The sequence below is a fragment of the Schistocerca nitens genome, chromosome 2, assembly GCF_023898315.1.
Source record: "Schistocerca nitens isolate TAMUIC-IGC-003100 chromosome 2, iqSchNite1.1, whole genome shotgun sequence".
Lineage (NCBI taxonomy): Eukaryota > Metazoa > Arthropoda > Insecta > Orthoptera > Acrididae > Schistocerca > Schistocerca nitens.
The window spans coordinates 273443491-274596923 of record NC_064615.1 but is presented as its reverse complement, the minus strand read 5'-3'; the positions used below and the strand labels follow the sequence as shown (position 1 = coordinate 274596923).

The following is a 1153433-nucleotide window of genomic DNA, read 5'->3' as shown; positions in this document are numbered from 1 at the left end:
AAGGGAACCAAGTCTGGAGAATGGGGGGGGGGGGGGGGGATGTGAAACGAGTTGGAATCCTATTTCCATTAATTTTGCGACCACGACAGCTGAGGTGTGTGCTGGTGCATTGTAGTGATGCAAAATGACTTTTTTGCGGTCCAATCGCCCGCGTTTTTCTTGCAGCTCGGTTTTCAAACAGTCCTATAACGATGAATAATATGCACATGTAATAGTTTTGCCGTTTTCCAGATAGTCGATGAGGATAATCCCTTGCGAATCCCAAAAGACAGTCGCCATAACCTTTCCGGCCGAAGGACTGGTGTCCGCCTTTTTTGGTGCAGATTCTCCCTTGGTAACCCATTGTTTAGATTGTTGTTTGGTTTCAGGACTATAGTAATGTATCCATGCTTCATCCTCAATGACGAAACAACGCTTAAAGTCCTTCGGATTCTTCTTGTACAGCTGCAAACCATACTTGCAACACTTCATACGATTCCGTTTTTGGTCAAGCGTGAGCAATCGCGGAACCCATCTTGCGGATAGCTTTCTCATGTCCAAATGTTTATGCAAAATATTATGTACCCGTTCATTCGAGATGCCCACAGCACTAGCAATCTCACGCACCTTAACTCTTCTGTCATCCATCACCATATCATAGGTTTTATCAATGATTTCTGGAGTCGTAACCTCCACAGGGCATCCAGAACGTTCAGCATCACTTGTGTCCATATGGCCACTCCGAAAATTTTGAAACCACTTATAAACTGTTCTAATCAAAGGTGCAGAGGCGCCGTAATGTTTATCAAGCTCTTCTTTAGTCTCCTGAGGTGTTCTGCATTTCATAAAGTAATGTTTAATCACCACACGAAATTCTTTTTCGTCCATGTTTTGACAATCACTTCATTGATTCACACGAATGCCAAACACAAAGAAATAGACCAATATGGGTGAATCTTGGTGTTCGTTCCTTCCAAAGATGCTACTAACTAAAGATGACCTCGATACGCGTCGGTGGTGCCATCTGTCGGATTTTGCACGGACTTTTCAAACGCCCCTCCTACATGGGTCGCCGGCTACAGAGCACGATCGTTAGGAGTGTTCGGTGCACTCTGTGGCCGGCCGCAGTGGCCGAGCGGTTCTAGGCGCTACAGTCAGGAACCGCTCGACCGCAGGTTCGAATCCTGCCTCGGGCATGGATGTGTGTGATGTCCTTAGGTTAGTTAGGTTTAAGTAGTTCTAAGTTCTAGGGGACTGATGACCTCAGCAGTTAAGTCCCATAGTGCTCAGAGCCATTTTTTTGCACTGTGTGTTCAGACACATTCGTACTCTGTCCAGCATTACAGTCTGATGTTAGTTCCGCCACAGTTTGCTGCCTGTCCTGTTTTACCAGTCTGCTCAGCCTACGACGTTCGACATCTGCGACCGCCCAACGCTACGACGTCTGGACGTGCATTCACCTGTCTTTTGCCAGGTGTCGGAGACCCTCACCACAGCACTCCTCGAACACTCGATAAATCATGCAGTATCCGAAATGCTCGTGCCGAGCCTGTGGGACATCACAATTTGCCCTCTTGTCACAGATGGCGCGCCTTCCTCATTCTACACACGGACAGCACGCTCGCTGACAGCATGCGCCGTGCGTGTGTCTGACCGGCAGTCATTCCTCGCCAGGCGACGCTGCTATCGCCTGGGCGGGTTTATATCGACCGTAGGTCGGTGGTAATAATGTTCTGGCTGGTCATGGTATGTCATGGCTGCTCAACCACCACTGACTGTAGCTTACTACGACTTTCTTTAGCCTATTTACAGACTCGCGTAGTACAGAAATTACAAAATGGGAAAATACAAAGCTATTGAATTTTCCATAATACAAAGTCATTCGACTGAACTTTAAATTATCTACCAAAGCAGTAGGAAAACTAATAGGTACTACTTTATAAGGTCGACGTTTTAATACTGGGATAGCCTATCTAAAGCCTGCCAAGAATTTTCTGGAATCTTAAATTTTATTAACTGAAATGTCTCACAAAGTAACATTTGATCCTAGGAAAGTCATACATTTTTGGAATCAGAAAAATAGTGACTACAGAAGTATAGGAGTTGAATTTTTACAAAATTACGATTTAAGAGTCGAACAATCTGGAGCAGGATAATTTTGAATAAGTATAATGTTTTAGATACACAGTTCTGTACAAAGTAAGATTTTTCGCTAGAAATTCTAGAATAAGGGCTTTCAGTTAATGTTTGTCGGTCCTATAATAAATAATTGTAAGCGGAGTCTAATTTTGAAGAGCACATGTTTTTAGTTAATCATAAGTATGGGATATTTGGTTCAAATGGCTCTGAGGACTATGGGACTTAACGTCTATGGTCATCAGTCCCCTAGAACTTAGAACTACTTAAACCTAACTAACCTAAGGACACCACACAACACCCAGTCATCACGAGGCAGAGAAAATCCCTGACCCCGCCGGGAATCGAACCCGGGAACCCGGGCGTGGGAAGCGAGGACGCTACCGCACGACCACGAGCTGCGGACTAAGGGATATTTAATTAAATAAAATGTTCCTAAAAAAGTAATTATACTGTGACCAACAGTGGTCTGAGAAATATGTCGTGAATAATGAAGTTTAACAAATCACAGCGGGAATAATAAATTAACGTTTTATTGCAAGCATGGTGTGTTCATTACAAATGAAAAGAGATCAGAAAAACGACTGTTTGCAACAGGAGCGGTATAAGAACAAGTGGAATAATCCAACTTGCTCTGTTACAACTGTTATTGATTTAATCCGCATTGTTCCACTTCACAACGGGTTTAATCCGAAATGCAGACAAAGACTGGTAATCAGGTCATGTCAGAGGAGCGGACGTCAGATCGAGCAAATTTTCCAAAATGACCGCAGGTCGGTAATGCACCGCTGTGAAGTTGAAACCTCTTTATTATGTTTTTACTTAAACTGAAATAACTGAGAAAATGAAACTTCTTAATTTAATTCTGAAGCTGCTGAGTGAAATTGAACGTACTGTCTCTTTGCCTGTCTTTATCGTTTCATTTCTGACCTACCGAATTATTCCTGACAAATACAACTTAAACGCAATTTGACTGCTCAAGCCGGCCGGTGTGGTCGTGCGCTTCTAGGCGCTTCAGTCTGGAACCGCGTGACCGCTACGGTCGCAGGTTCGAATCCTGCCTGGGGCATGGATGTGTGTGATGTCCTTAGGTTAGTTAGGTTTAAGTAGTTCTAACTTCTAGGGGACTGATGATCATAGATGTTAAGTCCCATAGTGCTCAGAGCCATTTGAACCATTTGACTGCTCAAATAATTAACACAAAAGAATGGCCCTGAATTATAAGAAATCCTAACAATAGCCCATACATTTCATAAGTCACATACCTCATAGAAAATCTTCATTACACGAACTACAGCGATACAGCAAGCACCAATACAGCCAGCTAAATAAAAGATTCTGACTACTGTAGGCTCTAACTACTAATAGGCATGTGGTTAGCAAAGGAAAGATTTTGTTGCAGAGCAAACAATGTATTTAGCAAATTTTACCTTAATCATGTGACATCCAGTTCAAAAAATTATATAATCGTCCATGACAACCAGTTCCAAAAAGTTATATAATCATTAGCAATATTACATTTCCATGACGGACACACGTCCAGACCGTCCGCTGACGCTAACACTTCAGACCTCTAACCTCCAACGCTATTAACTATTAACATCCAACCTCCATCACTGCTGGCTGTTCACTTCCAACTGCCAGTCCGACCAGCCACAGAGTCTCTTACAGAGGGCGCACAGCGCTGTCAGAGTTATTAATGCAGTCTATCGCGCTGCCAAAATACGAACACATAAACAGGCTACTTACAAAGTTACGGCAGCCAACCAACGACGAGCGCGTGGGAGTCAGCGCCCGCCAAGAGCCAGTCGCTGCAATCACTCACATCAGTCAGAAATTTTCAGCAGGGTGAAGAATGTCGACTCTTTAGCGATGTTGGGAACAGAAAAAAAGAAAGACAGAGAGAAGACAAGCGTGTTCAAAGGTTAATTTCTGTTTTATGGTTTTATCGGAGGCTTAGTTTATAGCTACTGTTCTACTTGCTGGAATAAAAGTTCATTCATACTCTCCGTACATTTGCAAAACTTAAAATGCGCGGCCTTTAGACTCCTTTCTAGAGCCGTTGCATCTCACGGCAGTACATTTCGACTACATTACCGCCGTGGCGATTCTGTAGTGCAGCTTACCATCATGACATAGAAAAGGAATTATGGTACCTTTAGCGTACTGGATATGATAGTCAGAACTTCTCCTAGTAAACGTAACAGGAAAATCGCGTCTAATTAAACAAGCAGTCGATAGGATTCTAAAGTTTGCCCAGCTCTGAATGTTCAGCTTGAACAATTACCTTGAACTAATTTAACCGGTAACCACGCTGTTTAGCATAACCGGTGTCAGCCGGTGCAAGTTACGTTAAATACGCGCACTTTCGCGCGCTTGTCGCTCTGTGGCTGGCGTTTTGCGACGTTAGCTACACTATGGTGCATTTCAGACTTGTGGCTGTTCGGCACATTCCGCTCTATTCATCGTCCTGTAACTTGCTCTCACCTGATCTTTTTTCTTCACTCTGTATATCCCCATATGACGATGTGTCAAGACCCTCCGCCAGCTACCTTTCTCACATACTCTATGCTCGTAGTATCTGGAAATAACAAAATGGCTCTGAGCTCTATGGGGCTTAACATCTGAGGTCATCAGTCCCCTAGAACTTAGAACTACTTAAACCTAACTAACCTAAGGACATCACACACATCCATGCCCGAGGCAGGATTCGAACCTGCGACCGTAGCGGTCGCGCGGCTCCAGACTGTAGCGCTTAGAACCGCTCGGTCACTACGGCCGGCTGGAAATAACAGAAGGCAACATTGAGTCAGCAGCCGTGTTCACATAGCTTAATTAATAAAGCCCGCTCTAATTGCGAGCGTTTTCAACACGTGCCTTTACTCGTCCATTCTGCGGAAAACCATCTCATTTCCTATCAGTACACCTAATTTTCCATCGAGCAAGGTGATGGAGCGGTTAGCACACTGGACATTCGGCAGGACGATGGTTCATATCCGCGTCCAGCCATCCTCATTTATGTTTTCCGTGATTTCTCTAAATCGCTTCAGGCAAATGCCGGAATGGTTCCTTTGAGAGGGCCATACTTCCCTAATCCGATGGGACCGATGACCTCGTTGTTTGGTCCCCTTCCCGCCAACCAACCATCCAACCAACCAACCACCAAATTTTTCACGTTCTTCTGTAACACCGAATCTTAAACGCTACGATTCTCTTCCGGTTTCCCCACATTTCATGATCCACTTCTAGATAGCGCCGTGCTCCATACTTCCTCGGAACACTTCTCGAGTCATGGCCTGTCATGCTAGTAGGCATCCTGAGGCGAGTAACGCTTCAGTTGCCTGCGTTGGCTTTCTTCTTTGGTCTTCCTTGACTCCTCCGTCATTGCGAATATTTTTATTACAAATTAGCAGAGTACCTTGGCCTAATAGACTCGAAAGAATGGAAGGACAAGAAGTTACAAACAAAACTCTCGTCATGCATAGGAGGTACATTTAACGAGAAAGTCGCTGGAGCAATCTATTACCTCTTTCCTGGACTACTTTTTGATGCTGGTACATTTCTCTTGACGAAAAATGTTGCCTTTGCCTGTGCTCGTCTGCTCCTAAAATGCTACTTGCTCCTTATGTGTTTTTTGCTTCCAAAGTAGCATAACCTCTTCACTTCGAATATTACCTATTCCTTAATTTCGGTGTTGAATTCGTCGCTGATTTCATTTGTGGTACTTATGAATAAATTTATCTTTCTTTGGTTTCCCTCAATCAGTGCACTGTAATCGCTAGACTGTTCATTACCATCAACAAGTCCTGTAATTCGTCCTGACTTTCACTGAAAATAGCAATACCATCAGTGAATGTTACATTTCATACCTTTCCACCGTGTGAATTTCTGTAACAAGTGCTGTGAGCCGTACTGACTATTGCTTGACAGTGACTGCGTCAAAAACGTAGCTGTTGTTTTTTAAGGCTATAAGCAGTCACATAACACTATTAATTGCAATGTCTCTGTTGTTTATAATGGCGTAAAACTATGCGCTGCGGACTTTCATCCACCATTAAGCCACTTTATCCGCACGTCAAACACCAAAATATCTATATGCTGTAAAATGAAATAAAATCAAATTTATTTTGACATAAATATTTATAATAAAAAGTGCATATAAAAATGTAAAAGCAATTCATTACGACACGGTAGTGAAACCAGAATTCCTCTACACACGTGAATGCCTAGAACTGAACTATAATTTAGATGCATAAAAAGTTCTCGGTTTACTTGCCGCGTCAAATTTGGATAAAATCCCAAGCTTTCGATGACTACCTCCGTCATCTTTTACCCCTGACGAAGATGACGGAGGTAGTCATCGAAAGCTTGGGATTTTATCCAAATTTGACGCGGCAAGTAAACCGAGAACTTTTTATGCAAGGACTCCGTCGCGAAAGACTTCGTAGTTATAATTTAGATGAACTAGAAATGTTAAAGAGGCGATTGGAAAAGGAAGTTTCAGGTTCAGTAAGAAGCAAAGAAATCTAGAAATTAAGGAGCAATGATGAAAAGTATAAAAATATAGAAAAGATAACAGGGACATTATGGGAAAGACGACTGATATTTTTTGGACATTGATACAAGACTACTGATAAGTCTTACAAAACCGGTCTTCGTGTATCTCTGTGAAAGGTATTAACAACCTAAAGGCAGAAGGATGAGTCGAAAGAGGTATTTTTAGAAGGAAGGTGCTAAACTCAGCAGGATTCCAAGGCAGAAGCAGTGAGACAACAGGGGTTAAGAATGGAAAGAAGGACGCATTGAAAAGATGAAAAAACTATAGAAAAAAATGAGAAACTGACAATGAATTGAAACGGACACGTTGCCCTTAGTTGGCCAAAATGGAAGGGGGAAAAATGTCCTAACTTAAACTGTTGTAAAAGCCTGCTTGCTGTTGCTGATACGTTTTTTATTCAGCAGAACTTTCATTACCTGCCCGTCAGCTGAAGCTGCCCAACGGACTTGCCTCGGTAACAGCAGACTGACTGTTGCAGCAGGTTATGATAGGTTTTGTTTTATAGTATATCGATTTGTTTTGTGTTAAGCAAATAAAAAAGCATATGATGGACGAAAGTTTGAAATGCGTAGTGCTCTGTCCGTATAAATAATAAGAACATTGAATTACTGAAGTTATTGAGATCCTTGGCAGAGCCAGCCGTGACAGAATTATTTCACCTGGTTTTGAATGTATACGACGCAAGCGAAATACCCTCAGAATTGAGGCAGAATGTAATAATTCCAATCCCAAAGAAGACAAATACTGAAAGGCGTGAATATTACCGAATTATTACTGTAATAATTCATGGTTCGGCAACGGCCTTGCCACAGTGGATACACCGGTTCCCGTGCGATCACCGAAGTTAAGCGCTGTCGGGCGTGGCCGGCGCTTGGATGGGTCACCATCCCGCCGCCACGTGCTGTTGCCATTTTTCGGGGTGCACTCAGCCTCGTGATGCCAATTGAGGAGCTACTCGACCGAATAGTAGCGGCTCCGGTCAAAGAAAACCGTCATAACGACCGGGAGAGCGGTGTGCTGACCCCATGCCCCTCCTATCCGCATCCTCACCTGAGGATGATACGGCGGTCGGATGGTCCCGATGGGTCGCTTGCGGCCTGTAGACGGAGTTAGTTAGTTAGTTAATAATTCATGGTTGCAAAATACTGACACGGATTCTTTTCAGAAGAATGGAAAAACTGGTAGGGGCCGACCTCAGAGAACATCAGTTTGTGTTCCAGAGGAATGTAAGAACACGCGACGCTATACTAACCCTACACCTTACCCTAGAAGCTAGGTTAAGGAATGACAAACCTACGTTTATTGCTGCGAGAAAGCTTTTGTCAGTGTCAACTGGAGTGTTCTGTTTGAAATTCTGAAGACAGCAGAGATAAAAAACAGGGAGCGAAAGGTTATTTATAACTTGTGTCGAAACCTAAAGGCAGTTATGAGTCGAAGGGCTGGCCGCGGTGGCCGAGCGGTTCTAGGAGCTTCAGTCTGGAACCGCGCAACTGCTACGGTCGCAGGTTCGAATCCTGCCTCGGGCATGGATGTGTGTTATGTCCTTAGGTTAGTTAGGTTTACGTAGTTCTAAGTTCTAGGGGCCTTATGACCTCAGATGTTAAGTACCATAGTGCTCAGAGCCATTTGAACCATTTGAGTCGAAGGACATAAAGTGAAGCAGTGGTTGAGAAGGGAGTGAGACAGGGTTGTAGCCTATCCCAGATGTTGTTCAATCTGTACACTGAGCAAGCTATCAAGGAAACAAAGAAGACATTTCTAAAGGGAACTGAAGTTCAGGGAGAAGAAATAAAAACTTAGAGGTTTGTCGATAACATAGTAACTCTGTAACAGAAGCAGCCCGTCCAGATCACAACAATTATTTATTTATTTATTCTGGTAATCGGTTTAGTCCAAGCGACCATCTTCAGAACAAAGGACCGTTGATGACGTGTGGAGCCAGTTTCACTGAGTTGAGAAGTGCAGTTGTCCATTGGTATTTCTTGGTACACACAGCAGCTCCATGAACTGGCTCCACAAGTCGTAAAGGAGGTTCTGGTTCTGGTTGTGGTTAAAATCATATCTGTATGAGACCAGTAAAGCCTTTGAAATTTGTGATATTTGATTTGTATAAGTACCTCACCAGGGTTTCAGGCTGGATCCCCGATTTACGTTCGATGATGAGGTGCTGTTCCAGAACATGGAGTGCTTCGCCAATTATGTTCGTGTGAAAGGGGAATTTAAAGTAGGCTGGAGTGGCAGTGAGAATTTGGATCGAGGACGGAGGCGTGCCATGGTAATCAGTGCTGTGCCATGGTAGCTTAGTGACTAGCGCACTTGCCTAGTAAGCAGGATACCCGTGTTCGATTCCCGGCCTTGGTACAAATTTTCACTCGCCGATTCAGTCTATATACATAAAACGAGGAAGTACTGAATCGCATTGGAGGAAAAAGAAATGTATGTTACAGCTTCACTAAAAGAAGCGATCGGTTGGCAGAACACATCTTGAGGCGTCAGGAATTATCAATTTGGTAATGAAACGAGTTGTGAAAGGTAAAAATTGTAGAGGGAGAGCAAGGCTTGAATACAGTAAACAGTTTAAAAGTTGCAGTAGTTATGCAGATCTGAAGAGCTTACACGCAATAGAGTAGTTGGGAGAGCTGCATTAAAGTAGAAGACCACAACACGAGTGAGTGGTTGCGACCACAGACATAGAATGGATTTTAATGGCACACTGAAGCTGTCTTTTACTTCCTCGATTCCCTGGGTGAACAAAAGGGCCGGTAGAGTTGACCAGTTCCGGACGCTGCCCTCACGCTACAAACATGCACCTGACACCTGCTTGTGGCAGTGTGGTAGTTCGATGCTGGGACAGTGCCTCGCAGACAGCTGTGCGCCGGGACAGCGGTGGGCGTTGTCGGAGAGCCGGCGCCTGCTGGTACAGAAACACCGGCCGAGGCGAGGCCGCGCCGCGGCGCCAAGGCGACGCCAAGGCTGTGCAAATGTCAGTCCGAGAGGGACGGCCGCTGCCGCTACAGCTGTACGCCGACCGCCTCTAGCGGCTGCTGCTGCTGCGTACGCACAGGGTGTCGTGCGAACAGGCCCAGTGTGATAGGCACGCAGTCGTGCCGAAATTCTATCCACTGTGACATGTTGAAAAAGCATCACTACCTACATCTACATCTTAATATGTGTTTTTTATTCCGCAAGTGACTGTACAGTGGAAGGCAGTGGATATGCAGTACCCCTATTATCGATTTTTTTTCATATTCCGTTCGCATATTGCGCGAGGCAAAAAAAAAAGAGAAAACAAATTCCCTCTGTATGTGTCGTCGTCGTCGTCGTCGTCGTCGTTGTTGTTGTTGTTGTTGTTGTGGTGGTCTTCAGTCCAGAGACTGGTTTGATGCAGCTCTCCTGTGCAAGGTTCTTCATCTCCCAGTACCTACTGCAACCTACATCCTTCTGAATCTGTTTAGTGTATTCATCTCTTGGTCTCCCTCTACGATTTTTACCTTCCACGCTGCCCTCCAATACTAAATTGGTGATCCCTTCATGCCTCAGAACATATCCTACCAAGCTATCCCTTCTTCTAGTCAAGTTGTGCCACAAACTCCTCTTCTCCCCAATTCTATTCAATACCTCCTCATTAGTTATGTGATCTACCCATCGAATCTTCAGCATTCTTCTGTAGCACCACATTTCGAAAGCTTATATTCTCTTCTTGTCTAAACTATTATCGTCCATGTTCCACTTCCATACATGTCTACACTCCATATAAATACTTTCAGAAACGTCTTCCTGACACTTAAATCTATAATCAATGTTAACAAATTTCTCTTCGTCAGAAACGCTTTCCATGCCATTGCCAGTCTACATTTTATATCCTCTCTACTTCGCCCATCATCAGTTATTTTCCTCCCCAAATAGCAAAACTCGTAATCTTATCTTATTCTCACGGTCCCTGAGCGAGATATGCGTTGCTGGCAACATAGATGTCGCATAATCACCGAATACAGGCTCTGTAAATTTACCCAGAAATGTTTCGCGAAGGCTGTTCAGATGGTTCAAATGGCTCTAAGCACTACGGGACTTAACATATGAGGTCATCAGTCCCTTGGACTTAGGACGTCACACACATCCATGCCCGAGGCAGGATTCGAACCTGCGACCGTTGCAGCAGCGCGGTTCCGGTCCGAAGCGCCTAGAACCGCTCGGTCACAGCGGCCGGCCGCGAAGACTATGTCGCCTTTACAATCGAATGGAAAAACTGGTAGAAGCAGACCTCGGGGAAGATCAGTTTGGATTCCGCAGAAATGTTGGAACACGCGAGGCAATACTGACCCTACGACTTATCTTAGAAGATAGATTAAGGAAAGGCAACCCTACGTTTCTAGCATTTGTAGACTTAGAGAAAGCTTTTGACAATGTTGACTGGAATATTCTCTTTCAAATTCTGAAGGTGGCGGGGGTAAAATACAGGGAGCGAAAGGCTATTTACAATTTGTACAGAAACCAAATGGCAGTTATAAGAGTCGAGGGACATGAAAGGGAAGCAGTGGTTAGGAAGGGAGTGGGACAAGGTTGTAGCCTATCCCGATGTTATTCAATCTGTATAGTGAGCAAGCAGTAAAGGAAACACAAGAAACATTAGGAGTAGGTATTAAAATCCATGGAGAAGAAATAAAAACTTTGAGGTTCGCCGATGACATTGTAATTCTATCAGTGACAGCAAAGGACTTGGAAGAGCAGTTGAATGAAAGGACAGTGTCTTGAAAGGAGGATATAAGATGAACACCAACAAAAGCAAAACGAGGATAATAGAATGTAGTCGAATTAAGTCGGGTGATGCTGAGGGAATTAGATTAGGAAATGGGACACTTAAAGTAGTAAAGGAGTTTTGCTATTTGGGGAGCAAAATAACTGATGATGGTCGAAGTAGAGAGGATATAAAATGTAGACTGGCAATGGCAAGGAAAGCGTTTCTGACGAAGAGAAATTTGTTAACATTGATTATAGATTTAAGTGTCAGGAAGCCGTTTCTGAAAGCATTTATATGGAGTGTAGACATGTATGGAAGTGGAACATGGACGATAATAGTTTAGACAAGAAGAGAATATAAGCTTTCGAAATGTGGTGCTACAGAATAGTGCTGAAGATTAGATGGGTAGATCACAACTAATGAGGAGGTACTGAATAATATTGGAGAGAAGTGAAATTTGTGGTACAACTTGACTAGATAAGAGATCGGTTGGTAGGACATTTTGTGAGGCATCAAGGGATCACCAATTTAGTATTGGAGGGCAGCGTGGAGGGTAAAAATCGTAGAGGGAGACCAAGAGCTGAATACACTAAGCAGATTCAGAAGGATGTAGGTTGCAGTAGGCACTGGGAGGTGAAGAGCTTGCACACGATAGAGTAGCATGGAGACCTGCAACAAACCAGTCTCTCGACTGAAGACCACAACAGCAAAAACGTGTCGTCTTTCTTGCAAGAATTTCCGTTTGAGTTCCCCGAGAATCTCTGTTACACTTTCGTATGAGCCATATCGATCCATACACTGGCGTGACAAAAGTTATGGGGCAGCGATATGCACAAATACAGAAGGCAGTAGCATCGCGCATACGGGGGATAAAAGGCCGGTGCATTGGCGGAGCTGTCATTTGTACGCAGGTGATTCACGTGAAAAGGTGCCCGACTTCATTATGACCGGACGACGAGAATTAACAGACTTTGAACGCGGAGTGGTGGATAGAGCTAGACGCTAGGTACTGGAGGAATAAAGCTGTGAGGACGGCGCGTGAGTCGTGCTTGGGTAGCTGAGATGCTAGAGCACTAGCCCGCGAAAGGCAAAGGTCCCGAGTTCCAGTCTCGATCCGGCACACAGTTTTAATCTGCCAGGAAGTTTCATTTTAGCGCACACTCCCCTGCAGAGTGAAAATTTATCAAGGAATTTGTTTTCAACTCCGACCGGTCGGGATTTGAAGAGCAAATGCATATGAGAGGAACCCTGGAAATTAGAGGTACCAAAAGAGTTGTATCAACATCAACAAAACATCAGTTCCTTAACGCATTCGTGTACAATTATGCCGACTGTTAATCGTGATGGTAAATTGGCTGGAAAGTTATTTTTGTGCTGCGAGCATGGCGGTGCTCGCCCCCTTACAGTTCTTTCTCGTGTGCGTGATCTTACGAGGTTAGTAGGGAACATTTACGTCACAGCGAGCAAAAGTGGGAAAATGGGCGTAAGAAAACTACAACTGTGGTGTGAGAATTGCTTTTGGCCAATAGCTGGTCGAAATAACTTGCTTTTGCTTGATTCCTGATCTGCGTATAAAAATCATTCTCCCTTAGGGCAACCTGTCCCTCCTGAAAAGTGTGTGACACTGCAATTCATATCACGTGGAACCACAGGACAGATTCAGCCTCTAGATGTTTGTTTTTGCCGGTACCTCTGAACAAACTATCGCACTAAAAGATAGCCAGTTTCAAGATAAGCTCTACGGCCGACTGTTTCATGTTCAGTTGCATGCCATCACATTCTATCAGTTTTCTTCACCCCATTACGCCAATATGATTCTGTATGCATTCTTTAAGAGCAGATACCTATCTGAACGTCCTGCATAGTTTGCAGCTCCCAAGGACTTCGCCTTCGATCTTGACGGTACGAACCTTAGAGATGATTGTGGCGCGCAATTTTTCGTTTGGTGTTCATTGTACAAGTTAATGGTTTTTGTTGAACATGTCTTGAATGTTGATGATGTCCATTTTGTGAAGCGTAATACGTACATCCCATAGAAGGTTGATCTGTGCATCTTCCGGACACTCATTTCCTGTCGCCCTCCTGATGCACATGGTGGGTCATTAGCGGATAACGTTTCTCCGGTCGCAATTGTTAACACAACACTTTCAGATGAGCCTTACGAAAGATTGAACTTGCTACGCCGCACTCAAGGGTTTCCTTGTAAGAACCCGAATGAAACGGAACGATCGCGTAGAATTTGCGGTAGACGTCTGTGCGGCAAACTCTGGAAAGACGTACAGTGCTCGGAGTCCTCACCACGTAGACGTGACAACAGAAGTCACGTCAGAGACTCGCTCTAGAATCCGAACAGATCGGTACGGCCTGCTGAAATGTTCAGGGCACTTACGAAGAAATCTTTGGAAGAAAGCCGACGCTGTTCTTGGAAAAACTTCGTGGTAAATTTAGACAAGTCGTATTCGTGGACGAAACAGAGAACTGTGCGATACAGAAAAGTTACAATACATGTGTAACAACCAGCTTCAGTTACCGTAAGTGTAGACTGACAGTGAGGCATGAGCACAGCTGAGAACGAGAATGAATGACGATGTGGTGGTTGTACTGTTCACTCTGTGGTGAGGACAAGACTGTGCACAACGTGCGCACAGGTCATATCAGTGGACGTGGCGCACACCAGACCGTATCGCTTTCTCCTTTCTTCAGTGAAGATCAGACTTCTCAAACCGGTTTCACAAACTAGTAGGTGGCAGTGCACGAAAGAGGAGAATATTTTGGGTAGTAATCGTATTTTTCTCTGACCCAATATATTAAAACAAATACACTCCTGGAAATTGAAATAAGAACACTGTGAATTCATTGTCCCAGTAAGGGGAAACTTTATTCACACATTCCTGGGGTCAGATACATCACATGATCACACTGACAGAACCACAGGCACATAGACACAGGCAACAGAGCATGCACAATGTCGGCACTAGTACAGTGTATATCCACCTTTCGCAGCAATGCAGGCTGCTATTCTCCCATGGAGACGATCGTAGAGATGCCGGATGTAGTCCTGTGGAACGGCTTGCCATGCCATTTCCACCTGGCGCCTCAGTTGGACCAGCGTTCGTGCTGGACGTGCAGACCGCGTGAGACGACGCTTCATCCAGTCCGAAACATGCTCAATGGGGGACAGATCCGGAGATCTTGCTGGCCAGGGTAGTTGACTTACACCTTCTAGAGCACGTTGGGTGGCACGGGATACATGCGGACGTGCATTGTCCTGTTGGAACAGCAAGTTCCCTTGCCGGTCTAGGAATGGTAGAACGATGGGTTCGATGACGGTTTGGATGTACCGTGCACTATTCAGTGTCCCCTCGACGATCACCAGTGGTGTACGGCCAGTGTAGGAGATCGCTCCCCACACCATGATGCCGGGTGTTGGCCCTGTGTGCCTCGGTCGTATGCAGTCCTGATTGTGGCGCTCACCTGCACGGCGCCAAACACGCATACGACCATCATTGGCACCAAGGCAGAAGCGACTCTCATCGCTGAAGACGACACGTCTCCATTCGTCCCTCCATTCACGCCTGTCGCGACACCACTGGAGGCGGGCTGCACGATGTTGGGGCGTGAGCGGAAGACGGCCTAACGGTGTGCGGGACCGTAGCCCAGCTTCATGGAGACGGTTGCGAATGGTCCTCGCCGATACCCCAGGAGCAACAGTGTCCCTAATTTGCTGGGAAGTGGCGGTGCGGTCCCCTACGGCACTGCGTAGGATCCTACGGTCTTGGCGTGCATCCGTGCGTCGCTGCGGTCCGGTCCCAGGTCGACGGGCACGTGCACCTTCCGCCGACCACTGGCGACAACATCGATGTACTGTGGAGACCTCACGCCCCACGTGTTGAGCAATTCGGCGGTACGTCCACCCGGCCTCCCGCATGCCCACTATACGCCCTCGCTCAAAGTCCGTCAACTGCACATACGGTTCACGTCCACGCTGTCGCGGCATGCTACCAGTGTTAAAGACTGCGATGGAGCTCCGTATGCCACGGCAAACTGGCTGACACTGACGGCGGCGGTGCACAAATGCTGCGCAGCTAGCGCCATTCGACGGCCAACACCGCGGGTCCTGGTGTGTCCGCTGTGCCGTGCGTGTGATCATTGCTTGTACAGCCCTCTCGCAGTGTCCGGAGCAAGTATGGTGGGTCTGACACACCGGTGTCAATGTGTTCTTTTTTCCATTTCCAGGAGTGTATTATCGTCCATGTTCCACTTCCATACATGTCTACACTCCATATAAATACTTTCAGAAACGGCTTCCTGACACTTAAATCTATAATCAATGTTAACAAATTTCTCTTCGTCAGAAACGCTTTCCTTGCCATTGCTAGTCTACATTTTATATCCTCTCCACTTCGACCATCATCAGTTATTTTCCTCCCCAAATAGCAAAACTCGTAATCTTATCTTATTCTCACGGTCCCTGAGAGAGATATCCGTTGCTGGCACCATAGATGTCGCATAATCTCCGAATACAGGCTCTGTATACCCAGAAATGTTTCGCGAAGGCTGTTCAGATGGTTCAAATGGCTCTAAGCACTACGAGACTTAACATATGAGGTCATCAGTCCCTTGGACTTAGGACATCACACACATCCATGCCCGAGGCAGGATTCGAACCTGCGACCGTAGCAGCAGCGCGGTTCCGGCCTGAAGCGCCTAGAACCGCTCGGTCACAGCGGCCGGCCGCGAAGACTATGTCGCCTTTACAATCGAATGGAAAAACTGGTAGAAGCAGACCTCGGGGAAGATGAGTTTGGATTCCATAGAAATGTTGGAACACGCGAGGCAATACTGACCCTACGACTTATCTTAGAAGATAGATTAAGGAAAGGCAACCCTACGTTTCTAGCATTTGTAGACTTAGAGAGGGTTTTGACAATGATGACTGGAATATTCTCTTTCAAATTCTGAAGGTGGCGGGGGTAAAATACAGGGAGCGAAAGGCTATTTACAATTTGTACAGAAACCAAATGGCAGTTTGTAACGGAACATATTAAAGGCTTTACTTTAATGAAGTATGCGATCCCTTCCAAATTCAACCAGTTTAACGAGTATTTATGATTATAGAAAAGTTATTGTATATGTTAACAATGATTGCACAACATGTCTCCATGAACAGTCAACCCATTAAATTATACTGAATAACTGACCCACACAAAAGTTTATATCACTTGATCACTGATCAGCAAATGTCATCATGAAAAACACTAAGTTTATCTTAAATAATTAATATGAACTACGAAAAATAGTGGCCAACTTAGGAATTTTGGATCTCCTTAAATAAAAATCACCCAGTGAAACCTATTTGTTCACTAGGAGCGTTTTCACTCAGTATTCACGTAATCAATCCTATTTTAGACGAAAACCAATGTAATTCTTCATAATTCACGTTACTTACTTATTTATGCAAATTAGAGAAGTCAATTGACAAACTTCTAAAAAACGACCTTTTTGTAACGAAGAATTATTCTGTCAAGTCAACAAATCTGTCTGTCATTTTAATAACATGTTAAATTATGTCACTCGATGCAAATTAATAACTTTTCTGCACAAATTATGATAACAGATGTACATGTGACTCATAAACTATATCTCTTTTTAGTAGTTCTTTGACAATGTTATAAATACAAGCAGCGAGAAGAGTCGAGAGAGCAGTCGGAGGCAGTCGGGGCAGTCGGAATGTCACTTTGGTGAAGTGTGTTTCTGTGTTATTGTTTGGCAAAACAAGGCAAAGAACATGTAAAGGAAGTACTACTTTGTGTTGTGTTATGGTCTTTGGTGGACAGTGCAATTAATATGGCCACTAAAGTAATAAATATTTGATGTTTACATACGTGTTGGTTTCGCTCGTTCTTTATCATCAAAAGCACATGAAAAACATGGGACCTCATGTTTTTTAACCCTAGACAACCAGATTTAGAGCCAGCATCAGCATCGAGACACAGCAGCGATCCAGCAAGCAGCAGCGATTACTACAATACAATACATTGTAATGGCGCCAACCTAACATCAAGTGCTAACAAGCTCCGTAAATTGGAGTGAAATAGTGCGTTTACAGCAATTAGCGATATCAACGACGACCAGGTGGACCATTACAAAAGTGGGGGCTCAGTCGGGATCTTTAAGTGCATCGATGATAATAGTGCAGCGATAAATTTCGTAAATGCTTGGCACTCCAAAAAAATTTTTATTTGTGCAGTGTGGCAACAGTGAAAATATGTCAAAAATAAATAAATAAATAAAGTGTGTTTGTGCGACTACAAGGGGACTAATGACCACAGCAGTTGAGTCCCATAGTGCTCAGAGCCATTTGATCCATTTGCGACTACAAAAAACTATCATCACACCGCTCGGAAGATTAACGTCTGGATTATGTCAATGGATTTCATCAATCAAGACTTCAGCTTCAATAAAACCGAATATAAGTGAAGAAAGCCAACAAGAACACCGACCACGACATCATAGCATAGACATAAAGCAAGGTATTTTGTTGTTGTTGTCATTTAAAATAATTAATTGTTAACATGTCTCTACCTGAGAGGGATGAGATCGTAGGAAATGTAAAAATTGAACCAGGGGGTGGTGAACAATTAAACTTAACAGAGTGGCTAGCAGAGTTTGCAACTCAAATAAGCTCGCAACTTAAACAATCAAGTGAAGAAAACACAGATAGACTGAATAAGTTAAGTTTGGATTTTAAACAATCAAGTGAACAAGTACGTTTGGATTTTAAACAATCAAATGAACAAGTAAGTTTAAAACTTAAAGAAAACACAGACAGACTGGATAAGTTAAGTTTGGATTTTGATCTATTAAGTACTCATCTCAATGAGAAGTGTGAGGAATTTAAAACTACTCTCAGTAAGAACACTAGTGAACAGTTGATACACTTCAGAAAAGAATTTCAAGTTAAAGTTGAAAGTTTAAATGAAAACATACAAGCGAACACAGACAGCATTGCTGTCATCTACAACAGAGTAGATACTGAAGCTAAAAGATTAGATCAGAGAATAGACAAAACATCAGAAAACCTTAGACAGGAATACAACCTCTACACCACTAATGTAGATACAAAAGTAGAAAATATACACACTAAATATACACAATTGGAGGACGCATTGATGTCCAAACAAACGATTTACAATCAAAATACAATGAATGGGCACATCCAAGTGAAATGCTTTCCTGGTGAAAATCTGCACCCTATTGACTTTATTCACCAATGTAAGGATATGTTTGTTGTAGGAATGTCTGATAACATAAAAATTAAGTTAGTAAGACGGTTTCTAGAAGGGGAGGCCCTATCCTGGGCAAATGAGAATAATGATTCTTGGAATACGTTTGAAGAGTTTGAAGCTAAATTTATTTGTAAATTTTGGTCACAGTCCATACAAGCCAGATTAAAGTCAGAATTTCTAAATGGACCAGTGTATAGAGGGAAAGTAGGGGGAATGCAAAAATTTTGCAGAGATCAATTGAAAAAACTTGCTCACTTGAATAACTCTTTTGATATTATGACACAAATTGATGTTTTAAAAAGAAGATTACCAGAGAGACTGCAGTGGGAATTGGTCCATGGACCAGACGATTCAATGGAAGAGTTCCTGAAATTTGTAGATAGATTAGATAGGGCCTTGGAGAGAGAAAATAACCAAAGTTTTGGCTCTGGCAACAACCAGTATGGGGGGTGGAACAGGAATGTAAATAGAGATTATTATTGGAGGAGAGACTTTGAAAATTCTGGAAATAATGCTCCAAATAGGGGAGATAAGAGATATGAAAATGATTTCAGAAACAATACGCAGGAGGGAGGATGGAGGAGAGATAACAGGAATGATAGAAATAGGTACTGGGGAAGAGAACAAGATAGAAGGGGGTTTGTTGAAACTAGTGAACAAAACGACAGCTACAAACGGACAGACCGAGGAAACCAGCCGGGAAACGGTGGACAGTCCCACTAGATGTCCGTAGTTTTGGGGCTGTTGAAGGTATTGCAGAGTTCCATAGTTGGGCTGAAAAGGATACTGGTGCGAATAACAAGTCAGACACACCACAAGTAGAATCTATTTTGGGGGGTTTATTTGATAAGAAGGGGGATGACGATGTGTTTAATGGAGCCAAAGACTCAATTGCTGAGATTCAGATACATAGGGGGGAAACTGAAGATGGGGTTGTTGTGGAGGAGGAGGAAGAAGTAATAGAGGGACATTTAAATAATGATCCTAAATCAAGTGATGTTATTGATGAGAGTGTGAAGGAAGAAATAAAAGTATTTGCAGAATTGAAAAGTGATTATGTGGTAAAGGTAAGTGATGTGACAAACATGGGTAATAATGAGGTTAATTTAAGTGAAATGCAGACTAGGGAATGTGTATCTGAGGACAAGCTATTGCCTATTGGGAACTATGAAACATTAAGCTATGAGAATGGTACTAATAATAATAATATTAAAAAAAATATAAAGGGATGGAATGTAAATGTGTGTTTTCAAGGAAAATGGGAAAAGTTTTTAAAAGTTTTGTGGAACAACTATGGAAACTGTATAAACAAAGATGCCTTTTGGAAAGAATTAGCAAAGGTAAGTGCAACCTTGTATCCTATATGGTGGATAAGAATCCGTAGTGGACTTTATAAAAAATGGGGTGAAAACAATAATTTGTTGAGTGGCAACACAGTGTTAAGAGGAACAGATGAAAACAAAGGTTTATGTTTAAATGTCAATGCTTTGCAAACAGAGAGGGATGTGTCTAAGTGTAGGAAAGAGACATTAGACTTAGGAACTAAAGAAATTGAAAATGATGTATTATATGTTAAAGTAAACATTGACATTAGTCCATTTGAAATAAAAGAAAGCCCACATCCTAATGCGTATAGACTTATCTTTCCCAGATCAAGAAGGTTATTTGGATTAAGAAACATCACTGAATTGAAACCATATAAACATGATCAAACACATTTCCCTGTTTGAATACAACAACTTACCCATTTTCCGTAAAGCGTTTTACCAGCAAAGATTTTTACTGGGTGTGTCAAATAGCAACTACCACTACAGACCCTGGAAAAGTTCCAGATGTCTGAGACAATATTTTTATATTTTTATTGTCACTATTGAATATTAAATATTGTGATATCTTCTTTACTTGCAATGGGCAAGAAGGTGACCAACATTTATTACTTTCTTTTTGTATTGTTGAATATGGGACATACTTGCACCAAATATAAAAGACAATGTAAAAATTGTTGTGAAAGACCCATCATTTTGTTACTATTCTTTTCTTAGGCATAAGATTTGTGTACAATTTTCTACAACCAATCAGATGTTTACCAAGTTTGATGTTTGTGTTATGTTGTGACCAAATTAAGTGTGCAATTTTGGTATTAATATGTTCTTGTACTATCTTGACTATGTGTCTCAATGGGAGACAAGTTTTTTAAATATTTCCTTTTTTTTAAATGCATATTATATTCATACATGTGACTTCTCTAGTGTTTGTGTTTATATATATATATATATCATGTCCATACTTATAATTATGTTCTTTGTTTTCATTTCCTTTATGTGGCTCAAAACGAGCAGACAGTTGCATTGTTTTTCCTATGGACATCTGACCTGTCCATCTATGTAATATATTTATGTTCCTTCTATTATCTTGATTATTCTGTGACTCAATGAGAGCTGACTTTGAAATAATTTACATATATTTTTTTTTATATATTAAGATCGCATGTGATATATTTGTGTCTGTTTTTGATCATTTTCCATGTGGCGCACTGGGAGCAAAGATTAACAATTTTTTTTTACTTTCATATATTACTAAATATTTTTATGATGCTGTCATACTGAGAGCCTTAACACAAAGTGCATTTGAAACAACACAACTAAAATATTTTCAGGAAAAAGTCATTTTGAAACGGTGTAACGGTTGTTGTATACATACACATTATGCATAGTAATTGACACATTTGTCCTAGTCGGCTAATATCATTAACATTCTGTAAATGATATTACCCGAGGGGGGTATTCTAACGGAACATATTAAAGGCTTTACTTTAATGAAGTATGCGATCCCTTCCAAATTCAACCAGTTTAACGAGTATTTATGATTATAAAAAAGTTATTGTATATGTTAACAATGATTGCACAACATGTCTCCATAAACAGTCAACCCATTAAATTATACTGAATAACTGACCCACACAAAAGTTTATATCACTTGATCACTGATCAGCAAATGTCATCATGAAAAACACTAAGTTTATCTTAAATAATTAATATGAACTACGAAAAATAGTGGCCAACTTAGGTATTTTGGATCTCCTTAAATAAAAATCACCCAGTGAAACCTATTTGTTCACTAGGAGCGTTTTCACTCAGTATTCACGTAATCAATCCTATTTTAGACGAAAACCAATGTAATTCTTCATAATTCACGTTACTTACTTATTTATGCAAATTAGAGAAGTCAATTGACAAACTTCTAAAAAACGACCTTTTTGTAACGAAGAATTATTCTGTCAAGTCAACAAATCTGTCTGTCATTTTAATAACATGTTAAATTATGTCACTCGATGCAAATTAATAACTTTTCTGCACAAATTATGATAACAGATGTACATGTGACTCATAAACTATATCTCTTTTTAGTAGTTCTTTGACAATGTTATAAATACAAGCAGCGAGAAGGGTCGAGAGAGCAGTCGGAGGCAGTCGGGGCAGTCGGAATGTCACTTTGGTGAAGTGTGTTTCTGTGTTATTGTTTGGCAAAACAAGGCAAAGAACATGTAAAGGAAGTACTACTTTGTGTTGTGTTATGGTCTTTGGTGGACAGTGCAATTAATATGGCCACTAAAGTAATAAATATTTGATGTTTACATACGTGTTGGTTTCGCTCGTTCTTTATCATCAAAAGCACATGAAAAACATGGGACCTCATGTTTTTTAACCCTAGACAACCAGATTTAGAGCCAGCATCAGCATCGAGACACAGCAGCGATCCAGCAAGCAGCAGCGATTACTACAATACAATACATTGTAATGGCGCCAACCTAACATCAAGTGCTAACAAGCTCCGTAAATTGGAGTGAAATAGTGCGTTTACAGCAATTAGCGATATCAACGACGACCAGGTGGACCATTACAAGTTATAACAGTGGAGGGACATGAAAGGGAAGCAGTGGTTAGGAAGGGAGTGGGACAAGGTTGTAGCCTATCCCGATGTTATTCAATCTGTATAGTGAGCAAGCAGTAAAGGAAACACAAGAAACATTAGGAGTAGGTATTAAAACCCATGGAGAAGAAATAAAAACTTTGAGGTTCGCCGATGACATTGTAATTCTATCAGTGACAGCAAAGGACTTGGAAGAGCAGTTGAATGGAAGGACAGTGTCTTGAAAGGAGGATATAAGATGAACACCAACAAAAGCAAAACGAGGATAATATAATGTAGTCGAATTAAGTCGGGTGATGCTGAGGGAATTAGATTAGGAAATGGGACACTTAAAGTAGTAAAGGAGTTTTGCTATTTGGGGAGGAAAGTAACTGATGATGGTCGAAGTAGAGAGGATATAAAATGTAGACTGGCAGTGGCAAGGAAATCGTTTCTGACGAAGAGAAATTTGTTAACATTGATTATAGATTTAAGTGTCAGGAAGCCGTTTCTGAAAGCATTTATATGGAGTGTAGACATGTATGGAAGTGGAACATGGACGATAATAGTTTAGACAAGAAGAGAATATAAGCTTTCGAAATGTGGTGCTACAGAAGAGTGCTGAAGATTAGATGGGTAGATCACATAACTAATGAGGAGGTACTGAATAATATTGGAGAGAAGAGAATTTGTGGTACAACTTGACTAGATAAGAGATCGGTTGGTAGGACATTTTGTGAGGCATCAAGGGATCACCAATTTAGTATTGGAGGGCAGCGTGGAGGGTAAAAATCGTGGAGGGAGACCAAGAGCTGAATACACTAAGCAGATTCAGAAGGATGTAGGTTGCAGTAGGTACTGGGAGGTGAAGAGCTTGCACACGATAGAGTAGCATGGAGACCTGCAACAAATCTGTCTCTCGACTGAAGACCACAACAGCAAAAACGTGTCGTCTTTCTTGCAAGAATTTCCGTTTGAGTTCCCCGAGAATCTCTGTTACACTTTCGTATGAGCCATATCGATCCATACACTGGCGTGACAAAAGTTATGGGGCAGCGATATGCACAAATACAGAAGGCAGTAGCATCGCGCATACGGGGGATAAAAGGCCGGTGCATTGGCGGAGCTGTCATTTGTACGCAGGTGATTCACGTGAAAAGGTGCCCGACTTCATTATGACCGGACGACGAGAATTAACAGACTTTGAACGCGGAGTGGTGGATAGAGCTAGACGCTAGGTACTGGAGGAATAAAGCTGTGAGGACGGCGCGTGAGTCGTGCTTGGGTAGCTGAGATGCTAGAGCACTAGCCCGCGAAAGGCAAAGGTTCCGAGTTCCAGTCTCGATCCGGCACACAGTTTTAATCTGCCAGGAAGTTTCATTTTAGCGCACACTCCCCTGCAGAGTGAAAATTTATCAAGGAATTTGTTTTCAACTCCGACCAGTCGGGATTTGAAGAGCAAATGCATATGAGAGAAAACCTGGAAATTAGAGGTACCAAAAGAGTTGTATCAACATCAACAAAACATCAGTTCCTTAACGCATTCGTGTACAATTATACCGACTGTTAATCGTGATGGTAAATTGGCTGGAAAGTTATTTTTGTGCTGCGAGCATGGCGGTGCTCGCCCCTTACAGTTCTTTCTCGTGTGCGTGATCTTACGAGGTTAGTAGGGAACATTTACGTCACAGCGAGCAAAAGTGGGAAAATGGGCGTAAGAAAACTACAACTGTGGTGTGAGAATTGCTTTTGGCCAATAGCTGGTCGAAATAACTTGCTTTTGCTTGATTCCTGATCTGCGTATAAAAATCATTCTCCCTTAGGGCAACCTGTCCCTCCTGAAAAGTGTGTGGCACTGCAATTCATACCACGTGGAACCACAGGACAGATTCAGCCTCTAGATGTTTGTTTTTGCCGGTACCTCTGAACAAACTATCGCACTAAAAGATAGCCAGTTTCACGATAAGCTCTACGGCCGACTGTTTCATTTTCAGTTGCATGCCATCACATTCTATCAGTTTTCTTCACCCCATTACGCCAATATGATTCTGTATGCATTCTTTAAGAGTAGATACCTATCTGAACGTCCTGCATAGTTTGCAGCTCCCAAGGAATTCGCCTTCGATCTTGACGGTACGAACCTTAGAGATGATTGTGGCGCGCAATTTTTCGTTTGGTGTTCATTGTACAAGTTAATGGTTTTTGTTGAACATGTCTTGAATGTTGATGATGTCCGTTTTGTGAAGCGTAATACATACATCCCATAGAAGGTTGATCTGTGCACCTTCCGGACACTCATTTCCTGTCGCCCTCCTGATGCACATGGTGGGTCATTAGCGGATAACGTTTCTCCGGTCGCAATTGTTAACACAACGCTTTTAGATGAGCCTTACGAAAGATTGAACTTGCTACGCCGCACTCAAGGGTTTCCTTGTAAGAACCCGAATGAAACGGAACGATCGCGTAGAATTTGCGGTAGAGGTCTGTGCGGCAAACTCTGGAAAGACGTACAGTGCTCGGAGTCCTCACCACGTAGACGTGACAACAGAAGTCACGTCAGAGACTCGCTCTAGAATCCGAACAGATCGGTGCGGCCTGCTGAAATGTTCAGGGCACTTACGAGGAAATCTTTGGAAGAAAGCCGACGCTGTTCTTGGAAAAACTTCGAGGTAAATTTAGACAAGTCGGTAAATTTAGACAAGTCGTATTCGTGGACGAAACAGAGAACTGTGCGATACAGAAGAGTTACAATGCATGTGTAACAACCAGCTTCAGTTACCATAAGTGTAGACTGACAGTGAGGCATGAGCACAGCTGAGAACGAGAATGACTGACGATGTGGTGACTGTACTGTTCACTCTGTGGTGAGGACAAGACTGTGCACAAGGTGCGCACAGGTCATATCAGTGGACGTGGTGCACACCAGGTCGTATCACTTTCTCCTTTCTTCAGTGAAGATCAGACTTCTCAAACCGGTTTCACAAACTAGCAGGTGGCAGTGCACGAAAGAGGAGAATATTTTGGGTAGTAATCGTATTTTTCTCTGACCCGATATATTGAAACAAATACTTCGTTCTCAGCTGGAATGGCACACTTTATTCGAAAGCGTTCAGTAGCTACCAAAAGTTAGGCTGAGTGACAAAATAAATTCCAGTGCTCACGTTGCTTCTGTACCAACAAAATCCCCGTAACTGAGCTAAAACTGCATGCAACTAAATATCGAGTCGCGTCAAATATGCGTGATTACAACATTGTGCACACACTAACAAGTGGGGTAAAATTACGAAAGTTATAAATTACGTCATTAATATTCACTATCTCATCAACTATGTATATGATGGAGGTATTAAAATCTGAAAGAAATGGAACGAAACTTGAAGTTCGTTGAAGTGTCAGGACAGGCAAACGATTCCAAATTCATCTAAAGTACCCTGTGAAAAAGTAAGAAATCTTTAATAGAGAGACGCTCATACAAATATATGGCTCGAACTATTTTCAGTAGTCTTCATTCGCTTGGGACCCTCAACAAGACCGAAGAAAGCTCCTGGTGCAATTCGTAGACATGCTTCTAAACTGTATCATTCGATTTTGTAATCGTAAGGACATGCAAATGTAGAAGTAAGACTACAAACATTCATCTTTTCGCTCGCTCCGTATGCTGATGAAATAAATGGGAGACATGTAACAATTGTAAGAAATGCCATTTGCCATGCACTGTGCAGCGAGTTGCGAAGTACTTATGTAGATCGACACACAGGCACTGAGTCACATCCTGTATTGTGTAGGTGGACGTAGCTCTTGTATTTTTCTGGCACTACCATGCAGAGTAAGAGCAGAATGAGCTATAAATCTGCACTTGACCACTTTATGTCAACAGCTAAGACACTTTTACTGCCGTGAGCAAATTATAGCCACATAACAGTCCATCCACACATCAAACGCTTACAGCACATGAGCGCATAATTAAGCGCGCGCACACACACACACACACACACACACACACACACACACACACACACACACATCTATTACGTGTATTCCTGTGCATGTCTTGTTGCACACAAGACGAAAAAGTCTGCTTGTTCTACAAGAAAGCTACTGGTTTCTCGTCTTTGTGTCATAAACTAACCGAACTCGTGAAGTCATCTTCTTATTTTAATCGCTGTCAGGGCTCCCCGTTTTACATTATGTTCCATTTGCAACTGTTAAATGAGGCTCATCACAAATAAAGATGTGTTATGATTCTTAACAGGATTAGAGACGACGTCCGCTTTAGGATTTGGGACACCTAAACACTTGTTGGTAATCGGGAACCGCGCTTATCGTATACAGTGGGTGCGCGCTGCCCCTTCAGCAGCTGTCCTCGGGGAGAAGGAGCCTCCCGCAGCGGTGCTGTCTGCTCCAGAATATTCCGCGGCCACGGAATTCTGGTTTCCTTGGCAGCGCGTTACAGATCGCCGCCCCGCTCACTACGTGACACGTCTGCAGCACGTCGTGTTGCATAACTCCGAGGCGCAACTTGGCAGGACACGTCGCACTGTACGTGCTACTACACCACTTCGCACTATTATACCCACAGACATTACCAAACTAATGTTGTTGTTTCACCATAAATAATATAGTGGGTTTGATGCAGTGCTACATTCTGATGGCTTTTCACCTATCAGCTTCCACCTTCCTTTCAGCTACAGTTTTCCGCGAGGACTCATCTCATTATGTACGTCCACCAATTCTCTCTCTCTCTTTGCTTCTTTATGTGTTTCATTAAGCGTTTATTATGCGTTTTTTCGTCGTCGGGCACTCCGTCCTCATTCCTTTATCTATAGACCTGATCTTCAACACCCTCGGAGTGACCGTGCGGTTCTAGGCGCTACAGTCTGGAACCGAGCGGCCGCTACGGTCGCAGGTTCGAATCCTGCCTCGGGCATAGTGCTCAGAGCCATTTTTCAACACCCTCCTATAAAACCACTTTTCAGAGTATCGTAATCTTCCTTGTCTTGCACTTTGTGACATTTCGTGCTCATGCACAGCTGTGCTTCAGAAACGTAGCTTTTCATGACTTAGTCTGGTCTCAGTGTTCGTTATTTTGGTACTTAGGAGCTGTTTCTTTTCGTAGAATTGTTGCTGATGTGTTGCCCATATTTTTCTTTCGAGATGACCAACTTCTTTTTTTTTTTTTTTTTTTTCAATTCTTCGAAGAGTCTCTTACGGAAGATCGACATTTAGCTATCCATGATATCCAGTTGCTCCGCACGCCGTTACCTCGGATTTCGTTCGGCTTATCTGCATACCGTAGCCATCAGCTAGCAATCGCCCCATTTCATTAAGCATCCGGCTCAGCTTCTGTTTACTTCCAGATAGCAGGATTGTGGCATCATTTGCTGGATTTTCTGCCCAAAATAATCAACTCCCGCACCGACAGAGAAGACCTTAACTTCCCTCTTTGCCTCTTCGACAGGCTCGATCCGAACTCTACTCACAAAATTTCGGAGGGTGTTCTGGCATACCTTCTGAGTACTGGGTCCTCTGGTCTCCGATGGCTCGGTACAGAATAGTGACGTAAAATTTATTCGGTTTGTTACCCCATTTACCTTCGTTCCAGTGAAAAGACGCCACTGTGCAGATGAAAAATAGGCCCTACTGTGATGAGGTTGTCGCTGCTGCGAGAACAGCTTAGAATAGGATTTATTGAACCCGTAAATAAGGCGCATATCTGCCACCTCTTCATCAGTATAGCTTCTACTGTGTATCACTGCTAATGCAGAACTAACAATGCCAAAAAAGGAAATCCGAGATAGAATAGAACAGTGCTGAAAGCACGCTTGAGATCGAAATGTAATGTGGGCCTTACTGTTGGTTTTCTTGGTCGACCTATAACTCTCCTCTGTTTCGGGTGCGGTTCACGATTTTCTTGGGCTGCGACACGCTGTATGATATGATAATCAGCTAAGTGCTGCACAGTTTTCAAGCAATTTGTCGAATGCTAAAACAGAGTACTTAACTAAAACACCTGAAAATATATAAAAATTAAATTTTATAAAAACTATAGCGATACCGTCATTGATGTTTGGAAGTGAATGTAAAAAGTTCGTTTGCAGAGTGGACACGCAGCGCATACCGTTGATATTTCCAGTTTGTACAGAATTTTCAGTGCAGTACAGAAACAAAAATAAGTGAGGGCAAGTAATCAAACGAAATGCAGTTACTGTGTAGCGAGCCGCCGGAGGCCGAGGGTGCCTTGTACGAAGATACTCGAAGGTATCCTAGAACAACCTCTGCAATTTTATCGTTGGAGTTTGGGTTCACCCCGTCCATACAAATTAAAAATCATAGGCGACTATAGGGAGCCCAACTCACAGCTTGCCTTTAGTTGCTACCACGGTACGTAAAAATAAAAGGAAACTATTTCATTTCATTCCACAGTGTCAAAGATTTTATCAAAATGGACGAAGGGAATTTATGTTGTCTTTTTCTCTTAAACCTTTTGAACCTTTTAAACCTTTTGAAAATCTGTCGGCACTTCTCTATTTCGTAAATTTATTTCATAAGCTTGTAACGCAATTAACTGAAAGCCATTTACCTATAATGGTTTTTTAAAATGTTTAAAATGTTCGAATTACAAGCTTCTACGACTTGTAGAAGGGAGCGAGTACATAATATTTTGAATAGCAACCGATGTCCGGCAACGTAGCGTTTCCGTTCTACGACTTCAGTTCAGATGTTTAACTCATCCACTTCTGCTCGAGGAGCCGAATTTAGGCGTGACGCAGTACAGTTATTAGATAACAGTTCGAAAGGAACCGTAACGAAACATCCATTTATCACTTAAGCACATTTCTTTCCATTAACCCTTAAACATTATGTGTTTACCTTATTCCAAAACAAAAAAGAACCCAGCATAGTGTACATACAGAAAGTTATGTTTAAATGTTAATACAGACAGGGGTTCAAATGGCTCTGAGCACTATGGGACGTAACATCTGAGGTCATCAGTCCCGTAGACTTAGAACTACTTAAACCTAACTAACCTAAGGACATCACACACATCCATGCCCGAGGCAGGATTCGAACCTGCGACCGCAGCAGGAGCGCGGTGCCGGACTAAAGCGCCTAGAACAGCTCGCCACAGCGGCCGGCCAGTTAGTTGTGCTTAACCGATAAATGGATGTTTCGTTATGTTTGCTTTCGAATTGGTATCTAATAATTGTACTCTGTCACGCCTAATTCAGTTCCTCAAGCAGGAGAGGATGAGTTAAACATCTGAATTGAAGCTGTCGTAGAACAGAAACGGTACGGTGCTGGACATGAGTTCCTGTTCAAAATATTACGTGGGCGCTCCCCTCAACAAGTCCCAGAACTTTGTAACAGGAATTCCCGAACACGCTATGTAGTTATACTGTACATAGTTGCGGTCTAATCCATGACTGCGTTTACGTGTGAATACATCGAAAGTGACTCGTTCCTTGTTAGTGACACAATTTGACGAACACGTGTCGTGCACGTTATGACTGCGCCGCTGTCAGATTCCCTCCGACGGAAACATCGCGTCAGATCGGATCCAAACAGCTGCTCTCGCGGGTGCTGCCGAGTTCTGCTGACAGGCGCTTACATTCACCGGGGCTGTGTTTAAGCGTTCGCTCTGTTAACACAACGCTGCTAGGCGCTGCAGAGCGCAGGGCTAGTACCGCATTCCGCGCGATACTCTGGGGACGGAAGTGTTTGTGTGCGCAGCTGGAATTTATTGATTTTATCGCTAAGAGCTTTACACAGTCCGGTGGACGCTGGAACTTTCCGACAACACTGCGCGATGCAGGTCGTTAGAGGACCGCGTGTTATAGTTTTCCGTTGACCGAAAAATAGTGCACTATTAACGCTGTCCTTCTAAGGAAAATTTTTCACACACTCCCCTGAGTGTTAATATGTGCTTCGATAGGAAAGTTTTTACGTAATATACAGAGAGGGCTGGCACGCTCTGAGAGACTGGACGCGCATCCGGGAGAACGATGGTCCAAATGCCCGTCCGGCCATGCGGATTTAAATTTATCTTTCTTTCCATAAATCACTTACGGGAATTTACCGGATGGTTTCTCTGTAAAGGAAACGGCTGGTTTCTTTCTCCAACCCTAACTTTCGTTCTTAATGATCTGGCTTTGACAGGACGTTAAATCCTAATCTTCCTTCTTAAGCAATAACACATATGTTTATTTTTTGCGCATAAATAGCCGGAGAGGTCAGTTACGGCTGTATGTTGCTAGTAGCGATAAAATACTGGAAATATTTATGACCTAAAATATCTAGGAATAACCGTTCGGAACCCCGATCTAAGCCGCACGCTGCAGTCCTGGACTGTGCGGCTCGTCCCGGAGGAGGTTCGAGTCCTCCCATGGGCATGGGTGTGTGTGTTCGTCCTTAGGATAATTTAGGTTAAGTAGTGTGTAAGCTTAGGGACTGACGACATTAGCAGTTAAGTCCCATAAGGTTTCACGCACATTTGAACTTTTTTTTTTTAAAGCCGCACGGAGTGGCCGCGCGGTTAGAGGCGCCATGTCACGGACTGCGCGGCCACTCCCGTTGGAGGTCCGAGTCCTCCCTCGGGCATGGGTGTGTGTGTGTGTGTGTGTGTGTGTGTGTGTGTGTGTGTGTGTTATTCTTAGCATAAGTTAGTTCAAGTAGAGTGTAAGTCTAGGGACCGAAGACCTCCGCGGTTTGGTCCCTTACAAATTCACACACATTTTTTTGAACCTCGATCTAAAACGGAGCGATCGCATGAAAATTATAGGAAAAGCAGACGCCTTAGGAAATGTAATTCATCCATGAAAGAAGTGGCCTATAAAACACTTTAAAGACGGAATCTTGAGTATTGTTTGTCATCCTGGGACCCTTACCAATATGGATTGATCGACAGAGAGAGAGAGAGAGAGAGAGAGAGAGAGAGAGAGGGGGGGGGGAGGCGCGTTTCGTCACGTATTGAATACTGCTCACGTGATTGTTGTTATTGACTAGACGTGGACTACTTGAAGAGTAATGGGTTTAGTGGCCTATTGCCTGATTTGTGACTGGTCATTTAAGTCACTAAAGGAATTACGGGTATGCTAAGTGATCTCAAATTAAAATCGCTGAGAAGAGTGGCGCTTTCTCATTTGTTCTGCCGGCCGCTATGACCGAGAGGTTCTTGACTCTTCACGCTTCAGAACCGCGCTGCTGCTACGGTCTCAAGTTCGAATCCTGCCTCGGGCATGGATGTGTGTGATGTCCTCAGGTTAGTGAGGTTTAAGTAGTTCTAAATCTAGGGGATTGATGACCTCAGATGTTAAGTCCCATAGTGCTTAGAGCCATTATTTTTTTTTTCATTTGTTCTGTCTTCATATTATATTTGGTGTCCGTATCATAGTGACAAAATAAGAGAAATTGAGGTATTTGGCGCAAGAAGGAGGCAGCTCCACTTTTGGCTTTGTTGAGTTGAACATTCTATCACATACAAAAAAAAAAAAGCCCTGCGTTTAGTGCAAGAAAGAGGCAGCTCCACCCACTAGTTTCAGAGAAATCCAACAGTTGGAGCTGCCTGTACCCCGAGTTTGCATGAAAACAGAGGCAGCTCCGGGAGCTGCCTCGTTCTTCCCCCAAACAATAGCAGGAAGGAGGTTGTGTTAGGTATTGTTCAGCAGACCGGTGTAAACATCGCGCGTTTCATGTCACTGAAGTGGGCCAGAGATTTATTTTCCACTTTGTTGACACGTTGAAGAAATTTTTTGGAAAAAAGCCTTACGTATCATTATCGAACAAGAAAAGAGGAAAATATTTAATCACTAAGTAGAAAATATTCCTCTATGAATGGCCATACATCGGTAAAGGGATTATTCAATGCAGTGCGACCGTAGGGATGACTGTCTTCGATAATGCGCAAATTTGCAACCAAGGACCTGCGAGTCTCATAACAATGGACTACCTTCATCAAGCTTATCATTGTCTCCTCCCGCTTAAAGGCCAAACGTTTAAAGATGTCAAAGAGCTGGCCAGAAGGTATGTTGGGCAAAACGAAATGTGGTTTTACGACCAGTCGACGTCAGACGCTTCAAACGAGCCTGAGGTGACTGAAGGGGAGCTAGAAGACTGAAGAAGACCTATAGAATTAATGTATTATGCCCAAAATGTTGTACTTTCTTTATTAATACATGTTTTTTAAACTGAAATATGGTTAATTATGAAGAAAATGGTCCTCCAAAGAGTTTTTCATTCACTTTGGAGCAAAACGGAGGCAGCTCCAAAATTCAAAACTCTATTGCACATACCTGAGTGCATGAATTTGTGTGTATTCTCGTCAGTAGTATTAGATACCCAATAGCCTAAAACAAGGCTGACAACTTTTTCGTTTTGGTGAAAACTGAATTTTTAAAACTTTTTTTAATTTGCCACAAATTGGAAAACGTGGAGCTGCCTCCTTCTTGCACCAAACCCTTCAATTGCAGATTCATGTAGGAATTTTAATTGTAGACTCACTCCAGTCCCGAGTGGGAGTGGAGTAATTAACACATGTAACGACGAGTGCGTTGCGTGAAAACAGACCAGTTTCCACTGCAGGAGGTGCGGCCGTCGCTCACTTTCCCGTGCGATGGCAGCTCACGGATGTGCGCGCTACGTCCTCCTGTCCGCGCGTCACGCACGTCACATCCGTTACCTAAAGTCCCGGTGCGTCGTATCGCCGCTGCATCTGTCAGCCGCCAGCTATGCAGAAACACGTACATACTCTGTTATCTAAGGCAGCACCCGTTCTGATGGTTCTGTACTAGAATGTGGAAGAGACCCGCGTAAAGTCCAAACACATCAGTTGTAATGAGGCTTGATACTTCAGTGTCAAATCGGCCCAAGATACTCCGTGTCTGAGAAGGTGCGGCATGTGTGTCTAGTTTCGTCCTCGGGTGCGTCTTTCCATTGTCCGCTGCGTCCACCACTGTTGCCGCGTCCAGGGAAGTCGCAGCAGTACTCGACTTGCTGGCAGTCCGTGGCGCTGCAGGCACCGTCCCACTCTCTTCGTATGAATACCGGCAAACATTTTTTGACCAGAGGTGCGTGACGTGGCCGTACCGTCTCGCACGGACGAGCGAACAACGCGTCTGGCATCTAGGTTGCTGTGGGTCCACTCATTTCCTGCAATGCATTGAGTGTGGTCACCACGAACCCATCGATTCCGTATTCGCAAGTCAGTTGCGGTACCAGATAAAACGCGATCAGCGTTATCGCGGGACGGTAAACTGAGGTGTTATTAGGCCACGGTCCTGCCGCTGTCGAATCACGACACTTTCTGCTAGAGTGGCAGACGTTTCTCTTCCTCAACCAAGACAAAACACGACCTTCTAACATCTACATCTACACGGATACTCCGCAAGCCACCGTTCGGTGTGCGGCGCAGGGTATCCTGAGACACTACTTGTCATTTCCCTTCCTGTTCCACTCGCAAATAGAGCGAGGGAAAAACGAACGTCTGTTTCTCTCCGTATGACCCCTAATTTCTCGTATCTTATCTTCGTAATCCTCACGCGAGTGTGTGATGGTGTCACTAGAATCGTTCGGCAACCAGCTTCAAATGCCGGTTCTCTAAATTTTTTCAGTAGTGATTCTCGAAAAGAACGTCGCCTTCCCTTCAGAGATTAACAGAGGAGTCTCATACGCGATTTTTGAATGAAAAATACAATACGTAATCTTTTCATGTGTACAGAATGCTGCGTTGTATGCTGATCATTTACATGCCTTCATGATGCTGCAATTTTAATGGTCAGCAGAGTATTAAATATCTCACGCCGAAAATTCGGTATTCGCGTAATTTCTTATGGTCGCAGTCTGATGCGATAATCGTCAACCCGTTTCCTCACTGGCACATCATTTTTCATACTCACAGAGCTTCGTTAAGACTAGTGTTAGAGCGAGCGTTTATTGACATAAATAAATATCCTATCTTCGGTAGATATGGCTTTGCCATATTGAGTTCCGTGTAAGATGAGACTTGAAGTTGAGATACTTCACAATACACCAACGTGGGCAGGAGAGAGATAGGGGATAATTTGTATAAAGAGGTTTATATGAGAGAAAATTGTTACTCAATATCTGCACCAAATTGACATTCTTTGTGCGCATTTTTGACGATCAGAACAACTGTACAATGTCAGTTAAAAATTGGTAGCGATAATAATAGCGACTTAAAAAGATCAAAATTTATCTGCATTGCGTGCCGTATCATGCAAACAATTATGACTGTGCGATTTATAATATTTACGCAACAATATCGTTCTCCTGAGGTACACATGTGTATCAGACTTTTCTTAGTCGATTTCAATCTTTTTTCATATTATATTTTGCAATAGACATTCAAGACTATTGCCGCTGCCATAATATACACCACAAAGGAATTATCCGGATGGGACGGAAATTGGTACATCTAATCGACAATGATTACAATTTCAGAAAAATTGGATTTTTTAGCAGGAGAAAGAGCTTCACAATCTGTGCAACTCAATAACGCGTTGCCCCAACTGTGGCCCTTATACAAGCAGTTATTCGGCGTGGCATTGATTGCTAGAGTTGTTGGGTATCTTCCTCAGGGATATGGTGCCAATTTCTGTCCAGTCAGCGTTGGATTAAAATCCCGAGCTGGTTGGAGGGTCCTGCCCGTAATGCTCCAAACGTTCTCAGTTATGGAGAGATCCGGCGACCTTGCTGGCTAAGGTACGCTTTGGCAAGCACGGAGACAAGCAGTAGAAACTCTCGCCTTGTGCGGGTTGGTGTTATCTTGCTGAAATGTAAGCCCAGGAAGGCGTGCAATGAAGGGCAACAAAACGAGGCGTAGAATATTTTTAACTTACTGTGCTCTAAGGGTGCCATGCATTGCAACTAAAGGGATCCTGCTATGAAAAAGAATGGCACCCAAGAACATCACTCGTGGCTGTCGAGCCGTATGGCAGGCGACAGTCAGTTTCGTACCCCACTGCTGTCCGCGGCCTCTTCGACCTGGAATTCCAGTCACTCGAGTAGAATTGTCTTCAGTGTCGACTGCCGCCTCGAAATGAGTCCCGGTGACGGGCAAAGGCGTGACTGGGCACGCCACAGACAGGGGTGGGATACCAACCTGTCTAACGGCCGGCATAAGGCCCGACAACCAGCAGCAGTGGTCTGGGGCGCGTTTTCCTTTCATGTCAGGACACCTTTGGTTGTCATCTGTGGCATTCTCACAGCACAGCTGAACGTTAACGATATTCTACATCTCGTTTTGTTGCCCTTCACGTCAAACCATCGTGGGCTTACATTTCAGCAAGATAATACCCGCCCGCACACGGTGAGTGTATCCATTTTTGTCAAACTCTGCCTTGGGTAGCAAGGTCGCCCGATCTCTCCATAACTGAGAACATTTGGAGCATTATGGGCAGGGCCCTCCATCCCATCACGGAATTTTGACGATTTAAGGGGTGGTTTACTATCTTTGGCCCGAAAAATCATGTTCTTTGAGAATATTTTCTCGGGATTTGTTATAGATATCAATGTAAAATTTGGTCAAAATGTTTATTGATATTTCCCCTACAAACTGAAACTTTTTCGACCGGAAATGTCGAAGAGCAAAGGCGGAAGTGCCGTCGGAACGAAACAAAATTTCGATGTAGACCTCAACGCGCGGTATGTCAGCGGTCAGCCGGCTCGTCTGAAATCGAAATTGAGTTGACGTTAGCGAAGTATATAAGATTCTTTAGGAGTTGTACCTCGCTTAAGTTATTTGGACCATAGGAAACAAAACGGCGGCCATTTGAAAAAATAGTTTCTTAATCGATTTTTCGACATCGTCGGCCAAGCAAAAATATTTATAGTTGATGGATCGGAATAAAAGTGGTACAGCCCCTAGACAATTTAGTTAGCTTCGTCGGGAACAAAGAATCATGCCAATCGGTTCAGTAGATTTGAAGTCACCATACCGCGCGATAAAAAAAAGTCATTTCGAGAAAAACGCGTTTGAAGTTTTGACTACATATAAATGCAATATCAACTTACGATCAATCTGCTATTCCGGGTCCATAAACTAGTCCTTCCTCTTCCTCATAGATGGCGTTCTGCTCGATCTGGGCCATCCTGCGCTTCTCCAGAGCCGCTCGTACGGCCGGTGACAAGCGGTTTTCGGCCGCTTGAATCCGGTGGTCGTCCGAATGCTTGGCGCACTGCGTCGAATAGATACCCATGGTGACGTCCATCGTTTTCATGGTCTTCAGAATTGCTGAATTACCTTCGTTGAAGCTGCTCACTGCCAGGAAAGTCGCAATCTCCACAGTCTTCGCACCAGAATGCAAATGCTTGGGGGCTTACTTCCAAATACACGCGTTCAAACTTTCATTTTAATTTTGTGTGTTTCCTCCCAAGCACCGGTATAATAACTCGTCCTCCGAAAGGGCCTCGTAGATCGGATGAATCACTTTTTGAACTTCTTTGGAGAGCGGCTGGTCGTGTTGATATTCGTCCAGATGTCCGGTAGCCTGTGGAATGCTCCACTTGCACCAACTAGTTTCCTCAGCCCGACATTTTTGATGTTGTGGGTGGTTATCCGTCGAACACTTGTGGAAATACGTTGCCCAAAGTGCCTTCTTCATCTGTTCCACCGAATTGGAATCCCGTCGGATTGCCAAGCCGTAGTACGTCGTAAGCTCCTTGATTACTTTATCAGTTTTAGTCATGGGCAAGCACATAGAATAATTTTTCGCGGCTACAAAGTCGAAATTCCCGAAAAAAAAACTGGTGCGTGAAAAAGGCCGATTTCAGGCAGGTGCATTTTTTTGTTCAAACACGAATAACAAACATTTCCGTTCCGTACTCGGAAAAACCGTTTCAGGGGTGGATACTAAACACTTTTATGGATCCAAAAGTGCAATTTTAAGAAATCGATTTTTTCAACCAAAAGATTGTAAACCTCCCCTTAACCCACCTGCTGGACCGACTTTGGCACGCTATTCCTCAGGAGGATACCCAACAACTCTGTCGATGAATACCAACTCAAATAAATGCTTGCATAAGGGCCAGAGGTGGGCCATCGGGTTATTGGCTGCCTTAGTTTGTGAGGCTTTTTCTCTTGAACAAATTATCCAATTTTCCTGAAATTTTAATCGTTTTTTTTTATCTGTGCCTGTTCATCACATCTGCCGATTATCGTCCCATTCGTATAATTTCTTCGTAGAACATTACTGTTTTTTTAAGAATATATTTCATCCATCTTGGCGGTGTTACATGACAGTTTTTATACTCGTAATAAATGTCTGAGGCGCGAATAATGTCCATAATTTACATACACACAGACTATGTATTCCAGGAAGTATCGGTCTCACGGGAGTACCAATGTTCAACAGGCACACAGCTATGGTGTTGCTGAGTGACTGCGCAGGAACTTAGCGAATTGGCATTGAAAAGTCATCTGAATCACATCCTACTCTACACACTACAGAAAAGGCCGTGAGGTGGACGCGAGATGACTTTGACTGTAGAGCTGCATCTGGTGAAGCTCCAACCAACTGCGACACAACCCTGAACTCGTGGGTCGCTTCATCGAGATCGCGGTCCATTTACTAACGGGTCGTCGCCGAAACTCGGTTGGCATTTCCTTATCCGGTGTCACTGATGTGCACTGGACGCTACAACCGCAGTAAAGCTTCGACATAAATGCCAGAGGAGCCGAGCGAGACTGCTACAGCGCAGCCGGTGTTTGCACCGCTGCCGAACAGTAGCCGTAACCACAAGTATGCTGGAAATGTGAAGCCCATTATGCCACTGGTAATTCCTGCTGCGAATCACGTGCTTCGATTGATTTCGTGCTCGACAGGGAGTCGTCAGCTTACTATATACAACGTTACCGAGCGAGGTAGCGCTGATAAGGATGGACTAGACACGCCTTCGGGACGGTGGCTCGAACAGCCGTACGATAATCCACATTTAGATTTTCCGTGGTTTGCATAAATCACTTAAGGCAAATCTTGGAATGGGTCCTTTGCAAGGGACGAAGGCATCTTTCTTCCTCACATTTCCACAATCCATGCTTATGCTCCCTCGTCGACGGGTTTTTGGATCTTAATAATACTGTATTAGTGCAGATAGTGAACTCTCGCTGTGTATTGGGAATGATGATGGTAATAAGAAATCCGTCTTTGATAAGTATGTTGCTTTGGAATTACAACCAGTAAACCAAACTGTGATACTGCGCAACCTGCTAAGAGAGTAGCATGAAGCCTTGAGGACCATGGGTTCTATTGAATCCAAATACTGCTGGAGTACCGAAGACGACTGTACCGAAAGTTTGTGCTTTTTTGACTGCCTACGGCCGGCCGCTGTGGCCGAGCGGTTCTAGGCGTTTCAGTCTGGAACCACGCGTCTGCTACGGTCGCAGGTTCGAATCCTGCCTCAGGCATGGATGTGTGTGATGTCCTTAGGTTAGTTAGGTTTAAGTAGTTCTAAGTCTAGGGGACTGATGACCTCAGATGTTGAGCCCACAGTGCTCAGAGCCATTTGAACCATTTTTGACTGCCTACGTTCAGATATTTTGTAGTCTAATTCCCCCAAGGTAATTTAGAGAAAGCACGAAAATCTAAATCAGGCTTTGTGGTTGATTTGAAACCACTCTCATCACCGATTATAACATCTTGCTTGGTATGGTACTGGTTCCGGCGGAGGTTCGAGTCCTCCCTCGGGCATGTGTGTGTGTGTGTGTGTGTGTGTTTGTCCTTAGGACAATTTAGGTTAACTAGTGTGTAAGCTTAGGGACTGATGACCTTAGCAGTTAAGTCCCATAACATTTCACACACATTTGAACATTTGGTATGGTACTCAAAGCAAGGGCATCGGCAAATTATAATGCCTCATCCGGGAAGGATGCCGTTGTTACTTTCACTTCAAGAATCTATGATTAATATTTTCTTGTGTACAACAATCTATAGCTATAAATATCAAGTACGTATGGCACGAACTGTTCCATTAATATCTGCTTTTCTCTATACAGGTAAGCGTCCTGACGTTAACACGCTGATATCCGCAGCTGCATGTAATTAAGTACAAACTTACAGTATGTAAGTAAGAGATGGTCCGCTTTATATCTCCACTAAAGCATTGTACTTGTTTTTATGGGGTATTATGAATCATTACAGTGGAACATCCTGAATTCCGTAAAGAAGTTTACGTAGTCATAGCACGGAGGGTAAAAAGTCAGATGCTGCATGAAGTAGCCTTGTTTTACAGTACGAGTATCTTCTTTTGTATTTCTTTCTGATTGTCTTGTCCGCCTGCTTAGCTGGGTGGTAACGTGCCTGCCTCCCATGCACTGGGCCGGGTTCCGTTCCCGGCCGAGATGGAGATTTTCTCCGCTCTGGGACTGTGTGTTGTGTTGTCCTCATCATCATTTCATCCTCATCGTCGGCCGCAAGTCGCCCAATTTGGCGCCAACTGAAATAAGACTTGCAGTTGGCGGCCGAACTCGACTGGGACATCCCGGCCAACAATGCCATACCATCATTTCATTTAATTAATGATTGTCTCGTTTACTTGTTAAAAAATAAATAAATCCTTGAGTAAAATCGACATTGTTATGTATTCAACAAACATAAACGTGAAGAAACTACGTATACTGGAGCAGGATGCAAGAATACATCGCACTTGTCGTGTGTACGCAGTCTTCTTTACAGACATCGTCAGCAGCTCGTGGTCGTGTGGTTACCGTTCTTGACTCTCGATCACGGCGCCCCGGGTTCGAGTCCCGGTCTGGTCGGGGATTTTCTCCGACGAGGACTGGGTCTGCGCGTTGTCATTATTTCATTATCATCGACGCGCAAGTCGCCGAAGCAGCGTCAACTAAAAAGGCCGAGTATCTCAAATGGTATCTCCACGGCAGTAGTGCCACACGCACATTTTTTTTTCTTTTTTCACAGGCGTCTGGATTGTCGTTCATTTGTTTCACCTACAGCTAGTTACACATCGTCCCACCTCACAACTTACCCACCGAGGTGGCAAACAGTTCAAGACGCTGGAGTCGCATTCGGGTGGATGGCGGGTTCAAATCCCCGTCGGTACAGCCAGATTTACCTCTTAAGGCAGTGCCAGGTTTGGTCCCTTCGGTTACGTCAGTGATTCACAACCTGGGGCCATTTACCCTCTGAGGGTTGATTTGTGGCCGGCTGATGTGGTCGAGCGATTCTAGGCGCTTCAGTCCGGAACCGCGCTGCTGCTTCGGTCGCAGGTTCGAATCCTGCCCCGGCCATGGATGTGTGTGATGTCCTTACGTTAGTTAGGTTTAAGTAGTTCTAAGTCTAGGGGACTGATGACCTCAGATGTTGAGTCCCATAGTGCTTAGAACCATTTGAACCATTTGGTTGATTTGTAGTTTTCTGAGGGGTAAAAACAATAGGGTTGAATTGTGTTTCGGTTGTGACAATAAGTTATTTTTAAAATCACTATTATCACTATTTCGTTAGACTGTAATACAGATTTCATTAGTTGATTACGTAAGTTGCCAATAATTGCATTTTTTTTTCAAATACTAGCATTAATTTGTGACGCAATGTGGTATATGCTACAGCTTTTGGCGTGCATATATGACAGTAAAATTGAGACGTGAAGGTCATATAGGCTTAGATATCTAATGAAAATACCTTGTGCGAGTTGTAGGTAGCTGCCAAAATAGAACATAAATGGCTTCTTTATTCCCTTCGTAAAATTAAACGAACCAATAGAGAGCAGTAAGTACGTTATGACTACTAAGCTGTTGTAGGACCTACACTTTATTCATAATAATAATAATAATAATAATAATAAAAGTGGCAGCGGTGAGGCACAAAGGATGGGAGCTTGGTCTCTTCAGATTTCCGCCATTTCGGAAATAAGGAGTCCAGCAATCAAGTGATGTACAAACAGCAGGCTAAGTACAGTGCACGCATTTTACTTGGATTGATTTTAAATGAGAGGGCAGAGAATAGATCAAACAGGTGTCGCAGGGAAGAAGGGTGGTGCAGAGGAAGCATGCTTTGTGACAAGTGTCACTCCACAATGTGGATAGTTAGCTTTCCTTTCTGAAAAGCAGTTACAGGTAACGCTCGTGATGAACTGAAAATTGGTTTATCATACTTTTAAAAATGCAAGTACCCGCCAGGGTAGCCGAGAGCGCAAACGCGCAGCTTCCTGGACTCGGGTAGGCGCGCCGGCCCCGGATCGAATCCGCTCGGCTGATTAAAGACGCGGGCCGGTGTGCTGGCCAGCCTGGGTGTGGTTTTCAGGTGGTTTTCCATATCCCCCTAGGTGAATACCGGGCTGGTCCCCACGTTCCGCCTCAGGTACACGCGTCGCAGACATTTGAACATGTTCACCCTATCTCACGATTTACACTATAGGCAGACAGTTGGGGTACATTGATTCCGTCCCAGGGGGTACGGGGTGGCGGCAGGAAGGGCGTCCGGCCATCCCTAAAACTAGCCTTGCCAAATACGTTGTAACTACGCCGACCCTGCGATCACCGCGGGACTCAGGCTAAGCGATAGATAGAGAATTTAAAAATGCAAATGTTCAAAGAAAATTCTTTTTCATTCTAAAGTTAAGTTAGGCGATAATGTTGATAATGGTAGGAGGAGTGGTGGGGGCGGGGGTTTACTAGGTAATATCTGGTTGCATTCAAGGGTAATGATCTCAGAAAGGTTTGTGACCACTGGGTTACATCGACTTTGCGACTGTGGCCTTTACGGCCCTATTGTACGTGCAATAGATACCACAGCACTTTTGGCCAACCAGCTCTGCACCGTGGGGTTTCCGACCAAAGCATCCCAACACTTCCGGTTTACTCCAGTTATTCCGCAGCAGCGGATGTGTTATCACAGACAATCAGGGAATTCCGGCAGCCTTCATTTCGGTATAGCTTCGTTGTCCTAAGATACTAGAGTTCTATACACTACAACAGGCATAATTACAACAATGAAAGAGAAGTCGTGTCTTCTCGACGTTGGTCACCGCTAGCGGGTTCACAGAAAATATGACGACTGTACGAAGTGGCTGTGTGCGAACTCCGAACGCAGTAAGTGCTGGGACCGTTTGAAAATTGCAAACGGCGGTATCATACCTGAGTAGCGACATTCTTGCCCACCTGATTAAACATGTGCAGATTAAAAAACGAATGCATAACTGCAGGAAAAAAGTCCGCGTAAAAAAAAGACAGTTCCAGTTCTCCAATGTTTCAAGGTTAAAAAAATGTTCAAATGTCTGTGAGCACTATGGGACTTAACTGCTGAGGTCATCAGTCCCCTTCAACTTAGAACTACTTAAACCTAACTAACCTAAGGACATCACACACATCCATGCCCGAGGCAGGATTCGAACCTGCGGTCGCGCGGTTCCAGACTGTAGCGCCTAGAACCGCTCGGCCACTCCGGCCAGCTAATGTTTCAAGGAAGAATTCCAAGATTTGGAAGATAAAGGTTTAGATATCGTCGCAAATACGCCGAATTATGAAAGCTCCAAGCCTAGATTGTGTATAGCAAGAATAGGAGCAATTTGGACGACCTGAAAACATCGCACTGGGTCGGAGATTCAACTGAACGAAGACATTCTGAAATTAAGAGAAGGTAACAGTTTTTTTGTAAATTGACGATAGGTCTATTCCTGACAAAAAAAGCATGTTTTCTGGCCGAGAAGAAGCGGAGAAAATTCTGTGGGAATATGGAACTGTTCCAGAACATTTCACGGTTGTTCGAAACAATTCAAACAACTGTACACAATACGCGTCGGCATCGGAAGCATAGAAGAGGAGACGAAGGTATTTCCTCTTTTATTTGCTATGCTCCTAGACAAAATTCAGAAAACAGGTGAAAGATTTTTTCTAGATTATAAAATAAGATGCATGGGTTGATAACCGAAAGCTGCGGCGTCAACTTCGGAATGGCTGTAGCCTTTAATGAAAGTTGTAACAACAGTGTTAACCGAAATATCCCTTCCCAGTTGCACTTTTCACTACAACCGCTGTTCGTCGAAGAAAATACAAGACCTGGTATGAACAGAAGAATATGGCATTACAAGAAGTCCGATAGGTTTGCCACATGTGCGCTGCCGTGCCACATCTTTCAGTAAACAGTGCTGATGAAGTTTGGACGGTAATAATGGAGCATATGCCCAGTGGAGGAAAGGTCACGCAATTTGCAGACTTTATGCTCAGTCAGTGGATGGAAAAGATTTGTATACTAATTGAAATATTGATTGTTTTTAACCAGCGGCAGAGCACCACGGACGATGCTAAAGCTGGCCCCACGAAATGCTGTATTTGAAATTAAAAAAAAGAAAAAAAATGGTACATAAATCTCGGCAAAAGGTTAAGACATTATAAAACTATGTAAGGTCTCGGGGGATTCTGTTTGACTTGCTTACATAGTTTGAGCAGCCTAGACCCCATTGTTTTCGCTTTTTTATTTCTCTGATGATAATGAGGAACTGATGACCCCATTGTTTAGTCCCTTAAACAGGTAATCATCACATCTTGGGGGATTTAAGATGACGTTTACAATCTGTCTTTCTTACAAAAATTGAACGAGGAACTAAGATTGATAAAATAAGGTTAAAAGTTTAATCATTTGCTGCTGTAATGTTGCGGAAGGCAGAAAAAAGTAAAAGTAAATATATATAAAAATTTACACTTGCCTCTGTAGTATGTGCATAGCCAAGGGGAGGTTTACTATCTTTGGCCCGAAAAAAGCATGTTCTTTGAGAATTTTTTCCGGGATTTGTTATAGATATCAATGTCAAATTTGGTCAAAATGTTTATTTATATTTCCTCTACAAACTGGAATTTTTTCGACCAGAAATGTCGAAGAGCAAAGGCGGAAGTGCCGTCGGAACGACCCAAAATTTCGATGTAGACCTCTACGCGCGGTATGTCACAGGTCAGCCGGCTCGTCTGAAATCAAATTTGGGTTGACGTTAGCGAAGTATATAAGATGCTTTAGGAGTTGTACCTCGCTTAAGTTATTTGGACCATAGGAAACAAAATGGCGGCCATTTGAAAACAAATAGGGTGTTTTCATCGATTTTTCAACTTCGTCGGCCAAGTAAAAATATTTGTAGTTGATGGATCGGAATAAAAGTGCTACAACCCCTAGACAATTCAGCTTGCTTCGTCGGAAACTAAGAATAATGCCAATCGGTTCAGTAGATTTGAAGTTACCGTACCGCGCGATAAAAAAAGTCATTTCGAGAAAAACGCGTTTGAAGTTTTGATTTCATATAAATGCAATATTATGCAACTTCAATTAGCTATTCCAGGTCCATAAACTAGTCCTTCCTCATAGAGGGCGTCCTGCTCGATCTGGGCCATCCTGCGCTGCTCCAGAGCCGCTCGTACGGCCGATGACAAGCGGTTTTCGGCCGCTTGAATCCGGTGGTCCTCCGAATGCTTGGCGAACTGCGTCGAATAGAGTCCCAGGGTGACGTCCATCGTTGGCATGGTGTTCAGAATTGCTGAATACCCTTCGTTGAAGCTGCTCACTGCCAGGAAAGTCGCAATCTCCACAGCCTTCGCACCAGAATGCAAATGCTTGGGAGCTAACTTCCAAACACATGCGTTCAAACTTTCATTCGAATTTTGTGTGTTTCCTCCCAAGCACCGGTACAATATCTCGTTCCCCCAAAGGAAAAAAACAGGTGCGTGAAAATGGCCGATTTCAGGCAGGTGCATTTTTTTTTGTTCAACCACGAATAACAAACATTTCCGTTCCGTATTCAGTAAAACCGTTTCAGGGGTGGATTCAAACACTTTTATGGTTCCTAAAATGCAATTTTAAAACAATTGGTTTTTTTGAACCAAAAGATAGTAAACCTTCCCTTAAGTCAAACTGGTTGGCGCTGAGCATTATGGGACTTAACTTCTGAGGTCATCAGTCCTAACTCAAACTGGTATTCATCCCGGTAGGAGTGAATGAAGAGCAGGCATAAACTGTTGCTGGCAGTATGTGACGACGTCGACTGGGCCAGTAGACCAGATTTTTTTCCAGAAAAATGGAATTATCAGTCCGCCAGGACACCTGGTAAAAAACTTAGTATCAGTCGGTCCTTCTAAATTGAGTTGTCTTCTGTTTCACCGCGGGATACCCGAAGCGAGCTACGTGGCCTTAACGTTTCGACAGAGACAGAGGAGCAATGAACCCCACATCGGGACGCCGTGCTTTTGTTGTAAGGAATGTAGGCAGTGCCCGAAACGTTTGGCTGCGGCGCTATTTGTTTGGATTTTGTCCGGGAATCTTGCCAGCCATGCGGCGTGCACGCGGCCGGTATTTTCGGCGGCTTCAGGGAGGAAGGTAAACGAAGTAGCCGCCTCCCCAACTGAGGAGTGTCTCCCGTGTACAGCCATTAGCATACGTGGGTGGCGCGTGAGTCTTTTCTGACAGTACTTGCAGATATACGGAGTGAGGAAAAAAAAGTACTACTTATCTCTCCTCTACATAGTAAACGTACTTCGTAAGCCTTTTGTCAAAAGCATGTACAGGGGCCGATCTAAAAGCTTCTGTTTGAGGTCTTTGCTGAAACGTATCGCGACTGCGATGCAGGTGTGTAAGCACCGACGTTTAGGCAAGGAATTAGCGTGGCTTTTGTGTCTTTCCGACTTGCGTGCGGCAAATATGGAAACGTGAACTACGGCGGCGTTATTATCATATTACCATACGCGGCCAAAAAGGACCGAGATGCTGTTATTTAATTCTTGTCTGCCGAAGGACAAATACCCAAATACCGGCAGACACGCATTGAAGAATGTGTAAGGGGCAGCATGCTTGTCGGAAACCACCGTTGTGGAATGGTGCGCCACGTTCCCTGCTGCTTCATTATAACGCACGCTTCCATATCGCAAACGTCGTATTGCAGAAGTTACGCCAACCCAATTGTGAGACATTCGAGCACCGCCCTATAATGCTGATCTGTCCCCATGCCATTATCACGCCTTCGGTCCCTTAAAAACGTCCTTGAAGGGTCGACGATTAATGTCGGACGAGGATGTGCAGCAGGCAGTTACGGACATGTTTACACAACAGGACACGGCGTTTTACCAAAGGAGCATCTTGAATCTGGTGTGTCGGTGGAGTGATACCTCAATACTCACGACGATTTTGCTTGATTGGCGTACCGATTCCGGAGTGCACAGCCTTCGAACGGAAACTTTTTGATCGCCCCTCATGCAGGACGGTAGGAGGGCGTACGGGTAAACAATCGGATGATCACCATTTACTCAAGATGATCTGTGTGCATACTATCATGGCACTGTATTACTCACACCCAGGAGCAACGTGAATTTCGCCGGACCATTGCTCGTGTAATGCAAGCAAATGAATTACGAACGGTATCTCCGAGGTCGTCAGTTGTCCTATGAGAGTTGAGGCTGACTTAAGGCCTGGCCAGACAATGCGGCCTGGCCGTCCTGCCTGTGGCCTTGAACCGCAGCCGGCACGCCGCACTGTTGAATCGCTCGTTACCGTATGGCGGCGGTCACACAGAGTGCGGCTCTGACGCACCGGCATACGGCCTGCCGCACCGGCCGCCGCCGGGTTGTCACAGATTACAGATTCTCCGCAAGCCGGAGCGGCTGCTTGCCTCTGTTGGCGCACCCAACTGCTCTGTGGCCACACTGGAAGCAGCGGCGTGAGGCGGTTTTTGTCTTGCAGCTCGTAGTGCATGCATCATGGACACAGAAAGACTTATATAGGAGGTAGAATACTTTTGCCCTCTTCATAGAAAGCTGAGTTCTCAGAAATAGTGTTGTCACTGTGACGTCCATAATTTCCAATATCAACTACTGTAAACTCGTAGTATGGATCAACGACCGCCAGGAGAACCAGCGAAAAGAATTGTTTGTAACAGAAGAACTGGGATCCACTATCCTTCGAGCATTTTAACCTGATATGCTTTCCGTCTATGCTTCCTAGGCAGTTGGGAAACCCCTAAAGTTCTAGAAATCCTTCTTCAGATTTCTTCCACATCTCTGTTGTAGGAGTAGGTAAATCTTGGGCTGTAGAACAGTCCATATTGCCTGGCACACTTGTTCCACAATTTCTGAGACTGTTGAACGTCCTAACTGAAAAGAAAAAGGTATGTCTGGTGACTGTCGCCTGTAGTCAAGTATCTGGAAAAGATTAAAATAAATTATGCCGACAGAACGAATAGATAAGTTAACGACCAAAGATATGTTTGTTTAAATTCAATGACAATGTTATGAATACAATGAAACAAAACAATCTACACTCCTGGAAATGGAAAAAAGAACACATTGACACCGGTGTGTCAGACCCACCATACTTGCTCCGGACACTGCGAGAGGGCTGTACAAGCAATGATCACACGCACGGCACAGCGGACACACCAGGAACCGCGGTGTTGGCCGTCGAATGGCGCTAGCTGCGCAGCATTTGTGCACCGCCGCCGTCAGTGTCAGCCAGTTTGCCGTGGCATACGGAGCTCCATCGCAGTCTTTAACACTGGTAGCATGCCGCGACAGCGTGGACGTGAACCGTATGTGCAGTTGACGGACTTTGAGCGAGGGCGTATAGTGGGCATGCGGGAGGCCGGGTGGACGTACCGCCGAATTGCTCAACACGTGGAGCGTGAGGTCTCCACAGTACATCGATGTTGTCGCCAGTGGTCAGCGGAAGGTGCACGTGCCCGTCGACCTGGGACCGGACCGCAGCGACGCACGGATGCACGCCAAGACCGTAGGATCCTACGCAGTGCCGTAGGGGACCGCACCGCCACTTCCCAGCAAATTAGGGACACTGTTGCTCCTGGGGTATCGGCGAGGACCATTCGCAACCGTCTCCATGAAGCTGGGCTACGGTCCCGCACACCGTTAGGCCGTCTTCCGCTCACGCCCCAACATCGTGCAGCCCGCCTCCAGTGGTGTCGCGACAGGCGTGAATGGAGGGACGAATGGAGACGTGTCGTCTTCAGCGATGAGAGTCGCTTCTGCCTTGGTGCCAATGATGGTCATATGCGTGTTTGGCGCCGTGCAGGTGAGCGCCACAATCAGGACTACATACGACCGAGGCACACAGGGCCAACACCCGGCATCATGGTGTGGGGAGCGATCTCCTACACTGGCCGTACACCACTGGTGATCGTCGAGGGGACACTGAATAGTGCACGGTACATCCAAACCGTCATCGAACCCATCGTTCTACCATTCCTAGACCGGCAAGGGAACTTGCTGTTCCAACAGGACAATGCACGTCCGCATGCATCCCGTGCCACCCAACGTGCTCTAGAAGGTGTAAGTCAACTACCCTGGCCAGCAAGATCTCCGGATCTGTCCCCCATTGAGCATGTTTGGGACTGGATGAAGCGTCGTCTCACGCGGTGTGCACGTCCAGCACAAACTCTGGTCCAACTGAGGCGCCAGGTGGAAATGGCATGGCAAGCCGTTCCACAGGACTACATCCAGCATCTCTACGATCGTCTCCATGGGAGAATAGCAGCCTGCATTGCTGCGAAAGGTGGATATACACTGTACTAGTGCCGACATTGTGCATGCTCTGTTGCCTGTGTCTATGTGCCTGTGGTTCTGTCAGTGTGATCATGTGATGTATCTGACCCCAGGAATGTGTCAATAAAGTTTGCCCTTCCTGGGACAATGAATTCACGGTGTTCTTATTTCAATTTCCAGGAGTGTATTAAGCAAAATGGTTCAAATGGCTCTGAGCATATGGGACTCAACAGCTATGGTCATCAGTCCCCTAGAACTTAGAACTAATTAAACCTAACTAACCTAAGGACATCACACAACACCCAGTCATCACGAGGCAGAGAAAATCCCTGACCCCGCCGGGAATCGAACCCTCTATTAAGCAGAAAGTTCTCTCTGTATTCGTAAACACTGCAGATAAATTTATCACTGCACTCGTAACTACGTTGTGGGATAGCACTTTCTTCCGCCAAACCTTTCATATGATACAGCAAAACTGAAATGGAATAAATTATATGACTTCTGTTTGAAGCACAAAGAGGCCACAAATGATAAAACGTACCTCAAACTAATGGCTAGTCTGTGCCTTGTATCAATTGGCTTTCTCCAGTTCGTTCTGCACTTCTCGGGGCTACCTTTTTATCAGGCGATGCAGTTCCTCGAAACATTCTCAAAAATGTTCAAATGTGTGTGAAATCTTATGGGACTTAACTGCTAAGGTCATCAGTCCCTAAGCTTACACACTACGTAAGCTAAATTATCCTGAGAACAAACACACACACCCATGCCAGAGGGAGGACTCGAACCTCCCCAGGGACCAGCCGCACAGTCCATGACTGCAGCATCTTAGACCGGAAACATTCTCGCGACATACGAAAATATTTGAAGAACCTATCTTCGTCAGACTCTAGCTCAATACACAGACGATGGTATTCTCCTAAGCTTTGTCTCTTGCTATTAATGTCGTGCACCCGACATCTCCTCTTCTTGGTGCCATTTCGTATCGCTAGTGCGAGCTACTCATTTCTGCACTTAAAAAAAAAATCGCACAAAGATAACGTGTCCCGCGTGAAGCTTCCAAATCGTCTAAAACGCCAAGACAATCGCGCTACGCATGCAAGTTTAATAATGGGGTTCGGCCCTTTCCACAATGTAACAGCTGACGCATCAAGAGTCGCTGCTGCGGCCGGCCGTTGCTTGTGTGGCGTCCCTGGCCGCTGACTGGCCCGGCCTCCCGCTGCGCCGTCCGTCTCAGCGGCACGCCGGATTCTGTCTGGCCAGGCCTTTACTGATTGCTGTTTCCCATGATACATTATCACAGGGTGTGAAATTGGGAGTTCGGAGACGTGACCTCAGAGGTGCCCATAACGTTGGTGATCCTCTTCCAACGCATTTGCTTCCCAATGCATCGGTGACATTCCTTTACATGTATTGCGAGACTAGTTGGCACCCTGTCTTGCTGAAACCACACTCGACCCAGAAGTGCCAAACGTTGCAGTATTGCGATATAAACCATTTACGTAGCACGACGAGATACGTTTCGTGATTCACCGCCCGAGTCTCAGGGTCATTATTTTATTTTATTTTTTTTAACGTAAAATTTTGTGGCGTAAATTGCTGCCCATATCAGCACATGAAGTGGGTTCATTTCCAATTCCATAAAGAAATACGAATTCTTCGTGCACTACACAGTAAATAGCGGTGAAGCTACATTGAGTATAGTCTTTAAATTATGTAGAATCTCTCATTGTCTTCCACGTGTGTGGTCGTTCATGAACTCAGGTATTCATGATGATTGGTTGCTCATCTGTTTTCCTGGACACTATATCACCTGCAACACGAAAGCCGATAAAGAACACAGATGTTACTACAATTTTTATGGGACAAAACTTGTTCGTATATAGGCTCGTCATGTGCGGAAAGTCGGACATGAAAACTAACATCAAACGTTAAACCAGTGACGTATAACATCCTTAATAACTGTCCTTTTGCTGTCCCCTGCGGCTCACCAAGTACAGTAATGGAAATCACTATCAAGGCCGACTTCCTACGAAAGTTAGTACAGTATTTGAAGCGTACACGCATCGGATTTGCATGAAAGTAGTAGATAAATATAAGACCTAAAACTCATGAGGAAATTACAAACTTTCTTTCATAACATGAGTAACAAAATAATGCGTTTGCATTTCCTGCATGGAAATTAATATAAAGGCACTCCCTGTTGTGTTATTGCATAGTTAGTACTATGCCCAACCTCCGTTCTTCCTAATTACCTCAAAAATTTATTAGGGTTTGTAGTTTTTGCAGTGAAATTGTCGCCCCATCTACTCGTTTCGCACTTTCCAGCTTGCTTACGGCATCAAATTCTCTTCCATTCAGATAAACACGCCTTGCAGTTGTCCACCAGACGTTTTTCACGGCGTTCAAATACGGGCTACGTGCAAGCCAGGGCAAGACATTAATAACTGTATCTTCAAATCAATTTGTCGTTGTAGCAGAAAGATGCACAGATGCATTATCTTGCTGTAATATTAGACTTTGGCCGGCCAGGGTGGTCGAGCTGTTCTAGGCGCTACAGTCTGGAAACGCGCGACCGCTGCGGTCGCAGGTTCGAATCCTGCATCGGGCATGGATGTGTATGATGTCCTTAGTTAGGTTTAAGTAGTTTTAAGTTCTAGGGGACTGATGGCCTCCGAAGTTAAGTCCCATAGTGCTCAGAGCCATTTGAATATTAGACTTTCGTCCAATAGGTCCTCATATATTGTAATCAGTTCTGCTTCTAGCATCTCAGTGTACATATTAAAATTCATTCTAGTGTTCAGCCAAGCAATGCGTGACTTACCTTTAGCGCAGAAAGCTCCCCAAATCATAACACTTTCACCAGCAAAATGTCTGCTCATTATTACCCGCTCCTCTGTTCTCAGATCACACCGGTAATACTGAAATCCATCCGGCCATTTAAATTAAACTTATTCTCATCACTGAAGAACGCTTTATCCCATTCTGAAGTCCGTGACCTACATTTTTCAGCAAACTCCAGTCTAGCCTGTTGTGTTTGGGTGTTTGAGGAGGTGTCTGCAGTGGTTTTTTGAATGCAAGATGTTTTCATTTGCCAGATTTTTCCTACACATCTGGGAGTTACTCGCAGCTGTTAATCAGTGACAGGCTGAGAATAATAACGGTTTGTGGACATTGATTTCCGCAAAAGTAACCGTTTAGATGCCACAAATAATTTTCTGCTTTGCCCGTACTTTGCGTTCTGTCCATATCGAGGGCCCTAGCTAACGTAATTATCAATTAATGAATTTGATCGGTTCGTCTTCTCGGCGATTTGACGATCAGAGTGGCCCACTTTCTTGTATGCACCGAGTTTTGCTTTCTCATCACAGGATAACTGTTTTCCGCGTGACATTGTTAAATCGTGGTTTATGTACACAACACGCTCCGTGAATAATGGTCTCTTTTTTTCCTATCTGCCCGAAAGGCAATTATGCACACGTTAACACCGCACAGAGCCTACTGCCTTTATACCGAGTTCCACCCTCTTCCACTTAAACCGCTGATGTCTTAGTTATCAAATGCGATACCATTTGACTGCATTGCTGGTCTAGTGGATCTCATACTATTGCCTATACACCGTGCACAGGTATTCCAACAGACAATTTTAATTTTACTATAACTATCCATGATTTTATACTGATTTCTACTACTGTATTACTTCAGATTTGTAGACAGTTCTCCTTATAGGGTGAATTAGTGCCGCGCGGAGTAGCCGCGCGGTTTGAGGCCTTATGTCACGGACTGCGCGGCCCCTCCCGTCGGAGGTTCGAGTCCTCCCTCGGGCATGGGTGTGTGTGTTGTTGTTGTTGTTAGTATAAATTAGTTTAAGTACCGTGTAAGTCTAGGGACCGATGGCCTAAGCAGTTTGGTCCCGTAGGAATTCACACACATTTGAACATTTGATGAATTGGTGCATTGTGCCTTTAAAGAAAATGTTAGTCCAATTGTAAACGTGATTATATATTATGTACGATTCTATTTTTTTTATTAGACACGTACGTGGTATTGAATCAAAAGCATTTCGAAAAATTGAAAACGCCGAAAGGACGTGGTGACCTCTGTGAAGAATGCGATATAAATTTCGCAATATCCATGTTTCTGGAAACGATGCTGATGTGCATATAAAGCTTAATTCTAAAGTTTAGGATGATTAAATACGTGATAAAACTGATATGTTTTCTTTTGTTAGATCATATCTTGCAAGACTAGGTTTAACGAAGGTGATTTGGACTTTGTTTTGTAGGTCGCGGCGCGAATATAGGCCTACAAAATGCTTCAAATTTTCAATGCTATCTCTGATATCTGGTGATCGAAGTAGCACACATTGAAGAGATCTTTATGCACATGCTTTTATCTTGTGGACATTTGTCTGCAGGCTACGGTAAATATGTCAGGCTCGTTACTGTCCCAGTTGAAAGTTATCACGTTGTGCCCCTCAGAACGTCGTTATCGTGAAGATTATCGAGTTTCGGACCAGTGGGACTAGTTTAAAGAGTGCACTCGGACATGGCCGCCACAGTTGTCGCTATGCTCGTGCTTACTGTGCTGTACTGTACTACACTGTACTACACTGTACTGTTCTGTGCTGTCGACGGAGCTCGCGGCGTGTGAAAACTGAAAGTGGCTGCGGATCTCTGCTTTCACGGCAGCCGATGTACCGCAAAGTGTGGACGCCCCATCCGCTTCGGCCGCAGCCGCGTGTGAATCCGTAAGCTAACTGTGACGACGCTCTGCTCTCGGTTATTGCTTACTGCATGTGACAAAGGTCTCAGGCAAAACATAGTGAGCAGCAGTGCTTAAAATCGTGAGCGCTTAACAGGTATGCCTATTAATCTCATCGTTTTAACCTAGATGTTTGTTTATTTACAAACGTATAACATGATTATGTACAAAACTAATATTTCTGGGCTTGCTGCGGAGTGGCCACACAAACAAACTCGTATACTCTGCACCAAGAGAAGGGGGTCAATTGTTAGAGCACTGCACTCTTGAGCTGTAAGATCGTGAAGAGACCGATGACCTCTGTGTTTGGTCTCTTCCACCAAATCAACCCAACCAACCAGTGGGACTTTGACCGAGGGTGTTTGCGATTTCGCCCAAATCACTTGAGGTCGAAGATGGCAGATGCAGACCGAAGCACTTCGACTGATGGGTCGCGGCACGCACCAGAACCGCAGGAAATGGCATCTCTGACTCGTCAAAAGGACTCGGCTTAGACAGGTGATACAGGTAGTCTGGCGTATTGAAGGAGGATTACATGGGGGCGAAATGTGGCGTCTGGTATCGTCTGTAATGAGCGAAATATGTAGGAATGCAGTCTCTGAACTTGTGCCTCTGGCGTCAAACAGGCGACCTGTACCAAGGAGCCCCCTTCCCCCTCCCCCCCCACACACACACACAAAATAAAAATAAAAATAAACCGCTGCCCCAAATGTCAATTGAGCTCAGTGTTATTAAACACATCTGGGAGATCCCACTGAGTCAGATATTCGACTCTTGGTTCCACCTCCTACCAATCTTCATCTGTGTGTCCGCCTCCGTAGCCGAGGTCGCTAACGCACGCCTGTACGGTAACGCTCGTCTCTAAGGCAACTGCTTTTGATGCTTATGGTAGAAGAATTTTCAACACAACTGATTGTCTTAGCTAGGGGCGGAGGGGCGGTGGCTTAAGCCTCTGATCGCCAGACTCAGAGTCGATGTCGTGGATAAAATTCCAGACCCATGCGCAGTGCCCCTGGAGTGGGGGGCATATGACACTCCTGATGTAGGTGGTGATCTCCGTCATAGGGGGCGTTAAGCTCATAAGCCGGATGGGGTGGGGGCGGGCGGCATCGAATTTTACCTACTCCCTCCCCTAATCATCGATAACTCAGTCAAGGCATCAGGCTATACGTACATCCATTAGGGTCACCTTCACTCAACAAATTCGCATACCTCTGTATATCCATCTTTTTGGCGATGGTTGCGGGACTCGGCTGCTCGGTAGAGATTGTCAAATTAAACGCCTTTCAGCCGTCAATTTTTAACCTTATTTTATTGGACAATCAGCTTCAGTGTTTTACTGCGCCATCTTCAGGCCCCTGATCGATTTGTAGGAATAATCTACCACGCTTGTGGTCAAAACAGGGCCAGAAATACTGGTATTAGTAGATATCTACTTGTTGCATGACCACTCCAGCTATCACGTGCCAGTCGACACAGCTCTCAGACATTTTAGCGAAATTAGTGTGATAACCCCACAGCTGACACGACAAATTAACGCGTCAAACAAATGATGACAGAACAAAAAACGCCATGATCAGACGTCTTCAAGGCTGTAGGGCAGCAGTATCTAACGCCCGCTGACGGTGGAATGTTGTCCAGAGAGCCGCTCGGAATAAAAGAGTCCGGTTTCTTACACAGCCGCTACATACCGTTTGCTGGCAGTTCTGTCCAGACATACTGCGGTACGCGCCTCATAAGGGGTGGAGAATGTGCTACACTGCCCTTGTTTCAAGGCATGCGTACCTCGAGATTGCTGGGTAGGTTTTTCTTACCTCGAAAATTAGGTCCGCGTTGTAGAACAAATGGTTCGAAGAAATTAGTATAAATACATCGCCTCGGTACCAACTCGAATAATAAGGGACATTAACGTTCGCTTAGTTTCATTTGTACACAGATGGCGCGAGGTGAACTTTTTTCCACAGAGCAGGAAAAATATAACTGTATAGCTAATACCTTTAGATTTATCCGCAAATATCGTTGTATAACTCCTTTTTCAGGATGTCCTGTCGTAATGGAGATTGGCGTATATTACACGCCTGTAAATGTGTGCAGTGTAACATTTCGCAAGTGAAGAGGTAGTGATGGAGGAGGACGAGGAGGAAAAAGAAGAAGAAGAAGTCGTTTATTTGGTAACAGGACTGGGCTTGTGTTGGTGGTACCAGTTTCAAATACTCGCCCAACTATCCAGGTCAGGTTTTCCTAAATCAATTAGAACGAATGTCTGGATGATACCTTTGAAAAGGACACTAAAGGTTGCAAAACACAGTATTTATCTTCTAAAACATGTATATGTGCAACTGCAGAGAAAAAAAGAGTGCGAAAAACAAAGAAGGCAACATGTTTCTCCTCCATCATTACCCAATACGAGCTTGTGAACTCTCTGCAAAAATATTATCGTCGATTGAACTTTAAACCCTGGTCTTCCTGTTTTAGTTTTTCAGACTCCACATTGAAACTGGAGTTAGTTTCCTCATCACTGCTTGTAGTTTTGGAGCTTGGTGAAGTCGGAGCAGCTGTAGTAGTTAACAAGGCCTTATGGGTTTTGATACCTTTTGCAACGTCGTTACTTACGCGAGGTAGGTTTTGCAGCATAGACAGTCATCAACACGAAATAGAGATCGCGAATGCTCGCGGACAGAGAGATACGAATCGCAGTTTCGAATCTTGAAGATAAGATGATGAAGAAGCAAGCTAATCCTTCCAATTGATTTCGTTTCAAGAATAAGATCTAATAACATTTAAACGTGTTAAAATGTGTTATGTCGACAGTTAATAAAGAAATAACATCTCATATTCATTTTTTTTCGAAACTTAATTTATCGCACACTTCGAGTCAATTGTAATGTGGAAAAGGAGGCGCAGGTGTTTATTTTTAGGAAATATATTCGCAGTTGCGAATATGAACCATCTCCTGCCCTATAATGGAATGATGACAATGAAAATTTGTGGCCGACAGTACTCGAACCCAGGTTTCCCACTTTACGCGATCGGTCGCCTTAAACGCCAATTCGAGCGCGAATCACAACGAGACCCAAATTTCCACAGGTCGTCGTCGGTGTGTCTCAACCTGCACTCTTACGTTACTTATATTCCCGCCCAGGAAGAACATATTTATTGAGAACCAAGGACCTGCTATTGGAGAATAGATCGAAGTAACAGTGCCTGTGTTATGCAATCATATCCGAAATAATGTTGCAACGTACTGCTTAATAACGGAGGCACTGGCATTTCGTAGCTGGCCGCGGTGGCCGAGCAGTTCTAGGTGCTTCAGTCCGGAACCGCGCGACTGCTACGGCCGCAGGTTCGAATCCTGCCTCGGGCATGGATGTATGTGATGTCCTTAGGTTAGTTAGGTTTAAGTAGTTCTAAGTTCTAGGGGACTGATGACCTCAGATATTGAGTCCCATAGTGCTAAGAGCCATTTGACCCATTTTTGCTATTTCGTGTTTACTTTCGGGTCAAAAAGTTTTAAACGACTGTTCTGAGGTAACTCGTAGGATCTATACTGCCTCGCCTATTCATACATTCCTCTGGAACGCAAACTGATTTTCCTTGATTAATGCTTCTACCAGCCACGCCACTGTTACGTAAATCATTCGAGTTAGCTATAAATATCATGTCCGTTCGTGTAACTTGCACCACCTCCTTACCCCCATTCCCGTCTGTGCTGCGAGGAGAGTTCATTTCTCCACTGGGTCTCTATAATGGGTACAGTATTACTATCCCGGCAATCAGTATTGACTTTCCAATGCCAGTGAGCCAGGTTAGAAGGCCGTAGGCGAGGCTGGCGTGTCCTTGCGTGGAACGCGGCCCAGTTGGCTCGTCCCGCTGTGGCGGGCTGCCCTGCTGTGGTCTGGTACTACTGTGGCGTACTGTACAGTACTGTACTGTACCGCAGTCTGTGCCCGCCACGGTCGGCCACCGCCGCTGACCCATTGTGCCGGATGCCCCCTCAGGCGTGACCGCTCGCTACCCACGCCGGCTGTTCACCAGGCGTAGCCTCACTGTTCGCTCTGCGCGGCTGGAAGCTCTGCAACAAACACATTAAAAGCGTGCCGTTCCAGAGTCATTGTCCTAAGCACGGACGTTGCCACTGTAACCGCATTACTGGTGGAAGGAAAAAAGAAACATAGCTCCAGGTTTGCTGGATCGTGTAGCGATAATACAAGAAGTTTATAAATGAATATCGGGGTTTTAACGCTTTATAATATTTATTATATTCAACTTACAGTTATCAATGATATGTCAAATGAAATAGCAATTCAAACAGTGTTACCAAGAACCTTATAAATGTTCAATGTGAGCACCATTTGTCACACGGCACACATAAAGTCTATAGCCGAGTTCTTCCCAAACGTTGATAATTGTGTCTTCAGTGATTGTAGCAACAGCTGCTTCAATCCGGTTTCTTAATTCAGGGAGGTCTGCTGGTAGCGGAGGCACGTACACACGATCCTCGATGAAGCCCCAAAGGAAAAAATTGCACGACGTTAGGTCGGGTGAACGTCGAGGCCATGCAAAGCAAGCCCTGTAATTGGGCCCCTTGCGGCCTATCCAGCCCAATAAGGTTCTTGGTAAACTGCTTGAGTTGCTCTTTCATCTGACATGTCATTTATAACTGTAAGTTTAATATAATCAATATTATAAAGCGTTAAAACCCCGATATTCATCTATAAACGCCCTGTATTTTCATAGGTGAGAACTGTGTCCCGAACAGAAGCTCCAACCCAGCAGCAAGAAAGCCGTGTTGGGAAAACAGGAACACATGTCCAAAGCATTGCAAAAACAGACATAATGTCTGATGGGATAGCAGCAATCAGTGATTGTATGATGTTACTTATAATCCGTCTTGATTGCAAATTTTTTTTTATTCATATGACCGGTTTCGGTTCATTCAGAACCATCTTCAGACCTGATATTTCAGTTACAGGAGTAACCCGTCCAAATCCAGCAACTTTCACATGTGACGCAGCATGTGAAAGTTGCTGGATTTGGACGGGTTACTCCTGTAACTGAAATATCAGATCTTAAGATGGTTCTGAATGAACCGAACCCGGTCATATGAATAAAAAAAAATTTGCAATCAAGACGAATTATAAGTAACATGTCCACACGTCCACAGGTGTCTACGAGGTTGTGTGAGTATAAATAGGGGAGCACTTGCCCCTCCTCGAATGTGAGGCACAGACTCTATTTGTTACAGAATCCTCTCACGTTTCTAACTGTGATTGCGGTTGTACTAAAAGGTAGATCTAGCATTGCCCAGTCGGACTGGTAGTATTGTTGCCGTAGCAATTACTGTGTAACGTAGGTCTGTTGGTTGTCAGGCTGCTCACGGGGAACTGTGTCTTTTCCTTGTCGCCGGCAGTGGTTTTAACACAGCCCTGCAGTCAAGGCGGATGTCAAGATTTGTTCAACAGTCAAAAAAAGTAGAATCCGCAATCTGTTCTCTATCCCTCCCTCGTATAGACCTTACCGAGCAGAAGAAGGGAACCATCCCTACTTACTTGCGCGCTGATTCCTTCGCCTGTTCCCAGCAAGCAAAAAAAACATGGTTGCAGTGTACCTGCCCAGCATACAGTTCCCATAGCGACACAACCGTGCCTCCCCAGACAGCGCAACTTAATCACAACACTGGTTTACCATTTGCCTGTGGCTTACTTCAGAACACATTCAGAGTGATCAGAGTAGACTACGGAGAATACAGACTTACTATACCTCAGGTGTACTCATTTGTACTTCGAAACACGGAATAAATCTTCAGCTTCCAAGATAGTTAAAATCATTTACCCATATAGATAACCGCTTTCGGCATTTCTCTGTTGCTATCTTTGGATCTGCAAAAGATGGGACCGAAAATACTAGGATACAGCAACTAACATAACAGTATACCCAATTATAACCAAGATTTGCAATACTTGCAATAACAACACACCTACTGAGAATGAAATTTTCACTCTGCAGCCGAGTGAGATTAAAACTGTGTGCCGGACCGAGACTCGAACTCTGGACATTTGTCTTTCGCGGGCAAGTGCTCTACCGACTGAGCTACCCAAGCACGGCTCACGACCCGCTCTCCCTGCTGTACTTCCGCCAGTATGTTTACATCGTTACGCAATCTTCTCCGTCAGCACAGTAAGTGGTGCTACACAATGTATAGCCACTATGGTATCGTCCGATACGCTGGAAGTCAACATATCAATTTTAAAATAACAGCTATGCGCACCTACGTTACTTCGTCTTTACAAATTCTCACATTCCTCACCCCTTTAAAATTACAGATCCCAGCGTAAACATTCTTAGTCATACATAAGCATATCAGATGGCGCAGTAGTAGCATGAATCTATATATCCCATCACAGTAAATTAAGGCATTTCATATAATTACATATGCCTAAATTACTATCGTAACGGCCGGCCGAAGTGGCCGTGCGGTTAAAGGCGCTGCAGTCTGGAACCGCAGGACCGCTACGGTCGCAGGTTCGAATCCTGCCTCGGGCATGGATGTTTGTGATGTCCCTAGGTTAGTTAGGTTTAACTAGTTCTAAGTTCTAGGGGACTAATGACCTCAGCAGTTGAGTCCCATAGTGCTCAGAGCCATTTGAACCATTTATTATCGTAACGTACAAGCCAGTTCAGTATTCTGCAGTTTTACAAAACGGTCTGTAAAATCACGAGTAACATTCATAAAACATAATGTATACATTAAAACCTTTTTATATCATCTAAAATGTTTTTATTTAAAAACACTTAATAAACGTTCGTAACCGAAATTTTTCTTTGTACAAAGTCACAAACAATATGAGAACCTACGTATAAACACTTATATCATCTAAAATGTTTTTATTTAAAAACACTTAATAAACGTTCGTAACCGAAATTTTTCTTTGTACAAAGTCACAAACAATATGAGAACCTACGTATTACAGCTAACGGCATATAATGTAAGCTGATTGTAATACGTCCAGGAATAGCACGATGATATTACATCAAGAACACATTCAAGGAATATATACCAACAATGGAGCTATTTAATGGCTATGGTTTTGTTTTCAATTACGATGTCAGAAGTATATAAACTTTTGTACGTTTTCTATGGGCCCAAGTGTAAATCGAAAAGAAAAAAATACCTTTCTCTGCCTTAGAAGAGAGGAAAAAAGCGTGAAATATTAAGATCTAAACAAAAAATGGTGCTTTCAAAACACATTTTATTTAACTTTAACCATCCAAGTAGACTTTAAAAAATAGAAGGCATGAAAATAAATAAATAAATCCATGATCATGTACAGGCGTGAAGTTTTGTTAGCAAGCAGAATGTTACAAATGGCATAAAAATTGAACAAGAACTTTTAATTTCAATTACAATTTTTAATTTAAATTTCAAAAAGTTTATTTTTTGTTTCTCCACTTTGATGAGTCCTAATCAGTGGAATTTCTGCTGGTTGTTTTTATGAATCACTACCAGGATTTACTCAACTGATGAGATTTTTTTCTGTATCAATTTTTTTTAATTTTCGAGGAAACAAGTTATACATGAAACAAAGTATTTTTGTCAATATTTTCTAATTTTATTTCTTGACTAGTTGGTTACACTGGATTTAATCATATGGAGATATTATTTCAGATCGTTAAATAAAAGACATACCACCCGTTTTTATTTTGTTATACAAACAGATATAGCAGTGCTTTGCAGATACGAAGTATGGTTACCATTGAGGCACCAACACAATCTGCTTTTAAAAAATTACTGATTTGAAAGTATGAATTGTCTTACATAAAATACGTCTTCTTGACTCTCTTAAATTTGGTTCTGTGGTATGACATGTCCTGAAACTCACCAGATCAGTTATATAAAAAAAAGGGCTGTATAAGAATCATGCGCCCTTCTACACAAATTTCTGTAGACGCCCAAGAATAGCGCTAGTGAGGGATCGGTTTTTTCGCAGCAGATGCTTTTGCTCTTTTTCAGTAGAAGTCTCCGTTATGCTCTGGTTGAATAGGAAGACGGGGGAGGGTTTGAAACACCTGGCGTCTTGGGGCAGTGTCGCCTTCTCCAATCCCACATGTAGGGAGGCAGCATCTACTTCACTTTACATACTTTTTGATGCGCCAGGGATATTGATGATACATTTTCACTTTCACGAATAGTCTCTATGGGACACAGTAAAGTCGCCGAATCGCGTTACACCAGCCTTATTAACGTCCGAGATGGAGTGAACCTATGGTTAATATTCCAAATTTCTTAAATAGATGCTTGCAGGATTTACATGTGTTAACCTCACGCATAGTTCTAATGACTTATTTCAGAAATGACAGAATCATTTAAGTATAATTGTGGGCAACATAAACCACTGATCATCTGACGATGATGTAAGTACTGAATCCTTTTTCTACTTGTCAATGCCATTATGGAAGGCCGAAATCAGACACGGGTGGCTAACAAACCACTTACAACATGAGCTGTTTCGTTCTAAACTAATATTGGAAATTGTGAACTTCTACACTATGATTCTTGTTAACTACGACTTACTGGGCCACTCTTCAGACAAAACTGTTTCTTTTTAATTTTGATGAAATTATTCGTAGAATGACGGAGGAATCCATGCTCTCAACGGACTGAGGTGTTTCGCTGTTCTCTGCGTTGTTCCATTGTTAATGTCGAGGTTCTCGTAGCGCGGCGAGTGTTCAGTGACTTTTCAGAAATAATATTACGTGTAGCTGTTATCTTGGGCGCACTCAGTGGTTCACAGGCAGAATATCTGACCACGAAGTGTTTAATAACCAGCGGTATTGCGGAAGTCCCAACGAACGTCACACAGTTGGCAGGTTTTCAATGTCCACAATGTTGTCGACTTTATATCAAGCAGACAGCTGTTGCTCTTGTAGTAATTACGGCAGTAAATCTTGTCCCAAAGTGGACTGCTGTGGTTCTTGTATACCTTGAAACCTCAGCATTGGAAATCTCTGCGTCGAAGCCAGTCAGATGCGACCAGGACCTGTATGCCTCATCTCAACTCGCCGCCCCCCCCCCCTCTTCTCTCTCTCTCTCCCTCTCCCTCCCTCCCTCCCTCCCTCCCTTCCTGCTCCTCCTCCTCCTCCTCCTCCTCCTCCTCCGGTTGGTGGTGCTGCCTTACGACGACGCGCATTTTCACCGGCCCCTGCAACAGGGGCAAGGTGCCCTTTCTTGTGCAGGCGACAGTGTCACCCGCCGTCCTTGGGCTAAGCGACGTAATGTGCGTCCCGTGTTGCGTCACGCGGCGCCAGGTGCCCTAAATGAGTCGCCCGGTAATTCCTCGGGCGGGCCGCCTGACACAGTCACTTTGAAGGGGAGCCTCCTCGGCACTTTCTCTGCCCTGGGACAACGAGCCAGCACGCTTTGGGTCACAATTATACAGACGGTACATGATCCTAACGTGTGCACTTTCACGTAATGAACTAACTGTCAGAAGTGCTCTACAGGTGTAAGCTTGAGTGCCAGGACATCCCCGGATGCACAGTAGGGCCCGAACCTCTTGTGGGAATACAGGAAAGGCTGCGAGCAGACGAGCTAAATGGACAGGGACGATAAGTTCAGAATTTGGGTCGGACAGAAAGTGTGCTCGTATAGCCGAACGGTTAATGCGACCGCTCGGGTAAAGCGGAACATGTGGGTTTTCAGTTTTCGCCGTTGAATTATTTCTTCCCTCGAAATATTAACTCTGAGAAACTACAAGTAATATTTTTAGCCGGTACGAGATCTTGAAGACAAAAACGAAAGGAAGGTTAGAGTTTAACGTCCCGTCGATGATGAGGTCATTAGAGACGGAGAACAGGTTTTGGTTTCAGGAAGGGTAGAGATCCATCGCCGATTTGCGCTAAATAAAGTAGTCAAGCCACAAGCATCCTATAACTGGATGGCCTGTAACAAGCCGCTCGTGAGCACGCCCGTGGGCTGCACCTCTTGGCTGTTGTGAACGCCAGAGCAAGTTTCCGGTTTCTGTCCAGCCTGGAAGTTATTGGTCAGACTTCCCATAATGTAAGTAGTCTATGGTAGAGCCGTACTAAGCTGGCTTAAGGGCTAGAGACCTTTCCGTGAAAGCAAATGTTTCCCAGTTATGTGCGAAATAAACTTTCGAAACGGCCTTGCAGGAAGCAGCACTTTGCGGACTAGCGCTGTTGCAGTGAACAGGAAGTGGCCCATCAAAATACCTACATTCCTCTGCTACACTACAAGTCATTGTTCTTTGGAAAGTAACAACAGTAATAATGATAACCATACATCAGTAGTGAGGTATAGTGAGGAATCATCATGAACTGAACAATGATTAATCGATACATTCCTCCACATATCGCAATTGCAGTATACAGAGTTGCTCAAAAAGAAAGAACAGATTTCAGTTGTTTATTACAGACCAACTATAAAAGTTTGAAACACGTTGCGCGCGTCAGTGGCTACAAGAAGGTTCACAGTATTGACACAGCTGCGCTAATGTTTGTTTCTAGCAACGTGGGAACTACACCACAAGACAAATCATTTTGTGTTGGAATGTGCGCGAACTCAATCCATTGTTCAATAGCAACGTGCATTTCAACGTCGATTCAGCAAGAAGCCGTCGCTGCACAAGCAGATTTATGATTGGCGTAAAAAATTCTTGGGAGTTGGTTGCATCTACATCTACATTCTACATCTACATTTATACTCCGCAAGCCACCCAATGGTGTGCGGCGGAGGGCACTTTACATGCCACTGTTATTACCTCCCTTTCCTGTTCCAGTCGCGTATGGTTCGCGGGAAGAACGACTGCCGGAAAGCCTCCGTGCGCGCTCGAATCTCTCTAATTTTACATTTGTGACGTCCTCGGGAGGTATAAGTAGGGGGAAGCAATATATTCGATACCTCATCCAGAAACGCACCCTCTCGAAACCTGGACAGCAAGCTACACCGCGATGCAGAGCGCCTCTCTTGCAGAGTCTGCCACTTGAATTTGATAAACATCTCCGTAACGCTATCACGCTTACCAAATAACCCTGTGACGAAACGCGCCGCTCTTCTTTGGATCTTCTCTATCTCCTCCGGCAACCCGACCTGGTACGGATCCCACGCTGATGAGCAATACTCAAGTATAGGTCGAACGAGTGTTTTGTAAGCCACTTCCTTTGTTAATGGACTACATTTTCTAAGGACTCTCCCAATGAATCTCAACCTGGCACCCGCCTTACCAACAATTAATTTTATATGATCATTCCACTTCAAATCGTTCCGCACGCATACTCCCAGATATTTTACAGAAGTAACTGCTACCAGTGTTTGTTCCGCTTTAATCATACAATAAAGGATCCTTCTTTCTAAAGGGAAGAGCACAGGTCGGCCTTGCACGTCCGATGAAAATGAGCGTATCCGAGACGCGTTCATACGGAGCCCTCGGAAGTCCACAAGATGGGCAAGCTAGGAATTTGAACTTCCTCAAAGAACGGTGTGGCGTGTTTTGAAACGACGTCTGTATATGAAGACTTACAAGTTGTAGTTACTGCAGCAATCGCGTTCCGGCTACGTAAAAGAAGGTACGAATTTTCCATTTCAGTTCTCCAGAGTATTTCAGAGGACACTTTTCCCGAACCATTCATCTTTAGGGATGAGTTGGCGTTTCATGTGTGGGGTAAAGTAAACCACCATAATATAAGAATTGAGCGGTCACAGAATCCTGGCGTCACCGTCGAACATGAAAGAGACTCACCGAAACTGAATGTCTTTTGTGCCGTTTACGTTCACAAAGTTTGTGGATCTTTCTTTGTTGCAGAGGAAGCTGTGACAGGAATGTCATACCTGCCTATGGTCAGAATTGGTTGCTCCCTCAACTTCACGAAAACTCCATTGTTTCATTTTTATGAACGACGGTGCCCCGCCACACTTTCACCTTAACGACACCATCCCACAATGTTGGACTGGAAGAGTTGGATAACAAGATCTTGACAATTTCTTTTGGCCTCCCAGGTCACCAGACCTCACACCTTGAAAAGTTATTTCTGTAGGAGTACATAAAAGACGGCCTTTGTCACAACTGTGGCAAATACTCTTCAGTTTATGAGAAACCGAATTATTGAAACTGCCAGTTCATAAAAAAGGGACATTTAGGAATTTTCAGCATGCTGCAGGTGAAAAATATGTCTGCAGCTTGTCTTGTAATTGAAATAAATGGTTGTAGCTTCGTCATAACTTGCATTGAGAAGTATCTATTTTTTATTTCTTGATGGTGATTAGTTTCGGACACCTATGTCCATTTTCAAAATGGTTCAAATGGCTCTGAGCACTATGGGACTTAACATCTGAGGTCATCAGTCCCCTAGAACTTAGAACTACTTAAACCTAACTAACCTAAGGACATCACACACATCCATGCCCGAGGCAGGATTCGAACCTGCCACCGTAGCAACTCGCGCGGTTCCGGACTGAAGCGCCTAGAACCGCTCGGCCACAGCAGCGGGCTGTCCATTTTCAAACCATACGTGCTGTAAGAGTGGCAAGTACAGGCGCTAATCCATTAACAGAAACTGTCCCTGCAGTAATCAAAGCGGTATATGGCTGACTTGACAACAACAGGTTACATCACATAGGACGGACATTAGAAAATGCCTCTAATGTTCTCTAATGTGCGTCCCGTGTGGTATAACTTGCTGTTGTTAAGTCAGCCATATACCTCTTTCATTACTGCAGGGGCAGTTTCTGTACATCGGTTATCGCCTGTATTTGTCAAACTTACTCGATAATTTCGATGACGCAATAAGTCACACAAATGTGAAGGCTGTAAATTCAGCTAAATACTTAGGGATTACAATTACAAGTAACCTAAATTGGAGCCCGCCCAATTAGCCGTGCGGTCTATCGCACGGCTTTCCGGAGTGGGAAGGAGCGCCTGGTCCCCGGCACGAATCCCCCCCCGCGGACTGGTGTCGAGGTCCGGTGAGCCGGCCAGTCTGTCGATGGTTTTTTAGGCGGTTTTCCATCTGCCTCGGCGAATGCGGGCTGGTTCCCCTTATTCCGCCTCAGCTACACTATGTCGGCAACTGCTGCGCAAACACGTTCTCCACGTACGCGTACACCACCATTACTCTACCACGCAGACATAAGGGTTACACTCGTCTCGTGTGAGATGATTCCTGGGGGGTGTCCACCGGGTGCCGAACCGCACAATAACCCTGAAAGAGTGGTCCGGTGTGTGGCGGCGGAGGGGTGGAGTGGAATGCAGTAGTCGTCGTGTGGTTGTGGACCACTGCGGCTGCGTCATTTCTAGGCCCCCGGTTAACATACAATACTATGCAATACAACCTAAATTGGAACGATCACATAAATAATATTGTGGGTAGAGCAAATCAAAGATTGTGATTCATTGGCAGAGCACTTACAAGGAGCAACAGATCTACTAGAGAGACTGCTTACACCACACTTGTCCGTCTTATTCTGGAGTACTGCCGTGCGGTATGGGATCCGCACCAGGTCGGACTGACGGATGACATCGAAAAAGTTCAGAGGAGAGCGGCTGGTTTTGTACCATCGCGAAATAGGGGAGATAGTGCCACAGGCATGATATGTGAATTGGAGTGGCAATCATTAAAACAAAGGCGTTTTTCCTTGCGACGAGATCTTCTCATAAAATTTCAATCGCCAGTTTTCTCCTACGATTGCGAAAACATTCTGTTGGCACCTACCTACATAGGGAGAAATGATCATCACGATGAAATAAGAGAAATCAGGGCTCGCACAGAAAAAATTAAGTGCTCGTTTTTTCCGCGCGCCGTTACAGAGTGGAACGATAGAGACAGCTTGAAGGTGGATCATTGAACCATTTGCCAATTTAATTGTGAATAGCAGAGTAATCACGTAGATGTAGATGTAGATGTAGAGGTCCTTCTCGGAATCTCAGTCTGACACCTGATTTTTCTGCTATTTTTTTTATGTGGTCATTCCACTAAAGGTCGCTCCGTACAGGTACTCCTAGATATTGTACGGTGGTTACTGTTTCCAGCAATTTATTATCAACAGTGCAGTTGTACAGTAGTGGATTTATTTTTCTGTTTGTGCGCAATATGTTACATTTGTTTGCGTCCAGGGTCAACTACCAGTCGATGCGCCATTCATCCATCCTCTGAAGGTCTTTATGCAAATCGATACTTCCTTCTAGCTGTGCTACCTTCTTGTAGACAACCGTATCATCTGCCAACAGCCTTAAAAAGCTTCCTACGCATTATACTAGATCATAAAATGATTATATATATACTTGTATTATATATTGGGTACCCTCAGAATTACCTTGACATCTGTCGATTTTTGCCGGCCGCTGTGGTCGAGCGGTTCTTGGCGCTTCAGTCTGGAATCGCGCTGCTGCGACGGTCGCAGGTTCGAATCATGCCACGGGCATGGCTGCGTGTGACGTCCTTAATTTAGTTAGGTTTAAGTAGTTCTGCGTCTAGGGGACTGATGACCTCAGATGTTAAGTCCCATAGTGCTTAGAGCCATTTGAACCATCTGTCGATTTTGTTCCGTTAAGAGCGATATGTTTACTTTAGTCTGCAGGGAAGTCTTGAATCCAAGTCTAGAAAAACGGCGTTACCTGAGTGCCGACGTCCAAAGCGAATTTTACTTTCAGAGTCACTGAACACTTCTGCCACTGCTCTCCTCGCTTTAATTTTCGCCTCGTACATCTTCTTGGTGAGGGTCTCTTAATTTAAGTAGTCCACCGTGTATTAAACGACGTTGGGTCTTTCGCAGCCTTAAGACCTTGCTCGGAACTTAATTGAAGGAAGCTTCTGATTTTTTTTTTCCATTTGCACTCTACATCTTCGTCCCTAGCACTGAATATTTGATATTGACAATTTAGATATTCTGATATTTGTATCCTGTCAATCTGTTGGAAAAAATATTTACCCTCTTACCGTAACATTCCTTGTAACACTTGCAGTCAGAGTTGCTATCACTGTGTTATGACCAGTGATACCCTGCTCTACGTTAACTGATTTGATGATAAGTTGAAGTCTGTTTGTTTCTAGGAGATCTAAGACTTTACATTCACAAGTTCGTTCTCTATCTGATCGAAATAATTTTCGGACAAGAAATTCAGAATAGTGACTTATGAATCCATGTCTCTGGCACCAGTTTTGAGAGCATGACACTCCTAATTCATATCTGCCCAGTTGTAATCGTTCAAGGACTCCTGAAAGTTCTCTCTAAAGCGCTGTACTACTGTAGTTCTTTACACAGATGGCCTACCATCGTTTGATGCTTAACTTACCCAGATTAGCTCTCATCTGGAATCGGTGATAACCTCGGTAGATATTATCTAATTATTCACTGCAATAAATGCACCGCAACCATTGACGACTAACCTGTCCTTACGATGAATATTCCAATCTGAATTTAGGATTTCGTATCTGTTCACTTCTGGTTCCAACCATATTTCTGTTCCCAGTACTTTCTGGGCATTAGACCCTTCAATAACCTTCAATAAGCGATTCTAATTCTGAGGCCTTACCTTAGATGCTGCTGCTGTTTACTGATACCAACTAACCTTTTCCATTTTCCAATCTGTGGGGACGAGCATTCTGTGAGAATAATGTGGCTGATATACGATTTCGGGAGGCAATTCATCTCTCCTAAAATGCCTCTATGTACGCGCCACAAGTACTCCGCTATTAGCCGCTTCCTGCGCGTACCTCATGCCTGACTTAACTAACGGAATCCTACGATTCTGCACCTGACTGCGTAGGTTGAGAAATTCGCGTCCGATGACGTCACAGAATCATCTGAGCCTTGGTTTAGACTTCCATGCTGCTGCAAACCAGAGAACTGCGATCGATCCTTGGTACGATGTTACAAATAGTCAGCGTCGCCTGCACCCCATGTGCGATGCTGACTTCACCAAATCTGCCAGCAGCAGATTCCCCTTGTGTATCGTACTGTATAAAAATGTGTACAAATTCGCAACAAATATGAACAAAGCAGACTGGACTAGCTGATAAAGAACAAGCAGATCCCTGTAAAAAAGAAAATTAACCGACTTTGGCGTTACTGATGTTGGGTTGGTTGGTCAATTTGGGGGAGGGGACCAAACAATGAGGTCTTCGGGCTCATCAGATTAGGGAAGGACGGGGAAGGACGTCGGCCATATCCTTTCAAAGGAACCATCCCGGCATTTGCCTGAAACGATCTAGGGAAATCACGGAAAACCTAAATCAGGATGGCCGAACGTGGTTTTGAAATGTCGTCCTCCCGAACGCGAGTGCAGTGTGCTAACCACTGCGCCACCTCGCTCGGTACTGATAGCCGGCTTCTGTGGGCGAGCGGTTCTAGGCGCTTCAGTCCGGAACCGCGCTGCTGCTACGGTCGCAGGTTCGAATCCTGCCTCGGTAATGGATGTGAGTGATGTCCTTAGGTTAGTTAGGTTTAAGTAGTTCTAAGTCTAGGGGACTGATGACCCCGGATGTTAAGTCCCATAGTGCTTAGAGCCATTTGAACCATTCGGTACTGATATTGGGATGCACGTTAAATATAAACGAAAAGAATAAACAACCACTAAAATCTGCTCTATAGTGTTGTCACTGCTGGGTAAGATCGAATTATTTGCAAGCTCTTAAGACAGAATGAAATTTCTTTTCTGACTACAGGTGTATCGATATTTACTCGTCACTCGAGTGTCGGCTTTCACAAAAGCTCTAAATGTAAATAAACACTAGTCAGTCAGACGAAAACACAGATATTGTTCGCTTCTTGTCAGAAGCTCGTTTTAAAAATGATGATAGAGAGGCAGTCGCTAGAGTGTGTCAAAGCCTTGGCTGAAGTTGACAGTGCTGCATACGTATCTTGTGCACAGGTTGCTGCATCCGCTGCAGCATAGTAATATAACAAAAAAGAAGTTAAAGTATGTTGATGTCATGATTAGAGGGTTCCTGAAGCAGATACTCCACTTGCAGAAAACCACGCCCATTCCGTTCTTTCATGCCAAGCAAAGGGATGGACGGCTTGGTGTGCCATCGGTGTAGGTGCTAGTAGGCTCGACCTTAAGACGCCTACAAAATCTATTGCCTAGTGCGGATAGGCAAATAGCAGCAGTTATGGGAACAGGTACAGCGGTAAGGCTGGTGGCGCGCTTGAGAAACATCGTGAAGATGGGGACTGTATAGGTGCCTCCTACGGTAGAAGGTGTAACGGGTTTCTGGCGGAAATGTCTTCATTCGACTGCGCTAGGAAGTGGCCTACGGTACAGTCGTTTAGAGAGTGCGTGCAGTCAGTGTATTAATGACCCACCCCCATTTTGGAGCGGTAGAGATTATGTTAGTGCAATCCATCTGCGCATCGGCCTTCTCCCGACAAGGGGGCCCCCTACATCAGAGGCACCAATGCAAACTGTAGAGCGGGAGGGCCTTGTCGAAATAGGCGTGAGACTTTGCAGCATATCTTGCAAAGGTGTCCACTGACGCACTTTGACCGGATCGATCGCCATGATACAGTCACATCGACTGTCAAAACTGCCCTTACCACCAAGGGCTCTAACGTCATTGAATCCCCCGCCTACACCTCGCGAAATTCCAATAGATATGTCCTTGATCTGATGGTCTTCCATGATAACGACGGAAACCCAGGATCTGGGTATGCGTCTGTCATAGAGGCTACTGTCAGTTATGAATATGAGGGAGCTTACACAGGGCACATAATATCAAAGAGCAGAAGCATTCTGCACAGGAAATGCTGAATGCAATCCAGGAAAAGCATTCATTAACTGCAGAACGTGTGGTAGTACAATTAGTTTTGGGTACGAGAGTGACGTGGGGTCCAGGGAATAATAAAATATTGGAGAAGTTTGCTCTAAGCCCGTTTCTGAAAAGGAACTTAGTGTGCGAAACGCTAACATCAGGCGTGTACATCCATCGGCAATTCATGAGAGTTGCATGGAGAAGACATCAGACCCTAATGCTGCGTGATTAAATGAAGGCCACCAGGGGATGGTTGACTGAAAGAACAACGAGAGGTGGTGGGCCATAACTATGTATACGCAACACCAGTGGCTGAAACTTGGACATGATAGCCGTGACGCTGTCCACTCATATAGCCAGTGACGTGTCGGTTAGAAGCGGACTTCGCTTTTCGAAGTAGAGTCTTCTCGTGAACGGGCCGCTGGTGTGAGGCTCACACCTTGGGTTGTAGCTACTGGGTGTTTGTCACTAGAGCCTCGGCTTTCACAAAAACTTCTGCAGTAAAGAAATACGCAAGCTCGAAATGTAAATAAATACTAGTCAATCAGACAAAAACGCAGATAATGTCGACTTGGTGTCAGAAGCTCGTTTGACGATAGAGAGACAGTTGGTGGCCTGTGTCAGAGTCGCTCGTGACGAGCGGGGCGCCGCGCGCGGGAACGTCCGGCCTCTGGCGGCTCGCAGAGGTCGCTGGGGAGGCGGGGTCGGCTGATAGCGCGCGCTATCAGCGCCGGCCGGGCCCCGGAGCGGCGGCGCGCACTCGCCGGCCCACAGATGCTGACGCTGTGCCGCCGCCTGCGCGCCAGGGCCTCCGCGCTGCGCGACGCCAACAGGTGCGTGACGTCACGGCCGGCGGGCCGCCGCGGCTGCGCCTGCTGCAGTGCGTGCGCGGGTCGGGTGTCCGTCTGTGAGGGGGATGCGTGTGCGAGGGGCGAGTCCGAGGCGACGCACGCGCCAGCTCGCGGGCCGGACCGGCACTTCCTGTGGTAAGCCAGGCTCGCCTCACACCGTGTCCCGGTCTCCTAACCCCTCCTGCCCCGTTATCTGTGAGAAGGGCCCGGGCGAGGAGCGCTGCCGCTGTCAGCTGACGGCTCTTATCTGGCCGCCAACCTTGCAGCGCCTCGCCAAGGAGACGCCGGCCGTGGTATTCTACTTGCACGTACTCCGGCCGCCGGCACACTTTCCAATTCTGCATTATTCTCTTAATGATTCTTGGAGAGCTCTGCGACCCTGTTGAATTATGAGCAACAGCACCTCTGCATCAAGTAACCCCACGACATTACTATTTGTGCAGTCATACGTATTAATCACACCTTTCAGACACTGCCTTAAATGTTCTTTTCCAGATTACAGGTTTTTTCTTATGTAGATAAAATGTCTTTCCATTAAGTTTAGCTTTTGTTGCAACATATTGACATGATCACTCAGTTTGTCTCGTAAGTTAAAGATGAGAACTGAGCCGGCCGGAGTGGCCGAGCGGTTCTAGGCGCTACAGTCTGGAGCCGGGCGACCGCTACGGTCCCAGGTTCGAATCCTACCTCGGGCATGGATGTGTGTGATGTCCTTAGGTTAGTTAGGTTTAAATAGTTCTAAGTTCTTGGGGACTAATGACCTCAGATATTAAGTCCCATAGTGCTCACAGCCATTTGAACCATTTGATGCGGACTGAAAACATATTTTTCTGGCTCAATCTGTGATTTTTGATAGCTAGTAGTGTTTGATTTGTTATATGGCAGAGTGACACACATTGCAGATTGCGATTTTTAGTACCCAAATAAAAACATTGATCCGCATGACCGCAGGTTCGAATCCTGCTTGGGGAATGGATGTGTGTGATGTACTTAGGTTAGTTAGGTTTCAGTAGTTCTAAGTTGTAGGGGTCTGATGACCATAGATGTTAAGTCCCGTAGTGCTCAGAGCCATTTTTGAAAAACATTGATGATGAAGTCCCATACTCCTTGACAGAGCGTAGGGGACAATGCGGGAGACGCCCACCACTGTACTAGGCAAGGTCCTATCGGAGATGGTTTGCCATTGCCTTCCTCCGACAGTAATGAGGATGAATGATGATGAAGACGACACAACACCCAGTCAACTCGAGGCAGGTGAAAATCCCTGATTCCGCCGGGAATCGAACCCGGGACCCCGTGCTCGGGAAGCGAGAACGCTACCGCGAGACCACGAGCTGCGGACAAATTAAAACATTAGAGTGATGTAATTCATTCTCCTACCTGTAGAGAAACAACGTGCAGGCAATTTTAGGGTTGTATTTTTTTACAAAAAGCGAAAATTTCTTATCTTTGTGTTCCACTCCTGATGAACAAGTCTGCGGGTAACAGAAGAAATGTATTTTTTCGCATATTTTCTGTTTCATTTAACTGAACTTTAACACCCGATATAAGAGCCAACAGTACTTTACCTCATCTCATTGAAGTCAATTATATCACCACGGCTTTTTAAATACGCTTGGAGAAGAGCGCTATATACACTGTGCTGTCTTACAATTAATTTATCCACAAATGGTTTCGATCATAGACAGTCTTCACAGTGATTAAATAGCATGTGCGTCATGTGAATTTGTTACAACAGATATTTTTTCCACTGTAAAGATGGTCCAAGATGAAACTGGTTGTGAATGTACTGTAAGACAGCACAGTGTGTATCTTGCATTTAAATATACCGAAGCTGTTGACAGTTTTTTTTTTCTTTTTTTTTTTAATACTGATTCGTCTGTGTAAGCACAAGTATCTTCTGAAAGATGATTTAACTTATATCCTTGTTTTGTCATACTGAATGGAGGTGGATAAACTGTGACATTACAGCCTACACAATGTGTTTCACTCTGCCATATAACAAATCAAATACTACCAGCTTTAGGTCGTCACCATCAAGAATTCAACATCCACGACTGCTTAAAGTCTTTATCTAGACTTCTCCATTACGATCTTCAGGTATACTGATCCACTTTGCTCCTGCTTGTAGTTTAGTGTCATCTAACAACCTTACAGTTCCATTTCATTCATAGTCATAACTCCATCTTCTCCAGTGTCTTCCCTGATGCATTTGCTTCTCTCCTGTCTCTCTGTAAATTCAGAATATGCATCTCACTATTGCTGAGGGATCTTCAGTTTTTGAATGGGATTCGCACCAAAAGTGCTTAAGGAATATAAGTATCCACCGAAACCAGTCACGACGTTTAAATATTGTTAAGACTGTGGCAACGCAGCAAATTAGCGATAATCAAGTTTACTCTCAAAAATGGTTCAAATGGCTCTGAGCACTATGGAACTTAGAACTACTTAAACCTAACTAACCTAAGGACATCACACACGTCCATGCCCGAGGCAAGATTCGAACCTGCGATCTTTGCAGCAGCGCGGTTCGGGACTGAAGCGCCTTGAACCGCTCGGCCACAACGGCCGGCCAAGTTTACGATATCATTACTATTAAGGCCTTGTATCCCAACATGTCTGATGATGAGCATTGGTTACCAGAAACGCGTCGCTGACATATTAATGTTATGAGCTTAATAATCCTTACACGCTGTGTCGACTGTAAACACGTATGAGCTTTATTGTAACTCAGGTATGGGAAACTAATCTGACATTATGATTACTGATTGTTAAAAGTCCACGTCTGTCTGCAATAATCCAAAACTAGTAGAAAACACTAATTGTAAACATTTCGTTTCAGGCACATCTTAACGTAGTTTAGTTTTGAAACCTGTTTAGTTTCTTTTTGTGTCTCTCCAGCCTGTCTTCCGCTGGCCTACATACAAAAGCTCATCATCTGGTTTTATGACATCAGTCCTATCAGCAAACCGAAGTTGATTCAGATATGTCCCATAAACACCTGACCCTTCTTTGCTTTCGTAGTTGGTTCAAAAATGGTTCAAATGGCTCTGAGCACTATGGGACTTAACTTCTGAGGTCATCAGTCCCCTAGAACTTAGAACTACTTAAACCTAACTAACCTAAGGACATCACACACATCCATGCCCGAGGCAGGATTCGAACCTGCGACCGTAGCGGTCGCCCGGTTCCAGACTGAGGCAGCTAGAGCCGCTCGGCCACAGCGGCCGGCTATTTACAAGTCCTTAAGGTATTGTTGAGAGTAAATCGGAGAAAGACGAAGGTAATGAGAAGTAGTAGAAACGAGAACAGAGAGAAACTTAACATCAGGATTGATGGTCATGAAGTAGTTGAAGTTACGGAATTCTGCTACCTAGGCAGTAAAATAACCAGTGACGGACGGAGCATGGAGGACATCAAAGGACATAAAAGGCAGACTAGCAATGGGAAAATGTGTATTCCTCGCTAGAGAAGTCTACTAATATCAAATATGGGCCGTATTTGGGAAAGAAATTTATGAGAATGTACATCTGGAGTACAGCATTGAAGGGTAGTGAAACACGGACTGTGGGAAAACTGGAACAGAAGAGAATCAAAGCATTTGAGATGTGGTGCTACAGACGAATGTTGAGAATGAGGTTGACTGATAAGGTAAGGAGTGAAGAGGTTCTGCGCAGAATCGGAGAGGAAAGGAATTTGTGGAAAACACTGATAAGGAGAAGGGACAGGATGATAGGACATCTGTTAAGACATGAGGGAATGACTTCCATGGTACTAGAGGGAACTGTAGAGAGCAAAAACTGTAGAGGAAGACAGAGATTGGAATACATCCAGTAAATAATTGAGGACCTAGGTTGCAAGTGCTACTCTGAGATGAAGAGGAATTCGTGGCGGGCTGCATCAAACTAGTCGGAAGACTGATGACAAAAAGATATTTGTGTACAGATTTTGTAATGGAAGCACACCTGCTGCTTGTGGAGACTATAACAGACGACTTCCTAACCTCAAAGTACCAGATTCAGGAGCATTTACTCGCGTTTTCACTTGATTCGTGGGAGTGGTGTAAATGAACGGAGGTTGGATGAATTGATTGAACACGATCCTTCAAGAAGCACACACTGAATGTCTACAGGTACCGGTGTTCCAATTTTGTAGTTGGTTAATTGAAATTCGCCGTGTAATCCCGTTAATAATGTTAAATCGTGAAGCCAATTTCACTCGTGGCGGTATCAGTAGCAGTCGTAATTCACACTGGTGCTCCGATGAAAATCTACATGCACTTTTGAAGACATGTGTGGTATGGTACGATACCCAATAAATTGATTGATTCTATTGTATTACAGCATCGTCTTGCAAGGCCCCGTTATTTAGACTTACGTGAAAACGGACTTCCAGCATTATTGGAATAGATTCACTTGCTAAAAGCATGGTTATGTTCTTCCAGCATGACGGGACTCCTCCACATTCTACTCGTCAGTTGACACATTATCTAAATCTCACATTCCCTGGAAGATGGACTGGCAGAAATGATCACGTTTATTGGCCATCTAGGTCCTCGGACGTTAACTCTTGACATATTTACCTGTAAGAATGACTGAAAGGTGAAGTCTAAAAAGAAAAAGTAAACACAAGATCTTTGGTAATATGAACAGTGCTGCCTTCATAAAAGAACTCCCAGAGGACTTCACCAGAGCTACAAGTAATGTTGTCAAGAGAGTTCAAAAGTCCACTGAAGTTGGACGTGGGAATCATGAAAATCTACTGTGAACTTTATCATTTACCTTTGCTTTGATTATTTGTTCGAGGTGCATTCTAACAGATTTATCTCTGGGCACATGTCGTATGGAATATTTTATTCGAATTAGTCTATACTTCAATCCCTAAAATATTTGCTATTCTTTATTAAACAGATTGTGTTTTATGGTTGACTGACATCAGTTCCTGTAGAGCTACCTATACAGGTTTTGATGTACTGAGTGAAAAACTTTCTTAACATACATTAATCGCAGACAAAGTGGTAATTCATACTCATTGCTCCATTTAGGAAATTGTACATTGTGATGTGCCTACTGCTAACACCAGCTTGTTCCATTGCCTAATTAAAATAAGATTTTTCCTCTATGTTTGCTGGTAATTTTATGTATGTGTTGCACGTTACAGGAGGAAACTGGCAGGTCTATAGTTGATTAACGTTTTGCCTTCTCTTTCTTTGCGAAGTACAACAGTTTCACCACTGTTCTAATTATGGGGAATTTTCTTGCTTCGCAAACATTCTGTAAATAATTTTGCATTTTCTTTTTGTAGTCTTGTGTCGTCTTGTGTAAAATATCTCTTATCGAGAGAAAAGTAAGGGTTTCACAATTAAATTTTTTAATGTGAAATAAGTGGCAAATCGGTTCATTTTCACCCTTTGACACAGCGAAGCCTTGTGTTTATCGAATTCTTCCTAGTTCTACCCAAATGCTTGCGAAAGACACCATATATAGGTACAGCTTAATGTTATGGTGTGGTGCAGGCTAAATTGTTACAATGTGCATAGCGAGGTATATTATAATGTCTGACGATGATTCGAAACAAAAGTTAATATGCGAAGTTTGATAATACTGCCGTTTCTTATGTATGAAATAAAAAAAAAACTGTTTGAGATGCTGATGCACGATGGTCGAGCTGAAACCCGATTCTGAAAATCCAGAGAATGAAGCTTTACCGAGTATCTATTTTTTTTGGGTTCTGTTTAAGATGTGCTTCTCCTTTACGAAAAAGTATATTTGTATTAGAAAATAAATTCGTCAAAATCAGCGGATGGACTTGACCTGAGTCTGCAAATTCAGAGTATGACACATTTACCACTATACCTCTCTACTGGCTTGCCAGGTAGTTATAGTCATTATAACTGTAATACACTACTAGCCATTAAAAATGCTACACCAAGAAGAAATGCAGATGATAAACGGGTATTCATTGGACAAATATATTATACTAGAACTGACATGTGATTACATTTTCAAGCAATTTGGGTGCATAAATCCTGAGAAATCAGTACCCAGAACTACCACCTCTGGCCGTAATAACGGCCTTGATACGTCTGGGCATTGAGTCAAACAGAGCTTGGATGGCGTGTACAGGTACAGCTGCCCATGCAGCTTCAACACGATACCACTGTTCATCAAGAGTAATGACTGGCGTATTGTGACAAGCCAGTTGCTCGGCCACCATTGACCAGACGTTCTCAATTGGTGCGAGATCTAGAGAATGTGCTGGCGAGGGCAGCAGTCGAACATTTTCTGTATCCAGAAAGGCCCGTACAGGACCTGCAACATGCGGTCGTGCATTATCCTGCTGAAATGTAGGGTTTCGCAGGGATCGAATGAAGGGTAGAGCCACGGGTCGTAACACATCTAAAATGTAACGTCCACTGTTCAGAGTGCCGTCAGTGCGTCCAAGAGAAGGCCGAGACGTGTAACCAATGGCACCCCATACCATCACGCCGGGTGATACGCCAATATGGCGATGACGAATACACGCTTCCAATGTGCGTGCACCGCGATGTCGCCAAACACGGATGCGACCATCATGATGCTGTAAACAGAACCTGGATTCATCCGAAAAAATGACGTTTTGCCATTCGTGCACCCAGGTTCGTCGTTGAGTACACCATCGCAGGCGCTCCTGTCTGTGATGCAGCGTCAAGGGTAGCGTCTCCAAGCTGATAGTCCATGCTGCTGCAAACGTCGTCGAACTGTTCGTGCAGATGGTTGTTGTCTTGCAAACGCCCCCATCTGTTGACTCAGGGATCGAGACGGGGCTGCACGATCCGTTACAGCCATGCGGATAAGATGCCTGTCATCTCGACTGCTAGTGATACGATAAACCGCAATCGTGATGGACTATAATCCGACCTTTATCAAAGTCGGAAACGTGATGGTACGCATTTCTCCTTCTTACACGAGGCATCACAACAACGTTTCACCAAGCAACGCCGGTCAACTGCTGTTTGTGAATGAGAAATCGGTTGGAAACTTTCCTCATGTCAGCACGTTGTGGGTGTCGCCACCGGCGCCAACCTTGTGTGAATGCTCTGAAAAGCTAATCATTTGCATATCACAGCATCTTCTTCCTGTCGGTTAAATTTCACGTCTGTAGCACGTCATCTTCGTGGTGTCGCAGTTTTAATGGCAGTTTTAATTGGCAGCATACAAAAATTATACTTCCGTTTCCTCAACAGCCACGTAGAGATGAGCGAAATTTCCTGGAAATCCGTCTGCCACAGCTGGCGACCGTCTCTTTTAAGACGGTGTCAAGTCAAGTGTCCCACAGGTTTCACTGTAAGCTGTGTTTAAGAAGTTGGTCTGTAGTTGTAAACAGTAACGAGACGGACACGCACGGACGACACGAAGAGTAATGTGTTTATCAGCTGGAAGTTAGGTATGAACTCCACGGAGCCTCCCGTAGACTTGATCCTACTGGATAAGGTATACTTTCTTGTCCTTGATTTCAAAACAAGCTCATGCAAACGGTGGTACAGGATTTACACAGAAACCTGCCTTCCGAGGCCTGCTGTACCAGTTTGGCGCTGGGCCCACTGCGTTGCCGGCACCCAGGCAGACAGATAAATACCAGGTGTAGAAGTATGAAACCGGAATTTAGTTGCAATAATTTACATCTGTTGTTTGATAATATTTTATTCAAAATAGTCTCCATTGCTATTTATACATTTCTCTCCCAGCTCTCCAGCAGCGCGGGATTAGCCGAGCGGTCTGGGCCATTGCAGTCAAGGACTGTTCGGCTGGTCCCGACGGAGGTTCGAGTCCTCCCTCGGGCATGGGTGTGTGTGTTTGTCCTAAGGATAATTTAGGTTAAGTAGTGTGTAAGCTTAGGGACTGATGACCTTAGCAGTTAAGTCCCATAAGATTTCACACACATTTGGACATTTTTGGCCAGCTCTCCAGCAGGCTATGAACGCCACGCCAAAAAGAACAGTTCTTCTTCTGAAGCGAACCAGTCAGCGAGCCATTTTCGTACATTTTCATACGAATTGAAGCGTTGTTCAGTCCCATTGTTGCAAACAGATGGTAATCGGAAGGAGCCAAGTCTGGAGAATAAGCACCATGCTCTAGTATTTCCTAAGTGAACGCCTCGGTTGTTTCCCTGACCCGTTTTGCTGTGTGTGATGGGGCGTTATCATGGATCAAAATGACTTTCTGTTGCCTTTTTCCATATTTCGATCGTTTTTCACGTAATGCTCGATTTAAATCGATCATTTGCTGTTGCCAGTGATTTGTTACCGGTTTCACCAGGTTTTAGCAGCTCGTAATAGATGTCACCCTTCTGATCCACCAAACACAGAGCATTGTCTTCTTTCCAAAGCGATTTGGTCTTGCGGTGGATGTCGACGGTTTTCCTGGATTCACTCCTGATTTACGACGCTTAGAATTCTCAAAATATATCCATTTTTCATCACCTGTCATTATTCGATGGAGAAACGACTTTCTTTTGTATCTGGCGAGCACCATTTTACAAGTGGTCTTTCGAGTTAGCTTGCTGTCTTTCATTCAGGTCATGTGGAACCCATTTTCCGACTTTGTGCACCTTTCCCATAGTTTTCAACCGGAGACGGCTTTCTCCGTGACATTCAATTGTTCCACGAGTTCCTGTTGAGTTTATCATCTTCATTCAATAAGGCCTGCAATTCGTTGTCTTGGAACTTTTTCGGTGGTTTCCCGCGCTCGTCGTTCCTCACGTCAAAATCAACACTTCTGAATTTTTTGAACGGCTCGAAACACTTTGTTTCCATAAGAGCATGTTCGCCGAAAGCTTCGACAAGCATTCGATGCGATTCTGCAGCAGTTTTCTTCAAATGATAACAGAAAAGCAATGCTTCCCGCAAATCGTTGTTCGTTGTCACAAAACTCGACATATTTACAGGTTTGAACAGATACCAGTGTATGGAACTTCAGTTACTGCGTATTGATATCCGTCGTCAGCCGTTACAGGAAGCAGATGGCACTGCAGACGCGGTCTCACGCGCGCTACACTGACGACTAGCGTCATCTGTAGGGAAATTCCGGTTTCATACTTCTACGCCTGGTATGTTCTTGTCCGGCTCTGAGTCAGTCTCTCTGTCGGGTTCACATTCTCCAGTAGACGCCAACATCGCTTCAGGAACGGCACACACATCAATTCAGCGGAGTTTTCTTCTGGTCGATGGTTGCTGTTTCAGTGTATAGTTTCCTGCCTGAGACCAGAAAAGTCAATCTCCAGGTCGCTTGCCGTCCCTCTAGCGACACGTCACGTTAACTATGACTTGTGAAATGGAGTTCAGGTCAGATAGCCTATACTCCGTTACATCTCATCATGTTTTAACACATTTCGTATTGTCTGTATGACGCTGTTTTGGGAAACCAGCCTACCAATCGCTGCAGAGATTGTGCGAGATCGCTAGAAACTATGATATTCTCAAGACGTTCCTCAATCGTCCTGCAATTACTCTTCATGGCACGCGAGGAAACGTGCCGCGCATCACGCTGCCCAGCTAGATGTTTCGTCCCGGGGATTTTCACCTATGCACCAATTCGTATTGGATTGTATGGCGTGTCTATAAATGCAAACAGACAAATGTAGGTGTGAGAAAGGCAGCTGCTAATAAATTTTGGGTAATGTACAAAATGGTATGAAGAGGAGAGACGAAGTAGATTAAAATGAGAGACTGGATGTGATACTGGGAGAAGAATTTGACAGACCACTGAAAGATCGAAGTCAGAACGAAACCCTTGCAGTCCACAACACTCCCTCAGAATTTTTGAGATCCTTGGGAAAGTCAGCCATGACAAAACTATTCCATGTGGTGTGCAAGATATGAGACAGGCGAAACACTTTCAGACTTTAAGAAGAACGTAAACATGGTCCGTAATAGGCTGTAATGCGATGTTATTTAATCGTGAGATTAGCTAATTTCGACCAAGCGTCATTGTCAAGCACATTTGTAATGACAGAATCCCATGCCGTACTAGGCAAAGTCCTCAAAATTTCTATTTGCCGGGATCCACAGCCTCCACACGCTTAATAAACGTAAACATGGTACGTAGTAGGCTGTAATGTGATTCTGTAATTACAAATGTGCTCGACAATGATGCTTAGTTTCGAGTAACTAATCGCACGATTAAATAAATATCGCTTTACAACCTACTACGGACCATGTTTACGTTTATTAAGCATCTGGGGGCTGTGGATCCCCACAGATACAAAAGAAAAGAAGGTACTGACAAGTGTGAATATTACAGAACCATCAGTTTAAAATGTCATAGTTTCAAAATCCGCCTGCTCAGCTGGGTGGTAACGTACTCGCCTCCCATGCAAGCGGGCCCGGGTTCGATTCCCGATTGGATTGGAGATTTTCTCCGCTCGGGGACTGGATGTTATGTTGTCCTCATCATTTCATCATCTTTCAGGAAAGTGGCGAGATTGGACAGTGAACAAGATTCGGAATTTGTACAGGCGCTGATAACCATGCTGTTGAGCGCCCCACAAACCAAAAATCATCATCATCATCATTATCTGAATTGGAACCGCCGTAGAACCGAAACGGTACGTTTCCGAACATAGGGTCCTCATTAAAATATTATATACTCACTCCCCTCTACATGTCCTAGAGGTAGGTAACGAGAATTTTCGAACTCACTGTATATAAACTTTGAGGTCTACCGACGGCATTCTTCCTTGATAGGCGACAAAGGACTGGAAGATCAGTTGAACGGAATGGGTAGTGTCTTGAAAGATTATGAGACGAATATCAACAAAAGTAAAACGGAGGTAATGGAATTAAATGAGGCGATGCTGAGGAATTAAATTAGGAAATGAGAAACTGAAAGTTGTGCATGAGTTTTGTTATTTGGGCACCAAAGCAACTGCAGATGGCCGAAGTAGAGAGGCAATAGCAAGAAAAGCGTTTCTGACAAACAGGGAGTTGTTAACATCGAAAATAAATTTAAGCTTTAGAAAGTCTTTTTGAGGGCTTTGTCAGGAGCCATCGAATTAGGGAAAGAAGGGGAAGGAAGTCGGCCGTGCCCTTTCAGAGAAAGGCGTCCCGGCATTTGCCCGAAGCGATTTAGGGAAATCGCGGGAAACCTAAATCAGGATGGAGGTTTGAATCGTCGTCCTCCCGAATGCGAGTCCAGTGTGCTAGCCACAGCGCACGGTTCTCAATTTGGTTTTAGTAAGGGTAATTGTCTCAAAGAGACGTTTCTGATGTTTGGAGCACAGGGTTCAGTGGAAGTGAGTCATCGGCTATAGGAAAACCGGAAAAGAAGAGAACCGTTTGCCGGCCGGGGTGGCCGAGCGGTACTAGGCTCTACAGTCTGGAACCACGCGACCGCTACGGTCGCAGGTTCAAATCCTGCCCCGGGCATGGATGTTTGTGATGTTCTTACGTTGGTTAGGTTTAAGTAGTTGTAAGTTCTAGGGGACTTATGACCTCAGCAGTTAAGTCCCATAGTGCTCAGAGCCATTTGAACCAAGAGAAGCGTTTGATACACTAAGGGTACTCAAAATTAAGTAGACTCAAAAAATGGCTCTGAGCACTATGGGACTCAACTGCTGAGGTCATAAGTCCCCTAGAACTTAGAACTACTTAAACCTAACTAACCTAAGGACAACACACACATCCAAGCCCGAGGCAGGATTCGAACCTGCGACCGTAGCGGTCGCGCGGTTCCAGACTGTAGCGTCAGAACCGCTCGGCCACCAGCGGCCGGCTTAAGTAGACTGAGAAGGTAATAAATGACGAAATTCTCTGCAGAATCAAGAAGGATAACAATATTAGTGACTACAAAAAGGGATAGGATGGTGGGACATGTGTTAAAAAAACGTGACGTAACAACTTACACCTCACTGCAGATGACCGTCGCGGACAAAAACTGTAGTGGGAAACAACGATTTGAGCGTATACAACAAATTAATCGCGAAGAATGGGTGTAAGCGCTACTGTGAAGTGAAGAGATTGACGCAGGAGAAGAGAAGGGTACGTCGGCTGAGCTACGTGGAAAGCGGCGCTGCTGGCAGATACGCCGGTGGACGCATTGCGATGCTGGAGCGGCGCTCGCCTTGCCGCCCGACCTTGGCGCCACGTGTTTGTTTGCGGCGCTGCGAGCAAACAGTGCCCTGCACTGTCACTGTTCTCGCGTTTCCTCGTTTATGGCCGCCATTATCAAACCGAAACGCGAAACTCGTGAGCGACTGTAGGGTTAGGAAAAACGGGGAAGTATTACTTCTTGATTCCTCAGTGCTGGAAACTGGGGATGTCAGATGATAAATATTTTGTTATGGAGAATAAAGGCTGTTCTTTTACTGTTTTTATTCTCACTCAACTGTGTTTACTTTTATTTATTTGCTACCAGTTTCGAAGTAACTACGGCTTCACCTAGAGGCACTTTCGCCACTCTTGTAAACCACCGCTAGAGATACATTGAGGTGACAAAAGTCATGGGATAACGATATGCGCAAACACAGATGGCGGTAGTATCGCGTACACAGATTGTAAGAGGGGAGTACACTGGCGGAGCTGTCATTGTGAAAAGGTTTCTGATGACATTATGGACGCACGACGGGAATCAACAGATTTTGAACGCGGATTTGTAGTGGGAGCTGAACGCGTGGGACATCACATTTCGTAAATCGTTAGGGAATTCAACATTCCGAGATCCCCAGTGCCAAGATGGTGCCGCGAGTACTACATTTCAGGCATTAACCCTCACAACGGATAACGCAATGCCTTAAGGCCTTCACTTAACGAACGACAGCAGCGGCGTCGGTGTAGAGTTGCCAGTGCCAATGGACAAGCAACACTGCGTGAAATAACCACAGAAATCAGTAAGGGACGTACGGCGAACGTATCCGTCAGGAGAGTGAGCCGAAATGTGGCTTTAGTGGGACGACGACGTGAGTGCCTTTGCCAAAAGCACGACAGCGCCTGCAGCGCCTCTCCTGGCCTCTTGACGGTATCGGTTGGACCCTAGACGACTGGAAAACCGTGGCCTGATCAGACGAGTCCAGCTTTCAGCTGGTAAGAGCTGATGGCAGGGTTCAAATGTGACACAGGTCCCACGAAGCCGTGGACCCAAGTTGTCAACAAGTGTTAAACTTTTCATTTCCACTATTGCAGTTTCGGCCTTAGGCCATTATCAAGTGCAGATGTTTTGGATTTAAGCCATTTCTACTTTATACGACACATTTATGTCGTGTTTTTTCTCTATTGTGATTGTAAACACCTTATACAAAGCCGGGCTGTCAGCAGCACAATACGCCGCTCTTCAGCCTTGAGGTTGACAACAAGTAATACATAAAGGTGGCACAGAGTAGACAGTAAAAACGGTGGGCAAAAAATGTAGACACTAAAAATCGAAAAAACGTGGAGCCGTTCACGCTGGACGAGAAACATCACTAACACTAGGCGACACGGTGCACAAAACATGGATGATGGCGACGGCCCGTGAACGGTGGTGGCGTGACGGCGAACAACACTACACACAAACGAAGGCACACACACGAAACACTGACGGCGATGATCTCCGGCGCGCGAATGTTCACTGTGCGTGTACGAGTCCGGGGACCTGCCAAGAGAGGAGGAGGAGGAGGAGGAGGAAGGGGAGTGGGAGAGAGAGAGGGGAGAGCAGAGATGCCACGGGCAGGGGAGATAGGGGGAGGGAGGAAGGGGGAGGGGAAGCCCGGGGGAAGTGGGGTGGAGGGAGGGGACGGGGAAAAGGAAAGAGAAGGAAAGGGAAGGGAAGAGAAGGGAGGGAGGGTGCCTAAAGGAAAGGACACCGGAAGTGGGGGTGGGGCAGGGTCAAAGTTGATAGGAGGGGTAGATGGAGGGGAGGAGGACATCATCAGGGAGGGGGAGCTGGCGGAAGCCACCTTGGGAGAGGGTAAGGAGGGTGGAGAGATGGAGACCGGGTGGGACGTGGGAATACAGGCGCGGCAGCGGGCGGGGGTGGGAGAGGATCGGGGAGACGAGCGGGTGAGGGGGATCGAGTTTACGGGAGGTGTACAGGATCCGTATCCTTTCAAGGAAAAGGAGGAGGTGGGGGAAGGGGATGAGATCGTACAGGATCCGCGTAGGGGAGGGGAGACAGATGCGATAGGCGAGGCGGAGAGCATGGCGTTCAAGGATTTGGAGGGATTTGTAAAAAGTAGGGGGGGGCGGAGATCCAAGCCGGATGGGCATAACAAAGGATAGGGCGGATGAGGGATTTATAGGTGTGGAGAATGGTGGAGGGGTCCAGACCCCATGTACGGCCGGAGAGGAGCTTGAGGAGACTGAGTCGGGAGCGTGCCTTGGCTTGGATTGTCCGGAGGTGGGGAGTCCACGAGAGGCGACGGTTGAGGGTGACGCCAAGGTACTTAAGGGTGGGAGTGAGGGCGATAGGACGGCCATAGATGGTGAGACAGAAATCAAGGAGGCGGAAGGAAGGGGTGGTTTTGCCTACAATGATCGCCTGGGTTTTGGTTTTTATGTCGTTGTCACTTGTAATTATACACAATCGTAACGCTGCTAAGTAGTGCGAGCACACATGTTCATATATCGTAAAACAGCACAGTCTGTACATACATATGTTCGTTCCACCATCACTAGTAACTTTTGCACTAAACCACAGCAGCGAACTATTGTTTACAGTGTACAGACTGTGCTGTTTTACGATATATGGATATGTGTGCTAGCACTACTTAGTAGCAGTACGATTGTGTACAATAGCACATGACAACGACATATAAATGTGTCAGCTTGTTCTCGCGTCCGTCGGCCGTCGTAATTTAATATACTATTATTATTATTATTTTGATTGTTGCCGACTTACGTGGTGGGCCTTAATAAAAATGATATTTCATTTAATTTTGATTTTACGATTAAATGCTTTCCTGAAGTTCTCCTTTTTACAATATTAATTTCAAATTATTTGTTACGTTAATGAATGTTAGACTCGCTGAATCTTAAAACATGAGCATATAAGCTGAACAGTGTAATAACTTCGGCTAGTCAGCTCACTTTAAAGCAAAAGATCTTTAGTTATTAATTACAATTGCGGCCCACACACGCGCGAGAGTATTTTTTCTTACCTCCGTTAACCATTGCCACGTAGTCGGAGTCCTGGCTCTGGCTGTCGGCTATGGTACTGAAAATTAGAATCTTAAAGCTACGTATTTCTGCAACTTCATGCGGCTGTGGAGAAAAATTAATATTATGTTAATAGCGGGCAAGTATTTCGCTTCCGCTGATTTTTCATAAGTTAATATCGCCACGTAATGGCGTCGTTGGCTGCATCGGCCGCTGCGATTGTTGAACTGTAAATTACTTGAATGCAGGTTAATTCAAGGAAGGCGGACATGAAATCGGGATCACCTCTTACAAATTAAAAGTGCACAATAATATTAAATTAATATATTATCTGCTTAACTCATACAAATATGCTTACATTTGCCAGCACTCGAAAGATGTCCGTCTACACGCAATCAAGACAAGAGAAGTAGTGAAGTCGACTAAAAAAATTAACAAAAGAGCGTATATTGTCATCTCTTTAGATCATTTTGTTATAAATTATTCCTTTGCAATCGAAACCTACACAGATAAATTATTATTTTACGGCTACATGATAAAAGTATATTATTCAATTTTTTAATGTCTCTTCTTTATAAATACTGTTTTTTTAAGTCTTTTCGTAATATAGCACTGGGGACGCTATATTGTATAAAGTAGACATGGCTTAAAGCCAAAACATCTGCACTTCATAATGGCCTAAGGCCGAAATTGCAATAGTGGAAATAAAAAGCTTAACAGTCACTGGCGTAAACATGATGTCTTTCAAGAAATTTCACATGACTGTGAATCCCAGTTATGAAAAGTAAATGGTTATGTTCGTCTACTTGGAGACTATTTGCAGCCCTTCATGGAATTCATGTTCCCAAATAACGACCGAATTATTGTTGACGACAGTGCACCACGTCACCGGACCACAGTTGTTCGCGATTGCCTTGAGGAACATTCTGGACATTTCGAGCCAATGCTCTGGCCACTCAGACCGCCCGACATGAATCCCATCGAACATTTATGGGGCATATTGGAGAGGTCAGTTCGCGCACTAAATCCTGCACCAGCAACACTTCCTCAGTTATGGACGGCTATACCGGCAACATAGCTCAATATTTCTGCAGGGGACTTACGATGACAAGCTGAGTCCATTTTGCACGTCGAACTGCTGCAAGACGAAGGGAAAAAGCAAGTCCGACAATATATTAGAAGGTATCCCATGACTTTTGTCAACTTAGTGTACTTGCGGTGTTATAACACATCGATAAAAATGGTGAAGTTACGCCCGTGATTCGGACTCCATATTAAACTGTCTAAGTCTTCCTATAAGTGGCTGTGTATTCTGAGGAACCAAGTACAGTTATCACTCATTCTGTCAGAGGTTCGAAAATATTGAAGGCAACCAAATTTGTGTGTCATTGAATAAACGAACTACAAGCTTGCGGCGTATCTAACCCTATTTATGATATTAGATCTAAGACTTCCTGATAGACGTGTATATTTTAAGACGTCCTTCATGAAAACGTAGTATCTGTATTCTTTCAGGTTTTTGCATTTGATACCATATCAACTCGTTATAATGAGTGATTCATGTTTCTGTTGCAACAAAAACCAGGAAGAATGTATATAGGGTGGTCAGAAACAATCTGAAAAACTTGTAAGGGTGTTGCATTGTAGGAGGTGCTGTAGATATTTGTTAAGAAAAAATTCGATACGTTCCTCCGTTTCCGATTTAATTAGCATTGAAGTTAGTCGTCAGGTCGCTTGCGCGCGCAGCCTGACTGAGACAGTGTTGACAAAAGTGTTCTTCGTTTCGTTTCTTGCTTTTCCTCATCTAGCATAAATTTGTCACTTCCAAAAGAAAAGGGCAGATATAACTGGAAAAGAGCATTTCAACCAGCGGGAACTCACGGACCCACAGATGTCTATGCATTGCCGCATTTTAGAGCGTGCAAGTACTTGAATGGCGCGCAACAAACTGACAGGCTAACGTGAATGCTAATTAAATCAAAAACGACGCAACGTATCGAATTTTTTTCTTAACAGTTCTTTCGCAGCACAACCCACCACGCAACTCCTTTTAAAGTTTTCCAAACTGTTTCTGACCACCGTGCATAGTATGTCGTACTTCGACATTATACCATCAGGAAAAAAACTTTATGAACATACGTTGGTTGAAAAGGAGGTATCATCGGTTCCCTGTTTTGGATAGAACCGTATCTGTTAAAGCTATACATACGTGACTGGGGCAGCTTCAGCAACACTGTATCACCCCCAGCGACATCGGTAAAAAATCGATGTGAAACAGAGGAAGCTTTTCACATTATTTACTCCTCGATTCCTCTCGTTACTTTGCTGTTCGTGGCGTAGGAAACATCATGAGAAATTTCAGCTCTTCCTTCACCTTTCCCTTTCGTATCCCATTCACTTATGGCGGACTGCAAGAGCGGCTGTTGATAATTCACCGCATGAGGTGTGGATTTTCTGCAATTTTATGGTCGTGGGCACTGAGCGAGATACAGGGTGATTTAGCTGTCCCATCTATGGATTTATGCAACCCGCAACACCTTTAAAAACCAAGCGCTAGATTTTCGCATTCTGTCGCTCGCTACAGGCAAACTATTAGTCCTATAGAAAAAATGAACAGGGCCTTTTTGCTGGAAATTTAATGTAGTTAAATTTTCAGTGGAGGCCACAGTTTTAGTGTCTTTCAAGACAAATGCGTTCGAAAGTCACTTTTGAACGTTTTTCTTAAATAATTCAAAAACTACGACCTCTAGCGAAAACTTATCCCAGTAGGAAATTTAACTACGTAAAGGAGGTACAAAATGGTCGTGTCCGTTTCTTCTGTAGCATTAATAGTTTGCACGTAGTGAGGGGAGAGAATATGAAAATCGTGCACATGGTATATGAAGGCGTTGCAGGTTGCATAAAATCCATAGGTATGGACAGTTGAATCAGCCTGTATGTAGGGAAAAACTAATTTGTTCCTTCATTCTTCTTGCAACTTAAGCTGTCAGAGTTTTTACGATACACCTTTCTCTTACGCACAATCCGTCTGTCGTGGAAATGGTTATTTGTGTATTTTCTCTGTACTCCGTAAACTCTAGCTAGTTAGGGTCGCAAGGTAGCGAGTTCTCGTGGGGTTCGTTGTGGCATCTGCTTTGCTTAAGACTAGATATTTAACGGTTGTTACTATTTTGATAAGGAAAATGTGTCTCCCAAATGTTCAAATGTGTGTGAATTCCTAAGGGACCAAACTGCTGAAGTCGGTCCCTAGACTTACACACTACTTAAACGTACTTACACTAAGAACAACAGACACCGACGCCCGGCGGAGGACTCGAACCTCCGGCTGGAGGGGCCGCGCAATCCTTGACATGGCGCCTTAAACCGCGCGGCTGTCTCTCCCACCCCAAAATGAGTGCAGCATTACATTTGGTTTTGGTGAGGGTCAACTTCCAGTCCCTGTAATGAGTGTGAAACCTCTGCAGCTCTTTCTTTTCTTGCCTTCGGAGTTCCTTACACAGCGTCATTCGCGAACAGTAACAGTACCCTAGTGGTAGCCCGGAGGCTATTTTGACATACAACGATTTCTCTCCAGTGAGTTATGTCTGCGAGAAAGTCTTCAGTCCAGACCCTGACCTCATCCTAAATTCAGTAAGTTCGTATTTTGTTTGCTATTTGGAACGCCTTCTAAGAGTCAAGCACCACAACACGAACCTGGGCGTCGGTATCTACTGCTACATATTTGTATGACTGGGTCAAATCCAGTTTCGAATGCGTTTTGTTACTTGAAGCTAGAACTCCGCCAGCTGAGCGATCTGGGTGCACGCCCAAACTTATGTCGTTGCCCTCCTAATTCCAGATGGCTCTCTTATTTAGGAATCGTTGAAGTATTATGGTGGCAGTGTCTCCTAACTGAAAGTAGAACCATTAGGGCGCTGGCAGGTTAAGGTCTTAACTAGTACGCAATGCAGGCCCCAGCTCTAATCATGGGTGTCAGTATTCGTGTCAGATTTCGACTCACAGTGGGGTAACAAGTTGTCTGCTCTTCCATTAACAGTTTCCTCAGTAAAATAGACTGACAGACTTAAGAATGATGAAGTAAAGACGGAAATAGGGGCTGAAAGAAGATAATTGGAAGTGATCAGAAAGAGGAAAAACGCTTGGTCCCGGCTGGGTCATCTACCACGTAGGTATTTTCTACAACAAATACATAGAGGGAAAAGTGGGAGGAATAAGCGGAGGAGGCAGGAAGAGAAGTGGAATGATGGACGACGCTAGTAATGGACGAACGTAAACACAGATTAAAGAAGATGCTGAGAACAGGACAAGATGGAGAGCATCTAGTTCAAACATGTCATAAGACAGGCACAGTAGAAAAGAAAGAACAGAAACAGCAAGGAGAAACTGAAGCTACTTGTTATTCCAAACAATAAATCTACACAAAGCAACCCCGGTGAATGCCAGTTTCAGTACAGAGGACGTGACGCCGCATTGCGGCTCCGCGTGGAGTTAGTGCGGGCCGGCGTCACGTGATTTGACGTGACGAATGTTGACCCCGGGCCGGAAGTGGAACGGACAGAGCGAAAGCGCTCCGGTCGATGGCATGACACAAAGCGCGGCACTGTCTGTGCTTGTGCAGCTGGTGATCTGGCGGGATACAACCACCGCGGAACTCGGCAAATGACCCTTGCATTCGAACGAACTCGAGATTTCCGATACGACGCAGAGATCGATACGGTGACGAGCGCTGCTCGGAACATAACGTGACATTCGATTCGAGGTGAGCGAGTGCGAGCGATACGCAAGAAGCTAGGTCTAACCACCACAACAAGCTATAGCTTGGCATGAAATTTGATGCTTTCGGAAAAATTACAGAAGGAAATAGCATTCAATCATTCCACTGTATTCGCTTGTTTTTTATAAATTTACAAACTGTTGGTTCCCGAAAGTATGTTTATTAGGAATATCTGCTTGTTTCGTTGTCGTCTACTCCAGCCTTTGATTTGTACTTGTTAGAGTCAAAGACGCTGTATGTAAATAATCATGTATTGGCATTTTTAAGAAAAATTTTTGAGAAACATAGGGGTAAGCTATAGTGAGCGACGCTTAATATACAATATCTACAAGACCCAAGAGGGAGTAATAAGAGTGGACAACCAAGAACGAAGTGCTGGGATTAAACGGGGGTGTAAGACAGGGATGTAATCTTTCGCGCCTACTGTTCAATCTGTACAGCAAGGAAACAATGATGCAAATAAAAGAAGGAGTGGAATTAAAATTCAAGGTGAAGGCATATCAATGATACTATTCGCTGATGACGTCGCTATCCTGTGTGAAAGTGAAGAAGAATTACGTCTGCTCATTGTAATGGTCTAATGAGTACAGAATGTGAACTGAGAGTAAATCGAAGAAAGACGAAAGTAATGAGAAGTAGCAGAAATGAAAACAGAGAGAAACTTAACATCAGGATTGATGGTCACGAAGTAGAAGAAGTTAAGGAATGCTGTTAACCAGGCAGCAAAATAACCAATGACGGACGGAGCAAGGAGGATATCAAAATCAGACTAGCAATGGCAAAAAGGCATTCCTGGCTAAGAGAAGTCTACTAGTATCAAACATAGGCCTTAATTTGAGGAAGAAATTTCTGAGAATATACGTTTGGATCACAGTGTTCTACGGTAGTGAAACAACGACTGTCGGAAAAGCAGAACAGAAGAGAATCGAAGCATTAGAGATTTGGTGCTATAGACTGATCTTGAAAATTAGGTTGACGGATAAGGTAAAGAATGAGGAGGTTCTGTGCAGAATCGGAGAGGAAAAGAATATGTGGAAAACGTTGACAAGGAGATGGGACAGGATGATAGGACATCTCTTAAGACATGATCCAGCAAATAATGGAGGACGTAGGTTGCAAGTGCTACTCTTGAGATGAAGAGGCTGACAAAGGAGAGGAATTCGTGGCGGGCCGCATCAAACCAGTCAGAAGACTGATGACGGTGGCTTTCAAATGACAATGTCGATACCGTTCACATGCTGAAAGAACAGCTAAAACTTGTAACCAGTTTGGAAACATGGTCATAACATTCAGGTGAAACAAGGAAGCAGCAAGAGAAGTGCTTGACGTAGTACCAACAGAAATCGGTAGATGGCGGGGCAGTAGTAAGTTCGAGCACAGCACTACTAATTCGCGACCCGCGACGTAGGCCGTGCGCTTCTAGGCGCTACAGTCTGGAGCCGAGCGACCGCTACGGTCGCAGGTTCGAATCCTGCCTCGGGCATGGATGTGTGTGATGTCCTTAGGTTAGTTAGGTTTAATTAGTTCTAAGTTCTAGGCGACTGATGATCTGAGAAGTTAAGTCGCATAGTGCTCAGAGCCATTTGAACCATTTGAACCCGCGACGTAAACAACTGAAGTCCGAATCATATCCGCCGTCTGACCCAGCACTCATTGTCTGTTCGCACTCACCTTCGTTCTCACCAGTGAGCAAATGACGTTAGCTGTTGTGTTGGAGAGAAATCCACGTCTGTACTCCGCATGCTACCATAGGTGTGTGGCAGAGGATACTCCTCATAAGAATTTGGGAAAGTGGGACCTTGTAATTTTCAAAAAATGGTTCAAATGGCTCTGAGCACTATGGGACTCAACTGCTGTGGTCATTAGTCCCCTAGAACTTAGAACTACTTAAACCTAACTAACCTAAGGACATTACACACACCCATGCCCGAGGCAGGATTCGAACCTGCGACCGTAGCAGTCGCACGGCTCCGGACTGCGCGCCTAGAACCGCGAGACCACCGCGGCCGGCTGTAATTTTCAGAATAAATATTTTCATCGTGCGCAACATTAAATTACATTTATGAATTTTTATGGTGAGCTGCCAATCTTTCTAACAGGTGCTGATCGTCTGCAAGTGCCGCTGCAGTTTGTATCAAGTTCCTAAAGCTGTTATCTAATTGTTCGCAACTGCGTCGTCTTCGAATAGTCTTGTCTTCGTATCGACATCTGGCTGTATTTGTGCAGCGTTATTCACATAGTCCTGATTATAGATAACTGCATCGTCTGGAAAAAGCGTGAGGATGTATTGTTATCCGCCAGATCATTAATATACACCTTAAGATCCTACAGTTGTCAATGACTTTACTTCCAAGGTAACATGTAGCGTCTTGCCTACATCAAACCGTCAATCCAGTCACAAAGTTTAGTCGCTCTCCTAATCTAGGAAAAACAGTTCTAAGTTTAGCTTCTTGTTTCATTGATTTCCTGTTGTGACTGCCATATATGTACAATGAAGAACCAAAGAGACTGGTATAGGCATGCGTATTCAAATACAGAGATATGTAAACGGGCAGAATGCGGCGCTGCGGTCGGCAACGATTATATAACACAACAAATGCTGTTGTTAAGGTGCGTTTACACTGCGATTTGTATCGGCACATGTATGAGATACATGTATATGCGACTTTGCGACATGTATCGCGACTTGTATGAGTTGACAAGTATCAACCTCATACATGTATGAGCGTGCGTTTACACTGGTTGATATGTATCACTGTGCGATAGCTTCCGACGACGATTTGGAAGTTTTCACATTTTTATGTGCTGATACACTTGCTCTTTTGGAAGATGATAGGAAGAAAAGGCGGAGGAAGCGTAGATGGTGGCACAGAGAGTTTCTCGCGAATTAACGCTAGAGGATGGCGCATATTTTAGAAATTATGTTAGGATGAGTATGGAGGATTTCCGCGGTTTGTTATCACTTGTGGCTCCTCTTGTGTCCAAAACCAACACAAACTTTCGGGAAGCGATTCCACCAGAGGATAAGTTGGCAGTAACACTCCGTTTTTTAGCCACTGGGGATTCCTCGTAAAACGAAGATTTCATGACAAAACATTTGCATTGTCGCGCGATTGCTAATGCCAACGTCTCACACACGATTGTCGGCATCCGTTGTCAACATTATCACGCGAGGCCGCCGGAATAACAGCAAAACATTGATATACGTGCCAGATGCATGAAAAAATTATATAATGTATTACATACTCTGATATATATTAAACTTTTACCTTCACTTCTTGGGATAAAACTTGCACAATGGCCTCGCAAACATGAAGAATAATGTTGCATATGGCACTTTTTGATATTCTATGCAGATACATTAACGTCGAAACGACAGTCGGCACCTTCAAAACTCAAACAGCCGCCAAAGAGCCTGGTACTACGCATGCGCTAATCGTCGAAATAAGCGGCAGTCGACAAGGCGACAGGAAATGATAGTACTGCGCATGCGCGAGTTCTTCAAATGTCGCTCATACATGTCGCGTATATGGCCAAAAAGCGATATACAAAATGTATACGCGACATGTATGAGCTCGAGGGTCCGCATACAAGTTCCGTGAATTTTTGTATGAGGTGATGTATCGCGACATGTCAAATTGACATGTCGCTCATACATGTCGCGATACATGTATCCCAGTGTAAACGTACCTTTAGATCGGTTACTGCTGCTACAATGTCAGGTTATCAAGATGTAAGTGAATTTTAACGCTGATTTATAGTCGGTGCACGAGCGATGGGATACAGCATCTCCGAGGTAGCGACCATTTCACGAGTGTACCGTGAATATCAGGAATACCGTAAAACATTAAATCTCCGACATCGCTGCGGCCAGAAAAAGACCCTTCAAGAACGGGACCAACGACGACTGAAGAGAATCGTTCAACGTGACAGATTTCAATGCTGAGCCATCAACAAGTATCAGTGTGCGAACCATTCAACGAAACATCATCGATATGGGCTTTCGGAGCCGAATGCCCACTCGTGTAGGCTCGATGACTGCACGACACAAAACTTTACGCCTCGCCTGGGCCCGTCATAATCGAGAATGGACTGTTGATGACCGGAAACATATTGCCTGGTCGGACGAGTCTCGTTTCAAATTATATCGAGAGGATAGAGGTGTACGTGTATGGAGACAACCTCATGCATCCATGAACCGTGCAAGTCAGCAGAGGACTGTTCAAGCTGGTGGAGGCTTTCCTCTCTTCTATTATCGTCTTTCACTGGACTATATTTACTCCTTCAGAAGTCTCGCAAGCGTCTAATGCTTTTACAGCCCATGCTCGGGCATCATTGTTCTGATATTCACTTTCATCCATTTACAATATTCGTCTATGAATTCGATGAGATTACCTTCCGGATCGAACATCCGGACCTCCTGTCCAATGAACTGAGAAATTTCTACGAGATGCAGTTACTTCCACCTGGTTTCTCCTTTATTGGATCTACCTCTGACATGCGTCCTTGCCAGCAGTACAGGTCCTTCGTTTAGTAGCTAATCCTTCTCCCAGTTCTGAGAAACTTTTATTTCTTTCTTAATAGTTTCTTTTTAAAAATAAAAAATTGCAGTCGAAACCGAAACGTACTTCTCCAAATTGTATATTTGACTTAGTTTTTTACTTTTATATCAGTTCAGTTGTTGAAGTTCCAGCGTGATCCGAAAAATCCGTAGTTGCCAGTTTCCCCCTGAGTGTAGATTCACATTTCCCACGATTGTTTTTAAGGTCAGCCTTAACCTGCTTGTCTTCATCATCGATATATTCTTCTGCCTTGTCTATCTTCTTGATAAACCCATAGTTCCGAACTTAGACTCTTTGTGTGGCTATGTTTTAAAACCTCCATTCTCTTTTCACGTGTAACTGCGCGATGAGCTTATAAATCTTCCTTTTCAGTAGGCAGTATAGTAAGTATCTTTCACAAATTTTTCTTGAGTGGATAAATTTAAATTTCCGATACTACTTGTCAGTTGTGATTATAGGGCACACGTATTTGAATTCCAGCTATCTCCGATAAATTGCTGTTAGAAGGGGAACACTAAGGAAGTACCCTTTGAATATGTCCACCGCTGTTTTCAGAGCCTGGGCGGAACGCTGCCGCGGAAACTTTTCAGAAGTGGCAGTAGGGGCATTGCTCGTGCGTGCGGCCTCGGAAGTGTAGTTCAGTAGCCAGCAGGCGTTCCGCGGCTCCGGAATTAGACGCTGCGCGTGCAAGGAAGGCGGCACACGTAATGAAAGCACGTAGGTGCCGGGCACAGACGGGGAATGCCTCGGGAATGTCTCTTCTGCATAAGAAGCGAAGTGCCCGGTCGTGGCGCCACTTTGCTCACTGACAGGGCCGACGACCACACAGCACAGCTCTAGGCAAGCCGGCCAGGGGCTGCCGGCTGTATGGTGCATGGCGGAGGGTACCTTTTACCACCACTGCACATGGACCTGGAGAACGACTACCGCAGTCTACATCTCTCCATATGTGCTCTTATATTCAACATTTACATCTACATCTACACAGATACTCCGCAATTCAACGTACGGTGCATGCCGGAGGGCACCTTGTACTATTACTATTCATTTCCTTTCCTGTTCCACTTGTAAACAAAGAGAGGGATAGACGACTGTCTATATGCCTCAGTATGAGCCCTGATTTCTCTTATCTTATCTTCGTGGAACATGTTGGCGGCGGCAGAATCGTTCGACGGTCAGCTTCGAATGCCGGTTCTCTAAATTTTCTCAATTTTCGGGGAGTGCTAGTCGTGCAAGGTTCGCAGGAGAGCTTCTGTGAAGTTTGGAAGGTAAGAGACGAGGTACTGGCGGAACTAAAGCTGTGAGGACTGGTCGTGAGTCGTGCTTGGGTGGCTCAGTCGGTAGAGCACTTGCCAGCGAAAGGCAAAGATCTCGACTTCGAGTCTCAGTCCGGCACAGTGTTTCAATCTGCCACGAAGTTTCTTACTCAACAGTGCTTCTCGAAAAGAATGTTGCCTTCCCTCCAACGATTCCCATTTGAGTTCTCTAAGCATCTCCGTAACACTTACGTGTTGTTCTAATCTACCAGTAACAAATCTAGCAGCCCGCCTCTGAATTGCTTCGATTCCTGTAATCCGACTTGGTACGGATCCCAAACACTCGAGCAGTACTCAAGAATAGATCACACCAGCGTCCTATATGCGGTCTCCTTTACACTTTTTCCTAAAATTCTCCCAATAAACCGAAGTCGACCATTCGCCTTCCCTACCACAGTTCTCACACGCTCGTCCCAAGTCATATCGCTTTGCAGCGTTACGCCCAGATATTTAAACGACGTGAATGTGTCAAGTAGGAGACTAGCAATACTGTATCCGAACATTACAGGTTTGATCTTCCTACTCATCCGCATTAACTTACGTTTTTCCACATTTAGGGCTAGCTGTCATTCATCACACCAACTGGAAATTTTGTCTAAGTCGTCTTGTATCTTCCTACAGTCACTCGACTTCGACACCTTACCTTACACCACGGCATCATCAGCAAACATCCGCAGACTGTTGCCCACCCTGTCAGCCAAATAATTTTCGTTTATAGAGGACAACAACGGTTCTATCACACTTGCCTGGGGCACTCCTGACGATACTCTTGTCACTGACGAACACTCGCCGTCGAGAAAAACATACTGGGTTCTATTATTTAATAAATCTCCGAGCCACTAACACATCTGTGAACTTACTACGTATGCTCGTACCTTCGTCAACAGGTTGCAATGGGACACCGTGTCAAATGCCTTCCGTAAATCTAGAAATATGGAATTTGCCTGTTGTCTTCGCAGTGGAAACGCGAGATGTGCGTTGCTGGCAGTGGAATAGTTCTCCAGTCAACCTCAGATGCCGATTCTTTAAAATTTATGAATAGTTTTTCGCAAAAAGAACGTCGCATTCCCTCCACGAATTCCCTTTTGAGCTACCGGAACATTTCCATAACACTCGCGTGCTAATCGAACTTACCGGTAACCAATTTAGCAGTATGCCTCCAAATTGCGTCGGTCTTGCTTTAATGAGAAATTGTGGGGATCACATACATTTGAGTAGTATTCAGGGGTGGTCGATCTCTACTGTGTTCAAATGGTTCAAATGGCTCTTAGCAGTATGGGACTTAATATCTGAGGCCATCAGTCCCCTAGACTTAGGACTACTTAAACATAACTAACCTAAGGACATCACACACATCCATGCCCGAGGCAGAATTGGAACCAGCGACCGTAGCAGCAGCGCGGTTCCGGATTGAAGCGCCTAGAACCGCTCGGCCACAGTGGCCGGCTATCTACTGTATGAAATTAATTTTGCTGCTGCTGCTGTGGTCTTCAGTCCTCATACTGGTTTGATGCAGCTCTCCATGCTACTCTATCCTGTGCAAGCTTCTTCATCTCCCAGTACCTACTGCAACCTACATCCTTCTAAATCTGCTTAGTGTATTCACCTCTTGGTCTCCCTCTACGATTTTTACCCTCCACGCTACCCTCCAATGCTAAATTTGTGATCCCTTGATGCCTCAAAACATGTCCTACCAACCGATCCCTTCTTCTAGTCAAGTTGTGCCACAAACTTCTCTTCTCCCCAATCCTATTCAATACCTCCTCATTAGTTACGTGATCTACCCACCTTATCTTCAGCATTCTTCTGTAGCACCACATTTCGAAAGCTTCTATTCTCTTCTTGTCCATACTAGTTATTGTCCATGTTTCACTTCCATACATCGCTACACTCCATACAAATACTTTCAGAAACGACTTCCTGACACTTAAATCTATACTCGATGTTAACAAATTTCTCTTCTTCAGAAACGATTTCCTTGCCATTGCCAGTCTACATTTTATATCCTCTCTACTTCGACCATCATCAGTTATTTTACTCCCTAAATAGCAAAACTCCTTTACTACTTTAAGTGTCTCATTTCCTAATCTAATTCCCTCAGCATCACCCAATTTAATTTGACTACATTCGATTATCCTCATTTTGCTTTTGTTGATGTTCATCTTATATCCTCCTTTCAAGATACTGTCCATTCCGTTCAACTGCTCTTCCAAGTCCTTTGCTGTCTCTGACAGAATTACAATGTCATCGGCTAACCTCAAAGTTTTTACTTCTTCTCCATGAATTTTAATACCTACTCCGAATTCTTCTTTTGTTTCCTTTACTGCTTGCTCAATATACAGATTGAATAACATCGGGGAGAGGCTACAACCCTGTCTCACTCCTTTCCCAACCACTGCTTCCCTTTCATGCCCCTCGACTCTTATAACTGCCATCTGGTTTCTGTACAAATTGTAAATAGCCTTTCGCTCCCATTATTTTACTCCTGCCACCTTAAGAATGTGGCAGAGAGTATTCCAGTCAACATTGTCAAAAGCTTTCTCTAAGTCTACAAATGCTAGAAACGTAGGTTTGCCTTTTCTTAATCTTTCTTCTAAGATAAGTCGTAAGGTTAGTATTGCCTCACGTGTTCCAACATTTCTACGGAATCCAAACTGATCTTCCCCAAGGTCTGCTTCTACCAGTTTTTCCATTCATCTGTAAAGAATTCGCGTTAGTATTTTGCAGCTGTGACTTATTAAACTGATAGTTCGGTAATTTTCACATCTGTCAACACCTGCTTTCTTTGGGATTGGAATTATTATATTTTTCTTGAAGTCTGTGGGTATTTCACCAGTCTCATACATCTTGCTCACCAGATGGTAGAGTTTTGTCAGGACTGGCTCTCCCAAGGCCGTCAGTAGTTCCAAAGGAATGTTGTCTACTCTGGGGGCCTTGTTTCGACTCAGGTCTTTCAGTGCTCTGTCAAACTCTTCACGCAGTATCGTATCTCCCATTTCATCTTCATCTACATCCTCTTCCATTTCCATAATATTGTCCTCAAGTACATCGCCCTTGTATAAACCCTCTATATACTCCTTCCACCTTTCTGCCTTCCCGTCTTTGCTTAGAACTGGGTTGCCATCTGAGCTCTTGATATTCATACAAGTGGTTCTCTGTTCTCCAAAGGTCTCTTTAATTTTCCTGTAGGCAATATCTATCTTACCCCTAGTGAGACAAGCTTCTACATCCTCACATTTGTCCTCTAGCCATCCCTGCTTAGCCATTTTGCACTTCCTGTTGATCTCATTTTTGAGACGTTTGTATTCCTTTTTGCCTGCTTCATTTACTGCATTTTTATATTTTCTCCTTTCATCAATTAAATTCAATATTTCTTCTGTTACCCAAGGATTTCTATTAGCCCTCGTCTTTTTACCTACTTGATCGTCTGCTGCTTTCACTACTTCATCCCTCAGAGCTACCCATTCTTCTTCTACTGTATTTCTTTCCCCAATTCCTGTCAATTGTTCCCTTATGCTCTCCCTGAAACTCTCTACAACCTCTGGTTCTTTCAGTTTATCCAGGTCCCATCTCCTTAAATTCCCACCTTTTTGCAGTTTCTTCAGTTTCAATCCGCAGTTCATAACCAATAGATTGTGGTCAGAATCCACATCTGCCCCTGGAAATGTCTTACAATTTAAAACCTGGTTTCTAAATCTCTGTCTTACCATTATATAATCTATCTGATACCTTTTAGTATCTCCAGGATTCTTCCAGGTATACAACCTTCTTTTATGATTCTTGAACCAAGTGTTAGCTATGATTAAGTTATGCTCTGTGCAAAATTCTACAAGGCGGCTTCCTCTTTCATTTCTTCCCCCCAATCCATATTCACCTACTATGTTTCCTTCTCTCCCTTTTCCTACTGACGAATTCCAGTCACCCATGACTATTAAATTTTCGTCTCCCTTCACTACCTGAATAATTTCTTTTATCTCGTCATACATTTCATTAATTTCTTCATCATCTGCAGAGCTAGTTGGCATATAAAATTGTACTACTGTAGTAGGTGTGGGCTTCGTATCTATCTTGGCCACAATAATGCGTTCACTATGCTGTTTGTAGTAGGTAACCCGCACTCCTATTTTTTTATTCATTATTAAACCTACTCCTGCATTACCCCTATTTGACTATGTGTTTATAACCCTGTAGTCACCTGACCAGAAGTCTTGTTCCTCCTGCCACCGAACTTCACTAATTCCCACTATATCTAACTTTAACCTATCCATTTCCCTTTTTAAATTTTCTAACCTACCTGCCCGATTAAGGGATCTGACATTCCACGCTCCGATCCGTAGAACGCCAGTTTTCTTTCTCCTGATAACGACGTCCTCTTGAGTAGTCCCCTCCCGGAGATCCGAATGGGGGACTATTTTACCTCCGGAATATTTTACCCAAGAGGATGCCATCATCATTTAATCATACAGTAAAGCTGCATGTCCTCGGGAAAAATTACGGCTGTAGTTTCCCCTTGCTTTCAGCCGTTCGCAGTACCAGCACAGCAAGGCCTTTTTGGTTAATGTTACAAGGCCAGATAAGTCAATCATCCAGACTGTTGCCCCTGCAACTACTGAAAAGGCTGCTGCCCCTCTTCAGGAACCACATGTTTGTCTGGCCTCTCAACAGATATCCCTCCGTTGTGGTTGCACCTACGGTACGGCCATCTGTATCGCTGAGGCACGCAAGCCTCCCCACCAACGGCAAGGTCCATGGTTCGTGGGGGTTCAAATGGCTCTGAGCACTATGGGACTTAACTTCTGAGGTCATCAGTCCCCTAGAACTTAGAACTACTTAAACCTAACTAACCTAAGGACATCACACACACCCATGCCCGAGGCAGGATTCGAACCTGCGACCGTAGCGGTCGCGCCGTTCCAGACTGTAGCGCCTAGTACCGCTCGGCCACTCCGGTCGGCTTAACCTTATGACACACTTCTGTGCAATGAACACTTTTCCCCCCAATAATGAGTACCCCAGAATGTGGTGGCCTAAAACATTATCGAAAAAAAAATAGAAAAATACTTTAAACCAACTTTTTGACAGTTCTTTTCCAAAAGTTGTAGAACCTAAATGTTATAAGATTTGTCTCACGAGACTTCCAGTTCTGCTAAGAATTGAGAACATTCTGTTTCATTTACTGATTTGCCCTCATGCATTAGTTCTAACGGCGTGGTCAGGCACTGGGCATTACTCAGTTGTGTGTAATTGGGCCATATCTGAATTGAGTGACACTTGGAGGGGAACCAATTATTAATTCTCAGTAAACATTTATTTACGTTTAGAGTTATTAATTATCAGTAAAAATTTATGTAAATTTGGAAGTGTGGAAGCCAATTAGGCTTGATTGTAACACGCGCGTTATTAGAAAAGTACAACTAATTCTGCTGCTCGGATTCACGATGGAAGATTATTTAAATATATCAGGACTAGATATCGAGACCTGTGAGAGACTTGTAGTAATTTTACTTTTCCATATTCTGAAGCTGGTGCTTCATCGTGTACACTCCGTTAGTACATGTGCAGCAATCTGAATCCTTTTAGTTAGTTAGGATGGAAAAAATTACCACCAAGACCGCCGATACCGTAGTATTTGAGCTTCGCTAGCAGAATACTGTGACCTGCACAGTCAAATGCTTTTGACAAGTCCCATAAAGTACAAATTGGAAACAAGTCATTTAAATTTGGTATAATCTGATTCGTGAATTGAAAAAATAACGTTTTCTGTGGAGAGGTGGTAGTAAAATCCATATTGAGAGTGTATCTTATTTAGAGAGGTGTGTTACGGCACCTGCGTGTATAATATTTTCCAGTACCTTCGAGAATGAGATAAGTGGCGAGGCTGGTCGGTAATCATTAAATTCGATCTTATTACCTTTCGTATGAAAGGGTCTAACAGTATCCTGTGTCAGAGTGTGCCGAGGTGTCGACACGTGTCGACCTGGGCAGGGCGGCGGTCGGGGGAACGAAAATACCGCACCGCGGCCCTGGCGAGTGCAGCGCCCCTCCTGCCAAGTGCAAGGCGCGCCACGCATTGCGTGCTGTGTGCCGCTTGCCGTCCTGCCGTTTCGCACACGCGAGGAACGGGTCGCCATTAGCCGGAGTACTAGACTCTCTGGCTGCTGATTGGCCAGCCCGCTGTGTTTCCGTATCCCACAGCCGTGTTTTGCGGACCTAGACACTCTTCACTATTGCTCCATATTTTCGGGTGTACGAAAACACACTGAAACGCCAAAGAAACTGGTACAGGCATGCGTATTAAAATATAGAGATATGTAAACAGGCAGAATACGGCTCTGCGTACGGCAACGCCAATATAAGACAAAAAGTGTCTGGTATCGGTTACTGCTGCTACAATTATAGTTTATTAAGATTTAAGTGAGATTGAACGTGGCGTGCGAGCGATGAGACACAGCATCCCGAGGTAGCAATTAAGTGGGGATTTTCCCGTACGACATTTGACGAATGTAACGTCAGTATCAGGAATCCGGTAAAACATCAATTCTCCGACATTGCTGCGGCCGGAAAAAGATCCTGCAAGAACGAGACCGACGATCAATGAAGAGAATCGTTCAACGTGACAGAAGTGCAGCCCTTCCACAAATTGCTGCAGATCTCCATGCTGGGCCATCAACAAGTGTCAGCGTGCGAATCATTCAATGAAGCATCATCGATATGTGCTTTCGGAGCCGAAGGCCCACTCGTGTACCCTTGTTAACTTCACGACACAAAGGTTTACGCCTCGACTGGACCCGTCAACGCCGACAGGGGACTGTTGATGATTGGAAACATGTTGCCTTCTCGGACGAGTCTCGTTTGAAATTGTATGGAGTGGATGGACATGTAGGGGTATGAGGACAACCGTATGAATCCATGACCCTGCTTGTCAGCAGGGGACTGTTCAAGCTGGTGGAGGCTCTGTTATGGTGAGGGACGTGTGCAGTTGGAGCACGTCTCTGACAGGTGACAAATACGTAGGCATCCTGTCTGATAACCTGCATCCATTCATGTCCATTGTGCATTCCGACGGACTTGGACAATTCCAGCAGGACAGTGCGTCACCCCAAACATTCAGAATTGCTACAGAGTGGCTCCAGGAACACTCTTCTGAGATTAAATACTTCCGCTAGCCACCGAACTCCCCAGACATGAACATTATTGAGCATATGTGAGATGCCTTGCAACGTGCTTTTAAAAAGAGATCTCCACCCCGTTGTACTCTTACGCATTTATGGACAGCCCTGTAGGATTCATGATGTCAGTTCTCTCTAGCACTAATTCAGACATTAGCAGAGTCCATGCCACGTCGTGTCGCGGCAGTTCTGCTTCCTCGCGGGGACCTACACGATATTAGGCAGGTGTACCAGTTTCTTTGGCTCTTCAGTGTATAAAACGTATGGGGGCTAGATAGAAATGCTGTGCAGTAATATCGAGTATAAAGGGCAGTCACATGAAAACGAGATGGATGGAGAAAAAGTAAGTAAACTACGTACTATTTCAAAAGTAATCTCCATAATAGTTAATACATTTATTCCACTGTGGGACAGGATGGTCAATCGCCCTTGGAAAAATCTTTGTATTGGTCTGCAGAACCATGATTGTACCCAGGCCTGCACCTCTTCCTCCAAAGCAAACCGACGCCAACGAATGTCTTTCTTCAAGGCTCCAGAAATACGAAAATCGCAGTGGGAGAAATCGGCATTTTGTAGGTACGTTGCTTAGAGTACGCTGCAGAAGTTTCGGTGAGAATCCCGTACACATCTTCTGTACAGTCCCGATCTCTCCCCCCCGAGATTTTGTTTCTTTTGGAGCCCAGAAGAAAGACATTCATGGCCGTGGATTTGCTTCGGACGAAGAGGTGGACGCCTGGGTTCAATCGTAGTTCCGTAGGCAACTGCGTACTTTTTTGCACGTAGGCATTGACCGTATTGTCTCAAAGTGGTATAAAGATGTTACCAGTTACGGGGATGACCATCGTTGCTGCTTCCCTTGACGCGGTACCGAGCGAGGTGGCGCAGTGGTTAGCACACTCGACACGCACTCGGGAGGACGACGGTTCAAACCCGCGTCCGGCCTTCCAGATTTAGGTTTTCCGTGATTTCCCTAAATCGCTCCAAGCAAATGCTGGGATGTTCGTCTGCAAGGACTCGGCCGATGTCTTTCCCCGTCCTTGACACCATCAGAGGTTGTGCTCCGTCTCTAATGACCTCCACGTCGACGGGACCTTAGACATAATCTCCCGTCTTTTTTCTTTTTTTTTGACGCGGCAGCGGAAAGCGGTGCGTGTACAGTGGTCCGCCCGATCTCAGCACTGACCACAGGAGTGGCACCAAGTCGTCTCTCCAGGCGGATCGTGGTTCCGTGTACAGCATCGCGATGGATGTGTCTTGGGTGCAGGTTCCGAGGTGAACTGACGTTGCAAGATTACACTCATAATCGTCATGTGGATCCAGCCGAAGCCTACCTGAAAGATTGCCTGTGATTGCCTCCACTGACGTCACAGCCTGAGTCCTATGCGATCATCTAGCAGTTCGCTGTCAAGCTTCCAGCACGAAATTTTCTTGCAGACGTGTAAACCATCATGTAGTGCGCCTATCACGCAGATAAGAATACGCTGTAGAGTGGTGGTTCCCAAGCTCCCCTCCCCCTGCCGTCTGTTGCCCTCGCCCCCTCCCCTACATTATCAGGGACCTTAGCACCTAACTAAAATGTAGAATAAAAGACTTTTCGTGGAACACTTTTGTTTTAAAAATGATGAAAGATGGGTGATGCGTGTGTGTGTGGGGGGGGGGGGGAGGGGTTTCTTAGAATGAATGAATTTGTGGTGCATCGCAAGTGCTACCCACAACTCTTTCTCAGATGAGAAAGCTAACTATCAAAAATGGTTCAAATGGCTCTGACCACTATGGGACTTAACTTCTGAGGTCATCAGTCCCCTAGAACTTAGAACTATTTAAACCTAAATAACCTAAGGACATCACACACATCCATGCCCGAGGCAGGATTCGAACCTGCGACCGTAGTGGTCGCGCGGTTCCAGACTATAGCGCCTAGAACCGATCGGCCACTCCGGCCGGCTGCACACAGCAGTCCCATTTAAAAAGCAAAGTTAAAATGTGTGCACTGTACTTGCTGTTCGTAAATAACTTGAATGCTGCACTCCTTACTTCTGAACTGACAAAAATTGGAACACTTCAGGCTATTAATACTTCGTGTCTGGCCAATAATAGTAATAATAATAGTAATAATAATAATAATAATATGTGCAGCATTACTGTGTACTGCTGTGCCATCTGTCAATTAATTTATTTGCCTGTTTCGAAGCGAATAATGAAGCAGTTTCTGGGCTAGTGCAGGTACTATCTACACCTTGGAGAAGACATTTTCCTGATATATTCAGCATTTGCTACGTACATGCCTCACTTTTTTCATCGGCGATGTATGGGACAAAGCACAACATATGTATGTAATGGGTGGACTGTGTGAGGTATCTGCAACCTCCAAGGCATTAATCTAATTCATAAAATGTAATTATTGATAACTTGTATAATCGGTATTAGAGTCCTACAAAATTGTGGTAATAGTAATGATCTTTTGAAAATAATTTAGTTTCATAACTGAAACAGAATCGAATCGTTTAGTTTTAACCCCTCAGAAATTACCATTTTACACCTCAGAGGGTAATTGTCCCCGGGTAGGGAACCACTGCTATAGACGCACTGAGAAGGGGGAATAACATCTATAAATTGTCTTCAGTATCACTTAAACAGAACTTGCCTCCAAGGCAATTACTTTGTTCGTTTTTCAATTTTTTGTGAAATATGCACTTTTGGATCTAGGGCTATACAGTTCTTAAATCACGAGTTAAAAAAAGGACATTTCTTATAAAACGAGTTTAAAAAAAGGCGTTCAGGAGGGAAACGCAAAAACGTGTCGATCCTGCTACACTGTACAAGAACAGTAAATTGCAATTTGCCAACAGTGTAACGTCAATGCATAACATCGTCTCCTATGGATGGTCGGAAACTTTTGTCCAGGATGTTTCTTTATACCTGGGATACATCCACTATCGTGTTACGTTGTTGCCGAAGTATGGACACCGGTTTTCGCCGTTGGAAACAGCCTTGGACGCAAATGGTCAATGCGAACAGAGTTGTACAAATGTTAACTTGCTGATCCCTGTGAATTCCGATTAGCGTTTTTCCAATTTTCCTATCCCGTTGATGCAGTAAAAGCTTCGCACAGCGTATAATTGGCGCAATAATTGTGTTGACAGAGATAGAGCGTCATGCATTAGAAGCGTTCAATATATTTTCATCAAATCACAATGCTGTCCTGGACGTGGCGGACGCTTGCGTCAAAACGAGCTTCATTTGCAACAACACTATTATTTTCTTCAGCGGCATTCGTCTCTGAAAAGACATATATTCTCAGAAGCTTTCTTTGTTATTACGTTAAACTGAAAAAAATATAGCCCAGGTATTGGTTTTTTCCATATATATCCGATATTACTTAGCTCTATGAAATTGGAAAAAATGGAATGCGTATTCCACTTTATGCGAAACGCGTTCGCCGATACGTTTGGTGCACATTGTCTGCTGTTATCATTGAGTTTATTATTTATTTGTGTCTTACATAATTTGTCTCGGATTGCCAGCGCTAGAAAATACACAGCTCCAACTTCATTTTTTATTTGTTTTTGTGTTACAAAGACAGATAAACAACAGGCATATCTCAAGATTACACATTATGTGCTGAAACATGTATGAGTGGTAAAAAAATAAATCGTATTTTCAATTTATTTTTCCGATCACAGAGATAAAGCGCTCGAATATCCAAAACCATGTCCAAAATTTCAGACTTGTAGAATATTTACAAACAAAGCACCTCAGGCAATAAGTAACAAATGCGAAACGATAGTAGTATAGCACTCGTAATTTTGCGCTTTTCGTATCAACGCTAACGTCTCGTCATGGTTTTCGTAACAAATCTCTGTCGTGGTGTTATAAAGCGTAACAGGTTTCTTGCCAAATAAACTCGCCAGTCATGCGCTTAGTCGTAACAGTTGTCGAAAAAAATTGTTATCAACAATGTTGTTTTCTTCTTTCTTATGATAGATATCGAATTTTAATTACGTGTAAACGTATACGAAAATCTGCAATAGATGTTTTCGGACAGTATCTCTTTCCTTCACGATTACAATTAAGGATTTTCTTGGCTAGTCTCCCATCTGCTATTCGGTCCACACGCGGTATCCAACAAGACATTCAGTCACGTTTTTCATTATCAGCATATACAATTAATTCACCCACGACTTGCGTCATTATTTCTAATTAGTTCTCTTATTGTGCAGGCCTTCACTATTCTCAGTGTTGTTATCTCTTCTAAATGTATTCAGCTGTCGTATTTGTTTCTTTGCCCAATTTTCGCTACGATAAAACAGCAACGCTGTCACCATTGTCATATAAAATTTTATTTTTATGTCTTTGATTTTTATAGTTAAGCGCTTTGCTTATTGTGCCACATAGTGCTTGTAGTCTGTGCAGCTTTTCTATTATGTGATTATCGCAAACGTGTCGCAGAGCAGATATTTTAAGTACGCTGTCACGTTAATGTGACCACTTGTCAAAAGCCTGAATAATCACCTTTTGCAGCGCGTGACGCGCACGAAGAGTGTCAACGAGGTTCTGGAAGGTACCTACAGGTATATGGAGCCATGCTGACTTCAGTTCCGCGGCCAGTTGCTCTAGGTTTCTAAGTTGAGGATCCATGGCTCGAACAGCCCGATCGAGATGGTCACACACACATTCTCGATTGGGTTTTAATCCGCGGAGTATGGTGGTCAGAGGAGAACTATAAACTCTCCCTGGTGCTCTTCGAACCACGCGCGTACACTGCTAGCTGTGTGACACGCTGGAGTGTCCTGCTGGTGGATGCCATCGTGCCGAGGAAAAACGAACTGCATATGGGGGTTGTAACGGATCTTATACGTTGGGATAAATTTATTTTATTTTTTGTTAGATGTTTTCGTTAAATAGCTGAATAAATTGTAATTAGGAATAATTTAATTAAGCAGAGTAGAGAAGATAAAGTCAAAGAGATGTTCATTGGGCGGACATTGTGGTAATGTAACGTCATTGCGTTGCTCGGTTGTTAAAACAAGTCGTTTGTGTTCCGTCCTGCTGTTCGGTCGTGCACGTATCTGAAAGGAATTAATTCGGGGACTACAATAAACTTTCACATAATAGTTACGATTCGATGTTCCGACAAAAGGGGTTAACTCAGTGTTAATGTGAATTGTGGGCGACAGGATTAGTTTTGACAGATACGTGAAAACGGACGTAACGAAAATTGTTCGCATATCATCCTTGAACGTGACTTTTTATTTAATTAACGATTGCGGGCTCATTAAAAGCTATTATCTCATGATTAGGATCAATCCCTCTTTCCTCCTAGATAGTGATCATTGATTAACATTTACGTCATAAGAAAAAGGATTATTAATAAAAGTGATGTTAAATGACAATTACGTGTTATTCCGTTAGTGTGGAACCGACGTAATATCTCTGAAATGACATTGATATATAATTTGTGTTAAATACTGAACTGAGATAGGAAGTAAATTGAAATTAGTGAACATTTGATACTGAGACTATAGAAGCAGAAGCGCTTGAGGTTTCTCTTCTCTAAACTGCCAAAATAGTTACGAACTTTAACTCAATAGTCGACATTATGTATTGCAAAGACATTAGCGTTTCATACTTATTTTGACGACGTGCTGTTAAAACAAAGGAACGTTGAGTCTCAGTACGAGTAATAAAATTAAATCTAAAAACATAATTAATAACGGCTAACTCCGCTTTAACAAACTGTATTGCGTGTCGTCATCGGGCAATAACTGCTCAACCCTGGAGACTGGTGAAATTAGAAGTCGGGCATATAAAACAAACTTAAAAATCCATTCAAGCTACAGTGGAGTCGGCACAACACGACGTGGGCAGTTATAGGGTGGACATGGTCCCCAAGGATGGATACAAAAGTTGTGTTGATGTATTGTGCCTTCCAGAACGACGAAACCACCCTGGGAATGCCGCGAAGACATTCTCCAAACGATAACGCTCCCTCCTGATTACAGAGTGTTCTGTTTTAGACGTTTCAGCCGTACATGCCAACGGCCATCTTTCTGATGGAGCATAGAAAGTAATTCATCTGAAAAGCCACCAGTCGCCACTCAGTGGACGTCCAGTTGTGGTATTAGCGTGCAAATTGTAGCCTTCGTCGCCAATAAACAGGATGGATGCGTGAACCAGGCGCCCGCTGCGGAGGCCCATACTCAGGAAACATTCACTGAACGGTCTTCGGTAGCGCCTTGGTTCACTTGGGCGTTGAGTTGCTGTACAGTTGCACGTCTGTGCTGTGGCGTCCGAACAAGAGACAGCCAGGGCAAAAGCACCAAAGGCGCAAAGATTGATCTGATGCTAGTGCCATAGAGACTCGCCACTTGCGCGGGTCCTCAAGCGCCACGGGCGGCCCTGAGGAAGAAGGTATTGCCGGCCGAGTACAATCAATGACCGGACGACAACGGACAAGACCCCACTTGGAAGATAGAAGAGCAGTTCTCGCCCACTTGGTTACAGATCATCGTCCAATTCTTAGACAGGGAACGTCGTTTAGTGATTCTTAGAAGTGTTGTGGATGTTGCTACGTACTGTGAAATGTACCTACGGTTATTTGCATTTAGCCATTGAGGGCCTTTCTTGTCCTATATAACAGGCACTGTTGCAGACTTAATCATTCAACTAGTCACAAAGATAGCCGGTCACTGTGGCCGAGCGACTCAATGCGCTTCAGTCCGGAACCACACGGCTGCTACGGTCGCAGGTTCGAATCCTGTCTCAGGCATGGTTGTGTGTGTTGTCCTTAGGTTAGTTAGGTTTAAGTCTAGGAGACTGATGACCTCAGATGTTAAGTCCCATAGTACTTAGAGCCATTTGAATCACAAAGATAAGTAAACCTTTTCACTCATTTGTATGACTTAGTTTCTAGTTTGGTGGAGTGTTGTAGAACCTTCGCTCTCCTATCCTGTTAACTGACTTTGGGGCATAGCGGTATAATTGTGGCAAGGAGAAATTGTCGTAGCGGTGTACTGCACCCGAAGCCGTTTCACGAACTCACTAGTTGGGCCTCCACAGCAGTAGAGACAAGGTCTCTAAAACACTGGCGACGATGGTTTACAGAAGTCTATTCGCCTGTACACATCTCCGCAGCCGACGTTCACCACTGTTATCTATGGCCTGTGATGAACCACAGTTGCCTCGGTGACAGTTTTGTATAGCGTTATTTTTCCATTCACGGTATAATTTAATCACGGCAGCACGCGAACTGTTTATAGATTATGCCGTTTCGGAAATGCTTCCACCAACGGCTCGAAAGCCGATGATTATGTTCTTTTACACGTCAGATAAATAGTGCTGCAACCTGCCGCCTGTGAGTGGTTATTTCACGCTGACGTCAAACATAGGCGGCGGTCACATTAATGTGACTCGACCGTGTATATCGCTCTGGTACGCGAGAAATTACGTAAGTTGCTGAAAGCCTCCACTACGTCAATGAGAAGTGGTCTGCCGAGGACAACAATCGCAAAACTTGCATGGCAGGTGTATGACGCACATGTGAAAACTTCCTCGCGCTTCGATTAAAATTTCCCAACGCCTCTATAAAAATTACCTTGTCTTGTTGTAACTAAATGCACGGAACGAAGACAGCGGGTTGAATGTTGAAGCAGTGCATTGTGTGAACTGATATACGAACAGTTCGCAGCTAGCGGCACGTCCTTGAAGGTGAGTTAAGTTCATACAGTGGGAGAAAGTCTCATTGCTAGTTTTAATTGTTCCATCAGCTCAGAGGACACTGAGGCATGTTTTTATGAGGACAGAAATGTGGGAGGTTGCCTTCCGCCACTTCTGCAGAAAACGCTTGAACAAGAAAGTTGTTAAGAAACTTCCGGGCAAATTAAAACTGTGTGCCCGACCGAGACTCGAACTCGGGACCTTTGCCTTTCGCGGGCAAGTGCTCTACCATCTGAGCTACCGAAGCACGACTCACGCCCGGTACTCACAGCTTTACTTCTGCCAGTATCTCGTCTCCTACCTTCCAAACTTTCAGAAGCTCTTCTGGAAACATCCCCCAGGCTGTGGCTAAGCCATGTCTCCGCTATATCCTTTCTTTTAGGAGTGCTAGTTCTGCAAGGTTCGCAGAAGAGCTTCTGTAAAGTTTGGAAGGTAGGAGACGAGATACTGGCAGAAGTAAAGCTTTGTGTACCGGGCGTGAGTCGCGCTTCGGTAGCTCAGATGGTAGAGCACTTGCCCGCGAAAGGCAAAGGTCCCGAGTTCGAGTCTCGGTCGAGCACACAGTTTTAATTTGCCGGGAAGTTTCATATCAGCGCACACTCCGCTGCAGAGTGAAAATCTCATTCAAGAAAGTTGTTAGTGCAATGACACAATAACGTCGATAATCTAATAATGAATCATCTCCCGTCCACTACTTATGGCATGGACTTCGTATGTTGTATGAAGTATCTTACAGATATTTTCGAATCCAGAATACAATACGATATTCCGAAACAGACAGTATTTTTTTAATTCTTCCGAATATGGTTTGTTTATTTATCGTATGGCAACAACAGCATCTACATGTACACCTACATCTTCATAGATATTCTGCAAATCACAGTTAAGTGCCTGGCAGAGAGTAAGAAATACATGTAGTTTACAGCTAAATGTTTAAGGATTTAGGCATAGAGCTAACATGTTTAAATTCTGAAAATTAATAATTCATTTATACTAAAAGGATTTTAACCACCAAATTTAGCAATTTAAATAAAAATAGATACATTTAATGTATGTATTGTTACGTTATTAAGCTTCTCATTTTGTCCTCTGAAACCTTTTTTCTATATTTCAGTGTTCATGTGGACATGCTAGATCGTTACCAGCATGTTTGAAAGTATTTTTTCATTGAATTTGGCTTATATGTTTTAAGCTTCCGAGTATGCAAAAAGCTAGTTGTATTTCGTAAATTGTGTTTAAAATGTTGTTGCATGCTGAATGTTTGATGGTGCACACCCCATATTGTGGTTGTTAGTCCTTTTGTACAATGAATGTTATGTATCTAATAACAAATACTGGATCGCCGCACTCTGTTGTTACATCTGACGTCATTGAATGAAGATAGCGCAACATGCAATGTTTCTAACGTTCGTTGTTGTTGTGGTCTTCAGTCCAAAGACTGGTTTGATACAGTTCTCCGCGCTACTCTATCCAGTGCAAGCCTCTTCATCCCCGAGTAACTACTGCAATCCACATTCTTCTGAATCTGCTTACTGTATTCATCTCTTGGTCTCCCCTGTACGATTTTGCCCCCCACGCTTCCTCCAGTACTGAATTGATGATCCCTTGATGCCTCAGAACGGTGTCCTACCAACCGATCACTTCTTCTAATCAAGTTGTGCCACAAATTGCTCTTCTCCCCAATTCTGTTCAGTACCTTCTCAGTAGTTACGTGACCTGCCCATCGAATCATCAGCCTTCTTCTGTAGCACCGCATCTCAAAAGCTTCTATTCTCTTCTTGTCTAAACTGTTTTTCGTCCATGTTTCACTTCTGTATGTGGCTACACTCTATACAAATTCTTTCAGAAAAGGCTTCCTGAAACTTAAATGAATTTCTCTTGTTTAGAAACGCTTTATTGCCGTTGGCAGTATACCTTTTATATCCTCCCTACCTTGACCATCATCATTTATTTTGCTTCCCAAATAGCAGAAGTCATTTACCACCTTAAGTGTCTCATTTCCTAATTTAATTCCCTCAGCATCATCTGATTTAATTCGACTATATTCCATACGCTGTCAAAATCATTTGTAACACGTAGCGCAAAGTTCCTGAACATAGGCGTCTAATGATTCACGGTACGTGGTTTAATATATCACGAAGCGTTCTAGTTAACTTCAACATCCTGTTTTGGTTCCTAACTTTATCTCTTGTTTCGCTATCTATGGTTCAAATGGCTCTGAGCAGTATGGGACTCAACTGCTGAGGTCATTAGTCCCCTAGAACTTAGAACTAGTTAAACCTAACTAACCTAAGGACATCACAAACATCCATGCCCGAGGCAGGATTCGAACCTGCGACCGTAGCGGTCTTGCGGTTCCAGACTGCAGCGCCTTTAACCGCACGGCCACTTCGGCCGGCTTCGCTATCTATGTTATGTGTTTTATTTTAGGTATAAATAAATCCATTTTCAGAGACCCACGCTCTTTGTGAAACTTTGCCATCTGTTGCATTTAACTGTCGCTGTTGAAATCTTCAGCACATAATTTTTTTTTTCTTACGGTATGAATAACAGTGGTCCCAATATCGATCCATGTGGCACATCCTCTGGCCAGAATCACAAGAATCCCGTACAATCTGATTTGAAAGCGTGGTATGACTTCCTGCTGGGTAAATAAAGAGTGCGCCACAAGTTATTGACTGTAATTTTAATATCTCAAAATTCAAATAACTGCCAGATAATTATGCTTTTCGCACTACTGAGCGCTTTAGACAGACATGATAAAACTCTTAGTATCCGGGTCAATGACTTTACAAACGGCAAGTGCTTTTGGAAGTTCTGCTAGTGCCCCTATCGCTATTCAGCAACAGCTCATGATCATAGATGAAAGTTGTGCGGACTTGGGATATGCGACAGCGGTCTCAATGAATCGTGAACTAGCAACAGCAATAGGAAACGAGACAAAAGAGTAATTTTTGGTATCCTGCTGGAGATAATATGTTCATTTAGCTGTCTGGTTTGGTTGTATCGTTCTGTAGCCTGCTTCCCGCGGTTCAGTGCCATCTCTACGGTAAGATTTCGTGCGCTAAAACTGTCTGTAAGCTGAACTGGACCGCCGCTGTGATGCAGGTCATGCTGTTATTGTACGATGTCTGGAAAGAACAATGTGGGACGGTGGTGAGATTATCAGCTTGTGATATTATGCGCGATTAACACCGTGCGTGATATATGTGAGGAGGACGCTTTGCGGCTAACGCGACGCCTAAAAGGCTACGCTGGGAGACCAGTGCTGCACTCTCACGGGCTATGTGTTACCAAGAGCGCGACAGAAGTTCGCTTTTAAGCTCAGCTGGTAGCGGGGGCGTTAAGAGTGAACTGTAGTGTCTAGCGGTTAAGGAAGGATTGGGAAGGAAATTGGCCGTGCCCTTTCAAAGGAACCATCCCGGCATTTGCCTGAAACGATTTAGGGAAATCACGGAAAACCTAAATCAGGATGGCCGGAGACGGGATTGAACCGTCGTCCTCCCGAATGCGAGTCCAGTGTGCTAACCACTGCGCCACCTCGCTCGGTAAGACAGTTCGGATAACACCTCTTACGGTATACCAGCTCTTATGCAAACAACCACCTCATGGTGGAGCGATCAGAGAAGAAAACGATGGGAATTTATTTATGATACAACGTCATGACGTAAAGTCAGTAGTTGTAGATTACTGTACGGTCTGCGAAAGGGGTCTTGTACACACTGGCGTGTGAGCACAGCAAAGTCCAGTTAGTGCGTATAACTCGCCTCGAATAACAGTACTATTGAGAAATAGAGGTCCAACCCCAATAAGTCGTAAGGATTTCAAGGAAGGAACCGATGACGACACGTAAACTCTGAGGGAGGTGGCGCATTGGTTAGCACACTGGACACGCATTCGGGAGGACGACGGTTCAATCACGCGTCCACGAAAACTCCGAGGGAGGTGGCGCATTGGTTAGCACACTGGACACGCATTCGGGAGGACGACGGTTCAATCCCGCGTCCGGCCATCCTGATTTAGGTTTTCCGTGATTTCCCTGAATCGGTCCAGGCAAATGCCGAGATGGTTCCTTTGACAGGGAACGGCCGACTTCCTTCCCCGTCCTTCCCTAATCCGATGAGATCGATGACCTCGCTGTTTGGTATCTTCCCCCAAACAACCCAACACAACCCAACACGAAAATAGTCGGAGCACAAGCACAAACAGAGATTGTGGACGGTATTTGGCCAATCTCCTTCTTAAAGGGGCCATCGCTGCGTTTATACACATTTTCGGACTTGTAAAAATAGTAGGTTTTAAATTGGAACACGTAACCTATAATAAATGCTTTCAGTTACAGGCCACATATTTCTGCTACTCAAACTTGCAGAAGTGTCAGTCCTTCGCTGCACGAATTTATAGAATTCGTGTTTTGTGACTAATAGCACGTAGAACATTATTATCGGCGTAACTTTACTCAACACAAACTACGCTAGCGCTATTTTAAAATAACAAATTGTTAAGCACCCACGAAAACAAACCTCATACTAGTCACGTTACATGTTTAAAACACATGTGCAGCACAAAATTTATTTATAACTTGAACAAGTAACTTACCTTAATGCAGTGATCAGACTTTCTTCAATGCTTGTTGGCTGCTGGAAGTCGGTGGTCAGAAAAGGAGCACTGCTCTTTAATCTCTTGATCAGATAGTCGACAGTACTTTATCTATGCACAGCGTTGTGTATGCGGAGAATTTACACGGTGATCTTCGTAGATGCGGATACGCAAGGTGAAATTTTCCTTGAAGATGCCCCTTGTTGTACATTTTATATACACATCCCCTTTTCCGCCACATTTTCTTAATTCAAATGGTTCTAAGCACTATGGGACTTAACATCTGAGGTCATCAGTCCCCTAGAACTTAGAACTACTTAAACCTAACTAACCTAAGGACATCACACACAACCATGCCCGCGGCAGGATTCGAACCTGCGACCGTAGCAGTCGCGCGGTTGCGGACTGAAGCGCCTAGAAGCGCTCGGTCACCAAGGCCGGCTTTTATTAATTAACGCTAGTTTTACTGCCGTACTTCTGGGCTCTCGCGTCATCGACATCTCACAAGGGAAACTCTCAATCGCACCCCCTCAGATTTAGTGCTACAGTGGTAACTTGTGCAACGTACAACGATTGGGCAGCACGACAGCCTCGTAGTGGCGTGGTCACGGCGTTGGACTACAAAGCGGGAGTTCTGAGTTCAAATCTCCATAGTGCACTTTTTTTCACAAATTTATGAACTGTCCGTCTGGTTATTGACGTGTCTGTTCTCCATCTGTGGTCTTGGCAATCGTCATACTATACATTGGTTATGGAGTATGAGTCATGTGGTAAGGCTGTATTACCGTTGAAAATGAATGTGATGAACAATGAGAGTAGGCGAGATGCCTCAGACCTCTCACAGAAATGAAAACAACAAATAAACGAGTGTCAGCTATGTTATAACGAAGGAATTCAAGAGTCAAAACCTCCAAAACGGAACTCAAGAGGTATAACATGTGATACATGTGTAGAACGAATAGGAGATACGTACGTCTGGAGGTACCTTCGTTACACGTCGCTGTTACAAATGGGCGTTACAACACAATAAAGGCACAACTCTGAATACAGCGAACACATACGTCAATGACCAGACAGACAGTTCATAATTTTGTGGGAAAAAAAATGGGAACGAGGAGGATTTGAACCCAGTTCTCCTCATTCATACCGTGACCCCGTAACCAGGACGCCACGGTCGTCCAATGTAGCTCAAAGTTGCACTTACTGATCTTGGAGCTCTCATTGTTTCAATGTTGCTTGTTTTATCCACAGTTCACTACTCCTTCTTCCTGTTTTCATGATTAATCTGTGTTCAGTTTTTGACGGGCTGGCCAATGGACCATCTTACCATTAAATCTGAGATGGGTCCGAGGGGGAGTTTCCTTTGTCAGCTGTCATCATTACATGCTTCAACTTGCAGCGTGTGTTTACCGTTAGCACCAGATGTCGCGCGCTGTCGATCGCCGCTGTCGCTCGCGTAGGACGCCGCCTTGAGTATATTACAGAAATCACGGAGAACATACATACAACCTGTGAAGCATTGACGTCATCAAATACCTATGTGTTACAGATACATTTTTCGTAAGCTTTCACGGAGGGTCACTATTCATTAGACCCAACACGTAGAGGAAAAGAGACTGAAATCGACCGTATCCGTGGCAAGGGAATCACGACAGCATTCCACCAAGCGATTTGCGCAAACCACAAAGCCGAAACCTGACTGACCGGACTGTGATGTGAACCGTCGTCATCTCCAGTAAAAGACATGGATTTTGCGTTGACAGTTGCTTCGAGCATGTGAGAGACAAATACAGTAACGGAGAGGAACGAGAAATTTAATTGACTCCAATATGAAAATATACTGTTGTAGTGAATCATGTGGCTCCTAGTTCTGCCTTTCAACATGACCACATGAAGACTCTTAAGACGCATCGCACACAGAAGTAGCAGCTTCCTTGAAACTCATTTTGTTTTCATAGTTAGTCAGTGGACTTTCGCAAAATAAGTAAATATTTCAGTCTTCTTAAAACAATTTTATTCAGTTATGTAAAAAGTATTACAACAACGATAAAACTTTGATGATTGAAAGCCGCGCGGGGTAGCCGTGCGTCTGGGCGCCTTGCGACGGTTCGCGCGGCTCTCCCCGTCGGAGGTTCGAGTCCTTCCTGGGGCATGGCGTGTGTGTTGTCGTTAGTTAAAAAATGGCTCTGAGCACTATGGGACTTAACATCTATGGTCATCAGTCCCCTAGAACTTAGAACTACTTAAACCTAACTAACCTAAGGACATCACACAACACCCAGTCATCACGAGGCCGTGGTCGTGCGGTAGCGTTCTCGCTTCCCACGCCCGGGTTCCCGGGTTCGATTCCCGGCGGGGTCAGGGATTTTCTCTGCCTCGTGATGGCTGGGTGTTGTGTGCTGTCCTTAGGTTAGTTAGGTTTAAGTAGTTCTAAGTTCTAGGGGACTTATGACCACAGCAGTTGAGTCCCATAGTGCTCAGAGCCATTTGAACCATCACGAGGCAGAGAAAATCCCAAGACCCCGCCGGGAATCGAACCCGGGCGCGGGAAGCGAGAACGCTACCGCACGACCAGGAGCTGCGGACTGTCGTTAGTTAGATTAAATAGTGTGTAAGCATAGGGACCGATGACCTTAGCAGTTTCGTCCCTTAGGAACTTACCACAAATTTCCTAAATTTGTTGATTTAAATGTTTTTTCTTTCAGTTCAGCTGGAACTTTGGATATGGTACACGATTTAATTTTGATTATTTTGAACTCCACGGTTGATTGTTGTTAATATTACTAAGAAGCCAGTGGTTTCGTTCAAACCGAGCACAGTCAGGTTACACTGTCAATAGTATTCGTAACGTATAGGTCATTGAGCGCCACGTTTTACTAGAATGTGTTTTATTTTCAAACTCGACGGCAGCGGCAAATTTGCCCTCCGTTTTCAGTCACACTGAAACGAATGTGGTTAGAGTTTTAAGGTTTTGTGATCAGTCCAATTTCTTTCCAAAAATTTTAGGGAGATGTTGTTAAAGTGTTAACTAGGTGACTGGCTGACCCATGTTGTTTGTAACCCATGTTCAGTGCAGTATAAGGACTCCCCCTGCCAAGACCTGCACAGCCCAGGCAGCGCTGATGATGATGGTATCGACCGGCCGCCGTGTCCGCAGAGGCGCCCCGCTCCGCGGCACGCTTTCTAATTAACCGCAGGCGGCGTGCCTCCCCGCGGAAATACTGGCGCGGGTGAGTCCGCAGAGGAGCTCACGTTGCTGCTTTGTGCGAGGCTAGCGGAAGTGCCGGCCGTGGAAAAAGACGCCCCTCCGTGCGCGCCGTTGCTCACGATGGCCAGATGTTCTGCCACCGCGATCACAAGGCTGTCTATTGTTCCCTGGCTGGCTGCCTTCCAGTGTTTACTCACTGCACGATTCACAGAACTGAACGAAACAGGGACCTTTTTTTGAGTCGTCAGTCTTTTGACTGGTTTGATGCGGCCCGCCACGAATTCCTCTGCTGTGCCAACCTCTTCATTTCAGAGTAGCACTTGCATCAGGAACTACAAACCGTATTAAAGCTTGTTATCAATGCCTACGGCACGTCCTCGTCCACTTGGAACGTTGCCTCCACTCACACGTGGATAGGGGCAAATAGCAGCAAGACGCCTTGATGCCTATCTCTACATCCAAACTGTGCAAGCCGCTGTAAAATGCGCGACGGACGGTCTGTCCCATCGCACTGTTTCTTAGCGCTTCTTCGTGTTCCATTTGCGTAGGAACCACGGGAAGGATGATGGCTTGCATGCCTCAGTGGAAGCTATAATTATATAGTACTAATCTTTTCTTTGCAGTCTCTACGGGAGCGATTCGTAGTATGTTCATCACTTAATACTTGTTCTCGAAATTCTTCGCGGAATAGTCTTCAGGTTTTTTCCTTATTTTTCCATGACACTCTCCCATGGCACATACGAATCTGTGACCATTCCAGTCGCCCTTCTTCGTGTACACCCAGTATCTCCATTTCGTCCCATATGACGCGGCTCCCACACCCACACACGTGAGCAATATTCTAGTAAATTAACAGCTTTCTAGCCGCAAAACTATGTGATGGCGGCTACTGTTTGCGTGGAAAGCAAAAACACGCAAATAACTTTATGGGAGCCTGTGATATTCGGGACTATAACTGAGGCGACTCGTGCATTTTTTACCTATGATTTCATATTCGTCGCCGGCCAGAGTGGCCGAGCGGTTCTAGGCGCCGCAGTCTGGAACCGCGAGACCGCTACGGTCGCCGGTTCGAATCCGGCCTGGGGCATGGATGTGTGTGATGTCCTTAGGTTAGTTAGGTTTAAGTAGTTCTAAGTTCTAGGGGAACTCAAACTGAGCCTCTTATAGTCAAGTCTCCCTCCTCCCAAAGCCGGAGGACAACGCCGACAAAAGATCAGCGGCAATGGCATCCTGTAACAGAGACGGTGGCAGTCTCAACGAAAGAAAACAATAACATAAAACAACCACTACAGGAGAACAAAATAACTAGTTCCAGTGAACTAGCCACGCAAGATTCAGTCGTGAGATTGCCACCTATCGACCCAGTCAGGGTCTATCCTAATCTCGAATTTACCATGCAATTAGCGAGACTAGAGCAGCCGACTACCCTGACCACTGCCTTAAGACACGTGGTCCGGGTGGGACACGAAAATGGTAGAAGAGTCACCTTCTCGGTAATGGAGGCCGTAGACAGAATTCAGCTTAAGTCAGTGAATCTCCCCACCGACTTCGGAGCCCTGCGAGATTTACTAAAGAAACTGTTTGAAAGACGCGGGGAAAAATTTGACTTGAACGACATATACGAACAAGCAGTCCTAACAAATGGACGTATTATACTTGACCCGAATAAGACCTGGCCATACGACAGAATACACACATACTATTCATAAATTAAATGACAAAAATCACCATTGGACAACTAAATGCCCATAACAGCAGACTGGTGATGCAGGAGCTGCGCAAGGAAGTGGAGGAGAGGAGACTGGATCTGATCTGTCTGCAAGAGCCGTACTCCCTAAATGGGAAACTAACATTCACAGCTACAACATGGCAAGTTATAAGCAGAGGAGATAACCCAAAATCGGCTATAATAATAACCAATAAAATTCTGAGAGCCATAACTCTAACACAGTTTACAACCCGCCACTGCAACGTCGTGGAGTTGCAATCTCCATCTGGCACCATCGTTCTCATTAATATGTACTTCCAGTATGGAGACGACATCGAAATACACTTAGCACATCTCACCACAGTCATCACGGCGTTGCGGGGGCGGAAAGTAATCATAACTGCCGACATAAATGCTAAATCCCCCCTATGGTACAGCGGCACCAGGGACCCAAATGGAGAGAAGGCAGAAGAGGCCATCATGGCCTTGCAGCTGGTGGTGGTAAATAAACCTGGAAATCCTCCGACTTATACGGCGGGAGGTGGCCAAGGCACAAACATAGACGTGACCTTGGCTACGCCCAACACGGCGCACCTAATTCAGCAATGGAAAGTGATAGAGAACGCCACCACCAGTGACCACAATCTTATCATTTTCAGTGTGGGAAACAGGGAGAGCCGCTGGGCCATGGGGTGGGAGGTGCAATACAATTATAAAAGAGCCGACTGGGAGAAACTTGCCAGGGAGTGCGATATTCCTGCACTACCAGAAGGTGACGGACTTTTGGACATCGACATCGACAAAAGAGCTGAAGAACTGACTACAGCAATAACTCGAGCGGTGAAGGCTGCCGTACCTACTAGGAGGAAGGCCATAGCGGCCTCTCCGTCACCATGGTCAGCTGAACTGGAGGAGATGCGTCGGTCTGTCAGAAGGCTCAGGAGGCACTACCAGCGCAGTGTCGTCTGGCTTGAAAGGCAAAGATTGCTGCAATTATACCGGGAAGCTAAAGAAAATTTCCACAAACACTTACGTGAAGTACGATCAAAAAGTTGGGAACACTTTGTTTTAAATCAACTAGCTCTCGATCCTTGGGGAATTCCCTATAAGCTTGTCCGAGAAAAAATCCGCTCTCCGATGGAGCTCTCAACTGTCAGGCGGGGGAACGGGATGACAGAGTCCTGGCAGGAAACTGCCGAGGTTCTTCTCCAGTCCCTACTGCCTGATGATATAGCGGAAGAAGAGACAAATGAACAACGGCAGCTGCGAGAGCACTACAGAAGCAATGAATACGGAAATGATACGGCAGTCTACCCATTCTCTGAAGAGGAGGTAGCTGCCCACATAAAAACCCTGAAGATAGGGAAAGCTCCCGGGCCGGATGGCATTGTGGCGGAGGTGGTGCAATTCCTGGCTCCCCAGATAGTCGCTCCTCTAACTCATCTATATAATGAATGTCTGAGGCAGCAAAAGTTCCCTCAAATTTGGAAGAGGGCAAATGTAGTCATCATCAAAAAAGGAGCCGACAAAGACCCAGCAGAAACAAAATCTTACCGGCCAATCTGCCTGCTCGATCTGCTTGGGAAGGTTCTGGAGAAACTGCTGGCTGACAGACTGGCTGCGCACCGAGTGCTGTGCGGGATGAGCGACAGGCAATTCGGCTTCAGACCGGGGCGTTCGGCATCGGATGCAATCGCCCTGGCGGCTGAGGTCTGTGGCTCTACCCTGTACAAGTATGTTGTCGGCATCATGGTGGACATAAGTGGCGCCTTTGACAACCTATGGTGGCCTTCGCTCTTCTCCTGTTTACGGGAGAAGGAGTGTCCAGGGCCGCTGTATGGGTGTCTGAGGAGCTATTGTGAGGATCGGGAGGTCTGGTTATCATCCCCTAGCACAAAAATAAGAAAAACAATCACGAAGGGATGTCCCCAGGGCTCCGTACTAGGTCCCCTGTTCTGGGACATCCACATGGAACCCTTACTGGATAACTTACAGCAAACTGATGAAGTGCTAGAGGTGATAGCCTACGCGGATGACCTCCTCCTACTGGTTGGCGGCCGAAGCCGTGAAGACATAGAGCCTAAAATAGAACGAGCAATAGAAAAACTACAACTTTGGTGCCGGAATACCAAGATGACAATTTCACCAACTAAATCAACGTATCTCCTTCTAAAGGGACAACTTATCAGAAATCCAACAGTTAGGATAGAGGGCGTACCTGTTCTTAGGCGACATGAGACTCGATACCTAGGCATCATCATTGATGAGAAGTGGTCATTTGGCAGACACATTGAAACCGTAACACAAAAAGCTCTACAAGTACTCAATAACCTCATCTCCATTGGTCATAAACGCTTTCACCTCCCTCCACATCTCATCAAATTATATCATAACAGCATACTCACTTCCATAGTGGGTTACGGTTCAGGAGTCTGGGCACACAGGCTCACGAGGGTGGTGCCCGCCATGACAGTGAGAAAAGTGCAGAGAAATATGATTATGAGATCAATGGGGGCTTACAGGACCACACCGGGTGGAGCCCTGTTAGTAATAATGGGACTCTCCCCACTGGATATCAAAATTCGGGAGCAGGCCGCCTGGTATTGGGCAAAAAAGGGGAACTTGGATAAAATAGAGGAAATTCTAGGGAGTAGAACTGAAAACAAAGTAGAGATCAGGTTAAGAGGGGAACAGTTGTGGCAACTTTCATGGGAAAGCGAAGAAACAGGGCGCAGGACTTTTGACTTACTACCAGATGTCAGGGAAAGAATAGAAATGAAATTTTTCGAACCAACCAGGGGACTCATCCATTTTCTCACTGGACATGGACCCTATTCGACATATCTATATCGATTTGGGAAAAAGGCAACACCTGCGTGTGACTGTGGTGCTCCGGAGGGCACTCCTGACCATGTGGTCTACGAGTGCCCACTCTTCAATGATGTGGCCTCAGACTTACGCGGACAACTACCTCATAATAACACATATAGACTGCTAAGACAACAAGACACCTTTCGGAGCATTAACAAACTGGCTAACGCGATATCACAAAAAGTCTTAAGGGACTACCTGAATGAACCAAATTAGCTCATGATTAGAGAATAATTGGCACACCGATAAAGACAGCACCCTATTCCCAATCCGCCCGGGTACGGAAAGGTCGACTCCTCAGTCTAGAATCCGCCGAGCCCCGGGATTAGGGGGAGTGGGGTGCAACCCCACCTATCTGGACAATGCACCCGATTGTGACTTTAGATTAAGTTTATTTGTAGACCTAGAAATAGATACTTCTTTTAGGAACCTGCAGCGACCAACTCCATGGCCTGCCCAGTGTCAGGGGCACGCTCATTGGGGTTAGCTCAATGAGCAAGGCCAAACAGTAGGTTTATAATAGTAGCTGACACCTCTGTAACGCTGCAGGCTTAGTGACTAGTATAGTTAGTTAAATAGGTTACCACTTAGTCCTAATTTAATATATAATTGCCCATTGTAGTTTCCATTTACTTTGCTAGATACTAATAACTAGTTACTAACTTATATTTAGAAAAGCTGCAACTGTATAAATGTATGAGATCTTTGGCCCACTAATTAAATAAGGTAGTGGGCTACATTGTATAATTATTATTAGATGGAAATAAAGATTTTTTTTTTTTAAAAAAAAAACAGTTCTAGGGGACTGATGACCTCAGATGTTAAGTCCCATAGTGCTCAGAGCCATTTGAAACATTTTTTCTTTAAATCGCTTAAGTCAAGTGTCGAGATGATTTCCTTCCTCAATCCTCATTAATGAAGTCCTCATCGAAGGGACTTTGACATTTAATCCCCTACCTTCTTACTTCGCTCACTAAGACACCAAAAGACGAACATTTGGCGCGTCGGAATTCCGAACAATTTTTTATTGTTCTCTGATCCTCTAATTTGACATTATATGAAGTAATCAGGAACACGTTGGCTGTCATACATTCCAGTTGATTTCTCTCGCCAGCGTAGTACCATAGTCTGCTTTAACATGATGGAAATTTGACTTGAAAGACCTCACAACAGCTGCGATACACGTCTTACGAATGCATTTGGCGTTCATTGTTTGTATTCTGATTACATGAGTGTACAGTTTTCCAAACAATTGGAGGTGTGTGCAATTTTATCTCGGTGTCTCTTAATTTGCTGACGTACCATGTAGAGCCGCATTGGTTTTGCTTCATATTTGCTAGAGGAATGTGTCTCAAAGTGGAGTTCGCGTTATCGGTAGTCTAAGAGACAGCCGGAGTCATTGAGGACAGCCTACACGTTAGTTCACGTAATAGTTGGCTGTCTACATTTTCCACGCAGGCGTGAAAACTTCTGTAAGTTGTAATAAACAGTGGTCCACTAAGTGGCTAGTTTTCATGTGTCGTATGAACTGATATTTGAACTAGACGAATATAAAGATCCAGATCTCTTGCTTATCGCCAGCAACCGCGCTAAGCAGCTACTTTTTGTGAATATGCCTTCAGGCGACCGGTGTTTGTCTCCTATCATTTCCAGACACTACAAGCATACTCTAAACTGCAATATTTTCGGATATTTCCTTTCTCTGAAGCGAGCGGAATGTGGTATTGTGCTGCTAACGTTTGCGAAGATGTGATACACTATTCTGACGTTGCTTCATTGGAATTCAGCGAGGTGCATGTTATAAACACAGGCAACTTGTACCAAGCGACATCAGTAAATGCATTTTTCAGGGCAACAGCAGCCTCGTAGCACGGTTTCATGCCGCATACCAAAACTTGGCAGCACTAGGCGGTATTTAGCATATGACTTGTCGCAACTGACTCGTGCTGTTGCCTCGATGGCATTAAGTGGTACGTTGTATAACTGCTGTACTGGATGCATTTGTTGTCATGCCTTTCACTGTAAAGACTGGTAATATGTCCCCTCTCCTACGGTTGCACTGTTACACGTGTGATTTGATGAAGTTCTAGAATTCTGGCCCAAGCATGAACGCTCTGATCGGTTATACTTACGCATACATTTTAAAATATCCTCATAGTGAAAACTGTACGGTAATGGAAACGAACTGAAGTGAAGTTTTACTTCGACCATTGACAGCCGGTTTGTTAGAATGTTATCAGATTATTTGTGGTGACTGGGGACCTGGTTGCAACCAAACTAATGGAACCAAAGTAATGGATTACAAACAGAAGATCTTCCGCTAGCTACGTAGGATTGCCACCCCGTGGGAGCGGATTTGGTGAGGTAGCTTCATTCAGGCGCTTTTGGATGGCGTAATTGGTTAAGCCGACTGTTCGCTAGAAATAAGAGTTCCTGGTGATACATCTCATCTAGCACAATGTTCCAAATGTCACGAAAGATAAATAACTTTGAGATAACTGCGCTAGTGAACTTACTTAATTGATTGCATTCACTATTTCCTTGTCCAGATTACTATAGGGAGCAGTAGATGGTGGAAGGTGTAACGAGAGACAGAGATTCGAATACCTTAAAAAAAATGAAGATGTGACGTGCAAGCGCTGCTCTGAGATGAAGAGGATGGGCCCCAGAGGGTAATTCGTGCGTGCCGCATCAAACCAGTCAGAAGACTCTCTCAAGGCAACCTGACAACGCGGACAAGTAACAAAAATGACTGATGTAAGATGTGTATCTGCTGCCTATGTGATACAGATTTATCAATAACTAGGTCCATCCTAATTTCCAATGGCCGAAATGCAAGATAACAGCGATGTTCGTGAACTGTATTATTAGAGTAGTTGTAGGGCCATAGGATATCAAGTTATCGCACTAATAGTCTCAATAATGGTAATTTTGTTGCAGGCCTCCACCCTCCCTCCATTTTACCCCTTCGTCACTCTTTCTTTGCATTTTGTTTGCATTGGTGTTCGTCTTTTGGCGGGCGGTGTCGCCGAGCGGTTCTAGGCGCTTCAGTCTGGTACCGTGCGACCACTACGCTCGCAGGTTCGAATCCTGCCTCGGGCATGAATGTGTGTGATGTCCTTAGGTTAGTTAGGTTTAAGTAGTTCTACGTTCTAGGGGACTGATGACGATGTTAAGTCCCATAGTGCTCAAAGCCATTTGAACCATTTTTTTTTCTTTTCCCTGTGGGTGTTCATCTCGCCTTCTCTTTTAGGCTGGAGATTTTAGTGTGTTGCAGAGTAGCTGGCTCATCCTTTTTTATTCTTCTGATCAGCCAGCAAAGGCCATCTGCTATATGATTTTAATACATTCCTCTACTTTTCCTTTTCGTGTACGTTTTCCCCTTTTGGTTCGCTTCTTTCATTTTCTCTTTCGGTATGGTTCCCCTTTAGTTTTACGCCCCTCTTACTGTCCCCGACTCCTTTTGGGACTTGTTTTACCTTGAGATTTTTTCGCATGCGGAAAAAGGGATTGATAACCCTGTAGTTTCATCCTTTTACACCCCAAACAAACAAACCAGCCAACCAACCAACCAATAATTGGGTTGAAAGGAATGGAAAGAGAACGAGATAGGAAGGAAACAGGAAGGAAATAATCACTTCCAGCCGCGCAGGTCGTTGCGGCATTGCAACGGCGAGAATTGAAAATTTGTGCCGGAGCAGGACTCGAACCCGGATGTTCCACTTCTGCAGAACAGTTACTTTAACCTTCCCTTTTTTTAATTTCATTTTGGTCGTTGTTGTTCGCTGCATTCGTCCAGGGAGGACTTCCCATGACACCCGTTCAAGTTCATCGTTGATCCTTTCACTCTCGTTTTTATATAACCCTCTGACCGAACGCGCTGAGCTACCGTGACGGCTTATCACTCGGCCATCCAGACACGCTTTCTGTCAGACCCAAAGTCTTCCCGCTCGCGACACCGCAGCCACTCCCGCCTGTTAACCCCCTACTTGCAGAATTTTGATTCCCGTATGAGTTCGAACGTTGGTTTTCATCAAACAGCCGTCGCACATATAGAGTTACAGATATGTGAATTGTGTCTATTCTGTCAGACATGTCCGACAGAACCGACACAACTCCATAATGGTCCCAGCGATTCAGTAGCACTGGTTGCGCTGGCCAGATTGGGCGCTCAGGCTCATTATGTCGTTGAAGCAGTGAGACAGCAGTTCGTTCCGTGTGTCTTGGCGCTTTTTATTCGCAACATACATAAGTAATACGCATTGCCTAGTAATTTTTCTGTGCTGGTACTATATTTCCCATTTTATTTTCTGTTGTTTTTTTCCCCCCTCACTGGATATTTGTGAAGCACTGATTGACAGACTGTGGTATTTTTTAAATTAATTTCATTTCGTCTTGTTTGTTTTTCAGGTAAGCGGTCCATCTTGATCTGCGACACATCTGGCGATTGCTGTGAGTACGGCAACGCGCTGCACCCTATGCCGTGCTCTTTCTCCGTGTTTACACACGACTGTGAGTCGTGCTGCTATGCTTTTTGCGTTGCTATTCATATGTACGACGGATCTGATGCTTTTGGATCTCGTGCAGATTTATTAAGACTATCTGCCCTCTTCTCTCTGGAAAGCTGATCGTCTCAAGTAATTTCTAATTTCATGCTGCCAGATTCCTTTGATTGGAAATATTACTTCATTGTGAGAGGTACGTCGCATATTCTAGAAGTGCGGTGACACATATGTAAATGTAACTATAGTTCGCCACATGACTGGATATCTCTAGTCAGTTGCAGGTTCAGTATATATATATAGACTTTTAATTTGTTTAAAAAAGTATGGGATGTTGCCCCTAAGCAGTCAGGTCCTTCCAGCGCTTGAAAAATGCTTTATGTTCGAAGAGATTTCAGGATTGCAACCGGTCGTCGTAAAACGTTTAATTCGCCGGAAAAAAATTGTAAATTTCGCACTGTGCTTTATTGTTTTTATAAATCAGTATAATCGTACCTGTAAATTGTGAATAAAATAATTTTGGATATTAAGCCGATTCACTGTAAACTACTAACCCTGAAGAGGACCGCAGCAAGTCAGTGGAAACGTCGGAAATTTAGCTGTTTTAGAAGTTTATAATGAGGCGGATTAATACCCAAAATTATTTGATCCAAAATGACACCAGCTGTGGAAACCTACGAAATTGTATCTGCAAATGTTTTGCAACAGTGAACTGACAAAGCTTCCTTGAAGATTTTTTTTATTATTATTTAAAAATAAAGCAGCACGCTCCGTCCGATGGTTCGCAATATTCTCGCCCAACAGGTGATATATACGCCAGCTGGTGAAGAAATTCGGTGTAACTGTGCATAATCATTGTATGAGTGAAGTCAAAACTGCCACTTAGAATGTATTATAAGGACTCTTAGTGCTCGTACAGAGGCTACTGGAATCCGTTTTACTCGAGATCTGCGTTGTCAGGTAAAGGGTTAAATTTGTAGTTACTTTATGTATCCTGTGTGTACTCCATAATGTTCATACATATAATGTTTGAGTCTAAGATAACGTGTTGTGTATCTTCTAAGTGTGTTCTGTGCTTCTAAAATTGGAATATTTGTGAAAGAGCTAATCAGTTACCTGTGTGGCTATTTACAGATTCCTGTAAAAATGGCCATCTGACACTACTGCATTAGATATTTTGTATGTGGGTATGGATGACGATGGAAGTAAATGCAGGAGATGAACTATTCGCTCACAAATGGTTCAAATGGCTCTGAGCACTATGGGACTCAACTGCTGAGGTCATTAGTCCCCTAGAACTTAGAACTAGTTAAACCTAACTAACCTAAGGACATCACAAACATCCATGCCCGAGGCAGGATTCGAACCTGCGACCGTAGCGGTCTTGCGGTTCCAGACTGCAGCGCCTTTAACCGCACGGCCACTTCGGCCGGCTATATTCGCTCACAGTGCGCAGTTTCAGGGTAACGGGCCGGAAAGAACTACGAGCGTTCTTATTAATTCTAAAATTGCTGGCAGCGTTGAAACATCGAGAAATGTGTACTTTTTCCATTTTTAAAAATTGATAAATCCGTTGGAAAATCGTTTGAGTAGTGCCTGTTTATATAACTGTTTGAAAAACGGTAGTTTGGCACAGTAGCTGTATGCTACTTCTTTACTAAAACTGTCAGTTTCTGTCGAACATCGTGCTGAGGATAGTGTCAAACACGTGATTTTGAATAATATTTAGAAACTGTAAATCACCACCACCTTAAAATAATGCTTTCGTAAAATGTTCCAAGAAGTGAAAACTGACAAGAGTCACATGTCAGTTAATATTGCAGTATTTTGCATGAAGGTGCAACCTCACGAAGAGGATGATGATATTGAAGGCTGAAACTGAAGTCGTTTTTTTTTAAACGCGTGTATATTTGCAATTATTGTTTGTTCAGCTGAAAGACGTACGGAAATGGTGACGTTGCACCTCTGACAATAATAGAATTCTGTATGAGAACAAAAAGAGAGAGAAATCTCTATTTTCTTATTTCTTTTGCTTGTGCCGTGTTTCCCGCGGATACGCAGGGTCGGCGTGGTTAATCGGATGTGGCAATGTTAGTTGAAGGGGTGGCTGGATGCCCTTCTTGCCGCCACCCCGCGCCACCCGGGAGGGAATTAGTGTACCCCAACTGTCTGCGACTAGTGTAACTCATGGAATAGTGCGAAAGTGTTCAGATGTCTGCGAGCCGTGTAACAGGCGGGACGTGGGGACTAGCCCGGTATTCACCTAGACGGATGTGGAAAGCCGCCTGAAAGCCACATCCACGCTGGTCGGCACACCGGCCCTCGTCGTTATTCCGCCGGGCGGATTCGGTACGGCCCGCATCTCGTGGTCGTGCGGTAGCGTTCTCGCTTCCCACGCCCGGGTTTGATTCCCGGCGGGGTCAGGGATTTTCTCTGCCTCGTGATGGCTGGGTGTTGTGTGCTGTCCTTAGGTTAGTTAGGTTTAAGTAGTTCTAAGTTCTAGGGGACTGATGACCATAGATGTTAAGTCCCATAGTGCTCAGAGCCATTTGAACCATTTGGATTCGGTACGGGGCCGGCGCGCCTACCCGAGTCCAGGAAGCAGCGCGTTAGCGCACTCGGCTAACCTGGCGGGTCAGGAAAATCTTATTTTCCTACAAACCATAAAGAAATCAGTTCTCAAACAACTGACTGCGAGTTTTAAAGTATTCTCTAATAACTCCCAACAACTGTTGTGCAGTGCTCCTGTACGCAACGGACAATTTACCTCGTAATGCTGCTGCAACCGCGTGCTCAGCAACATGTTAAACATGTTTCTAAAGCAATACAGCGATCCACGCAGAGTGCAATGCATGGTCATAACAAGTGCAACGACAGCTATATTTTTTTCTTTATGTAGAAATTGAATGATCAGGATGGGGTTTGGTCACTAGTCCTAGACGGTGTAAAAAATTGGAAGAAACCAATAAATACTTTAATTTACTATATTCGCATAATAAATTATTTAAACATTGACACACTTTACACAGACTTTAATTATTCCACAATATACTCAATAAACACGTCTCTGGCCACATCAGAGGTACGAATACAGTCAGTGTATGCATACACAAATCTGACAAAATCCTTTCTGTGCACGAGCAAGCAACAACTACGAGCAACAAAAAGCCGAAGTACCACATATCCTCGGTGAATACCAAAGCCTCCTCCGGCGCTACTGGCACGATCACGGCAGCCTGCGACCTCTCATGTCGCGCCACTTCTCTCCACCGTAGGCTGCGTCCGACCACTTCACACTCCCCGCCACAACTGTCCGCTCACTACTCCTCGCAATAATAATACAAGGGTTGTCCAGAAAGTAAGTTCCGATCGATCGCGAAATGGACACCACAGTGAGAACCCGATGAACCTGTGCACAGACGTGTTGGGTAGTGTCTCTAGTATGACCGTCGATCGCATCAACACGCTCTTTTCAGTTGCGAGCGCACTGTGACCGCGTAAAGGTGCCTAGAACAACGATGTCTCCCGCCAAGTAGGAGGGCCCGCTGAGAGGCTTCGCCTTAATGAATGCAGCCCACCTATCACAACTGCCACGCACTTCTTTCTTCATGGCAATTCTCTGCCGCACTCTGCAGGGGCAGTGAAGGCGCTCCTGCAGCCTTTTCGATGGGAAGTGTTCGATCACCCACAATACATTCCTACTTGGCTCGTCCTGAGTATCGTCGCTGTTCACATGAAACGCTGGATACGAAGACAACACTTGGGCGCAGGCTACTCGCTATAGACCAGCGTAGAGAATTATCGGAAAGCACAGGCGGCTGCCTTCTTTGACGATGGTGTTGGAAATTATAACGCTCTTAAAAATGCTTAAGTCGGAGCGGCGACTGTGTAGAGAAGTATGTGGAAAGTGTAACTAACTCTTGCAAATAAAATGTTTCTAATTTTCTGTGGTTTCCATTTAGAGACCGATCGGAACTTACTTTCTGTACAACCCTCGTATCTCAGACTCAAGAGTTTGTGTTTGGACACCAGCGGAATTATTAACGTTCAACTTCCAAAGTGTGTAACACCCCACCCGTCACTTACTGGTTTTGGTGTGTGTTCACCCCAGGTAATTGACTAACAGATCAACAGAGACTGCAAAACTGCCGCAATGTCGGATAACGCAAAGAAAGTAATAAGGCCCTGTGACTCCTGATTGAACTGCGGTGGCAGTGTTGATATTAATTGATTCAGAATTGATCCCTTTTAATTAAAAGGGGTGCACATTGATGTTATATTCAGCTAATGAACACCAGATGCAAATGTTGAACATAAAATTAATTGAGAAAGTGACTTGGGATTTCAACTTCTTGATTGAAAACAGATGCAGTCGATTAGCACAGCTTTATTTTAACTCACGACCTTCAATCATCACATTACATGACTCTCCTAACAGGCAGTGGTAAAAAATTGCGTTTGCGTGGAGTAAAGCGCGATAAATCAAAAGTAATTCCTATCGACTGCCCCAGGCGTAATGCGAAGTGCAAGAAGAATTCTACAATACACGGCCAATGAAACCGTCGTGGAAACTTTACCGACGTGATCCAACAAATTAATCAGTGGTCGGAGTGGGCGCAATATCACCGAATACAGCGTGGTGGAGCGGTGTCATTGTGTGGACGTCGGCCGACCTCGTGGTGCTGCAAGGCTGCGCTCGTCTATTCACTCCTAGCTATCTTGCTCAGTACATAGCTGAACCAAAACTTCCTATCTCCAAGCTCAACCTTTCCATTTGCCAAGTCCTAAACTGCAGAGATGCTCACTCTTTCTCAGGCAAGCTGAGTAAAGAACGCCACATCCGCACTCTAGGCAAGCTCGGAACGGAAGACCTCTACAGGGACTTCTCCCAGTCCGCTCTTTGCCTCTGTTTCTCCTCCAGCAAAATCACTTACGCCAATTGCAGCGCAAATCGCGTTAATTATGCGTCGCTTCCCAGCGCCGACCAATGCCTGCTCTGGGAAGTGAACAAATTCCCACAAACTTTCCCTTCCTCTCAACGTCTGCTATATATCTCCTCCCAGGCCACCCATCAAGGTTAGCGTCTGCACAAAACACCAATTTTTCCGGAATTCTGACTCCCAGGAGAGTACTTCAAATTCCTCGGTCCTACGTTCCTATCGGAGGCTGGCGTATTCCATTGTGTCACTCTTCACCTAATTTACTTCAGACTCTGCGGACCGTGAATTCAGCGTGAAGTTGCTGTAGTCACGTACACGCATATTTTGGCCTCTGTTGACCGCTCCACCGTAGCTTTGCGCGGCTTACTCGCATGTTTCACTGAAAACTGGACGACGGACATTTATCAACAGGCGTACAAGTTCTCCGTCTGCTTCCGGGTACACCAGCATGGGGTCAACCACCCACTCACTGTCACTCATCTTAAGGCAGCTGGAGGCCGCGCCCCGTTACCGCTTTCTCAGAGTTTGAGCCACCCTAAGCTGCCTATTGTCGCTTACCTTCACCGCTCCCCAGCCGGCCACGGTTGGGATAAACTAGCCTCCATAAACTAGCCTCCAGTAAATCGACGCGTTTCCACAAAGTTTTCATGTCGTGTGAATTACTTTAAAACCATCACCTGACATTAATTATTCCAACGCGTCCATACTATACCCTCTACAAGATGCACTGTGCCTTGTCAGTCATTTTTATTCAGCCCTACTGTTCGCTCAACGTGAGTTAGGTGATCTTTAATGACTTCATGTAAGGGGCATAGTTCTTGCCATCTTACAAGTGATAGTGTCACTTACGGAGTGAACGGTTGGAGCGCCGCTGGCAGCTGAGCGTCCCCGCCTGGTGCCTTTGCTGGTGGCGTGGTCCGGGCAGCGCGCCGCGGTCTTAAACAGCAGGAAGGCCGGGCCGCCTGGGCGACCTCAGCAGCGGCAGCGGCGGTTGGCGACTTTCACCGCCCGACGACCGAATTCCCGGCAGCGGCGGCAACCAGCTGCCTGGAATACGCGTCTCTCAACCTCACAAACTCAGCTTACCTACACCACTCGCGTTCTTAGCATCAACTGCGCTAACGCAAGGATGTACCGGCGTATTCTCGAAAAGAAGGAACACTAGGGTTTAACGACGACTTCATTGGACGGAACACCGAGGCCCACGAGAAAGACAGGCCGCGGCGCGTTCGTCACGTAGGTAGATCTGGGCCCGCTCGCTTGCTCAGTTTAGCAGATTGACTGCGTTTCTACACCTGTTAACTCGTAATTTGAAACTCATCTTTTGGATCTGGAGCTCTTGTCTTTCTTTCCGTCTTAGCAGTTAAATTATTGGACATAGGTTCCGCCATTTATGCAAAAACACTGTTTTTTTTTTCTTGTTATCCAAACATGTGTCGGCACCTCCGTGCCATCATCAGTGGGTTTCATTTATTGAAAACTGTAAAAAGTGGACGTATTGTATGTTGTAACTGATCTAACAAAGTGAGACCTAAAGAAAGTTTTTGTTCGTTTTTCTTGCGTTATTTTACATTATATGGTTTTGCAGGAGCATCTGTATGGTCTCCTGTACTGATACCTTGTCATCTGCAAACCGAACGATGTAAAGGTGAATTCCATCGGCAAGTTAACACGTCCCTTGATTTTTTTTAAACGTGATTTTGCTATGGCAAAATGTTTTGCGTGTATATTAATCATCACAAACGTTTTTTGTCACTGATCCTTCTTGTTTTGTGTTCTGAGGGTAATACTCAAACACATACTTCGTGTAACTTTGTTTTTACAAACGCCTTTTCACTTCGCAAAACGCGGTGACCATTGTGTTCATGTGTTTCCTAATCCCTCGGCGTTCATTTGTTCCCGAAAGTGTTTGGCGCCGAGGCAGGATTCGAACCTGCGACTGTTTGGTGCCTAGAACGGCTCGGCCACAACGGCCGGCGCCGAATTTGTATTTTATTTATTTTCGCTCTCTCTCTCTCTCTCTCTCTCTCTCTCCCTCCCTCTCCCTCTCCCTCTCTCACTCTCCCTCTCCCTCTCTCTCTCTCTCTCTCTCTCTCTCTCTCTCTCTCTCTCTCTCTCTGTGTGTGTGTGTGTGTGTGTGTGTGTGTGTGTGTGTGTGAGCTCCTTTAGCTGTTTTTGTTGCCTTTTCTGCAAAGTTCCTTTAGTGTATTAAACAATGTGCCTTTTCAGCGTGTAGTGTTTTCATTTAAAACTCGTTTGCCTTCTGCTGCCGCCTTCTGTATGTGGCAGTTCACTTTCTATTGTCAGTTTGTGGTATAGGCTGCGCCTGGATGTCAGCATTTTTAAATCTGTTGCTATTGTAGTTGGGTTGTGGTTAAGGGTGGTCAACCAACGTACTAGGGGTGCTGTTACATTTTAGGGCTCTGAGGTGCTCTGTGTATCGTAATTTGGTATTTGCTTACAAACCAGAATTGCATCTTCTACTGGAATCCGCTATTGCGGAGTCTTACTATTGTTAGTACTACAACGATCGGAAATCCATAGGTCTACTAATAATTTGTTTCGGCTGTACTGCGTACAATAAAATTAAAATGGTTCCAAAATGATTATCGCTTGCATGAGGACTGTTAAGCGGAAGAGACTAAATGCTATAAACGAACCGTTATACCATTTACGTAGAGCATAGATCTTAAAGAGCAGCATACTGCGAAGTTGTGTATTTTCTTGTTGTACTAGTAATCAGTAAATTTCCATAGTAGCAGAATCCAGTTGAAGATGTAACTCCCGTTAGTACATAAACAACCAGTTAAGAGTTAACGGGTGTTCAAAAACGCATTTTGTCTGCTGAGCTGAGCGAGCCGCCAAGCTCAAGGCCTGTCCTCGTGACGTACGCACCGCGGCCTGTCTTTCTCGTGGGCCTCGACGGATCAAAGCTCGGATTGGGGAAGAAAATAGGCCGTGGTCTTTCAAAGGAACCATTCTTGCATTCGCCTTAACCCTCCGAATATAGTGGCTTCCGTCTGAAAACACCGATTTTTTTTTTTTAAATACCAGGTCCTTTAGCGTGAAACGGCCGATGCTATTGCAAGACAGAGACGTCTAGTGGCGCAGTGACGTACTTCCTCGAAGATGAGGCATTGTAGCAGTCACTTTCAGGGTTTAAAGAAACAGTAGTCGTGGAGGTCGTGCTGCGCGGTTATAGGAGATTGACAGGTCAGTTTTTTTATAGTGATCGTATTGAGGAGATCATAGACAGTTAAAGTGTATATGAAGTTACTGTAACATAAATTCGAATTTGTGCTACTGCTCGTATGAGTGGTTCCGAACTAAACTAATGGAGCATTATGCACTTGTGATATAGGTCCAGATTTGCTTGTTATTTAGCACTTTAATCTGTTTTAGGTACTATGAGTTCATGGAAGTCCGAGGTGTGGGATTGCAACTACGAGAAATAAGAAGTTCCTTATAAATGTGTCTCGTGAGATGATGGGTCGTTGAAAAGAGTGTGTCTCAATGGTTTCGAACTGAAACCACTATCTTAAAATAACTGACTGCTTACATTTCATGTAAGTCTGCAGGCTTTCGTGGCTGTTGTCACTGAAGTTAAAATCTTTTGGGTTATTAGGCCGCGTGATGTTTCTTCTAAAATGTTCTACGTTTCGACCCCTCTGCTGGGATCATCCTTGGGATCTTTTCGTGTCCACTACTGCTAGAACACTGTGTTCTAGCAGTATGTGTGTGTTGGGGCTTATGGGCGCTCAACATCGAGGTCATCAGCGCCCTTCTAGCGGTAGTGGACACCAAAAGATCCTGAGGAAGATCCCAGCAGAGGGGTCGAAACGTCGAACATTTTAGAAGAACATGACGCGGCCTAATAACCCAAAAGATTTTAACTTCATGCTTACATTTTGCCCATATCTTCGTGTATTCATTGCTTCCTATGAAAATAAAGGTCAGTTTTCTCGAAAATTTCAAAATTAAATTTTTGTTGTATTGTTGGGACTTTAAGGGTTAAGCGGGATTCAGTGTGAATGGCAGGTCGGGAATTTGTACCGCTGCTGTCCCGAAAAACAGTCCAGTAACTTGACACTACACCAGGTCGCTCGGTGGCGTGTGTTTTCGACTTCACATCTCGAGTTTACAAGGAGTACTGTAGTATACGCTACCAATGACGTAAATACAAAATACAGCGCCGTACTCCACAGCCCATCACACCACACCTCCATTTATCCTAACTGAGCGTCAATATTTCTCTTCATCAACCCTAATAGAATCTCTGCAGTAACCCTGCAAAACACTAACCAAAATTTATACTACAAAACCACCCGAATTTTAGTCCCCAGCTCATTACAAAAAAAATGGTTCAAATGGCTCTGAGCACTATGGGACTCAACTGCTGTGGTCATAAGTCCCCTAGAACTTAGAACTACTTAAACCTAACTAACCTAAGGACAGCACACAACACCCAGCCATCACGAGGCAGAGAAAATCCCTGACCCCGCCGGGAATCGAACCCGGGCGTGGGAAGCGAGAACGCTACCGCACGACCACGAGATGCGGGCAGCTCATTACAATCAACCCACTTGACTGAAATACTGAAATTCTTAACACTCCATCAAAAACTAACTTGGAAATCCGAGCCCACTAACGATACAAACGAAATATCGCATCAAATTAAAACAGTTTACTGGCCGAGAATAGGGACTAAATCCGACGACTATAATAATACATATAAGACTCTCGTTCGCTCCATTCTCAATTACGCAAATGTAGCAAGCATGTACACTCCTCCAAAATCCCACCACCCCACTAAAATTTATGAATGATATGCACCCTTCTTCACTTTCCACATCCGGCTACCTTCTCCCAAGCAAATTAAGTTCCCACACCTCTTCAAACTCCTAGAATACCCTCGCCTCTGGTCCTTATCCCTTAAATCTGAGTTCCAAGAGTCTACTGAACCTCCATCCTTGAAAACCATAGCCTATTGCCGTTATCACAATACATTCCTCCCTCCTTTACCCTCCCAGACATCGGGATAATCCCACAGGTCTACCAACCGCAACTTAATCCAGCCGCCACCGTCCTCTTGCCAAGCTGCGGTCCAACTTATCTTCTAACAGCTAAATCCCCTTAATCTGCTCCTTCCCCATATTCAGTCCATACCCTTTATCACGTAACATCTTCTGCAATGCCTTCGTCAACATTACTATTCTACATGTAGTAGAAGCGTCCACTATCACTATCCCCTCAGATTAGAACAGTTCACCTTACCATCATCACGTCATTAATTTACCATAGTTTTATATCACTGCACAGTTGTTAACCAGAGATTGATAAATGGCAGGCTGTTGCCAGTCTTCTCCTATAGGGCTAACGTAAAAAAAGAGAGAATGTGAAATGGCGAATGATCTATGATCGCTATTCAGATTTAAATAGCTTGCAACATTCCTAACTGGCACACAAATACCCTCTGGATGAATTCCTGACTCATGAGATGATTATGGGCCCCTTACAGTGATTCAATCGGACGCAGTGTTGGGAGTTACGTCAGATTTTCGTGTACATGAAGATGTAGAAATCACGTAAGGTAAACTCTAGACTACAGGGTGGGTGATGGATATCGTTCCATCTTGATTGCGGAAGAATAGTCATATTAGGTAACTGTAACTTCCATGTCTTAACTTTGCAGGATAGGCCCCATCTTACGTGAAAACAATTTTCTTTGTTTTAGAATCCGATCTCCTGTCGGCAGTCATGCTACCGTTGTTCAAGAGACAATAAAGCATATTTTAGATCGTTTACCTTAGTTTCACAACTAATAATGTTTCATAATAGACTAAACAATTGACTGTCATGCCCCAATCCATAAAATTCGCGAACGAAGTTCGTTTAGCATACCAACCAGGCGACGTGGGATGTGGTTAAGACAAATGGAGGTTTTTGGTAGTTTTCCTGAACTGCTGAGGCATTGGTTCCACTGAAAAATATGGGCAAGATGCTGTCCGGATCCTAGTGAAATTCAAGCTTATACCTCATCTCTAAAGACCTCGTCGTTGATGGGTTGCTAAACACGATAGTTTCCTCTTTCAGCGTCCGAAATGCTGTAGATATAATCTTTCAGTGGACAAACTTTACGAGACTTGTTTCCTTTATGGATTGTTTGATGAAGCGATATGATCCCACACGACGTACTGCTGTTTGGTCTCTGCGAAGACGTAGAAAATCCATGTCTGATCGCTAGCCCCGATTCTTCTCGGTAGGCCTTCTCCTTGCGCCTCGTAAATGAAAAAGAAAGTTCAGAAAAGCAAACCGTCTGTTTAGTTTTGTCACTCTCAGAAAGGCATTTCGGAACCCAATGAGCACAGAATCTGTACTGTGATTGTTTAGTCACGTTTTCATGCAAAGCAAACCGAGAAATACGCCATTAGTTGGCTGGAAATTGAGGTGTCGTGAAACACCGATTTTCTCGAGTTCTTTCGTAAATAATCTGCGCCATTTCCTTGCCGACTTCAGACGGACGACTATCTGATTCATAACTGACAGCACATTTTCAGTCAGCGCAATCGGTCTATGCAGAGCACTACATTCATGCTGAATACCGACAGCATTGAGATTTTCTGCCACTAAAAGGTGTATTACACAAAGGATATTAAAATTTGCGCTATGTTGAGACTAAATCGCCAGTTTTTTAGGTTCATTTTTTAAAATATTTTTTCGCGGCATAGGCTGAACATAGAAATGAAATTGAAAAAATGGTCTTTGTAGTCTGTTTTGATTTTCAATTGCAACGCTCATTTTGATCGACTATTCTAAGCAAATCAGGCATGACTTTTCCGCTGTGTATAAAAGTAATACAAACGTACGAATTGAATAATTTGTAATATTTTTTTAATTCTTCGACTTCTTCATTTATATGCTGAGGAAGATAATTTTCCGGGTGATGCTCGTTGCTAGGACTACAAGTACGCAAAAAAGTGGACAAGATAGTTGACACTGACTCGGTGAGATGAGGTGAAGGTAGTTGGAGTGTTTGGTTGTCAAACACACCACAAGGGCGGAGAGGGGCAACGCGTTTAAAGAGGGAGTGGATAACTGGTCTTTATAAGAGCAGGTTGACACAGCAGTACAGTGCCCTGCACTTGCCGCGTATTCTGTCCTGTTAGAGGGGACCACAAGTACTGGTCCGGCGCTCGGTAGCGACTGGCAAGGGCGTAAGGAGCGAGGGACAGCTACGCCCCCTCCCTTAGGAAAACAGAAATCTTCGCAGACCGAATACACGTTCTGCCGAGCCGCGCAGAAAAACGTGACAAATCAAAATGGCTCTGAGCACTATGGGACTTAACTTCTAAGGTTATCAGTCCCCTAGAACTTAGAACTACTTAAACCTAACTAACCTAAGGACATCACACACATCCATGCCCGAGGCAGGATTCGAACCTGCGACCGTAGCGGTCGGGCGGTTCCAGACTGTAGCGCGTAGAACCGCTCGGCCACCCCGGCCAGCGTGACAAATCATTATAAGCTTGAAGTAAGCCAGAACATCCCCTTCTAGCAGTAGTTTATTGTAGGTCGCTTGAGCAACGAACGGTACCTAACGACTGCAAAAAAGCGCAGGTCATTCCCGTTTTTAAGAAAGGCCGTAAGACAGATCCACACAATTATAGACCTATATCGTTGACGACAATCTGTTGTAGAATTATGTAACATGTTTTATGCTCAAGAGTTATGACGTTCATGGAAAATGGACATCTCCTCTATAAAAATCAACATGGATTCCGCAAACAGAGATCCTGCGAAACTCAGCTCGCTCGGTTCCTCCATGAGATCCACAGCGCAGTGGACAACGGCGTTCAGGTTGATGCCGTGTTTTTTGATTTCAGTGAGGCATTTGACACCGGCCCGCATTGCCGTTTAATGACAAAATACGAGCTTACGAAGTATCGGAGTAGACTTGCGATTGGATTCAAGACTTTCTTGCAGGCAGGACTCAGCACGTGGCTCTTAACAGAACTAAATCGACAGATGTAAAGGTAATATCCAAAGTACTATAGGGAAGTGTGATAGGACCGTTGCTGTTCACAATATACAAGTATATAAATGATCTATTAGAAAGAGTCGGATGCTCTTTAAGGTTATTCGCAGATGATGCAGTTGTCTGTACCAAAGTAGCAACGCCAGAAGATAGTAAGAATTTGCAGAACGACCTGCAGAGAACTGATGAATGTGCCGGCTTTGGCAGTTGACGCTGAAAGTAAATAAATGTAACGTTTTGCCCATACACAGGAAAAGAAATCCACAACTGTACCGCTACACTACTGATGACAAACAGCTGGAGACAGCGTCTGCCGTAACATATCTAGGCGTAAGTACCCAGAAGGATCTTAAGTGGAATGACCACATAAAACAGATAGTGGGAAAAGCAGATAACAGACTCAGATTCATTGGAAGAATCTTAAGGAAATGTTACTCATCCATGAAAAGAGTGGCTTATAAGGCGCTTGTTCGCCTGATTCTTGAGTATTGTTCATCTACCTGAGATCCCCATCAGGTAGGACTGATAGAGGAGATAGATAAGATCCAACGAAGAGCGGCGTGTTTCGTCACGGGACCATTTAAGCTGGCGAGAGAGCGCCACGGAGATGCTAAGCAATCTCCACTGAGGCGTTGTGCATCACGGAGAGATTTACTATTGAAATTTCGGGACATCACTTTTCAGGAGGAGTCGTACAACATATTACTTGCCCCCCACATACATCTCGCGTATTGACTACGAGGAGAAAATTCGAGAAATCAGAGCCAGTACAGGGGCTTAGCGACAATCATTCTTCGCACCCAGTATTCGCGAGTGGAATAGCCTCCGCGACACACCATTAGGTGGCTCGTGGAGTATGATGTGGATGTTGCGCTTCACTTCGTACACCTCTTCCCCTTCCTCAGAATGACTGAGTTGCTCCCGCAGCTCAGATCCGGAGTACTCCCTTGGTGGGTGGGGGTGTCCATATCCTTCGCCGTAGCCGTTGTGCGAATTCCATCAGTATAGTACCACACGCCACGCGACTGACAACTTACTGGTAATCGCTAATGCCTGTAGCTGCTTGCGATGGCGTGTCCGTGCAGGAGGATTCCCAGTGGCTCCAGGACACGCACGTGTAAGATGACGTCGGTCCGACAAAAAGAATGATGTCATCTTCACTGATGAATCGTGCTGCTACCTTGGCCGCAATTACTGTCGCAATCGTGTCCAGTGACGGAGCGAGGAGCAGTGTCGAGAGGATTCTGTTGTCATTCGACCCTTCACGTTGAGGTTTGAAACGCTGTTCTTTTATGTTATTGTTCAGCTTTCTGTATGTCCACAGTTACTATTTTCCCCACCCCTCCCCCTCACAAACATAGCTCACACATAGTCCCAGTTTGAATGTAATGCCCCTGTTTCTTTTCCTGTGGTATGCCTGTCGTACCGGTAGATAAATAAACAGTGTCGGATTCGTTGTTGACAGCATATACTATCAGCCTTTTACGTAGCTGGAATGTTTCCTGCAGTCGGCCAGGTACCAAGCCCATTAAAGTGGGTCACTTCTCAGGCAAGCAAGTGAAAAGTATTCTGTGTTGAATATTGGTTGTAATTGTTAAGAATTCCTTATGCTAGTTTTCCTGACTGAAAAAATTGAAGAATGGTATACTTATGTTAAAACGTAAATGCTTGTAGTAAATTTTAGTAAATTATTTTTTGTTGGGGGGGGGGGGGGGGGCGGGAGGGCGTAGCATGTCCCAGCACGACACCTCCTTGGATCCGCAGTGGACTACGAAAATGGACAGATTCATTTCATTTAGTTCTCTTACGGTGTTTTGCGACTAAATTTAGCCAAAGGGTGCTTGTTACTTTGAGAGAGTGAGTTCGTAACGGTTGAGAAACCTTGTTACGACCTCACACTCGTCCGCTGTGGTCTTTGCGCCTTTGCGATACGTTTCTCGCCAAATACGGCGCAGATAAGACTTAAAGTCAGTCGGCTCGAGATAACGAAGAGTGCTGTGTGTGCACCGAAAGCATGCGGCTATCCGTCAGCAGCCGCTAGGAGGGTCGGGGAAACAACTGGAGCTAACAACTACTTGCGACCGGGCGAGCTGACGCAGCGGACTCTCACTCAAGATCACCTTCTGGACACATTGAGGTCGGGCATAAGCGAGTACCTTTTTTCATCACTGCAAACTTTGTGAGGAGACTGATGAAACGGATGGCTCGTGCGAGTGTTTTTACTATTTTTTGGCATTTTAAGGTAATTCTTTAGTTGGCTGCTTATTGAGCATCGATACTCCACACAGTTGAACATGGGGTTTCGCGGCGGAGGATCCTAAGTTTTCGTGTTGACCCAACGACGTCGTCTGTTAAGATGGCAGTGGCCACGGGATCCACGAGATTGGACCGTGTCGCTGTAGGACACCAGCTGCGCGCCCGTAAGCCGCCGTGAGCTGTGCGTCGACATCTGACTCCGCAAAACTACCGAGCACTTGTCGAACCGATACCACGCAGAATCGGCCATGTATTGCGTTCCAGAGGTGGATCAACACGCTGTTAAGAAGGTGCTCTTAATATTTTGGCTCGTCAGTGTACGCGTTGGACTCCTCAGGCCATTATGTTCCTTATTGGCAGCAGTGTCGAGCCTTGTAATGGTTTTCAAATTGACTTGAGCTGCAACATGTAGTTGGTAGCCTCGTGATGGGATTAGTGTGACGTGTGCTGAATAGGACAGAGGAAAATGATTTTCGTGTTTCCAGAATTAAGTCTTTGATCTACGAGGAGTGTTCGCTGTTTTGAAACTTTCGCACAGGTACGAGGGTTTTAACTGTAGTAGTGGCAACTATTTATTTACAGCTCGTACAAAATAGTCACCAGCAATGTGTATAACCCGTTGCCAGCGATATGGAAGACGTAGGATACTCTTAGCAGTGCCAGTTGTGTTGACAGTTCGAGCGGCGCGGTCTATTGCCCGACGAATTTGTAGCAGTTCTGAAGCGAATGCTGTGAAGTGTTTCCTTCAGTTTAGAAATAGAGTTGAACTGACGAGGGCTTAAGTCAGGGGAGTGCAGCAGGTGGTATAGCACTTAGCAGCCCCATCAGTCAAACAAATCAGTAACAGCTTGCACTGTACATGCTTGAGCACTATCCTGCAAAATGATGGTCAGGTTCTGCAGAAAGTGTCATCACTTCTGTCTCTAAGGTGGTCGTAGGTTGTGTTCCAAAAATGAACAGCATAGAGACAGAAGTGATCACATTTTCTGCAGGACTTGACCATCATTTTGCAGGTCAATGCTCAAGCACGTGCAGTACAAGCTGATTTGTTTGACTGCCGGGGCTGCCAAGTGCTATGCCACCTACTGCACTCCCCTGACTTAAGCCCTCGTAAGTCCTCGTAACTGAAGGAAACACTTCTCGGCATACGCTTCAGAACTGCTACAAATTCGTCAGTCAATAGACCGCGCCGCTCGAACTGTCAACACAACTGGCACTGCTAAGAGTATCCTACGACTTCCACATAGCTGGTGACTACTTTGAAGGTCAGTAAAACTTTGAAACACGTATTTATTTTATACGAGCTGTAAATAAATAGTTGTCACTATTAAAATCCAACTCTCATAAAAACCTTTCCATGAGCGATTTCGATATCTCTGTGTCACTCAAACAAATACTGGACGGCAAGTTCTGTTCTGTTCTGATGAGCACTCCCAAACGAATTCTGTTCTACGGGATATCAGGCACTTTGTAAGCGATTGAAAGCGGGGAGATTATGCTGAGTCGAGGTAGAGGTTTGGTTTTTCTTAACTGCAAATTTTTGGTCTGCATTTATTTGGTTCATCGTAGATTTCATCCATGTCAAAACTATACAGGATCCTCCATTTTCCAGTGGTTCGTCTTGTATTCGACCATAGATCTTCTTAAGGATCCCATTCAGCGCACGTCACACTAACCCCATCAGGAGCAACTAGGTGGTGGTGGTGGTTAGTGTTTAACGTCCCGTCGACAACGAGGTCATTAGAGACGGAGCTCATGCTCGGGTTAGGGAAGGATTGGGAAGGAAATCGGCCGAGCCCTTTCAAAGGAACCATCCCGGCATTTGCCTGAAACGATTTAGTGAAATCACGGAAAACCTAAATCAGGATGGCTGGAGACGGGATTGAACCGTCGTCCTCCCGAATGCGAGTCCAGTGTAGCAACTAGGTGTTGCACCTCAAGTCAATTTGAAAACCGTTACAAGACACATCGACACATCACTACTGCCAATAAGGAACACAAATGGCCTGAAGAGTCCAACGCGTACACTGACGAGCCAGTATCTTAAGACCACCTACTTAACAGCGAGTTGGTCTACCTCTGGAACGCAAGACGTGGCCGATTCTGCGTGGCATCGCTTCGACAAGTCCTCGGGAGTTGAATGGCACCAAATGTATACGCACAGCTCGCTGTAGGTTGTGGGCGCGCCTTGTAACGGACCATACATCTTCTTAAGAAATACCTATGGTCCGTTACAAGACGAAATCACTGGAGAATGGAGGATCCGGCATAATTGTGAGCTGGATGAAATCTGCAATAGAGCAAACATTGTAGGGCTGATGAGAAGCATATTTGCAGGACATATCTCCCGGATCGATAAACACCGATGCCCTTCGAAATCCATCGATTTTACTCCCTGCGTAAGAAGACCGCTAGGAAGACGAAAGAAAAGTTCGAGAGATAGAATTCGTGAGGACTTGTTGCAGATCGGCGTTGAGTGTGATGGCGACAGAAGGCACAAAACAGAATACAATGGAAGATGAGCCTTGTAGCTGGGCCTGATCACGTAAACAAGTATATCTTACAAAATTTAGCAGCCTGCCCTAAAACGCTATAACGCAAAAAAGTAGTCAACATAAGAATGTGGGCTTTCGCGGGCTCTGCTGAAAGCTGTACCGGCGGCACTCCTGCCAGACTTCGGTGCTACGAGGACGTTGCTGACTGTATATAGACGAACACGGCACTGCACCAGTGAACCGTTCCACCAGTCACGTCAACGTCATTCAAAAGTCAATCATCCACGTGTATGGCGATAAAATCCACAACACGAGGTAGACTATGCGCCATAGTGTGTATACAGCCGCCCCGGAAGAGAGCTTTAGCCAAAACGTCGAAACGTCAAATCAGAAAAATCGAGAAGACTGGCACAGTACCAAAGCAGACGAACTTCGACCATCTGTACCCTACCAATTTGTAAATATAGAGAGAGGTAAATGATCGGAAACGAAACCAGCTGACGACAGCAAAACTTGCCAAGCACGTATTTGCGTAAGAAAAATAACAGCTGTGTTCGCATCAAGGCTGACAGCAAATCTCGTACTGATACTGGCTCCACCAAAAGGCTATTCTCGAAATGGGTACACGGACGAGTTGCGCGAAATCAGGTCTCGTGGAGACGCATTCTTCAGTGTCGACTGCGGCCAGTTTGTGAGTTGCTAACGTACCCTCCAACACGAACAGGACGAGGCGAGTGAATGTTGATACACAGGTTGGACGCCGGCGGCCGGTGGCGCGCGTTGTGCAACTGGAGGCGACGTCAGCTGGAATGCTGGAAGGTGCCGCTGATCGCCGCGGCGCGCTGAAAATGAAAGCTCTTTCTCCGCGCTAAATGACTCAGGCGTGTGCTGAATCACGCTTTCATCCAAGCGCGGCTCAGCGCTGCCCGCTCGACGTTCCTCAAGTTCAAAACAGCCGCAGCGAGGCGCCACGGATCCGCTCGCCACCCACAGCTGTGGTAGTTTTCTGGCATCTGGTCGCTCAGGTACAAATTGTCAGCCCCACAGGTCAGCGAAGCAACGATTCGCGGCGCTTCAAAGGTGGGGTAGGAGGTGACTAACCAGGTTCAGATACTCCGCTCCAGTAAGCATTGTTTTTGCAGTTTCCGATGTGTCCCGGTTCAAAAGGTTAACGGCCGAAATTACCCGATTTTATAAATAAACAAGTGTAACAATCAAAGGCGACAATGATGATGTATTTCAGAAAGTTTTATATGACCATGAATCTCAGTTTGGGAAAAGAAAATTAATCACTTCCTGCTGTTAATTTTCTTTAACATCAAATTTTTATGTTGTTCACAAATTGTAACTCTTCTAAAGCTTTCACGCTAATTAAGGCGACAGAAGCGTGGTCTTTTCGGAATGCACTTCTGACCACAAAGCGATTCTGGTACGTGGAGTCCAAGGTCTTTATTAATCATGCCGTCTGTGTTCTTGTGCTGATACTCCCATGGGCACTTCTGTAGTGTCTAGAAATCCTGCGTACTCGGTTCGCTAGACAAACAATCAAACAAGTAGTAATAATCAGTTTTATTACAACAAGAAAATTACAATACTTAACTTTGGCAATTGCACAGATGGGTCGCAAGCAAAGGGCGACATACAAAATAATCAGTCTTCTCCAGTATAGACAGTCCCAATTCTGTGCTACGTGGAGAGTACGAGCGAAGCGACTAGCGTTGACGCTGATGTCGAGGTCGCTATCTTGAACCTGCCATTGAACTGGGCCGTCACCAGTGGGTCGCGGCGCTTATGTCCTCTTCACACAGGGGCCGCTGCTGTCTCGTTGTCGTCCTGGAGGGAGGTCCGGTCAGCGCGTGATCGACTGTTTTCCTCTCCAGCCTTCTCTTCCATGTCGTTCCCGACTGGGGTATCGCGCTTGACTAACGTTGAGCGTGCCGAGTTTCTTACGTCATACCGTGGAATAGCACGTTCGGTAGTCTTTCCGAACGTGCAGAGCAATATCTAGCATTTCAGATATTCCGAGCGTGCGTCTGAGCGTTGACCAATGAGATGGCACAACGTCACCTAAGCCACATGCACGCCATCTCCCTTCAGCACAAAGTTGTGAGGCGCCATATTGGCATTCATTTCAAGCCTATAACGTATATATGCCGTTTCTGAGTAACAGAAAATTGAGAATCACTGGAAAACACGTTGTTAACTGTGTGATCCGTTGCAATAAAATAATGAGAAACATCATATTCGTGGCAAAAGAATTATTGTAATTTGCGTATTATGAGAGTATTCTATGTGAAGGCAGCAATACACTGAGGATGCACCCAAAACGCATTGTTCTTGGTACAGTTTGTTATAATTAAATTTCAGTCAGAGTGCTAAGATTGGTAAGATCCTAGAAAAGGCACTTAATTATATGATGTTGGATTGGCGTGGTAAGTAGTTGGTGGTGGTGGTGGTTAGTGTTTAACGTCCCGTCGACAACGAGGTCATTAGAGACGGAGCGCAAGCTCGGGTTAGGGAAGGATTGGGAAGGAAATCGGCCGTGCCCTTTCAAAGGAACCATCCCGGCATTTGCCTGAAAATGATTTAGGGAAATCACGGAAAACCTAAATCAGGATGGCCGAAGACGGGATTGAACCGTCGTCCTCCCGAATGCGAGTCCAGTGTGCTAACCACTGCGCCACCTCGCTCGGTTGCGTGGTAAGTAGTGTCAATGTTTGGTGAAATTTTTATGTTTGGGCGGTGCTCTGCGACTCGCCAGTACATAATTTGTTTCCTAACATTTGCGTTTTTATGAGGCTCTGTTACTTTATTATTTATTTAATATTAGTATATACTATAATTTTTGATGTTATGCAAATATAAGTCACCTTTCTTTGGGTCTTCGATTAGCTTGATCTACAGTACACCTTGCGTTACTTGTGCAAAGCTATTTTGCTCCTTTTTCTTTTACGGTTCGTAATTCACGTGTTGCAAAGATTCTGCTACTGGGCAGGAACAGTGATCATGTAAGACTGACCTTGGGGTTTTAGTAAAATGTGGGAATGATGAAATAATGTTTATCTTATGTGAAGAAGTATTGCAAATTTATATCGTACTGTTTGCAATGGAACTTTTATAAGCCTTTGTCCTTATTGACTGGACATGGTACTTTCCTTTTCGTATACAATGGAGGAAATGTGCATTTTAATAGAGCTAACGTGGGAATTTTACGCGCGCCAGTTTAGTAAACTGTGATTTACGAACTAGAAGCTTCCCGCAACAGCCGCCGGAGAGCGTTGCGATCGCGTGTACCACGTTGGGGCCCACGTACCGTATGCACAAGTCGCATCGTTTGTGAGCGTTCAGCAGCACGTTGAACTTAGCACGCTCAACGTTGACGTTCGACAGCACGGCCGTGTGCCGACGGCTTTACACATATTTCTTTATATCTAAACGATAAGTGATATACCGATATCCATAGATTTTGATTTTAAATTTTTGTAATGTAAGGAAATATTTTCATAATAATTTTCGCTCCCTATTCACACACACTAAGGAGTTGAATTTCCAAAAACGGAAAAGCCAAATAAAATTTTTCATATATTTCGCTTTTCCCGGCTGGGTCGGGGATTTTCTCTGCTCGGGAACTGGGTGTTTGTGTTGTCCTCATCATTTCATCATCGTCATCATTCGTGACAGTTGCTAGATTGAATCGAGTTAAAAAGTGGACTTGTAAAAATTGGGACTTCGTAGGGGTGCTGATGACCGCGCAGTTGAGTGCCCCAAACTAATCATCATCATCATAATAGATTTCGCTTTGAAAATGTTTTCATAACGAAATACTTTCATAAAACTTTACATCACCTACTTTACTCCCTCACGGGGCTAAATTTCCAAAAACACTGAAACACATTTTCTTTATTTGCAACCGAGAAGTCAACTACAAATTTACTGTACTTTAGTAGTTCTTTAATCACGATTTTACGAGGTACGTCCACAAAGTAAGAACATATACAGAAAAAATATTTATTTTACAAAATTCTACAACTGTTTAACTACTTTTCTAAATAGCTTCCGAAATTTTGTAGGCACTTGTCACAGTGTGGCACAAGTTTTTGTATGCCTTCTTCATAGAAGGTTGCCGCCTGTGTATTCAACCAGTAGCCCTCAGAACTTGTTCTGTATTGCGCGGCGCAATTTGGTAATGGTCTCGCAGTAACCATGTGCATTGATTGTTTGGCCTCGTGGTAAGAAATCAATCAGCAAAATGCCTTTTCTGTCCCAAAAAAACGGTGCACATGACTTTTCGAGGTGTGAAGATTTGCTTAGGCTTAACCTTAGTTGGGGATGAAGAGTGCCTCCATTCCATTGATTGCCGATTTGTTTCAGGGGTGTCGTACCGTTCCCACGTTTCATCCCCCGTGACTATCTGAGAAAGAAAACCATCGCCTTCTTCACTGTAGCGTGTCAAAAACTGAAGTGCACTGCCCATCCGTTGTTTTTTGTGTTGTCCAGTAAGAATTTTGGGTACCCAACGTGAGTAAAGTTTTCGAAATTTCAGTTTTTCGGGAACAATTTCCTGAATTAGTGATAGTGAGACTTGCGGAACTTCCATAGCAAGGGCACTAAGTGTAAACTTACGGTTGTGCTTAATCTTCTCTTCAGTTGTGTGACCCAGTTCATCAGTAACCACAGTCGGTCGTCAAATTCGTTCTTCCTCGTGCACCTGATCACGTCCTTCATTGAACAGTCTGACCCCTCTTCTAACCATTGAATCACTCATAGCATTTTGTCCGTAAACCTCGCAGATTTTCCGATGAATTTCCTTTACATTAACTTTATTTAGAAAACGAATCGCAGATCTGATTTCACACGCGGCGGCATTTTCAATTACGACTGACATTATGAAGAAGCACTACAAAGCACACGTCGGCAGCAGCGATCTGAAAATGGCGTACATGTCTTCTCCTTGAGTCAGAGTAACTGCAGCGCTTGCTCCGAACTGCGATAGTAGCGCTGCCGCGAATTAGAAATAGAAACGGAACTTACTTTGTGGACGACCCTAGTATTTTCAAAATAAGCATTCACCGATTATTTCATCTCTACAGAAGTTAAATTTTTAGAAATGCAGAAACACATTTCTTTATTACTGACTGATATCCAAATGCCGGTTTTCGTAGGTCTACCTTAACAGCGACATATTTTCAAAAATATGTTTCACCCTCTATTTCACCCCCTCAGCGGTGCAATTTCCAAAAACCACGTCTTCATCGACGCCTACAGCGTAAGATCAACATCCTCTCCAAATTTCAAGTTTCTATCCCTTACGGCTTCGACTGGTCGATGATGAGTCAGTGAATGAGTGAGCCAATAACAGGAACTACTCTTGCAATTTTTTGTCACTGGTAGAACAGCCACCAGACTGCACTAGGGTTGTTCTTATTTAGTGTTGTTACCAGATCTCGTAGGATATATAAGGAACATGAACAGCTTTAGACGTTGAGCGATCACTGTAAAGGATACGAAGATACCACATACTCGTGTGAGACAACGTTATCAACTCCTGACCAAGTTTGAAAGGGGTCTCATTGTTTATTTCTATTGGGTCGGCTAGTTAAATCGTACAATATGCACGTTTGTTGGATGTTCGGATGTGATGGTGGCCCAGTGTTGAACTGTATGGGCACTTCATGACAGACATGCGGCTCCAGTGGAAAACGTTCTGGCCACCACAATGCAGGATCGCCGTATTGTGTACCAAGCACATCGTAACACCTTCACAGCTGCACCTTCCATCGGGGAACAAGTAGTCGTGGACTAGCAGCTACCAGACTAAGGGATTATCGTCCAATGTATAGGTTCTCGTTAACACCACAACACAAACAGCTGTGTTTGGAGTGGTTGATGACTGGGAAGCATTGACTGGTAATGAGTGGCATCGCATTGCGTTCAGCGGTGAAATGAGGTTCTGCATTATCCCAGATGACCTTCACCAGCGAGCAAGGCGGAGACTGGGGAACAGATCACATTCTTACAATGTTTTGAAGAGTTGCATTGGTGTTACTTCTGCTCTCATGGTGTCGGGAGCGATCGGGTATGACTTTATGGCACGGCTGGTAGTGATACAGGAAATCTCAAGGCGCAACGCTACGTCACAGACATCCTGCGTCCTCATGTATTACCTCTTATGCGACAGTACCGTAGTGCCACTTTCCAACAGCACAGTGCTCGTCCACACGTAGCTGTGAACTGCCCTGCCAGCAAGATCAGCTGATCTGTCCCCGATAGAAGACATGTGGCGGCCATCTCGGACTCAGTTCCATCCCAGTGCTAGTATTCAAGATGTCGAGGACCTGTTGTGGGGCAGCTCGCCTCTGGAGAGCTTACGTGGCTGTATGGCACCGTTCCCAACCGAATCTGCGTATGATGCGGGCCAGAGGAGGTGGGAAAACGTTGTACGTGTAAGAGGTCCCATAGTAAGAAGTCCTTTTTAAATTTGACTTTATTTTGCGCTCACTGAAATAACGTAATATATACTCTGAACACGTCAAGTTTCATTTCGTATCGTCCTCCCGTTTTGGGTGCTACAATTTTTTTTATTTTTTTTAATTTTTTTTTTACCAGACAGAGTATTTTACACTGTGATGTTGGCATATCAGTTTTGATGTCGGGATATCGCTGTATTTATTGAAATATCACCATGTACTAATTGTGTAACGCTGAAAGTGTAACGTGATGTCAAAGTGTCCTATGGCATTCTAATATTTGCTGCCGTTTTGCAAGTAGAACAATTTTGCTGCTCGAGCTCCATGTTGGCGCTTTCACCACGGTGTACAGACATCGAATGGTTGCAGAGAGAAAAGTGAGAGGGGAACTTGTTTTTCCGTCATTTTTAAGTCATTTTGTTGGCCTAGATCAGTTGGGGGCAGGTGGTGTTTGACCTCGATTCTGGAGCCAGAAGCCAAACAGTGGATGGGTGACCTTAATTTTCCCGTCATTTTTATGCCACACCATGGCCCTAGAGACATTGGTGGCGGAAGGGGGACTTATCTTGACACGTGATTGGTATCAGTTTACATCGTGACCTTGAATATGTCAGACGCCATTGTCAGAGAGGTGTGTGGTCAGTGGGTGCTTCGTCGCCCGATGCCTAACAGGGCTCGTAGCGGCCCTGATCCTCGCACTGATGGTCACAAGGAACCGAACAAGGGATCTTTATGTGATTGGTCATCACCTACAAGTGACCGAATATTCTTCTCCGTGGTAATCAGTATCAGTCCAGAAAACATGGGTCATGGGGAACTCATCTCGCGCTTTTGACAACAGCTTTGAGTTTCATGGGTGGAAGAAGGCAGGTTGATTCGGCGTTTTTAGACTGCGCATTCTGAAGAAAGGGTAATCTAACCTAACGTAACAATCACAATTATGCTTTGGCCGAAAGCTCAGTATGTAACAGTCCTGCCTGTTTTCAACTCAACGTGTCATGTTCGTGGTGACTAGCGACCTACCTTTCTGATAATTGCTGATCTTCCGACCTGGAGTTTCCATTGTTTGATCTAAACTAACGTTGCTGTCCTGCTCTCCAGCAGTTGACAATCGTCAAAGGTTCCTGCCTCATGCACAGGCATTGTCCATCAATATGGGTATATCTGCGTTTTATCCGTTTATAACTAATTTTATGTTATTTTAATGTATCCCTCTAATTTATATCCTGAATTATATTTCAGCTGTAGGTCTGAAGATGATCGATGATTGAAACTGGTCTCCTTTCAGCACATGTACCTTGCGATCTAGATTTGTGGGATGGCGGGTAAAGTTTTGTTATTGTTAAACATTGTTAGTATTTTGTACTACGCCGTCTTTCTCACGCGAGCCTGGCAACTAATTTTGTGGTCAGCCAGAAGGCGGAGGGAAACATACTGACCTTAGTTTTCAGTCTGCACGGCCACATTCTGGTCCAGCCCACTGAAAGAAAAGTTTCTATTCTCCTTCTACGTAGCCGGATCAGGACTATGATTTTAAATGATAGTATAAAGTTCTATTTAATACTTATATTGAGTAAAGTTTCTCACGTACAACACTGGGAAGTTCACAATTTCCAATTGAAAGTAAATCTTTCTATTTTAACAGCAGTCCGACCCTGGTAGCTGAGTGGTCAGCGCGACGGAATGTCATACGTAATGGCCCGGGTTCGATTCGCGGCGGGGTCGGAGATTTTCTCCGCTCAGGGACTAGGCGTTGTGTTGTCCTTATCATCATCATTTCACCCCCATCGACACGCAAGTCACCGAAGTGGCGTCAACTTGAAAGACTTGCACCAGGCGAATGGTCTACCTGACGGGAGGTCTTAGCCACACGGCATTTCCATTTCTAACAGCACAACTAGCAGTTCAAAGGCGACCTCTACGGTACGTTTCTTCCAGATTGTCTTCTGCCCTGACTAATGATACTCAATTGAACGTTCAAAATAAATGTTCAAAATCAATTCTCGCCACAAAAAGTGGGAACAATAATCGTCACTTGGCACGCGGGTTTATAATTCTCACGGACGGCACACTAACAGTTACTTTGGCGAATTCTAAGCGAACCAGGACGGTGTACATTGCTCGCGAGTTCACTATCCGTTTTTACCGCAAATACGCGCTTTGTCACAGTCCGTCTCTGACGTCATCCGAGGCAGAGCGCGATCCGACGTTTAACAGACGTGGGTCTTACAGTGGCTGAGTGCGAAGTGAACCTTCCTACTGCCGCTCGGGAGGTACCGGAGCGGACGGCCGAGGGGATGTTCGTTGTCTACGGCTTTCTGCATACTGCAGCAGCCTCCGATCGACCGCTTTCTCGGGCACATAATCTTTGGTAACATAGTTATAAATTAATACAGAAACTTCTTAATTTTTACATGTATTCAGGTAAGTTGTTTGAAAGCACAGAAAAAGTTTCAGCTCGCTTAGATGAAAACGTTGCCGTCTAGAATTTTTATACTGGAACCATACCTTTACTAGAACTTATATCGGCTACTACAACTCTACAGTTTAGTATAGCTCTATTAATTGGTAGGTTTTATCATATCTTTTAACCAAAATTCTCAACTCTTAAAACTACAGGTACTTAATCTGCTACAAATGGGTATATTTTAGTTACAAAACTGGTTTTTACTTAATTACTCAAACTATAAGAGGTCTCTCAGTTAATATTTTTGGGGTGAACTGAAGCATAAACCAAATTTTTAACTTTCTAAGTCCAGTTTTAAGCGCTTTTCATTTTTCCTAAAAACATGGATTCTGGTGTTAATTATCGTTCTTCGGTTTTGAAACTTGCACCACGTATTTATAAGTTCTATAGGCACCTTTTGACCAAATTCTGGCCTTCTAGGTCTATTATTTAGAGCCACTTATTTTTCTCTTAAAACGGTATTTTTACGTAAACTATTAAGTCTAGGTACATAAAACTTGATATTTGGAACATTGTTATGCTAAACTATATTTTAACAAAGTTTTAAACGTAAATTTTGATTTTTAATTTCGTACTTAATTGTGGTGCAATACTTGCGCGCTACGCGCAGACGCGTTTAAGGTGAAGTGGTGCTACTAGCAGTGAATTGGGTGAAGTCGCGGCACACTCGCTCGCCTCTGTATCTCACACACGATACAGCGCTTGCTTTGTTTCAGATATAATTATTTTTGAAAGATTATATTTTGATTGTTGATATCTCCAATAATGTTTTCAAAAGTAACCGAACGTAACGTAAAGCCTCGTCCACGTCCACCGCGCCGCGCTAAAAGCAAGGAAAGAAGTTCGGCGCAGCGCGGCACGGCCGATGTGGACGTCAAACCTCGCCGCTCTGCGCAACGACCAACGTTCCGCGCTGTTTCGGTACCGTGTGTCAAGAGCACTTGTTCGTTCGCGCGCGATTCGGTTTGGATGGCATTTCTCGTTTTCCATTGTTACTGAAGCGCGCTTGCACACTGGAACACTGCTGGGCGCCTTACGAATACTGTGCTTTGCGTTGCTCTGCAACGCACGTTTGTGTGCGGTGCGGATTTGACCTGGCCCGTGTTGGACGAGGAAATCTAGCGACGCCACTCGTGACGTCTTTCTGTATCGCGTAACTTTTTTTCTGGGGACACTCGCACAGAACAAATGGAAATTTATTCGTCCGTGCTCTAGAGCTTCGAAAGGAGGAAAAAGCAAAAGACGGCACAGAAGCTTTTAATACAGTGTGTTAACTGTAAGACGGCAGAGTTGCGAGGGGAGTGCGGGGAGAGGAGGAACCAAGCATTGGCTGGCGAGGGGAGAGGAGCCGTTGGGGGGAGGGAAGGGGGGGACAAGGCACGCCTACCAGTTGCAGTGCTGGCACTACAAATTGCGCGTCATGCTTACACGAAAGCAGACGAAAGGCTTGGAAGTAAAACTCTCTCTCTCTCTCTCTCTCTCTCTCTCTATATATATATATATATATATATATATATATATATATATATATATATATATATACTATGCGCTCACAAACCATTCATCCGATTGCAAAGTACTGTAATATGAATGTGTTTCGAAATAATACAGTAACCAGTGGTGTTTCCATACAAAGCAATACGGTAGCAAGGAAAAATTAAATATAAGGTAATTCGGACGAAATAGGGGGCTCCTTCAAAGTGATCGCGAACAAAATATCTGAAATGGAAACTCACCTTTTCTTGCCAGGCGTTTGTGGTGATACGCCAGGATGATTCTTGGAAAACTGTTTGAATCTTCCAATGCTACGCGTGCTTTGTCTGTGTATGTAGCAGCTCTCACTGAAGATTTGTAAATGGGGTGAAGCAATTTTTTCTGCTCCCTTTCCCTTTCGCAGCATTCAATCACACGCAATATAATTTTGCGAGCATCGCTACGTAATACTGTTTTCCTTCTAACCGTAGGCCTACCGGTAGGGGTTGTTGGCGACTCCCGAGATGGGCCAGCAACTGCCTCTTCACTCATTTTGATAATGTTTAGCACAACTGCACAATAAAAACACGCAGAACAGTACAGCGCAAAACAATAACGAAGCAGACGACAATGGCTACCTTGTACAACACAGCTAAGTAATGTTGGCAGCAGTCGAAACTGCGTGCCTACCGAAGCCTCCCGACGTTTACCGACTTCTACCGATTCAGGACTAGGGAGAGGTCTGCCATCTAAAAGTTTATACACTGTACTTAGCAGTAGGTATATTTTGACCAACTGTGCCTCTTGGAAACTCTTTCCAAATAAAAGTCCGCCCCGATAGCTGAGTTGTCAGAGTGACGGATTGCCGCTCTGCGGGCCCGGGTTCGATTCCCGGCTGGGTCGGGGATTTTCTCCGCTCAGGAACTGGGTTTTGTGCTGTCTTCATCATCATTTCATACCCATCCGGCGCGCAGGTTGCCCAATGTGTCGTCGAATGTAATAAGACCTGCACCAAGGCGGCCGGACCTGCCCCGCAAGGGGCCTCCCGGCCAATGACGCCAAACGCTCATTTGCATTTCCCAAATAAAAAACAAGCAAAGTTGAAGAAGACAACACTAGTCACGACATGAAGATAGGCGCACAGAAAGTGGTCCACACAGGTTTGAAACTGCATTCTAAATTGGTAAACCCAAAAACAGAATAGGGAAGACACGTAAAACTGAAGCCGACGGCCTCACGAAGATGTTAAAAAAAAAAAAAAAAAAGATCGCCACAGAAGCGCATTGCAAGGGAGAAGCGAATGATGAAGACAGGTACTTCTTTCTCTCAGACTCTCGCAAAGTGCCTCATGAAAGAAAAACTTAAATTACGTTCTGAAGTAATTTCAGTTATTGCAGCGGCGCAATTCCAAGATAATCAATAGTAGCCGTATCGTGTTGGGTCACCTATGCCGTACTCATTTCATCACCCCATACGGTTTGGATAACGAGCCATGTCCAGGCGCTGAAGTGTTGTCTGGTGTGTCCCAGTAAATAGTGATAGGAGCGTTACTGTTTTGTTATACATTATTTTTTGATCATGGGGCATTTTCCCGCGACAGATACCCATACGGTGAAAATTGTTGTAATATCCAGCTATATGTCGACAAGCTAATGCAAGGACGGCTACCTGCTCGTAGTGTTGAGCGCTTAAAACACGTTTACTTCACGAACGTACAAGCATGGTATCCTTTGATTCAGTGTTAACAAGTCACGACGAGAGCCATTCATGTCATTTGAAATACGAGGCGTGTTTTTTAAGTAAGGTCCGTTTTGTTGTAGACACTAGTAGTTCGCGCGAACACCGCAACGAGCGCGTGCATCGTGTACCGGCATGCCTCGGGAACAACTGTGCTCAGTTTCAGCTCTGTAGCTAACCTGTACGGTTCTGTTCTGTGCTTTCAAAATGTTTAAGACTATCAACTAGCCCGCCGCTTGTGAGGTTCGCTCATTAATACGGTTTTTGTCAGCAAGGAACCTGTCTGCTGCAGAAATTCATCGACAGATTTGCGAAGTGTACGGTGATACTGTTATGAGTGAAAACAAAGTGCGTAAGTGGGTAAGAGAATTCAAAGATGGCCGCGACAACGTCCATGATGAGGGCCGTTCCGGTCGCCCTTCTTCGATTAGAGACGATTTGGTGGCTTCAGTTGAAGCAAGGATTCGTGAGAACGGCGCTTCACAATAACAGCTCGCTCAAACTAATTTCCTGACGTTTCGAAATCAGTGCTTTACAACATTGTTTCTGAGCACCTAAAGTTCAGGAAACTGTGCCCCCGTTTGGTCCCCAAACTCTTAACAGAGGACCACAAAAAGGAAAGAGTTGAGTGCGCGATGAAGTTCTTGACGCGTTATCACGAAGAAGGTGACGGCTTCTTGAGTCAGATCGTAACTGGAGACGAAACATGGGCCCGAATCGAAACAACAGAGCATGGAATGGAGACACACACACACTCGCCTGTAAAGGTGAAGGCCAAAGAGACTCCGTCCCAGCGCAAAATCATGGCGTCGGTGTTTTGGGATAGGCATGGTGTTTTGTTGGTCGACTTCATGCAACGAGGAACCACTATCAATGCAGAAGCATACTGCCAAACCCTGAGAAAGCTACACAGAGCGATTCAAAACAAAAGATTCGGCATGCTGACAAAGGGATTTGTCCTTCTCCATGACAATGCAAGACCTCACACTGCAGGTCAGACCCGTGAGTTATTGGACAGTTTTGGCTGGGAAGTTTTAGACCACCCATCATATTTGCGCCGAGCGATTACCATCTTTTCCTCCATCTCAAACAGCACCTCAGTGGCAACAGTTACAATAATGAGGATGACGTGAAAACGGCAGTGAACTCTTGGTTATCGGAGCAGGCGGCAAGTTTTTATGAAGAGGGTATTTTAAAATTGGTTGAGAGGTATGATATGTGTTTGAACAAACTTGGAAACTATGTAGAAAAATAAAGTATGTACTTTCTGAAAATAAATTTACTTTTTTGAAATAACCTTTCGTTGTGTACTTATGTTCAAACGGACCTTACTTAAAAAAACACGCCTCGTATTTGGATTATCACTGTGTATATATATCAATCGTAACGGTGAGAATAGGCTCAGCTGTGGAGGTAAAGCATTCGTTGATAGGACGCTTCGAAAGTGAAGTTTATCCATTAAACCGATTTTAGTCCAACCACTCGCACAGTGCACTGCCAGGTCGGGCTCACAGGGCATGTAGAAAGGAAGCTGGTCACAGGCTTGTTCGACTGGAAAGCGAGTGTAAAACGTACACTGAAAAATCCTACATATCGGCAGAATGTAGGTATAGAACTTCAGAACACTCTTCCAATACAGGCCGGAGAACCTGCTTAGGGAACCATATAAATAGTCTTTCAAGGCACAAATTACGAAAATTCTTCAGTCTCTACATATCTATTCCAGAGAACGCGCGCAGATGAAATTAGGCTGACAGTTCCCACAAAGGCTCACAAGTGGTGAATGAAACTGATGCAAACTTTAAAGTACACTCTGCAACACACGTCACCGTGATTAGCAGGGTGTAGAAGCGTAAGTAGGCACCCAATAATTTGTGATGACCACGCAGCTGTTTCCCCCTCTGCCTGGCTACTCCAGCCACAGAAACGTCCGTCATCGTACGGCGCCCTGGCAAACAGAGCGTGATTTCTCTTAAGCGCGTCAGAGCGACAGCCGTCCTATTATCGGGCTGTTCCCTTAGATACAAGTCGTAGGTCCAGCAGAAACAGTTTGGCATACATATGAGCACTTTCTGCCCCGGTGCCTATACTCGTAGTCTATTTAGAGGGTCGCCGCTGTGGGTGACAGGTGATAATGTGCGCTCTCCATTGTGAATACGCCATTACGCAGTGCGCGGTGCGTGTCGGCAGACGTCGGGGCGCGACGCATTAGCACACAATGCGTGCTTCCAGTCACGGGCGGCCCGCGCTGTCACTCCGTGCCACAAAGTGCTGCGCGCTGTTTCGCTGCCGCTGCGCTTTAACGGCGGGTCACACTGTCTGAGCTCTGCTAAGCGATTTTTCTCCTTCTGTACACCATCTTGCTGAAAACAGCAGTTAAGGTGCGACTGTACTTCCGAGTTTCACTTTCTGCTTTATTTATATGTTTTACCTGGCAAGGCCTTGCAAGCCCTCTCTTACATCTATCTCCCCAGTGAGTTAAAACTATTAGAAGATGCATATTACAAGAGCTGTGCGTAATAACAACGATAATGGTAATAATAATAATAGAGTAATATGTATATTGTATTGCAGTAATGTCCGTCTCTTGTAAAAATAGAAAAAGTGTCGTGACGTGTTGATGGTATAAAATTTTGAAATCTTTCGGGTGTAGTGTCGCTTCAATGTGCAGTATGTACATGGCGTTCCGGAATGCATACAGTCTGCCATCTTCTGGGGAAGTAGAATATAGGAGGAGCCACATACCATTCAAGTTCAGCATATTGAACGTTTTCTATATGTCCCGGGGATCATTTTCACTACTCGTCGCTATGAAGTGAAACGTTCTTCAGGTTTACAAATAAGATACATTTTTTATCTGAAAATATAACTGCGTTTACATAACTAAGTTTTTTATATTAATCGACAACATATTTTGATAAATTAAATCCAACCATATATATATATATATATATATATATATATAGTGATTATTTAGAAATTAATCTATGGGGTGGAACGAGTTAGTTGTCAAGCAGAGAACTTTCACTTTGCTTTAAAATCTTTCATTATTATTATTTAATTCACAAGGTAGATTGCCAAATATATTTATGGCTGCATGTTTTGGCGATTTTTGTGGAATAATGAGGTTAAGTTGTAAATAGTGGCCGAGCGGTTCTAGGCGCTACAGTCTGGAGCCGCGCGATCGCTACGGTCGCAGGTTCGAATCCTGCCTCGGGCATGGATGTGTGTGATGTCCTTAGGTTAGTTAGGTATAAGTAGTTCTAAGTTATAGGGGACTGATGACCTCAGATGTTAAGTCCCATAGTGCTCAGAGCCATTTGAACCATTTTTGTAGATAGTGGAGGCTGTTTTCGATCCCTAGTGTTATGGTTGTGAATACCTCTGTTATATTCGCATTAAGCCTAATTCTTCACAAGAAACTTGTATTATGAGGTGGTTGTTAGCAAGCGCAATTTTGTAAACAGTTACCTACAGGTAGTTCGAGGATGAATACCAGATACTGTCGTTACTGCACCGCTTGAGCGATCAATATTTGGCGTCTGTCTGCGGGCTTGACCAAAAAAACATCGACGTCTCACTACTGTGAAATGATCCGACAAGAAAAACTTCCTTCTCCTTCATTCTGTTACACGATCGTCATATTTTGCTCATAACGTTTTGGGGATTTTCTCCGCCCGAGGACTGGGTGTTTTGTGTTGTCCTCATCATTTCATCATCATTCATGAAAGTGGCGAGTTTGGGCTGAGTAAAGATAGAGAATTTGTACGGGCGCTGATAACCGCGCAGTTGAGCGGCCCAGTACCAAAAGTCATCATCTCATTACGTTCCTGTCGACTAGGAGTAATGACATACTAACAGAAAAGTACGAGAGCGCTACAGAAGGAATCAAATCAACATCGGTCCTTTACTTGTCCGGGAAAGATCCACAAACAATAGAAGCAGATAAGATGGACGAGATAAAAAAGAAAACAAAATAGGGATGAGCGGAAAAACGGTATAGGGCAGAAATACTGGTTCGCTGTTGCACAGAAAGAAGATAAACTGAGAGGGAAGTTTTGCCAATGGAAACAGCCAAAGAAGGGTTTTAGATAAGTCGCAAATTACGGGGCGGTGTGTTCCACGGTCTTATGACGGAAGTGGAGAAAGACCAGATGCACAGGCACTGTCAAGATACAAGACTATCAGATCTTGCATTACAGTTACGGAATGATGAAGATATTAGATGTACGAGGAGAGACATTACGGACATCAATAACAAGATGAAGAAAACAAAGTGTGTCAATATCGCGTGTGGTCGCATCCACTCTGAGCATAGGAAAGACTCACGTGACAAAACAGCATAGCGGTACAAATGCATGTGACACAAAAACTCATGGCTAGTCACTTTTCCTTACACCCAACACCAAGGAAGATTATTGCTTACTGACCTGTCGACAATAACGTGATCAGAGATGGAGCAAAGCTCTTATTAAGGAAATTTCGAGCGCTTCTTCGGTCGCTAACACTGCAATGGGGAGAAACGTCATCGTGTATAAAGCACATATTTCGTCGCACTTACGAAGGCCATCCTTTTAGCAGAATGGGTGAAGCACTCTTTGAGAAAGCATTGTAAGTTCGGTTGGTGAGCGTAGGTTGGAGTATTTTAGGCATCAGCAAATCCTGCTAAAAACATTGTCAGAAAATCTCTGTGCAAGCCACTGAACAGTGCATAGTGGAGGGTGCGCAGCACCAGCGTTAGCCGTTGCCTGTCCACAGACATCTGCTTGCAAAATATCGAAAAATGACCACCTGCAATACTCCCTGCGCGTCCTATCCTATCTTATTGTCTGGCAATCAATAAAATGTATAATAAATTACCCAAGGAGATTAAATTGATTAGTAAAATTATCTTATTTTAAAAGGCTGTTAAAAAGTGTCTGTTAAGTAATACGTTCTTCACAGTGAAGGGTTACTTGGTAACACAGACTGCGAGTTCGGTAAAATGTGTAACACAAATAAATAATAATAACGATTAAAAAAATCTATCATTTCATATAAACATTTTCACATTAAGTTATTTCTTCTTTTTTCTTTTCTCGAGAACTTTACTGCCAAAGTATTGTAACACATTATGCTCGTTCTGTGTTCTTTATCTCACTCATTATAGACGGATGCTGATTTATTTTTTCAGGCTAGCGCATGGGAAGCTGTGTGGTTCACAAAATAGAAACCAAACATCGTCACTATGGTCTTGACATCAGCTGGTACTGTGTATAGGGTCACATCATGTAATAATATGTGTATACTATGCAATGACTGGGAGTGTGAAATGAATCAACATTATAGCATTAGATTTTTAAATATTTAGGTAACGTATTCGTAAAGCAGTACTGTACGCTAGGGATAAACCGAATGAGACAGCATACCGAGCGAGGTGGCGCAGTGGTTAGCACACTGGACTCGCATTCGGGAGGACGACGGTTCAATCCCGTCTCCGGCCATCCTGATTTAGGTTTTCCGTGATTTCACTAAATCATTTTCAGGCAAATGCCGGGATGGTTCCTTTGAAAGGGCACGGCCGATTTCCTTCCCAATCCTTCCCTAACCCGAGCTTGCGCTCCGTCTCTAATGACCTCGTTGTCGACGGGACGTTAAACACTAACCACCACCACCACCGAATGAGACAGCACTCTTTTCAACAGCCTGGCCTCATATTCGGGAGGTGGAGCCTCCACTCTTCATCCGGCCACTCTGATGTAGGTTTTCCGTGGTTTCCCTAAATTACTTCAGGAAAATGCCAGGAACATTCCTACTTTAAGCCCATGGCCGACTACCTGTCCCATCCTTATCAAACTACACCTTTATATATCTAAATAACTGGAGCCACGGGTGAAATCTACTACTACTACTACTACTACTACTACTACGAACACCCCCTAAGCGCTGTATGGAATGGAGGCAGAGGAAATTTGCACATTTCCCTCTAATATCGGTTGCCTAAATTTAGCAGCGAGGTTTCGGGGGACCAAGGTCATCATTCTACCAAAGATACGCACTTAAGATTCCTGTGCAACTTAGTTACTCCGCCGTATGGAGTAAACCGACTTTCACGATACAGGAAGCGCGTCTCTGTACACGTTTGACGGTAAACGTTTGACGTCTGTTGCTGGAGTAGCTTCAAACAGTGTAATACTCTAGAGTACAGTATACCCCAACCAGCGTCCTCTGTTCTCTTTGCTTCACGGATGTGTCACACTTTCCCAGAGTTCTTCCAGCCGGCCGCAGTAGCCGAGCGATTCTAGGCGCTTCAGTCCGGAACCCGTGCTGCTGCTGCGGTCGCAGGTTCGGATCCTCGGGGATGGATGTGTGTGATGTCCTTAGCTTGGTTAGGTTCAAGCAGTTCTAAGTCTAGGGGACTGATGACCTCAGATGTTAAGAGCCATTTGAACCATTTGAAGAGGTCTCCCAACACATCAAGATTGAAGATGCCGGCGTTCATTCAAAGTCTTCCGTCGCCTACACCATTTTTGATCTCTCGTGGACACTTCTAAAGTTTTCCGAACATTGAAACTTTCTTGACGACAAGTGTGAGTAAACAGTGACAACATACTACAGTATCTTGCTCTGTGGTCTGTCTGTATCGCGATAATGAAGCAACTTACATTGTTAATATGGAACGATGCAATACTGTGTACCCATATATCGTTAGTCGGCAAACCGCGGGCGACGATAAGCTTAGAGCCACAAAGAATTTTTTAGCATTCTCAACCACAGTGGTCATTGGACAGTTTGACATCAGTTTTCCGTTTCTCATCACGGACGCAGCGGGGGTGGCGTAGTGGTTGGCACACTGGACTCGCATTCGGGAGGATCGGTTCAATCCCGTGTCCGGCCATCCTGATTATGGTTTTCCGTGATTTCCCTAAATCGTTTCAGGCCAATGCCGCGATGCGTGCACAGTGCAGTGTAGCCGCCATTGCGACGTAAACATCAAATAACGGCTTGGAAACGGAACTTAACCGGCAGCTCTGACGTAACATGTATCTTATTTCCCGCTTCCCTTTGCGCAAAAATGTAATTGCATATGTTGAATTATGTTCACTGTGCCCCTGTTATTAGGTGTTATCAACTGCAGTATAAAACTACGTTGTTAAATAAAAACTGAAGTTCTTGTCGTCTTAGCTAAGCAGTTCAAAAGAAGGAATAATGCAGCAAAATATTCGCCCCAAACTATGCTTGGATTTAATAGGTCGCGGAACTCACCACATGAGAATGTTATTTTGATTGTCATTGGTGAAGCTGTATTTAAAGTCTAGGTCTACAAGAGTAAGTGTTATTCTGATATCGGGGTCAAGGTCCCGACAGGAGATGATAGGCTGAAACATCTGACCACTGATTGACCCAGTCTGGTTTGTATTTACCAATTCAGTGACTGGGTCACGGTCTGCTGGAGATATGGCGCGTCATATCTGTTGACTCCCGTGTTAGTATCTACTAACAGTGATCACTTTTCTGTTGCACACTATACGCTTGACGAAAATATACTGTACCTCGTACCTTAATTTCACGAGGTTTTTTGTAACTGATCGCTGATGATGTTTCTTTCATACGATACTGCAGTGCCTGTGTTATTCTGAGTTTTGCATCTAAATTCAGAATAACATAGGCACAGCAATATCGTATGTATCTGCCGACACCGGGCAAGCAACTTTCAAGTAATATTTCTCAAAAAGGGTTCAAATGGCTCTGAGCACTATGGGACTTAACGACTGAGGTCATCATTCCCCTGTACTTAGAACTACTTAAACCTAACTAACCTAAAGACATCACACACATCCATGCCCGAGACAAGATTCGAACCTGTGACCGTAGCGGTCGCGCGGTTCCAGACTGAAGCGCCTAGAACCGCTCGGCCACTTCGGCCGGCCAATATTTCTCACCTGTACTGGAACATATGTAAATGGTGTACGAGCACAGGTTGTAGACGCATGGTTGACGACATATGGGAGTTTGGGTCTGGTGTCGTGTATGGGTAGCCAAAAGGCACGGGGACCGCTCGCGATAAGCAGGAAATCCGGCTTCGAGTCCCGGTGCGCACAAATTTTCATTGTCGTCATTCAATTTTACAACTGATGGTTGCCCATAATCACAACTGTGAATACATCTAATGTGTTTCTTTCATGGTGGAGCCAGCAGCTACAAGATTCGGAACACAGAATCTTCCCTGCTTTTCGCGCTGCCTTACGGCGCTCTAGGATCACTATCCAGAAATAAAGACGCAATACCATAATCTGTGTCTCTCACAGCGTCGTTCTCACTTTCGGGTTGCTCAGGCGACGAGCGCCCATTCATCCTAGGTTTAGCAATTATTGTTGTCCAACCTCGGTTGTCATTTCCTTCCTTTCGTTTGCCGTAATGTGGAAGGGAACTTACAGTGCTCCATCTTTTTTTTGTGAACTGCGTAATTTTCTTTTGTGTCTTCTCAATTTCTCAACTGTCTCAACGTGAAAGTCAGGTGTTTCTGAAACGGAAATGGGTAGCCAGAGCGGCGTTTGACGAATATCGCAAATCGGACGCAAGCGGCGACGTAACGCGTGGTAGGTTGCGCGAGACTTCGAAAGAGATGGGGCGTTATAGTGATCCGTGACCACTGAGCCGCCACCGACAACCCACGTGGAGGGGTCGGAGTTTTGGCCCACCGCTTGCAAGGTACGCTACAGTGTGTCCCAGATGGGCTCAATAAACGGAGTGGCAATTTTAAGCTGTACCGCGTATGACGCCCGAATGTTGCATCTACACGGTGCGTCCGTAAGAGCGTGCAAAAATGTAACAGGACATACAGAATGATCCACTGAACAATTTAAGGTAGGGAACCTGCGGTAGGAAAAGCCAGCTTAGGGAGGTATGGAAGTAAAGTTGTCTACCGCTTTTCCTAGCATTACAGTTTTCCAGCTAACATGAGTACAAGTTTACACGAACAGTACTGTTTATTCACATGTACAAGTACTGGTTCAAATGGCTCTGAGCACTATGGGACTTAACATCTGAGGTCATCAGTCCCCTAGAACTTAGAATTACTTAAACTTAACTAACCTAAGGACATCACACACATCCATGCCCGAGGCAGGATTCGAACCTGCGACCGTAGCAGTGGCGCGGTTCCAGAATGAAGCGCCTAGAACCGCTCGGCTACAACGGCCTGCTGTACAAGTACTCCGCAAACAAAAATCACCCATGAGTCCGTGCAATGCTTGCGACTGACTTTGCACCAAGGATCACATTGTGTCAGTGGTTTTTCCATCAATGGACTGATCGACTAGATTTCCTCGAAATCATGCTGTTTACTGGCGAGGCTTCATTCTATCGTGATGGTATTTTGAACAGCAGGAATAGCCTTGTATGGGACGAGGAAAACCCTAACGCTGTAGTAGAGTCACACAGTTCAGTACGTTTTAGTGTGAATATCTGGGCCGGCATTGTTGTCGACGATCTCATTGGGCCATATCTTCTACCTGGCCGTTTGAATGGAACCCTGTTCTTGAGGTTCGTGCAAAGAGTTCCACTTGGACAACGTACCCTTGGCTGTTCATGAGAGGATGTGGATACAACATGACGGTGCACCTCCTCACTTTAGTGTGGATACCCGCAACTAATTCAGTGGTGTACTTCCTGGTCGCTGGATTCGAAGGGGATGTCCTATTGCATAGTCTGTGAGGTCACCTGACCTGAATCGCCTTGATTATTTCCTATGGGGATATCTAAAGTCACTCGCCTATGAGACCCCAGTGGGTGCGGAGAGGAAATTAGTTGCCGGAATTGTAGCTGCCTGTGGTGGGGTTGGAAACACACCAGGGGTGTTTACAGGGTGCTTCAGAAACTTGTTCGCCGACGTCATGTGCACTGAGGTTGACCATCAGTTTCAGCACATTTTGTTGGATACAGTACAAATGTTAGTTCATTGTGTCAATGTTCGTATCTGCAGTTAACTGTAACGAATGTAAATAAAGTACACAGTAATGTGGTTTTATTCTACATTTATTCGTATTATCTCCTTAAGCTGGCTTCTTCGCCTCCGTGTTCCCTACCTCAAATTATTCAGTGGAGAAGCCTCTATGCCCTGTTACATGTTTGTACGCACTTCCGGAAACATCCTGTAGAGCGAGTACAGACACTATATCCGAGCTGTCTTACAGCCATCTTTACAGTGAACACGACTGGGCGTCGCGAATTAACCTACTTTGAACGTGGAATGAGTATCGGTGTAAGAGGCGTGTGACATATTGGGTTTCGGAGGTCAGGGGTAGATATTATTACAAAGTTTTAACACAGCAAACCGCCGCACGTGACAAGTGTGTGTCGAATGGACGTCACGTCACTTCCGCAGAGCCATATGAGGCGATCCTCTGTGGGTCAAATAGCCTCTGATTTGAATGCGCGGCGTCAGGAACACATTTACACCAGCACTGTACGGAGACAAGTGAGTTACACCATATGCGCTCCAGCTTCCGAGGTCCAAAATGACATCGAACGCTTTCCCATTACATTCGGTCTCTCGGCGTGTAGTTGACGTCAGATGTGCTCACTAGGAGAGGGGAGGGGTCAATGGAGTCACACAAGAACCGTTGTGCCCGTGCAACGTTCCTCAAACCATTCTGTCTCAGTTCGGAAGCGCTGCGGAATGCATTGCCTTTGCCGTCGACGTGTCCAATTTGCATTGTGTCCCATCAGTCTAAGTCGAAACAAATCCCCAGGAGTAGAGAACATACCGTCTGAACTACTTATAGCCTTGGGAGAGCCAGCCATGACAAAACTCTTCCATCTGGTGAGCAAAATGTATGATAAAGGCGAAATACTCTCAGACTTCAAGAAGAATTTAGTACTTCCAATCTCAAAGAAAGCAGGTGCTGAGAGGTTTGGAAATTACCCAACCAGCGATTTAACAAGTCTCGGTTGCAAAATATTAACACGAATTCCTTACAGACGAATGGAAAAACTGGTAGAAGTCGACCTCGGCGAAGATCAGTTTGGATTCCGGAGACATGTAGGTTCAAATGGCTCTGAGCACTATGGGACATAACATCTGTGGTCGTAAGTCCCTTAGAACTTAGAACTACTTAAACCTAACTAACCTAAGGACATCACACACATCCATGCCCGAGACAGGATTCGAACCTGCGACCGTAGCAGTCGCGCGGTTCCTGACTGAGCGCCTAGAACCGCTAGACCACCGCGGCCGGCGGACATGTAGGAACACGCGAGGCAACACCAACCCCACTTCTCATAGCAGATAGGTCAGGGAAAGATAAATCTACGTTTATAGCACTTATAGACTTTTGAAAACGTTGACTCGAATCCTCTCTTTCAAATTCTAAAGGTGGCGTGGTTGAGAAGGGAGAGAGACAGGGTTGTAGCCTCTCCCCGATATTATTCAATTTGTAAATTGAGCAAGCAGTAAAGGAAGCAAAAGAAAAATTTTCAGTCGGAAGTTCAGTCCACGGACAAGAAATAAAAACTTTGATGTATGCTGATGACATTGTACCTCTGTCAGAGACAGCAAAGGACTTAGAAGAGTATTTGAACTGAGTGGGCAGTGTCTTGAAAGGAGGATATAAGATGCACATAAGAAAACAAGGATAATAAAATGTAGTCGAACTAAATCAAGTGATGCTGAGGCAATTAGATTAGGAAATGAGATATTTAAAGTAGTAGATGAGTTTTGTTACATGAGAAGCAAAATAACTGAGATGGTCGAAGTAGGAACGATATAAAATGTAGACTGGCGATGGCAAGGAAATCGTTTCTGAGGAAGAGAAATTTGTTAACATCGAGTATAGATTTAAGTGTCAGGAAGTCTATTCTGAAAGTATTTGTATGGAGTGTGGCCACGTATGGAAGTGAAACATGGTCGATAAACAGTGCAGACAAAAAGAGAATAGAAGCTTTTTAAATGTGCTACAGAAGAATGCTGAAGATTAAATGGGTAGATCACATAACTAATGAGGAGGTACTGAATAGAATTGAGGAGAAGAGGAATTAGTGGCACAACTTGACTAGAAGAAGGGATCGGTTGATAGGACACTTTCTGAGGCATCAAGGGATCACCAATTCAGTATTGGAGGGCAGCGTGGGGGGGGGGGGTAAAAGCCGTAGAGGGAGGCCAAGAGATGAATGCATTAAGCAGATTCAGAATGATGTAGGGTGCAGTAGTTATTCGGAGATGAAGAGGCTTGCACAGGATAGCGTGGAGAGCTGCATCAAACCAGTCTTTGGACTGAAGACCATAACAACACAGCAGTCGAGGTGTTCTTTCCTCACGCTTCGAGGATCCAATGGCGGTTTTTTGTGTCTTGGCTAATCTAGCTTTTCTGTGGGGGTGTGGTGAGCAACGATACGTGTGTGGCTTCGGGCGTCTATGTTCTATCGCTAAGACGTTGCTCTGGAGGGTATGGCTGCTAACTGGATGTTACTGTGCAGCAGTGAACTGAATTTGCTTCCTGTGCGCCATCCTAGGCAGTCGACGGCGAACTCCGTCAACAAAGTATTGCGCACGTTGGTATCTCTTTCCCCGAATCGAGGTACTCGCGGCACGTCCTTGACCCTGTGGCAGGTGAAAATCCCACTGCCTGCACAGCCTCGGAGACGGAGTTCCCCATGCGTAGGGCACCCACGATCTTGCTCACGTCAGAGGTCCGAAATGAGGTTGGGGGGGAGGGGGGGGCTGTAAGGTCGACGTGCAACACAAAGTGTGTCGTCATCCCAGTCACGTGACACTCCTGGTTACTCCACTCGCCGTGCCGACAGGAGAGCTCTTTGCTCGACGCAACGGCTACCTCTGACTCGTTGGCTCATGATTACAAAGCCAGCTCGAGTTTTTGCCATTGCTTTTCCTTGAAAAGTGGTTATGTGGAGTGATTATGAGGCCCAATGAATGTGACTGGCCGCGCGGGATTAGCCGAGCGGTCTAGGCGCTGCAGTCATGGACTGTGCGGCTGTTCCCGGCGGAGGTTCGAGTCCTCCCTCGGGCATGGGTGTATGTGTTTGTCTTTAGCATAATTCAGGTTAAGTAGTGTGTAAGCTTAGGGACTGATGAACTTAGCAGTTAAGTCTCATAAGATTTCACACACCTTTGAACATTTTGAACGTGACTGTGCTCAGTCACACTTGGCTGTCTTGAAGCTGCCTCATTCTGTGATATTTACTGCAGTGCTACTCCACAGAGTATCGTTTGACCTCTACAGGGGTGATTCCAATGCGGCCAACGCCACGTAAGCAGTTTGTCCAGCGGGAAAAGAGCTGAGGAAAAAAAAAAAAAAATACACGGCAGAAATAGAGCCGAAGCATCTAAAGGTACGTTCACATGGGCCGTAGACGTTGCGTATCGCCGACAATATATCCCGACAGAGTTGTCCGCCAACACTGTGGCCACACAAACTGCACCCACATATACTACAACATTACCGGCGACTATTGCCGCCGGCCGGGGTGGCCGAGCGGTTCTAGGCGCTACAGTCTGGAACCGCGCGACCGCTCCGGTCGCAGGTTCGAATCCTGCCTCGGGCATGGATCTATGTGATGTGCTTAGGTTAGTTAGGTTTAAGTAGTTCCAAGTTCTAGGGGACTGATGACCTCAGACGTTAAGTCCCATAGTGCTCAGAGCCATTTGAACCATTTTTGACTATTGCCCGGCAATTTTTGCGGCAATAAATTGTCGAGACAGAACTGTTTGCAAGGGAGCATACTGCTGCCACAAAATGGTCGAGCTAGTGGAAGACTATGCGACTCCACTGCTTTTACGTCACACAAGGAATCAAGTTAGAAAGAACAAGAGAAATCGAATTTTGTGGGTGCGTTCTTTTTTGAGTAAGCAGAAAATTCAGAAAATTTAACTAGTAGACTGGGTACATATCTGTTCAAGAATTTACCGTAATGTCGAAGCACGATATGGAATATCTCGTACAAGCAATTTTTCCATGAATTGCTAAAACCGCTACTAATATAAGTGAGTGCATACCAGTTACAATCCGATTGGTGATCACCCTTCGTTTTTAGCTACTGATGATTCGTACAGAAGTACCTGTGTAAAGTTCACTATTCGTCAATAAGCCTCTTGGTCCCGGAAGTATGCAGTAGTAGAGGGACATGAGGTCTCATTAAGGGCGGCTTGAAGCAAGGATACAATATTTATTGGTATTTTATTTTTGTTCACCAGCACAAGCCACTGTTTACCAAATCGATTCCTGCTTCAGGTACGCGTGGAGCTAGTATGAAACTCATAGCATCAAATGCAAACCATGTGGATGGAGAACCACCTACGCTTCCTCTCTCCTATGCAACCTTTTTGCTTCGCATAGCACAGATTCGAAGACTTCGGTTTATTTTACATGTTTCATGAAGCGTGAATCCGAGCTCATCGGCAACATATTACAGAATGTTTTTACTGATTCCGATCATTGTATTCATCAATTTCGATACCCGATAGCTCTGGTCATAGATGATTCGCATCTACAAAATTCATAACTGTCCACTTGTCCATTGTAGTACACTACAAACAACTAAAAACATTTGGCTATATGTGCACAGAGAAACTTTCGAACAAAAGTGAAAAGATTGTTTTCGCTCGTTTCAGATACGCGACTGCAGCGCTTTCGGTGATCGAAGTGGGAAACAACCGTGAGAGGAAAATAGAAGCATTTACAGACAAGCATAGAGATAGATATTGGTCTATTGCAGCAATGTTGTCGGCAACGCTGTAGTGGCCAAATATTGCCGTAAAATATGGAACATCTAAACGGAGCTGAAGTGAGGGCGGTCACATAGCTGGAATTCACGTGGCTGCTGCACAGGCGGGACGCGTCTTAGAGGTCGCATTCAACGTAATCCGCCCCGGCCTATTACTCCTATTCTCTCTGCTGGAATTCCAGCATCCTGAGTGAGAGGCCGAAAGGGCAGTTTTTCACAAGGATTTCAGTCCGTCGCGCGAACCCCACAAGTATGTTTCAATGCTGATGTGCAAAATAGACCGTGTCGACAATGAACTGTTTATTCTGGAGGTACAAAAATATACGTGTATATACGATGTAAGGTACCCATGCTATAAAAACAGGAGTGTGTCAGACAATAAATGCCATTGCGGGAGGGTGGGCAACGGCCTTGCCGCAGTGGATACACTGGTTCCCGTGAGATCACCGAAGTTAAGCGCTGTCGGGCGTGGTCGGCACTTGGATGGGTGACCATTTAGGCCGCCATGCGCTGTTGCCATTTTTCGGGGTGCACTCAGCCTCTTGATGCCAATTGAGGAGCTACTCGACCGAATAGTAGCGGCTTCGATCAAGAATACCATCATAATGCCCGGGAGAGCGGTGTGCTGACCCCACACCCCTCCTATCCGCATCCTCCACCGAGGATGACACGGCGGTCGGATGATCCCGGTAGGCCACTCGTGGCCTGAAGACGGAGTGCTTTTTTCGTTGCGGGAGGGTGAGACAAAATATAAGTGGTAGAAAGAAATAAAGTTGATAGGTACGAAAACTTTTTAAGGGTTTTTTCCTCATATGTATTTACTAACAAGTTCTTCATATTCTAGTTAGGAAAACCATTTAAGGTTTACTGCTTACAAGACTTTCTTCGAGACATTCATAACTAGTACTGAAATACTCTCCAGAGCGGTTTCTGACCAATTTTCCACTTGTGTTGCCGCTAGTTCAGCATACAGACGTATTTGTCACGTATATAAATGTCCTCGAAGTTGCAACTGTCAACAGTCCTCCAATAATTGCGAAGTACACGACATGCTCTAATTGTAGTATCAGCAAACTCAACCCTTACATAGCTCGATCGGTGCAAAATCCGCCATTTATGTGCAAAAAATGGCAGATGCGCATTCAAAAAATCGACTAGCTTTCGGTAACTTGTTGTCGGAAAACAATTTTTTTGATGCCTCGAGTTTTTTCAGGAAAAGGTCTTACAAGATTGTCATATAGGAGGATATGCCTCGTCGGACACAATTACGAATGGACGAGGTGAACGGGGAGGGCAGTTTGGGGGAGGTTACGATTTAGGCATATTTACTGTATGTGTATAAATTTTTGTCTCTGCCGCTTTGAACAAATCTGAATCTCCTCCTTGGCCGTCGCCTCCGACGTTAATGTGTCTGAACTGCTATCTGCCACAGCAAGCAGAACAATCGAAAACAATAATTACTGATCACTCTAATTGTTTCAGAAACGTCTGTTTTCACGCGTAACAGTTTTTCGAGTGAAGTAAGAGACATTCGAAAAACTCAAAAAGTATATATGGATATTCTGTTAATACCTAATGTACGAAAATGAACTTTCCCTTTGTTGACGTGTCACTTAGTATAGAATGGATTCGCCATTTCCTCTGCCGTCTTCGACGACGACTAGCTAGTAATAAACACATTGCGAGAAATGAATTGCTATTCAACGAAACACTGTGCGCTGATATTGTCGAGAAATTACTTCTGCGGCGCATTTACCTGGCCGTCTTACTGCCATCGCCAGGCAAATTTTCCTGTTCTGTATGGCCGGAGCACTGCGATTTTTTCAGCTCGAGTCCCGCTGCAAAAATCGCACGTGTTGCCGTAGCGTAAGATGGGAGCGGCCGGAGGTAAAATACTGGTGACGCAATGTCTCCCGACTTGTACCGATTCAGAATTAGGCAGTCGGACGCTGAAGAAAAAGTGCACAGATGTTGCGACATAATCTAAGTGTACAGGTGATTCGAACATATTATGGAGGCTGTAAATAGCGGCTGTCTTGCATGGTGGTGGTTCAAGCCGTCCTGTCCTACACAGCAAACTAGATGTAAATATAAGCTGGTGAGAGTGAGTAGCTGTGGAATATTGCAGCAAGCTGTTAATGCCGGACAGGGGTCAGTGTGGCCCCTCCGTATCGCCGACATTACACAACGTCCACGAGGAATATACGTGCCCGCGATCCACGCTACGTAAACATCTGCCACGGAAGAGCTCAGATCCTGTCGTAATGTGTCCTACCTTTGCAGTGGTGTAAACCACGCCTTAAAAACGCGTTCCTCGCATTTGCAGACGGGCGTATGGTTAAATGTAGAGTCCCAAACTTGGTGTTGCTTCACAGATCCTGTATGGAATAAGCTATGCTAGTGACGGAAATAGCCTTTGGTGTGAGAGATCTGCACGTGGAGCGGTTCCTGAGCTCAGGAATAGCGTGTATATCGGTATTTTTCAATGCGAGTTTAACCTGAGTGATTAAACCGCTCAAAATACCTGGTTTCTGAAACAACCGATTTTCCATCCCTTATTCCTGTTATTTCCTGTCATAAACGTTGAACTCGATCAAAGATTGAGAAAATTTGACTACTTCAGTTTCAACAAGCATACCATTAAAATATTTAATTAAAAATTTAGTCCGCCCACCATTCGCTGTTTCTCAAAAAATGGTTGAAAACTACAAAAAATGACCAATATAGACCTATTGATTCTAAATTTGTGAAGCTCTGCTCAAAAATCATGTTTTAATCGAGGATCATACCACTAGATAGGACTTACAGGGGATATTGAACGTATACAGAGAAGGGCAGCACGAATGGTCACAAGTTTGTTTCATCCATGGGAGAGTGTCACAGAGATACTGAAGGAACTGAAATGGCTGGCTCTGACAGACGTAAACTATCCCGAGGAAGTCTGTTAACGAAGTTTCGAGAATCTGCTTTAAATGATTACTCTAGGGGTATACTACAACCCCGAACATATCGCTCACACAGAGATCGTGAGGACAAGATTAGCATAATTACTGCAAGCACGAATACTTTCACACAATCATTCTTCCCTTGCTCCATACGTGAATGGAACAGGAAGAAACCCTCATAACTGGTACAACGGGACGTCCCTCTGCCATGCACCTCACGATAGTTCGCAGAGTATAGATGTAGATATAGGCATTTGCGCATTACGAATAGTCAATGCTAAAGGGCGGAAACTGAGTTGGAGAACTCTATTTATCGTATTAATTTATCCATTTCCAAAGGCTACAAGCAGATAAAGGCATATTTTAGAGACACAAGCAGCTGAGATGCTGCTTTCTGTTTTTATTGTAAACTACGAATGACTTGTTAAGTTTTAAGTTTTCTTACTTTTGAATACATTATGGGAGAGGCAGTGATCAATGTCTTATAAATATTTACTATTGAAAACAGTCTTGATCACGATTTATTTATCAAGGGGACCGGTTTCGACCACTACTGTGGTTATCTTCAGACCATTGAGTAGGAACCTCTTTCTGTTGGAGAATCACTACTAGTAGTGAATCACTACTAGTAGTGATTCTCCAACAGAAAGAGGTTCCTACTCAATGGTCTGAAGTAGTGAATCACTACTAGTAGTGATTCTCCAACAGGAAGAGGTTCCTACTCAATGGTCTGAAGATGACCACAGTAGTGGTCGAAACCGGTCACCTTGATAAATAAATAGTGATCAAGACTGTTTTTAATAGTAAATATGTTTTCTCCTTATATGATGTCAGAAGGCCCGCATCTCGTGGTCGTGCGGTAGCGTTCTCGCTTCCCACGCCCGGGTTCCCGGGTTCGATTCCCGGCGGGGTCAGGGATTTTCTCTGCCTCGTGATGGCTGGGTGTTGTGTGCTGTCCTTAGGTTAGTTAGGTGTAAGTAGTTCTAAGTTCTAGGGGACTTATGACCACAGCAGTTGAGTCCCATAGTGCTCAGAGCCATTTTTTTTTTGATGTCAGAAGTTTGTTGTGGCTCCTCCCGTTCTTAATCTTTTAAAGCTAACAGGGCAATGTACTTCATTGGTACCGCACTTTGTAAAATACTTCCACACTACTGCCATTCAGTAATTCAACTAACTTCCAACGGCAACAGCGAGAAGTTATAGAGTAGATAGGACTAGTCTCGCACATTACATGTACATGCGTGCGATCCAATAGGCCACGCCACGTGGCAACGAGAACATTATTGTTTCAGGAATGCTGTTCCAACACTTCGCCCTGTGCTTCTTGCTCGTTTCTATCAGCATTGTTATTACAATAGCACTGATCGCTTTTCCTATTTTCTACAATTGCGCAGTATTTCAAAGCAATGGAAACTGAAATTTTACGAATAAAAATTAATCGTCTGAACAAAAATTTATTCAAAAACCAAAGCTTTTTGCACTGCTGCTATGGCTAATTGATATTTAGATCCTTTACCCAGTTATTAATAAAAAATAAGAAACACCCGTTATAACAGAGGCCACACAAATATCCAAAAATATCGGTTATTCAGAACTAAAATACTGTTATCGGTTTCAACCGATCGGCTATTCCCATCCCTACTCTGGACTTTGTGATACATACCTGAAAGTTGTGGCTCTATGATTCCACTGAACGATGTGACGTAGTGATTAGCACAAAATGGTTCAGATGGCTCTGACCACTGTGGGACTTGACTTCTGAGGTCATCAGTCCCCTAGAACTTAGAACTGCTTAAACCTAACTAACCTAAGGACATCACACACAGCCATGCCCGAGGCAGGATTCGAACCTGCGACCGTAGCAGTCGCGCGGTTCCAGACTGTAGCGCCTAGAACCGCTCGGCCACCCCGACCGGCTGATTAGCACATTGGACTTCCTTTGACAGCGCACGGCCGATTTCCTTCCCCATCCTTGACACAATTCGAGTAGTGCTCCGTCTCTATTAACCTCAATGTCGCTGGGGCGTTAAGCCCACACTTCCTTCCTTCCCCCGTTCTATGGTTCCCTAGTCGCTCTTACGATTTTCTTGTGTCACTTACCGCTTCCTTCATCTTCAACAATGATTTTCATATGGAAAAAATGACGCAATGCTCGGTTTTTCTGACTCCACGATGAACTGATAGGTGTCAGTCAGTTCAGAGGTTCGAGGAAGGCCAGGGCGTAACAGCCCCAGTAAAAAAATGCGGTGTTTAAACCAGCCTTTGGGTTGACGGCAGCTTTAATACCTCACACGCGTTACCTGGCCAGACAGGTGTAAGATTCAGACCTTGAATGAATCCGCGCACCGTTAACATAATAGCTGTCGCTTTATGTTCTGTCATTTAAGTAAACGATTTGATGCATTTACCAGATACTAGAGCAAAGAGAGAGAGAGAGAGAGAGAGAGAGAGAGAGAGAGAGAGAGAGAGGTGGGGGAGGAGGGAGAGGTGTGATTTTCACATTCTCGCACACAGTGGCGATTAATGCATTTCGTTGGAATTTGAGCCTCTTTCCACGCGGTGCGTAGTTATTTTCTAAGCGTATCCGTTGTGTGTAAATCGGTATTTTTTTTTTTAATTTCATGTAGCGCACATGACGTAGTTAGGAGCAATGAATGTATTTCAACTTTACGTTGACTGTGTACTGCTACGTGTGCCCTATCACTTCTTTAGTTGTTTAATAGTCTGTAGGTTCGTCTCTATTGAGACAGAATAGGGCATATGAAGGTTCATACTTGCGGTTAAAATCCTTGTCTGAAATCGTCGTAATTTAGTTGTTGATTTTCTGCTTGGCTAGAAAGCCAACGGTAATACTTAACATGGTTTTCCAATGGAGGTATAATTAGAGGAGCTGTCATGACGTCACATATTTGAAGCCAGCGTCCGCCATATTAGATTCTCCCAAACATTAGTTATTAGTGGAAGTGTTTCGATCAGAAATGGCAACTTGCTTCATTTAAACGTGTACTGATCGTTCTGATTATAATCTAAAGCGTAAAGGAATCACATTTCATTCGTAGTGGTTTCTTTCAAGAGATATTTTCCTTAATGCCGATGAATTTTGTTTGCACTTTTTACTTTCACTGTAATTGGTTTTTTTTTTTCTGTCATTCGACTTTAGATTTCCTATCAGTCCCACTCGAAAATCTCTCTGGCTGAACGCTGTGAGAAGCAAAGATTGGGAACCGACCAAAAGTAGCAAAATATCTTCTCGTCATTTTTGGTAACAGAACTTAGAACGAACATTATTACTTTTGTAATAATGCATACTTCAGTAACTGATGAGCCATTGGCCGCTGGAATTGTATAATATGTCTCCGCGATGTTTTCTGATCGCACGAAGAGACAGGGGGTAGTGAATAAGGAAGTAAGGAATATTATAAAATCACGTGGTTAAGAAGCAAGGCAGGAAAGTAAAACAAGGTTATCTTCTCGCTGCCTAGTATGCTGGCGTATCTGTACGATCTGTTAGAAAAATTTAGAAAGGGATAATCTCCACAGGTGTGATCCCTTTGTGCTCCTGGTAAAAAGCGTCCAAGATCTGAAGTATAGAAGTCTCACTGTGATTACTTGGATATGGGTGTAATAATGTAATACGACACACTGTACTACATGCATGTGAACATCACATTTCCACTCTCAAGCTAGAAACAGTCGAAAAGCAGTTACAAATAACAATGTTTGAATTGGTTCGCCGTGATGAGAAAAAGCATTTCAATTGTTGCATGCACATTATCAGCATTAATAAACTAATTATACAACAGGCTACACGAATGAAGAAAATGATCGGTATTATTACGAAAGTAGGAATATCCTAAAAGAGTGTTATGATTAGATATATTTAATTTGTTGAAATGCACTGCTGACAAAGGCAGATCTACTTTCATGACAATGTTTCTCTAACTCCAACTCACAAGGCACACATGGCTAGCTTGTGCATTCCTGTCGCACGCAATATCCTCCGCTGCTGACAATACACTGTCCATTGTGTTGTGCGACAGATCAATTGTTTAGTTTTCTCAATAACAACTATTTTATTCGCTATCACACATTGTCAGTTTGGCAAGCCGTAGGTGAGTAACCGGTATCTGGCATGTGGCTATCATTCCGACTGAAGGAACGCTCGTCATTATTTTAATACTGCTCAGATCAAGAGAACGAATAAAATGCTTTGGTAAGTTTCCATTCCAGTCGCTCAGTGTTGAAAATACGATGGGTTACGGGGATTGTACCAAAATTCCAACAGAATTGGCAATCTATTTTTGTGTGAGTAGTTAACCTTTTCTCATTCGAAGAAGCATCACCGTTTGTGAGTAACGGCCACATTTCTCTTGGTGACTGGTTTAATTGTACTTCCTTTGTCACACTGTAATTTGCCAAACACATCTCACAGCAGCTATTGCGACAGAATTCCGAAACGGAGTGCCTCATTAAACAAGTAATTGGCAATCACAGAGCTCAATAGCTTACGAAAAACTCATAGCGTCGTTTTGCAGTAACATAAAAGAAGAAATTTCATGTTTATTTTCATACTAGGAAGCTCTTGTTTCGCTAGCTGTCGATAACTCTTAAAAAATTACAGTCATTGTAGTGAAATAAATAAAAAGGGAAGTACTGATATATCGCTATAGATAAGAAGGTTCCGTGTGTTTAAGAACTGGCAAAACACTCTCCTCCATGTCTGCTGTCATTCGCCAAACTTTCGTTTCGATGTCTCGAGCGGTTTAGGAGATATGAGAGATGTTGCATTTCATTCTCGGGCGTGAGATCGGAAGTGAGCGCGCCCCATGGGGTCCATTTTCTCGAGATCGGGTGCTATACGCGTCTCAGTTTGCGCCTAGCCTAAAGATAGGGTGACCAGACGTCCGGATTAATCCGGACATGTCCTCCCTTTTAGCTCCTTGTCCGGGGTCCGGGCGGATTTTTACAGTGTCCGGCTTTTTCGCAAAGTTGAATGTAATACAGTTAAATTTACAAATCTTCCTGTTCTGATCGTCGTTGTTACCGTTGATCGCCCTATAAGCGATTGCAAATATCGATTATTTAAAATTTTCGTTTCGTATCTTCGCTTTGTAATGGCTTGGCTTCCTATAGTGCACGTGTGATATGTGAGTGTAATTTTTACCGAGTGAGTTACGTAAAATATTTGGCTATGCCTACACGAAAGTGTACATTTTCTGATGTCCTTTCCTGCAAACACCCAGCTTTCAAGAAAGGGAGAAATGAATTTAAAGCGGAATGTAAGATATGTGGAGCTGGAACGTACATCTCAGTGGCCAATAAAGGTAAGAAATAACTCGACAGATTAACTGTCATGGTTTTATTTCATTGTTTCATAGTCATTCAATTTATTTGTTTTCGGAAGGTTAAAGTGCAGTTTACATGTCGTCAGCTGCGGCTTGAATTGTAGATGTAGGTAGCGGTGCGTCGAATGAAGGGAGGTGAATGGTCTTAACGTTTTTCACTTTGTAAACAATTCTGTGTTGTTGACATAACAAAACAATTGACGCCACACTGTCACTACAACCAATGTTTTTAATTTAAAATAAAAGAAAAATATTGCTCTGGGAATCACCGCCTGACCACCAGTAACAATGAACTACTAGTTTTACCGGTAATTCCCGGCAGTCGCGTCACTTGTCCGAAGCTGACGGGTGGTATCCTCATGTGCAGTTGACCCGTTTGATGTGTCCTCTTTTTTCTACCTTTGTCCTCCTTTTTGAAGCTGTTTGTCCTCCTTTTTAAACAATTGCATCTGGTCACCCTACCTAAAGAGGTTTCAAAATTAGATGTACCATACGAGATTGGCCTGGTGACCATTTTACAGCACCACCTCTCTTCCGTTTGACAGCCAAATACTGGCTATGAAATTTCTTCCATCAGCGCGATTCGAACCAGCTACGGCTCCTGTCAGTGTAGCGTTAACATGCTAACTAAGGAGACCGCCCCTCTACATATACCAATGTTGAATTTGCATGCCTATACCAGTTTCATTGACACTTCAGCGTAGTATTCGATTACTTCCGTCGGTCTCTGTATCTAGCTTTGGGTGCGCGTTGTAGGAAGAGAGACTGGTTAGTGTGGAGGGCGTTTAGAGGACGGCAGTAACGTCAGGTGAGAACGCAGGCTGTACTATAGAATGGTCGGTGGGAGCCGATGACGGAAGCCGAGCAACGGCTGCGGTGGCGGCGTGCTGTGTGTCGCTCGCCAGTAGCGGCTGCGGCCTCGGCGGCGGAACAGTAGTCAGGCAGTGGGCGCCCCTTCCTTCCTGCGCAGGCGCGGCTTCTGCTCCAACAGGTAGGACGCGCCAGCCGCTCAGCTGCTGTGACCGAGGCTACCCCATATACACTACTGGCCATTAAAGTTGCTACACCACGAAGATAACGTGCTACAGACGCGAAATTTAAACGACAGGAAGAAGATGCTGTGATACGCAAATGATTAGCTTTTCTGAGCATTCACACAAGGTTGGCGCCGATGGCGACACCTGCAACGTGCCGACATCAGGAAAGTTTCCAACCGATTTCTCATACACAAACAGCAGTTGACCGGCGTTGCCTGCTGAAACGTCGTTGTGATGCCTCGTGTAAGGAGGAGAAATGGGTACCATCACGTTTCCGACTTTGATAAAGGTCGGATTGAAGCTTATCGCGATTGCGGTTTATCGTATCGCGACATTGCTGCTCGCGTTGGTCGAGATCCAATGACTGTTAGCAGAATATGGAATCAGTGGGTTCAGGAAGCTAATACGGAATGCCGTGCTGGAGCCCAATGGCCTCGTATCACTAGCAGTCTAGATGGCAGGCATCTTATCCGCATGGCTGTAACGGATCTTGCAGCCACGTCTCGATCCCTGAGTCAACAGATGGGGACGTTTGCAAGACAACAACCATCTGCACGAACAGTTCGACGACGTTTGCAGCAGCATGGACTGTCAGCTTGGAGACAGTGGCTGCGGTTACCCTTGACGCTGCATCGCAGACAGGGGCGCCTGCGATGGTGTACTCAACGACGAACCTGTGTCCACGAATGGCAAAACGTCATTTTTTCGGATGAATCCAGGTTCTGTTTACAGCATCATGATGGTCGCATCCGTGTTTGGCGACATCGCGGCAGTGTGCGATTTGCAGGGGGGGATGGGGGGGATTTCCCCCCCTCCGCATCAGACCATCCCCTCCTCTGGTTTTAGTTTATACATCCCAACCTGGGATGTTTATTTCCCACGCACTGGACTAAAACTTTACATATAATTTAAATTTGTGGAGCCGAACACTGAAAGTTTTTAACAATACTATTAATATGTTTCAGTTTTCTATCATCAGAATAAGTACAACTTTTCACAAATCTGCCTCTACTTTTTGAATTCCCCTCGTATATCTGTACCCGTATGTAGATGATTTTGTAAGTAAGCTTTACCTATAATGTACTTTTAAAGATATAACAAGGGATGGCTTTTCTGATAGTGCATACGCGTCAATAGTGAGTTTCGGCATTACCATCTATTTATAAATAGCTGTTTAACCATGCGTAACGCCACGGTCCAAGCTAGTAACATATATAATTCTACTAACCCCCTACGACATCCCCCCCACTGGTAAAAGCCGGCCGGTGTGGCCGTGCGGTTCTAGGCGCTTCAGTCTGGAACCGCGTGACCGCTACGGTCGCAGGTTCGAATCCTGCTTCGGGCATGGATGTGTGTGATGTCCTTAGGTTAGTTAGGTTTAAGTAGTTCTAAGTTCTAGGGGACTGATGACCACAGCTGTTAAGTCCCGTAGTGTTCAGAGCCCACTGGTAAAAGCACAAATCGCACCCTGCATCGCGGTGAACGCACATTGGAAGCGTGTATTCGTCATCGCCATACTGGCGTATCACCCGGCGTGATGGTATGGGGTACCATTGGTTACACGCCTCGGTCACCTCTTGTTCGCATTGACGGCACTTTGAACAGTGGACGTTACATTTCAGAAGTGTTACGACCCGTGGCTCTACCCTTCATTCGATCCCTGCGAAACCCTATATTTAAGCAGGATAATGCACGACCGCGTGTTGCAGGTCCTGTACGGGCCTTTCTGGATACAGAAAATGTTCGCTTGCTGCCCTGGCCACCACGTTCTCCAGATCTCTCACCAATTGAAAACGTCTGGTCGATGGTGGCCGAGCAACTGGCTCGTCACAATATGCCAGTCACTACTCTTCATGGACTGAAGACTCAACTCGTGTTAAAGCTGCACACGCCATCCAAGCTCTGTTTGATTCAATGCCCAGGCGTATCAAGGCCGTTATTACGTCTAGAGATGGTTGTTCTGGGTACTGATTTCTCAGGATCTATGCACCCAAATTGCGTGAAAATGTAATCCCATGTCAGTTCTAGTATAATATATTTGTCCAATGAATACCCGTTTATCATCTGCATTTCTTCTTGTTGTAGCAATTTTAATGGCCAGTAGTGTATTAACCCAGTTTCTGCTTGAGTTAATTTTCACTTCTGAACTTCACAATTCAGATATTTATTTGTTCATTGTCATTAATGAAACGTACTACAACAAGCTAAACAAAAAGTAATTAATAATTTAAGCAATAGAGGGTGTAACGTATTGTCACGTTAGGCAGATAACACATTTTATTTGGGCCTTTGTCCCGCTCCAACGCGGGACGGCCGTGTTATTACGGATTTGGCAGTGTTATTTGCAGAGGGTGGCCGGATGCCCTTCCTGCCGCCACCCTGACCCCCCCCCCCCCTCCTCCCGGGACCGGGACGTAAGTAGTGCACCCTAGCTGTCTGCTTAGAGTGTAAGCCATGAAATAGTGCGCACATTTTCAGATGTCTGTAAGTCGTGTAACTGAGGCGGAACGTGGGGACGAGCCCGGTATTCACCTAGCGGGATGTGGAAAACCACATCCAGGCTGGCCGCCACACCGGCCCCCGTCGTTAATCCACCGGGCGGATTCGATCCAGGGCCGGTGCGCCTACCCGAGCCCAAGAAACAGCGCATTAGCACTCTCGGCCACAAAGTGAAATACATGACAGTAAATAAAATAAAGCACCGTATGTCATTTACATTACGTTTAAGCAACAGCATTCACTTTCTGTAATACGGTACAAGACACTTTATGCACAAACCAACATCACATTTCCAGCACGTTGTTCTGAGTCCCTTTGCAGATTTCTGCAGCGCAGAGTCGTTTTTTCTGTGGCACCATAGCTACCAGATGATTTTTTTTTTAAATCGTATCTGATGTCATGCAGCACTCTACCTTGATATAGATTACCTGCAGGGCGACCAGGACCTCTAGGGATTGCGGCATTGGAAGTCAGTAACATTCCACAATGTAGCTCCAAAATTGCAGTTGTGGCATATTCATACCTGTCTTTCTGTAGAGAAGCCACGCATTATGTACACACACATCGAGCAGCCACGTAAAAATTGGCCACCACTATTTCTTTCCTCTCCTGCTCACTCTACACAACGCTACATTTTCATACATTCGGTCAGTCCCCCCCCCCCCCCCCCCCAAATTTTTGTTGTATTCTCCAATAACATGTGGTCGCAGCAAAACTTCTTTTCTTCATTTGTCTTGACTATCGGCTCACAGCGCTCACTGGATTAATCCTATGGCTGGTTGAAGCAGTTGTTACACTGCAGAACTATCCAGCCGTCTGGTAATAATCATTCCACTTTCCTTGCTGCTCTTGAAATCAAAATCTCCCCTCCTCTTGCTTTTGGAAATTGCCTTATAGGGTGTAAGTTGACATTCTCTTGGCAGACACTTCCCATGAATCGTGCCAGTTGCGCCGTAACCTCTTTCCTTTAAGCGGACCAACAATGTAGGTAATGTACACAGATTGTCAAAAGAAAACCTGTAGGGCAGATTTTTACTTTTATCGGGAAGTGAATCAATCTTTTGAACCATAGGTGCAGCACTTTTTCCAAATGCTTTCTGGTGCAATTCGTTCCTTTGTGGATCAATTCCTTGGTATAATTGAAAATTCACTAGATAACCCATGTTTGTGTTTAGGTACCATGCTTTGTACCCAGATCTAATGGGTTTACCTTCCAGAAATTGTTTGCGTCCACACCTGCCGAAATACTTTATGCTGCTTTCATCGTAATCCACATCTTGCTCAGGCTGAAAGTCGAGAGAAAAAACTTTTCTTAACATATCTGTTAATGGACGAAGTTTCCACATTTTATTGTTTACATTGATCAGATGAGTGAATGAATCTCGTAATTGTTTCAAATCTGTGCACCATTTCATTTCTCATGTCTAACTCTGAATCTCCATAATGGCTTCTGCTAGGTGGAGGATTATAGCTGGAAACAAGTAAAATTCCTAGAAAGCCTGTTATCTCTTCATGTGTTATTTTAGGATCCTGGAAGTTCTTGGAACAAAGCGTATTTTGTAGATTCACTAATTAGAAATTTAATTACTTCATCATCCCAAACAGTTCAAAGCACTGAACTGAAAACAACCTTCTGTATTCACTTCGGTTCACTCAAAGGAAATAAATCCTTATCACTTTGCAGATCCTCCCTTCTTCAATCTTTTATTACAGTTTTTTAGATCTGTAGCTTTTGTGTTTCGTCTGAAATGGCATTTCCTGGTTTATCGTCATGAAAGCAGTCAGTCTCAGGTTCACCACTAACATATGTTTGTTGGTCAATACTGCTTCTGCACCAGCATAAAGTTGTCTTGGTCAAGACTATCTATCTTTACATCCCCATCTTCCTTATCAAAATCTCCGTCCGGCTCCACATTAGCTTCAGGAGGCTCAATAACTAGATCCGTTGCATCTTCTTCCTTGTCCCCAAGAATATCCAGGACTACATGCACAGACTGACCTCTGAGAAAGAAGGAAATATATTGACTGCTCTGCCTAGCGTAACACGTGTGAAACACACAATTAAAATCTGGATTTGGGACTATAATAATGAATTTCATTTGGTGGCTAACATATAAATTTCATTTTAACTATATATGACCATGCAGCTTTACTAGAATTGAAATGATAATTAAATGAACACCCTAGCACTTTTAACATTGTAATTATGCAAAAGTTTAAAAAAATTGTGTGGTACATTGCTTCAGAAAATAGTATTTACTTCTTATTCCAAGACATAATCTTATTCATAAAATGTCTTGACTAAATGAACAACCATACACTGTTCTCTTCCTGATTTTTACTGGCAGAATCCTGCTTAAGTATCAATGATAGAGCTTCCTTAACTGACAGACATACAACAATATGCATTTCAAATGCATGCATTGTTGCCAACAAGAGAAAACAATGGTAGAATATATGCCGCGCTAGGCAGAAATGATGGGTTAAGCGTAACATATATCTAGGCCTACATGTATACGTCGGAAGCCAGTGTACAGGGGCGTGACCGTGGGAACTTCCTGCCAATACAATCGAAATTCTGACCCATCCATACGTACACTGAACGTTCAGCGAGCGCCATACACTATGCAACATCATTTCGCGAGAAAGATGCGTCGCTTTTCTTTCTGTGACTACAATTAATTTAACGATTACATTTAATTAATGATTATATTTGATTTAATCATTATATTTTATTTATCATTACATTTAAGTTGCTCAAACACTTCTGTTACACTTTCATGTGAGCTAAACCTGTGACGCTTCTCCGTATGTGCTGTCATGCCTACTTGATAAGGACTCAGGAGCAGTATATGTAATTCCTTCTTGAACTCTGATAAGGTTATGGGTCTAAACATGAAAAAGACTATTAAATCCGTTTCTGCAAATATCCATAATAATTGTAGTCCGAGTTGTAACATGGATGCGTTTTGAAGCTAAGCTATGCAATGTTGTACGTATGTTAATAAAGTTTATTCCAAAAATAAGCTTCAGAAAATCTTTCTGAAAATAACAAGATAAAAACATGCGAAGTTAGGGTGCAAGGAACTAGCTACTTCCTTGTCACAGTGCCACAAGATACAAACTTTTATTAGGCAGTGAACGGAAACAACAAACTGTTTTTCATGTACTGAAATCTGAATGGGTGAAATAACACAATCCAAACTGCAATACTAATTTTTGTTGGCAAATTAGGACATAAAGGGCTGCAACATCCAAAAGACGATTCTGTTATATCGATGCGTTGCTCAACATGTAATGAACGGTTTGGTTGTTAAATTGCTGTGTTCGTGCTATGCCTAACAGATAATCAGCGGCTTGTAGAAATGAGGGTATTCGCGAATGGCGTACCGGTTCCTTGACATCAGCTTTCGTTATTTGATATATGCTTGCAACCAGTAAGCGAATAACTGTTAGGTTCATGATGAAAGTGAAGTAAGAATCATGTTTTTAAATTACGGATATGTTGTGTCCAGTAGAAGTAGCATCAGATTTCTGGATGGAGAACGTTGCGTTGTCCCACCAACCGTGTGCAGTGTATCACTCTCGATATGTATTGCAGCTCACTGACTTCCCCACAACATAAGTAATTATACTGAAATGCCTTTCGGCATCTGGAACACTCCGTCGTTGATTGCTCTGGAATTTTATTTTCGCTGACAAGTCTTAGGGCTTACCTCATTAAAACAGTAATATTTATGATTAGTACGAGCATTAAGAAAGAAACTTTATTATTTTCTGCCTATTCTAATAAGGGCCGAGCTCGGTTATGGTTGGGCAACGCCTAGTGAGTACTTTCTCCACCTTATAGTTGCGGTGGCGCTGGCGTCGCTGGACGGACTTGGTATCTGTAAACGCCAATACGTTTGTCATTTAAATTTCATTCTGTTTCGCAATGATTTTTCAGAAAGAAATAAGTTTTTGTAAATTTCCAAATGACGCGAAACTTAATGCGACATTCGTGGCTTTCATGCACGCAGTCACCATCGAACGACACCAGCGCTGCCGCGAGTCACTTCGTACCTAAGTAGTACCTCAGACACTCACTAGGTGCTGCTTAGCACTGAAACTGTTGCATCAGCAGTAAAATAGTAGAAAAGGACATAAATAATGTCTGTTTTTACTTAAATATAGTAATTCCGAAACTAGATCTTGCAGCTGTATTGTGTTTAGTCTTGGAACATTCAATCGAATACAAAATTACTGAGCTTTCACTAGTGTTCTCTTGAGTAAAGGAATAGCGATATTGTATTTATAACACCGCTTTGGGATTTGTAATTTGTCTTCAGTGGGGTCGATCCTGACCCTAAGCAGTACATGATGAATGTGCGAAATGAATTATGTGATTCTGAGCACACGGTTGAAGTGTTTTTATGAATCCTTTTCATCCGATTTTCTGATACTGCGTTTACTGAAGACAATGAGTTGTATTACAGGAACATAGTCCTTTCTTTATTTAAGGATTGAATAGTGCTGCATGTAAATTTTCTAGTGATTATTGCGAATTGCTTAAAATGGCCTACAACTGATCACTAGTAATTGAAGAATGACAAGTCATGATACGCGCTGTTTGTGTGTAGGTGGTGGTGGTGTAAACCCATATCTACAGTCAAGGTCGCGCAAGTGAGGCGCAGGGGCAGTGGTGCGACTAGACTCACTTTATCGACTACCTTTCAATTATGTTTCATATTTTGTAATGAAGCCAAACCCAATGTTCACCTTTGTCACTATGGGAAAGAATTGTGTGGTGAAATGCACTCTTCCTGAAACAAATAAAATATTAATAAAGAAAACTAAACGGCTGGTAACACTTGTGATAAAAGTTGTTTCGGCACCAATATTTGCAGGAGATGCCTTCAAAAGTCTGAACATAGATCACCGGGTGTCGCATTATTTTCATATTTATCACAGGCAAACACTTGACAGACAAAGATGCGTACTATTCTACGCTGGGGAAGCAGGGGGGGGGGGGGGGGTCGCTAACTCATTATTTCGTTATGTTACACGAACAGTTCAGAAAAATGTTCGTAACTGTCGATTTAGAACGAGTAGTATGTATAGACATTTCATATACTTCAGCATATTTCGGGCCACCGATACAATTTTTTGTAGCTACAGTGCTAACGCTGGAGACTTTTATAAACGAGAAGTCAGATGGACTGTGGGCAGTCTTTTCTTCAATAGTTCGACATGGCATTTAACTCACCTCGCCATATTTTAATTTCTTGCCACATGTTCTTCCCATGGAGCTACAGCCTGAACAAGAGTCCGGGCGTGGCTGGTTGGTAGCTATTTAGAGGGTACTTTAGGACGACAGAATTGACATCTCCTCTAGAGACAGTGCGTTTAATGGGTTGCATACCGGCATTCTCGTTGTCTGGTTTAAGGAAATAACAGAAAATCTAAATCAGAGTGATAGGACAGGGATTTTTAGCCTGCTCTTCACGACTGCCAGTCCACCGTGGGCGGTACGAGTCTGTCTCTTGTTTCTTGCTGACTGCTTCCTTCACGAGTTGCTGTCTTGTGAGGCCGACGAGATAGAACAAGGATTGCTCTTTTAATTTTTTACAAAAATAACAGAAGGAAAAGTCTTCAATACTAATTGTTTTATTGTTTATTGAAATATTCGCTGCCGGCCGCGGTGGTCTAGCGGTTCTGGCGCTGCAGTCCGGAACCGCGGGACTGCTACGGTCGCAGGTTCGAATCCTGCCTCGGGCATGGGTGTGTGTGATGTCCTTAGGTTAGTTAGGTTTAAGTAGTTCTAAGTTCTAGGGGACTTATGACCTAAGATGTTGAGTCCCATAGTGCTCAGAGCCATTTGAACCATTTTTTTGAAATATTCGCTATTAAAATTCATATACTTCTGCAATCCTTCGAACTAATCATTGAAACAATTTTTCCGTTCTTATGTTCCGATCCCCCCCTACCCCCCATGACCCCGCATGGACCATGGATCTTCCCGTTGGTGGGGAGGCTTGCGTGCCTCAGCGATACAGATAGCCGTACCGTAGGTGCAACCACAACGGAGGGGTATCTGTTCAGAGGCTAGACAAACGTGTGGCTACTGAAGAGGGGCAGCAACCTTTTCAGTAATTGCAGGGGCATCTGGATGATTGACTGATCGGGTCTTGTAACATCAACCAAAACAGCCTCGCTGTGCTGGTACTGCGAACGGCTGAGAGCAGGGGGAAACTACAGCTGTAATTTTTCCCGAGGGCATGCGGATCTGTTGTATGATTAAATGATGATGACATCCTTTGGGTAAAATATTCCGAAGCTAAAGTAGTCCCCCATTCAGATCTCCTGTGGGAACTACACAGGACGAATGTCGTCGTCAGGAGAAACAAAACCAGCATTTTAGGGGATCAGAGCGTTGAATGTTAGATCCCTTAATCAGGCGCGTAGACTAGAAAATTTATAAAGAGAAATGCATGGGTTCGAGTTAGATACAGTGGGAGTTAGTGAAGTTCGGTGGCAGGAGGAACAGGACCTCTGGTCAGCTGAATACTGCTTTATAAATAGAAAATCAAATAGGGATAATGCAGGAATAGGTGAATAAAAAATAGGAATGTGGGTAAGTTTACGACTGTGCACACAAAGGGAACGCATTATCTTAGCCAAGACAGACACGAAGCTCACACACTCCACAGAAGTAAAAGTTTATATGCCAACTAATTCTGCACATGAAGAGATTTAAGAAATGAATGATGAGATAAAAGAATTTATCCAGATAGTTAAGGGAGACAAAAATTTCGTTTTAAGGGGGCTGGAATTCGACAGTAGGAAAAGGAAAAGAAGGAAAAAGAGAACGTTAGTATGGACTGGGGGAAAGGAATGAAAGAGTGTGCCGCCTGGTAGAATTGTGCTCAGCGCATAATTTAATCATCGCTAACCCTTGGTTTAAGAACCATAAAAGAAAGTTGTACTAGTGGAAGGAACCTGGAGACACTGGAAGGCTTCTGATTGATTATATAATGATAAGACAGAGATTTCGGAGCCAGATTTTAAACCGTAAAACATTTTCAGGGGCGGATTTGGAGTCTGACCACGATTTATTGGCTATGAACTGTAGATTAAAACTGAATAAATTGCAAAAAGCTAGGACATTACGGAGATGGGGCCTGGATAAGTTGAAAGAACCTGAGGCTGTTGAGAGTTTTAGAAGGAGCGTTAGGCAACAATTGACTAGAACAGTGGAAAGAAACACAGTAGAAGACGAATGGATAGCTTTGAGAAGTGAAATAGTGAAGGCAGCAGAACATCAAATAGGCAGAAAAAAACAGGAGATACTGAATTTAATTCAAGAAAGGAGAAAATATAAAAATGCAGCAGATGAAGGTGGCGAAAGGGAATATAACACCAAAAAAAAAACAAGTTGAGAGGAAGCGCAAAATGGCTAAGCAAGAATGGCTGGAGGTCAAATGTAAGGATTTAAAGGGCAAAGACAGATACTGGCTCCGGGAAAATGGAGGCCTTTGGAGAAAAGAGGAGCTACTGTAACGATATCAAGAGCTCAAATGGAAATCAGTCCTAAGCAAAAAAGGGAAAGATGAAAGGTGGAAGGAGTATGTAGAGGGTCTGTGCAAGGGAGATGAACTGGAAGGCAATGTCATAGAAAAGGACGTAGATGAAAATGATATAGGAGATATGATACTACGAGAAGAATTTGACAGAACATCTAAGTCAAAACGAGGCTCGGGAGTATGACAGAGCACTGGAAGCTCTAAGTTAAAACAAGGCCCGGGAGTAGGCGACATTCCGTCAGAATCTACTGATAACCTTGGAAGAGCCAGCCATCACAAAACTTTTCCATCTGGTGTGCAATATGTTTGAGAAAGGTGAAGTACCGCCAGGTTTCAAGAAGAGTGTAGTAATTCCAACTCCAAAAAAAGCAAGCATTGACAGTGTTTACAGAAGAACGGAAAAGCAGTTGAAGCCGACCTCTTGTAAGATCAGTTTGGATCCCAGAGAAATGTAGGAACACGCGAGGCAATACTACGACTTATCTTAGAATGTAGGTTAAGGAAAGGTAAACCGTCGTTCATAGCATTTGTAGACTTAGGGAAAGCTTTTAACGACGTTGTTGACTATAATACTGTGTTTGATATTCAAGGTAATAGGGGTAAAATACAGGGAGCGAAAGGTTATTTACAACTTGTACAGGAACCAGACGGCAGTTATAAGAGTCGAGAGGCATGAAAGGGAATTGAGGGGCATGAAAGGGAAACAGTGGCTCAGAAAGAAGTGCGACAGGATTGTAGCATCTAATTAAATCAGGTGATGCTGAGGGAACTACATTAGGAAACGAGGGATGAGTTTTGGTATTTGGGCCAGCAGCTGTCACCACCCTGCACAGAAGAATGGGGTTCTGAAGACTTTGGTCCACAGAGCACATGCCCTGTCAGACCAAGAGAATCTACCTATAGAGATAGAACGTCTCAAAACAGTTTTCTCCAAGAATGGATACACGGACAGACAAATTGAGAGGGCACTCCAACCAGCCACCATACCACAGGTTCCTGAAGAAGACCAAGATGAAACAAAGAAGGTGGCATATCTGCCCTATGTTGGCTCTATTTCTGCCAGAATCAGTAGGATCCTCCGTAAACACAATATCAAGTGTGTTTTCTGTCCATCCAACAAGATTGGGGGACTGCTGGGGAGTGTCAAAGACGACCTGGGGTTACGAAAACCAGGGATTTACAATATACCTTGTCAATGTGGCAGGTCCTACATTGGCCAGACGACAAGAACTGTGGTGGAGATCAGGTGCAAAGAACATCAGAGGCACACTAGATTAAGACAGGTGACTAAGTCAGCCATTGCTGGAACACTGTCTAGAACTAGATCATGCCATGAAGTATGAGGATACCAGGATTCTAGCACAAACACCCAGATTTTGGGACAGTGTTATAAGAGAATCGATAGAAATTAAAATGGCTGACGATCTTATGAACCGTGACACAGGGTACCAGCTAAGCAGAGCCTGGGATCCGGCTCTGGAATTGTTAAAGGAGCAACGGGGCCAGCTGAAACACTGCACAAACAGAAGAACCAGAGACATGGAGATGGAAAACGAGCCCCTGACGGACTGCCAGGAGCACCAGACCGAAGATGGAACACCCACAAGTGGGACTGGTGGGCGCGGACCGCAGAGGGAACATCCAGAGCCGCAGTGGACGAAAAACGGAGCGGCAACGCTCCAACAGGTCGTGGTGAGCGGGCGCGGACCGCAGGGGGAACGCTTGGTACCCCAGACCGTAGATGAAACCCCCAGGAGCGGGGTTGGTGGGCGCGGACCGCAGAGGGAACACCTAGAACCGCAGCGGACGGAAAACGGAGCAGCAACGCTCCAGCAGGTCGCAGGGAATGGGCGCGGACCACAGAGGAAGCGCCTGCAGCTGTTGGTGGAGGGGGAAGGCCATAGGCATAAATACTGGACCAGGTCCACTACTGCCCTTACTACCCGTCCTACTGTCGCAGAGGTTTTTTTCCCTTGGCGCTGGCCTTGGCACTTTTTTTCCTCTGCTCTTACAACCGCTACCCTTCGATCGTTTTCGACCACTTCTATCTCCTGATGGACCATGTTAATGAGTAGTCTTACCCAGACGCATGGATAACATCACAGCCTGCATCCTGTGACGCCTGATTCAAAACTAACATGCTTACGGAGGTGACAGTATAACTTTTGTGTTGGTCGCCACGTTGGTGCGGGCGTGGAGGGGCCCCATCTCTACTCGAGGAGCAGTCTCAGGTCGCACCTGATGAAAGTTACGAGCTACTTGACCGAAATATCGTGCAAGTACGACGCTGATATCCGGCAGAACACCCGACAACCCAAGATGTCAGCAAAATAACTAATGGCCGAAGTACACCTTATATAAAATGTAGACTTGCAATGGCAAGAAAAGCGTTCCAGAAGAAGAGAAATTTGTTAACATCGAACATAAGTTCAAGTGTCAGGAAGTCTTTTCTGAAAGTATGTGTATTTGAATGGAAGTGAAACATGGACGATAAACCGTTCAAACAAGAAGAAAATATAACTTTTGAAATGTGGTGCTACGGAAGAATAATGTAGATCACATAACTAATGAGTAGATACTGAATAGATTTGGGGAGAAACGAAATTTGTAGCACAACCTGAGTAGTTCAAATGGCTCTGAGCACTATGGGACTTAACAGCTATGGTCATCAGTCCCCTAGAACTTAGAACTACTTAAACCTAACTAACCTAAGGACATCACACAACACCCAGCCATCACGAGGCAGAGAAAATCCCTGACCCCGCCGGGAATCGAACCCGGGAACCCGGGCGTGGGAAGCGAGAACGCTACCGCACGACCACGAGATGCGGGCTCAACCTGAGTAGAAGGAAGGATAGTTTTATAGGACACATTCTGAGAGATCAAGGGGTCACCAAATTAGCATTGAAGGGAAGTGTGTGTGTGTTGGGAGGGGGGGGGGGGAGGCTAAAAATCGTAGAGGGAAACTAAGAGATGAATACATTAAACATACACTCCTGGAAATTGAAATAAGAACACCGTGAATTCATTGTCCCAGGAAGGTGAAACTTTATTGACACATTCCTGGGGTCAGATACATCACATGATCACACTGACAGAACCACAGGCACATAGACACAGGCAACAGAGCATGCACAATGTCGGCACTAGTACAGTGTATATCCACCTTTCGCAGCAATGCAGGCTGCTATTCTCCCATGGAGACGATCGTAGAGATGCTGGATGTAGTCCTGTGGAACGGCTTGCCATGCCATTTCCACCTGGCGCCTCAGTTGGACCAGCGTTCGTGCTGGACGTGCAGACCGCGTGAGACGACGCTTCATCCAGTCCCAAACATGCTCAATGGGGGACAGATCCGGAGATCTTGCTGGCCAGGGTAGTTGACTTACACCTTCTAGAGCACGTTGGGTGGCACGGGATACATGCGGACGTGCATTGTCCTGTTGGAACAGCAAGTTCCCTTGCCGGTCTAGGAATGGTAGAACGATGAGTTCGATGACGGTTTGGATGTACCGTGCACTATTCAGTGTCCCCTCGACGATCACCAGTGGTGTACGGCCAGTGTAGGAGATCGCTCCCCACACCATGATGCCGGGTGTTGGCCCTGTGTGCCTCGTTCGTATGCAGTCCTGATTGTGGCGCTCACCTGCATGGCGCCAAACACGCATACGACCATCATTGGCACCAAGGCAGAAGCGACTCTCATCGCTGAAGACGACACGTCTCCATTCGTCCCTCCATTCACGCCTGTCGCGACACCACTGGAGGCGGGCTGCACGATGTTGGGGCGTGAGCGGAAGACGGCCTAACGGTGTGCGGGACCGTAGCCCAGCTTCATGGAGACGGTTGCGAATGGTCCTCGCCGATACCCCAGGAGCAACAGTGTCCCTAATTTGCTGGGAAGTGGCGGTGCGGTCCCCTACGGCACTGCGTAGGATCCTACGGTCTCGGCGTGCATCCGTGCGTCGCTGCGGTCCGGTCCCAGGTCGACGGGCACGTGCACCTTCCGCCGACCACTGGCGACAACATCGATGTACTGTGGAGACCTCACGCCCCACGTGTTGAGCAATTCGGCGGTACGAACACCCGGCCTCCCGCATGCCCACTATACGCCCTCGCTCAAAGTCCGTCAACTGCACATACGGTTCACGTCCACGCTGTCGCGGCATGCTACCAGTGTTAAAGACTGCGATGGAGCTCCGTATGCCACGGCAAACTGGCTTACACTGACGGCGGCGGTGCACAAATGCTGCGCAGCTAGCGCCATTCGACGGCCAACACCGCGGTTCCTGGTGTGTCCGCTGTGCCGTGCGTGTGATCATTGCTTGTACAGCCCTCTCGCAGTGTCCGGAGCAAGTATGGTGGGTCTGACACACCGGTGTCAATGTGTTCTTTTTTCCATTTCCAGGAGTGTATTTGGAAGATGTAGATTTTAGTAGTTATTCGATGATGATGAGGCTTGCACAGGATAGCGTGAAAGCTACTACAAATCAATCTTTCGACTGAAGACAGCAACATAACAACAACATGCTGGGAAAGGGTATCCCAGTATCCAATAAAGAAGCAACTTCAAAGTGGATTGTACCATACATATTTGTTGATTAAAGTAAGTGATTTACACATTATTGTAGCGTATGCTACCTGTGCGTATGTATAAAGTATTACATTCAAATGGCGTCCACGACTCTGCAGGCACCCTCTCGTTCTTTCGATAAAATTCTCCATAGCTTTCGGCTTACTAGAACGTCTGGTTCTGAAATTACAAGCATAATATTACAAACTCTGGAGCTGACCGTGACTTGTTAGCGTATACATCAGATTGCTAATATCCGCGCAAAAAGAAATCACGTGGTGACCGATCACGAGACGAGGGTGGCCAATTAACATAACAGTTGCGAGCAATCTCCCGGCAATCGATGTGTGACATGATGCATTATCTTGTTGAACCCAAACCTTCCCAGCTTTCACACAGCCAGGTTTAGACAGAGAACTCCCTTTAACATATCGCGGTAGTGTTCACCGTCCTCTGTTACTGCTCTTCGCATAAGTAGGCCCCCGTTACACCCTCAACCCAAATTCGACGTCACACAGTCACTCATTGTGGATGTAATCGTTTCTTCATAATGACCCGAGGGTTTTCTGTGTCTCAAATGCTGCAATTTCGCCTGTCCACGAAGCTATTCAACAGATAGTGCGCCTCTTCAGTGACCATTATTTTCTCCATGAAATTGTCTGCTCCTTATTTCGCAAGCATGTAATAGGCAAATGCTCGGTGAGTCTCGTGATCATATGGCTTCAGCTCTGGTGACAGTTGGATTATATACACTCAAAGGTGCAAATTATCTTTCAGAATTCTTTTACTGCTAGTTCTGGGAACATCCAGTTGTTCTGAACGTCGGCGAATAGATTTCACCGGACTAAAAATGTGACGTTGAGTGCTGCACTAGAATAGAAATGGTTGGCATTTCAAAAATTGTGTTGTTTATGGAATGCTCTTTAGATGATTTTTTACGTGATTTTGGAGGATTCAAAATCTTTTTAAGGTGATTTCTTGTCCGACATAACGGAATCAGGTAAATACGAGTGATAAGATCTTTTTCTATAGAGTAATCTAGTGTTCGATAGATAGCATTATTATGGGAGAATAATGCGACGTTTTCGGTTGTTTTTCCTGCTTTGATCTGTGACCACATTGAGTTTTGACTAATCTTCGACGCTGTAAAACAACTGTCGCGGACATGTTCAGTGTAACCAAGGAAACCGTGTTCGTGGAAGTGTTTCACGAGCGAACCACTTTTGTCAGTTTCTGTTGACTTAAACAGCTGCTCGCGGCTTGCACAAATGTATCCAAATGTCGTTTGCTCTTGCGATACTGTGCACAGACTTTGCATGTCTCCGCTTGAATTTTTTTAGTATTTCACTACACCAATCGACAGACACTTATTTTTGAGCTTCGGCCAGATTTTGCAGAATACAGCGGTAACAAGTCTTCATTCGCAAATAACTGCTCGTGTAGAATGTAATGTACTGCGCCCTACGATGTACGTGTTGATGTCCACATGTCAGTCTGAGATACGTTACATGCCGAACTACAACCTATTGCGGTCGAAGTTCATCGCGGAAGTTCTGATACTCAAAAATGGCTCTGAGCACTATGGGACTCAACATCTGTGGTCATAAGTCCCGTAGAACTTAGAACTACTTAAACCTAACTAACCTAAGGACATCACACACATCCATGCCCGAGGCAGGATTCGAACCTGCGACCGTACCAGTCGCGCGGTTCCTGACTGAGCGCCTAGAACCGCTAGACCACCGCGGCCGTCCTTCTGATACTCATGAGCGCCGGTCACAACAAAATTTTTGAAACCAATTATAAACATTGTCTTCTAAGGATGACTGATCTTCAATTACTGAGCGAAGCTACTCGTGGCGGTTTTGGTTAGTTAATCCTTTTCGAAAACCGTAAAAAAAAAAAAAATCGTCCAACACCAACCTTTACTTGAAATTTCTAGCTTTCCACAACACCGCTTCTTTAGACTGTCAATGTAAACAAACTAGCCGGATATTTTCAGAGCTGCCGTTGTTTTAACAATAAGAAATATTAAAACAATAGTAATCTTTCATTGTAACAGCGTCATTGAGTAAAAAAAATATACTTACAATGCAACATTTGTAGTGCGACATGTTCGGTTTGATAAAAAAAGATATATCGTACCTGCCGGCGAAAAAACGGGGCAGCAACGGCTGTATTCTGAATTCTAATGGCCACAGATTCTGTATTTTTCCTCTAGAGGTTGTTGATCTTAGTATTTATCGTGTACGAATGGAATAATATCATAGTTTTCACACAATTACGCACTATAGTCACCGAAAGGAAAAAAAAGAGTGCATCTCGCTTGTGCGGTGGCGCAGGACTGTGGGGTGTTTGGTTCGAATCCTAGTGATGGAAAACAAATTACCGCTAATATTAGTGGCGGAAGTTATCTGCCGGGACCGGGTTTCATCGTCTCACTTTCTCTTCTCCAGCGGAATCTTGCTATCATGCAATCTCGAAAGTTAGATCGTTTAAATGTAATAACGCCGGTTTGATTCCCTTTACAAGTGTTCCTTGAGCCTCTCGTGATCTAAAAATGAATTTGATCCATCGTCTTTTCGAGATTATAGCATATTCTGGCGCTCCACTTTGCTCCAGATTTTCCTGTCGCCGACTGTACTGGTGCGTAGCGGTCGTCCAGAGCAGTACGCTAGCCAGCGGCGCTTTATTTGTCAACATCCGGGCATTCATCGCCAGCCAGGAAGCATTCCCGCCACCACTTCGCTTTCCATTGTCACAGTACGCCACCCAGAGAGCTACATAACATAACCTACCGAAAACTGAAAACGTATCAAATAATTGTGTAGTTTGCAAGTATATGAAATAACACAGTAGTTGGCCAAATACGTAGGTAGGCAGCTAGAGGTCCTGTCAAAATAAATAAGAAACAATGCCGAACAACTTCATACAGTCTGTCTGGCTTACATTCTCGAAGCCACGTTTTACGCTTGTCGCTAGCAGTCGCCTTACCATTAGGCTATCTGTGCACGACTCACAGCCAGAAGCAAACTTCCATGTGTCGTCAACCATGTGTCTACGTCTAGGTCTTCTTCTGTCATCAACACGTTACTTCCTAAAGCTGGTTGTACACAAGCCGGATTTTTGCCGCCGTTGTCAGTAGACGGTCGCCGCTCACAGAAATCTAGCGTTTACACGCGCGGTGATAAAACTGCGTCGCCTTCTTCAGGTCATCCCCGACTATTCAAAACATGTTCAAATGTGTGTGAAATCTTATGGAACTTAACTGCTAAGGTCATCAGTCCCTAAGCTTACACACTACTTAACCTAAATAATCCTAAGGACAAACATACACACCCATGCCGAGGGAGGACTCGAACCTCCGCCGGGACCAGCCGCACAGTCCATGAATGAGCCCCGAATATTGATAGTATTTTCATCAGACCAAAAAATGGCTCTGAGCACTATGTGACTTAACTTCTGAGGTCCTCAGTCCCCTAGAACTTAGAACTACTTAAACCTAACTAACATAAGGACATCACACACATTCATGCCCGAGGCAGGATTCGAACATGCGACCGTAGCGGTTGCGCGGTTCCAGACTGTGCGCCTAGAACCGCTCGGCCACCCCTGCCGGCATTATCAGACCAGTTCACTTTATTTTACTGTATTGTTTAAATTATTCTCTGCTTTTAAACGCACAGTGTTGTTTGAAACGAACAGAGAGCAAGTTCTAGGTTTTTTGTTATCATGTCGACGAATGTGCTAGTTAGTGCCCCCACTAGTGTCGCTTCTTTTGCCCTTTTTTAGCCTTGACGAATGCATCACGTAGATGTCTCCATCGTTTTATCATCTCCTGACCTAAAAAAGAAATAATCAAGTACTGTCGACATTGTTTGTTGTTGTGGTCTTCAGTCCTGAGACTGGTTTGATGCAGCTCTCCATGCTACTCTATCCTGTGCAAGCTTCTTCATCTCCCAGTACCTACTGCAACCTACATCCTTCTGAATCTGCTTAGTGTATTGATCTCTTGGTCTCCCTCTACGATTTTTACCCTCCACGCTGCCCTCCAATGCTAAATTTGTGATCCCTTGATGCCTCAAAACATGTCCTACCAACCGATCCCTTCTTCTAGTCAAGTTGTGCCACAAACTTCTCTTCTCTCCAATCCTATTCAATACCTCCTCATTAGTTACGTGATCTACCCACCTTATCTTCAGCATTCTTCTGTAGCACCACATTTCGAAAGCTTCTATTCTCTTCTTGTCCAAACTAGTTATCGTCCATGTCTCACTTCCATACATGGCTACACTCCATACAAATACTTTCAGAAACGACTTCCTGACACCTAAATCTATACTCGATGTTAACAAATTTCTCTTCTTGAGAAACGCTTTCCTTGCCATTGCCAGTCTACATTTTATATCCTCTCTACTTCGACCATCATCGGTTATTTTACTCCCTAAATAGCAAAACTCCTTTACTACTTTAAGTGTCTCATTTCCTAATCTAATTCCCTCAGCATCACCCGACTTAATTTGGCTACATTCCATTATCCTCGTTTTGCTTTTGTTGATGTTCATCTTATATCCTCCTTTCAAGACACTGTCCATTCCGTTCAACTGCTCTTCCAAGTCCTTTGCTGTCTCTGACAGAATTACAATGTCATCGGCGAACCTCAAAGTTTTTACTTCTTCTCCATGAATTTTAATACCTACTCCGAACTTTTCTTTTGTTTCCTTTACTGCTTGCTCAATATACAGATTGAATAACATCGGGGAGAGGCTACAACCCTGTCTCACTCCTTTCCCAACCACTGCTTCCCTTTCATGCCCCTCGACTCTTATAACTGCCATCTGGTTTCTGTACAAATTGTAAATAGCCTTTCGCTCCCTGTATTTTACCCCTGCCACCTTCAGAATTTGAAAGAGAGTATTCCAGTCAACATTGTCAAAAGCTTTCTCTAAGTCTACAAATGCTAGAAACGTAGGTTTGCCTTTCCTTAATCTTTCTTCCAAGATAAGTCGTAAGGTCAGTATTGCCTCACGTGTTCCAACATTCCTACGGAATCCAAACTGATCTTCCCCGAGGTCAGCTTCTACCAGTTTTTCCATTCGTCTGTAAAGAATTCGCGTTAGTATTTTGCAGCTGTGACTTATTAAACTGATAGTTCGGTAATTTTCGCATCTGTCAACACCTGCTTTCTTTGGGATTGGAATTATTATATTCTTCTTGAAGTCTGAGGGTATTTCGCCTGTCTCATACATCGTGCTCACCAGATGGTAGAGTTTTGTCATGACTGGCTCTCCCGAGGCCATCAGTAGTTCTAGTGGAATGTTGTCTACTCCCGGGGCCTTGTTTCGACTCAGGTCTTTCAGTGCTCTGTCAAACTCTTCACGCAGTATCTTATCTCCCATTTCGTCTTCATCTACATCCTCTTCCATTTCCATAATATTGTCCTCAAGTACATCTCCCTTGTATAAACCCTCTATATACTCCTTCCACCTTTCTACCTTCCCTTCTTTGCTTAGAACTGGGTTTCCATCTGAGCTCTTGATATTCATACAAGTGGTTCTCTTCTCTCCAAAGGTCTCTTTAATTTTCCTGTAGGCAGTATCTATCTTACCCCTAGTGAGACAAGCCTCTACATCCTTACATTTGTCCTCTAGCCATCCCTGCTTAGCCATTTTGCACTTCCTGTCGATCTCATTTTTGAGACGTTTGTATTCCTTTTTGCCTGCTTCATTTACTGCATTTTTATATTTTCTCCTTTCATCAATTAAATTCAATATTTCTTCTGTTACCCAAGGATTTCTATTAGCCCTCGTCTTTTTACCTACTTTATCCTCTGCTGCCTTCACCACTTCATCCCTCAGAGCTACCCATTCTTCTTCTACTGTATTTCTTTCCCCCATTCCTGTCAATTGTTCCCTTATGCTCTCCCTGAAACTCTCTACAACCTCTGGTTCTTTCAGTTTATCCAGGTCCCATCTCCTTAAATTCCCACCTTTTTGCAGTTTCTTCAGTTTCAATCTGCAGTTCATAACCAATAGATTGTGGTCAGAATCCACATCTGCCCCAGGAAATGTCTTACAATTTAAAACCTGGTTCCTAAATCTCTGTCTTACCATTATATAATCTATCTGAAACCTGTCAGTATCTCCTGGCTTCTTCCATGTATACAGCCTCCTTTCATGATTCTTGAACCAAGTGTTAACTGTCGACATTAGCTACGTAAAAATACAAAATAATTTGTTCAGAAATTAATTTTTTGTATTTTTCAGACAGCGCGCAAGTGAATGTAAGTCACCGACCTTTATTACTCCTTGAGAGCTGGAATCTCAACAGCAAGGGTGGTACAGATGTTTGTGAAGATCCACAAAGATCCACGAAGAGTGTTCTGCAATTTAAATTATTTATTACGTGAGGAATCAGAAGCTGCGTAACATGACAAATGCACTCAACGAATTGGAGCATAACTGTGACGGAAAAGTGTGGGGATGGATGTGGAGCAAACGCTACATTTGTGTGTTGGTATTGTTGCGGTAATTCCGATGGTACCCTCGCTGTAGGACGATATTGCCACAGGAACAACTTCTTACTTTAAAGAGAAAAAATTCATAACTTTTTGCAATTGAGAGACTGATCCTGTTTAGTAGTTTGTTTCAAAAAACCTCCGCTTTGGCTCTATCTCATCTCGTTGCAGAATCCCTACTCTGTGTGGCGATGACGAGGCTCGATGCTGGTGTTTGACGATTATGCGAGGAAAATAGTCTCCAGATCCGTTATAAACCTGTTCCAGGTAATAATAAGACTCTAGAACCGCCGCTGCCGCCGCTGGGCGCTTTATGTTGTGGTGCCACTGTTCCAAGAGTTTGCACAATTTGAAACACGCGGCAGTGACGTACTTACGGAGTATATTGCTCTATTCAGCGTCCTCCGCCGTGGTTACCGCGAAACAGTTCAGTGACACGACACAGTTCAAAGCTTATTCACCTCGAAGCACAGTCGTCGTTATGTTCAACCCCGATATGCACACGCATCGTTTCGCCATAGACCAATCGATACGCATCCATTGTGCACTCTGAAACTGTCTTAATTGACTCACGCATAAAACCAGAGCTCACGGTTTACTCAGTATTAATCACTGTGCTCTGCAGGACACATTTATAACGGTGCACATATTATAGTGCGTTTAAAACTAGTTGCGACTTTTGACATTTGGCTCAACGGAGGGGACGTGACGCCGTTGCCCAGGAAACACCAATGGCGAGCAGGCTTTCCCTACCACGACGCCAGCGCTTCGGCTGCTAAAGCGCCTCTGCGCAATAGATGCGTCATGTTCGTCACCTCTCGTTGGAGCGTGGTATTTTCTGGCACTGAAGTGTTATGCCGTCATCAGGTATTGTGAACAAGTGTTTTGTGTTGAATTTTTATTAATAAAAACAGTGCACCACGTCGGAAAACACAAGATTCACAGTGAAAGTGGACGTTCAGGAGCACATAGAATGGCGTTGAAAATAATGCTCTGATGCAAAATATTCCTCCGAATTTGACAATAATAATGGACATTGCGCCATACCAATCTGTTGTGATGGATAAGGCTACAACAATGCAGTGGATGAAAGTGGGTATTTTGCTCTGGGTACAAAGAAATGTTCCACTGCATAAAGTTGAACGTAGCGTGTATAAGGAGAAGTTAATGGAACTTGAAGTGCTGTTCAAGCCAAAAACCCCACGGTACCAGGTCGACAAACTGGCTGACGCAAAAGGACGTAATTTAATGAGGTTTCGTCCTTATGACGCTAATTTAAATCCGACTGAGAATACGCTCAGTGAGGCTAAAATTCTGAAAAAAGAAGCCATTGGAAATGTTGCACCACGGGCCAGGTCTCAAGTTTTCAGCCATGCCAAGAAGGTCGTTGAGGAGATATGGATTCACGAAGGACTATAACGAGTTTTGGGTAATATGTAACTACTGTTGTTGCCAAGTTAAAATCTGCTTCTCTTCTCAAAACAGAGCATAGTTTACAAATATTCATCTCAGGAACATTCTATAGTAGTTGAATTTGCGACAGAATCATGAAATAGTGTATTATTAAGCTAGTAACTGAGGGCAAGTCAGGTCAATAGTTTATGAAACAGCCCATTCTCACAAGGGAACCTCCCCATCGCACCCCCCTCAGATTTAGTTATAAGTTGGCACAGTGGATAGGCCTTGAAAAACTGAACACAGATCAATTGAGAAAACAGGAAGAAGTTGTGTGGAACTGTGAAAAAATAAGCAAAATATACAAACTGAGTAGTTCATGGGAAGATAAGCAACATCAAGGACACTGGGAACCCAACAGCGCCGTGGTCTCGTGGTAACGTGAGCAGATGGAAAACGAAAGGTCCTTGGTTCAAGCCTTCCATCGAGTGAAAATTTTAATTTTTTATTTTCAGTTTATGTGACAAACTCTTATGTTTTCATCACTTTTTTGGGAGTGATTATCACATCCACAAGAAAACCTAAATCGGGCAAGGTAGAAGAATCTTTTTACCCATTCGCCAAGTGTACAAGTTAGGTGGGTCAACAACATATTCCTGTAATGTGACGCACATGCCGTCACCAGTGTCGTATAGAATATATCGGATGTGTTTTCCTGTGGAGGAATCGGTTGACCTATGACCTTGCGATCAAATTTTTTCGGTTCCCATTGGAGAGGCACGTCCTTTCGTCTACTAATCGCACGGTTTTGCGATGCGGTCGCAAAACACAGACACTAAACTTATTACAGTGAACAGAGACGTCAATGAACGAACGGACAGATAATATCTATGCAAAAATAAAGAAAGTAAAATTTTTACTCGAGGGAAGACTTGAACCAAGGTCCTCTACTTCCGCAGCTGCTCACGCTACCACGGGGCCACGGCGCTCCTCAGCTTATGTCCTCCTTGATGTTCCCTATGTGCCCCATGGACTACTCAGTTTGTATATTCTGCTTATTTTTTCACATTTCCACACAACTTCTTCCTGTTTTCTCAGTTGATCTGTGTTCAGTTTACCAAGGCCTATCCACTGTGCCAACTTATAACTAAATCTGAGGGGGGTGAGATGGGGAGGTTCCCTTGTCAGAATAAAATAAACGCGTAACTTCACTTATATTGTCCAAAACCCACAGCAGTTCTCGTTTCACCAGGTGTCGATGGTCCTAAAATCACATTATTTCACTGAAAAAAATCTGTCGTAGTTGATTATCGCCGCGGATATGAAAGTTTCGTATATTAATCATATGGCAAAATTCTCTGCTCTTTGTGTGCTATCATTTGCAAAATCTTGTTTCGATACCTCGAACGGTTTATTTGATACGTGGGATTTATAATTATTTCTTTCTGGCTTTTTCGCTGGTGCTTGCTTTCATGACGAATTGGTTTACATACATTCCATTTTCTCGATTCTGCAGACAGATTCCTTGAAGTTTGAATAATAATTCAGTATGTTTCTACGTTTCATATGAGGCAACATATGGCCTAATACGCAAGAAACGGAAATTCATAGCGACCCTTTCTTTCACTGCAAACTTTACGAAATATCGAAATATCACAATAACTACGATCATTAACGAAATGATGTACCGTTCGTCATCAAGCAGACGAATTAACCTACAAGATGTGCGAGAATCAGATGTTTTCAGCTGATAGTTTCTTTACAGTCATTTGAGGAAGACTGGAAATCGGCCAACCTTTCGCGGCTTCCATTTCACGCAGTCAGCTGCTCACGCGCCCAGCTCACGCTGGCAACTACGCTTCCATCCACTAGTTCCGCGCTGAACTGTCAAAAGTCGCAACTAATTTTAAACGCACTATAATTTGATTGTTTCGTCTGTGTCAAAGCCAACTCACCAGTCATGCCGTCACATTAACAATCATCGTTTGTTTCTCATCGACCCCTACCGCTCGAGAGTTCAGTTTCGAAAATCCAAACAGGCTGCCTTACCACAAAGGTATAAACGGTGTTCGGAAATTTCCGTTAAAAGCGTCTAGGAATTGTAGAGTAGAGTGAGTACATAATATTTTGAATGGGAACCCATGTTCGCAAAAGTGCCGTTTCCGTCCTACGAGGGTTTCCGTTCAGATGCGTAACTCATCCATTTCTGCTTGAGGAATTGAATTAGTTGCGATTAGGTAACAATAAGAAAGGAAACAACGAACCACCCGTATATTACTTAAGCGCATTTGTTTATACTAACACTTGAACATTACGCGTTTACATTAGTCCAAAACAAAACAAAAAAACCCAACATTCCGTACGTACAGAACAGTACTGCTGCAATACATCAGGTGACCGTCTGACGTAGTACAAGTCATCCTACCTACCCTATTCGATACCAGGACAAGCAGCATTGAGACTTGTCTCTTTCCCTCAGCAGAAGTGGATGAGTTAAGCATCTGAACTGAAACCGTGGTAAAACGGAAACTTTACGTCTCCGGACACGGGGTCTTGTTCAGAATATTATGTACTCGCTCCGCTCTCCAAGACCCAGAAGTTTGTAACGGGAATTTTCGAACAGCCTGTATAAAGATACCTTCAAACATTTATGTTCAGCCCGCATCTCGTGGTCGTGCGGTAGCGTTCTCGCTTCCCACGCCCGGGTTCGATTTCCGGCTGGGTCAGGGATTTTCTCTGCCTCGTGATGGCTGGGTGTTGTGTGCTGTCCTTAGGTTAGTTAGGTTTAAGTAGTTCTAAGTTCTAGGGGACTTATAACCACAGCAGTTGAGTCCCATAGTGCTCAGAGCCATTTGAACCATTTATGTTCAAATAGCCTAGTTTATTTGTAGAATTTAACTGTAGTGACATTTGTTACTAAATATAATAATAAACTGGACTCGCATTCGGGAGGACGACGGTTCAATACCGCGTCCGGCCATCCTGATTTAGGTTTTCCGTGATTTCCCTAAATCGCTCCAGGTAAATGCCGGGATGGTTCCTTTCAAAGGGCACGGCCGACTTCCTTCCCCATCCTTCCCTAATCCGATGAGACCGATGACCTCGCTGTCTGGTCTCCTTCCCCACAACAACCAACAAACCAACTATAATAATACAAAATAATAAAACTAGAAAAAAATCTTGTATAGGCTCCCAGAGCTAAAGCTATGCCTGTACATGGTGAATTAACGTACGTTCGATAAAAGAACTGTATGACTGTTTAACAATGTAGAACATGTGACAACTTGTCACACGCCTTCATTAGGCTCCCCAGTGCTGAGGAAATTTCGCAAAATACACTTCAGTAGTTACGATAGAAATTTAAAAGTTAATGAGCGTATCAAAAGCATATTTTCATGATCGGCCTCTATGTGTTTAATAAATTAGAAGGTCCGAATCGACAGACAAGAAATTCAAGCCAATTCTGAAGGAGCTGAAGTGGAGATTCATCTCAACAGTAATTTTCTTGTAAGGAACTTACTGAAAGCAGTACATCATAAAAATCATTGAATAAGTCCGCCCCGATAGCTGAGTGGTGCCGGCACGGTAGCTCAGCGTGTTCGGTCAGAGGGCTGGCTGGTCTCTGTAATAAAAAACCGAGTGAAAGGATCAACAACGAACTTCAACGGATGTCATGTGACGTCCGCTACTACCCAATACAACAACAACAAACAAGTGGTCAGCGCGACGGACCGTCATGCCGCCAAGGGGCCCGGGTTCGATTCACGGCTAGGTCGGAGATTTTCTCCGCTCAGGGACTAGGCGTTGTGTTGTGCTAATCATCATCATCTCAGCCCCATCGACACGCAAGTCGCCGAAGTGGCGTCGACTCAAAAGACTTGCACCAGGCCCTAGCCACACGGCCCTTTTTTTATTATTTTTTTATTCAATAACAATATCCTATGAACATAGTGAATGTTCCTACCTTTTGAGGGAAATGAGTTTCTTTTTTTTTTTCAGTCTAATTTTTCCCCGGTTCCCATTCCATTCGCGGATAGTACCTGCGGAACCCCTTCGTAAGTGCGCAAATTTTAGTGTGTCAGTCATTACGCGAGACGTATTTCGCAGTCGTGGAATCCAGGGTGGCGGAGCTTTGCGAGTGTGATTGTCCACGATGCAAAGCAGCTGTCTTCTGTCTGTAGCCCTCCATGTGTAGTCGGTCGAGCACGTCCGTGACCGTCACGCTGCCTAAACAAACTTACGATGAACCGTGCAGCTCCTCTCTGAATCTGTTCTCTCTCTCCCGTTAATCGTGTTTGGTGAGAGTCCCAGACACCCCAGTAGTGAAAAATTGGGCTAACGAGTGTTTCGTGAACTACTTATTTCGTGCGAGAATTACACTTTCATATTAATCTTCCAGGAAATGTTAATTGGCGTCTGTGTTTCCTCAGCTACATTTATGTGGTCCCACTATCTTAACTCGTCCCCGTCAGATAAAAGTGTCTATCCGGAAGAATATAAGATAGTGCGACCGCGTAAACAGAGCTGAGAAAACAGAGATGCAGACTCTCATGTACTAGAAAATTAATATGAAAGTGTAATTCTCGCACTAGAGAACTCGTTTACGAAACGCTCGTTCGACTAATTTCTCGAGTATTATAGGTCGATCTGAGACCCTTAATAGGTTTTACAAACTGGAAACGCCTTTTTCCTCTCTGCAATCTATATTTATGTATGTATGTAAAACGTATATTTATATAATTGCTACGAATAATGGTTCTACATACTTTATGGCTGTGGCTATTTCCAGTGACACATTGCCCATGGCAGAGTAAAACGGTGCCGCGTCTTTCCATGTATACATCTCTGTATAGACGTGTATATTCAATGAAATACTTTTTAAAAAAATACAAAATTTGATAAGTAACGATGTCTATCGCTGTCACGGTGATTGAAAATCTGCAGTCGCCCAAACGTAACTTAATCATCGCTTGATCTCTTCAGCCGTGAGTGTGTAACTTTACTCACTCCACCCTCTTTCCTCCACCCCCCCCCCTCCCCATCTCTCTCTCTATCCTTGTGTGTGTGTGTGTGTGTGTGTGTGTGTGTGTGTGTGAGGGAGGGGGGGGGGGGCAGCTTTATTCTGGAAGAGTCAGAGTCGTTATGTAAATACAAACGTCGGGAAATTGCCCTATGGGAACGTGAATCTATTGTTTTCTGGCCTTGGAGGTAGAATAAAGGAACGACTATTTGAATGCCCGTAGCAAGCACTAAACGATTAATGAAAGCTGCCAGAAGCAAGGACAACAATATGGATTTGTCCGCATAATACCCTGCCGTTTATTAACGTAGTCTGCTGCAGAAAGTAATTTGGGAGTCCGCCTGCTTAGCTGAATGGTAAAGTGTTTGCCCACTATGCAGTGGAACTGGGTACAATTCCCGGCCAGGTTGGAAATTTTCTTCGCTCGTGGACTGGGTGTTGTGTTGTTCTCATCGTCCTTTCATCATCATCACCGACACAGAAGTCGCCCAATAGCAGCAAAGTGCCTGGCTGCGAACATCAAAGTCGTAATTAGCCCACGGCAGACCTACGCGGTGCTTGGTAGGAATATCTTCGAGGCCGTCTGCATATATTGTGACATCATAGCCCACGCTGCAACAATAAAAAACCTGCAGCAATAATTTCTGTCGATTTCCGCAAGGCTTTCGACAGAATCAGCCACAGGTACCTGCTGAAAACGATCTAGCGCCTCGGATTTGGACCAAGATTTACAAAAATAATTAGGAATATTGACACAAACGCCACCTCCAAAATAGTGTTGAACGAATGGAAGTCCATACGACTAGGGAAATCAGTGACTCGAGGCTGCTCTTTATGAATGTCACTATTTACAATAGCCCTGGACCCATTGCTACGTAAGCTGACAGCCGGTATCAGAGGCTACAATATCGGAACAACAAATATAATATGCATGACTCATGCGGATGACATGGGCATATTCATTCAAAACGAAAAAGAAATAGAAAAAAAATCAGCCAATCACGGAATCCTTTGAAAGAGCTTCAGGCGCGAAAACGAATCCGAGGAAAACAGTGCTACTGCCGATAGCTAACGGCAGTTTAGGCATAGCCAGACAGTGGTACCGAGTGACAAATAACCACAGGGCACTCTTAGTAGAAATACAGCAGTGTTCACTCAAAATGACAGCACAAAACTGGCAGCAATGTCTTAAATACAACAAGATAGCTCGCGAGAACACACACACGAGCAGAAACCTGACGTTGTCCCAAAGAGTGCTGCTTATGAACGAAACGATCCTGTCGAAAGCGTGGTACATGGCGCAACCCCTTTGTGCACCGGCAGAAATTGCGCGAGCGATAGCAGATGCGGCCTGTTATTGCTGTGGAGGCGAGAAATCTTCAGTCTCCCAGGCGACGTGCTCCCTGTCGAGTGAAGAAGGCGGACTGGGACTGACCGATTGTAAGACAAAATGCGCGGCACTGTTGCTGCAGCGAGCGCTGGCAATTGAAAATCGGAACACTAACTGCATAACGTCCAGCTTGCTCAACGCCTACAAACCACAATGTGAAGAGGCAGCAGTGGACACCACACACATCCCGTTTAAGTTGCGGCACCTCAAACAGCTTACGATTGACAATGGCTACGCCATCGCTGTTGTTGCCAACCCACAACAGAGAACAGCGAGCAAGACCGGCGGCGTCCTGGAGGGGGAAGACACACTAAATCAAAATAGCGATGAGACTTCCAGACCACGACTGGCCACAGGTCTCAAAGAATATCTGTGAACGAATATTACCAGAGCACGCCAGGGACACCTGGTACAGAATCGTTCACCACGCAGTGCCGACGAACGAAAGACAGGCGCCCATTAACGTGCGGGCATCGCCAAACTGTGAACTCTGCGACAAGACTGACAACCATCGAACACCGGTTTAAATGCAGAGGGACCAGACGAGTATGGACGACAACCAGAAAAATGATTGCCCACATGAACAGAAGCGACGAAAAGGCACTAGACATTACGTCTGTGACTGTCTCTGAAGCAAAACCGTTCCCCAGTCCTAAACGACTGGCCGCAATGTGGATTCTCGCCATGACAGCACACGCCATCGTCAGGTAACGACAGACGGACAAGGTGGAGCACCTCACGGACCTGTGGGTGGAACACAAGAGGGCCAAACAACGCGAGACCTTCCAGAGCTTCCTGCAGCTCCCGCTGGACGCCGCTTTCAGAGACGCCTTCGACTCCCAGTGATCGACGCCCTTCCACGACACTCGCGGCCCCGTCGCTGCCGACGTCGCCGACACACCCTACCAACTCCCCACCGTCAAGATCAGTGTAGTGTGGAAAGGCGTGTGCTGAATGTGTGCGAAGTGCAAGGCGAAAGTGCTCAAGTGCCAAGCCGCAAAGTGCTTCTCAAATGAGCAACCCTCGCTACACTGTGTGATCTGAAGTATCCTGACACCCCGAGAAACATAAGTTTTTCATATTCGGTGCATTGTGCTGCCACCTACTGCCAGGTACTCTATATCAGCGACCTCAGTAGTCATTAGACATCGTGAGAGAGCAGAATGGGGCGCTTCGCGCAACTCACGGACTTCGAACGTGGTCAGGTGATTGGGTGTCACGTGCGTCATACGTCTGCACTCGAGATTTCTACACTCCTAAACATCCCTAGGTCTACTGTTTCCGATGTGATAGTGAAGTGGAAACGTGAAGGGACACGTACAGCACAAAAGCGTACAGGCCGACCTCGTCTGTTGACTGACAGAGACCGCCGACAGGTGAAGAGGGTCGTATTGTGTAATAGGCGGACATCTATCCAAACCATCACACATGAACTGCAGACTGCATCAGGAGCCACTGCAAGTACTATGACGGTTAGGCGGGAGGTGAGAAAACTTGGATTTCATGGTCGAGCGGCTGCTCATGAGCCACACATCACGCCGGTAAATGCCAAATGACGCCTCGCTTGGTGTATAGAGCGTAAACATTGGACGACTGAACAGTGGAAAAACGTTGTGTAGAGTGACGAATCACGGTACACAATGTGGCGATCCGATGGCAGGGTGTAAGAATGGTGAATGCCCGGTGAACGTCATCTGCCAGCGTGTGTAGTGTCAACAGTAAAATTCGGAGGCGGTGGTGTTATGGTGTGGTGTTTTTCAAGGAGGAGGCTTGCACCCCTTGTTGTTTTGCGTGGCACTCTCACAGCACAAGCTTAAATTGATCTTTTAATCACTTTCTTGCTTCCCACTGTTGAAGAGCAGTTCAGAGATGGTGATTGCATCTTTCAACACGATCGAGCACTTGTTCATAATGCACGCCTGTGGCGGAGTGATTACACGACAGTAACATCCCTGTAAAGGACTGGCCTGCAAAGAGTCCTGACCTGAATCATACAGAACACCTCTGGGATGTTTTGAAACGTAGACTTCGTGCCAGGCCTCACCGACCGACGACGATACCTCTTCTCAGTACAGCACTCTGTGAAGAATGGGCTGCCATTCCCCAAGAAACCTTCAAGCACTTGATTGAGCGTATGCCTGCGAGAGTGGAAGCTGTCATCAAGGCTAAGGGTGGGCCAACACCATATTGAATTCCAGCATTACCGATGGAGGGCGCCACGAACTTGTGAGTCAGTTTCAGCCAGGTGTCCGGATAAAACCAGGCAACTAACTGCCTCAACTAACTGCCTGAAACAACTCAATGCAGACGTGTAAATACAAGTGTTTTAGTGTAAAATAGAATTTACTTAGTGTATCTCGTATAAAAATGTGATCCCCCCCCTCTTCTCTCTCTCTCTCTCTCTCTCTCTGTCTCTCTACTCTCACCGCCATCTCATACACCTCCCCGCCAATAACAATAAAAGTTTATTTGTCTTAAAACAACCTTGCATTTCTAGTGATAAGTGTGTAAAATGCTAGTCATCAGGTACCCAAATACATTTGGTTTCGTAGTTCCTTTAACAGTCATATGTATTTTTCACCCTAGACATTAGATGTCCTAAGTATCATGCATATATATGTAAAACTGAGTCTTCCACGAAAGTGCAGGATAGTACTGTCCTTAAAATTATGTTTCACATGGATCGTTTCTCCTTTCCCGCATACAGCGAACGTGTCTCTATGTCTGCAAGTTCTGTGACCTGGTAACATACATGCGAAACAAACAAAAAAACTACTAAACATGTAGGAATATATTATGTTAAAACCAACTGGAAGAGACGACCGGGGTGGCCGAGCGGTTCTAGGCGCAACAGACTGGAACCGCGCGACCGCTACGGTCGCATGTTCGAATCCTACCTCGGGCATGGATCTGTGTGATGTCCTTAGGTTAGTTAGGTTTAAGTAGTTCTAAGTTATAGGGGAATGATGACCTCAGCAGTTAAGTCCCATAGTGCTCAGTGCCATTTGAACCAACTGGAAGACAATTAACAAATAGTCCACGATTAACAAAGGACAATGTGAAAATGTGTGTCTCCATGTACATATCTGTATGTGTTAAAACTGTAAATAAAAGTTTATATACGTTAAAAAATGTGGTGTCGAGTGAAATAAGACTTACAACCGGCGGCCGAACTTCCCCGGATGGGGCCTCCCGGCCAACAATGCCACATGATCGTGTTATTTTTTCGGTGACTAGGGAAGGACAGTGTGCTTCAGTATCTGGCACCACCAGCGTACCTTATGTTACATTCCTATAATCTTTGACGGTCCGGTTCCTAGTTGATGCAGCGTTCATCTACATCTGCGTGATTACTCTGCTATTCACAATAAAGTGCCTGACAGAGGGTTGAATGAACCACCTTCAAGCTGTCTCAACCGTTCCACTCTTGAACGGCACGCGGGAAAAACGAGCACTTAAATTTTTCTGTGCGAGCCCTGATTTCGCTTATTTTATCGTGATGATCATTTCTCCCTATGTAGGTGGGTGCCAACAAAATGTTTTCGCAATCGGAGAAGTAAACTGGTGATTAAAATTTCATGAGAAGATCCCGTCGCAACGAAAAACGCCTTTGCTTTAATGACTGCCACTCCAATTCACGTATCATGTCTGTGACACTATCTCAGATATTTCGCGATAATACAAAACGAGCTGCCCTTCTTTGTACTTTTTCGATGTCATCCGTCAGTCCCACCTGATGCAGATCCCACACCGCACAACAATACTCCAGAATAGGGCAGACAGGCGTGGTGTAAACAGTCTCTTTAGTAGACCTGTTGCACCTTCTAATTGTTCTGCCAATGAATCGCAGTCTTTGGTTTGCTCTAACGACAATTTTATCTATGTGATCGTTCCAATTTAGGTTATTTGTAATTGTAATCACTAAGTACTTAGTTGAATTTACAGCCTTCAGATTTGTGTGACTTATCGCGTAATCGAAATTTAACTGATTTCTTTTAGTACTCATGTGAATAACTTCACACTTTTCCTTATTCAGGGTCAATTGCCACTTTTCGCACCATACAGATATCTTATCTAAATGATTTTGCAAGTCGTTTTGATTATCTGATGACTTTACAAGACGGTAAATGACAGAATCATCTGCAAACAATCTAAGACTGCTACTTAGATTGTCTCCTATGTCGTTAATGTAGATCAGGAACAATAGAGGGCCTATAACACTTCCTTGGGGAACACCGGATATTACTTTTACTCGATGACTTTTCGTCTATTACGACGAACTGTGACCTTTCTGACAGGAAATCGCCAATCCAGTCGCACAACTGAGGCGATACGCCGTAGGCACGCAGTTTGGTTGCAAGACGCTTGTGAGGAACGGTGTCGAAAGCCTTCTGGAAATCTAAAAATAAGGAATGAATTTGACACCCCCTGTCGATAGCACTTATTACTTCATGAGTATAAAGAGCTGGTTGTGTTTCACAAGAACGATATTTTCTGAAAGCGTGCTGACTATATGTCAATAAATCGTTTTCTTCGAGGTACTTCATAATGTTGGAATACAGTATATGTTTCAAAACCCTACTGCAAATGGACGTTAGTGATATAGGCCTGTGATTCAGCGGACTACTCCTACTTCCCTTTTTGGGTATTAGTGTGACTTGATTAATTTTCCAGTCTTTAGGTACGGATCTTTCTGTGAGCGAGGGGTAGCCCGCGGCAGCGTCCGTGATTAGAGTGGAATTGCGAGAAAATGATGATTATGAGGTATCCACCATCATAGACCACGCGCTGGCTTCCGAATTGTACACAGTTAGTAAAAAATCCAAACAAATAATAATATTGCCCAACAATATATTTAGATACGTAAACTCACTCACTACTTTGGGAATGTTACAAGATGACGAATCCCAGAACGTAAACATAGGTTGTTGTCGTCGTACAATTGTCAGATTTAAATGGTTCAAATGGCGCTGAGCACTATGGGACTTAACATCTCAGGTCATCAGTCCCCTAGAACTTAGAACTACTTAAACCTAACTAACCTAAGGATGTCACATAACATCCATCCCCGAGGCAGGATTCTAACCTGCGACCGTAGCGGTCGCGCGGTTCCAGACTGAAGCGCCTAAACCGCTCGGCGACAACGGCCGGCTGTCAGATTTAAAATTCTCACTGAGTTTAGATCTTGCACCAGTGAGAAATAAGCTGCTTTATTCTAATTGCTCGAAGCCAAAAAACCTAATGAAGGATACCACAGCTCGCGCACATTTTACGAAACATAACATTTAAATACATAAAATGATCTAACAGTATCACCGAAGCACCTCCTCCAAAAGAAACGTAAAAATAATGACAAACAAAGAGAAAGTGAAGCAAAGTTTCGAAACAATAGTCGAAGGAAAATAAGGGTTCAACTCTCTCCAACGATCGATGTATCATCATCTCATTTCCTCTCGTATAGCAGTCCCATTCAGAATAATTATTAAAGAAAAAGTTACACGAAATTAAAATAGTGTGTCTCAAAAACAGACGTGTCAATAATAAATACGTAACATAGCATATAATACACAGTTGTAATTTACCAGTAAATCTCATATTCCTTTAAACAATCGAGCTTCCACTTATAAAACAGCTTCAGACTCCTCTACAAATGAGTTAAACAATTGCCGTTAAGCAGGTAAGCGATAAACTATTTATAAGATAGTTTGAAATTGTGTTTACAATTTCTTGGAAGTAATAGAATCATCCGGTTTTCAAGCCGCGTCAGTTCGAATAAAATGTTATTCGAACTGACGCAGCTTGAAATCCGATAAGTTTTTTGTTCAGACATGGCTCCGCGAAAGACTCCGAGGACACATTTCTTTCATTATCGAACACGATTAGTGCGGATAAGTTGCGTTCCGTTTTAAGGAAAAGCTAGGTTTTCGTGCACCTCGGTGTTTATAACGTCGTATCTCCATAACTGTATGTCGCACAATTATACAGTTTTGGTTGTACGTTCAGTGGTGTACGAGGTCTGTTCAAAAAATTCCGGAACTTTGTCCACAAAATTTTCCTACGCTTACTTTCTACGTATTGTGCATGGTCTTCTTTGAAATGCTCTCCTCCACAGTTGATACACCGCTCTCAAAGTAGTTTTCACTTCCGGGAGCACTCTTGGTACACCTCTTGCTGGATCGCGCGAAAGTCTGCGAATTGTCTTTTGTATCCTCTATCGTTGCAAATCTTTGTCCTCCCAAAGGGGTTTTCAACTTCGGAAATAAAAAAAGTCTGCAATGTGGAGGTAAAATTTTGAAGAAGACCGAGCATTGAATACTGTAATCATGTTCGACTGGACGTAGGTTGCAGTATTTATGAAGAGATGAAGAGATCGCACAGGATAAACTAGCGCTAAGAGCAGCATTAAACCAGTCTTCACACTGAAGGCCAGGTCAACATCATCATTTGACAAGATGTGAAAAACAATGATTAGTTACACACAATACCCAATAAAGACATGTAAAAAATTGAATTATAGAAATAGGAAGTACCAGAAGAATTATCGATATTGTCGTTACATGAAGTGTGTAACATAGGGTATAGATATCGTAATACTTCAAGAAAATATCGATATGACCGGTTTATCGAAGTATCGGTGGCACATTATATCGAGGATTGTGATTGGAACATCTGCGTCTATTGCATACTCTGTAAATCAGACTTAAGCGCCTCGCAGAGGGTTCATCGAAACACCTTCACAATAATTCTCTATTATTCCAATCTCGAAAAGCGTGCGGAAAAAGTGAACAATTATATCTTTCCGTGCGATCTCTGATTTCCTTTATTTTATTACGATGACCGTTTCTCCCTATCTAGGTCAGCGTTAACAAAATACATACATCAGAACTCGTGAAGATAGACGTTGACTGTGGATGTTTTATCACAGACACAGTCCCTTTGACTGTTTAGAGATGTCACTAAACCCTCTCAAAGATGTAAACAACCCTGCATCAGCAGCGCCTTTAGACAGAGGGGGTCCGACAGCCGTTCCAGCTATTCCACCAGGAAGGAAGTACACGGCTCGTGTTGTCTGTAGTTCAGCCATGCCTAGACGGTCAATACCGCGGTTCGATCTCGTCCGCATTGTTGCTTTGTGCCAGGAAAGGCTCTCAACAAGGGAAGTGTCCAGACGTCTCGGAGTGAACCAAAGCGATGTTGTTCGGTCACAGAGGAGATACAGAGAGACAGGAACTGTTGATGACATGCCTCGCTCCGACCGCCCAAGGGCTGCTACTACAGTGGATGACCGCTACCTACGGATTATAGCTCGGAGGAACCCTGACAGCAACGCCACCGTGTTGAATAATGTTTTTCGTGCAACCACAGGACGTCGTGTTACGGCTAAAACTGTGCGCAATAGGCTGCATGATGCGCAACTTCACTCCCGACGTCCATGGCGAAGTTCATCCTTGCAACCACGACAACATGCAGCGCGGTACAGATGGGCCCAGCAACATGCCGAATGGACCGCTCAGGATTGGAATCACGTGCTCTTCACCGACGAGTGTCGCGTATGCCTTCAACCAGACAATCGTCGGAGACGTGTTTGGAGGCAACCCCGTCAGGCCGAACGCCTTAGGCACACTGTCCAGCGAGTGCAGCAAGGTGGAGATTCTCTGCTGTTTTGGGGTGGCATTATGTGGAGCCGACGTACGCCGCTGGTGGTCATGGTAGGCTCCGTAACTGCTCTACGATACGTGAATTCCATCCTCCGACCGATAGTGCAACCATATCGGCAGCATATTGGGGAGGCAGTCGTCTTCATTGACGTCTTCATTGACGACAGTTCGCGACTCCCCTCGTGCATATCTTGTGAATGACTACCTTCAGGATAACGACATCGCTCGACTAGAGTGGCCAGCATGTTCTCCAGACATGAGCCCTATCGAACATGCCTGGGATAGACTGTAAAGGGCTGTTTATGGACGAGGTGAGGGATCTACGCCGAATCGCCGTTGAGGAGTGGGACAGTCTGGACCAACTTGTGGATAGTATGCCACGACGAATACAGGCGTGCATCAATGCAAGAGGACGTGCTATTGGGTACTAGAGGTACCGGTGTGTACAGCAATCTGGACCACTATCACTGAAGGTCTCGCTGTATGGTGGTACAATATGCAATGTGTGGTTTTCAAGAGCAGTAAAACGGGCGGAAATGATGCTGATAATGTTCTTTCTTCCAATTTCCTGTACAGGTTTCGGAACCGAGGTGATGCAAAGCTTGTTTTGATGTGTGTATTTTCGCATTCTGAGGAGAAAGTTGGTGATTGAAATTTTGTGAGAAGATTCTACCGCAACGAAAAACGCCTTTGTTTTGATTATGTGTGCCCCAAATCCTATATCATGTCAGTGACACTGTCTCCCCTATTTTGCAATTATAGAAAACGTGCTGCTCTTCTTTGAACTTTCTCAATGTACTCCGGCAGTCCTATCTAGGATTACAGACCGCGTAGCTGCTGGGACAAGCGTAGTGTAGGCAGTTTCTTTAGTAGATCTGTTGCATTTTCTAAGTGTCTTGCCAGTAAAACGCATTCTTTGGTTAGCCTTCCTCACATTTTCTACGTGTTCTTTCCAATTTAATTTTTATCGTAGGTATTTAGTTGAATTTACGGGCTTTAGATTTGGCTGATTTATCGTGTAACCGAAGTTTAACGGATTCCTTTTAGCACTCATGTGAATGACCTCCCTCTTTTCATTATTTAGGCTCATTGTCAGTTGCGAATTTTCGCACCATACAGATATCTTTTCTAAATCGTTTCGCAACTTGTTCTGATCACTTTACTAGACGATGAACGACGGCATCATCTGCGGACAACCTCAGACGGCTGATCACATTGTTTCCTAGACAGAGGGAAGGTGGGCATGTCAGCGTATTGCTGTTTCCGAGCTGCGCCTGTGTGTCGTGCTACCCGCCAGGCATGTTGCCATTGACGGCGTGCAGTGTGCCGTCCGCAGCGAGAGAGCTGCTAATGCACGGCACGCGCTACTTGTCACTGGCGCGGCAGTTAACCAGCCCTGTCGGCGAGGCGTGTGAAAGCCATAATATGCGCACGCATCATGAGGTGTAGTGTTCCCACCTGTCAAAGAGAAAGTTCTTCCCCTCCAGCGAAATTACCACTGGCGACCGAAAGAGGCAGTCACATAAAAAAGTGGCTCTAACGACCAACAGGGGCGGTCGAAAATGTTGCACCAACGTCATCTGTGTAATAAATCTGCTGCATGGCTGCCAATTAGGATTTTTAGTTATCGTCGTCATGCACCAGCCTACATACACGAACAGACATGTGAAAATATAAGTTCTGTCGTCCAATTTGTATTTTTGACATAATGTAGAGTGGGCTGGAGCATCAAGTATACACTTAACGCGGCTACTGTGGCTGAAAAACTTCTTGTAAGTGCATAATTCGATTTTGTAAGATGGTACAACGTGAGCCCTTCATGTTTTTAAAAATGTTTCTTCATTTATACAGGGTGCCCCCTCCTAAGACTTGTGATGTGCATCATCTGTGTACTTCATGCGTCGCCCAGTGTCGTTGGAAAGCGTCGAGTTGTTCCCCGTTACAAAAAAAAATTATTTTTAAAACGCAATTTCACATGCCCATTCGATAGAGCGGCCCCAAATCAATCTACCGCCATATTCATTGTATCGATATGTGTCGGCAGGGAGAGTAAAACACACAAAGAGTAGCCAGTACTCCAGCAGGGACTCAGGTGCCGTCCTGGCCCGCGCTGACTGCTAGCGCCGAGCAGCAGCGCTACTCAGTCGGTGCTGGAGTACTCTTTTTAAAAATAATCTTGTTAGTGACGGGAAACAAACCGACGCTTTCTATTGACACTGGTCGTCGCGTTTAGTACGAGATGAACAGTAACTGTTTGCGCTGACGCCAGGTAAACATTGCAAAAACGAACTTGCAACTATGTACCGAGACACCAGACGATTCGTAGGAGAGAGACCCTGCATAGGAAACGTGATGACGATAATGACCTCATGTTGATAATGACTATACCGATATTGTTTAGCAGCTATTACGGTTTTCATACCTGGTATATAAATTAACTACGAAAACATTTCAACGTCGTTTCTTGGTGGTAAAATCTTTTGAGTTGTTTGGCCGCGTCATGTCACTGATCAAAATTGTAGAATAGTCCACGTTTTGACCCTCCTCCTGGGAACTTCTTTCAGATTCTGCCAATTTTCTTGGATTGCTGGTTTATTTTGTGCTGTACGAAGCGCGTTTCATGTTACACTACGCTACCTTTGCTGATGAGATCGTGCTTCTCCTACTGCAAGGAAAAGTGTGGCCCAACAAAAACATCGACAAGTCCAGCCTCCAGCGCTGCTGTATTGCAACATTTTACTGCGTCACCTCAAAGAAACTGTGAAGCGGGGTAAACCGATCAAGCGTACGACGAATTCTGAAGGCTGCAAAGTGGAGTGTGTACATTCCGAGATCGCTACACGCTATGAACGAGGACGATTCGGATCAAAGGATGGAGTACTGCGAGTGGTTTGAAGGCATACTTCGCGAGGATGAACGGTTTGCAGGCATGGTTATCTGGTCTGACGAGGCGCAATTCAAACTGAACAGTTCTGTAACACGGCACAACTGCGTGTACTGGGCTCTTGAAAATCCTCAGTTCACGTGGACAAACATGTTAATCTAGCGGGTGGTAATGCATGGTGTAGTCTGTCATCGCGCGGTTTGATTGGCTCATTCTTGTTTGAAGGTACCGTAACTGGAGAGGTGTATCTTCGTATGATGAAAACATTGGTTTTACCTGCCACCCGAGAAGTGTTTGGAAATGAAACATTTTGCCTACAACAATATGACGCTCCGCTTCACCATCACACAGGTGTCAAAGCCTATTTGTATGAAAATCTACCTGGACCATGCATAGGTCGAAGAGGAGCTGTTGGGTACCCACCACGGTCGCCAGACCTTACATGACATTAAGTATGGGTGACCTTGAAAAATGAAGTATGAAGTTTATCAATAGAAGTCAGCTACACTGAGCGAGCTACGAGAACCCATCGAGGCGTCCAGTGCGGCTATCACATCACCACCACTGACAGCGGTAGTTCGGTCATCAAATAGTTCAAATGGCTCTGAGCACTATGGGACTTAACATCTGATGTCATCAGTCCCCTAGAACTACTTAAACCTAACTAAGCCAAGGACATCACAAACATACATGCCCGAGGCAGGATTCGAACCTGCGACCGTAGCATCGCGCGGTTCCAGACTGAAGCGCCTAGAACAGCTCTGTCACAGCGGCCGGCGTTCGCTCATCATTTCAGCGGCATCGGCGTTGTGTGGCTGCTAATGGGGTCACTTTGAAGACACAAAATAACCTTGCATCCGCGCAAGAATTGTAACGGTATGTCATTTTGTTCCATTAATATTCACTATCAAAGAGTATGTACATTTTTCTGGACTCTTGTGTATGCAAGCATAGTTTTCTAAAAATAATTAAAATATAAATGTGGTATGTGTTTTCAAAGGTACTAAAATGTGTCGTTGTACATTAAAGATTTTACGCAAAATATTATTGTATTTAAAAGTGGTGACGGTAGTCTTATAAAAAGAAAAGGAGCGCTTCACTGTACTGGACTGAATTACAGGAAGTGAGAGTTTGGCGAGGAGGGTCGTTGAAAGGAGGCTATTTTGGGATAGAATTTGAGATTGAAGGTTTTGTATCTGCACAGCGCGTGACTATGCCGTGAAACCGCCGCTATCGGCGTAATGTAAACTATACTAACCTGTGGTGCCTCGACAACAAAGCCGGGGAGCTGAGCCAGAAAGAGGGAACAAACCTCGACGTACGAGTCAGTGTACGGGGCAGCAGAGCGTCCGAACGTCGCGTAGATATGAGCACGGAGAAAAACAGAAAAGACGATCAGCGCGGGCGACTGAACAACTTTCCGAGCACGCGAAAACAGAACACAGTGGGAGGTGAAAGAAGGCCAGATCTTCGCGCGGTCTAAAGGCGCCTTGCCATGGTTCGCGCCTCCCCCGTCGGAGGTTCGAGTCTTCCCTCGGGCATGGGTGTGTATCTTGTCGTTATCTTAAATTAGTTTAAGTTAGATTAAATAGTGTGTAAGCCTAGGGACCGATGACTTCAGCAGTTTGGTCGCATAAGAACTTACCACAAAATTTCCAAAAGGCCAGGTCAGAGGCAGGCTTTTTTTTTTTTTTTTTTTAATTGGCTTTCGGGCCGTTCCCTTTCAGCTATCTCAATAGTAACACCAGTTATGACAATACGGATGTACGGACAACACAACACTTCTTCGTACATCCATTGTTGAAATGGGGGACAGTGGGACGTCAGCTGGTTTAAATTTATATTGAAGATGAAGAAATTCCTCCAGCTGTATTTAAGGTGTCGATTTTATTTTGGCAACTAGTTTCAGCGATGAAACAACGTCATCTTCAGGCCCTTACTACCCACCTTCCACACGGAGCAGGTCAATATCTCACCACTGACTTCTAGCATCAGCCGCACGCAGTTGACGTCAACAAGTGTATGGGCCTGAAGATGACGTTGTTACAACGCTGAAACTAGTTGCCAAAATAAAATCGACACCTTCAATACAGCTGGAGGAATTTCTTCATCTTTAATATAAACACAACACTTAGTCCCCGAGCGGAGAAAATTTCCGACCCGTCCGGGAATCGAATCCGTGCACCTTCGCTTATCAATATGCGGCGCTGACCATGCAATCACAGGTAGTTGAGATCGGCGTAAGAACTGACGGGCACTAGCCTATCATCACCACCACCAACAAGTAAACACCTGAGTCAGTGGCTCCCTGTTCGCGCGCGCCGTTCGTAGCAGCTTGCCGCGCTACCTCTGCCGCGAGAACCACACCAGCTCACCTGCGCCCACAGCGGTGTCCAGTTGCACAGCGGATACTAAAGAAGAGCATGGAGGGGGACGGGGGCGACGCTTTTGCCAAGGGAGGTAAGAGAGTGAGGGAAAGAAGAGTCCTGAGATAGGGAGGAAGAGCAGTACTCTGCTAAAGCTGGAAGCGTGACTAGATCTCTTGGGAGCAAAGCAGCAAAGGCAAAAAAATGGTAAGAGTGGGTGTTTGGCTGATATTAGAGTTTGGGGACTGTAGTTAGGCAAAGACGATAGGGATCGAACCAGTCGGGAGACTTAGAGACGGGTATGTGGGAGAGACTTTGCGGGGCAGTGGTGTTGCCTCACGCGTGCAGGCGTCTATCTGGCAGCTGGTGCCTTATCAGCGGGCTGCTGCCGGCAGCCGATATCCCGGGTCACGTGTCGGTGATTGCCGGAGCTGGCGTGTCGCCGGTGTACGAGTGGGACGTGACGTGACGGGGCGCCTCCTCCCTGTCCTAACTCCGCCAGCGGGACACGGTTCGCGCATTTAGATAGCCAGCGTATCGCCTCCGCCGCGGGAACCACTAGAGCGCAGGCAGTGGAGCTCAGTCTGCAGTTCCTAGCACGACACCACACGAGCACCGAGCACTCTCGCTTACGAAACCCCGTCTGATTCTCGCTGGGGAATTCCCTGAGTAGCAAACAGCCTCCAATTCTAGACTATTCTCCTTAGCGAACAGAAGGAAATAAATCTAATTTATTCCTGATGAGGTATGTAAACATTGAAACTACAGAATACCGATGGCATCCATAAGAAACGTATTACGAGGTTGAGTGCAAATTGCTTCAACTTCTATGTCTCAATAATTGTATTTAGTATGCAAATATCGCCCAAAGCTCAGCAAACCTAGCTCGATAGTCGACACTGTATAGTAAAATTAAACGTACTGTTATGAAATACTTCTGACTGGTAGGAGAAAAACATATGTATTTATTAGATAGGAACCTCTTCCACATCATTTAAACACAGAACGCATTCACTTTTATACGAATTATTAGGCTGGTGCATACGTTCGTAGCGTTTTTGTGTTTGAAGTTGGTATTCCGGTTGCTCAAATTCAAATGGCTTAGCACTATGGGGTTTAACATTTGAGGTCATCAGTCCCCTAGACTTAGAACTACTTAAACCTGACTAACCTAAGGATATCACACACAGCCATACCCGAGGTAGGATTCGAACCTGCGACCGAACAGCAGCGTGGTTCCGGACTGAGGCGCCTAGAACCGCTCGGCCACAGCGGCCGGCTATTCCGATTGTTACGGATGTATTTATCGATTATCATTTTTGATTTATAGTTTCCTGTTGCTATTTTCATTTTGTCATTTGAAGATAGATTGAGGACCTGTGGATGCTACAAAATGGAGTGTTAAGTGGAGGAATCGGAACAGTTCCGTCACATTCTCCTGTATGACTTCAGTAGAGCGTTGACAGCAGCGGAGGCAGCCAGAAACATTTGCGCCGTGTATGTGGATAATGCTATTGGACAGATCTCGGCAAGAAAACGGTTTTCTCATGGACAGGAGGCTCGTTTTTATACTGTGACTCTCAACGTTCGGGAAGACTTTTGCGGTCTGATGAAGATCGTTTAAACACGTTAATCCACAATCACTCGCATCACTGTACTTGAGAATTGGCAAATATGGTTAACTGTGATCATTCCACCGTCAGGTAACGTTTGCATGCAGTGGGGAAGATTCAACAATCGGGTGTATGGGTACTGCATGCTCGAGGCCAAAATCATAAAAATCAGCCATATATCCATCTCTGCTTGTTGGCCATCAATTGGCACGTGCCAACACCCGGCCGTTCCTATCATGTGCCGTTCCTGGTGATGAGAGTTGCTCTCTTTATGCTAATACGAGGGTAATCCCAAAAGTAAGGTATATTTTTTGTAAGTACATAGACCTGTTTATTTCTACAATAGTTTACATCAGTTTACAGCTTGAACATTTGGCTATTTTTCGACATAATCACCATTTATGTCGATGCATTTTTGTAGACGCTGTGGCAGTTTTTGTATGCCCATGTCATACCAGCTCGCCGCCATGCTCTTCAGAAAGTTATGAACCTCTTCTTTCACCTCGTCGTCGGAGCTGAATCCCTGGGACCACAATTAACGCTGACAGGTGCTGAGACTCTGAAAAAACTCAGACGGGCGATTCAGAACCGGAGAAGAGGAATGTTGACCAAGGGAGTACACATTCTCCATGAAAACGCTCGCCCACACATCGCTCGGCAAACCGTTGCTCTCCTGCTACAGTTTCAGTGGAACATAATCACCCGCCCACCCTATAGTCCTGACTTGGCACGCAGTGACTATCAGCTGTTCCCTATGTTAAAAGAACATTTGGCGGGAAAGCGATTCAGCTCCGACGACGAAGTGAAAGAAGAGGTTCATAACTTTCTGACAGCTTGGCGGAGAACTGGTATGACATGGGCATACAAAAACTGCCACAGCGTCTATAAAAATGCATAGACACAAATGGCGATTATGTCGAAAAATAGCAAAATGTTCAAGCTGTAAACTGATGTAAACCATTGTAGAAATAACCAGGTCTATGTACTTATAAAAAAAATAGAAGACCTTACTTTTGGGATTACCCTCCGCCGGCCGCTGTGGCATAGCGGTTCTAGGCGCTTCAGTCCGGAACCGCGCTGCTGCTGCGGTCGCAGGTTCGAATCCTGCCTCGGGCGTTGATGTGTGTGATGTCCTTAGGTTAGTTAGGTTGAAGTAGTTCTAAGTCTAGGGGACTGATGACCTGAGATGTTAAGTCCCATAGTGCTTAGAGCCATTTGAACCATTTTTTTTACCCTCGTATAAAAGAAAGGAATCGTTGAGCCCAAACAAAGCAGCGACTCTCCGTACAAAGACATGCGCGCATCCATAAAACATAATGTTTTGCGTCTGGTGGAACAGCGACGGTGTGATGTACTACGAATTGCTTCCGCGTGGTGTAACTATCGCTGCTGACATGTGTTATCTTACAGACGCAGACAAGTAACAACGACCAGGAAGACTGTGTAAAGTGATGTTACTGCATGATAATGCTTGCCCGCGTTCTGCTAGACTGACAAAAAACACTGTACAGGAGTTGGGTTGGGAATTCCACGATACTTCAAGAACCGATCCACCCTTGTTCTTCATGTGCGAGCTTTGCCGCTATGTTGCTAGCTGTCTGGACTCCAGCCAGCAGATCTCGCAGCACGTGAATGAGACGGCTGGGTCGGTTCTTGAAACTCTGTTCACAACCAACAGCTCGACTCGACATCACAATAACAACTTCTACTATTAATTAAGACTCACTATGAAACCTAACTGTATCATATAGTGAACCACTTTCTCTTCGATTTGTCATTACTACTCCCCAGTAGCTTGAAGTACAAACAACCTGTTGGAGGAGAAATCCACGATCAGGCATTACGTCTCACCGCGCCAAACGCAGAGTCCGAAGCATGGACGTACCCAGCGAGGGGCAGGGGGGTGCAGCTGCCCCCCCCCCCCTAGAAGATATTCGCAGCTTTTCACTAGTTTACTGTTTTATTTAAAAGAAATGCTGCGTGTTTTGTCGGATTGTACAAGTGCATTCTTGTATTTAAAATGTCTATTAAAAGCAGTTTTTCACTGGTTTACTGTTTTATTTAATAAGAAGTGCTGTATGTTGTCTCGAGTGCTTGTTTCCTGAGACTAGCATGACCTGTCCCCCCCCCCCCCCCCCCCCAGTTCAGATCCTGGGTACGCCCTTGGTCCGAAGGCCTTCACTTGGCGATCGAGAGCAGTGGCGTTTGCGTAGACTTGTCGGTGCAAACAGACAAGCAACACTACGTGAAATAATCGCAGAAATTAGTGTGGAGCGTGCGACGCACGTTTCATTCCGGACGCCGCGGGGAAATTTAGTGCTAATAGGCTATGGCAGCAGAAGACAGACGCGAGTGCCTTTGCTAACAGCAGAACGTCGCCTGCAGCGCCTCTGCTGGTCTCGTGGCCATATAGGTTGGACCCTAGATGACTGGAAGACCGTGATCTGGTCACATGAGTCCCGATTTCGGTTGGTATGAGATGATTCTACTATTCGAATGCCGCGTGGAGTGGCCGCGCAGTTACAAGCGCCACGTCACGAATTGCGCGGCCGCTTCCGCCGGAGGTTCGAGTCCTCCCTCGGGCATGGGTGTGTGCGTTGTTCTTACTGTAAGTTAGTGTAAGTTACTTTAAGTAGTGTGTAAGTCTAGAACCGATGACAGCAGTTTGGTCCCGTAGGAATTCACACATACACACACACACATTACAATTCGAGTGTGTCGCAGGCCCCACGAAGCCATGGACCCAAGTTGTCAACAAGGCACTGTGCAAACTGGTGGTGGCTCCATAATTGTGTGTTCTGTGTTTACATGGAATTTACAGGGACCTCTGGTCCAACTAAACCATCACTGGGTGGAAATGGTTATTTTCGGCTAGTTGGAGACCATTTGTAGTTATTCACGGACTCCTTATTCCCAAACAATAATTCAGTTTCTGTGGATGAAAAAACTTAATGTCACTGGGCCAGATTTTTTGGCGATTTGTTTGAAGAAAATTCTGTACAATTCTATTTATTTGTATCTTTCTGCAGTCACTCAGTTTCGACACATTACCGTACATCACAGCATTACCAGCCAACAACCGCAGACGCTGCCCACCCTGTCCGCCAAATCATTTGTGTATAAAGAGAAAAACAGCAGCCCTATTACAATTCCCTGGGGCATTGCTAACGATACTGCTTCCTCTCGCACGCCTCACAGCCTTTTTTTAATGACTATTGGGGGAAAATAATGGCGGGTTGCTGCCGCATGTGTTGTTGGGAGGGTGCTTGGCAGCGGCAGTGTTGGGATCTGCCCGCCGTGACACAGCTGCTGCCTCCTGCCGGTTCCCACTAGAGCGCGGCAGCGCGTCGTGCGGCAACGGCAGCGGCAACGGCAGCGGCAAGCGTTTTCCGCGTTGACGCGGCGGCTCGCGGAACTGGCGTTCCCACCTGGAAGCGGCAGACGCTAGCGGTAGCCAATGACGGACAGCCACTGAGGTACGGGGTGGGACCCACCGAAACGACCGGTGTGTTTGAATAACAATATCTTACACCTACATGAAGGAAAGACGAAGTTGGGTGAAGACATACCAATTTTTCATTTTCTGTACAATGTACTCTTTCACATATTTCATTATTCGTGTTTTCTCATTTCAACATAAACAGATTTCATGACTACCGTTCATAATTGTTCACTATCCCCTAACACATTGAAACAATGTACGATAAAAGATAGTTAAGCGAGACAAAAATTTAAAATGTGATACGGTAGCAGGTACGCGAAAACAGTAAGAACACAAAGGCTAGGTGGAAGGGATGAAAGTGGAAGCCACCTGATAGAATTTCCCACAGAGCATAATGTAATCATCGCCAGCACCTTGCTTAAGAATCACGAAAGAATAATATAAATTTGGAACAGAGTTTTCGAAACCAGATTTTAAATTGTAAGGTATTTCCTGGTGCAGACGCAAACCTGACTGAAGACTGTCAATAGCAAGAAAAGCGTTCTGAAAAAGAAAATTTGTTCACATCGAATATAAATTCTAATTGTTGGATACTATTTTACAAAGGTATTTGTGTGGAGTGCAGCCTTGTATGAAAGTGAAATGTGGACGATGAACAGTTCTGTCAAGAAGACAATGGACGCTTTCAAAACGTGGTGATCAATAAGAATGCTGAAGATTAGATACGAGGATCGTGTGACTAAAGAAGAAGTACGGAATTAAATAGAGGAGGAAGAGGAAATTACGGCACAACCTTGACAACAATAGGGGTTAGTTGACAGGACGTATTATGGGGCGTCAAAGAGTGAGGACAAAGGGGTTGGGTGATAGTATTCTGATAATAATCATCTGTTGAAATGCTATTCTACTATTTTATCTATTACTGTAAGCAGTGAATTTACTCTTCCATGCACTCCTCCACAAAACATTTAAACCAAAACTGAAATCAGCTGAACACCAAATCTTTCAACCACTGTTTGACAACTACTGGATTTACTTTCAACTTTCTATAATTATCACTGGCTAGCCACACATACATACAGATACAAAGAGAACAAAAATAAACAAACATTAGTTTTCAGCATATAATTCTGCAGATTGGCAACATGTACATAAACAAACCAGACAGGAAGGAACATGAGGTGAACACACTGTAGTTACGACTTCAAATCAGAGTTTTCGGTAAAACGTCTACAGCTAGTGACAGAAGAAAAAAGAGCGAACATGAAAATGTGCTTATGTTCCATAATCTAAGTTTTAGTTCAACTTCCAGCATGTGAACAGGTGAGGCGAAACGTATATGTCCGCCAAAAACTCGATTCATTGTAAGTAATCAGTCATTCACGCAAAAAAGATGTGAACTGTTTTACAATCTGCAAGTATCACATATCAAAACAAAACTGAATCATTCTAGATTCCACCGAAGATGCCTTAAAGTAAAAGGCGAAACGCGCGTTGAATCAGTAAAGTTCACTGGATAAAGAAAAAAAAGTTTGTTGCTTACCAAAGGAAATAATCAATAGCTGTAGATATTTAGTAAATTACATTTTATGACATACCAGCAAATTAGTTTCGGTTTAACTTCTCATTCCACATGCTATTAAATGCTGTTTAAAACAATTCATCTATCCCTTCTGAAAAACTGTAGTTACTTTCATATCTCGGTAGATAAACAGATTTAGGATATTTATCATGCGACGAAATACATGACTTTTCACAAGTTATCGTTTGCAAAAAAAACACGTTTCGTTTTCTTGAACCGTTTACGAAATTTGCGGTTGATACAACCACACGGTTTACGACGTGCAGGACGAAGTACCGGTCGCGCCGCGAGCAACCCGCGCGCGGTCACGGCACAGCCCGTCCGCGGTCGCGGCACAGCCCGTCCGCCGACATATCATTCAATATCTCGAGAACGGTGATAGCTATCGATCTGCTCTCACCTTTAAAAACAATTTCGATATGTTGACTAAATTTAATACGCAATAATGTATTACCTAAAATGAACTGTATGCGAAGTCCACGCAGTGCGTTTTTACCTCTGCACACTCATTCAAATTTCGTGTAAAGGTTTACGTAAATGCGATACAGCAAGTAACCACGACGAATAACGCAAAGAAATTCGGTTCTTTATCGAGAGAAGATATCAGGCTGTAACATGCCCAAGAATCAAATTTTTCTACCGAATAGTTTCCTTGGAATCGGATAATAAGTATTTCATAGCTGCCGCCGCGTCCGCGCCAGCGGTTCGGCGAAAGTTCGTGTGGCCCGGGGTTCCGTACCTGACGTCACGCTCAGCGCGTTCTGTGATTGGCGGCGCGCACCTGGAGCGCGTCACGCGGCAGCGGAAGCGGTTCGACATGGTCAAACCGCGACGCAGAGCCCGCCGCGCCTTGCCGCTGACGCCATTTCCATGGCAACCACGCCGCTGACGCGCGGTTTTGACGCGCGGCAGCCCTAGTGGGAACCGGCCTTTAATCCGGATGCGTCGGCGGCCGCAGAGCTCCATCTGGCCTTGAACCCACCGCGGTTCTCGCACTGTGCACCAGTCCGCCCCCGTTAGCTGAGTGGTCAGCGCGGCGGAATACCACGCCAAGGGCCCGGGTTCGATTCCCGGCTGGGGCAGGAGATTTTCTCCCCTTAGGGACGGGTGTTGTGTTGTCCTCATTATCATTTCATCCCCAACTCCGACGCGCAAGTCGCCCAATGTGGCGTCGAATGCAGTAAGTACTTGCCCTCGGCGGCCGAACTTCCCCGAATGGGGGACTTCCGGCCCACTGTGCCGTACGCTCGTTTCCATTTCCACTGTGCAGCAGCGCTAACACTGCTGGACACCGATCTGTCAGCTGCAACGGCTAAAACAGAGCAGAAACCATTTTAAAATAGAAAGATGTGAGTCTTGTACTGCCCATTATTGTCATTTACCTGTGACAGCTGCTTCTGTACAGTCGATGTTTCAAAAAAAAATGGCTCTGAGCACTATGGGACTCAACATCTTAGGTCATAAGTCCCCTAGAACTTAGAACTACTTAAACCTAACTAACCTAAGGACATCACACACACCCATGCCCGAGGCAGGATTCGAACCTGCGACCGTAGCAGTCCCGCGGTTCCGGACTGCAGCGCCAGAACCGCTAGACCACCGCGGCCGGCTGATGTTTCAAGGTTAACGAACGTTAAGACAACACAAGCACAAGCGAGTACCGAGTGACTCCCAGTTATGACCAGCAGGCTCGCCGGTGTTGCAAATGCGATGTTATGTGGCAAACGGTAAGTATTTGCTTGAAACCGTACTTAGCGATGGCCGCCTCTCGCAGTAGGGACCATCCGAGGCCAAGCGTCCCTGCATGTGTTCCTCGCACAGTTCTGCGTGTCAGTTTCCTTGAGGTTGCACAGCAACTCCCCAATCTTGCCCCCCGCCGTTGCGCGAGGAATTGTCTGCAATTGGCTGCTCGTGAACCCAGTTCAGCGTGTTTTATGAGATCTGTCACAACAATGACGACACACGGCAATTTATGGTGGTCTCCTGGGCATTACAAAAGGTGGGACTTGGTTCTCAGTAGCGTGTTTGACCACCATGGTCGGCAGTGCATGCTCTCCGACAAGCACCCATGCTGGCCACGAGATTGGCAACGAGTTCTTGTGCCAGGACAATCCATTGCTTCACCTGGGCGGTTGACAATAGCTGGATGGTCGTTGGTGAATGTGGACATCCGGAAATACGTCTCCCCAGTGCATGCCACATGGTTCTCGATGAGGGAACGGGCAAGCCAATTCGTCCGCCGAACATCTCGTTGCAAAATCTGCTCCACCTACGCCTTTCGATGCAGTCGCACATTGTCATGCATAAAAATGAAGTCTGGGCCCAATGCACCCTCGAAAAGACGCACGTGCGGAAGGAGTACACTGTAAAACTCTTCTATCTGGTGAGCAAGATGTATGAGACAGTTGAAATACCCTCAGACTAAAGAAAGAATATAATAATTCTAATCCCAAAGAAAGCAGATGCTGACAGGTGTCATAACGTTAATAAGTCGCGGTTGCAAAATACTAAGACGAATTCTTTGCAGACGAATGGAAAAACTGATAGAAGCCGACCTCAGGGAAGATCAGTTTCGATTTCGTAGGAATGTTGGAACACGCGAGGCAATACTGACCCTACGACTTATCTTCGAAGATAGATCAAGGAAAAGCAAACGTAGGTTTCTAGCATTCGTAGACGCACAGAAAGTTTTTACAATGTTGACTGTAACACTCTCTTTCAAATTCTGAAGGTGGCAGCGGTAAAATACAGGGAGCGAAAGGCTATTTACAATTTGTACAGAAACCAGATGGCAGTTGTAACAGTCGAGGGGCACGAAAGGCAAGCAGTGGTTGAGAAGGGAGTGAGGCAGGTTTGTAGCCTATCCCCGATGTTATTTAGTCTGTGTATTAATCAAGCAATAAAGGAAACAAAGATGAATTTGGACTAGGAATTAAAATCCATGGAGAAGAAATAAAAGGTTTGAGGTTTGCTGACGACACTGTAGTTCTATCAGAGACAGCAAACGATCTGGAAGAGCAACTGAATGGAATGGGCAGTATCATCAAAGGAGGATATAAGATGACCATCAACAAAAGCGAAACGAAGATAATGGAATGTAGTCGAATTAAATCAGGTGATGCTGGGGGGATTAGATTAGGAAATGGGACAAAGTAGTAGATGAGATTTTTCTGTTTGGGGAGCAAAATAACTGATGATGGTCGAATTAGAGAGGATATAAAATGTAGACTGGTTAAGGCAAGAAAAAGCGATTCTGAAGAAGAGAAATTTGTTAACATCGAGTATAGATTTAAGCGTCAGGAAGTCTTTTTCTGAAAGTATTTGTATGGAGTGTAGCCATGTATGGAAGTGAAACCTGGACGATAAATAGTTTGGACAAGAAGAGAATAGAAACTTTCGAAATGTGGTGCTACAGAAGAATGCAGAAGATTAGATGGGTATATCACGTCCCTTACTCTGCCTCAGTTACACTTTGACGGAGATTGTTGCGCAAACACGGTTTCCACGTACGCGTTCACCATAATTATTCTACCACGCATCATTTGGGGTTACACTCGTCTGGTATCAAACGTTCCCGGGGAGTCCACTGGGGGCCAAACCGCACAATAACCCTGGGTTCGGTGTGGGGCCGCGGTGGGGTGGGTAGACTGCTGTGGCCCGTTCTGGGGTTGTGAACCACTGAGGGCTACGGCGGGACGAAGCCTCAACGTCGTTTCTAGGTTCCCGGTTTACTACATACGTACATACATACATACAAGAGATGAATACACTAAGCAGATTCAGAAGGATCTATGTTGCAGTAGTTATTCGGAGATGAAAAGGCTTGCACATAATAGAGAAACATGGAGAGCTGCATCAAATCAGTCTCTGGACTGAAGACCACAACGACAACACAGCCCTTGCAACATTGTGCCCCCCCCCCCCCCCACACACACACACTCCGTAACTCTTGGGCCACAAAAACGATGATGTTGGACAACGTTCCTGCGTGCATTGCGTGTTCCCACGTCTCGCCGTATGAGATAATTTTTAATAATAAAATTCCAGGCATATACAGTGCGTTATGAGGTGGTGACAGCCGATTATTTTGGTGGGGTAAAGGGGAGGGGCGGGGGCAGGCGGCGAGAGAAAGATAGCGTGTTTTCCCCTATCCTGAACCCAAACCTGGATCAGCACCTGTCTAACAGGTTCACCCTAGGGGTTGTCGTAGCATTATCATACGCTGCTGCGAAACAGTTTTTCGTCATGCTTGCGAACTACTGAATAGTGCTTCCGTTATGCCGGTATTACTGTGTCGTATTTCTTTGTCAAAGTTGATATGTCAAATATTTATGTCAAAGAAATTTCGTGGCGTAATAGAGAACTTTGCCAAATCTCGGCTATCGTCAAATAACTGTGATCAAATCTAGGGTCTCGCCGTAGATTTGATCATAAAAGTCGTTCGTGCTCTGTTCGCTGCAACGTGAAATGTAACCGCTTGGAGCGCTGGCGTTGCTTTAGCTATTTCACGTCTCTGGCTTCAACGTTGGTGTGCTGCTTCTACTCAGACTTGATTCGACTAGGGTGGAGGGGTGAGCCGGGGCACAGTGCATGCCATTAATTGTGTATTGATGGGCAGGTGGAATATGCTGTAGGCGACATATGTCCACAATCACAGCTACATCTGAAAACATCAGCAAGCCTTAATAGAGGATGCGGTTACACTCTAAAATAAAAAATTCTTTCTTAGCTTTCCATTCTACTTTGTCTGTTTTTGAACTCTGGAAGCCAAAAGTTGAGAACCGCTTCATCTGTTTCGCACTTTTTATTCATTTTGTAGCTGTTGGAACGCTAATCCCATTAATTAAATTATTAAAAAATAAAAATAGTTCTTATTTTCCATTTAGTGTACTAAACATTTCTTTTGTTACTTATAATCCGTCTTGACTGCAAAATGTTTATTCATATGACCGGTTTCGGTTCCTCTAGAACCATCTTCAGATCTGATATTTGACGTGACGCAGCATGTGAAGGTTGCTGTGTGTGTGGACGGGTTACTCCTCTAACCGAAATATCAAATCTGAAGCTGGTTCTAGAGGAACCGAAACCGGCCATATGAATAAATATTTTGCAATCATGACGGATTATACGTAACATTGTAAAACCACTGATTGCGGTTATCCCATCAGACATTATGTCTGTTTTTGCAAACATTTATTTACCTATACATATTCCCCCTTCAGCGCTTTATAAATCGCTTCACACGTTTCTGGAATTATCTTGGTTAATGCGCAATTCCAGTGCTGTGTTGTAAGCTAGAGTAGCTCTCTCATACATCAAGAAATTACCGTGTCACAGTTTGCCTGTCTTCTGCACATATAGCATTTCTCAAGACAATATTCTGTTTTGTTACATGAGAAGTCACTTTACTGAGCAAATACTGAAGTACACTCCCATCAATTCGTAAGTAATTTATATACACTCCTGGAAATTGAAATAAGAACACCGTGAATTCATTGTCCCAGGAAGGGGAAACTTTATTGACACACTCCTGGGGTCAGATACATCACATGATCACACTGACAGAACCACAGGCAAATAGACACAGGCAACAGAGCATGCACAATGTCGGCACTAGTACAGTGTATATCCACCTTTCGCAGCAATGCAGGCTGCTATTCTCCCATGGAGACGATCGTAGAGATGCTGGATGTAGTCCTGTGGAACGGCTTGCCATGCCATTTCCACCTGGCGCCTCAGTTGGACCAGCGTTCGTGCTGGACGTGCAGACCGCGTGAGACGACGCTTCATCCAGTCCCAAACATGCTCAATGGGGGACAGATCCGGAGATCTTGCTGGCCAGGGTAGTTGACTTACACCTTCTAGAGCACGTTGGGTGGCACGGGATACATGCGGACGTGCATTGTCCTGTTGGAACAGCAAGTTCCCTTGCCGGTCTAGGAATGGTAGAACGATGTGTTCGATGACGGTTTGGATGTACCGTGCACTATTCAGTGTCCCCTCGACGATCACCAGTGGTGTACGGCCAGTGTAGGAGATCGCTCCCCACACCATGATGCCGGGTGTTGGCCCTGTGTGCCTCGGTCGTATGCAGTCCTGATTGTGGCGCTCACCTGCACGGCGCCAAACACGCATACGACCATCATTGGCACCAAGGCAGAAGCGACTCTCATCGCTGAAGACGACACGTCTCCATTCGTCCCTCCATTCACGCCTGTCGCGACACCACTGGAGGCGGGCTGCACGATGTTGGGGCGTGAGCGGAAGACGGCCTAACGGTGTGCGGGACCGTAGCCCAGCTTCATGGAGACGGTTGCGAATGGTCCTCGCCGATACCCCAGGAGCAACAGTGTCCCTAATTTGCTGGGAAGTGGCGGTGCGGTCCCCTACGGCACTGCGTAGGATCCTACGGTCTTGGCGTGCATCCGTGCGTCGCTGCGGTCCGGTCCCAGGTCGACGGGCACGTGCACCTTCCGCCGACCACTGGCGACAACATCGATGTACTGTGGAGACCTCACGCCCCACGTGTTGAGCAATTCGGCGGTACGTCCACCCGGCCTCCCGCATGCCCACTATACGCCCTCGCTCAAAGTCCGTCAACTGCACATACGGTTCACGTCCACGCTGTCGCGGCATGCTACCAGTGTTAAAGACTGCGATGGAGCTCCGTATGCCACGGCAAACTGGCTGACACTGACGGCGGCGGTGCACAAATGCTGCGCAGCTAGCGCCATTCGACGGCCAACACCGCGGTTCCTGGTGTGTCCGCTGTGCCGTGCGTGTGATCATTGCTTGTACAGCCCTCTCGCAGTGTCCGGAGCAAGTATGGTGGGTCTGACACACCGGTGTCAATGTGTTCTTTTTTCCATTTCCAGGAGTGTATAAGATCTGATGCCCTCCACTTGCAGCTCTCGTATAAAATTTTGCTGTATGCTTTTACTATCTCGACGTAATACCTATGCCTTCATCCAAGTATTTTTCCTTTTTCCCGCCGCTTTTCTTTCAAATACACACGCAATGCAGTATTGCTACTAACAACTACAGCGCTGTTATCCGCCATCTTGAAATGTGACGAAAAATATGACGACATTGTAATACCCCTTTTTAGCGCCACCTCGGAAGATCTTTGTCAGAGAAATTTGACGAATATTTGATCATATTTCTTCGCAATACCGGCATTACAGCTTGCTGGCATGTTGGACCTCATGTGTGACTGTATTCGATAACAAATGCGCGACGTCGCTTACTGTGGTGCAAATTTTGCCCAGAGAAGCCGGGGAAGATGGCGTAAGATCCGCAAGAGGGCCGCAGGCACCAATGTCAGTGAATTATGTAGAGAGCCTGTCATCTGCCTCGCTCCATGTCAGTCGCAGTGTCGCATAAATTATCTGCGCAACACGTCACTGGTTTACTAACTCGTTGCTGTCGTGCCGGTTGCTTCCACAGCGTTGACCACAATGGAAAAGTCTTCGTGCTGCCATTTTTAGCGGTAGCTTTTATCGCCCGTTTGGTAATGCCTGACTAGGCAGTCATGGTGTAACCCAGCTCCTGAGGCAGATGCACCGCTGTGTTCAGTGGCAACTCTCCGTTCGGACGGTACTAGTTTCATTCCCAGAGCAGCGTGAGACCTGAGTATTCCTAATTTTTAACATTATCGCGGAAAAGAATAAGAGTAGCCTCGTCCCACACAGCAACGCGGTTCACCAGGCCACATTTTGCCCCAATTTCTTCTCCATAAACTATAGACTTCAAGCCGATGTGCATTACTTGGCACAGGGTACTTCATTCCAGTATCAGCTGGGACATAAAACGGTATAAAACTGTAACGGCGATGTTGATCTTGTTGCCTCGAGCATGATAATTAAAGAGAGTTACTGTAGCTTTATCATCATCATCATTTAAGACTGATTATGCCTTTCAGCGTTCAGTCTGGAGCATAGCCCCCCCTTATAAAATTCCTCCATGATCCCCTATTCAGTGCTAACATTGGTGCCTCTTCTGATGTTAAACCTATTACTTCAAAATCATTCTTAACCGAATCCAGGTACCTTCTCCTTGGTCTGCCCCGACTCCTCCTACCCTCTACTGCTGAACCCATGAGTCTCTTGGGTATCCTTGCTTCTCCCATGCGTGTAACATGACCCCACCATCTAAGCCTGTTCGCCCTGACTGCTACATCTATAGAGTCCATTCCCAGTTTTTCTTTGATTTCCTCATTGTGGACACCCTCCTGCCATTGTTCCCATCTACTAGTACCTGCAATCATCCTAGCTACTTTCATATCCGTAACCTAAACGTTGTTGATAAGGTAACCTGAATCCACCCAGCTTTCGCTCCCATACAACAAAGTTGGTCGAAAGATTGAACGGTGCACAGATAACTTAGTCTTGGTACTGACTTCCTTCTTGCAGAAGAGAGTAGATCGTAGCTGAGCGCTCACTGCATTAGCTTTGCTACACCTCGCTTCCAGGTCTTTCACGATGTTGCCATCCTGTGAGAATATGCATCCTAAGTACTTGAAACCGTCCACCTGTTCTAATTTTGTTCCTCCTATTTGGCACTCAATCCGTTTATATCTCTTTCCCACTGACATTAATTTCGTTTTGGAGATGCTAATCTTCATACCATAGTCCTTACATTTCTGATCTAGCTCTGAAATATTACTTTGCAAACTTTCAATCGAATCTGCCATCACAACTAAGTCATCCGCATATGCAAGACTGCCTATTTTGTGTTCACATATCTTGATCTCACCCAGCCAGTCTATTGTTTTCAACATATGATCCATAAATAATATGAACAACAGTGGAGACAGGTTGCAGCCTTGTCTTACCCCTGAAACAACTCTGAACCATGAACTCAATTTACCGTCAACTCTAACTGCTGTCTGACTATCCATGTAAATACCTTTAATTGCTTGCAAAAGTTTGCCTCCTATTCCATAATCTCGTAGAACAGACAATAACTTCCTCCTAGGAACCCGGTCATATGCCTTTTCTAGATCTATAAAGCATAGATACAATTCCCTGTTCCACTCGTAACACTTCTCCTTTATTTGCCGTAAGCTAAAGATCTGGTCCTCACAACCCCTAAGAGGCCTAAACCCACACTGATTTTCATCCAATTGGTCCTCAACTAATACTCGCACTTTCCTTTCAACAATACCTGAGAAGATTTTACCCACAACGCTGATTAAAGAGATACCTCTGTAGTTGTTACAATCTTTTCTGTTTCCATGTTTAAAGATCGGTGTGATTACTACGTTTGTCCAGTCTGATGGAACCTGTCCCGACTCCCAGGCCATTTCAATTATCCTGTGTAGCCATTTAAGACCTGACATTCCACTGTATTTGATGAGTTCCGACTTAATTTCATCCACCCCAGCTGCTTTATTGCACTGCAATCTATTGACCATTTTCTCCACTTCCTCAAATGTGATCCTATTTCCATCATCATTCCTATCCCATTCTACCTCGAAATCTGAAACATTACTAATCGTATTTTCACCTACATTGAGCAACTCTTCAAAATATTCCCTCCATCTGCCCAAGGCATCCACAGGATTCACCAGCAGTTTTCCTGGCCTGCCCAAAATACTTGTCATTTCCTTCTTACCTCCCTTTCGAAGACTGCTAATTACACTCCAGAATGGTTTTCCAGCAGCTTGACCCATAGTCTCCAACCTGTTTCCAAAATCTTCCCAAGATTTCTTCTTGGATGCTGCAATTATCTGTTTGGCTTTGTTTCTTTCTTCAACATAACTTTCTCTGTCTACCTGAGTTCTAATATGTAGCCATTTTTGATACGCCTTCTTTTTCCTTTTACATGCTGCCTTGACTGTGTCATTCCACCAAGCTGTTTGCTTCATCCTACTTTTACACACTACTGTTCCAAGACATTCTTTAGCCACTTCTAGTACTGCATCCCTGTACCTTGTCCATTCCTTTTCCAATGACTGTAATTGACTACATTCAACTAACTGGTACCTTTCTTAGATCGCTGTTATGTACTTGTGCCTGATTTCCTTATCCTGAAGTTTCTCCACTCTTATCCTCCTACATATGGACCTGACCTCCTGCACTTTCGGCCTCACAATACCAATTTCGCTGCAGATTAAATAATGATCAGTGTCATCAAAGAATCCCCTGAATACACGTGTGTCCCTCACAGCCTTCCTGAATTCCTGATCTGTTATTATATAGTCAATGACAGATCTGGTTCCCCTGCCTTCCCAAGTATACCGGTGAATGTTCTTATGTTTAAAAAAGGAGTTTGTGATTACTAAGCCCAAACTGGCACAGAAATCCAAGAGTTGTTTCCCGTTCCTGTTGGCCTCCATATCCTCTCCAAATTTACCCATAACCTTTCCATACCCTTCTGTTTGATTTCCAATTCTGGCGTTAAAATCACCCATGAGCAGAACACTGTCCTTGTCTTTTACTCTAACAACTACATCACTGAGTGCCCCATAAAAACTATCCATCTTATCTTGATCTGTCACTTCACAATGCGAATATACTGACACAATCCTAATTTTCTTGCTAGACACTGTCAAATCTATCCACATCAGTCGTTCGTTTACATACCTTATTGCAGCTACGCTGGGTTCCATTTCTTTCCTGATGTAAAGTCCTACACCCCATTGTGCTATTCCTGCTTTGACTCCTGACAGGTAGACCTTGTATTCTCCCACTTCCTCTTCTTTCTCACCCCTTACCCGAATGTCACTAACAGCTAAAACGTCCAGCCCCATCTTACTTGCAGCCTCTGCCAGCTCTACCTTCTTCGCAGAGTAGCCCCCATTGATATTAATAGCTCCCCATCTCATTACCATTTGTTTGCCAAGTCGTATCTTAGGAGTCCCTGGTTTGTCAGTTAGAGGTGGGACTCCGTCACCTCCAAAGGTCCGAGGCATTTTGCTCTGATTGGTGCCAGCATCATATTTAAAGTACCAGGGAAGCAGGTTGCTAGCCTTACTTGCCCCGAGTCCCATTGGGTTAGCTTTAATTAATAAAAACAATAAAATTGTTTCTGATGTGTTAATCAGGTATAAGTGCCACATCTGAAGATTCTAGTGTGCATAATCCTTATTTACAAATCCGCATTACTTGCGTGTGTTATTTTTCGCATCCAGCTGATGGGTACTAGGCGCTCACAGCCGAAAGTTGTCAGTGTAGATCATAAACACTAAAACATTTCCCTACTTGCATCCCGACACCAAGCAGTGGCATATCTGATTTTCTTCTGTACTTCACACGCCCCGGTGCAGTACGTCAACTTCTTGTGCGATTACAGTAGGTATAATACGACTAAGTTTCGATGCCGCCCTTAAGAACGCTAATAGCACAGTTAATACAGTAAGCTTAAGTTCGATTTTACCCTAAATTTCCCTAACTCCCTGTTAATATAAAGTAGCCCTAAACCACACAAAAAAGGGCGAAATCCCTAAGAGTGGGAAACTTGGTCGCGAATCGTGCTTGGATAGCACAGACGGTAGACTATTTGCCCGCCAAAGGGAAAGGTCCCAGGTTCGAATCCGGCCCTTGTGTAACAGTGTTACATGTTAATTACTAAACATATTGTTGACCCAGAATGCTTGAGAAACGGTGCACGTAAATGTAGATGCAGGTGTAGGAACGGCGGAGATGTTAGGTGCTTCTATTGGCCGGTTTACGCGCTAGATGTCGAACACAGCTGTCAAAGCGGACCGTTGGCTAAAGCTTCCTTTGTGGTGGGAAACCGGAACGCCAGGCTCATAGGCGCCGCGTCATCATTGCTGTGTTGTGCTGGTCGTTAGCTGGCGGGCACGGTTACGTAAACTCAGTTGCGGCAGTCCAACACAGGCGCCAGCAGGTCAGAAGTACTGGGCTGCCTATAAATGATTCATCCGTTTTCAGAGTTCTATGTATTCCAAAGTACAAATAGCACTGATGGCATGGATAGAATCGTAAACTCACGAAGTACACATTTTGCCCACTAGCTGGCGTTGGGAGCCGAGTGCTGTGACAAAATGGCGACAAAGGGGGAAAGAATTTTTCTATGTTGGAATGTGCCACATGTTTATCTGTTAGAACAGTGCCGCGTGCATTCACAAGGAATTACGGAAAAGAACCGTCAGGTAAACAGAGCATTGTGCGATGGTATCGACAGTTTAAAGACGTTGGTTGTCTTTGTAAACAGCAACCGCGGAGAGGGTAAGTTCAGTACGCAGTCGAAATAGATCAACGGCCCGCGCAAGACACGAACTTGGAATACCGCAGCGAACTGAGTGGGAAATTTTGCGACGGCGGTTACACTTCGGAACGTACCGTCTGCAGTTCGTACAAGAATTAAAACTGGAAGACTATGGACAGCGCCTTCAACTTTACATCGCAGTACAGGAAACACTAGAGCACGAACACTTCGCCTCCAAACTGATATTCAGCGACGGGGGAATGTTCCATTTATGTGGAAAGGTTAATTGCCACAATGTGAGAGTGTGAAGCATTGAAAATCCTCGTGAAATTATGGCGCATAAACGAGATTCGCCAAAGGTTAATGTTTTCTGTGATATCTCACAAAGCTGTATGGGTCGTTTTTCTTCTGTGAAAAGGCTATGAGGGTTACCTCTTACATTCATATTTTGCATCTGCGGTTGTTTCCACAACACTCTGCTGATCCCGAGAATTTCGTCTAACAACAAAACGGGCACCCCCCACTTATTAGAACATCGATGGTCGTCGCTACCTAAACGACGAATTTCCGCACCACTCGATTGGGCGGAGGATGATGATGTGGCTCTGTCCCCTTGACCCCCCCCCCCCCCCCCCCCACGTCACCGGACTTAACATCCCGTGACTTTTTCTTTGGAGATACATTAACGACCGTGTTTGCGTACCCCACTGTCAAGAACACTGGAACAGCTCGGAGGGACGCCCATAGAACATTTGTAGTGTGTCACATGCCAACTCTGTGAGTTTCCGGTTCTATTCGTGCATAAGTCATATTTACACAGGTAATATTTTACAAAATATAGAGCTCTGAAAACGAGTAAATCATTTATACAGGGTGTTACAAAAAGGTGCGGCCAAACTTTCAGGAAACATTCCTCACACACAAATAAAGAAAAGATGTTATGTGGACATGTGTCCGGAAACGCTTAATTTCCATGTTAGAGCTCATTTTAGTTTCGCCCACCTACGCTCAATGGAGCACGTTATCATGATTTCATACGGGATACACTCTACCTGTGCTGCTAGAACATGTGCCTTTACAAGTACGACACAACATGTGGTTCATGCACGATGGAGCTCCTGCACATTTCAGTCGAAGTGTTCGTACGCTTCTCAACAACAGATTCGGTGACCGATGGATTGATAGAGGCGGACCAGTTCCATGGCTTCCACGCTCTCCTGACCTCAACCCTCTTGACTTTCATTTATGGGGGCATTTGAAAGCTCTTGTCTACGCAACCCCGGTACCAAATGTAGAGACTCTTCCTGCTCGTATTGTGGACGGCTGTGATACAATACGCCATTCTCCAGGGCTGCAGCAGCGCATCAGGGATTCCATGCGACGGAGGGTGGATGCATGTATCCTCGCTAACGGAGGACATTTTGAACATTTCCTGTAACAAAGCGTTTGAAGTCACGCTGGTACGTTCTGTTGCTGTGTGTTTCCATTCCATGATTAATGTGATTTGAAGAGAAGCTATAAAATGAGCTCTAACATGGAAAGTAAGCGTTTCCGGACACATGTCCACATAACATATTTTCTTTCTTTGTGTGTGAGGAATGTTTCCTGAAAGTTTGGCCGTGCCTTTTTGTAACACCCTGTAGTAACCCTATACGTCAAACCAAAGTGGGTCTCCACATTTGATATTTGTCTCGTTCCCACGTTTTGTAGTGTGTGGACATCTTCAGCTTTTAAATAATAAGTTATGAATTAATGAAAAGGTACTACTTTCATACGTGTAGAATAGAAGAGCGTAAATGTTCGTCGGCTCACAAGTGTTTCAGTGCCGATATTTGTGTAGGAAAAGTTACGTCTGTTCATATTAACGGCTGTAGCATTATTTTCACCTTTTCTGCTTTTTAATGAACACTACAATAAAGAAAGTTAAATAAATGTGTACAGTGCAACGGAATAGCCCACTAGAATGTCGAAAATCATCCACACCCAACTTGGCCTATCCACCTTGTATCATCCTAGGACAAAACTGAGACAGTCTTCGTTTCCCATTTCGGTACAGTGTCGTGTAGATAATCACAAAGCTTGCGAAATTCATAATTATTGCGCGTTGAGTTGCGAAGCCACTGTGACGAGTTCGGTAAGGTGCAAACTCCTGTATATGAAGTCGGCGAAAAGCTTACGGAATTTTCTTCAAAATCAAATGCTCCGGGTGTAAACCAACCAGTCCCAGTGAGGCGTAGAGCTGAATCCAGCCCAGCAAGCCGCTCGAGAGAAGACTAACTGCTGTCGTGATTGGGTTCTTCCGAAAGGAGGGTGTGGTGTCGTGCTGGGAACTTGTGACGGACGGCGGCCAGATGTGAAGCTCGACTGCGGGATTGGAGGGGAAGGGAGGGGGGAGAGTGGGCCCTTCTGCGAACTGGAGAAGGCCTCTGCATGCCAGTGTGTTGGACCGGTTCTTTTATCCATCCCGACAAAAGGCGCGGTACGTGGGGAAAAAAAGTAGGCGGTTCATTTGTGCAGAAGATCGCCTGTACAGTGTGTTGTAGGGCCCCGAAATCATCAGTGAGCTACAGAAAAATCCTTATTTCCCGAGAATAATATTAACAAGCGGCTTACGGAATGTGTTGTGGTCTTCAGGCGAAATACTGCTTTGATGCAGCTCTCCACGTCAGTTAGTCCCGCGCAGACCTCTTCATCTCTACATTAACTACTGCAACCGACATCCTTCTGAATCTGCTTACTGTATTCATCTGTTGAATCTCTGTACGATGCCCCCCCCCCCCCCCCCACCATCATCTCACTTCATCCTTTACCAAACTGAAGATTGCGTGACGATTCACGATATGTCTTACAAATCGATCCCTTCTTGTAGTCTGGTTGTGCCATAAATTCATTGCTTCCCAATTCGATTCAGTGCCTCCTCATTAGTTAACGGATCCACCCACGTAATCTTCAGCATTCTTCTTTAGACCCACAATTTTAAAGTTTCTATTCTTCTCTTGTCCGTAGTGTTTATTGTCCACGTTTCTCTTTCAGGTAAGGCTACATTCCACATACTTTCTGAAAAGGACAGTTAAATTCATATTCCAAGTTGACATATATATATGAGCTAAGTTTTATTGCTAGTTATAATTTCCATTTTATATCCTCTTCTGACAACATCTGTTAGTTTTCTGTCCAGATAGCAAAAATCGACTTCTACTTTGATTATCTTACTTCTTAATCTAATTTCTTCTGCATCATTCTCGAGTCGAATGTACTACATTCCATTATCCCTGTTTTACCTTTGTTGGCGGTTCGTCTTACACTCTCTTCTTAAGACGGTATCCATACCGTGCGACTGATCTTCAAAGTCCCTTGCCGTCTTTCACAGAATTGCAATGCCATCGACCAACCGTTAAATTTTGATGTCTTCTCCCTGAATTTTAATTCCCATTCCAAATACGTCCTTAGTTTTCCGTAGCTCTTAGTGTGCCAGGTGAATAACGTGTGGGTTAGTCTACAGTCACGACTTACTCCCTTCTCAGTTAATGCCCCTTTTTGTATCCTGCGACACAATCTACAAAAATATTAAAAACCTTAAGTATTCATGTACGTCAAACCCTCAAATCCAAAACACGTAACTTGGACAGAAGGCATTAGGCTATGGCCACAGGACCTTTAGAAGTGCACGGCAAAAGCCTGACATTGATAGCAGCGCAACCCCTGACAAGTTTCCCCCAGTAGAAGTCGAAACATTAGGTGGAACCGTATGCCTTGTCATTTTATCAGCCTGCAACCACCACCATCCATTTTTATCCATTTAGTCGCATTAAGAGATGCTCTCGAGGTGAAAGTGTGTCGTTTCGACACCATATCATCATCTTCTTTGTGTTAATGTACAGTTTCCCGCCACTGGTACGGTCTGTTTGGAACACATGCCTCTCCGTTTCCTCCAGTCTTCCCATCACCTGCCAGTCGCTACTCTGACTCAATCTCCTCTCTTTCAGATCGCTTCTTCCAATCCATTTAGCCACTTCTCTTTCTTCACCTTGGGCTCGAGCTCACCATCTCGAGAAACTTCCTAGACATCCTCCTCTCATCAACCATACAGTTCCAAACTACACTTCTTCAGTCTTGTCTTGTTGGGGTTCCTCAAGTATTATCTCCATAACGCTTTCATTTATCATCTCTCATTTTTAGTACACATATTCAATTTCTCAAAATCTTCATTTCACTTGCTCGCACCTCACTATAATTGTAATATTGCTCTTACTGAAGCAGCGGAGGAAGAGGAGGACGAGCTCCGTCTAGTCATCGAGGTCACAGTCCCCTTCTTCCTACTGCTGCTCCAATCCCCGTATAGTTTCCCCGACACCCACGCGGTCTCCAAATTTAAACTGACTTCCTTCCTTCGGCATGTTGTTGTACGTAGAACTCTACTGCACCAGGTGTTCACTTCCGTAAAGATGCAGGAAGAGTCCTCAGAATGGCGGGACTTCACATGTACGCGAGTGCGGCCTACACAGTAAGCGGAAGCCGCCTTCCTCAGACGCTGCGTTTTGCGGTCACTTCTCTGGATCTGCCCGGAAGCTGGCAGCCGCGGAACCCATTCGGAACAGCGGTCAGTGGCCGACAGGCTCGCGTTGTATCATCGTTATATTCCGTTCGGACTTGCAATGGACAATACAGTTCGTAATTCTTGCAAGCTTATCTCGTAATCCAATACTTTCTCATCTTGGCTGCATGGGTGTTTTTCCGTTTCTGGGTCCATTTACCTCCAGCTTCCGGACGCACTATTACAGCTGTTACTGACTGGAGAGAACCTGCTCTTCTGACAACCAGTCTGTTCTATTTCAACTTGTCCGTAACCGATATTTCAGAACACAGGAATGTGTGGTAATTGAATATAAACACAGATAATTGTGAAACTTCCTGGCAGATTAAAACTGTGTGCCCGACCGAGACTCGAACTCGGGACCTTTGCCTTTCGCGGGCAAGTGCTCTAGATACTGGCAGAAGTAAGGCTGTGGGGACCGGGCGTGAGTCGTGCTTCGGTAGCTCAGATGGTAGAGCACTTGCCCGCGAAAGGCAAAGGTCCCGAGTTGGAGTCTCGGTCGGGCACACAGTTTCAATCTGCCAGGAAGTTTCATATCAGCGCACACTCCGCTGCAGAGTGAAAATCTCATTCTGGGACAGATAATTGTAATCAGTCACATGCGAAATTTTTATTTCCATAAAATAAGTTCTCGGGCCTTTTCAGCTCATCTTCAGATGACACGTACAAAAGTTACGTACTTGCGTTTGTAGCGTGATGATGGGTACTCCGTTGCAACAGTAAGGGAGACATTAGGCAGTGTTGCTTTCAAGCAACGTCAGAATAGCGCACAGTTTTCTGCAACATATTTCAAGTTTCGTCCTCGGATGGGTAACGATGCTTGGAAGCGACTTCTAAGCTCTCTGAGCCATCAATACTTTGTTCTCTCTGGTAAAAAATTCTGAATCATGTGGATATCTTTTTAGAGTATCAATTACCTACCGGCGTAGCAATTTCTTTCGATTTTGCGGCGCGGTTTACGTTACAAAGTGAAAGAGGAAATCTCGAAGGTGAGTTCTTATACAAATCAGTTAGCGAATTTTTACCTGAAATTTATAGAAATGCTCCTTTTACGAGAAATGATGCTTACAGGTAACATACTGTATTTTGAAAAAATAAATGTTATAAAGCCCAAATGCGGCTAAAATTGTTCGTATGACCCCATACGTATAATTTAAGCGAACTAAAAATTTTTCTTCACAATATTTCTGTTAGAGCCCAGTAAAGGATTAATATCCAACTATCTTTTGCACTGGCTTTCGGCCGCAGAATTGAGTACTACAAAGACTGAGTGTTACTATAAGAGCGCTGCCGTCTAGCATCTGGTGTAATGTTGTACAGCAAATGCTGAATGCTGGCGAGCTTTAAAAGGATCGAAAACTAGCTAATGGAAGTGAACAAATATTTCACAAGTGACCTGTCGCAGTTACGAGATGTGGCTGTAAAATAACGGGGCTGTTGTAAAACACAAATATTTAGTTACAGTCACTCTCAATGCACTCTCCTCCTCTATCCCTACAACGCTCCATGCGAATTTACCACTGATGGAAACAGTACTGGAAGTGCGCCATCTTCAGGCCTTCGATGGCGCTTTTAAGCACCGAAACTGGTTGCTACACAATAGATAAGATCATAAGGTCGGCTGTAGCCGTTTCATTTTCTTAAAATAGTGAACGGCCGTGGTCCCCAAGACCTCCGATCAAAAGGATGAAGATACAAAAACAGTAGTGGAAGTCTTCCCCTGTGAGCTCCTTGAAGACGCGTGCCGCATTTCCTTTCACTGCTTCAACAGACTGAAATCTCGTTCTTTTTAATGCAGACTTGACCTTGGCGAATAGGTAGAAGTCACATGGCGCTAGGTCAGGATAACGAGGTGGGTGGTCAAACACTGGGATGATGTACTTGGCTAGAACCTGTCGACAGTGGCGTGTGATCCGGTGCGTTGTCTTGATGCAGAATCCATAACTTGTTCGTCCACAGTGTGGGTCGATTTTTTATCTTATTTTCTCACAGAGTTGAGCAAGAACCTCTAGGGCAGAGGTTCCCAAACTTTTGTTTGTCACGCCCCCCTTCTGCCGAAAAGAAAACTTCCGTGCCCTCCCCCCCCCCTAAAAAAATATAGAGATTTTTATTAATTATCAAGAAACTATTGAAAAATTTGTGATGGTGACATCATGTAACATGGTGGGCTGTTAATGTATCGACTCGCAGTTATTACGTCATCAGTCTAGTCTAGTGATTATAAGCCACTCCTAAAGTAAAGAAAGTCCTTGGTAAACAAGGAAAAATATTTGCGACCTTTGCAGATTAGTGGATGCGGGCCATTATTTTAAGTTGAGTGTAGCTTATTACTTTCACTCATTCTTATTACTTTCACTCATTATCAAAAATAGTCACTCAGTCACGGTGTTAACGAACATCACCGAATTGTACGCCTGTAGCGCTCCCCATTGTCAGTGCGCATAGGTTGTCATTTATGTCAACGACGACAGTTACCGAACGGCGACAAAGGCCCAGTTCCCAGAACCAGACAAAAAATAAAAAATAAGTTCTACGAAATAATTTTGCAGACTACACAGAACTTTAAAAAATATGAATAAAACAACTTCCTTACCTTGATTACATTCCTTTGCTGCACACCATTTCTTCACCAGTATACGATTTTAGAACTACTCTTCGCTTCCCATATCTAGGATAAACTTTCGCTGTGTCTTCATCCAGAAGAAATACCATTATTAGTTGAAATAACATACCACACGTAACATCAGAATCCATAAGGATCACACGCAGTATTTATATTTAAATCAGATTCACTATGTTTATTTTATATTGTTTCTTCGAAATAGTTTTTTTATAATTTTACAGTATAATCTACATGTAATGATAGTTAGGAGGAAAATAACAAATTCTCTTATAATGTGACGTATTTATTATAAAAATATTATTTCCACACACATATGGCAAGAAACAAACAAATAAATCCATGTGAAGCATGAGCTTGCATATTTTTTACAAGATTTTAAATTCTTGGCTGAATAGTAGAAACTGCGCAACGTAAATCGTTGGCAATACTGAGTTTGCTTCTAAGCTTATTTTTTATCGCCACCACCGCTGAAAATGCTCTTTCGCACAAATAAGTGCTTGAAAATGGTAAATACAGTTTCAGTGCTTGTTCTGCTGTGCTGGGATACACTGTAATCGCATCACATGGGGATCCGCGGGTTGACAGGGTAATAAAACGGCATTTTTGCAGTTACGCAGTGTAAGTGATTATTACTCTGATGAACATCGCCTACTACGGCTAAAAGTTATAACATGATTACGTTCAGTTCATGTGTACAAATGTGCGGAATAGTTAATACCTGACTTTTCTGTTTCCCAATTGTCAGAAGTAAGTTGTTTACAAATCTGATATATTAGAATTAACGCATATCGCCTTCGTAATTTTGAGAGTTTCTGTGTGTGACATTCTAAACATGACATTCTAAACGTGACCTTCAAAAGCTGTATGTTGTAGCATAGGTTATTGAGATAGCATTGCGGGAAGTGGGACGCCAAACGATTGCATTTAGCACCATAATCTATCATTAATACCTGCAAATTCATTTTTATTAAAATATCGATATTAAAAAGAAATATCAGGTTTATACCGCTAACTCCACCCGCGCCCCCCTTGCAACATCATCACGTCCCCCCCCCCCCCCCCTAGGGGGGCGCGCCCCCCAGTTTGGGAACCCATGCTCTAGGGAGTAACGTTGATTAATAGTTTGAGCTTCAGAAACCCAGTGAATGCACACAATTCCATAAATATCGAAAAAAATCATCATCGCTTTGAATTTTGATTTGCTCATTCGAGATTTTTTCGCTCGGTGAAGTTGAGCCCTACCATTGCATGGATTGGCGCTTACTTTCTGGAAAATAGTGAAAAACTAAGCTCCGCCATCTGTCATCTTTCCTTCCAAGAAATAAGGATCATTTTCAATGGCATTCAAAGTGTCAATACAAAGACTTTCACGAACATCTTTTTGTTCGATCGTGAGAATTTCGACACCAGTTTTGCATACTTTTTTCTCTTGTGAAACTAATATTTAAAATTTGCCTTACGCGTTCTTTGTCAATTCCAACAGTTTCAGTAATCGGTCGCATATTCAACTGACGGTCAGATGGAATCAGAGTACCTACTTTTTGGATATTTACCTGGTTTTTATCTTGAAGGGCGTCCCGGCGTGAGTCATCTTCAGAATCTCCTCGGCCATCTTGGAAACGTTAGAACCACTCAAAAACACGGGTTATAGGTCGTTGTAGGTCGTTCACCTTTCGCCCATGCGTACTTACTCTGTGGCAGCGTCAGTTCCTTCATTTTAGAGCCACATCTCCTATCTGTGTGTTAAATGTCGCCGTTCTCAATATCCAGTTGCTCAAGGCCTTTCCTGACTAGTGTTGTCCACTTGGCGTTAGTCGATATGCCATGGAAGCCACATTGAAGATCCTTTATGTGACTATGTGACTGTAGAAGATTAGCCTCCTCTTTCTCAGTGCTCCTGTAATGCAGTGTAAATATTGACAGCGTTCCTTGTTGGATCTGATGCTAAATATGGCATCGTCTTTGATGGGGGCCTTAATTTTCTCAGACTCATTCTATAATGTTGTTTTAGTTTCCTGAGCTGTTTGTTTCCGACGATGTTCAAGCATTCTGACGCATGGAGCATGGCAGGTCTCAGTAGGGTGTTGGTGGCGTCTGAGATTTAGGTTGAGGGAGAATTCTTAGAGAGATGTTAGAATTTCTGCAATGTGCTGCACACATTGCGTTTTTTGTTTATCTAATTACTTCTGGTGTAGATAAACGTTGCAGTGCTGCCATATTGACGGGAACCATGGTTAGCCTTTTCGGGCAATGAAAGTCCTGATCAGTGAGTGAAATACACAGAATCGATTACGTCCTTCCTTCACTGTCACACTGTGATATTTATGCCCAAGGCAGCGATACATTCGTACGTCTCATTCTGTCTCGTCACTTTCATCCACTGGTTGTCTCGGACTTTTACTTACAAGGAAACCTCCCCATCGCACTCCCCTCAGATTTAGCTATAAGTTGGCACAGTGGATAGGCCTTGAAAAACTGAACACAGATCAGTCGAGAAAACAGGAAGAAGTTGTGTGGAACTATGAAAAAATAAGCAAAATATACAAACTGAGTAGTCCATTTGCAAGATAGGCACATCAAGGATAGTGTGAGCTCAGGAGCACCGTGGTCCCGTGGTTAGCGTGAGCAGCTGTGGAATGGAAGGTCCTTGGTTCAAGTCTTCCGCTGGGTGAAAAGTTTACTTTCTTTATTTCCGCAAAGTTATGATCTGTCCGTTCGTTCATTGACGTCTCTGTTCACTGTAATAAGTTTAGTGTCTGTGTTTTGCGATCGCACCGCAAAAACGTGCGATTAGTCGACGAAAGGACGTGCCTCTCCAATGGGAACCGAAAATATTTGATCGCAAGGTCATAGGTCAACCGATTCCTCCACAGGAAAACACGTCTGATATATTCTATACGACACTGGTGACGGCATGTGCGTCACATGACATGAATATGTTGTCGACCCACCTAACTTGTACACTTGGCGAATGGGTAAAAAGATTCTTCTACCTTGCCCGATTTAGGTTTTCTTGTGGATGTGATTATCACTCCCAAAAAAGTGATGAAAACATAAGTGTTTGTCACATAAACTGAAAATAAAAATTTAAATTTTTCATCCGAGGGTAGGCTTGAACAAAGGACCTTCAGATTCGCAGCTGCTCACGCTAACCACAAGACCATGATACTCCTCATCTTCCTCTATTCTTGCTATTGCCTATCTTGTGCATGGACTACTCAGTTTGTATATTTTGCTTATTTTTTCATAGTTCCACACAACTTCTTCCTGTTTTCTCGATTGATCTGTGTTCAGTTTTTCAAGGCCTATCCACTGTGCCAACTTATAACTAAATCTGAGGGGGGTGCGATGGGGAGGTTCCCTTGTTAGATGACTCCTTCATTAACGTATTATTTAAGGAAACAGTAATATCTGTATTTCGAAAAAGGTTTGACTTTGAAAACCTCGTCATTAAAAGACTTCAACAAACTGTATGGTGGACGTGTTGATCCGTGTGTCGCACTTCGACAGGTTGCGCAAAGTGCTGTTTGTCACCGGAAGGTCGCTCCCTAGCGTTGGTTGCGTTATTACGTTGCTGGTTCGACGACGGTAGTGTTTCGACAGCGGTCCAAGGCCGACTTGGTACATCCCTAGGTACGTACAAGAAAGCACGGTACGTAGGCAGGCAATCAGTAGCGCCTGAAGAGAAATTCGCAAACCGTTCACACCCATCGTTTTCAAAACGAACTCGTGCAGGTCATCCTAGCAGAGTAGATCTTTTTATTTAGGGCCTATGTGCTTAAAAATATCGGTATGAGGGGGATGAACTACAGTACTTCGTGAGGGTCCAGAATTCCGTCTGTTGTTTTCTGAATCATCGAGTCTACGTGAGGTTAACGAATCGCTGTTCGCAATGGCACGTATCACGTTGTAGCACCAACAGCGTATCTGCTTAGAGCACCAATGAAAAGTATAGTTCACAAGAAAAAAGGGTGGAGAGAGAGAGAAGAAATGAAAAGAGTAATAGTAAAATACTAAATAACTACATTACAAACTTCTGTATAAGCTACACGCGTGGTAAACAGACCAGATAATGATAATTTTCTATTATACTGAAACAGGTTATGATATCATTTGTGTTACTTGAGAATGAAAAATGCAATAAAAGGTCGCTGTTTACCTTTCTAACTTTTGCCTTGTGTAGGTAAAATAAAACCAACATGGATTCCGTAAACAGAGAACATGCGAAACACAGCTCGTTCTGTTGCTCCATTAAACCCAGAGCCCCGTATACAGTAATGTTACCACAAGTACCCTCCGCCACACAACTAAAGTGGCTTGTAGAATGTACAGGGTATTTGGAAATTCCCGTTACAGACTTCTGGGACTTGTAGAGGAGAGTGAGTACATAATATTTTGGAATAGGAACCCATGTCCGGAAACGTACCATTTTCATTCTAAGGCGGTTTCAATTTTGATGTCTACGCGTCCGCCTCGACTGGAGGATAGAGAAAAGTCTCAGAGTTGCATGTACTCGTATGCAATAGGTTGGACGGAGTGACGCATGCTGCCTCAGATCACCTGGTCTCACTGAACGCCTGCCCTGCTGTGGGACCCAGAGACAGAGGGAGTTCTAGCCTCTGAAGAGGCATACCAGGTGGGATGGAGAGGGTGTACCACAACATGCTTCGTAGGTACAGTGTCTGTAACAACGTTGGTGGTCGCCACATCGAGCCGCTGTTGCAACGCATCGGTGCTGTTGTGTACGTACAGTGTGCTGGGCTCTTTTTTGCTTTGGAATAACATACACACTTAATGTTTAAATATTAACTCAAACAAAAGTGCTTAAATCATAAATTGATGTTTCGTTACGTTTCCTTTCGAATTGTTCTCCAACAATTGTACTGCCTCATGCCTTATTGCATTCCTCGAGCAAAAGTGGATGACTTAAACATCTGAACTGAAGCAGTAGTAAAACGGATGTGATACATCTTACACAAGCCCTAGCAGTGCCACGAAAATGCAGAGAGGCGAACGCGTGGGAGTAATTGCAGCTATACTACTTTCGTAATCCACGGCGGAAAGAAAGCAAAAAATGAGGAATAAGGAATTTTGGATGCTTCTGAAAAGTTGACCCTTTAACTGCTGCTGGAAAGCAACCTTTTGCAGAAGTTCACGAGAATGCCGAAGCGCGAGTTTGAATACCTCGAAGGTAAGATCGATACAGTTATGAGAGACTGTCCTAACAAACAGACGATCGCTCACCTGCATATTTCTGGCTAGCAGCGTTTCATGGAGGAGTTTGGTGTCTGAATGTGAAAGTTCACTTCTCATTATGCCTTTTGGTACCACAAGTTGATAACGCCTTGGTGAAAAACTAAAATAATGTATTAGGTAAGTTTTAAGCAACGCTGAAAAGTTATTTTTTAATTCAGTAAATCATTCTTATTTTACCTTATTAGCTTAAAAAGTTCAATATTCAGTTAATCGTAAGATCTCCGGTTTAATACGGCAATACTACAAGTCTTATTCCAAAGGCAATTATGCCTACCATGCCTTACAGAGGAACTCGGCTTATCAAATAATACTGAGACGATATGAAGGTCATCGAGGAAAGTGGTTGTCTGTTCCAAAGATTAACAACGGAGAAAGGTTTCCACTCTAAAAAAGAAGCCATAAGCCAACGAGATGCAAAACGAATCTCTCTCTCTCTCTCTCTCTCTCTCTCTCTCTCACTCTCACACACACACAAACACACACACACACACACACACACTCACCTACTCAATATCTACCAGTGATCCTTACCATGCACTCTCGGTAGACCACACATTCATAATCTAATTCTCGCCACATTAGACTACAACACACATTGTAACAGGTCAGCAGTATAAATTGCTTAGCATCCTCCTTTTGCCATATTGTTTAGCGTTTTGTCGTTGGAAGCTGTCCGCGTAAGAGTGCAGTCTTAAAGATACGGTGACAGTATTTTATGACCACAACAAACCAATGAACCACAAATAGCAAAAAGACATTTCTCAACGTATCAACTATTGCTAATAAAAAATTTCTGAAAAATATTTTAAAACGATAACCAATTTTTCTCGTTACTTTGCGTATACCAAGATGTTAGGCCATAAAATACTCAGTGCATCTTGTTAGCTCCAAGTCATAAGTATTTCATGAGCACGCGAGGAATCACATTAAAAGTAGATGCACTTGTTAAAATTTCTTTAGTACCGGAAATTGGAAATTTGTGGGGAGGTCTTATGGGACCAAGCTACTGAGGTCATCGGTCCCTAAGCTTACACACTACTTAATCTAACTTAAACTAACTTACGCTAAGGTCAACCCACACACCCATGCCCGGGGGAGGACTCGAACCTCCGACGAGGGGTACCGCGCCGGCCGTGACAAGGCGCCCTCAGACCGCGCGGCTAAAATACTGCTAATGACGTAGAAGAGATGTTTTGCAGAGAGATAGTTTTTTGGGTGGGTACGTACGTTTTGCAGGAAGACTGGTCTGATGCAGCGGCCGACTGCAGTCTAACCTGTGCAAGCCTCCTCATTTCGAATAATTATTGCAGCCTACATCCCCCCCCCCATCCCCCCCCCCCACACGCACACACACACTTCCCAACTGACTAGTCCTTGATGGCCCGCGATGTGTTCTATGAAGTGAACCCTTGTTTTAGTCAAGTTGAACAATAAATGTTCTTTTTCCCAATCCGATTCATTACTCCCCCCCCCCCCCCCAAAAAAAAGGTTCAAATGGCTCTGAGCACTATGGGACTTAACTTCTGAGGTCATCAGTCCCCTAGAACTTAGACCTACTTAAACCTAACTAACATAAGGACATCACACACATCCATGCCCGAGGCAGGATTCGAACCTGCGACCGTAGCGGTCGCACGGTCCCAGACTGTAGCGCTTAGAACCGCTCGGCCACTTCGCCCCCCCCCCCTCCCCTAGTTTCGTCATACTTTGACCTAGTCTTCAGCATTTTTCTGTAGCACATGTTAAAAGCTTCTATTCCCTTCTTGTCTGAACTGTTTATAGTCCTTGTACGGATGGTACAAGGCGACACTTCAGGCAAATACTTTCAGAAAAGACTTACTAATACTTAAACCTACATTCGATGCTACCAAATTTCTCTTTTCATAATCTTTTTTTGCCACTGACAGTCTGGTTTTATATCCTATTACATACTCTCTACTCGTCACTTACTCTGCTCCGCAAATAACGAAACTCATCCATTTTTAACCGAGCGAGGTGGCGCAGTGGTTAGCACGCTGGACTCGCTTTCGGAAGGACGACGGTTCAATCCCGTGTCCGATCATCCTGATTTAGGTTTTCCGTGATTTCCCTAAATCGCTCCAGGCAAATGCCGGGATGGTTCCTTTGAAAGGGCACGGCCGACTTCCTTCCCCATCCTTCCCTAACCCTATGAGACCGATAACCTCGCTGTTTGGTCTCTTCCCCCAAACAACCAACCAAATCATCTAGTTTTAGTTTTTCATTTTCTAATCTAATCCCCTCATCATCATCTGATAGGATTCTATTGCACTGCGTTCCTCTTGTCTTGCCACCGAGCGAGGTCGCGCAGTGGTTAGACACTGGACTCGCATTCGGTAGGACGACGGTTCAATCCCGCGTCCGGCCATCCTGATTTAGGTTTTCCGTGATTTCCCTAAATCACTCCAGGCAAATGCCGGGATGGTTCCTCTGAAAGGGCACGGCCGACTTCCTTCCCCATCCTTCCCTAATCCGATGAGACCGATGACCACGCTGTCTGGTCTCCTTCCCCAAGCAACCAACCAACCAACCTCTTGTCTTGCCTTTGTTAATGTTTATCTGTTTAACCTATTTTCAAGACACTAGGCCACTAGGCCTAAATGTATTAGGCCCCTTTCTGATCATTAAGGGTTCCTCATGAAGCACAAGAGGTCTATTTGCACTCCAATGTCGACAGTTTTGGGAATTAACATACCCGTGTAAAGGGAACCAAGCATCGTGTCGAAACGGAATGAGGTAAGGATCGATGTCACCGTCATGCAATTATTTTAAAACCCATTCGCAAAACTTAACCTTGAGCGCAGGATCACCAGGTCGAAGTTCTTGTACTACAGATACTTTTAGGAGCAGCTTGGCACCTCTTTTTACAGAGGTGCACGATATTTGTGTTTGCTGCGAAAGATGTGTAAGAGACTTTTTAGGGGAATTTTCCAGGCGGTGTGCAATGTCATCGAGACAAGCGTCAGAGAGCACTGTTCGTCGTCGTCTTGCACACTTCCCGTTTCACGAAATTTATTTACTAATTTGTGAACTGCATCACGACTCGGAACTCGAACACATTTAAACTTCTGTTCAAACAATCTCAGAAAAGTTCGAGCGGACTATGTACGCGCATACGAATAGTATAAACACACGTTGCGTAATTGAATAATTCACTCTTGCCATTGTGGCATTCGCAAACTTCACTGATACACTCGTGATGCCTGTTTCACTGCTAAGAGTGTCACTGGCCGACAAGGCGCGTATGTCTGTATGGCCTTCAGGCTGTTGTTGTTGTGGTCTTCAGTCCAGAGACTGGTTTGATGCAGCTCTCCATGCTACTCCATCCTGTGCAAGCTTCTTCATTTCCGAGTAACTACTGTAACGTACATCCTTCTGAATCTGCTTAGTGTATATATCTCTTGGTCTACCTCTACGATTTTTACCCTCTACCAGTCCTTCCAGTACGAAATTGGTGATCCCTTGATGCCTCAGAACGTGTCCTACCAAGCGGTCCAATCTTTTAGTCAGGTTGTGCCACAATTTCCTCTTCTCCCCAATTCTGTTTAGTACTTCCTCATTAGTTACGTCGTCTACCCATTTAATCTTCAGCATTCTTCTGTAGCACCGCATTTCGATAGCTTCTGTTCTCTTCTTGTTTAGACTGGTTATTTTACATGTTTCACTTCCATACATCGCTACACTCCAAACAAATACTTTCAGAAACTATACTCGATGTTAACAAATTTTTCTTTTTCAGAAACTCTTTCCTTGCCATAGCCTGTCTACATTTTATATCCTCTCTACTTCGACCATCATCAGTTAGTTTGCTCCCCAAATAGCAAAACTCATCTAATACTTTGTCTCATTTCCTAATCGAATTCCCTCAGCATCACCTGACTTCATTCCAGTACATTCCATTATCCTCGTTTTGCTTTTGTTGATGGTCATCTTATATCCTACTTTCAAGACACTGTTCATTCCGTTCATCTGCTCTTCCGGGTCCTTTGCTATCTCTGACAAGATTACAATGTCATCAGAAAACCTCAAAGTTTTTGTTTCTTCTCCATGGATTTTAATTCCCACTCCAAATTTTTATTTTGTTTCCTTTACCGTTTGCTCAATATACAGATTGAATAACATCGGGGAGAGGCTACAACCCTGTCTCACTCCCTTCCCAACCACTGCTTCCCTTTCATGTCCCTCGACTCTTATAACTGCCATATGGTTTCTGTACGAATTGTAAATAGCCTTTCGCTCCCTGTATTTTACCCCTGTCACCTTTAGAATTTGAAAGAGAGTATTCCAGTCAACATTGTCACAAGCTTTCTCTAACTCTACAAATGCTAGAAATGTAGGTTTGCCTTTCCTTAATCTTTCTTCTAAGATAAGTCGTAAGGTCAGTATTGCCTCACGTGTTCCAACATTTCTACGGAACCCAAACTGATCTTCCCCGAGTTCGGCTTCTACCAGTTTTTCCATTCGTCTGTAAAGAATTCGTGTTAATATTTCGCAGCCATGACTTATTAAACTGATAGTTCGGTAATGTTCACATCTGTGAGCACGTGCTTTGTTTGGGATTGGAATTATTGTATTCTTCTCGAAGTCTGAGTGTATTTCGCCTGTCTCATACATCTTGCTCACCAGATGGTACAGTTTTGTCATGATTGGCTCTCCCAAGGCTGTCAGTAGTTCTGATGGAATGTTGTCTATTCCCGCGGCCTTTTTTCGATTAAAGCCCACAAAAAAAAGCAGCGGGGGCATAGTGCGGTCCCGCAGGACCCATTCGAACGGCGGGCGCGGTTTCCGTGGCCGGCCTGTAATATCGCCGCTCATCAGGTAAATGGAACACCCTCCTTTGCGATCTGAGCACAATGACAACCCGGATACGAGCAGTGCTTTTTTTTCTAAAAAAGAGTTTGAAGGTACTCCGACATTCGATATAATGGAGCGAAAATAACTTAAACTGAAGCATGGGATACCAGCCGTCTGCTTTTAGCCATGACGTCATCAACTGGTCGAACTACAAAAAAAATGGTGTCGGGCTCTTCAGTTGACTTTACTACTGCCAAGTTTTTTGTTTGAAATGATCAACCAGTCATTTTTCTCACAAAATGCGATTTCTAGTTCCAAAGTCTAGCATTCTGGACGATCATTTATTTTTCTATCATGCACACGTTCGTTCACTGCATTTCACACGTAGGTTCAGTGCTCAGGTTTACAGCTTCACTTTCGTCATCCACTGATGTTGAACTTCCTGGCTCGGACACGTATTATTGACAGTGTTTGGTTTTTTAGATGCAGGAGAACAAGTAAAATAGTTTGTTAGTTTGCTGCTCATCTCTCACTTCCAACTTAACTTGCAAGTAGCATCGAAAGACAGGACACACTGCAAAACATCGCACAACCGACAAGAACGGAACAGCAAAACTGAACAACAAAACAAAGATGGCAATGAATCACGAAGGATCATGGTAGCTAGAGAGCCTGTATACAGAGAGAGTGGCCATAGGTGAAGTTGCCCATGATTGGTTGATTAGCTTTGGCGCCATTTTTCTGCCAAACGTCTCTGGCGCTTCCTATGTTCACCGTGCTTTTGAGTTGAATTGAAGTTCAGAGAACGTTTGGAAACGATTAAAAGGTATTTGAATTATTGAAAGACTTGTTATGCGTTGTGCATGCATGTTAGATTTAGTTGTATATCGTTTTTAGTACGTAATTAGCGTTTGCGATCTTAAATGCGAGTTGAAATAGTGAAGCGTTTTGTGATGAAGTCGGTAGGCCTACATGTTTGAAGTAAAAACTTATGGAAAAGTCCATGTGGCTAGCAAATTATTTAAGAGACAAGAAGAGAGAGATGAACAAAATTCCAGGCCATCCTTAAGGTATTCAATGCATCGATTGGTTGCAGGCTGCTACTCATTACTGATATATTAAACTTGAAACTTGACGTTTCATATTTGTGAGAAACAGAGGTTCCAAATATCTTCTGTACTAGAAACAAGAATATTTTGAATTCGGTAATCTTTGGCAAAATTTGTAACTTCTTGTTGCAGTCTGACGCGCCCAGTCAGGAAGGAATGAATAACTCTTGTAATAAAGTCCAGGTACAACTTTCTTAATGGTATATATTATCCGAAATATTTATTTAGTTACGCCTATAAAAATGTTTGGTTCTTCACTTGGCTCAGAGAACTCTAATTTTAAGGTGTCAGTTTTTTAAAATATTTTTAGTCACGCAAAACAATTTACTGCATTTTTAAGCTCTATTTCTTTAACAGTTCGTGAATACTGGTAGTATCACAAGCTTTTCTGAAGCCAATATCAGACAGTCATTGCTGGAAACGGAAAGTTCCTGTAATTGTTGACCGACCGAGGTGGCCGAGCGGTTCTAGGCGCTACAGTCTGGAACCGCGCGACCGCTACGGTCGCAGGTTCGAATCCTGCCTCGGGCATGTATGTGTGTGATGTCCTTAGGTTAGTTAGGTTTAAGTAGTTCTCAGTTCTAGGGGACTGATGACCTCAGATGTTAAGTCCCATAGTGCTCAGAGCCATTTGAATCATTTTTTGTAATTGTTGTGCCATGCTCATTCGACTTTATAGCGTCAAACTTTATTTCGTTCCGAATCAGAGCACTAGGCATTATTTTGGTTTCAGTATTATTGCCTGACGGTTGACGCAGGTAAGTTGTAAGTACGTTTTCCGCAGTTGTCGTGGTTGTTGAAACAATATTCGTAGTAAATAATTGTAGGTACTCTTGAAGACAGTTTTTAATACGCCTACTTACTGTGGGGTAGAAGGGATACGGTAGTTTTCTTGTTATATTTGGTCGTTATTACAGTAGCCTACATTTAACATTACTTGATTTTTGTAATCTTTTTCGTTCGTTATCTACGATATATATATGAATGAAAGTCGTAAGCAGTTGTTTACTTGTGACATGCAACAAGTTTGAAGACGTGACAAGAAGTACTAATCCGTCTCACACTTTTGTATGTCACAAGTAAACAACTACTTACGACTTTCATTCATCCGACAGGTACGTTAAATCTTTAGCGTTATGCACTTCCGATACAAAACAATTGCTATACACTATAATTTTTTTTATTTACGTTACTTTCATTGCAATATGTCTAGTAAACGAACTTAAAGGAGATAAATGCAAGTAACGAATAATTTTTACAGCCACTGTTTCAAATGTTCCTGTGCTGTACGTAGTAGGCTACTATGAGTATATTATAGCTGTAAAGAAAGGCATTTAACGAATGATTTCGCCATATTGTCTTGTGCTTTTGATTCGGTGAGTGTGTACTCCACTACTCCACTACTGGCCATTCAAAAGTCCCGCCCGCAGTTTGGCAGAAAAATGGCCGCCGTATCGTCCGGTTGGCCACTCTCTCCCTGTCCCTACACAGGCTCTCTAATGGTGGCGGGACCATAGAGACATCTATCGGTAGCTCGGCGTTTGAGCGTACGCATATCTGTTTAGCACAGGGCGTAACAACTGGCCGGTTTTGAGCGCGAGTACTCGCGTCTGCTCAGGCACGTGCTCGCGAGCAGGTGCAAGGTCGCTGAGTAGGGCGGGAGGGGAGGGAGGGGAAATGCGCGCGCACGTTTGAATGTTTGAATAGGGCCGCAGCGTGCCTATTGAATTCGCGCCGACTGTGTAACGTTTAAAGTACTACGATCAGCTCTAACAGTCACTTTGCTGGTTAAGAGTCATGTCAAGTGGCCGTTGTGTAACCCCAACCATGCTTTCGCAGTTCAACCCCCATTGGGAGGAATTGTATCTGTTTACAGAAAAAGATGGTGTTGCAAAATGTTTAGTATGTCACAAAACGCTGAATTCTTTTAGGAAATTTTATTTTGCAGCGACATTGTATGTCGTACCACGCGAAAGACTACGGAAGTGGAAAATGTGATGGACCAGATCGTGCACAGGAAGTTATTAAACTGAAAAGGAAGCTATCCGAAGAAGATCTGGACGACGAAGAAAAATCAACTGAGGCAGCTCTCAGAGTGAGTTACAAAATTGCTTTGCTTTTAGAAAAATCCCTGCGCCCCTTCACTGATGGCGATTTAATAAAAGAATGTTTGGTAGTTGCAGCGGAACATATGTGTCCTTCTCAAGTTGAACAGTTTCGGATTGTGCCATTATCTAACATGATCATTATGCGTCGCATACAGGACATGGCAGACGATGTCCAGAGCCAGCTTGCAAATAACTGTAACGATTTTATAGCATATTCTCTAGCTCTGGACGAAAGTGTTGATATCACTGGAACAGCGCAGCTTGCCTTATTTATTAGAGGTGTTAATAGAGATCTTCAGGTGAGGGAGAAGCTCCTCGATGTAGTAGCCTTGAAGAACACTACAACCGGAGGTGATATTTTAAGTAGTGTTGAAGAAAGTGTTGAAAATATAGGATTGTCGTGGAACACTCTAGTTTCAGTGTCCACAGACAGTGCACCAGCGATTACAGGGAAAAAATCAGGTTTCGTTGCGCTGTTGAAGGAGAAAATGCAAAAACTGACCGTGCCGAATGAAATAAGGGGCGTTCACTGTGTGATCCACCAGGAAAACTTATGTGCAGAGAGTATCATTCTAAAAAATGCGATGAATGTTGTTGTTCGTACAACCAATGATATAAGGAAGCATGGACTACAACACAGACAATTTAAAAGCTTTCTTGAGGATGTAGAAAGCCAGTATGGTAGCCTGCCTTATTACAGCGAGGTCCGCTGGCTTAGTCGTGGCGAATTATTAAATCGATTTTTTTGCCTATTAGATGAGATAAATATGTTCACGGAAATAAATAACATGTGTGTTCCTGAATTGAAAGAGCCTTCATGGAACTGTGATCTCGCGTTCTTAACAGAATTAACTAGCCATCTGTATGCTTTGAACATTTCACTACAAGGTAAAGATCTGCTAATTACTCATTTCATAGATCGAATACGAGCTTTTAAAATGAAATTTACACTTTGGGCGAGTCAGCTGGAAACAGGAAATCTAGCTAATTTTCCTAAATTATCATCCATGCAAGATGTTCACAAAGACTGTGAACGTTATTCACATAGTTTAGTTGCCCTTAAGGAAGAATCTGATCAACGCTTTCAAGATCTGACAGCACTAGACAGTGATTTTTATCTGTTCTCCTCTCCATATTCAGCGAATATTGAAGAGATTCGTCCTGAGCTGCAACTATAAATTATTGACCTGCAGTGTGACAGAGAGTACAGAGACAAATTTCAGAACAAGAAAAACATTTTGGAATTCTACAGACACTTCCCTCAGGATAGATTTCCTCGTCTGCACAAATTGGCGGCTACAATAATATCAATGTTCGGTTCCACGTATGTTTGTGAACAACTGTTCTCTGCAATGAAATGTAACAAGACGCGCCTGAGAAACGAATTGTCTGATCGAAATTTAAACTGCACGCTGCGCCTACAATGCACAAGAACAATTACTCCGAACATAGTCGCAATTGTAAAGGGCAAAAAGTACAAGATAACCGAGAATCCCACACTTCAGTGACACTTTTTATTGTGTAACAGTTCACTAATTAATACGAATGTAGAGGCATACACTAAGCTAGTAAAATTATGTGGCACGTGTACATTCTCCTTTATTTGTCGCATTAATAATTCGTGAGTGATATCCCTGCAGGTGGCCGCGGATTTACATTGCCTGGCGGCAGCTGTTGTGTGCCCCACGCGACTCTCCCCACTCTCCGCTCTGGTCCGGTAGTGGGGGTAGCGTGCTCGCGCTGCTCCGTGCTCGCGCCTTGCTGCTCACAGCTTGCTCCGCGAGCACGTATGTTGTGAAGCCCTGGTTTAGCACTACCATCGCCCACTATTAGCGGGCGAGGACACTACGTGCTTGTCGAACTGGCTGCCAGCGATTGAGTTATCGAGAACGCTTGTCGCAGCTTCGAAATGCTTGAAACAGTCAGTGACATCGCTTTTCCCACCAAAAACTGCACTGGTATCGTTCGTATTGCAATTACCAACACGAAAAAATGAGATAAAAAATTTACGTCCGTGAAATAAATCTTTGGCACTCTTCCAAGTTCTCAACATCGAAAAAAAAATTACTTTTTCGACGAAAAAGTGTAGGGGTACGCATCCCAGGCGTTCCCCCAGAAAAACAGCACTGGGTACGAGTATCCGGCGCCGACGTTTGTCGACCAATCAGCGTGAGGAAGCGACAGTGCGTAAATTGAGCAAAGTGAATACAGAGGAAGATGAGATGGCACGTGTAGGGACGTCTTGGAATGTACGAGCGAGCGAGAGGAAGCGCGCCTTCCCGCAGTACGCAAGCGGCGCGGCCAGGAAGCGGAAGGCGCTCGGAGAGGGAAGGAAGCGGCCGCTTCGAGACCGGCGCGTGCTGCCGCGGCGACATTCGAGTGGCGGCGGCTGCCGAACAGGGAGCTGACGAGGCAGAAGCCAGAGGAGCGGCGGCGAGAGGCGGGCAGTGGAGAGGAGAGAGAGAGAGAGAGGGAGGGAGATAAGCAGGTAGCAGCAGCTGGCCGGAGCGCGCACCTGCAGGCCAGGTACAGCGGCGCCACGCAGCCAGCCATGTGGCCGCCCGGCGAGCAGCAGCAGCAGCACGCAGTCATGGCCGCGCCGCCGGACGGCGAGGGCCTCGTCGCCACCGCCAGCGTCAACGCCAACGCCGTCGACGAGCTGACGGACCGCGTGCTGCCGCTGGCTCTGGCCCGGAAGCTCAGGTAAAAGTGGTCCGACACCCGCCCGTCTGTCTGCGTCGCCAGAGCAGCTACATGTGTCCTCAAGGAGTCTGCTTCCGCTGTGCGATAACAGCTCCGCACTTTGCGCCCTGCTGCGCTGTCAAGAATCGACGCTCTGAGACTTCCTTTGCGTTTCCGGCGATACACTGTGTGGTCTAGTAAAGCAAAAAACGGTGGGCTATTTATCGTAGCACTATCTTACGGATCACGTCAAGCAGTAGGACACACTGATTGGCAGCGTGTAGTGCAGTATGCGACGTACCTGTTTCCTTTGACCAGAAACGTCATCGGCACCTTTTTACTTTTTTAGTGAAATTTGTGTTAACAGGCTGACATACTGTGTGTCTCTCGTACGGCTCGTTGGCAGATATTAGCAGTTTCACCGGAGTGTGAATTAAAAAACGACTTCTGTTCTTACTTTAAGAATTCTCCGCAATATTGAGAGTGGTAGTGATGTTCAGTCCCTGTGGAGCACTGTTAAGTGGGGCGCTCCCCAAGGGTCGGTGCTGGGGCCACTGCTGTTTCTTATTTATATAAATGATATGCCTTCTAGCATTACAGGTGATTCAAAAGTATTTCTGTTTGCTGATGACGCCAGCTTGGTAGTGAAGGATCTTGTGTGTAATATTGAAACAGTATCAAATGATGTAGTTCATGAAATAAGTTCGTGGCTTGTGGAAAATAATTTGATGCTAAATCACAGTAAGACTCAGTTTTTACAGTTTCTAACTCACACAACAAGAACCGATGTTTTGATCAGACAGAATGGGCAAATTATAAGCGAGACGGAACAGTTAAAGTTCCTAGGCGTTAGGATAGATAGTAAGCTGTTGTGGAAAGCCCATGTTCAGGATCTTGTTCAGAAACTAAATGCTGCTTTATTTACCAGTAGAACAGTATCTGAAATAAGTGACAGTTCAATAGGAAAAGTACTCTACCTCGCATATTTTTATACGCTTATGTCGTATGGTATTATTTTCTGGGGTAATTCTTCTGATTCAAAAAGGGTATTTTTCGCTCAAAAACGGGCTGTTCGAGCTATATGTGGTTTAAGTTCGAGAACCTCTTGTCGATCCCTATTCAATAGTCTAGGAATTCTGACATTGCCCTCACAGTATATATTTTCTTTAATGTCGTTTGTTGTTAGCAGTGTTAACTTATTCCCAAGAGTTAGCACCTTTCACTCAGTTAATACTAGGCAGAAATCAAATCTGCATGTGGAATGCACTTTCTTCACTCTTGTGCAGAAAGGAGTGCAGTATTCTGCTGCATCCATTTTCAATAAACTACCACAAGAACTCAAAAATCTTAGCAGTAACCCAAACACTTTTAAGTCCAAACTGAAGAGTTTCCTCAGGGCTCACTCCTTCTATTCTGTCGAGGAGCTCCTGGAAGAGCTGAAAAATTAAGCAAATTCGTGTTACATTGTTGATTTTCTTTGTTTAAACTTACGACTTGTCGCCTGAATATGTTTCTTATACTTAATTTTATCTGTTTTTACTATCGTGTTATAATTTCATGTATTGACTCGTTCCATGACCATGGAGACCTCTCCTTAATTTGGTCCCATGGAACAATAAATAAATAAACAAAACTTCAGTCACAACTTTTCGTGTTTTATTAAGTACACGATGCTTTTCGTACCCTGTGGGTCCATCATGAGGAGTAATTCGTCTTAATACATGCTTTATTTTTTCTCTTGAATGAGGTGAAATGCTTCAGTCCGGAACCGCGGGCCTGCTACGGTCGCAGGTTCGAATCCCGCCTCGGGCGTGGATGTGTGTGATGCCCTTAGGTTAGTTAAGTTTAAGTAGTTCGAAGTCTAGGGGAGTGATGACCTCAGATGTTAAGTCCCATAGTGTTCACAGCCATTTGAACCATTTGAGGTCAAATGCATATTGCTGTCACGAAAATTTTTGATGTTAGGTTATGAATTTCGTAAGTCAAACGCAGAAAATATGTGAGAAATAGTCGAAAATTAAGTTGATAAGTTCACACTGTTCATCTTTTCTACTATTTCGCACGTGTTTTCCACGTCTGACTTACGAAATTCATAACCTAACATCAACCTTTTTCGTGACAGGAACATGCATTTCACCTCATTCAACAGAAGAAAATAACGCACGTATTAAGACGAATTACACCTTATGATGAACCCACAGGGTAAGAAACGCATCGTGTACTTAAAAAAAAGACGAAAAGTTGTGACTGAAGTCGTTTTTCAATTCGTAACCCCAGTGTATTGAATACAGTGACGTTTGAAGCTCCGAAATATGGATAGAATTAAATTAGCAATTTAGTTTTTGCAACGTGTAACTGGTGTCAGCCCAAACAAATACTGCTCGTAACGTGTTTCACGCGACGCCCAGCCATCGACCGAATGGGTCGGTTTGTTTGCTTTCAAACAAAATGATTTTTAAATCAGAATTTTATTTGTCCATTCGATAAGGCGCTACCAGATTAAACATTTTTGGAAGGTGACAGCCACCAGCCGTTAAGTAACGTGTCAAATGTGTATTTGAACCAGCAGCTGTTTTTATTGTAAACCAACATTCTACTGGTTTCGGTCTTCGACCATCTTCACGGATGAAGGGTTAGTACGGTTTAAGTCACCATATTGCATTAGTCGTTACTTAAAAATGTGTAGTGTATGCCATGAATGTAAATATATGACACAGTACTTTAAAAGCTCTGTATACATTAAGTATTCGGATGTTTGCTTTCAAAGCAGAGTAGTACTGCTCTGTATACATGTGGTATTCGTTATTTGGTTTTAGAGTCCTGTGTCATATATTTACATTCATGGCATGCACTGCACATTTTACGTAATGACTAATGCAATATGATGGCTTAAACCATTTTAACCCTTCATCCGTGAAGATGGTCCAAGACCGAAACCGGTGGAATTTGGGTTTAAAATAAAAACAGCTGATGGTTCAAATACGCATTTGATACGCTACCAGATTACTCTAGCTTGATATTCGTTTTGTGCACGAAGGTAGCAGTCAGCACGCGCCAGGGCGGTGTGGTCGCTGTTCCAGTACTGGCTTTTGCTCGTATCTTACTGTCCTTGTTAATACAGAGCGGTAAAACAAATATAGCACTAGACTAATTAGGGACCGCTCTGTCGTATAGGCACGTAAAATTTCGCTTTAAAAATCATTTTGTTTGTAACGCGAAACAAACCGATGTGACAGGCAGCAATCGTTTGGGTTGTCTCCAGCTGCACAGTGAATGCAAACACGAAATTGCAGATAGCTGCCGAAACAGCAGAGAAAACGCGCTTCTTAAGAGAGAGACGGAATATAACGTAGTCCGAAGCCTAGCTTAGCTTCGAAGATGATTGATAATTTGGATATCAGTTGATACAGCCATCCAATGTGTCAGCGTAGCTTCAATTGATCTCATCTTTAAATCCAGATTATGCCGGTGCTGATTATGCGTGCGAAGTTCAGCGATTTTCGATGCAAACGAAGCCAGAAGTCCTTTATTATGATTAGAATGAATATTTTCACTTGTTGTTGTGGTCTTCAGTCCTGAGACTGGTTTGATGCAGCTCTCCATGCTACTCTATCCAGTGCAAGATTCTTCATCTCCCAGTACCTACTGCAGCCTACATCCTTCTGAATCTGCGTAGTGTATTCATCTCTTGGTCCCCCTCTATGATTTTTACCCTCCACGCTGCCCTCCAATACCAAATTGGTGATCCCTCGATGTCTCAGAACATGTCCTACCAACCGATCCCTTCTTCTAGTCAAGTTGTGCCACAAGCTCCTCTTCTCCCCAATTCTATTCAATACCTCCTCATTAGTTATGTGATCAACCCATCTAATCTTCAGCATTCTTCTGTAGCACCACATTTCGAAAGCTTCTATTCTCTTCTTGTCTAAGCTATTTATCGTCCACGTTTCACTTCCATACATGGCTACACTCCATACAAATACTTTCAGAAACGACTTCCTGACATTTAAATCTATACTCGATGTTAACAATTTTTTCTGCTTCAGAAACGCTTTCCTTGCCATTGCCAGTCTACATGTTATATCCTCTCTACTTCGACCATCATCAGTTATTTTGCTCCCCAAATAGCAAAACTCCTTTACTACTTTAAGTGTCTCATTTCCTAATCTAATTCCCTCAGCATCACCCGATTTAATTCGACTACATTTTCGCTTAGAATACTCTATTATACATGCGATTCATGGTTTATCCAGGGGTTCCCAACAAAATTTTCTCGAGGACCCCCTCATCGAGCATGATTGGTACTTTGTCATATCACAGTATCACGTACCTAAAAAGCCAAATTAAGAGTCTTTTTATACGTTTTCTATTTTTGGTACTTAGAAAAATATTGACATATTCATTATTGAAAAAATATTGAGCTTAAAACTTTTTCAATTTAGCCATAATTGTTGTTGTTAAATTTTTGATTATTGTTCTAAATCTTTGTCTGCAAATCTGGGTGTTTAGTGTAACAAACTCCTTAAAAAACAGAGTGTGCTTGTGTCAGTTGGCTCTAGGAAGATGCCAGACGCAGGAGCTAGCGTTCGCTAAAGCTCTGCTCATGTAGGAAGCGGCCAAAACAAAATAATCTGTTATCATACGAAATATATTTAATATAATTTTTATTCTAATAGCATCTTGCGGACCCCTCTGACATAGCTCGCAGACCCCTGGGGGTCCGCGGACCACCCGTTCGGAACCATTGGTTTATCGCGCTCACCGCGTTATATAAATTTGTTCTTCTGCTATAACAGCGTTGAGGACAAGATTCGTCTGATTATATATTTTGACCTTCCGGAAAATGAGAACCATCGTCAGGAAAAAAAAAGAAAAAGAAAAAAACTGAACGAAAAACGTAAAAACAAAATATTGGACAACCTGTGCTCTCAGCTTGCGTAAGTAATGCAGTAAGTAGTCTTTCAAATGTGACGTATACCGTCACTAGATAGCAGATTCCGGTACTGATAAGTCTCTTTTGAGATTACTGTCTCGGTTGTGCATTAACGCGGATAATCGGCAGTTTGTAGAATGAATAAAAACGCAACGCAGACAGACACCAATTTTTATGTTTTGTTTTTTATTATTATTAAGGAGTCTTTCCTTGTCACAATATCTACCATCCTGCGCATCCTCATTGTGTGCTTTCTTCGTGAGCACTCCATTTGAGCTTAACACATTCGCTGTGCACGAACCTTATTTATTTTTATTGTGCACGAGCATTAAATGATTACCTTCTCGCAGAAAACCCCTATTTTCTCCCAGTATCGACACCCTCAAAAATCCACATATTCTCGCGAGGATGCCGATATTTTGATAATTAAAATACTCGTGGTTGTACTCTCGCCGGCGTGGTTACCCAGTGTTAAACGTTGTGTGACAGCGTTACCGATCAGAACGGAAGCGCCGTATCTGTTCTTCAGTACTTCCCACTGGTGTGTGTACTGTTCATCCTGGCGTGCACTACTTCCCACCGGTGTGTGTGTGTGTGTGTGTGTGTGTGTGTGTGTGTGTGCGCCCTGTTAATCGCTTTCAGTGTACTTACCACTCGTCCACCCTGTTCGCAAATGGCTGACATGTGGCGCGTGCGATTTCGGCGACGCGATAACTGCTCCGCAAGGTCGGCCAAACTGGCGACTCGCTCTCCGCCAATTAACGAGCTGTGTGTGTAGTCTGCGGCCTGATGTTGCCCGCTGTTCCCGCTCTGTGGCGGGCCCGTATAGCGCGACTGGTGCCAAACATCAGCGGCTTGCGCCTCTTCCGGTATGGCAAAGCGCTTCGCGAACTTGTCTGCCGCCTTCGTCTTTGCTTGGAGAAAGATATTCTTTGCACGCCGAATAACTGTGCGGTCATCTTCGCCTGCAACGTTGCTCTGCAGTACGCACTTGGCCGGAAATTTTCCACTGACTGGCAATTAGTGTTTCCACGAGCAGTGTGTTGGACGCGAAGTTAATGAATGTGTCGCGTCTGTGGAAATGCCACTAATTAGTAGCGAGGTGCTGTCGACTGTATCGCGGATAATTTCGTTGCCGCTGGAGTAAAAGCCGTTTTAGTGCACCTTCAGTGGCAGCTAAATAGCATCAGCAGTCTTCTAACATAGTGATAAACCAGGAAATGGATGTCTCAACTACCCGTTGACCAGTGCTTACTGTAGTGTCTTGTAGAGCAAGGGGGAGGGTGTTGTTATGGGCGTCCGGTAACCTTTTCCACAACACAAATGCACACATGGATTAATACGCTTCTTCATTTACATGTAAATTTACTTAACTGGAATAGAGTCGATATGTTGGGGTAAAGCTCATCAGTAATAGTCCTCTTGCAGACAATATTCCACTGCTCCAACTCGCTCGGTTTCGAATTCGTCACGCGATTAAATGCACGTAGTTGTTTTTAACATGACGAACAACAAAGATGTTGAACAGAGCTCTGTGTAAACAGAGACACGACAAGTTTACCAAAAGGCTGATAGTGGGCCAGTAATAAGAACGCGTAGTTGTCATTCGACAGGTAATAATTGGCTCTTGAATATTGTGTAATCCTGAACTCAAGTTAATTACAGTTTGCACCGCTTGTATAAACTAGCACTTTCTGCCAGCATGCTGACGAAACAGGCGATATTACAACCGCAGAAACATTTTGTCGCCCACTCGAAGACAACTTTAGATACAATTCTTCTCTTATCGATGGTGGACGATGAAAACCTTGCACCTCCAGCTGTCTGTGGAAACTTCGTGATTCCAGTGACCAGTAACCGCCATTATCAAGGACAGGTTTGAAAGTGCATGGATTTCTCAAATCTGTCAATAACTAGGCTTCTATTGTATTGTGACATATGTAGCAACATTTTCTGTATCTCTCTCTCTCTCAAACACACACACACACACACACACACACACACACAGTTTTTGTATCTCGTGTAAAATTTAACACAGAGGAGTTAAGAGGTTTTCATGGCCTACCGTCTTTATGTAGATAGACCTTATGACGTCATTGGCACCCAATTATATCGTGTGTACGACACAGGGCCACAGATCTGTACCCACGCAGCCTGTCAGTCGTGCACTGTGGACCTTCGCTTATCGCGACAGTCTTATCAACGTCTCTGGCCTTTTAGGTACTTAACCTGGAATATTGGAACGTTTCCACGAAACACCAGCCATGGTAGTTGTTATTAGTTGGAAATAGCCCTTCCAAAATAACACATGGAATGAAGAAGAATTGGTTTATTCGCTTAGGAATGAGGATACTGCGATACGCCACGACAGGATAACACGGTCTTTTTAATGTTCCTGTTCCGTGTTTTCACGACGGAACTTTCTGCGTCCTTTCCGCAGTTTTTCAGCATTACCATCATTACTTCCTACAGTTCGTGCGTTTCACTAAATGTACACTACTGGCCATTAATATTGCTACACCACGAAGATGACGTGCTACAGACGCGAAATTTAACCGACAGGAAGAAGATGCTGTGATATGCAAATGATTAGCTTTTCAGAGCATTCACAAAAGGTTGGCGCCGGTGGCGGCACCTACAACGTGCTGACATCAGGAAAGTTTCCCACCGGTTTCTCATACACAAACAACAGTTGACCGGCGTTGCCTGGTGAAACGTTGTTGTGATGCCTCGTGTAAGGAGCAGAAATGCGTACCATCACGTTTCCGACTTTGATAAAGGTCGCATTGTAGCCTATCGCGAATGCAGTTTATTGTATCGCGACATTGCTGCTCGTGTTGGTCGAGATCCAATGACTGTTAGCAAAATATGCAACCGGTGGGCTCAGACGGGTAATACGGAACGCCGTGCTGGACACCAACGGCCTCGTATCACTAGCAGTCGAGATGACAGGCGTCTTAACCGCATGGCTGTAACGGATCGTGCAGCCACGCCTCGATCCCTGAGTCAAGAGATGGGGACGTTTGCAAGACAACAACCATCTGCACGAACAGTTCGACGACGTTTGTAGCAGGACGGACTATCAGCTCGGAGACCATGGCTGTGGTTACCCTTGACGCTGCATCACAGACAGGAGTGCCTGCGATGGTGTACTCGACGACGAACCTGGGTGCACAAATGGCAACACGTAATTTTTTCTGATGAATCCAGGTTCTGTTTACAGCAACACGATGGTCGCATCCGTGTTTGGCGACATCGCGGTGAACGCACATTGGAGGCATGTATTCGTCATCCCCATACTGGCGTATCACCCAGCGTGATGGTATGGGTTGCCATTGGTTACACGTCTCGGCCACCTCTTGTTCGCACTGACGGCACTTTGAACAGTGGACATCACATTTCAGATGTGTTACGACCCGTGGCTCTACCCTTCATTCGATCCCTGCGAAACCCTACATTTCAGCGGGATAATGCACGACCGCATGTTGCAGGTCCTGTAAGGGCTTTTCTGGATACAGAAAATGTTAGACTGCTGCCCTGGCCAGCACATTCTTCAGATCTCTCACCAATTGAAAACGTCTGGTCAATGGTGGCCGAGCAACTGTCTCGTCGCAATACGCCAGTCACTACTCTTGATGAACTGTGGTATCGTGTTGAAGCTGCATGGGCAGTTGCACCTTTACACGCCATCCAAGCTCTGTTTGACTCAATGCCCAGGCGTATCAAGGCCGTTATTACGGCAAGAGGTGGTTGTTCTGGGTACTGATTTCTCAGGATCTATGCACCCAAATTGCGTGAAAATGTACTCACATGTCAGTTCTAATACAGTATAATATACTTGTCCAATGAATACCCGTTTATCATCTGCATTTCTTCTTGGCGTAGCAATTTTAATGGCCAGTAGTGTCTTATGTTTGTGTGAAGGCATTTAAATTTTTGTTTGTGTATTTATATGGCTCTGGATCCCTGCATGTCGCTAAGAAAAAACCATTTCTGAAAAAGCGGCATGTAGGGCGATTTTTAAAGAGATGACAAATTTACAGAATTACGTCGGTGCAAAGCTCAGTGTGTAGCTGCTGAGAGACTGCTTTTTAGACAGAAGGTGTACTGCTTATGCAATGAAACAGTCGTCTGTCTGGTGGGAAGACAAGCGAGATACGAGGCCATTTAAATAAGCGTATGTTAATGGACGGGCAGTTACGTCTTCTGTGCCAGCCGCTTGCCACCCAGACGGAATTCCCCCACCCTAACTCTCGCGTGGCGGCTTTTATAGCCATTTTCGAACCTCTCACCTGGCCGCGAGGCAGAACCGGCCTCCGTGGTTATGCGTACGAACGTCCCTCTATTTGCACCGCCGCCGCCGCCGAACAGGGCCTCGCATGCACCTCCGCCAAGCACGGCCGGATGACTTGCAAAGTGGCGCGACCTTCTCTCTCGCACAGTGTAATTGTTGTGCGGCTGTGCTTTGTCCCACTCCGCCATTAGGATAATTGCCGGCACTAATAATCTCGCGGCCTCGCTTCCTGCCGGCAGGCCTCGTTCTCTTCCTTGCCGCACTGTGGCGCTGCAGGCGAGATGCTGGTCATGGACCTTGGTCCCCAAAGACTTCGCGGAGGTACGGATTGTTTGCATCCGTTGCCAACATTATCTAGCAAACAACACAGCGCGCCGTAGCATTTTATTACACACAGTGACTGCAATGACGATTCCAGTATGCAGCCTACCCTGCGGGACGGCATGGGTTAATTCCCCCTCCCCCCTCTCTTCCAGCAGTCTGTATGAGGTGGCAATCGCGTGCTTACGCGCCGAGCGTCCCCCGCGACTGAGTATCAAGGTATGTTCATACTGGACTCGCATTCGGAAGATGGAGGGGTTCAAATTCCTTTCCGGCCTTCCAGATACCGGAGTTTTATCGACTCGCTTTAGGTGATGCTAGATTGGTTCCTCTGAAAAGTACATGGCCAATTTTCTTCGTACTACAAAGTTTGATCTTCGTTGCTTATGACCTTATCTAGGATTACCAAATGTCCTGCTTTTTATGGTTGTGTCGGGCCAGATACATAAAAATACGGCGTGTTCGGCTTTTGTTAGGCTTTTTAGCAACGAAGCAGAAACGCTCAACTAAGGCTTATGCGAAGCCAATGACGTAAATGCCCAATCAAAGTTTTCGCAATTTTAAGGCGATTATCGGAGACACATCAAAATCATGTGAAAGAGTTTAGAACGAACGTCTATAATAGGTACCTTATTGCCAAAAATTACTTGAAATTCTGGATATGCGAGTTTAGCTCCCAGTTAAAGCACCTCCAGTGGATAACATTAGCTGATGTTCCAACCCGGCAACAGGCAGCAAAAACTTTAGATATTTCGTCTGTAAAAAAATGTAAAATTGGATGACTGTAAATTCTTTAATCAGTGGCATAATTTCACAATATTCAAGTAAAAAAAACTACTCAGTCTTTAAAAAGCTTTTATAACATGTAAAGTGGACTGCTCATTTGAAATCACAGTGTAATGAAGAATTTTATTCGGAATTACTGAAATTTACAGAATATTATTTTCCAATTCCATGCCATAATGCCAACGTCGAAAGCCTGTCCTCTTTCATAAACGCCGAATGGACAAAGGGACGCAATAAACTGCAAAACGACAAAGTTGTTGTTGTCGCTGCTGCTGCCTAATTTAAAATTATTCTGTCAAAATATCCACGAAATGATTTTTAAGAAAACTAACGTTCTTGATAATGTGGATTCAAAAAAGTAATGTTAATACGTAACTACACTTTATTATTCTCTCTTTATGAGTCTGTTTCGAATGATCGAAGTTAGTGAACATCTTTTTGTTATCCGTCTCAGAAGAAAAGATTATTGTTTATTTTGTTTATTGAATTACTTTTAGTGTATTTTGACATAAAATTATCTTAGTAAAGAGACTGACCAATTAACACGACTGAGTACTTAGTTGCTGTCACAACTACTGAATTATATGGCTGTTTATTGACTTTTTTAAGCAGTTTAAGTTTGATCTCGCAAAAAACTCACAGTGAGTGATCATTAATGAACGGTTGAATACAAATTAATTGCTCTACACGTCGAGGCAGAAGCTTGAAGGTGACTGATCCTAACCAAAAGCGCAGTCAGCTGTTCGCGAACTACGGTCAGCTCCTCCTGCGTCAACATACAGCGTGCACACATCCTACCCTAGCAAGACTAACTAAAGAAGTAAACTGTAAAAACAAGCAATTCGAGGTTTGGAACTTGGTACCCTCCTGATGTGTCACCAGTTGACGCAGATGCGTTAATGAGCTATGTAGTTGGCTGTTCAGTGAGCAATTACTCCTCTACCGTCTGAATGAATTTACACTTACAAAAAGATGACATTAAACATCTTAAACAGAAAAACAAGCACGAAATTTAATAAATATACTACGACGAAAAACACAGAAAAGGATAAACCCTTAACTTGCCCCTCTGTAGTCGTATACCAGCTGAGAGATGGAGCCTGACTGACTGCTTACTAAACGAACTGACGGTTGCTTTCAAAACAAAACAAATGAGCAGCTACTGCGCTACCGGCTGAATAAATTTACTACCAGTCTTCATTTCATTCACCCTAATCGACGTTTATCGAAAGCATACAACTGTGTCATTCGTGGCCTAAATAATAATAAAAAAATACTTCAACCAGTTACTATTTTTCACTGTTTATGTGAGCGATGGTTCTGTTTAGTGGAGGAGGCACAATGCCTTGAAACGTTAGTTAAAGAATAAAACATTGATTCTTTGTTCATAGCAGAACGTAATATAATGACAGTAGCACTATAATGTAACATTAGTAAGAAGGTAAAAAGTGACAATTTCATTTTTGGCAGAGTACGTAACATAAGATTGAAAAGCCCTCATTAGTTGCAGATGACAAATTGGAGAAAAATAGTAGTTGTACTATCTATGTCAGACAGCCACTTGAACTTCAGACTATAATACTAAGGTATATATTTTAATATTAATATTCTCTTGTAACACTTACCATATTATTAAATACCATATCACCCAAACTGTTATCTATTATGATGCAGAAATTTCTGTGCATATTATTTAACTTAGACTAAATGAACCCATTGAAGACGGAAAAACTTCTCCGAACCACGTTTTAGTATTAAAACAAGAAGAATAATTGTATTATATTCGTATATTAGGAAGTAAACAAATACAAAAAGATCTTCAGCCACAAGATGATTATTCGTTTGTAATTTTTCCTTCTATCTATGTAATTATGTAGTTATGTAGTTCTCAATTTGTTCGAGCAATCAATCATTCATAATAGGAAACACAGTCATAACTCCGTCACTCAAAATGATTCAGAAATTTTACTTGTTAGAATGAAATCAGGCGATGATTCTTCTTCTCTGCAGGCTCGTGCTTTGCGGCAGTCTGCTAATCTGTACAAATAAAATGCCTCGCAATTTTGGGAGCGTTGTATAATCAGTCGGGAAACCTCAGATCAAGCGGATATTTGGCTTTGATGAAGTTTAACCTTCCGAAGAAGTAATGGAGCTCTTGGATTATTAAATGCGGGTTTGTATCCAGTCTTTCGGAAGTTCCCTTCTGATTAACAACTACGCAATATATCGATGAATATCATTAATTCTAAATGTCAAATAATGTAAATTGTTACACACCTTTTGTATGAAGGAGCAATATATATATATATATATATATATATATATATATATATATATATATATATATATATATATATATATATCCCTTTTAATCGTACAATTTCGTATCAGTTATCTTTTGTCATAAATCTCAATATTCAGATTACAATTCTTCAAACAATGCTCAGGCTAATAGGCACGAAGACAATCTCGGAAGTTTTTTTCTAACAACCACCAGAGAGAGTACTACAAAGAATAATTATGCGCTCGTGGCATAGCTATTGTATGAAACTACTTTGCGCATGGATTCTGCGAGTATAGCAGCAGCAGCACTCCATCTTCAGGCAACAAGTGGCCCATCGGGACCATCCGACCGCCGTGTCACCCTCAGTTGAGGAAGCGGATAGGAGGGGCGTGTGGTCAGCACATCGTTCTCCCGGCCGTTATGATGGTTTTCTTTGACCGGAGCCGCTACTATTCGGTCGAGAAGCTCCTCAATTGGCATCACGAGGCTGAGTGCACCCCGAAAAATGGCAACAGCACATGGCGGCTGGATAGTCACCCATCCAAGAGCGGTGGTGGTGGTTAGTGTTTAACGTCCCGTCGACAACGAGGTCATTAGAGACGGAGCTCATGCTCAGGTTAGGGAAGGATTGGGAAGGAAATCGGCCGTGCCCTTTCAAAGGAACCATCCCGGCATTTGCCTGAAGCGATTTAGGGAAATCACGGAAAACCTAAATCAGGATGGCTGGAGACGGGATTGAACCGTCGTCCTCCCGAATGCGAGTCCAGTGTGCTAACCACTGCGCCACCTCGCCATCCAAGAGCCGGCCACGCCCGACAGCGCTTAACTTCGGTGATCTCACGAGAACCGGTGTATCCACTGCGGCAAGGCCGTTGCCATTCTGCGAGTATGAAGATAGAAAATTAGTAAACGTCATTCAAGGGTAGAATTGTATCAGAATAATTCATCAAATATAAAGAGATATTACAAAAATGGCTCTGAGCACTATGGGACTCAACTGCTGAGGTCATTAGTCCCCTAGAACTAGTTAAACCTAACTAACCTAAGGACATCACAAACATCCATGCCCGAGGCAGGATTCGAACCTGCGACCGTAGCGGTCTTGCGGTTCCAGACTGCAGCGCCTTTAACCGCACGGCCACTTCGGCCGGCGCAGATATTACACGTTTTAATGTTAACCATAAGCGTTTTTATACATTTTAAGCATCGTCAGTGGACTTTACTTAATAGACGTAATTTTCAAAAGTTTTTTTTTAAATCTAGGTTTTTGCATTAACCTATTTCTTCAGGTTGTAAACAACTTTCGGTTCGCGTGTTCCTATTTCATTTTAATTTAAAGCATTTAAAGTATTAATTTAAATAAGGAACTCATTCTTTTCGCTTACGATTTTCACTGATATTTTTCCACTTCTTTGCCGCACTGAGTGGCATTTCTTTTTTTTCACAATCCAATAATTAGCTTTTGAAGAACATAAATGTACATTTCATAGGTATGACAGATGGAAAATCTGTATGCAGAGGTAATCCAAAAAGCCAGATGTGAGTGTAGGAAAAAATAAAAAATAAATAAAGTGTCGTATTTGTCACCGTTATCGTCATCATCATCATTATTGAGTAGTTTTGGTAAGGCTGTTCTGTCGTTAGGGACCTAAAAATTGATTTTTCCCTTTTTTCTGTGGTTTTGTCTCTGCTACGTCACCCTATGACTTTATAAATTAGTTTTGGATGTCTATTATGGCCGGTTCTTTCAACCTGATTAGCCATTTTATATGATGCGCTTAAATTTCTTCCAGTACGCTCTTCACATCATCAACTCTGGGTCTAGTATTTCCATTTCTCCAGCTGTTGAGTATCTCAAAATCGGCAATAGAAACCTTTTTCAACCGACTGGATTCTTCGATTTTTCTTCTTCTCTCAAGGATCTATACTATAGTCCATAAAAAAGTTTACAGATGTTTTAATTCTGCCATGTAACGCACATAATTATTTAATTTTGAAGCCGAAATCTCTCGAATTGTCTGAATTTGTGTGTTACTGTGGTATTTCTAACGTGGTCAGTACGTCTGTCTGCCACTGAAATTTTTTGCTGTTCACCGTTTCGCGGTGATGCTTCTATCTTTTCTGTACAGACATCTCAAAATTTGAAGTGGAAGTAAATACACAAGGAAAAAATGCAAGCCAATATTTTTAACCACGGTGTCAGATAGGACTGTCCTTAACCAACCTGCATCATTTAACTTTTACACGGCATTTTTAACTGGGATAATATAGTAAATATGGAATATAGTAAAGAGGTATCAACGACGAACTTATTTTTTGATGATGACGTATTACAATAACATAATCAGAAGACGATTTAGAAAAGTTAGACTACAGAAATGGAAGCTCCAAGTTAATTTTAATTAATGTCAAATCCACACTAGGTACGCGAAAAATTTGTAACAACATTCGAGATAGAGTGTCGTGAGAAGTTTTCAGCACTCGTTTGCTTTACCTATGTGCTAATGAATAGCTAAGAGTTTACTTAACTTACTCAGAACACAGTACTCTCCAGGATTTTAATATTCGTCCTTCTTTCAATGGTTTCCCGAGCATCTATGTTACGCTTTCTTACGGGCCCATCGAGCGAGGTGGCGCAGTGGTAGCACACTGGACTCGCATTCGGGAGGACGACGGTTCAATCCCGTGTCTGGCCATCCTGATTTAGGTTTTCCGTGATTTCCCTAAATCGCTCCAGGCAAATGCTGGGATGGTTCCTTTGAAAGGGCACGGCCGACTTCCTTCCCCATCCTTCGCTAATCCGATGAGACCGATGACCTCGCTGTTTGGTCTCTTCCCCCAAAACAACCCAACCCTCTTACGGGCCACACCGGCTTTTACGATCGCAGAGCAGTGTCTCCGAATTTGTTCGATATCTATGGTCATGCTTACCTAATACTAATACTGCAAACTAAGATTGTTGATATTTTTAAAAATATCGGCAATCCGATATTTAGATGTTCAAAAAGATGTCACATCGGCATTCGATGTATCGAAAAAAAATATCGATATATTGACGGGGAACCAGTCGACTTGCCGGCGTATAAAAATATCGGCTGCACATTGTAAATATACTACCGGCTTTAGATCTGTATATTTAAGCTAGCTGCCTGCTTATGCCCCTTAGAACAAGAATTGAAAGGTAAATGGTGCTTGTTCACGCTTGGCTGTAACCACTTCACTATCAATGGTAACTGCATCTAAGTGGCACAATAAAAGGTGTCCGATGGGTCTGTCTTTCGGTTTCGTCACATAGCGGGTTTGTGTGGAACACTTCATGTCGACTTTCCTGTTTTTTTTTTTTTTCATTTCTGTAAACGGTAGCAACCTGGTAGTTGCAGTATCAAAATTGCGTGATGAAGTTTGACGTTGCATTTTCTGTTGGTACGCGGAGTTCGATTACGTCAGCATATCCCCTCACATGTCTCCGCCCACCACAAAAACCAATCTTGTCATTTAGATTATGGTCATCTTTTTGAGCAACTCTTTTTACAGAATGCCGATGTGAAGAAACAGCATATTAGTTACGTTAAAAATTTCCTCCACGTCGGAAATCTTGTTATTCCATTCACACCGCTCCCCCCCCCCCCCCCCTTGTGCAATCGGACTTCTTTACTTCTTTGTGCCACCTATACTTGCTTCGCACAGTCAAAGAGAAAGACTGGATTGGAGCTCAAAACGTAGCAAGACTTCTTCTCGCAGTGAAGTAAAATTATGTTCTTCTTCGATTTCAAAAGCACTGTTTCATATATTTACCGAAAATTGCAAAGAAGCTATTATGTGAAATAAAAATATCGGCACTCGGTGTTGCGATTTCGATATCGATATATCGGGGGAATATATATTGTCGATTATAACGATATTTTTTGGAAAAATAAAACAGCTAGCGTATGCTTTGGGATTCGGTAACAGACGTACTGCAGTCTTCTTCTACGGCGGGCCAACTGTCTTCCTGCCACGAGGCATTTCTTGTATTGCAGACGTCAAGGCCGATCATCATCGCATTTATGCTGTGTAACCACAGGTTGGTGAGAGAAGCCCAAAAGGCTGCTGCAGTCTCTCGAAGCGATGCGCATCGTAAAGGAAAACAGCCGGCGATGGAAAGTGAGCGACGTCCTGTCAGCTTATGGCCTCACATGTTTTCTCCGTTGTTTACAATCCGACAGGCGGCCTTGGGCTTTCTGCAGAGCCAGGGATGTCCACGAGCCTCCAGTGGCGGTATCCTGTACTGCGCGTCGCAGAGTCGCCTTGCGCCGAAGCTCTCTTGGTTGTCTGTGCCAGCAGTATGTCAGAGTACCAATGTGTGGTAAAAGCACAGGGGGAGCATGATGTCTTTCCCTAGTTAAAAAGGTTTATTTCTAAAGAACTATCTTAGTGAAGGCTATGTAGTTCCTGCGAATCGTAGTTAAACTCATAACATTTTTGTGGATACATTGCTACATGTGTACTGATACAGGAATTTCCTCCACGAGCTGTATTTCAACGAGATGGTAAACTGCGGCAGTTGCCGATATTTGTTCGACAATTCTGAGGTGAAACCTTTCCAGACAGGTGGTTCGGTAGAGACAGTCCAACGTCATGGCAACCCCGTTCACCAGACTTAACCCTTCTTGATATTTTTGTGGGGTTACGTTAAGGGGGGGGGGGTTGTTTGGGGAAGGAGACCAGACAGCGAGGTCATCGGTCTCATCGGATTAGGGAAGGATGTGGAGGGAAGTCGGCCGTGCCCTTTCAATGAAACCATCCCGGCATTTGCCTGGAGCGATGGCCGGACGCGGGATTGAGCCAACGTCCTCCCGAATGCGAGTCCATTACATTAAGGACACAGGTACACAGTTCAGATATTCCTGATGTGCAAACTCTGACGACGCAAATGCGAGATGCTCTACAGGCGATAACGGAAGATATGTTGTAAAGACATGGAGAGAATTTGAGAATCGCCTAAACGTACCACGGGAAGCAAACGGAGCACATGTGAAAGAGTGTTCATTAAAAAAAAAAAAAAAAAAAAGCAACAAACCGCATAACTGTATCTATTGTAGTCCTTTAGAAATAATTTTTCTTGTAATCAGGATCTCAAACCGTACACTGTATGTACCACAAACAGTCAGGAACGACAGGGGAACGTGATTTAGATCATATATCTTCTCATTACGTACGTAATTTTTGTTTTGAGCACCACAGTGCTGGAGGTTAAAATTCTTGCCTTAATAGGACAGGGAATCATGTCCACCCAATCAATTACACACGGGCTTATGATTTCCAATACAAACCACTCTGTGAGATGCTAAAATTATGTCGGTGTGCGTCAGAGAATAACAAAATTACGAATTGACGACCAAACGTGGCTCAGAAAGCCCGGTGTGCGTGGCTGGGTATATAGGCGCTGTAAAAAGTGAAGCAATAATATTTTACATCAAAAACTATTTTCATCTTGGTGTTGGCTGTACATTTGATTAACGAGTTCCTGTTTTTTTCTTTTTTCGTTATTTGAAAGAATAGGTTTCATCAAACTACCAGCTGGGGTACCAGCGGTATTTTCCTCATTTGCTGGATATTTTTTTCTCACCAAATAAAACTGGGGGTAGGATGAAGTAACTCGGTGTTAACTCTGGCGAAAAAGTGTGCATTAAAGTGTGGTTTACGGTTAAAATGTCTAGTTCGTAGGTTCATTGAATCGACAACCAAAATGTTGCTTCCTCACACGGTAGCTCGTGAAATGACCATGAAAGTGAACTTACAGATATTCCAATTCTCAAGGAGGCCTACCAGCAAGGGTTCTTCCTACGTACCATTCTCGACTGGAACTGAAAACGGAGGGAATTGGCAATGAACACTCCGCGACAGAGTCTTTGCCTGCGACTCCTCCACAAACTGTGAGGTGGTGCGCCGAGATTAGATGTAGATGTAGACAGATGAGGAATCAGTTAGAAGCTCTTTTCCTGTACTCTTTACTATTGTGACTGGTGGGGTATGTGGTGATCGGTCTTTTTTTCCTACATCTGTCATGGTCGTTTTTATTCAAATCATTTTCCAAAAAATCGAGGAATTAAACGTAAGAAGCGCCGGTTCTTGTCCTGCCCTCTGGTAAGTAATTTATGAAGCTTGTTTACCTAGAAATCCCCCCCCCCCCAAAAAAAAAAACAAAAGTCGTGACCACAACATCGACATCTGGCAACACACACCTAGCGTTCTCCGGCGACTCTCGCCGGCATTGCCTATTGTTTTAACGACCATTGAAACTGTGGTGTGTAACGATGGGTCTAGTCTTAATATTTATATACAGTGACGAAAGGGCTCAAGAGCATTGTGGACTGCACTTAGACGTTGTGTTGAAGCATTCGTCTTGGTACGTGTACAGACTCCGGCCAGTAGTCGCGTTTTCATTTCCAGTTTTTGTACAGGATATTGTAACCTTACTCGCTCATTTGGGACGCCTACAGTTTCCAATATCTCACGCGCCCTTCCAGTCGGTGGTTTTGCGTTTACAACATCGAGGATTTCCCTTGTGGTCATCTCAACTGGGTGATAGCAGCGCTTTCCATCTACAGTGCTTCGGCAGCCACGGCTAAACTCAAAACTCAGTAACCGAAAAGTAAATGGTCCTTGCCGCTCGCTGGTGCTGGTGCAGTCTCCGTGAAAGTCATTCAGCTTTGCTCTCTTCCAGCAGAGTTCCCCTTCAAATAGAATGTTTTAACACACGCACGAACTCTGTTTTCAAAACATATTTCACAGCATCTGTTACATAGACCACTTGAGACAACAGTTAGGATTAATTAGTATAAAAGCTGTGTAAATGGGCGTTGCTGAGAAAAGGAGGGTGGTATCGGAAGGAGTCCGCCGGTATGGCGAATACACTGCTGTCCAACATTAAAGCAACAAACGGAAATTTTGGAAGGTTGCGTTTTATTTTGTGACATAATGGCATAAACAGGTGATTGTAAAGTAGAAACATTGTAAAGAACACAGAACGAAAACAACTGTAACATGCATAACGGTAGACAAAAATGTTCTTCGTTTTTTCCTACTTAAAAGATTTGCGCACACATTCCAACTGTTTAATGTGCTCGGCATGGGGTGTTAGCACCTTTGGTCACACTACAGACCTGACAACGACGGGGCATGCTGTGAATGATATCAATCTCTTGTTGAGGCAATAACACCTATTCTTACTGCAGAGCTGCTCGCAAGTCTCGGTGAGCGATTGGTGGATGCTGACGTAATGGAACTCGTCTGCCTAGTGCATCCTAGACGTGCTCTAGAGAGTGAGCTCTAGAGAGTGAGCAGGCTCCAGAAAAAAACATGAACCGCTCGTACTCCATGAGGTCGAGCGTTATCGTCCATCAATGCGAAGGCTGGGTCCAAAGGACCTCTCAACAACCGCGCGTGAGGTCCCAAAGTCTCGTCACGATACTTGACAGCAGTTTCAGCTTTCCGATTCCCCGTGCGATCTCATGAAGAGGTGTTCAAGTGGTCAACATAATCCCTGGCCACACCGTTGGGGATCCTCCTCGATATAGGTCTGTTTCCACAAAGTTTGGGTCCCGAAATCGTGTGCCACGTTCTCACCAGAAACTAATCTGTCGCGATCCATTCTCCAGGCTAAATTGGGACACATCTGTGGAAAGAACATTGGCCCACTGTTCGACCGTCCAGGCGGCACGTTGATGACTCCACGGTAGACGTTCCCTTCTGCGAATATGCGTCAAGAGGTACACATACAGCAGATCTCCGACAATAAAGGCCACGCTGTCGTAGGTTTCTGTACACCATTTATCTCGATCCAACACGTCCATTGGATGCCGGGAGGTCAGATGCCAATTGCCGTGCAGTACAAAGGCGGTACCGTCGTCCCCTTACAGCCAAATAACGGTCCTCTCTTTCTGATGTCACACGTCACTGGCCTTTGGTATACACTTTCGTTCTCTACAAACTTTCGTCACATCCGAGAAACAACAGAACGGTTCACATTTGGCCATCGGGCCACATCAGTTTGCGTCTGTCCGCTTCCATTCTCCCTAGGCCCTCCACCGTGGAGAATCTGGTAGGCGTCTTTTCTATGCCGTGCTACACCGTCTGTGACTGTGTACACAGCGATTGTGTAAATGGCAAGCAAGTCTGATTGGTGCCCTGATGTCACCCGTTCCTGTGGTTTTCCGTTACCCCGAATGCGATCGTCCTTGCAGAACACGATGGTATGGACGTCTGTAGACAGTTTGTATGACTGTATCGTGAATTAGACACAGGAAGGGGAAATAGCGGTTTGTTGCTTTAATTTTGGATACCAGTGTAGTTGACGTTCGGTGCCAACACTAGTTAGCAGTCAAATACTTCCCTCGGTAACGTGTGTGTTTCCCGTCATTTTATTGTAACGAATCGTAGCTGAAACGACGCGTTCCAATCCTCACTTTGCTGATGCTTTGAAACAACTTACATTCATACCACGTACTCCAGGAGCAAGAAAACCCACCAGATATGATGTTTAACGCCGTACGGTATGGTGGCTCTCGTGTTCTTCTTGTGACGTCAAACGAATCGCAGCGCATTCACCAAGCTCCTCTCTACGAGGCAAAAAAGCTGCCATGCCAGATTGTTTATTACACGCTATGCAGTGTAACGGAACGTGGAATTCCACGATGTGACGTCACGTGCAGTTTCGCGTCCCGAGAGAGGACGGCTAAGTGTGTGCTGGTGGTGCCCTTACCGTATGCACGCGGCATGCGAGCTAGGTAAGCGCGTTCTTGCCCTGCTCTTCCCGTTAAAGCGACTGGGCTGCCTCACTATGCCGCCTCCCCCCCTCCCCCTCCCCCTGTTCGTCGTACAATCGGGTCGGCCTTCTCGTATATCACTTTGTGCCATAATTCGCAAACTGTTGTATCTCGTCACCTTTTGCAGGAGAGCTAATGTACTGTCTCTCCTTCCTGATGCGTTCTTTTTGCAGCTGTTTGAAGCTGCAGAGCATCTCATCTCTGTGGAGGTGTCGTATCTTTGCCAGAAGGTAAATATGGCACTCTTTAGAACGTCGCAGTACTTAAACACCGCCACTAGGACTGTTGATAAAATATCGTTATATTTTCCAAAACATATCGATATACATCCGTGATATTTTTCACCGATATATCATCGATATCGAAATGACAATATCGAGTGCCGATATTTTTATTTTATATTTTTTCGCAGTTTTCTTTAAATTTTGAAATCATTCTTTTGAAATTGTAGAAGAACATAATTATACTTTCGCTGTTTCAAGCAAGGACTTCTTACTAATTTTTGAGCTATCGTCACTTCTAGCCTATGCCTTTGACTGTGGGAGGCAAGTACAGACGGCACAAAGAAGTCCGATTGCGTTTGGGGGGGGGGGGGGGGGGGAGGGCGCTGTTAATGAAATGACAAGATATCTAATGTGAAAAACTAGCACACCAGTTGCTTAAAAAAATTACTCATTTAGTGTGCTATTTCTTCACATCAGAAATTTTCAAAAACAGTTGCTGAAAATGATGAACAAAAATCTAAATGACAAGATTGGTCTTTGCAATTGACGGTGGCGTGTTGAGAGAAAATGCTGACGTAATCGGCGCTAGGCGCCACCAACAGAAACTGCAACGTTTAACTTCACCACTCAATTTTGACGCTACAACCCCTACGCCGCTGGCGTTTCCTGAAACGAAAAAACAGAGAAGTCGACGTGTAGTGTTGCGGACCAATCCGATTTGTGAGGAAACCGAACGACGGACCCATCGGACGTCTTTTTGTGCCATTTAAATACAGTTACCATTGTTAGCAAAGTGATTATCGCCAAACACAGACGTGCATCGTTTTCCTTTCAATTCTTCTCTAAGGGGGATAAGCAGGCTGCATCTTGTTGATGTATGGAATATCTAATAATAAATCAATACTTAAATATACAGTTCTAAAATTGACAGTATATTTACAATGTCCAGCTGACAGTTTTTTTGGCCGATACGTCGATATTTTTTCGGTCGATGTATAAATAACTTTTTCGATATATCGAGGATCGATAACGATATTTTATTAATTACAATACACCAGAGTGCCAAAATTTTTATAAATGTCAACATTCCTAACTGCCAACCGGCTGGAAAGCCAGAGGTCTTCATCAACAGTAAGAGTATACATAGGGAGAATCTAGTTTCACATGTTATCGTCAAACTTAAAATTAATATGCTCATGATGTAAAATCAGAAGAATACTTTAATTTTGGCTACGTGTTGGTATAATGTGCGTTTTAGCAAGTGATACCATGCAAGTAAACATGCTACCATTCGCCGGCCGAAGTGGCCGTGCGGTTAAAGGCGCTGCAGTCTGGAACCGCAAGACCGCTACGGTCGCAGGTTCGAATCCTGCCTCGGGCATGGATGTTTGTGATGTCCTTAGGTTAGTTAGGTTTAACTAGTTCTAAGTTCTAGGGGACTAATAACCTCAGCAGTTGAGTCCCATAGTGCTCAGAGCCATTTGAACCATTTGCTACCATTCGTTGGATGCGTTGCTTTTTCAGATTTTTCAATATTATTATAATAATATTATAATACTGAAAAATCCAAAAATGCAGTAAATTCAGCAGCATTGCAGCGGCTGTGCAGACCTCAGAAGAAATCGAGGGCGAGTTTTTCTCACCTTCGACTGTCATTAAATCAAATGTTGGTGATTTCTGTGTAAGTCTGAGCTCACGGAAGCAGAGTCCAATCAAGCGACCTTGTGCAGTGCTTATTTATCTTCCCGCTTATCGCATAAAGCACGGTATGCGTTAAACTGCGCGTGCTGATTACAGGCGTAATCGCGAGCCTACACGTAAAACGAACGTAGTGCCACAGTTCCTGTAAACACGTAAATAGGCGGAAAGGTCCGGTCTCGTTTGCTACGCCATCGATGGTAGGTACTGGAGTCAGACGCAGTCGCCACGCTTCTGGCAGTAGCCGCTCAGAGAGATTTTAACAGGAAGTCACGTGAAAAATGAACAGATAGGCTGCACTCTACCTGCTGCCGGGCCGATGGTGCGCTACACACTACACAGCATCCACATACTGAAGTATTCCGCTCCCTCCGCTTTTTCTGAATTAGTGAAAGTTTTCAGACACGCGTTTCAGTTGAATTAATTAAATGAAACGAAATTCTTGTAACACCCATAAACAATCGCCGCGAGAGGGCAACACTTTATTTGATGGTGGTAGGTGATTCTATTACCTCACTGGGTTTGTGCTCGACAAAGAAAGGTCCTCTGTTCAATACAGATCGCTGCATGTGATTGTGACATTTCTCTGAATGTGATTGTGACATTTCTTCTAGCACCATCTTTTGAAATAGAATATCTGGGCCTGTATGTGACTGAATGTGAAGACCAACAACGTCATTGCTTGGAGACCAATGACCGAATCATTCTCAACAGTACTTGCACGAAAAATTGCAAGGTACTTCAAATGACCTGTGATGTATCTCAGGGCCGCTTCGTATTTTATTCAAAGGCAAAGCAATGACTAAACGCAGTAGGTGTTCGGTCATTGCGTCTCCGAACAATTTGTTGCTGGCTCCGCTGTTCCAGCCGTGGAATATTTTGAAAAATTATGAATAAATACATATACATGTTGGAGTTCGAAGGAAGGAAATTATTCTTTAAATGACAACAATGAAGTGAACTGCTTACTGAAGTTTAATCTTAATCAAAGGCCAGCGGAAAATTACAGTCACGACTCCAAGTATTGTTTCCTTTTCGCCAACGAATACTTGTAATACAGATCGCTTGTATCTTTGACAGGAGGCGTTCTCGCTTCCCACGCCCGGGTTCCCGGGTTCGATTCCCGGCGGGGTCAGGGATTTTCTCTGCCTCGTGATGGCTGGGTGTTGTGTGCTGTCCTTAGGTTAGTTAGGTTTAGGTAGTTCTACGTTCTAGGGGACTCATGACCAAAGATGTTAAGTCCCATAGTGCTCAGAGCCATTTGAACCATTTGACAGGATATTAGCGTTTTACAGTACCGATTTGAATAACATTTATGTTTACTTAATTAAAGAAAGATGGTGTACATACGCACTAGAGCTACGCTGTTCTCTTGGCATCAATAAGGAAAAAAAATCTGTTTTCTATACAAACGTGTCAGTATACACGATGCATGCAACATCGCGTGGTTTTTGACTTTCGGCAGTTTGAGATCTCAAACAGTCTGAAAGGCCAGAAAAATTTTCCAGCGAAAGAAGAAATTTTTTGAGAGAAATTTCCGGAATTTAATTGATAATTGCTCGTATATTTTACACAATCATGATTTCGACTTTGCAGCTATTCTCAAGTGCATGTTGAAATGTTAAAATATGTCTGACCTGTTTGTGACATGTCATCGTCGAAAAAACATATTTCTGGTCTGAATAGATCAGTTGTCGTATTACGGAATACAACAACTAGCCTGTAAGACCAGAAATACTTTTTCGACGATGGCATGTCACAACAGGTCAGAGATATTCTGACATTTCAACATGCTCTTGAGAATAGCTACAAAGCCGAAATCGTGACTGTTTAAAATAAATGAACAATTAACACTCAGATGACGGAAATTTCTTTCAAACAGTTCTATATCCCACGAAGGAAAGAAGACGAAAACGGAATTTTAATTTTCCGTCTATCACTTCAAATGGTTCAAATTGCTCTGAGCACTATGGGACTTAACATCTGACGTCATCCGTCCCATAGAACTTAGAACTACTTAAACCTAACTAACCTAAGGACATCACACACATCCATACCCGAGGCAGGATTCGAACCTGCGACCGTACCGGTCGCGCGGTTCCAGACAGAAACGCCTAGAACCGTTCGGTCACAGCACAGTGCTGGTTGTGAGATATAAACTCTGACGCAAGGTGTTAATTATTCTGATGCAGTTTGAATTACCTGCGTTGTCTCGTCTTTTACCGCATTCACAGTTTGATAAGACCACATTTTTTTGATCACCCTACTTTTCGCAGATCACTCACAAAAGAAATTTATTTGACAAATAAATTCGCCAAACGGCCGTGCAAATTGAGAAGATGTTTTATTTTTGCTACCAATTTCGGCAATTCGATAAGCCATCTTCAGTCCCCAAATGCACCTCTCAAAAATTATCGATTTTTGCATACTGGGACCATCTGTTTCTGGATGTCGTGAATTCTCAAATGCTTCCTTCGAAGACTTTACTTGGCAGTTGCAGTCAAGCCTTCGAAGGAAGCACTTGAGAATTCGGGACATCCAGAAACAGACGGCCCCAGTATGCAAAAATCGATAATTTTTGAGAGAGGGGCCTGAAGATGGCTTAGTTAATTGCCGAAACTGTTAGCGAAAATAAAATAACTTCTCAATTTGCACGGCTATTTCGCGAATTTCTTTGTTAAATATTTGATCTGCCGCTGTCCCACGTCCGCAATGGATCAACAGAGAAAGAAATTTTGTTACCTTGCATAAGTTGTTATCGTTTTCAATTCATAATTGTGTTGCACATAAGCGTAAAGTCCGGCTGATAAAACAGGCAAATTTCTATCTTGTAATATCAGATTAACATTATTACATCACATGAGAAGTTTGGAAGCATGTACATTTCAAGAAGTATGCTAACCGAATAAACTGTTATTTAAAGCCGGCCAGGGTGGCCGAGCGGTTCTAGGCGCTACAGTCTGGAGCCGAACGACCGCTACGGTCGCAGGTTCGAATCCTGCCTCGGGCTTGGATGTATGTGATGTCCTTAGGTTAGTTAGGTTTAAGTAGTTCTAAGTTCTAGGGGACTGATGACCTCAGTAGTTAAGTCCCATAGTGCTCAGAGCCATTTGAACCATTTGTTATTTAAAAATTCGTAATAAATGTATTTTAGTTCACCAAAATTATCAGTTATTTCTTTCGCGGCAGACGGTGAAATCTTTTTACACTGAGCCGCACAATTTTTATATTTACGTGTTTTTTCCTTCATTTCAAATTCATTTATTATCATGGTTATTGCTGATTGAAACGAATACTTATCGGAAGAATAACATAATCAGAATAATATCGCTATAGACATAAACAGTTGTAGAGCGGGAATAGATATGAAGTGATCTTTCAGATGCGTAGAACAGAGTTTTGCCCGTAGGCGCTCTGCAAAGTTTGAATGTTTCGATGGCATTTACTCACTAGTACAAGTGAATCCCGCTGAAAAGTCTCAAGGAACACTCCGCGAAAGTTCTGTTTCCATCAGATATACACTGATGGGCCAAATCGTTATGGTTACTTTTGTCCGTCTTTGGAACGAAATACATCACTGAGTCTGCGTCTCAGGCATCCGACAGTTTGTTGGTAGGTTTGTGGCATTAGATGTATACGCACAGTTCATGCAATTCGCGAAAGTAACGGGCCGCTGATGACCGTTCGCGATGGTGGCGCCCGATAGCGACTCAGATGGGTTCCATAGGATTTCCATCAGGAGAATTTGGTCGCCGAGACATCAACGTGAGGTCGCTATAACGGCCCTCAAACCACTGTAGCAACGGTTCTGGCTCCGAGACACGGATAATTATTCTACGGAAAGATGACATCGCTGTTGGGGAAGACCTCAAGCATGAAGGGATGCAGGTGGTTCGCAGCTGTCAGCGTGTTCTGTTACTACCACAGGTCCCATGCAAGCACGGGAGAATGTTTCCCATAGCATAATGCTGCTCCCACCAGCCTGCGTCCATGCGCGCTCCATTTTTCGACCCGCCGTTCATCACAATGATTGCGTCGGCGGAGACAATCATCGATTTTGTGTAATTCATTCGAAGAGCCGACACGTTTCCATTGATCGATGGTCGAATCCCGATGGTCCTGTGCCCACTGCAATCGTAATTGACAATGTCGTTGGGTCATTATAGTGTAACGACGTAAGTTTCTTATAAATGATTTTCTTTCGACATATGACCATGTGTAGACTTCGTCACCTACGTCAGTTACAACCCACTTCAAAATTATTTATATTCTTTTTAAATTCTCTCAGAATGGTTCTTGAACGAAACTGTAAAACATCTTTTGAGTCGTATGCGCAGAATTACGTCACTCGGGCCAATTGGTTTGCGTAAACTTTTTCAATTTAGATTTCGTTTGTTTCTCCTCAGAAATTATATTGATATACGTTATCTGATTTAATCGATATTAGAACCACATTGAATAAACTTTTGAGATTCAAAGTCGCGATGAACGCAGTCAAAATTAAATAATCTTGTCAAATATATTATTAATTCATTCACATAATTCTTCATAAATAAATCCTCGGAACACGTATTTCAACTTTAGTAGCATCCACTAATTTATTATCTTCCTACATACAGACGTGAACCTGAGCCTTGACGAGACAAAACTAACATTTTCAATAAGATTAAACTTCCTATGATGTCATTGTTGTACAAAACATTACAAATTCTCAATTATTTTATTTTTAGAAGCACGACGCAACAACTCGGTTTCAGGATGTTCTGTTGCTCTTTGGCTGTCGACCCGCGACGTATAGTGGCCAGCAATTTTCTCTCTGGTCCCGGCAGCGAAGATGCTGTCTCCGTTCGTTGCGCCGCCCTCTCCGTACATGAAACATAAAAAATAAATACAAAAACTTTAGACAATTCACAACCATTACAAATATTACAAAAATACATAAACAAAACTAAATTAAACTTAATATTCACCTGCAAACTGGGCTGACACTGGTGGATGGGTGACGCTTCAATTTCGCGTCCCACTACATCATGGGAACAAGTAGTAGTGGTTTGCTGCGGAATTCCATGGTCAACACTGTACGATGAACGGTGTGCTCCGAAACACTGTGCGTGCACCAGCATTGTGCTCTTTCGGCAGAGATGCCACAGGTCACAATCTATCTTACTTTAGAGAGCAGACAAGTTTCCGAACCGCACGTTCTGTAGTCGTGGACGTCCAACCATTTAGCGACCAGTGGTAATTTCATTGTCCTTCTACCTCCTTCCGTAGATGCTCACGACAGTAGCACGTGAACATTCGACTAGCTTTGCCGTTTTCGAGATCCTCGTTCACAGGCTCTGCGTAATAATAGTCTGCCCTTTGGCAAAGTCGCTTATCTCTATGGATTTTCCCATTTGCAGCCTATGTCTTCGCTAGGTTGATCCCCCGTCCGTCTCTGCTCCACTTACATACTTTAGTTACCGCGTCATGTGCCCGCAGCGCCACCAGGTGGCATCCATCGTCGCGGTGGGCAGTGGTCATAATGTTTTGGCTTAACAGTGTATACACGAGTCTCAGACTTTACCCCACAGTTATGTCGAGATTTGCCGGAAACGACAAGTGGTTCGGATTCCACATTAAGCTGTAGGTCTCTTTTCCTCGGATGGATATCTGGGATAGGTTAGGGACGAGCAATTCGCAGATGGGACGTCCAGTTAAAGGACTTGCACCAGGCCCTTGAGCCACATGAAGTTATTTTAGTATTAACATTTTAAAAATTTGCACTGTAGGTCTGCATTCTGGTGCATACGTTTAACTTTCGTTCATCTTTAGAGAAACTAAAATATTAATCGCAGCCATACATTCTCCGTACATTATTATGGAATACTATTACGAGTACTTTAAAATAAGCACACTTGTTCGGAGGTATGAATATACTGTAAGTCTAATGTCTGATACTATCCTATACAAATATTATCTGTATCTGAAAATTTCCCGAAATGTCGATACATTCAACGGACTGGCTGGCAATACACTCCCACACTACTAAATTAAGCTAACGCTTATGTCGTGAACGCGTGGCCGTACTGTAACATAAATATGCACTACTATCTTATATTAACTGCTGATGGACTGTCTAGATGTTTTCCAGAACATAAAGCGCCTCTTACTAGCGTGGTAACTACATTCGCCCTTTGTGATACTTAGACATATTTCGATTTGCATTCATAGCAGCAATAAAATATTCACCATTCCTGTTGCTAATAAATACATGTGTAAAATAAGGGCAAACACATGTAAACTGAAGTTTTGCTCATAGTCAAAAAGCGGTCTGAGGCGCCTTGTCACGGTCCGTGAGGCTGCCCCCGTCGGAGGTTCGAATCCTCCCTCGAAAACATGGTTCAAATGGCTCTAAGCACTGTGGGACTCAACATCTGAGGTCATCAGTCCCCTAGGCCTAGAACTACTTAAACCTAACTAACCAAAGGACATCACACACATCCATGCCCGAGGCAGGATTCGAACCTGTGACCGTAGCAGCAGCGCGGTTCCGGACTGAAGCGCCTAGAACCGCTCGGCCACAACGGACGGCAGTCCTCCCTCGGGCATGGGTGTGTGTGTGTTGTACATAGCGTCAGTTAGTTTAAGTTAGATTAAGTAGTGTGTAGGCTTAGGGACCGATGACCTCAGCAGTTTGGTCTCATAAGACCTTACCACAAATTTCCATAGGCAAAATGTGAAAAAACAGCAATTCAAATTTGACGTTGCCGACTTGCGCAGTATTCGATGTTCTCTCCATACATATTCCTACTCTATGCATACACTCACCCTAAACCTAAAGCGAAAATAAACTCGACGGGTAAACGAATCAGAAAATTTTCAACAACTATTTGTAGAATGAGTGTAATCGCGGTTGCTGCGAGAAACATTTGTTTGCAGTAGGTGTGGCGGATTCGCCAAATTTGTCCTGTGGCCAAAGAAGTTATAAATCAATTCTTGTTTCCGTATGCTAAATTGCCAACGGAAATAAGGACATTCAGAAAAACTCCAGTAAGCCTGAAATACGAAATACTGACTTGCCCTTCAACACTACTGATTTCAAGAGCTACGCCGTAAATGTTCGCAAAGCGTTGAAAAATTATTTAAGTAACATTATAATAAACCATTGATGAACAATCATTGTAACTAATGTCCCTGAAACAAACAGCAAAGTAATGTTTTGACGTAAAGTAATATGCTGGTGAACTTCAGCAACCATGATGTTTAATTTTTAGAAGTATAAAAAAGACACTTTTAATAGTTACTATTAAAGTCAGTCTTGATCTCTAATTTATTTATTCTGGTAACCGGTTTCGACCACGCCTGTGGTCACCTTCAGACGAAAACACTGTATGAGCAGGAGCATCCTTCTGGTGGTAGATCACTGCTCCTGCTCACACAGTATTTTGGTCTGAAGATGACCACAGGCATGGTCGAAACGTGTTACCAGAATTAAAAAAAATTGTGAGCAAGACTGATTTTAATAGTAACTATTAGTAATAACTTTGATCACTGTCTGCTCCCACGAGGTATTCAAAAGTAACACTTTTAAACAGTCTGAAGTGACTGTATGTACATACTTCTCCATTTTAAAGAGTAACACTTTAAATCATAACGAGAAATCACCAATTTGTATTTTGTAGTTTACTATGAAATTTTTGAAATACTGTTGTCACTGAAGGAATAATCGCTATGTGTTGACCGCTTGCGCGGATTCTCTCTGTTGAATCTAACATTCAGTAACATCATAGTGGTATCGTTACATACATATGATAAAAGAACATATTCACCCAAAACTCGTATATGAAATTTCTTCACCTCTAGTGATCTTCGCAGACTGGAATGAACTACTCTCATTAGGACAGAAGTGAACTGCTTGCCAGAATAAGAGGAGCGAAATCTGTTTGGCGTTGCAAGTCTGCTTTCTTTGGCGAAGTAATCTCATAGTCTTGGCGCATTGAGCGGTAGTGTGTTTCTTCTGTCTCTTCGCTCTCTGTTGTTATGGAAGATCTTTGCACGTGCGGTATCGTTAACAGAGTGCTTTGAGCTGTAGCTCTTAATGTTAGAGAATTTGTGCTGAGACAGTGTTTCGTGCGTAAGAGAACATTGCAATATGTCTTTTGACACATTCAGGTATATGAAAGAGTACCACATGGGCGATACGTTTATTGTACAAGTGTAAGTTATGAAATTTTGGCTTTGAGTTTGTAGTGCATACAGAAAGATTACTTTCTTCACACTTAATCTGATTTCGTGTTTCATTCTTGTAAAAATGCATTACTAATTGAGTTTGAGATTACGAAGTATTAGCGTAGATAATAATCCCGAAAACCATTGTATCGTAGCGTTGGCTGACGGATGTGGGTAAAATGTATTGGCTTACCAGACGTAAATATGTTTCGAATTTAGTTGCTAAAAAAAGTTTGCGCCATTTGTGTACCTAGTTCTCTGAAACGTGGCCTTAGTTAAAAATATATAAGGTAACGAGAAGTCTAATTTAACTGTCGGAACCAGAGAATAGTGTGTTTATTTAGTGTTGGAAGCTTGTAAACATTAAAGATAGCGATGTCCGAACACACAAATCCCACTACCGGCCGCGTTTTCCGATCTCATTGTTTTCTAATCACGAATTCAAATTTCCGTTCAATTTGACAGAAAGCTAGAGGGTTTAATATTAAATAGACATCATAATTTTGAGAAGTACTTAGTGATTTTTTGCACTATTTTCTCAAGGACCATGGCACGAACTCAGAAACAAAAAGCCGAAGATAACCGCCTTCATATAGAAAGTTTCGGTCATTCTTTAGTGGTGATCAACGGAACAGATTTGAAAGTACCCGTGTAGGTTAACATGCATTTATTTATAAATGACAAACGGTGACTACAATACGTGCTGTTAAAGTGACAGCGAATATGGTTACAGTTACCAGCCGTGACAAAAGAGGCTTAACAGCTTTCTCAATCCAAACAAATCTTCCCAGCTGTTTTTTCGGAACAGCCGTTTTTACATTTTCGTGTGCGGAGATTATCTTACGCTCAATTACATATTGATCCCTATTTATAACGGGAATTCCCTGCATGTTACACTTTTATGCTGAGATAATGCCCACACCTAAGCTGCAGAATGAAAACCTTAAGCCGACAAATCCTAGATTTTGGTAAAGTTCTCGAGTGAGTTCTTTTAGTTAAGAATGACAGCCCAGTGGAAGCAGAATAATTTATTACGGCAAATGAAAGAGGTACTTGCAGTTTTAAGAAATGTTGCGTTCCGTGTAAAGGTTTCTGTAGTCTGATTTCAACTATTGGCATCTGACGTTTGACGTCGAAACTTAGGGCAGTTACAGCACACCTATCGCCGCGGCTATATAAAAATCGTTTGAAGGTCTCTACCTCCTACAGATGTCACGCAACGTATCAGAAATTCACATACATTAACCTGTAAATTATATTAAAGGATTTGAAAAAATTGTTCTTAATTTAAATTAGTATCAGAATTATGTGGTGGTTTTTTTTTTTTAACGAATGAGATTACCGTCTGGGACACAACTTCACCTTATCACGTCATGACCCGAAAACTATTGAAGTCACTGAAATAAGTATTTTTCGTAGATTACCAAAATACCTTAATCGGCAACGGATCTTTCCATAGTTGCGTATCGTATCGCATTGCATTCGCTTTGTTAGCTTCGGGGAAACAGCACTTTCTCACAATTTTGTCAATATTCGACTCGTACCGGATCTGAAGTTTAAAGAATTCCTGTCTTAAGAATATCTCGTGAAGGCAAGGATATTAACGTTTGGTGGAAGTCACTCTCAAAGTATCACAAATCACTTCTTAATTTTAATACGACCAGGATTACTTTTTTCTTTGAATACGTATAACACTAGCGCGCCCGGAATGGAGAGGTGGCAGGCAAAATGTTTTGTGTAGCGGAAGTAGCAACACAGAGGGAGCCGAGGATGCCAATCTCCAGTTGATGAATTAGTCGCATCTTTCAAATGCTGACTTCCTTAAATCTAATTGATGAGGTTATGCGCAGTTCATAGTAAATATTGTGCTGCATCGTCATGTCATGACTCCAGTGATAAAATGTTATTGTATCACTCGTTTGTCGGGAAATAGGACTTGCTCCCATTGACAGGACGTTCACGCTCTCCTCTTGAAGCGTTTGTTGCTAATAACGAATAGCGTGAAAGTGAACAGGAAATACAAAAATCAGTTAGTCTCTGAGACTGAAATAATCAAGGAACGTAAAACGAGTGAGGGGTTCATTTAAAAATACTGGTGGACGCGACTCGACATAAGATTCCGAAAAAAAGTCAAGGTCAAAAGTGCGATTTTTTTTAATGATAATGGCTAGAAGGCCGGTGTTGGTTATTAATACTTAACTCTAAGTATTTAGTTTTATTAGTGATGGCCGGCTGCTGTTCTGTGTGCGAGGTTTGGAGTTGTCCGCCAGAATGAGGTAAGTAGCGCTTTGATTGCTGCAGGCAACAGCTTTCAGGTAATGAGCGTGTATCGCGCCCCGCAGTCTGAGGATCTGTCGGTTATCTGCGCGGCTGCTGATACCCGCGGGCTCAGAAGAGGCCGTTATCTGGCCAGTCGCTAACTGGACCCATGTTCTGCTGTTGCAGGCGGACGCGGTCGCTCAATGCGCCGTCCCCCATTCAGCAGTTCGGCCCCTGCGGGCGCATCATGAAGAATTCCGCGATGGTCATGTAAGTACCCACTTCTGCATTCTCTTAGTAAGCAACGGAGACCATGCTCTCCATTCAAAATGTTTTCATGTAGCAGTTTTGCAGACGTATTCACGGACTTCCAGATGGTCATGCAGCAGTGTGTGTGTGTGTGTGTGTGTGTGTGTGTGTGTGTGTGTGTGTGTGTGGGGCTGTTCCTACCCGCTCCTACCCGCGGAACGTAAACGTTGCACTGTCACATTCTATTGCCGCGAACCAAGTCGGCACTCGACGCGGCGGCTCATGGGAGCGACTGTAAAAGCATTTACTATTCACCATCAGCCACCGCACTGGGTGTCTGCTTGGATTGCGCAGGTAGCAGTCACGTACGCTGCACCTATTGATGTCGCAGCGCACGAGACGAGCAGCTGTGTTTCTCTCCCTGCCGGTCGCTGAAATCTGCACGAGACCCGGTATTAAGCTGCAGCACTAATGTATCCTCCTAGCCATAAAACGTCAAATTCCGTGTTTATGTGATTAGTAAAAAGGAAGAAACAGCGAAAAAACTTCAAATGATATTTCGTAAAATTTGAAGCAGAGCCTTAGTAATATTTCACTTAAATGACGCCTCCGCTCGCCCCCCCTCCCCCCCACGATGAAATATGATCTCAAATTTCATTCTTTATTAATGTTGAAAATTAAATTTCATTAATTTGTAGACACTAGTTATAAAATTAGATTAGTCTTTGTCATCATTTCCTACTAGGTGCTTTGTTGACAGTAGGCGCACCAGCTGCGAAGTAAGAAAATATACACTTTCTACCGCACAGCACTTTTTATAAAAATTAATTACACTTTCGCTCGTCGTGTCAGGAATGGACAGTGTACTCCCGTTGGCAACGAAAGGGTCTTGCAACTGAAGATATGACATCTAAAGAAATCTGTGGCAAAATAGTGCCCCAGTTGTTTTGTCAATAATATTCTTTTCCCAAGAAACCTCTCGAAAACGTTAAACACAGTGTGATTCTAAAGTTTTTCTGCGAATGTGTTTTACTGCGTAAAACGCATTTTCAGACAGCAAGATTGGAGGGGTACAATGGCGGGACTGACGGTGTGATTGTCGAATGACATTCGAAACAACAGCTACGCGTGTCAATTTAGTATCATACTTATTGCAAAAACTTGAAGAAAAATCTGACAGTGTAAAACACACGCACACGAGGTTGCCACAAGACACACACATTTTAGGACAGCAACAAAAGACAGAGATATTACACAGCATAGAGATTAGTATTAACATTTTACTTAAACACTTCTCCCAAATATTTATATTGCTAAATACAGCACTGGGCAGGATTTCTGGCCACTTCAATGGCGTTTGTACTGTCAACAAGAACAGAACCACTCTCTAGTGGTGAAATCTCTTCATAGAGCTTGGATAGCTATATTCGTTCTCTTGTCGCCCCCCCCCCCCCCTTTTCATTGGCAGTCACATGTTCTCACTCCGTTGTTGACACTTATATGCACTATTGCCGGTAAGTAGCCCAGGTAACTGCTCCGCAGGATCTTGCAACGACTCCTTAAGGCTGGTATTACACTAACGTATTTCTTTGACAAAGAAATATGATCAAATATTTGTCAAATTTCTTTGACAAAGATCTTTGACATGGCGCTAAAAAGGGAAGTTACACTGTCTTTATATTTTTCGTCAAATTTAAGATGGCGAATAACAACTTGTTTTAATGCGCTGCAGTACCACAGTTGCATTGTGTGTGTATTTGGATGAAAAGCGTCGGAAAAAAAGGAACAAAATTGGATGAAGCCAAAGGTATTACGTCATGATGATAAAAGCATTAAGCAAAATTTTATACGAAAGCTGCAAGTGGAGGACGTCAACTCTTATATATAAATTACTTACGAATGGATGAGGGTATATTCCAGTATTTGCTCAGTAAAGTGGCTTCTCAAATTACAAAACAGAATACTCCCTTGAGAAATGTTATACCTGCAGAAGACAGGCGAACTGTTGTAACACTGGGATTTCTTGATATAGGAGAGAGCTACTATAGTTTACAACACAGCACTCGAATATCACATTGCACGTTAACCAAACTAATTCCAGAAAAGTGTGAAGCGATTTATAAAGCACTGAAGGGGAATAAATGTTTAGTACACTACATGGGCAATAGGAACAATTTTTATTTTTGAATAATTTAATTAATGGGATCGGTGTTCCAACAACTACAAAATTAATAAAAAGTACGAAACAGATGAAGCACTTTTTCACTTGTGGCTTCCAGAGTTCAAAACTAGACAAAATACAATGGAAAGCTGAGAAAGAATGTTTTATTTTAGAGTGTGACCACATCCTCTATTCCGGCTTGCTGAAAATCTGACTGGATGTTTCCAGAGGAAGAGGCGGATGCTGTTTCTGTGGTTGTGGACGTATGTCGCCTGCAGCATATTCCACCTGTTCGTCGACACAATTAATAGCATGCACTGTGCCCCTTGCTCACCCCTCCGCCCTAGGCGAAGCAAGTTTGAGTCAAAGAAACACACCAAATTTGCAGCCATGTTTACAGACACTACAGAGACGTCAAATGGTTGTAGCGACGCCAGCGCTCCAAGCGATTACATTTTACATTGCAGTGAACAGAAGACGAACGACTTTTCTGATCAAATCTACGGCGAGGTTCTAGATTTGTTCATATTTATTTGATGACGAGAGAGATTTTACAAAGTTCCCTATTACATCATCAAATTACTTTGACATAAATATTTGACAAAGAAATATGACAGTGTAAGACCGGCCTAACTGAGCTCCGATTTGCTGGACTGCGGGCACAATCAGCATCAATAATATCTCCAATCTTCCGTCTGAATGGTTAGCGTCGTACTTTATACCCAGTGACGGTAGAATCCTTTTTACCGATAAGTGATTTTTCTTCAGGATTCCTTAAAAATTTTGACACAAAGCTCATAGTTGAATCATTGCCCATTCATATGTCCAGTGATTTTTCAAACTCTGTATTCTTAGCCATATGATTCGTCGCTCCGCAATCAGCGATTCACGAGTCTTCGTCCAGTTCGGCACGCAATACTTCATCAGTGAAAACCCGCTCAGCCACTTCACTTTTATTTTAGTTATTGACAGTTTTTTGTGTTTGACAGTAGGACACATTTTTTAATGTGGCCAAATCCACCACAACCGAAACATTTCAGCTTCTGTTTGTCTGTCGACTGTTCGTATTTGTTTGATGAAGTAACATTTCTGTCAGTGATGCATTCTGCATTATTTGTTTTTTTCACTGTTCGCTCTGGCAGTGAACAGTGCAACTAACGCGTCTCGTTTCTCCTTAAAGCACGACGACGACTTTCATCAGATGTTAAGACGTCCATTAAATGTTTCAAGTGTCTCTTGGTGGTCAGATCGTGCCCACTACGACTGTCGTAGTCTTTCATAACAGTAAGGCAGTGTGTCAAGTACGCGCATCGTTAATGACGATTCATCAGGTTTCACGCCGAGTTGCTGCATTTGAAGAACCAAGTTTTCAAACCGTGCAAGATGTGTCACCATGTCATCGCCTAAAGTCATGTGAAAATTGAAGAATTGTGACAGAACAATGTTTGCAGCTTGCTTTGTTTTCAGTTAAAACGTGGCATGTAGTTTGCCCTACATATCTTACGCACTCTCACGCGACCTACAACTTGTGCTTCGACAGTTCGGACAGTGATCTGAGTCGCTGCACGGTCAGCTTTGTCTCATGTTTTACCGCAGCAATAAACGCATCTATTTTGTGCTGATGTCGCATCCGGTGGCAAAACATCCGGTTTTTTTACGTCGCCAATTCACACTTAGTTTGCACTATCCGAAGCACGCAATAAATTTCGTACTGCAAAGTTTCATAAATGCCTCATTTTTAGCCGCACACAGTTTCTCATTAGCATGGAAATCCATTGTAGCCCTGTGAAACAGTTCAGATTTGCATCTGCAAAAATTCTACACGGGAACTTGCATAAACTGCTCACGTACGTACAATACGAACCGCACGTATCGGACAATACACTCTAAAGCATCTCTGGCGTCACGAAATGCAAAATTGCAGTACCCAATTTCTGCCTTGAACAGCGGACATACGACTATAACCTGTTGCAATAACGTCAAGAAAAAGGGTACAGTATAAAGCGCGCACGCACATCGTGGTTACTACAACTAGACATTTTAGAATAGAAACAAAAGAGATATGGTACACTGCATGTTGTTGTTGTGTTCTTGTCCTGAGACTGGTTTGATGCAGCTCTCCATGCTACTCTATCCTGTGCAAGATTCTTCATCTCCCAGTACCTACTGCAACCTACGTCCTTCTGAATCTGCTTGGTGTATTCATCTCTTGGTCTCCCTCTACGATTTTTACCTGCCACGCTGCCGGTACACTGCATAGAGATTAATATAAAATGTCACTTCAACAATACTGACACTTTTATCATAGCAGTTTTAGGTGGAAGGGGAGCGTTGACGATACTGACAGAGTTCGGGGCTAAATTAAGTTTGCGACACGATCAACCTCAGTAAACAACTGCACTGTAGCCGTTAACGAATGCATTGTGTATTCCGCTTTGTTTTGTGTTGGTGCGTTGCTCGTTGTTTCCTTATTTTACAATGAGCAAAGTGATTAACCATGGCTCACGTCGGGGTTCGTGTAGGCTCCAACAACATCTCTTGCCTTATGACCATTATGTCCGTTCTTTCGCGGTGGCACAGAACCCGGACGTAGACTGCCAGCCATGTGTGAGAGAGGCGGGCCTTCTCGGCCGTGGCTGTACAAGTTCTCGTCTGTTTACGTTGCGGCCGCCTGCCACTATATATTGTGAACAAAATATGGTGATTAGAAGGAATTCAGTGTTTTAGCGTGACTCAAGCTGCAACAACAGACACCTCGAATATCAGCAGGGCCCATGTCTTGTGGCGTTACATCAGGCGGATGTCCACTTCGGCAGACGACCAATCGCTGAATGATAGTTCGTTTGCACTAACGTTAATAATGGACAAGACTTAGTACAGCTTCGTCAGAGATCAAAGTAGTGCGAGTTGTCAGTGCCAACGTGGAAAATGCCTTCGCTGTGTGGCACGACGGTTCCCTGTTAACGTCATTCTGTTTACTATCGATAAGGTAGAGCAAATACAGTATCAGGGGAGAATGCGACAAACATATTTCAAAATTATGAAATTAGGTCGACATTGTGCAAGTTTCGGATGAGAGAGATGATGTTGAAGGTAGTGAGATTAGTGTATAACATGTATACCAACGAAAAGAAAGCAAAACGCCCACACTATTTCATTCTGTAGTGTTAAAAGGCAGTTCTTCATAACTTAGCGAAATCGTCGCACCTTTGCAAAATAATGTTATTTGTAGAACACCATAAGCTGCCAGGTAAAAATTTTTCATACAACTACTCTTTTGGAACGATCTTCATCTGGTCGACAAGTGCTGTAGCATTTGTTTACAAGAGTAAACGCGCTACATCCAAGCTATACTCTCGAAATTATGGAATATGTATGTCACAAGTAGGAGTTGCCTCCACAGTCTAGTGGATAGCGTTGCTACTGACGCAGAGGCCACGGGGATCGATATCCATTGAATAAATAGGTATCGGATCGTACAAGCAAGAGGCATGTTTGCATCGGGCTGGCAACACACATTTATTTATAAAAATAATGCAAGTCACTGTGTCGTAAACATTCTCGTTTTGGGCGTTTTTTTTCATTTTTACCATGAAATAGCTAGTTCCCTTTACACTCTAGGCAACAGGGAAAGTTGCTGGAGGGGGCTCTGTAAGAGCTTTCTGTAAAGGAGTAGGTGGAAACAATTGTTTCACTTTCGTCAGAGTTTGCCTAACGCGGCAGTGACTTAACAGCAACTTGATAGTGCACAAGCAGTATTCACAACTAATAAAATATTCTGGGCTATTATACCGTGGTCTAAGGGATTTCACTTCAAAACCCGACGTTTCGTCCCCGTCCGCGAAGGATATTTTCAAGGCGGATCGTAGCTTTGTTGAATGTCCGATTCACATTCTGGCTCGTTACAAGTAGTATTGTTTTAAAAAAAATGGCGATCAATTTGCAGCTGATCTCGGATATTGAGACATTTAATACATGTTGGGCTTTCGTTGTAACAGCACAGCAACGTACGCTGTTGCTCTCTTCGTCTTTCTCTGTCGTAAAAACATTTGCGTTGGCTTTTTTGTTTGAGTAAAAGAAATGATGGTGTGGCATTATTGGTCGGGAGACACTGGTGGTGTTTGGTCGCCTTTGCAAACCGGAGCGGCGACTTGTGGGTCTTTGTGATGGAGAGAGATGAAATGATAACACACAAACATGCGAAGAAAATCTACGATCCGGCCGGGTATCGAACCCGTAACACTGCATCCTAGAGGCAGCGACACTAAACATTAGACCACGAGCCGGGGAGTTACACTATTACATTATTTCGCGGTAAATAGAAGCAGCTTGGTTTGTGCAGTATGTAGCAGTCTTAATGTCGACAAAGGCGACTTTAAATTAAGGCGACTTTAAATTAACCTAACTGTTGTATGAATGATGTTTACAACACGAAAAATAATTACGTGACACGCAAACGTCAATAAGTGTGCGTGTGTGTGTTGCGCAAGTTGTTGCAAGAAGTAATGATGTGTTTCTAAAAGTGCAGTCACGTAACAGCAACGAAGCTACAGAATGATTCCAGATAAGAAATATCTAGAGTGAGCATCCGTCGCTTCTAAACACACGGTCAATGTGTGCTGTCACTGGTGCAGTTCTAGAACTGTTAATGCAATTTCTGCGATAAAAAAAATTAGTGCACAGCATCATAAATCCTCTAAGCTAACAGAGCAGGAAGACGTCTGTTACTATTAGGCTAAAAGCTGTCACGTTTATCCAAACGAAATCTTTTCTTAGTAATAATCTAATGTGCACACTTAATGTGGATGATATTATTCACTTAATGAGACGAGAACTATTGTGTTTATTTGACTTCATAAATGGTTCGTATTGATTACACCAGAGGAATATTTCTTTCGTTCGTAGTGGTTAATAATTTAGTGGTAGTCTGTATATCAAAATGAAATTTTTATATAGTCACAATCTTACTTGGTCTGTTTTTGTTGAATTCATGTTTTAACTTAATATGCTATTGTATTTGTAAATATGTATTTTGCTTGTGGATACACTGAACGTTCCAACTATTCATTCTTCAAATATCTCGACATTATAAAGCAACTTTGATTACTCCGGCCAAAGATACTGTTATCCAGGTCATCTCGCGTATCTTTTTGATGTTGTTGGCCCGAGTGAAATGCGCAGTGTATGTAGTAACGGTTTTATCCTTTCCAATGTGATCATTTAGGAATACCTTTGTGTCCACTAAAATGACTGCCCTGTAGTCTTTCCGACAAATGATATAGACATGGCCCTTTTTGACGTAGTGCCGTCTAATTCTGCCCATGCTTTCGCTTGCATCGTTTCCGGCGTGAAGTGGTCTCACGTGCAATAACAAATTCTCGCACGTCAGTTATTTTATATACGTTGTCGTTGTTCGTACCATACTACCATAAATGTTATCTTTCTCGAAGTTTTCATCCGTGATTACTGATCTGGGACGACTTAACATAGATTATCTTCAGCAAACTTCAGGCCTGTTTGTTTCTGCCAGCTCTCAAGCAGGAAACAGTTGCTGATGCGAAAATTTCATCTGCATCAAGAAAAGCATATCTTTTACCCAAATTGAAATTAAGAACAGATTTCTGACCCGCTTAGCGAACTCTCTCTTTCGCGAATTTCAGATCTTTACGTGGTTTTTGTAGGGGAGCGAGATATAATATAGGGTTATTCTAAATGATGGACCCATTACCAAAAAATCTTATGTATTCAAGTACAAATCCAAAACGAACAAGCTTTATATCAACGAAAATAGAAAGTTTCTGGCGGGCGGTGTTGGTTTCAGAAGCGGCCGGTAGAGCTAGCGCGGCAGTAGGGCCGTCATCCCGTTTCACTGTCAGTTGTGGTCCGACCCTGGTAGCTGAATGGTCAGCGTGATGGTTTGTCAATCCTCTGGGCCTGGGTTCGATTCCCGGCTGGGTCGGGAAATTTTCTTCGCCCAAGGACTGGGTGGTGTGCTATCATCATCCCATCATCCTCATCGCCTACAGGTCGCCGAAATGGCGTCAAATTGAAAGACCGGCACCCGGCGAACGGTCTACCCGACGGGGCAGTTGTGAGTGAGATGGCGACTGAGGAGGTCAAGGTTTTCTGCGTTCTTGAGTTCGCGAAAAGTGAGTCGTAAATTGCAGTGCAGCGGGTATTTCGTACCAAATTCGGCATTCAACCACCAACTCGCAAAAGCCGGTGCTAAGGAAAATGCACAGGCCGAGCGTGTGTGTCAGAGGATGATGTCCGACGGAGTCAAGAAACTTCTCTTCACAGGCCCAGTAAGTCTACCAATAGAGCCAGTCGAGAACTTGGAATATCCCAACGAACTGTATGGAAAGTTCTAAGACTGCGTTTGCTGTACAAGCCCTACCGATTACAACTCGTGCAGGCTCTCGACCCTAATGACAAAGGAAAGTGTCTCTCATTTTGTGGTCATATGCTAGCAAAGATACAGTATGACGCATTTCTACAGCGTGAAATTTTTAGCGATAAAGCGACGTTCCACTAAGTGGGAATGTCAACAAACATAACGTTCGCATGTGGGATTGGAAAATCCACGTGCACCACGGCAACACGAAAGAGACTCACCAAAGATCAAAGTGTTCTGTACCGTAGCCCCTACAAAGGTATATGGACCATTTTTCTTTGCGGAAAGAACTGTGACGGGAATCGCGTACCTGGACATGTTGGAACTTTTGTGGCGGCGTTCGTAGCGACAAACAATTCGCTGTAGAAACGGCTTACGAAGTCACCGCCACACTTTTAATAGCAGGCCGACCGGTCCGCTGGAACAGTGAACAGAAAGATGAAACCCCAAACACTCTGATTAAATAAAAGTCGGTACTTATCTTTATTAACGAAGATACAGGAACACAGTAGTGAACTCCGTGTCTACAGAAATCTCTCTAGTTCGAGTCAGAGCGGCTAGGTCAGCGTCGGCTGACGACAAACAACTACTCTGCTGCGATGAACACACAACTGACTAGCAAGTACACAATTCGGTGGCGAGTATACAACTGAGCGGCGAATACAGAACTGTCCTAGCGCTCGCGACTCCAGCGCTTAAGAAACCAGAAGCCAGCGGTGGCGCGCGCAGACTTGCGGCGATTTCCTGTCTCGCTGGCGCTGCTTATGCGGACGGCGTCCGGACTTTGATGCTGCCAACCTTTTGGCAGCGGTCTCGGGTGGCATTACTGGCTAGGATATAACAGGAACAATGGCTGTTCCCTCAAGTTACGGAAGATACTCAAGACTTCATTTTCCAATAGGATGGAGCTCCGCCCCATTGGCACCCTGATGTACGAGGCTGTTTCAATGAATCCCTTCCTCAGCACTGGATCGGTCGCAGGGTACTTGAGGACCTGGCTCTGTACTTCCGGCGACCGTGCGGAACCGGATCACTGCTGCCGTGCACTCAGTAACAGCAGATACGCTTTCGTGCGTGTGGGACGAGTTTGGCTACCGCGACGATGTTTGCCGTGCAGCAAACGAGGGCCACATTGAACATTTATAACATTTCTAATTGTCAAATAATTATTGAAAACTAATTAATAACAAATTATTAAATTTATATCAAACATTATGAAAAAAACTTTCAAACTTCATCTTTACAGTGGTATAAAGCTTGTTCATTTTGGATTTGTACTTGAATAAATCCGAAGTTTTGAAAATGGATCCATCATTTAGAATAACCCTGTATATACTGAATGCAAAAGAAAGTGGTATACGCATGCGAAATCAAATACAGAGAGATGGAAACACAGAATACGGCACTACGGTCAGCAATCCCTATCTAAGACAACAAGTGTTGGATCGGTTACTGCTGCTACAATGGCAGGTTATCAAGATTTAAGTGAGTTTGAATGTGGTCGGCTCACGAGCGATGGGACACAGCATCTGCGAGGTAGCGATGAAGTGAGTACGACCATTTCACGAGTGTACCGTGAATATCAGCAATCCGATAAAACATCCTGCAAGAACGAGACCGACGTCGACTGAAGAGAACCGTTCAAAGTGACAGAAGTGCAACCCTTTCGCAAATTGCTGCAGATTTCAGTGCTGGGCCATCAACAAGCGTCAGAGTGCGAAGGTTTCAACGAAACATCATCGATATGGGCTTCTGGAGCCGAAGTCCCACGCATGTACCCTTGATGACTGCACGACACAAAGCTTTACGCCTCGCTTGGGCCCGTCAACACCGACATTGGACTGTTGATGACTGGAAATATGTTGCCTGGTCGGACGAGTCTCGTTTCAAATTGTATCGAGCGGATGGACGTGTACGGTTATGGAGACAACCTCATGAGTCCGTGGACCTGCATGTCAGCGGAGGACTGTTCAAGCTGGCTGAGGTTCTGTAATGGTGAGCGTGTGCAGTTGAAGTGATGTGGGACCGCTGATATGTCTAGATATGGTTCTGACAGGTGACACATACGTAAGCATCCCGTTTGATCATCTGCATCCATTCATGTCCATTGTGCATTTTGACGGACTTCGGCAATTCCAGCAGGACAATGTGACACCCCACACATCCAGTATTGCTACAGAGTGGCTCCATAAAAACTCTTCTGAGTTTAAACATTTCCGGTGGCCACCAAACTACTCAGATATGAACATTATTGAGCATATTTCGGATGCCTCTTCAGGAATCTGTCGTAAGCGACCAAGCCATTTGGTATTCATGCTACAGACTGTCTCAAGGATCTGGGTCTCTCAGGCATGAAAATACACACCCATAGATGGAAGCACTGGCGTCTTCAGACGCCCAAAGCGCTTTTAAGCTTGACACAGTAGAAGAAAACTTGTACTCCAGATTTTATTTTTACTTTGTTTTTGTCTATTTTAAGTATGTACCGTAGTTTTATCGTTATTTATACAGATGGATTCCAGGAGGAGAATGCTCTCGGTTGTTCTGCTGTTTTCATTGATCGAATTTTTAAAGTGTCAGTAGTAGGGCAAAGAGAGCACCACCACATGTTGCACTGTTGCCAGATTTATTTAAGATGGCGGTGATAGACATGGCAACGTCGCAATGACGTCATGGGGGGAAGTTCACATTTTGGCGGAAAAAAGGTCACTTGGCCGACCTCCACTAACATAAGAAAATGACAGGAAAATTTTGGCAGAAAAATAGGTCACTTGGGCTATCTCCACTAACCTAAGTCATCCGACCACCACCTCTTCCTTGGAATTGGTTGGAAAAAGACACAAACTGTGCTGGGCTGCTGGATAGGATGGACTGTACTTGATTTATTTTGGAACAATTTATTTAGCGATGGATTTCACATGGTTCATTTATTACAAAAAAAATGGTTCAAATGGCTCTGAGCACTATGGGACTCAACTGCTGTGGTTATCAGTCCCCTAGAACTTAGAACTACGTAAACCTAACTAACCTAAGGACATCACACACATCCATGCCCGAGGCAGGATTCGAACCTGCGACCGTAGCAGTCGCACGGTTCCGGACTGCGCGCCTAGAACCGCGAGACCACCGCGGCCGGCCATTTATTACACTGATACAAAACACTTGCTCTGACATGCTTGGGGTCACACTGTATAGTCTACAGACCCGCGAACTACTCGTAAATCACTGAAATAATGCATGGAAAACGCTCTGCAGACACGCTCACTAATTGTAAACTGACGAAATAATGCATTGCACAGACTACAGACCTGTTCACAAAATAATGCAACCATCCACTACTCGTGAAACTGTAAAAGAATAATGCATATTTAACACTCTGCCACAGTACTAAACAGCTGAAAATAATGCACTGCACAAACACTCATTGCACGTAAAAAAACGCTTCCGAGCTATCGTTAAGAAATTCGGCTGCGACGTGTCAGCGAATTATTTCCTACGGAGGTCCCAAGGCACGCACTCCCGACTGCGCGCTCACGCCGGTCCCATACGCAAGGCCCCTCTGGGCCGTGCACACGTGCTTACCGTCGCTGGCGCCATGCCTTTCTACGTGCGGTCCAGCGAAGACCTAATTGCCGAGCGACTCACCATCGTAGGCGCAGATAAAAGGTCGTCAGTGTTATCCTTATGTCGCAGGTCTATGTAAATAAGAGCAAAGTACCCCTCTGAATGCGCTATGGAAATCTGTTTCAATGCTTCCCAGAATAGCACAGGGTGCATTCTCCCTAGCGATCCTAACGGGACATGTGAGACGCCTCCGGCCGCGTACGTGTTCACCCAGCCACCAAGCGTACCCGTCAATCCAGCACAGGCCTAATTGCCAAGCGAGAGATGTCTGCGTAGCGACTTACCCGTCCAAGCGCATTAAAAGGTTCTGAATGTTATGTCTCTTGTCTTTAAATAATAGCGAAGTCTCCCTCTGGACCTGCTATAGAAATCTTTTGCAGTGCTTCCCAGAATGACACCGAATGTATTCTTCCTGATGTTCCTAACAGGAGAGCCCGTCCATCACATATAAGCTCCTCATGAAAATCGTGAAGTGTCGCAGAAATAGTTAACGGCCGCTTTTGTTGTTGTTGTTGTTGTTGTTGGAGATTTCCTGATGTCTCAATTTGTCTGCATGGGAATTCTTGACCTAACAGGAGCTGTTTACGAAAATAGCTCAGAATAACACCGAATGCATAATTCTTGATGTTGCTAACGAGACAGGCCGTCCGTCACTGAATTTACCCATCAAACAATTGCTGCTGCCAGTGTGGGAGCCCCATCCACCAATGTCTTCTGCAGACGAGACTTTCAGCAGCAAAACTACTTTTCACAGATCGCCATATTACACAGACATTAAACCCCGCAAAAGTGGTCTGCAGAACTTCAAGTACATCCCACGTACTCAGTGTGCCGCAGTGCAGCGCCGACGAAGGAAATTGCCGCCGTAAACGCGGCCCATGACCGCTGCTGCGGAAGCGCGTCAACCAGCCGGCAGTTGACGACCCCCCACCCCAAGAGGGTCTGAGTGGTAGGAGTTCGAACACTGTCAATACTCAGCGCAAACACTCGTCATATTGAATCTTCTCAAATTTCTGCAGAGCATACACGCGACACACGCGGTCCCGAAGGCAACTCAACGCAAACTGGGTATTAGTTCACTATTTACCCGCCCAGGGGGAGCCGTGAGCCAATCATAAGCCAAAGCTTTCTTGGATTCTCTGATCCGGTGTGCAAAGGATGGGCAAGCCCCAGCTCGGAACAAAGGCGTCTGCTGAGATGCTTTTTCCGGTCCCGACCTGCCTGCTTGCTGCTGTGCTTTCTACGGTCATCTCAAGACTCACAAGAATATTGGGAACCAGGCACATATTTATCAGTGTACCCACAATTAAATATTAGGATTGCTGCTGCAGTCTGACACTGAGCACTGTGCTGGAAATGTCTGCTCTTGACAGCCATGGTTCTGGGACGAATCTCAATATCTGTAGCACACACAATTTTCCACGTAAAATAAATCTTTCATGCCCATTAAGGCTATCGATATGCTGAATTTATACCTCCCTCACAACAGGACACACAGTAGCGACCACCAGACACTCGTACAGATACCGCGAAGACTGTTGTGCAAAGGCTGGTTCGGTTCCCCTCGGCACAAAGGCATCACTGTGTCTGGCCCCGACCTATTTGCTTACTTGCTTTCTGTACCCATCTCCAGACTCTGGGATTACAAGAACACTCGTATTTTCACATGGTTTGCCAGAATGGTAATTCATGCGATACTTCACGATACTCAGCACATAGCAGTATCGCTTGCACAGTCTAATTCGGAAGATGTAGACTGGACATCATTTCTCTAGAAACCTGAAACTTTAGCGAGTGGAGCATGCTGTAAACCACTGAGTAACTAGAAACTTATCCCGTCTGCAAAGACGGGAAAACTCGAAAAAAATAGAGGAAACTGATATTTCCATTCGCGAATAGCGACGTCGGTGATGTAAGAGATTCCAAATCATCCCTGTAATTTACAAAGTCAACTAAGGTGTTTTCCATGTCTAGAGACCAGCAAACGTGTCTTTCACCCGTCTTTCACCTGCTAGATGCACACACGACAATCGATGTTCCCTCAACTAAATAAATGCGCGAAATGTGCAGAAACAGTCAACCGGACAATTTACATAGGAGGGAATGATAGTCCAGCGCAAACACACGCCTTTATTGAATCTTCTCAAATTCCCACGCGATGACGAAAGCTGTCCAACACATACTATATATTAGTGCGCTATTCGACCGTCTAGACGCCGACACGGTTAAGTCAGCTACATTACTCGCCATTAAAATTGCTACACCAAGAAGAAATGCAGATCATAAACGGGTATTCATTGAACAAATATATTATACTAGAACTGACATGTGATTACATTTTCACGCAATTTGGGTTCATAGATCCTGAGAAATCAGTACCCAGAACAACCACCTGTGGCCGTAATCACGGCCTTTATACGCCTGGGCATTGAGTCAAACAGAGATTGGGTGGCGTGTACAGGTACAGCTGCCCACGCAGCTTCAAGACGATACCACAGTTCATCACGAGTAGTGACTGGCGTATTGTGACGAGCCAGGTGCTCGGCCACCATTGACCAGACGTTTTCAATTGGTGAGAGATCTGGAGAATGTGCTCGCCAGGGCAGCAGTCGAACATTTTCTGTATCCAGAAAGGCCCGTACAGGACCTGCAACATGCGGTCGTGCATTATCCTGCTGAAATGTAGGGTTTCGCAGGGTTCGAATGAAGGGTAGAGCCACGGGTCGTAACACATCTGAAATGTAACGTCCACTGTTCGAAGTGCCGTCAATGCGAACAAGAGATGACCGAGACCTGTAACCAACCAATGGCACACCATACCACTACGCCGGGTGATACGCTAGTATGGCGATGACAAATACACGCTTCCAATGTGCGTTCACCGCGATGTCGCCAAACACGGATGCGACCATCATGATGCTGTAAACAGAACCTGGATTCATCCGAAAAAATGACGTTTTGCCATTCGTGCACCCAGGTTCGTCGTCGAGTACATCATCGCAGGCGCTCCTGTCTGTGATCCAGCGTCAAGGGTAACCGCAGCCATGGTCTCCGAGCTGATAGTCCATGCTGCTGCAAACGTCGTCGAACTGTTCGTGCAGATGGTTGTCGTCTTGCAAACGTCCCCATGTGTTGACTCAGGGATCTGGACGTGGCTGCACGATCCGTTACAGCCATGCGGATAAGATTCCTGTCATCTCGACTGCTAGTGATAAGAGGCCGTTGGGATCCAGCACGGCGTTCCGTATTACCCTCTTGAACCCACCGATTCCATATTCTGCTAACAGTCATTGGATCTCGACCAACGCGAGCAGCAATGTCGCGATAGGATAAACTGCAGTCGCGATAGGCTACAATCGGACCTTTATCAAAGTTGGAAACGTGATGGTACGCATTTCTCCTCCTTACACGAGGCATCACAACAACGTTTCACCAGGCAACGCCGGTCAACTGCTGTTCGTGTATGAGAAATCGGTTGGAAACTATCCTCATGTCAGCACGTTGTAGGTGTCGCCACCGGCGCCAACCTTGTGTGAATGCTCTGAAAAGCTAATCATGTGCATATCACAGCATCTTCTTCCTGTCGGTTAAATTTCGCGTCTGTAGCACGTCATCTTCGTGGTGTAGCAATTTTAGTGGCCAGTAGTGTACATTCCTGCGTCCCAACAGGCTTTTCCATTTGGACGGCTCCTGCCGTTAGTGGGAAACGTGAATCATTCGCGCCACAGGCCACCACCGCCGCGCGCCATGTACCCTTAGACAGAATGCTCCGAGGTAATTGGCCATATACATATTTGATCACTACACTTACAGTTAAATATTACGGTCGCGGTCTCAATTGGACGACATTCGACAATGAGCAAAGTATCTGAAATACACTCTGCCGACGGCTGTTGCCCTGGAAATAGAAATATCTGTACCATTCTTATGACTTGACATACTTTTCCCTTTGCTGTTACAGTATCCCACGTCAAATCCATACCTTCCTTACGACAGGAGATAGTCATTTCCTTTGCACATGTCCGAACACACACAAACATACACACACTTTATAAGCCTGATGTTCAAGGCGAACCAGTCACACATTCCCAACTACTAAGTATAATACCTCGGTTATAACTGATTGCTGGCGATACGAAATAATACTGATCAAAAATCAGCGACGGGTGGACATGTCTCATAAGTTTTTCCTGAGAGTGGTACAACTGTGTCTTAGAGAGATGCCTAATCCTCTTACAAAGCGCCAGATATAAAAAAAGACAATCGAAACGACCATATTACTATCAAAATCGGTCCTGGTTCTACAGGTGCACACAAGTATCCATGTTAAAAGCTATACTGGCTATATAAATCGAGGTATGGCAGTACCTCCGAATGGAGCGGTCTTTCCAGACAAATACTGCGACACTGAAATAGACGGTGATCGCCGGAGAGTATATTATCAGACCAACAGTGCGGTCACACGTCGCCGACAATGTAACCTGATGATAAAACCACCGAATTTAGAAAGTGATTCGGCTAAGGAACGTGGTATGAAATCGGTATTTGCAACTCCCTCATGCTGCCGCTAGATATTTGTTACGCATTTTGTCTCGATGCCATGTCAGAGGTTCTGCGATGTATCCACTGGGTTAAAGGCGAAGGTTGTTGCGAAGGATCACAAACAGTAAACGGTGTGCTGATTGAGGTCATAATAAATGTACACAGACTTTTAGATCTGTAGAGTTACGCTCTCCGGTAGAAATGTCTGCGATTTGGAATCACGTCTTTCCATTCAACCATATACCTATGTTGGATCCTGTGGAGGAGTCCTTTAATGATTACAGAAACTAGTGAATCATATTGTTGGCACTCTCATATCTCGAAACGAGACACTTTTTTCAAACCTGATATTCACGGTATACTAGTGGAATTGTCGTTACAGAAATTCCAACGTGGCTTTTTAGGCAGTCCTTATGCCTCTTGCAACTTCCTAAATTCCTGCAGCTTTGCGTGTGTGATCGTTCCAATTCAAGTTGGAACTGAGCAGAACTCAGAGAGAACTATCTACCACCGTCTGCAACCCGTGTAGAAACAGTGACCTGAGTTAGTGCGACAGGACTGTGTTTTGACCATTCGGTGGAAATGGGAATATGTTGTCGTAGCTCCGCCAACAGTGTCTGCCTTACACTGTAACACTACTAGGAAATTTACGCGAAATATTCTTCAAGTTTCCCTTCAACTATTCCGCCAATAGTGCTGCTGCTGAGGCAGTGGGGGGTGGGGGCTTTGTAAAACCATCCGATTACCACGTTTGACCCACCTTTTACGCTTGTCTTCGCTTAAACTGTTTCGCATTACTGTTCTGCTCTAATACCACTAGACATTATTGTATGCTTTATGGCTATAAACCCGCCTTCAACCACCAGCGTTCAACCTATACATTCCAATTGGAATTTAGAATATAACTGTTATTGGCTTCTGTATTCAGCCAATCTTCTGTTCTTAGTACTGTGTGGACATTGTTACTGTTTATAAGCGATCTTAGTTCCGGTGATGAATGCTACTCTGTCTGGACTCGAAGGCATCGTATTGGGCTTGTGTGAAGGGATTTCTCTGTCCTAAAGAAGCACATGTGTAAGTTACTAGTACTTCGCTTCCGTTGTAGTCGCTTCCGGCATGTACTGCACACCTTATCTAAGGGGAAACTCACAATTCTCCACACGATAGCGTAGATCGACAAATTTACGTCCGATAGTATGGCAGAATCGTCTAAGCTTCTGGTTTAGACCTTCCTCTCTGCTCTGAACCATAGGACCACTATCAGTTCTGGAGACAATGCTGCAAAACGGCAGCTCTGCTTCCATCCCGCGGGCGAGGTTAGCTGTCTTAACCAAATCAGTCAGGCACTTAGAGGACCAGAGGATGGCCTCTGTACGCAGATAGTAGCCGTCATTTGCGCCTCCTTGAGCCATGAGTTGCAGCCGGGTGCACCCAGGGCGCTCGATCGCGGCAGAGGCTCCACCACATCTCAGACGAGACCCCCCTGTAGGCAAACAGTAGACACTGATCTTCTTTCCCGACATGCCTGCTGTTTTCCTGAGGAACTCCACCACCCGCCTAATGTTGAAGCTACCAGTGACAAGCAATCCCACCCCTGCATTCGTCGCGACCTCCCAGGAAGAGGTTGTTGCATTAGTACCTTCTGTTCATTTTAAAATACCATCAGTGTATGTGGGTGAGAGGGGTGGTGCGGGGAGGGGTAGTAAATTATCCTAGTGATAATGATGGAATGGTAATAAATTATATACACTGAAGCGCCAAAGAAGATGGTGTAGGCATGCGTATTCAAATACAGATATATGTAGAGAGGCAGAATATGGCGCTGCGGTGGGCAACGCTTATGTAAGAAGTGTCTGGCGCAGTTGTTAGATCGATAATACTACTACAATGGCAGGTTATCAAGATTTGAGAGAGTTTGAACGTGGTAATATAATCGACGCACAAGCGATGGGACGCAGCATTTCTGAAATAGTGATGAGTGGGGATTTTCCTGTACGACAATTCCACGAGCGTACCCTGAATATCAGGAATCCGGTAAAACATCAAATGACATACATCGCTGTGCCCAGAAAAGATCCTGCATAGCGGAACCAACGACGATCGAAGAGAATCGTTCAACGTGACAGAAGTGTAAACCTTCCGCAAATTGCTGCAGAATTCAGTGCTGGGCCATCAAGTGTCAGCGTGCGAACCATTCATCGAAACATAATCAGTATGGGCTTTCGGAGCCGAAGGTCTATTCGTGTATCCTTGATGACTGCACGACACGTCTCGCCTGGGCCCGTCAACACCGATACTGATGTTGACTGGAAGCATGTTGCCTGGTCGAACGAGTGTCATTTCAAATTGTATCGAGCGGATGGACGTGTACGGTTATGGAGACAACCTCATGAATCCATGGACCCTACATGTCATCAGGTGACTGTTCAAGCTGGTGGAGGCTCTGTAATCGTGTGTACATTTGGAGTGATACGTAGTAGCACTCAGTCTTCAGGCCACAAGTGGCCCATCGGGACCATCAGACCGCCGTGTCATCCTCAGTTGAGGATGCGGATAGGAGGGGCGTGTGGTCAGCACACCGTTCTCTCGGTCGTTATGATGGTTTTCTTTGACCGGAGCCGCTACTATTCGGTCGAGTAGCTCCTCAATTGGCATCACGAGGCTGAGTGCACCCCGAAAAATGGCAGCAGCACATGGCGGCCTGGATGGTGACCCATCCAAGTGCCGGCCACGCCCGACAGCGCTTAACTTCGGTGATCTCACTGGAACCGGTGTATCCACTGCGGCAAGGCCGTTGCGGAGTGATATGGGACCCCTGAGAAGTCGTATCTAGACTGTGACAGGTGACACGTACGTAAGCATCCTGTCTGATCACCTGCATCCATTCATGTCCATTGTGCATTCCAACGGACTTGCGCAATTCCAGCAGGACAATGCGACACCCCACACGTCCGGAATTGCTACAGAGTGGCTCCAGGAACACTCGCCTGATTTTAAACACTTCCGCTGGCCATCAAACACCCCAGACATGAACATTACTGAGCATATCTGGGATGCCTTACAACGTGCTGTTCAGAAGAGATCTCCACCCCCTCGTTTTCTTACGGATTTATGGACCTGCTGGATTGATGGTGCCAATTCCCTCCAGCACTACTTCTGTCATTAGTCGAGTCCATGCCACGTCGTGTGGCGGCAGTTATGCATGCATGCGGGGGCCCTGCACTATATTAGGCAGGTGTACCAGTTTCTTTGGCTCTTCAGTGTAAATTACAGCGATAAGTATCCTAAATAAGCATCCTTACCTGCCTTCCAGCCGATAGGATAACAGCCAGTCCTAATTGGTCTATAAATAGAGATGGCCATTTTGAGTAATAAATTATACCAATAAGGATCCCATTGTAACCTAAATGGGTAATAAATTATAGCGATCAGGATAATAGATCAGATAATAAAGTAGAGAGATAAGGATCCTAAATAAACCTCCTTATCCGGCATCCAACGAGAAGGATAGCAGGCCAGTTGGCGGGTGACGGAATTCATAAATCAAGAGAATGGATGGCGGAGGGGGAGATAAGAATGCCAGGTCATAAACTGTGCTCGGACTCTCGTTCCTGCACATGAAATCCTTGGTTAACCGCTGCTCTGACAGAATGGACTCTGCTGTGAAATAACTAATCACGCATCTCTGTCTGTGGCTGCAGGTGTAGTGAGACGCTTGCTCGGAACAAGTCTACCGGTCCACTGTCTTTCTGGGAACACCAACCAGTCCTCAGTGATGGTAGCTGCCGGGGAAGGCGTTGGAAAATAAGCGACTTTGACAAAGGGCAGATTATTATTACGCAGAGCCTATGAACTCGTATCTCTAAAACGGCGAAACTGGCCGAATGTTCACGTGGTACTGCCGTGAGCATCTACGGAAAGAGGTGCGAGGACAATGAAACTATCACTGGGCGCTAAATGGTTGGACGTCCGCGACTCTTCACAGAACTTGGTTTACGGAGGCTTGTCTGTTCTGTAAAGTAGGGCAGATGGAGATCTGTGGCATTTCTGGCGAAAGAGCACAATGCTGGTGCACGCACAAGTCTTTCGGAGCACACCGTTCGTCGTTCATTGTTGAACATTGAGCTCCGCAGCAGACCATCACTTCGTGTTCACATGTCGACCCACCGACATCATCAATTTCGATTGCAGTGGGCACAGGACCATCGGGATTCGACCATCGATCAATGGAAACGAGTCGGCTCCTCGAGTGAATCACATTTTTGCTATACTCGGTCTATGATCGTTTCCACAAACGCCTTAATCAAGGGAACGGCGGCTCGAAATGTGGAGCGCCCCACGACGCCGGCTGGTGGGAGTAGTATTATGCTGTGGGAGATATCGACAATCTGATAATTACCTAAATAATAAAATACTGCACCAGTCACGTTTTTTATCATGCGTATTACAACACATTTGAGGAATTTATTACCACTTTCAAGTGATACTATGTACATTGGTATTTTATGCGATGTCTGGCTATGTGTTTTCGGTTTCTCTCGCCCTCTAGTCGTCTTTTTATGGTTTTAAGGTATTGTGCCCCCTCTCTTGTGTAGAAATTCACGCACTTCTGTCTGAATGGAATGAGAGCCTAGTGTCTTACCAGAGCGCACATTTTTCGACACGGGAATGTCTGCATATCAGTGTCATATGTGTCGCACAACCGACACCTACTTTGTGGAGCTCTGGAGAAATCGAACAAGCACTCACTGACGAATGTGGAGATCCACCATCATTCGGAAACAGAAACTGTGCCCTGTTGTTCATCTGAGAAACTGTCATGCACACACTGTCTTGACACCGAGCAAGGTACAACACGATTCATCATCCTTCGAAGTGGACTCAGTTGCCAAACGTCAATGTTACTTTACAGCGTCTCACACATACTCAACAAACACATACAGAGTACTAATCACATGTTTACCGACACCACGACGTGGGACACTGCCGCATCTGTAGCAGGATTGTGGGTATACTCGTTTCAGCCACTCGTCCTGCGACTTCCCAAACATTACAGCACACATTATGCAGCCGCAGTTGTTAGAAATAATTCGTGGCTGTAATGTGGCTTTCGTTCCTCGAAAGAGAGATCGTTCTTAAAGTGTAGAGCTGCTTTTGACGAAATTTATCTGTGAACCTCTTGTGGTGATCCTGATAACAGTATAAGCAGGCGAAAAGGTTATCGTCGGTTCAGGATGACAATCTTCCTAATCACTGTTTAGCAGAGCGACGATATACTTTCCGTTGCTGGCACGTTACGATGGGAATTGCTTTGGCATCTAGAGTTGCATGAATCCATTTTCATATCCGACATTCAGCACAGAGCGTCACAATAATAATAATAATAATAATAATAATAATGGTTCAAATGGCTCTGAGCACTATGGGACTCAACTGCTGAGGTCATCAGTCCCCTAGAACTTAGAACTACTTAAACCTAACTAACCTAAGGACAACACACACATCCATGCCCGAGGCAGGATTCGAACCTGCGACCGTAGCGGTCGCGCGGTTCCAGACTGTAGCGCCAGAACCGCTCGGCCACCAGCGGCCGGCAATAATAATAATAATAATAATAATAATAATAATAATAATAATAATAATAATAATAATAATAATAATAACCCCCGTGGAGGCCCGGGAAAAGAATAGGCCTCCGGTATGTTCTGCCAGTCGTAAAAGGCGACGAAAAGAACAAACCACTAATAGGGCTAACCCCCCTTTTAGTGTGATTACTTGGTTCAGGACAGAACTAAAGAAGCCTCGGACAAGCGCCGTCATGGTCGGGGACGACGCTTGAACCCTATGCCCGCCCACAATGGTAACGACACTGCTAGCCAACTGGAAAATGATTTAAATCCAAATAGAGGTGTTTTGCAGGATATGCTTCCTGCAACCACCCTAGAAGGAAAACAAAGACAGAGGATGAGATGGTCAGATGAAGTTAACAGACACCTCATGTTCTGTTATTACCGAGCAACAAACCTAGGAACCAACACAACTGGATACAGATCACAAGTACACACAACATTTATTACCAGATACTCAGAATTAAAATTTTTAACAGAACAACGACTAGCTGATCAGATCCGTGTAATAATCAAAAATAACAGGATACCCCAGTCAGAATTAGAAAACATCAAACAACAAGTACAACAAATACTAGAACAAAATAATGTGCAATCAGAAGAAGAAGAAGAAGAAAATACAGTAATGGATTCAAACATCCCAGAGCAAACAAACAAAGAACAACACGCACCAATTAAACAATCAGAGGAAAACGAAATCTTAAGACAGCCACCAGAACAAGCACAAATAGAACACGAAGTGACACACATGTTAGATATAGAAGAGAAATTTCAGCTGACATATATAGAATACAAAGACACAAATACAGACATTAGACCATTCTTGCATAGACCACCAAATAACCCACAAGTCGAAACAACAATAACAACTATCAACACAATCATACACAACAAAATAAATGAAAATACAACAATGGAAGAGTTACAACTACTGGTTTATGTAGGAGCACTCACTACACTAAATATACACACTAGGCAGAGATCAGAACCAACCAACACACAGAAGAAACCCACAAAACCAGCATGGCAACACAGGCTACAGATCAGAATAGAAAAACTGAGAAAAGACATCGGACAGCTAACACAATTTATAAGAAATGAAATATCAGACAAAAAACGAAAAAGGTTAGGTAAAATCTCACAACAAGAAGCAATGGAGCAATTAGATGAAAAGAAGCAGAAGTTACAAGCATTGGCCAAACGACTTAGAAGATACAAAAAAAGTGAAAATAGAAGGAAACAAAACCAAACATTCAACACAAACCAAAAGAAATTTTACCAGACAATAGATAACACACACATTAAAATAGACAATCCACCAAACATAACAGACATGGAACACTTCTGGAGCAACATATGGTCAAACCCGGTACAACATAACAGGCATGCACGGTGGATACAAGCAGAAACAGACTCATACAAGATGATACCGCAAATGCCTGAAGTGATAATTTTGCAACATGAAGTCACCCGAGCAATTAATTCTACGCACAATTGGAAAGCCCCTGGAAATGATAAAATAGCAAATTTCTGGCTAAAGAAGTTCACCTCAACACATTCACATCTAACTAAATTATTTAACAGTTACATTGCAGACCCATACACATTCCCTGATACACTTACACATGGAATAACCTATCTGAAACCTAAAGATCAAGCAGACACAGCAAACCCAGCTAAATATCGCCCCATAACATGCCTACCAACAATCTACAAAATATTAACTTCAGTCATTACACAGAAATTAATGACACATACAACACAGAACAAAATTATAAATGAAGAACAAAAAGGCTGTTGCAAAGGAGCACGAGGATGTAAAGAGCAACTGATAATAGATGCAGAGGTGACATATCAAGCTAAAACTAAACAAAGGTCACTACACTACGCATACATTGATTACCAAAAAGCTTTTGATAGTGTACCCCACTCATGGTTACTACAGATATTGGAAATATACAAAGTAGATCCTAAATTGATGCAGTTCCTAAACATAGTTATGAAAAACTGGAAAACCACACTTAATATCCAAACAAACTCTAATAATATCACATCACAGCCAATACAGATTAAGCGTGGAATATACCAAGGAGACTCATTAAGTCCTTTCTGGTTCTGCCTTGCTCTGAACCCACTATCCAACATGCTAAACAATACAAATTATGGATACAATATTACTGGAACATACCCACACAAAATCACACATTTGCTATACATGGATGATCTAAAACTACTGGCCGCAACAAATCAACAACTCAACCAATTACTAAAGATAACAGAAGGATTCAGCAATGATATAAGTATGGCTTTTGGAACAGACAAATGTAAGAAAAATAGCATAGTCAAGGGAAAACACACTAAACAAGAAGATTACATATTGGATAACCACAGCGACTGCATTGAGGCGATGGAAGAAACGGATGCCTATAAATATCTAGGATACAGGCAAAAAATAGGAATAGATAATACAAATATTAAAGAAGAACTAAAAGAAAAATATAGACAAAGACTAACAAAAATACTGAAAACAGAACTGACAGCAAGAAACAAGACAAAAGCTATAAATACTTATGCCATACCAATATTGACCTACTCATTTGGAGTAGTGAAATGGAGTAACACAGACCTAGAAGCACTCAATACACTTACACGATCACAATGCCACAAATATAGAATACATCACATACATTCAGCAACAGAAAGATTCACATTAAGCAGAAAGGAAGGAGGAAGGGGATTTATCGACATAAAAAACCTACATTATGGACAGGTAGACAATTTAAGAAAATTCTTTCTAGAACGAGCAGAAACTAGCAAAATACACAAGGCAATCACTCATATAAATACATCGGCTACACCACTGCAATTTCATAACCACTTCTACAACCCTTTAGATCACATAACATCAACAGATACGAAGAAAGCAAATTGGAAAAAGAAAACACTTCATGGCAAGCACCCATATCATCTAACACAGCCACACATCGATCGAGACGCATCCAACACATGGCTAAGAAAAGGCAATATATACAGTGAGACAGAAGGATTCATGATTGCAATACAGGATCAAACAATAAACACCAGGTATTTCAGCAAGCATATTATTAAAGATCCCAATACCACAACAGATAAATGCAGACTTTGTAAACAACAAATAGAAACAGTAGATCACATCACAAGCGGATGTACAATACTAGCAAATACAGAATACCCCAGAAGACATGACAATGTAGCAAAAATAATACATCAACAGCTTGCCTTACAACATACTTACAAAACAACACGTTCCTACATACAAGTATGCACCACAAAATGTACTGGAGAATGATGAATACAAATTATACTGGAACAGAACCATTATAACAGATAAAACAACGCCACATAACAAACCTGACATCATACTCACCAATAAAAAGAAGAAATTAACACAACTAATCGAAATATCCATACCCAATACAACAAATATACAAAAGAAAACAGGAGAAAAAATTGAAAAATACATCCAACTGGCTGAGGAAGTCAAAGACATGTGGCATCAGGATAAAGTTGACATCATACCAATTATACTATCAACTACAGGAGTCATACCACACAATATCCACCAATACATCAATGCAATACAGCTACATCCAAACATATATATACAATTACAGAAATCCGTAATCATTGATACATGTTCAATTACCCGAAAGTTCCTAAATGCAATATAACATATACCGTACAGCAAAAAGGAAGTGACGCTTGATAAAGGTCCGCGTCACTCCATTCTTAACCAGACTTAAAAAAAGTCTGAGAAAGTAAAGAAATAATAATAAAATAATCCCCAAATTCACCTCGTATTAAAAATTGAAACATGTCGTATGCCCCCCCCCCCTCTCTCTCTCTCTCTCTCTCTCTCTCTCTCTCTCTCTCTCTCTCTCTCTCTGTCTCTCTCTCTCTCTCTGTCTCTCTCTCTCTCTCTGTCTCTCTCTCTCTCTCTCTCTCACATACACACATGAAATAAATCAAGTGACAGTTATAAATTGGTATACCTTATCAGAAGATACCTTGTAAATAAGACGTAAACATTCTTATCTCAAAAAACCCTATTCTCGACATGTGTATTTTCAGTCGACGCACTGAGGTTCAATATTTTTTGGCCGAAACTGTTGTATTTGCAGGGAGGCCGCTGGCCAGACGCTTAGTGCGTCTTGCAACGAAAGACTGAAACTTCGATGTTCTTCATTAATTATTCAGTGCCGCGACTGTCCGAAGCTGGTTATCTCTTCTGCTCAGTGTTTACGCATGTATAGCATTTTTCCTAAACAAATATCGTGCAACAAGCAACGTCACTGAAGAGTAACGGTTATTGAATTCCGCAGTCCTCTGATCTCTAGGTACTAACAACGGCTGACCGTCCACTTTTTTCATTAGACAGTGTTTATTGCTATCTGAACTCCTCGACAACTAAAGGACGAAATATCAGACGTCTCATTGCCACATCTATGAACCTCAAAAGCAATGGACAGCTACAGTTAATTTCAGTCGCACTCGTAACCGTTGTCATATTTACGATGCTATTTTTAGAAGTGATTAAAGTGCAAGTTAGATATTTCTTTTTCAAAACAAATGTTTCTTCCGTATCCCGATTATAATCGTTGCTTCAAAAACTGAGAGACTGATGGCTCCATCTGTTATTTCTGTTTAATGGGAAACTCTCAGAGCTGTAACAGTTTGACAGATAGGTCTTCACCTACTTTATCAGCGTGTATGCCTCTGTCGTAATTTGTAATGGAAAAGTTACGTAATGCCGACTCTTGCATGAAAGGGTGACAAGACGTAGAGGCACAGAAGTTTGCGTTAAGCCAGGTGAGGTAATCGTTTCACAGATAATCGCTAGCCGTGACCTTTCAATAAAAGGCTACGGACACAGAGGAGCCGCTAGTGCGTTATATAAAGGAGAAATGCGGACTATCGTGACACTCCATATTTAGTTCCACACACTTAGACGGCCACGTATTTCCACATTCCTTTCGAATTCTCAGTGCTGCGGCGTTCTCGCATTGGGAACACCTGTTATACAAATAAAATGCTGCGGTGAATGTATGTAGTCCCATCAACCAGTCCCTTTAGTCGTCCTCGAATTCTCCGCTTTCTTGTTATTTTAATGCTCCTGTTTGATATTGCTGGAGGGGACTGATAGTGAAGAATACTAGCGACATTGAGCACTAGTGGTTTCCCTTGCTTTCATGTAGCGATCATTGAGATGATTAAAGCTCTCAAGGTGGAAGGATAGATACTCACCAATGTCAGATGTTGACCACGCGTCATTACTTAAACAGAACGCCAGACCACTACTGCTTTTAACATCATTTCTGAATTCTATAAGAAAATCGCTGGACAATGATGTTTTCTGTTTTTATGATGCATTGAGACCGCTGGCAACTTACAATTTGAGACAAATGTTCTAGAACTCATACGTGGGAGGAAGATGGTTGTAAATATTTCGTGATGCTTACTGAATGTGGCCCACCGTGTTTCATCTTTAGCTAACGCTCAGAATTTTGCTAGAACTGTGGCACTCAAAGGGATTTTTGTTGCTGCGTGAGGCCGTCCTTTGCACGTGTGCCAGAGAATATATATCGCTCTTGAAGTCGCCCATCTACGCCACCTGTCATCGCAGACTCGGGGTATTTAAATTGTGTGCAACGGCTTCTAGAACAGAAGTCCCGGGCCGACTGTGCCTCACACGGATGCGTCACTGAGCGTCTCGCGACATCGTGGATCTACTGCAGAAAACGAATAACAATCCCAGGCGCAGCAAAATATTGTTTAATTCGGGCTTGATTTCGTAGCACCACTGCGACTTTATTCACGATCGTGAGTCCTACCACTGCAGTCAGTGTAATATTATTATCTACGTCATAACAGACACCAGTACACACAACAAACATTGTTATGGTGGGTTTCGTATTTTGTCATTAGTTGGATACTTACCCAATGCATGTGGCTGCATAATGTATCGATGGAGGATGACCACCGCTCCCACTGCAGTTGGCAGACGGATGTGTTATCGATGCCAAAGGTTCTTTTGTGCCAGAGCCGCTGTAGTTAGATTTTCAGATCTTCGTATCTAGTAAGCAATTTCAACTGTCTATTGTCGCCTGGAATAGCGATGTCGATGGTCGACATTTTCTTTTTGTCCTCGGTTGTGATTTCTAGCGTATGGTTTATCATTCTTCCATCAATTTGAAGCAGGAAGTCCCACAGCATTTTGACTTCTTTATTTTCAGCCACTTTTCTGCCTTAAGATCCCCAGTGCTTTGCCACTGAAGGATATTTCTGGGATAATTTCCGCTGTATCACTTGTGCCACTACGTTGTTATTATTTCACATTTAGTTCAAAAATGGTTCAAATGGCTGTGCGCACTATGGGACTAAACTTCTGTGGTCATCAGTCCCCTAGAACGTAGAACTACTTAAACCTAACTAACCTAAAGACATCACACACATGCATGCCCGAGGCAGGATTCGAACCTGCGACCGTAGCGGTTGCGCGGTTCCTCACATTTAGTGGCATACCTCACAATGGAAAATAAATGCAGGAGTTAATGAAAGGTAAGATACAATCTCTCTCTCTCTCTCTCTCTCTCTCTCTCTCTCTCTCTCTCTCTCTCTCTCTCTGTGTGTGTGTGTGTGTGTGTGTGTGTGTGTGTGTGTGTGTGTGTGTGTGTCACATGAATTTTCTTACTGCCCTATCACTGCCAGTATTTAAGTGCCATTAGAACTCAAATCAGTGTATCAGGTTTGACTCCTGTGCTGGAGATGGCTGTTGTTATTGCGCGAACACATGTAACTTGTCTGACTTTATAATGTTTCTAGCGAGTGAGATGGCGCAGTAGTTAGTATACCAGACTCTCATGTGGGACGACGCCGGTTCAGATCCCCGTCCAGCCATCCCAAGTTTGGTTTCCGTGGTATCCCCAAATCGTTTTTGAGACAAATACCGGAACTTGAAAATGGTTCAAATGATTCTGAGCACTACGAGACTTAACATCCGAGGTCATCAGTACCTTAGAACGTTGAACTACTTAAACCGAACTAACCTAAGGACATCACACACATCCATGCCCGAGGCAGGATTCGAACCTGCGACCGTAGCGTTCGCGCGGTTCTAGACTGTAGCGCCTAGAACCGCTCGGCCACTCCGGCCGGCTAAAATAAGTCATTTTGATAAAGATTTCAAAATAAAAAAATTGTCACCTGAGGAGATTTGAACCCTCGTCCATAGGCATTTCAGGGTTCTACCATAACCAATGCGCTGTAGCATCACTCCACATCATAGTGTTAAATTTTATTCCTCTGTACAAGCAGATGTGACACCGAATTGCGTTTTGGGCGAAAGAATCCAGTAGTGTTTGACTGGTACTGTGTACGAAACATCCGTATTTCGTTAACATCGAGTCGTGTATGGTGTTTGTGGTGAGAGTCTGATGAAATGTGAAATAAAATCCAGACCTAGGATTCAGGATCCAAACACACCTAGTAAAAAAGTCAGAGATGGAATTAGAAGTGAACTTAAGGTTTGTTGTTGTAGTTTGGCAACGGCAAACAGTTTGGGCGTAACTTTGTGCGCTCTGATTGGGGGTTATCGCGTGAACTATCAACTAATTTTAATCAGAATGTAGTACCTGCCGCACTAGTTTCGCAAGTGAAGCATGTGTGATCTTGTATTCTGTTCCTGATTCACGAACAATAGCTTCAACACTAGCGGCCGCTTAACCCCGAAAGACAAGGGAAAAGATGGAGCATTTATCCCAGCATGTGCACGCGAGTGGCACGTTAGTCCGTCGTGCGTTATTGTGTAACTGTGATGGTCAGCGCGGCGCGCTGTGATGTATGTGCGGCTGGAAGCTCCGCCAGCGCGCAAACGTGACCTACCGTGACTCAGCAGCCAATTTTCTCACTGTACACCACAGAGTACGACCGAAGCCTGCGGCAGCCAGCGTGTTCGGCTGGAAAGCCACCTGCGAGGCGCTTTTAAACCGTACTTTCGTAAACGGCTGTGAAGAGTGCAAACTGGAAATACAGCTTCTAAAAGTCATTGTTTGCACAAAAGGTACTGTACATAATAATTATTATAATATAATTTTATATCAGTATCAAAGTACTAATATTACAGTGCTACTAATTACGCACTTCAAAAAGACATTGTCACGGCCCGCACGACTGCCCCCGTCGGAGGTTCGCGTCCTCCATTGGGCGTGGGTGTATGTTAGTTTAAGTTAGATTAAGAAGTGTAGATTAAGTAGTGTAGATTAAGTTAGATGAAGTAGTGAGTAAGCTTAGAAACCGATGACCTCAGCAGTTTGGTTCCATAAGACCTTACCACAAATTTCCAATTCGAAAAGGCATTCGGCGCGGGGTTGTTGGTAGTTCCATAATCATCAAAAGTCGTAAGACGGTGTAGGCCTTGGCGCCCCCCCCCCCCCCCCCCCTCCTCCAAGGGGATCCCATCGCTTCGGCGAGTTCGTGCGTGGTTACCACGGGGTCACAACCTTTGCAGCACCTCTTCCCTTTCCGTGCTGCATGTCTAGCCTTCTCCTGTCCTTTTTCTCCCTCATTTGGGGAACGTGACTGGGATATATTTGGGAAAATGTTCTGAGGTTTTAATAGCTTAACATCAGAATAGCCCCTCATCTGTTCTTTCTTTCTTCGTTTTCCAGCTCATGCCCCTCCTCCGCTTCGGCGCCCGAGGTTCCTCTGTTTCTTCTTCCTCCCTGTGCGCGTTTGACGCGTAACACGTGACTAGAAAATGCTTAATTCACAGCGTCGACAGGTAGGGTTCGCACGTACCCCTGGTACACGCCGGGCCCAGGGAGAGGTGATTGCGTGAGCTGTGACCTTCCCAAATTTCCAATTGACCCCTCTGTCAGATTCGGGAGGTGTGACCTGAGGTGTGAACAGTCACCGAAGGCAGGTGTGCCCGCTCCGAGGAGGCCTACAGTTTGAAGGAGCGCGCCATCGGAGACGCTGGTAATCATGGGGGATTTTTTCGCGGTGAGCCACTCATCTTCATGTCAATCTACGTCTACTAAACGTAAACGGAATGAGGCTAAAGATTCAGAGACTCTCCCAGTCGCACCTCAGTTCCTCGTGGTATCATGTACCCTGCGGTTCACAGGGTCCCCCTAACAGCTCGGGATTTTGACCATCTAACACCCTAGTTGGAGAGGCCATCCAACAACTTTGTCAATCAATGCCAATCCGAATAGCTGCTTGCAAAAGGGCCAGAGGTGGACCGACACGTTATTCACGTGTTCGGTTTGTGAACCTCTTTCTCTTGATTAAATCATCCAGTTTTTCTGAAATTGCCGGCGTGGTGGCCGAGCGGTTCTAGGCGCTACAGTCTGGAACCGCGCGACCGCTACGGTCGCAGGTTCGAGTCCTGCCTTGGGCATGGATATGTGATGTCCTTAGGTTAGTTAGGTTTAAGTAGTTCTAAGTTCTAGGGGACTGATGGCCTCAGATGTTAAGTCCCATAGTGCTCAGCCATTTGTACCATTTTTTCTGAAATTGTAATCATTTGTTTGTATGTAATATATATATATATATATATATATATAGATTTCCGTCCTCTTCCGATATTTCCTTCATGGTGCGTCGTTTTGGTGTGGGGAAATATCTGGTACGACTTCAGATCTAGGCTGACAGTGATTGAGGGAACTCTAGCGGCAGAAAGGTACGTCACAGACATCCCGTCTCCTCATGCGACAGTATCGTTGCTCCATTTTTAAACTGGTCATTGTTCGTCCTCACACGGCACATGTCCGTATAAACTGTTAGTGTGCTGTTGAGGTACTCTAGTGGTCAGCAAGATCCCCAGGCCTATCCCCAATATAACATTAAATCCTTGCTAGTCCGATAACTCTGCCAGGCTGTGAAAGACTTGTTAGAACAGTTATGAGGCCAGTTTGCCTCAGGAGAAAACAGAACGGCGTTTGAGACCCTTCCCAAGCGAATCAATACATGGCATCCTTTCCAGAATGGGTGCAACGTCATATTGATAAATGTGCTCGTACTAAAAGTTCTTTGTAAATTTGATTCGATTTTGTAAGGTCACATGCCGTCTCCGCGAAATTTCGTTTGGTTTCCTCCTCTCTTCCGGGTGTTTCACTTGTGGTTAAGGAGGGAATTTTGGATTTCAGCTGAAGTTATGTGAAGTTTGGAAAGTAGGAGAAAAGATTAAGGCTGAAGTGAGTGTGTGAAGGCAGGTCGTGAGTGGTGTCTGATAGAGCACTGCCTGCTACAGGAGAGGTTCCTGGTTCGAATCCTAGGTGTACACACAGTTCGACCTGCCATGAACTGGTGACACTCTGCTACAGAGCGAAGGATTCAGTCTAGTTCCCTTGTATTTTACTGTTCCCCTTTCTTTTTCTTAGACAGGTCTGATGGTGACTTTCTTAAGTCGACACCGGTTGTGACAGCATTTGTGGAAGCTGAGGCTGCAATGTGACTTTGTCGCTTTTTGCGAAACGAAACTTTTCTCAAATACACTACATGAAAATCACAGCTCTTGTCGTCCTCTGCAAGTAACATCGCTTTATTACAGGAGTTATTCGGAAAGTAAGGAACGATCGGTTGCGAAATGGAAAATACAGTGAAAATCTGATGCTTTGTTCAGATGCGTTGGGCACTGTGTCTAGTACACCCGTCGATCGCATCATGGCGCTCTTTTCAGTTCTGAGCTCACAGTGAGAACAAAAATATGGCTAGAAATTGGCGTCCCCCACCAAGTAAGAGGCCCTGGCAAAAGATTTCGCCTGAAGCAATGCAATCCACATAACACAACTCTCATGCGGTTCGTTCTACACAATTCTCGGCCGCACTCTGCAGGCGCAATGAAGATGCCCTTGCAGCGTTTTCGATGGGAAGTGTTTGATCACTCACAACACAGCCCGTAATTGGCTACCCCTGAGGTTCATCTCTGCCCAAATGAACCGCTGGTTATGAAGACAATATTTTGACACAGACAATGAGCTGCAGTCCACAGTAGAAAATTGTCGAAAAGCATTGGCGGCTGTCTTCTATAACGAGGGAATTGAAAAGTTGGTACAACGCTAGGACAGATGTCTGAGCGGCGACTGTTTATAGAAGTAGCTGGAAGGTATAGCTAACCGTTGCTAATAAAACAGTTTTGATTTTCACTGTGGTTCCCATTTCGCGACCTATCGTTCCTTATTTTCCGAATAGCCCTCGTACATGCTCGTAAGTGGCGGCTTTTTATTTTCTGTATTTGATAAAAGCGCCTTTTCAGTCAGTCTATTTAGTAGTCAAGAAACTAGGAACGTGCGGCTTGCTCAGAAAAATGGAGCTTTCTGGAATCGATTGTTTCCCTAGCTCCTGGCGGGAATCTCATGCAACCCATCGATAAACCTATTATTCTCACGCTAGGGATTATTGACTGAACTGCCGAATGATAGCTCGAGAGAGGAGTATCTCTATCCCCATTTGCATAGAACTATCGTTGGTCACCGTTATGCCAAAATAAATTTATTGTGGAATAGTACAGTAGGTCGGAAAATGTTTTTCCGTGTTTCATACTAAAGAGGTAAATGGGAATACAGATAAATTAAAAAAATGTGAAGGCTGAAGAAGCGGTCCACGTGGTTGACTGCTTCGTCGACACATCAAACAAAACTTATGCAGAGGTCAAATAAGATTCAGCCTTACCCCTTCGTCACTCAGTTGCACGCCCTATCTGTGTAAAGTGGGCTCACAGAAGTAAATAAGTGAAGGAAACAATCTAAATGGCAGAACAGAAAAAAAGCTGCTTATGCGATAACGTTCATCGCATCTCTCGTAGCTGAGTGCATAGCGAGTGGGTAACTACGTGTTAAGGTTGACTAATTCTACCAAATGAATTGAAATAACTTGAGACTTGAACGCACTAGTGTCGTGTGTACATCTGAAAGTGCTTCAAGGCGAATTCTTAGGCCTTCAGAACGACGGGTACATCTAAAATCAAATGCATTAACTATTCATGTCAACAATATGTGTGGACTATAGTTCTTCACGTCAAGGTCTCCATAATCTACCAGCCGAAGACCGTCACAAAACTTATTATGGGTGACACTAAGAAAAGTATTCAAAGCGATAAGGCGTTCGACTGTTGCTACTTATTTTCCTGTAGTCCGGAGGAAAACAAACTGTGTATTTAAAGCCAACGTTGCAACAGAGACGTCAACTGAGGCAACTATATTTTACACATAGGTAGGCTATCCCTGCAAATCAAGCTGAGTTGCAGTCTTCAGCTCCTTCACAAACAGTGCAGCGGCTAGTTAATGAGGTAGTGCCGCATTATGACATATGGACATCTGACCATCTGAGAAGACTATATGAAGAGGGGAAGAGGGGGGGGGGGTAGGAGAGAGCAATTCAGGGACGTGCTCCTAGGTTTGTTGCCATTGTTACCAGTAGGTTCGATCAGCACGCACGTGCTAAGGAAATGTTTAATGAACTCAAATGGAGGGAGGACGACCCTCTTTTCGTGACACACAATTGCAGGAATTTTGATAACCGGCATTTGAGGGCGACTCCAGATAGATTCTACTGCATACATTTCGCCTAACGACCATGAAGTTCGGGCTCTTACAGAGGCTTACAGATGGTTGTTTCTCCCTAGCTCTATTCGCGAGTGGAACAGGAAAGGAAATGGCTAGTAGTGGTACGCCATACCCTCCGCCATGCACCGGTCAGTGGCTTGCGGAGTATGTACGAGGGTTGGAACTTCAATAGTGGCAACTATTTATTTACAGCTCGTACAAAATAGATACCTGTTTCAAAGTTTTACTGACCATCAAAGTAGTCACCAGCATAGTGAATAACCCGTTGCCAGCGATGTGGAAGTCGGAGGATACTCTTAGCAGTACCAGTTGTGTTGACAGTTCGAGCGGCGCGGTCTATTGCCCGACGAATTTGTAGCAGTACTGATGCGACTGCCGTGAAGTGTTTCCTTCAGTTTAGAAATAGAGTTGAACTCAAGAGGGCTTAAGTCAGGGGGGTGCAGTAGTGGTCAGCATACAAAAACTGCCACAGCGTCTACAAAAATGCATCGGCAGAAATGGTGATTATGTCGAAAAATAGCTAAATGTTCAAGCTATAAACTGATGTAAGCCATTGTAGAAATAAACAGGTCTATGTACTTACAAAAAAATAGGAGACCTTACTTTCGGGATTACCCTCGTAAATCAGTTCCTATATGCACCGTACAGCGATCAAAGTTGGAGCTCACCAAGAACCGAACCAGTGGTTCTCCCCCCGCTGCTAATTCTTATATTCGTCGGCATTGGAAAGATCCGTAAGTTTAGTCTACCATTGTCCAACTTAAATGTAGCCATTCCATGGACGATACCATCGAAATAGTCGTTGCGTCCGACCGCTCCAAGCAAGAAAACGACCACGTTAGGGCGACATGGCGCTTCTGGTATGATTCTCTTCAGTAACTATTAGCGCTCTGGCAATATTGAACAGTTTAGTTCATTTGTTGTATTCGCGATAATGTATTTCCCGCTTGCACTCGAGACATGAAACACTGCAACAAGTTGTCCGCTTTTCCTGTACCACGGTTGTTGGGGAGCGGTCATCCAAAGTGGAGACGCGTCAGATTCGGTTTGTAATTGGTAACGAAGAGCCCTGGATCGCTATCAAGAAGTACATTAAGTACGTTTCTGATGATATTGCTGGGAAGCTGTCTCGTTCCATCCGCCATCACAGTTTCTAGACCGCTCCTGATTTCCACACTACTACTCGCCAGCTCATAGATTGACGTTCCAGTAATCAAGACGATCGTTTGCATTCTTACAAACGACAGCGTAGTGAAGCTACTTAATCCAATCTAATGCGCCCTGCCGTTAAGGGTTACACGTTAGTTTTAGATTTAACATAGTTCATAAGATATTTGTACACACTTTCACATTTTAAATGAGAACAAGTGTATGTTGGTTGGTCAAAATAAAGGGACACTCTTGGTAATCTAGCTATTCATTGTCGTTGTCCTGGGAAACAGTTTCAGACGCAGAGGTGATTGAGGTGGATCTACTAAATCTGAACATGGCAGACTGAGGACTGTGACAGGGAGATAGGAGAGGACACTACTTGATAGTTTACTCCTTTCTTGCTGTAGAGCCCTGCGCGAATAGGGAGATGAGTGTCTGCCGCTAGCGGGCTGCAAGGAGCTGTTGGGGAAAATCCGCTAAGCCTGATTTTCCGCTATATTGCGTTGTCTACTCAACTCTGACAAAATAGTGAAAGTGTTTTCCGTTAGAGCGCAGTGCGCCAACGCTTTACATGAAGGCGTGACAGGCAAACTGGACGAGTCGAATGCTTTGTACGCGGTTTGTAGTGAATGAATGCCAAAGACAGTGGAAGAGTATCTGTGATCAATGCGGAACACAAAGAAGAGAAGAAATAGGTACAACACGATCTGCAGCAATAAAGAAGAGTCAGCTACTAGGACGGGCCGAGATTTCTGGAATGTGCGGAAGACGAAAGAAATACTTTTTCCATTGTTATACGACACACTGAAAACAAAGAAAAATGCCCTAATGTGTCGGCGGAACGCAATAATGGTCTCTGCAGCAACGCTGACGGTAACTGTGCAGAAACAATTGGGTGTGAACCACTTCCTCCTATCTCAGCAAACATCGGACCACCTCTTTTAGCCATGCCAACGTCCTCCGGCCGAAAAGAGGAGGGAATATGATGCCTTTCTCAAATATTTAAATGAGAGCAAAGACAGACAGGCTTCACTTTAAAAAATGTCTGTGTGCTGTCGAAACCAAAAAGAGCAGAAGAGGATGAAATAGACACGTTATTCAAAACCATGGCTATGACCTTAAAAAAAATTTCGGTCAGATCCCATTTCGCAGGTGAAGCTAGGAGTTTCCCGAGCAAATGTTAAACCAACTGCATGAATGTGGCGATCTTACTTATGAGCAGACATTGTTTTGTGCGAGGTTCCATACTTTATTTGCTACATAAAAGTACCGGAATCTGTAAGAATGATTTTGTGGTACTCTGTATCTGAGGTTTTTGTTCTGTGTTACAGACCGGTACCAACTATAAGAAAAGTGCTTTCACACAACTTAACTTCCCTGGCAGTACGTGTGGACTGAAAAGTTAATGCGCTTGCAGTTTCATTTTCTGGGAAAACACAAATGCGCCACGTATTTAACTTTTTGGATCCCTGTTCCAGGGAAAAGCCGCCTTTACGTGTCCGTGGCGTCAGCTACTTCGATCAGCGAGCTCACGCAAAGACGGGGTAGTGACCTGCTAGACGTGGCTTCCAAATTCTCCCTTCCTTGCGGTCAGCGTGTTGTTTTTCGGCCATGTTTTCACTGTTAAACCATAAGAAGGGCGGGATGAACGAGTGCCAGTAAGGCGATGCATGAGACAGAATTTCCGTGACTATCGTATCCATTTCGTAGGGTGCATATGGACTCAGGCTGTCGAAACTTTTTAACAGTGCACTCCGTCACGCTTGGATAGCTTCATGGATTCTGTTGCTGACCGACTGGTTATCAACGTGGTAGATAGCAGTTCCAGTGCTGAAATGAACTTCTTGAATACAGGAGTTGTCCTGAATTACCAGACGACTGACTGTAATACCTTCACTGCCGTCAGTGATCAATTATACGATGAAATCCCAGCAGTTCGCTTTTGTCACACACACCTCACGCGGATACTATGTTAGCTAATAACAAGAGCATATTATGTTTTATGTCTCGTCCCCTAAGAAGCTTGCAGTATTGCTGTAATTTTGCCAAATATTATCTGCTCGTCTCTTTTTAAGTCTTAATTGCAATTGCCTGTATCACTGCAGGTTAACTGGACTAGCTAAGCTGGCCTGTACTGTCCATGTTAAATGCACCTGTAAAGTAGTCCGTATTATCGTTTAGTCGATGTGGGCGTAACGCACAGCATGGAACGTACCCTCGTAGGTGACTGTATTGGAGACAGCGTGGCTTCCGCTCCACATGAAGTGAAATCCAGTGAGATTCCAGCACTTGTTAAACGAAACAATGTCGAAATGCGCAGCTTTTCTCCCGATTTTCTGTACCACTGTCATTAATTCTAGTTGATTAGTCAGACTGAATAGCAATTCTGAGGAATCGCTCGAACAAGGGTTTTGTAGGGTACCTTTGGCATCAATGAACCATTTTTCCTTAGGATTCTTCCAATGACTGGCGTTTGAATTTCCTGCTAATTAAATCTGATCGCTCTGTTTTAAACAGCTTACTCCCAGATATTTAATTTGTAGTGCGGATCCCAGAGATTGACCACCAGTAATGTAATCGAAATATAATATGCTTTTACGTCTATTTATATGTAGTACGTTGAATGTGTTTGTATTAAATCAAATGTCATTTCCTGTCAGGTTTTCCTGCAATATTTTTTCCGGCATTATGGCTTTCATACACACGTAATCATTCACGAATATTCTTCCCTATTTTAGGACGTTATCGGTCAGGTAATTTGTTTATTTTGAACATTAACAGCCCTACCACACTCGCTTCGGATATGCCCGAAGCAAGTTCCATGTATGACCTTTTCTCCTCTTGAAGAATGGAGTATTTAGTTCTACCTGCATGAAAAATCCTCAACCATAAAGATGATCTGTTGTTCCATAACCTTGCTTTATGTTGACTTGACGTGTAGTCTTGGCGTGCGCAGTGTACAGAAGACCTTTCAGGAGTCAGTAACACATCAACCCGGGCGCCACTATATGGCGCGTTCTAGGTCATCAGCGAACAGATCTAGCTGAGTTTCACAAGTCGCTGTTCGCGGAATCCATGCAGATTTGTGCAAGTTACTGTCATCCCAGGAAGAGAAAAAAGGCTGATTGATAGGTTACGGTGGCTGTTGAGGGTGATCAAAGTGTCATATTGCTGGAACTGTGAGCTTGTTCATGTTCAGTCCACTGTATCCTTTGCGGAACTACGACGGGCCACAGGCCGCCAACGACCTGGGCTTCAGACAGCGGGTGGTATTCTTCTGGAAGGCAGTGTTTACTCTCGTAATAAGATAAATGCAAAGGTTATTGCCTGTCGTTCATTTTGAGCTTCAAACATCCACCATACGTCCCGACGTATCCCTCAATAATTGCGTGGGCGTTTAAAACCATGTGGGTTGACAGCGCTTTGAGGACGAGTCAGTATGTCAATGAGATAGCTGACAAATTAATTTTTTCTATAGCCAGTCGAGGCACTGTCAAACGATAGGTTGGTCAAGTGTTTAAATTTATAGGGAGATTAAGTTGACAAGTAGAGTGAAATTATAGTCGCGGCGCTGCTGTCGCTGACAAGTTTTGTGACTTGTTGACTCGCTTACTCTCGTAGTTGTTTTCTACATCTACATTTATACTCCGCAAGCCACCCAACGGTGTGTGGCGGAGGGCACTTTACGTGCCACTGTCATTACCTCCCTTTCCTGTTCCAGTCGCGTATGGTTCGCGGGAAGAACGACTGTCTGAAAGCCTCCGTGCGCGCTCTAATCTCTCTAATTTTACATTCGTGATCTCCTCGGGAGGTATAAGTAGGGGGAAGCAATATATTCGATGCCTCATCCAGAAACGCACCCTCTCGAAACCTGGCGAGCAAGCTACACCGCGATGCAGAGCGCCTCTCTTGCAGAGTCTGCCACTTGAGTGTATTAAACATCTCCGTAACGCTATCACGGTTACCAAATAACCCTGTGACGAAACGCGCCGCTCTTCTTTGGATCTTCTCTACCTCCTCCGTCAACCCGATCTGGTACGGATCCCACACTGATGAGCAATACTCAAGTATAGGTCGAACGAGTGTTTTGTAAGCCACCTCCTTTGTTGATAGACTACATTTTCTAAGCACTCTCCCAATGAATCTCAACCTGGCACCCGCCTTACCAACAATTAATTTTATATGATCATTCCATTTCAAATCGTTCCGCACGCATACTCCCAGATATTTTACAGAAGTAACTGCTACCAGTGTTTGTTCCGCTATCATATAATCATACAATAAAGGATCCTTCTTTCTATGTATTCGCAATACATTACATTTGTCTATGTTAAGGGACAGTTGCCACTCCCTGCACCAAGTGCCTATCCGCTGCAGATCTTCCTGCATTTCGCTACAATTTTCTAATGCTGCAACTTTTCTGTATACTACAGTATCATCCGCGAAAAGCCGCATGGAACTTCCGACACTATCTACTAGGTCATTTATATATATATTGTGAAAAGCAATGGTCCCATAACACTCCCCTGTGGCACGCCAGAGGTTACTTTAACGTCTGTAGACGTCTCTCCATTGATAACAACATGCTGTGTTCTGTTTGCTAAAAACTTTTCAATCCAGCCACACAGCTCTTACTTTGCCGAGCTTTGTTTCGCTGTGCACGCCGTCCCGGCTTCTCCAGTGCGTTTGACACGAAAGTGATGCGGAGGAGTGGCGCTGTGTACAGTTAGCAGTGGCCGTGGGCCGTGACCCTGGCGGGAACAGCTGACACGCGCGGCCCGAGTCACGTGGGCAGACTGACCTCTGCTGGCCGCAGCCGGCTGCTCCAGCTGGACGTTAACCCCGCCTGCACCATCTGGGCATAACGAATCCAGAAGCAGCGGGTCTGGAGAAGTCCTGTGTGTCCGCACATACTCTGGTTTTAAACATGGCGCTTAAGGAACGGCAGCCCCTGGTTATCAAAACCTGACTTTAGAACAGTCAAACTAGTTTTTATTAGTTCTTGATGGCCGGTTTTGCTTATACATCCATACACTTGCACAACTGTTTCAATACCAGCTGTAACCCATTCAGAGATCTCGGTCTAGCTCTCCTGTCGGCCCTAGAGTCTTTCTGTCCTACACCGCTACTTTCGTCACTGGCTGTGATTAACATAAGTGAAAAGATCAAATTACACCTTGGTTCAGAGTCGATATTCAACTGGGGCTCCCTCTATACTGGCTGGGTCACCCACTCAGTCATTTCAGAGGTCCGTAGGAGGTAAGGATGTACCACATTCAGTAGGTCCATGTCTAGTAAAGCACTGAGGTTTCCAAACAAATCCTGGAGTTGATGGCATCTGTACTTTAGTATCCTGTGACATCTATACATAGTTGATGTCCAAGTATAGTGTGAGAATCACTGAAGCGCATGGCAGAAAGCGGGTGGTATTCTTCTGGAAGGCAGTGTCTGACCTCATAATAAGATAAATGCAAGGATTGTTGCCTGCAGTTCATTTTGAACTTGAAACCTCCACCATACCTACCGAGGTATCCCTCAGTAATTGTGTGGGCTTCTAAAAACCACATTGTATATAAATGGTTCTTTCCGTTCAAATCACAGGTGAAATATGGACTGTACAAAAGTTTTGTGTGCAATCTCTTTTGTGTAAACTGCACTTTCTCAGTATACACGCGCTGAATCGTAGTCTGACATTTACTTTTTATAACTGTGTTCATATAACAGTTCCACTTCATTGTTACTCCCAGATATTTGTGTGATACGACTGACTCTGTAACCCGTTAATCCTTTAGTTCAGGGATATCAAGCTTCGTTTCGTGCAGTAGACGCAACCAACTATCAGTTTTCCTTATCACAACGGCAAAGTTTACTCTGTTAAGTTCTGCGAAAGTCTGCGTTGTGGAAGCTGTCTTTCTATCAAGCTAGATTTTTTTGATGGTAGCGAAAAGGAAGAAATCTGTGGATCGAAACAATTAGAGAAAGTTAGCGAAGAACCATCTCGCTTTCTAACAGTTGCGGTTTGATTTCTAATGACTGGTCCTCGATGTGTTCTTGATAGAGAGATTACTAGATGTTCTGTCGCTTTTAAATGAAATGAGTCATTAATGCGGAATAGCTGAGCGTAGTTATGGTACTGCCATTCATTCAATCCGTCCCGCAGGACAAAGTGCAAGCCCTTTCGCTTTGAAGTCAGTTCGGGGGTCTTCAGGTCAATTTTGTAACGTATTTATTCGAGCATGTACCCATTTGAACTCATGAGATTGTGGGCACCATTCTAGACCCTTCCAGCACAAAAATGCGGTGTGTCGACGGAATTTAACCCAGGACCCCTATGCTTCTAGCTAGCAGTGCTAATCTGTAGACCATGAGGTGGCTTACCTCTCAAGATCACTCCAAAAATAACGTGTAAAAATATTTTCAATTCCTACGGTGCAAGCTCGCCAATCACAGTCTGGTTTTTGGAGTATACGAGTGTGTATCAAATAAAATGCTAGGCAAAAGCCCACGTAAACTAAATGAAGCTCTGTTTTTTATCAACTCAGCTGTCCAGTCGTTCAGGGGACAGATTAGCTTCCACCAAGTGACTTATTCTCTTACACCACATTTCGCATTGGGGGCTTCAGACGGCTGTCAGCAAATGGATAAAAGTCACGCCGATTCGCAACATTCAACGAAAGCGTTCCAAGAGTACCGAAGCCATTACTGCAAACCCTTAACTAAACTTATCATTTTTCCACAGGACCTGCGCCGGCCGCGGTGGTCTAGCGGTTCTAGGCGCTCAGTCCGGAACCGCGCGACTGCTACGGTCGCAGGTTCGAATCCTGCATCGGGCATGGATGTGTGTGATGTCCTTAGGTTAGTTAGGTTTAAGTAGTTCTAAGTTCTAGGGGACTGATGACCACAGATGTTAAGTCCCATAGTGCTCAGAGCCATTTGAACCACAGGACCTGCCAGACTTGATAACTACTACCGTGTGCAATTATAATCTGTATCTTATTGGTGTAACTTATATTTCGAACTAGCACAACAGGAATGAATTTGGCCTCTGAAATACAACTTCAGTCGCCCCCTGTTTGACATGTCTGTCTCGCTAGCTAAGCTAAAATGAGAAGCCATATAGTGTACATTTTCTAAAATGCTCTTTGAGTAATTGTTGACTCCAATAATGAAAGCGTGAAAAAAAAGTTTTGCATGACGTCATATAGAATACTTCTTGCGTCAGTTGCACTATTACACACAAAGTATTCATTTCGCAGATTAAAACAAGACCAATCCTGTAAATGCTCAGCTTTTAGCGATATTTTCACAGATATTGTGAATTACATTAATGTATTACATTTATTCGCGGATATGCTGCATGGAGCATATAAACAATAAAATAAGTAAAAGAGTGATCCAGTCACAGTGTTTCCATTTTTGAGCTTTACTCTCCGGTCACTCAAACGCTGCTGACACACAGCTCCAGTGATGGACACATCAGATGAAACTTGTGCGTGTGCTTTCATGTGTCGTTCACGAGCTGACCGCTGTCAGTCTGTATAAACCCTCCCATGCACACTCGCAGTTTCTCTTGCTTTGTCGAAGTATGAAGACCATTTTTGTCCTTACATCTGGGCCCCTGTCGTCATTGACGTAAGTTTTCTCTGGTCTGCCAAGAAACTAGTCTGAGTACTGGGCAGCTGCCTTATATGGTCTCGCTTTAACCCACAAGTACTTCTCCTTACGTGCGCCTTTTTTGCGAACCTGCTTTGTTGTGGATGTTACAAAGATACAAGTGGAAGTAAACTTTACGTCGTTTCTGAATTATAAACGTCCTTAATTTCCATCTCTCTCTCTCTCTCTCTCTCTCTCTCTCTCTCTCTCTCTCTCTCTCTCTCTCTCTCTAGCCTTTACAATGGGAAATGGTAGTTGATTTTATAAAAGAATCATAAGAAAGTGTAATTCACACTCGTGAAAGTTCCTCGTTCAGTTAATGCTCGATTATTGTTGGAGGATGCTGAATCCTTAATGATATAACGGATTCATTTAATCAATGTGGGCCTCCAATACGCTCTACAAACTGTATTGAAAAAAGCTGAACGAAAGTGCAACCCAACTCCAAAACGTGCCAGGGAAGACATTATTTCCTTCAGTTAGATATCGCTTGATTTCCACGACGGTACTCAGAATAACCACCTCTGGCCGTAATAACGGCCTTGATACGCCTGGGTATTGAGTCAAACAGAGCTTGGATGGCGTGTACAGGCACAGCTGCCCATGCAGCTTCAACACGATATCACAGTTCATCAAGAGTAGTGACTGGCGTATTGTGACGAACCAGGTGCTCGGCCACCATTGACCAGATGTTTTCAATTGGTGAGAGATCTGGAGAATGTGCTGGCCAGGGCAACAGTCGAACATTTTCTGTATCCAGAAAGGCCCGTACAGGACCTGCAACATGCGGTCGTGCATTATCCTGCTGAAATGTAGGGTTTCGCAGGGATCGAATGAAGGGTAGAGTCACGGGTCGTAACACATCTGAAATGTAACGCCCACTGTTCAAAGTGCCGTCAATGCGAACAAGAGGTGACCGAGACGTGTAACCAATGGCACCCCATACCATCACGCCGGGTGATACGCCAGTATGACGATGACGAATACACGCTTCCAATGTGCGTTCACCGCGATGTCGCCAAACACGAATGCGACCATCATGATGCTGTAAACAGAACCTGGATTCATCCGAAAAATGACGTTTTGCCATTCGTGCACCCAGGATCGTCGTTGAATACACCATCGCAGGCGCTCCTGTCTGTGATCCAGCGTCAAGGGTAACCGCAGCCATGGTCTCCGAGCTGATAGTCCATGCTGCAGCAAACGTCGTCGAACTGTTCGTGCTGATGGTTGTTGTCTGGCAAACGTCCCCATCTGTTGGCTCAGGGATCGAGACGTGGCTGCACGATCCGTTACAGCCATGCGGTTAAGACGCCTGTCATCTCGACTGCTAGTGATACGAGGCCGTTGGGATCCAGCACGGAGTTCCGTATTGCCCTCCGGAACCCACCGATTCCATATTCTGCTAACAGTCATTGGATCTCGACCAACGCGAGCAGCAATGTTGTGACACGATAAACCGCAATCGCGATAGGCTACAATCCAACCTTTATCAAAGTCGGAAACGTGATGGTACGCATTTCTCCTCCTTACACGAGGCATCACAACAACGTTTCACCAGGCTACGCCGGTCAACTGCTGTTTGTGTATGAGATCGGTTGGAAACTTTCCTCATGTCAGCACGTTGTAGGTGTCGCCACCGGTGCCAACCTTGTGTGAATGCTCTGAAAAGCTAATCATGTGCATATCACAGCATCTTCTTCCTGTCGGTTAAATTTCGCGTCTGTAGCACGTCATTTTCGTGATGTAGCAATTTTAATGGCCAGTAGTGTGTAAAGGAATCCATTAGCGAATGGAGCATAGTACAGCAGTGAATCCGTACTGGTGAAACGTCTGCGGTTAAATTTCATACTACTAGCTACTTTGTAAACGCGAACATTGTGTGCACGAACTACCATTCCTTGATAAGCCAATCATGACGGAATGAGGAGCTGTTCAACCAGAACGATTCTGTAGAAAAATGTGCTGCAGAGTGCACCAGTGAAGCGACCTTTTTTTTTTTTTTTTTTTTTTTTTTTTTTTTTTTTTTTTTATCAGTCTACTGACTGGTTTGATGCGGCCCGCCACGAATTCCTTTCCTGTGCTAACCTCTTCATCTCAGAGTAGCACTTGCAACCTACGTCCTCAATTATTTGCTTGACGTATTCCAATCTCTGTCTTCCTCTACAGTTTTTGCTCTCTACAGTTCCCTCTAGTACCATGGAAGTCATTCCCTCATGTCTTAGCAGATGTCCTATCATCCTGTCCCTTCTCCTTATCAGTGTTTTCCACATATTCCTTTCCTCTCCGATTCTGCGTAGAACCTCCTCATTCCTTACCTTATCAGTCCACCTAATTTTCAACATTCGTCTATAGCACCACATCTCAAATGCTTCGATTCTCTTCTGTTCCGGTTTTCCCACAGTCCATGTTTCACTACCATACAATGCTGTACTCCAGACGTACATCCTCAGAAATTTCTTCCTCAAATTAAGGCCGGTATTTGATATTAGTAGACTTCTCTTGGCCAGAAATGCCTTTTTTGCCATAGCGAGTCTGCTTTTGATGTCCTCCTTGCTCCGTCCGTCATTGGTTATTTTACTGCCTAGGTAGCAGAATTCCTTAACTTCATTGACTTCGTGACCATCAATCCTGATGTTAAGTTTCTCGCTGTTCTCATTTCTACTACTTCTCATTACCTTCGTCTTTTTCCGATTTACTCTCAAACCATACTGTGTACTCATTAGACTGTTCATTCCGTTCAGCAGATCATTTAATAATTCTTCACTTTCACTCAGGATAGCAATGTCATCAGCGAATCATATCATTGATATCCTTTCACTTTGTATTTTAATTCCACTCCTGAAACTTTCTTTTATTTCCATCATTGCTTCCTCGATGTACAGATTGAAGAGTAGGGGCGAAAGGCTGCAGCCTTGTCTTACACCCTTCTTAATACGAGCACTTCGTTCCTGATCGTCCACTCTTATTATTCCCTCTTGGTTGTTGTACATATTGTATATGACCCGTCTCTCCCTATAGCTTACACCATTTTTTTTCAGACTCTCGAACAGCTTGCACCATTTTATATTGTCGAACGCTTTTTCCAGGTCGACAAATCCTATGAAAGTGTCTTGATTTTTCTTTAGCCTTGCTTCCATTATTAGCCGTAACGTCAGAATTGCCTCTCTCGTCCCTTTTCCTAAAGCCAAACTGATCGTCACCTAGCGCATTCTCAATTTTCTTTTCCATTCTTCTGTATATTATTCTTGTAAGCAGCTTCGATGCATGAGCTGTTATGCTGATTGTGCGATAATTCTCGCACTTGTCAGGTCTTGCCGTCTTTGGAATTGTGTGGATGATGCTTTTCCGAAAGTCAGATGGTATGTCGCCAGACTCATATATTCTACACACCAACGTGAATAGTCGTTTTGTTGCCACTTCCCCCAATGATTTTAGAAATTCAGATGGAATGTTATCTATCCCTTCTGCCTTATTTGACCGTAAGTCCTCCAAAGCTCTTTTAAATTCAGATTCTAATACTGGATCCCCTATCTCTTCTAAATCGACTCCTGTTTCTTCTTCTATCACATCAGACAACTCTTCACCCTCATAGAGGCTTTCAATGTATTCTTTCCACCTATCTGCTCTCTCCTCTGCATTTAGCAGTGGAATTCCCGTTGCACTCTTAATGTTACCACCGTTGCTTTTAATGTCACCAAAGGTTGTTTTGACTTCCCTGTATGCTGAGTCTGTTCTTCCGACAATCATATCTTTTTCGATGTCTTCACATTTTTCCTGCAGCCATTTCGTCTTAGCTTCCCTGCACTTCCTATTTATTTCATTCCTCAGCGACTTGTATTTCTGTATTCCTGATTTTCCCGGAACATGTTTGTACTTCCTCCTTTCATCAATCAACTGAAGCATTTCTTCTGTTACCCATGGTTTCTTCGCAGCTACCTTCTTTGTGCCTATGTTTTCCTTCCCAACTTCTGTGATGGCCCTTTTTAGAGATGTCCATTCCTCTTCAACTGTACTTCCTACTGCGCTATTCCTTATTGCTATATCTATAGCGTTAGAGAACTTCAAACGTATCTCGTCATTCCTTAGTACTTCCGTATCCCACTTCTTTGCGTATTGATTCTTCTTGACTAATGTCTTGAACTTCAGCCTACTCTTCATCACTACTATATTGTGGTCTGAGTCTATATCTGCTCCTGGGTACGCCTTACAATCCAGTATCTGATTTCGGAATCTCCGTCTGACCATGATGTAATCTAATTGAAATCTTCCCGTATCTCCCGGCCTTTTCGAAGTATACCTCCTCCTCTTGTGATTCTTGAACAGGGTATTCGCTATTACTAGCTGAAACTTGTTGCAGAACTCAATTAGTCTTTCTCCTCTTTCATTCCTTGTCCCAAGCCCATATTCTCCTGTAACCTTTTCTTCTACTCCTTCCCGTACAACTGCATTCCAGTCGCCCATGACTATTAGATTTTCGTCCCCCTTTACATACTGCATTACTCTTTCAGTATCCTCATACACTTTCTCTATCTGTTTATCTTCAGCTTGCGACGTCAGCATGTATACCTGAACTATCGTTGTCGGTGTTGGTCTGCTGTCGATTCTGATTAGAACAGCGCGGTCACTGAACTGTTCACGGTAACACACCCTCTGCCCTACCTTCCTATTCATAACGAATCTTACACCTGTTATACCATTTTCTGCTGCTGTTGATATTACCCGATACTCATCTGACCAGAAATCCTTGTCTTGCTTCCACTTCACTTCACTGACCGCCGGCCGAAGTGGCCGCGCGGTTCTGGTGCTGCAGTCTGGAACCGCGAGACCGCTACGGTCGCAGGTTCGAATCCTGCCTCGGGCATGGATGTGTGTGATGTCCTTAGGGTAGTTAGGTTTAACTAGCTCTAAGTTCTAGAGGACTAATGACCTCAGCAGTTGAGTCCCATAGTGCTCAGAGCCATTTTTGAACTTCACTGACCCCTACTATATCTAGATTGAGCCTTTGCATTTCCCTTTTCAGATTTTCTAGTTTCCCTACCACGTTCAAGCTTCTGACATTCCACGCCCCGACTCGTAGAATGTTATCCTTTCGTTGATTATTCAATCTTTTTCTCATGGTAACCTCCCCCTTGGCAGTCCCCTCTCGGAGATCCGAATGGGGGACTATTCCGGAATCTTTTGCCAATGGAGAGATCATCGTGACACTTCTTCAATTACAGGCCACATGTCATGTGGATACACGTTACGTGTCTTTAATGCAGTGGTTTCCATTGCCTTCTGCATCCTCATGTCGTTGATCATTGCTGATTCTTCCGCCTTTAGGGGCATTTTCCCACCCCTAGGACAAGAGAGTGCCCTGAACCTCTATCCGCTCCTCCGCCCTCTTTGACAAGGCCGTTGGCAGAATGACGCTGACTTCTTATGCCGGAAGTCTTCGGCCGCCAATGCTGATTATTTATCAAAATTTAAGCAGTGGCGGGGATCGAACCCGGGACCGAAGACGTTTTGATTATGTATCAAAAACGCTATCCCTAGACCACGGTGTACTACATAGGCTAGTAGTTACAGGTACCGGAATTTCGAGCATTCTGAAAGTAGGTACCGTGCGAATAGGTACGGCCGCGCGGAGTGGTCGCATGGTTTGAGGCGTCCTATTAGGGACTGCGCGGCCCCTCCCGCCGGAGGTTCGAGTCCTCCCTCGGGCATGTGTGTGTGTGTGTGTGTGTGTGTGTGTGTGTGTGTGTGTGTGTGTGTGTGTGTGTGTGTGTGTGTGTGTTGTTCTGAGCTTAAGTTTTTTTTTTAGGGACCGATGACCTAAGCAGTTTGGCCTCTTAGGAATTCACACACATTTGGAGAGGTACGGTGGTTTGTTACATGGGAGTACGATTACCAGAGGAGAGACCATGTTAATGCGCATGTGTTTATTTGGAGTTCGTGTACATAAGCAAAAAGAATGGGGAGGTTGTAAGTTCAACGTTCTGTCGACGTCAAAGCAATTGTTGGCGGTGCAGTAACCCAGTTGGAGAAGGATGGAGCAGGAAAGTGGTCATGATCTTCCTAAAGGAATCATCACTATATCGCCTGAGGTACATGGTTTTATTGGAACGCATAATAAAACATAAGAAATCTGGCTGGTATGAGGGGTTTTGAAAACTGCTCGTCTCGAATGTGTCCACTGTGGTAACCAATACGGCATGCGATACGTGCCCAGCGCCAACAAGGCCGTGGCGCATCCAGGCACTGGCAGCATCCTGTTGTTAAGGAAGAAAAGTTCGTCCCCGTTACTGCTGCAGTCTCTCGGTACGCACCTGCCTTGTGAGGAGCATATGCCCTCGACATTTCGCCGCTGGTTCATTGTTCTCGTGGCAGAAGGGGGATCCCAGCAGCTCGTAGGGGGACGCCCAACTGCTTCTGCCCACGCTATTATATTATTTCACGTCTCCTCGGGAATGCCTGCGCTGAGAATGCGGATTTCATTCTTCAGTTTGCGAATAAAGTTTTCCAGTTAAGAAGTGTACGCGTATCTGGAGAAGAGTGCTGTCACGAGTACTCACAAACAGAGGCCAGTAAGAGATTTTTTTAGGGTTTTGCACAGCCCATTTCAAGGTGCAAATTGCTTTAGCGAGTCGCAAATATTTACGTCGGTCGATACGCACAAGAGCATAGGCTTCTGCGGCCGGAGTCTAGTTCAACAACCATCTGGATGTTTAACCGTATCGTGATGATAAAAGTACCTCCCCCCTCTGCCGGCCGCGGTGGTCTCGCGGTTCTAGGCGCGCAGTCTGGAACCGTGCGACTGCTACGGTCGCAGGTTCGAATCCTGCCTCGGGCATGGATGTGTGTGTTGTCCTTAGGTTAGTTAGGTTTAAGTAGTTCTAAGTTCTAGGGGACTGATGACCACAGCAGTTGAGTCCCATGGTGCTCAGAACCATTTGAGCCTCCCCCCTCTCCCTCCGTCCCCCCCAACTCTCTCTCTCTCTCTCTCTCTCTCTCTCTCTCTCTCTCTCTCTCTCTCTCTCTCTCTCACACACACACACACACACACACACACACACACACACACACACACACACACGCGCGCGCGGAGAGGGAGTGAGAGAGAAATGATAGACATTAATAATTTTTTAGCCAGTAACGTTGTTGAGATTGTTGGTAGGTTACAGCCTAGGTCCACAAACTTTCTTAAAAATATTATTCGTGTTCGTTTTCTTATATGTATTTGTAACAAAATAAGTTACTGTCGAGTTCTTTCTGCCCTCAGGAACAATTTGGTGTTTCCTGAAGATGTGTTTGTTGTGGCGTCCATTTAATTGTATTAGAGTAAATTATAGATTTCGCCTGAAACAGTTTCAGAACATCCGATGACGAGTTGCTAAGAACAAGAAACCGCATTGATACCATTGATGTGACCTGATGCTGAAATACACTGGATATTTATTAAACTACATGAAAAAAATAACTTAGTTACAAACCAAGGCGTGCAAACTTTTTATTCAACATGTAAATGTCAGTAGAGACATTCGGATTTAGGTTACATGTTTGATACGCCTGCCATCATTGGCGATGATGTAGCACGCGCGATAGCGAAATTCTGCCTGACCAATTGAAGTGTCTGAACACTGATAACATAGCCCCACAAAAAGGAGTCGCATGTGTTCAGATCCAATGGCGGCCAATCGAGGCCCAAGCCCTTGGCCTGTGGGTACCCCAGAGCCAAAATGCGATCCCGGAAGTGGTCCCCTAGGACATCAAACACACTCTTGCATCGATGGGGTCCAGCTGCGTCTTGCACGAACCATATCTTGTCGAAATCAGGTTCATTTTGTATAATAAGGGTGAAATAATCTTCAAAAACATTCACATACGGTTCGGTAATCACCGTGCCGTCAAGGAACATCGCACCGATTATTCCATGACTGGACATTGCACACCATACAGTCACCGGTTGAGGGCGAAGAGACTTCTCGATCGCGAAATGCGGGTTCTCTGTCCCGCAAATGCGCCACTTTTGCTTATTGACGAACCCATCCAAATGAACGTGGGCTTCGTCGCTAAACCAAACAACAACGCACATACTAATTCACTCCATGCCCCGCGGCCAACCGTGCAGTTTGAACGTACTAACACTATCCGTTCAGAAGTTACGATGATTTTGTTTCATATAGTTCAGTAATTGTCACCCTGTGTATTCAGTTTACAAAGATGTCACCGTGTTCCGCAGTGGCAATACGCCTAGTAGTAACCTACTTCTAGAGGTTCTGTACTGAAGCTGTTAAGACAACCTTTAGGACTCTTCCAGTACTTCGCCCCGTTTAAACGGTTACTACGGGCAGAGTCCAGCGGCAGCTTTCAGTGACACAGCCGCTCTCATTGTCCTGCGCCTGTGCACGCAGCTGTTGTCCACCGGCTTCGCTTGCGCGGGTCAGGTTCTATTGCGCATGCGCGCCACGCCCTCCCCTCCTTTCCCCTCCTCTATCTGGCAGTCAGCATCCGGATCGCCGCTGCAGAGGGACTCGTCACGTCTGCCTCCAGTCTGTGGCTATTCTGCCGCCGCGTGAGGCAGTAGGGCGCTCTCGCCTTGGGGTTCCTCGCGTCGGTTGCCGAGGGAATGCTCGTTTCGTGATGGCTGGGGCGGTTCCTCCAATAAGGACCTTGTGTCTCCTTTCGCGACGCGATTCAGAATTTTGGTGAAAGTGGAAGTTCGGTCGATTATTTGTGTGTGTGTGATTGCTGTGATCCGGAAGAGTGGACGTGCCGGATGTGTGTACGCACTGAGGAAGCGTCATCAGACGGGATGGTGTATCCTTGCAGGACGATCCAGGACCCGGCGAGCCAGCGGCTGACGTGGTACAAGCCGCCGCTCACCGTGCTGGTGATCAAGAAGGTCCGCGACGTGTCCGTGCTGCAGCCCTTCGTCCAGCTCGTCAGGTGGCTCATCCAGGTGAGTGCCGCCACTGCCCGCGCCCCCGCCCTAGCCCAAAAGTGCAAGGGAAACGCTAAGAAACATTCTTTCGTTTTTAACTGACATCCTTGTCCGCAGGCGTATCCATACTGCAGCTTTAACTTGGCACTGTTTGACAGTGACAAACTCGCTTTGGTGGCCGTTTATTCGACGTCCGACGCGTTTGGAGTTCAAACTATTCATGCAAGGACCGAATCGTGGCCATTCTCGGTACATCTGTTTCAGATACTTATCTTTCAGATGTTGTCTTCTCTCTCTGCATCAGTGAAAAACTACCACATTAATATTTGCATTTTACGAAGTTTGGAAACATCTTATTAGCAGAACCACTAAAGAAGATACATCTGTGTGGGGCTTTAACTCCGAAACGCGTTGTACATGAATAGGGAGATAAACATTGTTCCTACCGGCAGTTATTGCTTTGTAAATATTGTTAGGACATACGCCACTCCGTCGCTTGGCTACATGGCTCAGTTGTGGTGTTCCCAGCGGGCTCAGCCGTGTTGTGTGCAGCGGGCTGTGATTTTACGCGTCAGCAGGCACACAAAGGGACGGGCTGCCACGCCTTTCTGACAGGCCCGCCAGACAATTCACTTCCTCTGAGGCACTTCACACTGCACTGCACTGCACTGCACTACACCCGCCCGTCCGTCGGACAGCGCTGGTGGTTGTTGATGCGGGGGACAAGCTGCTCCGTCTGCTTAAAACCCCTGCAAGCGTCTATATTGCCCGTAACAGAGGTTACTTCGTACTATATCCTCCACTCGCTTTCCTTCTCGGCTTTTGAATAACAAGGAAAAAAGGCCGTATTCGTACGCATGTTAATTTCCTTCCCTACAGGTTTTCCTTTCACGAGAAAAGTTGTTGGTTGTATGTAGAAGGGGGACAGAGGTAATACAAATAACATGGCACAGAAGTTTGAAGATCGCTGCTGGTTTGACTTGAATTCCTCTCATTTCCTTAGAATCAGTCTTTAGATTGTTATAATTACTTACTGCACTACATAATGTTCGCGTCTAGCCGCATATTGCCACTACCAACCTGTTGTCTTTGTGCAAAAAAAAAAGTTATCATTTTTCAAGGTGCACTCAGATGTCATTGCGATCAGTACAGATGAAGGAGAAATAAAATTTTATCTTATTACTGTTCATAATACACACTTTGCAAGTGAGCACCACTGACTTTTATTGAGTGTAGTCATTTACATAATAAAGCTTGAGAAACTCATTCCGTGGCGGCTGAAGTACGCCTTTTTATTACGTGGTGGTTGAAGCTGCACCACTTCGTGCGACGGTCCCGAGACAAAGAAGCTGGCCGTTATGAAACGTGGTATCCAACTAATAATCATCAACAGTGAGAGAAAAAATCGTATGACTTAAGTACGAGAAGTTGAAATTAAGTACTGAAGGTGTCACGTATTCTTCATAGTGAGCACCAAATGAATGCGACATTTTCTCACTGAGGCTGTATTTATTTAGACTACTACTTCGTTATGCAACTACGAGGGTTGATCAGGAACTAACGTTACAAAGCCTGCAATGAGACGTGTTCATTTCATACAACCAATACAGCCAACTGTTAGTACATATATGAGGTTATTTTTTCGACAGTCTTCATATCGTTTTAGGCACTTGTCGCTTTCTAGGATGTTTCAATTAGGACTGTTGATAAAATATCGATATATCGTTATTTTATATTAAGGAAAAAATAACGAGATATCAATATTTTTATATATTTCACAATTTTCGTTAAATATTGAAGTTTTTGGAAATTGTAGAACATAATTTTACTTTCACTGTGTGAAGGAGTGTTCCTACTTTTTGAGCTTTAATCACGTCCAGTCTTTCACTTTGAAGCAAGTATATGTGGCACAATAGTAGTAGCAGTGCGATTGCACTGGGGAGGGTGGGAGGGGGTGGGGGGAGGTGGCGATGTGAACGGAATAACAAGATTTCCGATGAGAAGAAATAGCACACCAGCGGCGTTAAAAAAAAAATTTAAGCCCACTACTGTGCTGTTTCTTCACACGGGCATTCTTCAAAAACAGTTGCTGAAAATGAACAAAAATCAAAATGACCAAATTGGTCTTTGCGGTGGACACAGGCGTGTTCAGGGGAAATGCTGATGTAATCGGCGCAGTAGGAAGGGTAGTCGATGTCCCGGCGAAACTGCTTAAGTAGCGTGGTGGTTTCCTATTAGCAGTCGTGTCAGGGTCGGTCAGCGGTCACTGTCTTCCCTCTTTCCAAAAACTATACCTGCCCTGCTCCAAAAACATTGTGGCCATCACCTTTCCGGCAGGTAGCGTCACCTTTAGCTTCTTTGTCTTTGGTGAGGTGTGCTTCCACTCCATTGCCGCGCGGGATTAGCCGTGCGGTGTGAGGCGCTGCAGTCATGGACTGTGCGGCTGGTCCCGGCGGAGGTTCGAGTCCTCCCTCGGGCATGGATGTGTGTGTTTGTCCGTAGGATAATTTAGTTAAGTAGTGTCTAAGCTTAGGTACTGAAAGTCCCATAAGATTTCACACACGTTTGACATTTGATTTTTTTCCCACTCCATTGATGAGCGCTTATTGCTTGGAGTGTAGTGGATCCATGTTTAGTCACCTGTGACAGTGTGGTGAAGAAAACTACTCTTCCGTGGAGAACCGTTACAGTAGTTGCGAACTTGACCCAGTGTTCTTCTGCTAGAGTTGGTCAGACTTCGTGGAACGCATCGGGAACGAACTTTCTGGTACTGCAAAAATCACGAACAGAGTGAGGAACGCACCAGAGCGACATCTGTTCAGACCTGTTGATGCCGTGCTGTGTCGGCCACTGCGATCATCGAGGGTGACGTCTTCTCTACCGGCCGCTAACTTTAGGCACCATTCTGCGACATGCTAATGAGACTATAGCCTCTCCAAAAACCTCTACGAACTGCCGGCGGTGGATTTCAGCCACGGCTACATGTTTCGCCCACAGAAATACTATAACTCAGCGCATTTCTTTGGGAGGCCAGTTTTCCAAGCAAGTCGGCATTTGCGTTTACCTACAACTATCTCTGTAGGCGGCGGGTGCCTGAAACTCCGCACAGTTGCCAACCGCATGCATCATAATTACCTCACTCTACTAATTTCTCTATAACTTTCTGATCAGCCTTCAGTTTCAACAACTAGTTACGTAGTGTTATATAAAGGAGCTGTCTGTATGAAAATGACAGTGTATTCGTATACTGCTTATCCGTTTGTTTCGATTTACAAAACTATTACTTTTTGGCCAGTGTTATATCTTTACACATTTCCCATCTGCGTGCACCAACCATCTGTCATACCATCAAGTGCACAGCTGCTTACTTAGCAGTTACCAGCTGATAGTAGTATGTAGCAGCCCATTTCGCTCTGATGACGGCAGCGACGGACCGTGACAAGGAACCTGCAAGACACTGAAAGGGATTGGAGCTCTTTCGAGCCGTGATCGGCCCTACAAGTCGCGGAAAATAGTCGAAGTTGTGCGTGGTTTGGACTCATCTCCATCGAATTTTTCTAAACATTGCCTTGTGAGATTGAGGTCAGGTGACCTGGAAGGGCTTACAAGAACCATCATCATTTTGGAGTGTACCTCATACCAACTGACACGTCTTGTCATGCTGAAAGTACGGTTCGCCTGCAGGTTGCTGTAGGCGAACAAATGGATGGACATGATCGGACTGTAGGTGCTTGTATCTTTCTTCAGTGGTAGATTTACCAAGTGGCCCATTTCATCCCGTGTAAACATCTCCTGCACGAGAATAATGACCTGTCTGGAAGGTGCCTTCTGATGTCAGAGGAACTCGTACCCTGCCATCGGCGCCCACTGAGACTCACCAGACCAGGCGAAGAGGCCACACGTAGACATGTGGGACTGGGCGCCGTACCGAATTAGCGGTTGTGGACGAAACGACTTTTCAGACTGTCGTTCAAAACTGATGTATGAGGAATGTGCTGAGCTGTGGCCCACCTACCGCTGTTGGTTCCTTCTGGCTGCAGAGGTTTCTCCGAATTGGAGTGCTCGCAGTGCACCACTGACATGGTAGCGCGTGATAAAGCCCAGCGCCTGCGACTTCGCGGACGGAACCTCCGTGCGTGTTGCACCAGCGGTCTGGCCACAGTTAAGACCTGTACTGTCGTGCATCATTCCCATCTTGCGCTGTCTGTCAAACCTACGGCCTGTACGAAGTCTGATGTCACCTGTGACGTGTCACACACAATATTCCATTCGAAATGATGTCAGCAAGCACACTCCTTTCTCTGGAACATAGTAACTGTCTCCAATTTGTCAGCCGTGTGTATGACAAGGATAAGATTGAAGTATTTTGAGGTACTGCAACATAAAACTGTTGAAAATTAAATGCGCCAGAAAAATGACATTACACGTGAAAGACGAAAGAAAATCAATCTAAGGACACCTTTACAACTTTTTTGTAAAGTCTGCCGCTGCAATCTTTTGGAAGTCTGTGCGATTCCCTCACCCCCACTGGGTAAACTCGTGACGAACCTTTCAGTTCTTCTTTGGCCGTCTCCCCCTCACGTTACTTCAGTAGCTAAATGTCTCTCACCGACGAACAATGGTAAAGAATACGACCTTCTCGGCGTGTAAATTACGCATAGTTAGGATTTCTTCCAATAAATGAGTCTGGCATCGTCCTTATCCAGGGTTAAATTTTAGTAGTTATTCCAGCTTCAAGGACTTCGGCCAGAAATTCCTAGGTACGTGGAGTTTCTGATTGATTCTAGTGGCTGATCGGCGATCGCATAAACGAGACCATATTTTTCGTGTATTTACGCTCATTGTAGTATTGTATTTGTTTAGTCACCTTCCAGTCTTTGGACCCGGAACTTATCATCTGCAAGCGTTTCTGCATTTCGTAACAAGTTTATAACGGTGTCAGCTCCCTGTAAACATGTCTACGAACAGCCACCATGGGCGAGAGATTTTAACTGGCTGTCATTTGTATATAACGCGAACAGCAGTGGTGCTATCACACTTCCTTGACACACATTAGATGCTACCTTCGCGTCTGATCATACCTCTCTAGTAGCTAAGACGTGTTGAATTCTGTCTGCTGTGAAGTCTTCCTTCAAATCGCATGTGTGTTCAAATATTCATCATGCATGTATTTTGTTTTGTAAACTACGACACGGAACTGTGTCTAAGGCTTACTGATAGTCATGATACACGGTATCAACTTGGTCTCCGCTACCTGCTTTCTGGTGGATCTTATGAATTCAGTATGTTGAAATATGTTCTACGGTAATCTGGGAAGTACTGCTATCAGCTTCGTGTGCTATGTTGTGCGACGGCTGTAATCCAGTCTTTGGAAATTGAAAGAACGCTTGAGTTCGTATCTCAAAACAGTGGGTTCGAGGAATAACGTTGAATTTGAACTGGGTACGTGGGACCTTTAGATTTAAGAGAAGAGGGCTGGGGCACGATCACCATAGAGTTTTTGTCAACGACCAGGGCTCTGCCCGTAAGTAAATTTGAGGTACTCGAAGTGACTGAATAACAAACAACGCTTGTGTTGAGTTTTCGAGGGGTTAAACGGGATTTATCGCTCTTCCAGCCATACATGGCATGCGTCCAGCAGGCTACTGGCAAGAGAGAGTTCAATTCTGTTCTGTAGCTGGCATCAGCGTACAGGAAGTGTCACGAAGTGTTAGTGAATCTTAGAGGCGTACCATCGCGTCTAGCCAATCTGTTTAATTGGATTACTGACTGATCAATTATAATTTCTCGACCTACGGTTTGGGCGCCAAAATTACAAAAGTAATTAAATTCGTTGTTTAATTTGAGAGTAGCTGATTCTGTATGGGGTTAGTTTATGCTAAAATGTTAAGTTACTTAACCGAGGCTAGTTAGAACTCACTTGGATCATGCTGCAATGTGCACGTAGTACAGAATGATTGGTATAGGTGTGTGATATAATAATGTAGGCTATCGGGCAATGAAACATTGGTAAGCATACGTATTGACAAATTGCAAACAAGCGTAAACAACATGACAACGTTGTTACTCTGGAATGACTGACAAATGCTGCTCAGAGTGCAAAATTCTCTCAGGGCTTTTGCCAGAGTTACTCTAGCGACACGTGTCGCTTGTAATTAGAAGTTCTGGCCAACTACAGGACGAGGGTTTAGGAAACCAAATAATTACCGATGGGATCGTTTAGACGACGCACTGACTGAAGGAGCTACCAGTGAGATTTGAGGCGGTCAGGGGATCTCGCGATCACCACGTCCAGTGCAAAGCTAGGGACGGCGCGTTCCAGGGCGTCAGCATGACCTGTTCATTCTCTAGTCTTGACCAGGCTCCAGTCGCAGTCACTGGAAGCGCAACCATTTCCAAGTAGTAGTGATTACGAAGGCATCGTCACCCCTGTAAGGCCCAAACAGGACAGCCTTCGCCGAGGGTACTCCTCCAAGGCTCCAACTGAACTCTCCAGTGGAGAGGTCTCCCCATCTTACTCTTCTTTCCTCATGGCCTAGTCTCATCCTTTGAAACATTGTACGTTCGCCAGCCAGTGGAATGTGACTTTGTCGGTGTGTCCGACCTACAGTCGAGGAGATAAGGAGAGAAATGCCAAGCCGTCTGTCGACTAACAGCTAGTGGGAAGTTTCCTCCTCTTGATGTAGCGGTATGATTTCCTTTGCCACGGACTGCTGTCGTGGAACTGAATTGTGCCTACACCAGTGATTGGAATCAAATCGTACGTAAATAAAATCATTCGCATTTAAAATCATTGTAGTCGTACGTTTGCCACCACTTACACAATGTCACTGGAGCACGGAGTGCTGTACAAGCCAGAATTTCCAGTTGAGTGGCGTCCGGTGGTTGCAGCCGGTGTTGGGGGACTTTTCGGAGCGGTCCACGTACGTCACAATACCTGACCAGCACACCAAACAATTGTCATTTTGTTGCTACACTCGAGTCGAAAGTTAACCACGAAATCACTAGGGCTCTTAAGCCTTGTAATGTGCTATGTGGCGAAAACGGTTCTCCGGGGTGTACTTCGCAAGATATAGACTGCGTATTTATAGAAGATTTTGTTAGAAATAACATAACTGAGTTGACCTCTGATTATTTCGCCCCAGAACAACTTGTTCTACTTTCGAATTGTGTGAACATGGATGATGTGATTCCACCTACTCACTAAATTACGCAAATCACACACACTTCTGCTCCAAATCACGAAACACTGTAGGATTAAACTGTACATCTGTACACACATCCCCGTAATGATCAACAACCGAGTTATTAATCGTCGAAGTACACTACCATGACTAAGTACGATATAAACATAACCAGCGTGGTTTGACAGCTGTCACATTGTTTACCCTCGCCGCGAACGCAGACCAGTAGCGAACAAGCAGCTGTAATTCTATTGGTCGGAGCCCAGAAACTAACAGCGGACGCGGCGATTTACGGGTGCGACCTTACCAGACATAAAACTAGGCCATATGCCAACTCAGTTTGAAATTAACACTGCACACGCATTTGTAGCACTTCCCACCAAAAGGCACACAAAAAACATGCAACTGCAACAGCATTAATTTAAAGGAAAGAGATAGTTTAAGTGAAAGAAAATACTTATAACTATTGGCGGGTGGACAAAGCTGCAGTGAAAGTTAGTAATTCACTTCCAGAAGTTTTATTTACGCAGCGAAAATTAAGAAAATTAAAAGAAAGAATATAGTTTTATAATGCAACAATAAATTTACAATCAGAGCTGCTGAATTTTTAGTCTGCAATGCAGGTCATCTCTTCGTTTTTGGAGAGGCGTGGCGTCTTGAGATACTTCAGATAAAGTTGTTAAAACAACGCCGTTCAGCTTCGCTCCACGGCGAAGTGTCCTGGTAATCTCTCTCTTCCGTTATGCTGCAAAGTCATCCGTAATGGCATTTAACAGGCTTGAATAGGTGTAATTGTTGGTGATAGTCTACAGTTATAGCATGTACACACGTCTCTTACTCGTTTTACACATTTGGTTCTCGTTTTAGTACCGTTTGAGACACAGTCCATGTGGTAATACTCATACCGTACGATCTCTCTGTTCGTAATGATCACATCAACTTTCAACACGCACTGCAACGGTAATCGTCAATCTTTTTTAAGTTCCACGATTCTCTGTCTCGGCAAATTTTTTTCATCCCATTATCTCGCCATATTGTCACTCACAAACTCTCCCTCACCGTATCTCGCTCTGTGCTTCTATGTCAACGATTTACATAGCAGTTCATCGCATCACAGTTTAATAGTACCAATGCAGGCAAAATAAAAGAATTTAAAGTCTTTCCGTATTCAAGTAATTTTAAGAAAACATATTTATCCATTAGAGAAAAAGAAATAATTTGCTGTTACGTTTTAACATTTTTACCAAACACAGCAGTGCTACACGATAGCGGAAGAAATGTTAGAAAAGAAATTATCCATCACTAATGACTACATCTTCACAACTTGACGACGCGTTCAGGTGGTGGGATGTGAAGCGGCCGCGGATCGATTAAGTGACATGGAGGTCGGCGCTGAGATAAGCAGGGAGCGGTGTCCCCTGTCACGTATTCGGAGGCGGATGAGTCACCTACCTCTGGCGGGAACCAAGTTAGACGGCGTCTTGTCTCTAGCCGCGTCCTTAGCGTACCTAGCGCTAGTCGCGATCCTCGTCAGGTACTGCATGACGAACACCTGTTGGAGCTCTGCCAGCGGTAGCTGGGCTAGAGTTCGGCTGGAGCTGATCAACCCCGCCAGACCACGATAACATGGCGAGTTTCGTTACGTCACGTCGCACAATCTAACATTTGCAGCGTTTACAAGTCCCAGTATCACCACTGGTACTATATGTAAACATCAGAATATAATTTTGAATGTGAGGGTCTGGCTGCCGGATTGAGCTTCCGTAATAACTTTCGCTTCACGTGAACATTCAGTCATTTGAGTTCTGTCAGGTTACTACTTGCTTTTAAAAGGTGGTGATTGACGTGTAAAAAGTGTGGAGTGAAGGAAAATGTAATAATATTGATCTCCCGAGAAAATCATTAATTTTCTTTATTAAATTGAAAAGGATCACATAGTATCGTATTAATCGGAAAGAGGTACAGAAATGATGGTAAATTATCAAAACTGAATTAAAACTCTACATTCTGCGCAACTGGCTCATTTGTAAACTGTTATACTCACTTCCTCTTCTAATGAGAATCAGAGGCTGCTGAGGAAACATTCCCAAATTCTGTACACAGAGATAAGCATGCATCTTTGCACATTCGAAAATTGTCGAGGCATTCCAGGTATCCAAAATGAAGTACAATAATGCTGCACCGGGGATAACTTCGCACTTTTTTCCATAACGCCCGTGCTCTATACGGGAGTATAAAAATTTCGGATGCTCTAATTCTCGTTAGTAAAATTTTCGTACATATATTCTTGAACACTCCCCTCTTCACTCCCTGAGACTTTAGTTCATCTACGAGGAAACCTACCTCCATTTAATTACGAAGTTATTGGTAACCCTACTTCATCAAAACGGAGCAGCTGATTTATGAACACCAATCGTGGCAAGCATCTGACGCTCGGAAAACCGATATTTGATCGGATTAGCAAAGTCGGTCTAGGCGTAACACGACGGCGAAATTAGACTTCCTCAATTAGATTTTTGACTTCCGCAAGTTGGGCCGCATATAAACATAGTGGTTGTGAGCCATTCGTGCACGTTAAAAACGCTTTACATCGAATCGGATTTTGGCAATCCGCTACGAGAGGTGAAAGAACATTTTCTACGTCACAAGCAAAACCGAACATACTGGAATATAACATGAAAAGCTGAAGTGCCCAGTTTGATGGTTTGTATTAGCTTTTTTCGTTAGTCAGAAATTCTATTTGAAGCCACCTGCACATTAAACACATAAATAAAAACGCATTGTTTTTGGTACGATTTACTACAATCAAATGTCGAGAAACGGTTCGCTGTTGATTAGAAGTGTTACCGTAATTGTAAATGCAGAGTTGTGGGGATTTGAGCTTCTACGTATGTGCATTTCCACCGGTCATGTAGAAATTAAAATTTGGTTTCAGGTGGATATGAAGGCAAACTCCTTTTGTGTGACCAAATAGGATATTTGGTAGCTTAATGCTTTCTGATGCTGGTGATGCATATTTCATGCCCACGTGGACATAATATGCTCCACCCTAACTAATGTTGGAAATGGTTTCCTTTTTCAAATATTTTGTTAATGGTTTTTGTCTAGGAGAAAATACAGAGTCCTCCAGAAAAAATGTATACACACTTCAAGGAACAAAAGTATTACTTACGTGTTTATTTTACATGTAATAATTGATCACACATGTTGTACAACCTTCAGTTTAGCACATGGTTACTTTAGATGTTCAAAATGTTGACAGTTGGCGGCTATACAGATAACAGGAAGAGCGGTCGCCGCTTCTACGCCAGTCAGTGTTACAGTGGAGATCGCTGCACATTTTGTAATATCCTGGCGAAGTTTCTCCAGCGTGCGTGGCTCACGTCGATAGACGTTATCTTTCACAGTTCTCCACAAGTAAAAGACCATAGGTTTTAAATGTGGCGACCGTGGAGGGAGCTTAATGGGCCCTTTTCGTCCAATCAAATCCCCGGAAAATTGTCATCCAGAAAATCTCGTACGACTAGGTGGTAGTGTGGTGGTGCCCCGTCCTGTTGGAAGAAGACTTCTTCATCAGCTCCATAAAGCGCACGTATACCTGGCAAAATTGACGTGCGTAACATTTCCAGGTACACTTCTCCTGTGACAGTAGCAGCAAAGAAAAAGGGGCCTAATAAGTCCATAGATGAGTCCACACCGCACATGAACCCCTGGTACATGACCGCTTTATCCACGAAAGCTTGCGGATTTTCCGGTGTCCAATACACACTGTTACGCCGATTCACGGTTCCATTAAGTTTAAATCGTGCCTCGTCGCTCCACACTACCTTCGTCACAAATTGTTCATCGGTTACCATTTGCTGATGCCATTCGCAAAATTGCATTCGGCGATCAGGGTCGTCGTCATTAATCGCGGGCAGTAATCGTGGAATGTAAGCTTTCCACTTTGTAGCTTTCAGAATTCTTCGTACACTTGTACTGCCAACCCCCACTTGATGTGGACATTGCGTACCAGACTTCTGTGGAGAATTAACAAACGTTTCCAACACGAGAGCCGACGAAGCAGGGCTTCTAGCTGTACGCTGTCTTCCTGATCTTCCTTTGTGAATATCACAAATCGTTCCATGCAATTCAAACTTGTCAATGATACGTTTAATTGTTAAGCGGGTTGGCGGTTCTGTTTCAAACTCTCTTCCACTGACGATACACTTCGACGGCATTATCAAACTTGAAAAACCACTTAATCGAATGTCAAGCGTGCTCCAGCCATCTTGTTTTCGCGACACCGAAATGAAAGTACTAACGTCTGTTGAGTCAAAGACCGTACTACAAAGCACTTTTAACTCAAATCGAACGACAATATCGATATCTCTTTAGAGCGTGACAAAGAGTGCATACATTTTTCTGGCGGACTCTGTAGTACTCATTTAAAGATCTGTTCTGAATCAGTTGAACACTCCAGAATGACTTTGTGTTTCCTTCGCGCATCTTTGAGAAGTTAAAGCAGCAGCTACTTCACGGATGTCTATTTTCGGAATCAAAACCTGTGGGGTCACAGCGCCCGATGCAGTGGACGGCGGCCCGGTCGTTTTGTGTTGCGGTCGAGAAGCACGTACCATGAGACGATTTCCCAGCACTCTCGCGAGTAACGTTGGAAACCACGTAGATTTTTGCGTGCCAAAATTTCTAAAGGTGCTGAGGAAGATAGAAAGAGGCAGCTGGTACCTTACTTTCTCAGTCTCTTTCAATCAACAGTACGTAATCGCCTTTTTTGTGCTCCGATAGCGTTTTACAACTGGTTCTCTTCATTTTCCTTGCTGCAGCAGGGCATGTCACTCACGTGGAAACAGCTATATGGGTCAGTAACATTTTAATAGGTTACCTATGTGAAGTGAAATAATGCAAAACTACATAATTTTACACTTCAGATCGGATTTATGTGCACAAAAATTTTTCATGTGCTTCTGTCCAACAACATGGGGTTCCCAGAAACCTACTGATAACTGAAACATTTTACAGCATGTTTCTCCATGTTGCGTCTCTTTAAATTTTCGCCGTAGGGTAACTTTGAATCCCTGTATCCTGGAAAGAGGTACAGATATAAAGAAAATTTTCAAGGTTCTTAGAGATCGACATCGTCGGAACGTATCGTAAAAATTTCAGCGATTTACTGTGTATAGCCGTCTTGGAATCCGCGCATCTCTTTTGGTACCAAAAACCATTTTTTTTCAGGAACCGCCCATAAGCTAAATGATGCTCCCATAAGCCATTTAAGGGGCACCGTAGATCACATCTAAAGGGAAAAGAACCAACCAATTTGCTCCGTTTGCCTAAGCTGGAGGAAGTGTGTAATATTCAGTCGTCGACCCTGTACTTTTTTTTAGGTGACTGGGACGTTTAGCCAATCTTTACAGACATAGGGACATTCCTTTGCTGAAAGGTAAAGAGCGGAGCTAATTCACTCGAAAATTCGGTATAGAACTAAACAGTTAACTCCATCAGGCTCTGGGAAATGTGGAGCAGAGGAAACGCGCAGGTCAGTTCGGTGGTAACTCGTCGTACGATGCCCAAGACTTCTCGGCTACACGAAAATCATGAATAAAACTAAAAGTAGATGAGAATATGAGTTCCAGTCAGCTCGGATCCTGGGATAGGCTGAATGTGAGCACGCATCCCCGGGAGTGCCTTCGCGTTGATCCCCGTTGCCGCACGTCGGTGTTCGTATTGCTGCGGCTGCTAGGAGAAGGTGCTTGTTTTCAGAGGGTCCAACGCTGCAATGGGGTGAGCCTTTAGGGACAGTAGATTCGAAGAAGATACAAACCTTAATAAAAAGAAAAAGAAATAGCTAATGTTGTGGCGTTGTGTGGCTGCGAGGGCTTGACTGGTCACTGACGAAAAGAAAAGACTGAACTCTTTTGAGTTATGGTGGTACAGGCGCGTCCTGAAAACCAAATGGAGTGATAAAATCACGGATAAGGGAGTGTTTGCAAAAGTGAGGGAGAAAGGCAATTTATGGAACACTGTTGATGAAAAGCGTCAGTTTCCAGCCGGGTGGCAGTATTCAAGGACCGCAGCATTTAAATACTGCCACTCGGCTGGAAACCCGAGAGCTTCTCATCAACAGCATACGTCGGGAGAATCTACATTCATTTTACGGAACACTGTTGTAGAAAGAAGAGTTAAGATATCATTCATCTGTTGAGACACGGTTGGTTCGTGAAACATTATATATAATGTTTCATGATACTGGAAAAGAACTGTAGGAAAGCCATAATTAATATACCCCAAATTTTGAAAGACGTCGGCTGGAGCTCCTACACAGAAATGGAGGCACAAAGACGTGAAGACTGTAGAGCTGCTGCCAACCTATCCTCGAATTCAGCACTAGACGTAGGACGTGTTGAGCTGATAATGGGTACACTTAGACGTTGTTACCGCTAGAGTGATCGGCTATCAGTAGTGGTTGACTGGGTACTTGCTGTACCCTTCCTACGTACAGCTCGCGGCGAACTAAGCCCCCCCCCCGTCCTCCTTACAAGATTTTCAAAACAAAAACATCAATGTCAATGTGAGCTACGCACTAGAGGTAACGCGCTCCCAAAAAGAAACGCACAGATGCCGAAGAATGAAGAGTAACTGGGGCAGAAAAAAAAGGTGAGAAACGCATATGTAAGTGACCCTGAACCGGCATTGTCTTGTCTCTACAGGAAGCAAGCAGTCCCATGCTTCAAAGAAACTGTGTCAGTTGTCTTCGCGCCTACGCTGTGAGCAGTAAGTGATGAAAGTTTACAATGTAATACGACAAAGACTACATTTCCACCCTGCAAGATACACGGCCTTGCCACAGTGGGGACATCGGTTCCGACAGATCACCGAAGTTAAGCGCTGTCGGGCTGGGCTAGCACTTGGACGATTGACCACCCGGTCTGCCGAGCCCTGTTGGCAAGCGGGCTGCACTTAACCCTTGTGAAACAAACTGAGGAGCTATTTGACTGAGAAGTAGCGGCTCCGGTCTCGTAAATTGACATACGTCTGGGAGAGCGGTGTGCTGCCCACATGCCCCTCCACATCCGGTGACGTCTGTGGGCTGAGGATGACATGGCGGCCGGTCGGTAACGTTGGGCCTTCATGGCCTATACAGGAGGAGTTTAAGATACACTGAGGTGACAAGTCGTACGTTAGCGAAATGCACATATACAGATGGCTGTAGTGTAGCGTAAACAAGGTACAAAAGGGCAGTGCATTGGGAAGCTGTCATTTGTACCCAGGTGATTCATTGTGGGATGGCTCCCGACGTCATTGTGGCCCACTACAGGAATTAAGACTTCGAATGCGGAATGGTAGTTGGAGCTAGATGCGTGGGACATTCCATTTCGGAAATCGCTAGGGAATTAAGTATTATTACATAGAGTGTGTAAAGTGTGTGCAGAGAATACAAAATTTCAGGCAGTACCTCTCACCAGGGAGAACACATTGGCCGACGTCCTTCTCTTAACGATACAGAGCGGCGGCGTTTGCATAGAGTTGTCAGTGCTGACAGACAAGCAACGACCCCCCCCCCCTCCAGGGGGTCCACAACTCTTTGTGGATACGTGCGTAGCGAGCATGGGACCCCGAGCTAATGTGGCCCTCCTTCCTTTCCGGGCTGCATACCTTCCTTTTCCGCATCCTTCCCTGTCCCCGATCTTCGCCCGCCACCCCCCTCCCCTCCCCTCACAACTGGCTCTTTCCTTCCCTTTCTCCCCCTCTGGGAGTATGGTTTGTGCCTACGTCCGGAGACGGACGCTCGTAAATGTAATACATATTTCGCCTTCTCTGCTTATGTCTTCATCCGTCCTTCGTCCTTCTCTTTTCCTTACCTCTTCTCTTTACCCTTTTCTCCGCTGCGGCGTTTGAGACCTCTCTTCTTTCCTTTTCCTTTCCTTGGTTTCCCCTTTCTCTCTTTCTTCCTCCCTGTGCGTGTCTGAAGGCCGACCCACGCATTTTCGTGCGTAGCCCGTGACGGGGTAACGCGTAATTCCCCGCCCCAGGTAGACAGGTAGGACACGTACATACCCCCTGGTAATGGCCAAGCCCAGGGAGGGTTGATTACCCGAGCTGATACCTTCCGAAAGTGCCGATTGGTCCCTTCGTCCGTTTGTCGAGAGGTGTGACGTGAGGTGTGAACAATCACCTATGGCGGGAGTGCCCTCAGAGAGGGCCCCCACAAGGGAGGAGCGCGCCATCGGAGACGCCGGTAATCATGGGGGATTCTTCCGCAATGGTTTCCTCATATTCCACTATTTCTGCTCACAAGCGTAAGATCACTGAGTCTCAGCCACACAGTTCTTCCATCGTTGCCACAGTTCCTTGTTGTTCCTCGGTCTGACGAAGGTCACGACTTCTCCATGGTCAACCCTTTCATTATTCAGAAAGGTGTCGACGCAATTGCAGGTCCTGTAAAGTCTTGTTACAGATTATGGAATGGCACCTTGTTGTTAGAAACAGTCAGTGCCCTCCAGGCACAAAAATTGCTGCATACTTCACTGCTCCACACCTTCCCTGTCCGGGTTGAAGCGCACCACACTTTAAATTCCTCACATGGAGTCGTTTATACACGCTCCCTCGACGGATTGCCTGACGAAGAAATTCAGCGCTACCTGTCTGACCAGGGCGTAACGGCTGTTCATAGAGTTATGAAAAGGGTTGACACGAACATCATTCCAACCCGCACTGTCTTCTTGACATTTGACAAAGTTCAACTCCCATCGAAAATCGAAGCAGGCTATGAGATAATTTCCGTTCGCCCTTAGGTTCCAAACCCTACACGTTGCTATCGGTGTCAGTGGTTCAATCACACCAGCCAGTCCTGTTCCAATCCGGCCAAGTGTGTTACGTGTGGCAAGGATGCCCATGAGGGTGCTTGTCCACCTCCATCCCCTCGTTGCATCAACTGTATGGGTGACCACGCTGCTTCCTCTCGAGATTGCCCCATTTTTAAAGACGAAAAGCTCATCCAGGAAATCAGAGTGAAGGAAAAGGTGTCGACCTTTGCTGCTCGAAAATTATTCGCCAGTCGACAGCCCACCGTGCCTCAGACAGGAAAATACAGCACTGTCCTTGCTTCTCCTCGGCCAACAAAGGAGGCGGCCACGCAGACTTGCGACCTCACCTTTAGTGCCACGGTCGTCAGATCGGCCAGCGCAAAGATCGCCCGTTCAACCTCACCACTTTCGCCTGCCCACTCTATGGCTCACCCTTCATCGGCTTCTGCTAAATCTCGAGCCCAAAAGTCAGACACCAAGACTTCGAAAAAAGAGCATACTCGTGAAGATTTTTTACGCACCCCAACTTCACAACCATCGGTTCCTACTTCATCTAAACATCGTTTCCAAGAAGGCTAATAAGAAACCCAGTTCATCTCCTTCTCCGCCAAGGCGTGTCTCATCTACAGCACCACCTGGCGGAAATCGCCCTCGTCTGTCTTCTGTGTCGCCGAGGCGCACTGCTGGCGGGCGATCAACCGGCCGATCGCTGGTGGCAGGAGCTGCTCCTGAACAACCTATGGATCAGGGTCTTCTGCCTTCGGCTGAATGCCACTCCATGCTGTCGGTCACAAGCTCTGAGCAGTCGTTGAGTTGACGCCAATCGGGATGAATTGTCGATCCTCTTACGATCCTACTCGCCGGTCATCTTCTGTCTTCAGGAAACAAAGCTGCGTCCCCATGACCGCTTTGTTCTCCCCCATTTTCAGTCTGTCCGATTTGATCTCCCCTCTGTTGAAGGCACTCCAGCCCATGGAGGACTCAGGATTCTTCTCCATGATACTCTCCATTATCACCCAATCCCCTTAAACACATCCTTCCAAGCTGTCGCTGTCCGTCTTTCCCTTTCTGGATATACCTTTTCTCTTTGTACTGTATACATTCCATCGTCCACACCAATGGCACGAGCTGATCTCCTTCATCTTCTTGGTCAGTTTCCACCCCCCTATTTGCTGGTTGGGGACTTCAATGCCCACCACCCGCTTTGGGGATCTCCACATCCTTGTCCACGTGGCTCACTATTGCTAGACGTCTTCCACCAAGCGGATCTAGTTTGCCTCAACAATGGGGTCCCTACGTTTTTGTCTGCTTCCACGGCAAATTTCTCTCATTTGAACCTTTCGGTCGGTAGCTAGCTCGGCGCTTCGAATGGTTCGCCCTTGATGATACACACTCGAGTGACCACTTTCCATGTGTCCTTAGACTGCAGCCTCAACTGCCATATCTGCGCCCACGACGCTGGAAGTTTGCCCAAGCCGATTGGACACTTTTTTCGTCTCTAGCGACATTCGATGACCGTCACTTTCCTAGCGTCGACGATGAGGTCACACACATTACAGACGTTATTCTTACAGCTGCGGAACGTTCAATACCACACACCTCCGAATTTCCCCGGCGCCCCCCGGTTCCTTGGTGGAACGAGGCATGCCGTGACGCAATACGTGAGCGGCGACGTGCTCTTCGCGTTTTCCGCCACCATCCTACTTTGGCCAACTGTATCCGCTATAAGCAGTTCCGTGCGCGATGCCGTCGCGTCATCCGCGATAGCAAGAAGGCAAGCTGGAAATTCTTTATTAGCTCATTTAACATCTTCACTCCCTCCTCGGAAGTTTGGAGTCGGATTCGACGGTTATCAGGTGCGCCTAGTTTCTCCTCAGTCTCTGGGCTCGCTGTCGCGCGTGATACGTTAGTGGACCCTGTCGCAATTTCTAACTCATTGGGTCAACACTTTGCTGGGATTTCGAGCTCTTCAAATTACCCGCCAGCGTTTCTCCCGAAGAAACGTGCAGCGGAAGTGCAACCTCTTGCTTTCTTCTCTCAAAATCGCGAAAGCTATAATACTGTTTTCTCCATGCGGGAACTCCAACATGCACTCTCTTCTTCTCGCTTCTCCGCCCCAGGACCGGATGGTATCCACATCCAAATGTTGCTGCATTTATCAACCCATAGTCTGCGATACCTCCTTCGCCTTTATAATCGAATTTGGACCGACAGTACTTTTCCCAGACGATGGCGGGAAGCTATCGTCGTTCCTGTTCCGAAACCTGGAAAGGACAGACATCTTCCCTCTAGCTATCGCCCCATTTCTCTCACGAGTATTGTAAGTAAGATTTTGGAGCGTATGGTGAATTGCCGTTTAGCTTGGTGGCTGTAGTCCCGCAGTCTTTTAACACCTGCCCAATGCGGTTTCCGAAAGCATCGTTCTGCAGTTGACCATCTTGTTACTCTCTCTCCACTTATATCATGAACAATTTTCTCCGGAAACGCCAAACAGTAGCAATATTTTTTGATCTGGAGAGAGCATAAGATACCTGTTGGAGGACAGGCATCCTCCGCACACTGTTCTCTTGGGGCTTTCGAGGTCGGCTGCCCCTTTTTCTTCGCGAATTTATGGCAGAGCGCACATTTAAAGTGCGGGTGAAGACTACTCTCTCCCGTACTTTCTCCCAAAAAACGGGGTACCCCAGGGCTCCGTGCTAAGTGTTGTACTGTTTGCCATTGCCATAAATCCAATTATGGATTGTCTCCTTCCTGATGTCTCGGGCTCCCTCTTTGTGGACGATTTTGCGATCTACTACAGCTCTCAACGGACCAGCGTTCTTGAACGACGTCTTCAAGGATGTCTCGATCGCCTCCACTCTTATAGCATCGAAACCGTCTTCCGTTTTTCTCCCAGTAAGACCGTTTGTGTTAATTTTTGGCGACGTAAGGACTGTCTTCCACCCTCCTTACATCTAGGACCTGTCAACCTTCCATTTTCGGACGTCGCTAAATTCTTGGGTCTTATGTTTGACAGAAAACTGTGCTGGTCCTCCCACGTTTCGTATCTTTCGGCTCGCTGTCTGCGATCCCTCAACACCCTCCGTGTCCTGAATGGTACCTCCTGGGGAGCGGACCGAGTGGTCCTTCTCCGCCTCTATCGCGCCTTAGTGCGCTCGAAATTGGACTATGGAAGCATAGTCTACTCCTCTGCTCGGCCGTCTATTCTTCGGCGTCTCGACTCTATCCACCACCGTGGATTACGTTTAGTGTCTGGAGCTTTTTATACCAGCCCTGTGGAAAGCCTTTATGCTGAGACTGCTGAACCTCCGCTGTCCAATCGGCGAGTAGTTCTTCTGAGTCGTTATGCTAGCCATCTGTCTTCCATGTCTGCTAATCCAGCGCATGACATTTTTTTAGACGCCTCCTTGGATGTAGGGTATGCAGGCCGCCCTTCCTCCCTACTATCACCGGGAGTCCGCTTCCGTCAACTGCTCCATACTCTTTCCTTCCGCTTTCCTAAAACCTTCTTGACAACTTGGGGTACAGCACCACCTTGGCTCCGTCCCCGATCTGCCTGCTCCGTGACCTTTGTCAGTTTCCCAAGGCCGTTTCACTTGTTTATCGTCGGGCATTTGCTGCTCTATGTGCACAAATGAAGGAAGCCACATTTATTTACACTGATGGCTCGAAAACATCGTTAGGTGTAGGGAGTGCCTATATTGTTGGCGACACCCCAAATCGATTTCGGCTTCCCGACCAGTGTTCGGTTTATACTGCGGAGCTTTACGCTGTTCGCCAGGCTGTCCACTACATCCGCCGCCATCAGCGGATACAGTATGTTATCTGTTCAGACACTCTCAGCTCTCTCCTCAGTCTCCAAGCTCTCTACCCTGTCCACCCTCTGGTCCACCGGATTCAGGACTGCCTGCGCTTGCTCCATTTGGGGGGCGTCTCGGTGGCGTTCCTCTGGCTCCCAGGACACGTTGGTATCTGTGGAAATGAGGCGGCCGATATAGCGGCCAAGGCTGCAGTCTCTCTTCTTCGGCCAGCTATTCAGTCGATTCCTTTCGCCGATCTGCGGAGCGTTTTATGTCGTCGTGTTGTTCTTTTATGGCACGCACATTGGTAGACACTTCCCCATAATAAATTGCGGGACGTGAAAGCTCTTCCCTGTGCTTGGACCTCTTCCTCCCGAACGCGTCGTCGGGAGGAGGTAATTTTAACTAGACTCAGGATAGGGCACTGTCTTTTTAGCCATCTACATATTTTAAGCGGCGATCCTCCCCCACTCTGTCCCCACTGCTCTCAGCTGTGGACGGTAAGACACCTTTTAATTGAGTGCCTCTATTTTACTCCGTTACGCGCCAGTTTACCGCTGTCGCCTGATTTATCGTCCATTTTAGCAGATGACACGCGCTCGGCCGATCGCATTCTCGAGTTTTAGTGCCAGTGAGATGACGTCAGTCATTTGAAGCCTTTTTTGGGGACAACCAACCCCTTTCTGTAGTGGATTTTTAAGCCTTCCTTCTGCAATTAGTTTCACCAATTTTTGAGGTTCGTTCCCATTGCTGCTGGTTTCCATTTTCGTTTTTTACTGTTTCTTAAGTCACGGACCGGGCGCTAATGACCATAGCAGTTTTGCGCCCTAAAAACAAAACCAAAAGACAAGCAACGCTGCGTGAAATAACCGCAGGAATCAATATGGGACGTATGAAGAACATACGCGTTGAGACAGTGACGCGAAATTTGACGTTAATGGGCTATGGCATCAGACGACCGACGCGAGTGCCTTCGCTAACAGCACGACATGGCCCGGAGCGCCTCTCTTGGGCTCATGAACATATCGTTTGGACCCTAGACGACTGCAAAACCGTGGGCTGGTCAGATGAGTCCCGATTTCGGTTGGTAAGGACTGATGGTAGTGTTAGTTTGACGTAGTCACGACGAAGCCAAAGAACCAGGTTGTCAAAAATGCGCTGTGGAAGTTGGTGGTGGCTCCATAATGGCGTGGGCTGAATTTACATGGCAAGGACGGAGTCCTCTAGTCCAATTGAACTGGTCATTCATTGGAAATGATTATGTTCGGCTACTTGGTGACCATTTGCAGCCATTCATGGACCTCATGTTCCCAGACAACGATGGAATTTTTATGGGTGACAATGCGCCAGGTCAGCTGGCTACAGTCGTTCGCGATTGGTTTGAAGAACGTTCTGGAGAATTCGAGCGAATAGTTTGGCCACTCAGATCGTCAGACATGAATCCTATCGAACATTTAAGGGACAGAATCATCAAGTCACTTCGTGCACAAAATCCTGCACCGGCAATACTTTCTCAATTATGAACAGTTACAGAGACAGCATGGCAGATAACTTCGGAGAGAGACTTCCAGCGTCTTGTTGAGTCCATGCTACGCCGAATTGCTGCACTACGCCGGGCAAAAATAAGTCCGACACGGTATTATGAGGTACCCCATTACTTGTCACCTCAGTTTGTTAGAATCTCCGGAGCCCTTGAAGCAATCTCGGCAGCCCCTACATGCCGCAGGGCCCCGCTACGCTGTACTGGGCGCTGGATGTCCTTAAGAAACGAAAGAAACAATGTACACCAAGGAAGTGTGATAATACGTATAATATCCTCAACAAACGTAAAGTGTATCAGATAGAATCAGCGGCACTGTTCGTTCGCTGACCATTCTGTTGTCCACAGGAAAGTTGGACGTTCAGTGTTGGGAGTTAGCTTCGAAGGGTACCACGAAGAAGCTATGTGAAACTAGACTTAACACGTACAAACCGTATTAGGAAAAACAAGTGGAAGACTTGGAGTTGTTGGGTTATGCGGAACTGCATTGTATCTGGAAAAGGAATAGAGGACGAGAGCTACGAAATCAAGAGTATTGTTCAAAACACACACACACACACACACACACACACACACACACACACACACACACACACACACACAGCTGTGAGGTACAGCTATGACATACGAAGGTACAGAAAAGTGAGGGAACAAGGCGGGTTCTCCGACAATGGGGGTATTGTTCTCCTTACGTTAGCAGACAGCCCAGTTGCGCTAGCCTAATTTAAAGACCTTGATGTAAACAAGCTTTTCACCTGTGTGCATGTTTCGTCAATGTTGGCGATAATTAATGGGAAATAACTGTCATGTTAATTGCCATAATTTATGTGTTAGATGGCTCCTAATGGGTTCATGTTTATTCGGGTGTTCAATGCTTTTAGCTTGAAGTGATAACTATCATTTTTAATAGTGGTAATTTATGACTCAAAAACATGACGCCCCCACTGCCCCCCCCCCCCCCCCCCCGTCCCACTGTGCTGCTTTTGGTCGAACAACAATAAGTACTACTACTACTACTACTACTACTACTACTACTACTACTACCACCACCACCGCCACCAACACTTATCCTTAGCATCCAGAGACTATCTTTCTTAATGTGGAGCAACAGAAGCAGTATCAGTAAATTCAGGTGATATTGCTAATTAATTTGAAGCATAGTATAGCATCCAGTAATTTTGGCCCAGTTTTCGCGGATGTGCGGCACCCACGGTATTTTCTGCAACATACGACACTATTTACGGTTTCGTGGCTTATTTTGACGTATTTTTTGAGAAGCTGCACATTATACATTAATGTCTGATTCCCCTGCGGTTTTAGGATGATACACATAAATATGGGTTTCAGTGCTACTTTCCTGCACTTTTTAGGAAGATATACGTAAATACTGGTTTCGTGATTAATTTCGCCGATTTTTTAAGAAGGTGTATGTTAATACTGGTTTTGCGGTTTTTTTCTGATTTTTTATTAAGACAAACGGGAATAGAAATTTGTAAATATCACCAGCATACATTTACAGCAGGCACTTCAAATGTACGATGCTATTTACAGTTTTGGGGTAATTTTACCGATTGTCCGAGAAGACACGCGTAAGTACTTAACTGAGAATGTATAAAAAATATCTGCTATGTACCTTATATAAGCACATCGCTGCTGTGTACGGCTTTAAAGATTTTTTCCCAGTATGCCACAAATAGGTAATTTTTCTTAGGAAGACAAAAAAAAAATATCGGTCAATCAATCACCACGTCGCGTTAATCTAATAAATTGCACGGATATTCACCGTTAAACAACTTTTATTCAACAATAAAATGAACTTATCGCCCTCACTTTGTGTGTGACGTAACTAATAGCTCACTCGCCTAGCCTGGGCCCGTCAACACAGACATTGGACTTTTGTTGGCTGGAAACATGTTGCCTGGTCGGACGAGCCTCGTTTGGAATTGTATCGAGCAGATCGATGTGTACGTGTAAGGAGACAACCTCATGAATCCGTGGACTCTGCATGCCAGCAGGGGACTGTTCAAGCTGGTGGAGGATCTGTAATGCTGTGGGGCGTGTGCAGTTGAGTGATACGGGACACCTGACAGGTCTAGATACGACTCTGACTGGTGACACGTACGTGAGCATCCCGTCTGATCACCTGCATCCATTCACGTCCATTGTGCATTCCAACGGACTTGGGCAATTCCAGCAGGACAGTGCGAGACCCCACTCGTTCAGAATTGCTACAGAGTGGCTCCAGGAACACACTTAAGAGTTTAAACACTTCCGGTGGCCACCAAACTACTCAGACATGAAAATTATTGAGCATATTTCGGGTGCCTTGCAAGGTGCTGTTCAGTAGAGCTCTCCACCCCGTCGTACTCTTACGGATTTATGGACAGCCTTGCAGGATTCATGGTGTCAGTTCCCTCCAGCACTACTTCAGTCCATGCGACGTCGTGTCGCGGCACATCTGCGTGCTCGCGGGTACCCTACAAGATGATATGCAGGTGTAACAGTTTCTTCGGCTCTTCAGTGTATAAGCACACCGCTGCTGTATACAGCTTTTAAGATTTTTTCCTAGTATTCCACAAACAGCTACTTTTTCTTAGAAAGACACATGTAAAAATACAGGTCAATTTCCATGTTGCGTTAATCTAATAAATTAGACGGGTATTCAGCATTGCACAATTTTTATTTAACAAAAAATGAACTTATCGCCTGCACTATGTGTGTGGCGAAACTTGTAGCTCACTAATAGCTGTCGTAACACTAAATGATTGTAGTAGACTTAAAAAAAAAAGCTACTGGAACGCTTCTACAGAGAAAGGTATACACTTGCGTAATGTGCCCCAAACTTGACGCTACTACCACCAGGGTGGGAATAGGAGAGCTATGCACTGTACTGGAAAAACAATAACGTTCTGTACTTCGCTCGTGTTTCCTGTCGCACTGCTCCGCATGCTTCGAAGTGCTTGTCTTGATATCACGAAGGCTGTGGAAAGAGGGCTGCCATTATTTCTTTATTTAAAACCATAAAAAGAAAATGTGACAGGAGAACCCGCCTCTTCCCCTTACTCAAAAGACTCTCTCCTTGTTGCTCGCTGTCTTAAAGTGAGAGGCGTCAGCGGTGCTAGGATCGTAACGTGTCGGTATAGCCCATATGAAAGTGAAACTGATATGCTTGCGCGAACTATAGTAGTAGTCATTAGAAGAAAGGCGGATACGTCCTCGCAAAACGCTATTGGGGAAAATGTAGAAAATCGAAATTCGAGGAACACTGCGAAAATTCTGCTGCCCATCTTATACCTCGTACGGAGATAAGAACTAGGCACTTTTTCTGTAGAAAGTTAATTTTGGCTCGCTCAGTATGCGGACAGGGGAGGACAGATAGTCGACAGTGCTTGTGGGAAGTGCCATCCGACACGCAGCGTACACTGCTTTGCGGGATATTACGCAGGTGTACGTTTTTCGGGGCTTTGTCGACGGATCTGAGACACTGAAAATGTTCTTAGTACCATATCAATTGTGAGAAACTGTTGTGTAGCAACGGGGCCCACGAGTCTCTATCCATAAGACGAGAGCCAACAGTGGCTACAAGGCAACCCTGTGCAGGCGTATTTGAATTGAGATTGCCTTATTGGAGGGTGAGAGCGGTTGGTTTGTACGCAAGGCGTCCTGCTCGTGTATGTCGTTCGTAGCAGTGTACACGTACGGTGGAGTCGTCTGTTATGCTGTTAACTGCATCGAGATTATACTGTTACTGAGTCAGTTCAGAAGGGTGCTGTTCGTACTGCTCCCTGCTCCAGTTTACAGGTTGTAAACTAGACACTTGTGCCTTCCGATAGTTTTAGTGGTCTATTGTGTTTGTACTACAAATATACGTTGTGCCACTGGATAATGATTAAAGTTCTGCAAAGTGTGTAGAGGACGTTTCATGTGACACTTAGCGCCGCAAAGCCTTAAAATTAGCCTAACAATTAGTTAGCCAGTCCCAGCGCTCGGCATGTCACCCTTAGAAAGTCTGCACTCGTTATTTCTTTAGTGATGTAATTATTATTATCATTTCTTTCCTTTCTCAGACGTTATATCTGGTTAAAAAAGGAAAGCAGCGCGGACCTTGATCAAGCGTGACTTCCTTTTAACTGAACGGTATATGTTACATTGCATTTAAGAACTTTCGGGTAATTGAACATGTATCAATAATTACAGATTTCTGTAGTTGTGTATATATACACACACGTTTGGATGTAGCTGTATTACGTCGATGTACTGGTGGATATTGTGTGGTATGACTCCTGTAGTTGATAGTATAATTGGCACAATGTCAACTTTATCCTGATGCCACATGTCCTTTACTTCCTCAGCCAGTTGGATGTATTTTTCAATTTTTTCTCCTGTTTTCTTTTGTATATTTGTTGTATTGGGTATGGATTATTATTTTTATTTGCTTCTAGAGGCATCGCGTATGGTTCCTTGCATCAAAAGACGCGACAATCATTGCTGAACAAATAATCAGAAATATGATTAGATCAGTGGAGCAGAAAGCAAATGTGAAAGAGACAGATAAATTAATACGTCGAAAATAACAGGCGAAAACATTTCTGGGTCTGCAGCAAGCGAAAATATCAGGTATACCGGTATGAAATGAGCGTTTTTGTGTGAAAATGAAACACTAATTTTTAATTGAAAAGTAAAAACATTTTATTCAAAGTACTGACCATTGCTTTCTATTCATTTTGACCACGTTTCTGGCAATTTGTGGACACCACGCCAATAGAAATGTTCGTCTTTTGAAGCAAACCAATCAGACACCCAATTTTCGACTTCTTCGTAGGAATCGAAGTGTTCCTCAGCCAATGCGTGTCCCACTGATGAAAACAAATCGTAGTCGGAAGGGGCCAAGTCTGGTGGATACGGCGGGTGGGGTAGCAGCTCCCAGCCAAGTGTTTTGATTGTTATCCTGAACCAGTTTTTCTTTGTGTGTAGGTGCATTGTCGTGTAAAAAAATTACTTTGCCATGTCTTCTGGCCCATTCTGGTCTTTCTTCGATCAGTGCATAGTTCAAATTGATCATTTGTTGTCTGTAGCGATTAGTATTCACAGTTTCACCGGCTTTTAGAAGCTCATGATACACCACAGCTTTCTGATCCCACCAAACACAGAGCATTGTCTTCTTGCCGAATCGATCTGGTTTTGCAGTCGATGTTGACGGTTGTCTCGCATTAACCCATGATTTTTTCCCGTTTAGGATTCTTAAAATAAATCCATTTTTCATCGCCAGTAACAATTCGATGCAAAATTGATTTTCTTTCATGTCTTTCAGCCAAAATTTGACAAATGGTTTTTCGGTTTTCTATCTCTCTCATTCAATTCATGTGGCACCCATTTTCCACACTTTCGGGTCCTTCCCATAGCTTTCAAAACGGTCAGAAATTGTTTGTTGTGCAACATTTAGCATTGCTGCCATTTGCTTCTGACTCAAAGTATCATCTTCATCCAATATTGCTTGCAATTCGGCGTCTTCGAACTTTTTTGGTGGTCTTCCATGGTCATTTCTTACATCAAAATCATTATTTCTGAACCGTTGAAACCATATTTTTCATGTTGCTTCTGATAGAGCATGATCACCATATGCCTCGACAAGCATTCGATGCGACTCTGCAGCACTTTTTTTTTTTCCAAATGAAAACAAAAAAATTAATGCTTTCCACAAATCATCACTTTCTGGTACAAAATCCGACATTGTTAACACGATGGAAACATATGATGTTTGTTCCATGACTTGATGTATAATAAATATCTGCCCGCATCTCGTGGTCGTGCGGTAGCGTTCTCGCTTTCCACGCCCGGGTTCCCGGGTTCGATTCCCGGCGGGGTCAGGGATTTTCTCTGCCTCGTGATGGCTGGGTGTTGTGTGCTGTCTTTAGGTTAGTTAGGTTTAAGTAGTTCTAAGTTCTAGGGGACTTATGACCACAGCAGTTGAGTCCCATAGTGCTCAGAGCCATAATAAATATCTTTGACAGATGTCATACCAACCAAACAAAAAAAAATTAAGGCTCGTTCACAATAAATGTTCCGTATCGACACATTTGTATCTTAACGCTCATTTCATACCGGTACACCTGGTATACATCTGGCAAAGGTATCGTATAAGAAAATATGGCATGAACTACTCCAGCTAGCAGCTACTTTCCTGTTGATGCATTTGTTGGCCCCAGATGTTTGCCTCATTTAATTAACACGTACGTGCAGTCGACTTCCCCGATAGCATGGAGAAATGTATAGCGTTTGTTAACATTTGGTGTGGAGTGTTTAAAGAGCAGTCACAACAAATTTGATACCATCTGTCGCTTTAACTGCGCTCGCGCTCCCCAAAAGCTGTTTGATACCGGGGTCTGAAAAATACTGATGTTATTGAGCAGCATCACTCCGAAAAGTTTCCTACTTGTCGTGAGAAAGTGCATCTTCTTTCTCACTCCTTTTTTCCCGCAAATACACCGTCCTATGTATACAGGATGTTCGGAAATTCCCGTTACAAACTCCTAGGGCTTGTAGGGTGAAGGGGGTACGTAATATTTTGGTTAGGAACCATTGTCCAATTCAAATGTGTAATGCTCCAATGTCTGCTGAAGGGAAAGGGAAAAGCCTCAGGGTTGCTTGTCCTGGAATGCAATTGTGGTAGACAAGATGACGTACTACATCAGACGGTCACGTGATGTCACGTAACTCCCGCGTTGCTGCAAGACCGTCTGTGCGTCTCCGATACGGTAGACATGGTTCGGTACACGTTTTCGGAGTACACAGACGTGCTCCCTATGTACGGCGGAGCATGTGGCAACGGAAGAGCTGATAGTCGCCTGTATCACGAACGTTTTCCGCAACGTTGCACGTGATGATTCGTAGTTGTAGAACAACACGAAGGGGATTTCTCCATTTTCTTTAAAGTGCGTCGTCTATTTTGATCGGCATATTTATAAAACTTCCACTTTCCTCATTTTACAGTTGACTTCGATAAGACTTCCTTACGTACATAGGTGTAGCGAGAGTGCGATTTGAGTCGCGAATTTCAAACACAAGTTTTTCACAAGTGTTGTCTTTACGATATGGAAAGAAGCAATGCAGCAGTGCCCCGGGTAGATGACAGTACTGAGGCGAAACTCTTTTGCGACAGTTACACACAATTAAACAACTGTATCTGATAAAACAGCAAATAAAATACGTTCAGCAGCAGTAAGGAATGGGATGTAATACTCTGAAGCAGCGCTGTGTAAACAAGCAAATAAAGCAAAAAACATAGTTTTTTAATAACTCTGCCTTCTAGGCAGCCATTCCTTAATCGATGCTTTAAGCGCTTTCCTGCTTTGTTTTACAGGACGTTAAGTTCCTTTCGTTGTTTCTGCAGGAAAAGAACATGGTGGTGTTCGTGGAGCAGACGGTGATGGAGGATACGCTGCTGCTCAACAACGCGGGCTTCACGATCGTCAAGGACAAGCTGATGACGTTCCGCGACGGCAAGGACGACCTCACCGACAAGATAGACTTCATCATCTGCCTCGGCGGCGACGGCACCCTGCTCTACGCCAGCCTCTTGTTCCAGGTGTGTGACGGCCTACTCCGCTCGTCCTTCAGCCTACGTTTTGCGCTAGCACGGAAATTACACATATTTCACTTGTTTTTACGTATTTATTAATTACTTTATATATGCGTTTTTCACTTAACAACATCTAAATCTACATCCATACTCCGCAAGCCACCTGACGGTGTGTGGCGGAGGGTACCTTTTCGTATTGTTCGTGGAAAGAAAGATTGTCGGTATGCCTCTGTGTGGGCTCTAATCTCTCTGATTTTATCCTCATGGTCTCTTCGCGAGATGTACGTAGGAGGGAGCAATATACTGCTTGACTCCTCGGTGAAAGTATGTTCTCGAAACTTCAACAAAAGCCCGTACCGAGCTACTGAGCGTCTCCCCTGCAGAGTCTTCCACTGGAGTTTATCTATCATCTCCGTAACGCTTTCGCGATTACTAAATGATCCTGTAACGAAGCGCACCGCTCTCCGTTGAATCTTCTCTATATCCTCTATCAACCCCACCTGCTACGGATCCCACACTGGTTAGCAGTATTCAAGCAGTGGGCGAACAAGTGTACTGTAACCTACTTTCTTTGTTTTCGGATTGCATTTTCTTAGGATTCTTCCAATGAATCTGTCTGGTATCTGCTTTACCGCCGATCAACTTTATATGATCGTTCCATTTTAAATCACTCCTAATGCCTGCTCCCAGATAATTTATGGAATTAACTGCTTCCAGTTGCTGACCTTCTATATTGTAGCTAAATGATAAAAGGCTTTTTCTTTCTATGTATTCGCAGCACATTACAATTGTCTACATTGAGATTCAATTCCCATTCCCTGCTCCATGCGTCAATTCGTTGCAGATTCTCCTGCATTTCAGTGCAATTTTCCATTGTTACAACCTCTCGATATACTACAGCGTCATCCGCAAAAAGCCTCAGTGAATTTCCGATCTTATCCACAAGGTCATTTATGTATATCGTGAATATCAACGGTCCTACGACGCTCCCCTCCGGCACACTTGAAATCACTCTTACTTCGGAAGACTTCTGTCCATTGAGAATGACATGCTGCGTTCTGTTACCTAGTAACTCTTCAATCCAGTCACACAATTGGTCTGATAGTCCATATGCTCTTACTTTGTTCATTAAACGACTGTGGGGAACTGTATCGAACGCCTTGCGGAAGTCAAGAAACACATCCTTAGTGACCCAACTGTTGAATTTCTGTAGTGCACGAGCAAAAAACAGAGGTGACAAGTCATAGGATAGCGATATGCACATATACAGATCGCGGTAGTATCGCGTACACAAGTTAGAAAGGGTAGTGAATTGGTGGAGCTGTCTTTTTGTACTCGTGTAATTCTCGTGAAAAGAAGGGCACACGACGGCAATTAAGACTTTGAGCGCGGAATGGTAGTTGGAGCTAGATGCATGGGACATTGCATTTTGGAAATCGTTAGGGCACTCAATATCTCGACATCCACAGTGTCAAGTGTGTGACGAGAATACCAAATTTCAGACATTACCTCTCACCATGGACAACGCAGTGGCCGACAACGTTCACGTAGACCGAGAGCAGGGTGTTTGCGTTGGGCTAATAGAGAAGCAATACTGCGTGAAATAATCGCAGAAATCAATGTGGGACGTACGAAGAACGTATCCATTAGGACAGTGCGGCGAAATTTGGCGCAAATGGGTATGGCAGTAGACGAACGACACGAGCGCCATTGCTAATGGTACATCATCGCCTGCAGCGCTTCTCTTGGGCTCGTGACCATATATTTTGGACCCTAGACGACTCGAAAACCATGGCCTGGTCAGTTGAGTCCCGATTTCAGTTGGTAAGATACTTTGAGGTTCGCTGATGACATTGTAATTCTGTCAGAGACAGCAAAGGACTTGGAAGAGCAGTTGAACGGAATGGACAGTGTCTTGAAAGGAGGATATAAGATGAACATCAACAAAAGCAAAACGAGGATAATGGACTGTAGTCGGATTAAGTCAGGTGATGCTGAGGGAATTAGATTAGGAAATGAGACGCTTAAAGTAATAAAGGAGTTTTGCTATTTGGGGAGCAAAATAACTGATGATGGTCGAAGTAAAGAGGATGTAAAATATAGACTGGCAATGGCAAGGAAAGCGTTTCTGAAGAAGAGAAATTTAACATCGAGTATAGATTTAAGTGTCGGGAAGTCGTTTTTGAAAGTATTTGTATGGAGTGTAGCCATGTATGGAAGTGAAACATGGATGATAAATAGTTTGGACAAGAAAAGAATAGAAGCTTTCGAAATGTGGTGCTACAGAAGAATGCTGAAGATTAGGTGGGTAGATCACATAACTAATGAGGAGGTATTGAATAGGATTGGGGAGAAGAGGATGGGTAGATGACATAACTAATGAGGAGGTATTGAATAGGATTGGGGAGAAGAGAAGTTCGTGGCACAACTTGACTAGAAGAAGGGATCAGTTGGTAGGACATGTACTGAGGCATCAAGGGATCACCAATTTAGTATTGGAGGGCAGCGTGGAGGGTAAAAATCATAGAGGGAGATCAAGAGATGAATACACTAAGCAGATTAAAAAGGATGTAGGTTGCAGTAGGTACTGGGAGATGAAGCTTGCACAGGATAGAGTAGCATGGAGAGCTGCATCAAACCAGTCTCAGGACTGAAGACAACAACAACAACAACAAAGAGCTGATGGTAGGGCTAGTGTGGCGCAGACCCCACGAGTACAAGGATTCAAATTGTCAACAAGGCACTGTACAAGCTGGGCGTGACTCCGTAATGGAGTGGGCTGTGTTTACATGAAAGTACTGGTTCCTCTGGTCCAACCTCTTGGAGACCATTTGCAGCCATTCATGGACTTCATGTTGGCAAACAACAGTGGAATTTTTGTGGATGACAGTGCAGCATGTCACCATGCTACTATTGTTCGCAATTGGTTTGAAGAACATTCCTGACAATTGGAGCAAATGGTTTGGCTACGCAGATCACCCAACATGAATCCCATTGAACATTTATGGGACATAATCGAAATATCAGGTCATGCACAAAATTTGGCACCGCCAACAATTTAGCAATTATGGACTGCTGTAGAGGCACCACAGTTCAATATTCCCGCAGAGGACTTCCAACAACTTCTAGAGTGCATGCCATGTCATGTTGCTGCACTATGCCGGGCAAAGGGAGGTTCAAGACAAAATTAGAAGGTATCCCATGACTTTTGACGCCTCAGTATACAGGGTGTAAATTTTAAGTTGACAAACCAGAATAACTCGAAAAGTAAGCTTCACACGAAAAAATGCGTAGAATCCAAAGTTGATTATTTCCCCTCCCCCCCCCCTCCCCGGGGGGGGGGGGGGGTCAGGAGGCAGCTTTATAATTTCAAATGGGAACCCCATTTTTTATTGCAGAATCTGATTCTTCATAAAAAACTTTGTCTTAAACATTTGTTTTGATTCTTGGTAGGTGACGCTGTAATTCAAGAAAAGTCATGTTTCATTTTTGTGTGGAAAATGGTTATGGATAAATAAATACTTATTTACGTCGTACATTTTGATTCGCTAAAACTAAAACTCTCCCTATAGGGTGGGGTTTGAGAGAGACCCAAATATTAATTTTTTCCGTAGATTCGGTAAGATTTGTTTGTTTCATGGTCGTGAGGCCACACAACTTGTAATTATCAAACAAATCATCTGATCAGCTAACTATCCAAGCACCTTACTTACTAACGAGTGAACTCATTAACTCACAGAGTAAACAAAGTAAAAGACTGAGGAAAAGACTAACCCACTAGCTAACTAAAGATGGACGTATTCCTGTTTCAGATTTGGTGGTTCAGAAAAGGAACGATTGGTTTCGTTTTGTTGTTGATTATTTGCAAATGCTTGAAATTAAATGAATTTTGGGGTGCTTGTTTCCAGTGAGTCCCCTCGCCTCTCACATTCGGCCTGTTGTTGTCCGTAAATCCCTTGCATCTCACCGTTGTATGGAATCAAATGTTCAAAGTGATGACCTCCAACTTCGATGCATTTATTGACTAGTGCTGTAAATCCCTGCACTCATCTTGATGTCTGGTGTAATTGCAGCGCAAGCATCTCTTATTCTTTGCATCATGTTTTCGTGAGTGGTAAGCATTTCCTGATAAACGATATCTTTTAGATAACCCCATAAGAAAAATCTGGCGAGGTAAGGTCAGGCGATCTGCTGGCCAATTCACACGACCTGCCCTGTAGATCCAGCGACCACAGTAAAGTCGATCTAGTACATCGCGCACTAATAATGAATAATGCGCTGGACAACCATCATGTTGAAACCACATGTTTTGTCGAAGTTCGATGCTCGGGTCTTCAAGTAGATCTGGCAGTTAATTTTCAAGTAGGTTTCGATTTTTGTTGCCATTCAAATTACCGTTGACAAAATATGGACCGATCAGTTCATCGCCAATTATACATCAGACATTAACTAAGGTCGCTGATGGTTGACTTCTCGAATCCAGTGTGGGTTCTGTTCATTCTAGTAATTAACTTCGCCGTGGTTTGTGAATGTTGCCTCATCGGGGAAAAGTACACTGGCAAAAAATTTTTGGTTTGCTTGCATCCGCTGAACTGCCCAGTGACAAAACGCTAGACGGTTTTGGAAGTCACCGCCATGTAGTTCCTGATTGCCTTGATATTTCTCATGTGCTCGCATGTGGATTATGAGCCACAGCCACTAGGACTGCCACTTGATAGTTTTCTCCACAAGCAGTAGCTGCAGGGGTTCTTTTTTTCTGGTTCACACTGCCTTCCGCAGTAAATTGTTTAATAACTCGAACAAAAGAGGATGGTGATGGTACTTGGCCAGGAAAACGCTGCTCATAAAGCGCAACTCCATCGTCAAAATTTCTCCCACTTTCTCCATAAGTGTACACCATCTCAACTGTTTCTTCCACAGAGAGGTAATTCATAAAGACGTATGCCAACTATTAATTTCAAGAGAGGAAGGATAAGGGGCGTCGACAAAGGCAGAGTTAGAATTTCTGTGAGCGAGAAGCAGCCCGCTCGGCGTATTTTCGCCTAGCAATACTAACTCTGCATCAAACGCGACTAGTAGCGAGCAAAAGCCGCGAACGCAGTCACACAAGGTAATCAAACGTAGGTAGGAGATGAGGTACTGGCAGAATTAAAGCTGTGCGGACGGGGCGTGAGTCGTGTGTTGGTAGCCCAGTTAGTAGAGCACTTGCCCGCGAAAGGCAAAGGTCCCGAGTAGGGGTCTCGGTCCGGCACACAGTTTTAATCTGCCAGGAAGTTTCTTAATCAAACATAAGTCGCCGAAAAGACAATATTTATAAACGATGTATTGCTATCTGAATACTCAGACGGGTAAAAATATGTGTTTTTATTACATTAATACTTACAATTTCTAAAGCCCAGTCTTACTACGAGAAAGGGCGAATTTCTCGTCCCTGCACTACCTATTGGCGGCACTCCGAAACATTACGCCGCTCATCAGAAAGGGCTGGATAAGAGCATCGATTATCGCTCAAGGCTGAGTGGGATATCATTATTATAATTCTAAAAATGTAAACGACGTAACAGCCACGATATTCCGAAATAAAATGTGATTTAAGTCAATAAATTTATGAAAGTAGTTTTCTGCGTTTTTCCACCCGAAACTAAAAGACTCAAGTTTTTAAGCAATCACTCCAGTTGTGAGACTTCTCGACAAACAAGAGTGATTACTCCGAATCTAATAAAAAATTAGGTTCGTGAGTCAGTTTTTTAGTTAATGAGTTCACTCGTTATTAAGTAGGATGTTTGGTTGGTTAGTTAGCTGGTCAGATGATTTGTTTGATAATTAAAGGTTGTGTGGCCTCACGACCACGAAACAAACAAAACTTATCCGAATCTGTGGGAAAAAATTAATATTTGGGTCAACATTTGTAAAACTAATTCCTCTCTCTCAAACTCCACCCTATGGGGAGATAGGGAGAGTTTCAGTTTTAGCGAATCAAAATTTAAGAAGTAAATATTTTCTTTTTATCCATTACCATTTTCCACGCAAAAATGAGAACATGGAGAATCTGATTCTGCAATAAAAAATGGGGGTTCCCATTTGAAATTTTAAAGTTGCTTCCCGCCCCATCCCAGGCTAATTTTAGCACCAGCAGATGCCCCCCTCGAAAATAATCAACTTTGGATTCTACACATTTTTTCGTGTGAAGCTTATTTTTCGAGTTATTCTGGTTTGTCATCTTAATAATAATAATAATAATAATAATAATAATAATAATAATAAGTTTCCCCGTGGAGGCCCGGGAAAAGAATAGGCCTCCGGTATGTTCTGCCAGTCGTAAAAGGCGACGAAAAGAACAAACCACTAATAGGGCTAACCCCCCTTTTAGTGTGATTAGTTGGTTCAGGACAGAACTAAAGAAGCCTCGGACAAGCGCCGTCATGGTCGGGGACGACGCTTGAACCCTATGCCCGCCCACAATGGTAACGACACTGCTAGCCAACTGGAAAATGGTTTAAATCCAAATAGAGGTGTTTTGCAGGATATGCTTCCTGCAACCACCCTAGAAGGAAAACAAAGACAGAGGATGAGATGGTCAGATGAAGTTAATCGACACCTCATGTTCTGTTATTACCAAGCAACAAACCTAGGAACCAACACAACTGGATACAGATCACAAGTATACACAACATTTATTACCAGATACCCAGAATTAAAATTTTTAACAGAACAACGACTAGCTGATCAGATCCGTGTAATAATCAAAAATAACAGGATACCCCAGTCAGAATTAGAAAATATCAAACAACAAGTACAACAAATACTGGAACAAAATAATGTGCAATCAGAAGAAGAAGAAAATACAGTAATGGACTCAAACATCCCAGAGCAAACAAACAAAGAACAACACGCACCAATTAAACAATCAGAGGAAAACGAAATCTTAAGACAGCCACCAGAACAAGCACAAATAGAACACGAAGTGACACAGATGCTAGATATAGAAGAAAAATTTCAGCTAACATATATAGAATACAAAGACACAAATACAGACATTAGACCATTCTTGCATAGACCACCAAATAACCCACAAGTCGAAACAACAATAAAAACTATCAACACAATCATACACAACAAAATAAATGAAAACACAACTATGGAAGAGTTACAACTACTGGTTTATATAGGAGCACTCACTACACTAAATATACACACTAGACAGAGATCAGAACCAACCAACACACAGAAGAAACCCACTAAACCAGCATGGCAACACAGGCTACAGATCAGAATAGAAAAACTGAGAAAAGACATCGGACAGCTAACACAATTTATAAGAAATGAAATCTCGGAAAAAAAACGAAAAAGGTTAGGTAAAATCTCACAACAAGAAGCGACAGAGCAATTAGACGAAAAGAAACAGAAATTACAAGCATTAGCCAAACGACTCAGAAGATACAAAAATAGTGAAAATAGAAGGAAACAAAACCAAACATTCAACACAAACCAAAAGAAATTTTACCAGACAATAGATAACACACACATTAAAATAAACAATCCACCAAACATAACAGACATGGAACACTTCTGGAGCAACATATGGTCAAACCCGGTACAACATAACAGGCATGCACGGTGGATACAAACAGAAACAGACACATACAAGATGATACCACAAATGCCTGAAGTGATAATTTTGCAACATGAAGTCACCCAAGCAATTAATTCTACTCACAATTGGAAAGCCCCTGGAAATGATAAAATAGCAAATTTCTGGTTAAAGAAGTTCACCTCAACACATTCACATCTAACTAAATTATTTAACAGTTACATTGCAGACCCATACACATTCCCTGATACACTTACACATGGAATAACTTATCTGAAACCTAAAGATCAAGCAGACACAGCGAACCCAGCTAAATATCGCCCCATAACATGCCTACCAACAATATACAAAATATTAACTTCAGTCATTAAACAGAAATTAATGACACATACAACACAGAACAAAATTATAAATGAAGAACAAAAAGGCTGTTGCAAAGGAGCACGAGGATGTAAAGAGCAACTGATAATAGATGCAGAGGTGACATATCAAGCTAAAACTAAACAAAGGTCGCTACACTACGCATACATTGATTACCAAAAAGCTGTTGATAGTGTACCCCACTCATGGTTACTACAAATATTGGAAATATACAAAATAGATCCTAAATTGATACAGTTCCTAAACATAGTAATGAAACATTGGAAAACCACACTTAATATCCAAACAAATTCAAATAATATCACATCACAGCCAATACAGATTAAGCGTGGAATATACCAAGGAGACTCATTAAGTCCTTTCTGGTTCTGCCTTGCTCTGAACCCACTATCCAACATGCTAAATAATACAAATTATGGATACAATATTACTGGAACATACCCACACAAAATCACACATTTGCTATACATGGATGATCTAAAACTACTGGCAGCAACAAATCAACAACTCAACCAATTACTAAAGATAACAGAAGTATTCAGCAATGATATAAGTATGGCCTTTGGAACAGACAAATGTAAGAAAAATAGCATAGTCAAGGGAAAACACACTAAACAAGAAGATTACATATTGGATAACCACAGCGACTGCATAGAAGCGATGGAAAAAACGGATGCCTATAAATATCTAGGATACAGACAAAAAATAGGAATAGATAATACAAATATTAAAGAAGAACTAAAAGAAAAATATAGACAAAGACTAACAAAACTACTGAAAACAGAATTGACAGCAAGAAACAAGACAAAAGCTATAAATACATATGCCATACCAATATTGACCTACTCATTTGGAGTAGTGAAATGGAGTAACACAGACCTAGAAGCACTCAATACACTTACACGATCACAATGCCACAAATATAGAATACATCACATACATTCAGCAACAGAAAGATTCACATTAAGCAGAAAGGAAGGAGGAAGGGGATTTATCGATATAAAAAAACCTACATTATGGACAGGTAGACAATTTAAGAAAATTCTTTATAGAACGAGCAGAAACTAGCAAAATACACAAAGCAATCACTCATATAAATACATCGGCTACACCACTACAATTTCATAACTACCTCTACAACCTTTTAGACCACATAACATCAACAGATACGAAGAAAGTAAATTGGAAAAAGAAAACACTTCATGGCAAGCACCCGTATCATCTAACACAGCCACACATCGATCAAGACGCATCAAACACATGGCTAAGAAAAGGCAATATATACAGTGAGACAGAAGGATTCATGATTGCAATACAGGATCAAACAATAAACACCAGGTATTACAGCAAGCATATTATTAAAGATCCCAATACCACAACAGATAAATGCAGACTTTGTAAACAACAAATAGAAACAGTAGATCACATCACAAGCGGATGTGCAATACTAGCAAATACAGAATACCCCAGAAGACATGACAATGTCGCAAAAATAATACATCAACAGCTTGCCTTACAACATAAACTTATAAAACAACACGTTCCTACATACAAGTATGCACCACAAAATGTACTGGAGAATGATGAATACAAATTATACTGGAACAGAACCATTGTAACAGATAAAACAACGCCACATAACAAACCTGACATCATACTCACCAATAAAAAGAAGAAATTAACACAACTAATCGAAATATCCATACCCAATACAACAAATATACAAAAGAAAACAGGAGAAAAAATTGAAAAATACATCCAACTGGCTGAGGAAGTCAAAGACATGTGGCATCAGGATAAAGTTGACATTATACCAATTATACTATCAACTACAGGAGTCATACCACACAATATCCACCAGTACATCAATGCAATACAGCTACGTCCAAACATATATATACAACTACAGAAATCCGTAATTATTGATACATGTTCAATTACCCGAAAGTTCCTAAATGCAATATAACACATACCGTACAGTTAATAGGAAGTGACGCTTGATCAAGGTCCGCGTCACTTTCCATTCTCAACCAGACTTAACGTCTGAGAAAGTAAAGAAATAATAATAATAATAATAATAAACCCCATGGAGGACCGGGAAAAGAATAGGCCTCCGGTATGTTCTGCCAGTCGTAAAAGGCGACGAAAAGAACAAACCACTAATAGGGCTAACCCCTCTTTAGTGTGATTAGTTGGTTCAGGACAGAACTAAAGAAGCTTCGGACAAGCGCCGTCGTGGTCGGGGACGACGCTTGAACCCTATGCCCGCCCACAATGGTAACGACACTGCTAGCCAACTGGAAAATGATTTAAATCCAAATAGAGGTGTTTTGCAGGATATGCTTCCTGCAACCACCCTAGAAGGAAAACAAAGACAGAGGATGAGATGGTCAGATGAAGTTAACAGACACCTCATGTTCTGTTATTACCGAGCAACAAACCTAGGAACCAACACAACTGGATACAGATCACAAGTATACACAGCATTTATTACCAGATACCCAGAATTAAAATTTTTAACAGAACAACGACTAGCTGATCAGATCCGTGTAATAATCAAAAATAACAGGATACCCCAGTCAGAATTAGAAAACATCAAACAACAAGTACAAAAAATACTGGAACAAAATAATGTGCAGTCAGAAGAAGAAGAAAATACAGTAATGGACTCAAACATCCCAGAGCAAACTCACAAAGAACAACACGCATCAATTAAACAATCAGAGGAAAACGAAATCTTAAGACAGCCACCAGAACAAGCACAAATAGAACACGAAGTGACACACATGTTAGATATAGAAGAAAAATTTCTGCTGACATATATAGAATACAAAGACACAAATACAGACATTAGACCATTCTTGCAAAGACCGCCAAATAACCCACAAGTCGAAACAACAATAAAAACTATCAACACAATCATACACAACAAAATAAATGAAAACACAACTATGGAAGAGTTACAACTACTGGTTTATATAGGAGCACTCACTACACTAAATATACACACTAGGCAGAGATCAGAACCAACCAACACACAGAAGAAACCCACTAAACCAGCATGGCAACACAGGCTACAGATCAGAATAGAATAACTGAGAAAGGACATCGGACAGCTAACACAATTTATAAGAAATGAAATGTCAGAAAAAAAAACGAAAAAGGTTAGGTAAAATCTCACAACAAGAAGCGGTAGAGCAATTGGATGAAAAGAAACAGAAATTACAAGCATTGGCCAAACGACTTAGAAGATACAAAAAAAGTGAAAATAGAAGGAAACAAAACCAAACATTCAACACAAACCAAAAGAAATTTTACCTGACAATAGATAACACACACATTAAAATAGACAATCCACCAAACATAACAGACATGGAACACTTCTGGAGCAACATATGGTCAAACCCAGTACAACATAACAGGCATGCACGGTGGATACAAGCAGAAACAGACACATACAAGATGATACCACAAATGCCTGAAGTGATAATTTTGCAACATGAAGTCACCCAAGCAATTAATTCTACTCACAATTGGAAAGCCCCTGGAAAAGATAAAATAGCAAATTTCTGGCTAAAGAAGTTCACCTCAACACATTCACATCTAACTAAATTATTTAACAGTTACATTGCAGACCCATACACATTCCCTGATACACTTGCACATGGAATAACTTATCTGAAACCTAAAGATCAAGCAGACACAGCAAACCCAGCAAAATATCGCCCCATAACATGCCCACCAACAATGTACAAAATATTAACTTCAGTCATTACACAGAAATTAATGACATATACAACACAGAACAAAATTATAAATGAAGAACAAAAAGGCTGCTGCAAAGGAGCACGAGGATGTAAAGAGCAACTGATAATAGATGCAGAGGTGACATATCAAGCTAAAACTAAACAAAGGTCACTACACTATGCATACATTGATTACCAAAAAGCTTTTGATAGTGTACCCCACTCACGGTTACTACAAATATTGGAAATATACAAAGTAGATCCTAAATTGATACAGTTCCTAAACATAGTAATGAAACATTGGAAAACCACACTTAATATCCAAACAAATTAAAATAATATCACATCACAGCCAATACAGATTAAGCGTGGAATATACCAAGGAGACTCATTAAGTCCTTTCTGGTTCTGCCTTGCCTTGAACCCACTATCCAACATGCTAAATAATACAGATTATGGATACAATATTACTGGAACATACCCACACAAAATCACACATTTGCTATACATGGATGATCTAAAACTACTGGCAGCAACAAATCAACAACTCAACCAATTACTAAAGATAACGGAAGTATTCAGCAATGATATAAATATGGCTTTTGGAACAGACAAATGTAAGAAAAATAGCATAGTCAAGGGAAAACACACTAAACAAGAAGATTACATACTGGATAACCACAGCGACTGCATAGAAGCGATGGAAAAAACAGATGCCTATAAATATCTAGGATACAGACAAAAAATAGGAATAGATAATACAAATATTAAAGAAGAACTAAAAGAAAAATATGGACAAAGACTAACAAAAATACTGAAAACAGAATTGACAGCAAGAAACAAGACAAAAGCTATAAATACTAATGCTATACCAATATTGACCTACTCATTTGGAGTAGTGAAATGGAGTAACACAGACCTAGAAGCACTCAATACACTTACACGATCACAATGCCACAAATATAGAATACATCACATACATTCAGCAACAGAAAGATTCACATTAAGCAGAAAGGAAGGAGGAAGGGGATTTATCGATATAAAAAACCTACATTATGGCCAGGTAGACAATTTAAGAAAATTCTTTATAGAATGAGCAGAAACTAGCAAAATACACAAAGCAATCACTCATATAAATACATCGGCTACACCATTGCAATTTCATAACCACTTCTACAACCCTTTAGATCACATAACATCAACAGACACGAAGAAAATAAATTGGAAAAAGAAAACACTACATGGCAAGCACCCGTATCATTTAACACAGCCACACATCGATCAAGACGCATCCAACACATGGCTAAGAAAAGGCAATATATACAGTGAGACGGAAGGATTCATGATTGCAATACAGGATCAAACAATAAACACCAGATATTACAGCAAGCATTTTATTAAAGATCCCAATACCACAACAGATAAATGCAGACTTCGCAAACAACAAATAGAAACATTAGATCACATCACAAGCAGATGTACAATACTAGCAAATACAGAATACCCCAGAAGACACGACACTGTAGCAAAAATAATACATCAACAGCTTGCCTTACAACATACTTATAAAACAACACGTTCCCACATACGAGTATGCACCACAAAATGTACTGGAGAATGATGAATACAAATTATACTGGAACAGAACCATTATAACAGATAAAACAACACCGCATAACAAACCTGACATCATACTCACCAATAAAAAGAAGAAATTAACACAACTAATCGAAATATCCATACCCAATACAACAAATATACAGAAGAAAACAGGAGACAAAATTGAAAAATACATCCAACTGGCTGAGGAAGTCAAAGACATGTGGCATCAGGATAAAGTTGACATTATACCAATTATACTATCAACTACAGGAGTCATACCACACAATATCCACCAGTACATCAACGCAATACAGCTACATCCAAACTTATATATACAATTACAGAAATCTGTAATTATTGATACCTGTTCAATTACCTGAAAGTTCCTAAATGCAATGTAACATATACCATACAGTTAAAAGGAAGTCACGCTGAGAAAGGAAAGAAGATAATAATAATATACATATTACTGAATATATGAAATTTAAGAAATATCAGTTGAATTAATATTGTGTTAACCAATTTCCTCACTGTATTCTTGTTCATTGTGAGTAATGAGAGCTGATAGGAATGTATAGCAGCAGTGTATAGTAGGTAATTGGTCAGACAAGGAGCGAGAAATATTAGGGTGACATTAGCAGACAAGGTGGAAAGAAGAAAACAGAAAGGGACGAGACAAGCACATATAGTTTGAGTGCAGAGTGATTTTGGATCAGACCAGGTTACTGAAATGGAGGAGGAAGAGGAGGATAATCTAGAGCAATGCAGAAGTACAGCCAAGATGCTGGGTGTATCTGTATGGTATTACAATTGATATGCAAAGTGATGGATTGAGATCATCAGTGACTAAGGGACTAACGAAATGCATATGAAGATGATGTCACCTGTTCAGTTACAACTGTATTACTAAACGGCTAACCCAGGGCACAGTCACCTGTCCCACTAGCAGGTTGCCTATCTAGCTGCTTCTGGAGCAAGAAAAATTTGATTTTCGGTATTTCTTGTATTTACTGACTTTAAAAACTCAAAATTCTTTGATAATGTAGCCATGTAGGCATTAAGAGTTACAGTCTCATGGTGAATGTTTAATGTAGTAAGACAAGTATTACATTTAGAAACCGCATGCCCCTCTTCAGGCACACAGTGTACTGAGACTACAGTGTGTTTCAAAAAGGACTTTACAAATTTTGAGATTCGTATGAATTTATTGAAAGAAGATACAGAGCTGGGTTTAGTGTTACTTTGTAGAGAAACACATTTTTTTTTACCTTAAACTAAAGATGTTGCATGTGGCTTCTGTTGGTTATCCTGCACACATCCCATGAGATCAGTTTCTTCTCAAACTTGTAGCATTGCAGGTGTAACTTGCCCAGTGGCGGCGTAAATCATTGCTTTAAGTTCAGGTAGAGAATCTGGCACAGGATGTACAAATACAATATCCTTAATGAATCCTTATAAAAATAATTGAGTGGTGGCAGGTCTGAGGAATGTGGGGGCACACAATTGGCACGTCATGGCCAGTCCATTGACCTGGAAAGCGCTCACTGAGGAAATCCCGGACATCAGCCGGATAGTGGGGTGGTGCACCATCTCGCACAAAGTAAACATTTTGTTCTTGGTCATCATCATCGATTTATGTCATCAAAATATTTTGTAACATATCCAGGTACACCACCCCAGCGATGGTTCTCTCATGGAAAAAAAAGGGACCATACACATTGTTCTTGCTCAGTGTACAAAAAAAGTTCAGTTTAGGGCTATCACAAACATGTTTCAATGTTTGATGTGGATTTTCACTGCCCCAAACCCTACGGTTATGTGTGCTAACCTTGCCACTCAGGTGAAAAGTCTACTTGTCGGAAAAGATAATTTTGTCCAAGATAAGTTCATCCTCCTGTAATCGATTTACCATTTCCGCACAGAAGTTCTTGCAAGCAATTTTATCAGTGTCTTTCATTGCATGTACAATCGTCAATCTGTACCATTTCAAATGCAAATGGTTTCTCAACACACGCCAAACAGTCGCATGTGGGATTTTCAGTTCGCGAGATGCACGTCGGATCGATTTTGTAGGTCTGTTGGCAAAACGTTGCGTCACTCACTCAATGATATCATTAGATGTGATTGGATGACCTGATGATTTCTCATGTCTTACTGAGCACCCTGTTTCTACGAAGCAGTCATGCAAGGAGGATCTTTGGCGTACTTGGTATGGAAATTGCACTGGACTGTTGTCACTGACTTGGATGCTTCAAACCAAAACACACAGCTAGCCCACTTGTGTCCAATGATGGCAGTCACCTTTAATGCAACTGCCACTAGCACTTCATACAGTGCAATTCAGCTCTAGCAAACTACACAAGAAAAAACTTGATGTATTTCCATACAAATTGGCTCTAAAATCACCTCTGTAGGTACTGTGAACTAATTTACATGAATTTAGGTAATATGAATTAATTTATATGAATTTTCAAAGTTGTAAAGTCCTTCTGAAACACCCTGTATATTCACCAGTACTTGAGAATCAGGACACTTGGCAACACAACACATTTTAAACATAATTTCAAATATTTTCTAAACTTTTTCTCATGTAAGTGCTTAACATTGAGTATTTAATGCATTAACTCGTCTGTAAAGTGATGAGATGTGTGAAGCTGTTGTATAGATGGCAGTTCAAATCTTAAAAAAATTGTACATTTACTGATATGTACTAACAGAACATAGTATCAGCAGTGGGAGAAAAATTGTTGTTGCTACAGATGTAAATATATCAAATGAGGAAAAGTTACTTTTAATACTAGATCAGTATCAGAAAGACTTTCTTACAGTTATCATACTAGTAAGAAGTGTTTTATATGTTAAAAACATAGAGGCACGGTGCACTAAAACAGGCAGAAAACAAAAATTAAAGAATTGTGTAGTTAAAAACACTTGAACGTGTCCTGAGTGCTCACTCCATAAGTATGCCTACTACAGTAAATAAATGGATGACTGTCTGTGTTTGGACTCCTGAGAACATGTAATTTATGCATGCAGTTTCCCAAACAGTGAAAAAATGAATAATGCTCCTATATTAACAATCACATCCGTATACTGAAAAAACGAAAACTCTTATCAGGTGCAGAGGACTGCACGATGCCAACCAGATGTCGTGACATTCTCTGTCGTAGGTTGTTGGCTTTTCATATCTTGAAGCTGCTACTTCTCATTCAATTTGCTTCTGAACCAGCATCTTGAGGCAGTGTACACCATTCCAGTCCTTTCACCAAGGAAATCCTTGGCACTCGGTGAATGGAATCCGGGTCATCAGCGTGGCAGTCAGATGCACTGACCACTCAGCTTACAGAAGCAAAGTGATAGATCTAAATGTGAAAATTTGTCAGGTTTTCTCACGGCTAAAGATGAATCCCATGAATCAGGAAATGCATTGAACTTAAGATTTCATTCAAAACGGTGATGGGAACAGGTTAGCCATTCTGCACCAATTGTCGGATCTTTTCACATCTGAAGTCGAGAAGACAGACCAGGTGGCCCATGATAAAACACTCTGTCAACACTGAGGACCATCCACCAACTAGCCAATGCTATTATATAATGTTGGTGGCTGATCAATGCATAATTTTGGAGTAAGTGGATATTGTGCTATGGGATGACATTATTGCACCTTCAGTATTTCCTTGATCCTCTCCTGTGGGGATTGCGAAGGAGTATGATACATGGAATTTCTGTGTAGACTACTGGTGTCAAAATTGCACAAAAAGTGTTAACCCGAGTGGCATTCAGATGACAGCCTAGACTGCTTGAATGGAGCAGGGTATTTTTCAACTATGACACTGTAATTTCGACACTGACTACTGTAAATGGTGTAGCCGACAGATACACAGTTAAGTTTTACCGTTCTTTACCTTCACTTCAATCTTAAGTTGTGCTCCTGGCTCAGCATTGGCAGGACCACCTCCGAAGAGGTACAGCGTAGCTGTGGATGAAAGCCAGGAACTGAAAAGTTTCTTCATCCATGGCTGTACATCACAGAAGACTAATTGACAACTATGACATCTACGAAAGCCTTCATCGTATTCTCTGTGCTGGCTGACTAGTCTGAAGGACCCATTGGGTTGACTGGTGGGATGAGCACCGTTGCTTCAAGAGTACATCATCGCAACGGTATACAAAATTGGATGGAAACTTAGGACACTGACTGCCTCTCAAGGAATTATTTGGCAAAATGCAGCAGTATGGATGGAATCCATCATCACTGCATTAAATGACAGTGCTGCTGAACAGAGGGAAGGTTCAACATTGGTTAGAACAAAAGAAGGCTTTAAGGAATAGGAATTGACCAAAGGAGAATTTCAGTTAATAAGTGGAACATTGTGTAAGAGGAAGTGTGATTCAATGGTGCAGAAATGATTGGTAATCATTCCAGTTTATCTGGAGCCATCTATCCTGAAATATTTCCATGCTGCCCCAACATCTGGGCACGTGTGCTTCTTGAAGACTTCAGACAGAATCAGATGCAGGCATCACTTGACTAATGGTCTACTGATCCATTAGACACAAGGAACTATTGTAGTGTGTGCTTGCAATAGAAGAATGTGCTGTACTTCTGGTGTTAACAAACTCAAAGTAATTTTAGATATACTGTATGTTGAGATGGTGACTCTATGAAATGGGTAAAAATGCCGTACCATATGTGGAAAATGTAAACGAAATTAGGAATCGTGTAATACGTGCACACAATTATTCAACTCGGAACTGAAGCAGCTGTTATGGAAGCTGAACTGATATTTATCAAGAGTACCAGTTAATTAATTAATTAATTAATTTCTACCAGGTAGCCAGCTCTAAAATGAACTATTAATTTTCGATCAGTAAAGTTGAAAGTATTTAAACATTGACAATTCACTTGTTTAGGAAATGAGCGAGATTTGAACTTTATGCATGAATTGTGTTGCCACAATACTGTTTGTGGCAGCTCTGCACATTACATTACAGTACTGGAAAACAACTGCACGTAGTCATCTATATACTCTTAGTATTTAATATTTATTTGAATATAGCAGAAAGAGAATGATTTGTGAAGACACATACAGTCTAGTGCCATCCTGTGTTGTCTCCATGATAATAAAACAAACATCAGTATTGCATAAATGGCAACAGTAAAGAACAAAGTCAAATATTCATCAGTGCCCAATGCACAATGGTTTGTCAGTGCACAATTTGTTCACAGACTTTAAATAAAATAGTTGGAGACCATCTTAGATAACTCTTTTAATTACATTTAGGTTGTTAGATGCAGACTGCAGTTTTCATGATCATTGTTATTTCCAAGTACCTCCCTGCACACAAGCACAAATTTTCACATAACCTGTAGTAACATTCCGTGTACATATTCATTTATATCCAGCCTAACCCATGAACAGATATTCCTGCAGTTGCATGCCATCATGTGATTAGGTAAAATCACACAACACTGTGGGAACAATGTTTGAGATTCGGAATTTTCCTCTCTCATGTACTGCAACACACTACCACGTTTTGTGTAAATGTGTCTTGCTGATCCTCATGGCCTTAACTTCATTTCTACAGATTTCCGAGTTACATTAGAAAAATAGTCAAACTTTCACACCATACATATTTGCAGTGTGCATCATAAAAACTGAGAAATACACAATTTACATGCCACAGTAAATCAGCGATGTCCTCCATGACGAACACAGAATATTTCATGTGTTAAAGAACCAGTCTGCAGTGAATGTGCCCTTACTGTCCTACATTTGTAGATGTATCTCCCACAAAGATTCTCAGTTTAAGGTGAGAATCCATAGCTTCATGTGTGAAAATGTTTGGGAGAAATTTTAATGCAGGGTAAAAAAGATCAGCTGTTAACCTTATGACAGAGTGGAGCGTTTACAGCTTTGGATGCACCAGTTGACTTCATGGTCAGTTGCAGTGGATGTGAAATGGAGAAGCATTGTACATCCTTTATTGTAAAAACAAAAGAATTTGTAAGCATGAACACTTAAGTGAACACACAAGTTGCTCTGCCAGTAGTATTCATTTGATTAAGTATCTGTATTGCTTTTATCATTGGAATGAAAAAAAAAATCATAATGATGATATACATGCAAAGAATAAACTTACCAATGAATATACCTTATTTTCCAGCAATCTGTGCCACCAGTGATGGCATTTCATCTTGGATCTCTTGGTTTCCTTACACCTTTTGAGTTTGACAACTTCCAAGAACAAGTTACTAATGTGTTAGAAGGTATGTTATGTTTTGTTATGTACATCCTTCATTAATACAGTAACACTTTAAATGTACCAAAGACTATTGAACTATTTTTATTATGGGAAACTGTTTACAGGTCATGCTGCCCTGACGTTGAGGAGCAGATTGAGGTGTATCATCATGAGAAAGAATGAGGATCCCAACAAGCAGTCTAAACCACCTACCAATCTCTTAGTTTTAAACGAAGTTGTTATAGACAGGGGTCCCTCTCCATACCTTTCAAACATTGACCTGTTCCTTGATGGGAAACACATTACCTCCGTACAGGGAGATGGTAGGTATAAATACTTGAATTCACTGTATTGAGATGTAACTGACAGTTACTGTTTAGTATGAATAGCTTTGTATATGGCATTTGGGTGATGACTAATTATTGGAGTGTTGTAAAACATGAAAAAAACCTGCCAACTCTCCAAGGATTAGACTACATCTTTCTGTGGAGAAACAGTGTGTCTTGTCACAAGATTCTTAACTGTTTACTTACCTCGTGTAGTTGCAACCAAGTTGGGATGTTCTTTCATCTTTCCTTAACCACATATGCTCTAAATTAGCAGCACCTGGTGTGTGATACTTGCAGAGTAGCGTAATTGTGCGGGGATGAACTTTCATCAGTTTTGAAATATCTCACTGGATGACACAATGTCCAAAGCATATATTTTTTTCAGTCGTGACATTCATATCATATTGTGAAAGGGCAACTGTATAGAGCACTAAAGCAAAGTGGTGGTGTCAGTTAAAGTTTTAAGCCTATCATTGATAATCACTTGAGTGGATGTGTTAGAGAAGTGGTACCATAAAGGCAGGGGCACTACTTTCGTGTACACAAATCACAAAAGTTAAAGGTCTCTCTCTTTTCTAAATGATATACAATGATTGGAAATTCATTCCCCTTTGTTCTCACCTGGGGTGGGGGTGGATAATACAACATATTCTTTGGATTCTTTGTCTTTCTTACATTGTGACCATACAAAGTGCCAAAAAGGGTGATTTGGAACACTGCCACTAGTATAAATGTAACCATTGTTTTGTACCTTATTTTGGAATTGGTCTGTGAGTAGTCCTTGCTCTAAAATAATAGAATCAAAGCTTTCAGTGGTTGTATTCTGGATTCTTGATTTTTAAAATAAATTTTTTAAATGAGAGTATAGGTGTAAAGCAATTGCCACTCTTATTGCAGTTAAGGACTTCATAAAACATACCACATTGCAAAGTATGGAAGAGTGAAGGACAACTTGTGTAAGGTCCAAGAAAATTACACACATAAAAAAGATGACAGATAGTAGTGGAACCATTCATTTACTGGAATTCTTCAGGGCTAATGTATGATACAAGAGAAACTGTCACTATGAGTCTGTCATTGCACAGATCTAGACCATTTACCAAATCAGCTGTACTCATTTCCATTTCTTATCTATACTAACAATAAAACTGTAAAACTATCGTGTCTGTCTTTCTGTTTGAACATACTAATCTCCAAAACTACTAGATGAAATTTGTGGGGTTTTCACAGGTAATGGGAAATGTATTGGCTGTGTGTCATCAAAACTGGTATTGTAGCTAAAGTTTCGTCTAAAATCATCTGCTTAGCTTAATAGTTCCAATGTTCAATCATCATGGCATACTATATATTTTCGGAAGTTCACATCAGTGACAGAATTGAGCACTGCAATATTAACTTTATGAATACAAACTAACACCGAATTTACTTGACTGTGATAACAGGATTTGATTTTGCTTTGTGTATTAAAAACTTAATGCGATTTCTTTGCTTCTTTTTGTAGGTTTTATTTATATCCTTTGCTAGGAAAAACAGTTTCATTGTTTGTTTTGTGAATTGGGTGCCTAACTCTTATATTTTGATTTCATTTTGTTTACAAATAAAAAAGCCTAGTAAACTGTAGAATCTTTCTGAATACACTAGAATGGCTGGAAGATTGATAACTATGATCTCAAGAATCCAATGAAGCTCATGATGTGAAACTTGCTGTGGCTTGAGACTGTCAGACTTTGGCTCTTGGGAAACTACTTCCAACAGCAAGCGCAATGTAACTGTTTCCAAGAGCATCGTGCATTAGCTCCCTCCTCAGAAACCTTCACTTACAAGCTTAAAGTTACTTCTCTCCAGTGGAATACTATAGAAGCAGAAATACAGACAGGAAGTGCTGCAGATGAATTTCTACATCCCGAATCCTGCTTGTTCCTAACAGTACCATTTTGCTTTAATGTGTACAATTCGCATTGAGCTTACATTGTGACCATACAAAGAGCAAAAGACCAGACACTGTGTGTTGCGGGTGTGGACATTAGTGTCAACAGTTTTTTGCACAAGCCAGCTCGGTGTGGCAATCTATCTTCTTAGTAAAGCAAACAAGCTCGTTGCTCATGCAGCCAATCATACTACTTCAAACTATAAACAAAATAGCTAAGTGAAAAACAAATTCCATGTGTGCAAAGTATCGGGCACAGCTGTAAATAAGTACTCGGCCAAAACCTGGTTTCTCAGTGCGTAACATCTATGCAGGTGCATGAGTTTGGTATTGCTGTGTACATGTCATTTCCCAAGCACGTGCAGTGATAGACTGTTGGAAATATTTTGTTGTGCTGTGTGAAAAAACTGTAATCTCGTATCACTTTGATCTTTGAACAGTGTAGCACATTAGTTTTATAGAAGTTTCTTCATACCAACATAGAATCCTTTACAAACTTTAAAAAAAGCCAAAATCTGTGTTTATGAAATTCTGCAGAATACAGGCCACTTGATGATTATTTCAATCTATAAATTTTGCAAATGTTTTCCATTGAAAGAGAGATTAGAGAGATGAAAAAATGTGAATCCCTTCATTGTCTTGACGTTGTGTGTATGTCATTGTCTGTTTATGTTCCAGTAGACAACAAAGGGAAGCTAATGGCCAGACTCAATCATATTGAGATTATGATTCTGAGGAGAATTGTGCAAGAAATTTTGTTGAAGTTACAGCACGAAATAATAACTAGTGGAAAGATCCATCACAATTGCTCACTTCTCTTATCATGGTCTCTCACCGAGCATTATAAGGAGTCTCAACAGATGAATAACTAAGTACAATTCCTGTTGTTTGTTGAGCAGTTTTTGTTCACTGGAAACAAGAATGTAAACACACAAACTGCACGTAAATTAAGAGGCTGAGTCAAATATAAACTGCAATTTTTTGCACACCTTTTTGAAAATGCTCATTGTTGCTTTCATTTACAGTGATCGTTCTCCACAGCTAGAATGCTGTACCGTTTCTGTAGTCGGAATCACAATGTCAGAGCAAGAGGTTATGTCATCTGTTGTGCAATGCATTATAATAAAGTTTCTCACAACAGAGGGCATAAAAATGTCCAAATTTTTTAAAAGACATGTGGCACGGTTTGGGGAAAACATCCTGAGAAAGAGTCAAGATGTACATGTGGCACAAACAGTTTTCATGAGGATGAGAAACAGTTGAGAATGCAACTCATAGATGTCGCCAAAACCGTCTCTCTGTGGGGAATGTTTTTGCAACAGTATATCTTGATTTTAAAGTTCTTCTCTTCGATTTTATGTATGAATTTTGTACAATGAAAGTTGCATACTATTTCCCACTTTCGAATCAGATAGAACGTACATATTGTCAGAATTGTCACCCCACGTATCTGCCTGAACTTGGAAAAAAATTTAGGAACTGTTCTGCACAGCCTGGACTTATCATCCTGCAATTTCTATTTTAGACCACTAAAGGTTGCAGTTGGAGGACAGCAGACAGTTGTGCATTAACACACTGACAGCATCATTGTCATCAAAACTGTGACTACAATGATGCCGTCAGTGTGTTAGTGCACAACTGTCTGCTGTCACAGCCACGTTCATTTTATGAAAATGGGATTTAGAAACTGTATCTACTGCAAAAAGAAATTCTCATTCGGGAGGCTATATTGGAAAATAAGTTTGTATGAATTTCTCTGCAGCTTAAATAAACTCATAAAAACATTAAAGTTTGTGTTTGTTGATTGCATGTTCCTTTTTTCTTTCATAAAGAACACTATGTGAACTGAATGAACCACACAATCTGGTACAAAGAGAAGAAAACTGCTGTACCTGAGCATTCCATCAGTGTGAAACATTAATACAGTTTTGTCAGCAGAATTAATTTCCTTTGTTGCAGTAGATTGTTCCAGTATAACACTTAGAAATTTTAATAGAAGCATACATTGACGTAACTTGGAGAGCCTTTTTAGAAGTTGATACCTTGCTATGCTTCATACCATCATGTTGTTGTTGTTGTTGTTATTGTTGTTGTTGTGGTCTTCAGTCCTGAGACTGGTTTGATGCAGCTCTCCATGCTACCCTATCCAGTGCAAGTTTCATCATCTCCCAGTACCTACTGCAACCTACATCCTTTTTAATCTGCTTAGTGTATTCATCTCTTGGTCTCCCTCTACGATTTTTACCCTCCACGCTGCCCTCCAATGCTAAATTTGTGATCCCTTGATGCCTCAGAACATGTCCTACCAACCGGTCTCTTCTTCTCGTCAAGTTGTGCCACAAACTCCTCTTCTCCCCAATTCTATTCAGTACCACCTCATTAGTTATGTGATCAACCCATCTAATCTTCAGCATTCTTCTGTAGCACCACATTTCGAAAGCTTCTATTCTCTTCTTGTCTAAGCTATTTATTGTCCATGTTTTACTTCCATACATGGCTACACTCCATACAAATACTTTCAGAAACGACTTCCTGACGTTTAAATCTATACTCGATGTTAACAAATTTCTCTTCTTCAGAAACGCTTTCCTTGCCATTTCCAGTCGACATTTTATATCCTCTCTACTTCGACTACTAAGTGTCTCATTTCCTAATCTAATTCCCTCAGCATCACCCGACTTAATTCGACTACATTCCATTATCCTCGTTTCGCTTTTGTTGATGTTCATCTTATATCCACCTTTCAAGACCCTGTCCTTCCATTCAACTGCTCTTCCAAGTCCTTTGCTGTGTCTGACAGAATTACAACGTCATTGGCGAACCTCAAAGTTTTTATTTCTTCTCCATGGATTTTAATACCTACTTTGAATTTTTCTTTTGTTTCCTTTACTGCTTGCTCAATGTACAGATTGAATAACATTGGGGAGAGGCTACAACCCTGTCTCACTCCCTTCCCAACCACTGCTTCCCTTTCATGCCCCTCGACTCTTATAACTGCCATCTGGTTTCTGTACAAATTGTAAATAGCCTTTCGCTCCCTGTATTTTACCCCTGCCACCTTCAGAATTTGAAAGAGAGTGTTCCAGTCAACATTGTCAAAAGCTTTCTCTAAGTCTACAAATGCTAGAAACATAGGTTTGCCTTTCCTTAATCTTTCTTCTAAGATAAGTCGTAAGGTCAGTATTGCCTCACGTGTTCCAATATTTCTACGGAATCCAAACTGATCTTCCCCGATGTCGGCTTCTACCAGTTTTTCCATTCTTTTGTAAAGAATTCGCGTTAGTATTTTGCAGCTGTGACTTATTAAACTGATAGTTCGGTAATTTTCACATCTGTCAACAGCTGCTTTCTTTGGGATTGGAATTACTATATTCTTGTATATACCATCATAGTAACTTTCTAAAAAGTGCTTAGTTTTACTGGAGTAGATACTGTAGTATGTCTCCAGCAAGTTAAATGTAGTCTGTGCACGTCGCTCTCCCGGAATATTGCCAGGCTTGTTTTATCAGCCCAATGTGTTTTGTTAAAGACTAGTATTAGGATTACTATCTGTTGGCATTACATACAAATATACAAAGAATTCTTATCTTTTCCACTATGATCGTCTAACTCAAAGAAACCTTACACACTTCTAACAAGTGCGGTATAAATTTTGAATATAGATTTATATGTAAAATATTCCCTGCCAGTTTTGTGTAATGACTGAGTCACATGATGCCAAAATGGTCACTTGGGGTAGATTCTAAATACTGTTACTATTATATTGAGTTTCAAAAGTAATTTACGACAACCCACGGAAGTGATTGACATGGTCGTGCATTTTGTTGCTGTTTTCTGTAGTGACTCTGTTTTAATTATTGACAATAATATTATTGCACTTTTTAAAGTATAGTTGTGTATGACAGTGAGAATCTTCCTTTGCAGGTCTTATAGTATCAACTCCGACTGGGAGCACAGCATATGCTGTAGCTGCAGGAGCGTCGATGATACACCCGAGTGTCCCTGCTATTATGGTGACACCCATATGCCCCCATTCACTGTCTTTCAGGCCTATTGTGGTGCCAGCTGGTGTGGAGCTGAAGGTTGGTACTCACAAACTGTCTTGTGTATCAGTACTGAAATTATTAAGGTCAGAGTCTACCTATTCACAGTATTACATGCAAAATTTAAAATATTCTCACTGTCATTGTAAAACTTTATTTAACTTTCTAGCTACATACCATGATTGTAGGTATTCTCTGCTTTTCAAATAGAACAACATAATAATGTTGTTGGACAAATGCAAATATTTGTACTTAGGTTTTGCTGTAGAATAATTGTGATTTTAAAGCATCACTTTGTTGACATAAGTGTGCTCATTCAAGTTGTAATATTGGTGATAGAAGGGGAGCATCTACATGCTGACCACCAACAGAAACTGACCTAAGAAGCCTAAGTGCTAAGCTACATTAAGCAGTATAGTTCATTCACTAGTCTTGGATAGCACATAAAATTCCATCACAGGGAAAGGACAGGATATAATACACAGGCAAAAAAAGATAAAAAAAAAACATAAAGTATGCTTCAAAAGTCTCTCCTAAATTTGAATTTCCACTGATACACTGTATTAACTGCTCAGAAAAGTTTGCATCACTTGTGTATCTGTGAACATTTGTGAGCTTACAGTAAAGGGCAGTAAGGAAAGAATTAATGTCTAAAGAGACTAAAACAATAACTTTACCATGAAATAAGAATATAACAGTAACAAATATGTCAGTCTGTTCAAAAATGCATATTTGTGAAATTAAAATCTGCTATTGATCAACCCTGTGCACCGCAGAGCATTTGATCCTATTCGCCATGCTGCCAACAATGTTGTGAAGGCGTTACTGTTCAAGTATGTCACCACCCTTAGGTGGCAGCCCCATTGAGGTTACCCAGTTTATGAAACAGCTTTCTGTGGTGACACATTGTAAATTTAAACTGGTCCCAGCTGTGCTCAGATACCACTGGTTATACTAGTTGGTAGATTTGTACTGCCTGGAGAAAGGTGTTCACTAGGTGTACAAGGAATGCTGAAATGAGTATCATCTTTACAGATAAAGCCAGTGGCAAATTATTGACTGTTGAGCTGGACAATAAGATGGACAATCCTGCTCCAACACTGAAACATCTTGAAGCTACCATGAATAATGAGAGGCTTCTGACAACTGTACATGACGTGTGTGCAAAACATGAGTGACCCATGGGACTGCATGCCTGAAAAAAATGCACTGCTACATGGCTGTCTCCATAATCTAGTATGATCGTCAGGTGTCAGACACACACTGCACTTGTTTGCAGTGCAGGTGCTTCCTTACCAACATTCTTCCAGCACCACTTGTATATAAAGGACACGTAGAGATCAAATTAATGGATGCATACAACAGTTGACCCAGTTGTCTCGGAAGAGCAGCATAGAGTTCTGTTGTTCTTGTCAGAGTACCTACGAACCATAATTGTAGCTAGTGTTAATTACCTGGTGCTCATCTTGAGGTTGAAGCTCATTTGTGTCCATGTTGCGTACGAATAAAATTTGTTTTTTGATAGGTTCTGCCTTGACCACAGATAGAAAAGAAGATAGTTGTTTGCTCAAGGTGGAACTTCACCAAAAACAAATTTTACTTATTGGTACATTTGATTGCGGGTGACCCTATGAGACAGATTTTCAGTGTTTCATGGATTATGATAGCAATTGACTGTAGAATGGCATTGCTGTAATGTATGTCAGTTTGGCAGGCAACTTCTGCACATGTGGCTGTCTGTATTGATTTTCTGTTGTCAGAAGAATATTGAGAAAGAGGTTTTGGATTTAGTGGTGATTTTGTTGCAAAATGTTTTTTGAGCAGTTTATATGGACAGTATGATGTAAGATTCCATTAGTTTCAGTGAAATATACCCCATATCACAACTGAACTAATATTTCCAGGCAAGGAGTAGTATGAGCCGGAAGAAAAACAATCTATTTCGATCTGAAATTTTCTAACAATCCCCAACCCTTGTGAAAGCCTATTGAAAATGTATGGTGCACAGAACTGACAAGTTTTTAAGCAACAAGTAAGGTTATGCTTGCAGCATATAAAATCATTCCTCTTTTTTGTGTTGACTGGATTGATGCTCCCATTTCTTTCAAGGAATTAATCTGTAATCTCATGTGTGAGTGTATGTACTTCTGTGTTAGGCTAAGAATAGGCAGCTTGTTGAATATATAATCTTAAATATGGTTTATGAATGAACTCCCTATATGACCATAACTTAATTTTTGGGTTAAAATATTCTGAGGAATAAGAAAATCTATGTGTAACCATGTTGAAGTGGTTGGCTAACTTCATTGGGAATAAGAGAACTTTAAGGGGGAGAAGGTAGAACTCTCACATTATTATGAATTTTTTGGATCACATTGCAAAATTTTAGCATATTTTTATTTCAGTTAAACAGTTTGATGCTCTCATAAAAGAAGCTGCTGAATGATACTGAAATTCGATATAAGGTCTTAAATGTATTAATCATCTAAAGCCAGTATTATACAAAACTAATATTTTCAACTGGAGATTTTATGCCTGCATATCAAGTATTGTATATTAATATTGAATTCTTTTTGTGATAAATATTTACTGGAAAAATGAACTTTAATTATGGTTTATATAATAATGATCTAGGAGATTATACTATAGTCTTTGTGAATGCCATTTCTAGATCTCTGTGTCCCCTGATAGCAGGAATACATCGTGGGTTTCATTTGATGGCCGGAACCGGCAAGAACTGTTCCACGGTGATAGGTAGGTTAAAAATGAATGCCAGTGCATTGTTGTACCTGTACCAGAATTGCTTCACTGCATGTAGTAACACTTCCCTGGTGCTGTTGCAGATCTGCCATTTGCACTGTACATAACTTTGTCCGTTGTCAAGTTGTAGTTGTGAGTTGTATATTTTGAGTATTTCCTGTCGCCTCATGAAAATGAAGCCACATTGTGTCCCTGTAAGCTTTCCTTAGTGTCACAGTATAATGCATCCTTTACAATGTCTTGTAATGTAGGATGTAGTCGGAGAAGATAGAAACATTACTGCCGTGAATTACGCAGTCAGTTGACACCTTCTTCACATGTCAGCTGCAAGTGTCTTGTGTTTTGTCTCTATTAGTTTGTATTGCTAGTAGACTTGGAAAGACAAATGATTACTAAGTACATTTCATGATTCATTGTATGAAAGGTGGTTATTATGTGCCTGGAACTACAGCATTTAATATATTCGAAGGCATTTAATTTTCGTGGATCCTTCCTTCTACAAAACTTTTGTTCATATTGTCAGTCCTTCCAAAGACTAAACATTTGGTTGACAGTTATTGTGGTTAAACAGTGAGATGTTTGATGGATGATACTCCCTAGTAGTAGTATTGTTTGATAAGAGAACCAAAGAAAGGTTTTGATTTTGAGGTGGGTAAAGTTGCAAATGAATGCTGTTTTGTTTCTAAGGATTAAAAGTATTTGTATATTGTAGTGTTAAAGGAACTGCACTTGTTGCAGATAATGCTGAACAGTGATGCAAGAAGTACATCCTGGGTATCTTTCGATGGGCGTAACCAGCAAGAGTTGAGAATTGGAGATAGGTGTGCATATTTAATTTTTCATATTTGGAAGATAATTGCCTATCTGTAATAATAAGGGGTATTCTTTATCCTTTGCCAGCTGTCCTGTAGTGAGATGTAGTTTTTGGGTTAAACTGATCAATATGTTTTACCTCTGATAAAGGTGTTAAGCTATTTTTCTTGGTTGGGGTTCCACTTCACATCTTACTGTCACAGTATGTTTTTTTAAATGTTTGTATATACCCTGGTTCCATATTTTAGGTCTCTGTCTTTCTTTCTTTGTATGTGTGTTCAAGTCAGAAGACGGAGGACAATTTCTGTCAATATGTGGAGCCCATTTCCATATCTCAGAATTCTCCTGTCTTTCATTGCTCTATCTTCCTTAATTATTAAATGTGTTGTAGTAAATGCCATACAGCATCTGTTATTTCATACATGTTACTTTCACTTCATGTGTCTCTGTAACCCATAACTGTGTCAACCAATAATGCAGTGTAGGTTAATGTGTTTAATGTGGTTATTAGTATGTGTAGTTAGGAAACGCACTTCACTCAACTAAAATTCCATGCATGTGTAATTTATCAGCAACAGGAAGTACCTTGCATTCACAACAGAGCAGATACATGTAACAGAATTGAATTAGTTGTGATATGAACATTTGCTAAAGAAAAGTGGAATATTAGTTTTTGTGGATTTGGGGCTGCTGTATTCATATGTTTGGACATAATAATATAAAATTGGTATAAATTGCATGATCATTTGTTCTTTTCATTACTATTTAACAGCATGAACTCTTAAGTACTTGTTACTGCTTGCAGGTTGTGTGTGGGTGTGCGTGTATAATTAGGTGTGTGTGTGTGTGTGTGTGTGTGCATGTTGTTCAATGCTAGTATCTGTAACATTTTTGAAACTCAGTAGGCATGTTGACTAGAACTAGTATGTTACTACTACTACTACTACTACTACTACTACTACTACTACTACTACTACTACTACTACTTCTTTCAAAAATAACATCACTGCGACTGTGTGAAATTAATAAAGTCCAGTCTTTTGTTACTAGAAAACTAATATCAGCATTACATATTATTTATGTACTTAAATCGTGGAACTGCTCACTGCAAGATAACACTAGTTTTAATTTAATTTAATTTAGTTCAGTTTGTTTGACATTCTCTATTAAACAGAAGAAGAATAAGAAGTCTATTCTAAAGGAAAAGAATTCTATAGAGGGGGTCCAAAAAAATGTATCCACTGTTTAAAGTCCGCAGCTTGTGGTCTTGTGGTAACGTTCTTGCTTCCTGCGCACGGGGTCCCGGGTTCGATTCCCGGCGGGGTCAGGGATTTTCTCTGCATCATGATACTGGGTGTTGTGTGTTCTTCATCATCATTGACTCGCAAGTTGCCGAAGTGGTGTCAACTAAAAAGGACTTTCAATACGGCGGCCGAACTTCCCCGCATAGGGCCTCCCGGCCAACAATGCCATACGATCATATCATTTCATTTCATTTCACTGTTTAAAAGTCCATAACTGGCAAACTAATTGAAGGAGTTGTCTAATCTTTGGTAGTGTAATAGTTTGTAGCTCTGGCAATCACCACACGAGCGTTGTATTGCGTTGTTTTGTTTTGTCAGATGACAGTCGCCATATAGTCAACGTTTTGTTCTTAGGTGCACCTAGTTACTCGAGTAAACATGGCTGCCACAAGGCACAGTTCAAACTCAATGGTATAGTAAATCGCCACGATTGCATCTAGTGGGCCGCCGAGAATCTGAATGTCCATGTAGACAATGCCGTGAATTTGCCAGGAGTAAATGTGTGGAATGGGTTGTCTTAACGGGGCTTGATTGGGCCATCCTTCTTTGATGGCACCATTACCAGTGAGATGTACCTTCAGAAGCTTCAGACATCCATTTTACCTTCCATCTGAGACTTGTATGGAGATGGAAGAGTTTACTTTCAAGAAGATGGTGCCCCAGCCCACTACCAAAATCGTGCTAGGGCGTTTCTCGATGAAAATCTACCAGAAAGATGGATAGGCCGTAGAGGTGCTGTGGAATATCCACCATGTTCCCCAGACCTAACTCTTGTGGACTTTACCTGTGGGGAAGACTAAAGGACGTTGTTTATCGACAAAAGCCACGCACATTGGACAAACTTCGAGAATCCATCGTACATTCATGTGCAAATATCCAGCCGAACACGTTGCAGTCAGTAGTTTGTGCTGCACTTCGGCGGCATCGTTTGTGTGAGAATGTTAATGGTGACCATTTCGAACACCTACAGTGATATCTTTAAGTTGGACTTTAAGCTACACTTTCACCAAAAATGAGACAACTCCGTCAATTAGTTCGCAAGTTATGGACTTTTAAACAGTGGATACATTTTTTTGGACCCCTCTGTATTTGTATGTGAACAGCTTCGTACTGAAACCAGTAACAATTTAGTTCATTGGCACTAGTTGTGCACAACTTTTTATGCAGCTACTGTTACATTTTATCTGGGTCCTTTTGTGCAAAGAATAGATTTAAATTATCACATAGATGCAGAAAATTGAAGTAGAAATAAAATAAGCTAGTGTAGATGGGAGGGAGAGAACCCTTACCCCAGAAAAAATATTGTTCTTAATTTTATTTTACAGTAGACTCTAGACTATCTGGCCTCCATACTATATGGCCCATGTAACTAACATCTTAGTAATACTTAACTGTGATAATTGAAGATTAATTTATTGTATGTGCTGTACTTTCCAAAGATTTATCAAACTAAAATTCTGTGTGATCTCTCAAAATGTTTTTGGATCTTTTGTGCTAGAAACACGAAAGAATTATAAAGTACATACTGTATTGTTAACACTGAATAAATTACTGGAACCACTCTTCTACAAACGATACTTAGCTCTCTTCCAGTGTTCACAAACAACGATTAATACACGTAGGTAGCAGTGCTATTGGCAACAAGGTGATCTTTGTTTCTTCAGTTGCATGTTTTGTGTGTTTTAAACTTGATTTTTGCAATACTTTTTCTTTTAATTAAAGAGTCCAAATTCAGTGATAAATGAAGAAAAACCTTGCAGCGACTGTGGATCAGAAACTATGTATTGTAATGCGACTGGATTCTGGGATAGTACCCAAAGCTGTTGCTTTGGAATTAAGGGTAGGAAAAAATACAGTTGGAGACTGAAAGAAAAAATCAAGCAGAAATTGAAATGTGGTGTGCTTCCCAAGCTAGTGGAAGTGAAATAAAAGTAAGGTACACCATGTTGAAAGGTACACATAAAGAAATTGAATAAATTTTATTTTTATATGAACATTTAAAGAGGAAAAGGTTTGTTCATTACTGGTTCAGTATTGCAGGAAAAAGCATTGCAATTTCAGTGGCAAATAGCAGAAGATTCAAAATTTATTGCCAGTGATGGATGGTTGGACAGGAGGAAAGAAAGATTCAGTTTTCGACAGATTACCATCAGTTGAAAGACTTCTTCCATTGACAAGGAGGCTGTGCCACTGTTTAAAGACTATGTTCCGAACTTGATAATGATAGAATTTCTGGTGAACAGTTGTACGGTTGTGATGAGAGAACCCTAGAGCTTTCAAAAACTAAGAATCACTGCCTCAGCATTACACTCGTCAAAAGAAAGCTCGAATGAATTCAGAGATTTTTAAAACCTGATTCCAGTACAAATGCATACCAGCTGTAGAGAAATAGTTGAAAGAGAATGGTTTACTTAAATAACGTCTGCTGCTTCATAACAACATGCCTTCAAATCTTGCCAGTGATGAATGCATTATTTTTACCACCAAATGCAACTGCTCCTTGTCATTGATGGGCCAGGGCATCCTTGAAATGCTATAGTAGTAGTATTGCTAGCATGTTATCAGTGACTGATGATAATGAAGACAATGTAACCATTCTCAAAAGGATTAACTTACAAGATATCACAAGGTGGTTGGGCAAAGTGTGGGAAGAAATTTCGAACATATCACTTGTAAGGTCTTGGAAGATTCTTTTAGACCATGAAGGTGGACATTTTGACTTTGAATCCATGTGTGAAACTGAAGTCAAAGATGAAAGTGATGGTATCGTCACTAAACAATGAACGAAACTGTGAAGATGCAGAGGGCATCACAGAATGGTTGGCAAATGATGAAGTTGGTGAACTAACTGACAGCAATGCAATGGAAATTGTGATGCAGGAGGAAGTAACGCAAGAGGAGGAGGGGAAATTAAATGACATAAATCTCGTCCAACATTCAGAAGGTTCAAGAAAATTGAAGCAGTACTGCTGTAAATTGATTAGCAGGAGGAAGCAGTCAGTTGACATCTTCTGTTTGCGTAAGTGGAGGGAAGATAGCTAAAGGAGAGGAAAAGTAATCTATTGAAGGCCTTCCTTCAAAAAACCTCAAACCTGTAAATTTCATCATCTGTGTTAGGCCTGGCTTTTCATATGTGCATAATAATATATTCATACTTCACTACCTTTACTATGCATATCATTTTATGTTTCTTGCAATAATTTTTGATGGGTGCAGTGTGTTCATAACGAACTCTAGTAACTAGCATGTATCATGTAAGAAGTCAGAAAAGGTATTAAATTGGGTTTGGTATAAAAAAGGATGTTTTGAATGTATGATATGGCTGGGGTCAGAAGAGAGTATTTATAGAATGCTGGCCCATCTGACATTTTTGTTATCTGGCTTGACCTTCTGCTTCATTAGGTGGATTAGTACTTGAGAAACTAATCTTTCGGTGTCCTAATACAAAAAGAAGGCAATCAACTGACAGTAATAGGAAGAAATGAAGGAAAATCTTGTTATAAAGTGTGCATATTGTAATCAAATTATTTGATTGGACAGATAAAAAATCTACTCACCAAGCAATGGCAGAACACACACACAAAAGACAATTGTAATTGGCAAGCCAGTGGCTCCTTGTTCAGGCAGAAGGGTTGAAGGGGAAGGAAGGGCGAAGGAAATGGACTGCAGAGATCTAGGCAAAGGGGTAGATTTCAGGAGTCGCCCAGAACTGTGGGTCAGGGGAGACTTACCATAAGGGATGAGAAGGAAGACTGATTGATGTGGGACTGCATCGAACGAGATTTGAAAACATGATAGCTTAAAGATGGCAGACATGGTATTATGCAGATTACAGCTTAAACATCATGCACGAGTTAATAACAGTGAAAAGTTAAGTGCATTGTACTTTACAGAGGTGGGAAGGGGATGGGCAGTGAAAAATAGATGGGTAAGACAATGAAATATGTGTAGAAAACTAAAACGGAGTGAAGCAAAGAGTAGTTACAGTGAAGAATTGCTGAGACAGAAGAAGCTAATGTAAATTAAGGCCAGATGGGGAGCAAGAACCAAGGACATGTTGTAGTGCTAGTTCCAACCTGCGGAGTTCTGAGAAACTGGTGTCTGAGGGAGAATGCAGATGGCACTTGTGGTGAAACAGGCACCAATGTCATGAATGTCATGTTGTAGAGCATGCTCTGCAAAGGATATTGTATGTTGCCTGTAGACACGCTCTGCCTATGCCTATTCATCCTAATTGAGAATTTGGTGGTGGTCATGCTGATGTAGAAGGCTGAACAGTGTATAGATAATAGCTGGTATATGATGTGTTTTTTCACAGGTGGCTCTCCCTTTGATAGTGTATGTTTTACCAGTGACAAGCCTTATTATAGGTGGTGGTAGGAGGCCGCATAGGGCAAGTCTTGCTGTGGGAACAGTCGCAGGGGTAGGAGCCAGAGGGCAGGGAGATGGGTGCAGAAGGAGCATAGGGTCTGACAAGAATATCGCGGGAATTGGGAGGGTGACAGAAAGCAATTCTATGTGTGGTGGGCAAAATTTCAGACAGAAAGGATCTCATTTCAGGGCATGATTTTAGGAAATCGTGGCCCTGTTGAAGTACCTGATAAACACATTCCAGACCAGGATAACACTGAGTCACCAGTGGTGTGCTCCAAACCTGTTTCGTGGAGGGATCAGCAGTACCAAGATTGGATGTGATGACCTGGGAAATCTGCTTTCTAACTAGGCTGGTGGGAGTCTTTCCCTCTCATCCCATACAGTAAATCTCCCCTGAACTGTGGTTCTGGGTGATTTTACCAAAATTTACCATTTTCCTAGACCTCTCCAGCTCTTTTTCTTCACCCTTCTTCCTTCCTATTCAACCCTTCTGCCTGAAGGAGGAGCCACTGGCTCTGTAAGCTTGCTAGTTACAACAGTATTTTATATGTGTGCTCTGCCACCGCTTGGTAAGTAGATTTTTTATCTGTCGAGTTAAATAATGTTGTTAATAATTTATTGTTTTCGTTGGTATATTGTAACCAGTAATATAAAGAGCAGGCCATAATCACCCTTGGAGACATTTTGTGTGGGAGACAGTTGAGTTAAAAGGTAGAGATTTTAAAATCGCTCTTCCGTCGGGGAACATTCATTTAAAGAGCGTGTGCATCGAAACTTCTGGTGTGTGTGTGTGTATGTGTGTGTGTGTGTGTGTGTGTGTGTGTGTGTGTTGGTTACATTTTGGGAGAAGAACGAGTTAAATCCTGCTATTAAGAAGAAACAAAATAATGTAAAACTCAAACTCATTGTAGGTTTAGAATGGCTTTACTAGTAGTTTTATTTTAAAATGTTTTTACTTTATTTTCCAGTTTTTTATGTGCTGTTGTCTCTCCTATTTAGCCTTCGAGTGACAACCTCAATCTACCCTGTGCCTTCAATATGTGCTCAGGATCAGATCTCCGATTGGTTTGATTCTCTAGCAGAATGTCTGCACTGGAATGTACGCAAACGGCAGAAGCACTTGGACGAGTTGAGTGATCTAACGCACTCGAGCTCCAACGATACTCTGGACTCGCTTGACCATGCTGAGCAATTGGACAGTTAGGCTTACAAGGTAAGACGAGAATTGGTGAAACAGTCACTGTGGAGTTAATGGTAGGCCCTAAGTAACTTTCAATACAACTTGTTATGGGATAGTTGGTATGAGCACTCTATGCTGTATGTATTTCCAGATATTATACTTGGGTGATACGGTATCTGGAGTATGTTACCTTTTATCAACACTAGACTTCATTCATGATAATTATTCTTAAAACTGTTCTTAAGTGGCTGTCGGTGGCTGTTAAATATTTTTAAAAACACATATTTCCATCATCAGCTGTAGACTTACATATTTATTCTGAATGGGTTTCAGTTAAAACTACCATCTTCACAGAAGAAAACTGTGAAGTGCAAAACAGAGATGAATGTAAAATATATACAGGCAACATAGAAAATGGGGGCAATTACAGGTTTTTGAAACTGTAATACTTACACAATATACATCAATGGATCAAAAATTAATTTTCATCAAATAAAACACAACCAAATGTAAAACATACATAACTGTCATGGGAGTCAACATAATGTATATTACCATGTTGTGCGTTAGCACAATTACAGTAATACGAGGGTTGGAACTTAAATAGTGGCAATTATTTATTCACAACCAATACAAAAAGAGTTACGTGTTTGCACCTGATACTGACCTTCAAAGTAGTCACCAGAGTTGTGTGGAACCCATTTGCCTGCAATGTGGAAGGTGTAGTATACCGTTAGCAGAGCCTGTTCTGTTGATCATGCGAAAGGAGTGGTCTGCTGCCTGTCTAATCTCTGGAACAGTTCTGAAGCAACTGTCACGAAGTGGTTCCTTCATCCTCAGAATAAAATCAGTCACAAGGACTTAAGTCCGAGGAGTATGGTGAATGGTACAGTACTTCCCAGTCCCTTCGACTGAACAGAGCAGCCAAGGCTTGCACTGTATGCACCCGCGCATTGTCGTGCAAAATGATGGGTGGATTGTGCAGAAAGTGTCGCCGCTTCTTTTGCAAAGCTGGTCGCAGGTGATGCTCCAAAAATGAACAGTAATACTGTGCATTGATGGTCTGCAGTGGAGGAATGTAATGCATTAGGATAACACAATCACAGTTGAACATGAAAATCGCCATAACTTTAGACCGCTCCATTCAAGCCATCAACAGAACAGGCTCTGCTAACAGTATATGCCACCTTCCACATCGCTGGCAACAGGTTCTACACAATGCTGGTGACTACTTTGAACGGCAATATCAGGTGCAAACATGTAACTCTTTTGTATTGGTTATGAGTAAATAGTTGCCACTATTTAAGTTCCAGCCCTCATATATACTTTGCAAGAACTTCACACTTAGTAACTGACGTATTACAATTTTCAAAGTTATAGATACTATGCTTTACATAAATTTAACAAAGAAAACCTTGTAGATATTCACATTTTGTGTTTGATTCAAATGATCTCTTAGACAATCGCATAATATAATGTTTGTGCCTCTGAAAATTGTAATGTGTACAGTCTGGCACAAATTTTCACCCATCACTGATAAATAATACAGCTGAAGAAGATTTAAATTCACAATTTTAGATCAAATTTCATAATACAATGTATTTAATGAGTGTGCATCGTCATGAAGTATGCATGTCTGAAGGAATGTTGTATAACGTGAATTGTCAACACACTTTATATAGTAACATTTTTTACTTTTATTTAAGTTCTGTGTTTATTGTGAAGTGGAAATGTTTATTAACAAATACTTAGTCATATTCTTTCATAAAAAGACGTCTTTTTAAATTAGCAATTGCATGAAAATTTCAGTATTCAAAATAAATTAAAATCCATTACAAAATTAGAAACCTCACTTACAAAATGAAATACTGTTTCTTGTTTCCGGAAGTTGATCTGCATTATTGATGTATTTAAATTTTTTTGTTTAGCAATAGGGCACTTTTCTTGTCTGTACAAAATTTTTTCTTGTTGATACTTAAATTTTCATGTTATTAGTGATTCAAAATAATAATTTATTTTTATTAAAATTTTGATTCAGTATTTGTTCATTTATATTTCCACTTTACTGTAAATACAGCATATAAACAAAATATAGAAAAGTTGCTAGTAATGAGACTCAGACCAGAGACTTTGCTTGAAAAACACACACATTACACACTCAGCTACCAGTGAATATTGTAAAATCATGGAAATGTTTTACATTTTGTTGTTCTGCAATAGGAAGTTGATGTCCAGACAATGACCTCAGATTCTGTGAATATGATGGAAATCAAAAAAGGCTAGTCTGCAAGGTCTGCTTGTCATGGATTTAAGTTCCTTATGATAAACACACCACTGTGTTTCCCATTACCCTGTCCTTTTGATGTACTGAGGTTTACCCAAAAAACATTACCACTGTCAGTTTCACTTCGTGTTCTTGTAAATGAAATATATTATAACCTGTGACACAAAGAGAAAGATAAAATAAAAAATAAAGCATGTAAAGAGAAGAAGACACAGAAGAAATGGATTTAAGATGTGTTTGACTTTACATCACAGCTGTGTGACATTGTAAAGGAAATTAGTGGTACGGGTACCACTCATTTGCGAATGATGGGTGGTGTATAGACACTCTTCAGGGACCAGCTAGATGTTATTTCTGTGCTAATTGTATTGTCTTTTAGATACTGTTTGTATGTAATAGGAGTTGTGAAACTGACATTCATACATTCTTTGAAATTGACATGAAATACATTACAAAAAGCCGTATAGCTCAAAATATATAAGGCAACTTCATTAAATTCACTACCCTGAACTGAAGAAAGATTGAAGTTTAAATAAAATTTCAATCTATATTCAGTTTAATATTTTTCTCATTAGTCATATAAATTGTGAGGACTGTCTTGGCTTGTTGTGAAAATACATGTTTCTCATTCTTTTGTTGGCTTAAGAGAGACAAGTGGTAATTGCTGATTTTACGACTTATGAATTTATTTATTTATTTATTTCTTGTCAGTTGTGCTAACCAAGGACCACATGCCGATTTCAGTTCATTTTTCTCTTCTTTCCTTCTAGCACTTTTTCATCTGTTCTTTTTTTTTCTTCCTGTCATCTGACCACTTCAGACCAGTTTCTTCTTCTTCAGATTCTTACTTCTTCTTACCATGGATTCTTTTCGTATAGTATACTTTTGCCTGAATAGTTCTGTCAGTTGTTTTTTAAGCTTTTATGTTATTTCCTTCTAAATCTTTCAATACTTCATGGACCCTGCTTGTTGATGATTTCTTATTCTACAAATAATTTAAGATATTTTTGGTTACCTTACCATTGTACATTCAGTGTAAATGTTCAAAAAGGTCTTGTTTTCCTCATTACTTCTGATATGGTTTATATATTTTGATAAATATCATTAGTACTACACAATTTCCAGTCTTCCATAATTTTTCATGGGCTAATATTTTCCTGAAGATTTGCCTTTCTAGTATTTCTAATCTATGTAAATTTTGGTTTAATGCGTGACATTTGCTTCACTGCTGTGAAGTAATGCCTTGTTTTTGAATTTGTAAATTTATTGCAGCTTTTTCCAATCAATTTTCTCGTGTTATCTCCCCAAGATACTGAAATTTTGTACCCTTTTCAGTTTAACCAATTTCTGTTTCCAGAAATTTCAATGCATTTTTAATGTGTGTAAAACATCTGTTTTTCTGCAAAAATTCTTAAGCAATATCCACAGGCTATTATTTCTTCAAAGAGTTAATTTGTGTTACGGTAGGTATCACATTTTCAGAAAGTATAGTGAAGTCGTCTGCAAATGTGAGTCAGTTTATTCCAGTATTGTTGATTCCTCTTCTCAACCTTACTGGTGAAATCTTACTTTCATTCAATTTTTTATTCCAAATTCTGATTTTTCTAGAACACAATTAGAGTTAGGGATAGGCCATCATCACCTTCCCATACACTTCTGTTCACAAGTACCTCAGAGGGATGAGATATTTTTCACATTAATTTCACGTTAGTCTGTCCATAAATGTTTCGTGAATTAGATTTGCTAATTCAGACTTTTCATAAAATTCTCAGATTATTTTATCTTTAGTTTGTCTGTCAATGGAATCAAAGGTCTTTTTTTTAACTACTGAACATTACTACACTGTCTCTTGAATTCAATAATCTGTGGCAAATCATCGTCTTCAGATTAAATATTTGCTAAGAACATAATCTGCTCTTCCTAAAACCACCTTGATATTCACTAAATGACTGTAAAGTGTAGCATCTACTCCATTTAGTAAAATTTTGTTACATGTTCTGTATGTAGCTGGAAGCAAAGGAATTCCTCTGTAGTTGTTAATGTCAAGTTTCATTGCCTTTATTTCTTAGTGTGTGTAGCAATATTTCAACATTTATGATTCTTGAAGTATTACACTGTTTTAACTTTTTAATTTGTGCCATAGCAACTTCCTCCTAATATCTGTTGGGATTAACTTATTTTCATACCCTCTGTACAGGTGCCACAGAAATATCAGCGTTCTTCTCCACATGGTCTCATGAAGTTGATGCTCCCCCTTTCATATCTCCCTCGCTCCCGTCCATCTCTCTCTCTCTCTCTCTCTCTCTCTCTCTCTCTCTCTCTCTCTCTCTCTCTCTCTCTCTCTCTCCCTCCCTCCCTCCCTCCCTCTCTCCTCCCAATTTCCATGCTCCACTGTCCAGTGTTGGTAGTGGTAGTGGGTAGTTGAACACTGTAGTTCCACAACCCAAGAGGTTGTCACCTTCGTAAACTGCCAAACTTCTTAACAATATTTTCACTGAAGAGAAACCTTCTCAACATTATATTACAGTCAAAATTGCTTTAAAGTACAATTTAATCTGCCAAATTATTTATGAGGATGTACAATCACTAGTCACTTTAATTATTTGTAGCATTACCAGTGTGAGCCACAAAACTCGTTATCAGAAGGTATCCATTCTTTGTTACACAACATGACTTTGTACCTGTCTCCGTGGCTGTCACTAATGCATGCTTGTGCAGTGGAGCTCAACCTTGGAGTAAGCCAGTATTTGGCCGATGAGGAGAAGCGGTGATGTAAAGTTCTGGATTGACAGACTTTGTGTCAATGTCCTAGTTTAAATACCAAAGGTCTCTGTAGTGTCTAATGAAGTGAGGCATGTGACACAGTTGATGGTGATCCATTTGTCAAATGTTGACATTAAGCTGAGTGGCCCCCTTGGCACTACTGTTGAGGGAGGAGGCTATGTGATGTGCCAAGAAAATGTATGTTTGTACCCATACTCTTTGATTCACTATATGCTCTCTGTTTTGTGGCATTTATTCCACATTCCACTATTGCCATTATTAGGAAAATATTTTTATTTTAACTTTATTATCAGATGCATTTTAGCTGCCACAGCCATCAGTCAGTATATTTTCTGAGGGAAAGAGGCATCATCCTAGCATTTGCTTAAAAGAACCTTTAAAAACCACATTCGGGCTGGCTGGTTTATAGACTAATGGTCGTCAATCCACTATGCAGGTTCGGTCTGGGCCTTACTCATCTGTCCCGCAAGCTAGTGCACTCACTTTTCAGGTCACTGGAATTCGCTAAATACGTAATACATAAAATGGTCTCAGCACATTTTACAATTATTACAGAACATGGAAGAACTGTGTACATGTTGTGTGATAAAATTTCTGCAAGTACATGTGTGACATTTAATTGTGCTAAGAGAAATTATTTTGTTATCACAACAGTTTCATTTCAACATTAATGCCCTCAGATTGAAATCCTATTGTTAATGAAGAGCTCACAACATCGGGTGAGTTTGGTCAGTCAAAACTAGCAGTAATGTGAATACATACCATTGAAAGTGATTTGTTTGTTCATTTTACTTTCAATCATATATCTTCCAGCTATAGTGTTTGTGCTAATATTCATTATGTAGAAAATTGGAGCATTTAGGTTTATTCTCATTATCCATTAATATTCTGTTGTCAGACTTTGTATGAAAGTGTTTTGTGCCAATTCATAATTATGCTAATGACACTGCTGCAGTCTTTCACTATTCTTAGCTCTTCTGCTCGTTATATGCTTTTTTTAATGTAAGACAGTTTATTGGTGTTCTTATTGTTTCCACCATATCATGTAAATGTTTTGAAATTTATAGAGGAAATGGTTTGTCTTTACAGGAGGTGCAAGAAGACTTTCTAAATCTAATTTCTTGCTCAGCAATATTTCCTGGTGGACTTTGTGAAGTACATAGCATGGAGCAGCTTGCAGTCACGGCTGTGAACTGAGGCAGTTGTGAGGCAAGAGTGTGTGTGTGTTATGTGCTAATCGGATGGTGGCTTTGCCATTCCTAGCACAGCCAACCTAAGACTTCTAATAGTTACTGGTTTCCATCACTGCAGCTGCTTATTTAAACGAAATGAAATAGAGAGAAATCTGACTTTTTATTTTTATACATCCATTCTCTATTTTGTTTATGAAATGACCAATTCCGTATTTTGTAGAGTAGCTGAATAGAGGAACTTCTGTTTAATATTTTGATATGAGAATAGCTTGCCAGAGTTTTTCTACATAATTTTCATTCTTCTGTTTTAAATACTTTGGATGGTTGTGATTCATAAATGTATTTAGAAAGTATGTACTTGTATGTTGAATGTCTAAAAACTACTACATACAGAGTCGAATGCATGATTTAGAACAAAATCAAAAAGTTATCAACCTGTACTGAAGTGCCTTTTATTTTTCTTTTCTTTCATCTTGTACTTTGTGATTTTTCATTTAAGTAACAGAATTGTTAGTTGCTGATGAATGAGCTCTTTCAGTCTTAAAGATTGCTAAATTTTATGCTGTTCTCTGCTTCAGACATTATATTTTCACTTGAGACTTTGAGCTCTTGAGCAATGTGTTATTTGTAACTTCATATTTTAGCAGTATTTAATTTTGAATGAGAATGATAAAAGTTTGGTGTGGTGAATGTGTGATTTAATGTACAAACAAGCTTAATGGAACAATTTTGTATGCATATTCCTTGTTTGGTTTCACAGTTTGAATAAGCAAAAGAACTTAGGAAATATAGGTGCATGTTTCCCAGTGATCCTTTATTCCCCTCCCTCTTCCTGATTCTCTCCTCTTCCATATTACACTGTCAGTGTGCAGCACATGTTGCCAGGAAGCCCAGAAATCACAATTTTAAAATGGCTCTATATGTAAAACTGAATGTCTCAGAAATACAGGTCTCTTTTTTTTTTAAGAAAACTTATTCAGTGTTTACTTGAATTTTTTCGGTGTCTTTTTGCACTTACATATTTTCAAAATGTGTAACTTGTTAAAAGTAATGAATGCTTTCACAAAACAAACAATGTGTGCAGTGTTTGAATGAATTGTTTTATTGTGAAGGATATGAATATGTTGTTAATTGTAATTAGGAAGTAAATTTGAAATGAGAGTCAATATTTCTACTGTTGTCGAATGGTGTTGGTGGACAAAGGTGTGTGGTGAGTAGATTGTACTGAACATTTTAATTTGCTCACATTTCAGAAACAATTGTTACAGCTCTGAAATGAGACAGTGGACAGCTGTGTACTAACTACGCACACTATGAATTTGCTGTACACTACCAAGAACTGCCCAGAACTTGTGGAGTATATCTGAGAAATGAACTTAAAATGTTGTTTTCTGATACAGATAATTACGTATTGACCTTGTGACTTCAAGACAGATTTTTTGGAATGACTTATTTATGCTGGAAACATTGTAAACAGTTCTGCTGTAAATATTAATAGAACACAAGAGAGTACTATGTGCGATTGTTATTACCAGTTTCATATGTCTAGGAAAGTGTATGCAACTCAGCCTTGCAGAGGAGAGGAGATTGCTATATTTTCCAATTTTGTTGTTTTCTTTAGTAAATATGTCACACAGCTAGTTGAACAAATTCACCATTTTTGATGCCTTCACAATTTTTTTTTTTTTTTTTGAGCATAAATGAGCAGTCATACAGTAACTCGTTTGCTGTTTTGATTATGAACAGCTTTGGAACAAGATTGTAGCTCAGTTTTGGAGAGGAATTTTTGTCAACATACATAGCTGCAATCTTGTTTGTTCTTCATTGTTATTACATGTATTTATTTAATTTTATTTATGTATGTTACTTGCATAAAGTGTTCTTGTGAGAGAGTATCAAAAGCTCTTTGTCAACATGGGGTATGTGAGCATTCTCAAGATCATGAGTTTCTCTTCATGAACTATCAGGATTTGCTTGAAATTAGCATGTTATGTGCAGAAGCACCACACTTCCTTTTAAATTTTGCTATCTTAACTAACGAACACACTTAACACAGTTAGAATAGACTGACTTCCATCTAATTTATTGTTCTCTTCTGTGAAGCTGTATTTCCCATATAATGATTAATGGAGCCTTTATAAAGCTAATGAAATATTTGGTCTGGGCAGTCAAGTAATTAGTGTGATAAGCATGTGATCATTGGTTCAGAAATTCTTCAAAAGTTGTATGAATACATACAGTTTGTCTTATTGCTTAGAAGCTGAAAGTAGGACACACTGTGTTATGTTGATGATGAAGAGGAACACTTGTACCTTTTTGTCTGTGGCTCTGCTGTTGCATGGAATCCATAATGCACCGTAATTCCAGAAAGTAACAACAGATTGTGATTATTAGAAGAGATTTTGTGTGAAGATATAGAGAGTAGTTGTTGATCAGTAGACTGCTTGTCTCGTAGTAATGATTTAAATGCAAGAAGACACTCTTAACCTTTAAAACATAAATATACAACAGTGCAATCTGAAAATATAAATACAAACTTATTAGCAAATAATGGCTCTCTGTAACAGCATTACCAACATTTCTTGTTAGTGAAGATTTGTCAGATTGGTTAAATGTAGAATGCATAACATGGTTTTAATGAAGACAAACCTAGTTTTTTGTCATTGCATTTATTCCTTAGGAATAAATAGCATATGTTACAGTTGAGGCGTTGTCTGGCTGATGGGTAGAAAAGAGATTGTTGAGATTCAGACAGTGTCCTTCAGAATTCACTAACAACATATTCCAGCTAGGACTTTCTATTGCCATATTTTTGTGGTATATGTCAATATTGCCATGTTTTGTGGTGTACATTAATTAGTGTAAGGAGGAAGGGGGTTGGTGGAGGTTGATGTAAGGAGAGATGTGTTAGTTATTGAAGGAGGGAGAGTGAGTGGTGAAGAGTTAAAATATTTTTGTACATTTAAATCCTTTCCTCTTCCACAAATATTTGGTGATATAATGTTGCTATAAGTCTTGGGTAGTAAGTGGTTCAACGGAGTATTATGTCGACACAGACCTCTGTGAACAAAGGTCTTTGGAGTTGAAATAACCCTTCATAAGATACAAAACCTCTTTCATTTATTAAAATTTTTTATAGCATGCCTGGTTGAAATTTATCATGCATATTTGCTGCCACATGTGCCAGCTAAATACCACTTCTGATACATTACAGTGGTTAGTCTCTAACTGGCTGTCAATCTGCACTGAGCAGTAACTTTGTGGACATCCACCTGCTTGTCTCGCAATATACCTCTTATTTATGAATGACACCATCAATCATGTGAAGTGTGAAATTCAAGGGTGCTATATTTTCATAGTAGTTGTGGATTGTGAAGTATACAAGAGGAAACAAGAATACTATTAGCAGAACCAATGGACTTGTAGTATCTGAATGTTAAATTAGAGATGATAAGACAGAAAAATTCTCAGATTTTACAGTGAGTGTGTGTGTTACGTGGATCAAAACTTTTCCAGTAGTTAAAAAATAATTGACTAGTTATTGTACAAATGAAGCATGTTCCACCTCATTTCAGTTTACTAGTTGAAACTGCTACTCAGACAGCAGTTGACTAAACCAAACAATGGAAAATCCAAGATGGAATTTAACAATATTACAAAAAGGATATTTGTTACACATAGCAGAAATGCTGAGTCACATACATGCACAACACACTGTTGGAAAGTGAGCTTTTGGCCAAAAAGGCCTTAATCAGAAATAGACTTTCTTCACTACACACACGTGCGCATGTGTGTGCGCTACCCCCTCCCCCCCCATGCACACACACACACACACACACACACACACACACACACACACACACACACACACACACACACACACACACACACACACACACGCGCGCGCGCACAGAGTGAGTCATGCCAACACAATTCTTGGTGTGTGTGTGTGTGTGTGTGTGTGTGTGTGTGTGTGTGTGTGTGTGTGTGTGTGTGTGTGTGTCCACGGCCAAAATCTCACTTTCGCACAGTTTCTGTTGTACCTGTCTGCAACTCAGAGCATCCTTGCCTTAGAATTGCTGACTAATTTCTTACCATTTTAAAATACTTAAATATACTATTCTAGAATGTTTCTATATGAGCCATTACCTTAAAGGATGAAGTTTAGTACAGAGAGAACAGATCTAAAATTTCTGAATCTAATTAGGCAACACAGAGAATTTGTCAACTGAATTTTTATGAAAGTCTTGGTGTATCTGGATCTTCGAAAGACTTAATCCATTTGAACCACTATTCTCCACCTGTAATACAAAAAATTGTTGAATCTACCAGCTAAATAGTCAAACTAAGCGGTGTAATTTCTGCCATCCTGCTTTCTCCTCCTCCTCATTTCCAAGAGGGAAATAACCAGTGTTACAGGCAGGCAGTAACCGGGCAAAATTTCAGGTTAACAGTGGTAGGGGACAGTCGGTGCCAAAATATCAGTAGTAAAGATGTGTATTGTAGAGAGTATAATTTTGCTTTTAAAAAAGCTACAGAAAATCACTGGGGCCAAGATTGTTGTAAGAAAATGAAGAGACGGGTCACAAACATCCAAAGTGTAATTGGTGTAATGAGTTGGATGCTTACAACTGATTGACACTATTGATTATTCAGAAAAGGATGGTGTGTTAGCAAAGTGATTTCTTTTAGTGAGTTACTGATTCTGAGCAGGTTTCATGATTAATAGTGGTTAAGTATATGACACAGAAAAAGATACTTCTGCTGTCTGCTGTGATGGGGGGAAACTGCCTTTACATCTCCTACACTGGATCCACTGTGTGGTATGTATTTTGTTACAAAGCAGTTATTCTCTTCTAGTGTAGATAAACTAAGTATGCAGTTTGCAGGCAACTACCAAGTCCTGTGCTAATGTTGACCAAAAAGAAAAGTCCATAGCTAACTATTTCAATAACTGCATGCATATTATTGTAAAATATTTAGTGTACTACATCAAGGAAGTTAATTGCCGTTAAGACTGGTCAGTGAAATAATGGGCTTAAAATTTTGTGTTCGATTATAATTGAGTGTCGGACTATAATTCAAGTTGTGAGTCTTCGAGGTGATTCTCTAACTGAATCAGTCTTCCTAGACACGACTGCCATGTCGATAACACATTTGGTAAGATGAAAGTGTGGGTTTAATGCCCAGTTTGACACACAGTTTTAGTATCGGGAAGTTCTGTAGTGGTATACGCTGTTGAGAAGGTAAATATTTCTTCTGAATAGTGTGTTTCCCAGAGAAAACTTTTAGTGACATGACCAAGTGACATACTCACACAACATACTGCCATGTGTGGTAGCTGAGAATACATACATAATGTGATCAGAGTGGAATGGAATCTTGGTCACTTGTCATGTCATCTACAATCATTTGATGGAAACATTGGCAACTCATCAATAAATACAGTTGCAGGCTTACATAAAAACAACTCATCTATTATGCATGCACTTTACAACATAAAAGAGCTAAACAGGTGTTTCATTTTTTACTCTTTCATAAATTTTCCAGTTATAACTTTGTCTGTTTTAATTTTTTGCTAGTGCTTGCTTCTGAAATTCAGAAATATGAGCACATATAAAAAGAACACACATGTTCAATACCTCCATTAAAAAAAACTCTCTCTCTCTCTCTCTCTCTCTCTCTCTCTCTCTATTTTGAGAACATTTTGCACAAAAGCAAGCTATAATTCAGCCCTTTCCCTTCCACATACAAACCTCCTCCCCATTTTCCTTCTTAAAATTTCATGTGTGCCAGTTTTTACTAGTAATTATGATATGTACTGCAATGAATCTTGCACTTCGGCATCCCAAGCGACAGCGTCTGATTGTGATAATCTTGTGTAGAAACCTGGCTAGTTCTTACCCACCACTTACCTGTACCCTTCCCGGCTCCAACTTCAGTGCAACACTGCCTTCTATTCTACAATGTACCCTCTACTCATGTCCCCCTTCTCTACTTCTTTTCTTCACAACTACTGCCCTCCCCTCCAATCCTCTCGACTGTATCTAGCAGCCCTTTGCCCCCCCCCCCCCCCCCACACACACACACACATTCATACATGCTTTCATAAGCAGCACTAAGCATCTCCCATACCACACTCTTACCCCCCCCCCCCCCCCCCCCAGCACAGGATTGCTGCTCCCATCATGACCAGAGACAGTGGTCATGTGTGTGTGTGTGTGTGTGTGTGTGTGTGTGTGTGTGTGTGTGTGTGTGTGTGTGAATTGTGCTTGTGTGTCTGTTTTTTCTACTTTAGAAGTAGTTCTTTTGGGCAAACCCCCAAAAGTTATGCTAAATCTTTTAACTGACATAAAACAGGCATCATAAACAATTTTCTTAACAGCTCAGTCAGTTACTTTATTTAGAACTGTCTCTGCATAAACGAAACTGTTTAGTCACTTCACTAAGCAGCCCATGACAAGTTGTTTTTTTTCATTCAAGTGCCTGAATAGTTTGTTGTGTTGTGTGTTAGCTCTTTGATGTTCTTACATCAGAGTACCGCTCTTGAGTCATCTGCATATGGAATTTTTCTGAAATTATCTTACATGACATGTCATTTATGTAACAAGGGAACAGTAATGGGCCCTAGTACGGACACCTGGGGTAGGTCTGCTTGTATTTCATTCCAACTAAATCAGTCTCTCACCTTTTTGTTATATAACTACACTCTGTTTCCTGCTTTTGAGATAGGGTGATAACCAACTTAAAGATTCTCCATGGAAACCATGGAGCCATTTTCTAAATAGGCAGCATATGGTTTACAAAAGCAAATGCTTTAGTGGGGTCACAAAAGATACTGGATACACACAGCTTGTTATTAAGGCATTTGCTTATTTAATGATGAGTTCATTAATAATGTGCACATTACTTCAGCTCTTCCTAAACCCATATTGATTTTTCAGAACAGTTTTTGTTATATTTTTCTAATTGATTAAACACTGTTCACTCAAACATTTTAGAAAACATTGCTAATAGAATTTCATCACAGCCCACAGATTGAAGATTTTTTTATAGATCGGATAATGCTATCCTCTTCAGAGGAGGATACACAAATTTTATTTGAAGTTATAAAGTACCTTTTGAATTCTTCAGACCTGTCTTTAGTTTGTGACAGTTTCTACTTTTGGGTCAAAAAGATTAGTTTTCTCAACCGCTTCTTCAATCTTCAGAATTTAGCATACAGTTTTTAATTTCTTTGTGGCTTTTGTAATGAATTTACTGTTTGCCATTTGTTTTGCCTGTCTTAACTACTATCTCTGTCTCTGTTTGCGTACATGAAAAACTCCGCATCATGATTGTTCTTCATTTTTTATGGGGTTTCATCTTTCTAGTAGTAGATAAGCTGAGGCCTTCAGTTATCCATGAGTTTGCTTTATATATTTGTGGCATACATTTACAAAGGAGAAACATTAAATGAAAATTTTGTGAATTATGACAGAAAAGCATTGTAGTTAGTGTTCACTGAATACTGGTTGCTGAATTACCAAGTTTTATTCAGTTTGGAAACAAATATATTACCATTTCATTGGCTAAAGTTTGTGACTCTTTTTCACTGTTGGTGTTGTACCTAATTTTGGCAATCACTTAAAAAGAGCTGAACAGTCGGCTATCCCTATATCTAAAATGAACTTTTCTCTAGCACCATAAATGATACTGCTCACAATATTACCTACTCATGTTACAGTAGATTCTGTTACTTCAGTGTATTCACTAAAATTTAGTCTTAGGCCATTTTTAGATAAAAAGTCCTTCAGAGAATGGCAAATTTGTCATCAGCTTTTGTATCTATTTTTAAGTTGGCACAAATTGACCTTTTCATAAAAAAATTTCTAACTGCAACCTGACAGCAAAGTTTCAGATTTGTCTCGAAATGCACATGTGGCTGAATAGCCAGGGATAAGGTATATGCTAATAATTTATACACCATATTCCATAAGTTTAATGCAGTAGCTTATCAATAGCAGTTCCTTACTCAAAAAATTAAAAGTTTTGTATGATGTTAAAGCTTAGTGACAGCTCTACAAGAGTATGTGGTCTCCCACTGTTAAATTGTAACTGGAGAGTTTATTTATGAAGCTGATATTTTCACTCTTAAAGTAGTGTTCATTTAAGCATATAACTTTTACAGAATTTGTGTTCTCCAGAAATACTTCCAGTTCATATGACTTGGTTATCATTGTAATGATAAGCTGCCTATGTTAAGGTACAATATGAATTAATTTTTGTGAGCTAAAACAAGCATGGAGTCATTAAATTTGGCAATATGTGATACCTGCTTGTGTCTGTGTTTTTACATTGGATTGCCATCACATTTTGTTACTTTTGGACCACATTCCATAGATCTACTCTGTTAGGTCCTACGTGAAGAAGTGACCAGCACAGTAACAGATTTATTTCTACTTTTGTTAATGAGCGATATCTCCTGAAGAGCAGTGCTTATAGTCTAATTTCTTTGTGTTTACTTGCAACTAGTGTGGTAGATCATACCAAGAGGAGATGTCCCTTACAGTTACATTGATGAAATGTTGGAACCACAACACTGTCATCAACTGTTTAATCATTTCTATAGGCATTGTTAACAGTTCCTATGAGGACAACAATCATTTCTTTGAGATCTGAGCATTCTGTGTTAACACTCAGTTACTTTGTCAAAATGTTCACACTTAGATTCATTTTCACTGGTGCAGTTTTCGTTTGAGTTTCACTGCAGGGGTCATCATGTGTGGTTTTTACAGTGCTTTTAGGGCTGCTCTGATATTCCTTGATATGGTACCCAGTTTTCTAGTGAACTCCTCTTGCCCAACAGAAGCTATCCTGGTAGTGTGCTCATGGTGTAAAATCACATTGGGAGAATGAAGTCATACGTAGGCTTATGGATATTAATGTAGTCTGAAAGTTTGGAACATGCTTCTATTTCTTCCTCAAAATCAGACTCATTGTGTGTGAGAAGATGGGGGCAAATCAGGGAAACTACTTTTCCCAAACACAGTATCACATATGAACAGGTCAAAGCATACAAGAAATGTTAAGTGTCACTTACTTCCTCTCAGCAACACACTGTAAAGACAAATGATAAAAAAACACTGAGAATGCTTATCACTCTGATCACAGGTGCAAATGCAAACAATCTGTCTGCAGAGATATCAAGCTTGTAGTCCCAGCAGAAAATGGCATGCTGGACTACTGAAGGGACTGACCCATATCATGTGTGATATACCCTGTATGGAGATTTGTAAGGAATTACCTGTGGCTAGGCTTTTCATTATAAGGTTTCTTGTTGGATGGAACACTAGTATTTGTTTTTAATGCTTTATACAGAAACATTGATCTTCACTCCATGTAAAGTATGCAGAATTGCTTAAACCTTTTGTTTGCTGTACAAGCTAAGCTGCTTGTACTGTAAAGATGTCTTCATTTTATGTGACTGAATCTTAAAATAATAGTTGTTCTACAGTCTCACTTTTATAGAAATATTAATGTAAAATGTTATGAAAGTTTCCAGTTTAAGAGTGATCTACTCACCAGCCATTCCTTTACATGTTGATACAGAGGTTAATAGTTGTTTAACTGTGCCCACTATGATATTAGAGATTCAGTAACTTGAAAAAGTTCCATCCAATAACTGTATTCTTGAAAATATGCAACTAAATACTTAAATTCCTACAGAGCACTTCGTTATGTCCTGTAGTGCAGTAATGCATCCATTGCATATCAATACATAAATGATTTAGAACACATTGGCTTTTTAACAGAAAATTTTTGCTATTTAAGTTTATAGGAAAAAAATGCAAAGACAGTCAGACTTGTGCTTTATGTGGTACTGCTCAACTTTCAACATATATTTGCATCAGACGGTAATGAGGTGTCAACTAATAAATCAGTTAATTATGAATGAATGTTAATAAGTCAGTAGCATTAGGTTTGGGACCAATAAATATCCTCAAATGATTAAGAAACCTATTGTAGAAACATGTATGTTGAACTTACTGGCAGTTGTCAGTGAATCAAAAGGAAAGTAAGTATTCTGAGATGATGTAGAAAAGTTCCTTTGAGTGTTTGAATTAAATAGGTGCCTTTGTTCACAAAGTTTGTACTGATTTGCTACTTTGGATAGCTTTTATACTCACACTGTTGAATGTATGTTTAGAATAATGATAGTATTTATTGATATTGTTTTCAAGAGACAAATAAAAAAGTTGTTCTAGTTGTACCAGTGTCTTGACTTAAATCTTACCTCCCATGTATCCTGCAATTGGTTGTTAAATTTTTGTTCCTTTCATTTAATTTCAGTGGTCTCCTTCTCTATGTCCAGCTCTAAAACATCCAAGTCCATAGTTCTTGGTGAATATTTGCTGGACAGTGTCAGTCCAAAATTTGAGTTACTTCTGTTATATCTCTACAGAAACAGGTTAACTGCCAACATCAGTCTCACACTTATGCAGTGTACCCATTTGAGGCTACACTGTGAGGGCAGGCCAGTTAACATTAGCAAAAAATACTCAATTCACATGTTTCTTATATGCAAAAAGCTTGAAACAAAAATATCTAGGATGCCTGCAGATAGATCACATTTTATTGTAAAATGTAAACTCAGCATGCCATGAGGGCACAGACTGCTGCAGCTTAGTTCTCACACAATGAGAATAGGATCCGAATCTAGTTGTAAACAATAACTAAACTATAAATGAAAAGAAACTATTGTGTATGTGAGTTGATGTGAGTCTGCAGGTATGTAACAGTGTATGTGTGAATGACTAGGCGGACAGAGCTATTTGTTTCAGGTTTCGCAGAATGTGACTACCTTCTTCACTTATTTCAAAACCTTAAGTCTTCCACGAGCTACAGAAATCTACAAGTAACGTTCCTGACTTCTTTCTTCTGTGTTTTAAATTTTATTTTTTAACTGTTGAGAAATGGTCTTTTGTGTTTCCTGTTATTGGACCATGAGGGAGTGATAATCTTTGTTGGCTTTTAGAGAACATTGAACAAAATATTGTATCCTATACACTAGCATCAGCGAAGAAATAAAAGTTAATGCACAGTACTCCAAGAAATCTACAGAAAGTGGAACTGTGAGAGGGCACAACTGCAACCAAGGCTAAACTGATATGTCACAAAGTTGAGGTAATATTTACAGGCCGTGTTCATCCACAGTACATATTTCATCAACATGCTACTTGTGACTGATTGTATTACAAACATGCTATCCAAAGACACACACTGTAATAAACAGAGTGGAGCTTGTGACCATGGCAGGCACATGGCATCAGGTGTGTAGCTCTACTGTGTCTGCCAGTGGCCTTGTGACAATGCGTTAAATGGAACTTTATCCTCTGTCTCCCAATAAGCATATTTTTCATCACTAAATAAAAAGTTTTTCATTTATATGGTTTCACAGTTCTGTACTAAAATCCCTTAGACCAGCTTGAAGCATTACTTATGTCTTATTGTGAAAATCTTGAATATTTAGAACTATTGTGACTCAAACTATATGAATAACTGCTAAAAGTGTGATTCTGTTGCAGATAATGTGAAGTAAGTATGTGTGAAAGTCACTGGAAAGAGCCAGTTGCAGAATTGTAAAAAATGTTGAAACATTTTTCCTATTAATTTTGATTGAAACAGCAGTTTGAAATCTATTCCTGACATCAGTTGTTTATTGTAAAGTGAACGAGGTACCATAAGGAGCGATTAGATTTTTCTCAGTATTGATTTTAATCATTGATACAAGTGTAAGCAATATTCTGTCAATGTGTGTCAATTTTGTAGTGGACTAGGTGCCAAAAAGAATAATCTTAACTTGTGACATTGAACCATAGTGGGAAAGTATTGGAAAGATAGTCAGAATAAATAGCATGTCTTTTTGGGTCCTTTCTCCTTCTACATACTCAGTCATACATGTGAAAAACTGAAGTGCTTATACAGCATGTTAATGTTAGGGTTTCCTCCCATTACATTCACGTATGGAGTGTGAAAGCCACAGGTGCCATTGCCACTGCTGCCGCCCCCCCCCCCCCCTCCCACTACATTGTGCCAGATTTTTTCCACATTTTTGCAAGACTATTGCATTGGAAAACAAAGCTGTGAGCATTTGTATTGCCCTTGTTTTTATAGTTATGTTAAATATCTGCTCTTAGTACTATTTTGGCGTGTGTCCCACACATTGGCCAAGTATTCTATGCAGGCTCATGTGTGTTTTGCAAGCAGTTGCTTTCATATCTAGTCATTTCCACTTTTGGCTGTTAAAACATTATTTATAATGATTTGAGGGCCAAAAGTGGAAATGATTTTATTTCAAAGTTTCACAAAGTCTGTGGACCCAGTTATCAAATTTCTGCTTAATCTACCTCAAATACCAGTTCTCAAAATTTAACCAACAGGATTTTGGAAGAACAACATTCTTTCTCCTATTCATTCTTTTCTTTCTTTTTAATTCAAGTACATCTGTTTCACTTTCTGTGCTGATATATTATAGTCCTTCGAGTGAGCTTCTGACTTTCAGTTACATATTCTGTCAGGTTCTCTTGATGAGGACTCCAGACACTGAGACATAATGTTGAATGGGTGGCACTAGAGGATTATACCTGGTTTCTCCAAATAGCTGCACTGCACTTCTGTAGAATCCTGCTTGGAAACAGAAGTTTCTCCATTCCTTTTCCATACTGCTAAGATCACAAATGAATTTGATATTGGTTTGTGGTGTTACACTATGTATATGGACATAACTCTAGAAGTTTCAATATACCTAGTTGAATTACAGCCTAAGCCATTCTATGGGTCCCTGATTTTTAATTTTGTTTCTTTTGAACGTGATTACACCACTCACGTGTTTGGGGAGGAAAAAAAAAAGCAAGGAAAGAAGATTAGAGTTTAATGTCCCATCGACATTGAATTAGAGATGCAGCACAAGCTCGGATTGTTTCAAGGATGGGGAAGGAAATTGACTGTGCCCTTTGAGAGTAATCATCCTGGTATTTGCCTCGAATGATTTAGGAAAATCATGGAAAATGTAAATCTGGATGACCAAACACAAATTTGAACCTTTTGGGAGGAATGCAAGTCCATTGTCCTAGCCACTGTGCCACTATTTGGGGAGATAATTGTTGTGACTGTCTTGACAGTCAGTTATGTGCTATAGTGCTGAATACCTTTCAGTAGTCTGTTCATCCATATTTATTATTTTCAGATATCATGTTGAGGGAAAAATAGGAAATGTGTTTCATGTGAGTATTGCTTCCTTTAACCCTTGTACGGGAGTGCAGATTTCACTGGTCAGCAGTGGAAATGTCGGGCTCAAAAATAGTTAATTCATATGCATTTCCATTTTCTGAGTTAAAAAAAACTCCATAAAAATGACAGATTAGTGCTTGCTTTGGAGATAAAGTGACGTTTAATTTTTATAGTCAACATTTTAATTTGGGGGAAATTTTGTTTTCGGAGTTATCATACCTATACAATAATAAAACACCAATGCTGTTAAGCTGTTTGTAAGTCATAAACGTAGATACTGTTGTTGCAACTGTGAGTTTCATACAGTTTCTGCTGTAATTAAAGCAGAATTTCTCATTTGAGAGTGCTTTTATTGTGTAAAATGCTTAAACATTACACAAAAACGTGTAAATAAGGTGAATAATGTTTGTTACATTTGTGGTGAACTAACATTTTCCTCACAGAAATGCAGTCAGACACCTCTTGTGAAGACTGCCTATCAGCATTATTTCAGTATGAAAGTGGGGGGCCAGGATAAGTCGTCGGCTCCACATACACACCGCAGCACATGTTCAGTTACACTGTGAGAATGGCTGAAACATAAGAAATGATGTATAGCTTTTGCTGTGTCTATGCTTTGGTGGGAGCCTACAAACCATACAGATTACTGCTATTTCTGCTGGACTCCACCTACAAAGGCAGGACTCTGTTTGAAGAACAGTTCAGTACCTGAATCTTGAATCTGCTAATTGAGCCATTCTTCATTCAGATAGTTTACAAGTTTCTACACCACTTGAAAATTGTTTGAAGTAGGAAATGAAGACAGCGTGGAACAAGAAGAACCAAACAAGCCTTCCACATCATGTGACCCTGATTTTGAGGGAAAAGATGATAAACTGTACAGACTGAGTCAAGCGAAATTGAGTGACCTCATTATAGACCTTGACCCGTCAAAGAAGAAGGCAGAAATTCTTGGGTCTTGACTACACCAATGGAATCTTCTCAAAAGTGATGTCACACTCTCTCAGTACAGAAAACGCCACATGGAACTGCTTCTGATTTGGGAGAAGAAGAACAATCTTGTTGTTTGCTGCAGCATTAATGGCTTGATGAAATCTTTGAATTTGAACTGTGATTCAACTGAATGAAGGCTATTCATAGACTTCTCCAAGCTTAGTTTGGAAGCTGTGTTATTTCCCAATGGAAACCATCTGTGACGAAGCAAGCTGGGATCTCGTTACTGCCTCTCTTGTTTTGCCATCTGCCTCCTTAAATTCATTTATTCATTTTTGACTAATTATCATTAACATATTTGAGCATAATCTGCATTTTCATAAAAGAGAAAGGTTGGCCCCCAGTTTTGAAGAACATAACACCAGATCTAATTTTGTGCTTAGTATTGTGTATGTCATTAATTTCCTAATTTATTTTGACTATTCCTAGTTAATATCTTCCATTATAGGATGAAATCAGTAATTATTTCATAACTTAAATTCTGTAGCTGACTTATACACAAATTATTGTTTGTGTAGCTATATCTGTTAATTTCATCATTTAAACAAATAATTCTGCTTAACCCTTTCAATAGAAGAAACTGTTAAAAAGAACCAATTTTTCAATATATTCGGTTAATTGAATGAGTTATGTTTTAATTGTAATTCCTGTAACTTAAACATTGAACAATATGCAGTTTCAGTGCCTATTATTGTGGTGATATACAAAGGCCTGATTTTTGGTCCCGAGACAATCAGTCCACGGCCTAGTTTCAGACGAGAAACCTGTGTTGGTTAGATCAACAACAATGCATCAACTTACCCATGAAATAAGTGTAACACAATTGGGTTGTGTGTTAAAAAAATAACAGTGTCTGTTCAATATGTACCATATTATTCTGCAAGAACTGTGAACTGTGTAGTTAGGTTTTTACTGCTCATAGATATTCAACAGTAAACTATTGTAGCAGTATGCTGATGTTTGGCTGCAAACTGTTAATGAGGCTTATCAAAAGTTAACCAATAATAAACTGGTCATATAACTGTGTAATATTGGGGGTTGTGAAAGTAGAGAACTGTGAAACGCAAATGTGCACCCGTTGGCTACATCACTTACAGTAGTAAATTTATTTTTCAGCCAGTATAACAACGCAATACGTCGACACTGAGGACTATCAACGGGGAAATAAAGCAAGTGAACATCACATCACACATCTTCCTTCTATTCCTGTTGGTTATGAGTTCACATGGAGACGAAATATGCAAATATGACAGCCTTCTTGGATTCAATCAAATATCATGAACACAAATGGAAAATTTGTGGTGATCTAAAAGTCATTGCCATACTCTTCAGAATGCAACTGGGGTACACAAAATATTGCTGCTTATGTATGGGGGCAGTAGGGATAGGAAATCTTAAAAATATTGCCGAGCCTCTCGTGGACTCAAAAGATGTTCTCCTTCCATTTGATGAAAAATCTTGTCGAAGGTATGACCCAAGAAGGATGGGCCTTGAAGAATGTAAGAGAGAAATTTCCAAAATTAAACGATGCAGAAGTTAAGGCAGGTACTTTTATCGGACCACAAATTTGAGAACTTGTAAAGGATCCTGCATTTGATGTACACTCCTGGAAATTGAAATAAGAACACCGTGAATTCATTGTCCCAGGAAGGGGAAACTTTATTGACACATTCCTGGGGTCAGATACATCACATGATCACACTGACAGAACCACAGGCACATAGACACAGGCAACAGAGCATGCACAATGTCGGCACTAGTACAGTGTATATCCACCTTTCGCAGCAATGCAGGCTGCTATTCTCCCATGGAGACGATCGTAGAGATGCTGGATGTAGTCCTGTGGAACGGCTTGCCATGCCATTTCCACCTGGCGCCTCAGTTGGACCAACGTTCGTGCTGGACGTGCAGACCGCGTGAGACGACGCTTCATCCAGTCCCAAACATGCTCAATGGGGGACAGATCCGGAGATCTTGCTGGCCAGGGTAGTTGACTTACACCTTCTAAGGCACGTTGGGTGGCACGGGATACATGCGGACGTGCATTGTCCTGTTGGAACAGCAAGTTCCCTTGCCGGTCTAGGAATGGTAGAACGATGGGTTCGATGACGGTTTGGATGTACCGCGCACTATTCAGTGTCCCCTCGACGATCACCAGTGGTGTACGGCCAGTGTAGGAGATCGCTCCCCACACCATGATGCCGGGTGTTGGCCCTGTGTGCCTCGGTCGTATGCAGTCCTGATTGTGGCGCTCACCTGCCCGGCGCCAAACACGCATATGACCATCATTGGCACCAAGGCAGAAGCAACTCTCATCGCTGAAGACGACACGTCTCCATTCGTCCCTCCATTCATGCCTGTCGCGACACCACTGGAGGCGGGCTGCACGATGTTGGGGCGTGAGCGGAAGACGGCCTAACGGTGTGCGGGACCGTAGCCCAGCTTCATGGAGACGGTTGCGAATGGTCCTCGCCGATACCCCAGGAGCAACAGTGTCCCTAATTTGCTGGGAAGTGGCGGTGCGGTCCCCTACGGCACTGCGTAGGATCCTACGGTCTTGGCGTGCATCCGTGCGTCGCTGCGGTCCGGTCCCAGGTCGACGGGCACGTGCACCTTCCGCCGACCACTGGCGACAACATCGATGTACTGTGGAGACCTCACGCCCCACGTGTTGAGCAATTCGGCGGTACGTCCACCCGGCCTCTCGCATGCCCACTATACGTCCTCGCTCAAAGTCCGTCAACTGCACATATGGTTCACGTCCACGCTGTCGCGGCATGCTACCAGTGTTAAAGACTGCGATGGAGCTCCGTACGCCACGGCAAACTGGCTGACACTGACGGCGGCGGTGCACAAATGCTGCGCAGCTAGCGCCATTCGACGGCCAACACCGCGGTTCCTGGTGTGTCCGCTGTGCCGTGCGTGTGATCATTGCTTGTACAGCCCTCTCGCAGTGTCCGGAGCAAGTATGGTGGGTCTGACACACCGGTGTCAATGTGTTCTTTTTTCCATTTCCAGGAGTGTAGTTTTGGAGGGAAAGCGAAAGGATGCTTGGGAAGCCTTTATGGGAGCTGTTCATGGATGAGATGGTAACTACACTCAGATGGTGACAGTGCTCCTGCAAAAATATCATAACCTTGAATGCAACATGTCCGTTAAAATCTATTTTGTCCACTCCTAAGCAATGCTTGTGGATTACTGTTGATCTTTGGGTGGGGATATTTTGGAACTCTGTTACAAGAGGCAAGCTAAAAGAGGGTCTCATGCAGCCACTATATGATTCTCTTCAGACCGAACCACCTGCGAGGCCTTTTTCCAGCAATGTAGGACTCTTAAAATATAACTGCCATTTAAAGAAATTTAAATACACGTCCAATTTTGTTATCATATGTAGTTAAAATGTATATTTTTCTCTTAATCTGTTTAAACAAAATACTTCCACCTAGTGTGTATCATAGAAACTAATGCTAAGGAAAATTTTTTCATTGTCATATTCGTTTTTCTCAACCCAAAATTAGTGAGAATTGATTCATGAGGTGTAGGAAACATTAAAAAAAATAATTTTTTTTTTCTTGCCCAGTGCTTTCATAACGTGTCCAGTTGCACAGTGTACTTTGTGCACACGTAAAGAAAGAGTAGATGTCTTTTTTTGTTACCAAGGTATATGTGTATGAGCAAAATTACAGTTTAATCTTAGTTTAATTAAACAATGATAAAGTAAACTTATACGAGTTAAATCACTGTCTTGTTAAACAAAAATAAAATAAACTTGCATTGTATCACTCTGTTGCCACGTACAAGAGTTACCTCATGGTAGTGACCCCCTCAGAGCATTAAACAGCATAGTTGCATCAGATCCGTGCCATACACTTGCTTGATTACTAATTATTTTGCAGTCAGCTGCCTCATTGTTTGATTGTGCTACTAGCTCAGAATCTGGGTCATTTTATTGCCTGGATAATAAATTTTTTCTCACCTAGCTTCTTGTTTATTTTATATTATTATGGCTCATTTGGATATATGACGACACAACGTATCACTGTATTGGCGAAAGCAGTGATGAAGGAATAGTTATGGGCTTGCAATAGTAAAATGACAGTGCACACATGCTATTGTGAAGAAACAGTTCATGTCATCACACAAAAAACCCCCAAGAACTGTGGCTGTGCCACAATAGCGTCATCAAAAAACAGAGCCAGTGAACTGTATAACCAGCAACCACACTTGCATCTATATCAGACCATAGTAATGATGAAAATGCATATGACACATTCAGATAAATAGGTAAATGTACTGTTGTTGTTATGGCTTACTGGCCTAATATTAACAAATGTGTCATTTCATGGCCACAGGTGGTGGCCAGTTTTATTTGTGTGGAGAGAGAATTTTGTTTCTTTTCAATGAATGTGTGCACTCTCCTATAAATAACTGACACTTGAAAATTGACGTCTGCCTGAAAGTGGTAATGGCATAAAGTAAAATAAAATTTAGAACCCAGCTATGTTGGTTTTCAGTCCCATAGAATCTTCTAAATTGATATTATGGCTGCTGCTTGTAAACTGAACAGTTCATTTTTATAATCTTGGAGCACAGAGAATGATCTAGAATCCTGTGGCAGACAGCTGCTAGGGATAATGGTGACCAGCTCTGTTCTTTCACCCTTCTAATAAAGTGCAATAGAAAAGCAACCTTTTTTTCTAGTCACAAAGGAATGATTGCTTGTCATCAAATACAAGCTCAGAATGAGGCTAATTACGCTGCGTACTCAGTATGAAATCTAACTACAATTTATCTGGATTCTAATGCCTTCTGTGTGTCCGTTTAATACTGAAGATTGTGATTTTAATATTGCCTCACTTTGTGAAGTGTCCACTGTGGTGTACAGGTTACAGTCATTTGTAGGTGATGTATTGGTCAACAATTTGATTCCCACCTCTTGCATTTATTTGTCATTTAACATTAGTGTTTTCTGGGATGTTCTGTGACTTAACTTTGTGTGGAATATTCCAATTTTCTAGAGTATTCCCTGTGTAGACATACAGGAGCATTTGCTGCTGAAGCAAGTAGTTCACCTCCCTCTGTACTTCCATATGCATTCAGTAAATGTGTTTTCAGTGTAAATTTTTAGTTCTCATTGGTGACCCTGTTCTTGTGACAATGCTCAGTTCTGGATTCTGTGTGACAGTATTACCCCATTGTTAGCTTTTCTGGGTGTCAAATATGCTGTAATATGATTTTCATGTGTGAATGCATTTTAAAATCCAGAATTTAATATTTTGGCTTTCTAGTTGTTGTCTTCTGTTTCGTCTCACTGCGAGAAACTAAGTGAAAGGTTTTGACCCAATCATCAACTTTACATGTATCTGAAGCTGTGGGGAGTTTCTAAAAGATTTTTTTGCCAAACTATAATATAGGTAATTATTAGAGTTCTTTGCATTGCCCTTCTTACACACATAAAAGCAGCTACTAAAATATTATATATCAGAGCCCCTGTTTTCTCTTCGAAATTAGAGTAACAGTCTTCGTTTTCTCAACTTTGTCTAAGTGATACCATTCAGTGTGGGTGGCTCTTTGCCATTCTTGTTACTTCAAAGTACAGTTCACGGTTTCTGAGAGCTTTGGCCACAAACACCTCTGTTTGTCATATTCAATTCTTCCTCAAACCCATTGTTATAGCACTTTGTGTCAGTTTTCTTCTAAACTAGATGAAGGTAAAATTTCATTGAATTGGAAGGAGGGGTGGGATGAAAATACTGTTTGTGACAAAGGGAGAGCTCTGCTTGATTTGAAGGACGTGACTGTATTCTTCAGTAAGAACAGCATTATCAAAAATACAGTGTGTTCATATAAATAAGATATTAGCATGTGATAAATAGCTGCTGTTGTTTAATACAGATGAGAAAGCAGCAGGTTTACATATTTTTTCCCCAAAGTAGTGGCTTTCCAGTTAATTTGTTACGTTACACTTAGCTGTTGTAAGCACAAAAAGTATCAAGGAGTATAGTGGTAGTTTATTGTTAATGTAGTGTATCAATTAACTTTCTTGAACTTGCTTTGCTTTTGCCTTCTCCTTCTCCTTGATGGCATCTATGAAAGATAATTGGCAGTTGGTGGGTGGATAAATGAACGAATGATGGGTATTGTTGAAATTTTCCTTTTTTATGATAGGAAAAGGTTAGCTTCGGTGCAATATTTCTGAGCGCACAGCCAGCTGCAGGCCTGATGACCGTAAGTTACGCTACCAGCAGTTGCGAAGTAGAATGGAGGCCACAGCTCCATAGACCCGCTGAAAAGAGTAAACGCAGCGGTTTGCGTGGTGCAAGTTACAGGCAGAAGGTGCACGCTGGCTGAACCCAGGTGTTATGGGTACATGACTGGGAGTGGCGCGTTGGTAAAACAGTGACGCACAGCCGCGTATAAATAGCCGCTGGTTCACTAACAAGGTATTCAAGTGTGACAGCTCTCCTGGACGGCGGGGCATGTCACACCACTGGTTACACACTGCAGGAGATGGGGAGCCAGCATACCAGTCCACGGCAGGTCGCTGGTTCAACCCTCTGAGGCCAACGCGCGGTCCGCAGCCAGCCAGCGGTGGGCTACACCATGGTTCACTACTGCGGGCAGTCTTTGTTGTCTCCCAACACATGCTCGAGGCATCCCAAGGTGAGGGCCACAGATTGGGATGCTGGATCGCAGACGCTTGTTGTTGCTACGATCTTAGCCATGCCGGCAAAGAAGCACCCTGTGGGCCACCTTGCAGCTCCCAGTGGGCAGCGCTGAGATGGCAGGGACGGAGACCGCTGAGTCGACTGCCAGCACATCCTGACGTCGTCACAACTCCGCGGCCATACAAGGCCAACACACAGCAGGGCGTTGCATGGGTCACTGAGGCAGTCATTCCACACCAAGCTGTTTCACAGCGAAGTGGTGTCCTCAGCATTGCGGGACCCGGTGATGCAGACCAAGAGGAACGGAGGCACTGTAGCTGGAAATAATAAATCACTTGGGCAACTTGGATGAGTTTTAATACGGCGCAACTTGACAGTCTCCATCCTCGTCCAACATACTTCTACATTTGGTGTCAGAATAGTGAGTGTCGTCTGTACAGTAAGATGTTTGAGCCCACCGCCTGCATTACAGTCACAAAATGTGATGAGTGTTGACCAGTTTTTCTCTTTGAGTGTTGGACATTTTCTCTCTTTTTTGTTTGTATTTGAGTATGGCTCGTGGCAGGCCATTTTAGATGTTTTGCATAGGCATATTTTTTTTGTCAGAATAAGTGTTAGTGTGTTTGGGGCAGTAAGATGTTGTTTTTTGTGGGATTTGATTACTTTTGTATTGGTGTACGATGATACGGAGCTGTAGGAAATCAGGTTATATTGTACTCAAAATGTTTTGTTTTGGGACTAACGGGGAACGAAAGCAACACAAGAGTCAGGGACGCAAGGTGTGTCGGAACCAGAAGCGGTATGGATTTTGTTGGAAAAGGTAGTGCAATTGACAGCAGACAATACGCAGTTGAGAAGTGAATTAACATCTAGAAGTAAGCGGGAAACCACAGCGGATCAGTCGTTTTTGCCTAGGGTGCCACAGCAGGAGATTGATCTAGCCGCCACGAGTTTGATTATTCTGTTTTCTGGCAAGGCATCTGAGGAAGTGCGTTCGTTTGTGGAAACTTCAGCTGTGATGAATGGTTGGTCTGATGAACAGTTGTTACCTGTAGCCAAGATTAGATTAACGGGTGAAGCGAAGACATATATAATGTGTTTTGAGGTGTTAAGGAAGACGAGACAGTTTAAGCAGTTGAAGGAGGGGCTTTTACAGAGGTACAAGAAACAGAATAGTGCTCGGTACTTCAGGGAGAGGTTGAGTACAATGACAAAGAGGCAGGGGGAGATGGTAGAGAAATTTGCAGACAGGATAAGAGAAATTAACGAGTGTACTACAAGTCGGGTCAGAGCGATGAAGTGAATGGTGTTCTGTTACAGGAGGCCGAGCAAAGGGCACTTGACGTATTTTTGAGGGGGTTACCAGCGCACATGTAGTGGAAAGTGTGTGAGGGGACTCTGAAAGATTTGTATTCGGCCATTCAACTGGCAATTCAACATGAGGAAATAGATGTAGCAACAGGGGTATGTGATAGACAAGCAGTGTTTACAGCGGGTTATAAAATGTTATAAGTGTGGTTGTATGGGAAATGTGCAGAGACAATGTACCCAGTCACTGAGGAATAGAGGAAGGGGTGGAAATCAGCAGCATGGAGGACGGAGAAGTCAAGTTAGTAGAGGTGGACAATTGTTAAATGGCAGAGGGGGCCCCAAGATCCACCTAAAGGAGCTCCCGTTTGATTTCAGTGCTACAAATGGACACAGAGGTGCAAGTGTCATTGGCTGGAAAAATGAAATGAAGTCCCATGCTTCTTTACAGAGCGTAGGGGAACGATGCGGGAGACCCGCACCGCCTTACTAGGCAAGGTCCTAATGGAGGTGGTTTGCCGTTGCCTTCCTCCGACCGAGTTTAATGGGATGAAGGAAGTTAGACCCACCACGTTACTGGTTGCGTAGAGTGGGGGATAAGAGAAGATCACACCTTTGGGGTCATTGACAGTTGACTTTCGCTTATGGAAAGTCCGATTTGATGCATGCATGGAGATAGTACCATGGGTACGCGAGGGCTACAAAATGATCCTAGGAGTAGATTTCTTACATCAACATGATGCCGAAATTGACCTTGGACAGTGAACTGTAGACCTTGGTGGAACATTATTTCAGCTAGGGGAAACTGTTGTTGATGCAGAGCTGTCACGAGGGGCATTCAACATAATGAACAAATCAATTGAACTGCGTACATTAGCATTAAGGCTTAATTCGTGTGTGTGTGTGTGTGTGTGTGTGTGTGTGTGTGTGTGTGAGGTTACGTTAGGTTAGGTTAGGTTAGGTTAGGTTAGGTTAGGTTAGGTTAGGTTGTGTGTGTGTGTGTGTGTGTGTGTGTGTGTGTGTGTGTGTGTGTGTGTGTGTGTGTGTGGAGTCAATCTACCTCTAAGTGCGGTATGTGTTATTGAACCATCGGAGGATAATGAATTTTTGGGTCCATTAGGTTGTTTTGTGAAATGTACTGTTCTATGCGTACAGGAGGGGAACGACGGGCGAGTAGTTCCCGTGAACATGGATAATTTTAGTGCTGTAGATGTGAGTTTGAGGAAAGGAATTTTAATAGTAAATTTGGATGTGCCAGATGATGAAGACTGGTGTTCGAGAGGTAGGCGAAGTGATCAACCACTAAGTGCCGATAGAACTGACAAGAAGTGACAAAATTAAGCATTTGAAAGGAGGAGAAAGAGAGCATATGGAAAAATTATTGTGGGAATTTAAGGATTTGTTTTTTCCACAAGGGCCATTATCAGCAGCTCCATTAGTTCAACGTAGGATACCATCAGTGAATGAAGCACCTGTTTACCGTAAATCATACAGAATACCGAGGTATTTACAGATGATTGTGGAGAATTTCATTGATCATTGCTGGGGAGTGGGCATTGTCATTGTGCCTAAAAAAATCTATGGATGGAACTAAGAAATTCAGTTTCTGTTGTGACTACCGATACCTCAATAATAAGACAGTAATGGACGCATACCCCATTCCAAACATATTGGAGACTTTGTATCACTTAGAACAGTGCCAGTACTTTTCTACGATGGATTTGACAAGTGGTTATCATCAGTTAGAGTTGGCTCCAGAGGATTGTCTAAAAACTGGTTTCTCTAATCCGGGAGGCCATTATCAGTACATCAGACTGCCATTCGGTTCGAAAAAGTCTCCGGCAATGTTTCAGAGGTTGCTAGACAGTGTGTTGAGGGGTTTGAAACCACGGCATTGTCCTGTCTATTTGGATGAATTATAGGGTTTTCAAGTAGTATGGAGCAGCATAGACAGCAGTTAAGGGAAGTCTTTATGAGGCTAAGAGCAGCTCGTTTGACGTTGAGTCAGGAGAAGTGCCATTTTGCATCGGAAGAAGTGAAATATTTAGGTCATATCATCAGTAAGGACTGAGTGCAAACAGAACCGAGGTTGGTACAGGCTGTGAGGGATTTTCGGGATCCAAAAACAGTTAAGGAAGTGCAATCATTTGTCGAAATTTGCAATTTCTGTCGAAATTTGCAATTTCTATCAAAAGTTCTGAAGGGTTTTGCAGATTTAGCACAGCCATTGATGCGATTGTTATGGTAGGGTGTGAAATTTGAGTGGACAGAAGAATGTCAGAAAGCGTTTGACAAACTGAAAGAAGTGTTAACATCAAGTCTAATTCTTGTGTTTCCAGATTTTGAAAAGGAATTTATTCTAGCATTCAATACATGGAACCAAGCATAGGGGTGTGTTCTTAGTCAGGAAATTGATGGTAAAGAACATCCTGTAGCCTATGTGTCTAAGCAGTTGAATGCAGCAGAGAGGAATTACTCAACAACCGAGAGGGAGATGCTTAGCGTAATCTCTGAAATCACATATTTTAAATGTTATTTATATGGGAGAAGATTTCGGGTAGTGACAGATCATGCTGCGTTGAAGTGGTTGTTGGGGTTGAAGGATCTGTCCACTGGACTCGCTAGGTGGACTGTGAGGCTTAGTGAATTCGACTGTGAGGTGGTGCACAAACCTGGCAAGTAGCACGGTAAAGGTGGGAAAAGTAGAAGTCATTGGTTATGACCTAGCAGTATGGCAAGAATTTCAGGATGCTGACAACCATTGTAAATTGTATCGGACACAGCCACAATTTAATATGTATGACAGTCTTCTGTGCAGGGAAACGAAGTTGGGGCCAAGGGTAGTAGTGCCAGCGAAACTGAGAGATGGGGTTTTAAAGGAAGCACGTGATCACATGTTATCTGGTTATAGTGGGAGTAGAGTGATGAATAGGAGTGTGGCAGAGAGGTATTGGTGGAGGCATACGAAAGTAGATGTGGATCAGTATGTCAAGAATTGTATGCCATGTGTGCAGAGAGCAGATTTGAGTTGGAAACAGATACGGCTACAACAACTTCTGGAAGATGTCTTAGGACCTTTCAGTCGAACACCATTGGGGAACATATTCGTTCTGACAATAATAGACCATTTTTTGAGGTATGTGGAGCAGGTGGCTATGCCAAATCAGCAGGCAGCAATGGTCATGCAAGCGTTAGTAAATAACTGGATTTTGAAGTTTGGTGTACTGGAGACAATAATTACTGACCAAAGGACCAACTTCATGTCAGATTTAATGAAGGAACAGTGTAAAGTGTTGAACGTAAAGAAGTTGAGGATGAGTGCATTGCATCCACAGGCGAACAGAAGGTCAGAACGGGTACACAGAACAATCAGGAAGATGCTGAGTTTTCATGTGGATTCTCATCACCATCAGTGGGATAAGTATTTGAAGCATATTGTATGCTCATACAATGCAAAAGTCCATACCAATACTGGTTTGTCTACATATGAGGTATTGTACGGGCGAAAAATGCCATCACCATTTGATTTAGTGAAGCAACAGAAAGGAAGGACCGTTGAATCTGTATGTCAATTCACAAGAACAATTCGGGATGTTTGGAAATGGGTACAAAAGGGACGGAGACCGCTGAGTCAACTGCCGGCGCATCCTGACATCATCACAACTTCACAGCCGTACAAAGCCGACACATAGCAGGGCATTGCATGGGTCATTGAGGCAGCCATTCTGTGCCAAGCTGGTTTGCAGGCAGCGAAGTGGTGTGCTCAGCATTGCTGGATCCAGTGATGCAGACCGAGAGGAACTGGGCACTGTTGCTGGAAATATAAATCACTTGGGAAACTTGGATGAGTTTTAATACGGCGCATCCTGATAGCTTATCCTTATCCAACATACCTCTACACTGCTATTAAAAATATGTTACATACCTTCTACATTCAAAAATATTTCATATGCCAAAGATAACCCAAAACCAAGAACCAAAATCGAAAGGGGAATGAAATTGAGTACATAGCCAATAGCTGTGGCACTGCAACTCCTAAAGATCAAACAAATACAGATACATTAGGTTTACTGTTTCAGACATTCTGTACAGCCTTAACACACATTAGTCAAAAATAAAATTAAGATACAAAAATAATTTTCACACCAAAAGCCAGTCATCACTCTGCCTATCATAGTTTTATGTAATAGTGTAGTAAAGCCCTACACTGGTTTTGTTGGGCTACTTATGAGCTATATTCTGTCGATGTCTTATGATATATTTCCTAATAGACTTAAGGGTGAAAACCACTATTGCTGATTTGAGGAGGAGGAGGAGGAGGAGGAGGAGGAGGAGAAGAAAATCACCACTAAATATAGACCCATTACTCTCCTTTAAACCAGTTCAAAATGTGCCTCACAATAGAATACTGAGTTGAATATTTCACCCATAAAGCACAGAATCATGGAGGCTCAACTGTTGGTAAATTAGATAAAACAATTTACCTACTCAATCACTTGCTCTCTTTCCTCACAAAAATAAAAAGAATAACCATATGGATGATGTAGTAAATTGTTTCTTTACTGAATACAGTCTTATTTTTCTAATCAAAACTAGTTAGTGCCTCTCACTTTGTCTTCCACAAGGGATTCACAACAAAGAAAGACATGGATGACTAAAAAAATTTCCTGTGTGATCTAAAGGACAAAATAAAATAGCACAGACTCCTCACAGACTGGAGTATCATACAGTAATTAATTTTTCATATTTAAATGGGTACAACACTGTAACAATCCATGCTAAGTTTTCAGCATCTTTCATGACAATTGAACATGACAAAGGTCACTACTTGCTGTGTTCCCTGTATACTTGTACCAAATCCAAAAGCCCACCGAACCTAGGGAGCAGTGGAAATGTTGCAGCTGTGTCAGGCCGGTCCAATGACTTCCTTATCCAGCTCATCACCTTCGACAAGTGGTGGGCATATGACTATTAACGTGAGGCAAAAGAGCAAAACGAGCAGTGAAAACCTGTGGATGCACCACCACCAAGGCGTTTTGACTGACAGAATCTCTTGTGCTCATAGGTCAATACCTTCAGCCTATTACCCGGAACGCTACCTTCCTATATAAAAAGCCATCTAGAAGAATCCTTCTCAACCACTCACTATCCCTAACCTTTGTTCAAGGGTGAGGACATCCTATCCACATTCCTCCAGAACCTCAACAACTTGTCCTCCATTCACTTCACCTGGTCCTCCTCAGCCCAATAAGCCACCTTCCTCGATGTTGATCTCCATCTCAAAGATGGGCACATCAGTACCTCCATTCATAGTAAACGTACTAACTATTGGCAATACCTCCACTTCGACAGCTGCCACCCATCCCATACCAAGAAGCCTTTCCACACGGCCTAGCCACCCATAGCCATAGCCATAGCATTTGTAGTCCCTATCAAAATCTACCAAGGGCCTCACTGAGGCAGTTACAGACTGTAATTACCCTGCCAACCTTGTACAGAAACAGATATCCCATGCCTCATCTCTCCAGCCATCCACCACCTCCCAAAGTCTCTCTGTTCGGCCACAGAGGAGCATTCCATTCATGACTGCGTACCAACCGGTGCTGGAGCATCTGAGTCATATTTTCCGCCAAGGTGCCAGCTACCTCTCACTGTGCTCTGAAATGAGAAATGTCCTACCCACTATCCTTCCCACCCCTCCTGCAGTGGTATTCTGCCACTCAATAAACATACATAATATGCTCATCCATCCCTACTCAATCACTGCTCCCAACCCCTTGCCTCATGGCTCATATCTCTGTAATGGACCTAGATGCAAGACCTGTCCATACATCCTCCCACCACCGACTACTCCAATCTGATCACAAGCATCACCTGTCCCATCAAGGCAAGGCTACCTGTGAAACCAGTTATGTGATCTACAACCTAAGCTGCTTCCATTATTCTGTGTTGTATGTGGACATGACAAACAACAAGAACTCTGTCCACATGAATGGGCACCAACAAACTGTGGCCAAGAAATGGCTGGGCCACCCAGTTGCTGAGCATGCTGTCCAACACAGTGTTCTTCATTTCAATGACTGCAATACTTCACAGCCTCTGCCACCTGGATTATTCCTACCAACACCAGCTGTTCTGAAGTGTACAGGTGGGAATGCTCTCTGCAATATACCTTACATTTCTGTAACCCTCCTAGCCTCAACCTTCATAAGTCACTGTCCTTCAGCCACCTGTCCCCTTTCCTGTTCCCACTCCAGGACTAAACAGCCCTCTATTCCAACTACACACCCACAGTATTTTTACCTCTCTCCTTTTGCCTCCCCTCCTCCCTGTCCTTTGCCCAACTTCCTGACTGCACCTAGCTACCCTACCCTCTCCCCACCTAGTCCCTGTATGCTCCCACAATCAACTATTTACCGGCCCCCCACCCCTATCCTGCTATTCCTCCCCCTCCCAACCCCAGCCTCCTTCTTATCCCCACCACCCATATTGCTTCTCCAATCATGTGCAGTTACTCAGAGTCTGCCCTCAGCGGCCTGAGACAGTGGTCACGTATGTGTGTGTTGTATTTGCATGAATGTTTATGTATGTTGTCTAATTCATAAGGAGGCCTTTTGGCTGAACGCTTACTTGTTTAGCAGTATTTTTGTTGCGCCCGTCTGTGACTCAAAATCTCCATTGTATGGTGAGCGGCAATCTATCCTTTTAAGATGCTGTCAGATTCCTTCAGGATTTAAGTTAATGATTCGTGATGGATACTGTCACATACTTTTTTGAAGCCAACAAAAGTGATGACTAATCTTTGTTTTAATGTTTCATGATCACTTTAATAGAGAATTTGATCAGGACAGCTACTTCCTGTTTCTCATATAATATACAGGGTGAGTCACTAACTATTGCCACCTAGAATAACAGTGGTGATTCCTTGAAACTTTGCCATGACATCTGTAATTCAGATAACTTATTATTGTAAGTAGTTTTGAAATTATGGAAACCTCTTTCAACAGAAAAAATTACCGGAACTTTGTTGAACATACAGGGTGGTCCATTGATAATGACTGGGCCAAATATCTCATGAAATAAGCATCAAATGAAAGTACTACAAAGAACGAAACTCATCTAGGTTGAAGGGGGAAACCAGATGGTGCTATGGTTGGCCTGCTAGATGGCACTGCCGTAGGTAAAACAGACATCAACTGCATTTTTAAAAACAGGAACCCCCATTTTTTATTACATTTCGTGTAGTACATAAAGAAATATGAATGTTTCAGTTGTACCACTTTTTTTGCTTAGTGATAGATGGCGCTGTAATAGTCACAAATGTATAAGTACGCGGTATCACGTAACATTCCGCCAGTGCGGATGGTATTTGCTTCGTGATACATTACCTGTGTTAAAAATGGACTGTTTCCAAATTGCGGGAAAGGTCGATATCATGTTGTTGTATGGCTATTGTGATCAAAATGCCCAACGGGCGTGTGCTATGTATGCTGCTTGGTATCCTGAATGACATCATCCAAGTGTCTGGACCATTCGCCGGATAGTTACATTATTTAAGGAAACAGGAAGTGTTCAGCCACATTTGAAACATCAACCTTGACCTGCAACAAATGATGATGCCCAAGTAGGTGTTTTAGCTGCTGTCACGGCTAATCCACACATCAGTAGCAGAGAAATTGCACGAGAATCGGGAATCTCAAAAACGTCGGTATTGAGAATGCTACAACATCGATTGCACCCGTACCATATTTCTGTGCATCAGGAATTGCATTGTGACAACTTGGAATGTCATGTACAGTTCTGCCACTGGGCACAAGAGAAATTACGGGACGATGGCAGATTTTTTGCTCACATTCTATTTAGGGATGAAGTATCATTCACCAACAGCAGTAACGTAAACCGGCATAATATGCACTATTGGACAACAGAAAATCCACGATGGCTGCGACAAGTGGAACATCAGTGACCTTAGTGGGTTAATGTATGGTGCAGCATTATGGGAGGAAGGATAATTGGCCCCCATTTTATTGGTGGCAACCTAAATATGCAATGTATGCTGATTTCCTATGTAATGTTCTACCGATGTTACTACAAGATGTTTCACTGCATGACAGAATGGCGATTTACTTCCAAATAATGGATGTCCAGCACATAGCTCACATGCGGTTGAAGTGGTATTGAATAGCGTATTTCATGACAGGTGTATTGGTCGTCAAAGCACCATACCTGGTCTGCACGTTCACCAGATCTGACATCCCCAGATATCTTTCTGCGGGGAAAGTTGAAGGATATTTGCTATCGTGATCCACCGGCAACTTCTGACAACATGTGTCATTGCATTGTCAATGCATGTGTGAACATTACGGAAGGTGAACTACTCGCTGTTGAGAGGAATGTTGTTACATGTATTGCCAAATGCTTTGAGATTGATAGACATCATTTTGAGCATTTATTGCATTAATGTGGTATTTACAGGTAATGACGCTGTAACAGCATGCGTTCTCAGAAATGATAAGTTCACAAAGGTACATGTATCACACTGGAACAACCGAAATAAAATGTTCAAACGTACCCACGTTCTGTATTTTAATTTAAAAAACCTACCTGTTACCAACTGTTCGTCCAAAATTGTGAGCCATATGTTTGTGACTATTACAGTGCTATCTATCACAAAGCGAAAAAAGTGGTCCAACTAAAAGATTCATATTTCTTTACATGCTACACTAATATGTAATATAAAATGGGGGTTCCTATTTAAAAAAACCCAGTGGATATCCGTTTGACCTATGGCAGCGCCATCTAGCGGGCCAACCATAGTGCCATCTGGTTTCCCCCTTCAAGCTAGACAAGTTTTGTTCTTTGTAGTTTTTTCGTTTGATGCTTATTTCGTGAGATATTTGGTCCAGTCACGATCAATGGACCACCCTGTATAGGGTGAAAACAAGTGTACAATTCTAAAAGCTAAATAGTCGCACTTAACCAAAATCTTTGCATAACTTTTTAGGCATTCTCTGGAAGTTAAAGAGACTTGTAGAAAAGAATATCCACCACAAAGTATCTATGCCCAGTGCCTTACAAAGCTATTGGAATGCATATATCGAATAAAACTAAAATCTTTTTAGTACAGTGGATGAATACATCAAAAGGGTTAAGGCACTGAAGTTACATGCAGAAGAAGTGAGATTAAAATTCCTGTCTGACTATCCCAGATCATATTTCCCATTGTTCCCAAAACTAACTAAGGATGTCAGAATAGCTCCATTGAAAACGACACAAAAGAATTCCTCCAGTATCTTTGTTTATTCATCTGAACTTGTTCCCCATCTTATAATGATGCTTTTATGAGGTGCCAGGCTGGGAAGGTAATATAAGAATGTAAATAATTTAGGATTCAAGAAGACCACTCACTGAACAGTAGAAGCATTTAGTAGTCTACATGCACACAAAAGCAAACAAAAACTTGCTAGTTTTCAGATGAATCCTTTATTGAGCTAGAGAACATAGAAATATGCACTTTGCACCAACACTTCCTTAGAATTTTTCGCAACCTGTGGCTGGGCTGTCCTGCAGGCTGCCTATAAAATTCTATAGCATGGGCCAGAAAAATACTGAGGCCAGACGATGCGAGCAACCAGCATGGCGCAGTGGAGAGCCAGGTTACCTCAAGCAGCACTATCTCATCTCCTCCACTTGCCCAGAAGTGGCACCTAATTGTAATAGGACCTGTCAGAGCAAGTATAAAAAAACACCCAACCTGGCCTAACAGTTTCACTGTCGACTGCTGCCTACCCCGAGAGCTAATCAGTAAGTCAGCCAGGCTCATCAGCAACTGACCAATGCCCCTGCTGGCCAGTGGTCTTTGGGCCATGTGATGCTGCCATCTCCTGAACACTCACTATCCAACTGAGGCCTTCTGCGGGCTGCCTTTAGCCGACTTGTGAGTGCCTACAAGGAGTCTCGAGTTCACTGTCCCTGCCTGGGTGTATCTCACACCTGATCAACTGTGAGCTGCTGGCTGGCCACCACATGCATGCCTAATGGCCCTGTCAGCCTACACTAGAGCCTGCAAGCCCGATGTCAGCAAGGATGTGCCTGCCAACCTGGCACCGCTGTACCAGCACTCTGCTGCCCCTGCATCCGTGTCTGCCACAGGCCAGCTGCATGGCTGGATACTCTTATGTGGCACACACTGTTGCCTGTAGTCAACGTTGTGCCACTGATAAGCTGTCTGCAGTGCCTACATGAATTCTTCTGTAAAAAATACGTTGCTGACACCACTGCATTTATGATTTCATGACAGCTAGGGAACCTATTGCCCGGCTTACAGACAGATGTACTCCTAGATACTTTATAGTTGCGAATGATTCCATAGACTGGTTCTTTATAGTGAAGTCAAACAGTGTTATCTCTATCCATATACACTCTGTGATCAAAAGTATCCATACACCTGGCTGAAAATGACTTATAAGTTCATGGCACCCTCCATCGGTAATCCTGGAATTCAATATTGTGTTGGCCCACCCTTAGCCCTGACAACAGCTTCCACTCTTGCAGGCATATGTTCAATCAGTTGCTGGAAGGTTTCTTGGGGAATGGCAGCCTATTCTTCAAGGAGTGCTGCACTGAGGAGAGGTATCGACATCAGTCGGTGAGGCCTGGCACAAAGTCAGCATTCCAAAATGTCCCAAAGGTGTTCTATAGGATTCAGGTCAGAACTCCGTACAGGCCAGTCCATTACAGGGATGTTATTGTCATGTAACCACTCTGCCACAGGCCGTGCATTATGAACAGCTGCTCAATCGTGTTGGAAGATGCAGTAGCCATTCCCGAATTGCTGTTCATCAATGGGAAGCAAGAAGGTGCTTAAAATATCGATGTAGGCCAAGCCTGTGCTGTGATAGTGCCACGCAAAACAACGAGGGGTGCAAGCCCCCTCCGTGAAAAAGAGACCACTCCATAACAAGACCACCTCCAAATTTTACTGTTGACCCTACACACACTTGTGGTTGACGTTCACCGGGCATTTGCCACACCCACGCCATGTCATCATATTGCCATATTGTGTACCATGATTCATCACTCCACACAACGTTCTTTCACTGTTGAGTCATCCAATGTTTATGCTCCTTACACCAAGCAAGGCATTGTTTGGCATTTACCAGCATGATGTGTGGCTTTTGAGCAGTTGCACGACCGTGAAATCCAATTTTCTCACCTCCTGCATAACTGTCATAGTACTTGCAGTGGATACTGATGCAGTTTGGAATTCCTGTGTGATGGTCTGGATAGATATCTGCCTATTACACGTTATGACCCTCTTCAACTGTCAGTGGTCTCTGTCAGTGAACAGAGGACCTACTGATGTTTAGGAGTGTGTAAACCTCACATACAGACATATGACACGAGTGACACCCAATCACGTGGCCACATTTGATGTCCATGAGTTCCACAGAGCACCCATTCTGCTCTCACGATGTCTAGTGACTATGGAAGTTGCTGATACGGAGTACCTGGCAGCAGGTGGCAGCACAGTCCACTTAATATGAAAAACATATTTTTTGGTGGTTGTCCAGATACTTTTGATCACATAGTGTTTTTACAATAAAGTTGTTTACTTATATTAAAAGTCAGCTCATTGCATCCAGTGCTCATGGTTTTAAAGTATTTTTACACTTAAGTATAATTTTACCATATGACAGCCTACATATGTAGGCAAACAGCTACAGATACCTACAAACATTGCCCTCTAGTTGTTTATGTATACTGTGAACTGTAACAGCGGTATTAAAAATAATACATGTGCATTGGATGCAACTTTCATTTATGAAGTATTGTGTTCTGTTAATTAGGATGTTATCAATCCAATCACACATCCATTCCAATATTTCATGGGTGTGTAATTCGTTTACTAGTTGGTAAAATAGAACTATATCTACAGCTTTTCAGGAGTCAAAGGATATGAAGATCAGTGTTGGATCCACTATCTACAGCCTTTTGGATTTGTAAATGGATGTGCAGATGACTTACATACCATCAGAAGCTACAGAATATGTGATGGTTGCTACAGAGGAGTGCTCCATAATTCTGCTGTAAATTGACATCAGCAGATAGGTCTGGAGCTCTGCATACCTGGCCTATGATCCTTTTTATAGGGTGGAATTGGATAGACAAAAGATCTACACACCAAGCAGTGGCAGAACACAAACATAAAAGAAGGTTATAAATATGCAATCTTTTGAAGCTAGTGGCTCCTTCTTCAGGCAGAAAGGTTAAAGGGGAAGGAAAAGGGGTGAAGGAAAAGGACTAGAGAGGTCTAGGAAAAGGGTAGATTTTGGGGAAGTCACCCAGACCTGTGGGTCAGGGGACACTTATCAGGTGGGATTTAGAAGGAAAGATTGATGTTAGCAACTGTACTGGATGAGATTTGAAAACTGAAGAACTTAAAGATGGAAGACAGGGTAATATTCAAGACAGAGATTACTGCTATCTATTTTTCGTCATTCCCCCCCTCCCGACTCCATTACATAAAATGGAGTGAAGAATGGAGTGGTACTGTGCAGAAATGTTGAGACAGAAGAAATTAACATATGTGGGTGTTCTGCCACCACTTGGTGCGTAGTTTTTTTTTTTATCAATCCAATTACATTATATTGTCAAAAATTTATTGTTTTCATTGTTATTCTTGTAAAGAGTGGGATGCCTATGCCTTTTATTACAGCTGTTTCTGTGTTCTCATCTGCATACATATTCTGCAAACCATTTTGAAGATCATGACAGGGAGTACTTCCTATTGTGCCACAGGTCATAGTTTCTTTGCATTCAATTCATATATGGTGTATGGGAAGAACAACTACTTAAGTGCCTCTACACTGTAATTAGTCTAATCTTCTCTTTGTAGTCCCTGTGGGAGCAATATGTATGGAGCTGTAATACATTCCTAGGTTCCTCACTAGCAACTGTTTCTTGAAACTTTATGAATAGGCTTTCATGGGGCTTTCATTTCACCATTTGCGTTACCTTCCTTTATATTCGTTATCCTCTGTGTCCTTCATTGGTCTTGTTTAGTATGGGTCCCACACACTTGAACAACATGACAGGAGGGTTGCATGAATATTTTGAAAATGATCTCCTTTGCAGACTGAAGTGAAATGATTGTGAGCATAAAACAGCATCTTGTATATCCTTTCACAGTTTTCTAGTGTGGCCTTGAAAACACTGATGATCAGATTCCATCTGAAAATGTTTGCCAATTGCTGATCAACTACAGCAGAGAGAGGCTTGTCTGATAATTTTAAGACAATTAAATATAATAATCATTATAGTTTTGGAACTATTTATAAAGTGTTTTATACTCAACTATTATGCATAAACTTATTCAAGTGTGTGAAATGATGGTGAACCAGTACAAGAAAAATTTATGTAAACAGGGCTTGCATTGTAGTCAGTTGTACAGCGTCTGCAGGATTTGTTAATGAGCAGGTTTTGAAGTTGTTGTAGGTGTATAAATAGTGAATGGAAAATTAGCATTGCATAAAATTATTTCTGTTGAATGGATGACCAGAACATATTAAAATACTGGATGAGGTTCAAGCAAAAGTTGCAGGCAATGAGTAGAGCCCAAACTTTTATCATGTAATATTGACACACAAAACATGTAAATATTTATGTAACAAAAATGTGTAAAATACATAAGAAAATATGAAATATTTTATTAAATATTTAATGTTTAAGTGTAACTCCAACTGAAATAAACTTCTCACCATAAAGATGACACAATGAGTTGCTGACAGGCACAACAAAAAGACTGTTACACTTTGAGCTTTTGGCCATATCCTTCAGAAAATAAAAAAAAAAACTCACATTCACACAATCAGGCACTCCACACAGACACGACTGCTATCCTTGGCCACTGCAGCCAGGATGCAACTATGGCACAGAACAAAAGCAGCAGTCCAGATTGGGTTCGGGAAGTGAGAGGGATAGGGTACGGGTGATGGGAGGGGAGAGTGCTGTGTGGTGAAGCTTGTAGGAACTAGATGTAAGCAGGACAAGGCTGCCAGTTGCACTGTTGGGTGGCTGTTGGGGAGGGGGAGGCGGACTGAAAAGGAGAGGAGCAGAGAAGGGGAAAAGATCAGTCGGTGTGCTGCCAGAGAGTCATGCGCAATGTGGGTGAGGGGACATGAATTGGGAGGAGGTGACAGGACAGAGGGGGCAGAAACTGTTGAGTGTGTGTGTGTGTGTGTGTGTGGGGGGGGGGGCAACAGTAGGTTACCACAGGCTGATGGGGGGATGTTTTCAGGGGCAGAATATATGTTACAAGGATAACTCTCATCTGCACACTTCAGAAAAACTGGTGGTGAAGGGGAAGACTCTGAGGGCCTGGATTGTGAAGCAGCCATTGAAATCAAGCATGTTATTTTCAGCTGCATGTTGTGCCTCAGTGTGCTCCACTTCGTTTTTGGCCCGAGTGTGGTGGTGACGATTCATCTAGGTGGACTGTTGGTTGGCAGTCATATAAACGTAAAAACCTGTGCAGTGATTGCAGCACAGCTGGTATACTACATTGTTGCTTTCACAGGTGGCCCAACCTCTGATAGGGTAGGATAAGCATGCGACAGTACTGGAATAGGAAGTACTGCGTGGATGGATTGGGCAGGTCTTGCACCTGGATCTTTCACTGGGATATAATGTGTGTGGCAAGTGGTTGGGATTGAGACTGGGAGTAACCTAGGTATGAAGCAGGATATCCTGGAGGTTGGGTGGGCATTGGAACATCACCTTTGGAGGAGTGGGAAGGATCTTACGTATGATGTTCCTAATTTCAGAGTCTGATAATAGATGATTGAAGCCCTCATGAAGGATGTTGTTCAGCTGTCCCAGTCTGGGATGGTATTGGTTAATATAAGGGGCCCTCCTTCATAGCTGGTTCTTGAGGGTGAGGGAGGATTGAGAGTTTTTTTTTTTGTTTTGGTTTTAGCGCGCAAAACTGCTACGGTCATTAGCGCCCGGTCCGTGACTTAGGAAACAGTAAAAAACGAAAATGGAAACCAGCAGCAATGGGGACGAAACTCAAAAAATTGGAGAAACTAAAAGCAGAAGGAAGGCTTAAAAATCCACTACAGAAAGGGGCTGGTTGTCCCCGAAAAAAGCTTCAGATGACTGACGTCATCTCACTGGCACTAATAAACTCGAGAACACGATCGGCCGGGCGCGTGTCATCTGCTAAAATGGACGATATATCAGGCGAGTGCTGTAGACGGGCGCGTAACGGAATAATATAGGGGCACTCAATTAAAAGGTGTCTTACCGTCCACAGCTGAGAGCAGTGGGGACAGAGTGGGGGAGGATCGCCGCTTAAAAGATGTTGATGGCTAAAAAGACAGTGCCCTATCCGGAGTCTAGTTAAAATTACCTCCTCCCGACGATGCATTAGGGAGGAAGAGGTCCAAGCACAGGGAAGAGCTTTCACATCCCGCAATTTATTATGGGGAAGTGTCGACCAATGTGCGTACCATAAAAGAACAACACGATGACATAAAACGCTCCGTAGATCGGCGAAGGGAATTGATCGAATAGCTGGCTGAAGAAGGGAGACTGCAGCCTTGGCTGCTATATCGGCCGCCTCATTTCCACAGATACCAACGTGTCCTGGGAGCCAGAGGAACGCCACCGAGACGCCCCCCAGGTGGACCAAGCGCAGACAGTCCTGAATCCGATGGACCAGAGGGTGGACAGGGTACAGAGCTTGGAGACTGAGGAGAGAGCTGAGAGAATCTGAACAGATAACATACTGTATCCGCTGATGGCGGTGGATGTATTGGACAGCCTGGAGAACAGCATAAAGCTCCGCAGTATACACCGAACACTGGTCGGGAAGCCGAAATCGATTTGGGGTGTCGCCAACAATATAGGCACTCCCTACACCTAAAGATGTTTTCGAGCCATCAGTGTAAATAAATGTGGCTTCCTTCATTTGTGCACATAGAGCAGCAAATGCCCGACGATAAACAAGTGAAGGGGTACCATCCCTGGGAAATTGACAAAGGTCACGGAGCAGGCAGATCCGGGGATGGAGCCAAGGCAGTGCTGTACCCCAAGTTGTCAAGAAGGTTTTAGGAAAGCGGAAGGAAAGAGTATGGAGCAGTTGACGGAAGCAAACTCCCGGTGGTAGTAGGGAGGAAGGGCGGCCTGCATACCCTACATCCAAGGAGGCGTCGAAAAAAATGTCATGGGCTGGATTAGCAGGCAAGGAAGACAGATGGCTGGCATAACGACTCAGAAGGACTGCTCGCCGATTGGACAGTGGAGGTTCAGCAGTCTCAGCATAAAGGCTTTCCACAGGGCAGGTGTAAAAAGCGCCAGACACTAAACGTAATCCACGGTGGTGGATAGAATCGAGACGCCGAAGAATAGACGGCCGAGCAGAGGAGTAGACTATGCTTCCATAGTCCAATTTCGAGCGCACTAAGGGGCGATAGAGGTGGAGAAGGACCACTCGGTCCGCTCCCCAGGAGGTACCATTCAGGACACGGAGGGTGTTGAGGGATCGCAGACAGCGAGCCGAAAGATAGGAAACGTGGGAGGACCAGCACAGTTTTCTGTCAAACATAAGACCCAAGAATTTAGCGACGTCCGAAAATGGAAGGTTGACAGGTCCTAGATGTAAGGAGGGTGGAAGAAACTCCTTACGTCGCCAAAAATTAACACAAACGGTCTTACTGGGAGAAAAACGGAAGCCGGTTTCGATGCTCCAAGAGTGGAGGCGATCGAGACATCCTTGAAGGCGTCGTTCAAGAAGGCTGGTCCGTTGAGCGCTGTAGTAGATAGCAAAATCGTCCACAAAGAGGGAGCCCGAGACATCAGGAAGGAGACAATCCATAATTGGATTTATGGCAATGGCAAACAGTACAAAACTTAGCACGGAGCCCTGGGGTACCCCGTTTTTTGGGAGAAAGTACGGGAGAGAGTAGTGTTCACCCGCACTCTAAATGTGCGCTCTGCCATAAATTCGCGAAGAAAATGGGGCAGCCGACCTCGAAAGCCCCAAGAGAACAGTGTGCGGAGGATGCCTGTCCTCCAACAGGTATCGTATGCTCTCTCCAGATCAAAAAATATTGCTACTGTTTGGCGTTTCCGGAGAAAATTGTTCATGATATAAGTGGAGAGAGCAACAAGATGGTCAACTGCAGAACGATGCTTTCGAAAACCGCATTGGGCAGGTGTTAAAAGACTGCGGGACTACAGCCACCAAGCTAAACGGCAATTCACCATACGCTCCAAAATCTTACTTACACTACTCGTGAGAGAAATGGGGCGATAGCTAGAGGGGAGATGTTTGTCCTTTCCAGGTTTCGGAACAGGAACGACGATAGCTTCCCGCCATCGTCTGGGAAAAGTACTGTCGGTCCAAATTCGATTATAAAGGCGAAGGAGGTATCGCAGACTATGGGTTGATAAATGCAGCAACATTTGGATGTGGATACCATCCGGTCCTGGGGCGGAGGAGCGAGAAGAAGAGAGTGCATGTTGGAGTTCCCGCATGGAGAAAACAGTATTATAGCTTTCGCGATTTTGAGAGAAGAAAGCAAGAGGTTGCACTTCCGCTGCACGTTTCTTCGGGAGAAACGCTGGCGGGTAATTTGAAGAGCTCGAAATCCCAGCAAAGTGTTGACCCAATGAGTTAGAAATTGCGACAGTATCCACTAACGTATCACGCGCGACAGTGAGCCCAGAGACCGGGGAGAAACTAAGCGCGCCTAATAGCCGTCGAATCCGACTCCAAACTTCCGAGGAGGGAGTGAAGGTGTTAAATGAGCTAATAAAGAATTTCCAGCTTGCCTTCTTGCTATCACGGATGACGCGACGGCATCGCGCACGGAACTGCTTATAGCGGATACAGTTGGCCAAAGTAGGATGGTGGCGGAAAACGCGAAGAGCACGTCGCCGCTCACGAATTGCGTCACGGCATGCCTCGTTCCACCAAGGAACTGGGGGGCGCCGGGGCAATTCGGAGGTGCGTGGTATTGAACATTCCGCAGCTGTAAGAATAACGTCTGTAATATGTGTGACCTCATCGTCGACGCTAGGAAAGTGAGGGTCATCGAATGTCGCTAGAGACGAAAAAAGTGTCCAATCGGCTTGGGCAAACTTCCAGCGTCGTGGGCGCAGATATGGCAGTTGAGGCTGCAGTCTAAGGACACATGGAAAGTGGTCACTCGAGTGTGTATCATCAAGGGCGAACCATTGGAAGCGCCGAGCTAGCGGAACAGTACCGACCAAAAGGTCCAAATGAGAGAAATTTGCCGTGGAGGCAGACAAAAATGTAGGGACCCCAGTGTTGAGGCAAACTAGATCCGCTTGGTGGAAGACGTCTAGCAATAGTGAGCCACGTGGACAAGGATGTGGAGATCCCCAAAGCGGGTGGTGGGCATTGAAGTCCCCAACCAGCAAATAGGGGGATGGAAGCTGACCAAGAAGATGAAGGAGATCAGCTCGTGCCATTGTGTTGATGATGGAATGTATACAGTACAAAGAGAAAAGTTATATCCAGAAAGGGAAAGACGGACAGCGACAGCTTGGAAGGAAGTGTTCAAGGGGATTGGGTGATAATGCAGATTATCATGGAGAAGAATCATGAGTCCTCCATGGGCTGGAGTGCCTTCAACAGAGGGGAGATCAAATCGGACGGACTGAAAATGGGGGAGAACAAAGCGGTCATGCGGACACAGCTTTGTTTCCTGAAGACAGAAGATGACCAGCGAGTAGGAGCGTAAGAGGATCGATAATTCATCCCGATTGGCTCGAATGCCGCGGATATTCCAGTGGATAATGGACATAGGGTGAACAGAAAATGGAGGAATGTGACCAAGGTTGCCGTCAACTCAACGACTGCTCAGAGCTTGTGACCGACAGGATGGAATGGCATTCAGCCGAAGGCAGAAGATCCTGATCCATAGGTTGTTCAGGAGCAGCTCCTGCCACCAGCGATCGGCTGGTTGATCGGCCGCCAGCAGTGCGCCTCGGTGACACAGAAAACAGCCGAGGACGATTTCCGCCAGGTGGTGCTGTAGATGAGACACGCCTTGGCGGAAAAGGAGATGAACTGGGTTTCCTACTAGCCTTCTTGGAAACATGATGTTTAGATGAAGGAGGAACCGATGGTTGTGAAGTTGGGGTATGTAAAAAATCTTCACGAGTATGCTCTTTTTTCGAAGTCTTGGTGTCTGACTTTTGGGCTCGAGATTTAGCAGAACCCGATGAATGGTGAGCCATAGAGTGGGCAGGCGAAAGTGGTGAGGTTGAACGGGCGATCTTTGCACTGTCCGATCTGACGACCGTAGCACTAAAGGTGAGGTCGCAAGTCTGCGTGGCCACCTCCTTTGTTGGCCGAGGAGAAGCAAGTACAGTGCTGTATTTTCCTGTCTGAGGCACAGTGGGCTGTCGACTGGCGAATAATTTTTGAGCAGCGAAGGTTGACACCTTTTCCTTCACTCTGATTTCCTGGATGAGCTTTTCGTCTTTAAAAATGGGGCAATCTCGAGAGGAAGCAGCGTGGTCACCCATACAGTTGATGCAACGAGGGGATGGAGGTGGACAAGCATCCTCATGGGCATCCTTGCCACACGTAACACACTTGGCCGGATTGGAACAGGACTGGCTGATGTAATTGAACCGCTGACACTGATAGCAATGTGTAGGGTTTGGAACATAAGGGCAAACGGAAACTATCTCATAGCCTGCTTTGATTTTCGATGGGAGTTGAACTTTGTCAAATGTCAAGAAGACAGTGCGGGTTGAAGATGTTCGTGTCAACCCTTTTCATAACTCTATGAACAGCCGTTACGCCCTGGTCAGACAGGTAGTGCTGAAATTCTTCGTCAGACAATCTGTCGAGGGAGCGTGTATAAACGACTCCATGTGAGGAATTTAAAGTGCGGTGCACTTCAACCCGGACAGGGAAGGTGTGGAGCAGTGAAGTACGCAGCAATTTTTGTGCCTGTAGGGCACTGACTGTTTCTAACAACAAGGTGCCATTCCGTAATCTAGAACAAGACTTTACAGGACCTGCAATTGCGTCGACACCTTTCTGAATAATGAAAGGGTTGACCGTGGAGAAGTCGTGACCTTCGTCAGACCGAGAAACAACAAGGAACTGTGGCAACGATGGAAGAGCTGTCTGTGGCTGAGACTCTGTGAACTTACGCTTGTGAGCAGACATAGTGGAAGATGAGGAAACCATTGCGGAAGAATCCCCCATGATTACCAGCGTCTCCGATGGCACACTCCTCCCTTGTGGGGGCCCTCTCTCAGGGCACTCCCGCCTTAGGTGATTGTTCACACCTCAGGTCACACCTCCCGACAAACGGACGGAGGGACCAATCGGCACTTTCGGAAGGTATCAGCTCGAGTAATCACCCCTCCCTGGGCTTGGCCGTTACCAGGGGGTACGTACGTGTCCTACCTGTCTACCCGGGGCGGGGAATTATGCGTTATCCCGTCACCGGCTACGCACGAAAATGCGTGGGTCAGCCTTCAGACACGCACAGGGAGGAAGAAAGAGAAAGGGGAAACCAAGGAAAGGGAAAGGAAAGAAGAGAGGTCTCAAATGCCGCAGCGGAGAAAAGGGTAAAGAGAAGAGGTAAGGAAAAGAGAAGGACTAAGGAAGGATGAAGACATACAAGCAGAGAAGGCAAAGAATGTGTTACATTTACGAGCGTCTGTCTCCGGACGTAGGCACCAACCATACTCCCAGAGGGGGATAGGGTAGGATGCTGAAAAGGAAGGTATGCAGCCCGGAAAGGAAGGAGGGCCAAATTAGCTTGGGGTCCCATGCTCGCTAAGCACGTATCCACAAAAGTGTTGTGGACCCCCTGGGGGGTGATTGAGAGTGTGTGGGGGATACAGCATATGAAATCTGGTTATTGACTAGGTCTGAAGGACAGTGCGTGTCTTTGGAGGCCTTTGTGAGACCATTTGCAAACAGGGCAAAGGCAGGTTGTATGGGAGGGAATTTTTGGTGAGAAAGGATGACGCTGTCATAATGCAGGTGCCGTTGGTGGCTGGTGGGTTTAATGTTGACAGAGGTGTGGATGGAGCCATCAGAGAGGAGAAGGTTAACATCCAGTAAGGTGGCATGCTGGGTTGTGGGTTGGGCTGTGGAATGCCAGGTGAAATGGATGGGAGAGGAGGTATTGAGGTTGTGAAGGAATGAGGATAGTGTGTCTTGGCCCTTAGTCCAGATCATGCAGATATCATCAACAAACTTGAACTGGACTAGGTTTATGGGATTTTGGGAGGCTATAAAGTTTTTGTTTAGATGGTCCTTAAACAGGTTGCATAGGAGGATGCTATGTGAGTGCCCATGGCTGTACTGCAGATTTGTTTCCCATCAAATAAGTAGTTAAGTGTTAGGATAAAATTATTATGATGTATGAGGAATGGGATAGTGGGTTTGGAGTCTGAGGAACATTGGGAAGGTAGTGTTCAATAGTGACAAGACCACAGTATAAGGGATGTCAGTGTTTAGGGAAGTGTCATCAATGCTGATGAGTAACGGTCCAGGATGTAAAGGGTGGGGATGGTAGAGAGTTGGTGAAGGAACTGGTTGGTATCTTTGACATGGGAGGCTGGATTTTGGGCTGTTGGTTGGATATGTTCATGAGTGAAGGCTGAAATTATTTCAGTGGGGCCACCATAACCAGCAACAATGGGGTGTCCAGGATTGTAGGGTTTTTGGATTTTGGGGAACATATAGAGGGTGGGTGAGCAAGATGTCATAGGCATGAGGAAGGAAATAGATTCTGTGCAGAGGTTTAGGCAGCACATAAGCTTTAAGCAGGGATTGGAGGATATGTTGGCCTATTAGGATCGGATCACTCTGGCAGAGTTTATAGCTGGAGGTGTCAGACAATTGGTGGAGGCCTTCTGCCAGGCAGTCACTGTGATTCATAACAACAGTGGTGGAACATTTTGTCTGCAGGTAGATGATGAGCTCAGATGGTATATATTGTAACATGGACCTCCCATTCACTGAATTTAATGTCAGAATTACACCACAGCTTTTTAAATTTTTTCCATAAGCATTTAAACAAGATAGAAATATGAGAAGTACTTTAAGATGTTACAGTTTACATTACTTAGTTTTTTATTTATTTTGAAGGCCTTTACTCTGATAATAAAAAAAGAAAATAATTTTATTCACTTCCGTGACATTGAAATTACTAAGGTACACTGTGATGCTGAAGTTACTAAAGTGCCCTGTGATACTGAAATCACTAAGGTACCATACCTCACCTCTCATTTTGAGATGCAGCAAATAACCAGATACATCTGTAAGTTCTTTGCAGTCATATATTGTTGTTGAACAGAAAGAATATTTTTATAGAAGGGAAATGATCCCTTCACTTCACAGGACATTGATAGTGGAAATTTTAGAGGATGAAATACTCCTGGAGTGTCTCCTTCATCTCCACTGAGGAGAGTGCAGACTGTAGCTACAGTTGTGTAGCCTTGATTTTTTGCCAAAAAAGCATCAAAATTATTAGTGAATAATTTTTGTTTTTGGCATTCTCAACAATTTCTAATGATTTTTGCAAAGGCAGCCCGATAGATTCTAATTCTTTGATACTGCTGGCAAGGAATCAAAAGTTGCTGTGAATGCACACCAGAGCATTTTTGATTTTAGGTTCAGTGAATACATTTTGTGCCTGCCACACTGAAACTGAAAATTCTCTCAGAAATAAATCAATCACAGATTACATGAATTGAAAATGTTTATAATAAAAACCAACAACTTCAGTCAATGTGCATCACTTTGTTAGGATAGGATCAGATGGTGGGGCTATGTTCAGCAGTAGTTCTCTACAGAGCAACACATTATGGCACTCTCAGAAACACTTTTCTAGAATATAAAATTGTTTTATTTAGTTCTGAGTATTTGCCCACACTTCTTTGATGGTATGTAGTGGTGCACATATCAGACAGGTGACGTTGTATATTTATTTTTGAATTCAATGTATCCCTGATGTGAGTGTATCACTGATATAGAACATGTCAGATTACTGCAGTAATAACCATACATAAACAGTTACGAGTCATACAGTATAAACTAATCATTTACATCATGGATCCCTACTCATCACTGCTGATTCCACTTCTCTGCACCGATATCCGCCCTTGGTCTTGCCACTACTGAACACTACCTCACCCACATATTTCAGGCCCCAGAACTACTACATCATTGTAATTTACAATTGTTTCTCCATTGAAAGAAAGGTATACCCATGCCACTCACAGCCCCAACCCCAATCTCTTGCTACAGGCATCATACCCCTGTGGAAGATCCAGGTGCAAGACCTGCCCTATCCACCCACCCAGCACTCCCTATACCAGTCCTGTCACACAAGTATCCTATGCCATCAGAGGCTGGGCAACCTGTGAAAGCAACCATCTGTACAGTGTGTACAGTGAATAGCAGTCTATCCTTTTCATATTATTGTTGATATTCCAACCTGGACATTCCATTGTTTCATATGCAACCATCTCCACTGCTGCAATCATTGAACAGATTTTTACATTTTTATGACTGCCAACCAGCTGTCCACCTGAATGCATTGCCACCACCATACGCCAAAAACAAAGTGGACTACCCTGTGGCACAGCATGCAGCTGAACGTAACATGCTCGAGTTCAATGGCTGCTTCACAAGCCAGGCCCTCTCAATGCTCCCCTCCACCACCTGCTTTTCTGAACTGTGCAGATGAGAGTTGTCCTTAGAACACACATTCTGCTCCCTAAGTCATCCCTGCATCAACCTATGGTAAACTACTGTCCCCAGACCCTTCAGTCAACAGTTTCTGCCCCCTCTGTCCTGTCACTTCCTATTCACGTTGTATCACCCTCATTGTGCATGACGCTCTGGTAGCACACACATTGATCTTTTCCCCTTCTCTGCTCCTCTCCTTTTCTGCTCCCCATTTTCTCCCCATGCCCTCTGCCTTTTCCACAGCTTCCCATGCTGTACCTGGTACCTTTTTCCTGCCACCATCTAGTCCTTGCACACTCCACCAAACAGCACACATTTCCTTGCCCCACCCATACTCTGTTATTCCAACCCCTTTCCCAACCCACTCCAGGTTGCTGCTTCCATTCAACGCAGCTGCATTGTGGCCAGAGTAGCAGAACATAGTGTTCATGTGTGCATGAGGTGTGCTTGCTTGTGTGAATGTGTATGTGTGTGTTTCCCTTCTGAAGAAGGCTTTGGCCAAAAGCTCAATGGGCAGCAAAGTTTGCATTGTGCCTGTTTGCAACTCAACATGCCATGTGTACAGTGAATAGCAGTCTATCCTTTTCATATTATTGTTGATATTCCAACCTGGACATTCCATTGTTTCATATGTAAACATTTACATAAAAGGCAGGGTTCAAGTGTAGTGATATAGTCACATATATAAATTATAAGACTTACACTAATCAAACAATGGAAAATCCAGGATGGAATGTAACAATGTGAGTGCGGTTTCAGTTGCCTGAGACTGTAGTCTCTCTCTCTCTCTCTCTCTCTCTCTCTCTCTCTCTCTCTGTGTGTGTGTGTGTGTGTGTGTGTGTGTGTGTGTGTGTGTGTGTGTGTGTGTTACTGGCGTTGGGACTACATAGAGCACTAGATCTGCTTATTGCATACAGCTGAATCTCGTGCAACGAGCATAATTCATTTCAGAATCATGCTTGGAGTTTGGAACACTCATTAAGCAAAACAATTTATCCCTTGTAAATTAATGTAAAATATGATAATGAGTCCCAAGCAGAGAAGAGAGTTTGATCTTATTCATGCCATTTATTCAAAGATAATTATGCAGTAGCATGTACTTTATTATTCACGATACATAATTAATTCTTTTTTACTCCAGGAAGCTATCAATAGTCATTTGTTTCTGCCAATGGTTCAACACTTGGCAAAAATGCAACACAGCATTATCGTCAAATAAATTTGTAGCACACATAGCTACTGCTTTATTGGGGTGATGATTTTCAATGTATGATGAAACTGATTCCCATGCTTTTAGCATCTCTCTTGTTGTGCCAAAAGATTGTTGCTTTGCCATTACTACCTCCTCCTCTGAGGAACTCCCTTCCACACATTTCTGCTGTGAAACACACTGTAACTCCATAAGTGGGGATCTAGTCCAATGCTCTTCGCCAAAGACACAATCTCATTGACTACAGGCTCCACAGGTACTGACGCGAATGCCTCAGAGTTGTGTTCGACAATGCACTCTGGCCAAAGTTTCTTCCAAGCAGAAGTGGTAGCTTCAGTCAACTTAAAGCAATTCTTGAAGATTGATTTAGTGTAGAGCTTCTTAAAGTTAGGAATAATCTGCCGGTCCTCAAGCTGGAGAAAACAATGCCACAAGTTTGATAGTAAAACAAACGAGACTGACAACTCAAAATTGAATGAATGGAAAAATCACAAGAATGATGAAGGGCAACAAACATCTAAATGAACAAAAGGAGACAAGAAAACCACAGAAATTTAATATACGGGATGAAGAGATTAAGACAACAAAGAAGATTACTATGGCTGGCTGACCACGAGGATAAAAAGGAGAAGCATTACAACCTCCACCCAAAAAGCACTAGGGTGGAGGACACAGAGGGAAAAAAGACATGTGCTAAAACTTAATCAAATGATAAAACCCACACTCATGAATAAAATGTAAAACCAAATCAGCCGATGAGGTGTTGTCAGATAAATTTAGCAGCACCAAGTCTGACAACCCAAGATTTCATCACTGGGCAGTCAAAGCGGGACAGTGTACCAGAATATGGGCCACTGTCAACCAGGCACCGCACCGACACTCAGGCGGGTCTTCAAGGCACATGAGGTGACCGTGAGATACCCAAGCATGGCCAATGCGGAGCTGGCAGAGGACAACTGAATCCCTGCAAGAGGCCTGCATGGAAGACTTCCACACATGTGTGGTCTCCTAAATGACACACAGTTCATTGTGTGTACTGTTATGCCACTCCATCTTCCAAAGCCAAAAAACCCTATGGCATAAGCCAGAACACAGGCCAGGTTCAGAGATGCCCATTCCCAGAAGCAGTTTCCGCGTAGCCTGTTTTGCCAGCCTGTCAGCATGTTCGTTGCCTGGGATACCAACATGTCCTGGGGTACACACAAACACCACTGAATGACTGGAATGGTCCAGGGCATAGATGGACTCCTGGATGGACACTACCAAAGGATAGTGAGGGTAGCACTGGTCGATAGCTTGTAGGTGCTCAAGGAGTCAGTACACAGAAGAAATGATTCCCCGGGGCATGAATGGATATACTGAAGTGCACGAGAGATGGCCACCTCCTCTGCAGTGAATAGACTGCAGCCATAGGGCAAGGAATGCTGTTCAAAATGGCCTCTGTGGACATAAGTGAAGCCAACATTACCATCAGCCATTGAGCTGTCGGCGTAAACCTCTTCAGAGTCCCGGAACACGGCAAGAATCGAGAGGAAGTGACAGCGGAGAGCGGCAGGAATAACTGAGTCCTTAGGATCATGCAAAAGCTCCAGATGAATCTGCGGCCTAGGTGTACACCATGGAGGTGTATGTGGACTGACCTGGATGGGAGGTGGTAAAGGGAAAGACTCCAGTTCAGACAGAAGGGATCACAAGCAAATCGCGGTGGTTAACCCTGACCTGGGCCACCGATGCAGGAGATGAACTGCCATGGGTGGAAAAAGGAGATGGTAATTTGGATGCTCAGGAGAACTATGAATGTGTGCAACATAACTGGCAAACAGTTGTGCACATCGGATCTGCAATGGAGGGACTCTGGCCTCCTCCAGGACACTACTCGCTCCCGTCGCTAGGCGAATGCCACAGTGGTGCATTGGGTTGAGTACACGCAACACTGAGGGTGCCGCCAAACCATAAACCAGACTCCCATAGTGAAGATGGGATTGAACAAGGGCTCTGTAGAGCTGCAGCAGCGTAGAGCGATCTGCACCCCAGTTGGTATTGCTGAGGCAGCGGAGGGCATTGAGGTGCTGCCAGCACTTCCGCTTAGGCTGAAGAAGATGAGGTATCCAAGTAAATTGGGTGTCGAAAACCAGTCCTACGAATCGGTATGTCTCCACAACAGTGAGTGAATTGTCATGAAGGTAAAGTTCTTGTTCTGGATGAATGATGCGACACTAACAGAAGTGCATGACACACGACTTAGCTGGAAGCCGTAGGCGAGAGCCCATGACTGCACGTTGTGGATGGCTCCCTGTAGACGCTGCTCAGAAACACCAGTACTGGTGGAGCAGTACGAAATGCAGAAGCTGTCTGCATACAGAGATGGTGAGATGGATGGCCCTACAGCTGCTGCTAGACCATTAATGGCCACTAAAAATAGTGATACACTCAATACAGAGCCCTGAGGGACCCCGTTCTCCTGGATATGGGGGGGAACTATGTGAGGCAACAACTTGGACACAGAAAGTATGAAGCGACAGGAAAGTTTGGATAAAAACCAGGAGCAGGCCTCGGAGATCCCACGTCCATAATGTGGCAAGAATATGATGTCGCTAGGTGGTGTCATACGCTCTGCATAGATAAAAAAAGACGACAACAAGGTGTTGGCATCTGGAAAAGGCTGTTCGGATGGCAGACTCGAGGGACACAAGATTATCAGTGGTAGAGCACACCTGGCGGAAGCCGCCCTGACATGGAGCCAGACGACCACGTGACTCCAGGATGCAACCCAACCGCCGGCACACCATACATTCCAGAAGCTTACAAACAACGTTGGTGAGGCTGATGGGCCGATAGCTATCCACATCAAGCGGGTTTTTACCGGGTTTGAGCACTGGTGCAATGGTGCTCTGCCGCCATTGCGATGGAAAAACGCCATTGCACCAGATCCGGTTGAAGATGACGAAGAGATGGCAGTTGTAGTGAGACAAGAGATGTTTAATCATCTGACTGTGGATCCGATGTGGCCCAGGAGCTGTGTCGGGGCAATGTGCGAGTGTGCTGAGGAGCTCCCACTCCGTAAATGGAGCATTATAGGATTCACTGTGGCGTGTAGTGAACGAGAGGACTTTCCTTTCCATCCGCCATTTTAGGTTGCGAAAGCCTGAAGGGGTGGGGGGGGGGGTGGTAGTTCTCTGACGCAGATGCTCGAGCATAGTGCTCAGTAAAGTGCTCAGCAATTGCGTTTGCATCGGTAGATAACACCCCAGTGATGTTAATGCCACAGACACCTGTTGGGGTCTGGTACCCAAAAAGACGTCGGATCTTCATCCAGACTTGGGAAGGTGACGCAAGACACCCAATGGTTGACACATACCTCCCCCAACACTCCTGTTTCCTTCGTTTTATAAGCTGGTGTACACAGGCACGGAGCCGCTTAAAGGCTAAAAGATGCTCTATTGAAGGGTGCCACTTACGTCACTGTAGAGCTTGCCGACGCTCTGAATTGCTTCAGAAACTTCCGGCGACCACCAAGGGACTGTCTTTTGCCAGGTGCACCCTACACAACGAGGGATCGCGTTTTCAGCCTCAGAAATTATTGTTGTAGTGACCTGCTCAATCACAACATCGATGGCACCACGTGGGGGAGATTCAACGGTGACAGCAGAAGTGGAGGCTACCGAGTCTGCCTTGTTTAAAGCCCATCTGGGTAGGCGTCCGTGAGCATGACGCTGGGGGAGTGACAGGAAGTTGGGGAAGTGTCACTACCACACAGGTCGTCAAGTGCTCTCCAGTGGATAGATGGAAGAAGTCCTGGGCTGCAAATTGATAAATGAATGGCTGAGAAACTACCTCAAGCCACACTGAAATGTATGGCAGTTCAGAGGCCGAACTGAGACAGTACAGTTTCGACATTTCTCTTGGCTAGTAAGCATAGTGTCACCCCACAGGGTGTTATGAGCATTAAAATCTCCCAAAAGTAGGAAAAGTTTAGGGAGTTGTTCAATCAGTGCAGCTAATGGATTCAGGGGTACTGCACCATCTGGAGGAAGATATACATTGCAGACAATTATTTCCCGCGTCACCATTATTCTGACAGCCACAGCTTCAAGAGGTTTTTGAAGGGGCACGGTTCACTACTGACGGAGTATAGGACATAAATGCAAACTCCACCTGACACTCAATTACAGTGCTATGGTTCCTGTAAAATACCTTATAGCCGCTGAGGGCAGGAGTCCACATAGCCGTGAACCAGGTTTGCTAGAGGGCAATGCAAAAAGCAGGTGTAAAGCTTAACAGTTGCCTTAGCTCAGCCAGGTGGTGGATAAGACTGCCGCAATTCCACTGGAGGATGACATCATCATGAGATTGGGAAGGCGTGGAACATTCAATGAGGCAGTTTATGCCTTAGGGTCATCTGCTGCCACCGACTTATTGCCCGAGCAGTATATATCCATTGTGTCTGAGGATCTGGCGGGATCCAGGTCTTCACCGGATGCCAGAATCTCCACCCCATCCTCAGATGCAGAGCTTGTAGGTAGCTGTGGTGTGGGTGCCACCACAAGTTCCTTGTTCTTGGGGGGGCCTTCTTTTTCGATTTCTTGTGCTGTTCCTTGGGTTTCGATGGCTGGGAGTACTTCACTGAATCAGTCTCTGGGACTGAGGATGAGGATGAAGCTCTACGACCAGCTACTTTTGGGCTCTTCAGCCACTGGTGCGTGTCATCTTTCCCACTAGCAGAAACCTGGGAAGGGAGTAAGGGAGTGACCCAAGACAAGAAGACTTATGCTTCTCTGGCTCAGAAGTGGGGCTTGAAATACCTGACGGTTGGGGGGGGGGCAGTTGCTCCTGAAGTAGGTGATGTTGGAGCAACAGGGAGGAAGTGCCCGCCCGCCCGCCGCCCCCCCCATCAAGGGGGCAGGTGTAGTCTCCTGGTTCTGAGAGGCGACAGGAATTCGAGGAACTGATGGGGCAACAACTGTTCTCGTAGCTGTGGCATATGAGGTGGTCATAGCCACAGGATGTGGGCGCTCAAATTTCCTCTTAGCCTCAGTGTAGGTCAGTCATTCCAGGGTCTTATATTCCTCTCTCTCTGTAAAATCCTGCAGTCTGGCGAGCAAGGTGAATGATGCTCTCCGCAGTTGACACAGATGGGAGGCGGGGCACATGGAGTATTGGGATGCGATGGATGTCCACAATCTCGACAGGTGGAGCTGGAAGTACAGTGGGAAGACATACGGCCAGACTTCCAGCACGTAAAGCACCACATCGGGGGAGGGATATATGGCTTGACGTCACGGCGGTAGACCATCACCTTGACCTTCTCAGGCAATGTGTCACCCTCGAAGGCCAAGATGAAGGCACCGGTGGCAACCTGATTATCCCTCGGACCCCGATGGACACACCAAACGAAATGAACTCATCGCTCTAAGTTGGTGTGCAGCTCGTCGTCAGACTGAAAAAGGTCTCTGTGGAATATAATACGCTGGACCATATTTAAGCTCTTATGGGTCGTGATAGTAACAGCAACAAGACTCGTAACTGTGAGGACAGGTCGTGAGTCATGCTTGGATAGCTCAGATGGTACAGCACTTGCATGCGAAAGGCAAAGGTTCTGAGTTCGAGACCCAGTCCGGCACACAGTTTTAATGTGACGGGAAGTTTCACATCAGTGCACATTCTGCTGCAGAGTGAAAATCTCATTCTAAAATTGTGTCTGGTTTGCTATTGAGAATTTTAGAAAATTAAGTTGAAGCACATACTTCATAATCAAACCAAAAGTGCAATTAACCATTACAGTCTTCTCATGTCCACAGCCAGATGCCAGAATCATCTTGGCACACTATTGCAAATGGCCATCTGGTGCCATCTTCAAGTGAGAGGACTATTTTCTGTTCTTGCTGGAACTGATCCCTGTCCTTTTTTATTTATTGTTAATACAACTCTCCAGCAGTGGGTGAGGTAGCTGCACTTTTCAGCCAAAATAATCCATACTTAGAAGTAGTTTTGAATTACATAAAAAACAGACGGCAGTAAACAATTTTTTAAAACTACATTGATGAAACATTTTTTGTGACACTGGTTATACTGTTAATGTCCCTGTGGTATAATTGTGATGCTTATGGAGCTTGAAAATGATTATGTTCATGATGGAGTTGGAGTGAGGGGTATGATTATGGGGGCCTGTGGAACCACAGTGTAGCAAGGTGGAGGAAGGGGAGGGGGAGGAGAAGAGAAAGACGTTGTGAGGTGGTCTGGAAAGAAGGTTTTAACTCAGCGGGGATTTCATCATTGATTTGTGGGAGTTGATTGAAGTTCCATAGCGAGAGGATGTATAAGGCATGAAGGTGCTTGGAGAGTGGAATATGGATGTAGTGGCACAGCAGTGTACCTGGATCAGTGGTCAGTGTGCATAATATTGGGTACTGGGATTGGATTTTGTGCTCAATGTATTGAATCCGAACGTGGTCTAGGAAGAGAAGAAGGTATGGGAAGTGGATGAGTAGGTATAGGACATGAGTGGGTAAGTGTAGGCATATGTGGAAGGTGAGGCAGAGTATATAGAGGATTTTAAGGTACTTGTTGAGTTTAGGGGAAGTAAAAGTCCAGGCAATGCTGGCATAAGTTAGGATGGGCAGATGAAAGATTTATAGGAGAGGATAATGGTAGAAGCATGTAGACCCCAGGTGCAACCTGTCAGTAATATCGGTAGTTTTAGTCAGTTCAGGCACTGTTTTGGAAGGTAAGGAGGTGGGCATTCCATATTAGCTGGCCACCAAAGGTTAGTCCTAAATACTGTATCATGTGAGAGGGAGGAATTGGTTGTTGATGGAGAGATGGAAGGCTGGACAACAGAAACACTTAATGGTTTGACAAAGATATTGGTTTGACTTTTTTGGTGGATTTACTTGCAGTTTCCACACGTTACACAATTCAGCCAGAAGACTGAAATGGCACTGGGAAGGGGGGGGGGGGGGGGGAGGGAGGAGGCATCTAGATTTGAGAGTGTAGTCATGAGCATATTGGGAGGTGGTGGTTGGGTTTTGGGAATGACTTATGTGCAGTAAGTAAAGGAAGGCAGAGAGGACAGAGGCTTGAGGCATATCTGCAGTGGGGTAATCATGTGTGAGCAGGTGTGACTGGCTGTGACGTATGTAGGATGGTGGTAAAGGAAGGATGCTATAAGGAGGATGAAATTAACTAGGTGCACATAGGTCAGTAGTCTGAAGAGCAGTCCAGAGTGCTCTACATGGACAAAGGGCACTTTGGATACCAAGAGATTTTCATTTATTTAATCGATGGGAAATATATTTGATAAGGTAAAGAAGTTGGTTGTCGATGGAATAGTTGGGACACAAGCTATTTTGGATGTTTGGGATGGGTTGGTAGGTAGGTTGTGAGTTGCTGATGGATTCATTGGATAAGGATAATTTCAAAGATTTTATGGAAAACTGATGTGAGGCTGAGGTCTGTGAGGGAGGTTTGTCAGATTTCAGGAAGTGCAAGACTCTGGATGTTTTTGATGGCTGTGGCTGGTTGGCTTTGGCGAGACCATTAGGAAGGGGTTTGTTGTTATGAAAGATGGGAAACTTGGGAGTTGGGTTGTTTCCAGAGATCCTATGGAATGATTTTCAGTACATAGTAGAATTTGATACAGTGCATGTCATGTGCCACTTTCAATATTGTTTCGTTTGTAAATAACTGTGAACATATCTCTGGAGCTGTCAGTGGTTTGTGTACATGTCTCCCTCACCTATGAAGGAATTTGTTATAAAAACAATGAGATTTTTGGAGCAGATCAAGGGCACATGGAGCGAGAGTGTGACAGTCACTGTACACTCATGCTCATAAATTAAGGATAATGCTGATACATGGTGAAACAACACCCTGGTGGGCAGTTTGTGGGTTTAAATCACCTCAGGGTATGACCATGCGGTGCATTTGACCTGTGGTTGTTGCACAGTGGTGCTGGCAGCAGTCCATATATGCAGACCTGTGTTGGTGCATGTCAGAGTATGGTGCAGCGAGTAAGTGTGCAGACGTTTCCAGACATTCTAATGGTGAATGTGTGTTGAAAATGGCTCAAAGAACACATATTGATGACGTGATGAGGGGTAGAATACTAGGGTGACTGGAGGCTGGTCAAACACAGCAGGTAATAGCACAGGCCCTCCATGTGCCACAAAGTGTGATCTCAATATTACAGCAACTATTCCAGCAGACAGGAAACGTGTCCAGGCGCTACAGTATGGGATTTCCACAGTGTACAACACCACAAGAAGACCAATATCTCACCATTAGTGCCTGCAACGGCCACAGAGTACTGCAGGTAGCCTTGCTCAGAACCTTAACGCAGCCACTGGAACAGTTGTCTCCAGACATACAGTCTACAGATGACTGGACAGACATGGTTTATTCACCTGGAGACCTGCAAGGTGCATTCTGCTGACCCCTGGTTACAGGAGAGACCGTAAAGCCTGGTGTCAAGAATGCAGTACATGGTCATTGGAACACTGATCCTAGGTTATGTTCACGGACGAGTCCAGGTATAGTCTGAACAGTGATTCTTGCTGGGTTTTCATCTGGCATGAACCAGGAACCAGATACCAGCCCCTTAATGTCCTTAAAAGGGGGCCTGTATGGAGGTTGTGGTATGATGGTGTGGGGTGCATGTACACCCCTGCATGTCTTTGACAGAGGAACTGTAACAGGTCAGGTGTATTGGGACGATATTTTGCACCAGTATGTCCACCTTTCTTTTCAGGGATGCAATGGGTGTCACCATCCTCCTGATGGATGATAACGCACAGCCCCACTGAGCTGCCATCATGGAGGTGTACCTTGAAACAGAAGATATCAGGCGAATGGAGTGGCCTACATGTTCTCCAGAACTAAACCGCATCAAGCATGTCTGGGATGCTCTTGGTCGACGTATCGCTGCACGTTTTCAAACCCCTATGACACTTCAGGAGCTCCGACAGGCACTGGTGCAAGAATGGGACGCTATACCCCAGCAGCTGTTCTACCACCTGATCCAGAGTATGCCAACCCGTTGCGCGGCCTGTGTACATGTGCATGGTGATCATATCCCCTATTGATGTTGGGGTACATGTGCAGGAAACAGTGGCATTTTATAGCACATGTGTTGTGGGATGGTTTTCTCAACTTATCACCAATACAGTGGCCTTACAGATCTGTGTCGTGTGTTTTCCCTATGTGCCTATGCTATTAGTGCCAGTTTCATGTAATGCCACATTGTTTGTCACCATGTTCAACAATTATCCTTAATTTATGAGCATGAGTGTAGATAGTTTGGAATGGAATATGATTATAGATTGTGTTTGACATGGTGTGTTGCAGGAAACCAGCCTCACACTGGATGTAGTCAGTATTTTGAAGGACTGAGTCATGGCTTTCAGTTAGTGTATGGTTTTTGGTGTGGTATGGATTTCAGTCAGCATGGGAGTAGCCCTGGATTTGTCAAGGGTCAGATTGAGTTTTATAGATGCGTGAGATGTGGAGGAGGACAGATGGATGACCACTCCAAATTAGATCTAGGACTTTTACTGTGGTGCATCTCAAAAAGTTTGGAGAAGCAGTAATGGCACTGGAAGTAGTATGTGTAATGTTGGGTGTGGTCATGAACATAGATTTCGTGGCCATTAAGAGTGCTGATAAACTAATGCAACTGCTGTTTTTCAACAGATGTGTGAGAGTGTAGATTAAAATCAACACTTATTGTGTATGTGTTAAAGGTTCAGTTTATGTGGTGTAGGAAATTATGAAGGATTGGATGGTAAGGGGGGATGTAAACAGTGGTAAGGGTTCCTATGAATTTTGGGAGAAAGATAGTGAGGATTAGGAGCTCAGCTGGATAATTTAGGAATTGTTGAATGATAAAAGGAATATTTTAGAGATGGGTGTTTTACTGTACCATGGGCAGTAAGATTAGGATTATCAGTTCGATGTAGGGCATAAGGAAACATCCATATGGAATTTTGCAATTGTAGAAAGGTATGGATTTCACATTGTCTGAGTGTTTGGGTGAGAAGATGTTTATTGCATTGGACTGAATGGATATTTTTGGTATTTGATTAGGTATGTTCACTGCACCATTTTCAGTTAGACAGGGAGGAATCTGCAATGGTGGGTCAAGGACTGAGATATTTGTAGAGAGTGATTTGTCAACAGCACATATAGTGACAGCGAGTTTAGGTTTTTGGGGAGGGCACTTGTGGAAGTACGTAGGGTGATACATGTCACAAGTGCTACATGTAGGCGAGGATTGTAGGTTGGGGAATTGTTTGTGAAGGTGGTGTTGCTTGTAGTGAGGACATGTGGTTGAGGCGTTCAGTCAAGTAGACATTCTATTATAAGTACCACTGACAGTGATATGCTTGTGTTGTCATTTCTTGTTACTCCCACAGGATGCTTCCTGCATTAAATCGAGGCCCCATCTTTTTTATTTTTAAGTTTGTCTGTGGTCTCTGGTTACTTCCAATTTCTTTGTGCTTTGTATTCTGAGTTGACATTTTTGCTGTAACATCTAGGTTGTAAAACTGAACAAACAGAGTATCGACTCAACCTTAAACAAATATCGGCTACCAATGATATATACAATGGAAGAATGACTGTGGAATCCAGCACAAAACTTGGAAATATTAAAGTATCTGCATCAAACAGCTATAATGACAAATGTGATTCTACAAACAATGTCACGCAGAAACATATGTGTCCAGATAATAATTACAAACAACAACAGCTGGGCACTGTAAATTTTTTGTGCGTTGCATTGTAAACAAAGAAATGTGATTAATAAAATCAGTCGACTGGCCTCAAGAGTGCAAAAAAGAATGAAAAGACTTAATTTTTGCTGATAATCATGGACATCAGATAGCAGAAAAGGTGGCAGATACACAAACTAATACAAGTGTCCACACCTTTATCAAACCAAGAGCAGGCATTGCAGAAGTGAGGAAAACAGTGCTGGAATCATGTGAAAACTTTGACTCAAAAGACTATGTCATAATTTGTGCAGGTGCAAATGATATTGCCAGAGATAAAGGTAGTGAACTCATCATGTTCTTCAAAGTGTGTTACCCAAATTAAGCAACACAAATGTAGCTATTGTTAATCAACCACTCAGATATGACCTACCTCCTTGGTCATGTGTAAATAAATTAATAGGAAGAGTAAACAAAGAGATAGATGAAGTACGCAAAAAATTTCTGTATGTGAACTTAATAAATGTAAGCATATTAGACAGATCCATATATTCCAGCCATGGCCTTCATTTAAATAACAGTGGGAAACAATTTTTGGTTGAAGAAATCTGTTGTTTAGGAAATCTGAGTCATAACAAGCATAGTATAGAAGTAGTCCAAAGTACCTTGGACAAATGAGTCATAAAGAAAGATGTGATGGCTTATAAAAATGGTGAAAGACATTTGTTAGGGAAGTAGACTGTATCACAAAAAAATGTGATGCAGAATTAAATTACAAATACACACTGAAGATTGTACACCAGAATGTACAGACATTAACAAACAAAGTCGATGAAATAAATATACTCCTCTGTAGTGAATGGAAAGATGTTTCAGTTTTACGTTTTGTGAGCACTGGTTACAAAATGAGTATTTTCAATACTTAAAAGTATTACCTTTTTATGTTGCAAACTGTTTTTATTGAATGCAATCAAAATATTGGGGAGCTTGTATATATGTAAAAGAAAATGAAGATTTTAAGAGTATAGCCTCTGTTTGCAAACTAGGGTGTGGGGGAGACTCTGAAATCTCAGCTGTTGAGTTAATGTCATTGTTGCTGTGTGGAGATTTTAATACTGACTTTCTGAGCCACAGCCTTCGCAGGGATAAGTTCTTAAATATTATAGAAGCCTAGAATCTTTGACTGTTAGCTCTCCAACACATGTCACAAAAACTAGTGTCACTCTCCTTGATCAGGTATGTGTAAACATCAGAAAACTTTGATACTGGCTATAGTGACGACCTTTCACAATTACTAACCATACCTGCAAATCACATTTTGACCAGTGTACAAAATGTTATCCATTAAAGGATTTATAGTCAGAAAAATATTGAATGCTTCCTGTGTCTAATCGGTGAACGATCTTGGAGAGAAGTACATGATACCCCTATTACCAATGAAAAGATGGAAAATTTTTTGAACATCTTCAAGCATAACTTTGACATAGCTTTTCCACAAAGGAACATGATTTCCAGAAGCACAGATAGATTAAAAAACTGGATTACATCAGGCATTAGAGTACCTTGTAAAATAAAGTGAGAACTTTTTCTGCAGTCAAAAACTGACAGCAGTCCAGAATTTCTTAGTTATTTCAAAAAATACAAGATAGTTTTGAAACATGTCATAAGAGGAAAAAATTAAGGAAAAAGACAAATATATTATGAAGTCATCCAATAAAACGAAGTCCATGTGGAAAGCTGTGCAGAATTTTATGAGGAAAAAGACAACTCCCAAAAATATTGTGATATCGGACAATGGCAAGAATGTCACTGACCCTAGTGCAGTTGCAAACAGCTTCAATCCTTATTGTGCAACTGTTGCTGGAAAATTAGTGAAGAAAAAATTTGGTAATCCACCTAATACGACATGGAAAGAACTTTCATCTATTGAAATAAATAATATATCCATGTTCCTCAGTCTGATAGACCCAACAGAGCTCCTAAATACCATTAATTCACTTAAGAGTAATTATTCAACTGGTATTGATGATTTTCCAGATTATATTATAAAAATAGCAGCAAGACAAATACTCTCATTTATTATACATATTCAATTCTACCTTATGTGGCGTCCTCCCACAGCAATTGAAAATGGCAAAAGTAATGCCCCTACATAAAAAAGGTGATCTGCAATGTATGGGTAACTATAAGCCTGTGTCTCTACTGCCAGGTTTTTTAACAATTACTACATTTTTCGACAAGAATAATGTTATTTTTGGATGTCAATATGGCGTCAGACCACAGCAATCAACTGAAACAGCCACTCTCAACCTGATAAACTATGTCTTAAATGCACAGGACACCACAGAAATATCTCAGATTTATTCTTGGACCTAACAAAAATTTCTGATGTGATTGATCATTCTGTGCTCCTGAGGAAGGTTGAACAGTATGGCATAAGAGGTGTGCCAAATCAGTGGATTAAATCATATTTGGAGTATCGTTCTCAGACAACTGAAATTAAGTACATGGAAGGAAATGAACTCCAGGTATATCTTTCAGAACTATATGAACTAAGTCATGGTGTTCCACAGGGCTCTATTTTAGGTCCCCTTCTTTTTTTGGTATACCTTACTGACTTCCCATCACACATTAGGAATTCTGAACCTGTACTGTTTGCAGATGACACCAGTCTATTGACTGAAGGAAATAAAGAAGAAAATCTCACTGCATCTGCAAAAGATATTACAAAAGAAGTGTCTGATGTTTTACCAGAAACAGGTTAATAGTTAATGCCCAAAAAACGGCACTCATGAATTTCCACACAGATCAAAATAAAAATGTGGCACAACCTGTAATATGTAAAGGTAACCAAATCATTAATGCTGTCAATGAAACTAAATTTCTTAGGATTCATATCCAGGAAAATCTTAAATGGAGCACTCATATCACATCCCTAAATTCAAAACTAGCAAAAATGAGCTATGTAGTAAGAATTCTTTGTAACAATGCTATGCAGAGATGGTTAGGGCTGTATACTATGCTCATGTACATTCAATACCAAAGCATGGTATCATTTTCTGGGGAAATGTACACCAGCCCATGACAGTTTTCAGGAAACTAAAGGCAATTATAAGAATAATGAAACAAGTGAGCAGCAGTAAACCATGCAAACCTTTCTTTAAAGATCTAAAGATCTTACCCCTTCCCTGCTTTTATTTACTGGAAGTAGTCATGCACGCCAAAAAAAGTATGCTGAGAGAAGAAAACCTCTTTCCTCAAAACAAATGTGTCCATGACTGCAGCACCAGGTCAGACAGTGACATACATGTTAATCATTGTAACACCACACTATGCCAAAAAGGTGTATATCACGCAGGAACAAAACTGTACAACAGGTTACCAAGACATAAAATCTCTTCCTGAACTGCAGAGCTTCTAAAACGTCTGTGACAGCCTACCTTCTAAAAAACTGCTACTATTCAATCTCACAGTATCTCATGCGAGAAAAAATGTAATTTGTACCTTTAATTGTAGAAATAAGTTAAAAATATACAGTATTTTAAACAAATTTTCTACATCTACATCTACATCCATACTCCGGAAGCCACCTGATGGTGTGTGGCGGAGGGTACCCTGAGTACCTCTATCGGTTCTCCCTTCTATTCCAGTCTCACATTATTCGTGGAAAGAAGGATTGTCGGTATGCTTCTGTGTGGGCTCTAATCTCTCTGATTTTATCCTCATGGTCTCTTCGCGAGATATACGTAGGAGGGAGCAATATACTGCTTGACTCTTCGGTGAAGGTATGTTCTCGAAACTTTAACAAATGCCCGTACCGAGCTACTGAGCGTCTCTCCTGCAGAGTCTTCCACTGGAGTTTATCTATCATCTCTGTAACACTTTTGCAATTACTAAATGATCCTGTAACGAAGCACGCTGCTCTCCGTTGGATCTTCTCTATCTCTTCTATCAACCCTATCTGGTACGGATCCCACACTGCTGAGTTGCATTCAAGCAATGGGCGAACAAGCGTACTGTAACCTACTTCCTTTGTTTTCGGATTGCATATCCTTAGGATTCTTCCAACGAATCTCAGTCTGGCATCTGCTTTACCGACAATCAACTTTATATGATCATTCCATTTTAAATCACTCCTAATGCGTACTTCCAGATAATTTATGGAATTAACTGCTTCCAGTTACTGACCTGCTATTTTGTAGCTATTATTTGCAGCACATTACACTTGTGTACATTGAGATTGAATTGCCATTCCCTGCACCATGCATCAATTCGCTGCAGATCCTCCTGCATTTCAGTACAATTTTCCATTATTACAACCTCTCGATACACCACAGCATCATCTGCAAAAAGCCTCAGTGAACTTCCGATGTCATCCACAAGGTCATTTATGTATATTGTGAATAGCAATGGTCCTATGACACTCCCCTGCAGCACACCTGAAATCACTCTTACTTCGGAAGACTTCTCTCCATTGAGAATGACATGCTGCGTTCTGTTATCTAGGAACTCTTCAATCCAATCACACAATTGGTCTGATAGTCCACATGCTCTTACTTTGTTCATTAAATGACTGTGGGGAACTGTATTGAACGCCTTGCGGAAGTCAAGGAACACGGCATCTACCTGTGAACCCGTGTCTATGGCCCTCTGAGTCTCGTGGATGAATAGCGTGAGCTGGGTTTCACACGACCGTTTTTTTACGAAACCCATTTTAATTATTAACTGTATAGATCTGGTTTGTTATAAAAATTTAAATAACGTATGTTTGAAAAATCAACAGATAAAAAGATTTTCTGTCCAGTATCCTGTGTGTGAGTATGTACTGAAAAAGAGATTATATGGATAAATTAAATAAATAAATAAATGTCCTCATTCTAATGGCTTGGTTATTCGAGTGCGGTCTGGTGATGGTGGTAGCATCTATTCACAGGAGGAGGAGGTTGATGTAGCAAATACAACCACGGATACAAAGTAATGGCTGTGGTGATATTCCACTTAGTGGTTTTAATTGTCAGATTCTGAATCCAGAAGAGCAACTACTGTCACTATGGTGATAGAGTTAAGGGACCCCAGCATTTTCCCCCCCCATCTTTCAGTCCCAACTTGTGAGAGCTGTGTAGGCTGCTGTAAGACGACGTTCATTCCAGCCAGATATCTCAACAGATAGGGAGTGCAGCAGAGTGACTCCCAAATGGGAATGTGTGGGATGAGATTTTCAGTCCCAAAATTCATATGATGATTAAGGGAAACCTCCTGAAAATCTTTGTTGGACTGGGCAATTTGACTATTTTTTTTTTCTGGGGCTATGATAAACTGTCCCAGACAAAGATTAAAATTTGAATATGTATCTGCAATTCTTGCCTTTTTCATGCAGTGTTGAAAGACAACCACTCTGTTGTGTTCTACTTCTTTAGCATATGGTTGAGGATGGTTAAGCATGGTTAAGCATTTTTCTTTATTCATTCATTCACTTTAGAGGGTGTTTCAGGGTTCGCCTAAGGTCTTTTTGCCCCTCTCAAATAAGATTACTATACATTCTTGTGCGAGGATAAAATTTATAAATTTTGAAATACCTGAATACTTAACTTAAAATCCGCTTAGTTAATGCACTTAGCACGTAGATATGGTGTCTTGGATGTGGGAACATTGTGCCTACTTCTCTGATGTGGCGTGTGAATTGACAGCTCTTTTTCATTTTTCATAGATTTGCCATGATCTTTCCTTTGTTTGTTCTCAAAACTTCCTTATGTTCAGTTCATGGTATACATGTCATTCCTGATAAAAATAGATGCTCATACTATCCATCAGAGGCATTTATTTTGTACAATTTGGATCTGATTAAGCTGGTCATCCCCGGTTAATACCCATGATGAGTTTCCATATATATCATGAGTAGAGCTGTCAATTTAGAGAGATGTTTTTAGTCTAATTCTTGGTTCATGAGGCCTGGCAGTAGTGATTTAGCCATGCCCATGGAGTTTTGACACTTCTTGTGAACATGATGTCTGGCAGTAAGATTCATATCGCAGGTTACACCAGTGTTTGGCAGTTGTGTAGCTGGAAATGTGTTACAATCATAGCCCATATTTTGGTGTGAAGTAGACACCAGTGCCTTTTAGCAGCTTGAGTTGAATTTGGTTGTTTTCCACCATCTTTCCAACTATGTTATGTGGCCTTGTAGTCTCCTAATGTTCGCTGTAAGATGTCACCTTGTGAGAAACACAGTAGGACCGGCCATTTGTCTGAGGATGACGTTCATAAATGTTAAATAATGCTAGTGACAGAATGATCCCTGAGGTATTCCTGTTGATATCTTCTTCATTTCCCATCTCTGTCCCTTAATTTTGATGATTAGGGCTTTGCAACGAACTATCAAACTGTAAATTCAGAGGTCCGGCGTTCAGTCTTCATTCAGTCATAGTACTTTTACCATCACTTACTGATTTTTTCCATCAATAGCAGTGATTCAGTTATATGAAAAATGTGGAGTTGCACTAAGGTTTAGACTCCATGCTTAAGTGTAGATCTCCCCCTGTAATTAGCTGGGTAAGTTGTTTACATTGAGTCCATATTCTGTAAACCACTGGAGTGCATGGTATAGAACACTTACCTTTGTATCACATATTAGAGTATCTTGCCATACCATTTGTGTATATAGCATGTTGAGAATGACTGTTTAAATGCCTCCGTGCATTCAGTAACATGCGGTAAGTGGTCCAGCCTTGTCTTTGTGACCCCTAAATGAGCAATAGAATGGGAGTGGTGGTGCAGTCTTAGATTCTTCACTTAGAGCTGGTTGCTTAATCTTTTAAATAGGCTTTCACAGAATAGTTAGTGCCTACCTTTATCTTTAAGCATTTATATGACTTTCTCATATGTATCAAACAAATCTGTGATCATCACTGAAATAAAGTTGGTCATTTTAGACTGTGGCAATGGCCTTGCCACAGTAGATGCACTGGTTCCCATCAGATCACCGAAGTTAAGTGCTGTCGGGCGTGGCCGGCACTTGGATGGGTGACCATCCAGGCCGCCCTGTGCTGTTGCCATTTTTCAGGGTGCACTCAGCCTAGTGATGCCAATGGAGCAGCTACTTCACCAAATAGTAGCGGCTCCGGTCACAGAAAACATCATAACGACTGGGAGCTGACCACACGCCCCTCCTCAGCTGAGGAGACAGTCCTTATGGGCCACTTGTGGCCTGAAGATGGGGCGCTTTATGTTACCTGTGTGTAGATTGTAGTATGGGCCGGTATTTATGACTACGATTTACGTAAACTTTATCATCCAACACAAACACATGAAACTGCCTCAGACCAAGACTGCGTTCTCTCTGCACAGTCTTGTGATGGAAGGTGTATGGGCACTGTGGCAAGATACCTGTGACTAAGCCGATGTGATCAGTCCATTACACATCCCCATTAATTGTAAAAACCAGGTGTTTGTGAGTTGGCTCTTTCCACATGTGACTCATTGGTAGTGTAGTCAAATAATACTATGTTTTTCCATTGTATGAAGTGCATAAGTTTTTCATTTCTGAATATTTAAATTGAGTTGCCAAACGTTAATTCACTTTGAAATTTAATCAAGTTCTGAAAGTATCTGTGTAGGTTTTGTGGGCTAGTACTTCATGAATTACAGTCAAAAGTGGGAAGAAGATAAGGCACATCCAAAAGCACCATACTTAATGGAGAATTGCAGTGTTAAGAGTGACATAATGGTGTAAGATAACTTTACTATTATGAGAGTGGGAAGTATAAATAAAAAACACAGCATGCATATACACCATGTGATCTAAAGTATCCAGACACCCCCAAAAACGTTTGTTTTCCATATTAGGTGCATTGTGCTGCCACCTACTGCCAGGTACTCCATATCAGCGACCTCAGTAGTCATTAGACATGGTGAGAAAGCAGAATGGTGCGCTCCACAGAACTCACGGACTTTGAATGTGGTCAGGTGATTGGGTGCCACTTGTGTCATACTTCTGTATGCAAGATTTCCACACTCCTAAACACCCCTAGGTCCACTGTTTCCAATGTGTTAGTGAAGTGGAAATGTGAAGGGACAAGTACAGCACAAAAGTGTACAGGCCAACCTCGTCTGTTGACTGACAGAGACTGCCGACAGTTGAAGAGGGTAGTTATGTGTAATAGGCAGACATCTATCCAGACCATCACACAGGAATTCCAAATTGCATCAGGATCCACTGCAAGTACTATGACAGTTAGGTGGGAGGTGATAAAACTTGGATTTCATGGTTGTGTGGCTGCTCATAAGCCACACATTATGCCAGTAAATGACAAACAAAGCCTCACTTGGTGTAAGGAGCGTAAACATTGGACGATTGAACAGTGGAAAAATATTGTGCAGAGTGACGAAACATGTTACACAATCTGGTGATCCAACGGTAGGGTGTGGGTATGGTGAATGCTCTGTGAACGTCATCTTCCAGCGGGTGTAGTGAGAACAGTAAAATTCGGAGGCGGTGGTATTATGGTGTGGTCATGTTTTTCATGGAGGGGGCTTGCAGCCCTTGTTGTTTTGCATGTCACTATCACAGCACAGGCCTACAATGATGTCTAAAGCACCTTCTTGCTTCCCACTGTTGAAGAGAAATTCTGAGATGGCGACTGCATCTTTCAACATGATCGAGCACCTGTTCATAATGAACAGCCTGTGGTGGAGTGGTTACACAGCAGTTACATCCCTGTAGTGGACTGGCTTGTTGAGAGTCCTGATCTGAATCCTGTAGAACACCTTTGGGATGCTCTGGAATGCTAACTTCGTGCCAGACCTCACTGACTGACATCAATACCTCTCGTCAGTGCAGCACTCCGTGAAGAATGGGCTGCCATTCCCCAGGATACCTTCCAGCACCTGATTGAAAATATGCCTGCGAGAGGGGAAGCAGTCATCAAATCTAAGGGTGGGCCAACACAGTAATGAATTCCAGCATTACCAATGGAGGGCATCACGAACTTGTAAGTCATTTTCAGCCAGATGTCCAGATACTTTTGATCAGATTGTATTTGTGCACGTTACGGCCAACCAGCTGACATGAGCTAAGGTTAAGATGGTGCCCATTAAAACTGAAAACGTAAACATGTGTGATATAAATTATGTTTTATGTAGCAATAAGTGTAGACAGTATAAAAAAAGTGATGAAAGAACTCAAGTGTACATAGTGCACCTATTGGCTGTATGCATGATGTGCAGGAGTCAACCTTAAATACCTGGATGAAACAACAACCTGGCAATGCACATTATGCATTGTGGAAACTAAACATTGTTACAAACTAGAGTTAGAGCTGAAAAGTGAAATAATTAAAGATCTTTAGAAACAGTTAACTGAACAAAACAATGAGAGCATATTTTGTATCAGATCCCAGGAAAATGACGATATCTTACTTTCAGATAAATTTGAAGTGCCAGACTTTGTTGAAAATGGGAAAAACAGTGGAAGTACTGTTCCCAAAAATGTAAGTTTTATAGATAAAAAATATAAAAGTTTACAAGCTAAAAGTGGTAAGAACTGAACAGAGTAATAAAGTAATTGTTATGGCACATGGTCATGTTTGTGGAGTTGCCCATCTTCTCAATGAGCAGCCCACGGTAAGTGCAAGTGCCTTCATAAAGCCTGGTACATTTGAATCCTGGTCCAATGACCCAATAAGCTTGTCCTCAGAAGATTATGTTGTGGTTTGTGGTGGGTCAAATGATGTAAACAAAAAACCAATTTCCAAAGTAAAACAAGAATTAAAAAAAGTGCTTAGGACAGTTGATGCACACAACTGTTATAATGCTGAATACCCCACAGCAATACAACTTACTACTGTGGTTGCCGGTAAATAAGGGAATTACTGCTGTCAATGGACAAGTGTGTGTTATGTAAACATTTCAAAAATGTGAAAATCCTGTATGTTAGTAATATGATTTAGAACAACAGGTATCAAATACCCAAAAGCAAAATCATCTTATGGCACTCTCACAGCACAGCATCTCCATTACGAGCAGTGCCAGCAGAGAAAAACACCTCATCTGACATGCACTATGAAGGAACATCAGCATTTTTTATGTCGTCACACAGGGGAGGTACAGTGTAAGTCATCTGATGCACTTCACTTGGGGCAACCAGATGACAGTAGTCAAGAATTGTGTGTCCAGCTCGGCAGTCAATAATGCAAAAAAGTGTCTTAATAGTCACTTGAAAATAAACTTACAGAAATTGAGTACTGGTCGGAATAATTGAATTGTGATTTTTGGTAGTAAATGAACACTGGTTAATTTATTGTCGATTTGGATTAAGTGTACCATACCGTGATATACTAGTTAGCAACATGTTACTACAGAACAAATTTGAAGCATGGTGTTTCATTCTTTAGCAAAGAAACAAATAATTTGAAATACAAAGAAATAGATACATGTTTTCTATGTGCAGAAGCTGTTTTTGAAGTTTCAGCAATCTTGATACCAAGTCAAGAACTAATAGCTATATCAGCATACCAGTCCCCTAGTAATAAAGAATGATCCAATACCGAAATTTTTAGAATTATTAATATAAAACCTTGACTCATTTTGTTCCAAGTATCACAAAAAACACACAATGCAGAACTGATAAATTTTTACCAGCCACACCTGCGCAAAGTTAGGGAAGAAATGATGGTGCACTGTTACAGATTGCAACAGAGTCAAGCTGAGAAAGAAACTTACACAGCAGTGAGAAGGGTTTATAGATGAGAGATTAGAGCAGCACAGAGGAAAGCCAATGACAATTACATATTCAGTTCGACAAATGAGTGTAAAGCAGCATGGAAAGCTATTAAAGCAGAGGTAGTCTCTGAAAATAAACACAGCATTCCAATTCAACCAAACAGCTTAAATGCACACTTTACCAGTTCTGGCTCAAATGAAAAGCTTACTGAATGAGCAAATAAAGCTGTATTTTTGCTTTCAGCTCTAGAAAGTATGAACATGACAACTTCTGCTGGTCTTGTGTATCCTACAGACAGGTTAGCGAAGCAATTGCCAAACTTAGCAAGCCAAAAGCACTTAACCTAACCTAACCTAACCTCTAACCTAACCTAACCTAACCTCTAACCTAACCTAACAGCCTACTATGGACTCTCGAGTCATCTAATAAAAAATATAAAGAAAGAAATTCTACTGCCACTAACCAAAATCATCAACTATATGCTATAGGACGGAATCTTCGAGATTGCTTAAAAATACCTAAGGTAACACCTGTTGATAAGAAAGGTGATGAAGCATCCCCTGATAAATATCTCGTCTCACTCATACCAATCCTATCAAAAATTACAAAATATTATATGCACTAATAGTGAGCCAGCACTTCGAGCAAAAAAAAATCTACTTAGCTCCTCACAATATGGTTTCAGACCTCATCTTTCCACTCTCAAAGCAGCTGAGACTGTCATCACAAAAGTAACTGATTCTTTTGAGACCAAGAAAACAACCTTTGTGACTCTTCTAGATCCAGGGAAAGTTTTTGATCCTCTCTCCCATTGTATACTTATTAACAAGCTCCAGTACCACAGAGTTGAAGATAATGCCATTCATCTTACGAAGTCATATCTAGCAACAAAAACCAAAGGTCCGACTTGTTACCTGTTACAAAAGACATTCCACAGGGCTCAGTACTGGGATCATTATTTTCAAATTAATAACAGTAAAACAGAAGACCCAGTTTTCAATTTACGCACCTCCAATGAAGGGGGGGGGGGGACAGCGATTAGGTTTCCACATAGATAAGAAACTCAGGTGGGAGAGTCACACAGAAAAATTGTGCTCAAAACTTTCTCGAGTGATTTGTCTGCTGTACAAACTGAGGAATATTGTAAGCCAAATCCTACTAGGGTCGCATGGTTTGCATTTTTCCCCTCCCTACTTACCTTTGGAACTCTTCTAGGGGTTAACTGCTTCAGCTCAAACACTGCACTCAAGTAACAAGAAAGGGCTATCATATGTGTAGCAGCACTTATTCTAAGAGAATCTTGTAAACATCACTTCGAAGAGCCCAATATTGTGACAGTCCCTAGTATATTCAAATATAGTTGTCTTCTCAGCGTTAAAGAGAATTTAAATAATTTTAACCTTAGGATGGCTGTACAAGACCTGGACAATCAATTGATATACATTCAGAGAGATTTAAGAAGGAAGTGTGCTACCCCAGAAAAAGAGTATGAGGCATCAGATGGAAGTGACAAAGTTCTGACTGCTGTCATACTAAAGTTGTAATAAATCACTGGTTAAAAGGTTCCTGCATATATAATTTTCACATTATGTGCAACAGTGAGTCACTAATGTAAATACCATGAAGCTTTTATGTACATTATGTCTCTTATTTAAGTATGTAACTAATGACATCAGTAACATGTAGGATGTGTGAAGGTGAGTAAATTCTAAATTCTGTGTGTTGGCCACTGTCAGTGCTGAATGTAGTGGGTACTAAGTGGAAGTAAGCAGGAACAGCTTCTGGACAATTCTCTAGATGCCCTTAAAACTTCTAGAATCCAGAAGAGCGCCATGAGGATTACACATGGAAGCAAAACTAGAGAGTATAGCACTTGTTAAAATGTAGCAGCATTTTAACATTTCCACCAAGTTGGAAACATTAGAGCTTTTCACCAAAACTAGAGACTCATATAAACCCAGTTTTGGAAAGCCAAAGATCCTAATACTTTCTTGCTTATTTGTATCTGTATTCTATTCTAAAAAAAACTGATACTGTCGACCAAATATAGACAAAAGAAAAATAATGAAATTCATAAACAGTACGCTAGAATAAACTCATATGTGCACATGTTACATGTTAATAAACAACTTTGTCAAATGGGAGCATTCCATTTGGACCTAAAACTGTTGAGTAAGCTCCCCATAAATATAAAGTCTATTGATGGAAACATATAATTTAGAAAAGCCATGAGGTCTTATTTGCTGCGTCACTGTTTTTACTCTATAACAGAGTACCTAGAACATTAAAGATAAAATGTCACATATCTTTCGAAACACAATCCTTGTACAGCTTAAAGCTGTTGCGATGGGATGTGGATTATCTGCTTGGTCTTAAGCTGTCTACAGATGGACTAAAAATCCAAAAGCCAGGTCGCAATGGACTATAAAATAAATAGTATTGTGAAACATCAACATTGTACATTTCAGTTTTTAATATTTATATGATATCTTCATCTTATGTTGGTGTATACCTTGATGCAGTCCATATCCCTGAAGGTTCTATTTCTTTTTTGGTTCTATAGAACATGGTGAATGAATGAATAAGCATAAACTTGATAGACTGCTATTTGTTTAAAAGATTTATGACAGATCTGTCAATATTCAAATACAGAAAATGAAACATTAGAACAAACTATGTGATACAGTCATTGCTGGGAATACAGACAGTTTGTTTTGTCACACAATAATTCTTAAGTTACATAAATGTATTAACAGAAAAGTACAAAACTGGTACAAGTGGTACATATTTTAAATACATTTACATACCTATCACAATATATTTTTCAATTAAATTGTCATACTTTGGTTTATAGCTTCCAACATATTTTAAGTTTCCTACAAACATTTTCATGTCAACACTGTTTGGTATATTGATTCAGCACTAGGTAACCTTTAAGGTATAAATGTCTGCATAGCACATCAAAAGTTCACATGAAAGATTTTAGGATGCTAATGCAATAAACAGTTCAGTTTTTTTGTATTTGCATTTATACTGAACTATAAATGCATATTATTTTTCTTGGGACTGGGTTTTCATTAATACATGTAGACTTTATAGAAACAACACAATAATGTATTAAAGCAAGGCATTTCTTTGCCAGACTAAACTGCAAGTCTCACACCGAGAGCTTTCATTTAAAACAGAGATCAGGATTCTGGGCATAATATTTGTTATTTTGACGATGATTCTATATTCTCAGGTAACATTACAGCTTTATATTTCCTTAAACTCTGTTTCTAATAGACAATGACACACAATTCAGTAACATACCTTCAGTCAGTACAAATTTAAAATCATCTCAGCATAAAATAAAAAACCAAGCATATTTTTATGCTCATATTATAATGTCTAAAAACTGGTAAGTCCAGCGTATAAAAAACTAGCTTTCCTTCAATTTCTCATTTGTTTTTCCCTTTAAGTCTTTCAGTTATGAAGATAAAAAGCAATCACTAATTATTGTACTTTGAAGTTGTCCCCCAAAAACATTTCTGTGTTTTCAGCTGAAGCTGGGAAATCATACCACAAAGAACGCATTTGAAATCTATTCTCTTTACTCTGTATCTATTGGCACTTTTATAGCATGGAAGTATTATTGGCAAACATTTACATACTAGCTAATAAATGTCTAAAATCATCGGTCTGCTTTCAGTTTTCAGCTCATTCCTAACATAGAGGTGCTTATCAGATCTTTATTCTTCAAGTGAATACAACTTTAAAGTGTAAGATGTACTGCAAATGTTTCACTGTATAAGTGTAAATCTTATCATTCTTTTCAGTTACAAACACATCTACAGAACAACTTTCTTGTGGTGGCCAGTTCTGCATCAGCTGTATATAAACTGCAGTAGTTTCCAAAAGGCGTTTTTCTTGCAAACTATGTTTATAAAAATTTACTTAATCTTTCAGTCATACTTCAGCAAAGGGAAAAGTCTAAAATGGATGGAAGGAAACATTACAGCAATGTTACATGACATACTGGATACACTTGTCTCCCTATTTGTTACAACAAAAATTATATTTGTTACATGATTTTGCCACACACATGTAATACTGGGAAAATGAATAAAATTAACTGATATCATGATGCACATTTTAACAGATATATGTTAATTAGTATATTTCTGGTAATGTCAAAGTTTGATTATGAACAGTCCTTACATAATTAATATATTCCTGGTTTTCAACTTATTAATGATTTCACTACCTGAAATTACAGGTGATATTTTTATATTGCGTATAATACTATCACAAACATGGTATAATGTAAGCAATTTGAGTACTTGCTTGTCACCAATACTGATACTTCCTGATCTAAATCTGTCTTTTGGATTTTTCTATTCATTTTACATGAAAACTTTGTGAAGGACAGAATAAAGAGGAGGAAAAGCTATTATGTAGTTATGAAAGTTTCCTCAGCATTAAAATTTAAGTCCGTCACTCCAGCACAGAGGTGCTGCATAAAATTATGTGCAAGGAACATTGCTCATACACAAAGACAATTTATTATTTGAAACATCAAATAAACGATGAATTATTTGGACATATACATTTCGCATGTTTAAAATGTATACAAGTGGATAAAACATAATCTGATACTGGCCTTAGTGTATCTTACATTGGTCCACACTAACATCTCATAACTGAAAACCATCATGACAGTTTTACATGCAAATACAAATCCATGATGATCTAAAACTGCTTCAGTGTCACAATAGGTCTGGAATATAAGTAAGTAAGGACCAATCCAGATGTGTTGATCATGATTGAATGACTAAATTTTCAGGTATTTGGTAAAATTCCTTGTATTATTTTATTAGTCACATTTTGAGTAATAAATGCATTTTTAATAAAAAAAAGAATTGATTAGCATTTACTCACAGTATGTATAATGGAGAACTACTGGTTTGATAGTCACTGAGTCGATACATGGATATCGAGAAAATTAGAGACAGTCAATAATGTGAGTAAAGGGTAAAAAAATTCGAGAAGGCTTTGTCAGGTGCATGTCAATCAAAACAAAACCAGTATAGTGTGCACAATCAAGATGCCGCAGTTAAAGAGACCATGAATGCTCCTGCGAAACAGACGCTGCTGGAGGTGATGTCTCATTGACTGCCTGCTACTGAGGAGCAGTGACAGATGACACGTGAACAGGTGATCGACACTATTCATACTCCCGACTCCGGTATCACCGATTCATTTTTCTGGTCCATTATTGTGGCTCAAAAGGCAGTAGTTAGATTTTGTTGAAACCCACAAGGAGTGTGGCAGAGACGACCAGCCTGTAACATAAGACAGGCTTTGTATGTTATCCTTTACTGCACGTGTATTACACTTTAATAGTGCTCCCACCTCATCCTGAAAAACAACACTGTGTTCATCATACCGCCAACTTCTGGACTTGCATTTATACACAAACATCTGAAATGCACAAAGCTACAGATTTCCAGGCCATCTTGGGTACAGAGAATAACGCCATGCCACCGGCTTCGTGTGGTGGTTGCAACCTTCATTTTGTCACGTGCACAGTATATCGAAGTACTGAATGGTGGTCGCTCTCATTTTGGGTACGAGAAAAACTGCTTTCCGACAAAACCGATTATTCGGGAGCCAGTTAACAGTGTTTCTTATTTTTTCGTGAGCAGATGTTTGTTTCCTAATACCTGCGTGAGCTCAGAAATCAGTGGTGTATCCCTCTCTCGGCGTAATATGGGGCAACATTGACCGAATCCACCTTGCAAGGCGCCTTCGGCGGTGGGGCTCCTGCAGGTGGTGGTGGAGTGGAGTATCGGCCTCACGGGGCAAGGCGGCGGCTGCGGCGGTCCCTGGAGCTGGCCGTGGCCGTCTCCAGGTGTCCCGTCGCTTCCTCCACTTCCTTCAGCACGCGCTGCGACTCCTGCTGCAGGCGCGTGAGACGCGCCTCCTCCAGCGACAGCCGCTGCTCCAGCGCCGCGTACAGCGTGTTCGTCCTACAACAATCAACAGACTCACTTATTACGTTTCGGTGCAACACAACATGTGGAAGACGTAGTAGTATTTTTTATAAAGACGGATGTCAGTAAGTTGAAATGAGGGGGGGGGGGGGGGGGAGGGAGAGAGAGAGAGAGAGAGAGAGAGAGAGAGAGAGAGAGCGCCAGCCTTAAAAATGTTATCTACGGCAATTAATTCGTGCGAAACTATTTTATTGTACCCTCTAGCATGGAAAACTTTTCGTGGAACTATGTTCCTGGAGAGATAGTGAAGGTAGGTGAGTGTTATTTTTAAGTAACGCCTCTGATGTACAAGGTGTACAACTCTGCTTCCGCCGTTTGCCGATAGGTGGCGACAACGGTAAGTAGCGGTCGAAAGAAGCAGGTCCCAGACGCCAGGCAGTTAGCTTGGACCTCAGTCAACATAACCTCATTCAAACGTTACTCGATTTGTGTCTGCAACATGAAGTTGTTCTTGACTGAAAATGTCAGTCGACGAGCCTAATTCTCGTCATTTGCGGGAGGTGTTACTGTTTTGTTTCAATATGAAGGAAATAGCCGCCGTGGTCGTGCGGTAGCGTTCTCGCTTCCCACGCCCGGGTTCCCGGGTTCGATTCCCGGCGGGGTCAGAGATTTTCTCCGCCTCGTGATGACTGGGTGTTATGTGATGTCCTTAGATTAAGGTTTAAGTAGTTCTAAGTTCTAGGGGACTGATGACCTCAGATGTTAAGCCCCATAGTGCTCACAAGTGAACCTCCCCATCGCACCCCCCTCAGATTTGGTTATAAGTTGGCAGAGTGGATGGGCCTTGAAAAACTGGACACAGATCAATCGAGAAAACAGGAAGAAGTTGTGTGGAACTATGAAAAAAAAAAGAAGCAAAATAGACAAACTGAGTTGTCCATGTGCAAGATACGCAACTTCAAGGGTGCTGCGTAGTCAGGAGTGCCGTGGTCCTGTGGTTGGCGTGAGCAGCTGTGGAACATGTGGTCCTTGGTTCAAGTCTTCCCTCGAGTGAAAATTTTAATTTTTTGTTTTCAGACAATTATTATCTGTCCGTCCGATGCGATCACTTTTTTGGGAGTGATAATCACATCCACAAGAAAACCTAAATCGGGCAAGGTAGAAGAATCTTTTTACCCATTCGCCAAGTGTACAAGTTGGGTAGGTCGACAACATATTCCTATCATGTGACGCACATGCCGTCACCAGTGTCGTATAGAATATATCAGACGTGTTTTCCTGTGGAGGAATCGGTTGACCTTGCGATCAAATGTTTTCGGTTCCCATTGGAGAGGCACGTCCTTTCGTCTACTAATTGCACGGTTTTGCGGTGCGGTCGCAAAACACAGACACTAAACGTATTACAGTGAGCAGAGACGTCAATGGACGAACGGACAGATCATAACTTTGCGAAAATAAAGAAAGTAAATTTTTCACTCGAGGGAGGACTTGAACGAACGACCTCTCGTTCCTCAGCTGCTCACGCTAACCACAGGACCACGGCACTCCTGACCACACATGACCCTTGATGTTGCATATCTTGCACATGGACTACTCAGTTTGTATATTTTGCTTATTTTTTTCGTAGTTCCACACAACTTCTTCCTGTTTTCTCGATTGATCTGTGTTCAGATTTTCAAGGCCTATCCACTGTTCCAACTTATAACTAGATCTGAGGGAGGTGCGATGGGGAGGTTCCCTTGTCAGAGCCATTTGAACCCTATCCCCTAAATCCCTGTATGAAGAAAACCCGCCTGAAATAACAATAGAACCCTCTGCAACGTGATCTTCAATTAAGCTAACCAAAACTTCCTTAGTTCTATTTGGTACTGCTTTGAACACTACATCGATCGTCACAAGGCTGACCTGAAACTAATGCCCCCCAAACCCATAATCCCACCGGAGGTTCCCCCCTGTTGTACTTCCTTTTCCCAAAATGCGACTCGTAAATTTCGACGTACTTGGAAACGTTAAAATGTAAAGTCCTACCCCATCCGCCGTGTTCTCCAGACATTGCTCCCTCTATCACCTGTTTAGATCAATGTCTGACCAACACTTCCGATCTCATGAAGAAGTCACAAACTGGATCGATTTGTGGATCGCTTCAAAAGATGAACAATTTTTCGATGCGGGATTCGTACACTGTCCGAAAGATGGGAGAAAGTAGTGGCCAGCAATGGAAGATACTTTGAATGATACATGTGTAACCAATTTGTTTCATTAAAGCCTCAAATGTTGGGGATAAAACGGCGGAAACAAAGGTGTACACCTCATAAAAAACTATGTAACTGCATTTATTTTGTTTGTTGCATGTCACCCGAGCCAGAGCAGATCTATTTGCTTTGTAACCGGTGTTGGTACCTGTGACGAGTTAAGAATCGGGACATTTCGAACGAAAGGTAGCACTTAATACATTAAATGTGCAGGTCTGCCTAACATTCGTCAGCTTTTATCCTCGCACCACAACTAAACTACAAATATCACACTTGAAGCTTACAATATTTAAAAATTAATAGTGATTTCTTATAAATTGGTGAAAATCAATGGGCCTGGGGCCGGAACTTAAAGACGTACATATTACCTGATGAAGCGGCCTTAGAAGTTTCTTGTCATGTAGAACAAGCTGATAGAACTCTCTCCAAAGAAGTTTCCATAGATACAAAATGGTAAACGGAACCAAAAACGTAGGGACTTGAGAGTGTCCCGTTATGCTCATATAGAGACTTGGGACAGATACAGAAAAATAGGGAAGATTCCTATAAAATCGGATAGGTGGAAATCCTATTCCTAACTGTTCTGATTAACGTCAGCCATGGAGAACCTATCAGCCGATGGCAAGCCCACAGGAGAAGAGGCCTTTCTGTACACTGTCAAAGAACGAATCAATGTTTTATTCTAAATGAATCAAACGTTGCAATTTTGTGATGTTAAGGAGTTAGTCTTTGTCCACCTGCCGAAAGCAAAGTTTTATCTTCCAGGCTAATCACAACACTGAAAGTATTATGTTTCATTACGACACAAAATTTTGTTAAATATTGTAAGTGATTACTAGTGAAGAATAAATAGAAGCTGATTCACAATTCTTTTTAGTATATACGATCAATGAAAGAAGCGTAGGAAAATTTATCAGAAAAAAGGTCGTAAGAATATTAATGAACGTCCCTGAAGGCTTGGTTGTTGCGTAAACTAACGTAACCAGTGGAACATTTTGCAGCGATTATTTCAATTTTAACCAAAGATAGGAAGTCAACAAGTCCCAGTTATATGTTCTAACCTATATATTTTTTTATGGGAGATACAGCTAATGTCTAGAATTTTTAATAAAATTTACATAAACCAAAATTCAGTAACGACATGTCAGGTGCAACATATGAACTACGGAATATCTCGGCAGTAGCGAAGTCAGAGAATCGCTGTGCTTTTTCACAGCTACAATAAACTGAGTACATACGATGGAAATAATATTTTCAACGATAAGAAGGTTTCTCCTCCTGTCGTTTTAATTCTGCGAGAGCCTAAAAAGAACCTCAACTAATGGGTGGAAAGAATAGGTAACAAACGTAGCTATGAAGAAAGATCATGGTAAAAATATCTCAAAATAGTGATCACTCAGAACTAATGTAGTGTGCACGTGACGAGGGTTTGCATTCACTCCCTTTGCTTCTAACCGCTTATTGCTACAGCATTCCGACAGGACCTGATGACAGACTAGAACGTAAAACAACACCTAGATCGCGAGTGTAACGGAAAAGTTTGAAGTAATAACTTATAGAATATCATTCATTTTCAACGTTTTGTGTAAATGGATTGGGTATAGGAGTTCCCAGTGCGTAAAGATATTTTCTTAATCCTGTCAACAGAATAATCGAAAGTTTTGCCACCAGCCACTGGTTATCTACAACAGGGCGTGCCACTAAAAGTTATGATGGGTATGGAAAATTGACAATTAGCTTGCTACGCAGGATCTATTGCCAAGCAGTTCGATTTTGCCAATTATTGCATCGAAGAGCCAGAACATCATTACCGCCTGCTTAATAGCGTGGTGGCCCACATTTTGAACGTAGCACAACGGCGATTTTGCGTGACACGCAGAGGTATGTGGCACCAAATGTCAACGCTCACGGCACGTAATTTCTGTAAATGTGAGGGAGGAGCTGGCATGCCATCGTGTCTCATATGTTTCATCGGGATCAGATCCGGCAAATTTGGATGCCAAGACCTCAACGTAAGTTCACCATTATGCTCCCAAAACCATTGCAGCACGGTTCTGATCTTGTGATGCGGACATGATACTGCTGGAAGATGCGAACGCCATCAGAGATGGATTGAAGCATGAAGAGATTAATATGTGACTGTATTCTGAAGAGAATAATGTTCACGTAGTCCATAGCTGTCACTAGGTCTCTGATTACTACCATAGGTCCCAAGGAAGCCCAGGTGAAAGCCCCCACATAGCATAATAGACCTACTACACTCACAGGTGCGTCGCCTGGCTGTGGCGACCTGGTGTAACGAGAAACGTGATTCATCAGACTAGGCAACGTTTACACTGATCCACGGACCTATCTCGATTATCCCGAGCATACTGCAGTCTTAACTGATGATCATCTATACGGATACTCTGCAAATCACATGTAAGTGCCTGGCAGAGGGTTCATCGAACCACCTTGACAATTCTCTGTAATTCCAATCCCGTATAGGGCGCGGAAGAAACGAAGACCTATATATTTCCGTGCGAGCTCTGATTTCCCTTATTTTATTATGGTGATCGTTTCTCCCTATGTAGGTCGGTGTCAACAAAATATTTTCGCATTCTAAGGTGAAAGTTGATGACAAACTTCGTGAGAAGATTCTGCCGCAAAGAAATACGTCTTTGTTTTCATGATGTCCACCCCAAATCCTGCATCATTTCACTGACACTCTCTCCTCTATTTCGCAATAATATAAAACCCGCTGCCATTCTTTGAACTTTTCCTCTTTGGTACACAAAACGAATCAGGAAACTGTTGCAGAAACAAGGAAAAAAAAACATGCCAAATTCAAACAGACGCAAAATCACCAAAAGTGGCGATCTTTTACAGAAGCTCGAAATTCAACGCAGAGTTCAGTGCGAGATGGTTGTAATAGTTTCCACAACGAAACTTTGTCTCGTAACCTGGAAGAAAATCCAAAGAGATTCTGGTCGTATGTGAAGTACCCTAGCTGCAAGACACAATCAATGCCATCTCTGCGCGATAGCAATGGAGATACTATCGAAGACAGTGCTGCCAAAGCAGAATTACTAAACACAGCCTTCCAAAATGCCTTCACAAAAGAAGACAAAGTAAATATTCCAAGATTCTAATCAAGAACAGCTACCAACATGAGTAGTGTAGAAGTAGATATCCTCGGAGTAGGGAAGCAACTTAAATCACTAACCACAAGCAAGTCTTCCGGTCCAGATTGTATACTAGTTAGGTTCCTGTCAGAGTATGCTTACAAAATAGCTCCATACTTATATACAACCGTTCGCTCGACGAAAGATCCGTAGCCAAAGACTGGAAAATTGCAAAGGTCACACAAACATTCAAGAAAGGTAGTAGGAGTAATCCACTAAATTATAGGCCCATATCAGTAACGTCGATATGTAGCAGGATTTTGGAACTTATATTGTGTTCGAACATTATGAATTACCTCGAAGAAAACGGTCTATTGACACACATAGTCAACAAGGATTTGGAAAACATTGTTCTTGTGAAACACAACTAGTTCTTTACTAACACCAAGTGTTGAGTGCTATTGATAAGGGATTTCAAATTGATCCCGTATTTCTGGATTTCCGAAAGGCTTTTGACACTGTTTCACACAAGCGTTTTCTTGTGAAATTGCGTGCGTGTGGAATATCGTCTCAGTTACGTGTCTGGATTCGTGATTACCTGTCAGAGCGGTTACAGTTCGTTACCTAAACATAGGTACGCGCAGGGGGCGTCTACTGCGGAGCCCATTTCAACAATGTGCACTGGACACTGTGCCCTGAAAAATTTGAACATTGTAATGTGGCAGATCAGTCACTGATTTCCGCCTGTCCTGATTTAGGGAGCGGGCAAACCTCCGACCTCCACGTGCTGAGAGATGTGGATGTCCTATTCTGCTTATGTGCTTTCCTTACCGCATCACCTACTCACAGCAGCACCAGGCGACATTCAATCTCTCGCTCGGCAGTGGTCGTCATGTATTAGACCATCAGTGTATATCAGCATTCATGTGCCTCTTTCCATCTCATAAACAAAAATGATAAAAAACTGTCATCAAATAAATAAAGAAAATCAATTGCCTGGTCAGTCTACTGCTACAATTTCTTCTTCCCCAAATCACTCCGCTCTCGCAAAAAGTAAACCGAACAACACAGTTACGATTCTGTGGAAAGCTGACCTGGAGCGAAAATCTAGAAGGAACCGGAATCCGGCAGACAGACCCACTTTTAGAGAATTGTTATTTGAGTATTTACATCACCAATCAACAGTGAAATTGCAAAACTGTTTGTGGGAAATCTAGTTTGGGTGCTTTACGGGAAAGCTAGTCTGAGTGCCACTGTAAACGAAGTGACTGTAGTTTAGCAACACCAACGAACACGGGCCCTAATGAATCCGAACTCACGGGACTGTATAACGCAGGGCCGAAGAGCCCTAGCAGTGAACTGAAGTTGGAAGGCTGTCATATATAGATCTATAAACCTAAACATGTCAATGTATCCTCCTTGCTGCCTTCATTTTGATAACGTAGATACAAGTGAACCGTATGCTAGCATATCGCTGTGTAGCACATTTTGTCCTAAGTTAAGTTTCCGGAAGAACAACTGAACGGTTAAACGGTGTACGATACCAGCCGCAGATTCCCTATCTAACGGCTTCCAGGAACAACAAAAATTTGATTTTCAGTATTTCACATTGTTGTTGATGATAGAATTTTAAAATTTAAAATTTTTTCATAATTTAGTCATTAGGAGCTTTAATCTTTAATAGACGTGCGTTCTTTGGATCAGCCACAAGAACATTATTGTAGAGGAAAACTGCGTTTGACGACATACTTCCCCACGTACTTTTTTAATGTGTTCCACTAATACATGTTTCTAATTACTTTCTTTGATGTGATAAGCCTAAGTGAAAAGCTGTTCTGAAATTCCATCCCATTGCAAAATGTAATTTTTTAAGTTTTATGTTTCCAAAGTTGGCAATTATTCTTGTGCGTAATGTTTCCGAACTTGAAATTGGAAAAATCATTGCAGAACTGATATAACGTTTAAAAGTGTTGTCAACATAGGCATAACAACTTACACATTTTTAATGCATTTATTTCACGTTGTTACAATTTTTATCGAAGATGATACAGCTGGGTGAGCTATACTACTTTTTTCTCTATTTTCTTAGCTGAGACGTTAGTGGAATGTGCGTTAATAACTTTTACGAATACCCAATTATTCTTTTGCACAGTTTTCCAACAATACTTGTATCAGGGTGTCTAATTTTGCCCCCTGACAAACACGTTTAAATTTAGAAGCTGAACAGTAACTGATATACGACAGAACCCTACGGAACACCAAATGTACGAGTAGTTTCACATAATTCAAATGACATTGTAAGATCTGTTAAGTAAATAACACACTAGCGTATGATTATTAAACAAGAATTGTGCCGGGCAGTTCGAGGTCAGGCACTGACGATCAAGCGACAAAAATAAAAATCAAGTTCTAGGAATAGCAGAAGAAAATGATATCGTAGAAAAACAGCAAATTGTCAACCTCCCACACTTCTAGACATAGTTGTGTAATTTTAACCAACGGAAAAGTAATGAATGACTATTATTGGAGCGTCCAACAATTTCTGAACATGAGCGACCATAATGCCAACCGGTCATATCCCCAAGGCAATATCATAGAGCGGAAGGCAGAAACAAAGTGCACCTGAATCTCAGTCAGTTCCTAAACAATCAGAATTTCAAGAACGAACTCTTCACAGATAGTATCCAGAAGCGAATCACATAAAAAAAGGAAATCACAGAACTGAAACAGTCCAATGACCAGAACAAGCTCGAATAGGGTTATAACTTGGAGATAGAGTGTTAAGGGGTTGTGGGGACACAAGCTGTATGGACTTCCGTCCCCAAGAATACCGCTGCAAAAACAGTATCTCTGGACCTTGGGCAGTGTGTTTTGAGACGCGATGTGTATAAGTTGCATCTGTCCGTATAATGTGTATAAATAAATATTGTGTATGTGAATCGGTAACGTTGAAAGTCATTACACATCATGAACATCGTGTTCGTTATCCAAATCCTACACTACAGTGTTATAACGTGTTGGAAATGATCGTATGATGACATTGACTGGGAGTTGTTCGGCCGTCTGGTGCAAGTATTTCTATTGAACGCCACTTCGGCGACTTGTGCGTCGGTAATGAGATGAAATGATTAAGACAACATGAACATTTAGTCCTCGGATGAAGAAAATTTACGAGCCAGCCAGGAATCGAACCCGGGACCAGCGACCTATAGGCTGCAATACTAACCATTAGACCAGAAGCTGCGGGAAATACGTGCTACGAGAGGATAATGGAACCTTAATATGGAACAGAATCAGGCAGAATAAGCACGACAGATTTCTACAATAACAATTTGAGTACATGGGAGTTCGATTCTTTAAAGAATCAGGAGTTTACTGGTAAAATACTATGTGAAACACAGCAGCTCAAATATCCAACTATATTTTTATAAGATATCAAAGTGGAGCAAACACTGGCAGCTTGCTTTGAATGTAGAGTAATGCAAAATCTCAAAAATCAAATGGCTCTGAGCACTATGGGACTTAACTTCTGATGTCATCAGTCCCCTAGAACTTAGAACTATTTAAACCTAACTAACCTAAGGACATCACACACATCCATGCCCGAGGCAAGATTCGAACCTGCGACCGTAGCGGTCGCGCGGTCCCAGACTGCAGCGCCTAGAACCGCTCGGCCACACCGGCCGGCGCAAAATCTCACACTTAACAGTACACATGAATTGTAGTATCATAGGACTACGATATCAGTATTCCACCATTAGGGACAATCAACTCGTACAAATTGTTGGGTGTCGTAATTTGTATGGATATGAAATAGAACGATCATTTAGACTCAGTCGCAGGCAGAGCACGAGACAGACTTCGGTTCATTGGCAGTAAACTAGGAAAACGGTCAGCCCACAAAAGAGACTGCGTAAGGAATACCGGTTCGTGGTGTCTTAGAATACTGCTCATGTGGGTGGAACCAATACCAGACGAGACTAACAAGGGATATTGAAAGTATACAAAGAAGGACAGCACGAATTATCACAGATTGCTGTCACAACGGGGTGTCACGGAAAGAACGAAGAATGTGAATTGGCTTTGCTCGAATACTATTCCGCGAAAGCCTGTTGACTAAGTTTCAAGAACAAGCATCGACTGAAGACGTGAGGAATACATTTCAGTCCACTGTATGTCGCTTATGTAGGGACTGCGAAGACAAATTCAGTGAAAGATAGCGCGCATTGGGGCGTTTAAGCCGTCGTTCTTTCCGCAGAAACGCACTTGCAACGGGAAGAAACGCCAACGTCCGGTAGTATACTACTTACTACGTACCCTCTGCCACGCACTTACAGTGGTATTCGGAGTATGTATGTAGATGCACGTAAATGATTCATTCGCTTTCGAAGTTATATATCTTCCGAAGTATTAGATGTGCTAATGAACAGAACCGTAAACTCACGGAGTTCGCACCAGTTGTAGTTACGAGTGTAGTGCCTCGATAAAATGGCGACAAAGCATTGCGCGTTGGAATATCCGAGATGTTTGTGTGTTTCAGCAGTGCAGCGTGCATGCAGAGGGAATTACGGAAAAGAACCGTCATGGAAACGAGCTTTGTGCGTTGGTATCGACAATTGAGGGACACTGGTTGTGTCTGTAAAGAGGAAAGTACCGGTCGATCAAGTGTGCCAGATGCAACTGTGGAGACTGCGAGGGAAAGTTTCGAATGCAGTCCAAAATACCCAACGGTCCGCGCAAGCCATGAACTGCGAATACCACAGCGAACTGCGCGAGAGATTTTGTGACGGCGGTTACTTCTCAGACCTTACCGTCTGCAGCACCTGCAACAGTTAAAACCGCAGGATTATGGCCGGTGTCATCTGTTTTGCATCAAAATACAGAAAGCATCTGAGGATCAACATTTCGTCTCTGAGATGATATCCAGCGACAAAGCAACCTTCGGTTTATCGGGAAAGGTTAATAGCCACAATGTGGAAGTTTGGGGCACTGAAAAGCCTCATGAATTTGGGATAGATGAACGAGATTCGCCGGAGGTTGATGTTTCCTGTGCAGAGTCACAGGCGAAGTTGTATAGACAATTTTTTTTCCTGTGAGAATACTGTGACGGGTACCTCTTATCACGAAACGCTGCAGATGTGGTGGTTTTCACAACTGACTGCAGATTCCGAGAATTTCAGCTCCCAACACACGGGGCAGCCCCTCGTGTACGATGTACGTCGCTATGTAAACGTCGAAATTCCCACATCACTGGATTGAGCGTGATTGTCAATGACAGGATGTTACTAAATAATGTGTCGAATGAACTTGACTGCCACTTGGACGTGTGTCGTGTGTCCAGACGGACACTCAAGTAATATTTTTAAAGCGCTGAGTGCAAACTTGGTGAGTATATGGGTCTATTCATGTCTCAATCCTATTTGTACGTTCAGCAGTTTGGAAAATATAGAGCTTTGAAAACGAATGAATTATTTGTAGTAGCCCTGTGTAGATCCAGATATGGCCACTAATGTTTTTTAATAATACGTTGCAGATTACGTTTGAAAATCTGTTTTTGCAGCCTTTTGGACTTCTGCAGGTGGTAGAGAGAAAATATACAGCGAACGGTTATCCGGAACGTGTAGAGAAACCGTGAGCCGAATTATACGATGGTGAACCAGAAGTTGAGAAGGGAGTGGTAGACTTTAGAACAGCGATGGAAATCTGCACAGTGCATGCGTCGAATGCTTTAAAACTCTTCTTTAAACAGTTAGCGAGTTACAAGGACCAGCGCTTGTTTAATTAGGAGTAAGGAAGACTACAAATCTTTGCGGTTGTGGGCAACCATAGAATCAGAACACACACTAATCAAACGAGTTCTCGAGAACCGATGCCACTTACTCAGATACCGAATCCAAGATCAAGATCCCCTTTGTGGATCGGATCGACACCAGAACGTTGTTGGCCGTATTCCTTAAAGTTGTCCGAAGTTTGTACGCTTCTGTGACTGCGTAGTCTCCTCGGGTTTACTGCCGAATCCTCAAATTAACATGGAGCGATATTTCGGCGCAGTCTACCTATCTTTTATCTTCAGGAGAGAGTGCTGCTGCTGCTGCTGAATCCCGCTGAAAACTATTTGGATCCTACTACCTTTGTTAATGAAAATTTCGTCTCTGACTGTATTCATTATGGTTTCGTTCCCAGGATAATCTTCTCGATTCTTGACTGCCGAATCTGCCAGATATTGGTTCACAGCCTCATAAACATCGAGGTGAAAATGATTATGTAAAATCCCAGGGTTCGCCTGAAGTGATTTCTGTAAGTCATTCGAAATTTGTATCAGTATGTTTGGCGGAGGCTTAAACCGAAGTAATGCGAAACTTGGGTCCAGTGTGTTAACCACGACGCCATCTCGCCTAACCGTGACCATTCTGTTACTTCCATATTCGTGTTAACACCCAAACCTCGAGACCCTCAGATCGCTACCAAACATTGTATGTCGATAGAGTATTAACAAAACACCAATTTAGTTCGTGCCATATGCTGTCGTCCATTAGAACATACGTAAACGGTAATTAAAAGTAACGCCAGAACTACGGAGCACAGGAAATGTTTTAGACCTCGCGTGAATGATTTGATAGAGTGTGAGATCGTCGTACCAAATGTCCCGCGTTCAAACCCCGTTGTTTACTTGTTTACGTGTGCAACTGTTATATGGGAGTACACATTCCTAACATGTAAACAGAGTTTACAGAGTTTGTAGCAATGTTCTTTTGGCAGTCTGCTTTCGATTCGTTAGTTGAAAGTAGCAAACCTATAGAGAACTTTTGTGTTGGTAGCTGTGTGTGGCGTTCTGTCGGACATGTGCAACAGATCAGACGCCACTCATGATGAAGCAGCTAGTGCATTTGTTGTTTCACACAATAATTATAAACAATCGGAATCGTGGAATAAAGAAACAATTGCATCACACTTGCGGGAGTATTAAAAGCCCCAGATAAAACTTTCACGGATAATACAGTAAAAAATAATTATCTGTAGGGTTTGAACATGTGACCCTGCGTACGTCGATCTACCGCTCTACCAACTTTCTCACGGGAGTTATACGTGTTAGTTATATTACGCTTTTGCTGTGCTCCGTAGTTCTGGTGTTACTGAATTTAACATTTACGCCCGTTCTGCTAGGCGACAGCATATAACACTTACTCAGACAGAAAGTTGGTTGATAGTCTATCGACATACAACGTTGGGTACCGATCTGAGTGTCTGATATCTGGAGGTCTGCATAGAAGTGCTGTGCCTCCTCCTCATTTTTGAAGTCCTTCGTGGGTGCTAAATTATAGTTAATGTCATTTGGCGGGTGACGATGTCGTGTTCAGTTCATTTTTTTAATTTGAAGCTTGGAGGACGAGTCACAAATTCCATTAAAATCTCTTGAAACAGTAATAGTGAACGTAATAACACGGACCAAATAGAAAAGTTCCAAGATGAAGTTATTGTACGTAACGTAGCTTGCCATCATCGTAAATTGTTTATCCACAAGCACTGTTATTAAGCAAGCTCAATCTAATTCGGTGAACAAACACTATTTGTTTTTAATTAGAATTAATTTCAAGCACTGAGAAATGAAAATAAATGTCTTGATACCTTATATTCGTCGTAGTTAAGTTTTCACGTCAGATAACACGCTGAAAGTCAGAGAGGTTGATAGCCGATCGCTCTGTTCTGCGAACGGAAGCTAACTTTATCATGAAAATTGTTTAACTGCTGTTGAATTGAGACTGACTTCAGAATTATAGTAAGTGCAGTCTAGTATTTTTAAACCAATCAGACACAGGCGTAAAATTCTAACGCTTCAATAACTGCACGTATTAAAATCCACAAATAACGAAACTGAACCAGAGATTACTTTTGATTCTGTTTTATTCGTAACTCGTACGAAACGAAACTTTCACAAATAGCACTTTTCAACAAGAAACATAGATGTACCCAAGATTCTAACAGGGAGAGCTAACAGAGCAGAAACGGTCTAAAACATATACAGGGTGATCAAAAAGTCAGTATAAATTTGAAAACTTAATAAACCACGGAATAATGTAGATAGAGAGGTAAAAATTGACACACATGCTTGGAATGACATGGGGTTTTATTAGGGAAAAAAACCAAGTTCACAAAATGTCCGACAGATGGCGTTCAACAGCAAAACTGCTACCGTGACGGGTGGGAGGAACTCCGATATGTTACAGAATCGCATCATCCCCAGCCTGGCTGATACCTGCTGGAACGTACGATGTCTATGCAGGATGGCGCTCCACCCCATATTGCTAGACGCGTGGAAGATCTCTTACGCGCGTCGTTTGGTGATGATCGTGTGCTCAGCCGCCACTTTCGTCATGCTTGGCCTCTCAGGTCCCCAGACCTCAGTCCGTGCGATTATTGGCTTCGGGGTTACCTGAAGTCGCAAGTTTATCGTGATCGACCGCATCTCTAGGGATGCTGAAAGACAACATCCGACGCCAATGCCTCACCACAACTCCTGACATGCTTTACAGTGCTGTTCACAACATTATTACTCGACTACAGCTATTGTTGAGGAATGATAGTGGACATATTGAGCATTTCCTGTAAAGAACGTCATCTTTGCTTTGTTTTACTTTGTTATGCTAATTATTGCTACTCTGATCAGATGAAGCGCCATCTGTCGGACATTGTTTGAACGTTTGTATTTTTTTGGTTCTAATAAAACCCCATCTCATTCCAAGCATGTGTGTCAATTTGTACCTTTCTATCTACATTATTCCGTGATTTATTCAGTTTTCAAATTTATACTGACTTTTTGATCACCTGGTACTTACACTACTAAAAACAAAATAATGAACAATGTAACACCTACTAGTTATTCTGAAGCCTTTAGCTTCCTTGAAAAGTCTAAATTATTTTATTGTATTAATAAACTTGTAAATTTCAAGCAAAAAGTGGCGTAACAACTCATCTAAATAATTCAGATCAAATGAAAATAAATATTTCAATTACTATACTACAAAAGAGTGGCTTCAGTGCACACGACAGGCGTCAAAGGAGGATCTTCCACGCTGTTGAGCTGGTCTAGGACAGCACAGCCGCGGGGTGTCGTAAACGGAAATGAGCAACTGCGAGATTTCACGCGAGATTAAAGCGAAACATCCAGGACACAGGTTTCCCACGGCGATCCAGATATCAGCGACAAAAGCTTTAGCCGCAGGAAGTTGATGGCCAGCGGGCGTGAAGGCTGGGAAGGTTATGATGAGTATGACGCAGCCCACCTCACCTGTGATGTGGGGAACTTCTGGAAGCTCTCACGTGCCGATCTTCTGTGCAGCTGTGGAACGGATTCCGCGCCGGGAATAATGCAAGGACGGCCACGCGATGCTGCATAAGCACCGCCAGGAAACCCGCAAGCCGCCACGGGTCTTCATTTAGCATTCGTGGCTGTTCCATACAGAGTCATGCAGTCTGGGTGGTCTCTACAGTAACAAGTGGAAGCTCTCAGACACGGCCAACGGATTCGGCTCGTATTTGGTAGGTCGCTTGTGTACCATCTAAAATGAAAGGCTCTAATACATTATGGCTCAACCCTCCCCTAAAGTTCATGATGCGTAATCCAGACAAAGTTGACCGAATCGATTTATACTGAAGACCGAGCATTTTTCATCATTCGAGGTCTGTTCAAAAAATTCCGGAGCTTCGTTCACAAAATTGTTCTACTCTTCTCTTTTACTTGTGCTTGGTCTTCTTCGAAATATTCTCCTCCACAACTGATACCCCGCTCCCAATGCCGTTTACACTTACGGAAGCAATCATCGTACGCCTCTTGCTGGATCGCACGAAGCGCCGTATGCGAATTTTCTTTTATATCTACTTCTACATGATTACTCTGCTATTCACAATAAAATGCCTGGCAGAGGGTTCAATGAACCACCTTCAAGCCATCTCTCTACCGTTACACTCTCGAACGGCTCGCGGGAAAAACGAGCAGTTAAATTTTTCTGTGCAAGCCCTGATTTGTCTTATTTTATCGTGATGATCATTTCTTCCTATGTAGGTGGGTGCTAACAGAATGTTTTCGCAATTGGAGGAGAAAACTGGTGATTGAAATTTCATGAGAAGATCCCGTCGCAACGAAAAACGCCTTTGTTTTAACGATTGCCACTCCAATTCGGGTATCATGTCTGTGACACTATCTCCCCTATTTCGCGATAATACAAAACGAGCTGTCCTCCTTTGTACTTTTTCGATGTCATCCGTCAGTCCCACCTGATGCGGATCCCACACCGCACAGCAATACTCCGGAATAGGGTGGTCAAGAGTGGTGTTAGCAGTCTCTTTAGTAGACCTGTTGCACCTTCTAAGTGTTCTGTCAATGAATCGCAGTCTTTGGTTTGTTCTACCCACAGTATTACCTATGTGATCTTCCAATTTAGGTTATTTGTAATTGTAATCCCTAGAAGAATGCTGAAGATAAGGTGGGTAGATCACGTAACTAATGAGGAGGTATTGAATAGGGTTGGGGAGAAGAGAAGTTTGTGGCACAACTTGACTAGAAGAAGGGATCGGTTGGTAGGACATGTTTTGAGGCATCAAGGGATCACAAATTTAGCGTTGGAGGGCAGCGTGGAGGGTAAAAATCGTAGAGGGAGACCAAGAGATGAATACACTAAGCAGATTCAGAAGGATGTAGGTTGCAGTAGGTACTGGGAGATGAAGAAGCTTGCACAGGATAGAGTAGCATGGAGAGCTGCATCAAACCAGTCTCAGGACTGAAGACCACAACAACAACAACAAGTATTTAGTTGAATTTACAGCCTTCAGATTTGTGTGACTTATCGCGTAATCGAAATTAAGCTGATTTCTTTTAGTACTCATGTGAATAACTTCACACTTTTCGCACAATACAGAATCTTATCTGTATCTTTTTGTAAGTCGGTTTGATCATCTAATGACTTTACAAGACGGTAAATGAGAGCATCATCTGCAAACCATCTAAGACGGCTACTCAGATTGTCTCCTATGTCGTTAATATAGATCAGGGCAATAGACGGCCTGTAACACTACCTTGGGAGACGCCGGATATTACTTCTGTTTTACTCGATGACTTTCTGTCTATTACTACGAATTGTGACCTTTCTGACAGGAAATCACGAATCTAGTCGCACAACTGAGGCGATATTCCATAGGCACGCAGTTTGGTCAGAAGGCGCTTGTGGGGAACGGTGTCTAAAGCTTTCTGGAAATCTAAAAATATGGAACCAATTTGACATCCCCTGTCGATAGCACTAATTACTTCATGAGTATAAAGAGCTAGTTGTGTTTCTCAAGAACGATATTTTCTGAAACCGTACTGACTATGTGCCGAAAAATCGTTTTCTTCGAGGTACTTCATAATGTTCGAATACAGTATATGTTCCAAAATCCTACTGCAAATCGACGTGTGTGATATGGGCCTGTAATTCAGCGGATTACTCCTACTTCTCTTTTTGTGTATTGGTGTGACATCTATCGTTGCAGATCTTCGTCCTCTCAGCGCGGTTGTGAACTTTTTATTTCCAAAGTCCGAAGGGGGGCCAGGTCTGGAGAGTACGGAAGATGAGGCAGCACTGTGATTTCGTTTTTTGTGCAACAGTCACGCACCAACACGGATGAATCTGCGGGTGCGTTATTGTGTTGCAAGAGCCATGAATAGTTTCGCCACATTTCAAGCAGTTTCCTTCTCGCATTTTCTCGCAGCCGTCACAACACGTGCCGATAATACCATCGATTAACAGTTCGTCCCTATGGCACGAATTCATGATGAAATAGTACTTTAAAGTAAAAGCAAACTATTAGCATGGCTTTGAAATCTGATCTGATGAGCTTTTTTTAGTCTGTGAGAATCTTTCCCGACCCATTGTGAAGACTGAACCTTGGTCTCAACACCATAACAGTAGATCCACGTTTCATCATCAGTTATGATTCTCGTAAGGAACATCTCGTTCTCATTTGCGCTACCCAAAAGCTCTTCACAGATTGCGAGGTGAAGGTTTTTCTGGTCTTGCCTCATGGGCGGTGGGTTGAGCTCGGGGGCAACACGATGCATTCTAAGATACTGTGTCATGATTTTATGACATGATCGAACTGAAATGTTACATTGTTCCGAAATACATCGGACAGTCAGTCTTCGATTTGCACGCACAATTTCGTTGACGTTCCTGACGTGGAAATTAAATGAGCGTTTGGCATCATTGGCCGGGAGACCGCTTGCGGGGCAGGTCCGGCCGCCTTGGTGCAGGTCTTATTACATTCGACGTCACACTGGGCGACCTGCGCGCCGGATGGGGATGAAATGATGATGAGGACAACACAACACCCAGTCCCTGAGCGGAGAAAATCCACGTCCCAGCCGGGAATCGAACCCGGGCCCGTAGGACGACAATCCGTCACACTGACCACTCAGCTATCGGGGCGGACGTTCCTGACATGATCATCATCGGTAGACGTCGAAAAGCATTCTGAACGAGGGTCATCTTTAACTTCCGTTCGGCCGTTTTTAAACTGTGTGAACCACTCTCTAACACCGAGTAAGCCTTAAGCACTCGTCACCGTAGGCTTCCTGCATCATTTGGTGTGTCTCTGTAAAGGTTTTCTGGAGTTTCACTCAAAATTTAATGCAGACGCGTTGCAAACTGTGGGACACAAAATTCTACTCAATACAGCACTGAACAATAACTAACACACTACAATGAAACTTCCGACAATTACACTTTGAACACAGGCGTGTGCGAGGATGTCAGTCGCATTTAGCTCCAACACACCATTGGGCGCGAAATTACGAATGTTCCGAAATGTTTTGAACAGACCTCGTATATGGCGGTTCACAACGGATATTTTCATAGACATCCCGGAGAGATACTGTTAAGATTGTCGGTTTTGGACCCGTAGCTGTTCAACGAAAGCGTCTCTGGTGTAGCGACCGAATGGTTTGGCTGCGGAGCAGAGAACCTGTGTTCATACGCCTTCTTCAGCCTTTCAGGAATACAACTGGGCGTTTCATCTTCTGCAGTAAGGAACTAGTAACAGAACTCTATCCTACTCGTACGTCGGTGTCAGCCATTTTCTAAACTCATACAGCGCTACCATCTGTTTATGTAGGACAATGTTAGTGGAGTGGGCTATAGAAGATTTGCGAAAGTGCTCCAAATTCATAATTATAACATTATCTATTTCACGAGGGAGGAAACTAGTAGGAGACATTGCTTTCTGACCGGCCCTCATAATTCTACTGATAACTCATTCAGCGATAATTCCAGCATTGATTTTAATGAGAAACATTATTAACAGTTTCACGTTGCTGCTGCACCCCTTCCTTAGCTCAACGAGAGGTTGGTCTGAAAAGGAATGAATGGAGGTGTCCCGCCTTTTTTTTTTATTATTTACCAAGCAAGCTTTGAGAGCTTTTCTGACGATTTAATTTTTAGATGGATCCAACAGAACAGACAACATTCAAATATATGAATATTAGGAAAGCTTTGAAATTATGCTTAAAGTTCGATGGAAATCGCTAAGTGTTCTCATTATGAAACACTGGATGAATATAAACTTGTGAATTTGCCGTCCATTTTAATAAAAAGCTAGTTCTTGACGCATCTCAATGTTTATGGCATATCTGCTGACCTGTGTGGCGCACACTGTCGTAACTGTGTTGGTACATTCATTTATACATGTGAGTAGTGTATGCAGAGTATGTTGCGGAGAGAGTTAGCAGTAAACAAGTAATAAATTAAAACGTCACGGCTAATGTGAAGTTTTACTGCATGTCAGCGAAAAGGTAAGCCATAACCATTTTTCCTTTCGTCACTGTGCGGGGAGGGAGGTGGGGGGGGGGCAATGGACGAGAAAACGTTTCGTAACGGTTGAAGTTATGTGTTAGGTTCTTTGCAAGTCATTAAGTGCTCTCAAATAAAGAATGGGTGAAGTTCGTGCATTGGCGAGCTGCCTGAAGACAAACAGTTTGTCAAGTGTAATGCTTGTCTTACTGTGTTAAACTTTTAACACAGGATTATAGTTCTTCATGAAAAATGACAAAATTATCGATTTTTAATTTTGGTCAATAATCATACGAAATACAGAAAATAGATTTTTGTTGACCCTACACTGCAACTGGTACAGGGTTCCGGGTTCTAGGATAGCATTTTACCAATATAAATTATAGTTAACTGCACCATCTGCTTTAGCACTGACACTGTCTGCTAGATCATTAACATACAATATAAACAGAAAAGCTCTCAACAGACTTCCCTTGGGCCAGGCCTGAAGTTACTTTTACTTCTGTCGACGGTTGTCCATCCGAGACGACATGCTGCGTCTTTGCTACCAAGAAATCCTCAATACAGGAAAAAATTTTATTTGACACCAAGCATGATCTTGCTTTCATTAGTAAAACTTGGCGTGACATTGAGACAAATGTATTTTTTGGAGGTCAACAACACTGATTAATTTCGTCCTTGGCTTTCAGAATGACTTTTGAAAGAAGCGCGAGTTGGGTTTTGCATAAGCGATGTTTTGGGTATCCGTGCTGGTAGTATGGAGGAAGTCATTTTGTACGTTGTACTTCAATATGTTGTACCGTTCTCCAACAGATGGACGTCAATTAAACTGTACGGTAGTTTTATAGATAACTTCTTATAGACGGATGTAACGTGTAATTTCTTCCAGTTTTTTCGTTCGAGGGATCTACAGTATTATTACGGCATATTATTGTTGAAATGGAGTTTAATTTTGCTTCAAATTCTGTCGAGAATGTGACATGTACTCCATAGGGCCGTGTAGCCCTTTGTAATTTTAGCGATTTCAGCTGTTTCTCAACGCCTAACTACACACATATACGCTCTCCAGTCACATTAATGTAACCCATGTGTCAAAAACCTGAATAACCGCCTCTTGCAACACGGGCAGCTGCGAGACGTGCAGGAAGTGTGTCAGAGAGGTTATGCAAGGTACCGACAGGGATGTGCAGCCATGAAGACTCCAGTGACGTAGCCAGATGCTCCAGCTTTCTCGGTTGAGCATCCATGGAGAGAAAGCCCGAGCGATATGGTGACAGATTCTCGACTGGGTTTAAGTCCGCGGGGTTTGGAGGCGAGGGGAGTGTAGTTATCCTGGTGTTCTTCGAACCAAGCACATTGCGAGCTATTTAACACATTGCGTTGTCCTGATGAAAGATGCCATCGCGTCGAGGAAAAAAACAAAAGACTGTAGTGAGGGGGGGGGGGGGGAGGAGCGATGACATGGTTCCCAAGGATGGATGCACGCTTTTGTTGATTCATACGTCTTCCAGAATGGCGAGATCACCCAACGAATACGACAGAACATTCCTCAGACTATAACGCTTCCTCCCTCCTCCCTCCCTCCCCCCTCCGGTCTGGTCCTTCCAAAGATTGTTGCAGGCCAGTGTAAACCATCAGCCATCCGTCCGATTGAGCATAAAACTTGATTCATCCGAAAATGCCCCCTGCCGCCACTCATTGGACGTAAAATTGCGGTATTGGCGGTCAAATTCCAGCCTTCGTCGCGGTGAACAGCAGTCAGCTTGGGTGCATTGACCAGGCGCCTACTGCAGAAGTCCATACGCAGCAACATTAGCTGAACGGAGTATACACTGTTTGTATACTCCGTTCATCATAAGAATAAGCCTGATGTAACAAACACAATCACGATGATTGGTCAATAGCCGCAGCTCTCGTACACTGGTGTTGCTCCCCTCTTGGAAGTAGGTCCAACTTATGTATTAGCTATTTTATTACTATTGCGCCAAATTCATCATTATAACATTCCAGATTTCACGAGGGAGGAAACTAGGAGACATTGCTTCCTGACCGACCCTCATAATTCCGCTGATACATCATTCAGGGAGAATTCCAGCATTGATTTTAATGAGAAACATTAACAGTTTAACATTGTTGCTGTACCCCTTCCTTAGCGCAACGAGAGGTTGGCCTGAAATGGAATGAATGGAGGTGTCCCGTCATTTTGTTTTTTATCTCTTTTTTCCAAGCATGCTCTAAGAGGTTTTCTGACTAATTTTTAGATGGATCCGACAGAACAGACAGCATTCAAATATATGAATATTAGGAAAGCTTTGAAATTATACTTAAAGTTTGATGGAAATCGCTGTGTTCTCATTATGAATTTGGGCTCCATTTTAATAAAAAGCTAGTTCTTGACGCATCTCAATGTTTATGACGTCATATCTCCTGACCTGTGTGTCGCACAGTCTTAATTCTGCTGGTACATTCAGTTATTCGAGTACTGTATGCAGTCCTTTACACTCTGGTGTATTAACAGCCTTCAACTTTTTCCTTAAACCATACTTAGCTAAGTAATTTTTATTTCAAAAATCGTATACAGTCACAGTCTCCGTAAGCGCTACTTGTGGTCTGACTTTTTCGCTTCTCATATCTTCCGCAAAAATGGATGACAAAGCCTCGTAGTGAAACACGCGCGCAGAACACCGTTATCGGTTAGAAAGAAATTTTTCTTAATGTTTTTCACAACATTACAGATAAAAATCAGCTTTGACGTTTTTTGAAAAACAATATGTACTAGATATAAAAGCAAGACAGCTAGTGTATATCCTTGGTGTAGTCGGTAGCGCCAGAGATCAATAATCGACAGCCCTTGTGGATGACGGCTCGCATCCCGATATGTCTATTTTTTCCGGTTTGAATACCTAAATCAATTAAATTTGAAATTTATCAAATGTATGGTAATTAATTCATACTTTACCATCATTTTTCAAGAAAAATGCACGTCTTCTAGTTTCTAATTACATATCACATGCAAAATTCTGGTTTTCATTGCATACCCACATTCTTAATTATCGATATTTTATAAAAGGTTGTTAAAGATTTTGAAGTTAAGAAAACATTACACAGTTAAATTTTTTGGAGAAATGAAAAAATAAATATACCCATTAATTTATAGGACAGATGTCTGACACGAGCCAGAGTGGTAAGTCTCACAGAAACACGGAGAACAATTTTCACGGCGTTGAGCACACTATTCAAATGATGCATTTTTACAAAAAAATGGTTCAAATGGCTCTGAGCACTATGGGACTTCACTTCTAAGGTCATCAGTCCCCTAGAACTTAGAACTACTCAAACCTAACTAACCTGAAGACATCACACACATCCATGCCCGAGGCAGGATTGGAACCTGCGACCGTAGCGGTCGCGCGGTTCCAGACTGTAGCGCTTAGAACCACTCGGCCACTTCGGCCGGCGCATTTTTACAGTAGTCACCGTACCACAGCTAGCCGAACTCAACAGATCTGATCTGAAGCAAATTTAAGGGATCTGTCGCGAGAAGTAACAAGACATTTAAGCTGCCGAACTTACTGGAACTAATGCACGAAGCTTTGCGACACGTCACTGCCGAACGCTGGCAAAATGCAGAACAGGACGTCAGAAACGTGGAGGAAATGAGGACTTTTTGGTGGCTTGGGATTCTGTTGCTGATCACCTCGTTATCAACGTAGCAATACTGAAATGTATTTCTCGGAGTCCGATATGGAAGAAGTTCAGAGAGCTCCAGATAACTGACTGTAGTACCTTCAGTGGCTTCTGTATTTAACTACATGGTGAATCCCCAGCAATGCGCTTTTGCGCTGCACATAGCTCGTGCTGAAAAATTAATTTTGTTAAAATCAGTAATTTTCATCTCTCTCGTTTTTAATTACAGTACCATGTTAGCTAAGATCGAGAGCATGTTATGTTTCCCATCAAATCACCTAAGAAGCGTAACGCCTGGGTTTTACCTTTCATTTCTTTTGTTCGACAATTAAATGACATTCAATGCTATCTCGTTCCCTGCTCGTCACTTTTTACTCTTTACTACAACTGTTCACATCACTGCAGGTTAGCTGGAGCAGATGGCTGGTCAGTGCTGTCCAAGTTAAATGAAGCGGCAAAGCTGTTGTCCCGTATTATCCTTGACTTTATGTACGCGTAACGCAAATCATAAAACGCATCCTCATTATCGCACTTGACTGTAGTCGAGACAGCGTGGCTTCCTCTCCACGGGAAACAAAATCCAATGAGGTTTCAGGAACCGCGGAAGAATACATAGTGTAATGTTTACATGAGGTTTATTTTTATGGTTAACGGAGTATAGCCCCTTAGTTCATGTGGGCGGTCAGCTGCTCACAGTTGCACATCTATTCGCCTGTAAATACATCCGCAGCCGTTGTTCAGCCATGTCGTCTATGGCCTGTGGTGCACCGCAGTAAACTCGGAACTGGTTTTGGATAGTTCCATTTTACCACAATGGTACACCTTAACCACACTGCCACGCCAACAGTTTACATAGTTAGCAGCTTCGGAAACGTTTCCACCCTTGGCAGGAAAGCCAGTAATCGTGCCCTTTTGGACGTCAGATAAACAGCTCTGTTACCCTATTACAATGACAGTGCTGTTCTCCGCGTGCCCCACACACGCTTTAGATACCCTTCACTGCTAGTGCTAGTGCTGCCAGCTGCCGTCTGAGAGCTGTTATTGCACGTTAACGTCGAACGTAGGCGGTGATCACGTTAATGTGACTCGACTATGAAAGTGGTGTATTGCGGGTAGTGTTACGCTGGGCGACCACAGTGGCAACACGGTAAGTTTTGACAAGAGTCACACTATCGTGCAGTGTTACCGTGGGGGGACAGTTGCCGGGCTAAAGTAACCTCGGCAAGTGGGCAACAGGTGTGCGAGGACTAGTGTGGAGGAGTGGGGAGGGAGGCCGGAGGCTGCGTGAGGGCCTTGCGGCGCGTTGCGGTGCGGTGCGTGACTCCGCCGCCTCGCCTCGCCTCACGCAGGCGCTGACCGCAGAAACAAAACACGGGGTGCGGTGCGTGTTCCCTGGTCTCCTCTGGTTACGGCGGCGGCGGCGGCGGCGGCGTGCCACGGTCGGGCGGGCAGACACTGGCAAGGACCCGCGCCGTTACCTTGCCTCAAGGTCGCCGCCGCTCCGCGCCAATACCTCGCAACGAGGCGGCACGGGCCACAAACTGAGACACTCCGGTTCTTTCCCCACTTAACGCAGTATACCCCTCAAAACGTCACCATTCGGCTTTTAAATTTCCCACAACACCCGCGTTTGTAAACTGAGTTACTGTAATTAATGTCTGTAAGATAGAATGAGACGCGTAACAGGAAAGCCAATGATCATGCCCTTTTGGACGTATTTATGTGTTTAATATTTTCATGGAGCGGTCTGCGAAACCGAAAGGTCTTCCGGCAGCCTCCATGGAGCGTAGACATATATATACTTTGCGTAGTCCCAATGGTCTCATTCTTTTGATGTGTCTATAGAATCTTACTCTGCGTTTTCTAATGTCACTGTGAATATTAGAGTATTGTTTGATTTCCTGTTTGCCTCTGAGCCGACACCGTTCATCTACAAGTTTTGGGCCTAAATTTTTCTTATGATCTTCCGTTCCTTTTTCTGAATGTTTTCTACGTCTGCTTTTCTGTTTAAAATTAGTGTCTCTGATCCATATAGGCATTCTGGTTTTATGACGGTATTGTAGTGTCGTAGTTGTGTGTGCTTGGAGACATATTTAAATTGTGGGACTCGTTTAATTTTGCCATTTTTCTCCATAAATTTTGTTGCAAGTCATATATTCTGTCTTTTCAAAAGCTACTTGAGGCCGACTTTTTCCGCAGTTTCTTTCAGGAGCTCAGTCTGTTATTTGGCTGTTGAAACATCGCAAGATGGCTAGATCTCTTATTATTACTATTATTCCTGTACAGTTGAAGAGGAATGGACTTCTCTAAAAAGGGCCATCACAGAAGTTGGGAAGGAAAACATAGGTACAAAGAAGGTAGCTGCGAAGAAACCATGGGTAACAGAAGAAATACTGCAGTTGATTGATGAAAGGAGGAAGTACAAACACGTTCCGGGAAAATCAGGAATACAGAAATACAAGTCGCTGAGGAATGAAATAAATAGGAAGCGCAGGGAAGTTAAGACGAAATGGCTGCAGGAAAAATGTGAAGGCATCGAAAAAGATATGATTGTCGGAAGGACAGACTCAGCATACAGGAAAGTCAAAAAACCTTTGGTGACATTAAAAGCAACGGTGGTAACATTAAGAGTGCAACGGGAATTCCACTGTTAAATGCAGAGGAGAGAGCAGATAGGTGGAAAGAATACATTGAAAGCCTCTATGAGGGTGAAGATTTGTCTGATGTGATAGAAGAAGAAACAGGAGTAGATTTAGAAGAGATAGGGGATCCAGTATTAGAATCGGAATTTAAAAGAGCTTTGGAGGACTTACGGTCAAATAAGGCAGAAGGGATAGATAACATTCCATCAGAATTTCTAAAATCATTGGGGGAAGTGGCAACAAAACGACTATTCACGTTGTTGTGTACAATATATGAGTCTGGCGACATACCATCTGACTTTCGGAAAAGCATCATCCACACAATTCCGAAGACGGCAAGAGCTGACAAGTGCGAGAATTATCGCACAATCAGCTTAACAGCTCATGCATCGAAGCTGCTTACAAGAATAATATACAGAAGAATGGAAAAGAAAATTGAGAATGCGCTAGGTGAAGATCAGTTTGGCTTTAGGAAAAGTAAAGGGACGAGAGAGGCAATTCTGACGTTACGGCTAATAATGGAAGCAAGGCTAAAGAAAAATCAAGACACTTTCATAGGATTTGCCGACCTGGAAAAAGCGTTCGACAGTATAAAATGGTGCAAGCTGTTCGAGATTCTGAAAAAAAGTAGGGGTAAGCTATAGGGAGAGACGGATCATATACAATATGTACAACAACCAAGAGGGAATAATAAGAGTGGACGATCAAGAACGAAGTGCTCGTATTAAGAAGGGTGTAAGTCAAGGCTGTAGCCTTTCGCCCCTACTCTTCAATCTGTACGTCGAGGAAACAATGATGGAAATAAAAGAAAGGTTCAGGAGTGGAATTAAAATACAAGGTGAAAGGATATCAATGATACGATTCGCTGATGACATTGCTATCCTGAGTGAAAGTGAAGAAGAATTAAATGATCAGCTGAACGGAATGAACAGTCTAATGAGTATACAGTATGGTTTGAGAGTAAATCGGAGAAAGACGAAGGTAATGAGAAGTAGTAGAAATGAGAACAGCGAGAAACTTAACATCAGGATTGATGGTCACGAAGTCAATGAAGTTAAGGAATTCTGCTACCTAGGCAGTAAAATAACCAATGACGGACGGAGCAAGGAGGACATCAAAAACAGACTCGCTATGGCAAAAAGGCATTTCTGGCCAAGAGAAGTCTACTAATATCAAATACCGGCCTTAATTTGAGGAAGAGATTTCTGAGAATGTACGTCTGGAGTACAGCACTGTATGGTAGTGAAACATGGACTGTGGGAAAACCGGAACAGAAGAGAATCGAAGCATTTGAGATGTGGTGCTATAGACGAATGTTTAAAATTAGGTGGACTGATAAGGTAAGGAATGAGGAGGTTCTACGCAGAATCGGAGAGGAAAGGAATATGTGGAAAACACTGATAAGGAGAAGGGACAGGATGATAGGACATCTGCTAAGACATGAGGGAATGACTTCCATGGTACTAGAGGGAGCTGTAGAGGGCAAAAACTGTAGAGGAAGACAGAGATTGGAATACGTCAAGCAAATAATTGAGGACGTAGGTTGCGAGTGCTACTCTGAGATGAAGAGGTTAGCACAGTAAAGGAATTCGTGGTGGGCCGCATCAAACCATTCAGTAGACTGATGACTAAAACCTGTTGTTGTCGTCGTCGTTGTCGTCGTCGTCGTCGTCGTTTTAGTCCAGAGACTGGTTTGATGCAGCTCCATGCTACTCTAACCTGTGTAAGACTCTTCATCGCTCAGGAACTACTGCAGCCTACATCCTTCTGAATCTGCTTAGTGTATTCATCTCTTGGTCTCCCTCTACGATTTTTACCCTCCACGCTGCCCTCCAATACTAAATTGGTGATTCCTTGATGCCTCAGAACATGTCCTACCAATCTATCACTTCTTCTAGTCAAGTTGTGCCACAAATTCCTCTTCTCCCCAATTCTGTTCAGTACCTCATTAGTTGTGTGATCTACCCATCCAATCTTCAGCATTCTTCTGTAGCGCCACGTTTCGAAACCTTCTATTCTCTTCTTGTCTATTTATCGTCCATTTTTTCCCTTCCATAAATAGCTACATTCCACACAAATACTTTTAGAAGCGACTTCCTGACACTTAAGTCTATACTCGATGTTAGCAAATTTCTCTTCTTCAGAAACGCTTTCCTTGCCATAGCCAGCGTACATTTTATATCCTCTCTACTTCGACCGCCATCAGTTATTTTCCTCCCCAAATAGCAAAACTCATCTACTATATATATGAAGATAGTAATTGTTCTCGAAAGAGTTGAGGACCGTGCAGCTTCTTAAGAATAAATGATATTTAATTGATACCCTCAGCTGCCGACAGGTGTTGCTGATATACCTCGATGGGGACGGCTGAAAATGTGTGCCCCGACCGGGACTCGAACCCGCGATCTCCTGCTTACATGGCAGACTCTCTGTCCATCTGAGCCACCGAGGACACAGATGAATAGCGCGACCCACATTCTCAACTGTCCACAATCTACATACGTTATGTACCTAATAGGTATTTGCCCTTCCTCTCATTACTCGCGCACACTAATGTGACGATTCCCGTAAGAGTTCGGGCAACCTGTGCGCATTTGCACAGACGAAGGTCAATGGCTTAGTAGCCTTTAACTACGCTTTCGTTCGTTGCATCTGCTCGGGGCGGACGTCTAAAGACACCCGTTTAAGTTCGTTGTTGATCGATTTACCCAGTATATATATATATATATATATATATATATATATATATATATATATATATATATATATGAGTAAAACAAACTGGGTAAATCGATCAACAACGAACTTAAACGGATGTCTTTAGAGGTCCGCCCCGAGCAGATGCAACGAACGAAAGCGAGCAAAATTAGATTAAAAAAAAGGAAAAAAATGTATAGAGCGTCTGCCATGTAAGCAGGAGATCCCGGGTTCGAGTCCCGGTCGGGGCACACATTTTCAGCTGTCCCCATCGAGGTATATCAACAACACCTGTCGGCAGCTGAGGGTATCAGTTAATTATCATTTACTCACCTACTACTTTAAGTGCCTCGTTTCCTAATCTAATTTGATCAGCATCACCCGATTTAAAGCGACTACATTCCATTATCTTCGTTTTGCTTTTGTTGCTGTTCATCTTACATCTCTCTTTAAGACATTGTCCATTCCGTTCAACATCTCTTCCAGGTCTTTTGCTGTCTCTGACAGAATTACATTGTCGTCGGCGAACCTGAAAGTTTTTATTTCTTCTCTGTGGATTTTAATTCCTATTCCAAATTTTTCTTTTGTTTCCTTTTTGCTTGCTGAATATATAGATTGAAGAACATCGGGGATAGGCTACAACCCTGTCTCACTCCCTTCTCAATCACTGCTCTTCCCTTTCGTGCTCCTCGACTCTTATAACCGCCATTTGCTTTCTGTTCAAATTGTAAATAGCCTTTCGCTCCCTGTACACCTCTGGAAGAAAGAAAAAAAAAAAAAAAAAAAAAAAAAAAAAAAAGTTGTTCAAATGGTTCTGAGCACCATGCGACTTAACTTCTGAGGTCATCAGTCGCCTAGAACTTAGAACTAATTAAACCTAACTAACCTAAGGACATCACACACATCCATGCCCGAGGCAGGATTCGAACCTGCGACCGTAGCGGTCGCTCGGTTCCAGACTGTAGCGCCCAGAACCGCACGGCCACTCCGGCCGGCTTCTGCAAAAAAACGAAAGAAAGACGCGAAAAGAATGAAGTACTGTATTGTAGTGTTACAATTTCTAAGCCACCCTTCTGAAGGTGACGTAAAAATTATAACACTACAATACAGTACTTGACATTTTTCACCTTTTTTTCTCTTTCACATTTCTGTTAATAATTTCAGATTATAAATGGACGCAGTGTCAGGGTTTTCGCTAATCATGGAGGTAATAAAGGGAGGGAGGTGTCATTACGTCACGAACGTGACGCTGATGTACGCCGTCTTAGCTAGCCTAAAACATTAGGTTCACTGCATTCATACGTCCATGGTACACGGCGTAATGCTTTCCAGTGACATCACTCTGACGTGTCCGTGCCTAGTTTCGACGGTGTTGGACGCTTTGATTTTGTGGAGACATAGTTGTTTCATCGAAACTTCCAGATTGCGTTGTCTAGGGTCTGCTAATCGATCCGATGCTAATCTAAAGTTTAAAGGAGTAACAATTCATTCGTAAGTGGAGCCGTTCAAGCAATATTTTCTTTTGTAGACATGAATTATGGTTGCGCCGTCAACTTTCCAATTTATTTCTGTCATTTGACTTCAGATTTGCCTTACTTTACTCAGCGTCCGTTCTTTCTCTTGTTTTCTGCGTTTTTCATTGCCTTTCAAATCACAAACGCTCCCACATCCGAGCCACGTTGTATCAACGGTCTCGTCCCCTCACGATACTCGGCTACGTAACCGCGCTGATTGTTGAGGCAGCATCTCATGCCCTATGTTCGTCTCGCCAATAATTATTCGTTGTTTACATTTTCTCCCTCTTTCAGAAAGATTCTAGCTGGAACAGGAGACAACGATCACGTTTGGTGTGTATGATTGTGTTGATGTGTGCTCCTTCTCCGCTTACTTTCTGAAGAAGGCTTTGGTTGAAAACTTGTGTGAGCACTCTTTTCGTCGTGCCTGCTTGCTGCTCGGCATGTGAGTAGCAGTCTATCCGTTTCACAGTATAGTTATTCCCCAATGAGGTTTGTTGTAGATAATCCACTGCACTTTAGCAGGAACAATGATGTACATATAATTATACTACCAGAAGAAAAAAAATGACATTCGTTACACCACATTAAGGTAGTCTGTAGCACAAATAGGGGTTCACAATGCTGCAACCGAAAGTTCTGATCACTTACCCACTGATGTAAAATGACAATCAGCAAAGTAATACTGAAACTAAACTGAAAACGTTTCTCTTTGATAACTCCCCATATTCTGCGGAAAATTATCTGTGTGTAAATGATGATGGGTAGTAATTACTAATATCTGTCTTTAACTAAAAAACGTAAGAACTAATTAATGATCAGCATGGAGGCATTTTTACAAAAAAAAAATTGATGTCAATATATAATAACTCGTTCCATATCATTACGATTTATCGTGCAAGTGATAACATGGAACATGAAAGCAAGCAAAGAACTTTTGTTATATCAGAAAGCATGCTACAGTATTATATACTTTGAAAACCTCAAAATGAATTTCAAAAACAAAATCAAACGGATGATAAAAAAGTAGATGTATATTCCAATTGTGCTATGTTTGCTTATTCCAGAAAACCTGAGAGTTACGGGCGAGAAATATTCCGGGAAAAGAAGCAAATAGCTACTGTTGGAAAGGTAGGTCTACATCTTATACAGGTTAAGCTATTATTACTAAAAAGTTGCTCCCATACATGTTACAGAAAAATAGCCATTTTAAGGGGTCTTAAGCTTTTGAGAACATTTCCTTAGTCACATTTATAGCATTTCACAATGCTGGAAGATGTTTAAACTTTTTCATCTTTTTTATCCTGTAAATTGCTATTATTGGTCAGACACTGAATGACGACACATCATAAGAGAGAATTCAAAGTGAGAAGATATGTAAATTACAGTGAAACTGTATTCTGCACGTAGATATACACTATGTGATCAAAAGTATCCGGACACCCCCAGAAACATAAGTTTTTCATGTTAGGTTCTTTGTAATGCTGCCTACTGCCAGGTACTCCATATCAGCGATCTCAGTAGTCATTAGACAACGCGAGAGAGTAGAATAGGGTGCTCCGCGGAACTCACGGACTTCGAACGTGGTCAGGTGATTGGGTGTCACTTGTGTAACAGTTCTGTACCTGAGATTTCTACACTCCCAAACATCCCTAGGCCCACTGTTTCCGATGTGATAGTGAAGTGGAAATGTGAAGGGACACATACAGCACAAAAGCGTACAGGGTGACCTTGTCTTGTCTGACAGAAAACGCCGACACTTCAAAAGGGCCGCCGGCCGCGGTGGTCTCGCGGTTCTAGGCGCGCAGTCCGGAACCGTGTGACTGCTACGGTCGCAGGTTCGAATCCAGCCTCGGGCATGGATGTGTGTGATGTCCTTAGCTTAGTTAGGTTTAAGTAATTCTAAGTTCTAGGGGACTGATGACCACAGCAGTTGAGTCCCATAGTGCTCAGAGCCATTTGAACCATTTGAAAAGGGCCGTAATGTGTAATAGGCAGACATCTATCCAGACCATCACACAGGAATTCCAAACTGCATCAGGATCCACTGCAAGTACTATGACAGTTAGGCAGGAGGTGAGGAAACTTGGATTTCATGGTCGAGCAGACATTTGAACAATGGAAAAACGTTGTGTGGGGTGACGAATCACGGTACTCAATGTGGCGATCCAATGGCATGGTGCGGGTATGGCGAATACCCGGTGAACGTCTCCTGCCAGCGTGAATAGTGTTAACAGTAAAATTCGGAGGCGGTGGTGTTATGGTGTGGTCGTGTTTTTCATGGAGGGGGCTTGCAGCCCTTGTTGTTTTGCGTGCCACTATCATAGCAAAGGCCTACATTCATGTTTTAAGCCCCTTTTTGCTTTACACTGTTGAAGAGTAATTCGGGGATGGCGATTGCATCTCTCAACACGATCGAGCAACTGTTCATACTGCACGGCCTGTGGCGGAGTGGTTACATGGCAATAACATCTTTGTAATGGAATGGCCTGCACAGAATCCTGACCTGAATCCTATAGAACACCTTTGGGATGTTTTAGAAAGCAGACTTCGTGCCAGGCCTCATCGACCGACATCGATACCTCTCGTCAGTGTAGCACTCCTTGAAGAATGGGCTCCAATTCCCCAAGAAACCTTCCGTCTCCTGATTGAACGTATGCCTGTGAGAGTGGAAGCTGTCATCAAGGCTAAGGGTTGGCCAACACCATACTGAATTCCAGCATTACCGATGGAGGGCTCCACGAACTTATGAGTCATTTTCAGCCAGGTGTCCGGGTACTTTTGATCACATAGTGTACCTCTACGCAGACGTGTTTCTTTGACATTTCAATAATCGTTCGCTTTGTTGACATGCACAAGATACGATAGCATGCCTTACTTCTTTCCTCTTTGCACACGGTTATGGGCTAGCAAAGAACACGTATACAAGCTTTTTTGCAAACAGTAACACTAAAAATGTTGTGCATACGACTTGAAAGCTGAAAATGGAATGAACAAGAAGCAGTACCGAGAGCAGTAAGCAAACAAGCATTGCTTTCGGAGTTCCAGTTTCATTTGCTATTGATACAAATACAATAAAAGTGGCATAAATGGATTATGAAAGTATGCTTTTCATGTCACTTCCTTCTGTTTCCGGCTATCCGAAGTGTAGCAGCGAAAAACAAGTTACGTTAACGAGGCCAAATGTGTCTTATTACTGGAGCAAATACACATTCAAGAACAGAAAAACGTTTGAAATTGCTTTTTTGACACTATGGTATTTATGTAAGCTCTGGAATTTTTAGTAATTAAAACACTTGTTGCATACACACGACAGAAATAATGAACAAGAATCAATCTTACACAGTAGTCTGCTAATGTTTTGGGCTACTTAAAATGGCGACAGGCCCCGCCACTCTGGCTTCAAAACAACGTACAGCGTAAGTCTTTAGTGTCACCTCCCTTCTTTTTTTTCCTGCATGGTAATAGCAATCTGTAACAAAAGATGATCTCGGTACGGCATTAACATAGTTGGCACGGGACAGAGGGGAAATGTGTCTGGAGCATGGAGATAAAAAAAAGAAGGGAGGTGGCACGAAAGACTTAGGCTGTACGTTGTTTTGAAGACAGAGTGAGCGCCATTTTAAGTAGCCCTGAACATTAGCAGACTATTGTGTACGAGTGCTTTTTGTTCATTATTTCTGACGCATGCGCGCAATAACTGTTTTAAATACAAACATTATAGAGCTTACATGAATATCATAGGTTAAGGAAGGTAATTTCGAACGTTTTTCTGTTCTTGAATGCGTATTTTTCTCTAGTATTACGAAGCAGTCAGTGTGACGGCACGAGGAAGTGTTATGCTGTGAAATATGGGGTATGAATAAGGTGAACCTAATATTTTGGGTCAGGCAAACCTGCGTTTCTAGCATTTGTAGACTTAGAGAAAGCTTTTGGCAATGTTGACTGGAATACTCTCTTTCAAATTCTGAAGGTGGCAGGGGTAAAATACAGGGAGCGAAAGGCTATTTACAATTTGTTCAGAAAGCAGATGGCAGTTATAAGAGTCGAGGGATATGAAAGGGAAGCAGTGGTTGGGAAGGGAGTGAGACAGGGTTGTAGCCTCTCCCCGATGCTATTCAATCTGTATATTGAGCAAGCAGTAAAGGAAACAAAAGAAAAACTCGGAGTAGGTATTAAAATTCATGGAGAAGAAGTAAAAACTTTGAGGTTCGCCGATGACATTATAATTCTGTCAGAGACAGAAAAGGACTTGGAAGAGCAGTTGAACGGAATGGACAGTGTCTTGAAAGGAGGATATAAGATGAACATCAACAAAAGCAAAACGAGGATAATGGAATGTAGTCAAATTAAATCGGGTGATGCTGAGGGGATTAGATTAGGAAATGAGACACTTAAAGTAGTAAAGGAGTTTTGCTAATTGGGGAGCAAAATAACTGATGATGGTCGAAGTAGAGATGATATAAAATGTAGACTGGCAATGGCAAGGAAAGCGTTTCTGAGTAAGAGGAATTTGTTAACATCGAGTATAGATTTAAGTGTTAGGAAGTCGTTTCTGAAAGTATTTGTATGGAGCGTAGCCATGTATGGAAGTGAAACGTGGACGATAAATAGTTTAGACAAGAAGAGAATAGAAGCTTTCGAAATGTGGTGCTACAGAAGAATGCTGAAGATTAGATGGGTAGATCACATAACTAATGAGGAGGTATTGAATAGAATTGGGGAGAAGAGGAGTTTGTGGCACAACTTGACTAGAAGAAGGGATCGATTGGTAGGACATGTTCTGAGGCATCAAGGGATCACCAATTTAGTACTGGAGGGCAGCGTGGAGGGTAAAAGTCATAGAGGGAGACCAAGAGATGAATACACTAAGCAGATTCATAAGGATGTAGGCTGCAGGCTGCAGTACGTACTGGGAGATGAAGAATCTTGCACAGGATAGAGTAGCATGGAGAGCTGCATCAAACCAGTCTCAGGACTGAAGACAACAATGTTTTGGGCTAGTTAAGATGGTGGACATCGGCTTCAAGTTTGGGACGTAATGCTACCTCCCCACGTTTTTTTATCTCGATGGTAAAAATCTAAATTTGAATATGTGTAGTGAGGTTTACATGTTGAATAAACTGTGTGCACGCCGTAGTTTGTAACTAATCTAAGATTTTTCATATGGTTCAATAATTGTCACCGTGTAGGTGAATATAGTATGTCAAGTTTAGGCGGGTAAATTTCAGCCATGGGAGATTCTGTTGTAAGTATGGTACTGGAAATTTCAGTTGTGGGGGGTCTTTGTAGACACGTCACCGAGACGTGAGTGACAGCTAACAGCGTTGCAAGCACCCGCGGCCATCGATCGCAGTGCTCGCAGGGCTTCCTCCTATATTGTCTGCGCGGCAGACACACACGCCAAGTGGTCGCCTCTTCACTTCTGCGGCTCGCCAGGGGAGCTGCCTACCTGACTGTTGCCTTTTGCAGTGTCCAGCCCACTGTCCAGCCCTACAGACAAAATTTCTGCGGTAAGTTCGTCTTTTGAGAGGGTTATGCACACACTGTGTGCTGAGCGCCTTTCTCCAGAAGACAGGATTCACTGTGATCGAATGGCCTGAGCTATCTGCTGACATTGATCACAATACTTGAGTCGTCTACTAAAAGACGTAATTCTCGTTGTTTTATATTACGTGGAAGGTAGTTTACATATATGAGAAGCGGTAGTGGACCTAAGATTGATCCTTGTGGAGGTCCGCAAGTAATTTCTCCCTAATCAGAAGAATCTGCCCTGCTTACGTTGGCTGAATTACTAAGCTGCAGCTCTCTCCAGTCTTCTGTTGGCTAAACTATCAATTATGTAAAACTTCAGTTTGCCTCTGAAGATAAATGTGATCCCCTCAGTCAAATGATTTAGACAGGTGGGAAATACTAACCGGTGCTACGCCATAAAATTTGAGGGTAAATACATGAATGCTATTTACATTTGAGAAACTCTTCTGAAATTCGAACTGTGATTTGCTGTGAATATATACGATCTTCTAAATTTTTTTTTTTTTTTTTTTTTGATAATCATGTCACAAACGGAACAGGTCAGTAATTATTGCTATCTTTCCTGTAGCTTTTCTCGTGGAAGGGTTTACCAACGGCCCATTTAAATATCTCCAGGAAAATGCTCTGAATTATTTATGGATTACATATTTCAGAAAAGACAGTGCAAATGAAGTGGGGTAAACTCTTTGGTACTCAGTAGGAAACATCATTAACTCCAGATGAGCATTTATTTTTGCGAGAATTTATTATTTTCTTAATTTCGGAAGGAGTAGTGGTCGAGACATCCGATTTAATAACATTTTTGAGGTCATTCTTTTTTGTATATACTGCTACCATTTTTCTCTCTGCGTTCAAAATTGACAGAAGTAAGTACTAGCTTGGTATCACCACTCTTCAAATTATTTCTGAAGGTCAGAAGGGAAACTGAAGTCTGTGCCTATGTGTTCAGAAAAACTGCACGAAGAAGAGCTGCCCGCTCAACAACGCCACAGCGAGAGTGGTGCGGAAGCAACCAATCATGGCTCAAGTTTCAGGATGCGTGGTGTGGGTCGAACGTAAGTGAGGTTGACATTCTCGCCTGGTGAGCAGTGATACTACAAATGAAATGCGCCTAAGGGTACGTTTATGCTGCAACCTCCCTGCCCATCGCCATAGTCCAGCGATGAGAAGTCTAGTGAGCCCTACGTCACTTTTAAACTGCAGCATTGCTGCCGCTACGATCTTTGTCAGGTGTGGATATCAAGCTGGTTTGTGTTTGGAAATGAAATGAAATGTCGTGTGACGAGGGCCTCCCGTCGGGTAGACCGTTCGCCTGGTGCAAGTCTTTCGATTTGACGCCACTTCGGCGACTTCCGCGTCGATGGGGATGAAATGATGATGATTAGAACAACACAACACCCAGTCCCTGAGCGGAGAAAATCTCCGACCCAGCCGGGAATCGAACCCGGGCCCTTTGGATTGACAGTCTGTCGCGCTGACCACTCAACTACCGGGGGCGGACTGTGTTTGAAACTGTGACCATCGCCGCCCATCCTGAAACTTGAACTGTGATTGGTTGCTTATATGTCACTGCACCAGCGCTGTTGTTTTAGAGAAGAGCTCTTTGTTTATATGGTTTCTCACACGCCGCAGGTCTACATCTCTTTCTCCATCTAAATCCACAGCCTACAAACCACTGAAGTACAGGTACTTGCCATTGTAGCACATACACTATCTGATGGAAACAACCCGAGCAAAACAACGAGCAAAACAACCCGAGCAAAACAACCCGAGCAAAACAACCCGAGCAAAACAACCCGAGCAAAACAACCCGAGCAAAACAACCCGAGCAAAACAACCCGAGCAAAACAACCCGAGCAAAACAACCCGAGCAAAACAACCCGAGCAAAACAACCCGAGCAAAACTATGTGGGCACCTATTAGCGGACATTAATGTGGGGTGTGTCCATCCTTCGGCTTTACAACGGCTTAAACTCTCCTGTGAACACTTCCAATGAGGTGTCGACATCTGTCGAGGAACGGTAGCTCATTCGTCTTCAAGAGCTGAAGCCAGAGAAGATAGAGGTGTTGGACACTGAGGCCTGCAGGGAAATCTACATTCTAATTCATACTAACTGTGTTCCACTGGGTTCAGGTTGGGACTCTGGGAAGGCCAGTCTATTTCATGAGTGTTACTGTTCACAAACCATTGGCCCAAAGACTCTGCTTTATGATGTGGTGCAGTGTCATGCTGATTGAAACAATCATCGTCTTCAAACTGTTCCTTTACTGTGCATAGTACAAAATCCTGTACATACATTCATTTGTTTTTGAGACATCAGTCTTCTGACTGGTTTGATGCGGCCGGCCACGAGGTCTCCTTCTGTGCCAACCTCTTCATCTCAGAGCAGCACTTGCAACCTATGTCTTCAAATATTTGCTGGATGTATTCCAATATCTCTCTCTACAGTTTTTTCCCCTCTACAGCTCCCTCTAGTGCCATGGAAGTATTTCCCTAATATCTTAACAGATGTCGTATCATCTTATCCCTTCTCCTTGTCAGTGTTTTCCACATATTCATTTCCTCTTACCTTTCAGTTCACCCAATTTTCTACATTCATCTGTAGCACCGCGTCTCAAATGCTTCGATTCTCTTCTTTTCCATCTTTCGCACAACCCATGTTTCACTACCTTACAATGCTGTGTGCTAAACATACATTTTCAGAAATTTCTTCCTCAAATTAAGGCCTATATTTGATACTAGTAGACTTCTCTTGGCCAGGAATGCCCTCCATGGTCCGTCTGTCATTAGGTATTTTGCTGCCTAGGTAGCAGAATTCCTTAACTTCACCTACTTCGTGACCATCAATCCTGATTTTAAGTTTCTCACTGTTTTCATTTCTGCTACTTCACATTACTTCTGTCTTTCTTCGATATACTCTTAGTCCATATTCTGTACTCATTAGACTGTTCATTCCATCCAGCACATGATGTAACTGTTCTCCACTTTCACTCAGGATAGCAACGTCATCAGCGAATCGTGTCACTGATATTCTTTCACCTTGAATTTTAATTCCACTCCTGAACCTTTCTTTTATATGCATCATTGCTTCTTCAATGTACAGATTCAGCATTAGGGGCGAAAGACTACATCCTTGTCCTACACCCTTTTTAATACGAGCACTTCGTTCTTGGTCGTCCACTCTTATTATTCTCTGTTGGGTCTTTAACTTATTGTGTATTATCCGTCTCTTCCTACAGCAGAATTTCGGACATATCTCACCATTTTACATTGTCGAACACTTTTTTCAGATCGACAAATCCTATGAAAGTGTCTTGATTTTTCTTTAGCCTTGCTTCCATTATCAACCGCAATGTCAGCACTGCCTCTTGGTGCCTTTACCTTTCCTAAAGCAAATCTGATCATCTAACAGGTACTCAATTTTCTTCTCCATTCTTCTGTATATTATTCTTATCAGGAACATGGACGTATGAGCTGTTAAGCTGACTCTGCGATAATTCTCTCACTTGTAAGCTCTTGCAGTCTTCGGAAGCGTGTATATGATATTTTTCCGCAAGTCAGATGGTATGTCGCCAGAGTCGTACATTCTACACACCAACGTGAATAGTCCTTTTGTTGCCATTTCGCCCAAAGATTTTAGAAATTCTGATGGAATTTTATCAATCCTTCATGTCGTATTTGATTTTTAATCCTCCAAAGCTCCTTTAAATTCTTATTCTAGATCCCCTATCTGTTCTAAATCGACTCCTGTTTATTCTTCTATAATATCAGACAAATCTTCCACCTCAGAGGCCTTCAATGTACTCTTTTCACCTATCCGCTCTCTCCTCTGCATATCCTAGCGCATTTAGCGTTTTCGTAAGGTGACCATACCCTAACCACGAAGAATACCGCCAGGAAACATTCTCCAGCTATTCGTCAAATCCACGCCCTTGCATCGGAATGCATATGGTATAGCATCTTTTATCACTACAAATCGCTTGTTTCCAGTCATTCACTGTCAATGACGTCACCCTTTACACCACCTCCAGCTTTGTTTAGCATTTCCTACAGAAACTTGTGGATTATATGGAGCTGCTCAACCACTGTACCCGATTCTTCTTGACTCCCTACACATAGCCATTGCACTAGATGGACTGCTGATAGCTCTTTGGAATAAAACGAGCGATTCCTTCTGCTGATTCCATGTGATTTTCAACAACCACCCCTCAGCAGTGCTCGGTGATCTCTAACCATTAGTGTAAGAGGTCTGAGTAGTGTCAAATGGGACAACCACAGCTAAACATACACATCACCAATAGTCGACGTAGGCATCGTTAGAAGGATTGAAATGTCCCTGGTGGATTTGTTACTCAGGTGACTCCCTGACGTATTTGTTCCTCAGGTGACATCTAATGACTTGTCCACGTTCGAAACCACTATTCTGTTCTGACCAACACATTCTGCAGTTACACGTAGCTTCACTACGGCCAACACGGTACTCCCCGCGTTCTTTTAAACTGATGGGCCCACTACTTGTACATCCGGTAGTGAACTGGACATTACATAGGGACGTCCGGATAATTTTAGTGAGATAGTATATAAAAGTTTCTTCCCATTCCATGACCGCTTAAATGCCTCTGTGCCAGCTGTAAGTAGTGTCATCTTGTCTTCGCGGTCCCTGCAAGAACAGTATATAGGGGGCTGCTGTATATTCCTGGTTTGCTCACTTAATACTGACACTTAATCACCGTAAGTCGTCTTTAGTGAGAGAGTTTGCGTCTGTCTTCAAACATTTGCCATTTCAGTCTCTTCTGTGTTACTGTGACTGTCTCCGGTAGATCAAAGAAACATGTGGCCATTGGTGTTGCCCTTGTTCGTATATGCCAAATAACTGCTGATATTCCTGTTTGGTATGGATCCCAAAAACTTTAGTAATATTCGAGAATAGGTTGTACGTGTGCTGACTGCATTTTACCACTATCCTACTAATGGAACTACAACAAAAAGACAGTAGTATTTGTTGTGAGCTTACGAGATACCTTCAAGAGTTAGAATTACATATGAAGATTTTACCAAGCAGTTATTTCTGCCGTTTTAGAGCACAAAACTGTCTTGGACAGGTGGCGTACTGAGCATCATAATGGATAATATTAGTTATAAAAAATTTTGGAAACCATCTGTCTGCTTCACTTGATTTATCGTATTCTGCTCTTCGATAGAAAAGGGACGAAAATCCTTGCATGACAGACTTAGATAATGAAGTATATGTGTATAAAAACTGACGAAATGTTACCTCGGTCAGAGTAGACGTATCAACGAATCACTTGGCTACAGAAAAAGTATTAATGACGTTGTGCCGAATCTTCTTATATTTAACTGTTTGTGGTTTAGTAATATTTAAAATAAACAGGAAACTTTGTTGTGACATTTATAACTGTCTCGAGAAGCGAGGTGAAATAATAGGTGAAAGTATCTACAGTTTGGACATTCTGCATTCAAAGTATCGCCTCCCCTTTCTCTTTGTCAATAATCGCAATTCTATTGTGAACAAACCATTGTTACTGTCCCCAGACCGTGCAGATAATGTAGTTTTCATTTCACACCTTTGCAAGTAATGCTAACAGCTGGGCATTTTAACAGGAGCAAGGTAAAAGCTCTCGGCAAGCAGCGATGTGCCAGCAGCAGGGCTGCAGTATAAACTAACCATAAGAATTGGATCTCTAAAAATTAAAACGAGGAAAGAGACAAGCTCAAAATTTTACAAGAGAATGGTAGGTCCAGTGCTTGTTTATGGAAGTGAATTGTGGGTTACAATGGGATTTCTAACAGCAGTGAAGTAACGCACAAGGGATGACAGATTTCGAAATTTGAAAATTAGGGAGGAACTGAATGTATTTAATACCCTCAAAAAATACAAGAAAATAGGAGAAACTCCAATAAATACCTGGAAAGAAAGAAGAAATATTACCTCCGCAGATAAGAAGATTTAAGCCAATTGGGAGCAGGATGGTGATGAATTAGCTCCCAGTAGCAAAGAGCAATAGTAGCCAGACAGTGCGATATGGAGGTACACGCTATGGCTGAGGATTTCCTGCCTGAGGTATAGGGTGAATATGAACATTGTTAACCACATGGTTGTGTGGGGCTGCCTTTTCTGTAAGCAGACTGCAAGAGGAATAGTTCTGTTTCAAGAAAATTTGCCAATTCGCACAAGAGTTACTTCATTGGCGATCTCTCTAAATAGATTGGTTACTTCAATGTAAAAGGACGCTTAGAACGAATAGATGGTTCTTCATTGGGAAAAATGTTTCAGAAATGTAGTGGGGAGTACGCAGTTTTGCGTTATTGATGGAGAAACCAGCCACTGTGGCACTACGTAGAGTACATCAGCATGTGCTGAGACGCACCTGTGGGTGTTGGCTGGCGAGCGGTGTCGGTCTATGGCGGCCATGTCCTCCTGCAGGCGCCACACCTTGTCCTCAGCGGCGGCAGACAGCTCCTGCAGGCGCGCCAGGCGCCGCTCCGCACGGCGCACCCGCCGCCGGCACGCCAGTTGGTTGTTGCTGTTGCTGCAGCTGTTGTTGTTGCTGCCTCCGCTACTGCAGCTGTTGTTGGTCGTCGTGTGGGTGGGGGTTGGCTGCTTACTGCTCTGCGCGCACAAGACGGCGGTAGCCTCGCGACCCACGGAGACCCCTCGCCGCCTGTGCAGCTGTTCTCCGAGCTGCTGCTGTTGTGGTTGCAGGTGTTGCTGCTGTTGTTGGACGCGCTCCTCGAACAGGCGGCACATGTCTCTCACGGCAGACGTCACGGGGCCGGCGCGCAGGTCGTGCAGCGAGCGTGCGCGCTTAGCGCCACAGCCGACCACGTCAGCACCTGCCACAGTAAACGGTATCACCTGATGAAGGTACCGACTAAATAGCTTCGAAAAGCTTGTGGCGTTTACTGCTCTTCAGAACTTTCTCCCAAGTGGTATAGCTATGTGTAACTTAGCAGACCTTCAGAAGAACATGTCGATTCTGAATCTTTCTGTACAATGATTGCACTCCTGCATACCTCATCACATATCAAATTTTCTGCCATGAGGAGTAGTCAAAGTTTGAATTATCACTTAAAAAAATACAGTGGCGTGCTGAAAAGTAATGCACACGAACTTTTAATTCTCTTCTATATACTGGTTGAAGCACTACACATCGTGCGTATTATTTTGTCAGCTTTACCACTTCACTGATGCAAGTTGCAGAGGGTTCTGAATTGTAACATGGAAATATGTAATGTAGCTGTGCCGGTGCATGAGACATCCTCAGAAAACTCAAATTTGAAGAACTGGTCACAACATGGAGCACCCTCTTCTTCAGCATGAGAATTTAAGACCACGCATCAGCGCTGAAACATCTGCAACCGTCCAACGCGTTGGGGTCACTGGCATATATCGTCCTGCATACAATCTTGAATTATCACTATCCGATTTTCATCTATTTTCAAAAGTTAAAGAACACCTTTAAGGACTCCACTTTGCTAGCGATGAGGCAGCGCATGCAGAGGTGAGCTTGTGGCTCCATCTGCATTTACATCATTACTCTGCAATTCACAATCAAGTGCCTGACAGAGCATCCATCAAAGTGCCTTCAAGCTATTTCTCTACGCTTCAAAAAATGGTTCAAATGGCTCTGAGCACTATGGGACTTAACATCTGAGGTCATCAGTCCCCTAGAACTTAGAACTACTTAAACGTAACTAACCTAAGGACAGCTCACACATCCATGCCCGAGGCAGGATTCGAACCTGCGACCGTAGTGTCTACTATTCAAAAAGATTTCGGGCTTGCAGCCGGTCGTCGTTACCTTCCATCCACGATATTTCGACTGGAAAACTGCCAGCCATCTTCAGGTGAGCCATCGAAGACTGACGAAGACGCCTTCCGTTCCGTAATATATAGCGTGCAGCGAGTATTCCGCGCATGCGTAAAAATCATATGGACAGACGAACCACACCGCCCGCCAGCAGCGCCCTCGCTGGTGGAACTGCAGAACTCAGCTGCCTCCGGCGTTGTCAATTGTCGCGGCCATCGGAGTACTCGGACGTCTTCGTCTGGAGCAGATCTTAGAGATGACGGGGATCCACGCATTATCTAGCTGGTAGCCATTGTCACGGTTGATAAGATTGTCTGTCATGCGATTTTCCACTGATTCTTGTATGACAGAGTCCCAAAAGGATGTTGCTGTGGCCAAAATTGTGGTCTTGTCATACTCCATTGAGTATCCAATGGAAATGCAATGCTCAGCAATTGCAGACTTGCTAGGTTGCAAAAGGCGAGTACAGCGGTGATGTTCAGTCCAACGTTCTTCTACTTTTGGCAATGTTTGTCCTATATATGACATGCCACACAAGGTATTTTATAAATTCCCGCCTTCCGCAATACCAGATCGTCTTTCACTGATCCCAACATATCGGAAATCTTCGTTGGTGGACGGAAAATCACTTTCACTTCGAAACCGTGGAGGATTCTTGCAATTTTGAAGGAAATGTTGCCAACAAAGGGAAGAAAAGCTAAATATTTAGTAGGCGTGCTCTCTTCTTCCTCCACTCCCTGTTTCTTTGGCTTAATTGCAAGTGCCTTGCTAATTTGCCGGGTAGAATATCCATTCTCTTTGAAAACCCTCTTCAGATGGGCAAGCTCTTCAGGCAAACTATCTGCATCTGACACTACATGAGCTCTGTGTACAAGTGTTTTAAGTACACTCATTGTTTGCCATGGGTGATGGCAGCTGGACGAATTTAAATACAAATCAGTATGTGTGGGATTTCGATAAAGCGAATGCCCCAGAGAGCCATCACTCTTCCGTCTAACTAGAATATTCAAGAAAGGGAGGCAACCATTTTTCTCTAATTCCATGGTAAACCGAATGTTCTCATGATTGGAGTTGAGGTGATCTAAAAACATTAATTTGTCTTCTCCATGAGGCCACACTAATAAAGTGTCATCCACGTACCTCCAAAAAATAGTTCCACTCTTTAGCAGTGTGTGGGCAAAACAGACACTTGATCTTTCTATGTGAGCTCTGATTTACTTTATTACAATCATCACTCTCGTTACGTAGATGGGCACCAACAGAATATTTTCGCATTGGATGGAGAAAGCTCGTGATTGAACGGTCGTGGTAAGATCTCGTCTCAACGAAAAACGCCTTTGTTTTAATTACTGCCACCCCAACTTACGTACCATATTGGTGGCGGTCTCACCCCTATTTCGCGATAGTAAAAAACGAGCAGGCCTTCTTTCACCTTTTTTGAAGTCCCCCGTCGATCCTCTCTGATGCAGACCCCGCACTGCACAGCAATACTCCAGAACAGGACGCCCAGGCAGTCTCATTAATAGACCTGTTGCATTTTCTAAGTGCTCTGCCAATGAATCTTAGTCGTCGGTTTGCTTTACCAATCTATGTGATTGTTCCCCTTTCGATTTTCGTGATTTATCGTGTAACCGAAATTTAGCCAATTCCTTTTCCTATTATTTAGAAACATCAACAAAGTCAAACATCCTACAGTGACACTATCAAGAAACTGGTCTCTCGTTGGGATAAATGTGCCGGCCGTTGTGGCGAGCGGTTCTAGGCGCTTCAGTCCGGAACCGCGCTGCTGCTGTTGTCGCAGGTTCGAATCCTGTCTCGGGCATGGATGTGTGTGATGTCCTTAGGTTAGTTAGGTTTAAGTAGTTCTAAGTCTAGCGGATTGATGACCTCAGATGTTAAGTCCGATTGTGCTTAGAGCCATTTGAACCATTTTTATTTTGGGAGAAATGTGCCTGCCAGGCTGCGAAGTGTGTCTGCCAGGGTGCCTATGTTGAGAAAAAAATATGTAGACATGAAGAATGAATATGTTGAATGTTAATAAAGTTTGTTTTATCTATGAGGCTTTACGAGTTTTCACATAAAACATTCGGAGCATTACTTCTCAGCAAGCCGTCGTAGAGTTATGCTCGTAATTAATATTTTGTCATTAGGTGCATGTCTGCAGTTGTGGTACACATTGAAATCCTCGTGGCACAGTATGACAGCACACCGTTAGAGAAGGTAAAACTAAATGGTGCAACCCACTTGTGACGTGGTTTATCGTTACATAATTCGTCATCTAGACTTAAAGAGGAACAACTTCTCAACAATCCATGCTGCGGTGGTGGAATTGCACCATCACACGAGACAGTTGTTGGGGAGTGCAGATACCTCCGCTGTGATCAAAGAAGTGTGAATGACAGAACAAAGACTATTTCTCTGTCAAGAACTGAGAATCTAAGGAGCAGGCCTTGGAGCTCTAAGACCAGCATATTACAGTGAAGGGTATAATGATAAACGTGAAAATCGGCCATCTTTCACGAAATTTTGAACATGAAAATTGTCGCCAATAGCTGGGTTTCGCAACTACTCACACGTATTCAAAAAGGCTACCGTAGTGAGGAAGGAGGAGAGATTTTGCATGTCAGCTCAGCCTAGATGTCTTCTTTACCAACTTAATAACCATGGATTACTGCTGGATATATGATCATGACTTTAAGGAAAAGAACTTCTGAAAGTGCGGAAACATGTAAGTTCAGCACCGCTGAAATCGACAAAAAGCCACCGTCATCGGCAAAGACGATGCTGAGCGCTTTTGGGGACTGCCACAGTATGCTGCTAACAGATTATGCTCGTAAGGGGTGGGTGGGTGGGGGGGAAAACGTTTATGGGAGCATAGTACCGAAATGTGTGTATAAGGTTATGGGAGGCTGTCAAACCAAAGCATAACAGGGAGCTGTGCAAGAGGATGTTTGTGCTCCGTGAAAAAAAAAAAAAAAAAAAAAAAAAAAAAAAAAAAAAATGGCTCTGAGCACTATGGGACTTAACTTCTGAGGTCATCAGTCCCCTAGAACTTAGAACTACTTAAACCTAACTAACCTAAGGACATCACACACATCCATGCCCGAGGCAGGATTCGAACCTGCGACCGTAGCGGTCGCGCGGTTTCATACTTAAGCGCCTAGAACCGCTCGGCCACTCCAGGCGGGTCCGTGAAAGCAGCCTGGCTCATTTTCCCCGAGGACACAGCCACACATGATGCTCCTTTGGCCTCTCTAATTTTATCTCACCCTCCAGTAATCCCATGCTGTAGAAACCAGTGACTTCACCTAGAAAGCCGGCTGGTATGAACGACTTCCACGTCATATATTCGTATGCGAGATGCTAAGCACTTGTCTGACTGAAAGACGATGTAGCCAATGTTTACGTCTGCTAAGAGAAGTGCAAAGCAAGCCTTCAACGAATATTTAGAACGTGGAGTCACGCCAACCAATCATGTTGCTTGGCGCCGACTTCTGAGATCGCTAGTGTAGTGTTGTCGGACAGACAAGGCACTCCTTTTTTGTCTGGAATATCACCTGGCTGCTGCCGACTTTTACAACTACATCGTCCAGGATTATTGGTGAGACAGTTTATTGCTCGCGCAGCATTGGCGTAGGTATACAGAGTGATTTTTTCCACCGTGTACGAACTCCAGGGATTGATCGATGAGAGGATACGGAACAAGAAAGGTCCAATGAACTTAGGTCCGGAAACGCATGGTTTCCATGCTATAGACCATTTATTCAATCATGCTTTGGTACAGAGACTGCGGTCTAATACGCGCTGTACCATGCAGCCACTGTTACAGTATGCGTGGATTCCTCCTAGAGGGTGGTACTGTTCCTCATACGTCATGCCCTAGCGCCCTCTCCTGGCCATAGTAGTTGGTATTGTGTCGGATTCACTTCTCTTGCTGACTCAACTTGTAGTAGATGTGATACAATGTTGTACGCAATGGTTCCATATTCGAATCGAGAGCTTGCCGACATGGTGTTTACTTACGGAAAGGCAAATGGCAGTGGGCGGCAGGCACCAAGATTGTGTCAGAAGACCTATCCTCTCCGACAACAACCAAAGCGATGTTTGCAACTTTGTTTCGCCGTTTGTCTCTGGCAGGGTTGTTACAGGAAGCAGGAAATCGTGTAGGACGGACCCTAAATGTTCGGACACCAGACTTGGAGGAAAATGTGATTAAAGCTGTGGAAGGCGACAGCACTGTCAGTACCAGGCAGTTGGATGCCCGTACAGGGTAAGCCAGACGACCGCGCTGGACATGTTTTCTTCACCAGGCAACCACGATTCCGGGATTTCTGTCCTCCATCCTATTCGCAGATGAGGCCACTTTTATACGGAGAGGTATCTTCAACTTTCGTAACAGTCATCTGTGGGACAGTATGCAGTAATCCCTTAGTATGGTGACAGCGAATCTTCAGCATCGGTGCTCCCGGAGTGTGTGGGCCGGGTTAATTGGCGACCGTATTTTGGGACCAGTCTTCCTTCCACGTCGCCGAACAGGCCGGAACTATCGGCGTTTCTTGCGGGTGAGTTTGCGTCCCCTGCCGGAAGAAGTGCCATTGATGATTCGAAGCGTTATGTGGCTGCTACATGATTGTGCTCCAGCCCACTTCGCCGTTAACGTCCGGATGCATCTCAATCGTGTCTTCCCTGGTCGATGGACCAGACGAAGGGGTCCGGTTACATGGCCTGCTTGTTCACCGGATCTCAGTCCATGCGATTTCTGGTTATGGGGCCATCTCAAAAGTATCGTGTATGCAGAACCCACTCCAGATGTGGAGACGCTGGAGCAAGGTATTCCTGTTGCCTTTGACACTGTTCAGGCGCAGCCCCGCCGTTGTGAACAGGTGAGACAGAACCCGCAATGCCAGTTACACGCATGCGATGCGGTAACGGAAGTCATTTTCAATACACACTGTGGCTGCGTGGTACAGCGCGTAGTCTGTAACAATGTATGACCGAATAAATGGTCTCTAGCATGGAAACCATGCATTTCAGGACGTAAGTTCATTAGGTCTTTTTTGTTCCGTATCGTCTCATCGATCCATCCCTTGAGTTCGTAGACGATGGAAAAAATCATCCTGTATGTCATAGGATTTTTTATTTCAATTTTGATCCACTTGAGCAATGTTAGTTCTTTGTTCTACTCGCGACTTTGTTAGTGTGTATGGGGATAAATATCTGTTTCCATTGGGTTATTCGAGCATATACTTTTCCACTGATTAAGTAATATTAAGGGGATTATTAGGAGTAGGGGTTATGTTCCTGTCTTTTGTAAACGTGTGATTATACACATCTGTATCTACTCCCACGCAGTCCGTTAGACGACGTTTGTACGTGTTATTCATGAGCTATTTTCCGATTAATAACCGAGTTGATATTCAACTCTCTCATGAATTACTTTCCTCACGAAGTCACTTTCCAGTCTTGCGTTCTTTCATGTTTGTTGGCACTTGTGTTGATTGACGCTTGTATTTGAAAAACATCTCCGATTGCTTCAGCAAAGGGAATATTTCTTACACTGGCTTCGGCAGCAACATTGTTTTCTGATTTCATGTGCAATTTTCTGCTAAGTAAGGTGAGTGGACGTCTTGAAGAGTCACACTGCATCAAAGAATGTTTCGAAACTTTGCTTTCAATTCAGTCATTTTGCATTCGTTGGGTGATGGAAAACACGGCATGCAATTACATCTGCATGACACGTATCACTTGTACAAGGAGTGATACATTAACAGATTGTTGTAGAACAGCCGAAGATATTGATGTCTACTTGTATCGGTTTAAGTTATGTTAAATGCCCCTGTATTATTTCGTTATGCTTTGGAAGTTGGTTCAGTGCCGCAAATTTCACTGAAAGCAGTGAGATCGCGTTATTGTTCATTCGCGAGTCAAATTTAATACAAAGGAGAAGGTTTCAGGGCAGTGAAACCAGTCATAACATGCTGCTTAGTCATAGGTTAAAGGTAGACAGTAGTGGCTGCTTCCAACCTCTGCTGTCGGATAAAGAGACCATTACAGAATAAAAACTAGGTAATTTATCCAGGCATAATGTTTCCTGAAAACCGAAAATGTGCCGCACTGAAGGATGCACATGTACAGAAGGAATAATGCAGGCTGGAGCAGGCGAATTGCGTGTTTGGAACTACTTAAAAACTCCAGAGGTTTTATTTACCGAAAAAAATATTTAAACTAAATAATAATATTTTTATTGCCTTTTTGAAATCTACGAACATTAATCAGGTGTAGTGCACGTGGGTTCTCCGAGGCCCAGCACCGATGGTTCTATACATTAACGTGGCCATCTAGATGGAAATGGGCTTCGTCACTCACTATTCACTATTCAGATGTTTGCATCTTCCGTAAGAATGACTTCCATTATGTCGCAAAGTTCTTTCAGTTGCAGAAAATCCTTTTCACTTACCTGCTTGACGATCATCATTTTGTATGGGTAAAATTTGTGATCATCATGTAAGACACGATGAAGTGAACGAAGTGGCGTACCCAGCGCTAAAAGTCTGCCGGATACCAGATCGTTTCGGACTAGCAAGAACTGCCCTTCTCACGTTTTTCTTTTCCCGGAGTTCGGACTGAACGGGGAAGACCAGGTTGTTTTCTTTCCACATCATTGGTCCGGTACTCCTAAACGCCTCAAACCATGGGAGTAGGTCGTTCCTCTACGTTCTACATTAAAATTCGACGAAAAGTCGTTGAACCGTCACGACCGAACCATTGCTTCTAAGAGACTGCTCGACAGCAAATATGCGATTATCTACGCTCCATAGCAGCTGAAAGTGAGCTGTCCACCAGATGTCACTCAAAGTCAATCTCCCCACTCTTCGCTGCGTACTAGCGGTTTAAAAAACATGCGTTTCCTCTGCTCCATCCTCTGCCATGACAGCATCCTCTGATTACCGACCTATTTGCATTTTTCCTGCACTGTCCAAAGCCTTCGAATATACCACCAGCCAACAAAATTCTGAACTGCCAACAACCTACTAGAAAGATATCAGTGAGGTTTTTGTGACCATCGCAGTACAACATCTGCCTTAATAAAGGTAGCAGACGTCCTTAAGCTTGCGATGGAGGGACAAGAGGCGATTGTCATGTTCTTCTTAGACTTCAGCAAAGCCTTTGACACCCTTATCACCGACATTTTACTTGGCAAACTTAGCATCCTAAATTTCTCGCCCAGTATTCTGCAATGGTTTCGCTCATACCTGAGGTCTCTCCAGCGACATGTCGTGTCCGCACCATAAACCTACACTTCTTTCATCCTACGTAAATTACGTGTCATCAGTTTTGTCCTACTGGAATTATCATCTGTGCGCTGATGACCTCCAGTAGTATCTAAGTGCAAAATTAATAAAACTGAAGATACCTATCGAGAATCTCAATATTCACCTGTGTGCACTATCAAAATGGATGCAAGCTTCATCCATCCAAAACAGCAGCGGTACTTGTTGGTCATTCTAGGCTCATTAGCCCGAAGTATCTGGAATTCATACTATCTTAACGCTAAGTGGGACAAACATCAACTTCTCTCCTCCAACACAGCCTAGGGGTGATAATAAATAGAAAATGTAAAACTTCCTGGCAGATTAAAACGGTGTGCCGGACCGAGACTCGAACTTGGGGCCTTTGCCTTTCGCGGGCAAGTACTCTACCAACTGAGCTACCCAAGCACGACTCACGCCCCGTCCTCACAGCTTTACTTCTGCCAGTATCTCGTCTCCTACCTTCCAAACTTTACAGAAGCTCTCCTGCGAACCTTACAGAACTAGCACTCCTGAAAGAAAGGAGCACTTGCCAGCGAAAGGCGAAGGTCCCGAGTTCGAGTCTCGGCCGGCACACAGTTTTAATCTGCCAGGAAGTTTCATATCAGCGCACACTCCGCTGCAGAGTGAAAATCTCATTCTGGAACGCAAATGTAAATTGAACCAAGCACGTAAATGCAACGTGCAGGAAGGCATCAGCATCTCTCCTTGGCCTAAAAAAATATAAAAGCTCTTCCATTCTGACCTGAAAAGTAAACTGTACAAACCCATACTTCCAACTATCGATTACAGCGATGTTGGCCTGCAAGGTCTTTGTCAGAAAAGCTGACGGCGCCTGGAACTGGTTTTGTATCCCTGTGTTCGATATACCTGTGACGTTGCACTCTTTGATCATATTCCACCATCCTGGCTGCGTTTAGACAAGCGCAGAGATTTCCATATCCTCTGTTTTCTCTACTGTCCTATCAATGAACACTGTCCCTTATATCTCTCCTCGATTTTAACTCTCTTGTCTGAACAACATGGTAGAAACACCCGTTCGCATTAGAACAAAACCTTTTCTGTACCACTCCATCGTTCAGCCACTTTCTCCAAGCCCGTCTCGATAGTAGTAACCCACTCTGGAATTACCTCTCACGTCATATTAGAGAACTGGGTAACATCTCCAGCTTCAGGAGACACACAGCGACATATCCACTGAAGCCGCAATAATGTCTGCCTCTGTCCCTGTCCGCGCTAGTTACCTCTTCCTAACCAGGTCTTTCTCATTTCCCAGCGTACTTAGCTGATGCAGTCTTCTTAAACTTCCCCTTCCCAGAACTCGCTATATCAGAAAATGTCTATTTTGTACACTCATAAATTGTTCTTATATTTGCCACTATCCTTAGTTTGCATACCAATAAATTCTTTGTACATCTATCACCTCATCATCATCATCATCATCATCATCATCATCATCATCATCTACATCATTATTATTATTGGTAGCACCAGTAGTAGAAATACCGCCAGTATTAGCTCTTAGTCAGCATTATTTATTCACATTCTGTCTGTAGGCACTCTAACCATTTTAGTACTGTTGTTCATATTAAAATTATTGCTATTTCTTAGGTAAGCATGATGTAGAAAATGGTCTGTATGTGTGAAACGCTGATCCTAAAGGGTGACAATTATTTAACTATACGGAAAAACGTAAATTTGTTACGAACTACGGCGTGCACGCACTTTATTCAACATGTAAATGTCATTACAGATATCCGGATTTAGGTTATGATATGTTCGATATGCTTGCCATCATTGGTGATCATAATGCGCAGTCGAATAGCAAGATTCTGTATGACCCGCTGAACTATCGGAACATCGATGCTGTCAATGGCTGTTTTCAGCTCGGCAGTGGTTTTGAGATTATTTCCGTACACCTTGTCTAATATAGCCCCAAAAAAAGGAGTCGGATGTGTTCAGATCCGGAGGATATGACTGCCAATCGAGGTCCATGCCAGTGGCCTCTGGGAACCCTAGAGCCAGAAAACAGTTCCCAAAGTGCTCCTCCGGGACACCAAACACTCACCTTCTTCGATGGGGTCGAGCTCCGCCTTGCGTGAACCGCATATTGTCGAAATCGGGGTCACTTTGGATAATGGGGATGAAATCATCTTCTAAAAACCTTCACGTACGGCTCGGTAATCACCGTGCCATCAAGGTATCGCACCGATTATTCCGTGACTCGACATTACGCACTATACAGTGAACCGCTGAGGGTGAAGATACTACTCTATCGCGAAATGCCGATTCTCTGTCCCCCAGATGCGCCAATCTCGCTTCTTGACGAACCCGTCGCTGAACCAAACCACGCATGCGCATACTAATTCCCATCACGGCCGCGGCCAACCGTGCAGTGTCAACGTCCTAACGCAAACCCTTCAGCAGGTATGACGATTTTGTTTCATATAATTCAATAATTGTCACCCTGTATGAAGAGAAGGACTAACCACCGTTATTAGTTGAGATTATATAAATAAATAAATGAAAATAAATCTGTGGCAACAGTTTGAATATTTCGGGTCGATGAGTACAGCTGCAGGGTGTTTACAGACCTGGCAGCGCGGGCGGCAGGGCTCTGGTGAGCGCGTCCTGGGACCTGGCGCGGCGCCGGCACAGCGCCTCGAACAGGCGCCGCTTGTCGCCCACCGTCGCGACGCCGTCGGCGCGCTGGCACCGCCGCAGGAGCGCCGCCACCTGCCGACCACAAGACACAAGCACCTCTCAGCCACTCACCCCTCTGACTGACATCGTGGCTCCGGATCCAGAGTGCCCGAGACACCCACCACTCCCGTGATATCTCGGCACAATTATTCTCAACATCTCACATGACACGGTAAGTACCTCTTGTAACACAAATGTTCGACACCAGTGGTGGTTGCTTCATGTAACTTGTTTTGTTATGTGCAGGATAACCCAAAAGTCCGTTAATATTTCAGAACACAATAATTCACTGAATCCCCTTGATTCAGTGAATTAGTGTGTTCTAAAATGGGATGCTCTCTCATGTGTTCTGTCCAATGTCATGTTGTTGTTGTTGTTGTTGTTGTTGTCTTCAGTCCTGAGACTGGTTTGATGCAGCTCTCCATGCTACTCTATCCTGAGCAAGCTTCTTCATCTCCCAGTACCTACTGCAACCTACATCCTTCTGAATCTGTCCAGTGTATTCATCTCTTGCTCTCCCTCTACGATTTTCACCCTCCACGCTGCCCTCCAGTACTAAATTGGTGATCCCTTGATGCCTCAGAACATGTCCTACCAACCGATCCCTTCTTCTAGTCAAGTTGTGCCACAAACTCCTCTTCTCCCCAATTCTATTCAATACCTCCTCATTAGTTATGTGATCTACCCATCTAATCTTCAGCATTCTTCTGTAGCACCACATTTCGAAAGCTTCTATTCTCTTCTTTTCTAAACTATTTATCGTCCATGTTTCACTTCCATTCATGGCTACACTCCATACAAATACTTTCAGAAACGACTTCCTGACACTTAAATCAATACTCGATGTTAACAAATTTCTCTTCTTCAGAAACGCTTTCCTTGCCATTTCCAGTCGACATTTTATATCCTCTCTACTTCGACCATCATCAGGTATTTTGCTCCCCAAATAGCAAAACTCTTTTACTACTTTAAGTGTCTCATTTCCTAACCTGATTCCCTCAGCATCACCCGACTTAATACGTCTACATTCCATTATCCTCGTTTTCCTTTTGTTAATGTTCTTCTTATACCCTCCTGTCAAGACACTGTCCATTCCGTTCAACTGCTCTTCCAAGTCCTTTGCTGCCTCTGACAGAATTACAATGTCATCGGCAAACCTCAAAGTTTTTATTGCTTCTCCATGGATTTTAATGCCTACTCCAAATTTTTCTTTTGTTTCCTTTACTGCTTGCTCAATATACAGATTGAGCATCGTGGAGAATCTACAACCCTGTCTCACTCCCTTCCCAACCACTGCTTCCCTTTCATATCCCTCGACTCTTATAACTGCCATCTGCTTTCTGTACAAATTGTAAATAGCCTTTCGCTCCCTGTATTTTACCCCTGCCACCTTTAGAATTTGAAAGAGAGTATTCCAGTCAACATTGTCACAAGCTTTCTCTAAGTCTACAAATGCTAGAAACGTAGGTTTGCCTTTCCTTAATCTTTCTTCTAAGATAAGTCGTAAGGTCAGTATTGCCTCACGTGTTCCAACATTTCTACGGAATCCAAACTGATCTTCCCCGAGGTCGGCTTCTACCGGTTTTTCCATTCGTCTGTAAAGAATTCGCGTTAGTATTTTGCAGCCGTGACTTCAAAATGGTTCAAATGGCTCTGAGCACTATGGGACTTAACATCTATGGTCATCAGTCCCCTAGAACTTAAAACTACTTAAACCTAACTAACCTAAGGACAGCACACAACACCCAGCCATCACGAGGCAGAGAAAATCCCTGACCCCGCCGGGAATCGAACCCGGGAACCCGGGCGTGGGAAGCGAGAACGCTACCGCACGACCACGAGATGCGGGCAGCCGTGACTTATTAAACTGATAGTTCGGTAATTTTCACATCTGTCAACACCTGCTTTCTTTGGGATTGGAATTATTATATTCTTCTTGAAGTCTGAGGGTATTTCGCCTGTCTCATACATCTTGCTCACCAGATTGTAGAGTTTTGTCAGGACTGGCTCTCCCAAGGCCGTCAGTAGTTCCAATGGAATGTTGTCTACTCCTGGGGCCTTGTTTCGACTCAGGTCTTTCAGTGCTCTGTCAAACTCTTCACGCAGTATATTATCTCCCATTTCATCTACATCTACATCCTCTTCCATTTTCATAATATTGTCCTCAAGAACCATCGCCCCTGTATAGACCCTCTATATACTCCTTCCACCTTTCTGCTTTCCCTTATTTGCTTAGAGCTGGGTTTCCACCTGACTTCTTGATATTCATGCAAGTTGTTGTCTTTTCTCCAAAGGTCTCTTTAATTTTCCTGTAGGCAGTATCTATCTTACCCCTAGTGAGACAAGCCTCTACATCCTTACATTTGTCCTCTAGCCATCCCTGCTTAGCCATTTTGCACTTCCTGTCGATCTCATTTTTGAGACGTTTGTATTCCTTTATGCCTGCTTCATTTACTGCATTTGTGTATTTCCTCTTTTCATCAATTTAATTCAATATTTCTTCTGTTACCCAAGGATTTCTACTAGCCCTCATCTTAGAGAAAGTAATAAAAGAGTGTAGGCAACAGGAGTGGACTGGAGTAGAGATGGACGGTAACACCTGCTGGAAAGTAAGACTTCTATGCAGGATGGCTCAACCCCACATTGCTACGCGTGTGAAAGATCTGCGCACACACACTCATGCTCATAAATTAAGGATAATTGCATTACGGGGTGCCACACAACGTGGCACTACACGAAACTGGCACTAATAGCATAGGCACATAGAGAACACACACGACTCAGGTCTGTAAGTCCACGGTATTGGTGATAAGTTGAGAAAACTGTCCCGAAACACATGTGCTACAAAACGCCACTGTTTCCTTTGCATTTACACCGACATCAATTTGGGATATGAAGACCATGAACATGTACACAGGCCGTACAACGGGTTGGCATACTCTGACTCAGGTGGTCTAGCAGCTGATGGGCTATAGCCTCCCATTCTTGAACCAGTGCCTGTCGGAGCTCCTGAAGTGTCGTAGCGGTTTGAAGACGTGCAGCGATACGTCGAACGAGAGCGTTCCAAAGGTGCTCGTTGGGGGTTTAGGTCTGGAGAACAGGCAGGCCACTCCATTGGCCTTATATCTTCTGTTTCAAGGTACTCCTCCACCATGGCAGCTCTGTGGGGCTGTGCGTTATCATCCATCAGGAGGAAGGTGGGACCCACTGCACCCCTGAAAAGGCGGACATACTGGTGCAAATTGACGTCCCATTACACCTGACCTGTTACAGTTCCTCTGTCCAAGACATGCAAGGATGTACGTACACCAATCATAATCCCACCCCACACCATCAAATCACGACCTCCATACACGTCCCTTTCAAGGACATTAAGGGGTTGGTATCTGGTTCCTAGTTCACGCCACATGAAACCCCGGCGAGAATCACTTTTCAGACTATACCTGGACTCGTCCGTGAACATAACCTGGGACCACTGTTCCAATGACCATGTACTGTGTTCTTGACACCAGGCTTTACGGGCTCTCCTGTGACCAGGGGTCAGTGGAATGCACCTTGCAGGTCTCCGGGCGAATAAACCATGTCTGTTCAGTCGTCTGTAGACTGAGTGTCTGGAGACAACTGTTCCAGTGGCTGCGGCAAGGTCCGGAGCAAGGCTGCCTGCAGTACTCCGTGGCCGCCTGCGGGCAGTGATGGTGAGATATCGGTATTCTTGTGGTGTTGTTGACTGTGGAAGTTCCGTACTGTAGCGCCTGGACACGTTTTCTATCTGCTGGAATCTTTGCCATAATCTTGAGATCACACTTAGTGCCACACGGAGGGCCCGTGTTACGACCTGCTGTGTTTGACCAGCCTCCAGTCGCCCTAGTATTCTACCCCTCATAACGTCATCAGTATGTGTTCTTTGAGCCATTTTCAACACACAGTCACCATTAGCACGTCTGAAAACGTCTGCACACTTACTCGCTGCACCGTACTCTGCCATGCACTAACACACCTCTGCGTATGTAGATTGCTGCCAGCGCCACCGTACGACGACCGCAAGTCAAATGCACCGCATGGTCATACCCTGAGGTGATTTAAACCTGCAAACTGCCCACCAGAGTGTTGTTTCACCATGTATCAGCGTTATCCCTAATTTATGATCATGGGTGTAGTTTGGTGAGGATCGCGTGCTGAGCCGCCACTTGCGTCGTGCTTGGCCTCCCAATTCTCCAGACCTCAATCCGTATGATTATTGGTGGTGGGGTTAACTGCAGCCGCAACTCTCCCGCGATCGTCCAGCCTCATTTGGGATGTTGAAAGACAACATCCGACGGCGGCTTCGCACCGTGCCTACTCATGTGCCGTACAGTGCTGTTCACAACATTGTCCTTTGACTACAGGTACTGTTGATGAATGACGGCTGACATGCTGAGCATTTGTGATAGAGAACATCGCCTTTGCTAAAACAAAACAAAAAAAAATCTGACGCTATACTAATTATTGATTTTGGATCATATGAAGCGCCATCTGTTGGTCATTCTGTGCGCCTCTTTTGGTTTCAGTAAAACCCCATGTCACTTCTAGTGTGTGTGTCAATTTTTATCTACCTACGCGCTGTTTCCGTAAGAGCTTGCGAAATTTTAAAAGGAGATAGAGGACGCTTCGGTGAACAGTTAGGGGTAGGGAACCTAGTGTCAGGGAAGCCAGCTTAAGGAGATAATAGGAATAAAATCACATTACTGCGTACTTTTTATTTACATTAGTTACAGTTAACTGCAAATGTCATCACTGACACAATGAACGTACTATTCGTACTGTATCTTACAAAATGTGGTGAATCTGACTGCAATCAACCTAAATGCAAGCATGACATCGACGTATAAGATTCTGTCGCACCCTGACAAATATCCCCGATGTGTTTCGTTTCACATGGCAGGCAGCTATAATTCTGACAACTATGTCGATCTCCGTATCCACTGGGATCCCACACGCAAGTGACTTTAGCTATCCCCATACAACTCGGGTAAGGCGACGTCGCAGGTCATGGAACAGAATCTCCCCTCCCAATCCAGCGACCAGGAAATACAACACAGATGGTTGCGGACACCCACACTGAAGTGAGGCGACACACCATCATGTTGTATCCACATCCTCTCACTAACAGCCAAGGGTACATTCTCCAACGACTGAGATCTCGTTGCACGAGCCTCTAGTACAGGTCGCCATTCAGACGGCAAGGTAGAAGATACGGCCCAATGAGATTGTCTTTGTTTCCTTGCAGGAAATAAAAAATGTATACGTGAATAAACAGCGCAGTACGCGTAAACTTGTACGCTTATTAGTTTAAATAAGGTAAAAAACAGTAATGCTGGTCAAAGCAGCAGACAAGTTTACTTTCATATCTCCTTAGCTGGTTTCTGCGTCCCCATGTTCCCTGCCTAAAATTGTTCAGTCGAGCATCCTGTGTGTCCTGTTACATTTTTACACGGTCTTGCGGAGACACCCTGTATATTTTAAGTGACGTTAAAAAACTTTTGGACCACCTGCATAATACAATGTCTATGTTACTATGTTCTTCGGTTCATCACATATACAAATAACTGGTCGTCTTTTCTGTGAAGTTATTTAACAGAGTTAATTTGTGAATGTAGTTTTCAAAAATGTTTTTTTATTATATGAATACGTTAAAATGATATTATAAAGGCTGGTTCATGCATTGGGTACATGGGTTGTACAGATGTAAAATCTGGAGGGAAGTCCTTCCGCAACGATGCTATGTAGGCAGGAAGGTAGAAGGTGGTTTGGCGCGAAGTACTGTAAGAAGTCTCTGTGAGAGACTTAGTCGGTGGCTAGCTGGCAAACAGTTGGCCTGCTACGGGCTGCTTGAAATAAGGGAAGCATGAAGTTGGATTAATTATGCCTGATATGTGGATGTGTATTAGCTATTACATCACAGTATTTACTGATATGCCCTGAAGCGTGAAGTTTGTAATGTTATGTGAGCCTCACTGGCCTTTTTTTAAAACTAATTTGTGCCTGATTTTATTCTGAGAAGCTGAGTAATGTACGTAAATACCGTAAATGTAAATTTGATTCAAAAAGTACTTGAAAGTGAAGCGCAGCTGTACAGCAAGAAACTCTTTAGCGCGCAATCCCCGCAACGATAGTAGTTGCGAATCTTTGAGTATGGACTAAAAAAAAATTATAAAAAAAAGAGGCTTGTTAATCTGTATCTTGTGGAAAGAGGAGTTGTTGCTAGGCCATCGCTCAGAACGTTTTTTTTACATTTAATGGAAATTGCTGTTTCAGTGACAAAACCGAGTAAAGTATGCGTAATAGTTGTCAAACATTTACGTACACAAATTTTCTGGAAGTGAAGAAAAGGATGTGAACTTCATTGTCGTCGCCGGCTATCAATCGACAGAACTGTAAGTGTACAAAGTTCACTAAAATACAGGACAGGAAATGCATTCTCTATAGTTTTCATTCAATTCGTAACAACCTCTTATAATTTCTTAATTGCAGTAATTGAATTATGTTCTTGTATAATAGTATAGTGCTGAACTCCACTGACAAATTTTGATGCAGCAGGACGTGTAGTTTGAAGGAAGTTTGTGTGCCAAGCAATCTCCTTTTCTCACGAAAAGCAGATTGCTGTTTGGTCTTATTTACTTACAACAGTGGTCCCTTAGGTATGAAAAGCTACGAAAACTTGGGCTCAAAGCTATCCACAATACGGCCAAGTAACTAACAGTGTCGTAATTTAAACCTTGAAGAACAATAACTTCCTCCAAATTATAATACGTCACCAACTGGTGCACATGCTGATCATTCAAGGAGGCAGCAACCAAAATTCAGGTACCAGTTACGACTTAAAGTAAAAATCTAAATCAAAAACCACTCTCTCTCTCTCTCTCTCTCTCTCTCTCTCTCTCTCTCTCTCTCTCTCTCTCTCTCTCTCTCCCCAAACACATATATAAATATTAATATTATTAAGATAAAAGTCATTTTATGATTGTCGGTGTCAGTAAGATAATATCTAAAATAGATCAGTTGAACATCAAGAGTTATGTTCAGGTAAGACGATGTCATACTTGTGTCAAGAAGATCATCACCAACACCATCGTCACTACAACTGAAACTTAATATTGTATTTATCTGCATGGACCAGTAAGTTGCTTAAAAATGAAAACAACAATTGATATAATTTCAGGAATTTGGTGTCGAGATCAATGATTTCTCCTTAATCACTTACTCGCACAGGTTCCTGTTCTTTATGATGCCATAAAATCCGAGTGTCCAATTTCTTATGAACTACAGAATCACTACTCTGTTGAAAGTATTTGTTTACTTTTGGGGAGCTTAAATTTCTCAAGTGTTTAGTTATTCTTTGGTATGAAATGCTTCTCGTGATCAACAGTTCAGGACTTCTCAAAAAGGAGGATTTCAAACGTTTATTGATTCGAAACTGCAGAAGATAGAAATACAGTTCCAGCGTTCCTGGAAAGAGGAAAGTTCAAATTTTTATGCATTCAATGTGAGCACCATGTCTTACACGACGAATATCGAAACGGTGGCTCATTTCCTGCCACATACGAAGCAGCTGGTCACTCGTTATAGAATTCACAGCTTCAACAATGCGATGTCGCAGAATTTCAACAGTGTTAGGCACAGGGGTGATAAAAACACTGTCATTTACGTAACCCCACAGATAAAACGCAGAAGATGTGAGGTCTGGAGATCTGGGAAGGCACCCACGACGAAGTTCATCTTCTGCTCCTCCTCTTCCAGTCCAACGTTCTGAAATGGTGTCATTCAGGTAACGTTGGACGAGCTTAGAGAATTTCTCTAAGCAGTTGCTCACATTTAATGCATAAAAATTTGAACTTTTCTCTTTCCAGGAACGTTGGAATTGTGTTTCTATCTTTCGTAGTTGGGAAGCAATAAATGTTTGAAATCTGTTCCTTTTTTTGAATAGCCCTGTAAATAAAAGAATTCCAAAAGAACAATCACAAAGAAAAAGGCTTAAATACATTATTTCATTTTCATTTCTATCAAAAATTTTGCTGTTTATAACAAAATAGCTTTATGATCACAAGACATTTGCACACCACTACAGTTGAAGGGCATACTCTTATTTTTTATCGTGCAGCTTTGTAACAGTGATTTTATTCTTGCGGTAACACATTTATGTATGTATCTTCATTGTCTCTTGTTTGGAGTGGCAGTTCTGCAACTATTCCATGTACAGGACAGTCTCTGGCTCTCCCCATCTAATGCTGGGCCTCTACTTCAATAATTTTCGCAGTTAAAGTATTTATGAACTGTAGTAATCGCTTTTGAGACATGTGTGCCCTCGTTAATACAGCTGGCTACAACTTAGTAAGACAGTGACAGATTCAGGGCCCCATTGTTTCACCTACGCTCTGCTTTATGGAGTGAATTATATAATCCAAATGAAAACATTTATTAATCGTAGCTGTTAGTATTATAATTTGACGAACATTTCTACACTATCTGTCTTTCGAGAGTGAATAGTTAAAGTTACCTCATTTACAAATCAACTGCGCTCCTCGCTTATGAAGTGATACTGTATAATGGATATTAGTTTTTTTTTTGTTTTAGTACAGGTACTGTTCGTTACTGAGAGACAGTTTATTGCCAGAACATTTTAAGTTTTTATCTGTGTTTCTCATGGCTAGTTATCTTACCAAGACTCGTTGGAGTGTGGTGGTGTTTCGTGTCCAATTTACAGAACAGATCCCAGTCCCAGGTAAGGTGACATACAACAGTTAAATTTCTTGATTAACAGTATACACTCCTGGAAATGGAAAAAAGAACACATTGACACCGGTGTGTCAGACCCACCATACTTGCTCCGGACACTGCGAGAGGGCTGTACAAGCAATGATCACACGCACGGCACAGCGGACACACCAGGAACCGCGGTGTTGGCCGTCGAATGGCGCTAGCTGCGCAGCATTTGTGCACCGCCGCCGTCAGTGTCAGCCAGTTTGCCGTGGCATACGGAGCTCCATCGCAGTCTTTAACACTGGTAGCATGCCGCGACAGCGTGGACGTGAACCGTATGTGCAGTTGACGGACTTTGAGCGAGGGCGTATAGTGGGCATGCGGGAGGCCGGGTGGACGTACCGCCGAATTGCTCAACACGTGGGGCGTGAGGTCTCCACAGTACATCGATGTTGTCGCCAGTGGTCGGCGGAAGGTGCACGTGCCCGTCGATCTGGGACCGGACCGCAGCGACGCACGGATGCACGCCAAGAACGTAGGATCCTACGCAGTGCCGTAGGGGACCGCACCGCCACTTCCCAGCAAATTAGGGACACTGTTGCTCCTGGGGTATCGGCGAGGACCATTCGCAACCGTCTCCATGAAGCTGGGCTACGGTCCCGCACACCGTTAGGCCGTCTTCCGCTCACGCCCCAACATCGTGCAGCCCGCCTCCAGTGGTGTCGCGACAGGCGTGAATGGAGGGACGAATGGAGACGTGTCGTCTTCAGCGATGAGAGTCGCTTCTGCCTTGGTGCCAATGATGGTCGTATGCGTGTTTGGCGCCGTGCAGGTGAGCGCCACAATCAGGACTGCATACGACCGAGGCACACAGGGCCAACACCCGGCATCATGGTGTGGGGAGCGATCTCCTGCACTGGCCGTACACCACTGGTGATCGTCGAGGGGACACTGAATAGTGCACGGTACATCCAAACCGTCATCGAACCCATCGTTCTACCATTCCTAGACCGGCAAGGGAACTTGCTGTTCCAACAGGACAATGCACGTCCGCATGTATCCCGTGCGACCCAACGTGCTCTAGAAGGTGTAAGTCAACTACCCTGGCTAGCAAGATCTCCGGATCTGTCCCCCATTGAGCATGTTTGGGACTGGATGAAGCGTCGTCTCACGCGGTCTGCACGTCCAGCACGAACGCTGGTCCAACTGAGGCGCCAGGTGGAAATGGCATGGCAAGCCGTTCCACAGGACTACATCCATCATCTCTACGATCGTCTCCATGGGAGAATAGCAGCCTGCATTGCTGCGAAAGGTGGATATACACTGTACTAGTGCCGACATTGTGCATGCTCTGTTGCCTGTGTCTATGTACCTGTGGTTCTGTCAGTGTGATCATGTGATGTATCTGACCCCAGGAATGTGTCAATAAAGTTTCCCCTTCCTGAGACAATGAATTCACGGTGTTCTTATTTCAATTTCCAGGAGTGTATTTACTCACGATCAGATTGCGTAATTAACCTGGCGACCGTTTGATTTCCACAACTACAGTTCCACTTTACAAACTGAACAATATTGGTTGGATCTCCGTTAAAATAACTGCTGATCCCTATCAAAACATCTTCCAGGTAACAGAAGTTAGTCCGACCATTACACAGGACCACGGCCAGACTGATTCCTATTGCAGGAGTAACATTATGGGGGATTTACTCACGCAGTAACAGCGGGTAATGTTTTACCTTAAATCAGGACTGACCAAAGCTTTCTTAAGAAGCAAAATCGAAACGAAGATTAAATGAGCGCGAGGAGAGCAGTGCAAGAAACGCCTAATGTAAAAGGGGCAGTAAAACGAAAACGAGATACAGGGAAGAAAAGTAAGTAACCTGTTTATTATTTCAACCGTAATTACCATAGCTCTTGATACATTTCACCCACTGTGAGAGCAGAAAATCAGTACCTACATGGAAAACTTCTTCCGATTGCCTACGGAACCATGAGTGTACCCAGGCATCCATCTCTTCGTCCGAAGAGGCTGCAATAATATGGAAATAGCATGGGGACAGGTCGGAACTTTCTGGAGGATTTGTAAAGGATTCCCAGAGAAACACAGCTCCGGGAAAGTAATGATGACCTTTTTCTTTGGCTTCAAAGGGCCCACAGTTCATCGCCTTTCTGGAACACGGCACCACAATTAACGCAGCGGTACGCGGACACTTTGCAAAAATTGAAGTGCGCTAACAAGTCAAAATGCCCAGGATTGTTGACGAACGGCATCTTTCTGTTTGCAGTCTAACGCCCGACCACATGCAGAAGTTCCGCTGGGACGCCTTTACGCGAACTTCATACAGTCCCGATCTCCCCCCACACGATTTACAGGTTCTTGGAGCCCTGAAGAAAGACATTCGTGGCCGCCGATTTGCTTTGGACGAAGACGTGCACGCCTCGATACAATCATGGTCTTCTTGGCAACCGCCAACGTTCTTCCATGAAGGCATTGAGCGTTTCGTCTCACAGTGAGGTACAATACACTTGTAGGATCATGGCTCCGTAAACTTTCCCGGCGTAGTAATTTACGATATTCATATGGGGTCTCCAGCAGAAACGTCATCTTGACACAATATTTCCGCTGTCCACCTGGCCGCCATCTTGAGATGAGTAATCCATCGGAACTGGTTAGAGCGACAGCTTACCCCCCTGAAAATGGCGGCCAGGTGAATAGCCATAATATTGTGTCAAGACTACGTAATGTTTCGGCTGGAGACTCGATTTGAGTATCACTTATATGATCGCTTCGTTGTCTGTCTGTCTGTGCGCCCGTCAAGAACCATTTTTCTCGGGAACGAGTAGACGTATCAAGTTGAACTCAATGTCAAAAGTGAGGTCATAGCCGCTTGGTAGTGTGAAACATTTAGGCCGCTACGTCGATTTAGTCAAAAGATAAGGCCATTTATGTCACACATTTTGATATTCGGTCAGTATCGATGCTGGTAACAGGTAAAAATCGTCATTCTAGGTATGGATGAACACTCTAATACAAAATCAAGATTGTACGAAACCCTCGGTGCTTGAGTCCTGCTCACACTTACCCTGACTTATGTTTTCCATCTGTCTTGTTTCCATTAGACTGCTCCTTATACGAGGGTGGGAACTTGAATAGTGGCAACTATTTATTTACAGCTCGTACAAATTAGATACGTGTTTCAAAGTTTTACTGACCTTCAAAGTAGTCACCAGCATTGTGTATAATCCGTCGCCAGCGATGTGGAAGCCGTAGGATACTTTTAACAGTGCCAGTTGTGTTGACAGTTCGAGCGGCGCTTTCTATTGCCCGGAGAATATGTAGCAGATCTGATGCGAATGCTGTGAAGTGTTTCCTTCAGTTTAGAAATCGAGCTGAACTCATGAGGGCGTAAGTCAGGGGAGAGCAGTAGGTGGTATAGCACTTAGCAGCCCCATCAGTCAAACAAATCAGTAACAGTTTGTACTGTACGTGCTTGAGCATTGTCCTGCAAAATGATGGTCAGGTCCTGCAGAAAGTGTCATCACTTCTGTTTCTATGCTGTTCATTTTTGGAACACAACCTACGTCCAGTTTAAAGATAGAAGTGACCTGACCATTATTTCGCGGGACAATGCTCAAGCACGTACAGTGCAAGCTGTTACTGATTTGTTTGACAGATGGGGCGGCTAAGTGGTATACCACCTGCTGCACTCCCCTGACTTAAGCCCTCGTGAGTTCAACTCTATTTCTAAACTGAAGGAAGCACTTCACGGCATTCTCTTCAGAACTGCTACAAATTCGTCGAGCAATAGACCGAGCCTCTCGAACTGTCTACACAACTGGCACTGCTAAGAGTATCCTACGACTTCCACATGGCTGGCAACGGGTTATACACAAAGCTGGTGACTACTTTGAAGGTCATTAAAACTTTGAACCACGTATCTATTTTGTACGAGCTGTAAATAAACAGTTGCCACCATTAAAGTCCCAACCCTCGTATTTCAAAGTAAGATTTCACAACAGAATTGACATAAAATCCTAATAAGAAATAAAATAACTGGTGCAAAATCATGTATTCATTCACTCAGTGACGATACCAGCACGGAAATCAGCAGTTTCAAAATCAGCGCACACTCCGCTACAGAGTGAAAAGTCATTCCCGAAACAATTCCCGAGGTTGTGGCTAAACCGTGCCTCCACAGATATCCTTTCTCCAAGGACTGCTAGTCCTGCAAGTTTCGCAGGAGAACTTCTGTGGAGTCTACACGGTGGGAGATAAGGTATTGGCCGAAGTAAAGCTGTGAGGACGGGTCGTAAGCCGTGCCTGGATACGTCAGTCGGTACAGCACTTGTCCACGAAAGGCAAAGGTCACAGGTTCGAAGCCCCGGCCCACCAGACAGATTTAATGTGCCACGAAGGGTTGGACACGTCACTATATTTCGATTAACTTCCTTCAATTTTATTTAATGCTAGAGAATTATTTCTTTTCACTTTTGTTGAATCTGATTTTTACATGTTTCAGTGAAGATACAGGGCGAGACGTGAGAACAGGTTTATTGCTTTGGAGTTGCAAAGTAACTTTAGTTTTATTGTTTTCATCTCAGAATTCCACACTTGAAATTAATCACTGTTAACTCATACAGTATAGTTCATTCAGTGTAACATAACGAAATTACGTCCCCACTTTCTTACATGGTGATTTACACCATTCCCTTTGTGTTACTGGGAGTGCATTCGTCAAGGAATCTATTGAAATTCGAACCTGAGACGAACTTACCACCCGTAACACTTACAACAGCCTCACTTTGCTTTGCTTTAATTAGGTCTCAAAAGAAGTTTTTCAGGAAATATGGAGAAGTTATCCATGGAACTCACAGGGCCTCTGCTGCCAACACGCCGAGGCACTCCACGGAACGCTGCGCAGTGCACCTGATGATGGTGGCAGTAGCGAGCGCTTAAGGTGATAGTACATCTGTGGGTTATTTTACCATGAAATACACCGGAAGAAACTGAAGAACCACACTGAAGTAAATGTATCTAGTTCAGACGAACGGCAGTCCAGCAGAGAGGCAGCGTGTTGCTCACCTCGCGCTCCTCGTCGTCTTCCTCCGAGCTGTCAGGAGTGGTGGTGGCCGGTTGGTTGCGGCTGTGGCCGTGGTTGGCGGCGTCGCCGTTGGTGACGGCCGCGGCGCTGGCGTCGCGCCGGCTGAGGCGTCCGCAGCCCGCCGCCCTGTTCTCGCTGCGGTCCCTGCAACAGGCGCTGTCCGTCACCCGCTCAGCCCGTCTACTTGTCTGCCCAGCTGGGGGACAACCCTTACGCTCTGCTGTGAGGCACGCTATAGGAATCTACGCGTCTGGCATCGCGATACAGACACGGAAGGCTGAAACGTGTGGTGTAGCTGTCAACTGTAGCCAGGAGGTATTAAATTAACGACAGCTGCTGACTGGTGCGAGTGAACTCATTTCGTCACGATGAGCATGTGTGTCTTGTGGCTGCAACAGAATCAAGTCTGTCAGCGTGACAGTCAGTGTAGTATGACCAAGCCGCTTGGTACCAGGGGGATCTGTTTGGAGCCGAACAGCCTGTCCACAACGTGCGAAACTATTCAGAAGCTGGACTTATGGTCTGAAGTGTCACACGTGTATCACGAATACCTCGATTCGGCGAGGCTCTAAATTCTACAAGAAAAAAAAAATACCGAGTCGGTGACTCGGTGCTCCGCAGATCTGGGACTTCATAGATCACCTGCGAGTGTGGCCTTTGGTACATTGGACAGAAGACTCGGAGATTCCATGAAAGATGTAGGTACATCCAGTTCTGAACTGGAAAGTCTAACGTCGACTTCATCTTTTTGGTGAAATAAGCTATTGAAATTAGCTTGACGAAGAATTCAACTAACAGAGACAGTGGTTTCAACCTCATCAAATAATGGAATCTGGAGCTTTCGTTAATTAACCTCACAAAGACACGCTACAGTGCAGGTTAATAATGATACATCGACATCTCAGCATGGTCCGACCGCGTAGCAATAGATTCAGTTAATGTAAGTTCTTTCACGCGGATCAACATCTCTGGCGCTTACGTACCTATGGTTCAAAACGACGAAAGGAGTACTGAATGTAGCATAACAGGTGAAACTGTGCACCTAAAATGGGAGTCGTCTACGAATACATGAAGCTATTAGCCTTCGCATGGGTAATTTCTAGTGATAATTCAATTTCTATGTTAATTTAATACTAATTTTATGTGTTCATACTTATAGAAGGATTTGAGTAACATAATGAAAAACGGCCAAGAAAGAATTAAGCCGCTGTTTTGACGAGTAACTGCTGTTCCGGTTCGTGCAATATATTAAAATAAAAATAATTGTAAAGAGGAAATATAATATTACGTGTTAAAATAAGCGTCTACAGAACTGTGTAATGTATTTGGTTTAAGTGTTTGTTGTGAAAAGTGTTTGCAAGCTGATGATGATGAGGTATATGCATGTTAATTGGTCTAGAGCGTTGTGTTACGTGACAAAACGCAGGACAGGGCCGCAAGGCAGAGATCGTGGTCTTTGGTGCGTTGGGAGCCGTGCGGGTAAGATGGGCTAGAACGGCCCGGGGCCACATGCGTTTTAATTACGAGGAGAGATCGTGCCTAAAGGATTGTTCAGAAGCTAGTCTTCGGTTCATAAGCCTGAGAGCTGTGAGCATAGCAGAATTTACAGTGACTGTGATGTAGTGAACTGTTTATTGCCTGCCACTGCTGTGCTGAAACTATTTACAGATTCTATTGGACTATTGTGTGTAGGACCGTAATTCATAGCCAATCAAGTTTCTATGAATAAAGCAACGATATAAATCTAAAGTGTGCTAAACATACGTTAATACCCTTAACGCTCGATTTCATTGCTCGATTTACTCTTAGGTATCTGGATTTCCCTGACTGACCTGATAGGCTGTCTTCATAATCATTTATTTAAGGGCATAAACTAACGGTGTGCAACGAACACCCTGCGCAGACGACCCCTTTAGCAGGTGGTGCACTTGCCCTCTGCTGGATTGCTAGCAGCAGTAGGTACCACTAGACGTTAGTGACCTTGCCTGTGGCTTAAGTCTGTTGCCTCCTCTGAAGATAGCCGAGAGGTATACGGCTGAAACATTGGAAGAAGAAGAAGAAGAAGAAGAAGAAGAAGAAGAAGAGTTCGTGCTGCTGCAGACCAAACGCTTAGTGGACATTTATTTCAGTTGATTCCCCGTCGCGTGGATCCGTCACAGCATTCCAGTGGTAATTCACCATCGCTCCCGAATTATGCCGGAATAGTTGGAGGGACACACCACCGGCGTGAATGTGCATATGTTGCGCCACGGGTTCCCTGACCTGCGCAGGTATGCAAGGAGTTCTCGCGCTGGACACACCTCGAAACAGTGGCAGCAGTGACGCAACTGACTGCGACGCCACTACACAACGTTTCTGTTGTCAGAACACGATGGAGTTCTACAGACTACGAGGTGCCGGTGTCGAATTCATCCGCTTCTCAGTATGCACTGCTCGAGCGTTTGGCATCCCTATCAGGTCGGATTGAGGGAGAACATAGAAGCAATCCAGAGGCGGGCTGCGAGATTTGTTACTGGTAGGTTTGATCATCACGCGAGTGTTACGGAAATGCTTCAGGAACTCGGGTGGCAGTCTCTGGAGGATAGGAGGCGTTCTTTTCGTGAATCGCTACTGAGGAAATTTAGAGAACCAGCATTTGAGGCTGACTGCAGTACAATTTTACTGCCGCCAACTTATATTTCGCGGAAAGACCACAAAGATAAGAGAGATTAGGGCTCATACAGAGGCATATAGGCAGTCAGTTTTCCCTCGTTCTGTTTGGGAGTGGAACAGGGAGAGAAGATGCTAGTTGTGGTACGAGGTACCCTCCGCCACGCACCGTATGGTGGATTGCGGAGTATGTATGTAGATGTAGATATGCACAACTGAAATTTTTCTTTTCCCATTTCTCCTTCTACGGAACGGCGTGGTAATTATGAGCTTGTCACTGAACCATGAGCAACGGCGGTTGCGACCGTTGGGACATGCGAGATGTGCTGGTTTAAGTGGCTCACTTGGGATGTCCGTGATTTTCCTAAACTGATTAAGTTTAATGCCAGGATAGTTCAACAAGGCCGCGACGAATTTATTTGCATGTATTTATCGAACTATGCTTCTCAGTGACAAGGTAATAAACTGTGACCTCACTCCATTTCAAAACAAAATTATACCATTTCACGTTTGTATGTAAAGTTGCCATCATTTCATTCGATGATAAGAGCAAGGAATGTCAGTCTAGTCGTGAGCAGTACAACGAGAAACCAGTTCAAAGTCGCAGACTTTACTTCCTTTATTTAGTCGATGACTAGTTTCGTGGCGAGATCCATTTTCAAATCGTCGTAACACACTCAAATACGGTATTTCCGAAGATGTGAAAACCAGGTCAAAAATATGCAGTTACAGCGCGTATGTCATAAGTTAATTCCCACTTACTTTCCTGTCCTGAAGCAAACGTAAGTTTGTGTAGCGTTACTTTGTAGAAATTAAGACTTATCAGACGTCGTTAACTATTAACGACGCTTCGAAATAAAGGTCATTACTGACGGAGAATGCGCTTGGATTGGATAAAGCTGTATAATGAAATCGGACGTGGTCTTTTAAATGAAAAGATGCCAGCGTTCATCCCAAGGAATTCAGTGAAATCACGGAAAACACAAATGTAGGTGGCAGAAGCCGATTTCAAATAGCAGTAGCTCCAAATGAATATCCAGAGACCACAGTGCTCCTCCGATCTGTCAAGCCAAACATTAAAATACATTTCCGCAGAGGATGGACCTTATTAGTTAAGAGCGCTTCCGTCACAAACTGATCTCTAGATCGGTTGTCATAAACTGTGTGAACCCCATCAAAATTGAGTTGCTCTTATGTGGTAGTAGTTGGGCTGGCTGACGCCCGTGGTGAGGTTGAGGCTGGGGTTGCTACCTGTAGGCGTGGTGCCTGTGCGCGGCCCAGCCGCGGCTGTCCTCCGACCGCGCCCTCGGCTGGTGCCAGGCGCCACCGCCGTTGGTGCCCAGGTGGTGGTTGGTGCCGGTGGCGGATGGCGCCGCCGTGGTGGTGGCGGTGATGGCCAGCACGTCCAGGTAGCGCAGCGCGTCCAGAGGCGTCTGCCGCAGCAGCTCCACGGCCAGCGTGCGCACCCACCGCGAAAAGTCCGACTCGCTCACCGCCTGGCGACATAGGAGACACGCGTGGGGTCAGCAGTCAACGTCCCTGACATACTTTTTTTTTTTTTTTAAATTTGTGGTAAGTTCCTATGGGACCATACTGCTGAGGTTATTGGTCCCTAGGCTTACACACTACTTAAACTAACTTACGCTAAGGATAACACACGCACACCCATCCACGAGAGAGTACTCGAATCTCCGACGGGGAGAGCCGCGCGAACCGTGACAAGACGCCCCAGACCGCACGGCTACCCCACGCGGCTCAACGTCTCTGAAGTGAAGACTTTACACACAACTGGTTTTCATCATAGTTAAACAAAATGCGAAGAGTTGTAAATAATTCAAACAATGCTAGAAGGAGAGAAATTTTAGTGACTGGAGAGTAATAGCGAAAGGAGTCCCACAAGGTTCAATTTTGGGCCATTCCTATTCGTTACGTATGTGAACAAAATGTCAATACATTTTCAGGAGGAGATGCCTCAAGGGCATGTATTTGAAAAAAAGGTCATATTACCGCCTTGAGCTGCTGGTAAAATACTTTACCCATACAACCAGCTGTGCCGCTGGTTCCTATATACTTAGGTAACACTAAAAGCTTAAACTAATGTAAATGTTAAGAACAACGCACTTGTAATGGAATGTCACGTACTCTCATAGAAGTATCCACAGCATCATGTTAGGCGAAATATAAAATCGTTATCGTTAGGTGTTAGAATCATGAATAATACACTGAAAATAAAAGTGTACTATCATACAGTGCTGTGACTCACTGCAAAAACCACGTATCATAAAGAAGTAAATGGTTCACATTTGTAATGATTTACCTGTCATCATATCGTAATACACATTACGTTGTCAGTCTACAAAAACTGAGCTCGAGAGTGTAATTATTCATGTTAAAACTTCTATTTATTTATCGTATCGCAATACATGTAGAAAGATTACAGAACTACTTCACGTCAGCATTCAAAAATAGCTCTCCAACATAAAATAACACAAACGACCACAAGTGTATATCACTGTCGGTCCATTATGGCCTGCGGGACATCAGCTTGTATGTATTTCTTGATTAAAAAAGGTTTTGGTTTATTTTATTTTATATCTCAAATGCTACCAGTTTCGGCAACTCAATATTGCCATCTTCGGGCCCCATACGCTATTGTCGTATTAACAATCTTGTCTAATGGTGCCATAAAACTGGAATAGTAAATCCGATCGTTATGCAACAGATTCCTGTGAACGGGTGACACTCGGAATTTGAAGAGACATCTTTCACATGTAGAAACTAGCCTATCAACTTTCGTTTATGTCGCGAATCTTTTTTCCGTCAATGTATTTGTCTATGAAATTGAGTGTGTTACATCTGCTACTGCACATAGACAATTCGGCTAGCCATACATTGTACGTATCTGTATGCCCAGTCCCATAAAAAAATATTGTACGATGGAAGCAGTATACGTATGAACGTCACTATAAATCGTTTCACACTGGTTCCTATTAGCACGTGTAAGTCGTTACTTCTATGGACTTTGTTTTCTGTCATCGCTAATGTGACTGTAATACTCGAAACATTTTATTTCATGCAACATACAGATCACTAGTGATGACTGTAACATGTAACCTACCTATCGTGGAAAATGACAATGAGCTTAGTAATCGTAAGATTCTAGTGACTATTGATGTATGTAGACCTCTATGTCGATCATTGCCTCTACCATTAAACAGCGACCACCTGGTCGGTCGCTTCTGGGTGGAATGAATCTGTTCTCAGCTTTATCGTCCATTACAGTTTTAACATGAAGAACTACACTCCACAGCACAGTTTTTGTAGATTGATTATGTAAATTATTTTACTATATGATAACAGCTAACTCTGTACAAACTGAAGCGTTTACGTCTCTATGATATGTGGTTTTCATAATGAGTCACATTACTGTGTTATGGTATACTTTTATTGGCGCCGTATTAGTCACGGTTTTATCACCTGACGATAACTATTTCATATTTCGACTAACATGTACGTAAAATTCTATTACGTGTGTGTGGTGGTGTTAACATTTGTATCAGTTAATAGATTCGTCACAGTTTAAGCATGCAATGTTGGCTACACTATGTGATCAAAAGTATCCTGACACCTGACTGAAAATAATGGCCCGCCCTTCAATCGGGCGTTGGAACATTTCTTGCTGAATTGCAGCCCATTCTTCACGGAGTGCTGCACTGAGGAGAGGTGTCGGTTGGTGAGGCCTCGCACGAAGTAGGCGTTCCAAAACATCCGAAAGGTGTTCTATAGGATTCCGGTCAGGACTCTGTGCAGGCCAGTCCATTACAGGGATGTTATTGTCGTGTAACCACTCTGACACAGGCCGTGCATTATGTAAAGGTGCTCGATCGTGTTGAAATATGCAATCACCATCCCCGAATTGCTCTTCAACAGTGGGTAGCAAGAAGGTGCTCAAAACATCAATGTAGGCCTGTCCTGTGATAGTGCCAAGCAAAACAACAAGGGGTGCAAGCCCTCTCCATGAAAAACACGACCACACCATAACATCACTGCCTCCGAATTTTACTGTTGGCACTACACACGCTGGCAGATAATGTTCACCGGGCATTCGCCAAACCCACATCCTGCCATCGGATCGCCACATTGTGTACCGTGATTCGTCACACCACACAACGTTTTTCCACTGTTCAATCGTCCAATGTTTACGCTCCTTACACCAAGCGAGGCGTCGTTTGGCATTTACTGACGTGATGTGTGGCTTATGAGCAGCGGCTCGACCATGAAATCCAAGTTTTGTCACCTCCCGCTTAATTGTCATAGTACTTGAAATGGATCCTGATGCAGTTTGGAATTCCTACGTGATGGTCTGAATAGATGTCTGCCTGCTACACATTACAACCCTCTTCAACTGTCGGCGTTTTCTGTCAGCTTTTGTACTGCATGTGTCCCTTCACATTTCCACTTCACTATGACATCGCAGCAGTGGACCTAGGTATGTTTAGTAGCGTGGCAATCTCGCGTACAGACGTGTGACCCAAGTGATACCCAAACCCCTGACCACGTAGTCCGTGAATTCCGTGGATGACTACTGAGGCCGCTGAATTGGAGTACCTGGCAGTAGGTGGCAGCACAATGCACCTAATATGATAAACTTATGTTTTTGGGTGTGTCCGGATACTTCTGATCACACAGTGTATGTATTACTGTACTAGGTATATAGGACCGTGTTGATGGCCAGACGAATGAATATAGGAAAATATAACCAGCAGATCAAGGCGGTAGTATGACATTTTTCAAATTACACGTATCATTAATCAGGCAGAACTGGTACCTTTCGCAGAGGACACTAGTGTTATAATAATTCCTGTTAGTGAGAAAGTAGGAGAAGATATAGATACTGATGTTTTTCAAAGAGTTAAGGGGATCTCTGGAAGATTTTGAGAAAACACACTATGTTGTGGTTAGCACACTGGACTCGCATTTGGGAGGACGACGGTTCAATCCCGCGTCCGTCCATCCTGATTTAGGTTTTCCGCGATTTCTCTAAATCGCTCCAGGCAAATGCCGGGATGGTACCTTTGAAAGGGCACGGCCGACTTCCTTCCCCGTCCTTCCCTAATCCGATAAGACCGATGACCTCGCAGTTTGGTCTCTTCCCCCAAACAACCCAACCCCTATATTCAGTTCTCTACGACAAAGTTATACCATTGATGTGGCGCTTGAACAGCAATCAGTGAGCAGGGTATAATTTTTGATGTAGATATTGAAGAAATCGTGAAGTGGAAGAAGCATATCTCTCGTCTGTTCGAACACTTAAAATTCAGCTACTTTTGCTCTTCGTATAATTTCTGCTAGCCATGGAAACAAACGAATCAGCCTTTTAACACAGCGAGCCATGTCTGCGTATTAGGTGCGTCGGTCGAGGGCGGTGTTTGAATCGCACGCGTACGGTTACCAGGGGGCGGCTTCGCGCCTCTTGCGCCCGCGACGTCAGAGGCGACTGGCCGGTTGGGAAGTTCCTATTGCTTTGCAGTCACCAGTGCATGCGCAGCGCAAACCATACTAGGTACAGGAACACGCGAGGTGTTATATGAAAGAGGATTTCCTTACACATCTAGTGATATAAAGATATCATCTGAGTGTTTTATATAACAGAACTTACTGATTTATGTATAATATACGCATTTTTAAAGTTTTAGCTTTTAACATCATCACGCAACCAAAGAAGTTGAGCAGTCAAATTGCTGCTTTTGATGAAATGTGATGACTGTGATAATCATATCATCCATAACTCTAACAATTAAGAAGAGAGAATCATTTCAATTGGAAATTAATTAAATGCAGCATAACTTACATATGAAGACATATACACTGACGGTATGCCAGTAAGTGTTGGCAGCGGATACCAGTAACTACAAACACTATTTAGATTGTAAAATTATTATTTTTGTTTGTCATTTTTAAAGTTGATTGTTAAATTTACATAGTTTTTGTCCATGGTTTCAGTTTCATCAAAGAAATGTGAATCTTGATTACAGTAGTAAAAACAGGCGCCAAAAATCTGATGAAAATAGTACACCATTTGTAAGTGTAAACTAAATAACAAGAATGCCAAGAACACACACTTGCGGAGCATGGATGTAGATGTAGTACATAAACAATTTTCGCCACTGAACTTTAATTTATGGGCATAATATGGTACTTAAAATTATTATGATTCATGTTTTTGAAGTAGAATTTTATCATGGAGCTAATGGCGAAATCGAAATTGCAATTATGTGTACGTATAAAACGTTGCAAATTTATACTGGAGATCACATGAGGAACCTGTGTGACGCCATTGGGTGGTTTTGCGGTTGGGAGACGTTGCGAGGCCGGCCGAAGTGGTCGTGCGGTTAAAGGCGCTGCAGTCTGGAACCGCAAGACCGCTACGGTCGCAGGTTCGAATCCTGCCTCGGGCATGGATGTTTGTGATGTCCTTAGGTTAGTTAGGTTTAACTAGTTCTAAGTTCTAGGGGACTAATGACCTCAGCAGTTGAGTCCCATAGTGCTTAGAGCCATTTGAAGACGTTGCGAGTTAGAGAAGGGGGTAGCTAGTGGAGAATTGACCGAGGATTTAAATAGCTCTGCAGCCAGGTCCCTCGCGGTATGTCTGCCTGTTCGGTCTATTTGGCGGTCGGTCTGTTGGTATTTGGGACTGTGTAAGGTAGTGTGGCTTTTGAGGCGTGTCGGTCGGTATTTGGACTTAGTTTCTGACGTTGTCGCTCGACTTCGAGTTATTCTGGCTCAGTTTGGACCCTGATAATTTTTTCAGTGTCCTACAGCAGTTAGTGGAAACTATATTTGAATTTCATATCTAATCGACGTACAGGGCAATTACTCATTGTGTCGGTTAGCCAGCTTTGAATGAGGATATTTACTTTGTAAGGTGTCAGGCAAATCCAACACCTTCCATGAAAACCCTGACATGATAAGCAAATACAGTAGTATGTCACATAGCTCCGAATAAATCGTGACATTAAATTAACCAAAGTAATACGAGTAACGAGTGAGCAAATGGAATACCACAGACTAACACAAGAATGCCTAAATGCATGTCATACCTTCCCACCGTGAGACAGACGCAGTTCCGAGGGGAGAAACGAGAACAGAAGCCGAGAGCAGAACCGTGTTAAGCTAGAAGGCCCTATGATAAGGGACGGACACCCACGTCGCCAGCTAACCGCTAGGACCACCCCCCAGCCCATGTTAAAAGATAGAGCCCTCCAGAAGAACAGTATAGATCTTACGATAACACTAAAAGGACCACACCAGCTGCAAGTTTTAGCGTGAGACTTTTTCACGTCTCTGTTACGTTGCAAACTTTAAAAACATTGCCCCACCACGAAAAGTATAACGTTTCTCATTGGATAGACAGAATTTTTTGTAGGCGGAGCTTAAGGTTAACATTGAGACCCTGATTGGTCAGATGAAAACACAGCCAGATAGTTTTTTTAAACCAACTTCGGTAAATTGTAGTAAGGAGAAGTTAGAGAGAGTTGCTTCCGAGACGGCGAGGTGAGCGGAGCTGTGCTGCCCGTCGCCCCCTGACGAACACTGACAAGGTAATGAACACACGCGATGCCGCATAACAGTGCATAAAGCTTCACTCAGAACTGCAGAAGTCTCATTTGTTACATCCCCTTTTTGCGTAATACTAGTGTCGATCGTCAATTAAAGCTCATGGTGTTACATTTGCCACTTGAAGTAAAAATCTGAAACGCAATGATTTTTCTGTTATATAGTTATTGAGAAGCCACATCAGCCACTGTAATTTACGACAAGTTAGATAAGTAATTAAAGATAATTGAGGGTCACTGTAGACCATTTTGATAGTTTTCTCTTCTGTGAAACTTAATTTAAACCTAGATTGTAGATGTAATATGGCATAGGTCATCCTTCGATCCATTGTAGAACTTGGAAACCCATTCAGGGAATTTTCGTTCACATTTTTGTTGAACGCAGTTGGTTTTTACCATCCTGTATTAAAACATTTCCTTTTATCAATAGTGCAATTTATAAACAATGTTTTGTGAGTAGAATAAAATTTCCAATGGTAAACTTAACTGCTTTTTCGACGTTATTTTACCAGCTAACTAAAAATAGGAAAGCCTTGAACCCCTCCCACTAAATTTAGATAGTATTAAGACTCTCTTACAGGGAGTGCAGTGGAGCTGACGCTGAAATCATTAAGTATTTGGTTATATCGTCGCTAGTCTCACTGAACTCTTCTGAACTCTACATGTCATGTGTGGTCTGGCGTCTCCTTACCAGCAACAGTTCCCAGGTTCAAACTAGTCAATTCCCTAAAAAACACGCTCAGAGCGTCGTTGCGCGAAAGTGGTAGGGAGACACGATATAGAACAACAGACACCACGCAGAATGTTAGAACTTGTGACTTGTAGCTGCGTACACAGACCGGTGTTTCTCCAGCTATTGTGTGTGTTTATGGTGTGTTATCCACCGGTGGGGGCTCGAGTCATATAATGCTTTGCTGCATAATAACTTGTGCTGGTCACCAGAGAACAATAATGTGTGTTGAATGGACAACAAATTTGATTTGTGAAAACTTAAATCACTTGTAAATGCGTTTGTGATGTGAAAAATGCACCTATGTTTCAAGCCAGCAGTTAGTGAATTCTGTCCAGTTGTAAGTAACCATTCTACAGTCTTAATTTTAAATTAAGTGACGAATTTTAGGTAAAGAAAAATCTGCCCCTAGATGAACAAACAGCCACTCAATAATGTCTTACGGACTAGTTTTCTGGGGTAACACATCACTCGCAAAGACAGTACCGATAGTACAAAATCAAGCATTATAAATAATATGTTGTGCTCACCCGCTGTCATTATGTACGAACCTCCTCAAGAAGAAAGATACTTTAACTGTACAACCACAATATATTCATTCACAAATGAAATTTATCGTCAGTAAACCATGACAATTTGACATGTTCACCTCTACAAGCCTAGAGGGAAACATGATCTTCATTACCCATTATCAAAGACGTCAGTGACTCGCTGTAGATTTTCCCTTTTGAATTAAAGATTTGAAAATTTTGTGGACGATAGGCATCAAATTTGTTGAATTTCGACCGAGCTCAGTTGCAGAAAAGTCAGCTATGTTTGGAACATTTTAATGGTTGGTAGCTGTTGACCTTTCAACGAAAACGGTGGAATCGTCGGAAATGTTTGGCCAGCGGTTTTAGAGATATAGAAGGAATTCTGTTTATCGATTACCTTGCAAAAAAATAAAAGAAAAAATAAGCGAATACTACAAAATTCTTCTGAACAAAATAAACGGAAAAATGTCAATACGACAATGCGCCCACCCCGAAACATGTTATCTAAAAAGAGTAGAATATTGTGCACTAAATGTGGTTGGGTGTTGTCTTGCTAGTATGTAACATCGATCTGTGCTTACGGTAGGAATGGACAGTAGAAACTAAAAACTACTAGTAGTAGCATTTTCTTTTCAAAATACTTGCAATTCGCATCGTTTAAGCAACTTTCGTTGATCCGGTATTATGTACGGAGAAGTAGTGAGAGGTATGATTCAGAACCATCTGCAGCTCTATTTACAGGGTAATGACTCGCTAACTTTTGGCCTACTGTGCTGCCTGGATCTCAGTGATGGTCACATACAGACAGCTTTGAGATGTACTGTATATTGCTTTGGAGTATCAGTCTGAGTGAATATCTGGCGTAATTGTCCGGCGTGCCGTTAGTACCACTGTGTATCTAGACTACAATAAATTGGTGATAAATCGACAGTTGTTGCAACGATGAAGCTCTATGGCGTAACCATTCTGTACGTATTTTGGGCGAGTAATAATAACGCAGCATGTATAACTAAGCATGTGGGATGCAGGGAAGCAGGAGAAGGATTTGTACAGATAAGAGGAAGGGATTTTGGCGGCAGACTAGCAGACAGATTAAAGGCGGCAAAAAAACAACGTGAAGCGAAAGGGAGCGACCAGTTTCTCATTGAAGCGAAGGGGTTGGTCTGGAGAACGCGCGGAAAATTACTGTGGCACGCACGCACATACCGGATCGGCAAGTCCGCTGCTGTGACACGGTAGCTGTAGTCGAGCTCCGCTTTAGGTTTTTTCAGCTCGGTCCGCACAGTGCCAGACTCGTGACTTTGGACGGCTTCCCTGCTTGCCGCGCCCCCGGCCTGTTGCTAGGGCTTCGGCCCACGTGACGTACACAGGACAGCACGCGACCAAATCTCATCGGTGACTCACCCAGGTCACAAGCAGGTTGAGTCAGTTTACACATCGCACACTGGCTGGCTGACTAGTAGCAAACTGTGGCGCGCACAGACCATCCTCTCCTCACTACGGGTTACCACCAAACTACAATTGTTGATGCTAAAAACAATGACAAACGGTACTGGGCTTCTGTACAGTGAAAATAAACAAGCAATTTCACTTTCTAGGTCATTATTTGGGTTGTACACCACAGCACTGATAAAAATATTATTACCTATACCACCGAAATCTGCTAAAAACTTCATGTTCCATCTAGCTTTGTCAATGTACCTTACGTCCTCATTTGGCAGACTTTAAGGCTTAAACTGGTTTGTAGCACAGGTCCATTATCGTAAAATACATCTACGAGATTACTCTGCTATTCACAATAAAGTGCCTGGCAGAGGGCTCAATGAATCAGCTTCAAGCTGTCTCTCTATCTCTCCATTCTCGAAAGGCGCGCAGGAAAAACGAGCCCTTAAATTTTTCTGTGCAAGACCTGATTTATTTTATCGTAACTATCATTTCTCCATATGTAGGTGGGTACCAACAACGTTTTCGCAATCGGAAGAGAGAATTGGTGTGAGAAGATCCCGTCTCAATGAAAATAGTCTGTTTTAATATGTGCCACTCCAATTCACTTATTATGTCTGTGGCACTGTCTCCCCTATTTCGCGATAATACAAAACGAGCTGCTCTTGTTTGAAGTTTTTCGATGTCATCCGTCAGTCCCACCTGATGCGGATCCCAGACCGCACAGCAGTACTCCAGAACAGGGCGGACAAGCCTAGTGTAAGCAGTCTCTTTAGTAGACCTGTTGCACCTTCTAAGTGTTCTGCCAATGAATCGCAGTCTTTGCCTTGCTCTACCCAAAACATTTTCTATGCGAGCGGCCCAATTTAGGTTATTTGTAATTGTAATCCCTAAGTATTTAGTTGAATTTACTGCCTTCAGATATGTGTGACTTAACGCGCAATCTAAATTTATCGGATTTCTTTTAGTACTCATCTCGCATTGAAGTACACGCTATATTTCGAACTTCTGCAAAACTTTGCCATTCTGGGGGATTTTGCATTCTTTCAAATTTGGCATGCTTTTTTCGTTGCTTCTGCAACAGCGATCTGAACTGTTTTGTGTACCATGGGGGATCACTACCATCACTTATGCGGTATATATCTCTGAATTGCCGTCGATACTATCTCTTTGAGATCATTCCACATCTTTTCTACGCTTACATAATCAGATCGAAAGGAGTGAAGACTGTCTCTTAAAAAGGCGTTAAGAGCATTTTATCAGATTTTTTTAAATAGACGTACTTCGCCTTTCTTTTTGATGGCTGTGGGTGTTTCGGTATTCAGCCTAGCAGCAACTGCCTTGTGGTCGCTAATCCCTGTATTCGTCGTGATACTCCCTATCTGTCCAGGATTATTTGTTGCTAAGAGGTCAAGTATGCTTACGCAACAATTTACGCTTCGAGTGGGCTCATGAACTAATTGTTCAAAATAATTTTCTGAGATAGCACTCAGTACAATTTCGAATGACGTTTTCTGCCTGTCGCCGGCTTTAAATCTATAATTTTTCCAGTTATCGAGGGTAGATTGAAGTCACCAGCGACTATAATTGTACGAGTGGGGTACCTATTATAAATTAGATTCAAGTTTTCTTTCAACTGTACAGCAACTGTATCTTCCGAGTCGGGGGGTCGGTAAAATTCAATAGGTTAGTCTGATTGTCAAGCATAACTTCTACCCATACTATTCTCAGGAACTATCTACTTCGTTTTCACTACAAGGCAACTACTTCTGACAGCAATAAATACTCCACCACCAACTGATTTAATCTATGCTTTCTGAACACTGTTGAATTGTTTGAAAAATATTTCGGCTGAACTTATTTCCGGCTTTAGCCAGCTTTCTGTACCTATAACTATTTCAGCTTCAGTGCTTTTTATTAGGGCTTGGAGTTCTGGTTCTTTCCCAACACAGCTACGACAAATTACGACTGCAATACCTATTGTTGCTACGACTACCTTACCGTGTTTTACCTGCCCCCTTTTAGACGGACGTCCTTTCTGTGGTTTTCTGAGACCCTCTAATCTGAAAAAGATCGCCCAGTCCCTTCCACACAGCCCCCGCTACCCGTGTAGCCGCTTCCTGTAAGCGGAACCCGGAAGCGCACCAACCGATGGCGCAAGTCAAGTAATATGCAGCCTACACGGTCACAGAACCCCCTGAGCCTCTGATTCAGACCCTCCACTCGGCTCTGCACCAAAGGACCATAGTCGGTTCTGTCAACGATGCTGCAGCTGGTGAGCTCCGCCTTAATCTCGCAAGCAAGACTGGCAGTCTTTACCATTTCCGCTAGCCGCCTGAAACCAATCTCTTCCGATCCAAAGCGACACACAACATTGGTACCGACATGAGCCACCACCTGTACTCTTCTCTTCATGGCATCCGGAAGCACCCTTTCCACATCCAGGATGACTCTCCCCCCTCCCCCCCTCCCCCCCAGGTATGCACAGGGAGTGCATACTGGCTTTCTTTACCTCCTTGGCAGTCAGTCATGTTCCTAAAGGGCGCCATTATGCGCTTAACGTTGGAGCTCCCAACTTCCAGCAAACCCACCTTCTGCGAATGCCCAGGCCTTGCAGGCCGAGAAGCTTCCTCTGGAACAGGGTGGACGACTGCATCTGGCTCAGAGACTTCGTCAGCCATAATTAACACCCGAAACCTGTTCATAAAACAAACCGGGGAGGCCCTACGATCGGCCCCTTGGAAAGTCTTTCGCTGCCTGCCAGACTTTGGAATTATCTCCCACTCGACCATGTGTGAGAGGGTCAACCTCTGTGTGGTACACTGCGCGGCCACAGCAGTGGAACGAATGGGGGACACGTTGGGCGTCTCGACGTCCCTCGCATCCCCGGGACCGACCCCCCGCCCTTCCCCCCCCCCCCCCCCCCCACACACACACACAGTGCCCCTTGGCAGCAGCCTCAAGCTGTGTCACTGAAGCCAAAGCAGCCTGGAGCTGTGAGTGAGGGCTCACCAACTCAGCTCGCATGTGTATACAGCACTCACAGTTCCTATCCATGAATGAATTTGCTCCTGTTTGAAGCTCGTAAAAATATGTAACAAACGAACGGTGTACTCGCCTTATGAGCAGCAGGAACTGGAGTTGCTCTCTCACTGATAACCAAACCTATGTCACAAACAGATCAAGTTTAAACTAGCAACTAGAAAAAAAGCTGTCACCACGAAATTTGGTGGCAGTGTCAGTTATTGTCTACATATTCACTCTTCAGTGCAGCACTGGTTTTCCCTTCGATGGGTACCTTAGCTGTATGAGACTGAATTTTAGCTGTGCAGAGAAAGTTTCATCTGTATCTACATCTACACGGTTACTCCCTAACTGACAAGTAAGTGCCTGGCAGAGGATCCATCGAGCCACCTTGAACCCATTTCTCTAACATTCCGCTCTCGAACAGCCATAGGAAGAACGAATACTTGAATCTCTGGTGTCTTATTTTATTATGGTTATCATTTCTCCCTGTGTAGGTGGGCGCCAACAAAATATTTTCGCATTCGGAGGAGAAAGTTGGTGACTGAAATTTATAATGTTACTTAAAATCCGTCTTGATTGCAAATTTTTTTTTATTATTCATATGACCAGTTTCGGTTCATTCAGAACCATCTTCAGATCTGATATTTCAGTTACAGGAGTAACCCGTCCAAATCCAGCAGCTTTCACATGCTACGTCACATGTAGCACGTAGCATGTGAAAGCTGCTGGATTTGGACGGGTTACTCCTGTAACTGAAATATCAGATCTGAAGATGGTTCTGAATGAACCGAAACTGGTCATATGAATAATAAAAAAAAATTTGCAATCAAGACGGATTTTAAGTAACATTATAAAATCACTGATTGCGGTTATCCCGTAAGACATTATGTCTGTTTTTGCAAAGACTGAAATTTAGTGAGAGGATTCTGCCGTAACGAAAAACGCCTTTGTTTTAATAATTGCCGCCGCAAATCGAGTATCATATCTGTGGCACTCTCTCCCCCCTGTTTTGTGATAATGCAAAACGAGCTGTCCTTGCATGAACTTTTTCAGTGTGTCGGTGAATCCTATTTGATGCAGATCCCACACAGCAATACTCGAAAAGACGACGGACAAGCGTAGCGTGAGCAGTCTATGTAAGATACCTATTGCCTCTTCTTTCTGTCAATAAATAGCTGTCGCTGGTTCGCTTTCCCCACAACGTGACCTATGTGATCGTTCCAATCTAGGTTATTCGTAATTGTAATACCTAACTGATTAGCTGAATCCACAGCTTTTAGATTTGTGTGATTTATGGTGTAATTGAAATTTAGTTGAGTCTTTTCCACTCATGTGGATGACTTCACATTTTTCGTTAGTTAGAGTGACTTGCCACTTTTCGCAGCATACTGACATTTTGTTAAGTCATTTTGCAGTTGATTTTGGTCATCTGCAAAAAAAAAATGGTGCAAATGGTTCTGAGCACTATGGGACTTAACTTCTGTGGTCATCAGTCCCCTAGAACTTAGAACTAGTTAAACCTAACTAACCTAAGGACATCACACACATCCACGCCCGAGGCAGGATTCGAACCTGCAACCGTAGCAGTCGCGCGATCATCTGCAAACAGTCACGAATCCAGTCGCACAACTGAGACGATACTTCATAATCACCCAATCGGAACTTTTGCTGTACGTCTAAAATTCAGTCTCATACAGCTAAGGTACCCATCGTAGGGAAAAACGGTGCTGCACTGAACAGTGAATATGTAGACAATTTGGGAGGAGCGGTGTCCAAAGCCTTATGGAAATCTAAGAATATGGAATCAATTTGACATCCCCTGTGGATAGCACTCATTACTTCGTGAGAATAAACAGCTAGCTGTGTTTCAAAAGAAAGATATTTCCTGAACCCGTGTTGACTATTTGTCTATAAGTCATTTCCTTTGAGGTAATTCGTAATGCTGGAACACAGTATATGTTCCAAATTCCTACTGAAAATCTACGTTAGCGATGTGGGGCTGTAATGCAGCGGATTGCTTGTATTTCCTTCCTTGAGTATTGGTGTGACCTGCACAACTTTCCAGTGTTTAGGTACGGATCTTTCGTCGAGCAAGAGGTTGTACACGATCCACGTCGAAAATCATATCGTCATCGTCCTAGAAATACCCGTCACCCAATGATCATCCGAAGAAGGAGCAAGAATTCAGTGGGTGCTATGTCAGAGAATACGGAGGTTGAGGTAAAATCTGAGAGCCCAATGAAACAGAAAGTGTGATTGTCGTGCAGAAAAACTTGTCCTTTCGACATATTTCTGTACCCTCATCTAGAAATTTCTGCATTGTGCTACTGTGACGGTTTTCCTCTTACGAGCATAGTGGAACGAGATCATGACAGTCCCCAAAAAAAAAAAAAAAAAAAAAAAAAAAAAAAAACAAAAAAACACTCAGCATGAATTTGACCAATGATAGTTAGGTCTTCGCCTTTCTTGGCGGTTGTGAATCTACTTTTCCACTGTTCACTTTGCTCTTTCGTTTCGGGGCCAAAGTGATAACATATAAACAGGCATGAGGGGTGACGAGGTCCTCAAGGAAGTTATTTGTATTTGGCTGGTGCGACTGTATCAGTTCAATGTTTTTTTTTTAATGGGTGCGAGCAGTCACGGAACCACCAGGCGGAGGCCTTTGTAATCTTGAACATGCTGTCGAATATACTGAAAGCTCCTCTGTCACTGATTTTTACTTTTTACACTATCGCTTTGATTGTGACAGGCCCGTTCTTCGAGTACCAGAGCCTCAGAGTCTCTTACTGTTGTCGGTTTTTCAGACAGAAAGGGTCTGTCATTCGTTCAGACTAGTCTGGCCACTCTTTATGTCTCCGTTCAACCATTGTATCACTTGATAGTGCATTGTCGCTGTATGGTTCTAACAACTTAGTATAGAGTGCTGCAGCGTTGCTCCCTGTCGAAAGCCAAATCGAAATCTAGGAGAATTTAATGTTCGCATAGCCATACGCAAAAGGAGTACTAGTTAAATTATGAATTTTGAAGTGATCAGAGAAGGGGATTTTAACTCTTTAAGGTTAACATTCGATTTCCCCCCTGTAACATGAAGCAGAAAATCCATAAAATAACCGTACAGAACACCAGTAATGCCAATATTACGGACGCAATAATCGAAAAATTTACGGGAGAAACTGAGAACGGTGGATGGCGTGAATTCCAAGAGAAAACTGCAAACGTTGCAGAGAAGTCGTTAGGATTGTTGAAGAATGAAAGGAAGACATGGAATGATGGATGTGCCCAAAAGTAACTAAAATAAAAGTATTAAAAAGGAGAACATATAGAACTATTAAAAAATCTGTGCAGGTGCGAGTTGGACCCAAGCAGTGACAGCCGAGCCTCCAGATGTCATATACTGAGATCAGTACCAAACGTTTTATGTCGATAGTGTGTCAACCAAAACACCTATTTAGTTCGTGCTGGTGCTGTCGTCCAGTAGAACATGCACAAACGGTAATAAAAAGCAACACCAGAACTACGAAGCATAGGAATAGCTAATCTGTGAGTACCATTTTCGTAGGTTTTGTGAGAGTTGGTAGAGCGTGAGGTGGTCGTACCATAGGTCTTGCGTTCAAACCCAGCTGAAACTGTTTACGCATTAAAGTGTTGGTAGAACATTTTCAGACATGAAGGACTTTTCAAAGTTCGTGTGAGTTGGTCGGGGCACACATTTTCACCTGTCCACATCGAGGTACAACAACAACACCTGTCGGCAGCTGAGGTTGTCAGTTAGTCATCATTTTTTCAAAGTTCGTTGCAATCTTATTTTGGCAGTCTGCTTTCGCTTCGTTAGTTGAATGTAGCCAACCTATAGAGTACATTTGTAAGTCGCCCATGTCCGACAGAACACCAACCTATCCATACAAATGTACTCTATACGTTTACAACTTTCAACTAACGAAGGGAAAGCAGACTGATAAAAGAACATTGCTGTAAACTTTGGAAAATGTTATTCCATACAACAGTTTCACGAGTAAAGAGATAAAAAATTGTCATTTGTTGCGTTTGAATGCGGGACTTTTGACACGGCTACCCCACACACTTCCAACTCACCCACGCGAAATCTACAAAACAATTACTCTCAGATACGCTCTTCCTGGGCTCCGTAGTCCTGGTGTTGCTTTTGATTGCCGTTTCAGCATATTCTATTGGACGACAGCAAACAGCACGAACTAAATTGGTGTTTCGGTTGATACTCTATGGACATACGTTTGGTACCGATCTGAATGTCTGATATCGGTCCCATGGATTCAGAGACTTTTGAGAATGTTTTAATTTCAAGTTTGACGCCTGATGACAAATGTCAAATTTTGTAATGTGATATAATTATAAATTAACATTTTTCTTATTTTATTCCTTTATATGTACCGTGAAACCATGCTTATTGACAAATTTCATGATTCAACATGAAGGGAACGAATCCTGTAAGTTTTAATGTGTTTCCAAGAATCAAAATATGTGGCATTAATGGGACATTGTACGTGAAATTCGTTTAAATTTGACATTTTCTGTTTTCTATTCCCTGATGTGCTTTGGACTTTCCTGAACATTTTGGTATATAATACATTAAAATCGGGCAATTGTGAGACCTTCAAATAACATTTTGAATGTTTACATGTGACCCCCATGAACCACGGACCTTGCCGTTGGTGGGGAGGCTTGCGTGCCTCAGCGATACAGATGGCCGTACCGTAGGTGCAACCACAACGGAGGGGTATCTGTTGAGAGGCCATACAAACATGTCGTTCCTGAAGAGGGGCAGCAGCCTTTTCAGTAGTTGCAGGGGCAAGAGTCTGGATGATTGACTGATCTGGCCTTGTAACATTAACCAAAACGGCCTTGCTGTGCTGGTACTGCGAACGGCTGAAAGCAAGGGGAAACTACAGCCGTAATTTTTCCCGAGGACCTGCAGCTTTACTGTATGATTAAATGATGATGGCGTCCTCTTGGGTAAAATATTCCGGAGGTAAAATAGTCCCCCATTCGGATCTCCGGGCGGGGACTACTCAAGAGGACGTCGTTATCAGGAGAAAGAAGACTGGCGTTCTACGGATCGGAGCGTGGAATGTCAGATCCCTTAATCGGGCAGGTAGGTTAGAAAATTTAAAAAGGGAAATGGATAGGTTAAAGTTAGATATAGTGGGAATTAGTGAAGTTCGGTGGCAGGAGGAACAAGACTTTTGGGCAGGTGATTACAGGGTTATAAATACAAAATCAAATAGGGGTAATGCAGGAGTAGGTTTAATAATGAATAAAAAAATAGGAGTGCGGGTTAGCTACTACAAACAGCATAGTGAACGCATTATTGTGGCCAAGATAGACACAAAGCCCATGCCTACTACAGTAGTACAAGTTTATATGCCAACTAGCTCTGCAGATGATGAAGAAATTGATGAAATGTATGACGAGATAAAAGAAATTATTCAGGTAGTGAAGGGAGACGAAAATTTAATAGTCATGGGTGACTGGAATTCGTCAGTAGGAAAAGGGAGAGAAGGAAACATAGTAGGTGAATATGGATTGGGGGGAAGAAATGAAAGAGGAAGCCGCCTTGTAGAATTTTGCACAGAGCATAACTTAATCATAGCTAACACTTGGTTCAAGAATCATAAAAGAAGGTCGTATACCTGGAAGAATCCTGGAGATACTAAAAGGTATCAGATAGATTATATAATGGTGAGACAAAGATTTAGGAACCAGGTTTTAAATTGTAAGACATTTCCAGGGGCAGATGTGGACTCTGACCACAATACATTGGTTATGAACTGCAGATTGAAACTGAAGAAACTGCAAAAAGGTGGGAATTTAAGGAGATGGGACCTGGATAAACTGAAAGAACCAGAGGTTGTAGAAAGTTTCAGGGAGAGCATAAGGGAACAATTGACAGGAATGGGGGAAAGAAATACAGTAGAAGAAGAATGGGTAGCTTTAAGGGATGAAGTAGTGAAGGCAGCAGAGGATCAAGTAGGTAAAAAGACGAGGGCTAATAGAAATCCTTGGGTAACAGAAGAAATATTGAATTTAATTGATGAAAGGAGAAAATATAAAAATGCAGTAAATGAAGCAGGCAAAATGGAATACAAACGTCTCAAAAATGAGATCGACAGGAAGTGCAAAATGGCTAAGCAGGGATGGCTAGAGGACAAATGTAAGGATGTAGAGGCTTGTCTCACTAGGGGTAAGATAGCTACTGCCTACAGGAAAATTAAAGAGACCTTTGGAGAGAAGAGAACCACTTGTATGAATATCAAGAGCTCAGATGGCAACTCAGTTCTAAGCAAAGAAGGGAAAGCAGAAAGGTGGAAGGAGTATACAGAGGGTCTATACAAGGGCGATGCACTTGAGGACAATATTATGGAAATGGAAGAGGATGTAGATGAAGATGAAATGGGAGATACGATACTGCGTGAAGAGTTTGACAGAGCACTGAAAGACCTGAGTCGAAACAAGGCCCCGGGAGTAGACAACATTCCATTAGAAATACTGATGGCCTTGGGAGAGCCAGTCATGACAAAACTCTACCATCTGGTGAGCAAGATGTATGAGACAGGCGAAATACCCTCAGACTTCAAGAAGAATATAATAATTCCAATCCCAAAGAAAGCAGGTGTTGACAGATGTGAAAATTACCGAACTATCAGTTTAATAAGTCACAGCTGCAAAATACTAACGCGAATTCTTTACAGACGAATGGAAAAACTGGTAGAAGCTGACCTCGGGGAAGATCAGTTTGGATTCCGTAGGAATGTTGGAACACGTGAGGCAATACTGACCTTACGACTTATCTTGGAAGAAAGATTAAGAAAAGGCAAACCTACGTTTCTAGCATTTGTAGACTTAGAGCAAGCTTTTGACAATGTTGGCTGGAATACTCTCTTTCACATTCTAAAGGTGGCAGGGGTAAAATACAGGGAGCGAAAGGCTATTTACAATTTGTACAGAAACCAGATGGCAGTTATAAGAGTCGAGGGATATGAAAGGGAAGCAGTGGTTGGGAAGGGAGTGAGACAGGGTTGTAGCCTCTCCACGATGCTATTCAATCTGTATATTGAGCAAGCAGTAAAGGAAACAAAAGAAAAGTTCGGAGTAGGCATTAAAATCCATGGAGAAGCAATAAAAACTTTGAGGTTTGCCGATGACATTGTAATTCTGTCAGAGGCAGCAAAGGACTTGGAAGAGCAGTTGAACGGAATGGACGGTGTCTTGAAAGGAGGGTATAATATGAACATCAACAAAAGGATAACGAGGATAATGGAATGTAATCAAATTAAATCGGGTGATGCTGAGGGAATTAGATTAGGAAATGAGACACTTAGATTAGTAAAGGAGGTTTGCTATTTGGGGAGTAAAATAACTGATGATGGTCGAAGTAGAGAGGATATAAAATGTAGACTGGCAATGGCAAGGAAATCGTTCCTGAAGAAGAGAAATTTGTTAACATCGAGTATAGATTTAAGTGTCAGGAAGTCGTTTCTGAAAGTATTTGTATGGAGTGTAGCCATGTATGGAAGTGAAACATGGACGATAACCAGTTTGGACAAGAAGAGAATAGAAGCTTTCGAAATGTGGTGCTACAGAAGAATGCTGAAGATAAGGTGGGTAGATCACGTAACTAATGAGGAGGTATTGAATAGGATTGGGGAGAAGAGAAGTTTGTGGCACAACTTGACTGGACGAAGGGATCGGTTGGTAGGACATGTTTTGAGGCATCAAGGGATCACAAATTTAGCATTGGAGGGCAGCGTGGAGGATAAAAATCGTAGAGGGAGACCAAGAGATCAATACACTAAGCAGATTCAGAAGGATGTAGGTTGCAGAAGGTACTGGGCGATGAAGAAGCTTGCACAGGATAGAGTAGCATGGAGAGCTGCATCAAACCAGTCTCAAGACTGAAGACCACAACAACAACAACATGTGACTATCAAATTTCGCGGCTATGCATATACTGCCACAGTTGAGCAGTCATATCTTGGGAACTACAAAGTCTAGAAGGCTGTGAATTGCTTTGTTTTGTGCCTACTGCTACGTCTCAGAAGTTGGCATTACGAATAAACAAATCAGTCATTTGTTTCTGATATTGGTTTTGTTGAAAGTAGTGTGATTATCGCCTATTTCTGTAGCAAGCTAACTTACTGGAATATTATGGGAAGGCAATTAGAGATAACTGCGACAATTTAGAAGAAGATAAAGAGCTGTGTGGAGCGAATATCAACCGATGAAGAGCCACATCATCTTTTGTGTCCATCTCTACCAAACACTTAGTGTAAATATAAGCAAGCTGAATTTTCTGGCACCCTGCATGAATTTACACAAACATTCTCTTCCTTTGGCAATAATGGAAGCAATCAAACCTATTTACAGAGATTGGCAAATCCTGAGCTACTAAAGAACTGTTTACATGGGAAGGCTTCAAATGGCTGTGAGCACTATGGGACTTAACATCGGAGGTCATCAGTCCCCTAGAACTTAGAACTACTTAAACCTAACTAACCTAAGGACATCACACACATCCATGTCCGAGGCAGGATTCGAAGCTGCGACCGTAGCAGTCGCGTGGCTCCAGACTGAAGCGCCTAGAACCGCACGGCCACACCGGCCGGCCTTACATGGGAAGACCCAGAATGTAAACGAGTCCTTCAATGATGATGTTGTGTGGTGCTGTGTGCCTAAAAAGTATTTGTTGGCCTTGTGACTAAAGTTAGCAGTGTCTGATGCTATAATAACTATTAATGGTGGGAACTATGAAAGGCTTAATGTTCTGGAGAAGCTACGGGTAAGATCTGAACAGAACACAGCTAAAGGACTTCGGGAACTGGACGAGCTTCCTGTATGTGAGGCAGAGTAAGCTGCTCAGCAAGTGACAAAAGAAGCAAGAAAGAAAAGAGAGAGGCAAGCATTGGGCTGTTGTGACACTGAAGAAGATAGTATATGGACCAGGGCAATTCCAGTGCATAAAAGAAGCAGAAATGTAAGTCTATATAAGAATATGTAATAAAGTTTTAATCCTCAATATCTCTGAACTACATATATGAAGACAGTAACTTGTTCTTGAAAGAACCGTTACTGTTGATGACCGTGCAACTTTTCCCTGGAATAAATGATGACAACACCTGTCGGCAGCTGAGGTTGTCAGTCATCTCTGAACTACATTTTTTGCAATAAATCACCCTTTTCTACAAATGTATTGATGGTAGAGACATGAAATTTTCACAGCATGCCAAGTGTGAGATTCAACACATATGGAACTAGAATAATTAAAATATCCGGAGTTTTGTTTTTATGTTCATTTATTTACAAAATTCTGTCAAAAGATTGAGTGTTTGAAAAGATAATATACCCCACAATAAATTTTAGTAATAATTCTAGGTCTGTGTATCTAGAAAGATGAATTCAGTAATTACGGAAAATTATAAGCTGGTGTCTTAAAAAGTTTGCAGGATAATGGGTCACAAAATTCGATAATTTAACATTGGCAGCATAGGACATACAATGTTCCCTTAATGGCCGTATATACTGATGACCAAAAGTGGCTTAGAAGTTAACGTTTACTATAGCTCCAAGGGACAATAGACCTTAGTATGTGACATGAATTTCAACTTGATAAGACTACCCATTTCGGTGCAAAAGGGTTGTGAACGGACAGACAGAGGGTTAAATTTTACCGGTTGAGGTAAGGAACCCTAAACAGTAATCCAAATACATGAAAAGAACAATAGAAAAATTTGAGGTTGGAGAAATAGAAGAAAACTTCACCAATAAGAATACTGGTAACAGCAGTAAGTCGTATGGGGCCACGTCTGGCGACTATGGAGGCTGGGGTATCACTGCAGTATTCTTTATGACCAAGAATTCACGAGTAAGTATTATTGTTGTGCAAAAGCTGTGAGCTGTTTCGCGTATTTTACGGATTCCTTCACGAAATAAGCGAATTTCTGACAAGAACTCGTGGTGGAATATGCCGTTAAAACTGAAGACCGCAGTGAGCGTAAACATATCAGACAGCACTTGTGTATTTTTCGGTCGCAGTGATCCAGAACGCCTCCGCTTCAACGACTGAACCTTAGTTTTGACGCCATACCCGGAAATACATGTTCGAACACCGCGTTTCAGTAGTTCTGTATCGTCGTTGTCTCCATCTAGCATCTCCTGGGCAACTGAAATTCGTCTGTTTTCGTCCGAAATTCAAGAATTTTGTAACAAATTTTGTCAGACGCTTCATACCAAGAACGCCCAAAAAATATCATGGTATGAACCAGTGTATCTGCCAGAATCATCAGCCACTCCACCGACTGTGATTCGTCGATGGTTCATAATCGTCTCTTTCATTTTCTTCATGGTGTCGTTGGTTGATGGTGTGCTGGGGTGTAAAGGACGCTCGTCATCATCATCATCGTCTTTATGGCGGTCTTCGTACGCTTACGACACACGTAAAAATTTTTTGCGCTTTATTCGGTTCTTATCAAAGTTTGATACAAGTTTTAGGATCAATTTTTACACAAAAATAATCACCGATACTACCAAAAGATTTGTAAGCTTTTTGCCAGCTGATAACAGACTAAATGTCCGATATGCCCAACACTGTACAGGTACCTTTCAGACACGTTTACCAACACGACAACGAAAAATCCACACGAATCTAATACATGCAAAATTACGAATTTCTCGTTATTTTTTGAACACACTTCGTATGGAATTAGAAAATATGCAGTAGTAACATGAAACCTTATACTTTCGGTCTTCCGAAAGTAAGTTCCACTTGTCGTCCCGCGCTAAAAGCATTGCGCAACGTAAGTGACATTTCCAGAACAAAGTACACGTCCCGGGCTTCCTGCAGTGGCTTACACGTTGAACTCGCATTCGCGAGAGCGGCGGTTCAAATCCCTGTCCGTTCATACATATTCGTGTTTTCCGTGGTTTCCCTTAGTTCCTTAAGATAAATACTGTGTTGGTCCCTTTTTTCCTTTGAAAGCACACAGTGGATTCTTTGTTTACCAGACCCTACACAGAGCTCGTACTTCGTTTCTAATGACGTCGTCGTTGACGTTACGTTAAGCCCTAACCTTCAGCAAACTGCTACGTCACGCCGTTATATAGTCACTCAACTGAAGTATTCAAGGAGGAAGCGGTATTGTTCGTGGTGGACAAGAGAGATTTGCATAGAAGATTAAGGAAAATAGGAGCAACTTTAGCGCACCTAATTACCGCGGGTTGTCAACCTTACAGTACGCCCTACTGTTTGGGTATTGTCGGCAAATTTAACATCCCATTACATTTCGAGAATGAAAAAGAAAACACTACTATAGTGAACACCGTGGCGGGTTACGAGCAAGTTGAACGTCAAATTCTAAAGTAATTAAACGTTTTTCTGAAGGGCACGTTTTCGCGACAGCTTTCTCAGAGATTAGTTGAAACACGGGTTGCAGTGCTTAAGACGTCGCTCCGTTGGTACAAATAGCGGCCTCCATTCGGTTTCGGTCGCTCGGCCAATGGAGAATGCTCGCGAACCGTGCTGTTCGTGAATAGCGAGGATTTTTCTCGTAGCAGCCTTTAAACGGAACCTACCTCTCTCTCTCTCTCTCTCTCTCTCTCTCTCTCTCTACCGCCCTTCCTCCCCCCCCCCCCTACAGCCACTATTGAGGGGCAGAGTAATTGCGTTTGCACGAGCGGAAGCGTTTCGGAGTAGCTGTAGGCGGCTGGCAGGGGCGTGACCCGCAACACAAGGAGACTGGCTTTCTGTGCTAACACCCCGCAAAGGAGGAAGACTGTCTTTAGCCGTGTGGAGCGGTGCTGAGCGAGAGGGGTGGGGGTGGAATTAACTGCGATAAAGGGCGGGCACGAGGAGCTGAGGTGAGCCATTCCTCGGCGATCGTGTCACGAGCACGAGGAGCTGAGGTGAGCCATTCCTCGGCGATCGTGTCACGAGTATATTAGTGTCCTCTGTGCCGCACAATGGCAACCTGTGTTGGGTCCAATGACGTTGCGACTGTAGACTGATTGAAATTACTTGATAGTTGACACTTCATCAGCTGGAACTGGTTTTGTCCAATCAGAGTTCTCAACGTCACGGCCGAACCATTCGCCGTTGCCAAATTGCCACCACAACTGGTCAACTGACTTCAATGCCTTCTCCAGCATTCTTTCTTGAAGTACAAACAAACCTGTCGGAGGAACATCCACAACTGAGGAGTATACCAGAGGTTGAAAACACCGCTACGGTTGGAAGGTTCTTTTATTTAACACAAGACCGTTTTCGAGCTCTTATACGCCCATCTTCAGGTGTCGTAACTTGGTGCTGTGACCCTGAGCGCTGCGGTGGACGAGTGCAAGACCCGGTGTGCTACCAACGAGCGCAGAGCGTGGGCTTTCTTCATGTGTTTGGATTCCGAGTCATGGATCTGGTACTTTTATTTCGTATTCCTTCGTAGATGATAACTCAACCCCCCCCCCTCCCAACACACACACACACACACACACACACACACACACACACACACACACACACACACACACACACACACGCGCGCGCGCGCGCGCGCGCAACGAAACTAAAGAACACGTTTCATACTAAGCCCTAACTAAACACTACTCGATACCTCCGCTCAATAAGCGACTCAGTGTCACGTATGCGTTTATCGTAATCACAGATATCGGCTTATATTAGGTAAGCTTCGCACGACATTTACGACAGTTTTTGAAGGCTACAGTTCGTTTTGTAAGGAATGTAGACTCAACATTGTACTTTAGCGCAATGGTTAGGGTAGTAACCGGCTATGGTGAAGGGCGCAGGATCGAATATCACCAATTCTATCGAAATTTTTTGCTACATCTACAAAAAAGATGTTTTCTTATTTTTGTAATTTAATTGGTTTAAATGTATTTTTTATTTGTAATTTTTTCCCTGTCATTTTCATCATCGCAATGACCTTTTTATTTGTTCTTATTTTTCTATCATTCTTCTTTCTTCTGGAATCTGCCTGTGTCGTCGACAATCTGCAACCAATTGCCAACGAGGACTGCTCATCGATTGATAACGCGGCGTTCTCGTGTAGCCAATGACAGGACAGTTTCAGGTAATGAATAGTATCAGGAAATTACAGTTTGCTTTCAGCGCTGACCTGAGCCTTCTCTGTTTTGAGTTTGCTCTTAAAGATTAGCTTTAATAGCCGTGAACAAAGCGATCGTGATTTTAGTTCTGCTGCAGACTGCTGACCACCTCTTTCTCAGATACATTACACATCACGAAGTTGTGGTTAGGACGTGCGTTCGAATTCAGTGCTACAAAACTCGCCTCCTGCTTCACGATACACATCATCAGCATTTATGAGATGACACGTCGTGTTTGTGTGTTACTTATAACCGAGAGGTAGCCGGCGACCGATGTGGCAACACCGCAGCGGCAAGTGACAGACGTCAACTGTCCAGTACTTTTAAACTGACTGTAGTTAGCCCGAGGATTCGCTCTTGGAATCAACTACCAATCAGTCGGCCACCCATCTTCGCCCACACTCATCTACTGTTTCCCAGTTGATATCTCTGGTGTGTTTGTCATGTGTAAAAAAAAATGTGTAAAACTGCATATTCACTACCGGCTGATTCGTGGATACAGAAATTATCGATGCATGTTTGTGTGTGAAGGTCAATCTACCACTAACCCAACCTGGTGCGACACTCTGTCAAAACGCTACTGCTGTACACAAGTATGTTGTACATGACGTCTACCTCTATACTTCTCCACGTAAAGAGCGTTATATAAAATGCGTTAAATGTAATTATGGGGAAAGTAAGGGGTTCCTACAATATCTCGTAGTAAAATAAATGTTGTAAAGAATCTTGACATTGAATGCCAACCATGGTGAATTTGTTGTGAAAAATTAATTAATGAGAGGACTGTGTTTCGTAAAAGAGAGAGACTGGCCTCAGTGCCTCTTCATGTAGCAGGTCATGCAATGTTCTATAATTTTCTCACGAACGCTCACCATAGCGATTTAGTGAATACCATGTTAGATAAAGAAAGGAAGTAGTTACCAAAAAAAGGGACAGCCACCATAGTGCATCTATGTAAAAAACAATCAGTAATGTAAAGAAAATTTTTAAGGTGGAGGACATTTAAAACTTCATTGCAAGCTAATTTTAGCAAATGAACATTTATTTTTCGTTGAAAAGAATAAAAAAAATTGGGAACTTAGTAGAGAATATACTTTTCGTATAAGTCTTTAAAAATAATTTCAACATATTGCTATCAAGTCCACGATAGTAGAATTTTTATGTAAAGCTCTAATGAAGTGTAATGTTTCGTTGAATTTTCGTTTATTGACAAGCGGTATGACATTTAATAATTTTGTTGACTATCCATAGTTAAATGGTTTGGTTTTGTTCAATTAAAGAAGCTGTTTCATTATAATATAGACGTTGAAAATCAAATGTATTTGACAGTAATATTCTGTCCCTAGTGGTGTGTGTAACGTAGCAGATTATTCCGAGTCTTGACAGCTTTCGGTGAGGTGAGGTGTCTTAGACTGTGTCTTGCCGTGTAGCCGAGAGTAAGGCAGTCTTTTTCTTCTTGCTGTCTCATCAGCACAGCGTGAACTGGCCTACCGCGTATTTCGTTATGCACACACACTATGAATCGAATTTAGTAGTATTACATGTTATTCGATCTTTTTCATATTCCATGTACAGACTCGTATTATTAATACAACTGTACTTTATGAAACCCAATTTAATATCTTCACTACTTTCGGAGATATAAGACATCAGGTAATATCTTTCCTGGTATTACAAAACTGAGCTAAAGCTTATAATGTATTCATTTATAGTAACAGTTGAAACTAAAAACATTCAGTTCAAAGAAGTTACTTTTCCAAAATTCCCGCACTTTCGTTACAACAGATTTCTGAAGCAATAGTGACCATTTTGAAAAATTATTATTTAACTATGATTTGTTGTTTGAGTGCTGTGGAGAGGGCGGAGGGTGCATGGAAGACATGCGGTAAGTAAAGGTGTTTTATTCCATTTAAAACCATGCAAAGTGTACGGGTGGAAAAATTCTTGGGCAACCAGGAGTCATGTTACGTATGTAACGTGTGTCCTGTGCGCATTATTTTGTATAAAAGCAGCCAGAAGAAATATTAGATATCAAATCAATTAGTATTTCATTTCTAGTATAGCTCATATTTAATTTTATTAAAATTAAATTTGGTAATTGTAAATACAGGATTTCTTGTATAAATTGCTATCTGTTTGCAATTTTAACGGATGACTTAGGAATTACCGTGAGAGTAGGAATGTTCGTGCTGTTCTGATTGGCTGACTATAACATCAGCCAACAGGAATTAAGCAGTTTTTCAATGTCAATAAACTTTACTAACAGCCGTACACTTTAAGATGTTTTGTTTCATTCTGAAAGCAACCAATTTCGGCAATTCAATTCGCCATCTTCAGGCCCCATACGTTTTTTTCAAATCAACAGAACTTATCGTGTAGGGCCATACCACTGGGTATCGTGAATTCCAATCGTTGTGCAGCTGCTTCATACGAAAGCGTGACAGCAGTAGAATTCTCGATATCCAGCGTTATGGCGCTATATGATAAGTTCGTTGATTTGAAAAAACCGTATGGGGCCTGAAGATATCAAAATGAATTGCCGAAAATGGCTGCCTTCAGAATAAAATAAAATATCTTGAACTGTACGGCTATTGGTAAAGTTCATTGACATTGGAAAGTACGTACCAGCCGATGTCCCCTGGCCGTAATGAACCAACGGAGGTGAAATTAAGCACTTTCCGCGGCTTTGTTTTTAGGAGCCGTTCGGAAACCGTCTTGCTGTACAGTTTTAAAACCTACAAGACACTTCAAAATACACAAAACTGAGACAGTGCAACACGGTCATCAATCTGAGTGTATTTATGAGACTGAAACATTGATTTTAAAGACAAAGAGAGGCCTTAAAGAAATCCAAAAGAGAGAACGGAAAATAACTGGGAAAGTTTTAGGTTGCAATTATACAGAAGAAGGAACACACAGGCTAAGAGAAAATACAGAAATTGATAAATATACCAATATGTAATCGGACATGAAAAAACGCAAGCTTAAATTCGATGGGCATATTAAAAAAATTGAACCATATTAACTAGACTAGTTGTGGAACTCTGCGAAACCCGTAGCAAAGCAAAAATTAAAACAACGAAAAGGATCGGTGCAGTAACGGGAGGCTTAAAGGAAGCAGGAATGACGCTACGTAATAGAAGAGGCAGGAAAATATTGAGGCAGGAAATTCACAACTATACGGTTGATCTAGCAGAAAAACCCTTAAGACAGGAGCTGCTTGGTATGATGAAAGCAAGAGAGTCCATTCTGAGACAGTGAAAGTAATATGGCCTCAAGGGACAAACCACCGGAAAGGCTCCACGATGTACGTCGCTTGGGCCAGCAGCTCCCTAACGACATTAATAGTAAATGTAATATAGCACGAATAAAGAAACAAAGTATGGTTTGATACGCGACAAACAATCAGTCACTGGAATCGGTACCCACCTTCAGGTGCAATTTAAAGTGGATTGAGCTCACTGACTAAAACTCCTATCTTGTTTTAGTCCTACAGGAAGTCAGTAAGCGGATCGAAGTAATCTAGTCAGTCTCCCAGTGACCGTACTTGCACAGAAACGGAATATGATAGAGAGAAGGAAGGAAAGAAGTGGAGAGAGAGAGGGAGAGAGAGAGAGAGAGAGAGAGAGAGAGAGAGAGAGAGAGAGAGAGAGAACGAAGGAATAATAAACTGAGGTGACGAAGTCATGGAACAGCGATATGCATATAGAGGGTGTCCCATTTATCTTGACCACCCTAAATAACTGTTTGTCCAGATGCAAATTAGAAAATGTTTCAACCAAATGTTGTTTAGACGTCAGGGGGACATCAATCACCATGATTGCCTTCATTGTAGCTTTGTTTTTTACAAAGATATGAACAGCGGTATGACCTTTTAAATGGCACTCTGTATTTTTTATTCTGTAATTCATTTTCTTTCCTAAAGACCTATTCAAACATGTATCACAGTGTAACATTCACTAAAACACAACGTTATTAATTACATAAAACAACACTGACTTTGAGCCTGTGATCACAAACTCGTCCACTTGCTGGAGTTGTCAGAAAACAAATGAAAACCAAGTAAAAACGTAACACAAAATTGACTTTGACTCTCCTGCACCATTGCTCAGGAGTAGAACATTCGAAGGTGCTCAAAGTGTTGACCCTGGACACCGATACACTGGTGCACTCGTTGGATGAAAGAACTATTTACTGCTTCCAGTGTTGCCTGCTGAAGAGAATTACAAGCAAGCACGATACGTTCCTGCGTGTCCTCTGGATTTGCTGGAATATCGCGACAGACAACGTGTTTAATGCATCCCGAAATAAAAAAGTCCAGAGGTCAGGAGACCTAGCAGGCCAAGTAACTGTTCATCCACGACCAATCCATCAGGCAGGATACCTCAATCATGCTGATTGATGTCCCCCTGACGGCTAAAGAACATTTGGTTGAAACATTTTCTAATTTGCATCTGGACAAACAGTTATTTAGGGTGGTCAAGATAAATGGGACACCCTGTATACATATGGCGGTAGTATCGCGTACACAAGGCATGAAAGGGCAGTGCATTGGCGGTCCTGTCATTTCTGCCCACGTGATTCATATGAAAAGGTTTCAGACGTGATTACGGCTGCACAACGGGAATTACCAGACTTAGAACGCGGAATGGTAATTCGAACTAGACCAGGGGACGTGCCATTTCGGAAATCGTTAGGGAATTCAGTATTCCGAGTTCCACAGCGTCAAGAGTGTGCCGAGAACAAATTTCGGGCATTACCCTCCACAACGAAAAACGCAGTGGCCGATGGCCTTCGCTTAACGACCGAGAGCAGCGGCATTTGCATAGCGTTGTAATTGCTAACAGACAACCAACACTACGTGAAATAACCGCAGAAATCAATGTGGCACGTACGGCGAACGTACCCGTCACGACAGTGCGACGAAATTTGGCGTTAATGGGCTGTGGCAGCAGACGACCGACGCCTCCAGAGCCTCTCATGGGCACGTCACCTTATCGGTTAGATCCTAGATGACTGGTCCCGTCAGATTGCTCCCGATTTCAGTTAGGAGCTGATCGTAGTGTTCAAGTGTACCGCAGCCCCCAAGAAGCCATGGATCGAAGTTGTTAACAAGGCACTGTGCAAGCTACTGGTGGTTCTATAATGATGTGATCTGTGTCTACATGGAATGGACTGGGTCCTGTGGTTCAACTGAACCGATCATTGAATGGAATTGGTTATGTTTGGCTACTTGGCCTTTATTTGCAGTGATGCAGGCACTTCATGTTCCACGAACAACGAAGGAATTTTTGTGGATGACATTATGCCACATCGGGCTACAGTCGTTTGCGATTGATTAGAAGAATATTCTGGACAGTTTAATTGAATGATTTGGGCACCCAGCTCGCCGGACATGAATCCCATCGAACATTTATGGTACATAGTCGAGAGGTCAATTCCTGCACAAGTATCTGCAGCGGCAACACTTTCGCGATTATGGACAGCTATAGAGGCAGCATGGGACAATATTTCTGTAGGGGACTTTCAACGACTGTGTTGAGTCCATGCCACGTCGAATCGCTGCGCTATCCCAGGCAACAGGAGGTCCACCACGATGTTAGAAGGATCGCACAACTTTCCACCTCAATGTATGGTCCCCCCTTCAGTTATCGCACGAACACCAAAATGGCAGACATTGAGATAAGTGATCGCGGAACACAAAATCAATTACAATCGCTAAATAGTAGCAAAAATTTACACAGGATGAGAGACCTATGAGATCCTCCAGAGAATACGTGAAAGAACTTTCTCTCCGTCTAACAGTATTTTATCGTAGGTCTCTCGAACAACGAAATGTAACAAATAAATGAAAAACGCACACGTCTTTCCGGTATTCAAGAAGGCTCGTCGGACTGATGTACATAATTATATGCCTACATTACTGACTTCAGTCTGTTTTAGAATTGTGGGACATATTCTGTGCTTACGGATTATGACCTTTCTGGGGACCGCAAAGCTCCTCTACAAAATTGCTTGTGGAGCATGATGGTACAGGATTCGCAGTTGTAGTTAATACTTGGAATCAAAAGCACGATCAAGATTTGCACTTCTGTTTTTGACAACCACGACCAGTTTCGTCCACAAAGCCCATTTCCAATGTCTGTGTGCTTAGAGCACTGGACACACGCCCATCTTAACACGTATCACCTAACAAGAGATATCTGTATATTTGAGATTAAAGGCCTATTTACAAGGAGAGTTCCTTTCTGCCACGCAGTTAACAGAAGTCTTCCGTTTCCGAATGTAGATGATCAGCTAAACTTTTAAATTAGTGGCTAGAGAGATATGTTTGAAATTTTCTATTCAGTTCTTAGGCTTCGTCAATTTTTTTAATTTTGCAGGAGAGAGATTGTCCAAGTCCTTTCCCCCGCAATACCGAACCCACATAGAAATTATTTTTGTCCCCTGTTGTGGTTGTGTAAAAGGACTCGAACTGAAACTGTTTTTGCGTATCTAACTACAAACACAATTCAAAAGTCGATGAGCTGGGAAGTCAGTGCAAGAACGCCAAGATTTTTAACGTGGTCTTCCGAAGATGTGCAATTGTCTACTTTAGAACGAATTCGCACTGCACGCTTTTGTTGAATCGGTGGTTGATTTATTGATAACTGAATTCCCGCAGAAGATAATTCCGTAAGTCAAGAAGGAGTGAAACTATGAAAACTAAGCCACCGACCTAAAGTAGGAAGAGATACCTGGAAGTGAAAAACCTTAAGAGTTCCTTTACTAGTTTTTTCACTGTGTTGATTCCATTTTACGTTGTAGTCCAATTGAACCACAAAGAACTTTATATGTAATATTTTCATTACGCCGTTATTAAAACGAAAAAATGTAGACTATGTTGTTAAAAGATGTAGAAAGTTCACAATTCCATCCACATTTCCTAGGTTAGAATATCACATTAGATCGTACGTCGTAATTGATTATATCACCCTGTTTGATTTTTTATCTTGTGTGTACCTATGCAGTAATCCTCGCATTGCCCTTTCTTCAGCCGTTGGAAATAAATAATTAAAAACGAATCACCTGACTTGAGAAATGCACTAACTGCGTTATGTGCTACGTTCTGTTTTAGCGTGAAGACATTAAACAGGTATGTCACCACATATATTCCGTTGAGATTTACTTTTTGCCGAGAAAATGGCAGATATGGTTAGTGAAAGAGACAAGTTGTTTTGCGCAGAAGAAAATCAAAGAAAAAAACCCTCGAGAGGTAAAGAGATCCGGATGAAATTGTCGGATTCGAGGAAGCAAGCAAGAGTTTTAACGCTTCCCGATATATTTCTTTATGTGCCATTCTACCTGGAAGCACAACTTCCTTGTTAACGACGTCGTAACTGTCGGAAAACACACACAACGTTCTCTCCATCCCTTATCTTCCAATACGCTGTTACTTTCGGGCTTTCGGATGCTTCACAAACTCGTTTGGAACTCTGACCTCTTGTTTCAGCATCGTAGATGGCACATTAAATCTTGTCACCACCAATAATTTTGGCTAAAAATGTCTTGTCATGGGCAATCACCGATAATAGGTCTCGACAAGACAATTCGGCAGTAAATTTGCTCACGAATCTCGTCATAGGGTTACCGACCTTAGACCCAGCTTCTGCTTCTTGAGATACTCGTGAAGGTTGCATAAACACACTGTCGTGGTAATCTTTGGCGCTGCTGCTTCTGCCATTCGAGAAGGCATTTTACGATCCCCGTCAATTAGTTTAGCGGCAGCTTTGACGTTCTCGTTTGTCAGAGCTGCTCGTTGTCAGCAACTGCTTTTGACGTTCTTAGCTGTGCTGAAAGGTTCAATCTAGATAGTGCACCATTAATTCGACAGGTGGGGGTTTATGGAGAGACAAGAAACTCGTGGTCAACTTCATATCATTTAAATATTTAGGACTAACAGCAATAAACGATATGAAACCCGACGGTCATGTAGTCGGTTGGTGCGTAAGTTCGTAGTGTTTTTCCGTAAGTTTATTAAACAGAACAGACGCATATAGTAGGGACTTTAGTCATCAGTAATACACTACTGGCCATTAAAATTGCTACACAACGAAGATGGTTCAGGAGGGTAATACGGAACGCCGTGCTAGGTCCCAACGGCCCCGTATCACTAGCAGTCGAGATGACAGGCATCTTATCCGCATGGCTGTAACGGATCGTGCAGCCACGTCTCGATCCCAGAGTCAACAGATGGGGACGTTTGCAAGACAACAACCATCTGCACGAACATTTCGAAGACGTTTGCAGTATCATGGACTATCAGCTCGGAGACCATGGCTGCAGTTACCATTGACGCAGCATCACAGACAGGAGCGCCTGCGATGGTGTACTCAACGACGAACCTGGATGCAAGTATGGCAAAACGTCGATTTTTCGGAAGAATCCAGGTTCTGTTTACAGCATCATGATGGTCTCATCCGTGTTTGGCGACATCGCGGTGAACGCACATTGGAAGCGTGTATTCGTCATCGCCATACTGGCGTATCACCCGGCGTGATGGTATGGAGTGCCATTGGTTACACGTCTGGGTCACCTCTTGTTCGCAATGACGGCACTTTGAACAGTGGACGTTACACTTCAGATGTGTTACGACCCATGGCTCTACCATTCATTCAATCCCCGTGAAACCCTACATTTCGGCAGAATAATGCACGACCGCATGTTGCAGGTCCTGTACGACGGATCTTTCTGGATACAGAAAATGTTCGACTGCTGCCCTGGCCAGCACATTCTCCCGATCTCTCACCAATTTAAAACGTCTAGTCAATGGTGGCCGAGCAACTGGCTCGTCACAATACGCCAGTCACTACTCTTGATGAACTGTGGTATCGTGTTGAAGCTGCGTGGGCAGCTGTACCTGTATACGCCACCCAAGCTCTGTTTGACTAAATGCCCAGGCGAATCAAGGCTATTATTACGGCCAGAGGTGGTTGTTCTGGGTACTGATTTCTCAGGATCTATGCACCCAAATTGCGTGAAAATGTAATCACATGTCAGTTCTAGTATATTTGTCCAATGAATACCCGTTTATCATCTGCATTTCTTCTTGGTGTAGCAATTTTAATGGCCAGTAGTGTATATTATCCTTCACTATTTACCACAGTTTTCCAACGCTAGGGTAACTTTTCGACTCCGCAACTAGAGAAATGTGTTTTTGAGGTGCAGAAATTGTCGATTCATGTTCGGAACGCATTTCATCCGGAAAGGAAGTTCCTTGAAGGTTGTCCGATAGAGCGGCAAAGGTGTTTTAATCGTTGCTCTTGGACTGCGTCTGTAAGACGTCCGAGTTGTTGATAATAAATGTGAGCAATTAATCCTTAGGGAAGTAATCGTAGTACACCAAACCGTCGCTGTTCGAAGATACACAATATTATATTTTGTGGTTAGACGTTGGTCTTTGTGCGGGAGTTGCTGTTTCGTTTGGGCTCAACCATTCCTTTTTTTCCTTATTTTAGCATAAAGAAACCATTTCTCGTCAGCAGTAACGATACAGAATACGAATGGTCGGTGTTGTTCACGGGCCAATTGATGACGAGCGCCGGTCGGAATGGCCGAGCGGTTCTAGGCGCTTCAGTCTGGAACCGCGCGACCGCTACGGTCGCAGGTTCGAATCCTGCCTCGGGCATGGATGTGTGTGATGTCCTTAGGTTCGTTAGGTTTAAGTAGTTCTAAGTTCTAGGGGACTGATGACCTCAGAAATTAAGTCCCTTAGTGCTCAGACCATTTGAGCCATTTGATGACGAGCAGGCACAGATGTACATATGGCCACCCGCTGATTTTTATGATTTTGGCTTAGAGCATGCGGTAATAAAACAGTTTTTCCACTTAACATTTGCGGCGAAACTCCGCTACGAATAACGTCCGCCATCTTGGCTAACTTTCCGTCAGTTTCTGGCAAACACGACAAATAGTACCGTGCACGGTCAAATGTTTGGCAAACTTAGTTAAGTTTGACAAAATGTTCGATCGTTTACGGGGGCCTTTACGTTGGACGCTGTCGAGTACAGCCTTAGCAGCTGTGCGCGTGTTGTTGTCAGCATGTATCCAGCTGATTGCAGCGCTGAGTGACGCAGGCTGAACCGGAAGGGGGCGATTACTGCCCAACCCCGCGTCTGGTGCCAAAGTATCAGCCGCAGGCGTGGGCGTGGCTGGCCGCTGCTGCAACTTCCTGGCCTTCAGACAGGGTCACCGGGTCAGTACGGCGCTCTTCGTGCTCTGGAGCCCACACATGTGTGTCCTGTCCCTGTTTCTGTGTGCTTCCTACACGCTGTGAGGCATTTAGCGAGACAGTCGTAGCAACATCTTCCACCAATATTCCTTCTTGATATTTGTCAAATGACACGATTTGCCGGAGCCAGTGGTAGCTGCAAAGCATCCACTGCATTCCGCGTCTCTTTACGACTGCATTTAGTGTGAGCATATCCAGGACGACACCCACTGTGGGGGGAAACTGAAAAACAGTCCGTTGGCTGGTATGTAATATACCGCGAGGAACGGATGCTGTAAGTAGGCTGTTTAGATTTTTATGTTGGTAACGCCATGTAGCGCTCTATATGAAGATCACTGACTGTGCTGTGTGCAGTCTGAGGCTGGTCGGCATTGTTGCAATATTTGCTATTGTAGTGTTTGGCAGTTGGCTGTTAACAGCGCGTAGCGTTGCGCAGTTGGAGGTGAGCCGCCAGCAGTGGTGGATGTGGGGAGAGAGATGGCGGAGCTTTGAGAGCGGATGATCTGGACGTGTGTCCATCAGAGACAGTAAATTTGTAAGACTGGTTGTCATGAACTGATATATATATATATGATGACTTTTGAACACCATTAAGGTAAATACATTGTTTGTTCTTTTTCAAAATCTTTCATTTGCTAACTGTGCCTATCAGTAGTTAGTGACTTCAGTAGTTAAAATCTTTTATTTAGCTAGCAGTATTGGCGCTCGCTGTATTGCAGTAGTTCGAGTAATGAAGATTTTTGTGAGGTAAGTGATTCAGGAAAGGTATACGTTATTGTTAGTCAGGGCCATTCTTTTGTAGGGATTTTTGAAAGTCAGATTGCGTTGCGCTAAAAATATTGCGTGTCAGTTTAGTGATGATCAGAATAAGCAAAGAGAGAAATGTCTGAGTACGTTCAGTTTTGCTCGGCTGTTTGAAAATCAAATAAGGTAAGGGGTTTACCAGCACAGTAATTCACTAATTTTTCTAAGGGGACGTTTCAACGCTACACATTTCGCTGCACGGGAAGGTACACTGATGAGCCGAAACATTGTGACCACCTGATTGATAGCGTTTTCGTACGTCTATTAAAAACGCAGTGCAGTAGCGATTCTGCGTGGCAGGGATCCGACAATTTGGTAGCTTTCTGGAGTTAGATGCTACCAGGTGTTACCGCTCCTCTCCTCCCGCACAGGCCATGAAGGCCCAACGTACCGACCGGCCGCTGTGTCATCCTCAGCCCACAGACGTCACTGGCTGCGGATATGGAGGGGCGTGTGGTCAGTACACCGCTCTCCCGGCCGTACGTCAGTTTCCGAGACCGGAGCCGCTACTTCTCAATCAAGTAGCTCCTCAGTTTACCTCACAAGGGCTGAGTGTACCGCGCTTGCCAAACAGCGCTCGGCAGACCGTATGGTCACCCATCCAAGTGCTAGCCCAGCCCGACAGCGCCTAACTTCGGTGATCTAGCGGGAACCGGTGTTACCACTGCGGCAAGGCCGTTGGCGCACAGGTCACGTGATTGCTATAAATACGGGCCAGATGTTTATTGAAGGTTTACCGATCGATCGAATACTCCATCATTTTACTTTTGATTGCATGGCCAACTTCCGCAGCAGCTGTTAAAATCAGATACTATTTGTTATCCGTCTTGAACTTACTGCAGTTTAATTAAAGGGAATTACACGAGACGCGTTTCGCCTTTATCTATAAAGCATCTTCCGTGGTTATTACGCAAATTGGATACATACGTTTGTACATTTTTGGTTGTTTTAGGTTAAAAACAACGGTTTGTTTATGAAGTTGGTGTACAAGTTACTTACTATGTAAGTAACAGAAAATAAAATATGTATCCAATGACATTCAACCACAAATACACACATAGAATTTCCAATATTTTCTTTTTAAAAAAAGGCATAAAAATAGCCCTCCAAACCAACAACTCAATTCAGAAATATTTGACAAAAACCATAGGAGGAACTGAGCTGTATCAGAAATCAGGAACATATTAGCAGAAATGCAATACATGTAATGGAAGATACATAGGTGAAGTCAGGAGGAGATTTGGTTGGTTCAAATGGCTCTGAGCACTATGGGACTCAACTGCTGTGGTCATAAGTCCCCTAGAACTTAGAACTACCTAAACCTAACTAACCTAAGGACAGCACACAACACCCAGCCATCACGAGGCAGAGAAAATCCCTGACCCCGCCGGGAATCGAACCCGGGAACCCGGGCGTGGGAAGCGAGAACGCTACCGCACGACCACGAGATGCGGGCAGGAGGAGATTTGACACCAGATACAAAGAACATGTAAGAGCAAGAAAGTGTATGACTTATCAGTCAACTTTTGCAGATCACTTACACCAACACCAGCATAAAACTACCGCCAGAGACACAGACATAGAAATCGTAAGGATAAACAACAACAAAAAACACCTCACCTTACAAGAAAACTACCACATTCAAAAAACCATAACAGAAAAGAAACAACTCATAAATGCTCAGACCAGCTTAGCAAACCACACACCCTTTAAACTAACTGATCACTTAATATAACATTAAATATACACATATAACCGCGGGCTCCATTTACCACTACCATCTTCTCCCAGATTCTACCGCATCAACTATCAATCTATTCTGCAATCAACCCTTCCGTCTCCTCTCACATCTCTACCTAACGTACAGGACAATTTTAACAATTTCACTAATTTATACTAACGCGCTCTCTCTCTCTCTCTCTCTCTCTCTCTCTCTCTCTCTCTCTCTCTCTCTCTCTCATTCACTCACAGTGTCATGGATTGGCAACTCTCACCACGTGAACAAAAACCAACGTACAGATATAAACACTGTTACTGTGCCGAATGAAAAGCAGTTTACACAAGCGAAATGCAAAAAATGCATCGCAAGAAATACTGCACAAAGACAAAAACAGCCAAGTGCATATGTGAATCGAAATCTTTCGACGTCAGCCGCCGCTAGCAAGGAGGGAAGAAGCAGAATGAGTAAATAAACAGCTTTAGTAAGCTGCACACCAACATTATAAAGAAAACCCTGTTTTTTAACCTAAAACATCCAAAAATATACAAACGTATGTATCCAATTTGTAGAATAACCACGGAAGACGCTTTATAAATAAAAGCGAAACGCATCTGGTGTAATAGTCCTTAATTAAACTGCTGTAAGCTCAAGATGGATAACCAACAGTAACTGATTCCATCATTTTTTTTGCGGTAGTGCATACAGGTTATTATTAACTCTTGTTGCTCATTTCACGTCTGCGCTCTCAAAGAAAATATTGTTCTTCGTCTGTACTGCCTGCCAAACGCACGCCGTTGGCACCATACGCCATAATAATCAAGCAAGCATTTCGTAAGCACTGTGGATCCACTAAGAGCTTGTTTTGTTTTAGTCTTAGAGGCGTCAAGTTTTATCTGTGACTGACGCTGTGGTTACCAGCAGTGTTATCTCCGACTCATGCGCGTTAATCTGCAGTGTAAAGAGCTTTAAATATCTTGCAAGCGATTCGCCTTGAGAATGACAAAGGATGTCTGCCAAAATATCGGCACAAGAGTTATCCCGTATGCACTCCCGAAAAAATGATGGAATACAGAGGCTAGGTGTTAGTAGATGCCAAGTTGGTACCCGCTAGCGTGCCAGAAATGTTTCATCGGGTTGATGTCAGGCGCATTTGGCGGTCAACTCATCAACGTGCGTTGACTATCAGGCTACTCAAACCACTGCAGCACGGTTCTGGAAACTGGATTCTGGCACTGCTACACGGACTGTAAGCCTGTCAGGACCGGCCGCTGTGGCACAGCGGTTCTAGGCGCTTCAGTCCGGAACCGCGCTGCTGCTACGGTCGCTGGTTCGAATCCTGCCTCGTATAAAAGGGCAGTGCGTTGGCGGAGCTAACATTTGTGTTCAGGTGATTCATCTGAAAAGGTGTCCCACGTGGTTATGGCCGTACAACGGGAACTGACAGACTTTGATCACGGATTTGTATTTAGAACTAGACGCATAGGACATCCCATTTCGGAAATCGTTAGGGAATTCATTGTTCTCAGCACCACGGACAACCTAGTGGCCGACAGCATTCAGTTAACGACCGTGAGCAGCGCCGTTTGCGCAGAGTTGTCAGTGCTAAAAGGCAAGCAACACTGTGTGAAATAACCGCAGAAATTAATGTGGCACGTACGACAAACGTATCCTTCCTCACAGTGCGGCGAAATCTGGCGATAATGGACTATGGCCGCAGCCGACTAACACTAGTACCTTTGCTAACAGCACATCGGTTGGAACGCTTCTTCTGGGCTCGTGACCATATTGCTCGGAACCTATACGACTGCAAACCGTAGCCTGGTCAGATGAGCCCCGATTTCAGTTGGTAAGAGCTGATGGTAGGGTTCGGTTGTGTCGCAGACTCCAAGAAGCCATAGACACACGTTGTCAAAAATGCGCGGTAAAGGCTGATGGTTGTTCCATAATGGTGTGGTCTGTGTTTACAAGGAAGGGACTGGGTCCTCTGATCCAACTGAACCGATCACTGACTGCAAATGGTTACGTTCGGCTACTTGGAGACCATCTGCAGTGATTATTGGACTTCATGTTCACAAACAACGATGGAAATTTTATGGATGACAATGCGCCATGTCACAGGGCGAGAGGTTTGCAGAACATTGGAAACGATTCGAGCGAATGATTTGGCCATCCAGATCGCCCGACATGAATCCCATCTAACAGTCTTAGTACAGAATCGAGAGGTCAATTTATGCACGAAATCTTGCACCGGCAACACTTTCGCCATCATAGGCGGCTATAGAGGCAGCGTGCGTCAATATTTCTGCAGGGGACTTACAACGACTTGAGTCCACGCCACATCGAGTTGCTGCACCGCGACGGAGAAAATGAGGTCCTACACGGTATTAACTGGACTCACATTCGGGAGGACGGCGGTTCAAAAGCGCATCCAGCAATCCAGATTTAGGATTTCCGTGATTTCCCTAAATCGCTTGAGGCAAATGCCGGGATGGTTCCTTCAAGAGAGCTCGGCCGATCTCCTTCCCCACCCTTCCATAATCCGAGCTTTTGCTCTGTCTCTAATGACCTCGACGTCGGTGGAACGTTGAACGCTAATCTTCTACTACTACTACTACTACTACTACTACTCGATATTTGGAGGTACACCTTATCGTTTGTCACCTCAGTGTAAACCAAACCAATTGTGACCGTACCAGTGCTGTACTCTGTCGTCAGATCTTCCACAGACTGCCGCATATCCTGCTTTACAGAGCGAACCCCTCTACCACGTCGAGCTTGTCCCCTGTTCATGGTTTCAAAGCCCTTTCATAGATGCTCACGACAGCGGCACACGAACAGGCCGACCAGCTACGGCGTTTCTCAGAGGGTTGTTCCCAAGCGTTTCTGCGGTTTGGGCACTGGTGTTAATATTCCGCGTCATCAGTGTGTATGATAGGCCCTACCTGTGAACCACTGGAAAGGGCCTGATGTCCTTTTATATATATCATCAAATCTAGTGAGTGTGGGAGCGGTGGAGAATTATTGATAAACTCGAACTAAGAAAGTTTAATGATTCGTATGGAAATGGGCAGATAATTCAAGCAATTTTATCTAGTGGCCGAAAGTGAGTTACGTTTCTTCTAAAGAAATTCGTATTACGTAAAATTTTACTTTGCAGTTTAAAAAGGAGTTTTAATCTAATAACAATCGATTAGATGTCGAGAGATTTCAACGATTTTCGACTGACAAAAAATGCTGACAATTTAGGAGAATTATATCACAATGTACAGCTGTTTTTCCAAAGTGTAGTGTCCAGAACTTTTTCTATGTCAGCTGAAGTGTACCAGCCTTCTTGGTACATTCGTATTGTTACCCGACAAGCTTTTTTTTCTGTAGATGTTTCTGAAGCGAGAGGTGGTGTGTTTACAAACGATATCTTACGAGCAATAGATCGACCAGAATGTCCTTAAGTTTCTGGTACGCGTTCAGTCCTATAATATACTACGGGTCCTCAAAAATGTGGTTGGCTGGATGACATTTTAAGTAACAGAACCCAGTACGCTGTCCTGGATTCCGAATGTTCATTAGAGTCGACTGCATTGTCGGAAGTACACCAGAGAAGTATGAAAGAACTTTTTCCAAATGTAATCATTGGCGCATTTTGACTAAGTTTTTATTGTTTATTTATTTCATTATCGCGATTTGGGCTGTAGAGCCATTTTCAAGTGCAAGGTGAAAACGGAAACCAACAAAACGTATGGACAACGAGGCCATTATGTGATAATATTTGGTAAATACTATTTAGTAGGCATTAATTACAAAGTCAGGAAACGTCACAAACGTCTCAATAACATGACGTCATAGACGTATTACAAAATGTATGTGGACATGTAAACGAGTCGTGTCATCATAAGCTGTGAGTGCGAATAAAAAAGGGATTATAGATGACGTTACGCACGGCAGACACACTTAAATGTACTGTGCCGTGATAACGCAGTGCTGTGTGGTAAACACGGACTATGTACAAACATGAAATAACTTGGAAATTCATCTGTACGACGTTAGAGATTATTACTCAGGTAACAACCGCTGTATGATCTACATAATCTTTGGAGCCCCAGCGCCATATTAAGGAACGGAAATAGATTGTCTTTATGCCCAGCGTTCGACTCACTTTTATAAATTCCTAAGCACACTAGCATCACAGAGAACCTCAATCCATAAAAGGTGTCCTTAATGTTTAACCTTTCTGAAATAAACAAATCTTACTTTAAAAACGGAATACGAACAGTCTTGACCGCAAAACGATATTCAGCTCGAACAGTTGACGTTCGTCGAGGCACAATAACCGTTCCATTCATCGCTACCGCCTGCCATCATGGCGTGAGCGTCTGAGGATGGTCAAATACTGACCGAAAGAGGTTGTTTTTTTGGCAGTCGAGACTGTTTGCAATCCATTTTAAAAGTACTTGTAGCCAGACTGCTGTTTCTCCGAGAGAAATTTTCTAAAAAATTAAACAAATATTAGTCCCGAAACAGTAGGACTAAGCATACATGTCAACACACACACACACACACACACACACACACACACACACACACACACACACACACACACACTTCGTGCCATGTCGAACATAAATATGTAACTGAAGTCGCTGACACGAATTGCTTGGGAAGACATCTGTTCATTGTGTTGGCTATCCACAGGACGTAACTACAATCTGGAGCGGATGATTATGTAACGTCCCCTTTGAAAAATTAAGAATGACTGTGCTGGTAAACTTCTACATTATTTGGTTTCCAAACAGCTGAGCAAAACTCAACGTACTCAGTTTTCTCTTTACTTATTCTGATCATTTTTAAACTGACGAACAATATTTTTAGCGCAACGCAATCTGACTTTCAATAATCCCTACAAAATAATGGCCCTGACTAACAATAACCTATAGCTTTCATAAATCACTTACCTCACAAAAATCGTCATTACTCGAACTATTGCAATACACCGAGCGCCAATACTGCCAGCTAAATAAAAGATTCTAACTACTGAAGACACTAACTACTGAGAGGCATAGTTAGCAAATGAAAGATTTATGATTTTGTGACATCCAATTAAAAAAATTTCCTTTTTCTGATGGACACACGTCCAGATCGTCCGCTCAAAACTCTGGCATCTCTCTCCCCACATCCACCACTGCTGTCGGCTCACGTTCAAACGCCCAACGCTACGCCCTGTTCACATCCAACTGTGCAGTCTGTGATTTTCCTACAGAGCGCTACGTGGCGTTACCAACATAAAAACCTAAACAGCCTACTTCCTACTCACAATCCGTCTACGAGGGCTATTCGGAAAGTAAGTTCCGATCGGTCGCGAAATGGAAACCACTGTGAAAATCAAAAATGTTTCATTTGCAACAGTAAGCTACATCTTACAACTACTCAGAATAGTGGCCACTTCGACTAAAACATTTGTCGTAGCGTTGTACCCAAATTTTCAATACCCTCGTCACAGAAGGCAGCCGCCTGTGCTTTTCGCCAATTCTCTACGTTGTTCTACAGCATGCTGTCCGTGCCAAAATGTTGTCTTCATAGCCAGCGATGCATTCAGAGATGAAACTCAAGACGACCAAATTACGGGCTTTGTTGTGGATAATCAAATGTTTTCCGTCGAAAACGCTGCAGAACCATATCCATTGCCCCTGCAGAGCTCGGCCGAGAATTGTCATGAAGAACAATACGCATAGAGTTATGTTCTGCAGGCTGCACTTTATCACGCGAAATTTCCCACCAGGCCCTCATATTTGGCGGGAAACACTATTTTTTAGGCATCTTTACGTGTTCACCGTACGCTCAGCCGCGATAGACGGGCGTACTAGAGACACTACCCAACGCATCTGTTGAAAATTTCATCGGATTTTCACACTGGTTTCCATTTCGCGACCGATAGGAACTTACTTTCTCAATAGCTCTCGTAAGTGTACCCGCATGCCTGTCCCATATTGCAACTAACAAGCGGCGCGTATTATGAAACGAAACTTTGAGAGCTGAAATCTGTCATGTTTGTGTGTCTCTTGTAGCTTCCACACTGCAGTCTTCTGAAATCCCCAACGTTCCTCTGAATAACGCCGTATTTCGGGAGTAAACATGAAGACTAAACCAACAGCGTCGTATGTCTGTCCACGCGCACGCTAGCAAAGTGCTGTTTATCGATAACTTGGCTGCGGCTACTCACAGCCACTCCAGCAGCCAAACATTACAGAGCCCAGTGAGAGTCTAGCCGCGGCAGGAACAGCCTCCTTAGTCCCGATGAGCGTCTGTCGTCGCCATCTGCTACACGAGTCCGCCCCGTTCTCCCAGAAACTGTTCACGGAAATAGTTCAGACACGGGCCAGCAGCTTAGAGCACACGTGGACGGAGATCACACGCTGGAGACTAGCATCTCCCGTGTGCTGGCGGCCCAGTTTATCACCCTTCTCCAGCATTTCGCCTGCTGTGTAGCAAAGCCGACATCCCGCGTGGAAGGAACGCCTGTCTCATCGTACCCTATTGCAGTATGTTACTCCGCGTATTTCTGTACGTCCACACGCACCGCATTCATATCCGTGCTTCGCAGACCACTCTGCAAGGCACGGCGGAGCGCATACTATCCCGATATTGCGCGCATTCTTCTTTCGGTTCCATTAGGACAATGGACTGCAGTGCACTGCCCTGCGCCCCTGGCATGTGCAGGCGCCCTCATTCATGAATATTACAGGGAAACCGTGCCGCAAAGACGAGGGGGAGTGTGGTTTGTGAGCGGTTGCAGACGAAAAACCTCTTTATACATAGACTTCCCACGTTGAATGAATATTTACAGAAAATCATCCACTGGGCGTGCATTTCCAACAGCACACAAATGGAATGGAAGCTCTATGAGTGACTGAAGATGAGCTTAGGCCCCCTGAAAAATATGACACGAAACGCTATTTACTGCTATAGCACGCGTCACCGTAGGGTATATTATTCTTACACTGGCCATGTTACTGTTTTTCTGAAATTATGAAGTCCAGACATAAATTAACAGCTCAGAAGAGAACCGTACGAACTTAACTTCTGCTCACCAATTTGATTCGTGCTGACACTGTGTACAGCACAATACTGGGACTTCACAGTTTCTGAATAGGAAAACGCAACTTTCAACAGTTTTCTAGAAAATCGAGTTTGAAAATTTTACGTGCGCTTATACAGGTTGAATCACCTAGAGCTTGCACCGAGAATACTGCGGGAATTAAGAGTGCTATTGATGTGCGGTTTTCACAAGATGGATTGGTTATCAGGCACTCGTATTGTCAGCCAATAAACGGACTGAAATAACATCTATAAAGTGTATTTTTGAGCAAACATACTTTTTTGAATGTTGTAAGGTGGCTATAATTTCGCATCTTACAAGCACTCGTCCACATACTTTACCGTGAACTACAACCACAATTAGGTATCATTTGATAGGTTGTACATCGCATATACGAATATTTAAAGGAGACTGACATTGTCACGTACACCTTGTAAATAATTTGAAACGTCCCCTTTGAACAATTATATACAAGACTGTGCTTAAACTGACACACAGTATTTTTTTTTAGCGCAATCTGACTTTCAAAAAATTCCTACGAAAGAAAGGCCCTGACTAACATTAAACTATTTTACAAATCACTTACCTCACAAAAATCTTCGCTACTCAAGCTACTGCAATACAGCGAGCGCCACTACTGCCAGCTAAATAAAAGATTCAAACTACTGAAGGCACTAACTACTGATAGGGATAGTTAGCAAATGAAAGATATTAATAGAGAACAAACAATGTATTTACCTTAATATCATATATATATATATATATATATATATATATATATATATATATATATATATATATATATATATATAGCAGTTCATGACAAATTTCAAAAGTCCGCCATCTCTCTCCCCACATCCACCACTGCTGGCGGCTCACCTCCAACTGCACAACGCTACGCGCTGTTCACATCCAGCTGCCGCTACCCAACACTACAATGGCAGACAACAATGCAAACTACCCACAGACTGCACACAGCACAGCCAGTGATTTTTCATATAGAGCGCTACGTGGCGTTACCAATAAGAAAACATAAACAGCCTACTTACAAATTGTTAAGGCTTATTGCATGAAAGGTGACGGATTGTCTTTATTATCAGAACGGAGTAATGAATGATTGACTATTCTAGTAGAGGTTGGAACGCCAGTGGAGATGAAACGGCAGGCAGAACTCAAGCCCTGGGTGGAAGGCCCATACAGGTGTTGATGATGCTTAAAAACAAGAAGTAGGTAGACGGATGTCGTGGCACTTGAGCTCTGGAGCACAATAGGGTAACGGCCGGCCGCTATTGTAGCAGGACTCTGCAAATCTTGGACGCAGGTGAGAGGAACGAAGAAGCGGCACCTCTGAAACCGCACAGACTGGGTTATTTCCACGCATTTTTACTCCGAAGCGTACCATTGTACGAGTATAGGTTTTTCCTCGCAAACTTTCCGCGCTGGACGACAAGAGACTAAAATATGGTTGGTCGGCGTTCGGAATAATCTGTAGAGGGGGAGAATATTCCGTGGTTTCGGGAAAATGATTCGTTTTCGGAATTACGAAGGTGGGGAGCCGAGCCTTGCTGGGAAGCCAGCGCTGGAGAGACGAGGTCTTCCGTTGTGAGCGCCCGTGCGTGACGGTCGCTCGGTATCAGCTTTGTTGATACAGACGGACTTACTGTCTTTGCTCTCAGGAGAGTTTATAGTTAGAACAGTTAGGCACTGTACTGTTGCGAACCTATACGATTCTGGACTTCACCTCCGGGTTGGAAGTCGTCGTTGAGTACGCACCGTTCAGTAATTGAGAGCACGTCTTCCGCTTATACTTACGTTGAGACGTTATCTGAACCCCGTCCTTGTTGCTGGGAGTTAGCGTTTCTCGTCTGTAGAACACAGAGAGGTGGAGACAGTATTAGAGTATATTAGTCAGAGGACCCCCTTCTGCCGTCCTAGTGTTTGAAAGAGTTTATTGTGGCTCGAGTTCTTCCATCGTCGCAGACGAGTACGAGAACCATCACTTCGACGCACCGGACGCAGTACATACGGTGATATCGCAAATTGCTTCACTTTATTAGGGCTATAAAGGTAAACAGCTGTGATCACGTTAATTTATTTCCACTGAGGTTCCACACCACCGTACGTCATCTTTGAAAGTAGTCTCTTCTAGTGTTTGGTACATAGATGTCAGTCATTTCGCGTTAGTGATATTAGACCGTGCATTCATAATAAGGGGCAGAGTTGGGGAACTGATTAATGATTTTAGTTGGGAAATATAGATAATTGTACTTAAAGGGTCGATTTTAATCTATAATTAATACATATTTAACAACAACGTTTATCTTTTAGTAGTATTTGTTGCCTTCATCGCTCATGTTTAAATTGTAATTTATATGTAAAAAAGAGCATTAAGAGATCCTGAGATCTGCTTCAGGGGGTAGTCAGGGTCAAATCAACATTTTAGCGTTTATTATTTTCCGTTGCGCTCATTTATTTTTACACCCGCCTGGAGTAGCCTCTTGGAATGTAAAAATGCCTATTCACATTAACATACTAAAAGTAGGGTAAATTAGAAAGTCAGTGGTATTTGTTACAAAATTCTAGTGCGAATCGTTTACGAGCTATCGTATTTCGAAAAGTTTCCACACGACACCTCAATGTTATGTTTGCTTACAGTGTGCTTGTGTGTTCCTCGAGTGCATTGCGACTTGCTAGTCAGTTAGTGTAAGTCATGAGTGGACGATGGGACTTATCAGTGCCAGAAAAGCCGACATGCTCACGGTATAAGGAGGGTGTAGAAGGTGTATGCGGCAAGATATCCCAATAGACGTCAACCGTCTCAGCAGTTATTTACCAACCTCTTCAACCAGTCACGTGAAAACACCTAGACAACACAATACAAGGAAACAAGTGGCGACGGAAGAGGCGAAAGTTTATGTTCTTACTGCTGCTGCACAGCACATTAGCTCCCGAGCAGTCGCACGTGGAAGTGTTATGAATCAGGCAAGTGTCCTACGCATTCCCCATCGACATAGGTTTCATCACTATCACATCTCTCTCCGTCAAGAGCTGCATGGAAATGATTATGAGAATCGTGTTAACTTCTGTACATGGGCATTAAGACACGATACTCCAGATGTATGACGTCTCTTGTTTAGTGACGAAGCAACATTTACCAATCATGGCCAGCTAAACCGCCGAAACGTGTGAAACTTCCTGGCAGATCAAAACTGTGTGCCGGACCGAGACTCGAACTCGGGATCTTTGTCTTTCGCGGGCAAGAACTCTACCATGTGAGCTACCTAAGCACGTCTCACGCCCCGTCTTCACAGCTTTACATCTGCCAGTATCTTGTCTCCTCGCCGAAACGTGTACTATTGGCCTGTTGACAATCCTTGCTAGCTTCGTCAGGTGGAACGACAGCGTCCATGGAGTGTAAATGTGTCGTGTGGGGCACCTCATAGGCCCGCTTTTACTAGAAGGAACCCTGAACGCCCTCAAGTATCGCAGCATACTATCAGACCGTCATCCACGAATGCTAGATGACGTTCCTCCGCAGGCTAGGAGGAACCTGCATGGTACCAACATGCCACCTGTCCAGCCCATACTGCAAGAAGGACTACTGTTTGTCTTCACGAATTGTTTCAGAATCGTTGGATTCGACGCAGAGGAGCTGTACCTTGGCCAGCTTGTTCCCTGAATTTGACGCCTCTAGACTTTTTTCTGTGCAAGCTGAAAAACGCTGTCTAGGACATATCGACTACATCAGATGATATGCAACGACGTATTACTGCAGCCTGGTCGGACATCTCCGCTGTAACGTTAGCACGTGTGTAGCAGTCGTTCCATACGAGACTGGAAGCCTGTTTTGCCGCTGCCGGTGGTCATTTTGAACACAACCTGCGATGGTCAGATGTCTCGTTACCGGTCAGAATCCACATAACTAATGTATGCACCTATGTTGTTCTTTAGTGTGTGCTACCACAGGTATTATGGAAGTTCAGATGTGCGAACTTTAGAAAATACCATATCTCATAAATGACTTGCACTAGAATCTTGCAACAAACATCACTGTAATTCCAACTTACCTACTTTTAGTTTATTAATGGTAATATGCTTTGTTCCATTTAGAAACGTATATATTTGCATAAAAAATATGCTTTCCAAGTATTATTACAATCTGCTTATTGGTTAACAATACGAGCCCCTGACTACCAATGCGCTCTGTGAAAACTACAGATCAATAGCACTTCCCGTTTCAGCAACATCATCTGTGCACGTTTTAGCTGATTCCCCCTTTGTATGTTCGCTAATAGCAACAGGTTCCCAGCCGAACGAGTTAGCACTTAGTTTCATAAGCGCAATGTCTATTGATCGAATCTCGCTGCCGGCACTATTATTTTTTGCGAATCGTCTGTACTAATATTCGGTGATATGTTTTGATACGCATGGAACGCTGCGAAATTCTGTTATAAGAGCCATTTATGAACGTAAACCAATTTTATTTTGCAATAGACACATTGTAAAAAGAAGGAAAAAACCATGGACATGTAAAAATTCGGCGATCCTTACAGCTTCTGTACGTCGCTATAATTATTGTTTTCTATGTTTTTACGATCAGTAGCATCCTGATTTGTGCAGTGTTGCATAACTTACACATTGTACTTGCCACAAATGCTGATACAATAATATAAATAAAATGACTACACTGATCTGATTGGCTGTTCTAGTGTATCCGCTTTTCTATTTCCAGAAAAAATAACCTTTTATCCTTTTTTCACGTTAAAGACAAGGAAAACAGTAAATGAATGATTAGACATAATACTTTTCAAGGTGGTGATAGCATTTACACCCACCGATTTTGTTACTTAATGTGGAAATCTTGCACATAGTGGACAACGGGTGCAAAACGAATCTTTCAGAAAAGAGAAATTTATAAGCATTTCTACCTGGCCTCCAGAGGTCTGCTGAATGATCAGCTCTATCTTAGAAACGGGTTGTTTTTTGTGATTTTATTTTCCCGCTCTTCAAATGATTTGTAACTTTCCTATTTGCTTAACCAACGGTTATATAACATAGTTAAAACGAATATTTTGTACTTGTCGATTCGAATGACTTAACCTCCCTTTTTGCCTAATGCTTTTTACTGCTTGTGAAGAACGAGCATTTGCATCTGTTGTTTGCTCACTTTTTCCCTCAAATTTAGTTATGTAGCCACGATGTCTTATTGCTTTTTTACGTTACGTATTCTTTACATATTTTTTAAAGTATTTTTTAACTGGGATGACTCGTCAGAGCAGAGGGGCACCTATTCGTATAGTGATTAGAGTGACTAATACATTTTACTACGTTACACCGTTATCTGGCTAGGGTTTTAAGTTACTAACGTAGATGTGCTGTGCTGCAGCTATTATTAGTAAGAGCTACAAGTAGAGGTCCTAAACGCAAATACGACTTGTAAATACGCACTGGAACGTCGAGCTCGCCATCGAGTCGGATGTCTTAGCCGCAGAGAGCCCACTGACTCACTTACGTCGCTGAAAACCTCTTGTCCGGCGGCTTGCCTCTGCGTCAACGGGAAGTTCAATGCAGCGCCGATTCTCTATCAGCCCGCGACGCCGCCATCAGCTGATTATTAAATAAACCTGATTATTGTACCAATTATTGAGTCCTTTTTACAAGCTATGTCATTTTTGTGTGTAAATTTAGACGCTTGATTGGCACATGACATAAGGTGGTAATGGTGTTTTATCTCTTTAAGACTGCTGACCTATTTCGTTTGACTGAAGTTATAGAAACGAGCCCCCTCTTTGTGTTTAGGCTTCGTAAGCTTTTAGGTCCTCTAGCGCTCGTTGGTTTCTATGTAAGTGAAATGTTTTATAGTCAAACCATCATCTGTCGGCGTTAATCTTCATGTCTCCTGGTTTTTTAATATTATACTTACGGTGCGAAGTTTTTTTTGGTCACCACATCTTCGCATTTTTTACGTTACTTTTTAACTGCTTGACAGTACTATGTAAAAATTTGGATGAAGGTACGTTTGTAATCTGTTTTTACCGTACAGTTATTGTTTTTCCATCAGCTGTTACTTTTGGCCCAACCCTGGTAATCACTAAATACACTCCTGGAAATGGAAAAAAGAACACATTGACACCGGTGTGTCAGACCCACCATACTTGCTTCGGACACTGCGAGAGGGCTGTACAAGCAATGATCACACGCACGGCACAGCGGACACACCAGGACCCGCGGTGTTGGCCGTCGAATGGCGCTAGCTGCGCAGCATTTGTGCACCGCCGCCGTCAGTGTCAGCCAGTTTGCCGTGGCATACGGAGCTCCATCGCAGTCTTTAACACTGGTAGCATGCCGCGACAGCGTGGACGTGAACCGTATGTGCAGTTGACGGACTTTGAGCGAGGGCGTATAGTGGGCGTGCGGGAGGCCGGGTGGACGTACCGCCGAATTGCTCAACACGTGGGGCGTGAGGTCTCCACAGTACATCGATGTTGTCGCCAGTGGTCGGCGGAAGGTGCACGTGCCCGTCGACCTGGGACCGGACCGCAGCGACGCACGGATGCACGCCAAGACCGTAGGATCCTACGCAGTGCCGTAGGGGACCGCACCGCCACTTCCCAGCAAATTAGGGACACTGTTGCTCCTGGGGTATCGGCGAGGACCATTCGCAACCGTCTCCATGAAGCTGGGCTACGGTCCCGCACACCGTTAGGCCGTCTTCCGCTCACGCCCCAACATCGTGCAGCCCGCCTCCAGTGGTGTCGCGACAGGCGTGAATGGAGGGACGAATGGAGACGTGTCGTCTTCAGCGATGAGAGTCGCTTCTGCCTTGGTGCCAATGATGGTCGTATGCATGTTTGGCGCCGTGCAGGTGAGCGCCACAATCAGGACTGCATAAGACCGAGGCACACAGGGCCAACACCCGGCATCATGGTGTGGGGAGCGATCTCCTACACTGGCCGTACACCACTGGTGATCGTCGAGGGGACACTGAATAGTGCACGGTACATCCAAACCGTCATCGAACCCATCGTTCTACCATTCCTAGACCGGCAAGGGAACTTGCTGTTCCAACGGGACAATGCAGGTCCGCATGTATCCCGTGCCACCCAACGTGCTCTAGAAGGTGTAAGTCAACTACCCTGGCCAGCAAGATCTCCGGATCTGTCCCCCATTGAGCATGTTTGGGACTGGATGAAGCGTCGTCTCACGCGGTCTGCACGTCCAGCACGAACGCTGGTCCAACTGAGGCGCCAGGTGGAAATGGCATGGCAAGCCGTTCCACAGGACTACATCCAGCATCTCTACGATCGTCTCCATGGGAGAATAGCAGCCTGCATTGCTGCGAAAGGTGGATATACACTGTACTAGTGCCGACATTGTGCATGCTCTGTTGCCTGTGTCTATGTGCCTGTGGTTCTGTCAGTGTGATCATGTGATTTATCTGACCCCAGGAATGTGTCAATAAAGTTTCCCCTTCCTGGGACAATGAATTCACGGTGTTCTTATTTCAATTTCCAGGAGTGTACTAATCCCATACCTATTTTTGCATGACTCCATCGTCCAGAGTCTGCTTAGCGGTTGCTTTCCGATGTAAGCGTACTTGTATGATTTTCTTAGTATGGCAAGTTAATTATGAGAATTTTGGGAAAGCGTAGCTCATTCATGGGAAAGCGTAGCTCATTCATGGGAAAGCGTATCTCATTCTTGGGAAAGCGTAGCAGGGGTAGGCGTATAGGAAGCTAGTGTTACCCATTCTTGAGTACTGTTTGAGTGTGAGTTCCCTACTACGTCGGATTAAAGGAGGACAACGAAGCAATTAAGAGCCGAGTTGCTTCATTTTTTACCAATAAGTTCGAAACGCTTGCAGATATTACGGAGTTGCTTCGTGAACTCTAATGGCAATCCCGGAGGGAAGACGATGATGCTCTTACCGCAAGGCAGTATTGCGCAGATTTGGAGAACCGGCGTTTGAGGCCGTCTGCAGAACGATTCTACTCCCGCTAATGTAGATTTCGCCCAAGGACCATGAAGGTAAGATGAAAGAAATTAGGGCTCGCACGGAAGGCTTTTAGACAATCTTTTTTCCCATGCTCTGTTTCCTGTAGAACGGGAGAGGAAATGACTAGTAGTGGTACAAGGTACTCTCTACCACGCACCGCATGGTGGTTTGCAAGTATGCGTGTAGTGCAGGAGGAGGAGGAGGAGGAGGAGGAGGAGGAGGAAGAGGAATTCTGAGGGAAATCAAAACTCTAGTCGAACGATGCTACATTTTAACTTCTTGGTGCCACCTCTTCTTTGTTCAGAACGACACTGTAGATACGACTTTGCACAGCAGGACTCAGCGATGTTGGCGCACAGGCGGATGCTGCGGCCCCAGGGACCGACACTTCTTGCTCTGCCGGATGCTGACGTCTTCCCCGGTACGTCACCGCCACCACACAGCTTCGCAGAGGCGTCGCAGTTACACTCGGCGAACGTACGGCTTCCGTCTGCAACTGTCGCGAAGTATTCAAACTACACTCACGTCGAAAGGTTAAGAAACACTCCAATCCGCTAGAAAATGAATATTGCACTTCTGCATCTACATCTACACTCGGCAGCTACCTTAGGGCGTGACGGAGGGTAGTTGTGGTGTAACTATCCTCTTCTGCCATTATGGTTGCACTGTGTGGACAATTGTGACCAGACAGTATTGAAAATATATACTACGCCAATAAGAGACCGCATAGTGTACCTGCGACAGCGTATTTGGGCACATGTCTCGTCCCTTCCTTTCAGTCATCGCACGAACATCAAAATGTAAAGTACTGAGATTAAGTGACAGGGACATAGAAAAATCAATTAAAATGCTGTCACCGCCGTCCCCCTCTCCCCCTCGAAGAAGTTTGTCTGTCGTTGTAGCAATGAAGGGTACCAACCTACTGAAGGCAAAAGAAAAGGGATGCAAGTAATTTCGGTGTTCAAGAAAAGTTATCAGACGTATGAATATGAGTAAACGCTTATGACGCTGAGAACGTCGTCTTAGAATTGCGGAACATGTTGTATTCTCATGTATTTTGGAGAATGGAAATCTGCTGTATGAAAAACAAGATGGACTCCCCAAAGAAAGATTTGATCGCACTGTTCGTCCATCGGAGGAAGTAAACCACTGTAAGCATCGTCGCTCAGTTGGATGCCATGTTTGTTGGCTTCCTGAAGACCGTCCATTGCGCTGCGCACGGCCGTTTAATGAACAGAACACGAACATATCACGTGGCGAAACAGATTTGTCCCCAGATTCACTACTTTCATGCTGACAGAGCAGAACACGGTTTTAACGGAACAAAAGACTTCAGTCTAATTCCGGTAGTAGCACTGGGCTGTCTCGGGGGACAGCGCACGCAAATGATCCGGTAGAAAATATCAGAAGCCCCGTGAGAATGTTCGTAGACGATGGAAGCGACAGAAGACGCTAGCGAAATCACGGAAGACATCAGCATACATACTCCCCAAACCACTGTGAAGTGCACAACATTTCCCATTAGACCACTTATTTGGGTTTCTTCTCGTTCCGTTCGCATGCGCAGCGCAGAAAGAATGATTGCCTAAAACCCTAAATTCTTTCTGTGCGTGCTGTAGTTATTCTAGTCTTGTACTCACAGTTCATACGGAGGCTATACCTAGCAGGTTGAAGCACATCCCTAGATCCCTCACTACTTGTTTCCATTTCTATTCAATACCTCCTCATTAGTTATGTGATCTACCCATCTAATCTTCAGCATTCTCCTGTAGCACCACATTTCGAAAGCTTCTATTCTCTTCTTGTCTATTTATCGTCCACGTTTCACTTCCATACATGGCTACACTCCATACAAATACTTTCAGAAACGACTTCCTGACACTTAAATCTATACTCGATGTTAAAAAATTCCTTCAGAAACGCTTTTCTTGCCCTGTTCAGTCTATATTTTATATCCTCTCTACTTCGGCCATCATCAGTTACTTTGCTCCCCAAATAGCAAAACTCATTTACTACTTTAAGCGTCTCATTTCCTAATCTAATTCCCTCAGCATCACCCGACTTAATTCGACTACATTCCATTATCCTCGTTTTGCTTTTGTTGATGTTCATCTTATACCCTCCTTTCAAGACATTATCCATTCCGTTCAACTGCTCTTCCAAGTCCTTTGCTGTCTCTGACAGAATTACAATGTAATCGGCGAACCTCAAAGTTTTTATTTCTTCTCCATGGATTTTAATCCCTACTCCGAATTTTTCTTTTTTTTCCTTTACTGCTTGCTCAATATACAGATTGAATAACATCTGGGAAAGGCTACAACCCTGTCTCAGTCCATTCCCAACCACTGCTTCCCTTTTACTTCCCTTTTATGTCCCTCGACTCTTATAACTGCCATCTGGTTTCTGTACAAATTGTAAAGAGCCTTTCGCTCCCTGTATTTTACCCCTGCCACCTTCAGAATTTGAAAGAGAGTATTCCAGTCAACATTGTCAAAAGCTTTCTCGAAGTCTACAAATGCTAGAAACGTAGGTTTGCCTTTCCTTAATCTAGCTTCTAAGATAAGTCGTAGGGTCAGTATTGCCTCACGTGTTCCAACATTTCTACGGAATCCAAACTGAGCTTCCCCAAGGTCGGCTTCTACCAGTTTTTCCCTCACTTAAAGTTCTTGAAACTTTTGAAGGCAGCTTTCTCGGTGTAATCTGCGAGCATCTTGAAGAGTCTGCCGGGTCAGTTTCTTTAGGATCTCTAATGCTCTCCCACGTCCGAAAAAATTTCCTGTGAATAGTCCTGCAGGTATTCTTTGTGCACGTTCAATGTCCCCATTATTTCCGTTCGGTAGGGATCCAACACACTTAAACAGCATCAGGTTACCTTCCATTAGGAAAGTGGGTTCACTAAGCGACTGTTTTGTGATTTATAAATTATAGAGCGCAGCAATCAGTCGTCCTTTCTTTCTGCAGGTTTTATTACGCAAATCCAGATTTCGGCTAGTGCCTGATCATTATCAATTCAGTATTTTCTAATCTCATCAATGCAGTATTTTCTAATCTCGATGCATGTTAGTTCCCTGTTGTTCGGGCGTCAGTCACAGTTCTTTGAACATGTTAGTCATTTGAACTGTCACTGACGCCCGAACAACAGGGAACTAACATGCATCTAGATTAGAAAATACTGCATTGATGAGATTAGAAAATACTGAATTGATAATGATTAGGCACTAGCCGAAATCTGGATTTGCGTAATAAAAGTTGCAAAAAAAGAAAAAAAGGACGACTGATTGCTGCGCTCTATAATTTATAAAACACTTTAACAATATTCTACGACGGCTCACACGACTGTTTTGTAAGCATTTTGCTTTATAGAATGATAATATTTCTCTAGTATGCTGCCAATGAAACGAAATTCACCACGTGCTTTACCTTTTCTGCATCTAAAAATTATTTACTCGTAGGTATTTGTACCAGTCGACAGATTCCAAATACATCTCGTTTACATTGTTGTCCTAGGATACAATGTTTTTTAGCTTTGTCAAGTACACTATTTTACACTTCTGAACATGTAATGCTATAGTCCTAGCACAAATTTCTTTGGTACATCTTTAAAGGCGACACACTGTTTCCGCCATGATATCTCTTATTTTATTCCACGAATTCCATTAATCACAACTGCAGTCAAGTTTCTGTCTATCGATTTATGCTTACTGCTAATTACGGGTAACGATATCAGTGATCGTAAAGGTCAAACCACCTTTTCACATCAGTTATGCTTCTGGAAATTTTTGCATGTAGCATTGTTAACTTTGATTATGAGTCCTTGTCTGGGGAGCTAGCGGATGCCACAGCAGGGATCGCGGGCTGAGAACTCTGCAGAAGTAGGCTCTAAAGGCCAGGGACCGACTTCAGAAGATACTGCCGACAGGACAAGCTGACGTTCTAGCCAACCAGGGTGTAGCTACTCAGCTGATCAAATCTGTTCCATATCTTTTTTTTTTTCCATGAGCCGTAGGCGGCTAGTGCACGCAGCACTAAAACACTAACAATAATGTTTTTGTATGTCCATCCTCTTGGCAGGAGGACTTTGGGAAGACGGCCGTTTACTGTAGTGAGAAAATAAAACGCCTACAACCGTCGTTATTTGTTTTGTTGCAACCAGCTTCGGCGCTTCAATGTGCTATTTTCAGGCTGTAGTTGATGCGGAAGGGGTTGATACGATCCCTACATATATCGCATCAGTGGCCAGCATAACTGGACACGCAAATTATCTTAACACCCTTGCAAAAGGGTTAGAGTGCTGACACCCAAGTTTTCAGATTATCTGCGTATCCAGTTATGCTGGCTACTGCTGGAATATCCCGTATATAGGGATCGTATCAACCCGTCCCGCAATAACTGCAGCCTGAAGATCACGCACTGGAGCACCAGAACTGGTTGCAACAAAATAAATAAGGACGGCTGTAGCCATTTTATTTTCTCACAAAACTAAAAATAATTAGTCGTCGCGAGACTCGCCTGACGCAGGCAAGTATTGTTTTCCAACCAGGCACAGCTCAGTCAATGCACGCTTAGCAGAGGGCGTAGCACTCAGTCCAGTGACTTCTCAAAAGGCTGGTGGTGTGGGAAACAGTTTATACAGATTCCCATCGTGGGGCGGCCGGAATAAGTTATTACGACTGGTTATTTGATTTTGAACGCAGTTAGTATTTGGTAGTCTGGTGCTATTTTTGGATACCACAGCTTTTTAAAAGGGCCTCAAAACTATCAGTGCGCCAGCAAGAAACGGAGGGCACGCTTTTCAATAACCTCCAGTCTACAGGTCCATAATACAGCTCGGCCAAACTGAAATAAAGATTATTAACTTTCTAAAAACTATGCAGAGGACACAGGAACCACTACGATAAAAGTCTACTATCGTTTAACGGATCAATATATTCCGATAAGAGTTCACGTTCACAAGTAATAAATACGAAAATAAAGTTTGTTCTATCGTTGTCAGCACACGAAACAGCCCAGAGAGTGTTTCTTTCCTTTGTTGCTAGTTACGTGAAGTGAACTGCTCGCCTTAAAAGTGGACAGTAACCGCGGACACTTGCCACGCGCTTTTTAATAATATAGCGTGCGGCACACGAAACAGAACACGGAGAACGAATCACGGGCTTTCCAGGATAAGTTCTTAATCCAAGTAAGCTCACTTTTACACAGTTTCGCAAGATATACGCGATGTATCATTCGACCGAAACACAATAATGTCTGTCATCTTCAAAGCCATCAGAGACTTAAGGAGCCACTGTTACGGACAAAACCACGGCACTTTAAATGGCGGAGCGTAACATCTTTCGCTGTGACTGACAACGATCAAATAATGTCGCAGGTGCAGACACCTCGTTCTTTATACATGCTCGGTACGGACGGCGAAGGAAACGTTTGCTCCAAAATCGCTTCCATCTTAGACAGTAGCTCCCAGCCAGCATTCTATATGATTACAAAACTATTTATATCATCGTTAGTTGAAGACCTATAACGATCCCAATTTTTCTCTAAGTAAACCCTTACTTTGTTAATATTGTTCGGCCACTGTGGCCGAGCGGTTCTAGGGGGCTTTAGTCAGGAACCGCGCTGCTGCTACGGTCGCAGGTTCAAATCCTGCCTCGGGCATGGATGTGTGTGTGATGTCCTTGGGTTAGTTAGGTTTAAGTAGTTCTAAGTCTAGGGGACTGATGACCTCAGCTGTTAAGTCCCATAGCGCTTAGAGCCACTTTTGTTAATATTGTATAAAATACTTAGCCTGATTACTCTCAAATCTTGAACTCCAAAATTTTTCAAACGGAACCGAGGTAGATGGTGGCGTCTGAATTACCTGTGTTTTAATTTCTGTACCTTTGTAAAATTACCATATTATCTTCAATTTCACTTTTGATACAGCTTCATACTTACATATAATAAATATAGAGCTGTCGTCTTGGTTTTGTAGTTTAATAGCAAAGATTAGTTAACTTATCTCGCTTGACAGTATTAAGGTACAAAAACTTTTTTTCTTAATAATCCAAAAAGTAGATGAGGTAGCATCATGAAAACTTCTACAATATGTTTATATAATAAATTGAAGCTAATTCCAGAAGCAGAACTCTTAAACTTCAATATTATCTGCTTCTAAAATTTCGAAAAAAGTCGAACTCCTAACATCCGTTCTTATGATAAACTGCATCCAATTACAAAAGCCGTGCGTTGTAACATTAATATCACGTGCCTATCAAAATTTTAAAAAGATAGATTTTTGAAGCAATTAATTAGCGACTCATATATAGATTCACAATGTTTTACCTTTTCATAGTCTTATTTAATATCAACAAGTCTCAGAACAACATTGAAATGTTTAATTTTACTAACGCTGTTCGTTAGAGTGGAGGAAAATTCAATACTTCATGTGCGTCTCTGCGTTTGCTTTCTTCCCAATATTATTTCCTGCCTTCACAAAGGAAGCGACGCTGTTCCGCTTTGTTTATTGAGTTTGCTGTCTCCCAGTGAAAGATAGTTACATCAACCAGGCGCCAGTCGCGGTTGTGTGAGTAATTCTTTCACCAGAAGGCGGGAGAAGCTGTCATTAGGTTTTCGTAAAAAACACTAGAGTGGGAGGCTAGGAACTGACGTTCTCAAAATTTTCTATAAGCAGGAAAACTACAGATTGGCAGGCTTTTTGAAATCGATGACAGGGAAGTGACATAGAATGTTCTAGAAGCGGCATCGACGGGAAACTGGCTGATTGGAGAACTTTTTACACCAATTCTTTGTTGGGTGAAGAAACACCGACTAGAAAATTTTACTTATTGACAATGGTTTGGTGCACCTTTTCATTGGAGGAATATGTTTGTGTCGTAGAATCTGCTCACAGCAGGGACAAGAGATGCGGAGGAAGGAGAGACTGTGGGAGCATGCGCGAGACGGTGGACATTTCAGGGCCTAGACTGGAGGCTTCAGACTTCGGCGACGGGATGCAGCAGCGAGCAAAACTCCTTTTTGGAGAGGCGGACTGCCCGTTGTCTGATGAGCACTGTATGGAGCGCGCATTCCTTCCCAACAGTTGGCGGCATCGGCTGGTCAGGGCAAGTTAGGTATTTTCCGATAGTTAAACTGATTGATTGATTATTGATTGATGGGAGTTATGGCACTAACCAGCGAAGTAATCAGTCCCACAATTCAAAAGTTACGTGCATAAGACAGAGGCGACATCGAGAAGTGGGCGGATCCAGTCAGAGGGGTCAAACTATAAAGCGAGGACGTTAAAGACACACACACACACACACACACACACACACACACACACACACACACACACACACACACACACACACAGTAGAAGGCATAAAAGAATAGGTCAAACCTAAAAATTGGAAAAACAGAGTGATAAAAGAGCGGTCTATGACCACCTTTGGTCCCAGACCCAGAAAACACAGAGAGGCCCCAACGAAAACCACCCCGCCCCTGCTCTAGGAGGAAAGAAAAACCTTTAACTGAAAGTAAAAACCACTTTTACGAAGGAAACTGAGGATCAGTTCAACCATCCGTGAATCATCTGCTAATATTAAAGACAAGGAATTTTGAACGCTATACTTGGTACGAAGGGCCAAAAGAAGTAGACATTCCTCCAGTGAATGGGATACCGTCAGTCTGGCTCCACAGCCACCTTGTGGGGGTGGCTCGTTACGCAAGAGACAACAATGGGTGAGCCTGGTATGACCGATATGTAGACGGCATAAGACAGTGGACTCTTTCCCAGAGCAGCGGAAGGAAGAGCGCCAAACTGCAGTGCTCTCTCCTTGATCTTGCGGAGTTTATTACTGAGAGCAGTAGCGCACCAGACGTCATTCTACTTTTGAGTCAAAAGAGATTTAATGTGAATCCACGTATCTGCACCTGGAATCATGAATGGGAATGGGGGGTCCGACAGTGAAATTCATGCATGCTCGACCACGACCAGAGGATCAGAGGATCAGGGGCAGTTGCGTGTTATTTTCTCTTCTCCGATAGATACGATCCTACAACACTGCGTATTCACCCGTGTCTATGAATCACATGATTAGTTTTTCAAGATGGTAATAATTTCTGAACATCGATTCCTTTACTGAAAGCTTTACCTTGTTAGTCAGAGCTAGTCGTATCTCATTTATTTGTTCTAGTTAAATGTTTTGTTGTGTGCTTAATTAAGAGTCATATAGATGTCATTATTTGTCTTGTGCATTCTGAAAATGATTATTATAAACATAGACTCTGTAGTTAATGAATCTCTTTCTACTATCTCATTAACGATTTTGTAAATCCCAACACCCAGGACTACCGTCCTACCGTCCACATTTTAATATAATTAAATACGCTGTACACAGTGCTTAATTCACAGTCTGTGTCCAATGGGCAGCGACCCGCGCCTCAGTAGCCCTGCTCATGCCGGTGCTTAAAGCAACCCGAAGGCTCGCTCGATCGGCGCTTCGAAACCCAAAATCACTTTCAAAACTGTAACCCAAGGTGGCATTTTGCGTCCTCTCTACCACGAAATCATGAGTCCAAGCACAAATTTCGCTTCATATGGTATACGAATGTACATTAGAGAGCAAGCGTGAGTGTGCTTTTCGGAAGTCAAGAAGTAATGCAACAATCTGTCCGGTGTCACCTATGGCTTTCAGAATGTCGCATGAGAAAGGAGCAAGTTGGGTTTCGCAAGATCGATTTTTTCAGAATTCAAGACATTCGAGACATCTGATTACGTTTCAACTGCCAATATGTTCTATGACTATACAACAAATGGATGTTAAGGATGTTGGACAGTAGTTTTGGTGATCATTTCTCATACCATTCTACCTAAATATGTTTCTGACTTGTGCTTTCTTCCAATTGCTGGGAACAGTGTTTTATTCGAAGGTCTACGGTATATGACGGCCGAAAGAGGGACTAATTCAGCTGCATATTCGGTATTCAATTCGGCCCAGGGTCTTTGTTGAATTTTAGTTATTTCCGTTGTGTTTCAGAATCTCTGACACTAATATCTGTGTCACTCACAACTGCACTGGTACGAGAATAAAATTTCAGCAATACTGCTGTATTTTCCCTCTGTAAAGGAACAGCTGAAAGCGGTATTAAGCATTTCTGCTGTTTGGTTTGTTAGCCTTAGTTTTAGTTCCTGTATCGTCCGTGAGTGTCAGGTCACTAACCTCGGTAGCACTAACAGCGTTTTCATACACAGTTCAGTTACAATGTGACCACCGCCCATGTTCGACATTAACGTGCAATAACCATTCACACATTGTAGTGGCAATACCAGCAGTGATGGTTGGTTTAATGGGGATGGGGGGGGGGGGGGGGGGAAGGACCAACCTGCGAGGTCATCGGTCCCTTGTTCCCAGTAGAACAATTATCCAAGGGAAAGAAGACGTACGGCACAATAACAGGAGAAAGGAAGAACCAGAAGAACGACAGAAGGGCAAAAAACTCTACAATGGACAAAACAGGACAAGAAACCACAGAGAGACGCAAGAAACAGGAAGAAGAAATTAGAAACAGGAAAGCAGATTACCATGGCTGGTTGACCATGAGGAGAAAAATGGAGAAACCAACCACTCTGGAACAGATTAAAACCCCCACCCTAAAAGTCTTAGCGTGCAAGACACAGAGGGACAAAGGACATGCACTAAAACTCAGATCAAATGATAAAAAACACCCTCACGATTAAAATCTAAATATGCTGTTGAGGCATTGTCGCCAAACACCGAAGGTAGGGTGCTGGGAAAGTTGAAAGTCCGCCGCAGAGAGGCTAAAAGAGGGCAGTCCAGCAAGAGGTGAACGACTGTCATTTGGGAGCCACAGCAACACTGAGGTAGGTCCTCGCGACGGAGGAGGTAACCATGTGTGAGTCACGTATGGCCAATGCGGAGCCGACGAAGGACAACTGATTCCCTGCGAGAAGCCCGCAGCGAAGACTTCCACACATTCGCAGTCTCCTTAATGACACGCAGTTTGTTATGCATATTGTTATGCTACCCTAGCGAAAGCTGCCCTGACATGGAGCCAGTAGGTTATGTGACTCCGTGTGCATGACGCCAGGGTAGTGACAGGACGATTTGGAAGTGGTCACTAACACACAGGTCGTCATGTGCTCTACAGAGGATAGATGGGAGAAGTCCTGGGCTGCAAATTGATAAATCAATGGCCGAGTAACTGCCATTAGCCACAGTGAAACGTGTGGCGTCCCCAGTATTTAAGAGACAGAGGTCGAGTTGGGATAGCAAATTTTCGACATCTCTGCCACGGCCAGTAAGCATGGAGCAACCCCACAATGGGTTATGGGCGTTAAAATCTCCCAGAAGTAGGAAAGGTTTGGGGAGTTGATCAGTCAGTGCAGCCAATACGTTCAGGGGTACTGCACCATCTGGAAGGAGATATACGTTGCAGACAGTTATTTCCTGCGTCGTCGGTATTCTGACAGCCACAGCTTCAAGAGGAGTTTGGAGGGGCATAGGTTCTCTACATACAGAGTTCAGGACATAACCTGACACACTGTTATATTCGCTACAGTTCTTGTAATATCCCCTGTAGCTGTGAAGTGCAGGGGTCCGCATTGCCGGGAACCAGGTTTCCTGGAGTGCAATGCACAAAGCAGGTGTAAAGCTTAAAAATTGCCATAGTTCAGCCAGGTGGTGGAAAAAACCGCCTCAACTCCACTGGAGGATTACGTGATCGTGAGACTGGTAAGGCATGAAACACTCAACGAGGGAGTCTACGCCTAAGGGTCACCTGCTGACACTGACTTAATTCCTGAACAGGCCATATCCATTGTGTCTGAGGGTCTGGCGAGACCTAGGTCCTCAGTGGACGCCAGAATCTTCACCTCATCCTCAGATGCAGAGCTTGTAGGCAGCTGTGGTGTGGGTGCCATCGCAATTCCTTTCGTCTTGGGGGGGAGGGGAGGTCTTCTTTCTGGATTTCTCTCGTTGATCCTTGGGTTTCTCTGGCTAGGAGGGCCGCACTGATTCAGTCTCTGGGACTGAGGACGATTGTGAAGCCTTACCACCAGCTGCTTTTTTTGGAATTTCAGCCACAGGCAGGTGTCCTCTTTCCCACAGCAGAAACCTGGGAAGGGAGTGACCCAAGAGACCCCTTCCTTGCGAGAGGAGCCGAAGAAGACTTACGCTTCTACAGATGAGAAGTGGGGACTGGTGCCCCCGATGGCTGAGAGGGGGGGGGGGCACAGTGCTCCCGAGGTAGGTGGTGCGGGAGCAACACGGAGGGATGTGCCCTCCAGCATCAGGGTGCAGGTGTCTCTTCCGTCTCTGAGAACCGACTGGTACCGAGTGGAACCTGGAACTCGTGGAACTGATGGGGCTACGTTCTTGTAGTGGCGGCATAAGAGGTGGTCATAGCCACACGATGTAGGCGCTCAAATTTCCAATATATTGAAAAATCCGCCTCAGTTGCGATAATTTTATGGTCTTTACCCAGGTTTCGGCTAGAATAATCTAGCCTTCTTCAGAAGCATAAAATTACTACAACATGCCAGAGTAAGGCACAGTCAACATTAAAAATTAAAACCTACAGTACCGTGGTACCATATCGAATTAAAACTGTGGATCGACCATGCAGCCATGGATCTAATGTAATGCTTATGTTGTATATCTTTGCCGCCGAGCAATGTCTCCTGGTGCCTTGTGTGTCTGTCCGCGGGTTTAAAAAGGACGGAGCAAGTGCTAGATCGTCAGTCACCCGGCTCACTCTGAAGATCAATTATTCAAAAACAGTCTTAATCGCATTTTTTTTATTATTATACCGCCAACCGGTTTCAACCCGACGTAGGGGTCATCTTCTGGGCGTTTACACTGTGAAATTATAGATATCCGTCAGAAAGACTCCATTACACAACAGCTAATATTACGTAAATTTAAAATATGTGACCCATAACCTCAAATAAATAACTGTCGATGAAGAGCCATGACATAGCGCTGCCACGGCAACGGACGCCGTGGCCAGGGCAAAGATAACACCATACTAACGCACCAGCTGCTACCATGACGACGGCGTCCCCGCTACACAGACTAGAGGGCGCCTGATACACGCTTTGTAATCCATGGCAACGGCGTCCTCACCACAAGGGGTAGAGGGCTTTGTAGTCGTTCCACATTAGCCATTTTAGTAAACTGACTCAAATGTTTTCTACGTAAATGTACGAATAGATATATTATAATACAAGAAGACACCAGTTTTTGTGTCACAAATTGGTTTACTTTATGTTATGGTACATAATGTAAAATACTTTTACGAATTTTACGAGTTGACTACGGAACATTTGTTATTATTTTATAATTAACACTATAATTGTAACCCTTTTAAATGGAATGGTTCCGTTTTCTGTTATTTACTGTCACTTAAATTTATGTTAAACCAAGGTGACTGGTAATTACATATAATAAACCGTATCAAATGCCGTTGATCGCCGCTGGGGGTGTTGCCGCCTATTCACGTGATCTCAGCACGCTATTTAAGCCCATACGAAGGGTTAGTCTCGCATAGTTTCCTGCCGTTATGTAGATAGGAGTGACACCACCAGCAGTAATTTTAGCTGTTGTATAATGGAGTCTTTCTGACGGATATGTATAATTTCACAGTGTAAACGCCCAGAAGATGACCTCTACGTCGGGTTGAAACCGGTTGGCGGTATAACAATAATAAATGCGATTAAGACTGTGGTGTCACCGCTAGACACCACACTTGCTAGGTGGTAACTTAAATCGGCCGCGGTCCTGTAGTACATGTCGGACCCGCGTGTCGCCACTGTGGGATCGCAAACCTAGCGCCACCACAAGGCAGGTCTCGAGAGACTGAGGAGACCTCGCCCCGAGTTGTACGGACAACATAGCTAGCGATTGGACGTGCTAAGCCTTGCTCTCATTTGCCGAGAGATAGACAGTAGAATAGCCCTCTGCTAAGTTAAATGGCGACCACCTAGCAAGGCGCCATTTGTATCAGTGCCAATAGCTTACGAGTATGCAGGAGAGATGTATTCCAACATGAGAATAAAGTTAAGTATTAAAAAAGCTACGTATTTTTCTTTAATGCATTTATAAGTCTCATGTTCCAGACTTCACGCCCGTCTGCGTTAGCCTTGCGTGCCCTATCGGCTACAGCATTGTGTCTGGGCTGTATGGTCTAGACACAACAAAGACTGTTTTTGAATAACTGATTAATCATACTAATCGGTGCTTCATCTCCACAACCATGTTGTCCAAAAATCGCTCTGAAGATGGCTGGACGGAATATGGCCGAAATAGAAGAAGTGAAAATTATACGGCTGCATGTGAGAAATTGTGGCACAATCATTGCGCCGCGAAAATATAAAGATGCACATTCACTGAATAAGTTTGTTTTCAGTGAAATAGTTAAACGCGGCGCCTAACCACTGAAAAGGTTCGTTGTAAACATTGAGGAGAAACTGAGCGCAGCGCCATAACCCGGCACCACAGCGGCTGTCTGAAGCCTTGCAGTCGGCTAGTGTTCACACAGCCAGTCTGCCAGGACTGGTGTCTTCACTCACTACGCTTACATTTAGCCTCGCCGGTGGCGGCGGATGTGACGCACTGCCGCCAGAGGCGCTGTCAGCGCGCGCTTCCGCGTCTATCTGCGACAGCCGACACCTTGGATCACGCGCCACTGAAGACGTCGAGGCCAGCAGGACGTCATCGACGCAGTAGAACGCATCGACATCGCTCACTGAGTAGTGCGACAAAGGGATGTAGTCCCAAATACCTACATTGAGACTGAGGATAGTAGCACATTGAAAGCACACAAAAATGTACTATAGACGCCTTGAGGAGAGAACTGGTACTCGTATATGTTGCAGACAAAGCTAACGATAGGCATCGATTCATTACTAACTATTTGACAGAAATAAGATTACTAACTAAACACTTTTTTAGTGATGAAATTTGCGGAATGATTGCGAAGTTTCACAAACGACAATGAGTGCGTAAAATCAAAGATGGTTCCAGAAACTGGAGAGATACAAAGCATGTTACTGAACTAATCAGTATCATTCACGAAAGATACATCATATAGAAAGAAGGAAAGGCACGAGTTTGTGCTTCATAGACCTAGAAAAGGTGTTCGATTCTGCGAAATGCGACAAGATGATGGAACTTTTAAAATTGTACGTGGCGAATGGAATAAGAGAAGTAATTTAGGAGTTGTGCAAAGACAGAAAGCGACTGTGAAACTAAGAAACCGTATGACAGGCTGCATAGAAATCGGAAGAGGAGTAAGAGAAGGTTGAAAATACCTAGCAGATTAAAACTGTGAGAGGTGGTTGGCTTTCAACTACTCTATTCAGCATATACTGTATAACGAATACCTGATAGTAAATACGTTAAAAATAGAGGAGGACGGAGTAAGCTTAGGAGACCAGAAGGTCAACTGCAGCAAATTTGCTGTTGACATTGTACTGGTTACACATCAGACAATATCTCTTCAAAGAACACTGTGAATACCTGGAGGACTGTAAGAGAATGGAATGAAAATCAGTACGAAGAATGCCGAGAGAGAGATTGCATGACAAATAAGATACGAAAATGACAACAAAATAAATTAAGTTGCATAGCACAGATATTTGGCGAGTATGGTAACCGAATTATCAGTTACCATGGAGGAGTGAAAAAGAAACAAAAACATCATCAATGGCAAAGCAAGACCTCCAGAAAAAGTAACACTTATTACGCAGTAGATGTGGGTTGGAGTTAAGCAAAAGGTTAGTTAAATGCGTCACGTGGAGTTTTTTCCTGTACAGCTGTGAAGGTGTGAAATATGGACATTGAAAGGGGGGGAGGGGGAGGGGGAGTGGCAGAAGCAGAGTACTGGAAACGATAGGGGGAACAAAGCACTGTCTCACACGTCGTTAAGAAAAGGAATGCAAACTGGATGGGATATGTACTGTGAGTTAAAGAAAATTTGGCAACAGCTTTGAAGAAACCGCGAAAGGACAGAAGAAAATAGGAAGGAGAAGAATAAAAATTCTGTATGAAGTGAAAAGAGGAAGGTACCAGACAACGGAGAAGTTGGAGTGGAACAGGATTACATGGAGGTAGTAATGGCATCCGGAACCTGTCAACAGACACACCACAAGATTATGACGACGATTATGATAATGGTGACCAAAGATAGAGTGGTTTAACTGGAGGCAACAGAATGTAACAAAAATGCCGAAAAATCGTACCTACGTGACTGAGAAAGATGCGAGCTGTTGCTCAAAAAATAAAATCTAAGAGATCGACTTCATGGCGGAATTTCAGTTTATTTCTCACGGACAGATTCAGATTTATTTCACAGGGCCTTGGCGTAGCGCTGCTTACGTCAAAATTTAAGTTTTTCATGAGTTAAGATTTATCAATTTTCATACGTCAGAACTTAATTACCTAAATTTAATTATTTTAAATTTTTTTATACGGGAAGGTTACGGTAGTTTCACCGAAAGTTCACAAATTACAGCAAAATTCTTTCAAGTGCGTATTCCGTTTGTTTCAGAATAGATTACAAAACTGTTTTAGTGGCTATTGCTTGCATCGCTTACTCTGCTAGAAGAGAATTACGGATGGTATTCGTCGCAGAAGAAACTAAAATGGAAACTGGTATAGCGCCCCGCACATTTAACAGAAGCTACAGCCTTGCGGTAATTATTCAGATGCAATACCAGAAAACATAGTTCCTTGAAATTTAAAAAAAATTATACTTTCTTCGATCACATTCGATACGAACCGCGCGTCTTTGATCATTCATGTGAAAGCAGATGCACTAATGAATGCAAAGTTGAAGAATGTATTTTATGGAATCTTCGCTCGAAACGAATTACCCATTAGTCTTTAGCAAGTCGGGAGTTTTTGAAGTTTTTTTTCGCGAAAACTTCAACCTGCCTTTAAAGATGAACATTACGGGGTTGTAAAACTGGCTTGCTATTAGATGGGACGCACGCAGGTGCGCGCTTGTCTGTCCATCTACAAAGATATGATCGTGAAGCGTCTGATCAGTGTGGTCTCCCACGAATCAATAATGTAAGGAAATTTTTCTTTTCCTATTTACATAACAATGAGAGATTTTAAAATTTCTTCGCGAACCATTTCCGTCAACTTCTCTGATACCGTGCAGGTCACAATTACATTTTTAATTTATGAGTCGACTGGTCAACTCTTTTTTGAACATTTCCACCAAATTTTCCGGAAGGTTGTTGTGTACATAAGAAAACTTAACGGAATCTCTTTCACGATCCAGTTGTATTATTCTGTGCTGTGAAGGAATGACACACCTTGCTCAAATCAGTTTTCCCTCCTTGTTCTGCAAGGGATCTATTGTACGTCGATTGCCTCTGGCAGTCGGTTTGTGCGGTACTAACTACACAATCGAGAGCAAAATTAGGGATGAGAACTTTTGTCTGTATTTCCTCCGCAGCTTGTAACACTTCATCCTTCGTTGATAGCTCCTTGGAACTATCCGAACACTTTGAATTTTAACTATGAGCCACAAATGGAACACACATTTGAAGAAGTGTGCTGTAATGATTTAATTTATTAATGATATTACTATGACGAAAATGACTATTTTTAATAACTTTGCATGGGATTATGTACTATGAAGTCGATAAAAAAGAAATATATGGGTGGGGATTGAACACACACCATCAGTAAGGTGGCCATGAACCTTACTCTCTGCACCACGCTCGCTCGCCGGAGGCCGATTTAATGTTACGGATTTACGAGGTACACGCAAAACTTCAACATCGATTTTCTCGCGAACTAGGGTCCGTCGCATGAAAAGCCGCTAGCCAGGTACTCAGGACAGGTCCTTCAACACAACTAAGGCTTATCAAGATTCATGATGAACAGGTCTGATGGCCCTCTTGTGAGCAGTCGGTTCGACATTATCAACACCGTGTCTCAAAATAGCATCAGGACTTATCCACAGGCTCTGTCCTGAAGAGCCCAACTCCACATACTTCTGGGTTCGTTAGTTACGGTTTACTGAATGTAGGACTAGATCAGAGTTAAAGACAGGTCAGTGCTAGTGAATACTGAATTAGTGCCACGCACCAACTTCAGAGTAGAGTTGACTATTATAAAGTATCTACTCGTATTACTAAAATACCGTGAATTGTTGCTAATCTGTGTTGCTATCATTTTTGTTTGTAGATGTTGGTGTATCCCTATTTGGACCGGTGACGAGGCTACACAAGGTGAACCCGAACTCCACTGACGAACTTTCAGAAGTTCTTCAGGTATCTCTCCAGACTGTATAGGTATAAGGGAGCCACAGTCTCTGGCCATTCCTTGCACAATCTTATGTAATTATGATTCATTTTGTTTAATGTCCTGGTCACCGTTATTTCTATGAAAATACGTTCAGAATTGTGAATAAGCCTGTCATGTAAACTCACCTGAATGTACAAAACAAAAGGGTTTCTAGTGGGCGTCTATGCACACATGCTGCGGTACCGTGACGTGGCAGCCGCCGTTGTGAGAACAGTTTCATCATACCGCTCTTGCAATGTATTCAGTGAACCCAGACATGGTGTGCTTTATTGGCCAACTCTTCTTCAGCAAACGTACCCACAGCACTGCTGGTGTATCACTGCTATGTACTGCTACCACTGCCGGATAACAGGACCCTAGATTGAACAATTCAGTACCGGTACTAGCTTGAGGGCGAGGAGTAAAATGAGTGTTACTGCTGTCGTAAAAAATTCTGAGAGTGAATGGAACGACTTTGTGTTCATAGAAGACACACTGCGAATAATGTCAACACTACTGTCAGTGCAACAAAGACAAAAAACTGGGGGGGGGGGGGGGCGAGAAACCAAGCGAAATGCAGTAACTCTGTACCAAGCTGCCAGAGACAATGGGTCCCTTAAATAGTGTACGCAGGACAACGTGGCTAATAGATGCGCAATATACGCAGGGCACGCGTGGGGATAGAGGTGGTGGTGGTGGTGGTGGTGGTGGTGGTGGTGGTGGTGGGATTTGTGGGCAGGCGCCGTAGGGGAAGCTGGAGGGGAAGCGCCGTTCTAAACTGAAGCCTACGCTCACATTTTTTGTAAATATCAAGCGGAGTACTTACATGTCCATCATTCAGAAAGCTTCACTGTCACCACTGCTTTGGTTAGCATCTAAAAAGAATCCTGCTGAATATGCGACAAAAATAGCGGTTTATTTTCGCCTGGCTTGTTAGTCTTTTGTAACTTAACAGAGAAGCGACATGAGTGGCGAATTTTGATTAAAATCTACTTTTTTCTTGTACCCATGTTAAAAAATGCTTCTTTTGCCAAAACACGGCTTAGTTTACGCAACGCCATCCCTCTAACGTGATGTGCAGGCGTATTATTATGAGAGAATTCTGAAACAGTGGTTCGTTAACTTTATTAAGTGAGGAACGGAGGAACAGTAATGTCAACGGATTAAGAAAAAGCACATCCTAGATACAAAAATAAACGTGTAAAATGGCTCTGAGCACTATGGGACTCAACTGCTGAGGTCATTAGTCCCCTAGAACTTAGAACTAGTTAAACCTAACTAACCTAAGGACATCACAAACATCCATGCCCGAGGCAGGATTCGAACCTGCGACCGTAGCGGTCTTGCGGTTCCAGACTGCAGCGCCTTTAACCGCACGGCCACTTCGGCCTGCATAAACGTGTAATGTCTTCACTTATGTACTTATGTTGTTCCAAAACGCACAGGATTTCTCGTTTCACCAGCTACTGATGGCCTTTAAGAATACTCTTTCATCTGAAAAGTCTATAGTTAGTGGAATAGCACGGTAGATAATGAAGTTTTGCACAATTACCGTATGGAAAAACACCCACTCTTTGCGTGTTATCATCTGCCAAAACCTCATTTCGACATCTCAAACCGTTTATGAAATATGAGGAATGTTTGGGATATTTCATTTTGGCTTTATCGCTGGCGAGCGTGATCGAAGACGAGTGTGCTACATCAGATAAATTTTCTGAAGACTGGTGGCGGGTACAGACCTGCACGTAAGTCTAAATAAAAACAAAAAACAATATGTCAGCTAAATTACATACGCAGCGAAGTATTGTGAAATATGCACCAAATGCAATATCGTGGCGACTCCTATTTTTCCATTGGATTTTTTTTTTTTTTTTGGAATTTCGCATAGTGTCTTACTTCAGTGCAAATATCAGAATAACTATAAACCATTAACGACACGATGGCCACGTCATCATGAAGTTGGTGTATAAAGCTATAAGTAACGAAAATATGAAAAATTTCACCGAATGGTTTCTGTAAAGTCGTTTGAGCAAGCCTGCAGCGCGAGCGCCTCTATTCTATCACAGCGTGTCGTCAACCGGCCGAAAGTTGGTGTTGGTCACCGGTTCTGAACAAATGAAAGAACTCAGCGCAAAGGACGAAAATTGGTCACTGTGCATCAGCCACCGTATCCGGCGCGGGCTCTACTCAGAAGGTATTCCTGAACAACCTCCTGAAGTTTGTCGATGGAGCTATGCCTCACTCTGTATAGTTACTGCGTGCAAGAAACTCATCACAGGAATTACTTACGGCGATTCTCTTTGTGCTACCTACTTATATGTTGCTAAATTCATGTGCAAATGCCATGGATTTTATTTCGATGCATTGTTTCCATCTTTCCAGCTTGGATGATAATGTTTTATATTCTTTTCATTTTTTACTGAGGTATTTACTGTTTTAAATGAGTAAATAACAGACTTGATTGCACGGTCATTTATTAAAAATATAACCGGTTTCGGCCTCTAGTAGTAGGCCATCTTCAGATAATGCACCATCTGGCTTACGATGACGACGCTTGGAATAGCTGCGCTGACCCCTTGCGTCATCTTAGCAGGATGGTGCATTACCTGAAGATGGCCTACTATTAGAGATCGAAACTGGTTATATTTTTAATAAAAGACTTTGCGATCGAGAGAGCTTTTTCACTGATTTTACATTAATGACATATTGCTTGTAACACCATAGCTCTAATACTCTGATTTATTTTGACTTTTGTTTTATTTAATGTTACATCGTTGAGCTTCTGTAAATGTGTGATTGAAAAGATAACACAAAATTGTATACTCCTTTCTTTGTAAAAACTTTGATGTCACGGTTTGATTGTATGCAATGTAGTATAGCTGTCATTTAAATTCTTTGTCTCAATTGGAGGGACACAAAACTTACTGTATACATTTGGAATTTGGGTGAATAATTTTTTATAGCAATACTAATATGTGCAAATGTTCTGTTTTATTTAAAATGTTTGTTTGCTGTTATGTAAACTGCTGACCTTCACTTAGAATTCTTAGTTATCTTGTGCGTAAGAGATAGTGTGGTTCCCCTCGGGAACGGAACTGAGTAGCGCGCGCAAATTGTGGTTGGCCTAGGTAGAAAAGGTGGAACCAAGAGTCAGTCGGGGACGAGCTACCAATCTGTGCACTGCCCATGTAAAAGTTGTATATTGTGCTGGTTCCGAGAGAGGCTTTTCCTGCCGCTTTCCAATGCCTCGGATGGATGGATGGATGGATGGATGGATGGATGGATAAATAGCTGGAACGATTCTGGAATTGATATCAATCATCGCCACCAAGAAGGGACAGAGTCCAGCAATTCTGCCTGCAAATCCACCTACCAACATGCAGTTGCCACCACATTGCGCAATCACTGTAACGGAATACTATAATAATGTACAGTGAAGGATCAGCTTATTGGATGTGTTAGTGTGCACAAATATAAGATAACTTATAACTGAATTTATGTACCTACCTTGATTTTTTCCTTATCGTAACACCTCTCAGGTTCCTCTCCGTTTGAACTAAAGTCATTACCAAGTATTCCTACTGAAAGAACATTAAAGCCCAGTCTTTTGCTAATTAATGCCTCTTCAACATAATATAAAGAATGTTAAAAGTTAATGTGGCAAGAGAGTGAGTTAAAGTTAATGATGCTTTCTGTTAATAATTTTCTTATTAAAAGTGCTTATTAATATGTTGTTGCCTACTTCAAAATTAAAAGTTCTTACGACTGAGGCTTATAAAGTTTTCCTTTGTAAATGATCACATTGCTGCCTGTTATAAATCGCAAAAGGTGAGTCAGTATCTTACAAATATGTTAATTTTGTGTCTCACTGTAGTAAATGTGGAAAACTGCAGCTGTAGAAAGTTATATACTCATGCTTGCTAAGCAGTTGTTTCTTTTGGGTATTAAAAGTGCATATTAATGTTGTAACAGGATCCATAGTTTGCCTACTGTGCTCATACTGCACAACGATTAATAGAAAGAGAACTATCTATGACAACAGTAACTTCTTTATTCAAAAGACAATGAAATATAACCTGTTAGTGAATTGCAATTAATTTTCATTTTAAATAGTAAAGTATTTAACTGAGAGAGACTAACCTGTGACCAGTTCATAATTTTGCAGTGAACAACATTTATAATTGTATGTCAATTAAGAAAGTGTTTGAAAAATAATACTTAAACTATGTCCAATTTATGATTCTGCAGTGAATATTACTATTAATGTTATAAAGACCATTTTGTTTGAATAAGCCCTGAAAGTAATAGTGTGTTTCGTTATCTATTGTATTTACGTAATAGCTCTGTTAGCTTCCAATCTTCACCGTGAACATATACAGGTATCAGAGTTCATTGCACTCGCGTGTGGCAAAATATAGGTTGTGTTTGTCCGTTAAAGTTAATCATACCTACGTTAATCTTTCTCTTGCCTAGTTAGGCTGGCGATCGTTTTCCTTATTCTTTAAACAGTGTAGCTAGGTAAAACATTATTTGTTACTGTTTGAATATGTACGTAATTCTGCCTTTCACTTCAGATAAGCCACCTCCGTTAGGTACAACACGGTCAACATAACAAAATTCCTCTCAGAGGGTAACACTGCTCTGTTGCTTTATACCATAATTGCTTTAATAAGATAGTTTTATTTCACAACCTGTCTCCAACTTCAAGGTTATGGTACAGCAGTAGCATACAGTAGTGTTATACGTGGCCTTTCCGTGACAGGACTTTTTGTTCTGTTGGGGCATACTACGTAATAAACCAAACTTGGTATTTCATAGTACAAGCTACGTAAATGCTGTTGCAGTGTTATACGCTGTTCTAAGAAATGTTATCTATAATTATTCACTACGAGGGTAATCCCAAAAGTAAGGTTTCCTATTTTTTTGTAAGTACATAGACCTGTTTATCTCTACAATGGTTTACATCAGTTTAGAGCTTGAACATTTAGCTATTTTTCGACGTAATCACCATTTGTAGGCGCTGTGGCAGTTTTTGTATGCCCATGTCATACCAGCTCGCCGCCATGCTGTTCAGAAAGTTATGAACCTCTTCTTTCAACTCGTCGTCGGAGCTGAATCGCTTTCCGGCCGAATGTTCTTTTAACCTAGGGAATAGGTGGTAGTCACTGGACGCCAAGTCAGGACTATAGGGTGGATGGGTGATTGTGTTCCACTGAAACTGTCGGAGGAGAGCTACGGTTGCCGAGTGTGTGTGGGCGAGCGTTGTCATGGCGAATGTGTAAGCCCTTGCTCAACATTCCTCTTCTACGGTTCTGAATTGCCCGTTTGAGTTTTTTCGGAGTCTCACAGTACCTGTCAGCGTTAATTGTGGTCCCAGCGATTCAGCTCCGACGACGAGGTGAAAGAAAAAGGTTCATAACTTTCTTAAGAGCATGGCGGCGAGCTGGTAGGACATGGGCATACAAAAACTGCCACAGCGTCTACAAAAATGCATCGACAGAAATGGTGATTACGTCGAAAAATAGATGTTCAAGGTGTAAACTGAGTTAAACCATTGTAGTGATAAACAGGTCTATGTAATTATAAAAAAATAGGAGACCTTACTTTTGGGATTACCCTCGTATTTGCCTAGAAAGAAATGATTCCAAATCGATTCTCATCGACACTGTTTCACAGATGTAGCAATCATGGTAGAACAGATGGGTATCTGTTTTTTGACGTTTTCATTCACCAGTACGCCGTATCCAATCTGGAATACTGCATTAAACCCCTGCGCTAGCGGCTGAGCTCGGAACGTGGGTACCTGAGCTGTAAGCGGATCCTCGGGAAGCAAGAGGAACAGAGATCTGCCGACCGGAATAGCCGAATACCCCGCGGCCGGGTCGGTGCCGGGGTCTACTTTGCAACCCGCCCACCCAGTGGTGACATCTAGCGGCGCGGCGCCACACCGTACTGCTCTGCTCTGCACTGCACTGCCACCCCATAAATCCGGGGCGCGTATTTTAATCCCTTCATCAGGCGTCTGGCTGCCCCCACCCGTAAATTACTTTATAAAGGTCGCCGTAACTCAGTGCGAAATTAAAGGCTCCTCTCTAACACTGTACTCACCCGGGCGTGTGCCAAAATTCAGCTCCCTGTGAGCTAACCGTTCTTCGATAATTCATCTTAGTGCTTCGGACTGCCTCTTACGCTATGTGAGCACGCATAGCACGCCAGGTTAATGCTTCATTGTAGACTAGCGGAAAAAAATAGTGAAGGAGCGGGATATTGTATGGCGTCCTAGATATGCCGAGGGTTTCAAACTGCCTCTGGAGACAAAGAAATCTGTTATGATCGAGAGCGTAACATCTTGGCTAGCCAGAGAAACACGCAATCTTTTAACAATACAGGAAGATCTCGTCGCTTGCGAAAAATTCTGCACTGCGTCCCCTTTCGCATTCTCGACTCGGTATTGCACAGAGTGGGGTAGAGTTTTTATTTATGTATTTTATTTACATCTAACCAAGCATGCGAAGAGATTTCTTTAACTATGAAGAGAAGCGTGAATGGGTGGGAGACCCTGAAGGACAAGTTCAGCCGTCTAATTGGAAAGGTTTTTCAAGTCCTTCGCGTCTGCAGGTACCTTTTCCTCTATATCGATCATTATATAGTTGGTATTTCTGAGATGAGTTGAGTCTCACCTTTATCTATGACAATGACGTAGGCCAAAGCAATGAATTAACCCATTTTCGCCTGAATTAATTTTCGCTTCTGAACATTGCAAATTAGGTAAGATACGTATTTGTTATCGTCATCAAAGAAACACACAACAACAATATAAACGAAGAAGTAATTAATTACTTAAGCAAAAGAGGGTGTAACATACATATCACGCTAGGCATAACATACATTGTCAGTGAAGTTCATGACAGTAAATAAAATAATGCACCGTATGTCACTTATACAGTGTTTAGGAAACAGCACTCATTTTCTGTCAAAACATAATAGATAAACCAACATAACATTTGCAGCACATTGTTCTTTTAGTTCCTGTGCAGTTTTCCGTGGTAGATCGTCCTTTTCTTTCCGTGGCACCATAGCTACCAGATGATTCTTCTTTCCGTATGTGATGTCAATAAGCACTCTACTTTGACATGAATAGCCTGCAATGTGACCAGGAACTCTAGGGATTGTTGCATTGGAACTCAGGTAACATTTCACATTCAGCACCTAAACTGTAGTTGTGGTATATTCATACTTACTTTTCTGTAGAGAAGGCACGCGTTGTGCACACACACATCCAATATAAAAGTAAAAATTGGTCACCATCATCTCTTTTTCCTGATACTCTATGTAACGCTATATTTTCGTCCATTTGATCAGCTATGTCCCCCCCCCCCCCAACCTATATTCTTGTTACCTGTATATTATGCAATAACTTGTGGTTGGGGACCAGAGATTCTCTTCTTCTCGTGTTTGGAGCATCGTCTCACAGACCTAACCGCATTAATTCCATGGCTGGTTGATCTTGGTGATCGTGATCACCACCTAACCTGTTTTTATAGGGCAAAACCACTTCGGCACCAGCATGAAGTTGCCTTAGGCGAAAATTTTTCTTTCTACCACCATATTCTTCACCAGAATCTTCATCCTACTCCATATGACTTTCAGCAGGATTCTTCTTCTTCTTTCTCTTCCTCTTCCTCCTCCTCAAGAATACCGGGATGTCATTCACTGACAGGCCTCTGACATACAAGGAATTTATTATATTGACTTCTGTCTGGTGTAACATATTTGCAACACACAATTAAAAACTGGACTAGGAACTGTAACAATGAATTTCATCTTGTAGCTAACCTATATCTCAAATTTCAGGAATTTTTAACATTAAGATCAAGCGAAAGTTTTAAAATTTGTATTATATACTGAGACAGAAAGTAACACCTGCTTATTATTCCAAGACATTATCGTATACAGAAAAATCCTTCACGAATTTAAGCATTGGACGCGTCCTCTTCCTGCTTTCTGCTGGTAGAAACACTCCTACGTATCAACAACAGAAATTTCTTATCTGATTATGTGAGACATACAGCAATAGGTTAAAAAATGGCTCTGAGCACTATGGAACTTAACATCTGAGGTCATCAGTCCCCTAGAACTTGTTGTTGTTGTTGTTGTTGTTGTTGTAGTCGTCTTTAGTCCTGAGACTGGTTTGATGCAGCTCTCCATGCTATTCTATCCTGTGCAAGCTTCTTCATCTCCCAGTACCTACTGCAACCTACATCCTTCTGAATCTGCTTAGTGTATTCATCTCTTGGCCTCTCTCTACGATTTTTACCCTCCACGCTGCCCTCCAATACTAAATTGGTGATCCCTTGATGCCTCAGAACGTGTCCTACCAACCGATCCCTTCTTCTGGTCAAGTTGTGCCACAAACTTCTCTTCTCCCCAATCCTATTCAATACTTCATTAGTTATGTGATCTACCCATCTAATCTTCAGCATTCTTCTGTAGCACCACATTTCGAAAGCTTCTATTCTCTTCTTGTCCAAACTATTTATCGTCCATGTTTCACTTCCATACATGGCTACACTCCATACAAATACTTTCAGAAATGACTTCCTCACACTTAAATCTATACTCGATGTTAACAAATTTCTCTTTTTCAGAAACGATTTCCTTGCCATTGCCAATACTCATTTTATATCCTCTCTTTTCGACCATCATCAGTTATTTTGCTCCCCAAATAGCAAAACTCATCTACTACAATGTCATCGGCGAACCTCAAAGTTTTTATTACTTCTCCACGGATTTTAATACCTACTCCGAATTTTTCTTTTGTTTCCTTCACTGCTTGCTCAATATACAGATTGAATAACATCGGGGAGAGACTACAACCCTGTCTCACTCCCTTCCCAACCACTCCTTCCCTTTCATGTCCCTCGACTCTTATAACTGCCATCTGGTTTCTGTACAAATTGTAAATAGCCTTTCGCTCCCTGTATTTTACCCCTGCCACCTTCAGAATTTGAAAGAGAATATACCAGTCAACATTGTCAAAAGCTTTCTCTAAGTCAACAAATGCTAAAAACGTAGGTTTGCCCTTCCTTAATCTAGCTTCTCAGATAAGTCGTAGGGTCAGTATTGCCTCACGTGTTGCAACATTTCTACGGAAACCAAACTGATCTTCCCCGAGGTCGGCTTCTACTAGTTTTTCGATTTGTCTGTGAAGAATTCGCGTTAGTATTTTGCAGCTGTGACTTATTAAACTGATAGTTCGGTAATTTTCACATCTGTCAACACCTGCTTTTTTTGGGATTGGAATTATTATATTCTTCTTGAAGTCTGATGGTATTTCGCCTGTTTCATACATCTTGCTCACCAGATGGTAGAGTTTTGTCAGGATTGGCTCTCCCAAGGCCGTCAGTAGTTCCAATGGAATGTTGTCTACTCCGAGGGCCCTGTTTCGACTCAGGTCTTTCAGTTCTCTGTCAAACTCTTCACGCAGTATCGTATCTCCCATTTCATCTTCATCTACATCCTCTTCCATTTCCATAATATTGTCCTCAAGTACATCACCCTTGTATAGACCCTCTATATACTACTTCCACCTTTCCCTTCTTTACTTAGAACTGGGTTTCCATCTGAGTTCTTGATGTTCATACAAATGGTTCTCTTATCTCCAAAGGTCTCTTTAATTTTCCTGTAGCCATTATCTATCTTACCCCTAGTGAGATAAGCCTCTACATCCTTACATTTGTCCTGTAGCCATCCCTGCTTAGCCATTTTGCACTTCCTATCGATCTCATGTTTGAGACGTTCGTATTCCTTTTTGCCTGCTTCATTTACTGCATTTTTATATTTTCTCCTTTCATCAATTAAATTCAGCATTTCATCTGTCACCCAACGATTTCTACTAGCCCTCGTCTTTTTACCTACTTGATCCTCTGCTGCCTTCACTACTTCATCCCTTAAAGCTACCCATTATTCTTCTACTGTATTTCTTTCCCCCATTCCTGTCAATTGTTCCCTTACGCTCTCCCTGAAACTCTGTAAAACCTCTGGTTTAGTCAGTTTATCCAGGTCCCATCTCCTTAAATTCCCACCTTTTTGCAGTTTCTTCAGTTTTAATCTACAGGTCATAACCAATAGATTGTGGTCAGAGTCCACATCTGGCCCTGCTTAAACCTAAACAGCCTAAGGACATCACACACATCCATGCCCGAGGCAGGATTCGAACCTGCGACCGTAGCGGTCGCGTGGTTCCATACTGAAGAGCCTAGAACCGCTCGGACACACCGGCAGGCCACAGCAATAGGTACTTCAAACAATGATTCTTACCAACAAGAGATAAGCATGGCAGAATGTTATGTGACACATATGTTACGTTAGGCAGAAATGGGTTAAAGGTGAGACTCAATACTCTCAGGAATACCAACGATATATGATTAATATATCACCTACACCTGAGGCACAGGAAGGATTAACCGCATGTCGATCATTGCAAAGACGCTATCCCAATTTCAGAGTGTCTCTGCAATACTGATGCAGGTTTAGAAGGCGACTTGCAATGGGCTGAGGGGTGAGTTGGAATGAGGCAGATGTACTACGGTAGTCCATCTAGCTGTGGTATGTCTAGCGCCAGTGTGACGTAACGAATAGTGTATCTGCCTAGTTAGAAGGAGCGCCGAGTTTGAATCCCGGAGCTGGTAGAAATTTAATTAACTGCTTTGGCCTATATCAATTTCTTTTACAGTTTACGTTGCAATGACTGAACCATGTGTACCACCACTGCACCATGTCATTCAGACTTTCATCCGGGCGTCCAGGTTCCGTGGCTTCCCTAAATAATGCAGTCACTGTACCTTCAAAATAGATACAGCTGATTTCCTTCCTCAGTTCGAGGTTGTGCTGCACATCTACTGAACTCTACGTAGATGGGACGTTAAACCTTAACCTAGCTCAAATTTTTGGCATTGCAGAGTGCGTAGAAAGTACGATACAATAATAATAAAATTTACAGAAGGTTCTCAACACCGAGGAACCTAAATGGAGACGCCCTCCATGAATCTTTCATCAGGAACCATGATCTCAATGACCCTCCATTGAAGAAATATAGAATATCATCAACTGTTCGAAGAACACCAAGTCCTGAGGTAAGGTGAAATAGTAGCAGAAATGTGGAAACCAGCTTCCTCCAATCAGCTCTCCCTTGGCGCCACTCAAACTGCAAAAGGTGGTGGTTTGGGGACTGTGGAATGCACGCTATATGGCGTCTGGCTAGGACGTGTCCCTTAAGTAATAGATTTGCAACAGTTCGTTGTGTCACAGTGGTACCAACTGCTGATGCAGAAGTAGTAAGATGCGCCAGAGCCATACGCCGAACGGGAGGGTCTTCCCTCTCGGTAGTGCTGTAACCTCCCCCTTGCTAATCGGCCTATCCTGCTTGCGATATAAAATATGACCGTGGATCGCGTGTATACCTAATGGAATCTTTCTAATTGGATAAGGTCAGCTTTCCCGAAGAAGTAATACCGATAATTTGGGGAAAAGTGTACAACCGATCTTTCTGATAGAAAAGTCTACTAAAATTAAAAAAGTAAACCTAACAGAGCTACAATTTGGAAAAATGAAAGTTATTTTGTGCATTCACTCACGAACAACACTGGACAGAAAAGGGGTACTACTGATTATGAATCCGAAAGTTACACTAATGAACGAAAAGGAAATAATTACGGTCACCAGCCCACTAGGGCGATTTACATCCAAAATACTGCACAAGATGATGGGAAAGAAAAACATTTATTATTAAACACTGACGTGGCAGCTGAAGGTTGTCACGTTTTTTTGACACTAATTTCAAGTGAGTATGCAATGATAAAGAAAACTGAGAAGTCACTTTTACGTCACTAAATTCTGCAAAAGACAATCGAGTAATGATTTGAAAATATCCACTTAAACTGTATGTTAGTATTGAACTTCGTTACGTGAAAAATGACTTTCAGTGACCTCAGCATAACGTCATCGAAGAAATTTAGAGAAAGGCAAGCACTTTTTACTTTGTAGCTACTTAGTTTTCAAATTGGATTTCATATTATTGTCTGAACAACTGAGCCTTTTTTTTTTTTACTGACTTGAACAGAATTAAATACTAGAATACGTACCAAACCAAAGAGCCATGTGCTCCAAGCGATATGTAAAATAAATATAACTTCCGCACTCTTAATTTGTGCATTTTCTTTAGATCTGGATTTTTTCCTGTGATTCTCAAACTTCGGTTAGCATGTAAGGAAAACAGGAAACAAGGAGCCTGCTTGGTAACAATATCTGGGGGCAATAAGGACACAATCGCACTGAATTTAACTGATTATTACTTAAATAAAGTTCATTAATCAGATCATTCCGTTGTGCTGCTGGGTTAGCCGTTAATACTTTCTACCAATGAACAGTCTTATTTGAGTGGTGTGCGTGCGACGGAACTCTGAGCCGACGACGAATCTGTGTTGCTGGAACTGCTGCTGTTGTTGAAGACAGTAGCATCTTGTGGGGCCACGGCTAATTACAGGAACGGGAAATCTTAATTAATACAGCCTCTTCCGCCCGTCCACTGTCCTTCCTCCTGCTACTAGTCATCTGGCCGGCGCTCGTACATGATGCCGCCGAAATTGTACTCTCTACTGCCAGAGCGTTAACACCACATTTCCGCACACCACAAGCGCTGTAACCCGTCTCTCTCTCTCTCTCTCTCTCTCTCTCTCTCTCTCTCTGCGCGCAACAACCCCCTACCCAAAGATTTTACAACGCACAAGCACTGCTATTATCGTTGTTAGTCGATGCAAATAACAATTCCTTTGGCTTTTTCCCAGAGCTTATAAGTTTCACAGTAAAACACAGATAAATACAATAAAACTTCAACAGACTTCTACCTAAATGTACACATACAGTGAAGCAATGTCCTTACTTATTAAAAGAAAGCATTTAAATTACAAATATTGACATACGTTTAAAAAAATTATATATTGATAGCAGGTGCCATGCATCCTGCATTTCCGGTGTTACAGTGCCACGTGGCCGTCCTCAGCATGGTCTTCATGCGACCGTACATTCTCGTGATCATGCTGCCGTCAATAATGTGCAGTGGCTACATTTCTGCAGTATCGCAGAAGCAATATCCAGCTTTTCGCAGCCCTATTACGCGACCCCGTTCAAACTCACTGACGTGTTTATAAGGCAGTGTTTGTCGCCTTATGGGCATTCATGGCTAACTCATTACGTCGAACCTCAAAAGTAAGTAACGCTCAAGATCCTTACAGCGAGTATTAAAGCAAAACTTACATGCATCCTCGTAGTGGCGCTACTACCGCCATTCTTCAGCGACTGGCGCGAAATTTGAACAAACGCCATCTTTCAGATGTAGAAAAACTCCCATCAATTTTAACATCGCACAACAACTCCCTGGTGTTGTGACTTTTTTTTTAGGTTAGTGTGAATACTATCAGCGCCAAGAAACAATAACGAAGCGATCGTAGGATACTCTCGTTATTTCGTGTTGTCTTCCGTTCCCTCTAGTGTAAACGCGTGTTCACAGGTAGAGACGAATTGCGGCGAACACTGGTGAATTGTCTGCGAATGCTCGATCGCCATCGCAGAGTTCGCTTACATTCGCCCCAGTGTAAATAAGGCTTTGGGTGTCGCTGCTACACTGCCGCCTGCTACGGTTGTCCGGAGTCTGTGACGTGCCAGATGGGAGTGGAACAGTTTTTTTCCTGGACGAGTGTGTGCTAGGCGAGTGACATGGGACGTCACCGCCCGGCTTCGACAGTCGACGTTAATCAGCTGATACTGCGGCGCCGAAGAGGGGCGGGCGCAGTACGGCGGAATGGGGACGCGTGGTCGCAGCAGCAGCAGCAGTACTGTTACGTATCACTGCGGGGTCGCGAGCGACTTGTTTTTTATTGGCGTCGCGGCCCTTTACGACTTCCTTCGAGTACGCTCGCCTTACGGAACAGCTGGCACTAACCAGTTGTAGTCAATCTCCATAACGCGGCCGATGTTAAAAGCGGGGCCAGTTTTTATGGCGCAGTGACACAAAACAGATCATTCCTCCCTCCACCCGGCACTGAACAAGACATCTGCACACGACAAGAGTTTCTCTTTTGTTTCCAAACTTCTATTCCTGTAAGAACGAATAGAGGAGTGGGCTCTCCGAGATGCGGCCCGTTACAGTGGCCCAGTTGTTTTCAGACACACTGAGAGCTGGTTGTGGAACAGATTGTCACTGTAAGGAATAAAGCAGTAACCGTTCCTCCCACCCCTGGTTCTTAGAATCGAACTCTCCAAGTGTAAAAAACCCACTTTTTAAAAAAGCTAGTTTTTTTACATATCTCCTTGTTTATGACGTCATGCCCGCTGCAGAAAGTGTCGTAAAATCACACTTTTCCAAGTGTAAGGTCCGTTCAAAAAATTCCGAAACTTTGTACGGAAAATTTTTCTACGCTTACCTTGTACTCATTGCGCATTATCTCCAACACAATCGATACCCCCAACACCGTTTCCAGTTCTGGAAGCAGTCTTGGTACGCCTTTTGCTAGATCGCGCTTAGTGCAGTCTGCGAATTTTCTTTTATCTCATCTGAAACGTCCCCTTAGAAAATTATGTATTACTGTGCTGGTAAACTAAGCTATTTGCTTTTCAAACAGCAGAGCAAAACTGAACGTACCCAGACATTTCTCTCTTTACTTATTCTGATCAACACTAAACTGACACACAATATTTTTAGCGCAACGCAGTCTGACTTTCAATAATCCCTACGAAAGAATGACCCTGACTAACAATAACCTATGCCTTTCATGAATCACTTACCTCACAAAAATCTTCGTTACCCCAACTACTGCAACACAGCGAACGCCAATACTGCCAAATAAATAAAAGATTCGAACTACTGAAGGCACTAACTACTGACAGGCATAGTTGGCAAATGAAAGATTTTGGTAGAGAACAAACAATGTATTTATCTTAATAGTGTTCAAAAGTCATTATATATATATATATATATATATATATATATATATATATATATAATGACTTTTGAACACTTTATATATATATATATAATCACTGACTGTGCTGTGTGCAGTCTGTGGCTGGTTTGCATTGTTTGAATGCAAACAGAGGGCTACGTGACGTTACCAACATAAAAACCTGAACAGCCTACTTACACGTCTCTCGTTGCAGATCTTCGTCGCCGGCCTGTGTGGCCGAGCGGTTCTAGGCGCTTCAGACTGGAACCGCGCGACCGCTACGGTAGCATGTTCGAATCCTGCCTCGGGCATGGATATGTGTGATGTCCTTAGGTTAGTTAGGTTTAAGTAGTTCTAAGTTCTAGGGGACTGATGACCTCAGATATTAAGTCCCATAGTGCTCAGACCCATTTGAACCACTTAACCACACATATTTGTTCTTTCAAGGGGTTTTCAACTTTGGAAAAATAATAAGATGGCAAAGGTCAGGTAAGGAGAGTACGGAGGATGAGGCAGCACAATGATTTCGTTTTTTGTACAATAGTTATGCACCAACAGGGGTGCATATGCGGGTGGGTTACCGTGATTGAAAAGTTATGAATTGTCTCGCCGCATTTCAGGCAGTTTCCTTGTCACATTTTCTCGCAAGCGTCGCAACACGTCCCGATAGTATAATGGATTAACAATTTGTCCCTGAGATACGAATTCATGGTGAACTAATCCTTCGAAGTCGAACGTGACCTGATGCTTTCCCGGTCCGTTGTGAAGATTTAACCTTGGTCTCAGTATCATAGACCGGTTCCCGTCAGATCACCAAAGTTAAGCGCTGTCGGGCGTGGCCGGCATTTAGATGGATGACCAACCGGGCCGCCATGCGCTGTTGCCATTTTTCGGGGTGCACTCAGCCTCGTGATGCCGATTGAGGAGCTACTCGACCGAATAGTGTGCTGACCACACGCCCCTCCTATTTGCATCCTCAGATGATGACGACAGGGCGGTCGGATGGACCCGATGGGCCACTTGTGGCCTGAACACGGAGTGCTCTCAGTATCATAGCCACAGACCACTACTTATGGTTCTCTTACGGAACATATTCTCATCTGCGCGATCCAGGCAGTCTTCACAGATTGCGAGGGGAAGGTCTTTCTGTTCTTGACTCATAGCCCATGGAACGAACTTGGAGGGAATACGATGCGTTCAAAGACTATGTGTCACGATTTCATGACATCATTCAACTGAAATGTTAAATTCTTCTGCAATCTCTCGGGCAACCAGTCTTCAATTGGCAAGCACAATTTCGTTGACGTTCGTGACGTATTCGTAGTCAAAAATGGTTCAAATGGCTCTGAGCACTATGGGACTCAACTGCTGTGGTCAGAAGTCCCCTAGAACTTAGAACTACTTAAACCTAACTAACCTAAGGACATCACACACAGCCATGCCCAAGGCAGGATTCGAACCTGCGACCGCAGCGGTCGTGCGGTTCCAGACTGTAGCGCCTTTAACCGCTCGGCCACTCCGGCCGGCTATTCGTAGTCGGTAGACGTCGAAGTGCGTCCTCAACGAGGGTCATCTTTAACTTCCTTCCGGTCATTTTTAAACCGTGTGAACCATTCTGTAACACCGAGTACGGCTTAAGTGGTTATCATAGTAGGATTCTTGTCATTTGGTGTGTCTCTGCGAAGGTTTTCGTGAGTTTCTCGCAAAATTTATTGCAGACGCGTTGTTCCTCTAACTCTGCCATCTCTAAATTCACAAACTGTGCGACACAACGTTCTACTCTAGACAGCACTGAAGAATAACAAACCGATATGAAACAATGAAACTTCCGGTAGTTACACATTGTACACAGGCGTATGCAGGGGTGCCAACCGCATTTGGCGCCAACACACCATTGGCGCGAAATTACCAATGCTCCGCAAATTTTTAAACATACCTTGTACATTCAACGGTACACGTTGATACTCTCTGCAAAATATCTCCGTCTACGTATATACTCCGCTAGTCACCGTGTAGTATGTGGGGGGATGGTACCCTGAACCACTACTGAGTCATTGCCTTTTCTGTTAACACTTGCAAATAGAGCGAGAGAGAGAGAAACGACATTTATAGTCTTCCGCACGAGCCCTAAACTTCATGGTCCCTACGCGAAACGTTCGTTGGGGGCCGTAGAATCGTTCTCCAGTCAGCCTCAAATACCGATTCTCTAAAATTTTCTCAATTGTGGCCGTCGAGAGGAACGTCACCTTCCATCCAGTGATTCCAATTTGAGTTCCCGAAACATCTCTGTAATACAAGAGCAATGCACGAGGACTGCTTGTCCTAATTACGGAAGGCATCGTAGAGTAAAAGTAAGGAGTACCAATGTCATTATTGCAACTTCACCAATATTAAAAGTAGGGTATGTAATGATGTCACGATTATTAAAACTTTTAAGGCCACCAATACCCTCAGTGCCTCCACAGCGACTAATAGCTACTGTAAGGCAACCGGAAACTTGATTGACTGCATCAGACTTTGTGATGATAAAATTCAAAATACCTCCAAGAAGTACACGCGGACCGTCAACCACGGCCTGTGCACCAATGGCCTTAACCTTGACTTTATTCTCTGAAGTACTTGCTGCTGTGATACTGAAAGTAACATTGTCAGTAGCGCGAGAGCGCCGGCTGCTCCTATTACGAATAGAGTCATTAGTGAAGAAATACTTAATTGAAATGTCGCGCCTGATGCTGAAGTCTTGCTGTACGAACGATGGAAATTTAGTAAGTTAAACATTTTTCTTTTCGTTAATTTTTGGTCGTGTAACCTATAAAGGTTTCGAAAAGGTTCGAAATTAAGTGTAATGTTTGTCAGAAGCCGTTCACTGCTCTCATTCTTAAATACTGGACGAATATGGTGTGGGTAATCTGCAAACCGTGAATTACGCTGCCTGAAGAAAAGTACCGAGTTTCCAACTTTAACACTTCCGATAAGTCTTTAACCCACGATTTTATTTCTTAACGAGTAGATTACGACTGTATTTAAAATTTTGAAACTCATTCATTAATTATATGAAATACTGAAAATCAAATTTCTGTTGCCTCTGGAAGTCGTTAGATAGTCGTAAAGAAGCCGCACGCCACGCCCTCGCACGCCACGCCCTCGCTCCCCCCCCCCTCCCCCCTCCTCCCCTCTCCCCCCTCTCCCCAGATCAATCGAGAAAACAGGAAGAAGTTGTGGAACTATGAAAAAAATAAGCAAAATATACAAACTGAGTAGTGCATGCGCAAGATAAGCACCATCAAGGAGAATGTGAGCTCAGGAGCGCCGTGGTCCCGTGGTTAGCGTGAGCAGCTGCGGAACAAGAGGTCCTTGGTTCAAGACTTCCCCCGAGTTAAAAGTTTTAACTTTTTATTTTCAGACAATTATTATTCGTCCGTCCGTCCGTCCGAAGCGATCACTTTTTTGGGAGTGATTATCACATCCACAAGAAAACCTAAATCGGGCAACGTAGAAGAATCTTTTTACCCATTCGTCAAGTGTACAAGTTATCGCACGGTTTTGCGGTGCGGTCGCAAAACACAGACACTAAACTTATTACAGTGAACAGAGACTTCAATGAACGAACGGACAGATCATAACTTTGCGAAAATAAAGAACGTAAATTTTTCACTCGAGGGAAAACTTGAACCAAGGACCTCTCGTTCCGCAGCTTCTCATGCTAACCACGGGACCACAGCGCTCCTGAGCTCACTCTATCCTTGATGTTGCCTATCTTGCGCATGGACTACTCAGTTTGTATATTTTGCTTATTTTTTCATAGTTCCAAACAACTTCTTCCTGTTTTCTCGATTGATCTGTGTTCAATTTTTCAAGATCTACCCACTGTGCCAACTTACAACTGAATCTGAGGGGGGTGCGATGGGGAGGTTCCCTTGTGAGCACCAAGGGGCTTAACTTCTGAGGTCATCAGTCCCCTAGAACTTAGAACTAATTAAACCTAACTAACCTAAGGACATCACACACATCCATGCCCGAGGCAGGATTCGAACCTGCGACCGTAGCGGTCGCTCGGCTCCAGACTGTAGCGCCTAGAACCGCACGGCCACTTCGACCGGCAATGAGGCATGTATTGTAGTACATTCACTCTCCTGTGAAATTTGTTGTCAAGAACGAGTCAGAATATGGAAACAGTAGTAGCAGCCATAAATATAGCACCACGGAAAAAGAAAATAAGTACGGTACAACTACACTATTTATGACTAACTGCTGAAATCAGTATCTACCGCAAAAAATCTAGGATTCACTATCCAGAGCTACCTTAAAAAGGATAACCACATACAACAAATAGTACGAAAAGCGAATGTGTCAATGATTCATAGGAAGGATTTTAAGAAAATCCAGCTCGCCCACGAAGGATGTGGTTTACAAGGTGCTCGGTCTTGAGTACTGCCGATCAATCTAGAATCATAAGCAGGTAGGACTTATAGAGAGATACAACGAAGAGGGGTGCGTTTCGTCATAGGATCGTTTATCGGTGGGAGAGCGTTACACAGATGTTCAAGTAACTCCAGTCGCAGACGTTAAAAGAGAGGCGTTGTGCATCAGGGAGAAGTTTACTATTGAAATTTCGAGAGAATACTTTTCTGGAAGAGCCGGACAACATGCCGTGTTACTTCTTCCCACATACATCTCGCGAAATGACCACGATGAGAAAAATCGAGAAATTAGAGCCAATACAGAGGCTTGACGATAGTCATTCCTCCCACACTGCATTCGCGAGAGTAACAGGGAAGGGTGGGATCAGTTAGAGGTACCAGAAGTACCCTCCGCTACGCACTGTCAGATGGTTTCCGGAGTACTGATGCAGATTATCCTGCACTATCCACAATTTAACGTTACTTTTGGAAAGAAAGAAGCACGGCATCCATCCATACGAATTGAATATTTTGGCATATAAAGAGCGTTTTAAAGACTGCAGAAATCATTCTACACTCTTACTTCAGAGATACATGTGCGCGAGTGGGTTAGATTTACTAAATTTTATTGCGCATTTAGGGTAAAGTGAACTTGAAATACATAAATAGTCAGCGTGTAGACATATTTGCAGTAAGAAAACTTATCCTATTTGCAAATATCCTGTCAGGTTCTATACCACTGGAAGTTGCTAGAAATGAGGTAACTTACTAATTACAGCATTGGATCCGCTTGCGAGCCCTCTAAAAGATTGGGCAGTCCATGTTCCGACAGATTATTTAGTATGTAATAAGAAGAGCACATTATGAACAAATTGTAGAAGTTTTTACCAGCTGATTAAACTTTAAGTATGATAGAAAGTGAGTTGCTGATAATCTTTAACAGATACGTGACGCACTTTCATTTACAAATCAGTTCCTAAGCATTTTTGGACACTTAAATGATTCTTTTTCCTTGTTTAGTTTAAGGATACATCTAGGAACTTCTGTCAAGCATTTTTTATGAACCATTTACATTCATGTCTTCGGCCGGGAATCTCACTGACTGGAGTAGAATGATCTTTAGGAATGGGTCCCGCTTCGAACAGAGCCCCATTGACCAGCAAAGACGCGTCTGGAGACGCCACGGACAGTGGCAGGATACCAACCTGTCACCCGCCATATGCCCCGACAACCAGAGGTTTGGTGTGGGGTGCCATTTCTTTTCATACCAGGACTCCTTTGGTTGTCATACGCGGCACCCTGTAAGCACAGCGGTACGTTACTGATACAGGGTGACACGCGAGAGACGGACGGGTTTGAACTGCGTAGCGCTGAGGGCACGGTGGTGGGAGGTAGTCGTGATGGGGATAGTTCTGATCTACACAGGACGCCATTTCATTTACTCAGTCACTATGCAGCAGTGGGACTTGCAACGTCGAGTGTTTGTCTATGACAGTTTCGTGAAAAGCGGTGAGTCTATTATTGCTACGCAGCGATTGTTTAGTGCGCGGTTTAATGTCGGTCGACATGGAGCTGTTCCGAGCCGTAACAAAATACTCAGATGGGTGGAAAACCAGATCAACTGGGAACATACTGGATAAGAAGCATCCTGGCCCGAGACGCAGAATAACGATACCAGAAAATGTTGAAAGTGTAAGGCAAGCGGCAGTCAGAAGTCCAGGATGCTCAGCTAGACGTCATGCTAGTGAGTTAACGAATCAATCGTGAACCGGTTAGACGAATTTTGCATAAAGAATTAAAATTCCATCCCTACAAAATACTCATTGTCCAACAACTTAAGGAAACTGATTTTGCTGTACGAGAAGACTTCGCTTACAGAATGCAAGTGATTTTGGGATCAAATGAAAATGAAATTTTATTGATGAGCGATGAAGCTCATTTTCATTTAAACGGGACCGTGAATAAGCAAAACCTACGTTACTGGGCTCCAGAGCATCCACACCTTATCCACCAGCGTCCTCTACACTCAGAAAAAGTAAGTCTGGTGTGCTCTTGGCTCTGTTGGCATTATTGGACCTTTTAAGAGAACGGGGCCCACTTACTGTTAATTCGGTTCGTTACATTCGTATGCTTGAAACATTCTTGAAACCAGAACTAAGAAGACGATGAATCCCTTTAAAACTCGTTTGGTTCCAGCAGGATGGGGCAACATCGCAAACCGTCAACACTTCAATGACAGTTGTCAGACGCATGTATCCTGGCCGGATTACCTCACTTTTTGGCAATGTTCCTTGGCCTCCCAGGTCTCCCGACTTGTCAGTATGTGACTTTTTTGTGGGGGTACCTTAAGAACTTTGTCTATAACCACAAACCACGAAATTTGGACGAGCTGAAGAATGAAATCATTCAAGAAATTCAAAATATCCACGGGTGTGCTGCCGGTCTATAGTGTCCGTGGACACTATAGACCGGCAGCACACCCGTGGATATTTTGATTATCAAATACGCCGGGAGAAACTCAAGAATCACATTCAAGAAATTGCTGGCATCCCTGCAGAGATTTTGGGAAGAGACTTGAGTCCTGCATTCGAAATAATGGACATCACCTTGAAGACATTATTTTTCACAAACAACTTTGTTAATTAAAATGGCAAATAATGAGCTTTGATTTTGTGTAAATAAATATGCATTAATTTTAAAGTCGGCTGAGTATCATTTCATTAGAAACCGTCCATCTCCCGTGTATCATTCTGTATTATATGCCCCGTTTTGTTGCCCTTCATGGTAAGCCATTCTCGGCTTTCATTTCAGCAAGATACTGCCAGCCTGTACACGGTGAGTCGACACATCTCCCCCACTGAGAAAGTTTAGAGCATTATGGGCAGGGCCCTCCAACCAGCTCGGGATTTTGACGATCTAAAGCACCAATTGGACAGAATTAGGCACGGTATCACCCTAGGAGGACATCCAGCAACTGTGTCAAATCATGCGAAGCAGAATAACTGCATGCATAAGGACCAGCGGTGGATCAACGCATTATTGATTTGTCCAGTTTGTGAAGCTCTTTCTCCTGAATAAATCATCCAATTTTTTTGAAACTAATTGTTTTGTCAGTACACGTACATCTCATCTACTGACTTCAGTCCCATCCTGATACTTCCTTTGTGGAGACTCGTTCTTTTCTTTTTGTCTTGGATTGTGTTACACTGGGCACAGATGACAAAGATCCATCAGATTACCCCTACATTTGTGGCCAGAAGTTTAATTGGTGATGCAAATGTCATTCTGTGTCGGTAACAGGTGTCATGTAGAGACAATATTCCGATACTCTTGGAATGTGCTCTAGAGGGGTGGAGGGAGGAGCTTCTCGCTGACGGCAAGGTCTTGGTGGATATGGTTCGCCGTTGCCTTCCTCCGATCGTAAGTGTCAAGTTGGTATATGTGTTGTGTGAGTGACTGTGTTGATCGACTGTGTTGATCGACTGTGTTGATCGACTGTGTTGATCGACTGTGTTGATCGACTGTGTTGATCGACTGTGTTGATCGACTGTGTTGATCGACTGTGTTGATCGACTGTGTTGATCGACTGTGTTGATCGACTGTGTTGATCGACTGTGTTGATCGACTGTGTTGATCGACTGTGTTGATCGACTGTGTTGAGTGACTGTGTTGAGTGACTGTGTTGAGTGACTGTGTTGAGTGCTTGCACAGTGTAGTGCTGGGTTTGTGTTGTTGATTAAAGGCAGAGTGGGTCAAATGCAGTGCCGCGCTGTAGCCCGCTCCTCTCGAAAAGCATGGAGGTGCCCACGGAGCTTAACGTCCCAATCCGGCAGACAGATCAGCATCAACACTCCCTTTCTTCATGTGACATTGTGAAGACGTTTGGAATATGTTCGATACTGGTGTTCAGGAACTTTACGCCACTACCTCTCCTCCCCTTGCGATCGAAATACTGGCAATGAAAATTCCATCCACCACCCGGGTTCGAACCTGTTTACCTCTGAGTCTAGCGCCACGGAACGCGCGTGCATTAGCGACCTCGTCTATGAAGGCGGGTTCAGGGTTCATACAAAGATTCAAAAGGACAGAGGATATCCACAACAGAGGGTGGGGTGGAGTGCCATGCAAAACGGAAGGTTACACCTGGAGGTTCTGTAGGCTGGACTCACCTGGAAGGCGGCCGCGGGAGCCTCGGGGTCGGTGCCCAGCGTGAAGGCGCGGGGCAGGGCGGGGTGCGGCCGCAGGTGGAGGCGGCACAGCGGCAGCCGCAGGCAGCAGCCGGGCTCCGAACCCAGCACCTCCAGGCTGCCCGCCCGCACCTCGCAGTGCCGCGACACGCCGTCCCACAGGCAGCGCAGCACGCCTGCAACGAGACCGTCCACTGCTGCAGACTGCCCTCAACACAAACGGGGTGTCCGTGGTTGAAGTTCCAGTTTCACAACGCTGTAGAAAGAGAGCCACTGCTCAGAATAACGTCAAATTTGAACAGTGTATTATTGATGTGAGAGAAGTCATCGCAAAAAAACGGGAATCTGAGCGTCAGAATATGCACACCAACATAATTGTCCGCAGCTCGTGGTCTCGCGGTCGCGTTCGCGCTTCCCGAGCACGGGGTCCCGGGCTCGATTCCCCGCGGGGTCAGGGATTTTTCTCCCGCCTCGAGATGACTGGGTGTTTGTGTTGTCCTCATCATTCCTGAAAGTTGCGAGGTTGGACTGAGCAAAGGTTGGGAAATTGTACGGGCGCTGATAACCACGCAGTTGAGCGCCCCACAAACCAAACAACATCATCATCTTCTTTACAACCACCACCACCACCACCACCACCACCACCACCACCACCACCACCACCACCAACAGAAGGGCGACACACGGTTGTTCCTCAGTTGCCGCCCGAGTCGCTCAACATGATTGTCTCCGTGAAAGACTGCGCACTGTTAGTAAAGCTATTTCACAAGAACGGTGACTGCGCGCCAGTAATCTTGTAGACACTCGAGGGTGTGAAAAAAGGCGTTGGTCGGATGTCTGCTAACAGTCTCGATAAAATGATCAAAAATTCGAAAAGACAGGTTCTTCGGAAGTGCCATGCAGCACAGCGAGAAAAGCAGTTGATTTGACGCCTGTCGAAGATGTAGCTACATCGTTGCAGGAGGGATCGAGCGGTGGTGTGCAAACATGCAGTGCGCAGGGAATTGTCCGAACGTTGGACACGCCTGCGAGAGCGGTGCATAAAATCCTACGAAACATTCTGCACTGCTATCCATACAAAATCATCCATGTGCAGGAGTTGCTTCCTGCCGACCTGACAGCAAGGCAAACTTTCGCTTTGGAATTTCCTGCTCACGTGGAAGTGGACAATGGATAGCTATGGAACATCCTGCGGATAGACAAAGCCCATTTCCATCTCCAAGGACATGTCAATAGGAAGAATTGCTGGATATGCGCAACGGAAATTCCGCACGCACATCACCAGGTACTACTTCATTCTGCAAAGGTGACTGTGGTGCAGGTTGACGGCATCGTTTATCGTAGGGTGGATTTTCTTTTCGAGAAGAGGAGTCCTGCGGGTCCTGTTACCCTTTCGCATCCTTTATTGTAGGGCTTCTTTTTTTCTCTCCGAGGAGATGCATCTGATCTACATCTACGTGATTACTCTGCTATTCACAAAAAAGTGCGTGGCAGAGGGTTCAATGAACCACCTTCAAGCTGTCTCTCTCCCGCGTCCAGCGGGTTCTGTTAGCTGTGCCTTAACTAGTAAACGCTATGAGAGTCTTTTGTGCACGAACGTCATTCCAACGCTTCAACAACGTGTACGTGTGGGTAGCATAATATTTATTTATTTATTTATTTTTACAAGATGGCGCTCCTCCGCACTTTGCACAGCCAATAAAGCGGAAATGATAGAATTATCAGCTGTCATTTCCCTACCACCTGGCCCTCAGGCTCTGGGGTTATCTGAAAGATATTGTGTTTAGTGCTCCAATTACGAACTGAAGACACGCACCGTGAGTGTGACCCACGAGGAACTCCAACCTGTTGTGGAACAAGCGTTTCGCAATTTCGACCTGTGACACAAAGCGGTGTATAGCAAACTGAACATGTCTTGTGTCAGTCTCATGACTGTTAGAGAACGGTGTCATTTTGCTTTTTATGAAGCTTTTGGTCTCAGGCCGATTAAAAATCGGTTGTTCCCATCTGATGTGGTAGGACCTTGCCGTGGTGAATCGGCTTACCTAATTAACAGTGCCACGTCTATTGACTGCTGAACTTGCGTAGTCATGCTCAGTCAACAGTACGGATGGAGTAATGCGGAAATCGAACCACAGCAGTTGGTTTGCGATTCATCTGTAATTTGCACCCGACCTCATTTACGTTCAGACGCTTACAGCGCCGTCTGTTGCTACAACTTTCGTTAAATCTGTGTTCCATGACGTTTCACCTGTGTTAACAATGCTCTCTTCAAATTTGACATCATTCTAGGAGGTGTTTTTTCTTCTGGAGCGTTTTGAACCTGAGACTTCCATTACGGACACCAGGTACATTGTACAGCAGGTGTCAAAGTGGGTTAAAATGGCTCTGAGCCCTATGGGGGACCGTAGCGGTCGCGCGGTTCCAGACTGAAGCGCCTAGAACCGCTCGGCCACAACGACCGGCGTCAGAGTGGCGGTCGCGTGAACATATTTGAGGGGTTGTGTCATGATCTGGGAAAAAAAAATTTTTCACCCTTTTTTAACTTAACCTTACCTTTCGACAAGAGTGTTAACATTGTTTTATGTCCAATAGAAGTTGAAAGACTAACCACTTTCTGGTTGCAGGCATTCATACCTTAATGCAAACAGTCACAGTCCTCGATCGTGGATATATGTCCAAATTCATTTGTTGTAGCGATCGGCCTCTGTTGTCTCTACTTTGGCCAACTTTTAACTGCCTGCGTTCCGCCTGGGTTCGACAGTGGCGCTAGTGGACCAGCGATGTTGAAGTTCAGAGCATCTCTTTGCGGATAGCTACGATAACAGTTGTTTATGGTGTGTGGCATTCGGTGATCTAACAAGTTGCGGAGTTTCAATCGCTCTGTGTGTGTGTGTGTGTGTGTGTGTGTGTGTGTGTGTGTGTGTGGTGTGTGTGTGTGTGTGTGTGTGTGTGTGTGTGTGTGTGTGTGTTTTAGAAGCTGTTGCACGATTCATAAAATTCTTTGTAACATATTCCAGTATTTGTACCGTGCTTCGGCGTACGAAGTCGAAAACGAGTGAATGAGTTGTGTGAAGTTATGATTCTAAATGTGTTGCAGAGCGGAAAGATGGTCAGCATTGGTCGTAGTATCATCAGTCTTGTTTTATTGCATATGTATGTTTCAGATAGCAATGTAGCTGTAATCAGTTCCTTGTATGTAGTTATGTTAGGCATGTGCAAACATCAGGCCAACGGAGGCTGTAGCTTTTTTTCATTTTTTGCGGAGAGAAAGGGGGGGGGGGGAGCTCAATTGGGCTAATGCTTGTGCATGCCCAAGGCGATGGGTGACGACGACGACGATTCATTCTGAGATATTTGAAATGACTTTTGTGTGTGAGAGAGACATTTCTGGATTAAGATCCACTGCGGAAGTACTAGGAAAGTACACCTCGCCTAGAAAGGCTCTCGCTTACAAATACGGCGCACAGACGTGTACGTTCAGTGTGTTGGCTTAAAAGCGATGACTAGTCGAAATATCTCGTGGACAAAGCGAGAGATTTACGAGTGAGTTGGTGTCTGAGTAATTTTCCGTAGCACTCGCCGCCATGGCTGGGCGCGTCGCTCGTTTAAGTGGCGGATGAGTTGTGATCGCGCTCTAATGGAACGGCCGCGTAAAAATGAAAATAAATTTAAGAAAAACAAAAAACAAAATGGCAGCGTGATCGGCGCGATGCGCGGCCCAATTCCAGCCGCCTCTGGCGCCGGCCGCGATTAAATGGAAATCCGATGCACGCTGGAATAGCTGCCGGCGCTCCAGTGTGGCGCGACGTGACGTGAAATGACGTGGCAACACCACTGACGTCCATCACCAACACTGATTATCACCACCATTATGAAAATTATTACTGATATTATCACAATATTGTAATTACGACACCTACATGATCGTTCTCTAATGGGAGTCCCTTTTATGCCAGTTTGTACATGATTTGCAGGAGCCTCACTAAATAACCGCTTCAGTCTGGCTGTTCAGTGTAACCTTACGCCCCTCCATTAGTCGGTAAGCGATTTTTTCGAATTTTGGATCTGGCAAAGGTATATCTTGACGACCAGTTTTAGATTGTGAATAATTTTAATCCATATTTGCTATTTAAGAGTTACTCGCCCTTTACTTATCATTATCATCAACTTTTTTGCGATATTAGCAGGTCCTCTCTTTCTCCATTTCCTGCGATCCATTGAGCTTTTCTTGATGTTGCTATAAGTGCCATCGACCATCCCATCATCTGGGCTCCTTCCTCAACCATATCATTCAGGAATCCTGCCTCACTTCTTTCATTCCACATAGACTGTTTTTATAAGCCTCTCCTTCTTTCTTAATGTATGTCCAATACAGTTCCTTCTTTTTCTTTTTTTACATCCAGTAATTGTTTTTGCTCTCCCGCTCTTCTTCGTGCCTCTTCGTTTCCACTGTGTCTCCAACTTATTCCATCCCCCGCCATGTGCACATCTTGGAATCAACCAACCTTGCTCTTTTCTTTCTTCTTCAGCGTCCTCGTTTCAGCACCATACAGGAGGACACTTCACACAAAACATCTTATTAGCATTTTCATCAAATCTTTTTTCCATATTGCTGCAGAAAATTCTCGTTTCCTCATAAAATGCCTCTTTTGCCACGGCTTTCCTGCTTTAAATTTCTAGTTGCTCTTCCTACCAGTTTCTGTCCTGCTTCCGACATATTTAAAACTTTGCAAATGTTCTAATACTTCGCCATTCAACATTATATTTACCCATTTCCTCTCAGCAGCGTTGTATATTGTACGGGGGGCCCATAAACGACGGAGAGGCTTCGTCCCGTCGTAGCCCTCAGTGGTTCACAGACAACAGGCTACAGCAGTCCACCCACCTCACCCCCGCCCCACACCGAACCCAGGGTTATTGTGAGGTTCGCCGGACGGAGTGGCCGAGCGGTTCTAGGCGCTACAGTCTGGAGCCGCGAGACCGCTACGGTTGCAGGTTCGAATCCTGCCTCGGGAATGGATGTGTGTGATGTCCTTAGGTTAGTTAGGTTTAAGTAGTTCTAAGTTCTAGGGGACTGATGACCTCAGAAGTTAAGTCCCATAGTGCTCAGAGCCATTTGAACCATTTTTTGAGGTTCGGCCCGCAGTGGATTGGCAAGATGAGGCATTCCTTCTGGCACACACTGCTACAGACCAGGGGGGGGGGGGGTGCGGGTGCGGTCTACCCAGTTCCAGTCTTCCTCTGTTAAGGAGGCTGTCAAGTACAGATGAAGGTGTAACAGCTCACTTGCTACATCTAATCTGTGGCGCATATCTCTGATACTCTCTCTCACCAGTGCCATGCCCGCTCTGCGTTTTATCTTGTTCGCCGCTCTGGAGTTGATGTGATGTTTAATTCTGGCAAATACTGATACCACATCTCCATCTCGACGTCTCAGCAAAAAACAGAGTACTCGGCATCCCCGTTTCCTCTGTCGAAGCTCGTCCAGCTTCTTGATATTCTGGTACGTCTCCTCCTCGTAGAGTCTTCTGATTTAACTCTTCAGGCTTTCCCGGCGATCTAATGGCATCTTGGGTTGTCGGGTGTTCTGCCGGATATCGGCGTCGTTCTTGCACGATATTTCGGTAACGTAGCTCGTCCGCTCGCTGCGACCTGCTGGAGCTCTGCCGTTCCGTTTTCCATCCGCTGCGGTTCTGGTTATTCCCTCTGCGGTCCGCACCCACCAGACCCGCTCCTGGGTGTTCCATTTTCAGCCTGGTGCGTTTGGAGTTCTGTCTGGGTTGCCAGGCGTTCTCCCTGCGGTCCTCTCCCGCTCACTGCGATATTCTGGAGCGTCGCCGTTCCGTTTTCGGTCTGCAAAGGTTCTGGGTGTTCCCTCGGCAATCCCTGTTGTGCATCATGATGATAGGTAATGAGATGAGTCGTGTGTTTCGTTATTTGAATCTCAGTGTGGTACGTTATAATACGAAAGCGGTTTAAATTTTTAGTTTAGCTTTTTGCTACTTAATTATTCCTATTTCAATGAGATCAGCTCACGCCGACATTCTAAGCGGTTATGGCATCAGTTGTGGGAGTAAATGCTAGAAAAATACAAAAAGAAAATTTTGTTTAAGAGATTGCCGTCGTGCCGTAATTTCTGGCAATACCCGTCCCCTGCCTACAAAGGTTTACAGAGGCTCTCGTTAATGTTTTTCTTGCCTAGCACTGCTAGAAGGAAGGATATTGGCGGTGAAATGATTCAGCAACAGTCCAGTGGATCGTTTGAAGAATCGTCTTTCGCTTCGTAGCGAAGTAACACTGCTTTGGTGCGACGTCAGTCACGCCTTGATATCTCAGCTGGTTAGAGCACTGCGTGTGAAAGGCAAGGTTCCCGGTTCGGATTCTAGTGCGGCACAAAGTTTGAAGTAGCCACGGTTTCGAAACAGCGCATATGCCGTTGTAGGCTGAAACATTCATTCTGCAAAAAATTGTAAAAGTTTTTGTTTTGCTCTAGGTTTCCATTCACGTGAACTTGTTTACGAAACACGACGTTTAGACGGTGTATCTTGCCGTCATCTTCAGATAATACCTGTAGAAAGGGCGTCTCTGCTTCACCGCGCTTTTTTCATTCCCCTTATCTCTGCCCACAACCCACCAGCCTGGGGGAGTGGTGGTGGAACGCGATCTGTGAATAGGACTGTTGATAAAAGATGGATGCATCGATATACCGATATTTTTTTCAAAAAACGGAGATATATCGATATCAAAATGGCAATATCAAGTGCCGATATTTTTATTTCTTTCAAAATTTTCGGTACATATTTGAAGCTGTTCGTTTGAAATTATAGCAGAACATAAATTTACATTCACCGTGTGAAGGAGTCTTACTTGTTTTTGAGCTTTCATCACGTCCAATGTTTCTCTTTGACTGTGTGAATCAAAAATCAGTTGCTGAAAATGATGAACAGAAATCTAAATGACAAAGTCGGTCTTTACAGTGGGTGGAGACGCGTGAGGGGAAATGCTGATGTAATTGGCGCTACCAGCAGAAACTGCAATGTTTAGCTTCAGCACACAATTTTGACACTGCAATTACTGGCGTAGCCAGAAATGAGAAAACAGCGAAGTCTTCATGAAGTGTTCTCCACAAATCATATGTGTGACGAAACCGAACGACAGATCCCTCGGAAACCCATTACTGTGTCACTTACAAGCAGTTACCATTGTTAGCAAACTGGTTATAGCCAAGCGTGAACGAGCATCGTTTGCCTTTCACTTCTTGCTCTAAGGGGGATAAGCAGGCTGTTAGCTTCTTGATGAACAGAACATCTATTAATAAATCAATACTTAAATATACAGTCCTAAAACCGGCGGTCTATTTACTACGTGCAGCCGATACTTTTGTAGGCAGGTACGTCGATATTTTTCCCGCGATACATCGGTACCTTTCTTCGAGTGCTGATAATGACTTTTTTATATCCATATATCAGATTCTTGATATTTTTGAAAATATCAACAGTCCTATGTTCGAATGACGGGCGGGAACATCGGTTCCCCGGTACTTTTGCCGGCCGGCGCTTAAGTATCTCTTGGCCGACGTTTTGACTTTACGTGGGTGGGCATTGACTCACACTAGTTACTGAGAGTGAAGCGTTGCCTCCGTTGATCAGACTGTCGACCACACGCGTTTCAACGCCTACTTTAGAACACGATCACATAACATCGAAGTTTGTTGCAATAGATCATAAATAGTGTAAAAGCTTGACTCGCGTGCGGCGAATATTAATCCCGAGAGAAGTATAAACTGCCTGCGAGAATTGGTCGATCCGTGCTACGGACGTATCTCTCTGGAATAAGTAACCAAAGTTGTACATTATACTAGAGGACTTTGTGTGAAGCGATTAAGAGATCGGACGTGTTTTGTGTTGGAGAGATTTTGGTATTGTTGTGCGACGCTGTTAAGCTCCATTGCGAATGTTTAGTTAGTTGATGGCACAGTAAACAAATTCGAGAAAATAATACGCATTCAATGAATGTATTTATCAATTTATGAAAGATTTGACAAACATTCATCAGATATCACGTGACGTAGATCGATCGGAGGTGCAGTGTGGAATGATGATGCGAGCCTGCATCTTTTTACGGTCAATATTTTTCGGAGACTATCTCAGAAGCAATGAACTTTTCGTTGATAAAAAAAGTTGGACACATCAATCCATACGCATCATACAACATAGCACCTAGTTGTGACGAGCGATCTCCGTAGCGAAATAAACACTTTAGAGATATCAGGTGGAGCAATTCCGACGAGGAGTATAAGCGAGATCGACGCTGCTGGACACATCCCGCTCTCCTGTGGTGAACCTAAAACCTAAATAAAACCACTGGAAATCATAACTAAAAATACCAAAAATACGACTAAATAAGAAGCACAGAATTTTCTTAAATTTCTTATACAAAGAAAATAAATAAAATAAAAATATAATAAACTGTCTTAGCAACCCTTTGCAGTCGAAGAAGGGTGCCAGGAGCAGAGGACACACACCGAACTCAGGCGACCAGCGAAACGCGCGCTTGCGGAGAGCATTTTATAGCTGCAGGGAACTAAGAAATATGAGCAAGCGGAAATGCTGACACAGTCTCGTCGTTTTGGGATCGTGTTCTAAGGCCGATGACATGGCCAATACAGGCAGTTCCTTCACTGCCAGTAAAACGTGGGACCCTGCGCTCAGCGAACTGAAGTCACGTAGAAACAGTGAGGGAGCAGAGTTAACAACCACCATGCCTGCCCGGTTAGCCATGCAGTCTAACGCGCGACTTTCCGGAGTGGGAAGGAGCGCCTGGTCCCCGGCACGAATCCGCCCGGCGGACTTGTGTCGAGGTCCGATGAGCCGGCCAGTCTGTGGATGGTTTTTAGGCGGTTTTCCATCTGCCTCGGCGAATGCAGGCTGGTTACCCTTATTCCGCCTTTGCTACACTACGTCGGCGATTGCTGCGCTAACGAGTTCTTCACGTAAGCGTATACCACCATTACTCTAACACGCAAACATAGGGGTCACACTCGTCTAGTGTAAGACGTTCCTTGAGGGGGGAGGGGGGGCTCCACCGGGGGCCGAACCACACAATAACCCTGACGGAGTGGTTCGAGGTGGGGTAGCGGAGGGTGAAGTGGACTGCGGTATTCGTCGTGGGGTTGTGGACCACTGCGGCTGCGGCAGGGACGGAGCCTCTCCGTCGTTTCTAGACCCCCGGTTAACGTACAATACAATACAATACAACGCCCAGCATTCGGCGGTAGCTTTCCCTCCGCTCCTCTCCTCCCCCCCCCCCCCCCTCTCCTGCCACCCACCATCACTCTACCTGTACGCAGCAGTTGATTCGCTGGGAAAGCTTAACATCACATACCTATAAACTGTTTTACAAATCTTAACAAAATGCCTTACTATAAATTAGCTCGACCTTCCTTTTTAAAACACATTTCTGAACCGGTCTGTTTCAGGCGTTGCTATTTGTATATTACCGTCGTGTTCACTTTACAATAATAATGAATTATGTCTTTTTCGTTTGGGACACAGACAGAGGATAATAGATGGCGTGTTGCAGTGTTAGATGCGCTGGAGTTAAAGGCGGTAGCCGTGTCTTCTTGTGGGACACAGCCGACACGTGTGGGGCTTCCCCCAAATGGCTTCTTCTCCTGCATTGTGTCCACGACTCGCCTACGGCAGGCTACTCGTTAGACGCGTGTTTCCCCGTCAGAACTAAGTTCTTAGGTAGGTTTTGCAAACCTCTCTCAGTAGCAATGCGTCATTAAATCTATCGCAGGCAGCTTGACCATGAGGGATTAAGTCAATTTTAAAATGCTTGGTCCGAAAAATAATTACTGCAGTAACTTCTGGGGCACCAGATTTTTCAAATACGGAAAGGCCACGCGAAAATCGCTGTTTGCGAGGGTCTTGGTGTTCGGCTTGTGTTCGAGGTAGGATTATGGGGGTAAAAAGTATTTGGTTTAGCCCGGACCAACGGCCATTTGCATAGCCACTGTTTACTGTAGTTATGTTACAGTACATTAAGCAAGGTTTGCTACGAACCGGAGCTGGCGCCCAGGCAAATTGTGCTAATCGAGTAATTCTTTTGTAAAAGCTTTTAATCTGGTTGAAATTAAAGCTCAGCTAATGGCGGCATTTGTATGCGCACCGTTTGGATTTTAAGTGCAAATACGTGCAAAGAACACGTTTCTATGTGCGGTTTTTGCAGTGCGCCACTTCTATAATTTGAAACTTGTTCGAATCTGTTCGAACTTTGCACGAAGGTAGATAAATGGATGAATTCTAAACATTTCTTTAATCCAGTAATCTTCATCCGTTGTCGAGATAAGACGGGTTGAAGTCGAGCTAAATGTACCACGTAAAATTCGTCCTTACGTGAACAGAATGCGCGGAAACCGTTTAAGTTGAATCAAATAAATAAAAAACTCATTCTTACGATAAAGTTGAAAACTTGCTTTAAAAAATCTAGCTTCATTAGCATTTTACGTTTGTAAAGTAGGTTTTTGTGAGGTTTTTAACGGTATAAAATACATGTTTGACCATCAGCTGCTTTTACTTTAAACTCAAATATCGACTTGTTTCGATCATTTTTTATTTTTTTTTAGGCTTCCGTTCCCCTAATTCTAGGCAGGGTATCATTTTGTCAGCTGGCAAGTTTCGGTCATGTAACATCTTCACAGATAAGGGTTAAAATGGTTTAAACCACAACATTCATTTGTCATTACTTAAATAATATGTAGACCATGTCATGAACATATACGACACTTGTATATTTCAAACTTGTGCAAATCGGTTTAAACTTTGTAAGAAGGCAGACAAATAATGCAATTAATGGTCTCCTGGTTGGTATGTGAAAGCCTCATCCGCTGCGACGGTATGAGCAACACGGTTCGAAAGACAATTAAAAAAACCTATCCCGGATCAGTCGTCTCCCGAGTCAACAAAAGCCTCCGTTGGTTGTCAAACTATGGCGGTCTAACGTCAAAATTATGGTAGAGTAAAAGTTGGGAAGCAGAATGAGAAACACCACATCGCAAAAGAGACGAATATGTCCTGGGCAGAGTGAGGGGTATAAAGGAAGGGAACTATCTTTCCGACTTATCTGGCAGCTTCAAACACGTTTAAACGAAAACATCTTGACATATCCGCGCTTGTTTGTGAGTTAAGCCTAATTCCCCAGCGCAGTGACACACCTGCATCTTTCAATTTATAGGCTACAGTCCCTGATCTTGTGCCCAAAAACCAAAAGAATCGCCAGCCATAGTAAACGATGTAGAGGGTGAAGAAGAAAAAACAAATGCTGCACTTGAAGGTCAGCATGCTATTCGTCATCCAGATTCAAGACAGAAGTTTATCTAGCAAAACCAGATCGCGTGTATTTCGGAAACACTTTCACATCATGCAGCACGTCGGAAAGTCCAGAGGAACATGTATGACCCCACACTACCGTACAACCCATCGTAACTAAATGAGTTGAGTGCCGTGACACCTAACCCCCACCCACCATGGAGCTATGGTTCGAATCTTATTAGATTTGAATTTTATTCTTTTAGGCGTCCGTTCCCCTAATTCTCGTCGTTTATAAGCAGGGCATCATTTTGTCGCTGACAATAGCGTATCACATGGCAGTGGGATCCATTAAACTGCATATGCATGTGTCTACTAATCGATCAGTGCTCAATCAGATCTGTATCTATTGAGCTCATGTAGGGCGGCTTCCCGATGGAGGACACAAACGATGGATACATCGATATGCTTTTGGTGCTGGGTCGATCCGATAATCAAGCTGCTGCTGCTGCTCGTGCTTATGCTGCACAGTACCCTCAAATACGCCATCCCGATAAGCAAGTATTTAGTCCTCTGGAGCAACGCCTTCGAGAAACCGGCAATCTTCGTCCACGAGTAATAGTGAGCTCGTCCACGGACTGGATGTACTCCACAAACAGAGTACGTGATTCTTGAAAACGCTCACCAGTCACCTCGGCGAAGTACCCGTGATATTACAAGGCAGTTCCACTTATCTCGAAGACTGGTTGTTGAAGCGTTGCATGGTGAAGAACTGCATCCATTTTCTTATTACACCTTAACACCAGCTGTCAGAGGACCTCGTTCGATGAGAACACTTTTGTGAATCAATGGTTTTACTTGTGTGTGGAGCCAAAGTCTCATAAAACTTTATGAAAGATATGACCGCTATTTGACTGTACAGTATTCCTCAATCTAGATTTCGGCCTTAGGACATTATCAAGGGTTACAAGTATTAAAAATCATTAGGCTTGAGTAGAACACTAGTCATTGTCAAACCATGTATCTATGGTTATACACACATCAAAACAAGTTTTGCATCACCTCGGGTCCGAGAATTCCGGAACCTGTACAGAAAATTGGAATAGATATCAACATAAACATCATTTCCGCCATTTTTCAAATGGTTCAAATGGCTCTAAGTACTATGGTACTTAACATCTGAGGTCATCAGTCCCCTAGAATTAAAACTACTTAAACCTAACTAACCTAAGGACATCACACACATCCATGCCCGAGGCAGGATTCTAACCTGCGACCGTAGCAGTCACGCGGTTCCGGACTGAAGCGCCTAGAACCGCTCGGCCACAGCGGCCGGCTCCTTAACAGCGATTCGGCGTAGATCCCTCAGAGTGGTTGGTGGGTCATGTCCATAAACAGGCATGTTCGATAGGGTTCATGTCTAGAGAAACTGCTGGTCACTCTAGTCGACCGATGTCGTTATCCTGAATGGAGTCATTTACAAGATGTGCACGATGGCTGCGCGAATTGTCGTCCATGAAGACGAATGCCTCGCCCATATGGTTGCACTATCGGTCGGAGGATGGCATTCACGTATTGTACAGCCGTTACGGCGCCTTCCTTGATCACCAGCGGCATACGTCGGCCCCACATAATGCCACCCCAAAACAGCAGGGAACCTCCTCCTTGCTGCACTCGCTGGACGGTGTGTATAAAGCGTTCAGCCTGACCGGGTTACCTCCAAACACGTCTCCGACGACTGTCTGGTTGAAGGCATATGCGACACTCATCGGTGAAGAGAACGTGATGCCAATCCTGAGCGGTCCATTCGACATGTTGCTGGGCCCACGTGTATCGCGCTGCATGGTGTCATGGTTGCAAAGATGGACCTCACCATGGACGTCGGGAGTGAAGTTGCTCATCATGCAGCCTATTGCGCACACCTTGAGTCGCCGGCCGAAGTGGCCGTGCGGTTAAAGGCGCTGCAGTCTGGAACCGCAAGACCGCTACGATCGCAGGTTCGAATCCTGCCTCGGGCATGGATGTTTGTGATGTCCGTAGGTTAGTTAGGTTTAACTAGTTCTAAGTTCTAGGGGACTAATGACCTCAGAAGTTGAGTCCCATAGTGCTCAGAGCCATTTGAACCATTTTTGAACACCTTGAGTCGTAGCACGACGTCCTGTGGCTGCACGAAAAGCATTCTTCAACACGGTGGGGTGGCGTTGCTGTCAGGGTTCGTCCGAGCCATAATCCGTAGGTAGCGGTCATCCACTGCAGTAGCAGCCCTTGGGCGGCCTGAGCGAGGCATGTCACCGACAGTTTCTCCATCTCTGTATCTCCTAGACGTTCGAACAACATCGCTTTGGTTCACTCCGACACGCCTGGACACCTCCCTTGCTGAGAGCCCTTCCTGGCACAAAGCAACAACGAGGATGCGATCGAACCGCGGTAGTGACCGTCTAGGCATGGCTGAACTACAGACAGCACGAGCCGTTTATCTCCTTCCTGGTGGAATGACTGGAAGTGATCGGCAGTCTGATCCCCTCCGTCTAACAGGCGCGGCTCATGCATGGTTGTATTGTACAGCCGTTACGGCGCCTTCCTTGGGAGGGTTTAGTGACATATCTGAACAGTCAAAGGGACTGTGTCTGTTATACAATATCCACAGTCAATGTCTATCTTCAGGAGTTCTGGGAACCGGGGTGATGGAAAACCTTTTTTGATGTCTGTATAAACCACTTTTGTCAAAAGTAAATGCCAAAATATTTGTTTAATAGGGTAATTTACTGGCAATTAGCATGAGTTCTTCACTTGATATGGTTGTGGAATAAAACAGGTTTTAAATTTTGCTACACTGTATCTAAGCAGCCACTGACATAAACTTAAGTGAAACTATCGTCAAAGACAATCATGTAGGCACGCTGGGATACCTTTATTAAATCTCATTTATGTTAACTGGAGACACTAGGTTTTTCTAGATACAATTTTGTCTTGAAATGGTATCAGCAATCTAATGCCGTCCGCCAAGTGCGGAATTTTTTCTTCACTCTGTATAATATCATATGGCTGAAGAGCATACATGTAATAGCTAAAAAGTTTTTCTGGTGGTGGTAAAGGTTCTGGGTGTGGTATTGTTTCTCAGACGACGCCAAACAAGTATTTGGTTACTGGGTGGGGGGTTGATTTTTTCCGCGAGGGGACAATTTCTTCCCCAACCCCAACCCCACCCTCTGTTACGTGCGTAGTGAGGTGTGTAAGAACTAACAGACACACATTTATGTGCTTCTAGATAGTGGGATGTATCTATCACACGAAAAATCCGAGAGTGGTGGTGCGTCTACATCTGAAGAGCCAAAGAAATTGGTACACCAGCCTAACATCGTATAGGACCCTCGCGAGCACGCAGAAATGCCGCAACAAGAGGTGGCAGGGACTAGACTAATGTCTGAAGTAGTGCTGGAGGGAACTGACACCATGATTGCTGCAGGGCTTTTCATAGATCCGTAAGACTACGAGGGGGTGGAGATCTCTTCTCAATAGTACGTTACAAGGCGTCTCAGATATCCTCAATAATGTTCATGTCACGGGAGTTTGGTGGCCAGCAAAAATGTTTAAACTCAGAAGAGTGTTCCTGGAGCCACTCTGTAGCAGTTAGGGACGTGTGGGGAGTCGTATTGCCCTGTTGAAATCGCCGAAGTCCGTCGGAATGTACAATAGACACGAATGGATGCAGGTGATCAGACAGGATGCTTACTCAGTGTCAGCTGTCAGAGTCGTGTCTGGACTATCAGGGATCCCACATCATTCCAACTGCAGAAGCCCAACAACATTACAAAGGCTCCATAAGCTTGAACAGTCCGCTGCCGAGATGCAGGTTCCATGCAGTCATGAGGTTGTCTCCATATCTGTACATGTTTATCCGCTCGATAGAGTTCGAAGCGAGACTCGAGTGATCAGGCAACGCGTATCCAGTCATCAACAGTCCAATGTAGATGTTGACGGGCCCAGGCGAGAAGTAAAGCTTTGTGTCGTGCAGTCAGCAAGGTTACAAGATTGTGCCTGCAGCTCCGAAAGCCCATATAGATGGTGTTTCGTTAATTGGTTCGTACGCTGACACTTGTCGATGGTCCAGGATTGAAATCTGCAGCAGTTTGCGGAAGGGTTGCACTTCTGTCACATTGAACGATTCTCTTCAGTCGTCGTTGGTCCCGTTCTTGCAGGATCTTTTTCCGGCCGCAGTGATGTCGGAGATTTCATGTTTTACAGGTGTAGTCGGAGATGCTGTGTCCCATCGCTCATGCGGCTACTGTAACACCACGTTCAAACTCAACTCTTGATAACTTGCCGTTGTGACGTCAGTAACCGATCTAACCACTGCGCCAGACACTTTCTGACTTACATAGGCGTTACCGAGCGCAGCGCAGCGCCATATTCTGCCTATTTACATATCTCTGTATTTAAATGCACATGCCGATGCCAATTTCTTTCGCGCTTCTGTGTATAGTTGGATGTATCCAACAGCGGGCGGGCATGCATGCGTCTTAAAGTTCAATGATACATTGTGTCATATTGCACGACGTGACAAATGGCATGTTGGATCACATGATAGCATATGTTAGTCATGTTATACGACATGACTGACACGTATCGTGGTACTTTAGTTCAAAAATGGTTCAAATGGCTCTGAGCACTATGGGACTCAACTGCTGAGGTCATAAGTCCCCTAGAACTTAGAACTACTTAAACCTAACTAACCTAAGGACAACACACACATCCATGCCCGAGGCAGGATTCGAACCTGCGACCGTACCGGTCGCGCGGTTCCAGACTGTAGCGCCTAGAAACGTTCGGCCACCAGCGGCCGGCGTACTTTAGTTACATCGCACGTTATATTACATGAAATGTGTCCGCCTGCTTAGTTGGGTGGTAACGTGCTTGCCTCCCATACACTGGGCTCGGGTTCTATTCCCGGCCGGGTTGGAGATTTTCTCCACTCGGGGACTGGGTGTCATGTTATCATCATTTCATCCTTATCATCGGCCGCAAGTCGCCCAATGTGACGCTGACTGAAATAGGACTAGCACTTGGCGGCCGAAATCGAATAGGATCTCCCGGCCAACTATGCACCACCACCACCACATGAAACAGGCGCCAAGTTCGATTCAGTGCCTCCCCATGGTTACTCTATCTACCCATCTGAGCTTCTGCATTCTTCTGTAGCACCGCTCTTCAAAAGCGTGTCATCTTCTCGTCCGAACTGTTTATCGTCCGCGTTTTACTTTCGTACAACGCTGTAGTACAGATAAATGCCTTTAGAAACGATTTCTAACATATTTTTCTATGTGAACAGATTCCTCTCTTTCAGAAACGCTTTTGCTGCTATTGTCAGCACTTCCGCCATCGTCAGATCATGTCGGAAACAAAAAAATCATTTCTTCTGAGTTGCTGCAAAGTTTGGACACTGAGGGGAAAGCATTCTTGTCCCGGATTGTGACAGGTGATGCAACCTGGGTTCACCGTTGTGAAAACAAAACAAAAAACAAAACATCTGCTTCCGCCGGTAAGATCACGCTCACTGTGTTTTGGTACTGTGAGGGTGTCATAGTGACGTGATGCAAAGAGGCAGCATTTGTGAACACATTAACGAAACTCAAGAGGCGCTTCCACCGACTTCGGCGCCATAACTACCCACTACGCTCGGCTTCACGTAAGTTTGAGGATTTTGGAACACATCACTAAATTAGGTTGGGCACCGTTATCCATAAACCCTATAGCCCTGACTTAGCTCCCTCACACTTCCTCTTGTTTGGGCCAGTAAAGAATGCCATTCGTGAAAGAGTTTTGAGGATGGCTGAGAGGTGATTCGCACAGTGAAGAAATGGCTTCGTGACCAGAACAAGGATCGGTACCGCCCTTGTGTCTCGCTGGAGGAAGGCTATTGAATGGGAAGGAGATTATGCGGAGAAATAGGAGTGTAGGAGGAACATCATTCTTTCTTGTGTGTATGTTTCGTTGTGTTCAGAAATGCTGAAGAAAAAGCAATATGGTGCATTACTTTCTGGACAACCCTCGCACAATAAATTCATGTTTCATCATGAAAAGACAGTTCATAAAATGACTGCCAAAGTGAGGTCAATCAAAGCGTTTTCCTACAGTTTGCAATCGTTACTTGGGTGCTCTCAAAGAAACGTGCAGGTAGAAAAATCTAGACACTATTTTGGAGACTTCTGAGTCAGTTTTGTTTTGTTTTAGGGTGCAAAAACAACTGATATCATACGCGCGTATGTCAGTACCGTAGAGGACGAAGACGAAAAAGGAGGTAAAAGCGACTGCCCATTAAGCGCAGTAGACTGAGGGAAAGGACCAGTCTTGGAGAAGGTGCCAGATAATACGCCATAGAGGCACCGGAGGTCCTGAACTAAGCGTTAAATGGCCTTCGTCATATTGCTACGACGTATAAGAAGTAAAACGCAGTCGACAACCCGCGCGTCATTCGTTAAAAAGGCCGATGACTAGGCGAACATAAATTACAACGTAATTGGTTAAAAAAAGGGCATTCCGTCAGGAAATGGCGAACCGTCTTCTGAATCAGTGAAAAATCGGTGACGTACCCAAGACGTCTGCTCTGACCAGCAACCTCGACCTCAGAACCGGCTCCGTGCGACGCGAATAACTCGACCCAGGTGAGAATGCTAATGCCCGTTCCCGTGAACAGAGTCGGGGCACCCAATCGCCCTGTCCCTGGTCACGAAATGCACGTGCCGTAAAGTGTTCCTCAAAAGGCGCGGGCGCAAATAAAACCACGCCCTCTTCTATTCTCGCCCGCTGTCTGGAAACGTCATATCCGTCCCAATTCTTTTTTTCTTTTTTAAGAGATTCCGTGGCGTTGCGCTCAGAGCAGAAACGGCCGTGTCGCCGTATCGGCGGGGGACATGAGCGCTGGCAGTGAGGTAGGAGGGAAGTCGGCCATTAGCCGCTGCCGCGAGTTTGGCTTCGGGCCCGGCACGGCACAGCCGGCGTCCACTTAAGCCCACGGACACGCCTCGTCACGACGCATTCTGCAGCATTCTCTGTTATCAGAGAGGCACTTCAAGAGGCCAGTCGCTATATTAGCAAATTCCTGCAGTCAGTGTCGCTCTGCAACTCATGTTTGGAACGGAACGCGAACGAAGCACGTAAGTCTGCAACGGTGCTCCTATGTGCTCTCCCATCTCCTACGGGGATAAAGATACAGCAGACTACAACGACGACGATTCACAATTTTTTTTTTTTTTTTTACATTACAAGGAAACATTTCGATGGAAACCAGAAAGAGATTTACAGCATTGGTGGTGGTGGTGATTAGTGTTTAACGTCCCGTCGACAACGAGGTCATTAGAGACGGAGCGCAAGCTCGGGTTACGGAAGGATGTGGAAGGAAATCGGCCGTGCCCTTTCAAAGGAACCATCCCGGCATTTGGCTGAAACGATTTAGGGAAATCACGGAAAACCTAAATTAGGATGGCCGGAGACGGGATTGAACCGTCGTCCTCCCGAATGCGAGTCCAGTGTGCTAACCACTGCGCCACCTCGCTCGGTACAGCATTGGTAATGTCCGCTGAGGGAAGTGTTGGAAATTCGATAAAGCAGTATAAAGGCGAGCCTCTGCTGAGTGCTTTATTTTTATTTACTGCATATTTAAAGACCTATTAACTATTATTTTAAAACTGGTCGTACATTGTAGAATTTACGTTATGTAACAACAAACTTTCATGGTGCAAGCACATATTGTTTTCGATAATGAGTTACAAAGAAAATTAAGCAAAATATAAGCTTCCAAATAGATTAAAGAAACGGTGGGTATGAAGTAACAATGTTAGTAATTTGGAACAGAATAAGAGAAAGGCAGGAATTATAGAGAAGATGGTTGCACGCCAGCGTCAGTGATCCGAAGTGACAGATACGGAATTACATCGAGGCTTTGATGTTCGATTTGACATTGTAAGCTCTAAACGTAATTTCGCTGCATGTTGTCGTCTTATTATTTTCAGTCCGAAGACTGGTTTGATGCATCTCTCCATACTACTCTATCCTCTGCAAGTCTCTTCATCTATGAATAATAATTGCAATGTACATCCCTTTCAATCTGCTTACTACTCGCATATTCTTGTCTATGTCTCCCTCTACAATTTTTACTCCGCAAACTTCATTACATCTCGAATTTTACTATTCCTTCATTCCTCAGGATGTATCTTGTCCAGCGTTCCCTTCTTTTACTCAACTGGTGCCATAAATTTCTGACCTTCCCAATTCGATTCAGCACCTCCTCATATTGCTGTGCTCTTTACCCAGCTAATCTTCAGCATTCTTCTGTAGCACCACATTACCGAAAGCTTATATTCTCTTCTTGCCTGAACTGTTTCACTCCTGTGCAAGGCTACACTCCAGCCTCACCAGATGAAACCACGAATATTTATATTAGACTTCCGAACCCAGCAATGCTTCGTAATTGCTAAATACGAATGGGGAATTCGATGTACAGCCTGAACTCCTCCCTCCCTCCCTTCCCCCCCTCCCCCCACTTTCTCTGCGCATCTCCTCCTCCTCCCCCCTTTGTCCATACCCTTCCCCCCTCTATCCATTCCCACCCCCTAACCCCCCACCCCCAAATCTGTTCTCTCGCCACTCTCTCTGACAATCAGCTTTGTTTACTGTTATCGATAATGAAAACTTCATTTGAAATTGCAGTATTCTAGTCACAAGTCGATAACATAAATACATTTCTCCTGTTTACTGTAAAATCGGTGGAAAGGAAGATAATAAAGCAGCAATTTGTTGTGTATACAGTTTCGTTTGAAATTATATATAAGGAGAGAAAGTATGTATGCATGAGAAACGAAGTGTCTAATGTTTTACACGCCTTGCTACCGCAGTTGAAACAGGTTGCAAAAAAGAGAAGGAAGCACAGAGTTTTATTTCTCGAATCCGGTTTTTACGGAAAACCTGTTGAGTTGTTTAAAAATATACATAGCTTTTACCCATCGGAATGTTTATTAGTGTATCGTGTAAAAATGTGAAAGTAATCCGTCAGTAACTTTAGCTAACAACATTTGTCCTTTTTATATTAGACATATATTTAAATATTATATTCATTAGAAACGTATAGCCTATGCTGTCTGAACTTTCATTAGAGCAATGTGTAAAAATTTGAAGTTAATCGGCGAAGAACTTTACGAAATTTTGGTAACAACGTTAAACAACAACTTTGCTTTACATAGTGGTATAGAGCAGACGTTAAATTATTCTTTTTCAGAAATGTTTTTCTTGCTATTGCAGAAATAGTATAACTCTTCGACTATCCATTATGTTCCACTGCTCTTCCAAGGTAGTTATCTCAGAGAATTACAATGTAATCGGCAAACCTTCAACTTTCTATTTCTTCTCTATGACTTTTAATTCTTTTTCCAAATTATTCCTTGGCCTCCTTTACTGCTCGCTTAATGTAGAGATGGAATAACGATGGGGCATAAGCTAAAACCTCGTCTCACTCCCTTCCCAGCTATGGCTTCCGTTTCATATTCTTTGACTCTTGACAGTCATGTCGTGTTTGTACGAACTTTAAAACAGCCTTTTAGTGTCTGTATTTAATTCATTCTACCTTCATACTGTAATTTCGGAGCGTCGTCCAGTCAACGTTATCAAAAGCAGTGTCTATATCTACAAATGCTGTCAACAAAAGTTTTCATTTTGTTAAAGTATCTTCTAAGACAATTCGTAGGGTCAGTATTGCATTACACGTTTCAACATTTCTCCAGTTCTTCCCCAAGATCAGCCTCTGCCAGTTTTTCCTTTCTTCTGTAAATTATTCGTGTTGATGTTTTGCGACGATGACTTATTAAACGGATGGTTCGATAGTACTCACACTTATCAGCACATACTTTCTTTGGAATAAATATCACATTCTTTCTAATGTGTGACAGTATTTCGCCAGTCTCACATACTGTATGGTCCTAATGGAATAATTTTGTGGTGGCTAGCTGTTCAAGGGATCTGCGTGATTTTGAGTGAATATCGTCTGCTCCGTGGGATTTGTTCCCACTTAGGTCTCTCAGTGCTCTGCCAAATTCTTTTCGCTGAATCATATCTTTCATCTCATCTTCATCTACTTCCTCTTCTGTTTGCCCTCAATTAATTTCCGTTGTGAAGTCCCTCTATACGAGGTGTGTGAAAAAAGTAATGAGATTCATTTTTTATCTGCCAAAGATTCCATTTTTTTTTTCAAAGAACAACATTGTTGCCTTCAAAGTAGTTCCCTTTGCCAAATACAGGCGGAGTCGTAGTTTCCAGTCTCGGTAGCAGCGTTGAAAGGTTCCAACTGGTAGGGCCTTAAACATGTCTGTCGGTCACGTTCTTTTGGATGTTCTCCGGAGTCTCACAATGACGTCCTCTTAAGACATTTTTCGATTTCGAAAAAAGGAAAAAGTCACAAGGACTCAGATCAGGTGTGTATAGGGAGGGGCCATGTGACATGGGGCGTTGTCATGATGCAGCATCCACTTGTCTGCAATATCCAGTCTCATTCGATTAATCCTTTCCTGAGCCTTTCAAGGACATCTTTGTAAAACATTTGGTTGACAGTGTGTCCAGCAGAAACAAATTATTTATGCACGATACCCCTACTATCAAAAAAGAAAATTAGCACTGTTTTGATCTTTGATTTGCTCATTCGAAGGTCACACTCGTCGCTTTTTCATTTTCGTAACACACAAAAAAGCACAACTTCAGTGATGGCTGTACAGAACCGAAACTCGGACTGAGCATCTGGAAGTTATGAAGACACCTGTCTACACAAGCGGACTTGTGTTGTACAGCGTTGTCAAATCGATCGCAATGTTGTCAATCTCATTACTTTTCCCCATACCTCGTACACTCTTCCCACCTGAGTTCTTGATATCCATACGGGTGCTTATCTTTTCTCCAAACGTCTCCAGCTTTCGTACAGATGACACCTATGTTTCCAATAGTTCTGTTTGCTTCTACAGCCTTACATTTGACGTCTAGCCATTACTGCTCGGCCACTTTGCTCTTTTTATTAGTCTCATTCTTTACATCTCTGTATTCCCTTTCACCTGCTGTTTTCTCCTTTCGTTAATTAAACTTAATGTCTCCTATGTTATCCAGCGGTTTCTGCTAGGCCTTGTCGTTTTACCTATGTGATCCTCTGCTGCCATCACCGTCTCATTTCTCAAAGATACCCCTCTGTCTTCCACTGTATTACTGTCCCCCGTTTTAGTCCAACGCTGCCTAGTGCTCCCTCTTAAACGCTCACATATATGAAGCGAAATGACCACGACGACGAAGTTAGACACATTTGAGCTCATACGGAGGGTTACCGACAGTCGTTCGTGCCACATACCATTAGTGAACTGGAACCCTACATGACACTATAAATTGGTTTGCAGGGTACAGATCCAGACGTAGACGACGCGTTGTTGTTTCGGCAGTATGCCACGACAATGGTCGTATCGCCAACACATACTTTCCTGACAGCGCCCACGGTCCACCGTGACCGCAATAACGCCCAGGGCCCATGAGCTGTGAGTCAGACAGATTGCTGATTCAGTTTTCTTGCCCGCTTCCTGCCGCAGGCAGTGGAGTTTTCCGCGAACGCTAATTTTACTCTGCGCCACCGCACGGGAAGCCAGCTAAATCATCGTGTGTCATTTCTGGAACTACGCTTGCAAAAAAATTCGCCACAAATAAAAGAAAGACAGTAAGATCTTTTTTTTCTCAGAAGTTGGCATATTAGTACTACCCTCACTAGACTGTAAACTAAGGCAGAACTGATTCAAAATTACTTACTGTTCTTAGTGCCGTTATCTACATATGAGAACATCCAGTCTGTCGATTGATAAGTTAAAAAACGAAGAATTTTAAACATTCTGTGAGAGCACCGGTCAGAGGGCGATACAGAATCTAGAGACGACACGGCTTACTTTACAGCTGTGTGAAGCCATTCATTAAATTAATTTGAATTTCTATCTGCTGGGTAACAATGGCCTCGCTTGTCCACATCGGCTGTGACGTGTCAATGGGCCCAGTTTGACGTCCACGACTTCCCTAAGAATCAGTATTTTTTTCCTTTATGTCAACCTCTACTGCAGAAACCCAACTGACGACCCTTTTCTTACATTTCCTTTTATATTTTTACCGATGAAAGTTTAGAAATACGTGGATCATTCAGCAAATACTAGCTTGGAAAAAGCAGATAGCAGTACCAGATGGTATGTTTTCGATATGAGGCAGTGTTTCTGAAGATGTCTGTATGCCGGAACGTGTTATGTAACTAGAATTAACTACGTTCAAAATACGATAAAGATAGAAATTGAATGAAAAATATAAAAATGTTCGTTCAGTTGTGAAAGGTACCGAGACACAGTTATGTTACTCATTGACAAAAAAAGTTAAACAGTACAGTTACCCTTTTGTTCAAAAGCTATCGGAGGCCACAAAAAATATCATTTGTACAAAAACATAGTATTTATGGAATTTCATCGATAACGTATTGACTCTTACCTGTAAAGCAGAATATTCATTGCATTTGATGAAATGTTGCTTGAATATCTTAAACCGAATATGAAACATTTCGAACGCAGTGCAGGTAACTAGGGTCGTCTTGTAAGAACAGTATCCACGAGGCAGAACAGCAGTCTCAAATACAGCAGACTTATCGCCGGATAGCTAATTACAACCTCGAAATTTCTACTTATCTTTGTTGATCGTAGCACGCTTCAAGTGCAAAGAAATTCTCGCAGATAGCTTGACAGAGGGCACTAATCGACTGTATTATTATACGGTGGAATAGTACAGATGCTCCTCTTTAACTGTGTTGGGGAATCAACAAGGTACTCTGTGTGGTGTCACAGCCAGACACCACACTTGCTAGGTGGTAGCTTAAATCGGCCGCGGTCCATTAGTACATGTCGGACCCGCGTGTCGCCACTGTGTGATCGCAGACCGAGCGCCACCACACGGCAGGTCTCGAGAGACGTACGAGAACTCGCCCCAGTTGTACGACGACGTTGCTAGCGACTATACGGACGAAGCCTTTGCTCTCATTTGCCGAGAGACAGAATAGCCTTCAGCTAAGTTCATGTCTACGACCTAGCAAGGCGCCATTAGCCTTATATAGCTTGTATCTAAAGAGTCGCACTTGTATCGCCACAATCTCCAGATGTCTCATCAAGAACGATGTATACAAAGGAAGGATTAAAAGTTAAGTAGTCCAGAAGATATGTACTTTTCTTTATAGCATTCATTAAGTCTCCTGTTTCAGACCTCACTCCATCCTTCGTGAGTTAGCGCGTGCATCTTGGCCGCCTCTTTCAATTAGTGTGCGTAGTGTTGGCAAGTCTGCCGACACAACACTCTGTACGGAAGCTGAATGAAAGACGTCGATCTTTTGGAAGACCGACGTTTAAGAGTACAGTCTTCGAAGCAGAGTACCTCAAAGGTACTTGTGCGACATATCGTGGAGTACAGTTTAAGCAAGTAAGATTTTTGTGAAATCGGTCCAAAGGGAAGTGGTGGAAGTCATTTATTATGGTGTGCTACAGTTAAAAACAAGTGCGTTTAATACGCCTGGAAGTTTTACGTACAAGCTCGCGGCAACTTGTCAACGTTGGTCTCCCTATGTTTATAGTATCAAAAGCATGATAAAAACTTTTACTTATCCATCGCATATTTGCAACAATGAGGAGTAACAGAGCTGATGGACACATGTTGAATTCACAGCTGGATCGATAGGATCGTACCAGGTTGTTGCAGTGAATGCGAAACTGTAACACAGATGCTTGGGGAACGGAAACGGAAACTGTTGTCATGAAATCCTTTACAAAGACGTGGTGATAGTGAAATACTGTGTCTCGGTTTAGTTGTTTCCACCGTATATATCACGTTAGAATCAACAGATTAAGATAAAAAGAATAGAGCACACAGTGACACACACACACGCACACACACACACACACACACACACACATCATTTTTACCTCGTTGCATATACGAACAGAAAAGTGCAGTAATTCGCTATATTGGAACATAGTCTCTTCCACCAGTCATTTGTGGAGTATAAGGCTGGCTTCTAAGGAGTATATGGAAGGGATTTACAGGGTGGACGTTAATAAAACCGATACACTGCAGGGACGGATTTCTGACTGGAAATGGAGGAAATATATCCTATGAACATGTGTCCGGAAATGCATCGTTGCCACGTTAGATGGTGCTGGTGAATGACAATCCCTCTCACGAAGTGCCGTGCGTTCGTTGTGTGTTGCAAGCTGTGTGACTGATGCAGCGTACTGTAAGCAGCAGAATGGTTCGGTATTCATGTCGGGAAGAAGCTGAGATGGTGTTTGTGTACTGCGAAGCAGATGGAAATGGTCTATAGGCAGCACTGCTATATCAAAACAATTGCCCTCACAGATACCAATCACATCACCCAACGTTTTAAGTCCTTTTTGGAAGTTTGTGAGATCATGGGTCCTTTCAAGCAGACACCAAAACGCTGGGAGGCGGCAGACCATGCGTATAACAGATTTGGACGACCGGGTTCTGCCTCTTGACCATCTGCTTGGCCGTACACACACACACACACACACACACACACACACACACACACACACACACACACACACACACACCATCTCGGCTTGTTCCCGACATGCATACCGGACCACTGTGCTTCTTGTCACACAGCTTGTAACACACAAAGACGACACGGCACTTGGACAGAGGAACTTTCATTCGTCAGTGCCACCTACCGTGGCATTTCAGGACCTATGTTCACAGGACCTTTTTTCTTACATTTCCAGTCAGGAATCCGTCCCTGTAATTGGTCGGGTTTATTAATATTCACTGTGTGTAAATATAAAAAAACTTGAAAGCAGTATTACGGAAAAATAGGAGGAAATTCATAAAGATGAGATGGGGGATGCGATACTGGAAGACCTAAAACGAAACAATGCACATCAGAATTATTGACATTCTAGAGTAAACATAAAATGACAAAACTATTACAGCTGGTATACCAGACACATCAGACGAAAGTACCTTCAGACTTTAAGAAAATGTAATAACTCCGATTCCAACGATATCAGACGCTATTACAGAAACATCTGATTATTAAGTCGTAGTTGCAAAATATTGACACGAATTATTTACACAAGAAGGCGAAGACTGGTTGAAGCAGACCTCAGGGTAGTTCAGCATTGGTTCAGGTGGAGTGTGGGAACACGTGAGGCAGTACTGACCCTACGACATATCCTGGAACGTATGGAAACTTACGTTTACCGCATTTTTAGATTTGGAGACAGTTTTTAGCAAGAATGACTGGAATATACTTTAGAATTCTGAAGGTAGCCGGAATAAAATGTAAGGAGCGAAAGGTTATTTACAGCTTTTACGTAAAGTAAGTGAAGGTACATCAACGGGAAGCCGTAGTTGAAAAGGGAATGAGAAAAGATTGAAGCATATCAACCATATTATTCAGTTTGTACAATGAGCGAGCTGTGAAGGAAAGGGAAAAAAGAATTTGAGAGGAATTAAAGTTCAAGGAGGAGAAATAAAAAGTTTACGCTTTGCCTGTGGAATTGTAATTCAATCAAAAACGGCAAAGGACTTGCAGGAGCAGCTGAACAGAGTGGATAGTGTCGAAAAAAGAAGTAATAATATAGGTTTAAATAAAAGTAAAAGAAAGAGAATGGAACGTAGTCGATTTGAATCAGGTGATGCTCAAGGAAATAGATTAGGTAATGAGACACAAAAAGAAATAGATGAGTTTTGCTATTTCGGCAGCAAAATATGAGTAACTGACGATGACCGAAATAGCATGTGAAATTTAGTCTATCAACAATAATAGGATTTCTCAAAATGTGAAATTTGTTGATAGCTAACATGAATTTAAGTGTTAGGAAGTCTTTGCTGAAGGAGTGTATCTGGAGTACAGCCTTATATTGAAGTGAAGCGTGGACAATAAACAGTTCAGACAAGAAGGAAATAGAAAAATGGTTGAGATGGCTCTAAGCACTATGGGACTTAACATCTGAGGTCATCAGTCCCCTAGAACTTAGAACTACTTAAACCTAACTAACCTAAGGACATCACACACATCCATGCCCGAGGCAGGATTCGAACCTGCGACCGTAGCAGCTGCAGCGCGGTTCCGGCCTGAAACGCCTAGAACCGCTCGGCCATAGCGGCCGGCAATGAAATAGAAGCTTTTGATTTTTGGTCTACAGAAGAATGCCGGGAATCAGAGGTGTGCATAGTGTAAGTAATGAACAGATATTAAATCAAATTAGGGAGCATAGAACTTCATGGCACATTTTGGCTGAAAGAAGGGGTCGGTAGACAGGATAAATCATGAGACATAAAGCAATAGGCAATTTGTTAACAGAAGACAGTGAAATGGGTAAACAGTCGTAGGTAGAGACGAAGGCTTGACCACAGTAAGTAGGTTGACATGGATTGAGGAGGTAGTAGTTACGTGGAGATGATGAATATTTTACTGGACAAAGTAGCGCAGAAAGGTGCATCAAATCAATCTTCGAATTGATCAGCAACAATGGCAGCAGTAGCACCGTATTCAGAGTGAAGACGTCCTCGACGGAGTGTTTGTGCTGCTGGGACGGAACTGCAGATCGCGTCGTCCTGTTTCGTGGAGAGTTACGCAAGGTAGCGTGAAGAGGACACTGTAGGAGGCAGTGGCAGTGGGCATCTCCCGCTTTGTTTATACGGCAGCGGAGGCGCCAGTGATTGGCCTTATCAGCGAGCCGTGACCCGCCCCGCCGAGCAGTGTTTACCAGCCGCGGGTCGGGGGCAACGACTGCCGCCGCTGACCACCGCACGGCCGGCCTCCTGTCACGGTGCCAGCCGAGCAGGCGTGATGCGTGACAGCGACACGTCTCACCTCTCACGCCCTGACGCCCAGTCCAGCCATTCGAGCGCTACATCACATACAGGCTGCTTAAAGAAGTGTCACACACTCCTACAGGAGAGTAGTACTGGTCAAAACCAGAAGAGACCGCGGTGACTGTTACGACAGGTTTCGCCCAAGCGTTAGGCCATCTCCAAAAAGCACTGTGAAAGGTAGAAAACGTGCTAGTTACATAAAGAAGTCAGCGACTTAATTTCAACTTATTAAGATCTAAGAGTCGTTACCAATCAGCTGACGTTGACATTGCATGGAACAGTCAGTTGACCTCAGTCGCTGAAACTGCTGCTTTGGCTAGGCAGCCTTGCATTTTACAGACCTGGTGAAGGCGTGTTTGCGCTATATGACGTCAACGTCAGCCAGTGAGGAACGATTTACACAAATTATGTTTGATTTGAAGATACGTTTCATCTAAAAGTGAATAAAAAGTAGTGCCTGTAGGACAGAACAGAATGTCAACAATAGTGAGTAATGTAATACGATCATATAAAAATTCGACATAAAAGTTTTCTGGGTGCGGTGCCGCGTCATATTGTATAAAACTACTGCTACTGGAGAAAAACCAATTCGGCCACGGTTGCAGTGGCCTTCTTCTGGGTCTACTGCAACCATGGCCGAAACGTTGGTTTTTCTCCAGCAGCAGTAGTTTTATACCATATGACGCGGTACCACACCCAGAAAACTTTTATGTCAACTGACTCTGGCCGCGGAAGCCTACGCAGTTATATATAAAAATTGTCTGTATTATATCTTTTAGTACTATCTGGTGGCAATAATTTATGTAAGCAGTATAAAATATCCATAGTCAATGGAATGTGTACAGATTAAACAAATGGATTAATATGAAATAACTATCTTTTATGGCAATCACGCAATAGTTAAACTGTGTGCTGAATAATACGGAATTTAGTGCAACATTAGCGCACTCTTCTGGCCTCAACTTGCTATCTGACGCCGTTGCCATGGAGACGTCGTAGTAAAATGGGCTGCAAGTATCAAAGATGTGTATCATGGACACCATGTGTTACTATAACGACTGAGTCCCGTCGCAGCTGTCAAAGATAATCGGGATGGTGTCTTCTGAAGTGGCTCCAGTACAATTTGTACTATGAGCTGCCAGCAGAAAGTTAGACATTGTATTGTTGTATTGTATTGTGTTGAATCGGGGACCTAGAACCGACGGAGAGACTTCGTCCCGCAGTAGCCCTCAGTGGTTCATGACCGCACAATAGCCCACAGCATTCCACCCACCCCACCACCGCCCCACGCCGAACCCAGGGTTATTGTGCGGCTGCCCGAACTGCAAACCTTACCTACTGCTTTCAGTGTGTCACTTCCTAATCTAATCCCAGCATCATCGCCTGATTTAATTAGGCTACACTGCATTACCCTTGTTTACATTTCGTTGGTATTCGTGTTATGTCTTTTCAAGACACTACCCCTACCGTTCAACCGCTCTTCCAATTCCTTTTTCTGTTTCTGACAGAATTTCAATGTCATCGCCAAACCACAAAGCTTTTATTTCTTCGCTCTGAACTTTATTCTTCTTTCTCATTTTCTACTTGGTTTGGTTACACCTTGCCGATGTACAGATTGAGTAACATTGCAGATAGGGTACAACCCCGTCTCACTCCCTTCATTGAATACGTGATTATTACAATAATATTATTAGGTCCTCTCTGCTACGGTTATTCCCCCGCATCTATGCATATTTCAAAACAGATGCCATTCATTACACAAGTGGTGGTACTCTATCTTGTCCAGTGACGATACTAACGACATTATACTTCTGTTGTCAGTGACTGACAAACCGCTGCCGTGTACTGAGATTGTAAGAAGTCTATTGTGGTTCTCACGAGGTCACTGTCAGTTATACTTAAGTATCATCGTCCATTATGACGTAGTCCAAAATAGATCGCTTATCTGCGAAGAGACTCCATACGATGGCATGTCTGTTGTTACACGACGATTTCGTAATGTACCCGTTTTAATGTTACAGCCTTGGACACCAGTTTGCAGTATTAATTATGATATATAACTATGCTTCTCATTTACTGATCGTTAAAGTTCAGATGGCTCCAAGCACTGTGGGACTTAATATCTGAGGACATCAGTCTCCTAGCCTTAGAACTACTTAAACCTAACTAACCTAAGGACATCACACACATCCATGCCCGAGGCAGGATTCGAAGCTACGACCGTAGCAGCAGCGCGGTTCCGGACTGAAGCGCCTAGAACCGGTTAATTAACAAAATTAGGAATCTCAGTAATTCGTAACTACGTATTTACGAGTTAATTTTTAATTAAAAAACATAATTGTAAAATTTAAGCCGCGCGGGATTAGCCGAGCGGTCTTAGGCGCTGCATCCATGGACAGTGCGGCTGGTCCCGGCGGAGGTTCGAGTCCTCTCTCGGGCATGGGTGTGTGTGTTTGTCCTTAGGATAATTTAGGTTAAGTAGTGTGTAAGCTTAGGGACTGATGACCTTAGCAGTTAAGTCCCGTAAGATTTCACACACATTTGAATTTTTTTGTAAAATTTAAAATCATAATAAGTCAGTTATGTAACAGAGTTCTTTTCTTGTGTGATTATCGTTTAGAAAGTTCCAGAAAGTCAGCATAGTATAATCAGGACTCTTTAATAATGTGTAGCATAATAAAGTAATTTGTTAAATGAAAAAATGTGACCTTATTGTTGGAATATACTTAGATGTTGATAATTAAAATATTCAACTAATTCAATAAAGATTTGCATGTTTTAGACGTAGCGCTGTACAAATTAAATTTTAAGAAATTTTTTACAAAAACGAATTATACGAGAGAACACTGTGAGAAACATTTCTGTCAATAATATAAAAGATACCGTTATATTTCACTCTTTGAATATGTAATTTTCCATTATAAATTTATGAAAGTACCAGTACTAATAATGCACATGATCATCTTGAATTGTTACTAATACATTCATATAACGGCCGCTGTTGGGCCGAAGCCGTGTTTTCATTTAGTGTGTCAGTGGTTAGCGTTAGGCAGTGGCGGTACAAGTGTGACTCGCATGTGACGGAGTTACAGTTAGGTGGACGAAGAAATGAGACTAATTAATCAGTACATTCTTATTGGATATTTTTACACTGCCGGAAACAAATTAGTACACCCTATTAGAGGTTTCCAGTTCACTCAAGGTATAGTGCTGCAAAAGTGCATATGGAGTACATGAAACGATTTTATTTACAGATCAATAGCACAAGCGGTTCTGAGGTACCAGGTATCGATCTATGCTGGAACACCCATATTTGTATCTAGTGTAGCCTCTGCGGGCAGCAATGCAGGCACTGACTGGCATCCAGTCGATCGTACAGATGGCTGGGAAACGTTATGCCGCGCCTGTTCGACCTGTTCATGTAGTTCTGCAAGAGTGGTTGGTTGACGAGTCGCATGAGTCACTTCTCGTCCCATCATATCCGATATGTGCTGGATTGGAAACACGTCTGGAGATCGTGCCGACCAGGGAAGTTGCTGCTCGTCTTGCAGAGTACGTTCAGTTTCACGGGTACTTTGTGGGCGAGGATTATCCTGTTGGAGCAATACATCACATTCCTGTTGCAAGAATGGGAAAGAACGGCTCTAACAACATTCTGCACGTACCGAGCGCCGGTTAGCATCCCCTCAGAAACACCAAAAGTGGACGAGAGTTGTAATTTATCGCACTGTACAGGATACATTCACCATGTCTACGTCGTATGCGAAGAAGACAATAATTTGCTTTCATCGCTGAAGGCGACAGCGTGCCATTCCATCTGCCAAGTAGTCCGCAGTTCGTGGTCGTGCGGTAGCGTTCTCGCTTCCCACGCCCGGGTTCCCGGGTTCGATTCCCGGCGGGGTCAGGGATTTTCTCCGCCTCGTGATGACTGGGTGTTGTGTGCTGTCCTTAGGTTAGTTAGGTTTAAGTAGTTCTAAGTTCTAGGGGACTGATGACCATAGATGTTAAGTCCCATAGTGCTCAAAGCCATTTGAACCATCTGCCAAGTGATCCTCTGACGTCACCAGTCCAGCCAACAACGTCGATGCTGTGGCGTGAGTGGGACACAGGCTAGAGATGTGCGTGCCGTAGTCCCACTGCTAGTAACCGATTCGCAACAGTTCGAGTTGACACGAACTGTCTCATAAGCCCTCTCATCTGTCCTGTGGTAGCTGTACGATCCACCACTGGTACCCTTAAACGACGATCCCGGCGGGCGTCTGTGCTGTTATACGAATGTGAGAATCTTTACGTGATCATTGATGCCAGCATTGTCGCACAACTGACGCAGAAGTCCAACTTGTGTGGCAATTCTCCGAAAGGACCATCCCGCCAACGGAAGGCCACAATTTGACTCCTTTCAAACTCGCTCAGTTGGCTGTAGGAAGCACGAGCGCATCTCTGTGGCATTGTTGCCTGCTTGCTTCAAACGTTTGCACCACACTGAGCGTTCCGGCGTGATCATTACCTATTTTTGTAGAAACAGATGGCGCTCTGATAGCTATGACACCCCGCAATCTGTTGGTGGATGACGTTGAAACCATTGTCAGTATATCTGCTATCGCCCTGCTGGCATAAACCGCCACCAGATCAAAATCGACGTCGTTTTCCCAGGTGTAGAATTTTGTTTCGGCAGTGTATTTCAAACAGTAAACTTACGAGAGTTGCTGAAGGACTCAGCGGTATGTGTAAAGCAATGGAACCAGGACATTTGTAGCGCACGAGCATGAACAAGAACCTTCTAATTCGTTATGTACCCATCGTAAAACTAACGCTCCCTGCTCACAGACTTCTACCGTCTTCAAAGCTGCTTATTTTGACATTAAGAGAAAGCAATCTATAATTTTAATTTTGCGTTTACGTTTCGTTTGAGAGTGGGGTCGGTACACTCCTCACATACTATTGTTTTCTAGATGATAATCATGTGTAATAAACACTGATTCACAAGAGTGGTGTTTCATGAATTGTTACCTTCTATGTTAGAAAAATCATGCTTTGCTCTAGGAACGAAACTGCGCTCGAGCTTCGAATATGCTGTAGGTTCCCGCAACAGACGGACACCGGCAATATTGGCGCGTAGTTGTGCTTAGCTTTTTTTTTGTGAACAGCGGTGACGTGCGCCATTTGGCAGCTTCGCAGGACTCTGGGACGCTGAACCGTGTTGGGGAAAGTTGTTAGGGCACGTAGGGCTCTCACCCACCGGACGGGCGACGCGTTTTTGCGACACTCGCTGAGCGCAGCTGCCCAGCACACCCTTGCGCCGACGTCACGAGTCACGTGGTACCAGCTTGTAGCGCTGCTGCCACGTCACAACAGTCTCCTTCCAAGTTTGCCCCTCCGCGTTATTAGTTTCGGCAGCCTCCTTGCATGACAAACTAGCAGTCACACACAGGTGTTCCACTGTTTCTGCAGCACACACAGTTGCCTGAGACTAAATATATCTACATCACACTGCAAGCTATCTTATGGTGTCTGGTGGAGGTAACTTCGTGGACCCCTATCATCTCTCTCTCCCTCCCTCCCCCCCCCCCCCCCCCTTGCTGTTCCAGCCGCGAATAGTCAATGGAAACAACAATTTCTAGTAAACTTCCATTAGAACTCTAATAAGCAATATACTGGCTGGTTCTTCTCGCAATCTAAGTTCTCGGACCTTTAACAGTAATCCACACAGTCATGCAAACCTCTTTTGTAGGGCTTGCCACTGGAGTTAGATGGGCATCTCTGTGACGTTTTCGCGTTTACTAAGCTTGTAAGAAAACGTGCTGCTCTTCTTTGCATATTCCCTAATTGCTCTATCTGTTCTGTCTGGTGTAGGTACCAGACATCGTGGATATCGCCGGAGGTTCCAGGATGCTTTCCGCGCATGGTGCTGTTATATGCAGGAAAGTCCCATCGCTAGAAAATTGAACCGAAATGGAGGCAGACTTGCAGAGGATCTACGTGTGATACAGGAATTGCCAGCTGATCCTCAATCGAAACAATTGTGACGTACTGCGCAGAAATATCGATCTCTGTATGATTACACGATTTCGTCTACGATTTTGCTTACAGAGTGACTTGAAATGGAACGACTACATAAAATTAATCTCATTTAAGGTAGATGCTACACAATCTTATGTGCTCCGCTCCGAGAAAAAAAAATAGGTGAAAGGCGTCAAAAGTAACTCTGTTGTTGTCGTCGTCGTCGTCGTCGTCGTCGTCGTCGTCGTCTTTCCGTCCAAAGACGGAGTTGGTGCAGCTCTCCTGAATCTCATTCAAATCCATATGTAACTACTGCAACGTACTAAGTTGCTTATTATTGGCTACCTTGTTCACCCCCCACAATTTTTGTCCCACATTTGCCTCCGTAACCAAGCTGGCTGTACCTTAATGTAACAGGATGTGTCACAATAACTGATTCCTTCGTTTTGTCAATTTGTATCATGAAGTTCCTTTCTCCCCGACTTGATTCTGCGTCTTTCAAGCAAATGAAGTCGAAAATGGTCTGAACATTGATTTAATTTCTACATTAGAAAATGTTTCTATATTAGAAAGTTTTTTGCTTTTGCTAACAATTTTGTTAGCCATTTACTTCTTTTATTGTCATATCTCGCTGCTCAAATTACTATTAATATCTGATTTCCAGAATGAAATTTTCACTCTGTAGCTGAGTGTGTGCTGACCTGAAAATTTGGAATGTAGGTGAGGAGGTATTGGCGGAAGTAGATCTGTGAGGACGGATCGTAAGTCATGCTTGGGTAGCTCTGTTGGCAGAGCACTTGCCAACGTAAGGCAAAGGTCCCGAGTTCGTGTCTCGGTCCGGCATACCGTTTTAATCTGCCAGGAAGTTTCACTATTTGACTTCCTAATCTACTTTCCTCTGCATCATCTGACTTCAGTCCTCTACGCTGCATTAGTCATGCTGTACTGTTATTGATGTTCATTTTATAATTTATTTTCGAAATACTACCCATACCGCTCCACTCCTTTTCCAAGTCCTTTGCCATTACTGACAGAATTTATGATGATGATGGACTATCACTCGTTGACGCGTATGACTCGTCTTCGTCGGCCGCTGTGGCCTAGCGGTTCTAGGCGCTTCAGTCCGGTACCGCGCTGCTGCTACGGTCGCAGGTTCGAATCCTCCCTCGGGCATGGATGTGTGTGATGTCGTTAGGTTAGAACTACTTAAACCTAACTAAGTCTAGGGGACTGACGTTAAGTCCTATAGTGCCTAGAGCCATTTGAACTTTTTCTTTTCTTTCGTCTTCGAAACTCAGTTTTTGTGGGCCCTTAAGTGACTGTAGAGGCCAATCCTGCAGTTACAGAATTTTCCACATTGTTGGCACACCTGTGTTCCGGTGGGGACTGACTGAAGCGTGGACAGCATTTGTATGTCATCGATAAACCTAAAAAATTTAGTTTCTTCTACCTGAACTCCAATTTATTGCTGAAATTAAATTCAGTCTGATTCTGTACGAGTTATAAATAAGCTAATGCTTGTATTTGATCCCTGATAAGTTCGGAATTTGAAACAGTATATTGCAGTCAATATTATTAAAAACTTGGAGAATTATTTTTGTTCACTGTTGCCTCACGTACGCCTACATTACTCTGTAGCGAAAACTGATCTTCCATCAGGCCAGTCTTCTGTAGATAATTCGTGCTAGTTTTGAAAGAATAGTCTAAAATACTGAAGTTAGGTAATATTCCCACCTGGTAGCACCTACCTTCCCTGAAACAGTGTGCTTGAAGTCTGCATATATTTCACCTGTACCATACATTTTGCGTACCAGTTTCATCATGACTACCTCTCCGAAGCATCTCAATAATTCCGAGAGAGTGTCGTATTACTCCAGTGGCCTTGTACATTCTTACCTATATCTACATGTCTCAGGTGAGGTATTTCAGTGCTCTGTCAAAGTCTTCTCGCTTTGTAACATCGCCCGTCTCTTTCTTCCATTTCCTCCTCTCTTTCAATAATATTTTCTTCTAGTTTCTTTCTTTTCCAGTGCCCTTCTACGGATTTCTTCAGTATTTCATGCGTCCCTTTTTTACTTACTACTAACTTCCTAAGTTCTTCATCTACGTGCATCTGCTTTTCTAACAAGGCGAGGCTGCCAATTGTGAAATTCAGATTCGATTCATACTGCGCATAATAAAAGCTCATGGCCAGAGGTGTAATGTGGCAAAGCACCAAGATGCACTTCTCAGCCGTTGTCGAGAAAATCGACAGTTAAAAGAAACCGTTGCGGTGAAATACTCTCTACGATTTATAATTTCCTACAGCGTCGTGGCGCAGCGGTAAGCGCTCGGGCTCGTAATCCGAAGGTCGCTGGATCGAATCTCGCGCCATGCAAGTTTTTTTTAGTATTTGTTTTTCATAATTCATATATATATATATATATATATATATATATATATATATATCGTGGGGTCTCTACTCTAATTCGCACGTTTGACTTACACTATACGTATTCGTTTCGGAATATCGTTTCTACGTCTTCCGTTAACTACACTTGTAAACATTACGAAGACAATAACATTTTTGAAATACAACCTTGTTTGCGGAAAACATAATCATGTTCGAAGTCGCCAGTTTTTCCACGACAAACGACTTTCAACAACTTATTATATGCATAATTGTTGCAACTGATTGCCGGGAATTTGAGATATATATATATATATTATTTATTTGAATTACAAAAAACAAATACTAAAAGAAGTTGCATGGCGCGAGATTCGATCCGGCGACCTTAGGATTACGAACCCGAGCACTTACCGCTGCGCCACGACGCTGTATGAAATTATAAATCGTAGAGAGTATTTCACCGCAACGGTTTCTTTTAACTGTCGATTTTCTCGACAACGGCTGAGAAGTGCATCTTGGTGCTTTGCCACATTACACCTCTGGCCATGAGCTTTTATTATGCGCAGTATGAACCGAATCTGGATTTCACAACTGGCGGCCTCCCCTTGTAAGTCTCGATTTAGCCTTCCTGCAGTGGCATATGCTTTTCCTACGGTCATGCTTGTTTCTGTAGCTTTACATTTCTTCTGTAGTCATTGCAGCTTTGCCATTGACACTTATTGTTAATTTCTCTTTTAGACAGCTATGTTTCTTTTCCTACTTCTTCTGCTGCATATTTATATTTTCTTCTTTCATAAATAAATGTAACTATCTCGTTTACTATAGGATATCCACTCGGGCTGGTCTTTTTGCATACTTGTTCTGCTTCGTTCACTACCTCATCTCTCAAAGTTCCCACGCATCTCCAATTGCATTTCTTTTCTCCTGTTTGTGTGACTTCGTGCCTAATGCTCGTTTGGAGTTCTCGGTAATCTCAGCTTGTTTCAACCTATCACGGTCACATCTCCTTAAAAATTCGTAGAAAGACAAGAAATTAAGTTTTCGTCTCTAGTTGACGAGCAAAAAATTGTGTTTAGAGTCCCCATCTGGTCTTTGAAAATGTTTTCCTGTTTAAAATCTAAACCCACAGTGGAAATATAACAGTAATGTTTTTCATTATTTATGTGTCTTCTATTCACATCACCATAGGTTGACATATACAACTTCGACATCTTCATTTGTGAATGAGCTGCCGCTTTAATCTATATAACGATCAAGTAGAGCGATTAAAACCCCACTAGGACGTTAAAGAAATACAGTCTCCCCTCAACCAGTTATAAAATGACATTTCAGAGAAACAAGACTTGAGCTAGTAGGTTGATATCACTGTCAATAAACACGAAATTTGTTCGAATCATTCATCAGGCATCTAATTACGAACTAAAAGCAAAGTGAATTCAGAGTAGTGAAGAGAGCAACGAGTGTGCAAACCATAGCAAACGGCAAGGTTGCAGCGAACACTGACAAAATTCATCAAAGATGGTATAATGTAAAAAGTCGAATTAGAACAGATTTCAGAACAAATTCTTTGAAATAACAAGGAATCTGCACAAATTCGGACCCGCTTGACAGTGAATATGATGCCGATAGTAACCATAAACGCTTGACAGTGGTAGCAATGACCCTCGCTAAACAATCTAGTTTCCTTTGCCAAGTTCAGAATGGGCGATGGCCCTTTATCAGTGTGATGGACGATATGGGAAACACGCCACGATTTGCCGGGGTAGCAGGCCACACTGAAAAACAAGGAACGATGTGAAAACGAGCGGCGTGTAGATCGCAGACGGCGTTTTGATTGGGAAAGTGCTCCCAGAGGCTGTCCGCCGCCTGACCTGCAGTAAAAAGTCGCTGGTGGGAGGAGAGGGACCATTACAGGCAATTGTTCTAACAAGCAGAAGAATTTTTTAATAACAGCACTGGCTCGTGCCGCGAAATTTAAAGTTTACGACTCGAAAGGCGTTGTTGTGTCAATGAGAGCGACTGTAAATGTCAGAGGCTGTTCCCGGAGTGCTGCCACGGGAGTAAAAACACTTTGAGTGCATTAGGCAGGAAACGAGGTCTTTTCTTTATGGTGGGTCACAAACAGCGTGAGCGCTCGTTCATAGATTCAAATGTCCAATTGCTGCTTGCCATATTTTGTAGAGGGGGAAGTACTGATTGAAGTGTACAAATGGGTCTGTGTATGCACGTTGAGAACGTATGTGCTGATAGAACTATGAGAGTCAGGGCTTTTAATTTAGTTGTTCTTGTACGAGATGTTGTAATATAGAAAAGCTTTGTGGAACGGCATTGTAATTGCAATGTTCTGTTATTCCATCTGTCCCTATGTTATTTCCTCAGTAATCCGCCCCCGCTAGCTGAGTGGTCAGCGCGACATAATGTCAACCCTAAGGGCGCGGGTTCAATTCCCGAGTGGGTCGGAGATTTTCTCCGCTCAGGGACTGGGTGTTCTCTTGTCCTAATCATCATCATTTCATCCCCATCGACGCGCAAGTCGCCGAAGTGGCGTCAAATCGGAAGACTTGCACCCGGCGAACGGTCTACCCGACGGGAGGCCTTAGTCACACGACATTTATTTTTTCCTCAGTATATGCAAGTCCGAAAGAACAGTGCCATTTTCTATGCAGCAACCATTATGAATTAACACAACAGGAGTTTCAGACCTTGGCTACGAGCGGGCGTTGACTGAAATCGATGCGAGGAGCTGAGAATTTGTGCAGGTCTGGGATTCGAACTCGGGTCTGCTGTTTGCAAGGCAGATATTCTGATCACTGAGCCATTCAGACGCAGTAGTCATTGCAATTGCACGGACTGTCCTAGAACGTCTCCCGACAGAACGAAATTCTCAACTTATGCACGCAGCAAAAATATAAAGTGTGTTAATTCCTAATGGATGCTGGAGCAAAAATGTGGATAAGTTGAGAATTTGGATCTGATGAAAAGTGTGCTAGGGTAGTCCGTGCAGCTGCAATGACCACTCTGTTCGGATGTCTCAGTGGTCAGAGCATCTTCCTAGTAAGCAGGGGACTCGGGTTCGAATCCCTGCCGGCGCAAATTTACAACTTGACTTCAATCAATGCCCACTCGCATCCAAGGCCTGAAATTCCTGAGTGTGTTATTTTCTCACGGTCACAGAGGATTTGGAAGAAACAAATTACGTTGTGTGTAGATATGTATTACCTTCGCAACCAGTAGCATAGCGTTGTTCGTCACAACCAGTCCGATAGCCGAAGTGTATATTAATAGATCCAGGGAGCAGCGAGATCGTCCAAAAAGGTCTGTCGTTCCTACGCAGATACTTTATTACATACATTGGTAGTGACGATGGCTTTCATGGACCTAAAAATTTGCATCGTGGCGTAGTCAGTTTATATTGTAAGTTACTTGTCATAATACAAGTTTCACCATGATCTCTATTTGAATTTTTAGCGCTTATTCGCTGAACGGTAGGTAAACAGGTACCGTACCGTCAAGAGTGTGGCTTACATTACTCCAGTCGCCAAGACAGCTGAGGCGATTGCCCGAATTCTTTATACGGTACAGCTGACGAGATGAAACACAATCCCACAGTTCTCGGCATTCGCTGCCTGACCTGAATGTGAAGCATGCAGAAGAGGAGGAATGTAAATGAAAAATCATGGTACGAGTGTGTATGTGATGTAATATCTATGATTATTTCCAAAGAGGTCGGCTTTAACAGCCCACTTTTCAATATGACGCTGCATTCCCTTTGGCTGGCATGCATGGGCTGATAAGGATGGGAATGGTGCCATATGGTTGTCGTGTCCTCCCGTGAGGCAAACCTGGCTCACCATTGATGTAACTGGCCCCTGATATCCTGGATACTGGCAGTGAGATGGAGTTGACCCTTCAAGATAGCCCCATTATTGTTTCTATCACGGACAGAGTTAGGAATCTTGCTAGCTATGGGAGTGCCTGAACGGTACGCATACAGTTCATAGAAGAGCCCTGTGTAGACGAGCATTGTCCTGTTGTAAAATGGGAAGTCTATACGGTCGCATGAGAGGAAGCACATGAGAACGAAGTTTATCCACGATGCTCCATTGTGCCATCACAGTTCCTTCAGTCACTACCAGCCGTGACCTGAAGTCATCCACGCCTGGAGGCTCCTCCACATGACGTCAGGGATGAGACCGCCGTGCCTCACAGAACAATGGAAAAATGGTGGGACCCATACGCAAGTCGACACCATACGCGCTGGCGTCTGTCATATGCGGTAGAACAACCGCAATTCATCATCGAACAGAATGCGACGCCGTCTATCACCAGTCATGCTTACCGGACACGGCACCGCTTGAAACGCAGCCATTTGTGTGGTGGTGTTCCCGGTTGCCTACACATGGGGCGGTAATTTCCTAATCCGGCTACTGCTAGCCTCTGATCAATGGTGCGAGATGACACAGAATGTGGTACGTAGTCCATTACTTGTTCTCAACTGGCAGGTGCAGATACGAACGGATTACGACGCGCTTCGTGCGCGAAATGTCGATTCTCTTTTGTGAGTGTCAGACATACTGGACTGGTACCTTGAACACAAGTATGCCTGCCGTCATGTCAAGTAATTTTTCCATCCAACGCCGGTGCACTGTCACATTCCGAATGCCACAAAACTACATAATGGAGCATTCGCCCACTGGCTATATGGAGACCACAATGAGACTTCTTTCAAGCACTATCAGATGCTGATAACGCTGTCTCGTACGAGTACGTGGCATCTCTGTGTCCTTCATAGTGACCTTTGAAAATCTGGCGCTGTTCTCGCCCCCCCCCCCTTATATATCCTATCAGGCCTGGTAAGAACAACTCTAACGCAACCTGGTGGCTATTCCCGTCAGTGGTGGGTACGTGTAGTCTGTTCCATTAACATTGGACGATGTCTTCTGGGTGCCTAACTTTCTTGTCAGACAGTTTGTATTTGACAATGATACATAAATAACAAGATATTTTTGTTGCAAATTATGCGAGACGTGATAGCAATAGAAGAATAGACGATATGTTGATGAGACGTTTGTGGCGTGGCCACAGGGCAGTGAAAGATTTCAGGAGTTCCACCGACATGATCTCTTCGCACTCCAGTATCAAATTCACCATGGGGGTGGAAGGGAATGGCCAACTTCCCTTTTTGGACGTCTTAAGCAAGAGCAGAACGAGCGGCACTACAGGATGCTGTGTGTACAGGAAATCCACCCTCACCGATTTGTATCTCCGCACTCCCAGCTGCAATCATCCTTCACAGCATGAGGGTGTGCTATGTACACTGGCACACAGGACCCGTGCAATATCAGACGGAGAATGCCTACCAATGGAGTTTAACCACGTTAAGCACGTTTTTCAATAAGAGCGAATACGGCGACATACAAATCTGACGTACTTTCAGGCAGGAAGTATAAGCCCGGCAGACAGAAAACAACGAGGAAAAGACAATTGCGTATCTGCGGTAAGCAGAATCGGCAGAATCCTGGCTCGACGTAACATTAACTGTGTTTTCCGTCCACCTCCGAAAGCGTCCACCTCCGAAAGCGCGTGCCCTATTAGGTACGGTGGAATGACTTGGGGCTCCGTAAACTAGTTGTTAACCTAATTCCATGTAAATACAGTGAGGCGTATATCGGGAAGACCGTATGGACAATGGAAAAAAGATGCAAAAGGCACAGAATACACATCGAACTTAAGCAACCAACAAAATCTGCTGTTGCCTATCACTGCATGGCTACAGGGGACTCCATGAAGAATGAAGAAACGAAGTGCTAAGACAGACGTGGTCTTTTTGGCATCGTGTACTGAAGGAGACACATTAACAGAGACTCTGCATTCACTCTCAGTAAAGCATAGGACTCAACACTCGGTCAACTAAAGTCACAACGCCAGCCGAGAGCGACTTCTCCGCCAGACGAAGGTCACAGACGTACTGATGGTCGCGAGTTCACGCCCAGCTTCCGGCGGCGCCTCCCACCGGTCGCCCTCCCCCCCCCCCCCCCACCTCCCTCACTTCACCCGTCACGCCGTGCGGCCGGCAGTGGATGAAGGAGCGGTGTGGGGGGTGGGGTAAGAGTATAAAGGAGGTGGGATGTAGTGAAGATGGTCATTCTACATGCATCACCAGAGGATGACGACAAGGTACTATCGTGTTACCAAAAAGACCGCACCCGGCTAGACACTCGGCAACAGTACAAACAGGAGAAATAATTATCTCATTTAGTTAACAGGTTTCCTCTTCAAGAATAATAACTGCAACGGATCGTAGTATTTCTTCATGTTTGTCTGTACTAAAAATTCCATGTAGTCTGAAATGGATCCGATGTCATGACCTACGACATCATTTCTTCCGAAAATTAAATCTTAGTGATCTGTACCCAATGGAGTGTCTTATTAGCTGCGCTAACTCAGTGGGACGCAGCGTGTGGCCATCGTCACGAGCGCAAAGTGTGGCACAGTGCTGCGTCGTGCGGATTGCGCGCCTCCAGGGGCAGCGAGATTCGCGCTGCCAGCTCAGCCGCGGCGTGTTTTACTGTCGGAAGCTGAGAGCAGCTGCTTCCCTGGGGTCTGCTGCTGCTACACACGGCCTTTTCTGCCCCGCAGCTGCCGACACTAACATGCGCAACGTGTGCTCCCTGGCGAGCTCTCCACATACGCAGAAACAGCTGTACAGCGAGTATCTAAAAAATAGCAGGACACTCCGGACCGACAGGAACTGTACCAGACAAATAACAAATGCAGAAAGTAGTGACAATATTCCCGGTATAACGCGTTCTACTCTGGCACGGACAGCATTCTGCATCGTATACGGGAGTGTAACCGTTCCACGAGATTTACTTTAGCGAGGATACATGCATCCACCCTCCGTCACATGGAATCCCTGATGCGCTGATGCAGCTCTGGAGAATGGCGTATTGTATCACAGCCGTCCACAATACGAGCACGAAGAGTCTCTACATTTGGTACCGGGGTTGCGTAGACAAGAGTCAGATGCCCCATAAAAGGAAGTCAAGAGGTTTGAGGTCAGGAGAGCGTGGAGGCCATGGAATTGGTCCGCCTCTACCAATCCATCGGTCACCGAATCTGTTGTTGAGAAGCGTACGAACACTTCGACTGAAATGTGCAGGAGCTCCATCGTGCATGAACCACATGTTGTGTCGTACTTGTAAAGGCACATGTTCTAGCAGCACAGGTAGAGTACTCTGTATGAAATCATGATAATGTGCTCCATTGAGCGTAGGTGGACGAAACTAAAATGAGCTCTAGCATGGAAATTAAGCGTTTCCGGACACATGTCCACACAACACTTTTCATTATTTGTGTGTGAGGAATGTTTCCTGAAAGTTTGGCCGTACCTTTTTGTAACACCCTGTAGTTCCTTACATTCGTTGCAGATGTCGAATTACATTTTCAGTTGCAATCAAAAGCAGTTTTTTAATTTATATTTCAGCCAGATCATACTTGACGCAAACACAAAAATTTCGCATTTATGAACGGGTTTAAAGTTTGTACAGTAATGTCTTGAATGCAAACTTTGTAAAACTGTCGTTTACTACTGTGGATTAATACAGTCTGTAAGGTGTCAGGCAAATCCAACACCTTCCATGAAAACCCTGGCATGATAAGCAAATCCAGTAGTATGTCACATAGCTCCGAATAAATCGTAACATTAAATTAACCAAAATAATACGAGTAACGAGTGAGCAAATGGAATACCACAGACTAACACAAGAATGCCTAAATGCATGTCATACCTTCCCACCGTGAGACAGACGCAGTTCCGAGGGGAGAAACGAGAACAGAAGCCGAGAGCAGAACCGTGTTAAGCTGGAAGGCCCTACGATAAGGGACGGACACCCACATTTCCAGCTAACCGCTAGGACCACCCCAGCCGCAAGTTTTAGCGTGAGACTTTTTCGCGTCTCTGTTACGTCAGGACCACCCCCAGCCCACGTTAAAAGATAGAGCCCTCCAGAAGAACAGTATAGATCTTACGATAACACTAAAAGGACCACACCAGCTGCAAGTTTTAGCGTGAGACTTTTTCGCGTCTCTGTTACGTTGCAAACTTTAAAAACATTGCCCCACCACGAAAAGTATAACGTTTCTCATTGGATAGACAGAATTTTTGTAGGCAGAGCTTAAGGTTAACATTGAGACCCTGCTTGGCCAGATGAAAACACAGCCAGATAGTTTTTTTAAACCAACTTCTGTAAATTGTAGTAAGGAGAAGTTAGGAGAGAGTTGCTTCCGAGACGGCGAGGTGAGCGGAGCTGTGCTGCCCGCCGCCCCCTGACGAACACCGACAAGGTAATGAACGCACGCGATGCCGCATTTTTTAACGCATAAGGCTTCACTCAGAACTGCAGAAGTCTCACCTGTTACACCCCCTTTTTGCGTAATACTAGTGTCGATCGTCAATTAAAGCTCATGGTGTTCACATTTGCCACTTGAAGTAAAAATCTGAAACGCGATGATTTTTCTGTTATATAGTTATTGAGAAGCCACATCAGCCACTGTAATTTACGACAAGTTAGATAAGTAATTAAAGATAATTGAGGGTCACTGTAGACCATTTTGATAGTTTTCTCTTTTGTGAAACTTAATTTAAACCTAGATTATAGATGTAGTATGGCATAGGTCATCCTTCGATCCATTGTAGAACTTGGAAACCCATTCAGGGAATATTCGTTCACATTTTTGTTGAACGCAGTTGGTTTTTACCATCCTGTATTAAAACATTTCCTTTTATCAATAGTGCAATTTATAAACGATGTTTTGTGAGTAGAATAAAATTTCCAATGGTAAACTTAACTGCTTTTTCGACGTTATTTTACCAGCTAACTAAAAATAGGAAAGCCTTGAACCCCTTCCATTAAATTTAGTTAGTATTAAGATTCTTTTACAGGGAGTGCAGTGGAGCTGACGCTGAAATCATTAAGTAATTTGGTTATATCATCGCTAGTCTCACTGAACTCTTCTGAACTCTACATGTCTTGTGTGGTCTGACTTCTCCTTACCAGCAACAGGTCCCAGGTTCAAACTAGTCAATTCCCTAAAAAACACACTCAGAGCGTCGTTGCGCGAAAGTGGTAGGGAGACACGATATACAACAAACAGACACCACGCAGAATGTTAGAAGTCTTACGGGGAAATTAGAAAGTGTGATGCTAAAGGTGGCAGTAGAGTTTTACTATTAGAGCAGCAAAGTGACTGACGACCACCGATGCAAAAATATTTGAAACACAAAGTAGCAGTAGGAAGGAGAGCCCTCTCCTGAAGTCACAGCGTGTTGACTGAGTATAAATTTGTTAAGGGTCTCTTCCCGAGGTAACTGTCTAAGGCGCAACGTTATACGAACGTGAACCGCAGACGATAAATAGTACATACAAGTAGACAATAAGCTTTTAAAATGTTGAAATACAAAAGATTGCTAGAGGTTAGATGGGTGGATCATTTAACTGATGAAAAGCTTTTGGACGCAACTGGACTAAAAGAAGCGATACATTTGTAAGGTGACCATACTCTCTGAGATCTCAATATGTGAACTGACAATTCGTTAAGGCAGAGTTGATTAAAATTATATTACTCTAAATTAATATCTGAATTCACCCCTGAACTCAGTGTGTCTTTGATAAGCTGTTTAATTATAAAAGTACCATAAAGGAAAGGAATGGTCCAGGAGAGTAGTGAACGTCTCCGCTGTCGACCTCTGCGCGCTGTTCACGTGATCACAGCGTGCGACGCAAATAGTGGCATCTGGCGGAAGGACACTAAGTCTGTATGTGTTGGTTGAGACCAGAGAAGTGTGCGACGACGGATGCGTGAGAAAGTGAGCGAGGCATTGAGTAAATTAATATTTGGGATGGAGTGTCGAGATTGCAGTAAAGACGCGAGAATCACCAAATTGTGGAAGAAGTACACAAGTGATGTCAAAATTTGACAGAGCTGATTAGCTGAAGTTGTGAAACCGGTATTAGTCTTTTGCACGGTCTAGTGACAATGTCACCTTCTGTCGAAGGCATGAATAACCCACCTTTCGCAACGCGGATGCGCATGAATAACCAAACGTATGAACAGCTTACAAACTTAGCTTTTTCGGAAATGCTTACACCAAGCCCCGAAACCCAATGATCACGCCCTTTTGCACGTCAGATAAATCGCTCCGTTTTCGCATTACGACAACGACTGAGCTGTTTTACGTGTCCTTTGGAGACGCTCTATATACGCTCCACTGCTAGTGCCGCCACCTGTCGTGCGTGAGTGGTTATTGCGCGTTGATGTCGGACATAAGCGGTGGTCACGTTAATGTGACTGGGCTGTGTGTATTAACAGCTGCTGCCAAAAAGCAAGGAGAAAATCTTTTATTTACAGCTCACAACTACTAATTCTGGGGTTCATCTTTAATTTAATCATCATCCTACGAAACGTCGGGATGAAATGAGCGAAGTACTCGATCAGGGCTTGCTGACATGTTGTGCGTGCTCTAAAAATCATATCTTAAAATACGGAAGAGGGATCACTATAGTTTTTTTAACACAAAGACTAGGGGGTTCAGTGCTCAAGAATAAATAATGTGTTGCAGATTCTAATCACTAATATTTCCTTTTTGCAGTCAGACTCGATTATACAAAAATAAATTGTTGTGCAAACAAAAATTTAAAAAGAATCACTCTTGCAGGGGATGAAAAATGAAATGTCGTGTGACGAGGGCCTCCCGTCGGGTAGACCGTACGCCTGGTGCAAGTCTTTCGATTTGACGCCACTTCGGCGATTTGTGCGTCGATGGGGATGAAATGATGATGATTAGGACAACACAACACCCAGTCCCTGAGCGGAGAAAATCTCCGACCCACTCGGGAATCGAACCCGGGCCCTTTGGATTGACAGTCTGTCGCGCTGACCACTCAGCTACCGGGGGCGGACTGCAGGGGATAAATAGTACAGTTTATTAAAAAACTAGAAACCCGGCTCGATTGCAAAAAAACACCTAGTGTTTACCTAGGTTTCGGCGTAGATAACTACACCTTCTTCAGAGCAATAAAACCCACAAGTGCCTAAGAAGACCTTTGTCAATGATTAAAAGACCACCATAGCTATACATTTATAAACGAAAAAAAGGAAAACACGAACAGTACATATGTACAAAGTATAAACCGTTACTTAACTTAATGGTGTAACCTCCACCTCACACCTGCCTATGTTCGATGGGCCATGACCCGCCATAAACTGCAGCTACAAATGGTCGCTCACTTACACGCCCGACCCGCTACCTATGCACATGCGCAAGACAAGGGAAGTTACTTAAATGCGCATGCGCATACGAATACGTGAAAGTTTATACATGGGTCGTGGCTAAATAGCCCTTATATTCCCAACCGTGGATCAACGTATATCAAAAATTAGAATGGATAGAATAAGTGACGAGCTAAATATGAGATGAAGCCTAAAAATAACCGCACACGATTGCTTATTCTAGGAAAGAAACATACATGAAGCTACCTATGACAACAGGAGGAACTCTTAAAAACTATTCCTAAAACCAATAGTTAGCCTGGGGGGGGGGGGGGGGGGGGGGCTGAGGGGACGTAATCTAAAGACGTCGTGGTAATAAAGATATAGGGATAAAACGTGAGGTGCTCAGCGGGCTAAAATCACCTTCATCGTAAAGGAAATGAGGAAAAAAGAAAAAAGATGAACAGCTTGACCAACCACGCTCGCAAATCAACGCACGCATGTGAAAATCCTCAGATATTCAGATTTACAAGTATGAAGAACAAATTAAAGGTGTAAAACCTTCAAAAAATTTTCTGTTTCTTAGTAGGAGTTGGTCGTTAAGGATATTGTCTTTATCATGTTGCATATGCTTGAAGATCTGCATTTCTTCCAAAACATCCAGTTTTAATCCCTTAACCTCGGCGTGAAGTAACTCGATATTAACTGGAGGGCTCGGCGCATGAGCCGTTTGCACAAGGTGTTCCGCATAAGTAGAGCCCTTAGTACCGTCACCGCTTCTAGTAGGAATATGCTCTTTATACATGAGACAAAGGTCTTCTTAGGCACTTGTGGGTTTTATTGTTCTGAAGAAGGTGTAGTTATCTACGCCGAAACCTAGGTTAACACTAGGTGTTTTTTTTTTGCAGTCGAGGCGGGTTTCTAGTTTTTTAATATATTAACCAACGATTGCTGACGCGCTGGGATGTTGAAAGTTCGTAATAGACAGTTCTTGTACTACGTAAGAAATACGCAAAAGTGTTGCAATTAACTGACTATACACGAATTGCAGTAACAGTTTCATATTGGAGAACTCCAGTCATAGTATCTGCGTGACTAGTGCAGGACAATAAATGTTTTACGTACTTACTTTCTTTTAACAAATTCTACTTTTCAGTATAGTTTAATTTTTGAAACAATTGGTTAGACAAATAACATTCGCAAATACTGAAGTGGTCAGACAAAAAGCACAATTTTTTATGCAAACAGTTCCTTACGCTACTAACCGATACCGGTTACGCTTAGAGAATAGTGGCACATACTGTGAAATTATGAACTGAAATTATTAAATACAAAAACATTTTTGCTGTACTTTTATGTTTCCCAAGTGAGTGACTGAGTTTATGTTACTGTCTAAACATAACTGTCTCGTTACAAAGTCAGAGAAGAAGAGAATCAAAGAGTTTAAATGTGGTTTACAAAGTTGACCGCTACGTGGACTGATAAGAAGTGAGTGTTCTCCGTAGTGTCGTTAGGAGAATGACGAACTGAAAGAATGGACACGAATGTATGTAATGTCTTCAAAAAATCAAGAAGTGGCGTCTATGATAACGTAGGCGGCCATAGAGGGCAAAACCAGAAGAGAAAGCGGTACCCAGCAAGTATGTAAGACATGCGATGAAGAGTTTTGTACGATTCAACTTGCCACGACTTCCCCTTCCACAACAGAAGACTGGCGGAAAATAGAATATAAAATCAGCAGCAGCGCGTGGACACGGCAAACAGTGTTAAAGCTTCTCACAATAGATGCGTCACCTCTTTCAACCCACTCATATGCCTGCGGTTTTTATCAGATGGACTTCCCGCAGCGAGTGAGGAAGTTCCGGGAAACAGAGCGTACTGTGGATGCCGCATCGCCGCAAATAGACGACGGTGCCTACGATGCCGCGAGGGCGACAACCTGGTGTGTGTGTGTGTGTGTGTGTGTGTGTGTGGGGGGGGGGGAGGGAGTTTATGTCGAGGGTGTGGGGGTGTGTTTCACGACCGCCGCGCTACGCTAATTGGCGCTTAAATGACAGAGCAGTGCTAGTCTTACCAGCGTTTTAACCGCAAAATGCTTGTCCGACGTGGATGTACACATCTGTACCCAACAGAGAACAGCTATTTCGTCTAAACTCTGTATTTCTGGCAATTAAAATCTAACAACATTAAGGATAGCAAAGATAGAATTTTTTTTTTACTGTGTCTGTCCAGAAAACTAGTAAGAATACACGATTAAATTAGTTGGTGGTTTACAGCTCGTAGCTGTTATACAGGGTGCGAAACGTAGAGCTAAAGAGAAACCACCTCTGGCAGTAACTGTAGTTTTAATCCGGCTGAGCATCCAGTTGAATGACAGACACTGTTACGTCGGTCCATGCTGCTTCAACTGTGTCGCATTTCACGAATGGTCGTGACTGGACGAGTGGCGGCGTGTCAGGGTGTCGGCAACTCACGACCAGATGTGTCCTGTGGTTGAGAGGTCTGTAGAACGTGCTATCTGGGGCAGCAGCCCAACACAGTCTGTTTAGAGTTTGGACAGATCAGCACGGGCGACGTGGGGCCCTGTATTACCTTGCGGAAAGGTAATGCCACGGAGATTTTGAAGGCAGGCCACAACCATCGGATGCTGCCCAAATCACCAGCTGCGCGCACCAGAAGTGATCGTGTTATGTACTCAACGGCACCCCACACCACCCGTGCCCGAGTACTGTTGGGCGCTTTATAACGATGACGAATAGAATGTGACAACGTTCGTTCTCCTCGGATGCTCCAAACACAGCTGCTACGAGCATCGCAGTGTTGTACATTCATCGAGATCATCATCCGCACCGCTGTCGGCGCTGCCACCACTAAAGACACAGCTAACTGCCGGTGATAGATTTTTTTTCTTTCCTTCTTTTCACTACATACCATGGTTTCCCAAACTGTGTTCCATGGGAAGTCAGTGAGAGCTCCGCGAGAAACACTAGTAACACGGTGTTTTTCTTCTCGACATTTTGACGATACTACTAATTTTTAAAATGGTATATTAAGTTTTGTGTTTTAATAGTTACGAATCAAAAGTGAGTTAATCACTGAATGAAACAAGTTTTTATCTTCGTCAACATTTTTATTAATCTTCAAAATAAACAAGGTGTTCCGCCAATCTACCGGGATTCTCAGAGGGGAACCCCGCGCTGTACAATGCTCCAAAACACCGCACACAAAAACGGGGTTTTACCGGGGCTCATTTATTGGGTTAAGTGGTTTGGATAGCCCTTGAGCTAGTGACCATTTGTGTACCCAATAGAACACTCATCTTATTGGAACTACCCTACAGGACAGGGTCACTTCCTCCACCTTAGGCGAACGAAGCAAATATGTTGGTTCTTTTTGCATTATAAGAATATGTGGTCTAAATTACGCTTTAAGGGGTTTTTGGAGGCTCCATTTGGGTCTTGGGTGGTTCCTGAGGAAAGCATCGTCTTTTGGGTACCAAACAGAGCCGCTATTTTCAAGATGACTGTTCACATCCGATGGCCTAAACTATTATAATAATTCCTAAGACCCCGATCTGTAACAGTTACCCTACTTGCATACGTAAAATACGTACTAGTATCCCTTTGTGAGGCAAAATGTAATGTATAAAGTGACGTAGCACAGCGTTGTATGCTGTATAGTAGGTCAGTGTTGCAATACTGAACCAAACGCAAAATTTTCGTGCACATAAAATCCGCTCCGAGGTGTAAAATTAGTTTGGCATTATTTCAGTTTCACGTAACTAAACTACATTCCTCACGTGACCAACAACTTCACTGTGTAGTGTAAAAACTTAAAACAGTACACCCCATTCACACCTTTCACTCTCGTAGCGAAACGACAAAATTAACGGTATTTTGAGTGCAGCTCAAAAAGTGTCCGTCAGGTAGTGACGTCTATCATAACTCATAGAAACTACATGCAATCTAACAACTGACGCGCACTACTTTACACCAAGTACACTGAAGCGCCATAGAAACTGGTACAGGCATGCGTACTCAAATGAAGAGATAATTATGTAAACAGGCAGAATGTGGCGCAGCGGTCGGCAAAGCCTATATAAGACAACAGGTGTCTGCCGCAGTTGTTAGAGCGGTTACTGCTGCTACAATGGCTGGTTATCAAAACTTAAGTAAGTTTGAATGTAGTGTTATAGTCGGCGCGCGATCGATGGGACACAGCATCTACGAGAGCGATAAAGTGGAGATGTTTCCGTACACCACCATTTCACGAATGTACCGTGAATATCAGGAATCCTGTAAAACATCAAATCTTCGACGTCGCTGCGACCGGAAAAAGATACTGCAAGAACGGGACCAACGATGACTGATTGTTGTAGATATCAATGCTAGGCCATCAACGAGTGTCGGCGTGCGAACAATTCAACGAAAAATCACCGATATTGGCCTTCAGAGCCGAAGGCCCACTCGTTTGCCCATGGTGAAATAAACCTTTACGCCTCGTCTGGGCTAGTCAACACCGACATTGGACTGTTGATGACTGGAAACATGTTGCGTGATCGGTCTCGCTTCAAATTTTATCAAGCGGATAGACGTGTATAGATATGGAGACAACCTCATGAATCCGTAGACCCTGCATGTCAGCTGGTGGAGGCTCCTTAATTTAATGTGGCGTGTGCAGTTGGACGATACGGGAGGTCTTGGGCAATTCCAGCAGGACTATGAGAAAGCCCACACGCCCAGAATTGCTACAGAGTGGCTCCAAGCATAATGTTCTGAGTTCAAACACTTCCGCTGGCCACCAAACTCCCCAGACGTGAACATTATTTAGGCCTTATAACGTGCTGTTCAGAAGCGATCTCCACCCCATCGTACTCTTACGGATTTATGGACAGCCCTGCAGGATTCATGGTGTCAATTCCCTCCAGCACTACTTCAGACAGTCGAGTCCATGCCACGTCGTGTTGCAGCAGTTCTGCTTGCTTGCGGGGACCCTACATGATATTAGGCAGGTGTACCAGTTTCTTTAGCTCGTAAGTGTATGATCACTATGTAATGTCCCACCTGAACAGGCATGACGCGAGGCATACGCCTCAGCCTGTTAAAACTTTTGCAACTAAGCGGACGAAAAGCGTATCGAACGAGCAGAGCAGCAGATGCTGTCAAAGATTCCCGCAGGACCCCCATGGCCACGAAGAAGATGGAGGAAGACCTCTTTCTGGACCTGGAAGGATAGTCGTATGGTTTTTCAGCATGTCACCATTTGTTGGAAAAAATATGTGCTTTATCCTATGTATGCTTTTAGACAATATACTGAAAATGACTTATACAAAAGCATCTTGTTACAGTCCGCCCCGGTAGCTGAGTGGTCAGCGCGACAGTGTCACTCCTAAGGGCCTGGGTTCGATTCCCGGCTCGGTCGGAGATTTTCTCCGCTCAGGGACTGGGTGTTGTGTTGTCCTAATCATCATCATTTCATCCCCATCGACGTGCAAGTCGCCGGAGTGGCGTCAAATCTAAAGACTTGCACGCGGCGAACGGTCTACCCGACGGGAGGCCCCAGTCACAAGACATTTATCATCTTGTTACAGGTCGATTAAGAGGGCATGAGAAGTTGCCGCCGCTGGTCAATGTGCTGGCTGAAAGCGGAACTTCCGCCTAATGCAACAGTTACAGGGAGCGTCCGACATGGATAGAAAAACTATTTCTTAAAGATGGAAGTGTAAGTAATAAAACTGTATCATCAAATTCAGACTTACTTTTTCTTACGTGAAAAATTCGGTCCCTTAGGAATTCACACACATATGAACATTTTTGAACATTTGATGTCAGGCATATCGAACATGTCATGACCTAAATCCGAATATCTGTGGTTACATGCTGAATAAAGTTTGTATACGCCGCAATTTGTAACTAATTTATGTTTCTTTCCATGTAGTCCAGTAATTGACACCCTCTAAATGCAACATGTAAAACTAAATGTAGTTTGTGGAACAGTTTTACGAACTGTCACGCGAGGGCGTTATCGATAGTTGCTGTCAAACAGAGAGTCAGTGTGTGGGTGTGCCGTGGGAGTGCGCGTGGGTGTGTTGTATATGTAACGTGTCAGTACTGCATCCGAGATAAATACCCGCAAAATGTACTGCCGAGTTAAAATCTTTCGGACACGGTTTGGACTGGATATTGGCGTGGACGTTATCAAAGAAAATGTCAGATTGAATACTGCGAGCTTCATGGGTGTAACAAAGAGCAGTGACAATGCACATGCCAGTGGACAGTGATTTACGTCATTAGGACCAAAATGTTTTGCAGCGAAGCGAGTTGCAGAAACTAATGTCCTTTAAAATTTTTATTCTGTATGAGAAGTGGTGGACTTCGCTCGCGTTAAACCGTTAATCGTTGCTACAGAAACTGTTAAACCTTACAGTTGGTCAGCGAACGTTTACGAAGTAAAATTAAAGCAATAGCAGCCATCGGTCGAAAAAAAGGGAGTCTTTTGACCTAGGTTTCGGCACTGCTACGAGTGCCTTCACCGGAAGTAACACACTCAAACTGACATAACAATTACAAGCTTATAGGGAAAAAAAATTAAGTGTAAGTACTGACTAGGTATACAAAAAAAACGGTACTTACATGTCACGTATAAAACTAAATATCAAGCGATAAAGCTTTAGTCACAAAATTTTTGATTTAGAATACATAGAACGCAAGCCACTGTGGGCTGCTCACACGTGTCGAGCAATGGTAGCAACAAACTCCTAGTCAGTACTTACTATTAAAATTTTTTCCCTATAATATTGTAATTACGTTATAGGCCAGTTTGAATATTTTTACTTCTGGTGAAGGCACTGATAGCAGTTCCGAAACCTATGTCAAAAGACTTTTTTGCGATCGAGGACTAATATTCCTTTAATTTTAAGTGTTAAACCATTTACTGTAAGTGAAACTGGCTCGCCAAATTGTGAATTCGCCAAAGTATACGAGTTTCGACCTATACCTCCAGTGAGACTAGGCGTACGTAATTGTGGCTGTATAAGTCAGAGGGTAGTATTATCACCAAGTGAATCATATGCTAATCAAGAGGATGTAACCACTACATTCATGGAGCTACTTTAATTAGGCCACCACACACACACACACACACACACACACACACTATATATATATATATATTGGTGGAGGGAGGGGGGGAGAGAGAGAGAGAGAGAGAGAGAGAGAGAGAGAGAGAGAGAGAGAGAATGGTTCAAATGGCTCTGAGCACTATGGGACTTAACATCTATGGTCATGAGTCCCCTAGAACTTTAGAACTACCTAAACCTAACTAACCTAAGGACATCATACACAACACCGAGCCAGAGAAAATCCCTGAGCCCGCCGGGAATCGAACACGGGAACCCGGGCGTGGGAAGCGAGAACGCTAACGCACGACCACGAGATGCGGGCAGAGAGAGAGAGAGAGAGAGAGAGAGAGAGAGAGAGAGAGAGAGAGGGGGGGGTGCATTTTAGAAGATTTAATTTGTAATTTTCTTTCCTTTGCTGACGATGTTTTCCCGTCATTACTTTTTCTATAGTGAATGAATGTAGTTTTTCAGTGAGACCATTCACGATTTAGTGTTGACGTTGTTTATCCTATTATTACCTGCTGTCATAACCGTTTTCCGCTGCTGCCTTTGTCTTAATCTGATTCGGTTGTTACTGCCAGCGTAAAAACACTGGCAATAACGTAAAAACGTATCTTTTGGAGGAGTTTGTGTCCCTTTGTGTGTGCTGTGTTTAGGGACATTACGTATTTGACTGTGGTACGTCTTAAGTCGCGTAATCTGAGGCGTCCACCATTAGCCACCTATTCCCATCCTGTAAGATTAGAGCTACTCGTCTGTCGTTGGTACAAGGCACAAAACCGGTGCAGAGTTCAAATTTTACGGCCGCCCAGCTACGATAAGTATGTTTACATATTGTAGGCCGTCATATTAGAGCCTACTCAGGATTAACTATGAATTTGTTTTTCATACCTATGATTGAACAATACTATAGACTGTCCTACTATTGTTTACGAAGTGATTAAATGGTTTCACTGAACATATACCTTTGGATTTAATAAATGAAAAGCACTGTATTGTTTATGTTCTACGTGACTGATTATTGAATTAACCGGTTTTCGACTTTCAAAGCCATCACCAGATTTTAATTGACTTTCGTCTCCAAAGTTGTTACATTGTTTGCAGACAACATAGGGAAAGTTGTTACTCGTCTAGATCGCAGGACAAATATGAAGGTACAAAAGAAAGGTGGTTCCACAGGCTTAGGCTGTAAGCTGTTTCGAAGCCAGAGTGGGCACCATTTTAAGTAGCCAAACCATTAGCAGACTACTGATTACGAGTGTTCTTCTTCATTATTTCTGTTGCGTGCGCGCAATAACAGTTTTAAATACTGGAAATGATTGAGATTATATAAATAACAGTGTCAGGAAGGCAATTTCGAAAGTTTTTCTGTTCTTCAATGTGTATTTGCTCTAGTAATACGACACAGAGTGGTGTCACGGGGAAGTGTCACCGCGGTGAACTATGGGAGTGTGAATGCGGTGAACCTAATGTTTTGGGCTGGTTAAGATGGCGGACATCGGCTTAAAGTTTGTGACGTAATGCCACCGCCCCTCTTTTTCTACCTCCATGGGCACAAACATTCAGTAAATGTAATCTTTGACAGCGTCGTGGTAATGCAGTTAAAAAGTAAAAAGTTGTACAAAAAAGAATATAAAGTGAGCAAACAAGTAAAACAGTTTCCAGAATGAGATTCTCACTCTGCAGCGGAGTGTGCGCTGATATGAAACTTCCTGGCAGATTAAAACTGTGTTCCGGACCGAGACTCGAACTCGGGACCTTTGCATTTCGCGGGCAGAAGTAAAGCTGTGAGGACGAGGGTCGAGTCGTGCTTGGGTAGCTCAGGCGGTAGAGCAATTGCTCGCGGAAGGCAAAGGTCCCGAGTTAGAGTCTCGTTCCGGCACACAGTTTTAATCTGCCAGGAGGTTTCATTTCAGCGCACACTCCGGTGCAGAGTGAAAATCTCATTCTGGAGAGATCTAACAATTGTTATAACCAAAGTTTTAGAGTACATAAGCAATCACAATAAAATAACAAGATGTGAATACAAGCAGGGAGACAGAGATATATGAAGGAACAGGAAATGGACAACTGAAAGAATTATTTGAAGTTTAGAAGATGGGAAGTGTTAAGCTGTGTTTGGTAATTTACGATTACACCAGGACTTGGATTTTCAGGGCTACCAGCAGGTTGAGGACCACAGCTACGAGCCCGAAGACTCACTCAGTACATGCTTAGCAAATGTGGAGTCAGAATTCGGCAACCTTCAGCTGCGTTCATGGTAAACCAGCCTAGTTACCAAGTATCTTCTAAACTTCAAATAATCCTTTCAGCTTCCCATTACTTTCCACTGTAACGTAGCAAATTATTAAGAGTATTCACCTTGCATTCAAAACGTAGCTTGCCGAGGAGCCGGTAGGAAAGGAGACTTTTGTTCTCACGCTCGCACATAATCTATGAATATGAAGTCCTATTAAATATTAATCGATCTTTTTCATACTTAGTGTACCAAAGTCTATGGATAACAGAACCATACTATTAAAATTTCGAATCAATAACTTCTTTACTTTCGGAGATATAATTTTTTCCTATAACACATAATGACAGGGTGAGCATCGTGAAACCGAGTTAGGGACTGTGATGTATTCTTAATAGTATCGATTGAAACTACAGCCAAGAGCATATGTTCATGTACTCTAATTTTCTGGAATTTTCTTTAGGTTCATTGTCAGAAATTTCTGAAGTAAATAACAGCACACTGGAAATTTATTATTTCGTCTGTGACATATGTCTAAGTGAGCTTGATTTTGTAAAGGGCAGCGGGAAGGGGCATGAAGTACACTCCTGGAAATTGAAATAAGAACACCGTGAATTCATTGTCCCAGGAAGGGGAAACTTTATTGACACATTCCTGGGGTCAGATACATCACATGATCACACTGACAGAACCACAGGCACATAGACACAGGCAACAGAGCATGCACAATGTCGGCACTAGTACAGTGTATATCCACCTTTCGCAGCAATGCAGGCTGCTATTCTCCCATGGAGACGATCGTAGAGATGCTGGATGTAGTCCTGTGGAACGGCTTGCCATGCCATTTCCACCTGGCGCCTCAGTTGGACCAGCGTTCGTGCTGGACGTGCAGACCGCGTGAGACGACGCTTCATCCAGTCCCAAACATGCTCAATGGGGGACAGATCCGGAGATCTTGCTGGCCAGGGTAGTTGACTTACACCTTCTAGAGCACGTTGGGTGGCACGGGATACTTGCGGACGTGCATTGTCCTGTTGGAACAGCAAGTTCCCTTGCCGGTCTAGGAATGGTAGAACGATGGGTTCGATGACGGTTTGGATGTACCGTGCACTATTCAGTGTCCCCTCGACGATCACCAGTGGTGTACGGCCAGTGTAGGAGATCGCTCCCCACACCATGATGCCGGGTGTTGGCCCTGTGTGCCTCGGTCGTATGCAGTCCTGATTGTGGCGCTCACCTGCACGGCGCCAAACACGCATACGACCATCATTGGCACCAAGGCAGAAGCGACTCTCATCGCTGAAGACGACACGTCTCCATTCGTCCCTCCATTCACGCCTGTCGCGACACCACTGGAGGCGGGCTGCACGATGTTGGGGCGTGAGCGGAAGACGGCCTAACGGTGTGCGGGACCGTAGCCCAGCTTCATGGAGACGGTTGCGAATGGTCCTCGCCGATACCCCAGGAGCAACAGTGTCCCTAATTTGCTGGGAAGTGGCGGTGCGGTCCCCTACGGCACTGCGTAGGATCCTACGGTCTTGGCGTGCATCCGTGCGTCGCTGCGGTCCGGTCCCAGGCCGACGGGCACGTGCACCTTCCGCCGACCACTGGCGACAACATCGATGTACTGTGGAGATCTCACGCCCCACGTGTTGAGCAATTCGGCGGTACGTCCACCCGGCCTCCCGCATGCCCACTATACGCCCTCGCTCGAAGTCTGTCAACTGCACATACGGTTCACGTCCACGCTGTCGCGGCATGCTACCAGTGTTAAAGACTGCGATGGAGCTCCGTATGCCACGGCAAACTGGCTGACACTGACGGCGGCGGTGCGCAAATGCTGCGCAGCTAGCGCCATTCGACGGCCAACACCGCGGTTCCTGGTGTGTCCGCTGTGCCGTGCGTGTGATCATTGCTTGTACAGCCCTCTCGCAGTGTCCGGAGCAAGTATGGTGGGTCTGACACACCGGTGTCAATGTGTTCTTTTTTCCATTTCCAGGAGTGTATTAAATTTATTAGTAATTAATTTTGCGGAAAGGAGTCGTATTTTGTTTTCATTAAATTTTATCTAGTTTCGGAATGAGGAGATTCGTAGTCTGAATTACTTTTAGTAATCTCATTGGCATACATTAGAAATAATGGGAGTATAGAAATGCTCGAGATGCTCTGATTGCTTAACACACTAGGCGATACGAACTCAGCATCTCCCGCACCTCTGAGTAGCGCTTAGTGTCTCACATTTGCGAGTCGAGAGAGTCGTTCAGGAGCAGTCTTCTGGTAAATGCCTATGGTAAGCCGCGCTGATCAAATTTGTACCGAAATGAAGAAATCCGCGAGTTTGATTGGTTCTCGTGTCGAAGAGCGACTACAGTGTCGAGTGTTCTGTGGATGTTTGAGCTTTGTGAGTGATTTATTTTATGAGATTTCGCGCGTGAACATTTCAAGTCGTACATGAACTCCGCGTGGTGTGTTTCGTGCAGCGCTCATGTGCAAGAAGCCTACTTGAACGTCTGAATGCGTTAACACACAAGTAGTCGCGGGTCAGTGACTGTTTAGGACATTCAAAATGTCAGGTCGCACTAAATATCTTCTGGTTAATTTCGGGTGTGAACTAATTACAGGGACAGTCAGTAAAATTGCTTAACTGATGTCGGGATATTAAATACGGACTTGATACCATTTCCTTGTTTTAAAGACGATAAACCAACTAACAGGAAACTGACATTTTTAAATAACTAATGAAGGATCGCAAAACTCTATAGTGTAACTAACTTTCAGATGCTACCCTTGGTCTGGAGTTACGTGGCCTTTGCGTGGTAGAATGTACCTGTAAAATGGTATCGCTATAGGACACACATTTTACGAGATATGAGGTCATAAATGTATCTACATGATTACTCTGCAGTGCAGACTCGGCCACGCAGATGGTTCGTCAAACCACTTCCACATTATCTGTTTACCATTCCGCTCTCTAACAGCGCGACGGAAAATTAACACTTAAATCTTTCCATGTGACCTCTGATTTCTCTGATTTTATTAGGATCACTATTTCTCCTACTGGGGAGAGAAAGCTGGTGATTGAACGGTAGCGGAGAGATCTCGCCGCAACGAGAAAAACATTTGTTTTAATGATTGCCACGACAACTTGCGAATCACGGATGACGCACTGTCCGCTATTTCACTATAATAGAAATCTAGCTGCCGTTCTTTGGATTTTTTCGATGTCCTCTGTCAATAACACATGGTAAGGATCCCATAATGCACAGCATTACTCTAACAGAAGAGAGATAAGTTTAGTGCAGGCAGTCTCTTTAGTGGACCTGTTTGCATGATGTAAGAGTTCTGCCAAGGAAACGCAGTCTGGTTCGCCTTCCCAGCAACATTGCATACGTGATCGCTCAGACTTAAGTTGTTTGTAATTGCAACCCGAGCTATTCAGCTGAATTAACGACCATTAGATTTGTGTGATTTATTGTGAAACCGAAATTTAACTGTCTTCTTTTAGTACTCATGTGGAGGACCTCAATATTATTAAAGGTGAACTGCCAGTTTTCGCACCACAAACATGGGAGTTCGGTTGTTTGAAGAAGTGGATGTGCGGTGGTTACTGGTAATCAAGACTTTAGAACTAAGCACGTTATTTTAAATTGCGGGCAACCGCAGCCGAATTTCCAAATTTTGAATGGAACGATCCGCAGTGGATGTAAAGTACTTTTACTGAAAGTCACGACCGGTTTCGTGTCGATTGGAGACGTTTTCTCAGGTGATCTGTACGGAAATTAAAGAAGATTTTTTAACAAGAATTCTTAACAGTGGTCTTCTTCTTCTTCTTCTTCTTCTTCTTCTTAAGTTGCCAATCCTAAGATTGATTTGCAGCAGCTCTCCATTCAGTGCGATTGTCGGCCAGCCTCTTCAATTCCGTGAAACTTCCGCATCCTAGGTCCTGCATTATCTGGCTTATGTACTTTCTTCTAGGTCTGCCTCTTGCACTTTTGCCCTCCACAAGGCCTTCCGTTATAGTGTGGAGAAGACTTTCATGTCTCAGAATGTGTCCCATCCATATATCTCTCCTCTTCTTGACCGTCTTCTAAAGAACTGGAACTTCCTCCGGTCTCTGCAGGACTTCTTCATTTGTCATCTTGGCCGTCCATGGAATTTTTAACATCCTTCGCAGACACCACATTTCGAATCTTTCAATCCTTCTTCTTTCGTCCTCTCCAAGTGTCCAGGTTTCGCTGCCGTAGAGAAGCACACTCCCAACAAAGGTCTTTATTAACCGCTTCCTTAACGACAGACTTATCATATTTGATGTGAGGAGTCCTTTCCTTTTATAGAATGCAGTCTTTGCCTGATTTATTCTACTTATTACATCTTTCCTACTACGACCATCTGATGTTATTGTGCTTCCAAAGTAGACAAAGTCTTGTATTTCTTTCAGCTTCTCTCCATTCAGCCTTATATTCGTAATTGCTTGATTATTTTGTTTGCTTGCAACTAAGATTTTTGTTTTTGACTTATTAATTTTCATGTTGTACCGTGTAGCAAGAGTGTTTTCCATTTCCTCCAACACTACTTGTAATTCTTCCTCATTTTCCGCTAGGACAGCAATGTCATCCGCAAAACGCAGCATATCAACTATTTTTCCCTGGATCCTGATTCCATTAGCTTGTCCTAACTTTTCTCTGACCTCGTCCATTGCTTTCTGTATGTACATATTAAAGAGGACAGGGGAGAGTGCACATCCCTGTCTCACACCCTGTTTAATTTTTGCTTGTTGTTGATGTTCCCCACATCTCACTATTGCCACCTCTTCTTTGTATATGTTCCATATCGTTCTCCTGTCCTTGTACTTAGCTCCAGTTTCCCTCAATATCTGGAATAGTTTTTTCCATTCAACCTTATCAAAGGCCTTTTCGAGGTCAACAAATGCTATGTAGGTGTCCTTTCCTTTTTCCATTCTTTTTTCTATTATGAGCGTTAGGGCCATAATGGCTTCTCGCGTACCTCTCCCTCTTCTAAAGTGGTATGAAGCATAAATGTTTGTTGGAAAATAAAAATGGTTCAAATGGATCTGAGCACTATGGGACTCAACTGCTGAGGTCATAAGTCCCCTAGAACTTAGAACTACTTAAACCTAACTAACCTAAGGACAACACACACATCCATGCCCGAGGCAGGATTCGAACCTGCGACCGTAGCGGTCGCGCGGTTCCAGACTGTAGCGCGAGAACCGCTCGGCCACCAGCGGCCGGCTGTTGGAAAATAATATCAGGCAGTACCTGGTGTGTACTTACAGGAGTTATGTTTGACAACTCATATTGGAACTGAAACTGCCACAGAGACCCTCCACATCATTCACGTTCAGTTGTAATAACAGGTGCGCTAAAAGCGGTAGTCCATAGTTAAATTGAAGGAGACGCCATAGAGCCAATAGAAATAAAACCCGGATCAAGGCCATGTGGAGTAAGTTAAGATACAGAGTAGTAACGCACCTCGACAGTTTCAATGTACGTACCCGATAAACGAGAGCGGGGAGGTAGGGCATGTAGTACTGACTGAAGGTGGCCCATTAAAATATAAACTATTAATAAAGTCTTAGTGCTAAGAGTGATTCTGTCTTTGACAAATATAATACGATTTCAGTGGGAAAACAGGCTGGTCTGGGAAGCTAAGGACCTGTGATGATGAATTTTTGGGAATGTACACTCAGCACACACTATTCATCATCGACATCACTGGTCCAATCGCGATGTAGCTGGCGGGTGGTTCATACGCAGGCACGTCGCGCACATTGACAAATGAGCGATCGATTTTGAGCAGACAATCGTTCGTGTAGCACGGTCTCAAGGAGCGGCCACGGAACACGTACGTCTGGGAGGTCAGCTCCCGCCGATGCCGGCACCCAGCGGGGCAGCGTCCTCGTCTGGTGGCGGTGTGTGTGTGTTTATCTCTCAGGCTGGCCGCCCTGCCCCAGGCGAGCTCACAACCTGTTCCCGTACAGCAGTGTCCCGGCTGCCGGCCTTGGGAAACATCCGCGTACCTGCGACCCCGATAACCGAGCCGCGGACCAGTTACCAGCTGACCGACCGAGGCGAGACGAGGCAGCGAAGCGACTTCCTACTGCTCCACGAGCGCGCGCTGGTCATCTGTAAAGAACGCGTTCTCTGGAATGAATTTCCCGCTCCGCGGAGGCGTCTGCGCCGTTTCCAAACTTTCTGGCAGATGAATACTCTGTGCCGCATCCGGAATCGAACACGGAAATTTGCCTTTGGAGGGCAGTGTTCTCAGTGACTGAAATGTAAAGGCACGACACACCATCAACTCTAGTAACTCCCCTTCCTCCAGTGCCGGCTCGGCTCTCTGTTTTAACCTGCAAAACAAGATTGAATACGGTCAATAAAATTTTTTTGGATTTGTGACCGCATTGTCAGCACGTAAAACGACCGACGTTTCGGTCACTGTTGCACACCCTGAAGGAGGTCACTTGCTACAGTGACCGAAACGTCGGTAGTTTCACATATTGACAATGCGGTCACAAACCCAGAAAAATTTTGACTGTGGCAGTGGCCATGAAAGCCTACGTTTAAGTTTGAATACGTCATCTCGTGTCTGAGCAACGACACGTCTCTCATCAGAACAAGATTATTCGTTACTACGAAAATGACAAACTTCAGTGGCCTACTTTTGTGCCTCTTACAAGGGGAAACTGCCTCCTCCTCCTCCTCCTCCTCCTCCTCCTCCCCCCCCCCCCTCAGAATTACTGATAAGATGGCTTAGTGCATAGCTCGTCAAAACCTGAACACAGATCAAGCATGGAAACAGAAAGGTACTGAACTATGAGAAAAACCTGCGAAATAGAAACAGCGAATGCTCTAAGCTTAACATCGAACATATTTGAATAACCGCGGCGTCGTGATTGTGTGGTCGCGGTGTTGGCCTGGAAAGTAAGATATCCGGGTTGAAATCCCCCTCGTCCCCCATTTTTTTTTTTCACAAAATTATGAACTGTCCGTCCGGTCATTGACGTCTCTGTTCCCCATCTGTAGTCTTGGCGTTTGTCAAACTGTGTGTTGGTTATAGAATATGAGTCATGCGAGAAGAATATATTACCGTAACAAGTAAATGCGATCATTACTGAGGGGAGGTGAGATGCCGCATACACCGCTCACAGAAATAAAAGCAACAAATAAATGGGCCTGAACTGTGTTACAAAGAAGGAATTGAAGAATCCCAAAACGGAAGGCAGGAGTCAATACATTTGGTACTTTTGTAGAATAGATGGGAGGAACGTACGTCTGGAGGTCCCTTCCTTACACCTCGCTGTTGCGAACGGACGTTACACCATGACACAGAGACAAATTTAAACACAGCGAACAGACACGTCAATGACCGGAAGAGTGGGGAAAAAATTGGGGCAAGAATCCAAGACCATGACCACATAACCACGACGCTGAGGCTCTTCAGACTGGCTCGATGTTGCACATCTTGAGCTTCGACAGGTACCTTTTTCTTTTTCACAGTTCAGTACACCTTCATCCTCTTTCTATGCTTGATCTGTGTTCCGTTTTTGGCGGGCTATCCAGTCGGCCATCTAACCTCTCAATCTGGAGGGGGGGGGAGGGGGGAGTGCGATGGGGAGTTTCCCTTTTTTAATACCAAAGGTTAACCACTTACTAAGCAGAAATTATTATCTATTGGAGCAGTATTCGTAATTATAGGAAGTGTTATTCAATGATACCCACTATTCACAGGACTAACCATAAACAATACATGATTAACAATTCAGTTCATAATTGTATTTATTGGAGTAAACTGGACATTCTTCCCTCAACACTTCTTAGGATTAGCGGGAATACCACGACGAAATCAGTTTCACATATTTGTCGTTACTTTATCTATTTACACAACACACGCGGTTTTGAGCTACTGTAGCCACTTACTGGCCACTCACGTTAATATGACCATCTGCCAAAAGCGTTAACAACCACCTTTTGCAGTGCGCACTGCTCCGAGACGGGCAGCAAGAGTCAATGAGGTTCTAGAAGGTACTGACAGGGATGTGAAGCCATGCAGACTCCAGGGCTGTGACAAGCAGCGCTCATTCCTCCGCTGAGGATCCATAGCGTGAACAGCACAATAGAAGTCGTACCACAGTGTCTCGATTCGGTTGAAACCCGGAAAGTTTGAAGGCCAGTGGAGCACGGTAAACTCATGCTGGAGTTCTTCGAACCCCGTACGTACACTGAGAGCCGTGTGACATGTTGTAGTATCCTACCGGTAGAAGCCGAGGAAAAACAAACTGGATTTAGGTGCGATCATGTCCCCAAGGATTCAAGGACATTTGTGTTGATCCATTGTGCCTTCCAGAACGACGACATGATCCAGCGAGTGCCCTCTGGCCTGGACCCTTCCGACGATTGTTGCAGGGTGTTTGCTTTCAGACGTTTGACGTCATACATGCCAACGGCCAACTATTCGATGGAGCGTAAAACGTGATTCATCTGAAAAGGCCACCTGCGGCCACTCAGTGGACGTCCAGTTACGGTATTGGTGTGCAAACTGCAGCCTTCGAGTCCCACGAACAGCAGTCAGCGTAGCTGTATGTACGAGGCGCCTGCTGAGTTTGACTATAAGCAGCAACGTTCGCTGGACGGTCGTTGATAATGATGATGACGATGATGTTGTTTGGTTTTTGGGGCGCTCAACTGCGCGGTTATCAGCGCCTATACAAATTCCCACCCGTTGCTCAGTCCAATCTCGCCACTTTCATGAATGAGACGGTCGTTGAGAAGACACTGTTGCTAGCACCTTGGTGTGGATCATCTCAAATTAATTAGAAATTTTGCTGTGACATTACAGGAATGCACAAATTGATATAATGAGAGTTTGGGATTTGATATACAGGGCCAAAATTAATAGCTATATGAAATGTCTGTTTATCATCCTGGGCTTGAGAAGGCAGTAAGATATGTTATCCACTTGCATGCGATGACAAAATAGCTTTTACACAATATACCTACACGTTACAACGTTTCTAATAGATGGCTTTCAACTGCTATGGCATTACACAGATTTGCAGTCCATGACAAACTACCACAACATCGAGGTAGTCCTCTACTACCCTCGGTGCCTTTTCAGTACACAACCCCGGGGTTACATCATTCCTGGGTATAGATGTACTTTTAAATAAATTTGTGTGGTCATAAAATATCCATGTCCAGCGAGTAGCAGACGATCTTTGTATACAGTAAGTTGGCAATTTTACAGAATGGTACTTAGCAGGGGGGGGGGGGGGGAGCGGAGGGGGGGGGGGGAAGGAGGGTAACACCTTGCTCATTAGTAACAAGAAATCCAATAGAGAAATAATTTGCAGTGCAGAGACCTACGTCACAGCGTAAAAAAAATTGCCAATACGAAAAGTGGAGAAACACTAACAAGTGTTTAAGGATCTCCGTTTTAAAAGTAGAATACGAGGATGGAGGCTCTCTCAACAATCCTGTCTTCATTAAAATTTTATGCACACACAAGTCTGGAATAAGCGGCTTATTGGAGGTCTCGGACTTAAGGTAATTCCGTTCCGTAAGCTTGTGATAAAGCGGCGTTAATGAACACAAAACTTGTATCGAGCAACTCCAAGTACTATGGTTTATTTTTAGAGCTTGTTAAAGATACGAGCCTAATTAGTTACTGGAGAGGTTTATTAAGGTCGCTGCTTGTCAGACAATTTGTATCTCCCTTATTTTTCCGCCGCCTACACCCCAGAAAGTAGGAAGCTTTGCATCTTGTACGATACCACAGTTCTACAGAAAGCTCTAAGAACGTTTCAAAATCTCAGCGCGACGTGGATTCCTCCACTGCCCATCACACTTGAACATCCTCTTATTCTGAAAGGGGAAAAATTATATTGACGTGTTTATGAGCGATTTTTGTACTAAATGTATTCCATGTAACTCAGTCAAGTGAACAGCAACGAGGCGTTACCACGAGGTAAAGTAGCGGCTCCAGTTTCGATAGCCAATATTTAAGACTCTGATCATGTTGCCTATTTGTAATACTACGGCCAACGCTCGATGGAGCAATGATTGCAAGAGTGCGAAATTTCACTTTGTAAATTCACTTCCCAAATGGGCTACATACAACGTAATGGTTACTAATGCATAACCCTCAAATTATTTCTTGTGGCTAAAAATATTTCAGAAAACTTAACTGCTGCTTTAGGAGAAATAACAGCTATTTGAGCAGCTGACTTTTTTGTGGGAAGTGAAATTTGCGAGTGACATACATCTCTGGTACTTTACTTTATCTCGACGCTTAGGAGATTTGTTTGCAGGTAATTTTTTAAGTCGTCTTGTTTAGGATGTCCCGTGTTCATCAAAGGGAGACAATTTCTAATTATACTATTTACATTCATACTGTTCTAGAGATGTTTTTTAAGACAGTAATTACAACAACAGCTAGACACAATTTTATGCTTTTCGCGTATTCATAAGTTCTCCAATCACACCGGTACATTCTTGAAAAAAAAATGTTCATATTACAATGATTTTGCTAACAAAACATTAGTTAGAGTAACGTTACCCATTTTTATGGAATAGGGAAATTATCCAGGGACGATGAATATTCTAAATAATTTTGTGTTTAGTTTCGAAACTTCTAGAAACTGCCAATGTTGAAGATCAATAATTTATGAACGAATAAGTTTTTGACAAACTGAACTGTTTACTTAAAAGAAGATAATAGGTACTGTCAAATTAGGTATGTGACATTTAATTTCAACAATTTTTAAATTTTTAGAAATATGACTTAATGTAACTTGTTTACATTCCAACCTACTGGGAATTTTCTTTTACTGAAACATTTTGGGTCGAACAAACGGTATAATTATATTCAGAAAGATGGAGAGGTTCTGAGCAATACATTTCTTCATAAAATTTGAGAGACACCAAACCCGTTTGGCTTATCCTCTCTCGTTTATTTTCTTTAATTGCCCCTAGAGGGTATGACGACAGTAAGATGATCGTGTTTCAAGGGACATCCTGTGTGGGAGAGGCGCCCAGGATAGGGGAGTTACGCGAGGCATTTTTCGGGAAGATTATTCAGTATATTGTAAATTACGTAAAAGGGTCAACCGGTGAAGTGTCGTTTAAGGCAGGGCCAAATAGATTCCTTTACAGTCAGATAGCCTTTCGCATAATACGAAGAGTGACAGTTTCTCACAACAGCGAGATACAGGTTTTATTCAAATCAGGGCCTAGTCTCACCTCGCCACCAGGTACCCCTTCAAATTTTCTAACTTAAATTTTTCCAAATTCGTTGAACAATATGTCCTGATAACGAATTTAGCAGAATGTGTAAAAGAAAACTCACTTATGATTGCAAATACATTTATTATTCTTCCCTTTAATTATGCTCTCCTGCTCCAAAAGAAACTGTAGGACGTACCTTGCTTAAAGAACGCAACTTCACAAATTCTGAAAAACTATGACTGAGAGGAATGCTCACGTTAGCCTCTAACGATTTCAAACAAAACTTTTACTGCCTCTGCCCTAATGTATAGCGCAATTCCGCCGCAAACATGTATCGAAAGCTTCATGTATCTTAGTCCGTTCCCTGGCGCTTTACAAGTATTCACAGAAATAGTGAAATAATTTTGTTTCACTTAGTTTTGTTGTTCATTAAAATATTCGTATTTAAAGATCATATACTTTTGCCATTTCCACTCTCATACTGATACCTCCAACATTTTTATATGAATTTCTCATCTTCTTCAGACCATGAAACCCGCTGCCAGGTAGTTTTTGTTTGACATAAGTGAACGAAAAGAAGTTGTTACGCGACAAATCACACGAATACTGGCAATGAGACGTTGCCCCAACTCCTTTCTTAATATGTAGTAATATTACTTGCTAAAAGTTGTAGCTGTTTTGTAACCAGATTTTTTTACCATTTTTATCTTAGATTAAGTTAAGAGCCCCAATAATTAATAATTTCCGTAAATGAAGTTCTTAAGGTTTTGTTTTAACACTAGAACGACTCAAATAAGCAAATTAGATGTGGTTTAATTTCAGACTGTCCTGCGAAATGTATAAACACAGACGAAAGTGTACAGTCTGTAATTTATAGTGATGCTGTTTCCTACATTCGTATTTTTATTTTTATCTTGCGACAGAGTATACATCCTGAAATGCAGTAGTTTAACATGTTTTTCTTTTTAACAACTCTCTTAGCTCCCTGACGGTTGAATCTTCTTTACACTGTATCAACGTACTGGGCATTGATGGTATGAGGGCGCTAACTTGTGCACAAATCACGTTGTTGACTACGTAACCATCATCATTGCGTCATCTGTACTCCTTTTTACGTAGTTTTTATGTTACATTCTTACCACTGCTGATAACTGCACCTTGGATCACTAGAAGTGCGTCCGCTTTTTAAAATAATGTGTGTAGCACCATTGCTAATATTATTTAATGTGTTATACTTTTGTATTTTTATACTGTCTCGTCTCATTGCTTTTTTTCCTGAACGTAGATGTGAAGATAATCTGCTAGTCAGATCGAAACCAGTGATCATTAATACAAAATAGTGATCCAGAAGGTGTCTGTGAATTACTTAATTCAATATTTTTCTACGTCAAATTATCAATTGCTTGACAGCTGGCATTCCTATGACGATTGATGCTGCTGTATATTATCCATTATTTTCGTGATTTCATCGATGACTTGTGACACGAAAACTGTTATATACCACTGAGCATTGATTATTATTCGATACTCTTAAGCTATGTTCTTTGCACGTCCTGTGCTTCCAAAGGAACAAATAGTAATTCTAACTTTTTTATGTTTTCTTACATCAGTTGACGCGAATCTGTTTTTGAATTTCGTGTCAGATTGTGCAAAGTCCATCGGGAAGAGGTTTTTCACAGTTCAACAATAACAATTGAAAAATATTCAGTCTTTAGAAATTTCTAATGTAGCGTCATCTGGTGATTGGTGTAAGGTGATCTTCGATCAATGATTTAGGTTTGAGGAACAGGTAGTTAAATGATCTCCATGTTCTACATCTACATACAAACCACGCAAAAGACTGCATAGAGCTTCGTGTAGGACATTTCGTACTACTGTTAACGATTTTGTCCTATGCAATTCCCTTATTGAGCGAGAAAGTAACGAACAGCTGTCTCTAAGCCTCGGCGTGCCCTCCAAGTGTCTCCTATTGCGACTGGCCCCTTCTCTTTATTAAGCCAATACGGTTTCGGGAAGCGATCTACGAATTTCCATTTAAGTACCTGAAGCATCTCTGCTATCTTCAACACTTACGATGTCAAACCGCAATTAACGTAGTATTTTCAATATATTTACGTAATTTACCATCTTATTAAAACAGTGACATTTACAAGACAGTTCGCTAACAACATAATACTGACGTCACATCAGGCTAGACGTACTTGAAAATGGCGATGAATACCAAAACAGTGTATCGTGAATAAAGATAAGTTATTGCAAACAACATTGCTGTTGCATCTTTCTAATATTTTCTTTACCATTGATATAAACTGGCCTCACATGCATTCCTTTCCAGTCACAGCGGACTGTATGTTACTCGAGAAATGTTCGTAAACGACGATCTAGGAAAGGGACTTATTCTGCAGTGTACCCATGTAACGGGCTGTATCTGTCAGGATCTGGTGCTTGTTCACTTCGAGCCGTTTCGATTATCGTTCAATACGTGGATAGTTTGCTTCATTCTGTAGCAGCCATTTCCGAGTCAAACACTGGGACGTTGGTAGAACCTTCATGCGCGAATGCTATTTTGAACGTGAGCTTTAAATTGGTTTGTGTAGGTGGGATCCCACGACCCGTGATTCGTTCAAAAGAGTCATATTACAAAATCGTAAGGAGATGCTGATGAAATAACGATTTACAAAGAGCTACTGCTGAAGTGACTGCTTACTACTGTTATCGATGTTCTGATTATTTTCAGTTACCATCGCCAAATTACACTGAAGAGCAAAAGAAACTTGTACATCTGCCTAATATCGTGTAGGGTACGGCTCCCGCGAGCACGCAGAAGTGCCGCAACACGACGTGGCATGGACTCGACTAATGTCTGAAGTAGCGCTAGAGGGAGCTGACACTATGAATCCTGCAGGGCTGTCCATAAAGCCTTAAGAGTTCGGCGGGGTGGAGATCTCTTCTGAACAGCACGTTGCAAGGCATCCCAGAAATGCTCAATTTTTTCATGTCTGGAGAGTTTGGGGGCTAGCGGAAGTGTTTAAACTCAGGAGAGTTTTCCTGGGGCCACTCTAGCAATTCTCATTGAGTGGGATGTCTCATTGTCCTGCTGGAATTGCCCAAGTCCGTCGGAAAACACAATGGACATGAATGGATGCAGGTGATCATACAGGATGCTGATGTACGTGTCAGAGTCGTATCTAGAAGTATCAGGGGTCACATATCACTCCAACTGCACACGTTCCACAACATTACAGAGCCTCCACCAGTTTTAACAGCACCCTGATAACATGCAGGGACCATGGGTTCATGAGGTTGTCTGCATAACCGTACACGTCCATCCTAAACTCTAAAAAACTAAACTCCTGCCGCACAGGTCGCCGTTTCATCCTCAGCCCACTGGCGTCACTGTATGGGTATATGGAGGGGCATGTGGTCAGCACACCGCTCTCCCGGCCGTATGTCAGTTTACGAGACCGGAGCCGCTACTTCTAGATCGAGTAGCTCCTCAGTTTGCCTTACAAGGGCTGAGTGCAACCCGCTTGCCAACAGCGCTCGGCAGACCGGATGGTCACCCATCCAAGTGCTAGCCCAGCCCGACAGCGCTTAACTTCGGTGATCTGACGGGAACCGGTTTTACCACTGCGGCAAGGCCGTTGGATTACACGTCCATCCGCTCGATATAATTTGGAACGAGACTCGTCCGACCAGGCAACATTTTTGCAGTCATCAACAGTTCATTGTCGGTGTTGGCGAACCCAGGCCAGGCGTAAAGTTTCGTGTCTTGCAGTAATTAATGGTACACGAGTGGTCCTTAGGCTCCGGAAGCACATATCGATGATGTTTCGTTGAACGGTTCGCACGCCGACACTTGTTGATGGCCCAGCATTGAAATGTGCACAACTTGCGGAAGGGTTGCACTTCTGTCACGTTGAACGATAACGGATTCCTGATGTTCACGGTACGCTCGTGAAATGGTCGTACAGGAAAATCCCCACTTCATCGCTAACTCAGAGATGTCCGATCGCTCGTGCGCCGACTATACCACCACGTTTAAACTACCTTTAATCCTGATACCCTGCCATGGTATCAGCAGTAACCGATCTAACACCTGTACCAGACTCTTGTTTTCTTATACGAGGTGTGGCTAGAAAAAAAACGGACTAGTACTGGTGAAACAATAAAACGAATGCAATAAGGCTGAAAGTCGCGTGGCCTGTCACGTGACTCTCGCTCCGCCTACTGCTCGAGTTTCATCTGCCTCCTGCACTCAGTCTGCCTGTGGCGTCTGTTTTAAGTAGTTGACGTTTTGTCTGTGCGTCGGAAAATGTTGAGTGTACAGAAAGAACAGCGTGTTAACATCAAATTTTGTTTCAAACTAGGAAAATCTGCAAGTGAAACGTTTGTAATGTTACAAGTGTACGGCGATGATTGTTTATCGCGAACACAAGTGTTTGAGTGGTTTAAACGATTTAAAGATGGCCGCGAAGACACCAGTGATGACACTCGCACTGGCAGACCATTGTCAGCAAAAACTGATGCAAACATTGAAAAAATCGGTAAACTTGTTCGACACTTTCCTTGTCAACTCCTGTTAACTCAGACACTGCTCTGATTGTTAAACGCCGATCTTGTCGAACAAGTTTACCGATTTTTTCAATGTTTGCATCAGTTTTTGCTGACAATGGTCTGCCAGTGCGAGTGTCATCACTGGTGTCTTCGCGGCCATCTTTAAATCGTTTAAACCACTCAAACACTTGTGTTCGCGATAAACAATCATCGCCGTACACTTGTTGTAACCTTACAAACGTTTCACTTGCAGATTTTCCTAGTTTGAAACAAAATTTGATGTTAACACGCTGTTCTTTCTGTACACTCAACATTTTCCGACGCACAGACAAAACGTCAACTACTTAAAACAGACGCCACGGGCAGACTGAGTGCAGGAGGCAGATGAAACTCGAGCAGTAGGCGGAGCGAGAGTCACGTGACAGGCCACGCGACTTTCAGCCTTACTGCATTCGTTTTATTGTTTCACCAGTACTAGTCCGGTTTTTTTCTAGCCACACCTCGTATAGGCGTTGCGGACCCCAGCGCCGTGTTGCCCTTGTTTACGTATCTGTGTATTTGAATACGCATGCCTATACCAGTTTCTTTGGCGCTTCAGTGTGGAACAGCCAGTATGGTAACGTTCTGAATGTGGCCCCAAACAGAAACAATAAACAAGTAAATAAAATGTAATGGGGGAAGTGTGCTCTGTGTTCTCCACACGCCTATGTTTGAACCTGATGATGACTGAACATGAAGATTGGTCAACTTAGTTATTATGCTATCCTAATGACTGTAGTGTATTTCACTCTTGACGATAGTGGCACAGGATGGTTTTTATTTTATTTGAAGTCACACTAGGAACTTTGCCATACAGGCTGCCACCAAAGTTTATGTCACCTGAAAATGACCGGAACATCGAAACCAGTAGAAGATGTAGATGCTTTTAAAATAGGAGTTTTTTTCGAGAGCATTAATTTTTCGGCTTTTTGTGGTTGTCTGTTTTATCACTACTCTGATCCATGGGAGATTTGATGTGTCGTCTGGATTCGCACATTGATTTTATGTGATAGCAGAGGAAAGATAAAACTTATTCCTGGTACGGAACGGCTGTTTTTAAATGTGTCACCCTTTCAGCAAATTTTAAGTAGCACAGTTACCTCCAAGCCTCATAATTTAAAACATTGATTGGCTCTATTTTGCTTTGCATGATCCATACCCACCAGCCTATTCCGATAATTCTGTCTGTGTGCTGAAGTTTTCGTTACCTCGACTGCTTATAACTCCGAGAACGATCAGTCGGAGTACTTCCACCTTGAGCTCCTCCGGGAGTATTCGGCGTACGACAAATCTGGTTTCGGCAACTCGAATCGTCTGAAACATAAACCCATTTTGCAAGCGAGGCACCAGCAGCAAAAGTTGTAGCAACGTGGGAGGGAAATTGAGTTACTCGCAGTTGGTATGACTGGTGCGCCAGAAGCTGCACGGAGGGACGAAAATGTCATATCAAGCAGCGCGCGCGCCCGCCTGCCCGCCCGCCCGCCCGCCCGCCCGCCCGCCCACACACACACACACACACACACACACACACACACTCTGTGCTGTGTCGTGTCCTCCATGAGCGGAAAGTCTGGAGCTACGCAGACAGCTAGAGTCCTAAGGAAGCAGACGGTGACGTACTGAAGGAAACATAGATGTCATTACGACAGGTTAGGGCGCTAGATGGAGAAAGACCAGACACTTTTTCATTTCGTCCACGATCTAAGTTGTTGGACATTTCTGGAGGCCGTCTAATACATACACAGCAATCGTAACTGTTCTCGCAAGATGTGTAGAGCGTTTCATCCGTAAGACACTAAGCTGGTTCCCTCCCTCCCTCTCTCCGGAACCCCACGTCACCATTCAGGAGCCGTTGTGCACAGCGACCGTAGATTGTATGGAAAGAGAGGCAAAAAATGGCTCTGAGCACTATGGGACTCAACTGCTATGGTCATAAGTCCCCTAGAACTTAGAACTACTTAAACCTAACTAACCTAAGGACAGCACACAACACCCAGCCATCACGAGGCAGAGAAAATCCCTGACCCCGCCGGGAATCGAACCCGGGAACCCGGGCGTGGGAAGCGAGAACGCTACCGCACGACCACGAGATGCGGGCGGAAAGAGAGGCACACAGCAGTCAGTCGCAATCGCATTATTCTTTATTATGCCTGCAAATCTAGATTTCGGCTACGGATAGCCATCTTCAGTGGATTTTCGTTACAATTCAATAGACTCGCTGCGGTTCATGTCACCATATGTTCTTACAGGTGTATAGACAGGACACTGAGGCAGTTGCTTCACTAGGATGGCTGTTTATAGCCGAAATCTAGATTTACAAGCACAATAAAGACTAAAGGGATTGCGACTCACTGCTGTGTGCCTGTCTTTCCATGAAGTAATGAACTATCACATCAGAACAATATTCCATTAGAACTAGAAGATCCTGCACGTAGCCAGAATAATTCGTTCCTTCAATTCACCATCATCTTCTCCTTCTTCACAAAAACCACGTTTTCCTAGATCTTCCTGCAGCTCTCTTTCTTTTAGGTGTACAGTCTGTTACACGTCTGACTATTTGTTTTGCCCCCGTTCCTTCAATCAGCTTCTTCCATTTCGTTATCCCGTAGTCTATTCCCTCATTCATGCTAAATATACTTAATTCCTTCCTTTCTTCAGAATTCTGTATCTGATATCCCAGAGTACGTCCTTTTCCTTTCCTTGATGATGATGATGAAGTCCAATACTCCGTGACGGAGCGTAGGGGAACGATGCGGGAGATCCGCACCACCGTACTAGGCAAGGTCCTAGTGGAGGTGGTTCGCCATTGTCTTCCACCGAACGTAATGGGGATGAATGATGATTATGATGATGATGATGATGATGATGATGATGACGACGACAACAACACCCAGTCATCTCGAGGCAGGAAAAATTCCTAACCCCGCCGGGAATCGAACCCGGAACCCCGTGCTCGGAAAGAGAGAACGCTATCGCGAGACCACGAGCAGCGGTCCTTTCGTTAAACATTTCATTTCAGGTGGCTCAATTCTTCTGTTTTTCTTAGTTACTATCCAAATTTCATTTTCGTGTGCGAGCATAGGTGTCGCCATTACCTTGTAGAATTTGATCTTTTTATCTTTTCTGTTTATGTTGGCTAATGTTCTTAGTAAAATGCCACATACCTTTTGAAACCTGTTTAACTTATTGGGAATGTGATACCACATTCCTAACTTTGATCAAGTCCCAACAGCTGAAAGTAAGAGAACTGTTGAAATGATTTTCCATTTATAATTATTTTAGGTAGTATTTTCCTATAAATTCATAACTCTGGTTTAGTTTTCTGTTATTTTCATGTTATAGAGTTTGATTGTTAAGTCCAAGTGATGTATAGCAAACTGGAGATCATCTCCCGTCTCTTCTGAATTTATTTGGTCATCAAAAAAGATTACAGTATTTAAAAGTGTTTTTCTTGCAATTAATTTTATTCCTGTCGTAACTTCTTGTTTCCATTGTGTAAAAATGTCAAGAACCACCTTCAGGAGAAATGACGTCATAAACAATAAGATGTATGAAAAACTGCCGCAATACGCATTATGTTGTTGATCTTTACTTCTGTGCTACGTAGTCTATTCGCAACATATTTCGCAGACAGTATTCACGTAAGTCGCTAAATGCACCTACAAAATTATATCGTGGTGTCACGCACAGTTCAGGAGATGCGACGCCATAAACACTGAGATGCGTGAGAAACGGCGGCACTGTGCTTGAGTTTTCATACATTTATTCTTTACTACTAGGAAATTTCTACAGTCGGGTCCCCGATACCTGGCAGCGCTTTTAACAGCTTTCAACTGCAAAGCGTGAACGGCTTTACTAGAAAAGAATAGCCATCTATGGGTCTATGAAGAAGAGTTGCCATAGAGACATTTATTTACGAAATCGCGTTGTAGACATGCTGCTCCCAGCTTACAGAAACTGTCCAGGATATTGTACTTATACATTTGTACATTATGCATGTTTCTTTGTGCGACTGTTTCATAATTTCAAAGGTTTTTTCACGAATACGTGGAAGTGAAATTTTTTCGACACTACACTAGAAACACAGTTAATTTTTTTGTTTTCGTTTCTAACAGAAGACTGGCAAAATGAATACCCGAGCAATGCCGCGTTTGTCTGCCAGTATTTAATGAAGGGCTTGAGAGACTGCACCCACGACAAAGGTGCCTTCCTTCGCGGAAGCTATGAAATTTACATTTTCTCTCGTGGTATTGCTCCTGAAAATGCAAACTAAATTTTGTGCTCCATAAATTGCTTTCGTGCGTAGTATCTTTCTGATGTGTCGACAGAAGTGCCGACACAGTGTGATTTGAGGGGACCGCAATGCACGCTATAAACACACGAAGGATGGCGTGAGGTCTGAAACAGGATACGTAATGAATGCTCTAAAGAAAAGTACGTAGCTTTTAGAATACTTAACTTTCATCCATCCTTGTTGTATACATCGTTCTTGATGAGACCTGCTTTATACGATAAGAATTGCTATGTAAGGCTAATGGCGCCTTGCTAGGTCGTAGCCATGGACTTAGCTGAAGGCTATTCTAGCTATCTGCTCGGCAAAGGAGCGCGGCTTCGTCAGTGTAGTCGCTAGCAAAGTCGTCCGTACAACTGGGGCGAGTGCTAGTCCGTCTCTCGAGACCTGCCTTGTGGTGGCGCTCGGTCTGCGATCACTAACAGTGGCGACACGCGGGTCCGACATGTACTAATGGACCGCGGCCGATTTAAAGCTACCACCTAGCAAGTGTGGTGTCTGGCTGTGACACCACACTTTCCTCTGTGTATCCCGTACGAAAGTGACAAGAATTTTGCGACATTATTAGAGAAATCTTTTGTCGCCTTGTACACGAGATCGAAATCTCCCACGACGACATCTTTGTACAAAACTTTTCTGTGTTTACCTGCCGCCTCAAATTTCGGTTAAATCCGGAGCTTTCGATGAAATCCTCCATCGCCTTCGTAATGAGCAGCTGATCGTCGTGTCTGCTGTTAATGTGACCATTTGCAGCCGACACGCGGCTGGAGACTGGTAGATGTAAAACGTCATTACGTCGAGCTGCTGGAGGCAGTGTCCACGTCTGCATTCTAGTATAAACGTGAACAGTTTGGCGCATTTCTTTCTCTCTCTTTTCTCAGCGTCGAAAGCTCGCTGCCACATGCTCCTAAGATTACAGCCGCTGTCACTGTCGAATTTCTTCAAAAATGGCTCTGAGCACTAAGGGACTTAACTACTGAGGTCATCAGTCCCCAAGAACTTAGAACTATTTAAACCTAACTAACCTAAGGAAAACAAACACATTCATGCCCGAGGCAGGATTCGAACCTGCGACCGTAGCGGTCACGCGGTTCCAGACTGTAGGGCCTACAACCACTCGGCCACCCCGGCCGGCGTAGAATTTGTGTTCGTACATTCTAATTTCTATTGCTGCTTTAATAACAGAATCCCAGTATGTAGAAGCGTGGGATACTTGGTGAGTGCGTGTTTGGCAACAGCCGATTCCTCAAGTTGTCGATGTTTAATGTAACCAGATCTGACGCGACAAGTGAATAAGGATTTTTACGGACCTCCAGCATGCTGAAGATGATATAAGATCGCAACTTTGTCCTTCGTTGAAATATGTGGTTAGAATTCCGACGTCAACTTGATTAAGAAGTCCCTTTATTCATTGTTTCGAACATTGTGTCGATTCTCAAACAGTCTTCGTATGTAACTGAAATACAACCAACTATGCACCTTTGGAACAGCCACAATAGGCAGTCCAAATGGCAGTGCTGATAGTTTAACATACAATAGTTAATTATTAGAATATGGCCATACATCAATGCGAAGTGCAAGAGCGTGTAAGAAACAACTTGATATTGGCTTTTACAGCAAGGAGAAGAAGTCTTAATAAGCTTCATCAATTAAGCATTTTTTCATGAAATCTCGCATAACGTAACTTGTGTATCCGTTAACTGTAAGCGAAGATTGACAGAGTGAATAAATCACAATCGACCCATGCCGTCTGCATCAACTTTTAATAAATACGACTCTGATCAGCCCTTTTAAGACTTCTATTTACATTCACACTTGGTTGGTGGTTGATCCTTTGTGTCTGACGCTTTAGTTGTGCTTTCATATGCTGTTATATAACGTTCTTGCTTCCAGTCCACCATCTTGACACTGTATACAAGTGTGATTAACTCTAAGTTTTAAGTCTTAATTATCGCATACACTGTGCAGATTATGTGATATTACGGCAGTTTGCTGATGTGGTACATCACAAGTTGTCCTTGTATCAATGTGCCATTACATTATAATCTTGTCCCCAGTTTAGGTTTTTTTTATTTTTTTGGGAGTTATTGTTTTCTGTGGTAATTTATATTAAAGCATGTATGACATGTGATATCTGTGATAGCCGGCCGCGGTGGCCGAGTGGTTCTAGGCGATTCAGTCCGGAACCGCGCGACTACAACGGTCGCAGGTTAGAACCCTGCCTCGGGCATGGGTGTGTGTGATGTCCTTAGGTTAGTTAGGTTTTAGTAGTTCTAAGTTTTAGGGCCCCCCCATGAACCATGGACCTTGCCGTTGGTGGGGAGGCTTGCGTGCCTCAGCGATACAGATGGCCGTACCGTAGGTGCAGCCACAACGGAGGGGTATCTGTTGAGAGGCCAGACAAACGTGTGGTTCCTGAAGAGGGGCAGCAGCCTTTTCAGTAGTTGCAGGGGCAACAGTCTGGATGATCTGGCCTTGTAACATTAACGAAAACGGCCTTGCTGTGCTGGTACTGCGAACGGCTGAAAGCAAGGGGAAACCACAGCCGTAATTTTTCCCGAGGACATGCAGCTTTACTGTATGATTAAATGATGATGGCGTCCTCTTGGGTAAAATATTCCGGAGGTAAAATAGTCCCCCATTCGGATCTCCGGGCGGGGACTACTCAAGAAGACGTCGTTATCAGGAGAAAGAAAACTGGTGTTATACGGACCGGAGCGTGGAATGTCAGATCCCTTAATCGGGCAGGTAGGTTAGAAAATTTAAAAAGGGAAATGGAAAGGTTAGATATAGTGGGAATTAGTGAAGTTCGGAGGCAGGAGGAACAAGAATTTTGGTCAGGTGAATACAGGGTTATAAACACAAAATCAAATAGGGGTAATGCAGGAGTAGGTTTAATAATGAATAAAAAAAATAGGAGTGCGGGTTAGCTACTACAAACAGCGTAGTGAACGCATTATTGTGGCCAAGATAGACACAAAGCCCATGCCTACTACAGTAGTACAAGTTTACATGCCAACTAGCTCTTTAGATGATGAAGAAATAGATGAAATGTATGACGAGATAAAAGAAATTATTCACGTAGTGAAGGGAGACGAAAATTTAATAGTCATGGGTGACTGGAATTCGTCAGTAGGAAAAGGGAGAGAAGGAAACATAGTAGGTGAATATGGACTGGGGGGAAGAAATGAAAGAGGAAGCCGCCTTGTAGAATTTTGCACAGAGCATGACTTAATCAAAGCTAACACTTGGTTCAAGAATCATAAAAGAAAGTTGTATACCTGGAAGAATCCTGGAGATACTAAAAGGTATCAGATAGATTATATAATGGTAAGACAGAGATTTAGGAACCAGGTTTTAAATTGTAAGACATTTCCAGGGGCAGATGTGGATTCTGATCACAATCTATTGGTTATGAACTGCAGATTGAAACTGAAGAAACTGCAAAAAGGTGGGAATTTAAGGAGATGGGATCTGGATAAACTGAAAGAACCAGAGGTTGTAGAGAGTTTCAGGGAGAGCATAAGGGAACAATTGACAGGAATGGGGGAAAGAAATACAGTAGAAGAAGAATGGGTAGCTTTCAGGGATGAAATAGTGAAGGCAGCAGACGATCAAGTAGGTAAAAAGACGAGGGCTAATAGAAATCCTTGGGTAACAGAAGAAATATTGAATTTAGTTGATGAAAGGAGAAAATATAAAAATGCAGTAAATGAAGCAGGCAAAAAGGAATACAAACGTCTCAAAAATGAGATCGACAGGAAGTGCAAAATGGCTAAGCAGGGATGGCTAGAGGACGAATGTAAGGATGTAGAGGCTTGTCTCACTAGGGGTAAGATAGATACTGCCTACAGGAAAAGTAAAGAGACCTTTGGAGAGAAGAGAACCACTTCTATGAATATCGAGAGCTCAGATGGCAACCCAGTTCTAAGCAAAGAAGGGAAGGCAGAAAGGTGGAAGGAGTATATAGAGGGTTTATACAAGGGCGATGTACTTAAGGACAATATTATGGAAATGGAAGAGGATGTAGATGAAGACGAAATGGGAGATAAGATACTGCATGAAGAGTTTGACAGAGCACTGAAAGACCTGAGTCGAAACAAGGCCCCGGGAATAGACAACATTCCATTAGAACTACTGATGGCCTTGGGAGAGCCAGTCATGACAAAACTCTACCATCTGGTGAGCAAGATGTATGAGACAGGCGAAATACCCTCATACTTCAAGAAGAATATAATAATTCCAATCCCAAAGAAAGCAGCTGTTGACAGATGTGAAAATTACCGAAGTATCAGTTTAATAAGTCACAGCTGCAAAATACTAACGCGAATTATTTACAGACGAATGGAAAAACTAGTAGAAGCGGACCTCGGGGAAGATCAGTTTGGATTCCGTAGAAATGTTGGAACTCGTGAGGCAATAGTAACCTTACGACTTATCTTAGAAGAAAGATTAAGAAAAGGCAAACCTACGTTTCTAGCATTTGTAGACCTAGAGAAAGCTTTTGACAATGTTAACTGGAATACTCTCTTTCAAATTCTGAAGGTGGCAGGGGTAAAATACAGGGAGCGAAAGGTTATTTACAATTTGTACAGAAACCAGATGGCAGTTATAAGAGTCGAGGGACATGAAAGGGAAGGAGTGGTTGGGAAGGGAGTGAGACAGGGTTGTAGCCTCTCCCCGATGTTATTCAATCTGTACATTGAGCAAGCAGTAAAGGAAACAAAAGAAAAATTCGGAGTAAGTATTAAAATCCATGGAGAAGAAGTAAAAACTTTGAGGTTCGCCGATGACATTGTAATTCTGTCAGAGACAGCAAAGGACTTGGAAGAGCAGTTGAACGGAATGGACAGTGTCTTGAAAGGAGGATATAAGATGAACACCAACAAAAGCAAAACGAGGATAATGGAATGTAGTCAAATGAAATTGGTTGATGCTGAGGGAATTAGATTAGGAAATGAGACACTTAAAGTAGTAAAGGAGTTTTGCTATTTAGGGAGTAAAATAACCGATGATGGTCGAAGTTGAGAGGATATAAAATGTTGACTGGCAATGGCAAGGAAATCGTTTTTGAAGAAGAGAAATTTGTTAACATCGAGCATAGATTTAAGTGTCAGGAAGTCGTTTCTGAAAGTATTTGTATGGAGTGTAGCCATGTATGGAAGTGAAACATGGACGATAACTAGTTTGGACAAGAAGAGAATAGAAGCTTTCGAAATGTGGTGCTACAGAAGAATGCTGAAGATAAGGTGGGTAGATCACGTAACTAATGAGGAGGTATTGAATAGGATTGGGGAGAAGAGAAGTTTGTGGCACAACTTGACTAGAAGAAGGGATCGCTTGGTAGGACATGTTTTGAGGCATCAAGGAATCACAAACTTAGCATTCGAGGGCAGCGTGGAGGGTAAAAATCGTAGAGGGAGACCAAGAGATGAATACACTAAGCAGATTCAGAAGGATGTAGGTTGCAGTAGGTACTGGGAGATGAAGAAGCTTGCACAGGATAGAGTAGCATGGAGAGTGGCATCAAACCAGTCTCAGGACTGAAGACCACAACAAAAACAAGTTTTAGGGGACTGGTGACCTCAGGCGTTAAGTCCCTTAGTGCTCAGAGCCATTTGAACCATTTTATCTGTGATAATTTCCCTGCTGCTGATGATGGTTCAGAACCGAAACCGGTTGCAAAATAAGAAAGGACATTACGGACAGCACGGTGTTACAAATGTTTTGACATTTATACATGCTGTTGACCATTGCCTGAGCAAGAAGAACATATTCGTGCTGCTCATTCGTGTTACAAGCCAATACTGAGTAACTGTTTGTAATGTATTTCTTCTACTTCAGGTACTCGTATCGTCGTCTTGTAACGATATGTATATATATATTTTCCTCAATTTTGTAACTCGCGATGATTCCAGATTTATCTGTCGAAACCGATTGAGTGCAATAAAATATTCCACTTACGCAGCTGATGACTAAATTTTATTTCGAAAAAATACATAAAACGGTTGCTAAAAGCGTAACAACTATGAATTAAATATGAGATATTTATATAATTATGAAATTGTCAAGAAGTGATGTAAGAATAAATTAAAAAGATACACGAGAGCATACTGAAAAGTAGTGCCTCCGAATTTACGTGAAAACTGTTACACATTTTTTACGTAGAACAAACGTTGTTGACTTTCTATTGTTTTATTCGTCATGTTTACATATTTGCAGCACTGCCGCTAAAGGAGTCAGAATTGTGGTGAGCAACACGGCGTTGTGCAACTCAAGTATGTCGGTGTGTGAGAACACCCTGAGAAAACAAAGCACGAATTCGAAGGTTTCTTCCACATTTTGAACACCCTCTCTTTCGACATGACAATGCTAGACCACACTCAAGGGCTGCGACAAATCCAAAAGCCGACGCCTTGGGTTCTCTGCCATCCATCATCATCTATACATTCCGGCCTTGGCCTCATTCGATTTTCATCCGTTTCCACAACTTTAAGAACCTTCGAGGAATTCACTTTGATAGTGATGAAGTGCTGCAAGCGAGAGGTGAGGTTGTGGCACCGTCAACAGTCAGACATTTAACAAACTGGGCTTTCTTCAAGCTTTCCCGGAGCACATGTTATAAATGGGTACGGCACAGCCACCAGCAAGGTTCAACCACCTGAAGATGCCGGACAGTTGATCCAAGGAAATATTTCGGACTTTGCACAACGTCATTCGGTGGCAAACCCATCACGACTATTTAAAAACTGGTCTTTCGTTGGGAGAAATGTCTTCGTCGCCAGAGTGACTGTGCTGAGAAGTAAATACTTAGACATGAAGAATAAACATGTAGTATGTTGCTGTAGTTCGTAATAGTAAAGGACTGTCAAATTATCTGACAAAAACGTATTTTTACCTTTCGTAATGGCAAGAATTATTATACTTACCGAGACATGACAGGAAGACTTTACCATAAATGCAATATGGTCATCACACTAGACGTCACTTGATAATGGCAAGGCCTAAACAGGCCTGTCGTGTAAAATATTAAGGAAACAATACCTTATTGCAACTGGTCTGGAGCATTTATTCCCATTATGTCTTAAACCAACATATACTATGCTACGGGCCCAACAGAACGTACAGAAATATTGTTTCATTTAAAAATCTGCAAGTTTTCACATAAAAAATTCGGAGGTATTACTTTTCAGCTTACCTTCGTAAATGTATTACTCCAGTTGTAGACGGGTGGAAACTCTAAACGCGTCTTCGCAGAAAGTTATACATAGGATGTTTCACTATTTCTACCACAGGGTTGTAGGGGTTGTGGACGAGACATAGCAGATAATAGTTTCATGAGGAACGCATGTCCGGTAACGTACAGTTAGGATGTAGAAGAAGTTTCAAATCTTCCTCTTCATGCCACGAACGCAAAATGAGACAGGGTGCCTTCGTCAATTCCTGCTGCAATCATGACGTCACATACCATTTCGCGAGGCCCACGATACAGACAGGCCGCGGCGCGTACGTCACTGCACGTCACACTGCAGGCCTTACGAGTGCCAGCAGCCGTCTCCGGCGGACAGCGAGTAGCTATTTCAGAAGAGTTTTATAAATCTTGACTGCGTGTTTAAATGCATGCTAGTTCTCGACATCGCAAGACAAAAATAAAGACCTTTAGAGGGTATCTTTCCAGTTAAACATTAGGTTTTCCGCGGGCCCTGCAACGAGCCGAGCGTTCGCGAAGTGTGGCGGACAAGCCGACTAATGTGACTTCACTAGTTCGTTGCGCGGCCTGTATGTCTCGCTGGCACCGCCATTTTCGTCCGGACAACAGAGACGGTTGCGAGGAACTGGCACGTTCGCAACTTGGCCACTGTGGTGCCCCCCGATCTCACCGCAACCTCCTTCGTAAAGTAGAAGATAACTCGACGCCAGGTACTCTACACACCAACCCGCGAGTACAAAGGTCAGAGCTCACCGTCTCCAATATCTACAGGGCGGTCCATTGATAGTAGCCGGGCCAAATATCTCACTAAATAAGCATCAAACGAAAGAACTACAAATAACGAGGCTTGTCTAGCTTGAAGGGGGAAACGAGATGGCGCCATGGTTGGCCTGCTAGATGGCGCTGCCATAGGTCAAACGGATATCAACTTCGGTTTTTAAAATAGGAGCAGCCATTTTTATTACATATTCGTGTAGTACGTAAAGAAATATGAATGTTTTAGTTGCACCACTTTTTTCGCTTTGTGATAGATGGCGCTGTGATATTCACAAACGTGTAAGTACGTGGTATCACGTAACATTCCGCCAGTTCGGACGGTATTTGCTTCGTGATACATTACCCGTGTTAAAATGGACCGTTTACCAATTGCGGAAAAGGTAGACATCGTTTTTATATATGGCTATTGTGATCAAAATAGCCAACGGGCGTGTGGTATGTATGCTGCTCGGTATCCTGGACGACATCATTCAAGTGTCTGGACCGTTCGCCGGATAGTTACGTTATTTAAGTAAACAGTAAGTGTTCAGCCACATGAGAAACGTCAACCACGACCTGCAACAAATTACGATGCCCAAGTAGGAGTTTTAGCTGCTGTCGCGGCTAATCCGCACATCAGTAGCAGACAAATTCCACGAGAATCGGGAATGTCAAAAACGTCGGTATTGAGAATGCTACATCAACATCGACTGCACCCGTACCATATTACTGTGCACCAGGAATTGCATGGCGACGACTTTGAACGTCGTGTACAGTTCTGCCACTGGGCACAAGAGAATTTATGGGTCCCCATTTTATCGATGGCAATCTAAATGGTGCAATGTATGCTGATTTCCTACGTAATATTCTACCGATGTTACTACAAGATGTTTCACTGCATGACAAAATGGCGATGTACTTCGAACATGATGGAAGTCCAGCACATAGCTCGCGTGCGGTTGATACGGTATTGAATAGCATATTTCATGACACGTGGAATGTTCGTCGAAGCACCATACCGTTGCCCGCACGTTCACCGGATCTGACGTCCCCGGATTTCTTTCTGTGGGGAAAGTTGAAGGATATTCGCTATCGTGATCCGCCGACAACGCCTGGCAACATGCGTCAGGGCATTGTTAATGCATGTGAGAACATTATGGAAGGAGAACTACTCGCTGTTGAGAGGAATGTCGTTACACGTATTTTCAAATGCATTGTAGTTGACGGACATCATTTTGAGCATTTATTGGATTAATGTGGCATTTACGGGTAATCACGCTGTAACAGCATGCGCTCTCAGAAATGATAAGTTCACAAAGATACATGTATCACATTGGAACAACCGAAATAAAATGTTCAAACGTACCTACATTCTGTATTTTAATTTAAAAAACCTACCTGTTACCAACTCTTCGTCTAAAATTGTGGGCCATATGTTTGTGACTATTACAGCGTCATCTATCACAAAGCGAAAAAAGTTGTCCAACTAAAACATTCATATTTCTTTGCGTACTACACGAATATGTAATAAAAATGGGCGCCATCTGGTTTCCCCCTTCAAGCTAGACAAGTTTCGTTCGACGTTTATTTCGCGAGATATTTGGCCCGGTCACGATCAGTGGACCACCCTGTATATTGGAACATGAAAGGAATATAAATTTTGAATAACTTCTTTTTTAAGAGAATATGTTTGAGGAAGGACTGCAGCACTGCAATTTGTAGGAATGATTACTGGCAGTTAGTTTGTTCAGTTGCTCAGAGCTGAGAGAAAGTCTACCCCACTTCCCTGAATCATGTATTAACATATTAACTAAGCTATTTGGTTCTTATAGAAATTCTCTGTTAACACACACACACACACACACACACACACACACACACACACACACACACACACACACACACGTGTGTGTGTGTGTGTGTGTGTGTGTGTGTGTGTGTGTGTGTGTGGTGTAAATAAGTTTCAAAATTAGATCACTTTCAAATCTCCCGCTTAATTGTACAAAAAGTTCATTTCCGGAAGTAGATTCCTTATCAGAATTATATCTACACTCATGTTCAGTAAAGGCAGAACACTTTGAAGGATTAGTGATACGACGTTCATATTCATAGGACTTGTACGTTCTGGAGAAATGATTAGCACTTCAGTCACCTCACTTCGGCGTGTTTCCTGTTGCCGAGTAGGCGCTATGGCATCGACGCGTATAATGCTCGAATGGCGTCCTGTGGTATAACCTTCCACGCTCTATTGACCTGGTGCCAAAGTTCATCTGTGGTGGTTGGCACTGGGTCACAGAGCTGCACTCCTCATTTCACCACATCCGACACATTTTCGACTTCCAAAGAGTCTGGTGATCTGGCTGGCCAGGGCAAAAGGCTGATATCCTGTGAACCAAAAAGGCACGTGTTCATGCAGCAACATGTGGTCTTGCTTTGTCTTGCTGAAAAATGCCGTCTGCAGTGTTGTGCACCGTATGGACACAAGTCGCAGGATTTAGATCACGTAGGTCACACTGGCCTTGGTTGTATCCAATAGCACCCCACACCATAAGGGCTTGAGTTAGCGCTGAACCAAAGTGCGGCCATCTTAAAAAAACAGAACCTGGATTCGCCCGAAAATACTATCTAATGCCATTGCTATCCCCAGTGACTTAGTTCCGTACACCATTGCCATGTAGCATGTTTGTGCACGTTCGTCAAATGTGGACTACGCAGACGTAACTCATGCCGTAATAAACGGCGGCGGACTGTCGCCACTGACAGTGTTCGCTGCGTTACATTGTTCCACTGTTACGCCACAGCGGAGGAGGACGCAGATCTGTCCTGAAATGCCATTCGGATGAGGTGTCGATCGTCTCAGAGGTGGTTCGGGTGGTGCAACCTGACCCATCTTTGAGTGTTCTACGGACTTCGGTGAACCATTCTGCAAGCACTGCCAAAACACTTCGTCCCACATGAGAAGCAATTTCCCGGGATGCCTGCATCATGCACGTTCTCTCATGCTAATAATGCGCCCTCTTTCAAACTCACGATTTGACGGTACGGTTCGCGCATACTTCTGTGAGGCATCCCGCACGTCTGCTCAAGTCACAGTGATCCACTACCTTCGGTTTACAGCGACAACGAGGGCCACAGGTACATTATACCGGTAGGTGGTGTAGTGCCGCGATATCGGTGTTGACCTTTAACCGCGGGCCTACATGTTTCAAACGCTAATCATTGCTGCACAACATACTAAAGTACATGAAACTTCATGGGAGATTAAAACTGTGTGCCGGACCGAGACTCGAACTCGGGACCTTTGCCCTTCGCGGCAAGTGGTAGAGCACTTGCCCGCGAAAGGCAAAGGTCCCGAGCTCGAGTCTCGGTCCGGCACACAGTTTTAATCTCCCATGAAGTTTCATATCAGCGCACACTCCGCTGCAGAGTGAAAATCTCATTCTGTATACTAAAGTACACGTCCTTTGAATATGAACGTTCTACCTCTAATCGATGAAGGTGTCCTGTGTCTTCTTTTTTTTTTTTCTCCGTCAGAACTTCAGTGTACTAAGTCTCCTCTACAACAAGAAGGTTGAAATGGAAATTGTGAAACATCTTGTAGAATGTGGCTGGTTATTGTATTTCTTTAACTGGCAGGAAGTTTCGAAGCAGTGCAATACCCCGGAGCACAGTGAAAGGATAATTCGAAACTCTAATAAATGTGACATTTACTGCCGGCCGCGGTGGTCTCGCGGTTCTAGGCGCGCAGTCCGGAACCGTGAGACTGCTACAGTCGCAGGTTCGAATCCTGCCTCGGGCATGGATGTGTGTGATGTCCTTAAGTTAGTTAGGTTTAAGTAGTTCTAAGTTCTAGGGGACTGATGACCACAGCAGTTGAGTCCCATAGAGCTCAGAGCCATGTTGACATTTACTTTTTCTTTTTCCAAATTCAAGGGATGGTTGATGATCTGTTTTGTGTAATTGGATGTCCTCAGGGGGTCAGGGTACTTTTGGGAAAAAATTGCGTGGAAGAAAAGGACGCGTGGGAATTGCTGTGACGTGTCGCGGCAGGTGTGTGGCGACTTGTGGGGCATCCTGTGGCTCGCAAACACTGCTCCGGGCTGCCTGTGTCGTATATCTGCCGGTCTTCGCCTCGCCTCGCCTGGCCTCGCGTGGGACCCGGAAGGACGGTCCCCGACCCCGAGGCGGGAACACCGAGCCAACCACCCTCCTAGCAATGGCGGCGTACCACGGACCGAAAATTACAACTGTCCTGCACCGTGAGCCCAAACGTGTGCGTGTTGCGCCAGGGAGAGCGGCGGAGTGGCAGAGGCGAATCTTCAAGGGAATCCTTACCGATACCCTGTTAAAAGTATCGGCATCAGCAGCTTATTTAATTGCAGTAACGCAAGTATTCTAGAAGGTCGACAAGTTATACAGACGCGCGTCAACGAAACTGGCAGCCTATGCAGACTACGTTTCTACACCATGAGAGAGGCAATCGGTGTTACCAACGTCAGTTGCAGTTGTTGGGCTTCCTGTCGGAGGCGCGAATAAAAGTTTAATTCTGTATCTACATGACAACACTGCAATTCTTACTCAAGTGCCTGGCTGAGAATTTATTTTCCAAAGTACGTTGTTGTTGTTGTCTTCAGTCCGAAGGCTGGTTTGATGCAGCTCTCCACGGTACTCTATCCTATGCAAGCATCTTCCATCTCTTCAGAACTACCGCAACCTACATCCAGCTGAACCTTATCTGTGAACTTCCCCCTCCCCCCCCCCTCCCCGCCCCCACACACACACTTACTTCCATTACCAAACTGGAAACTGCTTGATGCCGCAGCGTGTGTCAAATCAACAGATTCCTTCTTTCAGTCAAATTTTGTTATAAATTCCTTTTTCTTACAATTCTGTTCAGTACAGCCTTATTAATTAGACGATTCATCTACCTAATCTTCAGCATTCTTCTATAGCACCACACTTCAGAAGATTTTATTCTCTTCTCGTCTGAACTCCGGATCGTCGACGTTCCACTTGCATCGAAGGCTACACTCCAAACGAAAACCTTCACAAATAGCTTGCTAACACTCAAATTTAAATTAGATATCTACAAATTCATCTTGTTGCTGCTATTCTGCATTTTATACTTTCCCTACTCCGACCCTCATCACTTATTTTGCTGCCCAAACACCTGAGCTGATCTACTTCACTTTGTGTATTTTCTAGCCTAATTCCATCAGCATCGCCTAATTTAATTCGGCTCCTCACATTACCCCTATATTCCTTTTGTTGATGATCATGTTTTAACGTAACATCGATAATAGCCTACAATCCTGTCTCTCTCCTTTCTCAACTACTGCTTCCTTATCGGTATTGTGGAAAAGTAACAGCCGGCCGGAGTGGCCGAGCGGTTCTAGGCGCTACAGTTTGGAACCGCGCGACCGCTACGGTCGCAGGTTCGAATCCTGCATCGGGCATGGATGTGTGTGATGTCCTTAGGTTAGTTAGGTGTAGGTAGTTCTAAGTTCTAGGAGACTGATGACCTCAGAAGTTAAGTCCCATAGTGCTCAGAGCCATTTGAATCATTTTTTTGAAAAGTAATAGTGCTATAAAGTTTCCAATGGGCACCCCCGAAGTTACTTTTACGTCTTAAGTCTTGTCTCCATCAGAATCAAACTGTAAACTTCACATCACGGGGACTCTCACTACCAATTTGTACTATTCTACTTCCGTTCAAAAAAAAAAAAAAAAAAAAAATCTTGAATTTTATTGTAGAACAAAAACATGGTGAACTGGAGAGAGGTGTCATTAAGTTGCTGAAAAACCGGTACCTTTAATACGAAGACAATATTGATGATGATGTTTAAAGAGAATAAACAACTGCCTCATCAGTCCATTTCTTGAACTAAACACACAAAAAGGTAACAAGCGAAAAAAATTGGGACTTGGCTGCTCCAACAAGTCAAAGAATTTGAAAAAGGGCGTGACTGTCCTAACATGAGAGGTAAAAGAAGGCAGAGATGACCGAGGCAGCGTCTTGCATAAGGGATTCTAAAGACACAACAAGGTGAGGGGGGAGAAAGCAGACCATATTCTTTGGCTATAATGAATGAACATTTCTTCTTGCAACTGTTGTTTTGGTCGGACACAGATCACATTACTTTAACTACATTTGCTCTACCTGAGGTTTAATATTCCTGCATGTGTTTTTTATGCTTTTCCTTCACTCCGCGTTTTACCATTTTTTATTTTTTTGAGTTTCATAGAAATCAAAGTGCTCTTCAAATTTGTTTTTCAGTGGAACTCATTCCTAGATAACTATGTGTTATCCCCACTTCTTCCAAGTCTTTCTTCCATCTCTGTCAACTATGTATATTTTGTTTTCTTGACGAAAAAGAAGCGGAAGACCTACTGTTGAACTTTACACGACTCATACGAGTAGTGTTGGCACAGAAAACGGGCTTCAATAAATAAATAAATAAATATCCACATCTGTAATCTTCAAATAATTCGAAGTCGATGGAAGAGGGTATATTTTATCCTACAGTGTAACAGTATTCTTCCAGAACGGAGTAGTATGAGCTAAAATTCCGTCTCGGATTTTAGATTATGAGGGAGTACTTGCATGTACTGAGCTGCGGAACTCATACGGGAAGGAAGTTGAGTGGAAAAGACATCGCTCTGCATAGGACACGGACTCTACGGAGAACGACATTGTGTGTGTGTGTGTGTGTGTGTGTGTGTGTGTGTGTGTGTGTGTTGGCGGAAGGGCAGGCTGCGTCTGCGGCAGCGAAAGCCCGCCGTGGGAAGCGAGGCTTTCGCACGACTCTGGCTGGGCTGTGGTAACAGCCCGCAAACACATGCTATTCACCTCACAACAGTTCCTGTCTCGATAGTCTCTATGTACGAGCCAGCCACAGCCACAGCTGGACAACCCGAGAACTGGAAGTTCTCAATTCCTCGGCAGCTGACCTTGATTGTTCGAATAATAGGTTGGAAAATAATACCTCCGGTTGACGTCCTGGATCGGACGTATCTTCAGCTCTCAAGACCAGGACGACAACCTTTACTGCTTGCTCTCGTAAAATTTCTCATTTCTCGGATGTTGTAGGTAGCCTGTTTATATGTTAGCATCGCTATAGACTGTGTTAGTTTCGCTGACAGCGCTCTGCGCCCTCGGCAAGAGATTCTGTGGTTGGACGGACTAGCAGTTAGCGAGTGGATGGAGAAGTGTATGGACATGTTTTTTCTTAGTGGAGGATCTGTGTTGGTAGGACATGCATTGTAAAGTGAGACGCCAGGAAATGTAAAATGAGGATGAATTTTGTTGGCAATGTTTGGGTTGTGGAATTATTGACAGCTATATAATTTTTGGAACTTCATGTCACAAGAATACGGTAAAATTGTCTAAATACATTGTTTACTCTTCAACAAAATCTTTCTTTTTCTAACCATATGTCTCCTAGTAGTTAGTCTATAGTAGTTAGAATCTTTTTATTTAGGTGGCTGCAGTTGCTGCTTGCTCTAACTGCTGTAGTTCTTGTTATGTAGATTTTGTGTGAGGTATGTGACAAAAAAAATGGGGTTCATGATTGAAAGGAGTTCAGGCAATTAACAGAGTTGGAGGTAGTTTCATAGTTCTTTAATTTCATATTTTTTGGAATTTTCTTATTGTTAGGATTTCTTGCAATTCAAGGCCATTCTTTTGTGTTAATTATTGGAAGTCATGTTGTCACTGTATAGCAGTCAGATTGCGTTGGGCTTGTATATTGTGGGTAATAAATGAATAGGTTAAGTTTGAGCTGTCTTGTCAGGCAAAAATTCTGTAGGTTAGTGTTTAAATGATAAAAATAATTAAAGAATTAATTTCACCTGTGTCTTCGTTTCCCTTTGTTTCCAGCGGCCTCTCTCCACAGGGGTTTGGGCAACTGCTTTCACTTGTTCATCATACAAAAATCAACGTTGTATAGAAAGAGCACCATACTGACTGCAAGAAATAACTACGGAAACAATTACAACTTCCTTAAGAAGCGTGGAAGATGCCGACCGAACTTTGAAACAACTTTCGATAAAAAGTGTCCGCACCACCTGGACCTATGTAAAACAGACAGCCCCTGATGAAATTTATTATTTACATGAAATCCAAATGGGCTATGGTGTTGGTGTATCTACATTTACAATATGCAACATGAAATGGGATATAATTTTAAAGTACTTAAATGAATTTCAAGTTTCAGTCTGGTGGAAGAACTAGATTAACAAACATTGATGAAGTTAAGTAGTACAACTTGAGTGTGGCGTGACTGTGCCGGTAATGGGTGTGCAACCAAAGAATTTAATATTGGTTGCTAGTTGCGTGGGTGGTTACACAAATCTGACTGAGGCTATACATACTCCCACGAACCATATTGTGCCCAACAAACGATAGGTAAGCCACACCAGCATATACGTGTATAGAATAATTATTAAAGACTGAATTTATCGCATCGTCCGTTTGCGCCTAAAATTCATCGAAGTGTCGAGACACCGCGCCCAGTATACACCTTACCAACAGCATACAGGAAACGGCAGTTGCAAGACGGTTATTGCAGCAACCGAATGAACCGCAAACATTAACTGTGGGATGGCTAGCTGTCCCTCGTCTCCAATGTCCTTGCGCCTCCGCGCTCATCAGCGAGAAATTTTCAAAGTCCAGAGCGAGTGTGGAAAGTGCTTAAGCGGGAACGACAAGGTGTCTGACGAAAATTTTGCTCAAATTCAGAATTATTTTTCTCCAGACTGGAATGTACTAGACAAAGAGGTTTGCTGCAATGAATAAAGCATACATTGAAGTTTTTATTGGCATTTTTACTGAAAAATATTACTATGATCATTGTGTAATTGGGATTTTACCAAGGCAGGTCGGAAAGGAGATAGACTTATCACTGTAACTCCGGTTGTGGTTGTCAAACATGAAATTAACAAATCACCTCAATCCTTACGGATGTAATTTTTGTTCATTGTAGGGTTTTTTCAAAAACAAAATTTTTGGTGAAATTACAGATTTGAAAAAATTGCCATTTTAGGATCCTCTTTTTTTGGCCGATAAAATACTGAATATCGACGTAAAAAAAATCGGCTACGACGAACTCAAATTTGCTGCAAGGGAGACCAAAAATCATTAAATTCGGATGAAAATTGTAGCGTGGGCGACGACAACCATGCCGAAAAACAACGTTTTGAGAAGAACGCATTTAAAGTTTGACAGGCATTTATCATAAGAAAAGGAACAAAGCTTAAAACTTACGCATCGCCCCCGTCGTCACTGTCTTCACAGAACCGACGCATTTCATCGCTGATTTTGATTTGAAGGGCATTTGCCATGTGCATTACTGCAGTATGGCCTACACTAAACAGACACACGGCCAAATTTGAAGCAATGTTGACAATTTCGTTTCTACCGAATGTTATTTTTGGAACGTATCTCCGAATAAGACTATTGAATCTTTCGTTGACATTTTAAGTAAAACCACCTAAACAATGCTCCAACAAATCAGGTTTACTCAAATCGGTAAAAATAGGAAATTTGAGCGCGGAACCGGTTCTGTAACGTCGAGGCGTGCCGTGCACGCTCAGCTTCAAACGGTCACAGAATCGTTACTTTTTCGAGTTGGTGCGTAATTTTTTTGGGAATAATTATTCAAGGTATATAAATTTGAATTCCATAATAAAAAATTTCGAGTTTTTCGGTCGTCGCCGTATCGTTCTGTCTTAAAGCCAAGGCCCAAAACAACAGCACTCCAAGAATAACCGACCATGAAGACTGCTCTCTTCCTCCGCCAGCGGGAGGGCTAGATCCAAAAGCTTCTGTCCAAAGTAAAGTTTAATAACCAATTTACATCTCACACTTACGGAAATTTTCTGGGTGAAGCGAAGGGCTGTTTCCTACGCAGTGTGCGATTTGTGCTTTTACCAGTGGGGGGGATGTCTTATGGGGTTAGTATAAATATACATGTTACTAGCTTGGACCGTGGCGTTACCCATGGTTAAACAGTTATTTATAAATAGATGTTAATGCCGAAACTCACTATTCATGCGTATGCACTATTAGAAAAGCCATCCCTTGTTGTATCTTTAAAAGTACATTATAGGTAAAGCTTATTTACAGAATCATCTACATACAGGTATACGAGGGGTATTCAAAAAGTAAAGGCACATTTGTGAAAAGCTGTACTTATTCTGATGATAGAAAACTGAGACATGCGTTATTTTTCTACGTAACCTCCCTGGACTTCAATGCAGTTTTCCCGACGTTTTACGAGTTTTCAGCAAATACGTTTCTCGGTTGCATCTGTAACCAATTTTGCACCGCAGCAATGACGTCTTCATCACTTTCAAATCTTCTTCCCTGTAGTGCTTCCGTTAAGTGCCCAAACATCTGAAAATCGCTTGGAGCCAGGTCTGGACTGTTTGGTGGATGTTCCAGCACCTCGAATCTCAACTCCTTTATTGCGTCGGCTGTCCGTTTGGCAGAATGTGGGTGAGCGTTATCTTGCTGCAGGATGACACCTCTTCACAGTTTTCCACGACGTTTGGATCTGATTGCAGGTTTTAGTTTCGTACACAACACATCACATCCACCATACAATACAGACCTGGCTCTAAAGCCTCGTTTACTCTGGGGCGACGTCTTGCAACATTGTGGCATGCTATGGAAATGTCATTTAGTTCTAAATGTTTTGAAATGCTTAACTACTACATAACACTTTTTCAAAATTAATAAGCAAATTTATTAATAGTAAACTTTCAGTGTTCGGCTCCACAAATTTGAATTATATGTAAAGTCTTACTCCAGTGAGTGGGAAATAAACATCCCAGGTTGGGATGCATAAACTAAAACCAGAGGAGGGGATGGTCTGATGCAGAGGGGGGGAAATCCCCCCCCCCATCCCCCACTGCAAATCGCACACTGTTCCTACGTACAGAGAAACGAGTGTTCAAATCTTTTCCCCAGCCCGGTGCCGCAGCTGAAACGAGTACATTTATCGAAACGCTGCTTTCGTGTTTCATGTGATCGGAGGGTACTCTGTGAAAAAGATTATACACTGAGCCGGCCGTTGTGGTCGAGCGGTTCTAGGCGCTTCAGTCGAACCGCGCGACCGCTAACGGTCGCAGGTTCGAATCCTGCCTCAGGGCATGGATGTGTGCGATGTCCTTAGGTTAGTTAGGTTTAGTTAGTTCTAAGTTCTAGGGGACTGATGGTCTCAGATGCTAAGTCCCATAGTGCTGAGAGCCATTTGAGCCATTATACACACAGGTGACAAAAGTCATCGGGTAGCGAAATGCACACATACAGATGGCGGTAGTACAGCGTACACGAGGAATGAAAGGGCAGTGTATTGGCGGAGCTGTCATTTGTATTCGGTTGATTCGCGTGAAAAGGTTTCTGACGTGATTATGGCCGCACGGCGAGAGTTAACAGATCTTTAACGCTTAACGCGGAATGTTAGTTGGAGCTAGACGCGTGGGACATTCCATGTCGGAAATCGTTACGGAATTCAGTATTCCGCGATCCACAGAGACAACAGTTGCAGAAAATACCGTATTCTAGGCATTACCTCTCACCACGGACAACGCAGTGGGCAACAGCCTTCACTTAACGACCGAGAGCAGCAGTGTTCGCGTAGCGTTTTCAGTGCTAACAGACAAGCAACACTTCGTGAAATAACCGCAGAAATCAATGTGGACGTGCGAAGAAGGTATGCGTCCGGCCAGTGCGGCGAAATTCGGCGTTAATGGGCTGTGGCAGCAGAAAACAGGCACGAGTGGCTTTGCTAACTGTACGATATCGCCTACAGCGCCTCTCCTGGGCTCGTGACCACATCGTTTGGACCCAAGACGACTGGGAAACCGTGGCCTGGTCAGTTGAGTCTCTATTTCACTTGTTAGAAGGCTATGGTAGGGTTCGAGTGTGGCGCAGACCTCAAGAAGCCATGGACCCAACTTGCCAACAGGGCATTGTGAAAGCTGTTGGTGGCTCTGTAAGGGTATGGGCTTTATTTAGATGGAATTGGCTGGATCCTCTGGTTCTGTTCGGTTACTCTGAGACAATTTCCAGTCATTCATGGATGTCATGTTCCCACACAACGATGGAATTTTAAGGATGACAATGCGCCATGTCACCTGGCCGCAGGGGCGCCCCTCTGAAACGTCATTCCGACGGCTGCTATGTAGCGTTCGGCTCTAGTGACCACTGCTATGCTAGGATTCCTCCCGTCGCGATGACCGGCACCAGCTTCCTCCTTCCATTTACTCCCACAGCTCTCACAGAACCATAAAACTTACATGCAGTTAGCATTGCTAAAAGAAGAAGCACTTTATGCACTTTTAAGAAAATTACAAAAAAGAGGCGAAGTGATACTGTTGATGGACCACGTAATAACCACTTATCGAATCATTTTAATATCACAAGCATGACTCTGTTAGTTTCCAAATTAGCGTATCAACATGAAGAAATTAACTCAAAATCAGAGGAGGCAGCCATCCTAAGGCTGGCCAATTTCTTCAAAGTTGCACGAGAACGACTACACTGCAAAGTAGGTAATGCAATGCCATTGGTTCTTATTTTTATGCAAAAAAAAAGTTGCCTGAAAAACAAATCACTGGAACGGTTGTAGCTGTGCTTCATTTACACAAAACTGTTCTCTATGAAATATATTTAACTCGTGTTAAATAAAACTTTAATTTGCTCTGACTAGTTTCTGCTTTTCGTCATTATCTGGCAGACGATGCTCACAGTGGTGTAAGACGTGTCCATGATTGACTTTATTAGGTTGGAGCATGATATGCCATACTTTAAGGTCGCTAGCTTCCACAGCATTACCTAGAGGAAAAACTGTTCCAACCGGAGCACAAAAACGGTGACTGTGCTCCTGTTTAAGAGACTGACTGAAAAGTGGGCTACCGGCTGCCGCATTCCACCTTCCTCAGCATCTTTAAAAAATTCCCCGTCCGCATCTCTTGGTCTTGCGGTAGCGTTATCGCTTCCCGCGCACGGGGTCCCGGGTTCGATTCCCGGCGGGGCCAGGGATTTTCTCTGCCTCGTGATGACTGGGTGTTGTGTGTCTTTCATCATTTCATCCCCATCGACACGCAAGTCGCCGAAGTGGCGTCAACTCGAAAGACTTGCACCAGGCGAACGGTCTACCCGACGGGAGGCCCTAGCCATACGGCATTTCCATTTCCAAAAAATTCCCCCAAACTTTTTGGTATGCGAAAGTATTCGCGCTCTTTGTAACACGCAACTCACCTCTCACTCCCACAAGCTCCTCCAACTCACTCACTCCCACTTATCCTTCGCTGTAAGTTGCTTATACCCATCGGCTCCCAAATGCCCACTATCACTCATTCGGCCAAACCCCTTGTACTATCTTTGTGCTTTATCTGTCTCCTGACGTGAGCCAAAATCGTCTTCGTTCTGCTGCTGCTGTCTGTTCTCACTTCACTGCCCCCTTTTCCCCTCTCTTACTGCTTCTGTCTTATTCACTCCTCCTCACTGCTGCTGCCTCTGCTCACTGTCAGTACCTCTTTCTTCCTCGTCGTGATTGCCATGGACTGTCTCATTATGACTATCTTTCACACACTCCCACTTTCTCCTTCTCTTCATTCCTCTCCCATTGGCACTGTCTCCTCTTTTCCTGGCCCTGTAGTGTCACGGGCAATTGTGTTCAAATGCCAGTGCGTCCCTCCCTCTTTCGCTCACACTAACATTTTCCCCTTCGCTCGTTCTATATCATAACCACTGTCTACTGTCTTGCAATATTCGTTACTTTTCCCCCTCTTTCAAACTGCCATTGTCTCCTTCTCTCTCAGTATAAGTAAGCGCGATATATTCGCATGCCATACGTAAAGGAAAATTTTTTAAAGTTGCTGAGGAAGGTAGAACGAGGTAGTTGCTACCCCACTTTCCGGTCAAATAGGAGCATATTCAGCTTTTTTGCTAGCGTAGGAGTATTTTTCCGCTGGTTCGCTTCTTTCCTCTGCCGCATCAGGTCATGCCACCCATATGAAAAGAATTTTATGAGTCAGTAAATTTTTTGATAGTCTACTATGTGAAACTGAAATAACACAAACACAAATTCTTCAGCTCACATCGTAATTTACGTGGACATTAATTTTTCGTGTGCTTCAGCAATACAACATGGGGATCCCGAAACGCTTGGGATCGTAACGGGGACACCTTACAGCAAGTTTTCCGTGCTTTCTGACTTTATTAACTTTATTAAGTACGTTTTTGCCTCATACCGGAAATTATGTGTCAAAGTAAGGAAAATTGGAATCTCTGTATCTCGGAAACGGATAAAGATATAAGAAAATTTCCATAGTTTTCTGTATTTTAGGAATAAATCGTAAAAAATTCAACCATTTGCTAGGAATCGGCGACACAGTTTTGGTATGAAAAAAATGGTAAAAAACCTTTTTGTTGGGGGTTTTACAAACGAACCACCCATGAACTAATGGTGCCTCGATAAACCGCCTTAAGGGCGAAAACAATGTCTCCGTGTCCTTGCTTAGGGCAGATACGTCGGAGAAGAACACGACATATTTCCTTCTCCTTCCCTCCTTTACTATAGCTTATGCTTCGTCTCTAATGACCTAATTATAGTCGGCAAGTTAAAATCTAACTTCCCTCTTTCTCCCGGGCCAGATCTGTGCGGAGATCCAACCACGCCAACGTTATCCACCACCAACAATGCTGGTCCACCTGTTTACGGAAGTTGGTTTCACAGCACTCTGTCATCCCTGGGAACTTACTGAGAGATCAGGCAAATATTCTTTTATATTATCATCAATTGTATTTTATTTATTGCACACTTAATATTCATTACCCACAATCTCCCGCCTGGAAGATATGGTTGTGTTTCTGCAAAGCTGGCGACCTTGACAGGATTATATGCACTGGGGGACATATCGCAGATATTAAGGTTGTGGCCAGTTCCGCGTCGACGCAAGTTATCCAGGGCACTGCTGAGCAGAACAGGTGCTCTCAGTGTTGAGGGCGCGCCTGCTCGTCAGAGGGGAGGGCGTGGGTGGCGGCTACAGCTGGTGTCGGCAGACGCGCGGCCCGTCGCCGAGTAAACAGGAGGGCAGATTGAGCGACGCCACTTAGCGCTAATGCCGGAGGGTAAACAGGGGGCACTTGCAGCCTCCCGGTCCAGCGGGCCGCTCCCCGCACACCGCGCGTCGCCCTGGACTCCTGGACCAGCACAGACTGTTTCACCAGTCTGTCGTATCTGTTTATGTTTCTGAAACGCCACAAATCAGTAAGCAAATAACCTGTAAAATCTCAATAACAGTTTAAGATTACTCGGAGAACGGTTGCCCGATACTGGAAGACAAGGACCGATGTCAAACAGTGTGTCAACTGGAAAATGATAGTAAAAAAATGGTTCTAATGGCTCTAAGCACTATGGGACTTCACTTCTGAGGGCATCAGTCCCCTAGAACTTAGAACTAATTAAACCTAACTAACCTAAGGACATCACACACATCCAAGCCCGAGGCAGGATTCGAACCTGCGACCGTAGCGGTAGCGCGGCTCCAGAGTGTAGCGCCTAGAACCGCTTGGCCACTCCGGCCGGCAAGTGAGTTGGAACGTGGTATTATAGTCGGTGTTCGTGCGACGCGACATAGCATCTCAGAGGTAGCGATGAACGGGGATTTACCCGTACGGCCATTTCACGAGTGTACCGTGAATATCGGGAATCTCCGACATCGCTGCGGCCGAAAAAAGATCCTGCAAGAACTGGACCAACGAAGACTGAAGAGAATCATTCAGCTTGACAGAAGTGCAAGCCTTCTGCAAATTGCTACAGATTTCAATGTTGGACCATCAACAAGTGTCAGCGTGCGAACCATTCAAGCGAATATCATCGCTATGGGCTTTCGGAGCCGAAGGCTTTCTTGTGTATCTTTTTTGACTGCACGATACAAAGCCTTACGCCTCGCCTGGGCCCGTCAACAGTGACATTGGACTGTTCCAAATTCTATCGAGCGGATGGACGTGTACGGGTATGGAGACAACCTCATGAATCCGTGGGCCCTGCATGTCGGCAGGGACTGTTCAAGCTGGTGGAGGCTCTGTAATGGAGTGGGACGCGTGCAGTTGAAGTGATATGGGAATCCTGATATATCTAGATACGACTCTGACAGGTGACACGTGCTACGCATCCTGTATGATCACCTGCATCCATTAATATCCGTTGTGCATTCAGACGGAATTGGGCAACTCCAGCGGGTTAATGCGACACCCCACACGTCCAGAATTGCTACAGAGTGGCTGCAGGAACATTCTTTCGAGTTTAAACACTTTCGCTGGCCACCGACCTCAGACCAACATTATTGAGCATGTCTCGGATGCCTTGACACGTGCCCTTCAGAACTCCACCGCCTCGTACTCTTACGGATTTATTGACAGCCCTGCAGGATTCTTGGTGTCAGTTGCCTCCAGCACTACTTCAGACATTGGTCGAGTCCATACCACGTCGTGTTGCGGCACTTTTGCGTGCTCGCGGGGCCCTAGACGACTTTGGGCAGGTGTACCAGTTTCTTTGGCTGTTCAGTGTATAAATTGCGCCCGAACAAGCGTCGGAAGGCCCAACGGTACCGATCGACCGCAGTGTCTTCCTCAGCCGTTAGGCTTCACTGGATATAGAGGCGTGTGCGCTCGTTACACCGTTTTCCGAGCTGTTGTCTGATTTCGTGACCGGAGCCGCTACTTCTAAGTCAAGTAGCTCCTTAATTGACCTCACAAGAGCAGAGTGCGTCCCGCTCTCAAACAGCGCTCGGAAGACGGAACGATCACCCATCCAAGGGCTAGCCAAGCCCGACAGTCCTCAATTCCGGTCATCTGACGGGAAGCGGTGTTACTACTACGGCAAGGTCGTTGACGCGAATTATGTTCTATTCAATTGCTTCGTTCAACTTTCAAGCCCTCCTTATTCGTTTGCTATCTTGCAAGCGAGACCCACCAGCACTGAGCTGCGGTGCTTTGCGCAAAGTGCGGCACAGAATTACAGTTGCTCTGTTACGTCGTGTGGGGGTCGGTCGGAGAGGCCCTCACGTGCTGCTAAGCAAACAGCGTACGCTCGTGCTTACCCGGGACGACGGTGTAGTTTTTCCTCCGCCAGTGGTTCGCTTTCTGCTGTCGCAAGGTTAGACTGCTTGCTGCGGCGACGAAGGACAATGTCAGTTTGGAATATGAGCCGCTTGAGCGCACTGAAGGAGAGGAGATTCAAGTGATTTCCTAGGGCGCGGTCGATTTACGCGAGATGAGCGGAATAAAGTCGAGTGTATTTTCGTAATGATTAACCTTAGGTGAATTTTTTTCTTATATCCGGTAATGTCATGCGTAGGAAGAACTGAAGCAATGTCATCCTTACGGACTGATTTGACTGAATTTTGTGATCGATTGGTGCACACTTGTGACGAGAATATGGTAATCGCTGAACAAAACTAAGTAAAATTACTAAAAGTTTTGGCGACCGCAAATGACTGGAGCAGCAAACCGAGCTCGCGCTTAATTAATTTTGAGAGGACTGATTGTACAGTATCTCGAGTAATAGACCGGCTAACTTCATACAATGCAGAATTGAGATTTAGAGACTGACGCCACAGTGATATTCACAGGTAACTATTATCAAAATAAAGGATAGTGGAAAATTGTATCATTTTTCTCATTTTAACTTTTCCTCTCATTAGCAGGAGGTCCACGCGGTAATTGTTACCAACAAAACAGTTGCCGTAAAGGAGGCCGTCAAGCAGCCTCCTTCGACTGTATACAGGTGATGGTGATGCTGTCATTTACCGTCTTGTGGAGTCATCAGATGATTTAGACGGTGCGAAAAGATGCTGATGAGTCTAAACAATGGGAAGTATGAATCAACCTGAGTGCCAAAATGAATCCGTTAAATTTCGGTTACACGATACATCACACAAATTCGAAGGCTGTGAATTCTAGTAAATATTTTGGGATTATAATTACGAATTTCTTCAATACAAATAATGTTGTGGGGAAAGCGAACTAAAGACTGCAATTTATTGGCAGAGCACTTAGAAAATGGAACTGGTCTTCTAAAAAGATACTGTCTCCACTACGCTTCTCCGCCCTCTTCCGGCTTTTTTGCTGCGCGGTGTGGGATCCGCATTAGATAGGACTGAAGGAGGACATCGAAAAAGTTCGAATAAAGGTAGCTTGTTTTGTGTTATCGAGAAATAGGGAAGAGTGTGCCACGGATATGATGCACGGATTGGGGTGGGCCGAGCGAGGTGGCACAGTGGTTAGCACGTTGGAGTGCACTCGGGAAGACGACCGTTCAAACCCGCGTCCGGCCATTCGGATGTAGGTTTTCCGTGATTTCTCTAAATCGTTTCAGGCAAATTCCGGGATGGTTCCATTTAAACGGCAGGGCAGACTTCCTTCCCCATCCTTCCCTAACCCGATGGCCTTGCTGTTTGGTCCTAAACCAGCCAGCCAACCAACCAACCAAACGACCAATCAATTAGGGTGGTAATCATCAAAACAATAGCGTTTTTCGTTGTGGTGGGCTCTTCAGTGTGAATTCAAACACCTACTTTGTTAGCAGCCTCTTACATAGGGAGACATTATGATCATAATAAAATAAAGGAAATCAGAGCTCGCGCCTAAAGGTTTAAGTGTTCGTTTCCGTCGCGCGCTGTCCGAGAGTCGAAATTAATTGATGCCGGTTCAATGAACCCTCTACCAGGCACTTAATAGCGAATTGTAGAGTAATCATGTAGATGTAGATCTACATATGTGAGCTCCGTTACTATTCCAACAGATCGATGCCTGAATGTCAACTAACTGTAATAGCAAATCGCCTGAGGCAAATGCCGGGATGGTGCGTTTGAAAGGGAACGACCGACATCCTTCCCGATTAGTACCTAACATGAGCTTGTGCTCCGTCTCTAATGATCCCGTTGTCGACGGAACATGGAACGATCTTTTTCTTTCCTTTCTTTCTTCATTTTACAATAACAAAGAAGTACTGTAACATAGTCTGCCTGCTTAGCTGAGTGGTAATGTGTGTGGCTACCATGCAGCGAGCCCGGGTTCGATTCCTGGCCGGGCTGGAGATTTCCTCCACTCGTGGACGGGGTGTTGGGTTGTCTTCATCGCACAATGTTTCGTCACCTGAAATAAGACTTGCAACACGGCGGTCAAAGTTCTCCGGATTGGGTCTCCCGGCCATCAGTGCCATTTCATTTCATTTACTGTAGCATAGTCGCGGTGAAGGACACAGCGACCAGATGATTCAAACGCGTAGAATGTGTGTCTCTGATCGCGGAAGGTTTGTTTGTTTTTCGACCTGTTTTCATCGGATTTGTCTGTCTCACCAAATTAGCGTATGAAACGCACAAAAAATTAGAGCCAAGAGAGGCGCAGGAAGAGAAATATGATAAAACTATGATAAACAACTGATGGCGGGGTCGACCATCAGGACATTGACGTCATACAGACCAAGTTACGCTGAAGCGCGAAAGAAACTTGTATAGGCATGCGTATTAAAATGCAGGGATATGTAAACAGGCAGACTACGAAGCTGCGGTGGGCAACGCCGATGTAAGACAAGTGTCTGGCGCTGTTATTAGATCTGTTACTGCTGGTACAATGGCAGGTTATAAAGATTTAAGTGAGTTTAGACGTGGTGCTATAGCCGGCGCAAGAGGGATGGGTCACAGCATCTCCGAGCTAATGATGAAGTGGGGATTTTCCCGTACCATCATTCTAAGAGTGTACAGTGAAAAATCAGGAAACTGGTAAAACATCATCTCCGTCATCGCTGCGGCCGAAAAGAGAGCTTGCAAGAGCGGGACGAGCGACAACTGAAGAGAATCGGTCAACGTGACAGATTTCAACGCTGGGCCATCAACAAGCGTCAGCGTGCGAATCATTCACCGGAACATAATCGATATGGCCTTTCGGAGTCGAAGTATCCTTGATGAATGCACGACAAAAAACTTTACGTCTCGCCTGGGCCTGTCAACACCGACATTGGACTGTTTATGACTGAAACATGTTGCCTGGTCTTTGTTGATCCATTATGGACTGTGAGACAACGGCTGGCATGTATTTCTTGATACAATAAATTACCTACCGCCGTATGTATTGCAGAATTTATTTTATGAACTTCTTACATGCTACCAGTTTCGGCGTTACATTGATGCCATCTTCAAGCGCCACACGTCATAGCCGTAAAATCGCTGTACACGGAAGGAGTCATATAACTGGATTCTTCCATCAAGTGTAAAATACAAAACAGTGGTGTAAATGATTGAGTTTTCAACGTTGGAAACTAAACTCTCCAGTAATGAACATTATTGAGCCTATCTGAGATGCCTTGAAACGTGCTGTTCAGAAGAGATCTCCACCCTCTCGTACTCTTACGGATTTATGGACAGCCCTGCAGGATTCATGGTGTCAATTACTTCCAGTTCTACTTCCCACATTAGTCGAGTCCATGCCACGTCGTGTTGCGGCACTCGTGCGTGATCGCTGGGGTCCTACACGATATTGGACAGGTGCACCAGTTTCTTTGTGTCTTCAGTGTATTTGTGGGGCACTTTCCCAATTTACTTTAGACGTCTGCTTCGTCGCCGTAATAGCTACGTATAGCATTCTACCTTGTAAGCAGTTCGTAAGCCCACCCAGATAAGTGGTCCGATAATCAGTTAGCTCGTCCGCCGCCGGTAGCTGAGTAGTCAGCGCGACAGAATGTCAATCCTAAAGGCCCGGGTTCGATTCCCCGTCGGGGATCAGAGATTTTCTCCGCTCAGGGACTGGGTGTTGTGTTGTCCTGATCATCATTTCATCCCCATCGACGCGAAAGTCGCCGAAGTGGCGTCAAATCGAAAGACTTGCACCCGGCGAAAGGTCTACCCGACGGGAGGCCTTACTCACACGACATTAGTATTATCAAATGGTTCAAATGGCTCTGAGCACTATGGGACCCAACATCTGTGGTCATAAGTCCCCTAGAACTTAGAACTACTTAAACCTAACTAACCTAAGGACATCACACACATCCATGCCCGAGGCAGGATTCGAACCTGCGACCGTAGCAGTCGCACGGTTCCTGACTGAGCGCCTAGAACCGCTAGACTTAGTATTATCGGTTAGCTCGAATTTTGTTCACTACAAGACAGCTTGGAGGTGAATCAAACGCCTTCCGGGAGCGAAGGAAGACTGCATCAACGTGGGTGCTTTTGCTGCGCCGCACCGAATCTTATGGACAAACAAATCGAACTGTTTCACAAGACCTCTGCCTCCGGGATGCAAGTTTATCTTTATAAAGGAGATTTTCGTGCCCAGAGCACCACACCATGCGTAAAACCATGTTCATTTATTCTACAGCAGACTGACGGCAGCATCGTTCTCACTTGGCTGATGCGGCCCGCCGCAAATTTCTCTCCTGTGCCAACCTCTTCATCTCAGATTAGCACTTGCAACCTACGTCCTCAATTATTATTCCAGTCTTAATCCTCCCCTACGGTTTTTATCCTTTTCAGCTTCCTCTAGTACCATGGAAGTTATCTCCTGATGTCTTAACACAAGTCCTGTCATGCTGGCCCTTCTTCTTGACAGTGTTTTCCTCATCTTTCTTTCTTCACCGATGCTACAGAGAACCTCCTCATTCCTTATCTCACCAGTCCACATATTTTCAACGCTCTTCTGTAGCACCACGTCTCAAGCGATTTGATTCTGTTTTCTTCCTTTTCTCCTAATTGTCCATGATTAGCTACCACATAGTGATGTGCTCCAAACGTTTCTCATAAAGTTTTTCCTTAAATTACGACCGATGTTTGATACTAGTACGCTTCTTTTGCCTAGAAATGCCTTCTTTGGCTGTGCTTGTCTGCTTTTTAGGTCGTCCTTCCACTGTAACTGCATTCCTTACCTTCGTATACTTTGTGACTACCACTTTTGGGGTTAAGTTTATGATGTATCTTGTTTCTGTTACTTTCGTCTTTCTTCTGTTTACTCTCTATTCATATTATGTACTAAATAGGCTGATCATTATATTCAGTACGTCCTGCAATTCTTCGCAGCTTTCACTGAGGGTAGCAAAGTAGTTAGTTAATCTCAGCATTGATATCCTCTGACCTTGACGTTTAATCCCCCTCTCTGGAACATTTTAGTTCAGTCATTGCTTCTTCGAGATAGAGATCGTACAGTATCCGTAAAAGATTGCACGCCAGTCTTACATCATTTTTAATGCTAGCATTTTGTTTCTCATTCTTCCGTTCTCATTATTCCTTCTTGGTCAGTACAAATACTGGAGATTGGTCTCTATCCCTACAGCTCACTCCTTATGTCAACAATAAAGGCTGCGCCGTGGTGCGCCTTTTCTGGCACACCAGCTCTTTGGCACGTCACTATGGATTACCCAGCTGTGCTACGATCTTTGCCCCTCTTGTGATCTGGGGGCTGTTTTGCTGTCGCGACAGTTGGGGTCGGACTCGCTACCAGGCGGAAGGACGTGCTCGCGGGGACGAAGGAGGAAAACACGCGGTCTCGGCCAGCAGCGGCTCGGCCACTCTACCTTCCAAGACGGTCGCGAGTTTGTGGTGGACCTGCCTGATATCAACTCCGGGCGCTGCTCGCCGCATTGCTTTGGTGCCTGTTTTCTCGGAGAGACCCATTCCTGGAGACCATCTCGAACAACGCTCTCCATAGAAGGTGCAAGTGATTTTGGTTCCTTCGTTTCGTTGAACGGTTTGCGTTCCAGAGAGTGTACTTGTTGGTTGGTTGCCCTAACGTACGTGTTGCTGAAGTAAGAGCAGCCGGCAAGGTGTGTGACTGCATGGAGATCAGCAGTCACTACTTCCTTTAAAAATCAGTGTTCCCAACTGAGGTAGCAACTGTAAGGTATTGGAGATATTAGGTCATAGTCTAGTTGTAATTTTCTGCATACCAAGCTTACACAATTGGCAGCTACATTGCAGACCTATGCAACCAAATTAAAGTGCACACAACCTAGTATCGTTGTGAAGTTGTGCATTTGTATAACGCGATATTATCTTGAAATTTTTTTCCATTTCATCTTTGTACACATTGTCGGCCTTAATCATATGTGGAAATATTGTTTGGCAAACTATGAGAGTGTAAAAGTCTGATACTATATTTTCAGCATTGGATTTGTGTACAGTTCTTAGTTTAAATGTTTTACAGCATTGATACTGCTGTAAAATTTGTCACTTGTATTGAAAGCATTTATTGGTTCTTAATCTATATTGTTTATTGATTTCTTAACTTATATTAATTGATATTTGCTTGGTGTTTGCCGTGTTTCCTGCGGTCTGTTTGTGTTCCAGTTTTCTGCGAGTTGGGGTGTGTGGGAGCGGCGCCACGTTCTGCTTCGGTGCACAGAGGCTGTGACGTGCCGTCTAATGGGAAGTGACTCCCGGTTGGGCCCCGGCGTTTAGGTGGTGTTTTGGACGGCTGGTCTGCTACTTCCACCATTTTAAGTTAGGTCACCTTTTGCCCAGGGCAGCCTGGCGTGACTGCCCGTTTAACCTGTATCATGTATAAAAAAAAGGGGGGATTGAATTTGCTTGTGAATGAATTGTATTAATTTACTAGTCATGCTCCTTGTGTTATTTGGGTTTGTAACGAACTGGTGTGCTTGTAAATCACTTTCATATTGCATATTATTGCCTAAATAAACTATCTGTGCCACCTTTTAAAATCACCTTCAGATTGTAATTTATGTTTCGTAAGTACTGGAATCTCCGTGGCTCAACTTTTAAGTCATGTGACTGTAGGGGAAGGTGGGGGAATTACACGCATGTGGGTAACCCCATGCAGGCTGATTTACGCAGTTTGAATGGCGCAAGCTGTTTCCAGTTGGTGCTACACCCTGCCGGCGGGAGTAACAACTACTACGCGGCTTACTCCAGCCATTTTCCAGTGGCATTGTTGGAGCAGTGAAGTATTTTTTATTTTCGGCGTGTCTCATGTAATTTTGGTCAGCTGTATTTTGCAAGGTAAGTGCTACTGTAAGTTGCTTTAATGCAATTCTTGCATATTAACTACTAACCCTAGATGAAACCTTTAATTTAATTGTAGATTTTTCCAGCTATTTGAATTAGGTGCCGAGTTATGCTTATGTTAGTCATCGAACTTACAGTGGGGTGATGCCACGCAGCTGTTTAAGTGCGTGGTACTCCTTCTTGCAGATTATATTTTCAATACTAACGAGGTTTTTTTTTAAATTTCAGATGGGTAGATATTATAAAAGAAAAACCCAGAAAGCAAAATGGACGCAAGAGGAACTTTGTAAGGCTCTTGAAGCCATCAAATCTGGAAGAAAAATAAGAGAAGTATCAAGAGCTTTCGGGATTCTGCGAACGAGAATGAACATTAAAAATACCTAGGATCCAAAACTTGGAGGAAACTCAACGTTTTCGACAGAACAGGAAAATGAGATTAGGGATCCTGTTATTGCAATGGCCAAGCTGTTCTATGGCATTACATGCATCCAGCTGCGAAAGATTGCATTTGAGTATGCAGAGGCTAACAACATTGCAAACAAGCTTTATCAGTCATCTAGGTTAGCTGGAAAGGATTGGCTAGCTCTATTTTTAAAAAAAAAAAACAAAGTTCTAGCGTGAGAAAACCTGAAGCAACTAGCATTAACAGAATACAGGCATTTAATGAAGAAGAGGTTAATGCATATTTTAAAAACTTAGAACATGTCTTTGAAAAATATAAATTTTAAGAGGGGCTAGTGTTCAACGTCGATGAAACGGGCATACATACTGTACAAAAGCCCGAGAGAATTTTGGCTCCTAAAGTTGTTAAACAAATAGGTGGGCCCATGTCTTTGGAAAGGGGGAAAACGTGACTGTGATACGTTGTTTCAGTACTGCTGGTATCTACATCCCCCCATGTTTATCAGCCCCAGGAAGAGGATGTCAACTCTCTTAAGTAAAGGTGGACCAGTTGGAGCAATGTATGGTTGTTCTGTCAATGGCTGGTCCAATGAGTCATTATTTTTCGAATTGATCCAACATTTTTAGAACAATGTAAAACCAACTATTGATGACCCTGTGCTGCTGATTTTAGATAATCACAGCAGCCACATTTCACTTGATATTTTTGAATTTCGTAAAAAACATTCTATTGTCACGGTAACCATACCTCCACACACTTCTCACAAGCTTCAACCACTAGATGTTACATTCTTTTCTTCTTTGAAATCAGCCTTGAATCGTGAATGTGACATGTATGTGAAGTCACAGGTGTATCATAAAATTAGACCATATGAGTTAGCAGAAGTTCTTAATAAGGCATATATTAAGGTCGCTACCATGGACAAAGGGCAGTCAGGGTTTAAGGCATGTGGGATTTGTCCTTTCAATCCAAACAAATTTCAGCATGACAACTTACAACAATGTGAGAAATTCAGAGATGATGTCCTTGAAGATGAAGAGGTTCCGAATGCAACAAATGGAAACGAAGCGGTTGCATCTAGAAACAAGCCACATATCCCCAAAAGGAGTCAAGAACTGATTCCTGGATCTTCAGCAGATAATGTTCCACTTCTAGTAGGCCTAGAAGAGGTCACACCATCAACTGAAAGTGCGTGTGTCAAGCACGTTAGTGTATTTGACATATATCCTGTTCCAAAACAAGCCTAAGGGAAAGTCAGTGATCCTTACAGAAACTCCAGAGAAGAATAAACTGCTAACGGAGGTATCAATAAAGAAACAAAAAGAAGCCATGAAAAAGAAAGCTGAAGGAAACAAGAAAAGAAATCTTAAGGATAAAGCAGATAAGTGCAGAAATCTGCAACTTAAAAGTCTCGAAGAAGAAACAGACATTATATAAGAAGAAAAACCACCAAGAAAGTGAAAGTAGCAACGAGGATGACCTAAATCTGGACTTGCAGAACATTTGTGATGACGATGAAATGGATGATATTGATCCATTGGCGATTTCAGAAGATGTCTGTTTAGTTTGTGGAGAGTTTGGGAAAGATGGAGAGCTATGGTACCGATGTATTTCTTGTAGCAGATGTATTCATGAAGAATAGCAAGTATTGTACATTTTTATGGTTTGTTTGCTTTACGTGTTATTACCTTCAATGGTGGGGAATACCACGCATTTGCACTTTTTTTTATTTTAATGTTCAAAATTAAGGTACTGTTTATAACTATTTACAGACGATTGGAATATGTGGAGAAATGTCCATTTTATGGTATGTACTTATTTTCATAGGTTTTAATGACGTAACGAATGGTTCACATCTTTTTTTCCTTAGGTGCGTGTATTTCCCACTCTCTCCCCTATATGTTGATATGGTCTTAAACACGGCCACGTGTTGATTGCCTCTTATCTGTTTCACATAAGCTTGTTTTGAATAAATTGTCAATTATTCATTTGCTAGTAGTTGTGTTAAGGAGTGACACAGTAGGGGCCTTGACCTTCCATGCTAATTGTACCCCTCATCCCGACTTCCTAAGTCACACAAGACTATAATTTATGGACTTTTCCTCTAAAATCTTTGTTGAAAACTGGAACTATCGTCTTTTTCCTTTCAATAGGCACACTTCTCGTCTCCAGGAACCTGTGATACACTTGCGCTGTAAGGATGTGTTCAGTAACACTAACTTTTGTACAGTCTGATAGGAATCGTATCCATTCTACGTGCGTTTCCTCTGTTCACTGATTTTCCTTGATTTTATATTCGGCTATCATGTGTCTCAATACCTGCCATTCCGGCGTTCATACGTTGATTTACAGGAGGAACTGCATATTACAATGAAGAACATCACAAATAAGCAGAACCAACTGTCTCATCCACACATTTCTTCGTTCAGTAGGAAGCTACAAAACCGTGTTTGTTGTTTTTGTTTGATTGTTAACTATTATTTGTCATTCGTTTCTTTAACAGTAGGGGTGTTAGTGTTCCTTGTTGGGGTACTGACTGCCTGCCATCTGTAGGCGTGAGAAATGGACAGCTAGTTAAAGCAGTGCTAGTGTGTGTGTTGGAAGAGGAAAGACGGGCAGATTGTGAACACATGGCTTCCGCAGAAAGTGAGGACATGACGGCTGCAGTAATCGAGAGTGGAAAGGAAGCGGTTGAGTGGGTGCGGTACAATGAGCAGCCTGCGAGATTGTGCGGAAGTGCTTCCAGGGAAAGTTCCAGCCGCGGCTCCAGCGGCCGACCCGATCAGCAGTGTTGCTCCAGGCGGTGCTCACGGCCGTGTTTGCACCAGCGCGGGCGGCTCCAGCTTTCTCCAGCTCGCGATGCGTCACGTCCGGCCACACCGGGGTCCTCTGTTCGATGCTCGTTAGCTTCCACTGTCCATGCGCCGACGGGTTGATTAACACGGCCACAGATCGTTAACTCAGTAATACGACGCACGAAGAAGCCTTGAGGTCTGCGCTTACCTTTTTAACGAAATACTGAAGTCACACAAAAAATTTTAAACTTCTATAATTTCTTAACATAATCTCCCTATAGCTATTGGCTGTGGTTTTTTATACCAGTGTTAAAATGCAAAGTAGCTACGTTGGTTAATAGAATTACATCAAAGAGATTATTCACACGAAATAATGAGTGCTGTCGGCAGGGAATCTCAAACTGATACCGTATTTCTCGACTTCGAGAAGGCCTTTGACACCGTTCTTCACAAGCGACTTCTAATCAAATTGCGTGTGTATGGAGTATCGCCCCAGCTGTGCGACTGGATTCGTGATTTTCTGTCAGGAGGGTCGCAGTTCGTAGTAACTGACGCAAAGGTATCGAATAGACAGAAGTAATATTAGGCGTTCGCTAAAGAAGTGTTATAGGCCCTCTGCTGTTTCTGATCTACATAAACGTTTTAGGCCCTCTTAAATCGTTTGCAGACGATGCTGTTATTTCAAATGGTTCAAATGGCTCTGAGCACTATGGGACTTAACATCTGTGGTCATCAGTCCCCTAGAACTTAGAACTACTTAAACCTAACTAACCTACGGACATCACACACATCCATGCCCGAGGCAGGATTCGAACCTGCGACCGTAGCAGTCGCGCGGTTCCGGACTGAGCGCCTAGAACCGCTAGACCACCGCGGCCGGCGATTGATCGAGGATATCCACAGAGTTAAAAGAAGGGCAACTCGTTTTGTACTGTCGCAAAATATGCGAGAGTGTCTCACGGATATGATTATCGAGTCGGATACCAATCATTATAGCAGAAGTGTTTTCCATTGCGACGAGATCCTTTCATGAAATTTCGATCACCAGCTTACGCCTATCAATGTGAAAATATTTTGCTGTCGCCAACCTACACCATGTGAAATGATCATCGTAATCCGAGGGGCCTTCAATAAGTAATACAGCACATTTTTTCCCTAAAACAGGGTAGTTGTATTCACGATTCCAGTACAGATTGTTATTCCCGACTCTTTTGGCAAAAGAACTATTTTTAAACACCCTCTCCGTTCATTGTTGCGGCCTTTACCACCTTACTGAGAGGGCCTGTTTGCCTAAATGGTACCACGCTACTGGCCGATGTCGGAGCTGACTTCTTGCTGCATCAGTAACCTCGATATCACCCGTCTACTGGTTCCTGTGGAGCACATTCTTCATTATGCCAGACAGAGTAAGTCGGAAGGTGCAAGATCCGATCTGCGAAGTGGATGTGGTGGAACGGTTCAATTAAGCTTTAGGAGCTGCTCTCGGGCTCGCAGACTTGTGTGAGGGCTTGCGTTGTTGTAGAGAAGGAGAACTTAATTTGCATTTTTGTGGTGAAGAATACGCTGAAGTCATTTACTATATATCCTGAGGGTAGCACAATACATTTCAGAGATGATCGTTGCACCATGAGGGAGGGCATTAACCAGAATAACCCCTTCAGTGTCCCAGAAGACAGTCGCCACGACTTTACCGGCTAAGGGTGCTGCTTTGAGCTGTTTGGAATGGAGGTTGTGTGTCGCCACTCCATGGATTGCTGTTTTGTTTCCGGTTTTAAGTGATGAACTAATTTTCCATCGTCTGTGACAATGTACGACAAAAATTGTCAGTCAGCCTCTTAACGCGCAAGCAGTTCCTGACGGATGGTGCTTCTTTGTTCTTTATGGTCTTCTGTTAGGCGGCGAGGAACCAGCGGGCTCACACAGCTTTGAGTACCCAAAACTGGTGGATGAGTGTGTCAGCACTACCAACAGAGACGTCCAGTTGTGCTGCGAGGTGTTTGTTAGTGATCCATCGATCACCTCGAATGCGAGTGTCCGCACGTTCGAACATTGCAGGAGTCACAACTGTGTGCGGCCGGCTGGCAGACGAGGGAGCGGGGAAGTTTACAATGACGACGGGCTCTCGCCCAACGGTTCACCGTGGTTTTGTTCACTGCTAGGCCTCCGTAGATATTCTTCAAGCGGCTATGAGTAACTGCGACAGTCTGGTTTTCCACCAGAAGAAACTAAATGACAGCTCTCTGCTTTGAACACGTTTCCGTTAGAGACGCCATTTTGAAGGCTACATGCAACGTCGCCACCTTTTGGAACTTCATGAAACTATAGAGGGTGAAGTGGGTATATTCCCGGATGTCACACAACAAATTCCGCATTTTTTGAACCGATATTGCTCGAGGAAAAAAAAATGTGTTGCCTTACTTGTTGAACCTCGTAAAACAAGAGAAATCAGACTTCGCACAGGAAGATTTTAATGTTCTATTTTCCCGAAAGCTGTTAGAGTGTGGAATGGTAGAAAAATTCACTGAGGTGACTCAAGTTGTGGGATGCCTCCTAATATCGTGTCGGACCACCTTTTGCCTGGGGTAATACAGCAGCTCGAAGTCGCATGGACAAAGTCGTTGGAGGTCCCCTGGATAAATATTGAGCCATGCTCGCTGCATAGCCTTCCATATTTGCTGAACTGTTGCCGGTGCAGGAGTTTAGGCTCTCCATTATATCCCCATAAATGTCTGAGAGGATTCATTTCGGGTGACTGGGTGACCAAACCATTCGCTCGAAGTTTGGAGATTGTTCTTCAAACCAGTCGCGAACAATTGTGGCCTGGTGACATGGCGCACTGTCATCCGTAAGAATCCCATCGTTGTTTGGGATCTTGCAGTTCATGAATGACTAGAGACGGTCTCCAAGTAGACGAACATAACCATCTGCAGTAAACGTTTCGTTCATTGGACCATAGGACACAGTCCATTCAACTTGAACAGAGCCCACACCATTGTGGAGTCACCACCGACTTGCACTGTGCCTTATTGACAACCTGGGTCTATGGCGTCGTAAGGTCTGCGCCGCATTCGAACCCTACTCTCCGCTCTTATTGACTGAAATCGGGACTGTTGTGACCGGGCCACAGTTTTCCACTCATCTAGGGTCCAGCCGTTATGGTCCGTAGCCCAGGGGAGGCGTAGCAAGCGATATTGCGCTGTTAGGAAAGGCAGTCGCGTCGGCCGTCTGCTGCCACAGCCCATTAACGCCATAATTCGCCGCCTGAAGAAAATGTCCGTCATACGGCCCGTATTGATTTCTGCTGTTATTTCTCCCAGTGCTACAGTTTTAAAAATGGCTGTTTTCTCAGCAACCGTACACAGTTTTCAAACATAGGAATTATACAGCCAACCGGTTGCAAAAACCGTCTGGTACAACTGACCTAGGTTTCAACACCTACTAAGGGTGTCTTCATCAGAATGAAACTTTAAGAAATCTTAAAATTACATTGAGAGAGAGCAATGGTCGGAATTTAGAGCAGCTATGCTCAAAAATTAAAATAAAATACGTTCCAGCCCTGTCACGTATGCCTAGGTAGAAACAAATGTGACCTACTCCCAGTGTTGTGTGTTCCTGACAACTCTTCGCAACGTCGCTACTCATGATCGTTAAGTGAAGACCGTCGGCTGTTGCGTTTTCCGCGATGAGAGGTAATGCCTGAAATTTGGCATTCTCAGCACACTTTTGACACAACGGATCTCGGAATATTGAATTCTTTAAATACTTCCGAAATGGAATGTCTCATGCGTCTAGCTCCAACCACCATTCCGCGTTCCAAGTCTTAATTCCCATCGTGCGACCATAATCACGTCGGACAGCTTTTCACATGAATGAAGCCGGCCGTGGTGCCCGTGCGGTTCTAGGCGCTACAGTCCGGAACCGCGGGAGTGCTACGGTCGCAGGTTCGAATCCTGTCTCGGGCATGGGTGTGTGTGTCATGTCCTTAGGTTAGTTAGGTTTAAGTAATTCTAAGTTCTAGGGGACTGATGACCTAAGTTGTTAAGTCCCATAGTTCTCAGAGCCATTTGAACCATTCACATGAATCAGCTGAGTACAAATGACAACTCCGCCAATGCACTGCCCTAGTATACCCTGTGTACGCAGTACTACCGCCGTCTGTATATCAGCATACCGATATCCCACGACTTTCTCAGTGTAGTCTGAAGGGGCTTGAAGAACTCTCTTCCAGGTGCCGTAGTGTGTGTAGTTTGGGCAGTAGTCATATAACTGCCTATTTGCTTCTGTCTCGAGTTCTTCGGCCGACGTTCATCTAATGATTTTTCTGACGTTTTGCCAGCACGAGTGGCTAGCATTGTCAAAGCTTCACCCTCCATTGTCGGTGGTGAACTGGAGCCGAGCTCGCGGCCGCAGACTATATGTACCTGGCGCGCCAACGTCCGAGGGCTTCTCCGCGGTCATTTCCGGTGCGGTTCTCCTCTTCTACCTGCGACGGTCGTTCGCTGCAGTACGGGAAGCCAGGATCCGTTTACCTTAAGGCTGTCCTCTTTCTTGTTGAAACTGTTCGCGTGTTTTTGTATTTCTACAGCTTCTCTGAACAAGCGCGTGTGATAGTGCTTCTCTGCAGCCAGAACTTCCGTGTCGGCGAATTTTATTACGTGATCGGTCTCATTCAGTGCGTGCTCTGCCACGGCCGATTTCTCCACCTGCCCCAACCTGCAATGTCGCTTATGCTCTTTGATCCTGGTGTTAATTGATCGTTTAGTCATTCCGACATAAACTTTTCTGCATGTGCATGGTATACGGTATATTCCCGACATTGCAAGTGGGTCTGTTTTCTCCTTCGCCGATCTAAGACACTCTTTGATCTTCCTTGTCGGTTTGAAAATCGTCTTTATGCCATGTTTGCGCAATATACAGCCGATTCTGTCCGTCACTCTGGGAATATATGACAGAAAGGCCGTACCCGACATTTCTTTTTCTGGTTCCTTACTTCGCAGAGTGTTTGGCTCTGTTACACTTCTAATATAATTTGTGGAGTACCCATTGCTCCTCAGAACAGTTTCCAGGTGTTTCATTTCTCGTTTGAGGTGTTGCGGCTCACATATTCGTCCTGCTCTCGTTACGAGCGTACTAATCATGCCTCTTTTTTGGCTCGGGTGGTGGTTTGACAGTTTGTGCAGGTATCGGTCCGTGTGTGTCGGTTTTCGATACACGCTGTGTCCCACGGTCCTCTGCGGCAGTCACAGGTCTGCAGTGCAGAGAGAGAGAGAGAGAGAGAGAGAGAGAGAGAGAGAGAGAGAGAGAGGTGTTGGAGGGTGTGTGGAGCGTGATCCGTCCCTGTGCGGCTGTGAGTGGGCGGGGCGTGCCTGCAGCCTCCGGTGCCGGCGGGCGGCAGGTGTGTAATTGCGGTCCCGTTAGCGTAGCAAGGCTGCTGGCTGTGGCTTTGGCTGCCTCTAGGCGGCAGCCGCTGCACCGGCAGTAGGCGCGCGGCTGTGGAGGGCCGCTTGCCAAGGTCACTCACCTCGCAGGTTCCCACGGCCGTCTCCATCGCCTGCCAAGGGACAACTCTGCTAGGCTGCGCAGCCACACCACACACTACCAGCCCCACGTCCGAGACGTCACTAAATACTGTCGCCAATAAGTCCCCTTCGCATTTAAAGGCTTCGAAAGATTACAGGCCGTCTGATTTGCATTCTTCCGTTAATAAGCTAACACCATCCGCTCCCTGCCGTGACACGAGATACGCCGTTCACATGTTTCTGATCACTTTAATTCTAATTACCGGACTTGATTCTGCGCGTTTTATTTGTAACCGTATTTTACGGACTATGAAACTTTTTTTTTTAAATTAAACAATGACCCACAGAATTTTCCCTGACGAAGTCGACTCACACTTAACCTATTATTTATTACCCAATATACAAGCCCAACGCAGACCCGCCAGGTTAGCCGAGAGAGCTAGTGCGCTGCTTCCTGGACTCAGGTAGGCGCGCCGGCCCCGGATCGAATCCGCCCGCCGGATTAACGACGAAGGCCGTTGTGCCGGCAGCCTGGATGTGGTTTTTAGGCGGTTTCCACATCCCTCTAGGTGAATACCGGGCTGGTCCCCACGGCCCGCCTCAGTTACACGACTCACAGACATTTGAAACACATCCGCACTTTTCCACGATTTACACTAGACGCAGACAGGTGGGGTACTCCGATTCTGTTCCGGGGGGGGTACGGGGTGGCGGCAGGAAGGGCATCCGGCCACCCCTTCAAATTAACATGCCAAATCCGATTTAACCACGCCAACCCCGCGCAAAATGCGGGACAAAGGCGCAAGCGATAGATAGATAGATAGATAGATAGATAGATAGATAGATAGATACAACCCCAACGCAATCTGACTGCTACACATTGACAACATGACTTCCAATAATTAACACAAAAGAATGGCCGGCCGGTGTGGCCGTGGGGTTCTAGGCGCTTCAGTTTGGAACCGCGTGACCGCTACGGTAGCAGGTTCGAATCCTGCCTCGGGCATGGATGTGTTCACTGCCTTAGGTTAGTTAGGTTTAAGTAGTTCTAAGTTATAGGGGCTGGTAACCACAGATGTTAAGTCCCATAGTGCTCAGAGCCATTTGAACAATAGAATGGCCCTGAATTGCAAGAAATCCCAACAATAATACAAATCAAACAAATATGGAATTAAAGAAATATGAAACTACCTCCAGCTCTGTTAATTGCCTAAACTCATTTCAATCACGAATCCTGATACAGGAAACCCCCACTCTTTTTGTAAGTCATTTACCTCACAGAAAATCTTCATAATACGAGCTACAGCAATTACAGCAGGTACCAACAACAGACAGCTAAATAAAAGGATTCTAACCACTATAGACTAATTACTAGGAGACACAAGGTTAGCGGAAGAAAGATGTTTTTGTGGAGCAAACAATGTATTTAGAAAATTTTACCTTATTCATGTGACATCCAGTTACAATAATTATATAGTTGTAAATAATTCCACTTCCCAAACATTATCAACCGTACATCCATTATCATACCTTCCCTTCTAAAAAATTTCATCTCACTTTACATCGCGCGTCCTACCAACACAGAGTCTCCACTAAGAAAAACATGTCCATACAATTCCCTATCCACTCGCTAACTGCTAGTCCGTCCAACCATATAATCTCCTGCCGAGGGCGCAGATCGCTGTCAGCAATATTAACACAGTTTATAGCGCTGCTAACATACAAATAGGCTACTTACAACTATAAGACGCTATGGACAAGATGCACCTTAATTTTTAAGCAATTTTTTAAAATATTATTTTTTGGTTCAAATGGCTCTGAGCACTATGGGACTTAACATCTATGGTCATCAGTCCCCTAGAACTTAGAACTACTTAAACCTAACTAACCTAACGACATCACACAACACCCAGCCATCACGAGGCAGAGAAAATCCCTGACCCCGCCGGGAATCGAACCCGGGAACCCGGGCGTGGGAAGCGAGAACGCTACCGCACGACCACGAGATGCGGGCAAAATATTATTTTTATCATTTTTATTATTAGACTGCAAAGGCACACTACAAAAAATTATTGTGTATAAAACCGAATCGACCATTGAAATCGCTGAAGATCTTCACCTTCTAAGCTGTGAGGACGGGGCGTGAGTCGTGCTTGGGTAGCTCAGTTGTTAGAGCACTTGCCCGCGAAAGGCAAAGGTCCAGAGTTCGAGTCTCGGTCCGGCACACAGTTTTAATCTGCCACGAAGTTTCATATCAGCGCACACTCCGCTGCAGGGTGAAAATCTCATTCCTCTTCACCTTCTAGTTTTGGCCATTTTGCATTCAGTCTTCTATTTGCACATTTAATCTTCCTCATTTTTTCCAGTTCTTCTTTATTAGTCTGCCAATCGCAAATGCTTTGTTGATTCGGGGGAGGGGACGAAACAGCGAGGTCATCGGTCCCATCGGCTTAGGGAAAGCTGGGGAAGGAAGTCGTCCTTGCCTTTTCAAAGGAACCTTCCCAGCATTTGCCTGAAGCGATCTAGGGAATCACAGAGAACCTAAATCAGGATGGCCGGACCCGGGTTTGAAAAGATGTCCTCCCAAATGTGAGTCTAGTGTGATAACCATTACGCAACCTCCTCGGTAACAGCGAATGGTTTTCTCTGTTGGTGAAGGACCGGAATGTAGCTCAGCTGCTCTGTTGCCACGTTGTTCTGCGTGTGCTATTACCTTCAATGTACAGCCTGCATCATATAAATACTTTTTTTCCATTATGAAACTAGCTAGTAACAAAAATATTTCACTGTTACTGATAACACAAATCACTTTCAATTCAAGTTCTCTTGCATCGTAGGCTACAGTGATGCATAACACGTAGAGTAGGTAGTGTTCCGGGTTGTTAGTGGCGGGTCGGGAGGGAAGCAATATTAGCAAACTTCTGAATCCACGCAGTTGATGTTCGTCGCATCAGTGCATTGTTGCTGCCAGTTAAATCCATTGTTGCCCGACAGAGAGTGGTTTCCTACACATCGAATATAAGGCCATTCTTAAGACTGGTGGGAATTTTAAATCGAACACTCGACATTTTTATATACTTTCGACTGTAAGACGCACCTGAATTTTGGAAGCAATTTTTCAAGGAAAAAAGTGCGTCTTATAGTCCGTAAAATACGGTAAATGGTTATGGGTTGCCTTTCTGAACTTACGTCACTGCGGCCTAGAGCATTTGTGGGAATCTTGCGAGTTCGTTTCTCCAGGAGTTTGGGAACAGCCAATGCACACAATACTAGAAGTTACAGGGCTGTCCGCACGCCACTTGCTTGCGAGGGTGGCAAACACACTCGAGTGGGTCATGCGTGAGTGGCACTCGAAGGACGTAATTTTTGGTGTTGCGTACGATACTGACCGGTGCCCAGCTAGCGAGTGTGATTCTTAAAGGCTGGCACACCGCCTGATGGCATCTGGAGGAGGGCAAGACTGCTGTTGTGCGAATGGGACCTGGTGGAGCTCGCGTCGCGATCGCTTGGCGTACTGGAAATTCGGAACTGTATAAACAACTCCTCTTTATGTAAACATAGGTTTCCGCGGCCGTTGTCAATGTCAATGTAACTCTTCTGGGCTGTTGACCGCATTGTCAACAAACGAGGGTTGCCCAGAAAGTAATGTATCCCATATTTCTTCAACAATTCTTTATTGAAAAAAAAAAAAAATGCACTCCGTCTTCAGGCCACGAGTGGCCTACCGGGACCATCCGACCGCCGTGTCATCCTCAAGTGGAGGATGCGGATAGGAGGGGCATTGGGTCAGCACACCGCTCTCCTGGTCGTTATGATGGTATTCTTGACCGAAGCCGCTACTATTCGGTCGAGTAACTCCTCAATTGGCATCATGAGGCTGAGTGCACCCCGAAAAATGGCAACAGGGCATGGCAGCCCAGATGGTCAACCATCCAATTGCCGACCACGCCCGACAGCGCTTAACTTCGGTGATCTCACGGGAACCGGTGGATCCACTGCGGCAAGACCGTTGCCAATTCTTTATTGAACGTATAGAGAATTACAGACACAAAAGAATGGTGTTTTATCTACACACCCTATTTTTCCACGCAATCTCTATCTGATTCTATGGCCTTCCTCCAGCGCGAAATACGGGCGTGTATGCCCTCTCGGTGCCAATCCTTGTTCTGGTGGCGGAGCCAGTGCTTCACTGTGTGAATCACCCCCTCGTCGTCCTCAAAATGTCTTCCACGAATGGCATCCTTTAATGGCCCAAACAAGTGGAAGTCCGAGGGGGCTAGGTCAGGTGTGTCAGCCTGGATGGTCTCCCAGACCACTGAAAATCGTGGAGCTCCGCCGAACCGCCTTCTTATGACCTGACACTCCGTGCCCAGTGACTAACTGTACTACTGTCGACAGCAGATGCTCCATAGACTTTGCACAAGCGTTTGTGGATATTCCCCACAGTTTCTTTCCCTGCCGTGAGAAAAATTCATTGACGGCTCGCTGCTTGTAACGTACATCACCCACAGACGCCATTTTGAAACTGTTCTGCAGCTACGCTATCTATCGGAAGTGACGGAAACTTGGCGCTCTTACTTACGTAACGTTAGGCATTCGTAGCATTGTTTTCGGCTGCGAAAAAAAAGCGGTGCATTACTTTCTGGGCAAGCCTCGTATAAAATTGTCCAACGTTTCGGCCCCTATTGCAAGTGGCCTTCTTCAGCGGTTTGTGCTGAATGACCAAGGTTTTTGATCTTTTATAGTAGGGGAGGAGGCTGTTTAGGTAATTTGATAGGGTAGTTGAGGACAGGAAGAGGGGTGTTAGGTATTCTTTATTGGCCTTCATTCTTTGTGACTGGTGAATAAAGTCGCGCTTGATTCGTGTTTATATCATTTCTTGCCGGTGGTGGAAACAGGCGAATCAGAAACGGTCGGTAGCGTTGTTCACGTGCTGCAGAGGTTCGAGCTGCGGCGTGCCCACGTTGTGTGTGTGTGTGTGTGTGTGTGTGTGTGTGTGTGTGTGTGTGTTTGTGTGTTGGGGGGGGGCGGGTGCAGGCAGGGATGCAAGGTAGCTGAGCAGGTGGGGAGAGGGGGGGGGAGTAGGCGATCATTTTGGTATTTTGCGTAGGGACGTCGTGTCGACAACATAGCACGATCCGCAGACTCCGGGCTGGTGCAGATCTCTTACTGAACCACACCTTCACGCCAGTCGAGACGGCAAGAGGTCGGTGAGCATATTGTCCAGCACTGCGTCGTTAAATGGGAGTTTATCAATTTATAAGGTTACACCGACGCCGCAGCGTCGTTAGATTCCTTTCACGAAGATAGGTTCTTTTTCATTTTAGTTCGAACAAGCATCCACTGGATAGTACACTCAGATTCGTGGGTTTTATTCACATCATTGAAGGTATGTGCAACGTAAATCCATTATCCTTCCCTGCACATCATACCTACGCTGATTACTTTTCTATTATGCTATATTCGTATTGTAAATCTGTTGGTTTTTCGTGCACGAAGACGAACTTTTGTGATAAATCACCAGTTTCTTTCGTTTTGAATTCCATTTAAAGGAGGTAGTGCTTCCTTCACCTCATTTCTCAAAATATGTTTATAAACTGATTTTGTAGCAATTACCCGCCTTACAATCTCATGGCAGGACCAAACGTCAGGCAGCGTACTTCCATGCTATTGTTTCAATATCGGGTTTTAATGGGTGTGTCGGAGTCGAGATAGAAATCGTTACCGGACCCAGAGACTAATTTTAATCAGACGGGGGTATTGCAGGTTGTGACTATGTACTCAGTAGTACTTGTACATCTGTCCTGTGCAGGCATCGTTAGGTGTGTTACGGAGGGTGCTCTGTGTAAGGCTACAATGTTATCGTAGGAAAAGCCTCCTCCTAGGTCAGAATAAGCAGTGGGGGCGAACGTACAATACGGCGCGTCAAAACGACTGTTCCTCTCCATATCGGACCTACGTATGTTATCCATTCCGATCGTTGAACGCTGCAATGAAACACCAGTCTGGCGTGGCAGTTCAAGATAGCGAAACGAAAGCCGGTTTTAATTCTGCTTATAAAAAATCATTCACGCAGGAGAATCGTTCAAACATACCGTCGTTTGACCATCGCGAAGTCCCGTATCGATGACATAGGAGTAAGCATCCCTGGAGTAGAGAAACAACTGAAAGAGTTGAAAACAAGTAAGTCGTCAGGTCCGGATGGAATCCCAGATCGGTTTTACAGAGAGTACTGTACGGCACTCTTCCCTTACTTAGCTTGTATTTATAGTTATCTCTCCCCCACCGGAAAGTCCCTAACAACTGGACGAAAGCGCAGTTATTCCTGCGAAATTACGGACCAATATCCCTAACATAAAATTTCTGCAGAATACTTGAAAATATTTTCAGCTCGAAAATAATAAATTTCTATCACGTCGAGAAACGTCCACGAATTAGTGCGGTTTTAGAAAGCAACGCTCGCGTGAAACTCAGCTTGCCTTTTCCACATGACGTACTGCGAACTACGAATGAAGGGAACAGGCAAATTCCACATTCCTAGATTTTCGGAAAGCATTTGACACGGTACCCCTCTTCAGACTTATCGTAGGTCCGAGAGTACGGTTTAGATTGCCAGATATGTGAGTGGCTTTAAGACTTCTTAGGTAATAGAACCCAGTATGTCGTCCTCGACGGCGACTCTTCGTCAGAGACAAGGGTATCGTCAGGAGCACCCCAGGGAAGCGTGATATTGTTGCTATTACCATCTACATTCATAAATGATCTGGCGGACAGTGTGGGGCGCAATCTGCCTTTGTTTGCTGATGATGCTGTGATGTAAGGAAATATATATAAGTGACTGTAGGAAGATACAAGATACTGAGATAAAATTTCCAGCTGGCTGTGATGAATGGCACTTACCTCTAACAAGGGGAGGCCGCCAATTGTGAAATTCAGATTCGATTCATACTGCGCATAATAAATGCTCATGGCCAGAGGTGTAATGTGGCAAAGCACCAAGATGCACTTCTCAGCCGTTGTCGAGAAAATCGACAGCTAAAAGAAACCGTTGCGGTGAAATACTCTCTACGATTAGTAACTTTCTACAGCGTCGTGGTGCAGCGGTAAGCGCTCGGGTTCGTAATCCGAAGGTCGCCTGATCGAATCTCGCGCCATGCAACTTTTTTTTTTAGTATTTGTGTCTTGTAATATATAATTCCCGGCAATCAGTTATGCATACAATAAGTTTGTTGAAAGTCGTTTGTCGTGGAAAAACTGGCGACTTCGAACATCATTATGTTTTCCGTAAACAAAGTTGTATTTCACAAATGTTATTAATTATCTTCATAATGTTAACCACGTATAGTCAACGGAAGACGTAGAAACGATATTCCGAAACGAATACGTATAGCGTAAGTCAAACGTTCGAATTAGAATAGAGACACCACGAACACAAATTTGCTGTGGCAGGTATGAAATATAAACTCCGTTACTCGCTCGTTACACTTTAAGAACAGATGTTGAATGGGCCGAAACGAGCCGCCGCATAACTAGCGTAGTTGCCTGCTAACTTCGAAAGAAGGTAGATGCGGTCCCTAGGGCAACTTATAACATCGTCGAAAATTAGTGCGGGCGGGAGAGCTTTAGTACACCCTGTTAAACAAACGGAAAAATGGAGGCGGTACAATTGGAGAGCGATCCTCCTTCACCAACATGCATAAGCAATTCATTAATAGTGTATATATATATATATATATATATATATATATATATATATATATATATATATATATATATATATATATGTGTGTGTGTGTGTGTGTGTGTGTGTGTGTGTGAGTGTGTGAATTACAAGAAACTAATTATAAAAAAAATTGCATGGCGCGAGATTCGATTCGGCGACCTTTGGATTACGAACCCGAGCGCTTACCGCTGCGCCACGACGCTGGAGAACATGATTAAAACGTAGAGAGTATTTCACCGGAACGGTTTCTTTTAACTGTCTATTTCCTCGACAACGGCTGAGAAGTGCATCTTGGTGCTTTGCCACATTACACCTCTGGCCATGAGCTTTTATTATGCGCAGTATGAATCGAATCTGAATTTCACAATTGGCGGCCTCCCCTTGTAAGTGTAGATAAACGTAAGTTAAAGCGGATGAGTGGGGAAAAACAAACCCGTAATGTTTGGATACGGTATTAGTATTGTGTCGCTTGACAGTGTCACGTCGTTTAAATGTCTCGGAGTATCGTTTGAAAGCGAGCACATGAGAACTCAGGTAGGGGAGGCAAATTGTTGACTCCGGTTTATTGGGAGAATTTCAGGAAAGTGTGGTCCATGTTTAAAGAAGACCGTATATAGGACGCTGGTGCCACCTAATCTTCAATGCTACTGGAGTGTTCGGCACCCGCACTAGATCCAATTAAAGAAAGACATCGAAGCAATTAGGAGGCGGGCTGCTAGATTTGTTACCGGTAGGTTCGAACAACACTCAGGTTTTGTGGACATGTTTCGGGACCTCAGATGGGAATCTATGAAAGGAAGGCGACATTCTTTTCGAGGAACATCATTGAAGAAAATTTAGAGAACCGGTAGAAGAACTCGGCTGCTAACCTAAAGACCACGAAAATGAGATGCGAAAAATTAGGGCTCATACGCAGGCATACAGACAGTCGTTTCTCCCTCGCGCTATCTGATATTGGAGCGGGGTATCCTCCACTTCGCACCGTGCAGTGGTTTGCGGAGTATGTATGTAGATGTAATAAAGTGGCGAGTGTTTTTATAGAAATTGTTGTCATTCTCTTTATATTGTTGTAGAAGGTTGTGTTTCCCAATTAGCCAGCATTCGATCCACTGCAGGATTATTCACATGCTGCGTATTTACAATGAAACGTTTCTGCTATTCGCATTGACTCTTTTCGTAAGTACGCACCTCGTCACCTTTCTGTTTCCCGAAGAGGCACGTACTCCTCGACAGGCGGCCATACTCTGGCCCAAAGAGAGAGAATCCCCACCTCTCCACTCTGGCCGCCTTTCTCATTTCTGGATGACGTGGGCATGACGTATCTTGACTACGTCACGGACTTTGGGAGCGTCAGTCAGTAGCACAAAGGATTGCTGGTTTTCGGTTGTGTGGATGCACGGTCAGCCAGATGCTTCACTCTAAAGCTGAATTTCGTTCTGTCTGGACTTATCTGCTCTCTGGTGCCGACTTCCGTACCGTGAGTTGGTGGACGCTAGCTGCGGTTTTCATCATGTTCCATCAGACCTGTTAGGCGAGATCGCAACGTGCTCTTAGGTTGAACAATGCTTTTCACGCATATTCGACTACATTCATGCTGATCCAGTTTGTTTGCTGAATCACGTTTACCCGTTGTAAACATTTGTGCGATGTGCTTTGTCAAATTAAATATAACTGAGTTTTCCCTTACCATCAGTTGAGAATTTCATGTTCACGTCACTTCATTCGTCCGTGAGCATTCGTGACATTTAGTACCTTTTGCAGTTATATGTGAGCAAACAGCTTTGTTAAGATAATCATTTTGAGGTTGAAACTCTTCTGTCCTCGAATGCTTTACCAATAGATCCGTTTTTAAGGCGGAACCCTCCAAACACAGATCTATCGTCTTGTTATAATTAATTTATGAATATGATAAGGACTTCATGACAACGGCCTTGCCGCAGTGGAAACACGGGTTCCCGTCATATCACTGAAGTTAAGCGCTGTCGGGCTGGGCTAGCACTTGGATGGGTGACCATCCGGTCTGCCGAGCGCTTTTGGGAATCGGAGAGCACTCAGCCCTTGTGAGGCAAACTGAGGAGCTACTTAATTGAGAAGTAGCGGTTCCGGTCCCGTAAACTGACATACGGCCGGGAGAGCGGTGTGCTGACCTTACGCCCCTTCATATCCGCATCCAGTGACGCCTGTAGGCTGAGGGTGACACGGCGGCCGGTCGGTACTGTTGGGCCTTCCAAGGCCTGTTCGGACTGAGTTTAGTTTTTATGAAGACTTGATAGATTATGCTCCTTTGTGGAACAGGTAAGATTTCTGTTGTTGGCCTATTTAAAGCCACTAATTATGTATCTGAAATTGTGACCATTAGATTGATTTTGCAACAGTATCCACATGCATCTGTTGAAACTCCATTTGTTCTTGGAATCACTTGGCTTTTCATATTTAACTTCTTTGTTTAGACGAGCAATGCACTAGCTTCGTAGCGCCACGTATTAGTCCCTTATTTTATGTAACATTTCAGCTTTCTGGTAACTACACTCATGCTCATAAAGTAAGGATAATTGTAGAATGTGGTGTAACAAAACGTGGCACTACACAAAAATGGCGCTAATAGCATAGGCACATAGGGAACACACACGATACAGACCTTAAAGTCCACGGTATTGGTGGTAAGTTAACAAACCCGTCCCGAAACACATGTGCTACAAAACTGTTTCCTGCGCATATACCCCGACATCAATATGGGACATGATCAACACACACACACACACACACACACACACACACACACACACAAAACGGGTTGGTATACTCTGGATAAGGTGGTCGAGCAGCTGCTGGGGTATAGCCTCCCATTCTTGCACCAGTGCCTGTCGGAGCTCCTGAAGTGTCATAGGGGTTTGAAGACGAGCAGCTATATGTCGACCGAGAGCATCCCAGACGTGCTCGATTGGGTTTAAGTCTGGAGAACAGGCAGACCACCCCATTCGCCTGATATCTTCTTTTTTAAGGTTCCTCCACGATGGAGCTCGGTGGGGCCGTGCGTTATCATCTATCAGGAGGAAGGTGGGATCCACTGCACCCCAGAAAAGGTGGACATACTGGTGCAAATTGACGTCCCAATACACCTGACCTGTTACAGTTCCTCTGTCAAAGACATGCAGGGCTGTAAGTGCACCAATCATAATCCTACCCCACACCATCAAACCACGACCTCCATACAGGTCCCTTTCAAGGACATTAAGGGGTTGGTATTTGGTTCCTGGTTCACGCCAGATGAAACGCAGGCGAGAATCACTGTTCAGACTATACCTGGACTCGTCCGTGAACATAACCTGGGACCACTGTTCCAATGACCATGTTCTGCGTTCTTGACACCAGGCTTTATGGGCTCTCCTGTGACCAGGGGGTCAGTGGAATGCACCTTGCAGGTCTCCGGGCGATTAAACCAGTCTGTTCAGTCGTCTGTAGACTGTGTGACTGGAGTCGACTGTTCCAGTGGCTGCGGTAAGGTCCGGAGCAGGGCTACCTGCAGTACTTCGTGGCCGTCTGCGGGCACTGACTGATGATGAGATATCGGTCCTCTTGTGGTGTTGTACACTGTGGACGTCCCGTACAGTAGCACCTGGGCACGTTTCCTGTCAGCTGGAATCGTTGCCATAATCTTGAGATCACACTTTGTGGCCCACGAAGGGGCCCGTGCTACGACCTGTTGTGTTTTACCAGCCTCCAGTCGCCCCAGAATTCTACCAATCGTAACGTCATCAATATGTGTTCTTTGAGCCATTTTCAACACACAGTCATCATTAGCAAGTCTGGAAACGTCTGCACACTTACTCGCTGCACTGTACTCTGACTTGCACTAACACACACGTGTGTACGTGGACTGCTGCCGGCGCCACCGTGCGACGACCGTAGGTCAAATGCACCTAATAGTCAAAGCCCGAGGTGATTTAAACCAGCACACCTCCCACCAGAGCGTTGTTTCACCATGTATCAGCATTATCCTTAATTTATGAGCATGAGTGTATTTCTGTCGCAGATTGGTAAGGAATGCAGTTCCGCTGAAAGTTCTCTCTCACTAAAGTCGTCGTCAATGATTAAAACTCAGAGGTTAATATTTTCGGAGGCATAAACTCAGATTTCATTGCTAGTTCAGATCTCTAAGATGGCATGTAGGCTACATATGTATTGCGCGAGTATTTATCCACAAGATAAAACCCCTTATAGCCATAATGTATTAACTTTGCCTATCTCCTTTGCTAATGTTAACTGATTTTTATCCTTCTGGAACACATGAGCAAAACTTTCCTTGCGCTTGGTGAAGTTTAATCGTTGTCACTGAGTATTTTGAGTCAGTTTGCCTTATCACCTGGGATTACCTGAAAAATGGCTAGAAATTTGTTGAATGTTCAAACTTAACCTGTGAAGCATCATACGAGTTTCAAGCCCACCGTTAGGTTTCAGCATGAACTTCAGCTTCTGTGCGAAACGCTGCTACTAGGTGGAATCATGGCAACGACAAGTGATCCTCGAAGTTAGGATCCTTGCTCGAATCCCGGTCGAACGGCGCAAATGTTTTCAATCTGCTGTTAACTTGGTCTTCATCTCTCAACGGTGTGAAGACTCGTCATAAAACTACGACTTGTGGTTCGTATTCCACGATAAATTGTACGTCCTTGGGATGTACGTGATTTATTTATCATTCTTTGTTATATTCGGCTGTAAAGCTATCCATCTGCTTCATTGCAGAGAGTATAATACGTTAATGCAACCACAGCTGGTTTAGCCGAGTCCTGTATTCCAGAGTGATCGCTGCTTGCTGCTGTCAGTAGCAGTGATTATGTTTGCTTGGCGCTGGCGCTTAGCGTGGCGGTCGAGTTAGTGCAGTGCTAAATGGACAGTGGACCTCAGAGACGTGCGTGCCGGCATTTCTCGGACGTACTTGCGAATTTGCATTCGGTGTAGTCATTCGCGCCGCGTTCTGTTCACTTTAAAGTTCCAGGGTCAAACGATCAAGGCTTTATAGTGGTACGCGGAATACAACTACAACCCAGTGTCTTTAAAAGTGTTTGAAATGAGTAATAACTTCGGCAATAAACCGTACAGTTGGCGATTCGCTAGCAGTCACTGTTCTTAATCGAACCTGTCATTATCCTCTTCCTTAAATTACCAGTAAATGAAATCTACTTCTACATTGATACTCTGTGGCGGAGGGAGTCCTGTACCACTAGTCATATCCTTTCCTGTTCCACTCGTGAACAGAGCGAGGGAAAAATGACTGTCTATATGCCTCTACATGAGCCCTAATTTCTAGTATCTTATCTTCGTGGTCGTTGTCCGCAGTGTATGTCGGCGACAGTAGAATCGTTCGTCAATCGGCTTCAAATGCCGGTTCTCTAAATTTTCTCAGAAGTGTTTCTCTAAAAGAACGTCGCCTTCCCTCCAGGCATTCCCACTTGAGTTCCCAAAGCATCTCCGTAACACATAGGTGTTACTCTAACCTACCGGTAACAAATCTAGCAGCCCACCTGTGAACTGTTTCGTTATCTTCCTTCAGTTCGACCTTGTACGCATCCCAATGACTCGAGCAGTACTCGAGAATAGGTCGCACCAGCGTCCTATAAGCTGTCTCCTCTACAGATGAACCACTCTTTCCTAAAATTCTCCCAATAAACAGAAGTCGACCATTCACCTTCCCTACCACAGTTCTCATGTGCTCTTTCTGTTTAATATCGATCTGCTACGACCAGATATTTAAACGAATGGACTGTGTGGAACAGGACGCTAGTAATACTGCAACCTAACATTACAGGTTTCTTTTCCCTACTCATTCGCATTAACTTACGTTTTTCCCAGATCTATAGCTATCTGCTATTCATTACAGCGACTAGGAATTTTGTAACTCGTAAATAAATATATCGTTAACATCTTGGAGGCGAGAGAAGCGCTGTCGTCCTAATACAGTGGTAAAAATAAATGCTGAAAATTGCCGAAGCTTAAACACTGAACGTTGTGATACGAGATAGCCGGCCGCGGTGGTCTAGCGGTTCTGGCGCTGCAGTCCGGAACCGCGGGACTGCTACGGTCGCAGGTTCGAATCCTGCCTCGGGCATGGATGTGTGTGATATCCTTAGGTTAGTTAGGTTTAAGTAGTTCTAAGTTCTAGGGGACTTATGACCTAAGATGTTGAGTCCCATAGTGCTCAGAGCCATTTGAATTTGATACGAGATAAGTTTGATGTGACCACATTGGTTTGTTTGTAATGTAATTCTAGCGGAAACAGTCTTCCTACAATGACGGGGCAGCATGTGCAGCCTAAGGCAGCCATGTCCTCTGTAAACATTGCAGAACTTTTGTGTCATTACGATATCGGTTTTATGACAATACGTACGATCAGAAGACCTAAAAGTGGCAGCGAATGAGATGGTAAACGTCGCAGCGAATTTCGTTGTTGAGTCAAGGCGGTGTGTATAGAATGCGGACCAAGTTTATAGCAACAGAACCAGTTCAGTATCGTCACAAAAATGATCGCGGGAGAAAAACAACAGGTGTGTAGAACCTATATCTGCGTAAAACAGCAAGCAGAAACCCTCAACATGATGCTACACGTCTACGGCGGTAGTTGCAAATAGCTACAGGAGTGCAGGTGTCAACGCAAACTCCAAGCGCAGTGATTACGTACAAGGAGACCTATTAAGACGACTCCTCTAAATATGGTTCGGAGAGGACCTCGTGTCGCATGGGCACGAAACCAATCTTTGTGGACTAGGCACTAGCTGTGGGACACAACGCTCTTTCCTGATGAGGCCCGTCTTAGTCTCCACACTGGCAATAGTGACATCCGTGTTCGGAAGCAATGAGGAGAACGTTTACACACCAAATGTATCGTAGATGACCACACTTGACAAGGCGGTTTAGTCATGTTTTGGGTTTGAATCATGAACAGCCACAGCACATCCCTTGTGCCAGTACATGAGGGGATGACTGGTGTAGTGTCGTCCCGATGCTCTTTTGTATGCATTGTGGCTCAGCCTGGCGATAATGTTGGAATGGGCCGGCCGCAGTGGCCGAGCGGTTCTAGGCGCTTCAGGTTGGAACCGCGCGACCGCTACGTCGCAGGTTCTAATCCTGCCTCGGGCATCGATGTGTGTGATATCCTTAGGTTAGTTACGTTTAAGTAGTTCTAAGTTCTAGGGGACTGATGACCTCAGATGTTAAGTCCCATAGTACTCTTAGCCATTTGAACCATTTTTGTTGGAATGGGACTCGCCCTATGGACGACAATGTACGCCACCATCCTAACAATATTTCTAGTAGAGCACAGAATCAGTCGGATGGAATGGCCTCCATATTCTCCAGATGTCATCTGCACTGAGAATGCATAGACCACGCTAAAACGACGGTTTGCAGTCATCCCCTGTACCACCACAGACGGTACAGTGCATTTAATAGGTCGCTGTGAAGCAATTGGACAATTCCCACAGGCTTACCTGGTCAGTTTGGTAAGGAGTATGCCTAACTTCACACAAAAGGGCCAGTTAATTCATAAACAGATTATTATGCAAGATGACAGGCAGAAGGAACTGTAGTGTTTGGATGGGATTATTTGTAGGGGCCTGCTTTTCGCTTTTGTTTGTATTTATCAAATAGAAATGTGTTTCTGATCTTTATTTTTTTTCTTATGACTGTATCTGACAGAACAAAATCAGTTTTGTTTCCTGTTATGTCCAGTATTGACACAGCAATATTGAGTATCACTGTATGACACCTAGCGGCCAGGATATGTTAAGGAGGCACAAGTCACCGAAGTGGCGTCCAACTGAAAGACTCGCACCAGGCAACTGAGCCACACGAAATTAGAATTATTTCTGAAAATGTGTGAACGGGGGAAAATAAATTTCCCAACTTTCCTGGTTCATGAGTTCTCATTATTCTGATTTCCCCATCGTGGTCTTTCGCGAGATATTTGTAGGAGAAAAGAACGTATTAGTTTAACCTTGTAAAAACGTACACTCTCGAAATTACGACAGCAGCCCTCTCCGTGAAGCGAAACACCTGTCTTGCTGATCTCTCACTGTAGTTGGATGAGCCTCCCAGGCACGTAATCGTCCGCACTGAAGAAACCTGTGGCGAAACGCACCGCTCTTTGGGTCTACTGTCTCCTCTATTAATCCTCGTTACTAAGAATCTTAGACCGTCAGAAAGTTTCTAGAAAATGTTGAGCAAATTTCTCTACACGCTGCCTCCTCCTGCGGACGAATCACATTTCCAATTTCCAGTGAATTCTAATCCGCAATCTGCATTCCCTACAATTGTTGTCAGTTACGAGTGGCCGTTGCACTTTAAACGATCCATATATATGGATTGCTAGGTATGAAATATCGTAGTTGCAACAACATGAAAAGGTGTCATCGAAAACCGTTCAGATATGACTAACTTACATTGTAATGAATACAAGCTGCGACGTGGTCGCGAATTGAACAGTGACCCGACTACAGAATGATTTTCCTATACTTCATGTCGATGGTCACAAATTTTGTCATCAATCTACCGGTTTCGGTCTATAATGACCATATTCAGATATGTTTTATAAAGACACGTACTAATGTGTTGGAGCCATAGTGACATCGTCGTGTAGCATTTGGCGACGCCACTATGGCTGCAGTATATTAGTACGTGTCTTTATGAAACAGATCTGAAGATAGTCAGACCGAAACCGGTAGTCTGACGACAAAAAGTTTGTGTCCATCGACGTGAAGTAAAGAAAATGAATTTTAATGAGTATGTGGTAGTAACTGGAAATTGCCAAATTTTCTGCTTAGCACGAACAGCAGCGTTTAACCGTTAACCTATGTGAGAACGCCATCAGGAAGGAAGGAGGATTAAGGTTTAATGTCTAGTCGACATCGAGGTAATTAGAGACTGAGCACAAGTTCAAATTGTTTGAAGGATTGGGAAGGGGGCCATGCTTTTAAGGAAGCATCCCGGCATTTACGTGGAGCGACTTAGGAAAATCTGGGTCGTTGCACACGTATTTGAACCGTCGTCCTCTCCATTGCAAGTCCAGCATGCATGCCATCCGGCCTCTCGTTCCAGTACATGCAGGGTGTTTATAAATTAGTTTTGCGCAATAACCTTTAATGGTGGAAATTAAGTAAAATACGGTTCAAAAGGCTCTGAGCACTGTGGGGCTCAACTGCTGTGGTCATTAGTCCTCTAGAACTTAGAACCACTTAAACCTAACTAACCTAAGGACATCACACACACCCATGCCCGAGGCAGGATTCGAACCTGCGACCGTAGCAGCAGCGCGGCTCCGGACTGGAGCGCTTAGAACCGCCGGCCACCGCGGCCGGCGCAAGTAAAATACGGAATTGTTTTATATAGCACTGAATGCAGTATACCTTCAAATTTTGCTTACAGTATGGCTACCTTTTGTAACACAAGTCTGGCATCTGTAATCAGTTTGCTGCCAAGTCCTATGAATCCAGTCTTGATGTCTGGTGGCAACTGCTTGCATTATTCGTTGTCGCAGCTTGTAGACGTTTCCGGAAGCGCAGGAACAAACACACTGTCTTTAATGTAACCCCATACACCGAAGTCCATTGGGGTTATATCAGATGATCGTAGTGGCCAAAATATAATTCCACCAGGTGTATTTCAAGTCGGCGAATTCCTATGGAGACATGCGACAACTTCACAATGATAATCTGGTAGCGCGCCATCTTGCTGGAAAATAAATTCTGTACCCATATCCTGTAGTAATTGATAGTGTTCAAGTATGTCCAGGTATTATATGCCAGTTACAATTGACTCGGCAGAAAAGAAAGCACCGTAAATGATGTTACAGCTTACAGCGCAAAAAAGTTTACCTTAGGCGAAATAAGTGAAGTGGTTTCTGTTCACTCCATTTCTTAACATTATGTCGATTCACTTTACCGCAGGCATGGAAGGTGGCTTCGTAGCTAAACACCATTTTATTAAGAAAGTTATCTTCAATCTGCCTTTTTTTTAAACGTTTCCACACAAAACTAATCTCTTTTTCCTTATTTTTCAATTTCTCTTAAAGCTTGCAGCAGCTCCAATTTATAGGGGTTGAATGACAGGCGTTTCCGTAACACATTCCACACTGTAAAACTAGGCATATTCAATTCTAAGCTGGCGCACCTCATTGATTTACCCAGACTACGAATGTAAGACTGTCGAAATTGTTCAATTGCTGCATCAGAGTCTGCTGGCCGACTCTGGCCACCCGTCAAACGATTGTAACAGTTACTAATAGTTGGTCTTCAAGGTGGTGGCTTGCGACATGTAGCCTTGAATTGTCTCTTAACTGTTGAAGCGGATTTGAATTCATTGTACTACTCCATGGTGACTTTGAAAAAATCATAAGCGCATGCCACGCAGCGCGAACGACGGGAACTAACAGTATTGCGCAAGAATGGAACTTTTAAGATTTACTGCTTTCAGTGCTGTATCAAGCGTTTCCGTAAGTTACTTGCTCTTTCCACAATTAAAGGTTACCTTTGTGTAGTTAATTTATAAACACACTGTATAATCCAAGTCAAATATGCAGGGTATCTGAGGAGAATTAATATACATTTACGGTCCTTAGCTTCTGAATCCGCTTCAAACATCGGTTGTTCGTTTTTCATCTTAAATCAACAAAAATATTAGTTACAAGCACTGAATAGGATATCAGGGAGCCGTCAAATCAAAGACACCTCAGAGTACTTTTGCATCCATGATCCCATTGCTTACACAAGTCAGTGTTTTCATTAGACTCCTGTTCGGAAAACACAAACTGTACACTGTTTTTTCCAAGTTGGTATATTACATTTTGCGATGCTCTTACGTTTCCCTCGTATATCTTTGGTTTTCGAGTGTTTTCTTTATAAACTTTTCGTTATCCGAGTTGCTGCTTTTTTGTCTTTCTCGAATGTTATTATGCCTGTAATTTGTTTTATTGTGGAACAGTTAGAGAGTGTGAAGTGTTAGAGTTGTTAGGAATATGTTCTGTGTTTACTATGACACATCACTGTTGAAATTGAAACCCGAGAGGGGGAGTGGCCGAAGCGCAAAAATTGGTTCTCGAGGCAACTATAAAGACGCCACAGTCACATAGAGGAAGAAGAAAAGGAAGAAAGAAGACGAGAGACACGTAAATCAAGCAGATTATGTAATTGAAATGTAATAGTAACAGCTGAGGTGAGTAATAGATCAAATGTAATTTTCAACTAAACTTTTTGAGAATTAAGTTTCCTGAGATGTTTACTTTATGCACAAAAATCTCTATTTCAGCTAGAGGTCTGAAATTTTTAAGCATGTTTTACGGTACTATGTGGAAGAAAGTAGACTGTAGACAATAACTTACTACTATCAGGAGGAAAAATACATACTGATTAATTATAAAAAATTTTAACCTCCATTTTGATAATCAGAAGTAAGTATTTCTAGAACAAGTTTATGGCTGAAACGACATGATCGTAGTCTACTTTTTAAGCAGATATGACTGTTAGTGTCTACTTTAAGTTTCAAGCACCTGAGAAAGACCGGTAGTCAGGGCGTAGATTCCAAGTACGGACCAACATTTAAAAATTTAATTTACTGATCTTTACAAAAAACATTGTAATAAAATCAGTGTGAGATCTACTGTGATTAAGTGTATATCAAAATGTTTAGCAGGCGACAGTCCTATTGTCCTACGATTTTCACCCTTGTAAGAGTTCACATTTTTCAGTTAGAGCCGTGTAAACTTTATGAAACTTATTAGCATTTTTCAGGGCGTTCGCGGGCAAGTTATCTTAAGGAGGTTGCAGAATAAACTAAGTTGTTTTGAGTTTTTTAACTGATTATAGTTTGCCGTCTAATTCTACTGTGTAATTTAAGCATGCTGCACGTATTTACAAATGGTAGGCATCCTGACGTAGTATTCGTGAATGTTTTTTTTTTTTTTAAAATGGAAACGCTGCTGCTTAGAGAGACTCTGGTAAACTATTTCCTAACCGTAGGGTACCAGACTCGTGTGTGTTTGCTCGTGTTTCCAGTACACTGTTTGAGATTGGTGCTGTACTATCAGTAATGTCTCATCCGAGTGTGCAAATGGACAAAGTGTATCAAGTAGAAGGCATCAGTCAGTTGTCAGAAAGCACTCCTTCAAAGAGCGTACACACAATATGTAGCAACACGTATTGGTGTTTCACACACAAAAATACAAAGGGCATTATGTACGAATGGCCTCCAGCCTTATCATTTACAGCGGATTTAACACCTTCGAGGAGGAAATGAAGCTGGACGATTTGATTCTACCCGGGCAGAGTAATCGCATTAGTGGTGTTTACTAATGAGCACTTTGTTTCTTGACGGGGTGAGTAACATTGTTAACGCACATCGGTGGTCCGACGAAAATGCACATTCCTTTGTGGGGACATTTTCAAGAACTTAGCTCTGTAAATGTATGGTGTGTTGTGCAAAATTGTTTAGGTCTGTTGTGTAACCGAATCGTTTCACAGGGCCTCGTTATCTATATATTCTTGAGAACGACCTTCCAGCATTGTTCGAAAAAATTAATTTGCCACAAGCTTTTCTATGTTCTTTCATCACGAAGGGACTCCTGCACATTCTAGTCGTCATGTGACCCGTCACCTAGATCTAATATTGCACGGATGATGGATCGCCAGAAATAGTCACTTTTTTTGTCCACCAACGTTCCCGAACATTACTCTCCTTCATATTTTTGCCGATGAGGATTGTTGAAGGCGTAGTCTACAAAGAAAAACTGTACAGGAGAGACGAATTGATAATTCGGGTTATGAAAACTGCTGCTCTCATAAAAGAAAGTCAAGGCGATGAACTTACGATGAACTGCATGTGTTATTGTCAAGAGAATTTGAAAGAGCAATGAAGTCTGAGGTGGAGTTCACGAAAATCAACTTTCTACTTAATCATTCGCCACTGAGTGACACCTGCTCTGAGTATTACTATGTTACCAATGCAGCAGATGTATCTCCGTCACCAACAGAAATTGATACTATTCTCAATTATTGATCGCTAGTTATGCAATAAAACCATTATGGGTGTTAAATTGGTTCTTTATTTACGTGACGATTGCGGTACTCCAACCCCAGTTCTCGATACCAGTAATATCGTACTACTTTTCTGCGAAGTAACAGACATTTTTGTGACAATATTCACATTTGGTTTTATTAATGTACTCCGATGTATAGATATATTACAGTGATATGGTTCTTGTGTGTATTCATTTCTGTGAGATTGTCATAATCTTTGACTTACTTGTAACCGCCGGCCGCGGTGGTCTAGCGGTTCTAGGCGCTCAGTCCGGAACCGCGCGACTGCTACGGTCGCAGGTTCGAATCCTGCCTCGGGCATGGATGTGTGTGATGTCCTTAGGTTAGTTAGGTTTAAGTAGTTCTAAGTTCTAGGGGACTGATGACCACAGATGTTAAGTCCCATAGTGCTCAGAGCCATTTGAACTTACTTGTAACCGTTTTGGCGCGAATGCGCACAGAGCAGTCTTTGTTTCACTTTGCAGAAGTTAAGTTGTTATTTCGCTTTGTAAAAGAACAGTCAAGTCTTGTGTTTGGTTAAAGTGGAAATTAAATATATGAAGATTGATACAAAACTGTTTTCTTGATGATGTGACAATTAAGAAGAAATGTATGTGAATTTACAGAAGTTTAATAAAAATGTGGATCGTGAACACCAAGTAAAAAATTATTTCTACCATACCATTGTTCTGATCTGGGATTGCTTGATCATTAAGAATTTCCTGCAAAACGCGTTTGTTAGGTCTTCAAATATTGCTAAAATACAGATCTGGACCTTTATAACAGTCAAAGTGGAATCACCCTAGAATCAACAAGATGAGCCATAACAACTTCGACGAAATCTACGTGGTAATCCATTCAAGATAAGTGCCAAAATTAATGACGTTTTTTACAGTGACTTCATTATTTCCATTCTGACGATACCATCCACAGTCAATAACTTTGTTGTTGCCCGATAAAGCGAACATATGCTGCGTGAGCAACATTATTAATTTGATTTCTAACCTACTTTGCAAGTGGTGGTATCGTTAGAGTGTGTCCGCCTATAAGTAGAATGTTCACGTTTATATTTAACGGCAACCGCTTGTTTTATTTACAGTTGTTATTGGGGCTAAATATAATTGAGTACCTTCGTAATAGCCCGTATCTCTCCTATTTCATCTACATCTACTTTACTTTTGCGATAATATACACAGGCTTGATTACAATTGCGTGTAATTGAACAAACATTGTTGGACAGGAGAGAGGGGAACACATTCAAACATCTCGCCCGCGTCACCTTGTTGGCCAACAGGTTCCAGTCACACAGCTACTCAGTCCGTCCTCTAATGTTTCCCCTCACACCATTTGTTGCACCTCCCCCACCTTCCTCCATAAACAGGAAACATACTTGTTTCATATTTCGACTGGGAGACTAAACACGTTTAGTTTTGCGGTGATATACACAGTTTTAATTACAACTACCGAAAATTTCGCCCTCGGGTTCATTATTCTTTTATGTCAAGGTTTGTCGAGCTGCTTTTTTGTTAACATTCCGATTAAATTTCTTCTACCATCGGCGAAACGTCATACTAACGTATAGGTTACATCTCTGTAAATCTTGGGCTATATAGTCCGCCTCCGTAGCACAGCGGTAGCGTTACCGCCTACCATGCAAGGGGCCCGGGTTCGATTCCCGGCAGGGGACTGTGTGTTGTGTGTCCATTTTCATAATCATTGACACGCAAGTCGCTCAAGTGGCGTCAACAAAAAAAAAAAAAGACTTGCAATACGGCGACCGAACCCCGAAGGGGATATCCCGGCCAGTAAATGCCATACGATCGTTTCATTTCATTTCCCTATATACCTTAGAGCTCGTGCTATGGCAGAGAATTGTCTAACAATTCTCTCCCGAAAGTACGCCCACGTTCTGCATCAACACCAAACGCGCAGTTAATCATGGTTGTTCTTATTCTAAGAAGGCTACCGATTAAGTGTAGCTGGATTTTTTTTTTTTCTTCACCATTGATCCAAGGCAAGGCGGAAGGTACATGACAGTTCAGAATCTGCTCTTTCAGACACTGTGTGTACCGTTTTCTTACGATTTAAGAAAAGTAGCCAGGCAACATTCAGAAGGTGATTTGGAACGGCGTTCTGGTGGCGTACTTTAAGGCGGTTTCACGAAACGCTGCAAGGACAATTGCGCCAGGAGGATAAACGACCATTTCCAGACGCAGCATTCGTGCCCTTGCAAGTAAATGACAGGGGCGAGGCCGCCGAACGCTCGTGCTGCAGCCCATAAACACGTCTGGGTGTCTTGCGGTGGGTGCTTTGGCCCCCAGCGGGAAGCCACACCAAGGTTGGTACTGCTTCTACCTAAACGCACATCCAGCTTAAAAAAAAAAAATCAGTCTCGTCTCCCCCTTCCTTCCTTCCTTCCTTCCTTCTTTCTTTCTTTCTTTCTTTCTTTCGAAAATATTTCTGTTCTCCTTAATTGAGGCCAGTATCATGAACTTCCGTGCCAAGTCTGACAAATTGTATCTCGCGTCCTAGGCAGCCACGTATGTGGCAGACAGCTTCATTCAGACTGTGATGCACTGACTTATGGAGACGGTACAAGGTTTTTAAGAATCTGGGGTTCTAGTCGAGAAGGGCGGGATGCCAACCAGCTACCCCGCCATCCTGATCCTGCGATTTTCCACTCACAGCATGTTAGGTATGTATTCAGAGACCTCCAAGTGCTAGGCTCTGCGAGAAGGACAGACAACATCTATCAAACTGCGTTGGAAACCTTGTGAAAGTCGCTCTAGGCAGTAGTTTAGGTAGACTATTTCCGCTACTGTACTTTTCGCACAACGATTTCTGTGACGGGATTACAAAAATCGAACAGATGTAAAAGCCGAAATGTGCACAATAATTACCATGTCTGTGCATACGCAGAAGACTTCTCTACAGTAACACTAACACAAGAAAGAACGTACACTAAATGTACAGAATATAAGGGGCAGTCAAATGGAAACGAGGCAGGAGGAAAACAGGAAGTAAACTGTTTATTATTTCGAAAGTAATCGCCGTAAGTGGTAATATATTTGTCGTATTGAGACAAGACGATCAGTGCCTTCGTGGAAAAAGTTTACGTTTGCCTACGGACGCCATTCGTCAACGTTCCTGAGCGTTTGGTCTTGATGGCGCGCATCAGTTTCGCAGTGTCCACATACCGCCGTGCGTTAATTGCTGTGCCGAGTTCCAGAAAGTCAGTACGCAGAAGGCTCTTGTAATCAAAGAAAAAGGTGGCGACGACTTCGCTGGAGCTGTCGTGCGCGGCTTTTGATCGTTTCTGTGGGGGTGAATCCCTATGCTTCCATTATTGGCTCTGATGCTTGCTCTCCGGCTCAAAATGAAGTCAGCATGCGATTTTCATATTTTTGGAGCCCCGAAACAAGACATTCGTGACCGTCGATTTGTTTTGAACTAAGTGCTGCACGCTGGGTAGAATCACGGTGCCGTAGGCAACTGCAGTTATTTTTCTATGAACGCACTGACCATCTTGTCACACAGTGGTATAGATATATTAACAGTTATGGCGATTATTTTAGAAATTATAAAAAGTTTACTTATTTTTTCCCCATCTGTCTCGTTTTAATTTGACTGTCACTTAGAGTAACTCAGTCTGTTTTGAGTATGTAAATGAGAACAAACAAAAAAACTTGACTTTCACACCAAGAGCAACTGATCTAGTAATTCTCAAAAAAGAATTTTAAAATTTAAGCGATGTCTGCTTGAACTAATAGAACAATGTGGCAAATACGATAACAGTTCTACCAAAAAGTACAGTACGCTATGAATTTACACTTTTTCTGTGCTAAATAAGTAACAGAAGAACGAAATTCCATATATATATATACACATGCTAATTAGACCAACGGCCACTTTTAGGGCAATCGTTCGTTGCTAGAAGTCAGTGAATAAAGTTTAAGAGTTTTTCAAAGGAGAGAAATGGGAAAATAATTGCCTGCGCAAATGATAAAGAAGTGAAGTTCCCTGAGTAATGAACGCTCATTATTTTCATAAATGTAGAGATTTGTAACGTATAATTTACGAGTCCCGCCTGCGTGCTCACAAGGTGGATAGTGGTTTCCCACCCTGGAGTTGATGGGCCGGCCTTTCCGTAATCGTCCTAAATGGATTGTGGCCGGAGCTTACACGGCTGGCTTACGGGTTTGTGATTTTATATGAGGGCCGGTTTATTTAAACATTTGAAAGTTATGCCAGGAACCAGCACCTTACGTAAGTTCCATTAGCTGGAACAAGAAATGGCCAATGAAAATGGCTACATTCAGCTCCCAATTAGCCATACCTGCTAGAGATTAAATATTTTCGTGAAGTATTTTTGGGAGCTCGCGAAGTCGAGTAGCCTGTCAGAAACCCTCGTAGGGGTAGAAATCAAGGGTCTTCTGGTGGAGAGATGGTGTTTCCGTAGAATACGTCAGAAGTCTAGAGAAACTGATGTTTTGTTCTACATCTATGTGATTACTCTGCTATTCACAATGAAGTGCTGGCAGTGTTCAATGAACCAACTTCAAGCTCTCTCTCTCTACTGTTCCACTCGCGAACGGCGTGTGGGGATAACGAGCACTTACATGTTGCTACGCGAGCTCTGATTTCTCTTATTTTATCGTGATGATCATTCCTCCCTATGTAGGTGGGTGCCAACAGAACGTTTTCACAATCGGAGGAGAAGACTTCTGATTGAAATTTCATGAGGTGGTCCCATCGCAACGAAAAAGTCTTTGTTTTAATGATTGCTGCTCCTGTTCACTTATGTCTGTGGCACTATCTCCCCTATTTCGCGATGATACAAAACGAGCTGCTCTTCATTGAACTTTTTCGATGTCATACGTCAGTCCCATCTGATGTGGATCCAATACCGCACAGCAATACTCCAGAATAGGCCAGACAAGATACTGCCATCTTACTGGCTGAAATGCAACACATGACTGGGTTATGGGGTCCTATTGGTTCCCCTGATTTTCCCCCTCCATAGACCAACATCTTGGATTACATCACGGAACGGACGACAGCACACTCTGGTGGTGGCACTGTGTACTAGACTTCATGGTGAACACACTGTTTCCTGCCATACCCTTGTCATCAGTGGCCATCTTGGATTACATCACAGATGAGAGCGCCCTCTGCTGGTGGTACTCTGTACTAAGTCGGTTGGAGTCCAGACCTCATGGTGAACACACCAGATGGCTGTACAACATTAAATTGTTTAAATGAAGACTTATATCCAGCACTGGCCGAGTCCTATGCCCGCCAATCCATAGCAGGAGGTGGCAGTTGGGTGACTTAGGTTAGTAGAGGTGAGCTTTCTTTCCCGCCATTTTCTTAGGGTAGTAGAGATACGCAAAATGACGTATCTTCCATCCAAAATTCAAATTTCCCAGCAATCCCTAGGACGAGGTGGCGGTCGGATGACTTAGGTTAGTGACCTATCTTCCCACCAAAATTCAAACTTCCCGCCAAAATCCGCTATCTTGAATGACGTCACCGCCGCCATCTTGGATACATCTCACAACAATGTAGAGTGGCTCAGAATCACCCTTGCTCCAATACTTCATGGAAGTTATATATATGACGAATGAAATAACATTGAAATCCAGACCATTAGCTGCTTACAGGCGTTGATAAATATCAACGGGGACAGCTGAAAATGTGTGCCCCATCTGGGACTCGAACCCTGGATCTCCTGCTTACATGGCAGATGCTCTATCCAACTGAGCTGTCGAGGTCACAGAGGATAGTGCGGCTGCAAGGACTTGGAAATGTGGGTCTCATGGGGAGCATGCCAGAGGTAAGTCACTGCTGTCGCGCTGTCCTCTGTGTACTTGATGGCTCAGTCGGATAGTGTGTCTGCCATGTAAGCAGGAGATTCCAGGTTCGAGTCCCGGTCGGGGTACACATTTTCAACTGTCCCCATTGATATCTATCAACGCGTGTTAGCAGCTAAAGGTCTGGATTTCATTGTAATTTCATTCACGGAAGTTCTCCTGTGCTGCAGAGTCCACCCTCCGGAATATGAGGTCAATGACTTACAAGCTCACTGCGTCCTTCGTTTCGTCACTATCTTCCGAATTTCTTTTCATTGTACACAATATGAGCAAAATAACTAATAGACAAATATAAAAACATAGTTTTGTATTGTTTTTTTTTTTCACTTATCTCTATCCATGCTATGACTGCACACTCGCTACAGACGGCCGGTGCCGACTCCAGAACTACGGCGTGCGATGGAGTCCCGCAATCACATACAAGCTGCTAACTTGGTTGGGATGCAGCATGTTCGATTTTGAGACACTCATCACGGAACGTGTGTTTCCATTTCAACAGTTCCGCTAACGTATTTTGCTGTGTTATGCTGCTGTCGTAGCGAAGAAGGAGAAGTATAAGAAGAAAAAAACCTCAAAGATACCTACTATGGTTGAGCGGAACTTTTTGTATGGACCTTATCACATGTAGTAATCATAACAATTTTTATTGAGATGTACCTTGATGATATCCAAGGTGGTGAAATTAGCTGTTTTTTAAAACAACGAAATAATGCATTTATTTGAAAGCGAAAGCCTATGCCGGAAAATGATTTCCTTTACAAATTTTTTCTTATGATAGAGCCTAACTGAAACTACGTGATTTTAGTGGAGCTCTATTGTGATGGTGTCTTCAAATACATTTCTTCTACAGATGTTCGTGCACAAAATCCACTAAATACGCCACTCTAGTTTCATATTCCTGCGTGCTAATATGGCGTCTGCCCTGTTCGATCTGCGACGCAAGAGGTGACGTATTATTTCATTCACGGAAGAAAAAAAACTGAACATTTCATTGTACTTTCCCTTCTCCACTCAGCTATATTTACTGATGAAATATCTACGTGTCCATCTTGGGTGAGGGCAATGATTACTCAAATGACAAGCGGTTGTTCTTTAGATGTCTTCGGACCTGTGGTGAGATACAAACACAGGTTTTATTACTCCTTCCGTCAAGGAAAGCCACTGATTTTGAATTCTGATTGGTTCTTGTGTCGTGGAAGATGCTTGTGAACAGGCATACTTGGCACTGAAATCGATAGAATGGATATCTGATGTAAAAAATGGACTGAAGAGGTGGCTATAATAATCTATTTACACCGTAATTTGTTAGCTGACGGCCACTCCGCCTCCCATCACTACTGAAGCTACAAGATGATGTCAAAAAATGGCTCTGAGCACTATGGGACTCAACTGCTGAGGTCATTAGTCCCCTAGAACTTAGAACTAGTTAAACCTAACTAACCTAAGGACATCACAAACATCCATGCCCGAGGCAGGATTCGAACCTGCGACCGTAGCGGTCTTGCGGTTCCAGACTGCAGCGCCTTTAACCGCACGGCCACTTCGGCCGGCAAGATGGTGTCATTCGTTCGTGTTACTGACCACGCTAGTAAGATTCTCTGTACTCTTACTCGGGTGCTGGTGCTTGGAAATGTTTCGCAACGTAGAATTCTGCGCTGTGACGTCGTGAGGAACGTCAGTCAGCAAATGTTTCGTGTGAGGGTAGCTGCCGGCCTCTAATGCACCGTGTGTGGGTGCGCGTGCGCCCGCGCCGTTTTCTGAAGTTCTCAGAGAACAGCGTTAAATGACAGGAATGCCGAAAATGTGCAAGGACAGGACACTGTTCTTTCCCCCTCTCTCCCTATCCAGAGAATCCCTGAACAAGGCGTTCCCCCAAGTGAGTAAGCAGCAGTGACTAAGCACGCCTCCTGCTGCTCGCTTTTGTCTGTGCTCCTACAGTCTCTCACGGCCGGCTGCTTTTGTGTAAGACCTCGCGAACTGCCGACACCACCGCAGAAAACACACACACACACACACACACACACACACACACACACACACACGAACCATGCGTGTAGATATTAAAGTTGCACTTTTCCTGTGTTCTATTACGAGGTGGAAAGCTAGAAAGTTGATCTGCAGTTGTAGAAGACGTCGCCTGATATCGAACCGGAGTATTTTGTGCCTGTAGACAACTCGCTAAACACTGGAGCACCGAGGCAGTAGTCCGTGGAATCGTTACGTATTCTGAATACTTCGCAGCTAGAGATCTTGTTAAGTAAGATGATCGTCCTCAATGGACACTGCCCACTAATCTACACTCCTGGAAATGGAAAAAAGAACACATTGACACCGGTGTGTCAGACCCACCATACTTGCTCCGGACACTGCGAGAGGGCTGTACAAGCAATGATCACACGCACGGCACAGCGGACACACCAGGAACCGCGGTGTTGGCCGTCGAATGGCGCTAGCTGCGCAGCATTTGTGCACCGCCGCCGTCAGTGTCAGCCAGTTTGCCGTGGCATACGGAGCTCCATCGCAGTCTTTAACACTGGTAGCATGCCGCGACAGCGTGGACGTGAACCGTATGTGCAGTTGACGGACTTTGAGCGAGGGCGTATAGTGGGCATGCGGGAGGCCGGGTGGACGTACCGCCGAATTGCTCAACACGTGGGGCGTGAGGTCTCCACAGTACATCGATGTTGTCGCCAGTGGTCGGCGGAAGGTGCACGTGCCCGTCGACCTGGGACCGGACCGCAGCGACGCACGGATGCACGCCAAGACCGTAGGATCCTACGCAGTGCCGTAGGGGACCGCACCGCCACTTCCCAGCAAATTAGGGACACTGTTGCTCCTGGGGTATCGGCGAGGACCATTCGCAACCGTCTCCATGAAGCTGGGCTACGGTCCCGCACACCGTTAGGCCGTCTTCCGCTCACGCCCCAACATCGTGCAGCCCGCCTCCAGTGGTGTCGCGACAGGCGTGAATGGAGGGACGAATGGAGACGTGTCGTCTTCAGCGATGAGAGTCGCTTCTGCCTTGGTGCCAATGATGGTCGTATGCGTGTTTGGCGCCGTGCAGGTGAGCGCCACAATCAGAACTGCATACGACCGAGGCACACAGGGCCAACACCCGGCATCATGGTGTGGGGAGCGATCTCCTACACTGGCCGTACGCCACTGGTGATCGTCGAGGGGACACTGAATAGTGCACGGTACATCCAAACCGTCATCGAACCCATCGTTCTACCATTCCTAGACCGGCAAGGGAACTTGCTGTTCCAACAGGACAATGCACGTCCCCATGTATCCCGTGCCGCCCAACGTGCTCTAGAAGGTGTAAGTCAACTACCCCGGCCAGCAAGATCTCCGGATCTGTCCCCCATTGAGCATGTTTGGGACTGGATGAAGCGTCGTCTCACGCGGTCTGCACGTCCAGCACGAACGCTGGTCCAACTGAGGCGCCAGGTGGAAATGGCATGGCAAGCCGTTCCACAGGACTACATCCAGCATCTCTACGATCGTCTCCATGGGAGAATAGCAGCCTGCATTGCTGCGAAAGGTGGATATACACTGTACTAGTGCCGACATTGTGCATGCTCTGTTGCCTGTGTCTATGTGCCTGTGGTTCTGTCAGTGTGATCATGTGATGTATCTGACCCCAGGAATGTGTCAATAAAGTTTCCCCTTCCTGGGACAATGAATTCACGGTGTTCTTATTTCAATTTCCAGGAGTGTATATCGTCATGCCGTCACGTGGTAGTGAGCATGCCAACAACTGGATGAGGTGGTCTCTTGAGTCATCACTCTTCCGACTGTCTCGATGAAGTCTGGTACTTGTTTCTCTCCCGTACCAACCTCTTCATCTCGCAGCAGCACTCGTGCCCGACGCTCATTATTTGCTGGCGGTATTCCAATGTGTGCCTTCCCCTAGAGTTTTTAGCCTCTGCAACTACCTCTAGTACCATGGAGATTTTTCTGTCATGTGTCAAACCACGTCCTGCCGTCCTTCTGCTAGCCACTGTTCTCCGTGCCATTCTTTCCTTGCCGGTTTTGCAGAAAATCTCGGTTTCATTAGTCCATCTGAGTCTCAACATCCTTCTACAAATCTGCAACTCAACTGCCTCAATACTCTTCTTTTCGGCTTTACCCACAGTCCACGATTCACTATCGCATAGTTCTGTACTCGAAAAGGTAAATTCTCAGAAATTTCTTTTTCAAATTAAGGCCGATGTTCGCTACTAGTATACTTCTTTTGACCAGGAATGGCCTCTTCGCCTCTGCTAGTTTGCTTCATCTGTCGTATGTTATTTTGCTTCTAGTGTAGCTAAATTCCTTTCCTTTACCTACTTTGTGGTCACCAGCCTTAATTTTAAAATTATTGCTGACCTTGTTTCTGCTATTCCTCACTACTTTCTTCTTTCTTCGGTTTACCCCCAATCCATACTACGTGAACACTGCACTCTTCAAGCCGGCCGCTATGGCCGAGCGGTTCTAGGTGCTTCAGTCCCGAACCGCGCCGTTGCTGCGGTGCAGGTTCGAATCCTGCCTTGGGCATGGATGTGTGTGATGTCCTTAGGTTAGTTAGGTTTAAGTAGTTCTAAGTCTAGGGGACTGATGACCTCAGATGTTAAGTCCCATAGTGCTCAGAGTCATTTGAACCATTTTTGCACTCTTCACTCCATTTGAAAGGTCCTTTTGTCCTTGCAGTTCACCGAGGGTAAAAATGCCGGCAGCGAATCTGGTGAGTTTTAATGTCTCTTGTGTAACTTTTTTTTATTTTTGTCATAGTGATCTGTACACATTGCAAGTATATATATATACTTGCAATGTGTACAGATCACTAAATAAGAAAAAAATAAACTTAACATTTGTGTAACGACAGAACCGTCTGGTTCGCATGCAGGATTTTTCACGCCACTCCTGAGCAATGTCGATATGGGATGGAACGTCCCCTCTCTCGGATCCATCGTGGCTTACCACTGACTAGATCATCAAAAGCCAACCGTGGTCTGAATTGTCCCATTCTTTACAGGCGAAGCTGCTTATGTCGCACAGAATACGTATTCGGTGGTTACATCCAAAAACATCTAGTTCACTCAGTACCACACACGTTCTATTGCGCTCACGTCCGAGAAACAGGCAGGTCACTCCATTCTGGTCGCACCGACAAAGTCGGCGCGGTGGATGTCACACTGGACTCGCATTCGGGAGAACGACGGTTCACACCTGCGTCTGGCCATCCTGATTGAGGTTTTCCGTGGTTTTCAAAAACCGCTTCAGGCAAATGCCGGGATGGTTCCTTTGAAAGGGCAGGGCCGTGTCCATTCCCTAATCGTATGGGACCGATGACATCGCTATTTGGTACCACCAACCAACCAACCAACCATGCTGAAGGAACGTCGACGATAGGATGACGAGCGTCCGAGTGATCATCCATCACGATGAAATTGTCAGCAAGATGTTGCCAATACCGCACCAGTGCTGGTTGCAGAATGTCGTCCCTAAAAAGCAGAGCAGTGAGAATGTCAGCAACAACCAGAAGCGTACGGTGACCCCATGAAGTCCCACCTCAAAACATCACTCCAGCACCACCTTGTTGCATATGTGGCACACAGTATAGGAGGCGTTCGATATTACCGGGTTGTGTTGAAACACGTTGTCTGCAATTACATCCGAATTTCGTCGGTAAACACCACCCAACACCTGGGACGTCCATTTTGGGTATCTTCCCAACCATCTGTAACAGAGTCCATAGTGTGGTGTAAGACATTGCGCTCACCATGGTCGACGGAAATATAGATTCATATAACGGAATAGTCTACTAAAAGTTTGATGCGATTTTTAACGTCCTGTAGCCTCTTCGAAGTTCGAGTTCAATTCTGGAGCTGTCAGCTTACGTTTCGTGTGACTCAAAAGTCGTAAATATCTATCATCCTGTGCACCTGTTGAACGTGGATGGCCTGTGAGGTGTAAGTCCTCAATATTACCTGTCAGATGGAACCGATTCAATGACCGCACCATATCAATTTGATTCTGGTGCATACGCCGAACAAGTTACATGGTTAGCAAGCCTTCTGCGCATAATGTGATGATGCGGACCCGATCATTAGTCGCGATTGTACTTCGTGGCATGACGGATATTCAATCTACTGTTGAACAGACATCTTTAATGCTCCCTACTGATGCTGTACTTTCAGATTATTAGCAGTACATGTTTTTAAGGGCGTCGAAACCACTCTGTGTGCGAAAGGAGACTACACAGTTAATTTTTCTATTCGTAATCAAAGCAAATATTTGTCAAAAAAGCCAATCGTATGGAATTTTGTAGAATTACTTCTCATTGTTTATAACAAACGAAAGTGCAAATTCATTAGTCTTGTAAATGCTTCTGCACCTTTTTCCTGTGTGAGCTTGGAGAGATCGGATGTAAGTGTAACGTATTTCTGTTTTCTGGCAATAGCTGACCCATTGGTTATACTCAATCGTAAGTAATTATTTCTGAATCAGTTACTTCAGTCATAAAAATAATTTTCATGATATTTTTCTAATTTATAGCGGCCGACGACATGAAATTGGAAGCACATTGCTCAACGAAACGAGCAAACACTTTCCGTGTTCTGTCGTTAACTCTTCTTTAATCGAAGACTGAACACCATCGAGATTAATTTTCTGATAGTTTTGTTATTTTCTTCTAAGATTTGTTCGCAGCTGATCAGTTACATATCATCGAACGATGACGACACCCACATACTCACTGGCCGGATGCACTCCCACGCTTTTGTTTTTTTACTGGCGGTGGTAGATTTAAATGTTAGTGACCTTCACTTTTATGAATTATCAATTTACACGCATTTTACGGTGTTTCCATGAAAAAGAAATTTCCCGTCTTCATTGGAATGTACGTTCTTGCCGCACTAATTAATATATGCAGTGTTTTCATCATTCGCAATATTTTATATCTTAACTTATTGAGAAACTTTTCACTGAAATAACTGAATACACAAGAAAGGCACGTTTTAAACTGAAATGCTAGTGTGGCTTTCTATCTATAGAGAGCGCTCACGGTAACTTTGTGTATGTTTGCCGTGTCATGAGTGATGAGCTTCCGATCGGTACAGGAAGAGCCCAATTACAGTTGCGCTGTACCAGAACTACATTTCGGTAGATCTGGTACGGTACATTAATGACTTATGAATGATAGGATTACCAGTAGCATTGGTACGGAAAGAAACATAAATGAATGTGTGAGACAGAAATGGGAGCCGACGCATCGATTAGCGTTAGTATATTGTGTATTTTATCTCCTTACGATACATAAATTGCATTTTATATATAATAAAAATTAGTTGTCGCGTAACTTCTGCGCTTTTATGTAACCAAAGGAATTACTTCAGATGCAAGTACAGTTTGCATGCACAAACATAAAAATATCTATATAATTATTATCGTTATTTTGATCTCAATCGAATGTTCATCATGATCAAAGGCAAAAGTTCGCTGTTTTAATTGATAAATGCGAAAATGTTTTTTGAATATCAGAACCAGGTTTTCTGTAAGCTCGAGGAAGTATTGAAGCGATGTTTGATACGCTTTTGAATTGCGTTTTCTAAATTGTACCATTTTGAGGAAATTTCATTTTCTAGTGCTATGTGATAAATCTGTATTGTTTTTATTTTTGCAACAACATCCCTCTCTTTCACGTTACAAATCAACAACAATTTTCGAATAAAACATGACTTAAACACTGAAAATTTCTATTGTGCTACAAATGCTGTTTATTTTTAGGTAACAGAGAGGAGGATAGCTATATAGAAGAAGGATGTTCCGTAAGTTACACGGCCTCTTGTATGTCCTCACTCACTTTCTAGACGGATTTTAGGGGAAACTAGTAAGACACTGATCGTATAGTGAAGAAAGCTATCGGTATGAGGTGACGCCCGGTAAGTATGCAACACACCTAACGTACAGGTAACGCGACTATAATTTAACGGACAGAGGCTACCGGGCAAACTATCGTAGTGCACGCTTACTTATGACAGTTACGGTAGCCTACCGAAGATTTACAACTCTAGTCACACTAGCAACACACCTGCGTAACACAACAGGGTGACGCAAAACTTTTGTGTGTGTGTGTGTGTGTGTGTGTGTGTGTGTGTGTGTGTGTGTGTGTGTGTAGACTGATGAGTAGGGACGAAACATTACATCCCTGCCTTACACACTTTTTAATCCAAGGACTTCATTCGTCGAGAAGGTAAAGAAAAGAAATCGAAGTGTGTGGCTCGTGGCTGTTTGCGCGTGTTGGCCGGTACTGGTCTGTTTGAACCTGCGAGCTGCAACGTCCACGGCCGCCACCGGTTTCCAGACAAGCGGCGGCGGCGGCGGCTGCTGCTCGCGCATTCGTGTGCAAGAGGTGAGCAGGCGGTCTCATCTCATCGCATGCCACCCACGCTCCGCAGAACAATGGGAGAACAGGCAGCGGCCTAACCGCCAACGCCCGCCGGCGCGGTACTCGCCCATCCTCTGCGCGGATTCTGCAGCCGCCGTCCCAGCGTGTGTGTCTAATAGGACTGTTGATATTTTTAAAAATATCGGCAATCAGTATAGATCGATATTCAAAGAAGTTTTACCGGCCCTAGAGGTATCTAGAGAACGGAAATAATATAGACATACCGCTCTATAAAAATATCGGCTGTACATTGTAAATATACCACCGGTTTTAGAGCAGTATATTTAAGTAATGACTTCTTATAAGGTATTCTGTACATCAACAAGCTATCAGCCTGCTTACCCCTTACAAAAAGAACTGTAAGGAAATGGCTCAAATGGAACTGAGCACTATGGGACTTAACATCTGAGGTCATCAGTCCCCTAGAACTTGGAACTACTTAAACCAAAGTAACTTAAGGACATCACACAAATCCATGCCCGAGGCAGGATACGAACCTGCGACCGTAGCGGTCGCGCGGTTCCAGACTGAAGCGCCTAGAACCGCTCGGCCACACCGGCCGGCGAACTGTAAGGAAAGCAGCGCAAGTTTACGCTTGGCGATAACTTTTCTATCAACGGTAACTGCGTGTTAAGTAGCATGATAAAAGGTGTCCGATGGGTCCGTCGTTTGGTTTCGTCACATATCGGATTTGTCCGCAACACTTCGTGTCGACTTCCCTGTTTTTGTCATTTCTGCAAATGCCAACGACCTAGCAGTGGTAGTGCCAATATTGAGTGGTGAAGTTAAACGTTGCAGTTTCTGTAGGTAACGCCGAGCGCCGATTACGCCGGCGTTTCCCCTCAAGTCTTCGCCCAACGCAAAACCAGTCTTGACATTTAAATTTTTGTTCATTTTCAGGAACTGTTTTTGCAGAATGCCAATGTAAGGAATTAGCGGAATAGTTGCTTTTTTTTTATACAGCGCAACTGGTGTGCTATTTCTCCTCGTTGGAAATAGAGTTATTCCGTTCACACCACCCCCTCCCCTCCCCAGTGCAATCGGATTTCTTCTTTGTCACTTTTACTTGTTTCGGACAGTCAAATAGAGAGATGTTCTACTACAATTTAAAGTATTTCCCGAAAACTAAGGAAAAAAAAACACAGTATAAAATAAAAATATCGGCACTCGATATTGCCATGTCGATATCGATGGCTATATATATATATATATATATATATATATATATATATATATATATATATATATATCCATCGATATCGACATGGCAATATCGAGTGCCGATATTTTTATATATATATATATATATATATATATATATATATATATATAGCCATCGATATCGACATGGCAATATCGAGTGCCGATATTTTTATTTTATACTGTGTTTTTTTTCCTTAGTTTTCGGGAAATACTTTAAATTGTAGTAGAACATCTCTCTATTTGACTGTCCGAAACAAGTATATATATATATATCGATAAAAGAATGGCCGGTATTTACAGATATCTTTCGGAAAAAATAGATGTGTCGATATTTCATCAGCAGTGTTAGTCTGTAAACGACGCAGCAGATAGAGGGAGGGGACCGCGCATACAGGGCGAGAGCTGCCTTCGATCACACAAATGAAAGAGAGCGCTGGGTGCCCGTACTGCTCTGACGAGGGCAACCTTCCTTCTGCGTTTGGCCACAGAGTCGCACAGCCATATCCTAATACAGCGATTCCTAAACTGGAGGTAATTACCCCCTGATGGGTAAAATGGAATTTTTTGAGGGGGTAAAAATTAAAGGGTTTGACTGCGATTAGGACAAGACACTGAATTATTTTTAAAAGAAAAACCTGCTCTCATTGTAACGAAAATTTTGTGAAGGTTTTAACCATCCTATTAGAATTAACCACTGTTTAAAGGTACTTTTCCTCGCACAACGTGTGCAAAGTGTAGCGACTATCAGGATCGGTAGTAAAATATAATTTCACAGCAAACGCTGATTTGACCCCTGTAAGCTAAACAGTGTGTAAGATGGTCATGTCATTTCGATTTTTGTATGTCATCGACATGCGCGTCAGAGACAGAGCAAATTACGTTACTGTTAAACAAGCTTTTGTCTTGTCGTGACAGTCTTTGCCTCTGCGCAGTCCCACACTTCGTTGAAGTGTGGTAGGAGATGGACGTATTTAGTAGTGCTGTCTGGAATTGTTATTGTATCTGTTGGATGAAGAAAGGACAGCATGGATGAATATGATACAGACAATGGAAGTTGAAAGGAATGTAAATTCTGAATAATGTCATTGTTTTTGAAGAAGTTTGATGTAAGACTGCTGCTCAGCACAGCTAGGAATGATTGTCAGCCAGTCAACTTGCTCAGAGTTGAGAGAAAGACCACCTGAGTCATGGATTTTCATATTACGTAATTAAGCTGTTTGATTTTATGGAAATTCTCTGTTAACATTGTACCCTGTTTAAACCATTTTTAACTTTGTTAAGCATAGTACTGTTCAGACCAATGGTACGTGTGAAAAATCATGATAAGTTTTAGTGTTTTTTAAATATATACTACATTCTAAAACCGTTGTCTTGGAATACCATTTCAGAGGAATAGTTACTCTCCCCACCCCACTGTTTATCATTCGCATTTAGAAACAGAAATCCAGCTCAGCCACTGCCTACTTGCTTGCTGTTTGCTATTGTGCTTTCGAGAAACCTCCAACAATGCGAGGTAAGTGGAAATTTTGATTAGGGCCAGATAACTGTTTTACTTTCATTACGAATTTAATACAAGTCAAACTGCACTCAGATCAGTTACAATTCAGTTCAGATTAGGTTCTGTTAAGTCAAAAGTTGGCACACGACTGTAAGTTGGATAACAGTTTTTGAAGAGATAGTTTTGGTAATACGTCGATTTTTATAGAGTGGGAGGTAAAGTTGAACTAACTTTCATACAGAAAGAAATACAGTGCGTATGTTACAAGTGGGTTACAGTATATAAACGTCCACACCTTAAAGATGAACCAGGATTAACAAACACGGTAGATTTTAACAAGAAATATCTGCTATCGCTTTCCCTAGCACAACCAGAGACAACTTGCTTGCCTTACGTCCTTTGAAGATGTCCCGTAGCAATTTGTCCAGCTTGGTTTCGTCTCCGTCGGTCGCGAGCTCTAACGCTCGTGTCGTAAACAGTGCATGATAATGTAACAAGTGGGTAGGATTAAATTCTAAGCATAACTAACGTAAAATATTACGATTCCAACTAATTTTGTTTTATTTCATTAATCGCAAAAATTAATGAAACAATTTCTAGACCCAGTCAATCGTTAATATTCAGAACAAGTTCCCGGTCATTAGTCATTAGTTCCCGACCACCTCAAAAGTCACAAAAACGCTTCGCACGATCTTGGAATCAACATGAGTTCGCACAAATATGTCTTCTGAGGTAATATTATCAATTAATTTCGTCTTTACGCTGAAGTAGCACTTCACACATTAGTTCGCGTGTTGCGGCCTCGAAAACTTATGGCAGACTAGTCAGTCAGCTACCTATTTGGCGCCTTCCCTTTGAGAGCGCACTTTTCATTGGTCCATTTATCCCTACAACAAGCACTGAAAATATCTAAAAAATTTTAATTAGCATTTCGTTATGAGTTTAGTGCTATTGAAATGATTATTAACAAGTTCTCAGTGCAAGTATCATCAGCAGCACACTTGGAACCGTATATTAATATGTGAAAGCAAAGTATAAATAATAAAATATTCGCTTCTTGGCGGCTTCTTGGTGGCAGGTGAATCCCCACTGTTTCTCTCTCCCTGCTCCAGCACGATACAGCTCTTTCTCACCCTGCCATCCTCACGCTATGTGACCAATTGGCGCGTCGTTCGACGAGTCTGCCTTTCGATGCTGCCTACTCGCCAGCCTCCCTTAACAAAATCTTCCTACACTGCGCATTAAAGCATTGCAATAAAAATGTAATACACGTGAGCAGTGATGTGGCATAAACGCTACATCACTGTTTCGGAACAATGTAACACTGATTGTGTAAGCAGTCTGGGGTGGCAATAGAGAACAGCAACAGGAAAGCTGAAGTTTTAAATTTCACGTTAATTATTCACGCAAGACCATACAAACATACTTTTGTTTGACCGCCGTGCAGACTTCCTCATGTAGAACATAGAAATATGTCTCCGTGGTTTGGAGAAGCAACTGAAAGAGTTGAAATAAGTCGCCAGGTCCGATTGGAATCCTATTTCGTTTTTACAAAGGGTGCTCAGCGGCACTGGCTCCTCAGTCAGCTTGATTTTTTCTCGAATCTCTAACCAAGCAAAAAATCCCAAGCGACTTAAAAAAAAACGCCTAAGCAGACTCTTCTGTATAAGAAAAATAAAAGAACGGACCACATAACTACAAAACAATATCTCTCTCATCGGTTTGCTGTAGAGTTATTGAACACACCCGAAGTTCGAATTTAATGAACTTCCTTGAGACATGATAGGTCTGTCCACAAATCAGCACTAATTTAGAAAGCATCACTTGTGCGGAACTCAGCTTGCAATTTTTTGACATGCTATCCTAAGAACACTGGATAGAGAGTAACAGGCAGATTCCAGAGTCATAGATTTCCGGAAAGCATTTGACACGATGCCCACTACAGACTGTTCACAAAGGCCCAACAGTAAGGTTTAGATTCCCAAATATGGGAGAGGCTCGAATACTTTTGAGCATTAAAACCCAGTACGTCGACCTCGGCGACGAGTGACAGATACAAGGGTATCGTCAGGAGCGCCCCAGAGAAGCGTGATAGGACCACCGTTGTTCTCTGTATATAGAAATGACCTGACGCATAGGGGAGCTGCAGTTTACTGCTATTTTTCGATGACGCTGTGGTGTAAGGGAAGGTGTCGTCGTAGGAGTGTTCAAGAAAACAGACAAAGTATCTACTTGGTGTGATGAATTGCAGCTAGCTCTATATGGAGAAAAATTTAAGTTAATGCAGATGAATAGGTAATAAAGTGCTGCAATGTTCGAATATAGCATTAGTAAGGTAGTGCTAGACACAGTCAGATCGTTTAAATAATTGGGCGTAACGTTACAAAGTGATCTGAAATTGAATGAGCACATAAGGTCTGTTGTAGGGAAGGCGAATGCTCGACTTCCCTTTAGTGAGCGAGTTTTGGAAAAGTGTAGCTCATCCTCAAAGGGGACGGCGTATAGAACGGTAGTGCTCGAGTGTATGGTTTTCTCCACTAGCTCGGATTAAAGGAAGACATTTTAAGCAGTTCGGAGGCGTGCTAGCTAATATCCGATGGCACTCGGGATGGAGATTGGGAACCACTGTCTTCGTGGTTTAGTGATTTTCTACGACGTGCATAATTAGTTTTGAAGTATATTATTGTGATGAAAGAGAACCGATACTTTAGATGAAAATGGCTCATGATATCTGCTGTTATTATTTGATAATGGTTCATGATATCTGCTCATTCTATGAAATCATTTTGCTGGTTTGTATACAGTTTACATACGAAAATCCGGGTTCGATTCCCGGCGGGGTCAGGGATTTTCTCTGCCTCGTGATGACTGGGTGTTGTGTGATGTCCTTAGGTTAGTTAGGTTTAAGTAGTTCTAAGTTCTAGGGGACTGATGACCATAGATGTTAAGTCACATAGTGCTCGTCATTTGAACCTTTTTTTACATACGAAAAACATGTGATTCATGTCTCTTACTGTTTGTTACCCCAATGCATTCACAGAAGCATTATCTGGAGTATGTATTCGGTGAAAATGGCCGAGGAAAGATCCATGATAAGTCTCATGCCAATTATTAGCCGTAACTGCGTGGAATCAAAACTTCGAGGGAATATTAGGCTGTAATCGTCCGTAATACACTACTGTCCATTACAATTGCTACACCAAGAAGAAATGCAGATGATAAACGGGTATTGGTTCAAATGGCTCTGAGCACAATGGGACTTAACATCTATGGTCATCAGTCCCCTAGAACTTAGAACTACTTAAACCTGACTAACCTAAGGACAGCACACAACACCCCCATCACGAGGCAGAGAAAATCCCTGACCCCGCCGGGAATCGAACCCGGGACCCCGGGCGTGGGATAAACGGGTATTCATTCGACATATATATTATACTACAATTGACATGTGATTACATTTTCACGTAATTTGGGTGCATAGACCCTGAGTAATCAGTACCTAGAACAACCACCTCTGGCCTAGTAACAGCCTTGATACACCTGGGCATTGAGTCAAAGAGAGCTTCGATCGCTTGTACAGGTACAGCTGCCCATGCAGCTTCAACACGATACCACAGTTCACCAAGAGTGACCAGATGATTTCAATTTGTGAGGGATCTGGAGAATGAGCTGGTCAGGGCAGCAGTCTAACATTTTCTGTATCCAGAAAGGCCCGTACAGGACCTGCAACAAGCGGTCGTGCATTATCCTGCTGAAATGTAGGGTTTCGCAGGGATGGAATGAAGGGTAGAGTCACAACTGAAATGTTACGTCCACTGTTCAAAGTGCCGTCAACGCGAACAATAGGTGACCGAGACGTGTAACCAATGGCACCTCATACCATCACGCCGGGTGATACGCCAGTATGGCGATGACGAATACATGCTTCCAATGTGCGTTCACCGCGATGTCTTCAAACACGGATGCGACCATCACGATGCTGTAAAAATAACCTGTATTCATCCGAAAAAAAATGCCGTTTTGCCATTCGTGCGCCCAGGTTCGTCGTTGAGTACACCGTCGCAGGCGCTCCTGTCTGCGATGCAGCGTCAAGGGTAACCGCAGCCATGGTCTCCGAGCTGATAGTCCCTGCTGCTGCTAACTTCGTCCAACTGTCCGTGCAGATGGTTGTTCCCCATCTGTTGACTCAGGGATTGAGACGTGGCTGCACGATCCGTTACAGCCATGCGGATAAGGTGCCTGTCATCTCGACTGCTAGTGATACGACGCCGTTGGGACCCAGCACGGCGTTCCGTATTACCCTCTTGAACCCACCGATTCCATATTCTCCAAACAGCCATAGGATCTCGATCAACGCGAGCAGCAATGTCGCGATACGATAAACCACTATCGCGACAGGCTGCAATCTGACACATGATGGTACGCATTTCTCCTCCTGACACGAGGCATCACAACAACGTTTCACCAGGCAACGCCGGTCAAGAGCTGTTTGTGTATGAGAAAGCGGTTGGAAACTTTCCTCATGTCAGCACGTTGAAGGTGTCGCCACCGGCGCCAACCTTGTGTGAATGCTCTGAAAAGCTAATGACGTGCATATCACAGCATCTTCTTCCTGACGATTAAATTTCGCGTCTGTATCACGTCATCTTCGTGGTGTAGCAATTGTAATGGCCAGTAGAGTATATCGTCTTCACATTGGCGGCTTGTTCTACGTAACGTAGTTTTCAGGTCTGATGGCGGTAAAAAAAAGTGTACGTGATGTCCAGTTTTCACTAAGCTTTCGGCTGTGTAAGATAAGTAATGTAATCGTATCTTTCACCCACGCGGATTTTCCTTCCTTCTGAAGCTTTTCGTTTCCCTTGGCGGCTTCTGTAATGTCTATTACCAGCAGATTAGTTTTCTTGCGAAGCGATGATATCTGTAGGTCTTTGCGTAAGATTCTACAATCCGAAGTTGAAAGTACAGCAGTGGTTTCTGCAGAAAAAGTAGAGGTTTAACTCGATAAGCGAAATTAATGCCTTCGTGTAGCCTGTGCTTCATCGCAGAAACGTGCAACTGACTCATCCATTACCTTCGGCTTTGGATCAGTCAGTAGGTCTCTAGAAATATTCCAGGAAATTGTCAGCACTTGTTCCGTACCGACTTTTTTTTTTGGTAAGCAGAAAATGAGGACTGAACTGTTTTTCAAACACAGAATTTGAAGATCAGAGCCTGGACGTGTATGTCCTAAAGCAGTTAGAGACAGTTCACAAAAACAAGTAAATAAAAATACTGCCTTTGAAGATTAGAAGACGTCCAAGCGCTATACAAAGCATTTCGAACATACACTATGTGATCAAAAGTATCCGGAAACCTGGTTGAAAATGACGAGTTCATGGCGCCCTCCATCGGAAATGCTGTTATTCAATATGGTGTTGGCCCAGCCTTAGCCTTGATGACAGCTGCCACTGTCGCATGCAAACGTTCAATCATGTGCTGGAAGGTTCTTTAGGAATGGCAACCCATTCTTTACAGAGTGCTGCACTCAGGAGAGGTATCGATGTCGGTCGGTGAGGCCTGGCACGCAGTCGGCGTTCCAAACATCCCAAAGGTGTTCTATAGGATTCCGGTCAGGACTTGGTGCAGACACGATAATATCATCCCTGTAATGGACTGGCCTGCACAAACCAGTCCATTACAGGGATGTTATTGTCGTGTAACCAATCCGCCACAGGACGTGCATTATGAACAGGTGCTCGATCGTGTTGAAAGATGCAGTCGCCATCCCCTAATTGCTCTTCAACAGTGGGAAGCAAGAAGGTGCTTAAAACGTCGATGTAGGCCTGTGCTGTGATAGGGCCACGTACAACAAGGTTGAGGTTCACCGGGCATTCGTCATACCCACATCCCGCCATCGGATCGCCACGTTGTGTACCGTGATTCGTCACTGCACACAACGTTTTTCCACAATTCAATCGTCCAATGTTTACGCTCCTTACACCAAGCGAGGGGTCGTTTGGCATTTACCGGCGTGATGTGTGGCCTGTGAGCAGCCGCTCGACCACGAAATCCGTTTTCTCCCCTCCCGCCTAACTGTCATAGCACTTGCAGTGGATCCTGATGCAGTTTGGAATTCCTCTGCGATGATCTGGACTGATGTTGCCTATTACACTTTATGACCGTGTCTAACTGTCGGCGGTCTCTGTCAGTCAACAGCCGAGGTCGGCCTGTACGCTTTTATTATGTACGTGTCTCTTCACGTTTCCACTTCACTATCCCATCGGAAACAGTGGGCCTAGGGAACTTTAGGAGTGTAGAAATCTCTCTTACAGACGTGTAACAAGTGATACCCAATTACCTGACAATATGACCACGTTCGAAGTCCATCTAATGACTACTGAGGTCGCTGATATGGAGTTCCTGGCAGCAGGTGGCAGCACAAAGCAACTAATATGAGAAACGTAAGTTTCTGGGGGTGTCCGGATACTTTTCATCACATAATATATAACACAGTCGCTGTCAGCTGAATGCATAGCGTAAAAGTTAGGTAAACATGAACTAAATGGTTCTAATCTAGCTAGTAATATTTTTTTTACTTGAAATTAAATTCGATATCTAATAACAAATGGAAATGTTAATTAACAAATATGTAATCATTATGTTTTAATACAAGGTAACACTGTATTTTTAATTACTAGTCGTATTAAAATAATATTTATTGTTAAATGAAAAACAATATGTGCTGGGACTTCAGGAAATAACTTAAACATAGTCAACAATTGTCAGATGAGACTACATCTTCCGGTTTTCCCCGCAGACAGTTCTGCTTCTGTTCGGGTACCAGCTACACCACAGTGTGCGATTGGAATGACACGGTAACTGGAAATGAACACCGATGATGAAATACGTGGGACAGTTCGTTTCTTGTGAACAAAACGTCTGAATTGCACGCGGATTCACAGTGAAACTCCGCCTGTATATGGACCAAACACGATGTCTCCTCCAGCCGTAGTGAAATGCGGCTAACAATTTGAGCAAAGGCCAGATGAGAAATACCTTAGGGGGTCAGAGTCTTTGGAGAATGAGGACGTTGACACAGCGGTTCTTCAATGCCCTCGTGACCAAAGCGCGAATTCCTACAGTCGAGGAACTGTAGATAGAACGTTGCTTACAGATATTTGCATATTTGCTTATTTGACCTTCATTGAAGTAGCCATGACGTTTAATAATCCATGATTTTATACAAAAAATTTGTCTCCCTTTTCAAATCTAGACCTCCAAATCAGCTCGAAAATCACGTTCAAGGTCACTGTCACTAGGAGCAATGCGTGACCCTCTTTGTCACCTACAACTTTAGGATGTAACATTTTTCTTTATCTCATTTCCATCTCGAGTTACTCCCCATTATGGATTAAAATGGTCCACCCTGTAGATCGAAAATAGCGGTCATATCTAGAAATAAAAGAATTGTGTTTATTTAATATTGCAAATTTTTAAAAAATATAGCAACAGTCTAGACCGCATTAAATATTTTATTTTAAAAAAGGATGACCGGTTTCGATCAATGTATGATCGCATTCAGGCCGTTCCATACGCTTTTCTGTTTTTATTATTTTTTAACAGTATTTTAGGACCGCTGACATTTCTTAAAACTATGTTCCGAAACTTTCCAATTTTTGTACTAAGTTTTCATACGAATAAAAACTGAAAGGTTATATTTTGAACGATATGATATTTGTTAATTAATGTTTCTATTTGATGCTATATAATTTGAAAAATTAGAAGAACGTGACAACTAGCGAGATTTGAACCGGCGATTATTGGATTACAACACTTACACACTACACATTTCCTTAAGATTATGGCTCCCTTTTATTATTTCTTATCCAGTGTCACGTTGAAGCCAATTAAAAGTCTTTTGGTGTACAATTACGTAGTAATTTCTATTTCTAACATTTGGAAAAACAATGTTTCTTCACTAAATTAGTGAGGAAAATGAGTAACCGAATATGAGAAGACATAATGCAACTGCAAATTACGGATCCCAATTAGAGCACTCAGAGTGAAGTGTCACATTCAGCAGTCAAGAATTACAGATAGATAAAAATTTAGACAACTACTTCTATTCGAGAGCTGTCATGATATCCTTCAACAGCGGCATTTCTGTTCCTGCTTCCTCTTCTCCCGTATTCCAAGGTGCTTCTTTATGAGTAACCGAATCATAATTAATACTCCAGTAAATTCTTCATGGTCGCACCTCCTCCTGAGCTTAAAAAGCCACTGAGGTATCATTGTAAAGGTTCACAATTTTGAAAGGTTTTGTGCTTAGGAGTATTTGGATATAAGTTAGTCTTCCAAGACCATTTTTTCGAGTATTTAATCGCAGTGCTTTATGGATTCAGTGGGCAGGTATTGTCATTAAAATCGTACAAGTGTGGAGAAAATCAAAGGAGGTCAGTCCGTCAGGCGCGCCACACAGTAGCGAAAACCACTGTGGTTTGGTGGTGCCGGCAGTGCCAGCTGCTTCCAGGTGCGGAGAGGTCACCTCCAGCGGCAGGTGTGGTGCTCCAGCTAATTGCAGGTACAGCGCAGAGCGCTTGGGAGCACGCGCCCACCCACTACACCATACGAGTCTCAGTTCTTCCGCCTACACTGCAGGTCTGGCTCGAACAAGCCACAGCTCTGGGCACCTGCTGTGTGCTATTCTATCTTACTGTGGCCGGTATCAATCGGCTGTTCCTGCTTTCTTCTGCATGAACAGGAGCGAAAATGAAGTAATCTTTAATTAATGGGATACAGTTGTGAGTGCAGGCCTTTGTTTCAACAAGTTATAAGGCAGATGTACGTCAAATTTAAGTCCGATTCTATTTAATGGTTTTATACCAGACTGTGTGGTATTACCACTATTTTGCTTGATTTTTATATCGGCAGGTAGACAGCCAACCAGACGCAGTAAATAGTGGTTTTCAAATAACCTTTATCATGGTTTCTACGGATTTAAACTCTCCTTCCTCAGGAAGTCGTCTGTAGCATACTAGACTCATTCTTGAGAACGACGGCTCAAATCTGCGTCTGGTCATCCAGATCTGAGTTTCCCGTGATTTCCCTAAATCACTCCAGGCAAACGTTGGGAAGGTTTCTTCGAAAGAAGACGACTGATTTTCTTCTTCTCCCAGCAGAGCACAGAGAAATCCGCATGCACGACTGTATCTGGATAGGAGTATTGTTGGCCAATGTGTGTGTCTCGTAGTGTAGGAAAAATAGACCAGTATGCAACAGCAATAAAAGTTGTAAACAAATTATTAGGCTCTCAGAATGTACAGCCTGTGCTGGTTGATCATACATGGAGATAGGCCTACTAAGGGGAGTTTCGCAGCGATGTGGGACACTCGACTGCTCGGGATGAGTTGATGCTCCTTAATGGTCGCTGAGATGTTATTCAGGACCCTGTTTCCGAGTGCAGTGTCAGTGGGAGTCATTGTTGCCGCTATTGGTCCTGCGACGGCCAGGTACCACACGCAGTCTGGCGGCAACCGTCAAAGTAACGCCCGCTGCCCGCCAGATCCTTCAGGCAGTCACTCAACACACCGGCATGTCAGCCATGTACTGGCTGGTATTTGTTGACACTAATGCATCCAACTCAAAATACGTTTGCAAATGGTCACCAAAACTCGACAAGATGGCTCTCAGATTTTCCAGAAACAATGGGGATTTAAAAAAAAAATAGTGTATGGTGGGAATAATTAATTGCGCCAGGGTAAGTTTTGTAAAGGGTACTGCATTAGGTCTAGCCAAATTTTCTTAAAAGCAGTTATAGTATACTATCATAAAATGACGAATTCCATGCGCATACCCACAGACTCTTAACACCAAGAATTACGAAGCTACGACGTACGTGGAACAACTGAAAACCATACCGTGGGTCCAGCTGGTCAAAAGGTTTTAGAAAAGGTCCATATTAGTCCATTGTACACAAATCCATACAGACAAAACTTTAATTACGATTACTGCCAGAGAGCAAATTGCCACTAGGCCACGGACAAAGTGGACTGAAGAAAGAAACATAATTGACAGAGAAAAATGAGAACTGCTTGCAAACTCCAAACATTGAAACATAAAAACTTGGCACAAATCGATAAGGTCGAATCGCACATCATTCTTATTGTTGTTATTTTAGTGTACGTATTTTAATATCACTCTTGCAGTTGGTGCACCTAATACTTTCGTCATTGATTACAAATGATGTGCTTAAGAACAAATTTTTGTCATTAGAATAGTGAATATCAACAATTATTTCCATAATATGGAGCTAACTAATTTACAGATTCGTCTAAATACATCACTATAGACTTCACACTTGTGTCATCACTCATTTGCCACTGTATAACTGTGTTAGTACACGGCCCTTAATAATTTCGACGTCGACGGAACGTTTTATGCAAGCTACTTCACCTACTTACGTCATCTGTATACAGAAGCAGCATGTGCAACAGGACAGTGAACTCACCTGCAACAAACAAACAAAGAGAAAATTAGAGAAGCTGTGCACCCCAGCACAAATTATTTGACAAAGACAATTAGAAGATTCATCAATAAAAACAAAAAAGCGACGTAACCAATCACTAAACTTCAGGTTTTTTTTAATAAATCGGGTGATTGTAATTAAATTGATAGATTTCTTACTGCTACAGTGTGCGCCGTATACATCCCAGGATGCTGAAACATCGTAGGGACGTTCATTCATTCGTGCTCTCACTGAGTATGCTGCAAAACAAGTTCCACTTTCCGCCACCAGGTGAAAGCACTCAGAATGGGAAATGGTTCCTGTTTTGATGTCTACATCTACATGATTACTCTACTATTCACGTTAATGTGCCTGCCAGAGAGTTCAACGAATCACCTTCAAGCTGTCCCTCTACCGTTCCACTCTCGAACGGCGCGCGGGAAAAACGAACACTTAAATTTTTCTGTGCGAGCCCCGATTTCTCTTATTTTATTGTGATGATCATTTCTCCCCACGTAGGTGGGTGCTATCAGAATGTTTTCGCAATCGGAGGAGAAAACTGGTGACTGAAATTTAATGAGAAGATACCGCCACAAAAAAAAAAAAAAAACGCCTTTGTTTTAATGATTGCCACTCCAATTTACGTATCATGTCTGTGGCACTATCTCCCCCACTTCGCGATAATACAAAACGAGCTGCCCTTCTTTGAACCTTTTCGATGTCATCCATCAGTCCCATATGATGAGGATCCCATGTCGCAGAACAATACTCCAGAATAGGGCGAACGAGCGTAGTATATGCAGCCTCTTTAGTAGACCTATTGCATCTCCTACGTGTTCTGCCAGTTAATCGCAGTCTTTGGTTTGCTCTACCCACAATATTATCTATGTGATCGTTCCAATCTAGGTTATTTGTAATTGTAATCCCTAAGTATTTGGTTGAATTTGCAGCCTTCAGTTTTGTGTGACTTATCGCGTAATCGAAATTTAGCGGATTTCTTTTAGAACTCATGTGAATAACTCCACACTTTTCTTTGTCCAGGGTTAATTGCCACTTTTCGCACCATACAGACATCTTATCTGAATCATTTTGCAATTCGTTTTGGTCATCTGATGAATTTACAACACGGTAAATGACAGCGTCATTTGCAAACAGTCTAATAGGGCAACTCGCATCAGTGTGCGATCCGTACCAGATCGGGTTGACGGAGGAGATAGAGAAGATCCAAAGAAGAGCGGCGCGTTTCGTCACAGGGTTATTTGGTAACCGTGATAGCGTTACGGAGATGTTTAATACACTCAAGTGGCAGACTCTGCAAGAGAGGCGCTCTGCATCGCGGTGTAGCTTGCTCGCCAGGTTTCGAGAGGGTGCGTTCCTGGATGAGGTATCGAATATATTGCTTCCCCCTACTTATACCTCCCGAGGAGATCACGAATGTAAAATTAGAGAGATTAGAGCGCGCACGGAGGCTTTCAGACAGTCGTTCTTCCCGCGAACCATACGCGACTGGAACAGGAAAGGGAGGTAATGACAGTGGCACGTAAAGTGCCCTCCGCCACACACCGTTGGGTGGCTTGCGGAGTATAAATGTAGATGTAGATTGCCATGTCGTTCATATAGATCAGTAATAATGGACGGCCTGTAACATTTCCTAGGGGGAACGCCGGATATTACTTCTGTTTCATTGGATGGCTTTCCGTGTATTACTACGAACTGTGACCTTCCTCACAGGAAATCACGAATCCAATCGCACAACTGAGGCGATATTCCATACGCACGCAGTTTGGATAGAAGATGTTTGTGAGGAACGGTGTCGAAAGCCTTCTGGAAATCTAAAAAATATGGAGTCAATTTGCCATCTCCTGTCGATAGCACTCTTTACTTCATGACAAAGAGCTAGTTGTGGTTCGTAAAGACGATACTTTCTGAATCCATGCTGACTATGCTATTTGTGGCTTGGCGAAGTGTGTGAATTTCTTTTGTGGAGTGACTGTTTGTGTGAAGGGTTAAGAAGGTTGAGGTTCTCCCTACGAAACAACGGCAGAGTGAGGGAGGCGACGCATTCCCATTGCTGTTACTGGTGAAGTTACTATAGCTACAGCTGGTCGTGCAGCCCACGCCTCAAATTCTGCAGCCAGTGCTTGAGCTTCGTTACGGCAATTTTTTCTGCCTGGTCATCTGATCAAAAGGTTTCTCAGCGTATTGTACACAGGATTCAGAGTATCGGAAAATATTCTTTGGACGAACGAGGCAAATTTTACACTGCACAGTGCCGTGAATGCATCGAACACTCGCATATGGGGTTCTATCCCGTCACATGTTGTGAAGGAACATCTACTGTGACTGGTGTGGTTTCGCAAGCTTCTTGGCCCATTTTTCTTCGAGGAGATAACACCTTGCGGGCCTGTTAGATGTACAATGACTCCTGCACATTATAAGGACCTCCTTGTGCAACACGTGGTCCCACATTTGCAAGAAAGCAACTGTGTTCACACCACTATTTTCAAGCAATGATGCAACTACATTCAAACCACTGTTTTCAAGCAAGATGGAGCGACATCACAAAGTGGCTTGTCAGGTGAAAGATGTGCTTCGATAAACCTTCGGTAAAGACAGCATCATCTCTAGGCAATTTCAATTTGTCTGGACTTGCAGATCCCCTGACCTAAATCCAAGTGACTTCTGGCTGTGGGAATATCTGAAAGATCGTGTCTATCAGAGATGCATCCGGACTCTCCTTGATCAAAAGGATAGCTCTGATGACACCACATACGCTGTAAGCAACTGTTGACCATGCTGTGTTACGGATGCAGCACGCTGCTGAGTAGGGAGACTGTACTGAACACGTTTTAACTTGTGAACATACCCTAAAAAAGGTGCCAAAATCACCTTTATTGTGGGTTTGTTCGTTTCTCCCCTTTTCCTGCACCCACACTACATTCTGCCTGCTTAACGCACCATATTTGCACCTGGCAGCAGAAACTGGAACTATTTCTTTTTTTTCCAAGCATACTCCGCGAGCGCACCAATTAAACAACATACCTAAGATGTTTTAATGTCCTGCGGTATATACAGCCCGCACTGCACCACTCTGAACATAGTTTAGATATAACCCTCTTGTATTCTCAGGCTTTTCTTCATCAGGTGGCACATCAGTTTATGTGCATTTATCCAGGGAAAACAACTATATCTGCCTATAAAGTTTTTCCCTTTGATTGCAGAATCGTTTTTATCGATTACCGAGAAGAAACATTTCGGAACTGATGTCGGATACCTGAAGCTTTGCGCATATTCATTTTCTCGACAGCCCTGCATTTGAAATTAACACATTCACGATCTACGAACTTTACCAGAGAGGTTTCAGGAACTTAGCGTCTCCTCTTAAGATTCAGTGTTTTCGTTTTACGAGATGGGGGATCTCTTACTATGTGCATAGACGAGGAATATCTGTTTAGTGAGAATTCAAATGCGCAGAACAAAATTTTTGTCACCAACATACATTGCGTCCAATAGCCGCGACAATATGATGCCATGTTACGTTTACCCGTAACCGCTCTGCAGACTTTGAATGTCATTACGTCGTCAGTACAGACAAATCCCGTTCAGATGTTCCTCGTTTATTGTTCCTTCTCAACTGCACACTTTTTCAATTCGATTACAGGTTTCGACACTCTGGATCATCTTCGTGTTGAAGTACCTGCTTCAGCAACCTGCCTTGTCTACTTACAAGGGAACCTCCCCATCGCACCCCCCTCAGATTTAGTTATAAGTTGGCACAGTGGATAGGCCTTGATAAACTGAACACAGATCAATTGAGAAAACAGGAAGAAGTTGTGTGGAACTGTGAAAAAATAAGCAAAATATACAAACTGAGTAGTTCATGGGAAGATAGGCGACATCAAGGACTCTAAGAACACAGGAGCGCCGTGGTCTCGTGGTAACGTGAGCAGCTGCGGAACGAGAGGTCCTTGGTTCAAATCCTCCATCGAGTGAAAAGTTTAATTTTTTTATTGTCAGTTTATGTGACAAACTATTGTGTTTCATCACTTTTTTGGGAGTGATTATCACATCCACAAGAAAACGTAAATCGGGCAAGGTAGAAGAATCTTTTTACCCATTCGCCAAGTGTACAAGTTAGGTGGGTCGACAACATATTCCTGTCATGTGACGCACATGCCGTTACCAGTGTCGTATAGAATATATCAGATGTGTTTTCCTGAGGAGGAATCGGTTGACCTATGACCTTGCGATCAAATGTTTTCGGTTCCCATTGGAGAGGCACGTCCTTTCGTCTAGTAATCGCACGGTTTTGCGATGCGGTCGCAAGACACAGACACTAAACTTATTACAGTGAACAGAGACGTCAATGAACGAACGGACAGAAAATAACGATGTAAAAATAAAGAAAGTAAAATTCTCACTGGAGGGAAGACTTGAACCAAGGACCTTTCGTTCTGCAGCTGCTCACGCTACCACGAGACCACGGCGCTCCTGAGCTCACATTGTCCATGATGTTGCCTATGTGGCCCATGGACTACTCAGTTTGTATATTTTGCTTATTTTTTCACAGTTCCACGCAACTTCTTCCTGTTTTCTCAATTGATCTGTGTTCAGTTTATCAAGGCCTATCCACTGTGCCAACTTATAACTAAATCTGAGGGGGGTGCGATGGGGAGGTTCCCTTGTTAGAACATACCAGAGTACAGAGTGCGGAACAATAAATGACAATCTTCATAAATAACTGCTCGTATACAGATGCTGAATTGTGTCAAGACGATTATGGCAGCTGTAGTGGAAATCCAGTTCAAACGTACCGTGCATTTTTTCACGCATTTCATAGGCATATTAATGATGTGCAAGAACATGGCGTAACATATGAATGGACAAACAAAGGTATTTTACTTGTTTGCGACATGTGTCGCAGCGAAGACCTTGATATTTTTTTGGCGTAGGAAAAGAAAGTAGCGCATCCGCAATTTTTTTGAGATTTTGTAAGTTGCCTACTCTGTGTTATAACAAATTATGCTTCGGTGGTATTGAGAAATGACTTCATGGTACACCGAAGTGAAAATGACCTGACAAACATCGAATTTGAAGCTACGACATGCGAACAATTACGGATTTATTGCACTTAAGCAAACTTTCTTAGTTTCTGGTACCATGGCCTCAAACTTCGTTCATTCTCATGGAAACCGTAATATTAAGTGAACATACTCATTCCCCACCTCATAGGTACTAGCTAGCACCCGACATTCCTGTTTGGATTATACACATTTCCAAACCACTGTGTTATTATTAAAGTAATCATGAGGTAAGGACTCAAACAGTTACGTACATATTTAATCTACAGTCAAAAAATGCTCAAAACGGGTATGCATCCAACTGACTGACAGGCAGCACACTAATACTACCACACTATCTAGCAGTTGCCTCGTAGGTGTGTTAGCTCTGCGATTTTATCGCTTTCACACCGTATCTCAGTATTAAACTACAAATAAAGGACCCTTAATTGACATGAAATTAAAAATTAGAAGTATTTTGGCACTTATCTGAGAAAAGTAGCTTTTCCCTCTCTGAAGAATATTTATTTCTACCCATTACAGGAACAATACCGCACATTTGCTTTTACTAATGAATGCGTAAACACAGGGCAAATATGTGCCAAATTAAAGTTCCGGTATTAGCGAGAAACGTAAACTGGAGATTCATACTTCGCTAGACTACTTCCACTGTAAGTTGGCTCATGCGCACTAAAATATGGCCACTCTGTAGCTATTCTTACTGTGTGACAATGTGGAAAGCTTATTATGATGTTATACGGCAGTGAACACTGTTTTTGCACACTTAGCCTGAATGTATCTACATAAATGAGCACTGTGCTATTATTTTAAAAGGCATCAACCATTTAACTTAGAAAATATATTTATTGTTCATTTTGCGTTTCATAGTACGAATATAATTGGATTTCACCAGTTTTCAAAAATTAAATGTCCTTGTATATTCGGGGAGAGGATAAATAATAAAATTCAGTAGGACCAACTGCATAACGAGTTGTTTGAGGGAGAGGCGTGTGGCGCTAATCACTTATTTCGGTAGCGTGCTCTTTGTCAATCTTCACATTCAGTATTACATCTGACCATAGATTTTTGGGTTTTGTAGATTTCTAATGTATCCAAGACATTTAGCGTCACGCTTTTTCGCTGTGTATGTGACGTAACCTAATTTTACGTAATATTTTAGGTAGATTTCGATTAAATAAAGGTAAGTTTTCACAATGCTGTAACATTGATCGTAATTTCCGGGCTTATTTAATACCATACATTACGTACAGTTACTCGTGCTTGATGGAGGTACTTCTTCCAGAGCCAAGCAGTACCGAATCATTATACATTGCTGCAGCTGGTTGGAAGAACGATCTCGTTCAACGATTGCTAGTCTCAGATGTTCACATACTCTTCTCCCTTTCTTTCTTTCGCTTACACCATAGTCCAGCAGCGATCGCAGGGTCGGCATGGTTACAACGGATTTGGCAGTGGTAGTGTTAGGGATGGGCAGATGCCCTTCCTGCTGCCACCCTGTACCCCAACTGTCTGCGTCTAGTGTAAAGCGTGAAACAGCGCGGACGTGTTTCAAATGTCTGCGACGCGCGCAACTGAGGCGGAACGTGGGGACCAGCCTGGTATTCACCTAGTGGGAGGTGGAAAACCGCCTAAAAACCACATCCACCTCGTCGTTAATCCGCCGGGTGGATTCGATCCGGGGCCGGCGAGCCTACCCGAGTCCAGGAAGCAGAGCGTTAGCGCGCTCGGCTACCCTGGCGGGTGTTCACATACTCTGTCTAGTCACATTAATGTCACCACCGCTTATGTTCGACGTCAGTGTGGAATAACGATTCTCAGACGGCAGGCGGCAGTACTGACAATGGGGAGTATGTAAAACCTGTTGGGTGATGCGGGAAACAGTGCAGTATTTTTCGTAATGCGGAAATGGAGCGATTTATCTGAATTCAAAAGGGCACGATCGTTGACTTTCGGGCCAAGGGTGGAAGCATTTCCGAAGCGGATAAGTTTGTTAACTGGTGGCGTGACGACGTGGTTGAAGTACAACGTGCATGGCAAGATGGCACTATCCAAAACCGGCGCTGAGGCAACTGGTGCACCACGGGCCATAGGTGACTGGGGTGAAAGACGGCTGCAGAGTTGTGTACGGGCGAATAGACGTGTAATTGTGGAGCAACTGATCGGCCGGATGAACCAAGGTGTTGTGAACAGTGTCTCCTCAAAAGCAGTTCAGCGAACGCTGCCATGTATGGGCCTCCACAGTAGGTGTCTGGTTCATGCACCCATGCTGACTGCTGCTCAGAGGCGACCGAGGCTGGAAGTTGCACGATTGTACCGCAACTGGATGTCACCTGAGTGGCGACAGGTGGCGTTTCCAGATGAATCACGTATGTTGCATCGGACAGACGGCAGTCGGCAAGTACGGCTTGAAGCGTCTGACAGTAAAACCCTGCAACTGTAGTCTGAAGCGTCCAGGCGGGAGCAGGGAGTGTTATGTCCTCGGCAGTATTTTCATTATTCTGGAAGGCACACTGGATTAACCATACAATGAAGGCTTCCACGACCGAATGTTTCCGCTGCCGAGAATTCTTCCGGGTTGTATGGCCGTGGTCCATGGAACTCTTCTATCCCTGACGTTTCGTCCAAAGCTACGTTGGACATCTTCGGAGGTGCTCCTCAGCACAACCAGGAGCACCTCCGAAGATGTCCGAGGGACGAAACGTCAGGAATAGAAGAGTTCCATGGACCACGGCCATACAACCCGGAAGAATTCTCTTCACAATGGATTACATCTGACCTTGGGAACTATGTGCACCCCTAAACGCATTTTTTTTCTCGGAACTGTCATTTACCAGCAGGACAGTGCAACGTGTCACACAGCTAGCACTGTTGAAAGGGTCCTGTGGCCACCTTTCATTAGTCCGGTAGCCCATTTTCACTAGTATTTCTCTTTCCTTCCTCGTTTCTGTTTTCTCATAATTATTATAGTGGTGTGATTGAATGAATGTGCTTGTGTGTCACGTTGCTAGACGGTGGCGTAGTCTGCTGCAGAAAGTCTGCGATAGTCTTACAGGTTCAGCAGCAGCAGCAGCACAGAATAGCCAACTCTCGTAGTGGTCAAGTAGGCAAAGAGGTTTTCGCTACTTGTGAGAAATCCACCTGCGTTAGGTTGGTGGCGGAAATGGCATCTTTGGGTTTTCCAGGCCACGCGGAGCGTGGAAGAGGCTGGAGAAGAAGCAGGAGGCAGTCTGCCGCCGGTACGGGAAGCGTCCACAGCTGTGCTCCAGTCGAAGAAGGGTTAGTTGGACTGACCGCGTGGCGCGTTGTTACTTGGCGAGGGGAGAGCTGTTAGCTTTTGGTCTCGCTTTTCAACTCTGAAAGATTGCGTTGCCTTGTCGCAGCGAGGAATGCAAAACTTTGGTAGATTTTTCTTTTAGTAAATTTCTATAGCAGACTTGGATCCACCGGAAGAGCGCCACACAAAGGTGTCGATAAGAAGTGAGCACTCGCTTCTGTATGAATGTCTGTTTGCCTTCAGCTGTGCCTGTATAAGCTTTCATTTTTTTAAATATTAATAGCTTTGCCTTCTCGTAAATTTTCCTTGCTTTATGTATCTTTCGTCCGTGGGGAGCCGACCACGTGGTTGAACATTAAAGTTTTGTTGGGCTACCGTCAGCAATAACTGTCCGGTCTCATGTTTGTTTTAAAGAACGTTAACTGTTCATGATTGTGTGATGTGATATTGTTGCAACTTGCCCACGATACCTAGAAATTGCGTCTCCACAAACCACGTGGGCACGCGGGTGTACTGCGAAACGTGTACCGTTTCACGAGTTATTGCGATCAGTTATCAGGCAACAGCAGTTTTATGAATGATTCATACCAATGATTTTAGTTGTAGATTATAGCGGTGAACGTATCGACGCTTTTCTTTGATGTTTTAGGAATTAATGTTATCAGGAATTGTGTACATGCCTCACATCTTTATCTTAGGAATAAATGATTTTATCTACAATTTTCTCTTGTGTTCCGAGATTACGTTTTTGCACCTAAGCCACTCACCTCGTAGCTTTCCCGTTAGCACATCCAACGCGTTTCCTTACGCACAGGTCCAGTGATTAGTCTCCCCTTGTACTTTATAACAAATGCTTTAGATTAAGTCTTATTTTCAGGTGTGTTGCTGGGAGCTGATCTTATGCAGTGTTCATGCATTTTGTATTTTATTTTAAATATTTGACTGTCGTGAGAAGTGCAAGGGCAATACTATTAATTACATCGTATCCGCTATGAGCGACATCACAACGTATGCATTTTTGTGAGTTTTGGTCTGTGATCAAATTAATTTATTTTCCGGCTCGACCAAACCTTCGATTAGTTGTATGGTTAGAGTCGGTGGCGACCCTAACTTCTCACGTTATCTTCACAAGCAGTAAGTATTTACATTCCCAATAATAACGTAATAACCCGTAGGAACAGGTTAGTTACACTGTACATGCGTCGCTCGAAAAGCACCAGGATGAGTTTACCGTACTCCTTTGGCCTCCAAACTCCCCGTATCGAGAATTCGTGGGACCACCTCCACTGGGCTGTTTGCGCCACGGATCCGCAACGAGAAACCTATGGCAGGTGGTCACGGCACTCGAGTAGGCATGTAACCCTATCTGTACCTTCCAGAAACTCTTTGACTGTCTTCCTGCTCGTCTAACCGCAGTTCACGCTGAAAAATATGGTTATTCAGACAGCTGGTCACAATGTTACTGGTTGTATGAAACTGCCTTGCTGCCATTTCAGAATGAAAGCTTACGATAGCCGCCACCACACTTTTCGGCGATCGATTTTTTATTATTTTCGTGCAAAGTTTCTCTTTCTTTTGCACAGGTTTGTTTGTTTGTTGTTGTGGTGTTCGCTCTGAAGGCTTGTTTGATGTAGCTCTCCACGTTAGTACATCCGGCGCAAGCAAATAATAACTACTAAAACTTACATCCATTCGAACGTGGTGGTACCTCCTCGAATTACAACTGCCCCACCCTCTTCCCCAAATTTGTTACGCAGCAGACTATCAACTTCATTGAACAGCCCAACTCTCCTTTAAATGCAAATTTACATTTATGTATTTTAATTATTAGTTTAGATATTAAACAAAACAGTGCGATCTACATTCGAAAACGATGATAGCAATGCAAATTTGGCTATTAGTTCCAGTAAGCTTTCAAAGTACCTTTAAAAAAAATGGTTCAAATGGCTCTGAGCACTATGGGATTTAACATCTGAGGTCATCAGTCCCCTAGAACTTTGAACTACTTAAACCTGACTAACCTTAGGACATCACACACATCCACGCCCGAGGCAGGATTCGAACCTGCGACCGTAGCGGTCGCGCGGTTCATGAGACCCAGAAAATATTAGATACAGGCTCCCAGGTAGATGCTATTTTCCTTGACTTCCGGAAGGCGTTCGATACAGTTCCGCACTGTCGCCTGATAAAGTAAGAGCCTACGGAATATCAGACCAGCTGTGTGGCTGGATTGAAGAGTTTTTAGCAAACAGAACACAGCATGTTGTTATCAATGGAGTGACGTCTACAGACGTTAAAGTAACCTCTGGTGTGCCACAGGGGAGTGTTATGGGACCATTGCTTTTCACAGTATATATAAATGACCTAGTAGATAGTGTCGGAAGTTCCATGCGGCTTTTCGCGGATGATGCTGTAGTATACAGAGAAGTTGCAGCATTAGAAAATTGTAGCGAAATGCAGGAAGATCTGCAGCGGATAGGCACTTGGTGCAGGGAGTGGCAACTGTCCCTTAACATAGACAAATGTAATGTATTGCGAATACATAGAAAGAAGGATCCTTTATTGTATGATTATATGATAGCGGAACAAACACTGGTAGCAGTTACTTCTGTAACGTATCTGGGAGTATGCGTGCGGAACGATTTGAAGTGGAATGATCATCTAAAATTAATTGTTGGTAAGGCGGGTACCAGGTTGAGATTCATTGGGAGAGTCCTTAGAAAATGTAGTCCATCAACAAAGGAGTTGGCTTACAAAACACTCGTTCGACCTATACTTGAGTATTGCTCGACAGTGTGGGATCCGTACCAGATCGGGTTGACAGAGGAGATAGAGAAGATCCAAAGAAGAGCGGCGCGTTTCGTCACAGGGTTATTTGGTAACCGTGATAGCGTTACGGAGATGTTCAAAACACTCAAGTGGCAGACTCTGCAAGAGAGGCGCTCTGCATCGCGGTGTAGCTTGCTGTCCAGGTTTCGAGAGGGTGCTTTTCTGGATGATGTATCGAATATATTGCTTCCCCCTACTTATACCTCCCGAGGAGATCACGAATGTAAAATTAGAGAGATTCGAGCGCGCACGGAGGCTTTCCGGCAGTCGTTCTTCCCGCGAACCATACGCGACTGGAACAGAAAAGGGAGGTAATGACAGTGGCACGTAAAGTGCCCTCCGCCACACATCGTTGGGTGGCTTGCGGAGTATAAATGTAGATGTAGATGTAGAATGATGGAAGTACTGTTGGGCAGTTGGAGGTGAACAGCCAGCAGTGATGGGTGTTAGATGTGAGAAGTTAGCATTGATGTAGGGTAGAGGTCTGAAGTGTTAGCCTAGCCTAACGATCTGTACATGTTAGACTTGGAGATTGAATGTTATTCACGATTATATACCTTTGTACTAGATGTCAATGACTATTTATATTCGTGTTTGAACTGGATGTCACATTATTAACGTAAAAAATACATTATTTCGTTTGCAACAAAATCTTTCCTTTGCTAACCACATACCTATTAGTATTTAGTGAATTTAGTAGTCAGAATCTTTTATTTAGCTGGAGGTATTGGCGCTCGCCGGATTGCAGTAGTTCGCGTAATGAAGATTTTTGTGAGGTAAGTGCTTAATGAAATGTATAGGTTAAGATTTCTTTTTAGTCAGTGCCATTCTTTTGAATTAATTATTTTAAGTCAGGTTGTAATTCTTTGAGCAGTCAGATAGCGTTGCGCTAGAATATTGTGGGTCAGTGTTGACACGATAAGAGAAAGTAATCTCAGTACGTTCAGTTTTACTCAGCTGTTACAGAATCAAATAACGTAGAAGTTTCATCTTCCCAATCATTCTGCAATTTAATTTCAGACACACTCATTTAAATAAAGGAGTTTCACCCTGTACGAAGGACAATCGTGCAGGGTTGCCACGTTTAACGATTTGCAGAAAGTAGTCTTGTTTACAAGCGTACGGATGCATACGTTAGAGCCACAGTGATGCAATATGGGGAACATTTCCTTCCGCAGTGCTGCGAAAGAACCAGCCTCGGGGTTTCTGCACACGAACAGCGGTCAGCTAACAGTCGTGTACTGGACGTGTTACAGCAGCCGACTCGTTGCCGGCTTCCCGCAGCTAAGCGTGCCCGGCACGTCTGGCAATAACAGATGGAGCAATTGGGCGCGTGCACCAAGCCGACGCCTCTTTGTACACATTTAATTAGACTTGGTCAAGTGGTCTCATTGGTGGCAATTACTTTTTCGTCTGGCATACGGAGGCACGCCCGCCCTTCTCGGAATGGTTCTCCAGCGTGTCTCCCCGAATAAAAACAGCTGACGGATATGGCGCTGATGTCAACGCACTCGCTGCTTGGCCTCTTTGCTCAGCGGCGGTACAGCGGGATGCTGCGAGCTTAGCTCGTGCTTTGTATGCGGCTTTGTCGTCAAGACGAGGAGGAAGAATAAGTCATCTCACTATGTTCCCTCGGCCACGAACTTTGATCTAAATCAGATGGAATACGTCTGTGATGGTATTGGGTGCCAGCTCCACGTTCACAAAACACCGGCAGGTAATTTACGGGAATTGCGTTATCTGAGAGCAGACATGCCTCCAGAAATCTACCAACGGCTTTCGAATGCATGACACGCAGAATCGCTGCTGTAGTGCACTGAAAAGGTGAAACAACACACTATTGAAGGAAATAGTGGTAATGAAATGATTCATCTACGTATGCTCGATATCAAACCCATTGTACGCGAACGACTTTCTTGACTCGAATGGCTCTGAGCACTATGCGACTTAACTTCTGAGGTCATCAGTCGCCTAGAACTTAGAACTACTTAAACCTAACTAACATAAGGACATCACACACATTCATGCCCGAGGCAGGATTCGAACCTGCGACCGTAGCGGTCGCTCGGTTCCAGACTGTAGCGCCTAGAACCGCACGGCCTCTAGAACAGAGTCCCTGGCGTTTTATTCCTCTACTGAATAGTATGTTTCCGTCAGTATCAAAATTGCATGTGTTAAGAGATCTGTCTGTTTTTCAGTTTGGCATCTGAACGGCTGAAGTGAGATTATGAGGTTCTATGCTTTTTACGAAAAATTTGAAATATAGTAACAAAATGCAGCAACGACGATAGAATCTATTAATGAACAAAGCACAATTCTTAGTTAAAAATCTTGTCAAAGGTTGCGTGGTAAATTCATTACACTCCTGAGAACTGGAAGAATACATACTAGAAGTGCCATCCAAACATTCCAGAACACAGATTTATTTGTTCGAGAAAATACATACTAGCAACCACACCAAACTGTATCTACAACGCAGTAACAGCGCCTTTCTGCTTTCTCCTTTGTATTTCGTTTTGTTGCTAAGGGCCAAATAACGCTGAATTTTAATTGTCGTCAAATAACTGATTTTTCACTGTTCAAGTAATTTTCATTAAAACACGTCTATTTACGTTCTTAATTATTCACAGTGTAGGCTTTTCCTTTATAAAACGTAAATACCTATTTGTTTTCACATATTTTGTGTGTTGTTGGACAACACTAGTAGAAAAATGCCAAGACCTCGAGCAATCTTTTCATTGTGCCACAAAAAATGTTCAAATGTGTGTGAATTCCTAAACAACCGAACTGCTTAGGTCATCGGTCCCTAGACTTACACACTGCTTAAACTAACGTATGCTAAGAACAGCACACACACACACACACACACACACACACACACACGACCGAGGGAGGACTCTAACATCCGGCGGGAGGGTCCGCATTGTGCCACAAAAACAAAGTAAACAACACAATAAAGATTCAGTAAATTTTGTGTACAACTGTTGTCTACTCCTGGGGCCTGGACCGTGCACTGATTTGCTACGCGAAGTACTGGTGTAGATATAATGATGAAATGGAAGGGTTTGCAACAGTCTGCTAGCCACGCGACACTTATTCTACATAAAGCGATACATCACCCGAGTCCGAGGATTGCAACGGAACACGTACGGTGTTCGGAGCCACCCTACACAGTAGCGGTTTCCGTGCAGCGCCAGATACAGCCTTGCGTCTTTTTTTTTTTTTTTTTTTTTTTTTTTGGGGGGGGGGGGTTTAAGGGCGCTGAACTACTGAAGTCATTAGCGCCCAGTCACAATTGTTAGAGCACGTAGAATCTAGTAAAACTCAAGGGGGGGGGGGGGGGGACACCAGAAAGTCCTTACAAAGATGCAAATAAAATAAGTAAAAGAGTTAGATGTCTTTGGACAAGCCAGTCGAAGTAATGAAACGAAGAACACGAGCAGCTGCTCGAGCGTCATCAGCTAAAATATTCGGTAAAGTAGATGGCCAGGACAGGACAACACGAGATTGACTAAAGCCTTGCGTCGCACGTGAAACATTCTCCACGTGGAAAATGTTTTATTTTAGTCTCACAGCTTCGTTAAAAAAATGGAAATGTCAGCAGCAGTGTTGTGTGTCGAGCTCTTTGTGCCTTCCCCCTGCCCCCCCCCCCCCCCCCTCCCGCCCTTCGTCCCACTCTACACAGATGTCCCTGACTCCTCTTTTCCCGTGGAACGCACACACACATATATGTGTGAGCCAGAAATGGCAGCGGCAGCCCCGTCGCTTTGTTTACCGACCCAGATACAGCGCCGGGTGTCTCCCCAAATGGACGGACATTACACCATTCAACATGCCACAGCAGCCTCGCAATGGGTTGCCTCCCCTGCCCTTTCTGACAGGAATACCCGCACAGTCTTCCCGCCAATAAATCCCGCCCATATAAACTTGATAGTTTAATTACTACTGCGCCTCTCAGACCGTAAATCCCTATCAAATGATTTAATACAAGCCCAAGTCGTTTTTCATTTCAGATATGAGCTCATCATTGAGTCCACGCTGACCTTTACGGGATGGTCTGCGGCGACTTCGTCTGACATGCACTGGTCCTCCTAAGTTTTGTCACAGAAGATAAATGCCTGTAGAATGGGCCACATCACCATAATCGTCCAATCCCTTAACCTTCATTTAATCTTGCCACGTTCCTCCCAAGAAGCGTCACAGTCCAGAAGTGTCTGCATCTGGACTCCGCAACTCAGTTACGGTCTGTGGCAGGGGTTAAATACTACAACACTACCATTATCTCTCTCCCCCCCCCCCTCCTGCTCCTTCTGGTCCTTCAAACGTCTGATTATATGATTACTTGACAAATGGGTTAGTGTGTTAAATATGTCCATAAGTGCTACTATCGTCTTCTCTGTCAGCAATGACAACCCTACGGAAACGCCGCTGAGCTCTCTGTCGTTAAGGTTATCGGTCACAGCGTTGCCCATGGTGAGTAGTTGTAATTTGGTATTTTTGGCACAATCTTTCAGTGCGGATCTCGGCATTTTGAATTCCCTAACGATTTCCGAACTACCAGTCAGCGTTCTAATCAATTCCCGTCGTAAACGTTTTCATATGAATCACTTAAGAACAAATAACAGCCCCGCCTAAGCACTACCTTTTTATACCTTTCGTACATGATACTACCGCTGTCTGTATGTGTGCATATAGGTATTACATGACTTACTTTACCTCAGAGAGAGAGAGAGAGAGAGAGAGAGAGAGAGAGAGAGAGAGAGAGAGAGAGAGACGCTCCATTTTAAGAGGAACTAGTTTTATAACGCATCTCTTTGTTTACGACGGCCTATCTGCTGAAATACATTACGTAGAATGATACATTTTAGCAGATGGTATATGTGAATACTGTCTGTAAATTGTGTTGAAAATAGTGTTAGCGGTAAAGAAGTAATCAACTTTAGGAAGTGAAACTTAAATGCCTTGCCTGTTGCTGGGGTTTTACTCCGGTGCGGAGACTTTACTGCAGAAAGAGTGAGAATATGGTAAGTGGTTTCCCGTTCGCGTAAGGTGTTCCGGTGCTCTGCGCTCGCTCGTAATACACCACGTCCTGTACTCGTCCACCGCGGCGCTCGGTTCACAGCACCAAGTGTGTCTCGGTGTTCATTACCGATTTCTTTACCCAGGTAGTCGTCCGTAGTATTGTCTGGTGTCACTTTGCCGTTGACTTAAGTTTTACCGCATGTGGCCCGACCGTTAGTTTTTAAAATGTTGAATGGAACTTCTTTGCGTTTTTGCGTGTACTGCTGGGAGTAAAAAAACTTATTAGCTTCGGTCTCTTGTTTATTTCCAGTGCAACACCTGACGATTGGTATATGAGAGTCTGAAAACGGTCGTGTTTTAAACAAGAGGAACCTTACAACTGAAGCGGTATTTTCACCCTCTGTTATAATGCTCAGTTGCGGGTTCCTCCGACAGGATTTTTTTTTCATTATTTTGTCTGAGACGGGTTTGTCATCGAGAACAAGTTTCTTAAAGGTTTGAAATTTTGCGTAAAGTTCGTTGCAGTTCACGACGTGCTCTCATTCTGAATTACTGTATGAATATAGTATGGCTGTTTACGCTGCGTGAGTTCTTCTTCTTCTTCTTCTTCTTCTTCCTTTTTCACCCCCACCCTCTCCTCCTTGAGAGGTAGGTTGTTCTTACCCCACAATGATTTTTTTCAGACAGTACGTGATAGTTATACCAAGTTTTGATGAAATCGCTTCACTATTATAGGAGATGTGGAACATACAATGAGGTGACTAAAGTCCTGGAATACCTCCTAACATCGTTTCGGACCTCCTTTATCCGTCGTAATGCGGCAACTTGACGTGCCATCGACTCAAGAAGTCGTTGGAAGTTCCCTGCAAAAATGCTTGGGCCATGCTGCCTCTACAGCCGTCCATAATTGCGGAAGTATTGCTGGTGCAGGATTTTGTGCACGAACTGAACTGACATGTCGATTATGAGACTTAAATGTTCCATGGGTGGAAAAAAAATTCACTCAAATTGTCGAGAACGTTCTTCAAACCAGTCGCGAACAATTGTGGCCCGTTGACATGGCGCAGTGTGACCCATAAAAATTCCTTTGCTCTTTGGGAACACTAAGTCCGTGTATGTCCGAGAATGGTCTCCAGGTAGCCGAATATAATCATTTCCAGCCAATCATCGGTTCAATTGGGGCAGAGAAGCCAGTCCATTCCATCTGAACACAACTCACACCATTAAGAGCGACCACCTGTTTGCATCATGCCTACTTGACAACCTGGGTCCGTGGGGTCTGCGCCACATTCGAATCCTACCATCAGCTGTTACCAACTGAAATCGGGACTCATCTGGCAAGGCCACGGTTTTCCACCCGTCTAGGATCCAACCGATATGGTCACGAGCTAAGGAGAGGCGCTGCAGGCGATGTGTCGTTAGCAAAGGCAGCTACGTCTGTCGTCTGCTGCCATACCACATTAACGGCAAATTTCTCCGCAGTGTCCTAACGGACACGTTCAGCTCACGTCCACCACTTATTTCTGCGCTTATATCACGCGTGTTGCTTCTCTGTAAGCAATGACAACCCTACGGAAACGCCGCTGAGCTCTCGGTCGTTAAGGTTGTCGGTCGCAGCGTTGCCCATGGTGAGTAGTTGTAATTTGGTATTTTTGGCACAATCTTTCAGTGCGGATCTCGGCATTTTGAATTTCCGAACTACCAATCAGCGTTCTAATCAATCCCCGTCATAAACCTTTTCATATGAATCACCCAAGAAGAAATAACAGCTCCGTCTAAGCACTACCCTTTTATACCTTTCGTACACGATACTACCGCTGTCTGTATGTGTGCATATAGGTATTACATGACATTTGTTACCACACACACACACACACACACACACACACACACACACACATAATAAAATTTATTTCTTATTTATAAGGAAAATAAAGATCGAACGGGCATAGACGAAATGGTTTAAGAAGGGTTAGGATTGAGACAAGGCTTCAGTTTGAGAAAAAAACCAAAAAACATAATCCTAGCTCATTACATCAGCATAAACAGCTGTTGGTTAAGAATTTTCAACAATCAGCAGAAATTTCAACTCTACCCAATTTCAACTCAGTCAATGTGGAAAGTCAGTTATCTTTCTTGCATAAAAATATTCGAGGACAGAGAAATAAAATTAACGAATTAATTATCTGCATAGATGAATTAGAGTCCTCAAACCCAGCTGACATAATCTGCCTCTCTGAACATCATGTGACCACTGGTATCAAACTTTTAAGTGTTACAGGGTTTAGGTTAGCATCTCACTTTTGTAGAGCAGAAATGGAGAAAAGAGGAGTTGCCACATTCATCAGGAACTGTCATACATTTAAGAACACAGATATAATAAATTTTTCCTAGAACAGCATATGCAAGGATGTGCAACAGAAGTAGAATTTCATAAAAACCTTCATAATATTAAGCGTATATCGAGCACCTGCAGGTAACTTTAATCTGTTCATAAACCACCTTGAAGTTGTACTGGCCCATTTAACAAACAAAAACAAAGACATAATCGTTGCTGGTGACTTCAATGTAGATTTCCTTAAAGACTCTCCCAATAAGAAGTTATCTGAGTTAGTAACACTATCATTCAACTTAATTCCCACTAGAAAGTTCCCAACTAGGGTAGCCAATTGCTCACGAAGAGCCATTGATAATATCTTTATAGAAAAGTCCAATGAACAAAATTATATTACAGAACCAATAGTTAATGGCCTCCCAGACCATGACATGCAGTTCCTTCTGTTAAATGTTAATACTGAACAGGATACAATATCTGTTAAATCTGAACTCAAGAGGGTAATCAATACGCCAAAAATTGATTATTTTAGGACACTCCTCAGAGACGTTCATTGGAGTGATGTTTACAGAGCTCATGGCATGAATGAAAAATGTAACATTTTTGCTAATAAAGTGCTTACCTTATTTGAACACAGCTCTAACCTTGATTAGTTTTGGGGGATTACGCAAGGAATTGTGGTATCTTGTAAAGCAAAAAGAAAACTGTATCTTTCAATCCGAAACAGTTCTGTTGTTGATGCTATAGCACATTACAAGAAATACTGCAAAAGACTGTAATAAAGACATCAAAGTAAATATATTAGAAGGAAAAGACAGTCGTATCAGATAACAAAATAAAGACAATACGGGATATAGTGAAGGAGGAGACTAGTAGAACCAGACATGAACAGAGGCAAATACCATTAAGAGTAAATGATACATTGGTGAGATGTGTATAGTGTTGCAGAGCTATTTAACAAACGTTTTACAACTATTACTGAAAAGAGGGGGTTGTCAGGTTCTGTAAATGCTGCCATAGGATACCTCAGACCAGACATCAAGGAACTTCCATAATATGAATTTGACCCTCGCTACCCCAGCAGAAGTAATGGCCATCATAAAATCTTTGAAACCTAAAACATCTAGTGGGTATGATGAAATATCAAGAAAGTTAATTAAAGAAAGTAATTCTGAGTTATGTAACATATTAAGCTATCTGTGTAACCAGTCGTTAATCAGTGGAATATTTCCTGAATGTTTGCGATTTGCTGAAGTTAAGCCACTGTTTGAGAAGGAAGGTAAACAAGTAGTGTCAAATTTCAGTCCAATTTCATTTTCTTTAGTATTCTCAAAAATTTTAGAAAAGGTAATGTACAATCGGCTTTATACCCATCTTATCACAAATAATATTATGTCAAAGTCGCATTTCGGATTTGTAAAGGTTTCTGATACTGAGAAGGCTATCTACATTTACAGTGAAAATGTACTCAATTCATTTGACAAAAAAATTGCAGGCAACTGGTTTGTTTTGTGATCTGTTAAAGGAATTTGACTGTGTAAATCACAATATCCTTTTCAGCAAATTAGAATATTATGGTGTAAAACGGTTCAAATCTTTTATTCTGGCAGGAAATGGTGTTATTAGGAAAGAGACATGTATTAAGCTATCAGGCATCAACCACCCGGGAACTAATTACATGTGGGGTCCCACAAGGTTCCATCACAGGGCCCTTACTTTTTCTTGTGTGTATCAATGAACTTTGAGAGGTGGCATGAGCCCCCTCTCATATTTCTATCTTACGATTCTCCTCTCTAGTTGCATGCGGTGGAGGGTTGCTTTTCCTTAACACGCGTACTTCCCACGCAGCGTCTCTCGTCACCCGGGTGGGCCGGTGACAGGCGGGCTCTGTGGAACTGGAGAGAGTTAAGCCGACGTGTGTGAGGCAGTCGAGTGAATGCTTTTCAGACGCCGACATTGTCAAGAGACACGCCCGCTGGGGTGTGAAGTAGCGGCTGGGCTAGAGGTTCCGTTACTTCAGAGAAACTTTGCGAAAACACTTTCTGGCGGGCTACCAGCGAGGCGTGGGAATGACTTGTGTACCCACGCAGTTGTGGCGGGAAAATTCCCGCACTTTCTGCAAAATCAGCACAGAAATTGGCGCCAAGAATCTCCATTGGTGGAATGGTAGTGCTCCGGCAATGGAGTGGAATTTCCGCCGGTTTTCGAGTTGCTGATTGGAACGTAACCACGGCCACTGTCGTGGGGGCGGGAATGTTCGGTGTTCGGCCTGTGCGGGTGCTCTGGGTAGTCGGCAGTCGCCTTTCGGTCGAGGACGTCGGAGCAACCAGCCCTCGCCTGCGGTATGCCAGATCGTGTTCTGGGAGATAAGAAGACTGTTGGTAATGTACGTCCGCAGCACCGGCAGATAGGGATTTTCCTAGGTGATAATCAGAGCTCAGCAGAGCGCGCCTGTTCATCCTTTTCTAACTTTGTTCAGTTTCGAGTAGCAGCAATTACTATTGGGTTAGCTGTGTGTCTCTCTTGAGATTTGAGTGGAAAGGAATTGGCTCCACATACCACTTCGTCTTAAACCTCACGATCTAAGTTAGGGACAACTTCACCTTTACTGTGTTTGTATGAATCTCCAATTTTAGCCAATTTGATGTTTTATATTTCCTGTGTCTCTTTTACTATTCTGCGTTTAATCTTAATAAATCATATTGTTATTTTGGACAGAACTTTCTTTCTGTTAATCAATAGAGCAACCCTATCATTCCTCACTATGCTAATGAAACCTTTGTTTATTTAACTTATTTATCAAATTAAATTATTGCAGGTGCCAAACTCTCTTCTACTCCACTAGCAGGGTTGATTAGAGTCAGTTCGCGTATTTGTTTTATCCTTGTGCAACAGCAAAAGTCGGAGTTAGAATAGGGGGGGCTTAGAGCATGATTTACACATGTGGATTCTAGTAGAATTTAGTGATAAATACACTACTAGCCCCGGCACCTCGCATAATATGGCGACCCTTGGCCTCGGATCTTTCCTGTGAATCTCTGATAAACAAACAGGATTCTTAGTAGGAACATTCAATTTTTTTTCTCTCTATTTTTTTTAATGATTAATACCCAAGTTTTTTTTGGTAGTTCCGCGTTTAGTTTTAAGTAGCGGCGCATGACTACAGTTTTTGTTTTCAGTGTATATATTTTTTGTTCATTGTTTTTTTTGTGTTTCGCTGATGTGGTGTCTGTACCGCATCGCACTTTGTCGGATTTGTGTGCGGTTTCTGTACCACATCAAATTGTGTTTGTGATTACAGCGTTGGAACAGCGTTGTTGAAATTTTATGTTTATGTGTAAAAAATATATGGAGTAGATTAATTTTATTGTGCATTTTAGATGAATTTGTTTTTATGAATGATAACGAGAAGTAAGGCACGACTATTATCGGGCGAAGCTAAAACAAAAGAGGATAGCATAATGGATAAGGGGCAGTTTACTGACGGGAATAGGTTCGGAGATGAGATGGGCACATTTTTAGCAGGACAGGACGCCAGGGGCATTGATGAGGAAGGTGATTTGGACGCGATCTCAGAGCAGCGTTGCGGCCGTGATTATGATAGTGAAGTAGAGGATGAAACAGAGACAGGCACACAGGTCGAGACGGTAGCAGAAGTTTATAGTCAAACGAACGAGTGCAGACAGAGGCCAGCTCGGTCACGTCAGAGCTCTAGCGCCCAGGTGTCCAGAGTTACATCGCCCATGTTTGAAGAGGATCAAGAAGATGACGTAAACCCAATACTGAGCTTCCTACGATCAATGAAAGAAGAAGCTGACGAACAGCGTAAGAAGCAGGAAGAAGCTGACGAACAGCGTAAGAGGGAGAAGGAAGAAGAGGAGAAACAACGTAAGAAAGAGAAGGAAGAAGCTGACGAACAGCGTAAGAAGGACACGGAGGCAATAATTTCGCATATAGGGGAAATTCGTGGGGAATTATTAACAATAAAGAAAGAATGTGGAGAAGCAAAACAAATGTCAACGGTAGCACAAAAAGTAGCAGGCCTTGCCAAAACTGCAGCAACAGGGGCAATGAAAGTCGCGGAAGCAACTTCTAAACTCGCAGGGCGCTTGCGACGTACAACACAATCCCACTCAAAATCCCTAGCATTCTTAAAAACTCAAGGTAATATCGCGGTTGCGAACTCCACGAAACGAATGGAAGAAGTAGAGAGTCGGATAGCAAAACTAGAGCAAAACGGGCACACGAGCACTGCGCGTTCGGATACCCATGATGGAGTACACAGAATTGTGTCTCCGAGGAAAAGCCCGCCGTGCTCTAGCCCAGTGACAGAGTGCGGAACTAACAATGCACACGCAGAAACAGCAAGTAATAGCTCCAATAATTATAGCCCACTTAGGAGAGTGAATTCTGAGTGCCACTTCCACTGTGATACAGAGGTTGCACATCACAGTTATCAGCAAGATAGAACAGGACACTCAGCAGACGTGCAAGTATCGGAAACGAGTGACAACACCAGTGCGAGGATCAGACAGGATTTTGATCACAATCACTTCCTGTCGATACTGAAATTCCAGAAGTTCAAAGAAAATGGAGGGTCGATGCATCCGAAGAGCTGGGTGATGCAGTTTACAAATTCATTACCGGCATCATGGCCAACCCAGGCAAAATTAGAATTCATGTGTGGACACATCGAAGGCCAAGCCGCGGAAAAGATGCGGGGTGTGGCAGTGACGTGTCGGACTTATCAGGAATTTGTTGGTGCATTCCTGCGGACCTACTGGTCAAAGGAAACGCAAGATAGGATTAAAGAGGAAATAATATTTTGTCCTGAACTGGAAGTGTCCGGGCATAGGAGCGCAACCAAATTTCTTGATGATTTACTCAAGAAGAATCAATTTTTAGATAGTCCATATAGTAACGGAGAAATCATTAAATTTTGCTTTTCCAAATTGCCAGTTAGGTACCAACAGACACTTGTCGGCAAGTGTGGAGCTGACATAGAAGCATTCAAGATTCTATTGCGCGAACTCGAAGTAGTCTTTGATAAACAAGACGCAAAGGACAGGAAGAAGGGGCAAAGTAACAAATACCACCGGCCAGGAACAGAAGACGATAGCAGATTGCATAATCGCACTGGTCAGTTAGGAAACCAGGGTTACGGAAGTCAAGGTTACGCTATTCAAGGTTATGGAAACCAAAGACACGGAAACCAGAACGTCAGGGAGCAGGGTCAATCTAGACAAGGAATCTGGGATAGAAGGAATAACGAACGGCAAAGCGACCGTAATTGGAGAGAGCGAAACCAAGGACAACGGTGGAACCAGGAGATTGAAACCAGACCCGCAAATCCTAATGCACGTCAGAGGAGGGGGAGCCTAACTAGGGATTGACGCCAGACTAGTGCGAACACAGGCCGCCGGAATTTCGCACGTAATCTCGGACCTGGCAAACTACGGATGATACATTACGAAGATTTATCAGAAATCCTGCTCGAGGAACATAAAGCAACTCCTCGACATGATAGGCAGCCTCTTATCACAGTAGCAATAGCTGAAAAGAGTCTGAATGCGATAATAGATAGTGGAAGCTACATAACAGCAATATCTGAGGCAGCATACAAGAGGTGCTCTCAGGAGATGGACTGGCCTGTCCTATCGGTTAAGAAAACCAAAATAAAAGGGGCATTAGCGGGTAAATGTACGGAGGTCACCCAACAAACAAGACTGGAATTCTCCTGCCAAGGACACAAAATAGAGTCTAACTTCTGGATCGTGCCAAATCTGGCGATCGACATGATAATAGGAACGGACTTCCTAAATGAACATGAAGCGATAGTTGATCTAGGACGAGGTGAAGTGGTTTTGAGGAAAGGGAATCCCGTCCACATTAAGTTCGACGATCAGCTGATCCCAGCTCAACTACCGTCTAACTGTGTTCGGATAAACTATGCGTGTCTGAAAGACAGAAAGGAAGAACAGGACGACGTTGCGGATAGGGGAGAGGACACGGATGAGAATGAAGTCGGAATAATGGGAGAAATAAAGGAGAAAATAGGAGAAAAAGTGGAAGCAATAAAGAATATAAGGGGCGAACACCGCAAAGAACTTCATAAATTACTAGTAGAACATGCGGAGGTCTTCCTTCCCAAGACAGGATCAATAAAGAACTTCCAATATGAATTTCGTGTACGTCCGCACAACCAGTTTCGTGTGCCACCCTATCCAATCCCCTTGGCATATCGACAGAAAGTAGCAGCTGAAATTACGCGAATGCTGAGTGAAGGAATAATAGAACCTACGGCTTCAGCCTATAATAACCCGTTAAGAGTAGTCGAGAAGGCAGATGGTAGTATTCGTTTAGTCTTGGACTCGCGACAAATTAATACCATAATAGAACCCGAAACAGACAGACCGGAACGATTAGAGGAACTCTTACAAAACTTCCATGGAATATCAATCTTCTCATCAGTTGATCTAAAATCGAGTTTCTGGCAGATCGAGCTCCATCCAAATTGCAGACAGTACACAGCCTTTTTAGCATTTGGAAGATGTTACCGGTTTCGTCGTCTACCATTTGGTTTGAACGTTTCATCTGGCGCATTCATTCGGGGGCTGGACGGCATACTAAGCGATAATTTGAAACGTCATGTCACCAGCTATGTGGACGATTTGCTGATCGCGGAGAAATCTTGGGGAGAGCACAATGCGGTCCTCGGTGAACTCCTAGCGACATTCAAGGAATACGGTGTGACTATCAATATCGAAAAATCGAATTTTGGGACGTCCTCTGTGAAATTTCTAGGACATATCATCACGGGTGAGGGCATTGCGCCAAATCCCGAAAAGATCGAAGCGATTGAAAAGTTTCCCATTCCTACGACAAAGAAGCAGTTAAGGGGGTTCTTGGGGATCATAAATTTTTACAACCGCTTTATACATGTCAAAACTCAGAGCAGTCCTCGGTTGCATCAACTTACAGGAAAGAAGATTCCTTGGGAATGGGATGAGGCGGCCGAATCCGAATGGAAAACATTAAAATTCGCATTATTACAAGCACCCATCCTATCACACCCTAATTTAGCTGAAGAGCTTTGCATAGTAACGGACAGTTCATACTCCGGTCTGGGTGTCATGGTGTTCCAAGACTATGTACATGAAGGAAACAGGGTGTGGAAGACAATTGCGTTTGCTAGCAGAGTACTAGCCAAGAGTGAGAGGAATTACTCAGTAACCGAGTTAGAGGCGCTGGCTATTGTATGGGCGTTTGAAAAATTCAGATACCTTCTGTTTGGTCGCCAGACGAAAGTCTACACAGACCACAAGGCACTCGAGTTCTTGATGACTGCAAAGCTTAATCACAGGCGGCTCATTAGGTGGGCATCATATCTACAGCAGTACAACTTTTCGATAGAATATATCCCCGGCAGTCAGAACATTATTGCAGACGCCTTATCACGGTCACCGATCGGATTTGAGCACAACATGGAAGAAGATCTAGAGGAAAATCACTACTGCCTTTACTATATGCAGAAAGTAGCCTTTGAGAATTTTATTACCTGTAGTATGCAGGACATCAAGAAGGAGCAAGACAAGGACCCTGCCCTAGTGTTATTGAAGCAGAAATGGATAGACAGAAGACACGCCACCATCAGGCAGTTCTACCTCTTGCGTAAAGGCATAATTTTCCACCGAAATTATACCAATGACACTGAATGGGGGGTATGCATCCCTGAACACCTAATAAACAAGGTTATATGGCATACTCACCTTAGCTATGGACACTTCGGACCACGCAAGTGCAATCTCAAGCTAAGGACCATGTGTTACTTTCGAAACATGGAGCGTCGAATTCGGAGGGTACTGTCGGTGTGTAAAGACTGCCAAAAGGCTAAGCACACCACTGTGAGCATGCAGGCACCATTATACCCAATCGTACCGACCAAATTAAGACAATTAGCAGCAACAGATTTGATGGGACCTTTGCCAAGAATAAGAAGAGGATATACTTACGTATTAGTGTTTGTTGAACTAACGTCCAAATACGCTACCTTTACGGCACTGAAGAGGGCGACAGGACGAACTGTATCACGAGCCCTCATCCGGGATTTCCTACCACAGGTTGGTCATGTGAGTAGAATCATTTCTGATAACGGGCCACAGTTTAAGTCAAAAACATGGAAGGAGACGTTGCGTCGATGTAAAATTGATCCCATTTTTATATCTTCACACCATCCGAGCTCGAATGCTGCAGAACGGGTTATTAAAGAACTCGGAAACTTGTGCCGGTTGTACTGTAACAAACAGCACACGACATGGGACGTTTTCCTTAAAGACTTCCAGGAGGTGATCCATGAGGCACCCCATGGGATAACAAAATTGGCACCCATTACAGTACTAAAAAACTGGATTCCTAAGGACTTGATAACCAAGGTCGTAAACTTCCCACCAAGGGCGCGAACGCAGCACCAAGCCATAGTGGATTTGGCTCTCAAGAGGATACGGGCTGCAGCAGAGGTCAGGAAGAGACGTGCCGACAGGGGAGCTCGTCTACGACACTTCCAAGTTGGACAAAAGGTGCTCGTTAAGTCTTTCCGACTTTCGAACAAACAAAAAATGAAATGCCAAAAATTCTATTCTGTTTACAACGGCCCGTACCGTATAAGGAGAGCAGCTCACCACAATGCTTATGAATTGGAGACGCTGAAAGGAAAGAAGTCCATAGGACTCCACCACATATCTCACATAAAGGAGTTCGTAGAATAGTAGTAGTGTAAGAAATGTACATAGTAGAATAGGCAAATATATGAACCTTTGTTCGGGGAACAATAATCGTTACATTAATAGATTAAGATTGCTAAAGTATTAACACGCTGCGTTGTCTTGCATAAGAATTTACTGCTGCTATCCTCTTTTTGTTTATGTTTGCGATCTCCAATGTCGATGGAGTAGGAGACACTACCTTTTCATGAGCAATGTTTTTGTCCTTTCCTATCTGGTGTCCATGTTAAGGGATAAGGATGAGTGATGAGACGTCGCACAAACGGGCGCATACAAGAACGTGCTCTTAGAAGCATTCTGAGAGGTCGTGATACGCTCCATAGCGGCCACAACCAGTTCGTGAGACGTTCATACCAATGCTTGCAGGCACGCGTCAGTGCACTGCACGATTGTGGTATATTGCGCGATTTCGAGGGTGAATATGGGCAGTATAGTTTTTGCAGAGCTGCGCCGGTATCGTTGTCTTGCAAGTCGGGGTGAACCTGTGAGCATTTGACTCTAATGGTGCCCTAGACGAGAGAAATGAGGGCATAAAAGCCTACCATGCTAATGTGCTGGTTGGGGATTTAGCGTGCTGCTCGTTTTTGTCACAGATGAATCACCAAGGAATTGTACTTGGATATTCGTGACATACTGTGTAGCTGGCGTGTGTTGGGTGTCTGAATCCTCAACAGGAACCAGTCCTGGCTTGGTCATATTACATTGCTTCTGGAAAGGTGTACTTCGATCGCGAAAACCGCTTCACATAGAGAAGGAAGTTGCAACTATAAATTTATTGTCGTGTATAGCCATGGCTAACCCAGTCTCTGGAGTTTCAGTGAGGCGTAATGAAAACTCGGAGGTCATGTCGTACGGCGCGCACATCACTGTCGTCAATAGCGGCGAGCAGCAAGACACCTCAGCGTAACAGGAACTATGTAAGGGTATTGTATAAGGTAAATAAAAAAAAAATAAATAAATAAATAAATAAATAAATAAAATAAAATAAATAAATAAATAAATAAAAGGGAAAGTACGATACTAGGATAAGTTAAACTGTAGGATTTAACAATAACTAGATTAATATTGTGGGGGTTTTCTACCACAAGTGTGGCGCGCGCCTGTTGAGTTGCTATTTTTCAGGTCACCAAACCACAGACCCGAGATGGAGGGACGACGGGCGAGCGAAAGTAGCGTAGTTGCATGTTCTTTATAGCACAGTAAAACTTAGACCTGCATAACAACATAATTTAATTAAAAGACGTAGAATGTAGATCGTTGGGATATGGTAGTTAATTCTTGAAGCATGTCTACTGTCGATCTATATAATTAATAGTAATATTAGTGCGGGCCCGCACATTTAGTTGTTCATCCATTACAAAGCATCAGTTATCACACACCATGTACATACTGAGATCGGTCTCTACACATATATCAAAATAAATTATTTCCATGTCTAGATTAGATGTTATAATGATTGCCATAGATTAATAACTATAAAAGTAAAATAAGAGTGTCTGAAATGACAGACCATCAATGTTTCATTATGTAAATTTATTATAACATAGAAGGTCATGGGAAAAAGTTAGGCATAAGACTTTTGTAAGAATTGTACAGATGACGAGGAACGTGGCAATGCAGAGGCCAGCTAGCGCAAAAAACAAGAGGTCTTCGGCTACCTGCTAGAGGGCGAGCGTCCCGTCCTACACGCTGACAGTCACCGGGCTGCCTACCTGAGGGATTACACGGGACCCTCGCCCCGCCACAAGCGAAAGTGGGGCTGGCCGTTGACCCTGACACGCGACAGCCTGCTAGCTCTCCGGACGCGGCAGCCGCTTGGAGGGATTCCCTGCGGCAGACCACGTTGTCGTGAGTACACGAAGAACATCACATATCGTGTCAGAACCTGCGCCTCATGTGCCTCAGGACAGAAAGGGACGCTCTATACTCACCTGTTTGGGTTTTTACAACTCACTAGCATTGGCCGATCTGCATACACAAAGCAGTATCGTGCCACACTAACAAATGTATGGTCTCATGTCTTACTTCTCCTCTCTATTAGAGAGCAGTTTTTAACAATAGTCGCTCCTAGTTCGATCCTGTATGGATGACCTCACACACTTGTGGAGTCACTCCACGTGCCATCATCCCTCGTCGAACTGCAATATTGGGAAACGTAAAGTTCTGTCCAGCGAGAGAAGAGACCTAGACTAGTGATGTATCCCAACAAGGAGATCTCAGAGACAATTAATCGACGTGAGGAGAACCTATCACTGTGTCTTCCTACCGTACTGCCGTGATCATATGCCTGGGTCTGACTACAATCTCAACAGCGTACTGCAGACACTCCAGAACTCCCTATTGCTGTTGCCACAACGTAGCAACTACACCCGACGTTTAGCCTTATGTGATGTCAGTACGGTGGAATTTGTGAAGTGCCACGGATATTTCTAACAATGTGATTTAGTGCCTCATTCTCAGCACAGTCGTGAACTTTGTGCAATGTGCACGCACAATTTGATGCCCCATGAACCTTGTTTTTTTTGTTTTTCTTAAATTTCTTTCTCTTATGTTGTTTCTGTAATGTATGTTATACCTGGTATGCGTTTGTGTTTTACACTGTAATTCTTATTACAGATTACTGTATTGTTCTCCACATCATGTTTTTTTTGTATTTTGTGTTTATTGTTGTGTGTATGCTAACAGTGTGCCTGAAGTCCCCATAAACTGAAGCAGATACCACCACTGTCATTGTGAATGGACCATCAGTTCAGGGAACATTTTGTAAAGGTTATTCTTGCTGCAGGGAGACAGAATGAATCGGAGGTTGTAATTAGATTCTGAAAGCTCACAAAGAGATTGTTAACTTATATAGTATCATGTGTGAGTGAGTTCAGGTTAGTTTAATGATTAAAATTGTTGTAACATCTTGGGCATTTAATTGCGGAGCACTCCAACTCTGATTGTAAAGAATAAACTGCTCCATATTTGGCTCAGATGCCCGGGCCATATTTAGAGAGTGAATGTCTGCGTGAATCGGTGTTTGGGAAGGGGCTCCCTGGGTATGGATGTGTGATGTGAGTGTTAGTGTTCCATATTAAGAAGGTGAAGTTGGCTACATCATAAATAATCCTCCCTCTATGAGTTGCATTTTTCAGTTGCAATGATCTTTTTTATAGAGTGCGGTATGTGGAGTCACTTTGTAAGATTGTTCTTGGGCGATTGACTCACTACCTTGCTCCTAAGTGAGCCAACCGCTCACCAATTACAATCTAAAATGGCGTAGGGGCAATGAGAGGTGGCATGAGCCCCCTCTCATATTTCTATCTTACGATTCTCCTCTCTAGTTGCATGCGGTGGAGGGTTGCTTTTCCTTAACACGCGTACTTCCCACGCAGCGTCTCTCGTCACCCGGGTGGGCCGGTGACAGGCGGGCTCTGTGGAACTGGAGAGAGTTAAGCCGACGTGTGTGAGGCAGTCGAGTGAATGCTTTTCAGACGCCGACATTGTCAAGAGACACGCCCGCTGGGGTGTGAAGTAGCGGCTGGGCTAGAGGTTCCGTTACTTCAGAGAAACTTTGCGAAAACACTTTCTGGCGGGCTACCAGCGAGGCGTGGGAATGACTTGTGTACCCACGCAGTTGTGGCGGGAAAATTCCCGCACTTTCTGCAAAATCAGCACAGAAATTGGCGCCAAGAATCTCCATTGGTGGAATGGTAGTGCTCCGGCAATGGAGTGGAATTTCCGCCGGTTTTCGAGTTGCTGATTGGAACGTAACCACGGCCACTGTCGTGGGGGCGGGAATGTTCGGTGTTCGGCCTGTGCGGGTGCTCTGGGTAGTCGGCAGTCGCCTTTCGGTCGAGGACGTCGGAGCAACCAGCCCTCGCCTGCGGTACGCCAGATCGTGTTCTGGGAGATAAGAAGACTGTTGGTAATGTACGTCCGCAGCACCGGCAGATAGGGATTTTCCTAGGTGATAATCAGAGCTCAGCAGAGCGCGCCTGTTCATCCTTTTCTAACTTTGTTCAGTTTCGAGTAGCAGCAATTACTATTGGGTTAGCTGTGTGTCTCTCTTGAGATTTGAGTGGAAAGGAATTGGCTCCACATACCACTTCGTCTTAAACCTCACGATCTAAGTTAGGGACAACTTCACCTTTACTGTGTTTGTATGAATCTCCAATTTTAGCCAATTTGATGTTTTATATTTCCTGTGTCTCTTTTACTATTCTGCGTTTAATCTTAATAAATCATATTGTTATTTTGGACAGAACTTTCTTTCTGTTAATCAATAGAGCAACCCTATCATTCCTCACTATGCTAATGAAACCTTTGTTTATTTAACTTATTTATCAAATTAAATTATTGCAGGTGCCAAACTCTCTTCTACTCCACTAGCAGGGTTGATTAGAGTCAGTTCGCGTATTTGTTTTATCCTTGTGCAACAGCAAAAGTCGGAGTTAGAATAGGGGGGGCTTAGAGCATGATTTACACATGTGGATTCTAGTAGAATTTAGTGATAAATACACTACTAGCCCCGGCACCTCGCAACTTTCATCAGCAACATTACCAGATGCCAAGTTTGCTTTGTTTGTCGATGATTTGCTATTTATTGCAATGTTTGTATCAAGTGGCAACGGCCTTGCCGCAGTGGCTACACCGGTTCCCGTGAGATCACCGAAGTTAAGCGCTGTCGGGCGTGGCCGGCGCTTGGATGGGTCACCATCCCGCCGCCATGTGCTGTTGCCATTTTTCGGGGTGCACTCAGCCTCGTGATGCCAATTGAGGAGCTACTCGACCGATTAGTAGCGGCTTCGGTCAAAGAATACCGTCCTAACGGTCGGGAGTGCGGTGTGCTGACCACACGCCCCTCCTTATCCGCATCTTCCTCGGAAGATGACACGGCGGCCGGACGGTCCCGGAAGGGCCACTTGTGGCCTAAAGACGGAGCTTTTTTTTTTTTTTTGTATCAAGTGCAGTCTTAGAAAGATCGGCTAGTAAAATATTAGTGGACATTAATCACTGGTTCCTAAACTTCGGAAGAAAAAACACTACATGCGGTTCAGAACTTTTAAGAGGCGTCCCACGAGTATGTGCGTAACATTTGATTACAAGAAGTTAGAAGTATTGGACAGTGTTAAATTCTTGGAATTACAGCTTGATAATAAATTCAGTTGGGAGGAGCACACCACAGAACTGCTGAAGTGTGTAAACAAATCTGTATTTGTAGTGAGAATTCTGTTAGACATAGTGGATATAAAAATGAAAAAAAGCTGGCATACTATGTTTGCTTTCAATCCATGTCGTCATATGGGATTATTTTTTGGGGTAATTCATCAAGCCAAGCTAAAGTTTTCCAGACACAAAAACGTGAAATAAAAGTTACATGTAGTGTGAACTCATGAACATCGAGCAGAAGCCTGTTTACGAAACTAGGGATACTAACTACTGCTTGCCAGTATTTTTATTCCTAAATGAAATTTGTCGTTACAAATATATCACTTTTTCAAACCAACACCTCAGTTCATGGACTCAATATTAGAAATAAGGATTTAAAGTCATTTACTCTGGTACAAAAAGAAGTGCATTATTCAGGAACAAACATTTTCAATAGCTTACCAGCAGCCACCAGAATCTTAACAACCAATGAGATTCAGTTTAAGAGAAGCCTAAAGGATTTATTAGTGGCCAACTCCTCCAACTTCATTGATGAATTTCTCAGTAGAACCATCTGATTTTGTGTGTGTGTGTGTGTGTGTGTGTGTGTGTGTGTGTGTGTGTGTAAGTACAATCTAACTTAAGCATCATTTCAGTGCAGTAATGTGTTCATTGTAAATAGGTATTGTAGTAGTTCTATTATATGTTTATCACCTTATAATTAAAAAACTTTTTTAAAAAGCTTAAATTCAGTGTATTAATGCGATCTTAGTAAATGAGCGTTGTAAAATGATCCTTTCATATAGTGTTCATTAAAAAAAAATTAAAGATCATTCCGATGTGGACCTGTGAAACGTACATTAGCTTATTTGTTTTAGTTTTAAATATTCGTCACGTATTACTGTTTTTCTGACATGTTATACAGCTTGGAGGAACTCCTCACTACGGATCAATTGGAACGAAAGTAAATGTAATCTAAGAAAGGCACTTAGGTGAAGATTTGAAGAAGAAAGAAAGGAGGGGGGGGAAAGAATATCAAATGAGAGAAGGCATATATTAAACAGAAGGCGACAGCTTCGCGTAAACGAGAATTTTAACATTATCGAAAATGCTGAACTAAACATAACTATTCCGAAATATCGATGGTGTGAGTGTGAGTTGAAAGATCATTTAAAAAGTAGCGAAATAATGTAAAGCAACAAAAGTGAGAGGAAAATAAAAACTTATATAAGATATTCGTCACGTTTCAGCCATTAATGACACAGTAATTAACAATAGAAATAAATTTCACAAGAATTAGAAGATTGTCTGATAAGGTTGTGTAGTTCAAGAGATGGACCAGAAACACTATGCGAACAGTGATATTCCGTAACAGTTGAGGCGTGAATAGCATTCGGAGTATGAAACAGGGAAAGGCGGCCGATGTTTATAGTATTTCGGTAGAAGTATTTTAAGTTGGAGGGAAATTTGTAGGAAAGGAACTTGCAGGATGCTGTCAGGAATACACGCGGAGGAAGACAAGACAAAGCATACGATCCACCTGCTCTTTCTGAAAATGCACCATATATTCGCTAGAAGTTTCACCAACCGCTTTGGAAAAGTGGAATAATCAGGCAAAGGAAAGAGCCGACGTTAGAAGTGTGTACAACACCATATTTCAAGTCAGGCACGGAATTTCAGAACGAAGCACTTAGTACGAATTACTATTATGTCTGGGATGCTTAGATTTTGAGACAGCTTTTGACTAGGTTTAAAGGAACACTATGCTAACAGTTTTTAAAAAAAGGCACTGACTCAACCCACGATGGACTACAGTAGGTCACATGCACGATTACAGTTTCTGTTGGGCTACATCAGGGGAGGGACATGTCCATAATTTAAATACGATTAGGTTGTGTTGTTCGGGGGAAGAGACCAAACAGCGAGGTCATCGGTCTCATCGGATTAGGGAAGGACGGGGAAGGAAATCGGCCGTGCCCTGTCAAAGGAACCATCCTGGCATTTGCCTGGAGCGATTTAGGGAAAACACGGAAAACCTAAATCAGGATGGCCAGACGAGGGACTGAACCGTCGTCCTACCGAATGTGTTTAAATAAGAGCCTCTGAGGATCTTTATTAGCAAAAATAATTGAGCAATCGTAGAGGAAGTTTTCAGATCAATAAACCTGAAAAACGAACAAGGTGTAAGTGGTTGTTTTGTTGATGACACTGCACTGTTTAGCTCTTGAGGCGATGAACTTTAACAGCGAGTGGAAGAAATTGTTGTATGTATTCAAGTAGGTCTTAACATTAATTGCTGTGACACCTAAACAACACACTATTACCGCGTCTGAACGAAAATTGTAAATTGGATGCACATTGTCCGTTTACATCGTTTGATGACAACTAATAGATGGACAGTAAAACAAATAAAAATGCTCTAGAAATGATCCCCGGGTAAGCTACTAGTGCGTAACTACTGCATTTCCGACAGTGGTTGCGTCCTTAGTTTTGCATGAAAACGGTCACTTGAAGCTGAAGGACCACACAGAAATAAACAGAGTCATCAAGTATCTAACGAAATAGCATGGTTACCAAATAGTTTTTCGATAGTAAGACATCGACATACCCTATGGTAACGCAAAGAAATTCATTGATCTCGTGACGTCTCGGAAATAATTGGGACAGATTGCCTATAGGTAAGTCTTGAGGCTAACATAGGGCGTCGTCGAACAATGAAGACAATACAAATTTGATACGGCAACAACTTTATGACGCATTTCTTCAGCACTGAAGTACAATCTGAAAGGATGCAAAATGCAAGATTTAAAAATGATGCAGAGAGTGACAACATCTTTTGAACTATTCTTAATCGTAAAATTGTGCATGTTATCAGAGTACACATCTGTCAAACCCGTCTGACACAGTAAAAGATACTCATTACATTAATTATCAGTAACTGTACTGAAGGAGAAACTAAACTTGTGGCTAAAACACTATTTAATCTTCATTCTTTGTACAACGACTCACTCTCACTGCGTTGTACAGGCAAGCTTTTAACATGAACATACAATGAGCTCTTAACCCCGTTGACATTCTCGCGTAGGACGTTCGGTTCATCGGTATTCCTTGGAGCAGCGTACGGCGCAGACGCCTTTATGCTGCATTTGTGGGTGACGTCAGTCTCACCTCGACCAAACTCCGCGCAACATGAAGTCCAAAAGGAATAACTCAAGACAGATGAACAACAACAACATAACGTAATATAAAGAAACTATGATCCTAACTAGGGATAAATGTAATCCTCGAATTCCTTTCCCGGCCGGCCGAAGTGGCCGTGCGGTTAAAGGCGCTGCAGTCTGGAACCGCAAGACCGCTACGGTCGCAGGTTCGAATCCTGCCTCGGGCATGGATGTTTGTGATATCCTTAGGTTAGTTAGGTTTAACTAGTTCTAAGTTCTAGGGGACTAATGACCTCAGCAGTTGAGTCCCATAGTGCTCAGAGCCATTTGAACCATTTTTTTTGAACTCCTTTCCCCACTAACGGGAAACTTGTCACCCGTTTTCATTTGTGCGCTACTGCAGCACATGATTTTCCAGCCAGCTCACTACAGCCATCAAAATTACTTATCATGGAAAATCTCTTATTTCACAACTTCACAAAATGAAAAATACTTACTATCCCGCAACTACAGTATAAGAAACTCAACCGCAATCAATTAACAATCATCTGTCACAAATACCCTGATGTGACAATTCCTGGGAATCTGAAAGGGAAGCCAGACTGATTCAGTCGTATGTGGAGCAAGGAGGAGAGTACGATCCACTTTTAATAGACTACAAAAATGCAGTTGTTGTACAAGTAAAGTTGCTTAGAAACTAGTCAAGCGACTCGTCCTAGATTATTGTTTAAGTGTAAGGGAGACATAGTAAATAGGACTAACAGGGGATATTGCAGGTGTACAAAGAAGGACTGCATGAATGGTCTGAAGTTTGTGTGACTGGCGGGATTGATAGGTAGACAGAGAGAGCAGATTTCCATTCTGGTCTGAAGATCGTCAATTACCGACCAAAATTAATAAGCTGATTACGAATAAATACGGTGCTCCAGAACTAGAATTATATTAGAGCAGGGAAAGAAGTGTTTCCAAATCTCAAGTGGCAGACTATTCAAGAAAGGCGCCGTACGTTTCGCTAGAACCGGCTTAGAAAACTTTAGGAATAGTCTTTAACTCCTTAAACGCCCCCTACGTATTTATGTCGCAGACTGTGGAGATAAAATTAGCTACTAAAATGTCACGTGGGGACGTAAAAGCATTTAGCCCTACCGTGTTCCAGTTGTGAATGGAACAGCAATAAACCTTAGTAATTAAGTGGTGCAACAGAAATTACCCACTGCTACACAATCTGCAGGTATTCACCGAGTATGGACTTTATATATAGTGGTCGGAGAGAGAGGAACAGCATTAGAAACGAACTTCCTCTTATGGCGTGAAGTCGTCTGTACGGCAAGAGGCGCGTGAAGTCAAATCCGTCACTGCTATTCCTCTTACACGAAAAGAGGAAGTGTAGGAGTGTGATGAATAACAGCTGAGCTTTCACACCGGAAGCCAGAGGACTGCAGTGTGAGGTGGGCGGGTACCGGCCGGCAGGAGGCGGCTTCAAAGGCCTCCGAGCCGGCGGCGCTGACAGAAGCTGCTCGGCAGAAGGCGGCGTTGTGTGCGTGGGTGGGTGGGCGGTCGCCTCCCCCAGCTGACACGCCGCACAGTGGCCGGGACGCGATGGGCTGGCTAGCTGATGCTGGCGGCAGATAGTGGCTGGCTGCTTTGCTCCAAACACCAGCTGGCTGGCCGCAGCAGAACTAGGACGCCGCGATAGCGAGTCTACGGCGCACTGACAAAAGCCGCTGCCCGGCTGTGCGACGCGCCAAAGGCACGCTGCGGGACCGGCGGTGTTCACGCCGAACGCACACGGCGGTGCCGGCGAGCCGCTCCAAATGCGACCGAGTACAGTAACTGCACGCCGCTTCCCCACAAGACCGACGGGTGGCGCTATATGTGAAGGTACAGGTTGCCGTTTATGGCCACGCTCTCAACGGAGAATATCACCCATCCCAAACAATGAGTGTGCTTGGAACCCTCGTACACAGGGTCCATACAGTGTCGGATGCAGATAGTTCGCCTAAAGAGCTTGCACATTTGAGGACAGTGTTGAGAGTCAATGGATACTTGACTCAGCAAACTAACAGAGTGATCTCAGCTAAAATCGAGAACCGCGAAGTGGATAAAGCGGAGAACGCGCCAGCGAAGTCCTTACTTTTTCTTCCCTTCGTTGGAAATATTTCCTTAAAATATCAAGAATCCTTAGAAATTTTCACGTGAAAACGATTCTCTGTCCGTCCCCCCTCCCCCCCCCCCATTTCAGATTTTGGACCTGCTGGGACCAGTGAAGGATAATTTTTTTATTGTGGAAGGCGGGAATTTATAAAATATCTTGCTAGTGTGATATGGCATATGTACACTGAAGCGCCAAAGAAATTGGTCTAGGCATGTGTATTCAAATGCAGAGAAATGTAAAGGCCGAATACGGCGCTGCGGTCGGTAACGCCTATAAAAGACAACAAGTGCCTGGCGCAGTTGTTAGATCCGTTGTTGCTGCTACAATGGCAGGTTGTCAAGATTTAAGTCAGTTTGAACGTGGTGTCTTAGTCGGCGCACGAGCGATAGGGCACAGCAACTCCGAGGTAGCTATGAAGTGGGGATTTTCCCTTACCGTGAATATCAGGAATCCGGTAAAACATCAAATCTCCGACATCGCTGCGGCTGGTAAAAGATCCTAGAAGAACTCGACCAACGACGAATAAAGAGAATCCTTCAACGTGACGGAAGTGCAACCTTTCCGCAAATTGCTGCAGATTCCAATGCTGGGCCATCAAGTGTCGCCGTGCAAACAATTCAAGGAAGTATCATCAACATGAGCTTTCGGAGCCGAAGGCCCACCCGTGTTCATTGATGACTGCACGACACAAAACTTTACGCCTCGCCTGGGCCCGACATCACTGGACTGTTGATGACTGGAAACCTGTTACCTGAACGGACGAGTCTCGTTTCAAATGATATCGAGCTGAAGGACGTGTACGAGTATGGAGACAACCTCATGAATCCATGGACCTTGCAGGTCAGCAGGGGACTGTTCAAGCTGGTGGAGGCTCCGTAATGGTGTGAGGCGTGTGCAGTTGGAGTGATACGGGGGGACTTTGGCAATTCCAGCAGGACAACGTGACACCCCACACGTCCAGAAATGTTGAACAGTGGCTCCAGGAACACACTTCTGAGTTTAAACACTTCCGCTGGACACCGAACTCACCAGACATGAACATTATTGAGCATATCTGAGATGGCTTGAAATGTGCTATTCAGAAGAGATCTCTACCCCCTCGTACTCTTACGGATTTATTGACCCTGCAGGATTTATGGTGTCAGTTCCCTCCAGCACTACTACAGGTATTAGTCGAGTCGCTGCCACGTCGTGTTGCGGCACATATGCGTGCTCGTAGGGGCCCTACCCGATATTAGGCATGTGCACCAGCTTCTTTGGCTCTTCAGTGTGGGACAAACAACACGCGCAGTGGAAGAACGTTGCACAGGAGAAACACTGTACTTGCCTTCTGCAACCCAGCTTTCTGCAATTTCGGAACAATTTAGCTCCAAAGGACTTTCAATAGAGTATGAGAAAACGTTAATTTTGGGCACAGCAAGAACTTTTTTTTATAAAATAATTTGCTGAAATACGCATCGTGGAAAATCTAATGAACCGTGACAACGGCTACCAGTTGGATAATGCGTAGAATCCTGTTATCTCCGACATTTGCTCCAGACGAAGTCGCTAGGGTACTCCCGTGACTGCGGCGAGGGGCAACGCCGAAGACAGTTAAACCTTGCAGTTTTACCAGCGAGGGCGCTGCCGACGGGCCGTGTGGTCCTCCTGTCACCGTGACTCTGGCGCGTGCAGTACTATCAGCACGCTATGTAAGGCGGAGCGGAGAACGTCTTCGTCAGTTTTCGATGGCTCACCTGAGGATGGCTGGCAGGCGTCCCAGTCGGATTACCGTCGAGTCAAGTCTACGGCGACCAGCTACAATCCCAAAATCTCTTCGGGCATTGCATCATTTCGCGCCTCTCTACAATGCGGCGCACGCGGAGATGCGGGCAGCCAGAATTCGTAGCAGCAATATACTGAAACGCTGCTTCCCAACATAATGGAAGTTAACAAGTACTGGCCATACCCCAAACTAACAAAAAGACCTCTCACGATCGGAAAACCATTGGCAAATAAGCCTTCTGAACAGCCGCGCGTGGTAGCCGTGCGGTCTGAGGCGTCTTGCGGGGTTCGTACGGCTCCTCCCGTCGGAGGTTCGAGGTCCTTAGCATAAGTTAGTTTAATTAGCGTGTAAGCCTATGGACCGCTGACCTCAGCAGTTTGGGACCATAGTCATTACCACAAATTTCCAAATTTTCCTTCTGAACATTCTATGCACGGTGCTTGGGGTAGTAATCAACGAATCCAAGAACATATTGTCAAAGATGAAACTGTCACAGAGTTCGACTTTCAGCAGAAGGTCTCTGCGGAAGTCCCAACTACTGAGGCAGATGAAACACGTAACTAGCACCTTCATCTTTTCCATCCGCAGCCTTGTTTCTAGACGTAGATAAAGCATATGATAACGTTTGCCAAGTGAACTTCGTAGGGAAGATACATGAACGAACTACAATACTACTATGCTGCATCGAGCTCATCGCCAGCTTTCTAGGAAGGACAACGATTGTTAAAATCGAGGCAAAAAGATCAGACGCAGAAACTCTACGAGCAGGAATACCAGAAGTTCCTGTCTTCTCGTCGATGTTACGCACAATTTATGTTAATGACATGCCGACTATCAATAACATGACGCTGGTCCAAGTCGCCGATGGTACGTCTCTTCCTGAGAAGCCGACGACATTACGCAGCAAACACAAAGTTGTCGAATTCTCGTGTGTTCGGCCAGACCACGTCATAATTAACGACAAAAAATGGTTCAAATGGCTCTGAGCACTATGGGACTTGATTTCTGAGTTCATCAGTCCCCTAGAACTTAGAACTACTTAAAGCTAACTAACCTAAGGACAGCACACACCTCCATGCCCGAGGCAGGATTCGAACCTGCGACCGTAGCGGTCGCGCGGTTCCAGACTGTAGGGCCTAGAACCGCTCGGCCACCCCGGCCGGCAATTAACGACACTTCGGCAAACAGACTCCTGCCATCTTCAGGTAGTCTCTGATGACTGCTGCTCCGCTGCTGTCGGCGTCCTGTGTATGATGGCGGTCACCCTCTCCATCTCTCCGCTCCTGTTGCTATCCGTCCGCCCGCTGCAGCTGATGAGGTGCGGTGGTGCGGGGTGGCCGCGCCCAACTCCAGACACTCTGCGCGGGAACGCATTTCTTTTCTAGACTCTGTACAGGGTTCCACACTGACTCAGTTGTAGGCCGCTATCCTTCTTAATTAGACGATCCTCGACCACACTTGGGCCTCTGTATCACGCAATGCCTGAAGGAGGAAGATGGCCTAAGCATTCTGGCGTTTTAGTACTCCATACGACGGTCAGTTGTTTGGTGTGGTCGGCCGCGGTTGACTTCGCGGTCTTTCATAATTCAGTGCGGCGTGTATGTCCACGGTACCTCTCTTCTGCGGTACGTATACTTTGCCACACTGGCAAGCGACTTTGTAACTTCTGGAGTGCAAGGGCCTAGATCATCTTTCACTGTGCCCAGTAGTGTCAACTTTTATGGTGGTGAACAAAAAATACATTTGGCGTTATGTCGCTCCCACATCCTACCGATTTCTCTGGGGATATGGCCGACAAATGGGATGCAATCTGGTGATTTGTGCTCTTCTTTTTCTTCCTCGTGTTGCCTAGCTACATTCTGTTTAAACATACGCCTTCCTTGCTTACTGCTGTATCAATTTCTTCGGAATGTCATTTCGAGGTGCCTGAGCGCGGATGGAAGTGTGTCTTGTTCACAGATGAACCGCGCCATGTGAACAAGAGTGCGTAAAAATTTTCGCGCTCGGAGCTGTGACTACGTACTTCAGGCAAGTAGATACAGGTCTGTGCTTATAGGTTTTCTGTACACACTGTGTAACAACTTCCCTTCTGGTTTCCGTTTCACCAGGGCGTCAAGACTTTGTTCCACCTCCATGGTAAACTGTATCTGGGGATGCAGTGAGTTGAGGTGTTGGAGAAAGACACTTAACCCATCCCATCCAAGTGACTAAACGACAAACTTGTCTTTCACGTAACGGTAGCAACAAGTTCATTTTAGTTGGGCTTGTTCCAAGGTCTTTTCCTAAAAATCCTCCAAGAGCAAATCCGCAACAACCGACAACAGAGAACATCCCACGGCGATAGTATCCGATTGAAAGTACGTTGAAGTGAGCACAAACTGAGTCTCGTCACGTTGATTTAGAATTTCTTTCCTATCAGGTTCATTGAGTCCTTCAGTGGTACCCTGATAAAGAAGGCACAGCGTCGAAACTTGCAAACAGGTCACTTAGCAGATAGGACGACCAACTCAAGATTGTCACGTAACTCGCCAATGGTCGCTCTTCCCGCCTATCACATGCTACGCCGTGCTGTCGGTTACAACGACTCAAAAATATTTAGCCATCTTCATTCTCCTATGATTGCGTGATTGAAGAGACCATTGAAATAAGGGTTCAAGAGAGTGGACTTCAATTTAGTCAGGCACGGAAAAGCGTTCCCGTACAGTAAAGCCCGCACTCGGCAGCGATAGCACTGACAATGGAGGCCGAAGTTCGGAGCTGGACCCGCTTTTGATGAAAGTCTGTTGTTATTTACAGAAACCTAAATCTGGATACTCTACCAGTTTTCAACCCCGTATCTCCTGAATTAGATATAGTGTTCTTACCGCTGTGCCAGCTCATTGTTACTGGAATCTGTATAAACCCTCCCACCCCGAACGGAGAATTGAATTTCTGTCAATACGCTACTGATTAATGACAGGTGTCCACAGCTACGCGGAGCACTTTATTGCACTGCTAGCTGCCGTCCAATCTTCTCCACTCGTGTCAGTGTAATTTCGGCTTTCTCCAACACGCCAAATGTCAGCGTTAGTAATAAAATGCTTTTAAATCTTTAAAGTTACTTTCACAGAGTGCTGTCTCTAAGGGCCATGTCAACCTATCACGTGTCGGCTCTCGCGTCGTTAACCTCAGCGAAAGTGGAAGAGGCCTGTGAAGAAGAGAGAGAACCTCGCAGAACGTTCCTTAGAGGTGAAGCAAATCTCTGCGAAAGCCGCTGGAAGAACAACGCGTGAGGCACACGCATATGCGTGCAGGCGCAAGATAGCTTGCTAGACACACACTGGACGCCGCTAGATACTCTCTCTTTCACTGCCCCTAGTCACAAGCTGGGGCCCATGTCTCCAGCTGTTAATGACCTGTTGCCGTAGTAAAACTTACGCAAGCAGTAAACTCATACAAAATACACTCCTGGATATGGAAAAAAAACACATTGACACCGGTGTGTCAGACCCACCATACTTGCTCCGGACACTGCGAGAGGGCTGTACAAGCAATGATCACACGCACGGCACAGCGGACACACCAGGAACCGCGGTGTTGGCCGTCGAATGGCGCTAGCTGCGCAGCATTTGTGCACCGCCGCCGTCAGTGTCAGCCAGTTTGCCGTGGCATACGGAGCTCCATCGCAGTCTAACACTGGTAGCATGCCGCGACAGCGTGGACGTGAACCGTATGTGCAGTTGACGGACTTTGAGCGAGGGCGTATAGTGGGCATGCGGGAGGCCGGGTGGACGTACCGCCGAATTGCTCAACACGTGGGGCGTGAGGTCTCCACAGTACATCGATGTTGTCGCCAGTGCTCGGCGGAAGGTGCACGTGCCCGTCGACCTGGGACCGGACCGCAGCGACGCACGGATGCACGCCAAGACCGTAGGATCCTACGCAGTGCCGTAGGGGACCGCACCGCCACTTCCCAGCAAATTAGGGACACTGTTGCTCCTGGGGTATCGGCGAGGACCATTCGCAACCGTCTCCATGAAGCTGGGCTACGGTCCCGCACACCGTTAGGCCGTCTTCCGCTCACGCCCCAACATCGTGCAGCCCGCCTCCAGTGGTGTGAATGGAGGGACGAATGGAGACGTGTCGTCTTCAGCGATGAGAGTCGCTTCTGCCTTGGTGCCAATGATGGTCGTATGCGTGTTTGGCGCCGTGCAGGTGAGCGCCACAATAAGGACTGCATACGACCGAGGCACACAGGGCCAACACCCGGCATCATGGTGTGGGGAGCGATCTCCTACACTGGCCGTACACCACTGGTGATCGTCGAGGGGACACTGAATAGTGCACGGTACATCCAAACCGTCATCGAACCCATCGTTCTAACATTCCTAGACCGGCAAGGGAACTTGCTGTTCCAACAGGACAATGCACGTCCGCATGTATCCCATGCCACCCAACGTGCTCTAGAAGGTGTAAGTCAACTACCCTGGCCAGCAAGATCTCCGGATCTGTCCCCCATTGAGCATGTTTGGGACTAGATGAAGCGTCGTCTCACGCGGTCTGCACGTCCAGCACGAACGCTGGTCCAACTGAGGCGCCAGGTGCAAATGGCATGGCAAGCCGTTCCACAGGACTACATCCAGCATCTCTACGATCGTCTCGATGGGAGAATAGCAGCCTGCATTGCTGCGAAAGGTGGCTATACACTGTACTAGTGCCGACATTGTGCATGCTCTGTTGCCTGTGTCTATGTGCCTGTGGTTCTGTCAGTGTGATCATGTGATGTATCTGACCCCAGGAATGTGTCAATAAAGTTTCCCCTTCCTGGGACAATGAATTCACGGTGTTCTTATTTCAATTTCCAGGAGTGTAGTAAACGTCGGGTTCCAGTATCAAGGAGCGACGAGAGCAATCAATAATGATGATCCGGAAGGACTGATAGACGCAATGGGATACAGTCAAGGTCATCCAAGAAATGGTGTATTTAACAAATAATATACTGACACTTTGCTTCAAGATCTGGAATACAAGCAGGCCAACACCAAACAAGTTTACTGCTATAGTATAAAAATATACAAAATCTACAATTCTGGAGACGAATAAAGCTTTCTCTTCTCTCGTTAACGTCACAAGCGTTTGAAAGCTTCGTTCACATGTGTAATGAAGGTGTGATGTTCTTTTTCAATTACGGAGCTTTAAAGGAATTTCGGAATCACTGTATGACTAATACACTAATGGCCATTAAAATTGCTACACCAAGAAGAAATGCATATCATAAACGGATATTCATTGGACAAATATATTTACTAGAACTGACATGCGATTACATTTTCACGCGATTTAGGTGCATAGATCCTGAGAAATCAGTACCCAGAACAACCACCTCCGGCCGTAATAACGGCCTTGATACGCTTAGGCATTGAGTTAAACAGAACTTGAATGGCGTGTACAGGTACAGCTGCCCATGCAGCTTCAACACGATACCACAGTTCATCAAGAATAGTGACTGGCGTATTGTGGCGAGCCAGTTGCTCGGCCACCATTGACCAGACGTTTTCAATTGGTGAGAGATGTGGAGAATGTGCTGGCCAGGGCAGCAGTCGAACATTTTCTGTATCCAGAAAGGCCTGTAAAGGACCTGCAACATGCGGTCGTGCATTATCCTGCTGAAATGTAGGGTTTCGCAGGGATCGAATGAAGGGTAGAGGGGTCGTAACACATCTGAAACGTAACGTTCACTGTTCGAAGTGCCGTCAATGCGACAAGAGGTGACCGAGAAGTGTAACCAATGGCACCCTATACCATCTCGCCGGGTGATACGCCAATATGGCGATTATGAATACACGCTTCCTATGTGCATTCACCGCGATGTCGCCAAACACGGATTCGACCATCATGATGCTGTAAACAGAACCTGGATTCATCCGAAAAAATGACGTTTTGCCATTCGTGTACCCAGGTTCGTCGTTGAGTACACCATCACAGGTGCTCCTGTCTGTGATGCAGCGTCAAGGGTAACCGCAGCCATGGTCTCCGAGCTGATAGTCCATGTTGCTGCAAACGTCGTCTAACTGTTCGTGCAGATGGTTGTTGTCTTGCAAACGTCCCCATCTGTTGGCTCAAGGATAGAGACGTGGCTGCACGATCCGTTACAGCCATGCCGATAAGATGCCTGTCATCTCGACTGCTAGTGATACATACGAGGCCATTGGGATCCAGCACGGCGTTCCGTATTACCCTCCTGAACCCACCGATTCCATATTCAGCTAACAGTTATTGGATCTCGACCAACGTGAGCAGCAATGTCGCGATACGATAAACTGCAATCGCGATAGGCTCTTATCCGACCCTTATCAAAGTCGGAAACGTGATGGTACGCATTTCTCCTCCTTACATGAGGCATCACAACAACGTTTCACTAGGCAACTGCTGTTTGTGTATGAGAAATCGGTTGGAAACTTTCCTCATGTCAGCACGTTGTAGGTGTCGCCACCCGCGCCAACCTTGTGTGAATGCTCTGGAAAGCTAATCATTTGCATATCACAGCATCTTCTTCCTGTCAGTTAAATTTCGCGTCTGTAGTACGTCATCTTCATGGTGAAGTAATTTTAATGGGCAGTAGTGTATTCAGATATCTGGTTCACGTAAAATTTAGTAAAGATGTTGAATATCTGTGTTCTAGCTAGGTAAATAAATAGAAAAGTACCCAGTTTCCTCTGTCCTGTTCGATGTGAGCTTCTGGTTACGTGACTGATGAAACTTTAAATGCCATGAATACGGGTACAACGTTCTTGTAAACGGATTACAAAAAAGTTCCCTTTTCAGGTGCACTTGTTGAGATATTCAATACTTTTCGTAACATCGTGATGTTATGTAGCAAATTATTACGAGTCGTTAACTTTCATTGAAAGCGTAGCTTGCCGCGGAGCCGGTTGGAGTGACGTTGGTTCTGACGCTGGCACGGCTGGGCTATACTTAATTTACCAAAGTCTGTGTATAATAGAACCATACTGCTAAAATTTCAATATTTTCGGAGATATATTTTTTACCTAAAACACACAACAGTGCTGGCACAGTGAAACTGAGTTAGGGAGTGGAATGTATTGACGTATAGTATCAACTGAAACTAAAACCAAAATGATAAGTCCATATACTCTAATGTTCTGGCATTTTCTTTAGTTTCATTGCCACAGATTTCTGACGTAATTAACAGTGCATTTGAAAATAATTATTTCATTGTCTTTTGGTTGTGTGAGTGTTTTGGAGAGACAGAGTGAATGGAGGACATACTGAAAGTGAGAACGTGATATTTTATTAGAACTATGTAAACGTAAGCGCGACAAAGTAGCTGTACAGTAGGGGAATTTGTGACTTATGTCGGAGTGAGCTTGATTTTGTAAAGGGCAGCCAGAAGAGGCGTTGGGTGTTAAATTTATTAGCAATATATTTTGTGGAAAGGTATCTTATTTTGTTTTAACTAAATTTTACTTAGTTTCGGAATTACGAGATTTCTAGTCTAAATTACGTATGATCTGATTGGGAGACATTAGAAATACCGTGAGTAGAGGAGTGCTCGAGATGATCTGATTGGCTGCTGAACATACTAGCCAATAGGAATTCCACATTTCCCGCGCTTTTGGGTAGGGGTTTGTGCCTCAGATGTACTAGTCGCGATAGTCGCTCTGGAGCCATCTCCTGGTAAACCCGCTGTATATTAAATCGCACTGATCAAATTTGTACAAAAATGAAGGAATTTGCGCGTTTGATCGGTTCTCGTTGTGACTGACGAAAAGCGACTATAGTGTTGGGTATTTTGTGAAAGTTTCAGCTTTGTGAGTGGTTTATTTTAGGAGATTTCGAATATGAACATTTCGAGTCGTACATTAACTCCACGTGGCATGTTTCGTGTAAATTATAAGACGTTATGGCGAGCACTTCTGTACAAGAAGACCACTGAACGACTGACTGTCAACTCGCAAGTAGTCGTGGGTCAGTGGCTGTTTAGGACGTTGAAAATACCAGGTCGAACTAAATATCTTTTGGCTGCTTTTGGGTGTGAGCCTTTAACTGACGGTCAATGCCATTGCATAATTAGTGTCGGAATATTAAATACGGACTTGAAAGCCTTTTTCAAATGGTTCAAATGGCTCTGAGCACTATGGGACTTAACTTCTCAGGTCATCAGTCCCCTAGAACTTAGAACTACTTAAACCTAACTAACCTAAGGACATCACACACATCGATACCCGAGGCAGGATTCTAACCTGCGACCGTAGCGGTCGCACGGTTCCGGACTGTAGCGCCTAGAACCGCTCGGCCACTCCTGCCGGCAAAGCCTTTTTCCTTGTTTCAAAGACAATAAACCGAATTAGAAGGAAAGTTTAGACGTTCTTTGAAATGATTCATGAAAGTATCCAGAACGCTCGATAGTTTAACTTTCAGCTACTGCCCATGGGTTGGAGTTACTTGGTCTTTGCGTGGTAGGTGTTTAGTTGAATTTTCATAATTTTCATCAACGTTCCTTTTGTCGGCTAAACCAGTATCTACCATAGCAGGGTGAAGGGGCAGACAACGTGATGCCTATTAGGGTAAGTGGACAGATTGTTCAAAAAGGTTAGTGAGAGTAACCTGCCCCCGCCACAATGTGATTCGGCCATGCAATCAAAATATAAAGTCTGCTTTTATAAAGATCAGTTAATGACATTTTAATGAACATTAATTGATGGTTTCTAGCCAATTATGTATCACTAAATTTCAGAAAAACACGTAGTTGCAGTTAAGAACGTTTAAGAGGTTTCCACTAAATAAATGTTTGAAGTATGACGACAATCAGATGGAACAGATTAAATTTTTTTGATCATAACGTGGTAATACTTTAAGATGGAAGGGCACACCATAGAACTTCTGAAGCGGCTAAATAAATCTTTGTTTGCAGTGCGGATATTGTCGGGGATGGTTGATTAAGAATAAAAAAGTTAAGCATGCCACAGGCAATTACATTTGGGGTAACTCGAGAAGTTAAGCAGATTTTTTTAAGTAAAAAATTGTGTAGTACGAATTATTTGTAGCGTGATTTCAGGAATGTCCTGCAGAGACATGTTGAAGGAACATGAGTATTAACCAATACTTCCAACTATTCGAATTTCTAAACGAAATTAAGCACAAACAATACCTCTTGTTTCAAACTAACAGCTCAGTTTATAGAATCTGTACTAAAAATAAGAATACTTTTCAGAAAGATTTACAATTCATCGTTTTGGTCCTGAAAGGTGTACATTATTCAGCGACACAGATTTTCAATGATTTTCTAATAGCCACAAAAGGTTTAGCTAGTAATAAAGTTTGCTGAAGAGAATTCTAAAGGATCGGCTGCTGTCCAACTTCACAAGCTTCTTAGTACAACCAACTGGTTTAATATATCATTGATAATATGTAAAACTCACGTGTTACTTCCGCGCGTTTCAGTGCAGTTGTATCGTCTGTAAAGGTATAAAATTGTCTCATGAACTTCTGAGTACGATCCATTTCTGAGCAGGCTGAGCGGCATAGCAGTGTGGCGTTGAGTCGGGCGTACACTGTGGAGTACTCTAGAGGAGAACAGTACATCTCTTATTTATTTCATTTACACGTCAAGTTCCGTAGGACCAAATTGAGGAGCAAATCTCCAAGGTCATGGAACGTGTCAGTATATGAAATTAGGGCGTAAAACTAACAACAGATAAAAATAAAATGTTTATGAACCCAAAAATGTCAAGCCATACGTTTAAGTAAACGAAATAAACAATATAACATATAAATCAGCTTAATTTTTCAAGTAACTCCTCTACAGAATAGGACTGACCCATGAGGAAACTCTTCAATTTCGATTCGAAAGATTTTTGAATTCTTGTGGTAGCTAATTGAAAATGGATGCAGCAGTATACTGCACACCTTTCTGCACAAGAGTTAAGGAAGTCCAATCCAGATGCAGGTTTGATTTCTGCCGAGTTTTACGTGACTGAAAGCTGCATATTCTTGGGAATAAGCTAATATTGTTAACAAGAAATCACAGTAAGGAATATATATATTGAGAGGCCAATGTCAGAATACCCTGACTAGTTAACAGGGGTCGACAAGAGGTTCGCGAACTTACACAACTTATTGCCTGAATCGCCCATTTCTGAGCCAAAATTATTCTACTAGAATGGGAAGAGTTACCCCAAAACTATAATACCATACGACGTAATGGAATGAAAGTAAGAAAAGTAGACTAATTTTCGTGTCGAAAGGTCACTCACTTCAGATACCGATCGAATGGTAAAAATGGCAGCAGTAAGTCTTTGAACAAGATCCTTACCGTGGGATTTCCACGACAGTTTTCTATAAATACTAGTACTATGCATGGTGGCCTTAATTTGAGGAAGAAATTTCTGAGAATGTGCGGGTGGAGCGTAGGTTTGATTGTGAGTGAGTCACGGACTATTTTCACAGCCCTCGATTCACTTCAAACCAACTGTGAAAACATCGGAAAGTAAGAGAATGGAAGCGTTTCAGGTGTGGTATTTCAGAATGGTGAATATCATGTGGACTGTTGAGATGGGAAATGATGTCCACAGAATCGGCGAGGAGAGGAACATATGGAGAACACTGATGAGAAGGGAAGAATGATACCACATATGTTACATCAGGGAATAACTTGGGTGATGCTAAAGGGAACTGTGGAGGGTAAAAACTGTAAGGGGAGACAGAAACAGGAATATATCCAACAAATAACTGAGGAGGGTATACGGAGCAAGTACCAAGGGCACCCCTATCATGGAACAAGGGAAACCCCCCCCCCCCCCCCCCCCCCCCGTGCCCTAGCTCACAGGTCTTTGGGTACTTTGAAGTGGCCATTTTTCTTCCAAAATATAAAAAAATTCTCCAAGCCCGATCTCCTGTCCCCCCCCCCCCTCCCCCCTACAAATTGTCGTATGGACACTCCTTCCAAACACTACTCGATGAGTTGGCACAGCAGCGGAATTCGTGGTAAGTCGCATCAAACCATCCAGAAGACTGATGGAAAGCATGTTTCTGGCTTATAATGGCGATGTGATGTCTTCACCCTCGTGTCATGGGAGAATTCCTCTTTGTATTGCTGTCATACATAATAAGTAAAAGAAAATAGGCGGCTATATTTCACGAACAGTTAAATATAATGCCAACATCGCCGCAGTAATTTTTGGAAGGACTGTTGACCTGTTTTCCCCGCCCCCATTCCTCGCAGACGTTCTTATCTTCGTAATACCAATACATATTACCGTAAAAGTAAGGTGATTGGTAAATCCTACAATTTACCGGAGAAACCTAATATTTACCATCGTGGTTTGGTGACAGTTCGAAATTTCTTATTATATGCTTAGATTTCGAACTTTTACCAAGTGACGTTTGTACATCTCAGGGTTAACCCATGGAAACTGATAAAAAGTTGAATCGAAAGGTCTCAGCTCCGCCGTGTAGGTCCAGACATGTTTATTTTGGCAATTTTTTTTTTCTTCGAAGGTGCAGTATGTGTCGTCTTTGTGATTCGTTTTATTGGTGGGGTTTCTCGTGCAGTTTTGCATCAGAATAGGTGATTTTATGCTTAACAGATTTTATGAACTTTTATGTGAATCAGTCAGTCAGAAGAAGCAGCACAACAAGTTTTATGTAGCTACTGAGCAATATAATATTTTGTTGAGTGAAGTGAAAAACGCAAAAAAAAAAAAACGTTGACAATGGAAAAAAAACTGTTCAGAACAACGTATCACTTCTGAAGTCTGTAGTGAACAAAGAGAAACCCATTGCACTGGTGTCTGCTGGGAAAGAAGAAATTCGTTATTACGTTTGTTTTGCTAAACTGTTTCACATATTACAGGAGAACCACACTGCTATAGGTCATGGCGGCCGAACACTCACGTCAAAATGGTCTGAAGGTTTGTGCAAGGAAGGAAACATAGGACTTATCATGAACGGGTCAGATGTTCACCATATGAGGCCATGGGTATTGTTACAGGAAATGAGCATTGCCAGTTCAGTTATTACACGTGATTTAGTAAAAAATGTTAACACTGAAAAAGATTTGGAAACAATGTTAGATACTACAACGACTGACTCGCAATAAACGGAAGGTGATGGTTAACTAATTGGTTCTAGTCAATCAAATACTGGAACAGAAGGAACACAAGTAGAAAGTGTGGTTGCAGCTTTTGAAGAAGCACCAGAGACACGCGATTTGACGACAGTTAACACCCAGACCCTGACACCAACTGATGGTTGTGACGAGACGCTGACAACTTCCAACGGTGTTAATAGAGAGTAGCGGATCCGAGTGGCTGCCAAAGGTCGTCTTCAATTACAAACAAAGAAAATGAAAAGCAGCCGCATGTAACAAAATTCCAAAATCTTCAGCTGGACATAGTGTGAGAATGAAAGTACTTCTTTGGGGACCATTTCACTTAGGATCTGTGGAAGGAAGGTATTTTTGTTTGTATTATATGTTCAACATCCTTCAGCAGCTATTAAAAATGGATCTATGGGACGAAAGGTGTATCTGCTTACCTGCCCACATTGGATGTATTCCAAAGCTCTACAGCTTTTACCCTCTACGACTCCCCCTAGTATCGTGGACGTTAATCCCTGATGCCTTAACCCTTGTCCTATCGACCGGTCCCTTCTGCTCGTTAGTGGTTTCCTTAAATTACTTTCCTGAACAATTCTCAGGAGAACCTCCTCACTCCTTGTCTTATCAGTCCACGTAATTTTCAATATTCTCCTGTAGCACTGCATCTCGAACGTTTGGATTCGCTACTTTTCTCGTTTTCCCACAGTCCATTATTCACTGCTTTATTCAATGCTGTGTTCTAAACGTACATCCTCAGAAATTTTCATGGAAGTCGAGACCAGTGTTCAATAGTAGATAACTTCTTTTCGCCAGGAATGTCCTTGAAGTATTCTGGTTTTATGTCCTTGCTTCGTCGTTCATCTGCTTCCGGCCGCTATGACCGAGCGATTCTAGGCGCTTCAGTCCGGAACCGCGCGACCACTAGTCGCAGGCTCGAATCCTGCCTCGGGCATGGTTGTGTGTGATGTCCTTAGGTTGGTTAGGGGACTGATGACCTCAGATGTTAAGTCCCATAGTGCTCAGAGACATTTGAACCATTTTCATCTGCTACTTTGCGACCAATGTAGAAATCCTTCACCTACTTCCCTCCAAATTCTGCTGTTAAATTTATTGCTATTCTAATTTCTGTCACGCCTCATTAGTTTCGTCTTTCTTCGATTTACTCCCAGTCCAAAGTGTGTGGTCGTCAGACTTTTTTTCCTGTTTAACAGGTCCTGCAATTCTTCCCCAATGAGGATAGCAATGTCGCCAGCGAATCACATAATTGATATTCTTCCACTATGAATTTCAATGACGTCGATGCTTCTACGGTATGTAGATTGAACATTAGTGGTGAAAGACCGCATCCTTGCGTTACACCCTTCCTAACCTAAGCGCTTCCATCTTGGTCTTCCATTCTTCGTTTTTCGATGTATTGTATAGTACCCATCCTTCTCTATAGTTCACACGTTCTGATGATTTATACACACGGTAAATTTATACAAACGATTTCCGAGGTTGGTTAGTTATTTACTTAGTTAGGTATTTCATCAATAACTTTAACAATTCTTTTATCGAAGTAATGTGTAATCAGCCAGTATAGTACAGATTTACGCATGACAGCGTTAGTATTAATATACAGACTTACTTCTGATCATGCGTCTACATTTAAAGAATAGATTTTTGTAGGATACCAATTTTAAATAAAAATTCGACCATAGAATATGAGGAGCTGTTCAGGAGAAATGATTGTAGTTTTGATTTAGTACTTCCTTTTCTACCTGTCCGATAATTTATGTTACTGAGCAAATTAAGTTTCCCCCATGCGCTATAAGAGAGTGAAGAGATAGGCCTAGAACAATGTAATTGTCCGCCTAAAGGAAGAAGCCCTGGTTAGAGACCATCTGGCAGACAGTTCAGTTAGGCACGACATTTTTTTTATGTATCTGTTGTGGATTCAGTGCAGTTAACGAAATATTTTCCTTCTCTGTAACAAAATTCGGCATGTATTCCTCAAAGTGAAGCGTTATTGTCTGTCAGTTTGTTCGAGACTGCGTTAAAAACTGCATTCTCTGATGTTTATAGTTAGAAATCTAATCACGTAACTTCACACAAGTGGAAAATTTCATTATTTTGTGGTAAATATTTCGAGAATACACCGAATCAACAACGCTTGTGCGTGTGCGTATGTGAGAGTGCAAGGTCGGAAATCTAGCTCAGAACTGAGTCTTTCTGGTAATCAGCTTACCAATTGACCTTCTCAGCTTTCTTGCTGACGGTCTCACCCCTGCTTTTCAAATTTGACAGAAACACTCCTGCTATACTAGCACCCATGGAAGGAAGTAGGTGCCAGTTCTGAAACGTATGCGGGAGTATGTGTGTTAAATTCGAAAAGTAGGGAAGAGAGATTGTCAGAAGTGGAGCTGTTAGGATCTGTCGTGAACCGTTCACGGAGAATTAAGCCTGTAAGGTCTTCGCTTCTGTAAGCCAAGGTTCGAATCCGTCTGGCGCGCAGTTTCAGTCAGCCACGAAGTTTCGTTTCAACGCAGACTCCGATGCACGGTGGAAGGCACTGCCTGGAAGACAGGTACTTGGGAGATGAGCGGGGGAAGCTGACACTCAGTAGCACGCGAACAGCTGCTACTTACAGGACAGGTTGCGACAATCGATGAAGGCGGTGTATGCAGGAGACAATATACGGGTCCGTAGGGCAGCCTAGGCGTGTCATTAGACGGCGACAGGGTGAGGAGAGCTGTAGTGCGCGCAGAAGGTGCGGGTTAACGGCTGTCTGAGGCGGCAGTGGGCGGTGGGGAGCACCAGAGGTCGAAGCGAGACCAAGGAATGCGGGCCCGCCATTCACCACTGCACCAGCAGTTAACTTCTACTGTCGCTCCATGGCTCTATTTTACCCTCTTTTTTACTGTTTCCGCTATAGCTCTCTACTTTTATTACATTTTGAGACTCAATAACTTAGTCGTTTCATCAGCCTTCAAGTTTCATGGACGATGAAATGACAAGTAAACGTATGCGCCCTTGACTTGTACGCTGCTAACGACGAGCAACAACGTACGACGCGGCGCAACAGTACGTGGCGTCCCATTCCGTGCTGTGCGCGTCCTAAGGCGGCCGCTAGCTATACTCTGTTCATCATAAGAATAAACCTGATGCAAACAAATACAAACGTGATGATTGGCCAGCAGCCGTAGCACACGCACACGGGTGTCGTTACTCTCTTGGAAGTAGGTCCTACTTATGTATTAAATATCTTATTATCTACTAACTTATTGTAAATCAACTTCACGCCAGTAACAGTTATCAACATTTTTCTTAATTATGCTGTAGCCATGTAGTTTTTATATCAAAAATCGTGTACAGTCACAGTCGCAGTCCCTGTACTGTTGTGCTCAGATTGTCGCGCTGTTAGTACACAGTGTGAGAACAGATGACGGTGCTTCGTGCTCGGTAGTGAAACGCGCGCGTAGAACACTGTAACAAAGCAGTAGAAACAGGTCGTTCATAAAGTTTTTCAGAAGTTTACAGAAAGAATCTGCTTTAAGTTTCTAGACCAACTGTATTTTATGGCGCTTAGTAAAACTGCGTGCTTAGCTGAATCAGCTGCGTTGTTAATTGGTAATCTTGTAATAGTCCAGAGACCCACTTTTCAAAGCTCGCTTTGGCGTCTTTTTTCGTTCAATTTGGAATACTTACAACTTTTAAATGTAAAATTCATCACATTTATGATAACTAACCATTATTTTTATGAAAAACTGCACGTCATCTTCTTTCTAATTACACTACTGGCCATAAAAATTGCTACACCACGAAGATGACGTGCTACAGACGTAAAATGCTTAGCAAATGATTAGCTTTTCAGAGCATTCACACACGGTTGGCGCCAGTGGCGACGTGCTGACATGAGTAAAGTTTCCAACCGATTTCTCGTACACAAACAGCAGCTGACCGGCTTTGCTTGGTGAAACGTTTCTGTGATGCCTCATGTAAGGAGGAGAAATGCGTACCGTCACGTTTCCGACTTTGATACAGGTCGGATTGTAGCCTATCGCGATTGCAGTTTATCGTATCGCGACATTGCTGCTAGCGTTGGTCGAGATCCAATGACTGTTAGCAGAATATGGAACCGGTGGGTTCAGGAGGGTAATACGGAACGCCGTGCTGGATCCCAACGGCGTCGTATCACTAGCACTCGAGTTGACAGGCATCTTATCCGCATGGCTGTAACGGATCGTGCAGCCACGTCTCGATACCTGAGTGAAAAGATGGGGACGTTTGCAAAACAACGACCATCTGCACGAACAGTTCGGCAACGTTTGCAGCAGCATGGACTATCAGCTCTGAGACCATGGCTGCGGTTACCCTTGACGCTGCATCACAGACAGGAGCGCCTGCGATGTTGTACTCAACGACGAACCTCAGTGCACGAATGGCAAAACGTAATTTTCTTCGGATGTATCTAGGTTCTGCTTACAGAATCATGATGGTCGCATCCGTGTTTGGCTACATCGCGGCGAATGCACATTGGAAGCGTGTATTCGTCATTGCCATACTGGCGTATCACCCGGCGTGATGGTATGGGGTGCCATTGGTTACATGTCTCGGTCACCAATAGTTCGCATCGACGGCACTTTCAACAGTGGACGTTAGATTTCAGATGTGTTACGACCCGTGGCTCTACCCTTCATTCGATCCCTGCGAAACCCTACATTTCAACAGGATAATGCTCGACCGCATGTTGCAGGTCCTTTACGGGCCTTTCTGGATACAGAATATGTTCGACTGCTGCCATGGACAGCACATTCTCCAGATCTCTCACCAATTGAAAACGTCTGCTCAATGATGGCCGAGCAACTGTCTCGTCACAATACGCCAGTGACTACTCTTGATTAACTGTGGTATCGTGTTGAAGCTGCATGGGCAGCTGTACCTGTACACGCCATCCAAGTTCTGTTTGACTCAATGCCCAAGCGTATCAAGACCGTTATTACGGCCAGAGGTGGTTGTTCTGGGTGCCGATTTCTCAGGATTTATGTACCCAAATTGCGTGAAAATATAATCACATGTCAGTTCTACTAAATATATTTGTCCAATGAATACCTGTTTATCATCTGCATTTCTTCTTGGTGTAGCAATTTTAATGGCCACTAGTGTAGATATTGCACATGGAATTCCGATTGTCATTGCGAATATAAATTCTTAGTTACAGATAATTTAAAGAAAAATTGTTAATAAAGGTTGTTATTATTACTAAATTTCGGGGCAAAAATGAAAAATCAAGCACTCTTAATTGGGACTAAGTCCGTTGTTTTCTACCATAGATGTGGTCCCACTCGGGACAGTGAGATAAGCGTCGTAGAAAAAAAAAGAAAAAAAGGTAATTTTCACAGCATCGACCACCCATACACCCATACGAATGCTGCATTTTTAAAGTTGCAAGTATCGTTGCATATGAACCCAACAGAACTGATCTGGGACCAAGTTAAGGGATGTGTCGCGAGAAATGGCATTTAAGCTCCAGAATAAAATTCTCACTCTGCAGCAGAGTGAGCCCTGACATGAAACTTCCTGGCAGATTCAAACTGTGTGCCAGACCGAGACTCCAAACCTTTACCTTTCGCTGCAAGTGCTCTACCGTCTAAGCAAGCCAAGTATGACTCACGACCCGTCCTCACACCTTAAATTCTGCCAGTACCTCGTCTCCCGCATTCCAAACTTCACAGAAGCTCTCCTGCGAACCTTGCAGAACTGGCACTCCGTTACACAATGAAACAACCCCCTGCTTATGGATAAGCCATGTCTGCGTAATATCCTTTCTCCCAGGAGTACTAGTTCTGCAAGGTTCGCAGAAGAGCTTCTGTGAAGTTTGGAAAGTAGGAGACAAGGTACTGGCAGAATCGAAGCTGTTCGGGCGGGTCGTGAGCCGTACTTGGGTAGCTCAGTCGGCAGAGCGTTTGAGCGCGAAATGGAAAGGCCCCGAGTTTGAGACTCGGTCCGGCACACAGTTTTAATCTGCCAAGAATTTTCAAAACATTTAAGCTGTCAGACGTCTGGCCCTCTAACAAGTGTGGGGTATTTTTGGATTTTTGCCTAATATCTCATTCTCCTTGAAATTTAAATGATATTCACTGAATTGTTTCTCTGCTCGTCTCAACTGCGTCTGCTCACATCCCTGCAGGTTAGTCGGACCAGATGAATGGCCAGTGCTGCCCAAATAAAATGCGCAGATAGAGCTGTTGTCCCATACTGTCACGCAGTCGATGTGCGCGTAACGCACAGCATAAAACATATCTTTATTATTGCACTCTATTGTACTCTAAACATCTGGGCTTCGGCTCAGCGCGAAACGAAATCCAGATTTCAGCGAACGCGAAAGAATACATGGTGTAACGTTTACATAACGTTTATTCCAACGATAAGCACAGTATAGGCGCTATGATTCTTCACTGGCCGCAGCTGTCTGGTATGGTGTTGGCTTGTGATGTGCTGCATTCCGGTCCATCTGTTGACTTGCGATTAGCAGTAGTCAGTGGTGGTCTCTTTAATGATAAAGTTGTGGACCACGACAGCTGTCTGGTAGCTGCGCTTGGCTTCAAATCGCGGCACGCACATTGTCACCGGATACTGGGAAATTCTTGAAGAACCCAGTGTCTGATGATCTAGTCTAAAAAGCAGTGTTTCGTACGTATGATGCGGCAACGGTCAAATGCGGAGCTGTCTCGCGTCTTACGCTGGACTGTCACATCGATAGACAGTGCGGCAGCAGGCGACATATCGCCAAGAGATGGACCACAACATACTCTCTGAACATTCTAAACCTCCCTATGTTATTCACGTACTTTTTTGAAAGTTTTTGCAAATGAAATTTTTCCGAGGTGACAAACCATTTCACTCAGATTTGCGTTGTACACTCCTGGAAATTGAAATGAGAACACCGTGAATTCATTGTCCCAGGAAGGGGAAACTTTATTGACACATTCCTGGGGTCAGATACATCACATGATCACACTGACAGAACCACAGGCACATAGACACAGGCAACAGAGCATGTACAATGTCGGCACTAGTACAGTGTATATCCACCTTTCGCAGCAATGCAGGCTGCTATTCTCCCATGGAGACGATCGTAGAGATGCTGGATGTAGTCCTGTGGAACGGCTTGCCATGCCATTTCCACCTGGCGCCTCAGTTGGACCAGCGTTCGTGCTGGACGTGCAGACCGCGTGAGACGACGCTTCATCCAGTCCCAAACATGCTCAATGGGGGACAGATCCGGAGATCTTGCTGGCCAGGGTAGTTGACTTACACCTTCTAGAGCACGTTGGGTGGCACGGGATACATGCGGACGTGCATTGTCCTGTTGGAACAGCAAGTTCCCTTGCCGGTCTAGGAATGGTAGAACGATGGGTTCGATGACGGTTTGGATGTACCGTGCACTATTCAGTGTCCCTCGACGATCACCAGTGGTGTACGGCCAGTGTAGGAGATCGCTCCCCACACCATGATGCCGGGTGTTGGCCCTGTGTGCCTCGGTCGTATGCAGTCCTGATTGTGGCGCTCACCTGCACGGCGCCAAACACGCATACGACCATCATTGGCACCAAGGCAGAAGCGACGCTCATCGCTGAAGACGACACGTCTCCATTCGTCCCTCCATTCACGCCTGTCGCGACACCACTGGAGGCGGGCTGCACGATGTTGGGGCGTGAGCGGAAGACGGCCTAACGGTGTGCGGGACCGTAGCCCAGCTTCATGGAGACGGTTGCGAATGGTCCTCGCCGATACCCCAGGAGCAACAGTGTCCCTAATTTGCTGGAAAGTGGCGGTGCGGTCCCTTACGGCACTGCGTAGGATCCTACGGTCTTGGCGTGCATCCGTGCGTCGCTGCGGTCCGGTCCCGGGTCGACGGGCACATGCACCTTCCGCCGACCACTGGCGACAACATCGATGTACTGTGGACACCTCACGCCCCACGTGTTGAGCAATTCGGCGGTACGTCCACCCGGCCTCCCGCATGCCCACTATACGCCCTCGCTCAAAGTCCGTCAACTGCACATACGGTTCACGTCCACGCTGTCGCGGCATGCTGCCAGTGTTAAAGACTGCGATGGAGCTCCGTATGCCACGGCAAACTGGCTGACACTGACGGCGGCGGTGCACAAATGCTGCGCAGCTAGCGCCATTCGACGGCCAACACCGCGGTTCCTGGTGTGTCCGCTGTGCCGTGCGTGTGATCATTGCTTGTACAGCCCTCTCGCAGTGTCCGGAGCAAGTATGGTGGGTCTGACACACCGGTGTCAATGTGTTCTTTTTTCCATTTCCAGGAGTGTATTAGGTTGGTGCGCAAGTTCGTTGCGTTTTTGTTTTGCATGTTGGTATTCCGGTTGTTACGGGTTTAAATATCAGTTATTTTTTTATTTGTAGTTCACTGTTGCTGTCTAAGTTTACACACAGTCATTTTGCATTAGTAAACGGAGCTGTGGACGCCAGAAAATGGAGTGCCAAGGGGAGAAATCTGAACATTTCCGACATATTCTTCTGTTTGCGTTCAGTAGAGGGGGGGGGGGGGGGGTGACAGCAGCGCAGGTAGCCAGAAACATTTGCACCGTGTTTGGAGATAATGCTACAGGACAGAGCAGGACAAGAAAATTTTTTACTCGTTTTACGGAGGATCATTGACATTAATGACTCGCCACGCTCGGGAAGACCTTCGGGGACTGATTAAGATCGTTTAAAAGCATTAAGCCACAATGATCCACGTCAGTGTACTCGAGAACTGGCCAATGTGATCAACTGTGATCATTCCACCATCACGTGACATCTGTATGCAATGGAGAACATTAAAAAATCGTGTGTATGGGTACCGCATGACCTGAGAAATCACGAAGATCAGCGGGATGCCATATACGCATCTCCGCTCACTAGTCGTCAATTGGCTCGTGAACTAAATAACTTAACCCCGTCCGAACAGGTCTTGGAAGGCCCTGTCCCAGGCGTCACCGGACGCGGGTATGGAGGAGCATGTGGTCACCACACCGCTCTCCCGGCCTTATGTCACTTTAAGAGACCGGAGCTGCTACTTCTCAATCAAGTAGCTCCTCAGTTTACCTCACAAGGGCTGAGTGCACCCCGCTTGCCAACAGCGCTCGGCAGACCGGATCGACATCAATCGAAGTGCTAGCCCAGGCCGACAGCGCTTAACTTCGGTGATATGACGGGAACCGGCGTCACCACTGCGGCAAGGCCTTGGCGGCTCGTGAACTACACCGACCATTAATATCTGACAACATTTCTCGTGGAGGACAGCTGTCTTTTAGTACTTTAAAATGAACGTAGATAGTCTCGACAGCAAGAAAGCTTTATTTTTGTAGTTACGGAGCAGGCGTTACCACTTGAGCAATTGGTCTTGCTCCGTTCACCGCCATCGCCTTCCATCATGGTGTTAGGCATGAAGATGGTCGAAAACTGACCGAAACCTGTAACCAAAAAAATAAGGTTTCTGTTTATGTTCATTTTAAAACACCGGACTTTCGTATCCTGTATCGTTACTGGTGACGAAAAATGGTGTCTTTATGCTAACATAAGGAGAAGTAAGGAGTGGCTGAAACCAAACGAAGTAGCAATTCCCGTACAAAGTCCTAAGGGCATCCACAGTAGATAATGTTACGCATCTGGTGGAATAGCGACGGTGCGGTGTACTACGTGTTGCTTCCCCGAGGTGTAACCATCACTGTTGACATTTCCGGTTACAACTGAGACGTCTTGCAGACGCAAGCGAACAGTAACGACCAGGAAGACTGGCTGAAGTCATGCTACTCCACGATAACATCTGCCTGTATTCTGCTAGACTGACAAGAAACCCTGTATGGAAGATGTGTTGGGAAATCGTTCCACACCTACTTATCCCACTGATCTTACCCTCTCAGATTTTCATCTTTTCCGCTCCCTGTCGAACGACCGTCAAGAAACTTCCTTTCCGGATGAAAATGCGCTCCGAACTTGGGTCTAAGAGTTCTTCGCCTGGTTTCAACAGTCACGGAATCGGAAAGTTAGTTCAGTGTTGGCACACTGTTGTAGATAGTGAAGGAGAGTATAATCTTGACGACTAAAATCGTCTGTTTCGCGTATCTGTTGTGTTTATCAAACTTACGGACAAACGCTACGAACGTACGCACCAACCCAATATGTTATTTTATGATAGTATCGTTGCCGGTAGTTCGAAGATAGCATTTATGCACAGACCACGGTGCTCTGTTCTCTGCAAGTCTCGTGTCTGCCTAAGCACTGAATTTGCTTGCGTAAGTCATGCTATCGCTAAACAGCGTTTACCCATCACCTGCCTTCCCCCTCCCTCATCCTGCCTCATTCGATCAAGCAGCTAACTGACTATTCAACAACTTGTCGAATTCCTTGACATCTCAGGATGAGTCTTATCAAACGACTCCTCCGTTTAGTTAAGAGTGGCGTAAATCGCGATTCGATTCAGTACCACGTCGTTAGTTGCTATAACTAACCGTCTGATCTCCATCGTTCTTCTGTAGCAAGACATTTCGAAAGTTTCCTCTATTCTCTTCTTGCCTGCATCGCTTATCGTCCGCGTTCTATTTCCACGTGAGGCCACTCTCTGAACAAATGCTCTCACAGTATGCCCTCTTGCAACATTTAAATTTATGTTCGCTGTTAACCAGTTTCTCTTTCAGATAAGGTCTTCTTCTTATCCCTTTACCTCTTTACTTCGGCCATCCTAAGTCATTTTGATGCTGAAATATTCTACTTTTAGTGTCTAATTGTCTTATCTAATTCCCCTGCATGACCAGTTGTAATTCAACTAAATTCAATTAACCTATTTATCTTATAACATTTTTGCGCTGAACTGATCTTCGAAATCGTCTGCAAAAATTATGAAGTCATCCGAAAAACCTTTATTTTTTCCCACTTCTTCCTACTTAAGTTTATTTTTCCAAATTTATCCTTCGTGTCCATTACTGAAATCGAGTTACTAAAAATTCTGGGTTTACTACTTCCCTGTGTAACTCAATGAAAAGTGGTAAACACCTAGTTCTCGAAACCAATACTATGACCCCGAAGGATCTTCATGAAGACGTTCATTATCCATTATTTACGAATGAAACGTTTCCGATAGTTTACCAACAACAATAGAAAATTTGGATGTGAATGAAGTACAATTTATGAAGAGTTCAAAGGCTTTGTTGGCCATTCCTTCCTTCTGCACTTATTAGTTTCTTTCTGCTCTTATTAGAATCTTTCGCTGTACTTACTATTAGCTATATCTTATATAACGGACGTTATGTAACGCAACCCTAGTGCCATACAGCGACCATGCAAGATGCTTTTATTTAATTACAATGAAATGAATACCCCCTAGCTGCATACAGGCGTTGATGTAAGTCAACGGGGACAGTTGAAAATATATATATATATATATATATATAGTACTTCCATATTTGTTTTAAGCTTTTTAATTAATGCTTAAGTGAAAAAACGTATAATTTTTTCCACATCCTTTATCATGTCACTTACGATCCGTCGAAGGAACACAAATTTCTTTTTCATAGATACATAAAACTTTATTTCTCCTCGGGTGGATTTACTGAAATAACAATATAACCCATCTAATGTATCATTTTCTTTGTGAAAATTTACTAATTTCTTTTTAAATAATTAGAAAGAATACTTAGTACGTCAACACAGCTACTGATGGGCGTCTTAGTATCACAGATGATTCATTATTTTCTAGTTGAAGAGAAATAAGTTTAGTTTGTACTGGTGGCTGTTTTAAAATGAATAACTTCTGGACTTAGTGGGATTTTACTCTGACACTAGCTGTATACCGACAGTGCAAACCACAGCCGTTTTCGGGCCGTTGTCAGCCACATGACTGTGACGTCATGCCGTGAATCTCTGCTATTTTTACGCCGGGTGTAAGCAGCTGCGATCCACTTTGCCCGCAGTTTAATTTCAAATCCGCGTGCTGTCAGACAAAAGCTTCCCAGTGCTCGTCTCGGTGTTGGTAAATGAAGATTATTAGCTCTTGAAACAGTAAGATAACCTCTGACCCAGCACTTAATTATTTCAAGCTAGTGTGTCAAATTACCGCAGTTCTTTCGTAATGTGAAGTCGGCTCTGCGGCTGAAAATAGCGTCGTGAAACAAGACAAGTTAAGAATTACTTCTGACAACGCTACGAAGGTCACGTTTTAAAATCCAGACAGTGGATACAGTTTCCGTAACTGTCCGTTTGTTTTAGATTTTATTTTAAATTTATTTTGTGACTCTGTAACGGTTTAGACACGGTATTTTACGACTACTCAAATTTCAAATTCAGTTCGTTCTGCAGAGGAATGAGCTCTGTTTTTAAAACTTCCCGGCACGTTTAAACTGTGCACTGCACCGGGCCTCTAACTCACAATGCTGCCTGTCGCTAGCAACGCTCTTACCTAGCGGGCATCGGGACATTACTCACGACCTCAAGAAATACACCCTCCTCCACCCTCACCCAACCCCAACGCCCCCCTCCCCCCCCCCCCCCCCATCGCCCCTCACATGCAGATCTCCCAGACCTCTGTAGCTTTCGATCTTTATGAAGGCTCCGTACAGGACTAGCACTTCTGGAGGAATGAGCATCGCAGAGCTGGGGTAGAACTGAATCCGAGTGGACAACTTGCTAATCCCTTAGTCGGTAAGAACGTTGCCAGCGAACGGTAAAGTTGTGGATACGAGCACCAACATGGCACATGGTTGCTGCCAGTCTAGCTCGCTTGTCCAGATTTTGCCGTAACCGGCTTCACTTTTTGGATTTTTAGGACAAACTGATCGTCGTCAGAAGGCTACGGTGCACTTATCAGACGAATTACTGATCAACTTTAGCATGTCTTCAGTGCCACCAAGCCCTACAAAAATTGAAGAGTGGAAACATAATGGAGAGAACAGCTGAAATAAAGCGAAAAACGACAAAATGGTTAACATATTTACAAATATCGACTCGCTTCTTTTTCAGAGAACGTGTGTATCGATACGTGTGTATCGATGTAACATGTTGAGTTACGTTTCACTGAATTTTCTGTTTCAATGTCACGATCCCAAAATGTTCCAACCTAAAGTACAGTATTTTGCAAGGGGAGGCCACGACGTTGGTATCGCAAATTTACCTCAAACTTTGTACACCTTTAGTAGACGATTAAAAATACCAATGTGCTAGTAGTGAGGCGCACTACTTTGCAATTCCGAGAAATTTGCAAGACAAGTTTTAGACGTCTATTATGTGGCTTATGTATGTGTGCGTAGATACTGGACGTTGGAGTTCATGGCGGCCAAGTGGTTGACGTTCGAGGTTTCCAAGACGAACGAGTATATAAGGCAGCGGTTTGACATACGCTGCGTCCACACGCCAGCACCATCTGCAGCTCATACAGAACAAAGTACTCAGAATCATAAGCAATGCTCCGCGCTACACACCACACCGGGAATGTCGGCTAGATGCCATTTTGCAGGTATTAGAAAAACTCTCCACATGACTGTACAACAACACGAGACACTCGCGTAACCCGTTTATCCTTTCTCTGGGTAACTACGACCACAACCATAGATGGAAACATAATAGACCAAAGACACTATTAGCAAGAAACTAAACATCTATGGTCCATAGCACGCTAACACGACAGTACTGGCGAGCCCCTGCAACACAGCTACTACTGGTAACCCCAGATTCTCGACCTGCCGAAAAACAGGCAATCGCAGGGAAAGCTTACTGTACACAGCACGCAAACCAGCCACACACAGCCCCTACACGGTCTGTGAGCCGATCTATGACGGATCGCCCACTAATGTATGACGATCTTTAACTGTTACAGGGACGCAGCAGCTGCAGCAATCCCTACAACGAGCTTCCGCAACGACAAAGGTAACGATGCCCGATACCTCGCTCTAACATAACCACAGCTTCAATGCGCTGTTGCAGCTAACAAGCCGCTACTGCCCTTACTACCCGTCCTACTGTCGCAGAGGTATTTTCCCTTGGCGTTTGCCTTGGCACTTCTTTCCCCTCTGCCCTTACAACCGCTACCCTTCGATCGTTTTCGTCCATTATCTGTCTCCTGATGGACCATGTAAATGATAATCCTACCCAGTCGCATAGATAAAATCACAGCCCGCATCCTGTGACTCACGATTTGAAATCTAACATGTTATACGGAGGTGACAGTAGAACTTTTGGTTTGGTCACCACGTTGGTGTGAGCGTGGAGGGGCCCCGTCCTTTATTAAAAAAATCCAGTTCAGACATAATTTTTAATCTGTATCTTTTTCATTAGTGGTCATATTTATTTTATGACATTTTAGAGGTAATATAATTTAAACAACAACGTGTATTTACATGAAGTTTTAGGCAATTTCATGTTATTTGACTAATTACTATTTTTTAATTAAATTTAATTATTAGAACAAACATATTTATAACAATCGACAAGTAAACTATGTATGCCTGTCGTCATTTGTGAAATCCGTTATACATGCAGTCTGGTAGGGTACCCGGAACTACTTTGCATCTTGACGCTAGACCCATTTAGCAGTTAACGTATGTAGCGGTGAGACGTTGGTAATGTAGCGAAAACAAATTGTGGAAGTGCAATTTTTTGCATGTCACAGAATTTACACTTTCACTACAAAAAAGGTTCTTCGACTACTTCAGATAATGAATGCCATGACAATTCGAACCGTCGCCTCGTCCAAGACCCTCTTGCAAAAGGCGAACCCTAACCATGTGACCACACTGACTTCTTGCGGCAGTCACCTACGCACAGATACATCAGTTGTATAATAGATGCGTAAACCTTCTCTTGCGATTTTCTCGGAATTGCCAGAGTAGTGCACATTACTACATGCGCATTATGTTGTTTTAATGGCCCACTACAGGTGCACAAAGTTTGAAGTAAATCCGTGATCGCAAAGTCGTGGCTTCCCCTTGTTAGAAAAACGAGTACACTTACAAAGTTATACAGTATCTTAGAGTCAGTTGGAGGGGGGAATGACTTTCCAACTTGTAAAAACACGGAAAACAGGTCACAGTTTCTGGACAAAGACGAGCCTTGTAACAGTAAGCGACCGTTGGTTATTCAAAACCAACGAACCGTCGCCAAGCCTTGGACTGCAGCCGATAGCGCTGTTTGTACAACTTCGGCGCAGCTGTGCGCAACTCGCGCTGATGTAATGTGCCTACATATGGCTGCTCCCAGAAAACGGGTGCGATCCGACGCACACCTTGCTAGCCTCTGACAGACGGTGGTGGTGGTGGTAGTAGTAGTAGTTCATTCAGCTGTCCATTACTTTATAAGGATACTGGGCACATCGCGGTGTTTCAGTTTAAAATCAAGCAATGTAATTCATGTATACAGGTATTTACATGCTACCAGGTGTAGACTAACACAGTGTAACAATTGAACGTGGCCTTATAACATGAACCACCACGTACATAATTATGCACTGCTTACAGTGATATTTTTAGCATCGACAAAGCACGATGTGAGTAAAGCTGCAAAAATAATGAGAAAAATCAGCAGGCCAAAGTATTTAAAACAGGAAAGAATCGTGCGTTCGCCAGAGAAAGATAATTCAGAAGAAAAGAAAATTACCGGATGTTTACCTGCTGTCATGATTCCCGAAAATAACAGTCGGTGACTAATGTCAACCTTTCAAGCGGGTCGCTCTTTGGGGTCCGAAATGGAGGGAGTGCGGGATAAACCTTAGCAATATTCACAAGATGTACTTGATGCTCTAGACAAGCATGTGCCAGCGGCATATTCCTAAATCTAGCCATAGCTTTTGATACTGTTGACTGTCAGATTATGCTAAATAAGGCAGAATGATTAGGAATAGTACGTGTAGTTAACGAGTGATACCAATCATCACCAGTACGTAGGATGCAAAGAGTAGAGGTAATACGAATAAGGCTAAATATTTAATGAAAAGAACTTGCACCATACTGCAGGTGAAAATAAGGTCCACAATTTGTCTTTTAATTGAAATAAATGGTTGTAGTTCCGTCGTAACTAGTATTGAGAAGTATCTTTTTTATTTTTTGTTGTTGTTTGGTGGTGGTGACTAGTTTCGGACACTTGTGTCTATTTTCAAACTATTCGTGGTGGAAGTGCGACAAATACAGACAATAGCCCACGTACAAAAACCGCCCCTGCAGTAATCAAAGAGCATATGGCCGATTTAAGTCGAAGAAATTAAAAAGTGGTACTTCTCAACGAAACTTATGACGAAGTTACAACCATTTATTTCAATTTAATGAAACACTTATAAGAAACAAATAATTTATACAAGCTCGTCGGAATAGCTGTATCAACTCCACTGATGTCCGTGGTATGCATTAATAACTTTCCAAATATGTTGGAAATGAAGTCCCATGCTTCTTGACAGAGCGTAGGGGAACGATGCGGGTGAGCCGCACCCCCGTACTAGGCAAGGTCCTAATGGAGGTCGTTTGCCGTTGCCTTGCTCCAACCGTAATGGGGATGAATGACGACGACGACGCGACACACCACCACCCAGTCATCTCCGGGTAGGTGAAAATCCTTGACCCCGCCGAGAATCGAATCCGGGACCCCGTGGTTGGGAAGCGAGAACGCTACCACGAGACCACGAGCTGCGGACCCAGATATGTTAAGGGATGATAAATATCTTTGCTGATGACAGTAACATTGTTGTCACTGAATAAACAAGGTAATTCCTTGCAGAGTAAGTAAATTCAACTCTAGAGGAAATTTACATTAGGCTGGTGAAGTAAAGTAAGTTGTTGTTGTTGTGGTCTTCAGTCCTGAGACTGGTTTGATGCAGCTCTCCATGCTACTCTATCCTGTGCAAGCTTCATCATCTCCCAGTACCTACTGCAACCTACATCCTTCTGAATCTGCTTAGTGTATTCATCTCTTGGTCTCCCTCTACGATTTTTACCCTCCACGCTGCCCTCCAATGCTAAATTTGTGATCCCTTGATGCCTCAAAACATGTCCTACCAAACCTTGCCGTTGGTGGGGAGGCTTGCGTGCCTCAGCGATACAGATGGCCGTACCGTAAGTGCAACCACAACGGAGGGGTATCTGTTGAGAGGCCAGACAAACATGTGGTTCCTGAAGAGGGGCAGCAGCCTTTTCAGTGGTTGCAGGGGCAACAGTCTGGATGATTGACTGATCTGGCCTTGTAACATTAACCAAAACGGCCTTGCTGTGCTGGTACTGCGAACGGCTGAAAGCAAGGGGAAACTACAGCCGTAAATTTTCCCGAGGACATGCAGCATTACATACGAGTAATAAAGTAATTAAAAAAGTACTGGTTGTTAAAAACTGATGACATTCTGTTCGTATCTTTGAGTGCCCACACTACCTCAATTGGCAATCTGTAATCATTATACAAACGCATTAAGTTTAAGTGACATTTTCCGTCTTCGAACTGAAATTCATGGCGTTTGTTTTATGTCCAGTCTTACTTTACTAACAGCATTAGTAAAGTAAGACTGGACATAAAACAAACGCCATGAATTTCAGTTCGAAGACGGAAAATGTCACTTAAACTTAATGCGTTTGTATAATGATTACCGATTGCCAATTGAGGTAGTGTGGGCACTCAAAGATACGAACAGAATGTCATCAGTTTTTAACAACCAGTACTTTTTTAATTACTTTATTACTCTTATGTACATCCAGTTCTTAGCTGTGGAAGACTTTACGGGGAACAAATGCACAAAATGTGAACAAAGTTTACGAACTATAAAAAAAGATCTGAAGTAATTTAGAAGAGACCACAGAAATCTGGAGTCTAATCGCTGCTTTCTTGATACTGTAGTATAAAGTGTTATAGTTCCACCAAATCACTTCGGTCATACTATCATAGACAATTTTTACACACCTTTGCTCGTTTTATGGAAACATACACATGGGTGTTTGAATTGTAAAGGCGTAAGTAAGCAGCGTGTAGCGACCCTTTACTTCCTGGTTGGTATCAGCAGTGGGTTGTGGTCTGGAGTCCATGAGACAACACATACCGACCACTTAACTGCCGCCCTGAACTCACGGAGCTGGGCGCAAGGCGCTTGATGGCGTTCAGAATGTCTGATTAGGTCTGAGGTGAGGTGATGAGGGGAGGTATCAGCGACCTTCATGTTTCTTTCATTCGTCGATTAGTTTGGGGGAGGGGAGGGGGAGCGGTTAACGGTGTCGACAGCGAGGTGATCAGTTCCTCTTTCAAGAGATAGTCGATCTGGAGTTACTGACGTTAGCCAGAAATTTGATCGAATTGTGATAATACAGAGGAGCCGTAAAATAGAGGCAGTGAAAGCAAAATGGATGTCAGAGATGAAAAAAAGTTTAAGGAGAGGTACCGTGGAGTGTTCCAAAAATCAGTTTGACAATTTGGGTGAGATTTGATGGTGCATTGTCTTCCTGGAAGTATAGAACACTGGTGGGATGCTGTAAGGTAGCAAACGAATCGATATGATCTCACAGCAGGTCCTCATTTATTACACGTCAAGTTCCCATACACGGAAAATACCTCCACAATCTGAATGAACGGTGCCCTCTGTGAAAAACGGCGTGCACTATCTCGTATTATTGTCGACGTTCACCCACCGTACCATTGGCGTGAACCAACATGTACTGTACCCCAACAGGCCAACCTTTCTCCATACTTTGGATGTCCAACGTGATTAACCGCAGTAACGTCGGTGCCCTGTGGCCTGCTGTTAGCATAGGTACGTGTGGGGAGGTGTCTTTGTGTATCCTAAGAACCCGGTGGTTCAGGATTACACGGCAGCTTCCATTTGTGGTCTGTCAACATCGAGTTGGAGAATGGTTTGCGGCGCTGTGGGTCATTTGCTCTGGTCAGACAAAACATTTGGCCATCGTCCAATGTAAGACAGAGCCGCATGTCGCGTTGCAGTAAGGAAGTGTATAAGCAGGGTAGAAATGAAGAGACGAATGGGGAATCATTCTAGCGACGGTACTGGCCTCAAGTGGGAAAATAACTGACTGTGACAAAGAGCAGACTGTTAAGCCAATTAATTAGCAAGGAGGTGCTCAATAATTACTACACTTGATGGGCGTAATGGCGGGCCCAAACAGCTCCCAAGCCGATTATTACCGTTCATACACCAAGACTCACCAGCATTCCAATAAAAAACTCGTTAAGAACATATAAAGGGGGACATTATTAAATGAAAGATCATAACCCAGTGTTTGCACAAAAAATGAGCGATTATTTTCATTTAAAGAAACTTACATTGTACGTCTTCACACAGCAAGGCCACAGGAGGAAAGGTGGAAAGTGAAATGACAGATGAAGGATGTAGACAGAAGACGAATATTACTTTTACAAATATGGTGATGTCACTCACTCTATTCCTCAGAACTTTGACACAATTTTTATGATTTAAAGTCTTCAGTCCATACTTTATTATTACGAATGACATTGTAGGTAACATTATCATAGATAACATACACTCATCTTCAGGAGGAAAAAAAAGATAAAAGCAGAACACCTTGAACGACTTGAGATAATTAATATTCACAGGATATGTACATTAGTATGTTCTGCAGAAATGATAACTATTTTAGTCACCTCGGTTCAGCATATGTCCTGTTGCCTGCTAGGTACAGGGTCCGCCATAGGCTCTGATGACTTATTCCGCCGGCCGCGGTGGTTTAGCGGTTCTAGGCGCTCAGTCCGGAACCGCGCGAATGTTACGGTCGCAGGTTCGAATCCTGCCTCGGGCATTTTTTTGTTTGTTTTGGTTTTGGGGCGCAAAACTGCTATGGTCATTAGCGCCCGGTCTGTGACTTAGGAAACGGTAAAAAATGAACATGGAAACCAGCAGCAATGGGAACGAAACTCAAGAAATTGGAGAAACTAAAAGCAGAAGGAAAGCATAAAAATTCACTACAGAAAGGGGTTGGTTGTCCCCAAAAAGAGCTTCAAATGACTGACGTCATCTCACTTGCACTAATAAACTCGAGAAAGCGATCGGCCGAGCGCGTGTCATTTGCTAAAATGGACGATATATCAGGCGACAGCTGTAGACGGGCGCGTAACGGATTAAAATAGGGGCACTCAATTAATAGGTGACTTACTGTCCACAGCTGAGAGCAGTGGGGACAGAGTGGGGGAGGATCGCCGCTTAAAAGATGTCGATGGCTAAAAAGACAGTGCCCTATCCGGAGTCTAGTTAAAATTACCTCCTCCCGACGATGCGTTCGGGAGGAAGAGGTCCAAGCACAGGGAAGAGCTTTCACGTCCCGCAATTTATTTTGGGGAAGTGTCGACCAATGTGCGTGCCATAAAAGAACAACACGACGACATAAAACTCTCCGTAGATCGGCGAAGGGAATCGATCGAATAGCTGGCCGAAGAAGAGAGACTGCAGCCTTGGCCTCTATATCAGCCGCCTCATTTCCACAGATACCAACGTGTCCTGGGAGCCAGAGGAACGCCACCGAGACTCCCCCCAAATGGAGCAAGCGCAGGCAGTCCTGAATCCGGTGGACCAGAGGGTGGACAGGGTAGAGAGCTTGGAGACTGAGGAGAGAGCTGAGAGAATCTGAACAGATAACATACTGTATCCGCTGATGGCGGCGGATGTAGTGGATAGCCTGGAGAACAGCGTAAAGCTCCGCAGTATAAACCGAACACTGGTAGGGAAGCCGAAACCGATTTGGGGTGTCGCCAACAATATAGGCACTCCCTACACCTAACGATGTTTTCGAGCCATCAGTGTAAATAAATGTGGCTTCCTTCATTTGTGCACATAGAGCAGCAAATGCCCGACGATAAACAAGTGAAGGGGTACCATCCTTGGGAAATTGATAAAGGTCACGGAGCAGGCAGATCCGGGGACGGAGCCAAGGCGGTGCTGTACCCCAAGTTGTCAAGAAAGTATTCTGCCAGGAAGTTTCATATCAGCGCACACTCCGCTGCAGAGTGAAAATCTCATTCAAGAAGGTTTTAGGAAAGCGGAAGGAAAGAGAATGGAGCAGTTGACGGAAGCGGACTCCCGGTGGTATTAGGGAGGAAGGGCGGCCTGCATACCCTACATCCAATGAAGCGTCGAAAAAAATGTCATGGGCCGGATTAGCAGGCATGGAAGACAGATGGCTAGCATAACGACTCAGAAGGACTGCTCGCCGATTGGACAGCGGAGGTTCAGCAGTCTCAGCATAAAGGCTTTCCACAGGGCTGGTGTAAAAAGCGCCAGACACTAAACGTAATCCACGGTGATGGATAGAGTCGAGACGCCGATGAATAGACGGCCGAGCAGAGGAGTAGACTATGCTTCTATAGTCCAATTTCGAGCGCACTAAGAGGAGATAGAGGTGGAGAAGGACCACTCGGTCTGCTCCCCAGGAGGTACCATTCAGGACACGGAGGGTGTTGAGGGATCGCAGACAGCGAGCCGAAAGATAGGAAACGTGGGAGGACCAGCACAGTTTTTTTGCTTCAAACATAAGACCCAAGAATTTAGCGACGTCCTAAAATGGAAGGTTGACAGGTCCTAGATGTAAGGAGGGTGGAAGAAACTCCTTACGTCGCCAAAAATTAACACAAACGGTCTTACTGGGAGAAAAACGGAAGACGGTTTCTATGCTCCAAGAGTGGAGGCGATCGAGACATCCTTGAAGACGTCGTTCAAGAAGGCTGGTCCCTTGAGAGCTGTAGTAGATCGCAAAATCGTCCACAAAGAGGGAGCCCGAGACATCAGGAAGGAGACAATCCATAATTGGATTTATGGCAATGGCAAACAGTAAAACACTCAGCACGGAGCTCTGGAGTACCCCATTTTCTTGGGAGACAGTACGGGAGAGAGTGGTGTTCACCCGCACTTTAAATGTGCGCTGTGCCATAAATTCGTGAAGTAAAAGGGGCAGCCGACCTCGAAAGTCCCAAGAGAACAGTGTGCGGAGGATGCCTATCCTCCAACAGGTATCTTATGCTCTCTCGAGATCAAAAAATATTTCTACTGTTTGGCGTTTCCGGAGAAAATTGTTCATGATATAAGTGGAGAGAGCAACAAGATGGTCAACTGCAGAACGATGCTTTAACACCGCATTGGGCAGGTGTTAAAAGACTGCGGGACTCCAGCCACCAAGCTAAACGGCAATTCACCATACGCTCCAAAACCTTACTTACACTACTCGTGAGAGAAATGGGGCGATAGCTAGAGGGGAGATGTTTGTCCTTTCCAGGTTTCGGAACAGGAACGACGATAGCTTCCCGCCATCGTCTGGGAAAAGTACTGTCGGTCCTAATTCGATTATAAAGGCGAAGGAGGTAACACAGACTATGGGTTGATAAATGCAGCAACATTTGGATGTGGATACCATCCGGTCCTGGGGCGGAGGAGGGAGAAGAAGAGAGTGCATGTTGGAGTTCCCGCATGGAGAAAACAGTATTACAGCTTTCGCGATTTTGAGAGGAGAAAGCAAGAGGTTGCACTTCCGCTGCACGTTTCTTCGGGAGAAACGCTGGCGGATAATTTGAAGAGCTTGAAATCTCAGCAAAGTGTTGACCCAATGAGTTAGAAATTGTGACGGGGTCCACTAATGTATCACGCGCGACAGTGAGCCCAGAGACCGGGGAGAAACTAGGCGCGTCTGATAACCGGCGAATCCGACTCCAAACTTCCGAGGAGGGAGTGAAGGTGTTAAATGAGCTAGTAAAGAATTTCCAGCTTGCCTTCTTGCTATCGCGGATGACGCGACGGCGTCGCGCACGGAACTGCTTATAGCGGATACAGTTGGCCAAAGTAGGATGGTGGCGGAAAACGCGAAGAGCACGTCGCCGCTCACGTATTGCGTCACGGCATGCCTCGTTCCACCAAGGAACTGGGGGGCGCCGGGGCAATTCGGAGGTGCGTGGTATTGAACGTTCCGCAGCTGTAAGAATAACTTCTGTAATATGTGTGACCTCATCGTCGACGCTAGGAAAGTGACGGTCATCGAATGTCGCTAGAGACGAAAAGTGTCCAATCGGCTGGGGCAAACTTCCAGGCGTCGCGGGCGCATATATGGCAGTTGAGGCTGCAGTCTAAGGACACATGGAAAGTGGTCACTCGAGTGTGTATCATCAAGGGCGAACCATTCGAAGCGCCGAGCTAGCGGAACAGTAGTGACCGAAAGGTCCAAATGAGAGAAATTTGTCGTGGAGGCAGACAAAAATTTAGGGTCCCCAGTGTTGAGGCAAACTAGATCCGCTTGGTGGAAGACGTCTAGCAATAGTGAGCCACGTGGACGAGGATGTGGAGATCCCCAAAGCGGGTGGTGGGCATTGAAGTCCCCAACCAGCAAATAGGGGGGGGGGGGGGGTGGAAGCTGACCAAGAAGATGAAGGAGATCAGCTCGTACCATTGATGTGGACGATGGAATATATGCAGTACAAAGAGAAAAGGTATATCCAGAAAGGGAAAGACGGACAGTGACAGCTTGGAAGGGTTTAAGGGGATTGGGTGATAATGGAGAGTATCATGGAGAAGAATCTTGAGTCCTCCAAGTGCTGGAGTGCCTTCAACAGAGGGGAGATCAAATCGGACGGACGGAAAATGGGGGAGAACAAAGCAGTCATGGGGACGCAGCTTTGTTTCCTGAAGACAGAAGACGACCGGCGAGTAGGATCGTAAGAGGATCGACAATTCATCCCGATTGGCTCAAATTCCGCGGATATTCCAGTGGATAATGGACATAGGGTGAACAGAAAATGGAGGAATGTGACAAAGGTTGCCGTCAACTCAACGACGGCTCAGAGCTTGCGACCGACAGCATGGATTGGCATTCAGCCGAAGGCAGAAGATTCTGCCTGATCCATAGGTTGTTCAGGAGCAGCCCCTGACACCAGCGATCGGCCGGTTGATCGGCCGCCAGCAGTGCGCCTCGGCGACACAGAAGACGGACGAAGGCGATTACCGCCAGGTGGTGCTGTAGATGAGACACGCCTTGGCGGAGAAGGAGATGAACTGGGTTTCTTATTAGCCTTCTTGGAAACATGATGTTTAGATGAAGGAGGAACCGACGGTTGTGAAGTTGGGGTACGTAACAAATCTTCACGAGTATGCTGTTTTTTCGCCGGCTGAAGTGGCCGTGCGGTTAAAGGCGCTGCAGTCTGGAACCGCAAGACCGCTACGGTCGCAGGTTCGAATCCTGCCTCGGGCATGGATGTTTGTGATGTCCTTAGGTTAGTTAGGTTTAACTAGTTCTAAGTTCTAGGGGACTAATGACCTCAGCAGTTGAGTCCCATAGTGCTCAGAGCCATTTGAACCATTTTTTATGCTCTTTTTTCGAAGTCTTGGTGTCTGACTTTTGGGCTCGAGATTTAGCAGAACCCGATGAAGGGTGAGCCATAGAGTGGGCAGGCGGAAGTGTGGAGGTTGAACGGGCGATCTTTGCACTGGACGATCTGACGACCGTGGCACTAAAGGTGAGGTCCCAAGTCTGCGTGGCCGCCTCCTTTGTTGGCCGAGGAGAGGCAAGGACAGTGCTGTATTTTCCTGTCTGAGGCACGGTTGGCTATCGACTGGCGAATAATCTTCGAGCAGCAAAGGTCGACACCTTTTCCTTCACTCTGATTTCCTGAATGAGCTTTTCGTCTTTAAAAATGGGGCAATCTCGAGAGGAAGCTGCGTGGTCACCCATACAGTTGATGCAACGAGGGGATGGAGGTGGCCAAGCAACCTCATGGGCATCCTTGCCACACGTAACACATTTGGCCAGATTGGAACTGGACTGGCTGGTGTGATTGTACCGCTGACACCGATAGCAACACGTAGGGTTTGGGATGTAAGGGCGAACGGAAATTATCTCATAGCCTGCTTTGATTTTCGATGGGAGTTGAACTTTGTCAAATGTCAAGAAGACAGTATGGGTAGGAATGATGTTCGTGTCAACCCTTTTCATGACTTGATGAACAGCTGTGATGCCCTGGTCAGACAGGTAGTTTTGAATTTCCTCGTTGGACAAGCCGTCGAGGGAGTGTGTATAAACGACCCCACGTAATGAATTTAAAGTGCGTTGCGCTTCCACCCGTGCAGGGAAGGTGTGTAGTAGTGAAGTACGTAGCAATTTTTGTGCCTGTAGGGCACTGACTGTTTCTAACAACAAGGTGCCATTTCGTAATCTGGAACAAGACTTTACAGGACCTGCAATTGCGTCGACACCTTTCTGTATAATGAAAGGGTTGAATGTGGAGAAATCGTGACCTTCGTCAGACCGAGAAACAACAAGGAACTGTGGCAATGATGGAAGGACTGTCTCTGGCTGAGACTCATTTAACTTACGCTTGTGGGCTGACATAGTAGAAGATGAGGAAACCATTGCGAAAGTATCCCCCATGATTACCAGCGGCTCTGATGGCGCGCTTCTTCCTTGTGGGGGCCTCTCTGAGGGCACTCCCGCCTTAGGTGATTGTTCACACCTCAGGTCACACTTCCCGAGAAACGGACGGAGAGATCAATTGGCACTTTCGGAAGGTATCAACTAGGGTAATCACCCCTCCCTGGGCCTGGCCGTTACCAGGGGGTACGTACGTGTCCTACCTGTCTACCCGGGGCGGAGAATTACGCGTTACCCCGTCACCGGCTACGCATGGAAATGCGTGGGTCGGCCTTCAGACACGCACAGGGAGGAAAAAAGAGAAAGGGAAAAAACAAAGGGAAAGGAAGGAAGGGAGGTGTCAAACGCCGCAGTGGGGAAAAGTGCAAAGAGAAGAGGTAAGAAAAAGAGAAGGACAAAGGAAGGACAAGCGAAGGACGAAGACTTGCAAGCGGAGAAAGCGAAGAATGTGTTACAGTTCCGAGCGTCTGACTCCGGACGTAGGCACAAAACATACTCCCAGATGGGGAGATAGGGAAGGAAAGACACGGAGGTGAGGGGGGGGGGGCGAAGATAGGCGATGGGGAAGGATGCGGAAAGGGAAGGTATGCAGCCCGGAAAGGAAGGAAGGCCACATTAGCTCGGGGTCCCATGCTCGCTACACACGTATCCACAAAAGAGTTGTGGACCCCCTGGGGGGTGCCTCGGGCATGGATGTATGTGAGGTCCTTAGGTTAGTTAGGTTTAAGGAGTTCTAAGTTATAGGGGACTGATGACCACAGAGGCTAAGTCCCATAGTGCTCAGAGCCATTTGAACCATTTTTTTTTGACTTATTCCATGCATCATGGCGTCTACTCTTATAAGGAGCGAATGGCATCCAGTTGTATAGTCGTCCATGCTGCATTCACCTGGTTCCAAAGTTCGACTGTGGTGGTTAGCATTGGGTCACAGCCCTGCATCCTCTTTTCACCATACCCCATACACTTTCGTCTGGCGACAGCTCTGGTGGACCAAGGCAAAAGGCTGACGTCCTGTGACACCAAGAAGTCACGTGTTCGTGCAGCAGCATGTGGCAGTGCATTGTCTTTCCGAAAAATGGCGTCTGAGGTGGCGCCCCGAGAGGGTATGGCTACGGGTCACAAGAGGTCATTCACGTACGTGCCACTGGTCACAGTGCCCTAGACACGCACCAATTGTGATTTGTGTTTGTACCCAGTAACACCCGGCACCATAAGGCCTTGAGCTGGCGCTGTATGTGTTTTGCGAATGCAGTAACTGTGATGCTGTTGCCCTGTCTGCCTTGAACCAAAATGCGGTAATCATTTTCATCGAACAAAACTTGGATTTGCCCGAAACACTGTCTGATTCAATTCCTATCCCCAGTGGCTTCGTTCCATACATTATTGCCGTCTAACATGTTTCTGCACGTTCGTCAAAGGTTGGCGGAGAAATGGACGACGCGCACGTAACCCATGCCGTAATAAACGGCGACGGGCTGTCACCCGTGACAGTGTACGATTTCTTACACTGTTCCGCTGTTGCGCCAGAGCCGAGGAGCACGCTCATCTGCCCTGCAACGCCATTCGGATGAGGTGTCGATCTTCTCGAAGGATGGTCTGGGTGGTGCGACCTGACCATCTCGTCGTGTTCAATGGCCTTCCGTCGACCATTCTGCACACACCCGATGCTCTGTCGAAGCACTTCGTTCCACACGAACAGTAATTTCCTTGATGGATGCATTACATTCTCTCATGTCAATAATGCGCCCTCTTTCAAACTCACTGATTTGTCGTTACAGTTCGCGCATACGCCTACGAGGGACGTTCAAAAGTCCGTGCAAAAATAAGAACTACTTACATGTTTGGGGTAAACCTTTTCTAGTTTTCGACAGCCTCTTTTTAGACTTATGCACTTCGTCTAACGCTGTTCTAATATGTTGATCCCTTTCGAATAATAGGAATTGTCGAAGTCTGCAAAATAGCTATTAGTTGCTGCAATCACCACCTCGTTTGAATAAAACCTTTGTCCTGCCAGCCATTTCTTCAAATTGGGAAGCAAATAGTAGTCCGAGGAGCCAAGTCTGGCGAATAGGGGGGGGGGGGGGGGGAGATGTGAAACGAGTTGGAACCCTATTTAAATTAATTTTGCGAACACAAATGCTGAGTTGTGTGTTGGCGCATTGTTGTGATGGGTAACAACTTTTTTGCGGTCCAATCGCCGGCGTTTTTCTTGTAGCTCTGTTCCCAAAAGGTTCTAATAACAATGAATAATATGCACTTGTAATTGTTTTACCCTTTTCCAGATAGTCGATGAGGATTATCCTTTGTGAATCCCAAAAGACAGTCGCCATAACCTTTCCGGGCGAAGGAATTGTCTTCGCCTTTTTTTGGTGCAGATTCTCCCTTGATAACCCATTGTTTAGATTGTTGTTTGGTCTCTGGAGTATAGTAATGTATCCATGTTTCATCCACAGAGACGAAACGACGCTTACCAAGTCCTGTGGATTCTTCCTGAACAGCTGCAAACCATCCTTGCAACACTTCACACGATTCAGTTTTTGGTCAAGAGTGAGCAATCGCGGAACCCATCTTGTGGATAGCTTTCTCATGTCCGAATGTTTATGCAAAATATTATGTACCCATTCATTCGAGATGCCCACAGCAGCAGCAATCTCACGCACCTTAACTCTTCTGTTATCCATCACCATATCATGTATTTTATCAACGATTTCTGGAGTCGTAACCTCCACAGGGCGTCCAGAACGTTCGGCCACTCCAAAAGTTTTGAAACCACTTATAAACTGTTCTAATCGAAGGTGCATCGTCACCGTAATGTTTATTAAACTTCTCTTTAGTCTCCTGAGGCGTTTTGCCTTTCATAAAGTAATGTTTAATCACCACACGAAATTCATTGACGTCCATTTTTTGACAATAACTCTACTTCCTTGATTCACACGAATGCTGAACACAAAGAAATAGACCAGTATGACAAACTTTGTGTGCGTTCTTTCCAAAGATGCTACTAACTAAACATGACCTCGATACGCGCCGGTGGTGCCATCTCTCGGACTTTGCACGGACTTCTCAAACGCCCCTCGTAAGAGACACCCTGCACGGCTGCTCCAGTCACACTGATCCATTACCTTCGGTTTGTAGCGACGACGGGAGCCGCAGACACATTTTATCGGTAGGTGGTGGTGGTGCGCAGCGATCTCTGTGTATCTTTAACATGCGGGTCGATATGGTTCAAATGCTAATAATTTTTACAGCACATACTAATGTACATGTCCTATGAATATGAACGTGCTGTCTTTAGTCTACCTGCTTTTTTTCTGAGCCGAGTGTACTATACAATCAGACTATTATATCTATTCTAAAACGAAATATCATTTGAAAAAGAAACTAAAGAAAAAATGCTATACGCGGCGAACCTGGTCGGTTGTTCTAGTGCTACTGTTGCGAGCACATATCTAAAGTGGTTGACGGACGGCGAAACAACTAGTGGGTGCTGAAAGTCCCTGCCTCATCACAGTAAGTAGACGTCGGATGCTTCCCTGCTCTGCAAAGAAGGATAAGCGACGATCTGCAGAAAATCCGACGACAGAGTACAAAGTTTTTCAGCGCACTTCGTTCAGAGCACATTGTTGAAAACGCTGCCCCTCAGCAGACGACACTTGCCCAGGGTGACCCAACGACATCGTCGGTTACGATTGCAGTGTGCAGGGTATCATCAGGATCGGACAGTAGATCAATGGTAATGTGCCGCCTGATATCATGAATCACATTTCTTACTACACAGGGCGATGGCTGCGTCCGGATATGCCGCCATTCAGGCGAACGGCTTCTCGAAACATCCACCATGCTACGAATGCAGTCCGGGAATATTGTCTTACATGGGACATTGACCTAGGTTTCCATGGGGCACGTGGCACTAATGGAATGCACATCGACAGCTGTCAACCACCTAAACCTTGTGCGGACAACCTTCAACGCTTCATGCTTGAAATCTTCCCCCACTGCGATGGCATCTTCCAGCAGGTTGACCGTCCGTGTCACAAGGCCAGACCTGCGCTACAGTGGTTTGAGAACCATGATAGTGAACTCACTTGGATGTCTTCGCCACGCTATAGGGCACTACTAGGCGCCGACGAACTACTGATCCGTAATTTACGGAAATTGTGCAAATGGTGGGCAGACAAGTGGTGCTTCCGAGAACGTATTGCCGTCCGAAGGCGGACCAACACGCTTTCAAGTAAGTGGCCCCCATCCGCTACTGAGGCCCATCGGCAGTTAAATCTGGAAATACGTGTCAAATCTAGGCACTCACGGTACTCTTGTGAGACACTATCAAGTGAATATCCAGGCCATCTGTATTCTGCATATTTAGCTGCAATAATGTTCATGGCTGTATTACATTATGTGAAATCGGCGCCGTGTTGTCACCGGTGCAATTTTTCCACTTCGTGTGAAACAAAGTCTTGTAAAGAAGTTCTGACAACAGCGAAATTACCTTCAGATTAGAGTTGCATTTTACTAACTAGATAGAACAGTGCTCTGGAAAATCACTATAATACGAAATGGCATCATGTACCGGATGATTATAATTCAACTTTCACTTTCAGAGGACCCCCGCGAAAGACTTATGACCCTAGGACACAAACTTTGTGGAATATTTGTAAGGATACGGGGAAGAGATATAAGGAGGAGTTAAACATTGAAACTATCACATTTTAATTTCCAGAAGAGAGGGTAAGGTTTCTTAATTGTATTGTATTGTACGTTAACCGGGGACCTAGGAACGACGGAGAGGCTCCGTCCCCGCCGCAGCCGGAGTGGTCCACAACCCCACGACGACTACCGCAGTCCACTTCACCCCACCGCAGTCCACTTCACCCCTCCGCCGCCCAACACCGAACCCAGGGTTGCCGGCCGGTGTGGCCGAGCGGTTCTAGGCACTTCAGTCTGGAACCGCGCGACCGCTACGGTCGCAGGTTCGAATCCTGCTTCGGGCATGGATGTGTGTGATGTCCTTAGGTCAGTTAGGTTTAAGTAGTTTTAAGTTCCAGGGGAATAATGACCTCAGCTGTTAAGTCCCATAGTGCTAAGAGCCATTTGAACCATTTGAACCCAGGGTTATTGTGCGGTTCAGCCCCCGGTGGACCCCCCGGGGAACGTCTCACATCAGACGAGTCTAACCCTTATTTTTGCGTGGTAGAGTAATGGTGGTGTACGCGTACGTGGAGAACTTGTTTGCGCAGCAATCGCCGACATTGTGTAACTGAGGCGGAATAAGGGGAATCAGCCCGCATTCGCTGAGGAAGACGGAAAACCGCCTAAAAACCATTCACAGACTGGCCGGTTCACCGGACCTCGACACAAATCCGCCGGGCGGATTCGTGCCGGGGACCAGGCGCTCCTTCCCGCCCGGAAAGCCGTGCGTTAGACCGCACGGCCAACCGGGCGGGCAGGTTTTTTAATTGTGTATTATGTTTATGTTCCAGGTTACAAACGTTGCTCAGTGTGACGACCACGGCAGCCTTCACAACTGCTGCCAGCACTTTTCCAACAATGGACCATAGAATGTTCAGCTGCCGTGACTCAGCTGTTGTGCTGCTTGAAGATCGCAGCTATGTGTAAAAATTCAAACTTCCGAGCCATGTTCATCAAAACCGATGCGGAAAGAGGACTCTCCGTATTCCGTCAACGCTTCGATATTCGCGAAGAGCAGCAGCACCACTGTTGTAGTTTTATTAGAACAACTTTACGTTTAAAGCAATTTTCACCTTGTCCAGAACGATGTTGACTGTCTGCAACTATAACGCACACTGACGCTACACCCAACGACTAGTCGTGACACTAACGCTACTAACAAAGCAAATCCTGCAGCGTACAGTCTGATCATCATCGTTATGAAGTTTGGTACCCATATGGTAAATAGTTTCCGACTACACTGGCTCAAGTAGAGAAAATTTGACTATAACCACCCGGTATATTGATTCGGCCAGTTAAGACGTCTACTTGCGTAAAGTATTTATACGATCAGAGCCGATTCACCTGAGATCCTTGCTCCCCTTCGAATGGACCTAAGTCACTATTAATCACTTTCAAATGTAGTGTTGGGTGCTACAGTTTTTCGTTTTCATACTGTCCAACAATGAAGTGTTTAAAAATAGTACTAGGTCACACTGGTTTCTGGTATTGTGTTTGTTTCTATTCGTACAAAGTATTATATGAATGTCGAAGTTATTAATAACCAAGCCATAGATTGGTTCTTAGCCTGCCTCATCTCTCATCCTACGTACTTTTTGCAAATTTCTTCAGTTCACATAACCACGCTGCAGATACCATTTCACAACATTTCAGCAGGCAAAAAGGAATACAAACTTCTCAAAAATGAGATCGACAGGAAGTGCAAAATGGCTAAGCAGAGATGGCTAGAGGACAAATGTAAGGATGTAGAGGCTTATCTCACTGGGGGTAAGATAGATACTGCCTACAGGAAAATTAAAGAGACCTTTGGAGAAAAGAGAACCACTTGCATGAATATCAAGAACTCAGGTGGAAACCCAGTTCTAAGCAAAGAAGGGAAAGCAGAAAGGTGGAAGGATTATATAGAGGGTCTATACAGGGGCGATGTTCTTCAGGACAATATTATGGACATGAAAGAGGAGGTAGATGAAGATGAAATGGGAGATATGATACTGCGTGAAGAGTTAGAGCACTGAAAGACCTAAGACGAAACAAGGCCCCGGGAGTAGACAACATTCCATTAGAACTACTGACAGCCTTGGGAGAGCCAGTCCTGACAAAGCTCTACCATCTGGTGAGCAAGATGTATGAGACAGGCGAAATACCCTCAGACTTCAAGAAGAATATAATAATTCCACTCCCAAAGAAAGCAGGTGTTGACAGATGTGAAAATTACCGAACTATCAGTTTAATAAGTCACAGCTGCAAAAATACTAACGCGAATTCTTTACAGACGAATGGAAAAACTGGCAGAAGCGGACCTCTGGGAAGATCAGTTTGGATTCCGTAGAAATGTTGGAACACGTGAGGCAATACTAACCTTACGACTTATCTTAGAAGAAAGATTAAGAAAAGGCAAACCTACGTCTTTAGCATTTGTAGACTTAGAGAAAGCTTTTGACAATGTTGACTGGAATACTCTCTTTCAAATTCTGCAGGTGGCAGGGATAAAACACAGGGAGTGAAAGGCTATTTACAATTTGTACAGAAAGCAGATGGCAGTTGTAACAGTCGAGGGACCCGAAAGGGAAGCAGTGGTTGGGAAGGGAGTGAGACAGGGTTCTAGCCTCTCCCAGATGTTATTCAATCTGTATATTGAGCAAGCAAAAAAGGAAACGAAAGAAAAGTTCGGAGTAGGTATTAAAACTTTGAGGTTCGCAGATGACATTGTAATTCTGGCAGACAGCAAAGGACTTGGAAGAGCAGTTTAATGGAATGGACAGTGTCTTGAAAGGAGGATATAAGATGAACATCAACAAAAGCAAAACGAGGGTAATGGAAAGCAGTCGAATTAAGTCGGGTGATGCTGCGGGAATTAGATTAGGTAATGAGACAAAGTAGTAAAGGAGTTTTGCTATTTGGGGAGCAAAATAACTGATGATGGTCGAAGTAGAGAGGATATAAAATGTAGACTGGCAATGGCAAGGAAAGCGTTTCTGAAGAAGAGAAATTTGTTGACATCGAGTATAGATTTAAGTGTCAGGAAGTAGTTTCTGAAAGTATTTGTATGGAGTGTAGCCATGTATGGAAGTGAAACATGGACGATAAATATTTTAGACAAGAGGAGAATAGAAGCTTTCGAAATGTGGTGCTACGGAAGAATGCTGAAGATTAGATGGGTAGATCACATAACTAATGAGGAGGTATTGAATAGAATTGGGGAGAAGAGGAGTTTGTGGCACAACTTAACTAGAAGAAGGGATCGGTTGGTAGGACATGTTCTGAGGCATCAAAGGATCACCAATTTACGAGGGCTATTCCGAAAGTAAGGTCCGATCGGTCACGAAATGGAAACGACTATGAAAATCCGATAAAGCTTTGCACAGATGTGTTGGGTAGTGTCTCTAGTATAAGCCCAGTTAGCATCACGTCGCTCTTCTCATTTCTGAGCTCGCAGTGAGTGCGTAAAGATGTCTAGAAAATAGTGTCTGCCGCCAAGTACGGGGGCCTGGTGAGACATTTCCCCTGAAGCTATGCAGCTAACATTACATAACTGTCGTGCTGTTTCGTCTTCAAGACAATTCTCAGCCGCATTCTGCAGGGGCAATGAAGATGCTCCTGCATCGTTTTCAAATGGAAATGTGAGATTACCCACAATACAGCCCGTAATTGTCTCCCTCTGAGTTTCAGCTCAGGTCACATGAACCGCTGGTTATGAAGACAACATTTCGGCACAAGACAACGAGCCGTAGGCCAGCGTAGAGAATTGGCGGAGAGCACTGGCGGCTGCCTTCTATAGCGAGGGTATGGGAAAGTTGGTACAACGCTACGATACACGTCTAAGTCGGGTCGGCGACTATGGAGATAAGTAGCTGCAAGGTGTATCTAACTGTTGCAAATAAAACATTTTTGATTTTTACCGTGGTTTCCATTTCGCGACCTATCGGACCTTACTTTCGGAATAGCCCTCGTAGTACTGGATGGCAGCGTGGAGGGTAAAAATCGTAGAGGGAGACCAAGAGGTGAATACATAAGCAGATTCAGAAGGATGTAGGTTGTAGTAGGTACTGAGAGGTGAAGAGGCTTGCACAGGATAGAGTAGCATGGAGAGCTGCATCAAACCAGTCTCAGGACTGAAGTCAACAACAACAACAACAACATAACGTAAACTTTCAGGTCTTGTGATACTTGCTGTATGTACTGAAATTTTGACATTTGTCATTCTTTCTTTCCTGGAATATTTGCTTCCTCAGTGAAAAGACAATGATCAACAACCAAGTGCCTCCGTTCCATAACCCCTCAGAAAGACAGTGTTCTGCTTCAGGTGCATTATAGGCGTCGGAAGTCAAACACGCTCCAATGTGGCGGCGGTTGCGGTGTCTCCAGTAATGCGTGCAATACAGGGTCATGCTTTCATTTCGAAATGTTGTTACACTATCAGGTAACTCAGATTTCTGTACCTGAAATCTTGTCTCTGACGATAGCACTTTCCCCCTCGTCGTCATATTGTGCCGCTTCCTCTAAACCTTGTCAAAATCTTGATACGCACCTGCCAACACAACACGCATTGCAATTCTCTCGTTCTGCCAAAGGAAGAGTGGGGGTTTCAACTGATGTGCAGACGCCTTTTTTTGTCTGCTGAGTGGGTGGCTTGGTTTACATTCGTGGCCAGAGGGTAAGATTTATTTCTGACTTGATTCACAGCATTAAAGAACCCTACTTTAAGTTAACAAAATTAAATTTCAGAGAAACATTCATCGTCACTACCTACATAGACTCTTCAGTACTTTAGACCTCCTGTTAAAGAGACAATGAAACATACATAGATAAAATCGTTACTATACTACCTTAAATGCGTATTACACACACACACACACACACACACACACACACACACACACACACACACACACACACACACACAGAGAGAGAGAGAGAGAGAGAGAGAGAGAGAGAGAGAGAGAGAGAGAGAGAGAGAGAGACGGATCTGTAAACTTCTTTCTTAAATCTGACGTGATGACCCTGGAAAACCAGTGTACGTATTAAAATTTATTACAGCATAGTAGTCCGCCTTCATCAGATGAAATACCTTATTGACAACTTGTTCCAACTCTCAGTCATCTCCAGATCAAACTGATCACTGAAAATCGCAGTTTGTTCCAGACCGTAGTACTGTATGACGTATGGATTCCAGATTTCATTCTGAAGACCTACTGACGGTACATTAAACCACGATATTCCTGTCCTGTTTTGAAAGAAGACAGTGTCGTTCGAAGGCTTACGTTTCGAAGCGTCCAGTGTCTGACATTAGTAGAGAAGAGTCCATTCTGATCACTTTAATTTTTTTAAAATTGATTATACGGATTTTTGGTATGTACGTGTTACATACGACACTGTCTCCTTTCAGGGCAAGGTAGGAACATATAGGTTCGATTTACCAGCTGTAGGTCTTCGGAATGAAATCGAGCGATTTGTTTAAATAGGAACTACCCCTACATTTGCCTTTAACGATTTAGGGAAACCAAGTGAAACCTGAATTAGAATGGTCTTACGGCAATTTCAAACGTCGTTCTCCAAAATGTTAGCCCAAGGTCGTAACCATTGCGCCACCTCGTTTGGTTTACAGGAACAATACAGATCGTGACACAGATTGAGAGGAGTGATATAAGAACGAATGCCCGTACTACAGCGAGTCGCGTAATGGCCAGGAGGCAGGTCTGTATAACAAAAGAATAAAGAGGAAGTACTTAACCTCGAAATTCTCTCTCTCAAAAACGCCTGAGTGTATTTGCAGCTGTCTAAGTGATTCTTTACCCAACAGTTTAACTGTAGAAGTACTTTTACTTCCTCCCTCACGACTTAAACGCAGCAAGGAATGAAAGGCGACTATCTTACCGTCACCTGCCCGCACCGGCCACTGGTCAACATGCGGGCTAGCGTCGCCTTACGGACTGCGCAATCGTCTCAACCGATTCCATGCTGCCTTTATATTTACCAGCTTTCGCTACTCTTTGTTATTCGACTTCCGTTTATGCAATTCGCTTCCACAAAAAGTTGTGCTGTTTTTAGATTTACTGAGTCACATGCAACCGATTTCGGGATACTTAAATCCTATCCCCAGGCACTTTATCGAGACCACTGATACCCAAGTAAGCTATGTCTCTTCCAAGACCGAGACGAACATTATCCAACAAATCGAGTGGAAAGCAGAGTCGCCGTTTGTCCACGTATTTAGGTCTTACCATATTTAAAGAACGGAAATGCAATGCCTCTATGCTTCTTTGACTCTTCGTAGAGTATCATGGGTACTGTGAAATAATCTAGTCTGCATACGCTAGTAAACATACGCCTGTCGTAACAGGAGAACGTATTCAGAAAGTTTCAGGAATACGTCGGTTGAGAATCTAGAAATCTGCTGCAGCTGCCGTACGTACCGAAAGAATGGAAGTTAGCTGAAGGCAAAAGTACAAATATTTTAGTTGTCTTCCACCCTGGCTGCCGTAGCTTGTGTTCAATACCCTTTTACAGTGTCTTTTTCACTGCTCGACACTTTCGACTGCATAGCCACTTTGAAGTTTCGGATTCAAAATTGTTATTTTCTCGCTCTATGCAAGAAAACTTGGGACATAATGTGGCGCTTCACAAATGAAGGGCATGAACACATTAGCAGCAACTTAGTACATTCATTTCATATTCTTTCTAATTACTTATGAGTTTTTATACACACTTATTACGTTATATATATTACTGAACGTCTAACCTGGTGCACCGCCCAAGTTGCGGATTGGTTATTTCCAAGGTCATGAAAAATTTGATTTCGGTATTGTATACAATTATTTATAATTTAACAATATAAACCCCTCACAATCTACTCTTTAATGGGTATAATCTTATGATAAAGATTTAGCAGACCCGGACGAATTATGTGTACGTCTTGAGACAACATAATTGACTGCGTGCAAATTCCCCAGACTATGTTTTTCCAGTATTACAGATTGGGAGCAGCTAACGACTTCCAAGAAACTTTACACATAATTTCAAAAATTTATGAATTTTTTCTCTGACTAAATAATGAAAGGAAAAAAAAGTTCATCGCTCACTACTTCATCGCTGTTCATGCAGTAAAATTCAGCATTAGGCATGACTTTGTGGTTAATTACTTCTTTATTACTAACTGTGACCGCAACAGATTTTGCAGGCATTATCCACATATATCAGTGACTGTACCTGCAAAATTGTATTACTGTAAGCAGCAATTCATGAAGTAGTGCCACATAAACGCTGAAATGCGCGAAAAACTATCTTCTCAAAAAATAACGCCCAAATTACCCAGACTATACTCATTCTATCTTCCATTATCACAGAATATAGATACTGTCAAAAAACTAAATTTCAAACATTACTTGCTTAACGTCAAATTTATTAACACATCTAATTTGTAATCGGAAGCTCCTTTGTACATGGTCTTTCGACTTTTTAAAGAATCGGAATTGGGATTTACTGGTATTGTACAAATTAATATCTTTTTCATTGTCTTATTAGAGTAGAGAAATAATAAAAATCTCAGAAAGAGACATTTAATGTATTGAATGTCTTCTTCAACATGCTGTATACAGACATGGAATCAGGTTTTCTGAAGGTAATAAATAAATAAATTTTGACAGTAACACAATGACGTGAAGTGTTTACTGAACAGCAGCGACTTAATGCACGTAAGTGTAAGCAGTATATTAAGTCACAACTAGTGAATAAACACATTTAAATTTTGAAGTTAGGCTGACTTACTGTATGTTACTAACATGTAACTGGAAGAACGTTTCGAGTGCAACTGTAAAACGTTCCAATCATTTTCTTCATGTGGGGCGTCTGAACCTTACATTTGTTGAAGGACAATTTGAAGTTTTCCACCTCGACTGTTCGTCGTCCAGTTTACTATTCCTTGCACGAGTGGCCAGATGGTGTTTATGCTTTATAACGAAAGCGGGTGCACGTAGTGTCCTATAACGTGGCATTAATTGTAGAGATTATTACTGCGTGAAGTAAGCTTTCTGATTTTAGTTCTGACGCCTGTACGTTGTGTGTTCACTTTTAGATCAGCTATACTGTCGTTTATTAACAGAATAATTGTACAACAGATCGACACATACTCCTCTTCAAAAATGGCCAGGAAGGGCGAAATTGGCTAATCGTGCAAGGTATAATAAACTCGGTACTTGTGGAAAACAGCCGAGGTGGAGAACTTGGAAAATGTCCTTCATGAACACGCCCGTTTGGCTCAAATGGCTCTGAGCACTATGGGACTCAACTGCTGTGGTTATCAGTCCCCTAGAACTTAGAACTACTTAAACCTAACTAACCTAAGGACATCACACACATCCATGCCCGAGGCAGGATTCGAACCTGCGACCGTAGCAGTCCCACGGGTCCGGACTGCGCGCCTAGAACCGCGAGACCACCGCGGCCGGCAACACGCCCGTTTGACGGATTACACTATACTTAAATGGAAATGGATACGCAGCCGAAACTCTGTAGTGGTGGAGACCACGAAACGAAAGGATATTTTTATCGCAACAAACAAAAGTCTGTGCGGCAGATGGGTGTCTTCCAGAACGTTACAAAAATACATTCTGAACCAACCACCCACCCACCCACACACGTCAGGGAGAGAAATTTTTTTAGTTGTAGCGACACACCACATCCCGCGGTTGTTACACAAGGCGCCGTGCAGGAACTAATTAGACAGGTTGTGCTCGCGCCCCGCTACGCTACGTTACGTTCCGGTGCGACGCCGTACGTGCTGTTAGCGTTCTGCTTTCGCTCGCTCCTGGAAGGAGTTTTCGCTCTCCGCGTCACACGCACTACGTCACGCTTCGCTCCATCCGCAGACGAAGGCTAACAAACAAGAGGACACTCGCGAATAGAGGCCTTTCAAAGCTACTTACAGTATTCTGATACTGTGTCACACCGCCGGTTTAACGCTCTGCGCACATGGAGCAGCTTCCGTGGTATATGATAGTTTCTAAGAATTGTTTTCATCTAATAAATATAAAACGTTTCTCTCTTCAGTTAAATAAAGCAAATTAATAACTTCCAGGTCAGACAGACAGTTTTCACTGCACACAATATCAATTCGTCTACATTAATGAACAGCTTTAAAGAAACAAAATCATGACAGTCCAATCGTAACTCAATGCGGCGTTCTGTGTATGTGGAAGCCACTGAGTGTGGAAACCGACTTCCGGCAGCCAGAACCACATTTCCAGAATAGATATTTGAGTAAGGCAGTTCCTCGTGGAGTCCACCCGAGTTGGTGATTCCATTTTTCTGCACAATATTTCGATAACCGACGCAGCTATCAGCATCAGACGCTGTGAGCTGTGCTGTTACGCGTACTCGCTGTCTGGATTCCACCCAGATCGAAGAATTGTTCCACACTCGACACCATTCACAGCCGGTTTGGAATCCTTGCCGCCGTCGCTGCCGCTGCCAACCCCCCCCCCCCCCCCCCCCAACCCCCACCCCGCGCTACTAACTCCCTGCAACGCTCATTTGTTTTTCGGAGCCCGCACTGATATTCTGCGAAACGGACACACTTTCTGCGTTTTCCAGCTCTGGATGACGAGATGTTCGGATGTGCATAAATAAACTGCTTGCTCGATCAGAGGCCTTACTTGAACATTGAAACATCCGTTCCGGTTTATAAGGTTGTTCGGAAGGTTTATTTCGATAGATTTCTTAATTATGCTGCCCGAGAGACTGTGTGTTCGGAGCGCTATGAATATATGATACATACTACACTCCTGGAAATGGAAAAAAGAACACATTGACACCGGTGTGTCAGACCCACCATACTTGCTCCGGACACTGCGAGAGGGCTGTACAAGCAATGATCACACGCACGGCACAGCGGACACACCAGGAACCGCGGTGTTGGCCGTCGAATGGCGCTAGCCGCGCAGCATTTGTGCACCGCCGCCGTCAGTGTCAGCCAGTTTGCCGTGGCATACGGAGCTCCATCGCAGTCTTTAACACTAGTAGCATGCCGCGACAGCGTGGACGTGAACCGTATGTGCAGTTGACGGACTTTGAGCGAGGGCGTATAGTGGGCATGCGGGAGGCCGGGTGGACGTACCGCCGAATTGCTCAACACGTGGGGCGTGAGGTCTCCACAGTACATCGATGTTGTCGCCAGTGGTCGGCGGAAGGTGCACGTGCCCGTCGACCTGGGACCGGACCGCAGCGACGCACGGATGCACGCCAAGACCGTAGGATCCTACGCAGTGCCGTAGGGGACCGCACCGCCACTTCCCAGCAAATTAGGGACACTGTTGCTCCTGGGGTATCGGCGAGGACCATTCGCAACCGCCTCCATGAAGCTGGGCTACGGTCCCGCACACCGTTAGGCCGTCTTCCGCTCACGCCCCAACATCGTGCAGCCCGCCTCCAGTGGTGTCGCGACATGCGTGAATGGAGGGACGAATGGAGACGTGTCGTCTTCAGCGATGGGAGTCGCTTCTGCCTTGGTGCCAATGATGGTCGTATGCGTGTTTGGCGCCGTGCAGGTGAGCGCCACAATCAGGACTGCATACGACCGAGGCACACAGGGCCAACACCCGGCATCATGGTGTGGGGAGCGATCTCCTACACTGGCCGTACACCACTGGTGATCGTCGAGGGGACACTGAATAGTGCACGGTACATCCAAACCGTCATCGAACCCATCGTTCTACCATTCCTAGACCGGCAAGGGAACTTGCTGTTCCAACAGGACAATGCACGTCCGCATGTATCCCGTGCCACCCAACGTGCTCTAGAAGGTGTAAGTCAACTACCCTGGCCAGCAAGATCTCCGGATCTGTCCCCCATTGAGCATGTTTGGGACTGGATGAAGCGTCGTCTCACGCGGTCTGCACGTCCAGCACGAACGCTGGTCCAACTGAGGCGCCAGGTGGAAATGGCATGGCAAGCCGTTCCACAGGACTACATCCAGCATCTCTATGATCGTCTCCATGAGAGAATAGCAGCCTGCATTGCTGCGAAAGGTGGATATACACTGTACTAGTGCCGACATTGTGCATGCTCTGTTGCCTGTGTCTATGTGCCTGTGGTTGTGTCAGTGTGATCATGTGATGTATCTGACCCCAGGAATGTGTCAATAAAGTTTCCCCTTCCTGGGACAATGAATTCACGGTGTTCTTATTTCAATTTCCAGGAGTGTATATGACCGAGAGTATTCGCACCGCTAACACCTGCCATTAACGAAAAGGAAATGGAGTTCAGAAGTGATCCTCAAGTCCAACCTGCGTCTTTACTGCGGATGTAAGTTTCAGAAATCGAGATTTTTGCCATCTTAGATCTCTGGTATCCGCCTGCTGCAAGAGCAGGTGGTGACGAGACGCAACCACACCACTGCACAACGTCAAAGGTCTCCGCCGGCGTGATATCCACTACTAACAAAGCCTACCCTTGCATGACCTGTCGCAGCCCTTACAACCCGACCCAGCTATCGCGGAGGTTTTTTCCCTTGTCTCTTGCCTTGGCACTTCTTTTTCCCTTCTGCCCTCCAAACCGCTACCCTTCGTTCAACTTTCGACTCAACCTATCTCCAGATGAGCGCTTATTAATGATTAATAATAACCAGAACGTACGCAAACATCGCAGTACCCAGCTCTTGCGATACCTCACTTAGTGAAAATTAACCAATGTGCTGAGATGGCAGTAGAACTTTTGTGTTGGCCGTCATGCCGGTGTGGGCGTGGAGGGGCTCCATCCTATTTTAGTTTTTTTTTTTACCTGTATTGATAACAGTGCGACAATCTCGTCGGTGTCCAGGCAATGATTATGCTGGTCGTCGAAATTTCGCTCGGGAAAAATGGGATCAAGTGCTGGCTTAACTCTCGAAAACGCATTAAGCAAGATACTGTAGGGTTCACATGAGCGACCAGAAGCGTGTTTTGGGGAAATAACTTTACGGGGAACAGGATTTGGGTGGCCACTCAGATGATGTGACAGAGCTAGCCGGAAAGAAGCCTCGCACAATTGGCGGGAGAAGTGGACCCGCTTCCGGCTCTCACGCCGTGCGCAGACAATACGTGGGCGCCCACCCCCTGGGCGCTCGGTGTCCGGTGACCGCTACGACCCCTCTCAGACACGGGAGCAGCACGCGCTCTGTCACGTACCCACTGCCCTGCACTACAGCGGGGCAGTGTGGAGTAAGGGGGACACGCACGTGGCGCTGCAGGGACGCGGGCGCCTGCCGCCTCGCCTTGGCTCGCCTTATCGGGCGACGCTATCGCTTCCGCAGGAAGCTGCGAACACAGCGGCCACCAACGGCCCCTCTCTCCCTCCCACAGCAGGGCGCCAATTCCCCCGGCAGACCAGCCGGGACCCACACCACGTCAGCAAGGGCGCCGGCGCTCCAGCCAGCGGCAACGCGTTCAGTTATAGTGTGTACGCTGAGCAGACCTGGGTTTGATGGCTCAGAAGACATCTTAGCAACAAATAATCCCAAGCAATTTGGGAGCACCATCACGTATACAAGTATCAGTAGCAACATTGTCATTGTAGCGACACTGACTACCGTAACTTCCGAACCTACGAAAAATAAACGCAAAACATATTAAAAAGTACCAAGTAATTAAAACATCTTAAACATGGCCGTGAATCAGGAACTGTATAAATCTGAAGAGGTTGGGGGGGGGGGGGGGGGGGCGGGGTGGAAAGAAAGAAAAAAAAAAAATCAGCCAACGAGTTGCAAAATAAAGATTTATTAGCCCATGATCTAGGATCGATATTTCTAAAAATATCTTCTTCTGGAGTGGGCCCTAGACATGTCTATAAGCAGGGCCAGGGCAAAACTAGAAGTACGCGTTAAGTGCACATCGTCGTTGTCGTCGTCGTGACGATTTTGTTGATGTGTGTACATTGTAATCAATAAGGGTCCTATCACACTTCCTTGGGGAACTGTGGAAATTTACATCTGTAGATTTTGTTCCGTTGAGAGCGACGTGTTAAGTTCTCTTGAATCCAGTCGAAAATCTGCTCCGATACTCGATAAGCTTGTATTTTTTTTCACTAAACGGCACTGCGGGACCGTGTCAAATGCTTTCCTGAAGTTAAGGAACATAGCATCAACCGTTGTCTACGGCGCTGTGGATCTCACGGAGGAACAGAGGGAGCTGGGTTTCGCAGGACCTCCGTTTTCGGTATCCATGTTGATTTTTATAGAGGAGATTCTCACTCTCCAGAAAAGTCATAATGCTTAAGCGTGAAACATATTGCGTAACTGTGCAACAGACTGACGTCAAGGTGTAGGTCTATAACTGTGTATATCTGTCCTGCGGCCCTCTTAAAAACTAGAATGACCGACCTGCGCCTTCCTCCAGTCGCTAGATACCCTTCGTTGCTCAGGCGATCTGTCCAGAAGGATATCAACACTTTATCTTTCAATACATGATTCTTTATTTCGCTTCTTCCTCAATTTGTGTGTGTTACAATTTTTTTAGTAGGCACCGCATGTAGAAACAACGTAACTGACAATAGATATCGGCATTCACCCTTCTCTCTCATACAACGTACTGTCAAAACAAAGCGAAAACCCACGCTTCAGGCAGTACACAAAGGGGCCTGTTGGTTTCAAATACATCGGAATCCCAACAACAGAGATGTAGGACATTCCTGTCTCTGTGGGCAGTGCGAAGCAGGTATGTCCGTGGGACACACGAGTCCCACTGGTCGTGAAAGGGTTAACGTCTGACGTATAGTGAAGCAGTCACTAAGCAAAAGGTACTTTCAACAGTGTGTACTGTAGGGCCTGGTGACGTAGTGGGAAAGCTTCCTAGACATATTGGAAATTAAATATCCGTGCCGCTGTTCCTGTCTGTATGTGACTGTTAGTCTCCGGAACTACCAACCACGGTAGGGGTGTTGGTACGGTTTTCACTAATGGATAGACTGATTCACTCTGAAGGCTTCTGTGTATTATTTTCTACTTAGCGACCGCTGCTTCGCTCGAGTTTCCGTAGAAATTACAACAAAAATAATGTTATAAACATATTTTAGGCCTACAGAAAAATTAATGAATTAGAGAGCCACTTTTTGTTCTGTCTGTGCAATTCTGGCCAATCCGATTAGTCTTAGTGACTGTTACATAGCGCCGGCCGCGGTGGCCGTGCGTTTCTAGGCACTTCAGTCCGGAACCGCGTGACTGCTACGGTCGCAGGTTCGAACCCTGCGTCGGGCATGGATGTGTGTGATGCCCTTAGGTTAGTTAGGTTTAAGTAGTTCTAAGTTCTAGGGGACTGATGACCTCAGATGTTGAGTCCCATAGTGCTCAGAGCCATTTGAACCATTTTGTTACATAGCATTCTGTGTGAGTTCACAAATTAAACACTTTCTAAGGTTTTCACGCTAATTGAGGGAATAGAAGCATGGACTTTTCCGAATGTAGTTCTGACCAAAATCGAGCCTGGATGCTGGAGTCTGATATTCTCTTTTAATCCTGCCTTCTGAGTTCTTGTGGTGACATTTCCATGGAAGCTTTCATCCCCTAACATGTTGTTTAATTTCTAAAAGAGAAGCCAAATACAAATTTTCATACATTTAGCTTCAAAAATGCTTTCATAATGGAAGATTTAAAAAAAAACTTTTCAACCGCTGTTTCCCCCCCCCCCCCCCCCCCCCCCTCCTTAGGGGTTGAATTCTGAAACACACAAACTTTTTTTTTGTTTCTGACAGAGAAACGTGTGCCGTGCGCCCGCGTTTAATTTCGCGTAATTCCCGCGGATTTGGAATCCCTCTTGTCGCAAGAGCGCATGGAGCGTTACTGTCGCCGGCAGAGGGCAGGTCGGAAGAGAAGGTAGTTAGGGGCTACGGCGACCTGGAGGAGAGGAGTGTCTGACCTAGGCGGCGAATAGCGCAAGTGAGGCGGCGTGTTGTGGCCGAGCGTCTGCCGTGGCCCGTTGGCCAGAGTGGTGGCTTTGGTCACTGCGGGTTTGGAGGGGTCGGGTGTTGGTCGCAGCCGTGAACATTGCTCGTTAAGAGCTACTTCGGCAGGACGCACAGTATTCGGCGTGTCCTCTGTTATTGAAGATGCAAACACTTCGTCTCCATTGTGGTGCCGGGTTGGGGTCCAGTCTGACCTTTGCAAGTACTTGACGCGGTTGCGTCTTCTGGATGGTACCCGTGGCTATCCGACTAAGATTGAGATGATCTTTACGTCGTTCTCTCGGCGCTCTTCGCAAGCGTTCGTCATTGGACGCTGGATTTTACGAGAAATCATGGTGAACATTCGATTAGTGTGCGCGACACTTGGTGTCGCGTGGTGCCTATTTTGACTCCGTATCCCGGTTGCCCGTTGTTGTGTATATAAACTTGTTATTTATGAAGGTTTTGCCTGGTACTACTTGTTCATTTCTGTCAATGTGTGTGGGCTTCTGGCTGTCACTCTTCCGAACTGATTTTAGAATATAAGGGTATAGAATGTAATTCCGATTTACGAATTGTACCTTATAGTCAGTGAAAATTGTTTAATCTAGCTACCTTATTTCTGAGGCACGTGTATAGTTACCTCTTAGCTAGTATTACGACCTAGAGCTGTTTACGAAATTGTTAGCATAAAAAAAACATGTTCGTACTTTTCTGCAAAAAATGGTTCAAATGGCTCTGAGCACTATGGGACTTAACATCTGTGGTCATCAGTCCCCTAGAACTTAGAACTACTTAAACCTAACTAACCTAAGGACATCACAAACATCCATGCCCAAGGCAGGATTCGAACCTGCGACCGCAGCAGTCACGCGGTTCCGGACTGAGCGCCTAGAACCGCTAGACCACCGCGGCCGGCGTACTTTTCTGCATTTATAGTACTTTTAATTTTTACTAAATAATTAACGAATTGTCTGTGTGTTACAGTATAAGTGATTGTAGCTCTTGTTAACTGTGGTCTAGTTAAAGATGCCTGTGTACCATGATCGAAATTTTTAATTAAGGTTGGTAGTACTGTGGTAGTGGCAACCGCCGTCCTGCGTTAGTAGAGGAAGAGGAGGTATTGCTACTGGCGTTGTCTCTGCCACCGCTTCTATTATCATAAATTTGAACCACATTTTTCAGTCATTTTGGCTCCTTCGAAGGCAATGGCGTTTTGATAATTACTGGCAATAGCCGATGGCTGATATTTGTGACATTCATTTGATCCTATGTTTTGTTGTTTGTAATCTAAATGTATTTTTACTTGATTTAATATTCTTTACTAAAAGGAAGTGATTTTGTACTGTAGCCGTTTTGAGGTGTTTGCTATCAGTTGTGTTAGTGAAATTTAGTCTTTTCAGTTCTGGAGGCAATTTGTTATTGGTAATAAATTCATTATGGCTCATTAACTTTCCACTCAACACCAGCTCCCTACCGCATTTCAAAACCAAATACTAATTTTCGTAGTTATAGCTTCAAAATTGCCTTCATAGCGACATTTTCAAAAAGGAATCTTTTGATCCCTTATTTCACCCTGTTATTGGTACAATTTCGAAAAATCCATTCTTAAACGATGCCTACACCGTGAAGATCAACACCCACACAAAGTTTAAAGTTTCTGGCTTAGCGGTTTGGGCTGGGTGGTTATGAGTGATTCAGTCAGTGATGTAGAGAGACTGCCGCCACACCAGACAAGTCTTGCGACCGTTTACAAACACTTGCAGTGCTGCCCGTGTTAAATGGTTCAAATGGCTCTGAGCACTATGGGACTCAACTGCTGAGGTCATAAGTCCCCTAGAACTTAGAACTACTTAAACCTAACTAACCTAAGGACAGCACACAACACCCAGCCATCACGAGGCAGAGAAAATCCCTGACCCCGCCGGGAATCGAACCCGGGGACCCGGGCGTGGGAAGCGAGAACGCTACCGCACGACCACGAGATGCGGGCTGCTCGTGTTAAATCGGAGTTGTTGCTAGTCTTACATAAGGTAATAAATGTAAGTATTTAAGCGATCCGGAAGTGGTATTAGAATCGAATACTGAACAGAGGACTAAGATACGAATGCTTGCTTTTAGTGACCAGTGTTCTTACCATTGAGCTTTCCAGGACCTGTAATGGCTTGCTCCCTACCGGTATCCTGATTTTTGCCTAAGCTATGGGATGGACACCATAGTGCAATCCGGCGCGGTTGTGAGAACCCTGGTCGCTGAAGGCAACGTTTCAGGTTCGTGTCTTGGTCCGGCACACATTTTTAATCTGCAAGGAATAAAAGCCTCGTCCACTCCGCTGTAGACTGAAAGATTCATTCTGAACACAATGCCTTTCTGCTTCCTCTTTGTACTGCAAATGATTAAACTTTTGTCGCCCTCGCGCTGGTTATGCGAACTCGCGAATAATTGTACAATCTTCCCTCTCTCTCTCTCTCTCTCTCTCTCTCTCTCTCTCTCCCTCTCCCCCCCCCCCCCCTCTGCCTTTTAGTCACCTGGAAGGGTATCACCTTTTTCTTTTTTTAGTGCCTATCCGTCCTGGACGTTGGTGACAATTGCACTTTTGTTTGTTCGAAATAGTTCCTCGCTGGTTTTGGAAGTCCAACCTGGTGGCTACTCAAGAATGAAAAAATGAATGAAAAATGAAGAATGAAAAAATGAAGAATGAAAAAACTTCTCAGGGAAGTCCTTGAGTCTAGGTATGGAGAGGGAGATTATACCAGAAGCAGCTCCTGACAAATTAACGGCGAGAGGGGGAGGGTGTCGGGCATCACACAGTAATGACTTTTCCGTCCTCTCGGCTGTAGTTTACCCGAAGTTTCTGAACTTCGATAATTCTAATCTTAAGTTAGAAAAACTTCCTTCCTAGCAACTGTGGTGAGACCTATGCCTACTTCGGTGGCCTTGGAATCACATGGAACCCCTGATGTCGCTGCGTCTTCCGGCAGTGAGCATCTTACCGATCAGCCATCACTCCAGGGTGAATGGCGGACAGTGGTGGGCTCGCGCGTGCCTGGCCGAAAGGCGAAGGTGGGATCTGGCCGCGTGGCAGCTGCCTTACCCCTTTCCAACAGGTACGGGGTGCTTCCTAGTGGTGATGACATCGTTTCCGGGCCACCACAGGATGCCTCGCCTGTTGGGCCAGTGGCCGATTCTCTGGCAAGGTCCCGACAGTCACAGAGGGCGGGCCTATTAGTTATAGGGAGCTCCAACGTTAGGCGGGTTAGGAGCCCCTCAGGAAAATAGCGGGTAGGTCGGGGAAGAATGCCAGTGTGCACTCGGTGTGCTTGCCGGGGGGTCTCGTCCGTAATGTGGAGGAGGCCCTTCCGGCAGCTATTGAACGCACTGGGTGTGACCGGCTGCAGATAGTAGCACATGTCGGAACGAATGACGCCTGCCGCTTGGGTTCTGAGGCCATCCTTGGTTCCTTCCGGCGGCTGGCCGATTTGGTGAAGACAACCAGCATCGCACGCGGAGTGCAAGCTGAGCTTAATATCTGCAGCATAGTGCCCAGAGTCGATCGCGGTCCTCTGGTTTGGAGCCGTGTGGAGGGTCTAAACCAGAGGCTCAGACGACTCTGCGACTATAATGGTTGCAAATTCATCGACCTCCGTTATTGGGTGGAGAACTGTAGGGCCCCCCTAGACAGGTCAGGCGTGCACTACACACCGGAAGCAGCTACTAGGGTAGCAGAGTACGTGTGGCGTGCACACGGGGGTTTTTTAGGTTAGAGGGACCCCCCCTTGGGCGAAACGATAAAATACCTGACGGCTTACCAGAGAGAACATCAGCATCGTTGATAAAGAACGTCCGTCCTCAGAGACCAAAAACAGGAAAAGTTAACGTAATATTGGTAAACTGCAGGAGTATCCAGGGCAAGGTTCCTGAATTAGTATCGCTTATTGAAGGAAATAGTGCGCATATAGTATTAGGAACGGAAAGTTGGTTAAAACCGGAAGTGAACAGTAATGAAATCCTAGACACAGAATGGAATATATACCGCAAGGATAGGATAAACGCCAATGGTGGAGGAGTATTTATAGCAGTAAAGAATTCAATAATATCCAGTGAAGTTATTAGCGAATGCGAATGTGAAATAATCTGGGTTAAGTTAAGTATCAAAGGTGGGTCAGATATGATAGTCGGATGCTTCTATAGACCACCTGCATCAGCAACCGTAGTAGTTGAGCGCCTCAGAGAGAACCTGCAGAACGTCGTGAAGAAGTTTCGTGATCATACTATTGTAATAGGGGGAGACTTCAATCTACCAGGTATAGAATGGGATAGTCACACAATCAGAACTGGAGCCAGGGACAGAGACTCTTGTGACATTATCCTGACTGCCTTGTCCGAGAATTACTTTGAGCAGATAGTTAGAGAACCAACTCGTGAAGCTAACGTTTTAGACCTCATAGCAACAAATAGACCGGAACTTTTCGACTCCGTGAGTGTAGAAGAGGGTATCAGTGATCATAAGTCAGTGGTTGCATCAATGACTACAAGTGTAATAAGAAATGCCAAGGAAGGAAGGAAAATATATTTGCTTAACAAGAGTGATAGGGCACAAATCGCAGAATATCTGAGTGACCACCATCAAACGTTCATTTCTGAGGAAGAGGATGTGGAACAAAAATGGAAAAAATTCAAAAACATCGTCCAGTACGCCTTAGATAAGTTCGTACCGACTAAGGTCCTAAGCGAGGGGAAAGATCCACCGTGGTATAACAATCATGTACGAAAGGTACTACGGAAACAAAGAAAGCTTCATCATAGGTTTAAGAGTAGTCGAATCATAGCTGATAAGGAAAAGCTGAACGAAGCGAAAAAGAGCGTAAAGAGAGCAATGAGAGAAGCATTCAACGAATTCGAACATAAAACATTGGCAAACAATCTAAACAAGAACCCTAAAAAGTTTTGGTCATATGTAAAATCGGTAAGCGGATCTAAATCCCCTATTCAGTCACTCGTTGACCACGATGGCACCGAAACAGAGGACGACCGAAGAAAGGCAGAAATACTGAATTCAGTGTTCCGAAACTGTTTCACTGCGGAAAATCGTAACACGGTCCCTGACTTCAGCCGTCGCACGGACGCCAAAATGGAAAATATTGAAATAAACGATATCGGAATTGAAAAACAACTGCTATCACTTAGTAGCGGAAAAGCATCCGGACCAGACGAGATACCCGTAAGATTCTACAGTGATTATGCTAAAGAACTTGCCCCCTTCCTATCAGCAATTTATCGTAGATCTCTGGAAGAACGTAAAGTACCTAGCGACTGGAAGAAAGCGCAGGTCGTTCCCATTTTCAAGAAGGGGCATAAATCAGATGCGAATAATTATAGGCCTATTTCGCTTACGTCAATCTGTTGTAGAATAATGGAACATGTTTTATGTTCTCGTATTATGACGTTCTTAGATAATACAAATCTCCTTCATCATAACCAACATGGATTCCGCAAACAGAGATCATGTGAAACTCAGCTCGCCCTATTTGCCCAAGAAATTCACAGTGCCGTAGACACTGGCGAGCAGATTGATGCCGTATTCCTGGACTTCAGGAAGGCATTTGATACGGTTCCGCACTTACGTTTAGTGAAAAAAATACGAGCTTACGGAATATCGGACCAGGTTTGTGATTGGATTCAGGATTTCCTAGAAGAAAGAACACAACATGTCATTCTTAACGGTTCAAAATCTGCAGATGTAGAGGTAATTTCGGGAGTACCGCAAGGAAGCGTGATAGGACCTTTATTGTTTACAATATACATAAATGACTTAGTTGACAACATCGGTAGCTCCGTGAGGCTATTTGCAGATGACACGGTTGTCTACAAGAAAGTAGCAACATCAGAAGACTCGTACGTACTCCAGGAAGACCTGCAGAGGATTAATGAATGGTGCGACAGCTGGCAGCTTTCCCTAAACGTAGATAAATGTAATATAATGCGCATACATAGGGGCAGAAATCCATTCCAGTACGATTATGCCATAGGTGGTAAATCATTGGAAGCGGTAATGACCGTAAAATACTTAGGAGTTACTATCCGGAGCGATCTGAAGTGGAATGATCACATAAAACAAATAGTGGGAAAAGCAGGCGCCAGGCTGAGATTCATAGGAAGAATTCTAAGAAAATGTGACTCATCGACGAAAGAAGTAGCTTACAAAACGCTTGTTCGTCCGACTCTTGAGTATTGCTCATCAGTATGGGACCCTTACCAGGTTGGATTAATAGAAGAGATAGACATGATCCAGCGAAAAGCAGCGCGATTCGTCATGGGGACATTTAGTCAGCGCGAGAGCGTTACGGAGATGCTGAACAAGCTCCAGTGGCGGACACTTCAAGAAAGGCGTTACGCAATACGGAGAGGTTTATTATCGAAATTACGAGAGAGCACATTCCGGGAAGAGATGGGCAACATATTACTACCGCCCACATATATCTCGCGTAATGATCACAACGAAAATATCCGAGAAATTAGAGCAAATACGGAGACTTACAAGCAGTCGTTCTTCCCACGCACAATTCGTGAATGGAACAGGGAAGGGGGGATCAGATAGTGGTACAATAAGTACCCTCCGCCACACACCGTAAGGTGGCTCGCGGAGTATAGATGTAGATGTAGATGTAGATGTATTTTTCCTTCAAAGAACGTTCTGCAGCGGTTTATACTCGTTTCCATTCCTCATAACATAGCCAAAATATTTTACTTTCCTGCATTTACACTATTTAGGACTTCTATTTCTTCCTTAGTTTTACGGAGACGTTAGTCATTTTATCTTTCCGTGGGGCTCCTAGCATTATCCTGTATAGCCGCTTCTCAGACGCCTGAAGTTGTTTACCCGTAATCTCAGACGAAGTCCGGGACTCAGATCCCTAGGAAAGGATAGGAAATATGTAGTACCGTAGAAGTCGTAATTTTATTTCAGCTGAAAGGTAATGGCTCTTGGACACATTCATTTATAATGTGTAGCTCTGACTTTCTAAATGCGGACTAATTTCTTGCGCGTTATCACATTGGCTGTTAGTGTTAATATCCCGATATGTGCATTTGTTTACTTGTTCAGTAAGTTTACCATTAGTGTTTACATTAGCTTAGTATGTCTTTCTTGCTAATGACAATTTTATTTAACTTACAATGATTTTTAGGCCTCAAAGCCCATTGCTTTCGTTGGCTCCGTATACAAGATGCTGAGGACTGTTTCAGCTGTCAGCAAGTACCACAGTATCACAACAATGTTGGATACGTAGTTTTATTGAGTGAGGTCAATAGTTACGGATAAATGTACATTGGGCGGACGAATTATATTTCCTTCGAAATCTTCCTATCAATGTTCGTCGCAGTTTTTATTGTTGCTGAGCAGCAATCATACAATAATTTTGGAATGATCAAATCGCCATTTTACTTTGTTGGTGTTTATTTAATTAGGACCCAAGTTTCGGCCTTTTATGCCATTTTCAAGTGATTGAGTTTGTGATAAACATAAATTGCAGGACAAGCAGCTCAAAATTGGCCATAAATTAAGAGAAATATTCGCGCCTCACGAGATGTCAGTTGTAAAGTCTTCGTCTTGTACAAAAAGATTAGTACAAAGTAGTGGGCGCCTTACTGATCTTTTTACAAGATGATAATTTTGCAACTGGCATTTCGTGGGGAGCTAATATTTTTCTTAATTTGTGTTAATAACAAACTCAATTACTTGAAAATGGCATACAATGCCGAAAACTGGGTTGTAACCAAACAAACAACAACACAATGGCGGTGTGTTCATTTAAAAATCTTCGTCGGATTTGCGTACCGCTTAACTATGTCTGTGTACCTTCTTAAATCATGAATCCACCTAAAAATTTGTGGAAGAGGGGGAATAGGGTCGGCTGTGTCCTACCCAAAGGGACCATCCCGGTGTTTGCCTTAAGCGATCTTGGTAAATCATGGGAAAGCTAAATCATGGTGGTGGTCGTTATTGACTTGTACAGTAGGCACGAATCTAGTTTTATGAGTTTTCATCTGTGAGATAACGATGCGTTTTTGACAAAAGACTGACAGGAACCATAGAGGGTGACATTTTTATTCTTTGTATTGATGTTGACTATTACTGTGTTTTCAGCACCTGTAACCACTTTAAAATGACCTAAGGTCGACACTATGGTAGTGGCTATTTTAAGTAAATAGTGCCGTCTATGACGAATATAAAGACATTAAAAAATTGTATATTTGAATGTTTGTCAGAATTTGTCATAATTTATTAAGAAAATGTAAATAAAAGTATGTTTCTTATTCATGTAGATGAAACTGTAACTAGGAATAGAAACGCGCTGCTCTCAGCCCACTTTTATACATAAATGTATTTAGGGTTCCATACCCCAGACGGTAGAAATGGAACTAACAGGACCACTCTGTGCTCTGTCACAAATCCTTTTCCTCAGGAACGGATAGATGTACCAAGTCGAAAGTTGTCACAAATTACGGTATACAGTCATCTGGCGTTGTAAAAAATTGAAGGTTCCGAGTCAATGGAATCAAAAGATAAGGCGATTTATGTCACATATTTTGACACTCGCAAATTTGGTCATCAGAACCAATGGGGTACTTTGAACTGGAATCATCAAATTTGGCAGAAAGCAAGAATTCACAGTGCAATCAAAGGAAAAAAATCAGAAAACCGTTAATCACTCTAAGAAATAGTTCTATTGTCAGTTTTAGCCGATTTCAAACATAAAATTGAAATTTTTTTCGAAAGTATTCGAATTCCCAGGACTGATATCTTTCTTATCTCAGTGTCGGTAACAGGCAAAAATGGTAGAGATTCTCGAGATGGATGAACTGCCTGTAAACATATTTGTGTTTGTGCGGAACCCTGTCGTTTTTCATTTTTGTATACTAACAGCTGCAGCGAAACGTCTACAATTTTGCATAGACGTTACATGCACTGCCCTCTTCTAATGCCGAGATCCCAGTTTTAAACTTCGCATGTCGGAAAAAAAGATGTTCGAATGTGTGTGAATTCCTAAGAGACCAAACTGCTGAGGTTATCGGTCCCTACACTTACACACTACTTAAACTAACTTATGCTAAGAACAACACACACACACCCATGCCAGAGGGAGGACTCGAACCTCCAGAGGGAGGGGCCACACAATCCGTGACATGGCGCCTCTAACCGCTCGGCCACTAAGCACGGCTCCGCATGTTAGTTATGAAACATTGTGGAATGATATCGCCATGTACACTTTTTACTTCGGGAGCGGTACGCAGTCAAAAAGTTTGCCTCCACCAGTGGAGTCTATATTTTTGCTGAGTAATACTGTTTCATCAGGCTCCTACACAGGTGCCGTTTCGTTTCACTCGCGAGTTAGAAACTGTTTTCCTGCGTCGGCGTTTAGCACCTGCCGTCATCGACGACGACCGAGATGCTTTCTCCGACTGCACAGTTACTGGCTGCGGATTGGTGTGTGGGGGGGGGGGGAGGGGGGAGGAAGCTCTCAGCATTAAATATGAGTTTAACATTCTTTGCAATACTGGACCAGCAGGAAAAACTGACAAGAAGGGACGCAGGCTATGACATGGTTTAGGACGTCAACGAATAACGTTCAGGGTACTCGACGGATTGTGGAGTGTAAAATCTGAAGGGGAAAACGCAGATTAGAATGCTAGTACATCCAACAAATAAGTGACTATATTTCGTGCAACAAGTGCTACTCTGAAATGGAGAGCTTGACACCGGTCGGAAGACATACGCAAGCGCGCGCGCGCGCACACACACACACACACACACACACACACACACACACACACACACACACAGTATCTCTTCAATGTCCGTCTACAGCTCCTTGTCACCAACATTGTTCATCGAACTACTGTTTCGCGACTAAAAGGACTGTGGTGTGAATGGCCGAAAATTTTCCAACCAATTTTATCCTCTGCAGAATCTGAGAGGCAGTGAATGCCCGTTTTCGAGGGGAAGCACTACAGGGGAAGATAGTTTCGTCTCCGTTTGATGAGAGTTTCTATGTAAGCGTCGGCTTGACTGTTGACCCGCATTCCATGAAACCAACGGAAAGAGACCCCCCCCCCCCCCCGCCCCTCCCCAGAAAAATATAGGCAGAGAAGTTTCAACTCGAGTATGATCACTTTTTTTGTGGTATTGGCAAAGGCGAATGGTGCCACTACATTTTTGTCTTCATTATTGGCTCTGAGCACTATGCGACTTAACATCTTGAAAGGGTACAGTACCGCCCGACATTGAAAATAGGTACAACATACTTCATTATTTTTGTCAGAACAACACATTTTTTTCTAATAATAACTCAATTTCAATTAATACAGTGAAGCCGGATACCAGTGTGGGAAAGAATGACTATTTATTTAATTGATCACATGTGCGCTCCCACAAAATAAATCCCTACATCCAGTTTGGTGAGATCTGTGAAATGAATGAATGTGAATATATGATCATGTTTGAGACGATCCTTTGGCCACCTTTGGCGGGACCAAAGAGATGAAATTTACCTGAGCTTCGAGCACCTGAAATGTGGCTGACCAATACGGTAGCAAGGCGCTCCCCCACTTCGGCAGAGGTTGCGAGAGAACCTGAAGAACGGCCATGTTTCAGCTCTCTGCCGCTGGATCTTGTGTTGTTAAGACCTGTCTTAGGTGTGCTCCGTAATGACAAAAGAGTGGAGACATGGTATGCATGTGGAATATTTAAGAGTAGTTTGAAATAATAATTTCTCTATTTCAGGATCTTTTGTGGGGAGAATTAAATGTCATGCAGGTAATATTAATGTGATCATAGTAATCTTTGGAAGTGACCAACGGTCACAATGAAACCACGTGTAGCAATAAGTTGAAATACTTCCATGTGCTTAAGTTAAGCTGAATTACTAGCGTGTACTATAAGTTGAAATATTTAAGAAGTAGCGTGTGCAGGACTTGAAATTAGAGGCGAGTACTTCCACGTGGTGAGTACTGTGTGAGTCTCAATCTGTGTATGAGACAAAGGATAAAGAGAAGTACTCGTCCATGGTATCAGTTGAGGACTCGTGTGTGTGATGAATATGTTCTTAATATTACTTTGCGTGATATGTTTCCGTGTGATGCTTGATTCAAACTATAATACTCTGAGAGGGATGCAAGGTGAGTCAGCCGTCTATCCAGCAACGCCACTTGGCTTGCATTGCACAGGAAGACGTGCATATATCTCCAGAGTTCATAGGAGGAAAGTAGAATTACGAAGTGGGGCAGTGTCGTGTGAAACTGGGATAAATATTAATTGAAGTGGGAAAGCTGAAAGTGATACTGTTGTGACTATTCCCTGTGTTGTATTTCATGTTGTAGTGTGGTGTATGTCATGTAATTTAAGTATGTGTGGTTTGCATGGGAGAGTAGCAAGGTAGTTTCAGAGGTAGTGGGTTATGCGTGTTCCTTTTGTACTGCTCGGTCTGGAGGATAGTTTCGTGATGAGGATTGTGAGAGTCGAAGTGTGAGAAATAATAAAAGATCCACCATCCTATCCAGAAAGTGCACTGTAGCGTTAAAGAATTATGAGACCATAAGATAGAGAATCACCAATGTAAAGCCATGCCCACTGGGCGGAATTTCTCATGTGTTATTGTTGTAGGTTATAGAATTTGTGTGTTTAGGTTATAGAATTTATCGGAATAAATAAGATAGTGAAAAGAAAAAGATTGGTGGCCTTTTCCTTCGAATTGTATGTTGTCATGATATCCAGAATTTATAATGTGTGCGCCACTCATATTCAGTGTGATGGCCACGTGTTGATAAAAGCCGTTAAATAAAAAAAAAAAGGAAAATGTGGTATTGCCAGTGCGTAGTGAACAGTCAGAGTTCTGTAAATTACTGATAGTCAGATGTGCGTTTCCGTTGCGTATTATTCATACAGGAGGATAATTTGTAACTTAATTGTGAGTACGAGAGTTCATGTTACTCGATAAATAAGAATGAATCCACTCGCTTGGCAGACCACTCATCTTGCCGGCCTGACTGCTTGATGCCACAGTATGAGCAAGGCATGTGGGTGCCTCTCAATCTGAAGTCATCAGTCCCCCAGAACTTAGAACTACTAATACCTAACTAACCTAAGGATATTATACACATCCCTGCCCGCGGTCGCGCGGTTCCAGAATGAAGCGCCTAGAACCGCTCGGTCACAACGGCCGGCTGTCTTCATTATTCGTTGTTATAAAACGTCTGTTACGGCAAGTTGAAAGAAAGAGAGGGAGAGGAACAGGGAGAGGGGGGGAGAGGGGGGGGGAGAGGAACAGGGAGAGGGGGGGAGAGGGGGGGGGAGAGGAACAGGGAGAGGGGGGGAGAGGGGGGGGAGAGGAACAGGGAGAGGGGGGGAGAGGGGGGGAGAGGGGGGGGAGAGGAACAGGGAGAGGGGGGGAGAGGGGGGGGAGAGGAACAGGGAGAGGGGGGTGGGAGAGGAACAGGGAGAGGGGGGTGGGAGAGGAACAGGGAGAGGGGGGTGGGAGAGGAACAGGGAGAGGGGGGTGGGAGAGGAACAGGGAGAGGGGGGTGGGAGAGGAACAGGGAGAGGGGGGAGAGGGGGGGAGAGGGGGGTGGGAGAGGAACAGGGAGAGGGGGGTGGGAGAGGAACAGGGAGAGGGGGGGAGAGGGGGGAGAGGGGGGTGGGAGAGGAACAGGGAGAGGGGAGGAGAGGGGGGAGAGGGGGGGAGAGGGGGGTGGGAGAGGAACAGGGAGAGGGGGGTGGGGTGGGAGAGGGGGGTGGGAGAGGGAGAGGGGGGTGGGAGAGGGAGAGGGAGAGGGAGAGGGAGAGGGAGAGGGAGAGGGAGAGGGAGAGGGAGAGGGAGAGGGAGAGGGAGAGGGAGAGGGAGAGGGAGAGGGAGAGGGAGAGGGAGAGGGAGGAGAGAATGGGGGGATGGTGGTGTATACTCTAGTGTGATGAACCCATTCCCGCTAAAATTTCTCTGCTTCATACCTCCTCTATGTTACCACAGATGACGTGCCACTAATCTCATTTGTACTAAGGCTGCAGGACACGCAAGGCACCTATTGGCTTCCACCGCAATGAGTGGAATGCGTAAGTTCTAATTAATGTTCAGCAGCCTGCAGTTGTCTATAGTACTTATCCCTTACGCAAAAAAGAGCACACAGGCCGTGAATGCATTATCTGGAGGCTATAATAAATTCTTAGCAAGAAACTGATATTGTATGGATAATAAAATTTTCCAGTTAGTTTTGTTTATACGGGATGCCACTCGCTTTTTATTATGAATTACAAGTAATTTGCATTCCTTACACTTCCATTAAAAAATAGAGCAATGATCTGCGTATTTGCGTAATTACCGTCAAATTGTTGTCAATTACACATTCAGATAGCCAGAGATTGCTAATAATTAGTTAACCGATACCGACTAAGGCAGACAACATGTCCACTTTCAGACTGCCAAACCAGCTCTGATCTTACAGCCGAACCACTTCGCCCGCCATCCAAACTAGGCGCGGTCCGGTGATCTCCGAAGCTTTTTGCTATTCTGCTGGTAATGAACACTTTTGAAGTAATGGAATAATAGCCAGCTATTGAAATGTTTTTGCATGAAATGCAAGTAATTACATTGTTTAGTTTTTCTGATGTTAGTGACAGAAGATCATCATTTTGGCGCGCAACTTCCGAACGCAGCAGCCAGTCGCAGAGAAGAACCATAATTTAGACGGTATTTCTCACGATACCCGTACCGAACAAACCATCTGCCATCGGTGCCGCACGATACATTGCGTCATCTTCCCACTGCTACGTTCAGAACTACTCTGTAAGAGCTTCGTGTAGCTGAACATGTTGATGGCTGTAAAGCCAGAAATATTACACTGTTCCGTTGTAACAACAGGGCTGCTTCTTTACGTTCCCTTGCTCTGTTTGTAGTTAGGCAAACTTAGTATCTTGCCACCGTGCACGCAGTTTGCTGTTACCGAGTATTCCGTGATCATTGCGTAAATAGCGACACGTTCAGCACAAGGAAATTCATCAGCCAGGGAACCGGTCGCCGATTATTGTTTTCGTCCCACTTGCTGCGCGTCTTCACCTGTGTAGAAATTCAGCCGGCCACACTCAGATAATTATCCCACATTTTTGAACGGTATCTTAAAAGTCTCAGCATCGTTGTGTAACATTTTCTCCAAACAGTACTGCAGGTTCGTAAACTACGAACAATTTCAATGCACCTAAGCAACTATAGATCCTTTTACGCCCAAAAATCTAATTATAGCACGCACTTCGGTGAAGGCTCGAGGAACGGCTTTCGTAACCAGTATTATCCGTAGCCTTTGTCACATACAGTTAAACGATTGCTGAATGAGAACAATGTCTTCTGCAGTTTCGTAATCAGTCATAGGATGTTGCTCTAATCGTGTAACCTTGATCAGCATAGCCAACATTCGTAGATAATCAAACGACCCCCACTTCTCGGTAAACCTCTTATTACTTCCACGTATGAATCATTGCTTAATGTTTGTCAATTAGAGTATTCTTTGACGTTACTTAATAGGTTATTTCCTGTAAACAGTTTTTGTGTGATCGAAATTGTGATTTATTTGTGTATGGGAAGCGGTTTCGGATATACACCGGTCTTCAACTAATTTTACATCCACGATTAGGCAACAACGACTATATCATTGATGAAGTTGTACGATGTAGTACGCACCTATTAATTACAGAAAGTTAGTATTTTGCCACCTCACCGTCGATAAGAACCTGCTCTTACGTCGTTTATGTTAAAACTGCTTAACAAATACACCTAAATTTTGACTAAGAGTATTATTATCTGGAATTAACAGTAATTAGAATCTATATATTTCTTATCTCGTGAGTGTTGCTTACTATTGTTGACAATACTCAGAGTTGCGGTAAGAGATGTTTCGAGACCATTTTTCCACACAAGTGACGCATTTGGTGGTCCCTGCCCACCTGTTTTATTCTCTCCCCTGTGCCTGTTCGCTACTAATGATACATCCTGTACACAGAAATGACACTTGGGCGACGCTTGTGTTACAACTTGATGTCCCAAGCTGCCGCTTGTGCTTTAAATAGTCCTTGGTTGTCATCATTAAGCAGTTGACAAATGCGTATTGTGATCGGCCTTTCGCGGTGCAAAACATCAGTATAGTTCTCTGTATGAACAGAAGCCTTTGAAGGTTCGAGGCGCTGGCAGTGTTGTTGGACAGCAATCGAAGATGAACAAGACTGAGGCCAGGGTCACACCCTTCTGTGGCACTGGGGAAAAACTATTTCAATAAGATATCGAGTGGTGATACGCAATACTTAAATTGAAGAATGGAAACGAAAATTCACTAAAATTGAGGAAATAGTAGACCCAAGAGGCGGTTCTGGGCGTTTCTGTTAATGCACACACTTTCCATGAGATTAATGATTTAGGAAAAGCTTCAGAAGTAAATTGTTCGTTCCAGATTCTCAGGAAAACAGCCAGTAACTAAGGATTGGTAACATGCAATAGGAGAAGAGAAGTTTGTGGCACAACTTGACCAGAAGAAGGGATCGGTTGGTAGGACATGTTCTGAGGCATCAAGGGATCACCAATTTAGTATTGGAGGGCAGCGTGGAGGGTAAAAATCGTAGAGGGAGACCAAGAGATGAATACACTAAGCAGATTCAGAAGGATGTAGGTTGCAGTAGGTACTGGGAGATGAAAAAGCTTGCACAGGATAGAGTAGCATGGAGAGCTGCATCAAACCAGTCTCAGGACTGAAGACCACAACAACAACAACAACGTTTCCGATTTTGATAAAGGTCGGATTGTAGCCTATCGCGATTGCGGTTTATCGTATCGCGATATTGCTGCTCGCGTTGGTCGAGATCCAATGACTGTTAGCAGAATATGGATTCGGTGGGTTCAGGAGGGTAATACGGAACGCCGTGCTGCATCCCAACGGCTTCGTATCACTAGCATTGGAGATGACAGGCATATTATCTGCATGGCGGTAACGGACCCTGCAGCCACGTCTCGAACCCTGAGTCAACAGATGGGGACGTTGTAAGACAACAACCATCTGCACGAACAGTTCGGCGACGTTTGCAGCAGCATGGACTATCACCTCTGAGACCATGGCTGCGGTTACCCTTGACGCTGCATCACAGACAGGAGCACCTGCGATGGTGTACTCAACGACGAACCTGGGTGCACGAATGGCAAAGCGTCATTTTTTCGGATGAATCCAGGTTCTGTTTACAGCATCATGATGGTCGCATCCGTGTTTGGCGACATCGCGGTGAACGCACATTGGAAGCGTGTATTCGTCATCGCCATACTGGCGTATCACCCGGCGTGATGGTATGGAGTGCCATTGGTTACACGTCTCGGTCACCTCTTGCTCGCATTGACGCCACTTTGAATAGTGGACGTTACATTTCAGATGTGTTACGACCCGTGGCTCTACCCTTCATTCAGTCCCTGCGAAACCCTGTATTTCAGCAGGATAATGCATGACCGCATGTTACAGGTCCTGTACGGGCCTTTCTGGATACGGAAAATGTTCGACTGCTGCCGTGGCCAGCTCATTCTCCAGATCTCTCACCAATTGAAAACGTCTGGTCAATGGTGGCCGAGCAACTGGCTCGTCACAATACGCCAGTCACTACTCTTGCTGAACTGTGGCATCGTCTTGAAGCTGCATGGGCAGCTGTACCTGTACACACCGTCCAAGCTCTGTTTGGCTCAATGCCCAAGCGTATCAAGGCAGTTATTACGGCCAGAGGTGGTTGTTCTGGGTACTGATTTCTTAGTATCTATGCACCCAAAATGCGTGAAAATGTAATCACATGTCTAGTATAATATATTTGTCCAATGAATACGGTTAACCATCTGCATTTCTTCGTGGCGTAGCAGTTTTAATGGCCAGTAGTGTATAATCCGCAAGCTACTGTACGGTGCATGGCGGAGGTTATATCGTACCAATATTCATTTCCTTTTCTATTCCATTCGCGTATATTGACCGAAGGAAGAAATAATGCCCATATGCCGATGCTCACCTTCTTGTCCCTTACCTAATCCTCATGATTCCTACACGATATACACGCCGACGGCAGTATAATGGTCGCACAGTCGTCTTCGAATGCAACTTCTCTAAATATACCCAGAAGGGTTTCGCGAGAACTAAGTCTTCTTTCCTCCAAGCATACACATTTAAGATCCCCAAGCATCTGTGTTACACATTCGTGAGGGCTTTGCCGGCCTGTTATCGTCTAGTGGCGCCTTTATGAATTCTTTCCATGTCTGGTGTCACTCTTCTTGATAATGACACCAAATATCGGAACAATGCTCTAGAATTGGATGCATTAACATCTTGCAAACGATTTAATTAACAGACGCACTGTACTTTCCCCAGAACATCTCCAACAAAGCTGCCTTCCATTCATTATCTCTAATACTGATTTCAAGTGATCATTTCCACATCTCTTCTTAGTATTACCCCTAAATCATCACCATCATCGTCATCGTCGTCGTCGTCGTCGTCGTCGTCAGTTTCTCCTCAAGAAGAGCACTAAAATGCAATTAACTGCCGGCTCCAGTGGCCGAGCGGTTCTAGGCGCTTCAGTCTGGAACCGCCCGACAGCTACGGTCGCAGGTTCGAATCCTGCCTCGAGCATGGATGTGTGTGTCGTCCTTAGGCTAGTTAGGTTTAAGTAGTTCCAAGTTCTAGGGGACTGATGACCTCAGATGTTAAGTCCCATAGTGCTCAGAGCCATTTAAACAATTTTGCTATTAACTTTCATGGTATTTTTCTGTCTGTTTTCATCCTAATAAATTCTCACATAATCACTGTTTCTTATCTCTTCTTTCTGCTTCTTTCCCGTTTTCTTCTCTTTGGACGTTTGCTGAAATTTCTGTTTTCTGTTTTTTTCTCTGTATTTTTCCCTGTCATGTCTTCTATGGTTACCTATTAGTTGTCACAATGTTAATCTTCTTAGTCTGTTTTCGTTCATCATATGTAGGTGTCCATTTAACTTTGCTCTTCTTTTCCTGATATTTCAATTGTCTGTCTGTTCGTAGAGTTCGTTTGCCGATCTCTTTTTTGTAGATCCCTTCTTTCTGAACCAGCCCGTGGTTCTTTCTAGTATTTTCCTCTCTTACTTTCTCTTTGATTTTCATTCTTCCCTTTGTTACTGTTTTTTCTGAGGCACATAAGGCCTCTGCTAAAACTACTGTAGAGTAGTGTCTTGATGGGAATACTACTTTTGTTGTAATGGTTCCATGTACCTCTAAGTCTGTATACTTTTGCAATTTTGTAATGTTTTCTTCTTCACTGCATGTCGAGTTCTATCCTGTTTTCTGTATGGTTTTTCCCAGTTATTTGAAACTTTCTACTGGTTTTATCTTTCCATACTTCGTTACTAGTGAAACTCTGTCAGTGGATTGTGTGTCCACGTACTGATTTTTTTTCCATATGAAATTTGTAGTCCTCTTTTGGCTGGGATTTCGTGTAGTGTCTCTGCAGTTTATTTGGCTTCTTTTCTGTCATTTGTTGTTCTAGCAGAGACCACACATCTTATGTTGACGGTTCTATCGTTTTCTCTCCTCCTTTAGCCCATCGACTCCTTGGTCCCATGTGGAAATTTTGTAAAACTTTTTGCATTTCGGGCTCTCGTAATACAGCAAAAATATGTTCTTACACGATTGCCTGAAGGAACACACACTGTTGACGATCCACAGCTGTATGAAATACACTCCTGGAAAGTGTAATAAGAACACCGTGAATTCATTGTCCCAGGAAGGGGAAACTTTATTGACACATTCCTGGGGTCAGATACATCACATGATCACACTGACAGAACCACAGGCACATAGACACAAGCAACAGAGCATGCACAATGTCGGCACTAGTACGGTGTATATCCACCTTTCGCAGCAATGCAGGCTGCTATTCTCCCATGGAGACGATCGTAGAGATGCTGGATGTAGTCCTGTGGAACGGCTTGCCATGCCATTTCCACCTGGCGCCTCAGTTGGACCAGCGTTCGTGCTGGACGTGCAGACCGCGTGAGACGACGCTTCATCCAGTCCCAAACATGCTCAATGGGGGACAGATCCGGAGATCTTGCTGGCCAGGGTAGTTGACTTACACCTTCTAGAGCACGTTGGGTGGCACGGGATACATGCGGACGTGCATTGTCCTGTTGGAACAGCAAGTTCCCTTGCCGGTCTAGGAATGGTAGAACGATGGGTTCGATGACGGTTTGGATGTACCGTGCACTATTCAGTGTCCCCTCGACGATCACCAGTGGTGTACGGCCAGTGTAGGAGATCGCTCCCCACACCATGATGCCGGGTGTTGGCCCTGTGTGCCTCGGTCGTATGCAGTCCTGATTGTGGCGCTCACCTGCACGGCGCCAAACACGCATACGACCATCATTGGTACCAAGGCAGAAGCGACTCTCATCGCTGAAGACGACACGTCTCCATTCGTCCCTCCATTCACGCCTGTCGCGACACCACTGGAGGCGGGCTGCACGATGTTGGGGCGTGAGCGGAAGACGGCCTAACGGTGTGCGGGACCGTAGCCCAGCTTCATGGAGACGGTTGCGAATGGTCCTCGCCGATACCCCAGGAGCAACAGTGTCCCTAATTTGCTGGGAAGTGGCGGTGCGGTCCCCTACGGCACTGCGTAGGATCCTACGGTCTTGGCGTGCATCCGTGCGTCGCTGCGGTCCGGTCCCAGGTCGACGGGCACGTGCACCTTCCGCCGACCACTGGCGACAACATCGATGTACTGTGGAGACCTCACGCCCCACGTGTTGAGCAATTCGGCGGTACGTCCACCCGGCCTCCCGCATGCCCACTATACGCCCTCGCTCAAAGTCCGTCAACTGCACATACGGTTCACGTCCACGCTGTCGCGGCATGATACCAGTGTTAAAGACTGCGATGGAGCTCCGTATGCCACGGCAAACTGGCTGACACTGACGGCGGCGGTGCACAAATGCTGTGCAGCTAGCGCCATTCGACGGCCAACACCGCGGTTCCTGGTGTATCCGCTGTGCCGTGCGTGTGATCATCGCTTGTACAGCCCTCTCGCAGTGTCCGGAGCAAGTATGGTGGGTCTGACACACCGGTGTCAATGTGTTCTTTTTTCCATTTCCAGGAGTGTAATTCAAAATTAGTTCGCCGACTGCTAACTCCATGGCATCAGCTGTATTACGTGTAGATCTAATACACGATAGTGACATATGAAGATTTATACCACACCGGAACTCGAACCCTGATTTCACCCTTATCACAAGCGGTCACCGTAACCACTTCGGCTATCCGTGCACGCTCCCTGAACCGATTCAAACTTCCACGTGTCACACTCTACGTTCTTATGTCATAGTCAACTGAATTCATCAATTTATGTTCGCAACATTGCTTGCATTCCCACAACAGGGAGCATGAGAAATTTAAACAGAGACCAACGTTACCACTTTACTGTACCCATTGTGGAAGTTTGCGTTGGTTCAGGGAGCGTGCTCAGATAGCCGAAGCGGCGGAGGCGACTAATTCGCGTTAAGAGGGAAATCCAGGTTAGAGTGCCTCTGTGGCACAAATTTTCATGGGTCACTACTAGTAGATATATACCAAATACAGTTGATGCCAAGAATTCGCATTTAGTATAAATTTTTTGAGCAACATGTTCCTAAACTGAGAACTAAATAATCATTTTAGTGAAGTAGACACGTTGGTAGGTCAAGCGAATGATGAAGCAGTCATTACTTTTCTGAAGAAAAAGATATGAACTTTTAGCTCAAGTAATCTGCAGATAAAGCTAGGGAATTGCAAATAAGTTTAGTCGGCGGCGGTATCCACAACGTCATACCCCCAGATTCGAGAACGAAGTGGTGCCACTTCACTATGTACCTGAGGATGAACAACGCGTCCGAAACATACACGATGTAAACAACAGCTTTCGTGACCTGGTACAGAATACGAACAGGACCGAAAGTTTAAATAATCACCCAGAAAAGTAAAGTGTTACGTAATTAAGGTGGTGTTTATTTGCAGGTACAAGCCGACAGTTTTATTACATTCTGAAATCCCCCCCTTCCTCCCCCACCCCCTTGCCCCATAGCACAACGCTAGTGGAAAAACGAAATGAGGGAGCGCACCGATAAAGCGGAGTAAGGTGTAGTGGAGTACGTTCTAGGTATCTGAAGATGAACAATGCTGCTACAATCTCTGGTGACCTGGAAGCTTACGACAATATTTCGTCGTCGTCGTCGTCGTCGTCGTCGTCGTCGTCGTCCGTTACACTGGTTAGATGGCGTACGCTCTTCCAATGCTTTGAAAGAAATTCATGTGACGAAGAACGAAGTGGTAAACTATTTTCTCTCTCTCTCTCTCTCTCTCTCTCTCTCTCTCTCTCTCTCTCTCTCTCTCTCTAGAACCGGAAATATCAAGAGAATTGGAGGTCGTGGTGCTCAGAAACCAGCGTTTCACTATCGAGGCGATAGTAGAAAAACTGAAAATTAGTCATGCATCAGTATTGAACAACTTATACAGCATTTTGAATGTGATAAAAGTCACCGACCGCTTGGTTTCGCGACAGCTCTCACGGACTATTTTTTTTTTCAAAAACTGCCCACCCGAGAGAGCAGCGGAAACTTCGTCCCACCTGTATTTTGCCATCCAGATGTCTCCTTTAGCCACCTAACCACCACGGAGGAGAGCTGGGGTTATGTAAGCCTTAAGACAAAGGAGCAAAAACAAGCAATGCAAGCGTGAGGACTCATTACCGCCGAAATATGCGAAGACTCAACAGTCACTGGGGAAGGCGATTCTGAGTGGTGTCTGGGAATACCGTGTTGTGGTGCTACCGAATTATCTGGTAGAGGGCAAACCCTAAAACGGACATAATAACGATATCTACTGACGAGGTTATTGAAGATAGAGCGTCACAGCAAGTTGTCCATCTGTTTTTGCTGTGGGGCAACGCTCCAGCACATTCCACACAGTCCCACATGTTACTTCTTTGGACTCTCGAATTCACCCCCTTATCCTCCAGACACGGCACCCCTTTCCTCTGATGAAGAAACCATTCTGTGGCATGTATTTCCAGAAAGGCGACCTCGGGCATGGATGTGTGTGATGTCCTTAGGTTAGTTATGTTTAAGTAGTTCTAAGTTCTAGGGGACTGATGACCTTAGAAGTTAAGTCCCATAGTGCTCAGAGCCAGAAAGGCGAGGCGGTTTTAGAGCTGTGAAGTTTCCTGAACAGCCAAAATCCAAACTTCTACAACCAAGAGCTCCGTCAAGTTATTCGTCTTTACGGAAAAAAATTGTCCGATTGGAAGGCGAACATCTAGAGAAGGGCTGAAAATCACCAAATTTCATGGTTGTCACTTTGTTTTTTCCCACTATTTTCCCACTATTTACATGCAGAAGGTCTTCAGCAATAGTACTGTAATGGAATGGGAACGAGGTGTTTGTGCTTGTTTATTGGCTTCATCCTGCATTTGTCCGTGTTTGAAGAGAGCTGTAATTCGTTATGCAAACAGGAAATTTTGTCCAGATCTTTCTGTATTTTGTATTTCTCGTAGCCCCGCAAAGAGACATCATTTGACTTTAATATTAAATGATGAGACAACTTAGTACATAGGTATGTAGTGGACCTTATATGGACAATGATGCCATCATGATTTTGATAACAGCATACAAGGTGACGCAGAAAAACGGAAATACTGAAAATGTGTAGTGACAGTTGGCATCACTGAGGGACAAGGACCATGAGCTGTAAACAATCTCGCTATTTTTAGTAACAACAGATCAGTGGAACAGCCAACATCGTGCTTTTGCCCTAAGAACTTTTTACGAACACAATGATACCGCGGAAAGTGCGCAGAGCGAGTTGTGGTATTTTTTTCGACCTCAGGCCTCGTGGTCGAGCTCCCTCGAGACGCGGGATAAAAGCTCGATAAAACATTTTGAATCTGCTCTAAAAAAAAAAAAAAAAGCCAGACTCAACGTCCGAGAATTGTTCGTACTCCACACAATATCGAAGCTGTACGAGTTTCAGTGTCGTGGTGCTCACGGCATTCAGTTCTTAAACAAGCAACTGTGGGCAGTGTATCCCTATTCTCCGCATTCTCCATAATCATTTAAAATTTGGTCTGTAATAGCTGCAGATCTGAAGGCTTGCGATTAGAATTCTGTCAGCAAATTATGACAAGCAAACGACGACAATGAATCTGTTGAGAAGCTCTCTCTGTCAGATGGTGCCCCATTTTCGTCACACAGGTTATGTGAATAAGCAGAACTACCGTTGGACCTTACTTTTTAGAAAATGAAGAACAGATCACATTTACTGCATTTCGGGTCCGTATGTTTGGATGTTGCAATCTTTAGTTGCACGTGCATTGAACAATGTCCCACAACTTGACGAAACCTAGTTTCTACAGGATGGCGTAACATCGCACACTGCAAGGCAATCAATGACAGCTGCGCGGGAATTGTTCGGTAATTGTGTCACCTCAAGATTTGATGACATTCCCTGGCCTTCAAGATCACGAGATTTGTCAGTTTTTGATTCTTTTCTTGTGGGACTACGTCAGGAGCCGTTGCGGCATGACTAAGTATACTGGTTGAGTTGAAACAAGGAATTCAAGACAAAATTTGTGGTATTAAAGCTGAGATGTTGCAGCAATTTATATGGACACTGGAAGAATGCATACATACAAGAAGAGAGCATCTACAGGAAGCAATTTTCGAAGAGATACTTTGGATTTCTGTCTCTTAAAAAGCAATCTGTAGTGGTTCAACTGATGTCGATAAAATTTGTTGGATTTTTTTACTGGATGTTTCCAAGGTCGCCGTTTTTCTGTGTCAGCTGTATCATTAAGAGGAAGTATATTGCAGAAATAAAGGAGAAACGCGAGTAAATCTAATCTGCGGAGACCCTTGTCCCGTCGGACGAGTTCCAACCGAGTGCACTGTCCTGCTATTTCACTCTGTACCTGAGGATGAAAAACTCGTTCGAAACACGCACAAAGGAAACTGCAGTTTTTGTGCCCTAGTACAATGTAGAGTGCGTGCCGTTATCCTAACAAAAGCTTGAAGCTCAGGCGTGGGACGTGCGGGTACGCTATTGTTGTGGTCGGACTCACCGGCGATGCGCGGTGGCTGCCGGGAGTTAGCGGTGGCGTCTACGGCGGCTGTTGTCGTCGTCGCGGCGACCACCTGCTTGCGCACGCCGGCCACGACGCGCGGCTGCTGCGAGCTCAGGACCAGCATGGCTGGTGCACGCTACACGCTCACGCACTCGCGTCTACCGCAGCCAGTTGCCGCCCCGCACACGTCGCACGCACGACTGTACCAGCTGGGACGGGAGGCCCAGACGTAGCTGCGCCGCCGGCGACGGCAGCGCCAGCGCGCTCCCGCGGCGGACGCCGGAAGCTGTGCGCACAGCTGGAGCCTCGGCCGCGCCTCCCGGGACCGAGGCGTCCGTCGGCGGCCCACCAGCTGGTGGGCGCTGCACTCGGCGGCAATTGGCGGCGCACCGCCAGCGCGGGCCACAGCAAAGGGGATCCCGCCGGCCTCTTGCGACAGCAAGTGGAGCCGCCTCCGAGAGACGGCCCGCTGCTGTCAGCCACCAAAGTGGCCTACCTCCAGAGAGAGACACTATCGAACGGCAGTCACCTCTCGCAAGAGGCTATAATAGTCCTCTCGTGTTTAGGATCCATTATTAGAAAAGGCGAACTGAAGAGTCAGATTTGTTGGAACGGTTGTGGGAAATTTTTATTATGTACCAGTCATAACTTATCCGGTGCCGCGCTAAAGTTTTAGACCGTGTATCGGGTACTTTGTTTGTGGCTTACTCTGGACCTTAGACCAAATTTTCAGTTAAGTATGTCATTTGGCGTCCTTTACGTGACTATGAACAAAGTCACAGTGCAATTAACTGTTTAACAGCAATTTGATAGGTGATTATTACGTTGTCAGTGCAAGAATTAAAAAAATTTAAGTCTCGTTGTAGAAAGCGCTTATTTATCCTTGACTGTTTATTAGATTGTTATTGGTTTAACTCAGGAGTCTCCAAAATACGGCCCGCGGGCCGAAACCGGCCCGCGAGGGCCGGCTAACCAGCCCGCGTTAGCTGGCCGGACATCCCCCGTATCCGGCCCGCCAAATATTTGAGGTGGTACCTATACTGCCAACAATTGAGTTTCGAGGCCTATCACGACCAATACACCGCGACATTGGCTCTGCTACTCTCTACAAGACTACATAACTAAACTTATTGTTGCGCCGCTTGAAATAACAATGCGTTGACATACTCTACCTCTGTTACGTCTTGCAGTAATAGTGTTGCTAACAATGATTTTGAGATTTCGTTAACTTTGCAGGACGCTTTCGTGAAGATGCGCAGTGACATACTTTTTTGTCGGTTAAATTCGCCAGAATAAAATACGCCAGAATTTCGGTCAGGTACGTCCACCAATCAAAATTATGTAATTAAATAAAAATCGAAGTTCGTTTCAGTGCTAGCTATTCCCACAACCTTAGATTTTTGCGATTTCATCTTTCCTTTAGCCTTACATTACGGTGATCATGGAGTGCTAGGGTGCTTTAATCCCTCTAGGTAGATCTTGGCCCTTATGACTTCGTGGAGGAGTCAATGTGGCCCGCAGACTAAAAAAGCTTGGAGACCCCTGGTTTAACTCCTTTTTAACTCTGAGGAGCCCTATCTTTGTGTGCTTTTATCTGTTGTTTAAATATACTTAAAAAAATTTTATCCCAGCACGTTTCCATTTGCGTAGCAGCTCCCAATCGCTTCTAAGCTATTTATCATAACCTACACTTATACTTTGTGTACTAACTGTTACAGTGTTTCATACTGAAGCGAACGGCAGTTCGTAGCCACACATATACATTTATTTCTCGTTGGCAGACTACCGTTTACTGGATCATTTGTCCTTTCTTAACCCACATGATTTACGACTGTTAATTCTGATACATCCTGTAAAACAATTTTTCAGCAACTTAATAACAATTTATCCTTAACGCCACAACGATATCTGCGAAAATTCGTGGTCACTTACTAGAGGGAGTTTACAGTTATGTTAAATTCCTTTATATACAGTATATACGTGTTCTTGTTTTCGTGTTTGTAATCTAAACAGTTTTAGGAAACTGGTCCAGTTATTTGTTTTGATTGATTAGTATTCCCAATCCCGTCCCATTGTTATGAAACGAAACAAACATCCAGATAAGTTGTGAACCTGTAATTGGCAAGTGTCACGCCACGATTTTCGGAGGGTTAGTGTATGAGGGTTCTTCATTGGGAAAATGCATGCTCAATTGTCGGTGTATAATACTCTTGGACGAAGAAATAAACGTCACGATACTGTTTTTGCCACGTATACTTGCGTAATTAGTTAGGTACCATGTTTTAAGTTTTAAGACATTTCCAGGGGTAGATGAGGACTCTGCCTACAATCTATTGGTTATGAACAGTAGATTAAAACTGAAGAAACTGCAAAGAGGTGGAAATTTAAGGAGATGGAACCTGGACAAACTGAAAGAACCAGAGGTTGTAGAGAGTTTCAGAGAGAGCATTAGGCAACGATTGACAAGAGCGGGGGAAAGAAATGCTGTAGAAGAAGAATGGGTAGCTTTCAGAGATGAAATAGCGAAGGCAGAGGAGGATCAAGTGGGTAAAAAGACTAGGGCTAGCAGAAATCCTTGGGTAACGTAACAGATATTGAGTTTAATTTATGAAAAGAGAAAATATAAAAATGCAGTAAATGAAGCAGGCTAAAACGAATACAAACGTCTCAAAAAGACATCGTCAGTAAGTGCAAAATGGCTAAGCAGGGATGGCTAGAGGACAAATGTAAGGATAGAGAGGCATATATCACTAAGCGTAAGATAGATACTCCTACAGGAAAATTAAAGAGTCCTCTCGAGAAAAGAGAACCACCTTTATGAATATTAATAGCTCAGATGGAAAACCAGTTCTAAGAAAAGAAGGAGTGTATATAGAGGGTCCATACAAAGGCGATGTACTTGAGGGCAATATTATGGAAATGTAAGAGGACGTAGATGAAATGGTAAATATGATACTGCGTGAATAATATGACAGAGTCCTGAAAGACCTAAGTCGAAACAAGGCCCCGGGAGTAGACAACATTCCATTAGAACTGCTGATAGCCTTGGGAAGATTCTTTACAAACGAATGGAAAAATTGGTAGGAGCCGACCTCGGTGAAGATCAGTTTGGATTGCGTAGAAATGTTGGAACACGTGAGGCAGTAATGACCCTATGACTTATCTTAGAAGTAAGATTAAGGAAAGACAAACATATGTTTCTAGCATTTGCAGACTTAGGGAAAGCTTTTGACAATGTTGAATGGAATACTCTCTTTCAAATTCTGAAGGTGGCAGGGGTCAAAGACAGGGGGAGAACGGCTGTTTACAATTTGTACCGAAACCAGATGGCAGTTATAAGAGTCGAGGAGCATGAAAGGGAAGCAGTGGTTGGGAAGGGAGTGACACAGGGTTGTAGCCTATCCCCGATGTTATTCAATCTGTATATTGAGCAAGCAATAAGGAAACAAAAGAAAAATTTGGAGTAGGCATTAAAATCAGTGGAGAAGAAATAAGAGTAAGACATTTCAATTCTGTCGAATAGCGAAAGATCTGGAAGAGCCGTTGAACAGAATGGACAGTGTCTTGAAAGGGAGATATAAGATGAACATCAACAAAAGCGAAACGAAGATGCTGAAATGTAGTCGAATTATATCAGGTAATGCTTAGGGAATTAGATCAGGAAATGAGAGACAAAGTGGTAGATGAGTTTTGCTATTTGGGGAGCAAAGTAACTGATGTTGGTCGAAGTAGAGAGGATATAAAATGTAGACTGGGTATGGCAAGGAAAGCGTTTCTGAAGAAGAAAAATCTTGCTAACATCGACTATAGATTTAAGTGTCAGGAATTCCCTTCTGAAAGTATTTGTATGGAGTGTAGCCATGTATCGAAGTGAAACATGGACGATAAACAAGTCAGACAAGAAGAGAAAAGAAGCTTTCGAAATATGGTGCTACAGAAGGATGCTGAAGATTAGATGGGAAGATCGTATAACTAATGAGGAGATACTGAACAGAATTGGGGAGAAAATTGTGGCACAACTTGACTCAAAGAAGGGGTCGGATGGTATGACACGTCCTGAGGCATCAAGGGATTATCAGTTTAGTATTGGAGGGAAGCGTGGAGGGAGACCAAGGCATGAATACACCAAACCGATTCAGAAGGATGTTGGTTGCAGTAGTTACTCGGAGAGGAAAAAGCTCGCACAGGATACAGTAGCACGGAGAGCTGCATCAAACCAATCTCTGGACTGCAGACCAGAACAACAACAACAACAACAACAACAACAACAACAACAATTTTATAATTTTCAACTACTATTCTCGCGCGTGAATGAACGGAAGTAAGGCGTCTGTCGAACTGTAACTACAACCATGTTTGTGGCATGTGAATACTCTGATTTAGTTTGATAACGATCACGTCTTGCTTAACAAACCTAAAATCGAAAGTATTGTACGACACAAATAGGAACATCTGACGAAACTCTGAGCATTAAAAGTTGCGTATTTATAGAAAGTCGTTGCCTTCCGACAATTTACAGGTCGTTAGAACGCTTAGAGGACGTACAATACAAAGAGTACTTGTAATTACGCCAAAGCCATTTGTCTGATTACCATCTAAGTGTTAAATACGTAAACTACGTCTCAAACCTAAATTTTAGAAGACATTTTTCTCCAATATTGACACTTGCATCCTGTTTGGATTTTTTGAACAGTGAAACAGTAAATGTAGCTTGGAAAGTCACATTTAGAGGCAAGTAAAGGTTAATGACTAACATTTCTTCTGCAAGTTTCAGAACAACTGTCTAAGTCAAGCTCCTTTAACTGTTAAAATAGGAGGCTTCATTATATTTTTACAGTTATTGATCATTATGAAAACTTAGAAACACTGTGTGTAATTAGAGGAATTATGTTTTATTAGTAACCCCCTCAGCTCCATTCTTTAAAGAATCTATCATGTCTAGAGCAGTGTGCGTTTCACATATCTCCTGAACCCTGTGTCGTTCAAAGAAATAATTTTGCAGGCACAACTACTGGTATACGTACATACTGGCTCTTTGCAAAATGTGCTGCAGATAGTCAATAGTAAAGGAGTAATAAACTTGCCTGATGCTGCAGTTGTACTGCATTAACAATGAAAATATAGTAAGCAATGAATTGTTTCTTTTGGATTAATTTGTGGGCGTGTCAGCGAGAAGGTGTTTCGAAAAGGTTTGAAATTATCTGGAAAGTTTGTTGAAAGTCGCTAAGTGCTGTCATTCTCAAATGCTGTGTTAATACAATACAGGTAATTCGCGCTCCATGAGTTGCGCTTCATGAAGACACACAGTGTAACTTTAATATTTGACTTAATGTGTTAAATCTTTAAGCTTATACTTCTTTATGTGTGGATTACGACAGCATTGGAGAAGTTTAAATTTGGTCAATAATTGCATGAACTAGTGAAAATAAAGGTTTTGCTGGCTCTGAACGCCATTCGAAAAGCAGCGTGCAGCTGGAACAGGGTGACCGGCTGACATTTATAGCTCTTCTGTAACGTCATAGATATTAGAATGGTTTGAAAAACCATCGGGAAATGAAAAGTGAGTTATTATGGGGTGTGGGGGAGAACTGGTTCTACAGCACTACGTGCCCTCTTGCATACAGCGGACGATAGTTCATGCAGTTTAGTTGCAGTCACAGACCTCGTTCACAGTTAGGAACCATTAGTTGGCTCACCTAGTCGCCCGACGAGTAATGGCGGTTTACGTACAGTTTTACTCTAGTCCTTCGGAGGTAATGATGGTGTGAAGGCACAACGACCCTGTGTCCCAGATTTTCAAAGAGTGTGAGGGCGGCAACATGGTAGATGTCAATTAAGTGTGCTTGCAGCTAGGCAGTCTGTTCCGGTATATTCGTTCGAGGCATGCCGGTAGCGTAACCGGTGAAAGCCTGCGTGCCGTATAGGCGCAGCGCAGATGTTATCCTACTCCGCAACATTCCGCGGCCGAAGGTATGCGCAGCCCTTACCGCTTGCAGTAACCAACGCGGAATTCCCTAGTATGCCGGGAGTTTACATAATTCCCAAATGGTTATTGCATTTTGGTCACAGATCCATGAACTGTGTGTGTTCTCGGTACTAGGATTAAAAGGGTGTGAGGCATAGATGTAGTCTTTCGCCCCTGCTGCTGTATCTATAGGTGGAAAAAGCGATGGCGGAAAGATGGAAACATTCAAGAATAGGATTAAAATTGGTGAATAAGAGGTACCTTGTATACGATTCGCGGACGACAGCTCTCCTTAGTGCAAGTGATTAATAATTACAGGACGTGTTTGTAACACTATTTGTTTATGGTTCATCTAAATTTTTGTAATATTTTGATTGAAAATTTTGGTGTATTGGTACTATATTTTCTGTATATGTGAAGTGAAATGTGCTATACTGGAGTTCTTTGCATTGTATGTGAGTAATGTATGGAAAATACTGTGTAAATTGTTTATTACGTTAAATAATTTTCTGATTACAGTTTGTATTTAAAAATATTTGTGCGTATAAACTATTCATGTTGATGTAAATTTGACAATATTAAGAAATGGTTACGCTTAGGAACAATGCAAGAAATAGGTGTTATGTAAAAGCCAGTATGCTTTTGTTTGAAACGAAAGTGGCTCTGGGGAGTGGAAAAGGAGGCAAGGGCGAACTGGTGCGCTACCTAGAGCAAGCGTAGGAAGTAAGTCACAGAGTCTGTTGGCAGCAGTGGTTGAGGCAACACCTTCGTGGAACGGGAGAAGCTTTGTCTGCATATTTCCACAAAAATGCCTCGGATGAAGACTGCAAACGAGTTATGGCCCAGCTGAGAGTTGTTGGGCTGCTCTATGCAAAATTGAACGACGCCAAGAAAAACTGAGCCCATATAGCAAGATTCTTGCAGGCCGTACTGTGGGAGGGTAGCCGCTATAATTTTTCGCTACACCCAAGCCTACAGCCACCAGGTAACATTTATATGTATTTTACTTTTGTAAAGCGTGAACCATTAATTTAAACTGTGTTTTAATAATCATTCTTGAACTTTAAAGAAACTGGTTCCCCCTGTTACTTCATCCTAATCATACACCTATATAGGGTTTCTTCCTGGTGTTTGATTAATCCGAGTATCCTGTTTTGAAGAATTATGAAGCACCAAGTTAATATAAAGAAGCACAATTTAAATTGTTTTTGTGTAAATAAACAAAGTTTCCTTAACTAGTGCAAAGTGTTATAGTACAAGTTTGCTTATGTAAAACTCAGAGTGAAGCAAAGTTTCTAAAATCTATTAAACGAATATACAGAGTTAGTTCAAAGAGTAATAGCTTTTGAAAGTAAATTCCAGTAAGAAAGAGGTGTTGTTGAAGTGACATGTTCAGTATGAAAAGTGTACGCTTCAGTATCCAACTATTATAGTCTTTAAGTTTTTTGATTATGGAAAGTGCTTTTCTAAAGGTCCCCTCTGGCCAAATTTTTTAGCGTCCTTGACGTTATCTACTTGTTTTTTCTTTTAAAAACGTAATGTATAAGGGTGTAAGTCCAATATTGTTTACGTGGAGTCATATTTACTTGAAGAAGCAACTTAAACAGTAGCAAGAAAGTAGGCAAAATTCATACTTCTGCTTTTCCAATACTTCACTTGGAACTGAGTTGTCCTAGCTTCAATATATTATTCATACTGCGTTTCTATCTAACGGCTGGGTAATATTTTAGGAAAATAAATGAATAGTCTGATTTACTTATCCATTAGTCACAACACACGGTCAAATCCTGTAAAAAGGATAACTCTGATTAGCTTTTCCTATTTAACAGGACAACCCCCCCCCCCCCATTTGGAAACTAAACTGAAGTTTGGTACGCGGGTTACACGTGGCTTTTCCTATTAACAGGACTATCCTCCCATGGAAATGAAATATGATGCTTCTTGACAGAGTATAGGGGAACGATGCCGGAGACCAGCACCGCCGTACTAGGGAAGGTCCCATAGTGTACTTTATTTGGAAGCTAAACTAAATCTTAGTAAGAGGGTTATACGTGGCTTTTCCCGTGACAGTACTATTTGTTCTGTTGGGATAGTATACGTGGCAACATAGAGACAGGGTTTTCCGTTATTTAGGTAAAAGTATGCTAAATTACAATAGTATTGGTAGGGTTATATGTTGAATGAAATGGAGTAATGACTACAGGACATGGATGGCGAGTAGACCGAAAAAAGATGAAAGTAATGAGTAGCAGAAATGCTGCCTGCCCAACTGGTAATCACGAAGTAGAACTTAAGGAATTCTGACATCTTAGGCACAAAATAACACTGGAAATATGAAGGGAGGACATAAGAGTCAAAAAGTTAATTCCTGAACAAGAAAATCTTAGTATCGGGTGTCAGCCTTAAACTGAGGAAAGATCTTCTGAAAAGGTTTGGAGCTCAGAATTTTATGGTACTGAATCATGGACTGTGGGAAATCCTGTAAGGAATAGAATCGAAGCGTTTGAAATTTGCTGCTACAAAAGGATGGTGACTGTTAGGTGGGCTGATAAGGAATGAGGAAATTCTCCGAAGATAGGAATATAAGGAAAACATTAACAAAGAGGGACTGGATGATGGGGCGTGTGTTAAGACATCAGTAATTAACGTCCATGATATCTGAGGGAGCTCTAGAGGGTCAAAACTGTAGAGGAAGACAGAGATTAGAATGCATCCGACAATCAATTGAGGACGTAGGGTGCCAACTGAAGTGAGCAGGTTGGCACAAGAGAAGAATTCTTGGAGGTCCACATCGAACCAGTCAAAAGACTCATGACAAAAAATTATCTTTAGATCTAAAAATAAAGAAATATGCTATTTAAATTTTTGTGAAAATAAAAGTGTGATATTAGTATGAGGACAGCAACAATGAAGAAATAATCACACAAAACGCACAGCAATAACCATCTCTTTATACTAAGACCATTTGTTATCGTACTAAAATGATTTATTACGGGTGCGCTTTCACACCTAGAATAGAATAATTATTCACGAGATTAATACTTAAGATGTGCTGACGGCGCACATACTTTTATTTTAATCTTTTCGTCCCTGTTTGAAACAGGAAATCTTTTGCACTCCTGAAACTGATGTGTTCACCGCTTCTAAGGCGCACGTGTCCGCCCATAATTCGCATACAAACACTGAACGTACTCTCATCGCTGAAGACAGCAGTGACATACTGTCTCAGTCTGTGACTACCTAAACGAGTCTTTCCCTTTAATGAACACTGCTGCACTGATATCCTCCATCTTTAAACGATTATGTCGTATTTCACTAAACTTGGTAAGTGCTCTACACTGACGAAAAAATATTTGAGACCTGGTCAGTCCATAGTGAACGAATTATACATCCTTCCAATCCTTTAAAGTGATCTTTGAATAAATTATATTTGATTTACGATGCACAGATCCATAGTCAGGAAATCCTTAAGGAATGAAACTTACCAGAAAGGCAGGAATAAATGGTACACATTAAAAAAAGATACTGTGAAGTTCCACCCACAGATCCTAGGGAAAACAGTCTTCGTCCATGTAGAATAAGTAAAAATTCTGATACATTTTCATGTAAGAGGTATTACGGAACACGCCACAAACGTGTAAACACATTCTTGGACTATTGTAGCCACACATCTATCTTACAGAAACTAGAAATATGTCGTCGTTTTCTATAAATTGCTGAATAATTTCGGATCATCGCCCATTGAATATATGATATTACGATTACTTTCAGGGGCTGATTCTTGATATTGTTACTAACAGTGTCGGAAATTTGTCTTTTCGCGACCGTTACATTACAATTCATTTCTTTTCATTTTACTGGGACTCAGTTGCCGGCTTTTTCAATAACAGTTGAGATTCTACAATTGGATTTCGCAACAATTTTCTAATAACGCGACCTAACGATGTCTCACGACTGAATAGTAGTAAATATACCGTCTCCAATATAATGAAATACCTGGCCACTCCCATATTTAGCTTGAAAACAATGTAACTGAACGAAAATTTATGGAATATCCGTGACGTATCTTGGAACAAGAATTGCGAGTCTGAGCAAAAGGATTCCTCGCAGGTGAGTCGGGTCATAGTCGTAACAGGATATGCTCTTCGCCTTGCCTCGACATAAAGAAAGGTTTCACCTGGAGTCGGCACGTGAACTGCAAGCCAATTAGCCACGGACAGTCTTCCACAAAGAGCGCTATCCTGAGTGACCGCGTCGTCGTCTACTGTACTGCTATTTTCCAATCGGCCAGTCGTTTCTCTCTTCTAGTCACATAATTCAGTCGCCGTAAATGAAGTATCTCTAACAGAATTATATCACCTAAGCCAAGAAGCACGAAATTTCGTAATCATCAGTCACGTGAAACTAGTGATTTTTCCCAGATGGCGTTCAGGAAGCCATGAATGACGGCAATCAGCTTGAGACAGTATTCTTTCATTTCTGAAAAGAATTTGACTCAGTATCACATCAATGCTTATTACGGAAAGTACGCTCATATATGGTACCCACGAATTTATTTACTGTTCGGAAAATTCCCTTAAAAGTTTTCCAGCCCATTATCAGACCACGTTCATGCTTCATTCTTGTCAATCCATAGGTCGTCAACTTTTCAGCTCGTGAGGCAGCTGGGACATTTGCAGAAGACGTTCCGTGTCCTCGATTTCACCACAGTTTGTTGACTGCTTCGTCTCTGAAGCCACATTTTATTAGATTTGTTTCAACTAGCGCTACACCCATACTTATGCGATTCAGTGTTGTTCTAATCTTACAGCTTTGTATTTTGCGTCGGGTATCTCTTGCGAGGGGATAGCTATTTGGGGTTCTTATTGGCTCAGTACTGAGTAATCTCCAGCGGGAGTTAGGTCAGGCTGTTCCGCATAAAGGACTGTGTACGGCAGGGGCGTTCATCGAAAGTCTGTTTGAATTTTACATTCGAGATATGACAATTCAACCGCTTTATCTAGCTTCCCAAGTAGTGTGGGTTTCGTACACCTTGTTGGCCTGCATGTGTTATTTACGTTTACAGTGAATTTATTTTATTTTTGACACATACGGATTTGATCATATGTGACATGGCATCCCGGTGTGCAAAATCGAAGTGCTTGGGCGGTTGGCAGTAGTTCTTACTAGTTGCTCTGGCTCCCTATTTTTTGTTGTTCTTGTTGTTGTGTTCAGTCGAAAGACTGGTTTGATGCAGCTCTCCCTGCTACTCTAACCTGTGCAAGCCTCTTCACATCCGAGTAACTACTGCAACCTACATCCTACTGAATCTGCTCAGTATTTTGTAGCTGTGACTTATTAAACTGATAGCTCGGTAATTTTCACACCTGTCAGCACCTGCTTTCTTTGGAGTTGGAATTATTATATTCCTCTTGAAGTCTGAGGGTATTTAGCCTGTCTCATACATCTTGCTCGCCAGATGGAAGAGCTCTGTCGTGGCTGGCTCTCCAAAGGCTATCAACAGCCGGGCCTTGTTTCGACTTAGGTCTTTCGGTGCTTTGTCAAATCCTTCGGGTAGTATCTTATCTTCCTGATCATCTACGTCCTCTTCCATTTCCATAATATTACCTTCAAGTACAACTCCCTTGTATAGATACTCTGTATACTCCGTCCTCCTTTCTGCTTTTCCTTCTTTGCTTAGAACTGAGCTGTTCATATTCCTGTAGGCAGTATCTATATTACGTCTAACGGTATATGCTTCTACGTTCTTACCTTTGTCATCTAGCCATTCCTGCTTAGCCAATTTGTACTTCCTCTCAATCTCATTTTTTACACTTTTGTATTCCCTTTCGTCCGCTTCATTTACTGCATGTTTATATTCCCTCCTTTCATCAATTAAATTCAATGTATCTTCTGTTACCCAAGGATTTCTACTAGCCCTCATCTTTTTACCTACTCGATCATCTGCTGCCTTCATTATTTCATCTCTCAAAGCTACCCATTCTTCTTTATTCCTTTCCGCCGTTCTTGGCAATCTTTCTCGGCTGCTCCCTCTGAAACCCTCTCTAACCTCTGGTTCTTTCAGTTTATGTAAGTCCCGTGTCCATAAATTCCTGTCTTTTTGCAGTTTCTTCCGTTTTAATCTGCAGTTCATAACCAATAAATAGTAGTCAGAGTCCACATCCGCCCCTGGAAATGTCTTACAATTAAAAATTTAAATAAGAGACATCATATTTACGGCAGTGACTAACACTTTCTTTATGGCACTATTGCAATTTCGGGCTTAGGCCATTATCATGTGAAGCTGAAAAATACAGAATATTTTTAAATTATTAAACAAAATCGTTGTGTATCTTGATATTCAACCCATTACACAGAATGAAAAATGCAACTGCGTAAGCATGTTATTTACATGTTATGGTTATTAAGCCATGTCAGCCTAAAATGAGCTGACACATAGGTTTTTTTGTGGCAGTTTACTAATACACAGCGTCACCGGTTCAGATCCGGTCCAACTGTCTTAGTGGACAAGTCAGAGGAGACTCAAGGCAACGGATGAATAACAACCGAGCATTGGTTGAAGGTGTGGCAATGGAACTTTAAGTTCCGTGTCACCCTCCGACGTTGGAAGTACAGAGAAGGGGTGCAGTAATGCGCCAACTCTATGGTGGTAAAAAGTGGCTGGACGAGAACAGGACACTGCTAGTGACTGTACGAAAACGGACAGAAAAACGTGGTCGTATTGGGCCATTTGCCAGTCATAGCCCGAATCGGAGTCCTCCAGGATGGTGAGCCCCGTGGAACTGTGGTGCCGATGGTTTGTAGTCCAGCGACCTTGTCACGGAGGGCGTCCACTTTACTGTATAGTTGGCTAGCCTTACGGCGAATGGTCATCTTGCGATGGGCCGTATTTGTCTTCTCATGCAGAGTGACAATCCTGGTGAGCGGAGGGGCGTGAAGACAACACCTGAGAACTTTTATTCTGCAGGCGTTTTATAGGTAGTTGTGATTACTATTAAATATATTGGTGACACTGTTACATAGTGCGAGCACACATATCCATATGTCATAAAAAACAGTTTATAGACACTCATGTTCGTTAGCCCATCACGAGTCACATATGCAATAAACTGCAGCGGCAGATTACTGTTTACAGGCTACTGGTAGCCGTGTTGGCGCGTAAACGGATTACTGATATTGTTTTGCTCCGTGTGGGGCGCCATTGCGGTCCAGCGACTGTATTAGCAAGCATAGTGTGTACCCTTGTGCCACTATAAAATCTTACGGAACCTATTTTTAATACAAAAAAATGGTTCAAATGGCTCTGAGCACTATGGGACTTAACATCTGAGGTCATCAGTCCCCTAGAACTTAGAACTACTTAAACCTAACTAACCTAAGGACATCACACACATCCATACACGAGGCAGGATTCGAACCTGCGACCGCAGCGGTTGCGCGGTTCCAGACTGAAGCGCCTAGAACCGCTTGGCCACAACGGCCGGCTATTTTTAATACTTCGTACACAAAATACATGGAGGTTGATCACCCGTTTACTTACACACAGGAATATATCGTTATTCATAGTTTTACATACATAAAGGATATACATCGTTATATATACTTGTAGGTATTCATATGTTGCCCACTCATTACTGTTAAATCTGTATAGCTTATTTATTTCGTCGTGGTTTATTGTATTAACTTAGCATAACCAGAATCAAAGAGGCGGTCTCACACTTTCCAAATCAGCGGCACGCTCCCAGAGGCCCACCCCCTCATTCAGTTAATATGCAGCTGGCGTGACATTTCGCCAACTTTACATAAATATAATCTGAGCCTATACATAAGCTACTATTTGTGCATACGTCGTAAGATCGAATAAAAGTTATCTAGGTATCGTTTGTTTCTCAAGTCATTTTGGTCATTTAAAACGTTGTCAGGAACATTTCTGAAATGATTTTATATTTCCTTGTCTTCAAGGACGCTCATGACTCTTCCTTTGGGTACTGCGTGTAGTATTGTCAAGGCTGTATCATTAACAATAACAATTCCCAGAAGCGTTAAAGGCATTTATCACCTTTAGGATTGTGTCCTTCACTGTAAACGTTCATTTTATTAGCAAGCAAGCAAGATGCATATATCGAGTTTGTTCATGCGATTTATAAGCTTGTGAGTCCTAACATGTTTCTAGACATAACTTTTTTTCCGATACTTTTCCTTTTTGGTACTGTCCTTTTGAAGACACCCAATGGCCTAAAAATTTCATAAAAATCGATGAAATAATTGTGGTCAAGACGTACAGTTCGATTGTGCAAGTATAGCTGTACTAAGGGCAAATATAGGCCTCAGAGTTCAAATTAAGTCCTACAGATGATGTGAGGAGCCGAAGATTTTTGGTGGTGGATAATAGGGTAACTGGAGAAAACTTACGACATTTTGAATGCAACGCTAAGAGAACAATGAAGTATCATATAGCTATCAGAAACGTCACAGGAGAAGAGACTATTCGAGAACCCATGTCAGAGAAAGGAAGAGGTTTCTGTGCTGTCATCAATATCTTACAGAATTTCATAACACTGCAGTAGAGGGGAGACGACTCTTAGAATGCGTAGAATAGATTCAACGATGTTCATAGAAGGTAAGGAAAGCTGAGGGTTTAACATCATTTAGACAGTATCAAATAAAACTGTCGTCATCACGTCGTTGTCATAGTTGTCATGACGTCATAAATCTTTAGCTGTAAGAGCAAAATGTTTTGGTTAATTGAAACAAATACTTTCGTTAGTTGACTAGGGGGAGGGACCAAACAGCGAGATCATCGGTATCATCGCATCGGGGAAGGTAGTCGTCGACCGTGCCCTTTTAAAGGAACCATCCCGGCATTTGCCTGAAGCCATTTAGGGAAATCTCGTAAAACCTAAATTAAGATGGCCGGACGCTGGTTTGAACCGTCGTCTTCCCGAATGCAAGTTTAGTATGCTAACCACTGCGCTAGCTCGCACGATAAACAAATAATGTAAAAAAAAAAACAAAAGAACATAGTGCTGGGAGTAGTATTTTTATGTGTAACAATTAAGAACGAGTGGAGTGAAGATTTTTTAATAAATGACGAGTGTCAGTACAAATTATGGGAATTGCAGGACGCGTCGCTAGTGCGTGTCTGAAGCTTCAGTTTCCGCGTAATTTCCGCCGTCTGCTACGTGCGAGAGGAGGGGAAATTCTGCAACTGTCTCGCCGCCTTCTGCCACTTTCTAAACGCTCCATTTCCAGCAGCTGGCGGCATGTTCATCTGCAGCTACCGGGCAGCTGATGTAATGGCCATCATTTCGAAACACAGACGTCAGTTGACGGCGCGACGGGGAGGCGGCAGGAAGCGAGCGCCATCCTTCACCGGAGATGGCTCCTCTCGCGGCTCTAATTGTCTGGGAAATGAAGCCAGGGGGCGAGAGTAAATAACTTCCCCAGTTGCAGGTGCCCGTCTAATCACTCTGATTAATGTCGAAACATCGCTGCAGTCTTTGCTCCAGGACTGAAGCTGTAAACAGTTTACACTATACTTGCACCAAATTTAGGTTAAATGAAGTATAGAACAATATTTTGACAAACTTTTGGTGAGAACGTACGTAATTCATTAGATAATAAATTTTAGACCATCTATTCTGTGACTTGTCAAAGGTGTTTGCAGCGTAAATCTACAGCATCCTTCTAAGTAAATTAGAATATTATGAGGGGACAAACAGTCTGTGAAACTACCAAAATGGTTAACAGGTATAAGTGCAGTTATTTTTGTATATTGTACATTAGTACGCACACATATCGGTGTGTTGGTTTTTTCCTCTGCATCGAATAGTCCCCACAAATACATCACGAACTTTAAGACCTAATGTTTTCTGCACAGCTGTAACGACAAGACGAAGTGGACTATTCCTCTCAGTGTAGACTGACTGTCTTGCATTCACGTATCTACTCCTCAACACCTCACCTCCGCCTAGGGGAAAATAAGCATTAATGGCTTGCTCTTCCCACATACACTTGGAGGTGCTAAACCTAAAAACATACTACTGGTAATAGCTATAACTACACTACTGGCCATTAAAATTGCTACACCACGAAGATTACGTGCTACAGACTCGAAATTTAACCGACAGGAAGAAGATGCTGTGATATGCAAATGATTAGCTTTTCAGAGCATTCACACAAGGTTGGCGCCGGTAGCGACACCTACAACGTGCTAACGTGAGGAAAGTTTCCAACCGATTTGTCATACACAAACAGCAGTTGACCGGCATTGCCTGGTGAAACGTTGTTGTGATGCCTCGTTTAAAGAGGAGAAATTCGTACCATCACGTTTCCGACTTTGATAAAGGTCGAATTGTAGCCTATCGCGATTGCGGTTTATCGTATCGCGATATTGCTGCTCGCGTTGGTCGAGATCCAATGACTGTTAGCAGAATATGGATTCGGTGGGTTCAGGAGGGTAATACGGAACGCCGTGCTGCATCCCAACGGCTTCGTATCACTAGCATTGGAGATGACAGGCATATTATCTGCATGGCGGTAACGGACCCTGCAGCCACGTCTCGAACCCTGAGTCAACAGATGGGGACGTTGTAAGACAACAACCATCTGCACGAACAGTTCGGCGACGTTTGCAGCAGCATGGACTATCACCTCTGAGACCATGGCTGCGGTTACCCTTGACGCTGCATCACAGACAGGAGCACCTGCGATGGTGTACTCAACGACGAACCTGGGTGCACGAATGGCAAAGCGTCATTTTTTCGGATGAATCCAGGTTCTGTTTACAGCATCATGATGGTCGCATCCGTGTTTGGCGACATCGTGGTGAACGCACATCGGAAGCGTGTATTCGTCATCGCCATACTGGCGTATCACCCGGCGTGATGGTATGGAGTGCCATTGGTTACTCGTCTCTGTCACCTCTTGTTCGCATTGACGACACTTTGAACAGTGGACGTCACATTTCAGATGTGTTACGACCCGTGGCTCTACCCTTCATTTGATCCCTGCGAAACCCTACATTTCAGCAGGATAATGCACGACTGCATGTTGCAGGCCCTGTACGGGCGTTTCTGGATACAGAAGATGTTCGACTGCTGCCCTGGCCAGCACATTCTCCAGATCTCTCACCAATTGAAAACGTCTGGTCAATGGTGGCCTAGCAACTGGCTCGTCACAATACGCCAGTCAGTACTCTTGATCAACTGTCGTATCGCGTTGAAGGTGCATGGGCAGCTGTACCCGTACACGCCACCCTAGCTCTGTTTGACTCAATGCGCAGGCGTATCAAGGCCGTTATCGCGGCCAGAGATGGTTTTCTGGGTACAGATTTTTCAGGATCTATGTACCCAAATTGCGTGAAAATGTAATCACAGGTCAGTTCTAGTATAATATATTTGTCCTTATGAATACCCGTTTATCATCTGCATGTCTTCTTGGTGTATCAATTTTAATGGCCAGTAGTGTTTTAGTCTGCAAAAGACGAACACTGATGTGATGTTGTTCAGCGCAACGTTCTCAGGCATCGATAGAAGTATCTGTACTTATATCCGTTACACCATGTATATCTACATAACAGTAATCGAAGGATGTAAACTGTGGGAAGAATGCTATTATGAACAACAAACCTTTATCCGAACAGCAACTAATTGCATATTGGATATCACCAGTTTCCGTATGGTGGACCTTTTTCTTTTTTACGGCTGTTATCTCTCTACAGTAACTTTACCAGATGGTAAGCCTTTTATTCTTTTTGCAGGTGAGAAACACTGCCGTAAACAGCAAAAAAGTTTTAAAAAGAATTCATTAGGAAGTTTTCATTGATAATAAGTGGTCGTAGTTCATAATCTGTTGGAGGTTGCCACAGAACGTGTGCATAAAATATGAGGACGTGTAGGTATGGAGAGATTCATAATGTCAAATTATTGACATTAAAATTTCATAAAAATTTAGACGAGCAAGCAACAACACTGCTGGAACGCCGAAATAAAACTCTACAGGTCGAGTGTTGTCTGACGTACGTGATATAAGGGGAGCCGTCCTTGCTTACTTTCATTAGTGTCATACGGTATCAGATTTGGCGTAATTTATCGGGCCAAGCTAAATTTTTCCGAGTCCAAAAGCGTGTATTAATCATTATTTGCGGTGTTTATTGAAGATCATCTAGTAGAACCACGTTCTAGGAACTGGGTAGGCTAATTACGCTTCTCAGTATACCTATTCCTTAACTTAATTTGTCGTGAGTAAAGACCTTTTCAAACCAATAGCTTTGTTACTGGAATCAACACAAGGGGGGGCCAAGACCTACCAGCATAAAGAGGAAGGCCCTTAAAGGTGTCACTAGGAAGCACACATTTCCAGTATTTTGCCAGAAATCATAAAATTTTTATCACCTAATAAAGATAGATTTAAGTGAAGCGTAAAGGATTTATTGGTGACCAACACCTGCTCCGTTGATTAATTTTTTAGCAGAACCAACTGATGTACGTATCAACGTCAATGTTATAATAGATTTTTTTAAGTAAGCCTATAAAGTCTTCTCTTGTTTTTTTATAAGATGCCTGGCTACAATTGCCATCAAAGTATCTTAAGCGCTTTAGTTGTAAATGTATGCACCTCAGTGTCTGTGGTAACTCTTAATTAATGAATAAGTTAAACGGTTATCTCAACTTTTCGCATTTTACAGTACCATCTCACTTAGTATTTTCACAGGTACATTAGCATATCTGTTCATTTGTAAGTAAGTATCGTGAATTTTTGTTCTTCTGGGATCTTCCACATACTCTAGGGTTTCCTCACTAAAGGGATATGCAAACGAACAATGTATCTCGTATAATCCCATCTATCTGGAAATGAGATTTAGAATTTTTACTGAAGCTACATTCTACATGAGGTTACCTGTAAAATCTAAACAAGTGATGACGTTTTTTTAGAACTTCTTAGAAGTTTTCCGCAGCAAATCAGAATAGTGCTGTGCAATGACCACGTTTCGCTGGCCAATGCATGCATGAGTGGATGGAAGGACGGACAGATAGAAGAATTCAACTCTTAGCTTGAAAGTACACCAGACCTCTATAATTGGATTTTTATCTGCAGTTATTCTAAGCACACAGACGCTTTATAATGGAACTGATGGATGCTTTTTTGACAGCAGTCTGGAGTCTATAGAACAGTACGACAGCCCATGAGCCATTAAACTGATGAGGCCATAACAGTTTTTGTTACCTGCTAATTACAATCTTTCAACAACTTAAAAGTTTCTTCTTGTTTTGCTGTGAGGAACCCACCCTGAAAGCCTGTCAAAGTACTTCTGATAAATCCTTGTCTTCAGCTCCATTTGGTAGAGTTCACATCGCAATCCCGGTTCTACCCTCTTGCCTCCCAATTTCAACTCATTTCAACCACGACATTAACAATCATTACATCACTGCACTCGCCTACTCAACAGCTTTCGGATGTCGTAAAAAGTATAAATCCAATAAAATGCTTCTGTAAATTTTCTGTCTATGACTCCACCTCTGCTGGCACGTGGCTCGAAGTTCCTCACTAAAACAGAGTTAGCTGCGTAGCTGAAATTCTTGCGTAATATACACCGAGTCTGAAGGGGTACGGTCAGCATTAAGCGACAAGGCAGAAAAGATCATTCGAAGCAAAAAGTGCAGTAAACATGTGCTCTAAAATACGCACGAGAATTTGCTCGTCTTCGCTATGATGAAACATCTCTTCCACTGAAGAAGTGCTCATGGCTCTTAAGGTATGAATTTTAGAGTCCTTGTTTACTAGGCTTTCTTGCTCCGAATGTTCTGTCCTATCGTATTCCTGAATACTGACGATTACTTCTTGGACTGTATATTTGTGATTACTGCTGAAGGGTGCTTACTTTACCCCAGCTTTGAACTAATTTAAATGAAGTACATTTCGAGAACTTATGTCTTAAGTGAACACATGTAGAAGTGTGGAAGATGTGCGAAGATTTATTAAACAAAGATCATGGAGGAGGATAATGAATTCGTAATGCACAGAATACTGGAATAAAATGTAATTATCACTATACATGTACACAATAGCATACTTCAAATTCAACAGTAGATGTGCCCTTTTACTTCCACCAGATACATTAAACGAAATTCCCAGCATGCAATTATTAGTTCTTGAAATATTGGATGACTAAATTCGAAATGTTACTTTCTTGTAACCTCTCAGAATCTTATGGTTGGAAACTGTATAATGCCAAAACTGGAATCGTAAAACATGACATTAACTGCTGAAAGCAAGATGACATGAGAAAACAGAAATGGCTGTTGATCCCCAGGTGTTCAAGAGAAGTTGAAAGTGTGAACGAAGACCAAACATTCCCCACGCCAGGTAAGACTGTAAAACATATTGCGGATGTAAACAGAATTCTGGATGACCTCAGAGGTCACGTAATTTACAAAAACGTAACAAAGACAAATGTACAAGCCAGCAACAATCTCAGCACAAGTCACAACAAACAACCCACAACGAAGTCGCTGCAATGTGCTCATTTCACAATCATAAGACATAGCGTCTTTACTGTGAGGAGAATAGGCATGTGCAGTCATCGCAGCAACAGGAAGAGACTACAGGTCATAAACGGATCGCGTACGAGTCTCATGTTGCGGGTTGCATACTTGACGAATCAAGGGGCCACTGTTACATGAGCGCTAGCGGCAGTCCTTCGTTCCCGCTGTAGTTCCGGGAGTATGGCGCGTCTGGGAAGTGTGGCGCTGCAGTCGCTTCATACCCATCGACTCCTCCTCTCTTACTGAGGCATGCACGAGTCTGAGGCTAGTCGTGACTTATTGCTAATACGGAAGATGAGCACACGATCTCGTTGCTGTAAAGTAACAATGACAAGGCGAAATGACCGGTTGCTGGCATCAGATGGCATTTAATTGAAGCTGTGTTTTGAGAGACTGTGGAAGGTCTAAGGTGAATATTAGTTAACGCAAATTACACAGTTGCAGATGTCTTACATTGGAGGAGTAGTGATATCTCGAATAAGTTCAACGCTATAGTCCACGCTTCAGACGAAAAATGTGTAAACTTCGTCCAATGCAAACAAAACGTATTCTTATTTATTCCACCTCTAGTATGAGAAAACATGTGTGCTACGCCGAACGAAAACTGAGCCCAGAGAAACATCACTGTTGACTCCCTCAGAAAACCATTTTTGTTTTCATTTGTTCATGCCAATCGCGTGTATGTGTGGGCTAAAAGTGAGTTGTGTAGCTATTTGTGCATTGCTGTATTTTATTTTAAAAATTAATCACCATTTAGAGATGGCACTTTATCATCATATCATGTTTTCTGGTACTGTCGTTACAGACTAGGTAAAGCATCGTAAGTGTGTATATGTCAACAATTGTTATACACTCTCTGGACATATAAAATAAATTAATTTACAGCAGCTTTCGCAAAAGTTTTGTCTACGTAATCGTATACAGAGTGCTTATAATTAAACTTTCCCTATTTAACACGTTATAACTCTGAACTAATTTTCCATACAAGGACCAAACCTGGTAACATTAATGTCAAGGACATGGGGAAGAGAGATATTGTAGAATCAGTTCAGTTGAAACACTTTTGATGTGCTGCTATGGTACATCATACAGTTACATACCGGTGCCATTACAGCTACGAAAGGGTTGGTTGGTTGGTTGGTTGGTTGGTTGGTTGTTTGAGGTTTAAGGGACCAAACAGCAAGGTCATCAGTCCCTTGTTTCAAATATACTCCATTCTGCTAATGGGACATCTCAGAAAAGTCAGAACAATAAAATGGAAAAACGGAAAAACGTAAAAGGGCAGTCACGTTGTCATTGGTAAAAACAAATGAGGGAAGTCGGAAAGAGAACGAACCCAACACTATGCTGAAGCAGCATAGGCAAGACCACCTGTGACTTAAAAGGTTTGTTGTTGTTGTGGTCTTCAGTCCTGAGACTGGTTTGATGCAGCTCTCCATGTTACTCTATCCTGTGCAAGCTTCTTCATCTCCCAGTACCTACTGCAACCTACATCCTTCTGAATCTGCTTAGTGTATTGATCTCTTGGTCTCCCTCTACGATTTTTACCCTCCACGCTGCCCTCCAATGCTAAATTTGTGATCCCTTGATGCCTTAAAACATGTCCTACCAACCGATCCCTTCTTCTAGTCAAGTTGTGCCACAAACTTCTCTTCTCCCCAATCCTATTCACTACCTCCTCATTAGTTACGTGATCTACCCACCTTATCTTCAGCATTCTTCTGTAGCACCACATTTCGAAAGCTTCTATTCTCTTCTTGTCCAAACTGGTTATCGTCCATGTTTCACTTCCATACATGGCTACACTCCATACAAATATTTTTAGAAACGACTTCCTGACACTTAAATCTATACTCGATGTTAACAAATTTCACTTCTTCAGAAACGATTTCCTTGCCATTGCCAGTCTACATTTTATATCCTCTCTACTTCGACCATCATCAGTTATTTTACTCCCTAAATAGCAAAACTCCTTTACTACTTTAAGTGTCTCATTTCCTAATCTAATCCCCTCAGCATCACCCGATTTAATTTGACTACATTCCATTATCCTCGTTTTGCTTTTGTTGATATTCATCTTATATCCTCCTTTCAAGACACTGTCCATTCCGTTCAACTGCTCTGCCAAGTCCTTTGCTGTCTCTGACACAATTACAATGTCATCGGCGAACCTCAAAGTTTTTACTTCTTCTCCATGAATTTTAATACCTACTCCGAATTTTTCTTTTGTTTCCTTTACTGCTTGCTCAATATACAGATTGAATAACATCGGGGAGAGGCTACAACCCTGTCTCACTCCTTTCCCAACCACTGCTTCCCTTTCATGCCCCTCGACTCTTATAACTGCCATCTGGTTTCTGTACAAATTGTAAATAGCCTTTCGCTCCCTGTATTTTACCCCTGCCACCTTCAGAATTTGAAAGAGAGTATTCCAGTTAACGTTGTCAAAAGCTTTCTCTAAGTCTACAAATGCTAGAAATGTAGGTTTGCCTTTTCTTAATCTTTCTTCTAAGATAAGTCGTAAGGTTAGTATTGCCTCTCGTGTTCCAACATTTCTACGGAATCCAAACTGATCTTCCCCGAGGTCCGCTTCTACCAGTTTTTCCATTCGTCTGTAAAGAATTCGCGTTAGTATTTTGCAGCTGTGACTTATTAAACTGATAGTTCGGTAATTTTCACATCTGTCAACACCTGCCTTCTTTGGGATTGGAATTATTATATTCTTCTTGAAGTCTGTGGGTATTTCGCCTGTCTCATACATCTTGCTCACCAGATGGTAGAGTTTTGTCATGACTGGCCCTCCCAAGGCCATCAGTAGTTCTAATGGAATGTTGTCTACTCCCGGGGCCTTGTTTCGACTCAGGTCTTTCAGTGCTCTGTCAAACTCTTCACGCAGTATCTTATCTCCCATTTCATCTTCATCTACATCCTCTTCCATTTCCATAATATTGTCCTCAAGTACATCACCCTTGTATAAACCCTCTATATACTCCTTCCACCTTTCTGCCTTCCCTTCTTTGCTTAGAACTGGGTTGCCATCTGAGCTCTTGATATTCATACAAGTGGTTCTCTTCTCTCCAAAGGTCTCTTTAATTTTCCTGTAGGCAGTATCTATCTTACCCCTAGTGAGACAAGCCTCTACATCCTTACATTTGTCCTCTAGCCATCCCTGCTTAGCCATTTTGCACTTTCTGTCGATCTCATTTTTGAGACGTTTGTATTCCCTTTTGCCTGCTTCATTTACTGCATTTTTGTATTTTCTCCTTTCATCAATTAAATTCAATATTTCTTCTGTTACCCAAGGATTTCTATTAGTCCTCGTCTTTTTACCTACTTGATCCTCTGCTGCCTTCACTACTTCATCCCTCAGAGCTACCCATTCTTCTTCTACTGTATTTCTTTCCCCCATTCCTGTCAATTGTTCCCTTATGCTCTCCCTGAAACTCTCTACAACCTCTGGTTCTTTCAGTTTATCCAGGTCCCATCTCCTTAAATTCCCACCTTTTTGCAGTTTCTTCAGTTTCAATCTGCAGTTCATAACCAATAGATTGTGGTCAGAATCCACATCTGCCCCTGGAAATGTCTTACAATTTAAAACCTGGTTCCTAAATCTCTGTCTTACCATTATATAATCTATCTGAGACCTATTAGTATCTCCAGGATTCTTCCAGGTATACAACCTTCTTTTATGATTCTTGAACCAAGTGTTAGCTATGATTAAGTTATGCTCTGTGCAAAATTCTACAAGGCGGCTTCCTCTTTCATTTCTTCCCCCCAATCCATATTCACCTACTACGTTTCCTTCTCTCCCTTTTCCTACTGACGAATTCCAGTCACCCATGACTATTAAATTTTCGTCTCCCTTCACTACCTGAATAATTTCTTTTATCTCGTCATACATTTCATCAATTTCTTCATCATCTGCAGAGCTAGTTGGCATATAAACTTGTACTACTGTAGTAGGCATGGGCTTTGTGTCTATCTTGGCCACAATAATGCGTTCACTATGCTGTTTGTAGTAGCTAACCCGCACTCCTATTTTTTTATTCATTATTAAACCTACTCCTGCATTACCTCTATTTGATTTTGTATTTATAACCCTGTAATCACCTGACCAAAAGTCTTGTTCCTCCTGCCACCGAACTTCACTAATTCCCACTATATCTAACTTTAACCTATCCATTTCCCTTTTTAAATTTTCTAACCTACCTGCCCGATTAAGGGATCTGACATTCCACGCTCCGATCCGTAGATTGCCAGTTTTCTTTCTCCTGATAACGACGTCCTCTTGAGTAGTCCCCGCCCGGAGATCCGAATGGGGGACTATTTTACCTCCGGAATATTTTACCCAAGAGGACGCCATCATCATTTAATCATACAGTAAAGCTGTACTTAAAAGGTACAACTGCTATAATGCAGAAAGTACGTATGGGAATAGAAAGACTAACCAAGCCTTAAAAAAAGGGGTAAAAACAGAGTAAAAGGGGAAGAAAAGAGGATTCCGGTCAGGGAGGTGAATCGGGAATCTCTGAACACTGCCTACAGTGGGAGACACCCAAACACTCACCGCCCTGCCCCCTACACCAGAGAGAGATTAAAAACCTTAAAACTGAGAATAAAAACCACTCTCCCGGAGGAAACCGAGAACCAGAGAGACCATCCGGGAATCGTCAGCCAACATAAAAGGTAAAGTGTGGGGGAGTCTGTACTTAGCACGCAGAGCCAAAAGAAGGGGGCATTCAACCAAAATGTGGGCCACTGACTGGAAGGCTCCACAACCACAAAGTGGGGGTGGCTCATCACGCAAAAGAAAACTATGGGTCAGCCTGGTATGGCCAATGTGGAGACGACACAGTGTGGTCGAGTCCTTTCGGGAGAGGCGAAAGGAAGAACGCCATGGGCCTGGTGTCACCTTAATTGCACGAAGTTTATTAGACAGTGGAGTAGTCTCCCAAGAATTGGCCCATGACTAGGCGAAGTGGGATTTGATGTGAAGCCGTAAATCCGCTGCAGGAGGGGTTACAGAAAACGGGGGGGGGGGGGGGTAAGTAACTGCTCCCCCAGCCAAACGATCAGCGAGCTCATTACCAGGGATACCCACATGGCCAGGGACCTATAGGAAGTCAATGGAACAAGCAGCACGGTGAATATCAGCGAGATGGTCATGGATGGCAGAGACCAAGGGATGGCGCGAAAAACACCGGTCAATAGCAAGAAGGCCACTCATCGAGTCCGTACATAACAAAACGCGGTTGTGTTGGGATTGTTTAATAAAGGTAAGGGCCTGGGAAATTGCCATCAATTCCGCAGTATACACCCCACATGTAGGTGGCAGCAGATGACTTTCCGTTCCAACAGAGGACGTGAAGGCATATCCAACATGATCAGCAGATTTAGAGCCATCAGTGTAAAAAACAACAGCATCCCGAAAATCCCATAAAATTTGGCGGAAAAAGGAACGGAACACCACCGGGGGGATTGAATCTTTCGGACCTCGGCGGAGATCCATCCGAATTCGAGGCCGAGGAACTAACCAAGGAGGAGTGGAGGGGAGGGAGCGAGGAAGACAGGACAAAGAAGGAAGCTGAAAATCACGGCAAAGGGACGCAAGGCGCAGCCCAACCGGTAAACCCGCCCGAGGGCGGGAGTCGGGTGGGCGACGTCCATGGTCTGGGAACAGGATAGAATAGGAAGGATGAGTGGGAGAAGAACGGATAGTGAGGGCATAAGACACCAGAAGCTGGGACCACCGAACAGAAAGGGGGGGGGGGGGATCCCAGCTTCAACCAGGAGACTATCAACAGGGCTAGTAGGGAAGGCACCGGTGGCCAAACGGATACCACGATGGTGGACTGGATCCAGCACGTGCAGTGTGGAAGGAGCAGCTGAACCATAAACTTGACAACCATAGTCCAAGCGAGACAGAACTAGAGCACGATAAAGACGGAGGAGGAGGGAACGGTCCGCACCCCAAGAGGAGTGGGCAAGGAAGCGAAGGACATTGAGTTTACGGAAACATCCTACCTTCAGGAGTCTGATATGGGGCAGCCAAGTGAGCTTGTTGTCGAAAAGAAGACCCAGGAAACGAAACTGTGGAACCACAGGCAATCGTTGTGCAGCGAGATAGAGCTCTGGATCAGGGTGGATCGTAGTACGGCGACGGAAGTGGACCACCCGCGATTTTAAAGGAGAGAATTGAAACCCGTGTGAGAGGGTCCGTGCAGAGGCACGCCGTATAGCCACCTGGAGCTGCCGTTCTGCAGATGCCATCGAGGAGGAACTAACCCAAATGCAGAAATCATCTACATACAGGGCAGGGGCGACCAAGGGACCGACAGAGGCCACAAGTCCATCGATAGCAATGAGGAAAAGAAGGACACTCAAGACAGAACCCTGTGGGATGCCCGTCTCCTGGGTCTGTGGAGAACTAAAAGCAGTACCAACTCGAACTCTGAATGACCGATTGATCAGGAACTGGCGGATAAAAATCGGGAGTGGGCCCCGAAGACCCCACTGATGAAGGGTAAGTAAGATGTGATGGCGCCAGGTCGTGTCATAGGCCTTGCGAAGGTCAAGAAACACTGCAACCAAATGGCGGCGCTGGGAAAAAGCCTGCCGAACTGCGGATTCCAAGCGAAGTAAATGATCGATTGAAGACCGTCCCTTTCGAAAGCCACACTGGTAACGCGACAATAGATCCCGAGATTCGAGGACCCAATTGAGCCGACGGGCTACCATCCGTTCAAGTAACTTACAAACAACATTGGTCAAGCTAATTGGCCGATAGCTGTCAACAGATAGGGGGTTCTTACCAGGCTTAAGAACAGGAACCACAATGCTATCCCTCCACTGAGAAGGGAAGTCACCCTGGAGCCAGATACGGTTAAACACCCGAAGAAGATGTTGCCGTTGTGGAGCACTGAGATGTTGAAGCGGTTATGAATGGAATCTGGGCCAGGGGCCGTATCATGAGAAGAAGATAGAGCAGAAAGAAATTCCCATTCAGTAAAAGGTTCGTTGTAAGATTCTGACTCACAAGGGGTGAAACATAAGGTGGAAGCTTCAGCCAGCTGTTTTTGATGAAGGAAAGCAGCTGGATAGGAGGCTGACGCTGACGCCACTGCAAAATGGGTCGCAAGATGTTCTGCAAGAACTAATGGGTCCGTACAAATGCCATCTGGGAGGTGAAGGCCTGGGAGGGTGGGCTGCCGATGGCAACCTTGGAGAGAACGAAGTGTAGCCCATACCCGTGACAGAGGGACAGTAGAACCAAGGGAAGAAACGAATCGTTCCCAACATATCCGCTTACTCTGTTTGATTAAATAACGGGCTTTAGCACGGAGGCGTTTAAAGGTAGTAAGGCTGGCTACGGATGGGTGCCTCTTAAAGTGTTGCAAAGCTCGACGGCGATCACGGATGGCAATGGCAATGGCCGTACTCCACCATGGGACTTGCCGGCGACGAAATGGTCCAGATGAGCGCGGGACAGCAAGGCTAGCAGCGCGAACAATCGCGTCAGACACGTCACGTAGGACGTCATCAATACAACCCGACAAAGAGGGAGAAAACTCGACCTGTGCAGTGTCTAGAGGCCAATCGGTGCGGTGGAAAGACCAACGAGGTAACCTGTCCATCGGGGAGCGGGAAGGGAGCGTGATAATCAACGGGAAATGGTCACTATCACAAAGGTCGTCGTGTGGCGCCCAGTGTAATGAAGGGAGGAGACAGGGAGAAGAAAGAGAAAGATTAATGGCACTGAAATGAGTAGGGGAGCCATCATTAAGAAGGCACAGGTCGTGGTCTGCGATAAATTGGACTATAAGAAGACCTCGTCTAGATGGAAAGGCAATGCCCCACAAAGGATGATGAGCATTAAAATCCCCAAGGAGGAGGAAGGGAGGAGGAAGTTGCTGAAGAAGGGTGGTTAAGGCTTGGTTGGTTGGTTGGTTGGGAGCCGCAGGGGAGAGGGGGGGGGGAGGAGAGGAGTCCGGGATGGGGGTAAGGAAGGGGGAGGAAGGGGTGAAGATGTAACCAAGGCGTAACTAGATGTCATGGACACAGGGTGAAGTCGTGCATATTTCTTACGGGTCTCTGTGTAGGTTAAACGATCGAGGGACTTATACTCCTGTATCTTTTTTTCCTTCTTATATACTGGGCAATCTGGTGAACGTGGAGAATGACTACCATGACAATTTACACATACAGGAGGGGGAACGCAGGGACTCCCCTCATGGAGTGGACGTCCACAGTCACCACAGAGAGGGGCCTGGGAACAGCGGGAAGACATGTGGCCAAAACGCAAGCACTTAAAACACCTCATAGGAGGTGGGATGTACGGCTTCACATCACAGCGATAGACCATAATCTTAACTTTCTCAGGGAGGGTATCCCCTTCAAAGGCCAGGATAAAGGCACCAGTATCAATACGATTATCTTTAGGACCCTTCTGAACACGCCGAACAAAGTGAACACCCCGCCGTCCGAGATTGTCCAGAAGTTCCTCATCAGTTTGAAGGATGAGGTCCGTGTGAAAAATCACACCTTGTACCATATTTAGAGACTGGTGGGGTGTAATGGACACAGGAATTGTGACAAGATGGGTACAGGCACGAAAGGCCACAGATTGGGCAGCTGAAGCAGTTTTTATCAGCAACGAACCCGACCGCATCAGGGAGTCCACTTCGCCAAACTTGTCTTCAATGTGTTCCACAAAGAATAAAGGTTTGGTATTGGTGAAATTATCTCCATCAGTCCTGGTGCAAACTAGATAACGGGGGAAAGGTTTTGCCCCTAGCCGACGGGCCTGACCCTCTTCCCAGGGGGTAGCCATGGAAGGGAAGGCCGAAGGGGCAAGAGAAGCAGCACTTGAGGAATCAGTTCCATGCAAAGAGACGGCCGCAGAAGAACGGCCAGAGTTCTGGACCCGTATGCGTTTCATTTGCATAGCGTCCGCCGTGATACCACCCACTCCGATCAGCGGCTCTCCTCACGGGCGCCACCCAGCCACAGCAAAGGCCGTCTGGCATGGCGGCCATTGCCGGGAGTTCCGATGCTCCAGGATGACGAGCAACCACTCCAAGGCATGCATGAGGAGGTCACAGCTCAGGTATCAGAAGTGTAATTCCTATGTGTTCAGGGGGCTCAACCAAAAGGGTACATAGCGACCCCACCACACGGGCTGGCTACTGTGCTGGCTATGCACCCTAGTATCAGACAACGACGTGAAAGAAAAGGTGGACTGTACTAGGAGGGCGCACGTCGGAGACACTAGGTAAGGTGCTCTTCCCAAATGGCTCACACTACGGAGGAGAAATTTTGTAATGGAGGTCAAACACCAGAGGGGGACCAAGGAATGCCAAAAGGAGGAGATGATTATGCAACAAAGCCGAATTGGAAAACTAACAGAACCAGGAGGATAGCGGGGCCAACATAAGCAAGGACACCAAGAGAGGGAGAGGAGAGGGCGAGGGGAAAGGGGCAAGGAGGGGAAAGGAGGGGAAGGGAAAGGAAATGCAGCCCTGGAGAGAAAGAAGGCTGCAATGGCTCGGGGCCCCGTGCTCGCCACTCACGTATCCACAAAAGAGTTGCGGACCCCCTGGGGGGGGGGGGGGGCTACGAAAGGGGATCAATAAGGCGCCCACCAGTGTCCTGAAGAGTCTGAAAGCGCTGGATTGGATTCTGCACAGCAGAAAGAAGCATGTCTGTAGATATGCTGGTTACCTCTCTTCATATGCTGCTCTTCATATCAGCACATGTGCGAATGCACAGTGACTGGAGGTGGATTCCCACACTCTGAAATTCTGTGTTCACCTCACCCATGAGAGAAAAATGAGCTTCGCCTGTCAATAGGATGGTCCAGGACCATCAACTTAAATCTTTGCGAGAAAGTGGTTCATGGTGTGAGTTCCTGTAGTCATGTCCTAGTTCATGAACCACGGGCAACATGTAAGTGGCCAAGTAAGTGGTCCCGACAGTCGGGATACCAGCTACTTTGGAATAAGGCTGGGCATCTCGGACATATTCTGAGTCATGGTCACCTTTGTGCTCATACGGCAAAGACTACCAAATCCATCGGTTAGTCCCTCAACCGTTAGGGGTAAAACTCAATGGGACTCGGGGCAAGTAAGGCTAGCAACCTGCTTCCCTGGTACTTTAAATATTATGCTGGCAACAATCAGAGCAAAATGCCTCGTACCTTTGGAGGTGACGGCGTCCCACCTCTAACTGACAAACCAGGCGCTCCTAAGATACGACTTGGCAAACAAATGGTAATGAGATGGGGAGCCATTAATATCAATGGGGGCTACTCTGGGAAGAAGGTAGAGCTGGCAGAGGCTGCAAGTAAGATGGGGCTGGACGTTTTAGCTGTTAGTGACATTCGGGTAAGGGGTGAGAAAGAAGAGGAAGTGGGAGAATACAAGGTCTACCTATCAGGAGTCAAAGCAGGAATAGCACAATGGGGTGTAGGGCTTTACATCAGGAAAGAAATGGAACCCATGTAGTTGCAGTGAGGTATGTAAACGAACGACTGATGTGGATAGATTTGACAGTGTCTAGCAAGAAAATTAGGATTGTATCAATATATTCGCATTGTGAAGGGACAGATCAAGATAAGATGGATAGTTTTTATGGGGCACTCAGTGATGTAGTTGTTAGAGTAAAAGACAAGGACAGTGTTCTGCTCATGGGTGATTTTAACGCCAGGATTGGAAATCGAACAGAAGGGTATTAAAAGGTTATGGGTAAATTTGGAGAGGATATGGAGGCCAACAGGAACGGGAAACAACTTTTGGATTTCTGTGCCAGTTTGGGCTTAGTAATCACAAACTCCTTTTTTAAACATAAGAACATTCACCGGTATACTTGGGAAGACAGGGGAACCAGATCCGTCATTGACTATATAATAACAGATCATGAATTCAGGAAGGCTGTGAGGGACACACGTGTATTCAGGGGATTCTTTGATGACACTGATCATTATTTAATCTGCAGTGAAATTGGGATTTTGAGGCCGAAAGTGCAGAAGGTCAGGTCCAAATGTAGGAGGATAAGAGTGGAGAAACTTCAGGATAAGGAAATCAGGCACAAGTACATAACAGCGATCTCAGAAAGGTACCAGTTAGTTGAATGTAGTCAATTACAGTCATTGGAAAAGGAATGGACAAGGTACAGGGACGCAGTACTAGAAGTGGCTAAAGAATGTCTTGGAACAGTAGTGTGTACAAGTAGGATGAAGCAAACAGCTTGGTGGAATGACACAGTCAAGGCAGCCTGTAAAAGGAAAAAGAAGGCGTATCAAAAATGGCTACATATTAGAACTCAGGTAGACAGAGAAAGTTATGTTGAAGAAAGAAACAAAGCCAAACAGATAATTGCAGCATCCAAGAAGAAATCTTGGGAAGACTTTGGAAACAGATTGGAGACTATGGGTCAAGCTGCTGGAAAACCATTCTGGAGTGTAATTACAGTCTTCGAAAGGGAGGTAAGAAGGAAATGACAAGTATTTTGGGCAGGCCAGGAAAACTGCTGGTGAATCCTGTGGATGCCTTGGGCAGATGGAGGGAATATTTTGAAGAGTTGCTCAATGTAGGTGAAAATACGATCAGTAATGTTTCAGATTTCGAGGTAGAATGGGATAGGAATGATGATGGAAATAGGATCACATTTGAGGAAGTGGAGAAAATGGTCAATAGATTGCAGTGCAATAAAGCAGCTGGGGTGGATGAAATTAAGTCGGAACTCATCAAATACAGTGGAATGTCAGGTCTTAAATGTCTACACAGGATAATCGAAATGGCGTGGGAGTCGGGACAGGTTCCATCAGACTGGACAAAAGCAGTAATCACACCAACCTTTAAACATGGAAACAGAAAAGATTGTAAGAACTACAGAGGTATCTCTTTAATCAGCGTTGTGGGTAAAATCTTCTCAGGTATTGTTGAAAGGAAAGTGCGAGTATTAGTTGAGGACCAACTGGATGAAAATCAGTGTGGGTTTAGGCCTCTTAGGGGTTGTTAGGACCAGACCTTTAGCTTACGGCAAATAATGGAGAAGTGTTATGAGTGGAACAGGGGATTGTATCTATGTTTTATAGACCTAGAAGAGGCATATGACCGGGTTCATAGGAGGAAGTTATTGTCTGTTCTATGAGATTATGGAATAGGAGGCAAACTTTTGCAAGCAATTAAAGGTCTTTACATAGATAGTCAGGCAGCAGTTAGAGTTGACGGTAAATTGAGTTCATGGTTCAGAGTAGTTTCAGGGGTAAGAAGACATGGCTGCAACCTGTCTCCACTGTTGTTCATATTATTTATGGATCATATGTTGAAAGCAATAGACTGGCAGGGTGAGATCAAGATATGTGAACACAAAATAAGCAGTCTTGCATATGCGGATGACTTAGTTGTGATGGCAGATTCGATTGAAAGTTTGCAAAGTAAATTTCAGAGCTAGATCAGAAATGTAAGGACTATGGGATGAAGATTAGCATCTCCAAAACGAAAGTAATGTCAGTGGGCAAGAGATATAAACGGATTGAGTGCCAAATAGGAGGAACAAAGAACAGGTGGACGGTTTCAAGTACTTAGGATGCATATTCTCACAGGATGGCAACATAGTGAAAGAACTGGAAGCGAGGTGTAGCAAAGCTAATGCAGTGAGCGCTCAGCTACGATCTACTCAATTCTACAAGAAGGAAGTCAGTACCAAGACTAAGTTATCTGTACACCGTTCAATCTTTCGACCAACTTTGTTGTATGGAATCGAAAGCTGGGTGGATTCAGGTTACCTTATCAACAAGGTTGAGGTTACGGATATGAATGTAGCTAGGATGATTGCAGGTACTATCAGAGGGAACAATGGCAGGAGGGTGTCCACAATGAGAAAATCAAAGAAAAACTGGGAATGAACTCTATAGATGTAGCAGTCAGGGCGAACAGGCTTAGATGGTGGGGTCATGTTACATGCATGGGAGAAGCAAGGTTACCCAAGAGACTCATGGGTTCAGCAGTAGAGGGTAGGAGGAGTCGGGGCAGACCAAGGAGAAGATGCCTGGATTCGGTTAAGAATGATTTTGAAGTAATAGGTTTAACATCAGAAGAGGCACCAATGTTAGCAATGAATAGGGGGTTATGGAGGAATTTTATAAGGGGGCTATGCTCCAGACTGAACGCTGAAAGGCATAATCAGTCTTAAATGATGATGATGATGATGAAAGTGGAGAGTAAAGTCAACACGTCGCTGTGCATCCTGTGGTGTAAGCAGCTGCACGGTATGGATCTTGTACAGATACCATTTGAGAATGGTTGGAAGCACTTTCCATACACTGGGCCAGGGGATGTTCATGGGATGTGTTGCGACACACCACATACACTGCCTGACTATCAGTTGGTTGGTTGGGAGTATAAAGGGACAAAACTACAGGTTCATCAGTCCCTTTTCCCTGACGCAAGCAAGGCTGAAGTTACAAAAACACCGAAAGTACGTCTGAGAAAGTAAAAGGAGGGAAGGAACGGGGTACCACACCTAAAAAAAACGAATGGAATGAACAAAAAACGGGAAAACATACACCACAAGGAAAAGTAGAAGAGGGTATTAAAACCATAGAGCACATGGTCTGGGTTGGCTGATCACTATAATAAAAGAGGGTGAGCCAGCCACTCTAACACATTAAAATGTCCACCCCCAAAAACGCAAGGCGAGATGAACACATTTAGGGAAAAGATGACAACCAAGACAAGGAAATACAAAGAAAGTGCGACAGAGTTAAAATGGAGGGAGGCTGGTGGCCTCAGAAAGAAGGCTAAATGCCCACCCTTAGATGGCACGATAACCCCCCCCCCCCTCACGAATAAAACGTATAACTAAATCTGTTGTTGAGGCATTGTCACCCAACACTGAAGGTAGGGTGCTGGAAAGGTTAAAAGTCCGCCGCAGAGCGGCTAGAAGTGGGCAGTCCAGCAAGAAGTGGACGACAAATTGCTCTGAGCACTATGGGACTTAACATCTGTGGTCATCAGTCAGTGGACGACAATCATATGTGAGCCACAGTGACATCAAGGTGGGTCCTTGCGATGGAGGAAGTAGCCATGCGTTAGCAATGTATGGCCAATATGGAGCTGGCAGAGAACCACAGAGTCCCTGTGAGAGGCTCACATGGATGTCCTCCACACATTCACAGTCTCTTTAATGGCACACAGTTTGTTGTGCATGTTGAGATTATGCCACTCTGTCTCCCAAAGCTGAAAAACATTGCGGTGCAATAATGATCGCAGTTCAGTTACGGGGATGCCGATCTCCAGAAGCGGTTTCCGTGTAGCCTGTTTGACCAGCCTGTCGGCAAGTTCATTTCCTGGGATTCCGACGTGGCCTGGGGTCCACACAAACACCACGGAACGACTGGACCATTCCAGGGCATAGACAGACTCCTGGATGGTCGCTACCAAAGGATGGTGGGGGTAGCACTGGTTGATAACTTGTAGGTTGCTCAAGAAGTCAGTACAGAGCAGAAACGACGTGGCAGGGCATGAGTGGATGCGCTCGAGAGTACGAGAAATTGTCGCAGGCTCTGCAGTGGAAACACTGCAGCCACCTGGCACTGAGTGATGTTCAATATGTCCTCCATGAACATACGCGAAACCAACGTGACAATCAGCCATCAAGCCGTCTATGTAAACCACTACATAGTCCCGGTACATGTCAGGAATCTAGAGGAAGTGACAGCAGAGAGCCGTGGGATGAACTGAGTCCTTAGGGCCACGTGAAATGTCCAGGCAAATCTTCCCCCTAGGTGTACACGATGAAGGTGTACGTTCAATGGACCTTGAGAATACGTGGTAAAGGCAAGGACTCCACATCAGACGGAAAAGATCGGATGCCAACCGTTCTCGTAAGCCCTGACCTGGGCCTCAAACACAGGAGAGGAACTGCTGTAGGTGGGATAAGTAGACGGTAATTCGAATGGTCAAGAGAACTATGAATGCGTGCAACGTAACTGGCGAGCAGCTGTGCACGCCTAACCTTCAACGGAGAGACTCTGGTCTCTACCAGGACGCTGGTCACTGGACTTGTCCTAAAAGTTCCCATTGCCAGTCGAACGCCACAGTGGTGCACTGGATCGAGTAAATTCAACGCTGAGGGAGCCGCCGAACCATAAACCAGTCTCCCATCGTCAAGGCAGGATTGAACAAGGGCTCTGTAGATATGCAGAGCGTAGAGCTATCTCCACCCCAGTTGGTGTTGCTCAGGCAGCGGAGGGCATTGAGGTGCTGCCAGCACTTCCGCTTCAGCTGACTAAGATGAATAAGCCACATCAATTGGGCGTCGAAAAGCAGTCCTAAGACTGGAGTGGATCGTCATTAAGGTAAAGTTCTGGTTCAGGTTGAACGGTACGACGGCGACAGAAGGGCATGCCACACGACTTCGTGGCTGAAAACTGGAAGCTGTGGGCTACAGCCCATGACTGCATCTTGTGAATGGCTCCCTGTAGGTGCCGCTCAGTGACAACAGTACTAGAGGGGCAGTACAAAATGCAGATGTCGTCTGCATACAGAGAAGGTGAGACAGACGGCCCTACAGTTGCTGCTGGACCGTTGTGGCCACTAAAAACATACACTCAGTACAGAGCCTTGCGGGACCCCATCCTCTTGCATATGGGGGAAACTATGGAAGGCACGAACTTGGATACGGAAAATGCGGAGCGATGGATAAAAACCGGGAGCGGGCCCTGGAGACCCCACTCAAAGTGTCAATGATATAATGCCACCAGGTCTTGTCGCAAGCTTTCTGTAAATCAAAAAGACGACAACCAGGTGTTGGCGTCTGGGAAAGGCTGTTAGGATGACAGACTCAAAGGAAACTAGATTATCAGTGGCAGAGCGACCCTGGCGGAAACTGCGCTGGCATGGAGTCAGTAGACCACGTGACTCCAGAACCCAGCACCACCGCCGACTTACCAAACGTTCTAACAGTTTACAAAGAACATTGGTGAGGCTGATGGGCCGATAGCTATCCACATCAAGCAGGTATTTGCTGGGTTTGAGCACTGGATGGAAAGACGCCATCTGGTTGAAGATGACGAGGAAATGTCACTTGTAGTCGGACGAGAGATGTTTGATCACATGACTGTGGATTCGATCTGGCCCAGAAGCTTCGTCGGGGCAACGTGCAAGGACGCTGAGGAGCTCCCACTCTGTAAATGGAGCATTATAGGTTTCACTGTGACATTCAGTGAACGAAAGGGCTTTCCTTTCCATCCGCCGTTTTATGGTGCGAAATGCTGGTGGGTAATTCTCCGATGCGGAGGCTCGAGTGTAGTGCTCAACAAAGTGCTCGGCAATTGCGTTTGCGTCGATAGATACACGCCATTGATGTTAATGCCAATGACACCTGTCGGTGTCTGGTACCCACAGACACGTCTCATCTTCGTCCAGCCTTGGGAAGGTGACGTATGGCACCCAACTGTCGAGATGTACCTCTCCCAACATTCATGTTTCCATCTTTTTATAAGCTGGTGAATGCGGGCACGGAGCCGTTTAATAGAGGCTCTAGGGAAGGGTGCGGCTTATGTCGCTGTAGAGCTCGCCGACGCTCTTTAATGGCCTCAGCGATTTCCGGCGACCACCAAAGTACTGACTTTCGCCGGGGGCACCCTAAAGAACAAGGGATCGTGATTTCCGCCGCAGAAACGATCTTTCTAGTGACCTGCTCAACTTCCACATCGATGGTACCATGTAGGGGAGATTCAACGGTGACAGCAGAAGTGAAAGCTCCCCAGCCTGCCTTGTTTAAAGCCCATGTCGGTAGACGTCCAGGGGAATGGCGCTGTGGGAGTGAGAGGGAGATGGGGAAGTGGTCACTACCACACAAGTCATTGTGGGCTCTCCAGTGGACAGATGGGACAAGGCTTGGGCTGCAGAGGGATTTATCAATGGCCGAGTAAGTGCCATGAGCTACACTGAAATATGTGGGGGCCCCAGTATTGCTGGCTGCGATGGCCGAGCGGTTCTAGGTGCTTCAGTCCGGAACCGCGAGACTGCTACGGTCGCAGGTTCGAATCCTGCCTCAGGCATGGATGTGTGTGTGATGTCCTTATGTTAGTTACGTTTAAGTAGTTCTAAGTTCTAGGGGTCTGATGACCTCAGATGTTAAGTCCCATATTACTCACAGCCATTTGAACCATTTCTGAGCCCCAGTATTTAAGAGGCAGAGGTCGAGTTGAGACAGAAAAGTTTCGACATCTCTACCTCGGCCAGTAAGCATGGTGCCACACTGCAAGGGTTTATGGGCTTTAAAATCTCCCAAAAGTGGGGAAGCTTTAGGGAGTGGTTGAATCAGTGCAGCCAGTGCGTTCAGGGGTACTGCACCATCTGGAAGAAGATCTACATTGCAGACAGTTATTTTCTGCGTCATCCTTATTGTGGTAGCCCTTCGAGAGGGGTCTGAATGGGCACAGGTTCACTGCATACAGAGTTCAGCACATAGACACTAACTTCACCTGACACTATTTTAGTCGCTACAGTTCTTGTAATACCCCCTATAGCCTTGGAGGGCAGGGTTCCGCATTGTTGGGAACCAGGTTTCCTAGAGGGCAATGCAGGAAGCAGGTGTAAAGGATAACAGTTGCCTTAGCTCAGCCAGGTGGTGGGAAAAACCGTATTAATTCCACTGGAGGATGACTATCATGAGGCTGGGAAGGCATGAAGCACATAAGGAGGCAGGTTATACCTCAGGGTCACCTGCTGCCACCGATTGATTATTTGTATCCATTCCTATTGAGGATGAGGCATCAGTGAGATCCAGGTCCTCAGGGGACGCTAAGATCTCCACCTCATCCGCAGGTGCACAATTGGCAGGCAGTGGTGGTGTTGGAGCCACCGGAGGGTCCTTTTTCTTAGCTGACTTCTTTGTTTGCTTGCACTCTCGCTTCTCTTCAGGGGCTTGCTGGGAGGACTTCTCCAAGGTTGCTTCAGGTACAGAGGAAGACCGTGAAACTCTTTGTCCAGTAGCTATTGGCTCCTTTAGCCAGTGGTGAGTGTCTGCTGTGGCATTAGTGGAGACCTTGGGAGAGAGGGTCCCAAGGGACCCTTTCTGCACGAGAGGAGCCGGAGGAGGCTGTTGCTTCTCTGGCTGGGAGGAGGGGACCAGTGTCCCCTGCATTTGGGGTATTTTGGGAGCAGTGGAAGGAAATTCCACCACCACCACCACCACCACCACCACCACCCACCACCACCACGGGGACGAATGTGTTCTGGAAGCCCAGAGGGCCCACTGTTCGTGGCACAGAGGTTGGTATGACCAGTACTTGTGACGGCAATGGTAATGTAGCTGCAGCATATGTGAATGTCAACTAAACGGGATGTTATCATTCAAATTTACGTTTAGCCTCTTGCTAAGTCAACCGGTCCAGGGTCTTGTACTCCATGATTTTTCCGCTCCCTTTGGAGTACTGTGCACTATGGCGAGCATAGTGAGTGCTACTCTCCACAGTTGATACAAAAGGGAGGAGGCGCACATGGAGTATCTGGATGCAGTGGACGTCCGCAGTCTCGACATGTGGCGCTGGAAGTGCAACGGGAAGACATATGCCAGAATTTCCAGCAATTAAAGCACCGCATAGAGGGAGGGACGTATGGTTTAACGTCACAGTGGTAAACCATCACCTTGTCCTTTTCAGGTAATGAATCACCCTCAAATGCCAAGATGGAGGCACCAGTAGCAAACCTGTTGTCTTTGGGTCGCCTGTAAACGCGTTGGATGAAATGACCCCCCCCCCCCCCCCCCCCCCCCCCCCGCCGTTCAATGTTGGCGCGGAGCTCGTCGTCAGACTGCAAGAGGAGGTCGCAATGGAAAATAATCCTCTGGACCATGCTGAGGCTTTTATCGGGAGTCACGAAAACAGGACTATCACCCAGCTGGTCGCAAGCTAGTAACGCCTGGGATTGGGCTGGGGATGCTGTCTGAATCAAGACTCTATGCTTCTAATCTTGTACAGTGCTGTCAATTCCCCAAACTTATCTTCAAGATGTTCCACAAAAAAACTGAGGCTTCGTGGGTAGAAAGAAGTCCCCGTCCATTCTGCTACAGACTAAATACTGTGGCGAATATGGCTCTCTTCTTTCTGTAGCCCTATGTTCCTCCCATGGTGCAGTGAAGGTGGAAAGGATTTAGGGTCGTATCTGTCAGCACTGTACTCGCTCTTGCCCCTCTTAGAAAATGCTGGCGTCGTACAGTTATCGGAAAAGATGACTTAGTCCGCTTCATTGCGGGTCATCCACCCTGATGCCACCCATTCCAATCAGAGGCTCTTCCCATTGGCTCCACCCAGCAGCAGCAAAGGCCACCTATCAAGATGGCCATTGCCGGGAGTCCTGATGCTGCAGGAAGACTGGCATCTACTCATTGGCATACGTGGGGAGTTTACAGCTCAGGAATCTCTGTGATGTCAGGGGGCTACCACCAAATGGGTACATGACGGCCCCACCACAGAGGACTGGCTACCATGCTGGATATTGGGCACAGAGAAATCCAATATCGTTATGGAGGCGTAAGAACAGGAGACAATGGAAGAAGATGATATACCCCGGAAAGTGTCCACACCCAAATAGGTGAATTGCAGGTGGAGACGCAAAGCCATGACAAGAGGTTCTGAAGATAGATTCTAAGGGCACTATGGGTAACTTCTTCCCCATATGGTTCGCACTTCTGTAGAATTTAGAAAGTGGCAGGTCAAACCATAAAATGGGACCTGAACTTACAGGGCCGACAAGTGTGAGACTCCTTTTAGTCGCCTCTTACGACAGGCAGGGATACCCTTGGTCTAATCTAACCACCGGACCCGAAGGGGGGGGGGGGGGGGGGACTGACGATCGGGAATTGTGCGCAGCGTTGTCTACCATAGCAACAGTGACTTCATCAACCACCTGTGGTGCAACCGGTCGTCGGCCTCTTCCCAGAGCGACGCCAGTTCTCTAGTTGATTCGAACTGTTTCACCATGCTCCGCAGAGCAGTTGGAGAAAGAAGACCCTTCCGCAATCGATTCAGTCGGCGAAGTTCTCTAACTGCAGCTGCAGCGTTACTCTTGTTTTGATAATAGAGCTTCATCAATAACGCTGTGCTCCTTATGTCCAAGCTCACATTGACACGTCAACAAGTGCAGTTCGAATGGTCAGGTGTGAGACTGAGTCACGCTGACTTATCACGGCGCCTGGTGGACAGAGTTTGAACTGGACGGTGGCACTGTGACGCATGGAAATCAAACACTGATCGTACCAAGTTTGGTACTCTTCTGTAACTAGTTTCCGTGTTATGACTTGTTCAATAGGGAAAGTTTAATTATAACCATCCGGTATATAAACAGAATATTCACTGCTAATTGATCAGTCGTTATACTGGTACAAATCTTGAGCCTGTCGCTTAGGCATGTCGGCCCTTTTGTGACACTTCATTTTGCACTGGAGAATGGCTATAAAGCCGAAATCATGAAAGTGAAATAAATGGTAATTTGCAGTCTAATGGCGGAAATTTCCTTCTAAACAGTTGCGTATGTAGCCGGAATGCAGCGTGTCCGCGGTTCTACTTGAGAAGTCATATATTATCTCAGCTTTCCGGGTGAGTCGAGTCCACTTGGACCCGACAAGAGTCAGGTGACGAATGGGCTGCAGTAGACTTGTCTACGGCCACGCGGGGACGGCGAGATAGGGGATGACGTCACGGGACTCGCTGGGGAGTTTAAAGCGAGTACACTGATCTCATTTCTGATCTCTAGGAGAGACCAGAGAGAGAGCCTCTATGAGCTGGCCAGGACTCCTTCCAAAATGAATTCTGCAGCCCAACATTCCACTTGACCATTCCAACGGAAGCTCGGTCGACTGTCAAGACATACCGTGCAGTTTCCACCCAGATATGAACGGCTCTGACAAACAGGTAGGCGACCAGAGATTTTTGGGACTGACCAGTGACTGTTGAAGCGCACACGAATAGGCAACGTGAAACGCGTTTCGCGCTAAAGCAGAGGCCTTTCAGAGTCACTATCTTGGATGATACAAGAGTCGAGGGGATTAATCTCTTAACATATTTACATGCGCCTCCACGTACGATCTTATGTCAAAAACGTCGCACAGTTATCTTAAACGGTTCACGAAATAAAAGTGGTCAAAGTTTTGGATCATTTCCCCTGTATATGTACAGTTACGTTTATTCCTTAATCGTGGTTTTTTTCTGTAGAAAAGCCAGACATTTTTCCTTGCTGTGTACCGAGTCGTCTCTTTTAATGCGCCAGATACTGTACTGTTTATTCAAGCGTATTTATTCAGATCACGTTCTCCGTTGTTTCTCCTAAGCCTAGTGATCAAGCCGAAGTAACGCGGACTGCATATGTCGAAGGGCGTTGGTTGGTCAACAGCGAGCGTTGCATACATTATTTATAGTTTAATTCTCATGTAAATTCGCTAGGCAGCAACGCGGCTAATCACATTAATTACTTTACAGAGAAAGCACATTAACTATTTCTTGTAAATCCGTGGCATATAATTCGTGCTTCCAGTGACTTCAAACGCCAGTTTAGCAGCCAGTTGTACCGTAGCTTTTAGCGAATCTCGATGAAGCAAGGTGAGTCGGTGGGTGGTGAAGCAAGATGTGTAGGTGAGTGTTGAATCAAGGTGAGCGGGTGATCAAAGGAAACTGTCTCACTATTGTGATGTTCTCCCATCTTGTGTCATCTTTATTTGGTTTTAAGACCTAGGAGATGAGACTGCTATTAGTGTCCCTTAAATAAAGAAACTGATGTCTCAGCTTTTCACTGACCGTTTGTCAGACTTTCTGGTACCCAAAACTTACCACTATCAGTAAGCTGGCGAACATGTGAGTGTCTATTTCTATTTACGTTCAGCATTGGCAAAAAAAAAAAAATTGTTGCAGAAAATATTTGATGCGCCTGAAGACAAGAAGACAAGCGATCCAACTTACATCATATGCACCTGGGGCAGATGATGTGAGTTGGGTGGCCTGCCTTAAGGCGCACCAAGTATTTCCCGCGACAGTTTTATTTTGCCAGCCGTGTATATCTGTGTGTGTGTGTGTGTGTGTGTGTGTGTGTGTGTGTGTGTGTGTCAAGTTAAGGCATGGAAAAACTATTTCAGTTTGTGTATTTCAAAATGGCTCTGAGCACTATGGGACTCAACTTCTGAGGTCATTAGTCCCCTAGAACTTAGAACTAGTTAAACCTAACCAACCTAAGGACATCAGATACATCCATGCCCGAGACAGGATTCGAACCTGCGACCGTAGCAGTCGCGCGGTTCCGGACTGAGCGCCTAGAACCGCTAGACCACCGCGGCCGGCTTGTGTATTATTTATAGCCCGGTTGCCTCCTGCATTTGGTCCTTAGAGGACGATGGCAGTACTGTACCCTGACATTCCGCTATAATGTAAGGTTGCTCAGTTGGTGGAAAGCACAGCTGCACCTAACTGGCTTACAACCGCATTTACTCCCTTATATTGGGTCACTATCAGGTTGTTTCTCGATTGTTGGAATTGTGAGCTGCAGTCAATGCTCAAACGGTTGTCCTATCCAGGCATACCAATCTGACCTCACATCTTCGCTATCGCCATTACATCTGTCGCCATTTTCAAGCATTCCCCAAGCTCTCACGGACTAGTACCTCCGGATGAAATGATACCGTTGATGAATGGCAGCTGTTTCTGCATACAGCATTCGTTCGGAACAAGTACAGATTTCATTGTTTTCCTTGTCTGTCAGTTCGTGGACAAAAGATGCCTGTTCGTTGCATCCGGTGATGTTCACTATCTGTGTTCCGAGACAACTGCGGCCGTCACGTTGGGATCGCTCGCTTATCTGAGCTGCCGGACGCCCCTTCCGTCGGTGTGACGTCCCGGCAGGGAGGACGGCAGAGGGGGAAACACACACATCACGCACCTCCGTTGTGCGCTATCGTACTCAGAATATTAGCGAATCCTGTACCTCTGGGACAAAATCTAAATATGCCAGGTATGAAAAAATCCATCTACTGTTCCCAGCGCTGCCCACAACTGCCCACCGTTTCAGTGACAACATATTCATTTTTTCCACTTCGGTATCAGCCGGTAACTAGATCGTTCAGTATACACTGAAGGGCCAAAGAAATTGGTACGCCTGCCTAATATCGTGTGGGGCCTCCGCGAGCACGCGGAAGTGCCGCAACACGACGTGGCATGGACTCCACTAATGTCTGAAGCATTGCTGGAGGCAATTCGCTCCATACATCCTGCACAGTACGACAGGGTGGAGATCTCTTCTGAACAGCACGTTGCAAGGCATCCCAGATATGCTCAATAATGTTCATGTCTGGGGAGTTTGGGGACCAGCGGAAGTGTTTGAACTCAAGAGTGTGCCTGGAGTCATTCTGCAGCAATTCTGGACGTGTGGGGGGTGGCATTGTCCTGCTGGAATTGCCCAAGTCCGTCAGAATGCACAATCGACATGAAAGAATGCAGGTGATCAGTTAGGATGCCTACCTACGTGTCATCTGTCAGAGTCGTATCTAGACGTATCAGGAGTGCCATATCAATCCAACGCCCCACACAAATACTGAGCCTCCACCAGCTTCAATAGTCATCTGCTGAAATGCAGGGTCCATGGATTCCTGAGGCTGTCTCCCTACCCGTGTACATCCATCCGCTCGATACTATTTGATACAAGACTCGTCCGACGAGGCAACATGTTTCCAGTAATCAGTTGACGGGCCCAGACGACGCGTTAAGCTTTGTGTCGTGTAGTTATCCGAAAGCCCATATCGACAAAGTTTCGTTGAATGGTTCTCACGCTGACACTTATTGATGGCCCAGCATTGAAATCTGCAGCAATTTGCGAAAGGCTTGCACTTATGTCACGTCGAACGATTCTCTTGAGTCGTCGATGGTCCCGTTCTTGCAGGATCTTTTTTCCGGCCGCAGCGATGTCTGAGGTTTGATGTTTTACCAGATTCCTGATATTCGCGACACTCTTGAAATGGTCGTACGGGAAAATCCCCACTTCATCGCTATCTCGGAGATGCTCTGTTCCATCGCTCGTGCGCAAACTGTATCATCACGTTCAAACCCACTTTAATCTTTATAAACTGCCATTGTAGCAACAGTACCCGATCTGACAACCGCACCAGACAGCTGTTGTCTTATGTAGGCGTTGCCGACCGCACCTTCGTATTCTGCCTGTTTACGTATCTCTGTATTTGAATACTCATGCCTTCACCAGTTTTTTCGGGGCTTCGGTGTAGTTGTGCCTTGCTGAATCGGAGATGCCTATGCATACGTATTTCTCGTGGTGTGTTTACTGAAACGTGGAGATAAGGTAGGCAAAGCAGCAGCGATTATAGTCCCTCTAATTGTTTGGTATTCGTCACGGCGGACTAGGACGACACGGAAAGGTAGGGGATTGATCTATGACTGACTAATATTAGAAGTCATTAAGCAAAGGTAATCAAACTAATTACTGTTTAGTTCCTTATAGCAGTACCGATCATTAAATATTTCACATTAACTTAAAGTAACTGTACTGTGTGCTAATACACACAACAAGGGTGTTCTAGACGAAGGCTGTCGCATTCTATGCGATGCCAGCGAATGAGTCATGAATATTGTCGCAAATACTAAGTAACAGTAATGCCGAAATCCATGTGCGACTATGCTTCTCTAAGACTCCAGAGTGACAGCACTCAACACTGCAAGATTCAATCCACTGTCAGGAGGAAAGCTTTGTTGTAATGCCAAATTGTGTCCAACATTGAAGCAGAGGTGCAGGATAAAACTGTGGTGCAATTTTATAGCCGGGGCGCAGGGCGGGAGAAAGGAAAGAGAGGAAGGGGGATATATATATATATATATATATATATATATATATATATATATATATAGAGAGAGAGAGAGAGAGAGAGAGAGAGTGTGTGTGTGTGTGTGTGTGTGTGTGTGTGTGTGTGTGTGTGGCAGCCTCATGTCCTGATCCTGCTTCCTGGTTGATGACGAACGACGTACTTCCTCTTGTGGAGGCCGGTCTTCCCAAGAATGTTACCGAGCTGCTTCTGCCGAGTCCTCATTTGATTCCCTGTCACTAGCTGCGATGTCTCACCGGACAAAATATTAGTCACCCGCTTATTAGAGCGAGCTGGTCGCCTTTCTGTGTCTTTGTTAAGACACAGATGGCAGAGAACTACCAGACGTAGTACGAAATCAGTGCAATAACGACACGTGAAAGAATGTAAGGAAGTAGCTTATAGTGTTTCGACGTTTCCATGACCACTGCGTGAAAGTCTCTCTCATATTTGCTTATGTATCAACGGCTAAGGCCCAACGTCCCTGCATAGATTCGTGTCCCACTTGGATGCAGCCATGGCGTAAGAACAGAGACAGCTAAAGGAATCCTTCCAGACAGTGTCTGCAAGTGAGTGTCACGCCTTCAAAATAACAATCGGTGTGAAATGCGACAGTAATTGCTGCTGTCAGCGAATGCGGGCCCATCTTGACAAGTTTATGAGCCAACATTGCTAAGGGAACTGCCATGAAGTGGACACTACTGATTGGAGGCGCGTAATGTGGTCCGAGTGTTTAAGCCGCAGTGTGTTGAGCGTATTTTTCAGGCCAGATGCAGTCGTGTGTGTTTAGGGGGTGTTTGGCGCACCGCGACTTTGCCCTCACTTATTCAGGTTTTCCTGAGCACGAGCCAGGAAGTTTATTTCAACACTGTTGCTGATCAAGTGCTGCCCTTTGTTTTAGACCTTCCCGATGATTGACTGGGGGTGATTACCGGAGTAAACAGCGAGCTCAACAGTCCCGCAATTCAAAAATTACGTGCGAAAGATAGAGTCGTCCGCAGAAAGTGGGCGGATCCAGTCATAGGCAAACTATAAAGCGAGGAAGCTAACAACACAAAGTAGAAGGCATAAAAGGGTAAGTAAAATCTAAAAACTGGTAAAACGGGGGAATAAAAGAGCGGTCTTTGCACGGGGAGTGGTCGTGGGCCCTCGACGCATGAAACACGAAGAGAGGTCCCAACTGTAACCACCTGCCCCTGCTCCAGGAGGAAGGCTAAACCTTGTAATTGAAAATAGAGACTACTTTCACGAAGGAAACTGATGACCATTTCAACCTTCCGTGACTCGTCTGCTAACATTGAAGACAAGGAATTTGGAAGGCTATACTTGGTACGAAGGGTCAAAAAAAAGTGGACATTCCAACAATATATGGGATACCGTCAGTCTGGCTCAACAGCTACGTTGTAGGTGTACTCTTTACGCAAGAGCCTAGTGTGACCGATGAGCGTAAGACAGTGGACTCTCTCCTAGAAGAGCGGAAGAAAGAGCGCCAAACTGCAGGGGCCTCGTTGATCTTGCAGAGTTTATTACTGAGAGCAGTAGCGCGCCATACGTCATTCCACTTTCGAGCAAAAAGAGATTTGATATGAATCCGGGTATCTGCACCTGCAGTCATGAAAGCGATTGGCTTCCCGATGAGTATTCTCTGGACACTCCCGTTCTCCGATATGACAACGTCTGTGTTCACAGGGCTTATAATCCACCCAAACTCTCCGATATATTAATAACCAGCACAGTGTAACGTCCTGTTCTTCACAAAAAGGACAATGATTCCGGAGAATAAACTTTGAAAAATGCCAGCAAGGTTATCATTTATCGTCAGCTAAAAAATATTTATAGTGTACAGTACTGTTCAACAAAGATAGGAAACAGACTTTATATTCAAGTTAATTAATTTAGTACAATTAGAAAAAGTTTAATTGCATAAGGAGATAGACAGTTATTCACTGTTAATTTACGGTCACCAGCTAATGTCTGAGCAAAAATTATGATCCTGTATCCTTTTGGTCGCAGACAATATTACGAGACAATTACTGACACGTGTTTAGGCGGTAACAGTAAATGAACACATGGAAGATGAAATGAAAGGGTCACGATAACGATGTGAATTGAAGTTGATTACAGATTAGAATAAATGAAAACCAATACTGATTAGCTACTATTCACAGGTAACGTATGTATTGACCAATGTTACAATGACGTTCACTGTCGCTGGGTTTCGTGTAGCAATACCTACGATTTCTCAAACAATCATGTGACTGACGACCCACAACTTGCGAGCACTTTTAACAACCACTCTCTAAATGTAGCAGTCAAAAATAGGATTTCATGGTTCAGTTGAAAGAAGAGAATATATTAAAAATGTCATTCCACTAAACTTTAAGCAACTCTAAGTAGCACCAATGTACGTCACTGATATTAATACAGTAATAAAAATTCTAAAAAAAAAAAAAAAAAAACGAACTCCTGCGATGTTGATGGAATTTCAGACAGAATTCCGAAAAGTTGTTCGAACTTATTAAGTAATGTCCTTAGTTATATGCGTCACAAATGTTTCCTAAAGTTATTGAAGAGGCTGTGTATGTAAGGATAATTGATCATTTTATATCACACGATTTGCTATCAAATGTACAGTTCGGCTTTAGAGATCGTTTAACAACTGAAAATGCTATATCCTCTTTTCTCTGTGAGGTGCTGGATGAGTTAAACGAAACGTTTCGAACGCTAGATATGTTTTTTGATTTAAATAAGGCGTTCGATTGTGTTGATCACAAAATATTGCTCCAGCAGTTGGACCATTACGGAATACAGGGAGTGGCTCACAATTGGTTCACCTCTTACTTCAGCAACAGACAGCAAACGGTCATCGTCCACAGTGTTGAGAATGGCTGTGATGGAGTTATATGCCCCCTAGTATTTCAGGTGGCAACGGCCTCGCCACAGTGGATACACCGGTTCCCGTCGATCACCGAAGTTAAGCGCTGTCGGGTGTGGTCGGCACTTGGATGGGTGACCATCCAGGCCGCCATGTGCTGTTGCCATTTTTCGGAGTGCACTCAGCCTCGTGATGCCAACTGAGAAGCTACTCGACCGAATAGTAGCGGCTCCGGTCAAAAAACCACCATAACGACCGGAGGAGCGGTTTGCTGACCACATGCCCCTCCTATCCGCATCCTCATCTGAAGATGACACGGCGGTCGGATGGTCCCGATGGGCCACTTGTGGCCTGAAGACGGAGACGGAGTGTTAGTATTTCAGGTAACTCTAAAATATTTCTGTTTGCTGATCACACTAACTTGGTAGTAAAGGATGTTGTGTGCAACATAGGCTCGGTTTCAAATAGTACAGTTCATGACCTATGTTCATGGCTTGTAGAAAATAACTAATGCTAAATCACACTAAGAGACAGTTTTTTGAGTTTCAAACACGCAATTCAACAAAACTTTACGTTTTAGTGAAACTGAACAGTTCAAATTTCTAGGTGTTCAGGTAGATACTAAACTGTCGTGGAAAGCCCACGTTCAGGATCTTGCTCAAAGACTTAATGCTGCCATTTTTACTATTTGAACGGTGTCGGAAGTGAGTAATCGTTCGACACAAAAATTAGTCTATTTTGCTTATTTTCTTCGCTTATGTCTTATGGTATTATATTTTGAGGTAACTCTTCCCATTTTAAAAGGATATTTTTTGCTCAGAAATGGCCAGTTCGGGCAGTAAGTGGTGTAAGTTCACGAACCTCTTGTCTACTTCTCTTCACGCGTCTGGGTATTTCGACATTGACCCCTCTCTCTCTCTCTCTCTCTCTATATTATATATATATATATATATATATATATATATATATTCCTTACTGTCATTTCTTGTTAGTAATATTAACTTATTCCCAAGCATAAGCAGCTTTCATTCAGTTAATACTCGGCAGAAATCAAACCTGCATTTGGATCGGACTTCCTTAACTTGTAACGCCGGAAATGCATATCCTCCTATTTCCATCTATTGTACTATGAATTTTTTTCCTTATTTTGTTACCTGAATATATGACATTTCTGTGCCTGTATATATTGTAATTGTTTTACTATTTGTATATATATATATATATATATATATATATATATATATATATATATATTTATGGATTTATGTCGATGTATAATTGGTTTGTTTTGTAAATATTATTTGTATTTTTACGCTGGGTCTGGCCTAGGGAAAACTACACTATCGAACGAATACATCGATAGGTCGTGTGGAGAACCTAAGTGTTTATGATCTTTGGTAGTGAACTCTGCCGCGTGGAGCGCGGGCAGAGCAGAGTGAATCTGGCTGGAGTAGTGCGGTTGAGCAGGTGTGTGGTGTGACGCTCCCGCGAGTTGCCGCGCTTTCGGGGTTTGGCAGCATGTAATTGCGCTCGACTCGCGATGATAGTTTCTGACACGGTGTCGCGGACGGGAAGCATTAGCTGGCGCACATCAAGAGCCCGTTTCGCCTGGTGACCGTGTCGAGGAGAAGGCGCACCAACATCCAGCTTCTGCAACAGCGACGGCCGACAATGAGTGACTGTCGCCACCTCCTCGATCGACGGCTTCAAACCTTCAATCAACCAACAAGGAAGACTGGAAGCACGTAAAGTTTCATAACTGTATGGCAGACCTCAACTTTTCAAACTGTTCCATTTGCCTCGCAAAATTACAGCAACTTAGCATGAACCTTTGTTGCTCATTGTCCCAATTGCATTACTAAGCAGGGTCCCTTCCTTTTCCGAAATGAACCCGAGTGTCGTTGAAATTCAGACGCCAGCATTAAAGTACAATCATTCCATTTCACTGCTGTAACTTCAAAGTTCAGTTTAAGTATTCATAGCTGGCTACAATATTTAGATTACACAAGCACAAATTAAGAGTGCGAGTTTTGTTACCGTATTTTAGCTTACCTGTGACTGCAGCTCAGCTTGGTACGTACTGAATTTTACTGTTGTTAATTGTTCAGAATCGTTTAATTCAAGTTCAAAGTTAAATCTCTTATTTCTAAATTGCTTAGATTCAAGTAGCTTTTGAAATGATTTTGAGGTAGTCCAAGACTAACCGTATTTTACTGAATTTCGATGTGCTTCAGAAAGAAAGCTCACTATTAACTTCAGTCACTAAATTAACTTTCGATTTTCCGGTTTTATTAATTCTTTTGCTAAATTAAGTGTAGCGAAATTTATTACTTCTGACAAACTTTCAGTTTTCACACTACACTTCTCAACCTTCAGTTGCCACGCTTCTAGTGCTAATTATATGTGTAATAATCTTTCTTTTTCAGTTACTATAGTAATTGTCCTTAGGACTGGCGACCGTAATTTCCCCCAAATCTCAAATATCTAATTACCGCTAGTTGATTGTTAACGTAACGGCCGCACATTTACTTTCTTTATTAACTTTTCCCCTATTTCAAAATTAATTTCCACCAGTTTCATTAGCATTTTTCCTTTCATTTAGATGTAACCCTTTCCTCCCTCTTTACCGACAAATTAACCTCGGTGACGATTGCTTTTCCCAAATTTCCATTAGGTACACGCGGTTTAATTTTTCACTGTCATTAAGGTCGATAAGTGAGGGGGAGGTTACAAACTCTTGTGCAGAAAGGTGTGCTGAATACTGCTGCATCCGTTTTCAACAAGCTACCACTCGAATTCAAATATCTTAGCAGTAATCCACGCGCTTTCAAATCGAAACTGAAGAGTTTCCTAATGGATCACTCCTCCTGTTCTGTCGAGGAGTTCCTTGAAAAAATAAGCTGATTCTTGTTGTATTGTCGATTACGTTTACTTAAACTTACTGATTGACTTTTTTCGGATTTATAAACATTTTATTTTTGTCTGTTGAAATTACATTGTAAAACTAAGTACTGACACGTTCCATGACCTTGGAGATTTGTTCCTCAGTTTGGTCTTACGGAACTTTAAGTGTAAATAAATATATAAATCTTTGGTGCTGAGAATTTTTCCAGGCAGATTAAAATATATAGTTTTTACACCTCTTCACATGAAAAGTGACAAGACAGACTTAAAGAAGTATCGTCAATTTTCATACTGATATTTTCTTAAATATTCGAAAAAAATATTGTACTCAAAGAGTAGTTTCACACTTTAGTGGAAACTAATTACTCAGCGTATCATAGTTAGGATTCCAGACTAGCTGCTCGACTGAGAATGCTGTTTATACATTCACTTATCAACTATTAGAAGCCTTGAATAATACAGTATCACCAACTGGTGTTTTTGTTATCTTGCCAAAACATTTCGTTGTTTAGATTATGTTACTCTTATGATGCAAAAGGTTGTGGTGAATGATTTAAACAAAGTCTGAAGGATAGATTTTTTTTTTTTTTTTTTTTTTTTTTTTTTTTTTTTACAAAGGGAGTCCCACAGGGTTTAATTTTGGGTCCACTACTATTCCTTACATATGTGGACGACACCCCAAGCAGAATTGTTACTTCTTACAGATGATACTAGTGTTACAATAAACAGAAGAGATGGTAAATTATATTCTAATAAAGAATTATGAAGTGCTTCTCAGAACACATATTCATTTCTTTACTACAAATAGTCATACAAAAATTTATGTAGCACATGAGCAGGTGTCGCTAAATAGAGTAGATTTCTCCAGATTTGTGTGTAAATATTGACAAAAAATTGAAATGGAAGAAATGTATCACTGAACTTCTGAAACAATGAAGTCCATCTACTTTTGCTCTTCGTGTAACTGATAATCTTAGAAACAAAGGAATCAACTTCCTGATATATTTTGCACAGGACTCAGTAATGTATTATGGATTAATTTTCTGGAGTAACTCATTACTCAGAAGATATATACTGCACAAAATCAAGTAGCAAGAATATTATGTGTTCACCCACAGACGTCATGTAGGTAGACACCTCTTCTACGAATTAGACATTTTAATTGCGCTGTCACAATACATATACTCGCTAATGAAATTCGTCACAAATAATCCATCACAATATGAGAATAACAGTGAAGAACATGCTCACAAGACGGAAAAACGACGTCTGTTACCCATTATTAAAGCTGTAAGTGGTTCAGAAGGGAGTTCAATATGCAGCAACAAAAAGTTTTGATCATTTGACGAATAACAAAGCTGCCTAAGTAATGAAATAAGTTTTAAATCAAACTTAAAACCATTTCTCTTACACAACTATTTATTGCACTGAAGAATTTATTTTTAAAAACTAGTTGGGGGGAAGCCTCGTTTTTAGTGTAGTTGCATGATTAGATCTAAAATAGCAACTACCAGAGTTTATAGCAGTTACTCTAAATATTTTGCAAATACCAGCAATAGCTATAGGCAACGCCGAATTTACGAGAGCAAAGATGACATAGTACATATGCAGAACGTAGAAAATACAATTTTGACGTTATTTCTCAAATATTTATAGAATACAGTTATTGTTTTACAGCGAAATTTGGACTTCACTTAATTATCACGCTTTCTATTTTCACGTATTACCCGAATTTATGTTTTAATGGTTCAAATGGCTCTGAGCACTATGGGACTTAACATCTATGGTCATCAGTCCCCTAGAACTTAGAACTACTTACACCTAAGTAACCTAAGGACATCACACAACACCCAGTCATCACGAGGCAGAGAAAATCCCTGACCCCGCCGGGAATCGAACCCGGGAACCCGGGCGCGTATGTTTTAATGGAAAGACCTTTTAATTTCTTTCAAGTCGAACAATATGGCTTTTAATAATATTTCAATAGGTAATAACGATGGTAGCAAAGGATCCCACTGATGGCTGATGAGTTGGAACAATCATTAACACTCAATACCGTTTGCAGTTTACCAGAAAACACTATAATTTTCGAAAATTTTACAGAGTTGAAGTACTAAATGGCTCCGACTTACTTTGTGACGAAATGCAGATGGTGCTGCGCAATACATTCCATGGCAACAAAATTGGCAATAGGATCTTATTTCAGTAACGAGCAATTTGTGTTAACTTCAGCCACACAGTACTGTTTTCCTATAGTTAATTTGCTGTGAAAAATTATCTTAATTAAACCTAGTACTGTTATCCAGATGTATGGTGTCTCGTTAACCATTTAGAATGCTTTGCCGCACTTCGGGTACCACATCGACGATGCACTTAATTACGCACGCCAGCACAACGACTCTGCATCCATTCTCGATCATCATCTTTCATCTCCTCACCTACTTCTATCCTTGTTTGCTCGCGCCTCAACGATGTTAATGCCACATTCTTGACAATATCTTTGGATTAGACATAATGCAAGATCTCTGACAATCTAATACAGTAGTTTACAATATTTGCTTTGAGTTTTTTGTCTTGGGTATACGTTACAGTGCTTAAATGATCACCGCCAATAGAATAAAATACATTTATATTCAGAAATTATACCAAAGTTGTAAAATAAATGAAGTGATAATACAAGCCACTGTGTCGTGGTGTTACATGCTTCATGGTTTGAAGAACACCAAGAAACTGTACAGCATGGGTGTACAGACATGGGCCACAAACCTGTCAGTGCGATTACGTAAGGGCTGCCGAATTTATTCGTTCACATTGGTCGTTTCACAAATGTTCACTGTATTTCTTATATTATTATTACTGACAGATGATCGTGAAGAAAATGCTTGCAGATTGACACCAATACATAAAATCGTTGCTTACCCTCGTCGAAAAAAAGTCCCACGTACCAATGAGCAGGGTGAGGGATCCCACTGCCGGAGGGTATGCAGCGTAGAATACATGAACCACTGACTACTAAACAACGCCGCTCCGTGCAGGCTCACGAGCAACTGCTGCTGTTGCCACAGCGTTCTTGCACAAATTAAAAAAACGTACCGTAAGACAAGTTATTATTCCGAACTGGGATCCCAATGCCACAGTTTCACCTAGACTGGCGTAGCTCAGAAGAACAAAGTTCTGCAAGGCTCTGCTTTCCATTTCCGGGAGGGAACGTGGGTAAAAAATGCACAAGAACGAATGGTGTCATGGCGAGCCGTGGTCAGATCTGTGGCGGACCGCATGTATTCACGTGTCAGATTTGGTCATTTTGACTCAGTTGAGAACTCACATCTGAACACGATCTAATTGAATTGTTATACGCTTAGTTTCGTATGTTTTTTACGTTTCAGGATATCACACTTTAAAACACTGTTTAGATTCAACCCACTTCCTCACGCCCCCCCCCCCCCCCCCCCCTTTACTTTTCTCCTTCTCTCCCCCATTACGATTCACAAAGAGGGAGAGCTGAAATTTTCCTTCGTTTTAATTAGAGGCTTATGTGTAAGACGTCTGTTTTTATCAATTTGCAATTCATATACACAATTTGTTTGTAAATACAGGAATCACAGAATAATAAGTAAAACAAAAATTGTTGTGTGTAAATCTCTCTTAACTACAAGATAAGTCTTATGTGGGATACGAACAGAAAGTGGTAAGTTTGTCCCCTTATCAAATTTTCTTCCTCACTCTGAAAACTTCAACTTTTTCGTAACATCTCAGATATTTATCGGCTCGTGAAGTTTCTATCAACAGCACTCTTCCCTCTATTGTATCTTTGCAAGTTGTAACCTAGGAACTAGTGCTATGGCGTCCCGCTAGAGCGCGCGGCATGCACGCCTGGTCGATTTGTACGAGCGAGTTGTCGTGCAACTGTTGAGCATCTGGCTGCCGAGATGGACCAAGTGGCTGCTAGCAGTGTCTCCTCAACGCCCTTTCACAGAACGTTGCTGCATATAGGTCTCAGCGGCAGGTGCCTGGTTCATGCACCAATGCTGACCGCTGTTCATTGGCGACGAGAGCTGAAATTTTCACTTCGGTACCGCAACTGGACGTCCACTGAGTGGCGACAGGTGGCCTTTTCAGATGAATCACGTTTTATAATCGGCAACAATCGCAGGAAGGATCCAGGCCGGAGGAAGGAGTGTTTTTCCTCGTCACGATGGAATCTACCAGCAGGACAATGCAACGGCTCACACAGCTCGCAGTGTACGTGCTTGTTCCAACAGCATCAGGATGAGTTTACTGTACTCCCCTGGCCACCAAACTACCTGGGTTTAAACCCAGTCGAGAACCTGTGGGGACAGCTCGACCGGCCTGTTCACGCCATTGTCCTCAACCTAGAAACGTAGCGTAGTTCGCCACTGCACTGGAGTCGGTATGGCTTCACATCCCTGTCGGCACATTTCAGAACCTCATCGACTATCTATCTATCTATCTATCTATCTATACAGATGGTCACAATGTGCGGTGCAATGTAGAAAGGGAAGAGCAAGCAGATGAAAATTGATGGAAGATAACACTAAGAGAAGAATGTGAAAGCACCGAAAGACGTTAGTCGACACAAGACAAGTGGAGTACGCGATATTCGCTCAGGCCACCGCAAAACTATTCACGTAGCATAGGAGAGGAGAAATTTGCAATTCCTTCACACTTAAATGCGACTGCAATGACACAAATTCCAAAGCAAGCATTTGCTAATAGGTGTGATTACTAAATCATCAATTTAGTAAGTTGTGATTGCAATATATAAACACGAATTATATACAGAAGAATGGAAAAACTAGTGAACTCGACCTCTGAGATGATCAGTTGGGGTCCAGGAGAAATGTTAGAACAGGCTAGGCAATACTGACCCTACAACTTATCTTGGAAGATAGGTTAAAAAAGGCAAATTACGTATTCAGCATTTGCAGACATAGAGAAAGCTTTTTTACAGTGATGACTGGGATACATCCTTTTGAATTCTGAATGTGGCTGGGGTGAAATACAGGGAGTGAAAGGCTATTTGGAAATTTAAAAAAATAAGACAGACAGACAGCAGTTATAAGAGTCGAGGGGCATGAAAGGGAATCAGTGATTGACAAGAGAATGAGACAGGCTTGTGGCTTATTCTTAGTGTAACTGAGCAAGCTGTGGAGGAAGCAAAAGTAAAGTTTGGAATGGAAATTGAAGTAAAGGAAGGAGAAATAAAAACTCTGAGATTTGGCGATGACACTGCAATTCTGCCAGAGATGGCGAAGGACTTGGCGGAGCAGTTAAACGAAATGGATACTCTCTTGGAAAGATGTTACAACATGATGTGCAACGAAAGTACAAAAGGAATTAAGTTTAGTCGAATTAACTCAGTCGATAGCAGGAGAATGAGTCATCGGAGTGACACACTAAAATTTGTAGTCGGGCTATCAAGGATTCACTACCACAAGCAAATTAATATGGATGAAGGTGGTTGGGCTTCTACAGAGACGAAAAGGCTCGCACGGAACACTAGCCCAGAGTCACGTATCACACCAATCTTCGGACTGTAAACAACTACAACTACACTACTACAACCACCACCACCACCACCACCACCACCACCACCACCACCACCACCACCACCACCACCACCACCACCACCCAATTCCAAGTGTTCCATTCATCCTCCCTACTACTGGTTTTACGCATTCGACCCCTTACATATCATTTGGTAGTATCATCCATACACATTTATGTGATGTGGCGTTCTGTGAAAATTTATTACTAAACTGACGGAGTACCTGGCGTTGCCCAGGTACGTATTTATTTCAATTCTATTGACCCGCAGATGAAGAGTTTGAAGAAATATATAATGAGGTAAAAGAAATACATGATGAGGTAAAAAAATATTCGGATACATAAGGGAGACGAAAATTTAATAGCCATTGGGGACTGGGATTCCATAGTAGGAAAAGAAGGAAAAAATGGTAGGTAAACGGGGACTGGAGAAAGGAATGAAAGAGGAACCCGCGTGGAAGAATTTTGCACCGACCATAATTTAACCATTGCTAACACTTAGTTCAGGAATCATGAAAGAAGGTTGTGTACGTGGATGAAACCTAGAGACATCAGAAGGTTTCACTTTGATTATGTAGTGGTAAGACAGATTTTGGAACCAGGTTATTAACTGTACAACATTTCCAGGGGCATATGTGGACCCTCACCATAATTCATTGGTTATGAACTGTAGATTAAATTCAAGAAATTGTAAAAAGGTAGGAAATTACGGATATGAGACCTGGATACTCGGAAAGAACCGGAGGTTGTTGAGAGTTTCAGAGGGAGCATTAGCGAACGATTGACCAGAACAGGGGAAACGAATACAGTGACGAGGAATGGGTAGCTATGAGTAAAATAGTGAAGGCAGTAGAGGATAAAACGGGTAAAAGGATGATGCCTCTTAGAAATACTTGGCTAACACAATAGATATTGAATTTAACCGATAAAAGGAGAAAATTTAATTATGCAGTAAATGAAGCTGGTGAAAGGGAATACAAACATCTAAAAAATGAGATTGGCAGAAAATGCAAAGTGGCTAAGTAAGAATGTCTAGAGAACAAAGGTAAGCATTGACAAGCATACATGCCGCTGGGGGAAAGATAGATACAGCCTACAGCAAAATTAGAGAAGCCTTTGGCGAGAAAAGAACCACCTCCACGAATATCAAGAGCTCAAATGGAAAACCAGTCCTGTGCAAAGAACGGAAATGTGGAAGATGGAAACAGTATATAGATGGTCCGCTCAAGGGAGATGTACTTCAGGGACGTAGATGAAGCTGGGAGACAGGATACTGCGAGAACAATTTGACAGAGCACTGAGAGAAGTCGAAACAAAGCCCTGGGATTAGACGACATTCCGTTAGAACTACTGATAGTCTTGGGAAAGCCAGCCATGACAAAACTCATCTATCTGGTGAGCAAGACACACTCCTGGAAATTAAAATAAGAACACCGTGAATTCATTGTCCCAGGAAGGGGAAACTTTATTGACACATTCCTGGGCTCAGATACATCACATGATCACACTGACAGAACCACAGGCACATAGACACAGGCAACAGAGCATGCACAATGTCGGCACTAGCACAGTGTATATCCACCTTTCGCAGCAATGCAGGCTGCTATTCTCCCATGGAGACGATCGTAGAGATGCTGGATGTAGTCCTGTGGAACGGCTTGCCATGCCATTTCCACCTGGCGCCTCAGTTGGACCAGCGTTCGTGCTGGACGTGCAGACCGCGTGAGACGACGCTTCATCCAGTCCCAAACATGCTCAATGGGGGACAGATCCGGAGATCTTGCTGGCCAGGGTAGTTGACTTACACCTTCTAGAGCACGTTGGGTGGCACGGGATACATGCGGACGTGCATTGTCCTGTTGGAACAGCAAGTTCCCTTGACGGTCTAGGAATGGTAGAACGATGGGTTCGATGACGGTTTGGATGTACCGTGCACTATTCAGTGTCCCCTCGACGATCACCAGTGGTGTACGGCCAGTGTAGGAGATCGCTCCCCACACCATGATGCCGTGTGTTGGCCCTGTGTGCCACGGTCGTATGCAGTCCTGATTGTGGCGCTCACCTGCACGGCGCCAAACACGCATACGACCATCATTGGCACCAAGGCAGAAGCGACTCTCATCGCTGAAGACGACACGTCTCCATTCGTCCCTCCATTCACGCCTGTCGCGACACCACTGGAGGCGGGCTGCACGATGTTGGGGCGTGAGCGGAAGACGGCCTAACGGTGTGCGGGACCGTAGCCCAGCTTCATGGAGACGGTTGCGAATGGTCCTCGCCGATACCCCAGGAGCAACAGTGTCCCTAATTTGCTGGGAAGTGGCGGTGCGGTCCCCTACGGCACTGCGTAGGATCCTACGGTCTTGGCGTGCATCCGTGCGTCGCTGCGGTCCGGTCCCAGGTCGACGGGCACGTGCACCTTCCGCCGACCACTGGCGACAACATCGATGTACTGTGGAGACCTCACGCCCCACGTGTTGAGCAATTCGGCGGTACGTCCACCCGGCCTCCCGCATGCCCACTATACGCTCTCGCTCAAAGTCCGTCAACTGCACATACGGTTCACGTCCACGCTGTCGCGGCATGCTACCAGTGTTAAAGACTGCGATGCAGCTCCGTATGCCACGGCAAACTGGCTGACACTGACGGCGGCGGTGCACAAATGCTGCGCAGCTAGCGCCATTCGACGGCCAACACCGCGGTTCCTGGTGTGTCCGCTGTGCCGTGCGTGTGATCATTGCTTGTACAGCCCTCTCGCAGTGTCCGGAGCAAGTATGGTGGGTCTGACACACCGGTGTCAATGTGTTCTTTTTTCCATTTCCAGGAGTGTATATGAAACAGGAGAAATACCCCAGACTTAAAGAAGAATACAATAATTCCAATTACAAAGAAAGCAGGTGCTGACATGTGTGCATATTATTGCAAAATATTAACACGAATTCTTCCAGAAGGACAGGAACATAGAAGCCGACATCGGAGAAAACCAGTTTGGATTCCGGAAAAATGTGGGAACATGCGAGGTAATATTGACCTTACGACATCTCATAAAAGATAGATTGAGGAAAACCAAACCTACTTTTATAGCATTTGTAGACTTAGAGAAAGCTTTTGCCATTGCGACTGGAAAACTCAATTCTGAAGGGTAGCAGGGGTAAAATACAGGGAGCGAAAGGCTACTTACAATTTTTACAGAAACCAGGTGGCGGTTATAAGAGTCGAGGAGCACGAAAGGAAAGCAGTGGCTGAGAGGGGAGTGAGAAAGGGTTATAGCCTATCCCCGACGTTATTCAATCTGCATCTTGGGCAAGCAGTAAAGGAAACAAAAGAAAAAAATTGGAAGAAAAGACTGAGGTTTGCGATGACATTGTAATTCTGTCAGACAGCATGGAACTTGGGAGAGCAGTTGAACGGAATGGACATTGTCTTGAAAGGAGGATATAAGATGACCATCAACCAAAGCAAAAAGGGGATAATGGATTGTGGTCGAACTAAATTAGGCGATGCTGAGTGAATTAGATCAGATAATGGGACACAAAGTAGTAAATGAGTTTTGCTATTTGGGCAGCAAAGTAACTGATGACTGTCGAAACGGGGAGGATATAAAATTTATACTGGTAACGGCAAGAAAAGCACTTCTGAAAAAGAGATTTAAGTGTCAGGGAGTCTTTTCTGAAAGCATTTGTATGGAGTGTAGCCATGTATGGAAGCGAAACATGTACGGTAAACACTATAATAAGGAAGAGAACAGATCCATTTGAAATTTGGTGCTAGGAAAGAATGCTGAAGATGGGTAGATCATGTAACTAATGAAGTACTCAACAGAATTGGTAAGCAAAGGAATTTGTGGCGCAACATTCACTAGAAGGGATCGGTTGGTAGGACATATTCAGAGGCAGAAAGTGATCACCAGTTTAGTACCGGAGGCAAGTCTGTCATGAACTAAATGCCGTATAATGATACACTTTTGCACTTATATAAGCGGTATATGTGAACACAGTTTGCAAAATGTGTGGGGAATACGTTAGTACACTAAGGTTACAAAAAATCATAGGATACCTCCTGAGGTCGTGTCGGATCTCCTTTCGCGTGGCTTACTGCACTGTGTGGCATGAACTCAAAAAGTCGTTGGAAGTCCCCTGCAGAAATACTGAGCCGTATCTGTGGACGTATTATGGATGCAATATTTTGTGCACGAACTGACACCTCTCGATTGTTGTTGTTGTGGTCTTCAGTCCTGAGACTGGTTTGATGCAGCTCTCCACGCTACTCTATCCTGTGCAAGCTTCTTCATCTCCCAGTACCTACTGCAACCTACATCCTTCTGAATTTGCTTAGTGTATGCATCTCTTGGTCTCCCCCTACGATTTTTACCCTCCACGCTGCCCTCCAATACTAAATTGGTGATCCCTTGATGCCTCAGAACATGTCCTACCAACCGATCCCTTCTTCTGGTCAAGTTGTGCCACAAACTCCTCTTCTCCCCAATCCTGTTCAGTACCTCCTCATTAGTTATGTGATCTACCCATCTAATCTTCAGCATTCTTCTGTAGCACCACATTTCGAAAGCTTCTATTCTCTTCTTGTCCAAACTATTTATCGTCCATGTTTCACTTCCATACATGGCTACACTCCATACAAATACTTTCAGAAAAGACTTCCTGACACTTAAATCTATACTCGATGTTAACAAATTTCTCTTCTTCAGAAACGCTTTCCTTGCCATTGCCAGTCTACATTTTATATCCTCTCTACTTCGACCATCATCAGTTATTTTGCTCCCCAAATAGCAAAACTCCTTTACTACTTTAAGTGTCTCATTTCCTAATCTAATACCCTCAACATCACCCGACTTAATTCGACTACATTCCATTATCCTCGTTTTGCTTTTGTTGATGTTCATCTTATATCCTCCTTTCAAGACACCATCCATTCCATTCAACTGCTCTTCCAAGTCCTTTGCTGTCTCTGACAGAATTACAATGTCATCGGCGAACCTCAAAGTTTTTATTTCTTCTCCATGGATTTTAATACCTACTCCGAATTTTTCTTTTGTTTCCTTTACTGCTTGCTCAATATACAGATTGAATAACATCGGGGAGAGGCTACAACCCTGTCTTACTCCCTTCCCAACCACTGCTTCCCTTTCATGTCCCTCAACTCTTATAACTGCCATCTGGTTTCTGTACAAATTGTAAATAGCCTTTCGCTCCCTGTATTTTACCCCTGCCACCTTTAGAATTTGAAAGAGAGTATTCCAGTCAACATTGTCAAAAGCTTTCTCTAAGTCTACAAATGCTAGAAACGTAGGTTTGCCTTTCCTTAATCTTTCTTCTAAGATAAGTCGTAAGGTCAGTATTGCCTCACGTGTCCCAGTATTTCTACGGAATCCAAACTGATCTTCCCCGAGGTCGGCTTCTACTAGTTTTTCCATTCGTCTGTAAAGAATTCGTGTTAGTATTTTGCAGCTGTGGCTTATTAAACTGATTGTTCGGTAATTCTCATATCTGTCAACACCTGCTTTCTTTGGGATTGGAATTATTATATTCTTCTTGAAGTCTGAGGGTATTTCGCCTGTTTCATACATCTTGCTCACCAGATGGTAGAGTTTTGTCAGGACTGGCTCTCCCAAGGCCGTCAGTAGTTCCAATGGAATGTTGTCTACTCCGGGAGCCTTGTTTCGACTCAGGTCTTTCAGTGCTCTGTCAAACTCTTCACGCAGTATCGTATCTCCCATTTCATCTTCATCTACATCCTCTTCCATTTCCATAATATTGTCCTCAAGTACATCGCCCTTGTACAGACCCTCTATATACTCCCTCCACCTTTCTGCCTTCCCTTCTTTGCTTAGAACTGGGTTGCCATCAGAGCTCTTGATATTCATACAAGTGGTTCTTTTCTCTCCAAAGGTCTCTTTAATTTTCCTGTAGGCAGTATCTATCTTACCCCTAGTAAGATAAGCCTCTACATCCTTACATTTGTCCTCTAGCCATCCCTGCTTAGCCATTTTGCACTTCCTGTCGATCTCATTTTTGAGAAGTTTGTATTCCTTTTTGCCTGCTTCATTTACTGCATTTCTATATTTTCTCCTTTCATCAATTAAATTCAATATTTCTTCTGTTACCCAAGGATTTCTACTAGCCCTCGTCTTTTTACCTACTTGATCCTCTGCTGCCTTCACTACTTCATCCCTCAAAGCTACCCATTCTTCTTCTACTGTATTTCTTTCCCCCATTCCTGTCAATTGTTCCCTTATGCTCTCCCTGAAACTCTGTACAACCTCTGGTTCTTTCAGTTTATCCAGGTCCCATCTCCTTAAATTCCCACCTTTTTGCAGTTTCTTCAGTTTTAATCTACAGGTCATAACCAATAGATTGTGGTCAGAGTCCACATCTGCCCCTGGAAATGTCTTACAATTTAAAACCTGGTTCCTAAATCTCTGTCTTACCATTATATAATCAATCTGATACCTTTTAGTATCTCCAGGGTTCTTCCATGTATACAACCTTCTATCATGATTCTTAAACCAAGTGTTAGATATGATTAAATTGTGCTCTGTGCAAAATTCTACCAGGCGGCTTCCTCTTTCATTTCTTAGCCCCAGTCCACATTCACCTACTACGTTTCCTTCTCTCCCTTTTCCTACACTCGAATTCCAGTCACCCATAACTATTAAATTTTCGTCTCCCTTCACTATCTGAATAATTTCTTTTATTTCATCATACATTTCTTCAATTTCTTCGTCATCTGCAGAGCTAGTTGGCATATAAACTTTTACTACTGTAGTAGGTGTGGGCTTCGTATCTATCTTGGCCACAATAATGCGTTCACTAAGCTGTTTGTAGTAGCTTACCCGCGTTCCTATTTTCCTATTCATTATTAAACCTACTCCTGCATTACCCCTATTTGACTTTGTGTTTATAACCCTGTATTCACCTGACCAGAAGTCTTGTTCCTCCTGCCACCGAACTTCACTAATTCCCACTATATCTAACTTTAACCTATCCATTTCCCTTTTCAAATTTTCTAACCTACCTGCCCGATTAAGGGACCTGACATTCCACGCTCCGATCCGTAGAACGCCAGTTTTCTTTCTCCTGATAACGACCTCTCGATTATGTCTCATAAATATCCAGTGGGACTGATATCGGGAGATCTGGGTGGCCAAATCATTCGCTCTAATTGTACACAATGTTCTTCAAACCCATCGCCACCAATTGTGGCAAGGTGACGTGACATCGTTGTTTGGGAACATGACCTCCATGAATGACTACAAATGGTCTCCAGCTACACGAACATGACCGTTTCCAGTCAATGATCGGTTAAGTTGGATCAGAGTAGCCACTCCATTCCGTGTACACACAGCCCATACCATTATGAGCCACCACGAGCTTTTACACTGCCTTGTTCACAACTTGGGTCATGGTTTCGTGGGACGTGCGCGACACGCTCGAACCCTACCCATCAGCTCTTACCAACTGAAATCGGGACTCATCTGTCCAGTCGTCTAGAATCCATCCGACGTGGTCACAAATCCAGGAGAAGCGCTGCAGGCGATGTCGTGCTCTTAGCAATGGCACTTGCGTCGGTCGTCTACTGCCATAGCACATTAAAGTCATACACCACTGGCCATTAAAACTGCTACACCATGAAGAAATGCAGATCATAAACGGGTATTCATTGGACGAATATATTATACCAGAACTGACATGTGATTACATTTACACGCAATTTGGGTGCATAGATCCTGAGAAATATGTACCCAAAACAACCACCTCTGGCTGTAATAACGGCCTTGATACGCCTGGGAATTGAGTCAAACAGAGCTTGGATGGCGTGTACAGGTACAACTGCCCAAGCAGCTTCAACACGATACCACAGTTCATCAAGAGTAGTGACTGGCGTATTGTGATGAGCCAGTTGCTCGGCCACCATTGACCAGACATTTTCAATTGGTGAGGGATCTGGAGAATGCGCTGGCCAGGGCAGCAGTCGAACATTTTCTGTATCCAGAAAGGCCCGTACAGTACCTGCAACATGCGGTCGTGCATTATCCTGCTGAAATGTAGGGTTTCGCAGAGATCGAATGAAGGGTAGTGCCACGTGTCGTAACACATCTGAAATGTAACGTCCACTGTTCAAAGTGCCGTCAATGCGAACAGGAGGTGACCGAGACGTGTAACTAATGGCACCCCATAGTATCACGCCAGGTGATACGCCAGTATGGCGATGACGAATACACTCTTCCAATGTGCGTTCACCGCGATGTCGCCAAACACGGATGGGACCATCATGATGCTGTAAACAGAACCTGGACTCATCCGAAAAAATGACGTTTTGCCATTCGTGCACCCAGGTTCGTCATTGAGTGCACCATCGCAGGCGCTCCTGTCTGTGATGCAGCGTCAAGGATAACCGCTGCCATGGTCTCCGAGCTGATAGTACATGCAGCTGCAAACGTCGTCGAACTGTTCGTGCAGATGGTTTTGTCTTGGAAATATCCCCATCCGTTGACTCAGGGATCCAGACGGGGCTGCACGATCCGTTACAGCCATGCGGATAAGATGCCTGTCATCTCGACTGCTAGTGATACGAGGCCGTTGGGATCCAGCACGGCGTTCCGTATTATCCTCCTGAACCCACCGATTCCATATTCTGCTAACAGTCATTGGATCTCGACCAAGGCGAGCAGCAATGTCGCGATAGGATAAACCGCAATCACGATAGGCTACATTCCGACCTTTATCAAAGTCGGAAACGTGATGGTACGCATTTCTCTTCTTTACACGAGGAATCACAACAACGTTTCACCTGGCAACGCCGGTCAACTGCTGTTTGTGTATGAGAAATCGGTTGGAATCTTTCCTCATGTCAGCACTTTCTAGGTGTCGCCACCGGCGCCAACCTTGTGTGAACGCTCTGAAAAGCTAATCATTTGCGTATCACAGCATCCTCTTCCTGTTGGTTAAAATTCGCGTCTGTAACGCGTCATATTCGTGGTGTAGCAATTTTAATGGCCAGTAGTGTATTATGCCGCTCTGACCTAACGGATTAGGTCGTCGCACGTCCCATATTGATTTCTGTGGTTATTTCACGCAGTGTTGCTGGTCTGTTAACACTGCCAACTCTACGTAAACGCCGCTGCTCTCTGCCGTTAACTGAAGGCCATCGGCCATTGTGTTCTCCGTGGCGAAGGTAGTGCCTGAAATATGGTACCCTCGGCACACTCTTGATACTGTTGATCTCAGAATATTGAATGTCTTAACTATTTCCGAAATGGACTGTCCCATGCGTATAGCTCACACTATCATTACGCGTTTGAAGTCTGCAAATTCACGTCGTGCGACCATAATCACGTCCGTAATCTTTTCACATGAATCACGCGAATTCAAATAACAGCTCCGCCAATGCACAGCTCTTTTGCTTTGTGCACACTATACTTCCATTATCTGTATATGTGCATACAGCTATCCCATGTTGCCTGACTTTAAGAAAATAATAAATTAATACGTCGTGCCTGATGCTACAATATTACTGCATGAACAGCACAAATGTAGTAAGCGACAAACCTTTTCCTTTCATCATCTTGCGGGCGTTGTTAGCGAGAGAAAGTTTGAATTCACGTGTAATGTTTGTTGGTGGTCGCTAAATGCTGTTATTCTCAGATACTGGATGAACGTATTCTGGGTATTTGTGTGTCGTGAGCTACGATAGTGCTTCACCCCATTCCCAACCCCACCGTGACCCCTTTGATCCAATTTTGATAAAATACGTTGCCCAAAGCTACGTTGAGGCCACCAACGAAAAAGCCATATAAATCCGTCTAGTACCTTTGGAGATTAGCGTTTTCAAACAGACAGAGGCGACGGTTTTACAATTTTATTGGTACACACAATCAGGTTTTTTCTCATACCGTTACGCAAGTGATAGCATGTGCTGGCTAGTATGTTCCAAGATGCCGCGCGTAAGAGTGGGACTTTTTTCCAGGGCTCATACCTCGGTTTGTACTGGTTAGAGAAAGATGCTAGACTAATAGAGAAAATATCCACCAGCTGTTGACGAAACTGGATGGAGCTACTGTTTAGTACGTAAGAATTTGCAGCTAAATTGTTTAAATAAACCATATACCGCACTGTGTACAAAATAAAGGCTTACGATCGTCCTCCGAGTCCAGCAGCTAGACACTGGTTGAATTCTTTTCCCGCCATTTTTCCCTAGACCGCCATCTTGCATTACGTCATGGAAAGGGAGAGGGGGGAAGACCGATAGCGCTCTCTGGTGGTGGTGTTATGAGCTAGGTCAATTGGATGCCAGGCATAATGGTAAACACACAGGATGGAGCTACTGCCTACGACAACTAATTGCTTAAACAAACAATGCATATAAAAAAAGGCTTATGTCCACCCCACCACAGACAGTCCTTTTCCCACCAATTTACAGATGGAGGAGGGGAGGGAGGGGGGGGGGAGGCAGTGGAGTTAAGTTAGTGGAGATATCCCAATTGACCTACTTTTTCGCCAAAATTTGAACTTCCCACCATGACGTCACTGCGACTTTGCAACATCTATGGCCGCCATCTTGGGTCCGGCATCTTAAATAAATTTGGCAACAACACTGAGTGGGGTGGCACCCCTTTTGCCCTACTGGCCCTAAGGACGATTTGTATATCCAACGGAAGGATCGTCTTACTGTCACTATCCCACAGTATAGAGTCAAAGTATGAATCTTATGCATTTTTTCTGTTTCTGCAAATGGAGCAGAATCGTTGTTTCTTTTTTTGAATTTGTTATGGCCTACGGTAAATCCTAATTGAAGGGTGCTTCACCATTTTATCGTTCCAAAACCAAGCGGCGGATCTCAAGACGGGTATGCACAGCATGGTTGAAATTTTTACAATATTTTCCTAAGTTCCCGATTTGTAAAAATTTTCAAAATTTTCTTGATATATATATATATATCCCTTACCGAGATATAGAGGTTCAAAATTTCCCTACCTGTAAAAGTAAAATACGGACGTAAAATCTGATGTGAGGCGAAACTGTAGTTCGTAAAGTCACGTAGCACGGAGAAATGTGCTGTAAAGAGTATCAGTTATCATCGGAAGGGAATAAAATGAAATATGTCTGTGGCTAGGGTCTCCCGTCGGGTAGACAGATCATTTGGTGCAAGTGTTTTAAGTTGACGCTAATTCTGCGATTTGAGTGTTGATGAGGATGAAGACAACGCTCAGTCACCGAGCGAAGAAAATTTCCGACGAGGTCGGGAATCCACCCAAACCCCTCACATGGCATTCTGTTGCAATGAACACTTTTTCCTCCCTCCCCCTCTCCATGTTGCTCGTCATTTTTCTCGGCGTTTAGTCTGGGAGGACGACAAATGACACTCTAAGTTCATTGTTATATACTTCCGATATTTATTTTTTTATTACAGAGGGCAGCCAGTCTTCTGACCGAACGCTCTGAGCCGGCACCGCTCAGCTATGGAGGTTGACATCTACAGAAGGGTTCTGGAAACCCCATGTTATAGAATGAAGCACATGCACATGCACGTCAAATCCGGTCTGAGGTGTGAAATTAGTTTTGTGTTATTTCCAATTTTACATAAGTAAACAGTCAAAAATTTTACTGATCCATAATTTTTTTTTCGTATGTGTGACATGCCCTGCTGAGGCTGGGAAAGAAGGGAAACAGTGGGAAAATGCTCCCATCAAAGCACAAAAAAGGCCGAAAGTGTCCCGTTTCAGAAGACTGGAAAGTTGGGTGCCACCTGCGTCATTCTACCTTCCACAGCAGCTTTAAAAAATTTCCCAAAACTTTCGGCATGCGAATATATTCGCGCTTGTTTGGCTGAGAGAGTAGGGCACATTGGCTGTGGGAAGGAGACGGAAAAATTATAAATGCTGGAAGATTAGTAGACAGTGTTAGTGATAAAGGAAAAGCGTAGAAGACAATGACAGCGTGAGAGAAAGAGTGGGAAACAGTGGGAGTGGAACACAGTTGAGCCGGCTTTGGTGGCCGAGCGGTTCTAGGCGCTACAGTCTGGAACCGCGCGACCGCTACGGTCGCATGTTCGAATCCTGCCTCGGGCATGGATGTGTGTGATGTCCTTAGGTTAGTTAGGTTTAAGTAGTACTAAGTTCTAGGGGACTGATGACCTGAGAAGTTAAGTCCCATAGTGCTCAGAGCCATTTGAATCATTTTTTTGGAACACAGTTGACAGTGAGAGAACAGTGCTAGGGAAACAGTGAAGGAGACAGTGCGAAGGGGAGAGGAATAAACAGAAGGAGAATGTGGAAGTGGGTGACAGCCAGTGATGATAAGAGACAGAGTCTATGACAATGACAACGAGGAAGAGGGGAGATAGTGACAGTGAGAAGAGATAGCAGCAGTGGGAAGGAATGAATGAATGGTACAGTAGCAGGAAGAGAGAGCAAGAGGGAGACAATGAGAGTGAGAGGAGACTAGTAGTAGTAGTAGTAGTAGTAGTAGTAGTAGTAGTAGGAGGGGGAGGAGGAGGAGGACAGAACGAAGGAGACTGTGGCTGTGAAACAGGAGACCGTAATCGCTGGAGAGCCACAAAGAGATGGTAACAATGAATTGGGCTGAATGAGTGAATGAGAATGGACAAGTGGGAGTGGATGGGTATGAGCGCCTTACAGCGATGGACTAGTGGGTGTGAGTTACAGGTAGCGGATCTTTTGGGAGTGAGAGGTTATTTGCATGTTAAAAAGAGAGCGAATCTGTTCCCGTGTTAAAATTTTTGGGAAAAATTTTAAATGTTGCAGTGGCAGCTGGTATTCCACTTTTGAGTCAACGTTAAAAATCCGCAAAGATTCAATTTTTTCGATGGAGTAAGTCAGCAGATGCCTGATACATGCTGTTTTATAGTGTTCGGCGTTACCAACATTTAATGCTACGCTGCGGCAATAAATTACAGAATTCATAAGAGAGAGAAATTGTGTATTGAAGGTGCCCATTGCGTTCCATACGTGGATTTTTGACTTATCGATATCTTTAATTGCAAGATACCACAATATACGACGTAAATGGACGTATAGTTTCATTCTATCGCCGTAGAAGGGACCGTGGACTTTCGTATGAGAGATAAATGTCAACCTGATCCGTCTGTCCGTTCCTGAGACAGAGGGTTCTTAATCTGACAGGCGGACAGACGAACTGGCGAATAGCAAAGTGTTCCTATTAGAATTCCGTTTTTACCGAACGAAGTACGGAATAAAGAAATGTTACAAAAAATTCATTGAGGTTGCGAAGCCATATCACAAGAAGGTTACAAAAATGTTATATTATCGGAATACATGTTATTTACATGGTGAAACATTGTATCCAATTCTTATATGGAGGTATCACACACTTACGCAGATATTATTATTATTATTATTAATAATAAAATGGGTTTCATATTCAGGACTTCAGTTTTGACAGCACTTGTTCCCTCAGGTAAGATTAGGTATTTTGTGTATGATAAATTTATTAGAAGTGCATAACCATGTTTAATTCTGAAGTGTGTTGATTCTGTAACTACTAGCTGTGGTGTCACCGCTAGACACCACACTTGCTAGGTGGTAACTTAAATCGGCCGCGGTCCTGTAGTACATGTCGGACCCGCGTGTCGCCACTGTGTATTCGCAAACGTAGCGCCACCACAGGGCAGGTCACAAGACACGGACTTGACCTCGCCCCAGTTGTACGGACAACATAGCTTGCGACAAGACGTATCACGTCTTCCTCTCATTTGCCGAGAGACAGATTAAATAGCCTTCAGCTAGTCCATCGCTACTACCTAGCAAGGCGCCATGTGTATCTGTGCTAATCGCTTACTACTATGCAAGAGATGTATTTCAACAAGAACAAGACTACATTAAAGTTAAGTATATTAAAATCTCTCTTCTTTTCTTTATAGTTTTCATCCAGTCTCCTGTTTCAGAATTTACGCCCGTCTGCGTTAGTTTCGCGTGCACCTAGCCACTCATTGTGTCGAGACCTTAGGGAATCGACACAACAATATTTTGGCGCCGAGGAGTGGTGCCGCGCCCACGTTGCAGTCTTTGTGTTATACTTGCTCTAATTTGCTTGTGTCATGGCTTCGCCGCAATCTCCAGATGTACTGTCCGAATTTTTTCGCTTGCAGAATCAGCAGACGCAGGCGTTATTGGAAGCCCTTGGACAGCTCGTCCAGGGTCAACGTGCGCTGCAAACCGATGCGGCGGCAGCCGCTTCTTCGCTACCGCAGCCACACAACGCTGTCGCACCGCCATTTAGGCCCTTCGAGGCCACAACCGAAAGCTGGACTGAGTGGGCCGATCAGTTCAACTTCCACCTCACTGCTTATGGAATTCAAGGTAAAGAGCGGCAGCCGTTTTTGCTTTCTTGTGTCGGTGTGTCTACCTACCGTGTGATAGTGAAATTGTTTCCCCGACGCGAAGTAGCAACTCTGACCTACGAGGAAATTTTGTCGGCTTTAGATGCCTATTTCAAAGAAACAGTAAATGTAGTTGCAAAACGGTATACGTTCTTTCGTACAAAACGTACCGCCGGTCAGACTAATAGGGAGTGGGTAGCAACTTTGCAAGGCCTTACTAGAGACTGCGCGTTTGCCTGTGAATGTGGCCTCCCATATTCAGATACTATGGTGCGTGATGCAATTGCACAGAACGTTTCTGATGTTCGCATAAGGGAACAGATTTTGAAACTAGTTAATCCCTCCCTGCAACAAGTGATAGACATATTGGACAGGCAAGACACACTTGACTTTGCTCAGGCATCCTTTGAAACTTCGCCAGCAGTGTGTCACATTAATCGGCCCGCCCGGCCCGCTGCACGGGACGCTACGCGGCCCTCGCGCCCGACTTCGCTGCGGCCGCCTAGCTTGCAACCACGTGCGCCGCGTAAGCAAGCAAATGCAGTGAAATCTTGCCCGCGGTGTGCAACTAGACATTCGCGTGAAAATTGCCCGTCACGCCAAGCTATTTGCTTTTACTGTCAAAAGAAAGGACATGTACAAAGTGTTTGCCAGAAAAAGTTAAGATCGGACAATCACACAAATTCCAGGCCCTTTGCTTCGCGCCGGAATCGAACCCAGGACAATCAGGCTCGTGGACCTTCGCCCATGGACATTAATGTAGTTCATTCCCGCCCGTCCAGTGACTCTTTAGCTAACAGTGACTGTGTTCGTCCCACCCAAAGTGTGCGTCGACGTCGCCGGAAATCCCGTAAAGTTGCAAGTGCTTCTGGACCTGTATCAGTTCAAATTGCACGAGACAGTCGCTCTTGTCGTCAACAAGACAATAAACTTTTTGTGGACTTAGACTTTGCAGGAAAAGTGATACCATTCCAGCTCGATACCGGAGCTGCAGTTTCATTGCTCAATCACGACACGTACAAACAACTGGGCGCCCCGCCATTGCGTGCCGCAAATGTTACGTTAACTAGTTACTCAGGACAGCATATACCTGTGTTAGGACAGTGCAGCCTTATTGCAACATACAAGGGACAGACAAAACTTGTGTCATTTTCTGTTCTTCGTTCCTCTAGTGCCGTGAACTTGTTTGGTTTAGATTTGTTTCAATTGTTTAATTTGTCTATAGTGAATCAGGTCCTATCAGTGAATCAGACTGTGCCTTCCGCCAGTGTTTCTAGTCTTTGTGAAGAATTTGCAGACATTTTGCACCGGGCCTTGGTTGCGCTAAGAACTATGAAGCGCATTTGGAACTGAAAGACAACGCGCAACCGAAATTTTTCAGAGCGCGCAATGTTCCCCACGCATTGCGTGATGAGGTCGCAAGAACGTTGGCCGATTTAGAATCTCAAGGTGTAATTGAACGAGTGCAGGCTTCTCTCTGGGCCTCACCCTTAGTAATTTTGCCAAAACCTTCCGGAAAATTGAGACTTTGTGTGGACTTCAAGGCCACTGTGAATCCACAACTTGTGACTGCTACTTTTCCTTTGCCCCGCCCGGAAGATCTTTTTGACAAACTGTGCCCGGGACAATATTTTTCAAAATTGGACCTAGCAGATGCGTACTTGCAAATACCTGTGGACGAAGAATCCCAGCGCGTCTTAGTGGTAAACACGCATCTTGGCTTGTATCGCTTCAAAAGACTGCCATTCGGGTGTGCCTCCGCCCCTGCTTTATTTCAGCAATATTTACAAACTATTTGTGCGTCGGTCCCTACGGCTGCGAACTATCTGGACGATATTGTAATCTCAGGAAGGACAGAAGCAGAACATTTGCACAATCTCCGAACATTATTTCAGGTATTGCGTCAGAATGGTCTTCGCTTGAGGAAGGACAAATGTGTGTTTTTTGCTCGTGACTTACCGTACCTGGGGCATGTCATAAATGCCCAAGGTATACATCCGAGTCCAGAGCACCTTCGTGCCATTCAGGACTTGCCGTCACCGCAGAACTTAAAACAGCTACAGAGTGTGCTGGGTAAGGTAAATTATTATTCAAAGTTTGTGCGCAATGCTTCTTCCATTTCAGCTCCGCTTCATCGCTTACGCCGTAAAGGTGTTCCGTTCGTCTGGACGACGGAATGCGAACGCGCCTTTCGCCAGTTGAAATCGGCGTTACTTTCAAATACTTGCCTTACGCCATTCGATCCCCGAAAACCCCTTTTGTTGATGGTAGATGCATCGGATTTCGGGATCGGTGCTGTGCTTGCGCACAAAGATGGCTCGCATGATCGCCCTATTGCCTTTGCGTCCAAATTGCTCTCATCTGCGCAAAGAAATTATTCACAAATAGAGAAGGAAGCTTTGGCTCTTGTGTTTGGTGTAACAAAGTTTCACGATTTCTTGTATGGTCGTCACTTTACCATCATCACGGACCACAAACCGTTGACATCGCTTTTTCATCCGAACAAGCCTGTACCTCCACGTACAGCGCAGAAATTCATTCGCTGGTCACTTTTTCTCTCGCAGTACCGCTACGATATCTTGTATCGGTCCACTGCTAAGCACGGAAACGCTGATGCGTTGTCCCGTTTGCCTGTTGCTGAGGATAAAGCCTTCGATTCTTCCGAACTTGCTTGCATGTTCATTGATTCGGAAACCGATGACGTGGTCGCATCGTTTCCGATTGATTTTCGTCGTGTAGCTACAGCCACAGCTGCTGACCCTGTCCTTGCTCCCGTTTTGCGTTTTGTTGCTACGCAATGGCCCTTGTCAAAGTCACGGATCGAGGATCCTTTGGTTCGCCGTTTTTTTGCTCACAAGGAGAGACTTTTTGTACGACGTGGTGTTTTGTTGTTGCGTTCCGATAATGATCAATCCCGAGTCGTGGTCCCACGATCGTTGCAGTCCTCTGTCTTAAAGCTTCTTCACCAAGGACATTGGGGTATAGTGCGAACGAAACAACTTGCTCGACAGCACTGTTCTTGGTTCGGAATCGATGCTGCGATTACGAATATGTGCTCCTCTTGCGTGGCGTGTGCCGAACAACAATCCGCACCGCCGCGGAAATTCTTTGCATGGCCGAAAGCTACTTCCCCTTGGCAACGCTTGCACATCGATTTTGCTGGTCCATTCTGGAATGCTCGATGGTTGGTTGTGGTCGATGCTTTCAGTAATTTTCCTTTTGTTGTCCGGATGTCTTCCACGACGTCTTCTGCCACAATCCAAGCCTTGTCTGCTATCTTTTGCATTGAAGGTCTTCCGCAGACTCTTGTTTCCGACAATGGCCCACAATTCATGTCCGCAGAATTTCAGTCATTCTGCAAGGCCAATGGTATTCAACATCTGACATCCGCGCCGTTTTCGCCTCAGTCAAACGGTGCCGCGGAACGATTGGTCCGGACTTTCAAGTCACAGATGTTGAAATTGAAAGAGTCGCATTCTCGGGAGGACGCTTTGTTGCTCTTTTTGTCCTCATATCGCTCTCAGCCCCGCGATGGTCGCTCGCCGGCTGAGTTGCTCCATGGTCGTCCTCATCGAACTCTGATGTCTTTGCTGCATCCGCCACATCAGGTTCCTGTGCAGCGGCAGACTCCTGCTTTTGCTCCTGGCGACGTTGTCTATTATCGCAACTATCGCGGTTCACAGCGTTGGCTCGCAGGGCGCATTCTTCGCTGCCTCGGCCGCGCGATGTATTTGGTTTTGGGGGCCTCTGGTGAGGTGCGTCGGCATCTCAATCAGCTGCGCCTCTGTCGTCGCCTGGGTTCTGCCGCTCCCCGTCTGCTTTCAGCGACGGAGCCGTCAGGTCAGCGCCCTGGGGACCCATCTACTGGCTCGCCTCATCCCCAGGTGTTACCGACGATGCCTTCCATTTTGCCTCATGGCGTCGCGCCGCCGCAGCCGCCGCCGGCGCCGCCAGCAGCGGACGCTTCGCTGCAGCCGCCTCGCGCCTCCCTGGGTCACGCGCCGCCGCTTGCTTCCCGTGACCAGCCGTCCTCCGCCATGGACCTCTTGCCCGCTCCGGACCAGATGCCGTCTTCGCCCGTCGGGTGCTCCGACCACATGGAGGTCGACCCTTCTGTCTCATTACGTGCGCATACACCTCATGTTGACGTGCACCCTGGACTAGGTTTGCAGGCGTTTCCTAGCTCCCCTCGGACCGAATGGCCGGGTGCGGGTGGCACAGCCTCGCCTGTTGTTAGGCTCCCCACCTCATCGCATACGTCAACATGGGGTCCTCCCCACGGCGGGCGGAAGCCTTATCTCACGACCGTTCGCCGATTTGCGGGGGAGGAATGTGGTGTCACCGCTAGACACCACACTTGCTAGGTGGTAACTTAAATCGGCCGCGGTCCTGTAGTACATGTCGGACCCGCGTGTCGCCACTGTGTATTCGCAAACGTAGCGCCACCACAGGGCAGGTCACAAGACACGGACTTGACCTCGCCCCAGTTGTACGGACAACATAGCTTGCGACAAGACGTATCACGTCTTCCTCTCATTTGCCGAGAGACAGATTAAATAGCCTTCAGCTAGTCCATCGCTACTACCTAGCAAGGCGCCATGTGTATCTGTGCTAATCGCTTACTACTATGCAAGAGATGTATTTCAACAAGAACAAGACTACATTAAAGTTAAGTATATTAAAATCTCTCTTCTTTTCTTTATAGTTTTCATCCAGTCTCCTGTTTCAGAATTTACGCCCGTCTGCGTTAGTTTCGCGTGCACCTAGCCACTCATTGTGTCGAGACCTTAGGGAATCGACACAACACTAGCAATTCCAGTACACTCGAATGTACTGATGTGATTTGACAGTGTCCTGACAAATGATCAGGGTACTGAGTATTATATCGAATGTTATGTTTTTTTTTGTTATACTGTCTGACTTGTTCCATACCCACGAGAATCATCTCATACTTGGGTCTATGAAACTAAAATTGAATCTAATCTAAACGAAAAAGTAAAACAAAGTATTTCACTGGAAAAGCAAATACGAGTGTATCACAGGAGGCAACGGAATATGAAAGCAACATATCTATTCAGCACAGTTATAAAAGCTTTCTAGAACGTGTTTTACACCGTGTTAATGTTGTGCTCCGTTACGGCTCTTAATGTATTTGCTTGTTTTGCGTATGCCTGTTTTATGTTCAAAGTTATTCATGGTGGCAGATATCGTCCTAGGAAACGCCATAAACATGTGCGATATGCGGTCCATGTATTCCGTCGCTGTTGTAAAATGTTTATGTTTGAACCCTTTAAAAATACGCTCACAGCTGTACTCTGTTGTAAGTGTAGTTAGACTTGAGAATAGCCTTTCGGTGGAAAGTAGTCTTCCAATAATTATTACATTTTCTGGCGAACACGAAACCGAGTACCTTCAAGTTGTGCACCTCTGCCTTAGTTAAGTGACTTTTTTTTATTGAAAGGTATACCTGTCATTTGACTGTACAAGAAGTTTTATTCCACAATCTCGACTAAGGCCATCATCAAGTGTTACAGGATTTTAAAAATAATGCTTAAACTTGGTTAGAGATAGCATACCACAGGTCACATGGTGCAAACTGGGACGTAACTGTCGATCGTTTCACTTACGTTTATGTCAGTGTCTGCTTAGACACAGCGTAACGAAATTTAAAACCTGTGATTTTGTCGTCTATTTTATTGCACAACCGTATAAAATGAATAAGTCATGCTATTTCCACTAAATTACTCCATTACACAAATGTTATCGCACTAACTTTTGACAAAATTGGTTTATATAACTGAAGATAAGTGATTTGACTATGACTTGAGTGTTACTCAAGTCTTAACAATTTATGTGACAGTTGGTGAAAGATTCAAATCTAGTTTGTGGAATAGAACCTTTTATATACAGTCAACTGGTGGTTATATCTCTCAAAACGTTTAGTATGTCTGTGGCTCTACACGTAAGTAAAATCACTTATCATCTCGACCTATCGAAGCAACTTATTGCAGTGCAGCGTCGCGACCCCGTTAGGGGGGGAGGGGGACTATGTTTACAAACAAAGCACAGAATCACTCACCGGCGAGACGCAGGTTGGAGGCAGCGGGAGCGGCGCGGGGCTGCTCCGGGCGTCCCCCGCCCCCGGGGGCGGAGCGCTGCTTGCGGACGCCGGACACGACGCGCGGCGTCGACGTCAGCACTAACATGGCAGCTGGAGTTCTGCGGAGCGCGCGGGCCGCCAGCGAGTCGCGGACTGGACTGGCAGTAGCAGTGCCAGCTGTCAGACGCACTCGCCGCTGCGTGGCCTGGAGGGCCGGCGTGACGTCACGGCGGCGTCCTCTCGCGGCCGCGGCGCGAAGCACCGCCTGCCGTGGCGGCGAGGCCGCCGGCTCTGGTCGTGTCACAGGCCTACTGACCGGGCCTCCGAGAATCGTCAAGACTGAGGGACTTGATCGCTATCCACTTGGTAAACGTAGCTCGGAAACCATTATGTACTGCCAATGTAAAAGGATTGGTTGTCTGCAATTACATCTACGTCTATACTCTGCAAACTGCCATGAAGAGCATGGCAGAGGGTGCATCTCATTGTACCAGTTATTAGGGCTTTCTCCGTTTTATTCACGTTTGGATCGCAGGAAGAAGGGGCGATATTTAAGAGGTTGTAGTATATATATATATATATATATATATATATATATATATATATATATATATATATATATATATATATATGTGTGTGTGTGAGTGAGTGTGTGTGTGTGTGTGTGTGTGTGTGTGTGTGTGTGTGTGTGTGTGTGTGTGTAGTATATATGAGATCGACAGGAAGTGCAAAATGCCTAAGCAGGGATGGCTAGAGGACAAATGTAAGGATGTAGAGGCTTATCTCACGAGGGGTAAGATAGATACGGCCTACAGGAAATTTAAAGAGACCTCTGGAGAAAAGAGAACCACTTGCATGAATATCAAGAGCTTTGATGGAAACCCAGTTCTAAGCAAAGAAGGGAAAGCAGAAAGGTGGAAGGAGTATATAGAGGGTCTATACAAGAACGATGTACTTGAGGACAATATTATGGAAATGGAAGAGGAGGTATATGAAGATGAAATAGGAGATATGATACTGCGTGAAGAGTTTGACAGAGCACTGAAAGACCTAAGTCGAAACAAGGCCCCGGGAGTAGACAACGTTCCATTAGAACTACTGATAGCCTTGGGAGAACGAGTCCTGACAAAACTCTACCATCTGGTGAGCAAGATGTATGAGACAGGCGAAATGTGAACTATCAGTTTAGTAAGTCACAGCTGAAAAATACTAACGCGAATTCTTTACAGACGAATGGAAAAACTGGTAGAAGCCGACCTCGGGGAACATCAGTTTGGATTCCGTGTTGGAGTGTTGGAACACGTGAGGCAATACTGACCCTACGACTTATCTTAGAAAATGCATTAAGCAGAGGCAAACCTACGTTTCTAGCAATTGTAGACTTAGAGAAAGCTTTTGACAAAGTTGACTGGAATACTCTCTTTCAAATTCTGAAGGGGGTAGGGCTAAAATACAGGGAGCGAAAGGCTGTTTACAATTTGTACAGAAAGCAGATCGCTGTTATAAGAGTCGAGGGACATGAAAGGGTAGAAGTGGTTGGGAAGGGCGTGAGACAGGGTTGTAGCCTCTCCCCAATGCTATTCAATCAGAATATTGAACAAGCAGTAAAGGAAACAAAAGAAAAGTTCGGAGTAGGTATTAAAATCCATGGAGAAGAAATAAAAACTTTGAGGTTCGCCGATGACATTGTAATTCTGTCAGAGACAGCAAAGGGGTTGAAGAGCAGTTGAACGGAATGGACAGTCTCATGAAACGAGGGTATAAGATGAACATCAACAAAAGCAAAACAAGGATAATGGAATGTAGTCGAATTAAGTCGGGTGATGCTGAGGGAATTAGATTAGGAAATGAGACGCTTAAAGTAGTAAAGGATTTTTGCTATTTGGGGAGCAAAATAACTGATGATGGTCGAAGTAGAGAGGATATAAAATGTAGACTGGCAATGGCAAGGAAAGCGTTTCTGAAGAAGAGAAATTTGTTAACATCAAGTATAGATTTAAGTGTCAGGAAATCGTTTCTGAAAGTATTTGTATGGAGTGTAGCCATGTATGGAAGTGAAACATGGACGATAAATAGTTTGGACAAGAAGAGAATAGAAGCTTTCGAAATGTGGTGCTACAGAAGAATGCTGAAGATTAGATGGGTAGATCACATAACTAATGAGGAGGTATTGAATAGAATTGGGGAGAAGAGGAGTTTGTGGCACAGCTTGACCAGAAGAAGGGATCGGTTGGTAGGACATGTTCTGAGGCATCAAGGGATCACCAATTTAGTTATGGAGGGCAGCGTGGAAGGTAAAAATTGTAGAGGGAGACCAAGAGATGAATACACTAAGCAGATTCAGAAGGATGTAGGCTGCAGTAGGTACTGGGGGATGAAGAAGCTTGCACAGGATAGAGGAGCATGGAGAGCCGCATCAAACCAGTCTCAGGACTGAAGACCACAACAACAACAGTATATTCCTGCAGTCATCTTTTGAAGCCGTTTCTACAAACTTCCTAAGTAGGTTTTCGTGGAATAGTTTACGTCTATGTTCAAGCGTCCGCCAGTTCTGTTTCTTCAGCACCTCTGTGACGGACCAAACAACCCTGCGTCCATTCGCACTGCCATTCTCTGTATATGTTCAGAATCTCCAATCCTTGCACCAGTTTGAAATCTTATCAAGAGCCGCTGAATGTTCTCGCTGCTTCTTTCAGACAGTACTTCATTATTGATAACTGCATCGTCTGCGAAAACTCTGAGATTATTATTTTGTCCGAAAGGTCATTAATGTACGATATGAACAGCAAGGACTCCAATACTGTTCCCAGCGGCACACCCGAAGTTACTTCTACTTCTGTCAATGACTCTCCATCCAAGATAACTTGCAACATCCGCCCTACCAAAAACTCCTCAATCTAGTCACAAATTACGCTCGATGCCCCTTTTGCCTGTAGGAAGGAGATCGTTTAATAGCGCTAACATGGCGACACTCGACTTTGGGGGTTTCGCGTTCGAAACGATGCTGCGAAAAAAGTGTAGCTACACTACGCTTTTGGCGGTGGGTACATGGAAGACAGCTATGATGGGAGGATGTTGTACAACTAGTAACTTTACGTATGAACTGGATTTTCTGTTGAAAAATGGAGAGATCCATCTGCAGTTATGAAATTTCTATGTTTGACATCGTAGTTTCAGTTATTTTGCCACGTAAGAGCTCTCTACGAAGTGAATCGAAGTACATGAGGGGTGTATTTACTGCCGCACATGGTGGTGAGCTATTAGTTGCCTGGAAAAGTTGCTAAAATCGAGACCTAAAATAAAGAAATGTAATAATAGGCCAGGTGACTCATTATACATTTTTAAAATACCGCAGAAATTTTGAAGAAAATAACACAAAATAATTGATTTTTTTCGTTGCTTCTGCTCATGGGTGATTTTAATGCCAGGATTGGAAATCGAACAGCAGGGTATGAAAAGGTTATGGGTAAAATTGGAGAGGATATGGAGGCCAACAGGAACGGGAAACAACTCTTGAATTTCTGTGCCAGTATGGGCTTAGTAATCACAAACTCCTTTTTTAAACATAAGAACATTCACCGGTATACTTGGGAAGGCAGGGGAACCAGATCTGTCATTGACTATATAATAACAGATCAGGAATTCAGCAAGTCTGTGAGGGACACACGAGTATTCAGGGGATTCTTTGATGACACTGATCACTATTTAATCTGCAGTGAAATTGGTATTGTGAGGCCGAAAGTGCAGCAGGTCAGATCCATATGTAGGAGGATAAGAGCGGAGAAACTTCAGGATAAGGAAATCAGGCACAAGTACATAACAGTGATCTCAGAAAGGTACCAGTTAGTTGAATGTAGTCAATTACAGTCATTGGAAAAGGAATGGACAAGGTACAGGGACACAGTACTAGAAGTGGCTAAAGAATGTCTTGGAACAGTAGCGTGTAAAGGTAGGATGAAGCAAACAGCTTGGTGTAATGACACAGTCAAGGCAGCCTGTAAAAGGAAAAAGAAGGCGTATCAAAAATAGCTACATACTAGAACTCAGGTAGACAGAGAAAGTTATGTTGAAGAAAGAAACAAAGCCAAACAGATAATTGCGGCATCCAAGAAGGAATCTTGGGAAGACTTTGTAAACAGGTTGGAGACTTTGGGTCAAGCTGCTGGAAAACCATTCTGGTGTGTAATTAGCAGTCTTCGAAAGGGAGGTAAGAAGGAAATGACAAGTATTTTGGACAGGTCAGGAAAACTGCTGGTGAATCCTGTTGATGCCTTGGGAAGATGGAGGGAATATTTTGAAGAGTTGCTCAATGTAGGTGAAAATACGATCAGTAATGTTTCAGACTTCGATGTACGATGGGATAGGAATGATGATGAAAATAGGATCACATTTGAGGAAGTGGAGAAAATTTTAACTAGACTGCAGTGCAATAAAGCGGCTGGGGTGGATGAAATTAAGTCGGAACTCATCAAATACAGTGGAATGTCTGGTCTTTAATGGCTACACAGGATAATTGAAATGGCCTGGGAGTCGGGACAGGTTCCATCAGACTGGACGAAAGCAGTTATCACACCAATCTTTAAACATGGAAACAGAAAAGGTTGGTACAGCTACAGAGGTATCTCTTTAATCAGCGTTGTAGGTAAAATCTTCTCAGGTATTGTTGAAAGGAAAGTGCGAGTAATAGTTGAGGACAAATTGGATGAAAATCAGTGTGGGTTTAGGCCTCTTAGAGGTTGTCAGGACCAGATCTTTAGCTTACGGCAAATAATGGAGAAGTGTTACGAGTGGAACAGGGAATTGTATCTACGCTTTATAGATCTAGAAAAGGCATGGACCGGGTTCCTAGGAGAAAGTTATTGTCTGTTCTACGAGATTATGGAATAGGAGGCAAAGTTTTGCAAGAAATTAAAGGTCTTTACATAGATAGTCAGGCAGCAGTTAGAGTTGACGGTAAATTGAGTTCATGGTTCAGAGTAGTTTCAGGGGTAAGACAAGGCTGCAACCTGTCTCCACTGTTGTTCATATTATTTATGGATCATATGTTGAAAGCAATAGACTGGCAGGGTGAGATCAAGATATGTGAACACAAAATAAGCAGTCTCGCATATGCGGATGACTTAGTTGTGATGGCAGATTCGATTGAAAGTTTGCAAAGTAATATTTCAGAGCTAGATCAGAAATGTAAGGACTATGGGATGAAGATTAGCATCTCCAAAACGAAAGTAATGTCAGTGGGCAAGAGATATAAACGGATTGAGTGCCAAATAGGAGGAACAAAGAACAGGTGGACGGTTTCAAGTACTTAGGATGCATATTCTCACAGGATGGCAACATAGTGAAAGAACTGGAAGCGAGGTGTAGCAAAGCTAATGCAGTGAGATTGCAGGTATTAGTAGATGGGAACAATGGCAGGAGGGTGTCCACAATAAGGAAATCAAAAAGAAAAACTGGGAATGAACTCTATAGGTGTAGCAGTCAGGGCGAACTGGCTTAGATGGTGGGGGTCATGTTACACGCATGGGAGAAGCAAGGTTACCCAAGAGACTCATGGATTCAGCAGTAGAGGGTAGGAGGAGTCGGGGTAGACCAAGGAGAAGGTACCCGGATTCGGTTAAGAATGATTTTGAAGTAATAGGCTTAACATCAGAAGAGTCACCAATGTTAGCACTGAATAGGGGATCATGGAGGAATTTTATAAGGGGGACTATGCTCCAGCCCGAACGCTGAAAGGCATAATCAGTCTTAAATGGTGATGATTATGATGATGATTATTGACTTTTTTAGATACTTGACAGTTTAAGAGTAAACCTTCCCGTCATGCAGAAAAGCTTCTCTTGCGCCGTCTGACACTGTAGTATGTTGACCTTCTCGGCGACGCTCTCGCCCTTGCTGAACGATTCCGTGACGAAACGTGTAGCTCTTCTTCGGATCCTCTCTGTCTCGTCTATTAAGCCTACGTGGTAGTGGTTGCAGTCGAACGAACAATACCCAATAACCGATTCAACGAGTCTTTTGTAAACCATTTCCTTCGCGGATCAATTAAACTTCCGTACCGTGCTTTCAGTGAATACCTGAATGTCTGGGACATCTACGTTTCCTACAATTAGTTTTACATTACCGTTTCATTTCAGATACCTTTGGATGCCCACTTCAGGAAACTTTACCTTTGTTTCCATCTCCAGAGATTGGTCGTCACTCTACACGAGAGTCAGTTGGCAGTCACTGCACTTAGTGACGATGCTCTGCATGTCTTCCAGCATTTCTCTACTAAATCTGACGAATTTTCTCCGTTGCGAACGCAACCACTTAGTCACTTAGAGAGTGACGGCGACGCATCCTGAGCATCGGATTGTGGATCAGCGGCCTGTATTTTTAACTAAGTTCTGTGGGAAATACAAGTCAAACTAAGATGTATTTAGTTTCAAGAATAGTAATTCATCGAACGACAAGCCGGAAGTATTATATCAGCACACACTCCGCTGAAGAGTGGAAGATTCATTCCGTTAACAAAAAAAACTTGTCGAACTGAATTTTGATTCATCAAGCTAGATTAACCGAAGGCAGAGAGAATACTAAACATTTCTACATCTACTTATAAACTTCGCTCCACACCGTGGGCTGTACTGTCGTACCACTTGCTACTGTCCCCTTTCCATTCAAGCATCCAACGTGAGAAGGATGGCTGTTTCAAACGCCTCCCTGTGCGCTGCAATTAGTCCAATCGTGTTCTCGCTGCCCCTGTGAGGGCCTAGCGTAAGAGGTCATAGAATAAACCTAAAATTCTGATTTAGTTTTGGCTCTTGAAATTCTGTAAGTGCTCTTTCACATAGTAAGTGGCCTCTATCTGCAAGCCTCTACGTGTTCAGACTTTCAGTATCTCTGTGATGCACTTCAAGGGCTCGAACAAATCTGTGACCGCCGGTGCTGTCCTTCTTTGTACACGTTCAGTATCTCCTATTGGTACTATCTGACACGGTTCCCGCACATACGAGTAGTATCCTGGGCTGGGTTACGTGTCTGTTTTGTACATAGTCTCCTCGGAAACTCATTGCATTACCCTAGTATTGTACTAATGAATCGGAGTCTCCTGGCTACTTTACCTACGACAGAACGCAGTGGTTGTTCCGCTTCATATTATTACAAATTGTTGCACGAAAGATTTGTGTGTGCTGACTGATTCGAGTTGTGACTCACTGATGCTCTATTAAGAGCGTATTAAGTTTTCGCTTTTTGCACATTTTACGTCTCTGAACATCTGACGCAAGTTGTGCAGATGTTTTTCAGACAATAGCAGGAAGTATAATAAAAGATTTGCTGATGACATGGTAATGCTGACAACCGGAGGCCAAGACGTTGGGATCACGGATTTACTGCAAACTTTGTACACCTTTAGTAGGCTGTTAAAACAACGTAACGTGCAAATGGTAAGTTGCACCACTCTGGCAATTCCGAGAAAATCGCAAGAGACGTTTTACGCGTCTGTTGTGTACCTGATCTGACGGTGCGAAGGTGCCGGCCGTAGGAGGTCATTGTGGTCAAGTGATTAGCGTCTGCGCTGAACAAGATGGTCGTAGACGAGGCTGTGGTTCGAATCCTGCTAACTCTTAATCTATATTTTTTTCCATCACTGTTCACATTATTTAATTTATATGATAATATGAGAAGTAATACAATGAAAAAAAAATCCCACATGAAGTTGTGATGAATTTCACATGTTGTTTGACTATTTATTATTTTTAGTTAAATTTTCAAGGACGAGGAACAGGATTGGAAAGCCCAAGTCAAACCTCGATGAATTATGATGCGAATGGTGTTATTCACAACCAGTAATACAGTAAGTCACAATGTACCAGACCACAAGAGAAACAATGTACAAATAATCGTATGAGGTTCTCTCAACATCACACGTTGCGGGATGATATTTGTCACACAGACATGGAAAACATAAATTGAAACGGCATCCACTGCATCGAATGAACGCAGTTTTACCGCACCTACAGGAAATGTTCATAGGTACTAAAGGAAAACACACTTCGTTGACATTTTGAATAATTTCTTTCTTCCGATAGTTTGAATGCAAAAAATGCGTAATGCGACATTTTGGCAAATATAGAGGCTGACAATTGGTGACGTACAGTGCAATGGATTTTAACAGCATCTTCACGAGAAGCTATTTCTCGTTCGTTGTCGATCAGAAATGAACAGTCCTGAAGGCTCTTGATAAAGTTTTTTGCCTGTCAATAGAAAAAAAACTCGCATGGTTGGCAAATCGGAGTACATTTTGGGAGTATGACTTGAACTGTGCAAGCTGGAAGACCTGCGTCATCGCTAAAGATGTCATTGTATACGAGGGTCGTCCACAAAGTAAGTTCCGTATCTATTTCTATCCGCGGCAGCGCTACGATCACAGTTCCGAGCATGCGCTGCAGTTATTCTGGACTCAAGGAGAAGACATGTACGCCATTTTAAGATGACTGCTGCCGACGTGTGCTTTGTAGTGCTTCTTTATAATGTCAGCCGTAACTGAAAATGCCGCCGCGTGTGAAATCAGATCTGTGATTCGTTTTCTAAATGCAAAGAAAGTTAAACCATAGGAAATTCATCGGCAAATCTGCGAAGTTTACAGACAAAATGCTATGAGTGATTCAATGGTTAGAAGAGGGGTCAGATTGTTCAATGAAGGACGTGATCAAGTGATCGATGAAGAACGAAGTGGACACCAGTCTGTGGTTACTGATGAACTGGTTCACACAATTGAAGAGAAGATTGAGCACAACCGTAAGGTTACACTAAGTGCCCTTGCTATGGAAGTTTCGCAGATCTCACGATCACTAATTCACGAAATTGTTACTAAAAAACTGAAATTTCGAAAACTTTGCTCACGTTGGGTACCCAAAATTCTTACTGAACAACACAAAAAACAACGGATGGGCAGTGCTTTTCAGATTTTGACATGCTACAATGAAGAAGGCGATGGTTTTCTTTCTCGGATAGTCACGGGGGATGAAACTTGGGTTTCGTACGACACCCCTGAAGCAAAACGGCAATCAATGGAATGGAGGCAAACTTCATCCCCAACTAAGGTTAAGCCTAAGCAAATGTTGACACCTCGAAAAGTCATGTGCACCGTTTTTTGGGACATTAAAGGCATTTTGCAGATTGATTTCTTACCACGAGGCCAAACAATCAATGCAGACCATTAAGAAATTGCGCCGCGCAATACAGAAGAAGCTCCGAGGATTACTGTCAAAAGGTGTTATTTTTTTCCACTATAATGCCCGACCTCACACGGCGAATGTGACCAAACAACTCTTACGAGAATTTCACTGGGACGCGTTTGATTATCCTCCCTACAGCCCGGACCTCGCTCCTACCGACTTTCATCTCTACTTACACCTAAAATCTGTCCTTGGTGACCAACACTTCAACGATGATGCCGAGGTGAAAGAACGTGTTACCACAGGGGTGAATACACAAGCATGCAAATACACGGGGTTTCTTTTAATTTTAGTACCTCCTACATGTCATATACATTAAGTGATATGACCAGTGACGAAAAAAAATTGGTTAACAATTAAGTTCGAGCAGGAGTCCAAAAGTCGCCTCTTACACGTTCGTCTTACGAACCTCAAATGTTAACCAATTTTTTTGGTGTAGATCTCATTTTGTTTGTAGTCGTTCGTTGCATTTTTTCGGGGCGGACGTCTCGTGGCACCAGTTTAACTTCGTCGTTGATTCATTTACTCAGTTTTTTTTTAAATTACAGAGACCAGCTAACCCTCTGACCGAATACGCTGAGCTATCGTGCGGGCGAGTCCCCGACCACCACGAACTCTATTGTCCGACAGTTACGCACACAGACACACACGCCACACAACAGACGCGTTAAACTTCTCTTGCGATTTCCTCGGGATTGCCAGAGTAGTCCACCTTACTACTTGCACATTATGTTGTGTAAGTGGCCTACTAAAGGTGCACAGCGTTTGAATTAAATCCGTGATCCCATTCTGAGTGAAAACGAAAAGAAAATTACCAATAGAGTTTAAAGAACTGAACACGAGCTGCGAGGAACATGAATTGAAGATAAATGCCAAAAACACTAAGAAAATTAATTTAACGAGGCACTCTAAGACGATAAAAGTGAAAAATTTTGATGAGTTAGTGGAACAAGTTGATAATTTCAGGAACCTAGTGTGAAGAATTAATAATAACAATTAGCATAAGATGATCTGGAGAGCTGCGTCAAACCAGTCTTCGGACTGAAGACACCAACAGGTAGATTTTTTTCTCAGTGGATTTTGTATCAGGCTCTTATCACGGTGGTTCGCCCGAGCCAAATAATAAAAAACAGGATTACGTTTATGCTGAAATGAAGTACTCGAGATTGTAGGCTATTTAATGACATTCAAATACACTCCTGGAAATGGAAAAAAGAACACATTGACACCGGTGTGTCAGACCCACCATACTTGCTCCGGACACTGCGAGAGGGCTGTACAAGCAATGATCACACGCACGGCACAGCGGATACACCAGGAACCGCGGTGTTGGCCGTCGAATGGCGCTAGCTGCGCAGCATTTGTGCACCGCCGCCGTCAGTGTCAGCCAGTTTGCCGTGGCATACGGAGCTCCATCGCAGTCTTTAACACTGGTAGCATGCCGCGACAGCGTGGACGTGAACCGTATGTGCAGTTGACGGACTTTGAGCGAGGGCGTATAGTGGGCATGCGGGAGGCCGGGTGGACGTACCGCCGAATTGCTCAACACGTGGGGCGTGAGGTCTCCACAGTACATCGATGTTGTCGCCAGTGGTCGGCGGAAGGTGCACGTGCCCGTCGACCTGGGACCGGACCGCAGCGACGCACGGATGCACGCCAAGACCGTAGGATCCTACGCAGTGCCGTAGGGGACCGCACCGCCACTTCCCAGCAAATTAGGGACACTGTTGCTCCTGGGGTATCGGCGAGGACCATTCGCAACCGTCTCCATGAAGCTGGGCTACGGTCCCGCACACAGTTAGGCCGTCTTCCGCTCACGCCCCAACATCGTGCAGCCCGCCTCCAGTGGTGTCGCGACAGGCGTGAATGGAGGGACGAATGGAGACGTGTCGTCTTCAGCGATGAGAGTCGCTTCTGCCTTGGTGCCAATGATGGTCGTATGCGTGTTTGGCGCCGTGCAGGTGAGCGCCACAATCAGGACTGCATACGACCGAGGCACACAGGGCCAACACCCGGCATCATGGTGTGGGGAGCGATTGTCCTACACTGGCCGTACACCACTGGTGATCGTCGAGGGGACACTGAATAGTGCACGGTACATCCAAACCGTCATCGAACCCATCGTTCTACCATTCCTAGACCGGCAAGGGAACTTGCTGTTCCAACAGGACAATGCACGTCCGCATGTATCCCGTGCTACCCAACGTGCTCTAGAAGGTGTAAGTCAACTACCCTGGCCAGCACGATCTCCAGATCTGTCCCCCATTGCGCATGTTTGGGACTGGATGAAGCGTCGTCTCACGCGGTCTGCACGTCCAGCACGAACGCTGGTCCAACTGAGGCGCCAGGTGGAAATGGCATGGCAAGCCGTTCCACAGGACTACATCCAGCATCTCTACGATCGTCTCCATGGGAGAATAGCAGCCTGCATTGCTGCGAAAGGTGGATATACACTGTACTAGTGCCGACATTGTGCATGCTCTGTTGCCTGTGTCTATGTGCCTGTGGTTCTGTCAGTGTGATCATGTGATGTATCTGACCCCAGGAATGTGTCAATAAAGTTTCCCCTTCCTGGGACAATGAATTCACGGTGTTCTTATTTCAATTTCCAGGAGTGTTGAAGCATTTTCGGAAACTGAACTATTTTCCTTATTTTGGTAAATCTGATGCAGTGTTCTGTATACAGTTGTTCACAGGCGCTCTTGATGTAATGGGATGTTCCTATAACAGCTCGCTACGATAATGAACAGGTCCTACACAAAGTTGAAAGGGAAATACGTGTCACCTGCTGGTGTGTAAATTGTGTGTCGCGAAACTTTTTTTGCTCGCAGTGTCAAACAGAACTACAGAAAACAATGAACCTTTCATTTCATATCTTCACAGCTTGAAATTTCTACACGCCGCGACCAAGGTTGTCAGTTGGGAATAGTGTCACGGTCAAAGTGTTTCCAGGCCTGTTGACAGCAATCTCTGAGTAAATTACGTGATAATATTCTGACGTTATTGTTACAGAGCTATTCGCCTTTCCGGTATTTTGATGAAGTTATTGACTTCATTCTAGCCTCCGCTGATCACAATGCCGTTTTAAGTAATATGAATGGTTCAAATGGCTCTAAGTACTATGGGACTTAACGTCTGAGGTCATCAGTCCCCTAGACTTAGAACTACTTAAACCTAACTAAACTAAGGACTTCACATACATCCATGCCCGAGGCAGGATTCGAACCTGCGACCGTGGCAGCAGCGTGGTTCCGGACTGAAGTGCCTAGAACCGCTCGGTCACAGCGGCTATCTAAGTAATTTAGAATTTTACAGTATCGAAGGAAACTGCAGGAACATGTTCAAGTCATATCTGAAACAAAACAAAAGTTGTGAATAGAAAATCGTTAAGCTGTCATTCATTACTGTGGGTTGCATAAGGTATTTATTTATGGAATTTTGTAGTTATTTTACGTGTTAAGGACCTATCCACAGTAACATAAGCAGATCGGACTTTTGTTTTGTTTGCAGATGATACAAATATTACGATATGTGGCACATCACGTTCAGTTTTAGGAACAATTGTTAACACATTTTCTCGAAACATTATTAGATGGTTTTACCAAATGCACATAATTGTATGCGGTTCAGAACAGTTAAGAGTTCCCCATCAAAATTACGCCTGAAACATGAGAAGAAACAGATTCAAACCGTTGACGGTGTTAAATTCTTGGGACCTACACTCTGTCAAAAATTGAGATGAGAATAACAAACGACAGAAGTGCTGCAATGTCTAAACAAATCTTTGTTTCAATGTCAGACATAAGCGACAAGAAAATGGAAATTGCACCCTATTTCACATACTTTCATCCCATAACGGCATAAGGTACCATTGCTTCGGGCAACTCAAGAAGCCAAGCTGAAGATTTACTGGTCCAAAAGAGAGTAATACGAATTGTAAATTCTAGAACGTCTTAGCAGAATCCTCTTCGAAGAATTTGTTGTACTGACTATATCACGCAATTATTTCGCAATGAAATATTTCATTAACTAGTCTTTCAAACGGACAGTTCAGTTCTTTAAATCAATAATAAGAACAATTTTCATAAGTACTCGAACTCACTCTTTGGCCCCGAAAGACATCCAGGAACAAGCGTATTTAACAGCTTGCCAGCAACCACAACAAATTCAGCTACTAGTGAAGTACAGTTTAGAAGGATCCCACAAGATTTATTTGTGGCCAAGTCCTTTTGCTCCCCTGATGAGTTTGTCAGCAATACCAAATGATATCCGTGTTACTAATATACAGTGCATAACATTAACGTGATGTATTGTCTGGGCCGGCCTTTGTGGCCGAGCGGTTCTAGGCGCTTCAGTCTGGACCCGAGCGACCGCTTCGGTCGCAGGTTCGTATCCTGCCTCGGACATGGATGTGTGTGAGGTCCTTAGGTTAGTTAGGTTTAAGTATTTCTAAGTTCTAGTGGACTGATGACCTCAGATGTTAAGTCCCATAGTGCTCAGAGCCATTTGAACCATTTCTAATGTCTAGTATTGGCGAGGCTTCAGTGTTTTAGTACTATGTGTTCTGTCCATATAATTAAGCCTTGTAAATCGTTTTCGTTCTGACAGTGCTTAGAAGAGTCTACTTACTATCCAAGCCACTTCAGTATATTAATTTTTAATGTTAGTATTAAGCTTTTTTAACTAATGTGTTAACGAATACATTTGAATTAAAGTTTTGCGTTTTTTGACATCGTTAAAGACCATGTCATTTAGGACCTGTCGAAAGAATCTCCGGTATATCAGATCTTTTCTAAACATGCAATAGTTTTTTTGTTTTTGTGATATGTTTCACCATCTGGAGCATCTTATCAGTATAGTTCTGCGCAGAGCAGTGTACCTCACCTACCCTAATCTCTTCATCTATCATTATACGTCTTCACCTACGTCTGTACAGCGCAAGTCTCCTCCATGTGTGCAGCGGAGGATATTTCGTGTACCATTGCCATTTCCACCTATCCCTATTCCAGTCGTGTATAGTAAACCTCCGTATAGGCTCCAATGTATCTAATTTTAATTTCATGGTTTTTTCATGAGGTATACCTAGGAGGAACATTCGTTGACGTTCTAGGAATGTACGCTTTCGGAAGTTTGACAGTAGACTATAACGTGATGGAGAACGCCTTTCTTGAAGTGTCTGCCACTAGAATTGATGGATCATTTCCGTGACGCTATCGCTCTGAATAAATGAAACTGTAACAAAAAGCGCTGCTCTTATTTGGATATCGTCTATTTTCTCTATCAGTCCTATCTGTTTTAGAACCCATACTTAAGAGGAACATTCAGGTATTGCACGAACGAGTGTTTTGTAAGCTACTTGCTTTGTTGATGGACTACGTTTCCTGAGGACTCCTTCAGTTAGTCTGTCTCGCATCAGCGTTACTCGCGATTAGTTTTATGCGGTCGTTCCACTTCAGATCACTCCATACGCACACTCCTAGCTATTTACGGATGCAACTGCTTCCAGTGAATGCTCTGCAGTCATGTAACCATACAACAATATGCCTTCCTGCCTACTTATGGGCAATACGTCACATTTTTTTGTGTTGAGGGTCAACTGCCACATCCCAGCACCAAGCGTCGATCCTATGCAGGTCTGCATTTCGCTACAATTTTCTAGCGTTCCGACAACAACATCATCCGCGAAAAGGCTGATGGAACTTACGACGCTAGTTACTAGGTTATTTACATGTACACTGAAAAGTAATCAATACATATTATAAAAGTATGTGCATGCCGCTAAAACTCAGAAACGAGTCCCGGTACGATACGGTGTGGTAGCCGTCTATCCCCCATCCATGAAGAATGTTCCCATTTTTACCTGAAGGGTGTGCTTTTGAAGATATAAGGGATGGAAAGTTTCCTCCTCTAGATATTTCTAGAAAATTCGAGAGTATTCGAGAACATTCCAGAACATTCGACAGCATTGCACAACATTCGAGAATGTTCCACATCGATTCGGGATGCTCTGTAATGTTTAGGAATAGTCTGGAACATTCGGGAAGATTCCAGAATGTTCGGGAACATCCCGGAACCTCCCCTATCATATTGGAACATCGAAGATCACTCTCGAATGTTGTGGAATGTTCTGGAACATTGTGGACCATTCGAAGCCTTTTTGGTATGTTCTGGAATTCGCCACTGGTGGGGGTATATAAAGCAAGACTTGTCGTGAGTTCGAACATAAGTCTCTCATCATCTTATCGGTGACGAAGGGAGGAACCGAAAAAGTAGTTCAGTGAGTGAATCAAAACAAACAGTGAAGTGTGAGTAGAGAGAGTGATACAGCGACTGGATATGATCGAAAATAAAGCGTGAAAAGGGCCTAAAGTGTACTTAGTGTATTTGTTAATAAAATGTTGACTTGGCTTATATTTTAGACAATTCCCAAACACAAAAGAGAAGGAGATCTTGCCAGCTCTGAAGCAAAACGACGAAAACAAAAAGGACAGCGAAAAAGCGAAACAGACGAAGATAGCGAAGGACGTTTAAGTTCCCACCTAACTAGAACGAGCTCCGTGAGAAGCAGAGAAACCGAAGAACAAAGAAATGAACGGATTGAATAATAAAGAATTGCGACACAATCTTATAATAAAAGACTGAGAACTGCAGCCAGCCGGAAAGTATCACTCTACGAGAAGCGCGGACGAGGACAAGTAAACAGTACAACCTAACAGATGATGCATTCACTACGATCCGACGAAAGAATATGACGAACACAAAGAAGTCGTAATTGGATGAATGGGCTACATCTGCCAATTCTGTAAATCGAACAATTTAATAGAGAAACACCAGGATTCCGTTGCATGAATGGAAAAATTCGATTACCACCACTAGAGGCACCTCCGCAGGAGTTTTTACATCACATGACCGGACAAACTCCACAGTCGAAACACTTTCTTCGAAACATAAAAGCGTCCAACCAATCGCATATCAGCTCCCTCAGCAAAGCTGGGTAGAATACACCCCTTGTGTGCGCTCGAAGTTACACTACTAGCCATTAAAATTGCTACACCACTAGGATGACGTACTACAGACGTGAAATTTAACCGACAGGAAGAAGATGCTGTGATATGCAAATGATTAGCTTTTCAGAGCATTCGCACAAGATTGGCGCCGGTGGCGATATCTACAACGTGCTGACATGAGGAAAGTTTCCAACTGGTTTCTCATACACAAACAGCAGTTGACCGGCATTGCCTGGTGAAACGTTGTTGTGATGCCTCGTGTAAGTAGGAGAAATGAGTACCATCACATTTCCGACTTTGATAAAGGTCGGATTGTAGTCTATAGCGATTGCGGTTTATCGTATCGCGACATTGCTGCTCGCGTTGGTCGAGATCCAATGACTGTTAGCAGAATATGGAATCGGTGGGTTCAGGAGGGTAATACGGAACGCCGTGCTGGATCCCAAAGGCCTCGTATCACTAGCAGTCGAGATGACAGGCATCTTATCCGCATGGCTGTAACGGATCGTGCAGCCACGTCTCGATCCCTGAGTCAACAGATGGGGACGTTTGCAACACAACAGCCATCTGCAAGAACAGTTCGACGACGTTTGCAGCAACATGGACTATCAGCTCGGAGACCATGGCTGCGGTTACTCTTGACGCTGCATCACAGACAGGGGCGCCTGCGAAGGTGTACTCAACGACGAACCTGGGTGCACGAATGGCAAAACGACATTTTTTCGGAAGACTCCAGATTCTGTCTACAGCATCATGATGGTCACGTACGTGTTTGGCGACATCGCGGTGAACGCACACTGGAAGCGTGTATTCGTCATCGCCATACTGGCGTATCACCCGGCATGATGGTATGGGGTGCCATTGGTTACACGTCTCGGTCACCTCTTGTTCGCCTTGACGGCACTTTGAACAGTGGATGTTACATTTCAGATGTGTTACGACCCGCGGCTCTACCCTTCATTCGATCCCTGTGAAACCCTACATTTCAGCAGGATAATGCACGACCGCATGCCACAGGTCCTGTACGGGCCTTTCTGGATACAGAAAATGTTCGACTGCTGCCCTGTCCAGCACATTCTCAAGATCTCTCACCAACTGAAAACATCTGGTCAATGGTGTCCGAGCAAGTGGCTCGTCACAATATGCCAGTCACTACTCTTGATGAACTGTGGTATCATATTGAAGCTGCATGGGCAGCTGTACCTGGACATGCCATCCAAGCTCTGTTTGACTCAATGCCCAGGCGTATCAAGGCCGTTATTACGGCCAGAGGGGGTTGTTCTGGGAACTGATTTCTCAGGATCCATGCACCCAAACTGCGTGAAAATGTAATCACATATCAGTTATAGTGTAATATATTTGTCCAATGAATACCCGTCTATCATCTGCATTTCTTCTTCGTGTAGCAATTTTAATGGCCAGTAGCATATCCTTCTAAACTACTGGAGCGAATTTCAACCAGGCTTGGTACGAATGTACCTACTATCTCGAGAGAAATAATGTGGCGAAAAAAACCACCTCTCTCTCAAAGGGGTGGGAGTGTGGTTGAAAAAGAAGCGTAATGTGACGCCCCCAAACACCGGTATTAATTCATTCAGTATTTGAGAATGAGACCAATTCGCGACAAACTTTACACACAATTTCAAAACTTCACGAAACTTTTTCTCGTTGATACCTCCCCCCGTCCCCCACAAAACGATGAAAAGAAAAATTTTTGCGCTTATACTCTCGCTGTTCATACAGTGAAACTTCCACATCAGGCAAGATGCTTAATTAATTGCTTCTTTACTATTAATCCTAACACATTAGCAGGCAGTGTCCAAAGATGCTACCCATTGTACCTGCAAAGTTATAAAGTTTCATGGGACATTGCTCAGATGATAAAATAAGGGAAATCATAGCCCGTACGGAAAGATATAGGTGTTCGTTCTTTCCGCGCGCTATACGCGATTATAATTATAGAGAGTTATGAAGGTGGTTCGATGAACCCTCTGTCAGACACTTAAATGTGATTTGCAGAGTATCCATGTAGATGTAGATACATGAACAGCACAGTCAACTGTGTCAGTGGTGTCTATTGTAGGCCTGAATAATTACGCTATGAGGCCCGGAAGATCTCGCGATCCTGACCGACGGCTTTATCATCCTCCGCCACGTCGCGCCGTTTGGATGCGATGTCGTGTGATGTGTTGTTAGTCCAGCAGTCTCCCTGCTATTGTCACCTGCATAGACCTTGAAGAAGCTACTTCTTTGTCAAGCAGAAGTGGACTCATGAGGCACAGGACACTCCATGTAATGTAGCATGGTAATTTTATAACAAGTTCCATCAGATCAGATGATGGCAACATAAGACTGCTGAAGCCGGTCATCTTGGAACAATAAAAGTGCCTACACTGCGATCACGACGTACGAAATGTGCTAATTTTTCAGCCACACCCATCGCCACACAGCACAGCATGTATATCTTACAAAATACACCCCGTTCTAGTCCTCCCACCGAGGGAGAATCTTTGGCTGTAACGGGAATTACACCCGGTATCCTCCTTTTGACGGTCAGACACACTGATGGTTTAGATTGAAAATGTAAACATTCAGTGTTTAATTCTAACTGCATCTTAAAGGATGGGTACCATACCGCAAACTGTAGAGTTAGGAGACTGAGCAGTGTCTAGTTCCTAATTAGATTTGTACTTTTAAGAATTAATTGACTCACACTAGTATCTGTGTGAGAAGTGAGGGGCTACTCCACACGGTTAACTAAAGTACATTTAGTATCGCTGGTAGGGCCACTTTAGAATAAAAACTTAGTATTAATTGCCACTGCCTTCTACTCAGAGATACTTAGTACTAAGCTAAGAATCGCCTAACGTGTACTGTAGAATATATAGTAGTTGTATAGTAGCATAGTAAATGGTTGTGTTGGTTAGGTGATGCTACCAGCAACTTCAATAACTGCAGTCATGGTGGAGCTATTGTGTGTGATCTGACGAACTTTGTTATATTTTTGACCAATGTGTTGATTATTTATTTATTATATTTATTTTGTTTATTATTATATTATCTATATTTATTTGACTATGTTGATTATTTGCATATGCTGTATTGTGTTGGGTGTGTGGCAGTGCGTGCTCATCGGAAATTTTTTGAGAGATTGCAAATTCCTATTGTGGCTTTAAGGACGCCTTCCGTCAGAGATCTGAGTTCTGTTTTCAAGACAACTGTTTTTAGTGTTTGAGGTGAATTTGTTAATTTTAAAGGATATTGAGAAATTTTAATTAATTGTTAAAATCATTGCAGTTCATGTACGGTTTCTTTTTGTATAGTGCCATTGAGTGTTTAAAATACTACCACCTGCAAAATCTGCAGCGTTGCAGTAAGGTAATAAGGAGTATGTCAGCAAAGGCCATATTATTTCTACCATTGAGTTTCAGGGTAAACTGTCGTGTCTGGTTGCATTCCACCGGCAGTCATTGTGCAGTCGCGCTGTCACTCTCTCTCCCGCCACCCCTCCCCCCTCTCATCGCCACGGAAGCAGACGTCTGGAAGTCACAGGCGGACTTATTTTTATTAGAGATTTAAATGAAAGAAAAATTTAGCTCAACCGACCATCAGTCAATAAAACCCAACCCTCCGTTTCCCAACCAAGCTACGTGGCACAATGCTACAAGCTTATCGGTTCTGCCCACTCCATAAATTTCTTGTAACCACTTCCACACAACTCATAAACAAGTGGAAGTGACATATAACATCAAGGATATTGAGAAATTTTAATTAATTGTTAAAATCATTGCAGTTCATGTACGCTTTCTTTTTGTATAGTGCCACTGAGTGTTTAAAATACTACCACCTGCAAAATCTGCAGCGTTGCAGTAAGGTAATAAGGAGTATGTGAGCAAAGGAAGAGCTACAGTTGCGTGATGGGGGTACAAAACGGGAGCCACACACATATTCAATCTGGATAATATAAACTATCTGATTAAAACATCTGGACGCCTATTAGCGGACATTAGTATGGGGTATGCGCACCTTCCGCCTCTATGACGGCTTGATCTCTGATGAGGACACTTTCAACGAGGTGTCTGAATGTCTGTGGAAGAGTGACAGACCATTCTCCCTCAAGATCCGAAACGAGAGAAAATAGTGTTGCTGGACGATGGGGTCTGGAGCCAAGTCGACATTCCAACTCATTCTAAAGTTGTGCTATTCATAACGGGACTCTGGCCAAGCGTCCATTTCAGGAATGTTATTTGCCACAAAGAAAAGGGTTAAAATGGCTCTGAGCACTATGGGACCTAACATCTGAGGTCATCAGTCCCCTAGAACTTAGAACTACTTAAACCTAACTAACCTAAGGACACCACATACATCCATGCCCGAGGCAGGAATCGAACCTGCGACCGTAACAGTCGCGCGGTTCCGGACTGAAGCGCCTAGAACCGCTCGGCCACCATGGCCGGCTGCCACAAACCGTTGTCTTAAGGATTCCGCATCAAATTATACACAGAAAAGCATTATTTACTTTACCAATAACAGCAATCTATAGCGAAGCTTACTCTGTGCACTCTGACTACACAATTAAACACTTTCTCGGCACTGTAGGCACTAGAACAGACAGCTTTCGTATATAACTGATGAATAGGTCTTGTAGTTACTCCTCTTTTAAAGCTTCAACGACTAATGGTACATAAAAGCAATCAGTGTGAACGTTATAAATTTTTACGCAAATAGGAGAATACGTTCACAAGCCAAAGATATTATTTTATATTATTTATCTTTCGTCGTCAATCAACGTTAACCTCTATAAATAGCGCCTTGCTGCAGCAGTATCCTTGACTATTGAAATTTTATCGTAATAAACTATTTCGTCAATCTTTAGAAATAAATGGAATAACTTTTCATTTATAATTAGTCACATTTTAACAAAACGTGAACTTACTTTCCCTGTCTAAATGAAGACTATCTTCCTTTTCGTTGCAGGTTATTAACTGAAAAATAGTATTCCTTCTCTTTAGCGTTTTTTTTTTCCTTTGAACTTTGCTTCTACCAATATGCCAGTCTTTTAGTTTATTGGCCTTTGGATTTGCTTTGATACAAAAAGATATATTTTAGATATTAATCTGCTCTGAAATAAACTTTTGAATACTTTTCTTGTAATAGTTTAGGAATAAAGGAGAAGTCGGGTACTGACTTTCTCAGTTTAAAATAGTTAATTCCTTATTTCCTGCCATTAATTCGTTTACAGGTACAAGTCAGAGTTTTACTGTGCGAGTGCCGGTTCTCTATTCGAGACCCCACTAAGCAGAAATGTAATAAAGAAAGAGTAAAAACAAAAAGCCTGAGTGTCATCGCCACTATGTAAACCTTAAAAAAAAAAAAAAAAAAAACAAAGCTCAACCGCTTGAGGCATTGATTTGCGCGACCCGCTAATATTTAAAACTCAAAACATAGCACTCAATGATCTCTTTTAGAGAGCATTAGGGTGTTCTCTAATGAATGGTTATTGATCTGTCGTTGAGGGACAAGGGGAAAAGTTCTAAAATTCGAAGTAAGTTTCCGATAGTTTCTCAATAAAAGCTTTTACGTAGGACGACCGTTCTCTTTAATACAGACTACACATTCAGTGCATCCAACGAGGTTTCCGGAATTAATTATATTATCGATGCTCATGCCAAGTCACACAACAAATTATAACCAAATAAACCTAAGTCACTATTCCTCAGTGCTTGGGTACACCTATACAGCTACAATCATGCAATGCAACGCTACTATCCCTTAGTGCGTCCTTTAATCCTCAACTACAAAATAGCTAAACGACTTCGCGTGAACATTTCTCTTCACATACACCATCCAACGGAAAATCCCCCCAAAATGTTGAAACACGGTCCGACTGCTGACTGTAATATCCACGCCTATATTTTATTCAGAATAATATTCACGATAGCATTGTATGTGGAATGTGAATGAACATTAATCGTATTCTCGCGATATTAATAAAAAGGACTTCATCGTTAATAAAATAATAAATAATTATTGTCAATGACATGATTTAATAGTTTGTAAAAAATTATATCTCAGACTATACCCATGGAAAAATATAACGAAAATCTCAATCTTTTGTTATCTACGATTCTTCTAGAAAAATCCTCCTCCTTGTTCGAACTGTTGTACTGATAGGATGTGATTGATGTCTCGTAACACAGAGGTCTGTAAAAAAACTATTATTTTTGATAATTTAATATTTGAAAAACAGAGTTTATGTGTCATTGAAACGAATCTTCTCTGTTTGGAGTTTCATTTTGTAGTGGACTGTTAAGGCAGCCAGTCCACAGTGAAGTAGCCGAAAGGGCACGCGTCAACTCACGCCGTCTGGCGTTAAGTCTGGAACAGGATTCGTAATGAATGTGATAATGAAAAGAACGTAGCTACTAGAACACTTAACTTTTATATCGTCCTTTGGTATACAGCATTCTTGATGATACAAGTGAGACTCTTTAGATTCATGCAATGTTACAAATGGCGCCTTGCTAGGTCGTAGCCATGGACTTAGCTGAAGGCTATTCTAACTGGCTCTCGGCAAATGAGAGAAAGGCTTCGTCAGTGTAGTCGCTAGCAACGTCGTCGTACAACTGGGGCGAGTGCTAGTCAGTCTCTCGAGACCTGCCTTGTGGTGGCGCTCGGTCTGCGATCCTGACGGTGGCGACACGCGGGTCCGACATGTACTAATGGACCGCGGCCGATTTAAGCTACCACCTAGCAAGTGTGGTGTCTGGCGGTGACACCACACATTTCATTGTAATTCTCGTCCTACATAAATATTAAGTTTTCTGCTCAGCTACAAAAGAGCGCTATTGATCTATTGCGCGGTTTGTTGGTAAATGCTGAATAATAAGCGATTAAAATTGTGAAATATTTTCAAATGTTAATGCATATAGTGGAGGTACAAATAGATTTAATACATATTATTTGTCAGTAGTAAAACAGGGGCAAGAGCAGAATCGCTAAGTGATTTTCTCATGTTAGGCGCCATCTTAATGAAATATTACAGCGGCAGTTTTAAATTGATTTTCAGTACAGACATAAATGTTGTTGGTCATATTTGCGATAATAATTGTGTACTGGTGGCTCAGAAACCACTCTGAGGTAATAAATTCCAGTTAGACTGTGAATACAGTAAACTTCCATGAATGCAAACAGCATCTTACATGATGTAAATTCTTATCTGCTGATACATGAGGCTTGGTTATTTCGTAACAACTTTTATGAAATATTTTGAGAGGAAAATATACATTAGTGTTGTTGAGTGTGATTAAACTGTTCATTCTGCTTAAAGAAAGGAGTTGCCACGTCGAATAACAGTAGCGTTAAATTCGATAAACGATCTGCAACTGGTAGCGAGGCTACTATACAACAGCACTGAAAATTACTAAGAATCATTACTTTTGTTTAGTTCTGATTACTTATCATACATTTCGCTTGTTTGCTGGTTAAGTATGACTACTATTGTACATGAATTTAGTGCCATTTACACTGCTTGACAGACAACATTACTACACATTCCCAGATGGAGATTTCTTTAACAAAATAACGATCATTAGACGGGAAAAGCAGTGATTAAATAAAACCTCATGCTACATTAATAGTGAGTAACTAGTTTTATAGCAATCTTGTTGAAATTGTACAACACGCAATCAAACCACACACGCCACACTGGCGCCCAACGTGGATCCACAATAAACAACATTTTTTGTAATATTGCATTTTCTTAACAGGTGTAGTGTACCATAATAAAATGTTAATACGTACATTATTCTATTTTCATATGTGAGCCCCACACGAGAGAGATTACTGTATAAATATATGGCATCTGAAGTGTCACACACACACACACACACACACACACACACACACACACACACACACACATAACCAGTGCTTCAGTATACCGGCTGCGAGTGTAATATGTTCAAATATAATTTTTCTGGTAGGTATCTTTTGCACACATTTCACCCATTTAGCTATTGTTATTTGTAAATGTGTTTGTTGTAAGATTTTTGTGGGATTTATTGTTATTGTCGGTGATATATTTTTCTGCAGTATTAGTGTCAAACATGGTTAGATCGAAGAAGCAAGTAAAATCGAATGAGCACGCTGACGCAGAAATGGCATCAGACCCGCAAGTAGATCAACCTTCGTACACTTCAGTGCAAGTCCTTGATAATGTAAATATAGATGATAACAATTTATTACCTGATATTCCGAGCGAAAATGAAACTGAGGAGATGTCAACACAGATGGACGTTTTTGCAGTTAAACCTTTAGAAGTGATGGATAATATTTCTACCGGACAAGTGCAGAAATTAGCAATTCTAAAGCTATGCCACCACCGAATAGTTAAATGCTTGCATTATTATTTGAACAGTTCAATATCATGGGACAGGAAAAGGAAAAGAGTAGGGAACAAAAGGCTATAGAAGAACAGCAACGCGAGGCCAGAGAGCAGGGGCGTGATAGGAAATTCATGGAACGAATAAACAGTATTTTAATAGAACGAGATAAGGAAATTGTCTAGAGAATTAATCAGGCGTTAGTCGATCGCGAAACAGCAATTACGACTCATTTCAACAAAGCAATCAATGCAATAAAGACTAGTACTAAACCGTTGGAAAACATATCAACTCAAGTGAATAATCTTCAAACCGAAGTAGATAAGTTAGAAACGCAGTTAAAAGCTTGAGTCAATAAAGAATGATATCCCCACAGAAGTACAGAAACAACGTCAGCTCACAGCAACGAGGACGCTGGTGCTGACAGACAAAAGATCACTGAAAATTTGTCGACAAGCTCTATTGCAGTGCAAGTTTCGGTAATCAGTATGTATTACCCCAGCAATTCGTTTCACCAAGAAACCCGAATTATGAAGCAGAGTGTACTTGCAATAAAGTCAGTACACCACCTACTAATGACAACTCCATGCACTTGAGTACCTTAATGCATGAAGAGAGTTTGGTTAAGCACTGCCAATTCCAAGTATTCAACGAGGAGAGTTAAAAGAATATTCATCCCGTAGTTTCTATAAGAGACTTTACAAGTGTTCGTCCAAAGTCTTGGACGGAGGAACAGAAAATCCAGTTTGTGTTTTCACACATTTCCGGTGACGCATGGCTCTGGGCGTTGAACGCAGCAGAAACATGCAAAACATTTAACGAATTTGGGAAGGCGTTTCTCGACAAGTTATGGTCAGCGTCGACTCAATAATGACTACGGAAGATCGTATATAACGTACAAATATATAACCCCAAGACAGGCTCTTTGAGAAAATACTTTGAAAAACATAAGAGAAACTGTTTAACGTCTCAGATACTGTTATTAGGGAATTTTTATCTGTAATAGACTCGTTAGACTAAGTGCAAGAAGACGCCAGAAAGAATTTTGACGCAATAAATAGCGCCAACTGTTCTAACGGGAAAGGTTCCTGGAACCGAAGCAATGGGAATAGGGGCGGAGGCAGCCCCAAGAAAAACAAGAACAAAACCCTTGGGAATGGAAAGTATAGTAATAGTAAAAATCTTTACAACAAAAAATCTGATTACTTCTGTGATAATAACCAATTAATAACTAATGACTACCAGCATCCGAATGGTAATCAAAGGCAATATAGTAACGAAAATGCCAACAATAATAATGGTAGAAGACAAAATGAAAATAAACTGAACAGTTCGTGCAAGGGTAAACCAAGCCGCAACAAAATTTTATGAATCCGAGCCAGCCGGTAAATTACGTACAGGCTATACCCATGCCGAACAACCAGTATCCACAATGATGGGACCCGAGTAGACGACCTCCAACTGTAGAATCACAGAACGTGAAAATGGTGGAGGTATCCTCGGAGCCGAAACTAATTTCGGTCCCTGTAGGCCCTCTCCAGGAGACCGAGACTAAGAATGAAGGCAATAGGTCTAAGCACGAGAACGTCAATATGATTCGTTATCAGGATGGTAAGAAAATCGAAGATGAACTCTATCAAGAATCTGCCGTCGCTGATAGGGAAGAAAAGGAAAGTATTCATGCAATTGTCAATGGAACCATCAATTATAAAGTACCGGACACAAGCTGAGGTTTTCTTTGGAAATGATAGCGTTATAAGCATGTTCCTATTAATGGAAAACTTAACAATATCGATGTTACTGGGCCTTGAATTTTTACGGGACAGAGAGGCTATAATAGATCTTGCCCGGGGGACATGTGTTCTGAAGTACCGGCAGCGACCAATAACGTTGAAGCTGAATTGGGAGTTCCGTGCGAGCCTTCCGCTGACAAAAGGATTAGACGTATCTGTCGGCAAACAAAAACTGTTAGTGTTAGAGCATGATCACCTACAAATGTGTCATACTAACCGAAACAATGTTGCACCCAATACCGTGAGTGACATCGGTGCAACATTAGAGGACAAGATGAAAGAGGCATCTTGCATTGACACTTCACAGTCTGGACAATTAATAAAATTGCTTTCCGGGTACCATGAAGTATTTATAGATCGACCAGGTATCTTAAAAGATTATGTTTATGATGTGAAAGTCTATCCCCATAAGACCTATTGGTGAGCTTAATACTCGGTCCTCCGAACAAAGAAAAATGAAGTAATGAAGGAAATCCGAAAAATGCTGGACTGGGGAATTACTGAAACATCAAATTCACCATATAATAGCCCCTTGCTGGCCATAACCAAAGCAGATAAAAGTATGCGTTAAGTTCTCGACGCACGAGACATCAACAAGATTATTGTGACAGTGTGAACGAGGCCTGAAAACCTCGACGAGCAAATTCAGAAGCTCTTCAGTAAGAAATATCTGACTTCACTTGATTTGCGTTCTTCGTTTTGGCAGATCCTATTATCGAAGGAATCTAGACAATATACTGCTTTTGTGTTCGGGGGCCGAAGCTACCAATTCTGTGTTCTCCCCTTTGGCTTGAATTTCAGTGCTGGTGTGTTCACAGCAGCCTTAGATAATGTACTAGGACACCAGCTATTAGATCAAGTCACAGCATATGTGGATGACCTTTTGCTAGCGACAGAAACTTGGGGAGAACACGTTGAATTATTACAGATTGTGCTAGACAAGTTTCTAGCAAGGAGAGGAACAGTAAACTTTAAAAAAATCTAAGTTTTCTCGACAAGAAATACAATTCTTAGGTCACATAATATCGCCTCAAGGTATAAGACCAGATCCAAGCAAAACGGAGGCAATTGCGAACTTTCAGTAGCCACGGAAAAGACAGCTCAAAAGTTTCATTGGGTTAGGATCTTTTTTTCGAATATTTCTGACGACTCAGCAGCTTAACAACGAAGCGTTACTGAGCCTGTTAAAGAAAAATGCACAATGGTGCTGGACATCTGAATAGTGACAGGGGGTAATAAAATGTAATATATATTAGAAAACTGATTAAACATCTGCTGCTTAAATAATTAAAAGGGAAATTTTGAAAGAAAAACTGGATGAAATTGGAAGGTACACATATCGTGAGTGGACATTAACTGGCACTAATATCAACAGCATTGTTATCAATAGACCTTCAGTATTCAGTACATACACTCCTGGAAATGGAAAAAAGAACACATTGACACCGGTGTGTCAGACCCACCATACTTGCTCCGGACACTGCGAGAGGGCTGTACAAGCAATGATCACACGCACGGCACAGCGGACACACCAGGAACCGCGGTGTTGGCCGTCGAATGGCGCTAGCTGCGCGGCATTTGTGCACCGCCGCCGTCAGTGTCAGCCAGTTTGCCGTGGCATACGGAGCTCCATCGCAGTCTTTAACACTGGTAGCATGCCGCGACAGCGTGGACGTGAACCGTATGTGCAATTGACGGACTTTGAGCGAGGGCGTATAGTGGGCATGCGGGAGGCCGGGTGGACGTACCGCCGAATTGCTCAACACGTGGGGCGTGAGGTCTCCACAGTACATCGATGTTGTCGCCAGTGGTCGGCGGAAGGTGCACGTGCCCGTCGACCTGGGACCGGACCGCAGCGACGCACGGATGCACGCCAAGACCGTAGGATCCTACACAGTGCCGTAGGGGACCGCACCGCCACTTCCCAGCAAATTAGGGACACTGTTGCTCCTGGGGTATCGGCGAGGACCATTCGCAACCGTCTCCATGAAGCTGGGCTACGGTCCCGCACACCGTTAGGCCGTCTTCCGCTCACGCCCCAACATCGTGCAGCCCGCCTCCAGTGGTGTCGCGACAGGCGTGAATGGAGGGACGAATGGAGACGTGTCGTCTTCAGCGATGAGAGTCGCTTCTGCCTTGGTGCCAATGATGGTCGTATGCGTGTTTGGCGCCGTGCAGGTGAGCGCCACAATCAGGACTGCATACGACCGAGGCACACAGGGCCAACACCCGGCATCATGGTGTGGGGAGCGATCTCCTACACTGGCCGTACACCACTGGTGATCGTCGAGGGGACACTGTATAGTGCACGGTATATCCAAACCGTCATCGAACCCATCGTTCTACCATTCCTAGACCGGCAAGGGAACTTGCTGTTCCAACAGGACAATGCACGTCCGCATGTATCCCGTGCCACTCAACGTGCTCTAGAAGGTGCAAGTCAACTACCCTGGCCAGCAAGATCTCCGGATCTGTCCCCCATTGAGCATGTTTGGGACTGGATGAAGCGTCGTCTCACGCGGTCTGCACGTCCAGCACGAACGCTGGTCCAACTGAGGCGCCAGGTGGAAATGGCATGGCAAGCCGTTCCACAGGACTACATCCAGCATCTCTACGATCGTCTCCATGGGAGAATAGCAGCCTGCATTGCTGCGAAAGGTGGATATACACTGTACTAGTGCCGACATTGTGCATGCTCTGTTGCCTGTGTCTATGTGCCTGTGGTTCTGTCAGTGTGATCATGTGATGTATCTGACCCCAGGAATGTGTCAATAAAGTTTCCCCTTCCTGGGACAATGAATTCACGGTGTTCTTATTTCAATTTCCATGAGTGTATATTCAGCATTTAACTTCACGAACTTATTTTTCATGTTATGGGCATTGTGCATAGAGCTGGTTATGACGATCGCCCCTCCACTGCTCACACATATTCCTCTTGTTTGCTTCGATTCTCTTGATGCAGGATTCTCGGCACGTCGCGGAAAGATGAACAGATAGTTTTTTTAATAAACTTCGCCTCCCAAATAACATGTTGAATACTTCTTTAATTTCCGATTAGAATACACATTTTTGAACAATATTAATGCGGCGGAACTCTTCATATATATAAAGGAAAGAACGAGGGAGAAAAGAAAAAACATAATATGATACATTACAACTGCCCCCCCCCCTCCCCGCCCACTGTGCACTGACGTCATATGGAGGTGCACAATGTCTGAACTTATTTCTCTTTTTATGGGTTGATAACTCTGGCCGGTATGGGCATTGCCTTTATTTTTCGGCCATTTGAGTTATCCTATATGGTTACCAATTTATATAGGCATGTCATCTCCCTTAACACATACATACATAGGTTTTCCTTCGTAACAAAGAGCTTGCTGTAAGCGCATAGTCTCATAATTGTCAGTGTTTCCACAACAGCAGCCCGAGGAATGTATTTCAACGCGTCGCTTGCACTTCTTCAGTGGAGACACCAGCCGTAATCCGACATCCGCCGACAAGGCAAGTTTCTTGCCGCTTCTACGGCGTTGTCGAGCACGGAAAATTCATGTTTTTACGACGTTGTCGAGCACAGAAAATTCATGTTGCACGAAGTATTGTCATTTTTAGTTTTCACCCGCACACCCACATATCTCACATGCATACTAAACACTTTGCAGGCAGGTTTCGTATGTTTTCTAGCTTTTTTTTGAGCGTCTTTCATACCATTACATTACAATAAAATTCTGTAGTGTCCTATCCACATACTATACACATAACAGAAAAATACAACTACGAGAATAAACTTATCCTATTCATTTGCTGACATGTCATTTTCGCTACTTATATTCATTGTAGTCTGACTGTCATTTTGTTTTAGTACATTTTGTTAAATTATAATTCAGTTACATTGTTCAATTCCAATAATATGAGTACACTTTTTACTCTCGTTTGGTTTTACATTCTTTACATAACAATCACACAATAATAGCTTCTTTTTTCCTTTATGGCATAAATTGACATACATTTCATTTCAATTTACAGTGGCTTTTTGTCGGAGCATATTTATCAAGTTGAAAGAATTAAAGAAGTAAACAATAGTCGCTACAACAGGTTCTACGCGCTGCTTAAATAACTACGCGTGGCCTCGCCTCTCTACCATTCTCCGGAAGGATCTACACACTACAGGGTTGAAGAAACTTAACGGAAAGGCATTTAAGTGCACAGTTAAGTCTCGTTGCTGGTCTTAACTGTGTTCCCAAGAACAAAATAGTTTGTTTATAAATACGATACCAATCGTATCAAATACTTATCCAGTGTTTAAAGTGTATCTCAGTATTTACTTGTTATGTTCATTATAATAAGGATAACCATTTCATATGCTGAGGTATAAAGAGTTGTATCATCAGTACTATATGTTATATATAATGATCGTAAAATAATGTTGATATAAGTAACACATGTGTATAAAAATTTCATGAGTAGTCGACACTCACAGTAGTTAGGTTTCGACCCCTTGGTTATTTGGTAGTGCTCCACCTTAGTTCAGTATTGTGATACGCTACGTACTGCGACTGTATTCTTCTATATGTATTTTCACACTATCACATTCATACATATAATAAACTTGCAACTATATTTACTTGTGGTGCGGCCTTTTCTTATGTTTATATGGTATCTAACAGTCGACAAGCATTTGTCTTTCTTCACTTTAGGACGTGTCGATGCATCGTACCCTGGAAGAAAAAAGCTGAATACTAACTTAAAACTAAATCTTCATAGATAAGTGTACAGTGACTCGATGGTCACTAATACTTCTTTCATATATTCAACCATGTATTCATTTACGTCAGTGTGCAGTCGTGCTATCACAACCTCATTTAATGTCATGTCTGCCTCTCTACTTACCTTATAAATCCGAAAGATAAAGTGTATTATAGTTTGCCACTTATATTGTACTCGCTTGTTTACCTGCAGCAAGAGTTTTCTGGTCCCTCAATTATAATTAGTGGGTGTACTTTCAATACTTAAATTTGTAAATATATAGATATAATGTACATAGTAGTGTAACTTCAGTAAATATTTCCTAGTTTAGGATCCCTTTCCGTGTATATAATCCCTTAGCTTATCTTTGTATGTATTGTGTAGTTAGTCGTAGTTGTAGTATAGACTCTCCCTTAATTTTCTACGCCCAGTTTATACAATAGGCTTTAAAAATGCTAGTGCAGGCTGCATCGAACTCTAGGCTAGGCGTAACTTTCACTATGTTGACCATTGGTGTCTGGTTACGCCAATTAGTGTCCTGAGAGGCTCTCGACTGAAATTCTCTGCCTATGCGTGTTGTTCGCCGGCTGTCTGTGGGTTATTCGGTTGTCTGTTGTTGTATTGTGTATGCCAAGCGATCGGCTGATTACTGCTGGTAGCTTGTGTCTGCACATATTTTACAGACTGGCCGTACGCTACCCGCCCATTGCAATTGTTTTTCTAAATTTTTGCCCATTTCTTTTTTATCCACCTTTGTATTTACAGATTTCTCCATTGCCGCTGTGATTACCTTTACCATTACCATAGGACTGTGTGGGTTCAAATGGCTCTGAGCGCTATGGGACTTAACATATGAGGTCATCAGTCCCCTAGACTTAGAACTACTTAAACCTAACTAACCTAAGGACATCACACACATCCATGCCCGAGGCAGGATTCGAACCTGCGACCGTAGCGATCGCGCGGTTCCAGACTGAAGCGCCTAGAACCGCTCGGCCACCCCGGCCGGCGGTCTGTGTGGGGTGAGGTTGCTATCCGTGTTGTAGTACGAATCCGTTGTTTACTTGTTGGTCCGTAAATTTCTGTGTGGCTATCGGCGTATTAACAGGCTTCGATTGTACTGGTCTCTCTTCGTATGTTAAATCTATTGAGTCCAGTACAGATAGGAAGTATTCGGTGTCGAGTTCCGGGATGGTAGATAGAAAGTATTTGGTGTCGTGTTCCGGGATGGTAATGAGTTTTTCTCCAATGTGGGCACGAAGACGGCTCTTTAAAGTTTTCAGCACGTCTACTTGAGATACTGGGTTCGTCCAGTATCTGGTTTTATTCACATATTTTTCAAAATAGTCCCTTAAGCTTCCATACTTGCTACTGAACGGAACTGGGTTGAATACTTCACGTCTGAGACTCTCTTGTATGGCATCAGATCAATGCTTATCCAGAAATGCTCTCTCAAACTGTTCATAATAGTGGCAACGTTCGGCCATGTTAGTAACCCATAGCGGAACGTCACCCTGTATGTATCCAACAACAAATCTAATTTTCTGGGCTTCGGTCCAGGTACGAGGTAAAACATTTGGAAATGCTGCACAGGGTGTGTTCTTTTCCCTTCAGAAGTAAATATCGGGAATTGTCGATGGCAAAGTAATCCCTTCATCTGCAAGTAATGTTGACAAACACGCAGCCCTGTCAGTGACAGGCGTTTTTACGCTCGCTCGTGGCGTAGCGCATGGGAACTGCGCTTGCTCGGAAGGTGCATTGTGCAACTTTCGCTATTTTCCTTCGCCGGTCTAACCCCGTGTTGTGGGTAACCACAGAAGGTATCTAACTTCTCTAAAAGCATTTGTTTGCTTTCTGTCATACGATGTTTTGGAATGTCAGTAGTTTTGGCAACACTGCCTCGTAACCTTTCCTCTGCTTCCTTTAAATCCGAGTCTGTTTTAGCTAGCAGTTGACTTTCTTTCTCTTTTACAGCTTCTTCTACAGTATCTACATACATTTTGCATCCTGACACTACCTTGTCAGCAAGGTTGCTGCCCTTATCCAGCATGCCGGCTTCAGCCTTTTCAGTTATTTCCTTTACATCTGCACATAGCTTATCTCTCTGTTTTTTGGCAAATTCTGACTCTAAACTTAACTGGTCTACTCTTAGACCCAACTTCTGTATTTCTGTAGGTAGGTTTTTGCATGCGTCTTGCAGCTCGCTGACTACGTTCGTCACATTTCTTACCGACGCATCCACTTGGGATTGCGTCTCCTGAATTTGGGAACATGCTCCAGTAAGGTTTTGTAACTCACCTGCAAGTTGTTCCTGTTTATAGTCTACGGATGTTACCTTCTCTGTTAACTTATTTATATTGAGGGACATGTAGGTAATTATTTTTTGTTTTAGTTGTTTGCCGAGCTGTGTGAACTTACCGGATAATTCGCCAGATAATTCAGTGCGTATAGTTTTGCTCACCTCACTGAACAGTTGACTAATACTGTTCTAGAAATAGTAAATGCCTGATTTTGCTGTGCAACCTGTAGTGGTATTAGTTTCATGAGCTATGTCAAAGTGTCTGTCTCACTATTTGCACTGCTTTTGTGAACTGTTTCCTGTGCTTGCGTTCGCGATGTCGTGAGCAAATAATCAAAGGAATTTTCACTGTCACAAGCTTCAGTTTCACTGTTTGAAAAAATGTTTCCCGGTGAGACCTGAGAAATTGTCTCATCGGGAGTCATAAAAGTGACATCATGATAAGTTATATTACCAGTGTCATCATTTTTAATAGTGGATGTCAACCTGGTTGTTTTGGTAAGCATCGGCTGGTTCACGAGTTGGAGCGTTACTTTCAACTGTTGCCAAGAAGCTCGGATTTCCGATTTCTTAGCATATTGCATTTTGTAATGAACTTTCAACAATGGCAATTCCCTTTGACGCCATTTTGAACAGTGTTTCTCTGATACAATATTACAGTATTTGAATGAATTATTTTGCTCTTTGGTGTTAACTTCACACAAAATTTCGTCTATCCTATAGAAATGCTCTTTCCATTAAGGATATTAATTGGAAGGAAAAGAGATTGTCTACTGCGAGAGAGACGCCGCCACGCGCGGCCATATAAGCATGCAGCGTAGCAGCTTCCTACCTTAACCACTGAAATCCGCTTTCTGGCGCATCTCATTTGTAGGCAGAATTTCATTTTAATTTGCTCCTTCAGGTTGTTAATAGTCCCCATCTCACGGACATGTAACAAATGCAACAAAGGCCTCATTAGTTATTTGTAACGAAAATATGGATCATTTATGTCAAAAAAATTTTATCTCTACAATTGAAAGGTCTGTTCATATTCCGCTCGGCGCCATCCTTGAACGGTCGCCATTGAATAGTGGCAGGGGGGTATAAAATGTAATGTATATTGGAAAACTGGTTAAAAATTTGCTGCTTAAATAATTAAAAGGGGAATTTTGAAAGAATAACTGGATGAAATTGGAAGGTACACATATCCAGAGTGGGCTTTAACTGGCATTGTTATCACTAGACTTTCAGTATTCAGTACATATATTCAGCACTTAACTTTACGAAGTTATTTTTCTTGTTATCGCCACTGTGGATAGAGCTGGTTATGACGATCGCCCCTCCGCTGCTCACACAAATTCCTCTTGTTTGGTTCGACCCTCTTGATGCAGGATTCTCGGCACGTTGCGGAATAATGAACAGATGGTTTTTTATTAAACTTCGTCTCCCAAATAACATCTATAATACATCTTTAATGTACGACTAGAATACACATTTTTGAACAATATTAATGCAGCGGAACTCTTCATACGTCCGCCCTCTATCGATTACAGAGACAAACAGATTTTTTTAACAATATTGACGGATCTCGTAATACATCCGCCCGCTATCAGTTATAGAGACGAACAGATGAATGTAAAGAAATTAACAAATTGAAGAGCATATCTCTACTTGTTTTGTTTCTATAGCAATGTTATCTATGGTACAAAATTATATATAAGCCCACTCTTGCATAGCCTCCAGCCCAAACGCCACTCCACCCAAGCCGGTGCTATAATTGCTAGCAGAGTGTCTCAGTGCATTGTGTCAACTTGGTTCCCACAGCTTTAACATTACCTTGTTGAGAAACTGTGTCTTGCTTTCCTTTGTCCTGATGTAGATGTGACTGCTAGAAAGGAGCCAGGTGCAACGTGGCAGTACAAGGTTAGTTGGTTTATGAGATTTCAATTTGAGGACTGCCACCTTTGATCACTGTGACCGAGTTGTCCCCACAACTTTGTCAGGTGACGGACGAGTCGTTTCTATTGACAGGTGGAGCAGTTAGACGTTAGTAAGGACGTCGGCAACGTTCTCCCTCATGGAGAGAGAATTGATATTTCAGTTTCCCACTAGTGAAAGTATTACTTGACTTACGAGATGTTTTAAATGCTCCAACTTACAAACGAAGGATGTGCCATCAACATGCTTGGCTCTCAATTGTAATTTAATCACTTATCCACGAGAAAACTGAAACTATTGAACAACAGAACACTGAGTGGAACTTGATATGTCATTTGCTGCTCCCAAGATATCGACGCAGAATTACCTTCTGGAACCTGAAAGAATTAGGTGACAAAATGCTGCTATCAGTCTACCGCTGAAACAATTCTGCATAAAGTTGCTGAAGCCAGATGACAATGGTACGATCCTCTCTATTGTATAATTTATGAGTCAATGAATACTCAGTTTTTTTAAAAGAACCGTTAGATAAATGCTCTAAATTTCATAATCGGATGGAGCATGAACAAATGCAGAGTGATTGTGTATCAATTATTCATTATTTCAATGCGAAAACGTGTCTTATGTTATGTGGAAGAACTTAGGTACTGTTACATGAACCATGTGACAACTACACTGTTCAGTCAGAAAATTATGCCACCTACCTAATAGCCGATATGTGCACCTTTGGCACAGACAACAGCGGCGACACGTCGTGGTATGGAAGCAATGAGGCCTCGGTAGGTCGCTGGAGGAAGTTGGCACCACACCTGTGGTGTCAACTTGCTAGGTTGTAGGCTTCAAATCAGCCGCGGTCCGTCAGTACACATCGGACTCGAATGTCACCATTGTCGACGCTAGCAGACCGAGCGCCGCCACTCGACTGGTCTTACGAGGCAAGCTAGCGCACTACCCAGTTCTACAGCCGACTTTAACAGGAATGGTTCACTTGTTATAGCTTCAGAGATCTCATTTACAGAGACGCTAGTTAGCATAGCCTTCAGCTAAGTCTGTAGCTGCGACCTAGCCAGGTGTCACATACAGTTTATTAATTGACAATTGATCTATATGTGTGAAGCAATCAGAATTGTAAAGAAGTATTCGCAGTTCAGCGTCTAACTGCACTTGTAAATATTATTGTACAAAATCAAGATCGACGTTCACCGCTGATGCTGAATTAAAGCTAAGTATTTTATTGTATTCCTGTCTACTAACTTTCTCATCACCTAAGATGTTCCACATACATCACGTCAAGTACAGTTCATTGATTCTCACGTCAGCCTACGTGATCAACGCTTGCAATTAATGGCCACACCTCGTGATCAGACTAAGAGTCAAATTGCGTGACTCAGCCGGGTCACCTTTTTTCCATGAGGCCCATAGTTCCGCCTCATACATAACAACACCTACACACACAAGTCACCTAATTCCCGCACATTTCGGGCAGGTGGGCGATGAGCTCTGACGCCACGCTCAATCTCATCCCAGATGTTTTCAATCGAGTTCAGATCTGGAGCGTTGGGAGGCCAGCATATCAATTGGAATTCGCCACTGTATTCCTCGAATCACTCCCTCACACTTATGACCTTGTGACATAGCGCGTTATCTTGTTGAAAGATGCTGCTGCTACCGGGAAACATGATCGTCATGAAGGAGTGTACGTGACCTGCAACCAGTGTACGGTATCCCTTGGCCGTCATGGTGCCTTATGCGAGCTCCACTGGACACATGGATGCCCACGTGACTGTTCCCCAGAGCATGATGGAGCCGCCGCCAGCTTGTCTCCGTCCCACAGCACAGGCGTCAAGGAGCTGTTCCCCTGGAAGACGACGAATTCGCGCCATACCATCTGCATGACGAAGTAGCGGTATTCATCAGACCATGCAACGCTCTGCCACTGCCCAACGTCCAGTTCTGATGGTCACGTGTCCATTTCAGCCGTAGCTGTCGATGTCGTGGTGTTAACAGTGGCACATGCATGGGTCGTCGGCTGCGGGGGCCTATCATTTGGAGTGTTCGGTGCACTGTGTGTTCAGACACTCTTACACTCTGGCCAGCATTAAAGTCTGATGTTAGTTCCGCCACAGTTCGTCTGTTCTACCAATCTGCCCAGCCTACGACATCCGACATCTGTAATGAGGGGTCGCCGCCCAACACCACGACGCCTGGAAGTGGTTTCACCTTGGTTTCGTCACGTGTTGAAGCCACTCACCACAACAGTCCTCGAACACCCGACAAGTCGTGCAGTTTCCAAAATGCTAGTGCCGAGCCTCTGGGCTAAACTCAGATAGCCCGCATCTCGTGGTCGTGCGGTAGCGTTCTCGCTTCCCACGCCCGGGTTCCCGGGTTCGATTCCCGGCGGGGTCAGGGATTTTCTCTGCCTCGTGATGGCTGGGTGTTGTGTGCTGTCCTTAGGTTAGTTAGGTTTAAGTAGTTCTAAGTTCTAGGGGACTTATGACCACAGCAGTTGAGTCTCATAGTGCTCAGAGCCATTTGAACCATTTTGAATCGCGCGCCTTCCCCATTCTACACACAGACAGCACGCTCGCTGATATGACATCCACCATGCGTGTGTCTGACCGGCAGTCACTTCTCGCCAGGTAAGGCTGCTATCGCCTGGTCGGATTTATATCGGAAGTAGGTCGGTGGTCATAATATTCTGGCTAATCAATGTATACCTATACATAACAAAGTCTTCAGTCACAAAGTTCTTTTGAATACTGGGTATCGTCAGATGAATGTAGAATGTTTTAATATATATCTCGCCTGCGATTCAAGTACGTAGCATAAAGGAAACGAATTCTGGATCACATTATTCGATACTGAGTGTTCCACAGTACTAGTCGTGTCCAATAGTATCAATGATACTGACTCAATACAGACGCAAACCAAGAAGACATTCGGTGTGGTGGCTGTTGGGAGCGACTGAAAATCAGAAATGCATTTTTCGGTCGCTCCCATCAGCCACCGCGTCATGTCACCATAACTGGGGCAGATGATACTTTGCATTAATATGGCACGAAAAGCTGCGGACTGCAGTATGTAACCTTATTTCTCGTCGCTTGTGATCAGAAAATGCAAGAAGCGGTTCTCACATAATCTCTCTCTTTTCTCTCTTTCTCTCTCTAAGATAAATAACACCACTCAGAGCTCTCCACCTTACACCGAACACCAAACAGAACGGAGATGAGTAGATCCTTTGTTACCCATTGAAACAGTATGTTGCTCTCTCTGGCCGCTTTGGTTTCTTACTGGCTGAACCATTCCGCCCAGCAAAAGATCGTCGTAAAGACTATCCATCACAACTGAGCAAAGACTGACTACATCAAACATATCGATTAAAGGCCACAGATAATCGTAGCAAAATTGCTCTGGATTCAGAAGATATGGAAAACATGAGAAAATGAAACTTGACAGACGCTACAAGCAACTTTCAAAGTAGATAATATAAACTGAAATATTTAAAATTATTACGGTTATATCTCACTAATCACTAATCTTGAAAAACCAAAACGTTTTTATACAAGAACTCAGTCATTTTCCAGTTCTCAATATAAGCGTGACAAGAGCTCGCCTAATATTCAACCATATAGAATATCTGTAGTAATTTTTTGCCAATTCAGAACAAGATTCATCGTGAAAACTTTGTGAGGCATTAAGACCCTTTGTTTACTCTCATTTAAATATGAAGTGAGTGTTTTGCATACGGAAATCTACAAAAGTTTCTCCAAAACAATATTGTTATCTTCGCAGTCGAATGCCATAAATAGATCAAAAAAGTCTCAGTATGTGAATTTTTGTCATTCAGATATTTTAATAGAGTATGGGTGAAATGCTCTAGTTTGTCTGGAGAGGTACCTTGGAAATATGCTTCATTACATGTAGAAATAATACTAAAGATACAGCAGAAGAATACGCTTTTAATATATTCTTTTCATAGGATTATTTCCATGAGAATTTATAATTTTAAAACAGTTACTTATTTCCCTCAATTCCCGCGATGACCACTCAGAGTGATGTCAAATTGAAATGAATGCTTGTGGCACCAATAATCACATATGCTGCAACGCTTTTTTCATTTGAGCTGGTGGTACCGATTTTCTATGCTATGTTTAGCCAGTGACTGTTAAAGAGTCATGCCACACACTTCTTTCGCGGACCGTTTGGCCATTATCTGCAAGTACTACATCGTCTTGTCCCTTGAAAGATTTCCCTGGTCCCCTTCTAACAACACTGCAAGTTATTCTGATTTAATTTCCGGTACCACTTATTCGTGTTCTGTCGTTCGTGGTATTGACGGCAGTGCAGAATCGGATTTAAGTAAGTGACGAACAGGAAATTGAACGAAGTGACTGAAATATTGCCGTCCAATGGTCGCAATTATTCAGTATTACAAGAAATGGAAAATTTTCATAAAATGCTGCAAAACACGAGAGGGATGGAAACGCGAATTCAAAGGAGGACAGTTGTTTGCGATACTGCTCTCCACTCTGCTACAATAGCAACTGAAATTGGCTTCACACCTTGGAATACCGAAGTCTAGTCACAAGTCTGTTCATATACCACTTATTAACAGCATCCTGGTACATCGAAACATGATGAGAAGACGCTAAGTCTCCAAATCTATAACAACATCTACATCCTCGATTATTATTATTATTATTATTATTATTATTATTATTATCATCTGTATATTAGAATTCATCCACGAGTGAACAAAAACTAATGCCAGAACTCTGCATCTACTTCTATTTATTCATCAAGTTTTACATCTGCAAACCACTGCGAAGTGCATGGGAGAGGATAACTTCGATGGTTCCACTTTCATGGGCTTACTCCAATTCCATTCGCGTATGCAGCCTGTCAGCTTCCATTTTCTGTTGTTTTCCATGTGTTCTCTGCGCAGGCTCTATTTAGTTTAATTGCGTCTCTGCGATCACTATGGGAACGATACGTTGGAGGGATCTAGTATAGTCCTGGATTAATCACTTAAAGCTGGTTCTTGAGACTTCTTAATTTGGATTTCTCTGTATGATCGGTATGTATCTTCAAGTGTCTGCCAGTTCAGTATCTTCAGTATCTCTGTGGCACTCTGCCATGGTTCACACTAAGCTGCGACCATTCGTGCTTCCCTTTCAATACCTCCTGTTAGTCCCCTTTGGTGCGGATCACACACACTAGAGCAGTATTCTAAGATTGGTTGCATGAGTGTTTAGTAAGCACTCTCATTTGTAGATTGACTGCATCCCGCCAGTATTCTACCAATAAAGCCACTACTGTGTCTATGTGATAGTTTCATTTCATATACCGAGCAAGGTGGCGCAGTGGTTAGCACACTGGACTCGCATTCGGGAGGACGACGGTTCAATCCCGCGTTCGGCCATCCTGATTTAGGTTTTCCGTGATTTCCCTAAATCGCTCCAGGCAAATGCCGGGGTGGTTCCTTTGAAAGGGCACGGCCGACTTCCTTCCCCGTCCTTCCCTAATCCGATGACCTCGCTGTTTGGTCTCTTCCCCCAAGCAATCCAATCCAATCCATTTATATCCGCAATAACTAATACACATCGGTATTTGTATGAGTCGGCCGATTCACTGATATAGCCATAGGACACTGCATTTTTTTTTCTCGTTGTGACAATTTTACATTTCTGAACAGTTAAAGCAAGTTGCCAGGTCTTGAGATCTTTAAAATCTCATTGAGATCTGACTCAACACTTGCACAGCTTCTTTCAGACAGAACTTCATTGTCAATTACTGTATCTTCTGCGAAAAGTCTGAGGTTACCATAAACATTATCTGCAACGTCATTAGTATCCAACAGGAACAGCAAGGATCCCAACACCCTCCCCTGGGGCACAGCTGAAGTTACTTCTACATCTGACGATTACTCTCCATCCAAGATAATATGCGGCGTCCCCCCTATCAAAAAAACCTACCCGTAGTCGCAAATTTCGCTTGATACTCGATACCCTTGTATTTTTGATAATAATTATTGATACGGTACAGAGTAAAATGCTCTTTGGATATCTACTGCATCTACCTGAGTGCGTTCATCCATAGCTTTCAGTATGTCACATGAGAAAAGTGCGACTTGGGTTTCACACGATTGACGTTTTCGGAATACCTGGTGGTTGTCATGGAGGAGGTCATTCTGTTCAAGACACTTCATTACGTTTGGTCTCAGAATATGTTCTCATATTCTCCAACAAATGAATGTCAGTTATGATGGACAGTAGTTTTGTGGATCACTTCTGCTCCTCTTCTGCCCTTCTTCTAGAAGGGTGTGATCCATGCTTTCTTCCAGCTCTGTACGGTTTCTTGTTCGAGGGATCTACTAGGTTATAGCTACAAATGCTGCTAACTCAGCCGCAAATTTAGTTAGAATCTTATATGGATTCCATACGGCACTGGAAGCTTTGTTCAATTTTAACTATTTTAGCTGTTTTTAAACGCCACTGACACAAATACGCATTTCACTCAGCTTTTCATTGGTACGAGAATTAAATTGGATAATACTCATGGGTTTTCTTTGGAAAAGAACATTTGAAAACGGAGTGTATTCCCTTCTTTTGTTTTGCTACCCTCAGTTCAATGTCTGTCTCGGTGTGAATGACTGTACATTAATTTTTGTGTCACTTTACGACCAGAATTTCTTTGGGTTTTGTGAAAGATCTTTTGGCAATTTTCTGCTAAGTTGTGATTGAAAGCTTTAGGCATCCCTCTCTTGACAGCCAAACGCATTTCATTCAGTTTCTATCTATAGCCCTCTACTTCGATTTGCACCAGTTGTGCAGTGATTTCTGTTTTCCTAGTAGTTTCTTTACAGTAACTGTACATAATGGAGAGTCTGTCCATCACATTTTCGTCTACTGGGCACGTATATACCCAGCACACAACCTACTTTTATTAAACGCGAGTCTGTTCGTGTACATGCTTACATGCTCCTGCCTTGTACAAAAAGTTTAAAGTTCCTCACTGAGGTATGACACTGTTGCTACTTCATCTAGTTTACTGAGCACATAAATCCTTCTACTTCCTTTAGCAGCCTTTTGTACTTCAGTAATTATTGTTGCTACAAGTGACTCATGCTCAGTGATATCAACTTGGACGTGGATATTCTCAAACAGGCCAGGTCTATTTGTTGCCATTGGTCTAATATAATAACATCATGGGTGACATTCTGTACGATCTGTTGTATGTAGATTCCAGAGATGGCATTTAGCAATCTTCACAGGCTGTCGTGTCACGCACATCACTAATAAAACTGTAATTACCCCATTTGATTGTTGGATGCTTAAAGTCTCCTCCGATCATTACAGTGTGATTAAGGAACTTACATTATGTGATCAAAACTATACGGACACCCCCCAAAACACACATTTTTCATATCAGGTACATTGTGCTGTCACCTACTGCCAGGTACTCCATATCAGCGACCTCAGTAGTCATTAGACATCGTGAGAGAGCGGAATGGACGCTCCGCGGAACTCATGGACTTCGAACGTGGTCAGGTGACTGGGTGTCACTTGGGCCATACGTCTGTACGCGAGATTTCCACACTCTTAAACATCCCTAGGTCCACTGTTTTCGATTTCAGAAGTGATAGTGAAGGGGAAACGTGAAGGGATACGTACAGCACAAAACCATACAGGCCGACCTCATCTGTTGACTGACAGAGACCGTCGACAGTTGAAGAGGGTCGTAAAGTGTGATAGGCAGACATCTATTCACACTGTCACACAGGAATTGCAAAGTGCATCAAGATCTACTGCAAGTACTATGACAGTTAGGCGGGACGTGAGAAAACTTGGATTTCACGGTCGAGCGGCGACTCATAAGCCACACATCACGCCGGTAAATGCCAAACGACGCCTCGCTTGGTGTAAGGAGCATAAACATTGGACGATTGCACAGTGGAAAAACGTTGTGTGGAGTGACGAATCACGATGGAAGGGTGTGGGTATGGCGAATGCCTGGTGAATGTCGTCTGCCAACGTGTATAGCGCCTACAGTAAAATGCGGAGGCGGTGGTGTTATGGTGTGGTCGTGATGCCTACTTTGATGTTTTAAACACCTTCTTGCTTCCTACAGTTGAGGAGCAATTCGGGGATGGCGATTGCATCTTTTAACATGATCGAGCACCTGTTCATAATGCACGGCCTGTGGCAGAGTGGTTACACGACAATAACATCCCTGTAATGGGCTGGACTGCATAGAGCCCTGACCCGAATCCTGTAGATTACCTTTGGGATGTTTTGGAACGTCAAGTTCGTACCAGGCCTCCTGGACCGACATCGATATCTCTCGTCAGTGCAGCACTCCGTGAAGAATGGGCTTCCATTCCCCAAGAAACTTTCCAGCACGTGATTGAAGGTGTGCCTGCGACAGTGAAAGCTGTCATGAAGGATAAGGGTGAGCCAACACCATTCTGAATTCCAGCATTACCGATGGAGGGCGCCACGAACGTGTGAGCCATTTTCAGCTAGGTGTCCGGATACTTTTGATCACATAGTGTATATACAAGTGAAAGTTTGCGGTTACATCAATCTTGTGGTCGTGTAACCTCCCCCTCACTTATCGACCTTAATGACAGTGAAAAATGAAACCGCGTGTACCTAATGGGAATTTTGGAAAAGCAATCGTCACCGAAGTTAACCTGTCGGTAAAGAGGGAGGAAAGGGTTACATCTAAATGAAAGGAAAAATGCAAATGAAACTGGTGGAAATTAATTTTGAAAAGGGGTAAAGTTAATAAAGAAAGTAAATGTGCGGCTGTTACGTTAACAATTAACTAGCGGTAATTAGATATTTGAGATTTGGGGGAAATCACGGTCGCCAGTACTAAGGACAATTACTATAGTAACTGAAAAAGAAAGGTTATTACACATATAATTAGCACTAGAAGCGTGGCAACTGAAGGTTGACACGTGTAGTGTGAAAACTGAAAGTTTGTCAGAAGTAATAAATTTCGCTACACTCTGACTTAATTTAGCAAAAGAATTAATAAAACCGGAAAATCGAAAGTTAATTTAGTGACTGAAGTTAATAGAGAGCTTTCTTTCTGAAGCACATCGAAATCCAGCAGAATACGGTTAGTCTTGGACTACCTCAACAATCATTTCAAAAGCAACTTGACTCTACGCAATTTAGAAACAAGAGATTTAACTTTGAACTTGAATTAAATGATTCTGAATAATTAACAATAGTAAAATTTAGTACGTACCAAGCTGAGCTGCAGTCACAGGTAAGCTAAAATATGCTAACAAAACTCGCACTCTTAATTTGTGCTTGTGTAATCTAACTATTGTAGCCAGCTATGAATGCTTTAACTGCACTTTGAAACTAAAGTAATGAAATGCAATGATAGTACTTGAATGCTGGCGTCTGAATTTCAACGACACTCGGGTTCATTTCGGAAAAGGAAGGGACCCTGCTTGGTAATGCAATTGGGACAATGAGCAACAAAGGTTCATGCTAAGTTGCTGTAATTTTGCGAGGCAAATGGAACAATTTGAAAAGCTGAGGTCTGCCATACAGTTCTGAAACTTTACGTGCTTTTAGTCTTCCTTGTTAGTTGATTGAAGGTTTGAAGCCGTCGATCGAGGAGGTGGCGACAGTCACTCATTGTCGGCCGTCGCTGTTGCAGAAACTGGATGTTGGCGCGCCTTCTTCTCAACACGGTCACCAGACGAAACGGGCTCTTTGGTATGCGCCAGCTAAGGCTTCCCGTCCGCGACACCATGTCAGAAACTATCATCGCAAGTCGAGCGCAATTACATGCTGCTAAACCCCGAAAGCGCGGCAACTCGCGGGAGCGTCACACCACACACCTGCTCCACTCGCTACTCCAGCCAGACTCCAGCTGCCCTGCCCGCGCTCCACGCGGCCGAGTTAACACTACCAAAGATCCTACACACTTTGATTCTTCACACGACCTATCGATGTAATCGTTCGATAGCAGTTTTCCCTAGGCAAGACCCAGCGTAAAAATACAAATAACATTTACGAAACAAACCAATTATACATCGACATAAATGCATAAATATATATCTATATATACAAATAGTAAAACAATTACAATATATAAAGGCACAGAAATGTCATATATTCAGGTAACAAAATAAGGAAAAAACTTACAGTACAATAGATAGAAATAGGAGGATATGCATTTCCGGCGTTACAGTCGATAGAAGGCTCCAATTATAGTTTTATGCTCACCCTTGATACCGAGTCTTGCCCAAAAAGTCTCACATGTAACTTCAGTTTCCATCTCAGTAGATTTGAGTTTCTTATTTACTGCGACAAAGACACTATCTCCGTTTCCCATTTTCCTATCCTTTCTACAGAAACATACATTTTCACCAAAAATTTAGTCGTTATCAGTTTTAGGTTTTAACCGACTATCTGTGTGTAGCATTGCTTGAGCTCCAATGATTTTTTAGGCGCTCTCCAATGTCTAGCATTTTGTTGCGAATGTTTCGGCAGGTACCCACTAGAATGAACTTTAACACTCTCGCCTGGTGGGGAGGGGGGTGGGCATTTCTTTGGATCTTACACTGATATTTCCAGGTCTCCTACAGCTATCATTATTTGGACTGGATGGAGAGCTGCCTAATCCAGAGAAATCATGTGTGGACCCTGAAAACAGTCAGGTATCACGGTAGCAGCGTGTGACTTGTAGTGCACGCCGCACCGTTTTGGGGATACCTTACTGTTCTAAACCTTATGGCGAAATTCCAGAAAGTCGCAGCATAGCTTATTCCAGAAAATTCGCAGTCTCTGACTCAGGCCTTACAGTCGACTCAGAACTAGGAGACCACGATCTGCTCTGGGACAGTACTGCAGATTGCGTGCTTCGTTTCTACATCTACATCTACATGGATACCCTGCAAATCACATTAAGTGCCTGGCAGAGGGTTCATCAAACCACCTTCACAATTCTCTATTATTCCAATCTCGTATAGCGCCTGGAAAGAATGAACACCTATATCTTTCCGTTCGAGTTCTGATTTCCCTTATTTTATAGTGGTGATCGTTCCTCCCTATGTAAGACAGTGTCAACAAAATATTTTCGCATTCGGAGGAGAAAGTTAGTGACTGGAATTTCGTGAGAATATCCCGTCGCAACGAAAAACGCCTTTCTTTTAATGATTTCCAGCCCAAATCCTGAATGAATTTCTGTGACACTCTCTCCCATATTTCGCGATAATACAAAACATGCTACCTTTCGCCGGCCGGTGTGGCCGTGCGGTTCTAGGCGCTTCAGTCAGGAACCGCGTGACCGCTACGGTCGCAGGTTCGAATCCTGTCTCAGGCATGGATGTGTGTGATGTCTTTAGTTAGGTTTAAGTCGTTCTAAGTTCTAGGGGACTGATGACCACAGACGTTAAGTCCCATTGTGCTCAGAGCCATTTAAACCATTTTTTGCTGCCTTTCATTTAACTTTTTCGATGTACTCCGTCAGTCCTATCTGATAAAGATCCCACACCGCGCAGCAGTATTCTAAAAGAGGACGGACAAGCGTAGTTTAGGCAGTCTCCTTAGTAGGTCAGTTACATTTTCAAAGTGTCCTGCCAATAAAACGGAGTCTTTGGTTAAACTTCCCCACAAAATTTTCTGTGTGTTCCCTCCAATTTAAGTTGTTCATAATTGTAATACGTAGGTATTTAGTTGAATTTACGGCTTTTAGATTAGACTGATTTACCGTGTAACCGAAGTTTAACGAGTTCCTTTTAGCACATGTGGATGACCTCATACTTTTCGTTATTTAGGGTCAACTGCCACTTTTCGCACCATTCAGATATCTTTTCTAAATCGTTTTGCTTTTTGTTTTGATCTTCTGATGACTTTTTTGGTCGATAAACGACAGCGTCATCTGCAAACAATCGAAGACGGCTGCTCAGATTGTCTCCAAAATCGTTTATATAGATAAGGAACAGCAAAGGCCCTGTACCACTAAGTTGGGGAACGCTAGGAATCACTTCTGTTGTAATCGATGACTTTCCGTCAATTACTACGAACTGTGACCTCTCTGACAGGAAATCACAATTCCAGTCACTTAACTGAGACGATATTCCATAAGCACGCAATTTCACTACGAGACGCTTTTGTGGTACAGTGTCAGAGGCCTTCCGGAAATCCATAAATACGGAATCGATCTAAAATCCCTTGTCAATAGCGCTCAACACTTCATGTGAATAAAGAGCTAGTTGTGTTTCACAGGAACGATGTTTTCTAAACCCATGTTCACTGTGTGTCAATAGACCGTTTTCTTCGAGGTAGTTCATAATGTTCGAACACAATATATGTTCCAAAATCCTGCTGGATATCGACGTTAATGATATGGGCCTGTAATTTTATAGATTATTCATACTACCTTTCTTGAATCTTGGTGTGACCTGTGCAACTTTCCAGTCTTTCGGCACGGTTCATTCTTCGAGCGAACAATTGTATATGATTGTTAAGTATGGAGCTAATGCATCAGCATACTCCGAAAGGAACCTAATTGGTATACATTCTGGACCAGAAGATTTGCTTTTATTAAGTGATTTAAGTTACTTCACTACTCCGAGGATATTTACTTCTACGTTACACATGTTGGCAGCTGTTCTCAATTCGAATTCCGGAATATTTTCTTCGTCTTCTTTAGTGAAGGCATTTCGGAAGGCTGTGTTTAGTAACTCTGCTTTGGCAGTACTGTCTTCGATAGTACCTCCATTGCTGTCGCGCAGAGAAGGCATTGATTGTTTCTTGCCGCTAACATACTTCACATACGACCAGAATCTCTTTGGATTTTCTGCCGGGTTTCGAGACAAAGTTTCGTTGTGGAAATATTCAATCTCGCTACGACAACTCTGTGTTCACTAATTCCCTGAATCGGTTTTGATGCTCGTTATTAACTCAGGATTATTTGTTGCTAAGAGGTCAAGTGTGTTTTCACAACCGTTTACTATTCGCGTGGGTTCATGAACTAACTGCTCGAAATAATTTTCAGAGAATGCGTTTAGCACAATTTCGGATGAACTACCAATAATCCCACCCTCTGCGATTGCCCGGATCTTGCAGGCTGAGTGGTTTCCTCTGAAACAGGACAGGCGACAGCATTTGGCTTAGCGACAGTGTCACCCACAACAGTGGTGCCCACCCGCTGCAGCCTCAAGCTGTGTAACCGAAGCCATCACAGCCTGAAGCTGAGAGCGAAGTGTCACCAACTCGACTCGCATCCGCACACAACAATCGCAGTCCCATGTGCAAGGCTGATATTCTCAACTTTCGCTGCCAGTGGCTGGAGTGATCCAAGTGTGACCTCGATTCCAGAAGAAAGGCAACGACCTTGCCAATGTCAGCCGCAATCTGGAGTTCGTTACAACCTGTTCCCACAGTGTTCGCCGGAATAGTCTCTTACACATGTTGAATGAGGCCTCCAAAGCATACACAGTATAAATGAAGTGTGCCACCAAAGGGTCATCAACCTGAGCGCGAGAAGGTCTAGCTGCCCCATCTGCTGAAAGGAGTAAGAACGGTTCGCATTGCCACCGTCATTCAAATTCGTTACAGAGACCTTTAGCGGAAAAGTCACACTGAATCCGAGTTTACAAACTATGGAGAGACGTTCTCTTAGTCCCATTTCGTTGCAGTTCTTAGCCGACTTCACTTCGTGACTAGCAGCAGTGCAGTATTTGCCGTCATTTCGCAATTAATGGATTGGCTTTCATCATCTTGAAAGCAACCATGTGCAGATTCAGTCAACTTTACTCGACACATTTCGCGGTAGAATGCTCGTAGCAATCTAGTGCATGATTAAGATGCAAATACGCTTTTGCATTGCAGGCAACCTGCATTGCGGTTCCATCGATGTTAGACCGCCAAAATTTGTCACGCAGCCCCTATACATTTTCGGCGACCATTCTCAATTCCCACATTTCATCTATGTTTTTCCGATTATTCTTTCGTCTAGGGGATGGACGAATTATGGTTGTCTCCCGTTTGATTCTACGCCTCGCAACAGAATTAAAGGTGACTTTTTCAAAACCCCATAATTTCCATCCGTAAGTCTGAAATTTGGCTCAAAGTTGACTACAACCTTCCTCTATAATGGTGCAACCGACGACGCTTGAAACAGTAAAGTGTCCAAAAACGCGAAAAGAAGGCCACAGCTCAAAAGTTCAAAGTGCAATCGCTCAGATTGGCACCAAACTAATCCACAATTCTGACCAACGCCACCGTGGACGTGTCATACATTGGGAAGCTCGTCACAGCCCCTCCAACCCACATTTCAGCCCCTTCTTTTGACGCTTCTGCAATGTAGGTCAGGACCGCGACACCCAGTGTTGAAATCGCGCGTTTTTCCTATGAGTGGCCGAGGAAAACATTCCAGAATCGGCTCGAAAGGACCTCAGGGCGTGGCGTAAAGAACCTCAGAGAAACCATCCCTTTCTCTGCGACGTTGATTTCCACACATTTATTGGTGGAAAATGACAGTTCGCAGAGCGAGGACCAACTGGAAGACGACAAACTTTGACACTGCTGCCACCTACGGACGTTGTATCAACATTGATCTGACCCCACTGGAGGGCAGCGCGACCACAATTTGTCCTCTAGTGTACAGAATGGAATCCATAGGGACCGTTCAAAACCATTCGATTCAATTAGAACGTGGTTCGAAAAGCGGCTGAGGGTGCTTTCCTATTTTGTGCACCCCCTCCCTCCCACCCCCATTACATGATCGCGGGGATATGCGACAAGGACTCATGAGTGAATAAAACACCAAGGGATCCCTCTAAGAGCCCCACCTGAACCGAGAATTTTAAAAATGTATCCGTATATAAAGAACCCGTGACGAAGTCCTGGGCGCACTGCAGACCGGCAACCCCTTCGACACTTCCCGATTCCGGATAGCCTAGTATCAGGCCCAAGAACAGCAATGTAACCTGCGAGCAGGCGCATAGCTCTCTCGTCACGGGTTCGGCCTGTACAGGTACATTTTTAAGGTGCTAAAAAAAGGTGGGTAGAAGGCACCAAGGATTTTACCGAAAGAGGTGGGGGGTCTTAGAAGGAGGCTCTGCCGTTTTATTCACTCATGTGTCAATGTCACAACCCCCCCCCCCCTCCCTCCCCCCATGATCCTGCCACTGGAGAACACAAAGTAGGAGCGCCGGAAGAGCATAAACACCCTTAAGTGCTTCAGATCACCTTCAGATTTCGTTGAATGGTTTAGAACAGTCCTTAGAACTTCCAACCTGTAGAGAGAGCAAATGGGTGAGATCACTTTGTGTGGGAATCAACATCCCAGGGATAGGAGTGGTTTCATTGGCACCATTTATTCCACAACCAGCGGCCTTTTTGTGCCGATTCTGAGCGGTGGTGTTATTTTCTTACGTGTCGATATCTTGCTGCTTGAAGTGCTGTCGATCCTCAGGATGAGATCACAGGGCGCCACGCGTTTGCAGCGTTACAGAAGGAGATTGAACAAACCTTTCAGACAAATTTCAAACTTAAACGTTGTAACGTATGGAAATTACACGCTTTCGAAAAAGTGATTCTTTAATTCTGTTGCGCCATATATATCTATTATATGTTCATTTAGCTTGACCAACAGCAAGCTGGCGGCCCGCTATACTGTATAACCTAGAATTGTGGGCTGGCTAATCCCATTCTTCACGACAAAACCGCCTCGCACTTGCGTGTTTTTATCCAGAACAGATTCGCTTCTCTGTCTGTTACTGATTTGTAGTTCTTCCACAGTTTCATTTGTTAGCTGAGTCATTTATTTTTTAAAAAGAATTGTCTGCTGTAGATAACATAGTCTGATGTCTTCACGGTTCACAGAATAGAAGATCAGCAAGTGAGAGCGTTAACTGCTGGAAGAGTAAACAGTGATAGGCAGAATTTACAGAATTGACAGTAAAACCGCTGTGACCAATTTGGAAATTTGTCGTTAGGTCTTATGGGACCAAACTGCTGAGGTCATCGCTCCCTAAGCTTACGCACTACTTAATCTCACTTAAACTAACTTCCACTAAGGACAGCAGACACACCCATGCCCGAGGGAGGACTTGAACCTTCGACGGGGGAGCCGCGCGGACCGTGAGAAGGGGCCCAGACCTCGCGGCGACCCCGCGCGGCAATCAAGATCTTTCTTGGCTCTGAGCACTATGGGACTTAACATCTATGGTCATCAGTCCTCTAGAACTTAGAACTACTTAAACCTAACTAACCTAAGGACAGCACACAACACCCAGCCATCACGAGGCAGAGAAAATCCCTGACCCCGCCGGGAATCGAACCCGGGAACCCGGGCGTGGGAAGCGAGAACGCTACCGCACGACCACGAGGAGATCTTTCTTAATCATGCCAATGTGTAAGACGATTTCAGTTTCGTTTTACTTCCGTGAGTGACTTCTGCTTTCGTAAAAGGACGAAGGGCAGTTTGTTTTGCCAGCACAGCCAGGGGCTGGTGTGGTTTCCCTGCCCCTCCCCCCCCTCCTCCACGCCCCCCCTCCTCCCCCGTTGGTGAGCTATGAGCGGACCGAGCTTTCTTCTTCAGTTCCTCACACTACTCACTTGTGAAACCAGCCAACTTAAAGTTAACATACAGTAGTTGAATACGAAAGTGAACTCCAGTAAGCAACAAAGAATCTGAGATTACCTCATATTGAAAGACAAAGATAAAAAAAATGAAGCGTAAGAAAGGCAGAATAAATTTCTTCTATTTCCATCAATGATTGGTCGCTAGACTACCGCTTTCTTTCATTAATGTCCATCTTCAGATCCGTTTTGCAACTTGTCCTACTATAATAAATTCATAATCGCATCGTCAGAAAATATAAACCGAGCTTAGCATCGTCACATATATTTAAAATGTGGTGTCGACCAGGCCACAGTGCCGGCCGAGTCATCTTGACAATAGCGCAACGGTCCATAACAAACTCAAGCATAAAATAGGGACTGGACAACTGTCTATTGCAGCAGATTGATCTTGACACTTTCTTTTCTTTATGTATTGGTGCATTAAATCGCAGAAAAATCGATGTTGGAGTTCTGAAAATCCTAATCCATTGTATCAAGACCAATGGCGTTATGTAAAAACGGAAATGTGGAGTGAAATTAGTGCAAAAAGAATTAATAGACCGATGTTTTTGCAAAAAGTGGTCGTATGTCAATGTAATTTGATACATATCCACAGCATCAGTACACATTAAATTATAAGAGTTGCAATACTCTGCGACAGGTAGAAAGGCCACCAGACTGAGTGAATGTAGTTCGTGTTTAGTGTTTGCCAGGAAAATAGATCAGTGGTGACACGAAATTTAGCCGTAACGGCACCTAACCTGCTGTGTTGAGCCGTCACAAACTAATCAATATGTGAAGAAAACAGTTCTCAGAGACTTACTTCGCGTAATTTTGACTGTGAATTTTGATCATTTAGACTCAAAAGAAATCGAGAATGACGAGTTAAAGTCTGATGATGGCCTTGTAAGCCGAAAACCGGTGAACTCTATAAATTAATCGTGTAGAAGATAAGGAATACAGTGCTTTTCATTTATCAAAAGCACCCGTTCCACTTTGAAAATTAACTAAAGTAAACACGTCAGAGTGTGATAACGAACTCTAAAAGAATATAAAACACATAAAAGTCCCATGAATAATTTCGCAATCGATGATGAAACTGGCTGTATTTTGGTTCAGTTATAAATAAACAGTGAAACGAACTCGCAATTCGTCATGTGTATGCTGTAATATGACATCCTACAGAACGTAACCACAGCTTACGTAGCTGACAGCTGTCAGTATCGTAGTCCCCTAAGGTAGTGTGCCTTGCACCGACAGCGAGCGAACGGCTTTGCTATGGTGGGTCGGGGTTCGGAATCTAATGACGGACGCCAGAACTTAGGAAGAACGCCACTTACCAGAACGAAATACGTAAATGCGCCTCACCAAAACACTGCCCACATAGACTGCGGAAAAAAAGATTAGTACACCATTTTAGAGGATTCCAATTCACTCAAGACTTTTTGTTGCAACAGTGCATGCAGAGTAAATGAAATGTTTAAATTGAAATGTCTCTGTGGAGTAGTTTCATAGACGCTTGTCTCACTGGATTCTGTGCATCCTATTCTATCCACCGCCTGATTGCGGTTTAATTTATTAACCCTCCCAGAAAGACTGAGAAATCAAAGTAAGGCTTATTAAATGATATTATGTTTGATTTTTTTGTGTTCCATAGGAAATCACGACCTGTATTTATTACGTTTTTCCCTTCACCCTACCCTATGTGTGCTTAAATGTGACTGAATGGGTGTTTTTACGAGTGGTTTCGGGTTTCTTTTGTGGGGGACGTTGAGTAGGTTGTCGTCTGCTAGGAGCAGGTGATGTTTGCTTCTCGTTTGGAGGGTAGCACAGGATGACCAACATAGGATCCCAGTACCTGGACAGAGAGGTTTACCCCTTTTAGTCTGAGGTTGGTTTGTCTGCCAGGTTGGTGGCGGAAGCCTAGCCCTGTGGTAGCTTCCGTTGCACGGGTAGTAAGGCGAAGCTCGGTGGAGAAAGGACACTCTGCAGCTAGCGGTTGGTGAGTACAGTTCGTAGCTCCTAGAGAGGGTTTCTGGCTTGCCGAGTTAATTTTATTTCGTGACAGTAAAATCATTCAGCTATTGCACCATTAAAATTTCTTATATTTGTGCCTGGTTTAATGTCTAATTTCTGAACAGTTAAGTCGTAATCAAGTTTACCGCGTGCTGAAGTTCGGCCGTTCGTAAGCGGCAGGCGCGGATTCCATGTCGTATATCTACTGTACAAACCTTGTGAACCGGATAAACCTCTTTCCAAGCTAGTGCATGAGTATAATGGTGATATGTATCTCTCTGAACCATTTCTGTCGTGGGTATGTAGATGGAATGATTGAATTATTGTGTTCCACTTCCCTTTTGTGTGTTTTCCCTTTTTTAATTGCGCTATTCTACCATTTTTGGCGAATTATTTAGTTAGAATTTTCATTCAGGCACCAGTCATTTGTATTCATAGGATGTGCATCAAATTCAGTAATGAAATAAATGTGCCACGTAAAAGATAAACTCTGCGTCCTTTATCTTTCTCATTGATGCCAGTTTTGGAATTAATTTTCTATTCCCTGAATTTTTAAAATTTAATCTTCTTGCTTGTGATGAACAAAAATGGGAGGAAAAATCAATTTAATTAAACAAGCTTATTGATATACTACATACAATGCTATTCATCTTGTTAGTGTCTTATAATTAAATTCTTAATTTAATTGAACTAATAATTTCCAGTTCGGTCTTTTCTCAATTGTTAGGAAGGGCTTGGGCTGGTGGCGACCCCGTAATTTTTAAATTTATCATTGTCCTTATGAGGTGACTTAACCAGAAATTGCACACAATTATTCTTGGTACGTAACGTATGTCGAGCCTTGGCTAGGATCCGTTTACAGTTCTAGGTACATACTTTACAAAATTTACAGATCAATAGCACAAGCGGTTCTGAGGTACCGGGTATCGAACCATGTTGCAACACCCGTATTACTACGTGGCGTGGCCTCCACGAGGCGGCAATGCAGGCACTGACTCTGGCATCCAGTCGATCGTGGAGATGGCGAATATTGTCTTGGAATACGTCATTCCACACCTGCTCGACCTGTTTACGCAATTCAAATGGCTCTGAGCACTATGGGACAACTTCTGAGGTCTTCAGTCCCCTAGAACTTAGAACTACTTAAACCTAACTAACCTAAGGACATCACACACATCCATGCCCGAGGCAGGATTCGAACCTGCGACCGTAGCGGTCGCGCGGTTCCAGACTGAAGCGCCTAGAACCGCTCGGCCACTCCGGCCGGCTTACGCAGTTCAGCAAGAGTTGTTGGTTGACGTTCACATGTGTCACTTCTCTCCCGTCATATCCCGCAGGTGCTCGCTCGATCGGAGATAAGTCCGGAGATCGTGCTGACCAGGGAAGTTGCTTCGCGTCTTGCAGAGCACGTTGAGTTTCACTGGCAGTGTGTGCACGAACGTTATCCTGCTGCAACAACGCATCACCTTCCTAATACAAGAACGGCAAAAGAACGAGCGTAACAAACTGCGCTTGTTAGCGTCCCCATCAGAAACAGCAATGGTAAACGAGAGTTGTAGCTCATCGCACCGCAGAGCCTAGGGTGAGGCCAGAGTGTCTTGGACGAATGCACTCTACGAGACAGCGCTAGGCAGGTCTACGACGTACGCACAAACGACCACCACTAGCATGCAGGCAGAATCTGCTTTCATCGCCGAAGACCACGGCGCGCCATTCCATTTTCCAGATAATCCTCTGACGACACCAGTTGAGCCCTGCAAGTCGATGCTGTGGCGTGAGCGGAAGACGGGATAGAGGTGTGTGTGGCTGTAGTCGCACTGCTCATAACCGGTTCGCAACAGTTCGTGTTGACAAGTCTTAGGCTCAGAAGCCATCTTGTCTGTGCTGTGGTAGCTGTACGATCTGCCACTGTTGTCCTTACACTGCCGGCCGAAGTGGCCGTGCGGTTAAAGGCGCTGCAGTCTGGAACCGCAAGACCGCTACGGTCGCAAGTTCGAATCCTGCCTCGGGCATGGATGTTTGTGATGTCCTTAGGTTAGTTAGGTTTAACTAGTTCTAAGTTCTAGGGGACTAATGACCTCAGCAGTTGAGTCCCATAGTGCTCAGAGCCATTTTTTTGTCCTTACACTACGACGATCCTGGCGGGCGTCTGTGCTGCGTGGACGTCCAGAACCTCGTCTAGCGGTGTGAGAATTATCACGTTACCAATGATACCAGCATCGTTGCACAACTGACGCGGTAGGTCCAGCTTCAGTGGCAATTCTCCGAAAGGACCGCACCGCTTCTCGGAAGGCTACAGTTTGACCCCTTTCTACGTCTACGTCTACGTGACATGGTTGCCTGCTTGTTTCACACGTTTGCACCACACTGAGCCTTCTAGCCGTGAGCATTCCCTATTAACGGGTAGACACAATGGCGCTCTGGTAGCTACGCCACTATGATATCTGTTGGCGGACGACGTTGAAATCATCATCAGTACGTATACTAACGCCCAGGTGGCATATGCTGTCATCCGATAAAAGTCGATGCCACCTTTCCAGGTGTGCTAATTTTTTTTCCGACATTGTGTGTAAAGGCACAATCCTCGAAAAGATTTGATAAAACACGCGTAACAGCAGTTATAATAAAAGAGAAATATGGTAGTAGCAAATAGTAATGAGTAATATAATGTCAATACAGGTAGCAAACACACCTCACTGAAACGGGGAGGGGGGGCAGTCAAGTTGGTATTCTACCACTATGCAGACAACTCTATGGCCTGGAATCTCATTGACTGTAGTAGAATTGTCTTCGGTGATGAGTCCCCCTTCGAACTGAGCCCCGATGACGAGCCAATACTTGTCTGGGTGTTTTGGACAGTGGTGGGATACAAACCTGAGTATCGCCTGCCTCACGGCTCCATAACGAGGAGTGACGGTCTGGCGTACCTTTTCGTTTTGTAGCAGGATTCCTACAGCCGTCCTTATGGTTTTATTTACTTTGCTGCAACTAGTTTCGGCGCTGCAATGCGCCATCTTCGGGCTGTAGTTGATGCGGAAAGGGGTAGACACCATCCCTACATATATCGCATCAGTGACCAGCATAACTGGAAACGCGGCTTATCTGAAAGCTTAGGTGACAGCACTCTAACCATCAGCGGCACCCTTACAGCACAACGGTACGCCGACGGTTATCTGCTCCCCGTTTAATTGCCCTTCATGCCAAGCCATCCTGGACTTACATTCCAGCAAGATAATGCCTGCCCGCCCACGGCAAAAGTTTCTACTGCTTGTCTTTGTGCCTGCAAAAGCCTAACTTGGCTAGCATTGACGCCGGATATCCCCCAATTGAGAACTTTTGGAGCATTACAGGCAATGCCCTCTAACCAGCTGGACACTTCGACTATCAGACGCGTCAGCTGGACAGAACTTGTCACGATATTCCTTGGGAGGGCATCCAACAACTCTGTGAATCAATACGTAACGGCCAGAGGTGGACCAACTCGTTACTGACTTGTTCAGTCTTCGAGCTCTTTCTCTTGAATGAATCATCCAATTTTTAATGAAACTGTTATTCTTTGTTGGTCTGTACATGTACATGATTTGCGTCCCACTCGGATGATTCCATCGTGGTGAGTCGTTTTTTGTCTTGTAGTGTATTTTCGTGTGTTTCTGTCTACCACGGTTACACAACAGAACGCACGTTCACGCCGCCACGCTGCGCACGCACTGAGTGTCCCTATCCGACTGCCAGCATCAATATCGCTCTCGCATCACAGTTCGTGTAACAATTTTTTTACATTAAAATTTTGCATAGTCTGTTAAAAAATGTTTCATGTAGTAATATAAATAAAGCAAAACGTAGTCAAATTTCATACTGTAGAAGAAAAGAAAAAAAAACAAAAATAATCGTACAGATTAAAATTAACAAAAGAAAACAAAGAAGGAAAAAAATGTATCTATAATTAAGCAATATCTTCACATGTTACTACCACGCCTGGTAGTGTTGGGCGCGAACAGCGTCAGGAAATTCAGCGACCATTGCAAAGGCCACGAAGATGCCGAGTATCCGTGTGAGACAGCGTTATAAGCAAGGGATTCATGCTGAGCCTCCATTGGGCCTGCTGGTCGAATCGTGTATTATCCAGATCTGTGAGGTAGTCGCACATGGTAGTGGTCCGATGCTGCGCTGTATGGCAACATATCAAGGTTCCAGTCAACCACGTACGACCACCGTAAAGGAGGCTCGCCGTACTGTGCACCAAGCACATTGTAACCACTTCACGTCTGCATCTGCCATCTTAGAACAAGTAATGGACTCCTTCCAAATTTCTGCGTCATCCCGCACCATTGGTCAGAGACTAGCAGCAAACGCGCTTGGTAGTTACTGCGGCATACGTATAGCGTGTTGAACTTCTGATGAATGATGTCGCATTATCTTCAGCGATGAATCGCGATTTTGCACTACGCTGGGGTGACCGTTATCGACTAGTATGGCGAGAGGCACAATTTTTCCAACGTTTTGGAAAGGTGCAACGGTATGGTGTGGGAGCCATACGGTATGACTTCATGTCATGACCGCTAGCGATTGAGGGAACTCTGACGTCAGGCAAAATGGTACTTCATGGATATCCGGTGTCCTCAAGTATTATCTCTCATGCGGCAGTATCATTTTTCCGCAGAACAATGCTCGTCCATGCATGGCACGTCTCTCTATGAACTGCCTGCATGATGCTGAGGTGCATCGTGATCAGTAAGATCTTCAGATAGAACATGTTGCAACACGCCCGGGAGGAAAGGGGGTAGATATGCAATAATAATAAAAGCTAGCCCTCAGCACTCGAGACTGTAAAACACTCCCTGGACACAGGAACGGGGCTGGATATTTAATGACCGTGTGCCTAAATCCACGTACCTGGTCCTTCCCGCGGCGGTTGATTTGCTGCTCTCTGCACTGCCTGCCATGATGTGTTCTGTAAAACTATGGTCCAGCAGGGAGAGGAGCCACTCACACCAACAATACCAAGTTGATCTGGTAGAATTCACTGTATTCTGTTAAACACTCGCAAAGGGTAGGGCTGCACTGTTCACAGTTAACATTATTCCACAATGGACGTGTCAGTATTTGCACTCCAAGGGATGTTTTATTAGTCGAAGATTGGCACAGTTCTACCAACAGTACTAAACAATTCAACAGCTTATAACACGAGCGTGCGCTTTACCGAATCACGACGCGGATGCTCCATAAAATATCAGTTACGATATACGAACGAGGAAGTACCTGCGTTCGTGATATTCAGCCAGTCAAACGATATGTGTTTCTTTCACTTACAACTTGCAATTAGGATCATACCAGTCCATATTATTTTTCCGTAAACATTGTTGTTCTCCCGACACGACGCACGAAACCGAGAAACATCACCATTTGGATAAACATTGATACTGCGTCGTGGAAACTGAAATTAAACTCAAAACTTGTGTGGAGAATCGTTTCAATTACTTCACCATAACTTGTGAGATACGCGCTGCAGTCTCGGGATCAACACAACACTCCGCCCACGCTCCACGAAAGCTACACTACGACTCCACACTGTTGATCTGCGTTCAGCAGAGAGGCGACTATCGGTAGTCAAAGATACAATTCTACGCTTACAATGTGTGGACATCTCTTTGACATCAATTTCGTCCTGGTCACAGTATTCAGGATATCAAGGACCAATTACAAATAATGCGGGACAGCTTGCCTCAGGACAGGATACTACAGCTTTATCACATCCTTCCCAACTGAACGAGTGTATTTATCCAGGCCCGAGAGAATATAAGGCCATACAGCCAATTTCTTTGGAAATTTGACGCGATATTGTAATGACGGAAGTAACACAAAATTCCCTCGCAACTTATGAAGATTTATTTCATTTCTCCTCCACATGGGTCCTTTTATCAGGCTGTATAGCATTATAAACTCACAGGAGAACTTTTCACGAACTTAACAAATCCTTACTCTACAATAATAAAAACATTAGCATGATAAAACAGGTATTATACACACATGATATAAACATCAGTTAAATAGTTATTGCACAGAAAGCCTTCACATACGATCTAATTGATATGATAATACAGAGATAAAGATACGAAATAACATACAAAATATTGTAGTCTTACGTTACGCACTCATTGAAGACTATGCTGAGCAGCTATACGTAGATTCGGTATTGCACCAGAAGCCACCAACCACTCTACTATTTATAAAGTTTTTTTTGTGTTACTTAATCGACCACTTTCGAAACACGCCAGGAACGAACTTTTTTTAGTGAACGTCAGTCCTTCCTACGTCGATGCAGCAGACGAGGACATTTTTCTCGGTACCGCGCGGCCGTTTGCATTCGGAATGGCGCACCTCGCTAGCTTCCCGGTCCATAAGAAATTTACCGGAGGATACGGACGCCCGGGTGCCCACTTCATCTGCCTAAGTGCTGTTCCGGACAGGAGTTTGTCTTCGGCGACGCTGCAGATCAAAGTTACAGCATTCCTCACAATTCCCAGAAACGAATTTATACTCTTGGGAGTTGAAGCAGCTACTTCTGGAAGCAAAAAGGAGATTCCATTACCGATGCGTAATACCATTAGCAGTTCTCCTAGGAAAGATAATTCTCATTCTTTCCTTACTGGCTTCACTTTAAAACCTACTCAATAGTCTCTCCCTCCCTCCCTCCTTCCCTCCCTCTCTCTCTCTCTCTCCCCCCACAATTCTCAACTCCTCTCTGTTTCTTCCAGTCTGTTACTGTTCCCTTCAGGCTTGCACAGAGCAGACATTTAATATTTTGAATAATACGAGGGGAAGTAAGATCATACAGGTCGCGAAATGTAAACGACGGTAAAAATCCGATGTAACATTGGGCAGAGCTGTTGGGTGATGTCTCTAGTATACCTGTCGATTGCGTCACATCACTCTTTTTAGTTCTGAGTGTACAGTGGGCATGTAAAGATGCCTAGCAAATAGTGTCTTCCACCAAGTATGGGTGCCTGCTGCGAGGTTGCGCCTGACTTCATGCAACTCCACGCAACACATCTGTCATGAATTTCCTTTTCCATAACAATTCTCGACCACACGCTGCAGGGGCATTGAGGACGGCCCTGCAACATTTTCAATGGGAAGTGTTTGATAACATACCGTACAGCCCGCACTTCGCTCTCTCTGATGTTCTTCCATGCTCTCACGAACCGCTGGTTTTGAAGACAACATGTTGACACAGACAACGAACCGCAGATCATTGTAGAGACTTGCTTTATTACTTTGGCCCCTATGGGAGCATAGGGCATTCAGGAGAGCTCGCCATCCGTCTGTCTTTGGCCATTTGCCTCAATTCTGTCCAGGTCTTGCCAACTCTTTTTGCTTCCCCTTCCACTGTCCTCTTCCTTGTGCCCCTAGGTCTTCCTCTCTTCCTTGTTCCCTGGGGATTCCATTCCAATGCTTTTTTCTCAATGGCTCCATATGGTTTTCTCAAGGTGTGCCCCAACCAACCCCACTTTCTCTCTCGTATCTGGTCTTCTGTAGGTATCCGGTTTGTTATTCGCCAGAGCTCCTCATTACATTTTTTTCTGGCCAACGGATATTCATGAAGCGTCGAAGACATCTATTTATGAAACTTTGTAACTGGGAAGTTATCTTTTTATCCATTTTCCAGCTTTCACTGGCGTACAGAAGGACAGCCTTCACATTTGTATTAAAAATACGAATTTTTGTTTTGTACGTGATATTTCTATTTTTCCATATTGGATGCAATTGTATGCAGGCAGCATTTGCCTTTTTAATGCGGTTTTTCACGTCATCTCCAGCTCCACCAACTGCCGTCACTAGACTACCCAGATACAGGAATGAGTTGACGGTCTCCACCCGCAGCTCCCCTATTAGAAGTGGCACCTCCATGTTCCCTGAATTTACTCTCATTTTCTTTGTTTTGCCTGTATTTACCTTGAGGCCAGCAGACTCTGCTTCTTCTTTCAGCAAGTTTAATTTAGCTTGCACATCAGTCATGCGTGGAATACTCGGTGCACGCTATATATTACGGAACGGAGGGCGTCTTCGTCAGTCTTCGATGGCTCACCTGAGGATGGCTGGCAGTTGTCCAGTCGAAACATCGTGGATGGAAGCTAACGACGACCGGCTGCAATCCCGAAATCTTTTTGAATATTTAGTTCGCCGGGAAAATTTTAAATTTCACATTCAGGTAACTGTTTACATCTATATGTACATCTATATGATAACTCTGTATTTGACAATTAAGTGCTTGACAGAGGTTTCATCGAACACCCTTTAAGCTGTTTCTCTGCCGTTCCACTCTCGAACAGCGCGAGGGGGTACGACACTAAAATCTTCTCTTGCGAGTTCTGATTTATTTTACTATGACGATCATTTTTCCCTATGTAGGTGGATATCAGCAAAATATTTTCACACTGAGGAGAAATTTTGTGAAGGAAAATTCTTGAGAAAGTCCTGCTCCAGCGTAAAACATCTTTGTTTTAATGAATGCCACCCCAATTCGTGTATCATATCCGTGGCATTCTCTCCCTTATTTCACTATAATACAAAACGAGCTGCCCTTCTTTGAACATTTCCGATGTCCTCCTTCAATCCTATCTGATGCGGATCCCACACCGCACATCAGTACTCCAGAAGACGGCGGACAAGCGTAATGTAAGCAATCTCTTCAGTAGGCATGTTACATTTTGTAAGTGTTCTGCCAATAACTCACAGTCTTTCTTTGGTTTCCTTTCCCCACAACATATTTGTATGATCATTCCAATTTAAGTTATTCGTAATTATAATCCCTAAGTATTTAGTTGCGTTTATAACCATTAGATATTTATGATTTATCGTGTAACTAAAATTTTGCGGATTCCTTTTAATACTCATTTGCATGACTTCACACTTTTCAGTATTTAGAGAAGACTGAAACTTTTCCCGCGATACAGATATCTTGTCTAAACCAGTTTGCTATTGGTTTCGGTCATCTGATGACTTTTCAACACGGTAAATGACAGCATCATTTGCAAACAATCTAAGAGGGCTGCTCGGGTTATCTCCTAAATCGTTTACGTGGATCAGGAACAGCCGAAGGCCTAGAACACTTTCTCGGGGTATGCGGGATAGTACTTGCGTTTTACTCGATGATTTCTTGTCAGTTACTACGAACTATGACCTTTTTGACAGGAAGTCGCTAATCCATTCGCACAACTGAGGCAATAATCAAATGGCTCTGAGCATTATGGGACTTAACATATGAGGTCATCAGTCCCCTAGAACTTAGAACTACGTAAACCTAACTAGCCTAAGGACATCACACACATCCATGCCCGAGGCAGGATTCGAAACTGCGACCGTAGCGGTCGCGCGGTTCCAGATTGAAGGGCGATAATCCACAGGCACGCAGTCTGATTAGAAACCACTTCTGAGAAATGGTGTCAAAAGCCTTCTGGAAATCTAAAAATATGGAATCAGTTTGACATCCCATGTCGAGAGCACTCATTACTTCGAGCGAATAAAGAGCTAGTTGTGTTTCACAAGGACGATATTTTCTGAATCCGTACTGACAATAAATCGTTTTCTTCCAGCTAATTCATAAACATCGAATACAGTATACGTTCCTAAATCCTACTGCAAATCAACGTTAGTGTCTGTAGTTCACTGAATTAATCCTAACTCCTTTCTTGGATACTGACGTGATTAGTGCAACTTTTCAGTCATTAGGCACGGACCTTTCGATGGGCGAGCGGTTGCATATTATTGCTAAGTAGGGACCTATTGTATCAGCATATTCTGAAAGGAACCAGACTGGTACACAACCTTTCTTAAGTGTTTTAAGCTGCACCGCTACACCGAGGATGTCTCATGTTGGCAGTGATTCTTGATTCGAATTCTGGAATATTTACTTCGTCTTCCTTTGTGAAGTACTTTCGGGACTCTGCTTTAGTGGCACTGTCGTTGACAACATCACCACTGTTATCTCCCAGTGAAGGTACTGATTGGGTCTTGCATAAGGCCAAACTCTCTTTCTGTTTTCTGCCAGATTTCGAGACAGAGTTGCATTGTGTAATTGTGGAAACTGTTAAAAACATCTCGCATTGAAGTTCGTGCTAAATTTAGAGAAACTTTAAGACTTTGCCAATGTTGGGGGTTTTGCGTTCTTTTAAATTTGGCATGCTTCTTCCGTTGCTTCTACAATAGTATTCCGATGTGTTTTGCGTACCGTGGGGGATGAATACCTCTCTTATTAACCATACTGTCCGCATTTTCGTGTATCCATACCTTTAGAACTGCACGATACATTTGAAATGTGACGTGTTTCACTTATATTTAAAAATTTGTCCATGCTGAGAGAGAAACACAAATTACAGAAGACAAGCAAGAATTAAAAATGATCTGCTTTCGAGAAAACTAACCTTCAAAGTGATTGTTACTGTAGTTGGATTCGACTGTCATTTAAAAGACTGTCATAATAACAACACTTACTTGCAGGCCCCCTAGTATCATTACTCTTTTACTCAGAAATAAATAAACAGGGTTCTTATTGTTATGAAAACTTGGGTTGCGATGCACAGTTAGAAAACCCCTTAGTTAGTAGATAATTTGGCATAAGAAGGCATGTTCATGTCCGTGTTACAAAGGAATGAAATTCAACTCACATTTTCTAACAGTGATGTTTGTTATGCAGTCAACATCAAACAAAAATAAAGAAGAATTAATTTCTGATCATGCTGTCTTGGCCACGCGATGGCGACCGCCCGCCGTGTCATCCTTTGCCACGGGGTCATTCGGATGTGGTATGGAACGGCACAGGGTCAGAACACAGCTCTATCGGTCGATGTCGGACCCTATAAATTTTCATTTAAGTGGTACAGACCGTTCCAGCCATTGTACCACGGAAAAGTCCCTAACAGTACCAGCAGTCGAACCTATGTCGTTTACACGGCAGTCATACACAGTGAATATATTTTCTCACTCCTCTTTTTTATTTCTATTTTTGGGTCTCCTATTGTATCAGCATACTCTGAAAGGAACCAGACTGGTACACAACCTTTCTTAAGTTTTTAAGCTGCATCGCTACACCGAGGATGTCTCATGTTGGCAGTTATTCTTGATTCGAATTTGGAGTATTTACTTCGTCCTCCGTGTAACGGTATGGAGTTCATTCCTTTATAGTTTCAATGGCCTCTGTTAATCAATGCTGTGTCTTGTGTAGTCCTTAAGTTATAATCAGAATAGGTTCTTCGGAATTCGATGACTTGAAAGTACCGTAGATAGTTTTCAGGGCATGGTCCATTAATGTGACATTTCTTATTCAAAGAAAACATCACACTGAAATATCTTTTGCATAGGAATTATCTCGAAATTGACTGTTTCGTGACTTTTTGTTTGATTGCTTGACGCTTTAACGTTATCTTCAGAGTTGTTCTTGCTCTACTGAACGGTTCGTACGTTTGAACTCTGTGTAAGCCAATGAATGAAGGAATTTCTGAGAAAGTAAGTTTGGACCTCAGCACTGGATGTTAGTGAACCATGGACTGTGGAAAAGCCGGGACAAGAGAGAATCTAAGCGTTTGAGACGTAGTGCTACAGACAATGTTGAAAATTAGGTGAAATAATAAGATAATGCTCCAGATACAGTGAGCAAAAACTGAAGAGGAAGATAGAGATTGGAATACTCTGAGAGGAAGAGGTCGGCAAACCAGTCAGGAGGCTGACTGATCCACAAGAAAGTGTACGATATATACACTACTGGCCATTAAAATTGCTACACCAAGAAGAAATGCAGACAATAAACGGGTATTCATTGGACAAATATATTATACTAGAACTGACATGTGATTACATTTTCACGCATTTTGGGTACACAGATCCTGAGAAATGTACCCAGAACAACCACCTCTGGCAGTAATAACGGCCTCGATACGCCTGGGAATTGAGTCAAACAGAGCTTGGATGGCGTGTACAGGTACAGCTGTCCATGCAGCTTGAACACGATACCACAGTTCACCAAGAGTAGTGAGTGGCGTATTGTGACGAGCCAGTTGCTCGTCCACCATTGACCAGACGTTTTCAATTGGTGAGAGATCTGGAGAATTTGCTGGCCAGGGCAGCAGTCGAACATTTTCTGTATCCAGAAAGGCCAGACAGGGCTTGCAACATGCGGTAATGCATTATCCTGCTGAAATGGATGGTTTCGCAGGGATCGAATGAAGGGTAGAGCCATGGGTCGTAACACATCTGAAATGTAACGTCCACTGTTGAAAGTTCCGACGATGCGAACTATTGGTGACCGAGACATGTAACCAGTGGCACCCCATACCATCACGCCCGGTGATACGCCAGTATGGCGATGACGAATACACACTTCCAATGTGCGTTCACCGCGATGTCGCCAAACACGGATGCGACCATCATGATGCTGTAAACAGAACCTGGATTCATCCGAAAAAATGACGTTTTTCCATTCGTGCACCCAGATTCGTCGTTGAGTACACCATCGCAGGCGCTCGTGTCTGTGATGCAGCGTCAAGGGTAACCGCAGCCATGGTCTCCGAGGTGATAGTCCATGCTGCTGCAAACGCCGTCGAACTGTTCGTGCAGATGGTTGTTGTCTTGTAAACGTCACCATCTGTTGTCTCAGGGATCGAGACGTGGCTGCACGATTCGTTACAGCCATGCGGATAAGATGCCTGTCATCTCGACTGCTAGTGATACGAGGCCGTTGGGATCCTGCACGGCGTTCCGAATTACCCACCTTAACCCACCGATTCCATATTCTGATAACAGTCATTGGATCTCGACCAACGCAAGCAGCAATGTCGCGATACGATAAAACCCAATCGCGATAGGCTACAATACGACCTTTATCAAAGTCGGACACGTGATGGTACGCATTTCTCCTCCTTACACGAGTCATACAACAACGTTTCACCAGACAACGCCGGTCAACTGCTGTTTGTGTATGATAAATTGGTTGGTAACTTTCCTCATGTCAGCACGTTGTAGGTGTCGCCACGGCGCCAACCCTGTGTGAATGTTCTGAAAAGTTAATCATTTGCATATCACAGCATCTTCTTCATGTCGGTTAAATTTCGCGTCTATAGCACGTCATCTTCCTGGTGTAGCAATTTTAATGGCTAGTAGTGTATATACGATTCCACAAGACAGTATACCCATGATTTAAAATGCAACGTCCGCAGTGACATCTTTGGTAGTGGTCTCGAATCTGCAATCAGTGCGCTTTTGCACAGTGTATAGATAAACAGTGTGAGAGTTGAATGCTTTGTTTTGTCGTTTTATTTACAGGCAATTTAAACGCAGAAAAAAATGTGCAATATTAATCAAAAATGCCTTCTGAGGTCCGTTAAGAAGCTATTTGGTTCAAACGAGGCAAACTGGAAGCTTCAAGAGGATGATAATCCGAAATATCGCAGCCGTCTCTGTACAGCGTGGAAAGAAGACAGTGGTTTGTCCACGATGCATTGATCTGCAATGTCTCCGGACGCAAATCCGACGGAAAAGGTTGGTTAGTATATTAAGATGAAGCTTAAAAGAACGCCAATATATACTTTGAAGCAGCATATGGAGGTTGTTACCGAGAGAATAAGCAGAAAATCTCGTGAAGAGCATACTAAAAAGGTGCCAAGCTATAATCGATAATGACGGCGATTGTATTAACTATTAGGCAGTTGCACAATTAGTAACAACATGTATTTTCTTGTAAACATATATTTATAACGGTGTATTTTATTTCATATAGATAACGGCGTACACTTCCTTATGGAACTGACTGTACATAACAGCTGATGAGTCTCCTCCTACCCCTTGAGCGCGAGACCTGATAAAGTAAATTGGCACCTTGGATCACTATCTCTGTTGGTTCATCATGGACTGGGGCAGGGGCTGGACAAGTAAGTGGCAATAAGTGGCAATGTTAATGAAATTCACCAACAGCCGTGTAACTTAAATATGTTATTTTATTTTATTTTGAAGGCTACCAGTTTCAGCATTTCACTATGCCATCTTCAGGCCCCACGTTTATCTCTCCGAATAAACGAAAATGTCATATAGTGCCATAACTCTGTATGTCGAAAATTCAGTCGTTACACTAATGTTTCATTCGGTGGCGTAGTGGAAAGCTGAAACTGGTAGCCTTCAAAACAAAATAAAATAACATCTTGAGATACACGGCTTTTGGTGAACTTCATTGATATTGACACTTCGACCAGTACTGTGCGTTCGGCAGAATAGATTAAGTGAACTGTGCGTTGAGCATAATGGATCAAGTGAATTAAAAAAAATTAAAAAAAATTGAAAGACTATAAAAAAAGACGATCTAAAATCTAGGATCTATAACAAACTAGCACGTTATAGGCACTTTTCTGGACATTGGTAGGGGGTATCCACCTCTGGTGTTACAAAAAGCTAAGCATTAATAACGTCTTTTGTTTTCTTATACTTCCTCCTAAACCGGGTTTGCATCTTTCAGTGCAGATCAAGTAGGTATAAATCTGAAGTTCCCCGTCTCTAGTTTCTTCACTCTGGTCTTCAGTTTGGAGCTCCTCTACAGTTTTTATCTCCCTCTTTTTTCCCTAGTTGTGTTCAATAAGTCCCAATTAGTTATTCTATCTACACATCTCATCTTCAACATTCATCTGTAACAACACATTGGGGAGTATATGAAGTCTTCACGGGTTGTCAGCTGGGTAGTGTCGTCGCCTCGTAGCAACGTTTCGATGGAATGCGTGTCCATCATTTACAGGCGAAGGCTGAGAACCCGTGAAGACTTCATATATGAAATTCGGCGAGAAAGCCTGTACTCACACATTGGGGAGGCTTATATTCTCTTCTTATTTGGGTTGCTTATTGTTCACAAATCACTTTCACACAAGGCTGCACTGCAAATACCTTAACAAAAGACCTCCTAACACGTCTCGATCCCTGAGACAACAGATGGTGGTTTTGACAGCCCTCTACATCTACATCTACATCCATACTCCGCAAGCCACCTGTGGTGTGTGGCGGAGGGTACCTTGAGTACCTCCATAGATTCTGCCTTCTATTCCAGTCTCGTATTTTTCGTGGAAAGAAGGATTGTTGGTATGCCTCTGTGTGGGCTCTAATCTCTCTGATTTTATCCTCATGGTCTCTTCGCAAGATATACGTAGGAGGGAGCAATATACTGCTTGACTCCTGGGTCAAGCAATGTTTTCGAAACTTCAACAAAAGCCCGGACCGAGCTACTAAGCGTCTCTCCCGCAGAGTCTTCCACTGGAGTTTATCTATCATCTCCGTAACGCTTTCGCGATTACTAAATGATCCTGTAACGAAGCGCGCTGCTCTCCGTTGGATCTTCTCTATCTCTTCTATCTACCCTATCTGGCACGGATCCCACACTGGTGAGCAGTATCCAAGCAGTGGGCGAACAAGCGTACTGTAACCTACTTCCTTTGTTTTCGGATTGCATTTCCTTAGGATTCTCCCAATGAATCTCAGTCTGGCATCTGCTTTACCGACGATCGACTTTATATGATCATTCCATTTTAAATCACTCCTAATGCGTACTCGCAGATAATTTATGGAATTAACTGCTTCCAGTTGCTGATGTGCTATATTGTAGCTAAATGACAAGGGATCTTTCTTTCTATGTATTCGCAGCACATTACACTTGTCTACATTGGGATTCAATTGCCATTCCCTGCATCATGCGTCAGTTCGCTGCAGATCCTCCTGCATTTCAGTACAATTTTCCATTGTTACAACCTCTCGATATACCACAGCATCAGCCGCAAAAAGCCTCAGTGAACTTCCGATGTCATCCACAAGGTCATTTATGTATATTGTGAATAGCAAAGGGTCCTACGACACTCTCCTGCGGCACACCTGAAATCACTCTTACTTCGGAAGACTTCTTTCCATTGAGAAAGACATGCTGCATTCTGTTATCTAGGAACTCTTCAATCCAATCACACAATTGGTCTGATAGTCCATATGCTCTTACTTTGTTTATTAAACGACTGTGGGGAAGTGTATCGAACGCTTGCGGAAGTCAAGAAACACGGCATCTACCAGGGAACCCGTGTCTATGGCCCTCTCAGTCTCGTGGACTAATTGCGCGAGCTGTGTTTCAACACGATCGTCTTTTTCGAAACCCATGCTGATTCCTACAGAGTAGATTTCTAGTCTCCAGAAAAGTCATTATACTCGAACATAATACGTGTTCCAAAATTCTTCAACTGATAGACGTTTGAGATATAGGTCTATAGTTCTGCACATCTGTTCGACGTCCCTTCTTGAAAACGGGGATGACCTGTGCCCTTTTCCAATCCTTTGGAACGCTACACTCTTCTAGAGACCTACGGTACACCGCTGCAAGAAGGGGGGCAATTTATATCCTATCTACTTCGGCTCACAATCAGTTATTTGGCTCCCCAAACAGCAAAACTCATCTGCTGCTTTTAGTGTTCATTTCCTAACCTAATACATTCAGTATCTCCTGATTCAACAGGGCTACCGTCCATCATCCTAGTTTTATTTTTGTTTATTTTCATCTAGTAATTTGTTTACAAGGTAATATCCATTTCGTTCAACTGCTCCTCCCAAGTCCTTCACCGTCTCTGACGAAATTTTACTTTCACGGGCAAACCTTAAAGTTTTTACAACTGCAAAGCAGCCAAAAATTACATGTTATGTTTTTTCGCTCGACCAGAGCGAGTATCTTCAGAACTGTGCAAATACAATAGGTCGCGACACCATACGACAAAATAAATTCACAGCTTCAAGTTACGACCGATAACTTGCATTGCCGAGGGCCACACGTTACACATATCTGGCTGTGTACACCGCCGCCCTCATACAAAAAGTGAAGGAAGTTGGTAGTGTACAGTTAACGTAAAATCTTTCGTCAGGTACATTCTAAGATTAAACAGCAAAACATATCATTTCTTACTGAGCGAGTCAAAGCCCTATCGATACGCTTTGAAACTACCTTATGATGCGTAACGTAAAACAGTGTAATACAAAAAATAATAATATCACTAAACCATAGGAAATATACGCCGCATTTCCGGGTGGTCACAAATAAAATTCTAAAAAACACATACTGCTATTTACAAAATAAGCAATGAGCATTAATAGATATACGGCATGTATATAAATGGTTCAAATGGCTCTGAGCACTATGGGACTCAACTGCTGAGGTCATAAGTCCCCTAGAACTTAGAACTACTTAAACCTAACTAACCTAAGGACAACACACACATCCATGCCCGAGGCAGGATTTGAACCTGCGACCGTAGCGGTCGCGCGGTTCCAGACTGTAGCGCCAGAACCGCTCGGCCAGGCATGTATACAACAGGTTATTCATGATACTAAAGTTAACCTGCATTAGTTTAGATTAAACGTACCATTGAGATATGGTGACATCACTCCTCTTATATCTATAGCTATTAGAGTGCATTATATGGAGGGGAAGGCATTTAGAACATTAATATTTATCTACAATAAACATATATGGTACACACACGCATTTTGGTATACTAATGAAAGTAATAAATTTCAAACTGCATGGCACTTCTATATTTAAACCAGACGGCAATTAGGAAGGCCATTCATGTTGTCTCTGCTGACATCATAAACATGGTAAGGAGTCACTGTTCTGACATGCATGAACCCATGCCTGAGATTTGCAACTGCTCATAAATACCTTTTAAATCTGACATTATGAAGTTACGCGGCGATCTAAATTAATGTTGTATGTAAACCAGATGGCAATTAGGGAGACCATTCATGTTGTCTCTGCTGACGTCAAAAGCATGGTAAGGAGTCGCCGCTTTTACGTGCATGAACCCACGTCTCAGATTCACAGCTTGTCATAGATAACTTTTAAATTTGACATTATCAAGTTACGGGGTGATCTAAATTAATGTAGAAACCGAAGCACAGCTTCAAACAGCAAAGATCGCTACTGTGCATCATTTATTGTTTACTGAACCCTGTCATTACAATAAATACTGTAAAATAGTGATCTTGGCTGCTTGAAGTTTTGCTTTTGCTTCTACATTTTAAATTAAGATAAAAACGAAATGAAAATTGGTTAAAATTTTTATTTCTTCTCGCTGAAGTTAAAAAATTTCTTCACAAATTGTCTTCTTGGTTTCCTTTACTCGGTGTACAGATTGAATAACATGAGTTATTAGGTACAACCCCGTCTCATTCCATCAACGGCTGCTTCCCTTTCACGGGTTTAGTTCCTTATAAGTTCAGAGCGTTTTCTGTACAAACTGCAGACAAACTTTCGCTCCCTGTATTCTATTCCAGCTATCTTCAGAATTTCGAAGACTGTTGGTATTCCAAACTTCATACAGAGTTTAATGAAAAGTACGCTGTTCCACACACTCTACAGTGGTCGGCAGGTTGTAGATATACCGAGAAGTTTAATTAAAGTGTAGCTCCTCATGGGGTCCAGTGTGGGCTGTAATTATCGTATAGCTGCGAAACTTGGCAGATACGCTAATTCGTTAAAGTGGGACCGATTTACACTCGAAAAAAATTACTTCCAGTTGTGGCCACCAGGTGCAAATCTGGCGCTGTACAGTGAACAGTATGGCTATCGAGAAAAGAGATCGTGCGCTGTCAGTGAAACTGTTGTACGTGGGCTGCAGCAATTATCGTGTTGTATTGAGAGAGTATCACTGACTGAAAGGTCTGAAGACAAGCTCCATGTTATTAAATGGTTTAAAGAAGATGATGATTAGAAAACGCGGGCGAGCATGGTGCAGCACATGGAAGAGGAAGATGTCGTATCCTGTTGGAAGTTACTGACAAGGTTGCTGTTGCTGTAACTGACCATGCAGCACGTGTCCCTGGAAATGCTAGTGCTCATGCAGTATCACAAGAACTGTCCACCACGGTCAACAGTATGGAAAGTTTTGCGTACAAGACTGGGACGGTGCGGCACCTAAACCTCAAGATCAGCAGCAACGATCTGAATTTGCTCTACGGTTTCTTCCATGGATAGAAGTGATGATATCTAGCGGAGAAGTATTCTATGGAGCCGTGGGACATATTTTGCACAATAGGCTGCAATGAATATTCAGGACTGCCGAATCTGTGGTACTGTTAAAACGTGTTTTGTGCACGAAGATCCATTGCACTAGTCGTATGTGACTGTGTGGCGTGGATTCACAAGCACCTTTATTCTCGGTTCGTGCTTCTTTGAATAGAATATTCACAAAGAGGACTTATCAATTGTACTGTGAGTCTGCACATTATCGAGACTTTCTTGTACAACATGTGATTCCCGCTTTGAATGAGTGGATCTGTGTGGAAACCACTGTTTTCTTGCCAGATAGGGCAACACCTCATCTCGATCAGCCAGTGAAAGATCTGGTTGTTGCATCTTTCCATGAACTTGTTATCTCCAGAGGTTATTCAGATACGTGTTCTGCAAGATCACCTGATCTAAATCCATGTGACTTTTGACTCTGGGGATACCTAAAAGAACTACTTTAGCAGGGATCGTTCGGTTTCAGCGAACTTCCAGCATGCTGGAATAGCTATGGGTCAGCAATTTCTGTAAATCAGTAGAACGGAAAAACCAGCCCACAGTTGCGAATTTTACTTTTTTTTAATTCACTTGATGAGTAGTTTCGGGCCGTGACCCATTTTCAACTCATCGTAACGTAGTTAAAGATGGTATTTCGGAAGATGTGAAAACCATATCAAAAATGTGCAACGAACAGTTGCAACGCGTACAGATAACTCTATGATGATACGGATAACTGTATGCGCTGTAACTGTTCATTGCACATTTTTGACATGGTTTTAACATCTTCCGAAATATCATCTTTAACTATGTTACGATGATTTGAAAATGGGACGACCGGTGTGGCCGAGCGGTTCTGGGCGCTTCAGTCTAGAACCGCGCGACCGCTACGGTCGCATGTTCGAATCCTTAGTTAGGTTTAAGTAGTTCTAAGTTCTAGGGGATTGATGACCTCAGATGTTAAGTCCCATAGTGCTCAGAGCCATTTGAACCATTTGAAAATGGGTCTCGGGCCGAAACTAGTCATCGAGCGAAGAAAAAAAATTGCGACTTTTGACTGGTTTTTTGTTGTACTGACGTTCAGTCTGTACCTGTTCTGAAGGCCAGTGCACAGGAAGGCGTTGCGCAGATTCCACTGGAACTGCTGCGAGCAACTGTTGATCACGTCGTTTTACGGATGCAGCATCTCATCAACGTCTCCGGTTCTCCTACTGAACAATTTGTGTAAATGGCAATTAATAATAAAATCAACATTATGCCTTGCTCGCTTGTTTGACCTTTTCTGACCATGTGCCGGCCGCTGTGGCCGAGCAGTTCTAGGCGCTTCAGTCCGGAACCGCACTGCTGCTACGGCCGCAGGTTCGAATCCTGCCTCGGGCATGGATGTGTGTGATGTCCTTAGGTTAGTTAGGTTTGAGTAGTTCTAAGTTTATGACCTCAAATGTTAAGTCCCATTGTGCTTAGAGCCATTTGAACCATTTTTCTGACCTTGTCCAGTTTCTAATCCATTACATATCAAAACTTCTCTATACGTTTTTCTTGAGTTCACAACGCCAGATTTGAGCCTGGTGGCCAAAATTCGAACTAATTCTTTTGCAACGAAAATCGGTTCCGCGTTTCGCATTAGAATATCTGCTACGTTTAGCTGCCATAAGATAATTGCAGCCTACGCCAGACCTCTGTGGGCAGCTACATTTTAAATACAACCACCCGTTAGATGTATATGTATAACTGACAGGAATGCCTGCACGCCTTGCAACCTTTTACCGTGTCTGCCAGCCCGGGCACCACACCAGCTGACTGCTGAGCGTTGGTCCCGCAGTAGCTGCAGCTGATTCCCCGTACTCTGTAGTCTGCCCGCTTGCTGCTCCGTTCTGCTGCCGCCGTCTGCAGGTGTCCCTGTGAAAGCAAGCGCAGCGGCCGACCAGCTCATACGTCATAAAAAGGAGAAGAAGCGGTTCGGATCGCGCAGGGCTGCACACCGACCGCGACGCTCCGTCTGCTGTCGCGTCACACGGTGCTCCCAGCGGGTGCCTGGAGCCGGCCGCGACCTTAACACGTCACCCCCGCTATTGTGCTCTTTCAGATTCGCTGCGTCCTTCACGGTCCAGAAGTAGACGAGTAACGTTTCTTAGTTAGAGCTGAAAGTTAAGAGCAATGTACCGGACGTCCTTTCACGTCCAGCTGGCCTGCAGGAATGGGCCACTGACTGTGTGTAGTATGACAAAGGATGAGACTTTCGTTCGTCCTGCATAAAGCGAGCGCTGGAGACAATACCATACAATACGCATAACAAAAAACGTATGTCAAGGTCATACCCACTTTATTTGCTTGTAAGTGATGCTTAATAACTAATGGTTCAAATTGCTCTGAGCACTATGAGACTTAACATCTGAGGTCATCAGTCCCCTAGAACTTAAAACTACTTAAACCTAACTAACCTAAGAACGTCACACACATCCATCCCCGAGGCAGGATTCGAACCTGCGACCGTAGCGGTCGCGCGGTTCCAAACTGAAGCACCTAGAACCGCTTGGCCACACCGGCCGGCGCTTAATAACTATGTACACTGATATCCACAATTAAAGCAACAAGCGGAAATTTTTCAAGGTTGCAAATCACCTGTTTATACTGTTTTGTGGCAATATACGCGCAAGGTGCCGTTTATTTTGCCACAAAACAGTATAAACAGGTGGTAGTAAAGCAGAAACAACTTAAAGAATACAGTACGTAAACAACTACAAGTGCATAACGGTAGACAAAAAAGGTTCTTCGTTTTTTCCTTCTTAACAGATTTCCACACACACTCCGACAACTGTTTAATGCGCTCGTACGGGGTGTGATCACCTCTGGCAACAATACAGGCCTTACGACAGCGGGCATGCTATGAATGATGTCATCAGTTACATGTTGAGGCAATAACGCCCATTCTTCCTGCAGAGCTGCTCGAAAGTCTTGGAGAGTGCTTGATGGACGCTGACGTGATGCAACCAGTCTCCCTAGTGCATCCCAGACATGCTCTATGGGATTCAAGTCGGAAGAGCAAGCTGGCCACGCCATGTGTGCAATATCTCCAGTTTCCCAGAAAACGTGAACTACCGTTGCTCCGTGAGGTCGAGCATTATCGTCCATTAGTACGAGTTCGGTCCAACAGACCAGACATGGGGTCCCAAGATCTCGTCACGATGCCTGACAGCAATTAAACCTTGCCGATTCACCCGTGCAGTTTCCTGAAGAGGTGTTTGAGTGGTCAACATAATTCTTGCCCACACAATTAGGGATTTTCCACGATATCGTCTTTTCCACAAGAGTCTCGAAGTCGTGTCCCACGTACCCTCCAGATGCGAATTTGTCGCGAATTTCTTTCCGGACCAAATCGGGGCTCATCTACGAAAAACATATTGGCTCCCAGTTCGACGGTCCGTGTGGAAAGTTGATGATTCCACTCTAAAAAAAAAAAAAAAAAAAAAAAAAAAAAAAAAAAAAAAAATGGTTCAAATGGCTCTGAGCACTATGGGACTCAACTGCGGTGGTTATCAGTCCCCTAGAACTTAGAACTACTTAAACCTAACTAACCTAAGGACATCACGACATCACACACATCCATGCCCGAGGCAGGATTCGAACCTGCGACCGTAGCAGTCGCACGGTTCCGGACTGCGCGCCTAGAACCGCGAGACCACCGCGGCCGGCATTCCACTCTAGACGTTTCCTTCTGTGAAGTAGCATCAGAGGCACACATACAGCAGGTCTCCGACAATAGAGGCCACTCTGCCGAAGCCTTCTGTACACCGTTTGCCTCGATACAACACGTCCAGTGGACGCTGCGAGGTAAGATGCCAGTTGCCCTGCAGTACTAAGGCAGTAACGTCGTGCCCTTACAGCCAAATAGCGGCCCTCTCTTTCTGACGTCACACTTGTTCGGCCCTACCCTGGGGTTCGGGATGGAGTTTAGATCTCTGTGAACTGTCGCCACGTCCGAGAAACAACAGAGCGATTCATATTAATCCACCGAGCCACAGTAGTTTGCGACTCTCCTGCTTCCATTCTTCCTATGACACCCCACAGCAGAGTCTGTAGGCTTCTTCTCTGTGCCATATTGCACCATCTGTGACTGTGTACACAGCGATTTTGGACGCGGGACTACCCGGAAAACACTATCTCGTTTGATAGGTGCCCTAACGTCATCGGTGGCGTGGTTGTCCGTTGACCGGAATGCCATCTTCTGTGTACAACACGATCGTACTGTCATCTGTTGACGGTTTGCACGATTATATTACAAATTAGACACAGGACAGGGAAATAGCGGTTTGTTGCTTCAATTTTGGACACCAGTGTATTTCTTTAGGCTTCACGTTGTAGATTTCCGTTTCCTGACTGTAACATCAAATTAGCGGGTATTTTTTCAACTTGTATATGAGGTTTTACTTGTTAACCCTTCCCACCACGAAGTTTTATTGTAAAGAGTTTTTACGTCGACTTAGATGCTTACATGAGACAGCATGACCGACCAACATGTTCCAAAACGCCACGTATAAAAATGAGATTTTTTGCTGCGATGTACCTCCGGTTCTCTTGGTGATAGAGAGGTAGGGTCAAGTGTTCCCGTCGGCCCTTGGGCTAGAACCAACAGAAGGATCGTCTTACACGAAAACAGCATTTTTCACAAATTTTTCGCCATCAGCAGCGGATATCTCAACAAGTAACCACAGCAAATTGCTCATATTGTGACGGTATATGTTCAAATGTGTGTGAAATCTTATGGGACTTAATTGCTAAGGTCATCAGTCTCTAAGCTTACACACTACTTAACCTAAATTATCGTAAGGACAAATACACACACCCATGCCCGAGGGAGGACTCGAACCTCCGCCGGGACCAGCCGCACAGTCCATGACTGCAGCGCCTTACACCGCTCGGGACGGTATATTCTCTAGCATTTATCTGGAAGTGTCGTTTTCTCGTTTTAAAAAATCTTTATCCGTTATCGAGAAACACATGTTTTTTGGGTACCAAAACCGAGCCACCGATTTCAAGACGGCTTTGCACAGCAAATAGCTCGAATAACCATGAAAATTTTCTTGATATCTTTATCGGTTACCGAGGTACGGAGGTTCAAAGTTAGCCAAGTCGTACACGCAAGATACGCACGTGTCAGGTGAGAACGTAGTTTATAAAGTATCGTGGCGCGTAGAAATATGCGGTAAATTGTTTCTGTTATCATCAGAAGTGTTCTGGTAACCCCATGTTGTAGTACTGGGATATATGGGAACATTTTGTGCACTAAAATTCAGCCTGAAGAGAAAAATTAGTTTTGCATTATTTAAATTTCACATAAGTAAACTTTTACTGACTCATACAGTTATTTTCACGTGAGTGACAATTCTGTTGTAGCAGGAAAAAGAAGGAAATCAGAGGAAAAATGTTCCTATCAGAGCACAAAAAAGGCGAATGTGCACCTGTTTAAAAGACTCTGACTGAAAAGTGGGATACCAGGTGACTCATTCTGCCTTCCTCAGCACCTTTGAAAATGTTCCCAAAAAGTTTGGCATGCGAACGTATGAGAGAAGGAGACAGGGCCAGTGGGAAAGAGACGGAAAAGTAATAAATAATGGAAGATACTAGCCAGTGGTTGCAGTACTGGAAGAGCAGAGGAGACAAAGGCATTATGAGAGAAACAGAGAGGCTAAGAGTGAAGGAGACAGTACTAGTGGGGAGAGGAATAAAGAGGAAGAGAAACTGGAAATGAGTGAGAGCCAGTGATAATGGGAGACAAGTCTGTGACAATGACAACGAGGAAGAGAGAGAGAGAGAGAGAGAGAGAGAGTGACAGTGAGAAGAGACAACAACAGTGGACAGGAATGAATGAGAGCAGTAAGAGCAGGAAGATGGCAATGTCAGTGAGAGGAGAAGGGGCTGTGGCTGTGAGACAGGAGACAGCGGTAGTTAAAGAGACACAAAGACATAATGGCAGTGAATTGGGCTGACGAACGAGTACGGGCAAGAGGGAGTGCGTTTGCATGAACGACTTACAGCGATGGGCTGGTGGGTGTAAGTGGTAAAGCGTTATTCACTAAAAGCTGCGTGTGGTGGCAGCACGACTTGCTTCAAATTAACAGGTTTTGTCTCAGTATAATAAATCACCGTATTGCATCGTCTCGCACATTCTTCAGTTCTTTGCACGTTATACAAAATCCCAAGAAAATAAATACGAATTCTAATGAAAAACTTACATATAGTGTTCTTTACCTTCCAAGCATTCACAGCCGCATTTCCTTACGACTCCATTCCTTCCTGTGTTGCCTTTTTTTTATGCAGCAAGTACCCATTTTATTAGTGTCTTTCCCTTTCCAAATTAAATTTATAATTATATTAGATCATCAAATTATTGTATTGAAACGAAATGTCGGTATGGCATTCTGGTCAGGCAAACCCTTTCCGGGCTTGCTCGGGCGCCTGCTGCAGCTCTTTCTATTTTGCACCATTTCGGCTACTTGGAAGTCGATGAAGATGAGACGAAAGGATTAGGATATCACGAAAACCTAGTGAACGTTCGAAGAAACTTGGCCGGCAACCAAACGCGGGAACCCGCGATGTAGAGGCAGCTACACTAATCACTATACCGTTATTTGATTACAGAATTGCTCCTGCACTTAAACGATGACTCAAAGCTAACTTAACAAGTCTCGTCAGAGCTCTCGTACTTCGGAACACTTGGTGCCTAAATAGCTTATAACACTAACTCGGACTAGTCTATTATTCTCAAATTATACTTTTGTAACATTTGCGTCTGTTTTATTTTATACACTACAAAACAGTTTGTGAAAACATAAGACTACATAAATAATAGTTTGTTATAAAATAGCATCAACTGCTGCCAGTCACGATTTTCCTACATTAGATTTCCTCATGACTTTGTGCGGGTCGTAATTTCCTTTGTCAAGTACGTTCTCGTTGTTGTATCTTGCCTACTCGTCAAATATGGGGCGCCTAGGAAACCTGCTTTCTCGGATCCCTAGACAACAATTCAAGCAAATCGTATTAATGAATATTATTACAAAAGGAAATGATTGCAATACTTAACTGTGTGTTAAACAGATGCGCCTCAAGCAAATGGCGGCAGACAAAATAAGAAATCTCTTTAGTATAGACAATGCTACATAGTAGAAGCGAAATGGTATTCTGGAACTCGCTGCTGTACAACTGTGCTGCGACCACTCGGGAGCGGCGCTTAAGTTCTCTTCGCCTAGAGGTCGCTGCCGTCCTAGAGAGGGGTCGTTCAACGTGCGGCGGCCCGGTTCCTTTCGTCCTTTTACCTGCACCTACCTGTGAACTCAATGCAGCAGATTGCCGGTAGGAAAGCCGAGCAGAATCCTACCATGCTGCAACTCGCACCAGGCTGCACACAACGTAACTATTCCAGAAATCGGGAAAAGGTCTTAATCTTGAATGAAAGTGGAAATACTGGCAAAACTTGGGTATTTATGAAGTTTAGACTAACAAGTTCACTGACAAACCCGTTCTAATCCTAACACAGTCATGCACAAACCCTTTCATTCCCGTTAGCAAGTTTATGGTAAAGTATTTCCTGAAATCTGGACAGCTACTAAGCACGGATTGCTCGTAAATGAAAAAGCTCGCCATACTATGAAGTTTATCGGTGTCTAATGCACTCAAGGCTTTTAGTCACTGATCCGCTCAATATGCCACGCCGAATTACTGTCTTTTCTCATACACAAAATTACTTAATAAATCCGTACTTTCTAATAAACACACCGGAATAAATATGCCTTCACTTTAAAACACTTTTGAGGCATGTAGCACAATTAAAACTGTCAAATTATAACTTCCTTCTTAGCTCATACTACACACGACCGTACCATTGAAAGGCTGGGCTCCGACACCTTTTGGCTGCTGTAAGCATTCTGTATCTCCAAGAGAAAAGACGTGCGAAAAATACTCCATTCTGATTGGTCAGTTTTTTTTAAGGCCAATAGAAAAACATTATTCTCCCGCGCTAGTCCGCGCTTTTATTGACTAACTAATCAACAAATAACACACGTTCGAACTGTACTTTTTCCCAAAATAAATATTTAACATTCTGATATTTTGTTTATACTTTAAGTTATAAACTATTTTCATTTGCACTCAACTTATCTTTCCTTTTACCATAAACTTACTTAACATATTGTGATATAAAATTCGCCGTCGACTACATTCACACTGTCTTAAAACTTTCTCACAGTGGTTAGTACAGCGTTCATCAGCAGAACAATGATCTACATATTTACTTTAGACCTCATTCAAGCATCATTCACACTACTCAAAACATATAAGAAACTGTACAAACATAAATAAACATAAAAGCTTTTAAGAAATAAATATAACAAGTCACAAAAACATTCACTTGACCTGTCTTGAATGTTCAAAAATGGTTCAAATGGCTCTGAGCACTATGGGACTCAACTGCTGAGGTCATTAGTCCCCTAGAACTTAGAACTAGTTAAACCTAACTAACCTAAGGACATCACAAACATCCATGCCCGAGGCAGGATTCGAACCTGCGACCGTAGCGGTCTTGCGGTTCCAGACTGCAGCGCCTTTAACCCTTGAATGTCTCTGTGCACTACTGGTCTCCGGTGGATGAAAATTAGAACTACGTATTCGACTGAACCTACTTCAGACCATCTGTCACTGTGCACGCGTGAGTCATTGTACTGATACACAGGCTCTAGACAGGAGCGACATAAGGCGCTACCCCTCAAACGTACTATTGGCTGACGCCGTCTCACAGCCATCTCCGCTCTAATATCCAGATTGGCGTGCCGCCGCTGGACTTCACGCCGGTACACTCGTGTACCATGTTTTTAAGAGTGATGTTTGCGATGTGTTACCTCCGCAAGGTTAGCAGAGCGCGCTAACGCGCTGCTTCCTGGACTCGGGTAGGCACGCCGGCTCCGGATCGAATCCGCCCGGCGGATTAACGACGAGGGCCCGTGTGCCTGGATATGGTTTTTAGGCGGTTTTCCACATACCCCTAGGTCAATACCGGGCTGGTCCCCACGTCACACCTCAGTTCCACGGCTCTCAGACATCTGAACACTATCGCACTATTCCATGGATTACACTAGTCGCAGACAGTTGGGGCACACCAATTCCTTCCGGGGGGTACGGGGGGAGGATGGAAGGGCATCCGGCCACCCCTTCCACTAACATTGCCACATCCGATTAACCATGTCTACACTGCGTATCCGCGGGAAAAACGGCACAAGCGAAAGAAACAAAGTTTGCGATTTGTTACCTGCCGCATCATACTCGTGACTGTAGGATTTCTCGTTGCCCTCTTTCTGTCCCACTCTCGGTAGACAAATGTCCAGGCGCACAGTCAATTTTCGGCAATGGAAGGTGACGTCATATTCCCTGATCAACTTGACTGAAAAAAAGAAAAACTAACGGATATGTGTCACAACTCCTAAGACTTTACTGATTCAGTTGTATCGATAGTGTCACATTATGTTTGTTTCAACAGATATTCCATTTGCTGAAGGCTGACATGGTACTAGTAGCACGATGAAAGACAGAGTGACAACAGCTTATTACCGCACTGACATGCTACTAGTAGCACGATGAAAGACAGAGTGACAACAGCTTATTACCGCACATGTAACCAGCTCAGTCGATTTTTAGTTGCTGCTGAAAAGACATTTAAGAAATCAGAATCAACTGTTATTAATAACTGATAGTTTATTATCTAGTTTAACCTGTAACACAGATCACTGTTCCGTACATGGTCGTAAGAGGAAAAGGCATCTTAGACCAAACAAACAGTAAATTTCCAGTTGTAAGTCCACAGCATCAAACATAGGCCTTAATTTGAGGAAGAAATTTCTGACAATGTGCATTTGGAGCACAGCATTGTATGGTAGTGAATCATGGATTGTGGGATAACCAGAAGAGAAGAGAGTCGAAGGATCTGAGATGTAGCCAAGCGGAGTGGCCGCGCAGTTTGAGGTGCCATGTCACGGACTGCGCGGCCCATCCCGCCGGAGGTTCGAGTCCTCCCTCGGGCATGGGTGTGTTTGTTGTTCTTAATATAAGGTAATTTAAGTAGTGTGTAAGTCTAGCAACCGATGACCTCAGCAGTTTGGTCCCTTAGGAATTCACACATATTTTAACATCTGAGATGTAATGCTACATAAGAGTGTTGAAAATTAGGTGGACTGATGAGATAAGGAATGAGGGATTCTCCGCAGAATCGGAGAATTAAGGAAGGCAAGAAGAAGAGTCAGGGTGATAGGACAGGGAGTAACTCCACGCCACAAGAGAGAGCTGTAGAGGGTAAAAACTGTAGAGGAAGACGGAATACACTCAGCATACCGAGGATGTAGCTAGAAAGTGCCAGTCTGAGATGGAAAGGTTGTCACAGGAGAGGTATTCATAGAGGGCGGTCGACGTTCAAAAAGTTTCGGAGAGTAAAAAGGATTTGGAGCTCATCGCAGATCAAAAATTTCCTTTGTAGGTGTTTAAATGCGTCCTACAAACAGCTGTCATGTTAAATTTAACGCTTTCTTTGCGTCCATGAAATCCAAAGAACAGTAGACAGTATCTCCCAGGTTGATGAAGTGTTCAATGGCATCCGGAAGACCTCAGATGGAGTTCCCCATTGGCACTTAGAAATCAAACATAAGGTAACCACCAAACCGGCTCTATCCGATAGAACTGAACGCGTTGTTGTAAATGGGGGGAAAATCTTCAGATGTAAATATAACTTTGGGAGTTCCGCAAGTAATTATTACAGAATAATTACTGTCGTCCAAACATGTACATCTACACTACTGGCCAAAGAAATTGCTACACCAAAAAGAAATGCAGATGATAAACGGTTATTCATTGGACAAATATGTTTTACTAGAACTGATATGTGATTACATTTTTGCGCAATTTGGGTGCATAGGTCCTGAGAAATCAGTACCCGGAACAACCACGTCTGGACGTAATAACGGCCTTGATACGCCTGGGCATTGAGTCAAACAGAGCTTGGATGGCGTGTACAGGTACAGCTGCCCATGCAGCTTCAACACGTTTCAACACGATACCATAGTTCATCAAGAGTAGTGACTGGCGTATTGTGACGAGCCAGTTACTCGGCCACCATTGACCAGACGTTTCCAATTGGTGAGAGATCTGGAGAATGTGCTGGCCAGGGAAGCAGTCGAACATTTTCTGTATCCAGAAAGGCCCGTACAGGACCTGTAACATGCAGTCGTGCATTATCCTGCTGAAATGTAGGGTTTCGCAGGGATCGAATGAAGGGTAGAGCCACGGGTCGTAACACATCTGAAATGTAATGTCCACCATCGCAGGCGCTCCTGTCTGTGATGCAACGTCAAGGGTAACCGCAGCCATGGCCTCCGAGCTGATAGTCCATGTTGCTGCAAACGTCGTCGAGCTGTTCGTGCAGATGGTCGTTGTCTTGCAAACGTCCCCATCTGTTGACTCAGGGATCGAGACGTGGCTGCACGATCCGTTACAGCCATGCGGATAAGATTCCTGTCATCTCGACTGCTAGTGATACGAGGCCGTTGGGATCCAGCACGGCGATTCGTATTACCATCCTGAACCCACAGATTCCATATTCTGCTAACAGTCATTGGTTGTCGACCAACGCGAGCAAGAATGTGGCGATACGATAAAACGCAATCGCGATAGGCTACAATCCGACCTTTATCAAAGTCGGAAACGTGATGGTACGCATTTCTCCTCCTTACACGAGGCATCACAACAATGTTTCACTAGAAAACGCAGGTCAACTGCTGTTTGTGTATGAGAAATCGGTTGGAAACTTTCCTCATGTCAGCACGTTGTAGGTGTCGCCACCGGCGCCAACCTTATGTGAATGCTCTGAAAAGCTAATCATTTGCATATCACAGCATCTTCTTTGTGTCGGTTAAATTTCGTGTCTGTAGCATGTCATCTTCGTGGTGGAGCAATTTTAATGGCCAGTAGTGTACTTACATCTACGTATACGTCTTCCGCAAGTAATTATACAGATTCATTATTGTTGTCCTAATATATACAGGGTGTTTCAAAAATGACCGGTATATTTGAAACGGCAATACAAACTAAACGAGAAACGATAGAAATACACCGTTTGTTGCAATATGCTTGGGACAACAGTACATTTTCAGGCGGACAAACTTTCGAAATTACAGTAGTTACAATTTTCAACAACAGATGGCGCTGCAAGTGATGTGAAAGATATAGAAGACAACGCAGTCTGTGGGTGCGCCATTCTGTACGTCGTCTTTTTGCTGTAAGTGTGTGCTGTTCACAACGTGCAAGTGTGCTGTAGACAACATGGTTTATTCCTTAGAACAGAGGATTTTTCTGGTGTTGGAATTCCACCGCCTAGAACACAGTGTTGTTGCAACAAGACGAAGTTTTCAACGGAGGTTTAATGTAACTAAAGGACCGAAAAGCGATACAATAAAGGATCTGTTTGAAAAATTTCAACGGACTGGGAACGTGACGGATGAACGTGCTGGAAAGGTAGGGCGACCGCGTACGGCAACCACAGAGGGCAACGCGCAGCTAGTGCAGCAGGTGATCCAACAGCGGCCTCGGGTTTCCGTTCGCCGTGTTGCAGCTGCGGTCCAAATGACGCCAACGTCCACGTATCGTCTCATGCACCAGAGTTTACACCTCTATCCATACAAAATTCAAACGCGGCAACCCCTCAGCGCCGCCACCATTGCTGCACGAGAGACATTCGGTAACGATATAGTGCACAGGATTGATGACGGCGATATGCATGTGGGCAGCATTTGGTTTACTGACGAAGCTTATTTTTACCTGGACGGCTTCGTCAATAAACAGAACTGGCGCATATGGGGAACCGAAAAGCCCCATGTTGTAGTCCCATCGTCCCTGCATCCTCAAAAAGTACTGGTCTGGGCCGCCATTTCTTCCAAAGGAATCATTGGCCCATTTTTCAGATCCGAAACGATTACTGCATCACGCTATCTGGACATTCTTCGTGAATTTGTGGCGGTACAAACTGCCTTGGACGACACTGCGAACACCTCGTGGTTTATGCAAGATGGTGCCCGGCCACATCGCACGGCCGACGTCTTTAATTTCCTGAATGAATATTTCGATGATCGTGTGATTGCTTTGGGCTATCCAAAACATACAGGAGGCGGCGTGGATTGGCCTCCCTATTCGCCAGACATGAACCCATGTGACTTCTTTCTGTGGGGACACTTGAAAGACCAGGTGTACCGCCAGAATCCAGAAACAATTGAACAGCTGAAGCAGTACATGTCATCTGCATGTGAAGCCATTCCGCCAGACACGTTGTCAAAGGTTTCGGGTAATTTCATTCAGAGACTACGCCATATTATTGCTACGCATGGTGGATATGTGGAAAATATCGTACTATAGAGTTTCCCAGACTAATGTAATTGCGAAAGTTTGTCTGCCTGAAAATGTACTGTTGTCCCAAGCATATTGCAACAAACGGTGTATTTCTATCGCTGCTCGTTTAGTTTTTATTGCCGTTTCAAATATACCGGTCATTTTTGAAACACCCTGTACATCTACTTCTACATCTAAATTGTCATTTTGGAAAATGGAGGGACGTGTGTGGGGTAGAAACTGAAGCAGTTGACCTGGGCATGCGTACATTAAGAAGATTAGAATGGACATACGCTGCAGAGACGAAGAGGAACGCACAGAGTAGATGGCAGAGCTGCTGCTGGGGTTTGCCGAGAGGGAAGCTGCGCTGTTGATAATGGGTAAACCTTTGATCTGCTCTTGTGAGCGGAGTGGGTTCGGACAAGAAACAGGTTACAGCATACGGAGATGGAGAAAGATTGAATGTTATCCATAGGTACAATGAAGGTGCTAATATAGCGGTTATTGAGGACGCCAGTGACTAAGGAAACGAAGAAGAAAGCGCATGAAAATCACGTCGCCTTTCCAGTCTCGTCCACCATAGTCGAGCATAAGATGAACTCACGTGATCAAAAAAGTTTTCAAATGTGTGTGAATTCCCAAGGGACCAAACTGCTGAGGTCATCGGTCCCTAGACTTACACACTACTTAAACTAACTTATGCTAAGAACAACACACACACCCATGCCCGAGGAAGGACTCGAACCTCCAGTGGGAGGAGCAGCGCAGTCCACATGGCGCTTGAGACCGCGCGACCACTCCGCGCGGCTGACTGATGTGATCAAAGAACCGAATGTTGCACACATATGTTACGCAATTTTGAGTCCTATGGAGTTACCGCTATTTGTTGGTATTAACCAATATCACAATAGGAAAATAATCCCACACGGTCACAGTTATCCATCGTCATTGGTGGTCACTGGAGGTTTCGTGCGGACACAGGATTGGCATAATTTAAGACCCCTTAATTTTTTCCTCCAGTTTTTCGTAACGCGTGTGGTACCCACTGCTCCAATTGCCACTAGGGCTGAACTGATGTTTCAAGGACTCAGTTTATTTTTACTGTGTGGTCAAATTCGAGTGCTACATGGAATTAGAAACGATGCGATAAATGTACAAAATGACAATAAAAGAGAGTTATACTTTAGGAAGTGCCCGATTTTATTTAAGCACGTTGACTGATTCGAAACTTTTGATCTCAATCGGGATTTTATACCTGTAATATTTTATCAAGTAATGTTACGTAGAGACAGTATTTGTTGGGAACAGAAGCGTGAAAAATTTAATTACATTTATGGTTTATTAGCAATAATCTGCGTACTGTTTAGTTTTATTTCATTGAAAAACCGCGAAGGAGAGTTTACTTGATTATGAAAGGTTATTTTTTTCGTGTATAGCTGCGGTCAGTGAGTATCCACTGTTAGAATTATCCGTTACATCGGATTAAGCAGTTCTGTGATATCAGACATAATATAGCTGCTTGTTTGATTCACAGTATCTGCGCAATAAACGGAACACAGGACCAGACGTAACACAGAACAAATATAACATCATTCGAAGATTGTTCTCGTAAACAATTCTCCAGGGTTATGTTTAGATGGCCGTGTGTAAAATAAAGACAAATAAATAAAATAAGTTTATACCCACAGAACTAAAATAGATAAACGTGTCCTAAAACACTGTGAGACTAACAGAAGGAAAGAAAACGAACTGAAGGAAATGTGCATGCCGTTAATGGGAGTCGAGTTAAGATTGAAAAAGAAAACCTCTTGTTCCCCACCTTGTTTTGAAGGGAAAGCAACATAACATCCCTGTAACTGCGACCAGGTGTCGACTTTAAAACCGTGTTGTCATTCGTAAACACAGCCTGCACGCTAAAAGTGTGGACACCCGGGAAGTAGAGCATTAAGTCTGTGAAGGACTTCCAGATTGTCACCTTGTCATTCGTGAAGCGCATTCGCATAGCCAGATGGTTGCGCAGTAAAAATTCATTTCTGCCGTCTGAGTTTCACCGGACGCTCATTTGAGCACAGCGAAGTGCAGAGGAAGTTGCTCAACGGAGCGGTCGTAAAGTCTCGCGGCAAAACAGTGATTCATTTCTCCACTGACCAGTCTCCAGGCGGTATTCCAGTCTGTTTGATACACTCCAGTGACCAACGTCTCATTGCGACCCACACACACACACACACACACACACACACACACACACACACACACACACACACACACACATATATATATATATATATATATATATATATATGCGCCAAAGAAATTGGTGTACCCATGCGTATTCAAATGGCTCAATGTGGCTGTGAGCACTATGGGACTTAACTTCTGAGGTCATCAGTCCCCTAGAACGTAGAACTACTTAAACATAACTAACCTAAGGACATCACACACATCCATGCCCGGGGCAGGATTCGAACCTGCGACCGTAGCGGTCGCGCGGTTTCAGACTGTAGCAACTAGAACCGCTCGACCACACCGCCCGGCCTATTAAGATTTAACTGGGTTTGAAGGTGCTGTTATAGTCGGCGCACGAGTGATGGGACACAACATCTTCGAGGTAACGATGAAGTGGAGATCTTCCCGTACGACCATTTCACGAGTGTACCGTGAATATCAGGAAACCGGTGAAACATCAAATCTCAAAAATCGCTGCGGCCGGAAAAAGATCCTGCAAGAACGGAACCAACGACAGCTGAAGAGAATTGCTCAACATGACGGAAGTGCAACCCTTCCGCAAATTGCTGCAGATTTCAATGCTGGGCCATCAACAAGTATCAGCGTGCGAACCATTCAGCGAAACAGGATTGATATGGGTTTTCGGAGCTGAAGGCCCACTCGGGTACCCTTCATGACTGCACGACAAGAAGCTTTACGCCTCGCCAGGCCACGTCAACACCGACATTGGCTGACTGGAAACATGTTGGCTGGTCGGACGAGTCTCGTTTCAAATTACATCGAGCGGGCAGACGTGTACGAGTATGGAGACAACCTGATGAATCCATGGAACCTGTTTATCAGCAGGGGGCTGTTAAAGCTGGTGGAGGCTCTGTAATGGTGTGGGGCGTGTGCAGTTGGAGTGATATGGAACCCATGACGCGTCTAAACACGACTTTGGCAATTGACACGTACGTAAGCATCCTGTCTGATCACCTGAATCCATTCATGTCGACTGTGCCTTCCGATGGACTTGGGCAATTCCAACAGGACAATGTGACACCCCACATGTCCAGAATTGCTACAGAGTGGCTCCAGGTACACTTTTTTGAGTTTAAGTACTTCCACTGACCACCAAACTGCACCACACATGAGCATTATTGGACATATCTGGGATGCCTTGCGACGTGCTGTTCAATAGAGATCTCCAACCCGTTGTACTCTTACAGATTTATGAACAGCTCTGCAGGATTCATGGTGTCACTTCCCTCCAGGACTACTTTAGTCGTTGGGCGAATCCATACCACGTCAAGTTGCGGCACGTCCGCGTGCTCGCAGGGGCTCTACACATATTAGGCAGGCGTACCAGTTACTTTGTTTCTTCAATATATATATATATATATATATATATATATATATATATATATATATATATATATATATATATATCAAAAAAGTTTTGCATCACCTTGTGTCCGAGAGTTCCGGAACCTGTACAGAAAATTGGAATGAAGATCAACATAACCATCATTTCCGCCCTTTTTCTTGCTCATGAAGACCACACATTGCTTGTTGTACGACCATACAGCGAGAACTTCAGAGGTGGTGGTTCGGATTACTGTACACACCAGTAACTCTAATACCCAGTAACACGTCCTCTTGCATTGATGCACGCCTGTGTTCGTCGTCGCATACTATGCACAAGTTCATCAAGGCACTGTTGTTCCAGGTTGTCCCACTCCTCAACGGCGATTCGGCGTAGATCCCTCAGAACGGTTGGTGGGCCACGTCGTTCATAAACAGCCCGTTTCAATCTATCCCAGGCATGTTCGATAGGGTTCATGTCTGGAGAACATGCTGGTCACTCTAATCGAGCGATGGCGTTATCCTGAAGTAAGTCATTCACAAGATGTGCACGATGGGGGTGCGAATTTTCGTCCATGCCTCGCCAATACGCTGCCGATATGGTTGCATTATCGGTCGGAGGATGCCATTAACGTATCGTACAGCCGTTACGGTGCCTTCCATGACCACCAGCGGCGTACGTCGGCCCCACATAATGCCAACCCAAAGCAGCAAGGAACCTCCACCTTGCTGCACTCCATGGACAGTGTGTCTGAGGCGTTCAGCCTGACTGGGTTGCCTCCAAACACGTCTCCGGCGATTATCTGGTTGAAGGCATATACGTCACTCATAAGTGAATAGAACGTGAGGCCAATTTTGAGCGGTGCATTCAGCAGGTTGTGAGCCCATCTCTAATACAATGCCTAGTTCAAGAGATACGGTATGATAAACTGAGTTGCGTGAAACATACTGCATCATGTACGAAGTCTTAATACATTTACACCTACAGATGAGTCAACATAAGTAAATCCCTGATACCTGGAAGCGCTTTTGGCAACTTTCAACTACGAAGCCGAAACAGCTGTAGGCGAGAACGATAGCCGTCTATAGAGTTACAACATGTGATCAGAAGTTTCCGGACACCCCCAACAACATACGTTTTTAATATTAGGTGCATTGTGCTGCCACCTACTGACAGGTACTCCATATTAGCGTCCTCAGTAGTCATTAGACATCATGGGAGAGCAGAATGGGGCGCCCCGTGGAACTCATGGACTTCGAACGTGGTCAGGTGATTGGGTGGCGCATCTCGTGGTCGTGCGGTAGCGTTCTCGCTTCCCACGCCCGGGTTTCCGGGTTCGATTCCCGGCGGGGTCAGGGATTTTCTCTGCTTCGTGATGGCTGGGTGTTGTGTGCTGTCCTTAGGTTAGTTAGGTTTAAGTAGTTCTAAGTTCTAGGGGACTGATGACCATAGATGTTAAGTCCCATAGTGCTCAGAGCCATTTGAACCATTTGATTGGGTGGCACTTATGTCATACGTCTGTTCACGAGATTTCCACACTCCTAAACATCCCTAGGTCCGCTGTTTCCGTTGTGATAGTAGTAAGTAGGCTGTTTAGGTTTTTCTATTGGTAACGCCACCTCTGTATGAAAATCACTGGCTGTGCTGTGTGCAGTCTGTGGCTGCTTTGCATTGTTGTAATACTCGCCATTGTAGTGCTAGGCAGCTGGCTGTGAACAGCGCGTAGCGTTGCGCAGTTGGAGGTGAGCCGCCAGCAGTGGTGGATGTGGGGAGAGAGATGGCGGAGTTTTGAAATTTGTCATGAACTGATGACTATTAAGGTAAATACAACGTTTGTTCTCTATTAATATATTTCATTTGCTAACTATCCCTATCAGTAGTTAGTGCCTTCCATAGTTTGAATCTTTTATTTAGCTGGCAGTAGTGGCGCTCGCTGTATTGCAGTAGTGGGAGTAAACAAGATTTTTGTGAGGTAAGTGATTTGTGAAAAGTACAGGTTAATGTTAGTCAAAGCCATTCTCTTGTAGAGATTATTTAAAGTCAGATTGCGTTGCGCTAAAAAAAATATTGTGTGTCAGTTTAAGGACAGTCGTGTATAATTGTTCAAAGGGGTAGTTTCATATGTCGACCCTTAGCCGAGGATACCTCACTGGAATCTTCTGATTTTTTTTTTCTTGTAGATTTTGTAATTAGTGTAGCTTTTGTTTACTGCTAGCGCGTAATTGTAGAGAATTTCCTTTGTAGTTGCAGTCTTTCATTGTCGTACAGTAAAACAGGTGTGGCACGCATGTAGATTTGCACCAAGTATTTCGCAGCTGCAATTAACTAGATATTATTTTCAGTGTTATGTTAATGTGTTTTCTTATTTTTGCTCTTCAAATTGTGTTTTTCTGTGTTGGCGTGTGAAATACTGTGACAATAATGGCGTGTGAAAAACGTAATACTAGGCTCCAAAGTAAACTGCGAAATGACAGTGAAAACGAAAGCAGTGTGTTAGCGCCACCGAGTAATGAATTAACTGATGTTCAAAGTAATAATTTGGTAATTGTGCATAGGGAAATGGAGCGGGCGGCAAACAATGGCGTGGACAGTGAAACAATTAGTGAGCAGGGAAGCATTATCGATCGGTCGGTCGGCAACAGCTCGCCTCAGGAATCCGAAATGACAGGACACAATTTCGCAAATACTGTAGATTCAGGTTCTGGGTCATCACCGTTTTCTCAAATGAGTCAAGACACATTTTCTGCTTGTCAAAATGTGAATGTTGCCGGTGAAAATGCACTGCCAAAAAGCATAGAGAAACAGATTCCAGACACTAATACATTATTATTGCAATTAATGCAACAAAGGAACAAAATCAGAGACAAATGGGACAAAATCTCAAAAAGTTAGACACAGTGGAACAAAATCACAAAAAGTTAGACACAATGGAACAAAATCAGAGACAAACACAGCAACAGTTAGACACAATGGAACAAAATCAGAGACAAACACAGCAAAAGCTTCAAAAGTTAGACTCATTGGAACAAACTCTTGAACAAACATGTGAAGATTTAACTACTGAGTTACATAACATTGAATCGAAATGTCAAAAAGTCTGTAATGACGTAAAAACACAAATTTGTGAGCACTTCCAACCTATTTTTTCGCGGCATGAAAATGCACTACAGAATTACGAAGCAGCCATAAAAGAACTGCAAACTACTGTTCACGAAAATCATGAGACCTTGCAAGCTAAATTTGACTCAGTTGCATCTACCGATTCGGTTACGCAACTTGCAAAAACTCAGGAAAACTTAAAGGACACAGTAGATACTCTGAAACTTGGTTCAGAAAAACACACTGAGGAAATGTGTTCACTATCGGAGAAAGTAGCCGAACTTTCGGATCAGTTCACTAACTTATCTACGAAGGTAGATGATAATCTGAATGACACAAAACCGGTAGTCTTTAATGACACAGAAGAGAGCGAACAAATTAGGAAACTGAAACAAAATCTGAATCAAATTAATACGCAACACCAAAGAGAAATCCGCGAAGTACAAGATCAGCTGACACAGGTAATACAAGAATTACGTATTTCAGAGGACACTCGCGCCCCAACACGGGAAGAGGGACTTAGAAATACGGAAAAGACGCAAAATAATAACACAGGGCATTTCGGAAGTTATGAAAGAAACTTGCGTGGAGTCCTTAAGATTTGGAAACAGATGAAAACCGGATGGGGCCAAGTAATGACCGATATGCGACTCGCCGACATGATGATTTTGACTATAAGCTGTTCATTACTACACGTAAATTCAAAACGTTTAAGAATTCTGCCAACGACATTCATCCACAAACGTGGCTCCATCAATTCTCTCATTGTTTTCCTCTCAACTGGTCATTAGAACACAGATTAGAATTTATGTGTGGCTACTTAGAGAATGAACCAGCTGTAAGAATGCGATCGGTCATTCACGATTGCCACAGTGAAGGAGAATTTTACCATGCCTTCCTCTCAGCATATTGGTCTCAAGCCACACAAGACCGAGTAAAACATAGCATCATAATGATGAAACGTTTCGAACAATCTGAATTTTCCAGTATTATGAAATATTTGGAAGACATGTTGCATAAGAATCAGTATCTTTCAAACCCATACAGCCCCTCAGAACTCATCCGAATTTGCTTAATCAAACTGCCTGAACATTTACGACATATTATTTTGGCAGGACGTTGCAAAGACGACATTGAAGCTTTTCAGGGACTGTTACAAGAACTGGAAATTGACACTGACAATCGCGGAACGCGAGAACAGGAACACAACAATTACAGGTCACATCTGTCACAATTCCGCGATGACAGAAATAATACACGACAAGGCTATTCTTATAACGTAAATCGTGACCAAAACAGACACCACCCGTATGACAACCGTTGGCAGAGTAGTAATAATTACAGGGAAAGATCATCTCTCCGCGGTAATGACTATTACAGAGACAATCAGAGAAACAGACAATATGGGAACCAAAATAATTATTATTACGGGAGACAGAATAACTTTAGACGCAACGGTCCAGCGCGCAGTTACGATTCAGGGAGAAATTCTCCACCACTTAACCGACAAGAATGAAACTACAGGAACTACCAACATGACGACAGACGATGTGATCGTAACGACAGACCTGAATTGCATCAGAACTGGCGAGCTTCAAACAGAGCAGGGCCCTCTCGTCACGGTGAATTTGTAGAAGTTAGGTCTCCAAATCCCAATAACGGCGCGCGCCAACAAAGAGACAGACAATGACTCCCACAGCAGGCAGCTGCGTGCGCCAGCTGGCTCAGAGAAAAATAACATAGACGCTAACCTTGAGAAAACTTCCAGTACTCTTTACCGACGTATACCACATGATAATTGCATTGTTCAAACTCTGAGTACTATGAAGAGTAAAGGATTGCACCACCCTTCACATGTAAAACCGTTTATTGAAAAATAATCTGCTTTTTAACTTAGTCTTTGCTATAAAATTTTTCACTTTACATCACTAGTATGCTTTGTTAGACTTAGAAACTGTTACCATGCAACAATGTTTAAAGTTAAATATCCAATCAAGAACCAAGAGAACTTATTTAAACAGAAATTACGAATGCATTGTTATTGTGAACAGACGACACAGTGTTATTGTGTGTGTGCGTTCTTGCTTGCTTGTTGCACGATTACGTAACGACTATAAGGCTCACATACTTAGAACATTTACCAGTACTGTTAATGAGATTTTAATGCAACATTTTGGTTTATTTGAAAATACATTCTGAAATTAAAGTACTTTCTGTGAGATACCAGAGGACACAGTGGTTAGTTCATGTGACAGCTACATGATGTTATCACGACGCTACTAATGAGTGACAATTTACAATGTTGCTTTTGCGGTGTTTCTGTTTCATGTCTGCACAGTTTTATGTATTATTCTGGAAAGAAAAACATGTTTTAGTAGTAACTTTTGTGGTGTAGCAACAATGAGACAGCCTTTTTCGTGGCACAACAATACGTTACAGTACAGTACTTTCGTCATCACAACAATAAGCGTAATAACTAAGATATCTATACACAAAGCATTTCACTTTTGTTTATCATGAGGTAAGTACATTGACTTCTGCAGAACTTAGCTTTCGGAGGACGATAACTACGAGACTTCCACAGAGATTATCTTACAACAAGACGCACATTTAGCGCTACAGGACACGCATTTGAGTGATTAATTTTGTACTTAAAACATTTATTTTTAAAGATATTTGAAGTACAATGATACGAAGTTTTTCCGTGATAGATTTCATTCCATTGCTGTAATCTGTGACACCTGAGGGTATAATTACATTAATCCTCAGGGGGGTACATGCCTACTTTGTGTACCATGTGTTTGGCAAGCACAAGGAGCCCTAGCTAATATGGTATTTGCTTATACAACTTTACACATCGGTACCATATTTCTCTAACACAGAATTACACAGCTATCTGATTATTTGACAGAGATAAACATTTATTTTACTACATCTGTGACAGACGTTTATGTAATTACACCGTTGGATAACTTCACACTTACGAAATTGTATGTTGTTTGTACTTTGTGAACTGTTCATATTTTTTCAGAACCATTGTGATACTATGAGAGCTTTGAATGATGTATTTGGTATGGGATCATGATTTTTAAAGTACGTTTGAGGTAGATGACACTATTGAAATGAGCAGAGAATTTTTTTTTGGTTTCTTAATTATTGCAGAAAGCTACGACGTTTTCAAGATTTGACTGAGGTGTTATGATGTTATTATTACGACGACGATGTGTATTATGCTATTGAGGTATGTTTATGATCAATAAGCTGATGCTATATAAGGAATGTGATTACGTGTTTATATGTATATGAATAATGAATAGAAGTTAGGGACTATGGTTTGTGAAGAAGGTTGTTGGAAACCAAGAATCGTACTTTAAAAGTTATGAAATGTGTGTATATGCGTGAATGTATCACAATGCTGGTGAAAATTTTTTGGACGCTGTTATATTTATAGGATTTTGTTTCTACAGATTTGTAACCCAAATTCTTGACCTGTGAAATATTTTTATATGAGACTGTCACTGTAGCGGAAACTGGTGTCGTAAATATTTCGGTACGAAAGTTCAGTGACCACCTGCACGTAATGCGTCGTGGGCACCCAGCTGAGCGGCCAGGTGTGCCAGACGCCTGGAGAAAAAGCCATTATTGCGAGCCCTTTTCAGCGGCCCAGGTAGGAAAAAAAAGAGGCCATTAACCTCGCTTCTGACATTCCTTTGTAGAAAGCATCGCAAAAACGACACGGTCGAACTTGAAAACATATGATTACACTGTGGAGCTCTTAATTTACGATATTTACTGAAATGCCTAATGAAATGACGAGAAATATTTTACATCTGCACACCTGATTATGACAAGCATCTTTCTACGAGAATTGAGATAATTTTTACTAACTTATGAAATGTCACATGACTATTGAATGATATTTTTATGCTTCGCTTTTCATAGTTGCTTATTTCATTTGATATCTAGTTTCGAGCTGTGTTGCAGCATTGCTTTTATAAAATAAAATGCATTTGCTAATGTGAACACTTTCTGTCAACAGATCTATTAAATAATAATTTTGTAATCCACATTCTTAAAAAAAAAGGAGCACTTGGAAAGGAAAGTACAATAAGAAGGGACTAGTAACAGTAACTGCACACATAATTTTCTTTTCAAGTATATGGTAATATTTTTTTTACAATAAGTTGTTGTGGTGCACCACTTTAATTACATAGTCATTAAGATGTGAATAGACATTTCCCTTATATGCATTGTTGTCTTTAGTGTACTATTTTTTTCTGCTTGATCTTTGCCATGCTTAGGTATTAATTATAGCATTTGCTGCTGCTGTTTGCCATGCATAGTGCTACTAAATTTCACTTTGTATTATTCTGTTAAGCTAGTTTTACTACTGATTTATTTTTCTTGTTTGCTGCTCATTGCCTTATATTAGTTGTAATTTATGCTGCTTGCTTTGCCTTTTGTATTTTTTATCATTGCTGTTTGTGTTTTTTCTGCTGCTGCATTGCCTCGTTCCTTAGTTTAGCATCTGAGCTCAGTAGATTTAAGTTAGCTTAGAGGGTAGACTATATAAGAGAACAAGTTGTGATGAATTGGAAGAAATACATTGAAAATCTATAAGAAAATGGTTAGGCCAAAACAGTATTTTGAAAGAGGATATGAACCAAAAAATGTAGGGTTTAGGGACAACAGGTTTAGGTAGGATTTTCTTGGAAATAAATGATGAAGTAAGATAATGGAAAATAAATAATGAGGTAAGAAATATGTGAACATATATATACAGAAAGCATGCTTGAATAGGATTTTTTTGCTGGAAACAAATGTGGAAATAAGACGATAGATCTATGGAATGAAGTTTTGGGTTGGACTGCAGCACCAAATATCACACTGAAAACAAACCCTGTCCTGTATTTTTGTGTTATTACACTATGTGTATTTGTGTTTTTCCTGTCTTAATGTGTTTAGCTAATAAGAGTTATGTTGTAGAATTTTTCTGATAATATGTTATTTTCTTTGTAAAGATGTTTAGACATTATTTATTCTGTTTTGTTTTAATGCTCATGTGTAAAGTTGATGTTTCAAAAGTTATTCTGATCTTTTATGTATTTACTTATGTCATAATTCCTGTAACACTGTTGTATATGTTATTTCGATTCTTTTGTAAAGCCTGTATTACAAATGTTATCTGTATTGCTATGTTTTTAATGATGTTTTCTGTATCTTTGTAATTGTATTCTCATGTTATAAAATTGTAATTGACACCAGTTCATCATATTATTAACTTGTAAGTTACATTTCACTGCACACGTTTCTGTTGGTCATAGTATATGGACAATATGTGAGAAGTAGGGACTGTTAGTGTTTGCACGTGTGTTAATAATTCAGCAAGGGACTGGATAACAGCATTGCTGGTTCTAAGGACAAAAAAAAAAAAACTTAGTGAGTGCACAAGTGGTGGTTTATGGACTTGCTATATTATCCGCAAGACTCTTCAATGGTGATTGTGCACCTGCACAGTCACAACAGATGGCTGCTGGCCATCTCTACAAGGACTGCAGTGGGTCTGCACCTCTGGTGGCCCACCAGTACCATTATCTCTACAAGGACTACAGTGGGTCTGCATCTTTGATGACTCACCAGTACCATTATTTCTGCAAGGACTGCAGTGGGTCTGCGCCTCTGGTGGCCCACCAATACCGTAATCTCTACCAGGACTAGAGTGGGTCTGCTCTGTGATGACCTACCAAACGATATTCTTCAAAACTTCGATTGACTCCGCTGTGGGTTTGCTTTGTTGTGGCACATGACCTGTCTGCATGTCGAGAGTCAGTACTGTCTTTCCGTTGGAAGGACAACGCTACTTCTTCAAGATTGCATGGAAATCCACTACTTCTGTGTGCATTTTCTTTTACTGCTCAGACTTTGAGAAAAACACTGCAATGTGATGAATGATCAGGACTGTCTTTATGGACTGTGAGAAAATTTTAGCTTTTGACCAACATTGTATCAATAAGTGTGTGCATTTGATTTCTTTGTTATTGTACTTATGAAAAATTTTTTCAAATCTGTATTGGCCACTGCCCAAACCAATTTGTAAAATTTTTTGTGGGGAGCATGGGGGCTATGTAAGTAGGCTGTTTAGGTTTTTTTATTGGTAACGCCACCTCTGTATGAAAATCACTGGCTGTGCTGTGTGCAGTCTGTGGCTGCTTTGCATTGTTGTAATACTCGCCATTCTGGGGCTAGGCAGCTGGCTGTGAACAACGCGTAGCCTTGCGCAGTTGGAGGTGAGCCGCCAGCAGTGGTGGATGTGGGGAGAGAGATGGCGGAGTTTTGAAATTTGTCATGAACTGCTATATATATATATATATATATATATATATATATATATATATATATATATATATATATATATATATGATGACTATTAAGGTAAATACAACGTTTGTTCTCTATTAATATATTTCATTTGCTAACTATCCCTATCAGTAGTTAGTGCCTTCCATAGTTTGAATCTTTTATTTAGCTGGCAGTAGTGGCGCTCGCTGTATTGCAGTAGTGGGAGTAAACAAGATTTTTGTGAGGTAAGTGATTTGTGAAAAGTACAGGTTAATGTTAGTCAGGGCCATTCTCTTGTAGAGATTATTTAAAGTCAGATTGCGTTGCACTAAAAAAAAAATATTGTGTGTCAGTTTAAGGACAGTCGTGTATAATTGTTCAAAGGGGACGTTTCATAGTGAAGTGGAAACGTGAAGGGACACGTACAGCACAGAAGCGTACAGGCCGAACTCGTCTGTTCTCTGACAGAGACTGCCGACAGTTGAAGAGGATCGTAATGGGTAATACACAGTCATCTATCCAGACCGTCACACAGGAATTGCAAACTGCATCAGGATCCACTGCAAGTACTATGACAGTTAGGCGAGAGGTGTGTAAACTTGGATTTCATGGTCGAGCGGCTACTCATAAGCCATACATCACGACGGTAAATGCCAAACGACGCCTCGATTGGTGTAAGGAGTGTAAACATTGAATGATTGAACAGTGGAAAAAACGTTGTGTGGAGTGACGGATCACAGTACACAATGTGACGATCCTATGGCAGGGTGTGGGTATCGCGAATTCCCGGTGAACGTCATCTGCCAGCGTGCGTAGTGCCAACAGTAAATTCGGAGGCGGTGGTGTTATGAAGTGGTCGTGTTTTCCATGGAGGGGGCTTGCACCCTTTGTTGTTTTGTGTGCCACTATCACGGCACAGGCCTGCACTGATGTTTTGAGCACCTTCTTGCTTTCCACTGTTGAAGAGCAATGCGGGGATGACGAGTGCATCTTTAAACACGATCGAGCTCCTGTTCATAATGCACGGCCTGTGGCAGAGTGATTACTAGTGGACTGGTCTGCACAGAGTCCAGACCTGAATCCTATAGAACACCTTTGGGATGTTTCGGAACGCCGACTTCGTGACAGGCCTCACCGACCGACGTCGATACGTCACCACAGTGCAGCACACCGTGAAGAATGGGCTTCCATTCCACAAGAATCCTTCCATCACCTGAGTGAACGTATGCATGCGAGAGTGGAAGCTGTCATCAAGGCTAATGGTGGGCCAACACCACATGGAATTCCAGCATTACCGGTGGAGGGCGCCACGAACTTGTAAGATATTTTCAGCCAGGTGTCCGGATACTTTAGATCCCATAGTGTATGAAGAGTTGTTGTCATAGAGATGTTTACAAAATCGCGTTGTAGCCACGTGAAGCAGCTGCGTCCAGCGTACAGAAAAGTCTGCGATCTTACACTACAAACACAGTTGATTTTTAATAAAAAAAATTGGCAAAACAAACACTTGGACAATGCCGGGTTTGTCTATATATTCGCGCACTCTGACGCCAAAGGGCGACTGCTTGTATTGCATAATAACAGCACAAAAATATCTCTAACATAATTTCGTCCGGACCATGACATACTAATTCTGTCAGAGACAGCAAAGGATTTGGAAGAGTAGTTGAACGAAACAGTGACGTCAAAATATATTACAACGTGAACATCAACGAAAATAAAACAAGGATGATTGAATGAGGTCGAATTAAATCAGACGATGCTGAAGGAATTAGATTAGGAAATGATACACTGAGAGTAGTTGATGAGTTTCGCTATTAGGGCAACAAAATAACTCCTGGTGACCGAAGTAGAGAGACTACATTATGCAGACTGGCAGTAGGAAGAAACGCGTTTCTGAATGAAGGAACTTTTTTGTTAACATATAATACCTACAAATTTAAGTGTTAGGTTTTCTACATCTACATCTACATCTACATCTATATCTACATCTACATCCATACTCCGCACCCTTCCTGACGGTGTGTGGCGGAGGGTACTTTGAGTACCTCTATCTGTTCTCCCTTCTATTCCAGTCTCGTATTAATCGTGGAAAGAAAGATTGTCGGTATGCCTCTGTGTGGGCTCCAATCTCTCTGATTTTATCCTCATGTTCTCTTCGCGAGATATACGTAGTAGAGAGCAATATACTGCTTGACTCCTCGGTGAAGGTATGTTCTCAAAACTTCAACAAAAGCCCGTACCGAGCTACTGAGCGTCTCTCCTGCAAAGTCTTCCACTGGAGTTTATCTATCATTTCCGTAACGCTTACTCGATTACTAAATGATCCTGTAACGAAACGCGCTGCTCTCCGTTGGATCTTCTCTCTCTCTTCTATCTACCCTATCTGGTACGGATCCCACACTGATGAGCAATATTCAAGCAGTGGGCGAACAAGTGTACTGTAACCTACTTCCGTTGTTTTCGGATTGCATTTCCTTAGGATTCTTCCAATGAATCTCAGTCTGGCATCTGCTTTACCGACGATCAACATTATATGATCATTCCATTTTAAATCACTCCTAATGCGTACTCGCAGATAATTTATGGAATTAACTGCTTCCAGTTGCTGACGTGCTATATTGTAGCTAAATGACAAGGGATCTTTCTTTCTATGTATTCGCAGCACATTACACTTGTCTACATTGAGATTCAATTGCTATTCCCTGCACCATGCGTCAATTCGTTGCAGATCCTCCTCCATTTCAGTACAATTTTCCATAGTTACAACCTCTAGATATACCACAGCATCAGCCGCAAAAAGCCTCACTGAACTTCCGATGTTATCCACCAGGTCATTTATGTATATTGTGAATAGCAACGGTCCCAAGACACTCCCCTGCGGCACACCTGAAATCACTCTTACTTCGGAAAACTTCTCTCCATTGAGAAAGACATGCTGCGTTCTGTTGTACAGGAACTCTTCAATCCAACCACACAATTGGTTTGATAGTCCATATGCTCTTACTGTGTTCATTAAACGACTGTGGGGAACTGTATCGAACGCCTTACGGAAGTCAAGAAACACAGCATCTATCAGGGAACCCGTGTCTATGGCCCTCTGAGTCTCGTGGACGAATAGCGCGAGCTGGGTTTCACACGATCGTCTTTTTCGAAACCCATGCTGATTCCTACAGAGTAGATTTCTAGTCTCCAGAAAAGTCATTATACTCGAACATAATACGTGTTCCAAAATTCTACAACTGATCGACGTTAAGGATATAGGTCTATAGTTCTGCACATCTTTTCGACGTCCCTTCTTAAAAACGGGGATGACCTGTGTCCTTTTCCAATCCTTTGGAGCGCTACGCTCTTCTAGTGACCTACGGTACACCGCTGCAAGAAGGGGGGCAAGTTGCTTCGCGTATTCTGTGTAAAATCGAACTGGTATCCCATCAGGTCCAGCGGCCTTTCCTCTTTTGAGCGATTTTAATTGTTTCTCTATCCCTCTGTCGTCTATTTAGATATCTACCATTCTGTCATCTGTGCGACAATCTAGAGAGGGAACTACTGTGTAGTCTTCCTCTGTGAAACAGCTTTGGAAAATGACATTTAGTATTTCGGCCTTTAGTCTGTCATCCTCTGTTTCAGTACCATTTTGGCCACAGAGTGTCTGGACATTTTGTTTCGATCCACCTACCGCTTTGACATAAGACCAGAATTTCTTAGGATTTTCTGCCAAGTCAGTACATAGAACTTTACTTTCGAATTCATTGAACGCCTCTCGCATAGCCCTCCTCACACTATATTTCGCTTCGCGTAATTTTTGTTTGTCTGCAAGGCTTTGGCTATGTTTATGTTTGTTGTGAAGTTCCCTTTGCTTCCGCAGCAGTTTTCCAACTCGGTTGTTGTACCACGGTGGCTCTTTTCCATCTCTTACAATCTTGGTTGGCACATACTTGTCTAATGCATATTGTACGATGGTTTTGAACTTTGTCCATTTATCACTGATCCTCAGCACTATCTGTACTTGAGATAAAACTTCTGCGTTGAACCGTCAAGTACTCTGAAATCTGCTTTTTGTCACTTTTTCTAAACAGAAAAATCTTCCTACCCTTTTTAATATTTCTATATAGGGCTGAAATCATCGATGCAGTAACCGCTTTATGATCGCTGATTCCCTGTTCTGCGTTAACTGTTTCAAATAGTTCGGGTCTGTTTGTCACCAGAAGGTCTAATATGTTATCGCCACGAGTCAGTTCTCTGTTTAACTGCTCGAGGTAGTTCTCGGGTAATGCACTTAAAAAGATTTCACTGGATTCTTTGTCCCTTACACCCGTTATAAACGTTTGAGTCTCGCAGTCTATATCCGGCAAATTAAAATCTCCACTCAGAACCATAGCATGGTCGGGAAATCTAGTTGAAATATTTTCCAAATTTTCCTTCAGGTGCTCTGCCACAACAGCTGCTGAGCCAGGGGGCCTATAGAGACATCCAATTACTATGTTTGAGCCTGCTTTAACCGTGACCTTCACCCACATTACTTCACATTTCGGATCTCCGTCAATTTCCGTCGGTACTATTGCACTTGTTATCGCTATAAACACGCCTCCTCCTTCACTGTCCAGCCTGTCTCTGCGGTATACATTCCAATCTGAGTTTAGAATTTCATTACTGTTTATATCTGGTTTCAGCCAACTTTCTGTCCCTAGTACTATGTGGGCGTTGTGACCGTTTATTAATGAGAGCAGTTCTGGGACCTTCTGGGACCTTTCTATAGACGCTCCTGCAGTTAACTATTAGCACATTAATGTTGTTATTCCCTGTTGCGTTCTGTCTACTCCTACCTTGTCGCGTCTCAGGAGGCGTCATGTCGGGCCTAGGGAGGGAATTCTATAACCTAAAAAACCCACATGTGCGCCCCACACGTACTCCGCTACCCTTGTAGCCGCTTCCTGCGTGTAGTGCACGACTGACCTATTCAGGGGGACCCTAAAATTCTCCACCCGATAGCGGAGGTCGAGAAATTTGCGCCCCAGATCTCTGCAGAATCGTCTGAGCCTCTGGTTTAAGCCTCCCACTCGGCTCCAAACCAGAGGACTGCGATCGGCTCTGGGAACGATACTACAAATAGTTAGCTCAGATTCCACCCCGCGAGCGAGGCTTTCCACCTTCACCAACTCCGCCAACCGCCTGTATGAACTGAGGATTGAACCCAGACGGCAGGAGTCATTGGTGCCGACATGAGCAACAATTTGCTGTCGGGTGCACCCAGTGCTCTCTATCGCCGCCGGCAGGGCCTCCTCCACATCTCGGATGAGACCCCCCGGCAAGCAGACAGAGTGAACAATGGCCTTCTTCCCAGACCTTTCCGCTATCACCCGCCTAACGTTGGAGCTCCCAATCACTAATAAACGTGCCTGCTCAGACCTTGCTGAAGGAGCGGCCACATGACCACTCAGACTGAGCGGGCGATGCCACACGGCTAGCCTCCGCCGGCCGAAGTGGCCGTGCGGTTAAAGGCGCTGCAGTCTGGAACCGCAAGACCGCTACGGTCGCAGGTTCGAATCCTGCCTCGGGCATGGATGTTTGTGATGTCCTTAGGTTAGTTAGGTTTAACTAGTTCTAAGTTCTAGGGGACTAATGACCTCAGCAGTTGAGTCCCATAGTGCTCAGAGCCATTTGAACCATTTGGCTAGCCTCCACATTGACCCTCCGCCTCGTGCGCCGCGAACGCCGCTGAACCCGCCACTCCCCTTGGGGAGAGGGTGGCCCAACCACGCCCGGTACCCGCGAAAATATCTCGACAGCAAGGACAGTGGGCGAAGCATGTAACACCTGGGGTGTACCTTGCGACCCACCAGACTCCCCACTGCCGCTACACTCCGAGGCAGCACCCTGAAGACGGCTGACTGCGGCCATCAACACGTTCAGCTGTTCGCGAACAGTGGCCAGCTCCTCCTGCGTCGGCATACAGCAGTCACACATCCTATCCATCCTAAGAAATCAAGTTACTGTAGAGAGTTAATAAACTTTTAAGTAGACTGCTAATTCACTAAAGGCGGCTGATAGCTGATTAAACTGTGGTTACTAGACACTTCTTGTTGAAAACAATGAAAATAAGCACTACCTGTCTCTGGACTGTATTCAAAACAAACGCTGGCACTACTGGGAGTACAGCTGACTAAAGGGACTCTCTCTGACAGTATTCAAAACAAACACGAAATCTATGGAGCCCTATTACTAGTACTCGAAAATTAAAGCATCCTAAAGGCAAAAACACACGGAAGAAGAAGTGACAAGTAAGAAAAATACAGTTAATACTTAAATTAACGTAGCTCGCTGCACAGCAGAGGTGAAGCAGACTTCAGTTACGACGACACTCTGAAGATATTTGTGTCGAGTGTAGCGTTGTATAGAAGCGAAATGCGGAAGATAAGCGGTTCAGACATGAAGATAGAAGAAGCATTGGAAATGTGATGTTTTGCCCACCGCCTTGATGGAAATGTGAAAGATGTATAAAGCAGAAATATCATCTCCATCAAGTCTCATTAGCACTTGAAAATGATGAGCATCTGTCTTGTAAAAATATCGGATGGTTACAAATGTAGCGTTCACACTTAGATCCAATAAGTTTTTGTTAGGTAAGCATTAATTTCATTGCTTGAAGATCTGATGTAAGAAACTGAATCATTTTTGTTTCTTGACAAGTTAGTGATTCTGCTGTCATTCAAAAAACGAAGGAACCATAATTGCACTATATTTCGACTGAGAAGACGATACCTGAAGCATAAAAAGATACACGCACATCGGAGTCGACTTATACGACAAATATAAGTCATAGATTGAAATTTATGTAAATTAAAACAATTATAAAATAAATCACTCACCAGTGCATTTAAAAAGCTGCAAAATTCTCACAGTCACCATCTTAGGAAAGCAGCTCACTTTCGTTGCTGAGAACCTCGTGATGTGGGTACCATTCTGCACCTTGTGAATCGATTTCTGCATCGTCATCATTACCCCATAACAAATCGTCCTTAGTGTCATCCACTGCACTGGAAATCCCAAACTTGTTGAAGGATTTTATCACTGTTTCCACTTTCACTTTTTTCCATGAATTGTTCATCAATTCACACAAAGCAACAATGATGCAGCCAGCGTAGCCCCACCTTTCATGAACGACTTTGCCGCCACTCAACATCCAATTGCTCCATTGCTCACGCAAGTGGTCTTTGGATGGGAAATTCAGCAAGACGTCTAAAAGTTGTAGCATCCAAGTCAAACCAGCAGGTATATCAGCAGTATCAGTATTGCTTCGTGCTGTGTGATTTTTGGTATTCTCATTTATGTGAGTGCAAAACATATCACACACCCTCAAACTTAGCTGATTTTGTAGAGTACCAGCTCGCGTCTGCCACACGTTTTCCATCCTCAATTTTACAACATTCTCGTCCATGCATGCCTTTTCTTGAAAATGTACGACAATATCTAAAGAAAATTTTATTTTAAGAATTATTTGATAGGTGGCACGCAACTGTCATATTTCAGGTCATGATCTCGGTGTTCCCCAGTTCTACATTTTCTATATGTGGTTAACGACTTTTTACATGAGGAAATTGTAGGCAGGATGTTCATATAACTGCATGTAACCTGCAGAGAACTTGTACCCGACGGGTCGTAGTGAAGGCGACGGAGAACAGGGAGAGAGATGAACTGGAGACCATAAATGCTGAGTCCAGCGACCTGGCTGCGCGAGTGATTCTGGGAAGCAGTGCTCAGTGGGTCTTACATGCAGAGGTGTTCTGGCCGAAGCCCTCTCCTCCTTCCACTTAGTGTCAGAGAGAAGGACGCCAGTTCGCAAAACATTTTCGCCGTCCTTGCGGCAGTCCATTGCGAAGGCGGCCAGTTGGCGGAAAGTAGGTGGAGGAAGCCATTTAAGAGGGACTGCTGTAAACTCAGCCTTTATGCAAGTGGTGAGTAGGTCATAAAACTCATATTAGAAGCTGTGATTATATGGACAGACCGGCGGATGCACGTGTTTAGTGGAGGCAAGGCTGTAATACCCTTCCTGACGCCAGAAGTCGTCAGGTTCTTTAAGCGAGAGTCAAAAACATATATTTCATGGGACGACTGTGTGGGAAGCTTAACAGATTTCTTTCAGAAATTGATAATGGCCGACCACGAAAGATTAGATCTTTCCGTAAAGGTGGGACTGTGATCCCTTCTAGATAGATGTTTTTTTGCGAAAACATGACCATGATTGCAGCGAGAACGTGGCCTCGCTAGTCTAAAATCTTGACCTTTACAGACAAGAGAGATTCGGAGTCGCTGGTTGGCTCTTCTCAGGATATACCAGCTGGAGGCTTGCTCGCCCAGCGTGGGAACTTCGGTGCTTTATCTGGATTGGCTACCAGGCCAAAAATCAGTCAAGAGGAGAGATTCAATGAGTAGAGAACAGTTTGATTTTTTGTGCAATGTGGGGTTTCGTTTTTGCTAATTCGGCTCGATGCCGAATAGCAGATAGTAGTCGCAAGTTCCATGCGGCTTTTCGCGGATGAGGCTGTAGTATACAGAGAAGTTGCAGCATTAGAAAATTGCAGCGAAATGCAGGAAGATCTGCAGCGCATAGGCACTTGGTGCAGGGAGTGGCAACTGACCCTTAACATAGGCAAATGTAATGTATTGCGAATACATAGAAAGAAGGATCCTTTATTGTATGGTAATATGATAGCGGAACAAACACTGGTAGCAGTTACTTCTGCAAAAATCTGGGAGTATGCGTACGGAACGATTTGAAGTGGAATGATCATATAAAATTAATTGTTGGTAAGGCGGGTGCCAGGTTGAGATTCATTGGGAGAGTCCTTAGAAAATGTAGTCCATCAACGAAGGAGGTGGCTTACAAAAGACTCGTTCGACCTATACTTGAGTATTGCTCATCAGTGTGGGATCCGTACCAGGTCGGGTTTACAGAGGAGATAGAGAAGATCCAAAGAAGAGCGGCGCGTTTCGTCACAGGGTTATTTGGTAAGCGTGATAGCGTTACGGAGATGTTTAGCAAACCCAAGTGGCAGACTCTGCAAGAGAGGTGCTCTGCATCGGGGTTAGTTTGCTGTACAGGTTTCGAGAGGGTGCATTACTAGATGAGGTATCGAATATATTGCTTCCCCCTACTTATACCTCCCAAGGAGATCACGAATGTAAAATTAGAGAGATTCGAGCGCGTACCGAGGCTTTCCGGCAGTCGTTCTTCCCGCGAACCGTACGCGACTGGAACAGGAAAGGGAGGTAATGACAGTGGCACGTAAAGTGCCCTCCGCCACTCACCGTTGGGTGGCTTGCGGAGTATAAATGTAGATGTAGATGCTTGGTGGAAAGTGGCTGTGATTCTTTGCCTTCTTCATCTTCTGGTCCTGCCCTGGTGGAGAACTTCAGTTCTTTTCCTAGTGGTGAGACTTGTGGTCTGTATCTTCTGATGGACTGACCGTTTAGTTTGCAAATTTTCGTGGACGCGTCAGAAAATTACAGCTGCTGCAGCGCGCCGCTCCTCGCCCACAGCGCGACGCTTTCTGCTGCTGCCTGTATTATGGTGAAAGGGTAAAACACTGCTGCCCCAGCGTAGGGTTATTAAGTGTTATTCACAGCTCCTTGTTCTGAAGTGAAGCGTAATTTGTGGTATACTTGGTCGTAGTTAATTCCATTTGAACAGAGTTGGGCCAGTCAGTGGATTCATGTAAACAGATTGCGTTGAAAAAGGGATTAATTCAGGAGAGAATTTGTATTGCTTCCACTCCAATGCATGCTTTGCTAGTCAAACATCATTCCTTTTCTGATCTGCGTTTGTCTTTTTTGTGTAAGATTTATCAGCCACTTGTAATTTCAAAAGGATAAATAAAACTTGGCATTATTTTGTAAACTGAAACGCGCCACTGTTTCATTCATACTCCCTCAACGAATCACTGTTTTTATTTTATTGTGGTGGTGCATGGGTAAACCAGCAATTTTGGTTTCAGTCTTATGTAAGTAATTAATTTGGTTATTAATTTTAGTTCTGAAAGCGACGGCAGGCATAGGCAACAAAAGTGCCATGAGTAAATTCACTAATTCATATATAAAAATTAAGGGTGTAGCTGACGATTTGAAGATTATTTAGAAGATTATACTTTTCTTGGTGTAAAAATAATAACATTTAGCATTACTCAGACATATATTATGTTTATAGCAAGCAAGCGATTGGTTGCGTGTTTTCCGCTTGAAAATGACCCTGCGCGTTAATACTACTGTAAACCTGGTCTTTTCATGTCCTTACTTCTGATTTGCACAGTTTGTACCGTAGGCCAATCGTTTCCACAGTTCTATTGTTTAACATATCGAAGTTCATCGGTGTTTCACACATATTTCCAGTATGAGATAGTGAAAAGTTGTATTTTAGCCTCTTATGAATAACAAACTTACGAAAACTCGTAACTTTATGCTCAAGATCTTTCGGTAATTTCTGTGCAATTTTTATTTTCTGTCGTATTTTTTTGTGTTTATGAAACGATTGCACCAACCTATTGTCGCTTTAAATTGTTTGCCTTGCTCTCCAATGGCTCGTGCCCACTTCAGTACATAAGACCTAATCATATTTCTCGTTACAACATGAACATATCTGCTTCTGTTCTTGTTCCTATTTCGCAACTCTGTTTTCTAAATTTGGCCAGCAACGTTTCCTTACCACATAGAACACTTTTTCATTGGCAGTGTTTAAATAGCATCTTCATTCTTTCACAAGTCTTTTACCATCTTCTATATTATATCTAAAGCCCTTGCTGCAGTGCAGTTGTTCGATTCTTTAGTTTGTTTTAAGACCTTTAACTTGCTTCGTATTTTCTTTTTGTTGGTTCCATCAATAGACACACACGTAACAAATTTTATGCCGATTACACTCAACACAACACAATCGACAACAATACTCGCACATATGTGTTTTTCGGCACGTGTTTCTACAGGCAAAATCGTAACAGTCCTGATGGACGCTTTTGCTTTATAGCGTGAGCAACCTCACCAATTGCTTAGTAGTACTGAGCGAGTATGTCCGCAAAACTGAACAGCCCATACGACGCTTCTATAATTACTCAAGGTCGCTTTTTAATAAGTGCGCGTATTATTTTCCATATGCTCACTGTTCTAAACTAAATTTACAGCCCGTTCATAGTTTGGAGTTCGTATTATAGGATAGGCATACGGTAAAACTATCTATCTTTCACGAAAATTTATACCTCGTCTTATCTGAAAGTCGTTTTCTCCGCCGAAATACACGGTACGTAAAACACCGGTATTCCAATGACTTGACGCCTCTTCTGAGCGCCTGCTTTATTTTGTGTAGGCAACTTGCCACAGTGTAGCGTCAGGTTGGTTGCCGTTCCTTCAGGCGCTGCAGTCTGCATAGCATCTTTTCTCTCGTCGTACTATAAACCCTCTTTCTCTCCCCTCCTCCTCCCCCCCCCTTCTAAGACTTGTTATAGTCGACATATTCTTGTCTTATTCTATACAGACAGGAGGCATGAACCCAGGTAATCTTGTACATTTCTCTCTTAACTGTCGAACATAGCTGGCACCAAGTGTTAAGTATCTCCAATGATGGTCAGATGCAGAAATGGTTCAAATGGCTCTGAGCACTATGCGACTTACCTTCTGAGGTCATCAGTCGCCTAGAACTTAGAGCTACTTAAACCTAACTAACCTAAGGACATCACACACATCCATGCCCGAGGCAGGATTCGAACCTGCGACCGTAGCAGTCCCGCGGTTCCGGACTGAGCGCCTAGAACCGCTAGACCACCGCGGCCGGCAGATGTAGAAATGCGGTTAACAAGTAAGTTATTCTAAATTTAATGATATATGACGGATATTCCGTTTCAGCAGGACAAACCTTGAGAATAACCATGTTAACGGCTTGTGTATCATGAACAATGAAATCGCTTTCAATGGTCTTTATCCTGTGAAACGATATGATATCGGATGTGTATGCTCTGTTTGGAGTAAGTATATGAACAGCTTTAAGAAATTTAATTGACTTTCGCAGAAGTGTGCTTTGTCGTGAAGATCAACATTTACCAGGATCGTGACGGCTTAGGAGAGCATGCGAGAACAAGATGCTTCAGTGTGAAAGTTCAGTGTCAGTGAAAGGCTACATCACGTGAGAGTATTATACGTGTTACTGAACATTCGCTTCCTTATCGTGTCGTGGTGACTACATCCACTCGTGTCTTCAACTGCAGATACACTGAAGTGACAAACAAACTGGTACACTTGCCTAATATCGTGTAGGGCCCCGACGAACACGGAGAAGTGCCTCAATACGACGTGGCGTGGACTCAAATAATGTCTGAGGTAATGCTGGAGGGAACTGACACCATTAATCCTACAGGGTTGTGCATAAATTCGTAAGAGAGCTAGGGGGTGGAGAGCTCTTCTGAACAGTACGTTGGAATTCATCCCATGTATGCTCAATAATGTTCACGTCTGGGGAGTTTGGTGGCCAGCGGAAGTGTTTAAACTCAGATGAGTGTTCTTGGAGCCACTCTGTAGCAATTCTGTACGTGTGGGTGTCGCATTGTCCTGCTGGAATTGCCAAGTCCGTCGGAATGCACAATGGTCATGAATCGATGCAGGTGGTCAGACGGGACGATTACGTACGTATCATTTGTCAGAGTCGTATCTAGACTTATCAGGGGACCCATGTCACTCCAACTGCACACGCCCCACATTATTACAGAGCCTCCACCAGCTCGAACAGCCCGCTGCTGACTTGCAGGGTCCGTAGATTCATGACGTTGTCTCCATACCCGTACACTTCCATCCGCTCGATACACTTTGAAACAAGACTCGCCCGAACAACCAATATCGGTGTTTATGGGCCCAGACGAGGCCTAAAACTTCGTTCATGCAGTTATCAAGCGTACACGAGTGGGCCTTCGGCTCCGAAAGCCCATTTCGATGATGTTTCTTTGAATGGTTCGCACGCTGACACTTGTTGATGACCCAGCATTGAAATCTGCAGCAATTTGTGGAAGGGTCGCAATTCTGTCACGCTGAACGATTCTCTTCAGCCGTCGTTGGTGCCGTTCTTACAGAGTGCCGGACATCTTATGTTTTATCAGATTCCTGATATTCACGGTACGCTCGTGAAATGCTCATATTGGAAAACCCTCACTTCATCGCTACTTCGGAGATGCTGTGTCTCATTGCGCGTGCGCCGACAGTAATACCACGTTCAAACTCACTTAAATTTTGATAACCTGACATTGTAGCTGCAGTAACTGATCTAACAAATGCGTCATGCCCTTGTTGTCTTACATAGGCATTGCCGACCGCAGCGCAGTATTCTGCCAGTTTACATGTATACGAATATGCATGCCTGTATCAGTTTCTTTTTCGCTTCTGTGTATCAACAGTTAAAGCACGGATAGCTATAAATTGTGAACAGTGCAGCCCAAATTTTGCGTTTCATTTTCTGGTATCAACAGTCGCATAATTTTACCAGAGTTTTGTGTGGGTGATTTGAAAGCCTGCCCATTTCCCAGGACACGTGCTGATGGTGGAACAAGAGCACGTGGATATGTGAGTTGCTGCAGAACAGTTATATGAAAATTGCAGGCAACGGTCATTATTCGTCATCATAGTGTGTGAACGTGGATGAGTCTTTATGACACCCCCCCCCCCCCCCCCCCAATCCATCAGTAGGATAAGTGAATGTTTCCAAGTCCAGCAGGTGCAACAACATCCCGCTGAAAAGAGACCTGTGGTGTGTACATTTTGTTGCTCTTTTAACTTGACCGCTGTGTGCACATTTTATTGGTCCTTTAACTTGATCTTCTAATCACTGGAATAAAAACCGCCCTATTCCTTAAGAAGAATGACTTCAATTTCTCCTCCACCTTTAGCAGCTTAGCTTCCTTTTATCATTATTTATTTTATTAAGGCTATGGCTAATAAACCCAGTTGTCATCAGATACATGCAGATATATACATTTATGACAGTGACAGACAAAGAACTTAACAAGATTTCATGTATTTCATAACTGAATGTCCAGTTCTTCAATGCAGTACACAGGCGCTGTTGTTGCTAGGAGAAAATATTCATTACCGTGAAATATTATTATACAACAATCGCTGACAATGTGATGCACATACAGTCTGACGTGGAGCTCTTTTGTCAAAATCTGGATTGGGAAGCTTGTTGCACCTGGAATGGCACGTTTGCAGTCGATTCAGGATATCAGTCCAGGTCTAGCTAGCGCGGTAGGTGAGATCCGATTGGGAGCTCAGCAGTTGAGAAGATGTTATCCAGTCATACATCTGTTACTGCTCCCCATCTAGCTATCTATTCGTCAAGAGGTTTAAAACCTCTCACAGCCATGTCATCACACAGAACAGGATGGCGTGACTGCAGCCTTTTAATATTTAAAAGTGGCAGGTTACTATACGTAGATAGGACCCCTGGAGATCTTGCTGAATTACTTCATAAGAGCAGTAGATCTGTGCAGATCAGACGACATAATATCTGTTAGCACCAGAAGCCAATGGACTGTGGTAGATTAGATGGCGCCATATATTAAGCGCATAGTGGTGTTGAGGTGGGAGGTAAAATCGTTCGCGTCCGTAGCATTCTTTAAACTACATGTGCCTCCTGCATAGTGATAAATTAACAACGATGATACAGGTAGCCAGAACATCCGCCGGATCTCCTAGCAGTCACACACAGTGGCACGTCAACCAAATAGCAGAAACAGTTTTATCAGTAAGTGCTTCTTCTTTGTTTAAGTATTTGGGATTTGCCTGCTACATCCTCCTGCCGCTATTAATTTTGTTTAGTTTGGGTTTAGTCCCTCCATTTCGTCTACCTATTGACCTATACCCTACTGCTCGTTAATTCGTTATTATTATCTACATCTACATGGATACTTTGCAAATCACATTTAGGTGCCCGGCAGAGGGTTCATCGAACCACCTTCACAATGCTGTATTGTTCCAATCTCGTATAGCGCGCGGAAAGAACGAACACCTATATCTTTCCGTACGAGCTCTGATTTCCCTTATTTTACCGTGGTGATCGTTCCTCCCTATGTACATCGGTGTCAACAAAATATTTTCGCATTCGGAGGAGAAAGTTGGTGATTGGAATTTCGTGAGAAGATTCCTTCGCAACAAAAAACTCCTTTCTTTTAATCATTTCCAGCCCAAATCCTGTATCATTTCTGTGACACTCTCTTCCATATTTCACGATAATACAAATCGTGCTGCCCTTCTTTTAAATTTTTCGCTGTACTCCGTCAGTCCTATCTGGCAAGGATCCCACAACGCACAGCACTATTCTAAAATAACATTGACAAGCGTACTGTAGGCAGTCTCCTTAATAGATCTGTTACATTTTCTAACTGTCCTGCCAATAAAATGTAGTCTTTGGTTAGCCTTCCACACAACCTTTTCTACGTGTTCCTTACAATTTAAGTTATTAGTAATTGTAATACCTAGGTATTTCGTTGAATGTACGTCTTTTAGATTAGTCTGATTTATCGCATAACCGAAGTTTAACGAATTCCTTTTAGCACTCTTGTGGATGACCTACCACTTTTCCTTATTTAGGATCATCTGCCAATTTTCGCACCATTCAGATATCTCTTATAAATCGTTTTGCATTTTGGTTTGATCTTGTGATGACTATTAGTAGATAAACGACAGCGTCATTTGCAAACAACCTAAGACGGCTGCTGAGATTGTCTTCCAGAACGTTTATATAGACAAGAAACAGCAAAGGGCCTATGACACTACCTTGAGGAACGCCAGAAATCACTTCTGCTTTACTCGTAGTCTTTCCGTCAATTACTACGAAGTGTGAACTCAGACAGGTAATCGCAAATCCAGTCACATAACTGAGACGTATTCCATAAGCACGCAATTTCACTATAAGCCGCTTGTGTGGTACAGTGTCAAAAGCCTTCTGGAAATACAGAAATACGGAATCGATCTGAAATCCCTTGTCAATAGCAGTCAACACTTCATGTGAATAAAGAGCTAGTTGTGTTTCACAGGAACGATGTTTTTTAAACCCATGTTGACGTGTGTCAATAGACAGTTTTCTTCGAGGTAATTCATAATGTTTGAACACAATATATGTTCGGAAATCCTGCTGCTTATCGACGTTAACGATATGGGCCTGTAACTTAGTGGATTACTCCTACTACCTTTCTCGAATATTGGTGTGACCTGTGCAACTTTCCAGTCTTTGTGTGCGGATCTTTTGTCGAGCGAACGGTTGTATATGATTGTTAAGTATGGAGATAATGCATCAGCATACTCTGATAGGAACCTAATTCGTATACACTCTGGACCAGAAGACTTGCTTTTATTAAGTGATTTTTGTTGCTTCACTACTCCGAGGATATTTACTTCTACGTTACTCATGCTGGCAGCTGTTCTCTATTCGAATCGTGGGATATTTACATCGTCTTCTTTTGTGAAGGCATTTCGGAAGATTGTGTTTAGTAACTCTGCGTTGGCAGCACTGTCTTCGATAGTATCTCCATTGCAATCGGGCAGAGTAGGCATTGATTGTTTCTTGCTGCTAACATACTTCACATACGACCTGAGTCTCTTTGTTTTTTCTGCCAGGTTTCGAGACAAAGTTTCGTTGTGGAAACTTGTATAAGTATCTCGAAGTCCGCACCAAGTTTCGAGCTTCTGTAAAAGATCGCCAATCTTCTGGACATTCTGTTTCAATTAATTTTTGTGGACATGATCTGTCCATTTATTTCTGTCCTGCTTGAAGTGTTCGTCTACGCTTGTAAGTCCTAATTCTTCTCAGACTTGTATTCCTTATATGAGATCGTCGATAACCAGCTACAGTTCTTAAAAAATCAATTTCCGCAGCTTGTGTGTTCTTTGTTCGTCACGAGCCATCATTGTCTAAGTCTGACTCCCGTAAAATACAGATGGTATTGCCATTCTTTATTAGCACTTTATTAGGATTTCTTACTTCATCCATATATTCTGTGGACCCATTAATATGACTGAATCTTTCAATTATTCGAGGTTTTATTGTCGGAACTGGGAATTGCTAGTAATGTCCCCTGGCAGCGTTACGGGTGCTATGCTGGGTAAGAATTCTGATGGGGCTGGCATAATTTCTGTCAGTGTTTATTCCCTTACATTTGAAGATTCCTCTCCTCGGCAGTGACTAAGATGCCCCTCTGTCAGTTCACTGTTCCAAAGAGAATCTACTGCGTTGTTGTCGTTATCGAGATCTTGATCGGATATATGGGGTACCACAGCTACCGTAGTAGCCTTGGGACTCATGGAGTCCCAATTGTACTACATCTGTAAAGGCAGTTCCTTTACTTCATGACGTTGACCGTCTCCAATGACCAATTTGGAACAACGGTTGGGGCGTAACGGCAGCAGTGGTTTCACATCCGATTCATACAAGAGATCAAGATTTAGGAATCATGTTCTGCTTTAAAGACTTGCCTGTAACTGATTCTTGTAGCTGATCACTAATCGTGTATCGTAGGTGAGCTGTAAATTAGCAGTATCACGGAATATTTCAGTTCCTGCCCTGCTAAGCAGTTCCCCAGCACATTTGAATTCCTGCCCTGCTTAGCAGTTTACCAGCCTATTGGAATTACTGCCCTACTTAGCGCTGCACCAGCGCAGTTCATCCATTCCTGGCGCCCCAGAGGGCACACTTGTCTGATGGTCGACAAGTACAGCACAACTACGGAGCGATGAATGGCGTACTGTCAGAGCGAATAGCAGTCTGACGGTTGGAACTATAGCAGCGCCATCGACTTGAGCCAGCAGATTGCCGCCGTCCGCCGTGGGGGTGGCGCTGAGGACCTTGCTCGGTGCGCTGGCTGAGCTTGTTTTAATTCCTGTGGCTGGACGCGGGTTGACCCGTTATAATGACGCTATGGGGATGCAGGACACGGTGGCTGTGGCCGTCATCGGAATATCGTCCAGCAAAAGTCCGCTCATCTATTAATTTGGAGAACGGGAACAGTCAACTGGATTGGAAATAGGAAGCATGGCGCGCAGCAAGGCCGAGACTATAGCTGTCAACATGGCTTGCGCATCCAGGCGACACGGCAAGCTGCAAGCGAGGAAGTGTTTGCTGTAGAGGTGTTCTACGACGACAGTTAGAAGGGAGGGTGTTAACCAGTGCTACTTTGCGACGCAAGTGCTTGATTCAGAGCCGGCCGCTGTGACCGAGGGTTTCTAAGCGCTTCAGTCTGGCACCGCGCGACCGCTACGGTCGCAGGTTCGAATTCTGCCTCGGGCATGGATGTGTGTGATGTCCTTATGTTAGTTAGGTTTACGTTGTTTTAAGTTCTAGGGGACTCATGACCTCAGATGTTAAGTCCCATAGTGCTCAGAACCATTTTTTCAGCTTGATCCAGTGCTGACCCACTTAAGAGGCTAAATTTTTGAAACTATGAGGGGCATTCAATAAGTAACGCAACTTTTTTTTCTTAGCCACTTTCGGTTGAAAAATGCTGAATTTTTTGTGGAATATTCCTAAATCAGCCTCTATAGTTTCATGAAGTTCCGATACGTACTTAGCCTTGAAAATGTCGTCTGTAACGGAGATGTATTACAAGCAGAGAGCCGCCATTGAGTTACTTTTGGCGGAAAAGCAGAGCATTACAGATATTGATAGGCGCATGCAGAATGTCTACTGAGACCTACCCTCGGGACATTGAAGAAACGACTTCAGCATGTTCGTTGCCACAAAAATGCCAACGAACTTCTTCTCCATGACTGCGCAAGTCTTCACAGAAGTCTGCGCACCTGAGACGGGATCCAACTTCATTGCAATGTTCTTCCTCATCCATTCTACAGACAGGATCTCGCAATTTCCGACTTCCATCTGTTTGGCCCTATGAAGGACGCACTCCGCGTGAAACACTACATGGGTGATTGGGAGGTTATTGATGCACCAAGACGTTGACTCCGAAGTCGACCAGTAGAGTGGTGCCATGCGGGCATGCAGGAACGCATTGAAGGCAGACTATGTTGAAAAGCAGGGGTTTGCAACTGCAAGAGGGTCAAGTAATATTGCGTATGGCTCACCCGGTTAGCCGTGCGGTCTAACGCACGGCTTTCAGAGCTGGGAAGGAGCGCCTGATCCCCGGCACTAATCCGCCAGGCGAACTTGTGTCAAGGTCCGGTAAGCCGGCCAATCTGTGGTTGGTTTTTAGGCGGTTTTCCACCTGCCTCGTGAATGTGGGCTGGTTCCCCTTATTCCGCCTCAGCTACACTCTGTCGGCGATTGCTGCGCAAACCAGTTCTCCACGTACGCGTACACCACCATTACTCTACCACGCAAACATTTGGGTTACACTCGTCTGGTGTAAGACGTTCCCTGTGGGGGTCCACCGGGGGCCGAAACGCACAATAACCCTGAAAGAGTGGTTCGGTGTGGGGCGGCGGAGAGGTGGAGTGGACTGCGGTAGTCGTCGTGGGGTTGTGGAACACTGCGGCTGCGGTGGGGACGGAGCATCTCCGTCGTTTCTAGGCCCCCGGTCAACATACAATACAATACAATATTACGTATTGAAAACCTGAATAAAACCAGAAAAGAAAATTGCATTGGCTATTGAACGCCCCTCGTAAATGCGTCCACTGTTGGGCCTCGAAATTACAGAGGAGAGCTGCATCTGATTAAGTTGTGCTTAGGACGAATTCTGCCTGTTTACGCTGTTGCCTATTTTTTGTCTTACCTGTTGCAGGGTATGTATATGAGTTTTGCTGTTGATTGTCTAAATGTATCTGTCTGTATTGTCCGCCTGGTTTTAAGGTGTCGCCCTTTGTTGGATGCATGCTATGTTAGGTACTGGGCTAAGATCCTTTATATACTTGTGTTCTGCTTTTGCTGCTTGTCTTGTTTTTTGTAGAGTAATTGATGCCCCCTTTTCAATAAAAAGGTCTGTGATCTCAGAGGGGCTGTGTTATTGATGCTTTATGCTATTGTCTTCGATTACTATTTTGTAATTTTTATATATGTATTAGAGCCCCTTTTTTGTGAAGCTTATTAATTCCGATGGTGCAAACAGTTTCTAGCGTATTATATTACTGCATTGGGACTCTAATGCCATTTGATAATTGTGGGCTGTATCGTTTTTTGTTCATTTTCGTGTATGCGCCCTGGTTATTGCACTGTTTAATGAGTTGATTTTTATATTTCGTTTAGAATTTACGCCCACACTACACCTACCCACTTGTCACTCCCACAGTTTTCTGCACCACGAAGTGTGTCGAGACTTCTCTTTCCGTCCACTGCATTACATTAACTTACGTTGAATACCAGGTGTCTTTTCGACATGCTCTGGTTATTTTCAAGTGTTCCTGGATCTACTGTAACCGTTATTCCATTCCGCTCCCCTATACTCTACCCCGTTGCTTGCGAACAGCACCAGAGGTTCTAAAAAGTTATCCATTAACTCGATTTTCCTACAAATCCTAAAAAAAACGCATGTCATAAGCTACTTTAAACTCTTTACTTTAAGATGGGACACTAGTAAAACAATATGAAAAGTTTGTTTTTTATGTACATAAACAACTTATACTACTAACAACTCTAAAATTGATTATCATCTATCTGAATGGTTGTATCACAAATTGATGCTTTGACAGAACTGAAATATGGGATCAAAATCACTTGTAGGTTAAGCAAATAGTTTATGTAAATACATTATGTGTTTAGTAAGCCAAAACGCTGCTATATTCAGAGAATTTTTATTGTGATGTTATTTATTGATACTACAAACTTATTTCGGTTCCATGAACATCATCAAGCAGTCTGTAAACGTATGGAATTATTAGTGCTTACATGTGTGTCTTTTTGTAGGTAATAACAATTTTGTATTTATCTGTGGTGGTACTTACACCAATAACACACCGTTAACGCTGTCGCTGTAAGTCCAGAATAATTCAGGAAACATTGTTTATGATTTAGGAGTGTAACTGCTGCTCCACACTGTATTCTAACTAAGTGAGACGTTGACGAGCATGTTGATGGGGACTCAACGTTGCCTCTTTCTCCAAACAATCGAGGTCCATTTCCTAAAATTCTACAGTGTAAACAACACCTTTTCGAATATATTGCAGAGTTCTCTGTGGCTTCAACTGCCTAATTCCCTTTAAGTTTTTTCCCATGGCGATGAATTTCTGACAATTAGGATGAGACATATTAGCAAGCATTTCTGTTTGAAATCATTCGTTTTTACGGCAGTGCGCCCTGCTCCAACGCACATTAAATCTATGCCTAGGAGTTCCTGCAACGAGCAATTCTTCACCTTCTACAAACACTCATGAGCTGTAAATAGTGGGAGACTCCATCGCGCAAACACCACGGAAGTTCGTGAGGCGCTTATGAAACTATTGTCACAATGCTGATGCAGCAGGAAGTTGTTTGTCGTAAACCATAAAGAAGACGAAACATAAGCAGTTACGAAAAGATGCCTCTCATTCAACACGTAATCTCGTCTGAATATTCTCAGTTTAACATGATGCGTGTAATTTTGTCTCTAAAGGTTTGGGGCACCCTATAGGTGCGATTCTTCCAATTCTTCCATCGTAATTTGTAACGAAGTAGTTGACGGGTGAACAGGCGGATATCAGAGACCAGCAGACATAATATTTCAGCAAGCGTCCACATTACCAACGTGAGGTGCACTGATGAAATGATTGCCTAGGAGCTGGCGCAGGGCTCATATCTCCTCTCCTCCCCCCTTCCCTCTCTCCCTGCCAACGACCTGCCGCTCAGTTCCCGGTTCGCCCCCAGGGACGCGTGCTGGTGGATACCCACTGTTTCTCCGTCTCTCCTCGACGTCAGTTCGTTGTGGGGTATCTCCTCCCTCTTCTTAATCACACTAAGTATGTGGCCACTTTCACGACTGATCAGCCGTCACTTTACTCCAATCTCGAGAGATCCTTTATTGACACGTCGGAAGTCAGTCTGTGTCAAAACCTTAGTGTAGTCGTCATCCATTCCGTGTATTTACGATAAGCACTGTTCAGTGAGTTCTTCTCTTATACGGATGCTGCAGTCTGGTGTGCCGTTGGTGTTCTTGGCAAGAATCTTTGACAATACGCATCATCTGACCTTTATATGTCGTGCCACGTCGGCAGGGGATCTGACAGAACCCCGGATTTTGTAGTTCGAGGTCATCCTTGACACTGCCGAGCAGTCAGCGTCCATGTTTTAGCAGGTGCGTGGAAGACAGCTTTCTCTTGGTGTCTCTGGGGATTTCGTCAAAATGGTTCAAATGGCTCTGAGCACTATGGGACTTAACATCTTAGGTCATCAGTCCCCTAGAACTTAGAACTACTTAAACCTAACTAACCTAAGGACATCACACACATCCATGCCCGAGGCAGGATTCGAACCTGCGACCGTAGCAGCAGCGCGGTTCCTGACTGAAGCGCCTAGAACCACTCGGCCACCAGCGGCCGGCATAACGGAGGAGAGGAGGAGGATATGTAAGCCCTGCGCCAGCTACATAACCGAAGTGCCAGCCAGAGCCAGTGGACGTGTGATCACAGCGACTCTGAGAAAAGCATATTGAACGGGCACAGGCTTTACCATAAAGTTTTTTTCCTTTTCATTCGTTCTACAGGGGAGATTATTGTGCCTTGGAGCACATTTCGAATTTTCACCTCTGACCAGCCTCTTCAACTTACGCTAATTTTCTTTGAGTCCGTTAGGTATGTGGGGGTCTTGCCCACTCGTCGCTAATAGGGCGTTTAAGTGATGCAGCATTCTCAGAATGCTATACAACAATTCAAACAAATAACATTAGTAGTTTTATTTCTATAAAGCAGTTGACAATACCTAACTTTGGAGATTTACAAGTAGTAGTCGCAAACGAGGGTTGGCAGATACTATAATTTAGAGTCCTTGGTATGCGAAATGTTCAGGCAAGTTGACACACGTCACTGATGACTAACGTCCGCGATCCGGTGCCGATCTGCGTGGCTGAGGCTAGCTCGAGCGTCTCTTATAATTCCCTCCTTGCTGGTGTCGCTCTTGGCGCAGCGCGGTCCAATTCCTCGCACCATTGGCCGCCGTCTCCTCACCGCCTTCTCTGCTCTTGCATTCCGCATCTTCGTTCTGGCGCTTGTGGTTACACCAGACCAAGGTACCTACCATTTATGACAAAAATGACTCCACGGCGTTTGCGGAAATCATATTTTGTGACAAGTCGTGGTCATGTAGGTTTGTGGCTACGCGCGATTGATGTAAACAATCAAGTGCGAGTGAGAATAACTGGGTGTCAGCTGTTCAAAATGTACAACAGTCGAGTGGAAGTAGTAAGAAAACGAATGGGAAAAAGTTGTAGAGGAGGCTCTGAGGCACGAAGCTGAAGAAAGTTCAGAGATACTTCAAGTGGCGGTGACAGAAGGAGCAACATCGAAGACGTCTATCAATCATTCTAAACAGAAGCCTAGTAGTAATAAATCCGTAAACAGCTAACGTCCAGGCTGGACATGAAATCAAAAGACTTACCGATATTCAGGGATCGAGTATTTCTTGGGGAACAGATTTTAGTAAATTTATTTCATAAATATAATACCTCTATACGCTCGATGGTGCAGTCAAACGACATTTTCTGTGCGTAAAAGCAGTTTCTCTCTTAAACAAGCCCCACTTTCTGATGAAACTTTTAATATGTGGATGTTCATGAAGGGGAATATGCACCTTATGTCAGTTACTAACTGATTCTCCCGAATTTTGGTTCCTCCAGAATTTAAAATTCATAACTAGATAATTTACTTGCTCATTTGACTACACCCACAACATAAGGTATACTATTACGAGTTAAAGAATAACGGCTATATTTAACTTCTGGTAAATTTCAAGTAATGCCTTAATGTTTAAAGAATTTAAATTTTTTAGTAACGCACTAACGATTAGAGAAGGTAACTTTTTAAGAATTTTTAGCATATTGCAGCCCCGTCAGCAACTGTGATAGACTAATATTTTGAAGCATCAGCCTCAGTTGCACAAATTTTCTGGTCTTCACCAGATTTCTGCTAAATTAATCTAGCCTTCTTCAGAAGCATAAAATTACTATAACATGCCTGAGTAAGGCACAGTCAACATTAAAATTAAAACCTATAGTACCGTGGTACTATGTCGAATG

At 43.7% G+C, this 1153433-nt stretch overlaps 2 protein-coding genes, 1 non-coding gene and 4 pseudogenes across 8 annotated transcripts in view; 4 read left to right on the top strand and 3 right to left on the bottom strand.

The window, feature by feature from the left end:
* The window catches only part of LOC126236018 (NAD kinase-like), a 546376-nt gene extending 118695 nt beyond the window's left edge, over nt 1-427681 (top strand). Inside the window, exons 1-10 of one of the 6 annotated variants that reach the window (XM_049945037.1) lie at nt 72400-72457; nt 301787-301870; nt 354422-354551; nt 383252-383446; nt 402929-403031; nt 403132-403329; nt 409187-409344; nt 411977-412059; nt 419556-419769; nt 425894-427678. In XM_049945037.1, coding sequence (XP_049800994.1) covers nt 301848-301870; nt 354422-354551; nt 383252-383446; nt 402929-403031; nt 403132-403329; nt 409187-409344; nt 411977-412059; nt 419556-419760 — 1095 coding nt within the window. In that variant the 5' untranslated portion in view covers nt 72400-72457; nt 301787-301847 and the 3' untranslated portion in view covers nt 419761-419769; nt 425894-427678. Of the gene's footprint in view, nt 1-72399; nt 72458-72510; nt 72611-183826; nt 183879-267617; nt 267805-301786; nt 301871-354421; nt 354552-383251; nt 383447-402928; nt 403032-403131; nt 403330-409186; nt 409345-411976; nt 412060-412803; nt 412887-419555; nt 419770-425893 lie in introns of those variants that run through there. The other 5 variants (XM_049945038.1, XM_049945039.1, XM_049945035.1 and 2 more) reach the window with 5 other exon arrangements.
* Nucleotides 174999-175116, top strand: LOC126238557 (5S ribosomal RNA; annotated as a pseudogene).
* On the bottom strand, nt 281122-281194 carry Trnaa-cgc (transfer RNA alanine (anticodon CGC)). Its single transcript has one exon. It is a non-coding gene; the product is annotated as a tRNA-Ala (tRNA).
* Nucleotides 427682-490852: 63171 nt separating the features above from the next.
* LOC126238488 (5S ribosomal RNA) lies at nt 490853-490970 on the top strand (annotated as a pseudogene).
* A 6272-nt stretch (nt 490971-497242) lies between these two features.
* Nucleotides 497243-1048984, bottom strand: LOC126234981 (uncharacterized). Its single transcript, XM_049943720.1, has 9 exons — nt 1048960-1048984; nt 1029774-1030085; nt 880785-880820; nt 665432-665625; nt 571443-571687; nt 567524-567686; nt 553596-553737; nt 542249-542714; nt 497243-500646 (listed from the first exon to the last, which is right to left on the bottom strand). Exons 1-9 carry the CDS (start codon nt 1048982-1048984, stop codon nt 500472-500474), a joined length of 1758 nt encoding a protein of 585 aa, XP_049799677.1. The 3' UTR covers nt 497243-500471.
* Nucleotides 737487-737604, bottom strand: LOC126238556 (5S ribosomal RNA; annotated as a pseudogene).
* On the top strand, nt 1000896-1001012 carry LOC126238136 (5S ribosomal RNA; annotated as a pseudogene).
* Nucleotides 1048985-1153433: the final 104449 nt, after the last annotated feature.

Bases quoted from the DNA above. Each gene is read 5' to 3' on its own strand.
- LOC126234981 (XM_049943720.1), bottom strand. From the start codon at position 1,048,984: ATGACTGCAGTTATTGAAGTTGCTG. The intron at 567,687-571,442 runs GTAGCAACCCCA...CGCCTGTTGCAG, and splicing joins CACAGGCACCACGCCTACAG to GGACCGCAGCGAGAACAGGG. The intron at 500,647-542,248 runs GTGCGTCTCAGC...TGATTGTTGTAG, and splicing joins TCGCCAGCCAACACCCACAG to GACGAACACGCTGTACGCGG.